The sequence below is a fragment of the Hyperoodon ampullatus genome, assembly GCF_949752795.1.
Source record: "Hyperoodon ampullatus genome assembly, chromosome: 5".
Taxonomy (NCBI): Eukaryota; Metazoa; Chordata; class Mammalia; order Artiodactyla; family Ziphiidae; genus Hyperoodon; species Hyperoodon ampullatus.
Genome location: NC_136918.1, coordinates 100,855,682 through 101,963,396, shown reverse-complemented (window position 1 = coordinate 101,963,396; position 1,107,715 = coordinate 100,855,682). Strand labels below are relative to the sequence as shown.

Below are 1,107,715 nucleotides of genomic sequence, written 5' to 3'. Positions count from 1 at the left end.
GGGCAAATAAAATGATCAGATTAGGTGGGATATTATCCCTCTCTATTAACCCCTTATTTAATCATTGAAGTTAGTGTTAATTGATATTTTAGACTACTTTTTAGTTTTTATATGTAAACTCAAATATCAAAGGTTATTTTCCCCAAAAAAACTTTTATTAAAGTTTGTAAGGTGATATAAATTTTGCAATAATAAAAATATAAGATGATAAAAATAACAAAAAATATGCTTATTTTGACCTAAAATATGTTGAAAGTATTTGAATTATTTCTTTTTCTGCTGATACTAGTCACATGTCAAGTAACAGCAAAAAAATTTCTAGAAAATATATATAAATAATAAGAAAAATATCAAATAATCTTAAATCAGTTTAATTAATGTGGTGATTTTTATGAATAAACTGAATTAGACATTTGTTAATTCCCTATTCAACAAAATACATTAAAGTTTTTTTAATCTTTCAGGGTTGTCTCAAGTCACACTGAAATGTTAATTTATTTTTTAAAAATCTTGGAAAGTAGCATTGTATCATTTCCTTTTAGAATTCTTGGAGATTAAGAAATGCATATAACTAAAAAAAAAAAGGACACAAAATGCCTTTTGATTGTATGTTATCATGATAAAAATTAGCAAAATATATTAATATATATTCTTTGCAACTATATAAAGCTCTCCATCCCTGCAGAGAACACAAACCTTTTTGTGTTTCTTTCTTTCTTTTTCTTAGTTCTTTACTGCTTTGTTTTATTAACAGGTAAAACTTTTTTTCTTGTCCCCATGTCAAAGATTTGAAAATTCTAAATTTTGTTAAAATTCTAACAATTTCAAGTCAATTCGATTCATCTTCTCATACAAAAAAAAAATACCTATCATTTTAATTAACTCTTCATTTTCAAGTGTCCATAAATCTGCACTGTTCCAAAAAGAAGTACTGAAAATGTTTGCTCTATCATATTCACTCATAAAAGCATAACTGAGTATATAATCTTTATAGACCTTTCTTTTGTTTGATATAATTCAATTTATTCCAGCCCTAAACTATTTAAACAAACAAAGGTCTGCAATTAGAAATGCAGAGCAGGATTTTCAAAAGGTTATCAACTGAAAAAAAATGTTACAAACATTTTAACATGACAGGCATAAAGTTTATACAGGAGCAAATCATGCCACCTTGTTGGTTTAAAATATTATCTTAATATTTGATATAAATATTTTTTTCCAGAATGACACAAAGTAGTGAAAAAAACTAAACAAAACTGTTACTCTCTGTTTAGGAATGCCCCAATGTCCATCTATCCATCCCAAGTATATATAGGACAGGTCTTATATTTTTAAGACCTTTATTCTAGAGCTTTGTCATGCATACTTTTCCAAACAAAGATCTCAGAAAAAAATGAATTGCCTTCCCTGGGTGCCTTTATTTAGAACCTTGATTTGGCTGAAATTAGATTGTTGCCAGTCCTGGGATTAGAAAAAAAAAATATCAATTCACTTAAACACAGAGTGTTCTTTCACTGGAATTTTTATTGGTAGTTTAGAGTATTTTAATAGCAAAGTTGGAGAAATATCAGAGAAGACAACATTAAAACAAGTTATTGCAAGGAGGACAACTCAGAAAATTATAAAAAGCAAACTGAATTAAATTAAAAAAAAGAACAAACAAAAATTTGGTTACCAGTAATACAAAATTTGCTATTTAAAAAATAACTATTTTATACTTGAATTGCTAAAACTCCTTCCCTGAAACATTATATTGGCTTTTAATTTTCATCATCCTACATTTGTATTAAAAAGACTTCAAAAAATTAAAACTAGAAGAATCCTCCTCCATTTCTTTTTTTTAATTGCAAACATATATGTAGATATAGCACCCCATGATGTTTATTTTTAAAATGAAAGGTTAAAACTTTCAGTATAAAAGACATTACTGTTATAATTATTTGACAGTAAAATATTGTCTTTCTGACCATGATCTATGCCCAACTGTCAGTTACAGCAACCTAAGCAAACCTATAGCCTTTCCAGTTTGTCAGAGAAGCTCAATAGATAGGTCCCTCAGGCACATCCAATGCAACCATGGGAATTCAACTACAAGTTTTCTGATCCACTTCCGCTGTTTCCTGACCAGTGGTTCCCTGATCAGTAAATGTCTCCTAGTTCCATCAAAACCATGCACGTTTCTGCTTACACTTAGGGTAAACTTGAACACGATACAAATGACCTGCAAGGACTGTATGGACCGGCTCTGTATTAATTAGAATTTGATTTTATTTCTAGTCTAAGAAACCCAAAATAACTTTTTAAAAGTTAGAAATGAAATGTATTTATCCCTCATATCATGCAGGCACTCTTAAGATCTACATGTAAGGTTATGTACTATCAGGTATCTAGCTCTTCTGACTTGTTTCTTCATAATGCATGACCTCTTTGTCCACCTAGTCCAAAAACACTCTTCCAGTTCTAACTATTATATAAGCATTCTAGACAAAGGGAAGAAGAAATAAAGGATACAAAGGCACAACCATCACTCTAAAGACACATTATAGAATTGGCAAACACTACTTTTCATCCCATTGCCTTGAACAGGGCCATAACTACACATAAGGAAAACTAAGAAATGCAATCTTTACCACATGGCCAAGTACTAAGATAAAAACTGAGGATTCCACATACAGCTATTCTTTTGCTATCCTTTTTCCAATTATTTCTCAGTTGAATAAAGCTCATCTTCTGCAAGATTCCTCTGAAAGGATAGTACAGTGATTCTTGTGTTCTTGCCTGTGAAAAAACTGAAGTTCTGGAGACTTGTTAAATGAGGACAACTTGGATGGTTATAAGTTCTTGACTTACATTTTTGTCTCCTTGATTTCCTTGAAAAGGCATCTCCATTTTTGTTCAGCCTTATATGTTGCTGTCAAAATTCTGATGCCAACCTGATTTTCTCTCCTTTGTCAATTAATACAACTTTTCACCTTGACACCCACAGAATTCAGCTTTTACCTGTAAGTCCCCCAAATTTTATTTATATAACTTGAAGTAGACCATTTCAGGTCAAATTTCCCAAAGTAAGAGGGACTATTTCAAACATGTAGATTCAGATCTTCTATTGTTTTAGAAAATTTTCTTATATGTTACTTTAAAAATTAGCGCTTTCTTTTCATTCTGTTATTTTAATATTTTTAATGTTTTTTTTCATTTGTTATTTTAATGTTTCACAGGCTCCAAGATACTATGTTGAATCTTCATGTTATTACTGTTTCTCTCTGATCCATTTTACCTCTCATATTATTATTTCTATTTCCATTCTGTTGACTGCATTTATTCATTTCCTCAACTCACCTAATTAGATTTTCACTTAAATCTATTTACATTTGATCACATTGAAATTCAGTATTCAATTTTAAATGATTTGGTAGTTCATCTATTATTTTCAGCTTATTTCAGGCAATTCATTTTGTATCTTCCTGCTTGTTAACCAATTCTGTGGTGATTATTTATTTATTTATTTATTGATATAAGTGCAAATGCTTGTTTAAGGATATTTGATTCAGGGGACTTCCTTGGTGGTCCAGTGGTAAAGAATCCTCCTTACAATGCAGAGGACACAGGTTCAATCCCTGGTCAGGTAACTAAGATACCACATGCAGTGGGGCAACTAAGCCCGGGCTTCAAAACTACTGAGCTCATGCACCTCAACTAGAGAGCCTGCGTGTCGCAAACTGCAGAGCCCACGTGCTCTGGAACCCCTGCGCCACAACTACAGAGCCCATGCGCCCTGGAGCCTATGCACCACAACTAGAGAAGAGAAAACCCGCATGCCACAACTAAAGAGAAGCCCACACACCGCAATGAAGAGCCCACGCACTGCAACGAAAGAACCTGTATGCCCCAACAGAGATCCCGCGTGCCACAACTAACACCTGATGCAACCAAAAATAAATAAAATAAATTAATTAATTTAAAAAACAGATTGGCAAAAAAAGGATATTTGATTCAGATTTGAATCAATATTTGATTCAGATTTCAAAATTGTGATACAATTTTCTTCCATTTTGAATAGTTTTCTTAGTTGTTTTTTTCTTTTTTTCCCTGAAATGTTTTGATTCTTATTATCTAAATTTTGACCGAAAGAGTCTGGCCTGTGGAATGTGGGTGGAAATAATCAATACCACCTGTGGCCTGTCTTTTAAACATATTTTTTTTCTCCTCCTTTCTTCTCATGATTGCCAGCCTGACTCAGAGTATTTACCAACCCTAGAGGATGGTAAAGCCTCTAGACTAGAAGCCTGGAGTGAATGTATGGGAAAGAACATCCCTTCCACTTACTGCTCACCTTGGACTGTGATATAAATGAGAAGTAAACCTGACTCCAAACCTGACTCTCTCTCTTACTCTCTTCCTCCCCTCCCTACTTTTTAAAAAATTTAACACACATAAATGCAGTGTTTACTATACCTTAGTAAGTAGTTTACATGCACAAATATTAACTAATCCTAAGGCATATTTAGGTTAGGTTTGTATCATATAACTGAAAAATATTGGGGCCAGCCAGAGAGACTGGCTATATTGTTTTGCTTTTTAACATTGTTATGTATTGCATCTCCATTGGACCCTTTTCTTACATGCTTCTTTGTCATGTATATTATTTTATTATATTGTATATTAATATGTCTGCAGTAACAGGAACTTAATTTCACATTGTAAATATTCAACCAAAAATAGACTTTTAATATTACCTTGAAAATGTGAGATGCTTCATTCCATTTTAGCAACTCATTTCCATTTTTAATTCAAGTGTAAATTTTCTAAGGCCTTCCATTTATCCATTTATTACTTAGTATAATTTTAATATGATGCATAATGTGCACCTGAACAATGTAGCTAACTAATGAGAAATAATTTTGATCCATACAAAGTAAAATTATAACCTTAGTTGGAACATTATATTGAAAAGAAGCTCATAGATAATAAGTAACTGAAATAAGCTCTAATATGTTAAAATATTATTTCTCAGTATAAAATCTTTACCTTTGGAGTTGTGTTACTGAGGGAAGGCAACTGCATTTTGATAGTCTAATAATTTAGATGTGTCTTTTATTAAATTTTATTTCATTTTGTAGAATTTTGAAATGATGGAGTTTTTGAACATTCTTTATAATTTCTATTCCACCGTATTTTTTTTTACAAATCTGTGGTTAGATTTATATGACCCTCGAAGATGTTTAGCTATTTAGAAACTGAAACTGTTGCTTTGATCTTTCTTCACAAAACCTTGCTCAACCTAACACAGCATACTACGTGTTCATAATCCCCATTTATGTATTAAGAATAATGTTATTATTTGTGGTCAAAAAGAGGTCTACCAGGCTTCCCTGGTGGCACAATGGTTGAGAGTCCGCCTGCCGATGCAGGGGACACGGGTTCGTGCGCCGGTCTGGGAGGATCCCACATGCCACGAAGCGGCTAGGCCCGTGAGCCATGGCCTCTGGGACTGTGCATCCAGAGCCTGTGCTCCACAATGGGAGAGGCCACAGCAGTGAGAAGCCCGCGTACCGCAAAAAAAAAAAAGAGGTCAGCCTTTTGTGGAAACGTCTATCAGGTTAATTGCTTTAAATGTGGCTATCTCTGCTTTAGGGCATACAGATATCCTACACAGATCACTGTTTAACTCTTTAATCTTCCCAAGTTATTTTCTCGATATGCTTTAACTTCATCAGACTGACCCAGAACAATCTCTGGACTATCTGTGAGATCCATTTAATACAATACTAGGAGTGATATAAAGACACAATTAATAGCAAATTTCTCTGCCTATTTGCTTGGACTCCTTGCAACAAAAATGTTTAACTTGAGATATTTTTACCAAATGTCTAGTTATACCAATAGAAACTGAGAAGAAATTGATGTATGCCGCTGCAGACGACCATGATTTTCTCCTTTTGCTTTCCTTATTTCCTTATCACCCATACATATGTATAGGAGCCAGGGAGAGATTTGAGGAATCATAAAAAATCGTCCTGGAAAGAGCCAGGATCACTTAGCCACTACTGGGTGAAGACAACCCAGGAGAACTCATGCAATCAACTGTTCATGAATGGAAAATGAACTTTTATTATTCTAACCCACTAAGATTTGTTTTAGCATTATTAAGAATATTTTAACCTATCCTGACCCATATCAAAGTTGAGTAAATTGATATCAGAGGCTAAAAATATGAAAATACATAACTTGAAGTGGCAACATAACCAAGAAAATTTCACAAGGAAAAAAGAAAATTATAGTTCAATATCCCTCATGAACATAGTTGCAAAAGCCTTAATGAAACATTCCTTATAAAATCCAACATATAAGAAGGATAATACACTTCAAAAAGTTAAAAGCTTTCAGCATACTAGGAAGAGAAGAAAATTTCTCAACTTCATAAAAGACAATATACAAAAACCTACCAGTAACAGTGTACTTCCTTGTGAAATATTGAATGAATGCCTTTTCCCTAAGGTCAGAAACAAAGAAAGGTTGTGACTTTTTATAAAGTCTATTCAATATTGTTTGCAGATCCTAGCCAGTGTAATTAAGCAAGAAAAATAAATAAAGGCATATAGGGTTGGAAATATAAAAGGTAACACTACCTTATCCACAGATAACTTCTATGCTTGTGTCCATAGAAAATCCTAAGGGCTGGAGACTTCCAGAATGATGGCAGGAGAAGCTTGACAGACCTCTTCCAAGAGAAGCATCCATTCAGCTGGTGAAAGTTATAAATACCAAAAATTTTAAAGGGAACACAGCCCCACCCCCACACACACCCCTTTGCAGCCTAGTGTGATAAAAGGTTTACTCCATGTGAAGCAAAGAAGACAGTTTTTCCAAGCTCCCAATAAAGGGCTATGGAGAGGAAAGCCACCAGCTTTTCTCACACCCCTCCCATATCTGTGTTGTAGAATCTATTGCAGTCATATGCGGCCAAAGGTCTGGGGTTCCTTCTTCTACCCAACCTCCATTCATAGGACAGAAACTCTACCCCAGGAACAACAGAATGTGTACTTGTCCCCAGTCACCCCACTTCAGTTCCCTGTAAGACGGAGATTCCTTGTCAAAAGGGGTAAGCTGAGACCAGGGGGTTAAGACTCACAACTCCCATGTAGATTATGGTTATCAACTGGAGAAATCATAATACAAAAATCCTGCCAGTGAGAAAGAAATTTAAGAACAGAGAGCTCTACAGCTCTAAGGGTTCGAAACTAATTCAGAGCTTGGTGAAATTCATGTCCTCAGGACTTGTTGAAAACAATGGAAATCATAGAGGTAAGAAATTAAGTGAAGGGTGGTAGTTCCAAAGTATTAACAGCAATAAGAGAAGTGATAGACCAGCTGCAAGTTTAACGAAGACAACCAGGGAAAAGACAGCTAAAAATCTTCTTGAAGGGGCTTCCCTGGTGGCGCAGTGGTTGGGAGTCTGCCTGCCGGTGCAGGGGACGCTGGTTCGTGCCCCGATCCGGGAGGATCCCACATGCCGCGGAGTGGCTGGGCCCGTGAGCCATGGCCGCTGGGCCTGCGCGTCCGCAGCCTGTGCTCCACAACGGGAGAGGCCACAGCTCTGAGAGGCCCGCATACCAAAAAAAAAAAAAAATCTTCTTGAAGTCAGAGAAAGCCTGAACTGGCAGCACTCTGTCTCTGAAAAGGGGGGTCTAACTTTAATTAGATCAGGTTGTGAAGTGTGATATTGTTATTTATCACTATATATATATATATATATATATATATATATATATATATATATGGTCTTTGTTTCCCTTTCTGGCACAGAGTTCCTAAAACCCTTGTAATTTCCTAAGTCATGAGAGTGATGAAGTCTCTTGTTATGTTAATCAGGTGACTTTTGGAAAGCTCCTAAGGATGAGGGCTGGTTGCCATAGAGGCAACTATGTAATTAAAGGGTTAAAATTTCAGTCCCACCTTCCTGATTTCTGGGAGGAGAGGGGAGGGGCTGGAGATTGAGTTCAAAAACCAATGGCTAATAATTTTATCAATCATGCATTTGTAATGAGGCATCCATAAAAACCAAAAATAAAAAGGTTCAGCAAGCTTCCTGGTAGCTGAAAGTTAAGACTGAAGGAGAGTGGTGCACCCAGAAAGAACATGGAAATTCATGCCTTTTCCCCATTCTTTGCACTATACATTTCTTCCACCTGGCTGTTCCTGAGTTACATGCTTTTATAGTAAACCAGTGATCTAGTAAGTAAATGTTTCTCTGAGTTCTGTGAGCCACTTTAATAAATTAACTGAACCTGAGGAGGGGTAGTTGGAAACTGATCTGTAGCAGGTAGGGCAGAAGCACAGGTGACAATCTGGACTTGTAACTGGGTGTGTTTTGGGGCAGGCAGTCATTCTTGTAGTACTGAGCTCTTAAGCTGTGAGATCTGATTCTGTCTCCAGGTAAATAGTGTCACAATTTAGTTGAATGGATTGTAGGACACCAAGCCAGTATCAGAGCATTGCTTAATGGATGTGTGGGAACCCTGCCCCCCACACACACACACATATTGGAAATGGTTGATCAGGACTCAGGATCAGTTAATGCCCAGGGCATTGCTGAAAATATGGACCAATTATATATCTATTAGTGGAGGCTAACAGCTAAGTGTGATACCAGTAGAGGCAGATCAGCCAGAAAATCAATGGAGAGAGAGATCAGGGAAAAAGAAAGTCAAGAGAGCCTAGGCAAAACCACACTGATCCTGAAATTAAGGAAAACTGTGTACACGTCTAATGCTATGCATTCTAAGGAGATACATCAGAGGCTGCACTCTGCAGTGGAAATTAACTTTATTGTAGTAGTCCAACCAGATCATTTTTAAAAAATAAAGAAGCAAGAAACAACAACAATAATAAGCCCCAAGTTGGAAGGGGGTGGTGTCACTACATACTGCTACAGTATATTATCTAAAATGTCCAGTTTTAAAGCGAAGCTCACGGGGCTTCCCTGGTAGCGCAGTGATTGAGAGCCCGCCTGCCAATGCAGGGGACACGGATTCGTGTCCCGGTCAGGGAAGATCCCACATGCCGCAGAGTGGCGGGGCCCGTGAGCCATGGCCGCTGAGCCTGCGCGTCCGGAGCCTGTGCTCCGCAACAGGAGAGACCACAACAGTAACAGGCCCGTGTACTGCAAAAAAAAAAAAACAAGAGAGAAGTTCATGAAACATACAAAGAAAGTATGTTCCATTTATAGAGAAACAAGCAAACAAAAGAAGCTTTTAAAGGAAACTACATATCGGACTTAGAAAAAGACTTCAAGTGTCTACTATAAGTATGTTCAGAGAAGTAAAAGAAACAATGTTTAATGAATTAAAGGAAAATGTGATGACAATGTCTCATCAAACAGAGAGTATCAATAAAGTGTTAAGAATTTATACATAGAGAGAGAACCTAAAGGAAATTCTGGAGTTGCAAAGTATAATCACCAATATTTACAAAGTAAGAACAATTACAAGGGATCTAAAGCATAAGTAGAAACAATATTAAAATCCTAGGTTCAAAAAATTTTGGCCTGGGCCTCCCTGGTGGCGCAGTGGTTGAGAGTCCGCCTGCCGATGCAGGGGATACGGGTTCGTGCCCCGGTCTGGGAGGATCCCATATGCCGCGGAGCGGCTGGGCCCGTGAGCCATGGCCGCTGAGCCTGCGCGTCCGGAGCCTGTGCTCCGCAACGGGAGAGGCCACGACAGTGAGAGGCCCGCGTACCACAAAAAAAAAAAAAAAAAAAAAAATTTTGGCCTGACAGCTTTGAATGCAGTAGTCTGATTCATATTTGGAACAGGATGAACATATTTGAGTTACATGGCGCAGATGCATAGCTATCTAGAGGCTTCTGTAGATGTAGAGGAAGTCAGATAGGTTTTTTTGCTTGTTCACTCATGTGCATTTGTTTGTTGTGTGTGCATGAAAAAGAAACAGAAATGAGCTAAGTGCAAAAAATGAATTAAAATGGATTTTCAGACCACACTGGAACTGTATAGGCATAAATTTGCTGAAGAAGTCAAATTGATATTAATGAACTTAAATAAAAGTAAGCTCTAGGCTCAGATGGTTTCACTGATGAAGTCTACCAAATATTTAAGAAAGGAATAATACCAATTCTCCACAGCCTATTTCAGAAAATGGAAGCAGAGGGAACATTTCCAACTCATTCTATGAGAGCAGCATTACCCTAATACCAAACCAAATAAAGCCCAATATCTCTCATGAACACAGATGTGAAACTCTACAGCGAAATATTAGCAAATCACCTCCAACAATGTATAAAAAAATTATATATCACAGAAAGTAAAATATATTCAACATATGCAAATTTGGTTCAACATTCACAAGCCAATTAATGTAATTTACAACATCAACAGACTAAAGAAGAAAAATCATGTGGTTATATCAATTGATGCAGGAAAATTATTTGAGAATATATAATGTGCATTCATGATAAAATATAAATCTAGAGGAATTTCAACAACTCATAAAAAACATCTACAATAAACCCAAGGCTAACTTCATATTTAATAGTTAGCAACTGGACACTTTCCCATTAAGACAAGGATTTCCTTTCTCATCACATTTATTCACCATTATACTACAAGTCCTAGCTACCACAATACAGCAAGAAAAGGATATAAAAGTACACAGATTTGGAAGAAGATAATAAACTGTCTTTGTTCTGAGATGATATGATAGTCTGCATAGAAAATCCCAAGTAATCAATGAAAAAACTCCTGGAATTAATAAGTGATTACAGCAAGGTTGCAACATACAAGGGTAATGTACAAATGTTAATTTTGTTTATATATGTCACCAATGAAAACTGAGTTTTGAAATTTTAAAAAAACACAGAATTTACAAGAGCTCCCCCCAAAATGAAATTCTTATAGAGAAATGAAATAAAATATGTATAAGATCTATGTGCAAAAAATTATAAAACTTTGATGAAAGAATTCAAAGATTTTTAAATGGAGGGAAATACCATGATCATGGATTTGAACACAATATTGTTAAGATTATCATTCTTGCCAACTTCATCAATAGATTAATGCAATCTTAATCAAAATCCAAGAAGAGTAGATATTGAAATAGTAATTTTAAAGTTCATATGAAAAAGGAGAAGACCTAGAATACCCAACATAATACTAAAAAATAATAGTGTTGGACAACTGATTCTATATGACTTTAAGACCTATTATACAGCTACAGTAATCAACACAGCATAGCATTGGTGAAAGGAAGCACATAGGTCAATGGAACATAGACGAGAACCCAGATGTAGATCCACACAGGTATAGCTGACTGATCTTTGAAAAAGGAACAAGGCAATTTAACAGAGAAAAGTGAGAAAGGATGCTCCTTTCAGTAGATGGTGCTGGGACAAAGAAAGAAAGAAAAAAAGAAAGAAAGAAGGAAGGAAGGAAGGAAGGAAGGAAGGAAGGAAGGGAGGGAGGGAGGGGGAAGGAGTAGAGGAAGGAAAGAAGGAAAAGGAAAAAGGAATCTAAAGGAATTTTACACTTTTCACAAAAACTAACTCAAAATGGATCAAAAACCTAATGGATCAAAAACCTAAGTGTAAGATGCAAAATATATTATTCTATAATATTGGAGAAAAATAAGTCACTTTGGTTTTGGTGATGAATTTTTAGATGCAACATCAAAAGTGAAATCTATAAAAATAAGTTGGACATAAAAGTAAAAACTTCTGCTCTGCCAAGACACTGTTAAAAGGATAAAAAGACAAGCCAATGACTGGGAGAAAATACTTGTAGAACAGGTCTCTCATAAAGGACTTGTATCCAAAATATGAAAAGAATTCTTAAAACTCAACAGTAAGAAAACAAACAATCTTTTTTTAAATGGGCAAAATAGCTGAACAGATGTCTCAAAAAAGAATATATACTTCATGGCAAATAAGTACATGAAAACACATTTAAAATTATTTGTCAATAGGAAATAGCACATTAAAACAATGTGATACCACTACACACCAGTTTCCTGAGAGAAATGGCTGATTCTAGGACCTAAGCAGGAAACATACATGATAAAACTGGAGCGTCTTGTTTAGTCAGATCTAAAAAATAACTAAATGAAACCCATATTGATGGGATGTGAAAAAGACACAGAACCCAACAGAAACATCTCCCAATTGCCAAAGATGGAACATCTGAACAACAAAATAGAGCAGGACTGAGCTACAACTCAAAGTAAAAAATAAATATACATGTCCCTACTGAAGTGATATACATAAATGATCAAATAAATAAATAAATGGGATGGAAAAGACAAATGTCCTATACAGAAGAATTCCAAATAATTTATTAAACCTAAATGTAATTCCAAATAATTTATGTAACAAAATGTATCCTTAATGGGATCATGGAACAGAAAAAGGGGAATTAAATTAAAAGCTAAAGGAAACTGAATAAAGTATAAAATATAGCTAAAGACAGTATATCAAAACTCTTGTATTCAATTTATTTTGGACAGTTACATTCATGAATAAAGCTCAAGAAATCAGAAACATGAGGACATTACAACTTTAGTTTCATGCTCTCTTCATGAGAATTTCTTTTATATATACTAACTACAAATCAACAAATTACCTCTATAACATGTTTCTACATTATGTTGAAATTCCAAAGGTTAGATTTCTTGATGAAGTGCTCATTTCCCCATGTATTCTCTCTGTCATGTTCTTTTAAATTAGCCAAGAATAATGCCTGAGGCTCACTCATTCAAAGAAAATAAAAGACGAAATATCAAGAGTTTGGAGCAAAATTAGCTATTATATGTGAAAGAATAAAAAATAAGTTTCCCATCTGCAATAAGATATTTCTTGTACTTGAAATCTCAAGAAAAGGGAACTACCTGAATGCAGAAGCCATGGAAAATTATAACAAAGTCAAAATTTTTAAAAAAGACTTTTAAACCTATTCACATATAAAATCATCCTTTTACAATAATTCTCACATTAAATATCATTGTGCTAAAGGTTATTTCTACTGCAAATCAAGAGATAACTTAAATTGGTATATTATGTCCTTTTGTTTCCTCAAGATATTGTAACATTATTATATATTTCCTTTTATAAATTACTAGAAAAAATATTTTAACATCGTTTTGTATAATGATTAGTTTTTCAAATGTTGTTATACCATAAGAAATTATTTCACATTTCTATTTCAATAAGTAGAAATAAAATAACTTTTCTATAATTTCAGATTTTATATTTCCATCAATGAGATGAATATGGTTTAAAAAAATCAGAATCACTATGGTCAAGCTTAAGTCAATACAAACTGTGTAATCTCATTCATTTTATTCAAAATATCATTGCTTCATGAATCACTGATATTTAATCAATGTAAATTTGAGTTTCTTTAAAGAATGGACATCATTTTTAAATTAACTTTTATTTTATTCCCTTTAATATTTAAGAAATGACATACATGGGGATGAAAATGAGGCTGATGTGTGAAATTTATGTTGATCACGTTCTTTGGAAATATATCGTATTTCACATTTGTGTCTCAGGAATTTTTAAAATTTCTAGTACCTATATATCTTTAGAAACACTGACTACTTTAAAATGACATATATAAAATACCTTAAAAAACAAATTGAAAAATTATAAGAAACTCTTGATCTCCAGCCCTACCTCTACCATCTCCAATATTTTTTTCCTTTTATATGACAGCAAGAGGGCAAGAAAGTAAACATGAAACTATGAGAACATAATTTATTTGCAGAAATATAAAAAAATATCAATGACAGGAACAAGAGTTCTGCTGTACCCCTAAATCTTCAAGCTCACAAAATTGGTATGATCCCAATTATATACAATTCATATCCATTCCCATTTGATCTTATCCTTTTCCAATGAAAAAGCAATGATACACCTCACTCATTCCAACCCTGCCCAATGTAGAGTCAGCCACCACAAATTCTTGTTTAATTTGAGTAATGAGCAGTTTTGCTCAATGTGATGTCATTTTTACGAGAAGGGAACTCAGCATAGAGTCTCTTTCAGTTGAACCCTCCTCTCTCCATTGTACGATGCAACTATATTCTTAAGTCTTTTCACCCAGGAGCTCTCAGCTGTCTAAACACACTGCTGGGACCCATCCACTTACTCTCACGTATTTTCACATGACCTCCTACCAATTCCAGTTTTCCTAAATCAATAATTTAATAAATAAAATTTATTTTATTTATAATAACAGTAATATGAAAATAGCAAGAAAAAATAAACTAGAAATAGAATACCTATAGGAAGAGATATAAAAATCCACTGGGAAATATAAAGAAGGCTAAAATAAGTATATAGAAAACATTCAATAAGATATTTCAAAGATGAAAATATAAATTGCTAACAACATGGAAATCCATTGTGATCCTTATCAAAATCCTGTTTTTTTATTTTCTTGTTTTGCTTAGTTTACTTATCTTTTGTTATTATTTCTAGATTTTGGAAATGTAACAAGTGAGTATGAATTTTGTTTAGTAAAATTAATATCTGTAAATAGCCAGGAAATTCCTTTGTTAAAAGTTTAAAGGTGTCATATTTTTATAAAAAGTATTATAAAATTATAGCAGTAAAGTTGAGTGGCAATGGTTCACAATTAGACAGATTCAACTGAGATAATCAGTAATTAACCTCAAGTATAAATGAGTATTCATTACATACTAAATACTATTTTAGTGAATTCTTTTTCATTTCCAAATGACTGGTACAAAATGACTCAAGCCAAAGATTAAGGATGGCTTAAGGCAGGGTTTAAAAGGTGCTCAAATTATATCTTATGCCATCAGGAATAGATTTTCTATCTCTCTTTCCTGTTTTCTCCCAAAGCTCTCCATGTTCAGCAAGTTTTCCATTCAGGCTTTCAAGACAGATGTTGTACCTACAATATTCTATATCCTTTTTTTTTTTTTTTAACATCTTGATTGGAGTATAATTGCTTTACAATGATGTGTTAGTTTCTGCTTTATAACAAAGTGAATCAGTTATACATATACATGTCCCCATATCTCTTCCCTCTTGCATCTCCCTCCCTCCCACCCTCCCTATCCCATCCCTCTAGGTGGTCACAAAGCACCGAGGTGATCTCCCTGTGCTATGCAGCTGCTTCGCACCAGCTATCTATTTTACGTTCAGTAGTGTATATATGTCCATGCCATTCTCTCACTGTCCCAGCTTACCCTTCCCCCTCCCCCTATCCTCAAGTCCATTCTCTAGTAGGTCTGCATCTGTATTCCCATCTTGCCCCTAGGTTATTTAAGTTCAGTTGCAAAATCACAAGAATTTCTTTCCCAGAATATTTAGCAAAAATCCTAGGATGTCTTTTTTGATCAAATGGCAATACTGAAACCAATCAATGTGCTCATTGACTGAAGCCTGGTTCTTTTGCTCTTTAGTTGCAGTTTGGAGGTAGGGCCTCAATCATAATTTATACAAATTATTTAAGTATTTTCCATATAGCTGATGCCTAAAATAATTTCTATCTCTATAAATGATACATGTCTAGCTTTCAAATTCACATATTCTAATTTTCAAGTTTAGTTTTATTATTTAATTGTTAAAATAATTTTTAAATGACTGAATTTCTTTCATAGAGAGAATCTTGTAGAACTATATGATGTAATGCAGGAAGAAACAGCATCCAAAATGAAGGTGGATATACTTGTTTTGACTAAAGGGAAGGGAATTTTTTTCTACTGAAAGTGGAGCAAATAGGGTGAATATAGAGAAAAGTTGGTGGCTGAAAGAAGAGAGAATATTTGCCTAATGACACAATCAGGAAGAAAGATTACATGATGAAAGTAAAGAGGAAATAATTAGATTAAAAACCTTAAAGAAAACAATAAAAGGTACTGAGAAACTAGGGCAATAGAGGATAGTCCTCTTGAAATTAAAATATTTTTAGTTGAATCTAGGCACACATTTATTATTTTATCCAACAATAATATAAAGTTACTACCTTGGAGTGGACATGCAGTATATTTGTTTGATTGGGGTTTGCAGAATACCTGCAGCAGAAGGATAAGGGCAATAGAACTGAGTATAAGAAGAGCAAGAGACTGATGTTATAGATGAAGGGATCTGCATTGGATAGAAAAGAAAAAGGATGGAACTGAAAAAAACACAAAAAGGAACTGGAGATCTTGATGAAACTGTGAAGATGGCTATTGATGTTGAGAGAGGGATAGAGCAGCAAAAATAGGAGACTATGTTCAAAGAATGCAATATTGATTTCCCAGCTAAAGAGATTTCAGTAAATAAACTCTGTGTTGTGACCATGGGAGTGAGACTGCTAAAGTGACATGTTAATAAAGATTACTCAGATTCAACTGGAATTCATAAAGGCTTTAATGTATCTTCTCTAGGCTTATCCAAGTTTAACCAATGTTGTAATGAAATGGTTCTGTGAGTGTTGGTCAGAAGAATTTGATGTAGCCCTAGATTCCCCACAGTGTTTTCCAGCAATAGTTTTAGAAATGCAGAAGTGATTGTTGATGACATAAAGATCCCTAAACAGTGTTCAAAGTTTTATTCATGTAGTGATAACTCACCCACTCATTCTTTTTTAAAAAATGTATTTAGGACCTCTATTTGTCAGGTATTGTTATATACATGAGGAATATAAAGAATAATATGACATAATCTCTGTCCCAAATCTCTGTTTTTATGGGTATTATTATGGAAGAAGACATTAGACACAGTGGGAGAAAGAAGAGTAGAAGCTAGGAAAGGGATAACAGTTGAGAGCTCCATTCTCTAAAGTAACTAGAGGGAAAGAAAGGAAGGAAAGAGTAAGGAAAATAGATGCCTTAGTCCAGAGAAAGCTTTTAAGATGGGTTTCAAAACTACCAATTAAGATTAAATCCATAATCCTCTTAATCAAAGAGAAAAGAAAATGCTTTGAATATCTGAAATTTATCCTAATCAGGAAAATTACTGGAAGTGCTCTGATTAATATCAAATTCAGTGATTATTAACATGGAGCAATGCGGCACATTAACACAAAAATTTAAAATATTAAATTCAGTGTATTCTCATATTCTCACAAAGGAAGAAGGAAAATTATAACATTTAAATCTGGGAACGTACATTTAATTCAAACTTAAATGCTAAAATATACTATAAAAACTACTGGTAAAATAGTCCATATAGTTCTAGGACACATATGTCATTCTTTATTTGCAGTATTCTTCATTACTAGGTTATTTACAGAAGGAAAGAGAAATATTTTTCCAGCTATCCCAACCAAGAAATTATGAATACTTTAATATGCAATTTCTAATTTCACATGTACTGAGAAGACCTTTGAAATCTAGCTACTATGCAATTTATTTAAAATTTTCATTTACCAGTGTTCATGTCTGTAAATCAGCTTTTCTTTATGACATCAAGATGATATATTGTGCCCAGGCCCTGTTTGCCATACTAAGATCCAGGCATTTCTGGATACATCTGATTAATTTCTAAGAAAGTTCTATTTATACAGAGGTCTTAGGGTAAAAGAAGACGGACACAACAAACTTGACCTAATGTCAAGCCACAGTCTTCTGAGTTAAAGAGAAATTTTGTGTAAGATACAATAACTATCACAGATTTAATGCTCAGCTTAGCCCTCAATGGATTTATCTCTGTCCTATGGCAGGCAGAGAACAGGAATGAAAAGTTGGAAAAGCTTATGTACTGAACTCTTTAAAACCTTTGGGTATACACAGAACTATTTTGACATCTTTCCAATAATGTAATAAAAAAAGGAAAAAGAAACTTTCCCTATATATCTTTCAAGATAAGCTAGGCTATGCTATGTAACAGATAAACACAGAAATCTGTCTGATGTGAGCTGGAAAGTCTTTCTCCAATTTACAGCTAGAATATTTGGATCACATGATCTCCTGGACCTTAATGTTAGGGAGAAGAAGGCTGAGGAAGGCATACTAGCTCTTAACTGCTTTGGTCCAGAAGTACCTTATGTCACTTCCACTCCTAATTCCATCACCGTGCCTCACCTAACTGCAGGGGAAGCTGGGAAATCACATGTTCCCATGAGCCCAGAACAAAAGAAAAAAATAAGAAAAACAGGATTTGGTGAAACCTATCCTCACACCAACTTGTCACTTTGATGCAGATTAATGTCTACTTTCATCATCTGTTTCCCAGAGGGCAGTGGGTACTAAGTTGGCAGGTAATTCTGGAGGGCTGTGGGAAAGCTCAAAATATAATGTTGAGCACAATGTTGATACAATGTTGGAGTAACAACCAAGCTTTACAGGTGCAGCCACATTAACAAGAGGAAGGGAGACTTCCCTATCCAAAAGAACTAGGGTGGCCCACAGAAGAAAAGCTCTGATGCTTGGACTCTGATCCATGCTAAGCAGTACAAATAGACTTGTCAATGAAAATATGCTGGTGGGGAATGGAGAAACTAAGGTTACACATGTGTTTATTTTAAGTTTTGTCTTATTTCTTTTTTGTTTGTTCAACTTTTTAAGTGGTCTTACTTTAAATTTTCAGTCCGGTTCAATCAAAATAAAATCAATGGTATCCTGAAGTTTTTATTGGTGAATTTAAGGAGAGTCAGATTTAAGCAGTTTATCTTTAAATTTCCAGCTTGGAATGTTCTTGTTCTATTCTATTATGCTCTATAAATATTTGTTGCTTCTTTTTATGTGCAAAGCATTACTAAAGGCACTGAAGGAAATAGAAAGTTGAATAAATGTTTCTTCCCCTAAGGAATAATCAGAAAAATTCAGTGGTGAGTTAAATTCACAAACAATTATGGAACAAAAAGCAATGCTAAGTAAATGTGCAGTAAATGTGGCATAAAGCAATGTAGGAAATTTACAAAAGAGAACACATCTAGCTTGGGAATAAAGAAAAACTGGAAACCAATCTTCTAAATGTATATATATATATGTGAATATGTGTATCTGTATCTCTCTCTACATATATATATATCTGTATTTCTCTATATATATTTGTATCTCTCTATATATATATCTGTATCTGTAAATATCTATATATCTGTATATATCAATATATATATCTGTATCTCTCTCTCTCTCTCTCTCTCTCTCTCTCTATATATATATATATATATATATATATGTATACATATATATACATATTCTCTTTAGGTTTCCATCCCAGCAATTCTCATGAATTTAAACACAGAGTTTGTAGGAATTAACAAATAAATTTCTGATCTCCCTCAAACCCCAGCTTATAATTTCCACTTCCTGTTGAACACATCTAACATGATCTTTCTCCTTCCTTCTGAATGCTACTGGCACCAGTGTTTCTCCCATCACACTAGCTTAAAACTGATTTGTTATTGTTAACTTTTCATTACGTATAATGATCAGTTGAAATTAACTTTCCCTTTGTTTACAATCTACCTTATCATTATTGGGCATTATCTCCCTGCTGTTTCTTGCTGTAATGTTATCCCTCTCTACACTTTCTAGTTCCCTTCTTAATGCCCTACCCTGGATACAGCCTACATCACCACATTCAACTACCAATTCAGCCTTTCAATGCCCTGTCCTAATTCAAATACCACTCTGGGAAACCATCCCTAATCCTCTTAACCAAATGGAATGTTAAATTATTCAGAAACTATTTGGTTTATAACTCCTTATTCTATCCAATATTACACTGTTTTGCTTGCTTGTTTTATCATTAGCGCCAGAACGTATTTATCTGCTTGAAGGTAGGAAATGTGATTGCCAATAGCTTGTACTTATTAGGTACTTAATACACATTTTAAGCTTAAATGAATTTCCTAAACTGACACCACTTGAAATTCTGAAAGAGAAATTATGAAGCCAGCTGTAAGAAATACCAAAATTCATTTTAGTCTCTTCAGTATTCTATAGTGTATAATTTAAACAATGATAATTAGAGAATTGATTGTATCTGTGGTATTTTTCCAATTTTAAAATATTTCTCATTGATAATCCCTTATGATAATATAATTTACTAAGATAATGATAGGCTTGGTTTCCAGAAAAAAAAATGTCTTCTTATATCCAATGGTTTCTTCTGCCCTCCCCCTGCCAAATACAGAAGTTTTAGAAATGGAAAAAATGTACCTATTTATCACTTTGTAACAATGAAATGTTGTAACATTATTAACTCTAGGACAGCTTGTCAAGCCCCACCAGACATTGCAGGAAAAGGTCAAAATTATTTATACATCATTTTACACTCCAATATTACTAATAGGTTAAGGGGAAGCAATTATTTAAGAGAAAAAAATAGACTTTTTAAAGATCTCTAGTGGAAGTACTGCCAAGGGAAAAATATTATGGCATCATAGAACTCTAGTAAAAATGTCAACTTGCCTGTTTCAGTGTCTTATACATTGGTTGGTAGTTGTTCCAGGATATCTTTTCACAGTGGAAAAGAATAAATTATGCCACCATTATGTGAAATATATGTATCCCCACAGAGAATGCTTTCCTTTATAGATCCTGGTATACTGTGGCCTCATTCAGTTCATAAAACACTGACCTGTCAAAACATCTTATGATTAGTAGGGAAGTAAGTATATTTTGAGTATTTCACAGGAAGTACTTGGTTTATTTTTCAGAGTACAGATATTTCAAAGAAAAATGTCTAATACTAGAAACAATAAAATTATGATTGCATGATGTTATATTTTGGCAGAAAGTAGCTTCATTCATTAAAGTAAGAGATTTCATTCTCTTTAAACATGGTTAAAATTTTATGAGATTACAGCAACATAAAACTTAGTCTAAATCATCAAAGTTTTTAGTTTATAAAAAAAACAAAATCTGGAAAGATTCCTTTTCCTGGGTCCATGATCTTAGTTACTTTAAGACACTGTAATTAAATAATGTTATAACTGAGAGTTCATATAGTCATAAAAATCACTATTCAGTCATTCTTACATAGTCATTATAGGTAAAATGGTGAGACAAATCTAATAGGAAATGACTAGTGTCTAAGGAGAGATAAGATTACGGAAAATATTTTTCTCTTCCCTTATAGAGAAAGATTATATATGAAGCCAAAAGTCAGGAACAGGTAGAAGTCTACACTGGCAAAGACTCTATCATAAGTAATGGACAGGATCCCAGAATGAAGAACTGGCATCAAGGAGAGCTATATGGGACTCATTCATTCCTTAATATACAAATATTTACTGAGTGCCTGCTCAGTGCATTTCACTTCTCAAGGTAGTAGGGAAAGTACAGTAAATAAAGCAAACAAAAATGTGTTCTTATGTGGCTTGCATGATACTGAAGAGAAAGTAAACAAGCATAAATACAGGATAGTATAATATCTGATAGTAATAATATTATAAAGAAATAGAGTTGGCTAAGGGAATAACTGATTTTCTGTTGGGATCTATGAATTGAGAGTGCTGGAGAGGACTAGAAGCCTAGAAGGAAACAGTGTCTGACTATTTGCTTCCTATTCCTAATAGTGTTAGCTTAGCAGTGATTTTTCATCCTTGTCGTGACCATTGAAACCAGCAGCAGTAGTTGATCCCGGTTTGCTCTCTTTCCAACAACCCCAGAAATACTCTCATTGGATCCCCTCAGAGACAACAGTACCAACAGCTAGCATCTTCTACATGGTTCCATCCCAGCACTGCCCCTCCCCTAACATTAGAACACCAGGACCAGCCAAGCAGTGTCCTCTATAAGTCTGAGAACCAGCTTCATGATATCTTCCCCCAAGTTTTTTAATTTTTAACAAGTTCGACATTTTTCCTTAATTCCACAAACCTTAGGAAAGACAGCTGCTCTCCGAAGTTACTACTTCCGTATCTCAGCATGCCCTTTTGGCTTTTTGCTCATTACCAGTACTTCAGTGTTTTTTTTTTATACTATGGTCTCATTAAAATAACCAGTGTTATTTCTGTATCATAACTGGACACTCACCAATGCACTCCTAAAAGACAAACATATAATTCCTTCTCAATCAACCCCTATATGTGTGTAATACACACACATACACTCACGTAAAGTTGCCTCTAACAGTGATCCCTATCTCAGTTCACATCATCATATACCCAGCTTTGCAAGACAGAAGCCAAAAAATTTTTCTTGAAAGCTTTATCCCCTGATCCCATATTAATACCTCACTAAAATCCAATTAATTTTTCTTCTTAAATATCTCTAAAACTCATCCCTTTATCTTCTTCTCCACTTCCACCTTACTCATATATGCCTTCCATTATATATGCCACACGCTTACACCATCCTTTATCTGGTCTACAGTAATGATGACCTAATTAGATATTTCTATTCATTCTGCATCTATCTTTACTCCATACTGACTGAGGCTATTTAAATACTTACATTGGTCATCTCACTCTCCACAATCCTCATTCCCTTCCTTAGAGTACAAACCAAAATCTTTAATGTCACGTATAATACCTTGCAGCATCTAGCCCTTGTCTATCACTGCTGGTTCATCTTTCAATGTGTCCCACCTATATTGTGTATTTCATCACACTTAACCTTCTTTTAGTTTCTCCATTGTTCCAGGCATCATTCAGAGCTCCTTTATATGCTGATTCTTTTGCCTGTAATGTACTTCTATTCTCAAACACTTAATTTACTATCCATGGCTTATCCTGCATATCTTAGCTTAAATACCTCTTCCACATCAAAGTCTTTCCTGAATCCTTGAATTACATTTAGTCTTCCTATTATAATCTCTCATAGCATCACTTACATTTTTTCAGATTCCCACTCATTGCTCTCTGTTCTAATTACTCACACAATATATGCAAATAAGAATAAATTCTAGTCAGTATCAATCAAATATAAAATATCAAAATACAAATTAAACTTTATATTGCAAGGAGCTACATAAACAATGGCCAATTCATGTGCTGATCTGCCCCTATTTCAAAGCTTTTAAAGTTTAAGTTTTTCAAATGAATTTTCACTGGACAAGTCATTTTTTTAAATGGTTTACTAAAATATTATTCTGCAAAGAAGGTAATTTGGGATTCACTGGCTTAAATGAAGTTAATAAGTTTCTTTACTCTTGGACTTTGCAAAACATTTCAGTTGTCAATAATGATTATAAGTATAATGTATAATATATTTTATAAATATAAAAGTAATTCTAAGTTATTTCTCAATTTTTTTGTGTGATACTAGGATCCCTTGCTAAAACTGAGGATACGTTGCTTAGGAGATGCACAGCACTGTGGTTTATATCTAATTTAAAGGACCAATAGAACTTTAAAGTTGAAAAAATAATGCTCTTTATATTCTAATATAGCTTGAAAAACATAAATCACACTAAAAGTAAACCTACAGTTTCTAAATTATATGAAAAAACTGTGGCATAATTTCAAATTTGATTAAATCAATAATGAAGAAAACATTTATTGATTTGAATCTGTTCAGCAAATGAGTGCAATTCTGATTAGCTCTTCATATTTCTTGACTTTTTTTGTTGTCGCACCATTTTTTTATTTTCAATTATTTTTGTAATCTCTATATTTTATTCTATTGCCATCTAAACCAGGTACTATTGGGTACCAACAGTAAGAGATTAAATGTTTATAAATATTTAATAAAACATTATGGTAAATAAGGGCTAATTTTTGTTATTAATATTTCCATGAAGTTTATTAATAATTGCATTTAAAATATTTTATTTTGTTATATAACAATATTTGTATGTTAACCAGAATATATATAACCAGAATTTAATAGTAGTTATGAAAAATAATTTATTTTATCTTTAAATATTCCCTTTTATTATTTACTGAAAAAATATAGGCAAGATAACTTAAAAGTAAAATATACAGTAATACATGTAATATTATCAAATTAAAGGAAAAATCAGTAGTTTTTGACCACATCTCTTTTCCTAGTTTTTCTCTCAAGAGGAAGATAATTTTTAATATTTTAGCTGTTTTTCCTAATATTCATTTCCATAGTTCATATCTTGATATATCAATCTTAGTTATATGTTATAATAGACTAAAATTTTATCTTACATCATTATTCTATCTCCTCCATTCTCGTAATATATTTATGTCAATAATGTTAATTATATCAATACAACAATTGTATAAATATTGTTCACTGCTAATGGAATTAATGCTTTCAGATTGTCTATCTTGTTTTGTATAGTTGAAAATCTCTTGGAGATAATAACTGTCTCTCTTTTTTTTTTTTTTTGCCGTACACGGGCCTCTCACTGTTGTGTCCTCTCCAATTGTGGAGCACAGGCTCCGGACGCGCAGGCTCAGCGGCCATGGCTCACGGGCCTAGCCACTCCGCAGCATGTGGGATCTTCCCAGACCGGGGCACGAACCCGTGTCCCCTGCATCGGCAGGGAGTCTCTCAACCACTGCGTCACTAGGGAAGCCCTAATTGTCTTATTTTTAAATGTGTATTTTTACATATATTTTCATTTTTTCCATCAAATCTAGCACTTACCTATTCTTATTTTATTTGAAATTCCCAAGTATATGAAATAGTCTATGAAGTCCTTATCTTTTATTTTCTAATAGTTCCTCTCATTTTCCAAGATCCCTCTATCTTACTACTTTATTGTACAGTAAACGATCTCTAGATGGTTGAAGTACTGTCATACTTCAACTTCCCTTCTCAGCTCGCCTGGGTTTAACACATTATTTAATTGATCTCCTATCTGTCTATTTCCCAGTTTACTTCACCGTCTTACTGGCAAATTACATTGGATGGAATATCATTAAGTATACAAGAGATAAAGTTTTTAATCCTAGAATTAAACTTATCTTCGCTCTCACTTTATTTTTTATACATAATTTGATTAATTTTGAGATTTAAAAGTCATCTTTCTTCAGGACTTTAAAGTGATTATTCCATGTGTTCTAGCATCAAGCATTGCTGTTGACCTTTTCAATATCATTATGATCCCCCTTTATGTTTCACCTAATTTTTTCTCATTGGATGAATTATATTTTTTTCTAAAAATTCTATAGACAGGTATTGTCTGGACTGGTTTCACCTCTGTTTTTATGGTTTTTTTCCTTAAATCTCTCATGGATTTGATACACTTGCTCTATACTTTTGGAGACTTTCTTTGAATTTCTTTTACAACATTCTTATTTTATAACATACCAGCAATTGTAGTTTATTTGCAAAAATCTTTCTTGTCCTCTGAGAGTTTCTTCTTCATAATATCTCACATCTGTCTAAGGATATCAAGGAGAGAAATTTTAAGTCTTTTATATATTCTATTTTCTTCTTTTTTCCAGGTACTTTTTTTTTTCTTTGTAGTTTATTTTGGTCACTCTATCAAACACTAAGGGTAACCTGCCCATTGTGCCTTTGGCATTCACTGTACTGTTGCTCTCTAATTGCTTTCTACTCTAAGTACTTGAAAGTGTTTTGCTTGCAGGTATTCTCTGGACTTGAGTCCCTAGTCTTGCCATGGAGAAGGCTGAGTTGAAATGCAAGGAAATTAATGCCTCAGGAAACATCTCCCAAACATGAAAGTTGATGGATACATGCCTCAGCTTTTTTTGTCCTCAGGTAGGAAAACTCACGTATTTGAAACCTCCCAGAGATCCCAGACAGGAATGAGTCCAAGTTGTCCATAACCAGAACCTGTTAATTAACCTAATCAATATAGTCTCATTCCCTTCTTTTTCCTTACACCTCCATTCCAGTATCACTATTTCCTGTGATCTCCTCCCACATAAACTACTTGCACTCAAATCTTTGTCTCAAATTTGCTTTAGGAAGAACATAAACTAAGACATTCTTTATTGTGGGCCTTTACCCAAATGTCAGGTGGTTGCTGGTAGTCACTTCATAGTAAAAGTAATGCCATAAAAATTGATGGAAATCTCTGTGTGCATGAAGAAGAGGTGCATTACTTTAAAGGGGTGTGCTCAACTGAAGGTGATTTTGCCTCCCAGGGGACATTTGGCAACGTTTGGCAACACTTTCCATTGTCACCATTTGATGGGGAGCTGCTGATATTTACTGAGTATAGGTCAGAAATGCTGCTGACATTTGAAAATTTGAAAATTTGTGCTCATGAGGCATACTATTAATAGAGTAAAGGGGAAACTTTATATGGTCATTGGAATAAATCTAGAAAAATAATTTGTCAGAAAGCAACATCTATCCATGATAAAAACTCAGACTTTCAGGAATAGATAAAAGCTTCCTTCGATTGCTAAAGGATCATGCATGTAAAACTTACTGCCAACATCATAACTAAAAGTTAAATATACAATGATCACCCTCCTTTCCCAAGATCAGGAACAAAGCAAAAGTGTCTATTCTCACCACTTCTATCCAACATTGTTCTGGAGCTCTTAGGCACTGCAAGTTAGCAAGAAAAAGAAGTAAAAGACACACAAATTTTTAAAAAGAAAGAAAATAGAATACTCCTTTTTGCAGACAGTAATTGTGTATGAGGTACACCTTAAGAAATTAACAAAACTACCACTAGAACTAATAAGTGAATTTAACATGGTCTTGAGGTATATGGTCAATATAAAATATAAAGTGTATATTTATTTTCAGTATATAATAATTGGAAAATAAATGATTTTTAAATTTTGATTTGCCAAAGTATCTAAAAACATAAAATACTTAGGAATAAATGTAATCAAACATATTTGAGATCTCTGAACTGAAAAATACATGACACTCCTAAGAGAAATTAATAAAGACAAAAAAGGAGAGATATGCCATGTTCCAAGACTAGTAGTTGCAATACACTTAAGACATAAATTCCATATTGCTCTATAGATATAACAGAATCCCAATCATAATCTCAACAGATTGTTTTCCCAAGAATTTGGCAAACCAATTCTAAAATTTAAATGGGTAAAAAGGAATCTTAAAGCAATACTGAAAGGAAGGTTATAAATAACTAGCTATTTTATTCTTATAGACCTTCACAATTAAAAGGTCTATACATAGATGAGGTTAGACCAAGTAGGTTTAAAGAATAAAATGCTTAACACATCAAAGCCCCACAAAAGTATTATTTTATCTTTGAAATCAATGTAAAACTTGAAATATGTTGGCTAGATCTAACTTCAATTTTCCTCCAGATGCCAACACTTTAAAAAAACTGTATATATATATATATATATATATATATATATATATATATATAAACACATACCCAATATTAAAAGGAAGAAAATGAACTTATTTTATGCCAGAAATAAAGGGGGAATTCAAAGATAAAGCAGTAAGGAGTTTCAATTGTAGATAATAATCAGTGGGGTGCAAAGACTTGGGTTCTGACCTCCGTGTGGAGACAGAAGACATGGATTTGGGTCCATGTGAATTAGGAAAATGGAACTAATAGATATGTATAAAGATGAAATTTTGAATGAGCTGTGCTTTCAAGGAAAAGTAATAAGAAGCTCTTGGCCCACCAGCCTAGGTAAGTGCTAAGGGGGAAAAATATGGCAGAGAGAGAGAGAGAGAGAGAGAGAGAGAGAGAGAGAGAGAAAGAAAGAAAGGAAGGAAGGAAGGAAGGAAGAAAGAAAGGAAGGAAGGAAGAAAGAACAGACGGAAGGAAGGAAGGAAGGAGAGAAAGAAAGAAAGGAGGGAGGAAGGAAACTCTCAGAGAAGTGAGGAATCTGGGACCTTCCAGGGATCAGAATCATGATATAAGAAATTAATATAATAACAGAACTGGAGCCAGGAACCCTGACAGGCTCTAAAAGAAACAAAGGCTAAATCAAACTTTAGGGTTACTTTGAAAATACAGGGGCATTGAAATACCTTAAAAGAAAACAAACAAAAATAACAATTCTTATGGTAGGAAATATTTAATGAGAAGGAAATTGTACCTAGAAGGAAAGAGTAAAAATCCTAAAAAGCATGACTAGCAGAAAATTTGTAAACATACTTTTAAATAAAATAAGAAGTAACTGTATTTTTAAACAAAACGCCAGTGTTGGGAATTTTAAAACAAGGTTAAACCAAACAGTAGACCCTTTTTCATGTAAGATGGGAAGAACATGGTAAAAATTTCATGTTTTCTAAGGCATTTTTATTGGCTGAAGAGTGAGACCATGAAATTGATTTATTTGAATTTTTTAAGTCAAACATGTTAAAATGTAAGAATATACAATAAAATAACATGAATAGAATGTAAATGATACAAAATCCAAATCAGGAGAAAGAAATAAAAAATATAACCATTATAAAGGAAAGCAAAAAAATGAGAGTAACCAAAAAAAAGGCATAATATTTAAAAACACAAAGTAAGCACATAATAAGACAGTGGGCAACAGTCCACAAAATTTTTTCCTTACTAGACTACCAGTTTACTATAAAAGGATATAACCCAGGAACAGCCTATGCATCTCTTCCAAAGGGCAAAGTACAGGGAAAAGTTGTGGAGCTTCCATGCTCTGGAGTCCAGGCACACCACCCTCCCAGCGACTCCATGTTTTCACCAACCCAGAAGCCCACTTAAAATATGAATCAGAGTGTTTTCGCAGATTCATGATCATCGCTTTGAAAACAACAGATTCTTGAATTGTAGTGAAAGAAAAATCTAGCTTTTTCTGTTTAATACATAAACACAATGAAACAAATTTTGAAAGCAAAGGGTAGAAAATGTAATGCACACAAATACTAACCAAAAGAAGACTGGTATAGTATTATCAGTATTAGACAGAAGGGAATTTAGGCAAGTAAAGATAAAGAACTAATGAGTTGATAAAATAAAAATTGTTTTTCAGAATAACAAAACAAAACACACTTGTTCTCAACAACATAACCTTAATATAAAGAAAAGCTATATATTTAAAAATATCATGGAGAAATTGATAAATACACATTCATTGTGGCAGATTTTAAAACATAATTCTCAAAAAGATATACAAAGTAGGAAAAAATAAGTACATAGAAGATTCATATAGCACAATAAACTGCATCTCATGGATGCATAAAGAACCCTGCATAACAGTAAAATAGTATTCTTTTCAAGAATCATATGTGTACCATTTACAAAATTTGAACTTCATTACACTACAAAACAAGTCTTAACAAGTACCAAATTATTTAAATCATACAATGTGTTCTAGGGAAAAGAAAATTCAAAAAGCCATAAACCAGCAGAGACTGCTAGCTAGTCTTCCATTTCAATTTTCTTCCCCTTTTTGGCCAACCCAAATGAACTACATTCCTAGCTTCCTTTGCAGTTAAATATAGCCAGGCATCTAACTACCCTGCAATAAAATGTGAGCATAAGTAGCAAATGCCATTGCCAGGTCTAGCTGTGAGCACTTCTCCAGGCTCCTATTGCTTCTGCTGACTGAATGCAGATTAAGATCAAGCAAACCCTAAAGGACAGGTTAGGCAGAAGATGGAAGGGAAGAATTTCTCAGGTAATCACCGTGTACAGCTGAGTCCACTGACTCCTGTTGAGCCAAGTGTGGAAACACTCAATTTTGACTGCTCTGTTACGTCAGTTCAGCCTTCTCTCATAGAAATAATAGGAAAAGAGCCTTGTGGTTTGCAATTTAAAACCATACTTCTAAATAATTCAAAAGTCACAGAAATATAATGTAAATCATTTAATATTCAGATCTGAATGAAAAAAGAAAAGCAACAAGAGATACTTAGAGCGTCTAAAAAATTATTAAACAGAAACCTCAACTAGAGTTGGGAGGAAAAAAAGGGTTTCACACCCTGCAACAATAGCAGAGCCCAACAGGAGGAAGAAAGACTATTCTTTTTTCCAGGTAAGCTTTCAGTCAATGAAAAGTCATGGACTGTTTGTTTACTACAGTACAGCCCTCCCAACTCCCTCTTCCTCTCTATAAAAGCATTCTCCTCCCCCTGCTGTGCAGCAACTTGCATATGGCTCTCATATGTGCAGAATTTTGCAACCCCAAATTGCAATTCTCTGCAGATCCAGAATAAGCCTATGTTTGCTAGAGAAATATCTGGCAGTCTATTTGTTTCAGGTCAACAAGTATAATAGCTTCAATACTTAGATTAGGAAAATAAGAAAGATGTAAAATTAATAGGATAAGTATTCAATTTAAGAACAGCACAGAAAATCAAAGAGATGAGGAGGGAAATAATAATGACAAAAAAGTAAAGAAATAATAGATACTATCAACAAAATCAAATGCTAGTTCTCTAAGAAGACTATTAAATTAACTGATTCTTAGTCAAAAAAGAAAACCTGAAGAGACCAAAAATTATGGAACATTAGTAAAAATCTATTCACAAAGGTAACACCATAGCTACATAATATAATTTAGAAGTGATATTAAAAGTTTAAGAAATGAATAAACTCTACCTTTTACAAAATATTGATTTACTATTTTAAAAGGCAAGAAAATTACAGATATTTGTGTGTATCTATTTTAATGTAATGGTAACAAAGAAAGGCATTTGTGGTAGATAATTTTATATATCAATTTGACTGGGCCACAGGGTGTCCAGACTTTTAGTCAAACATTATTCTGGGTATGTCTGTGAGAAAATTGATAAAATAGATAACTGATAAAATTATCTTTTAAATCCATGGACTGAATAAAGCAGATTGCTCTCCCTAATGTGGTTGGCCTTTATCCAATTATTTGGAGGCCTGAATGGGACAAAAATGTTGATCCTCCACCAAGCAAGGGAGGATTATTCCTGCCTGACTGCCTTTGAGCTGGGACATCAGCTTTATCCTGTCTTCAATTCATATTGAAACATCAGCTCTCCCTATATCTCAAGCCTGTGTCCTTAAAACTGGAACTACACCATTGACTCTCCCGGGTCTCCAGCTTGTGAACTCACCCTGTGTATCTTAGGACTTGTTAGCCTTCATAATTAATTGTGTGAGCCAATGTCTTATAATAAATCATATATATATGATTAAATATATATATATATCTGTAATTGGTTCTGTTTCTCTGGAGAACCCTGAGAAATACAGCATTAAAAGAAAAGAAAATTGTGGGGCAATTTCCTTTATGAACCAAAATGCAAAAAACATAAATGAAATAATAAAACACCAGTGATATGGATACATGTATGTTTATTTACACATACGTATACATACACATACACACACACATCATGATCAAGTGGGATTTTTCCTAGGAATGTAAATAACATCTTTTTATGAATTTTGCCACAGGAATCAATTGAAGGAAAAAAATCATGATTTTAGTACTAGCTACAATAAAAAGTATTAGATAAACCAAAGATCATTAATGACAAATACTTTAGTAAAGCAGAATTTTAAGAAAAAAATTAATTTAATAAAAACTACCTATCAAAACTCTGTAGCAAATATCAGTGTGATAAAAGAATTGTAAGATATTATAAAGCAAAAAACAAAGTTATCCACTATTATGGATTTTAATCAACAGGACATTTACTAGAAGTCCTATGCAAGCCAATAATAGTAGAAAAAGGAGTGAAGCATACAGGAATTGTAAAGGGATCATTTTAAATGTAATAATTTTATGCAATGATTGCCCATGTGGAAAACTCAATAGCATCTATAGGCAAGATAATAAGATGAGTAAGCAAAATTAAAATATAAAAAAATCGGTATAAAAATCCATACATTTATGCTTAGCAAAACTAATTTTGAAATGAAACTTTTAAAAAACTCAATTCACAGAAACAGTAACCCATATGGTATACAAGAATAAATCTAATGAAATATGTTCAAGATCTTTATAAATAAAATTATTTTTAGAAAATAACATGTGCATAAAAAAGACCTCAGTAAATGAAGTGATAAATTATATTTATATATATAGTAAGACAATATTATATAGATAATGTCAGCTGAAAAAAACACACAACTTAAGAGCTATGAGTTGAGTTTTATTCAGGGTCACAGGACTATTATCCAAGAGATATCCTCTGATAGGTCTGAGGAACTGCTCTGAAGAGGGGGTGGGCAGTATAAAAACAGTTTGGGCCAGGAAATACATGCAGTCAAGCATACATATCAATAAAAAGTTACTGTTATTCAGGAGAAACAGATATCTCCATTAATGATTTTAGCGGGGTTTTTTTCCTATGTATGGGAATGTGTAAGAACTTGTGTTCATTGACATTCTTCCTGAGATATCTAAGTGTCTAAAGGGCTTTTTTTTCCCCAAAGCACAGAGTGCCTTATCATGTTTTTCGTCCTGAATTCCTTTCAGGTTGTATGGTCAGTCAATGACTGCAGTGGCTAAAGACTCAATCCCTGTGAAACTGGATGGCAGACAAATGTACCTTCAAAATGGTCTTTAACTTCTGTTACTGCTAATACAGTTTTAGAATTTGAAATTCTGTTCTTAAAATTATTAGAAAAGAAAAAAAGGAAACTAGGATTTTTTTTTTTTTAGAAATGTGTTACATTAATTATCAGTGAAACGGAGCAAAACCCTGTTGCCTCCTGCCTCCCAGTACAAAGGCTACTCCATGTCCCCTGCCTCCTGACTGTAAAAAAGCTAAAATCTCCCAGGCCTCCCTGCATCACAAAAGAGTAGGCTCAGTTAATTATTAGGACAATAGAGTCACAGAATCTTCCAGTGTCTGATGCACATTCCTGAGTTTTTTTACAGATACTATAACTGCCACCAGAGGGAAAAATCTAACTGCATGATGACCAGACTGTAGCCATGACATACGCTGCTCTGTCTTGAGCAGTACTTATGGCTAGTACCATTCCAAGAACTGGCCTTGAGAATGAGAGTAACATTATTGCTCATAATTATCTGTATTTTTGTGGGTATCAAAATAACCGTAACTTGCTCTGTTCATATATGTAAGCAGGCAACTAAAATTGTCAGCAAAGAGATGATGCTACAGACCCATGTCAACACCTTCCACTCTAAGAATATGGTGTCCTATATCAGCATGAAAAGTTACAGAAGATAGACCTTCACCCATAATCCCATAAAAATGGAATGATGACTGACAGTGGGGATTTGTAAGCAACTTTCTTCAGGAAAGAGCTCTTTGCAGGAGGCCCCTTTTGGCCTGTCACTTAGCAAATCTATATTTTAACTAACCTCCAACCCAAGCACACCTTTCCACTCTTTTGAACACACAATACTTTGCCTAACCTGCTGCTTTTCTCCTTAGAAAAAAGAAACAGAAATGAAGAATAAGTGATTAAAAGATGACCAAGTATTTTTCCCCAGCCTCCCCTTCAGTAATCTCACAAAAAAACTGTGTGAACAAGATAGCATTTAAAGAAAGATCACAAGGAGTAGACAAGTGTGCATGCAATGGGAGATGGTGACAAATCTGATCTGCTATCTCAATGATTAACTGAGATTACTTCCCTTTTGTCCCTTTAAAGACCTGCATGGCCAAGCAGAATCTTTGGAGTTGGTCTTGGGACACGAGTCTGCCTTCTCCCCAGATTGCTGGCTTTCTGATTAAAGCAGCTTTTCAGTTCCTACCAGCACTTGCCTTTACAGTATTTACTTTTGAGTGGCAAGCAGCTGGACCTGAGTTCAGTAATATCAGCACTCCAGAAAGGTCTTTCATGCTGCCCTCATTTCTCAATGTTCTCTTTATTTCTGTGACTCTCCAGTATCTTTATAATATTTTGTTTATTTATGTTTAAATGGTCTGAGTTGTTATCACTGCTATAACCCAGAGAATTTTAGTTAATACATTTGTTTGAGTTCAAACTATTCAAGCCTCTCTGACTCTATTACCTCGCCTATAAAAAGAGGTTTTACTGAATATTTTCCAAGTTTCTCTCAAGCACTCAGAATCTTTTTTTTTCATTATCTGTGTTATATATATGCAAAGGACATTGTATATATTCTTTATCTTAAATTGGAAACCACCTCTGTTAGGAGAATTAGAGGAATTAAACTACTTACCACACTCATTCCATTAGCATAGATGTATTAGTCAGTCTTCTGAATACAACTACTTTGAATTCAAGTTACTTGCCTTTCACAGGAGTGATGTGTATGGTGAGGGGTCTTTCTAAGACTATATAGCAAAATACTTGCTGGAGAATGACAGTGCTTATGCTGATAGTAAAATCACCATAGCAACATAGCCCTGATCTGGCCCTGAAGACTCTTTCAAATAATGCATTGTTCCTGAGATCAGCAGTCAAATTATCTATTTTTAACCAGAGGAGACTGGGAGAAGAAAAAAGAAATTAAATGGAGTTTGTTATGCTCTTTTGAAAAAAAAAAATTATAACACTGATTTGTTGCAGTGGAAATATAACCTCAAAATTTTAGTTGGACTTCAAAATGAATATCTGGCTTCTTTCTTAAATAAGAAGTGTTTATTTATTTACAAACTAAATCTGACCTTAGTATTAAAATAACCCATGACAAGATTTTAAAAACTGAAAAATACAAATAAATAACAAAAGGAAACATAAATGATACATAGTCCTCTCCATGACTCAGATATTTATTTATTGCTTTCATTATTTTTGTTTTTGAGGAAAGGACACATTTTGAAAAGTCTAGGTTAAGGTTTGTTGAACAAGAATTCTTTATTTATATGTGGAGGATTTCTGGAATTATTCAACAGTTTTAAAAGTATATCTGATACTTAAGTACTTAAATGTGAATATGTAGTTTTATTTAAATTAGTCTCTGGCAAAGAAGTCTCTATTCCAAAGCTAAATATTCACTTAGAAAAATGCAGTGAAAGCAGTAAAAAAGCAGGGCATTAATAAGCTGGCATATCTTCAGTGATAAACAGTAACTAAATATATACATTTAGTAGAGAGTAATATCTTTATTTTTTGCTTATTTGCTTATTAACCTATCCAATGTAAATTTCTTTTTATTTTTAATTTAACTTATAAAGAAGTCTATGTTGATTCCTAGGACTCTATAAAATTTTATAAAATTTCTGCTTTAATGACTTATTAGCTATTTAGATATTTTAAGCTTCTATTTCTCTTGCTACTAGCACCAATTAAGTTGTGAATGTAATTTACACTTCCTGATCAGCAATCGCATATAGATACTACTTACTGAATGCACTGCCTGGAAATTAATGTCCCCAAAGGGCTTTCTTTTGTCAAAAACATTGCTGAATCATTGTGTAAACACTTTGAGAATGTCTAACAAACATCATCAAAGTGGAATGTTGACTGATGCTTCTGGTTTTATGTTCTGTTTCCAAAAGATTAGGGAGAAAAAACATAAAGCATTGCATTATAATTTAGTGTGTCTTTTCAAAAGTTATGACTGCTGAGTATTTCAAATCAAGTTATGATGCAAAGATTTTTAAGCTATCTGGCTCTTGATGATCAAGAAGGAGCCCATTACAGCTCTACAAATTGACACAGCAAATCTGATCATCAAGCACCCTGCAAGAAATACAATTACATTGTGCTGTAATGATTCTCAACTTCATAAATAACATCCCAAAATCCATGAATGAAATAAATTCCTTAAAGACTTTAGAACCTAAGTTTCTTAAACGTATGCTAATGCTATTTCCAAGATGTCTTTGAACTGAATTGAATACTTTATTACTGACTGATGATAAATTATTTTTAAATAAGAAAATGTAAGACTGTGAGATAGAATCATCGGTAACTCAGAATTTTAAGTATTCCTCTCTTTTCAGTAACATTTTGATGCTATTTGACCCAAAAATTTATCTAGGTGTTCCACTTTTTGTGAATGTATAGTTTTCTATTTTAACACTGAGCAAAACCCCTAAAGTTCTATTATAAACAGTGAATTCTGTTCAGGGAGCATGTATAGTTGACACTTGAACAACAGGGGTTTGAATCGTGTGGGTCCACTTATGGGCATATTTTTTCTTAAATAAATACAATCTGCCCTCTCTATCCACAGTTCCACATCTGCCTTTGAATCCATGGATGCGGGAATTCATGGATATGGAGAGCCCACTATGAGACTTGAGCTTCCATGGATTTTGATATATAGTCTGTCCTGAAACCAATCCCTTGGGGATATCAATAGATGACAGTATTTGAAATGGAGGCTAGATGGCAGGAGGGAGCCATTTAATCATTTATCTATTCATTCAAAAATATTAATAGAATTCTTCTGTGTGCTGAAACACTTTCATAGGCATAGGGGTGCTATGGAGAGATGAAAAAGAGAAAGAAACAGGAACTTCTCCTTTGAAGTAGATGATATATTGGATATATCTAAATAAATTTCTCAGTATCATTTATATAGAGCTAGCTACCATCACTGAAAAGCAAAATCTGAAAGTTTTGAATAATGCAGATCTTTACTATGGTTTTCATTAAAAGACAGAGCAGAGTTTACATGGCTCATTACATATCAAATATTCCTTAAAATCTTTCTTTTCAATCTTTCTGTTTTCAGTATTTCTAATTTATAGCAACTACTAAAATTGCTATTTCTCACTTATACCAGTAGAGTTCACTCACTGCCATACTGCTACAGATCCAAGACTTCAATCCTCTGCTCTCTTGGTTTATATGTTTATATCTGAAACCTGACTAATGCTACCTGTTGTATACAGCTATCTGGGAAATATGGATTTCCTTCCACTCTACTGGTTTTCTTCAGAGAATAAGACACCTCTACCTTCATAATCTCTCCATTACCCACAAGGTCTTGAAAATAAAATTATCCATATAATAAAAAATTACTTGGTGACATCTGATGGAAGTTAGTGTATAGAATGCTGATATGCTCTATTCAGCAAACATGAGCTCCTGTGGTCTCCTATATATTGGCTGGCCTCTGCTCCTTTATTGGCATTAATAAAGAGTCAGCACCACAATTCTATGTGCTGTTAGGTGAAGAAGAAACTAGTTCTGATGCACTGTACCTACTCTGCCTTCCATATTCCTATAAACAAGAGGAAAGGAAGAGTCCCAGGATTCCATCTACTTTGAGTAAGACTGCCATACCTGGCTCCATTCCTACAGCAGCAGAGGTGAAGAGGGGTAATAGAAGTCTGCTTTGACCTGGCGACCTCTTTCCTTTCCTCCCTCATAACAACCACTACTACAGTCTCACATCCACAACTTGTTCTGGGTTCATGGGAACTTTCTGTCATTATGCACATTAGTCAATGGCCCCAAACACACTTAGTGCATACAGCCCTGACCCTCAATCTTCCCTCTCCCAAACTTCTTCCCCTTATCACTCTTCCTTCTGTAACTCCACAATCCCTCAGTACTAAAATCACACCATACTCAACTTCTCTGAGATAATCTTCACTCTCCTTTTTGCTTTTAACCCAAACTGGCTGTCTTGTGAACCCCAGGGATGATCTCAAGGTAAATTATCTTAAAATAATGGTCATCCTTATACCATATTACTGTGTCCAAATCATTCTTTCTCCCTCCTCCCCCAAATTCCAATTTCAAATTACACGTCAAAATGCTTACCTCCGTCAAAATATATAGTGATACAAATACCTACATAGGGGACTCTGTCAACTCTGGCATTTTCCCAAGAATATTTAATACTCACAAAAACCCTGTGAGGTAGATATTATTAATACCCTATTACAGCAAAACTCCCTGAAAGCACTATCTATTTTGAGTTTCCAATTACTCTCCTTCACTTCTTTATTAAGTCAATCCCAAGATTGATTTTCCTCTTCTCCACAACACAAGTATTTATCTCCAACTAGACCCTTCACTCTTGAATTTCATAAATATTTAATAAACACCTGAAGATATAGCATTCTTATGGACATCTCAAATTCACTATAATTAAAATTCTTATTCTATCCTTCTGTTCATGTGACTGTCACATCTCAATAAGTTGCAAATTTATACTTTCAGTTGCTCAGGGCAAAAATTCAAATGCTATTTTTGACCCTTTTCTTCCTCTCACAGCCTTTACCCAAGCCATCAGCCTATCCTTTTGGTATCCATCTTCCAAACACATACAGATCATGGCCTGTTCTTATCACCTCCAACACTACCACACTAGTCTTTATAAGGCCACCATAAAGTTATTGTCCCAACTGATACACTTTCAGGAATAAGACACGAGGAATAAGACACCAGATGTGAACTGGGATTCTTCTACCAAAGAAGATCACTTTGATCAAAGACTGTCACTCTATGTCAAAGCCACCAACAAATTTTATCCTCTGTATTTGCAATAGCCTCCTAACTTATTTTTCTGCTACCCTTACGTTTTAGCAACCAGCACACATAAAATGTAAGCCAGGTCACATATCTCCTCTGCTCAATACCATCCAATTGTTTCCCATCTCCATCAGAATTAAATTTAAAAATTTCACAATTGCCTAAAGACCCAGATGATCTAGCTACCACCACCACTTCAGCTGCATTTTCTTTGCTTGTTTTATATTGTTGTAGCCATACTTTCACCTAACAAATGATAGAACATGTTGGTCATTGTACTTACTGTACTCTCTGCTTGAAATGCTTTCTTCAGATATTCCCTGGCTTCCTCCATCACTTTCATACATTCACTGCACAAATGCTACCTCAACACACACTATCCACACCACACCTGTCAGAATGGCTATGATCAAAAGGACAACAAATAACAAATGTTGACAAGAATGTGGAGGAAAGGGAATTCTTGTGTACTGTTGGTGGAACGGCAAATTGGTGCATCCACTGTGGATAACAGTATGGAGAGTTCTCAAAAAATTAAAAATAGAATGACCATACAATCCAGCAATTCCACTTCTGGGTATTTACCTAAAGAAATGAAAACACTAATTCAAAAAGATTCATACATCCCTAAGTTTACTTCAGAATTATTTACAATAACCAGTATATGAAAGCAACATAAATGTCCATCAATAAATGGATAAAGAAGGAGTAATGTGTGTATATATACATAAAATGGATTACTACCTAGCCATAAAAATAATGAAATCTTGCCATTTCAGGGATAGACCTGGAGGGTATTATGCTAAGTGAAATACGTCAGACAGAGAAAGACAAATATCATATAATCTCATATGTGGAAACTAAAAAAAAGCAAAACAAGTGAACAAATAAAACAAAGCAGAAACAGACTTACAGATACAGAGAACAAACTGGTAGTTGCCAGAGGGGATGGGCTGGCGGATTGGGCAAAATAGGTGAAGGGGATTAACAGATACAAATTCAGTTATAAAATAAGTAAGTCACAAGGACAAGATATACAGCATAAAGAGTATAGTCAATAATACTGTAATAAATTTGTAGAGGGACAAATGGTTACTGGATTTTTCATGGTGATCATTTTGTAATGTATTTGACTGTTGAATCGGTATGTTGTACACCTGAAACTAATGAATACTGTATGTCAACTATACCTCAATAAAAATAAATAAATGACCTGAAATATTTTTACTGGAAAAAATAATTAAAATAGCAACCCAAAACTCACTACCTCTGTTCTCTGATTTATGTTCTCCATAACACTTAACGCCATCAGATATATTATATTATAATTAATGATTTATTGTCTGTAACCCCCACCAGTATATTAATTCTATGAGAGTGGGCATTACTTTCTTTTATTTAAATGATATATTTCCAAAACATAGAAGAGTGTGTGGTGAATATTAGGACTCGATAAATATTTATTTATTTAAATGATTTAATAAACAAATGAGTCTCAATAGAAATTTGATCTAAGAAAAATGGAAGAGACTTCTACAAATATTTCCACAATGTGATTATTATTCATGAAGTCAGATATATCCCTTATAAATGCCCAGGGTCTAGTAGGCAAATTCTTCTCAAGATAGCATATAGCCAATAAAAGTCACAGGTGACGTTTTGGTTTTCATTTGGAAAAGGTTAAATCATTACAATAGTCTAGATAAACCTCTATCCAAAAGGATTACAAATTATTTACATGATACTTCTGTTCTCAAGAAGGCAGAGCATAACTTCTCACTCCTTATGTGGGCAGTGCATGGTAACTTCCTTCCAAAGAATACAGTATGGAAAGGGGGCTGGGGCGGGAAGCAACTTCACAGTTCAGCAACTTGATACACACTACCTGAGCCAGGTGTCAAGAATGACATCAACAATATTAGAAAATGTAATAGAATGCATTCTTGATATAATACGATGAAAATGTCACTTGATGTCTGTGGTCTTCCTTTCAAAAACCTATTACCCTAGTCTAATCATGAAAAAAAACTTTAGACAAATGCCAATTGAGGGACATTCTACAAAATACCTGACCAGTACACCTCAAAACTGCCAAAGTCAACAAAAACCAGAAAAGTTTGAGAAACTGTCACAGTCAAGAAAAACCCAAGGAGACATGAAGACTAAATGTAATGTGGGATCCTGAATGGAGCCCTGGAACAGAAAAAAAAGATATTAGGTAAAACTAAGGAAACCTGAGAAAAGGATAACCTTTGGTCTATTATTAAATATTATTAAATAATAGTGTATCAATATTAGTACATTGATTATGACAAATGTACCAGACCAACAAAAGATATTAATAATATAAAAAATTGAGTGTGGGGTACATGGGAGCTCTGTATACTATTTTTGCAACTTTTCCACAAATCTAAAGTTATTCAGAAAAGTTTGTTCAAATTTTATAATAAATTATAATTTTACTTTATAATATTGCCATTCTTTTAAAAATTATCTACTCCAGACTTGATACTGCATCCAAAATTCACACAACTTTGATTTTTAGAGTAATGCTTTCCAACAGAACTTTATGAGATGCTGAAAATCTTCTAACTCTGCACTATCCAATATGGTAGACAGTAGCCAGACGTGCATATTAAGCATCTGAAAGATGGTTAATATGACCGAAAATTTTAATTGTTTCATTTATATTAATATGAAAGTAAATTGTCACATACAGCTATTACATTTTGAATGGTGCAGATATAATCAATTATATTTTGGTCACAGAAGTTTTAAGGTTAGTATGACTTATTAGTTCTAGTGTGACTTTTGCTATTGTTTTGATTCTTCTACAACTTACAGCAATAAGGGGTTATTTTCCTTAAAAAATATAAACAAATCGCAGGTGGGCACTTACCTTAAATCATTAGCTCGTATGCAAAAATAGCCTAACAGAAAATGGTATCACTTACTTCTGAATTGTTATAAAAGTGATGATTAAAACTGTGAAAATGATTCTGTATTCTACAATGTTACATACACAATCAATATAAAGTTGACAAGAGAAAAGAAAAATCAGATAAATATCAAATTGTGCTTTCAGTTATCAAGGGGAAAAAACAAGGATCAAACTTATTAATATATGTATGGAGGTTATTTAATATCTCCAGCTCTTGATAAGTGCATCACACAGTTCAAAAATATGGGAATAAATAGAGTGACTGCTTGCTGAAAAGAGTTTCAAATTTTAAGAAAGGCCAGACGTTAGAGAGCCCATGTATTTATTAGGGGGCAGAGAGAAGCAGAAACAAAAAAAGACAAAATTCTAAACTGTGTAACCCTGGAATACATTCTAAAATATATAAATACAACAAGAGCAAAATACCAGGACTACAGTTAAAATTACCTCACAACCAGAACACAGGCAGTGCTTCCAATAGCCATGATTTTTATTGCAATACTAGTTTAGGGTGATTTGTTAAACAGTTAGCAGCATTTCCCTAGATATAACGAATTTTAGAAGAGTTCTTCTTCTTTTTATCTCCTTTCCAGTGCATACTTAAATTTTTAATAGCCCATACTGGAAAACAGATAAAATCCAATGGTGCATTCTATGGTTATATCTACATTGAGCAAATGTTACTATTATAGTCAAACAAAAAAGTCATCACTTCTTTTTCTATGGAATTTAAATAAACGGGCCCTGAAGAATAGTTCCTGAGTGAATTTTATTAAAGATCAGTTTTCTAATGATTTTATTTTTATTGCAAGATCTCTCTAGTGTTTGCTCTTCTGACATCTTTTCCTGGCTGAAATTTTGAAGAAAAACCTAATATATTCTCAGTTCAGAATATCATAACTTTCTAACCCTCTCCTGTGGTTAAAACATATTATTCACTTAAGGTCAGCATTATGAACGTAATCGAAAATATGAGACCTGGGAATGACAATGTGAACCAACTATAAAAATACATCAAAAGCAAGAATAGGCATATTCATCTCCTAGGAAAGTCAGTTTTTATTAAAGATTATCTGCAGAGATAGTGGTATATTTTTTCTTCCTTTAAGAAATCACTATTTTTTTCATTATTACTTTTATTCATTATTTGTAGATGTCCTACCAATTAGAAGAAGCCATGGTTAGGTGTTTTTGCCTTGGAATAAACCTAATGTCAATGAATTAATGTTTTTGTCATTAGTTTCAATCAAATGTTTAAATATTTAATATGTAAAATTAAAATATTTAAATAAGAATCATTCTTACTCTAAAGTTACAATGATTCTCTTAGAACTTGCCAGGCATTTTATAATACTTAAAGCATAAGCACAATTTAAGAACACATCTTGCATGTTATTATTGATAACTTTTCAATCAGAATTCAGCATAAATCGATCTCAATATCTCAGTGTATAATGATTAATTCAATAATGGTTAAACTTTATGTATACAATGTATTTTTTTCTAATTCAAATTATAGCATTCCATGATGACAGAGTAAAAATGAGGTTAAATACAGTAATTATGTTTTCTTCTCTACTTATTTGAATTGACATTTAATGTGACTAATCATAAAGTAAAACGTCAATAATACCAACATTAAAATTAAAGGAAATAAGCAACATGCACATTATTCTATTCAAAGATAAAAACTGAATTTATTACACTCTTAATACTAATCTTGCCATCACTTATGAACTCAAAATAATGCTGTTCTATGGCAAAGAAACTGACTCAAAAACTGGTCAAATTACATTTGCTTCATAGATCCCCCAGCTTTCATCCCTGCAAATGACGATCACTTAAAGAAGTTTGCTGGAATTACCTCTACAGATTTCCAGGGGCACTGAATTCTGGAGATAATAAAAGTATTTAAAAACAAGCATAGGTACTGACCAAACAAAAGTGAGGCAAGCCATAGAGATAATGCAAGGTCATAGAGGGGCCTGGCATTAATTCTTTCATTACTGGATAAAAGAACAGTTTTATGGAGGGGCCACATGTCTTGGAGCCAATACTGAAATACTTCAATATTTTAACAATCTATTGGTCCTTTTTACTGGAAACTTCTTTTTTCTGTTTACTATGCTGTATTTCCTTCCAATAATTCAAGTTTTTTGTTTCGGGTTTTTTTGTTTTATTTTTTTTCTGCCTCTGTAATCCCTCCTAATCCTACAAATGTCCTACTAGACTCCTCTTTTGGAAAACTTACTGTTCCAGTTACCTATTGTTGGGTAAAAAAATACTTCACAAGTCAATGGCTTAAAACAAAATGCATTTTATTATGTTTCATGATATTTTCAGCCAGAAATTCAAGCAGAATTTGGCTGGATTATTCAGGTGCTTCACATGGTATTGACTAGAGTCACCTGGTGTATTCAAGTGAGCTGGTGGGATGGTTGGAAGACTGGGCTCAACTGGACCCCAGTCCCTCCATACATAGCCTCTGGTTCTTCCCACGTTATCTCTTCATTTAGGTAGCAGGACTTCTTAGGTGGTGGCTCAGGGCTCCAAAAGGAAAGGTTAAGAAACAGGAAGTGGAAGATGTAAGTCTCTTAAGGCTTAGAACCAGAAAGTGGCAAAGCATCATTTCTACCATATTCAAAGCAGTATCAAATCCTGATTAAAGGGCAGGAACCATTCATCCCACATCTTCACTGGAGTAGTGTTAATAAACAAAATGTAGCTATCTTTAATCTACCACATGTGAACTGTTCCTGAATGAATAACTCCACAGTCATTACATAGGTAATACTCAGCATTTGCAAAATCAGACAAAATTTGGATCATCATTAATCAAGAGACCCAGACCTGGCCAAGTGGGTGAATATTAGATAAATTCAGGCAGTGATGCCCAGCTCTTTCATAAATTCTTCACTTCCACTCCCACCCCTAAGTGAGAAATTATTGAATCTTTTAAGACACCATTAATAGGTCATGACCTATTAATAGGTCATTAATAGGTCTTTTAAGGCACCATTAATAGGTCTTGTTTTATATATAAGCCAAGAGGAATCTAGGGAGATCATGTTGAGCCATGAAAAACTGCACCAGATTTTATAGCAGTGGGTTGTTGGACTATCTTAAACAGCATGTCTCTATGATGGGTACTTTCTCAATCCTCTTTGTCCATATCTTTATAAGCCATGTAGAAAGAGACTTCCAGAACTGATATACCTCTCTCTGGAAGCAAGCTCACAACGTATCTGTGATGGCAACAGTCCAACCCACAGATCTGGGACCTGTTCCTGTATCATTAGGTGAGCTCTCAAAAATAACCAACAACTGAAAAGAGTAAGTCACTATCCCTGAATATCCAGAAGTGGGACCCACTTCTTTGCACTTTGAAAATATAAGTAAATACCACTCCCACAGTGGGAGAAGGCAACATATTTCTCCTCCTCTGAGTGTCCAATATTTTGCCCCCTACCCCAAAACATTTGCCTGAATGACTCTATCTAAATGGAGCTGAGGGAGAAGTACTCCTATCCATCTGATCATTTCTGCTGACTGTTCTTTTGGCATCTCCGTTTCCTGAAAATTAGGTTGTTGTTCTTTTCCTTCAGCAAATTTTCTCAAACAAGATAAACAACATCCAGGAAACTTTGCCATGTTCTTTTGTCTACCTATCCTTTCCCTTTCTCCTTCTTTCATTCCTACCAGTCGTTCTCCAGCAGTTCATCCGGGCAACCTACTATAATATATTTCATCCATGGGACTTCTATATGTAACCATAGCTCTTGTGCCAACAGCTGTCTCAGTGATTTAACACAACGGTTTATTTCTCACTCACAATTTCTATCCCAATCTGTCACTCAGGGAGCCAAGCTAACAGAAGCTCCACAAATGTATACCTCCAGAAATGTGTGTATTCCTTGGTTGCTACAGTAGAGAAAGGGTAGTTCTGGAGATATCACATTTCTCTCCTATGCTCTGGGCCAGAGGTGGTAAGTTGCACTTATGTTAACAGTCCATAATCTAGAACTGGTTCCATGTCCCTTCCATTTGCAGTGATGGGGAGTGTAGTTTCTTTGAGCCAAGAAGAAAAGGAAAACTGAATACAAGTGAGCACTCACAATATCAACCATGAGTGGTATGGTAAACAATTTCTTTTTTCTTAACAGCAAATTTTAAGCTAAAGTCAAAAGTTGAAGTATTTTATGAATATTCAGATTTGTATGGTCTCCTTGACTATAATTGCAGGCCAGGGATATGAAAACACAAATGAAAGATGGAAAAAAAAATTTTTTTAAGTATGGTAATCATATAACATTGACCTCCTTACTTAATTTAGAGCATTGCTCAAATGTCACCTCCTCAGAAGATAAACCTTCTATGACAAACCTTTTGAAACTTGTAATTGTATCTCACTTTTTCTTGCCTTCTTTATACAATTTCAGTATTTTGTGAAGTGTGATATTATATATTAATAGCACTTTGCAAAGGGATTTTTTTTATACCTTCTTATCATTTGTCTCTCCATCTAGAATGTAAACTCATTGAGGGCAGACACTTCTGATTCTCAATCACTTAGAACAATATTTGACCAGTAGGCATCTAATATATATTCACTGAATGAATAAATGAAAAAAAATCCAAAAGAATCAATGTACTACAACATGGCTTCCATGTCAGCAATTCATTCAAACTGTGTTCTCAAAAATAAATGAGAACATTTTCAGATTCAATGTCATTAGTGGTCAAATTCTTCATAGTATTATAAAATACTACATAAAAATAATAACTAGACTCAGTCTCTCAGGGAAGCCTCTATATACATAGTTAAGCTCTCTGCTTCTTGTGTCAGCAGAATTGATTCACATCCCCACTCCACCATTTACCAACTGCATAGCTGTGAGAATACCATTTAAACTTTCACAGCTTCAGTTGTATCAACTGTAAAATGATGAGGCTCATGACATCTGTATAATAATGCTGTTATGCAGATAAAATTATATGACATATGTCGTACAGTATCACGAGCAATAAAGGTTCATAAGGAGTATTAACAACTCTTATTTTAAAAGATATTGAATTTTAACTATGAAAAATAAAGTGTTTCCTTCATTAACTTTGAGCACTCATAAATTATATATAATGTATAATATTTATACTTTTTTTAAAGTTTTGCTTTTTTATGATTAGGGCAGTTATATAATGTATCATCTATAGTAAGTATATAATTTATTCAAATTAGGACCTTCTAAGAGTAAAGGGAGGATTTATTAATGATTATACCAGCACTGTCATGGTAAAATTCTGCACTTTCCAAAGTAAAGCAAGCTGTATGATCACTCCACATATAATAAAATTGATTTTCAACCATGAATTTTTCACAACTAAATTAAATCAAGTAATCACAGAGAAATTGATACCCCTGAAATAGATGAACATACACCAATGGTGCTATATCTAAATCTGCCACTAAATTGAATTCAATGAAGAGGTAACAATTTATATTTTTTTACATTCAAAAAATATAATTCTATGTCTGCATAATTTCAATCCTGCTAAAATTATAGGATTCTTTAACTCAGTGAGAACAATTTTCACAAATTCATATTATATTCTTTGTACTTTAAGAACCATTCTATTATCTCAAACTCATTCCTTCTTTAGTGCTAATTTAGAAGCAATATCAGATGCAACAGAGGTTGAACAGAAAACTTCTTAAAAAAAAAGTTACTATCCAATTGAAATGGAACTCAAAATCTTTTTCAATAGAACTAACCATTGAGAATATGCTTTATTTATGTTCTTCTGACTCTTGAAACTTGAAATGCTGAATAAAACTGATCTTTCAAGCTGATGGATTTTTAAGGGAATTTTGGACAGTGAATTAACTTTTGTATAGATTCCACTTCCCCAGAATAGAGGAAATACATCATTTATTTTGGAAAAAAAATCTAAGTGAAATAAAATTGAATGACATATCTTGCTCCTTAAACAATGTAAATGAAGATTTGGGAATCTTGGCAGGCACATATCAATGAAGACAATTTAACTGGATTAGCTATGCAAAAATAGAACTTTGGTCCTAGGTAATGCTTGACTATTACAATGATCAAGTTAATTAGACTAACATAACATATTGTTGCTTTTTCCTTTCTTTATAATTAGCAAAGCACTGTCCTCTGGATAATTTTTTAAATTATGCTAATATTCACAAGCGCTAAAATAATCAGAAAAATTGAAACAGGAAATTTATTCAACAAATATATATTTACAGTCTTCTAAAACTAAAGTGCAATATGATGTATGCCTCTCTCCCACACTGAAACAAACGAAGACTTTATAACAAATATATGATAAATGGAATTAACCTGTCTATAAAGGAATGGCTCAGAATAAACTCATACTATAATGTATATATTTTAAAATATATATTGAAAAGGCAATTGTGTTTTCTCTGGCTATTGGAAAGCAGTAACACTAAAATGTACTAAATAGATATTAATCTCTAAGCATGTTAACCATAATAATTTATTATGTGAACTGAGAATGAAAGGAATGGAAGGAGAGGGATGGGCAGAGTGAGCCTCTTTAGAGGAAAGGCTAAAGTACCTGGATGTGAGAATAAAACCTCTTTATGCCCTTTTAGTGATTAAGGAGTAGAACTGAAGAGGATAAAGGAGGCCTCTGTGGATTCCTCAAACAATGTTGGGCCATACATGATAACTTGAGATGAAAATTAATCTCTATTTTGCAAAGCTTTTATTACTCTGTGATAGTCAGCTGACAGTCTTGGTTGCTCTTTGTAATGGAATGTTCTGTCTTGTCATTCACTGTTAGAGGAAGGGAATAATCATGTTAACCATAGCTAGGGTCCCATTTGAAATCCTCACACCTAATGAGAGAATTTAAAAATTAAGGAGGTAGATAGAAGAAACAAAAATTTCAGAATGAAAATTTTGATGTGACAGGGACTGGGCACATGCTCATCAAATTCATTTTCTGTTCTTTGCGGACACAGGTTATATTTACCACCTTCTTTTGAAATTAAATGTGTCTTAAGGCTAAGTTCTAGTCAATGGAGTATGAGTGCAAGTGTTACTTAGGTCAGAACACGTAAACCTCTCACACACAACCTCATTCTCTTTACTTTTCCAACAGCTTTATACAGATGAGCAGAGTAATATTGGATCCATGTGCTGAAAATGGTAGAGCCACAAGATGGGAATGGCTGAGTCCCTGTTTCATGACTTGGAAGAAAGGCACACACCAAAGAAGAACTCTCAATAGGGACTTTACAAGAATGACTACTTCTATCATATTTAAGTTACTGTGTATATTCAGGTGTGTTTACTAGTGCAGCAATGGTCACCTGCCTAATAAAAAAGTTGTTTGTCGAAGTGGGTGCTTCATTTGATTTTACTTAGCCCTCTTTTTCTTTGAAAATAAGCTATTGGATCTGACCATCAGGTAGTCACAGGTGAACTTCAAGAAAGCAGTTTTAGTAAAAAGGTAAGGATGAATCATAAAGAAGCGTCCCGGAATTCAAGATTACTGTTGGGTACAAGGAGGCTTTAAAAAAAAAAATTCTGTAGTCTAGAAATATAACTAAGAATTTAACCAGACAGAAAGGCAAGAATAATGAAAAACATTGCCGTATCTTTATTTTTAGAATGAGGGTGGCTTGAAAGCATTCATAAACCATGGAAATAGACAAATATAGAGGAAAAAGTAGTAGTATATGAAAAGCAAGGATAAAATTGATGAAACAATGAGTTGGATAATGCAGATTGGTAGATGTGAGATAATGGGAGAAATATTAGATGTGGAAAAGACAAAGGAATTAGGAAGTAAAGATGAGCAGAAATACATGCACATATATACATACAAATATTTATACATATATACACATATACATATAACGTAGGAAGTGAAGATACGGCTGAGAGTTAGACTCTTGGAGATACAGGAGGTTTGAGGAATGAGCAATAGAGAGTATAAAAAGAGCAGAATAGGAAAAGCTCAACATATTTGATGGCTTAAACAAAATTGCAAGCATAACTTCACAGTGGACATTTTCAAGTAAAAGAAAAATGTAGCTAATAACTAATTATGGTTTTGGTTTTAAAAGAAATTTATATGCTAGAGTACATTATTAGTCTTCTGCCAAGTACCATATAAATGTATCATCAGAGGAGCAAAATAACAGTCAAAAATGGCAAATTAAATTAGTATAGATTTTATGTCAAATATATTTGACTATATTCTAATTCTTTCAAAATTCATAATGTATGTATGGATTATACTGTAACTCTCAGTAACCAAACTAATTCCAATTTACCATTCCATGTGAACAAGAGTTTACTGTGTATTAAAATGCATAACTAATATGATTCAATGGTCTATGAAAGTGTCAATTATTTTCAGAATGTGCTTGAGGAATCTAAAATTGCCTCAAGGATTTTATAATTGTAGACATATTCTACGAAATGTACCCATAAATCCCTAGTTTAAAATTGTTCATGTTTTTAAGATTCAACCTGATTCACCTAGAGAGTAAAAATGAGTGGACAGTTTTCAAGAATTAGACCAAATATCTAATCCTTGCAATATACCCTAAAGGCAAACATTTTCATCATAATGCTCATAAACTCACAACATAATACTGTTATTTCCTGTCTATCGTTTCCTTTCTCACATTGTTTTGGAAATAGTATTTTTCTCATACATAACCTCTATTATCATGGCATTATTTTGAGAGGCATTTTATACATATACATGCCCTTAGTAAAGTATTTTTCAATTATCCAATAAATCATTTCTAGAATGTTTACTGACTTTCTATACCTCTCAAAATAATCTAGAAAATCAGTTACCTCATTATAGTGTACAACATGTATATGGAACAACATATAGAATTTGTCAAATAGATTACTTTTTATCACACATATTCTTAATCTAAACCTAAGAAATTGTGATTCCTTTCCAGTTAGTTTTGTTTAATTCCCAGAGACACTGCAAATTTCCCCTTGGTTATCTCTGAGGCATATAACTTATTATTCTAAAAATGAAGTCATAAAGATACTGCATTAAAATCTCAGTTCATAAATATGTGTCCTTATCAATATATCATTGGGTATTGGGATATTTCTCTGGCTGTGGCTAATTATTGGAAAATGTGTTAAAGGGGAACACATCTGGATAGTGTATATGAATCTGAGCAGCAGTACCTCAGAAATGGAATGTGTTCCCCTAGAGAAATATGTCAGGAACATGCTTCCACCAAACTGTTCTCTTTGATTATATGGAGCAAAGTAATCCCCACTAAAATACGGGCTTTCTTTAATCTAAACAATCAGAATTGTCTGCTTTTCCTTCAAATGAATGGCACAGAGGCTTGAAAAGAAAATGTTATTAGAAGGTGCCTCAAGAAAACACTTCGGCGGTTGTCCTAAGCAAACATTCCAAGCAAAGTCCCATAACACTTATTAATTACAGTAAAACCTTTTGTCCTCTTTTTATCTTAAACAATGAAGATACTATCAGGATATAGCCTAAAGTTTGAACAGGAAAAACTCCTAAGCCATTTTAGCAGGGGGCAGGAAACTAAGAATTTTTAGTGGTGTAACACAGAACTCTGCCTCAGTGTGGCTACAACATCCTCCTGTTTAGCATAGACAAGGCAGATGGGAAAACTTTCTTATAGAATTTTATATCCATTTTAAAAATCATGTAAATATGTATTATCATAATATAGGCAAAATATTACATTATAAACAGTTATTAGGTACTAGAATCAGCATATATAAATTGTTTCTGGTTTTTGATAATAATGAAACTTACCTTCAGTTTCCCTATTAGTAATTTGCAATAGCATACCAAATAAAATATAAATGAATGTCTAATTTGACACAGTATGCTACAACAGGGTTTATATATTAGCCAGTTTACATATTCCAATTTCATCTGATGGAAATTAAATACAAAACATTTACAACGATGTGCAAATGTATTTATTTGAATGACCAGAACCCATAAGAAGGTAAGGACTTCCTCCTGTACTGTAACTTAATTTCCTGTAACAGTAATTTGTTCTTTTACAGGAGCTAAGCAGATGGCCAATTTTGACCACTGTGGACAATTTTTCAAACCTGACACACAACTTTATGCCTCTATTCTTTTATTTAAGTTGTTCCAGAATACCTTCTGTTCAAAATCCATATCAAGCTTAATTCAAATGTGGCCTCTTGCCTGAAGTCATGACTGATCTACTCCCAAAATGAATTATTTTTCCAGGTTGTATTGCCTTTTAAATGTTTTTCTATAAAAATTTTGTCTTACGTAAGAAGTTCTTTCATATCACAGAGGTAAGAATCTATTCTTCAATCTTAAAATTATACAAGAAAATATGTGTCCTAAATTTAGTTGAAGTTTTTCCTCAATACTTTAGAGATTTTTTTAATCTAACATTTAATACTTGTTGAAGTTGAGATCTCATTTTGATTTTTTTCTAAATAAGTTATGAATTGTCCTAATTTTACTAACTGAATATTCCATTATATCCCTCCATTTGAAAGCCACCTTGACTCTATACTAACGTTCATCTACTCGTGTTTGTTTCATGATTTTCCGTAATGCTGCAATTTTTGATTTGTCCTTCAGTTCTGTTATTATATTATTTTCATTACAATACTTTAAAAAAAGTTTTGATAGCTCGGAGGACAAATTCAAATCCTTCCTCTTCCTAGGCCTGCATTTTCTTCTCTCTAAAATTTGTCTGGCCTGTACTTACACAATCACACTTCTATCTGCAAATGTATGAAGTATTCAAAACTCCATTCAATTTCCAAAGAAAGAAACTGTTGCAATTTTGATTAGGAGAGTAATAACTTTATAGACTAACATGCAATATAACTGATATCTTTAAAATATAGAGTTTTGTATCTATTAAACTGGTTTATATTTCTATTCATTTAGGACTACTTTTATTCCCTTCAATAGTGTTCTGTAATTTTTCCAAAAAAGGGCCTATGCATTTCTTATTAGCTATGTTACTAGACAGTCTATAATTTTTTTCACAATTGTTTTGGGATCTCTTCTATTACATTTTTTAATTGGTTACTCTTGTACAGGCAAATTATTGATTTTCTTATTTTGATCTAGCTTCTGGCCACTTTGCTGGACTATCTTTTTTTTTTAAGATTTATTTATTATTTATTTATTTAATTTTTTTTGGCTGCATCAGGTCTTAGTTGCAGTATGTGGGACCTTTGTTGAGGCATGCGGGATCTTTCACTGCAGCGAGTGGGCTTCTCTCTATTTGTGGTGTGTGGGATTTTTTCTCTTCTGTAGTTGTGGCGCACAGGATCCAGGGTGTGTGGGCTCTGTAGCTGTGGTGTGCAGGTTCCAGAGCGCGTGGGCTCCGTAGTTTGCGGCACACAGGCTCTCTAGTTGAGGTGCGTGAGCTCAGTAGGTGTGGCATGCAGGCTTAGTTGACCCGCAGCATGTGGGATCTTAGTTCCCCAACCAGGGATCGAACCCACGTCCCCTGCATTGGGAGGCAGATTCTTTACCACTGGACCACCAGGGAAAGTCCCTGAACTATCTTAAATCACATTTTTTTGTTAGTTGATTGTATTGAGTTTTCTATGGAAACAAGCATATCATCTGAAAATAATGAGAATTTAACTTTCCCTTTACAATATTCATACTTCACATTTTTTTCTTTCCTTAACATATCTGTTAGGACCGCCACTATCACCTTGAATATTAGTAAAACGAGTGGCATCTTTTTCTTATCTGTGACTTTAATTAGAATGAATCTACTATTTGATAAATATAATGTTTAGTGTAAATTTCTCCTAAAAAATTTCCTCAAAATTTTAAAAGTTTGTTTGTATACCTTGTTTCTTTCTTCCCTTTTTTTTTCCATTCTGTGATGTGAAATAGTATGTCACTGTGGTTTAATTTGCATTTTCTTGATGAGTAATGATATTGAACACCTTTTCATGTGCTTTTGGCCATTATTATATCTTCTTTTTTTGAGATATAATTGACATGTAACATTATATTAGTTTCAGGTTATAACATAATGCTTCAATACATGTATACATGTACAATGATCACCACAATAAGTCTAGTTAACATCCATCACCACATACAGTTTCATTTATTTTCTTTGTAGTGAAAACTTTTACGATCTACTCTCTTAGCAACTTTCAAATATACAATACAGTTCTGTTAATACAGTCACCATGCTATATATTACATCCACAAGACATTTATTTTGGAACTGAAAGCTTGTACCTTTTGCATAACTTCCCCTTTTCACCCATTCCTCACTCCTACCTCTGGCAACCACCAATCTGTTCTCTGTATCTATGAGTTTGGTGTTTTGGTTTTTATTTTGCTTTGTTTTTAGATTCCACATATAAGTGAAATCATATGTTATTTGTCTTCCTCTGTCTGGTCCATTTCACTTAGCATAATGCCCTCAAAGCTCATCCCTGTTGTTGCAAATGGCAGGATTTTCTTCTTTTTTATGGCTGAATAATGTTCCACTATATATACCACATTTTCCTTATCCATTCATCCATTGATGGACACTTATGTTTCCATGTCTTGGCTATTCTAAATAATGCTGCAATAAACGTGGAGATGTAGATATCTTTTTTGAGTTAGTCTTATTGTTTCCCTTGAATAAATACCCAGAAGTGTAACTGCTGGATCATATGTTCTAGTTTTAATTTTTTGAAGAATCCTTGTTTCTCAGAACATTTGCTATAATGCATATTTAATAATGTTAACTTCTTGATAAATCCAAGGAACATGTCACAGTGAGTTACACTGATAACACTGTCTAATGATCAATCTTGCATTTCAGATCAATGCTTACTTCTTCAGGATGCTTCTTCTTCAAGCATGCCTGATATGAAACTTGAGGACACTTTATTTAGGAATGCTGAATTAATATACACAAATTAATTTGGCCTGTATTTTAATTTGCTTTTGCTATCTTTGTAGAGTTTTGATTTGAGTTATCTTATCTTGAAAAATTAAATGATTAATTTTTCAACTTTTCCATGCTTTAAAAGAGTTTTACATTGTGAATTATCTTCCCTTAAATGTAATCTGGACATGTAAATTTTTATAATCTTTATGTTTCTTTTAAGAGTAGGATTTTTATTATATTCTAAATTTCTTCCAGTTATTAGTTTATACTTATTTTTCATTTCTGAAAAATCTGTATTGTATACCTTTTCATGAAAATGTCTTTTTTAGTGTTTTATTTAATTAAAAATTTTGTACAGAAAATAGGAAATTCTCTGACAAGTGTTACTCTGTACTTGTGGATATGTTTTCTTATTTCTTTCCAGTTTTAATGAGATATAATTGACATATAACATTGTATAACTTTAAGGTGTACAATGTGATCATTTGCTACACATATATACTGTGAAATTATTACCACGATAAAGTTAGTTAACATATCCATCACCTCATGTAATTACAGCATTTTGGCTTTTTGTTTGTGTGTGTGAACAGAATATTTAAATTTTATTCCCTTAGCAATTTTCATGTATATAATACTCCATTGTTAAGTATAGTCACCATGCTGAAAATCAGAACCCTAGATTTTATTCAGCTTATAACTGGAAGTTGTTTCCTTTGACCAAAACCTTTCCATTTCTTCTACCCTCCCCAAACCCTGGCAACCACCATTCTACATGCTGCATGAATTTGGATTTTTTAAAAAAATTCCACATATGAGATCTACAGTATTTGCCTTGCTCTCATTTATTTCACTTAGTATAACGCCCTCAAGGTTCATCCAATTTTGTTGTTTCTTCCACTGTCTCTGGGTTTGGCCATGTGATTGCTTTGGGCAATGGGACTTTAGCAAGCATAACATAAGCAGAAATTGTAAAGTTCTCATACATTGGGGCTTGCCCTGTCTGGAATTTGTTTGAAACTAGGCACCATGTGAAGAGCAGCCACACCAGAAAGCTCGATGAGGAGCCTTATTCAAGAAATCTTGCCTGCATCTGAACTTGATTTGATGGATGTAATTAGGAAATTCAAATTTTGGAGGAAGTTGAACATATTTCCCCATGAAAGAGATTTAAATTAGTGCAGCCAGAGAATGAAACAAAACAAATTGTTTTCAGGATGGTAATCATATTTCCCCTTTTTGCATCTATGCCCTTGTCCATTTCTTCCCACAGATCTGAGACTGGCCATGAAGTGCTTTGGCCAATGGAACCATATCAAATGTGATACAGCAAGAAACTTGAAGAGTGTTTGCTCACAGGGCTTATTCTCCCTTGTGCTTTTGTAATGCAATTACCATGTGAAGTAACTCAAGGCAACCATGACACATGAATGAGGTCATCCAGGATCAACAAGCTGCTAGCTGACCCAGCAGATAAATACAGCTACACGAATGAGCTAGGCAAGTCCAGCAGGGGAATGCCAAGCTAAGCTCAGACCAAGTTCCCAAACCAAAGAATCCAAAGAATCATGAACTGCCAAACAGTTGTTTTAAGCCAGTAAATTTTGGGATACTTAGCAAAAACTATCAATGTAACACCCAAACCCTATATGTCACTTTGGCTAGTCCATAGTAAAATCCTGACAATAACTGCAACCAGAAAATAGCTTTCTGCCTCTGTTAGAAAAAAAAAATGTATATAGCATAGTTTCTATTTTTTCAGACTTATTCTTATAAAATATTTTAACAATAAATACTTTATAGATAACTGGGGAAATATAATTTTCTAATATTACTTTTACTGACATTAACTATTAATGCTTTGTGTTTTCTTTTCAGTTGATGTTAACTGAAAATACTTCATAAAGAAAATGTATGACAATTTACAATGAAGTCAATGAATAAACAGACCTTTAAAAAAATAGGATGCAGTGCTATTTCTCCAACAGCTGATAAGCAACCACTGCAGGTTTCCACACATCTATTGGATTTTCCAAGAAAACAAGTTACCATAGCAACTCCCAAATCATATGCTATACTTTTAGACTATTACTAGTCACTAATATTTCTTCAAATGTGAATACATGTATAAATACATCAACTCATGATTAAACACATTGATTTGTGATAAATTAGGATGTAACACTTGTAAAGCTGCTGCTTTTAATTAAAATAAATACAGTATCCTGATCCAAATACTTCTAATCATTTCAACTGCAGAAACAAGTATCTAGAAAGCCAGCTATGCAATGGATCTCAGAGTCCTAATATTATAAAAAAAAAACCTCTACTGATCCTATTATCCCCATATCAGAGATCGAAAGCAGCCCTGGGAGGACCAAGAAAAAATATCAAATAGAAATTCTTAATAAATACATCAGAACCCTGGACCTTATTTGCCACTTCCCAACCATTACTTAATGGAAAAGAAGAGGCAACAAGTATAAACGTGGGGGAAGAAGCAAATCCAGTACCGTAAGGCATACTTTGTTTTATTGCACTTCACTTTATTGTGCTTTGTAGATATTGCATTTTTTATAAATTGAAGGTTTGTGGCAACCCTACATCGAACAGGTCTATCAGTGCCATTTTTCCAACAGCATCGCTCACTTTGTGTCTCTGCATCACTTTTTGATAAAGCCCTCAATATTTGAAACTTTTTTAGTATTATTATATTTGTTATGGTGATCTGTGATCAGTGATTTTTGATGTTACTATTGCAAAAAGATTATGACTTACTGAAAGCTCAAATGAGGATTAGCATTTTTTAGCAATAAATTTTTTTTTTTAATTAAGGTATGGGGACTTTCCTCTTGGCGCAGTGGTTAGGAATCCATTTGCTAATGCAGGGGACACGGGTTCAAGTCCTGATCCAGGGAGATACCACATACCGTGGAGCAACTAAGCCCCGTGTGCCACAACTACTGAGCCTGTGCTCTAGATCCCATGAGCCACAACTACTGAAGCCTGCACCTAGAACCTGTGCTCTGCAACAAGAGAAGCCACCACAATGAGAAGCCCACGCACCACCACAAAGAGTAGCCCCCACTCGCCGCATTGAGAGAAAGCCCGTGCACAGCAACGAAGACCCAACAACACAGCCCAAAATAAATAAATTTATTTTTAAAAAGTACGACTTCCTTAAAAAAAAGTTACTTAATTAATTAAGGTATGGACATTGTTTTTTTAGACATAATGCTATTGCACATTTAATAGACTCCAATATAGTGTAAACTTGACTTTTATATGCACTGGGAAACCAAAACATTAGTGTGACTCACTTTATTACATTATTCATTTATTGCAGTGGTCTGGAACCAAAGACACACTTTTCTACACTCTGACTCAATACCTACTAATTTTCCACTCCAATCCCTTCCCTCTCACCTGTCCCTCGTACTCTTCCCCCACCTTAGGGTCCATAAAACTGCCAGAGCCTTTTATTGTGACTCCCTGAACAGTGAGATGACCCATCCCCCCATGTCTACTCTGATCCATGTGACCTTTGACCTGTGTACCATTCCGTAGGGGAAAATGGAACAGAGAGAGTCCATGCTTTCCCCTGTTTTAGCTCCTGGTTATACCATCACAGTAAGTGAGTAAAGGCTTAACTCTTTCATTCTTTAATCAGCTACTCAGACACCTGACAGCACAGCTGCCCAGCTCCCACCTCAGCTGAGCTCCAGACACATGGCCCTTATGCCCTGTCAAAGTTTGCTCCCTTGTATCTTCAGGGTATCTTTTCCCTCAGCAACTTCCCTAGCAAGTACCTCAAATTCAGCCACACTATATTTGCACCAGTCTTCATATTTATTCTTTCTTACTCAGTGGTTTTGCAGTATTTTCGTCTAGAACACTTCCTCTCTCCCTGCCACTGAATAACAGAAAAACAACTGATAGTACTAGAGAACAACATAAACATGACTTCCTCCCCAAAGATCTTCCCAGCTCATTTATCTGGGGTCACCTTTATGCTCCCTCATCTTGTAAGAGCTTTACCACAATTTTAAACCTACCAGGTTATAATGCAATTTATACATCTACATATTCCTTTTAATAATGATGGAGCTCTTGGAAGTCAAGGGCTGAACCACATTTTTGTCTAGATCCCTAGTTCCTAACTCAGGGCTTAGCACAAAAAAAGGTACTTAATAAAAACCCTAGATTCGTAATGAACTTTCTTAGGTTTCATCATAAAAGTGAATTAAATGTTGTGCTTGGTAATTTGTTAAACAGAAAGATGACAGATATAGGGAGGAACACTTGATTTTGACTGCTTAAAACACTGTGTGAAACATAGCTGAACTTGAATTTATTTTTGCTCAAAGATTGTTATGGAAAATTATAGTTCTAACATTCCTATAAATTGGTGTAGTTGAAAAGCTACACAATGAAAAACACTTCCTCTTTAAAGAATTTCTATAATGCATGTAATACCCAGTAGAAAATGAGCTAAGGGTTGAGTTTTATACATTAATGTTATGAATATTGTTGAAATAAATCATGGTATTCATAAAGCTTAGTCTTTGTCTAAAAGTATTGTGCTATTCTTATTTTTGTGGGTAAAGTAATTAAAATTGTAACTTTTTTTTTTTTTTTTTTTTTTTTTTTTTTTTTTTTTTGTGGTACGCGGGCCTCTCACTGTTGTGGCCTCTCCCGTTGCGGAGCACAGGCTCCGGACGCACAGGCTCAGCAGCCATGGCTCACGGGCCCAGCCGCTCCGCGGTATATGGGATCCTCCCAGACCGGGGCACGAACCCGTATCCCCTGCATCGGCAGGCGGACTCTCAACCACTGCGCCACCAGGGAGGCCCAAAATTGTAACTTTTATTCTCAAATATATAAAGTAATTTTGACAAACTTTTGGTTTTATGCAAAGCCTAGAATTATACTGAAAGAAAATGCAATCAGCTCTACTCTATCTTTTGTTTTAATTCCTCCACAAATGAAGCAGTGTAGCTCTTCCCTTAGGTCAAATCCTATCCATTTGGTTCTTGGTCTCAAACCCCATAATTCACTTTTTTCATTTTAAGATTTTAATGTACTCTAATTTTTTTTTACTTTAACTTTTTTCTCTCCTCACCTCTCTATTTATCCCATTCTTCCTTTCTTCTTTTGTGTTCAATATCTAGATAATCAGTCACTTTTTGGAAAATCACACATGCTCATACAGGGTGATTTTTTATGTAAAAATGCTTAAGTTATTAGAATGGCTTTTTTTAAGCAGCCTGATAATAAATTTCCTGCTACAATCTAAAATAGTTTTAAAGCTCTATCATATGGGAAAATATATTCTTGTTCACATTTACCATTTCTGGATTTTGCATGTGACTCTAACATTTGTTCTTTCACTTAGCTAATATTTACTGGTCACAAAGTGTAAAGCCAGAAGTGTTGTTGAAAAAAAAATACTGTTCTCAAAAGTTTCAAGTTTAGGAAGTTAAAGTCCATGACTGCAAATATTTGCTTCAACCACGATGAGCACAACACTAAAAAGAAGGACCTCAGCACCCAAGTCCTCCTGAAGGCCTGAAGGATGCCTTGAAGGTTGTCAGTCTCCAAATATTAGTCACCTACCACATTCAGACCCCGGAGGAGGTTACAAGGTATCCAGTGGTAAACAAAACAAACATGGTCCTTACAGCTTGAGAGGGAAGATGTAACAGGAGGAGTAGGGGATAAAAGAGGAAGGAAATCAAGACAAGAGAAAGACATTCAGAGTTGGGAAGCCATGAGAAAGCATGATAAATATCAAAACAGAAAGGTCTGTTTTTAGTCTCAGTCTGTTTTGTCTGATTCTTTTTGTGTTGTGAGGCCCTTGGAGTATGACAGGAACACTATAGATGCAGGTTAAAAAAAAAATTAGAAAAACATTCAGTAGACTCTTCTCAAAGGGGTTTCTATAGAGTGAAGGGAATAACAATATTTTTCTTACAAGCAGTCAGTGATTTGTACTGCTTGTACAAAGTCCATGAGCAGAGTTAAAGAGAGAAGTGATCATAGGCCAAGAAGAAATAGTTAAGGTATTGTATGGGCACACTCAGAGTCCCTATGTGTTCCCCTGGAGAGACCAACCTCAGCAGCAGTAAAACACCAAACAGTTGCAAGAAAAATTTAAATAAGAATTAAAAATCAGTCTGACTTTTTTTGCCAGAATGGGTAAAACTGCTTTTTTTTCACATTGTTTTGAAATATATTGCCTTAGAGTGTGTCACCTCAACTCAGTATTGTGCCTACCTGACAGTTCATTCTTTATTCACTCAGCAAATAATTTTTTAAGCTCTTATTATATTATAGTTTTTGTTTTCCATGCGGAGGCTCCAGCGATGGATTAAAACAGCATCATTTACAAGGAAACAAAATAAATAAACAAAAAACATAGTAATTCAGATACTGATGTTTTCTAAAGAAAAAAAAATACAGCAGAAAGGAAGACAGAAATTGCAGTCTCGAAGCTGTAACACTTTAGGCAGAGATGGAGAGGGAAGGCACTACTGAGGAGATGCTTTAAAACCTGAAGGAAAAGAGAAAGTGAAATATGTGGATACTGGAAAGAAGTGCATTCCAGGCAGATGAAAGAACAAGGAACAATGCCCTGAATCATGCATGGGCTTGGCAAGCACAAAAGAACTGTAATGAGGAGGAGGAGGAGGATAGCATGAAAGGAATAGGGTAGAGCAAAGGGGGTAAATTTTTACCCTAGGTGATATGCAAACTCTCTGTGGATTTTGAGCAGGAATGGCATAATCTTGCCTTGACAGGGTGGCTTTGGCAAGGGTTTTGCATGTAGACTTAAAAAGGGACTAGGGTGGGAGGGAGAAGTAGGAAGCTATTAGATACAAATACAGGCAAAAGATGATGATGACTTAGACTAAGGTTAAAACTATGCAAGGGTTCAGAAAGGGCTACTTTCATTACTAACCAACTTAAAGAATAAAGAAAGTTTAAAAGTCCAGTTAAGTTACTATACTGATAAAGTTCAGGGAAATAATCATGAGTCTCATGTCTCTTTCCATGAGAAGAGTCTAAAAATACATATTCTACTTCCTGATTTAGAAGTTATATAGGAGGAGTGAGGCTACAGTTGGTAAAATGAGAGAAGCTTTTCTCCCCTCCTTGTTTAAGGAACTACCAAATACAAAAATGGGAAGTTGAGTCATGAAAAGATAAGCCTGGCTTCCAAAGTGATAAGAAATGAAGGCATCCAAAATCACAGAAATACCTTTTGCAGGTTCACAAGCTGTGCAGTAAAGAAGGAAAAGCAGGGACTCTGAAGCCAGACAAACTGGGCTCACCTGCTCTGTGGCTTGAGAAAGTCACATAACATCTCTTTTTAAATGGGTGTAATCATGACCCACCGCATAGGGCTGGTTGTGCTTATTAAACAAGTTAATATGTGAAATTATTCCAACAACGTCTGGAACATGGAAACAGTCATTGAAATGCTAGCTAGAATTTTATCTTTCCTGAGGCTAAAGAGAAGAGCTTCATTGTTTAATTCATTATTTTCTTCCAGAATTCAGCCTACTTTCATGAGATCACTATTCCCTGAAGTACCAGTTAATGGAGCAAAAGAGAAATTTAGGATTAGAAGTCAAATATTCGTTGAACTCAGATATCTCACTGGAACAAACTACAGCCCAGAGTTGCATTAAAATTTCCAAAATATATGGAATTGAGAGTATTAATAAAGGAAAGCATTTTAGATAAGTACTTTACACATAGTAAACACTCAATACTGTAACTATTTGTTAAATGAATTACATTTTTCAATTCTCTTTTTAATTTTCTATGTGTCTGTCAGACATTGATTTGATATAAAAAACTCATTTTAGTCTCTTTTAGATTCTCAAAAAAAGATCTACTATAGTTGTATTTTTTCCCTAAACTTTATAGCTATGGGATATGATTTTATCAAGTAAACAAAACTACTAATTTAATACAGTCTCAAAAAGTGTGAACAAAGTAGTACTGGATTTAAAATGGAATAATTTTTTTAAATGTGTTTATCGATTCTTATAGAAAAGAATAAAATAATAAAAACTTTATTATTAAAGTTGGAAACAAAATCTTTTATTAGGTGCCACACATTTAGTTCATGCTAATTTATCTTTGGCTCTTTAATGACAATGAGTTAAGAACTGAAGTGGGAAAATATTTCTTTAAATTCTATGTAGTATCATTCAGTTTCAAAGTGCTATTTTCCCACAAACAGAATATTTATATTTAATCTGAATTTCTATTTACTTTTCCCATTCTCTGAGCAGTAAAGCAACATGCCAGTTTACCTTTTAGAAGATAGTTGTAATGTTAGGTAATTAGAAGACTATTTATATATATACACACACAAGATAATAGATATCCACATCTATTGTCATTTAGAATAATTTTTTATTTAAATTATTTTCTCCTGCCTTGGTCATCATCCTCTCTCAAAACCAAATTACAGGATATTTAAATTTCAACAAATCATTTTAAATTTGCATATTTATATTTATAATTAGAGATTCAGACTCTATTTATATTTTCACATATTTTCTTTGACACTGAAAGCATAGAAGCATATCTAAGTTAACAAATTACATCATTCGTACCAGAACTATATGCAAAACTCTGACTCATTACAGAGTCTTTTAGCCTTGAATCAACTTTTATATATAGTTGGCCCTTGAAAAACATGAGTTTTAACTGTGCAGGTCCACTTACACATGGATTTTCTTCAATACATACATACTACAGCACTTATGATCTGAGGTTGGTTGAATCTACAGATGTGAATAGGGAGGAAGGACCATAAAGTTTTATGCAGATTTTCAACTGTGAGGGGGGTTAGCACCCCAACCTGGCATTGTTCAAGGGTCAACTATATAACCTGGCATTGTTCAAGGGGTCAACTATATATCTATACCTTTCAGTTACTAATAGCTCCTTTTAGGGGGAAATATATTATTCTAAAATGTTTTTTCCTGCAGGAACCTAGCATGGTGCCTCTTTCAAAAAACTTGCTCAGGGCTTCCCTGGTGGCGCAGTGGTTGAGAGTCCGCCTGCCGATGCAGGGGACACAGGTTCGTGCCCCGGTCTGGGAAGATCCCACATGCCGCGGAGCGGCTAGGCCCGTGAGCCATGGCCACTGAGCCTGCGCATCCGGAGCCTGTGCTCCACAACGGGAGAGGCCACAACAGTTAGAGGTCCGCGTACAGCAAAAAAAAAAAAAAAAAAAAAAAACACTTGCTCAATTACATGTTAGTTGTATGAACGACAGTAAACATTTCTGGGGGGCTAAATAAATAATATGCCATAATACTATCACTCATGTGATTGTTGGTAAGCTGAAATAAGATTATATAAATAAATGCTATATAAACAGTAAAACCTATGCACGTTATTTATTTTGTAGTTAATTTCTTACGCAATATTTCCAGTTGTTTTTCAAATGAATAGTTAACTAGAATAGTGTTAAAAAGAAACATCAAGCTCAAAATAGAGTCACTTGTGCTAAGCCCCACCAAGACTTTGTACCTAATGTAATTGCAGCCTCTCCCTGGAGTGAAATTTTCAACCAATCAGTCTGGAAAATCCTGATCAGCACTAAGTAATCTGCCTAAGGCTTCCTGCCTTCCCCTAAGGGAAGGTAACCCAAAATAATCCAGTTTTTAACTTCCTTGTTCCACCCTCTTTCTGCCTATATGAACCTTCCACTTTTTACAACTCCTTGAAACCCCTTCCTGCTTGCTAAGATGGGATGTTGCCTGATTCGTGAATAGTTGAATAAAGTCACTTAGATCTTCAAATTTACTCAGCTGAATTTTGCTTTTTAACAATAGAAAAACTAACTTACAGAAAAATTATTTTTATACTTCATTCTATAATGGAATTGTTTAGAACATGTTTATGTTAGCAGCCTAAAATATGGCTGAGACACTGATTTATAAAAATAACTTTGTAGCTAGAAAGTTGTCAGAAAATCAGATCCTACTGTTCTCTTGAATAATTTTTAAGAAATTATTCTGAGTTTTTTTTTTTTGCTTTTATTTATTCAAAAGAGAATCCTCTTTTGGACACTTATCAGAATAGATTTAATATCTGTACAAAAATATATTTTTCCCGAATCTTAATCTGACCTTAATTTATTCTTGTGATTGCACTTCAGTATTGTAGTTATCATGGTAAAAGATTAAAAATTGGCTGAAGTTTAGAGAAAGAAATAAAAATATCAAACTTATACATAAAAACACTGATTTCTACATCTATTGTCATTTAGGATAATTTAAGTAAATTGGTTTGTCCTACCTTAGTCATTATTCTGTCAAAAAAATTATAGAATATTTAAATTTCCACAAATATTTTGAAATGTGCATATTACATTATAATCAAAGATTCAAACTCCATTTACATTTTCACATATTTTCTCTTGCATAAAAGCATAGAAGCATACCTAAGTTATCAAATTACATCATTCACACCAGAACTATATACAAAACTCTGATTCATTACAGTGCTTTTTTAAAGCCTCTAATCAAATTAGCAAATCTCATATCACTTTAGGTCTATCTACAAATAAACATCCAAATTATTGTAGAGGGGATCAACTTATGGCATGACAGTACGAGGAAGTGCTGTTGACTCATTTCTCAGTGCAACTGGTGAAAACTAAAGACTACAACCCCTTAAAGTCTCTGGTAATGGTCCTAAGAGTGATCAACACATGAAATTATCTGTTCAAGGAAATCTATAAAAATTTGTTAAGACAGGCAAGACTCTGTTATTTGAACCAAGAACTCTTCCTCTCATCTTGGTGAGGGCTCTGGAGCCTTGCAGGACATAGTGCCCAGCCTGTTCCTGGGGCCCCCAGCTCACCAGCTGGCCCAGAGTAGCTGTAATATATTATCTAAAATGTCCAGTTTCCAACAAAAAAATTACAGACATGCAAAATTTGACCCATACACTGAAAAAAGAGCAGCCAACTGTGACAGACAGCACATATCAGATTAGTCAGAAAAAAGATGTTCACAAAACTAAAGAAAACTAAGATTAATGAAATCAAGGTAAATATGCTGACAATGATGCATCAAATAGATAATATCAATAAACAGATCAGAATTATAAAAAAGAACCAAATTCAAATTATGATGTTGAAAAGCAACAATAACAGAAATAAAAAATTCACTAGAGAGGTGAAAGATTAAATATGAACTGGCAAAAGAAAAAACAAATGCACTTCAAGATAGACTGATAGAAATTATGCAAGCCAAGGAAAAGAGGAGAGTCTCAGAAACATGGGACACCAATAAGAACACCAACATACATGTAATGGGACCATGAGAAAGAAAAGAGAGAGCTGGAAGTGGGGGGGGCACCTCAAAGAAATAATGGCTGAATAATCCCCAAATTTAGTGAAAAATGATAACCTACACATCTAGAAGCTCAACAAACTCCAAATCGGGTAAGCACAAAAAGACCCACAAAGGGATATGCCATAGCAAAAATGCTGAAAGTCAAAGACAAGAATAAGATCTTTAAAACTTTATACAATATTTCTTCACAAAACTCTTTTTGCCTTCAAAATATCATAAGGCTGGAGTCAAAGATTCTGTATTCATGTCTGGATTTGCCATTTACTAACAAGATGAGCTTTAGCAATTACTCAACATCTCTGATTTCCTCACTCACAAAATAGAGTTAATATTTTAAACAAACATAAAATTGTTCTTAGATTCAATAAAATAATATATATGAAAGTCTTTTGAAAAGAATAAATGTCCTAAACAAATACAAAACACCTTTTTTTTCTTTTTAAGTAAAAAGGTTTGGGGATTTTAAACTGAGCATCTAGATTATTCCAATTCACCCTCTGGAATTGCTTCACTATGTAAACTGAGCCTAATCTAGATAACAACTGGCAGAAATGAAGGAGGCCATTTTCTGTACTGTGAACTATTACTCTTCTTAAAAAGACTCAATTTGTACATCACTACAGGCAAAGAAAATACATTAGCAATAATTGAATAAGTACTACATCAATACGCTCTAAATCAAGCACTTGAGTATTTGAGTATCTGAATATTACCAATGCAATTATAAAATATGCCAGGGGCTTCTAAAAAGCCGTGCTTATATCCATGTTGATCAATTTCCTTAGAAAAGAAGAATACCTCTCTTTATTTTTTAATATAAAACTAGTAAGAAAAAGAAACAGTGTTTTGAATAAATAATATTTATATTGCTCTTGGGTTATAATGCTTTGATATTAACTTGCTATTACCTGTGTAATATTATAATGATTTGTTATGACCTATATTATATATATATATATGAAAATTTATGATAGAAGTGATATATGTGAAGAGACATTGATTCATGGAAATGAATTAGGTTATGGTTACTCAAAAATTGGTGGAAATCATGATTCTCTTTCAGCAAAGTAGACAAATGCTTACAGAGATGGTTTTAACTTTAATAGACACAAAGATAGGTTTAAGTCTGATAGTTCCTGAGGACAATGTACCATATAGCAATGCTTGTGAGTAAAAGTGAATAGAAGTAGAAGGGATTTAAACAAGGTGCCGGGGGGGGGGGTTGAAATTTTTCCTCACATAAAAAGAAATTTCGGGGCTTCCCGGGTGGTGCAGTGGTTGAGAGTCCGCCTGCCGATGCAGGGGACACGGGTTCGTGCCCCGGTCCGGGAAGATCCCACATGCCGCAGAGCGGCTGGGCCCGTGAGACATGGCTGCTGAGCCTGCGCGTCCGGAGCCTGTGCTCCACAACGGGAGAGGCCACAACAGTGAGAGGCCCGTGTACCACAAAAAAATAAAAATAAAAAAAATAAAAATAAATTTAGAGTGCTGAGAGATCGTATGTAGAAGATAAATATGTATGGAGATCATATGTAGAAGATAAATTCACAGTTGCACAAGAACCAAATCAAAAGGCCTTTGAACGGCCATACAACTGTGTTTAGTCCTGATTTTTCAGACAAAGGAAGCAATAGAAAACTTCAACACTATAGTTAAATCTAATCTTTTTAAATCTAATCTTAAAACATCACACTGACAGAATACTACTGGATAAATTAAACGGATAAAGTAGTAAATAAAGGCTAGGGACAAAGACTGGGAATGATTTTGTTGAAAGTATTTAGTAAGAGAGTTTGAAATTATGAACTGAAGTATGAGGATGTAGGAGACAACTTTAAAGAAATATAGGGAAGAGATTTCACAGAACAAAAGAAATGAATGGATGCAGTGGTATGAAGCAGTAACATGAGAAATTTTGTTCCTGCAGTTTTGGTTCTTGGTTAGACATAATCTGTGTTTTTGATGTTCCTTTAGAGTGAGCAGGGGTTGAGGGAAAGAGGAAGGTGCCAAACCTCTCAATAAATTGAAGTGATTTGGAAATTAGCCATTAGAATGTGGAAAGGTAACAGTATACTGAGAAAATTCAATCTGCAATTGGAGGAATTTTTAAATAAAGGAGAAATAAAACTGACTGGAAAGTGTTGTAAAGGGCGAGAAGAATCTTTTTAATATGTTTTCTGCAGGATATGGGGACATAGAGCAGAATCTTCCATTTCTAGAGGGTAGTGAGAGCTTAAAATAGGATAAAAAGCTGGAGAGTATAAATAATCTAGGAAAAGGTTAAGTATGTTGGTATATTTATTGACATTTGAATGTATGTGTTAAATGTATAACTGAGAGAATTAGACACTAATTCAGAAGATGGATGATAGTCTATAGCAGTGGTTCTCAACCAGGTTGATTTGGCTATCCATGGAACACATGGCACTGATACGAGGCACTTTTGGTTTTCAGAGCTGGGAGCAAAGTATAGGACATGCTACTGCCATCTAGTGAATGGAGACCATGTATCCTGATAAACATCCTACAGTATACAGGACATTCTCCCACAACAAAAAACTATCTGGCCCAAAATATCAATACACCTGAAATTGAGAAAACCTGGTCTGGGAATTAGTGTGGGGGCAGTGGATGAAAGTCGACACAGGAAGAAGTGATCCTAGAGACCGAAGCAGAGAGAAAACTGAATTAAAAGCAACAAAAGAACTGTTCTTCTTTTCAGCCCTTGTTCACCTTACCTTACTCCTGATTTATATGGTTTTCTGAAGCACATGAGCAAACCTTGTGTGCTGTAAGTTTTAAAAAAGTGCTTTAAAAATAATATTTCCACCCTAAGAAAAGGGAACCATACTACACTGTTGGTGGGAAAGTAAATTGGTGCAGCCACTATGGAAAACAGTACGGAGGTTCTTCAAAAAACTAAAAATAGAGTTGCCATATGATCCAGCAATCCCACTCCTGGGCATATAACCTGACAAAACTTAGTTCAAAAAGATACATGCGCTCCTATGTTCACAACAGCACTATTCACAAAAGCCAAGACACGGAAATAACCTAAATGTCCATCGAAAGAGGAATGGATAAAGAAGATGTGGTACATATATACAACAGAATATTACTCAGCCATAAAAAAGAATGAAATAATGCTGTTAGCAGCAACATGGATGCAACTAGAGATTATCATACTAAGTGAAGTCAGAGAAAGACAAATATCATATGATATCACTTATGTGTGCAATCAAAAATATGACACAAATGAACTCATCTGTAAAACAGAAACAGACTCACAGACATAGAGAACAGACTTGTGGTTGCCAAGGGGGGAGAGGGAATGGGGGAAGGATGGATTGGGAATTTGGGATTAGCAGATGCAAACTATTATATGTAGAATGGATAAATAACAAAGTCATACTGTATAGTATAGGGAACTATATGCAATAACGTGTGACAAATCATAATGGAAAAAATATGAAAAAGAATGTGTATATATACATTTGAATATATATATATATTTGAATCACTTTGCTGTACAGCTGAAATTAACACATTGTAAATCAACTATATCTCAATAAAATAAATTTTTTAAAAATATGTTTCCACCCTAAAATAAAATGAGCATAACTCCCCACTCCTTAAATGTGGGCTGTGCATAGTGACTTCCTTCCAAAAAGTAGTGTAGAAAGGGTAACTTGCTAGAGTAACTTCATGTGGAGAAACCTGACAAACACCACTCCCACCAGGTGACAAAGGTCAACATGAAGAGTGACAAATCATGTTAATAGTATACACTGTCAATAAAATGTGATGAAAACTACACCTTATCTCTGTGCTCTTTCTCCCAAAACCTCATAACCCAAGTCTAATCTTGAGAAAAATATCAGACAAGTTCCAATAGGACATCTTACAGTACAACTAACTAGTATTCCTCAAAACAATCAAGGCCATCCACAACCAGGAAAGTTAGAGGAATTGTCACATCCAAGAGGAGCTTAAGAAGACATGACAACTAATTGTATTCTGGTAACCTAGATGGAATCCTGGAGCAAAAAAGAACATTAGAAAAAAATAAACTATGGATTTTAGCCAAGAATATTAATATATCATTATCAGTTCATTAATTGTAACAAATGTACCATACTAATGTAAGATGTTAATAACAGAGGAAAACTGTGTGTAGAGGGAGGGGGTAAATGGGAACTCTCTGTAGTCTCAATTTTTCTATAAATCTAAAACTGTTACCAAGATGGAGTCTACTAATAAAAATATTTGAATAAATGAAGAGTATTTAACCAAAAACATGACAATGATAAATGTAGTCTGTGCTAAAATTTGATAAACAAACTGAAAGCTGGAAAAAGTGTTTTGAAAATTATTTAGGAGTTTTACTTAGAAAGTAACATTCAAAAATGTGATAATTTATTTTTATCCCTTTTCCATACATATACTAGAGAAAAACTGCTAATGCATAACAGTAGCAAAAATGTATTGAATATATGTACATGTAGAAATGAGAGATTTTTTTTAAATATTGAAGTATGAAACATTAGTTTAGTAGATGCTAGTCAATAGTAAGGTTATAGCTATCTTAGATGATACCTTCATTCCCAGAACAAGAAAATGAAGATTATGTTAAAAAGATGAGTTTTCTTGATGACAAGAAGATTTTTCTAATGGCTATTCTCCACTAAGATATTCATGTAAATTTTAATTTTGCCACATTATAACTTGGAATAGGTAAAATTTTAGCCACAACTTAATTTTTTCCAAGCCAATTAATTTTTTAATCACATTTGATAAACAAGCCTACATGTTCTTCTTTGATTTTTAAACCTTTCTTAGTACATAAAACAAATTAAATCTCTAGGAGCAAATCCATAAATGTATTAACATAGAAATCATGTATACAAAGTAACACAACATAATTTTATCTTGAAATGCATTTAATATATGTTTACCCACATATATATTTTAAATTATTCATAGTTATATAAGTAGTCTATAATCTTTTTTCTAGCTTTATTTTTTGTTATTGATATATGACATTGTGTAAGTTTAAGGTGTACCACACTATATATATATATATATATATATATATATATAGCAATAGACATATATATATCAAAGTAACTACCATAATAAGATTAATAACACATCCATCATCTCACATAGTTAGAATTTTTGTGTGATGAGAACTTTTAAGATCCATCCAGTTGGCAACTCTCAAATATACAAGAGAATTGTAACTATAGTCACCATTCTGCACATTACATCCCGAGAAATTATTCATATTAAAACTGGAAGTCTGTACCTTTTGACCACCTTCAACCATTTCTCCCAACAACCCCTCACCCCCTGGCCCTGGCAACCACCAATCTGTTCTCTGTTTCTGAGCTTAGCTTTTTTAGATTCCACATAAAGTGAGATCATACAGTATTTTTCTTCCTCTACCTGACTTATTTCGCTTAGCATAATGCCCTCAAGGTCCATCTCTCCTGTCACAAATGACAGGATTTCCTTCTTTTCTAAGACTGAAAACATTTACATGTATATATATATATATATATATGCCACATTTTCTTTATCCATTAATCTATTGATGAATACTTAGGTTGTTTCTACGTTTTGGTTACTGTAAATAGTGTTGCAGTGAGCATGGGGATGCAGGCATCTCTTCCAGATAGTGATTTCATTTCCTTTGGATACATACCCAGCAATTGAATTGCTGGACCATATGGTAGTTCTACTTTTTAATTTTTTGAGGAACCTCCATAACATTTTCCATAGTGACTGTACTAACTTACATTCCCACCAACAGTGTACAATGGATCCCTTTTTTTTACAACCTTCCCAGCACTTGTTATCTCTTGTCTTCTTATTAATATCCATTTTATCAGGTGTGGGGTTATATCTCATTGCTCTTTTGATTTGGATTTTCCTGATGATTAGTGATGTTGAGCACCCTTTCATGTACCTGTTGGCCATTTGAATATCTTCTTTGGAAAAAAAATGTCTGTTCAGGGTCTTTGCCCACTTTTTAATTGGGTTATTTGTGTCTTTTTTTTTTCTTTGTTTGCTTGTTCATTTTGCCATTGAGTTTTTTTTTTTTTTCGGTACGCGGGCCTCTCACTGTTGTGGCCTCTCCCGTTGCGGAGCACAGGCTCCGGATGCGCAGGCTCAGCGGCCATGGCTCACGGGCCCAGCCGCTCCGCGGCATATGGGATCCTCCCGGACCGGGGCACGAACCCGTATCCCCTGCATCGGCAGGCGGACTCTCAACCACTGTGCCACCAGGGAGGCCCTGCCATTGAGTTTTAAGAGTTCTTTATGTATTTCAAATATTAACCCCTTATCAGATCTGCAGTTTGAAAATATTTTTTTCATAAGTTGCCTTTTCATTTTGTTGATTGTTTCTTTTGATACATAAAAGCTTTTCAATTTGATGTACGGCACTTATTTTTGCTTTTGTTGCTTGTGCTTTGGTGTCTTATCCATAAAATCATTTCCAAGACCAACGTCAAGGAAATTATTCCTTATATTTTCTTCTAGGAATTTTATGGTTTCAGGTCATACGTTAAAGTATTTAATCCATTTCATATTAATTTTTTAAAGTCTTTGTTAATTTCTTTTTTATTTTTAATTTTTATTGGAGTATATTTGCTTTACAATATTGTGTCAGTTTCTACTATACAGAAAAGTCAATCAGCAATACGCATATATATATCCCTTTTTTTGGATTTCCTTCCCATTTAGATCACCACAGAGCACTGAGTAGAGTTCCCTGTGCTATACAGTAGGTTCTCATTAATTATCTATTTTATACATAGTATCAATAGTGTATACATGTCAATCCCAATCTCTCAATTCCTCCCACCCCAGCCCTTTCCCCCTTGGTATCTGTATGTTTGTTCTCTACATCTCGGACTATATTTCTGCTTTGTAAATAAGATCTTCTATACCAATCTTTTCAGATTCCACATATATGTGTTAATATATGATATCTGTTTTCTCTTTCTGACTTACTTCACTCTGTATGACAGTCTCTAGGTCCATCCATGTCTCTATAAATGACCCACTTTTGTTCCATTTTATGGCTGAGTAATATTCCATTGTATATATGTGCCACACCTTCTTTATCCATTCCTCTGTCGATGGGTATTTAGGTTGCTTCCATGACCTGGCTATTGTAAATAGTGCTGCAATGAACATTGGGGTGCATGTGTCTTTTTGAATTATGGTTTTCTCTGGGTATATGCCTAGTAGTGGGATTGCTGGGTCATATGGTATTTATATTTTTGGTTTTTTAAGGTATGATCTTTTTTGACCCACCACCTAGAGTAATGAAAATAAAAACAAAAATAAACAAACTGGACCTAATAAAACTTAAAAGCTTTTGCACAGCAAAGAAAAGACAGCCCTCAGAGTGGGAGAAAATGTTTGCTAATGAAGCAACTGACCAAGGATTAATCTCCAAAATATACAAATAGCTCTTGCAGCTTAATATCAAAAAAACAAACAACCCAATCAAAAAATGGGCAGAAGACCTAAATAGACATTTCTCCAAAGCTGGCCAACAAACACATGAAAAGACGCTCAATATCACTAATTATTAGAGAAATGCAAATCAAAACTACAATGAGGTATCACCTCACACCGGTCAGAATGGCCATCATCAAAAAATCTACAAGCAATAAATGCTGGAGAGGGTGTAGAGAAAAGGGAACCCTAATATTCATTTTTGTGAGTGGTATAAGATAGGGGTCTAGTTTCATTCTTTTGCATTAGAATATCCGATTTTCCCAGTACCATTTATTTAGAAGACTATCTCTTCTCCACTGAGTATGTTTGGTTCCCTAGTTAAATATTAGTTGAACATATATGCATGGGTTTACTTCTGGGCTCTCTATTCAGTTCCATTTATCTATGTGTCTGTTTGGATGCCAATACTACACTGTTTTGATTACTATTGTTTTGTAGTATAGTTTGAAATCAGGAAATGTGATGCTTCCAGCTATGTTCTTACTCAGGATTGCCTTGGTTATTTGGTGTCTTTTGTGTTTCCATACAAGTTTTAGGGTTGTCTTTTCCAATTCTGTAAAAAATGCTATTGGGATCTTGATAGGGATTGCATGAAATCTATATATGACTTTGGGTAGTATGGATATTTTGACAATATTAATTCTTCCTATCCATAAACACAGGATTTATTTTCATTCATGTGTCTTCAGTTTCTTTCATCAATGTCTTTTAGTCTTCAGTGTATAGATCTTTCACCTCTTTGGTTAAATTTATTCCTAAGGATTTTATTGTTTTTGATGCTATTTTAAATGAGATTGTTTTCTTCATTTCTTTTTCAGATAACTCATTGTTAGTGTACAGAAAAGCAACTGATTATATGTTGAATTTCACATTGATATTTTAGAATTTTTAAAAATAATGGTCACCACTCTATGAGAATGCACTAAATATGAGAAGAAATAAAGGGAGAGAATTAACATTCATTGAGGTTGGCACTCTAAACATGTGCCTTCTCATTATTTCCACACCACTGTCATACTGATTTAACATATAATAAAACATGGTGAGAAAGGTTTAAGTAGTAGTATTTTTCCCATGAAGTTAGTAATTGTGGGTGCTGAAATTTGGACTCAAATCTGGCTAAAAAGCCTATTCTCTTTCCACTGCAGACCTAAAGTGTGTTAAAACATTTCTTCAAACATAAAAAAGTGAACTGCTAAGTTAAAATGGTAATGAAATCTTGTTATAGATGTTGAATGATATGGAACTGAAAGAGTTAAAACATCCTAGAGCAAATAGGTTTCAGCTTAAAGGCTAAGTATAGCTTTGAAAAATATTCTGAAAAAAAGATCTTGGCTCAATACAAAAGGTAGGTGCCCCACTCCTAAAGTGAAAAGGCTACTGGGACAAAAGGGCAGGGTTCCTTTCCCATTGTATTTGTGTTTGCATCCCCCATGTTCCCAATCTCCATTAAGTTGAACATCCAAAAGCATAAAACTGATCTGAAGTTCTGAAGAGTCTTGTGTTCGGTGTTAACAACACAAGGATTCTGTAACTCCATAAACATTTACATGCAAACATATATTTTTGGAGAATCTCCTCATTTTTTTCCTACCTTCCCTCCCTGTCCTTTTAAATTAATTATTTACTTAATTTCACCTTTTATTCTCATACCCCCTCTCAGTCCCCTCTTCCTTTTCCTAGGCAACTACTCTACTAGTATTATGTATATCTTTTGACTCAACGTGTTTTTGCAAAACGTATGTTGTATTTTGAGCATAAACTTGAACTTATATATATATATATGGTACTGTGTTATGCACATTATTCTTTTCCTTGCTGTTTTCATTAAAGACTATGTGTCTGGCTTTGTGTACAACTAAATAACACATAATTGGCTGTTTCAAACCTCTGCATAATACTCTAAGGTTTGAAATCAGTACATACCCCCCACAGATTGCCTTTTAATTTACTGAAAGTACAAATAATAGCACAGCAAACATCCTCACAAGGGCCCCTTAATGGTACTATTGAATAATAGTATTGAATAATACGCAGGAGTTGAATTGTTAAGTCTAGCTAGGAAATGCACACATTCAGTGTTACTTGATAGTTGCCAGAGTGTGTTCCAGAATGTAATGCAACTTGCAGGACTTGGGAATATTTGTAATGCTGTATCCCCATACATTTGGCATTATCCAGATTTCTGACTTTTTCAGGCTTAGTAAGTGGCTATTTTAACTATCACTTCCTTTATTATATTTAATATTTTTAGATTTCACTTCCATAAATTTCTTCATATAACTTTTCACAGTTTGGGGGTTGCAGCCCTCTATTTTCTAATTTTAATAATTCCATTTATGTTACAGATATTAATTCCCTGTCAGTTTTTTTTTTTTTTTTTTTTTTTTTTGCTGTACGCGGGCCTCTCACCGCTGTGGCCTCTCCCGCTGTGGAGCACAGGCTCCGGACGCGCAGGCCCAGCGGCCATGGCTCACGGGCCCAGCCGCTCCATGGCCCGTGGGATCTTCCCGGACCGGGGCACGAACCCGTGTCCCCTGCATCGGCAGGCAGACTCCCAACCACTGCACCACCAGGGAAGCCCCCCTGTCAGTTTTAAATGATACAGATATCTTCTTTCCATAATCTACCTATTAATTTTTTCCATGATGTTTGTGATGCACTTTATTAAATAAAAATTTGGAAATGTTAAATTAATTAACTTCTGCTTATGGCTTCAACTGCTTTTTAAGAAATTTATTAAAGTACAAAATACATACAGAAAAAGCAACAGTCTTTTCAAAAAAAGATATTGGGAAAAATGGCAGTCAATATGGAAAAATATGAACCTCACATCTTACACAAAAGTTAAAGTGAATCATTTACCTAAATGTTAAATGCAAATCTATAAAACTTCAAGGACAATATATAGGAAAAAATCTGTGTAGCAGTCTGTTTGGTTATGAGTTTATAGATACAACACAAAAATCATAATCTATGAAAGAAAAAACTGCCTCAGTTGGACTTTATTAAAATTAAAAATGCTTGCTCAGTGTAAGACACTATTTAAAGAATCGAAAGACAAGCCACAGACTGGGAGAAATATTTGCAAGCCACATATCTGAAAAAGTAATTGTATCCAAAATATACAAGGAAACTTGAAAATAAACAATAAGAAAACAACCCAATTAAAAATTGGGCAAAAGATCTGAAGAGACACTTCATCACAGAAACAAGTGACAAATACACATATGAAAAGATGCTCAACATCATTTGTCATTAGAGAAATTTAAATTAAAATAAAAATGACAGACCACTACACACCTATTACAATGGCTAAAAACCCAAAACTGACAAAATCAATTGCTGGTGAGAACTTGAGGTAGTAGGAACTGTCATTCATTGCTGGTGAGAATGTAAATGGTACAGCCACTCTGGAAGACAGTTTGGCAATGCTTATACACCTAAACATAATCTTATTATATGATTTAGCAATTGTACTCCTAGGTATTAACTAATTTGAAAACTTATATCCACACCAAAACCTGCATGTGAATGCAGCTTTATTCATAATCACCAAGCAAGCAAGATGTCCTTCAACAGGTCAATTTACTAGAACAAACCTAGTATATCCATATAGTACACTAAAATTTAACAATGAAAAGGAATTAGCTATCGATCCATGCAACATCATTAATGCATCTCAAGTTCATTTACAAAATACAGAATTATACATTTTTCTCCATCTATCGTGCAGAACCAATCTTTCTCAACTGATGTTTTTTAATCTTTATGAATTTCCATTTTAAGCAATCTCCTCCCACGTTATGTTTAGAAGAGATCTGAACTAGTCCATCTGACAACTGAAGTCAAGACACTGGTGCCTAGAGACCAATAACCAAGTAATCAGCATTTCCCAAATTACAGTGAGTGCCCATCCAGCTGCAAATAATTATTCATATCCCTAAAAGTGTTTGGAAACTTAGGTTAAACAAATTTAGATAGGCTTCAGGTCCACATAAATTCTCAAAGTCTTTTATATGCTACTGTGTCTTATGAGTCATTGGTTATAGGGTACATCAGCAAGTGTATGTGTGTTTCCCAAACTTATTTGATAATTGAGGTATTTTATTTCCACTAACCCCCATTAACATCTGAATTCATCTTAACAATGCTTACTTCTAACTGGGTGTTATTTCAACTGGTTATAGTTGAAAACTTCCCTAACATGGGAAAGGAAATAGTCAATCAAATCCAAGTATTAATCAAGGTATCAAAAATTAAATACAAAGAAAAAATACTAAAAGCAACAAGGGAAAAGCAACAAATAACATACAAGGGAATACCCATAAGGTTAACAGCTGATCTTTCAGCAGAAACTCTGCAAGCCAGAAGGGAGTGGCAGGATATATTTAAAGTGATGAAAGGAAAAAACCTACAACCAAGATTACTCTACCCAGCAAAGATCTCATTCAGACTCGATGAAGAAACTAAAACCTTTACAGACAAGCAAAAGCTAAGAGAATTCAGCACCACCAAACCAGCTTTAAAACAAATGCTAAAGGAACTTTTCTAGGCAGGAAACACAAGAGAAGGAAAAGACCTACAATAACAAACCCAAAACACTTAAGAAAATGGTAATAGGATTATACATATCATCGATAACTACCTTAAATGTATATGGATTAAATGCTCCAACTAAAAGACAAAGACTGGCTGAGTGGATACACAAACAAGACCCCTATATATGCTGTCTACAAGAGACCCACTTCAGACCTAGGGACACATACAGACTGAAAGTGAGAGGATGGAAAAAGTTATTCCATGCAAATGGAAATCAAAAGAAAGCTGGAGTAGCAATTCTCATATTAGACAGAATAGACTTTAAAATAAAGACCATTACAAGAGACAAAGAAGGACACTACATAATGATCAAGGGATAAATCCAAGAACATATAACAATTGTAAATATTTATGCACACAACATAGGAGTACTTCAATATATAAGGCAAATGGTAACAGCCATAAACGGGGAAATAGACAGTAACACAATCATAGTAGGGGACTTTAACACCCCACTTACACCAATGGACAGATCATCCAAACAGAAAATAAATAAGGAAACACAAGCTTTAAATGACACAATGGACCAGACAAATTTAATTGATATTTATAGAACATTCCACCCACGAGTGGCAGAATACACTTCCTTCTCAAATGCACATGGAACATTCTCCAGAGTAGATCACATCTTGGGTCACAAATCAAGCCCTGGAAAATTTCAGAAAACTGAAATCATATCAAGCATCTTTTCCAACCACAACAGTATGAGACTAGGTATCAATTACAGGAAAAAAATCTGTAAAAAATAGAAACACATGGAGGCTAAAAAACACACTACTAAATAACCAAGAGATCACTGAAGAAATCAAAGAGGTAATCAAAAAACACCTAGAAACAAATGACAATGAAAACACAATGACCCAAAACCTATAGGATGCAGCGAAAGCAGTTCTAAGAGGGACATTTATATAAATACAATCCTACCTCAAGAAACAAGAAACAGAGCCGGGGGAAGATGGCGGAAGAGTAAGACGCGGAGATCACCTTCCTCCCCACAGATACATCAGAAATTCATCTACACGTGGAACAACTCCAACAGAACACCTACTGAACGCTGACAGAAGACCTCAGACCCCCCAAAAGGCAAGAAACTCCCCACATACCTGGGTAGGTCAAAAGAAAAAAAGAATAAACAGAGACAATAGGATATGGACGGGACCTGCACCAGTGGGAGGGAGCCGTGAAGGAGGGAAGGTTTCTACACACTACAAGCCCCTTCGAGGGCGGAGACTGCAGGTGGCGGAGGGGGAAAGCTTCGGAGTAGCGGAGGAGAGCACAGCAACAGGGGTGTGGAGGGCAAAGCAGAGAGATTTTGGCACAGAGGATCGGTGCCCTCAGGCACACACCAGCCCGAGAGACTTGTCTGCTCGGCCGCCAGGGCGGGCGGGGCTGGGAGCTGAGGCTCGGGTATCGGCTTTCAGTCGGAGCGCAGGGAGAGGTCTGGGGCTGGCGGCAGGAAGAGACCCTGAAGGGGTTAGTGCTAGCCCGGAGGGAGTCCGGGGAAAGGGTCTGGAGCTACCGGAGAGGCAAGAGACTTTTTTCCCTTTTGTTGCCTGGTGCGCGAGGAGAGGGCATTCCCCTCCCTCCCCTCTGCCTGAGTGAGCCAGAGCCCCCGAATCAGCGGCTCCTTTAAACCCGTCCTGTCTGAGCGAAGAACGGACGCCCTCCGGCGACCTACGCGCAGAGGCGGGGCCAGGTCCAAGGCTGAGACCCGGGAGCTGTGAGAGCAGAGACAGGGAAATCTCTCTGTGCAGCCTCCGAGGCAGCGGATTAAAGCTCCACGGTCCATTTGATGTGCCCTGCGTCTGTGGAGTGCATGAATGGACAGCGAATCATCCCAAATTGAGGAACTGGTCCTTGAGGACAAGATTTAAGACTTCCCCCCCCCTTTTTTTTTTTCCTCTTTTTACAACGAATTATCTCAAATTAAGGAGGTGGACTTAGCAAGATTTCAGACTTTTCGCCCTTTTCCTCTTTTTACAACGAATTATCCCAAATCGAGGAGGTGGACTGGGAGAGCAAGATTTTTGATTTTTCCCCCTGCTCTCTTTTTGTGAATGTGTATGTGTAATCTTCTGTGTAAGATTCTCTCTGTATAGCTTTGCTTCCACCATATGTCCCAGGGTTCTTTCGGTCCGTGTTTTTTTTCAATAATTACTTTTTAATTTTAATAACGCTACTATATTTCATACTTTATTCTATTTTACTTTACCTGCTCTTTCTTTTTTTCCTCCCTTCCCTTCCTCCCTCCCTCCCTCCGCTCCTCCTTTCCTTCTTTCTTTTTCTTTCCTCCATCCCTCCCTCCCTCCCACCCTTCTTCTTTCCACTTTCTTTTTCTTTCCTTCCTCCCTCCCTCCCTCCCTCCTGTCTTTCTTTCTTTCTTTCCTTCCTCCCTCCCTCCCTCTCTTCTTCCATTCACTCTTCCTTTTGCTTTCATTCCTCCCTCCCTCCCTCCTTTCTTTCCTTTCTTTCCATCCTTCCTCCCTCCCTCCTTTCTTTCTTTCTTCCTTCCTTCCTTCCTTACTTCCCTTCTTCCTTTCTTTCAATCTCTCTTTCTTCTACTAATTATTTCTTTCTACTTTTTCTCACTGTTATTCTGAGCCGGGTGGATGAAAGGCTCTTGGTGCTGCAGCCAGGAGTTAGTGCTGTGCCTCTGAAGTGGGAGAGCCAACTTCAGGACACGGGTCCACAAGAGACCTCCCAGCTCCACATAATATCAAGCAGCAAAAATCTCCCAGGAATCTCCATCTCAACATCAGCACCCAGCTTCAGTCAACGACCAGCAAGCTACAGTGCTGGTCACCCTATGCCAAGCAACTAGCAAGGCAGGAACACAACCCCACCCATTAGCAGAGAGGATACCTAAAAACATAGTAAGGCCACAGGCACCCCAAAACACACCACCAGACGTGGACCTGTCCACCAGAAAGACAAGATCGAGCTTCAACCACCAGAACACAGGCATTAGTCCCCCCCACCAGGAAGCCTACACAACCTACTGAAACAACCTTAGCCACGGGGGACAGACACCAAAAACAACGGGAACTACGAATCTTCAGCCTGCAAAAAGGAGACCCCAAACACAGTAACATAAGCAAAATGAGAAAGCAGAAAAACACACAGCAGGTGAAGGAGCAAGATAAAAACCTACCAGACCTAACAAATGAAGAGGTAATAGGCAGTCTACCTGAAAAAGAATTCAGAATAATGATAGTAAAGCTGATTCAAGATTCTATTTCCCAGATCCAAAATCTTGGAAATAGAATAGACAATATGCAAGAAACAGTTAACAAGGACCTAGAAGAACTAAAGATGAATCAAGCATCAATTAAAAACACAATAAATGAAATGAAAAATACTCTAGATGGGATCAATAGCAGAATAACTGAGGCAGAAGAACGGATAAGTGAGGTGGAAGATAAAATAGTGGAAATAACTGATGCAGAGAAAAATAAAGAAAAAAGAATGAAAAGAACAGAGGACAGTCTCAGAGACCTCTGGGACAACATTAAACGCACCAACATACGAATTATAGGGGTTCCAGAAGAAGAAGAGAAAAAGAAAGGGACTGAGAAAATATTTGAAGAGATTATAGTTGAAAACTTCCCTAATATGGGAAAGGAAATAGTTAATCAAGTCCAGGAGGCACAGAGAGTCCCATACAGAATAAATCCAAGAAGAAATACGCCAAGACACATATTAATCAAACTGTCAAAAATTAAACACAAAGAAATCATATTAAAAGCAGCAAGGGAAAAACAACAAATAACACACAAGGGAATCCCCATCAGGTTAACAGCTGATCTCTCAGCAGAAACTCTACAAGCCAGAAGGGAGTGGCAGGACATAATTAAAGTGATGAAGGAGAGAAACCTGCAACCAAGATTACTCTACCCAGCAAGGATCTCATTCAGATTTGATGGAGAAATTAAAACGTTTACAGACAAGCAAAAGCTGAGAGAGTTCAGCACCACCAAACCAGCTTTACAACAAATGCTAAAGGAACTTCTCTAGGCAAGAAACACAACAGAAGGACTATACCTACAATAACGAACCCAAAGCCATTAAGGAAATGGGAATAGGAACATACATATCAATAATTACCTTAAATGTAAATGGACTAAATGCTCCCACCAAAAGACACAGAGTGGCTGAATGGATACAAAAACAAGACCCATATATATGCTGTCTACAAGAGACCCACTTCAGACCTAGAGACACATACAGATTGAAAGTAAGGGGATGGAAAAAGATATTCCATGCAAATGGAAATCAAAAGAAAGCTGGAGTAGCAATTCTTATATCAGACAAAATAGACTTTAACATAAAGACTATTAGAAGAGACAAAGAAGGACACTACATAACGATAAAGGGATCGATCCAAGAAGAAGATATAACAATTGTAAATATTTATGCACCCAACATAGGAGCACCTCAATACATAAGGCAAATACTAACAGCCATAAAAGGGGAAATCGACAGTAACACAATCATAGTAGGGGACTTTAACACCCCACTTTCACCAATGGACAGATCATCCAAAATGAAAATAAATAAGGAAACACAAGCTTTAAATGATACATTAAACAAGATGGACTTAATTGATATTTATAGGACATTCCACCCAAAAACAACAGAATACACATTTTTCTCAAGTGCTCATGGAACATTCTCCAGGATAGATCATATCTTGGGTCACAAATCAAGCCTTGGTAAATTTAAGAAAATTGAAATTGTATCAAGTATCTTTTCCGACCACAATGCTATGAGACTAGACATCAATTACAGGAAAAGATCTGTAAAAAATACAAACACATGGAGGCTAAACAATACACTACTCAATAATGAAGTGATCACTGAAGAAATCAAAGAGGAAATTAAGAAATACTTAGAAACAAATGACAATGGAGACACGACGACCCAAAACCTATGGGACGCAGCAAAAGCAGTTCTAAGGGGGAAGTTTATAGCAATACAATCCCACCTTAAGAAACAGGAAACATTTCGAGTAAACAACCTGACCCTGCACCTAAAGCAATTAGAGAAAGAAGAACAAAAAACCCCCAAAGTTAGCAGAAGGAAAGAAATCATAAAGATCAGATCAGAAATAAATGAAAAAGAAATGAAGGAAACGATAGCAAAGATCAACCAAACTAAAAGCTGGTTCTTTGAGAAGATAAACAAAATTGACAAACCATTAGCCAGACTCATCAAGAAAAGAAGGGAGAAGACTCAAATCAGTAGAATTAGAAATGAAAAAGGAGAAGTAACAACTGACACTGCAGAAATACAAAAGATCATGAGAGATTACTACAAGCAACTCTATGCCAATAAAATGGACAACCTGAAAGAAATGGACAAATTCTTAGAAATGCACAACCTACCAAGACTGACTCAGGAAGAAATAGAAAATATGAATAGACCAATCACAAGCACTGAAATTGAAACTGTGATTAAAAATCTTCCATCAAACAAAAGCCCAGGACCAGATGGCTTCACAGGCGAATTCTATCAAACATTTAGAGAAGAGCTAACACCCATCCTTCTCAAACTCTTCCAAACAATATCAGAGGAAGGAACACTCCCAAGCTCATTCTACGAGGCCACCATCACCTTGATACCAAAACCAGGCAAGGATGTCACAAAGAAAGAAAACTACAGGCCAATATCACTGATGAACATAGATGCAAAAATCCTCAACAAAATACTAGCAAACAGAATCCAACAGCACATTAAAAGGATCATACACCATGATCAAGTGGGGTTTATTCCAGGAATGCAAGGATTCTTCAATATACGCAAATCAATCAATGTGATACACCATATTAACAAGTTGAAGGAGAAAAACCATATGATCATCTCAATAGATGCAGAGAAAGCTTTCGACAAAATTCAACACCCATTTATGATAAAAACCCTGCAGAAAGTAGGCATAGAGGGAACTTTCCTCAACATAATAAAGGCCATATATGACAAACCCACAGCCAACATTGTCCTCAATGGTGAAAAACTGAAACCATTTCCACTAAGATCAGGAACAAGACAAGGCTGCCCACTCTCACCACTCTTATTCAACCTAGTTTTGGAAGTTTTAGCCACAGCAATCAGACAAGAAAAGGAAATAAAAGGAATCCAAATTGGAAAAGAAGAAGTAAAGCTGTCACTGTTTGCAGATGACATGATACTATACATAGAGAATCCTAAAGATGCTACCGAAAAACTACTAGAGCTAATCAATGAATTTGGTAAAGTAGCAGGATACAAAATTAATGCACAGAAATCTCTGGCATTCCTGTACACTAATGATGAAAAATCTGAAAATGAAATCAAGAAAACACTCCCATTTACCATTGCAACAAAAAGAATAAAATATCTAGGAATAAACCTACCTAAGGAGACAAAAGACCTGTATGCAGAAAATTATAAGACACTGATGAAAGAAATTAAAGATGATATAAATAGATGGAGAGATATACCATGCTCCTGGATTGGAAGAATCAATATTGTGAAAATGACTCTACTACCCAAAGCAATCTACAGATTCAATGCAATCCCTATCAAACTACCACTGGCATTTTTCACAGAAGTAGAACAAAAAATTTCAAAATTTGTTTGGAAAAACAAAAGACCCCGAATAGCCAAAGCAATCTTGAGAACGAAAAACGGAGCTGGAGGAATCAGGCTGCCTGACTTCAGACTATACTACAAAGCTACAGTAATTAAGACAGTGTGGTACTGGCATAAAAACAGAAAGATAGATCAGTGGATCAGGATAGAAAGCCCAGAGATAAACCCACGCACATATGGCCAACTTATCTTTGATAAAGGAGGCAGGAATGTACAGTGGAGAAAGGACAGCCTCTTCAATAAGTGGTGCTGGGAAAACTGGACAGGGACATGTAAAAGTATGAGATTAGATCATTCCCTAACACCATACACAAAAATAAGCTCAAAATGGATTGAAGACCTAAATGTAAGGCCAGAAACTATCAAACTCTTAGAGGAAAACATAGGTAGAACACTCTATGACATAAATCACAGCAAGATCCTTTTGGACCCACCTCCTAGAGAAATGGAACTAAAAACAAAGATAAACAAATGGGACCTAATGAAACTTCAAAGCTTTTGCACAGCAAAGGAAACCATAAACAAGACCAAAAGACAACCCTCAGAATGGGAGAAAATATTTGCAAATGAAGCAACTGACAAAGGATTAATCTCCAAAATTTATAAACAGCTCATGCAGCTCAACAGCAAAAAAACAAACAACCCAATCCAAAAATGGGCAGAAGACTTAAATAGGCATTTCTCCAAAGAAGATATACAGACTGCCAACAAACACATGAAAGAATGCTCAACATCATTAATCATTAGAGAAATGCAAATCAAAACTACAATGAGATATCATCTCACACCAGTCAGAATGGCCATCATCAAGAAATCTAGAAACAATAAATGCTGGAGAGGGTGTGGAGAAAAGGGAACACTCTTGCACTGCTGGTGGGAATGTGAATTGGTACAGCCACTATGGAGAACAGTATGGAGGTTCCTTAAAAAACTAAAAATAGAACTACCATATGACCCAGCAATCCCACTACTAGGCATATACCCTGAGAAAACCATAATTCAAAAAGAGACATGTACCAAAATGTTCATTGCAGCTCTATTCACAATAGCCCGGAGCTGGAAACAACCTAAGTGTCCATCATCGGATGAATGGATAAAGAAGATGTGGCACATATATACAATGGAATATTACTCAGCCATAAAAAGAAACGAAACTGAGCTATTTGTAATGAGGTGGATAGACCTAGAGTCTGTCATACAGAGTGAAGTAAGTCAGAAAGAGAAAGACAAATACCGTATGCTAACACATATATATGGAATTAAAAAAAAAAAAAATGTCATGAAGAACCTAGGGGTAAAACGGGAATAAAGACACAGACCTACTTGAGAATGGACTTGAGGATATGGGGAAGGGGAAGGGTAAGCTGTGACAAAGGGAAAGAGAGGCATGGACATATATACACTACCAAACATAAGGTAGATAGATAGTGGGAAGCAGCCGCAGAGCACAGGGAGATCAGCTCGGTGCTTTGTGACCGCCTGGAGGGGTGGGATGGGGAGGGTGGGAGGGAGGGAGATGCATGAGGGAGGGGATGTGGGAACAGATGTATATGTATGACTGATTCACTTTGTTATAAAGCAGAAACTAATAAAAAAAATAAAAATTAAAATTAAAAAAAAAAAAAAAAAGAAACAAGAAACATCTCAAATAAACAACCTAACCTTACACCTAAAGCAATTAGAGAAAGAAGAACAAAAAACCCCAAAATTAGCAGAAACAGAGAAATCGTAAAGATCAGATAAAAAATAAATGACAAAGAAATGAAGGAAACAATAGCAAAGATCAATAAAACTAATAGCTGGTTCTTTGAGAAGATAAACAAAATTGATAAACCATTAGACTCATCAAGAAAAAAAGGGAGAAAAAGCAAATAAATAGAATTAGAAATGAAAAAGGAGAAGTAACAACTGACACTGCAGAAATACAAAGGATCATGAGAGAGTACTACAATCAACTATATGCCAATAAAATGGACAATCTGGAAGATATGGACAAATTCTTAGAAAAGCACAACATCCTGAAACTGAACCAGGAAGAAATAGAAAATATAAACAGACCAATCATAAGCACTGAAATTGAGACTGTGATTAAAAATCTTCCAAAAAACAAAAGCCCAGGACCAGATGGCTTCACTGGCAAATTCTATCAAACATTTAGAGAAGAGCTAACACCTATCCTTCTCAAACTCTTCCAAATTATAGAAGAGGAAGGAACACTCCCAAACTGATTCTACAAGGTTCCCAAACAGATCCACCATCACCCTTATACCAAAACCAGACAAAGATATCACAAAAAAAACAAAACTACAGACCAATATCACTGATAAACATAGATGCAAAAATCCCCAACAAAATACTAGCAAACAGAATCCAACAGCACATTATAAGCATCATACACCATGATCAAGTGTGGCTTATCCCAGGAATGCAAGGATTCTTCAATATATACAAATAAGTCAATGTAATAAAACATATTAACAATTGAAGGAGAAAAACCATATGATCATCTCAATAGACGCAGAAAAGCTTTTGACAAATTCAACACCCATTTATGATAAAAACCCTCCAGAAAGTAGGCACAGAGGGAACTTACCTCAATATAATAAAGGCCCTATATGGCACACCCACAGCCAATATCGTTCTCAATGGTGAAAAACTGAAACCATTTCCACTAAGATCAGGAACAAGACAAGGTTGCCCACTCTCACCGCTATTATTCAACACAGCTTTGAAAGTTTTAGTCACAGCAATCAGAGATGAAAAAGAAATAAAAGGAATCCAAATTGGAAAAGAAGAAGTAAAGCTGTCACTGTTTGCAGATGACATGATACTATACATAGAGAATCCTAAAGATGCTACCAGAAAACTACTAGAGCTAATCAATGAATTTGGTAAACTAGAAGGATACAAAATTAATGCACAGAAATCTCTTGCATTCCTATACACTAATGATGAAAAATCTGAAAGAGAAATTAAGGAAACCCTCCCATTTACCATTGCAACAAAAAGAATAAAATATCTAAAAATAAACCTACCTAAGGAGACAAAAACCTGTACAGAAAACTATAAGACACTGATGAAACAAATCAAAGATGGTACAAACAGATGGACAGATATGCTATGTCCTTGGATTGGAAGTATCAACATTTGAAAATGACTATACTATCCAAAGCAATCTATAGATTCAATGCAATCTCCGTCAAACTATCAATGGCAACCCTCACAGAATTAGAACAAAAAAATTTTACAATTTGTATGGAAACACAAAAGACCCCAACAGCCAAAGTAATCTTGGGAAAGAAAAACGGAGTTGGAGGAATCAGGCTCCCCAACTTCAAACTATACTACAAAGCTACAGTAATCAAGATAGTATGGTACTGGCACAAAAACAGAAATATAGATCAATAGTACAGGATAGCATGCCCAGAGGTAAACCCATGCACATATGGTCACCTAATTTACAACAAAGGAGGCAAGAACATACAATGGAGAAAAGACAGCCTTTTCAATAAGTGGTGCTGGGAAAACTGGACAGCTACATGTACAAGAATGAAATTAGAACACTCCCTAATACCATACACAAAAATAATTTCAGGGCTTCCCTGGTGGCGCAGTGGTTGGGAGTCTGCCTGCCGATGCAGGGGACACGGGTTCGTGCCCCGGTCCGGGAGGATCCCGCATGCCGCGGAGCGGCTGGGCCCGTGGGCCATGGCCGCTGGGCCTGCACGTCCGGAGCCTGTGCTCTGCAGCGGGAGAGGCCACAGCAGTGAGAGGCCCGCGTACCGCAAAAAAAAATAATAATAATAATAATGATAATAATTTCAAAATGGATTAAAGACCTAAATGTAAGGCCAGACACTATAAAACTCTTAGAGGAAAACATTCGCAGAACACTCCATGACATAAATCACAGCAAGATCCTTTTTGACCCACCTCCTAGAGAAATGGAAATAAAAACGAAAATAATCAAATGGGACGTAATGAAACTTAAAAGCTTTTGCATAGCAAAGGAAATCATAAACAAGATGGAAAGACAACCGTCAGAATGGGAGAAAATATTTGCAAATGAAGCAACTGACCAAGGATTAATCTCCAAAATATACAAGCAGCTCATGCAGCTCAACATCAAAAAAACAAACAACCCAATCCAAAAATGGGCAGAAGACCTAAACAGACATTTCTCCAAAGAAGATATACAGATTGCCAACAAACACATGAAAGGATGCTCAACATCACTAATCATTAGAGAAATGCAAATCAAAACTACAATGAGGTATCACCTCACACTGGTCAGAATGACCATCATCAAAAAATCTACAAACAATATATGCTGGAGAGGGTGTCGAGAAAAGGGAACCCTCTTGCACTGTTGTTGGGAATGTAAATTGATACAGCCACTATGGAGAACAGTATGGAGGCTCCTTAAAAAACTAAAAATAGAACTACCACACAACCCAGCAATCTCACTACTGGGCATATACCCTGAGAAAACCCTAATTCAAAAAGAGTCATGTACCAAAATGTTCACTGCGGCTCTATTTACAATAGCCAGTACATGCAAACAACCTAAGTGTCCACTGACAGATGAATGGATAAAGAAGATCTGGCACATATATACAATGGAATATTACTCAGCCATAAAATGAAATGAAACTGAGTTATTTGTAATGAGGTAGATGGACCTAGAGACTGTCATACAGAGTGAAGTAAGTCAGAAAGAAAAAAACAAATACCATATGCTAACACATATATATGGAATCTAAAAAACAAAAAAACAAATGGTTCTGAAGAACCTAGGGGCAAGATAGGAATAAAAACACAGACGTAGAGAACGGATCTGAGGACACAGGGAGGGGGAAGGGTAAGCAGGGACAAAGTGAGAGAGTGGCATGGACACATATATACTACCAAATGTAAAATAGCTAGCGACTGGGAAGCAGCCACATAGCCCAGGGAGATTAGCTGGGTGCTTTGTGTACACCTAGAAGGGTGGGATAGGGAGGGTGGGAGGGAGACACAAGAGGGAGGAGATATGGAGATATATGTATACATATAGCTGATTCACTCTGTTATACAGTAGCAACTAACACAATATTGTAAAGCAATTATACTCCAATAAAGATGTTAAAAAAATTTTTTCTGGTGGATTTACGAATTATCTCTGAAATAAAAGAAAATCAGTACTTGTGACAGATCTACCAAAATTGACAGTTCTAAGATCTCTTTCATACATAATATCTTTCATAAACTTAGCTTCAAGAAAACACTGATTTTACCTTAAAATGCTTCTATGCTCTGTTTATAAATTTGTAATACAGTTACTGTTTTTGGAGTCGACAAAATATCAATAATTTATGCTGTTACATTAATATAGCTTTCACCTGTACTTTAATGATTTGTAGTTTTATACTCGGAGAAGTATGATCCTTCTGTAACTTTTTTTTTTTTTTTTTTTTTTGTGGTACGTGGGCCTCTCACTGCTGTGGCCTCTCCCGTTGCGGAGCACAGGCTCTGGACTCTCAGGCTCGGTGGCCATGGCTCACAGGCCCAGCCGCTCCACAGCATGTGGGATCTTCCCGGACCGGGGCACGAACCCGCATCCCCTGCATCGGCAGGCGGACTCTCAACCACTGCGCCACCAGGGAAGCCCTGTAATATTTTTTACTTGGTCCAAATACCTCTCACTTTATTATATTTTCATATACCAAAGGGCAAAAATAAAACTGAAAATTTAATTACATCATTAAGACTCAAAATTATTATTTTAACTGACTTCAGGTACTTAACTGATCAATAATATTCAAGTCAATTCATGATGGCAATCAAGCCCTGGTAACAAATACCTGAACCAAAATTCCCTAAGGATTCCATAGGTTATTGATCATGAGACTCTGAAACACTCTTAAGGTCAAGAAGTGTTGAAAATAAACAGAATTTTCTCTTTTTTTGCAGCACTTCTCAAACTCTTCAATATGGCAATGTTCTTTGTAAATCTAAAAAGTTTTTGAGAGTTATTTGGATATTATTTATAGCACACACTTTAGGAAAGAAAACTTCTCTAGACCCACACAGTTGATTATGTATATTTTATAAGCAGATTACTTAAGCAAAACTGCTAAAACCTATGAATGAGAGGAAGTTTTTTTAATATTTATCTATGAATCGTACTAATACACAACCATAATAAGTAAAGAGCCAAGATATAAATAGATAAGTAGACAGGCAGATAGATATAGACATAAAGATACAGTAGACTGATCATTAATACAATGGAGTTTGATCATAGTTATAGCATCAGATGATAAAGAAGAACCATATCTTAATCCAACTTGTTATATACAATTTATTTTATGTATTTATATTTTGAAAATAGAGCATACGTTTTTCTATAGTATACACAAATCTCTGTATAAAATGGGTTACGTTATGGCAATAGAATTTTAACGTTCGAAAGAGAGGTTATATCCCAATCTACTTTGCAATGTGAAAATGATTTTTATAATATTCCTAAAAAATTATTATTCACTTTTTATCATAAAAATATTACATTAAGCATATATTAATATGCTTGTGTACTTTTTTCAGTAAGACGGATCTGAGCTTAAATTTCAGATACATCATGAACTAAGTTTATATAGGCATCAGTTTCTTTACTAAAATATAAATAAAAAATATCTAACTCATACAGTGGTTTTGAAGATTAAATGGCAAAATACACAAGGCTCAGAAGTTTACACAAGGCCTGACACATATTTAATGTTATTGTCACTACTATTAACATTTCTAAGACTTTTTAAAGCAGTATATAGAGTAATATTCTTAAACCCCTGAAATTAAATTATAAAACCAATTTACAGTGAATGACAACTGATAACTCAAAATAGATGTAGCTAACATGACTGACTTACAGTTTTTGCCCTATTCCCAGGGATTTACGCACATTACCTCACTTAATTGTAACATGCTTTACATACTGTTATCTTCATTTTATCTATGGGAAAACTGAGGCACAAAGATATTACCAAACTCCAAACAGCTAGTAAATGGCAGAGCTAGGAACTGAACCAGCAGTAATTAGGCTCCAGGATATCTGCTTTTTACTCTTATTGGATGCTGCCTCTCTAGCCACAGATGACAGATTAAATAGGTTATTAAAAAACAAATGAACTAGAGAGTGAGATGAAATAGATGGAAGAGAGATTTGCTCAAGGAACCAGTGTAAAACTAGAATGATATCAGACCTAACAAAGCCTTTATCAACAGAAGGGGAGACTAGTAACAAAGAGGTGGGGGTTAGGTGGTAGTCAAATAAAAGATTTTATAACTAGTACTCGGAAAATCACAGTGGGGCAAATATCATGGCTTTTGGACTCTATTTGCCATGTCTCTTTAATGGAGTATAATACTAGGTTCCAACAAATGTTTGAATCATGTAATTCCTTCTCTTAGCTCTAATTCCATTAATGCATTTATTGTATAATTTAACATTCAGGGCCAATAATAACCAGGCACTCTTATATACACTTGAAATACAGTGATGATCTAGGCACAGAACTTGATTGATTCTCTAAAATATTCTACTGTTCATAGAACTGCTGGAAAAAGTCTGTCCCTCTACCCTTGAGTCTACTTGGTAGACATCAAACAAGGACTTAGAGGCATTCCTCTAGACAGGAAGGATATATTTCAAATCACTTGGAAAATGAATCTGAGATGTGTGGTAAGCAAGAACATGAAGGAAAGTGTCAGAAATCAACCCTTCCATGAATAAATGTCTTCAATCATCCCTTCGTTTCCAGAAAGGTCCCTAGAACTACTGAAAGCTCAAAAGAGACTGAGATTTTACTCATGCTCCTTTCAGAAATAAGACATTATGAGATAAAAAATTCTCCTCTCTTCCTGAAGCCTGTTCATAAAGGACCAATTCCCATGACCGTGGACAAGGGCAAAGAGGAAAGATATGAAAGTCATCCTACATCTCAACTCAATTAAAATGTCCCAAATATTTCTGGGGAAGGTTTTAAACATGAACACACAAAACTCCTCCACATTAGAGAGATAGTATGCATCTTCTGTTAAAACACTATGTTAACTCTACATCATTTCCCAAAGATTCACTATATGGTAGGAAGAAAACTTTTTACACCTGATAAGATTTTATAGTAGAGCAAGAGTATAATCTTGATGTGAATAAAAACTGAACTGTAGCCCTAAGTGACACAGACATAAGTAGAAGAAGTAACTGTGATTGACATGAAAATCCCTGTGTGTTTCACTTTACTCACAGGAAAAAGTAGGAGTGGTCACAACCCTAGACTTGAGCTAAGATAGCTGGGAACTGGAGAAAGGGAGGTGAATAGTTAGGATGCCCATTTCAGTCTTGGTGCAGGGGGAAAAGCAAATTATCTCCAGCCTAACCGACAGTGAGCAGGACTGAAACCATGGAGTGAGGCCATAATCAAAGCACCAATTGTGATAGTAGCAACTTGAGAAGAAGTGGCCAGAACATACATATAGCTACCTCTAGTAATATAATTCTCTAGGGTTGGGGCTATGGAATCATTTGCTAAGTATTTATTAAAATATTCTAGCAAGGGACACTTTGGTGACATTTTAATAGCACTTATGTAACTAATATACAAACCCTATATATTTAGCTAGTGCAATGTATAAATACATTTTTTTATAATCCCAAGCAGTTGAGAAGCTTGGCAGCCAGTAAACTCAATTTGAGAAAGATAGTTTTTCCTAAGAGATGATTTTAAATCATTAAAAAAACATATACAACTTCATAAATTTAGACTGCTTATCTAAATCACCTGAATATTTTGCAAGAACATATGGTTTTGCTAAATATAAAATATTCTTCACAATATTTCTTCACTTTCTTTTACTATAGTAATGGGAAATGTGTTTTATTTTATTATATAAAAGCAAGCATATTATCTGTACCAACACCATGTAATAATTTTGAATTGACCCCTGTATTGAGCTTCTAACATGTTTTTATTCTGTGTAGTTTACAGAAATTTAACAATCACAACCCATACTTATAACCCATAGAATTTGCATAGAAAGAGTTGAGTATTTTGCAGTCTTTTTAGCTCTCAGAATCTAGATGACAAATGTTAGTTTTATAGTGAGTTGCAAATCAACTATACTTCAATTAAAAATAATAATAAATAAATAATAGTAAGTTTGGCAAATCTCATTACACTTTCTGTAGTAGAAATATCTTAAATGAAGATAAGTGGGTTTAACAGATATCACTTTTAAAATATTACAAAATGTTTAACACTATAAGAAATATTTCCATAATCTGGAAAGAATAATCTATTCTGATTTAAGCACAAGTACATTCATTCATTCATCTGTGCATTTAAATTTACATGCATAGATTCATTTAACACATATTTGTTGATAAAGTAGCAGGTTTTTTACTGTGCCCTGAATTTAAAAAAAGGCAAATAATAGACAGTAATTGTTCTTCTGACCTGAATATGGAAGACAACAAAATACAGCACTCCAGATAAAATTCTGTGGGCTGTTATTTGACACTAGGTTACAGTCTCTAGAGCAAGAAAAACGTGTGTTTAAATTCTGATTCAGCCATTTCCTAATTGTGTAGTTATGATTAAGGTATATACTTAAACCTACTAAATTCTAGCTCCCTTTTCTATTAGAGAAGTTTTCTTTGCTTTAAAATAATTATAATAATATCACTTAAGAATTGTCGGGATTAGGGCTTCCCTGGTGGCACAGTGGTTAAGAATCCACCTGCCAATGCAGGGGACATGGGTTCGAGCCCTGGTCCAGGAAGATCCCACATGCCACGGAGCAACTAAGCCCGTGTGCCACAACTACTGAGTCTGCGCCCTAGAGCCCGCGAGCCACAACTACTGAGCCTGCAAGCCAAAACTACCAAAGCCCGCACACCTAGAGCCCGTGCTCTGCAACATGAGAAGCCAGCACAATGAGAAGCCTGTATGCCCCAGCTAGAGATAGGCTTCGCACAGCAACAAAGACCCAACACAGCCAAAAATAAATAAAATAAAATAAAGTAAAAAGTTTTAAGAATTGTCAGGATTAGGAAAAAAACACGTAAACTACAACACTAGCCTAGTAGTTATATTTTTAATACCATATAAAATAAGAACCCAGAAGTACAGTGTACAATTCAAATATAGTGATTATTCTGATCATCTATACCACCAATACCATGGAATAAAAGTATACACATTTACTGCTATTTTGCTGTCTTCAATTCCCATACCACACACACAGAAATAAAGGATTGATAAACATTCCAAACTAAAATTAAAGTAGCAGCTAATTGAAAAATTAACCCATTTTTATGTGAAACATTAGACATAAAAAAGAAAGCCCTGTTCTTATCCAAGATAGCATGAAGTATCCGTAACTAGTGTTGGTCATTACTAATTATGGCTTTGGAATACTTTCACATCACACTCCTCCTATACAGGTCAAAACGTAGGTGATCCCATAATTGAAAGAAAATTTATATATGAAGTCACAAAATATTTTCACCATCTTTTCTTATAAGAACAATATTTAAACTAGTCCCATTTACGTGCCAAGTATTTTGTTGCCTTTTTTAAAAAAAATTTTACCCACATAAGGTAAATATATTTATATTTATTTCTATTCCTTTACATGTGTTCACTTGTATAACTAATTTATAGCCTTATGTTGAAAATATATATTTAATGTCATGAAACTATTATTCTGAAAGTTGAAAATATCTATCCTTTCATAATATTTTTCAGTGAAACTTTAAAACTCTGCAAGATAGATAAAACAAAAGACCCTTAAGGGGGAGTGAAGGAGGACAAAATAAAAACAGTAACAACAGCAACAATTCTCTTTATGATGAAGAAATGCAGCAGAATGCAAACATAATTGGATACTTGTTTTGACGAACTTTTTCTCTTAGGAAATGAAATCTGAGAATACGTTAGAGGTGAATCGCCACTGTTACAGAAAATATGCATCATGCAAAGAGACAGGATATCCTAAGCACCAAAAAGCATGGAATTAGATCTAGAAAATGTTGATTTTTATTAGGTTGCAAGTCACTGAAACCAAGGAATTTCGTGGTAGATGACAGGGGTAGCTCACCAATCCAAGAAAATATTGTACAAACCAAGTTTCAACACCGGCTTGTTTCAGATACTCTATTCAAAAATTCATATCACCAGGAAAGAGACTGAAGGAGGCCGTGGCAGGAGTTCTCTGCTGGCTCTTACTGTTGTAACTTGGGGGTGGGTCACATTATCACAGATGTGACTGCCAGAGGCACCATGAGTGTTTATCAAAAGAAGGGGGGATTGTAAAACACAAAGAAGCTAACCTAAATGACAGTTACTATAGGGCTGGCACTATCAGTTGATTAAGTTTACCGTCTTCAGACTAAGAGCAAGAAATAATGTCCCTTATGTACCTCAGATCCCAAGTATGTCCAGAATGTACGCACATGAGGTTCTACCCAAATACTGAAATAACGTTGTAGTTAAATATTTTGTACATGTATTAGGATATTGGTTAGGCTGCTTTAAACAGAGGTGAAATACTAGACACTTCAATTACATATAAGTTTTACTTTCTTATGTTACAGTACAGCAGTAAGTTGACCAGACATAGTAGAGTGGTACCATCATCCTCAATATGTGACTTCTATCTCTGGGTACAAACAAGCTACTCCTTTTTGTATCACCTGCCAGCCAGAAAGAAGAGAGAAAGGAACTAAGACACTCAGGCTTATTCATTTTAAGGAAAAGGCATGATAGCTCAAAGACTTCTGTTCATTTCTGCTGATCCAAACTTAGCCATATGTCCACACACAAATGCATGGGAAGCCTTAAAACACAGTGTTTAATTTGGTCAACTATGTGGCCAGCTATAACTGTTACTATGGAGAAATATAAGAGTGGATATGGATAGACAACAAGCAATCTGTCACAAAGTTTTTAAGAAGCTGAGAAATGAAGTCAGCAAAATTAGAATGAGAAATTTAACAGGGACACAGCAAGACCAGAATTATAAAAACTTCTAATTCTCAAATACCAAAGTGGCATGAGATTTTCCAAAATCAGAGCCCCTAAGTTACGACAGAGATTTCAGCTACTTACTGAAATCCAAATTACTAGATTTAACCTAAAAATGTTTCAAGTTTCTCATGACTCCAAGTAATTGTAGAAAAAGTATCTGATGTTTACCTGACTGTGATGTCTGTGGCAAAAGCAGATGAACATAAAATTACACTATACATCCAGGGTTTTTTAAGTATTTATTTTTATTGAATTTTGGTTTTAAATCACAATATTTCCTAAAGCTTATTATTATAAGATTGAATTTAAGTTTTGTTAAGAAAAAAACAAAAAAAAACTATTGATAGTTGCTTAAGTTCGTTAAGGGGAACTTAACATAATGCTTGTTACATAGTCTCTATGCCCATATATCTCCTCCCCATCTAGTGGCAGCTGCCTGAATTACATAGCATGTCCCTTGGAAAAGCAATATTTAAATCATGCAATATGCAAAACTACAACTCTTCTATGGTTATATTTATTCATTATAGAATCACATTGGACACTTCTGGAAATACAGGTACCATGTCTCATTGATTGAATGGCAATAATTTGGTTCTGGAGTTACCTATATGTGTGTTTGTATGCATTCAAATAATAGTCCACGTTAAAGAAAATATGACTAGATATTTCAGTAATATATTAGACACCAAAAATTCCACACTGGATACAGATTATTTTTAAGATGTCTCTACTATTCCACTCAGATGTGGCATTTGGGGACAATAATCAACAAAGATTATCCCCCAAAGAAAACAGGAAAACTTAATTTGTTGGCTGAGATATCCAGTCTGCATATTTATTTGATTATTTGTTGACATCATTATAAGTAAAAAGTATATTCATTATATTTAATGAATGTACTTGCATATATTCATTTTAATTTATGGCATTAAAATCAAATGCCACCATTATTTATTTTATTATTCAAATTGTTCCAGCTTTGATCATTAGGATCTACTTGTGGTTGGCTCCTGTGTTCTGTCAACAAGTGCCAACTTTACTGAGCACTTCCATATTTTCTGACCAAGATATTCCAAGTTCATATTATATTGTCCTTGCCCTAGCCCTGGAATCAATTAGTTCTTAAAGAATCTGTGGTTCCTTTTATTGGGGAATGGTGTTTAAAACCAATATCTGGGTGCTAGGTGTGCTCATCGTTGCTGGGATGTCATTGCTTCTATGCCCTCTCAATAGATATAGCCAGGAAATGTATGAATATATAGTAACCCATGCACAGGCATACATCTATATTTCTTTATCCATCTACCTACCTACGTATCTACCTACCTACCTATCCATCTATTTATGAGAAACACATTTACTAACTAGATTGCAGCATTTATATACACTTCTTTTTGCATTTAAGCTTCTCGTCAAGATACTGTTTTTCAAAGTTAATAAGGTTATTCTTTTCTTCCCCACCCATTTCAATGTGGTTATGTTTTTAATTTAGTTAGGTTTAGTCTTTAGTGTTCCTATTCTGCTTTTGTTCCCCCAACGTCCTGTTTGGTTCTAATTGAGGTGGGGAGAGTTATGAGACACATTACTGTGGTTCTAAGAGTCAGAGCTATACAAAATGATATACTCAGAGAAATGTCACTTCCTCTTCATTGCTGCTCCACTCATTCTATCCCCCCTCCTTTTCCTCTTGTCCATGCAGTTGCTAATAGAAAGTACATATAGAAATTCTGATTGCATTCATTAGCCTACTACCTAGATTTTTAAAAGACCACAGATAAATTTAATATGCCTATGTTTTAGGTAATATATTCCAAACGTAAAGTCAAACTTCTTGCTTTCTAGCTTATAACACATTATGGCCAGTTTTTGATATGTACGTTTTGTGTGTATACCTACATTATCTTTTTATTTACTACTGTATAATTGCATGATTTGTATTTCCCTTTTATTTAATATATCTGTCTTCTTTTTAAATAATCCAAAATCTCTTCAAGATGATGGAACATAAATAAATAAGCAAATCTCAAGTTTTCCTTACCATCACTTAGACTGTTTTGAGAACTAGATGGAATCTTCGTTTCAGATGGGACAAAATTTGAGGAAATGTGGAAGCAAAGATAAAGGACAAAGACAATTTTATTCTGTATTCTTTGTTACGGTTTTGATGGGTCTATAATAATTTCACTCTCATTCTGTGAACATTCTGTGAAGATGGTATGATGAAAATCTATTTCAAATATTTTTGAAAGTAGGTATGGTTAAATAATACATTTAAACTTAATTTAAATTTAATTAAAGTATACTTGGGAATAAACAGATTTTAACAATTTTAATATTTTTGAAGTAACATGATCCATGGTTTTAGAAGTAGTTACTAAAAATAGTGAATTATTGTTTAAAATGTTAACAAAATTTAAAATATCCTGAAATGTCCACTGCTTTGAAGAAAATTTATACTTAAAGTAGTTCTTATTTATATAATACAGAATATGTTAAACATACACATATACATACAGAGAGAAAGAGAGACCCCGTACATTTATTTCATCTCAAATTCACCACAGCGTGTGTGTTTGTGTTTTCAAAGTATCAAGTTGATCAAAACAAGTTGATAACAAAAAGTATGAATCTGTTTTACTCAAATAATCTAGGGCTTGGTGAAAAGAAACCTGAAGCTTTAATGTAAGTGTGTCCTAAATACTTCATAAGACATATTTATATTTAAAATTTTTTCTTGTTTATCTGAAATTCAAATTTAACTAGGTGTTCTGTATTTTATGTGATAGCCTATCTTAGCAGGACAGGACTGGCTTACACTTAATAAGTTACTGAGAAAATAAGGTAACAATTCATGCACACTTAAGAGCATAGGATAAGAGTTAAAGGTCCTACACAAATACGGGGTTTAATCAAACTCTAATGAATATATACATGGAATTCAGTATCTTTTACTGCTGTAAGCTCATAAATATCTTAAAGTTTCGACCTGGCTTCTGGCAAAGCTTACTATGACCCAAGAAACAGGGGTAAGCCTCCCTGAGAGTCTCCTGTTATTGCTCATATGCTTTGTAAGACTGAGTCCAAAGCCTAGGAAAAATTATAAAAGACCGTATAGAGACTGCTTTGGTTGCCTACAGAATCATTACATAGTTCTAGACCTTCCTGTATTGTCATCATGGGAATCAAGTTTGGAGAAAGAAAAGTACTGTTTAGCACTGATAAACACAAGGTTAAGTTGTTCTCTTAGAGAAAAGTGTTCAGGGTTTCATAGCAGGGAGTATTTCAGAATCAGAAAGCCATTGCTTCCTTGGCTATCCAAACTGATATTTGGGAAAAGAATGAACGGAATCGAGGTACATGTCTTGAAGGAGCTTTTCTTTTTTTCTGTTTGAAATTCTTTCTGATGATTGTTTTGGAATCACGTACAGAGAAAGAAGAAAAACAGAATTACCTACCATTTCAGAAAGAGAGAGAGCAGCTGTAGCAATGGTGTAGAGAATAGAGGCATTAGTAAAGGCAGTGGAATGGGATAATCTTCAGAGGGCAACAAAAGTTGCTGTCTTTTGTATTCATCCCTCAGTTATATTTTGCCACTAGAGCTTGTGTTACAGTACAAATGGATAAATATTTAAGTGCATGCATTTGTTGCCCTAGTTTATGAAAGATCATCAGTGTTTTCAAATTGTGCATAAGTAAAAGTAAATTATTTAACTAAATTGTGCTGGGAAAGACAGGCAAAAAAGAACATAATTATGTTTTGTTTAATGTATTCTCCTAGGTAAAGCACAGTGATTTGTTTCACTACTTGTAACACACCGGAGTATTTCTAATAGGTTTCTTCCAGATATTTATCTGTCAATCTTTAACTCATTAGTGAGAGTTATTAATATTTGATTTGGAGGCAAAAGACTTAATTTGTAATATAATTTAAACTGGATATTGGCCAATATTTATACATTTTAAAAGTACGGGTAATTCTCACTGTATGTAACAGTGCAGCACCAAAACAATGACTGTGCAAGGTGAACTGTGCAAAGTGCTCTTACTAAAAATGGGAAACTACAATACACAATTAAATGACCTTTAAAAATATTTGTCAAAACATTAAAAACTCTTGGGACTTCCCTGGTGGCACAGTGGTTAAGAATCTGCCTGCCAATGCGGGGGACACGGGTTCAAGCCCTGGCCCGGGAAGATCCCACATGCTGCGGAGCAGCTAAGCCCGTGTGCCACAACTGCTGAGCAACCTCCGCTCGCCACAACTAGAGAAGGCCTGCACACAGCAACGAAGACCCAATGCAGCCAAAAATAAAATAAATAAATGTATTAAAAAAAAATTAGGGCTTCCCTGGTGGCGCAGTGGTTGAGAGTCCGCCTGTCGATGCAGGGGACACAGGTTCGTGCCCCGGTCCAGGAAGAACCCACATGCCGCAGAGCGGCTGGGCCCATGGGCCATGGCCGCTGAGCCTGTGCATCCAGAGCCTGTGCTCCACAACAGGAGAGGCCACAACAGTGAGAGGCCCACATACCGAAAAAAAAAAAAAAATTAAAAACTCTTTTACTCTTGGCTATAAATGCGTAGGGAAATAAAAAAATATAGTAAAACTAATACTTGTTTTGTACACTGTAATTTAAAACATTAGAAACATTAAGAAAGTGTTTTATTTCTTTGTAAAAAGCATGTCGAGTGCTTTGAACAGTGCTTTCCTTATTCTCAATATGTAACTTACAATATGGAGCAAATATCTTTTCTATGCCTTGGAAAATTGTCATACTCTCTTCTAAGTTTAAATCAACTTCCAGCATTTTATCCTTTCCAATTACGAGGTCATGAAATAGCTCCAAAGTTCCTTTAATGTGAATTTTTTTTTGCCAGAGTCACTTTCTCTGAGACATCGTCATCCTTTTCATCACAACCACTTTTCTCATTTACTTCAAGAAGTTTGCCCCACTAAGCTCCTCTGGAGTGTCTCAAGCTATTCTAGAATTCCATTTACACAAGATTCTAATTCAATTTTCAACATTACCACTGTTTGTTTCTTTGACGCATTTTCACCTTTGTTGGACAATTCCCTCTTGATTATCAATCCTTGTAAAATGTCACCTCAGTTTATGATGGAAACAAAAAGGCTATGGTTTTTCTTTCTGTGTGTGAACTGAATAACAAACACACAGTGACCAATCAATGACAGAACTTGAAGGAAGTGACACGATTGGTCACTGATCATGATGTGCACCTATCATTTACATAGAAATTTGTGGACTGAAGAGATAGTGGCAAAGTTTTTACTTTATGTGATCATTCACAGTAAATATACTGTAGTAAATGAAATTTGAACCCTGTTTTAAGGGAAAGTTGCCGTTAGTTAACTAAATTGTAGTGAATGAAATTTGTTCATATTGAAAATGCAAAATTAGGACTGTCTGTATTTACTGCAGCCAAACTAGACTGGATATTAAATTTAGTTGGCAGTGAATGCTTCCCTCATTGACCAATCAGGTGACTCAGCAGAGTTAACAGCAAAACAGCAAAAGCGTTACTTACAGAGAATTTAGCTTTTTCCATAAGCCTCAAAAGAACCCCCAACACACATTAATACCCAAGGAAATACAGAATATAAGTAAAAAGAGTATGCTTATCATGTAAACATAGTTCAAGCCTAGTGCCCCAGTGGCCCATACCATGTGGACATACATAATCCTCTCTTATACAGGAATTCTGGAGTCACCACTACTACTTAGCCTCTACATCAGATGCTGCCATCAGCAAGAGAGCCCAGTAGAGGAAAACTAACTTTATAGAGACCAGCATTCTACTAGAACTTTGAGATCATTAGTTTCTCAATAAATATTAGCCAAACAGTGCTCCTGCCTCCTCTCCACAAAATTGTTGATCTATTAGTTTGCCAGCTCATGTCCATTAATACTGTTATTATCCATAATTATTGAACTTGGCACAATGTCTAATCCCATCATATCATATTACACTTTTGATCTGATAGAGATCATACCCTCTCCTCCAACTCAGAATCCTTTCTTACCTGTCTAATCACTTCATGCTCTCACATGGTTCTCTGTTCGAAAATATTAAGGAATTTCCCAAATTGTATGTGAATATTATGTTCAAATTATATGCAGCCACAGTTTTGTGTATTTCTTCTATCTATTCATTATCTTTCCATGGAGAAAAGAATAACTTAAGAAAATGAAAAGATTATGTATATATTTATATAAATTAATTTATAAATATATAAATATATATTATATAAATATATAATATATAAACATATTTTATATAAATATATATGTAATATTGTGTATATTCAGAGAATCTAGAAAGAATTTACAAAGGCTGAAAAAAAGTTCTTAGCCAAATAAAAAACAAAAACAAAAACAAGTTTTAATAGGAGAAAGATAGAAGACCTCTTTCCCAAAACTATGGATCCTTAAAATGGTTGTTTTTTTTCCTATAGAAACAAGAAAAGTTTTGTTCGTCCTGCAGCAGATACTAAAACTTTGTGTTTATGATCTACAGGAAAAGAAAGCCCTAAAAAACGTATTCTCAGTAGTCAGGAACTCATGTTAAATTCTTTTATCTGACATTACCAGAGTTCAAAGATTGTCGTAAATGTCAGCAATCAAATCTACAAAGGATATCTCTGAGGATGAGATTAGGAAGCAAAAACATTCTGAAGTTAGCTGTTAACCTCAAATTATCTTTATAAACTCCAGCAAAATATCTAGATTAGAATCAAGGAAAAAGGACACTAATCGATACTTACTAACAAAGGTCAGCCACAAGAAGTAACTAGACCTCTATGAATACCCAGACGGCCTGATCCTCTGCCTGTGCTGCAGTCTTCAACTAGAAGCCCTTAGGAGACACTGCCTCACTATGGGTGAGGGGCATTCACAGGCTATTGTAACATGAGTGTTGAAGATTAGCAAAGACAAGCATTAGGATATGGAGTTGGGAGAGAAACAACTAGGACATAAGAGACAAGAACCAGCAAGTTCACCAGAGCATCACTTTCAAGCTAAGATCACAGTGAGGAGCTATATCTCAGTGTCACTGTCAGATGGGAACAAACACATTTTAGAACCAAGTGACTTAACGGGAGTGAAAAATTCTCAGTTGGTATGCAGAGCCACATACTCATGGGTTAAGTAAGCAAAATATTTGACCAAAGCTTGGGTATTAAGCAAAAGACTGAGCTAGTGTTAGAAGTCCCAGAGCATATATTTTTCCACGGCAGGTCTTTTCCAAAGACCTGGGAATCATACTTTTTACCTTTCTCTCTTTTCTCTCTCAGATTAAAAGCATGCTACATAATATGGCATATACAATAAAAGCAGGCTATGATTATCAACTGCTTTGGAAACACTCTGGACTTGGGCAGTGCAATATTTGGACAATGTTTTCATGAATTCAGAGGCTCTTAGGTGTACAAAATCACTGTGTTTCCTAATGTTTCTGGGCCTTAGGAGTTAATAAGGCCTAAATAGTTTACTTTATTAGCCATAGGGAAATGTTCATTTCATTCAAATGATATGGTCTTCAGTCTTCCTTCACTCATCTAGTCAAACATAAATATTGATCACCTACAATGTGGCAAGAGCTTTATTTTCTATTTATTAGGAAAACAAATATAAATAAGAAAGAGCTCTACCTTGAAGAACTCAGATTCCTGGGAATATTGAGATGGAGCGAGATGGAAGCAGAAGATTTCAAGATCAATTTTGGGGTATATTCAGATATGGACTCAAGACTTATTGCCTTTCCATAAAGGTTATTGCAGTAGAAGTTGGTAAATATTCCTAGCCCCATGCAGGCAAAAACTTTTTGCAAATGATGTCCATCAGCAAGTAAGACTATTAGATATGGGGCTAACAGAAGACAGTATTCAGAATATTGTACATTGTACAGAATTGTTTGGGATATTGATCTTCACAATGGCAATGTATGGTGATAATACTGTGTGGTATCAAGGGTGATATCCATCATTGTATTTATATTTATTTTCATTTTGTACTTATTTATATATTATGTACATATCTATGTAATTATATTTATAATTATATTTATAAATATTACATATATTTATTTGATTTATATTTCTTATAATCAAATTGTGTAATGGATGTAAGTTTTCCAATGTAATTTAGAGAGCGGTAATTTTCTGTTTTATTCTTTGGTATATTCCGAATGCTGAAACAATTCTTGCAACATAACATATGCACAATAAGTATCTGTTGACTACTGTAACATGTAACAGCAGGAGTAGGGCTCTTATAATCAGATTTTTCTTACCCGCTACCTGACAATACGGTACTGAGAGGAATGCATCTTTGAAGGGTAAAATAAGAATTACTGTCTGTGATTTGATGCCACTTATTCCGTTAGCCCATGGAAAATTATCATGGCTACAAGTAGCCAGATTGGCTACAAGCATGAAAGGAAATACATTATTTTTTAGAGAGGATAAAAGTTCACAATGTCATTCTTGCTTGATGATTAAGGTTGAAGGTTGCCCATTACAAAAGTGTTTTCTGGGCTTCCCTGGTGGCGCAGTGGTTGAGAGTCCGCCTGCCGATGCAGGGGACGTGCGTTCGTGCCCCGGTCTGGGAAGATCCCACATGCCGCGGAGCGGCTGGGCCCGTAAGCCATGGCCGCTGAGCCTGCGCGTCCGGAGCCTGTGCTCCACAACAGGAGAGGCCCACGTACAGCAACAAAAAAAAAAAAAAAAAAAAAAAAAAAAAGTGTTTTCTGCAATGAAGGACGTGCATAAGATTGACATGCATTAAATAACATGGAAAACATATACAGAAGTTATTCAAGCATCTATTAATCTTCTGATTAAATCAAAGATAATGGCAATGCGCACTTATTATGCCTTTACACCTCACTTATGTTTGCTAATCTCCTTTAATGGAAGACAAAGCAGGCCTTTGTTATTAGAGCCTTTGTTAGGCAACAATATTTAGCTGGAATTTTAAAACCTTGATTTAAATTTATTTTGCATAGCTATCTTCTATTATAGTAAGTGATAATGTTTTTAAAAATAATGACACAAATTTTTTTAAATATTTATGTTTAAAAAAGTTAATTGACCTAGTTAAAACTAAACAGTCTGGCAGGTGTTGTAAAGGTGACATGAAAAAGACTGAAATTTGGGAAACACCAATTAAACTCCAAGGAGATAAAATTGGTTTATTATTTGTCTTGAAGCATAATGGAGAGAGATCAAGACTAAAGCTTGGCCTGACCTTAGGATCAAGGTCTTCTTCATGATGATATATGAAAAACACATAGAAATTGTCCTAGAAGGAATTTCTGATTCCCCTTCCTCAATTGCTGTAGCTCACACTCCTTTCCCAAATAACAAACTTATTATCTTCACCTTTCTTAAAATTCCCTCATCTTGATTGCCTGCTCACTCTGATCTGCAAATCTGTGGCTATTTTGTCAACTGGTTTTCATTTTCATTTTCATTCACTTCTTCAATTCTGACCCTAGGATCAATACATTCTAAATTGTTACTGAACTCCAGCTTTACCATAATTTTTCTATATCTTTATACTACCCTGGATTAATTTTCTTTCAAGGCTGATACAGTTCCTGTGTTTCCAAACATATTCCATTCTTCTGTCAAACAATAATCAGTAGGGAGGCTGCAAAGAACCAAGAGCTTTATTTGAGGTCTAAAGACTTGCAATTCAGGAGACACAGACTTGTGTAAAATCAAGTGTTCCAGAGAAGAGACTGAGTCAGGGGTTTATAAAGGCAAAGCCACAAGGTTGTTCAAGAAGTATGACTGGGGCTTCCCTGGTGGCGCAGTGGTTGAGAGTCCGCCTGCCGATGCAGGGGACACGGGTTCATGCCCCGGTCTGGGAAGATCCCACATGCCGCAGAGCGGCTGGGCCCATGAGCCATGGCCACTGAGCCGGTGCGTCCGGAGCCTGTGCTCCACAACGGGAGAAGCCACAACAGTGAGAGGCCCGCGTATCGAAAAAAAAAAAAAAAAGAATTATGATTGACCCTGATGATAGAAAGGAAATATTTGTCCTTCAGGGATAGCCCATTATGAGTTATTTTAAGGCAAGAGTCTCTTGACTCTATGTCTATGAAGTTGCAACCCAAGGGGACAATTCCAACCTTCGTGTTTTAATATTATTCTACTCAGAAATGGATCTATCCTGACAGTAATGAAGTATGAATATCATTGGTAAAGTCACCTTTCAAAGCCATGTGCCTAATTATTTCCCATAATATTGTGTTCTTTTTCTATAAGAGAGCTGGCAAAATTGTATAAGCTTTAGGCCTCATAAAATGTGGTTGATTCCAGCTTCAACTGTAACAATAAGAATGATTCAGGCATACTAGAAAAATAATGAAACATTTGCAAAGAAATGATGGGTACAATTATAGCTTGGACACTGAGGATTGAAACCACCTACTCTCTCACACAGCTCAGCTCATTTTCTACAATAACATGATTGCATTATGCCATTATCCTCATTAGCATAACTTTACTATTCCAGAAGACTCTTATCCAGGCAAAAACATTTATTTTTTCACGAAGGCTCATTTGTGGGCCTTCATGAAAAGGCCCACAAACTCTTCAATATAAAGCATCAACAGTTTATATCCTAAGACTCCTTGAACCTTTAGTCCCAAAAGCCTTGCTTTGCTACTTCTACCAATCCTAGAGTGTTATATCCTGATTCTTACCCAATCCTAATCAATCCCCCTCATTCCCCACATTGAAATGCCCACATTAAATCAAACTGAAACTTCTCAGTAAAACTGAATCTTGCCCAACCCACTATGAGTCACAAAGTTCTCTTGACCACTTACAAAGTTCTTCTCCTTTACCATAGTAAGAAATTAACTGAAATCTGTCTTATGAACAGACTGTGTTGGTGATATTTGGGGAGCCAGTATACAATAACTTACAAGCCCTTTTATGTATTCATATGTCTGTAAAGAATCATTTTAGCCATAAACTTCTCTAAATTATGACCACACGAATGGTTTAGAGGATATAATTTGCTACTATATGAACAGATGAGTCCAACTCCATGACATTCATGATTACCTTCATTAATTTTATCACCATCCTATGAAGACAGAAATAAGAATTTTAATGTTTAAACACTGAATCCCAATTTTCCATAATTTTCCAGTTCCTTCTGGAAATGTGTGGGTTTTTGAAAAGTAACATTTAGGTTTTTGTATGGGAAACAAATGGAGCATAGAGGATTTGGGGAATTTATTGAATATTATTAAATGTAAGGTTTCTTTTCCTTTTCATCAGATTTCAAGTAAGAGTCACTGAGTTTTAATTCCAGAGATAGGAGGAACAGAAGGTCAAGTAAAGAATGGTCTTGTCCCCATTTTCAATTTATTCAATCTAGTTCCTGAATATTTGTGATTCCCTCTCCTTATTTTCCCTATCAACTGCAACACTAGAGGAAAAACCAGAAGAGACAATGACTCAAGTCTGCAAAAAAGGGAGAAGAGGCAGCATGACAATTATACAAAAATAAATTGACTATTTGAAAATATTCATTCTTCTTCATTGCCATAGAGACAAACAGAAACCTTTTACCCCTTTTCCCTTCTGCAGCCACAATATACTGCTTCTTTCTTTTTCCACTCTTATTGGTCCTGATATTCATTTAAACCAACTTTATTTTTGTAACAGTGGGTATGATAACAATGTAGGGAGGTGAGAAAGAAAATGAATGAAAATCAAAAACCCACAGTCTATAAATAGGAACCTACATTTGTCTGTGATGCCTATGATAATAATAAACTTGGTAATAGTTCATATTTGTGGTATTTGCTTTTAAGATTGGACATAATATATTGACAAAGAGGTAGGAAGAAAATAAAGATTAAGGATTAATTTTGTTGGGAGAAAATGAAAGGTGTGAAGACCTCAGGGCAGGTCAAGAAATAAGTCCTGAATCTTTTAATAGCAGCTCCTTATGACTTAACCATTTCCTTTTGACTTTTCTTGAAAAAAAAAGTAATTTTTGTTTAGAGAAGCATTTGGTATCTAAGATTCCAAAATAAACAGAATCAGGAATAAAACAGCCTTGAATAGCAAAAAAAAAAAAAAAAGGGAAAAATTATAAGGAAAATAATTTTCTAGTTTTTTTCAAAAGAAATAAGTAGGTATACATTAAGTAATTATAGCTTAATATAAGTATGCTAATATCACATAGTTAAAATAGTGTGAAACATCAACTGTATGTGACATAAATGGAAAAATTATTCTGCTAATATGTTAATATTTTTCTACAGTTTGAATTATTTTTACATTTGTTTCTACTATCTATCTTATTAGTCGGTTTGACATTGTAAGTTCTAAGAGGTCAAAATCTCTCATTCTGATTTCTTTGAATTCTCCAAGTCAGTTCAATATGCACTAGAATTTTGAAAACCTGTGACAATCACATGAGCTAAGATTTTCATTTTCAGTTTGAGATATTCATCCCATAATTTGCTCTTGTAGAGGCTGTGTCTTCCATGTATGCTTTACTCTGAGGTAGGTATTTGCAATTCCAAATTTACTTCTTTACCTCATATTGCTGCTAAAATTAAGAGCCCTTTATTAGCATAATTGCCTTCCCAACATAAGAGGAAAAAGTTTTTTAGAGCAAGTTGGTTCCTTGTTGGAATGATCTATAAGAAATATTGCAAATGCTTAAAACTATCTTCCTACATACACAGAGAGCACCATTGCATGGCACTATCACACTACTCTTTACCCTACTCAGAAAAAAAAAAAAAAAAAACTGGTTCCCAGATAATGAAAATAACAAAATAACTCTTGTCAGATGTCTCAGCAGAAGATAAAAATCATGAACTAATTGCTTCTTTTTTTTTTTTTTTTTTTTTTTTTTTTTTTTGGTGGTACGCGGGCCTCTCACTGTTGTGGCCTCTCCCGTTGCGGAGCACAGGCTCCGGATGCGCAGGCTCAGCAGCCATGGCTCACGGGCCCAGCCGCTCCACGGCATATGGGATCCTCCCAGACCGGGGCACGAACCCGTATCCCCTGCATCGGCAGGCGGACTCTCAACCACTGCGCCACCAGGGAGGCCCCTAATTGCTTCTTAAATACATCTTCCCTCATAGTCTTTACTTATCGCCTACAACGGTATGTAATGTCAATTTTTTTCCCTCTTCTCAAAAGGCAGGCAACAGATGATTTCACCACTGCTCCCCTCCTTACTTGCTAACATTTAGAGGAGGAAATATAACTCATTTTGAAAGTCACTTGGGTGAAAGCTTTTCTGTTTTCAAAACAAGTAGTAGAGTCTCCAGGACTTGAGACATGGATTTGGGTTTCAATTTATAGTTAGAGAACCATTCATTTCTTGATTCCAAAATAGAGGTCAAATTTCAGATCACAGAAAGCTGTACAGCAATGCTAAAAAAAGAAAGAACACTATACTTCCAGTCTGCAAAAGTCAACAAAAACTGAGACTGCATATTCACTGATATGTGAATGTAGAGTTATTCCTGCCGAAACAAGGTCCTTTCATCAAAAAATACAATTCTCTTACTTGACAGATTTGGAATTGTTACTTTGCTTTTGGAAAAATTAGTCCCTATGTCCTGGAGCAGAGGTAGTAAGTCAAATAAGAATACCTCTCCAGGGATCACATGTGTTTTAATTTACATAAATCAATATTATTCTATCAAAGTCTGATTTGGGGTACTTCCCTGGTGGCACAGTGGTAAAGAATCTGCCTGCCAATGCAGGGGACACGGGTTTGATCCCTCGTCCAGGAAGATCCCACATGCTGCAGAGCAACTAAACCTGTGCGCCACAACTACTAAGCCCACGTGCCACAACTACTGAAGCCCACATGCCCTAGAGCCCGTGTTCTACAACAAGAGAAGCCTTCACAATGAGAAGCCTGTGCACCACAAGGAAGAGTAGCGCCTGCTTGCCACAGCTAGAGAAAGCTCACGTGCAGCAATGAAGACCCAACGCAGCCAAAAATAAAATAAATTGAATAGATAAATTTTTTAAAAATCAAGTATGCTTTTAAAAAAAAAGTCTCTAAGTTTAACATCTGGGTCATTAAAAAAAAAAAAAGCAAAGTCTCATTTGGAAAGGATCAACTGAGGCAGAACTCTTGCTAAATGTCAAAGGAGTCACTTAGGAGGAAAATTTTACCCTGGATTTTCCATCAAATTTCAATGCTATGCAAAGAGGGAAGAAATCCTGACATGCTGATTTGTTCAGCCACAACCCACATGAAATTAGTTCACACCATGAGAAAAGACCCAAGTTATAAGCCCACCAGTAGTACAATAATAGAGCACCCTAGAGGAACTTCAACACTACCTACCTTGGAGCAGATGGATGTTCCCAGAGGGACATGGCTATTTGAGCAGTGGACTAGATGTCAGCTTTCACTAGCTCCCACAGCTAGGTGCCTCTGTGCTATTAACAAACTGCACAACCACATGTGATAGCCTTGGGCTCAAGCAGCAGCTGTGTGCATCACCTGGGCTGATGGAATTATTCCTCTGAGTGTTTGATCTGGGCCCACTGTGTCACAGGATTGTGTTAGGTACAGAATACATGGTCCATATTTCTATACAGGCAATCTTTAAATATCATGGTAAATTTTACTTATCTCATTCTCCTTATAAAGAATTCCATTAATATAAATCTAGCTGTAAATCATCACTACAGTAATTAGAAGTATTAGAAGTATTTTTTGAATATTTACTTATAATTTAATATTGACTCATAAGATTAATATGAACCCCACATTAGTACTATTAGCTATTAAGGCAAAAATCAATAGGGTCTGCAACAATAGAAATATAATAAAATGGTAAATGATGTCAACCAGGTATGCGTACTTATAAAATTATATTGGTCTAAAATTTAGTACAATAAATTGTTATAATTTCTTGTCTCAGTATCCAGGTAAGTGATCCATTCACAATGTCAGACCTCAGGAAGATAATCACCTGCCTGTGTGCCACCAACACAACAGTGTTTAGTATCAAGAAGACGATCCTAGACATACACAATGTAGTGTCATTCAGAAGACAATTTCAACTATCTTGAATTATTTGGGTGACAAAATCCTCTTTTCTGATACATTGGAAATCAAGGGGATCTTTGTCATTTGTTTTCAGTCTCAATGTATGCTTTGGAAAGAGTTGATAGCTCTGTAAATTGATTTAGCTACATACTCCTGATTCCCATTTTGCAGCACCCAAAGGTCACTTAAGTAAAACTCCTGGGAATTTACATATTGAAGAAATACCGCATAAGACAAAATCAATAGTCAAAGAATGACTCAATATGGTGGCTGTGGCAGGAGCGTGGCTAGAATGGGGAAGAGTTCAGCAATACTGACTGCCCAGCCAGCCATCTGAAATACACTCTACCTTTCCTGTTTGGGCAGACTAGATTCTCAGATCCTGGTGGTATTCTGAACCTAATTCTCTTGCTTGTCTACTGATTCCTTGAGCTACTTAGTATCCCTTCAATACGTTTATTTTTTGCTTAATTCAGACAGAATTGGTTTCTGTTGTTCTCAATCAAGAACTGAGTGATACAGGTGCATAGAATGTGTTGTGAGTATGTATATCAGTGAGAGACTTTTATTCCCTGGGACATTTTTATTCACAGTGCTGCTCTAGTAACTATACAGCTTTATTTAAATAGTCTTGAATAGTCATAATAAAATTTTCAGCTTGGGAAAATTTGTTGACGGTTAATATATGCTGAAATCCTAAGAGATTTTTCCAAGGTTCTGCCTCTTCAATCTTGGAAGCCTAACTGCATTTCTATTCTGAATTCACTGATAGATAGCTACTCTAAAGTATGGTATATTTAAAATTATAACATGTTCCAGTGTATTATTCTGTATATTTTTACTCAAAAAAATTACTTTTGATTTTCATGAAGGTGATATAACTTACACAAGTATGACTGGGGCAAATAATCCATTTTCCAACCAACCACCAAATACCACTATTTACCAATAATTTATAACACATGGCTTAAGTACAGTAATAATACAAGTGTTTTTATAGGATAAATGTAAACTCAGATCAATATAATTATTTTGAAAGGTGCTTTATCAGAAATGGTATACAAAATTCTACACTGTATTAAAAAACTTATTAAATTGAAGTTCTACATTATCTATGTGAGTAATGTTAACTTTGAACATTATACAGAAGAAGGTAGAACATGAAGTCAAAATTTCTAGAGCATGTGTATTTTTTTGGCAGTCTAACTCCTAGATTAAAATATCTGTGGGTCATTAAGTAGACAGGAAGGGGAGGGCAGACTTGCCTCAAAAATATTTTTTTTAATTGGAACTGCATTATCCTAGTACAGAGACTTGTCTGTAAAATGTGACGACAATTACTTTTTAATGATTTTGTACTGACTCATTAAGAGAACAAAGATATTTAAGAATAATCATAAAGGAGTACTTGTGATATAGCTAGTGTATATTAAAGAAGTGTGAAAAGATACTTAACTGATAGTAGGAAGAAATCGTTTACGAATTTTTTAAGAGCTAAAAATTTTGAGTTAAATATCCCCAAACCTTCAGTAACAACTACTAGAATTCTATAAAACATTTTACTACCTTCCCCCTTTTAAAAAATTTCAATATTATTTAATAAGGCAAATGCAACAGTGCTCTAAAAATAGCACAAATGATGATGATACATACTATATAGATAAATAAAATATACTGAATCCTCTTGTATGGCAGGCACTGTGTTAACTACTCTATGAACACTAGTTTATTTAATCAAACTAATCACAAGGGAATTGAAACAATTTCCTTCCTTTTTTGACAATTAAAAAAAAAAAGGAAACTGAGACTCAGAAATAGCAGGTACTTGCCCAGGAGGGATTACACAGCTGGCAAGGTAGCAAGTACTCAGTTACATTTACATACCTGCTTCCTCCACTTATAAAAGTTCTATATTGCAGGTGATGTCATTGTTACCATGCTGTCTAGATACTACAAGTAAGTCATTCTTATTAGCATTGTTATTAATAACAACCATCAGTGCTTCCTCATCCATATATTGATCTGGAGTAACTAGCCTTCCTCATAGATTTGGACTGAGCAATGTTCTAGCCTACTTAAGAGATTTAGTCCTGTATCTTGAGCATTTGTTGAAAAGCCTGCGTCTTCTCCTCTCCTTGGAATGGGGCAGAACATTAGTCCCCAATTCTAGCTGTTAGGAATACAGCACCATATAATGGCTGTTAGTTCAAAGGATATACTGATACTACATCAGGAAGACTTACACCCTAAATCCATAGAGTTTCATAGCCTAACCGGCACCCTAGCTGCACCTTTAGAAGTACCATTCTAACTTTCTATCAGGCTTTCAGATTCTGGGTGATGATAAGGTACACTGTTTGATTACTGTATCCCACTTTTACATGACCTTTGCCATATAATTGGTTCCTTGTTCTGAAGTGATGTTACACACGATCTCATTAAGTAAATAAGACATTTTTTGAACTCTCAGGTAGTGGTCTTGGCCAAGAAAGCAGGCAGGAAAAGGAAACTCTCATCAGAAATATTTATCAATTACAGTAAGGATGAAATGCTCCCTCCTTTGGGTATAAGGGGTGTATAGTAATTAACTTGCCCCCATGTGGTTGACTGATCTCCTTAAGAGCTTGTACCACAGTGAGGAATCCATTCTGTCTTTGCTACTTACGATTTAAACATTCATCCCTGGCAATAGCTAAACCATCCTTGGTGAGAAGAATTCCATGCAACTGGACCCATATATAGCCTTTAATTCTGTGACCATGGCATGGGCTATTGTGCAAGTACTGGGTGTCCAAGGACAGGAACTGGCTGATTCGATGTATGCTGGATAAGTTATCCTATTCATCAGTTTGTTTAGTCCTTTTCCTTCAGTGAGTTCCCACTGCTGGACACTGACTTGACACACAAACACTTATACTTTTATACTCTCTACCATAGGTTCAATCATATACTTCCTCTTAACACCTTCTCTGTTTGAATGTGTAATCATATTCATTCCAGGTCCCTTACCAACCAGTCAAGCCAATCATCACTACCCCCATATCTGAAAACCCTTATCTCCAGTTACTTCTCCCTTTTTTGCGAAATTAATGGCCAGATATACTGTTCAAAGATCTGTCAAATGGAAGAATTTCCTCTCACTACTATATTTCAGTACTAACTCCAATGGGAGTTGTGGTGCTGTGAAAATCCATTTTTATCTTTCAACAACTTGATATATTCAACTATCAAGGCAAGGCATTTTCCTAAAGAAATATTAGAATTTTCCCACTACTCCAAAGAAGTACAATAAATAACTTTACAGTGAAGGGCCCGGGAGAACACACAAGGTGCCCACAGGTCCCCGAGCAGCTGCAACGGCAGAGGTGCCCAGAGTACTGACACCTCCACCAGGTCGTCCACAGTCTTGCCTTTCTCCAGTGTGACCCACTGGCCTTTCCAACTGCTTTACAGAATAAGCATTACACCAACATACCCATGAACCAATCTGAGTTTGTTTGTTTTCTCCTGTATCACACGGCCATAGTGAAGGTCCTATAGTGCCTATGGTGTGAACTGAGAAAGATGTACTGCTGCAATGGATGTGTGTGACACTGGCTAGGCTATTGTCACCAGCAAAGTCCATTAACAATTCCCAAGAAATACAAACAGAATCTAAGTAATAAAATAAAGCCTGACCTTTACTTTTTTATTTGTGCTCAGTCTAGTTTCACTTGGTCATAGGGTGCTGCATCCAGAGGCTCCCACCTAGCCTTTCAGACCAGAGTTCTAGTGTGAAATGGCTGTGCCCCAAACTTTAGCTTGGAGGACCAAGTGCAGAAATGATGAGCACAACACTTCAAGATGGCAACAGAGTACCGTGTGCAGAAATGCTGCATTCGGCACTTTGAGTACTGTGAACAGCACAGCTGCACCTGACTGGCAAGGACTCTGTCCCCCTCCCGTCTACAAGAACACTATAAAGCAGCCCCATGAAGGGCTTTTTGGAGAGAGTGTGTACTCTAAAGAGCAAGCTTGCAACTCTCTATTCTTTGATCAACTTTCCTTTGCTTCTGTACCAAACTTGGCCTTGTTCTATTGGCTCAAAGGACACTGGGCAGGAGGATCCTTGTTAAGCACCAACTCAGGACGGTCAGTAACAAAATTTTGGCAACCTAGATGGGATGGACTGTGGTCTTTTCACCTGCACCTATCTACTAGGCTCTGGCTCTCCCTGGCTCCAATGGGAGGGCAACGGAGGCTTTGGGAGGTTTGTGTGAGGATTCTTGACTCTAATCTTTGAGTAACACTGACAGGGTAGAATGGGGATAGCCTTTGGCCAAATTCAGCAACTCCGCCCAGCAAGCTGATATCCAGGTGTGGTGTGCACACAGCAGAGGCCCCAGAGTAGTCTAGACTGTGTCCCCTTGAGGGGATTATACTGTGGCATCACTGGCTGGCCTTTCTGCAGTACCAAATACCCAGGAAATTGTGGATGAGAGGGAGCCACGGTAGTCTTGCCCACTGTCTTGCTAGTAGTGCTGTCCTTTTGACCCCTGTACAAGGCAGTAGCAGCCACACCAGGGCTTTTTTTGCCCTCCTTGCCGACCTCCAGGGGTCAACAGTAGCATTCTCCATAGTCACTTTCTGTTTGGTAAAGAAAAGTAGCCAGCCCTGTGCGCCAAGAGACAAGATGTGGAAAAGGCTCAGGTAATAAGGAACAGCTGACAAAATAGAAAGACGACAAGGATGCTGGGTCTGAGTTCAGGGGAAGGCACCAGGAACTCTGGAAAAAGGTCCCAAGCTAGGTACTGGATAGGTGATTTGACCTCTTTCAGTCAGCACTAGTTTCTCTGAAGTGGGCTGGGGAGTCCTGTGAACCATTTACAAGACCCAGGAACCTTATTAGCAGAAAGCACTGTGAGCTGCTGGCAAGAATAGAAAACACCCAGCCCACTGGACCCATTCTCTGCCCTCTGTTTATGAGGTAAACTGTGGGTGATTCCTTATCAAAATCTGTCAGTTGGAATAAGATAAAGGAAATCAATCAGGAGCCAACAGAAAACCCTTTGGCATTCCTAGAGCACCTCAGGGAATGCCTCCGAATCTACACTACCACAGCCCCTGAGTCATTAGAAGGGAATGCAATCCTGAGGATGTATTTCATTTCCCAAAGCGTCCCCAGTATTAGGTGTAAACTTCAGAAACTGGGAATAGAACCAGATCCCCCTACCTGTCACCTGGTGAAGGTTGTATACTATATGGTTAATAACTGAGATATAGAGGAGGAAAAGTCAGAAGATAAAAAGGCCCAGAGGCAAGCCCACCTACTGGCTACTGCCCTCCAGTGTCAACTGGTCGGCACAGGAATCTGGACTAACTGCCCATGGAGACTCAAATTCTCCAGTGAGTGACCCGCAGCCCCCACTGAGGGACAGCAGCCAAGGAAATGAGGATCCAGTCAGTGCACCATATGTAAACAAGAGGGACGCTGGAAGGGAAAATGCCTTTGCTGCCCCTGAAGGGGGATGGAAACGGCAGATCCCAGCCACTACCCTTGAAGGCAGATAGTCCAAACAGATGAAGAATGACAGGGCCAGAGGGCTCCTAAGCTGACCCCTGAGGAGCCTCGGCTGACACTGGACAGGGGGAAAGCCTGTCAAATTCTTAGTCAATACCCACGCCACTTACTCAGTTCTGAACACCAGATCAAGCAAACTTGGTCACAAGAGCTAAGGGAACAGAATGACTATCCCCTGAAAGTTCAATTCAAGTTCAGGCTATGCTTTTAGACAACCCAGTAGCTACCATAAAAACCGATCCTGTGCCAAATCCTTCCACCCTGCTACCCACAGAAACAGGGCCCTTTGAGCATGATTGTATAGAAACCAGAGACACAATGTATTCCAGTCACCCCGACCTAGGAAGTGAGCCTCTCCCAAATGCTGAAGAGGAATGGTTCACAGATGAGAGAAGTTTTATGAGAGGGAAAAAGTCTGGTGGGATACATAGCAACCTCCCAGATCCAGGCATAGAGGCAAGAAGCCTACCCCCAGGGACTTCGGCCCCAAACGCCAAGCTGACGGCCCTCACTAGAGCCTTAGAGATTGGGACAGAGAAGATCTTAAATGTTTACACAGATTTCCGGTATGTGTATGCCATGCTATATGCACTTGGGGCTATTTGGAAGGAAAGAGGTATGCTTATTGTGGAGAATAAGCAGGTGAAGCATGGCTTAAACATACTGAAGCTCTTAGAAGCAGTACAGCTTTTAAAAAAGGTGGCAGTGAGCCACTGTAGGGCTCACCAAAGGGGGATGCAGAGGTAATAAAGGGAAACAACAAGGCAGATGCAACTGCCAAAAGAGCAGTCCTAGAACCAGTATCTTGTCAACTACCCCTCATGTATCAAAGGCCAGATCCATCCAATTATTCACAACCTACACAAATGAAGAATTAGACAAAGTCCAAAACTGGGGCTTCAACAGAGATCTATGGGGCCGTGGGTAGCTAGTTAATGAACAAGGGCAATGCTTTCTTCAAACTGCAGCTTGTCAGGCCATCAGGGAGGCTCCTTGATCACAGAACTTACTTTGGGAGGGAAGCCTTACATAATTGGTTACTTGGGGTCATGGTAACTTCTGGTATGAAAAGTATAATCAGTCAGATAGTTGAGGCATGCCTCATCTGCACAATAAACTACCCCAACACCAGAACCCCCAGGTAAGGCCCATCAGACCAGAGGGACATATCCTGGAGAAGACTGACAGACTGATTTCACTATCATGCCGAAAGTACCAGGCAATTTCAGGTATCTCTGGGTGCTAGTAGACACATTTTCTAGGTGTACAGAAGCATTTCCCGCTAGAACCGAAAGAGCAGCTGAAGTGGCTAAGGCATTACTAAAAAAAAAATAATTCCCATGTTTGGGCTCCCGGGGTCCCTACATAGCGATAATGGTCCAGCATTTGTGTGCTCCACATGCAGTCAGCCCCAAGAGACAAATTAAGTGCATTTGAACTCATATATGGTAGACCCATTCCCCAAGCCCGAGAAAAGGGATAATTTAACCCCCTTGAAATAAAACAACTCAAATATGCCCTCCAAGTAGGAGAAACCATGAAAGCTCTCATGGAATACGGCAACCAGGTACAGGTAGCATCCACCTACCTGGCCCTCCACCCCTTAGCCATGAGACAGGGTGACCCTAAAAACCTGGAAAAGTAGCAGCCTGCAATATCAGCTCACTCCTAAGTGGAACAGACCCCACTTGGTGATCTTAAGCACTCCTTCTGCCCTGAAGATACAGGAGATCTCTCTGTGGGCACATCACACTCAAGTGAAGAGGGCCCTTGAGCCCCAAACTCCGGAAAGACCAACCTGGGGAAATGGACCCCCCTGACTACTCATGTGAACCTCTCTCTGACCTGAAGTGTGACCAGGGATATTCAGGCAATGGCAGTGAGCCTCATAATCAGGGGAAAGACCTATAGGCAAAAGACCTCCATACCTTCATTTTTAGAAAAATTTGGCATGTGGCCATTATTCTCTTGCTAACATTTGGGGGGGGGGTGTATCTTAAATTATCTGGTGTTCTTTGTCTCCAAAAGGTTAGACAAATGGTATTTGCTCACGTATACAAACAGGACCTGGTGACAATCAAACATCTCTAAAGGTAGCTGTGGAGAAGTTCTGCTCTACTACCCGGGGTTATGACGACGCCCAAACTCAGCAGAAAGCAGTTACAGAAGACATTCCTTCACCCCTCAGTGCCCCTCAAGAATGAGGAGTAGAACAAAAGACAGAGGAGAGATTTATCACTGACAAAGCCGGTTAACAATTCCTGGGAAATAAAGACAGAATCTGGGTAAAAAGATAAAGTCTAACCTTTTTTCCTTTGTGCACAGTCTAGTTTTACTTGCTCGTAGGGTGCTGCGTGCAAAGGCTTTCACCCAGCCTTTCAGACCAGAGTTCTTCATGTAATGTGGCTGTGCCAACACCTCACACCACGAGCAGAAGCGCCGCGCGAGACAGCTCAATTCAAGATGGAGGCGGCGGGCCGTGGGCGGAGACGCTGCACCCGGCTCAGTCCGGAGCGTGAGCTGCGCAGCTGCGCCCGCCCTGCGAGAACTCCGCGCCCGCCCTGCGAGAACTCCACCCCCTCCCGCTGACAAGACCCCGATAAAGCAGCCCCGCCCACAGCCTGTCGGGAGAGCGTGTGCTCTAGAGCTGGAGCTCGCAACTGTCCAGTCTCTGATCAGAAAATAAAGCTTTCCTTTGCTTCTGAACCAAACTCAAACTCAGTCTCCTTCTTTTGGCTCAGACAACACTGGGCAGGAGGACCCTTTTTGGGGACTGACGCAGGAGGGTAACTATCTGTTAATGTAACTTCTTGTGCACCCTGGACTCATTAATATCCTAACTTAATACACTATTGCTATCATATTGTAACCGAGCAGGACCCTATGGGCCTTTCCTAGGACAGACTCTTCCCATATCCTCTGCTTTAGCTCCTCTCTGAAGTACCTAGATAGTAGTATCTGATGTATATTTCCTGAGTTTTTCAGATGCTGAAAAAACACCAAAAAATGGAAGAAACTAACTGCTTGATGATTATGAACATGTAGCCTCCAGACCTTCTGGCACCTAAAGATTGATAATGTTAACCACCATGTTACCTCAAAATCAATCAGAGAATTGGTCACAAGCTGATCACATACCCTGGGATGCCCCTCCCTCACATTGCCTTTAAAAATGTTTTGCTGAGCTATACAGTAGGTCCCTATTATTTTTCCATTTATATATAGTAGTGTATATATGTCAATCCCAATCTCCCAATTTATCCCTCCCCTGCTTCCCGCCTAGTAACCATAGCTTTGTTTTCTGCATCCATGACTCTATTTCTGTTTTGTAAATAAGTTCATTCACACCATTTTTTTCCCTCAGATTCCACATATAAGTGATATGATATTCGTCTTTCTTTGTCCGACTTACTTCACTCAATATGACAATCTCTAGGTCCGTCCATGCTGCTGCAAATGGCATTATTTCATTCTTTTTTATGGCTGAGTAATAGTCCATTGTGTATATGTACCACATCTTCTTTATCCACTCCTCTGTTGATGGACATGTAGGTTGTTTCCATGTCTTGGCTACTGTAAATAGTGCTGCAATGAACATTGGGTCCAGGAATCTTTTCGAATTATGGTTTTCTCCAGATATATACCCAGGAGAGGGATTGCTGGATCACATGGTAGTTCTATTTTTAGTTTCTTAAGGAACCTCCATACTGTTCTCCATAATAATCCTCCATAATATCAATTTACATTACCACCAACAGTGTAGGAGGGTTCCCTTTTCTCCACACCCTCTCCAGCATTTACTGTTCATAGATTTAAAAATTTTCTTTTCAACAACTACACTCAAAGAAAATATGTTTTTACTATCACAATTTTATGGAAGAGACAATTATGACACAACTATTTTCCTTTTTAAAATGTATTTATTTGTTTATTAAATGGAATTAATACATGGTCTAAATTTATGTCTAGTCAAAAATAGAAGAGGGTCAATGTCTGACTAATGAAACAACATCCCCTCATCAACTGACCACATAATTCCACAGCTAGATTAATTCCTTTGGTTTAAGAAGGAATTAAAACAAAAATAGAAACATTGACTCTGTACAGTTATTTTTACTTAGGAATGACAAGAGGCTGTATAAGACAGAATATATATTCTTATAGTAAAAGGAATAGAGTACTTGAAATTTTCCAGAAAGATGGAGACTTGAGTTTGACATGAATAAGCAATCTTCCCTCCCAATTTCCTCCATAACATAAAACAGCAGTCAGAGCAGCAAAGCCAATAAAACAGGAAGGTTTTTAATAATAATTAATTATTTCAAGTGACAGAAAACTCAACATTTTAAGCCTTTAATGAAAATATCAGCATTAGCAAAACTGTGGAAGAAATAGAACTCTCATGTATTGCTGGTAGGAGTGTGAATTTTATGACCATTATGAAATATTGTCAGCATCTACTGAAGCTGAATATGTGCCTATCCTTTGGCCTGGTGATTACATGCCTAGGTGTGCACCCAACAGAAATGCATACATATGTTCACTGAAAAACAAGTTCCAGTATTTTCAGAGCATTATTATCAATAATAGCCTCCAACAGAAACTACCCAAATGCTATCAGCAGAAAAATGGATAAGTAAATTATGGTATATTCACACTAAGAAATCCAGAATACCAATAAGAATAAACAAACTGGAATTGCACGTGACAATATGAATGCCTCTCACAAATAAAATATCAAGCCAAATAATCCAGACCAAAAATTAATATATATTCCATTCACATAAAATTAAAACATGACAAAACTAATCTATACTGGTAGACTACAGGACAGTGGTTACCCTTGGATGTTACTGATTAACTGGAATAAAGCATAAAAGGAGGTTCCGGGGTAGTGGTAATGTTCTGTTTCTTGATCTAGGTTTGAGTTACACAAACTTATTCAGATTGTGAAAATTCATAATTTATGATATTTCAAAAATTATTTTTTAAGCTCCTTAGCAAAATAGGCATTTATTTTTTCACACAATTTAAAACTCAGACAACACAGTCTTCAGACAACCTGTTTCTCAGGAAGGCAGAGTTTGCCCATTTCTCAGTTCTTTTCTCATCTGTGTTGACTTATAAGGCTATGCATGGTGTGAAAAAGACTTTCAGCCATTCCAGATATTTCCTTTCAAATATAAACACAGTGGAGACATGAATTTCTCATTCTATTAATGCCTTGTGCCTCAACAGACTGTTCTCAGCTCTATGATCATTGTTTGAGCCAATCAATAGAGCTACATAGAATAGAACGTGCTAATGACTGGTTTCAGTCAAACATGCTCCCCTGAATTTTGTTGTAGGGTCATTTTCTTCCAAGCTACTTGGACTGAAAAGTGGGAAAGAAGTTTTTCTATTTATAAAAACAAACAAAAATAAACATGGTTTCTTACCAGAAATAAGAGTGAATGGATGCTATGCATCAGAGGTCAAGATAAATCTCAAACAATATAGAGCAGGTTCGGTTTGAACTTGAGGGTTAGATCAAACATCATTATTCTGAGTGTCCAAAAGGAAAAGTTGCATGTGCCCTGCTCTCTTTTTTTTTGTGGTACGCAGGCCTCTCGCCATTGTGGCCCCTCCCATTGCGGAGTACAGGTTCTGGACGCGCAGGCTCAGTGGCCATGGCTCACGGCCCCAGCCGCTCCGCGGCATGTGGGATCTTCCCGGACCGGGTCACGAACCCCGTATCCCCTGCATCAGCAGGCGGATTCTCAACCACTGCACCACCAGGGAAGCCCTTCCCTGGCTTCTTGAGTGAGGTGCTTAAAGAACTGGAGGACCATAAATATAGCTCTCCTGGTAGGCTGAGCAGTTCCCAGTTGCTGTGGTGGCTAATGTATGCTAGCAAGGATTATTATTGCCTGTGATGAGCAAGCAAAACTAAGAATAATAATAATAAGACCAACAAGAAAATAAAAAAACAGAGGAAGAAACAAAGAACTATCTCACAAGAAGTGGAACTAATGGAAATGTCAGATGAGATAAATAAAGTAATAAGATCTGTCAAGGACATCAAATATAAAATAACTTGTGGAAAACAACAATAAAACAAGATATATTTTCCAATTTAAATTTTTCAATAATTACAATAAAAAAGTTATGATTAAAAGTTACGTTGATCAGGAAGATCTACTGAAAGAAATACAAAATATGTAGAAATAGGGACTTCCCTGGTGGTGCAGTGGTTGAGAGTCCGCCTGCCGATGCAGGGGACATGGGTTCGTGTCCCGGTCTGGGAGGATCCCACATGCCACGGAGCGGCTGGGCCCATGAGCCATGGCCACTGAGCCTGCGTGTCCAGAGCCTGTGCTCCACAACGGGAGAGGCCACAACAGTGAGAGGCCCGCGTACCGCAAAAAAAAAAAAAAAAAAAATGTAGAAACGGTATAAATGATGGCAATCACTGATGAAAAGATGAGTTATTGAGGGCATAGACAAGAGAATTTTCATGCATATAGAAGGAGTCTTGAAATATTTTTTTGAAAGGAAGTTGTAGAAGAGAGATAATGTTTAAACAAATTGAGAAATTTTCCTTTATTTGAAGAAAGTTTTTGCCTGAAGATTGACAAGGTACCCTAGGTTCCAAGGAGGATTAATAAGAAAGGTCATTTACTTAGGTATATCCTAGTGAAAATTTTTAATTCCAACAGTAATATAAAATCTTATAAGCTTCTAGATGAGCAAGTAACTTTTAGAGGACAGAGAATCTGACTAATATCTGACTTATTTATAATATTAAAACTTAGCAGTCAATGAAATATCTACTGAGACTAAAGGAGTTAGATTCAAATTACAATTCACCTGTCAGAGAAAAGGAATGACATTTTCAGTTAAAAATGGACTCAAGAATATATATCATCTGTGGGTTTCTGAGGAAAATACAATGACCAAATGACAATTAAATCAGAACTAAGATACTGTAAAAGATGAAGATGTTGGACAGAGTGGAAAGTAATTACTTGCAATTTACATAATTGACTCAATGGATTTATGACTCTAAATGTTACTATGATTGGGAAATTGTAGTACTGCTGTAAAATAAGTTTTCTTAAAAGAAATGAGACAAATTGTGAGGGAAACCCTAAAACTAGATTTCAACAATTTCCAGGACCTTGAAGTTATAAGGAACGGAAAAACAATAAAAACATTTTAACTGTCACACCCAAAAGAATGATATGCAGCAGAAACTGTTAGTAACTATCCAATACCCATTTAATTTATCTTCCTTAGTAATAGGAATTCAGTTTCCTTCATGGCAACAATGTACCCAAGTAAAAGGTGACGTTTTCTGCCATGCCTTGAAAATGTAAGAGCCATGTGACCAAGTGCTATGCAATAGATATATGTGCAGGTTTTGGTGTGATGGCTGGAAGGCTACTAAAAGCTGCAGACTGGGCAGGGATGTGTGTCTATTTTGCCTTCTCTTTTTCTCCTCATTGATGCCTGGAACATGAATTTAATGGCTAGAAGTCCTTGAGACAATATTTTAAGATAAATGAAAAAGAAGTTAAACCAAAAGTACGAAGAAAAATTAGTAAAGATTAATGCTGAAAATAATGAAATTTAAAAAAAGGATAAATGAAGTATATACTTTTTTTCTTTTTAAAATTACCAATATAATAAATAATTTTCTTTAAGATTGATTAGAAGATAAAAATAAAGTCAATTTTAAAATACATAAACATGTGTGTGCATGTGTGTGTAGAAGAAAGGAAACATTACCAGATATATGAAAGAGGAGCTTATACAAAATGTGAAAGACTAATACGAATAAAAGTAAAATAAAGTCTAGATGATATGGATTACTTACACACCAAGTGTACAATATCAAAACTGGCCAAGAAGTAAAAAGAAATTATAAAAGGGATTAAATGTTTAAAGATAAAATCAATGTATTGTTTTACAATTGAATTTTATTGCAGAAGTTTTAACATTTAAAAAGAAAAGAAACTTTCTAAATATCCATTTACAGAATGGTTAGATAAACAGTAGCTCATTTATGCTATGAAATATTATGCATCTATCAAATAAAATTATTTACATTTCTCACTATTGATGAGATCTGATTTAAATGATGTATTATGTGAGAAAAGCAGTTTGTAGTATTGTGTTAGGTAAATATTAATTTTACTTAATTTTGTTTAACAATATCAAATAGCACTATGATGCTTTAAAGCAATATTGGTTTTTATGAGACATTGAATCCAAAAGATTGATGAAAGATCTAGGGAATAAATACAGACACAAAGGAAACATACAAACATACTTAAGAGGCTATCGTATTAGTTTTCTATTGCTGCACTGACAAATTACCACAAAGTTAATGACTTAAAACAATACAGATTTTTTCTCTTATAGTTCTGGAGATCAGAAATCTAAAATCAAGGTATTGTCAGTACTATATTTATTCTAGAGCCTTCAGGGAGGATCTGTTTCTTTGCCTTTTCCAAGTTCTGAAGGCCACTGGCATTCCCTGGTTTATTACCTGTTCCTTCATCTTGAAAGTACATCACAACCACCGCTGGTTCAGATACCATATCTCCTTTTTCTGTCTTTAATGCTCCTGTCTCACTCTTATAACTACCCTTGTGATTACATCAATCCACCCAGATAATCCAGAATGATCTCTGTATGTCAAGATCTTTAATCACATTTGCAAAGTTCCTTTTGCCCTATAAGTTAATATATTCAAAAGACCCCAGTATTTCAATGTGGACATTTTTGGAGGGCCATTGCTTAGCCTACCACATCTATCAATAATTTCATTGCATTAAAACAATATTCATTGGCCTAAAATTATTAGTAAATCTAATTTTTTTCCAACTAAATTGTGGGAAAGTATATAATGTCAATATTATACGCTCAAGCTACAAATGAAGTCAGGATGTAGAGTTAGGACAATGTTTTCAGCTCTGAAAAACAAAAAAACAGGTCATTCTAACAGCAACATTAAAAAAAAAACTAATATAGTGTACAAGTAATTCAAAAAATGAAGAGAAAAAAATAGTTCAGAATATTTTCTGATTAATTGCACATAATAAAAGAAAAAAACCTAGTAAACTGGCAAATGCAAATTAGGTATAAAATCTCCACCCTTCATTGAAATTATGCTACAACACAGAAAGCTATTTTAATCATGTTAATTACATCTCAGTATATTTTGATTGAATATATTATACAGCATATAACTTTAAATGTACCTAAGGCTATTAATTTTTTTTTTTTTTTTTTTTTTTTTGCGGTACGTGGGCCTCTCACTGTTGTGGCCTCTCCCGTTGCGGAGCACAGGCTCAGGCTCCGGACGCGCAGGCTCAGCAGCCATGGCTCAAGGGCCTAGCCGCTCCGTGACATGTGGGATCTTCCCAGACCGGGGCACGAACCCACGTCCTCTGCATCGGCGGGTGGACTCTCAACTACTGCGCCACCAGGGAAGCCCTAAGACTATTAATTTTAAGGAAAAGAAAAGATAATCTTTACCTAATATATCAAGTGAAACTTGTAATTGTTATCATTTGTTAGAATTACATTAAAGTAAAACAAATATTTAAATCACAAAATTCAAAAGCATAATCAAACTGTGATAAAATCTGTGGTAAATTATGAGAAAGAAGTCCTTTTATCAAACACTCGCTTTATGATTCTTCTACTGATATCTTCTATCAACAAATATAGTACATACAATCTGAGAATTCCATTCTTGGAAAAAGGCTGGCAGTTATTCAAGTAAATGTCTTCACTTTACAAATCAGAATAATGATGCATAAAAGAATTTGGTGATTTATTCAGGGTCAAATCACTAATTAGTGTCAGAGAACATCTCAAATTATTGTATAGAACTCATATAATGCAGACACTTTCTTTTTGAACATATCATAAAATCTCATTGTAACACGTTGGGATTCTTATGTATCTGGGGAGTTTGTTTATGGAATTGTTTTATTTTAGGTTGTTTCCTCCAGAGATTTTGCTCTTATATAATAGTGATTATGTCTTGAAAAATGCTACAGTAGCAAGCTTATCTAATCATTTCTTAGTTAAAAAAGTCTTATATGCTAAATAATACTCAATTTTACAATGGCTATTTTAATTTCCTTAAAAATTAATTACATATGACAAAAATTTTAAACAACATACATTACCCCCAAATGGTTCAATGTGTAAGATGTCAATGTTAAGTTAAATATTGTATTTGCCTGGACAATCACCATGGATTTAGAAAGGTATTATCCATGAGAAAATATGTACTCCATATGTAACATATCACAATTGTTTTGTTTATTAATTTCTTATACTTAATGAAATGTCTTATTTGGAAGTTGTTTCTCATATTCACAGATATAGAAAACAAACTTGCAGCTACCAAAAGGGAAAGGGAATGGGGGGGAGCAACAAATTAAGGGTATGGGATAAACAGACACAAACTAAAACGTAAAATACCTAAGGAACAAGAATGTACTGTATAACACAAGGAATTATACCCATTATCTTGTAATATCCTATAATGGAATATAATATGCAAAAATACTGAATCACTATGCTGTACACCTGAAACTAACACAATATTGTAAATCAACTATACTTTAATTTTTTTTAAGTTTTTATAAATGTTCACTAAGGCAGAGCAAAAATGTAAAGTTTTTCAGGGAAAGAAATGCTTTTGAAGTAATCCAAAACCAACTGGAAGATAATTGCTGTAAATAAAATATTCTTGTGATGGGTGCCTTTATCATTATATTAATGCACTTTTAGAGAAGGTAAAAATATATGTGCTCAATACATATAACTGAAATGTAAACTCAGTGATTAATTTTAAATTGAACAATATAAAGTTGGTTATAATACTTCTGTGCAATGCAAACTATTATATATAGAATGAATAAACAACAATGTCCTACTGTATAGCACAGGGAACTATATGCAATATCCTGCAATAAACCATAATGGAAAAGAATATAAAAAAGAATGTATAGGGCTTCCCTGGTGGTGCAGCGGTTGAGAGTCCGCCTGCTGATGCAGGGGACACGGGTTCGTGCCCTGGTTCGGAAAGATCCCACATGCGGTGGAGCGGCTGGGCCCGTGAGCCACGGCCGCTGAGCCTGCGTGTCCGGAGCCTGTGCTCCGCAATGAGAGAGGCCACAACAGTGAGAGGGCCGCGTATCGAAAAAAAAAAAAAAAGTATAAAAAAAATACATTTGTACAAACAAAAGCATGTGGATCCATTAAAAAATTTCAGTCCCTCATGAATACATTAGCCACCAAAATCTGTGAATATTTGAATTGATTGTATATGTGTGTTAATTTTATTGGCAACGTTGTTTGATGTAGTCCAAAAAGCCTGGGACATTAAAAAGATCCTTTTGTAGAAATAAATTCCATACAAAGGAAATAACTTCTAAGAAAATAACTCAAAAAATAGTTTTTAAATCAATAAAAGAATAAAAATGTTACAGTAGAAAATAGTCTCAATGCTAAAGAAGAACAACAGAAGAACAGAAAAAGACATGAGACACAGACAAAACAAAATGTAAAATAGTGGACATAAATTCATCTATATCACTTGTAACATTAAATATGAATGGATTAAACAATCAAAAGACAGGTTGGGGCTTCCCTGGTGGCGCAGTGGTTGCGAGTCCGCCTGCCGATGCAGGGGATGTGGGTTCGTGCCCCGGTCTGGGAAGATCCCACATGCCGCGGAGCGGCTGGGCCCGTGAGCCATGGCCGCTGAGCCTGCGCATCCGGAGCCTGTGCTCCGCAACGGGAGAGGCCACAGCAGTGAGAGGCCCGCGTACCGCAAAAAAAAAAAAAAAAAAAAAAAAAAGACAGGTTGTCAGACTGGATAAAGAAATCCAAGTATATCCTGTTTACAAGAGAGATCCTTTAGATTTAAAGCTATGAATAGTTGAAAGAAACAGGTTATAAAAAAAGATATATCATGCAAACAACCACCATAACAAAGCTGGAGTGGCTATACTAATATCAGATAAAATAAACTTTAAGGGAAAAAGTGTTAATAGAGATAAAAAGAGGTATTTTATAATGATAAGTGTCAATTCATCAGGAAGATATAACAATGAAAAATACACCTAATAACAGTGCCTCAAAATATATGAAGCAAGAAGCAAAAACTGACAGAATTGTAGGAACAAATAGACAGTTGGAAACTTTAATATCCCACTTTCAATAATGGCCAGAAAAATGATGCAGATGAACAATAAGAAAAGAGAATATTTGAACAACTCTATAAACCAGTTAGACCTATCAGACACCTAAAAACAACAGCAGAATATACATTCTTCTCAAGTAAACATGGAACATTTCATATGCTAGGCCATAAAGAAAAAACCTCAATAAATATAAAAGAACTGAAAACATATAAAGTTGTTCTTTAACCACAATGAGATAAAATTCAAAACAATAACAGAAGAAAATTGGGGAAATCAAGTATGTGAAAATTAAACAACACACTCCTAAATCACAGCTGCATCAAAGAAAGAAATCAAAAGAGAAACCATGAAATGCATTGAGATGAATAGAAATTAAAACACATCAATATTTATTGATTGTGGCTAACAGACTGCTTAGAGCGATATTTGTAGCTGAAACACCCATATGAAATAACTAAAAATATAAGTGTTCTACCTCAACTTACTGGAAAAAGAAGAGTAAACTAAACTTAAAACACATAGATGGAAGGATTAGAGCAGATATTAATGAAATAGAGTTTAGAAAAACAATAGATAAAATCAATAAAACCAAAAGTTGGTTCTTTGAAAAGGTCAATAAAATTGACAAATCTTTAGCTAGACTGACCAAGGGGTGGGGGAAAGGAGAAGATTCACATTACTAAAAACAGGAGTGAAATAGAGGACATTAGTACTAATCTTAAAGAAATAAAAAGGATTATGAGGCAATCTGAACTACTGTATGCCAACAAATTAGATAACAGAGGAAACAGGCAAATTCCTAGAAAGACCCAAATTGGAGAAACTGCCTCAAGAAAAAACAAACTATCTGAATAAACCTATAACAAGTGAAGAGATTGAATAAAAACTTCCCACAAGACAAGCCCAGTCACAAATGGCTTCACTGGTGAATGCTACCAAAGTTTTAAAGAAGAATTATTAATAATCCTTTACAAACTCTTCTGATAAACAGAAGAGAGAACACTTCCCAACTGACATTATGAGACCACTATTTCTCTAAACCCTAAAGCAGACAAAGATATCACAGGAAAAGAAAACTGTAAGCCAATATCTCTTATGAATATAGTGGCAAAATTCCTCAACAAATTATTTGCAAACCAAATTTAACAACATATAAAAAGAATTACACACTATGACTAGTGGGATTTATCCCAGGAATACCAAGTTAGTTTAAAATCTGGGAATCAATTGAATTTATCTACCATTTTAATAGAGGACAAAACCCACATTATCACTTCAATAGACACAGGAAAAAGCATTTGACAAAATGCAACACCATGGGCTTCCCTGGTGGCGCAGTGGTTGAGAGTCTGCCTGCCGATGCAGGGGGTCCGGGAAGATCCCATGTGCTGCGGAGCGGCTGGGCCCGTGAGCCATGGCCACTGAGCCTGCGCGTCCGGAGTCTGTGCTCCGCAACGGGAGAGGCCACGACAGTGAGGGGACCGCGTACCGCAAAAACAAAAAAACACTATAGTAAAATGTACGTCTTCCCATGTTCTAGGGAGGAAAGCCTAGGATTTCAGGTTCCACCCACTCTCTTGGCTGGGCACCTTTGGGCGATGCAAAAGCTATACAAAGCTATAAAGCTATCATGCTTATAGTCTGTGTAGAAACCTAAACACATTGGAATGACTAACCTGAAGCAACAGAGCTATGCTTTGCATGGTACACTCCAAGCTATGGAATGTTAATTCAGAAAGTGCCTTAGACATCTCCATAGAGTCTTCCATGTCCCGGAGTGGACCTGGAGTAGTGGAATGAGTTCCATGCACCCAGGAGTAACATGAACATAGTTCAGAAAGTGACTATACCTATAGGACCATTAGGAAGACAATAAAGGAATGGATTAGCTGAAACCAGAATGGACAGACAAATGAGGAAAACACATGATGAAGGGTGTCTCAGCTGAAGCTGGCAAGAATAGACAACACTGAGACTAGCAGTCTCTAACCCCAACACAGATTTGATGTTCCTAACACTACCACGACCGACAAGAACAAAATCTCATTAAAATAGAGTCATAACTCTGGAGAAAGGTGTGTGCAGATCCCTGAAATACATAATAAGGTTATATTTCTGACAAAATGAAAACCTGAAATTAAAATTGAGTTATAAGAAAATGTTATATTTCTTGCATCTGAGTTTGCGGAGCAAGATGCCTATTTACTAACTTAGAATAACAGACATTATAATCACCTTTAATAGCAAGGCCCTGGCAAGAATTCTAGACCCTCTTGGAAACTACTGTGCTTAATTTATATTTCTACCACCCAACAAAGGAATAACTGAAGTACTGAGATACAGTTAAACATGATATCTGAGATTATTGTATATAGCTCTGTGAGGATAAACAAGACAGTCTTAGTATTGACTTGGACAAACACTGGGGGGAAAAATGAAAAACTTGATAGATCTTAACTTTAATCTTGAGCATTTTAAATTTATTGACAACATTTTCACCATCCAGACTTCATAATTTATAGGACCATTCTGTCCAACTTTCATTTGATTACCCAGACAATGGCAAAACCTTACTTCTTTCTATGAAAGTTGAAGAACTAACATTATTGATCATTTTCACTTTCCTAACTCATCGGAGTTTACCTAAAAACCTTCTCCCTATGGCATCCCAATCTGTTGTTGATGCTCACCTCACCTGATCCCAGTCTCACCATTCATAAATTATCTTCATCTTCTTTATCTCTGTGGCATTGAATTGCACCATGAAGATACCATATTTTCCTCCACTCTAAGAAAAAATACTCTAAGTCATTATCTTTATGAGTCAAGACTATCCTAACTTTTCTATATGTAAAATTAATCTTATTTATATCCAATATTTGAGTAATCAGGAACAAGAATAAAGAGAAATAAAGAATAAAGAGAAATACTTCAATATCATAGTTAAAATCTGGAAGTTTTGCCAACATTCTTAAACTTAAAATAGTGACCAATTTTACCTGTGCATCAGCTCTTTCAGTAACTGGAGGTGAAAGAGACAGAGAGGAAGGATTATAGCTTATATCTTTGTAGGCCTTATGGTAATTAGGCTTTCTACAGAAGTCTCAGTTTAACAAGCTGTGGCCAACTGATGACATTTATTTTTAACTTTCTGCATCTGATCCAAACTTGCCTTAATCCACTATTTAAGTGCGTGGGAATGTTTTAAACTACTGTATGGGAAAAATTTTGCTTCAAGAACCCTTCTGATCTAATCTGATAAAGGATAGAACAGATATCCACTTGAGAGACAATATATCAGACTCCTAAATTGACATGTTACCTCTAGCAATGCATGTTATTCTGAATCTTACTTAGAGTAAATAAAGTAAAACAGCACTATGATTACTAGGGTCAGTTATAATATTGGACTGACTGAAAACTGGTACTTGTCATAAACTCCTATGGAATATTCATTATTGGGAAAATGCTCTTTAAGGGACACTTCTTTTTTCTTTGTAATGTGCTAGGATCTTTATAAATATATTGTTAGGGTAACACTAAGCTGATTATCTGACTGTATTGTCAGAGTTATACAGACATGTCTTTCTTTTTTTTTGGGGGGTGTTGTTTTTGTTCTTAATTTTTGAATTTTATTTATTTTTTTATACAGCAGGTTCTTATTAGTCATCAGTTTTATGCACATCAGTGTATACATGTCAATCCCAATGGCCCAGTTCATTGTCTTTCTTAATTACAATTTAATCACATGGTTTTGGTGTCCAGTTGAATATTAATTCTGTACCTCTTTATTCTACAAGAACTTACTGAGGGCCTATTGAATGCCCCATACAGTGTGTAGGGGCTGCGAATAAAAAGTTGAACAAGTCAAGGTCAAATGCCCCTAAGAAATTTCAGTTTAATTAAACAAATGAACACATAAATTATTAAAATATATAACTACACAAATCAGTATACTGCATAGGATGCAATATATCTGTGGTGCTATGGGAGTACATAGATGGGTCACAATACTGTAACTGAATACAGATTCAATTATGTTATCCAATAGCCCTTATACATGGAAATCATGTTTATTTTTCCTGGAAGTCAATGATGAGAAGTAAGTTTATTTCCACAGAGAAATTTTATACTCTCTTTTATTATATAATAAGAACTAAATAGCCTAAAGTAATTTGCCTTTTCTTTCTGACTTTAGTGCATTCCAGTAACTCACACTAAGTGCCTGATACTTTTTTTTTTATCTTTTTCAAATTAACTTTTGATGAGGAATGGATGAGGAAAGGAAGAGAAGAAAACAAAGAAAGGAAGGGAAAAACGTTAAGAAATTTAGAAGGGTTTAAAATTTAGTTTTCTCAAAATTTAGAAATAAATCTTAAAAATTACAGCTGTCAAAAATCTCACCGTAGGGGCTTCCCTGGTGGCGCAGTGGTTGAGAGTCCGCCTGCCGATGCAGGGCACACGGGTTCGTGCCCCGGTCCGGGAAGATCCCACATGCCGCGGAGCGTCTGGGCCCGTGAGCCATGGCCGCTGAGCCTGCGCATCAGGAGCCTGTGCTCCGCAACGGAAGAGGCCACAACAGTGAGAGGCCCGCCTACCGCAAAAAAAAAATAAAAGAAAAGAAAGCAGCATCATCTGTTTCCAACTGAATGCTTACAATTGAACTGAAGCATCATCTGCTTCCAGTTGAATACACCTACAATGGCCACTTCACGGGGCTCGGGTTTCTTATAGCATGGTAGGTCATATTCCAAGAGGCAGAATCCCAAGCGTTCCAAGGAGCCCAGGCAGAAAATGAAAGGCTTCTCAGATGTCCCAAGATGTCACTTTCACTGCCCTCTAGTGGTTCAAACAAGTTAGTACAATTAGGCTAGATTCAAGAAGATGGGGAATTAAAACTCCATCTTTTGATGTGAGGAAGAGTATGAGTATTCCAGGAGCAAGGAATTGATAGCAGTCATCTTTGGACATTATGTACCCGAAGAAGTTCCACCAGTATTCTCACATGGATGAAAACTCATCTCAAGACTGCATGGGAATGCTTTAGAGGAGACACATCACAGCAAAACCTTTGTCAATAAATAATTTTGAATCTGTTCAAGAGTGTAAATTATTTAGATGTACCCCCACCCACAAGTTTCACTCTAAAGAACTCAGTAAATGTGAATTTATCCTTTAGATTTTAAAAATAAATTATTACATTCCATTGACTTTCATTTTAAAGAACCTCAATATTGCTTTTTTCATATATATAACAGACATGAAACAGAAATCAATTAATCATAGCTTTTTCATTGTCATTGTATTTTTCTTAATTTTACATTTTCACTATTGACTACTTATTTTCAATTGCAACAAGATTGTCAATATGATTATTAGTGGACCTAAAACTGTCATTGAAAAAAGATATATTAAACATATATTCCATACATGCATATATTAAAAATAGATAGATGAACATCCCTTTATGCACATAAGGTTTTTATTTATCATATTCTGCTAAGCTTATCTGAATGCTTTCTCTGGTATAAAGCTGGAAATAACATGAAGTGTAATTGTGTTGTATTTCCCAGAGAGCTTTTGTTACACCAGTATTTTAAGAAAAACTCCGTCATATTTTACACAGCTCCCAGCAAGCAACAATACATTCAGTCACATCAATACTGCCTTTGCCTAGTTATCTGGAAGATCTGTTGCCCGTATTAATGCGTTAATCTTCCAAACATTGAGGGAAAATCACAATATCTTATGGTTCCCATTATTTGGGTTCAAGGGTCTTATCAGTCATTACTAAGAACTGCAAGTTTCTCTACAAGAAAATGTTTTTGATAAGCAAGCCTATTAGAATTGTCCTTTACAAGTACTGTCAGCATTCTTACCATTTCATACACCTACAAATATTCTTACTTTTTCATGCTAATATTTTCCCTCTTATTAATTATCAACAAATTTATCTACCCTTAAAATTCAAATTAGTATTGCAATAACTATGAACTTATAGGACTATTTAGTTAATATTTTATCTTATTCTTTTATTGGTATAATATTAACAGAACGTTTTTCTACTAAAATTCAAAGCATTCCCACAAATGTCAAATGACTCACTTTAGCCATTAGGAAATTTCATTTTCCAAACCAGTTGCGTGAATCCTCAGAAACAATAACTTTTAAATTGCTTTGGATAGTCTTCTAATGCTTCTGCTGTTGTCAGGTTACCACTTGAGGAATATTGTTCCAGTTCTTCAACAAGATAATATCACACCTATGTACCTGTATCTCTGAACAACAGTGTATAGATTATATAACATCAGTTGCAGTATCAGGGACTTATATAGGTCCATTTCATATTTCCTTAATCAACTCTGGTACAAAGCGATGCCTTGAATACATGTGAATCAGTTAGCACCTATAATTAGTTACTATTATCCTACAAGGAGTTACCTAATCTAGAAGGAGATTGTGTGTGAGGCAAGGATTTCAACAGAAAATTAGCAAGATGAGAGCAGAAATTTCACTTCTGAAAAAGTTACTACAATTTGAAACAAAATTGGTTGGCAAGCCTTGTATTCAATATTCTCTACTAATCTGACACTGGGTATTTCTTTGGGATTGAGGTTCATCTGAGGATGCATGTTTTCTGTCCTTACTAGTAGTAAGGAATAAAAGTGTGTAATTTCATAGAAGTACTATTAGCAGGCCATTAACCGGACAGAAGTATGGGTGGATTTCTGGAAGACTAATAGACCTGACCAAAGTAAGCCACATGTAACTGGTGTGTTAAACATATGACTCATAGAATGTCACCTAATTGAAAACCTGTTTTGATTTCCTCCTGTCCCTTAACATTTTTTTCCAGTGGGGAAGGAAATCGTCCCCAGCCTTGGATATAAATTTGGACATATTCTATGGGTACCGTATTCTGTATTAGGCAATGGATAGTCACTTAACCTCATAATCATAGACTCTATTTAGAATACAGAATATCTATCAAAATACTAATTAAACACTAACTCAAGAGTATGATTTCTTAAAACATTTCTCTCCTCCTTCAACTCTACTTCTATGTTAGTCCTGAAGAAGTCTACCTGCTTTCATGTTCAGTGATATAGTTGATCTCTACTCCCTTCATATTCAAGGCTTTCTACTCTACCTGTGGTTTGGTACACCAGGGGAGAGAAGAGATATAAAAGAAAAGGAAGAATTTTACTTGAATTGGGTGGCTTCTCTGTTTCTGGTTCTGGCAGGGGTTTAACACTGAATTTCTTTTTCTTTCTCATGAGCTGCTATTAGAAAATTTTCAGATATTTTGGTCTGTGACTGATATTTTCATTCCTCTGAACTGAGAAGGTGCATTTCTATACCTGTTGGACCCTTATGACATTCCACATTCTCTACAAACCTAGTGTTTATCTCCTTTTTTTTTAAGTTTATTTTTTAAGAGCAGTTTTAGGTTCACAACAAAATTGAGGTACAGAGATTTCCCATATACCTCCTGCCCCCAAACACACATAGCTTCCCCCACTATCAATGTCCCTCACCAAAGTGGTACATTTGTTACAACTGATGGACTTACATTGAGAATCATTATTCTCCAAAGTCCATAGTTTAAACTATGGTTCACTCTTGATGTTGTGTGTTCTATGGGTTTTGATAAGTGTATAATGGTATGTATCCATCATTGTAATATCATATAGAGTATTTTCACTGCCTGAAAATCCTCTGTGTCCCATCTATTCATCCCTCCCCACCCCCAATCCCTGGCTACCACTGACTTTTTTATTGCCTCTGTAGTTTCGCCCTTTCCAGCATGTCATATAGTTGGAATTATACAGTACATAGCCTTTTCAGATTGGCTGCTTTCACTTAGTAATATGCATTTAAAGTTTATCCATGTTTTTTCATGACTTAACAGCTTATTTCTTTTTAGCACTGAATAATACTCCATTGTCTGGATGTACCACAGTTTATCCATTCATCTACTTCAGGAAATCTTGGTTGTTTCTCAGTTTTGGCAATTATGAGTAAAGCGGCTACAAACATCAGTGTGTGGGGTTTTGTGTGGATAAAGACTCAACTCCTTTGAGTAAATACCAAGGTCTACTGGCTTGTATGGTAAGAGTATGCTTAGTTTTGTAAGAAACCACCAAACTGTCTTCCAAAGTGCACCATTTTGTATTCCCACAAACAATGAATGAGAGTACCTGTTGCTCCACATCCTCACCAGTATTTGGTGTCATTGGTATTCTGAGTTTTGGCCGTTCTGATAGGTGTGTGGTAGTATCTCATTGTTGTTTTAATTTGCATTTTCCTGATGACACAGTTCCTGTTTTTATTACTGAAGTTCCTCAGTATTTTACTGTCCCTATGAAACTGAATTCAAAATGACCTGAGGGAATATTCATTCTCATATGTCCCACTCATTCTTTGCCCAACAAATTGAGGTTCAGGCTGCTCCCATTGCAGCATCTCTATCTTAATTTTACAGATTAGTTAGGCTTTCTAAAGTGGCCACAAGACCTTCCAGCACACATGCTCTTCTTACAATGTAATATTCCTATGCCTCCCCTTAAAATGTAGGGCCGTTGTTCTCTGAAGAAACCTAGACAACATGGAGGGGTATCAAGTGTAGAAGTCCTAATTGATGGTCCCAGCTGAGGTACCAGCCAGCATCAACTACCTGACATGTTTGGACTCCTTGAGTCATCCACAGCCATTGACTCTTCCAAGCTGAAGCCTCAGACGTTGTGAAACAGAGATGAGTCCTGTTCCATGCTGTGCCCTGTCTGAATTCCTGCCCCCCCTAAGTCCTGAGTATAATAAAATGTTTGTTTTATGCCACTAAGGTACAGGCAGTAAAAAAAAAAAAATGTATATCAAGAGTGAATCATGCATCAGCCTCCTATGTCTTCCATATGCAGCAAATACATTTTGAGCTTTAAGTAGTCTGATGGGTCTTCCTCAACTTGTACCACCATTTTATTTTTTCAGTAAGGCAACAGATTTTTTCACAGAAGTTTCTTCAAAATCCTTCTCCTTTAAGCCCTAATCCTTTTTCTAACAGCTGGGTCAAGGGGACATGGAGTGGATTCTTGTAGAGTACCTTTGTAAATGCACGTAATAATCTGGCTTTGCTGTATCTTGGTATCAGTGTCAAAACATCAATTTTAATATTTTTACACACAGTATAAAGCATCCATAGAAGTTTGGGCCAGAAATGAGAGGTATTCTTCCTGTGGGGGTCCAGAGACAGACTTTATACTATGCCCACAGAATGACCAAGGACAGCAATATATGACCCAGAACAATTTCAAGGGCCTACCTCTAAAGAAATAGCATTGAATTTCTGGAGTGAATAAGGGTTCTTAAAATGGGTTTTGTTTCTCTCAGAGTAAAGAATTAATTATTCTGATAAGAGGATGGATTGGAGTCTAAGTACCTGATTGCTAAAATTTGACCAAATAGAAAAAGGATTAATTGACTTGGGAAAATCAAACCAGGAGGTCCAGTTCTATATAATAATATACAAGGGATATAAAACAAATAAAAATGAGACAATATAAATAATAGAAAAATATTTCCCAGAGACAAATAACAATGCTATTTTTTAAAAACAGACTTTATTTTTTAGAGCAGTTTTAGGTTAACAGAAAAATTGTACAAAAAATACAGAGTTTCTATTTATCCCTGAGCCCTGGCATATAATTTCACCTATTATTAAAATTTTGCATTAGTACATCAATAGATGGTACATTTATTACAGTAGATGAACAAATATTGATACGTTACTATTACCATTTTCTAGAAGAAGAATAGGGGCGGAATCTAGGTACCATTTAAGAATGCACAAAATGACTTTCCCTTCTGAAAATATATAGTTCAAAATGTAGAAACATATATTCAAAGCCTTCTTCAATAGCTCAGTTTATGGTTTGAATAGGCTTTTTTTAAAACATAAATTTGTTATATATATAATTAGGCACTAGAGCCATTTGTCATCACTAACAAGATAGCGTGAACCACCATGCAGATCAGTAGGAAGTCCTATCCATTCCACCTTCGAAATATATGGAAGATCCATTCACTTCTCCCTTCCTGTCAGCACCCTAGGACAAACCACTATTATCTCACTCCAGAATTATTGCCCAAGCCTCTTATTTCTTCTCTGTGCTTATATTCTTACCTGCATTACAAAGAGCAGACAGAACACTCTTTAAAATGTAAGTATCACTTCTTCTGCCTCTTATTAGTATGTATTCTATATGTTTTGGCTTCACCATTTGTAAAACAGGTACAAAAAGAATGCTACCTCATAGGGCTGTGAATATTAGATGACTTAGCATGTATAATGCACTTAGAGTGAGACACATGATAAGCATTTTAAACATATAACACTGGAGTGTAAGTTCTATGTAAGCATATTTTTGTCTGTTTTGTTCATCACTCTAATACTCAGTGCCCTGAAAAGATGCTCTGCATGCAATGCATAATTGTTGAATAAATGTGAGCTAGTAGCATTGGGAGACAGGTGTCATTTAAGAGAACGATTTTAAGACAAAAGAGAAAATCTATTTGGCATGTCAACTGAAAAAAAAATGTACAATGTGACAGTTGTGAGTTAAGTTTTTGGGGGGCAAAATGAGGACTATAGCCCAGGAGACAACATTTCAGATAGCTCTGAGAATCTGCTCCCAAGAGGTGGGGGAGGAGGTCAGTATATATGTGATTTTGGTGAAGGGGGAATACATGCAATCAAGCACATATTTTTGGCAGAAGGTTGCTGCTAGTCTCATGAAGGTCACTGTCAGTCAGGAAGAGCAGACATCACCATGAAGAATTTTAGTGCTTTTTTAGATAAGAGGAGATGCAAGAATTAGACTCATAAAATCTTCTCCTGAAAATATCTAACTATCTGAAGACCTGTTCTGCAAGTTTTTTCCAGAGCACAGAGTGTCTCATTCCTGATCTCCACCCTGAACTCCTTTCAGGGACTGTTGAAGGTCAGCAGCTGCAGTGGCTCATAATTTAATCCTTATAGAGGTAGATTGCAAGTGCCAAAGGCAAGTGCCAATTTGTAGGTGACAGGCAAGAGTAACAAATGTGTAAATGTTGGGCCTTGAGAATGAAGAATGAGGTCATTTGGGAACTTAGTCACAGCTGGGAAGAATACTCACTGAAAAGATTCCATGACCTAAGCTTAATTTCATAGAATTAGATAAATTTTTCATAGATAGGTACACAGATGTATGCAAACTACATATGCATATGCTTCTGTATATTTGGGTGAACATTCAGAGATACAGGAGAGGCAGCATAACAGTGAAAGATACAGCTTTTGGAGCCAGACTGCTTGGGTTCACATCCCTGCTTTACCACTTACTGGCTGGGTGACTATGGGTCAGTTCTGTGTTTCAGCTTTCTAATCTATAAAATAATGATAATAACAGCAACTACTTCAGAGTGTTGCTTTGAGGAGTAATTGAATTCCTATTTGTGATTAGTATTTGAAATTATAATCTGAAGTGAATATTTATACTTGGAACAGTGTCTGGCACACAGTACAATAAATACTATATAACTTTTTGCTAAGAAATATAAAAATTAATACTTTTTATTTTATTATATTTTAAGATTTATTTAAGAGATGATGACATTTTTATTGGATTTTCTTTTTTCTTTTTTTACTTTGTGCTTATGCCAAATTAAAGTTATAAAGGATATCATCAAGTGACAAATTTTAGGACAAAATTAATAAAACAGTGGTAAACATTCTCCAGCTTTCCTGTGAAACCACACATTTAAAAAAAATCTACTGGGGCTTCCCTGGTGGCGCAGTGGTTGAGAGTCCGCCTGCCGATGCAGGGGACACGGGTTCGTGCCCCGGTCTGGGAGGATCCCACATGCCGCGGAGCGGCTTGGCCCATGAGCCATGGCCATTGAGCCTGCGTGTCCGGAGCCTGTGCTCCGCAACGGGAGAGGCCACAACAGTGAGAGGCCCACATACCGCAAAAAAAAAAAAAAAAAAAAAAAAAAAAAAAAAAAAAAAAAAAAAAAAAAAATCTACTAAAATAAAAATGAGATCCTGACAATATTTTTACATGTAAATTTAAAAGTCAAAAACAAAACAAAACAAAACATAAAACAAAGATAAATACTAGCATCTAAATGGAAAAATCTTGCTGTTTCTTTGACTAATCTCTGGGTAGGGGTATTAGTTTTGGAGCCTCTACTGCTGTTATTGAGTCTTTCAGGTCATTGTAGTTTTGTAGAACCCAGGATGGTGCAACAGACATAGTGGGCATAGCAGAGTGATGGCAGCTCCTGAACCATTTTAAAAAGTTTAGCATCCATGATTAGGCATGTTAGGCAAGTAATTCTACTCAGAATTGAAATGATTTTTAATAAAGTTTCTATCAGAGCAACTACTTTTAATGTCTTCTGACTAACTCAGTGCAATATGCAAAAGGCACATCATATCAGGCTAGCTTTGAAGACTGTGTAAACACATGCAGTAGTAAAGTTATTGTTCAAAGTGAGCTTCATTTTTGTTGATGATAAACATGACTGTGTGTAACAGAATTCCTAGAGTAAAAATGAGCTGTTCTTGTAGAAGGTTGTACTGTGTGTTTACATGGTTTTCAAATCCTTTTCTTATTTTCCCCCATTATTAACATGGCAGTGGAAGTATTGGAAATAAAACTATAATACGCATGCACACACACACACGCACTAGACGAAGCCACACATGGCTAATTAATTTTAAATTTAATAAAATTAACAAAAAAAATCAGTTCCCCAGTCACACTAGTCACGAACACTCAAAAGCTACATGTGAATGTGGCTAGTGGTGACTGTATTGAACAGGAAATATATACAACATTTTTAGTATTGCAATAAGTTCTATAAGGCAGTATTAACATATAGCTTTGTTATAGATAAATAACATATACACTTAATATTTATTTTAAAATTGTACATATTCTCCATAAGCAAGGAACTTCCTTATTTTTTTCCATTGGATAAAAATACTCAAAAACAAGCTTGAATATTCTTCCCATTTCTTATATATTTCAAACCATGATGCAAAATGAATCAGGAGCAAGTAAATCAAGAAGTCTTTGACTATATATTAAAACTAATCTAAGTCAAGCTACCGTTTGTTTGTTTTTTTCCCACTAATTTAGAAAATTTTATTTTTACCTGTAAAAATAGAAAATATATTACAATCGAATTCCAAACACTATGAGCTTCAGTATACTTCCAATACTATGAAGCATGAATGGAATTTAACACTGAAATACTAGAGAAGTCTCACATGGACTCTGTAGTGGGGTTAAGTTCCCCAAGGAGTGAAAGACCATTTCCCCAACAACTCACAATAGGCACAACATGTATGTAATAATTATTATTCATATATAACACTTTATAAAGTTAAAATGACTCAAGTACTTAATAATCTTTAACAAACAGAAAAAGGGCAACTACATACTTTTTTACAGTTGAAAAATATAAGTATTAGATTATTCTTTACGAAAAAAGTTAATAAAGATGGTAAATTTGACCTAAAAGATAAATATTATTAGTATTTAAACACAAATTATTTAGCACATATTTTTTGTAGAGATTTAAAAGAAACATTCTCTGCTCTTTAGATTTTTCGAGGTCCTTGGGGAGATTGGAATGTGTTTCAAAGTTAGGCAAGGATAGGAAGAACCATATGCTGATTGTCAAAGGATTGGTATAAGTGACTTATATAGAATTTGCAATTACCAGATAATTATAAGGATATATTAAGAAATGTTTATCTTCCATGTAAACATGTTAACAGCCATGGTAAAGAAACACACTATGATTAAAATGATATAGAACCCCTGACTTAAAAGGTAAATATTAGGTATATTAAGTTTTTTGGGTTGTTAAAGCTCACTTGGAAATATAATGATATGTCAGTCAAGACCTGTTCTTTTATTTTTTAATCGTTTAATATACACCAAAAAAAACAAAAAAACAAAACCAAGAGAACGTCAAAAATGCAATTGTGGTAGCTGATTTCAAACTAAACTGAAATATTATAGAAAATATTTTTATAAAAAGAAACTTACCCACAAAATCCAGCTTAAGAGGTAATTAAGGAATCACTTCTCTTTATCTGACACTTTTAATCTATCTCCAATTTGATTGTAGTAAAATAATGTTTTGCATTATTCATACAAAAATAATTAAAATGTTTAAGTGACAATGGTTATTAATATGGATAATATTATTTATAAATTTAACTATTTGACATACCAAAGTATTTTTATTGCAAAACCTAGCTTTGCCTTTTCCCGAAGCAGGGCTAAAAGTGTCTTAGTACACTAAGATATAGTACACTATAGCACACTAAATAAATATTAAGTTTATTTTGATAGGCTAATTTGAATACTTGAAGAGAAATTAATAGCAACAGTCCTGTGATATTATCTTATTCATTATGATGGAAATAATCATGCAGATTTCAATAATATAAAGGATTATTTTAAAGATAGTTTTACTTTTTTCATTAGTTGTTCCTTGTTTGGTATTTAGAATATGATATTTAATGGTATTTATTCTAATTCAATCAAAAAAAGTTGTTTTGACACAGCTGGTCATTTTGGGGCATGAGAGATAAATGATAATATATCACCTGTAAAAATAAAATAAATTTAAATATATTATTAAAAATTCTCTACATAATTTAGTTAAAATACTTTTTTGTGGATACCTGATGTCACACAGACTATTAAGTATATTTCATTTAAAAATTGTAAGTTACTTGAACCTAATAGAATTATTTGGCCATTTCGCATAACCTTTAGTACTTTATTATACTTGATATAATAAAAGTTCATGCACTAGCTTTCAGAATCAATTCACACCAGGAGTAAGTTTAACTCAAGCCAAAATAGTAACTGTAGAGATTCATGCCTTAGAGGGTGAGGGTGTGATTCCTCTCTTGCATAACTGCAATAATTTGGAACTCCATTGTGGGATAACATACAGTGTTTGTATTGGAATAATTCATATGTCTGTGCCCTTTAATACAATATAAACTTCCTATTGTTAGGAACTAAATCCAAATAATTGTTGTACCTTCCCCATAATGCTCAGCACAAATGCACAGGAAAATCTTGCTTAATAAATTGTTACTGAATTAGAAAAGTACTAGAGAGTATGTTTTCATTGAATTAAAATTACATACACTCACAATGCGTATTACATATATAAGATATGTACACGATATATGTAATATATATATTTTTCCTTTTACTATAAAATACCATATAATATAAGAAGAAAATGCAATATGACAGCAGAATAAACCATGTCTTCATGTCTTATGAAGCCTCATGTTGCTTTTTCTCTGTGAGGTTTTTAAGATTTGACATGCTAACAATACAGTATCCAGCACTGTTTTGAATATCTTCTTCCAGAAAAATATTAATTACCTTCTAATATCAAAGAAAAATTTCCAAAGTAAATAGTGTATGTGCTTTATTCTCTTAAAGCAAAGGGTCTCAAATTAACTATATATATTTGACTCTGTGGATTTTTTTTTTTTACTTTAGCTGTATGCATGCTAAAACATACAATCATTTAATTAATTTATATTTAAAGGTGATGAAATGACAACAATAATACTGTTTAGAGCATGTCTCTAAATTTTATATTAACAAAAAAGACTTAATGATACTTATTCTAAGTAAAAATGAATATTTTAGACTTAATGTTTTGACATACTTGTGGATCAATATTCTTTTTACTCATGTTGCTTCTATCTTGACCTTAGAGAACACAAATTATAGATTTAAGTGGATTAATTTACTCTTTTACCAAAATAAAATACTTAGGACTTTCTCAAGCCTTGAAATATGCTCAGTATTAAACATTATAATCCTTCCTTTTTTTTCTCAAAGGAATTAATTGCAGGTTAAGTCTCTCATCATTTAAAAAGCAAATAGTATTTGTGAATACTATTATTTCTGCTATAAATGAAAGCTTAGACTAGTTTTTAGTGTCATATATCCTTTATTTAATAAAAATTTAATCATTCTTACCTGACTCCAGACCACATATATCATGAAGAACAATGGTCTTAGAGAATACAGAAGAATTCTGAAAAATATAGTACTGAAAAATTAGACATGAATGCTTTTCTGATTATAGGTATGATTCAAACAGGAAAGTGCAGATAAATCTACATGAATATTACATCTGGTTCATTGAATGGCTTATAATTTTGAAACTGTCACATGTCAGCAAATATATCAACACTGCTAGAAAATCAAAAAGGAAGTACATTTCTGTTAAGTGCAGTTGCTTCTAGCTCACATAAGATAACATGACTATATTTTAAATAAAAAGTTACTTTTTGTAAACAAATTATTTTTACTCATATCACCATTAACTCTTCTGAGTGAAGAGGCCTGAGCACTAAAAAGAGCTCAACAAATATTTTAGAATGAATATGCATATACACATCATGTATGTATGTATGTATGTGTATATATAAATATAAAATGTATAACACAAATGGTCAGGTGGTTATGGTAATTCTATTTACAATCCTGTTTTGAAATTGATAATCATGTCAAACCCATGGAATCTCACTCTAGTCAAAGATCAAGAAAATTACATTTCAATTCATCTTCTTTGAGATGAGTTTTTAAAAGGCCATTATACTCTACACATGCAAAAAACTGTCTAAAACATGAAGTATGTTTTATTTTAATATTTAGAAAAATCTTGTAATTATTTATTTTCTTAAAGACCAAAATCAGATTATGACTTTCAATTATCTGACCAGGTAAGTAATATATTATGTCATGCCTGACAATGATTTATTTAAACAAACAAAAATTGTGAATTGTAGGTGAATTTTTAGGTAGGGGTGAGGATACAAATCCAGGTTACTCAGCTCTTATTGTTACTCTGAAGTAAATACCAGTTTATTTGTACCATGATATTGTACCTTAATTTGGAAATTGTACCATAATTGGAAATATTGTATCATGATTTGGAAGTAAGTGTGAATCCTAGAAATAAATCTTAGGTTTTCTTTTTTTACTCTTTCTCTTTTCCCTCTATCCTTCCTTCTTTCTTTCCTTCCTTCCTTCCTTCCATTCATTAGAGCCATTTCCTTCTAGCCCAACTTTAAAAGAATCTCCTTGGTGTTCTCTTTACAATATAGTCCCAATTTTGCAATACTCAAGCAAAATATCAGAATTTAAGTTAAAATTTTGATAGTAGAATATTTTTACTCTAGGGTTTTTGTTTTTTTGGGAAACAACTTCTTTTTAGTGGTATTCCATTCAAAAATTCTTGTAAGTCTAGTTAATTTAAAAACTAGAAGTTTAGAAATAGATTAACATAGTTTACATTTCTAAGTTAATAAATAGTATTATACATTCCTTCAGTTTAACAGAATATAACATATTTTTGGCATTTATAAGGAGTGTCTTCTTTGGCCAAAATTTTTCTCTTAGTGAGCTGTTAATGACATCTATAAAACTATCCACTGTAAGTGAATTTAAACATTTAAACATAAGGAATTCAAATTTAATTATAAAAAGGTCATGAAAAGATATTCTTTGACAGTAAATAAGATTATTTCGAATCAAAACATTAGTATATTGAATCATCAAACGCTTTTAAGAACTCTTATTTAAGCATAATGATTTATATTATAACGTAGTCTTTTAATTTTACAGTTTATAAATTGTAAACTGACTTTGCAAAAGCATATTGCAAATGATATTGACCAGTCAATATCTGTAAGAGTGGTAATGAGTAGCAAAATCAGATTTTACTCCTTTAAATACTAATATATAAACTCCATACTTGGTTATCTTTTCAGAAGTGATTTGCATACATTTAAATTAGCGTGGACACGTTTAAAGAGAGGCAGTGTTGAATTCCTAATGAAAGTGGAAGCACAGTCACCAATCGGAAAACTTCCTCAGTCTCAAAATCACTGGCATTTCACATTTCTCTTTTTGTAGCTGACTTAGACGTGCGGCATCTTTTGCTCTCCTTCTCTTTGCCTCCAACTGACTATAATGCAATAACTGAAACCACTTCTACTGTGTGTGACACAAACATAGCAGCGCTGAAACGCGTCGAATGGAAGTCTGCTTTCTCCTCCAGAATTCTGTAAGCGTCGAATGCCGACCCTTTGCTCCTTCATTTACTCCTTTCCCAAATCTCGCCACTGTGCCATTTCCCTCTCGCCACTGTGCCCTATGAAAGGAAAATATCCTCTACTCTTTACAATATCGCTGTTTCTCTTCTCGGTTCACTTTTCTCCATTGCCATAAATTTTTCTTCAAAACATTCTGATGAGTTTTGAGGAGGGCTTTTCGACCTCACTCGACTGTAATACCCTAAATCTTTTCAAGAAAGAAAACGATGATACTAATAACAGCGAAAATGTATTACAGAACCCCCACGCTAGTGACACGGGTTGCTTGGCGCGCCCTTCACAAACGCGTTAAGTATAGCCTGAGCGCATTCCTCCTTCCGCGTGATGAGCCTCTTCCACCTGAGAGCAGCGGAGGCATTTTTGTTGTCGACTAACCCCCTCTAGCGCCGAATTGGCAGCATCCGAGCGGCGCCTGTCAGGAGGGCAGAGCGCGGGGCTTGGCGGAGCTCAGCTGCGCTCGCAGCTCGAGCTCTGCCCTCTAGGCCCGCCTAGGCCGCGGGGCGAGAGTGTGAGGGCCAAGCGCGCTGAGGCCCCACCCTGTTAGCACCTGTGTTGCCCGCCCCCCACTCCCAACCTTGGGGGGCGAGGGCGGCGTAGTCCCGTCAGGCAGCGGGCCGCCGCGGCTTCCCAGCGACCCGAGCGCTGGGAGGGAGTGGGCGCCGCGAGGGGGCGGCTTGAGGGCGCGCGGAGAGAACTGTTCACTCGCAGGCACTCGGCGCCGCTGTGGATGTGGCCACGCACCGCTCAGCCCGTGGGTTCTCTGAGCGCGAGGTCCGACGCCGCCACGCTGCAGGCGCTCCGGGCCCCCGGAATCCCAGCGCCCACGGCTGCGACAATGCTCGTGACCTCCACTGAGAAGTCACGGCCGCACGGCGACGAGAAGACCTCAGTGAGCCCTGGTGCCAGGCACCCGTCCCTATCCAGCCTGATGTGACTCTCCTCTGCTGCTTGTTCTCTTCCTTCGCTCTCCTAGGACCAGCAGCGGAGGCGGCCGCAAAGCTGAGGCTCTCGCCCTACTGGGCAAGTTTGGGCGACCTGCGCTGAGGAGTGGTCAGGCTGGTCCGCCACCGCCAAGCTCATCCCGGACCCGGCGCGCTTGCCCACAGCACTCGCTCCCCTCTGGCGGCAGAAATGTAGAGAAGTCGGGGGTAGCCGTGTTGGGAGCTGACTAGCCCTAAAACGCTGGACGCTGCTTCCGCGAAATGGGGAGCAAAGTGCTTGGGGGACTAAGTGCGGCCTCAGAGATGCCCGGGAAGCGGTTGTCGAGGCCGAAGCGCGGCGCAGACGCGGCCGAGCTGGAAGTGTCTGCTCTGAGGCTCGCTGCCGTCGCCACCTAGGCGAGGGGCTGAGGGCGCAGCTCGGTAACTCGCTCGGACAGCTCGTGGCCCCGCGGAGCCTCTTCAGTCGTTCGGCTCGCGCCGCACTGGCCGGAGGAAAGTTCCCGCGGCCCCCGCCCGCTTCACAGCTGCTGTGCCCTCCTTGCTTTTGGTTCTGCAAGTGCCCACTTCAGTCCGGAGAGGCGCTCGGGCCGTCAGAGCTGCAGGAGCTGCCCGCCGCACCTGGTCCTCGTCACTCCCCCGCTTCCGGCCGTGAGGCGCCCTTCCCCGCCCCCGCGTTCCCCTCCCCCAAACTACAGCCCGAGCTAGCTCCTGCGCGCGCGCTCTCCCGGACCCAAGGGAATAGTCCTCGCGCGAGCGGGACACGGTGGTGGATGCAATTCCGTTCGCCTACAGCCGCCAGGAGCTCCCTGGCGCCTCAGGCAGCGTCCTCCTCCGAAGCAGCTGCGCCTGCCCCTGGGCAGCCTGGACCTTCGTGCCCTGCCCCCGGGGCCTCGAGCGGGGGGCGCCCCGGGACACCCTCTGTGGGCCGGGTGGAGGAGGAAGAGGAGGAGGAAGAAGACGTGGACCGGGACCCGTACCCTACGCGGAACACCTGGCTGCGCTGCTGCCACTTCTCTTTAAGGGGGAGAAGAGAGCCGGGGAGAGCCATGGGGGGCAGCGAAGTCCGGGAATTTCTTTTGCAATTTGGTTTCTTCTTGCCTCTGCTGACAGCTTGGCCGGGCGACTGCAGTCACGTTTCCAACAACCAAGGTAAAGGACGGGGCGCAGAAGCGAGAGGGGGCGGGAGGAGGCGGGTGCTCTGAGGACCGGTGCGTTGGTCGCCTCCTGCAGGTAACTTCGTCCCGGGGTAGGCTTCTCCGGGCTCTCTACACTAGGGGGTAGAGGATGTCCTCTCCCCAGAGCGCCCTGTCCACATCGGCCGGGGCCGGCGACCTCACGAATTCCGGTCCCAAATGTCTTTAAACGGATGCGTGAGCATCAGCAGCAGTTGGGTCCCAGCCCTGGCGGCTGCGGGCCCGCTCCCCGCTGCGCGGTCTGCGCTGGAGGTCAGGCTCCGTGGCACAGGCTTAATGGAGACTTCTGGTTCTCTGCGGTCGCTCACAGCACGGTAACATGTAGGTATCTCCCACATGCCTTCAAGAAAGCAGATTGCTCTCGCTGTAGCCTCTGGCCAAATACCAACCTTTTGCCTTCGGTAAACTAAGCCGCCCTCGCCCAGCTGCAACCCCTTTATCCCATCCAGACCGAACGTAGACTTGTTGGAAATTATTCCGAATTATTTCTAGCCCAGATGCCCGAAGGGGCCAGGGGATAAGTGTTAGGTGTGAATTAACAAGTTGTGAATATCCTATTTATAAAGTCAGGTAAAGTGGTAAAGTGAAGATGAATAGTGTGTGAAAAGTGAAAATGAGGTTTACTGAATGGAAAGCACTGAGAATTTTTGAACATTTTCTTGCCTTCTATCCAACAATCTTTATGAGACATATCTCATTGGATTTCTGCTATGAATATTTAAGGATCTATAAAAAACATCACCTGCATAATCTAAATCCTCCTAGACTAAGAGATGAACAACCATAAAAGTTTTCCAGCATGTACCTGGCTTGATGCTCTCACTGGCACTGTGATGGCTACCAATGTTACCTGGTAATGTCACACTTTTACAAATACTTCAAATATAAAACTTCAATTATAGTTACGATTCAACATATAAGGCTTCGAAATAATTTGCAGATATATAAATGGAGGTCAGATGACATGAAAGTGTGCACTGTTTGTGCGAGGGTGAGAAGGTTGAGAGAGAAGGCAAAACAACACAGCCTTATTTTTTGTTATCAACGTGTATGACCAATTTGTTAGAATTATTCAGAATCAATATTCAATTGTTCTTATTTATACAACTGGTACTTTTGACATGTTTTTCTAATTCTTTCTCTTTTTTTTTTTTTGACCTGCCAAGTTGCAGTCACAAATGCATATGTCAATTTGAAAATCCTACACAACCATCATGCCTGTAAGGATGTATCATATGAGCACCACCTATAGTGCCATACTCTCCTATGGCGGTGTATACCTTCACACACGTCCCTTATTTGTTTTCAAGGAGTATTGGCATTAAATATCAAAGGGGTAGTTACTTAATCTACCTCTGAAAATAGAAGATTGTTAAAAATAACATGTAATTATTTGACCTTTTTATTGAAAGGAGAGAGGAAATTTTTAATAATTGGAAGATCAGACATTTATGTTGTACCAAATGTGTCTAGGGCTACTAAAGAGATGTATACTTTGAAGTCAAGTTTACTAGAGATATTTTAACAGTTATTTCCTTGCAATCATTTCCCTAAATCAACATATATTTTTTCATTAAGTGCTGGTAACTATCCAAGGCCCTGAGGATACCAACATAAATAAAACACATGTTAGACTCTTCACATGACTAAAGTGCCATTCTACCAAAATGTGTCAAATGTTAAAATATGACCTTTCAGATATTCATGTTAAATTTAAGGACATAGAGGAGTTGTTTGTTAACCTCTTGCAGTAATTTTTATTTATCTATTTTAATGACTTTCTCATACTTTTAAAAGACATTTTACCTAAAATATTTACCAATTATATGTAATTTATGTATGTTTTTATAAGTTAGCTTAACAGTGTCAGTATTACTCAGTTTACCCAACAAATAAGATAATTAAAGGTAGTCTCCTAAAACTCTTAATTTGAACTTGTACTAACATGCTAAAAACACAGGCTATGCATTACACTTGGGTAATATAGTGCCTAAAGGCTAAGTTGGGTAAAATTTAGAGAAGTTCTTCAACAGAAGATTATAGAGAAAATATGCTCAGATTTTTTTCATCAGACACAAATGATTCCTTTTAAAATGCTTTTTACAGCCTAAAGTCATAATGATTAGAAATTACGCCTTATAATACTTTGAGATAATTTTTGAATACTGAAATCATCACGCTAATAGTTAATAAAATGTGGAACTTCAAAATGTTATTTTTATGAACACTTGGGGGATATTTTCTTATTTGTAGCTTCATAAATAGATGACATGAATCAACATATCTTACCAATTTGTAAACATTGAAAACATGAGGTATTACAGAATTATTATAGTATGTACACAATATAGAAATATTAATGTAAAATATAAATCAGATTTTTTTACACATAATAATAAACATCAGTAATATGATGAAGAGTTAATTTTAAGGATATCGTATTCATTTTCTTAGTAACTTTTCATCCTAAAAGCTAATGGAATTCATGTTTTATTTTTAAAATTTGTTTTGGAGGGTAAAATTTCATTTTTATTTAATTTGCCTTCTCATTAAGTATATTCACAAGGTAAACTTTTTAATGTTATTTATCTATTTTTACCAAATCATATAAAATCTTTCATGGTTGAATGAAGGAATCACCCTCTTCCCATTTCCTAGTTTTCCATACGTAGGCATAGTAAAACGATCAAAAAAGTGAACTACCTCATTTTTAACCTGGTGCTTAAGATGGTGCTAAGAGTAACTTGAGTACAGGAAGCATCTCTTCTCTTGTTTTTTTTAACTGCTGTGAAGCTCTGCACTATAAAGACAAATCAGTTTGACTCTCTCTTCCTGTTACCCAAACCTCCTCGAATCCATCAAAAAGTAGTGTTGCTTCCTAGATCACTTCATCTGATTAAGTAAGTGAAAGCGTGATTTGTACTCAGATTTCTCTTATTCCATTAGTTTTCCCTCTATTTAAAACCATAGTATTTATTTCGTGTTGGTAATTTTTATGTAAAAATAACAGATTTTACCCTCTTAATATATGTAAACTTTTATTTCTGTACTAGTAGGATACTTAGGAGAATATAAAATACAATCTTGTTTCATATGTAAGTAACCAGGTGTATCAATAACAGTGGTTAGTAGCCACCAGGGATCCATTAATTCAGAGATTACTCTGCTTTAGTCTAAGAGTTGATGCATCTCTCAGGGTGTGACTTATGTTTCCAAAAATAATCAATACTCAAATAATATATTAAATCAAAATATGGTTTGAATATGAGAGTCTAGTGAGCTCATTTTACTACCAAGATTGTGTGAATTGATCTTTCTCCTCCACCCAGGAAATTCAGTGACAAATGAAATAAACAAGGAAAACAGTAGTCTGAGTCATTAGTTTCATTGAATTTATTAATTTGAATGAATTGAGTGTAAAATACACTAAGTTGTGTGTAAATACAGGTGAACATAGCTGAGCAGAAAAATATCTGCTTAATAAAATTCATAGCCCCAAATTAGTTGAACTTCCATAAGTATTGTTCACAAGCTATAAGTCTGTTGTTCTAATATTTATTGAAGGGGAGGAATTGAAATATTTTCAGAAAGGTCAAGAGTAAACTTTACTGAAAATATTTAACGTTGTGTTAAATAAGGAAAACTGAATGATTTATAAAGAATATTTCTAAAAGACCTTTCACTTATATAAAATTTATTTTCAGAGATAAACTATTTATAGTTGTAAAGGTGCAGATTGTAATCACATGTTTTCTTGTTTACCATAAGTATAAAAACAACCTAGAATGCAATTTTATTATACATTTACAAATTGAAATAAGCCATTGTGTAATTAGTCATTATGATTAGTGTTTAAAATAGAAATATAAAATGTCATTGATATGCATTGATCATCTAAATGTTTTTTGCTCTGGGTTTGGGATAACACTATATCTAAAATTTTTTTCTTGCACAAAAATTATACAGTGTTCTTTAAGGATCTCTTCTTCAAACTAGGAATAACATGAATAAAGCAGTTTTAATTGAGATTTTCCCAAGGGGAAAATATATATCTAAAATTAGTGGTTAAATAACATCTTTTTACATTTTTAATATTTTCAACTTTTCTAATAAGGAATTTGTATTACTTTTATGTTACAAAATTAAATATTGAGAAAAATACTAGAGTTGAAATTCCCTTCTTCACTAATCACTACTGGTATAAATAACTTAAGTGCAAAAGGCATCATACATTTCTTGTATTTCCTTCTACCAATCCTCTTTCCCTATGACAAGCACCATATCTCAATCTTTCTCTTTCATTCTTCTCTTTTCACACACATGAGTACTTCTGACTATATATTTTATTTGTCCTAAATGGCGAGAGAACAGATCTTATTTTACAGTGTACATAGTCAACTGAACCCCAAAAGTAATAGAAATTTCTTCATTGTGTCCTTGACTCAACATTTCTTGGGAGTATAAATATGGTGGCGATCAGTACATATAGTTAAGTAATGAAAAGGGATTGACTTTGTTCAGTGTACTTTGTCAATCATGTAATCAAACTAAATTTGTACAGAAGGATTAAATTGTTTATACATCCACAGTGTTATTTTTAACTAAATATTGTATATATTATATCATACATATAAAAATTGTGCAACATAATTTAATATACTACATCTATAGTGTTCTGATCAACTTGCAATTTCATTAGACTGACATTAGTTCTTTAAAAAATGGAAATTATCTTACCTCTACTTTTGCCTTATTTTATTGAGTACTGTGTTTTCGAGTTTAATATTTAGATGATGAAGAGAAAAAGAATAAGTAAGGCAGACTTTATAAATGCCCTCATGGAATTTATTTTCTAGTAAGGGAGACTGACAAAATAATATTTAAGTAAATGAAACTATATGCTGTGCAGGAAAGAATACAGGCACTGAGCAAATAAGAGGAGGGACCTGCTATTTTATTTATTTTTTTTTTATTTTTTGCAGTACGCGGGCCTCTCACTGTTGTGGCCTCTCCCGTTGCGGAGCACAGGCTCCGGACGCGCAGGCCCAGCGGCCATGGCTCACGGGCCCAGCCGCTCCGCGGCATGTGGGATCTTCCCGGACCGGGGCACGAACCCGTGTCCCCTGCATCGGCAGGCGGACTCTCAACCACTGCGCCACCAGGGAAGCCCGGGACCTGCTATTTTAAATGTGATGGTTGGAAAGGCCTATCTGGGAGGTGATATGTAAGCCACATTCTCAAGGATGAGAAAGAGCTAATTGTACAGAATGGGAAGAAGTGCATTCTAGGTAAAGGGAATTGCCTGGTCAGTGACCTTGAAGGGAAATGAGCTTGACACGTTTGAAGAAATAAGACCAGTGTGACTGGACCTTACTGAGCAAGGAAGAGATTTAGCACAAAGTAAGGTTTGAAAGATAGTGAGGAACCAGATACCACAGAGAAGAAAACAAGCCATGGAAAGGAACTGGGTTTTAATATTATCCTAGGTAAAATGGGAAGCTATTGAGAGATTTTAACCATTTTTCATTTTAAGAGCATTATGGCTAGTGAGCAAAGAGATGATTGGAAGATGACAAGAGTAGAATTAGGAGTCTGTTGCAGTTATCTGGGGCGGGTGGGGTGGGATATGGTGGCCTGGCTAGAGTGGTGGTAGTGAGATGGGGAGAAGAAGATGGATTTGAGATACATTTTGGAGTTAGGATTATGGGATCATCTTATCATTACAGAAAAATAAATGTAGATATTCAACATTTACATCACTTTTTTTTCCAAAGCACTGAAAAAATTTTCCATTACTCCCCGTAAAAATGACCTTGCTTATAACACTTGATAATTGACAGAGGATAGGAAGGGGGGAGTGAGGCCCACTTTCCACTCTATTCAGCTCAGACTATGATTTAAAATATAATCTTAACAGTTTTAGTATTTCAAACCATTGTCAAACCATTGTACATAACATGGTACACTCATATTGGATCAACAAATGAAATTTTTTAATGCATATTTGACATGATAACTTTCCATATATAGTTGTTTGTTGTCAGAGTGGATAATGGCACACATGGGTGGAGACATCTTCACAAAGCAATATGGTAATCCAACAGAGTCTATTAAAATATAGAGCAATATTTGGAAGTTTGGCTTATGCACCAATTTTGTTCATCTTTGTTATGATCAGATTACTGTAACTGAAAACAAAAATATAAGTGATACTAGATATCAAATAAGCGTGTTTCACATATTTACTATTAGTCTTCTTTTATCTCTGCATTTTGTTTCAATGAAGAGAAACAAATACACGTTCAGAAAGCCTATAACAGATCCAGAAAATGAGATCTTAAGATGAGGGAAGAAACTATTAGGCTCTCCACTAAACAACAGTATATTGCATGTAATTTAAAAAATTTCCCTGACCAGTTATTATTCATTACAGTGTGTTGCATTATAATAATAATATATGAATGTAATCATTAAATAGAGAGAAGCATAAGAATTCCTAACTTAGTCGTATATACTTTGTATATATTTAGAAAATTCACACTCTGGAAATGCTTCATTTAAACGTTTCTAAATATTCTTAAATATACATATTCAAACATAGTAAATCTTATATTTTACTTTAGTGCTTAGAATGTTCTGGAGAATACTATTGATATTTTATAGTGATTTCCTTTCAGTAAACATTGACTTCTTAGGGATATACAATTTTGTTTTTCAATGATAAATATTCTAGAACTGAGTGAAAACATTCGTTCTTCAAACAGATATTTATCAGAGGCCTACTATTTGATAGGCAGTGTACTTAACCTTATATAAGAATTCAAGGAGAACTTTCCCTCCCAGAATATATGATCCAGTGAAGGGTTTCCAGTCTCTTTCCAAGTCTGGCAGGAAAATTTTCTGTTTTCTTAAAATTAGATCCAAAATTAATTAGAAAAACTTTAAAAACACATTTGTTATATGGTAACATGTAACAAGTACTGTTGCTCAATTCTCATAATATATTTATGTACCATTTATTTGAAAGTAATTTCTATTCATTACAGTTTATCTCAAAGTTAAAAAAATAAGTCACTCAACAGTCACATATTAAGAATCTCCCTGTGTCAGGCATTATGCTAGGTTCTAAGTCTACAACAGTGATTATCATACAATCTCTGTTCCTTAGAAAATCAGTCTTCTCTGTTGATGTTATATATCCTTGAGTAATTGATATTTACTCTTTAATTACTTGATGATTTTTATGAGATGAAGAATTTTACAGTAAATGAGATCATGAGGGAGAGAAAGAAGGGGCTAAAGTAATACTACTAACACTTTCATGTGGTTTATTTGTAAAATTGCTTCACAAGGATCTTCTAATATTAGTTTTATGGGTGGGCATATATTCTATTTAATTACATGAAAAGTAAACATAAATATGCATTTAAAAACACAACTATGCATAGAAAATACAAATATTTCACATCTGTAATGGCTTTCCATGGACTGACAGGTAGAGGGAGATTTTGTTTGAAGGATGTTAGATGAACTTTTTATGGTGTGTTTATTTAAGGTAGATTTATTATTAAAAACTGTGGTTAGGGCTTCCCTGGTGGCGCAGTGGTTGAGAGTCCGCCTGCCGGTGGGGGGGATGCGGGTTCGTGCCCTGGTCCAGGAAGAGCCCGCATGGCGCGGAGCGGCTGGGCCCGTGAGCCATGGCCGCTGAGCCTGCGCGTCCGGAGCTTGTGCTCCGCAACGGGAGAGGCCACAACGGTGGGTGGCCCGCGTACCGCAAAAAAAAAAAAAAACTGTGGTTAATGGTGAAGAAGCTAGTTTCCAGTTTCAGTTAGCAGCAAGCATACCTTTTAATTAAGCTTTGGAGTAGGAACTGGGATGAAAGTGTGTATTTTCAGTCCATGTACTGAAAAATAGATTCAGCTACTTTCCCAGGATACTGCTGTGTCCTCTAGCTGTTGGCCTGTTTGATGATCTGAACTTGCTGGATATAAATGAAAAATCACCCCTCTTCCTTCTATTTCATTTTATAACTTCAGTTGTAAAGTTGTACTTAACTTTTTGATCATAGAAGATATAACATCTCCTTAGAAACTGAATGTTCAGGAGGTAGAATTAGTTATGTATTATTCTTATAATGTTAGGTATCTGGATATATGGGATATTTATGTACATAATTTATTTACTTATGTTAACTTACTAATAACATAACAGTAGAATAATTATGTATTCTTTCAGATTATTATTATAATACTCATATTGGTGGTACACGAGCCTTGCAAAGAGAAACACATTCTTGTATAGTACATAGAGTATCATGTATAGAATAAGGAAAAGTACTTACACATGATTTAAAAAAAATCAATATATGAAAAATTTCCTACCTATGATGACTAGGAAATAAAAAGGTATTACATTAATATGTATTCCAAATAAGAATTATCTAAAACTAATTGAAATGATTGCCTCCAAATATGAGTTGAAATATATCTCAATATCACCTTAATTTTTACTTTTAAAGGAAGAAATTTGTTCCTTATATTGCTATGATACTTTAATATTGCTAAAACTAATTAAAATTAAACATTTAATTAGAAAATTAAACTATGTAGTGGCCAATGAATATTATTCTAAAAATTGATGTCTAAGACAACTGAAGTTTATTTTAAAATATAATACAGTAGCTAAGTAGCTATAAACATGCAAAATGAAAGAAAAATAGGGATAGAAAAAAACTGAATTATGGTACTAATTTTAAAATGAACCTAATTGGTTAAGAAGTCTCTCTTGTTATACATATATATATATAACAATATCGTGGGTTAGAGCCTTATCTCTGCAAGTATAGAAATGTCCTGAGGACAGACAACGTTAGCTAAATCTCTTTAAAAAAAAAAATCCTGAAAATTTCCTTTCACTCTCCTTCTGGATTTAAAGTATACTTAGACAACATTTAAACTGTGAATGCAAGTGAAAATAATTAGTAGTTGCCATTATGTGTGACAGGAAAGAGCTGAGCAAACTAACAGCATTGCACAAAATCATAAGACTTTTGTCAGTTTCTAAAATTAAATAAAATCTATGCATTAGTCCACTTGTTAACAATTATAATGCCTGATCAACAACAACAAAAAATTCCAAGACTGCAGTAGCCACAACAATTTCATAACACTAGAACATTTAATGAGGAAACTACCCTGTTTCCTTGGCTGTTTTACATGCTCAATTTAATGAGGGAGCAGTCAGAAAGAGATCCTAACTTTTATCTGAAAAAGAAACAGAATTTCAGAAGTGCATATTGTTGGTATAGCATATTGCTTAGCATGTTTTAAAATAAGTGAAAAATAACATGCTCCAATTTTATTTTTATGATACTATATTAGAGCAAAAATTGTACCTATATTATAATGACTTACTGTCTTAAAGTGTTATAGTATAATAATTTCATTTTATAGTTTAGAAAGCTAGAGTTCACCCCAGTTATTAAAATAGCAGGTAGTTTGTTTATTTAAAACTTCATGTGTAAGAACCTTTATGATATTCACTAGTTTATGACCAAAAATCCATGTATATATATGCACTGTTTTTTAGATTTTTCAAGAGCTCTGTTACCTAGTAAAGCAAAAGTAAAATTTAAGAATTTATTTTAAAGTTTAGTATTCTAGAGTTTTAAGTACTTGTTAAAGCTAAATGAAAATTTCCCCTGAATTTATGAAGCCTTAAAATCAGATGAAATTGTTATCCTCTTTCTGCTATAAAGTTCTGAAATACTTTTCCATTGTAATATAGATATAGTTATCTTTGGGTTTTTGTTTGTTCATTTTTATCTTTATTACTTATATATAAACACTTCAGTTCTTAATCTATATGGTTTATTTGTATATATTTTCCTAGAATTCTCAAATTAGTTCAAAATTAAGTATATATTCATCCAATTTTTAAATGAGATACATTGATACCTACTATGTTTTTTCACTGTGCTGGGAACAGGAAACGTAAAGATGGGTCACTTTGCCCTGGACTTCTGAGAGCTTAAGATTTAACTAATGAGGCTATTTATATGTCATTGAATAATTGACAAAACAATATGGATTTAGCTGTTCCATAGATAAGTTCACATCTGTGAACTATTGTTTACAGAGATGAAAAGGTAAAAGTACCATTTTCACTGATCTATGAATTAGTATATGGAGACATTGAGAATAAATATTCATTCAGTATATTGACCATGACCCTATATTGGCACTGACTTTGTGTGCCTGCTAGAAATGAAATAGGATCTGCCCCCTGACATTAAGTACAACGTAGTAAAGTTGAAGAGATGTACTTAACAGTTAAATACTAGCAATATAGCAAAGATAAAGGGAAATAATTTTAAAAATTATAAGCAGAAAAGAATCTTGAGTTACATATGGGAAATGAAAATGAGTCTCACATTTATCAGGATTCATCATCATAAATATATATAAGCAATAAGAGAATTAAAACAAATGACTCCTCTGGAAACTTCAATTTTTAAGCTACCTTGAATTAGTTGTTCTGCACTTGAAGATTAAAACTTACTCTCTGTATAGGTAAAAATAAAACCCAATTGAATAATATCTTAGATTGAACATAGTTTTTTTTTTTTTTAACATCTTTATTGGAGTATAATTGCTTTACAGTGGGGTGTTAGTTTCTGCTTTATAACAAATTGAATCAGCTATGCATATACATATATCCCCATATCTCCTCCCTCTTGCATCTGCCTCCCACCCTCCCTATCCCACCCCTCTAGGCGGTCACAAAGCACCCAGCTGATCTCCCTGTGCTATGCGGCTGCTTCCTACTAGCTATCAATTATACATTTGGTAGCGTATATATGTCCATGCCACTCTCTCACTTCGTCCCAGCTTACCCTTCCCCCTCCCCGTGTCCTCAAGTCCATTCTCAACATCTGCGTCTTTATTCCTGTCCTGCCCCTAAGTTCTTCATAACCATTTTTTAAATAGATTCCATATATAGAACATAGAGTTTTTAAGTAAATGGCACCACTTGGCTTTTTCATTAAAGGTTTTATCATATTCTTTAAGAAATAGTGTGTTTGATGATGGTGGCTGCTTTTAAAAAGAAACAGCACAAAAACTATAACAACACAAAATCTTGATTTTAATGGATTGTATGTGGTTTTCTCTACTGATTATTTTATATTTAGATGATGGTAAAATTGTAAAACCTGTATGATTTACACTATATGCAATTTAAATATTAAAAATGTTTCTCTAGTTTCTTGCCATCTCTTACCATTCTTGTTTTATTGTGATTCTCTCTTCCTTACCTCTATTAAATATTGGTTTTTAGAGGTGTTTCATAACTTTGAAATTGCTAGTATTCTTTAACATTTATGTTGAGAAATTAGATAAATTACCTTTGATAGATCCTGTATTTTATATTTGAGAAATGTGCCTGTAGAAGAGCATAGAGATAGAAATTGCTGCCAGAACTTGGTACTTTTAAACAGAGAAAAATCAATGGCAGATTATCCATGATTAGCTGTTGACATTTAGATTTGTACATTTATAATGTCAAAAAGCACTGAAAACTGTCAATTTAGTTTCTAAATTACAATAATATTCTTATTTTCAAATCCAACATTTTATGGTTCTCATCTGTCCTTCAACATAAAGATATATTTAAAATAATAATTGAAATAATTGCAGATCTTTTGACAAACTGGACTTTAAATAATTAATTGAAAAATTACAGATCTGCTAAAAAGCCTAATGAATTACTTATCTCTTTATGAGCATCTAGGTTTGTGTTGTTGCCCTGATCATTATTTCAATACCCTAGTGCAGGCGTTATTTCTAACTTATGAAAATAAATATCTTTATAAAGGTATATTATGATAGGATTAATATTTCTTCTCCCTTAATCATTACACAATACCTAGAATATGGTCGTGTATTGCTATGTCATAAAAAATATTTTAATTCTGTGCTAGAGTATGTATCATAAGTCTTTAAAGTATTTTCTCCTCCAGCAGATGATTTGCCTGGGCTGTGAGAATCTGAGTTGTTGTCAGGCTTTACTAGATTGAGGATATTTTTTGAGGTTTGATATCTTAATTGTAAAAGATTATGATTTTAAGTACATCCCACCACACATATGCCACATTTATTATGGAATAGATCCCATCCTCCAAATGCACACTAGCTTGGTTGGAAGTTCTGCTTCTAATGTGGCACCAGAGTGTAGGAAGCTTAAATAGTATCTATATAACTAAGGAAAAAGCCATCAATTTTCTTTTTAATATACTTGTCTCTGATATACTTATTGTCCAGGTCCAAGATTATCCTGTTCAGTCAGTTGCTCTCAATTTCTTATAAAAAATTTGGACTTAATTCTCTTCTAATGCAAAATTAGGGAATGTTTCATGCAAATGGACTATTTTAAATTTATCTCCTTTAGCTAGTCTTAAATTGGAATGATTATGATTTTCTTTTATGTGTAAGTTCTTTATATACACTACTTACATATGTCATGTTAATTCCAAGTATTTCCCCCAAGTTACCTTTAATTATATTTATTACTGTTTGGATATCAAGATTGGCTTCAGCCTCCAAATTTTTCCACTTATCATTTTTCCCTTCTAATATTTGCTTCTGATGACATGCACACATTGAACAATAAGCAGTTGGGAAATAAATGCCCATTTACCAGTCACTCTAATAGTGCTTTATATACCAACGATAACCTCCCTGACAAAATGTCAGTTGTAACTAATGTAACTTATGCTGAAGTGGGGTTTCTTACCGTCCAATTTTAATCTAAATCCTCCCAAATTCACTTATCTAATATTCACATGAACAAGAATGGCTGATACCTACCTAGTTATAGTTAGGTAGAAGACGGGGAGGAAAGGTAGGCTCAAGTTATAGGAATATTTACCACATGGAATGAGGCTGACAAAAAAGCGGTTGCACCTGGCTCTACTGCAGGTGTGACATTATGCTGGATCCACACACATACACAATCTTCCAATATTGTCTAGCTTGGAAAAACTCCTTGAGTGGAAAAGCTAGAAAACAGTTGAAAGGGGGTTGAGAATTTGAGTAAGAATTTAGGCTGAATATCTAGCTGAAATCAAGGAACTTTCCTTCCTCAGTGATTATTTCTCAACACTTAATCTTTTTGGAGGAGTTTATAATTTTATGGAATGATGTCTATTAATCTTTTTCTCAGTTATATTTTTAGTTTTTTTAATGTGTAGAGAATCTTTGCACATCCTATTTAACTGTATTTTCTAGATGTGTTATGGCTTCAGGTTAATATATATCATGCCTCAGAGTGTGCTATGACAACAAACATTTCTTTTGAAGATATAAAGTGTTCTAGAAAGCAGTTAAGCAGAAAGTTGAAAAATATTCATATACTTAGATTATTAATTCCACTTTTATGAATTTAAATTCTAGGGGAATGCATGGATAAAGACAGGCCAAAATTTATATACAGGACTTTTCATTTCAGCCTTATTTATCAAACTGAAGAATTGGCATCAAAGTCAATGCCCCCAGATAGGAACATCTTCATAGAGACATAACTTCCTTTATTTGTAAAAATTTCTTCGATGAGGGCATGTGTATCAACAGGAGTCCCAACTCCCTCAGTGTGAGCTGGTGGAAAAACTTGTTTTGCTACTGAGAGAGCACATAAGAGAGATGATAGGAGAACAAGGAAGGAAGCCTTTGCAATAGGAGCAGTCTGATGGAGATTCTGGGATTTGTTTAGAGTAGCCAAGAGGATGGTTTAAAAATGATGGTGTCTGTTGTTCTATTTGAAATTGTTCGCATGACTGCGATGTTAACAATTTCCCCTATCTTCACCTCCAACATTTTATCAAACTCTATTATACTCCAGAAAAACAAGAATAGAAATCAGTTCTAATTTAAGTTCAAAATAAATGGATAGCATCTTTGTACTTAAAGAGGATGTTTCTCTGAAAAACTCAAAAATGTTTTGTACTCAGCAGTCTCTCCCATTAATACACCTATAAAAATGTATCTCCAGTTGATGGAGGATTTGACATAGTAGGAAAAATGAAGAAAAAGACCAAATGCTTTTCAACTGTGTATATTAATTTAATTCTACCACTTTATCTTTTTATTCCACCTTTCCAAAGTAAGTAAGCAGCATAAATTACTGCACTTATTTTACTAATGGAATTTATATGGACATTAAGTTACTTGGCAAAGCTGATAGAGCAAATTAGTAACCACAAAGGAAAAAGAAGGCAGGCCTTAAGCCTGTTAGATCAGTGTACTTTCTAAATGAGAAGGAGAATTTCAGGCAACTCCTAGAATATTAAAAATGCAAAGGTATTGAATTTAAATATTGTTCCTCTACGTCAATGTCTTGAGAACTTTCTAAAACACTTAACCTATATCACTTATAAATATCGATAATCTGTTTTAAAAGAATAGAAGAATTTTTTGGAAAAATATTTATAAAGAAGGATTTCTTTTACTGGATTATACAACTTTTTAAAATTAGCATTTAATAGTTATGACTTTAAGTAATATGCCATTTTTACTCCCATTTTCTTTATATATATTATTTTTGTGGTTGTAAGGCCCATTACTGTGTGCTTTTGCTTGTATGTTTATCATTTGTTTGTTTACTAATTCGTCCAGATGTTTAAACTGCTTGTTAGGCACTGTACAAGCAGTCTTGATTAATGAGCAATAATGACAATTTAAGTATCTAATGCGAAGCTGTACAATTTGAGTCTTCAGCCCCAGACTCTCCTCCTTTTGGACTACTTTTGATTTTCCTTCAATTCAGATCTAGCATAGCAACTATCAAGTCTTAATGTCTATAAGAACTGCTGAAGAACTTTTTCAAATGACAGATTGCTGAGCTCCACTACCAAAGAGTTGGATTTAGTGTGTTAAAGATAGTGTTGAGGACTGTTCATTTTTAATAAACACTCTGCTAAATGTAGATGCAGATGGTTTGAGAAACCCTGACTTAGGGATCCCTATCTGTATCCATTGCAGCAAATAGGGATTAAAGCTAGCTAAAATAAGCAGAAAAGAAATTTATAAGAAATTGGATATCTTATAAATAAAAATTGGATTTATAATATAAATGTTGGATTTATAAGACTTTGGATAAGATGATTTCACAGAACTGAAGAGACTCCTAGAGAACCAACTTTAGCAAAGGATAAGAATCAGGGCAGCACTGGGGATCTAGACATCAGGAATTAATCATCAGTCTCGTTGGGCTGAATTGATTTCAACCCTTTTTTCCCTATAATTGTGTTACTCAGCTAAAAATATCAGTTCTGCAAGAGTGAGTCTGAATGGCCTACATTGGGTCATGAGCCCCTGCATCATAGAAAGAGTAGGACCCCTTGATTGACAACCTTACCATGACTGGACACTATGGGGGACAAGGAATTCCTTAAAAATGCAGTTACTAAAACAAGTGGAATGGAAAATGGGTGGCCAAAACCTAGCACATGTCTAATCACTGATAGTATAATATAATCCAAATAACTTCTTTTAGAATTTCAGCCCTTACACTAAAAACTCAATTATGAAATGAATATGACTTTGTATAATTAGAGTCTATAGTGTCTCCCAGTTCAGCCCAGAGGAGTTAGGCATCATATTGCTACTACCCTCAATAGAGTATTAGCAATTTAGGAGGCATATTATAATAGAATCATGAAGCCAGTCTCCTGAAAGGATAGCATATACTTGCTTTTACTCAAGTACAATTTGAAATATCCCTTGTTATGATAAAACTCTTATCCTGCAGTATAGAAGATAAGGAAACAATATAGATGGCCTGAACTAACCTTTTCTTTACAAGAAATTTGACTTTTACCAAGTGGCTTACACAAAATTTCAGTGCATTCAAAATACTGTACAATATTCTGGTCATTACTGTGTGCCTGGCTAACATAAGAAAATTTGTGACACAAAATATTGTGCCCAATATTGATCCAACTTCCATACACAATTATTGTGCTTTTAAAAATAAACCTATTCCTAAACTATAGAAACAAAATTGATATGCCTCTAAATGTTTTATTTTAAAAATATATAGTAAATGGGGCTTCCCTAGTGGCGCAGTGGTTGAGAGTCCGCCTGCCGATGCAGGGGACACGGGTTTGTGCCCCGGTCTGGGAAGATCCCACATGCCACGGAGCGGCTAGGCCCGTGAGCCGTGGCCACCGAGCCTGCGCGTCCGGAGTCTGTGCTCCGCAACGGGAGAGGCCACCACAGTGAGAGGCCTGCATACCGCAAAAAAAAAAAAAAAAAAAAAAAATATATAGTAAATGATGTTTTAAGGGGCTTGGATTTTAAGATTGCTAGTGTTCCATTTCAAAATAATTACATTTCTATGGGCCATTTTCCCAGAAATAGCTGTTCAAATGCAGTATAAATTCTGAGTTTTTGAGTGGTTACTCCTTTCTAGGCACCATTCTAAGTACTTCAATGTATTCAGTTGTGTAATCTTTACAACAACCCATAAAGTTAATCATTTTTGTCTCAGTTTTATAGGTAAGGAAATCAGGACACAAAATAGGTTAAGTAACTTGTCACAGTGTTAAATGGTAATAGAGTGTTATGCATTCAATTGTGTCCCCCCAAATTCCTATGTTTAAGTCCTAATCTCCAGTACCTAAGAATATGACCTTTTTAGGAAATGCAGTTGTTGCAGATGTAATTAGTTTAGATGAGGTCCTACTGGAGTAGGGTGGGCCCCTAATCCAATATGACTGGTGTCCTGATTAAAAGGGAGAAATTTGGAGATAGACATGCACACAGGGAGAAGGCTACGTGAAGATTAAAGCAGATATTGCAGTTATGCATCTACAAGCCAAGGAACACCACAGATTGCCAGCAAACAGCCTTAAGCTAGGACAGAGTCATGAAACAGATTCTACCTCACGGTTCTCAGAAGGAACCAACCCTGCTGACCTCTTGATCTAAGATTTCTAGCTCTCAGAACCGTAAAACAGTAAATTTCTGTTGTTCTAACCCAGTCATGGTACTTTGTTATGGCAACACTATGAAACTAACATGCAGAGTAAGGATTTGGATTTACACATTATAGCTCCAAAGCATACATTCTTAACCAACACACTGTATTGTTTCCCTGCAGATAATTGAATAAATACATCATCTGTTAGGATGTAAAAGAGATCTAGACTAGGAAAGCTAATCCAGACTAAGAGAGCTAATAACATTTTTCTGGAACCTGACGTGCCTCTTTGTAAGGGCATTGAGAAAGGTACTTAAAATATTATTTTCCTTCAAAACTTCCAGTAACAAAATAGAAAGAGACTATGACTAAATATGTTTGGAAAAAATCATGATCTGAGAACCACAGACTATAAATTTGTATAAATTAAGTTTATTTAAATATCAAAAAAGTGTCATCCTTAATAACTCTTGAGAGAAAGATAGAAAGTCTTAAGGAAGATCTCTGCTGTACCTGTTAGGTGACTGTTTACATGTATTTCAGTTCATGTAGAGCATAACTTTTGCATATACCCAGACCTTGACTACTAGTGAATTAAACAGGAAAAAATGTAGAAAAATGATTGCTATTACACAAAGACCGTAATGGAGACTGTGCATGGTCTTCTGCCCATAGATTTTTCTAATTAAAACAAACAGCCATGGAATTAAGGAAAAGTCATGTATAACCTAGGTATATTGATACCTCAGCTCTGAAATATTAGAGACAATAAAAGCTCAAGATGCCAGAGTTGCTCTGAATTGCCAAGAATAGAAGGGTAATAGCCTAAAAACTCTGAATTTTTTTTTTTCCTTCCAACTCTAAGAGGAGATTAAAGATGAGTTAAGGGGAGGTTTCTGCTTGGATTTATTAGTAGTAGGAAATGGTAATCTATAAAGCAGAAATATCTTCCTGTTAAAGTTTGGTAAGATGCTTGATATGTATCTCGTTGTATTTCTTTAATTTTTACTCTGTTCAGTGTTGCACAAATAGGCCTGGGTCTGAATTCCAGTCCTATGCCTTATTAAAATTAATTTCTTAGAAAATGGCTACTGTCTTAGCCTTGCTTTAATTATCTATATAATAGCAAAAATAACACCTATTGAGTTTTATTTTGAGAATTTATAAATGGAATATACCATATATATATATATGTGTGTGTGTGTGTGTGTGTGTATATATATATATGTGTGTGTGTACCTGGCCACACAACCACAGTCACAATAATATAATAGTTAATATTTATCTACTGATTACTATGTTTTAAGGACTTTTGTGCATTGCTTCATTCCTTTAAACTAGGAAGTAAGTCATATTATTCCAAGTTGACAACTGAATTTGACAACTACCTCATAGAGAGTCTGAGGAATTTCCTCAAGGTCATAAGCTAGTAAGTTATATACAAAATTTTAGAATCAAACCTAGTTTACTATATTTGAAATAACACAATTAACTATATTACTAGTGGCCCTTTGTCAGGGATACAAATATAAGTAAACATAGTTCTTTATGAATTTATTGTCTAATAGGAAGAGAAAGTCAAATGGGTGGAGACAACTTCTTGTCAGTGTGGTGATGGAAATAGGTACAGGTTACCAATGGCTTTGAAGGAAGGAAAATGTGGTCACATGTACTTTCAGGCATCAAGAAAGACTTCATATAGGAAGAGAAGCTTGAGCTGAGTGTTAAAATACTAGTCACTATTCATTAGGTGACTAGTGATTACAAATTATTCCAGATAGATGGAATAACAGGTCCAAGGGCCTGGCAAAAAATACAATAGCATTTCGCGGGGTCCTGGTAAATAGTTACGAATAGATAGAGACTATAAGGAAGAGAGAGGCAGGAGATGAAGGATGAAAAATAGACAGGGGTCAGGACATGAAGAGCTTTGATCAGCTGTGCCTAAGTGGTTTGTACTTTATTATTAAAAGCCAGAGGTTCTTAACTCTGGCTGTCCATCAAAATCTTATGGGGGGCCTTTGAAAAAATACTCATACTCAGGTCCAACCCAAATCTATCTTTATAAATACATTTTTGTGGTGAATTTTGGACGTCTTTCTTCCTACTCTTGTTAACACCCTATTAAGCATGTAGTAGGCAATAAATATTGGCTAATTGATTGGCTTTTGTCAGCTGATACAGCAACTTCAGAATTATTTTTAGTTATTTTGGTGAGTGATGCGAAGGGAATTTTTTTTTTCATTATTGAAAAGTTACATTTTTATAAGAATGTTCTAGAATTTTAAAAAAAGATATGAAGGTAATAATGACCCGGAATATCAATGTGATATTCTGATATATTTATTATTGATTTACTGATAAATAGCCAAAAGGTGCATTTTTTTGGTGAGCAGCACATTCCCATGTTCCTCCCCTACTTGCACTGTTAATATTAATGTAAAGCGCACTGACTGCATTTTTCCCCATGATCTTGAAATCGACAGTATAGTTTTTTCCCTGTTTTAACTTCTAATACGGAACGAGTATATTACCTGTGGGTTTTGTGTGTGTGTGTGTGTGAGAGAGAGAGAATACAACATGCAGATTTAAAGTTTTTCATTAGTGCTTCAAAGGCAAAAAAGAATGAAACTAATCTAAAAAAGTCTATCTGGGCATAAAAAAATTCAGTTTCACATATAAGGAGCTTGCGAGTCACCACTCCGTTCTAACAACAAGCAAAAACCTGAAAAGACTGAAAAATCAACTCTTCTTTGATCTGTAAGAGAGGGGAGGACACAGGGCAAAGTGCTTGCCCCCAAGGTTGGAAAGACAGACAGGCAGATGCAGGGAGTTATGGCTTCCCAGAGCAGAGCCTCACAAACAGAAACAGCCACCAGAACCATTGCTGGGTAGAACATGTCCAGCTATCAAGAAAAAAAATTACAAGGTATACCAAATGCAAAAGCCACAATTTGAAGAGACAGAGCAAGCATCAAAACCAGACATGACAGGGGTGTTGGGATGATTAGATTGGGAATTTAAAACAGCTATGATTACTATGCTAAGGACTCTAATGGATTAATTAGACAACATGCAAGAACAGATGGGCAACGTAAGCAGAGAGGTGGAAATCCTGAGAATGAAACAAAAAGAAATGCATGTATATGTATGTATGTTTATATATAAGTGAAATGAATGACAGCAGTGATACGTGGGAAAGAGGAGGAAATAAGACTATTTTGTTATTATAAGGTACACTACCTACAAAGAGGTATAGTGTTATTTGAAAATAGGCTTGCATTAGTTGTAAATGTATATTGCAAACTCAAGGGCAACCACTAAAAGAAGTGAAAAAAGAAGTATAACTGATGTGCTAATAAAGGAGAGAAAATGAAGTGAAATTTCATTTAATTAAATGGAATTAAACTGCGAAAGGTAGGAAAAGAGTGAAGAGAAAGATAGGAACAAAGAGCAAGGGCAACAAATAGAAAGCAGTAATGACTGTGTTAGATATTATCCAGTTATACCGATAATCACGTTGAATGTCAGTGATCTAAATGGATGAAATGAAAGACAGAGACTGATGGAGTGGACCAAAAAACAAGACACAACTATATGTTCTCTACAAGAAACCCACTTTATTTTTTTATTTTTATTTTATTTTATTTTTACATCTTTATTGGAGTATAATTGCTTTACAATGGTGTGTTAGTTTCTGCTTTATAACAAAGTGAATCAGTTATACATATACATATGTTCCCATATCTCTTCCCTCTTGCGTCTCCCTCCCTCCCACCCTCCCTATCCCACCCCTCTAGGTGGTCACAAACCACCAAGCTGATCTCCCTGTGCTATGCAGCTGCTAGATTTTTTGAGCACAGAATGGAGAAATATTGAACTAGTAATTCAATGTGGTAAATATTCTCTGGTAGGAACATACACAGGAGTTCCTGGAGCGTGAGGAAGGGTGGTATGACTTACTCTGCATAGAGGAATCAACAAGGCTTTCCATAGGCATTAAGATAATGCTTGTACATTCTCTGTGTGTATGTGTGGTAAAATGTGCATAACATAAAACTTATTACATTAGCTATATTTAAGTGTACCGTTGAATGGTATTAAGTACATTCATATTGTAGTGCAACTATCACCACCATTTTTTTCTAGAACTTTTCATCTTGCAGAACTGAAACTCTGTACCCATTAAAAAATAATTCCCCATGACCCCTTTCCAGCTGCCCCTAACAGCCACTGTTCTACGATTTTTCTTTCTTTTTTCAAGTTTCACCTTTCCCCCGTGCCCCAGCCTTTGGTAACCACTGTTTTACTCTCTTGTTATTATGAGTTCAGCATTTTTTCCCCAAATATAAGTGAGATTATGCAATATTTGCCTTTTTCTGTGTTGTTTATTTCACTTAGCATAATGTCCTCCAAGTTCATCCATGTTGTTGTAAATTTTAAAGGCTAATAATACTCCATTGTGCATATATATCAGCATTTTCTTTATCCATTCATCCATCAACTGACGTTTAGGGTTTTTCCATATCTTGGCCATTGTGAATAATGCTGCAGTGAACAAGGGAGGAGAGGTATCTCTTAGAGATAGTGATTTTATTTCATTAGGTTATGCACCCAGAAGTGTGATAGCTGGATAGTATGGTAGTTCTGTTTTTAATTTTTTTGAGGAACTTCCATGCTGTTTTCATAGTGGCTGTCCCAGTTTACATTCCCACCAACAGTGTGCAAAGGTTCTGTTTTCCACAAATCCTTGCCAACACTTACTATCTTTTGACTTTTTGGTAATTGTCATCCTAACAGTTGTGAGGTGATAGTACATTGTGGTTTTGATTTGCATTTCCTGATGATTGGTGATAGTGAGCATCTTTTAATATGCCTGCTGGCCATTTGTGTCTCTTCTTTGGAAAAATATGTATTCATGTCCTTTGCCTGTTTTTTATTGTATAATTTGATTTTTTTGCTCTTGAGTTCTAAGAGTTCCTCATATGCTTTAGATATTAACCCCTATTGGATATATGATTTGCAAATGTTTTCTCCCATTCTAAAGGCGCCTTTTCATTTTTGTGGTTTCCTTTGCGTTCTAGAAAATTTTTAGTTTGATGTAGTCCCACTTGTTTATTTTTGCGTTTGTTGCTTGTGCTTTAGGTGTTATATCCAAAAAAATCATTGTCAAGACCAGTGTCAGGGAGCTTTTCCCCTATGTTTTCTTTTCTAGGAGTTTTACAGTTTCATGTCTTACATTTAAGCCTATAATCTTCAAGTTGATTTTTATGTATGTGTAAGATAGGGGTCTGATTCTATTCTTTTGCATGTGGATATCCAGTTTTTTTAAGACCATTTACTGAAGGGACTTCCCTGGCGGTCCAGTGGTTTAAGACTCCATGCTTCTACTGCAGGGGGCACAGTTCAGTCCCTGGTTGGGGAACTAAGATCTCGCATGCTGTGCTGCAGAGCCAAAAAAAAAAAAGACCATTTACTGAAGAGACTGTGTGTTCTCCATTGTGTATTCATGGCACCTTTTTGGAGAATCAGTTGACCGTATATGTGTGGGTGTACGTGCAGTTTATTCTGTTCAGTTGATCTCTGTGTTTGTTTTTATGTGCAGAGTCTTGAATGACATTGTTTATGATAAGGGAGAGTCAGTAGCAAAGGGCTTTTCCAAAAGATTGAAGAGACAATTCCAGTAGAGAGAGAGCTAAAGAGTTTGGCATTTCTGTGAGAGAACAAGTAATTTGATATAGTTATCTTTTGGGAGGGGGGCAGAAGGGATTGGAGATAGAGGGGAAATCGAAAAGTGAGGTGATCCTGAATCGTTTTTCAGGTAGCATGTTTCAATAATTTTGTACCTTTTTCACTATGGTATAATGTCTTTAATACCTTTAAATAATAGCTCATTTAATCACTTTTGGTGTAATATGGCAACTTTGGGTAAGGGCATTTTACTTTGTTTATTATTAAAAGTATAATGAAATTAATGTAAAATCAAATCAAAATATAAGGAAGAATTTTACCTTTTTGTTTGATTATTAATATATACCTTAACATAATTATTTAATAATTATGATTTTCTATAAGTCAAAGTATATTTTAGTATACCAATTAAAATACATTTATTTGGGGCTTCCCTGGTGGCGCAGTGGTTGAGAGTCCGCCTGCCGATGCAGGGGACACGGGTTCGTGCCCCGGTCTGGGAGGATCCCACGTGCCGCGGAGCGGCTGGGCCCGTGAGCCATGGCCACTGAGCCTGTGCTCCGGAGCCTGTGCTCCGCAAGGGGAGAGGCCACAACAGTGAGAGGCCCGCCTACCGCAAAAAAAAAAAAAAAAAAAAAAAAAAAAAAAAAAAAAAAAAAAAAAAAATACATTTATTTGATATGGCATAAAAATCTCTAATATTTTGATATTTGAAATTTATCAAATTAGCACTAAAATTCTCAGTGGTTCATTTTAATTATGTTCATATTCTAGAGCAACATGATGAAATAAATAAGAGGTCAAGCTGCAGTTTCAAGTACTTATCTGTAAATAACACATTCTGTGTGTTGAAAGCCTACCCAAAATAAATGAATAGTTAATTACATACAATCTTTACCAAATTTTATCTTTTTTTTTTTTTTTTGCGGTACGCGGGCCTCTCACCATTGTGGCCTCTCCCGTTGTGGAGCACAGGCTCCGGACGCGCAGGCTCAGCGGCCATGGCTCACGGGCCCAGCCGCTCTGTGGCATGTGGGATCTTCCCGGACTGGGGCACGAACCCGTGTCCCCTGCATCGGAAGGAGGACTCTCAACCACTGCACCACCAGGGAAGCCCTATTTTTACTCTTATCTCAATTCTCAAATTAATCTCTAAGAATATACATTTCTTTGTTTTATTGTTAAGGACTCATAAAGACAACAAAATTATTGAGACTAAAACCAGTTTTTGGAATAAAAACAACATGTAATAAGCAAGTTTTTTCTACTGTGTCCTCATAGCCCATGAGCCATTATTAGTGGGGTTGAGAATTGAGTGTTTTTAGGTTCATTCAATCATAATGAAAGGAAGAATTTTTGTTGAGTTTAGGTGATACTAGAGGAAATACCATCTTCAAGAGGAATATAAGAAAGGCTTAGTGAGTAAATGCATACGTGCAAGTTGTGTTTTGTTTTAAAATTGACCAATTGCTTAGCTTAGTTTTATCATTATTTATGGTGTTATGGTAGGAACATTTCATTATAATGTGTGACATTTTGGAGTAGGCCTGAAGCAACTGGAGTATTAATCTTCTAGAAAAAAACAGAAATTTCACTTCTTAGCAACATGAGTCCAATACTATATCAAGAGGGTGTTCATTGAAATTTAATCTTTTGAACAGGATGAATTCAAAATTCTCTCCTTAAGTCACTCAGTTTCACAAGTTTGGGTCTGTTTCCTAAATGTTCTCAGCTACCCTATTTTTAAGGATTTTACATGGTACAGTATATTATTTAGAATTTGAAGTAAAACTAATTTGTTCATCTCAAAAATGTACTTCCTAATGCGAAATGGTTTGCTGTCCATCAGCCTATTCCCCTCTGTTCCTTATTGACTTGAGTGCCTCACACAGTTCTTGGGTTTACTGAGTACCCAACAGAGGGTTGACAAAGGAGGAGCCCAATGACTGCGTCTTCAGTGTTTCTCACATCAGTAGCTTCCTTACCTGGGATTGGGGCTTTAGACAGTACTATTTATTTAATAGGTGCATTGTGGAATTCCTTTGAGCTAAAAATGTTTTAATATGTCATCAATTTCTCTGTAAGCAAGATGACTAGGATATCATTTCCCTTATAATAGAGGGTATGTGAGATAATTGCCACCATGGTCAGAGTAACCTACGTATTGCTGATTATTATCAGTTTGGCTCCCCTGCTTAGAAAAAAGAGAACCCTTTCCCTAGTAACTATGTGAAATCTTGATATATAGGGGCTTCCATACTTCCCTAAATTCACAATTTGCTCTTCTAAGGCACAAAGGAACATGATCAAAATTTATAACTATGTCCCAGAGGAATAATGGGCATGAAGAATTGTTAATATTCTCCTTTATTTTCTGAGGTTTCAGCATGTTTAGTGTCTTATAAAAATAACTTTGCTAAAAGTTTGAATTTATATGAAAACCTAACCAAAGAGGGGCTCAACAAAAGTTATCATTCTGGCCACTTCAAGATGAAAGTGTCCAATCAGTAGGGTCCCTACATTTAACTTCAAAGATGTTGTAGCCACCTCTGTAGCTCTTTTTAAATGCTTTTTAATACCATCTGATGTTCCTTTCTGTAGCCATTCTCCAACTTCAGTGGCCATAATACATTGTTTTCTTTGTTAAGAGCACCAACTGATTTATTCTGGGTAGATGGTTCTTCCTGTTCATAGGTAAATTTTTTCCTTATATTTGAGTGTATTCTTTCAGATTACATATATATATATTTTTTCTAATCTGAAAAGATATGCCTAAAACTAGTTCAAACATACTTTATCTTCCATATATAAAATCTCCCCTACCAAGTTTCCATTGAAATTTCTTTTGCTTAAGTAGTGATTTCATTTCAGTAGTTTTTTTTCTTTCCCATATAATCAGGATTTTAGGATTATTACTGTGGCTTTGCAAGTGTTTTGACTCTGCTCAAGTAATTTGTTTTCACACAGTCTGATAGAGAAGCATAAAGTTCTTTTATTATTTATTGCTTTTGGAACACTGGATTTATAATCACAGATCTTACCTACTCCCTCCCCAATATAATCTTCTCCGTACTTTGCAGATACTGAAAATAAAATATATTTTTTGTGTGTTCTGATTTATCCATTTTTATTGACATTTTGAGCCTTTACTAACTGCAGTTATATGTATTTAGTTATTCTAAATTCCTCACTCGTTCATTTTCATTTTGCTGTTCTATTCAATTATTCTTTTTAAAAAAGCAATCTTGAGGAAGAGTGTGAGGATTAAAATACACAGTTCTGGCCTTCAAGGAATTTAGGTCTATGGAAGGACAGTTACGCAAAGAAATACATACTGTGTGGTAAAATAAAGTAAGATAATTACTGTTAGTGAAGTATGTGCAAATTTCAATAAGGGGTAAGAATAAGAGCATCTCCATCTTATGGGGGTAAATTATGGAAGAAATCACATTTAGGTTAAGCCATAAGTGATGACTAGGAGTCGTCTTTTGGGACCAAACAAGCAAGAGTATTCCAAGCAGAAAGGAATAGCATGAGATGTAGAGAGGTGAGAGGGCAAGGCAAGTTTAAGGATTATCAGTATATCAGAGTAATGTAGGGTGAAGATGGGGTGTTGCAGAGGGACAGGAAGATGGGACCAAGCCAGGAAGTGTCTTGCATGCAATAGAAAGGAATTCAGAATATACCTTGTAAGGCAACAGTTGCCATTCAGTGTTGTCTTGAAAAATTTCCCTCGAATGTTAGTATATTTTCAGTGGGAAAGAAAAATGAGTGCCAAAAAAATAAGGAAAATAATGGGTTAAAACTAGTTAAGCAATATTTTATTTTATGTTTTCTCTGATCATTGTTACATAATTCACATCATGAATCTAAAAGCAATATAGAGAATAATTCAACTCTATATAATCATATCTTCCTTTCTAGAGGCTTTCCATGAGCTTGAAATCCAAATTAAATTCATAGCACTTAGTATAATACATAGTTACATGTTTAGTTTACAGTTTCTGTTTATTTTCTCTTTTTCACATTATATCATAATCACCCTGAAGGCAGGTGTTATGTTTATTTTGATTTACCTTTATACTCAGAACCTGGTTGTATGGTCAGTATGAAGAAATAAGTGCACATTTGAAGCAAATATTTTGAGAGAATTTTATAGATGATAAGGAGAACCACTGAGGAATTTTGAACAGAGAGTGGGGAAATCAGATTTGAATTTTAGGCAGATCACTGATGCTGCATTGTGGAAGTTAAATGAAGGGAACAAGACCAAGGAACCCTGTCCAGTTGAGAGAGAAAACTGGGGTAGGGAATAGAAAATGGATAGATTTGAAGATGATCCAAACAGTTAAGTATCAGTTTTCTATTGCTGTTGTAACAAATTATCACAGATTTAGCGGCTTGAACAACACAAATTTATCCTTACAGTTTTGTAGCTTAGAAATCTGACATGGGTCTCCCTAGGCTAAAATCAAGGTGTCAGTGGGACTGTGTTCCTTTGTGGAGGCTCTAGGGGAGAATCCATTTCCTTGCCCTTTTCCGCTTCTGGAGTCTGTTCACATTCCTTGGCTCATGGCTCCTTCCCACATCTTCAAGCCAGCAATGTTGCATCTCTCTGTTCCTTTCTTCTGTAGTCACATCTTTCTTTGACTCTCTTCCGCTTTTAAATACCCTTGTCACTACAGTGGGCCCCCCAGGTAATCTAGGAGGGGAAGAGTGTTGCCCCCCTATTTTAAGATCAGATGATTAGCAACCTTAATTTCCCTTTGCCTTATAACATAGCATATCCACAGATTCCTGGGATTAGGGCATGAACAACTTCGGGGGACCATTCTTCTGCCTGTAATATCCCATATGCAAACTGATAGTTGGGGAGTGAAGGATGAGTCAGGGATCAGATACAGGTTCCTAATTTGTGCACTTGTGCAGATCTAGGATAACAGTAGCTGAAATAGGGAAATCAGGAGGTGGTACCCGTTCATGGGAAAATAATGAGCTCAGATGCAGACATGTTAAGTGTGAGGAGTGTGGGAGGACGTAATTGAGAAGATATGAATACCAGTTGACCTGTGAGCTGGACCCAGGCAACAGGAGGCTCCTCACCGCCTCCCCTGTCCTTGGAATGTACAGTTCTGCCCACCATTCCCACAGTGGGCCCTGTTCCAAAGATGCAGCCTTGAGAGAGTAAGGTGTTGTTGAGACCATCTGGACAGTATACGTGACTGAACCCAGTTGAGGCCTCTATATAAACTTTTAAGATTCAGTCCAGTGGGTGTGGAGATTTCTCATCTTGTGGCTGCCCAAGACAAGCCTCGTATAAGCCCCCTTGTTTATTAAAGCCTACCACCTCCCGATCTGGAGTGGTCTGCCACTTTCTTTGCTCTCACCTAGCCTGCTGTGTACAGGGACCAGTTTGCAAACTAGCAAGGGGCCTCTGAATTGTGTCTAAAGTATAAGAGAGAGATTTATGCTGGAGATACTATTTTGGAGATTGAAAGCATTGAAATGATAGTTGAAACTCCCAAATAGATAAGTTTTCTCTGCAAAATGTAAAGACAGAGAAAACAAGAAAGAATAGATTCCTAAATAGTGTGCAATTGTGCATTACTTAAAATATGGCAGTTTTGATTATACGATGAAATTAAGTCATTGAGGAAGGAAAAACTATTAAGAGAAATTGCTCAGAAACTATCTGCATTGAGAAACCAGTGGTTTTTAGTTTTTTAAACTCTTTTCATTCTTTGTCAATAAAAATAAGGACGGCAGTGTGTTTACCTTTGTAAAGAGCAACCTAAGACAGAAACAGTCTGGCCAGCTAATTGTGGACACCATACCTAAATGTTTAGATTCTTCCCTACATCATCAGCAAATATTATTCTCTGTCCTTATTTGAAACTGTATAAAATCAACTCAGTAATTGGGCTTTATTTTGCTCACACATAAGGATTTTTCTTGGAAAAATACATATACTTTGAATTAAAGAGAGTCTGCAGACAGAACCAATTCTCTTTCCAAAGAATAAAAATAGGCCTTCCAAAATTTAGCCAATATCAGATGGGCTATAACTATGGAAACTATAATATGCCTTGTAAATAGTATTTGAAATGCCAAAGTTGTAGTTGGAAGTACAGTACATATGTATGAAAACCTAAACAGAAAACTTTTCATTGTTTGTTCAGCACCATTCAATGTGAAGAGCTTTGTAATGGGTGGATAAAATTCTTTATTTCATAAATAGAAATAAACCTAGGGTATTTAAAAAAGTAAAACAGGGCTACTCTTTTCTCTTATTTTAGTACTTTTCAAGAAATCTGATCTTTAATTTGGTCTCTTGATATGTTTCCCTTCAGGGAAGGAGATTCCCTGGGGAGACAGATCATCAGTGAATAAATCATCCATCTCATTTATAAATTAGTCTCCTGTATGCCTGATTAGCAAGATTTAGTCTTCTAAAATATGACCACTCCTCAGAAGAATAAAAATTGAGCTTCTCAGTCGTGAAAGCTGAGGATGGAATTTGACGACTTCACCAAAGGAGTCTCTCAACATTTTACATTTCTTACCATAATTCGTGTCTTGGGTAATCAATAAATTGAAACTGATTCAGGTCTTATGAAAGCCTGCTTCTGCTTTCTTATTCTTAATTATACTTGGTATACCCATGTTGGATAAAATATTCTCCATTTGCCTAAATGTTAAAATTCCATTATCATTTTTGTTGCATTTACTTTATTGCACAGGATTCTGTTGATAAACACTATGACAGTAGAACTTAACGATTTGCCTTCCATACAGGATAATGATGATAATGCCTGTTTTTTTAAAAAATGCTTTTTCTTTTATTTTTTCTGCCAACAATAAGGCTTCCATCTGTTATTCTTTTCTATATACTGAAGCCATGCTGCTCTTGGCATGGGTCACATTTGTAAATGTTTCATTTATGAACCATTCCTCCTCCTGACTCCTCTGCAGTACAGAAATATGCCACAAAAGATCAACTGTCTTGCAGTTCATGAGCTTCTAAATCTGGCATTGTATTTGCTCTGTCATTTCCTCAATAGTTTCCAGTAGGAAGTTGTCCTAAATAATTCTCGTGACTTTATTTATCAAATAATTATGCTAAAAAGCTGTTTAATGTGTAAAAGATATGACAACTGCTTGTCTTAATATTTTATTTGTCTTCACATTTTTACTGCCCATTTCTCTCATCATAGACTATTCTGTTCCATAGGCAATATTACTTAACAAAATCCTCAGTACAATTGAATTTAGTGATTCAGAAGACAACACACATTCTTTAGGCAGTCAAGGATGTTGAAATTATGGTAAAAGAGTTAAAAAATTATGTTTTTATTTAAATTATTACTTTGTAGCATATCCCCAGAATGTATACTATTGTATGAACAGATTATCAAGTTCCATGACCTGACAACAGTGTTTTATAAGCAGCTGACTGTGAAATGTTGGTGTTCATAAACAGTTTAGCTGGCTGACTTAGACAAGAGTCTTAAACATTGGCAATTAACTGTACCATTTTTAGAGACTAAAGAAGCTAGGGTATGGATAATATTTCTGGGATCAGCTGGACAGGGGGTGGATGGGGAAATCTAAGAAAAAAATAACGATTTTTTTTTTCTTAGTTCTCTCTAGAAGACTCTTTGAGTAGATCAATTAATAAGAGAAATTCAAAGGGCAAAGGAGAGACAACCATAATCCATAAAACAATAAGCAAACTTTTGTTTTACTTTACTTTTTTTTTTAACATACTATCTTGGTAGAGTGGCTAACAAGGTTAGAGTGTATTGAGAGCCAGATACTAAAGCTTAGAGCATCATTGATACTTGGTTTAAGGCAGGCCAACTCCCAATAATTGGTAGAACAAGAATTTTGACTTGGCTAAGTTTACACAAGCACACAATAGTAGAGCCACATATAGAACCCAGGAAGTAGATAGAAGGTATAATCTAAACAGAGGGTAATGTTTGCAGCTGATAGAAGTTGGAGTTTTAGGAATCTCTTTCAATATGTTTCTATGAGGAATTGCTTACATAGTGTGATTTTAGGTATGCCGTGAAAAAAGCTAAAGTCACTCTCACCTGAAGGGTGCTGTAATCAATTCAAATTTAACTTGAATAAATAAATAAACATTGCTAAGGTGAAATGAGTATTCATAAGCACATTTGTGTGCTATTTTATTTAAGATGTTTTCTTACTATGACAAATGCTTTCAGTGGGGCAGCAGATAGAGGGGGATGATTTGAACACTGTACATTGTCAGAGATGGAGATAGATGCACAGGATTTGGACTGAGAGAGAGCAGCCTGAGGGCACTCTCAGGAAAGCGTAGGGGCTAGGTAGAGCAAAGAGGACTCCAAAAGGTATGGAAAATGTGTTCTTACAGTCCATTCTGTGCTCAATACAGCAGCCTACTCACTTTGTCTCTTAACCACATTTAAGAGAGATCATATGTGATAACCTTTGACCTTCTCCATTACAAACTAAAGCACAATAACCATTTAAATTTCCTGCAGTGCTTGCCTTCCCACTAATCCTGCACTGCATTTTCAATATTTGGTTAAGAACATTTTTACTTAAGGTATGAGTTTTTGGCCCACACTCCCTTTCATTCACTTAGTTCGTTCGTTCATTAATTCACTTATTCATTTTATTCAACAAGTATATACACATACATACACAGACCCTTCCTTTGAGAAGGTCATATTATATTGGCAGAACTAAATTGTAAATAAATATTGATAATTGTATCTCTGTTTGGCTATAATTTCATTGGACAAAAATGAGAATATTGTCCTTTCAAAGTTTTTTAATATATATATTTTCAAAATTTTGAAAATACAATTACTATTTTTACCTGAAAATTTTTAAATTTCTGATGATTAAAACTTAGATTAGAAAAATGTTTACTTCTGATAATGTTTTAACTTTTTTTATCTCCCACTCTAATTAACACACTCTGTCTCTCCTGACAAATTTAGCAGATATTTCTTATATTTGGTATTATTTTGGAGGAGAGTACCCTTCAGGTAGAGAATTATTTCCCTTCATGTTGTCTACTGGGGTGCATTTCTACAGTCTATTCATTCCTTAGCACTTCTTTAGAAACTGAGGTAAGTGGTCCAATTACTAACAGTTTTGATGGTGCTGTTGATGTAATATTGGGTGTCTGCCCTTTTAGAATAGCAATTTAATTTTACACCTTCTACTACACAGCTTCAGCCTTTCCTCTTCTGCACCTTCAGAATAAGGGCATTTTAATCTGTTTTGCTATATACATGTTTGAATAAACTAGGGCATGTGGGTTGACACAAAAATTCTAACAGTGGGAGTGAAAAGATAACACCAGAGACTCCTTGAGGGTAGACATTGTATCTTATAAACTTTCTATACCCTGCGGTAGTTAATATAGAGTCTATATATAACAGATACTCAATTAATGCTTGTTGAAATAATATGGAAATGTCTTCATATAAAATCAAGTAACATTTTTGTGACTCCTGTGTCCTAATGAAGGAAGTAAAAAACTATTTCTATTATGTCTACGTAAGTGTAATGGCGGGAAAAAGCAATCTAGGAAAAATTTTTTTTCGTCCATTTTCAAAGAAAACTTTTTCACTGATAATTGTTTCTTAGATTCTAGTAAAACTCATTTTTTCCTTCTCAATGCAAAGCCACTACTGTTTGTTTTTAAGGTAGGGGTTTCAATAGGTTTTTTAGACTTTTCTTCCATTATATAGAAATAGTTTTGCATTGAAATGGCCATTACATTGTAGTTAAGACTTTCAAATAAGTAGTCATAATCTCTTTTACCAGAGCTATAAAAACAAAGATTTAAGCACATTTCAGACCTTGAGTTTCATTTAAAAAAAAAAAAAAAAGGAAAGTGTTCAAAGCCCATGGAAGATAAGTGAGAAATGTGAGAAAGGAATGAACTAGAAACACAAGAAGCCTCTCTTATGCTGTGTAAGTGATGGGATGGAGGTGCAGTGGTTTGGACTAAGTGAGGTTTATGTAATAAATGTTGTGAGTTTCTGTGAGAGATGGAAAAATATATTTGTTAAATATATTGTAAGACTAGCAAATCTAAGACTAAAGCCAAGTAGTCTTTTCTACCTATTAAAACTGTGTAATTGAATCAAATGGAAATACTTGTCCTAAACGAAGCTACTTAGTTTCTTTATAGATCAAAGTGCTGAAGATGTCAAAATGAAAGCATTATATATTGCTATTAATTTGGAACATGCCAAATTTCCTTTATTTTTTTTTTTCCATAGAGATAACTGAACAATTTGATGAGGAAAGCATGACTTTGAGGTGACTCATTGATAAGTCTTAATGACCTTGTTCAGGAGCCCAGAGTGAACCTATCATTTAGTGACCTTGTGATGGATTAGATCCACACCTGGGTTCTCTTTGGGTCTCTGTGGTAAGCCCTCCTGTCTAACAGCAGCTTCAGAAATGATTATGAGACTGGAGCAGATAAGGCTGTGTCCAGCAGGATAACCATGTAAAGGTTCTTTGGAATAAACTAGGAAGGTGTAGAAGTGAGGATGAACATTACTAGTTATATTTTTAATCAACTATTAACCATTCATTGTTTGGATAAGGTTTTCAGTGGCAATTCTTACTCAATGGTATAACTTGCCTTCTAAACAGAAAACTAGCTTGAATTTTTTGCCCCTTTTCTCCATTTAAGGTGACAATTAAGGAAAGTAATTTATTATAGCTTATTTTTCCATCAGAACTAAAAAACAGTGATTTGTTTCAAGAAAGGACAGAGTCAGAAGTTTGAACATGCTTTCTGAAAAAAGATATCATTTTCTAGTAGAGTAGAAAGGTGAAGGTTGTGAGTTCACATGGTCTAGACTGATTTTATTCTCTGATCTTGAGAAAGCGATTTAACATCTCTATGGTCATATTACCTTATCTTTCAAGTAGGATTTCCAAACTCTCATAGGGAGTGACACAAATAATCATGAACAACACCTATATTAAAAAAAAACAAAACAGTAACAATAGAAATAAGAAAGTTATGACAAAACAAAATGCTTATAAGTATACTTAATGAACAACTATTGATCTCAGTTTCTAGATAAAAATATTTCGTTATTTTTAAGAAGGAGTGAGTCTCCTTGGAAAATGTTGCCTTAAAAATAATGTCAATATACAGAGGAACCTACCAGGGGTAAAAATAAAAATCCTATGTTTCCTTAAAGCAATCTGTGTTTGATTTATTTTTATGAATTAAATATTGATTCTGGCTCTATATGAGGGTAGAGAACCATAGTATCTGGAAGTTAAAACTGACTTTTGTCGATCAAACACATGCAGTTATGTCAAAATATTACTTAATGTGGTAACCTGAATCCCAGTTTAAAGTAGGATCTAAACAGGATAACGTTGAAATAGACTACTGCTGTATGTAGATAGATAGATAGATATAGATAGATACATGTTTGTTTATATACCTGTGTCTATAATTTGAAATATTCTCTGATTATATTATGTCTGGTCATGATGTCAGAAGTATTCCCTTTATTTTACCTGTTTTTTTTGGAGCTACTGGAGGTGTGTTACAGTCAGTGGAACATGGAACTAACTATTAAAAGCCTTGTGACTAAGTTACTTAGTAATTTTATCTGTCTGGGTCTTATTTGTAAAATAAAGGCGCTTAATGGAATGATTCTAAGAAGAAATGCCTTGCCTTTCTTTGTATGAAGTCTATTGGAGAAAATTCTAAACCTGCGTTTACTGCTGTCTGAACTTTTAAAAATATTGATAAATCTTTGAACTCAATTGATATACCATTAACTTGAATTTTTACAGCAAAATTATCCTAAAAGAATAACTACCTTCTTAGTGGGTTGATTGATCTCTTCCTTGTTAAATTTTTCAAAATGATATATAAATAAAATCTCATCCTTTTTTTATTGTGCAGTTAGAATAAAGATGATCTTCAATTATATACTATAAACCTATATGCTAATTGTTTTTAAATTAATATATCTTAAATTTACTGAAAGGGATATCAAGACCTGATAAATTATTCAAAGGAAAGAAATTAACATTGAGCTTTTTAATCTTAGGTACTCATTACTCTCACATTTAATCCAGTGCTATCAACCTTGTCTTTATCATTTGTTATCTTCTTTTAGCCACAATAAAATTTTCTTATAACTTCCAAAAGAATGAGTAAAGGGAGCACTAATAAATTAAGAGAAATTTTCAGAGAAAAATATAATATGCTAGAGATTTATTTCTAAAAGTTAATAGGAAAATTGTACATAGTTTAGCCTATTCTGTGCATTATGTTGCTTATTAAATGAAGTAAACATTTTAAAAACTTTATTTTGATACCACCAGTCTACTACTTCTATTTATTTTTTGGTTTACCCAATTTCTCATTTATTATGATACCACCAGTCTACTACTTCTATTTATTTTTTGGTTTACCCAATTTCTCATTTATTATGATATCAATAAATAATTATATTTTCATGTGTACTTCCTAAATAAGTCATTGGTGTTAATCTTTCTGTATTTAAAATCTTGCCATTAAATTAAAAATAAAAAAATATTGACTTTTACTGAAGTTAATATGGACAGAGTATTCTTTTCCTTCCTGAGTTTACAGTACTTTTGCACTCAAGTACGGGCTAGAAAACGTTTGTTTAAAGCCAGCAGGAGGAGCTCTCACCTTGCCGGGTCCAATGCTGTTAGTGTGCCTGAAAAACCTGAATTTATGGGGGCTTTGCCTGTGAAGCAAGTGATAAAATTTAAACATGTATCACATATAATGGTGTTAAAAAAAAAATAAATCCTCAGTTTTATTTTGATATCAATGGATCCTTCACTTGTCAGGAATGCAAATTTGAAATTTTGCTCTTAAGAATTTTTAAAAGGTATGATTGCAGTTTAATGAGGAAAGTAAAGCAATTATGTAAATCTTGTTTCTTGAAGCTACTAATAAATTAAAAAAATGCTTCCTAAGGATCTACAGTGTTGTAGGTATATACACATTTTCTTTTTTGTTTGTTTTGAAATGAATATATTTTAGTTTACAAATTATAAATATTAAGAACCAAGCAGCCCAACTGTATTTTAGAAAAAATAATCATATCAATGAATGAATTAATTTGCCAATCTATGAAAAAGAAATCTCCGTTGGTAGACTTCAATATTAGGGATTTTTGAACACTTTACTCCAGTAAACCCCTTGATTTAAATGGCATAATTTGTAGGTAGTACCAGTAAAGTTTCTGTAGAACCCATTGATGAGAAAACCAGGATATAAACTTATCTAGATTTGGAATCAGCAAAATAAATGATTTTTCTCTGCATCTACAAAAATAAAAAAACAAATGATAAAGTTTTATACTCTAACTTAAAAGGAAGGAAGAAAACACTTTAAAAAAAAGTTTAAAGGTTTTAAATACTTTTTAAGGGATATCCTAGCATCAATCTTTTGGTTGTAATCACTTTGTGATCTAAGGAAAATTATGTAACCTCTCTGAGCCTCAGTTTTCTCATCTGTAAATTGAGCATTTAAAAAAAGAAACAACTTACAGGACAATGTGGAGATTCCTTCAAGAGGGAAATATATAGACCATCCTTCCTACAGTGACTGAATTACTATCATGACTTTAACAGCCTGCTAGCAAAATAATGATGTATTCCAAAAATATAAATGTGCTAAAGGAGTAACATTAAACTTTTGAGTGCCCCAAAGTGGATACTGGTATTACATACTTCTGAATTATTTTCAATAGTATATACCAAAAATAAAATAACATTTATTTAATAATAAGATTAGAGTTTTGAATATTTATTATAATATCTTCAGCTTTTTTTCTCTAATATGTGAGACTATTTTTTTACACCGAGTGAACCCACACACCATCAAATATCATTTTGTGAATTTGCATGTGTGTGTTTGTGTGTGTATGTGTATATGTATGTGTGTATGTATACATATATAGATATATGTGTATTTGTACTTTCTTTTACTTCTAGACTTGTTAGAATTGTATGTTAATATGGAGTAAATGAGGCTATAAAGAAAGCCTTTTTAAAAGCTCTAGCCCTTTATGTGTCCTTTCATCTCTTTATGTGCTATTAGCAGCATAAGCCATTAGCTAAATATATTAATACATTAAGAGTAGAAAATGGTGTAGCCTAATTCGATCATTCCTTCTTCATTTATTAACTGAAATATTTCAATAAGAGAAATGCACTGCACCCTGGTGGTGCAGTGGTTAAGAATCCGACTGCCGAGCTATTTGTAATGAGGTAGATAGACCTAGAGTCTGTCATACAGAGTGAAGTAAGTCAGAAAGAGAAAGACAAATACCGTATGCTAACACATATATATGGAATTAAAAAAAAATGTCATGAAGAACCTAGGGGTAAAACGGGAATAAAGACACAGACCTACTTGAGAATGGACTTGAGGATATGGGGAGGGGGAAGGGTAAGCTGTGACAAAGCGAAAGAGAGGCATGGACATATATACACTACCAAACATAAGGTAGATAGATAGTGGGAAGCAGCCGCAGAGCACAGGGAGATCAGCTCGGTGCTTTGTGACCGCCTGGAGGGGTGGGATGGGGAGGGTGGGAGGGAGGGAGATGCATGAGGGAAGGGATGTGGGAACAGATGTATATGTATGACTGATTCACTTTGTTATAAAGCAGAAACTAATTAAAAAAAAAAAAAAAAAAGAATCTGCCTGCCAATGCAGGGCACACAGGTTCGAGCCCTGGTCCGCGAAGATCCCACATGCCGTGGAGCAACTAAGCCCATGTGCCACAACTACTGAGCCTGCGCTCTAGAGCCCGTGCTCTGCAACAAGAGAAGCCACTGCAATGAGAAGCCTGCGCACCGCAATGAAGAGTAGCCCCCACTCGCCGCAACTAGAGAAAGCCCATGCACAGCAGTGAAGACCCAACGCAGCCAAAAATAAAATAAATAAATTTTAAAAAAGAGAAATGTTCCTTCATTAACTATTTCCTTATTCAGAAGTATTTCATATAGAAAAAGCAAAATAAATGTTTTATTCTTTTCAGATTATTTACCAGTTTTTAAAAATAATGATTTCCTAGTGTACTGCAAAAGTTATTAGTAGTTATTAGTAGGTATATTTTATCATTATGAATGCATGGATTTAAGCATGTTTGAAGTGTTTCAATCCCTTATAGTCATTAACCTTGTGTATGATCAAATTATAAATTTTAGGCCAGGGGAAGCCTATGCCAGTTGGTTCCGGTGTCCTTTTTTTTTTTTTTTGCGGTATGCAGGCCTCTCACTGTTGTGGCCTCTCCCATTGCGGAGCACAGACTCTGGACGCGCAGGCTCAGTGGCCATGGCTCACGGGCCCAGCCGCTCTGCGGCATGTGGGATCCTTCCGGACCGGGGCATGAACCCGTGTCCCCTGCATCGGCAGGAGGACTCTCAACCACTGCGCCACCAGGGAAGCCCCCTGTGTCCTTTTTACATGACCCTAGTAAACATTGATATATTCCCTGATTTGGTATAAGGACTATAAAGCACCACCAATGAAGTAATCTTACAAAAAATAAAAATAAGTGGAACCCAGATCTGGTCAAGCCACTAAATATATCTACCAATTTAAAGGAAATACAGGGAATGGGGGAACATGTTCAATGATATCTCACGAAAAGGAAAATCTGGAATGTGGGATAAGACCACTTTTGTGGGTCAAAATTTTTGCTAGTAAATTTGATTTCATGTAGTGAAAAGATAACTGGCTATTTAAAACAACAGTGAGATACTGTTGCACACCTGTTAGAATGCCTTAAAAAATCTGGACAATACCAAGTTCTGGTGAGAATGTGGAACAACTGGAAAACCAGACATTCTGCTAATGGGAAAGTAAAGCTTTACAGCCATTTTGGAAAACAGTTTTACAGTCTTGAAGAATTAGCATTCTTTATATAACCCAGTAATCACTATTTACCATGGAGAAATGAAAGCATAGGTTCACATAAAAATCTGTATATGAAAGTTCATCAGCTAGGGAATTCCATGCAATAGAATACTTTTCAGCAATAAAAAGCAACTGAGTGTTCAGTTGTACATATAGATACACATAGCAACATAGATGAATCTCAAATGCATTATGCTGAGTGAAAGAAACCAGGCTCAAAAAGTTTCATACTGTATAATTTCATTCATTTGACATTATGGGAAAGGCAAAGCCATAGTGACATAAGTCAGATTAATGGTTGCTCGGGGCTGGGGTGGGGAAAGGATTCATCATAAAGGATCACAAGGGAAATTTTGGTGGTGATGGAAATATTCTATAGCTTGATTGTGGTGGGGGTTACATGGAAGTAGGAGTTTGTCACAATCCCTAGAAATGTACGTTTAAAAAAGGTGAATTTTGTTGTAAGTAAATCATACCTCAATAAACCTAACTTTAAAAAAAGAAAATGGGGGAACCTATAGATTAAAAAAAAAAAAAAAGACCTCACCATAATGTATAGAACCTATTTGGATCTTGACTTTCTGTTAAAATAAGTTGAGACCATAGGAACATTAAATAATGACTGGATATTTGATGACATTAAGTAATACATACTATTTATAGTAGTGAATTGTTATTGTAGTTATATTAAGAGGAGTCTTCATCTTGGATTTACATATTGAAATTTTTACAGATGAAATCATATGATTACTGGAATTTGCTTCAAAGAAATCTTGCAGTGAGAGTAGGTAAACATGTATAGATGAAATAAGATTGGCTATAGGTTTGTAATTATTGAGGCCGAGTGATTAGTACAATGAGGGTTCATTGTACTGTTTTCTCCACATTTTAAATTATTTTTGAGAATTTTGCATAATAAAAATTAATTAAAGAATTATGGCTCAATTTTACAAATGTATGCTTAGTGAATATACTGGAAGAATAATCTGCAATGAGTATGTAGAGTTTATCCCAGAAATTTAAGCATGGTTTCATACTAAAAATCAATAAAATGTATCACAGTCAAATAGGAAAACCCACCGAATCCTTGCTATAGACACTAAACAGCAGATGCTAAGTAGCAGACTTCCAATGACATTTTAAAAAAACTACAAAAACCCCTCCACTTTTTTAACTAGATGAAGAACTAAAACTCATGATGAGATACCAAAGGATTGTTTCTCAGAGTTCAGTCCATGACTGGCATCTGGGGGCCTTGAAGGTAATAGTTAAAATTAAAATCTGCTGAAACATGGGCCATACACATTAACCTGCTGGAAACACTACAAAAATCCTCTCCTGTTGATCTCTATCTATCTTTCTGGCCTCATTTCTATCCTCCTAGTTCCCCCAAATAATCTCCACTCCTACTCCCCATTCCAGCAACTGAGAACTGATTTAGTCATAGCTCAGTTACTTTATAGAAGGTATTCTAAAATAAATTTGTTTCTCGTCACATCTGATTAAAGACCCCCTCATCCTAGCCCAGCCCAAATTGCATTTTCTTTATGAAATTGTCCCAGACCTGCCCTACCAGCCTTAGCCTAACTTAATTGCTAAGCTATTATATAGTTTTCAATTTTAGAATTTAACAGAGTATGTCATGATTATTTGTTTGCATGTCTTCTCAACCAGATTATGAGTTACATTTGGTCAGGGAAAAAGGTGCATGGTTTTTATTTTTGCTTTTGCCTTCTTTAGCAGTAAGTATACTAACACATACAATAATAATGTAATCTAAACTTTAAAAATATAGATTTCTTCAAAATGAGTTGTTTTTGTACTTTGCCAATCATATATAAGGGCAGTTAATAACACAGAAAGAAAATATACAGGCAGGCCTGCTTTAAAAGTTTTTCTTTCTTTAATGTGGTATAAAAAAGACTATATATGAAAATGGGGGGAAAAGCAAAGGTGATTATTTCGTTGTTGGTTTGTAAAGTGACCCTATACTCATGCAGGACAAGGAAAGAGAACAAAGAAACAGATCACTCTGGATTGGTAGGTGGCAGGTTTAATAAGCAAGGGAGCTTATGCACAAGGTTTGTCTTGGGCGGCTGTCAGACGAGTAGATCTCTGCACTTGACCACCAGAGGCTTAGAGACTTCAACTGGGTTCAGTCGCGTATACCATCCAGATGGTTTCAGTAGCACCTTATTCTCTCAGGGCTCTGTCCTTGGAACAGCTATCACTGTGGGAATGATAGGCAGAGCATAGTTCTAAGGACAGGGGAGGAGCTGAGGAACCTCCCACCCATTGCTCAGGTCCAGCTTATGAGTCATATGGTGGTCATATCCTCTTGATTAACCCCACCAACATTCATCAATTTTAGAAGTCAGCTATTAAAAATGACTTTGTTAGTACTGTTACTCAGTCATCTATTTCATTTAGCATTGTTAAACACCACACTATTTTAAAATTAATTTATAACCACCTTATATATTTTATATTTACTCAATATTATTAAGTATTATATATTAAGATTTAGTACCTACAAATAATTTTAAAGTAATTCAACTTATTAAAGCTAATACGATGAATAGTACTAAAGGTCATTGACATTAATGATTTATATAGCTGATTCATTCTTATGTCAATTGAGAAGTTCATGCAAGTTTTTTTGTTTTGTTTAATTCCAGTTGTGTTGCTTGATACAACAACTGTACTGGGAGAGCTAGGATGGAAAACATATCCATTAAATGGGGTAAGTTTAAATATCTTTTAAAATTGTTTTTCTTGTTAGGTTTTTAGGGTCTGTTATAATAGTTCAAGAAAGAAAAACAGTGGTTTTGGCTGTATTAAGTATGAATTTTAGTGTATAAATTAAATTACATAGGAAAGATTAAAATGCAATTAGAACTGCTAACCAATGGGAATGATGTATAAAATTATTTGCTTTCTTCTAAATTAGTAATTGTTCTTTAATATAGTGTTTATACATAGTAGTATCAGAATAGCTATCATATAAATATTTTCTTTAGAAATAAAATTTTATGTTCAAGACACTTTTATTTTCTGTGTATATGCTTGTTAAATTTGGTAACCTCACTGAGTATTTGTACATAAACAAACTTTAGATTATCATAGCATAAGTGTATTTTCCAGATACTAACAATTTGGTATTCATTAGAAAATATGAGTCTGCTAAAGCAGTATGTGTCTTTTGAACTTGGCAAAAAGATACATTATGATCAGGTTTTTGTTAGCTGAGTGTAGTTGCTTTTGAAAGGCTTATAAGAATGTATAATTTACTAAGTACACTTTTCCAGGTACTGACACCATTTTGGCTATGGTTGTACTTGACTTTTTATATGTTTTGATATATTTTGCATCATTTTCACAGTCAGTGTATTCCTACTATTTTTTTCATTTCAAGCGAAAATAAAAAGGGTGGTTTGTGATGCTTTTTACCTAGATTTTGTCTATTTAAACAAATCTTCAATAATGGAGGTAGTCAGCTGCTTTCAGATATACTTTGGTTAGCTTTTCTTCCTTTTTTTAGAAATGTATTTTTCTCATTCATCACATTCTTTCTTGATACTGTTTTACATTGCTTTTTCTGTTACATCTACAAATTTAAATCTGAAATAAGTTGGTTGACCCAAAATTGTTTTATATTTTTAGAATCATTCCAGCAATGCTGTTTCAATTTGACCTTTATATTGGCAATTATTCAACAGTTATTCATTAAATGTGTATTTTCAACTAAAAATTCCTATGAAGAGTTTAATCTTTCTGTCTTTAACAGGTTATTTATTTATTTCTATTTGTCTGTTTATGGACTATGGCTTTATTTTTTCTGAAATTTACATTTTATTCTTACAGAGCACTCGTCAAACCATTTCTGAGAATGTCTCTTTTAAACTAAGATTATGCTTTTACCTTCATTATCTTATTTTCATTAAAATGAATAAACATCAGTATTCGTTGAGTGTGTTAAGTGTGTTATGTTTATCACAGTTACTTTCAAGAAGTGAATGAAACTTCTTTTTCGGAATACCCTTTCAAGATATATACATATCTCGTTTTCTCAGTATATGAAGTAACTTATAAGAACTTACAAATATTAAGTAGTTTACAAGCCCCACTTTTTCATTTTCTGGAAAAAAAATGACAAAAATATTAAGTCATACTATCACTGACCTCATCTTGTCATAGCCAAAGGATCACGTGAGGAACAGAAGGAGTTGTGCTCTGCTCTAGTGATTGTGTTTGGCTTGATCAGGCTGCATTTCTTAAAGCAAACTGGTAACCAGGAGACACAGGGACTTACAGAGTTACAAATAAACTTACTGCTATTGTTCTTGTAATGATTTTGTCATAGGTGTTATGAAATGGGGAATTTTTCTACTTCTGATTTATTATAGAGAGAGGGCAGAATTGTTTGAAAAGTGATGCTTACCTCATAGTTTTCTATTTTCCAGACACTGCACTAAGAATTTTATCCTTTTTTTTCACAATTGCCCTATGAGGTATGTCTTAGTTCTCTTTCCCTGTTGGAGAAACCCAGTTTTAAAGACAGTAAGGAACAAAATTTACCAAGAAGTTATAGGCCAAATAGTGAGTGACGGATTCCAATTCAAACTAAATTATTTCTGACTCTAATACCTGTATACGTATTATGGTACACTAACAGAGAGGAACATTGGAAACTTTATGAAAAGGCAATTACTTATGTGTGCTGTTTGCATAATTGATTCATATTTTTTCTCCCCTTGATAAACATACTACTAAACTGAGATATACATTTTGGGCACCAGCCAAGAATGAACAAGAGGAAAGAGAAAGAAGCAGGGAAGGAGACTACAGTAGAAAATAAATATGATAGAATAAGGTAGAAAAGGAAAAGATGGTTAAAAATTCATTGAGCATTTACCATATGCTAGGCTTTGTTCAAAGCACTTTACTCACATGAGTCCTAGAAATCAAGTATAAATTTTCCTTATTGAAAGATGTGAAAATTGAACTTCAGGTATATTAAATAACTTCTTCATGGTCACAGAGCAAGGAAATAATGCAGCAAAATTTCTAAGCCAAACATATTTTAATCTTCACATGTATTTCACAGTAGGTGCTTTTTATTTCTTTGAAGATTCTACCATGTAAAGATAAAGGGCAATGAGCAATACGTATAGACTACAGAGGGAACAATAACACATGGATTCAGACATTCAAAAGTAAATTGAATACTCAATTACCTTGGAATAGGCTATTTGACTTTTAGATTATCCCCCCAAATAATAATGCATATATGGCAAGTGTCAGCAGTAGGAATACTTGAAAATAGGAGCACATGGACATATTTTATAATAGATATGGATAAAGCTTCACGAATTAGATAAAACAGAGGTGAACCAAGGGAAACAATAAACTGGGTAGATGACATAAGTAAATTTTAAAGAAAACATGCAACTTAAGTTTCTCTTTTAATGAAGAGGATAGATTACGGACAGGAATAGAGCTTTACTTAGTGCTATTTGTAGTTTAAAACAAGTAAGGAAATAATTAGTAAGGATAGGAAAACTTTGAAAACAGTCTTCTAAAAATGGCAAGAATGAAAATCATCTAGACATCATAATTGGTTAAATAATTTAAAATCTGTAGGAACTGTAAATCAGTGTATAACATTTAAACTACCATTTATATCTGTGTATTAAAATTATAATTAAATCTATTTGACATTGTGTAATTTTTTAAGGTTCTCAGGTTTTTTGAGCCATGCTAATTTGAATGGCCATTTTAACTAAAGTTGCCTTTTCTCAGAGACACTACTTCAGTTGTTTTTACAAACATGTCATGGGTAGAAAAGACAATAGATGATATATTTGACAATCTTATGATATAATGTATATTTGGTGTTTCTCTGAATAAAGTATTTCCTAGGAGTAACTTTCAAATCAATAAAATTTTTTTCCATAAAGAATTGAACTAAGAGATATTTTTGAAATCATATAATGTATGATTTATATTATGAATCATATAAAATATATGCTTTAGTAAATTAATTCATAGTGGTTTTAATTTTTGTTGAGTTTTTTTTTTTTTTTACTAAAAATACCTATTCCACCCTTAGTAACATGCTGATGTAATTACAAGAGTAGGCATTCATGATGTGCCTGTAAACAAAACCATTACTGATTATTTGAATATAACATAAGCACCTCTGGTTAGCAAATATGGAAAATAGATGAATAGTTTTGAGCAAATGACATTTTAGGCTTGCAACAATTAAAAGAAAATATATTTATTTTCTTGCTTGCTTGTCAACTCATTTTTGCCAACATGGAAAATACACTTTCTGTTTTTAAAAGTCATGTCCAGAATTCAATTTAACACATTTCTCTTGTTCCATGTACTCTTTTGCAGTTTGGAAATAGGTCTACACAATCATAAGGCCAGAGAGAGTATCTTCAGGTAGTTTCGAGTAATGTTTTGTGAAAGAATAATAAAGGGAAGGATGAATTCTGCTTGAGGAAGATTGGTAGTAGGATGTGACCCATCAGCTCTTTCTTATAATCTAAGGAATCACATATGGGCTGGAAGAGAGGGTAGAAGGCACCTTTTAGGAAAAGAGAGTAGCTTGAAGACAGGCACCGAATTCTTAAATATATGCATTAAGTTTTAGGGACGTTGAGAATAATTTGTGTGGCTGAAGAGAAGGGATGTGGTGGGAAATAAGGCTACGATTATAGGCTAAGCTGTACTGTAGGAGACTTAGAATTTCAGTGTCTTAATTGATTTACATAGTGTGTATCTCAGCCCCTGTAAGTAGAAGTACTTTCTGGATTTGCTTAAACAATAAAAAATTATTGAAGCTTTCTTTTGTTTAAGACAATAACATAAACCCTTGGAAATGAAAGACACCTTGGAAAATTGTTAGCAAAGCATGTTCAAAATATAGGTGTTCTTATTGATATGTTGAGAACAGAGTGAAGTTGAATAATTAGATTTGTATAGAGTATGGAGCTTGGTTTTAGAAAAGAATGAATACTTCAGTGATTGGGAACCAGTGGTTGTAATTCTTAACACTGTGCTCTCACTGTCTAATGTCAAGAATTTTATATCTACATAATTCGAAACTGTTAAGAACTTTATCCTGTAAGTGTCCCTTCTATCCTTTATCTGTCTATGTACTACACTAAGGTAATAAAATTATGATGATCTCGTGGAGTAGCTAACAGAGTGCCATGATAATCAATGAAAGAATGCTGCGTCAATAAAAATTTTTGCATAGCACTATAGAAGTTATGTGAATACTGTAAAAGTGTTTTCACAAACGTTAAGTATAGGCATATGCCCTGGATTTTCTATTTGCTATTAGTAACTAATAACTGGTTAATATGAAATCTTACTCTGTGCAAAACTGAAGGACATATTTCAGTTTTGAAAATCTCCTGGGAAGGAAGCAGCTAATCTTTAAGAATTCATGCTATTTTAATGCTAATGAGAAAAAAAGAAACATGAAAGACATGGCTCAGGCAATAACTTTGTACAAAAGAAGCAATTAAAAAATATATATCTCCTGAGTTTGTTCTCATAATCTGAAAATGTATGAAAAAAATTATATAAATTTTCTTGACACATTAACACTCATGTTTACTCCTTTTCTTTGATATTTTTATTTATTCAGTTTATTTTTAGCCAATATATAACATTGTACATGAAAGAGAATACAGTAAGAGGGCCTGTAAGTTAAATGTGACATTCAAAATCCTTAATACCCTTTACATATCAGTCCCTATTCAGTGCCACACAACCATGGGGGGTTGTCATATTGGGGCATCTTGGCTCAGTATTAACTCTGACTAATAAAAAGTAATTGCTGTTAACCAGAAAAATAAAAGATTTTTCATAATATAAAAATTGGATTCCATGATTAAAAACTTATATTGTTTCCTTTGAGCTTTAGTAGTTATATTTGATACTTCTTAAAATTTAATAGCCATGTGGCTTTTTAATTTAATACTGTAATTGAAAAGATAAGTGACTTATTTGGGTAGCCACATGCTGGTTTTTAAAGGTACTTATACCTGAATAAAACCTGTTAGTTAAAGCATAGTATTTCATAATAATAATAAGTCCATAAAATATTGCTTAATTTATACCTAAAATTATACATACTTAATGTTGATGAAAAAACTTGATTTTTAAGCACCCTATCAACTTAGATGATCATTAGGGTTTGAATAATGCAAGATCATACAGGGTATATGATCTTACCTGTTAAATATAGTGAATTAGTGTTACGAAATTTACCCTGAGATAGAAAAAAGGGATACAAGTCATTCATGCCTAAATAAAAGTTATGAGTGAACCTAACAATTCAGTCATTAATGATTCTTATAATGAAAAAACTAATGATTTTTATAATAAAAGAGGCTTATATTGCAATTAAACTGTGTAGAAAGCTACTTTATTCCATATGTCAGAGCCCATTATTTCCTAATATCATTGTTCCAAAGTTGAAAAATCAGAGGTAGAATGTGTTTATGATAGAGAATAGAATACCTACTAATACTGGTAGTTAATTTCTGTATTTCGTATAGTAAGAACCAATTTATCATAGTAGCTTATTTTAGTGCTGCATTTTTATTCATTTTGTAATACATAGAAATTATCCAAAACTACATGTATGTGTTTGAATTCTGAAAATATTTATAAGGTTATAATTTCTGTTAAAAATAGATGTGTCAGTTATTGTTTTTAAAACTGATATCTAGATAGTTTTCCTTCTGAGAAACTTCACAACATATGTGGTAGTTTTCTAAATATCTGTCATATTAATTTCAATCATATTGTTTCACATTTGAAAGAAATTACACTTCAGTTTTTTTTTTTTTTGCGGTACGTGGGCCTCTCACTGTTGTGGCCTCTCCCGGTGCGGAGCACAGACTCCGGACGTTCAGGCTCAGTGGCCATGGCTCACGGGCCTAGCCGCTCCGCGGCATGTGGGATCTTCCCGGACTGGGGCACGAACCCGTGTCCCCTGCATCGGCAGGCAGACTCTCAACCACTGCGCCACCAGGGAAGCCCGCTTTTCAGTTTTGAACGTTTCTATTGTCCTATCCCCAAACTCAGAGATTCTTGCCTTAGTTATGTCCAGTCTGTTAATGAGCCCATCAGAGGCATTCTTCATTTTCCATTACATTGTTCTTGATCTCTAGCATTACTTTTTGATTCGTTCTTAGGATTTCCATCTTTTTGCGTACGTGTTCTTACATGTTGTCCAAGTTATCCATTGAAGCCTTTAGCAAATTAAAAAATCCCTGGTCAGATAATTCCAATATTCCTGACATATCTGACTCTGATTCTGATGCTTCTTCTCTTTAAACAGTGTTTTTTGACTGTTAGTACATCTTGTAATTTTTAATTGGAAGGTGGACATGATGTGTGGGTAAAAGGAACTGAGGTAAATAGGCCTTTAGTAATACAGTGGTAAGCTGTGGGGGGAGAGAAAGTGTTTTATAGTCCTATAATTAAGTCTAAGGCTTTTGGTGAGCCTGTACCCCTGGACTGTGAACTTTACCAGGGCTTCTCAATTTCCTTTTTCCCCCTTAGGTGGACAGGATGGCTAGAGGGAGCTGAAGTTAGGTATCTCCCTCCTCCTACATGGAAGCCTACAGCTGGATAGAGCTGGGTATTATCCTTTCCTCAAGTAGATTAGGCTCTGTCAAAACCCCAGCAGGCAGGTAGGGCTCTGGTAAAGTACTTTTTCCTTAGGGCAGACCTTGTTAAGAAGAGCCGAGTGCTCTGGCATATTTCAAAGTGGTTCTTTTACATTTACTACTGTTATCAACATTGTATAGTATATAAGTAGCTGAAACATTTGCTTAAAGAGTTTCACAAATTATGATTGTGCTTAATTTTTTCTACCTTCTGTTTTTATTCAATGAACTGTCTGAATTTTTCACTTTCTCATCACCTCAATCACTACTGGTAGCAGTTAGCTTTATTTTCAAGTCCATTTAATCTAAAAAATGAATCAAGCTTTTATGCCTTTGATTACATGACATTACTGCTGCTATTCTTTCAATAAAGGGAGACATCAGAGTTGCCCATGGTGTGCAGTTTGAGTAGTAGACCATGACACTCCCAGGAGCTTATAGAAATTTAGTTCCACATATCTTGGCTTCACAGGAGACCTACTGTAAGTTTCTAACCCCAAACATTCAAATTGTTGATGTCATGGGTCTGCAATAAAAACTGTGCTTAAACATTTTATGTATTTTTCATTTAATCCTAATAATGCCTATGTGAAGTAAGTATTATTAGCATCATCATTTTACAAATGAAAAAGCTGAACCTGAGAAAAGTTACATCACCTGCCCAAGTGTGTGGTGACATTTAGCTGGTACTAAAGCCAGCGTCATCTCAATTCCAAAACCAGGATTGTTAGTGACTCAGCGTAACATGGATTGATTTTCAACACTATGATTGGTGCTATGGAGAGTGTAAAATAATCTATACATTCGCTCAAGTGCAGTCTTAATCTAGTTACAGTGTTATTACAATGATCCAGATTTTGTGTCAAAAGATACGTGGTTACTGAGAAGTGCTGAAAAAATATTAATTCATCTTTGAAGACCAAAGGATATCCCAAAGCTAAGAATGGTTAATTATTAAGTACAGTTGTTTAGTTAGTGGCATAACAATATTTGGTGCATGTTTAGATTGTTTACATATTTTTTCTCTTAGAAAAGAACTAAAGAAATATTCCTTTAGTGTATTTCTTCTGAGTCTGTTCTTTCGTGTCTCATTTTTAATAAATATGTCTTTATACATGTCTGTTATTGACTGTAAGCTAAAGGGTAAAATATAGAGCAGTCCAACACAAAACCCAAAACATCCTTGTCGAAATAAGTATATTAGAAATGTTATAGAAATTAGAGAACACAATTAGAGAAATGTTAGAGCTTGTCCTTCTCACACCATCTTCTAAGTAAATTGACCAAGAGGCTTGTTGAGGGATTTCCACTATGGTTAGTGCCCAGGTGCCCTATTCCTTCAACCATAACTTAATGAGACAAAGGTAGACACCTGGCTGAAAGACAGCCAATTAATTGGCTAATCGGCTACCTGTCATCTCTCACATATGATTTCCATAAATGGCTAAAGCAATCACATTCCTTTTTAGGAATTTAGGATTTCTAAGTTCAGAGCTGAATGGAAATGGCAATCAGAAACTTCTGCCATAAAGATTCACTGAAAGATTCATGCATAGAAAAGGAGTAGAGCAGAGGGGCTCTGATAAACCAGAATCATGTGCAAGTAAAAGTTCTAAGAGAACAGAAAACAAAACAAAACAAAACAGTAGTTGAAGGGCAACCAGTCAGTAGTAAGAGAATGGAGAACATAGCACATGCAAAGAAAAAACATGAGAAAATGTAGAGTGGGGTAGTCCTTACTTCCGGAGCTGACCAGGTTACTGCTAAATCTCCAGGTGCAGATCTTTAATATTTTAAAAATAAATTCCCTTTGCATGAGCTACCAAATTGTAAAGGTAGATTGTAAACTTGATAATGATGACGATGATGATGACTACAATGACGACGGGAGAAAAAATAGGAGACGGCACTATATTGAGTTTGACCAGGAAACGTGAAAAGCCATGGAAGTTAGAACTCCTTGAGGATAATACAGCAACATGAATCATCCAGAGCTATAGGCCTTCTTTTTTTTTTTAAGATCTTTATTGGAGTATAATTGCTTTACAATGGTGTGTTACTTTCTGCTTTATAACAAAGTGAATCAGTTATACATATGTTCCCATATCTCTTCCCTCTTGTGTCTCCCTCCCTCCCACCCTCCCTATCCCACCCCTCTAGGTGGTCACAAAGCACCGAGCTGATCTCCCTGTGCTATGTGGCTGCTTCCAACTAGCTATCTATTTTACGTTTGGTAGCGTATATATGTCCATGCCATTCTCTCACTTTGTCACAGTTTACCCTTCCCCCTCCCCATATTATAGGCCTTCTTTTATCAAATCTTGCATGGGTAAATGATCTCCCCTGCATGTGGGCAATCAGGGAAACAGGTGAATAAATATACATAGTTTATTAGAACCCATACATTTTAAAATATTTAATACCTGAGCAACTATGAGATGTGACACTTCTCTCAGCAGTATCTCAGAATATTCCTTCTTGTATAGCAAACCCTACAAGTAAATAAGTAAGTAAATGGCTTTCTGCCTTATTTTTCACTGGTTGAAAGAACATGTATTGGATAATGATGAAATTAATTCTGTGGTAAGGAAGAGAAGTAAGAGAAAAGCAGGTAACAATGAATTAGGAAATCAGAATTGAAAGTATTTACTGACATCTGTGAATATGTAATTAGCTTATATTCTCAGGGCAGCTGAAAAATAAGTATGTATGCTATTCATTTTCCAGTATCTCCACTGTTCCTTTTTTTTTTTTTTGCGGTACACAGGCCTCTCACTGTTGTGGCCTCTCCCGTTGTGGAGCATAGGCTCCGGACGTGCGGGCTCAGCGGCCATGGCTCACGGGCCCAGCCATTCCACAGCATGTGGGATCCTCCCAGACCGGGGCACGAACCCGCGTCCCCTGCATCAGCAGGTGGACTGTCAACCACTGCGCCACCTGGGAAGCCCTCCCCTGTTCTTTAATGTATAGTCTTGAAGGTGTCTTCTCGTAAACATATCTATTTTTAAAGATATGGGTTACTTTAAGCCATTACCCTTGATTTACATAATATAGTCTTTTCTTTATTCTATTTTTTGCATTGTTGCTCATAAAACTTTAACTTTGTCTCCTACTTCCGAGAGAAGTTTCCAGTTGTCCTTTTAAAATAAACTCCCAAATTGTATATTCTAAGCTAAGATTCTGGTTTTATCAGAAAGTTCTAATTATTTTAACTATAGTTATTTCAAATATTTATAAACCATTTCATTCATAAATGAAAGAGTCTATACTCAATCCAAAGTAAGCACATACAAAGTTAAATTCTCTCATGAAACCCTAAAGGATTATTAGTGAAATACTTAACAACTAAATGAAATATAGTAGGCCAGGGATTTTTATAAATTTGTTTGTATTTTAAGTGATTGACTTACTCTTACGCCCCATAACCAGTCACCAAGTCCTGCTGATTCTACCTCCTAAAGCTCTTTCAAATCAGCCTTTATCATCAGTGCATCAATCTGGGTCCTCATCATTCTTCTCCAAATTACCATGGTTGTGTTTTAAATTATCCACTTGCTTTGGGTCTTCTCTGGCCCCTTCCACCAACCTTTCCAATCCATCCTTCATCTTGTTGCCAGAACTGATCTTCTAAAGTGAAGATCTGATCCTGTCTCTACCCTACCTAACCCCTGCTTCCCTTACCTATATCATTTAACCTGTGACCCATAGCTGCCTCTCCATTTTTATCTTCACCCACTCCACCTTCTACCTTTTACTAAAGAGACTTTTGCGTTGATAATTTCTTCCATGTTAGTAACTTGCTTCCTCTTTTCTCTGGATATAAGACAGTGCTGTTGAGTTTATCTGGAAAGTTCTCTTACCAATCCCCACCTTCTCTGGCTTTCTCTTACTTTTTTTTTTTGTAAAGGCAAAGACAATTTTCAGTCTTTTCTGGGAAAACTTATACTGTCAAAGATTGAATTAAGAATCTTTTTTGGGGGACACCAGGAACTCAGTGCATATCACAGTGTTTATCTCACAATATTTAAATGTCTCTCTCTTACTAGATTTTAAACTGTTGGAGGAATGGATTGGGTGTGTCATTTTGAGTTAGTGACTACCATATGACAGATGTTCAGTAAAACTTGGTTGGATAGCTAAATAGATGTACAAGTAACAAATTATTCTACATACATATTGGTTAAAGGCTGTATTCTGCAAATCTCATTGGAGCTGGAACAGTTTGTTATTAACTTTGGGCATAATCAGATGTGACAAAAATACTAAATGATTGTGAAAACGGAACCCTTTTCTTATTCAGGATTGGTTTAGAGTATGGGTAGAAAAGTGTATATGTTTACTCTCATTTTTGTATTTTAGAGAATCCATTCATTTTCTCATTATCAATTTTCTCACTAAAATTGAAATTGAAAGGTGAGTGGGAAAGATATTTACCTACAAAATAAAAAGACTATAAAAGAGCTTATAAGCTATTTAAGCAACACTAATCAAGACATAATACACTTTCAAAGAATTAATGACTGGTTTAGAGCAGTGGATGAACTGAATCACATCTGGGAAATATTAACACCAGACAGTTATTAGTACTGCACCTTGTTATTAAGATGAGAATAAAAAATAGACCATATGGATTTTTAATGGTTGATAGATGGACCGAAAATTTTAGAGAATTTATACTAACCAGTCAAGCTTTCAAAAAGCATAGGTCAGCATTAAATGTTAAATAGGTTTTGTACTCTGAATTCCATGCAATTAGTATTTTGAACTAATGTACCATAGTAAGCAAAATAGGTTCTTCAAGTGGATTGACTTTATTTTAGCAAAAAAACCCTGTTGTGCTCATAAATGTGATGCTTAACTTAGTCTTCATCTCCCCCATAATTAGGTAGCAATGTATACCAAATATTTCAATGAAATTAAAAAAGTCTTTAAATAAGAGAATGAATCTAGGATTTAAAATATATAAAAAATACAGACACACACACGTATATACATAGATGCACATCTATATATATGCAGACCACATTTGGAGAGGTAAAATTAAATCTGTATTATTGATTTAGATATCTCAATTTAATAATGTTATTCACTTAATCAAATTATCTGCTTAACTTAAATGTAGTGCTTTCCGATGCACACTAGAAGGATTTTTTTCATGGTTCCTATTAAGAATTGCTCTAAGAAATACCCACATTGTAAATCTTTTTTTTTTTTCTTTTTTTTTTTTTTTTTTTTTTTTTTTTGCGGTACGCGGGCCTCTCACTGTTGTGGCCTTCCCATTGAGGAGCACAGGCTCCGGATGTGCAGGCTCAGCGGCCATGGCTCACGGGCCTAGCCGCTCCGCGGCATGTGGGATCTTCCCGGACCGGGGCATGAACCCATGTCCCCTGCATCGGCAGGCGGATTCTTAACCACTGCGCCGCCAGGGAAGCCCCACATTGTAAATCTTAAAGTAAATAAATAGGTATAGCAAACGTATTATAGTTATTTTTATTCTTTCTATCTATAAACACTGTATTCATTATTTGGATGACCATAAGCCCTGGTTGGCCTGGAATAGTCCTGTTTTTTTTTTCTGTTGTCATATAATAATTATTAATTGTGCCCCATTTATTTTTAAAAGTGGTCCTCATTTGTATGATAAATTGTATGGTCACTCTAATATTAGTTCAGGTAATGTTAACCAAATTACAAATAAACATTAAATGTGTGATAATTCAAACATAAAAGAATATTATTCTCACTTTTGTAATAGTTTAAAGTGAGTTTTTCCCGGTGGTCAGGAATTCTTCCTCCTCCTTGTATGGAAAGGGTAACTGTCCTCCTCAAAATTTCAGAAGTGGGACACAGTACTTCTTATATCTTACTGGCTACAACACATTCACATTACTACACCTAACTACAAGGGAGGTGGAAAATTTAAGTTATCCTGGGAAGAGGAAGAAATGGACTTTAGGTGAATGGACTAAACTACTAGTTGTCACCCGATATCCATTCTCCTTTTTTTTGCTCTCATTAACAGAACCTTGATTTTGAAGAAGTGATATATCCAACTATAAAACCCTACAGTTTCTAGTGTATTTTGCAGTTAGTTGTGACCAGAATACTATTCTAGCCAATGAGATGTAAATGGAGGTGTTTTGTGGAATTTCCAGGAAAGCTGCTTAAAATGAGCTCTGTCAACTAGAGGTCAACCTTTTGGATTAATACATTTCCCTTTTGCTGTCTAGAATGCAGATATGATGTCTAGCTCTTCAGCAGACACCTTGAATCCTAAGGTGAATTTGAGGATAAGATCACGTGCTAGGATGATAGAGTTGCATTAAAATTGTATGTGTGCTGTTGACTTCAGTAACATTAGAATATTGCCTTATATAATATTAAGTGAAATAAAGAGCAAAAAATTTCTAGTCTTTATTTTTAAAATATATATGTTGGAACAACATGAGAGGAAATATTAATAAAACCACTTATTAAGAATGTTTTACTCTAGGTCATGAGAATATGGTGATTTCGGTTTTTGTTCATATTTTCTATTTTTTAAAATTCTCTACAATAGGTTTATATTTCTTTTAATATTAAAATAGAACATTTACTAAATGTATATTTTATTTATTTATGTTCTAGTACATATTTTATTAATTAGTATTATTGTGTAATTTTAAGAGGATTTAGTGTGGTTTAGTGTTGATATTTTCCCAACGATCAAATGTTAGTAGAAAATGACTTCCAAATACCCCTGGAATCCAGAGCTTAATATAAAAAAATTAGCATATGTATTAGATTAGCTATATGTAGAAATATACCTTAAAATACTATTATATGCTTCCTGAGATTAGAAATAAGAATAAGCAGAATCTGATTTTATTAGATACTAAGAGATGTTATCTACGGTTGATATAAAATATAAGAAAGACTGCCTCAATTCAAATGGTAGAAATTGTGATTCAGAGCAGAAAGAATTGTCAGTGTTTATTCAATAGTCATTAATTTGTTTTTTTATCTATTTATCCATCCATCCAGCAACTGTTCATTAAAAGCCCATGATAGAGGATCTTTTATATACCTTTTGGTTTTTGTAAATTTTTCATTTATTTACTAACTTTGATTATTTTTAAGTGCAAATCATCTACTTAAGATTTTAGAACCAGCCTTTTCCAAAAAGGCATTTAAGATTATAGTTTTTTAAAAGTGTGAACAATATTTCTGTCCTTTATCCTATTAGTCATGAAAAAACTACCACCAAATTAAAAGTTATTTCTCCCAATATTATTCATGGTATTTTAGGAAAAAAATCACATACAAATAGTTGTTACAGTTTTATTATAACAAAAAACAGTATGATTTTTAGAAACGTATTTTATTGTCATTCCCATACCAATACATTGGTAACAAAGTTTTTGTATCAACACTAATTGCCATCCAATGTAATTTATTTTATGTGTTTTATGCTAAGTTTCAGGCCAGTACAACCCCCCCCACACACACACACACACATACACACACACTCTGGCCCTCTTGGTGTGTCAGGGTTCTCAGTGATGAGTAGTGATTTTGCTATGTGTGTATTAACACACCAAATTTCTTCTTAGGGCAGCTATTTACTCATTACTCATTTGCTTTCAAGCAGTTCTTGGTAGGTGCTAGCAACAGACCACACTGAATAAAGACAGAGGTCAAGCTACCCTTTGTTTCTGGCTCTTCAAGTTTACACCTAGGAAGCAAGGAGGATGTTACTCAATCTTAAGGGCATCTTTCTGTACTCTCAACTCTGGACTGAGCTTCTGTTCAGAGACTCATTCTCCATTTTTAAAAGCAGTCTGCACCCAGTGCCTTCAAAATATGCTATTCTGTAGCCCATTTCCTTCTACATAAAAAGAAATGTGTCATTTGTCTTTGAGCAGATGCTAACAAATATAATCAGAAATTCTAATGTAGCTGCATATATTAGAGAGAATATCAAAATAAAGGGGGGAGGGTGCTAACTAAAATTAAAGTGTAGCTCAGTGACTTCCTTTATGTCGGAATTTTTCCAAATGAGTTCCAGAATTCATAAATATTTTGTGAATGCACTGATTGACAATGTGAATGATGTTATATAAATCTCCACAGCAAGTTTTGGCCTCCCAATTTATATGATTTGGTAATTTCTCCCTTTGCTCATGCAAAATGTAGTGTGGAAGAATGAACTAATTTTTGTTTTCAATGGTGAACCAGCCAGTGCTGCCACTTGGTGCCAGAATGTTCTCAAGGCAAAAATAGCTTGTCCCTCAATTCAAAATTTTTTTAATTCTAAGACCTTAAGACTTCAAAACCTAAAAATGAATGAAAACTAATGATTTTATAAGGTTTTATATTACTTGGGTTTTAAGAAATTAATATTGCTACAGTTACGTGTTTTGAAGTAAATATTACTAAAGAATGAAAACATATATTGAAACTAATATTTGAAGTAATATTATTAAAGAAGGAAAACATCTATTGAAAGTGATGATACATAATTGAAATTTAACCCTTAACTAGGGCAATGCCTAGAAACAAAGGGCAGCTTTTAGATATTGTTTTATAATCATTGTCCAAACTGTTTTTAATATTAAAGTAATGAACTCTGCCTACATAGTTATTTAATATTTATAATGTGACAAATATCAATATTTTATTGGGAGCCATGCTAAGGATAAAACAGAGATTAATATTGAAAACAATATAGAAGGATAGTTTAACCTCAGCAATACCTTCCTGCCTTCTTCATTTCCTCCTCCTTTTTACCACCACTTATCTAATTTGGGGAGTCACAGTAATCACTCAGAGTTGCAAAGGATTTTTCTATTCCCAGTGTTTTCCCATTCATAAATTACTTAAATAATTTGTATGACAAGTGATTCTTTATGTATACATGTAAGAAAATGTAATTTGTAGATAATTTCAGTAACCAACTAGTTAAAACTACAGCCCAATCAAGAATTATTATATATAATATTATATACCATATCATGATATATACTATATCATGTACTAGTTTCCTAGGGCTGCTGTGATAAATTTTCACAAACTGGTGGCTTAAGACAATAGTAGTTTATTCTCTCATAATTCTGGAGGTCAGAAGTCTGAAATCAAGGCACTGGCAGTGTCAGGCTCCCTCTGAAGACTCTAGGAAAGAGTCCTTCTTTGCGTCTTCCAAACTTCTGGTGTTTGCCAGCAATCCTTACATCCTTAGCTGTATCACTTCATTTCTGCCCCCATCTTCAAGTGGCTGTCTTCTCTCTGTGTGTATCTGTGTCTTCACGTGGCTTCCTGAAAAGGACACCAGTCATTGGATTTAGGGTGTACCCTAATTCATTATGACCTTATCTTAACTTGATTAGATCTATTTCAAATAAGGTCACTTTTACAGTTTCTAGATGGACATGAAGTTTGGGGGGTCACTATTCAACCCACTGCATGTCAGTGTATTAATTTTCATAGTGCTATAAAAGGTATACTCATGATTTAAAATAGAACAATATGACAGTAAAATATGTGGGCTGATTCAATATGAAGTCAATATTATTGCTCAGTGTCTGTTTCTTTCTTCAAGGTTAACGTCTGATGTTCTGAGTACATCATCAAGTATGTACTCATCAAGGAGTAGTTGGAAAGCTAAGGAGAGTAAACCACATATGCATTAGTGAAAAATATTTGAGAGTTATATGCTGGTAAAATAATTGCTCTGTGTCTTCTGTCTTTTAGTATTTCATTATAAGCAGTGGTCCTGTTGTCCTGGAGGTTGCCGTCTTTAGTGAAATCCAAAGAAATGATGTTGAATACAACACAGAGAATAATGGAAACAAAGGAATTTGGGAAATTTGCATATTTTTCCAATTTCAGGAAGTAATCTTAATTCACAATTTAGGTATGAACTTCAACAGCCCTTATATAGATCTTGAAATGTTTCTGAAATGATGGAAACATGTAATCATTTTCTGTTAACTCTTAGTGGTCTTACCGGTGCTTCTCTCTGTCAGGCTTTGGTCTATCCTGAACTGTGAATCAATGGCAATTAAAGTAAATTATTATCCGAGATGGTTCCTTTTGAAAATGAAGTGAGCGTTATTAATAATTACTCTGGGACAATAAGTATAAACAGGGCATTAAATACTTCTGGCTATTTATTGATTTACTGATATTTTTATTGGTAGTTGGAATAATTGTGTCCCTCACATGCCTCAACACAGAAAAAAGTAATGATCAGATATAGCTTCTTTCAGTCATGGTTAATGTTTCATACTTACTGAATTAAGGAGGGGGAAGATAATTCAGTGAGTTGACTGAAAATTGGTGTTATCTGTTTTGCATAATCCCACAGACGAAAGAAATTACATATGTAATTTGGAAGAAAATGTAAAGGCTACTATCTGTTTAAGTTAAAATCTCACAGGTAACAAGTTAAATATTATTCTTGTACACATGTCCTTTTAATCCCAGGTGCTTGGATTACTGCAAATGAAATTAAATGGTATTGACTATCATCAGAGTGTTATTGAAAATATTCTGAAAGGAGACTTATGTTTTCTCTACAAAAAAGCTCCATTAATCTTGATGATACCTTTTTTGGGGAAAAGGATCAGAATTTTCTTTTTAGGATCCTCAATTTAAAGTAATTGCAAATTCAGTTATATAAGTTCATCTGTTGAGTCTCATTTATAACAGATGCTATGTGGAAAGATATATGTTTCAGGGCTGTGTTTTTCAGTGTTCAGTTATAAGAAAAAGCAAAGGAAATCAAAATAGAGAAAGAAGGAAGAAGATAGTGAATACAGTGAACATAAGAATATAGGAAATAGAGAAGGAAAGAGAAGGGGCTTCTGATGTACAGATAATATGGCTGTGATTGCGAGCATGGAAAGTGATGTTTGGTTTTGGAAATTCATTATTATCTACAGAATTTAGCAGAATAAGAAGGTTTACACAGCGTATTTTTACCACAGGAATAGACTCTGGCATGTGCCAATGCGATTAAGCATCCTATTCATCTGTCAGTCACGGCCCTTCAAAGACTGATTTCAAAGAATTACTCATTATGAGAGGGAGGACATAAGGAAACATTTGAAAGAACAAGTGATTAATGGCATCATTACAGAGTCCTGTAGCTATTATGCAAAACCTACAGTGTTGTGTGAACAAAATGAAAAACTGGAATATCCATGGATTTCCACTTTCTGAGTCTTTGATTGAAAAATGCATTAATGTAACAGGCCACAGATTGACAATAAACTTGACTGCCTGGCTAAATAGGAAGTGGTGATCAGTGTTGATTCTAACTACACATTTGTCTGTGAGTAGAAAAGAACTAATATCATTTCTGTTGCATAAATTGTGACATTTAATGCCTAGAGGGAGCATGTTAGGAGAGGCTAGAACTTGTGGAGAATGAGGCCTGCAGTAAGACAAGACAGTTTTTATCATTTCATGAGACTCCCATCAGCCAGGAGATACTGAAACTCTCTGCTATGGACTTCTTAGGTTAACCCAAATATATTCATGGAACTTGCAACAGACCTAAATATTTGAGTATGCTAATGAGGAAACAGCACATATACTGACTGTCAAAGGAAAAAATAGGTAGATATATATGTACAGGCTTATGAGGATAGCCATGATGTTTATATATAGCTAAATGAAAACAGCTATTTCAGAACTACATGCATAACACAACCTTATTTTTAACCTTAAAACAATACCTACCAAATTATTGGCCATATATATACATATGTATATATATGTATATATACATATACATATATATATGTATGTATGCATAATATACATACAGTCATAGAAAAATATTTGGTGAGTGACATCTAGTTGGTTATATTGTGGTAATTCAGTTACTTACTGGATTCAGGATTGGATTGAGAGGACTCTGGGAAAAGATGATTTTTATTTTTTTTTACTACGTATCATTTTATTAAAAAGTAGTAGAATTACAGATGATATTCACATTCCTTTTTCCACCTTTGTAATAAACAAGGAAAATGCTTGGACTTCTAAAAAGGGACAGAATTATTAAACTTTTGGTTGTCATAACAGATAGAATAAAAATAAAACCACATGATTTATAACTTAAACTCACATTGAAGGAACAGCAAAAGCTTTCCGTGTCGCCAAATGAATGAGAATGGTGTCTTGATCCTTAGGGGCATAAAAGTAGAGGGGGATGTGTTTCAAAATTTCTATTGACAAGGAGAAAAATGAGGATACAGGCTTCATTTTCTGGCTTAGAGTCTACAAGTATAATTATCATTTCAAGAGTGTTAAAGTGATTACTGATCAATTTCCAACAAGTCATAGGAATAGTGGTATTATAAGGTATTTGAATATTCAATCATATTCACTGATATGCAGTAATGTGTCAATTCTGCCAAACATCTCTTACATAGTACCAAGAGGAAGGTTGGAAATTGTCCTGGCAAGGACTTTTTATCTATTGTACTTACAAGTAACATACAAGGACTTAAAGACATCGCTGTGGCTTACTATAGAGTGGGATGATTATGCCAGTGTCACAAAACTTATTACTAGTTTAACATATCAGAGGATTATATTGAAAGACGATGAAAAGATGGGAAAAGATCATGGAGAGGACTAGGGCAGTGGATAACTCTTGGAATTCTTTAGCATGTGTGGGATTGATGCATTGGGAAGGTTGGGCACACTTACTGTTAAACTGAGCAGGTATTTGTCAGTTATTTATTTTTATTTTTATTTATTTATAATTTTTTAATTGAAGTATAGTTGATTTACAATGCTGTGCTAATTTAGAAAGTTATTTTTAAAGCAATGTGATCAGTCTTGTCTCATAGGAAAACAAAAACCTTCCCTAAATTCAAACAAAGGAATTAAAACAGAAATTGTTTACAAATGTGTTAGAAGGACTGGAGGAGTAAAAGGGGGAAGTAAATATATGAAAATATCAGTAACTGCAGGAAACTGCTCTTACCCCTTGGACAGGAGGGGCAAAAATAATTACCCAGAGCCCCATGTTGGAGGGCTGCTATGGCCACTCTTGCTCTTGAAACTACTGACTCCATTTTTCAGCAAGCCAGGAATCCCACACCTACGAATGCTAAAAGAGTTGTGGCCCACAGTTGGCTGAAGCTCTTGGACTCCTCTCTGCCATGGCTGGAGTCCACAACTCGGTTGCTGCTTCTGCATTGCCTGGAGCCCGAGCCAGTGAGGCTCTGTGGCTGACGCTGCTGAACTACCCCTGCCTCAGCGGCCAGAGCCATGGTATTAATAGAATAGGGGGAAAAAATGCCCTTTCTCCTCCTGCTTCTAATCTCCCACCAGTGTCTAATTGACAGGATTTATCTGGACGTTGGGCAGCAGTGGATTCTTGGAAATTGCTACCACATATACTAATTCTGTCCATTAACTCAACAAGTGTATATTGAGCATCTGCTCTGTGCCAGATATATTTTAAACACAGGGGACTCAGACATGGACAAAACAGACAAAGCTTCTGTTTTACAGGGTGCTTACATTTTAACAGAGAGAGAAAGAAAATTATTACATGTATGTTACTACCATGTAGAGTGGTGACAAGCGCCAAGATGAAATAAAGTAATGAGAGAAGAGTGACAGACTGATGGTGAAATGGCGCTGGAGTTGGGCGAGATCTCACTGATAAAGTAATATTTGAGCAAACCTTAAAGGAAAAATTAAAGGATTATGAGCCATGTGAGTAGCAGAGAGAAGAGTGTTCTTGGAAGAGCTGTCATCTAGTGTAAAATCTTTCAAGCTTGGATGGTTGACAAGTATGAGTGAAAACATGAGAGCCAGCACGGCTAGTGCAAAGGGAGTAAGGGTGAGAGTTGTAGAAGTTCACTCCCCTTCCCCCCTGCGTTAATAACAATTAACTCCTTTGACTCAGATATTCTATGGAACCCTCTTTGACAGTCTGTTCAAAAGGTACAGAAGAAATTTTTAGATATTTGCCAGGATTCCAGCAGCGGTACTACTTCTAAATTTGATGTACAGGATGATGATATACATGAAGCTCCTGCCAAATAAAATAACTCATAGAAATGAAAACAAAAATATTTTACCTGTCAAACTAACATTGTAAACAGACAATAACACTGACAAAAGAGCTTTAAAGCTAATGTTCTTGTTCATGCTGATAGCACTGTATATATTGAAAAGCAAATACATACCACAAACCATAAAACCAACAACATTCTTTCCTAGTTTTACTATTTATGAGAACCTTGCCTAGGGAGTGGAAAAAGTACAAGTGACACATGCTTGAAGATGTTAATTGCCTAGTTATTTACCATTTCTAAGAGAACAAAGAAAAATGGCTTTAGAATTCAAAGTACATTAATATTTATGATACTACAAATAGAGTTTCACTAAATCATAGATGTTTTATGGTGACTTGCATCTATAAGAACTTCAAGGCCTTAAGATCTTTCCTGTTCTGTGAATAGTTTTATAGGAATATTTTGTTTTAAAATTCTTTGAAAACTATTTTACATGTGATATAGAATGTTCCCCCCCGTGTTTGACTTTTTTTAAAATTGTAACTTTTAATGTTCAGAATTATTAGTCTGAGCATGCAGTTACTCAATCCATGGCACTTGGCTTAATCATCCAGAATCCTGAATTCATCTAATTAAATGTGAAAATAAAGATTTAAAAATCATATGAAATATTATTATATCTCTCTGCAAAGAAAATAAACACAAAATTAAAGTTATTAATGTTATCTAAACCAAACTAGGTATTTCACAATTCGGTGGCACTGGATTCTAGAATGATAAACTAGTACTTGAAATGAAATATCTCAATGTGTTTTGTCACTTGCAAAAAAATTTGTAGCATGTAGGAAAGACTATTAATTATGCTTATCAGGTTTTTCTTACTATGATAGGAATCACCAAGAGTGACAATCTGTACAGATACTAGAGAAGAGAATTTGATTTTAATTTACTATCTATGGATCTTTTTAAATAGTAAATTTTTAGGCTGCATGAGTAATGAATTTTATCATAGATTACCTACAAATCATACTCTCATATTTTAAGATTTTTAAATTAGAATAACTTTGTAAGTCATTCTAATCTATAAAGATTAACATTTCAAAACTCAAAATTACATTTTATAAAATTGCATTTTATAAGGTCTGCTGAGTACAGATCATATTGAGAAATCACTGAGAAACCCAGTGAAATACCAAAAATATTATTTTTCTTTCCTTTCTTTTACTTTTTAAAAATAACGAGTTACCCAAATTAATTTAACAAGAAATTGCTATGCATAGCTGCAAGAGAGAGAGGAAGCAGGCAAGATAACTTCCAGTTCCCCTACTTTCTCTCTCTCTCTCCCTCTCTTTTTGTTTTTACTTTTATTTCTGCAGATCTTGCAGTCTCAGATTTCTACTCTGTTCTGAGACCAGCACTGTATGTGAAGTGGCTCAAGTGTCAGCCATCTTTGGTTAAGTTTTACTTAAGTCCAGGCTTTTGTCTTCCCTGGTTCTCACTTTCTTTACTTTTGGAACCCTATTCCTCATGCTCTCACACCTGTTCCACAGTACATCAAGACCCTCTTATTTCATGTATTTACCTACTGAGTATCTTGAACACTGCCAATGAGGGAACTTGTATCATCCCAGTTGTGACATCCTGACATGCCATGTGCCCTTGCACCCTGTCATACCCATTTTTAAGAATATCTTTTTCTTTGCACCTTTGTCTACAATTTCCAGTTACATCATTTGTTCTTTGTCTTAATTTTCTATGTTGCTTCTTGTGGTCCATAAGACTACATAGCAGCAGCAGCAAAATCTACAATACTTGGCTTAGGACAACTGTTGAGTTAGGAATTAAAGAGTTTTCAAGACACCTTTTTCTCTAGAAAGTTTATAGTACAGAAAAGTAGAGCAGAATTTGGGTCACTGGAAGTAAATAGGAGAAACTAGGACATGGGGAAGGATGGAGATTATGAGATAGGACACAAGTTCTACAAGGATAAGATTATCATGTCTAAGTTTGCAAGACACTGAGCTTTCAGATAAATGATTCCTGGAATCCTGTTGGGAGTGGTAGGCAGCAAAGGTGGAGGGAATTTGGTACTAAGGAAATGGAGATATTCATGGACAAAAGTAGGTCCCTAAGTTGGATTTATAAAAGATGACTTCCTGCCACTTGTCCTATTTTTGATAAAATGTCAAGGAAGGTGATAATAAAAGGATCTGCAAAAAATTTTTTTATAAAAGAAAATTGTAAATAATGTGCATGTCTGATTTACATTATATATCATTCATTAAAATATATTTAGCACTTTTAGAAATATGTTTAGAAAAGTTTGCTATAGATACCTTGAATGCATTTTAAGACTGACCAGTTAAATAATTTACCTTACTTCTTTAGTAATATTTATTGTTCACCCATTATGTTTAAGGGACAGTTATTGGTGTTATTTATTATATACCCCACTGAAAAATGTTTATTTTTATTTCTTTTGATTATCCAGATTATCTGTACATTATGATGATGGAAAAGTTGCAAATCAGATTTATTAGCTCCTGGGTCTTGCATCTATTTCTAAACCTTTACTAAACTTTTATCTATTGTTGATAACAAGCAAAAACATTATTTTGATATTTCTTTCTTGTTGTTCTATAATTGCCTTGTGTTTTCTGTGTTTTATTTGCATTGATATTGCATCTTTTGTATGCATCTTTTGTTTGCATTTATACTCTTTAGTGTTTTCAGTATTTAGTAAAATGTCAGATTCTAGAAGAGATTCAGGGATACTTCATGTTTCTGATTTTCTGTAATTATTGGTTATTTTATTACTGATTTTAAGATAGCCAGTAGTCTCTCCCTGAAGTCATATATTTGGTGTAATTTAACAAAATAATTTATAATATATGCTGAGTATATACAATCCTGGGAAAATGTCAAAGTTCAGTACCATTCAACCAAGTAGGTTAAGTTTTTTTAACTCTATCTTCTGTGAATCTGTATCACATGTTATATATAATTTTACTCCAAAGGCTAGTATAATCTTATTTATTTATTTAACAGTTTCTATTTTTTTCCTATCAATAAAGGAATAAAACTGAATTACCACAGAATTTTTCAAAATGTTTCAGGTATTTCACCAGAGATTTGCCATGCCCTATTATCAATGGGATGATAGTGAAACACTGACATGTACGGCTATTTTTATATGATTCAATTTTATGTTATGTTGCATATTTCTCATATTTTGCTTATTTAGATAGCTTATTATTAGTTCTTATCTGAGGTCAGTAAGTATGGTAAAATTATATTTCTACATTTTTTATAGTCATATTTTAGCAGTTTTTATTTCATATTCTGAGGTAACAATATCTGTCTATTCTTAACTGAGAGTCCATGAAGTTCAGTGGAATCTGGGAGCAGCTGGGGCAGAGGGTGAGCTGGATATGAGAAAGTGTTGTAAAGAAAGATAAGTAAGTAAATATTTGAAATCTTTTTAAAGTTTTACAATGAAGAAAACACTTCTTTTCTGTGTTCTTATTGTAAACTGTTGATGACTTTGGAAGCAAAGGCTATTTGAGTTTATTTGGAGGCACTGTGACATGAAGGGATCATCTTAATCTGGTTTTAAGGGGATGGCTTTGTTGACATTAATCTACTATGAGCCAGAAATAAAGTTTTCAGAGATTTGTAAAGTAATTGAAGCAGCTGAGAAAGATAAAGAACAGGGGTCATAGGTTTCTCTTGCTTTATATTGATTCAATTAGTAAGCAATGTAGTCTAAGGTTTCAGCAGTAGATATAGAGAGGTGTAGACAGATTTTTGATGGCAGATATGATATTTTTCATGTTCTTTTAACTGGTTGTTTTTGTTCTGTCGTTATCTTAAAAAAGTAAAGAGTTTGGAGAGATTTTTCAGGACAGAGCTAAGTGTCATGTTAACTTCCTAAAGAATTAATTTTTAAACTAATATAGTTAGTGTGGATGAGGATTATATGGGTACACCTCTCAGATAATTAAGAAAAGAACCCAATAACTTATTTTAAGATTTTAAGCTAGTCCACTAGATGTATAACCTTTGAATTAGTTTTCAGAATCAGGCACCAGTGAAAAATTCTGTGGTAAAGAAAAATGTAATATGAATTTTGTTTCATAAATATATTTTAATACTTATTTGATTGGTTTTCATTCTTTTCTGCTATCTCCCTCTTTTTGGCATTTGGAAATGGCTAATATCCATATCTGAGATATTAAACTGTATAACATATGTATGTATGTAGTAAAAATAACAGTATATATTTGAATTTCACTTACTAAATTTATATTTTACCCCTTTCCAGACAGGGTATGAGGCAGCTGATCATAACACTGTACTTTCTCTGTTAATTAATTTATAACATTGAAACTAAAGATGGAGTAACTTTAATATATTCTAAATATTACATCTTAAGAAGCCTTCACAGTGCCTTTTATGTTAAAGGTGCACAATATATGTTTTTTATGTAAATGAATGAATGAAGTCAAACAACATGACCAATCTCAGTGAACTCTGTAACTCAACAGTTGTGTAACTATTACAGTTATTACATTGTGGCCTTAAACCACAACTTTCTTAATAGGTAACTCTGGATGGGAGTCATGAATGTTGATTCTGCTGCTGAATTTATGCTTGACCTAGAGCAAGTTCTGTGTGTCTCTGGGCATATATTTCTTCAATCATACAATGTGGGATTTGGTCTAGGTATAATGTAAGCTTCCACCATTCCATCTGGCGTCTGTAAGTAACTCGTTTGTGCTTGCACCCTCCCATAAATAATTAGCTTGTTAATTACTGAGGATGCCCGATCCATCTCTGGATAATTCTAAATGCCAGTAAAGTCTTTCTTATACTGAGCTAAAGTCTGTCTTCCTAAATTTTGTATTATTCATAAATGTGCTAAGTGTGCCCTTAGTATATTCGTAGAAATTATTGATAAAAGTAGTATACAGGACTGAACAGGATATTATGTTATGGTTACATTTTTTAACAACAAAAACTATCTGTTAATCCACTTTTAAATTAGTACCTTTTGGACATGGCCATTAAATTCGTAGTAATCAATTAATTGTCCTGGTGATTCAACCAACTTGTCTGCATCGTGCACAGAAGGACACCACAGAAACTTGACAGATGCCTTGCAAAGTCCTGATCCATTTTGATGACTGCATTTTCTAGGAAAGAAGGAAGCGGGAAAGTAGGAAGGGAGAGAAGGAAAAATAGAAGGGAAGAAGGAAAGAAGGAAGGAATTAATTTATATAACTACGACTTGATATTAGAGAATCCATAGGGTTCTCTATACTCAAGAATTTTGCTTTTACAAATACCATTCTCTCTACATCATCAATCTCCATGTGCTTAAACATTCCCCCAAATGTTCTGTAATATCTTCCGTGTTGAAAACAATCTTTCTTTGACAATAGGGCATGCATGATTCACTCTTTCACCTTCTCTGTAGTCTGTAGCGTGTCCAATTTTGGGGGGGCGGGGGGCTCATATTCTCATGATCTTTCTTCTCACAGACTTTCTCCACTGAAACTGTGCTTATCAGCCCTTAAAATCATTAACTTCATGTTGCCGGATCTTTTCTTTAATTTGAATTTTAATCATCCTCTCAGGAATATTTGACAAAGTTGGTCACTGTACCTCTCCTTTAGCTTATAAATACTATCTTTACTTGACTTCCAGGTGTTTGTACTCCATGTGTTTTTCTTCTACTTTCCTGGTCTTTTCTCTATCAGTAAAAACAGGTGATCCCATCTAGTTGGTGGCTTAAATGACATTAATTTAGCAGTGTTTTTAAAAATTATATCTTTTTCTCTAATGTTCCCTCTGAACTCCAGGCTTTTGAATCTGACTCTCTATTTGATGTCACCACTTAGATGTCTAATGGGAATTCAAAACACTCTGTCCAAGAAGGAGTTATTGATTTTTCTCACACAGCAAAAATAAAACAAAATAAAACCCTCTTCCCAAATTTTCCTAGTGTCAGTTAATTGGGGCCATAATCTACCCAATTGCTCAGGCAACAAACATGAGTCAGACTTGGTGCCTCTCTACCATTTAAATATAACTTCAATGTGAACATTTCCTAACATCTTCCCCACTGCCATCTTAGTCCCGGCCTAGCAATAGCCTTATAATTGGTCTCTCTTCTTTCTACTTCTTGCCTTATTCTCTCAACAATACCCACAGTGATCCTTTAAAATTATATCATATCACTGTTTTGCTAGAAGCCTCCAATAGCATCCTTTCACTTTTAGAGCAAAATTCAAAGGACTAAATATGTGTCCTGCAAGGTTCTATATAAACAGGGCCAGCCTACCTCTCCAGCCCCATCACCTACTGCTCCCTCTGGCCAGTACTGGCCTTCTTCCTATTCCTTGAATTTGCCTTTAAACTTGTATTTTTTCTCAGTCTTTGTTTTTAACCATTTTATTGAGATATAATTGAAACAGAATAAACTGCACATGTTTAAGTGTACAATTTGATGTCTTATGTACACCTGTGACATCAGCACCATAACCAATTTGCTGCAAGATATAACCCAAACTATCTAAAATAACCTTCTGAATTCATCATTCTCTATCCCTTTACACACCACTCTCTTCTCCCTAACACTTGTGTATTTCCCCATAACACTATAAGCTACAAGTCTACCTTTTTTACCTCTCTCTGCAGAGTTCCTGACTCATAGAAGGAGCACATTAATTATTGTTGACTGAAATACCATTGTTTTTCTCTTGAATGTTATCTCCTTTCCATTGCATTTATAATACTTTGTGCTTCTAAATGCCTTATGGATTGTTTTACTTTGATATATTTGCTTAAAATATGATCATGACACTTCAACGTTTTTCTGAAAATCAAGCTGTCTTTAGGGGAGAAATGCTGATGGCTATTATGTTAAAATACTAGCTTTATAAACACTCAACACTCATAGAAATATTATTTATCTAGCTACAATTTTAGAAATTTTCTGTTAAATCTAATTGAGTATATATTGTAATGATAAAAATTAAAATATTATTGTCTATTATCTTGATTGTGGTGATGATTTCATGGGTATATGCATATGTCCAAACTCATCAAATCTCATACATTAAATATGTGCATTTTTTTTGTGTGTATCAATTATACCTCAGTAAAGTCATTTAAAAATAACATATTAGGAATGAGTTAAATATTTACAACTCACGTTTTGTGATTATAAGTCAGAAAGCGGATGCTATTTCTGTTCATTCAAATTAAATTTTTTAATTCAAAGACACTAAAGCCCTGTCTTATTCTTTTTCTAGTTAATCTCACTTTAATGAAAACATATGGTTATATTTTTAAAATGTGGAGGGCTTTAAGATCTTAAGAACACTTTTTTTTAATATAAAAATTATGGATGTATGTAGTAAAATATGAAAAGTGTATACCAACTTTAAGATAACAGTTTCCTTTGAGCATACTCATGGAAGAGAGCAGAGGATATGACCTTTAGTGGAATTTGTAAAAATTTATTTTTTTGAAGCAAAAGATATGGAATTAATAAAATCAGAGTTTAACATTTGTTCAGATGTAATGCTGAACAAATTCTTGTCTGCTTAATATTAGTTATAGCTTTGATGTCTTTTAAATATTTTTAATTTTAAAAAACCAAACATTTAATAATAAGAAAATTGATCTTGCTGTTTAATTTAAATGAATCTATAACCTGGTAATGATTGGCTCTGTGTATAAGTTAAATTTACTGTTAAAGCTAACACAGTTTTTGTATTTCTTAAGGATTTTAATTTGCCAATTTTATTGTATAGATTTAAATGTCTTTTTCACATTATTTCATCTAAAGTCATTTGTTTTTCTACCTTCTATTACTTTTCCTCTCCTGAATATAGGACGTCTCAATTTAGTTGCCTAAGAACTGGAATACAAGAAATGTAAAAAAGACAGTAGTTATCCTAAATAAATTTAAATAATTTTAGATAGGGATGGAGTATAAATAAATGAAATACACTTAAAAAGAAAAACAATTTAGATTCACTTTCCAAAAGTTTCTGTTCTTTTTAACTTCACCATCAGTTGTATCAATCTCCCTCTCTTTTTAAGGTTTTTATTTCTGACCCCCTTCAGTCAGTCATTAAATATACATAGTACAATCCTTTTTTAATGTTAGAAGTTTGGTCTAAAATTTGTTTGCCTTAAAAGAGAGTCCTGTCATGTTGAAGTGCATAAAATTACTGGGATGAGCCTTCTGAGAAGTCAGGAACCAAATGCCAGTCAATAGTGAAAACAACAGATTTGCCCTCATGAAATGTGTAGCCTAGCAGGAGATGTGGAAAAGTAAACAGGAAATTCCAATATTGTGAGTTAAAAGTGTTGGTGTAAAGAGTACCAGGTGCTGTGAAATAGTAGAGGAAGCATCTACCCCAATCACAGAGGTTAGGGAAAGCTCCTTAGGAGAAGTAACATCTAATTGGAGATCTGAAGGTTGGGTAGGACTTAGTCAGGCAAGAGGTAGAAAGGCACAAGTTTTTCAGACATAATCACAAATCCTTAAGCAAGAGAGCACAGTGATTTAAAGAAAGGAAACATGGTTGAATATGCTAGCAGCATGGTTTTGAGAGAGGGAAAAGCAGTGTAAAATGGAACTGGAGAAGTAGCCAAGAGGAGTTTTGAATGGCCTTGTGTATGCCACATTAAAGAATGTGGATTTTATTCTAAGGGAGTAACGTAGTCCAATTCACATTGTGGCTGCAGACCCTGCTCCATCTTACTATGCATTGTTCACTTTAAATTTTTATTTTAGGGAAGAATTTTCTAACTTCCCAAACCTGATCATACCCCCCTTTCAGCACTTTGCACTTCACCTTCAGAGAGCATGTTATAATTGTAACAAAATAATAAATTGTGAGATTAAATGCTCAGTGTCTCAGTCTCCTCTTGGATCATAATCTATGAGATAGTAGAGATCAAACAGTCTGGTTAATTGCTGTATCATCAACATCTGTCTCAGTGTCTTTTATATAGTAGATGCTCAATAAGTATGTATTGAATGAATGATCTATAGAGAGCTAATTATCAGGATATATACACTACCAAACATAAGGTAGATAGCTAGTGGGAAGCAGCCGCAGAGCACAGGGAGATCAGCTGGGTGCTTTGTGACCGCCTGGAGGGGTGGGATAGGGAGGGTGGGAGGGAGGGAGATGAAAGAGGGAAGGGATATGGGAACAGATGTATATGTATAACTGATTCACTTTGTTATAAAGCAGAAACTAATAAAAAATAAAAATATAAAAAAATAAAAATGATAGTTTTCAAGATTAATAATTTAGCTAAAGATAACTAAAACTCAGTATTGATTTTAACCTTTTTTTTTCTCATTCTTATCTCCCTCAATGTGTTTAACAAAGGATTATTGAGGTCCTCCCTGTACTAAGTATAGTGATACAGACTAAGGAATATAAGTGATTTGGTGTGAAGAATAAATATTTTAAGAATTAATGGCTACAATTCAAGCAAGGTGTAATGGAGTGGTACAATCAGCAATATTAAAAATGCAGCTAAAGGTACAGATTTATTCCTCTGATTACAACTTATAGAAACAATTTTATCTTTTATGAATCTCTTGTATTCCTGAAACTACATGTCAACTTTCAAATTAATTTTTATGCCAGTACAGAAAGAATTATTGGAGGAGAGCTTCTTTTAGAGTATAATTACAGACTTGCGGTTAGTAATTTGTTAACAAATTATCCTAAAAGATTAGAAGATATCGATGAATCAGAAATAGCTACCATTTTTGCTATTCAGAAAAATCTACTTAGTTTTCTCAATCAATGATGAGTGCTTCTCTATTTAGGAAAGTTTTATGTTATGCAAAAATAAAATTTTTTTAGGTGGAAAAGTAAATATGATTTTAGATACTGTTAGTAATCATATGTTTTTAAAAAGCCGTTCTAGTTATGATCAGCAGCCACAAATTTTCTGATAAAAGTATCTGAATTCAAAAGGATCTAGTTAGAATTCTGGCTTCCAAACTGAATATTACATTGAAAAATTTCTGACAAAATTAACTTCAGCTCTTAAAGTTATAGTTCATGGTTTAAAAAAAATAGGAGTTCCAGAGAACCCTACTCAGTTAATTTATGCAGTGTTATGAAGAAAATACTTCATGATCTTTGGCACAACTAGATGGCGATATGGCAGAGTTGACTAGAGAAACTCCTATCAAGGGATAAAAGTATTAGCTAGAAAGAAAAGAAAGTTGAGGAGCCTTCTTGTTTGCCTGGGAAGTATGAAGATTTATGTATATTCTAGAGCAGAGTTACCTAGTTCGATATTTTCCCACACTCTTTCTGATACTGAAATAGAAATTAGAAGAATGTTGAAGAAGGTCATCTAAATTTTTTTGTGACATTGGGAGAAAGTTGTGAGGTAAAAGAATCAAATTTCAATTTAGGAAAATTACATATGCAAATTAGAAAAATGTTAGTATTAAGAAACAAAATCTTTAGATAGGTAATTTAAATATTTTTGTCTGTAGTGTTTAAATATTAAATATAGGTACTATGGATGGACTCTGAAAATTTATAAAATTATGGGCATATCTAGGCATTGGCTTTTGTTTGTATTTTTTTTGGGCGCCCCATGCGGCTTGTTGGATGGTAGTTCCCTGACCAGGGATTAAACCCTGGCCCTAGGCAGTGAGAGAGTATGGAGTCCTAACCACTGGACGGCCAGGGAATTCCCAAGGCATTTGCTTTTTAAAACTAAAAGCACTGTGAAAAAATAAGATGTGTCTTCTAAAGGAAAATAAGGGAAAAAGAAGTTAAAGTAAACCATGGCAGCTAAAAATTAATGTAAAGAAAATGTCACATATATTCAAATACTTGTTTCTTTTTCTTATTTTAAATTATGCATTCCTTTATCCATGTGTATTCATTATTTTTATTTTAATCTTAATGAAAGGTTTATTTTTTGTAAGTGGTACATAAAGTAATTTTGGCTAATCCAATTCATCTATACCTGAAGAAAACCATTGTTTTCTGGTGGAAGCTATGGAATTACTCTATAATGCATAGAAATGGTTAAATTTAGGTTGAATGGGAAGTGATGAGGGGGAGAAGTTCTAGGAACACCAACTGTGTCCCTACTACTCTACCTATATTTTGAAATTTAATTCTTACAAAAATTCTGTCATTTATTGTTATTCTAATTTTATAGATAAGGAAGATGAAGCTTGTAAACTATAAGAAAATATCTTACATAATACCAGCATTTCTCTCTCAGGGAGTCAAGATTTAAATTAAAATTTATCTCACTCCAATACATGTTCTTCCCTTTATACTGCCATAGCCCTCTCACATGATGTTGGTAATGGTAGCAATTGCTAGTAGTAATAATAATAGTGATAGCACACACTTACTGTGCTTGCTGTGTCCCCAGCACTTTACATACATTAATTTTATTTAACTAAAAAACAACCCTATGAAATATGTACTGTTTTGTCCTAGTTTTGTAGGTGAGAATAAGATACTGTGAAATAGGAGAAACCACCATTTTATGGGTGTATGTAGGTTTGTGGGATTCTAGAGATGCAAGTGGTGAAATGCAGGCCTTCAATAAATTAAAATTTTATGCTTTGTATTTCAATGTGGTTTTAGACATATGTCATGCTTTTAATAATTTACGACTTAAAATGCTGTTAATTGAGTCCTGAAAATGTTATGTAGTATTCAAGTCCTAAAGAAAGAGAAGATGGAGAATAGAACTATCCATATCTGTGGATGGGTAAAGAATGATGTACACATATTTGAACTTCTTGGTTCCAGGGTTACCTAAAAAGCATAATTAAATTTACTTTTTGATTTGGAAGCTTGAGAGCAGTCTTAGGGAACCAATCTATATCAGTTGTTTGTAAACAAGTGTCTTACTGGAGATAGAGACAAATGTTGATTTTAACCTGTGCAGAAGATAGAGAAATAAAAGCATAATTGATAATTCTCATAATAATAAATGCAGGGAGTATTTGTCATTCTCTTTTAAGCTTTTTCCTTTTTTGTATCATCGTTGCTACTTTTGGTAATATGACATAGTAGTATTGTTGGCATTACTTGATAGGTTAATAAATATCCTTCTGTGTTTACTGAAGGTCTGAGGAAACAAATAATGTAACAATAGTCTTGAAGGGGTCATAGGGAAAACAGTGAACCATAGGAAGGACAAAAGAGGTAGGGCCTCCAGTATGCAATGAGTAATGAGTAGGAGAGTGAAAGCACTCGCCTCAAATGGTGGGAAGTAAACTGGGTCTAATATGGCAGAATGCAGAGAAGACTGCCCTTTTGATTAAAAGACTTATTACTTACTACCTGAAGAGACCATTATTATTACTGTAGGCCTCCAGAACAGAGGATCAATGAGTTCAAAACATTGGACAATCAAGAAATACAAGAAGACCCCAAATTGCAAAGACCCAATTTTAATAACTTAATGAAATTTACAAAATAAGAAATTAGTATGTTTTATTGACTGTAGTCTAATGCTTAGTAATCTACAAAAATGTGGACAATTTAATATTTGTGAATCACTATAGTACCATTAATAGTCTTCCATTTTATAATCACAGCTAAAGAACTGTTTTTCCAACATACTCTAATTCTCCTACATATATATCTTTTCAAAGTTTTTTTATGCCATAGATAGAAAAATTTTCACATTGTACACATACAAATCTATATTTAGAAAATCATAAAAATGATATGTATCCTTACTATTTCCTATTTTACTTTTTTCTATCTTCTCTCCTCCTCCCTCTTCCCTCTCCCCTTCCCCTTTCTCCCTCTCCCCCTCTGCCCCTCTGCCCATCTCTACAGTCAAGGCCCACTAAAGTATTCCAAAGGTACAATCATGGTTGATATTTGCAGTGCATAGAGGTTGGAGCACAAAAAACCATGATTTATGGATAGGTAATTAACACTAAATTTATAAATATGCTTGAGGTTAAAATATGTTTTGAAGGCAAAATCAACGAATGCTCTACTTTTCCAATTGGATAAAATTACATTTAAATTTTTCATATTAAATTTTTATAGTCTAATGTTATTTTTTTTTTTTTTTTTTTTTTTTTTTTTTTTTTTTTGTGGTATGTGGGCCTCTCACTGTTGTGGCCTTTCCCGTTGCGGAGCACAGGCTCCGGACGCGCAGGCTCAGCGGCCATAGCTCACGGGCCCAGCCGCTCCGCGGCACGTGGGATCCTCCCAGACCGGGGCACGAACCCGCGTCCCCTGCATCGGCAGGCGGACTCTCAACCTCTGCGCCACCAGGGAAGCCCAGTCTAATGTTATTAAAACATGAAAAGGTATCCTTTTAAATCCTTCGCTTTAAGATTTCAAAAGTTGTGCTCTAATAAATTATGAGAAATTGTACTGTCAGTAATAGTTAATATATGAAGGCACTGCCTGATGGCTAGAATGTCTTCACATTGCAGTTCTTTCAGTGATGGAAGGCAGCATGCAAGGCAACAAGAACATGAGTAGGAAATACATTAAAAATTATTTTGTTTACAGTTTTAGACTATGGGGCTTGATTTTATAATGCTTTTTGAAATTGTGTTTTAATAGTATTTTAAGTAAATTATATTTGGCTTTAATCTTCTTTTAGTGAAAATAAATATTTCACATTTGAAACATGGGTTTGAAGTGTGTATAAAACATGGAGGAAGATATCAATCTAATTTTTAAAAAACAGATGACTGAGAGATATTTATGGAATCTAGAAATAACTTAGTCCAAACATGTTGTAGTAATTCTTGTCAAAGAGATTTTATACAGGAATGGAGCATTTTATACAGGCTCCCATCAAGAAAGTTAATGTTTGAGCTTATAAAGCAAATGACGAGGGAATCCTATCATGCCATTTCAGTTCTACCCTACTGAAAAAAAAATGTTTCTAGATATAAAACTATAGATTGATTATTATTGTATCACTGAGTCTATGATATGTTATGCTGTCTGTACCAGAGGAAAGTAGGAAGTTAGTTTAACTATTTTGAAATCTTAAAAAATAATTGATTATTTTATAGAGTTCAGCAGAACTCTATTATTTTATAGAGTTGTCGATTTTATGAAATAGCGCTTTCAAAATTATTTAGCATTTTCAGAGACAGTTTACCTCAATTTGTTTTACAAGTCATTATTCTAATTGTATGGACAGTTAGTAATATTTCTTATTTGTTTTGAAAAATGTTTAGATTCCAGCTTATATATGAGGGATAACCAAAAACGAATTGTAGTGATTTGAAAGCATAATATGAGTTTTTAAAATATTTATTTTATTCGGCTGCACCGGATCTTAGTTCTGGTATGTGGGATCTTCGTTGCTGCGTTCAGCATTTTCATTGAGGTATGTGGGATCTTTTAGTTGCAGCATGCGGACTCTTAGTTGTGGCATGCATGTGGGATCTAGTCTCCTGACTAGGGGTGGAACCTGGGCCCCAAGCTTTGGGAGCGTGGAGTCTTAACCACTGGACCACCAGGGAAGTCCCTAATATATGAGTTTTGATTCATTATTTATTTCACATTCTTATATACTTAATTTTCTGGTTAATAAACAAGTTTCTATGGGGGCAAAATGGTTTCTTTTCTGTAACACTACTTAATGAATTTACTGTGTTCTTGAATTAATTTTTAAAGTAAATTAAATAAATAAATAAGGAAATATTACTTTAATAAAATATCCATGTCACAATTTCTTAACATAAGCAGGCACATTTTATAGTTAACATAAACCAAATCTAAGTTATCCCTCATTCACTATACTACATAATTCATAAATAAGATATGGAGGACAGTAGGATATAGTCATTTTTAGTAATTGTGTAATTGAAAAAAATGCCTACTCTTTGCAAGGCTTAAGGATATGTTGTATTTTTTACATTAATATCATCAGTAAATAGCACATTAGAATACTAGTATGCAAGCTAGGGAAAGTATGAAGAAGTATCATGAACTTCAAAGTTAGAGAATCTTTTCGGGAATGACAAAAGCTCCTAGATTCAGATTTGAGAGCAAGGAGTAAATTTACACATCTACACATAAAATACATAATAAAAGAAGTTTTAGGAAGAATTCAGGGCTTCCCTGGTGGTGCAGTGGTTGAAAGTCCGCCTGCCAATGCAGGGGACAGGGGTTCGTGTCCCGGTCCGGGAAGATCCCACATGCCGCGGAGTGGCTGGGCCCGTGAGCCATGGCTGCTGAGCCTGCGCGTCTGGAGCCTGTGCTCCGCAACGGGAGAGGCCACAACAGTGAGAGGCCCGTGTACCGCAAAAAAAAAAAAAAAAAAAAAAAAAAAAGAATTCAATTAAAGTTTGTGACAGGAGAATAGATTTCACAGAAATTCATAAAAGTACATTAATATTATCTACAAAGGAATGTTATCTCTTGCTTAAAGATGACTCATTTAGGCACTTCATTTAATTTAGCTTTAGGGAATTTTTTTTATATTTATGCCTATTTCAGTAAGAGAAACTATCTTTTTTCAGTCTACTGAGACAGGGTTTATAATTGACTGTAATAACTTTTAGGTATTAAATACTATTTACAGTTTCATAGATCTAAAAGCCTATGCCTTTAGCTAAAGTAGAAATGTGTGTCCATCTCTAATAATAATTTTCTTAATAGTTCTTCATTTGACAAATCACTTTGCTTCAAGCTCTTCGTGCTGATAAGTACAGTGTGGATATTTTTTCTTCATTTTCCATACTATTTTGTTCAAGTATTATCCTACTTCATAGAATAAAGGGACTGCATAAAATTATAGTGCATTTCTGAGTGTAAATCTGTAATTTGTGAAGTTCTCCTTTGCCAGTTCCTCTGCCATTTGATTCAAATAATCATTAAAAAATAAATTTTTGTAGTAGCACATATAAAAGCTAAAATCATAAGGAAACTAAATCAACAGGAGAGCACATGATCTAACAGTAGGCAAAGATATATATCCTAAGCTCCAATCAAAATACTTGCATTACAAATTAAGAAACAAGGGAAAAGGCAACAGAAGTTGATTTTATCTTGTGTTCTCATCACAATAAATTGTTGGTAGAGAAAAATATTTTAAAAACTTAACAAAATATTTTGTGTTTATGTGGATTTTCTTTATCAGTGACGTGTCTTCCTACAACAAAAGATTTTTAAATTTACACTTTAAAATAAAACCAAATTGATGGGAAAAGTGCAAAGAATTTAATGATATAATTCTCATCTACTTATTAGATAAATTAGAAAAATCTCCTTTCATTACACTACAGTGTAGAGAATGTAGCAGAAAACATTAAACACAATGAAAACATGCCTTCATTTATTCATTTATTCAATTCACAGTATGTTTACTGAATGCCTATGTAGTGCCAAAGACCTGCTCTTCAGCAGTTTTTAAAAGCTTAGTGTCAAACTTCTCTTGGTTAATTAAGTTCTATTTACAAAAATAAACAAACATGTAAACATATTTCCATTAAGATAAACTATCCTCGTGTTGATGTGCATTTTTTGTTTTTGAAATTTCATTGTTCCAGAAACCTTTAAGGAGGACTTCCTATATAGTTTTCTTTATGATTGTGTGTATGTGTGTCTGTAATACATTGTATTTCAGTATGAATATAAATTTTAGGATACCTGTATTTTTGTGTGTTTTGGGGAAGTCCCCCACCCCCATTTGTAAAATTAAGTCCATAAAATAGCTTCACCTTAATAAAATTTTTTGTTCTCTGCAATGAAAAGTGAAATAATTAAAATTTACATACATCATGGAATAAAAGTACTTTGTTCCATTTTTGAATAGTATTTGAGGTACAGGTTTATGTAGCCTGTAAGAGGAAGTTTTATTTAATACAAAATTTTATGGATTACGAAAAGGCATTAACTTCAAGGCAGCTTCTGCCCAGAATTCTTTAAGGCCATTAATTACCTGTATAAGAAAAAGAAGTTAAGTCTCATGCAGATATCCAACAATACTGTCTTTGTTTAGACTAATTATGTTTTACTTTAAGACTAAGGATTATACATGGAACTTTATCTAGAAGAATAGTTAGGAAAATATACATAATAAAAATTCAACCATGTTGTTTTTTATGTGATTTTAATTTTCTTTATGATTACAACTACAATGAGAACATGTTACTTTCTAAAGGTGATAAATCATATGATAATTGAAAATTACTAAGTAGTTTTCTCCAGATCATATATAAATAGAGGAACATATTAATTAACTATATAAATCACTGTATGTTTACTTTTTGTATTTATTATATTATTTTTTCAATATATTTATTATGTTTGGTTAAATTTTTTAAAAAATTTAAAAATATCCAGAAAATAAAACATACCATTTTTTTACATCATGCATTTTATGATGTTTTTCTCCTAATGTAGGTTGTTAAAATATTCATGATTGTCATGAATTGGCAATGGCTAATCTCTCAACGCCTTTATATAGCTCTTAAATTAGAATAGCTAAACAGTACTAAATAAATTAAATTTCAGAAGTGACTTTGAAATTCATTGAAAAGTCATAACTTCTAGTGCACTGTGTGTATATTTGTGATAACATAGAAGCCAATTTGATGGAGCTTCTGTTGGCCAAGGTTGTGAAAATTTGTGTCATAAAGAATATTGAGTGAAGTTGATTGAAATATATTAAGGATATTAATATCCTTCCATCTACCTTGATATGAGAGAGAGGGAGAGAGAGAGAGAAAGCATAAAAGAAGGAGCCTTATATTTTATGATAGCTATTATACCAAATCCTTACTTAGGATATTTGTAATTAAAGAAAAGAATTAAGCATTTATATTCATTTTCCAGTAGGAACTCTATTTTTGGGTAACCAGATGGCCTTAGTTCATGAGGGACAGTTTTTCATTATAGAAAAATCCTCCTACTAAATAAAGAAGAAGTAATAGAATTAGAAAATCACCATTTTTCAAAACCTAATGGAATAATTAATTCAGCAAAGGTTGTCAAAGGATATTAAAATCACTAGGTGAAATAATTGGGGAAAAGAATTGTTCAGGTTAAAAAAGAGAGACATAGCCAAATGCAAGATGTTAACCTTGATTGGATATATAGGTAAATTTGAAAATGGACTATATTTTTAGATAATATTAAAGAATCACTGTCAATTTTATTAGATATGATAATGGTTATGTAGGAAACTGTCTTTAATTTTCAAAGATTATAATTAAAGTGTTATGAGACTTACTTTAAAAAATTAAAATGCTAAAAATATATGATACTTGTAATTAAATTTAAGTGATACAGCTCATCGAACTTTATATCCTCCTGTATTTTTTCCTATTTTGGGAGAAAATTTTCAAAACAAAATAGCTAAAAAACTATTACAGAATACACTTCAGTTACCAGCCTACTTTTTGCTTTTTATTTCTTTATCAAAAGCCTCTAAGAGAGAACTATTTTCCCTAGTATTTAACATTTTTTGCATTACATAAACCACATGAATTATAGATAATGAAAAAATGAATGTTCAGTAGGATTGATCTGCAGTATTTAGAAGGAAGTTAAATTGCCTTAGTGCATCTCCCTTCTACTAAGGATATATTTAATTATTTTAACTCCAAGTTTCCAAAGTTGTAGACCTTTATTTTCTCTTCACCTATTAGTGCATTTCTTTAGTTAAAGATGTTTATAAAAACTTCAGTTTATTTTTTATACTTTTAGAATGCACACCTTGCCACAAACATCTAGCTTCCCCTACCTCTACTTCAATTTTCAGATTTCTCCAAATGAAATTACTCACTTTATAACAGAATTCTCTTGTAATTCTACAGTTTTATTAGCACCTGGCAAGAAGTGGGGAAACAGGAACGGTTCAGGATCAAGTTGCAGATCAATGAAAGTTGAGGCAGTTTAGGACATGTGAAAGTTTTTTGGGAAAAGAGGAATTTAGTGTGAAATTATAGGGATACAGAGAGTAAGTGTATGACTATAAATTTTAGACTGAAATTGGAGGAAAGTTAAATATGTGAAACAGCCATCTAGCTATGGATTGAGGAGTCAGACAAGGGAGAGACTATAGATATTTGTTTCTATTTTGGACTACCATAAACAATACTGTGATGATCATCTTTTTTTTTTTTTTTTTTTTTTCATGATACAATGAAGTATCTGTTTTATTCTTTTTTTTTTTTTTATTAGTTTCTGCTTTATAACAAAGTGAATCAGTCATACATATACATCTGTTCCCACATCCCCTCCCTCATGCATCTCCCTCCCTCCCACCCTCCCCATCCCACCCCTCCAGGCGGTCACAAAGCACCGAGCTGATCTCCCTGTGCTCTGCGGCTGCTTCCCACTATCTATCTACCTTACGTTTGGTAGTGTATATATGTCCATGCCTCTCTTTCCCTTTGTCACAGCTTACCCTTCCCCTTCCCCATATCCTCAAGTCCATTCTCAAGTAGGTCTGTGTCTTTATTCCCGTTTTACCCCTAGGTTCTTCATGACATTTTTTTTTTTTTAATTCCATATATATGTGTTAGCATACGGTATTTGTCTTTCTCTTTCTGACTTACTTCACTCTGTATGACAGACTCTAGGTCTATCCACCTCATTACAAATAGCTCAGTTTCGTTTCTTTTTATGGCTGAGTAATATTCCATTGTATATATGTGCCACATCTTCTTTATCCATTCATCCGATGATGGACACTTAGGTTGTTTCCAGCTCCGGGCTATTGTGAATAGAGCTGCAATGAACATTTTGGTACATGTCTCTTTTTGAATTATGGTTTTCTCAGGGTATATGCCTAGTAGTGGGATTGCTGGGTCATATGGTAGTTCTATTTTTAGTTTTTTAAGGAACCTCCATACTGTTCTCCATAGTGGCTGTACCAATTCACATTCCCACCAGCAGTGCAAGAGTGTTCCCTTTTCTCCACACCCTCTCCAGCATTTATTGTTTCTAGATTTCTTGATGATGGCCATTCTGACTGGTGTGAGATGATATCTCATTGTAGTTTTGATTTGCATTTCTCTAATGATTAATGATGTTGAGCATTCTTTCATGTGTTTGTTGGCAGTCTGTATATCTTCTTTGGAGAAATGCCTATTTAAGTCTTCTGCCCATTTTTGGATTGGGTTGTTTGTTTTTTTGCTATTGAGCTTCATGAGCTGTTTATAAATTTTGGAGATTAATCCTTTGTCAGTTGCTTCATTTGCAAATATTTTCTCCCATTCTGAGGGTTGTCTTTTGGTCTTGTTTATGGTTTCCTTTGCTGTGCAAAAGCTTTGAAGTTTCATTAGGTCCCATTTGTTTATCTTTGTTTTTATTTCCATTTCTCTAGGAGGTGGGTCCAAAAGGATCTTGCTGTGATTTATGTCATAGAGTGTTCTACCTATGTTTTCCTCTAAGAGTTTGATAGTTTCTGGCCTTACATTTAGGTCTTTAATCCATTTTGAGCTTATCTTTGTGTATGGTGTTAGGGAATGATCTAATCTCATACTTTTACATGTCCCTGTCCAGTTTTCCCAGCACCACTTATTGAAGAGGCTGTCCTTTCTCCACTGTACATTCCTGCCTCCTTTATCAAAGATAAGTTGGCCATATGTGCGTGGGTTTATCTCTGGGCTTTCTATCCTGATCCACTGATCTATCTTTCTGTTTTTATGCCAGTACCACACTGTCTTAATTACTGTAGCTTTGTAGTATAGTCTGAAGTCAGGCAGCCTGATTCCTCCAGCTCCGTTTTTCGTTCTCAAGATTGCTTTGGCTATTCGGGGTCTTTTGTTTTTCCAAACAAATTTTGAAATTTTTTGTTCTACTTCTGTGAAAAATGCCAGTGGTAGTTTGATAGGGATTGCATTGAATCTGTAGATTGCTTTGGGTAGTAGAGTCATTTTCACAATATTGATTCTTCCAATCCAGGAGCATGGTATATCTCTCCATCTATTTATATCATCTTTAATTTCTTTCATCAGTGTCTTATAATTTTCTGCATACAGGTCTTTTGTCTCCTTAGGTAGGTTTATTCCTAGATATTTTATTCTTTTTGTTGCAATGGTAAATGGGAGTGTTTTCTTGATTTCATTTTCAGATTTTTCATCATTAGTGTACAGGAATGCCAGAGATTTCTGTGCATTAATTTTGTATCCTGCTACTTTACCAAATTCATTGATTAGCTCTAGTAGTTTTTCGGTAGCATCTTTAGGATTCTCTATGTATAGTATCATGTCATCTGCAAACAGTGACAGCTTTACTTCTTCTTTTCCAATTTGGATTCCTTTTATTTCCTTTTCTTCTCTGATTGCTGTGGCTAAAACTTCCAAAACTAGGTTGAATAAGAGTGGTGAGAGTGGGCAGCCTTGTCTTGTTCCTGATCTTAGTGGAAATGGTTTCAGTTTTTCACCATTGAGGACAATGTTGGCTGTGGGTTTGTCATATATGGCCTTTATTATGTTGAGGAAAGTTCCCTCTATGCCTACTTTCTGCAGGGTTTTTATCATAAATGGGTGTTGAATTTTGTCGAAAGCTTTCTCTGCATCTATTGAGATGATCATATGGTTTTTCTCCTTCAACTTGTTAATATGGTGTATCACATTGATTGATTTGCGTATATTGAAGAATCCTTGCATTCCTGGAATAAACCCCACTTGATCATGGTGTATGATCCTTTTAATGTGCTGTTGGATTCTGTTTGCTAGTATTTTGTTGAGGATTTTTGCATCTATGTTCATCAGTGATATTGGCCTGTAGTTTTCTTTCTTTGTGACATCCTTGCCTGGTTTTGGTATCAAGGTGATGGTGGCCTCGTAGAATGAGTTTGGGAGTGTTCCTTCCTCTGGTATTGTTTGGAAGAGTTTGAGAAGGATGGGTGTTAGCTCTTCTCTAAATGTTTGATAGAATTCGCCTGTGAAGCCATCTGGTCCTGGGCTTTTGTTTGATGGAAGATTTTTAATCACAGTTTCAATTTCAGTGCTTGTGATTGGTCTGTTCATATTTTCTATTTCTTCCTGAGTCAGTCTTGGTAGGTTGTGCATTTCTAAGAATTTGTCCATTTCTTCCAGGTTGTCCATTTTATTGGCATAGAGTTGCTTATAGTAATCTCTCATGATCTTTTGTATTTCTGCAGTGTCAGTTGTTACTTCTCCTTTTTCATTTCTAATTCTACTGATTTGAGTCTTCTCCCTTCTTTTCTTGATGAGTCTGGCTAATGGTTTGTCAATTTTGTTTATCTTCTCAAAGAACCAGCTTTTAGTTTGGTTGATCTTTGCTATCGTTTCCTTCATTTCTTTTTCATTTATTTCTGATCTGATCTTTATGATTTCTTTCCTTCTGCTAACTTTGGGGGTTTTTTGTTCTTCTTTCTCTAATTGCTTTAGGTGCAGGGTCAGGTTGTTTACTCGAAATGTTTCCTGTTTCTTAAGGTGGGATTGTATTGCTATAAACTTCCCCCTTAGAACTGCTTTTGCTGCGTCCCATAGGTTTTGGGTCGTCGTGTCTCCATTGTCATTTGTTTCTAAGTATTTCTTAATTTCCTCTTTGATTTCTTCAGTGATCACTTCATTATTGAGTAGTGTATTGTTTAGCCTCCATGTGTTTGTATTTTTTACAGATCTTTTCCTGTAATTGATGTCTAGTCTCATAGCATTGTGGTCGGAAAAGATACTTGATACAATTTCAATTTTCTTAAATTTACCAAGGCTTGATTTGTGACCCAAGATATGATCTATCCTGGAGAATGTTCCATGAGCACTTGAGAAAAATGTGTATTCTCTTGTTTTTGGGTGGAATGTCCTATAAATATCAATTAAGTCCATCTTGTTTAATGTATCATTTAAAGCTTGTGTTTCCTTATTTATTTTCATTTTGGATGATCTGTCCATTGGTGAAAGTGGGGTGTTAAAGTCCCCTACTATGATTGTGTTACTGTCGATTTCCCCTTTTATGGCTGTTAGTATTTGCCTTATGTATTGAGGTGCTCCTATGTTGGGTGCATAAATATTTACAATTGTTATATCTTCTTCTTGGATCGATCCCTTTATCGTTATGTAGTGTCCTTCTTTGTCTCTTCTAATAGTCTTTATTTTAAAGTCTATTTTGTCCGATATAAGAATTGCTACTCCAGCTTTCTTTTGATTTCCATTTGCATGGAATATCTTTTTCCATCCCCTTACTTTCAATCTGTATGTGTCTCTAGGTCTGAAGTGGGTCTCTTGTAGACAGCATATATATGGGTCTTGTTTTTGTATCCATTCAGCCACTCTGTGTCTTTTGGTGGGAGCATTTAGTCCATTTACATTTAAGGTAATTATTGATATGTATGTTCCTATTCCCATTTCCTTAATGGCTTTGGGTTCGTTATTGTAGGTATAGTCCTTCTGTTGTGTTTCTTGCCTAGAGAAGTTCCTTTAGCATTTGTTGTAAAGCTGGTTTGGTGGTGCTGAACTCTCTCAGCTTTTGCTTGTCTGTAAACGTTTTAATTTCTCCATCAAATCTGAATGAGATCCTTGCTGGGTAGAGTAATCTTGGTTGCAGGTTTCTCTCCTTCATCACTTTAATTATGTCCTGCCACTCCCTTCTGGCTTGTAGAGTTTCTGCTGAGAGATCAGCTGTTAACCTGATGGGGATTCCCTTGTGTGTTATTTGTTGTTTTTCCCTTGCTGCTTTTAATATGATTTCTTTGTGTTTAATTTTTGAGAGTTTGATTAATATGTGTCTTGGCGTATTTCTTCTTGGATTTATTCTGTATGGGACTCTCTGTGCCTCCTGGACTTGATTAACTATTTCCTTTCCCATATTAGGGAAGTTTTCAACTATAATCTCTTCAAATATTTTCTCAGTCCCTTTCTTTTTCTCTTCTTCTTCTGGAACCCCTATAATTCGAATGTTGGTGCGTTTAATGTTGTCCCAGAGGTCTCTGAGACTGTCCTCTGTTCTTTTCATTCTTTTTTCTTTATTTTTCTCTGCATCAGTTATTTCCACTATTTTATCTTCCACCTCACTTATCCATTCTTCTGCCTCAGTTATTCTGCTATTGATCCCATCTAGAGTATTTTTCATTTCATTTATTGTGTTTTTAATCGATGCTTGATTCATCTTTAGTTCTTCTAGGTCCTTGTTAACTGTTTCTTGCATATTGTCTATTCTATTTCCAAGATTTTGGATCTGGGAAATAGAATCTTGGATCAGCTTTACTATCATTATTCTGAATTCTTTTTCAGGTAGACTGCCTATTACCTCTTCATTTGTTAGGTCTGGTAGGTTTTTATCTTGCTCCTTCACCTGCTGTGTGTTTTTCTGCTTTCTCATTTTGCTTATGTTACTGTGTTTGGGGTCTCCTTTTTGCAGGCTGCAGATTCGTAGTTCCCGTTGTTTTTGGTGTCTGTCCCCCGTGGCTAAGGTTGTTTCAGTAGGTTGTGTAGGCTTCCTGGTGGGGGGGACTAATGCCTGTGTTCTGGTGGTTGAAGCTTGATCTTGTCTTTCTGGTGGACAGGTCCACGTCTGGTGGTGTGTTTTGGGGTGCCTGTGGCCTTATTATGTTTTTAGGTATCCTCTCTGCTAATGGGTGGGGTTGTGTTCCTGCCTTGCTAGTTGCTTGGCATAGGGTGACCAGCACTGTAGCTTGCTGGTCGTTGACTGAAGCTGGGTGCTGGTGTTGAGATGGAGATCCCTGGGAGATTTTCGCTGCTTGATATTATGTGGAGCTGGGAGGTCTCTTGTGGACCCGTGTCCTGAAGTTGGCTCTCCCACTTCAGAGGCACAGCACTAACTCCTGGCTGCAGCACCAAGAGCCTTTCATCCACCCGGCTCAGAATAACAGTGAGAAAAAGTAGAAAGAAATAATTAGTAGAAGAAAGAAAGAGAGAATTGAAAGAAAGGAAGAAGGGAAGTAAGGAAGGAAGGAAGGAAGAAAGAAAGAAAGGAGGGAGGGAGGAAGGATGGAAAGAAAGGAAAGAAAGGAGGGAGGGAGGGAGGAATGAAAGCAAAAGGAAGAGTGAATGGAAGAAGAGAGGGAGGGAGGGAGGAAGGAAAGAAAGAAAGAAAGACAGGAGGGAGGGAGGGAGGAAGGAAAGAAAAAGAAAGTGGAAAGAAGAAGGGTGGGAGGGAGGGAGGGATGGAGGAAAGAAAAAGAAAGAATGAAAGGAGGAGCGGAGGGAGGGAGGGAGGAAGGGAAGGGAGGAAAAAAAGAAAGAGCAGGTAAAGTAAAATAGAATAAAGTATGAAATATAGTAGCGTTATTAAAATTAAAAAGTAATTATTGAAAAAAAACACGGACCGAAAGAACCCTGGGACATATGGTGGAAGCAAAGCTATACAGAGAGAATCTTACACAGAAGATTACACATACACATTCACAAAAAGAGAGCAGGGGGAAAAATCAAAAATCTTGCTCTCCCAGTCCACCTCCTCGATTTGGGATAATTCGTTGTAAAAAGAGGAAAAGGGCGAAAAGTCTGAAATCTTGCTAAGTCCACCTCCTTAATTTGAGATAATTCGTTGTAAAAAGAGGAAAAAAAAAAAAAAAGGGGGGGGGGGGGAAGTCTTAAATCTTGTCCTCAAGGTCCACTTCCTCAATTTGGGATGATTCGCTGTCCATTCATGCACTCCACAGACGCAGGGCACATCAAATGGACCGTGGAGCTTTAATCCGCTGCCTCGGAGGCTGCACAGAGAGATTTCCCTGTCTCTGCTCTCACAGCTCCCGGGTCTCAGCCTTGGACCTGGCCCCGCCTCTGCGCGTAGGTCGCCGGAGGGCGTCCGTTCTTCGCTCAGACAGGACGGGTTTAAAGGAGCCGCTGATTCGGGGGCTCTGGCTCACTCAGGCAGAGGGGAGGGAGGGGAATGCCCTCTCCTCGCGCACCAGGCAACAAAAGGGAAAAAAGTCTCTTGCCTCTCCGGTAGCTCCAGACCCTTTCCCCGGACTCCCTCCGGGCTAGCACTAAGCCCTTCAGGCTCTCTTCCTGCCGCCAGCCCCAGACCTCTCCCTGCGCTCCGACTGAAAGCCGATACCCGAGCCTCAGCTCCCAGCCCCGCCCGCCCTGGCGGCCGAGCAGACAAGTCTCTCGGGCTGGTGTGTGCCTGAGGGCACCGATCCTCTGTGCCAAAATCTCTCTGCTTTGCCCTCCACACCCCTGTTGCTGTGCTCTCCTCCGCTACTCCGAAGCTTTCCCCCTCCGCCACCTGCAGTCTCCGCCCTCGAAGGGGCTTGTAGTGTGTAGAAACCTTCCCTCCTTCACGGCTCCCTCCCACTGGTGCAGGTCCCGTCCATATCCTATTGTCTCTGTTTATTCTTTTTTTTCTTTTGACCTACCCAGGTATGTGGGGAGTTTCTTGCCTTTTGGGGGGTCTGAGGTCTTCTGTCAGCGTTCAGTAGGTGTTCTGTTGGAGTTGTTCCACGTGTAGATGAATTTCTGATGTATCTGTGGGGAGGAAGGTGATCTCCGCGTCTTACTCTTCCGCCATCTTCCTCCGGCTCCTGTGATGATCATCTTAACACAGAACAGGAAATGACCAGACAACAGTTGTCATTATTTGTAAGAAATAGCTTTATTTCTATGGTATTTTATGACAAAAATTTTTATAATAATTGATTAAAAAGTTCTGGAGTCACGGTGAAACATTATTTTAATGTAGAAAACAAACAACTTTAAGATTTCTTATATCAAAAATCAATTTACCTACTATTATTTTTACAAATATCAGAAAATTATGGCATATTCCTTTCGCCTCCTGAACACACACACACACACACACACTCACACAAACACACAACTTTGTCTGCTAGTTTGGGTTTTCTTGAAGCAGTTATAACTTCAGAATTTATGCAAGTGATATTTTCAAGGGAAGAACTTTTGCAAAATAAGGTTCTACAGCCAACAGCTTGAACTCCATAAGGAACAATAATAATTTAAAGTATTTTCCTCAGTAAGCCTTAAAAATAAATTTTATTTACATCTGCATAATCTGCAAAATTGTAAGACTTTTGATACCAATCACTGCTAGAAGTAAGTTTTACAAAGGCAGAGGTTTTTATGTGCTTTTTTCATGACTATGCCAAAAATTACTTGGGAAATAGTGAACATGAAATTAATAATTACACTTCCATCAGCACCATATATGAATCTGCTTTACCAAAGCTAGTAAGTTTTTTTTAAAATAGTGTGAGATAAGTAAGGTTGCTTGAAATAATGCAAATATGGATATTACATATATAACCATGGCAAATGGTTCCCATATATACAGCAAGCTCACCCTTGCTCACCAAGCAAACCCACGTTTTATTCAGTTGTTTTTATGGAACTTCACATATAGCATTAATATTGAGTTTTATTGTATTAGCCAATTTAGTGGACTAAAAATATTTTGATTTGCAGTACTTTGCTTGCTGCTTGGTTATTGGAATTGACCATTGGTATTTTTCTTTTTCATAAATTGTCTGATCATGCCTTTTACTAGCTCTCAGAACTTCTTCATGGCCCTCACTTTTTAGCTGTTTCCAGTGTGTGTCTTTGAACCTCAATACTTCATAAAATTTTAATGATCATTGCTAAATATTTCATCCTGTGAGACAGGTTCCATATCTTCATCCTACTCTGCCATACCAAGAAAAAAAAATGCAGTATCTACAACCAGTCCTAAAAATGGAATAGCATAATATCAACAATGATGTTTTAAAAGTGTATGGACTTAAGAACACGGGGAGGGGGAAGGGTAAGCTGGGATGAAGTGAGAGAGTGTCATGGACATATATACACTACCAAACGTAAAATAGATAGGTAGTGGGAAGCAGCCACATTAGCATAAGGAGATCAGCTCGGTGCTTTGTGACCACCTAGAGGAGTGGGAGGGAGACGCAAGAGGGAGGATATATAGGGATATATGTATATGTATAGCTGATTCACTTTGTTATAAAGCAGAAACTAACACACCATTGTAAAACAATTATACTCCAATAAAGATGTTAAAAAAAAATAAAATAGAATTTCAATGAGAAAACGGCCAAAAAAAGGTGTATTTATAAAATGTACAAGGAGAAACAGAAACCACCTCGTGAATATCACTTGGTAAATTGTAATATTTATACTTTTCAAGAAGTATTTTAAGGTCATTATTATTTTTTCAATTTGGTGCCCTAGACTTTCAAATAACTCAAATTTCTGAAATTTTCCAGAGTTTAATGCTGTTGTTAATTCCACACAAACTACTCTTCCAACAAGTTAACTACTTTTGTAACCATTTATAAAATAATTCATATATTAGTTTTCTGAACAAACAAATGATGTCTGTAATTAAAATCTCCTAAGTTCATAATATTAAAAACAAGCTATAGTTTTCTTTTTATTTATCCTGCAAGGACTTTACTAAGCTCCCTGAAACTATGGGTTTCTCTATGATTAAATTTAGAAAATTTTTTGTTATCCTTTTTTCAAAAACTATTTCTGCCCCAATCTCTCTTCCCTCTCTATCTGGGACTCCAAAAACATGTATGCAAGACCACTTCATACTGGCCCTCGGGTCATTGAGCTTTTATTCTCTTTCCTTTTTTTAAAATCTTTTTTTTTTCTGTATACTTCAGTGTGGATGATTTCTGTTAACCTGTGTTTCAGGTTCAGTGATCCTTTTTTTCTGTTTTGTCCAATATGCTTTTAATCTTATCATTGGATTTTTTATTTCAGATATTGCATTGTTCAATTCCAGAATTTTTTCTTGGTTGCTTTGCTTTGTTTTGTTTTGCAGTTTTTATATCTCCCCTGATTCATTATAGTCATCTTTTCTTATAGATTTTTAAATAGATTTATCATAACTTTTAAACTCCTCTTTACTAAGTTCAACATCTGGTTTGTATATTTGTTTCAACTGACAGATTTTTCTCTTGATACAGGGTCATATTTTCCCGTATCTTCTCATGTTTACTGAATTCTTATTGTATACTGGACATTATGGAATATATATATTCATCCCTCAGTATCTGGGGAGATTGGTTCCACGAGTCCTCGAGTATACGAATATCCACAGATGCTCAAGTCCCTTATATAAATGCCATAGTACAATGCATATGTATGTTTATTGAAAAAAATCCATGTATGAGTGGACCTGTGCAGTTCAAACCCATGTTGTTCAAGAGTCAACTGTATTTTAGGGACTTTGGATAATGTAATTTTTCTCTAAAAGTTTTGAGTTTTCTTCTATCAGGCACTTAATTTACAGACCTTGATTTTTTTGAGACTTAGTTTTAGGCTTTGTTAGGGCTGTTTCAGTCTATTACGGTTTTGTACTCTGTTGTGGAGACCGTCCCTTAGTCTGGAGACAAGGTCTTTATTCCTAAGGCATGGCTTTTGTGGTATTTTACTGGAAAGCTGGAGTGTTTATAAAGCCTCTGAATTTGTTGGGACTTGAGATACAAACTTAACCTCCTTTGGGGTGGGCAGCTGTTAAAATCTCTACTAAGCTCTTACAGGGTTTCAGCTCTTTTCCTCTGGGCCACTTATAGTCTTGCCCAGAACAAGAGCAGTTTGAGTTAGCTAAGGTTTGAGAGGTGTGTATGTGCGGTTTGTGGACTCCCCTGCTCTCTGGCTCTGCACAGCTGCACCTCCACCCCCAATTTCCAGCTGCTCTGAAAGCCAGGAAGTCCAACATCTGTCCTCACTGGGGTGAGTGGGGGTCAATAAAACGGCACATTTCAGCTTGAGGTCTTTCTATCCCTTTCTAGCCACCTCAGCCCCTATATTATAGACCGATTTGCACCCTCAATGTAGATGAGGTGTCTAAAATATGACACTTCACTAGTGTGATACTTTTCTTTCAAGGATCTTATCTCCTTTAGTTTCTGCCTCCCTTAAGTCTCTTCCATTTCTCTCATCCTCTGTCATTTCCAGAGTTTATTCTTTTTATTAACAGAAGACAGTCTAGCGTAAGCTATTTTACCTTTATCAGAAGCTGAAAATATCCCAGAATAGTTTTTTCAACAGTCTTTTAAGAGAACTAATGCTAAAACCATAGGGCTATGAAGCTTTATTTATCTTGTAAAATTTATTTTGTGACTCTGTGGGGCTATGTTTTCAAAGTGTCCTCCCTCCTCTTAGTTGCCAGCCTATCATGGCTTCGTGTTATGTTCACCTTCTGCCAATATTATATGTAGACATTATTGTTTATACTTTAATTTCTTTCTGAGGGGGGGCACTTCTGAATATCTTTAATGTCATGCCATACAACCAAGTGAAGTTTAATCCTAGAATAGTGTTTTGCTTTATTTTTAGGTGAGGAAAGCAGTTAGTTCACTAAGAGTGCACTGGAGTCATCACTCTGGGATGGAACATTTAGAGTAGGAAAGTCCCAGGGTTCCAGGAATATTGCTGTACCCTATCAGAAGTCTCCTAATGAGAATAAGAGAGAGGATGGATTGGTGTCCTTTCATGCCCAAGGCTTAAGGACCTAGCTTTGTGTATCCCTGAAAGCATTTCAAAACTAGCAAGCACTTTGATAATCTCTTACTCCTACCCATGACTAAACTTAAACTGTGTTCACTCAGTTAGATTTTGAAATTACTGAGAGATTCCAAGTATTTGCCGTGGCAACTCAGCAGAAAACTTTGCCATTTTTCTAACCTAAGCCTCTCCCATTGCCATGTACTATATTTTTTTACTGTAGACCAATGTTATTTGAAGTATACACTGGAGAGAGATGTCTTATGACGGTTTCACCAAAAATGGGGGCATAGAGCATGCCATTGCTGGTAGGTATTCCTAATTTAAAATAAGGCTTTAAAGACTGAAATATTTTTTCAATTATAGAAATAAGAAGTACAATACAAATGCACAAAGTATTTAAATTTGATTTTCTCAGATTTTCCAAAATTCACTTTACCAAGGAATCCTTTTTGGTTATTGTAGTTTTCTCATTTCTACCTGCTGATGTGGAGAATTATTCAGTGTGGCACTCTTAAATTCAGCTTGGCCTCAGTCCCTCCATGTAACCCTAACAGTTGTCTTATATTGATTCTCTCTTGCCCTCTAAGCTAACTAGACACACACTGGGAACGTTAAAACCCTTTAATAACCAGCTAATTGTATTGATCTTTATTTTATTGTATAATGATGTTTATAATTAACAGTGTTCATGAGCTTGCTATCATTCTCTTGTTTCATTTGTTTACTCGTGTACATACTTAAGGATCCAGTGTGCTTAGAAAATTTCATCTCCCTTCCTTTAAGCTGCAGTTTATACTCCATCTCTTATAAGATACTGCCATATATTGCCTGAAACAATTTGGTACTTAACATTTAAACTGTTTCTAGTATCAACTAGTACACATGTGTGCCATGTCTATCTAATTATTTGTTGTAATCTTCCAGTGAGAAAAAGAATTTGCAATTTTTCTCCTGTTATAGCACCTGTGGCTTGTGAACCATATATTTAATTACTAAATCATGAAAAATGAAGTTTTCACTAATTTCACCTGTATAACATACCTAGTTTATGTGTCATAACTTTAGGAAGTTATCTCTTGGACTGTCTTTTTGTTCAGCAACAAACTTTTCCCTGCTTCTATTTTTTTTCTTTCCAAACCTGTTCTTTTCAGTCTTTTAAATTCTGCTTGCTTGTGCAAAGTAACAACCCATTGGCCAGAAATTTATGAAAATCAAATTAATTTTACTGTTACTGTGTATTTTGACTTTGACATCTTCAAATTTGAAATATATGTTTAACACTGAATCTTTTATGGACTCCTGTGAACTCTTATGAACTCTTATTTTTTAGATAAGTTGGAAGGATTTCATTTCTGTCTATGCACACTTTTAATTCAATAGGTGTTTTGATTGTTAAATATTAAATTATTTTTTTAAATGTCTGCAGTATCATATTGATGAACAGCTTCTCCTTATAAGATTCTGTCATTAAACCATAGGTTTTCCCCCACAATATTGTATTGTTCATGCTACAATAAGTTAGTAATAGAGTTTCGCTTTCAAATTATAAAATATATTTTCTTGTTTTAATGATTTTTTTTCCCATGGGGGAAATAAATTTGCACATACTTAAACCACAAAGAAGACTGTAAATAGAATACTTCATTTTGACTGACTAGACTATTCTGATATTTAATTTAAATGTCATGGGGGTCTGTATTTTTTTTTAACCACATAGTCTTTATTTATCTATTTTTAAAATTTATTTTATTTATTTATTTATTTTTGGCTGTGGTGGGTCTTTGTTGCTGCACATGGGCTTTCTCTAGTTGCGGCGAGCAGGGGCTACTCTTCGTTGCGGTGTGTGGGCTGCTCATTGTGGTGACTTCTCTTGTTGCAGAACATGGGCTCTAGGCCCACGGGCTTCAGTAGTTGTGGCACACAGGCTCAGTAGTTGTGGCTCACGGGCTCCAGAGCGCAGGCTCAGTAGTTGTGGCACATGGGCTTAGTTGCTCCACCGCATGTGGGATCTTCCCGGTCCAGGGCTCGAAGCTGGGTCCCCTGCTTTGGCAGGAGGATTCTTAACCATTCCACCACCAGGGAAGCCCCCATATGGGTCAGTATTAATTTCTATCAGATTTTCCTTTCTTTCAACTTTAGTCTTCAAAAGAAGTGTGTTTTTAGAGTTTATTCTTAAAGATTAATTTTGGTTTTATCTTATTCTGCCATTATTATTATTATTTATTTATTTATTTATTTTTTTTTTGTGGTACGCGGGCCTCTCACCGCTGTGGCCTCTCCCATTGTGGAGCACAGGCTCCGGACGCGCAGGCTCAGCAGCCATGGCTCACAGGCCCAGCCGCTCCGCGGCATGTGGGATGCTCCTGGACCGGGGCAAGAACCTGTGTCCCCTGCATCGGCAGGCGGACTCTCAAGCACTGCACCACCAGGGAAGCCCTGCCATTATTATTAAAGGAATTATGTTAACACATTAGGGTTTTCTAATCTTAGTTGTAAATTATCATTTTCATAAGTGATCATTTGATTTTCAGAAATAATTTTTTCAGCATACCTTATTAATTTTTAACTGTGGCTTTGAAATAACCAAATGCAGATTTCTAGAATAATCAAAAGACAAAGTACATCAAGCAGATAGATATTTCTACTGATTTTGTGTTTTGTTAAACAAACTACATACTGAGTAACTATAATTGTACTGTAACTATATCATGGTCATATGAATAAGTGGATATAGAAATATTTACAAAAATTAATTTATAATATGTATATTACTTTACAATGTTTTCAAGTATTAGTGAAGTTTAAAGTTATGAATTTAAGAATGGGCAGTTAGGAAGGCAAATGAGATTGAAATAAGTTTTAACATATTAAGTACCATAAAATAATCACATGGTTCAAATGTCTTTTTCTAAAGGGCTATCAATCCTAAATATGAAAACATGAGTTAGCAAAAAAGTCCTTCAGATATGATAGCTTTAAATATTTTTACTCCTAGCATTATGAAAGAGTCCTCTTCATTACTTGTTTTTAATATACTAGCACTATGAAAAATGGTGATACCATTTACAGTTTATATTCACTTTCAGTCGTTATACTGAAATTCAAATAATATTGATTCTCTAATGTCTACCCAAGCTTTGTACAAGTTTAAATGATACCATAACACTAAGAGCATTTAGGTTAATGGTTACTGTTTTAGCAACCTCTCTTCTTTTAAGTAGTTTTTACTGTGTTCGTTTTCACTAAACCTGAAGACAATACTCATATTAATATTGTTATGGATTTTAGAAATTGGCTATAACTAAATCATCAGTTTTACTAGATGTCAGATAGTCAATATTGGGGAAAAATCAAATTTAAAAATATTTTTTGCTTTAACTAATTACACTGATCATTTTTACAAATTGAGAGTGGTATTTTTCTGCCAACATACATTCTTAATTTTCTTCATTCAAGGTTAGAAGTGTAATCAGCAATATTTTCATTTTTGGTGAACACATACATAATATAACTATTATATATGTAACATATATATGTAAAACTATTCTGTGTATTGCACATGGAAATAATTCTTATTTATCCCTATTAAACAATGCATTTAATATTTTCCAGACTGTGTAAGAGCATACAACATTTAAATATCTTTGAAATTCAGCTTATAAAGATAGCACATCAAAGTTAGATTGTCCAGAAGCATCATATTTCATTTTGTATAACAGATATCATTCTAAATAGTTCAGCTTTTCTTAGAAATCATTTTTACATATGCATAGTTCTAAGGATGCTTCTGATCTGACTCACACATACATATTTTCAAATGTAACTTGATTTGAGTTACTACAATGTAAATATATTTATCTTGAGTATATTGTTAATTTTACAGAGGAAGAGTCATTAGTGAAAATGAATATGTAATGTCATACCATAGAACACCTTCACCATGCAAAGTTGCTAAAACAGTATGGAACAAACCTCCTAAGGAAAATTTGATATAGCTTTCCTATGCTTTTCCAGACCTATTTTCAACACTGCTAAAAGGGGGGACAATTCAAGAAGGCACTGAAGAGACCTCCTCACCAGACCCTGATGTTACTTCTCCTCTGGATGTACATGCTGCAGGTCCATAGGAGCCAGGTTGGAAAAGTTTCTAGGAAAACAACATGTTCATTAATAACATATTTTTTAAGTAGAAAGATTCTTTTTCTATGGGAATTTGTCTTTTTAGACCCCAAAGTTAAGTACATTAAAAAGTCCATATGCTTAGTTTGAACTGAACTTTTATTTCTTAACTTATTTTTTTTTAAATATCAATGACAAACATCTGGCTTCTCAAAAATATTTTTGAAATGTAATGGTTCTAAAGCATGTAAAATAAGGTAATTAGAAAACGTCATGGTTCTGTTTTATACAAACTTAAAAAAATCAAGCTGTTACTAATCCATTATAATGATAGAGTATGAAGTTAAATTATTATAAAAATTGGGCTTCCCTGGTGGCACAGTGGTTGAGAGTCCACCTGCCGATGCAGGGGACACGGGTTCGTGCCCCGGTCCGGGAAGATCTCACATGCCGCGGAGCGGCTGGGCCCGTGAGCCATGGCCGCTGAGCCTGCGGGTCCGGAGCCTGTGCTCCGCAACGGGAGAGGCCACAACAGTGAGAGGCACGCGTACCGCAAAAAAAAAAAAAAAAATTATTATAAAAATTTATATCAACTTTTTCAAGTTCTGTGTATACTACATAAATGGCAGAAGGTAGTTTCTATAATTTTAAAAAATTATATCTCAGGCTCAAGGAAATGTATATTATTGCTCTTGATTTTAAGTGAAAGTTTAAAAGTAATAAGTATTTATATAATGTTGTTAATTATCTATACCTGGGAAGACTCCAGCGATACAGGTCAGTGAGTTAGCAAAATGACCTTAAAGGGGCATATTTTTCTTCCTAAGACTAGTCTCAAAACCTAAATTTCAGATTTTATATATTTTGAAAATATAATGAATCTCTACTCAGAATATTGCAGTGCTTTTCAATAAAAAGAGTGGTGATAATAATTCTGTGACTAGAGATTGCACAAGATAATTATGAGTATGAATAATGTATTTTTAAAAAATATATAGTCAAGATTTTTTAAGATATAATTGCCTAGCAATAAACAAAATATATAAACATGAAAAATGAAAAAAAAATTAACTCTGACTATAGGAACATAATTAAAGAACTAATAAATTAATTTTTAAGTAAAAGATTAAGAAAAGCAATAGGTGATATTCTTGACATTTTAAATTTTTTTAATTTTTATTTTATATTAGAGAGTATAGTTGATTTACAATGTTGTGTTAGTTTCAGGTGTACAACAAAGTGATTCAGTTATACATATACATATGTCTATTCTTTTTAAGATTCTTCTCCCATATAGGTTATTACAGAATATTGAGTAGAATACCCTGTGCTATACAGTAGGTCCTTGTTGATTATTTTGTATATAGTAGTGTGTATATGTTAATCCCAAATTCCTAATTTATCCCTACCCCCCACCTTTCCCCTTTGGTAACCATAAGTTTGTTTTCTATGTCTGTGAGTCTGTTTCTGTTTTGTAAATAAGTCCATTTATATCATTTTTTAGATTCCACATGTAAGTGATATCATAGGATATTTGTCTTTCTCTGTCTCACTTCATTTAGTATGATACTTTTTAGGTACATTCAAATTGCTGCAAATTGCATTGTTTCATTCCTCTTTATGGCTGAGTAATATTCCTGTGTGTGTGTGTGTGTGTGTGTGTGTGTGTGTGTGTGTGTGTACCACATCTTCTTGATCCATTCCTCCGATGATGGCCATTTAGGTTGCTTCCATGTCTTGGCTGTTGTAAATAGTGCTGCAGTGACCATTGGGGTGCACTTATCTTTTTAAATTATAGTTTTCTCCGGATATATGCCCAGGAGTAGGATTGCTGGATCATATGGTAGCTCTATTTTTAGTTTTTTAAGGAACCTCCATACTGTTCTCCATAGTGGCTGTACCAATTTACATTTCCACCAACAGTCTGACATTTTAAATTCTGAAGTAGTTAGTACACAAAAAGTAGTATCTTTGCATGTGTATAAGAGCTAATGTTGAAATAGTATATATCTACATATCTACTTAAATTGTGGACCTTCTGAACTTTTGGATATCTCTCTAATTGTTTATGATTCTCTCGCTAACTTTTTAATAGAAAAATCAGTGATCTATATGTAATTTATAGCCTTTATCACATTTGCCTTGTATTATAATTATTATTTCAAGAGTGGTTGTTTTTGTTGTTATTTTTCTTTCCCTAGCATTAAGGTGTAAACTCCCTGAGAGAATTGATTATGTCTCAATATACCATTTAGATTTCTGTCTCCTATGAGGTCTAATAAGTTTTCACACTTTAATTACTTAGAAAGTTTGTTGATAGAACCAAGTGTACAAAGTCAGGCATTTTAATAACAATACTTGGCCAAAAAACTGCTTTATTGACTTATTTGAAAATAGACCATCAGTTCCTAATGTTTTGTTCCAATTCAGAAGCATTTATAAGTTCATCTGCCTGGAAAATGTAAAGCAATTTTGGAATATGTATGCATCTCCTCTCAGTTCTTAGTGGCCTAAGACAGTGCTGATTGGACAGAATTATAATGGTGATCCAAATTGTACTATAAAATTCTAAGTTTTTCATATTGCATTGAGTAATAATATTCAATAAAACTGAAGTTCCAGTTATCGGACTCATTTAAACATAAAGTAAAAAATAATGTAGTATTCTTTGCTTTTTATGAGACAAATATGGCTGTTCAAAGTTCTGTAGAATTTAGTATGCATCAGCAAAACTGAAAAGAGACAAGGCAGCAATTTTTAAGGGGAAAATAGGTCAACGAACAGAATTATCTAGCAGGTTGAGATAGAGAAAAACCAACTTCATTAACCTGTTAATCAGTATATAGTTTGAATTAATGTGTTAAACATATTTTTTTTCAATGAAAAAGAAAGGGTCCTAAATAGGTCAGCTTCAGGAGTTCATAGTGACAGGTGAACATATGCAATAATTCTACAAACATCTGCTCCCAGTGAATGAAGCAGATCTCCAAAGAAGCTGTTAAGAAAGGATTATAGTCCCTTAGAAACAATCTGGGAACTAAGAGATAATTTAGTTCAACCCTCTCATTTTGTCCCCTAATAGAGACTGTATTTACATCTATATGTATGTGTTTATATGTGTGTGTATATATATGTATATATACACACAGATATGTGTATATATATGCACACGTATGTGTACATGCATATAATCATATTAAAAGTTGAAAGATGGGCTAGCAGCCTGTATTCTCCTAGAGAAGAAACTGTAAAAATTAAACTATTAAATGAAAATGAAAGAGATAAACAAAGAAACTGAATTTAAGATTTTGGAAATTATAATTGAAATAGAAGAAAGAAGAGTTTTTCTGTTCCTGATTTATATTCTCTTATATTAATAGTGTTATTCTAATGCATCATCAATTATATATATATCAGCATATAAATATACTGCAATGTTTATCTGTCCAACTATTATATATTTTTCTATAAAATTCCTTGAAAAATTATGTTATCTCCTTTACCTCTCCATGAAAGGGCTCCCCATCTCTGTACTCCCCATCTTCTCTTACAAAACCACTCTAGTTAGACTTTTGTCCAGCTGCTCCACCAGAGCAACTCAACTCAAGATCACCTGTACCACTTACATTATGAAATTTAGAAGTCAGTTTTCAACCTTCACCTTACTAGATTTATGAGCAACACTTATGCATTTATTACATATAATAACTACCTCTTTTTTGAAACAATTGTATCACTTGGTTTCCATAACATCACTTTATTTGTTTCTTCTATATTTTTCTGGGTTCTTCTCCAGGGATCAATAATTTGACTCTTATATTGCCAGTTACTCTTCATATGGTCTTATTCAGCCTCAAGACTTTCAATATGTTTATGAATCCTGAATTTGTATTTTAGCCTGGACTTCTCCTCTGCACTCAGACTTGTATATTCAGAATGGCACCTGTTCAACTTAGGTGTCTGTCAGGCATCTTATGTAACATATCCAAATCTGAACTCCTTACCTATCTGCTTCTTCCACAGTCATCACCGTTTAATAAAAGGGAAATTCTAGCATTCCAGTATCTCCAGACAAAAATTTGAGTTATATTTGACCTCACTTTTTCTCAAACCTTATAACTGATTTAACAGCAAATTTCTGTGGCTTTACCTTAAAACTATATTCAAATTTTGATTGCTTTTAACACCATTTTTGCAACCACTCTGGTCCATGATACCATCATCTTTTCCCCAGATTAATATACTAGCCTCCTAAATAGATTATCTGATTCCATACTTACCATCCACCCCAATAGCCTATTTAACTTTCTAGACCTGTGCTGCATAGTATGGAGCCCCAGAACTGATGGGTTCCTTGAAATGAAGTAATCTTCACTCACCCTGTAATGTCTGAAGTGCACACCTGGGCAAATTGAATGAGCAGCTAACTCACTCATATATGACCAAGGCTAATAAAGGTTGTGTAAGCCAGATATTGGAGTTATGACAGACTCCTACCTTATTCTAATAAGTAACATATATTACTCGCCCCCCAAAATAGAAGTGTACACCTGTATGACTTTAGTCAGAACAGTTAGTACTTTCATATATAGTTTCCTCACCTATAAAATAAATAATATTATCTACTTTATAGATTGTTTTAAGGGTTAAGTAAAAAAAAATAAATGTAAACTAATTAGTACAGCACTCACCTACCTACTAGGGATTCTCTTATTTTCTAATTCTTGGTGTGGCTAAAACTGCTCACTCCCTAATTCAAATGCTGATGCCGTGCCTGGTACGTCTTAGACAAGAGATAGTCACTGTTGACCCTGGGCCCCGATGATACCCTGTGCACACTGCTGGTATGATCCTTATTGCCCTTGCTGTTCTGTTCTGAGGTATACTGAGTTGTGGCTCTCTCCCTCATGAAGCTGAAATTCTGTGAAGTCAAGGGCTGTGGCTTTTTCTCAGTTTTAATATATTAGTTCATGGAAAAGTGTGGTAATTGGATTCTTAAAATTGAAACAACTGAACATGGAAGTTGAACAGTAACAACTAATCATCATTATTCATGAGAGATTATCTTCCAGAGACACCCTTACTCCTTAATAACTAATTATTTGTCAACTCTCAAGCCTCCTGATTCTATGAAATCATTTTTGAATATTAATGTTTTAGTGTATATATCCAAGTTTACCTTTATTCACTTTTCATTACTTTATATATCTATTGTTGCTATACACATCATAATTGCCATTCTCCATGGTTATATATTAGTTTTCTACCAATATCTTTGGTGTCTGGCTAGTTTTTCATTATTAAACATTAAAACATTTTGTAATGGAGTTAGTGTTTTAAGAGAGGTGGTGATGCCTAATTATAATTTTCTTGTAATTTAGCCAACATTTATTTTTTCTTCTTTTACTTTTTCTTAGTTATGAAATATATTTTAGTGTTGACTTCCTGGCTGTTCTTTTTATTGAGTTAATAACTGATAGTCACTGTTTTGCCAATGACATTATGACAGTGAAAAAATTCATTTTTTTTCTTTAATTGCTTCAGTGTTTCAAATCTCATTTTCAAGAAAAACATAAGTGAGAAACTGATTGAAAGAAGATTTTCTCCAGCAAGATCAATATTTGTCTTATAATCAGATAGTAGTTCCATAACATCTACTTTTTCTATCCTGCATTACTTTTTTTAAGAGCCAAAAGGATGCTTAATGCATAGTTTTCTTCTTTTTTTAATTGAAGTATAGTTGATGTACAGTATTACATAAGTTACAGTTGTACAACAATTTTGGTTGTTGATTCACAATTTTTAAAGGTTAGACTTCATTTATAGTTAGTACAAAATACTGGCTATATTCCCTCTGTTGTACAATACATCCTTGTGGCTTCTTTGTTTTAAACATAATAGTTTGTACATCTTAATCTCCTACCCCTATCTTTCTCCTCCATTGTATGTACATACCACATCTTCTTTATCCATTCTTCTATAGGTGGACACTTAGGTTGCTTCTATATCTTGGCTCTTGTAAATAATGTTCTATGAACGTTGGGATGCATATATCTTTTTTTTTTTTGCATATATATTTTTGAATTAGTGTTTTTGTTTTCTTTAGATATATACCCAGGAGTGAAATTGTTGGGTCATAAGGTAGTTCTATGTTTAGGTTTTGAGAAACCTCCATACTGTTTTCCACAGTGGCTGCACTAATTTACATTCTCACTAACACTGTAGAGGGTTCCCTTTTCTCACATCCTTGCCAACACTTGTTATTTGTGTTCTTTTTAATGATAGCTATTCTACATGTGTGAGGTGATATCTCACTGTGGTTTTAATTTGCATTTCTCTGATGATTAATGCTGTTGAACATCTTTTCATGTGCCTATTGGACATCTGCATGTCCTCTTTGGAAAAGTCTATTCAGGTCTTCTACTCATTTTTTAATCAGGTTGTTTGTTTTTTTATGTTGAGTTGTATGAGCTGTTTATATCTTTTGTATATTAACCTCTTATCAGTCATATGATTTGTAAATATTTTCTCCCATTTAATAGGTTGTCTTTTTGTTTGTTGATGGTTTTCTTTGCTATGCAAAAGCTTTTGAAACTTAATTAGGTCCCATTTGTTTATTTTTGCTTTTCTTCCTTTGCTTTAGGAGACAGATCTAAAAAATATTGCTATGATTTATGTGAAAGTATATTCTCCCTATATTTTTCTCTAGGAGTTTTATGGTTTCTGGTCTTACGTTTAGGTCTTTAATTCATTTTGAGTTTATTTTTGTATATGGTATTAGAGAATGTTCAAATTTCATTCTTTTACATGTAGCTGTCCTATTTTCCCAGGACCACTTATTGAAGAGACTGTCTTGTCTCCATTGTATATTCTTGCCTCCTTTGTTGTAGATTAATTGACCATAAGTGTGTGGGTTTATTTCTGGGCTCTCTATTGATTTATATGTCTGTCTTTGTGCCATTACCACACTGTTTTGATTACTGTAGCTTTGTAGTACAGTCTGAAGCCAGAGAGTGTGACTCCTCCAGTTCTGTTCTTCTTTTTCAAGATTGCTTTTGGGGTCTTTTGGGTTTCTATACAAATTTTAAGATCATTTGTTCTAGTTTTATGAAAAATGCTCTTGCTATTTTGATAGGGATTGCATTGAATCTATAGATTGCCTTGGGTGGTATGGTCACTTTAACAGTATTAGTTCTTCTAATTCATGAACAAGGTATATCTTTTAACCTATGACTTGATTTAATTCTTTGTTCTGATATGCCTTATCTCATATTAGCGATGTAAGGAAACAAAGTAAGCATTTTTAAACTTGATTTTATTTTATTGAAGATGAAATTATTAGATATCAAGAGTATTTACAAAGTACTCATTACTAACTACTGAATTATTAATAACTCCTAGTAAAAAGGCACATAATTCTTTGCTGAGAGACTTCAGGTATTGAAGAGACAATATCTGACATCAAGAGGATTGTGATAGAGTATGTATTCTATAGGTCATCATCATTATCATAATTGTTTACATGATATCTTTATAGTTTATCAAATATCTTCACTTATGGAGATATAATATCCTCATATCAACTCTGTGATGTTCTTTATTTTATAGATATAGAACTTGAGGATTACATAAGTTTAAGTAACTAATTTAAATTTACTCAAATCAAAGTGTTGAAGCCATGGGTAAAAATCACATCTTTTGATTGAAATTTCAAGTTTATATCATACACTTTATTTACAAGGACAGAAAACAATGAGTATGTTATAAATGCACTGAGTATATTATAAATGCAAACTTGACATTATAGTCCATACAATTATAACAATTCAGAGAAAGAAGGGATCTCTATGACCTGGGGTGGTTGTGAAACGTAACACAGTCTCTAAGCAGGAAGAAAGATAGGAATTAAAGAGAAGAGTTACTTACTGTTTCTCAGCAACCTAGGAAACTGTGGTTTACTTGGCTTGACCTCAGGGCAGGGAAGGTGGGTAGGCCTAATCCTGACAGCAGGACTCTTGGAAAACGTAATCCTTTCTCATCACCCAAGCTGGGTACTTGTCTCATTGCTCCACGCCATACTGGGAAGAGACCATCATCATTTAGCATCTCCCAAAACACCTGCCCAGACAAGAGGATGAGCTAGCTGTGGTCTGAGCCTTCTGTTTAATAGCCTGATAAGCACCACTGAGCATGGTGACTATCACATAATATAGATATGTTTTCTAAACTTACTGTTACTCAATGTCAGAGTCAATATTTGAATTCAGGGTTTTCTGGATTTTTCCATAGCCTATGTTTTTCCACCATACCATGTAACTTAGGTTTACCATGCTTTATTGTATGCCAGTCAAATATTTTATTTTTTTAAATGAGAAGTTGTGTTTGGAAATTAAATTTAGTCTTTATATTATTGAAAAATAACAGATAAGATTTACATTTCTAATTATTAAATCACTATTGAGAAATTGTATTTGGAAATTGATTTATTATTTATATTATTGAAAATTACAAGTCAATTATCAGAACTATATTTACTTTTAATTTAAACACTCATATATGTTATCATCTCTTCTTTCTTCCAGTGAGGAAGCAATTTTAAAATTGCTTTGAAATTACAGAAATGTTACATACTAGCAATAAAATACTCGAATTATGCCAGAGTCCATGAAGTAAAATGTGAACATTTCTAGCTCTGCTTCCTTTCTTAGAGTTAACTGCTATTAAAACTTGATATCTATCTTTAACTTTTTTTTTAAATAAAAATCATCCAGTTCTACACATTTTAATGCAGATTTCTTTTATCACACTTGACAATGTATCATGGGCAACCTTCTATATCAGCATGTGCTGATCTATCTCATGCTTGCCATTTCCTCTTTCTTTTATATGCCATATCAAAATAATTAGCAAGTCTTATCAGGTCAACCTGAAAATATATCTAGAATCATTACATTTACTGCTGCTATTCTATTCCAGGCTTTATCTCCTCTTACTTAGACTATTTCAGTAACATTTTAACTGATGTCTCTTCCTCATTGCCTTCTGCAGCCTATTATCCAGACAGCAACCAGAATGACCCACTTAAAATGTAAGCCAGATCTTGTCATTCCTCCTGGCAAAAGCTTCCAGTCGTTTGAAGTCTTAAAAGAGTAAAAACCAGAATCCTCACTATAGGCTGCTTAAGTCTTAGTGATCACAGCTTATCTGAGATCTATTTCAGATCTCAGATAAGCTGTGCTTGATCTATTTCCACTTCTTTTAATGTGCTTCCCCCAGACTTCTCCTTGTCTTGTCCCCTCAGTTAGGTTTCAAATATCGCTTGATTATCTCCTATAAAAGAACACTCCCTCATTCACTCACAGCTCCCTTACCTCACCTCACTTTATTCACTTTTCACCACTGATATTTTGTATGTTTCTTTTAAATTTTATTTTCTTTTAAACAAGCTATCACCTAATAAATGTTCCGTGAAAGCAAATAATTTGTCTTACATTTTCACTGATTTATATCCTAAATAGAACACTGTCTGGCACATAACAGGTTCTTAATAAATATTTGTTGAATTAATTATTTGAATGATTAATGAGCTATATTAACATCTGTAATATATTCTAAAATATAGATCAGCTATAATTTATCCATTGACCTATTGTAGATATTTCATTTGTCTCTAATTTTTCACCATTAGAAAAACTGCTCAGTAAACATTCCTGTGCTGTATTTCTGTAGACATATTTCTGAGACTAGAAATACTATATAAGATGCTATACATTTTTAGATTCGATATGTGTTACAAGGTGCCCTTCAAAAAGATGGATCATATGTGTGTTTCCAATATTGAGTGTTTTTATCCATGGGCGTGCTATATCCCTTACATTTATTCAGGTTTCCATGTGTTTTAATGAGTTTTATTCACACATGTGAATAGACTTGATATTTATTCATGCTGTTTATGGTTTTTCAGTGTCTATACAGGAAATTTTTAAGGTATTCAGTAATGCATAATTTCCAAGGAGGCAACAGGAAAACAGTTTAGGTATATGAAGAACTTCCACTAACTTTGTGAAAGTTAGAATTGGTTATGTTGAATACTTGCATCAGTACTCCCAGTCTTTTTTGAGCTCATTTTTGGTAAATTTCAAGATTAATGGCAAAAAGGAGTATATGATCTAAACAAATATTTTGACAGTGCATCTACAGAAGCAGGCAGAAATTTTTTAAATAGGGGTCAATCTTGGTGCTTTTTATTAAATGATCTTTATTTTAACCTTCACAGACACAATTCAGTGATTTAAAAAGATATGTAATGAAAAACACTCATTTTATTATCCATGTCAGTGAATCTATTATTTCCCACCTACTCACACATTATGCTAATAACTTTTTAGATGAATTCATTTTAATTAAAAAATAGGAGTCACTTGCAAAGTATTACAAGTAAGAGCAAATACAAACTGTGGTTTGTGTGATATAAAAAAATGCTTTGAAGAAATCAGCTGAAGAATCATTTGCTGGTAGCTCTGAGGGATAAAACTGTTCAGAACAATTGCCTTTTTCATGTTACGTGAATCAATATTCAGTAGGAAATTCAGTAGTAAATATACCCTCTGCATTTCTGGGCAAGTGTTTCAGCAGGTCAGTGTCAAAAGGTTGCTAAATGGCAAAATATTCCATTTTGTGAAAATAACATGAAAAATTTTAGAACATTGTTCAGTACATATGAATCTCTTTACAAGTGTCTTCCTAACCCATTCATACAGAGAAGTGGCTTAGAGATTGGGAATTAGAAAAAAATTCTCCCTTTGCATTCTCCACTGTCCAGGAAGGTTATTGAGAAACTTATAATAAGAGTTACATAGGCGATAGTAACTAATCCTGATGAGTGAATCAGAAAGTTTAAGCATATCCAGATAGCTATGACCCATTAACTGACTAGATTGTTCCTAACCCAGCATAATTCAAATGGATACAAATACTTACCCCAAAGCTGGAAAGCAACTATCAAGTTTGGTATTTTCATTCCAAATGGACTCTGTTGGTATTTTCATTCCTTCTAGTTGAATGCCATGACTATGGAATGAAAAGAAGCTATGTGAAGTAAACAGCTTAGAATTCCACAAAGAGGGGTTCCTGGAAGCTAGAAGACACATTTTACAAATACCTGAATGAATTAATTTGTCAGGAAAATTAAGGCATTAAAATGAAATTTAATAAAAAGGGGTGGGGTGGGGGTTGTCCAGATAATACAACAAACCCAGTACAGGAGAGAAACTAGAAGCTATAGAAAATTTGAATCACAGTGATGAGAAAAATAAAAATTGAATGAAGTTAAATACTTACAGTCTTAGCTTAAGTATATCGAACATAGCAGGAATAATGTTCAGAGTGATTTGGAAAATAACAAGAAATCATTGAAAGGAATTTGGGTAACAGTAGCATTGGTGGGTCAAAACACAGGACCCAAAATGAAGAGAAATCTATGAAGTTGCAGAGTATGTGAAGAATATAAAAAGGAGAAAAGGTAACAACAATGTTGGATGACTAAGGACATTACCATATTGCACACAGAGGTTCTCAATTTAATTTTGAAAATTTGAACCAGATAAAGTTATAAAATGGGGCCTCTAAATATCTGGAACTCTTCTCATATATGCAGAAGCATGCTTTACTTACTTTTAATGAAACATTTCTATTTCACAACGTAAAGAATCTGTAATTGGGAATATTTTAGAGACTTGAGAACCTTGTAACTGCAAAGAATAATAGAAGTTATTAAATTTCAATCACTTATAATTCCTGTCAATATAGCACTGAATGGAGTTGTGAAAATAATGGAATCCTTGGGAGTAAATAACCAAGTTATATTAGAATTCTCATTAGTTGAGTAAAATAAGATGGCTGGAAAAAGTAATAATTTAGTTATGTTAATTTTTATTTAACTTAAAGAGATCTGTAATGATGTACATGTATGGGTTCTCCCCCCAGAACTGAGCTATTAGATCACAAGAAGTAGAGAAAATGTAGTAAAGCTATGCCTCTTAGCAACTAGTTCAAGAGGGTCTCTGAAATCTCATCAGTGGGAGTTTATAGATCTGTATTCTGTTGTTTTCCAGCGTGACTCAACTGCTCATTGAATATTGGGCTCTTTCTTCATTATGCGCTATCGTGTTTCCTTTTAAGATTTTGATTTTCAGTTCTGCTGACTTGGGAAGTGGATCACTTTGGAAGTGACCCAACTTCCATAAGACTTAGTCATCCTTATATGGAAAATGTAGATAATATTACCTACGTCATAGGATTTTTGTGAGTACTAAAGGTGGTTTGTGTGTAAAGTCTTAACACAATGGTTATACTCATTCAGTAGATACTGTTAATAATATTGAGCAGTACTTTAATATTGGGAATGATATTTCTTTGAATGATTAAGATTTTTGTGTACTGGCTTTTTGCCTGGAATTCTTACTGTATATATTTGTTGGAGGGAGAGATGGTTGATAATGGGATATTAACATGAAGTACTCATTTGTTATTTCTGTTGCTAAAATTCAGTCTTCATAGTCATATTGGTGAGTCTCCCCCAATGATTGTCTTACTTTTATTTTTAAAGGGTCACCTTTGCTCCACTGTGATCACTAAATGGATTATGAAGGGGCAGGACTAAAAGCAGGGACTAGTTGGATGGCAGTTGCAATAGAACTAGTAATAGCTGATTGTTTGAACTAAGTTGTTGGCAACACAGATGGAGAAAAATTAGTGTGTGTTGGATATGTTTGAGAAGTAAAGCTAGTATGACTAGCTGTTGAATTATGTGTCAGATATGAGGGGAAAATAATTGAAGGATCACTCCTAGAGTATTGCCCTGACTGCTTGGTAGATTGTGGTTGCATTTACTAAGATGGGTAAGACTGGCAGATGACCAGAGGGGTGGAGGGGGAGGATCAAGAGTTCTGTTGCAACCATGTTTTGTGATGCCTGTTAGACAGCTAAGTAAATATGTCAAAAAGGCTGTTGTAGGGCTTCCCTGGTGGCGCAGTTGTTGAGAGTCCACCTGCCAATGCAGGGGACACGGGTTCGTGCCCCGGTCCGGGAGGATCCCACATGCTGCGGAGCGGCTGGGCCCATGAGCCATGGCCGCTGAACCTGCGCATCTGGAGCCTGTGCTTCACAACGGGAGAGGCCACAACATTGAGAGGCCCGTGTACCACAAAAAAAAAAAAAAAAAAAAAAAAAAAAAAAAGCCTGTTGTATATATGAGTTTGGAGTTCAGTGAAGAGGTCAGAGCTCTAGATACAAATTCGGAAATTACTGATATGAGGATAATATTTAAAATCATCACACTGAGATCACCTAGTGAAAGAATGTAGACTTAACAAAATAGTGGGAATAACTTGTGGGTTTAGTTACTGTCAATATCTAAGTCCTTCATAAGCTCAACTTTAGCATTGCTCTTATGGTCTTTATGATCACTCTATATAATAAACTTTCAGATTTAGTTCCGAATGATAACTGGTCCTCCCACCCACACCCTACCTACATCCCATGTTTCTTAATTCAAATTTCTGAAGAGGAATATCTGATTGACATATAGTTCCTAACCATTAAGTAGGGACTTACCTCCCTTCATTAACCTAGATGACTTTCCTGTAGATTACAAACCAATATTTTCAATATATACTCCATATTAGGTATTATGCTATCCATTGTACTTGTGTTATCTCATAAAATGATTGAAATAACCTATGATAAGAAAGGTACTTTTAATTTTATTTCATTGATTATGAATTGAAGATAAAAATAAATCTTCCAGATCACATAACTTGTAAATTATGGATTTGGGATTTGAAGACAAGCCTACATAACTCCAAAGTGTAAATTTAAGAAGAAAAAGTTGTAAGTACAATATTTACTGAACTGCTTGTCACCATGTTTACCTTTATATGAACAAACTCCATATACTGTAAGGCAGACAAAAGCCAATAAATAAACACTGGAGCATAGGACTGAAATTTCTAACAGCATTTGAGTTTTGGAATCCCTTTTTCCCTGTGACTAACTCTATGCCTTCCTTTTCTGAGGTACTATAGAAACCAGTGAATTCTATCTTTTTACTTAAGATTATTCAACTTGCAGATGGACTGTCTTAAATAATACAGCCATGATGTACAACAGAGAAAGGGATGGGTATTATTATTTAATATATTTATGAATAAATGTTACATAATTAATAAAGATATAATTCACGTACTACAAAATTCACTCATTTAAAGTGTACAATTCAATGACTTTAGTATATTCAGAGTTGTGCAACCATCATTCCAAAGGGAAACCCTGTACTCATTAGCATCCCGTCCCCAGACCCCTCCCACCTCAACATACCCCAACCTCCAGCACTAGGCAAGCATTAATCTACTTTTTACCCCTATAGATTTACCTATTCTGGACATTTCATGTAAATGGAATAATACATTATATGTAATGTTTTTTGACTGGCTTCTTTCACTTAGCATAACGTTGTAAAGATTCATCCATGTTTTAGCATGGATTTCTTTTTTGTTTTCATTTAGCATTTATTTGTTCCTTTTGATTGTCAAATATTATTCAATTATATGGATATACTGCATTTTATCCCTTCATCTGTTGGTGGATATTTAGTTTATTTTCACTTCTGGTTAGTATAATAGTACTGTTATGAACATTCATTTATAACTTTTGGTATAGCAGTATGTTTTCGTTTCTCTTGAGTATGCACCTAAGAACAGAATTGCTAGATCACATGGTAGCTCTATGTTTAACATTTTGAAAAACTGCCAAATTATTCTGTCCCACTTTACATTTGCACCAGCATTGTATAAAGGTTCCAGTTTCTCCACATTTTCACCTACATTGATTATTGTCTGTCATTTTGTTTTTAGCCATATAATATATCTAGTGGGTGTGAAGCTGATTCACATTTTGTTTTTTATTTGTGTTTCCCTAATGGTTAATGATCTGAGAGCTTTTCATGTGCTTATTAGCCATTTGCCTATTTTCCTTGGAAAAATTTCTATTCCGATCCTTTGCCCAGTTTTTAATTCGGTTGTCTTTTTTTTTTTTTTTTTTTTTTTTTTGTGGTACGCGGGCCTCTCACTGTTGTGGCCTCTCCCGTTGCGGAGCACAGGCTCCGGATGCGCAGGCTCAGCAGCCATGGCTCACGGGCCCAGCCGCTCCGCGGCATATGGGATCCTCCCAGACCGGGGCACGAACCCGTATCCCCTGCATCGGCAGGCGGACTCTCAACCACTGCGCCACCAGGGAGGCCCCGGTTGTCTTTTTGTTGTGTAGTTTTAAGAGTTCTTTACACTGGATACAAGTCCTTTATTAGGTATACTATTTACACATAGTTCCTCCCATTCTGTGGGTTGTTACTTTCTTTATGATATCATTTGCGCCACAGAAACATTTTTAAAAATTTGAAGTCCAAGTAATCTACTTACTTTCTTTTGTAGCTTGTTCCTTGAGTTTCGTATGTAAGAAACCATTGACTAATCCAAAGTCACAAAGATTTACTCCTATGCTTTCTTTTAAGATTCGTATAGCTTTAGCTCTTACATTTAAATCTGTGAGCCATTTTGCATTAATTTTTGCATGCAGAGGAAGGAAGTGATCCAACTTTATTCTTTTGCATACAGGTGTATCCAGTTGTCTTGAATATTAATATTTTTCAGTAATAAATACATTGCTTATGAAATGGGGGAAAACTGTACTTGGGGAAATTAGGGAAGCTTTATTTAATATTTAGCATTTGAGAGTTCCCTGAAATGTGAATAGAATTTGGATGGGTAGAGAAGTACTAGAGAAGGGAATGATAAGCATAGGTGGAAAAGAGAAAGGAGCAAAAGAGTTAAAATAATTATTTCATTTTGTCCGTAGCATGGTTTTCAGAAACCCAGAACCTAAACATAAATCCTGAGAAGATGGTTCAAGTGAAAGAAATGTCTTTGAAAGAATGTGCCTTGGAGTTACCTGCCCCTGGAGGCAAGTGAGCTGTTGTGTTTGTAAACCAGTTCTCTAGAGTCCTTTGGTTAAGGACTGCTTTGGAGTGTGTGTTAATTCCCCAGAGCTTGTGACCTCCTCTGGCATTTTGGGTACCTTCCTAGAAGGGAGTTGGCTTGCTCTTAAGTTGATGGTCTGGGGATATGAGAACTATTGTAGTGCAGATAGTGGTTTGGGATAACGGCTTCATTTTCAGCCCTGACATAAGCTTTGATGGCTCCTGGTCTTGAACCATCACAAAATCTTTGGTTTTGTGAGTTCAGCAGTACCCTCATTGGTTTGTAATCTGTCTCATTTCTGGGATCATTGTTATCTGTTAGTCAGTGCCGCAGATCCTGGTATGTCAATGCCTCTTGATTGCCCTTCAAGCTTGGCTACCCATTTTTGCATTAGAACAATTACATCCACCTTCACTGTTACATTTAAGTGTCACCATCTGGCCTCTGCTATTCAAAAATCCCATCATTCTTATTGAAACTAGGGAAACAGTTTCATAAGCAGACCCTTATTAACTCTACCCTTTATTGATCAATAATCACTTTCCTTCTAATGAAAGGAGAGTGTTTTCACTATTGGATTACACTGAGAATTTACTATAATTGCAGCCTAGAAGCTTGAAGGAGGTGGAGAGGGAGATTTTAAAGAGGGTAGGCTTTGTCTTGCCAGATATCTACTTGAGGTGAGGCCACTGCGTGTCCCCCAGGCAAAGGGAGGCTCTTGTCCTTTGGCAAGGGTGAATGAGCTATTTCTACAGACCCAAAGACTTTAAGGAAGTGTGGGAATTCAAGTTCTCAAATATCTTCATCCATGTCTCTTCTAGGTCTTAGAGGTTTCCCTGTTTATTCATGCCTGACTTTATGTAAGAGATATAACAAGGCTGTAAATTTATCCTTCTCAGCAGTTTGGTCCTTCCCAGTCAGGTCTTGAGCTTGGTTTGCATCCCTAACACCTTTCGGCTGCAGGAGACTAGTATCTCTATAAATACTATTTTTTTTTAAAAAAGCCTTTGATTTCACACCATGTTGGCTGTTGGAGTTGGGTGTTGGCTGAGCTGAGTTTGTCATTTTTCTTCCTTCAATGCATTGATGGTATTTAACAGTAGCCATTGTCCTTTATAATTACCTTTGCTACTGCAGTGTATCTTTCTCAAATTCTGGAAATATTACATAAACCAATGCAACCTATGAAATCCCAGTTCACCACAGGTAAGAATGTTAGTAATTGAAATACTTCAGAATGCCAGGGGGTATCACTATTCACTTATTAGCAGCAGTGGAATTCTTGTTGCCATTTGGCTAGTAAGTAATCCAGTTACTGGGCTACTTGCTTCCTAGAATTGTTTTTTTGTACCAAATGGCTTAGTTGCAGTTCCCCTGTGATCTGATGCTGAGGTTAGAATTTGAGTGCAGATAGTTTATTTGGTAGATGCAGGAAGCATGGATCAGGGAAGAAAAGTGATACAGAAAAAGGATGGCAGCAATAAAGGGTGCTTTATTAAGCTAGTTAATACCATGGATAACTGGAGCTTAATCCCACTGGGACGTTCAGGGAAATGATATAAAACATGTCTCATACAATATATTCCATGAGTTATTTTTAGAGGGCTTTTCCCCCAGGGATGTTAATTCCTTAGCACTTCTGACCCGTGTGTACACAGAGACTTGCAGTTTTGAGGAATAAAATGACAGCTCTCATGCACAGAGTTGTTAAAGCATCCTGAAAGGTCCGAGGAAATGGGCAGAGTACTGACAGCATCTGCTACAAGGAAGATGTGAAATTAAAGTGAATTAATGTCAGACCATGGAGCACATTGAATGCCATTCAAGGAAGAATTTAAATTTGATTCTCTCTCAAGCAAGAAAGTTACACTGAAGTGACATATAGTGTAAATTGGGGAACAGAGAATGAATTGGGTAGTACAATGGAAGGGAGAATATAACATGATCTTCCCTCTGTTCTAGCTCGGATCGGTACCTGCTCCCAGTCCTAATACTAAATCCACTTTTAGAAAGGTTCACTAGATAGGATAGCATTCTGAGTGTACTTCAGCAATATTTCAGGTCAAAAGAGATTCCATTCTCAAAATAATTGGGGATTTAGTAAGAACGCAGGCAAATATTCCTAAGATTAATTTTCTGTATTCCATTGTGAAGAGTCGCAGAAAATATCCCCTTCATCTTTAAGTTTAAATATCTCATTCTAGTTAAAAGCAAATTAGCTTTTTTCTGGCAGAAGCAACTGTATGTAGAGAGAAGCAACATGGTCCATGCCTGCATTCCCTCGTCTACTGTACTTGTTCAGTCACCTGCATGTGCCCTTTGAATCTCATTTTGTAATTTGTCATTTCCAGTAGCGGTTTGCCAAAGACAAGGAACAGAAATTAGATGTGTATGAAAAACACAAATGATAAAGGAGGAAATACTGATGAGCACTTTTTGGAATAATTTGAAACCCATTCAGAAACAGAAGAGTAAAAAATAATAAGATGTTTTTATATGTTAATCACTAATCTAGTAATAGCTGCATTAATTTGTCATCTCCACATAGAACACCAACAAGCAAATTCAAATTAGGCTAACTCACCCACTCACACAAACTTTAATCCCTTGCAAACCCTTGGCTACTTTTAATATTTCTGGGGTTTATACTCAAAAACTCTCCATCTTTCCAGTGTTGAGGATCTTGTTACTGGGTCAACTGTAGGTTGTCTTTCTTCTTTCTTTTGGAGGTATTCTCTACCAGTATTCACAGCTTATTGCAACAAATCCAGTGGAAAGACTTCTGTATTGTGCAGCAGACTGTCAGACATGCTTGGGTATTTCGGTGTCCACAGTGGAGACAATTTATTTCCAGAAAACTCATCATGTGTCATGCAGTAGAGTTCTTTCTGATGTCTCCCTTGTCAAACAAAAGTGAAGAAATGTGCCGAAACATCAAGTAGTGGAAAAAATACTATGGTTTAAACTGTGATCTCTCTTACATATGTCTATGTAAAGTGAAAAACATCTGTGGCAATCAGTATATACAAACCTCTAGCTTTGGGTAAAATAATATCATTATATCCCCAAGATATCACAACCCTGTTTCCAAATTTGCAAAGATTAGGAGGAATTAGACTTTTCATGTGGCTCTCTCCTATGGTGCTCCCCCAGATCTCCAAATCCCTAGGGTGGTTTATTCCTGTATAAGACGTGAGACCTATTTAGTCTTTTCACTGTCTGGAAGAGAGGTGCCTCTAGAGGCTGGAATGACCAATCATGGCTGCCTCTTATTGCTGGCTACTTATTAGTTCAATGCCACATTATCATCCTTAGCCTATGCAAGTCCTCTCTTGCTTTATTTATTTAATCCTATTTCCTATACATATTCCTCTTCTTTTACCATAGACAATGATTCTGTTGTATTTGAGGAGAAAACCTTTAATTTGTATATGGTGTTAGACAATGTAAATTGTCTTGTGAATATATTATTTTGGTTTTCATAAACTATAGATCTCATTTTGATTACTATTTTTTTTAATCAGCCCTATGTTTTAAAATCTGTATTTGTTGCTGGGTGTTCTTTTACTCTTTTAGTACTAATTGCTGTGAATGTAGTTTTTTGCTGTTTGGTTCCATTATAGTTTACTTATCTGTAGTGATTATCTCCAACTTCCAGTTACTATAAATCATGCTATGATGAACATACTTATACTTTTCCAGTTATAGGCCTGCTGAATATTTCTCTAGGGTTTATGTATTTGTGAGTGTTTGTATAAATGTACATGTCATAATGTGTATGCATACTCAATTTAACTGCCAGAAGATTGCCCTCTATAATAGCTGTAAGAGTCTACTCTCTCATCAACAATTTATAAAGCTTCTTACTTACGTCTATCTTGACAGTACTTGAAAAGATAGAGCTTTTTCATTTTTGTCAATCTTAATGAGTCTAAAACTTTATTCCAGTACTACTTCAGTTTCTTTAAGTTTTAACGAATTTCTGAATCTTTTCGTATACTTGTTGGTATTATCCTATATCCTTAGGTATTTTAAAATTGGGGTTACTGGTTCTTTTTTTTTAATTATTTATTTGTAAGAATTCTTTATGTAGTCTAGATATTTTTCCTTCATAGCTCTTAACACTGCAAAAACCGTATCCAAATCTGTCATCTATCAATTTTGTTCGTGGTCTCCTTTACTGAATATGAATTCTTGTTTTTGATGTAATCACATTCATCCATTTTTCACTTTATATTTTGTACTTCAGGTTATTGTTTAATAAGTCTTTCCCTAACCCTAGATCACAAAGATTTATTTACACTATATATTAACTTTATAGTTTAACCTTTCACATTTAGATCAGTTGCCTTTGGGGATCAACCTTCTTATAAGGGATCACATAGAAATACAGTTTTGTTTTTTATATAGTGATCCAGTTTTTCTATTGAATAGCCCATCTGTTGCACTTTGATTTTGTATATACTCATTACTTGATGTTTACTTCCCACATAAACATGGTCTATCTTTAAATACTGTATTCTGTTTCATGATCCGTTTGCCTCTTTTGTGCTAGTATATAAGATTTTATTACTGTGGAATTATAGTATATTGTAATATCAATAGGACAAGTCATAATTCTAGGTTCTTTTTTTTTTAAATGACTTAGATACTTTTGAAATGTTATCCTTTCCTATACTTTTTAGAATAAGTTTACTAAATTTCCTAAAAATATAGAACTGGTATATATATTAGAATTGAATTTACATTATAGATTAATGTGGGGAAAATGGACACATTTACTGTATTAAAGTATCCTGTCAGTATTATGGATTATAGTATTCCCATCCAGGAGCATCAGATGTGTTTCCAGTTATTCAGAATTTCTTTTGAGACCCTTACAGGGAACCAACTGGCAAAGCCAAAACGTGGTTCCCAGCGCCCAGTCCTAGCACTGCAAAGCAGAAGGATACCTCTGAAGCTGAGAGACAGTAACTTAATAATAGCTCAGATAAGATTTAACAGTTTCTTAAAAGTCTGACTGAATTTGTTTAAGTCCACATTTCTGCTCCCAAGTTAGTTTGAGCCATGTTGTCATTGTTGTTGCTGTTGCTGTTACTTTTTTATAAGGGGCCAATTTGTTGATTTTTTTTGTAGTAAATAAGATTGTTATATTTTTATTATCAGAAGTATATAAATTTCCTAGAATTAATTAGGAAAGACTTTAGTTTTTTGTGCTTGGAAACTGTATTTTTAACAATAATTTTATGCTTGCACATGGAGTATATATTCCATTACTTGTATAAACATAAAATTTATGGACAATTATAAAACTTACAAATCATGAAGAAGAAAGTAAAATTCACTGATAATCCTTTCTTTGAGAAATAACCATTGTTATTTCAGTTTTTTAAGAGTTCTTTCCTCAGCTCTATGTGTGTGTGTGTATACTTTCTCTGTGAATATTATTATTATTATTATATAATACTGTTAACCACGTGGGTTATATAATATTATATATGTAAAATTGTTAGATAATATATAATGTATGCACATATTTTTCAAAATGGGAAATATAGTTAACTTATTGTTTTATATAGTTCAGGTTTTCTACTTAATATATTATGTATATATTTTCTAAGCCATTAAATGTTCTTTTCAAAATGAATTTTAATAACTGGATGGCATTCTATCATTTCACTATATCACAATTATTATTTAAAACTTACGATAGGGCTTCCCTGGTGGCGCAGTGGTTGAGGGTCCGCCTGCTGATACAGGGGACACGGGTTCGTGCCCCGGTCCGGGAGGACCCCGCGTGCCGCGGAGCGGCTGGGTCTGTGAGCCATGGCCGCTGGGCCTGCGCATCCGGAGCCTGCGCTCCGCGGCGGGAGAGGCCACAACAGTGAGAGGCCCGCGTACCACAAAAAAAAAAAAAAAAAAAAAAAAAAAAAAAAAAAAAAACTTACAATAAATTCTAGAAGTGGAATTACTTTATCAGTGGCTTAAATATCTTCTTAGAATTCTCAAATATGTTGCCAAGTTTTTCATGACTGGTACCCATCAGATGCTAATATTTTTTTCTAGGAAGTCCTTTTACTCTTAACTTTTTTGGATTATTTTGTTTTAGTTGTTACCCTTATTAGCAACATGCATTTGTGTAGCAGTTGTTCTTTTGTGTGTGGGTGTATGTGTTTTAATCATTGGAATATCCTTTGTTTTGCCAAGCACTTTGATAGATTTTTGTATTTAAGATTGGAAACAGGAGATAGAGTGAACACTCTGAATAGTAAAGAGATGAATTTGATGTGTTTGCAGAAAAGTTGGAATGAGGAGAGTGGATCCACAGCTAGCATGTGGGTTGCAGTTGCATTTTGTTTATTATAAAATCTTGAAGTCTTTATCTTTTAAAAGTGGATACTTAACAATTATTGTTTGAAAACTGACATGTGTATTTTACCTTCTATCATGACGTCTTTTATACCTCCTATTTATACACTTGTTTAAAATTTTTCTTCTCTTATGACTTTTTCCCCTGGAATTTTTTCTGTATTCTACTTCACTATATTTCTAATTTCTCAGACATGTATATTCATTGATTTTTTCTATTAACTTATAAACTGTTGCATTTTACTTAAATCGTTGCTCTAAATATTAACTATTTTTAGTATATGTTAGATCCTTTCAGTATATGTAAGAGATGATACTGACTTTGAATGTAAGCTTCTTAACTTTGGGAACCATATCTCTTTAAGTATATGTATTACTTAATTCCATGTCCTTTTAATTTTTAGCTACTTAGGAAATGGGCAGTGTTTTGCTTATTGGATTTATGAATTGTAAACTTTCATAGAAAAACGTAATATAACTAAACACACAGAGAAACATATTTTCAATGTATTTTGATAGTATATTCATATGAAAAGTATTTCATAATATTTATTGTTAACACCTTTCTGTTCTTCTGTCTCTTAAGAATATTGGGTTAATCAGAAGTATACAGGATATTTAACATCCATCTAATTATTTTTGCCTGTTACGAAGCACCTAAGTACAAAAGTACCTAAGTTCACTGGTCCCATATAATGTATTTTAGAGCTGAAAGATTTATGTTCCCAACATGACCTTAAAACTCCATGCAATGCATCATAAGGTTTTTTATTACTATGCTAACAGAAATTTTAGGTTATTATTCTGTGGAATATAATATGTAATATCCAGGGATAGTTTTTTTTCTTGAAGTTTGCAAGGTGAATGGTTGTTAAGCATTTTTATTTAGTTAGCTTCAAATATTATTTTGCTTTTTTTCCCCTAAGAAAAGATTAATGAAACTTTTTCTAAAGGTTGTTTGAAATAACAGTGTAAGCTTATTACACTGTCTGGCTTATTGCACAGTGATCATTATGTCAGATCCTATTTAAAACCATGCAGTTCTTTTAAACAGTCTTACAGAAAGAATACATTTAAACTGTACTCTAGGTAATCAATAATTTGTGAGATTGCAAATGAGGTGTAGGGGAAAATTCCCAACTTACCCATGTGACACTGCCCTCTAACTACTACTAATTTGATATTCTAAAGTAATTTTTTAATAATTGGAAATCAGTGCCACAGAGTTATTTGAAAGAATAGTACCTGTGCTTTCACAATTTTCCCACTATATATACATTTACATTCTGTGTTTAAGAATCATTAAAAACAAATATGCCCACAAAATTAGTATAACCTATCATAATTTTGTGCAAGTCAGACATTTATTTATGGCACATGTAGTTTATATCTCTAAGTCAATTAACATAGACAAATCTCAGTTTGAAGCCATTGGAGAAGCTGATGATCATTAGATATAGTTCCAGATGCAGGATTCTGGTGTCAAGCAAGCTTTGACATATCAGGAACAATTCCTATGGAACTGTAGGCCTGGGTAGAGTTATAATTTTATTTGAACTGTGAAGGTCTAACATATTTTGAAAAACCATGTCAAAATAGATATCTTTGTGAAGTGTTAAGCAACATTAATGGGCCAGAACATGAACTGAAACATATGTACATAATCATCTTCTTACCATAAAAGAATCTCTATAAATTTATTTTACACATTACATATCTGTGATTTAAAAAAGCACTCTTTTTCTGATCCCTGCATGAAGATTGTGCTTCTGCCCACATTAGCACTCCACCAAACCTTTTTTTGTCATAGCTGCCGTAACTTCTCTGTTAAAATATCCGGTAAATATTGAACTGTTTACAGGACCTTTCAGCAGCATTTGATATGCTTAAATACTTTCTCCTTCATTAATCTTTTTCTTTGCAATGTGTACAGAACATCACAATCTTAGGGGTTTCTTCTCCCAATTTGCATTAACATGTACAGTTTGACTGTTCATTTATTTCATACCTTATGTTTGTAAGAATTACCAATTCAGGGGGCTTCCCTGGTGGCGCAGTGGTTGAGAATCTGCCTGCTAATGCAGGGGACACGGGTTTGAGCCCTGGGCTGGGAGGATCCCACATGCCGCGGAGCAACTAGGCCCGTGAGCCACAACTACTGAGCCTGCGCATCTGGAGCCTGTGCTCCTCAACAAGAGAGGCCGCGATAGTAGAGGCCCGTGCACTGCGATGAAGAGTGGCCCCCACTTGCCACAACTAGAGAAAGCCCTCGCACAGAAACTAAGACCCAACACAGCAAAAATAAATAAATAAATAAATAAATAAATAAACTCCTACCCCCAACATCTAAAAAAAAAAAAAAAAAGAACGAAAAAAAGAATTACCAATTCATAATATAATATAGTTAAATATTACAACATTTAGTTAAAATAGAAAGTTAATCAGAGTCAAGGTTGTAGGCTTTATTAGTAATTAGAGCAAAGATAGGTGATCTGACTGGATCAGTAAATAGTCCTTTTTATATTAAAGTCCTCTACTAAAGAATACCTTTTAAGCAGCTTGGGTGTTATATCACTTATTCAGTTCTCTCTCTCTCTCCTGATGCAGACACATGTTCTTGATACCATTTTCCTCTCCTCCTCTCTCCATCTTGAAAACACGCACCCACACCCCCACACACCCCCACCCCCGGCTCCACACACACAGAGCACCTCTCGGTTCTCAACCTGAGTCTTTGTCCTAAGGTAAAATCTTGTGCTCTAGCATAGTGCTGGCTGAGTCATCTGATGTTTGCAGACTTCAGTTAGTTCATCTGATATTTCTGTGTTCAGCTAAGTCGTTAATGAAGGCTCTAAAACAGGATGATTAGTTTAGGAGGGAGCTCAAAGTTTATATATCTCTCAATGATGTGTGATATTTAGAAACCTGATGTAAGAAACAGTAGTCTCCCATGAGTGGAAGTGTTCAGAATTGTTTTAGTTAGAATTCAAGCCTTCTGTTACTCATTTCCATAGTCAGCAAATATTAAGAACCTACCGTGATCCTGGCATTGTATACCCCTGGTGCTGGTGATACAATAATGGGACAAAACAAAGTCCCTGCCCTCATAGAGATTATATTCTATTTAAATGTATTTTAGTTCAAAGCCTCCGTATGGGCTAATAGAACCTTCCAGATACTTGTGGTGGTGATTTTTCTGTTTTCTTTGAAGACTCAAATAAGTCAATTCCCTCCTTTAAGTCAATCTCCTCATCCATAAAACCAGGATAATATGCTTTATTTTCTCTACCATATAAGAATGAAATTAAGTATGATTTGTGAGATTATTTTCACATGCTTTTTGTATTTGTGAAGTCCTGTGGAAATTAGCATGGAATTGTTGAACATAAGACAGAACAATTAAGATGAATATTTTCCATATCTTAATTGTAGAAATTCTATTCAAAGATAGTTTTTGGAGTATCTTATTTATTGGTTAAGTGAAAATCTTAACTTTTTGTACCAATTAAGGCTTACAGGCATTCAGAAGATGGACTCTATTTAAGAACTTTTAATCTTCATGAATATGTGACTACTTTTTATGGGAAGAATCATTCCTTCTTAATAGAAATTATCCTTCTTGCTATATTTTGGTCCTGTTAATAGGACAAATGCACCAAAAGTAATAAATTTATTTATAAAACTTAGTCTCAGTAGTTGTCTTCCGGATAGCTATGCCATTGAGTTCTTACTTTTTTATTAAATAGCTTTGTAGTGCTAATAAAAAAGTTTTATGTTTACCCAAAGTGAAATAGAAATGTATATGTACATGATGCATTTTGCTTCTTGTTTTATTCTCTTGTTTTAGTCTGAAACTATTCATCATTTAAATGCAAAGCCTTCACTTTTCTGCTGCAAAACCGATTTATGTTATTAACTACATGCCTAGCAGCAGAATTCAGGGCACTAATTTTCTAAGTTTATGTCAGTATATTGACTCAAAGTGAATATTTAAGTGGTTCTGAGGAAAATACCACATTAGAATAAGAAGGCCTCTATAACAAGCTTTCCTTTGGTAGAGAGTATTAGATACTTATGATTTAAAAATTGTCATTACAGCTTACATAATGAGATGCCTATGTACATTCAACCACTTTAGTTTATTTAGATTATGCAAGATAAGAGGTAGAATGTTTGGAACAAATCAGATGTTTGTCATTTTACCAATGAAGACTTCTTTTCATTTTCACCTCTTCTATTTTTTATCATTCTTAGAATGAAGTTGGAGATTTTCTTCCCCTGCATTGCTCCCTTTCTCATTTAAATTTAGTTTAATCTTGAGGAATAATTAGTTATAGCCACATACTACAAAACCCTTGGTAACAAGTTATACAGGGAACCTAATTAGGAATTATAGATTTCCCATGATTTTGTTGTTCTTTCTTCGTTTCATTTAAATCTATCTTTAGATTATCTTTTACTTTTGGAATAATATCTGGGTAATGATAGGCTATTTCATTATTTTATTAATTAGTCATCTACCAATGTAATACTAATTTTAAGTCATTTGTTCTTTTGGATTCTATATCTTTGCAACGATCTTTTGTAATATTCTATTTCCCTTTCATATTTCCCTTTATATATTTATCATAACCACATTTTGAAGAAATAAGTCAAGAAAAAATAGTTTTTTTTTTTTACCACATAGTTATCTCCCTTTTAGCTGATAGCTAGCATCTGTTACAAATAGAGGCAGAAATAAATTTAAGTTACTAATTTTAAAATTAGAGTGCATGTGATTTTTAAAAAGGCAAACAGAAAAAAGGGAAGAGAGGAAAGTGGTTCTACATACATATTAGTAAGTACTTATTCATTTAGGAATCACAGGTAAAGGTATAAACCAAATTTATTTTTTTTTAGCTGTCTCTTTCTTCACTATTATTAGGATGCTTCCTTCCCTAGTCCCTACTGTCAGGATGTTTAATATTGGTTTTTAATGATTTTTTTTTTCCTTAAACCAGATCAGCCCTGCAGCTGTTCAGGGTCCTAATGGATCTAGGGTGTGATTTTTTTCCCCTCCCTTTTCTGTCTGTAGATAAAGAGGTAAGCATTTTAGTATGAAGTTAATTTCTCTCTTCCTTTGTTAAAATTTTCTTGAGCTATGGCCTTTGAGTAAGTTATCACTGCTATTTAAAAATGTAATTATTTTTCCAACAGCCCTTTCTATGCTGAGAAATAGACTATCTGCTTTTATTTAAAATTTTTAAAGTTTATTTTTTAAATAAGCATTTATATTCCTTTTGAATTCTAAAAATTTTCTGAGGGAAGAAGGTGTAAATTTGAGAGATTCACGTTAGAATTTTGGATGTTTAGGTCAGTTTACCGGCAAATTCAAATTATCTGAATATTCTTGCCTAGGAAGAATTTTTTTTTTTTTTTTTTTTTTTTTTTTGCGGTACGCGGGCCTCTCACTGTTGTGACCTCTCCCTTTGTGGCCTCTCCCGTTGCGGCTCCAGAGCGCAGGCTCAGCGGCCATGGCTCAGGGGCCCAGCCGCTCCGTGGCATGTGGGATCTTCCCAGACCGGAGCACGAACACGTGTCCCCTGCATCGGCAGGCGGACTCTCAGCCACTGCGCCACCAGGGAAGCCCTAGGAAGCTATTTGATTGCCTTATTTTGTTCTCTGAAAAAAGAACGCAGTCTGACTCCACTGCCCAGTCACCAAAGTGACTGCCCTTTGCTTTAGGAATTAATTTCCTTGTTCTAACTTTCTATGTGTTCTAACTTTCTATGTCCAAAAGGAATCCACCTTTTAGTCTAGTTTATTTAGCTTGCTATAGAAAGAAAAACTCACTCTGTGTAGATGGGGATGGGTTTTTAGAGAACCCTCAGGCATGAATGGATTAAGTACTGTTCATAGCTTTTTACATTTCCTATCACTTCTAATAAAGATTCATTTTAAGTGGAACTGCCCAAGAGATTTATCAGTGGAGAAATAATCTTAGGTGATGTACAACACTAAGCTATATGTGCAGACTTCTGGCAACTTCAGCCATATACCAAGTTTTTTCCAGGGCGTTAAAGTCATGCCTGTAATTAAGACAAGCACATGTATAACTTACTGTCCAGTTTGAAATGTGTACGTACACCTAGTAATTATAGAAGTTGGATGATGAAATAATCAAACCTGTCATTAGGTCTGCTGTTAAGTTGGTCAATTCTGTCAGCTATTTGCTTTTTTTTTTTTTAACATCTTTATTGGAGTATAATTGCTTTACAATGGTGTGTTAGTTTCTGCTTTATAACAAAGCGAATCAGCTATACATATACATATATCCCCATATCTCCTCCCTCTTGCTTCTCCCTCCCAGCCTCCCTATCCCACCCCTCTAGGTGGTCATGAAGCACCGAGCTGATCTCCCTGTGCTATGCAGCCACTTCCCACTAGCTATCTATTTTACATTTGGTAGTGTGTATTTATGTCTATGCCACTCTCTCACTTCGTCCCAGCTTACCCTTCCCCCTCCCCGTGTTCTCAAGTCCATTGCCTACTTCTGCGTCTTTATTCCTGTCCTGCCCCTGGATTCATCAGAACCATTTCTTTTTTTTAAATTCCATATATATGTGTTAGCATACGGTATTTGTTTTTCTCTTTCTGACTTACTTGACTCTGTATGACAGTCTCTAGGTCCATCCATTTCAATACAAATAACTCAATATCATTTCTTTTTAATGGCTGATTAATATTGCATTGTATATATGTGCCACATCTTCTTTATCCGTTCACCTGTTGACGGACACTTGGGTTGCTTCCATGTCCTGGCTATTGTAAATAGAGCTGCAGTGAACATTGTGGTACATGACTCTTTTTGAATTATGGTTTTTCTCAGGGTATAGGCCCAGAAATGGGACTGTAGGGTATTATGGAAGTACAATTTTTAGCTTTTTGAGGAACCTCCGTACTGTTCTCCATAGTGGCTGTATCAATTTACATTCCCACCAACAGCGCAAGAGGGTTCCCTTTATTCCATACCGTCTTCAGAATTAATTGTTTGCAGATTTTTTGAGGATGACCATTCTGACAGGTATGAGGTGATACCTCATTGTAGTTTTGATTTGCATTTCTCTAATGATTAGTGATGTTGAGCATCCTTTCATGTGTTTGTTGGCAATCTGTATATCTTTGGAGAAATGTCTGTTTAGGTCTTCTGGCCATTTTTGGATTGGGTTGTTTGTATTTTTTGATATTGAGCTGCATGAGCTGCTTTTAAATTTTGGAGATTAATCCTTTGTCACTTGCTTCGTTTGCAAATATTTTCTCCCATTCTGAGGGTTGTCTTTTCTGAGGTTGTCTTTTTTCTTGTTTATGGTTTCCTTTGTGATGCAAAAACATTTAAGTTTCATTAGGTACCATTTGTTTATATTTCCCTTTCTCTAGGAGGTGGGTCAAAAAGGATCTTGCTGTGATTTATGTCATGGAGTGTTCTGCGAATGTTTTCCTCTAAGAGTTTTATAGTGTCTGGCCTTACATTTAGGTCTTTAATCCATTTTGAGTTTATTTTTGTGTATGGTGTATGTGATGTTTTGTTAAACATCACAAATGGTGTTTAATCCATTTTCAGTTTATTTTGTGTATGTGTATTTTTGTGTATGAGTGTTCTAATTTCATTCTTTTACATGTAGCTGTCCAGTTTTCCCAGCACCACTTACTGAAGAGGCTGCCGTTTCTCCATTGTATATCCTTGCCTCCTTTATCAAAGATAAGGTGACCATATGTGTGTGTGTTTATCTCTGAACTTTCTGTCCTGTTCCATTGAACTATATTTCTGTTTTTGTGCCAGTACCATACTGTCTTGATTACTGTAGCTTTATAGTATAGTCTGAAGTCAGGGAGTCTGATTCCTCTAGGTTCGTTTTTCTTTCTCAAGATTGCTTTGGCTATTCGGGGTCTTTTGTGTTTCCATACAAATTGTGAAATTTTTTGTTCTGATTCTGTGAAAAATGCCATTGGTAGTTTGATAGGGATTGCATTGAATCTGTAGATTGCTTTGGGTAGTATAGTCTTTTACATAATGTTCATTCTTCCAATCCAAGTACATGGTATATCTCTCCCTCTGTTTGTATCATTTTTAATTTCTTTCATCAGTGTCTTATAGTTTTCTGCTTACAGGTTTTTTTATCTACTTAGATAGGTTTACTCCTAGGTATTTTATTCTTTTTGTTGCAGTGGTAAATAGGAGTGTTTCCTCAATTTCTCTTTTAGGTTTTTCATCATTAGTGTATAGGAATGCAAGAGATTTCTGTGCATTAATTTTGTATCCTGCCACTTTACCAAATTCATTGATTAACTGTAGTAGTTTTCTGATAGCATCTTTAGGATTCTCTATATATAGTATCATGTCATCTGCAAACAGTGACAGCTCTACTTCTTCTTTCCAATTTGGATTCCTTTTATTTCTTTTTCATCTTTGATTGCTGTGGCTAAAACTTACAAAACTATGTTGAATAATACTGGTGAGAGTGGGCAACCGTGTCTTGTTCCTCATCTTAGTGAAAATGGTTTCAGTTTTTCACCATTGAGAATGATGTTGGCTGTGGGTTTGTCTTATATGACCTTTATTATGTTGAGGTAAGTTCCCTCTATGCCTACTTTCTGGAGGGTTTTCATCACAAAGGGGTGTTGAATTTTATTAAGAGCTTTTTCTGCATCTACTGAGATGATCATGTAGTTTTTCTCCTTCAGTCTGTTAATATGATTTATCAAATTTATTTGCATATATTGAAGAATCCTTGCATCCCTGGGATAAACCCCACTTGATCATGGTGTATGATACTTTTAATGTGTTATTAGATTCTCTTTGCTAGTGTTCTGTTGAAAATTTTTGCATCTATGTTCATCAGTGATATTGGCCCCTAGTTTTCTTTTTTTGTGGCATCTTTGTCTGGTTTTCATATCAGGGTGATGGTGGCCTCCTTGAATGAGTTTGGAAGTGTTCCTCTCTCTGCTATATTTTGGAAGAGTTTGAGAAGGATGGGTTTTAGGTCTTCTCTAAGTGCTTGATAGAATTCGCCTGTGAAGTCATCTCGTCCTGGACATTTGTTTGTTGGAAGATTTTTAATCACAGTTTCAATTTCACTGCTTGTGATTGGTCTGTTTATATTTTCTATTTCTTCATGGTTCGGTCTCAGAAGGTTGTGCTTTTCTGAGAATTTGTCCATTTCTTCCAGGTTGTCCATTTGGTTGGCACATAGTTGCTTGTAGTGATCTGTCATGATCCTTTGTATTTCTACAGTGTCAGTTGTTACTTCTCCTTTTTCATTTCTAAGTCTATTGATCTGAGTCTTCTCCCTTTTTTTTTCTTGATGAGTCTGGCTAATGGTTTATCAATTTTGTTTATCTTATCAAAGAACAAGCTTTTAGTTTTAACGATCTTTGCCATCGTTTTCTTCATTTCTTTTTCATTTCTTTCTGATCTGATCTTTATGATTTCTTTCCTTCTTCCAACTGTGGGATTTTATTTTTTTCTTCTTTCTCTGCTTGATTTCGATGTAAGGTTAGGTTGTTTATTTGAGATGTTTCTTGTTTCTTGAGGTAGGATTGTATTGCTATAAACTTCCCTCTTAAAACTGCTTTTGCTGCATCCCATAGGTTTTGGGTTGTCGTGTTTTCATTGTCATCTGTTTCTAGGTATTTTTTGATTTCCTGTTTGATTTCTTCCATGATCCCTTGGTTATTCAGTGGTTCATTGTTTAGCCTCCATGTGTTTGTATTTTTTACAGATTTTTTTCCTGTAAAGTCTCATAGCATTGTAGTCAGAAAAGATACTTGATACAATTTCAGTTTTCTTAAGTTTACCAAGGCTTGATTTGTGACTTAAGATATTATCTATCCTGGAGAATGTTCCATGAGCACTTGAGAGGAAAGTGTAATCTGCTGTTTTTGGATGGAATGTCCTATAAATATCAATTAAGTCCATCTTGTTTAGTGTGTCATTTAAAGCTTGTATTTCCTTATTTATTTTCATTTTGGATGATCTGTCCATTGGTGTAAGGGGTCCCCCACTTTCTGTGTTACTGTCGATTTCCCCCTTTATGGCTGTTAGTATTTGCCTTATATATTGAGGTGCTCTTATGGTGGGTGCATAAATATTTACAATTGTTATATCTTCTTCTTGGATTGATTCCTTCATCATTGTGTAGTGTCTTTCTTTGTCTCTTGTAATAGTCTTTATTTTGAAGTCCATTTTGTCTGATACGAGAATTGCTACTTTAGCTTTCTTTTGATTTCCATTTGCATGGAATATGTTTTTCCGTCTCCTCACTTTCAGTCTGTATGTGTCCCTAAGTCTGAAGTGGGTCTCTTGTAGACAGCATATATACAGGTCTTGTTTTTGTATCATTTCAGCCAGTCTTTGTCTTTTGGTTGGAGCATTTAATCCTTTCATTTAAGGTAGTTGTTGAAAAGTGTGTTCTTATTACCATTTTCTTAATTGTTTTGTGTTTGTTATTGTAAGTCTTTTCCTCCTCTTGTGTTTCCTGCCTAGAGAAGTTCCTTTAGCATTTGTTGTAGAGCTGGTTTGATAGTGCTGAATTCTCTTAGCTCTTGCTAGTCTGTAAAGGTTTTAATTTCTCCATCGAATTTGAATGAGATCCTTGCTGGGTAAAGTAATCTTGGTTGTAGGTTTTTTCCCTTTCATCACTTTAAATATGTCTTGCCACTCCTTTCTGGCTTGCCGAGTTTTATCTGAAAAATCAGCTGTTAACCTTATGGGGATTCCGTTGTATGTTAATTGTTGCTTTTCCCTTGCAGCTTTTAATATTTTTTCTTGGTATTTAATTTTTGATAGTTTGATTAACATGTGTCCTGGCATATTTCTCCTTGGATTTATCCTGTATGGGACTCTTTGTGCTTCCTGGACTTGATTTACTATTTCCTTACCCATATTAGGGATGTTTTCAACTATAATCTCTTCAAATATTTTCTCAGTCCCTTTTTTTTTTCTCTTATTCTTCTGAGACCCCTATAATTGGAATGTTGTTGTGTTTAATGTCCAGGAAGTCTCTGAGATTTTCCTAAATTCTTCTGATTCTTTTTTCTATATTCTGCTCTTTGGTAGTTATTTCCACTCTTTTATCTTCCAGGTCACTTATCCATTCTTCTGCCTCAGTTATTCTGTTATTGATTCCTTCTAGAGAATTTTTAATTTCATTTATTGTGTTGTTCATCATTTTTTGTTTGCTCTTTTGTTCTTCTAGGTCCTTGTTAAATGTTTCTTGTATTTATTCTATTTCCAAGATTTTGGATCATCTTTACTATCATTAGTCTGAATTCTTTTTCAGGTAGACTGCCTATTTCCTCTTCATTTATTAGGTCTGGTGTTTTTACCTTGCTCCTTCATCTGCTGTGTGTTTTTCTGTCTTCTCCTTTTGCTTAACTTAGTGTGTTTGGGGTCTACTTTTCGCACGCTACACGTTCGTAGTTCCCGTTGTTTTTGGTGTCTGCCCCCAGTGGCTAAGGTTGTTTCAGTGGGCTTTGTAGGCTTCCTGGTGGAAGGGACTGGTGCCTGTGTTCTGGTGGATGAGACTGGATCTTTTCTTTCTGTGGGGCACAACCACATCCAGTGGTTTGTTTGGGGGTGTCTGTGAACTTATTATGATTTTAGGCAGCCTTTCTGCTAATGGGTGGGTTTGTGTTCCTGTCTTGCTAGTTGTTTGGCATAGGGTGTCCAGCACTGTAGCTTGCTGGTCGTTGATTGGAGCTGCTTCTTGGTGTTGAGATGGAGATCTCTGGGAGATCTTTCACCATTTGATATTACATGTGGCCATGAGGTCTCTGGTGGACCAGTGTCCTGAACTCAGGTCTCCCACCTCAGAGGCTCAGGCCTCACACCTGGCCAGAGCACCAAGACCCTGTCAGCCCCTTGGCTCAGAAGAAAAGGGAGAAAAAAAGAAAGAAAGAAAGAAAGAAAGAAAAAATAAATAAAATAATTAAAATAGAAAACAGTTATTATAAATAAAAAAATTAAAAAGTAACCAAAAAAAGAAAGAAAGAAGAGAGCAACCAAACCAAAAACAGAGCCATGAGTGATAACAAGCACTAAAAACTATATTAAAAAAAAAAAAAAAGACAGTCAGAACCCCAGGACAAATGGCAAATATAAAGCTATGCAGACAAAATCACACGAAGAAGCATACAGATACACACTCACAAAAAGAGAAAAAGGAAAAATATATATATTAAAAAAATAAAAGGAAGAGAGCAACCAAATCAATAAACAAGTCTACCAATGATAATAAACTCTAAATACTAAACTAGGATAAACATAAAACCAGAAACAAATGGGATGCAGAAAGCAAATCCCCAAGTCTACTGTTGCTCCCAAAGTCCACCATCTCAATTTTTGGATGATTCGTTGTCTATTCAGGTGTTCCACAGATGCAGGGTACATCAAGTTTACTGTAGAGATTTTATCTGCTGCTCCTGAGGCTGCTGGGAGAAGTTTCCCTTTCTCTTCTTTGTTCACCCAGCTCCTGGGGTTCAGCTTGGGATTTGCCCCTGCCTCTGCGTGTAGGTCACCTGAAGGTGTCTTTTGGGAAGTCTGAGGTCTACTGCCAGCATTCAGTAGCATTCCGTAGGAGTTGTTCCACATGTGAATGTGGTTTTGATGTATTTGTGGGGAAGAAGGTGATCTCCACGTCCTACTCCTCCGCCATCTTGAAGGTGCCCCTCCAGCTATTTGCTTTTAGAAAATAGGAACTAAACTCAAAATATTCCAACTCTTCCATCTCATTATTGTTTATTATAATTTTTTATATTTTCATATGACTTAAACACCTATATGTAAAACAATTCACTGTTATATAGTATAGAAAAAACTCAGTAAAACAAAACATGCATACATGTGTTGAAAGGTAAACAGAGGCATATTAAAATTTCTATGAATTTATTTGAGCTAATGAAGCCACATTCTTTCTTGGATGGGTCTCATATCCAGGCACGCCTCAGATTGGTACTTGAACCCATGATCCCTGACTTAGGAGGAGACTCATACCCACTGTCTTTTAAGTGAAACTGCTCACCTGGTATCAGTACTTACTGAAGCTCAGGTTCTTTTGTCTTGTCACAGAAAGAATTCAGGGTGAGGCAAAATGATAGGCAAAGAGTGAGTTTATTAGCATAGGAAGCTTGTGAGAGGTACAAGTGGGCAGGCAAGGGAGCACAGCCCTGGCAGCAAAGAGGGCTACATTTTTATAATCAAAGAAAAAGTGGGCAGGGGGAAGACCACCTTCTTCATCATTCTTGGGTAGATGTCAAGGCTTACATCATTAGTTCCTCCTTTGACCCTATGTGGTTTAGCTGGGACTGTCATGGCGTTATTGAAATCATATGTATTTTAGCAGAAAGATGGTAACATATACTAAAAAATGGTTATTCATCTCAGGTTTTGGTATAATGTCCCCTTTCATCTAGTTTCTTTCCCCTTTCCCCTATATTCCATCTTGGCTACATGCAGAAATGCTCTTCTTGAAGTACCATTAACTCCCTGGCTTCATGTAACAATATTCAGACCCCATATCTATTGTCTTGTGTTTTAACTATCAGGACTTGTGGCTTGAGTGTGCCTGGAACTTGAATGCACCTGGTCTTCCTTCAAGATACAGTAGGTTGGGGCTTCCCTGGTGGCACAGTGGTTGAGAGTCCGCCTGCCGATGCAGGGGACACGGGTTCGTGCCCCGGTCCGGGAAGATCCCACATGCCGTGGAGCGGCTGGGCCTGCGAGCCATGGCCGCTGAGCCTGCACGTCCGGAGCCTGTGCTCCACGATGGGAGAGGCCACAACAGTGAGAGGCCCGCGTACTGCAAAAAAAAAAAAAAAAAAGATACAGTAGGTTATTGGATTCTTTTCTTGAGTGGTCATTAGCTCATAACAGTTTCCCAAACTCCCTTAAAATTTCCTTTCTGTCTTTAATCCCCTAGTGGGATTTTTAAACTAATTATTCTACTCTATCCCTATCACTAACATTGATTTGAATCCGGCAGCATCAAACCAAAAGTGGTTAGGGTCACTCTGCCAACAGGAGCTAGGGGAAAGGTGTTTTTTATACAGCAGACATAGAAGCAAAGCACGGAAATTATTTGATTGGCTATAACTTAAGTGGGTACCTCATTTAAGTGGGAAAGGCTAGATGGCTGTTTGTGGTTGGTTGTTCTTAGGTTTTTATTTCCTAACTTTGGAACATTTATAGGAATTTATCATAGCTTATGTTTGGATTTGCTTACACAAGCTGCCAAGACATTAGAGCCACCTCAGTCTAATAGCCTCCTTGTTTAATTACTTTAATACATGCTTCTGCAGGGTAGAATATCTTGTGAACTGTATCTGCTTTTGTGGCTGGTTAAGTAGAACAGAGAACTTCTTCTATCTATTAGTTATTTTATGAGTCTGTTTCTTTGGATCAAGGAGAGGATTACATGTGATGAATAGAAAAGCACTGTCTCTTGCAGTGTCTTGCTCAGTGAAAGCTTTTGATTAAGCAAGAATCAGTTGTCTTCCAAAGGGTTGGCAGGAAGAATGTGTCATGAACCATATAGCTGTTTGTTCTAAGAATGTACATGTTGGATAATGGTATGATAAAGTCACTGTGGCCACAGGAGGAAACAAGATTTACACTTGGAAAGGAGAAGTCTGTTATACGCACAGGTTCCAGGAAGGAGGTCATCAAGGCTACGCAGGGCCACAGGGGAAGCAATCGGTTTTGGTCAAGTGACAGAAGACAGGAGTGAGGGGAAAGTCTGAGTCAGAGCCCTTATTGGGGTTTCTGTGGGAAACGCAAGGCAGGGCCCAGTAAACAGCTTAGGATTGGCTAGTTTGAATAATTCCTTCAGACTTTGGGCTATAGGTTTGGTCTCTAGTTGCCTGGTACCTGCGCCGGGGTTTAAGACAAAAGAAATACTGGCTTGGTGTGTGAGAGTTAGGTAAGGAAGTAGTTGGGCCTATAGACTCCGGTTTGGTTGATTTGCCTATCAAAGATATGCTCTAGGCCCAGAGGCTTTTGGGATCTCTAAGAATTAGCTAGCCCTGGGAGAGACAATCTCCCCTAGGCCAACAAGTCACCACTAAAACATCATGAAATACAGAAAATGGAGTTAGAAGGCCTGGTTCTAGTCCTTGGCCCATGCAGTTCCTGAGTATTGAATTCCTTATCAGTAATGTGAAAATGAAAATATCTGTCTCACTTTATTGGACTGATGAGGACCAAATAAGTTAATATTTGTGAAAAAGCTTTGATGGTATAAATTCAGGATACAAATAGTTGCCCTCAGGAATCATTATATCCAAGGTGCCCTTGAAGTTTATAAAAGAAAGAACCCTTTGGTGTACAACTGATTCTTATTTAACCAAACCATGTACATCTAAATATTTCACAACTGGAGAATAAGTATGTGTTTGTTTTTGTTTTAAATAGGGGCGAAAACTTTTACCCACTAAATACATGTAGTACAGGACTGTGCTGCCAAAAATTATATGCATATAGATTAGTGTTATACATTATTTTTCTATACACTCTTCTTCCTCTGCCTTATTGAATCTTGTAATTCTTTAAGGTTAAAGTTCAGTCTCTCCATCTTGGCCAAAACTGCCAAACCACCCTCATTCACAAGCGTTGCTATCCGTTGGACACTTACTCTATTTACTATATATACTGTTTATTTGTTTCTTATATTCAGTTCTGTGCTGTCAATTATGTTTTCATAATTTATTACCTTGAAATATTATAATAAGTCCAGTAAGAGCAAGCAATTCTTGTATCTAATTTCTTCACTCCTCGTATGGAATTTAATATGTACTGTAAACTCACTAAATATTGTTTATTGCTTATTAACACATGATCTGTAGGATCAGTGGAGAACTTTAGGAGGCAAAAGAGTTTGGAGGCAAATGTTTACATTAACCACCCAATAATGAAGCAGAACATAAAAGTTTTTAATAATATCTAACTCTCTTTGATATTAAAGAGTAATTATAGTACCTTACACTCCAAATCAGATTTTTTAACCTTTTTTAAAATTGAACTATAGTTAATTTACAGTGTTGTACAGCAAAGTGATTCAGTTATGTATATAATATACATATGTTTATATATGTATATATATATTCTTTTCCATTGTAGGTTATTATAAGATATTGAATATAGTTCCCTGTGCTGTACAGTAGGTCATTGTTGTTTATATATTTTATATATAGTAGTATGTATCTGCTAATCCCAGACTCCTAATTTATCCCTCTCCCCCACCCAACTTTCCCTTTGGTAACCATAAGTTTGTTTTCTCTGTCTGTGAGTCTGTTTCTGTTTTGTAAATAAGTTCATTTGTATCATTTTTTTTTTAGATTCCACAAATAAATGGTATCATATGATATTTGTCTTTCTCTGTTTGACTTACTTCACTTAGTATGATAATCTCTGGGTCCATCTATGTTGCTGCAGATGGCATTATTTCATTCTTTTTTATAGCTGAGTAATATTCCAGTATATATATGTACCACAACTTCTTGATCCATTCCTCTGTCAATGGACATTTAGGTTGCTTCCATGTCTTGGCTATTGTAAACAGCAGACATAGCTTCCATGTCTGCTATGAACATTGGGGTGCATGTATCTTTTCCAACTAGAGTTTTCTCTGATATGCCTAGGAGTGGGATTGTAGGATCATTTGATAACTCTATTTTTAGTCTTTTAAGAAACCTCGATACTGTCCTCCATAGTGGCTGCACAAATTTACATTCCCACCAACAGTGTAGGAGGGTTCCCTTTTCTCCACACCCTCTCCAGCATTTGCTATTTGTAGACTTTTTAATGATGACCATACTGACCGAAGTGAGGTGGTACCTCATTGTAGTTTTGATTTGCATTTATCTAATAATTAGTGGTATTGTGCATCTTTTCATGTGCCTGCTGGCCATCTGTATGTATTCTTTGGAGAAATGTCTGTTTAGTCTTCTGCCCATTTTTTGATTGGATTGTTTAATTTTTTGATATTAAGCTGTTTGTATATTTTGGAAATTGAGCCATTGTCAGTAGCATCATTTGCAGATATTTTCTCCTAGTCTGTAGGTAGTCTTTTTGTTTTGTTCATGGTTTCCTTTGCTATGCAAAGGTTTTAAGTTTAATTAGGTCCTATTTGGTATTTTTGGTTTTTATTTTCATCACTCTAGGAGATGGATCCAAAAAAATATTTCTGCAATTTATGTCAAAGAGTGTTCTATGTTTTCCTCTAGGAGTTTTATAGTATCCAGTCTTTCATTTAGGTCTTTAATCCATTTTGAGTTTATTTTTGTATATAGTGTTAGAGAATCTCTAATTTCATTCTTTTACATGTAGCTGTCCAGTTTTCCCAGCACCACTTATTGAAGAGACTGTCTTTTTTCCATTGTATATTCTTGCCTCCTTTATCACAGATTAATTGACCATAAGTGTCTGGGTTTATTTCTGGGCTTTTTATCCTGTTCCATTGATCTATATTTCTGTTTTTGTGCCAGTACCATGCTGTTTTAATTACTGTAGCTTTGTAGTAAAGTGTAAAGTCAGGGAGCATGACTCTTCCAGCTTCGTTCTTCTTTCTCAAGATTGTTTTGGCTATTTGGGGTCTATTTTGTTTCCATACAAATTTAAACATTTTTGTTCTAGTTCTGTGAAAAATGCCATTGGTAATGTGATAGGGATTATATTGAATCTGTAGATTGCCTGGGGTAGTATGGTCATTTTAACAATATTGATTCTTCTAATCCAAGAACACGGTATATCTTTCCATCTGTTTCTGTTGTCTTCAATTTCTTTCATCAGTGTTTTATAGTTTTCAGAGTACCAGTCTTTTGCCTCCTTAGGTAGGTTTATTCCTAGGTATTTTATTCTGTTTGATGTGATGGTAAATGGGATTGTTTCATTAATTTCTCTTTCTGATATTTTATTGTTAGTGTATAGAAATACAACAGATTTCTGTGTATTAATTTTATATCCTGCAACTTAACTGAATTCATTGATTAGCTCTAGTAGTTTTCTGGTAGTGTCTTTAGGATTTTCTATGTATAGAATCATGTCATCTGCAAATATTGACAGTTTTACTTCTTGTTTTCCCATTTGGATTCCTTTTATTTCTTTTTCTTCTCTGACTACTGTGGCTTGGACTTCCAAAACTACGTTGAATAAAAGTGGTGAGAGTGGGAATCCTTGCCTTCTTCCTCATCTTAGAGGAAATGCTTTCAACTTTTCACCATTGAGTATGATATTAGCTGTGGGTTTGTCATGTATGGCCTTTATTATGAAGAAGTAGGTTCACTCTATGCGCACTTTCTGAAGAGCTTTTACCAAAAATGCATGTTGAATTTTATCAAAAGCTTTTTCTGCATCTATAGATGATCATACATTTTAAAACATTTATTTATTTATTTATTTATTTGGCTGCACCGGGTCTTAGTTGCGGCATGCGGGATCTTCGTTGCCGTGTGCAAGATCTTCGTTGTGGTGTGCAGGATCTTCAGTTGCAGCATGCAGGTTTTTTTTTTTAAAGTTGTGGCATGTGGGATCTTTAGTTGTGTCATGTGAACTCTTGGTTGTGGCATGTGGGATCTAGTTCCCTGACCAGGGATCGACCCTGGGCTCCCTGCATTGGGAGCTGGGAGCCTGGAGTTGTAGCCACTGGACCACCAGGGAAGTCCCAAGATGATCATATGGTTTTTATCCTTCAATTTGTTAATGTGGTGTATCACATTGATTGATTTGTGGATATTAAAAAATCCTTGCATCCTTGGATACATCCCACTTAATCATGTTATATGAACTTTTTAATGTATTGTTCAATTTGGTGTGCTAGTATTTTGTTGAAGATTTTTGCATCTGTGTTCATCAGTGGTATTGGCCTGTAATTTTCTTTTTTTGTGATATCTTTGTCTGGTTTTGGTGTCAGGGTGGTGGTGGCCTCATAGAATGAGTTCAGAAGTATTCCTTCCTCTGCAGTTTTTTGGAATAGTTTCAGAAGGGGATAGGTGTTAACTCTTCTCTAAATGTTTGGTAAAACTCATCTGTGAAGCCATCTGGTCCTGGACTTTTGTTTATTGGGAGTTTTAAAATTACTGATTCAATTTCAGTACTGGTAACTAGTCTGTTCATATTTTCTATTACTTCCTGGTTTGGTCTTGGGAGATTATACCTTTCTTTAGACTTGGGAATGGAAGGTGATACACTATTCCTAGAGCTTTAGGTGGCTGTCCCCATTCATTTCTCTAGCTACAACCCTCTTTGTGAAGCAATGACCTTGAGCAATAAGATAGTATGCTACTTAGATCCTATGCTTTCCTTCTGTACCACACTGTAGGTAAGACCCCTGAATTCCCTGCTCAGATGGCTGCAAATCTCCTTTCAAGAACTTTAAGGCTTCTTGTTGGGGGTCCATTCTCCAAAGGGTGAACTATGCTACTGGTATGCTAAACCTAGGTTGAATAGGGAATCAGATTTGGCATCTTTTTGTAGCAAAGGAGGGACACAGCTGGGACATGAAGACTGGGATGCTCATGTATGTGCTTGTGTGAAGTCCTTCATGGTATGGGATTTACCTAGCATCGGGGAGGAAATAGAAATGCGGTTGACTAAGGTTAGGGGTTGGCTCTGGATGGACTACCACATGCTGGCATGAAATTCTGAGAAGTCCAAATATTTTAAATTTGAACCTGGCCTTCCAGTATCTTTCTAAAGTAGGCAAATAGAACATACTTAGAGTTTGACCTTCTTTGAAGAATGATTTATCATTTAAAAATATTTAGACATTCGGTATGTGAGCCCTATACTTCCATTCTTTCCTTGGACCCCATATTTTTAGAGGCTCTATTTATTTTAATACTTGGAAATTGTAACTAAAAGTTATGTGACTGTATAAATACAAATATAACTTTGTGTAAATGCAGTGTTTTCAAAGGATACATTATGATTTAAATATGATAGCATTTCTATATCTACTAATGACAATATATTTTTAGTAAATTTCCTAGCCTTTTAGATCTTATAGCAATCTTGAATTTATTTATACTCTTATTTTAGTGAATCATATTCAAATTTAAAAATCTAATTTAAATTACTTTCAGTATTCTTGGATAAGATTAAATTTAGCAGTTGATCCCTTTTGGCTATTTTGGTATCTGAATCTCATTCTGATTTCTTTCTTTCTTTTTTTTTTTATTGTTGTTTTTTTTTTTTTTTGATTATGAGAGAAGAAACACCATTGTTTCTCAAACATCATTAATTTAACATAGAAAATAATGTACCATTTTGTTAAACGTCCTTATGTAGTGCTTTGAAAAGAACCACATTTCTCATTATTTGCATGTGTTTTGTTATTTCCTTATCTCTTGTTTCAGATTAGTCCTGATTCAGTGTATGCATGTCATATTCTTCTCATTCCTGATCCTTCTTTCCATCTAAACATTTTTTCCAAACTCAACGTATTTTTAAATAAAGATATGTAATGATTTCAGAACTATTTTTTCTGTCACAGATGTAATTTTTCACATTTATTTAATCTCATATTTTAGGAGAATTGATTGTTTGATGAGAATGGTTAATACTTTTTATTAATATGAAGAGATATAGTCTGAAGATGTTAAGATGTAATTATTCAAACAGAATTTATTGACAGTCTATCTCTATACTCTTATATGGGAGAGTAGAGGATGCAGTGTAGACAATAGTAATTACATGCATTCCCTGAGGAATAAAATCAATTCTGATTAGAAATTTATCTGAAATAAGAATAATCACTGGATAAGTACCTTAGAGGCTCTCCAATGGGAAAAATGCTTAGAATTTTGGACACTTATTTTGACAGTTCTCAGATTTTATTAGTTGTATCTTGTCTTACTATTTATATTCTGAATGGTTAGCTTACCATTTTAAATGAGCTCTGATAGTTCTGGTTTGCCTTTAAATTTATGTGTAACAGTCATATAAGACCTATAATATGTTAGGATGAAAGGTATTTAGATGGGTAATTTTATGTGCCTCTGTGAAATTTTTGGATCACCCCTGATAAGCAGTGGGTGTGTTTTGTAAAATTGTATCCACAGTTCTAAAGGAACTCATTGTTTCTTCTGGAAAATACCTTCTAAATTTCAAGCAAGCAACTTACAAATGAAATTTTAGATACAGAATTGTTTTTAAGTTTGCTTGATGGATAATATAAATTGTTTATTTGTGGAAATTTAAAGTAGATAATTGAAAGTATTAGTGTTTCAACAATCCAATAGACTGAGGAAAGAAGCCATTCTGTTAGAAACTATATTAATTGAAATTCCACCAGTCTCGATTAATTAACTCTCTCCAGCCAAATAAAGTAAGAAACTGCAAACTGGATGAGTTAAATAAGCTTATTATAAATCACTGAAGTGTGGTATCAAGAAATAGAACACATTCACTATAGAAAACAGTTTATCATTTCCACTGTACTTTAATAGAAATGAGAAATTATGGTGACTAGTATGTTTTTCCAAAAAGACTGTGAAGTTACCAGAATGTCTTTTTATTTACTGAAAATTATTATAACTTTTATTATACAAATAAAATATACTTACAATCTAAATTTGTAATATAGACGTATGCAGTATTAGATGTATAAATAATGACAATGCCAATTAATTTCAATGTACTCAAACATTTTTACTAAAATTTAAAAAAAGATAAGTTTTTTCTATTCATATAAGTGGCAGAATGCTTCTATGTAAACATACAGAAGTGAAGAAAATCCAATGATCTAGCTCAGAGTAAAAGCCAAAGTGTTTCCAATGCTCACAAAGGCTTTTTTGCACCTTCTTTGCCTCTCTGTTTAGTGCCCGTTCAAGCTGTTCCTAAAACATACCTATACCCTCCTGCCTCAGGGATTGGTACTTACTCTTTCTTCTTCACTGCCTCACCCCTAAGACGTTACTTAAATGTCACAACCTCAGTACGGCCTTCTCTGGTCATACTATTTAAATTTTCAACCCTCTTCCCCATCTCCCTGCCTTATTTTTTTCCCACTGTACTTTCTACCATATTTTTCAGTTGACTCATTTACAGTTTTTATTGCGTCTCCTCACTCTAAGTAAGATCCATGAAGGCAGGGAGTTTTTGTTCAGCTAGTGCACTGCTGTATTCCTAGTGTCCAGAATAGTGCCTGATAAATATTTCTTGAATAAATCTAAAGCCTTCTCTGTGTCTATTTTCTATCAAAATAGACATGTAAATGTTTAATTGAATACTGATGAATATACCTCAATTTGTGGCAACTTGGATATGAAGACAAATGGGTAACTAGTGTACATTTGTCATTGGTCTAGTTATTTGATCACATAATAGATGCTATTTTAGGTTGTTTATAGAGTACTAGAAACCATTTAAAGTTCTTTACATATATTAACTAATTTATGCCTCACAACAATCCTATGAAACAGGTACTCTTATCAGCTCCATTTTATAGTTGAGGAAACTAGAGGTTAAATAAAGTATCCCTTGATGTGGCAACTAACATGTAAGAAGGTAAGATTCATACCAGGACAGCTGGTATGTTCAGAACCTATTGTCTTAATGAAAGGCTCCTGGTTAAAATCCTGCATCATTGTTGCTTTGCTTTGCTTTATTTGTATCCTTTTTATTCATTTTTCTTTCAGTAAAACAGAAAATTTTTGAAGTAATCATATATGTTCGACCACTGTGGTTTCATAATCATTTATTTTATTTTTGCTTTTTGCAGTGGGATGCCATCACTGAAATGGATGAACACAATAGGCCCATTCACACATACCAGGTATGTAATGTGATGGAACCAAACCAAAACAACTGGCTTCGTACAAACTGGATCTCCCGTGATGCAGCTCAGAAAATTTATGTGGAAATGAAGTTCACACTGAGGGATTGTAACAGCATCCCGTGGGTCTTGGGGACTTGCAAAGAAACATTTAATCTTTATTATGTGGAATCAGATGAGTCCCATGGAATTAAATTCAAGCCAAGCCAGTATACAAAGATTGACACAATTGCTGCTGATGAAAGTTTTACCCAGATGGATTTGGGTGATCGCATCCTCAAACTCAACACTGAAATTCGTGAGGTGGGGCCTATAGAAAGGAAGGGATTTTATCTGGCTTTTCAAGACATCGGGGCATGCATTGCCCTAGTTTCAGTCCGCGTTTTCTACAAAAAGTGCCCCTTTACTGTTCGTAATCTGGCCATGTTTCCAGACACTATCCCAAGGGTTGATTCTTCCTCCTTGGTTGAAGTAAGGGGCTCTTGTGTGAAGAGTGCAGAAGAACGTGACACTCCTAAACTGTATTGTGGAGCTGATGGAGATTGGCTGGTTCCTCTTGGAAGGTGTATCTGCAGTACAGGATATGAAGAAATTGAAGGTTCTTGCCACGGTAAGAAAGAAATATTTAAATAATTATTCATGCATTCAAATGATGGTTTTTTAAAGGTAAATTGGTTGTATATTTATTTTCAAATAATACATTTTCAAATACTATTCCTGGAAGAATTAATTGTGGAAGAAATTAACTCATATTAACTATAAGATAATTTCTGATATTTTTTCCTCCTGGGAATGGTGTATGAAAATGTAAAATAAATTATATACCATAACAAGTGTTCTTCCATATTGCCTTCAGTAGAATAGCTGCTGTATGAATTGCTGTATTTACCTGATTTTTATAAAGGAAAGCAACATCAATAGTAACAACAAAAAGCAAAAGGGATCAAAGCAGGCATTTGCTTAACTTTTATGTTTTGGTGGTTTATAGAGAATATGACATTTAAAGACAGTTTGAAAGCAATTCTTTCTTTCATGTTGAATTATAATAATTGAATAGTACCTAGGTAAGCCGAAATTATATTTAAATAAATGAGGAATTCATATGTTTGCATATGAATCATACATATGTTTAAAAATATATAGGATAGTTTATAGGAATGTTATGTGTTTGGTGATTGAGTACTGAGTATATCAGAAATTTATCCTTTGCTAGTATTAAGTACAATTTCCTACCATATAACACATTAGCTTTTTCTGTTTAAATGACAGTACTTGTGCAAGATCGAATTATTAGGAAGTATGAACACAATGCAATGCTGATTAAGTTTAAAACCATACCTTTCATATAGTTATGATATGAAATATCTGTAATTTTCAAGATAAAACAATTTTTTATTTGAATCATTTTATGAAGGCTTATTAATCTAATAAATATATACACTTAAAAATTATTGCATATCCCCTGATAAAGATAATTTATATCAATTATGTTTGGATTTAGGACTCATAATCAAAACACAAATAAAGAAATAAAATTAATGCTTGGTAAATAGTAACATAGTAGAGATCTTTTCCTCTCAATGGTAAATTATTTATAGTTTTTTTTCTATAGCACCATACCGAATTTACTTACTTTTTTGGTGATGTTCGGTGGTATGTTCCCACCCATTAAAATGGATGAAAGTAAATGAGAAAAAACATATTTGTTTCTATATAAGGGTCAGTGGTAATATATGTGAATTTTTAAACGTTTTATCTATTCATGAAACACTTGGGTTCTTGAATGCTGAAAAAGTTCACTAAAGCCACCGGTGATGATTATGTTTGGTCATTTGAAAGTACTGTTTGTATGAAAAGTCTGTAGTATATTTATTTAAAGTGTGAGCCAACTTTCCTTCACTATTTAATCATTAAAATATATTTCATTGAAATTTATATAGATTTAATTCAAAATTTTTGTTCACCTGTAACAAGGATTTAGAATGAAACAAAAATAAGTTATCAATATAAATGATCCTTTGAAGGGGCACTATAGAATATTTTACATTGGAAAATGCAACATGAATAATTTTCCAGTGAGATTAAGAAGGCAATAATAGCCAAGGATAAAACATATGACATATACTAACCATGTAGTTTTACCATATTTTATATTAGGTAGATGCTGGATATTGGTAAAAATAATAAAGCTTTAAAATTATTTAAACAATAATTATCTAAGGATTTATGTGATTAATTATTATTAAATATATTTTATGGCATTGATCACAGAATTAGAGGTAGTGACAATCATTGATGACTAGATGTTTTTTGTTTAATATGTCTGCTCTGTGAAATTTCATTCTTGTTTGCATGCCTGAAAATTCCTTCAGTTGTTGGCAAAGATGACTTTGGACATATGATAATTATCGGCTTATCTAGCACTACTGCTAGACTCGTTTATTTTTATGGCTTGTTATCTTTATTATAATTTATTTGACTGCAGAAATGAGAGAGTGGGTACAGTACAAATGTTCATCATCTTCTTCTAGCAGATGGCAGGAATTGGAAGGTTATACCTGGATTCTAAATCCATGGCTTACTAACTTCCTTATCCAAAAATAAATTAGTGGTTATAATCAATTAATGGTAAAGTATATGGAAAACTATTACATGCAAACAGATGTGCCTGGTTCCAACTGAATACAATGAATTGCTATTTACAAACAGAAAGGAAGTGGATGTGGAGACCTCATTTTTAGAGAAAGGTATCTTACACCATCACTAGTTTCCATTTTAAAGTATTTATTTAAGTGTGTTCTTGATGCTTCATATTACCCCTTTCTATCCTCTGATAATAATTTTTTATCATGGATTCTGTTGCAGTCTGTCAACAATTTATCTCACAACCAAATCTCAGAATTACCTATAACCTACATGACAAATTAATTGAAATTTATGTGAATAAAGAATAGCTCAGGCAATAATGTGACCGTATGTTTATATGTATAATGAGAAAAGAAAAAACAATGTATATCATTTTCTTCTGGTTTATTCTATTAGAGAATTTATTTTAGCTATTTTTTTGAGTACCTACTATCTGTTAATCATTTTGATAGGTAGTAGAGATAAATATAAGTAGAGGCATATGTTTCAATGATCAATTGCTATTGAGGTAAAATAACCCAAAATTTAATAACTTAAAGCCATAATAATTTATGATTTCTTAGGGCTCAGGTGGGTAATTCTTCTCCTTATTGTAGAGTAAACAGAGGTCACTCATGTAGCTGAAGTCAGCTGGGAGATTAACAGGGGTTGGAATGTCTAAGATGACCTCTTGTATTTCAGGGCCTATCTCTACATGGCCTTACCTCATTAAAGGATCTGACTCAAGCTTTTTTATAGTATAGTGGCTGGCTGAAGAGGGAGTTTTTCACATGGCCAAGTATAAAGTGAGTATACGAGGGGACTGCAAAAGGGGCTGAATGCCTGTAAGCATGTTTATAGGGAGCTGCCAGTGTAACAGTATACCACAGTCTTCTCTCTTAATTCTTGTGACTAATATCCCTCCTTCATGCACAAAAGCCCACATCCTCCCAAAGATCTATTCCATTATGGCATTGTGTTGAAGTCCAGAAGAGCTTCAGTGAAATCTCTTCTGGATATGAATAAAGCTTCATAGCTAAAGCTCTCCTTCATCTGGAGAATTAAAAACTAAACGAGATGTTATTGTTCCTCACACACACAACACACATGGGACAGGATTAGGAAAATTGTAAAAGATTCTCACATTCCTGAAGGCAGGGAACATAGCAGTCACTGGTCCATTGTGATTCTGAAATCCAGCAAAGGTCATCAGAGTCCCTAATTATAGGGGCAAGGACTGTTCTTTGCTTGGAGCCCAGTTCTGCAACCTGGGATTAGTCCTCTGTGGCTCTTTGTCTTCATTACTCTTGACTTTGCCCTCTGAGTTATCCTCCTTAGTTATAAGAATTTCCATGTGGCCAGTTGCTAGTTTCACCATCTTTCAGAAAAACTTCTTAATTTGATCCACAACATTATGAAGTACTTTTTGTGTCTTCCAAGTTATCACAGGTAGTATTTCTCCCCAATTGTTGGTTGACCTTTCATTATCTCCAATAATAATTAATTTACTGCTCTTCCATCCTCCAGTCACAGCCTTCTTGCCACTCTTCCAGCCTTCACAGTCTTTTCATTACTAAAGCAAATGCCACATGTTTTAGCTTTTTGTTAAAACAGTATCCTTTATCCTGTATAAGTTATTTGCTTACAATCTGGAAATATGGACTGGGTTCAGTTGGCTGGTTCTTCTGCTGGTTTATCTGGGTCACTCAATGCCACTGCAGTTATTTGGAGGTTTAACAAGGCTGGACATCTAACATGGCTTCACTCACATGTCTGATGCTTCATCTGAGATGTTTGAGGCCCTAAAGTCGCTTATTGTGTAAATCCTGATAGCAATTTTAATACATTTCATTTTAGGAAATTTTTCTATTTTTTCTTTCTCTTCCATTAGAACTAGTTAGTCATTGTGCCATTCAAGGGACTTCACAATTTGGCCTTGTCTTATTATTTTCTGACTTTGGCAAATTCTGTCTCCTGTTCTGTTTTTGTTACTTTTGAATAATCCATGTATTTTTCATGTTTCTTGCTCTTTTTTTTTCATGTTTTATCTAGCTGCTTGGTGTCCCTTTCTTCTTCCTTTTCTGTGGTGGAATTTTATTCATCCTTCAGGGTCTAGCACAAATGTATATATCACATATATATAGCACATATATCTGTATCTTCACAAAGTTAATGCCTCTGTCATCTGTGCTATAATTTGTTCTAATTATTTATGTGCCTGTTTTACCAGGGCTGTCAGATAAAAGAGATATATTTAAAAATCATTTGTGTAATGAAGGGTAAGAAATTTACTGATGTGAATGATAAGTAGTACCAGGTTCTACTGAATAGTTAAAGGTAGAAGTTGTTGGTAAACTGACAGAGTGCTCTGTGTCTTCGTATTTCTGTGAAATAGGAAAGTTTTCTTCAGGGAGGGTTGTGGTATTTTAGATCTGGAAAGCCTTTGAAAATATTTTTATCCCTCATTTTATGAATCAGAATTCTAAGTTATAGAGAACAGAATTTTATTCCCTGGGGCCACTTGGTAACTAATACTAGATTTATAACTAAAGCCTAGATAATTCTCAGTCTGGTCTTTGTGTGTCTTTCCTCCCTCCCTCCCTCCCTCCCTGTCTCCTTCTCTCCTCCCTTTCTTCACTTCCTCCCTTCCTTTCTCTTTCTCTTTCATTTCCTTATTCCAAGCATCCATGCTCTCCCCTTGATGCTTTAACTTTTCCTGCCTGCCAAACAGTACAGAGGAGCCCTTAGTTACTCATCATGAATTAGTCCCTTTTCGCTCTGTGTTTATTTTGTGGAATCTGATACGGGCAGTGTTAGAACAGTATCTACACATCCATTCTGAGATTCAGGCTACCGAGAATGATGGAAAAATATAGATTTATCTGGGACTTTGCTGTTAGACATGATAAATAGGAAAAATTACAGTGAGGCTTTAGGAATACTCATAATTTATTTGAGTACATTCAAGAACTCTTGGCCTGCTACATAACAAAAGTACAATAAGCTGGTTTAAAATAGAATAAATCTATATCTACCCATACTATCATATATAATGAATTGTGTATATTTATTTGCATTTAAATAATTTATTATCATATTTTATCCTAAAAGTTATAATACTAAATGTTTCAACTTGTGATTCCTTTCTCTGTAATGTTAAGGTGTATCTAGATCCAAATTCTAGAAGCATAAAAAAGAGAGGCACTTTTATTCTTATTATTTTCTATCAGGTTTAAATAGACATAAACATTATATTAAGCAGATATGCTAAAATTTAAAACCAACCAGAGTAATTTGGGCAACTCTACATTATAGGCTATACTTGACTCTGATATCTTATTTTTCATAACTTTTAATTTTATTTCATAGGTTCATAATTAAAACTGCCATACTTAGGCATATTGATGTTACAGATTTAATATTTTTAATTGTCTTAATTTATTCCACTAAGGGCTTGAATAAAAAATAGCATTGATTCATAAAACATTAATTACATCAAATAGTGTTTCACTTCATATAACTAAGAATATCTTAACACTATGGAAGAAAATTGGAATCAATTAACATGGAAAATTGAATAATTTTGGTTGAGTTGTGAGTTCCGAAGTGACATGAATCCCTAATAAACTCCTGTTGGATATTAATTTAGAATAAATCTCATTTAGGTAGTAACACTTGTGCTTAGAGATATTAGTTAGGGTTTGGTATTTCAGACCTGCTATGAATATATATGTATATTTATTGCAAAGGTATCTTCTTTAAGCCTTTAAGTATCACATGATATAATTTAACAAAATAACATCTGGCTATGAAAGTAAAGTTCTAAAATATAAAGCATATTTTATAAATTTTTATCTTCCTAGAAACATGTTTTTATTTTCCCTCTAGTGCTGCTTAAAAATTCTGGAGGAAAGGGTGGTGGCAATTCTTGGACCATTGCATTATTGTTCACAGAGGTGAATGGGATATGCAGGGCCTTTGGTGACATAGCTATCGATTTGATCTCCTGAAGAGTGTTGTTATTAAGGCTTCATGACTCTGTCCTCTGTTGCAATTCAGAAGCATTTATGCTCTGTGTTTATGATCTTCTGTCTAATCATGTTATCAGAGATGATTGTGGAAGCAGAGAGCATAAAGAAATTTTGAAACTCCAGGATTTGCTGGCATTAAATAAGGGGGCTTGAGGGTATGATGAAAATCTGAAAGGTGAGATTGGGATCAGAAAAAGGGGCAGACTTATTGGCCCAAATAGTATTTTCACTTTCTAAAGGTTATCACAACGTAAATATAAACTCTTACAATATAACCTTCAGTTCCAAATAAAGCTGCTTTATTGCATGAAGCAATTCCAGATTTTCATCTGGCTTGAGAAGAATATGAAATCAAGAGCCTTGAAGGAGTCTAAAAATAGAAGGTATTATTTCCAAACAAAACATAATAAAGTTAAATAAGTATATTGTACTTTGTTCTTTGTCACAATTTTTAAAATAGGTTAAAACATAAACTGTCTTGAAATGATCATTCTTAATAAATTATTTTGACCAAATTTTAACTTCAGTTATAGTTCTATTTTACTGTCAGCCAACTTGAAAGCTATAAATCATATTTCTATAGGAGCTATGCTTAATTTAAAAAATCCTTTCTTAACACATATATCTCTAAGAGGGGATAAAATTATATAGTATCTCTCTTTTCTTTCCAACATGACACACCATGTCACCCCCTGAAATTACTACCTTTCTTGTGAATGTTGTCTAGAGTTTTAGTTTGGCTTTTTAAAGAAACAAAATCAATAGTTTCATAAAGTCAGTACTTAGATACACCAAGATATATTAACAGATTTTATACTTGATATTTTTTTCTATCATTATATCCTTTCTTCTGGGTTCATTATTCCATTTGCTGAAGTATATCCTTTGGTAGATCTTTTGGCAAGGTTCTGAAATTTTAAGCCCTTTATTTAATGGATATCTAAAAATATTTTGTCCTCCCTTTTCAATGATTGTTTATTTGGGTGTAGAATACTAAATAACTATTACTTTTCCTCAACACTCTGAAAATATTATTCCCCTGTCCGTAAGAATCTGTTGTTGCCAGTGACCTTCTGACAGTCTTAACTGTCATTATTTGGGAGATTACCTATAGGTTCAATATTTTTGGTCCTTAGTTACATTATTATGTAACTGCTATGGATTATTTTTTCCTGCTTCACTTCTCATTTTGTGTTTTAACCTGAAAAAGTGTGTGTGTGTGTGTGTTACTTTATTCTGTTTTGTATTTTTAGAATACCTATGAGATATTTGTTGAAGACTTTCAATATTATCCTCTTTGTCTCCGATATTTTTTTTCTTTTAATTTTCAATCTCAGCTAATTTTCAGGTAATGAATTTTCACTTTGGCTACAGCTAGTTAAGAGATTACTTCATCCATTGAGGTTTTTTTTTCATTCTCACTTGTTATTGTTTTATTTCTGCCTACTTTGTTTCATAATTTATTTTTCTTTTTTATGGATACTATTTTATTCTTTATGCGTTTTAAAGTCACATTCAAATAAGTTTTGAAAGAAATTGAGTCTAAATATTTCTAAGCATTAGTGTCAGCATGTACTTTGGAGTTGTAACTTGTGTGCTAACTTGTTTTCTGTGTCTTTTTTTATTTTTTAATTTAGAGAGTTTATATTTGAACTAATCTTCTTCCCTAAGGCCTTATAAATAGAAAACTGTAGAGCCCTAAGATATTTACCAAATAATTCATGTTAGTATTACTGGTTGACAGGAGTTCCACTCCATGCATTCAGGGATCTAGGACTTCTTGCATTTAGTGGGCCAGCCATCTCCTAGGGCCTTGTAGTTATCTGTGTCCAGTACAGAGGTTGTAAAAAGAGATTGGAGAAGGCACATGTGTTTCTTAACCAACTCAGATCTGAAGAGCCACATTAATTCCTCTCAAATACAGCACTGGGAACTGGATATGTGACCACACCTAACTGCAAATAGGGGTGGACTCTTGTTAAATGTTATCCCTGGCTCAATAATCACTTTCCAGCAGCAATTTTTTTTTTTTTTTTTTGCGGTACGCCGGCCTCTCACTATTATGGCCTCTCCCGTTGCAGAGCACAGGCTCCGGACGTGCAGGCTCAGCGGCCATGGCTCACAGGCCCAGCTGCTCCGCCACATGTGGGATCTTCCCGGACCGGGGCACGAACCCATGTCCCCTGCATTGGCAGGTGGACTCCCAACCACTGCGCCACCAGGGAAGCCCCAGCAACAATTCTTTATCATGGAAGAGGAAGCCCAATTTTTGTAGATACTTGGTTATCTCTGCAGTAGTCTGCCACTTCATCCACAAAGTGTACATAAGCATCCTCATGTATCTGTCAATACAAATTTTTCTCCATCAGGTTCAGATACGTTCTCTTGTCAGCTGGTGACCTACACATTAAATGACAAGCCATTTACCCTACCACAAAATATACAATGGTTGAAATAAGTAGAAAACTGCCATTAAGAAAGGAGAATAATAGGAACTAGTGCTCCATAGCAGTGATGGGCAGGCATTGTGAAGAACCTCAACAGCAATTGAGTTGATGTTCTTATCCGTCGTTCTCAGTGGCCCTTGGCTATGCTATCTGTGAGCTTCCTATTATCCTGACAGTTTTTGAATTAGTTATTGGTGGCTGAACGGCTTTCATACCTGTTTCATGCTCATGTATTTTGGGGACTTCAGAGTCATTTCATAGTTACAGGGTCTTTTAGACCAGACTCATGATTTGTTGGCAATAAGATTTCCTTAAAGTCATAGTAGCCTTTTAATCTATTTGTCAATTCCACGTGTCAGAAACTACACACAAAATCCACACCCTAAGTTTTTTCTTTGTGTACACACACACACACACATACACACACATGCACACACGCCCTTCAATTAGGGTAATATTTAAAAGCTGAGAAGACAAAATTCCAAATTCTAGAGCTTTAACATATAGAAGTTCATTTTTAATTTACATTACAGTCCAGGGTGTTCCTGGCTGTTGAGGGCTTTCCTTCATACAGAAAATAGGAGAATTATATATTTTCTGTCTGTAGCTCCATTATCTTGTATGGCCTTGTAGTCATCTGTGTCCAGTGAGAGAAAGAAGGAAAGCATATAGGGTACACATCTTCTTCTTAGAAGCCTTGGCATAGAAATGACATATACATTTTACTCACAGTTGACACACTTGTAAAAATTATATAATCAGTAGAGTAAAAGCTTCTTTGTGTAAACTTTAAATATTAAGCTACATCCAGTATAAATAATCAGGATGTTTTTGATCAACAGACAAGCATTAGGCTATATATTAATGTTCCATCGAACCATATATAAACTGAACTAATTATGCTAAATTAAACATTAGAATATAAGTTATTTCTATAAATTTAAACCTTATTCTCTGTGCATAGAAATAAATAGGATTCAACTATTTGAAGAGGGGGTGATTATTTCCATGAAGTATCCATAATAGCAACAGAGAACATTCAGAATAAACTTTCCAGTGGGATATTATGTAGTACATTGAAGATATAATGGCAGAATTTTACCAGAGGAGAAAAATATCTCACTTTTCATTTTATAGGAATAGAGTATAACAAAATACTGTATTTAATAAATCTGTATATAATTCAGATTAAATTTTATTCTAAGCATCATAACTATATATAGTAAAATTATATCATGCGTGTTAAAATCTGAGGATAATTTTGTTATACATTTTTTCATTATATATTCAGAGCTAGCATTAGAACTACAAGGTACTATTGACTTTGTATCCTCCATATGAAAAAAAATGTAATAATTTGCATTTTTAGAGTATTTACATATCTCAGCTCTAGGGAAGTATATTTCAAAGGACAACATAGTTCTAAGGAGAATAGGCATCAAAGGAATAAAACTTGATACAGAGCAAGGAGTGGGTGCGACAGGGTTGAAAAAAGTGTATCTGATATAAATATACTTAAAATGTTTACTTTGGTTTAACATATCTTGTTATCCTTTGTGAGAAAAGCATTTTTTATTTTATTTATAGTAACAGTTATGATTACCTGGGAAGTGATGATAAACTCGAATACACATTGTGATGATATGGAGGGGACATTCTTAATATTTTTGAGTCCTTTGAAATAATGACTTATAATGAGAATTAAATAAATTACTGGTGTCCTCAATTATGCACGTGGCCTTTTATTTTTTTTTCTTTTTTTTTTTTTTTGTGGTACGTGGGCCTTTCACTGCTGTGGCCTCTCCCTGTGCTCCGGATGCACAGGCTCAGCGGCCATGGCTCACGGGCCCAGGTGCTCTGCGGCATGTGGGACCTTCCCGGACCGGGACACGAACCCATGTCCCCTGCATCGGCAGGCAGACTCGCACGTGGCCTTTTAAAGAAATAGTTCTTTTTTGTACTTGAATTTTTTTCCCTTTTGGCATATAATACTATACAATGGAAAATTTTAGTATTGCAAATATTTCTCTATCATTATTCTGTATAACCAGTTACTATTTTCAATCTGAGCTTAGGCCAAACTATCTGTTTTTAGGATAAGTTATAATAAATAAGGAATATAGGTATTACTGAAAATGGTAGTCTCCATTTTACAGAGAACTATAGAGTGGTGATAAATTTAAAGGGATGGAGATTTCCAGTTGCCAGTTGTTCTATACAAGGACTATCACCATATAAAGAGGCAAGCAGTACCAAAATTGATGGGGACTTTGGGAGCATAAAAACAAGCTCTGCTTTATCTTCAGCAGTGGACAAGGAAAAAGCATGATTTATTCCCATTATTTGACAGTATCAAAGGTGACTGCTATAGAAAGCCATGAAAACCTCTTGAAAGATGCAAACCCTGTTCCTTAGGACAGAGATAGACAATTATTGTCTTGGATAGAATTCTTTAAATAGGATCAGTTTATTTTTTGTTTTTTTCTTAAGATGCCTTATATCCTCATTTCTTTGTTTTGTTTCTATTCTTGTTTTGAAGTTAACTAATACTATTCAGGATGGTTTACTTTTCACCCTACCATGGTAAAAAATTATATTATTTATCTCTATACTAATTAAATATTTAAAATGAAATTAACTGGAAATTTTTTAACTGGTAAAACTTTGAAATGGCAATACATATGGATTATGTGAGAGCTTTTCTAAAGATTCTCTATTAATTTACTAATTGCATTATGACCAAGAGTATACTCTTCTTTTTTTTTTTTTTTTTTGCGGTATGTGGGCCTCTCACTGCTGTGGCCTCTCCCTTTGCAGAGCACAGGCTCTGGATGCACAGGCTCAGCGGCCATGGCTCACGGGCCTAGCCGCTGCGCGGCATGTGGTATCTTCCCAGACTGGGGCACGAACCCGTGTCCCCTGCATCGGCAGGCGGACTCTCAACCACTGCGCCACCAGGGAAGCCCGAGCATACTCTTCTTAAAGCCTAATTGTATGTGGGTATTATAGATTGCTAAATGTGAACTAGTTTTCCATGCATATGAAATATGATGCTTAATTATGTAAAAAAATTTAAAAAATAATTATCCTATACAGTAAATAAGATACATTAATTAGGTAAATATTTTTATTCAAAATGGTTGCTAAATTTTTTCAAACGTTCCCTGACATTTATTGAGGTGACCACAAAATTTCTCTACATATTTATTGATGAAATGTTATAATAATATATTGCCTTAGATGACCCATCTTTGACTCAGTAAAGTTATCTGTTCCTGATGCATTATTACTTTAATGCTGAATTATATATTTTTTCTTACATTTGTTAAAAATTGGCAAGAGGATATTCTATCTAATGCAATGAATTACAAATTTGTTTTGAGTGATGTAAGGAAGAGTAGAATAATTTGATATACATACTGTGGTCTTAGATGAGAAGTTTAAATATTTGTAAGTTATAAATTTTAATTTAGAATTATAAACAAATCACACTCAAAATTGTTACTGTTTTGCCACTTTGAACTCAGCAGAAATGATTAGAAATGTTATATGAAATAATAAGTGGAATGACATATAGATTATTTGAAAAGGATGCTAAAGGAGAGCAAGAGCCCTGGCAGACATTAAAATATATTCAAGAGAAGATATTTAAAATGTGTAGTATTATTTCCCAAAGAGAAATATTTATCACTGGTACCGAGTAGACAGGAAAAAAATAGACTACATTACATGAAACAGTTTAATCTATGGTAAAGTAGAGATAACTAATTAATAGGGAAAATAGATGGATTATTTAATACCACGGTTCTTACTTTATAGGGATTGAGATAGGGGAGGGGAGAGCAACAGTGATGTGGGTATAGGGCCAGCACTGCCATCTTTTACCATGTCCCAGAGGAGTTACCTTCACCATTGAATCCATCTTTCTTTAAAATGTGTACAATTAGCCTCTAATTGTACCTTAGTTTAAGGATCTATTTGGGGGCAAGAAAAGTCCCACAGAAAATTTCTTCTTACAGTAAAATGAAGCCTAAGGCAAAGTTTTAAGAAAAAGATGTTGGTTTGTTGGATACAAATTAGGATTTTCATGGAACTTTACAACTGTGATGAAACAGTAATTTTTGAAGAATAGGAGAAAAGGTGAAAGAGAAACATGAAAATAAGAAGACATCATCTAGGTATTAAATATAGATTTGGGTCAATCAAAGGAAAAATCACAGGTTGTTTTTGATATTGTTAAAGAAAAAAATCCTTGTGACACGTGTTAAAGAACCAAGTTTTTCGAGAGTGGCGACCAAGTCTGTGGAGCCACCCTAGGAGCTGGAGCTGTCATATCCCCTCCTCTTCCACTTCCTGTTGCAAGCAATAAAGTCTGTTCATACCATAGTAAAAAAACAAACTGTAAGGCAGACTTTATTCAGGGGCACTGCTGCAATGGATTGTCGTAGTAGTGGAGAGAAATTGAGCTTAACTCTGAATACAACAAGAAATGTGGGAATTTATAGCCACGGAGTATGGTGTGGGTCAATGGATGGAAAATTACTAAGAGGGAAACATCAGGGGTAAAAGTTGGGGCGGTTCTGGCTCAACCATCCTGACAGGATTCTTTCTCATGGTGGACCAGGGTGACCAGATACCACCTGGCGGATGATGAGAGATGAGGAATTGATCAGGTATTTAGGGTGGGGGATTTTCTCTAAACCAGTTTAGAAAGATTCTTGCTAAAACTGGACTCTGCAGGAACACAGACAAAAGTCCATGGTCAGGCCTAATTAAACAGAGGGCTCAGAAGAGCCTGGCTAAAAGTTTGGTCAAGGAGAGAGAGACTCTTTGTCAGTATCACCTAACACTCTGTAGGTAGAGTTGGCAAACTACACCCTGCTTGCTGTCCTAGCCCCTTTTCATAAATAGTTTTTTAGAGTACAGCCAAGTCCATTCATTTACATATTGTCTATCACTGTTTTCAAGCTACAGTTGCAGAGTTGAGTAGTTGCTTCAGAAACCCTATGGCCCGTAAACCTTAAGTATTTGCTTTACATATAGTGTCTGTAGACTTCTTCCATATAGGCAAATTAATGTATATCTGGGAAATGTAAATAAAATTATCAAACTTGTTCTTTTAAGCCTGTTATTAGTGTGTTACATTTTTACAACTAAACAGAACAAAACTTCTAGTGGAAATGTTTTCCTCACAAGTTAGCTATCTTTTTATTCAGTCATTTGTTAAAGCATCTGTGCTAAGAAATATAATTTCAGAAATGCTCAATAGAGGATTTCATATTGATCTGTTTTGGGAAAAAGAGTTTGATTTTTTTTATTAAAACGCAGAAATATCTGCAAGAAAAGACTTTATTTGTAAAACATATAGGGTATATGTGGGTATTTTTATTAGAGGCATATTCGTTCAGCATTGGCCGTTTGCTGATGAGACCTTTTCAAAGACTGTCTTTGTTAATTCTGTTACTCTGAAACATCTTGACTAGTTGTCATGCTAGACACTGAAAATTTATTTGTTAAAAATTGGTGAGTTAAGGGCTTCTCTGGTGGCGCAGTGGTTGAGAGTCTGCCTGCCAATGCAGGGGACATGGGTTCGTGCCCCGGTCCGGGAAGATCCCACATGCAGCGGAGCGGCTGGGCCCGTGAGCCATGGCCGCTGAGCCTGCGTATCCGGAGACTGTGCTCCGCAACGGGAAAGGCCACAACAGTGAGAGGCCCGTGTACCGCAAAAAAAAGAAAAAAAAAATTGCTGAGTTAATAGTTTATATTCTTTGTGGAAAATGATACATAGGAGCAAATGATAAATAGATTCAGATTGTCATTTACTTAGAAATTACAAGGTAACAGATTTTATGTGAACCATAATACTCAGTTTCCAGTAGGTTCTCATTTTTTTCTCCCTACTTTCAGATTATATTGCACTTTCAGCAATGGCAGATACGTTTTTATTAATGTATACCATAGGCTTAACAAACATTTATTGCATACTTATTACATCCTGAATTACAATTGAATTGCTATGAATTACCATGGTCCCTGCCACACAATACACACAGAACTTGCCACACTCTTTTGTTTAAATAATTGTGCTGTTGATTTTGTGAGGGGGTGTACATTTACATAGAGCCCACAATTTCATATACTTTGCTCAGTATGTTATAGAACATATTTAGAATGGGCATTTTAAAAAGATTCTCCAAGTTGTTGATAATCTTGAACAAGTGTCTTTTTATAAAGATTTTTCTAAAAAAAAGCAATATATTGTACCTGTTTAAGGTATAAATAAGAACCTTTATTTTCAGCTAAATTAACAGATTCACATTGTAAAGCATGTATTGTGTAATGTTCTATGTATGCATAGGAATTTTCTGGCATATATTATCTTCCATAGCCCCCTTGCAAATTTATTACTGCTGTATTTTGTCATTCATTTATTTTTCTATTTGTCTTTCTTGCTCTCCCCCACCATGTCTCTTATTTAGGCCCTTTGAAACAATCAACTTAAGCTGCATGGTAAATATTTTATCATTATTTTCATTTATATTTGAGGTTTCTTAGACTGTGTACTACCTGATTAAGCTTTCCTGCAGAATTGTGACTATATCATGCCATTTTTATTCTTGTCTTTTCATATATATAGATATTCAAGTCATTCATTGCACTTAATCACAAATAAGGATTTGGAAAAATCATTTGACATTTAATCTTAAAATGTATTTTCAGCATTTCATTGCAAGCATTATCATCTCCTTCCTAAGGAATGTCAATCTAGCTCACGCTATTCACTGTTTGAATAGAATGAATAGAGCGAAGTGAATAGAGTGAATAAAGCTCTTCAAATAGAAGAGCTCCTTCCTTCCTCCCTTCCTTCCTTCCTTCCTTCCTTTCTTCCTTCCTTCCTTCCTTTCTTTCTTCCTTCCTTCCTCCCTTCCTTTTTTCCTTCCTCCCTTCCTCCCTCCCTCCCCTTTTCCCTCCTTTTGTTAATGTCTGGAATAAATACACACAAACTTAATTAGAGGAAATTGAGAAATAATTAATACATCTCTTCTGTTAAGATTCTTTTAGAATTTGAAAAAGAGTAGATACATGTATATGTATAACTGAATCACTTTGCTGTACACCTGAGACTAACACAACATTGTTAATCAACTATACTCCAATATAAAATAAAAATATAAAAACAGATTCTTTTTTGTGTGTATACCAGGCATCCTTAAGAAGAGACTATGATCTTTGAACCATAGATATTAGCGATGCTTATACAATTTAATGGTCTGACTGCTAAGTTGAAAAAATATCATGCACCTCGTATGCCTACTAATGAAACATTGGAGAGAGTCTAGCATTGCATGTGAAATGTATCTTTAAATGAATATTACTTCAAAGGGGGATGGTCAAAGTATCTAAGAATTCCTAAAGGAGATAGCAGTGCTTTTTTGAGAGAATTTCCCTCAGTGCAATAACAATGAATGTCTATTCATTTACTGTCTGGTGTCCACAGAGTAGTACTATTTCATGAGAAATGTCTTAATTTTGCTATGACAACTTGACTTTTCCCAGATGGCCAGCATTTCAAAGTTCATCTTATATATATTCATAAGAAGGATGAAAGTGTTAATTCTAATTAAAATGATGCTCAGTTCATTAGTAGCTCTAATGAAACCTCCAATATAAGTAAATTAAACTGAAGATTATTGACAAGAGTTTTATTATTGGCAAAAAAAAGCAATTACCAAATCATTGACTTTTGTTGGTCAACATTTTCACTCCCTTTCATAGAATTATGAATTAAAGTTAGGAGTTAAAAAAGAAAGTAACATTATACATCAAAAGTATTGTAGAAGAAAGGCTTACTAGTTGGTCAAACCTCATATTGTAAGAAAAGCAAAAGCAAAGTATGTTAAACTGAAAAAATTAGTGTGATGGTAAAAACATAAAATTATTTTTTCCTGCTGTCTCACCAAACAGGGCCTAGAACCAGCAATTTTCATCCAAAGCCATCTCTCTGAATAGCAGTATTTTTAAAAGGAATCTGTTCTTTAAATTTTTTCCCTTAAACTATTAAATATATTATTTTTCAGATCTCTTTTGTTTTGATCATTTGAAGTGATTTTTCTCTTTTTGGGTCTTCCATTCTTTTTAGTTGCATAAAAATAAATAATATATTACCATCAAGAATGACCTGAGTTTTCACAGAGATAAACTTATAGAGATTATCTCCTAGTTAATGTAAACATTCCAATTTCAGAAAAGTAAACTGAATGTAAAAAGTTCTAACAGAGAAAGTTATTTATATTTTAAAAGATTTGTTTACTTTAAAATAAAATGTATAAAATTTAGTTAAAAATCAAGAGATAAATATAAAACATTATAACAGCTTTATGAAGTATAATGACATACAAAAACTGCACTTTAAAGTGTACAGTTTGCTAAATATTGATGTATATATGGCTATGAAAACATCAGAATAATCAAGATAATGAACCTATCCATCATCCCCCAGTATTTCCTCATGCACCTTTATCATTTCTCTCTCCCTGTCCTTCCTGCAGCCAATCACTAAGGCTCTACACATTAGTCTCTCTGCTTTAGTTCACATATTCTAGAATTGTATATCTCAGTGATTATATAGTGTACATTTTTCTGCCTGGCCTCTTTAATTTCAGCATAATTATTTTGACATTCATTCATATACTTGCATGTATCAATATTTTTTTTTTTGGCCGAGCACTAGAACTGTAAGTTGTTTATCCATTCATTCATTGATAGACATTTTGATTGTCTCCTGTTCTCATCCCTAAGTATTTCATATTTTGATACTATTTTAAATATTGTTTTGTTAATTTTTATTTCCAGCTGTTTGTTGTAGAAATACAAATAATTTTTGTATATCGATCTTGTATCTTGTAGCCTTCCTAAATTCACTCACTCATTCTAGAATGTTTTCATATATTCCATAGACATTTTTAGTTCATATTTTCATTTCATCCATGAATGAAGAAACTTTTCTTCCTTTCCAAACTGGATTTTGTTGTTGTTGTTATTTCCTTGTTTCACAGATCCTCCAGTACAGTGGTGAATAGAAATAGTAAAAACAGACATTCTTGCCTTGTTCCTGATCTTAGAATGAAAGCATTCAAATTTTCACCATTAAATATCATGCTAGTTACATTCCTGGGATAAACCACCCTTTTTCATGATTTAATATTCTTTATAAATATGATTGCATTTCATATTTATAAAAAACTTAATAGTTTTTCCATCTTTGTACATGAGAGCTATTGACCTGTAATTCTCTTTACTTGTAATATCTCTTTCTGGTTTTGGTATCAAAGTAGTACTGACCTCATAAGATGTGTTCGGTAGTAATTTCTACTTTTCAATATTTTGGAAATTTTTATTCAGAATTGGTGTTATTTCTTTTTTAAGTGTTTGATAGAATTCATTAGTAAAGCCATCTGTGCCTGGACATTGAGTTTTCCTAACATGTATGTGCTGATCATCACTCAGCTAAGTACTCAAAGAGCCTTTTGCAGATCTCAGAGTATTCTGTTTTTTCATCAGTCTCCTCTACAGTAATATGTATATATGTATGTATGTATTACATTATACATTATATGTATGTATATATTACATTATACCTAAACATTACATATTTATTACATTTTTATTTTTCCTAATAAGTGTGTGTCTATCATAATTAGTTGTATACTTGTTTTAACCTGCATAATTAGAGAAGGATGAGTACAGGTGTGACATTTGAATATGGGTTTGGCAAACTGAATTATTGGCCCCAGTTCTTCATCTTTCCTTGTATTCATTCTCTTTCCCTTGTAACTTTTCAGTTCTTCCCAGTAAAGAGCAAGTATTTTTTCTGACTCCTTGACTTTGGCCTCAACTTAATTTGACTTAATTTGGCCAGTAGGATAAGAACCTAAGTTATTTGCAAGTTTGGAGCATACCTCTCAAGAGACTTGGCTTGGTTTTTTTTTTGTTCTGTTATACCTCTGTCAACATCATGGAAGAGCTTTACTAGTATTTGCTGGAGCAGACTGAGCCCAGACTATAATGAGCAGCCAAGTCTAGCCAGATCCACAGACAGAAGCTGAGTAGCCCTGCCAAATCCAGGCTAGGTCAGGTGACCCCAGCAAACCCCCAGAATAAATACCAGGTGATTAAAAATATACGAAGAGCTGAACCCACTTAGAATAACAAAATATGAATAATGCATACAAAAAGTTAACAGATGTGCTCTTTATCTCAAAATGATAAGATAACATATCATGTAACCCTGGCCAAGCTAGAAAAAAATACGTTTTCTAGGGCAGTTCAGTTTACAAAAAACGTGAAATGGGCGTGCTCAATACCTAAGTCCATTGGAACATGGGTAAGAGGTCAAGAAAGTGTGGCATGGAGAGACAAAGCTATAACCATCAGTACTAACGAGGATAGAAGGTTAGGGATTATATTATTATGATCATCCTGTAGGGGTCATAAAGTAAGAAATGCATATTCTATTATCTAGGCTCAGGGCGTAAAAGCTCGGAGCAGTACACAAGAAGAGATTAACATTGGTCCAATACAATAACTTCTTCTAAGCATGTGGTTAAGAAGTTACTTGCTGAAGGGGATCTGATGAGAGTATTAAGACCCACCTTTAGGTTTTTTGAGTTGTTTTTTTTTCAATTTATGTAATTTGAATAATCTCCATTCAAGTTTGTGCTTAGATCATGTCAACAAAGCTTTTGCTTCATTTCAATGAATCATAAATTATATATTAAGAAAAAAAAAAAACCCTCAGTCTAGATTTCTAACCTTGTGATCCCTGACTATTAGACTGAAGAGACTTGCAGCCAGAGTGGGGAAAGCCAGATAATTGACACTTTTTCTCATAATTCATCAGCAAGTTCTATAGGCCTACTTTCAAAATGTATCCCAAATCTGTTCCTTCCTCTTGATCACTATTAACTTCATAGGTCAAATCCAGACTGGAATAGCCATGTTTGAACTCCAACAATCCATTCTTCTGGGAGTGGTTGGTCTTGTCTTTTATCTTCCATTGGCTTCATGTTATCTTTAAAATAAAATTCCCAACTCATGATCATGGCCTAGTAGTCCTCCCCTGCCCTCTTGGTCTAGCTCTTGCCTGTCTCTGCAACTTCATCTCCTACATCTGCCACACTTCATGTGACTGTATTCCTGCTTACATCCCTAAGTTTTTAGAGTTCTACAAGCTTCTTCCTTCTTTAGGGCCTTTGCATTAGTTGTTTATTGACATAAATATCTCCCTTTACGTATTAGTCTTCTAAGGCTGCCATAACAAAATATTGCAGACTTGGTGGCTTACAGAACAGGAATTTGTTTTCTCACAGTTCTAGAGGATGGAAGTCCAAAATCGTGGTGCCAGCAGTGTTCTTTTCTCATGAGGACTCTCTTCCTGGCTGCAGATGGCTACATTCTTGCTGTGTTCCTAGATGGCCCTTCCTCTGTACATGTACGCTACTGGTGTCTTTTCCTCTTCTTATAAGGACACCATGCCCTTATGATCTCATTTAATCTCTGTAGCCTTCTTTAAGGCCCTAACTCCAAATACAGTCACATTGGGGGTTAAGGCTTTGTCCTATGAATTTGGGGGGACATAATTCAGTCTATAACACCTTCTTTCCCTTCCCTACTACTTAGATCATCACATGGCTGATGACTTTTCGTTATTCAGGTTTTATATGCAATATCACTTCTTTAGAGAGTTCTTCCTTGACTATGGTTTATCCCTAGTGTAATGGAACTCGACGAAACCAGGGACATTCTGACCCTGTTCACTCGTCTCCAAGATTATTATACCCAGAATTGTGCTTGGCACTTATGAGGCATTGAAAAGACATTTATTGAATGAATGCATTCTTCCAGTGCTCTGGCTTGAAAGGCATAGGTTATTTCTGGATGTGCCACACACTTTAACAGTGCATTTTTTGTGCCATTTCTTAGTGATGTACACCTAAACTACATGATCCATACTGATATCCAGAAAGATAGAACACAATGATGTTACTCTGATATACCACTGAATGGAGTAACTGGTTTATAGAAGAGTTACAACCTATTGTTATTTAAATAAGATATTGTTTTAGTTTTTTTGAATAATCCTCCCAGCTATTATGAAACTTCTCCCCTTTTTTCTCACTTGGGGCCTTTGACTCTTTCTTGGACAGATGCCATAACTTTTCAGACACTTGGATTATTATTTTATTCTATTATTCATTTTAAAATGTCAGTCTCAAATTCCACTCAAAGCTTTCCTACATGTTACCATCTGTGCTGACAGATTTTATGCTTCGAGAGTACTGGGGTGTGGTTAGGCTTCCAGATACCTCTTTTCTCTCCCACTTCTAGATGCCAGCTCCATCTGTGATGTGGCAACAGTGGACAGATTTCTTCTTACAGGACTCAATGAGATTGTAGTATTCTTTTTGTTGGTTGTTGCTGCTTCTAAGGCTGACACTCACTACAGATGTTCCCTGTGTATCTAGCCTCCCAGTGCTCCCATGCTTCTCCTGTGTGGTATATGTGTTCTTTCCTCTGAGAGTTATGTAAATGGTGTCCCATTTCTTGGATTACTGAAGAGGCAGATCAACATTCAGCTTCATTTCTTTCATCTCTATTCTTCATTAAAAGCCAAAAAAAAAAAAAAAGACTCCTTCTTAAGTGACTTTTCCTTGTGGTAACTTGATGAGTGCTTAAGCCGAGGAACCTTATTCATATATATCACCCAAGGAAAGACCATATCCTTGCTTCATCAAAGAATAGGAGGACAGCTTACTAGTGCTTCTTATCTCAGCACCTCCATCTCTTGATTTGGTCATTATTTTCACACCTGGGCAGCATTAAACTATTTATGGATCCAAAGGCTCACCAACATTTTAGGAGAGAGAATAGATCTCATTTGATAAATTTGAGGGAACATTTTAGGCAACCTTAAATTTATGAGGGATTCTTTTGACTGCCTTACTTCACATTACCCCCAAAGACCATTCTCTCTCATCACTCATTATTGCTATGAGGACTGGGGGCATTGAAACTGGTGAATCCTGATAAACCATTCCTTGAGTTCACAGCAGTTAAAGTTTGTGAATTAGGAGTACAGATTCCTAGCAGTGATTAAATTCAGCTTGGGCCTTGCTTGAAATTTGTGGCTGTGGGAAAATTCCCATTTAACATTCAGTTACAGTAGCATTTTACTGCATAATATGCTTTACAGTGTATATCTTATGTAAAATGGGGATTTTGTATAAAAATTTTCTACTTTTTCTCATTTTCTGTTTCTGTTTTACATGCAGTTATTCATTTATGCTCTCAAGTTTTGTAAGATCAAGTTATGCACAATATTTTATTTTTCCCAACTTTAAAAATTAATTTACATATTTAATATTTAAATATTTTAATTTACACTGTGATTTTGGTTTGTCTTTACATCTGTTTTTTTCAAATTTGAATTTCTGTCCCAAGGGATTCCTAATGACCAGAATCCTGCTTAGATTTCAAGGACTTTATTCTTTTATTATTTACTTTTGTTTTCATAATCTGCCTTCTAAAATCTATTTTTCATGTTCTGATTTTACTACTATATATTAACTTTGTAAGATATTAGATATAAGCAAATATGACTAAAAGCTATTGTCAGGGAAAATATATTTTTCAGTTTTGTAGTACGTAAACATTAGAAGTAAATTCTTTGGTTTTTTTAAAATACCATTTTACAGTGTGTCTTTTAAAATTATTTTCTATTTATATTCATTTAGATAAAAACCCTCAGATACATAAATCTCCCATTTTCTCTCTAAGGAGCTACAAACTTCAATTATTCATAAAGACAAATATCAGCCTGAGTAAAGAATTATCTGTAAGATTAACAGAATGAATCTATTGCAACATACCCTGGAACTGATTTTTTTATGCATTTTAATGGAGGCAATATTTTACATTTAAGTATATTACATAGGAAAGTAAAATGTCAAAGCTTATCCCTCTCAGAGTTCAGAGCCTCTCCTCTCTCTTTTTGTCTCTCTTTTACTTGGAGGAATTCTCTTATGAGAATATCTGGTGGTCAGTTCATTTCTCATTCTTTTAGAACAGATATTTGCATATCAAAGTCCTGAAACAAATAAACATGCTCTATGATGGTCCCATCTGCTGTTCTCATCCTACTGAGACCTAGTGTAGGGAAAAGACGGTAGATTGGAGAAGACCCTAATTTTTCAACTATACACCAGTTTCTTTCAAATGGCAAAATACACGTTTTCCATATGTTTAATATCTACTTATTTGAAACTGTTAGAGCCAAAATAAAGTATTGATCCCTGTGGTGGGAAAGGGTGGTAAGGTGGTGTGATTAGCAGGTCTCTACTGTAGCTTGTTATGATTTCATATAAAAAACATTGTCATTTTTATGACTATAAACAGTAAGCATTATGAGTAAATCAGTTTTAAGCTTTAAAATTGCATACATATCCTGACATATTTTATTTCTAACTGATCTGAAAGAAATTCTAAAAATAAACATTTTATATTCTCAAACATGAAGAATTTGAACCACGTGTGGAATGAACACAGGAATGTTTATTGTTTATTTTTTTTCTTTGAGGATCTAAAAACTAGAATCTAAAACACCTAAGAAAATCTAGTTGAAATTTTCAAAATTCACGAAATTGTTTACATGTTTCATTGAAGTTTCACCTTCTATGAGCCCAGTGTATATTCAAAGATACCACATTGAATAAGACACAGTCTCTGCCAGCAAAGAGTTAACATTTGCAAGCTGCTCACTAATTGCTTCCTCTCTTTTCCTCCTATTTTAGTGTTAGATTACTTTAAGTGACTCTTGATTCTAATGTGTTTCATTTGAAAAATTATCTTTAAAAAACACCAAAAGCCAAAAACCAAACCACTCTTCAACGACAAGCGTTCTGGTTTCTGAAATCACAGCAAGATGGAAGTTTTTTTGTATAACAGTAATTCTTTGTAAGGAGTTGGTTATGATATAATTGGCAATGTTGCCCCCATAGGTATAATTTTAAGAGGAGGCAGTGTGGTTTAATGATGAGGTATGTGGGCTCTAGAGTTCCAGACTGGCTGAGTTCCAAGCTCAATTCTGCTACTCACAAGAGTAAGCTGTTCAATCATTGCAAAATGGGAGAAAGCAGTACCTGTGTCATGAAGTTTTTTGAGTATTAAGTGAGATAATGTACAGAGAGGATTTAGTATAGCATCTCTGACCTTATAAACCTTTGCCATGTTAGCTGTTATTATTATGCAAAATTTCAAAAAAAATGAATAAAAAATATAAAATCCTACTAGGGAGGAAGGAGAGAGAGAGTGATATTAAGTAAGTGAGTTGGTTGGGAGAGAGAGTTGATAAAAAAACAAAAGCTTCTGACATTAGTGGTTTGAAACTGGGCAGAGAAACTTTATATCTGCTTCTTACAAGTGAAGGTGTTGACGCTGCCTGACGAATACTGGTCTCAGTAGAAATTCAGCTATTTTTAGTCTGTTAAGAATTAGCATGAATAAACATTAACAGGTTAATGAAACTTCTGTCTGAAAATAAGTGAATCCAGTTGCTTGTTTAATGTACCAAAACCCAACCTTCTAATGCTTTATAATAGTCTCAGTTCCTCTCAATGCTATGAAGAAATAGCTTCTATCCCAGAGGTATACTGTCTTTAAAGAAAGTCTATTTTTATTAACATCGCTTTGTGGCCGTAACTACTATTATGTGGTTAGGGTAAAATATCTTGCTGATGACCCATTTCTGTTTCTAATAATTCTTAATCAAGAATGATATGCAATCCAGACACACACTTCTTTCCTTCATACTTACTCCTGATTCCCATATTCTGGTCCCAAAGTGGAACTGGGTGTCTAGAATTCCCATTAAAACTGTCAGTGACCAAATTTTCTTTGTTACTATCTAGCATTTTAAATGTGTGCAGCATCATTACACAGTTTTGATTTGTTAGTTGGGTATTCCAAAAATGGGAAGTAAAAAAATAATTTAGAGAGTACATACAGGGTAGGATTAACCATGCTTTATTGGTCCATCGAGGAATGACTGGAGGAACTGGTTTATTTTGTATGGAGATTAAAAAGCTGAAGACTGATTTACTAACTAGTGGTATATAGGGGAGAACTAAATTGTAGTTTTTATTCCATGAGTGAATTTGTAGAACTTATTTAACCACTTTAAACAACAGTTTCCTAGTTTGCAAGATGAAGATAATACTTATTCTCCCTTATGACTGTTGGGAGGATTAAATGAGACAATATAGATTAATTGTTGAATACAGTATCTGGTAATAATAGGAGCTCAATAAAAAAAGGTCTTTTCCTTTATAGGTGGTGTGTTTACCATGAATATCAAAGTAGGAAATTATAGTTGTGATTACCTAAAACATTCAGAAGAATTATCTGAGCTACAGTGGTTAGCAGTGGAGTATTCTCTCTCCCTCTCTGCTCTCTCTTCAAAGAAAAAAATGAAAAAAAATTTTTTTTTTCAGGAATGACTACCGTGCTCTTCACAATTAAATGTAATTTCTGAAAGAGCTTTAAAAGTGATGATGATTTTCCAGTTTACCAGAAGTGGAAAATCATTTTTAATGTGTTATTAATAATGTTATTTTAAGGCACTCTATCCGTAGAAGCTAGTCTGTTTGGCAACCCAAGTAACCACCTTTTTGATGTCTTGTCATAATCCAGAGTTAGACCCATAGAACAAAGGTTATAATCCTACTATTTCTGTAACCCCTTACAGTCTTCCATCATCTTTTCCTCCCTCTTCTTACCCCTAAAGGTTCTCCTAACCTCATTCCCTTTCCAGTGCATCTAGTATATTCTTTTCAGTAAGTTTGGCTACTTCTTAGAACTTCCGTGTAGTACCAAATTATTACCCTGTAAATTACCCTCATAAATTTATTTTAGTGAAGAATTTTAAGCAGCCTAAGTAGTCAAGGAATGAACTAGGAAAGTGTCCACTAGACAAAATATTATGGTTAGGCTAAAATTAAGAAATAGAAGCAGAATACAAAATTGTACAAACTATAGATATGACTTCATAAGACTCATGTATATTATGAGAGTATTATGTGATGAGAGTATTATGGGAGTTTTCCCACCTTTTAAATTTGGAATTGTGGGGTGTGTGTGAGTGTAATTTATTAAGAAAAATATGTATGCATTAATTAACGTAAAAAAGTATGATGTGGCCAATTCAAATCCTAAGAGCTAGAGAATACTGATGAACTGCAGTTACTAGGTTATACCTATTATAAAAGTTACGCAGAGTAAAAGCAGGGACTGAGAAACTTTGAAGAAAAGTTAAGGGGTTCTTAGGAATGTGGCAGTACTTCAAGTCAGGAACATGGAAGATCCTGAGCAAGGAGTTGTGTGAGGAGGCTGTTGATGACTCACTGTTTTCAGAAAGGGTGGTATGAATTGGTTTAGGAGATCACAATTTACTCTTTTTACTATGTGCACTGTTTTATTAAGTTGCATATTTAAGTAGTTAAAGTGTTCTGTGTGTGCACGGATGTTAATCAGATGATTCTGCATTGAAGAAAATGTGTAGATAATTATATGGACAAAATTTAATCTAGGAAAAATTGAAACACTTAATTTTAATGGTGTAGGTGAAATGTAGTCAGTCTATCACCACAAATAAGCAATGAAGTAACATCCTGAATTTATCATCACATATATCATGGATCTTTAAGAAAATTCCAGAAGCAATATTTAAAACAAATTATTTAAAGATCACTAGTAAGAAAACAAATAAAAACACTCTGGTTTTAACCATAAAAAGTAGTAGCCATATGGTGGTGCTTGACTGGATAGAGTATCATAATGCTGACCATATTTTACAGAAAATTGAACATATTCTTAACTCAGTAACTAGAATTAAAAATGGTATGGAATGTCAATTCAGATACTCCCGCAAACAAACAAACAAACAAACAACCCTTAATTCCTGAAATGTAAGACAAATGAAAAACCCAAGTTCATTACTATGGAAATGGCATTGAGGTTCAATAAGACTGCATTAGAAACAAGCCCCAAATCAGAGCTGTGTAGTTCTAAGAATGCAAAAATATGCTATCATGCCTAGTCACCCCCCCAAACTATAATACATGCTTTCTGAAGTAATGAAAATCTTGATGATAAAATATATGTGTCTTGTGTTTTTATAAATCAAATAACATTTTCTAAGAATTATTATGAACTAAAACCAAAGACAAACAAAAAAACTCTGACTTTGGATTTAAAGGGGTTCACCTTAGTTATTGTCTAATTCATTTTTAACCTTATTATTGACCATAATTCTGTCCCTCTGTATCACGCACTAAGATTGTATTCTAAGCCTATGTTCTAATCCTTCTACGTTGCTACTTTAAAAACAAAACACTTTCTTGACAAGTTTCAATTTGAGCATTCTTTTCTCAACTGACACAATTTGCTCCTGTTGTTAAAAATGAAAGTATAATTCATTTCTGAATTATAATTTCATGTTTGTATGAAAAATATCATCTGATCCTAGTGATGAGTTTTTTACTTCCTGACCTCTAATGAGATGTTAATATGTACAGATATAGCAAGCTAAACTCTACTTTTGTTTCTTGGGGAGAGTTTTACAGTCTTTGTAATTATCAGTGCCATGACTGTACATTTATCACAACCTCAATATTTTCATCTTTTATAGACTTAATATATAAAACTATGTATTGTCCATGAAAACACCATTTAGTATAATGTGATGGTTCATCCAGTTTTCTAAATAAAAGATTCAGATTCTATTAGAATTTCTTTTAGTTTCTGCATCAGTAAATGTATTCTTTTAAAGGCATTATTCCTTCCTGAAAGTTACCTCCAGCAATGAATTGTTGTTTTAAAACATCTAGAATTCAGTTGTGTCTGAGCAGATGGCTTTCCCTTTACCTGATTGCTTAAAATCTTCCAGGTTTAGCTTTTATTGTTAGTAGATTACCTACACCAGTTATTTTCAAAGTAACATAAGCTGGCTACTAAAAATAATGTGTGCACGCATGCCCATCCCCTACCCTGAGCTCTGATTTTAGGTTTCAAATTGAATTGTTTATGGCAATATATAAAACAGATGCAGAAGTCCTCTTGTACTTCACTTTGAACTTTTCTGGGACTTCAGAGCAACTTAGGTTTTTCAAAATGCAGTTTGAAAAATTCCTTGACGACTGTTATACTGTGTGAGTGTTAAAAATTATTTTGAAAGAGATAAAATTGTAGTCATAGTTCCACATACTATTATATCTCCAGAATATAATGCCAGACTCCTCAGGATAATTTAAGAATAAATGTAAATCCTATTCATTATTTTTAACACCATGTTCCTTGTTTTGCTCTCAGTTAAGATTTAGAGTTTCTGCAAAATCCTTTTAGATACAAGTGAAATTCTTTGAGAAACAAGTGCAACAATTCTTTATGTAGGATATTGCTATAGGTCAAAAGCACTCCAATTTTCCCCCAAAGAAGAGCACAAGCACCAGCAATTTTCACTGTTATTTTGACTTATCCCTCCCAGGTTGCTTTTCCCCTGCCTTTCTCCTCTCTTCTTTTTTCTTATGCTAGAGAGAGCACCTTACCTCTTCCGCAATTCAAGTCCCTCAGCAGGATGCTTTGCAGATAAAATTTCTCTTTTGTATAGAATGAACAGTTGAGTAAGCTCTAGTGGTACATAACTTTTATAGCCACTGGGACTTTTTGCATGTTGCTCTTTTATCATTCTTTTCTTTCTTAATATCCCCCCAAGTGTATTTTGAACCAATGATATGCCTCTTCTAGTATCATGTTACTTTTCCTTGATTCTTTGTTATTTAATATTTGATTCATGTATTTAGAAATCTGTGATAACAGCCCTTAAGATTCCATTTAAAAAAAGGAATGGATATATTTAAAGAAATGGATTGTGCCTTAATGATAAAAATATTGTTTATGTGTAGTTCTATTGTTGGGAATTTAACCTTGAAAGTTACAGGATTTTTGTAGCATATTCCATATTCCAAAATAATTTTCTTTATATTCTCAACTTTCTATTTGTAAAGTTGGATATTTCTTCATTTGTTGTCAGATTTTGCCTTTTAGAGTTACATCTGTTTTTCTCTTCTTCAGTCCCTTGCTATGTATCTGAATTTTTCATTTGTAATGACAAGATATATGATAGTGCTTTGATTTAATCCTTACTGTATTTCAGTAATTAGGATGACTTCAAAAGTACAGTGTGGATTATGTCATTAACTGTTTTATCACTTTCTAAGATACTTTTGTTCTATTCTTCTCTCATAAGACTTTTGTCCTAGAAATGGAGTCATTTTGTTATATTTAGAATTAGATATATTAATTCATTTTGCCAGTGGCATTGATTAGTAACACAAAATCTAGTGTCAGACTGACTTGGGTTCAAGTCCAAATATGCTAATTCCCAACTTATGACTTTGAGCAAGACAAAAAATTTTGTAGTTTATTTTTTCATCTATAGGAACAGCAATAGTATCTATCCCATTGGGCTATAGAGAGTATTAAATATGAAAATACCTTCAAAGATTTCAGCATAATTGTAGTCATGTTGTAAACATCAAATGGACCCTACCTAGTTTTATCTCCATTATTAATATGATGATTCTCTTTATGATGAGCAGAACAAAATCATTATTAAAAACTGAGTCATGAATGTTTTTACATTTTAATATTTCTTGTGATTTCCTTACCTAACATAAAAAGATGTCATTGGCAACCGAGTAATGTTTCTGTCCCACAGCTTGGAGGTTCTTCAATTCTTTATGATTCCCTTTGCATGTACAAAGCAGGATTCAATGGATAAAAGACTTGGTTTTAGAGTGAAAGTCCTGGGTTCCATTTTGGGCAGTACCCTGTGCTTGAGATTTCTCTTGAACTAATCATATAAAGTTTTACATTTAATTTCATCATTATCAAACAGGACTAATAATCATATCAGATGATTGTTTAAATGAAAAAGTGTATGTAATGGCACTCTAGATGTCCTCCCTGACCATATCCTGTTTACCGAGCAGATGCACCCATTCCTTAGCTGCTCAGTGTTGGCTGCCAATGGCTCATAGCTATTCCCTTCTCCAAGAATTGTGCTTGGCTGGGAGCTGCATGTCCAAGGAAGCTATGTCCCCTACTACGCCCTGGAGAAACCCATAGTCATGAATGAATTGACATGGGATTTCAAAAGGCTAGACCCTTTAAACTAAGAAAAATTCTGGTGTAATTCATGTTCTATAGTTTCTTGTGGAATTCAGCTAAAGCTAGACTGTAACTGAGACCACATCTTTGCATTGCTCCTTTTCCTGTCCTGTCTTGATTCTTTCACTTCCCTTAGAAGCCTGTCTTAGGCTTTGTTTCTTGAAAACAGTTTTAACCAAATATATTTGAAATGCTTTACCATAATGTCATGGTAAACAGTTTTTTGTGATATAATATAATAGATCATCATGAGATTTTTAAGCATACCTTGTAAGGAAGGAAAACATTTCCGTCTACTCTTCTCGGTTCTTTTGGCTGGTCTATTAATTAAATTGACATAAGAGATTAATAGGAGAAAAAACAATTAATTACTTATGTCCAGGAGCCCCATAAAAATATGTGACCCAAAGGCAAGTCAGCAGTTGAGGCTTACATGCCATCCTGAGCTAAGGAATGAGACAGGGCCTTGGGCCTCAAAGGCGAGGAAGGTAATTCATAGGATAATAAGAAGAGCAGATGTTTGGTAGTTAGATATTTGCCCTGCTATACAGATAAGTCATTCAGATAAAAAAGTTATCTCTGTTAATAGCTGTCTTTCTGGGCCAGACCCCCTATCTAAATTCTTTTAGATAGTTAAGAAAGAGGTGAAAAGTTTTTCTTGAGTCTGCTGGGTCTTAGTTGACCTCAGCTCAAAATAATTCAGTGCCAAAGTGGCACATTTGTGGATGGGATATTTTGGTCCCCTTCAACGTCTAATACTGAGATTTAAATACACAAAACATTTAACTTTGTTCATAAACAATTAAAACTACAATAGAGTTAAAAATTATATTTAAGCAAACTAAATAGTAGATAGCTTAACCAAATGTGTTAAAACATCTACTATGTATCTGAACTGTGCTAGTTACTAAGAAAAAGAATGATAAGACAGATAGTTCCTTCCCTCAAGGATCTTATATTTCCATGGGGGAGTTACACATATACACATATATACATACATAAAAATCACAATGACTTGAAAATTTCTATGAAGTATAAAGACATGAAATAGAGAATAACTAGAGGTCTAAACTTGGGAATAGTTAGGAAAGACTTCTTTGAACATGCGCCAGTTTGCCTGAAATCTGAAGAATATGAAGGGACTGCTAGCAAAGTATATCAGTAGAGAGAATATCATCACGTGCAAAGACCTTTAGGCAAGATATATTTGACTTTTCCAGGAGCGTACTGATGTGTCAGGAGTACAGTGAGTAATTGAGTGAAAGAGAAAGTTGAAAGGATAAGACAGGCTGAGATCACACAGGATTTATATGCAATGCTAGGAAGTTTGGATTTTGTTCTGAGTATGATGGGAAATCACTGAAGGATTGTAAATGGTGGAGGGTGGGTGTGGGGGTGGGGAGTGATATGATTTGATGAAAGGATAGTGGATTATAAGAGACAAGAAAGGAAGCAGGGAAACCAGTTAGACTGGAGGAGAGATCATACTGGATAGGACAAGGGTAGTGGCAGTAAAGAAAAGAGGAGATATTTCTGAGATAGTATTTGCAGATGATTCAATTTAGTAGTTAGGGAGTGGAGTGTAGAGTTTGCAGTTGTATTGAACATTAGGTAAGTGGAGAAAATGGGAGAAATCAAGTATATGATGCCAGAAGGCAGTGAAAAAAACTGATTTTAGGAGAAAAAGAGGTTAATGGTGGGCACGTTAAATGTGAGACTGTACTAAAGCAATAAAATGGAGATACAGAATTGTATGTAACAGTCTATACACACTGGAAATTTTTACCTAATAGTCAACAACATAGAGATAGCCTTTAAATTTGGGAATTGATGTGCTCGGTTAGGGAAAGAGTATAGAGAAAGAGAAGATGGCTTAGCTGACAATTAGAAGGATTTAGGAGGAAAACTGGAAAGAGAGAGTTAGTGAAGAAAGAGAGAAAACAGTAAGGCATGGTCACACTGAAGTGTATGAAGGGAAAAAATTTCAAGCATGTTTATGTTGAGCACTGAAAAAGTCAATTAAAATGAAATTTGGTGATAAGTGGTCCATTGGAATTTGCAACTTACAGGATTCAATCAGATGACCTTAAAATAAAATTTAGGGAGTGGTAGAGACACAACCAGGTTGTAATAGATTGAAGAATGGAAGATGAAGAAGTAAAGAAAATATCAATAGAAAAATTATGGAAAAGAAGAGAAATAATTAGTTGGAATGGATTATGAGTCATGGAAATATTTATTTTTAAAATAGGAGATAGTAGAATATTATGAGTGTATGTATTTTTGTTCAACTTCAAAAATTTCTCAATTTTGAGCATTTTACTTTTAGATTTTAGTTTCAAATATCCTGAAGAAATAAGATGGTTTTTAAATGCATGTCTACATAAACCTTACATGTAGCAGATAGTAAAGAGTTAAGAGAAAAAGTGGCAGGTGTTTGCTACATGTTTATAGCTTTAGATCCTGGCTATTTTGTTGCAGCCAGGGGACATTTTGAAGTAAGCAGTTAGGCAGTAAGTCTTCATGATATAATTGGATACTGAGCAAATTACAGCCTCAGAGAGAGCCCTTGTAACCTTTACACTACCAAGTTCAATACAACTGCAGAAGACTATGAAGAGACAACATGACTCAGAAAAGAGAAAGAGAACAACTCAAAACTTGATCTGTCAGCCTGTTGTTTGAGATATACTATCGACTCCAGTGGAAAGAATGGTAGTTTAAATGAGAACCGTATCTGATAATTATAATAATAATGATGATGATGCTATTTATCAATATTACAAATATATACACTTGTCGGCACTGAATTCTTTTTTTTTTTTTTAAGATATTGGGGGTAGGAGTTTATTAATTTGTTTATTTTTGCTGTGTTGGGTCTTCATATCTGTTCGAGGGCTTTCTCTAGTTGTGGCAAGCGGGGGCCACTCTTCATCACGGTGCGCGGACCTCTCACTATCGTGGCCTCTCTTTTTGCGGAGCACAGGCTCCAGACGCGCAGGCTCAGTAGTTGTGGCTCACGGGCCTAGTTGCTCCGCGGCATGTGGGATCCTCCCAGACCAGGGCTCGAACCCATGTCCCCTGAATTAGCAGGCAGATTCTCAACCACTGTGCCACCAGGGAAGCCTGGCACTGAATTCTTGATGTCCTCTTGGAAATAAAGAACTTAGGCATTCTCAACTCTTATTGTCTTTATTTTTAATAATTTTCAGATGCTATCCATTTGGGTCTCAAGTCTCAAAAAGTATGGGGAGATACTAATTAAAATATACTCATCATACAAATGAGCTAATATTATACAATGGGAATTTTGATAAGGACTTTGAATCAATATCCTAAATATGGATTATATTTCATAACATAAAACAATTTTATTATGTCTCAGATTTTATATCAAAATAAGTTGTTAAAGTAAGAAAAAACCAAAAGATAATAGCTCTTGATTAAGGTGTACAAGCCATTTTCAACTTACCATGGCCTTTGCTTTTAAGGATAGACAAGCTTCTTATGAATTCTTCATGTTATGGGAACTTGAACTCTTTGGAGTGTTTTCTGTATTATTATTTCAACTCTCTTTCTCTGATCAATCCCAGCTGATTTTAACATAGCTATAACGATCCAAGGATTCTCATTCTCCCTGGAGATGATTCCTGAAATAAAATAATTTAATTCTTTAGCTATGTCAAATCCTTCAGAGATCATTTATTTTATAATCAGTAACACCAGAGAAGTGATGCAGTTGTTTACGAAGGAGTGAGGAAATTAAATTAACCATTTGTTCTCTGAGTCTTACCTATATTTTATGTATGCCCATGGATTCAAAATTTTATTTATCATTGGTAAATATATTGTACCCATGATGTTTAGAATGTAATGCTGACACTTTTGAAAGGAATATCACACCAAAGGATCTGTATATGCAAGAATTCTAATAGCCTTTATTCAGAGAACTTTCTCATTCCCCCCCCCATTACTTTCTGTTTCTATTTTTGTTCATTTATAAAAGCTTGAAATGAATTAGCATACTGTCTTTAGTTTCTTTTCTTTTCTCTGTGCCAAGAATTCTTAGGCAAAAGCATCCAAACAGATGATCCCACCACTACTAGGCTGAGTTTCTCATTGGTCCTTTGCAGTCCTACAATATTACATCCATACCTCATTTAGAACATTTATCCCATATTTTTATATTATAATTGCCACGTGACCATTATTTAACTCCTTGAAATCAGATACCCTCCCTGGCTCTTGCCAGTCCTTGTCCTTCTGATTTAATGCCTGGGGTTGCAAATGGAGCTGAGAAGTTTGAGTGTATTGGATATTACTCCTGGAAGCACTGGCTGCTCCTTTGTAATGGTATATGTGTAATGGTGTAAAGTAAATTACCTCATTTGGGAGAATTTTGCCCTGTTTGTAACCCAGATATAAACCTCCTAGGAGAGGGTGCCCTTTCCTAGGACTGCCTGTTCTCACACCTACCCATTTTTTGTCTGACTCTCCATGTTTCAGAACTTTCTGTTGGACTGGAACACCATTGCTAGGTGTTTGCTTCCCCATAGATCCATCCTTGGTTCCAGCCAATAGATAACTCCCCAGTTTTTGAAGCAGGCAAGGTTACTCAGCAGGAGGGACTGTGGACATTTTGAATCTCAGAGTAGGCTTTAAGTATAAAAGCATACACTGGGCTTCCCTGGTGGCACAGTGGTTGAGAGTCCGCCTGCCGATGCAGGGGACACGGGTTCATGCCCCGGTCTGGGAAGATACCACATGCCGCGGAGTGGCTGGGCCTGTGAGCCATGGCCGCTGAGCCTGCGTGTCCAGAGCCTGTGCTCCACAACAGGAGAGGCCACAACAGTGAGAGGCCTGCATACCACAAAAAAAAAAAAAAGAAAGAAAAAAAAAAGCATACACTTGTCCACATCCAAATACGAGCAGTAAGATCAGATGTACTGCCCTGTGTACAATCAGATCACACTAAAATCTTGACAACTCCCATACTGCTCATATTCTCTAGCAGGCAGCACAGGGCCTGGTATGATGACTTGGCCTAGCAGTGTAGCTCCCTGCCAGCTTGATCTCAGTGGGTGAGCCCTCAGAGCCTACAGTAGGTAGCAAAACGGTAGCTGTAATAGCAGAGTGGCAAAGTGAAACAGCTCCCTGCTGCAGCCACTGACTCACATGAATACTGCTTTGATCTTGCACTTCATCCTTTTTTGTTTAATCCTGTAACTTTTTTTTTTTAGGTAAAGCAGGCTAGATTTTTATTCTTTGTTTTTGAAATTCTTAAATATTTGGAATTGACCCAAGAGTCTTACCTTTTGGAAATCATGAGCCAAAGGCAAACTAGCTTAGCCCTCAGTCTTATATTAGAAGAGGAAGGTGTAATAGCTCAGCAGCAGCTCCACAGACAAGCCAACTCTCTCTTGGCAGGAGCAGCCAGTCAGCTGTGAATACCCAAACCAGAGCTGCCTGCTCCCCCCCTTTTGGAACTATGTTTATCCACATATCCTAGAAGGATACCCTAATCCTCTGGGTAGAAATAAATAGACACTTGTAAAATGTAAGTGGGTCACTCTATGTATCAGGAACGCTGGAAGACCTTTCCAAGAATAGAGACATTTTCTGTGCTGATATTCTTCAGCAGATACTAAGAGGTGCTAACTGATTTTGTACCAAACTGCAGGGACTACAGCATAATCCCCCTTTTCAACACAGGCTCTTCATCTGGATCATTTCACTTCCACCCTCACACCTGTATTTGTGACTTTTTCACTTGACTCCTCAGTGTCGATTCCTTTTTCCAATGTCCAGTCAAGATAAAACATCTAAAATTCAGCAAGTATAAAACCCAATATATTTATTACAAGGATCGTATAGATGTTTCTAAGTCTTTTTAATATCCTGGAACACAAAGAAAATATATTTTCTGTTCAGCAAAGTGGGGTCAATATGCCTGTATGTTGCTAGAGGTGATTGACCCCAAGGGCTGCCCCAGGCCCTGCCAAGAGCCTTGATGGCTGGAGGGATCTGTATCCATGCTGGTTGGAAATCCCTGATTCATATACAACACTCAGTTCCTTAGTATGGCATTCATGCTTTTTCACAGACTATTTCCCCACATAATCTCTTCCTACTTCCTACCCTTCCTTCCTCCCTACCCAAGGCTTCTTACCCTCCAGCCACATTAGTCTCTGTATATTCATTATAGTTTTAAGCTCCATATATTGCAGATACTGTTCTCCACATGTGGAATACCTGCCCAGTCTTTCTTCATTTGGCAAAGTCCTACTTATCCTTTAGGATTCAGCCAAATATTTATAATCTATCTTATGCAGAAAGATTTAGGTATTTCTTCTTCTGTGTTTCATTAGCATTTTGCTCATGCCACAATCTTAAAATGTTTCACATTGAATATAATTATTTCTTTATTAATCAACCACTCTGAGCAAGAAGATGGAATTTACTTTCAATTAATCAACTTCTATATGCCATGTATGGTGCTTTGTGCTTTTACATACCTGGTTGAATTTAATAGTCTAAATTCTGTAAGGCTGGTTGTCTCAAACGTTTTTTACATGAGAAAACAGATATTTTTTAATCATTGTACAGTTTTCCTAAGGTGAAATATCTGGTAAGTGACAAATAATGGACTTCTTTGGATATCCTCATACTTCACTGTCAACTTCTTTCTAACTAGTAAAGTTCTCTAAATCTCAACCTAACATTAAGGTGCCTATTAAAATGCTTAATGAATAAAAGAAGGAAGGAGAGAAAGAACAAAGGGAGGAGGGGAGAGAGGAATGAAAGAAAGAAAGAAAAATTGGATCAATAACCAGTTAAACTACAAAATTCCAAACAAAAATCTCTGGGCTTGTGTGTGACACAAGGACTGAATTGGCTTTTGACTTTCAAATAATTTTTGGACTATACCTTAGAGTTTAGGGATACAGAAAATATAATGAAAAAATGGAGTAAAGTACAAAAAGTTTGGTGACCCCAACTTTTTTTTTTAATTAAAGTGAATGTATTAAGCTAAATACTAAGAACTTTGTCTAACTAAAAAAAAATTAGTAAGTCTTTAGACATTCTTAAGAAAATAACTTTTTTCATGCAGATAAACTTACAGAAAAATCCTTTATTGTGAAGAATTTTATCCAATTTGAATATGTTGAAGTTTAAATATGTAGTTATGGCCATATTTCAATATCTAATATTGTATGAATGTCATTTAATGTATTTCATGGCTAAATTTGGATGCACATGTTTTAGTAAATTATGCTATTTAATTTAATGTGATATCTAACATGATGTCTAAAACATCATGTAGTGAATGTCGTTTAAAAAATGTAGATTCTCTTTCTCAAATGTACCATTTTTTAAGCAAATGTCTGATACTGATATTTCATACCCTGTAGAGTTCAATCAAGATTGTTTCCCTGGCAGATGGCTACATGCAAAGCTAATTACAATATGATTAAGAAGGGTTGGAATGTCACAAAATGATAAATTACCATAAATAGGATAGAGCAAAAATCACACTGTCAATATTTATTGGACACTTTTTATGAAGGGTGTGAAGCACTAATCTGCTTTATCCATTTCATTTTTCTTTGTCTTCCTTCATTTTCCTTCTTCTTAATCAAAATCAAAATCAAAAATACTCAAAATAACATTATCGTAAATAACACAGAAAAATATAGATAAATATAGTTTGAAATTCTAAATCCCCAATTTTCTGATTAAAAAGAAATACATAAATTTTTTAGAAATTTTATGAATAGAGAATAGTAAGAAAACATTACCCATAGTCCCATTATACAGAGATGATTTGCTTTGTCCTTGTGTTTTTTGAATAGTTGAAGTGGTAAAATGGCCATATGTTTGTCAGCAGTATTTGATCACTTCCTTTGTTGTAACAAGATGGGTACAGATGTAGATATGTAGGTACTTACAGTGGTGGAAGTTTGTTGACAATCTATTTTGATTGATCTCATTTTCACAATAATATAAGAAGCAAGACAACTATCTGAGAGTGATGGGAAGCAGAGATGTTGGAGATTTGAAAACGTAGTGTGAAGGAGACAGCCAGGAGTCTGGAGATGAAGCATATTGCAATTTCTGGGAAGCATTGAAATCTTCAAGAAGCAGAAAATTCCCCCTTTATGCACATTTCTCCACTGATTATAAAAAAGGCACTATTCCTAACTTATAAAGCTGATTATAACCTTAATACCAAATCTACACAAGGGTAGTATAAAAAAAGAGAAATCAGGGGCTCCCTTGGTGATGCAGTGGTTGAGAGTCCGCCTGCCGATGCAGGGGACACGGGTTCGTGCCCCAGTCCGGGAAGATCCACATGCCGCGGAGAGGCTGGGCCCGTGAGCTATGGCTGCTGAGCCTGCGCACCCGGAGCCTGTGCTCCGCAACAGGAGAGGCCACAACAGTGAGAGGCCCGTGTACCAAAAAAAAAAAAAAAAAAAAAAAGAGAGAGAGAGAGAGAAATCAAGCCATCTTCATATTTGACCAAAAACTTCAAAGTCTTAAAGAAAATGGAAGACTGAGTATAACAATGTGTAAAAAGTAATATAGCATGACCTAGTTGGTTTTTATTTCAGGTATTCAAAGATATTTTAACATAAAATCTTTTAATGTAATTTATAGCATTATCAGGTTAAAGGGGAAATAGGATCATTTCAGTAGATGCAGGAAAATTCTTTGATAAGATTTAACACCTATTCATGATAAAGACTATTGGCATAGAAGGAATAGAATGGGATTTTCTTAACATAATAAAGTATTTTTAAATCAAAAATATACATTATTGTGAAACTCTAGATGAGGTGAGGGACTTGACAAGACACACACTGTCATTATTTTGTTCAGAATTTTGCTAGATGCCCTCCTTCTAAGGATAGAAAACATTTAAGAATGGAAAGGAAGATATAAGATTGCTGTTCAGAGATAGCAATATCTGTATAGAAAATCCAAGGTAACAGATCAATAATCTATACAAATCAATAAGAGAGCTCAACAGTTTCACAGTTTCACTGAACAGTTTCAATTTACAAAAGGCAGTAGTTTCTATCTACCAACAAGAAGCATTAGAAATTATAATTGAAAGAGTTGATTTAGAAAAATCATCAAAAACTATAGGGATCCTAGGAAAAGATAAAACAAGCCCAGCAAAATCTTTAGAAAATAATTATAAAACATTATTAAAGGTCAAAAAATGAAACCTAAGTAGATAAATATACTATATTCATTGATGAGAGCCTTCACTACTCAAAATATATAAATGTATATCATAAGTGTTGACAAACTAATATACCATTTGTCTGAATGAGTAATTCAGTTCAAAGTATTTAAAGTTCATCTTGCTTGATCCTGTTTAAGAAATCCATATGTACCCTACCATTATAGATACTCTACATATTATTTTAAGTGTTTTGACATATTTGATTTTCTTATTAAGTTTCTGTCAACCTGGATTTGTATTTGTGTGTGGTATGATGATAGGATACATATGAATTTCTTAAATAAGACCCACCAAGACAAACTATAAGGAAAAATATTGAACATACTGATTTAATCAATATCTGAGGTTCTCTAAGAATATAAGAAACCATTAAAAATAGAAAATACTATCCACATTCTGATTGAAGGGATTTGTAGCTCATATCATATGAGATGTGCAACTTTGTATTAGAGATAGGAAAAATTTGTGCAGGTTATTTAAAAAATTAAATCTGCAGTGCAATGTGCTTGAATCTAACTAATATGCAATATGTAAAATGGTAGGATGGGTTATTAAATAATTGGTTTACGTAACTTCAGTTGGAAGGAAAGAAGCAGGGATCATTGGGAATATAAGTTCACTGAAAACAGGGCTTATCAAGGTATCTTAATTTTCCTTCTTAAAGAGTTGCTGGAGAAATGCTATAGTTGGTGTCAATTTCAGCAAGACATTGGCAGTCATTCGCAATAGCCTTATGACAAATGAAGAAATAATCAAGCTCCAGGACTGTTGAAAAATGGAACAATGTCTACTTTAATGGAATTCTCTAATGTTTATCACACAGCTCTACTGTGTGATAGAGATATCATGTTTTAGCTTGATCAGTATAGTCGATAAAGAGATAAAGTGTGTTTTTGTGAAAATAAAAAAGAATGTAGGGACTTCCCTGGTGGTCCAGCAGTTAAGTCTCTACAGTCCCAATGCAGGGGGCCTGGGTTTGATCCCTGGTTGGGGAACTAGATCCCACATGCATGCCGCAACTAAGACCCGGCGCAGCCAAATAAATAAATAAATAAATAAATATGCAAATATGGTACACATAAGTAATTCAATAAAACAAACATAATGACTGCCTAAGATGAGGCTTTATTTTGACACTCTAGGTAAAGAGTTTATAAATTAATAGGAAAGCTTCGACAAGCAGATTTAGTTGTGCTGTGGGCAAATCTAAATTATTTTTGGCTGAGAGAATAAAACACTTAGAATGTAGTAATCGAGTAGTGACTTGATGGAAAGGTAGGGTTTCGTAAGCAGGGACTGGAGTGAGAGGTGTTGTGGGTGAAGGAAACTACATGTGAGCAAAGGCATAGAGGTGAAAAATTGAGAGACATATTCACAAGTGGCTTGAATATATCATCCAGGTGTCAAATTAAAAGAATCTTGAATGTCACATTATGTAGTTGTGCCTTTATTTGTTGAACAATGGTATTTAAGTTAGTTGAATGTGAAGATTATTCTTTCAATAGAATTTGGGATGTATTAGATTAGTGGGAGACTTCATGAGGAAGGCAGTAGTTCCAGTAAAATGTGATGTGATTCTTAGCTGTGACATCGGTAATGGATGAGATTGATGGGAGAAAAACTGTAGGGGTCAAATCAGTAGAACTCTAACATGTATATACTGTACACAGGGCATCCATTCATTTGATAAATATTTATTGATTGGCAGGTACTGAAGATAAAACAGTGAATAAAATCAGGCAAAAATCTGTGCTCTCAAAGAGCTTGTTTCTAGTGGGGAGAGACAGCTAATGAACAAAAAACACTAATAATGTATAATAAGTTAGGAAATAAATGTTATCGAGAGACACAAAGCAGAAGAGGGAATAGGAAGTGGGGGGGGCAGAAGACTGTGCATTTTTATATAAAGTCATCAGAAAAGGTGTGAAGGTGATATTTGAGTGAGGACATGAAAGAGGTGAGGGAAGCAGCCCTAGAGGTATATGAGGGACAATTTTTCCTGGTAGAAGGAATGGCAAGAACAAATACCCTGAGGCAGATGCAGGTTGGAAGAACATCAGGGCCAGTGGGACTGGGAGGATTGAATGATGGGAGACAAGGTCAGGGCGGTGCTGGAGAGCTACCTCCTGTCTAAGGCCAGTATAAGGGCTTTGGTTTTTACTTAGTGGGAGACAGGATCCATTGGACAGCTTTCATCAGAGAAATGTCAGGATTTGATTTGTATGTTAACAAGATCGCTGTGGCTACTGTGTCGAAATAGGTTGAAGGTAACAGATTGGAAGCAGGGAGACTAGTTAGGAGGTTACTAGAATAAGCACCTGGGAGCAGTGAGTCATTATCCTAGCAATTTAAGTTAGAGAAAGCATGGCTGTTAATGCTCTGTTAACAGAGCAATTAGGAAGAATACCAGATTTGTGATAAAATAATGCACTTGTTGGGTCAGGCCGAATTTTAAGTGCAAGTAGTGCTTTCAAGTAGATTTATTAATCTAGATTTATAAGTCATTTGCACGCAGAGCTTATTAACCAGTATAGAACTTATTTGGATAATGTGCCTAGTGGAAAATATCATTGGCATTAGGGGTAGATAAGGATAGCTATCTTTAAGTCATTTGAAAAGTGTCAGCAGACAAATCAGATATTTTCCTCTGCTAATTCACAAGTGATCTAGGACACTGAACTAGGTCAGGTTTGAGTCCAGAATCACTGAGAGGTTTGGATAAAAACCCTCCAAGTAAGTGTTAAATCCACATGAGATCAGGAAGAGAGAGACTCGGATACAAAAGCAAATATTGTGTCGGAAAGATTCTGATTAGCCAGAAGATTTGATGCAAAAGGTGAGAAGCAGACATGCCAGAAGTAATTCACCTATCAATGAGTAAATATACTGGATAACTTTTTATTTGCTCTTAGGTTATATGTGACTCTGGCTAGGTTGTGTGTCAGAAGGTTAAAAGGCACAGCCAATAGTAAGCCTCGGGGTAAGTGTAAAAGCCCAAATAATATGGGTTGCTGTGAAATTTCAGTTGCATACCAGCAAGGATATGTTTCCCAAAAAATGGAGTGTGTTGCTTTGAGAAGCATTAAAAATTACCATTAAGCTAAAGTGGAGGGCCCCATGTCAGAGATATTATTTTTAAGTGTAAATTCAGGCAGGGGTAAAGAAATAATGTTAATGATCTCTATATTAATCTCTAATTCTGAAACTATATGACTATGAGACTGATACTTATTATTTTGAGCACAAAGATTGCCTCTGATAGCTGCTGCTTTTTTTTTTTTTTTTTTTTTTTTTTTTTTTTTTTTTTTTTTTTTGCTGTACGCGGGCCTCTCACTGCTGTGGCCTCTCCCGTTGCAGAGCACAGGCTCCGGACACACAGGCTCCGCGGCCATGGCTCGCGGGCCCAGCCGCTCCGCGGCATGTGGGATCCTCCGGGATCGGGGCACGAACCCGTGTCCCCCGCATCGGCAGGCGGACTCCCAACCACTGCGCCACCAGGGAAGCCCTGCTGCTTTTTTTTTTTTTTTTTTTTTTGCGGTACGCGGGCCTCTCACCGTTGCGGCCCCTCCCGTTGCGGAGCACAGGCTCCGGACGCGCAGGCTCAGCGGCCATGGCTCACGGGCCCAGCCGCTCCGCGGCACATGGGATCCCCCCAGACCGGGACACGAACCCGCATCCCCTGCATCGGCAGGCGGACTCCCAACCACTGCGCCACCAGGGAGGCCCCCTGCTGCTTTTTATGATTCTTTATTTATTTGTCTAATTATAACTTCTCACAGCCTTAAACAGGAGAAACTAAAAGATTACTGTTCATTTGTTGGGTCCTACCCATACAGAGAACATAACCATGAAGGCATCAGCATTCTATCTTTCAGCCTAACTTTTTAGGAATAAAGTAGACTTAAAAATGTGATCCTCAGCATAACCTTGGAATTCACTCAGTAAATTTATGTACTAATATAAAACTTGAATTTACTTAGCTATGGTATGAAGAATCCCTTTGAATAAGGCTTCTATTGATTGAAAATATAGATCTTGTCAGAAAGAATAAGTTTATCCTGGAAACATATCCTGTGATACTATTTCAGGTAGGCTTGTCAGGACCCTCAGAGAAATGTGGAAATTGAGAATGGCAATACCATACTGGAAGCAATCTGTGAAACAATTAATAAGCTATGTAGCACTCATTTATTTATCACTAAATAGCCTGAATAATTTTATTTCTGCTCACAGTGTATTTTAAAAATGGCCACTGGGACATGTAGAATTTGGAAAGTGTCACTAGAGAGCTGCCTTTTTTTCTCTAATCAATTTTTGAACATAGAAATATTTGTTAAATCTTCTCTTTAAAGAACTATAGTATGTACGTTGATGTGTGGCCCAGGATTTCTGGTGCTTAAGGCCTGGCCCTTTCCCACCAGGAATTGCTATTTTGTAGAAGAGATAAAAATGTACATAACAGTTATAATTCAAGGTGCTATATGCTTTGTGTCATCTGAGTGACATACAAGTTATAGGAAGTCTGATATGCTTGTCACCTACATCAGAATAACCTAGAATACTTAAAAAAAAAAAATATCCGTTGGCCCTATCCAACTTAAAGCCGTAAAACCAAAAACTCTGGGGTGATACTTAAGAATTTATATATATATATATATATATATGTGTGTGTGTGTGTGTTTTTTCGGTACGTGGGCCTCTCACTGTTGTGGCCTCTCCCGTTGTGGAGAACAGCCTCCGGACGTGCAGGCTCAGCGGCCATGGCTCACGGGCCCAGCCGCTCTGTGGCATGTGGGATCTTCCCGGACTGGGGCACGAACCCGCATCCCCTGCATCAGCAGGCAGACTCTCAACCACTGTGCCACCAGGGAAGCCCAATAATTTATATTTTTAAAGCTCATTGGATATTAGATATGGCACCCCAAAGTTACTGGTAAATGCTATAGTAGTTCCTGGAGGGAGATCACTTCCAGTAATTCTCAATCCAGTCAAGTTCACTAATACAGTTAAATATTCCCAAGCCTGGCTTCCATGGAAAGTTTTACTGTTACTTGGGCCTCACCCCCCAGAGATTCTGATATTATTCGAGATTGTTGTCTGGCTATGGGGTTATACATAGCCAGACATAGCAGATGATATATTCCAAAAGTTATAGTTCGGTTATAAGGCCATTCATGATTTCACGTAGCTTATACTCTATCTATTAGTCACAGTGAACTACCTGCACACTCCAAAAGGATGATGGTCAAAGTAGTAGTGATGGTTAACATTTATTTTGTTATCATTATATGCCAAGTATTAATTTGTTTAATTCTCATGAAAACTCTATGAGGTAAAATGTTATTATTCCCATTTTACAGATGAGAAACAAACCTAAAATGACTTGCCTAAGGCCACACAGCTGGTAAATGGCACAACTGTGTTTTGAACCCAACCAGTCTGCTCTAGAGAGCACACTTTTAATATTATGTTACCCACATACACATTATACTCTCCTTACCCCTCTCTTACCTCATTAAGCTATGTCATATATATTTACACTGCCTTGAAATATCTTCTTCCGATCTCTTATATGATAAATTTTTGCCACTTGCAGTTTACAGCTCAGATGTCACCTCCTACAGGATGTTTTCCTTACTTCCCTACCCTGAGAACTGATATTCTTGTTTTAGCAATTGTCAAAAAGTCTTTATATATATGTGTGTATATATATATATATATATATATATATATATATATATATATATATATATTTTTTTTTTTTTTTTTTTTTTTTTTTTTTGTCTGTCCACATTAGTGTGTGAACTCCTTGAAGGAAAAGAGTGTGCTATATATGTTTCTGTTGTTGCCTTATCTATGTCTGGAATATAATAACAATTCAATACTTGTTGACTGAATGATTAAATGGAGGAATGCATCACTGAATGTATGGGAAAGCAAAAGTGTATTTTGGTCTCATAAGTAAATTATTTGAATTGATAAAGAGGCAAAGCCAAAAATGCATCAGAAGCCATTATAAAGCTACTTGAATTCCTAACTGTGGAATTTGGATTTCATTTGAGGATAGTGGGGGATTATTGAAGATTTTAAAAAAGAAAGTCACATGATACATATTATTTCCACCAAGAAGACTTAATTGTAAACCCAGGAGGACCACCTGGGAAATCCTGTAAATAAGTCTTAACATCTCAAATCATCCTGGATACAATTTTATCCCTATCTAAGGAGGTCTACCTCCATCTAACCAAAGGCACATTGTGACTTGTGATGGGGGATGAAAGTGAGGAAAATGTGAGGAATGAAGGAATGGTGCTAAGCCCATATCCAAGAGGTGTGATAAGGCCACAAAGTGTAAAAGGACTTGCAAGTACAGAAGTCAGGAAGGTAGGCCACATATTGCAAGAGAAATAAGAGTAATTCAGAACAGAAGACAGGAAAATCGTCCATGGAAAAGGTCTACTTTCTTAAAAATTCTAATTTTTTAAATTGAAATATAGTTTATATACAATATTATGTTAATTTCAGGTGTACCAGGTAATGATTCGATTCGACGTTTACATACATTATGAAGTGATCATCACGATAAGTCTAGTAGCCATCTGTGCTTATATAAAGTTATTAAAATATTATTGACCATATGCCTCATGCAGTGTATTACATCCCCATGACTTATTTTATAACTGGAAGTTTGTACCTCTTAACCCTCTTCACCTATTTCACCCAACCTCTCCTCCCTCCTGGCAAACATCTGTTTGTTCTTTGTACCTGTGAGTCTGTTTTCATTTCATTTTGTTTGTGTGTTTGGTTTTTTAGAGTCCACATATAAGTGAGATCATGCAATACTTGTCTTTGTCTGACTTATTCCACTTAGCATAACATACTCTAGATCCATCCGTGTTGTCACAAATGGCACAATGTCCTTTTTTATGGCTGAGTAATATTCCACTGTGTATATATACTATATCAGTTTTTATCCATTTGTCTAATGAAGGACATTTATCTTGCTTTCATATCTTGACTATTGTAAATAATGCTGCAGTGAACATAGGGGTGCATATATCTTTTCGAATTAGTGTTCTCATTTTCTTCAGGTAAATATCCAGAAGTGAAATTGCTGGATCATCCAAAATGGATTAAAAACTTAAATGTAAGCCCTTACACCATAAAACTTCTAGAAGAAAGCATAGGCAGTATGCTCTTTGACATTGGTCTTAGCAATACTTTTTTGGATCTGTCTCCTTAAGCAAGGGGAACAAAAGCAAAAATAAACAAATGAGACTACATTAAACTTAAAAACTTTTGCACAATGGAGGAAACCAGCAACAGAACAGATAAGCAACCTACTGAATGGGAGAAGGTATTTATAAATCCAATAGGAGGTTAATACCCAGACTATATAAAGAACTCATACAACTTAATGTCAAAAAATCAAACTACCCAATTAAAAATGGAACAGAGGACCTGAATAGAAACTTTTCCAAAGAAGACGTATAGATGGCCAACAGACACATGCAAAGATGTTCAACACTGCTAACCAGCAGGGGAATGCAAATCAAAACCATAATGAGATTACCACCTCACACCTGTAAGAATGGCTATCATTAAAAAAACAACAAATAACGAGTGTTGGTGAAGATGTGGAGGATAGGGAACCCTTGTGCACTGTTGGTGGGATGTAAATTGGTGCAGCCACTCTGGAAAACAGGTTCCTCAAGAAATCAAAAGTAGAAAAAGGTCTACTTTTAGCTGAAGTTGGGTGAATGGTAAGGGGGAAATCCTGGAGATTTAAGGAACATGGAATTACTGGTAGCAATGAAAGGAGTGTTTTCTGAAGGTGAACCTGGCAGCAGTGTACAGGATAGTGTAGAGCAACGGTTGGCAACCTGGAGAGCTAAGAATGATTTTTACATTTTTAAATGGTTGAAAAAAAATTTTAAAGAACACTTAATGACGTGTGAACATTATACAAAATTCAAATTTAAATGACCACAAATACAGTTATATTGGGATACAACCATGATCATTCATTTAAGTATTGTTTATGGCCCTTTCAATTGCATTACAATGGCAGGGATGAGAGTTGCAGTAGAGACACAGATGGCCCACAAAGCATAAATATTATCTGGCCCTTTGGTTTGGTAAAACTGGAAAAGTTAAAAGCAGAGATCAATTAGGAGCCCCTCCTAGGGTGGGAGCCTTACAATAGGGTATTAACAGTAGCCTCTGAATAAAATAATAAAGATTTTATCATGCAACCTTCTTAAGTTGAATCTGTTGAAAGTAATGTCATCTCAGGGCATAAATGGCAAGGGGTGTAGAGCACAAGAGAAGAGTTAAGAGTGGAGAGTTAGGATAAGGGCAGGGGTTCTGTATAGAGTAGAATTGTGGGAAGCCAAATTTGAACAGAGTAGTGGGACCAGGAAGTAATGAATGCTTTGGAATGGGCACATGTGCTAGTACTAAGGTAGAACCAGTAAGTGAGCCAGAATTGGACTTAAAGGAGATAACAGGAAGTAGTTTCTTGACCAGAGTAGGCACCTAATAAATGATTACTAAAGTGACTGAACTGGAACTGATCAGGCAGTAAAGCAATGTTGAAATCCAGGGAGACCATGGAGAGTAAGCAACCAAGAACCCAGAAAGACTGTGAAAAAATGGACACATTCCAAGAAGCCTGGGTTCAGGGGACTAGCAGCAGTCAGCCTTAATACTGAGCTACTACTTCCTAAGCAACTTGCATTTGCAAGACACTCAGTGCATTTTCACATGTTATGTAGACCCCTTACATTAATCTGGCAATGTAGGTTGAACAGACATTATGCCTTCCATTTTACATTTATTATAATGAAGAATTATGAGTATCTCTCCACAGGCAGATTTACTATGTAGTTACCAAAGTTTAAGTTTCAGGGTCTCTCATTTTCATGGGTCCCTTCCCAGGCCCTGGTGACTTTATCTTTTTTTTTTTTTTTTTTTTTGTGGTACGCGGGCCTCTCACTGTTGTGGCCTCTCCCGTTGCAGAGCCCAGGCTCCGGACGCGCAGGCTCAGCGGCCATGGCTCACGGGCTTAGCCGCTCCGCGGCATGTGGGATCTTCCCGGACCGGGACACGAACCCCTGTCCCCTGCATTGGCAGGCGGACTCTCAACCACTGCACCACCAGGGAAGCCCCCTGGTGACTTTATCTTAAAGGAAACATCAAATTATGTAATTTTCAGGACCAAAAAAATCTTGATCTGCCTTTGTGTTTACCTAACCTAGATGGTTGCAGTTGGAACTTCAAATTCAGTGTTCTTTCCACTGTACCTTGCTGTGTGTGTGCGTATATGTCCATGTGTGTTTGTATTTAAAGTTACCAACTTTCACTGTAACTGAGTAGTTATTGTGGGTATGTTTTTTCTTTCTTTTCATAAATGTTTCCAAGGATAATGAGATTTTACCTCCTCCTCTCATTGCCCTCTACCATTTTTCATATTATTTTTTTATTTCCCTCTTTGGGAAATAATGAGGATGATTCTGATTAGCTGTGTTTTTTGAAAAGCTGAATCTAAATTGCATATCCTTACCTGATTCTAAGTAGTTGAATGGGAACTGGGCTGACACATTTAATCTACTTTCCTCCTACAAAACGTTGCAGACTAACTCTTAAAAAGCACCAAATCAGAGATACACTCTAGAGCAACCTTCATCAGAATGGCTTGACTACTTATTAAAAACGTAAGTTACTGTGTCTTAGCCAAATCCTACTGAACCTGAACCTCTGAGGATGTTGACTGGGGATATGCATTTTTAACAAACTTTCCAAGTGATTCTTACTCACATTAAAATTTGAGAACATGGACTTATATATAACCTACCTTATTTAAGTCCTAGGAGTGTTGCAAATGTATTATGATGTAGTTGCTAAGAATAAAAGGATATTCTTCATCCATAGAGGGAACTTGGGTAATCTTAGCTTAAAAACCTCTACTAATTAAGATTCATAAGTAGAAATGGTTAGTTTATAGAAAAACTTTTCCCTGGGTCATGAATTTTTAGAAAGGTTTATAATCTTTCAGGAATTAGATTTATCTGGAAAATCACAAGGGTTTGCCAACTGACACTAAAATGAACAGCTGAGTGCTTGAGTGTGGTAAGAGACATTAAGAAAGCAGAATGAGTTGTTAGATAAAATGTAATGTTGGGGAAAAATTGTCCTCCAGGCATCTATTTCCTTATAAAATACTTGAAAATGATTTCTTCTAATAACAAATCATTTATGAACTTTTTCAAAATTATAATTATGTTAAATAGCATTATGACCTTTTTCCTTTAGTGCTTCTTTGATTTCTCTGTTTTTAAATAAAAATAATATATTTCCTAAGGGATGACAATACTGAAAAGTATAGTACTTAAAAATACAGCGAGGGTTAAGAATGGAGCAATCCTAGAAAAGTCAATTTTGCATTTTAACTTGGGAAAGTTTTGATATGACATAATTAAATATGATATTTTAATTTGCAAATTAATTTTCTGTGCAACTTAAAATATATACTTATAATATATTCCTAGTATTATTAACACTTTCTTATACAAAATTCATTTAATACAACTGTAACCAGAATGACACCCTTCCAATACCTCAATTATTTAGAGAAAATTCATATCAGTACTTCACACAAATATTTGGAGATATTATTCATCTCATGATAGTTGATATAATCACTGGAATAGACAATGCAGCATCCCAGAACTACGTTAAATCCATTTTAGCTGTTGTATAATCCAGTATGCCTGGAATAGCCACAATTAACACCTGTTATCCCAGCCCCCTACTAGTAGTGCCCCTTTCACTCTGAGTTAACTTGCTTTAGATAACAAATTATATGCTGACCCTAAATTTGACATTCTTATATACTGGTAGGTAAAAGCTCCTTCTCCCATTTAAACATTCTCACAAATCCTTTCTTTCATCACTATCCCATGATAGATCATAGAAGCACTGCCACAAGAGGCGAGATACATGGGTCTTCTAGTTTGACCTTCTCCCTCAATTTGGAGATGTTTGTGCTCATAAGTCTCATTACTTCTTGTTGGTTTTTGGCCTCCTGTGTTGCATAGCACCTTCTCAGAAGTGGCAAAATGTCTAGATAGATCTGTGCTACTCCTATTTTGGTAAAAGGAGAATTGCTTGAACCTGGACCCAGCCTTCACACAAGCAAGCCCTGTACCAGTGGTGCAGATGAATATAAAAAGAATGGAAGTATTTTAGCACAGTGGTTGAAAACTTAGCCTGTGGAGTTAAACAGACCTGGGCTTGCAACCTGGTATCTTCATTTACTTGCTGTGTAATCTTGGCCAACTCATCCAAACTCTCTAACGTTCAGTTTCTCTGTAAAATGGGAACATTAAAAGTCCTTCTTACAACCGATCCAGCCATCGGAGTGCCCTGGGACTCCCTCAGCCCCCACCCACCCCAGCTCCAGCTGTCTTTCCAAGGTGGATCTGGCATGGAGCTCCTCAAAACTCCCCACCAAGCTTATGCCCACTCCAGCTCCATGTGGCCTGCCAAAGCCTCCTGGCACACACAGTCTTCAGAGGGGATGCTCCTACACAAGACCACACCTTTAAGACTAGGAGAGGAACCTGTTTTGCCTAATTCATAGAAACAAACACAGAAAGCCAAAACAAAATGAGGATACAGAGGAATATGTTCCCCAAAAAGAATATATAAAATCACAGATTAAAAATACGAATGGAACTGAAATACGTAATTCACCTGATAAAGAATTCCAAGAAGTGGTTATAAAAATACCCCTCGAACTCAGGAGAAGAATGGAGGAACACAGTGAGAAATTCAGCAAAGAGATAAAAAATACAAGAAAGACCCAATCAGAGCTGAATAATACAATACACGAAACAAAAAATACACTAGAGGGAATCAACAGCAGATTGGATGATACAGAAGAATGGGTCAGCAATCTGGAAGACAGAATAGTGTAAATCACCCAACAGAACAGGAAAGAGAAAAAAATAATTTAAATAATGAAGATATTTTTAGGGACCTTTGGGACACGTGTACTAATGTTTACATTGTAGGTGTCCCAGAAGGAGGAAAGAGAGAGAAAGGGGCAGAAAACTTATTTGAAGAAATAGTGGCTGAATGTTTCTTAACCTGGGGAAGGAAAGAGATATCCAGATCCAGGAAGCACAGAGAGTCTCAAGGTGAACCCAAAGAGATCAACAACAACACATGTAATTAAAATAGCAAAAGTAAAAGATAAAGAGAGAATTTTAAAGGCAGCAAGAGAAAAACAACTAGTCACATACAAGGAAACCCCCATAATGTTATTAGCTGATTTTTCAGCAGAAACTTTGCAGGCAAGAAGGGAGTAGAAAGAAATATTTAAAGTGATGAAAGGGAAAAACTTACAACCAAGAATACTTTACCCAGCCAGCAAGGTTGTCATTCAGAATTGAAGGACAGATAAATAGTTTCCCAGATAAGTAAAAACTAAAGGAGTTGATCACCACTGAATTGGTCTTACAAGAAATATTAAAGGATCTTCTTTTAGAGGAAAAGAAAAGCCCACTGCTGGTAATAAGAAAATATATGAAAGAAAAAAATCTCACTGTTAAAACCAAATATATATAGTAAAGGCAGTAAATCAGCCAGTTTAAAAGCTAGTAAGAAGGGTAATAGACAAAAGTAGTAAAATTAACTATAGTTACAATAAGTAGTTAAGGGACACACAGAATAAAAATATGTAGAATATGATGTCAAAAACAGAAAACATGGAGGTGGGGAGTAAAAATATAGTGCTGTTAAACTGTATTCGAACTTAAGTGACTATCTGCTTAAAATAAACTGCTGTATATATAGGGTGATATATATGAACCTCATGGTAACCACAAGCAGAAACCTACAATAGATACACAAAAAATAAAGAGAAAGGAACCCAAGCATAACACTAAAGGAAATCATCAAACCACAATGGAAGAGACTAAGAAGAAAGGAACAGAGAAATACTGTAAAGAAACAAACAAAAAACCCCCACCAAAACCAAAAAAACCCCAAAACAAACAATTAACAAAGTGACAATAAGTACATACCTATCAATAATCACTTTAAATGTAATTGGATGAAATGCTCCAATTGTAAGACATATGGGAGCTGAATGGATAAAAACAAGACTTATCTATATGCTGCCTCCAAGAGACTTCAGATCTGAAGATATACCCTTCAGGGATAGAAAAAAGATATTCCATGCAAATGTAAAGGAAAAAAAGCTGGGATAGCCATACTCATATCAGACAAAATTGACTTTAAAACTAAGTCTGTTACAAAAGACAAGAAGGACGTTACATAATGATAAAGGGGTCAAGCCAAGAAAAGGATAAAACATTCATAAATTTGATGCACCTAACATAGGATAACCTAGATATTTAAAGCATATAACACCAGACATAAAGGGAGAAATTAATGGTAGTATGATAAAGTAGGGGACTTTAATACCCCACTTACATCAATGGATAGATTATCCAGACAGAAACTCATAAGGAAGTATTGGAAGAGTTAGAATAATTCCTGTTGGAATAAGGAAATATTGGCCTTAAATGACACTTTAGACCTGTTGGACTTAATATCTTAATATACTTAAACAAGATATTCCATCCACAAACTGCAGAACACATCCTTTTCAAGTGCACATGGAACATTCTCCTGGACGAGACCACATGTCATGACTCAAAACAAGTCTCAAAAAATTTAAGAAGACTGAAGAAGTATAAGGCATCTTTTGCAACCACAGTGATATGAAACTATACATCAGTTACAAGAAGAAAACTGGAAGAAACACAAATATATGGAGATTAAACAACATGCTGCTAAACCGTCAGTGAGTCTACAAAGAAATCAAAGAAGAGATAAACATACCTGAAGACAAATGAAAATTGAAATATAATTTTCCAAAATCTATGGATACAACAAAAGCAGTTCTAAGAGGGAAGTTCATAGTGACATAGGCCCACCTCAAGAGAAATCTCAAATAAACAATTAAACCTTACACCTAAAGGAACTAGAGAAAACCACAAAGTCCAAAGTTGGTAGAAGGGAGGAAATAATAAAGATCTGAGAGGAAATAGAGATTAAAAAAAAAAAGAAAAGATCAATGAAAACTAAGAGCTGGTTCTTTGAAAAAATAAACAAAATTGATAAACCTTTAGACAGACTCATTAAGAAATAAACAGAAAGGGCCCAAATAAGTAAAATCAGAAATGAAAGAGAAGTTACAACCAACACCACAGAACTACAAAGGATCATAAGCGATTACTACAAATAATTATATGCCAACAAATTGGACAACCTAGAAGAAATGGTAAATTCCTAAAAGCATACAGTCTTCCAAGACTGAATCAGGAAAAAACAAAAAATCTGAACAGACCTATGACTAGTAATGAAATTGAATTAGTAATCCAAAAACTCTCAACAAAGAAAAGTCTAGAATCAGAGGTTTCACAGGTGAATTTTACCAAACATTTAAAGAAGAGTTTATACCTAGTCTTCTCAAACTATTGCCAAAAAAAAAAAAAAAAAGAAGATGAAGGCATGCTTCCAAACTCATTCATCAAGGCCAGCGTCATCCTGATAACAAAACCAGATAAAGACACCACCAAAAAAGGAGAAAATTATAAGCCAGCATCACTGAGGAACATAGATGGAAAAATCTGTGACAAAATATTAGCAAACCAAATTCAATAATACATTAAAAGAATCATACACCATGATCAAGTGTGATTTATTCTAGGGCACAGGATGGTTCAATATTCACAAATCAATCAACATAATACACCTTATTAAAATTGAAGGATAAAAATTTTTTGAGTATCTCAATACATGCAGAAAGAGCTTTTGACAAAATTCTACACCCATTTATGGTAAAAACTCTCAACAAAGTGTGTATAGAGGGAACATACATCAACATAATAAAGTCCATATATTACAAACCCACCCACCCACCACTAACATAATACTCAATGGTGAAAAGCTAAAAGCTTTTTCCTAAGATTAGGAATAAGACAAGGCTGCCCACTCTCTGCATTTTTATTCAACATAGTACTGAAAGTCCTAGCCACAACAGTCAGACAAGAAAAAGAAATAAAAGGCAGTAAAATTGGAAAGGAAGAAGTAAAACTGTGACTACTTGCAGATACTACAAATAGAAAACCCTAAAGACTCCACTAAAAAACTAAGAAGTAATAAATGAATTCAGTAAATTTTCAGGATAGAAAATTAACATGCCGAAATCTGTTGCATTTCTGTACACTAATAACAGACTATCAGAAAGAGAAATTAAGAAAACAATCCCATTTACAATTGCAACAAAAAGAATAAAATACCTAGGAATAAATTTAACCAAAGAGGTGAAAGAACTGTACTCAGAACTATAAGACTCTGATGAAAAATTGAAGACGACACAAATAACTGCAAAGATGTACTGTGCTAATGGATTGGAAGAATTAATATTGTTAAAAATGTCCATACTGCTGAAAGCAGTCTATACATTCAGTGCAATCCCTATAAAAATACCCATTGCATTTTCCCCAGAACTGGAGTAAATAATCTTGAAATTCGTTTGGAATGTCAAAAGACCCCAAATAGCCAAAACTATCTTGAGAGAGAGGAACAAAACTGATTTCACAGTATACTACAAAGCTCTAGTAATCATAACAATATGTTACTGGCACAAAAACAGACACATTAGATCAGTGGAACAGAACAGAGAGCCCAGAAATAAACCCTTTCTTATACGATCAATAAATCTATGACAAAGGAGGCAAAAATACACAACGGGGAAGAACATCATTTATTGATGTTGAGAAAACTGACATCTGCATGCAAAAGAATGAAACTAGACCACTTTCTTACATATTGTACAAAAATAAACTCAAAATGGATTAAAGACTTAAGGTAAGACCTGAAATCATAAAACTCCTAGAATAAAACATAGGCAATAAGGGCTTTGACATTGGTCTTAGCAGTATTTTTTTTTTTTTTTGGTCTGTCTCCTCAGGCAAGGGCAACAAAAGGAAAAGTAAACAAATGGGATTACATCAAACTAAAAAGCTTTTGTACAGTAAAGGAAACCATCAAAAAAAATGAAAAGGTTATGTACTGAATGGGAGAAGATAGTTGCCAGTGATATGTTAGATAAGGGGTTGATGTCCAAAATTTATTAAAAACTCATACAACTCAAAATCAAAAAACAAACAATTTGATTAATAAATTGGCAGAGGAACTGAATAGACATTTTTCCAAAGAAGGTATACAGATGGCTAAAAGGTACATGAAAAGATGCTCCACATCACTAATTATCAGGGAAATGCACATCAAAATCAGAATATTACCTCACACCTGTCGGAAAGGCTATTGTCAAAAAATAAATACCAAATACATAAATAAGAAATAACAAGTGTTGGCAAGGATGTGGAGAAAAGGCAACCCTTGTTCACTGTTGGTAGGAATGTAAATTGGTACATTCACTATGGAAAGCAGTATGGAAGTTCTTCCAAAAGTTAAAAATAGAACTACCATGTGGTCTAGCAATTCCACTTCTGGGTGTTTATCTAAAGAAAAAGAAACCAATCATTCAAAAAGATAGATGCACCCCAATATTCATTGCAGCTATTTACAGTAGCCAATATATGGAAGCAACCTAAATGTTCATCTATAGATGAAAGGATAAAGGAGATGTCGTATATATACACAATGGAATATTACTCAGCCATAAAAAATGAATGAAATCTTGTCATTTGTGACAACATGGATGGACTTAGTGAGTATTATGAAATAGTGAAATAAGTTAGATAAAGACAAATACTGTATGATTTCATTTATATGTGGAATCTAAAAACAAAACAAATGAACAAACAAAACAAAAACAAATTTATAGATACAGAGAACAAACTGGTGGTCACCAGAGGGTAGGAGGATGTGAAGATAGGTGAAATAGGTGAGGAGGATTAGAGGTACAAACTTCCAGTTATAAAATAAATAAGTCATAGGGATTTAACATACAGTGAAGGGAATATAATCAATAATATTGTAATAACTTTGGTGACAGATGGTAACTAGACTTGTGGTGATTGTTTCATAATGTATAAAAATATCAAATCACTATATAGTGTACCTGGAACTAACATAATTTTAAGTCAATTATACTTCAATAAAAATTCTTAATAAAAATGTTTAATAATTTTTTTAAGGTTCTTCCTTCCTTTCCTTATAGGTCTTCTGTGAGGTATGATTGAGTGAAGACATTTATTGCAGTGCATTACACATAGTACCTATTATTTTGGCTGCTTCTATCTCCATGACTGCCACCAGTACTCTTGCTTCTTCTAGATAAATTATACACTTCTAATAGGAATATGTGAGGAAATATTCTAAGGACAAAAGGGATATATGTTATCACTATCCCTATTTGTTGCCTTGTTCAAAGATCAGAAACTGCAGGAAGTTACTTAACCCATTCATGCATTCAATCAACAAATGCAAACAGGTATGAACTAGAAACAGTAAAATGGAAAAGAATAGTGGCTTAAGGGTGATTTTACTTTAAACACCCTACCTTTCAACTGGATGCCCAGGATACTTCAGTCACAATTATTTCTAACTATCCTCCCACCTTTTTCTTTCCCCATATATATCAGTATTTAAAATAGAACACTTTGGGGCTTCCCTGGTGGCACAGTGGTTGAGAGTCTGCCTGCCGATGCAGGAGACACAGGTTCGTGCCCCGGTACAGGAAGATCCCACATGCCTCAGAGCGGCTGGGCCCGTGAGCCATGGCCGCTGAGCCTGCGCGTCTGGAGCCTGTGCTTGCAACGTGAGAGGCCACAACAGCGAGAGGCCCGCATACAGGAAAAAAAAAAAAAAAAAAGAACACTTTGATAACTATATCCTATCTCTTCCTGCCTAATGGAGGAGGTGTTAGGGGTAGTCTCTTGTATCAGTTACATATTGCTGACCTCACCTGAGCTCGCTCCTGTAGCTGCAAAGAGCAGGCAGGTCACTTGTGGGCTGTGCTTAGCTGAGGGGACTGGGATGGCTCCCTTCTTCGTCTAACTGTGACCTTTCTCAAGAAGACTTTATACGGCAATGACAGTGTTCCAAGAGGGCAAGCCCCAATGTGAAAGGACATTTTAAGCTTCTGCTTGGGTCACGTTTGATGGTGTCACATTGTTAAAAGCAAATCACACAACCAAGTCCAGAGTCATTGTGTGAGGAAAATATAGAAGGTGAAAATATCAGGATGGTTAATACATTGAGAATCATTAATATAAGCAGCTATCTCAGCTATCACATAGTAATTTCTTTTTGATAGAAGGGAAATGCCCCTAATATGTGTTTAAGAGCAGGATTTTTTTTTTTTTTTTTGCGGTATGCGGGCCTCTCACTGTTGTGGCCTCTCCCGTTGCCGAGCACAGGCTCCGGACGTGCAGGCTCAGCGGCCACGGCCCCACAGGCCCAGCCGCTCTGCAGCACGTGGGCTCTTCCCAGACCGGGGCACGAACCCGTGTCCCCTGCATCGGCAGGCGGACTCTCAACCACTGCGCCACCAGGGAAGCCCAGAGCAGGATATTTTTGACCACTGTTTATTGCTGAGCTAGGCATTAATTGTCTCTTCTAACTCAGGCATGAAAGAACTTCTTGTCTTATTTCTTAGTAGAATGGAAGGGTAAATTGAGCACTCTTGTAATGCAGCCTTAATTTAGACCCTAATCCTTTATCATTGGTTAGTGGCAATGTTTCTATCTCTGTAGAAAAAGCAAGATGAATTATCTAGTTTTATTCTGTTCTTATAATTTGTTGTACTCTCATTTTTTCCTAAATAATGATATTGACTTTTTTATGGATTTCCTATTTTAATTTAAACAATATTCTTACCACATTTTTAGTTGTAAGAAAATTAGGATAATTTATAGCATTAAAATGCATTGCAGCACAAAAATTGGTAATGATTTTAACTATCATTCTAAAATTCAATAATCTGTATTTGTTCTTAAAAACATTACCATAAATGTCTACAAAGGTAGGTATGTTTATGAACAGTATAGTATATGAATATAAACTCACATATGGTTTTTACTTGAAACATAAAGTATCTAGTATAATGTGCTTGAGTAGGAAAATTTTACCAAGTCCTTTTATCATTGTTTTTTGTTTTTTTAATAAATTTATTTATTTATTTTTGGCTGCGTCGGGTGTTCGTTGCTGCATGCAGCCTTTCTCTAGTTGTGGTGAACAGGGGCTACTCTTCGTTGTGGCGCCAGCTTATTGTGGTGGCTTCTCTTGTTGCAGAGCACAGACTCTAGGCACATGGGCTTCAGTAGTTGTGGCATGCAGGCTTGGTAGTTGTGGCTCGCAGGCTCTAGAGTGCAGGCTCAGTAGTTGTGGCTCACGGGCTTAGTTGTTCCATGGCAGGTGGGATCTTCCCGGACCAGGGCTCGGACCCGTGCAGATTCTTAACCACTGCGCCACCAGGGAAGTCCTTTATCATTGTTTTTAATATAAGTATTCAAATGAACACGGAATCATTAAATCCTTAATTAAATCAATAGCTTAATTTTTCTTATATGATGGAACAAACAAATATAGTGAATTTCTTCTTAATCATTTTTAGCCTGCAGCTGGATTCAAAAAATCATTTAAAGATCTGTGAATCAATTCTACTGATGTAAAGAGTGAACTAATAGAGGTAGCTTGAGCAAGTCTTCTTAGTGACTTAACATCAGTAAGATTGTTTTTATATTTTCATATTTGAAATGATTTCTCAAAACCACTAAAGCCTGAGAATAGTGCTGGAGAGAAAATGTCTTTCTGATCTTAACTGAAAACTAACCTCAAGAGCTTGAGTTTTTCATTCTGTGACTGGCGAGGGGCAATTATCTCTGCTTGAGCAGTGGAGTCTTTAGATCAAACACTTAGTATAGGAGATAAAGGAAGCAGACAAGCCTTGAGTAAAATATACAAAAATAAAGCGAGTGGAGAATAAGTAAGCCATTGTTTTCATGGCTGTACGAGAAAAGAGAGGGGCCCCAGAAGAGAAGCAAGCAAATAAACACCCCTATGTATTTGATTTTCAGAGTCATTGAACCTGATATCTGAGAATCAAATTTTTCCTCTCAAATGGCTTTTCTTTATAATAATAGCTACGCAAAATAAAACCAGCTCTCTCGGAGGAAAACACATTTCTTTCTCTTGCATTCCAAATAGTTTCATTTGAAAGCAAACCTCAGACACCTGAGGGCAATACTGCTTCTTGGGGAAGATAATCATTTTAGGATTTGATAAGTGTAACACACATTACAGTTCCTGTAAGATGTTTCACTAGTGTAGGGTTTTATCTTTTCAGTCATTAAAATTAATAAATCATTTCAGATATATTCTCATCAAAGGTGTTGTTATTTGGGAACACAGGAGGGTCTCACTTTTCACCTAAATACATTTTTGAAAACTATGAAGTAAATTAGGTCATCAGAAATCAACTCATATTTTCACTCTAACAGTTGATTGTTGAAAGTTTTATTCCTGATCAGTAATTTAGCACCAGGTTCATTACAGATGTAACTAAAAATAATTAATAGAATAATTGGATTGTAACTAATAACTTCATAATTATTAAAATTCATTTCTTAAGCACCATAAAATAGACAAACATGTTGAACATACCCATAGTAAAATAACAGCTAATATTTATTGAATACTTCTTGTGTTCAAAATGTTAAATCCAATACTTTCGTATATTATCTGATCCTCTATTAAATGTTATTCTCTTATTATAGATGAGAAAACTGAGGTTAAATAGCTAGTATGGAGTCAAGAGTAATACCTAAAACAATTATCTTAAGCACCTTATTATACTCTGTGGCTTATAATTTGGGGAAACTAATGTATTACAGAGTATACATACAGAACATAAGGTAATTTCATCAGATGAGCATACATTTTATAACAAGAGCTTATGTTTGATTAACAACAATTTTGCTGGCCTTCTAGAATTAAGTAAAGCTATTTTGTGAATGATTTGGACGACCAAGATATCAGGTGAAAAAAATCCAAGGAATTTCTTCTTTTGTTCACAAATTTTCTCTTAACAAAGGATTACACATTCAAAGTGATTAATTAATTAACATTCTGGATTATTGAAGAAAGTCAGTTAACACTCAACTCAAGAACCTTGCTAGTAGACCCAAGAACAGAAACCCTGGAATAGAGAAGCAGATAATGGTGGCTTGGGTGGGTTAAAGATTCCAATAGAATGAAGACTGCAGAATCTTGGTAATAGACCCTAGAAAATTAAGTGAAGAAGAAGTAGCTAAAGGTTTTCTTCTAGAACCCAAATACCAAGAAATGGGGTGACAGGAGTTGGAAGTGGAATGTGGATTCCAGAACAGTTGGAGGTAGACCTGGGGGTGGACAAAAATTGGATGTGAAGCAGGAATTGGACAAGATGGAAACCATGTAAGTTCCCCTTTCAGCAATACTACTAAGATCAAAATATAGTTGAAAAAGAGATTCAGAATGGGGGAAAGGAACAACATTGAACTGGAGAGCTAGATGAAGTTGACACTGCCACAATACATGGTCATATCCAAGGATGCAAAAAACAGAGTCTGCGCTTTGGGCCCAGAGGCTCTTTCCTTTTGTTCTTTTACTCGAAGAAACCCCGAACGCTCAACAATCTGAGAAAGGAGCCATCCTTTTGTTTCTGGATGATGATTGAGTTGGAAAGCACACCCAAAGAAAAATAGATGATCAGTTTAAAATGGAAATAACTCTAACACTATATGTTTGTGGTAAGTGGAGATGGGGAAAGTACAGGGAGATGAGAAGGTAAAAAGAAATAAGACTGGTGGGGCTTTCCTGGTGGCGCAGTGGTTGAGAGTCCACCTGCCGATGCAGGGGACACGGGTTCGTGCCCTGGTCTGGGAGGATCCCATGTGCCGCGGAGTGGCTGGGCCCATGAGCCATGGCTGCTGAGCCTGCGCGTCTGGAGCCTGTGCTCCGCGACGGGAGAGGCCACAGCAATGCGAGGCCCGCGTACTGCAAAAAAAAAAAAAAAAAAAAGAAAGAAGACTGGGATTTAGATAGCCCATCCCTGGAAGTCAGTTAAATAATACTCCCCGGGAAGGAGCCAAGGTGAGACAGGAAGTAAGAGGGAAAAAAGTAATCATTCATTTAACAACATTTTTAATGCCTACAATATTGCTATGTACTGTGCTGGGTGCTGGAAATACAGACATGAAAAGGTACATTATAAACTCACGAGGCTCTTGATCTAGTTGAGGAGGTAGAGAAGTATAGCAAAAATTGTATGGAGGTGCAGTAAGAACCACAAAGAGGTAGTCATAGGATGAATGGGTAAAGAAAGGAGGGATACTAGTTCAGGCTTAGTCCTTGGGGAGTGGAGAGGAGAAAGGAGGTGAAGATTCCTAGAGATTGTATTCTTGGTTGTGTCTTGAAGGTTGAATGGGAATTACACAGATATATAATAGAGGATGAGTATTCCAGGAAGACAGAGTGATACATAAAACATTTTGTAGTTGTGATGTAGCCTAGTATGTTTAGGAATTGGAAATATGGCACTGATGGATGTATCAGTCAGGGTCCGGTCCAATCAGGAGAGAGAAATCACATAGTAAATTGGACAGGAAAAAATTGATATGAAGAATTATTAACTATAACAGGATTTGAATAACTAGGGATTGTCTAGTAAGAAATAAAGAGAACTGTAAATAACAAAGTAATATTTGATGTAAGGAGTAACCACCACTTCTAGAGCTGAAACCACCACTTTAGACTGTCAAGTCGTCTAAAATCCTCTATTTATTAGAATCATATGTGACATAATATGAATATCAGATTTTACCATACTTGAGTCAAATGTGTAAATAAAATGAGCAGTGATTAAAGGTGTGCTTCTGTCAAATTTTCAGAGAAATTCACCTTTACCCAGCAATCCTAGACAGATTCTTTTCTTGCACATTGCACTCAAAGTGCTAGCTTCTTTTCCTTCATAGCATTTATCTTAATTTGTAATTATATATTAATGCTCAGTATTTGATTAAGCCTGTATTCCCCACTAAACTGTAAGCTTCAAGAGGACAGAGACTGTTTCGGTTCTCTGAGTACCTTGCACAGTAGCCGGCGCATAGTATGACATCAACAATCAATGTTTCTTGAATGAATAGCTGAACAAATCATTTTAGATTTTACCAGGATAGTCTTGATAGCCCAGAAAAGTTTCTGTCTATTCTTCTCAGTGCCATTCAGAGGTAATGATACCTTCATTAATTGCATTTAAGTTTGGATTATTTCTAATGCTTCTAATACCAACAAGTGATGCTGGTCAAGGTTTTTAAATTTTTTGTATTTTTTAAAATTTAAAATAAAATGTATAATTTAAAATTATTATATTGATATGTATTTAAAATACATATCAAGCGTTTTTATTTCCCCTTCTCATTCTCAGAGCTGCTATAATCTCTACTCTCAGGAAAGCTTCAGAACTGCACAGCTCCCCGTCCTTCACATTTGTTTCACCATGATTGCTGCTTCAGTATTCCTCCTTTAATTAATGACTGTTCTTTTCCTAGAAAGCAAATAAATAAAAGGAGAAAAGGCTTGATTAAATTCTCATTTTTTTTCATGGTTGTTTAGCACTCTAACCTATTCAAAATGTACATACTCACAATTAAGGTAAAGTGTATTTGAGTTTGAAAAATTTACTGCCAGTCAAAAATAATATCTGGTAGGAAAATTAATACCTTGAGTTGTGACTGTCAAAATTCTTTGAACTAATGGGCCTTTACAGGGAGCGCATTATTCAGAATAGTTTAAAATATGCAAACAATGCACGAGGAGATTCATAAAGCTGTAGAATTATTCTAAGCCTGAACAAAATTTTTCTGATCTTTAAAGGGATTTAGCTATTAATTTATTATTATTATTATTATTTTTTGTGATACGCGGGCCTCTCACTGTTGTGGCCTCTCCTGTTGTGGAGCACAGGCTCCGGACGCGCAGGCTCAGCGGCCACGGCTCACGGGGCCCAGCCGCTCCGCGGCATGTGGGATCTTCCCGACCGGGGCACGAACCCGTGTCCCCTGCATCGGCAGGCAGACTCTAAACCACTGCGCCACCAGGGAAGCCCCCTTAGCTATTAATTTTTAAATGTTGAACATAGTTGACATTTCAAATTGAATTGTTACTGAAATAATCACATCAAATCTTGTGGTTAAATGTTTAAAGTAGAATCCATGAAATATGAATGTTACTAAATCAAGGCAAAGGGACTTTCTTCTGGATACATGATTTTTATTTAGATAAAATGTTAGATGCCTTTTGTTTAGAAATAAAATAATCTCTTGAGTGAGATGCATTTACTCTTCAAAGAAAATTCGGTTGTGTGGAACTGAAGGGGTTTATGCAGTGTTTACTGTGTGTCCACTGTTTGTGAGGATGTAAGTTTAAAAGCTATCAAACTCAGTTTCTGATGTCAAGACAATTAGACTCTGATGGCTAATATGGGAAAAAAACACTATTTCAAAGCAGTGTTACATACCAGTAATATTTCCCAAGGCCAAATTTCTTGAGGTGTGGTATGTCTATCCTTATTGTCCATTAATTGAGTTTATATGGTACATGGGTGAATATTTTATAATTGTGTTCCATTTTTAATTTTGTGTGCCTGCCTTCCACTCTACTCAGAGAATATGATACTAGTTGTTTGTTTTTTTGGTAACTACATAAAGTTTACTTTTGAAATAAATCTAAGTTTGTTAAAGCAACTTGCCTTTTTTAAAAAAATCATATATAGATACTAATACATATGGAACACAGGTATTCATAACCATAAAATGCTTCTCTAGGACTGATGTTTGAGAAATAACCCTAAAATCTCTTATAGTAGATGTTCAATAAAAATTTGTTGAATGAATGAGTAAATGAATGAGTAATGTGTCTTTTTAGAACTTTATTGTTCTAATAAGTAGAATCAAGGAGGGAGTACAGAGAGTGTATACATTTCTCTAGTTAATTCTTCGTAATTTGTTTTTAATCAGGAGTGTTTCTTTATCTACCATTGTCAAAATGTCTCATTTTCCAGGAACTTCTATGCCATTTATTCCATTGATGGGATCTCCTTATAGAACCTACACAGAAGAAAGACTTGAGAAAACATGACATTTATCAACACAAAGTAATCCCAAAAGTGCAAAGTTCTATCATGAAAAATAGATGTAGGGAATGCTCAACATATGAATTAAATGTACTTTTTAATATATTTTAATATCAAAAATTCATTTATACTGTTGACTTCAGTTATAAAACAGACTACTTGTCTTGGGATTTCTAGGTTTTAGAAATCTCAAGGAACAGAGGATTTCATAAAGTGATTTCATAAAGTATTTCCAGAGTCCTACAGAAGGCATACTAGTGTTCCAAATGGGATGAGTTTCTGTTGATAAGACATAAGAGAAGGAGATATGTTTATCTTATCAAAACAGAAGGCTGTGGCTGTTACCTTCCCCTACATTTTGCAGTAAGCTGCCTCATCAGGGCCTTCTTAGCACATCAAATATCCAGTGAGCTATTTAGAGACTGTAGAGACTTCAGGATATAGACTACTTACAGTATGTGTTTTCATTTTTTGTTTTAATGAAACTAATTCAGAAATCAAGTTTTTACATGTCTGAGCTCCAAATGTTTCCCAAAGTATATCCAAATCAGTGCAGGAGCAGGCAGGACTCATCCAGGGATTAAAAAGAAAAGAATCATCACCAGATAATACAGATTGATTCAAAAGGGCAGACAGAATAAGGAACAGAGACCTAGTTTAGCAATTTAATAGGCCAAGAGGGAAAGTTTGCTTTTATTTTTTTGTACCAGGATATCTCAGAATGGTACTTAGCACTATACAGTTTTCCGGACTGAAAACATTTTCCTCTTCATAGTACATCTTCCATTTTGGAATTCTTTTCCTTTTCTCCTCAGTTACTTTCAGTAAATAATGATACATTTCAAAAGTGTTTATTGTTTAGTTTATGCTGACTACCAGTATCCATCTTACTTAAACATCTAAATAGCATCATATATTACATAAATTACATCATACATTTACATCATATAGTCCCTTGAATATTAGATTTGTTCAAATATTTATTCAGTGTTTGTCATGTACTAGGTAATATTGTGTTCCATCAGAAATACAAATATGAATAAGACACAATTCGTGGTCTAAGGAACTTCAGATTCAGGAGGGGGAAACTAATGGTTTCCATCTTATACATTTTAATTTCAAAATGACAGATACAAAACTTATAATTAATAAATGAGAGCTGGACAGTTGGATCTGATACTAAAAAGAGAAATCTGTAAACAAAGCATAAAGTTTGAAGTCAGTAAGATCTAAGTAATTGAAGAAATGATTAAGACTGAAATTGCCCAGGAAATATATATAGAAGAGACCCAATTGTGGGAGAGAAAAGAGAGCCAAAGAAAGAATGTAAGAGAACACAACCAAGTGGCATAAGCAAATCAAGAAGGGAGAGTATGTCATAGGACACTATCCGGGCAGAGATTTTCAAGAAGTGGGAGGACTGACATTCTCAATTGTTGCTGAGTGATAAAGTACACTGAGGACAGGGAATAAGCCATTGGCAATTTAGGCCAATTAATCTTTGAGAGAACCATTTCTATAGGGAGGGGAATGGGTTGTGGGAGTCAAGATAGCTGATTTCTGAAATGTGTCAAGAAGGTTAAGTGGCACTTGCTCAACAAGGAGTCACGGATAAAGAAAACTTGTTTAATGGTAGGAAAATTATACTCAAGTATTTTGGGGGGTGGGGTGGGAATGGGCAAAAGCCAAAGGAAAAAGAGAAATTTAAAACCCTAAAAGAAAAAGGATAGAACAAGATACAGGATAGCTTTGGAACAGGATCCAGAGTATAAGCAGAGGTGTTCAATGTGAAAGGAAGTTTGAGCACCTCTTCCTCTGAGACAGGAGGAAGCTTTGAAGTTATGATGTTTTGGATAACTATAGAGGTAAAGGGAGGCAAACTAAAGGAGGTCTGTGACATGCCAGGGAGTAGGACGATGATGATAGAGGCTTACAGAAATGAGCTAATGGTTTGGAATCCAGCTGTAAAATAGAGTAGTCAGCTAGCTAAAGTTGAATAGAAATGCCTTTATGAGAAACACCTTTACCAGAAGGGCTTGGATATATGCATTCCCACTATTAATAGTTTTCATGTAAAAAGAAATAGTACTCGTCTAAAAATAAAAAAATAAGTTTTCAGGCATATATGTATGTGTGTGTGTATCTATATACATACATTATTTATACATGCATATGTGTATATATATGTATGCACACACACATAAATGTACATGTATATATAATGTGTGTGTGTATAAAGAGAGAGAGAGAGATGGTCTTTACTGAAACTCTAAGGCAGGTATTTCCATGTAATTATTTCAATGTCATTAAAAGTCAGAAAAAGTGAGAGCTTTTCTAAAGTTAGGAGAAATTCTAGAAAGTTTGCCACCTTGCTTAGGAAAGGAGTTCTAACTGTTCATTAGGAAATAATCCACTTAAGGATTTCCCCAAATAGTATCTATTTGGTAGTCTAATGGTGTAGCATATAACAAATGTAAACATGTTAAAGTGTTTCTGGCAAGGTAAACATCTATTTTGAATTAAATATATTACAATATAGTTTTAAAATATGCTTTTTAAATTGCTCATTCTTAGAGTTTGAATATTTTACAATAAGATAGTTGCTAATAGGCTGTGCTTTATGTACACTGTGTGGTCTTGCTTTGCTCTTGCTCATCCTCTTACTGGGATGCCCTGCCATGGATGTGGCTTGACTGACTCTCATTATTGTCTCAAACCACACGTCAGGAGAACCTTCCTTGGCTGTGTGATCTAAAAGCGCTACCCTCCCACCTCACTACTCAGATTACTCTATCGGATCTTTTGATTTCCTTCAGAACTGAGGTTATCTTTATTGTCCATTTGCTTGTCGGTTTATTGTGTATATCTCTTGATTACCGTATAATTCTATGAGGGCAGATATTGAGTGCCTGGAACATAGTCATCACTAAAGAAAATATTGCTTAAAAATGAGTGAGCAAAGTTAAACAACATATGTATTCTGTATTTTATAATTGGCAATGTGTTTGGCTAAATGCATTTGTAGCACACATTTCCCTAAAACAAGGCTGCTACATCAGGGAAGAGGACTTGGAGTTGAGGGAATTGGAGATGGAAGGCGATGGGGGGCTATCAACAGCACTCCTGCTCTGAACCAGAGGAGGTCAACCTGACCTCTTGATACACTGGTTTCTCTACATCAGTTGTGAGGCACATGAAAAGCAATGAAGTACTACTAATATATTATTAAGCTCTATGATAATAATTTTCTTATAAAATACTGTAGACCTAACATCACCTCTTTAATGTCACTCAAGTGTATTCCTATGTGGAAGAATAAAAGGCATTACAAATAATCGGTATAATATCATTGACTATTTACCAGGAAATGTTAATATGGCGATGAGTTTGAATTACTGTAGTGTTTTTACCCTAAAATAATTGTTTTGGCATTTTGAAAATAATTTGTAAATATCCATGGGTATTTTTGTGCATGCTATGAACCTCTTGCCTGTGTGCCAAAGTAGAAAATAGTTTGGAAGCTACTACTCAGTTAATTTTGTAGGAAAACAGGTGTTCTGGGTAGGCTGAATAAACCTAAGCTGCAGTTTCATTGAGGGGAGAGAAGACGATCAATGTGTCTTTGTGTTCACAGTGCCTGATACACATGGACTATGAGTTCAAAGTTGTCTGTCAAATAATATAATTAATTAATAAAATACATAAATGGTATGATTTAACCGGCATACCAAGTCCCTGTGACATGTTGGCTATTAATTGATAGAACTAACTTTGATAATCTAGAACTTTAAAGGGTAATTATGGTGATTATTTTCCCCAAAGTACCCCATCATTAATTTGGACATCTCCTGGTATGAAAATGGGATCAGATCCGCTGTTTATCAGTGATTCCAACAAGGTGGGGAGACTTTCCTGAGTAGATACTGTGGTTTATAACAACCTGCACCATTCTTTCCACACTTCATATACACACCACTATTCCTCCTTCAGCTTGCTACTTTTTTTACACCCTACCATTCTTTACTCCTTTGATGAAAATAATTGAAGTAAGCAATGTTATTTATAAGAGTTTGTCTTTTCCCTCCAGCATTTAAGAACTGTTATGGGTTGAATTGTGTTCCCTGTAAAGATGGTAAAGTACTAACCCCCAGTACCTGTGAATGTAATCTTATTTGGAAATAGGGTCTTTGCACATAATCAAGTCAAGATGAAGTCATTAGGGTGGCCCAAATGCAATATGACTGGTATCTTTATATAAAAAGGATTTGGACACAGAGACAGACACCACACATTGAGGGAAGATGATGTGAAGATACAAGGATAATACCATTTATAAGCCAAGGAACTAGGAGGGAAGCATGGAACAGATTTTCCCTCATAGCCCTTAGATGGAACCAACCCTGCAGACACCTTAATTTCAGACTTCCAGTCTACAGAAGTGTGAGACAATACATTTTTGTTTTTTAAATTACCCAGTTTGTGATACTTTGTAATGGCAGCCTGAGGAAATTAATAAAGGGACAGAAAGTAATTGAGCATCATGGATTAGATGATAGTAACTGATTGGTATAACTTAAAAATATTCAGTTAATTATTAGGGATTTAAATAGAAAATTATATATTAATTAAAGTAATTTACAAATACTTCAGTTTTATATAAATTACTGTAGACAGTGTTGAAAAGAATTTCAGGAAATATAATTTGCTCACTATCAGTTTCAACTTGTTGCTGGAGTGTCAGTTGTTATCAAAGACTACTTAACCTGGGCTTCCCTGGTGGCGCAGTGGTTGGGAGTGCGCCTGCCGATGCAGGGGACATGGGTTCGTGCCCCGGTCCGGGAAGATCCCACATGCTGCGGAGCGGCTGGGCCCGTGAGCCATGGCTGCTGAGCCTGCGTGTCCGGATCCTGTGCTCTGCAATGGGAGAGGCCACAACAGTGAGAGGCCTGCGTACTTCAAAAAAAAAAAAAAAAAAAGAAAAGAAAGAAAGACTACTTAATCTAACCTTAGATTTTTTCCCATTGGGCATGGTACAAGTCGGCACTTAAATTAATCATGAATTTTTTTCTCAGGTTCAGGAGCCTGCTGGGATGTGTGTTTTGCTCACAGCATGTGGTTTTCTACTCCAAGCTTCAGATTAACTTTGACATCAGAAGCTCTGTAACTGCTTGCAGCATAGTGAGCAAAGTGCCCTCTTCTTTTTATCCTATCTTCTGTTATCATTTTTTATGAGGAGAGGCTGCTTTCTCTTTTACATATGGCACTCCACACCACACATGATTCAAAATAAGAAATTATAGATGTATACTGTTACATCTGTTGTATGAGATTGCCCTTTCCTCCAATCAGGACAGGGAGTCCTTGGTAGCCAAATTGTACACCTTTCATCAAACTCATTCATTCACTCTATTCTATGTTTCATTTTGATCAATTCCATATGAAGTGAAGAGAATTTCTATATTAAAGCAGTGCTATATAACCTCTCTTCTAATCTTACTCCTTCAAATATTGCCTGTTCTTTCTCTTTTTTTGGTCTGAACATTTAAAATAACTGTTAAGCAAAAGAGGTTTAAAGAAAGTAGTGCACAATTATTTCCTCAAACCAAGGCTAACCCAAACATATCTTCCACTCAATCTGGAATTTCTGACCATTAGAATTATGTCTTCACTTGAAGGCAAGTTCTACTTGAGGGAGACCCAAGAAGAGGTGATATCAGGCAGGAGCAAAATTAACTTACCAGTTTTATTATTCAGTTTGGTTGACTCACTTTGTTATTAGATTGGCAACCGGGATGAAATATAGTCTAAGACAAGTGCTATGACCTGAATGTATGTGTCTCCTCAAAGTTCATATGCTGAAGTCCTAATCCCCAGTGTGATAGCATTTGGGGGTGAGGCCTTTGGAAGGTAATTAGATATAGAGGGCAGAGCCCTCATGAATGGGTATTGGTGCCCTTATAAGAAGAGGTGGGAGAGAGATGATCTCTCTCTCCACTTTGTAAGGCTACAGCAGAAAGGTGGCTGTTCATAAACCAGAAAGAGGGCCCTCACCAATAACCCCAACCATGCTGGCACCTTGCTCTCAGACTTTCAGCCTCCAAAACTATGAGAAATAAGTGTTGTTGTTTAAGCTACCCAGACTATGTTATTCTGTTATAGTAGCCCAAAACGACTAAGACAGCAAGGGAACCAGACAGTATCCTCTTCTTATTCCTGAAAAGAAGCTTCAGATTTTGCTTTAAGAACATTTACACAACTTATCTTATTGTGTTAGAAAGGTGATACTTTATTTTGCACAGGGGAAGCTGTGTCAATTTCTGTTAATATCTTGGCAATCAGTTAACTTTTTAAAAGCAGTTGTAAAAAGGTTAGTAATGTGCCCTTTTTATAAAACAAAACCCAAACAATTCAGAAGGGTTTATTATAAAACAAAAAGGTTTTCTCCTATCTTCATATGACCGTAAATCTCTCTCACAGAGATAAAAATTGCTAAGATTTTCTTGAATATCTTTTGGAAAATAGTCTACGCACATGTAAATTTGTGTATGAAAGATTATTGCTATTTATAATCCACTTATGGATAAGCATGCTTGCCTCCCCTTTGTTAGAAGTGTAAATTATTATTTTAAAACAAAATATATACCAAATTCAGAAAGAAAAATCGGTATCTAGATATTGGATTAATTTACATTTATTTCAATCCTAGCAAAATTGTGTATTTTTTAAAATGTTTATTGGCCATTTATACTTTTTCTTTTATGAATTACCTATTCATGCCCTTTATTCATCTGCCTATTACTGATTAAAGTTTTTATTGATATTTCAAAGATATATGCTATTTTTGTGCAAATTGAAGCATATTATAAATACATACATTTAAACTTGAATCCCTTTCCATATATGTATATCATATACCATGTTGCATTTTATGAAGCTACTATCATTTATTTTGCCAGCCTCCCTCTTGATGGGCATTTAGATTGTTTCCTTTTTTTTCCTATGGCAAATAAAAAACAACACATGTTGCATTTGTGTACTTAATTGATTACATGTATAGAATATTAATAAAATTGTAATTGGCATGTCAATGGGCACATGTATTTCAGATATTGATAGATATTTCCAGTTTGCTCTTTAAAAATGTGACAGCAGTTTACAATCTTAAGAACAGTGTAGGAGAGTGTTTGTTCTCTCATACCTTAAGCAACACTTAAATACTAGGAAATACTTTAATCTCAGGTAATTTGTTAATTTAAAATAATGGTTTAATTAGCAATGTTTGCACTTTTTAAAGTAGAAGTAAGAATGATATTAGGGGTTTTTTGTTATTTTTTGTTGTTAATTTCAAGGAAACAAAGAACCTCTAGCTCCTCATTTGAATAACGAATCCAGTAGAGTCACAGGATTTATTTTAATTTTATGCAAAAAAGAAGAAAATCCCATTTTTTTTATACTTTTTTTTTTATACTTTTAAGGAAACAGATGTAGGTATGATTACTGGTATCAACAGAAATGGAAAACAATAAAGCAGATTTGCAAACTTTCAGAAATTATTCTTTGCATTTCACAACTCAGCATCATTTTCTGAACTCTGCTTATCTGAAAAGTCTCCTCAGTTCAAACAAAGCTTCCAAATACTCTTTAATAATTGGTAACAGAACAAGGTTATACATTCTCATGCAGGTTCCCATAGTGGATTAGAAAGTATAGTTGATACTTTTGAGAAAGTTCTCAATATACCATGTTATCAGAAATTGTTTTATGATGTAGTGTCTACTTTTCTGCAGCTGAAGGGGGTGGAGAAAGGAACTTTAATTCTTAATTTTTTGGTATTTATTTCTCCACCAATTAGGACAGCCTGCAGCTTCAGGGCAAAGCATAGGAATTGCATTAGTTAGTATAGAGAGGGGGAAATGAAAGCAATTCTCAGAGGCTTAAATTATAAAGAATCAAAAGGGCAAAAGAGAATTTTAATGGATGGAGTATGACATGTGATGTTTTACATCTAGGTTTTTTTTTTTTTTTTTGGCCAGTGTGAATTTTTTGTTCATTTAAAAATAAAGATAATATTTATATTGATATGCATGTTAGGAAAACTGAGTAATTAGATGTCACATGTTCCAAATAATTTTTTCTAATTTTCCATTTAAACTTTGACTTTTGTTCATCATGTTTTTACTTACTGCAGTAATTTAAACTTCTATGGAGCTTTGAAGTATTGTGCCACACTTTTAAAGGCAATAGTGATAAGCTTGGCTTTAGAAAATCTATGGCACTTTAACATACTTTTTCATTCTTGAGTGAATGAAAACGATTTTTCAGTTTAATATTTTATTACTGTGAAAAACATACTTTACATGACACCATGTGTAATGGATAACAAATTGTATTTCTCCCCTTTTATTACAGTGGGTAGATTAATTAATTTACCAGTGCTTATCATATGCCATATTTTAAAGATAATACCATCTTCACTGTGTATCCATGTTAACATTGCAATTAATGAAATAATGTAATCTTCTAAACTCTGTGGCACTGGAAGTGATAACTTTGCACCTCAAGCTGCTACAGCTCAGTGTGTGTGTGTGTGTGTGTGTGTGTGTGTGTGTGTGTGTGTGTCTGGAGAGTGTGGGGAAATCAGTGGCAGGATATGGAAGTCATTTCATTTAGTGGTGTGTTCTTTGTAATTAGTCTGTTTTTCAAACAAAACTGACCTCAGAAGTAGTTTTCCTCATCTAAAGTCAGAGAACTCTCCAAAATTGCCTCTATCACTGTTTATACAAAAGGCATCATGAAGAGATAAACTCAAGATTGTATAAAATGTGGAATAGTAATAAGAATGGAAATTACTAAGTCTGGAGACCTTCAAGATGGCGGAAGAGTAAGACATGGGTAGTATAGTCATTTTCACAATGCTGATTCTTCCAATCCAAGAACATGGTATATCTCTCCATCTGTTTTTATCATCTTTAATTTCTTTCATCAGTGTCTTATAGTTTCCTGCATACAGGTCTTTTGTCTCCTTGGTAGGTTTATTCACATAAGAGCAAACCATTTTAACCTCGGCTAATTCATTTGTCATAAGAATTAACAATTATTTTGTGCTTAACCTCCTTCAGATTATTTCAACAAATGCGTTTTATGAAGATAGATGCTGCCTCAAAGCCACTTTCCTTACCATTACCATACATTTTTGGAAACGTTTTTAAAACTTCCATTTCCTTATCTCTACCTGGCCATTTCCAATTTATATCTCAATCATGAGTGTTTTATAGAATCAAGCTTTAGTGACAATGATCTCACAGCTAATTTCAGTATCCCCCCCCCTTTGTTTTTAAAAATGAAGAGTTTTAACTTTTAATAAGTATTAACCCGTTGTTAATTTTGACTCTGTTTGGAGGTATCTCTTTTCCATGTCACATGCTTATTATGCTCATCATTTTCACTGTTTCTACAAAACTTCTGGTATATGGCATAACAAGATTTGTCCTGAGCTTCTTACCTTTTATTTTTACCTACCACTTTTCTCTATAGTCCTTTTATCAAGCTGTTATGTTCATAATTAACAGGTCTTTTTTCTATTCCTAAACTTGTTCCTTCAATTAATATATATACTTCTTATATTTAGTACTACCCACAAATGAATGTTTACTACCACTGTATACCTTTCTTTCAAATACATATTTCCACTTTTATAAATTTATTCAATAGTCATATTCACACAAATTTGCAAACTTAAATACACAAAGATAATCACTGAAACATTATTTGTAATATTAAATAATGAAAAAAATCTAAGTATCCCCCAATAGAAAAATGAGTAAATTAGATTATTGTATATACATACCTTGAATTCTATTTAGCCAGTGAAAAGAATAAGGTAAGTCTGAGGTTGAAAGCTGTCTGTGATATGGGGCAAAGTGAAAAAAACAACTAATATAACTATATGAATCCATTTTAGTTTAAAATAAAAATTGTATGTGCGTGTTATGTGTTTGCAAGTGGTTATTAATGCATATAAAGCATCTGATAGATGTAGGTCAGACTGTTAAAATGCTCCTTCAAGGATTTAATTAGAAACAATGCTTTTTATTTCTTAAAGCTTTATACACACACACATACACACACACACACACAGGAGACCCTATTATATTTATAGTACTGAGAAAAAAATTAAACAATTCACTCTCTTTTTCTGTCAATTTTATTTATAATGTTCCTATATGGAAGCAGTTTTATTCTACTTTTCATCCCTTGCAAAACACCAATTGTTAAAGATATTTGCATCATTCATGACAAAAATGGCAGATAGAAGCCAATATCCTTGACTTTTCCTACTCTATCTTTCCCTGTAAAGTGCTTATACACCACACACATGTGTGCCCGTGCGTGCGCTCACACATTTACATTTAGAGAATTCTACTACCCTGTAATAACACAAACTTCTCCAACTTTTCTTCATTATTATACTAGAAATGTTATTCTGTATTCTCTGCCTTTTGCATGATGCACAAAGTCCTTTTCTCACTGAGTCTAATCCAACTACAGGCATGACTTTAAATTCATGCAGGCAGCCTGTGTTCTTTGCAGCTACCCTTCTTGCTGCCTGGAATTCCTCTCAATTTCTGTTTTATGTAATTGCTGTATTTATAGATAATGTTGATTATAGGATTTTTAAAAAATTAGTTAGTTTATACAAAGCTCTAGGACATGGACTTTGTGAAGTAGAAGACAATAACCCTTTAGTGTCTGACATAGTTTTGTGTACTCTGTGACCTCAGGATAAATATGTGAAATGTGAAAATAATTTATACATCACAATTCCTTGCCTATCATTATTTTAAAACTTTATTTATCTAAATATTACAAAGATCACTTATAAATTGAAAGATAATTTTTAAGAAAGGTCTTAGACTTCATTAGCAAAATAATACATTTCATGGTTTGAATAATACCATAGAAATAGTTTCAGCGCTTCAGAGTTCTATGAATAATACCAGTTGAGCATTAAAATATTTTAAAACCACAACATGTATGATTACTTCAAAATATTCCACTTCGAAATGACTTCCAGTAACAATTTATGACTGGTTCCTATACTTAGCTTAATATGATCAAGTAAGTAAAACTTTTATAAAGAAATGCTTCTTTCACCAAAAAGCAATATATATGAGTTGTACGTATGGTCAGAATATGGAAGCTTCATTCTGTTTTTAAACATCATGCCACGAACTCTACCTTAGGAACTGTATGTCCTCTACTTGCCAACTCTCCCTTTTGCTCTCATAAAATCATAGTTTGAGTGATGGAGCTAGAGAACTTTGACAAACTGAGTCAAAATTTATATCAAACTTGAAGTAATGCTGCTATAAACATAAGTGACATAGCACATGGTCGGCATGTTCATGTACAGTGATTCTTTGATAAAATGGCTGGACATGGTCTTAAGCAAGTTGCTTTGGGGGTACTGAAGAGTATCTAGTTCTCGGTGACATATGCTTTATATGAGTCAGACATCAAAGCAGCTTGTTTATGGCCTAATATAATACATTTCACAGGTTCACATTTCATTTATAGACCATAAAGAATGTTATCAAAAATAATTTACTATACAAAGACAGATAAAATAGAGTTATAGTATGAGTGAAATGGTACTGTATAATTGGGTTTGTTGTTTCTATTTAATTTACACTTTACTATTTATTATAGGCCTCAGAAACAAAATCGAGCCTTTATTCAACTTTTATTTTTACCTCTTAAAATACTTTTCATCTCTTTTTTAGTTTGAGTATATTTCTCTCATACCAATAAAGTAAATCAAGAAGTCCTCTCTTTGAAATTGATGAGATAAAATTTAAAATTGCCATTTGAGAGCTATTTATTTATATAATGACAACATAACTTAAAATTATTTTAACATTCTCTGGAAATTATCAGGTTAATACAAAATCAATATGTAATTACAGTCTTAAAGTCTTGAGCTATAACGTCTTCCTCATGCTGAAATTTAAAAATTTTGTGTGTAACAAAGGCCTCATCTCCTTCAGTATTTGTATTCAACTATAATTTAGATACAGGCATATCTCACTTTATTGCACTTTGCTTTGCTGTGCTTTACAGATACTGCATTTTTTTATGAATTGAAAGTTTGTAGCAACCCTATATCAAACAAGTCTATCCATCCCATTTTTCCAACAGAATTTGCTCACTCCATGTCTCTGTTGCATTTTGATAATTCTCACAATATTTCAAACTTTTTCATCATTATTATATTTGTTATAGTGATCTGTGATTAGCGATCTTTGGTGTTACTATTGCAAAAACATTACAACTAATCGAAGGCTCAGATTTTATGGTTAGCATTTTTAGCAATAAAGTGTGTTTTAATTAAGGTATATATATTGTTTTGTTAAACATAATGCTATTGCAAAGTTAATAGAGTACAATGTAGTGTAAACACAAGTTTTATATGCACTGGGAAACCAGAATATATGTGTGACTTGCTTTACTGCTGGGCTTTGGAACCAAACCTGGACTATCTCTGATATGCCTGTATCTGCCAAGCATGCATTTCTTAGTTTACTTGTATTGTACTTACTAAAAAACAATTTTGAAATTTACTGATTTTTAAAAAATATCAAATTTTAAAGCAAAACAAATATTAAATATTTTATATGTAGTTTAGTGTTTAATGTACTAGTTTTACAATATTAAAGTTATTATTGTCCTATTCTCTACAGTGATACACTTAGAAAATGGAAAGTGTATTAAGTTACAAGGCTTACCAGGAAATATAAATATAAATATATATACTTACAGGAGGACAGACAGACAGACACATATTGGCAATTAGTTTTTAACATTCATTGGTTATATTTTATTATTTAATATTTCAAACATCCTAAAGATTTAAATATCTACTTAAGTAATAATGATTCAATAAATTTATACCAGAGAGAAAAATCAAAAGATTTTGTACATGAAGAATTTCTTATTCTTGTGATGAATAAATTTTAATAAATTATTAATTTTAATATCTAAAAGTATACTAATCTATAATTTATAGCATTTTTAAAAGTCTCAATTTTAGCCTTTCATCCAATTGCATATCATCAAAATTATTTTAAGAGCAATTAAATATTTTGGGATTATTACTGTAGAAATGGGACTCAAAGCTTTTGGGATCCCTGCAGAACATGCTGAATATAGTTCAGTAGGAAAACAGACTTATGTTTCATGATGTGGGCATATCACAAAGGAGCCTTGCCTTCTGTCCAGGCACCACCCTTTGCTAGAGAAAAGTTTAATGACTGTTTTTGGGAATGCCTAACCTACGGGAAGAAAAAGACCCAGATGTTTAAAAGAGCAGGAATTTTTCTGGCTCTAGGTGAGGTGGGTTTTTGGAAATTGAGAAGGACAGTAGCAGCCTCTGTGCATGGAATATCCTCCATTCTCCCACACTGCAGCGAGCACTGGAGCTGCTTGGTGGAGATATTTCTCATGGAGGTGTATTTCTGAAGACTGAACCTCAAGTACAGTAGCTTGGGAATAACAACAAGGGCACATCACCTATATTTAGCATGAGGAATGGGCTTGATGATCAGACCCAAGAGACTTGGATGAGAATATCAGTTGAACTGAAAACTCATCTCTTTTCCCAAGATTTCTGTACTGTGTAAGAAGCCAGAGATACTTTATGACCTAAACAGAAGGAAAAGGGCCTGCCATCTAGGCAGATAGGTATTCAGAGCCAGATTTAATTGATTTAGAAAATGGAAGATAAAAGGTTTAAGTTAATTTTCACCTGAGTAATGTGGAACAAATGATACTCATTGCAAGGATTTGCATGTTAAAGTGGAACATGTTAACTGCATTCTCAGTATTGCTTCATCTCAGACAATAAGTAGTAGTGAATAGCTGCTCACCAATGTTCATTCCCTTCATGGGAGTTTTAACTGGCAAGGTGTTAAGGACCCTGCTAATGAAGTCTCTTTACTATTCAATGCAGTCATTATCAGCACAACTTTTATTTACTGAGTGCTGACAGTCCAGAGCAATTTAAAAATATTTGTGCTCTTATTTCCCATGAAAACATTTTTCAGTTGAGGAAATATTCAGAGGCTATAAATCACATGCTAAGGTCACAGCATTGGTAAGTGGAAGCCCCAGGATTTAAATTGAAGTTTATGTTATTCTAAAGTCCATACTGGAATTTCAGTCATTATAACTTGCTGGACAATTAATTTTGGCAAATACCAAGAATTATCCATGTGAAAAGGTCACTCGGCCTTCCCTGGGACTCACTCTGCCTCCGTTAGATACCATGAGCTGTACTATCTTCCACCTCTGTCAGGTCTCTGGAGAAACATGCTTGAACTCCTGCTATGTGGCTAATATGTGCTCTCAGTGCTTCATTTCTGTCAGTATTGTTTCTTGCATTTACCTATCTGATGACACAGATTTCCTGGAACATACTTTGTTTTTGATGTTTTTATTCCCTCTGCCTCTACTTCGCTTCCGATTTCTTCTGTTCTTAGTCTTCTGAATTATTTCCCACCTTAGATCTCAGTGCCTGCCTTGGAAGGGACTGCGTTTGACCCACCCCTTTTTGCTTTGATTGTCAGCCCCTAACATCTTCTCCCAGTATCTGTGTCCCTGGATTCCCCCAAATGCTAAACACCAGCTCAATCCACCAAAACGTGGTGTGCTTAACATTCCATATGGAAAAGATTCTAGATAAAAGCAACCTCTAGGTGTGACACTCCAGACTCAGGAAGTTCCGGAAAAGGAATGCTGATGGTGTAGCACAGTCTATTTCTAAAGGCACATTCAGTGTGTTTTATAACCAATAAGACATTGAATAGATACTGGACAAGAGCAAAATCCTTGGCACCTTCTTTTATGCCAAGGTTGCTTGCCAGATCTTAGAGAAGATAGGATAAAAGAAATCAGGTTAGAGACCAGTGTGGCAGAGTAGCTACTCGAGAAGTTTGGATACCAGCTATTTACCAATTGGTAGAGAATTATTTCATACTTTGGCAACCTGTAGGGTTGTACCAGTGAGTGCTGGCTGAATATAAGCTCTGACTCTTACATGTCTGAAAAACAAAGAAACAATAGAGTCACAGATATAGAAAACAGTCTTATGGTTATCAGGGGGAAAGGTGGGGGAGGGATAAATTGGGAGATTGGGATTGACATATACACCCTACTATATATAAAATAGATAACTAATAAGGACCAGCTGTATAGCTCAGGGAACTCTACTCAATACTCTGTAATGACCTATATGGGGAAAGAATATAAAGAGTGGATATATACATATGTATAACTGATTCACTTTGCTGTACAGCAGAAAGTAATACAACACTGTAAATCAACTATACTCCAATTAAATAAATAAATAAATAAATATCAAACCTCTTAACGAGGTGCTGAATATTACATGATCTTTTCACAGTCCACTTTTCTAACTATTGATGACATAATGTTTACAAATTAAAATAGTACCTGAGTCAGTGGTCTATGTGCTTATTTTTCTCTGATAATTTTTATCCACTGATGCTTCTACTGATGGAATGTGAGTAATCTGAAACTCATGCAAAATAGGTTTCCCCTTGATAGTCTCCACAAAATGGAGAGAATTACAGGGTCTCAGAAGTCTGTCATTTTTTCTTTCTGTATAAATGGAGCTCCCTAAACAAATTGAAATTGAACTCTCTAGACCTATTCTATGAATCTGAGTATCAGTAGCTTTGAACCCTAGGATATGTAAATAGTATTAAAAATCTGTCATTATTCACAAGATACACAGCAGGGCCCGCTTCCACCTTAGGAATCTCTGGAAGTGGAAAAATGACTTTTTCAGAGCATTTGGAAACTCATCAAACTATAACCACTTAGAAAGCTGAGCAATTCATAAGTTTTATGACATATCTAGCTTCAAAAACTGATGTAAAACTGATGCAATGCAGATTTAATTGAGAACACACAGGAAGATTCTTTTCACCACTTCCTGAGTAAGGAACAGAGCATTATAAATTATATTGAAATCTTGTCTGTGTGTTTAATTGCTGAGTAGAGCACTGCAATTGATAGCTTAAGTACTAATTATTTTAATGTGATTATATTTAATTATTATAATTGCTATTCATATCTTATGTCCTAATAGAGAGACATCAAGGGGCTTTTGCACAAAATTATTATATTCTTCTCATGCTAGAAAACAGAATGGGGAATTTATCTTAGTTTAGTTGAAATAAGCTATTTGCTACTTCATTTATTTCAAAATGAAATGTTACTAATTATTTTTTTTGACCAGAATATTTTATAACAAATGCTGTGAAACCCTTTGAAATTAAAAAAATAGAAATAGTGTGGATTCTTTTTATGTGAATTATGACTTTGAACATTGTTTACTTGTAGATCACACTATAAATTCACATTTTTTTTCTCCTGTCGGGCATTACTCTATAGAGAAAGGGGTGGTTAGACATTGTGATTTTTTTTTTTTTACTCAGTTTATAATGTGTGGCCATATATTCAGCTCAGTAAGTGCGTAAATTACAACACAAATAAGATTTGAAAATTCAAAAAATGGAAGGGAAAAAGTAACTATGAAACAAATTGTAATTTATTGCCTCATATGATGCAAGTTTAATTTGTTTACATTTTGCAAGGGAAACACCTATTTACCATATTCTCTTTGATATAGTACATATAAAGCTGAAATATTGTGTTTCAGCTTGGATAATGGAGTCATTACCTCAATTTTAAACATTCTGCACCTGAAATTGGGATTCATGATGGACTCATTGGCTAAACAAAATTACAGCAAGTAAAAACAATTTCTAGAAACTTAAAGACTTGAGATTTATTTTTTAAATTTCTTTGTTACATAGTATGGGGAATAGAACTCAGGGAAGTTATAAAGATTATACTTTTAGAACCAAGAAAAACCTAAAATTATATGTTGTAGAGAATAAGAGAGCTCGATGTTTATAACACTTGGCTATAGCCAGTAAGAGTTATAACAATCTCTAACATTCATAGTGTACTTAGCAGGTACAGCCATTTTCCAAAAACTTTGTATATTATTATATTTAATTTTTACAACAGCTGTGTAATTAAAATATTACTCATCCCCTCCCCCATTTTATTGGGACAGTGGCATAAACAACACTGTCCCAAGAAAACTGACCTGTATGGTTTCCTATCCTGACCAATTTTCAGACAATAGAATGACTTACAAAATAGTTTTTCCCTAGATGTTCCCCACAAAATGTGGAACATAGTCTCAGAGGTCTTTGTCATTTTCCACTCTGTATGTTGTTTCCAAAAGGAGCTACCCAAACTAACTGAAAGCAACATTATTAAGATCTATTCCACTATGGATTAGAGTATCAGTAACCTTAAAAACAGACCAAAAATCATCTATGGAAATCTGTGTGCATTGGGTCATGCTTTTAGGAAGGTCCCAGTCAGAGCTAATGTTGCTCTAAAAGTCTAAGCAAGTTAGATTATGCAGAGCAAGAATACAACTATTTGTGTTCTGTTGCATAGGAAGTCCATACAGAGGTTTAAAAGCATTCATAGTATCTGTATCCAAGAGAAAGAAAAAGAATCTAGAAGTCAACATTTATTGGCTTTATGACCTTGGCAAATATACTCACTCTCTCTAAACTTCAGTTTTTGATTCTATAAGATTAGGCCTAATATTTTTGTTAAATAATTATTGTGAAGATTATGGAAAAAATTGGCCATAGTCTGTTTAGTGTGGACAGACTACATACTCATTGAATGTTAGCTACTTATTATTACATAAATATTTCAATGGTATGGGCTATATATTATTGTTTCTGTTAAGATGGCTTTCAGTATGGTTGTCTTAGCATCACTTGTGGTACTTTAAAAAAAGAAATGTGAACCTTTAAAAAAGAAGTGTTCAGGTTCTATCTCTGTAGCTTCTTAGTTATGTGGTGTGCTTGGGGAGACAAAAAAGGCCCAGTTGATTCTGATGGGTTGAGAATGATAAAGAATATTCTCAATTGACAAGGTTTTTTCTTTTTAATTTATTATTTGGTTAACAAGGTTTTTAAAAAAAGTTAACATATAGTCACCACCACATGTAACTAAATAATGAATAGATATTTTCCCCTGGAAAGGCATAGCTTTGATTTTACAAATTCTTACCACATTTATTTTTCCTTTAATTTAACAATGTGTGTGTAAACTCTTATCTTATTCTGTGCTGGTCATATGCTAAGTAATGTGAATCTCACTGCTGTAATGGGAATAATGACAGCAGATAAAGTTATAGAGAAAATATTAATATTCAAGTGGAGATCACAGTTTAAGCTTCATCAATATATGGATAGCACTCCCTGACTTCCAAATGCACAACTTCTATAAATCGTCTTGGAGGACAAGGCTTAGACCTAAGCAAAAATGATGTGTTTGAGTCTCTCCTTGAATACAGATTTGTGGCCTGTTTTTTTTTTTTTTTCACTGAATTTGGTAGACAAAAATGTATCTACAAAGCTTTCTGAGTCAATTACTCAGCATGGTGATGATGATGATGATGATTGTAATCACCACTATCACCATTATTACTTTGATGAGTTACAAACATTCTCTTCTCAGGAGATATAAAAAGCTGGTTACCAATGTTATTGGTACTCTATACAATTTAAAGTGTGACTCACTGAAGGAAGAAACCATATTGTAATATTGAGCAGTTCTGCTCAGACCTGTCTAGGAACGTCAGGAGGACATATAAGGGCAAACACGGGTCTTAGAATCAGACACACTTAGGTTCATTTCCTGTTTCACTACTTACTGGCTATATTAGAGTTATACTATGGCAAAAAAAAAAAAAAATTCCCTAAATGTCTGTGGCTTAACGCTATGGAAATGTAATGCAGCTGTCCTCCACAAAATGATTCAGGGACCTAGGCCCCTGCCATCTCATGGCTCCACCCTCCTTATAAGACCTCACTGTTTTCCTCATGTAGTTGATGACAAGGTAAGAGATATTAAATACCTTGACCTAGAAGTGACACAGTCATCTTTATTCATTGACAAGAATTAGCCAACAGATCTACCTACATAAAAAAGGGAGGCTGAGAAATATGATCCCTGCTTGTATAACTACTTCCCAACTGCAACTCTAATTTAGAAAAAAGGGGTACAGATCGGGCTTCCCTGGTGGCGCAGTGGTTGAGAGTCCGCCTGCCGATGCAGGGGACACGGGTTCGTGCCCCGGTCCGCGAGGATCCCACATGCCGCGGAGTGGCTGGGCCCGTGAGCCATGGCTGCTGAGACTGCGCGTCCAGAGCCTGTGCTCGGCAACGGGAGAGGCCACGATGGTGAGAGGCCCGCGTACCGCAAAAAAAAAAAAAAAAAAAAAGGGGGGGGGGTACAAATCGTTTTTGGTCGCTCTCTAGCCATGTTACCAAACTACCTATATGACTTTTAAAAATAAATTTCTATAATTCTGATTCCTGACTGAAAAAAGGAATAATACTCCTGAAATATAGGTAATGAAGAGTAAATGAGATAATGTACATAATGCATTTGACATATAGTCAAGCAAAATATTACAGGCATGCTGTAATCATCATCATCACGTGTTCTGTACTTCATGTATGTAAGATGATCACCTACTCCTACTTCTCTTTAGTAGTGTGATGTAATATTTCTGTCCCATTTATCATGAATGGTGATTAAATCTCATAATTTTATAAAATTACAAGTTATTTGCTTACGCCTTTATTTTATGAGTGTTCTTTCCTACAGGGGTATAGATATCAGATGCTTCATTTTTATAGTTATGGGCTCTGTCAAGGAAATTTCTGAGATTGAAATGTCTCTTTTTGGTCAGTAACTATGCAACTTTAGACAGGGCATGTTATGAGCAAAGGAGTTCCCTCTGGTCTTGCCTATGTCATGGCCAGATCACCTTCCATACTGCTGATTCTGCATTAGAAAACCTATGCCAGTCAGAACATAGAGACTTCTGTGTGTAAACTGATTTGGCCTTTCAGTAACGTTTCTTTTATTCTGTATTCTAAAACAGATGCTTACTGTTAAGGATGTGCATTGTTGATAATGTTGTATTTATCTTCATATTTGTAAATTACATAACATTTTTTGTTGTTGTTTTCTAAAATGCTAGAGCAAATCATCAGATAGTTTTGGTTATGAGAACTCTAGCAATAAGTATTTCCAAAATAATACAGAAGAGAATCAGTGACTTGAATAGAGTTGAATATTCTCATCATGATATCAAAAGTAAACAGGAGCTTTTAATCACTTTCCGTTCTCATTATAGTTCCTGTCATAACAACAATTTTCTGTTTTTTAAACGGAAGAACAAGCAAACAACAATTTAATGTCAATTGTCCCAGCCTCTTAAAGATTGCATTGTCACATTAGTTTAACTTCAAATCAAAGTTTAGAAATATTAGTGGTAGGCAGCTATTTATCTTGAGTTATTAACATTTCTCAGTTATTAACATCTGGTTACTTCTTTCATATTTCAATGATTGAAATATAAACAACAAATAGAGGAAAATGTCAAGTGTATCTCATTCTGATTAGTAGTATAATTGTAAAGTTCTTTTAGTCTTGCTACATAAACTATTATTTTAGCCTTCACATTTAAAAAGTCTTCAACATTTTCATGGGGAAGATTTGCAGGAAAAAAAATGTTTGGGCTGAAAGAAAAGTGGAAAGCTAAGGTGTGAAAGATTAAGGATAAAGAGTGTAGCCCTCATTAAATAAATGTGAAATAATGTAAAGGGTAAAGGACTTTAGGTAAATGAACCTGATTTCTAGGTCTGACTCCAACCAGCCAGGTGTGAGATCTTCAGTAAAAAAATCTGTAATTCGTGAATCTCAGTTTTCTTATCTTTGAAATGGGGACAAAAATGGTCCTCATCCCCTATGATTAGTATATGATTTAAAAATTGAATAGGTAAGAGAAAGAACTGCTATTAAAATCAATAAAGACCCAGAATAATAGCATTCTCTTTTTAATCAAAAACATTATAAAATGGAATATTATTCAGCCATAAAAAGGAACGAAATTGGGTCATTTGTAGGGACATGGATGGACCTAGAGACTGTCATACAGAGTGAAGTAAGTCAGAAAGAGAAAAACAAGCATCATATATTAACGCGTATATGTGGGATCTGAAAAAATTGGTGTAGACGATCTTATTTACAAAGCAGAAATAAAGACACAGATGTAGAGAACAAACATATGGATACCAAGGGGGCAAGGGGTGTGGGATGAATTGGGAGATTGGGACTGACATATATACACTATTGATACTATGTATAAAATACATAACTAATGAGAACCTACTGTATAGCACAGGGAACTCTACTCAATGCTCTGTGGTGACCTAAATGGGAAGGAAATCCAAAAAAGAGGGGATATATGTATATGTATAGCTGATTCACTTTGCTTTACAGTATAAACTAACACAATATTGTAGAGCAACTTATACTCCAGTTTTAAAAAAGTATTTTTTTCCTTAACAAAAGTAGAGCTTATAATGGGAAAAAAATTCCTGTTTTCTATAGTTGTGGTCCCCCCACCTTCTTTATAAAATTATGTGACATGGGCTGATAGTGTTTGCCATTATTCCATCTCCCTTTAGACCAACAAAATCCCTGATATTTAGCTAGGCTCGTGACTATTTAAAATAACTAATGCTTTTCCTTGCCTCCTTTTCAGCTCTGTGTGGCCATATGGCTAAGTTCTGGCCAACAGAATGTGAGGAGAAGTGATAGGTGTAACTTCTGGGATACATCCTTAGAGCAGTAGTCTTCAAACTTTAGCTTGTATCAGCATCACTTAAAGGGCTTGTTAAAAAACAGTTAGCTGGGCGCCATCCCAGAGTTACAGATTCAGTAAGTCTGGAGAGGGGCTTGAAAATTTGCATTTCTAACAAGTTTCTAGGTGACACTGATCTGCTAGTCTGAGGGCTACACTTTGAGAACCTCTGCCTTGTTTTCCTTTTATCTTTAATACTCAGAATGTGAATGTGATGGCTGGTGCTGATTCTGGAGCCATAAACTTGAGGGTCCTATCCTAGGAACACAGGTAAGAAAGTTGGAAGCCTGCCTGCAGGACACTGCAGAGCTACTATATCAGCTATGAGCTGTCTACATCTATATTTTCCTGTGAGAGAGAAATAAGCTTTTAAATTATGCAAATCCTATTAATTATATTTTCTGTAAAATTCAGCCAAACCTAATTCTTAGTAATAAAATGTATTGGATATAATTAGAGCATCACTATCTCAATTTTCCTGTTCCTAGTTTCTGACGGTGCCCTGTAGTAGTCTTTCACCCAAACCTGTGTACATCACAGAGTTTTAAGCCTAACACCTGATTAGAAACTGAGAACTGAGCAACTTATATGAAATTCATTATTTAGGATTAAGACTTTTTTTTTTTTTTTGCCTTGCGCGGTCCTCTCATTGTTGTGGACTCTCCCGTTGTGGAGCACAGGCTCCAGACGCGCAGGCTCAGCGGCCATGGCTCATGGGCCCAGCCGCTCCGCGGCATGTGGGATCTTCCCGGAAAGGGACACGAACCCGCGTCCTCTGAAACAGCAGGTGGACTCTCTACCACTGTGCCACCAGGGAAGCCCAGGATTAAGACATTTTTGAGCTGGAAGAATGGATTTTGCCTTAATTCCTGTTATTTCTTTTTTATGGGATTTTATATGTATCTGACTATATGGAGGAAATATATTTGTAAAATATGTGTTTGTATGTGTATGTTTAACCTAAGGAGATATAAACATATCCTATACTTGAGTATTGAGTTTTTATAGCAAAGCTATATTTAGAGTAGTTTTAAAAGCATGTTATTGTATACATACATTTTAAATCTATGAGCATTTCATAGCAGTACTTAAACATGTTCAAGGATAAGGATTGATAATGAGATTTACTGACTTCATAAGTGTTGAGAGTGCTTGACCTTCATCCTCATGCTTTATGATTTTTCTAAACCACTGAATATAACTCAAAAGGAGAATATAACCTGCCATGGGATATGCTGACCAAGGCATTTAAATTCTCAGTGAGACATGTAAGAATAGTCAGTATATTCAGGTATTTTTACTGAAAGCTAAAATCATTGGTAAACTCTGGCCTTTCTAATACAATTTTTGAGTTTTTTAAGGTTTGAATAATCAGGAATGGTTTTAATGATAAAAGACTTGAAAATTGAAAACCAAAAGTTAGTACTTAATTTATATAATAAGGTAATATTATTACCTTATACCTAATACCTAATTATTACCTTATACCTATACCTAATAATAATAAGGATATAGGGTAAGCTTTGGCTTTTGTATTCAAATTTAGAACTATATTGAAAAAAAAACAGATTAAATAAAGCCTTTATCATCTGTTAAACAACTTTTAAATCATAGGTAGCTCAAGGTTAAATTCCCCTATCTCCTAACATTTTCCTTCATTATAGTTCCCTGAGAATATGTTTGGTCATAAATAATCATTAAAATGAAAATTCAAATTCCAGTAGAAAAAATCCAATTTTCAGACATTTCACTAATGTTTCTCATTAAAGGGGTTATATTTTCATATGATGAGAGCAAAGAGAAAATACAGTTTAAGAAGCTACAAGAATTGTTTTAAATATAAGTATTGAAAATTACAAACATGTTACATAGAAGATATTAGGTGATTTACAAAGATAGCATATAAATAAATCAGTAATAAAAGAGAAATAAAGACATTAAAGAAAAAATATAAATAAAAGTACAAGCTTTTAATAAATGGTATAAAGAATAGTTTAAATGGCTGAGCCATCAAGATTGACATCATTGCTATATTTTATTTCCCAGTAGTCAAAGGGAACAAAGTAATAACCAGTTGCATAATTATTATTACCTTTTTCTGAAGGAAGGAGATGTGCCAGCTATTAAACAAAACAAAACAAAAAAACCTTTGATTTAAAAGCATTGAATTTGAAAACAGAAAAAAAAAATATTGTGGATGTTAAAATGTTACTTGTAGCTGAATGACCTCCTCAGTGAAGATAAGATCACATTGGTTCCTTTTTTATAATGAAATTATCATGTGATACTTTTAATATATTACTTTATGTAATAGTTATTTGATTAAAATTTGTATCTTCACTGCCAGATTAGAAGATCCTGAGTACCAAAATATATCCTGTATTTTGTGTCACAAATGTCATATGTCAAACCTCTGTCTAGGGGCTTCCCTGGTGGCGCAGTGGTTGAGAGTCCGCCTGCCGATGCAGGGGACACGGGTTCGTGCCCTGGTCTGGGAAGATCCCACATGCCGCGGAGCGGCTGGGCCCGTGAGCCATGGCCGCTGAGCCTGCGCGTCCGGAGCCTGTGCTCCGCAATGGGAGAGGCCACGACAGTGAGAGGCCCGCGTACCGCACAAAAAAAAAAAAAAAAAAAAAAAAAAAAAACCTCTGTCTATAATAGGTAAAAGAAATGTTTTTTAGTAATTAATGAATTATCAAAGTTTATGCTAAGAAATTCTGCCCAGTATTTTAATCACTTAGCAGATAAATCAGAAGAATGAATGCAGCTAGTATATCTAAAAAGAAAATTCAAAGTAGGAAGCGGTTATTAAATAACATTTGTGGATATGAATGATGATGTAGGTATGAGTAATACCATTAAAAATGCCACATTTCCCTTTCTGTCAAATCAAAATTTTGCAATAACAGTGTAAAATAAATCTTATGTTTAGGAATTTGAATTTAGATAACTCAAGCTATGAAATTAGGAGAGAATAATAATGACACTAATATATATTATTTACAATATATTCAGCAATTTTCTAAGTTCTTCATATATAGAAACTAACATACTTCTCACAGAAACCTTTTAAGATGGCATCATTACTGTCCTCATTTTGTGGTTACGGCTACTGAAGAACAAGGAGATGAAGGTCACACAACTACCAAATGGTAGAGCCAAGGATTGAATCAAATCTGATTCCTGGGTACATGCTCTAATCAGGCCTTATTCAATACCTCTCAAACATCTGAATAATTCACTTTATTTTTTGTATTTAATATTTCAAGTTATTTGAATTTTATTCAATGTCTAGGACCGGTGGGAGTTAACTTTTGATTTGTAGGATTACTTTAATTTTCTTGCTTTTTTACATACCTTTCTTAAGCATTAGATCTGGGTAGGCATCACAATTTATGGGAGGAAAAAAAAAAGGAATCCAGGCAGGGTATGGAAAGATAAATTAAAATAGAGGGGTCTGAGTAGATTTTAAATGGGAATCAGTTGATGTCATATGGTTATGGTCTATTATGTGAAATATCTGCCTAAGTTATTATGAAAAAGTAGTTGGGCCTCTAACACTGTTTCTAGGACCCTATCATAAAGAAATCAGTAAAGTAGGAAAAGATAATACTTTTTGTTGTGAATCTACAAAAGAAAGAGGGTATATGGAACACCTTGGGGGCTACATCATAGTTTATAACTGTACAATCTACCATATCTATCAGGAAAATAGAGATATAATTGTTACATTGTTCCGTCCACCATTGACGAATGTGTTTACTGCTGTTTGATGATTCCTAACAACTAGGTGTCTTCTGCTGTCAGCATTACTATCAGAGTGCAGTTCTACTATATTCTCATTAACATAATGATAAAATCAACATTAAGAAAACAGTTTCAGTGAGAATTTATGAGATTCTGTGCAATTAACCATGTAACAATATGGACAGAAATTTTGCGGAAAGCTGTATAAGAATAAAAATTAAAAGTAAAATATTTGTAGAAGTAGTCAGTGACCTGAAACTTTAGACTGTTGATTGCTGGCTTGTTGATATGTTAATGTAAAGTAATTATTACAGTGAATTGAAGCTGAAAGTAAAACGTATATTCATTAATTTAGTTTAAACTTCCTTATTGTTAATCATAGTTGGGATATCTATTTTCAGCAAAATGATCCAAACTTTCCCATCATACTTTGCCAACCATAAAATGTAAATATTCTTTCCTGTCAGCTTTTTAATTTCTAACTAGGAAATGCTTTTTAGATTATTTAAAATCATAAGCACTTGTTTGTCTTTAAAATAAGAATAGACTTTTTGTCAGAAATCTGTTTAATATGGCATATAATTTGTGTTTTGGTATTACAAATATGTTCACAATTTTTTTGCTGTCAGCATGTTCATTTGTTAAAGCATTACAGATTTCTTAGTAAGTATCTCTTACTAATTAGATAGTGTATTGTGTCAGAGACAGTAGTATGTGTTCATCAGATCTCCCTTTTAATAACTCTTTGTCACCCATCTGGATGAAATTTGCCAGCATACCTTGTGGCTAGATAGGGTTATGTGACTTAGTTCTGACCACTAAGAATGTAGATTAAAGTGATACATGTCTCTTCCGCCAATTAAATGGCCTTCAATATCTGCCAAGCCCTCTCCCATCTTTCTTCTCACATCCTAATGATGAAAATCCAGTGGAAAACTTCAGTGCCTCTAGAGTATGAAGAAGCATAAAATGGAGGTATCCTAGATCCTAGAATGACCATATATGTAACTCAGTCTCTCTACTGACTACATCCAACTATAAAGTGAGTGATAATAAAATGAGTTAATAAGCCTGTATTAAGCAAATGAAATTTGGGGGTGCTTTGCTGCAGCTGTTGGTCTAATATATCTGAGATTAGCAACATATCGGAAGTTGGAGAAAATTAAGAACAAAGGAGTCTATGCATATATTTTTAGGTGGCAAGTTAAAATTCACTCTAGGATGACATAGTTTATGGTGACACTATCATATTGGTTAAAGCAACTGTACTATGAATACAGTAAGAACTGGCAAAGCAAAAGGCCAATAAACAGAAACTGTTTTCACTTCAAATTCAGTATTGTATCTCTAGTTATAATAGAATAAAAGATGCAGTCATCTAGTGATCAAAGCACATGGTAGATGGATAAATAGATAGATTTTATATATATATATATATATATATATATATATATATATATATATGATCAGTAGCACAGAGGAGCTTAATGTTTGCTAAGCAATTTTGATGAACACAGGCAACAGAAAAGAGATCAGTATTTTATGGGATATAATAGATTTCTTTCTGATTATCTCCCCAAAATACCAAAGATAAGTAATAATGGTAACAGTTATTCTTTAAGTGCTTCCCAGGTACCAGGGCACTCTGGAACCCTATTATATACATTGTCTTATTTAATGCCCACAACTGATTTTAGTGACAGAAAACAAAACCAGAGAGGCTAGTTAACTTGCTCAGATTACATAGCTCTTGTGTGATAAGGCTGAGACTTACCCCCAGAATCCACCTATTTTAGGTACAGCACATTTTTCACTGTGCTGTGAAACACAGAGGAGTTAGTAAGAAGGAACCAAGGAAGATCAAAGGGACGTGTTTTAAATATTTTCAAGAAATCGTGAGTTTTTATTCTTAACATTCTCAAAATGATATGCCAAGTATCACTTATTATTTTCCACTTTTCTATTTGTATTGAAATATCTATACATTTTAGATATTATTATTTGTAATTCTCTCTCCTTATTCTATAATTTTGTCACATTCAAAATATAACTGCTACTAAAAAAAAGCTTCTTCCAGGTAAAATACCCAGGTAACTGCACATGTTTGCCTGTCTTTTGTCCCCTTTGCAGTCTTTCACCAGATTCATTTTGCTAAAACAGTGCATAAATTTTCTATTCAAAACTTTACACGTGCATGTGAATTTACTATGTGAAAACGGCAGCATTTCATAAGGTAAGGAAAAGGTGAATTTTTCAGTGAATTGTTAGAGACTACTAGGTAAACACCTAAAAATAAAGTTCTATTTTATATCACACCTTACATTAGAGAGAATTCCAGATGGAATAAATAGTAAAATAAAAGTAAATAAATATAAAAAATTAAATCATGAAATAAATAGAAGATATAAAGGGAAAAGTTTGTTTTTCAGAAATCTCAGATTGTGGAAAGCTTTCTGACATTGATGTAATAACCAGAAGCTATAATACAGAAGATAAATTTGATGACATGCAAAATCCATAAGTCTAAAACAAAGCAAAAGCAAGCAAAAAACTGGGAAAATATCAGAATCTCATTTCAAAAACAGAAAACCAATTTCCCAAATGCACACAGTTTCTGTAAATCAATAAGGAAAGCATTGGAAATCCAATTGAAAAATAGGCAGAAAATATTAACAGATAACATAGGAAATGAAATACAATTGACTATTAAAGACAGACAAAATTGTTCACAATCAGGTAAATATATGCATAAAATATATATTAAAATATAATTTTTATTATTTTGTTAGAAAACAAAATGTTTGTTAGCACACTGGGTTTACAGGAATGCAAAGAAACTGGTACCATCCCACATTGTTAGAGGGGGCAAAAGGGGTATAGCTTTAATGAGGGCCATTTGGCAATATATTTTGAAATAAGAAGTAAATTTTTTTATATAAAGCAATTCTACTCCCAAGAAATTATTCCTTATATTTACTCATGCAAATATGAACTAACACATGCATAAGGTTATTAATTACAGCATTGTTTATAACACCAAAATATTGCAAAATAAGGCTATATCTTCATCTTTGGGAATTAGTGCATCCATACAATAAATAAAACATGACTATAAAAATGAGAAAGATTATGTGCCCTAATATGTAACAATTTCTAATATATATTATATACAGAAATGTAAGAAACATAATAGTACGTAGACTTCTAAAATTTCTGTTGAAAATGAATTAAAAGAATTTCCATGTAATATACTTTTATAACCATAAAAAATATCCAAAAGGATTGGTTGGCCCATGGAAGAAGAATTGAGTGGCAAACAAGCGTGGATGAGATTTCACTACAGATTCTTTAATTCCTTTTGAATTTTAAATCATATGAATTTATTTCTTATGCAAAAAATAAAGAAACAGTTTTGTGTTGATAGTTTGTCAAAATAGGGTTACCAAGTGACCTAGCAGCTTCCCTCCTAGGTATCTATCCCAAGAGAAATTAAAACATATATCCACACACAAACTTGTATACAAATGTTTATAGCAACATTATCCATAATAGCCAAAGAGCTGAAGTGCACATCAACTGACGAATGGATAAACACAATGTGGTATGTCCATACTATGGCATATTATTCAGTAAAAAAAGAATGAAGAACTGATATATGCAAAAACATGATGAACCTCAAAATTAATATGCTTAGTGAAAGAAGCCCATCATAAAAGACCATTTATATTCTGATCCCATTTATGTTAAATGTCCAGAATAGTTGAATCTATAGACACAGAAAGTAGATTAGTGTTTGTTTAGGGCTGGAAGGAGAGGGGAATAGGGAGTAATTGTTAGTGGATATGAAATTTCTTTTTGGATGATGATGATGTTCTAGAATTGGGTTGTAGTGATCATTCCACAAATTTGTAAATATACTAAAAACCATTAAATATTGAATTACACAGGTAATTGGATGAACTGTAATGGTGCGTAAATTATATCTCAATAAAGCTGTTAAAAATAAATTTATAGGGCTTCCCTGGTGGCGCAGTTGTTGAGAGTCCGCCTGCCGATGCAGGGGACACGGGTTCGTGCCTCGGTCCGGGAAGATCCCACATGCCGCGGAGCAGCTGGGCCCGTGAGTCATGGCCGCTGAGCCTGCGCGTCCGGAGCCTGTGCTCCGCAACGGGAGAGGCCACAAGAGTGAGAAGCCCGCGTACCGCAAAAAAATAAATAAATAAAATAAAATAAAATAAAATAATAAAATAAAATAAATTTATAACTTCCACATTGTTTACAGGATAAAGTCATTTATTCATTCAAACAGTATTTTAGGACCTCTAAGCGCTGTGTTAATCACTTAGAATACAGAATAACTGAGACATAGTATCTGTCCTGAAAGGGAAATAAGGAGGAAAACGTAATAAAAAGCTACATGAAAAGTTCTATAATAAAGGAACATACACAATACTTGAAAGCAGAGAGTTAGCAAAACTTCCTGGGGAATCTGGGGAAGGCTTCATAAAAGGAGGTAACATTTTAACTTTCCTTAAAGCATTAGGAGAATTCTTCCAGGTGTTGAGCAACAGTGTGTGAATTCAAGGTTAGGTCATAAAGAAAAAAAAGAGTAGCTTTGTGGGATTGCAGTGCAAGCAAGCGGCTAGGGAGAGGGATGAGGCCACAGTGGTCAATGGAAGGCAGATTGCGAAGAGCCTTGTGTACTTTGCTGAGGAATTAAAGCTTCATTTTGTTTGAAATAAGGAGTCATGGGTAGTTTTAAGAAGGAATTAAATGTTTGTTTTAGAAATCTTTTTGTGATAGTATGAATAATAGATTGGAAAGAGGTGAGATTAAAGGAATGGAGACCATAGTGGAAGATATTGCATTATGCCCTGAGGAGAAAGGATGAGGGTCTGATCATGATAATGCAAAAGGGATGCACAGTTAGATTTGGACATTTTAGTGGAAGAAGACTTGATACTCACCAAAGTTGTGATGGAAAAGGAAGAGTATTTCAGTTTGACTAGATGAATAAGGGTGGGGTTACCAAAGAAAATAGGTATGGGAAATTTACTATCCTAGTATCTTCAAGTCTACCAAATGCCTTGCTCATCCTAGGTACTCAAAGTTTGAATGAATGGATGGATGAATAAACTAGTCTCATACCATACTATTTTTCAGGCTTTTGTATATATTAATACCATATGTTTATATATGTGAATATTGACAATTAAGTGACATTTTTATTGACATGTATTTTACATTGGGGGAAAATTTGCCTGAAGATCTATTAAGTATTGTAAATAAATAGTAATGAGAATAGCTGCTTGCACAGTTTCATCTGACCTTCTCAAAATATTTTTTGAGCCAGGGTCCCTGCTTCCATTCCTATTCCCTTCTATAATCAATTCATCTTGGATGACACCGTCTGTTTATATGTTATATACCACTTTCCTCATTGGACTCCTTTGATCAAGAAAGACCGTGTGTTGTTTTCCTGTTTGTATGTTTTCAGTTATGCTGTTTCTGTTCTGGAATGCACATTTCCATTCTTATTCAGAGTCCCTTTCATGCCCATTGTCTACCATGAGGATTTCCTTGATTCTGACAGACTAGGAAGACTGAATCTGTAGAGAGTAAATAAAGTATATATTACATTATTTATCATTTAATGAGTATTATCTTTTGGTATTCCTCATTGTTTTTCTCTATTTTATTTCCTCAAATAGACTGTAATTCTTTCAGCCTAGGGATCTCATTTTAGTTGCTTAGCAGGTCATTCCTTTTATAGTGAAATTATGTGTTGTATATTTTAAACATTTTTATTTTAAAGCTTATATTCGAAGGTTTTCAAATAAAACTACATGATACTTTTCTAAGTACCAGAACTATTATTGTACATAAGAGACCTAAGTTTCCTTCACTAATCTTGGCCTCATTCAAAACATAGCAGGATAGCTTTTCTTGTCTCTGAAACCTTTATAATTCTAACTGGTACTTCCCATATCATGTGGTGCAAACCTAGGTAAATTGCATGCTAGGTAAGAGCTGCCATGGTATTACCCATCATAGGAAGTAGCAGGAAAGGTGTGTTAGTGGAAACGTGGTGTAGCACTCAGTAGGAAAAGGAACACATGAAAACAATATGCTGGTTATCATCAATAGTTAAAATCAACTGGATAGCAAGTGTTCCCATTAAAAACAATCAATGGATGCCAAAATAGCATAGTCAGCATGAACCACTGATATTTGCAGATTTTGTTCATTCTAACTCTGGTATAGGATTAGACAGGGAATGACGCTGAAGGGGCTTCAGGAAATGGTACAAACTTTATTTCATGTATAGACCCTTATGCCTATTTCTTCAAAATATGACTACATTGCCAAGAAAGAAAGACAGTACAGGAAAAGGACACAATGGGTGGCTCAAAATACATGTATAATGCTACATTATATGATCTTATAGACTCATGAGATCTAAGAGCTAAAGGGGTTGTTCAATAAGCCTACCCTCCCTTCCCGTATACCTCTGACAAAAGCCACCATCTGAGAGGCTATAGGCAGAGAATTTACCATCTTACAAGGTAGCCTATTTCATTTTTGACTAGTTTTGTTCTATAATCTGTATTCCCCAAGCTATCCCAAGAATGAGTGGATAAGGCAAACGTTAACATCTAGTGAATTTCACCCTCTTTGGGACCTCAATGTCTCCAAATACCCCTAATTATTTCTGGAAATTTCCAAGGGTTAACATGAATGTGTTCTGAGGACTGTTTTTTGTGTCTGCAGTATTGCAGTCAACATTCTCCTTCCTTGCTCTGGCTTCCAGTGTTGATGTCAAAGGCTCTGGCAGATATCAAATGTGGAAGCAATTCCAGTGGCAATTGTAACATTCCTGGGAATAGCATAGAGTAACCAGAGTGACAGATGACAGCCTATACTCATAACCACATCTTTGTCCTATTGTACTTGGTACATTAGTTACAAAGAAGTAACTATTGATTTATTGCCAACTTTTCCTATTAGAGTATAAGATGATTGAGAGCAAAATCTAGGATTTATTTGATTTAAATCACAAATATTTATTAAATAAATGAGCAACTCTAAGCTTCTGTCCTCAACCAAAATTATTCAGTATTCACTTTTCTTTGGGTGAGTGTTTAGCCCCACCACCCCAAGGGAAACCTGCTTGGTCAAACATATAAATAAACCATTTGCAGTCTAGCTCCTTATAGACATGTATGGCTGAAATTTAGGGTGAAGGCTGTTTTGGCTTAAGGTAGATTCTGAGATAGATTTATAAAGTAAGTTTTGTGTAAAACAAAACTATCTCCCATGGGCCTACTTCATCCCAGTGGAGCTTAACAGAATAAAACTTCTAATCTTGCAGGGAAGGGAGAGCAGTGTTAGGGCCTCAAATATACAGCTTCATGAACATTTTAAAGTTAAATTTTAAAGAGACTTGGAAAAATTGCTGTCAATAACTCCACTATTTGTAGTGAAAAAGTGAAGATGCTAAAAGCTGCTACTTTTTCACCTTTTATAAAATACAGAGGGTTTTTTGTGTGAGTTCAGAAGAAGCAAGGAGCAAAACTGCGAGAAGCAGCGACCTTGGAGAGGGGGATGTGAAGAAGATGTGTAGCATTATTTACTCATTAACTGCAGAATATTTACTGAGCAAGGTCAAGGCACTGTGACAGATGCTGACAGCAGTAAACTGGATGAATAAATGCTCCTGACCTTATGAAGTTTATGTGGGCTAGTAGAGGACAGGCAAAAAGTTTTAATTATTCAAATCATTAATGACAGTTGTGATAACTACAGAAGTAATCATATACTAACCTAACAATTTCAACCAAAGTAATCATTGGCACTGTAAGGGCTGGAGTGTAGGGTAGGCATCATGTCAAGAAACATATTTTAGATCAACAGAAAATGAAATTCTAGGAGCAATTTAGGAGTATTGAAATATATCTTTATTATATTTCTTACTTTTTGCAGAAATGAAAGGGTAAACTAACTTTTTATTTTATCTTTAATTAATGGACTACTTAACATATTCACTGTATTTTAAGTTAACACCATTCAGTGAAAAAGATGAAATTATCATCATGCGTAGGGATTAAAGTGACTAAAATATTGGCAGGTGGCGTTGGGTGATGGTCACAGATTACTTAGACATGGTGATGGTAGTATCTCCATGATGGTAATTTGCTACTTACACAACTCTTCTCAGAAAAAATTCAGGTAACTTCCCACAGTTTCACAGCTAAATGGCAGTCAGAAATCAAACACAACTCCATTTGACTGTTACATCTGATTCACTTTATTTTCAAAAAGTATTTTCCATGTTAAACCACACTGTTACATGTTTCATTTATTATTATAATTGTTGTTGATTTGATTTAAGAACTCAGAAATGTTACACCACCAATGTAAGCCCTTCATTTTACAGAAGAGGAAACTGGAATTCAGAGAGGTACTATGACTTGTTCAGAATCTTACTAAGATTAGACCAGAATTGTCATAAGTTGCAGGAAGCACTTCGAAATATATGATTGCTATGTATTTTTATATTTAAACAATAATTTGCATGCTAGTAAGAAGGCAGTATTTTTCCTTTAAATTTTATTATTGGCGATCTTTAGTAAAGGGGTTTGGGGAGAGCTTTACATAGAAAGTGATAGCACCTGGTGAGCTTCTAACTGTTAGTGAAAACTTCTCCAAACTCAGCCAGGGATTAGGCTCTGAGTTATACACCTAGAGGTTTTCATCGTGAACAGACTTAGAGGTTATGTTCAGCAACAACAATAATCCATTTACGACTGTAGAATTTTCATGTGAAAAATTTAATTTTTCTTCATGAATTTCTCCTTTGGATGTCATAAGAAATATCATTTGAATTGAGTTTTTAAGATCTATTATTATGGCGTTCGTTTGTTGTGAGTGAATTTGTTTTTAAATTATATTTGACATGTACCTAGTTAAGTACTTGTTTTCAGCTTTTAACATAATAAGCAACATGTGCTATCACAGCTTCAATTTTCCTGCCAAGTAGAGAGTGACAGCTGTGTGGCAATATGTAATGCATATTTTCATCGACAAATAAATTGGAAGGAAGGAAAAATAGCTTCTGGGTGGGCAGGTCACCATCATTTAAATGAATCATTAAAATTATATTTTTCCCTAGAAACAAAAATGTAATGGCTTTTCTGGTTAGATGCACAATGGAAGGCCTTATTTATATTATTGTAACATACTTTCTCTCAATTTACAACTTTCCCAAGATCCTTTGGATTTTTTTTCAGTTTTGTTACTCTTCTCCATTCAAGCAATATGCACTTATTTCTTAGTAAAGCTCCATGATATTTGTGTAAATGTATCCCTGAAGGACAGAATTGCTCAGTACACAGCCTTGTAAGTGAGACCTTACTCTTCCACAGTCATCTGATTGGCAAGCAAGGGAATTGAAGCTATAAGTAGACTGCCACTTAAGGAAGGTTCTTATGATCACCGTGATTGAGGAAAGGTTACAGTACCAGGCTGGGGAGTTTAAATAGGCTGTATTTTAACTCAAAGTAAAATATGAAATATCATTTATTTATTACTTATTGCTATTTTGTAACTTTATATTTTATCACAAATTGTAATACATTTACTCATCTCCAAGAAGGCATAAGAATGCCGTGACTATATTTTGAAATCATATTTCAGTGTTGCTGCCTGAAACTTAAAGTTCCCTCACCGTATTTCATTTTTTAGTATGTGGTTTGCAAAGGTGTGGTATTCATTTGATGATTTGCATGAATAGCAAACAAAGAAAACATTTTAATTTCTATCTTTTCCGACTCTCAATTTGCTTGTGTGTAAGTAATATTTTGGTATTTTATGTTCTGGTATGTCTTTATTTTGAAACTTCCAAAAGGTTAGCCTGGGACAGGACAACTATTCATGAGTTCTTTGATACTCTGAGTAAAACTTTGGACTTGAATGATGTCATTTGCAATTAAAAGAGCATTAGAAAAATAAATCTGTTATCTCTGGTAATCTTTTCTACAATATTTAGGCCTATCAGATTAATTACATTGGGACAGAAATCACATTTAGGGCCATTAGAAAGGGGAAGAAAAGCTAAGTGCTATTTCTCCAGAGTTTATTTAGGATTTGAAAATTGTGTTGGTCCAAAGATGATAATAGTTTCTGTTGTCCTCTAAGTGTATGAAGAAGTTAACTTTTTATGTGAAGCTTAATCAACATATGCTAGCTTTCTGGCTGAAACAATATACCATGAGGGAGTTTCTTCTAGACTGCTCTGATGCTTTCATATACATTTTGTAACTTTTTTTGCCCAAGCAATATTTCATAGGTCTTTGTTCAGAGGATTCAGATATGGAACTGTACCTCTTTTATATGGGCTTCTTAATGCAGGCCCCTTTCAGTTTTTTCCCTCCTCTTGAAGTTTGTACCATAGAGTTAATACCAGTATGTGCTCCCAATTACCATAATTAATAACTGACAACCTCATGTTTCTTTCATGACTTACATGAGAATCATTGTTCTTCTCTCTACACAGTCATGTTAGTGAACCTCAGAGGTCAACACCTTGATTTTTCTAGCTTACTGTTCTTATGCTTGTAATGTATTTGACTTGTTTTTAGTTACTCACTGCAAAAACAATTATTAGTTGGAGTCTCTACTGTGTGTCAGGCCCTAATTTTGGCTACGCCTGCTTCCCTCGGGCTCAGCAGTGTCCTATAGATAAGTATTGTCCAGAATGGATATATTTCTAAGTTAGCGTACTCTGAAAATTACCTGTATAACCATTGTTTTGATTTGTATTTATCCTATCTTAGGTCAGATTTCCTGTAAAAAAGATCCTGAAGCAGTATTTGCATTCAGGAAATTTACTGGGGAGTCCTCTAGGGAACTAGAGGGAATTGTGATGGGCACATGGAGAAGTTGAATTGAGATGTAGTTGCAGAAGAGGACTCCCTCAACCTCACAGGTTGCTCTGAAGCTAAAATGGCTATTCAGAGATTTCTTTAATGGAGGCAAGGAGATCCCCTGGCCCCCTCATCTACAAGTCATCTGTGAAAGCTGTAGGCCCCACCTTGTGTGAGCAGCTCCCCCTTTAGTGGAGGGCAAGTTCCAAGGAGGTACTTGGCTGTGTTCTACCAGCAGCCAACATGCTTTGCAGCTGACATAATGGAGGCCTCGGTCCACAGAAGGGGATCTGAGTGACATACTATAGTACCTACAGAAAACATCTTCCTTAGCTTTTTTCCTTTTTCCACCCAGCAGTAATACCTGTTAATGTCTCTCTCATATTCATTCATTCATATTCATTCCTTCCCTCCCCCCTTCCCTCTCTCCCTCCTTCCCTGTCCTTCTCTCTCTCTACCTGAATCCCCCTACCTTCCCTAACCCACACAGCATTTCATCTGTATCTCTGTTATGACATTTACTGCATATTATCTTTTTTTTTATATGTTAGAACTACTGGATTAATTTCAAATATCTCTTCTCCTTGTTACACCACAACAAAATCTTACCACATATAAGAGCACCTGCTTAGATCATTATCAGTGCTCTTTTATTATTTTACAATTTCAGAATTTTACTTTGATGATTCTAGATTTGATATCATTTAATTTTCAAATTGTCTCTTCTCTCAGTAAATACAAATAAATGATAATCACTAGCCCCCTATATCTTCCCATTTAAGATATATTTCATATTCTTATAACTGTATAGCTTGTTGTAATTTCCTTCATTGATTAAGATCATATAGAAGGAAAAAAAATTTTTAGCTGTGATTCCACTCATTCATTCAGAAACCATTTTGGAGCTCGTTTTTTATACATAGGGGATTCAAAGACAAATAAGATGCGTTATTTTCTCTCAGAATCCTCACAAGTGTGGTGGAAGATATATATAAGCTTATCTGATACAATTGGATAAATGCTCTCTGGTACTGTGAACAGTGCTATTAGGAGTACTGAAAACAGAACAAATTCTTGACAGAAGATTTATTGAAAAATAAAGTGAATGAAGGAGGTCATAATTGAGCTGATCCTTGAAAGATAAACCTCACTTCTAATTGGCATCACCGGTGTGTGTGAAAAAATACTTCCGATATAGTTGGGAAATAGGCTATATGATGGATAGTAGAACATGACAATACTGAAATTAAAGTCAGCTATTAAAGGGCTTTAAAATAAATTTACCTTGTATTTAATGGACAACTACTTAAAGATTCTTTTGTTTTGTTTTGTGTTGTTTTGAGAAAGGGAATGATATATCTTTGTTTCAGAAAGGAAGTTTGGGTTGTATATTTAGAACAGAATATTAGTGAAAGCCTAAACAGGAGGCAATTTAAATAATCCAGGAATGACATTGCTGAACTATGAATGAAGGCAAAGAAAACTAACAGCTGTATTTTGCTAGGCAGATAAAGAAAATGTAGGAAAGGAGAGGTGGAGAATTACTAGAGTTTCTATCTTGAATGACTGGGTGAATGGTGATAGAGTAATATAAGGAATTGGGGAGAAGGAACTGAAGTGGCAGGAAATATTAATTCACTTTTAAAATAGTGTCGTCTTCCATGTGACATTAGCACAACCAGATCTGTTTGTTCTACAGGAATTTGGGAATTTGCATCTGTAACTCAGCATCATTGTATATGCAGCGACTGAAATCATTGGAATGAATGATAATGCTGAGAGAAGGTGGGAGGTGAGGGAAGGATGAAAAGAGAGAGAATGAGAATAAAGAGAAAAAAGAGTTGAGGACTCATATCATATTATTTGTGGGCACATGTCCCTTTATATAGTTGCAATCATTGTATACACTCATTTAATGTTATACCCTACATACTTTCTCATTTTGTTATTTAATGAAAGGCCTTTTAGGATGCTGGAGTTAACTATATTTTATTTATTATTATTTATTTAACTATATTTTAGAGGCACCACCCTTATATTTTATCTAAACATATCGAATAATTGCATATAAAAGGCACTTTTGAACAGCATCGCCCTGTTACATAATTCCCTAAAAAAAGAATCCAGTACCAAATGGTCTAGTTCCAAAAGACGATCGGTTATATAAAGGGTTTTTGAGTTTGGGCCCAACGGCAAACAGACGATGAGTCAGCACTGGAACTTTTCTTCTTTATTTCCTTTCATACCTATGAAGATGTTCTTCTGCAGCAAGTGCATATAGAAAGAAAAGGAAAAAAAAACTAGGAGGCTAATTATTCGCATGTATCCAATTTTAAAATGCTAGCTAATTTTAAATGTTTTACTTTAGATTAGAGGATCATGCTTTTTAAATCAAGGTTGCAAGCTTGGCTATGTTCATTTGTAATCAACTGCACATTACACATGTAAATCTCACAAGATGTCTTATGCTGGAAATTAATGTTTTTGCAAGGAGAAACCAAGTGTTAGATAAATGGTACAGCATAATTATTTTATTCTTAAAAAAGACATGAAAATATATTCTCTATCTTTGGTAGTTACTTCATATACCAAGAAGTATGTATTATTTAATGTTATGTTCATCTCCTTTAGTGTTTGGCACAATGTTAGAACACGGTGAATGTCTGTTTAAAATTTAGGATGCTAAGGGTCCAAATTCATTAATTTGAATAAAATCATTAAATGATTATACTGGATTAAGATTTAATTTGAAGTTACTGATACAGAGCAATTTTATATACGAAGGATTATTTCAAAGTCTTCTGGTTCTTTCAAACCTATTTCAGAGTACCTGACAACTTCTGATTCAGAATGCTGTAAAGCTTCAGTGTGCATATTACTAAGACATGCACTGGAATATTGTTTTGCCCTCTTTTCTCATACTTAAGCTTTCTGGTTCACTTCTGGAACCCCATCAATCATAAATATTCTAGAATCAGAGATTCTTTCCGTTGAAAAATTCCTTAAAAACTGCCTAGTCCAATCAACTGCCTAATGTGTACAGAACACTTGATGAATGCTCATTCAGCCTGTGCTAAACCTCCCAGAGACTGGTAATTCCCTGTCCTTTGAAGCATCTCAGTACAAAGATTTTGTGTAACATGTATCTTCCCTTGCCTAGTCTTAACACAGTAGTGCCTTTTCTGTTTTGGGGGGGAAGGGGAGCTCACCTGGATTGTCTTTATGGTAGTTTTTCCTAGCCTTGCTTTCAGACTTTCCTCTAATATCTTTTAAAGTAAGGTTAATAATTATCTTGTCAAAAATTACCTTAAAAAGACTAATTCTTGGACATTATTTTGAGGGGATGTCACCACTCTCCCTTTCTCCCTTTTCCATCCTACCCCAGCCGAGCAGCTGGATAGAGATAAAGTGAAAAATTCAATGATCGTGAGACAATTCTACTTATCTTAGCAAGACATGTCCAAAAACATGTGCTTAATCCTAGGAGTTACTAAAGCTCAGTAACCACTGCAGGTCCTGCTTCAGGCTGTCTTTATTGACCTCAGAAATTTTAAGATTAGGTATCAAATGCCGGCAGGGGCATGAACCGTTTCAGATCTATCTTTTGAATTGCTGGAAGCATCTTTATTAAAACACAGTGACTGACCCACTTTTTTTTTTTGCGGTACGCGGGCCTCTCACCGCTGTGGCCTCTCCCATTGTGGAGCACAGGCTCCGGACACGCAGCCTCAGCAGCCATGGCTCACGGGCCCAGCCGCTCCGCGGCATGTGGGATCCTCCCGCACCGGGGTACGAACCTGTATCCCCTGCATCAGCAGGCGGACTCTCAACCACTGCGCCACCAGGGAAGCCCGACCCACTTTTTTAAGGCTTTACAAATCTTAATTGGGAGGAGCTTGACTCCCCCAGCCCCTCACCGAAGTGCCCAAGAAAGGATTTTACTTCATTAGAAGAAGTCCAGCTGTATTGCTTAGAGAAATGCAGGATGTCATAAAGGACTCTTGGAAAAGGACATGCCTTTGGGCTATCACATTTAAAGATAGAAGAAACCAGTGTCCTGTTTGTTTTGTGTTTATTTAGAAAATGTCACGAGAAGACACCACTATTCTCCCCTTTGGACTTAAAGTCTAATGATGTTGTAGGGCAAGTGTTAACCTTTAGCTGAGAAAATATTTAGTTTGGATATATATTGAAACATGTTTCTATTGACTGCTTTCACATATTGCATAAAGTATAGAACATGAAAGGATTCCTATAGAAGCTGACTCAATTCAACAAGACTTTTTGTTTTTTAGTTATACTCATATGAAATTGAAATGCTCTACTACCGTATAAATAAGTAGAAATATTTCTAGAATATTTAAGACCACATCTGTTATCATTATATATATTTGCGGTACTTTTTCCCATTAATGCAAGAATATGGGCAGATATTCATTGGAAGGCAACATGGAGCTACATAATTTGTCTTCAGATTTGTGAATAAGAATTTAACTTACCAGATTATTCTTTTCTTCTTTCAAGAGAAATAGAAAAATGACCGTAAAGCCCTCATAATTATATGCCTAAATAAATAAATGATTAAAGTGAAATAGATGTTTTCAGACTTACTTACTTAAATACATAAGTGGTTAAGTTTTAATTATTAATGGAATCACAGGCTGCTGATCAAGTAGCCTGGGAGATAGCCCCCTCCACCTCTTTCACTGAATTTCAAACCCAGTTATAAATGCTTTCAGATTGTTTTAGAGTATTCATTTCAGTTGTAATAAGGACATAAGTAAAGGCCATTGATGTAGTTCATCTTTGTAGAAGACTGAGAAACTGCTTCAGTCAGAGTCATGCATCCTACTGTGCTTTGGTTTAGTGAATGGATTACAAAATGAGACTTATTCAAGATCAAAAGGCAAGCAGGCTTGCATCCTAAGGCTATGATTATATCACAAAAGCCTATCTTGGTGCAGGTATGGGATTTCCTACTACTTTAGAAGACAACTTTTTTTAGCCAGCACTGCTGGTCTCTTAAACTTTTGAAAAGGCACTGCAGTTTCTTTCCTTGACCCAGGCTTGAGATTTTTTGATTTAGGCCTGGTGGCCACATTAACAAGTTATTACCCCCACCTGATTCTAATGGCCAGGGGATTGTAGTTCTGTTGTCTCTTAATCCACAACACAGCACTGGCAGCTTGGAGCACAGCCCAGGAATGCTAACTCCAGGTGTGAGGCTTTAGTTGGCATTCCCTGAGTGCAGACGAAAACAGTAATTTTCCTGCTTTTCTGAACAGCTGTTTCAGTCTGAAAACAAGCAAAATAAAAATATAAGATGTGTCCAAGATTGCTTTATTTTTGGCATTTAGCACAAATGACAGTACAACTCTACAAAACTACCACCAAATAATTATGTAAAGAGGCAAAGTAAGAAATAATTTATTACTGCATCACTGCTAAACAGCTTTCTCCTGGGAATTTAGATATTGTTAAAGAAAAAAATTATTCATAACACTTATTAAAGATGATGTCAGACTTTGTTTAAGGAGGACTATCATGATAGGTATACTGACAGTTACTACAATGGGGTTTTATAGTAGGAGAGCGAAATCAGGCTCAACTCCAAATACAACAAAGAAAATGGGGGAATTTATAGCCCAGGAGCAGGGTGAGCTGTTCAATGCATGGAAATTATAAAGAGGAGGATACATCAGGGAGGATTCTACCTAAACTGACCTAATAGGATTCTTATGAAGGCAGGTCAAGGTGATCAGATGTCACCTGGGGGATGGTGGAGGATAAGGCACACAATCAGATATTGAAGATGATTGGATACTGCGGGTAGGGGATTCTTGTTGAACTGACTTAGCAGGATTCTGGCTAAAACTGGACAATGCAGAGATGACAAAGGAAGCCCAAAAGGCCTCACTGAGAAGAGAGTTCAGAGAAACCTGAATAGAGTTTGGTGAAGCGGAGAGTCTTTGCAAATAGACCACACCAAAAGGTGGCAGATTACTTCCCATTACATTCAACTAACTGCTACTAGGTTCTTACACGTTACATCTGTTTTGCTTTGTAAGCTGTAATCAGGAACAGTGGAAATTCAGAGCCTTCACCTGTGTCAAAAAAGTATTCATAGTGATTCAGGATAATCAAATTAAATCCACAAGAACTGAAACTAGTTTATAAATTCAGTTCTGCTAATGTTTAAGTAATCAATATTAGTTTATTGAAAATCACTTCAATAAGAGGATAGAGAAGAGGATGGGCCAATGGGAGAAAACACAGGAAAAAGCAACAAAATGTTTATATCTAATTGGAAAACAAAGAATAAAACAACTAAAACAATGGTAAACATAAAATAATAATGAGGTAAAGTACCATTCTATAATGATCTTGATGAAAGGGATATTACATTCTATAAGTTAATCTGCTTCTATGCCACTGTTTGTTGGGTTACACTCCTTGATAATTAGCTTGTTGGATGTATCAATAGATACAGCTTAAACCCCAAACAATGAAAAATGTGTATTTTTATTTAGATATTTTCACATTTTCCTTTCTTCTCCTACCAGAATATTTATGTCCCCATTGGAATCACCTAGGTATAATCATTCACAAATCACTTCCTGGGCGTCTATTGTGTGGTACAGTGGTAAATTATGTGTTGTATGAAGTAAGACTGTAATGGAACTTCAAGGTCTGTCTTTGATCAAAATAAATATTATTTGGTGTCTGTTGAAGTGGAATTTACTAGTGAAATCATTTCTCTTTTTCTTGGATGGTGGTAGTTGTGGTAGTGGTGGTGGTGATACACAGAAACTGTCACTGATTTCCTGAACCAACCTCTGTTATTTTCCCCTCTCCGTTTATACATATGTCTGCAGTATTCTGTGTACCCTTCGTACATTCTCTTAACATCTCGAGTTTTTTTCTCTTTTCCTTCCTTTGTTCTCCAGTTACCATCTGTCAAACGGATCCACTATTCTTCTACATATGGGAAGTTATATCCAATTTGCTTTCATTGAAATTGGTTCGGCCATAATTCACATATAATTTTCATAGAATCCTGTTAACTCTTTTGTTAACATCGATGACCTATTTGACTATACAGGTATTTCTAATTGACTCAAATTTTCTGACTCTATCTTGAATGCCATTTTTGTCATCTTTCTATATCAGTTAAAATATACCCATTACCTTAAACAGACTTTACAATATGACTTACAGAATTTCCACTTATACACACTCTAATTTATCAGTTTCTTTTTGTATTGCTGTATCATTTCAGTTTGACAAAATCTTTATTCTCATGTTAGTATACATATATATCTGACATTAGGGGATATTAAGAAGTATAGATATTAATAATGCTATGACTGTGTAAAGCTTCTAATAAAAGTATGTCTGTTCTAGACAATGTGCGTGTTCCTAGATCTAACTGTTAAAAGTGAGAAGTATTTCGTTTATTTTCCCTGTAATTTTCCCTGGTTACAGCCGAACGATCTTTTTTCCTAGTGAGAAGGGCTAAATTTTTCTCAGAGGAAATGTTGCTGCAGAAGTTTATTGTTACTACGATTATTTTACTGTATCCAATCCTATGCCACTTAATTTACACAAAGTGATCTTTAATCATTCAGTAGTTAATTCTTCCATCATTTCATGGGGGACAATCAATAGTGCAGTTGATTTATACCTGTGAAAACCCTGCTACTGCAGTGGCAGATTAAAGTTACCATAGCAGAGGAGAAAAAGATCTAGTATTTAGACAAGTAGTAGTATGTAAATTAATTCCCTAGTGTGTGCTTTGCTTAATTTTAGACATGTATAAAGTAAAATATACAGAAGTCTCTATTATATAAATGTCATAATAGTATGTTTGCAGATTTTTAAATATAAATGAAAATAGTAATATACACATAGGTTTATATAGAAATGTATGGAGAGATGAATTAGAGAAGAAAGGTAGATAATACACACTTGTCAGTATCCCCAAAGAACTGTATAAGAAATAGTAATTGATCAAGCATGCTTAGAATATTTCTTAGTCATAATAATGATTAAATTGAACTACAGCAATATTAAATATAAAATAACAGTGATACTAAATTTTTGATGCCAGATTCCATAATATGATAATCAAAAGAAGATGAAAAATTGGGAAAATATCTGTGCATTTTCATTATATATATATATATATTTTTTTTTGGACAATATTTATTACAGAAACTTGGTCCCTTCCTTCTATCAAGAGAGAACAATTATGTACACATAACCTTATTTGCAAATGGAAAGCTAAAAATGACCCGACCAGGTGCTTGGTGCATTATGTAAGAAACTGCTAGGATAGTGGCAGCAAACAGGTAATGAATCAGAAAAGTTCTCACTTGTCAAAGCATGTGGAGTAATGAACACTGTCCTCTTATTGAGCTGTTATTGCTAAAAATAATAAGCAAGAAAGATGCTATCTTGGTCAAAGTGTGTGGCTATCTGTTTATATATTAGTATACAGGCTGTGTGTCAGCAAATAAGCCTCTGGAGGCAAAAAACATCTGATGGTTTCAATCATAATCTAAGTGACCTAACATGTTAAAACTAAACTGGTATGTGTTCCACCAAAGATTTAAAAAAAAAGGATTATGCAAAATTAAAGTGTATAAAACCCCTAAGATATATGATAGTAAAACAATGTAATATTACCCATATGTGGTAAATTTGTGAATGCTATTGTACCATTCGAAGAAGATAGCCCTCAAATTATTAGTTTGATATTGAAAGCAAATATATATGAATACATTTTAATTAGGTATAGGTTTCACTGCATAATCAGAGCCTTTGTGTTACAGAGCAGTTATCCACTTTGAAATAAATGCATTTATTTATTAATTCATAAAACAAATAATTGATGAGCACTTGCTACAACTCAGGAACTGTTTCCGGGTCTTGAGATACACATACAGTACTTTCCAAGAGAGGTGCTTAAGATTTATTAAAGTGCCGTACATCAAATGCTATCCTTAAAATTCTTTTCATATTTTGATTATTTGATTTTGGGGAAATCCCAAATTATGGGAGGTGGAAAACTGTTAAATGATTCTCTCAACCTATTATCTTTCTTAATGTCTTACTCTAACCCTGTATTAAAAAACCATGATTTGGCAAGGTAGATCGTTCTTTTCATGATGATAGTTAAGGAGTTACTATTAAGAAAATATACCAGTTTTCTTGCACAGAACTATTATTCACCTGCTTATTTCCCTGCCTAAAATGCCATAATGAAGATATATCCTCCAAAATCACACACACCTTGTAGGACTTAACACATTCATCTGTTGTAAGTTTTATTCAACAATCCCTAAGGTGTTGGTTTATCAGATTACTCTTAGCCAGTTGAAAATACACAGCTAAGCAAAGGGGCAATTACAGAATTTGGAACATCACCTGGAGGGCGTGGGCCTGAGCAGAACAAAGTCATGAAGAGGAGTAAATGGGTACCCAAAGTAAATTTACCAAGAGTAATCAATGTATGCTTTCGCCCAAGGCCAAGCTTGCTGCTAAATTCAATAGATATAAATAAATAAAACAGAGAAAATATTTTTTACCCTTGAGGGCAAAAATATTACTATTTGGCCTTTCGAGGCAACAGTTTTTCCTCTTGTTTTAGCATTGTAGCATTGTAAAATGGCATACACATGTATGCAATTTAAAAATAGAATATTAAATGATGAGTCCATAAGTAGCAATGGAATAGTGAAGAGAAGGTAACTCGTGTTCTTAAAGGCTTCCAGTGATTGGTATAGGTTGAGATTTATCTTAAAAGATAGTAGACATAGATTGTAAAGGCAGGACATTGAGTGGGAGTGAACAGCCACCTTACTGTGACTGAAATAGAGAGGTGGATAAAGTAGGAAAGTGATTTATGTTGGGCCTAGAATATTGGATTAAAGCATGTATATATGTAATAGTCAACTTTTTTTTAAAATTAATTTATTTATTTTTGCTGTGTTGCGTTTTCGTTTCTGTGTGAGGGCTTTCTCTAGTTGTGGCAAGCGGGGGCCACTCTTCATCACGGTGCGTGGGCCTCTGACTATCGCGGCCTCTCTTGTTGCGGATCACAGGCTCCAGACGCGCAGGCTCAGTAGTTGTGGCTCACGGGCCTAGTTGCTCCGCGGCATGTGGGATCCTCCCAGACCAGGGCTCGAACCCGTGTCCCCTGCATTAGCAGGCAGATTCTCAACCACTGCGCCACCAGGGAAGCCCAGCAGTCAATTTTTGACAAGCAAAGTTTCTCAGATCTTAAATGTCAAGTTTCTTTCAGATATTTAAAGCATTTTCAAACTGAATGGGAAAATTGGCATAAGGTAGTTTTGACTAGATTTTTCAACTGTTATTTGTTCATATCCATTTTGTCTTCTGTTTTACTAGGAAATATTAATTTATCAGAAGCCTTATTAAATATTTATTAGAAAAAATATATAATGGGTAAAACATTCAGAATGACTCTGAAGACTATAAATACTTACATTCAAGTGTTAAGGGATAGAGTTAAGATTATCAGGAAATATCCCTATGTCAAATGCTAAGTTGCAAACATAAAATCATGATGTGTTTTGTAAAATATGTCTGAATGTACAGACGAGGAAATCAGAAATTATATTGTTGATGTTTTTTATTCTTGGACTGGCTTAATAGTGTTTCCTTTGTGAACTTGTATTAAAACTTTAATATTAATAATTGATATTTTAACAGTATAAAAGTGATGACATACCATATGAATACCTATACCACCTAGGAGGTCAAGGAGGTCAAAAGTGTCTTCTCTAATAATGAGTTTAATTTGTTCCCAAGAGGGAATTCTAAATTTTATCCTTTTAAACATACCAACATAACTCAAGCTGTTAATTGTACAGTAGATTAATGATACTGAGTAAGTTATATAAAATTCTATTAGCAACTCAGAGGGTGATTTTAGAAAAGCAACTGTATATTTGACCTGAAGAAAATTGCTTTTGCCTTTGTTTGTTTTCGTGAAATTAAAAATAAAATGTAAATATAACACAATGCAGAAGATGACTACAGCCAGATTTCAGTTAAAAACAAATGAAGAGTGATTTAATGTAAGGTTTATATTTCATATGCATTATAGTTATCCAAGGATTTCCCACTGGATAAGGTGATTTACCAACATAAGCAAATAGCAGCTCTTTCAGTACACTATTTCTGAAGCTATATATTTAGACTGTTTCTTTGATATTTTTTCAAACAGAATTGTTATTTGAAGCATTAATGAGGAAGATAGATCAGTGGTTCCTAACTCTAGATAAATTTTAGAATCATACAGGGAAACTTTAAAAAATACTGATATCTATGTTCAACACCAAAGAGATTCTGAGGTAAGTGACTGTGTCTTGGGCACTAATATATTTGCAGATCTACCCAGGTGATTTGTGAGTAGTGACAGGATTTTGAACAGTTGAGAGAAATCACATATCATCTATTCTGAAATACGAGACAGTATTTCCAAGACCTTAATACTGGATTTTATTTCAAAGCAATTAACCAATAAAATTATCTATTATTAAAATGCTTCCTATTAATAATACCTTTCTGCATGTATTTTATGATTAAAAACTAAAGAGTCATAAATATATCTCAAGTGAGGCAAAAATCACTGAAAAATGATGAAAAAGTAAAATAAAATTTTATATTTACTGACTTTTCCATATATTTAATTAAATTTAAAAAATCAAGAAGTAGACTCCAACCAGAATAAATAAAGAAAGAAACTTCAAATAATAGTACTGAAAAATAAGAGATTGGTTCAAGATGGTGGAGTAGAAGGAAGTGCACTCACTCCCTCTTCCGAGAGCACCAGAATCACAACTAATTGCTGAACGGTCATTGATAGGAAGACACAGGAACTCACCAAAAAGGACACCCCACATGGAAAGACAAAGGAGAAGCCACAATGAGATGGTAGGAGGGGCACAATCACAATAAAATCAAATCCCATAACCTCTGGGTGTGTGACTCACAAACTGGAGAACAATTATACCACAGAAGTCCACCCACTGGAGTGAAGGTTCTGAGCCCCACATCAGGCTTCCTAACCTGCGGTTACGGCAACGGGAGGAGGAATTCCTAGAGAATCAGACTTTGAAGGCTAGCGGAATTTGATTGCAGGACTTTGACAGGACTGGCGGAAACAGAGACTCCACTCTTGGAGGGCACAAACAAAGTAGTGTGTGCATCAGGACCCAGGGGGAGGAGCAGTGACCCCATAGGGGACTGAACCACACCTACCTGCTAGTGTTGGAGGGTCCCCTGCAGAGGTGGGGGGCGGCTGTGGCTCACCGTGAGGACAAGGACACTGGCAGCAAAAGTTCTGGGAAGTACTCCTTGGCATGAGCCCTCCTGGAGTCCATCATTAGCCCCACCAAAGAACCTGTAGGCTCCAGTGTTGGGTCACCTCAGGCCAAACAACCAACAGGGAGGGAACTCAGCCCCACCCATTAGCAGACAAGCAGATTAAAGATTTACTGAGCTCTGCCCACCAGAGCAACAACCAGCTCTACCCACTGCCAGTCCCTCCCACCAGGAAACTTGCACAAGCCTCTTAGATAGCCTCATCCACCAGAGGACAGACAGCAGAAGCAAGAAGAACTACAGTCCTGCAGCCTGTGGAACAAAAACCACATTCACAGAAGGGTAGATAAAATTAAAAGGCAGAGGACTATGTACCACACGAAGGAACAAGATAAAGCCCTAGAAAAGGCAACTAAATGAAGTGGAGATAGGCAACCTTCCAGAAAAAGAATTTAGAATAATGATAGTGAAGATGATCCAGGACCTTGGAAAAAGAATGGAGGCAAAGCTCAAGAAGATGCAAGAAATGTTTAACAAAGACCTAGAAGAATTAGAGAACAAGCAAACAGACATGAACAATACAATAATTAAAATGAAAAATACACTAGAAGGAATCAATAACAGAATAACCGAGGCAGAAGAACAGATAAGTGACCTGGAAGACAGAATGGTGGAAATCACTGCCACAGAAGAGAATAAGGAAAAAAGAATGAAAAGAAATGAAGAGAGCCTAAGAGACCTATGGGACAACATTAGACGCAACAACATTCACATTATAGGGGTCCCAGAAGGAGAAGAGAGAGAGAAAGGACCCGAGAAAATATTTGAAGAAGTTATAGTCGAAAACTTCCCTAACATGGGAAAGGAAATAGCCACCCAAGTCTAGGAAGTGCAGAGAGTCCCATACAGGAGAAACCCAGGGAGAAACACGCCAAGACACATAGTAATCAAATTGACAGGAATTAAAGACAATGAGAAATTATTAAAAGAAACAAGAGAAGAATGACAAATAACATAGGAGGGAACTCCCATAAGGTTAACAGCTGATTTCTCAGCAGAAACTCTACAAGCCAGATGAGAGTGGCATGATATATTTAAAGTGATGAAAGGGAAGAACATACAACCAAGATTACTCTACCCGGCAAGGATCTCATTCAGATTTGACAGAGAAATGAGAAGCTTTATAGACAAGCAAAAGCTAAGAGAATTCAGCACCACCAATCCAGGTCTACAACAAATGCTAAAGGAACTTCTCTAAGTAGGAAACACAAGAGAAGAAAAGGACCTACAAAAACAAACCCATAACAATTAAGAAAATGGTAATAGGAACAAACATATCGATAATTACCTTAAATGTGAATGGACTAGATGCTCCAACCAAAAGACACAGGCTCATTCAGTGGATACAAAAACAAGACCCATATATATGCTGTCTACAAGAGACCCACTTCAGACCTAGGGACACATACGACTGAAAATGAGGTGATGGAAAGAGATATTCTATGCAAATGGAAATCAAAAGAAAGCTGGAGTAGCTATACTCATATCAGATAAAATAGACTTTAACATAAAGAATGGTACAAGAGACAAGGAAGGACGCTACATAATGATCAAGGGATAAATCCAGGAAGGAGATATAATAATTATAAATATATATGCACCCAACATAGGAACAACTCAATACATAAGACAAAAGCTAACAGCTATAAAAGAGGAAATTGACACTAACACAATAATAGTGGGGGGACTTTAACACCTCACTCACACCAATGGACAGATCGTCCAGACTGAAAATTAATCAGGAAACACAAGCTTTAAATGATACAGTAGACCAGATAGATTTAATTGATATTTATAGGACAGTCCATTGGAAAACAGCAGATTACAGTTTCTTCTCACGTGCACACTGAACATTCTCCAGGATAGATCACATCTTGGGTCACAAATCCAGCCTCAGTAAATTTATGATAATTGAAATCATATCAAGCATCTTTTCCGACCACAGCGCTGTGAGATTAGAAATAAATTACAGGGAAAAAAATGTAAATAACACAAACACATGGAGGCTAAACACTACGTTACTAAATAACCAAGAGATCACTGAAGAAATCAAAGAGGAAATCAAAAAATACCTAGAGAAAAATGACAGTGAAAACACGACAATCCAAAACCTGTGGGATGCAGCAAAAGCAATTCTAAGAGGAAAGTTTATAGCTATACAAGCATACCTCAAGAAACAAGAAAAATCTGAAATAAAAAATCTAACCCTACACCTAAAGAAACTAGAGAAAGAAGAGCAAACAAAACCCAAATTAGTAGAAGGAAAGAAATCATAAAGATCAGAGCAGAGATAAATGAAATAGAAACAAAGAAAACAATAGCAAACATCAATAAAACTAAAAGCTGGTTCTTTGAGAAAATAAACAAAATGGCTAAACCTTTAGCCAGACTCATCAAGAAAAAGAGGGAGAGGATTCAATAAAATTAGAATTAAGAAAGAAGTTAAAAAGGACACAGTAGAAATACAAAGCATCATGAGAGACTACTACAAGCAACTCTATGCGAATAAAATAGACAACCTGGAAGAAATGGACAAATTCCTAGAAAGCTATAACTTTCTAAGACTGAGCCAGGAAGAAATAGAAAATATGAACAGAACAATCACAAGTGATGAAATTGAAACTGTGATTAAAAATCTTCCAACAAACAAAAGTCCAGGACCAGATGGCTTCACAGGTGAATTATATCAAACATTTAAAGAGCTAACACGCATCCTTCTCAAACTCTTCCAAAAAATTGCAGATGAGGGAGCACTCCCAAACTGATTCTACAAGGCCACCATCACCCTGATAGCAAAACTACAAAACAAGAAAATTACAGACCAATATCACTGATGAGTATAGATGCAAAATTCCTCAATAAAATACTAGCAAACAGAATCCAACAACACATTAAAAAGATCATACACCATGATCAAGTAGGATTTATCCCAGGGATGCAAGGATACACAAATCAATATGATACACCGTATTAACAAATTGAAAAATAAAAACCATATGATCATCTCAGTAGATGCAGAAAAGATTTTGACAAAATTCAACACCCATTTATGATAAAAAAACTCTCTAGAAAGTGGGCACACATGGAATCTACTTCAACATAGTAAAGGCCATATGTGACAAACCAACAGCCAACATCATTTTCAATGGTGAAAAACTGAAAGCATTTCCTGTAAGGTCAGGAACAAGACAAGGATGTCCACCCTTGCCACTATTATTCAACATAGTTTTGGAAGTGTGAGCCATGGCAATCAGAGAAGAAAAAGAAATAAAAGGAATGCAAATTGGAAAAGAAGAAGTAAAGATGTCACTGTTTGCAGATGACATGGTACTATACATAGGTAATCCTAAAGATGCCACCAGAAAACTACTAGAGCTAATCGATGAATTTGGTAAAGTTGCAGGTTACAGAATTAATGCACAGAAATCTCTTGCATTGCTATACACTAACAACAAAAGATCAGAAAGAGAAATTAATGAATCAATCCCATTCACCATTGCAAAGAGTAAAATACCTAGGAATAAACCTACCTAAGGAGGTAAAACACATGTACTCAGAAAACTATAAGACACTGATGAAAAGAATAAAAAATGACACAAACAGATGAAGAGATATACCATATTCTTGGCTTGGAAGAATCAATATTGTGAAAATGATATTTTCACAATATATTTTCACTATACTACCCAAAGCCATCTAGAGATTCAATGCAATTCCTATCAAATTACCAGTAGTATTTTTTACAGAACTAGAACAAAAAATCTTAAAATTTATATGGAGACACAAAAGACCCGAATAGCCAAAGCAATCTTGAGGGAAAAAAACACAGCTGGAGGAATCAGACTCCCTGACTTCAGCCTATACTGCAAAGCTACAGTAATCAAGACAATATGGTGCTGGCATGAAAATAGAAATATAGATCAATGGAACTGGATAGAAAGCCCAGAGATAAACCCACGCACCTATGGTCAACTAATCTATGATAAAGGAGGCAGGAATATACAGTGGAGAAAAGACAGCCTCTTCAATACGTGGTGCTGGGAAAACTGGACAGCTACATGTAAAAGAATGAAATTAGAATACTTCCTAACACCATACACAAAAATAAACTAAAAATGGGTTAAAGACCTAAATGTAAGACCGAACACTATAAACCTCTTAGAGCAAAACATTGAAGAACACCTTTGACATAAATCACAGCAAGATCCTTTTGTGACCCACCTCCTGGAGTAATGGAAAAAAAACAAAAATAAACAAATGGAACCTCATGAAATTTAAAAGCTTTTGCACAGCAAGGGAAACTAAACAAAATGAAAAGACAATCCTCAGAATGAGAGAAAATATTTACCAATGTATCAATGGACAAAGGATTAATCTCCAAAATATATAAACAGTTCATGCAACTCAATATTAAAAAAACAAACAACCTAATCAAAAAATGGGCAGAAGGTCTAAATAGATATTTCTCCAAAGAAGACATACAGATGGCCAGGAAGCACATGAAAAGCTGCTCAACATCACTAATTATTAGAGAAATGCAAATCAAAACTACAATGAGGTATCACCTCACACCAGTTAGAATGGGCATCATCAGAAAATCTACAAACAGCAAATTCTGGAGAAGGTGTGGAGAAAAGGGAACCCTCTTGCACTGTTGGTGGGAATGTAAATTGATACAGCTGCTATTGGGAACAGTATGGAGGTTCCTTAAAAATCCAAAAATAGGGCTTCCCTGGTGGCGCAGTGGTTGAGAGTCCGCCTGCCAATGCAGGGGACATGGGTTCTTGCCCCGGTCTGGGAAGATCCCACATGCCACGGAGCGACTGGGCCCATGAGCCATGGCCGCTGAGCCTGTGTCGTCCACAGCCTGTGCTCCACAATGGGAGAGGCCACAACGGTGAGAGGCCCGCTTATCGCAAAAAAAAAAAAAAAAAAAAAAAAAAATCCAAAAATAGAATTACCATATGACCCAGCAGTCCCACTACTGGGCATATACCCAGAGAAAACAATAATTCAAAAAGACACATACACCCCAATGTTCATTGCACCCCTATTTACAATAGCCAGGATATGGAAGCAACCTAAATGCCCATGGACAGATGAATGGATAAAGATGTGGAACATATATGCAATGGAATATTACTCTGCCATAAGAAGGAATAAAATTGGGTCATTTGTAAAGACGTGAATGGACCTAGAAACTGTCTTACGGAGTGAAGTAAGTCAGAAAGAGAAAGACAAATATCGTGTCTTAACCCATATATGTGGAATATAGAAAAATGGTACAGATGAACCGGTTTGCAGGGCAGAAATTGAGACACAGATGTAGAGAACAAACGTATGGACACCAAGGGGGGAAGTGGGGGTGGTGGTGGGATGAATTGGGAGATATGGATTGACATATATACATTAATATATATAAAATAGATAACTAATAACCTGCTGTATAAAAAATAAATAAAATTAAAATTAAAAAAAATAGTAATGAATAAATAATAATGGCTCATTTATTTGAATTTAGAAATATATACCTTATAGCGTTTTCAATATAACTGAGCATAAGAATGAAAATTTTAAATATTTGGATTTACTATTTTATAAAATACCAATTTTATACTGTGTAACCAAACATTTAAGAAAAAAAATTGGGAATGATGTTACTGACTTTTCACAGAACTTATCATTATAGCATTGTGTTTGAGATAGAAACATGTATGTCAGTCTCTACAGCTTTAGATTTATGTTTCCAAAATACAAATGACTAATTCATTTTAGTCTCATGTGGGTTAAGTTTAGTTTGTCCAAAAATGCATTTTTAAACTGTATACAAAAAAAAAGAAATGGGAAAAAATAAATTTTGACTTTGTTTTTTATAATTTGTAAGAAATTGGGTGTAAAACAAGTACCTCTGTTATTTTCCTAAAATAAGGAGAGAGTGCAAGGTAATACCCAGATGACAGTTAAAAACTTGAAAATACACATATTTGAGTTTTTGGCCTATGCGTAGCACCCAAGAGGGTTTAACATGGTAGCATAACGCTGACTTTCAAAGGACACCTGTATTCAAAACTTGGTTTTTTTTGTAATGAGCTGCATGAAGTTGAGACAACTCAATTTATGCAAGACTGTAAATTTCAGACCCAGTTGAGCTTTCTAATCCTAGAGCCCCAAACCTTATTTATTATACCCCAACACCCAACCCCTGTCATTTCTCTTTGAATCATCTCCATCTGAAAATTTGAAAAATGTTTCTACTTCAAAAATTTTTGCTGACACACAAATAAGTTAGGGTGTTGAAAGTCGGCACTAATTACTAAAAATATGTTGGAGAAAGCCCACCCCAACTTTAATTTTATTCATTAATTCTTAAAATCTTTATGCTTACTCATTTTAAGAGTCTGTCAGAACCATGTCTATCAAACTTTAAAGCGCATTCAAGTCACTGAGAAATCTTGTTAAAAATGCAGAATCTAATTGTGTCTCAACTGCAACCTGAGAGCTTCTAGCAAGCCCCCGATTGATGCCAATGTTCTTGATTCTTGTATGTTATCTTGAGTAGCAAGATGTAAAAGGACTCACACTTGGTTGTATGGATAAGTGGACACTTTGAAGGAATTTTTGGACAAAATTCAAATGGATCCTGGATTAAATACAAAAATAAGTTTGATTGCATTGCTGGGTTTGCTGCAAAGTAAAAGAAACCTTGAAACATACACATACCCCAGCAAGCTGAAACTGCAGCAGGAAGCTGTGAATGGTGAGCATAAAAGAGGGTTGCCCTGAGGTCAAAGCTGATATCAGTGCTGTATCATGTAGGCAGGCCTAGTTTTCTTTGGGTCCTTAGATTCCTATTTCTTATAGTTTTTCTGACCTCTGGTTGTTTATTCTACCTTCTGTAGAGTTGGCTTTCACTTGCCAAGAACACAGGCTAGGAGACCTCTTGGATTCGAATCTTGATCTAACCTTTGTACTTGGACAACTTATTCTCCCTTTATTTCAGTTTATGCAACTGAAAAATGGAGATAGTAATTGACCCTACAAAGTTGAAGTTGTTTTGAGGGTTAAGTGAAGTAATACATGCCCAGAACAGAGCCTGAAATATAAGTGCTTGGTATTGTTTTCTATAAGTCATCATGTAATATTTCAATGCCTTTAATACGTAGAAATTAATTTAGCAAAATCTTTATAAAGCTATACTGGGACTTATTGCTAAAAAGGAATTAAATAATTTGCCAAGTGCCAGTAGTAGAAATTGGTCTAGAACCTTGTTTTACTTACTATCTTTATTTTTCCATCTACATCTTTACGAGTAATAAAAAAAACTACCTGCATTCTTATGCTTTAACACTTATTAGTAATTAATAACTTCCTAAAAAATATGAAATAGTTACAAAATAAATTTTTAAATACTGAGTAAAGTAGTTTATAGATTGCACTATAAACCATAGTATCTTATGGTGATATAACAGAAGGTGGAGGTTTTCATTGTTTTGCTCCAATTCTGATATACCTCCTGGAGAAAGTACTAAGACCACTTACTCATACAGCCACCTCAAAAGCCTGCCAAATATTAGATAGCAGTTATTCTTTGAACAGTGCAAATTCACCAAAAAATGGTATGATCCAGAAGTATTATAATATTATAATATTGTTGTTCTCCATGGTTAAGTCAATTATTTACTTTGTGTGATGCTAGAGTATCCTTTTCTGGTATCCCCACCAGCAATAAGTGTTAGAGAACTTCCCATTTTTGTCAGCAGGGTGGGTATAGGTAGTCGTATTTTTACTTTAATTTAAATTTCTCTTACCAACGAGTTTAAGTTATCTTCTCCTTTTTGAAATTGTTTTTCCTTTATATTTTTCATTAATATACTTTACACATTAAAAATTATTTATATGCCAAAGCTTTAAAATCGTATAGATAGATAAGGTTTATTAAAAAAAGAAACTAGTCGCTATGCACACCCATCTCCTTTCTTATCCCACTAACCAGAGGCAACAGTTTTCTCTTTTTTAGCTATTATTTATAGTTTTTTATCTGCATATATCTAAATAAAATGCATATATTAAAATCTCAATTTTAGATTTTATCTATTATAGTAAGTTAACATTTTTAGCTAACTTTTTTCTTCTCAGATGTTACTAAATCCATATTCAATATTTTGTTGCTATGATTCTGTAAATATTGTTCACTGCTGGGCCATATAATGTACAAGGACATAAAATTTTATTTTCTTCTACACCATTTTTGTCCTGGAATTAATAATCTCCACAAATCTTTAGTGTGCACAGTTTTCTTTAGACATAAAAGTAAGTTTACCTATATATCTTATATTCTATAGTTTAATAAAATTTTTCATACAGTTAAATAGCTCATATATTGTTTCTCTTCCTTTTTCCCCTGTAAACTTTTCTTCAGCAGGTCCCATTTTGTTTTTGCTTTTTTTTAAGTGTCTGCTGCCCAGTTGTTGTCCTAAGACTTCCTCTTGCTCATTTTTGAAGTTCTTTGCCTTGTTCATCTGCTGAATTCTCTGTTTTTAGACCTTATGTTTTAATTTTCCCATGTTAATGCTCTTCTGTTTTTAAGGACTACATCTTCTCAAAGCTTCTTGAACTCTTGAGGAAAAGGGGAAAAAACATAAATGTTTAGAGTCTTTGCATATAGTGCCTGTGTATACACAGAATTCTGAATTGACTAGGGAATTAAAAAATATTCTTTAACTTCATATTAAGCTTATTTTTCCTTAAATTTTATTTTACTTTGAAAATGTATTATTGTATATGATAAATAAAATCAAACAATACAGATTACAATGAAATGTGACTCCCACTTTAAATTTTTAATACTTGAGGAAACAATCTAATTTTTTGCATCTGTTTTCTCCCACTAAATATATCTTGGAGATATTTATCAGTATATAAAATATAACCCTCATTTAACTATATCTTTATACTAGGCCATTGTCTAGAAGCTCTCACATAAAATTATCACAGTCAGTACTTCCTAGATATTCTGTATTTACGGAATTGATTTTCTACTTTTTCCAAATGGGTTTTATTTTTTTTGGCTTTTTAAACAGGAATATTTTCATTATTCAAAACGTTATTTAGACTTTTTGGTTGACTTTTTTCCTTGCATATGGCTTTTTCTTATCTATTTTTATTTCTCTTCATTTTCCTAATTTTAATTTTAAGATAGCTTATTTAGCTTTAAGAAATGACAACAGTAAAGAAAACATTTTAATGCACTGTACTAGTGTCCTGTTTTGTTGTTATACTACCACTTGATATTTTTTAAAAGGGAAATTTTAAAAAAATCATTTGTAATTGGAAGAATTTGGCAATTCCCAATCAGTCTTGGAACTCTGCTATATAGGTGTTTTATTTTGTGTCAAACTACATTTATTGAAGGGTTCATTTTTTAAATGTGAAGAATGTTTCTTGTTAGCTGAAATAAATCTTGAAAAGTGATTTTGTATTTTTACAAAGCAGTGTTTTGGGAGCAAACTGTAGTTCAAAAGAGAATAGCAAAATGAATCATTTGAAGAGTTGAGCACTTCCCAACAATTCCAGGAATGTGTTGGTTGTAAAATTCTTACCTGCTTATACCAAGTGGAAGGATTTCCAGTACACTTTGGTGAATTTTTAAGCACTGTGATCTACCTTTAATGGAAACTTTTTCACTTTGGTTATTTGAAACATTGCTGTGGAGTACATAATAGAACATAGTGTTAAAATGGTGAAGTCTCAAAAATTACCTAGTATTAGTTTTTTCCACAAATGTATGCTTCACTTTGTAAAAGTTTTTAAATGGATTCATTTTCATGTATTAGCAAATTTATACCAAAACTTTTATTTTAAAATATAATGTTTAATAGATCCTTTGATTACTCCTCTTATTCATTATGAAATAATCTATATTAACTCACCTGTCTGTAGCTTTGGCACCATTGACCTTTCTCTGCTTTTTGAATCTCTGTCCTTGAATATTAGAACTCCATCCTGGTTTCTGTGGTAAAGTTTTCTTGGTTTTACTCTACTTTTGTTTGCCGTTCTTTCTCCATATCCTTTGCTGGCTATTCTATCTCCACACATGCATTAAAGATAGGTGTTTCCTGAGAGTTCCAACAACAGCCTTCTTTTCTCATTCTATATGCTGCTGGAGGATATCATCTACTTTTATTATTTCCAATACTATCTATATGGTAACGTCTCTCAAAATGTGTTCTCAGCCCATCTCTCTCCTTAGCACCATTTCCAATAATCACCAACCTATTGGGCATCTCTATGTAATGTCCTCAAACTCAGGCATCTTAAACCCAGTCTGTTCAAAACCGAAATATTTTCACATCTGCCTATCCCCTCACTCTTTGCCTCTAATATTCCCTGTGGCAGGTAACTCATACCAGTCGGCACCTTATCAACTAAGTAGAAATACAGTGATAATCTCCTCTGCTTTTATTCTCTTATTTTCCATATTCCATTGTATGCATGTCCTGTAGATTCTCTCTTTAAAAACTCTTCTCCATTTCTAGTTCATAACCTCATTATTTTGTCCCTTTTTTTTTAAAGACTCGTTTTTCTATTGCAAAGTTGATTTACAATGTTGTGTCAATTTCTGCTGTACAGCAAAGAGATTCAGTTATACATATATATGCAATCTTTTTCATATTCTTTTTTGTTATGGTTTATCACAGGATACTGAATATAGTTTCCTATGCTATATAGTAGGACCTTGGTGTTTATCCATCCTGTATATATAATAATTTGCATCTACTAAGCCCAAACTCCCAATCCATTCCTCCCACCCCCACCCCACATCTGGCAACCAGCAGTCTTTTCTCTATGTCTGTGAGCCTGTTTCTGTTTCGTAGATAAGTTCATTTGTGTCATACTTTACATTCCACATATAAATGATATCATATGATATTTTTCTTTCTCTGTCTGACTTACTTCACTTAGTATGATAATATCTAGTTGTATCCATGTTGCTGCAAGTGGCATTATTTCATACTTTTTTATGGCTGAGTAATATTCCATTGTATATATGTACCACATCTTCTTTATCCATTCATCTGTAAATGGACATCTAGGTTGTCTCCATGTCTTGGGTATTGAGAATAGTGCTGCTATGAACATAGGGGTGCATGGATCTTTTTTTTTTTGAATTTTATTTAATTTATTTTTTATACAGCAGGTTCTTATTAGTTATCCATTTTATACACATCAGTGTATACATGTCAATCCCAATCTGCCAATTCATCACACCACCACCACCACCACCCCCACCACTTTCCCCCCTTGGTGTCCATACATTTGTTCTCTGCATCTGTGTCTCTATTTCTGCCCTGCAAACTGGTTCATCTCTACCATTTTTCTAGGTTCCACTTTTATGCGTTAATATATGATATTTGTTTTTCTCTTTCTGACTTACTTCACTCTGTATGACAGTCTCTAGATCCATCCACATCTCTACAAATAACCCAATTTCGTTCCTTTTCATGTCTGAGTAATATTCCATTGTATACATGAACCACATCTTCTTTATCCATTCGGCTGTCGATGAGCATTTAGGTTGCTTCCATGTCCAGGCTATTGTAAATAGTGCTGCAGTGAACATTGGGGTGCATGTATCTTTTTAAATTATGGTTTGTTCTGGTTATATGCCCAGTAGTGGGATTGCTGGATCATATGGTAATTCTATTTTTAGCTTTTTAAGGAACCTCCATACTATTCTCCATAGTGGCTGTATAAATTTACATTCCCACCAACAGTGCAAGAGGGTTCCCTTTACTCCACAACCTCTCCAGCATTTGTTGTTTGTGATTTTCTGATGATGCCCATTCTAACTGGTGTGAGGTGATACCTCATTGTAGTTTTGATTTGCATTTCTCTAATAATTAGTGATGTTGAGCAGCTTTTCATGTTCCTCTAGGCCATCTTTATGTCTTGTTTAGAGAAATGTCTATTTAAGTCTTCTGCCCATTTTTTGATTGGGTTGTTTGTTTTTTTAATATTGAGCTGCATAAGCTGTTTATATATTTTGGAGATTAATCCTTTGTCATTTGGTTTGTTTGCAAATATTTTCTCCTATTCTGAGGGTTGTCTTTTCGTCTTCTTTGTAGTTTCCTTTGCTTTGCAAAGGCTTTTAAGTTTCATTAGGTCCCATTTGTTTATTTTTGTTTTTGTTTCCATTACTCTAGGAGGTGGACCAGAAAAGATCTTGCTGTGATTTATGTCAAAGAGTGTTCTTCCTATGTTTTCCTCTAAGAGTTTTATAGTGTCCAGCCTTACATTAGGTCTCTAATCCATTTTGAGTTTATTTTGGTGTATGATGTTAGGGAGTGTTCTAATTTCATTCTTTTACGTGTAGCTGTCCAGTTTTCCCAGCACCACTTTTTGAAGAGACTGTCTTTTCTCCATTGTATATCCTTGCCTCCTTTGTCATAGATTAGTTGACCATAGGTGCGTGGGTTTATCTCTGGGCTTTCTATCCTGTTCCATTGATCTATTTTTCTGTTTTTGTGCCAGTACCATATTCTCTTGATTACTGTAGCTTTGCAGTATAGTCTGAAGTCAGGGAATCTGATTTCTCCAGCTCCGTTTTTTTCCCTCAAGACTGCTTAGGCTATTCAGGTCTTTTGTGTCTCTATACAGATTTTAAGATTTTTTGTTCTAGTTCTATTAAAAAGTGCCATTGGTATTTTGATAGGGACTGCAATGAATTTGTAGATTGCCTTGGGTAGTATAGTCATTTTCACAATATTGATTCTTCCAATCCAAGAACATGGTATATCTCTCCATCTGTTTGTATCATCTTTAATTTCTTTCATCAGTGTCTTATCGTTTTCTGCATAAAGGTCTTTTGTCTCCCTAGGTAGGTTTATTCCTAGGTATTTTATTCTTTTTGTTGCAGTGGTAAATGGGAGTGTTTCCTTAATTTCTCTTTCAGATTTTTCATCATTAGTGCATACGAATGCAAGAGATTTCTGTGCATTAATTTTGTATCCTGCAACTTTACCAAATTCATTGATTAGCTCTAGTACTTTTCTGGTTGCATCTTTCGAATTCTCTATGTGTAGTCTCATGTCATCTGCAAACAGTGACAGTTTTACTTCTTCTTTTCCAGTTTGTATTCCTTTTATTTCTTTTTCTTGTCTGATTTCCGTGGCTAGGACTTCCAATGCCATGTTGAATAATAGTGGTGAGAGTGGACATGCTTGTCTTATTCCTGATCATAGAGGAAATGGTTTTAGTTTTCCACCATTGAGAATGATGTTTGCTGTGGGTTTGTTGTATATGGCCTTTATTATGTTGAGGTAGGTTCCCTGTATGCCCACTCTCTGGAGAGTATTTATCATAAATGGGTGTTGAATTTTGTTAAAAGCTTTCTCTGCGTCTATTGAGATGATCATATGGTTTTTATTCTTCAATTTTTTAATGCAGTGTATCACACTGATTGATTTGCATATGTTGAAGAATCCTTGCATCCCTGGGATAAATCCCACTTGATCATGGTGTATGATCCTTTTAATGTGTTGTTGGATTCTGTTTCCTAGTATTTTGTTGAGGATTTTTGCGTCTATATTCATCAGTGATATTGGTCTGTAATTTTCTTTTTTTGTAGTATCTCTGTCTGGTTTTGGTATCAGGGTGATGGTGGCCTCATAGAATGAGTTTCAGAGGGTTCTTGCCTCTGCAATTTTTGGAAGAGTTTGAGAAGAATGCCTGCTAGCTCTTCTCTAAATGTTTGATAGAATTCACCTGTGAAGCCATCTGGTCTTGGACTTTTGTTTGTTGGAAGATTTTTAATCACAGTTTCAATTTCATTACTTGTGATTGGTCTGTTCATATTTTCTGTCTCTTCCTGGTTCACTCTTGGAAGGTTGTAGCTTTCTAAGAATTTGTCCATTTCTTCCAGGTTGTCTATTTTATTGGCATAGAGTTGATTGTAGTAGTCTCTCAGGATGCTTTGTATTTCTGTGGTGTTTGTAGTAACTTCTCCTTTTTCATTTCTAATTTTATTGATTTGAGTCCTTTCCCTCTTTTTCTTGATGAGTCTGGCTAAAGGTTTAGCCATTTTGTTTATCTTCTCAAAGAACCAGCTCTTAGTTTTATTGATGTTTGCTATTTTCTTTGTTTCTATGTCATTTATTTCTGCTCTGATCTTTATGATTTATTTCCTTCTGCTAACTTTGGGTTTTGTTTGTTCTTCTTTCTCTAGTTTCTTTAGGTGTGAGTTTAGATTGTTTATTTCAGATTTTTCTTGTTTCTTGAAGTAATGTTGTATTGCTGTATACTTCCCTCTTAGAACTGCTTTTGCTGCATCCCATAGGTTTTGGATTGTCGTGTTTTCATTGTCATTTATCTCTAGGTATTTTTTGATTTCCTTTTTGATTTCTTCAGTGATCTCATGGTTATTTAGTAACGTATTGTTTAGCCACCATGTGTTTGTGTTTTTTACGTTCTTTTCCCTGTAATTGATTTCTAATCTCATAGTGTTGTGGTCATAAAAGATGCTTGATATGATTTCAATTTTCATAAATTTACTGAGGCTGGTTTTGTGACCCAAGATGTCATCTATTCTGGAGAATGTTCCATGTGCACTTGAGAAGGTAGTGTAATCTGCTGTTTTTGAGTGGACTGTCCTATAAATATCTATTAAATCTCTCTGGCCTATTGTGTCATTTAAACCTTGTGTTTCCTTATTAATTTTCTGTCTGGATGATCTGTCCATTGGTTTAAGTGAGGTGTTAATGTCCCCCACTATTATTGTGTAACTGTTGATTTCCTCTTTTATAACTGTTAGCAGTTGCCCTATGTATTGAGGTGCTCCTATGCTGGGTGCATATATATTTATAATCATTGTATCTTCTTCTTGGATTGATCACTTGATCATATGTAGTGTCCTTCCTTGTCTCTTGTAACATTCTTTATTTTAAAGTCTGTTTTATCTGATATGAGTATTGCTACTACAGCTTTATTTTGATTTCCATTTGCATGGAATATCTTTTTCCATCCCTCACTTTCAGTCTTTATGTGTCCCTAAGTCAGAAGTGGGTCTCTTATAGACAGCATATATGTGGGTCTTGTTTTTGTATTCATTCGGCATGCCTATCTCTTTTGGTTGGAGCATTTGATCCATTCACGTTTAAGGTAATTATCGATATGCATGTTCATACTATTTTCTTAATTGTTATGGGTTTGTATCTGTGGGTCCTTTTCTTCTCTTGTTTTTCCCACTTAGAGAAGTTCCTTTAGCATTTGTTGTAGAGCTGGTTTGGTGGTGCCGAATTCTCTTAGCTTTTGCTTGTCTATAAAGATTCTAATTTCTCCATCGAATATGAATGAGATCCTTGCAGGGTAGAGTAATCTTGGTTGTAGGTTCTTCCCTTTCATCACTTTAAATATATCATGCCACTCCCATCTGGTTTGTAGAGTTTCTGCTGAGAAATCAGCTGTTAACCCTATGGTGGTTCCCTTGTATGTTATTTGTCGTTTTTCTCTTGCTGCTTTCAATAATTTTTCTTTGTCTTTAATTTTTGTCAATTTGATTACTGTGTGTCTCGGCATGTTTCTCCTTGGGTTTATCCTGCCTGGGACTCTCTGCACTTCCTGGACTTGGGTGGCTATTTCCTTTCCCATGTTAGGGAAATTTTCGACTATAACTTCTTCAAATATTTTCTCCAGTTCTTTCTCTCTCTCTTCTCCTTCTGGGACCCCTATAATGTGAATGTTGTGCGTTTAATGTTGTCCCAGAGGTCTCTTATGGTGTCTTCCTTTCTTTTCATCCTTTTTCTTTATTCTGTTCCATGGCAGTGAATTTCACTATTCTGTCTTCCAGGTCACTTATCCATTCTTCTGCCTTGGTTATTCTGCTATTGATTACTTCTAGTGTATTTTTCATTTCAGTTATTGTATTGTTCATCTCTGTTTGTTTGTTCTGTAATTCTTCTAGGTGTTTGCTCTTTAATTCTTCTAGGTCTTTTTTAAACATTTCTTGCATCTTCTCTATCTTTGCCTCCATTCTTTTTCCGATGTCCTGGATCATCTTCACTATCATTATTCTAAATTATTCTTCTGGAAGGTTGCCTATCTCTACTTCATTTAGTTGTTTTTCTGGGTTTTTATCTTGTTCATTCATCTGGTACATAGCCCTCTGCCTTTTCATCTTGTCTGTCTTTCTGTGAATGTGGTTTTTGTTCCACAGGCTGCAGGAGAGTAGTTCTTCTTGCTTCTGCTGTCTGCCCTGTGGTGGATGAGGCTATCTAAGAGGCTTGTGCAAGTTTCCTGGTGGGAGGGACTGGTCGTGGGTAGAGCTGGTTGTTGCTCTGGTGGGCAGAGCTCAGTAAAACTTTAATCCGCTTGTCTGCTGATGGGTTGGGCTTAGTTCCCTCCTTTGGTTGTTAGGCCTGAGGCAACCCAACACTGGAGCCTACCTGCCTCTTTTATGAGGCTAATGGCAGACTCTTACAGGGCTCATGCCAAGTAGTACTTCCCAGAACTTCTGCTGCCAGTGTCCTTGTCCTCACAGTGAGCTAAAGCCACACCCCACCTCTACAGGAGACCCTCCAACACTAGCAGGTAGGTCTGGTTCAATCTCCTATGGAGTCACTGCTCCTTCCCCTGGGTCCTAATGTGCACACTTCCTTGTGTGTGCCCTCCAAGAGTGGAGTCTGTGTTTCCCCCAGTCCTGTTGAAGTCCTGCAATCAAATACCACTCACCTTCACCATCTGATTCTCTCGGAATTCCTCTTCCCGTTGCCAGACCCCCAGGTTGGGAAGCCTGACGTGGGGCTCAGAACCTTCACTCCAGTGGGTGGACTTCTGTGGTATAAGTGTTCTCCAGTTTGTGAGTCACCCACCCAGCAGTTATGGGATTTGATTTTATTGTGATTGCACCCCTCCTACCATCTCATTCTGGCTTCTCCTTTGTCTTTGCATGTGGGGTACCTTTTTTTTTAAGTTCCAGTGTCTTCCTGTCATTGATTGTTCAGCAGTTAGTTGTGATTCTGGTGCTCTCACAAGAGGGAGTGAGTGCACTTCCTTCTATCCGCCATCTTGAACCAGTCTCTCTCTTGATTATACTAACAGGTTTCTGCTTAATTATTTCCTGCTTCTAGTTCTTTCTCCCTCCAGTTCACTCTCCACACTGCTGCCAGAATATTCTTTCTAAAATGCAAAGAAGTTTTAAAAGGAAATGAAAAACATTTGCAATATGTGGAGTGATATAGGTTGCTCTTTTATTATAAGTAATTCAATATATTTAAAAATGCAAATCTCATTTGTCATGCTCTTACTTAAAATAAATAGGGAAAATAATCCTCTCTTAACTTCTGATCCTCATTTCAATAAAATCCAAAAGATATTTTCAAAGCATGCTGGCATCATAGGCTCCAGACACACAAAAGCATTTGCTTCCTTTGTCTACTTCTCCTTTTGCCCACTTCTTACCCTGGTGAAACTCAGCTCATTCTATAAAACTTACCTTGGATGTTACCTCTTCTGCCTGAGCAGATATATTTCACATCTCTTTCTAATAGAGTGAAGTGCAGGTAATATCTATAAAGCTAACAAGATGTATTTGAAAACATTCAGTTATTTTACAGTCATGTATATCTGGCTCTGTGGGCATTATGGTCTTTGAAATTAACTCCCACCCAGTCCACCACACTTTCTCTGATAATTTTATATTTACTCAAACTTTTCCTTTTCTTGACTGTGTCCTTTGTGGGTAAAGAAATTGCATCTTTCATTTCTGTGTTCCCTCTGCAGTGCACAATATCAGGCACAAAGTAAGCATTCAATAAATGTTTATCAATTTAATGAATAAATCTCATACTTATTACTTTTCTTGCTGTAAAGCACTTCAACTAGTAGAGAAAATTTTACCAAATCTTTCTGGACATCATCCTCCTTTTTAATATTGAAACAAATTCACTTATTTATTTATTTAGTAGTTATACATGGGCAAAACTATGCAAATATGCATCAGATCGATAGGCTTAAGAGCAATTATGCAAGCCCAGATTGGGGACATTCTACTGGATATCTGACCAGCATTCCCTAAGTCTGTGAAGGACTTGGAAATTGAGGAAAATAGAAACTGTCACAGACCAGGGTGACATAACAATCAAATGCAATGTAACACCCGAGGTTGGATAAGAAACTGAATAACTTGTAGAATCCAAATAAAGTCTGGAATTTAGTTAATAGTAATATGCTAATATCAAGTTATTAATTTTGACAAATGTACTTTGGTAATATAAAATGTTAACAGTGTGGAAACTGGGTGAGGAGTACGTGAGAACTGAGACTCTGTACTGTTTTTGCAATTTTCCTGCAAATCTAAAATTATTTCAAAATAAAAAGTTCATTTTCAAAAATGCAATTATGACTTAAGAAATGACTTAATTGTTAACATAATACAATATACAGATTTTCTAAATACTATGTGCACTCAGAGAACTTTTGTAATAAAAGCATACTTTGAATTTTAAAAACAATCTTTCTCAAAAATTCAGTGGAAACTTATAATTGTTAAAAATGTAAATTTTCGGGCTTCCCTGGTGGCGCAGTGGTTGAGAGTCCGCCTGCCGATGCAGGGGATGCGGGTTTGTACCCTGGTCCAGGAGGATCCCACATGCCGCGGAGCGGCTGGGACCATGAGCCATGGCCGCTGAGCCTGCGCGTCCGGAGCCTGTGTTCCACAACGGGAGAGGCCACAACAGTGAGAGGCCCGCGTATCGCAACAAACAAACAAACAAAAAATGTAAATTTTCTTTTATTATATACTATTTGCTATTAGATTGATGTTAAATTGAGGTGCTCTAACTGCTTTTATGCTTATACATGATAGTGTTAATGATCTGTTTTATATCAAAATTTGAAGGCATTGTTTTTTACAGAATTTTTGTGTAGAACTCTGACCTTGAAATCAATGGAAATTTATACTGACTTTTGTCTACCTGAATATTATGAATCATTTTCAATTTTTATATTTCTAAAACCCCTCACAGCAAAATATGTTTAAGCAGTTGGTCTTTTCATCTATTACAAAAGTGAAACATTCCCTTTTCTGATATCAGGGGACATACTTGAGGAGTGGGCAGGCATACATTTGTTTTTCCTTTTTATTAATGTTTTGCTGTAGGGCAAATGTCAATGTAGCCACTTTCATTTATTTTTACCCCTCTTGCTGAATTCCTGTAGGGAAATTCTGCATATGGGTTTCTTTTATGGTTCTTTTCATTTGTATTTCCTGCTGTGACTTTGACAGTCAGACTGGCAGTGGGAGACAGAAATAAAAGAAGAAGCCTTAAAGAAATGTTATAGTCTCATGCTGTGAATTTAGAAGATGACAGGGGTTTTTGGCTTGCTTCCTCTGGCCCATGACTAAAAGAAGAACTGTCACCAGGTTACAGGGCTAAGGGGAAGTAATGAGAACATATTTTCTCATGCAGGCTACCTAGAGGACTTTGATGCACATGGCCCTCCCAAGTCAATCTGAAACTCTAAGGCTAACAATTGCTGTGGCTAGATTCAAAACCACATTACTAAGAAAGAGGCTTGACCATCCGCTCTGTACAGGTTACACACAGTAGGCGTATAATAAGCATTTATTAATGATAATGGTGTGTAAATTTGCTTTTCACACCATTGTACCAGCAAGAGTCTATAATTGGTCAGTTTGTCTGTTTCTAGTGTAGCTGATGTATTCTTTTTAAAAAAAGATAATGAAATCAGTGTGGTGAATTTGACCTTCTCGTTGGAGACAAAGGTGTCTCCAACTCATTTGGTAGGCAGCTGGGATTACATTTCCACTAATGAGGATCTTTAGGGCTATGCTAATAACATTTCTAATTGGGAAACTCAAGAATTGCCTATGAAAAGACTTCAAAATGTGAAATTCCTTAAGTTTATAATAAATTTGAAGAAATATATAAGAGAAAACTACTTAGAATAGAAATGAGGAAGAATGAGCTTCCGATGATTACAAAATGGTCAAATTTGTTATCATATTTAAATACATACTTATTTTTAGGTAAGATACACCTCATTTTTTGAGCATTTGGTCCACAAGAATAATATGTATTTAAGATTAATATGCTTTGTTTTCAACTGAAATATAGTCAATCTTGTTGATTTTTTTAAAAAGTTTAAAAAATGCATTTGGAAAACAGATTCTAGAAGTTCATGAAATTACATACACACGTTCATGTATATATAATTAAATGTATATTATTAAAAATAAAATAGAATGTCCTTTACATATTGAAATATGCAAACCAAAAATTTGAAATTAGAAAAATATAAAATTTTTTCCCCCAAAAAATGAAATATTATCTCCTGAATATAATTTTTTTAGAATTGGGACTTATGCAAAGTGAGAACACAGTCCACACAAGACCACCCTTACTTCTGATGCCAGTTGCAAGTTTGGAGATTCCCAAATCCACTGTCAGGTTCAAACATTCACTAAAAGGATTCACAGAACCCAAAGCTGCTATATTCATGGTCACAATTTATTACAGCTCAAGGATACAGATTAAAAATCAGACAAGAGAAGAAGAGCGTAGTAGAAACCAAGAGAGTTCTAATCATAGTGCTTCCACTTGTCCTCTCCCTGTGCAGTCAAAATAACATTACCTCCCCACCCCGACTGCCAACTTACAGTACAGAGTTTTCCTAACCAAGGATGCTTACCCACGTTGCAGTGTTCAGAGTTTTAACTGGGACTCTATCACATAGGCATGATTGATTTCCCATGTGACTGATCTCAATCTCCACCCCCTCCAGATGTCAACTGATACCAGGTGACCCAAAGGCCACCCTAAATTAACTTGTTGGCATGGCTCAGAACCCACCCACCCAGCCAGACCAAGTAAAGATAATCCTGTCAAGTATGACTTTACAAGGGTTTAGAGATTACCTCTCAGAAACTGAGGGTAAAGGCCAGATCTCATTTTGGGGTAAGGTTTAATTCTTTACCACAGGACCTAGTAAGTGTGTGGCCCTGTTGCTTCTGCCTTGCTTTTTAAAAGCCATTGCTATATTCACAGCTCAGAACAAAGCGTATTGACTCTGATATTTTAGTTTATCTGCATAATTGATTGATCCTTTTTCTTAATACATAAATGTTTTAAATTCTAATTCATGGAGTTTATTTATATACTACTATTGGGTTTTATCAAGATGGTAGAAACTGTCCTTAGGTTTTGAATAGCCTTACTGAGTTCTGTGAATTTATCTTCCATCTTCAAGAAAAGTACAGAAGTGTTAAATTCTGACTGATAATTTATTCTTGTAAGAAGTCAACATTTCCCTCCTATGATGAACATTGGTATAGAAGCAATAAAGTAATTATGTTTTCTACTAGTTTGAGAAAAAAATAACAAAAAATTCTCTTGCCCTTGTTAAAAATTTGATCTTCAAGCTAAATAAAAATCATAGAAACTTTCATGAATACGGTGAGTATGTGAATGGAATTTTCACTGCCACCTCCTAATTCAGGTCTTCACTATTGGGAGACAATTCTCTATGGGTCTTTCATGTTTCTGCACATCTTGTAAGCTACCTTTGTTTTAGACTATCTTTTCAAGGATACTTATATAGTTAACAGCCTTAGATGAAAGAGACAGTGTCTGTCTCTGGAACAAAGAACAGGTTGATTTACTGTCCAGTGTAATAAATTTCATGTCTCTCTCTGGGACAAAGTTTTGGTTACCTTACTGCCTTATACAAGGGTTCAGTTTCCTCTCCAGTAATGTAGCCCAGTGAGTATGAATATGTCACCTGTCTCCATGGGAATTGAGGCTTGAGGAACCAACACAAATGCTGATATCTGGTAACCTTTTTACCTGTGAGTAATAAAGTCCTTTGTCTCTGATCCAGGAGTCTCTTGTCCTCTGCCAGCATCCATGAAACTGTGGCAGCCTAATATGTAAGCTTGCAAGTAGGATAAATCTCAGCCCCTTCATAGTTGTTGACACTCACTTCCTCTTCCCTCATTCATAAAATGTGTTTCCTTTTACTTTCTCCCCCTTTAATTTCTAACCTCTTTAATTCATCATAATCTGCCACTGTCTGATCATTCTTTCTAATGTCCACTCTTGACCCAGATGTCATGGCTACCCATTTCTTATTATTAAAGTACAAACTTTAATTAATTCACTTTAAATCACTTTAAATCATCAACTTTAAATCATTCATTTAGCAAAAATTTTAAAGCATTTACTACCTACTTTTTAGGCACCTAAGGTAAATAATAGACAAGAGAATCGTACAACTGGTCCCCATAAGCCCAAGGACAAGTGCAGTGCTTTAAACTGGAATGCTTTGGTATTGGCTTAATGTACCTTCCTTGTCTTATTTTACACTATTCTCTTCAAAGAATCTATGCATTAGGAACCAAGATTGTCCCACAATAGGTCCTATTATTTTCTAACCCTATGCTTTTGTTCATCCCAATACCTAAAATACTGTGCTTCTGATCTCCACCTATTAAGAACCAGTCTGTGCTCTACAGTCTTTTTTAATAACAATTTCTTTATAAATGTTTCCCTTTTAAGTCCACTTAGAAGTGATCTTTTCATTTGTCTCCTTTCATGTGACACTCCTTTATATTGTACTCATTAAATCCATTCCTTTATCTTATACCAGATGATGGCTACTTGAGGAAATATGAAATACATTACATGTCTTTTACATCTTATAGTGCCTTATGCTTAGTATGTACTCAGTAAAATTGAAATGACTAAGAAGCTAAATACAGATGTGAGAAACACCTAAAGCCTCACAAGCCAAGTCAAGCATTTTCTTTAGCTGTCATCATCTGCCAGTCAAATGCATTTGATAGATTCACTTTCTTCCATCAGACCTGGCCATAGGAGTACCAGCACACACAAGCATAGGACTGCTTGTATGAATTTAGCACTGTCTATTGGCCTTATTTTTTTTTTTAACTTTTTATTTTATCTCAGAGTATAGTTGATTAACAATGTTGTGTTAGTTTCAGGTGTACAGCAAAATGATTCAGTTACACATATACATGTATCTGTTGTTTTTCAAATTCTTTTCCCATTCAGCTTGTTACATGTTACTGAGCAGAGTTCCCTGTGCAGACATGGAAGCAACCTAAATGGCCTTATTTTTAATAACTGAATAAATATTGTAATTAGATTATGTGCCTTACTGAGAAGTTTCAAAGCTCCTAAAGACCTGAAACATAAATCTAGACAATCATTGCATGAAAGATGTCATGCTAAAAATGAAACAATCAAATTATTTTCATTTTAATCAATATAATAAACATAGCTCGGTGGCATCATTATTAAAATTACTATAATTTATATTAATAGTCTATAATTAATATTAGTGTATTATAATATTACATCAATTATTAATCTATATTAAGTTCATATAATATAATTATAAAATACTTTTATATTATCTAATCTTTTAGTTTTTTGTTTTTTTTGTGTGTGGTATGTGGGCCTCTCACTGTTGTGGCCTCTCCCGTTGCGGAGCACAGGCTCCAGACGCGCAGGCTCAGCGGCCATGGCTCACGGGCCCAGCCACTCCGCGGCATGTGGGATCTTCCCAGACCGGGGCACGAACCCGTGTCCCCTGCATCGGCAGGCAGACTCTCAACCACTGTGCCACCAGGGAAGCCCTCTTTTAGTATTTTTATTATTAATAAATAAAATTGATTTAGTCCTTGCTATGTCAAACATTATGTTAAATGCTTTATGTACATTAACTCCAATAGGTAGAGTCTATTATTATTTCTATATGTAATGAAGGAAGAGAAATTAAAATCTAGAAATACTAAGTAACTTGCCTGGGTATATAAGTAACCCTGAAGATTATATGGCCATAATGGTTGAGAAACAAGGTATGAAGAATCAAGTTTCATTTGGGGATTATACTCCTTTACAAGGGTTGTGTTTCACTAAGTGTAATCCTTGACAAGAGAAGCAGAGTTGTACTAACGGATTGTTTACGGTGTTTTCTCCCAATATTGTTACAATTAGGGAAGAAAAATATTAAGAGCTTATATTAGCAGGTGAAGATAAAATTCAATACTGTAATAGCTCCATCTCTTTATCATTTTATAATAAATTGAATTAGGTGAAAGAATTGATTGCAGTAAAGCCATTTCCCCAAATCATAAGCTAGTGTTAATTAATTCATTCTTGAAGATCAATATATATAAACTATTTTGTATGAGTAGTTTTGAGTACTTGAACAGAAAATCAAAAATATTACAGGACTAACATTAAAATGTATAGAGAAGCAAAATTGAAATATTGTTGCTATCTCTGATTTTGACTTTAAGAAGACTATGTATGTTAACCAATATGTGGAATTAGACTTTTCATATTGCCTTGATTAGTGATTCAGCATTTACTCAATACTTGTTATCCTTTACTTTTGTTTGGCTACACAACTAATGGTTTCTTAAAGTTAACAGGAGAATGGTTTTAATGATTAGTTTTTTTCTACCTGTATAATTACTTCATTGCCCATTTCTGTCCCTCTACAATAAGAGGGCAATAAGAAGGGAAGCTGACTCAATACCTTTTTCTCCTCAAAGTGAGACGAAGGAAGGGCATACTAGGATTCAGATCCAAAAACCATGCTTAGGCAGCATTATCTCCAATGTCTCCTATGAATTCTCTTCCATTATGACTTCACCTGCTTTTTGTATTTCATGATGCTACCAAGATGTTTAGAGACAGTACTAGTAATAACACTAATTATCACCTATCGATCATTCTAAGAACTTAAATAGGCGTAGGTTAACAGAGAGGCATCTCTGTCATTTACCTAGTTAAAAAAAATTTTTTTTAACTAATGAGCTCTAGAATACAAAGAGAAAGATTGAGTTTAGTTAATATATTATATAGATATAACCCTGCCAATTTGATAGCTCTCTTTAAAACCATTGTGTACACTTTTCTCCACAAAGAGTGAACACATGTAATTTCTGATAAGATCAGAATCCACATGTAGCTTTCATGTATCGTAGTTTTTCCTCAAAGTGCTTGACAGGAATTAAATGACTGATCAGAAATATAATTCTGGACAATCAAATTATGATTGAATGAATAGTTAACCACAAAAATAAAATAATCCATTTTTTCCATTTCACTCAGTGCAATGAAATTACTCCTTGTCACCATTCAACCTTGTATTTTCAAAATGACTATTGTTAATATAAAAGCAAAGTGGTGCCTTTGAAAAGTTTTGTGAACACAACATGAATCACTTTCAAAAAGGCTATAAAATGAACATTTTAAATAAGTAGCCTAGATATGACCCAACTTTCAAGCATAATTGGTACTTGATGAGTGTTTGTTGAATACAAATCTTAGTAATCAAGTTCAAAGGGGAAAAAATAGTTACCTAAAGAATATTTTCCTTAAAATTCCTGGGAAGACTTGATATCTAATAAAATTCTAGTAATATTTATTTATACCTAAACTTTGATTAATTGTGCCATGTAGAATTTCATCAGATTTTATGGACTCTTCCAATAATGAGAACAACTCCAGTCCTGAAAGCCATGCTGCATATGATCAGAATTAAACTTCTACTTCTGGCCACATCAGAAATTCCAGTATGGTCATTTCTGGTGAACACTGACAGTCTCTAAAAATGTTTGCAAACTTAACCTAGTGAATTTTGATATGATGTCTCAGAAAGTTATATAGTTGATTTTTCTTCTAATAGAACTTATAAAATTAACTTATACACAGAATGAAAAATTATATAAAACCATGATTTAAACTTATTTACTTCAGTTAACAAACACGTAAAAAGACTGAAATGTAATTGGAGTATTTTGTTGTGAAAATATTAAAAGCATAATGGCTGTACTCTCCTACAGATGTTTTATTTCTTTGTTTTTAGAACAATATACATTTCGAACAGGGAATATTTTTCAGTTTAGGATATTCATTATTTCATTAAATTGATCAAGCTGTAATTAAAGTAAAACATACCAATATATCATAAAAAATTATTCAGGCTTTGATGGAAACTATCAGAACAGTGTTACATCTAAATTATCACATATTGGGAAAATAGGTTCAATCTTTTTCTCTATACAATAGTAAATGAAGTTTTTATTTTCATTTTCTTTTTCTAGGTATATTTTTTACCCTTATTTCTTGTAAAATAAACTGATAACATTTACAGCAATACCTTGCCTGTTACTATGCACCCATTTGGTCAAATTTTATGAATGTTTAACTCACTCTACCTTTTGCTATTGTTGAGAGGCTGGTTATACCTTCAAGAACAATCTATTGGGTGCCATGTAGATCAGAAGTTCATGAGATGAAATCCTGATATCACGTGCAATGAAAGGTGCCACAGGTTCAGGCAATTGAACTAAAATATACATAATTTATTCACATTATTATACCCCATTTGAATATGTAAATTGATGGCAATACGAGGAAACCAATCTTGTTCTATTTATGATGTAAGTGAAATAGGTATTATGTTGTACTGCGTTGTTCTACACATTTTCTTGGGAATTTCAACACTTTGAGGCTTCAGTATTATAGTTAGGTTTTTATAATAACTGAGGGAAAATTAGAAGGTTAAATTTTTTCTTATCTTAAAAATAAGATAAGTAAACATTAAGTAAAGATTCCTTAAAAATGTCAAGAAAGACAGTATTGAGAAAGAAAAGAAAAGTCCAACTCTAATGTTGCTCTGCATTTAAAATACTGTCAGGTTCTCTTTTTTTTGTTATAATGCAAGACCTTAAACCAGAACCTAAAAGACCTGGGTGGGGCTCTGTTCCTCTGCAGTATGCTGTACAGAATCTTCCAGAAGTCATTTGGTTTCTCTGAGACCCATTTTACTCATTGAAAAGGGTGCATATAATGCCATTCGCAAATACCTGAATAATTATATTAAATAAACTTTATAACAAATATGAGGATTGCTGAATACAAAAATACTGTAATACTGTGTGTTAGTTTTCTCTTGCTGCCATAACAAAATTATCAGCTTAAAACAACACAAATTTTTTATTCCCTAGTCTTTTTACATCAGAAGTCCAGGTTGATTCAGCTGGTTTCTCTGCTCTTCATTTCTTTAGGCTGAAACCAGTGTGTTGGCTGGCTTGGGTCTTATTGGGAAGCTCTGGGAAGAACTGTAATGATTCGATGCTCATTCAGGTTGTAGGCAGAATCTAGTTCCTGTGGTTGTAGGACTGAGGTCCCATTAACCTGCCTGCTGTCAGGTGGGAACTCCCCTTAGTTCATAGAGGACTCTCAGGTCTTTGCATACAGGTTCCCACATCTCAGAGCCAGCAACAGCATGTCAAATCCTCCTTATGCTTGGAAGCTTACTGACTGCCCCTTTTTGCCACCATTCTCTTGTACCTTTTCCAGTTCCATCTCTCTTACGCTTCCATTCAGGAAAATTCTCTACTTTTAAGAGCTCGTGTGGTTATATTAGGCCCACCCAAATGAATGGATAATCCAGGACAATCTTCTTATTTTAAGGTCTGTAGACTTAAGTATACCTGCAAAGTCCCTATACCATGTAAGGTAACATACTGACAGGTTTCGAGAATTAGGGCATTAACATCTTTGGGATGCCATTATTCTGCCTACCACACACTGTAATACAAATGTGAAGTTATTTTATTAGTTCTGTGGATGGAAATAGGAGAATGAGCTTGGAAATGTAAATAATATTCATCAGAGTCGAGGGAGTATTAATGTTAAGACAGGAGTGACATCTTTTAATCAGAAATGAATTTGATAAAAAAAAAATCAGATCAGACTGGAAGGAAAGGGGACTTGTGAGGTAAATGGCCACTGCTGAAGCAGATTCCATATAGAAGATGAATTCTTAACATTTTAGATACAAATAAATAGACTTAACAAAAATTCCCCCAAAATATAATTTAATAAAACTAATGTTAATTAAGCAAATGGATATGAACATTTCGTGTATTGCCTACAATTATTTACTTTGATTAAAGAGCTATTGATTCCAATTTAGAACAACCTTGATTAATGTAACGTCGAGAATGTTGGAACTGAGTATCCAAGGTATAAAGAAATGAAAATGTTAATCAAATTTAGTTATTAGCCAATGTATGTCATAGCTAAAACTACACGTATACATTTGTATGCAGGCAAATTTCCATATATACAGATAAATTTGCTTCCATATAGTTTTAGTTACTCTGGCATTAACATAAATGCTTTATTCTTAATATTTTAAGTTTTGATAGGGAAAAGATCATCTGCACATCTTACAATTTAAGAACATTGCTTGTTTTACTCTTACCCATTTTTAAATGTCAATTTAGTACTTTTTTATTTGAGTAAGGAGTTAAGTAGGTCCATTTTCATGTTGCTATTTCATGTTTTGAAATACAGTCCTAGGCAGGAATAAAGATGCAGACGTAGAGAATGGAATTGAGGACATGGGGAGGGGGAAGGATAAGCTGGGATGAAGTGAGAGAGTGGCATGGACATATATACACTACCAAACGTAAAACAGATAGCTGGTGGGAAGCAGCCACGTAGCACAAGGAGATCAGCTCAGTGCTTTGTGACCGCCTGGAGGGGTGGGATAGGGAGGGTGGGAGGGAGACGCAAGAGGGAGGAGATATGTGGATATATGTATATGTATAGCTGATTCACTTTGTTATAAAGCAGAAGTTAACACACCATTGTAAAGCAACTATACTCCAATAAAGATGTTAAAAAATAAATAAATTAATAAATAAATAAATTAATTAAATTAAATACAGTCCTAGGGACTTCCCTGGTGATGCAGTGGTTAAGAATCCTCCTGCCAATGCAGGGTACATGATTTCGAGCCCTGGTCTGGGAAGATCCCACATGCCGCAGAGCAACTAAGCCCGTGTGCCACAACTACTTAAACCTGTGTGCCTAGAGCCCGTGCTCTGCAACAAGAGAAGTTACCACAGTGAGAAGCCCACGCACCACAATGAAGAGTAGTCCCCGCTCACCACAACTAGAGAAAGCCCTCATACAGTAATTACAACCTAACGCAGCCAAAAATAAATAAATTAATTAATTACAAAAATACAGCCCTATTCTCACATACATTTGAAATGTACCTTCTTTTGTTAAAGGTGAAGAGCTTACGTTAAATGAACAAATTAGTAATGAAATTCCTAACTGTGCTTAATATTTAGCACAGCAAGCTTGAGAGTTATCACTATTCTTGTTTAAGAAGAGCAGTTTCCTATTGAGGAAAAGTAGAACGTATTTTTGAAGTATAAAAAGTTATATCTCTGTTGCAACGGATCTGAACGTCTCAGCACTCATGATGTAACCTTATAATTTATAGAGAAAAGATTAAGTTTTAGAGTGTTCATGAAAGCTTATTCAGTCAGTGTAACTTTATATTTTCACAAACATATCACCATGAAGATAAGAAATTTTGTCTTATTATCACAGTGAGCATTAGTCTTTATAGAATAACATACATTCTTACTAAAGTTTCCAAATGTTGGGAAATTCTAAATTTTATTGCTTGCAGATAATGTCTATTTTAAGCACTATGGGTATAGAGTGAATTTCCAGAGGTTGTTTCTGTGATTGTTGCTTTCTTTTGGTATAGTTTCTTTAAAGTGTCCATGTACACTTCAAATAACATTTCTTTTGAGAAATATACATAAATGTTCAGCTATGCTTTTCAATTCCTGGGTTTCCTAAATTCATGCTTAATATACCTTCTGTGTTAGGGTTCTCCAGAGAAACAGAACCAGTAGGATGTCTGTGTGTGTTTGTGTGTGTGTGTGTGTGTGTGTGTGTGTGTGTGTGTGTGTGTGTGGAGAAAGAGACAGAGGAAAAACAGAAACAGAGATACAAAGAGATTTATTATAAGGGAAAGGCTCATGTGCTTATGGGTCTGGGAAGTCCCAAGGTCTGCAGTTGGTGAGATAGAGACACAGGACAGCCAATGGTATGGTGTCTTAGTTCAAAGGCCTGAGAACCAAGAGTGCCAGTGGTATAAATTACAGTCCAAATACCACCAGGCTCAAGACCCAGGAAGAGCCAGTGTTTCAGCCTGAGTCTGAGGCTGGAAAAGACCAGTGCCCCAGTTGAAGCAGCCAGGGAAGAGGAGTTCCCTTTTCATCAGCCTTTTTTGTTCTATTCACATCTTCAATAAATTGGATGAGGCCTACTCATATTAGAAAAGGCAATCTGCTGTATTCATTTTATTGATTCAAATCTTAACTCATCCAGAAACACCCTCACAAGCACACCAAGAATAATATTTGGCCAGATGACTTGGCACCTCATAACCCAGGCAGGTTGAAACATAAAATTAACTATCACAAGTACACCTCTTTTGAAGCTGGCACCTACACACATTTCCTTAAACTATACTTAGATCTCTGAATACTCAATAAAACCCCTTCCCCAGAAGAGGAGGTAAAGTGTCATTTTCCTTGGTAGAGGCAGGTCTAGTGGCTTATTATGGTGGCTTCTCAGCATAATATCCTTTGCTCCACAGCTCAGAGAACAATTGCAGGGATTCTGCCAGTTGCTGAATATATCTGTTCCAATTATGCATTCCAGAACTGGGGAGATAACCACAGGATGTGTTTGGGTGCTCACTGAGCCCACGGTGAGATGGACCTGAGCTAAAACTTCATCAATCTCCTGACCTCCATAAGACGCTACTCTGATATATGAACCACAGTGACATTTTGGTTCTCCTGGAATTAATGTCAGATTATATCCACTGTCCAGTAGATTCCCAATGGTCTGACTATTTCCATTCCCCCACTGCACATTTATCCTAATAAAAGCCAGTAGATCCCTTTGAGGAAGTCTGGGAGAAAGAGTAATAATGTAAATTGTTGGCAGTGTACCTGGGTTCTTCCTCAGTGGACCCTGGCTGCCCCTTCATTCTAGGACTTCTGGGTTGTAAACTGGCTCATGTCTGGGAATTGATTGAGCGGCTGTGCCTCTTTTTATGGTTCAGGCTAGACTTTTGACCTAGAACTTTTCTGCTTATGCAGATCAAATAAGAATTTAGTGGGCTTCCTATCTGTTTCCCTACTATAAATACCATAATCAAACTAGCCAACACCATAGGTCTGTGGGAATCACACTGTTCTAATTACTGCTTTGACAGTGCTGTTCATTATGGTAACTACTCCCACCTTGCCTTGGCATTTGAGTATGGCTCCTTGGCCCCTGCCACCTCAGGATCCAGTTACTTCCATTGCATTTGTATTTCCTAATTCGGTGACTGCAGTTTCCACTGTACAGCTTGTCTGTAGAGCAGAGGGATCACAGAACGTTTCAAAGGATGTTGGGGCTCCCCCACCGCACAAATTTATTTCTTGTGGTCGTGATGAAAGGTGTGTTTCTAGACCCTCCTAGTGTGGGTGAGTAGGTCTTGAATGTATTCACTCTAACATTCCAATCGCCTATTTCTAAATTTATTGTATTTCTGTTAAAAGTTTTTTAGCTTAGTATGCCTCATTTTCAAGCCAACCCTGACCTGACACTGATATATAACATATCAAATCAAATGTCTCTTTTGACCAAACATCACTGAAATCCCCATACAGTTGTTTTTATATTAGTAAGCTAGTAAATATGCTTGCACTAGTTAAAGTATTTACCATTCGATCTGAATTTTGCTGCTTAACACATTAATGAGAATAACGTAACTTCATACACTTCTTTTTAAACATTAAAATGTGTCTATTAAATACTTCGTCTAGCATTCTTTTGGTCCTACGAGCATCTGAGGCATCTTCTTATATGGTAGAGCCCCTTTCCATATGGAAGTTGAAAATGCCTGGCTATTGCTTTTCAAGGCTCCCTTTCGGCTAGGGCACGGCATGATGTAGGTTCTAAAAATAATATTCACCAGTCGGAACTATCAGTATTCTTTTTGCTGATAAGTTGTGGCAACTATGGCAACTGTATCTGATTTCCAGAGAGAGCAGAAGCAGCAGTTCTATTGGCAGATTCCAGTGACTCAGCTGGTGGTTAACACTAAGGCATCTAGTGTCCAGATCTAGTTGGAAAGTTGGAAGAGAGTGCCATGGTTTTGGATGTAACTCTGAATCCAGTTCTCTAGCTCTCCCAAAGATTCTCTGAGTTACCCAATATTCTTTCAATAACTTACTGTTCTGTCTATATCAACCACATTCTGTCACACCGTTGACCAAGGTCATTCTACACACATTAATAGAAATTATGTAAGAAATCTATATAAATATCATTATATCATTGTTGATCATTATTTTGGATGGTTTTCTTTTTTATATGTTTTGTGCAGACTGTTGGATTTCTGTAAGTTTAAACTACTTTTCTTGTGTTGCTTATTTTTTTCTACTCTGCACTTTTTAAGTGGTATTGTTTCCTTTATAATTACAAAACAATTACAGGCTTGGTTTAAATATTGTTTAAAATTAAGAATTGGAAATACTATTTGGTGTTATCTGAGGATATATTGTATTCATATGACGTTTATGGTTCCTGGCAGTCAAATGCTATTTTGGGAGACAATCTTTTCTTCATGATTAAGTAATTAACTCTACCTTTACTTTCCTCTCACAACCAATTAGTTGTCAGATTCTATGGGCTCTGCTTTCATGATGCCATTCACCAATCTTTATTCCTACTACCACCATCATCCTATTCAAGGGCCCTGTTAACTCTTTCTGGAACTTTTATTTAATGAATCTTCCTTTCTTTAATCACTTCTGCCTCCAATTCACTCTGAGGCCAGTTTAATCTTTCAGGAGCAGAGCTCTTAGCTATAATCTTTCTCACCACTGCCAGCTCAGTTGAATGTGAAATCCACAGCTTAACATGTAGGATTCTCCACATTACGGCCTCTGCCCACTTCCTCAAACATATTTGTTAACTGCTGTCCTATGTGTACAGAGTTAGGGTAAAACTGGCCATTTTATTGTTAAACAGTGTCTTTATTTTTGTATTTTCATCTCTTTGCTTGTGCTGTTATTACTGGCTGTCCTTTTCTTAATCCTGACCCATAATGTCTTCCTTGGAGATACCATCCATACACCAAGATCTCCTCAAATGTCTCCTGACTCCCCAACAACATAGAGATTCCTCTGAAATCTCACAGGAGTTTTCCTAAATTCTACTTCAGGGATTTATAGGGTATCATATTTTCAACATCAAATTATATATATTTTAATAAATTCTCCCCAATTACATATCCTCTGCAGGGTATACGTATTGCTTTAAACTTACAGGGTATTTAATAAGCATTTCTTAAATTTTATTCATTCATATAGGTGTTTGGTGCGTTACAGGTTTCATAACGATAACAGGCAATGGAAATCAGAGCAAATAAATTTAAAGTGTCTGGCTGACTTTAAGGAGGAATGGAAAATGTCTGAGGCTGATAATGAGGAGTGTGTGGAATGAAGTAAAAAAGACTAAAAGTGATTGTTATTGCCTGGGATCATTATGACTCTGCCAGTTAAGCTTTCTGCAGAAGGGAACGAAGCTTTCACTAGCATCAGTGAGCACCATTGTATGAAACAGATTAGCTAGAAAGTAGTAGGTAAAAGAACTTCATATCAGAAGTTGAAATGGTATTATCTTTTGGTGATTAATGATTTCTTTGAAAGTGTATTTTTAACTATTGAATACAAATTGCAATGTCTGTCTATACAAAGCAGGCTTGCAAGGCAGTCTGACAAATACAGACACTTGGTTTAGATTTAAAAGACAAGTACATGACTAGATTTCTGCACACCTATGAAAATATGAGGAATTATCTCTTCTATTTAGATTAGGCTTGTCTTCTACAGGACCTCTGTGTTTCTTTAATATTGAATTTGGGTGATTATTTTGTTATAGAAAGCAATTATTCTCCCAAAGGAAGTTCTTAATTTAATGGAACAAGCATTCCATTAAATGGAATGCTACCATCTGTTGTTATTATGTGCAAATATATAAGTGCTGCTATGAAGGACACTAGATGTGGCTCTTAGTCCTGAACAATTACACTCTAAACTATTAGTTTTACTTTTAAAAAACATTTATAATTAAAAAGAAATATGATAATAATTAACAAAACATCTATCCTTTCACCCTTTGTAGTTAGAATAGAAAAGCATGTACTTTTTTTCCTTTTTTTTTTGGCATTAGTCATATAGTGATTTAATTATCTTTTTTCTTTTCATCAAAGAGTCAAACTGGTGGATATTGGTTTCTGTGGGTGGAAAAACTCTGCCTGTCTTCTTTTATATACTGAGTACATTATCATGTTAGGTTTGGCAAGTCAAATTAGAATTAAAAAAAGTGTTTTCTCATAATTTAAAAATCCGTATTTGTTCACATTTGGCAGATATTTTAGAATCATTGTTTTTAAAGAATAACTGGAAGAATATTGAATTAGAACGCAGTGTTAGGGCTGCCATGCACAGTTTTTCAGGCTGCAGACTGCATAATTCCATGAGCTCCATAATACCTTTGTAATTTTGACATAACAAATGGCCTCTAAATCAGAGTAGATTATCATAAAAAGTTTTTTTTTTCTTGTTCATGTTATGTGACCACTGCTGATCAGCTGCTCTTCTGCTGCATGTCATCTTCATGCAGGTCCTAGGCTGAAGATATATCTTCTATTATGAATTTCTAGTTATAATGAAAGGGAGGAAAGTAAGCATAGTGAAGCACACCCAGGCTCTAAGACTTCCACCCAGAAATAATAGAGGAATTTTGGCTTATATTTTTTTGGACAAAGTAATTTAAGTGACCACAGGTCACCAAGCCATAGATGTATAATCTTGTCACAAGATAAGGCAGGGAATTTTGGAGAACAGTAATATAATCTACCAGAGGCACCATTCATATGAATGAATAATGAAGCCTCTATGAATTCTGTTTCATTTAGACTCTGAATTTTTATGTTTGGATTCTCCCTATACATTCATTTTAAATTTCTTTAAAAATTTGCTATGTTTTGAGGTATGGATATTCAGATTTTAAATTTTTATTTAAAAATAATATTTATCCAAATTAACTAGAGAATTGACTTAGACATATCATTAATTTTGAAGTTCAAAACCCTGAATATTAATAATGAAGCTAACCAGCTAACTCTCTCTGCTTTGTTACAAGGTGTCATAAATGACTACTTTTGTTCTTTTTTATGTTATCAGACTTTAAAAATAGTGTTCATTAAGATGCTTTTCCTGAAGAACAGCCTAATTTATACAAGTCATTTTAGTATATAATCTGTTTAAAATCTACAATATTATTCATTAATAATTAATTCTAATGGATAGTAACTTTCAAAATCTATCATATATTGAGACCAGAAGGCTCCTTAAAAAAGACATAGCTCACAACTTTCATTATTAGTTCCATAGCATCAATTTCAATGCAATGAAGCTTTAATTACTTATTTCATTACTACACAAATTAAGATTTTAGACTTTTTCTCTCTCCTTGATTTCAGAAATAGCAATATTTAAATAATAGTTGGAGGTTATAATAGAATTCCATTTTGGATGGACTTAGTCATGAAAATCCAATTTAGATGTTATTTTTAAAGTCAAGTCTATTAATGCCATCTTTTTCACATGATGACATTGTCCTTAAAATAATTAGTTGTATTTGTAGTGTTGCTACAGAATTTGAAATATCAATTGATATAAAGCTACCATGAGATATATATTATATTATTTTTATTATGACCCAAAATACTGTGTTTGTAAATCCTGACATCTACCTTTTCATTTTCTTTTTTGAATATATTTTATATATATATATTTTTTTATAAATTTATTTATTTTTGGCTGCATTGGGTTTTCATTGCTGCATAAAGGCTTTCTTTTTAGTTGCGGTGAGCAGGGGCTACTCTTCATTGTGGTACCCGGGCTTCTCATTACGGTGGCTTCTTTTGTTGCAGAGCATGGGCTCTAGGTGCCCGGGCTTCAGTAGTTGTGGCATGTGGACTTTAGTAGTTGTGGCTGGTGGGCTCTAGAGTGCAGGCTCAGTAGTTATGGAGCTCGGCCTTAGTTGCTCCTTGGCATGTGGGATCTTCCCAGATCAGGCCTCGAACCCGTGTCCGCTGCACTGGTAGGCAGATTCTCAACCACTGTGCCACCATGGAAGCCCTACCTTTTCATTTTTAATCAAAGATTTTAACTCCGCTGTTCTTTATTCTAAAGCACTCCTTTTTTCTAGTGTACATGGGGTGGCATCTTACATTGGTGTCAGCATATTATATATAGCAGCATTTATGTGCCAAATAGGATACTGCTTTACACTCTCTAAAAATGTCCTACATTCAGGTTTTCCTCCAGCATTGAAACAGGTTATTATTTCTTCATTTGAGCTCCAGATAAAGTTGTTTGCTGATGTTTAGTGGCCAACATGGGATGAAATATGCACACCTTCAAGCGCTCAAATCACATTCAGTGTGGAATTACATTTGCTGAGGCTAGATGTATGAGAGATACGTGGTAGCTTAGCTAGTAAGACACACAGATGCAATAGCAGGTTCTCTTGTATTTCATGTTCAAACTGGAATAAACATTAATTCAGTGCATTGGCTAGTAGAATCACCTTCAGTGATTACATAATCTGCCTTCTCTTCTTTCCTCACTTTCTCTTCCTACCTCTCTTCCCCTCCCCATCTAGTTTAAATATCATTAGTATCTTGTATGTATAATGTGATTCCATTGTATACATCTTTAGACGGTTATTATGGCCTCTCTGACACACTCATTCTCTGACACATCTTCCCATTTCATTTTCAGGTGTATAAGATCAGTGTCCAATTAATATAAGTGCACAGATACATATTGACACTAGTGTTTCATAAAATGCAACCATTTAATTCTCTTAATCTTAATTAATCTCTAATTAATTCTCTTATCTTCATGCTTTCCCTCATTTAACCTCACCTTAGACCTTTAATTTGAATAAGTGAATTGACTTTCCCCTACTAAAAGTAAAGTTTGTAGAGATTTTAACTCTATGTGTATTTACCTAAAGTGCAGAGTGTAGACATGAATGGGGAGGCTGTAAAAGACCCAAGGTTGAAGAAAAATGCAGGCAGGCACTCCTTGTAAGCACTTGCTGAATACCCTCAGCAAAGTCAAAATAAGTGAGAGAGCCTATGTGGGATGGAGCTGGGGAGGGGAACAGTTTTATTGCTGAGCAAGTGAAAGTAGTTATCATTAATGCAACTTCTTTTGTACTCACAGTTGAATCAGGAAAGTCAAATTATGTAGGCTGAGGGGCCACTCTTATAAAGCGTCTTTAACACCTCAGGTATAACTGGCATAAATAAGCCCTAGGTGAAGCTATAATCATAGATAAAGTTGCTAACATAAAAGTTTGTGCTGAAAAGAGAGTAGGAGAAATTGGACCAGGTCTGAAAGCAGGTGAGAGAAATAAATTCCAAGGAATGACACCTAGGCACTCTGCATATTGCTGATTCGAGGGCCTGAGAGCTCTTTTTTTTTTTCTTGAGAATAGTGCAAAAAGTAGTAATAAACTCACTATTAGGTATAGAAACTAACCAGGAAAGAATTCTGTCTTAGGTAGAGAAAAAGATACTAGAACACAGGAAGTTAGTACCAGCTGCAGGTTTATAAGAGATAGAAGGCATTGATTTCATGCGGTATGGAGACAAAAAATAATGTTAAATTTTTTAACATTTGAAACATCTGTTGAATGAATAAATGCATGAATGTCAAAAATTTAAGTACAGACATTCATTCCAAAGCCATAGAGGTAAATTAGCTACTATCCGATGAATGAAAGATGAGAGAAGTAGGTAAAGCTTGATTGTTTTTCAATCCTGGAAGCAATACATAGGAAGATTAATGTGTAGGAGAGTGATTATCAGTGCGTAGAATCTGGGAGAGAAAAAGGTGGGCAGGAATCCAGGCAGCCATGTTTGTAAGAAGTAAGAGATAATGAAGGTAGAAAAAACAGGAATGGAAAGGAAGACAGACATGAAGAAAATATTATAACAATAGAGCCAATAGGTCTTTGAACTAGTTTGATATGATGTGTGGGTGAATTTAGAACCATAGCTAACTCCAAGATCCAAGAATTAGTGACAGTGAGAATGGTAGCTCTGTTATTATCATAACTATGGCAAACTAGAGAAGGAACAGATTTAGCTAGACAGGCACGTAGTTAGTGAGGGGAGGAAAAATGATCAGTTCAGTTCAGGACATAATGAGTTTAAATATCCATCAAGTAAGATGGCTCGAAGATAATTTGTAACAGGGCTGTGTAATCTGAAAAGCCAAAACCATGGAAATTACCAAGAAGCAACTCTGGAGGAAAAAGAATGTAGGACACGGACATGAGAAAACCTTGGTGGGTAGTACAGATTAAAATTAAGGAGTGTTTATAGAAGAACAAGACATCTGTACTATTATACAAATCAAAGCAGAAAATCAAAAAGGAAGCACATTTCAACATTGCTTAATGCGATGCAGAATTGAGAAAGGCAACGGTGACTTGTTCACTGGCAACCTGAAATGGTAGGAGTGGAGTCAGGTTGTAACGGGCTAAGGGGGAGGTGGGTGCTGGCATGAACACAGCATGTATAAATTGCTGGTTTTAAAGTTTGCTGTGAGACAGTGGTTTGACCAAGTGTGTAGTGAGCTAAATGGGATATAAGGTACAAGAAATGTGAAATATGCAGGAGTAGGAACTACATCTTAGCTATTTTGTATATCCTGGGGAGCTTTGCACAGTTCTTGGCACAGGGAAGTCTCTTAATAATTGTTGAATTAATGAATAAATGAGCAAGAAAACCAGCTGGAAAGCTATTTACTTTCTTGTCCAGAATCCTGAAACTCGTGTCCTTACAACTGTTTCAGGAACAGATAGCTTAAGCAGATCTAATTGCACTGTGATTCTTATTCATTCTAAAATCCCTGACTAGTACTTATATATGGAGGAAACATGAATTGCTGAGACACAACTTTAAGCAAATAAAAATCAGTCATATCGTTAAACATAATGCTGAATAGTTTTCTTCTAAACTATTGGACTGAATTAGATTCATTTTTAAGTATTGCTTCTTACCTATGAATATGAAGCTCTGTAGATTTGTATACATATGCTTTGATCATAGCATTCCAAAAGTGTAATGTCGTAAAATGAAGGAATTGCTCTAAAACTTAAAGATGTACTTACTGTTGTACTATCTATCAATAGCTCAACTGGCTTCCTTTGAATAATAGCATGATCAATCCACTGCCCTATTGCTCAAATGACTGGTTACATAGTACAACCAAACTGTCGTAGTTTCAGGGAGTCAAGAACATTTACATTTGTACTGAGCAAATAACATGCTATTCATGACTTTGAGCTTGGGTAACTGATTATCTGAAAAGTGATTCATGATCAGCAACAACATAATTATTTCATAAGCCTACAGATTTCCATAGGATATGATTTTTGAGTCTAACTTGCTAGATTTTGTCATTTTCTGTTACTTCTCATGCCATCTACTATATAAATATATTGAGCTTGTTTTGAAATATCTTAGAAGTTTTTACTAGACCTAGACTTAAATTCTGAGAAGTTAAATAACTTGCTAGTTGTAATAAATGTAAATGTAAAATGCAGTAAACTACTTTTGAAATGAATTAAAACTTAAATGTCAAAAGTGACATACTAGCAAATTCTAGAAATATGATTTATATTAAATGTTTTAAAATATTATCTTCAAGGTGTTTAAACAAACATTAGCATATTAGTTCGGTCAGGCTGCCATAACAAAGTGCCACAGACTGGGTGGTTTATACAACAGAAATTTATCTAATCACAGTTCTGGAGGCTAGAAGTCCGAGGTCAAGGTGTATGCAGGTTTTGTTTCTTCTGTGACCTCTCTCCTTGGCTTGCAGATGGCTCTCTCCTCCGTGTGTCCTCACTTGGCCTTTTCTCTGTGCAGCCCTGGTGTCTCTCTGTCTGTCTTAATCTCCCTTTATAAAGACATCAATTAGATGGATTAGGGCCTGACTCATTTTAACTTAATCATTTCTTCAAAGGTCCTATTTCCAAATATAGTTACATTCTGAGATACTGGGGGTTAGAGCTTCAAAACATGAATTTGGGGGGGAAACAGTTCAGTCCATAACAATAAGCTAAAGTATTGGTAGATTCTTCTGTTCATCTAGAAAATTTCCTAAGTTTCAGACAAATGTGGAAAAATATCAAATATATATCTAGTAAATCCATTGTGGACAGCAAACAAAGAGCCCAGTGCATTGTAGTGATTGAAGGATTAGACTTGTAATCAGATAATTTGGATTCTAGTACCCCAATATACCAGGATATCAGAGTGGAATGATTTTTGGAAAAACAAATTGAATTACTATTGTGTCAGGAAACAGAACATTGGCTATAGTCTCAATTCTGCAAGTATTCCCAGCAAGTTTCCTCTTATATTTATCATTATGAAATGATCAGTCTACTTCTTATTCAGGTAAATATAGTCTATAATTCAAACAGAAGTGAAAATAAAAGTTTATTATTCTAAATTTGTAGGTTTGTAATCATTAACCATCCTGCCAAATTCACATGTAATGCATTTAAATGAAAACATGTAATATGTGTATCTTTTATAAGCCTTTTACTTTCCTTTGTGTTGTAGGCATTCCTAGTATGCAAAATAAATCATGTAAGTACCATGTACAATAATTGCTGTTTTAAAATTCTATCTATAAATTTGAAGTTATCTAAAATAGTCTATTAGAATATGTGGTAAACTTATTTTGAAGTACCAGTAGTAGACACACAGTGTTTGATGGGAATGGGAAAATTGGATTTTTGGCATGGACATCAAATCTGTTTAAGCTAACTAAAGCTTTATCTCTTGAGTGTCACCTCTATTTGGATGGCTTCAATGCACAGTGGTCACCACGGAGGCTTGACTGTGCTTTTGACCCTGACCTCTGAACATGGTGATTCATTAAGGATCAGGCACAGCTGGACCAATTAGAACCCATCTCTAAACTGGAACTTGGAGTGGATAAATGTGACAGCCAAGAGTTGTGGAAGATAAGTCATGCTGGTGGCCGTGACCCAGAGAAAAGGCCCACACACCTCTGCCTTAAAAGTTCCCAGGGTGTGCCCTGGCTCCCACACTTCTGGAGGCTGGATAAGATGTCCTAGTGGTTTTGTAAAAAATTGCACATCATTTTTATTCCTTTCATTTTGCTAGTTTGGCTTAGATTGCCGACAACTAAAATAACATGTGTCTATATATGTGTTTTATATATATATATATGTGTGTGTATATATGTATATATATGTGTATATATGTGTAATTTTATATATAACATGTGTTATATATAAAATAACATGTTATTTTATATATATATTTCTAACATATTCTCATAAAACAACAATTTTAAATTGTCCTGAGGCAAGTTAATTGTTTCCCACTGAAATTCCCTCAGAATATTGACTTTCTTCCCCAAATGTATCATTATAATTTTACATTATAAAGTTGCTTATCTAAAGAGGAACATTATTGGAAATAAATTTAAGAAATACACAGGATTGTCAATCATGCATTGACAGTTTTTATAAATGGGTTATTACTAATTGGCTATTCAGAAGCTATACATTTTTTTATTGTTAGCTTATCATGATTTCTCTACTGAGACATAAGCAGCACTTTGCTATTATGGAGAATTAATGAAGTTGAGCTAAAAGCACCTTAATCTTGTCAGAAACATCAAGAAACCAGTCTAGTTTCAACCAACCCTGATGATTTTGTGCAGAAGAAAATAGCTTCAGGAAGTCTTTTCCAGAAGAAAGTACTTTTTTGAAAGTTGGCATTTTCTTCACTGATGTTTTCAAAAAATGTGACTTCCACATAAAAGGAAGGACTGTAGATATAATTCATTCTCTTTTAAATAAATAGGCATGAATTATGTGAATGATAAACATAAGGCTACAGCCTTTGATTTGCTGAAAAGTGAGTGGCTGCCTGGGACCCTACAGCCAGAGGAAATAAAGATGAAAATTTATAATAAAAATGTTTAAGCATGGCTAATTTTCCCCTTTGTTTCTTATGAGGGAAGTATATGTATATTTTAAATCTATTTTATTTGTTTCACTTGGGGTTTACATTATTTTCAATGTTATCTGAAAATGCTTATTTTAAAGGCTCAACAGAAAGTGATAGTGTTCATCTCATTTAATTGGTTAGCTTAATTTTATTTAGTAGCACTTTGCACTCAAAATTTATAAAGGGTTTTCACATATATACCTCTTTAAATTTCACATGTGACCAGAGTAGTATGTTATCCCCATTCTCAGATGAGAAGGTGTAACCAAGCAGAGTCAATGTTTCCAAAAATCATTGCTCTCTCTGACTCAGGTTTAAATAAAAATTAAATCCAATTCCATAAACCTGACCAAGGCGGTGAAAGACTTATATGCTGGGAACTATAAAACATTGATAAAGGAAACGGAAGATGATTCAAAGAAATGGAAAGATATTCAATGCTTTTGGATTGGAAGAATTAACATTGTTAAAATGGCAATCTGCAGCTTTAATGTGATCCCTATCAAATTGGCCATGACATTTTTCATAGAACTAGAACAACTAAACCTAAAATTTATATGGAACCATAAAAGACCCAGAATTGCCAAAGCAATCCTAAGGAAAGAGAACAATACTGGAGGCATAACCCTGCCAGACTTCAGACAATCTGCAAAGCTACAGTAATCAAAACAGCATGGTATTGGCACAAAAACAGACATATGGATCAATGGAACAGAGAGCCAGGAAATAAACCCACACACCTATGGTCAATTAATCTTCAACAAAGAAGGCAAGAATATACAATGGAGAAAATACAGTCTGTTCAGCAAGTGGTGTTGGGAAAGCTGGACAGCTGCATGTAAATCAGTGAAATTAGAACACACCCTCACACCATACACAAAAATAAATTCAAAATAGCTTAAAGACTTAAATTTAAGACATGGTACCATAAAACTCCTAGAAGAGAACATAGGCAAAAATTCTCTGACATAAATCATAGCAATGTTTTCTTAGGTCAATTATTATGTATATTCTTTCTGATTCTTTTCCATTATAGGTTATTACAAGGTATTGAGTATAGTTCCCTGTGAAATACAGTAGGTCCTTGTTGTTTACCTACTTTCTATATAGTAGTGTGTATATGTTAATACCAAACTCCTAAAAAAGAATGAAATAATGCCATTTGCAATAGCATGGATGGACCTAGAGATTATCATATTAAGTGTAGTAAAGTCAGACAAAGACAAATATCATATGATACCACTTATATGCGGAATCTAAAATATAACACAAACGAACTCATTTACGAAACAGAAATAGACTCACAGACATAGAGAACAAACTTATGGTTACCTAAGGGGAAAGGGGGTGGGGTAGGGATAAATTAGGAGTTTAGGATTAGCAGATACAAACTATTATATGTAGAATGGATAAACAACAAGGTCCTACTGTATAGCACAGGGAACTATATTCAATATCTTGTAATAAATTGTAATGGAAAGGAATATGAAAAAATATATATATATAACTGAATCACTTTGCTCTACACCAGAAACTAACACAACATTGTATTCAACTGTACTTTAATAAAGTTAAATAAATAAATAAATCCAATTCCATAACTTGGAAAAATATTGATTATCACAAGAAATCAATTAAATACAAATTAAAACAATGATATACAACTTTGATAAATTATTAAGTAATATGAAAATATTAATACTCAAGGATAGTAAGCAGCAAGAAAATCATTCCTTTCATATAAAACTACTAGAATCAGTAACACCATTCTGCTAGCAATTTAGCAATATTTTGAAAAGCAATATAATTGCTTACAGTCCCATTAGGAATTTATCCTGAGAAAATAATCCTGAACCAACATTAGCTGTTGTCCAACAAAATTATTTATTTTTTTTAAAACTGTAAGATAATACAATATAGCTAATTAAATTACTATACATCATATATTTAAAACGCTATGCAATTATTAAAATGATTATGTAGAAACACAATTAAGAACCTGGAAAGATGTTCATATTTTATTAAATGAAAATAATGATTTTTAATAGAGTGTGTATATATGTATATACACACATACTCATATGTATAGTATGTGTGTATATACATATGTGTATATATATACATGTATATGTATAAACACACACATATATTCATGAATAAAATTGTATATCCATAGAAAAAACATTTCAGGGATATATATAATATACTAGCAGAAGATGTTTTCTCTAGTCTGATTGAGGATAGTTTTTTGCTTATCTATACTCTACATTTTCTGCAGTGAACATGAATCTCCTTTGTATTACAACCATAAAATTTACTTTAATTATTTCACTTATCTATAAATATAGTTATTTTTATTTACTATTTCCTTTGAATGCTGTGAAGAGTGATGAGTTAATGGCTGTAGAGCATTTCTGAATATGTAGAACAGGAGTAAAAGTCTTAACATGAGTAATTAGTATGACTTCTTTTACAATTCGAGCATTGTAATAGATTAGACAGAAATGAGATTATACTAAATTGTGCTATTTTCCAGCTGTATTTTGTATGCTGACTGTATTTTATGAGTTAGAATAGTCTCATAACCCTAAGTCAGCATCTTTTAGATACTCATTTTGAGGCTAAAGTCAGGGAATATCATAAAAGTTAATAATATTCTTTAAAAATTCGTGTAAAAATATGTAAGTTATTCTAGATAGGATTTTATTTTATCAATATCTTTTATCTTCTTTAATTAAATTTAAAGTAATGGCCTCACTTTATAGTATCAAAGATGTTAGTCATTATTGACAGTTTTGATTGTGTATATGGTGTATGTGTGTGTGTGTGTGCACACACATGGACTTGTGTGTTTGCCTGGCCATAACTTCAGGTAAGATCCTGTCATGTCAGTATTGCAAATTCGTTCAGACTCCAAACCTTCCTTTTTCATTAAATTCACCAATCAATGTCCAAGGTGATCAATAGATTCTATAGCAGCTGACATGCTTTCAGCAGCAGTTTAGTAACAGGATTTTCTCACTTCCATGTTCCAGTTTAAATTGAATCAACTAGGGCTTCCCTGGTGGCGCAGTGGTTGAAAGTCCGCCTGCCGATGCAGGGGACACGGGTTCATGCCCCGGTCTGGGAAGATCCCACATGCCGCGGAGCGGCTGGGCCCGTGAGCCATGGCCGCTGAGCCTGCGCCTCCGGAGCCTGTGCTCCACAACGGGAGAGGCCACAACAGTGAGAGGCCCGCACACTGCAAAAAAAAAAAAAAAAAATTGAATCAACTATTTTTCTCAAAATAATATAATGGCCTCACTGTTTGAAGATTTTTAAAAGTATCATTAGAGAAATAATATGTAGGTCAATAGTTTTATAGATAGAATTATAAAAATATATACCTGAAGTAATTTTCTGCATCATTATTTTAGAATATAGAAATAATGCCTTTGCCATGGTATTTTATTTTACAAACCACCCCTAATATTTTTTTTAATATCCTGAGATTAAGAGCATCATTCTTAAGGGAGAAAAAAAAAGAAGAGATTATCAAGGTTTATTTTAAAGCAAGCAATGGCAATTAATACCATGTGGTATGTCTTCAAAATTATGAGACTGTCTTTGCTTCTTAGGTTCTATACCCTGGAAATAACTTCCCAGTCTGCTGTTTCCATGGCCCATGGTTTCACCCTCTGGGAGGGTTTTCCTTTTCCAAGATGTTCCTTAGCCACCCGAAAGCAGGTGTTTAAACATATGTATAACTGATTCACTTTGTTATAAAGCAGAAACTAGCACACCATTGTAAAGCAATTATACTCCAATAAAGATGTAAAAAAAAAAAAAAAAGAAAAATGCCTTCCTCAGGAGCTAAGCAGACCTCTCAGCCTGTTTCCTATCTATGTAATTTTGGGTCCAATGGTTGTCTTTAAGTTTTTAACTCTTTTGATCCAGACTAATAGCTTTCATGTACAGCTCACAACTTTAAAAAACTTGGTTGTCTTTTTAATCCCTTAACTCTAATCTGCTCCATGTGCTAACTCATAAATCTTGTTGAGATAATGCCTCTCTCTCAACTTAATTACCAGTATCTAGACCTTATCAGGCTTTTTTTTTTCCTTTTTAAATCAGGGAGAGCCATGCCTTTATTATGTAAATCCAACTAAAAAGATTTACTGGCTGCCAAATTAATCAATTCAAAAGTTTTAATAAAGCTTGTGGTAGCCTAGCTAGCCCTTGAGTTAGTATATCAGCCTTTGCCCTCAAAACATTTCCCAATGAGTGGAGATGAGAAACAGTCGATTCCTTTAATCCTACAAGACCTGAATCTTGAGGATCTCTGTATTCACTTTCATTTCTCTTTGCAAAAAAGCCGTTTGTGTGTGTGTGTGTGTGTGTGTGTGTGCGTGTGTGTGCATGAGCTCATCTCTTCTTGTAACTTTGTCAAATATAGCCAATAGCATTTGACACACTAATAACATTCAATTTCCCAGTCTTTTTATCTTAAACCACAAGCTGTTTTGGTGTGTTATCAATTTACCCAGTGTTTCACCACTGTATAATATGAGTTGCCATCTTTCTAGCTCAACAACTATTCTCTAATCTGGCCTAGGAGATAATATCATATATTTTAGGGTTTTCTTGTTGTTGTTTTTTATGGCAATGCTGTATTTTCATAGTCAATTTATGTAATAAGTCTTCTACCTCAACTAGATTTTATTGTGATAACAAATGACCCAAAATCTCAGTGGTGCCTTAAAACAACATAGTTTTACCTCTTGTTTACATTATAAGTTAGCTGTGGAACTTAGTCTTGTGCTTCTTCATTCTGTAATATAACTTGAAGGTTCAGCCCTTTTCTAAGATTTGTTGTTGTGAGGCAGAGGGAAAAGAGAAATTGTAGAATGAGGTGACAGCTCTTGAAACTTCTTCTTAGAAATGATGTATGTTTTCTGTCCCCAGTATATTGGCAAGACACAGGATCAAGACTAATGTCAGTGGGTAGATAGGGTGGGGAGGTACAATCCTCTTATAGTCCTCTTATGGGCAGTAAATGATTAGAAATAATTGCACAATCATCTGCACTCTCCCCAGATATCAAGAGAATGCAAATTAAGAGAGAGATACCATTTTGCACACATCTGATTTGCAAAAAATCCAGAATGTTGATTATGCCAAGTATGTTTAAAGACATAGGAAAATAGGAACTGTCATTCACTGCTGTTGAAACTATAAATTGATTTAATCACTTTAGAGAAAAATTTGGTAACATCTAGTAAAGCCGAAGAATATATAATCTATGATCCAGAAATTCCACATTTTTCCAGCAAAACTTTCCTAGATGTATACCTGATAGCATGTGCAAAGAGGTTTATCATGGCATTATTTTTAAAAACAAAGAGTTTTAAGCAACTGAACATAGAAATTAAGCAATACAGAACCAGCAATATAGAAACCAGCAATATTGAAATGGATAAACTATAGTATTTTCATATAATGGAATGCAAAACATCACTTGCAATGAATAAACTACATTTGCATAAATCAGCATGGATAACTCTTAAGAACACTATTGTGGGGAAGAAAACAAACTTCATGGTGAAGTTACCTGCCACCATGACGTTATTACAATTCTATTTTGCTGAGGATGATGCTGGAAGGTGTTCTACAGGATGTCTATAAAGTCTGGAAACATGTAAATATAACACCATCAAGGACAGCTCTATCTGTAAAAAATAAATTAAATTATCTATGTTTTCAGACTTTATGGACACTATGGTATGAGATGTGCCAACAGGTATGACTGAAGATCATCAGTATCACAAAGTGCTTTTTAAGTACTTGTTTTAAATTGTTTAAGAAATACACCTTAGGAAACAAAAACATGCTTTCAGAATGCAGAATCAAGCAGGTCCTAGGAAATTTAGGTCAGGTCGAGTGTTGTTGCCTAAAATAATATTATTGTTACTTATGTAGGACAGCAAGCAGTGAAATTAAAAACAATCCTACTGTAGTTTTTAAAGTCATTTTCTCCAAACAAAATTATAATGCTTTTTTAATGCTTTGAGCATTTCCATGTCATGATTTAGGCCGGAAGTGGGTAAGGTGAGGTAGAATAGAATTCTATCTCTTTAGAAAGATGAATGTAGCCTCAGAAATGTTCTATATCTCTCTCCCTACGTTTCATCACAGGTCCTTAACTTTTAGCCTATATATCCTCTCCAGTTTGGAGATTGGAAGTTATTATAGTTCGAACCAAGAGAAGCTCAGAACTATCATAGGTCCACTTTTCTCCATTTCAAATTTTAGGCCATTGTGTGGCCTCTACTTAGTTCAGAAACTTTAGCTTCTATCAAATAAACCATTTTTACTTTTACAATATGAAAACTGCCAATATTTTAAAGATACTAGTGAATTTGCTGAAAATTTCATGTGATATTCTAAGAGTTCAGGGTTTCACATTCTAGCAGAGCTTCCTTCACTGTTGGTGACAGTGTATGTGTAATGGATGAGGACCTGATTACACCTGAATAGATGTACCAGAATCCCTGGTAAGTTGACCCAAGAGCTACCTAGAAGCTGATACTTGGGAGAGGTAATGGGCATGGTCAGTAGATACTGCTTATGAGGGTTTGAGTAATTTGAATATCCCTAGAGTCTAAGTGAGGACAAAATACAATTCTGAAAGGAACATTATACAACAGCCAAATCTATACTTGTAGCAGATGCTATATTGTCCCAGTCTTTTCTCTTTTACCACTTTAGAATCCACTGGCCCCTTGAGGCTAGATTTTACTTTGTGGGGAATCAGTGTGCCCAGGAGCAGGCCTCAATGAATGACTGATGAGAATTGGTATATTAATACCCCAACTTTCCCCACTCTCCTTAGATGGGATAATTTTGAGGTGTGTGTGCTACTCTGGCCTTCATGGTTTCCCCAGCTGGATTAAACTCCAGTCACCCAGGTTGGTGTCTGGCTTAAAACATATTTATGTGCTTCCTTCACCTCTTATTTCATTTTTCCCCATATTACATCAGACCTCCTTCCCTTTCCAAATAAACAATTTTTACTGAATTCTTGTTTCAGAGTCAGTATCTCAAGGAACCCACATTAAGATAATATTGTTGCCTTCTTTATTCTTACTCAGCTTTCTAAAACAGTTTTAAAGGATTTGATTGCAGTCCAAAGGGAAACAAAGGAACTCTTCAGCTAAAAGACACCTTTAAGGTATCCTAGTTTCTGAAAACATTGCTGAAGCTGTAGGGAATCATACCAAAAGAAAAATCTGTCTGTGACTGTTTAAATTCCACTGGTGCTATCATTTATATCTGACATACCTTTGATTCTGGATTCAGCTTAGCTGCTAGCTGTCATCTGCTTGCTATCCCAACTTCCAGCTTCTGAATTCTACCCCAATAACTACTGAACTCCCTAGCCCTGGCTCCGCTTTTGCCAAGTCTGCACAGGATATGACATAAATGGCACTTTGGATTGCTCAGCAGCAATGTAAGAGGACCTAAGGGGATAGGGTGAAACTAGTAAGCACTTTGCTATGGCCCATTTAATTCTTGAGATATTCATTTGGCTGAAGGAACCAAAACCAAAGTTTACATTAGGATAAAAAGCGAAGTTAATAGAATGGAGATTTTTTTACCATTATTTCTTTGCCCAATGAAATTCTTGAAATAACAAAGCTATTTATGATGAAAGAATCATTAAAGCAAATACTTAACATTGAAAGTGACAGTATCTGAACATGTTTTATAGGAGTGAAATCAAAATTAGGGAAACAAGATAGTTTTCACTGGCTTGAAAGTTGGTATTTATATATATATGTAATTTTATCCCACTTGAATGGTGACTGTGATTCAGAAGGGTCAGGCATTTATTCAGCCTGTTTTCACTGCTGCTCTCTCTCCAGCTGGCCAGGCAAGTCTACTGCTCTTGCTTCCTGAAGGTGTTTGCTTAATTACAGTTGAGCAGAGTTCACTGGCGAGGTACCGGGATTGTTGGTACAGGCAGATATGAGACAAGGAGAAAGTTAGAGAAGAGAGTTCTCCCAGCTCCTTTCACCTTAGCCTGTGACAAGCATTTTATCTGAAAAGAATAGTAAAATAATGAATTTGATTTTTTTTTTGGATTATTGTTAAATCCTTGATGAGCCATGACTGAAGGCTATGGCTGCTTTTGCATAGAGTGGGACATGAGTGGAGGATGAAACTAAGCAAGGCAGTTATCTAGATGCTGTTATTCTAACATGCATTCATAAATGTAGAGATGGGTTTATGCGGAGCACACATCTCATGTCATGGCACTTGTCAGCCTGGCTGTACATTAGAAGAGCCTTGGGAACATTGGGGAGACACCCCGTCCACCACCACCGCCAGGATTCTGATTTAATTGGCCTGGGGTGTGACCAGGGCATCAGTCATTTTCAGAGTGCCTTTGGTGATTCTAATCTGCCTCTGCGGTTGAGAACTACCTGTGAGAAGATTGGATTCAGAGCAAGACAATCCGAGTTCTAATCCTGGCTTTGCCACCTTTGTCAGGCTTAACCTCTGTGGAATTATATGACTTCTTCAAACAACTAATGTTCAATTTCAGATATTGATACATATTTTAAAATATAAGAATATAAATATGAACCTGATCATTGTCTCTGACCTCAGTGAATTCATTAGCTAGTGCAAGGGGCTGGAGATGACCACAAGTTAACTTTAATAAAGAGCTTTATTGATATAAACAAATCATGGAGAACAATGGCAGCAAGCATTTGCCTTTTTTTTTTTAACATCTTTATTGGAGTATAATTGCTTTACAATGGTGTGTTAGTGTCTGCTTTATAACAAAATGAATCAGCTATACATATACATATATCCCCATATCTCCTCCCTCTTGCATCTCCCTCCCACCCTCCCTATCCCACCCCTCTAGGTGGTCACAAAGCACTAAGCTGATCTCCCTGTGCTATGTGTAGAAAAATCTCAGTCTCATTAAAAAACTATGATATGAGCTCAACCTCAAATAAGGGTATTCTAGGCTAAGGAGCAGCATTTACAAAGGCTCTGGAGAATGCAGAGTATGTTTGGGGGGAAAAAAGTAGTTTAGGGTGGCTGTGTTGATTGACAGTAGGTAAGAAGTTATGAAGCCTTCCCAGGACCAGACTGTGAAGGGTCTCAATACCAGGTGCTCACTCAAGTATAAGAGGAATTCCTTAATAGAAATTTGATAGCAATGTCAAAAAATACTGTGTTTTACATTTTGAGAAATATGTCCCAGTTGCCCTCTAGGCTCCCACCTGGGTCCGTGCTACAGAGAGGTTTGAATTGGCAAAACCAGGAATCAAACTCTGTAAGCAGAATCCATGAGGTCTTAACCATAGCACCATATTGCCTCAGGCTTCTCATGTATATTTTAATGAGATAAATCCTCTCTACCATATAAACTATCTGTGATTGATTGACTGAAATGGTGCATGTATGATGTTTCACCACATGCCTGGTACATATTATATGCTCAGTAGATTATAAATTTCTGTCCTATGGTGCTTGCAATCTGGCAGCCTCTATACCTGTGTGTCCTCTAGCAATGCAAGCATGCACACTCAGCATTTTTACCTGTACTGCCTAGTTACACACTGACTGTCTCAATTACCCAGATCATTAGTATAATTTTTCAGTCCTCTCATCCAATTTAATTCAGTAGCTATTTACTGAAAGCATATCAGTGCTCAGCAGACCATGTAGGAGGCCCTGTGTTAGGTGTAAGAGGATACAAAGATGAATATGGCATACTCTTTTCACTTCAGGAGCCTGCGATACAAAGGTTGAAATAGGTATATTCATAAATATCGAATACAAGGCTAGTGTGGACATAGCTTTGATTGCATGCCAGAGGCAGAGATAGGGCAGACGTGAAAATCTGACAGTTCTGTGCAGTTTATTTTTAATTAAGCTGACGTATAGTGGCTGGTTTAAGTTGGAAACATTTTGCAAAAGGCCTAAGGGACTTTGGTTCAGAAATTACACATGAATTATAATCAAATTGCATCTTAGGAAGTAGAGAAAACGTCTAATTTCTAATTGCTCAGTTTGTGGATTTTAGCTAGTTTTCAATCACCCAGCAAATAAAAGCTAATTTATCAGTTGGACAGTTGTACTGCATTTCAACATGAGTGTATCTAAGATATCAAGATGTATTTTATGGAATGTGGTAAATGAAAATTTCGTTTCCTCCAATAAATTATCAAGCAGTAACACTTGTCAGTTTTTCTAAAGTCTCTTAAGTCACTGAAGTAGTTTACTCATTAAACACATCTATAAATCTGACAACACTGAAAAATTGTCTTGGGGTATATTTTTATTAGCATTGGTCTTGTTTATTTCTTCAGTATTAAATATTTTATTAAATATTTAGATTCTTTTTCATAGTTACAGTCATTATAGGAAAATTGAAAGTTACCTGAAGCCTAAAATCTATTAATACTTTTTACAAAAGTCGAATCCTTAATTGGGATACTCTTATCCTCTCTAAAATTTATGTAAGTTACCTGATTTACATTAGCTTATCCTCTAGAGAAAATAAAACGTACAACCACTGGGGCATGATTTATTATTAAAGAAAAGTAAACAGGGCTTCCCTGGTGGCGCAGTGGTTGAGAGTCCGCCTGCCGATGCGGGGGGCATGGGTTCGTGCCCCGGTCCGGGAGGACCCCACATGCCGCGGTGCGGCTTGGCCCGTGAGCCATGGCCGCTGAGCCTGCGCATCGAGAGCCTGTGCTCTGCAACGGAAAAGGCCACAACGGTGAGAGGCCCGCGTACCGCAAGGAAAAAAAAAAAAAAAAAAAAGAAAGAAATAAAAGTAAACATGTTAAAAATATTATTATTTAATTAGGTAATATACTTGAAAGGAAAACCCCCAGCAAGCGAATATTAAGTTCTCTTTAATAAATTAATAACCTTTTTTTTCTAAAGGAACAGAATTATCTTCTCTATATAACACTAAGATATTGTAATTAAACTGCTTGCATCCTTCATCATACTGCACTGCCTCAGTGTTCTCATCTGTAAGGCAATAATACATATTGAGTAGAGATAAATCTGACTTCCAATCTTAATTAAGAAAGTGCTGTTATAAGCAGCAACACATAGCTCTTACATTTCCCAATAACCAAAACCCAGTGAAGACATAAATTCCTCACTGCCTGAATTAATGCTGGCACATAGGCACATAAGGACCAGAATCTTCATCACTAGCTCATAATTTTTGATTGCTCATCGTTGCCAAGGTACTCTAACTAGGCACTCTAATGCATACACACATAACCAAACATGCTGACGTTGTTGCTTTTACATCTGAGCGTTCCACATGAGCAAAAGATAAAGCCTCAAGGAGATGACAGAGTAATAGAGAAAATTGCATTTTATGAAGTAAGGAAAATAACTGAAAGGCTAGAGACATAAATGAATATTTCCCCTCAGATAGAACTGTTGTATACTCTTTATGCTAGACACTCCTTTATAATATTCAAAAAATAGGCTCTCTTTCTATGAACAAAGATCATGTTTGGTATAGAACTAAGAGAGAACTGTTGAAATTGGGAAAACTCTGAAGAAGTTTGAGGTCCAAGCTCTAGTAACGGCATCTTGAGGGTATATTGGAGAATGAATATTAAGGAACATATCTTCTATAGTGAATAGTGATAACAATTTACTGATAATTGAGCTGAAAGATAGTTGAACATATATTGACCATAAGAGTCATAGTCCCTCATTCAACAAATACTTGAGTAAACTCCTATTGCCGAGTTCTATTCTAGGTGCAAGGGATAAGTCATAAATAAGAATGATGTTTCCTACTCTCAATAATAGCAATAAAAATTAAACTAATAAATGAGAAAAATAAATTCAAATTGTAGTAATATTATGAAGAAAATAAGAACATGTGGTAAGAGAGAGACTGGTTAGAGGATCAGGCCTAAAGCACAAATATCTTTGGCACATTCCAGAAGAAGCAAGAAGGCCAGTATGACTGGAAGAGGGTGGAAGAGAGGGACTGAAAAGGGTAGGAGGGGCCAGATCTTACAGAACCACCCTTTAGGCTCTGTAAGGAATTTGATTTTATTAAAAATATAATTCTAGCAATTACAGAGGTTAAGCAGTAAAGATACTTTATAGTCTCTGCTTTTAAATGCTGACTTAGCTTTTTAAAGATCACTCTGATCAAAACTATGTTGTAAAGTGGTGCGTGCAAAAGTTGAGTCATTGGAGTAACTCAAGCAAAAGATGATGGTGATGTGGACTTGGGTATTAGCAGTGGAGAGGGACATATTTAACATCTATTTTGGAGTTGGAGCTATAGGAATAAAGTGATTTGCCTGCTGGAGGCAAAGTTAGGAGACCACATAAGACTTTTGATATTTATACAGATTGTAAGACTGGAGAAGTTGCCATGAAACAAAGTATGGTACCCAAGTTTGAACAAAACAATAGTGTCCCTGCTCCAGAATACTACAGGTGGCTCTGATTATGAGACTTCAAGGAGAAGGAAAGAGATTAAAGTCCAGAAAAAACTAGTGAAATGTTTAAGGGGTAGAGATCTAAGGAATGATTGTGTTGTGGAGGAAAAATGCCAAACCAGGGATTTGGAAGGCTTGAATTCTAAGTCCAGCTCTCTTACTGTCCCAATGTGTAATTCTGAGGAATGAGCTTTATCTTTCTAAAGTTCTGTCTCCCCCTTTGTAAAAGAGGAGTGCTGTTTAAAAATATACTATTTTGTACTAAGATACCCTGGAGAACAAAGGGAGCTAAAGGTTTTTCCACACCACACGTCATCTATGAGCAGATTTTACTTCTGCAGAGCACAGCTGCCCATCCCAGGCTCCTTCTGCGTGGGCTCCCATGGCTTCCTGCATACTGGACAGGGTGACTGTATGACATAGATTGTGATCCAGGGATTTTCTTTTTTTCTGTACAAATTTGTTAAAAAAAAAAAAACTCATTGAATTACAGAAAAAAAAAAAAGGATCATGTCTGTAATCACTAATGCCTTAAACATTTCATAATCTCTCCTAGTGTTTGGCTTTGGAAAAATGATTTGAGAGAGGCATGTTAAAAGTGTATACAACTGTGTGTTATAAATTTTTTTCACTAAATGACAGAATATTTTAAACCCTGAAAAGAGTCTAGAATGTCGAAAAGAGTAAATTTTATCCATATGAAAAGTAATACAGTTTTATTTAAGAAATAGTGAAATTATGAAATATATGCCTAAGTATTAGATAGCTATAATTCTCCAAATATTATGATTTCTTAGGTTTTAGGCTTCAAAAATGTAAAGATACATCACTTAGATAATATCATGTTTTTTTTTCCCAAGAAAAGTTGACTTTATTTATTTTAGATAATATCATGTTTAAGGGAATCATTACATAGCACCTACCATGAGCCAGATACTAAGTGCTTTAGAAATAGTAACTCAATTAATTCTCAAGATTCCTCTACAAACTATTGCTGTTTTTGCAACTATTTCATAGATGAGAAAATGAGATACAGAGAAATTAACTAACTTTTCTGAGGTCACAAAGTTAATAAGTGGATGGATCAAGATTTGAATCCAGGGTATCTGACACTAGGATCTCTGCCCATAAATGCTGCATTATATCCCAGCATGGTAAAGGAAGACCTTTATTCTTTCTTTAAAAATTTAACATGGAGAAATAACTCCTGGATTCCTATGATAAAGTATTCTCCATCATCATGAGAAAAAGAAAAGACACTCAAATCCCATAGGAAGGAACTGTGAAGAAATAAAAACCATTTATAAAGCAAAGACTTTTTGTGCACTCAGCAGAGTTGATTGAATGAACTGAGTAAACAATCTTATGTTTGTTGAGGTAATCCAGTCTGGAATACAATTCAAGAGGATTCACTTGCAAGAGGAAGATTTTCCCTACTGATCTTTAAGATGAATTGATTGGAAGATATGATCTTCCTACAGGATAGGAAGAGAAGGGGAGAAATATTTGGTGGATATGTTAAAGATCTATCTAACAGGCTTAAATTTTTCTTAAAAGTACACATAAAAATTGGGCAATTACATGTAATATAATTGTTATAAATCTTGCACTTACATCAATCAATAAATAATGTTGCAACAAAATTAAATTCACTTGTCTCAAGCAACAACTTTTATTCCACTGAGTTAGAAAATGTGTAAAGACTTCTTTCTCCTTTTTTTTTTCAATTTTGTTTCGTTTGTTTTGCTTTATTATGAGGGAACATAAAAGTTAAAAAATACTGAATATAAATAGTTGGATACATTCAGACATTGCAAAACTTAAACATGTTTGTTAAATTCTCAAGTCCTTTTGGTATGTAAGAATATATTTTATTAAGTGTAATTATAGTATTATACTATGCCTTTTTAATTCTCTTTGTTGGAAAATGGCAATTCATTTATGATATACATGACTGGGATATTTGGTTTAACCATTACAGCTGATTTCCTGACTCTTTTGGGAATAGGAGAGTTTCTTTCTTGGCACTGTAAATTTTTGTGGAATGACTGACCTTAAAACTTATGGATCTAGTCTTTATCCATTGCTTATAATGAGGTAGGAAACAACTAAACACATTATATAAATTATATTGCACATCATCCCAACAGTTAGGACTGTTCTCATCTCCATTTTACAGATGAGTAAATTCAGACTTACAATGGTTAAATAACTTACCTAAGGCAATATATTTCAAGCAATAGTATTTGAATATAAGATTTCTATGGCAAAAGCCCCAAATTTTATCCTCAATGATAGTCAACATCATTAAGTGTATTAAATATATTTAATAAATATGTTTAAATTGTACTTAATCTCTCCCTTGTTCTTTGTCCACACTATTTTAAAAATCATTTCTCTTCACAATGTCACGCTTTCCTCTTTTCACTGCTACCACCCATGTTTAGTTGTTAAATATTTCTTAGTCTCCCACCTGGTCCTCTCACTTCTTGTCTCACATCGCTTTAATACATTTGGTGCACTGTCAGAAGACTCCAGTTTAAATAAACTTCTGTTCCTTTGTTCAGATACTTCTGTGTCCTTTAGTGTTAATATAAACTTCTTTAAACTGTCATGTAAGACTTTTGATAACCATTCCCCATTAACTACTTTATATCTCTCGTCTTTCCACTGTCAATTCTTCATTTTATCCAATTTGGCTTCCTCTCCATATTTAGGAACTTGTGATGCTCATTTTCATTTCCAGATCTTTTTTCTTTCATTCTTCATCTTATTCTACCTTTCCATAGAAAAAGTCCAGTTAAAATGCCACATCTCTAGGCCAGTTTTAGCTACTCCACCTGACATTAATGTGTTTCCTCTTGAAACTCGAGGCATTTATTATCTGTACCATCATGATGTATTTAATCACATAGTGTCTAATATTATCATATAACTTGAAGTGTACACTCATAACCTCTTCAGGGACTGGGTCTTATACAACCTGTACCCCCGACTTTTCTGTTAAATGCTGAGTGAGTAGTAACTGTAGTCAGTTATACACCTACCAGAGTTGCTCCACTTGAGGATAATCAAAGGTGATTGTACTTGAAAATTCAGTATCAGCTAAATGGTTTTTGCAGCAGCACTGTTATTTTTATATTAATTCTCCTGTTTGTAAAGGTGCAATAAAGGAAAATTACATATACATTCAAATTAAAATGTTCAGTCAAACATGGAAGCTGAATATCAGAGGCTTCAAAATAAAAGCACATATTAAAATTTAGGATTAATTTTCTAAATAGTGCTAACTATGCTATTTCTTTGAAAACAGATATAATAAAGTATTTTGTTAGTATCAGGTATCTTTTGCAAGTGTTCCTGCCGCTTTAAAGAAGCTGTATCAGAATACTTGTAATTTAGTAATATTAACTGAATATTAAAATTTTAGTTTCATAAGTCAAAGAATATCAAAGGCCACTGATTTAATCAATTGTTTATTTAACAAATATTTATTGAGCACCTAATATGTACTAAGCACTGTATTAGAGGATGAGAATTTTAACAGATATACTTTCTTCTCACAAGTAGTCACACACTTTTGAATTGGTCATAGAATCATCAAACCACTGCAAAACAATCAAATACCTGCTATAATGGAGGCATGTGCAATATGCACTTGGAACAGAGAGGAGAGACAAACAAATTGGTGTATGTTGATAATGCAATCAGCAATAGCTCCTTTGACCTTAGTATTCTAGAGAATGTCCCAGTTTAAGGAAATCTGATATGCAAATGTATAAAGTAGATTAATTAGAGTTTGGAGGTGCATAAAGGAAGGTCTGCTAAGAATTGCTGCACTGTGTTTAAAATATTTATACATACATATACAAAAGATTTACACAAAAAGATTTATACAAATCTACTACACAAAATTTTGTAGATACACAGCTTCTGATTACTGGGATTTATAGCTTTGTAATAGAATATTTCCTGTGTGGTTCCTGCTTTTCCAATAGAAACACTTATTACGGGTTCATGAAATGCTATAACTGGTTTTACAGAGGAACTCCTTCTTGTCATGAAAATTGATTATCCAGGCACCAGTTTACAGATGATCTGCCTGGGTGTAAATAGTCATTGGGAAATTCAGGCTCTGGCCAACAGCATTAATATATGGAATGGTTCTACATGTGTGGAACTAGATACGAGCCAAATCAAGAGGCCATATTCTGATCAGACACATCACATCAACCTGCACATCCTAGTTTCTGCTGATCGCACAGCCATATAGAGCTGTTGCAAGCATTGCATTGGATGCTATGAATCTTGAGTGTCTGCTGTTGCTGCATACAACATTTCACCCTTGAATGTGCCGTTGTGATCCGTAAGCATCTGTCATGTCCAAACCATGCTGGATCAATATAGGTACTCCACTTATACTAGACAGAAGATGCTGTTTCATTGTAATTCAATTCAGTATGTACAGAATATTTCAATGAAATGTAAACCAAGGTTTTGGTAGTTATTTTTAAATATTAATAGAAAGGTGATAAATAAACTACTGTTTAGTACATCATTTGTTGTTATTCAACATAGAAACATGGAAATAGAGGCAGAGATCAAGATCACAGAGTGGGAAGAACCTGAGCTCACCTCCCCCCACAAACATCAAAACTACAACTATATATAGAGCAACTATTACCAAACCAGGTTCGTTTTGACCAGTGCACAGCAAGCCAAAATGCTGGGACAATGAGCTTTGCCCCAAAAAGAGTGTTTGTTCGCAAGGCAGCCAAGTGAGGAGATGGGAGAACTGGTCTCAAATTCACCTTCATGAAGGGAAGAGGCTCAGGGTATATAGCATAAAGAATAAAGGAGTGGAACTTCCCTGGTGGTCCAGTGGTTGGGACTTTGCCTTCCAGTACCGGGGGTGTGGGTTCGATCCCTGGTCAGGAGCTAAGATCCCACATGCCTCGCGACCAAAAAACCAAAACACCAGAACATAGACAGAAGCAATATTGTAACAAATTCAATAAAGACTTAAAAAAAAAAAGTCCACATTAAAAAAAAAAATCTTAAAAAAAGAAAAGAATAAAGAAGCTAGGAGGTCTGAGGCATGGGAAGTGTGGGGAAAGGTGTTTGAAAAAAAGTGTGATAATCACTGTTCTGCGCAGGCATAGCTAAGCCACAGGCCTCTGCATATTCAAAAGAATACTTGTGCATGCCCAGTTGAAGGGTTGTTGGTCCTATCCAGTCTTAACCAGCTCAGGCTGAACTAGACACAGAGGACTCCAAGTTCCTGGAAAACAACTTAGGCAAACATCTTATAGTTTATGCTATGTGTCACTTGGAGGATTTGCACATCTTTTGTAGCAACAATTAAAGTGCTTGATTACGGAAGTGGGTTACAGGTGAAATGAATTTAACTAACGATTACCAATGCTTTTATGACTCTCACTGAGAATAACCTGAAGATTAGCAGAACAGCTCTTCTACAACCAAGGCTGTAAAGAAAAAAAACACACGGAGTCTAGTAGAAGGGACTGGGAAGCCATCTAGTGGAGGCCTGCACCCCTAGTAGGTGACCCAGAAGAGGAGGGGGATATCACAGGTTCAGGGATCCATCCTTCCTAGGGGGCAAGGGTTTTGCGCCACATATTAGGGGCCCCAGCCCTGGGGTTCAACAAGTCCCCTTAGCTGGTTTGAAAACCAATGGAGCTTACTGGAGGGCAGTAAGAAACCAAGACTCTGCTCTTGAAGAGCACATGCACAGGCTTCTTTGCTCCCAGTCCCAGTACAGAGGCAGCAAATTGAGAACTGCCTGGTGCTCTGGCCAGCCTGCAAAGACCACCCCAGCATGCCCCCCCCAGCTCTTTATCCAGCCCCTTCTGCCAAAGCATCGCTCCCACCTAAGGCAAAGACTGCCATTGCCCATATATATGCACACACCGCAGAAGGAGCTGAACTAGTTCAGAAATGTAGCCTCAGGCACTGACCACACCCCCAACCAAGGTGGAGACTGCTGTCACCTAGGGGAGAAGCCCAACTTCTTCAGGGCTCCTGCTCCAGCCCCTCAGGCCCGCTGCCCCACCCCTGATAGGGCAACCACCACCACTGAGCCTAGGAGAATCCCAGTCTAGCACCAGCACCAGCTTTAGCCACTCTGACTCCAGCCCTACTTCTCAACATGGCAGTGGCTGCCAGTGCACTCTGGGAGAAAATTCAGCCTGTGCTCACTTCAGATGCAGCTCTTCTATCAAAGCCACTGGGCACACACAGACTACATAGAGGCACCCACACACAAGGACACAACTTCAAGACTGGGATAGGTGACTGTTTCACCTAATTTCATATATAGAGAGAAAATTAAACAAATTGAGAACATAGAGGAATATTTTTCAAACAAAAGAAGATAAAACACCAGGAAAAAGCCCTAATGGAACAGAGATAAATAATTTACCTGATAAAGAGTTCAAAATAATAATAATGAAAATGCTAACTGAACTCAGGAAAAGACTAGATGAACAGACTAAGACATTCAACAAAGAACTAGAAAATATAAGAAAGAACCAGTCAGGGCTGAAGAATACAGTAAGTGAAATGAAAAATATACTAGAAGGAATTAACAGCATATTGGGTGATAAAGAAGGCACAAGTGATCTGGAAGATAGAATAGTAGAAATCACTCAATCAGAACAGCAAAAAGAAAAAAAAAATAATGAGTATAGCTTAAGGGGCCTCTGGGACAACATCAGGCTTACTAACATTCACATTGTAGGTGTACCAGAAGGAGAATAGTGAGAGAAAAAGATAGAAAATGTATTTGATAAAAACATGGCTGAACACTTCCCTAACTTGAAGAAAGAAACAGATATCCAGGTACAGGAAGTACAGAGAGTCCCAAGTAAGATGAATTCAAAGAGACCCACAGCAAAACATATCATAATTAAAATGGAAAATTAAACATAAAGATATACTTTATCTGACAGAGTACACTTTAAAACAAACTCTGTAATAAAAGACAAAAAAACACTGTATAATGATAAAGGGGTCAATATGATAAAAGGATATAATATTCTAAACATGTATGTACCTAATATATGAGCACCTAAATATAGAAAGCAAATATTAACAGACATAGAGGGAGAAATTGACAGTAATACAATAATAGTAGGGAACTTTAACGCCCCACTTATGTCAATGGATAGATCATCCATACAGAGAATCAGTAAGGAAATAGTGACCTTAAGTGTCACATTAGGTTAGTAGATACCTACAGGACATTCCATCCAAAAATAGCAGAGTAAACATTCTTTTCCAGTGAATATGGAGCATTTTCCAGGATAGATCACATGCTAGGTGACAAAACAATTCTCAACAAATTTAAGAGTATAGAAATTATATCAAGCATCTTTTCAGGCCACAAAGGTATGAAACTAGAAATCAATTACAAGAAGAAAAATAGAAAAAACAGAAACATGTAGAGACTAAACAATTTGCTACTAAAAGAACAATGGGTCAACAAAAAAATCAAAGAGGAAATCAAAAGATAACCTTGAGACAAATCAAAATAAAATGCAGCTTTCCAAAATCTATGGAATACAGCAAAAGCAGTTCTAAGAAGGAAGTTTATAGTGATACAGTCCTACCTCAAAAAATAAGAAAAAGCTCAAATGAAAAACATAAATTACTATCTAAATGAATTAGAGAAAGAACAAACAAAGCCCAAAGTCAGCAAAAGGAAGAAAATAATAAAGGTCAGATTGGAAATTATTTTTTGAGTGGAAATAAATAAAATAGAGACAAAAAAGAAACAGTAGAGAAGATCAATGAAACAAAAAACTGTTTGTCTTAAAATATAAATAAAATTGATAAACCTTTATCCAGGATCATGAAGGAAAAAAAGAGTTAGGACTGACATAAAGAAAGTTAGAAATGAAACAGAGGAATTACAACCAATATTGAAGAAATACAATTATAAAAGAGTATTACAAACAGTTATACACCAAAAAATTGGACAATCTAGAGGAAATGGATAAAGTCCTAGAAACATACAGTCTTCCAAGACTGAATCAGGAAAATATACAAATTTGAACAGATTGATTACTAGTATTGCAAGTGAATCAGTAATCAAAAAACTCGCTACAAACAAATACCAGGACCTCATGAGTTCACAGGGGAGTTCTACAAAATATTTAAAGAACAGTTAATACCTATCCTTGTCAAGGTATTCCAAAATATTGAAGAGGATGTAACACTGCCAAAGTCATTTCACAAGGCTACCACTACCCTGATACCAAAACCAGACAAATACACTTCAAAAACAGAAAATTACAGGCCACTATCCTTGATGAACACAGATGCAAAAATCCTCAATAAAATATTAGCAAACTGAATTCAACAACACATAAAAAGAATTATACACCATGATCAAGTGGGGTTTATCGCAGAGGTGCAAGCATAGTTCCATAGTTCCATATACACAAATCAGCATGATATGCCACATTAACAGAATGAAGAGTAAAAATCACATGATCATCTCAAGAGATGCAGAAAAATCATTTAATAAAATTCAGTATCCATTCATGGTAAAAATCCTCAAAAAAGTTGGTATAGAGGTAACATATCTGAACATCATAAAGGCCATTTATGAAAAACCTACAGCTAACATCATACCAAACAGTGAAAAGCTGAAAGATTTCCCTCTAAGATCACAAACAAGACAAGGATGCCCACTCTCACCATTTCTATTGAACATAGTGTTTGAAATTTTAGCAACTGCAACCAGAAGGAGAGAGAGAAAGAGAGAGAGGAAGGAAGGAAGGAAGCCAGGAAGGAAGGAAGGAAGGAAGGAAAGAAAGAAGAAGAAATAAAAGGTATCCAAATTAGAAGGGAAGAAGTAAAATTGTCACTATTTGCGGATGACATGATACCATATATAGAAAACTCTAAAGACTCCACTAAAAAACTAATTAGTGAATTCTGTAAAGTTGCAGCATACAAAATTAATATACAGAAGTCTGTTGCATTTCTACATACTAAAAATGAACTATTCAAAAGAGAAATTAAGAAAACAATACCATTTACAAACATAAAAAAGAATAAAATACCTAGGAATAAATTTAACCAAGGGGGTGAAAGACCTTTACTCTGAAAACTAGAAGACATTGATGAAGAAAACTGAAGACCATACAAGTAAATGGAAAGATATGCCATGTTCGTGGATTGGAAAAATTAATGTTCTTAAAATATCCATATCACCGAAAGCAATCTAGAGATTTAATTTAATTCTTATCAAAATACCCATGACATTTTTCAGAGCACTAGAACAAAGAAAGCTAAAGTTTGTAGAGAGCTGCAAAAGGACTCCAAATAACCAAAGCAATCTGGAGAAAAAAGGAGCAAAACTGGAGGTATTACCCACCCAGATTTCAGACTGTCTGACAAAGCTACAGTAGCCAAAACAGCATGGTACTACCAAAGAAACAGACCCATAGCTCAATGGAACAAAATAGAGAGCCCAGAAATAAACCCATGCACCTATGGTCATTTAATCTATGACAATGGAGGCAAGTATATACAATGGGGGAAAAGACAGTCTTTTCAATAAGTGATGTTGGGCAAACTGAATAGATACATGTATAAGAATGAAATTAGAATATTTTCTCACACCATGTACAAAATTAAACTCAAAATGGATTAAAGACCTAAATGTGATACTGAAGCCATAAAACTCCTAAAAGAAAACACATGCAGTATGCTCTTTGGCACTGGTCTAAGAAACGTTTTTTTTTTCTGTGGTCTGTCTTCTCAGGCAAATGAAACAGAAGCAAAAATAAACAAATGGGACCTAATCAAACTAGGAAGTTTTTTTTCCCTTTATCATCTTTATTGGAGTATAATTGCTTTACAATGGTGTGTTAGTTTCTGCTTTATAACAAAGTGAATCAGCTATACATATATCCCTATATCTCTTCCCTCTTGCATCTCCCTCCCTCCCACTCTCCCTATCCCACCCTTCTAGGTGATCACAAAGCACTGAGCTGATCTCTCTGTGCTATGCGGCTGCTTCCCACTAGCTATCTATTTTACATGTGGTAGTGTATATATGTCCATGCCACTCTCTCACTTTGCCCCAGCTTACCCTTCCCCTTCCCCTTTTCCTCAAGTCCATTCTCTAGTAGGCCTGCATCTTTATTCCCATCTTGCCCCTAGGTTCTTCATGACCTTTTTTTTTTTTTTTAGATTCCATATATATGTGTTAGCATATGGTATTTGATTTTCTCTTTCTTACTTACTTCACTCTGTATGACAGACTCTAGGTCCATCCACCTCACTACAAATAACTCCATTTCATTTCCTTTTATGGCTGAGTAATATTCCATTGTATATATGGGCCATATCTTCTTTATCCATTCATCTGATGATGGACACTTAGGTTGTTTACATCTCCTGGATATTGTAAATAGAGCTGCAATGAACATTGTGGTACATGACTATTTTTGAATTATGGTTTTCTCAGGGTATATGCCCAGTAGTGGGATTGCTGGGTCATATGGTAGTTCTATTTTTAGTTTTCTAAGAAACCTCTATACTGTTCTCCATAGTGGCTGTATCAATTTACATTCCCACCAACAGTGCAAGAGTGTTCCCTTTAATCCACACCCTGTCCAACATTTATTGTTTGTAGATTTTTGATCATGGCCATTCTGATTGGTGTGAGATGATATCTCATTATAGTTTTGATTTGCATTTCTCTAATGATTAATGATGTTGAGCATTCTTTCATGTGTTGGCAATCTGTATATCTTCTTTGGAGAAATGTCTATTTAGGTTTTTGGCCCATTTTTGGATTGGGTTGTTTGGTTTTTTGATATTGAGCTGCATGAGCTGCTTGTAAATTTTGGAGATTAATCCTTTGTCAGTTGCTTCATTTGCAAATATTTTCTCCCATTCTGAGGGTTGTCTTTTTGTCTTGTTTATGGTATCCTTTGCTGTGCAAAAGCTTTTAAGTTTCATTAGGTCCCATTTGTTTATTTTGGTTCCATTTCTCTAGGAGGTGGGTCAAAAAGGATCTTACTGTGATTTATGTCATAGAGTGTTCTGCCTATATTTTCCTCTAAGAGTTTTATAGTGTCTGACCTTACATTTAGGTCTTTAATCCATTTTGAGTTTATTTTTGTGTATGGTGTTAGGGAGTGTTCTAATTTCATTCTTTTACATGTAGCTGTCCAGTTTTCCCAGCACCACTTATTGAAGAGGCTGTCTTTTCTCCATTGTATATTCTTGCCTCCTTTATCAAAGATAAGTTGACCATAGGTGTGTGGGTTTATCTCTGGGCTTTCTATCCAGTTCCATTGATCTATATTTCTGTTTTTGTGCGAGTACCATACTGTCTTGATTACTGTAGCTTTGTAGTATGGTCTGAATTCAGGGAGCCTGATTCCTCCAACTCCATTTTTCTTTCTCAAGATTGCTTTGGCTATTTGGGGTCTTCTGTGTTTCCATACAAATTGTGAAATTTTCTGTTCTAGTTCTGTGCAAAATGCCAGTAGTAGTTTGATAGGGATTGCATTGAATTTGTAGATTGCTTTGTATAGTAGAATCATTTTCACAACGTCGGTTCTTCCAATAGAAGAACATGGTATATCTCTCCGTCTATTTGTATCATCTTTAATTTCTTTCATCAGTGTCTTATAGTTTTCTGCATACAGGTCTTTTGTCTCCCCCCAGGTAGGTTTATTCCTAGGTATTTTATTTTTTGTTGCAGTGGTAAATGGGAGTGTTTCCTTAACTTTTCTTTCAGATTTTTCACCATTAGTGTATAGGAATGCAAGAGATTCCAGTGCATTGATTTTGTATCCTGCTACATTATCAAATTCATTGATTAGCTCTAGTAGTTTTCTGGTAACATCTTCATCTTTAGAATTCTCTACGTATAGTATCATGCCATCTGCAAAGGGTAGGATTGTATTGCTATAAACTTCCATCTTGGAACTGCTTTTGCTGCACCCCATAGGCTTTGGGTTGTTGTGTTTTCATTGTCATTTGTTTCTAGGTATTTTTTTATTTTCTCTTTGATTTCTTCAGTGAACTCTTGGTTATTAAGTAGTTTATTCTTTAGCTTCCATGTGTTTGTATTTTTTACAGCTCTTTTCCTGTAATTGATATCTATTCTCATAGCGTTGTCGTCAGAAAAGATACTTGATGAAACTTTTCTTAAATTTTCCTAAATTTACCAAGGCTTGATTTGTGACCCAAGATATGGTCTATCCTGAAGAATGTTCCATGAGCAGTTGAGAAGAAACTGTATTCTGTTGTTATTGGGTGGAATGTCCTATAAATATCAATTAAGTCCATCTTGTTTAATGTATCATTTAAAGCTTGTGTTTCCTTATTTATTTTCATTTTGGATGATCTGTCCATTGGTGAAAGTGGGGTGTTAAAGTCCCCTACTATGATTTGTGTTACTGTCTATTTCCCCTTTTATGGCTGTTAGTATTTGCCTTATGTATTGAGGTGCTCCTATGTTGGGTGCATAAATATTTACAGTTGTTATATCTTCTTCTTGGATTAATCCCTTGATCATTATGTAGTGTCCTTCTTTGTCTCTTAAAATAGTCTTTGTTTTAAAGTCTATTTTGTCTGATATGAGAATTGCTACTCCAACTTTCTTTTCATTTACATTTGCATGGAATATCTTTTTCCATTCCCTCACTTTCAGTCTGTATGTGTCTCTAGGTCTGAAGTGGGTCTCTTGTAGACAGCATCTATATGGGTCTTCTTTTTGTATCCATTCATCTAGTCTATGTCTTTTGGTTGGAGCATTTATTCCATTTACATTTATGGTAATTATCAATATGTATGTTCCTATTACCATTTTCTTAATTGTTTCGGGTTTGTTTTTGTAGGTCTTCTCCTTCTCTTGTGTTTGTTGCCTAGAGAAGTTCCTTTAGCATTTGTTGTAAAGCTGGTTTGGCGGTGCTGAATTCTCTTAGCTTTTCCTTGTCTGTAAAGGTTTTTATTTCTCTGTCAAATCTTTTTTTTTTATTAGTTTCTGCTTTATAACAAAGTGAATCAGTCATACATATACATCTGTTCCCACATCCCTTCCTTCATGCATCTCCCTCCCTCCCACCCTCCCCATCCGACCCCTCCAGGCGGTCACAAAGCACCGAGCTGATCTCCCTGTGCTCTGCGGCTGCTTCCCACTATCTATCTACCTTATGTTTGGTAGTGTATATATGTCCATGCCTCTCTTTCGCTTTGTCACAGCTTACCCTTCCCCCTCCCCATATCCTCAAGTCCATTCTCAAGTAGGTCTGTGTCTTTATTCCCATTTTACCCCTAGGTTCTTCATGACATTTTTTTTAAATTCCATATATATGTGTTAGCATACAGTATTTGTCTTTCTCTTTCTGACTTACTTCACTCTGTATGACAGACTCTAGGTCTATCCACCTCATTACAAATAGCTCAGTTTCGTTTCTTTTTATGGCTGAGTAATATTCCATTGTATATATGTGCCACATCTTCTTTATCCATTCATCCGATGATGGACACTTAGGTTGCTTCCAGCTCCGGGCTATTGTGAATAGAGCTGCAATGAACATTTTGGTACATGTCTCTTTTTGAATTATGGTTTTCTCAGGGTATATGCCTAGTAGTGGGATTGCTGGGTCATATGGTAGTTCTATTTTTAGTTTTTTAAGGAACCTCCATACTGTTCTCCATAGTGGCTATACCCATTCACATTCCCACCAGCAGTGCAAGAGTGTTCCCTTTTCTCCACACCCTCTCCAGCATTTATTGTTTCTAGATTTCTTGATGATGGCCATTCTGACTGGTGTGAGATGATATCTCATTGTAGTTTTGATTTGCATTTCTCTAATGATTAATGATGTTGAGCATCTTAATGAGATCCTTGCTGGGTAGAATAATCTTGGTTGTAGGTTTCCCCCTTTCATCACTTTAAATATGTCCTGCCAGTCCCTTCTGGCTTGCAGAGTTTCTGCTGAAAGATCAGCTGTTAGCCTTTTGGGATTTCCCTTGTATGTTATTTGTTGTCTTTCCCTAGCTGCTTTTAATATTTTTTCTTTGTATTTAATTTTTGATGGTTTGATTAATATGTGTCTTGGCATGTTTCTCCTTGGATTTATCCTGTATGGGACTCTCTGTGCTTCCTGGACTTGATTAACTGTTTCCTTTCCCATATTAGGGAAGTTTTCAACCATAATCTCTTGAAATATTTTCTCAGTCCCTTTCTTTTTTCTCTTCTTCCTCTGGAACCCCTGTAATTCAAATGTAGGTGCATTTAATGTTTTCCCAGAGGTCTCTGATACTGTCCTCAATCCTTTTCATTCTTTTTTCTTTATTCTGCTCTGCAGTCATTATTTCCACTATTTTATCTTCCAGGTCACTTATCCATTCTTCTGCCTCAGTTATTCTGCTATTCAAGCTAAGAAGCTTTTGTAAAATGAAGGAAACCATCAACAAAATAAAAAGACAACATACTGAATGAGAGAAGATATTTGCAAATATCTCTGTTAAGGGGTTAATATACAAAATATATAAAGAATGCTTACTACTCAAAATCCCAGTTGAAAAATAGGCAGAGGACCTAAATAGGCATTTTTCCAAAGAAGGCATACAGATGGCCAACAGGCACATGAAGAGATGCTCAACATCATGAATCATTAGGGAAATGCAAATCAAATCACAATGAGATATCAACTTACACCTGTGAGAATGGCTATTGTCAAAAAGACAAGAAAAAACAAGGGCTGGCAAGGGTATGGAGAACAGCAAACCCTAGTACGTTGTTTGTGGAAATGTAAATTGGCATAGACACTATGGAATTCCTCAAAAATTAAAAATAGTACTACCATATGGTCCAGCAATTCTAGTCCTGGTTATATATCTGAAGAAAATATAAACATTAATTTGAAATGATATATTGATACCCCAGTATTCATAGCAGCATTATTTATGATTGCTAAGATATGGAAGCAACCTAAGTGCCCATCCATAGGTGAGTGGATAAAGAAGATGTGGTCGATATATATTGGAATATTACTCAGCCATTAAAAAGAATTAAATTTTGCCTTTTGCAACAACATGTATGGACCTTGAAAGTATTATGCTTAGTGAAAGAAGTCATAGATTGAAAGACAAATATTGTATGTTTTCACTTATATGTGGAATCTAAAAAATAAAACCAATAAATGAATATAACAAAACAGAAACACACTCACAGATACAGAGAACTAACTAGTGGTTACCAGTTGGGGGAGGAAACGGAGAACAGGAAAAGTAAGGGAAGGGATTAAAAGCTACAAAATTCTAGGTATAAAATAAATAAAATACAATAATGTAATATATAGTACAGTCAATATGGCCAATATTTAACTTTATATGGAGTATAAGCTATAAAAATATCTAATCACCGTGTTATAAACCTGAAACTAATATGTTTTAAGTGAACTATACTTTGATTAAAAACTTTACAAGGCTTCCCTGGTGGCACAGTGGTTGCGAGTCCGCCTGCCGATGCAGGGGACAGGGGTTCCTGCCCCGGTCCGGGAAGATCCCACATGCCATGGAGTGGCTGGGCCCGTGAGCCATGGCCGCTGAGCCTGCGTGTCTGGAGCCTGTGCTTTGCAACAGGAGAGGCCACAACAGTGAGAGGCCCGCATACCGCAAACAAAAACAAAACAAAAACAAACATACAAAAAAACTTTAGAAACATTAATTGCAATATTGATTATGAAGTAAAATTCAAAATATCATTATGAAATTCAGGTGCTACAGTTTAACTGTAAAATGGAGGACTACGTTTCGAAATTTAATGTCATGTTATAGTATTCTATCTTTAGAATTTTTAAGAAAACGGATGATAAATATTTTGAAGATCTGCTTTGCTAAGCTTTATTCTATAATATTCACACATAATTTCAACTAATAAGTATATTAATTATGTATATATATAATCCATACAACTTATGTTTGATCCTCTGCTCTGTCTGTAGTATTGTCTCAGTGCAATGCCGTATACAGAATCCTTACCTTTAAGTAATTTACAATGTAGTTGAAAAGACATGCCTCTTTATATCAAATTAGAAATAACAAGTGTCAAAATACAGGATTCAGATGATAATTTCAATGGTAGTTTACAGAGGAGGAGAAAAATATGCCTAAGTATTGCTGGGAATAAATAATATGTATATATAATATATATTTGTATGTGCATGTTTGTGTATATACATTTATATTCATATAACGATAGGTATTGTCCCAAACAAAGTTTGGGCTAAAGAATCAGAAACCTGTCTTCAAATCCTGGCTTGCTCTTCTATCATCTCTGTGACCTGGAGCAACTGTTAGAGCTTTTGTCTCTTCATTTGCCTGATGAAAATATTAATATCTATATCACTGAATTTTTGTAAGAGTTAAATATAATAATGTTTGCAAAACACCAATTTGTAGTGGACAATAAATTGTGATTATATATCAGTTATATCCATATCCTTAGTAACTCTATAAAAAGAAAATGTGTTCTTCTTGTTAGTAAAAATTTTATAGTGTATAGTTTAATAATTTTTACATTAGTTTTTTGCACTATTCAGCTACAAAAATACCACAAATACATGACAGCAGGACATTCACAACTGTCAGATTAAAGAATGGATTGTAAGTTTGTTGCTAAGCCAGCAGAAGATATGGTTGTCAAACTTTACTGAGGTGTCAGAGTATATGAGACTTTGAGCAGTGATGAGTGAGTTTGATCAAAATGTCGAAATCATGCACACAAGCCATTTTATGATGAGTCTATTCTTCAATTCTACATTGGAAGATAAAATGTCTTGCTTACTTTTTCCATAAAATGAGGGGATATATATACATAAAGCGTTTTTTATGAAGTAAGTGTTGTGGAATACATTTTTATTTCTAATGGTCTGAATAAAATTATATTTATTTTGCTTCTTACACAAAAGAAGAGTTTCTAAGAGAACAAGAAACCATCATTTAAAGCTATCTCTGTCAATTAAATCCCACAAAAGAGTATTTTTCATTACAACAGTTATTTATAATCCAAATACCATCACCAATTGTCCTTTAAAAGTTGTGGTTCAATCCTTCACTGCTCTAGATAACAAAGTAGGCATGCTGTTCCAAATACAATGGGTACCTAACTTACTCTATGATAAGAACTCAGATTATGGATAGGAATGGAGATCGGCCTTAATTTTTGGCTCTTCTACCATATGACCTTCAGCAAGTGTTCTAGGTTCTCAGATCTACATAAGAAAGTGCCCCCCAAACTTGGGGGCAGCTTCACTAGGGCCTGGAGAATCTACATCCCAGGTAGCTCACTTATCTGGCTTACAGGGTGGTGATGGCTGTCAGCTGGGAGCTCAGCCACAGCCATGCACCAAAGGCCTAAGTTCTCCACCTGGGCCTCTTCATGGCTGCTTGACCCTCCCCTTGGCCTGATGACTAGCTTCTAAAAATAACCATTCCAAAGGAACTCACTGTAATTACAAACACACCCAGATTAAGAGGAGGGAACATAAACCTGAGCTCTCTATGGGAAAGAGTATCTATGAGACATAGTCAGAAGCCAGTATAGCGTGGGAAATACTGTTGGAGCCATTTTTGGAAAACACAATCTGTCATAGAAACTTACTTTATATCACTTAACTTCAGTTTCCTCATCTTCATAATAATAAGCTAGGCAAGCTTCTGATCACTTTACATGTATTAATTAATTAACTCCTCACAACAAGCTCTCAGTTAGGTGCCCCATTTTACAGATGAGAAAAATGATGCACAGAAAAATAAGTTGCCTGAAGTGACAGGGTTCCTAAAATACAGAAGCAGAACTCAAAGCCATGTAATCTAGTTCCAAAGGCCATATCCTTTGTAGCTAATTTTTGTAAGAATAACTAAAAAACTGTGGAGAAAGTGCTTTGCACAACATCTGCCTCATTCCGAATGCTCAATAATTATAAATGGTTTTGCTGTAGGTGTTATTACTAATACATAGTACAGTGAATCAGGGGGTGTTTTCTCTTTGGCAATGGTTTTACTTATTCGGAAAAGTAAATTTACTCTGACTTAAGGAATATGCAAAAAAGGAATAATGAAAGACAGTTGGAAACTGTCATTACTGGATGTCTAGAAAAAATAGTGAAATAGGAATAAGAATCTCTGATGAGGGACTAAAAAGTTAAATAGCATCTCATTTCAAAGTACCTGAAAATATGATAGACTCAACAAGCACACTTTTTAAAAGGACTGTTAAATAGGAAGGAAGTAGTATTAATGCAGGCTTAAGTTTGATTGACTAAAATATACCTAGGAGCACCAAAGTTAATAAAAATAGCATTAGGAAATGAATGATAGAACAGTTAAAAAGTGATCTGTATTTTTAGAAAAAAATATGGTTAGCTTTTTATGTTGTGCCATTATTATTACCAGATTGTATTCAAACTGGTAATAAAAATGAAAAAGGTGTCTAATCCTAAAAACTGCTAATATAAACCTTTGGTCTCCATACCCTATCTTAACCTCAGAATAAAAACACTGACCTTACTCTCACACTAGAGACACCTTTAGAATTTTAATTTTGCATGTCACCAGCCTCACACTCCTAAAGTATTTCTGACATCATATTCCAAGTAATGCTCTGTTGTTGACACTTGTCCATCTCTCAAATAAAAGCGCTGTTTGAAAATTACCTTTAACATATAAATCATGACTCTGTGAATGAGAAAACATGGTGGAAGGGAAAACTAAGATCTAATAGATCCACTTTATGCTTGTTAATGGCAACTTACCTGGGTTTGCCAGTATATATCCCTGTTTATAAGTTTTTGTGTCACATAATAAGAAAACAAGCAAACAAAAAACAGTATATATCTTCTAGGTTGGTGTCCTCTCTTTTACCTAACCAAAAATTTAGACTGCTTGTCTGAGACCTGGGTGGTAGTCTTTTGGTTCAGTTCTCAAAGTCTTTGATATGTTAAATAGAATCAGTTCCAAGGATGTGCAGTTTGGGAGAAAGCCCAGGAATTTATAAACAAGTGTGTGGAATTGCTTTCCTGAGCTCCTGTCTCTCCATGTTCTTCCCAGTACTTTCAGAATCTCTGTGACTCCTCTTTAAGGTCCTTTGTCTAGAAAGCCAGCTGGGGCTTTATTTGTTCCACTCTGCTGTGAACTTCTGCAACTGGATCTACACCCAGGACCAAGTGAGAGGAGGACAGAGAGAAAAAGAAATGCAGTGGGACTCTACCCTCTCAGAACCACAGCTTCAGTGAAGGAAGAGGAAGTTTTTTCCTTCTTGAGAGTTTTGGCTCCTGTGGGCTCCCATTACTGACCACCACCACCAGTCTACTGCATGATTACTTGAGAGTTGGGCATGAGAGAACAGGAAAAAAAAAAAGAGAGAGAGAGAGAGAAAGAAACAAAGAGGGAAGGGATTTCCACATTCTCTCCTGAGCATTAGGAATTCCATTTCCCACTTCCAGAGCTAAAGAGAGCTGGAGCTCTGACTGTGACCTGGTGGGCATTTCCAGGTTTCCAGTCCATTCAGTCCAGGCTCCAGCCCCAAGCACTGGGGAAAAGAGGAAAGAGGGAGGGAGGGAAGGATGGCAAATTCATTGCCAGTTAGGTAGTACTACATATTTTGGTATTTTCCAGTATGCCTGCTTCTACTTACTTTTCAGAGTCCTCAAATAGGGGGTTTTGTGCCCAGAGTTAACAGATAAACAGGTGAAAGAGGGTGTGGTGTTTCATACTTTTTGGAGTCCTTTCCTCTGATTCTTTAGGGTGAAAGTCATGTAACCTACAGTATATTTTTGTAGGTAGGTCTGATTTTTTTTTTTTTACTTGCTTATTCAAGAGAAAGTCTACTTTAACATTTCTCTGGTGGAAGTAAGAAATTAGAATTCATAACAGGACACTTTTATATACATTACCTTCATGAGGACTTCATAGTAGCTCCCCTGCAAGGAAAATTAGGTTGAATATTTTGAAGCACAACCCACAGTTTATTATTAATAAACTTGTATTTGGCCTTGAGATTTTTCTTTGGTAAGTTATTAATAGGTTATTCTGAAAGAAGAAAATATTTATGCTTATTTACCCTTAAGTTTTAGGATTTTTTCCTTTTTATTTTTCAATTCTCCAATCTTCCCTGCCTTCTCTACTTACATGACAGCAAATTTTAATTTCTATAACTGTAGAACAGTATCTAGGAAAACAGTAATGATACTGCCTATCCCAGTTTATTAAATTTCCTGAGTTCTAATGTTTTGAGAAATGATGCACATCACATATTTTACTGATAAGTCATTCAGGTTTATCTAAACTTACAGACTACTGAGAATCTATGAGGGAAAAGCAGTCAATTATATTAATATCACTTCCTGTCAGACAGCACATAGTTCAGTATTTCATCAGCTGATGAGAACTGCACAGCATGATATACCAACTGGGATTTATCATGGTCCTTTGTCTTAAAGTTCTGTGATAATAAAGATAAACCTAAAAAATCATTGCTAGCAGTATATAGCCTATCAATTCAATTTTTAAAATAAAGTACATGTAGAACAGGTCACACATTTCTTGATTTTGTTTTAGCAGACATAAATCTGTGTGTGTGTGTGTGTGTGTGTATAAAAATACTTTCCAACTGTATTCCAGTCAATACCCAGAGAATTTAATTTTCTGAGGACAATGAAATTTCAAACATTGATAAGGGAAATTATATGGCAAGGTATGTACTTCATTAATATTTGTGGTATTTCATAACTATACTCATGTATGTGCCTTTAATACATGCTTTTCTATAAAAACTACTTTGTACCTTTTAATGTGTAACCCATCTTTTATCATTATTTTAGGCAACCACTTAAAGTTCCTCGAATCATAAATGTATTTTTTGAAATAGAAAACTGTGTTTTAACTTAGATTATTTATTATGTAATTTGATGAAAATATTTATATATTTTATATTTTATAGATCCCCACTACCAAATTACATTGTATTTATTTTTCTTTTTATTTAATTTTATTTATTTATTATCTTTGGCTGCGTTGTGTCTTCGTTCCTGCGTGCGGGCTTCTTCTAGTTGCGGCGAGCAGGGGCTACTCTTCGTTGTGGTGCGCAGGCTTCTCATTGCGGTAGCTTCTTTTGTTGTGGAGCATGGGCTCTAGGCATGTGGGCTTCAGTAGTTGTGGCATGCGGGCTTCAGTAGTTGTGGCTCGTGGGCTCTAGAGCGCAGGCTCAGTAGTTGGGGTGCATGGGCTTAGTTGCTCCTTGACATGTGGGATCTTCCCAGACCAGGGCTCAAACCCGTGTCCCCTGCATTGGCAGGTGGATTCTTAACCACTGCCCCACCAGGGAAGCCCTGTATTTATTTTTCTAGCATTCTTGATACTTTTATCATAAGTACATGACACCAGAAAATTAAAAAAATCATTTCATATATATCATAAATAATTTGTTTGTAATTTTCTTATTCTCAATTAAATATACTCACTCCAATTATATGATTAGAAATTTAGTAAAGTCTAAAATTCTTTAAACATAGTTGATTAAACATATAGATTTAACTCCATTTCCTCAGGAAACTTCACCAAAATGAGTAAGAGAATATAGAAGGTATACACTAACAAGGGCAAAGTAAAGGAGAAGAAAATACATCACGTGAGAAAGGTCAACATGTCAACAAAATTGTAGAGAATGAAAATCAAATGGAGAAGTGGTAGCTCACTTAGCAATGGAACTTGGTATGACTGCCTGTAGGAAGAGAAGCTACTTTCACTTTGTACTGTTCTGTTGGGTAAATACCAAGGAGTAGAATTGTCAGAAGATATGTGTATGTTCCTCTATAGTAGATACGGCCAAATAGTCCCCCAAAGGGGTAGCATCACTTTCAACTAAAATATAGAATCACTGTAGATCTTCTTTATCCATTCATCTGTTGATGCACACAGATTTTTTCCATATCTTGGCTATTGAGAATAATGCTGTAATGGACATGGGAGTGCAGATAAGTTTTTCATATCCTGTTTTTATTTCCTTTGGATGTATACCCAGAAACAGATTGCTGGGTCACATGGTAGCTCTATTTTTAATTTTCCGAGGAACATCCACACAGTTTTCCATATTGGCTGCACCAATTTGCATTCCCACCAGCAGTACACAAGGGTTCCCTTTTCTTTACATCCTTGCCATCATGTATCTCTTGTCTTCTTGGTAATTGCCATTCTAATACTTGTGAGATGATATATCCTTGTGGTTTTCATTTACATTTCCCTGATGACTAGTGATATTGAGCATCTTTTCATGTACCTGTTGGACATTTGTATGTCTTCTTTAAAGAAATGTCTGTTCAGTTCCTCTGCCTATTTTTTATTTAACTGTATGTTTTTGATTGTTGTTGCTGTTGTTGTTACTGAGTTGTGTGAGTCCTTTATATATTTTATATTTATCAGATATATCAGATATATGGTTTGCAAATATTTTGCCCCATTCTATAGGTTGCCTTTTCATTATTTTTATTGTTTTTTTGCTGTGCTGAAGCTCTTTAGTTTGATGTAGTCCCACTGTTTATTTTTGCTTTCGTTGCTGGTGCTTTTGCTGTCATATTCTAAAAAAATCATTGCCAAGACCTATATCAAGGAGCTTTTCCACTATGTTTTCTTCTAGAAGTTTTACAGTTTCAGGTTTTATGTTTAAGTTTCTAATTCATTTTGAGTTAATTTTTGTGAGTGGTGTCTGGTCAAGTCCAAGTTCACTTTTCTGTATGTTGTTATCCATCATTTATTGAAGAGACTATCCTTTTGCCATTGAGTATTTTTAGCTCCCTTGAAATATATATTTGATTGTTTATGTAGGAGTTTATTTTGGAGCCCTCTATTCTGTTCTACTGGCCTATGTGTGTATTTTTATGCTTGTACCATACTGTTTCAATTCATATAACTTTGTAGTATAGTTTGAAATCAGGAAGTGTGATGCCTCTAGCATTGTTATTCTTTCTCAGAATTGCTTTGGCTATCGGGGTCTTTTGTGATTCCATAAATTTTAGGATTGTTTTTTATATTTCTATGAAAAATGCCATTGGAATTTTGATAGGGATTGCTTGAATCTTTAGTTGCTTTCACGTAGTGTGGACAATTTAACAATATTAATTCTTCCAATCCATGAACATGGGATATCTTTCCATTTTTTTGTATTCTCTTCAATTTCTTTATCAAAATATTGCAGTTTTCTTTGTACAGGTCTTTCACTTCCTTGATTAAATTTATGCCTAAGTATTTTACTGTTTTTTATGCTATTGTGAATGTGACTTTTACGCACGTCATTAGAAAATTGATACAAAAATATATATAACAAAAATGACAAACATAAAATTAATATTGCTAATAAATAGCACTTATATTGGGTTGGCCAAAAAGTTCATTTAGGTTTTTCTGTAAGATGTTATGGAAAAACCTGAATGAACTTTTTGGTCAACCCAATAAATTAATAGAAGATAAGCAACCAATAGAAAAAGAACAAAGGATATAAAAGGCAATTCATAGAAAAGTATAAACAAATGACCAATAAAAATATGAAAAAAATGTGGAGCATTAGTGACAATTAGGAAACTTCAATTAAAGTAACAATATTTAACTCCACATATTGTCAAAAGGTAAAAGAGTGACTAACATTAATTATAGGGATTAGCAAGGTGAAAGGTTAGGGTGCTCACTTACATTATTGTGCATTTTAGAAATTTTTAGGAATGTAACATGGAAATATGTGTTAAAACAAATAGTAAACATACCCTGGCCCAGAGTGTCTATTCTTGGGAACTGAAATATAAGTATCATCATGGGGATATTTACTGCAGCATAATTTATAAAGTATTTCTTCCAAGTGGGAGATTGTTGACACATATACTACAGATACATCACAGTGACTTAACTACAACCATTGACCTGGAGAGATTTCCATGTTATAATTGATAATTGATGAAAACAATCTAAAGTTTATTGATATTAGCTCAATATTGAAAAATCAATAACACTAAATCCTTCTGTTCATAAATATGTAAACATATATCTACACAGCAGTGTGTCGACATTTTAGGAAAATGATATTTGAAGAGGAAAGAAGGAAGAAAAGGTGGAAATAAGCCAGATTTCTAAATGACATTTTAAAGTAAATGTTCATACAAAAAGAACATACATGTTATCTCATATATATATCTATATGTATATGTTGTCATGAATGTTTTGAATATAGAAATATAGAGAAATTGAGGGGTACTAAAATGAAGGTTTAATCTGAAGGTCGATATCTGAATAGCTTCTTCTAAAAGAAAACATTAGAAACCACTGAATCAGATAATATTTTACTTTCCATCTGCAGTATTGATATATGTTGGGAAACATTCTTATTTTGGGTGGTTTGTTTTTTGGAAATGAAGTTCACATACCCTATAAACAGAGAAATAAGGAAGTCGTAGAGAAAGAAGAGATGTATAAGAAAGTAATTTAAAAGTTCTCAAGACGTAGGGACTGATATCCCATTTTTAACAAATACAAAAAAAATGTAAAAGTACTAACTAAAAGATATATAGCATGTTCATTCCATTTACAGAATTATAGTAATCTCATATTAGACATCAGTGAATTAATCACTTATTTATTCACTCATTCAACTTTTCAGGCATTTATAAAAACTTAAATATATACTCAAAATATTCTAAAGCATTGTAGGTATAAGAATGGTAAGGCCCATGTCTGGCTTGTGGCAGTTACAAGAAGTTGAGGTGATAGCGTGATCAAGTAGTTGTATAATATGATTCAGGCTAAAAACAGAGGTGCATGCTGTATACCATTAATGTGTGCTATATAAGAAGAATGTTACTGCCTACAACAGTGGTTTTCTAACATTTTAACAACATCATCCTTAATGTTTAAATGAAATTGTAGACTAAACCCTAATATTAAAATAAGGTAGTAATTTAAGAATCCAAATATATTTTATAAGTTCAAAATTTTAAGGTTTTCAAGGGCAATTTTGAGTTAACAAGCATTTGAAATCAGGGATAGACTTGAGAGTTGCTGCAACAATATCCAATTTGTATTTGTAGTTTTGCAGTAGGCAAAAAAAAAAAAAAAATTCACATGGATAGTAATTTCAATTGGAAAGATTTTGTTTCAATTGGAATATTAAAATAATCATTCTTGAGTTGTAGTTGAATCAGTTTCAAGATTTTTACTACCTGCTTCCATCCCTTACTTAGAGTAATGCAACAAGCCAAAAAAAAATCTATAAATTTGTAGTGAGATGCCATGATCAGAACGTGCACTGAGTAGACATGCATTATCTTCTGCAGGAATTTAATTAACAGAGTACTCACATGCTGTCCAATTCAATAAAACAAATAAGTACCAAGCACGAACTTTATGACAAGCACTGTGCCAATCTGTCCTTTTGGCACTTACAGCCATTAAACAAATAACTGCCAAGGGATTACTAACATGGAAAAGGCACAGGTGCTTAGAAAAACTAGTCTAGGGAGTCAGGTAGAGCTTTCTAAAAGAAGTGAGACTTGAAAGATGACTCAGAGTCAGCAAGATGAATGGGTCATAGGGTGGGGATAGAGAGAACAGATTTTTCAACAGAGGAAAAGGCTCAAAGCAGAACAAAGAGCATAGTAAACTCAGAAATTAACAGAGTCCCTCAGCAATTCATTCATTCATTAATTCATTCATTCATTTACCAAATACTCATTGAGGGCCAAGTAATGCCTGATACTGTTCTAGGCCCTGGAGACACTTCAGTAAACAAAACAGACACAAAAAAAAAAATCTCTGCCCTCATAGAGCATACATTTTAAGGGGAAATGGCTTAAAAAATTAAACTTATCGAGTGTCAGATGTTGTTAAGTTCTTTGAAGACAGGAATAAGAATGGAGAGTAATATGGATTACTCAGGTAGGATGTAGCAGGAGTTGCAATATAAAAAGGGGAATCGGGGAAGGCTGTATTAATACAGTAATGTTTGAATAAAGACCTGATGTAAGGGAGGGAGAAAACCATACAGACAGCTGGATAAGAGCAAATACTAAAGGCCCAATGGCCGGAGAATGCTTTGGATGCCCAAGATTCTGAAGGAGGCCAGTGTGGCTGGAGCAGACTACTTGATACAAAAGAAGAGGTAGAAGATGCAAAGCAGGGTCACAGGGAATGGATGGGGAGCAAAATCATGCAATGCTTGGTAGGCAATTAATAGGGCAGTTGGCTTTACTCTAGGAGAACGGAAAGCCATCGGAAGGCCCAGAGCCCAGTGATAAAATGATCTGATATATTTTCTAAGATCACTGCTTGCTGAGTTGAGAATAGACAGTAGAAGGGCAAAGCCTTAACAGAGGGAGTTTGAGAGGGGAGCAGCTTTATCTGATGTGGTTGTAACTGTAGGCAGGGTGAAGCCGTGGGTGAACTGTAGGCAAGCCATGGGTGAACTTTTAATCCAAGGTAAATATTTTAAACTTTAATGTAAAGATGATGTGAAGTCATCAAAGTTTTTTATACAAGGGGATGTAATGAACAGATTTCTGTGTTCAAAATTGCACTATCCAATATGGTAGCCACTAGCCAGCCACATGAGGTTATTGCATGCTTGAAATGTGGCTAGTTTTAATTGGAATGTGCTCTAAATATAAAATATGTATTAGATTTCAAATACTTTTTTCCTTCCTGAATATATAAGCAGAAGCCTTACTCATAGATTCATAATTGTTAAATTAAGATTCTTGTTTATTTTTACACAGAACATTTTGTGAAAAATGTGTTGAGTTAAAATACATAGCTTGTTAAAATATTTTTTAACATAATATTTGTCACTGGAAAATTACACTTCTTTTATTTTGTATAACAGTTTTAATTTAGAAAGTGGCCAGCAGTCATTTCTTTGAGACTAGAAACAATTAAGCCTCCCACCATTCAGGACCCCGGATGTGTAACTTATCGTAGGATCCTTTTTTGTAGGTCTTCCATTCCTATGGAAATGTTCAGTGAAAATCACAACATGGATTTAAGTGAATACAAAATGAGGTTCAATGAAACATTTGATAGCATAACTTTAGTCACTTACATTTCATTTTCATTATGTTTTGTGAAAATTTAGCCAGTAGCCTACAGTTTTCATGATTTTTGTCATATGTGCATAACAAATATACCTTATTTACTTGATATTTTGTCTACCCACCTTTAAACTTAAATTTTTAAATGAATTTATTTCAATATAATAAATAGAAAATTGTTTGCCACAGAAAAATAAAAAATGCTCTTGATAAAAATGAAGCAGTGTTATCAAACTATAGCTATGTCCTGCTACAATCTCTGAGTCTAAGGCCAGGTCTCATTTTGTTCAAAAAATATTTAGCCCGTAAGGAAGATGTTAAAGAGATACCCACACTACCCTGGGACTTTCTCCTTAAATACTCAGAAGAGCTGAGAGAGAAATGGAATGGAAATCAATTTTAAAGAGTGTGATTCAATGTTATTTAATGCCATCTCCCAGAGCTACACAATTGTCTCCCTAATGTGGGCAGCCCCATACTTTGGTAAGCACTGTTATTTTGCATATCTGTGTTTCAAGTATGCCTTTTTAAAGTAGCAACCTCAACTAAAATATGAAGTCCCCATTGGGTAACTTATTTTGAATTACTAATTTCATTCATTAATATTAGCATGTATTTATTGACTTTTCTGTGTATGTGTGAACTGAGCTCTGACATCCAAAGTGTGTATAAGTTAAAATATGTTATACACGTACAAATAAAATAACTCAAGCGATAATAAAAAATATTGTTTTTCCTATGTTCACAGCTTGCCGACCAGGATTCTATAAAGCATTTGCTGGCAACACAAAGTGTTCTAAATGTCCTCCACACAGTTTAACCTACATGGAAGCAACTTCTGTCTGTCAGTGTGAAAAGGGTTACTTTCGAGCTGAACAGGACCCACCTTCCATGGCATGTACCAGTAAGTCTGTCCATTTTGCATTTGAAAATCCTGTTTCCAACCCTTTTGGTCTTTTTATTCTAAATTTTTTAAAAAAGTGACTATACAAAATCGTATGCCATCAAGGCTATTTGTCTTTGATAATAGTCAAGGAAAAAGTTTCTCTGTCTTTCTTAGCATAATTGCTTTTCAGCTGCTTGCAAAGAACGTATTTATTCCTCAAAAATCACGTTGATCACTGACATGCATATACCAACTTTGATTTGGAGGCCCTGCGAATTTTTCCTAGGCATAATCTGTCCTTAGGAAGTTAAAGCAGTTTAAGGCTTTTTGAAGCTCTATAAGCAAAACTTCTGTTTTTTGTTTCAACCCTTGAACTTTTGAGGGCACATCAGTTTAGGACCATCAAGTTTGCTGTGTGTGGGAGCTTCAATATGGAACTTTGAAAGTCATTGTGCTATTGTTATATAGTATTGTTATATAGAAAAGTTCGAGTTTTCCTTGACATTTGTCTTTAAAGGAAGATATTTTTGAGTTTGTCCACATTTCACCTCTCACTTTCTCTCTAATTTTGGGGTTGGAACCAATAGAATATTAAATCTAAATGTGAAGGTCATTTTAATGCATGCACCAAGAATTTTAAATTATTTGTATTCTCCTATTATTAAAGTATCATAAATTATCTACACTATAAAAATAAAAGTGAATATATTAATGCATTGCTAAGGTATGCAAAAGTAAAGTGTCACCTCTTAGTTATAAGAGTCTTGTTAAATACATCAATAAGATATAGTGAAAATTTGCCTTCTTGTTGATGATTTGGTGCCAAAATGTTGCTTATCTTATATAATTCTATAGGGGCAAAAATGGATTGAAAATTATGTAATGCCACATATTCCTTAGAGACAGTGGAGATGTTCCATTTCTTTTAACTGATGCAGCTTATAGATTTGTATACACTACTACAGACTTATAAAATATAAAATAGTTTTATAGAATACATTTAATAAAAATACAACACATTCATTAGTAGATGTAATTTTTGCTTTCTGACTATAAGTGCTGAGTGACTACTTTCTTCAAAAAATTGTAGCCTGAGAAAGTGCTACCTAGATTTTTTTTTCTAGTAAGTTTATAAGTAGGAAAAGGAAAATTCTAAATATAATTTCTCACCTAATTGTGGAAATAGTTTTGAACAGGAAAAGATTTCTATTACTATTTATATGTAATCCTTTTTGCACAATTGCTGTATATTATTATATTATATTGTGGACAATGTGCTCCAGCTTAGGTAGATGGTAGTGTTTCCAATGGCTACAGTTGTGCCAGGCAAGAATCCCTGAAAACCTACATCAGAAACTAAATGGACTTCCTAGGAGAGTGATAGAGAAGAATCTGCAATTTTTATTTTCTTAGAAGGTCATAAATAGACGATCGCCAAAATGAAGGAATAAATTGTTTCCCATCAATATAACCCTTCAATGAGGTGATAGAGTAGGTAGTTGGGGAGGTTTAGTTCTCTGGAGTGAGAAACTATTAAGGAAATAAATATGGGATATAATAAGGTCTATGAACCTCAGTCATTGTTGAATCTGATATGTGTACTTATTAGCTTAACATTTTATGTTTCTCGGATTTTCTCTCTTTAAAAAAAACTTTTTATGCTTGGTGTTGTAAGTTATGTTTGCAATTATGCTAGCCTGCTTTAACTGTGCTAAGTGGAAGCAGAGAAGTTTAATTCTGGTCATCGCTGAGCAGAGCTTTAGACAGGGAACAGCATGCTGTATTGCCATAGAGATTAAAAGAGAGAACTCCAAAGAAAGGTGAAAACTTTTGTCAGATCTCCCCTCGTCCAGCCACAGGAAAATCCCCTCTCAAGGCTTCTCTCTGCTACTTCCTTGAGGACTTCTTTTCCTTGTTTTAGCAAAAACTTAGCATGGTGTACTAGTAAGTTCACCATCTTTTAGAGTCAAATTATCTGAGTGTAAACCTTGGCTTTGGTACTTACTAGCTATGTAGCCTTGGGCAAATTATTTAACCCTTTAACCTCTGTTGTGCCATTCTTAGTGTTAATAACAGTACCTACCTCATTCTGTTGTTATTTATACTGATTAAATAAGTTAGTATTTGAAAAGTGCTAAGAATAATACCTGGCACATAGCAGCTGCTATATAATTGTTTGATACAGAAAGCTGTTCTCTCACAATTCATTTTGAAATAATATTTAATAAGTTAGTATTCAAGCTGTTAAATACTTTATGTCGATAGTATTATGCTGGGCTCACAGCTTCCATTATCTACATTCCTACAAATTGAAAGAAATAACGTACTGAATTTGTAAGACCTTTTCACAAAATATATTAAGTCCTCTACCTCTATGCATATCTAAGTAAAGTTTTATGAATTATACTCTGACTAGGTGAGAGACCCTAGCAATCATTATAATATATGCAGAAAAAGCAAGGACCATAAACTCCAAAGCATCATGCTTCCTAAAAATTGAAAGATAAGATTGTTAGGGAAGAAAAACCAGGAAAATGGCAAGCCAAGAGATCATTGAACAGTTAAAGTTAAGAGGACCAAGGTAACTTCACCAAGATACAGAACTTTTGAGGCCAAGGATCAAATAAGCAGTCAACCTTTCCGTTTTTCATTAACCATAAACAATAGCCAAATTCTAATGATTTTATTTATTTATTTATTTTATTATTATTTTTTTTTTTTTTGCTGTACGCGGGCCTCTCACTGTTGTGGCCTCTCCCGTTGCGGAGCACAGGCCCTGGACGCGCAGGCTCAGCGGCCATGGCTCACGGGCCCAGCCACTTCGCCGCATGTGGGATCTTCCCAGACCCGGGCACGAACCCATGTCTCCTGCATTGGCAGGCAGACTCTCAACCACTGCGCCACCAGGGAAGCCCACTTTCTGCTGTTTTTGACTTAGCATTTGAAGCTATGCTTTCAGAGAATATTCCAGGCATTTAAAAGGAAGCTTTGTTTTTTTTAACTTGGTATCAGGGGCAGGGAGATTTTGAATGTTTGGGTTTAAAAGAAAATGGAGGACCAAAATATTAAAAATGACTAAGACATTTGACTAGTAAATGGCCTAGTAGGGAAAGAGCTCCTAGATAGGTATTGTATGTAATCATATGAATGATTTGATTCTAAGGAACTCAAGAGATCTTTCCCTGCTCCTTAGCACTGTCATCAAAACAACAGCAACCCTTAAGTTTCTGGTACAACAAAGCATGTGACTTCACCATTAAGAGTTTTATAATTTCTTTGCATTTTCACTGTAGAGATAGGTATTTTTTTTAATTTCATAATCTTGAGACATATAGTATATATGATATAATCACATAAATATTTTCATTAAGATTTGATTTTTAGAGCAGTTTTAGGTTAAGAACAAAATTAAGAGAAAGTATAGAAATTTCCTATATACCTCCCTCCTCCCAACCCAGACATGCATAGCCTTCCCATTATCAACATCCTCCACAAGAATTGTACATTTGTTATATTTGATGAACCTGTATTAACACATCATAGTCACCCAAAGCCCATAGTTTACACTAGGATTCACTATTGGTGTTGTACATTCTTTGGGTTTGGACAAAAGTGTAATGACATGTATCAATCATAATAGTATCATACACAGGATTTCCAGTGCCCTAAAATCCTCTGGGCCTATATTCATCCTTTCCTCCTACCAACCCATGGCAACCACTTATTTTTGTGCTGTATCCATATATATATATATATATGTATATGTATATGTATATGTATATGTTATATAATTTTAATCATATAGTAGAAGATTTCAGATTGGCTTCTTTCACTTAGTAATATGCAGTTAGGGTTCTTCCATGTCTTTTCAAGGCTGGATAGCTCATCTATTTTCAGTGCTGAATCATATTTCATTGTCTGGATATACCACAGTTTGTTTATCCATTTACCTACTAAAGTACAGCTTGATTATTTTCCAGTTTCAGCAATTATGAATAAACTGCTATAAACATGCATGTGCAGGTTTTTGGATGGACATAAGTTTTCATCTCCTTTGAGTAAATACCTAGGAGTGTGTTTGCTGAATCATACGGTAACAATATGTTTAATTCTGTAAGAAACCACCATACTGTACTATTCTGCATTCCTACAGTGTGTGAGAGTTCCTGTTGCTGCACATCCTCATCAGCATTTAATGTTATCAGTGTTCTGGATTTTGGTTATTTCTGATAGGTGTGTAATGGTACATCATTGTTGTTTCAATTTGCATTTTCTTGATGGTGTGATGTGGGGCATCTGTTCATATGCTTATTTGCCATCAGTATATCTTCTTTGATGAGGGGTACACATAAAGATTTTTAGGTGTTTCAAATGGCTACAGTTTAAAAAAAGATGTCTCATAATCAAAGCTAATCCCTCAAATATTGACTGTGGAGGGGTGATCAAATCCTTCCATCTATTGGGCTGGGCTATTATTGTTAACTTCCTCTTTTGATTTTTTGTTTCCACTAACTCCTTCCTCACCACCTATAAGTGTACTCAAACTTCTATCATTAAATAATGTTCCCAGTCCAATAGTTGTTCTACCAAAACAAGTACCTTGAAAAAGCATTCTTCATCGGCTTGGCTACTTCTTCACACACTTTTAATTTACGTTTTACTCTACTACATTCAGATTTTTGCTCTTCACTCTCCTGCAATCATGTTTTTCTTTGTGTGAACTGTGTAAGAAAATAAACTGTGTAAGAAAAATTCACCAATGATCTTATTTGCTGTATTGTGTTAGAAACATTTTTGTCTTGTTATTCATGACATCTAACTGTTGATCTCTTCCTTTTTCTTGAAACTATTTGTTCTCTTTTATTCTAAGACTTTGCAATCTCCCCTTTACCCACTTAATTTTCTGAACATCGTGTTTGTTACCATGGATAGTTTCTCTTCTTTTGCTCACCTGTTAAATACTAATTTTTCTCATGCTCCTTTCTTAACTTTCTTGTGTCATCACATGTTCTTAATCGCATGACTTCAACTAGCACCTGTAAATAGATGATGCCTATATTTTTATCCATATCCCAATCTTCTCTCTTAAGGTCCAAAGTCACCTAGCCAACTCATTACGGGATCTGACAACCTGTGTGTCCCATAGAAACCTGCCCACATCTCAAATCTTGTATCATACCATACTCTCCTTGGTTATTAAACTCATGAACTTCCATGATGCTGTACTTGTTCTCATCCTTAATGTCAGCAATTTCCTCTACTCCAAGTGCTCTCCCTTTAGGTCCTCTTGTGGTTGTTTTCTTTTTGGCAGTCAGGCTCAAATGTCAATTCTTAGGACAGGCATTTCCTGATCACCTGTTCAAAAATAGAATCCCTCCCAGTTACTGTTTTCTATATCATGTATTTTATTTTTTATGCATTATGTCACTCTTTGAAAATATCTGATTTATTTTTACACTCACTTCCTTGTTTATTGTCATTCTACCCATAGTAGATTACAAGGGGATCATGAATGTTCTTTCTTTACTGTGTCTCCAGCACTAATAATAGTACCTGGCAAATACTAGGCACAAAATAAATATTCGAAGAATGAATAAACTAATAATTTTAGCTCACCTACAAAAGTCAATTTTATTACTTCTTACCTCAGCCTGCTCATCCATCCCAGCTTGTTTCCATATCCTGGTGAATCCTCATCTACCCATGCATCCAAGCAAGAAAGCTTAGAATCATTACCCCTGTCCCTACCCTTGGCGTGTCCAAGTAGTCACAAGGCTTGTCAGTTTTACTTCTTAATATTCCTTCTGTCCATTCCTTCATATCAACTCCTGGTCCTTTCCTTTTGGTTAAGGCCCTCAACTCTTTCTTGGGCTAATTTAATAATATTTTGGCAAGTCTCCTTCCTTTAGTCTTCCATCCCTCCAAATATTCCAAACTATTAGAAAATATTATTTTTAAACAAAAACAAAACCTTGATCATATTACCACTTCTTCTGCATAACATCTTTCAAAGCCCAACACCTATTTGCCAGAATTGTAAGAGGTCAATCCAAAAACATCCAAAGTCCATCCTTGTCCTCTTTCTCCATCTCTAATTTTAACTATATTAGGATCTCTCAAACAATCCTAATATCCAGTTATATCAGCAACATACTTGTAAGTTTGGATCTTCTTGATTTTTAAAACATTGTTTTAAAAATCAATGTTTTTAAAACATTCATTGTGCTTCTCTTACATGAACTGCAAAGTATATTAAAGAAATTAAGAATAAGAAATTTAAAATGAAATGCTGAAGTGTTTTCTCTATTATCTTAATCTACTCCATAAACTCTTAATTTTATTTCATTTCTCAGGTGACTCATTAATGTATATTCTGTGCTTTAAAGGATGAGCCATGGAGGACACTCCAGGTGACCCTCCTGCCTGCCAAGAAGTCTGTTATCAAAATAACTGTCTAAGGCTTTTCTAGGCCAGAAGGGAAAAATGCTCACTAAGGTTGGAGAAACAAAGGACTATAGGAGTTACTAAGAAAGTACTTGTCAAGCAAGAAAGGCAGAGAGCATGAAAGGACTGAGAGAAATGAAGTGAGGGTCTAATATACGGATGCATAAAAAGTTAGACAAATGTAATTCCACAGTCATCGCATTTTCATTTTGATGTTTCTCACGTGTTTAAATCAATAGGAGGATTTTTTTTTTTTAGTTACTGAACAGGTGCTGGAAGATTAACACATTCAACAAATATTTGTGCTGCTTACTTAGAAAAGTTCAAAACATAAAATGCAAATCATATATATGGGTACTACTTTTGCACATCATTAAGGATTTCACTTTTCTTGGTCGTCTAAATATGTAGTCAAGTACCTTAGTATAATGGTTTCTTCCAATTTCATTCTTAATACATAGGCAAATACCATGTCTTTTTATCTTTATATTTGGTATACAGTGACAGTGGTTGGAACGAAAGTGTAAAAGTTGAATTTATTTTTGCTCTAAGGTTAACATTGTAAAACATGGCTTCTTTATTTCTGGAATGATTGGCCATTTAAGAAAGTCATTATTCTCTCACTCTTAACTTTGAATAGAACAAATATTGTGTTGAGATGCATCAGGAAAGGTGTTCTTCCCCGTTTCATCTGCCCTACTCAGGTCCTCCACTCTGGGTGGGTATAGGATGCTCCTATACAGATACCCCTGCTCTACTTGCTATCTTTTCTTTTTCTGCCCAATCGCTTTCATTTCACTTTCACTTCCCCTCTCTCTCTCTCTCTCTCTCCCCTAAGCTTCTTTTGCCTGGAAAAAAAAAAACATTCTGGTTCCTTGCTTTTCTGTCTCACAACTGAAAAAGCAAAAGCGCAGCTGATTGCTTAGGTGACTGATTGTAAACACAAGGTAGCAGCCACAATTTTACAGAAGCCAGAATGGGAGATATTGCATAAATGGATTTATTACCTTTAACAGGCTGTGTTATATTCTAGACTTGTTCTCATCATGGAAAATAACTCTAAATATTTACTTTATGTATGGCAGTGGTATATTTTTAAAATTAAAATGATCCTTATATTATAGGATACATACCTGTATATAATGAATCCCAGTTTCCCTAATACAGATCACTGATGTACGATGTCACTTGAGCTTCATGGAGTTTCCTAAACATAAATACTTTAATTTTTATTTCAGGCAAGGTTCTTTTATCAAATTACCTGGGAGAGGTTCCTCCATAGGAAGCGATATTAAGTGGTTATTCTGCTGATTCTGAAGAATTGAATTACCACTTGCTACCAGGGCGAATCTGTTCTTGGCATCTTCAGTTGGAACTCAGAGAGAATTGTCCCATTTAATATCATCTACTTGTACACAACAGACCACTTACCATGACTAATCCATAATTGGAAAAAGAACATTCATAATTATCCCTACGGTGCTATGTCTTTTGAGAAAGATTTATTAATTGGCTTTAATCTATTCATTTATTGCTTTGCTTTTCCCTCCCAAAATATGACAATGCTTAGTCTCATCATATTTCTCTTATTTCTAATGAGTATTTAATTAAAAATAACTGACTCAGACACAGAAAGGGCTGTATATAGGTGTGCAAGATTTTTTTCTTCATGATATTTAGCGAAACTGGATGATTTTTTACTCAAAACCCCCAAGCACAGGCTGCTCATGATTTCATTTGTGTTTTAGTGTGCTTTTATTATGAATGTGGTTTTGCCGTTTAACTCTTGACCTACACAATTATAGCATATTTCTGTAGTTTTTAGAATTAGTTATTCTATGGGTTTATATTGAAGATTTTTTCTGCATCGATGAAAATAGTTGATAACCTTTTTTTTAAATTTTTCCAAGGTAAAATTATGTCCACGCTCTATGGCATAGAAATTTGGAGCCACAAATGCTTATTTTTCAAGTTTTGAGTGTCTATGGAACTGTATTTTGAGAAGCTTTTAATCCTTCCCAATGAGATATGGGTGGCTGTCCATTTTGCTATGGGTTTTTATTAGTTAATACCAGTTTTCATAATATAAACATCCCCTTCCACTTCTTACATGATTTTCAAGTCACATGGTTCTCTCTTGAATCAGTAACACTGGATTCTTGCAAAGATTATAACCTTGAACTCTCTGATCTCCAATATTTTTCAAAATTTGCACTATGTGAAAAATAATTCTTGGAGGGTTGCACAAAACTATGCATTCTATTCATCTTAGTTAAAGCACATGCCACCTTTGGATCAAGCTAGACCAGAATAGACCTGTATACAAGAATACATATATTTCATTGCAATATATACATTTGGTAAGCACCAGTCACCTTTTCTATAAAACAGGGATATAATTAACTACCTTACAGGTTTATTATGATAATTGAATGAAATAAATCATGTGAAATATTAAGTACACTCCTTAGAACAAAAAAGTGCTAAAAAATTTTGGTTATATATTTTTGAATACATGCCTACAATGTATAAAAGTAGTCAGCTCTGCCTGAGGACAATGGGAAGGTGTCACAAAGGGGGTAAACACCTAAATCAGAACATGAAGGATGAGTAGGAATTTTCCACAGAGCAAAAAAAAGTAAGGGAACAGTATGTGCAAAGGCATTGAGATGCAGCAAAAGGGAGAAAGAGGCTAAGGGATGGGCCTAGTTATAAAGACAAATGTAGACGAGGTTGAGAGATTTAGATTTATTCTGGAAGTGAGTGGTATTTAGTCTATTAGATTTCTTTTTTTATTTTTGTTTCCTTTCACTATGAGTCTTAGAAATGAGGGAAAATGTAGCAAGAATTATCTAAGTCTTCATTCACGGTATTATGAAAACACTAATGGACAAGTCTTAATTTTAGACATCAATTTAGTTACTGAAATAAGTACAGTAATATTGAAAAAAATGAGAATATGTAGAATTCAAAGGATTTGAAGTGCACGTGTTTCTGTATCTTGAGCAGTATTTATCTTGAAGGTTTAATTTTCAGTTACTCTTCCGTAAATATTTTTAAATGCTTTAAAGTAACATTATTAAAAGAAATTTGTTGTAGGAAGGCAATAAATTGCTCTCTAATTTGTGTGTTTTGAAAATTTGCATTTGACAGTACTCTCTAAGCAAAGCACTATAAAAAAAATCTTTTTCTATTTATAGGATGAATACATTGTGACAGAAAATATGGTAGAAAAAAAATCTAAACATAAAAAGACCTAGGTATCCTCCTATCACTAATACATTTCATGACCTTGACATAATTATAAAACTTTCCTGGGCCTGATTTCTTTATCTGAATAAATTGATTTACTTCCTTCCCTGTGGTGAGCTTGAAGCCCCAGTTCTATGGTTATTCATCATCCATTTCCAAATATACAAACATTTTATGAACAAAACATTGATAAAGCACATAGTGGTTTAGATCTGAATACAAAATTTTGTTTACAAGGCTCCTATTGAATACCTTTTTCAAAGATTATATAGGAAGGATATTAGATTAATAACATAAATAAGATAAAGTTAAAATTGATAGTGATAATACAAAGAGTGAAATGACTTTTAGAGTTTTAAATTATGTCTATATGCAGATCTGACAACTGATATTTTTAATACATTATTAAAGTCTGGAGATGTACTTTTTCATTTATTCATATAATTTACTCCTTTGCAAAACATTTGCCTAAACATCTCTAGATGATTTTATATGTATATATATATATATATATATATATATATATATATATATATATATATATATTCTGATGTTCTCTTTGACATAGATAAACATAGACCTATTTTTCTCTCATTCGTAAACTCAGGTGTAAATAATATGCTTTTTATTAGGAAACTGTACTATAAAGTCTTGGTAGTTATTAAATTAACAAACACATTTAAAAAAAATATTTATTTATTTGGCTGTGCTGAATCTTAGTTGTGGCATGTGGGATCTAGTTCCCTGACCAGGGATCAAACCCAGGCCCACTGCACTGGGAATGTGGAGTCTTAGCCACACGACCACCAGAGAAGTCCCCAACAAACACACTTAAATTATTGCCAGGTAGTAAGTTAAGAACTGGAAAATATAGTTTAATAAAGTTTAATAGGCAATAGCCTTTAATGATTTTCAGTTATTTGGATCAAATTTTCATTGTTCTTAAGGATAAAAAATGCATCTGTAAGCCACAATTAGTTATAGAGTTAATGGGTGAATGAATAGTCACTCTTCAGTTAATATGAAAAAGACCCCTATTTATTTATGAGTTAATATATTTCTGTAATTATAAGCATAAAATTTGAAATCTACAGCAAAGTATGTAGTAACTGAAATGTGACCCCTAAGTTTGCTCTCCTTCAGTGTCAACCTTTATTTAAAGGGTGTTCTGCAGAATGCTAGTATTCCTTCGTATGCTTCTTAGAAAATAACATTCCATGAATTAGCGTTTGGAAAATGTTGGATTCAACAAAGTGAAGCAAATTGTGTTTCTTTTGTTTCAGCGTCAATCTGCCAGAGGAATCTTAATATGAGCACTGAACTCATTTTTTTTGTGATATCTCATGGGACTAGAGATATTATGCATGATGTATTTTGGGAAATATAGTTCTGTTTAAAACATTTTCCATAAAGAAAAAATTTAAATTAAATTTTAAAAATTGGGGCTTCCCTGGTGGCGCAGTGATTGAGAGTCCGCCTGCCGACACAGGGGACACGGGTTCGTGCCCCGGTCCGGGAAGATCCCACATGCCGCGGAGTGGCTGGGCTCGTGAGCCATGGCCATTGAGCCTGCGTGTCCGGAGCCTGTGCTCCGCAACGGGAGAGGCCACAACAGTGAGAGGCCCGCATACGGCAAAAAAAAAAAAAAAAAAAATTGAAAAAAGTATAGCTCACCTGGCCTCTGCTACTCTGAGAGGAAAATGGGGGCTGCAGGGCCAGATGCTCTTCTGGGGAGGGACAGGACCGCACTGTCACAAGATTCTCATAAGTTTACTATTAGAGCACTATTTCTTTATTCTTTAAATGTGTAAAGGGGAAATCCGAATTGAAGCCAAAAAAAAAAAAAAAGAAGAAGAAGATTGAAACTGTGTTTTTTTAATAGAAATAAAATTGTAGTTTTTATTTAAGTATATTACATGATGGGCTAGAAAAACAGCTAGCTGCAAATTAGGATAACTGTCCTTTTCTTATGAGGTTGGTTTGGAGGGTGTAGTGTGGAGATAGCTTTTTTCTATGTGAATTACTTGTTTCCTTTAAAGAAAAATAATCAACATAAGAAAATCCCTGAGAGTTTTCGGTACAGATGTCTCCAAAAGAGTTATTGCTGCCAAGATATTTTTTCCCTGTGTGTCACATAATCTTTGTATAATTTATAAATGATAACAAAGCAGTCAGGCCACATTCATAAAAGCCCAGTGACACATAATTTAGTTGAATCTGAGGATTAGAATTAATTGTTCTAAGTTCTTTCTTTGTTCTAAGTTCTAAATCTTAGTAAATGATTCATGCATGTCATTACAGCTTATTATTTTCATGAAATCACAGTTTAGCTGGCATAATTTAACAGCAATTAAAAAGCTATTTAATTGTCATGCAGATTGGTATGAGAGCCCTTGAGGAAGAAGGGTGTCTGCCGTTTTTATTTAAGTATCTCTAGGCGGACAGTCATATACTTGCAGACACCCATAACATAATTGATAACATTCTTCCTGTTCTCGGAAATGTAAGTGAATAATAATTCATGTTTTTCCATTATAAATAAGAGAAAAGAACAACAATATGAATATGTCGTTCTGTAGGAAGACAGTATTATGATAATGATAATGAATCTTTATCTCCTAGCCATGAGACTAGGTTGGAGGTAAAGAACTATGCCTATCCCTGTGCTCTAGTTTATAATCCCTTCCATATTTTCCTTTCTGAAGGTAGACGTTTCTTAACTCTCTGGAACATGAAATGACATAAAGCAAGGTATGAAGAAACCTTTTAGAAAAACTAACTGTCCCTTTTCTAGGTCTAACTTTAGGTGGTATACATATAGGTGTCTGAGTCCTACCCATTAGGCTGCTGATATCAGGATCCAACAAAATGAAAAAGGAAAATGTAACACTTCTTAATATCTCAAAGCCAATACACAATCATATAGGTTTAGGAGTGATGTTATGCCACTCTAACAGTATATAACAGATCTTGCTACTGAGTCCTCTGTACTCGTTTAGACCATTCCCCACACTGCAGCCAGAATGCTGTTTTTGAAACACATCACTTCTGTAGATAGAATCTGTTAGTTTCTTCCTGTTAAGCATAGAAACATATTCAGACTCATTCCAATGAGCCGGCAGTCTGGCATTATCCGACCCCTTCCTGTTCCTTAAAACTCACTTCTTGCTTCCTCCTTCTGCATTCTAGCCACAGTGATTTTCTGACAGTTCCATGACTATTTTAAAATATTTTTTGACTAAAGAGCCACACATCTTCTACCTCTAATATTCTTCCCACCCCTCTGAAGATCTTCCACATCACCTATATTAGGCCTTCTCAGAATGTTTCTCAGGTTATTTCAGCTCCTTTCCTTTTGATTTCTGTAACTGCACTTACTATAATTTGAATTTTATTCTTCTGTTTGTGTGTGTGTATTTGTGTTTATCTAGCCATTCAGCTAAAATGTTAATAACAAGAAAGCAGAAATAACTTTTATCACATTCATGCTGTAAGCCCAAGATCTAGCAGAATATCTGGTACACATAGTAGTCACTAAAGATATATATATTTAATGAATGAATGACCATATCTTGAAATCCAAAAGAAGCTTATATCAAAAATTGAATTTCCTTCTATGGAAAGAATGTCACAGAGAATTCTTTCCCTCCTTCTAAGCAAATTTTCTTGATAGCAGAAATTTAAAGAACTGTTTAGATTTCTTAAAACTAAGCTTTTTAAAATACAGCAGGAATATTAATTAGTTATTTATGCAATAAATTATTTTTCAAAATACCTGTCATAAGCACAGTCTCTTACAGAAAGGATTCTGTGGTATTTCACAACATAGCACATAGCACAGTGCCAGGCACCTAGTAGACCTTCAGTTAATATTTGTTCAGTGAATGATATGAAACTGAGGTTTGAAAGACTCGGATAAGTGTAAAAGATTATTGACACAATTTTAAGAAAAGGCTGGAATAGTTAAAGGATATAAATTCTCTATGCAGTGTGATCCGTATGGAAAAATGATGAGAAAAAAGAGAGCAGATGCTCATCCACCACCCATGAGAAACATGGTTTGTGCACTCCTGATGACGAATAAGAGGATTCTGTGGGTCTCTTTATAAGCTTCTAAGGACACACTTACTTATGTTTAGTAAAGTTAATCTAAATAAAAGTCTAGGTATCATTTCTTATGTATACCCCCTTTTATCCCTTCCATATAAAGCTTTTTTTTCCCACGAAATTGGCAGGACCTAGTAAAAGCCTTTATGCTGCCTCCAGTTTCCCTTCCTCTTCCCCTTCTTCCAAACTGTCTGTCCACCCTGAGCTTATGGCCATTTATTCTCAGCCTGTGAGAAAAAGATTCTTAGAGAGATTGTCCAGAAAAATGAATGGGAGTTTTAGTTATACATCAAGCATAGTTTGAGGACTGAAAGACTGAACACAGCATGTTTTATATAGGCATGTTACTATTTTTTCAAAATTTTAAAATGATATAATTATTAAGATGTATTTAAAACCATCACATAATTTAAAATAATGTTTTGTTATATATTTTCAGTCAACAAATTTAAAAAGTATAATTACTGTATCTTTTGGAGATCTGTGGCTTTTGATATTAAATATTGAAATTCATATACCAAAAGTTAAGATATAGACCATCTTCACCCCTAAGACTCCACTCTTACTAGACTAACTCAGATATTTTTAACCATATTTCTTTATGGTTTCCGTCAGAAGAAAGAGCTCAAACTAATATAAAAGACCAGCAAGTGTTTATTGATGACGTTTTCAAGTTAGCACCATAATTCATTGTCCTATACATGTACATTTGTTTTTTAATTGCTTTCTCTAGGGCCACCTTCAGCTCCTAGGAATGTGGTTTTTAACATCAATGAAACGGCCCTTATTTTGGAATGGAGCCCACCAAGTGACACAGGAGGGAGAAAAGATCTCACATACAGTGTAATCTGTAAGAAATGTGGCTTAGACACCAGCCAGTGTGAGGACTGTGGTGGAGGACTCCGCTTCATCCCAAGACATACTGGCCTGATCAACAATTCCGTGATAGTACTTGACTTTGTGCCTCACGTGAATTACACCTTTGAAATAGAAGCCATGAATGGAGTTTCTGAGTTGAGTTTTTCTCCCAAGCCATTCACAGCTATTACAGTGACCACGAATCAAGATGGTAAGTTCCACTGTTGTTCTCTCAAAACTTATCTATAATTCCCTTTTGATGCTTAATATCCCTGGTGGACCTATATTCACTGAGGTGCAGTTGTACCCTCTATACATTATAGGGGTGATCTTCTGGTTGTTTCTTATTGTTTCCCAAGGTGCAGAAAGATATTTTTGATATTACTTCTTAGTACTATGGTCAATTAGATATAAAGCTTCTCTTTAATATCTATGCATTTATGTTTTTGATATAATCCTATACTATCATATCTTAATGAGCAAGTCCATATTACTTACCAACAAACATCAGACATAAATAAAATGTTGCTACATGAATTGAAATTCAGTTGCCGTACTTATGCAGCCATCTCTTTTCCATGTCAAATAAGCAAATAGTAAGAATTTATGCTAATTATAATTCATATCTATATTGTAAAAACAATGCAGCCAGCAAGCCTAACCATAATCCACTCCTAAAAGAAACAGCAAAAAATATCCAGAAATGTGTCTAAATGCTGTTGTTTAGGTGCAGTTTTGTGTAAAAAATAGTTAAACTGTCTTTTTTAAAAACTCCAATTGCTTTCAGCTAAATGGTCCCTTTTAACACTACAGGTTTTTACTGCAATGTAGTTAAGCACGAATAGACCTATGATTTTTTTAAGTATATATTCTCTTTAATTCCCCCCATAACGTAATTTATCACAAAGCATGATACAGGTAAAGCTTCAAAGATTTTTAAAACTCCCTTTGAGAAGCATTCATAAATTATGTTGATACAGAAGTGATTGTCTTATAGAAGAAAGTACTGTTTTATATGTTTTATACTATTCTTTTACACTATATTTGTTTGCTAGGTCTGCTATAACAAATGCCACAGACTAGGTGGTGTAAACAACAGAAATTTAATTTCTTATTGTTCTAGAGACCAGAAGTCCAAGATTAAGGTATCAGCAGAGTTGATTTCATTCTAAATCCTCTCTCCTTGGATTGTAGATATCCATTTTCTCCCTGTGTCTTCATATGTTCTTTCCTATGTGCATGTCTCTGTCATAATCTCTTCTTGTAAGGATACTATCATGACAGATTAAGTCCCACCCATATGACCTCATTTTACCTTAATTTCATCTTTAACGGATCTATCTCCAAATTCAATCACATGCTAAATTCAACATATGGATTTTAGGGGATGCAGTTCGGCCCATATCATGCATTATGGCAGCTATGGTGATATTTAAAGTAGAAATATATATAAGATGTTGGAATACTATTCAGCAATAAAAAGGAACAAACTAGTGATACACACAACTTGGGTAAATTTTAAGGGCACTATGCTGAGTGAAAAAAAACAATCTCAAAAGGATGCATACTGTATAATTCACTTACATAGCATTCTTGAAATAACATAATTGTAGAGATGGAGAATAGATTCTTGGTGGACAAGGGTTAGGGCTTAGGGAGAGAGAGATTGACTATGAAGGGGTAGCAGGAGGGAGCCTTGTAGTAATAATATAGTTATGTGTTTTGATTATGGTGGTAGTTACATGAAGTTAGATATGTGATAAATTGCAAAGAGCTACACGCACGACATGCGTGCATGCACACACACACACGAGCTCTATGGATTTTCCCAATGTCAATTTCCTGGTTTTGATGTTGCACTATAGTTATGCAAGTAGTTAGCATTGGGGGAGGCTGGGTAAAGGGTGTATGGGACCTTACTATACATTTTTTTTGCAAATATCTGTGAATCTATAATTATTGCAAAATAAAAAGTGAAAAAACCACTGCTAAACCTATAAAGTATACAGGAAGGAAACTTAAATATTCTACTAAAAACATATTTGAACTGGATGTGACTATTTTATTCAAAATAATATATATAAGTTCACTTTGCTGATAATCTTCAGAAATGCATCTAATAAAGCAAAACCAAATAATACTGTAGAATCACCATTTTTGTATTTACTGTATAATATTACTCTTCATCTAGCAAACTGCTCCACATCATAGAATTTGCTTTATGATTGTCCAAAGTGTAATTCCTGTTTTCTCTTTTTTTTCTTCTTTCCCATAGTATGAACAAAATCTTGTCAGATGTGTCTTCAGCATAAAACAGATAGGGTCTTCTGTTTCTCTCTGTATTAGCAGGTTATTTCTAAGCCTTTTTTCTGCCACTTGATTAAAAAAAATATAGTCCAGTACAACTGTTCTAACTATAGGGTATAAATAATTAAGTTTGGGAATAAAAACAATATATCACTTTAAATAAAATATATATGTAAATATGTTTATATAATTTCATACATTATACACATAGCAGTCTTTCAGGATTAGAAGAGAGTTCATTTAGGCTATTTTTCTAATTTAGCAGAAGGGCAGGATACGAACTGTTTCCCACTTTGAAAATGAGAGAATTCATTAAAAGTGTATTGTTATAAGGACAGAAATTATACAAAGCATGAAACAAGATACAGTATCCATATATTGAGGCTATACATTCTGGTAGGGGACAGTATTATTAAATAATCCTCCCCAGTAAATTTATTTTTGAGAAGAATATTGAGACACAATTATTGTTCATTTAATTCAACTTTGTTTTAGTTATAAATTATAATGAAAAATCAAAATATATTTAAATTTTGTTTGAAAAGTACATCAGGGTCCTAAACTGAGCTAAAATATTGCCACATATATGCTTTATAAAATATTATGACCAGTCTTACACGTATGAGCCACTTATCTCCATGTCATAATTTTAAGAGGCACCAAGAAGGTCTTCTCTTCTTGTGTCTGAAATTCTGATGTTAGAAAATCATACCTTTAAAAATGCAGATATTCCAGTCAAGGGTAACATTGTGAAATAATTCAATCTGTGCATGTATCCATTACTCTCTTCATATCAGAAGGGGTCAGATCCTAGTATTGGGTAAAAGGAGCTTATAGAAACTGGAGTGTCCCAGAACCAGACTTGAGCTGTCATCATTGTGTGCCAGCTTTAATAAGATAACAGTGTTACTGTTGCAGACAGAGGGAGGGATTTGCCATCATTCCACTTGGGTATCTTTGGAAATTCTCTTTGAAGTGACTCAAGAGGCACTGTCCAAAGTTACAGGGTAACACACTACAATTTTGTTGGACTGAGGGGACCACAGTAAATTATTCGTCTCATTATCCATAGGTTACATATCATTGTTTTCACACTAAAATAGAAAAGTGTTATGAGCTATTAATAAGCCTTTAATTTATTCAACATATGTACAGTGGTGAGCGAGCTTTTGTGAATTTTACACCCTGGTGGGGAGGCAGATAACAAATAATTTGACAAATACATAATTAGTACTGTGATAAGTCCCACCAAGGAGAAGCTCAGGGTGCTCTGAGAGCATGTATTATTCAGGTCTAGAGGACAAGGGCTGGTTTTCCTGAGGAAGCAGTATTAAATTAAGTTCTGTTCTGAGAGATGAGTAGAATATGAGTAGGCCACGTGAAGCCAGGAGAAGGGAAAGAATGCTGAGTAGAAGGAACCAAGCAAAGGTTGAGCAATTGAGGAATTAGGCCCTGATGAATAATGGACCCAAGAACATCTAACAAGTTGATATATTGCAGAGGTACAACAGGATTTGGGGAAGGAACTGAAGATTTAACTAAAATTTGGAGAAATGAGTTGGTGTCTGCAAAATAGCCAAGACAAGTTAGGGGAACAACCACTTAGCAGAAGATGCTGATATATCATCAGGGCCAGAGGTAGGGAAAAAGAAAATCAGCAGAATAATAATATTGTACATGAGGCAACCTTGTACAAATAGGAAATAAAATAATAGAGACCGAAAAATATAGACAAGTGCATTAATTATGTTTTTACTATTCTGTGCACAGTGTGGAACGTGAGGATAAAGAGGAAGTTTGCTTCAAATTACCTTTTCTTTCATGTAGTTGATTATATGTATATGTGTTTTCTCATACTTAAGAAATATTAAAGAAACCCCATTAAACAACCTTGACTTAATTGTTTGCTGTCTGCTTACAATTACAGAAATGTAAAAAAAAAAAAAAAAAGAAAAGAAATTTCCAAATCACTTAGAACCACTTAGCTGTAGTTAGGAAAAACATTCCTTGATTATCCTGATTCTCGTTGGATAAATAAGGTTATAGATTTAAGACTATGACTCTCATAATTAGAAATCTTTGCAATAAACCTTAATTAACTGACTTCTGCAATCCCTAAAAGCTTTTTTGCAACCTTCTATTTTGATAGTTTATTTAAATGGTCTTTAAAGGTGGTTCATTTAGAGAACAGAACAAGAAAGCAACACCTAGAAAACATTTGATTTTAATCCTCAGTGCATGATAGAAAAACTAAGATGTGTAGTTGAGTAAAAGGAATTATTCAGGTCATAGACAGGAAAGGAAAATGTTAATCATGGATAGTCAGCCTGAAACAAATTGTGTTTGTAGATATCCTGATGTGTGTAAAAACCTTTAGGGACCATGTTCAAAGTGAAAGACATGCTAAGTTACAAACCAATTCTGCTGATATTTACTAAAGGGTCTTTAAAGCAATTATTGTCAGAAGCAGTTTGTCCAGTCCTTCAGCTTCCTAAAATATATATTCAACACTCCTGTCTCTGCCAATGGGTGACTATTCTGTATAGGTCTTGCTTTAGGCTTACATTTTTTTTTTTTTTTTTTTTTTTTTTTTTTTTTTTTTTTTTTTTGTGGTACGCGGGCCTCTCACTGTTGCGGCCTCTCCCGTTGCGGAGCACAGGCTCCGGACGCGCAGGCTCAGCAGCCATGGCTCACGGGCCCAGCCGCTCCACGGCATATGGGATCCCCCCAGACCGGGGCACGAACCCGTATCCCCTGCATCGGCAGGCGGACTCTCAACCACTGCGCCACCAGGGAGGCCCCTAGGCTTACATTTTGATTGCAGATTTCATATATTTGCTCAGGTAGCAATAATTAATTGAACTGACATTGAAAATAGATTTAAATCAACAAAAGTCTCCATATATTTATAAACTTGAGATGTCTATTTGATTTACAGTTCACTGCAGTCTGAATATACAGTCTATTTCAAATAGCAACCTTTTGCACGTTGCTAGAGTAGGTAGCTAGGGACATTATAAACATTCATTCATCTTTATATCTGTATTTTAATTTATTTTATGTCTGGATATTCCTCATAATCCTCACTGTGTTTTGAAAATTCTTGACAGTGGATATTCTTTTTTCTAAAACCTGTGCAAGTCTATTCAAAGTATAAAAGTTTTAAATGCTTACTAAAAATATACTGAATATAAGCCAGTGGCATGATAAGTTAAAAAAGAAAAAAAGCCATAACCATAATTGAAGCTGAGTGATGCTATACTATTTGTATTTTTCCTATTTCTTAAACATAAGAAAATTATATATTCAAAAGCCACAGACACTTTATATTGAAGGATAAAATTTTCCTATCTCCTAGGAAAAGTGTTTTTCTTCTGAAAAGTGCACTGAATATTTTATGTAGGGAAGATAATTGAAATGTCAGTCTAGTTAATCACAACTAAATAACTTTATGGTCCAGCCAAATATTAAATTATGATAGAGTCTGGATGATTGTAAACTTTGTGTTCAGTCCTGGAAACAAGTTACTCCCGAGTTTAGTGTCTTTTTGTGGCATGCAACTTTTGAGTAAACAAATGGTATTGAAAAGGCTCTTGACCTTAGTGAGTTTCCTGAAGTTGGTAAATGGCTCAGCTCTTAGTCAAGAAGTGTAGAAATTCAACTGTTCCCAGTCACTTGTGTACAATAACACACATGGTTCTCTCTCACTGGATCATAGTCATATTTTTAATAGTTGCTTTCCTGACCAATGTGAAAGTTTCTTGAGAACAAGGATGTTGTGTTATTTGACTGAACATATCCTCAACCTACATTGACTATAACCTAATAAATCTCTGTTAACTGCATTAACAGATATTGGAGATGGTTTCAGTTAATCTTTCATTCATTAATTTATTATTTCATTCATTCAAAAATATTTATTGAATATTTACTATCTGACAGAAACTGTTCAATGTGCTAGAGATATAGCAATAAAGGAGAAGGCCAAACCGTTAGTAGTGTCCGTTCATTCAGGACATTATATTTTAGTGTCAGGAAGTGATATGTCCCATGAAGAAAAACTAAACACAGTAAGAGGTTTGGAAGTGATGGGGAAGGGGCATTTTACATAGGAAAACCAAAAACACCTCTTTTGATATAACACCTGAGTGGATCATGAATTGAAGAGAAAACCCTGTGAATATATAAAAGAGTATTCCGGGCAGTGAGAATTAAAAGGGCAAAGCCTTAAATTTAACCAGGAATTTGTCTAGAAAGTAACTGGAAAGTATTATTGCACATGTATTCTTTAGCATTTACTAAATTTCATGCTCACTAAGTCCTGTGGTGCTGTTCTTATAGAATTTTTAATAAAAGGTTTTAATCAACACTAAACCATCCTTTAATAGCAATCATGGGGATTTTTTTGGTGATTGTACATTGCTAGAAAAATATATTTAATCCTAAACTTGATTTTAAGCAGTTGGCTTTTAGAGTCATCAGCTGTTTCTCTGAGAATTTCTCATTTGTGCATTTTTCAGGAAAGGTGACAAAGTGTTTTCTTTAGCATAAAGTAATTAGATCTTATTGCTATTTTGATGCCTCCACTACGACATTAGCAATTTTAATGGCATTTCTCCATATAAATTGAAAAATTAGTAATAGAGATTGTTTAGTAAAATATTTTAAATCCTATAAAAATAAATCTGGTTAGCAGTGAAGATAAATGCATATGATCACATTTTGCATAATCTATGACTGTCATGATGTAAGGTTCTACTTTATGGTTGAGAACTGTCTAGCACATTGTTTGCTCATTTTCAATGCAATTCTTTGTTTTGAAAATGGGTGCCAGGGCTTCCCTGGTGGCGCAGTGGTTGAGAGTCCGCCTGCCGATGCAGGGGACACGGGTTCATGCCCCGGTTCGGGAAGATCCCACATGCCACGGAGCAGCTGGGCCCGTGAGCCATGGCCGCTGAGCCTGCGCGTCCGGAGCCTGTGCTCCGCAACGGGAGAGGCCACAACAGTGAGAGGCCCGCGTACAGCAAAAAAAAAAAAAAAAAAAAAAAAGGGCGCCAATTTAATTTCATTAACTAAACTCTGCCTGCATAACTTGACTGATTTGGATAACTGGATTATTGGATTTAAATGTGGTTGCTCTTAAAAACTAGGTTTTCATTTTGGGGGGATGTTTTCTAAAAGTCCCTTTTACTTCAAAGTAAATATTAATAAAGATTTTTTTTGAATAATGTGAGAATAAAACTAAAAGATTTTCAAGGTTGATAGATTATTCTAATTATTGTTTAAAATATGAAATGTCTTAATACTTAATAAATAGTTTGTAAAGATTGAAAACTAATTGCTGACCTTTTAATCAGACTGAAATTCCATATAGCATCTTTAGATTAAGTAGCTTTTTTTTTCCTTCATGTATTCCTCAGCACTTTTCTATTTGGTTTGGGTCTAAAACAGTCAGTTCCAGCTACATAATCTGTGGTGCCCAGTGAAAAATGAAACTGCAGGACCCTTTGTTCAGAAAACAGAAAAAAAAAAGGGCCGTTAAAGGTACTAACATATAAAGCTTTTTCCTTCTGCAATTTCTGTCTCTCAACTTGTCATGGTGCTTTTTAAATTGCCATTTAATGTCCTTCTAAGTAAAGAAAAAGTAAATTTCAAATTATTAGCTTAAACTTTACCATTCCTCTTTAATTGCTCAATGCTATCTTTAAATGTAAATATAAGAGCATTTAACTCATTTGTGAAATCATCGAAATCACAGTTCTTTTCCTAGAGTCCTGCACCACTCCCTATCCCCAGTACTCAAGGGTATCTCAAGCAGACCAGAGCAGGCAAATGTAAGACAGACTCAAAAAGTTTGGAAAGAGGAAGAGAGGGTGTCCCCAGGCACTGATCCAGTCGAGAGGCCCTCCCTCTGCACAGGAATACTTGTAGGGAGACTGAGGACACCTCCAGGTTCCCAGGGCTTCCAAACCCACAGTGGAAGGGAGAACCCTAAGGGTCTTTGAATCTCCTTCCCAGAAACTATTGGCTACCTGCATGGAGTGGATGAGAAGCTTGCCCTCACTAAAATGTGGCCTCTGCAGAACAGAGACAGCCAACACACACACACACACACACACACACACACACACACACACACACTCACTCACTCACTCACTCACTCCTCTACACTCCACTCTCCAGTGCTAGAGAGCCCTACCTAGACCCTTCTGTGCACATGCCCAGATCCCCACTAGAGACAGGGGACAACCCAGAAATGTGGTCTTCCCTCCTCAGAAGTTAACAAAGTCACTTAACCCAGGTGGAGAATGGCAGCAATCCGTGGGCAGTGCAGGGAGTAGAAGGCTTCTTGGCAGAGAGCAGGGGGGGAAGACAGGGAAAACACATCCCCAGGAATGTGGGGAGGGGGAGTGGCCAGAAGCTGGACCTTGCCTAGAGCCGGGGCTTCAAGCTCCCAATGCACACTCCATTGTCCCATCAGACTTCACTTACAAAACATGAGTTAAAGATAAAATTATTAAGAATTTCAAGATGGCATTAGCTGAGCATTAAACCCTAAACAGGTTCAGGGAGCCGTGCAACTGCGGCAAGTCACACACTCTTGAAATCGGTCCTGAAAACATTTTACGAAATAGTGATGTCGTTGTTTTTCCCATTTACCTCTTTGTGTTAGTCAGCAAACAACTATAGTCAGTAACTATGATGTGCAAAGTACTGTGCTGTATGTGTGTAGTGAAAAATAGATGCATGTTTGAGTGTTTGAGACATGGTATCTACTACAGAGCAGTCAACAGTCTTTCATTCTTTAAGATTCTTTAGAGCTTAGCTAAATAAAGACTAATTAAACGTATAATATCTGATTCAATATGCATTTGCAAGAAATGAGTGCCTGAAATATTACTTAGTACACAAGTCCTTAAAATATGTATAAAGTAATAAATGATTAAATAGTGATATGGCAGGTGGTGAATGTTGACATTTCACTTTTCTGTTTTTATGAAAGAGAGACTAGTTCTTTGGCCACGTATTTATTCTGTTATACAGTGAGCAAAGCTTTTAGTAATAAAAGATTAAAAACAGAAAAACTGAAAGGTAGTTCTATAATTTGCCTAATGCTCTTCTAATTATTTTTCAATTTTAATAGACCTAAGGGTACATTTCATAGCTATTGATACCTTTGTCCTCTGCTCTGTGTTGTTTTATTGAGTCATTTCCAAGGTGTACCCTGAGATAAAAGTGTTTTTTTCTCAAAATAATTATGACATGACTCATTGAATTATTTGTATTCATCCTTTCAAATTGTTATCCAGCTTACATATTTCTTAAGTAATCTCTCATTAAAGCAAATAAATAATATTCCAAGGGTGATAAATATATCTATAATATGTGAATAGAAATGTACTTTTCATTCCATGTTGTTTTGTCTTTAAAAACTTATTTTACTCTTTTGCTGAATCACTAAATCTCTAAGATATGATTACCTTTTACTTTATAATGCCTGTGTGAATTGATGTCCTCTGTTTTTGACTTCCTATTTCAAGGCTGTTTTATATAAATAGTGAATGATTGACTACTTTCTATGAGTTTTAGATTATATATATATATTTTTTTAATTTTTATTTATCTATTTATTTATTTTGGCTGCTTTGGATCTTCGTTGCTGCGTTCGGGCTTTCTCTAGTTGCGTTGAACGGGGGCTACTCTTCAGTTGCGGTGCGCGGGCTTCTCATTGCGGTGGCTTCTCTTGTTGCGGAGCACAAGCTCTAGGCGCACGGGCTTCAGTAGTTGTGCCACGCAGGCTCAGTAGTTGTGGCTCACGGGCTCTAGAGCACAGGCTCAGTAGTTGTGGCACATGGGCTTATTTGCTCCGTGGCATTGGGATCTTCCCGGACCAGGGCTCGACCCGTATCCCCTGCATTGGTAGGCAGATTCTTAACCACTGTGCCACCAAGGAAGTCCTTAGATTATATTTTGATAAGTTTATTTGATAGCTATGTCCTATCTCATAATTTTATGTTTTTAAAATTTTTTATTACTTTTTATAAAGATAAATGTTGGTCAGTTGTAGATATGAATTGCACATTTAGATTTCTAGAAATTGAGAATAGCTTCCTCATTCTATTTTTATGAGAATAAATATTTCATGTGCTGACAGTTTTGAATATTTAAAATGTTCAACTGCTGTTTTTATTTAGCTGTTTTTTTGTTTTTGTTTTTGTTTCGTTTTGCTGTACGCAGGCCTCTCACTGTTGTGGCCTCTCCCATTGCGGAGCACAGGCTCCAGACGCGCAGGCTCAGCAGCCATGGCTCACGGGCCCAGCCGCCCTGCAGCATGTGGGATCTTCCCAGACTGGGGCACGAACCTGCGTCCCCTGCACTGGCAGGTGGACTCCTATTTAGCTGTTTTATCCAAAATGTGAGATACTTGTATTAAGAGCAGGACAATTAAACTCTATTTGAAGTTCTACTAAATTATATATTTAAATTTAAAGATAACTGACATGGAAAATTATGTCCTAAAAAAAACTGTTTTCCAACATCTGAATTTTATTAACCTAACTGCTGCCAGTTCATATTAGTTTTATACTTATAAGGTGACAATTTTCATATGCCTTAAAGGATCTCAAGAGAATATAGACTTCAGCTACAAGTCATCAGGCAAGATGTTCTTATAAATGTTATAAGTAACATTATATAGATAAATATATTTTATATTATAAATAAATGTTATTTTATCCCATTTCAAAGACCTCTAAGAAAGAGCTCCAATTCTCTTGTATATTTTAACTGACTCTTTTAGGGTGGTCTTCTATGTATCTTGTCTAAAATCTTCCTTCTGCCTATTAGCCTACTTAAGAAGAAAATACAAAAAATAAATTGCACTTCAAGAGCTAGAAGTTCTTTCTCTGCATCATCACTCTTTGTAGATGGGAAGACCATCAGTAGAACATTTTATTAAGATTACTTCTACTTATTTATTTGTTAGAAGTAATTTTTTTTAATTTTAATATAATGTAATTTTTATTCTAATTTTCTCAATAAAAGAAAGAATCCATAATGTTAGGTGAAATACATAAAGTAACCTAATTGCAATTAATTCTGATAGACATTTTTTTATGATACATCCTTGATATATCCACTTTCTTTACACGTGAAGAATTAGATAAAGTTTTTATAACCTTTTAAGACCAAACTCCTCTTTATTGTACTATGACCTAGAACTAACTATCTTTCTCTAAGCTGTTCTCTACAAATGTCCCAATTCTTTTCATTTCCCTTATTAATTTGAATTTTATTTTCTACTTCCATAAATTTTTCTTTTCTCCCTTGTGGTAGCTCACAATCTCAGAGGAAGGAATGAAGTCACATACTTGCCTTCATGTGACTTTTAAATCCATTGTAGCTTTTCGTGGTATCAGAGGTACTATAAGCAGAGTATGGAAGGAGTTACCCTTTGTTTGACGTAAATTTGGCCAACAGGGACTTGATTTTGTAGGGAAAACTATTATTTTATTCTTTAAAGTATAGTTGATGTGCAATGTTATATAAGTTACAGTTATACAATATAGTGATTCAGTTTTCAAAGGTTATTATGCTCTGTTTATAGTTGTGATAAAATTTGGCTGTGTTCCCTGTGCTGTATAATATACCCTTGTAGCTTATTTTATACATAATAGTTTGTACCTCTTAATCCCGTACCACTATATTGCTCTTCCCTCCTTCTCTCTCCCAACTGGTAGAGAGTTGTTCTCTATATCTGTAAGTCTGTTTCTCTTTGTTATATTCATTAATTTGTTGTATTTTTTAGATTCTACATATAAGTGTTATCATACGGTATTTGCCTTTCTCTGTCTGACTTATTTCACTTACCATAATATCCTCCATGTCCATCCATGTTGTTGCAAATGGCAAACTTTCATTCTTTTTATGACTGAGTAGTATTCCATTGTATATATATATATACCACATCTTCTTTATCCATTCATCTGTTGATGGACACTTAGGTTGCTTCCGTATCTTGGTAATTGTAAATAACACTGCTATGAACGTTGGGATGCATGTATCTTTTCAAATTAGTGTTTTTGTTTCTTTCTTACTCAGGATTGGAATTGCTGGGTCATATGGTAGTTCTGTTTTTAGTTTTTTGGGAAACCTCCATATTGTTTTCCACAATGGTTGCACCAATTTACATTCCCACCAACAGTGTACAAAGATTCCCTTTTCTCCACATCCTCGCCAATATTTGTTATTTGTGTTCTTTTTCATGAGAGTGATTCTGACAGGTGTGAAGTGATATCTCATTGTAGTTTTGATTCTCATTTCCCTGATGATTAGCGATGTTGATCATCTTTTCATTTGCCCATTGGCCACCTGCATGTACTCTTTAGAAAAATGTCTGTTCAGGTCTTCTGCCCATTTTTTAATTTATTTTTTATGTTGAGTTGTGTGAGCTGTTTATGTATTTTGGATATTAACCCATAACTCTAATTTTAGGGTCAAAAGATGCTAAAATTATTTTTGCTTAATTTTTTGATAACTTAGAAGAGTATATATGTTTGGGATTTATAACAACCAAGCAAAAACTCAGATTATACATTGTCTAAACTTAACACATAATCATGGCAAACAGATGGTATTGCTGAACTGGATTTTGCATAAAAATCGCTTTCTTTATTTTTATATTTTCATATTTCAAGAACTAATTGCTTTCCTCATGATTCCATTTCTTCACTGAAATTTTGCTTAGTTTTCCTTGTAAAAGTTTTCTTAGGAAGTATGGCATCAGGTTTCCATAATATTATCTAAAAGTTCACTGCATTGTGCTTGTATATTGAAAATATCCTCTATTGCTAGGACAGTGAAGGTGTTACATAATTGCAAAATGTAGTGCTGCTTCATTTGTACATGGTTTTTCAAAAAATGAGTTCTCATTTGAGTACATCCCTTAAAACATGAAAAGTATATTTAATCAAAATCAATGAATGAATAATTAGCTTACATTTCAGGAACTAATTTGTATTTCTAAGGAGAAGATAGAAACAGTTTCTGATTAAAGGAACAGAAGAGGTAGCCTTGAAAAAAGTTCTTAATATATGGAGAGATTTAATATAGGATAAAGAACACATATAAAATCAATGGGAAAAGCATACATCACTGAATAAAATGTATTGAAGGAAACTTATTATTTAAAACATTTGAAGTTAATTCTTAACTAAGAAAATACCTGAAAGAAATCCCAAGTTATTAAACAGATAAATGTTAAACATAACATCTTAAGAAAAAGTAAATATAGGTAAATATATGACTAAATAGAGAAGCATATAAAAAATAAATTACAAAGCAAAGGACAGATGAGTTTAATAGAAATTTCACATATCAAATTCATTATAAATAAAATGAAAATAAGCAGTAAGCTGGGTAAAATACTTGTGAAGAATAGACTATGGTAAAATGGGCAAAGGATGAGCAGTCAATTCTTAGAAGAGATACAGTTGCCTAATATGCATTAAAAAAGAACTTCATTCTTGCTAAAGTTCAAATAAATGAAAATTAAAATGATAGGTAATTTTCTTCTAATCAAATTGGACATGTTTTTGTTTTTTGTGAGGTTTTCTTTGGTAAATGGTAATGTTTATGTATTCTTAGAGTATGATTTGGTCAGAACTCCCACGTCACTACAGGAAAACTACAAAATTATAAGGCAATGTGTTTCCAGTGCCTTAAAATTACTATATCCTTTAAATCCACTACTCTATATTAATATCTAGGAAAGATGACATATAGAAAAACTATATGTGTGTACAAACATGCATTATGTATAATAAGGAAATGTATAAATATCCTAAGTGACGAGAAATAAACAGCGAGTAAAATGTATTACGTCTGTAAGATGGAATGTTAAGTTTAATGAATGAGAATAATGCTGACAGTACTATAAGGACTGCAGGATTGGAAACTATATACATCATCACCCAACTATGTAAACAACCGATGTACACAAATAGTCATAAGAAAATGAATAGCAAAATTTTCTAATGTTGGTACTTTTTCTCTCTGTGTGGTGGGTTTATGATTGATTAGTTCTCTAAAGTGACTTGTAAGGTCCTTCATGATCTGGCCCTGATTATCCTATTATAGCTCCTTATATTTACCCGGTCTCCGTACTTACCTTGCTCTGCATTTCAATTGCATGTCCATTTTTTCTGTTGGTTTGTCATAAATGTTCATATCCCCAAGGCCTAACATGACACATTTCACATAAAACTATACATTAAATATTTACTAAATAAATTAGTGAATTAAGAGGATGGGTATGTAAACACACACACACACACAAATTTCTACCATACATAAAGTGAACCTTTTAAAGCTTTCATACCCTGATACTTTTGCCCCTTAGTCATGAAGTGCTCACTTAGGACATCAACAATAAGCATTCTATTCGTAGGCTCATCATTCTGGAACAGACCTACAGAAGGCATAGTGTTCAGTTGTGTAAGCCTAAGCAAGAATGCCCTGAAAATATACAGGAGAGATTATTGTCTATTTGGTTTTCCATAAAACCAAATTTCATATCCTGTGTACATAGTTTAGTCTGCTATTTACCATCTGCACTCTCATGAATTTGTAGCTCATAATGTCATTTTTTTATTCTCTTGAAAAGTCCAGTAGTTTAGTCATATAGAGAGACAGGAAACAGCTGGTCAGAATCTGATCAGCTCTGAGTTCTAGTCCCTAAACTGCTACTATCCAGCTGTGTAAATTCAGGCAAGTTATTTAATCTTTCTGGACCTCAGATTCTTCATCTGCAAAATCAGTATATTGCACTAGATAACATGATGAGCACTCTAATATTCAGTAATTCCATTGAATAACATGATGAACATTCTATGTGCACAGTCTTTTATATTTAAAATCAGTGTTCTATATAATTCCAAAGACTTGACATAATAAAAATAAGAAAATAACACAGTTTATGAATTTGACACCTCCAGTAAAAAGAAACCTCCTCCCTAAAAATCTCATTGTAACTTTCCACGTATACAGCTCTTGCTGTAGGTCTCGTTCTGTAATATTTTACAGTATTATTGGAAGTTTGCCATGGTGACTTCAAGTTGTACAGTTGTTTTTAGAGGTAAAGAAGAAGTATCTCAGTAATATTTCATCCCATGTTCAAGTTCATATTACTTTACTCTCAGAGAGAAGAAATAAAAATCTGTTATTTGGGAAATAAAAATATGTATTGCATTAGAAACTTGACTGTGTAAATAGATAAAATTTTCATGGTTTAAGCATAGAAATAAAAATGTCATCCCCTCCTCTCCTTTCTTTCCTTTTTTTCCCCCACACTCTGGTCTCTGTCATTTTCAACTTCTTTTTTGTTTGTTTGTTTTTCTGGCTTACCACTTGCTTTGATCATGTATTTCTCAAGACTGTATCTAAGTCAGTCTTCAAACTGATTTGCATGTGTTCTCTATTCTGTCACTTAATTCCATGATATGATAAATTCCAAATATAATTTAGTCTTTCAGCAGTAAAATTTAAGCTCCATGAGGGCTGAACTTTTCCACTGTATTTTATTAGTCAGGTCACTCTATCCCTGGAGCATTGAAGAGTACTAGGTATAAAGCTCAGTAAATTCTTGTTTAATAAATGAACGAGCAAACATTCATTAAGCCATAATGCATGATTAGTACTATGGCTCATCATATAGTATTGATAAGAAAGGAAGAAGTTATTGTGGCTTTCTCAAATGCCTTACTTACTCTAATTGAGGAGACAAGGTTAGCAGTCTGAGAAAGGCTAGCAAAAAATAAAAAGAAGCATATTTTTAAGTTAAGTGTTTAAGTTATAAGAATCAGATTGTGAATGCTTTAGTTCAGAGGAGGAAAGCTTAACTGAGCTGGAATACTTCCTGGAGGAGCTTTACCCTAAAAGGAAGAAGATCATTTGGATTTGCCATGTAAGAAGTGTTGAGCCTTGAGATTATGAAGCCATGCAGGAGGAACAAATTTTCACAATTTGTTTCTGGCAGGGTTGTAGAAAAGCCTAATTCTTCAAGTGTATATCTGAAGAAGCTTTCAATAAATCAAGATTTACACCATAGTCAGTCTTTAATAAGAAAGTTATAGAATCATGCTCATTCAATTTAGGAGGCATTTTGCACACACTATTATGGAGTAGGTCTTAGTAGCTGTGTTATAATCTGCTTCCTCAAACATGAGCAGTGCTGGATAAAAAGAGTAGAATATCAAAGATGAGATTTGCCAGAAGGAGAAGCTTACTTCTGGGGGGTTGTTCTTTTAAGGAAGCAAGTTTAGCAAAAAATAGTTTCCATCTGGGAGCAAATTTACATGGCACTGTTACAAGGTGTACAGTTTGATAGTGATTTATAAACAGCCATTAGAGTGAGATACTTGTCTTTCCACAGCAACATCTCTGACCACTAAGCACTTTTTGGTCAAGCCCCTAGGATTTAACTGCAGGGTGTTGAGTTATAAAACCGTTTTTCATCGATCTGAGCTGTTGAGTTCTTAACGGTAGCTTATTTTCACTTTGATTTTGAAATCCAAAAATGCCAGTCACAGCATTTAGGAACTAAAATCATTGGCACAAGAATTTAAATGAAGAGTGATAAATCAAGGCTGCCAGTGGCTACTGCCTCAGCCAGGGGCAAACACCACAACCACAGGTTTTAATAGCCTTGCATGCCTAGTTTCAAATTAAGTGTGACAAATTAAGCAGGAAGTTAATTACTATCTTGAAACAAATAGTCTGATGTTGATTGGAAAGGGCATCATAAAGATGTGTTTTATGGTAACAGAATACCCATAGGAAACATTAGAAAATAGAGATGTACAAATAATGATTAGTTCAAGTACAAAAAAAGGGGAGGGGCGGGTGAGGGTTATTATGCATCTGGTTAAATGCGTGCAGGTATATGAAAAGGAGACTTCCTCTGAGAATAGCTTTGCTAGTCTAAAAACAGGAAGTGAATTCACGGATGCATCAGAATCTTGGTACCTACATGGTGGATGAGGTAGTAGGTGGCCCAGGTACCTATATCTCTTCCACTGCAGACCAGTTATTAGAATGCCTGTCAACTCTTCTCATGGCAGAAGTGCTAAAATGAACAACTGCACCTAGAGTGAATATGACCTTAAAAACCCAAAGATACTATAAATCACAAAATTCTTAACTAGTCCTTCATTAATTTTTCTGTACCTTCACTCCATGGCCCTTACTGTCTTTAGATATTTATTAGACAGCAGCTTCTTCTTTAAGTCATTTCCTACTTGACTTAATGATTTTTAATACTGTTTGAGGAAATGTTTCAAGAAAGAATCTGTTCTTTGAAGTTCAGATGGGTCTTAGGAAAGATATAGTTCAACTTACATTTAGTGAGATAAAGTTAAAAATCACCTACTCTGTCAGACACTGTCCTTAGCACTTATATTAAATCATAATGAAAAACCAGCCCAGTAAGTTATCATTATAGACATTTTCCAGTTGAGGAAACTGACATAAAAAGAGACTAAGTAAAATGTCAGCATCACCCAGTTAAGACATAGACAAACCAGAGTTTGTAGTCAGGTATTGTGGGTCCAGAAGTCTGTGCTCTTAACCATTAGGATACATTGCCTTTTGAAACCTGGGCCTGGAGAGAGCAGCAGTAGTTATAAAAATAATTATCGGGCTTCCTTGGTGGCACAGTGGTTGAGAGTCTGCCTGCCGCTGCAGGGGACACGGGTTCATGCCCCGGTCCGGGAAGATCCCACATGCCGCGGAGTGGCTAGGCCCGTGAGCCACGGCCGCTGAGCCTGCGTGTCCGGCGCCTGTGCTCCACAACGGGAGAGGCCACAACAGTGAGATGCCTGCGTACCGCAAAAAAAATAATAATAATAATTATCAGTTGTAACTTTTTCACATCAGTTGTTTCACTTCTCTACCTGTTGCAAGTCAGAAACATATCTTCCTCAGAAAATAAAGATTAAATACAAAGATTAAGGTAGCTTTTTATCAGGCTCTGTAGGAAATATGGTGAGTTACCACAGTAAATGTATAACCTCCAGGAGGCTTTTGACCTGTCCTTGGAGCACGTGAACTTTGCTAGCCTCTCACCACAATGTCTTGCCGAAATGAAAGTCAATAAATCACAGGATCCCCAGACACAAAATTCTATCCTTAAACAGAAAACGTTCTTAGATCTTTCAAAATGTTAGTATTTAATCCTGAAACAAGTATTTTTGCTGTTCATTAATATCCGTATGTTTATAATAGGGCACATTTAATAAATTTTAGAGAAAAAACAAAATTAAATGATATATTTAATAAAGGAAGAGTTCAAATGCATTTATTCTCTGGTACACTTCTTCAGATATATGTATTTTGTCAATTCCAAAAGAAACATATTTGATAAAACTCCAGGCACTCCACCCAGCCATCGTGGTCTCTTTTGCTGTTGCCCAAACACCCCAGGCACATTCCTGCCTCATGGCCTCTGCCCTTTTCGTTCCCTCCTTCAGGTCTTTGCTCCAATGGCATTTGGTCACAGAAACTTTGTATGGCCACTTTAGTTAAAGTTATAATTTTTCACATCTACCATTCCTGACTACATTCTCTGCCTTCTTTTTTTTTTAATGACACTATCACCATATTCCATTTTACTCAAATGTTTATTTTCTGTCTCCCACCAACTTTAATATGAACTCCATGTAAGCAAGGACCTCTGTCATGTTTATTTGCTATATTTATTTGCTATATTCCCTGTGCCTAGAATAGAACCTGGTTCATACTAGGCACCCAGGACATGTTTATTGAATACTGAAATACAAAATGGAAGAATAATTGAATTTTTTTAAGTTACAGTTTCATAATAACTCATTAACCATTTTCTAATTAGATAGTCTAAATAAATATGTGAGCTAGTATTGATATAAAATTCCATTGCAAAACTAGCTAATATTTACAGTTCAAATATCTGTTATTTTCATATTTTCACTATAGTCAATTATTAAAATACTCTGTGTAATCAGCATTTTGTTTTAAAAGGTGATCTTAATTGCTAAGCAGAATCAATTTATATTTATTAATGGCCATACCTATATCATGAGCATGGCTTAAACATATGTTTCTGGAGAATTATAAAACATGTCAAAATTGTTTGAAAGAACAAATGTTTAAAGGTGTTGACACAGCAAGTGTAAGTCGTTCCTGCTTTGTAGTTAGAAATAAATCAAATTCATTACTGTATCCTCAGGGCCTAATACAGTGCCTAGCACCTAGGAATATTCATAAACATTTTGAATAAAGGAATATATGATTAAATAAAGGAATGCACTTTTAAACTTTATTTATTCTAATTTTTTATTGACATATAATGATTTACAATGTTGTGTTAGTTTCAGGTGTACAGCACAGTGATTCAGTTTTATATATATATACATATATATGTATGTATATGTGTATATATATATACACATACATATATAGACTTTTTCAGAGTCTTTTTCCTTACAGGTTATTACAAAATAATGAGTATGGTTCCCTGTGCTATACAGTAGGCAGTAGGTCTTTGTTGGTTATCTGTTTCATATAAAGTAGTGTATATATGTTAATCCCAACACCCTAATTTATCCTTACCCCCCTTTCCCCTTTGTTAACCATAAGTTTTATATGTCTGTGAGTTTCTTTCTGTTTTGTAAATAAGTTAATTTGTATCTGATTTTTTTAAGATTCCTATATATAAGCAATATCATATGATATTTGTCTTTGTCTGGCTAACTTCACTTAGTATGATGATCTCTAGGTCCGTCTTTGTTGCTGCAAATGGCATTATTTCATTCCTTTTTATGGCTGACTGATATTCCATTTTATATTTATACCACGTCTTCTTTATCCATTCATCTATCAATCAACCTTTAGGTTGCTTCCATGTCTTTGCTATTGTAAATAATGCTACAGTGAACATCGGGATGCATGTATCTTTTCAAATTAGAGTTTTCTCTGGATATACGCCCAGGAGTGAGATTGCAGGATCATATGGTAACTCTATTTTTAGTCTTTTAAGGAACCTCCATACTGTTCTTCATAGTGGCTGTACCAATTTAAATTCCCCCTAATGGTGTAGAAGGGTTCCTTTTTCTCCACACCACCTCCAGCATTTATTATTTGTAGAATTTTGATGATGGCCATTCTGACTGGAGTGAGGTGATATCTCATTGTAGTTTTTATTTGCATTTCTCTAATAATTAGCAGTGTTGAGCATTTTCTCATATGCCTATTGGCCATCTGTAGTCTTATTTGGAAAAATGTCTATTTAGATCTTCTGCCCATTTTTTATTGAGTTGTTTGTTTGTTTTTGATACTGAGTTGCATGAGCTGTTTGTATATTTTGGAAATTAAGCCCTTGTCAGTCACATCATTTGCAAATATTTTCTCCCATTCTGTAGGTTGTGTTTTCATTTTGTTTATGGTTTTCTTTGCTGTGCAGAAACCTTTACGTTTAATTAGGTCCCATTTGTTTATTTTTGTTTTTATTTCCATTACTCTAGGTGATGGATCCAAAAAATGTTTCTGTGATTTATGTCAAAAAGTGCTCTGCCTATGTTTTCCTCTAGGAGTTTTATAGTATCTTGTCTTACATTTAGGTGTTTTATCCATTTTGAGTTTATTTTTGTATATGATATTAGAGAATTTTCTAATTTCTTTCTTTTCTATGTAGCTGTCCAGTTTTTCCAGCACCACTTATTGAAGAGATGGTCTTTTCTCCATTGCATATTCTTTTCTCCTTTGTTGTAGATTAATTGACCATAGGTGTGTGGGTTTATTTCTGGGCTTTCTATCCTGTTCCATATGATCATCTCAGTAGATGCAGATAAAGCTTATGACAAAATTCAACACCTATTTATGATAAAAACTCTTCAGAAAGCAGGCATAGAGGGAACAGAACATAATAAAGGCCATATATGACAGACCCACAGCTAACATCATACTTAATGGTGAAAAGCTAAAAGGATTTCCTCTAAGATCAGGAACAGGACAAGTATGCCCACTCTCATCACTTTTATTCAACATAGTTTTGGAAGTCCTAGCCACAGCAATCAGAGAAGAAAAAGAAATAAAAGGAGTCCAAATTGGAAAAGTAGAAGTAAAACTGTCATTGTTTGCAGATGACAGGATACTATACACAGAAAATCCTAAACGTGATACCAGAAAACTACTAGAGCTCATCAGTGAATTCAGTAAAGTTGCAGGATACAAAGTTAATACACAGAAATATGTATATTTCTATACACTAACAGCAAAAGATCATAAAGTGAAATTAAGGAAACAATCCCACTTACCATCACATCAAAAAAGAATAAAATACCTAGGAGTAAACCTACCTAAGGAAGCAAAAGACCTGTACCCTGAAAACTATAAGATACTGATGAAAGAAGTTGAAAACAACACAAACAGATGGAAAGATATACAGTAAGTCCCCTACATACGAACCTTCAAGTTGCGAACTTTCAAAGATGTGAATGTGTGTTCACATGTCCAATCACGTAAATTAGTTCATGTTTCGTACATTGTCACCTGTGTGCATCCTCTACAAGGATGTGTGCTTTTGTGTACTTTACAGTACTGTTGCTGTGCGACAGGAGGAGCTTCCTAATGAGATCTGATGGAATTGGAGGCCCAGAGAAAGGATGAAGAGAGACAAGAGGAGGAAGAAGTAACTAAATAACCAAAGAGATTCACAATGCAGAAAGTGGCAAGGGGATTTTCTTTATTTGAGGAGGCACTGTTAGTTTTTGAGGCACAGAATGCGAATGTAGAATGGTACACAAAGGTTGCAGCAGCTGTTCAGAATGCAATCCAATACTACCGTGTCATCTATAGCAATAAAAAAAGAGCTACTACTCAGACATCACTGAATTGTTTTTTCGAGAGGGTAGATAGAATTGAATCTAGCAAGGAACCAGAACCTGTGCCATCAATGTCAGGCATGAGTGGAATTGCAGCTTGCCCTCGGTCTCCTACTGCTGATGATCTTTCAGCTCTACCATCTCCCACCTCCTTTCCCTCCTCCAGTCAGTAACTCTTCTTGCCTGTTCACTCAGTGCCAGCCCCTGTATGCCAGCTGTTGTACTGTACTACTGTACTTTTCAAGGTACTGTACGATTAAAAAGATTTACTTTATTTTTTGTGTCTGTTTGTTTTTTATGTATTATTTGTGTGTAAAGTATTAAAAACGTATTACAGTACAGTACTATGTAGCCAATTGTGTTAGCTGGGTACCTAGGCTAACTTTGTTGGACTTACAAGCAAATTGGACTTATAAAGTGCTCTCAGAATGGAACTCCTTCATATGTAGAGGACTTACTGTACCATGTTGTTGGATTGGAAGAATTAACATTGTTAAAATGACTATACTACCCAAGGCCGTCTACAGATTCAATGCAATCCCTGTCAAATTACCAATGTCATTTTTCACAGAACTAGAACAAAAAAGTTTTTCAATTTGTATGGAAATACAAAAGACCCCAAATAGCCAAAGCAATCTTGAAAAAGAAAAATGGATCTGGAGGAATCAGGCTCCCTGACTTCAGACTATACTACAAAGCTACAGTAATCAAAACAGTATGGTACTGGCACAGAACATGGAACATGATAGAAAGCCAAGGGATGTACTTTTAAGTTAAATTTTTGTGATGATTTACTAAATGCCTTCTTCTTAAAGAGGATATGTATACCTAGGCAAATAAGGTTTGCAATACAACACATTCACAGTAGACCACTTTTCTTCATTTATAATAACTTACTAAAATATATAAAGATATAAAACATTGTTATACTTAAGAAATAATTTAAATAAAGAATTCAAGCATTTAAATTTATTTGCTAATATGTTTGTAAAAATGTAGAATAAAAAATATCTTTAAGTTATAGAATTTTGCATGATATATCAAAGCTATTTTCTGTATAATTCCATCTTTTGATATAATAGTGTCAAACAAAATTTAAAGAAGAAAAATTATAAGATCAGGTATATGTTCCTAGAGAGGAGAGTATAATGTGGTAGATGGACATGAGACTGAGGGTCTTCAGCTCCTGGTTCTCATTCTGACTCTGGCCAGAAATTTGGATGAAATTAGACCATTACTGTAGTTTTCTATACTATACCAAAGCTTTCTCGTGACATAAACAGGACAGTTTCTAATATTTATTCCAAATAAAAAATGTGAAGTTCCTATGTGGGTAGATTCCAGATCTGTTTGTGTATCCCCCTACAATCTAACTTCTTTCTATAAACAGCCAGACAGTAAGTGTCATAAACTGTACAGCTGTGTGGGCCATATATTCTCTGCCAGACAACTAAACTCTGCCCTTGCAACAGGAAAGCAACCCTGGATAATACATAAATGAAAGAGCATGGCTGTGTGCTAATAAAACTTTATTTACAAAACAGGTATTTGGGCTGGATTTGGCCCACAGGTCATAGTTTACCAATCCTGCCCTAGATTATAAAGCCTTATGTTCTTAGATAAAGTAATTGGATGCTTTTGATTAATATGCCCATACTTGAAATGTGAAGAAAGGAAAATGAAAGATTCTCTGAAGACAGGTGTTTCTTTCACTTAGAAATCATCATTTTGAAGTAAATAGTTGGAAATTTATTTTTTTAAATATTATAGGAACATGAAGAAGAGTATTTAAGTCTTTTAGTTTTCATAAAATAGTGTGAGGCATTGTTAATCTTAACTAGTGAGAAAATGAACAATTTTTATATAAATGCATATACATAGTGTGGATTACAGAAATTTTATTATTACCTAAAATTCTATCAACTAATATGAGGAATGGTCAGATTTTATAGTTCTCCAGTTCCTCCAATTCCAGACTCCATTTGAGGATGAGTAATACAAAACTTAGTTAAATTTAATGAGATAAGTAAAATACTAGTATTCCAACTTAATAGGAATTATTTCCATGTGTGTATCATTTACAGGGATTCCATGTTTAAAAAATATAAATCTAGGCTTTTGTAGAGATTTCACTACCACAAACAAATACAACTTATTCCAGCTGTTTAGCTTTCACTTTATTTGATTTTTGCTTAAAAACTTTGTAAATCCAGTTCAAAAGCAGTTGGCAAAGCCTGGGTAGATTGGTGCAATAAGAGAGGACTATAAAATTGGACTGATTTGAGCCATCAAGATAAAAAGATTGACATTTATATAACATTTTTCTTAACCTTGTCTTGATTTACTGCACAAATCCCTGGGAAATGAGTAACAATGAGCTGAAAGTATGGTACAAATATAGCACAAAGAAAAGAAAGAATTTAGAATTTGATATTTGGATTGTAGTTTTTTTTTCTTTTTTTTTTTTTTGTGGTACGCGGGCCTCTCACTGTTGTGGCCTCTCCCATTGCAGAGCACAGGCTCCGGACGCGCAGGCTCAGCGGCCATGGCTCACGGGCCTAGCCGCTCCGCAGCATGTAGGATCTTCCTGGACCGGGGCACGAACCCGTGTCCCCTGCATCGGCAGGCGGACTCTCAACCACTGCGCCACCAGGGAAGCCCTGGTTTGTAGTTTTTTAAGATGGGCCTGTACATAAGTATTTACCAGAGATTTCCGTGAGATGATTTGCATATAGATAAAGTTATTTATGTATAAGGTCAGTTTATACTCCATTTTCCACTAGAAATAAATAGGAATAAAGAGGTCTTGTCATGAAATAGAAACAGAGGCAGAACTATTGAGATATGTAGTTAGTGTTTTGTAACCACAGCAATTTGTTATTTTAGTGTTGAAATATGAGTTTAATCTACTTATTAAGTGAAAATTAGTTGACTACATTTTTTGTTGTTACATTTATTTGCTTATTCAAATTGTGAATATGGGTTCCTATACCTGGGAACATTCCATTGACTGAAAAGGCAACTAAATAACAAATGGTTCCACAACTCAGTTTAAATAAATGTAGTATATTCTCTCTCTTTTTCTTCTTCTTATTTTTTTCTGTGGTGTCTCTATTGGTAGAAAGTCACTTAATGTTTTTTTCTAAATACGGATGATCAGTCCTTTTCAGCCTGAGACACTTTCTTGTACCTACTAAAATAGAGAACAATAATCCAGTTTAGATCTGCTTTTACAATGCTTGTCAGAGTTTAGCCCCTATTAGAATAATAGTTTAAGATCAATAGAAAGGGTGGAAGGAAATAACACAAAAATATTATTTACCGGGTTTCCCTGGTGGCGCAGTGGTTGAGAGTCCGCCTGCCAATGCAGGGGACACAGGTTCGTGCCCCGGTCCGGGAAGATCCCACATGCTGCGGAGTGGCTGGGCCCGTGAGCCATGGCCACTGAGCCTGCGCGTCCAGAGCCTGTGCTCCGCAATGGGAGAGGCCACAACAGTGAGGGGCCTGCGTACCGCAAAAAAAAAAAAAAAAAAAAAAAATATATATATATATATATATATATATATATATATATATATATGTTCACCACATCTTTCCTGAGATACAGTATGTATCATGTCATAGACCTTCAAATAAATATTGATTGATGGACTAAATGAGTGAATGAAAAAATGGAAAAAAAAACCCTTGTATTTACATTTGCTATCTATTTTCATTTAATATTTTAAATTTGAAGTTACTTACTTTGCCTCAGGAAGTTTTGTTTTCATTTTACTCTCTTGACCCAAATGGAAGAAGATTAACATATTTAAGTTTAAAAATCACTAAACATATTATCACAGTGAAGTAGGGTTAAATTGGGGGAATTTTAGGCCCAAGAAAAAGTTGTATAAATCTTCTTTACTCTTTTAACGAGGACAAATATTCAGTAGATGTTTTCTGAGCAATAGAGAGGTTCCCAGGGAATTATGTTTGGAAATGGAGAGAATAAAGATGAGTAAATAATTCTACCAGTTAGGAATGCACTTTGCTAAAAGTAATAGAAAATCTGGTTGAGTTCCTTGGACAAAAAAGCATTTATTTTTTTCTCATGTAACAAGAATGGAGGTAAAGTTTTGCTGGAGGCAGTTGAACTATTCAGTGATAATTCATCACTTTTGGCTCTTTCTGTATGTCTGCTCTATCATGCAAAGGTTCTTGGCTTCTTACTTTCTGATTTCAGTGATACTGGCTGCACATCCAGGCATCATAACTGTTTTCAAGACATGGAAAAGGATGTCCAACAAAATGGCGATAATAACCCTGTATGTTCCTTTTCATTGGCAAAGAAAAAGCTTTTAGCAAACTATAACCAGCAAATTTTTGTTTAGATTTCATTAGTCAGAACTTGGGGTCATAGCTATCCCTAACTGCAAGGCAGGCTGGAAAATCAAGTTTGGTGCATTTCCATCCCTACAGAAGAAAACGACAGCAAAGAACATACTTGAAATGGGCATTGAGTAGGTTAACCTGTAGTATCTGTCAGAATAATCTTCAGCAAGTTTGTTAATTGAACTATATAATAGATTCTGAGAAAATTAACCAATATGAATACTTAAATGAATTATAAACATCATTTAGATCATAAATGCTATTTCTTGGTTTGGAGAAAGCAACTGGGAAGCTAAATACTAAAAGTTTAGAAGTGGTTATTTTTGGGATGCAAAATGAGAGCTTTTTTGTTGTTGCTATTTGTATTTTAAAAATAGTTTACAACAAGATATTTAGTTAAAAGAAAGAACAGATTTTCTAGGAAAATGGTAATAGAGAAGTTAGTAAGTTCTTTATACTTTAATGTTCACTAAGTAAATAGTTCTACTTTATAAAGTATTGGAGATTTATTAAATACTTAGTGTGTGATTAGTACTTCATATCATCAAATCATACAGGTAGGAAAAGAATATGGTATGGTGGCCTACCTCAAAGATAATACTCTGCTTAGGGAGATCTTCACATTTCTTTTATCTGCAATACACAGTTGAGTTAAATCCATATATTACTGGGCCTGGTGATAGGAAGACTTTTTCAAATTCACAAAAGACAAGAAATTTAAATTTGTTTTTAGATAGAAATCCAGGAAGATACTTCTCTATCACATTGGGCAATCATCCTTACTTTTGTTGTACTTTAGCCTTGTGGCTAATCATTACCTGTTTATAATCTTTTTTTAAACTAGGGTCCATGGGATTAAAAGGACTCTCTGTTTCCTCTCCCTCTCTCTTTCTCTCTCTCTCTTTCTCTCTCTTTCTCTTTCTCTCTCTCACACACACACACAGGTGTGTGTGGGGGTGTGGGTGTGTGTGAAACCATGAAGTAACTTTGAGGAACACATAGGCAAGCTCTGTCAGATCTAGAGGTAGTAAAGTTTTACTAATCCAGAAAGCAATAGAAAAATTTCAAAAGCACAGATCAGATGTTGCTTGCACACACACACACACACACACACACAAATATTTAAATTCTCAATATATCTAAAATAACATAAACAGATTTAAAAGGTAGAATTTTTTATAACAAACATGAAAATGGTTGAATTTTTCTTAATCTATAAATATAAATAAATCAATATGAAAAGCACTAAAATTAATGGTCCAGAACATAAACAATTTTAAAAAGAGGAAATAAAAGTTACTTAAAGTTATTAAGACAATAGCTTTCATTAGTAAGTAAAGAAATGCAAAAATTATAAATGGGAATTTTTACCTATGAAATAGTAGTGATGAAAAAATACATAATATTTGATACTGGTGAGGGTATTATAAGATAAAATTCTCATATACTGTTGGTGGGAGTTTAGATATGTTTAAAAGTTTAAAAAGCACGTGAGAAATATTTACTGGGACACTTTAAATGTTTGCATCCTTTGACCTAGTAAATTTACTACTAGTAAAAAAAAATCACAAAGAAGTAGAAACATAAGCTTAAAAAAATAAATATTTAACAAAAGAAGGAGGGTTTAATAAATTATGAACTATTTTTAAATAAATTGTTATGTACTGTAGGGGAGGAAAAATTTTCCCTTCTTCCCTTCTAGGATCTTTGGCTGGTCTAATAATTAAATTAACATAAGACAGATTAACAGGAAGAATAATTTAATTTGTATATATGGGAGCTCCATGAAAATATGAGACTCAAAGAAGTGACAAAAGCAGGAAGCTTTTATTCCTTTTAGACAAAGAAACAAATTTGTGATGAATTGACAAAACAAAGGGGTTTGGTCTTGGGGTAGTAAATTGGTGAAGAAGTAACAAGGTTTGTTTACACAACTTTCTAGACCCTAAATCCCCTATCTCTGGTGATAAGGATGCCTTCTGCCCTCCTAGTAAGGGAGGGTACCTTCCATGTGGGAGATTTATCTTCTGCTTTCAGGAGGGATCAAGGAGGGTCAGAATGCCCTTCTTGCACAAGTACCTTGAATTCAAGAAAATCATTATGCCAAAGTGGCATATTTTGGGGTGGCATATAAGTCTACTAAGGGTAGAAGCAATGTATTTTGAATCACTGAATCCTTCACACATCCTGTTGAATGTATGAAACAAAGTATGCATGAAAAAAGATGGAAGATATTTATTCATATGGTTCAAATAACAGAGCAAACTAAACAAAGGTTGTTAATTCATAAATTTAGCTGTCAACCAACTTATTATGATAATATAATTTTGAATTTTATTAATTCTGTAATTGTCTTTTATTAATTAAAATACTTGGCTATTAAAGTTTTTAGATCTTTAAATTCATTGCTAATTTCACAATCCAGTATTACATGGACATAGAACATATTGTACTTCATGAATCCACATTTGAGTTTGGGTTGCCTAGTCATTGTCAACAGGAGTATAATTTTCAGAAAAAGCCAAAAATAATGATAGAATTTAAAAGTATCAATATTTAGATTTACTTTATAATTAAAGCAAAACTACTCTAAAAAATAATTTGAAAAGTAATGAAAATATTTTGCAAAAAGCTTTATTCCTATTGTCTCTTCTATAAATGCTACTGACTCTGTTTCTACTTTTCTAGTTCTACAGTGTAAAAGAGGGGCCCAAGAGTATATTGATAAAGCATCTCCTTCAGGGGATTACTTTCATCATTTTTTTCCCCTGCAGGTTAAGAAATCTTCTTATCCTCCCAAGAACTCTTTCTGTGCTTAAAACATGTAAACAGTCTTACTAAAAATTAATGATACATGTAATCTTGGCTTGCTATAGGGGATGTTACTGCAATTGTGATTTTTCATGCTAGAAGAGAATATACTTCCTCTTATTAAGTAAGTCATATTTGCCTTAGACAACGCAATTCTCTAAGCAACTTCATTCTGCCTTTATGACAGATAAACATTCAAAGCTTCATAGTATAACTGAATTAGGTCACGTTACTACAGCCAAAACAAGGTGGAAATGATGCAAGACTTACTGCTTAGTTCAGTTTTCCTAACCATTTAAATTCAGTAGCAGGGTTGCCAAGTTTAGAGAGTCTTCACGATACTCTCCAGTACAGTACCTATGAAGAATGTCTCCAGTGCAAGCTCAGAATGTTTTTTTCTGCTTCTTTTTTAAACTTCTTCACTCATAGACAAGTGTACATTATTTTGAACATATACAGTAAATGCTGCACAACAGAGAACATATGGGTCATGCCCTGAATTCCCAGAGTCAAAAAGTAGTCTATGGCTAATGGTTTAATTTACCCAAACCCTACGGGTACCTAAATACAGGGACCATTGAGGATTCAAAAAAAAAAAAAAAAAAAATATATATATATATATATGGCCCTTCCTAATTGCATCTCATATCTGGAAATCCAGGCACTCATTAACCCTCTCACCTCTGACAGAGAGTAAGAGCCAGAGGATGGATGGTCAAGGACTTAAGTTAAGCAGTATAATTTACATCCAAACTGGGTCGTTTCTGAAATGAAAGAGGAAGATATTTATAATCATGCCAGTACACCAGGCATTAGCCTGGGTTGTCCCAGGCAAACCTAGATATAAACAGTTTGATATATTGGTAGAATGAATGAGCTTCTGGATTGACACATTTCCGAATGTACAACCTTACTCACCAAAACTATGACCTCTCTCCTGAGTTTGTTCAAGTAAATAGATATTAATACATACTAAATATTTTACTGCCTTTTTGTGTGTGTCTTCTGTCTTTAAATTCCTTTAAGGTTTTTAAAGATAAAATAGTCTATCAGAGTTTCTCTTGTAATTTATACAATATTTAAGTTTTTATACAATTAAAATTAAGCCAATTAATTAATGTCATATACACTTTCAGTTTTTCATAAGTAATAGAAAATCAGTGGCCACTTCTTAAAGGATGTTCATTAAGCATTAATTTTATTCCCTTTCTTATTTTGTTTTTTCATAAGTTCCAAAGTAAATACAGTGAAAATTAACATCAGAGTTTAGACCCAATGACTGCTAGTTTCCTTTATCCTATTAAGTATTATAAGTCTATTTGTATGAAAGAATAACAATACTTTGAATTTAGAACTAGTAATTTTATGCCGTAAGGTTAGACATAAAATTATGTCCAAGACAAAAGGTGACCCTTTAATTGATAATTTAATGTATACAGGCAGTTCTTTATTTTTACAAAAAGGATGCCTGAAAATAGGTTTTAAAGTTTATAAATTTAACAGTGCCTTATAAGTTAATAAAAGGATTCCCCAAGAGCTTCATATATTATAAAATGTTGAACTGTTTTTCTACAGACATGGTTTTATTCAGCCCAGACAAATCCAAACAGGTGGGTGAAAAATCTTTACAGGCTACAAGAAAAAGACAAGAGATAGTTAGTCACCAGTCAGTCCCAAGAACCCACTTTTCAGTGGCCAACACTGACCAAATGAGTAGTTAGGAAGCTCCAATACTAATCTTCAAATAGAGGGCTCCAGGACTCCCTAAGCTCATGAGGTAGGGGTGGAGAGAGGTCTATATTCTTTCTACCACCAGAAGGGCCTCCACATGATTTTCAGGGTATTCTCACTCACCAGACTATCAACAACAAGGGACTTGACCACTGTCTAAAAATGCTGAATGAGGCTGGCAGTTGGTGAATGAAGAGAATTAATTGGAGGAATGGGTACCCACCAGAGGTCTTGCAATCATAGATTTCCCAGGGCCTGTCTGCCACAGACTCCTGATGGGGGAAAATGTGGGTCAGGATGGAGAGTTGGGAAATGCAGCAGAGAAGCTTTAGCTTGTGTGGTGTCAAGGGTTTGGTGTTTTACTAGGCATTTTCAACAGCCACTAACTTATACAAACAGGCCTAAAAATACTCCTCTCTACCTTGGTGACCAGCCAGTCTTTGGTCCTAGCAGTAACCATGGGAATTAGGAATTAAATACCAGGTAATCAGAGAAGGACAAATCTGGTTCAACCATGCTTTGTTTCCAATGCTAATTAGGTATCCTAAGAAATGGAAAATGTTAGTTACTTCCAAGTTAAATTTGTTTCATTCTAACCCTAGAAAAGATTACAATCACTAATTAAAAACAGTTTGGGAACAGAAATATGAAGGTGAGCACTGTTTGTTAGTTTGTTGTTCATTCTGCATGAACATATTACCAATAAGACATTTTTGTTCCTTGATAGGGAAATTTGAATTATTTTAAAGTGGTTGAATTTTAAATAATGATAATGATCTGTGTTACAGCTGTATAACTTCTCAGTAGATATTTTTCAGACATTTTAGAATGTCTCCTAAATAAAGTCACAAAATGAGAACACAAATCACAAAGTAAATAAAGGGCCAGAACATCTATCCTGGTTTTGTTGTTACCTTCAATATATTCTAAAAAAATTTCTGGTAGGAGAAATACGTTACTTTTAATCTACTGATATTATTTATGACTTATGTACAGCATTCATGCTGTGAATGATAGAAAAAATATATTTTTTAAATTTATCTTACTAAAACTCCCCTACTAAAGGTATGCTATTTTATAAAAAGAAAATGTCACCCTAACATGTGTGGCTAAGAAAAAGAAAAAATGAGCCATCATAAGCATCTTTTGAGTGCTGTCAGATTGCTCAAGTGAGGAGAATAGGGAAACCTATAAAGCAAAGCAGGTCAGAGGAGGGGAAGTGCAAATTAAAATCAAGTCAGGCTTAAGCGAAATGAAAGAACACTTTACAAGAAAGTCCAAATCTAGTTACACAATACATCACAGGCAGGAAGGCAAGCAAAGAATCAATGAAAACTGGTTATGATCAAGGTGGATTCAAGGATGGAAGAAGATAGCAAAGAGTAAATGTTTGACGTTGATTTTTACTGAAGACATGAGTGACATTTTCACTCTCAAAATTTTTTTAGAAGGAGAAAGGTCAGAGATATTAGATCAAACACTATCCAATTCATAGGTGGTGCTAATCCTATTATAGGGTAGAAATAACCATGAATAAATTATGTGCTACCAAGCATTTTAAAATAATTGAAAGATGAAATTATGAAAGTATTGGTCTAAATATTGGGAAAGTAGCCAGACTGCTGCACTTCCCTGTAGGTAAAATAAAGGCTGATACTAGTGTTCCCCTTGAAGGATTGTTGTGAAGATTAAATGCAGTAACATAAGTAAACTTCTCAGAACAGTTCCTGGAATGTTGTTAAGTGCTCAAACAGCATTATAATTTTTGTTATTTATCAAACCAAATGAATATTATAAGATTAGCAAGCAAACAAGGGTTGAAAAACAATAAACACAGTAAGGCTCACTGATACCTAGATCACAGCCTTTACTCTGCTATCTGTATGATCATTCTCAAGGCACCTCATTTTTCTGGGCTTTATTCTTTATAAAATCAAGAGATTGAACTAGATTATCTCTATGGTCTCATCTAGCACATCTATGATTTTTGGGACTTTATGCATCAATAATCTTAACGTCTTTGTAGAGTTGAGGTCTGTCATATATATGTTCTTAAATTATTTTAATATTTATGTTTTCTTTATGTATCTCTTCATAAGATTGTAAGTTTCATACTTTGTACAAACATTAGGGCGTTTCAATACCAAAACATTTTCTAGAATTCACTCTCAAAGGTGAAGTCTTGAATTAAATTTCTCTTGCCCTTTGATATGTACCCATGAGCATGTTAAACATGTCCTACAAAACAAGCAATTTGACTCCATTTCCTCATCTCACACAATAAACTTAACAGATGATAAGTACAGATTTGGCAGTTACTTCTCTGTATACTAGAGAAATTTTGTCTTTTATCAATATATCTTTATCTACATAATTCAGTCACTTGGCAATTTTTGCACTATTTTAAAATTAAGTAAACCTTTTTATCAGGGTTGTTTATAAACAAATGAAATAGACTTTGATTAAGCTATGTAAGGATGTAACAGAAATTAAGAAAAATTGAGCTAGGAATCTAGGGAAGGATATCAATTAAGGCAGTATAGGATATAGAAAACTAGGTATTCTTCAGAGCACTATTGTTTAGATGACTCAGCTCCAACTTCTTTTTTCTTCATCAGTACTATCAGGGTTCAAATAAACAAAGACTCTGATATTCCTAGAATGTGCCCCAATTTAGCAGAAGAGGGAAAGGCAAACGGCCTCAAGGATATCTTATACGGTGACAGAAGAAGGTCTGAGGAAAAATGAGATGGGCAAGAGAAGTTTAGTGTTATCAGATGACACTTGGGAGGTGTTTTTAAAAAAGGAGAAGACGAGTTTTGTTTTCAGTTTGTAAAGTTATGATCTAAATTGTAATTATTAATTCTCAAAGTGTGTGTGTGTGCATGTGCGGTTTTTGGGGGGTTTTTTTTGTGTGTGTGGTACACGGGCCTCTCACTGTTGTGGCCTCTCCCGTTGCGGAGCACAGGCTCCGGACGCACAGGCTCAGCGGCATGTGGGATCTTCCCGTACCGGGGCACGAACCCGCGTCCCCTGAATCGGCAGGCGGACTCTCAACCACTGCACCACCAGGGAAGCCCGTGTGTGTGTTTTAAAGTCACTGCTTTATTAGAATTATCCATTTAAATACAATTAATTTACAACTTCTCTTGGGGAAAAGGGAAGTATATATGCCAAAGAGAAGGATGGATTCCACTTTAATTTGTATTTTATTTGCATTAATTTTATTTTTTGTTCATTTGCATTTCTCCTTTTAAAAGTAAATTTAGACATTTGTTTCATACTGCTAAGGGAGAGCAAATTCTCAATCTTCTTAATCAAGTGTGCCTATTGCTTCAATCAGTCTCTTACTCTGCTTCCAATCATTTTCACCCCACACTATAGAAAATTGCATAGAATACCAAAAAAGAAGCCTGAAGGGACTGAAATTATAAGGCAAATGAAATAAATTGAGGTTATAATAATAACAATATTATCAACATCATTATCATCATCATTATAAGTTAGATTTACTCAGTGCTTTCTATGGGCCAGGTACTAAGGAATTTACATATATTAACACGGGTAATCCTTATAACCTGCCTGAGTATAGTAACAATTATTATCCTAATTTCATAGGTGAACAAATTGAGGCACAAGTGAGTTCTTAATCAGTAAGGGTTCTGGCAAGGTATCACACGTAAAGAAGGGTAGCTTTTAAAAAGAATTTAATGAAGGCACTGTTTATAGAGGGGTAGGCAGGATTAAGATAGGGGATAGGAATAGTGAGGTCTAAGGCCCTAGCATAGCCGGAAACCATTGCCTTTGGGAGCCTAAGGAAAATGAGGAAGACACTCTGTTTCTTCGGACTGAGGCTACAACAGGGGAGCTGTAACTGTAGAGAAATGCAGCCACCAAAAGTCATTGGAGGGGGAAAAATGGAGCAAAAGGAGCATATATCTCTAAGTGTCTCTCCTCTTTCTCCCTACCCATGCCTCCCATAGTTGAAACCCACCTAGAATCCAGAGGGCAAGGTATTGTAGCTCAGGTATTGTAGTTGTCATGGGTCAGCTTTCTGGGGTATCTAACAGGGCATAGATGGGTGAAGAAAGACTATGGGGGAAACAACTTAAGCAGCACATCTATGTTACTTGACCTGCATCACACTGTTGGTGAGTGTGGAAGCTGGAATTATATTTGTTCTGAGAAACGGTCTGCCCTGGGAACCACCCCCATAGCAACCGTTATGACAATTTGCACAAAAAAGCATCCCATGGACTACTACTTGTTCCAAGACATGGCCTGCCACAAAAAACCCTCACCTCTAACTCAGAACAATCTTTCCTCTTTTGAAATATTCTAACTTGCTTGTTTATGCCTTTACAGCCAAAGACTACCAAATGCACCTAAAGACCAAAGATCATTTCCAAAACATCTCACCTTATTAGAACACTTGCAGATCAGTGATTTTCTCAGGAATTCCTCTTTTTACTCCAGAGCACTTACACTCTCTCTTCTAGCACCTTTGGAGCCTTGCCAAAACACAGCAAATAGGTTCATTTGCTGCAAGTTTATGAATAAATAGCCTTTGTTAATTGTGTCTCCAACTTGATGTTGCCTTGACAATTTTCTCCTGCTATATTATACTACTTCTCTAGAATAGCTCTACTACAGAACTATTAACTTAATTAGGAAGAGCAAAGAACAGAATAAGGCATGGGTACATACTGCACTGATCAATTATGGGACCAATTTGAACATCAAAATAAATACGATCAATAGTAGATCACCTCTTGAATAAAATAAGAATCAATGAATCTATACTGACAATAAAAGTGAACAAATAAGAAAATAAGGAAGTGAAAAAATAAATATGGGGAAAGGGAAACTCTTTCCTACAGTACAATGTCTTCTAATAGATATAGAAGATATGAAGGACTTAGAAAATTACCATCTTGCATTCATCATAGCAAAAGTATATTCAAGCAAGAATATCAGTGAGGACTGTATCTTGGGGATAGGAGTGATTTGATGAGAAACAATATATTTACATGTTTTTAAAGAATATTCTTCCCATGTTACTCATTAATTAGAAAGGGAAACTATTAACTATAAAATGAATAAAATAGATAACACTTTAACAAAGTGATCAAATTTGTCATTACCAATCAGGGTGAATAGACATTGTGTGCCTTGGGATGTGAGAATTCATCACCAGTTGTTAATGATGAGATTTCAGCATCACTTATATATTATCTTAAACAGAAACGTATAACCTAGATGCATAATCTGAGGGAGTGATCAAGTAAAAAGTGAGAATATTAAACTCAAAGATAGAAAGAAAAGAACAAGAAAATATACATAAGGAAGGAATTAATGACAAAAAAATCCCAAATAAAACAGAAGAAACACTAACATGTAAATCAATTCCATAACTGATTTTGAGAAAACAACAACTTGCAAGTGAGTTTTCTCCTCAATAACAGAAGGGAAAACACTAAAAATTAAATTTGAGGAAATAAGCACAGAAAAAGAGATATTGTAAATTTAACAGAGTACATCATAATAATTGTATGTACCAAATCTGAAAAGTTGGATGAAATTTATGATTTTCTGGGAAAATCAAATATCCTTTCTAAGGAGAAAGAAATAAAAATAGACAAACTTGGAAGAAACTGAAAATTTATCAAAGCCCTGGACATTGTCAGAGTTGGATTCTTTTACATATTTAAGAAAAAGATAATTTATATCATTTATAGAGCACAGGGAAGAAAGAAAATTTTCCAAACTACCTGAACCAAGCCAGAATTACACAAGGCCTTACAAAAATAGCATATAAAGAAATATTTAGGGACTTCCCTGGTGGTCCAGTGGTTAAGACTCTGCACTTCCAGTGCAGGAGGCATGGGTTTGATCCCTGGTCAGGGAACTGAGATCCCACATGCCACGCAGCGCAGCCCAAAAAAAAAAAAAAAAAAAAAAAAATTTAGATGAATTATGCTGCTTATGAATATCAGTGCTAATATCATAAATTTAATGTTTACTTCACCCAAGAAATGCAAAATTATCTAATATTAGATGATCTATTAATAACTCAAAGGAGAAAAAAATTATCATAAAGGATGCCTCCAAATCTCCAGGCAAAATTCAATATCCAGGCTTTAAAAAGCAGAATTGGAAGCTTTTTGGCAAATTGTTTTCAAATAATTTGAATAAAATCATTTGATTATTATGCTAAACCCTGCCCCCCAAACAGCGTTATGCACAATAATGAATCAAGAAGTTAAGTAACAGAAAAAGAACGTCTTATTTTTAATTTTATAACTTCAAATTAGGTTTGATTTTTTTTTACATTTGTAGATTAATTCTATTTCAAAAACAATTTAAAAGATATGAAGAAAGGGCTTCCCTGGTGACGCAGTGGTTGAGAGTCCGCCTGCCGATGCAGGGGACACGGGTTCGTGCCCCGGTCCGGGAGGATCCCACATGCCGCGGAGTGGCTGGGCCCGCGAGCCATGGCCGCAGGGCCTGAGCATCTGGAGCCTGTGCTCCACAACGGGAGAGGCCACAACAGTGAGAGGCTCGCGTACCGCAAAAAAAAAAAAGATATGAAGAAAGCTGAAAGTAAATATCACCAAACTTTTACATAATGTGGTACACATAATAAGAGCTCAGTATGTGGCCAATTAGGAGTTTAAAGTTAGTATATGATTCTATACTGTGATTGCCAAAGAATGTTTATTCAGGTAGCAGTTCAAAAATTGAACACATTTCCCATTAAAATTACATTTCTTAAGGTATTTACAGTATTCACATTGGCTTATTTTCTTATCAAGCTTTTTATAGCAGTTTTATTGAAAGACTGACAATTTCAGCAAATACTCATTTAATGTCAGCCATCATATAAACAAAGGATGCTACTAGAAGATTAATTTTTTAATAAAAAATAAACTAAGTTATACTACCACAACCAAAATGCTTTGTTGTATATTTTCTGCATTATTCCCTATTATTGACTTGGAATATGAGTTTTTAAGCTAACAATATGAAAAAGGAAAAGGATACAAGTAGATTAATCTATATTATATTAAAAAATGACAAGTCAAATTAACTTTGAAAAATTTTAGTCCTATTTTATAGATTAATATTTGAAATATAGAATATTATTTTGGGACATTAAGACAAATAGGAATAAATGTCTCATAAATTATAACAAATATTCATTGAATAATGTAATTATGCCAGTTTTTTTTATTTTATGTGTTTAAATTGGCAAAGAAAATGATAGGATGTAGTTTTCTCAACAGCCCATTATATGTACAGTATGGTTAAGCAATTAAGCTTCATATATTTAAAAAAGTAATTAAAATTATTATTAAGTAATAACATTTGGACACATTATTTGTGACAAATAAAATTTTATGTTATAAAGACTAAGTTCTAAAAATGGCAAAGCATCAAGTTTCAATCCAAACCATCAATTAGAAGCACAAACTAAAACAAATTTAGTTGTCTCTAATTTAAGGTTGTATTTCAAACTATAATCTTTACTTAGAAATGTAATAAATTCCATGATTTTGCAATCCTATTCTTCTAATCTTAAAAAAAAATAGTTTTCAAGAATTCTGTTTTATGCTTCTGTTATCCATTGCTTAATTCAATACCTAGTATTTAATAGATAATGAATGTTTGAATGAATAAATCCCTATATCAAAAATGTATATCCCTACAATTTTAAAATAAATTTATTTAATGTTTACTCTTCATGACAGTGTATACCTACTTTGCATAAAAGCAGTGTCAATGCTTCTGCCCCAAACGTATTTAATCCTTATTGTTTTACTAGCTTTTAAAATCTGTGCCCTTTGATTACTTTGGCTTTTTTTTTTAATTAGTTTTTATTGGAATATAGTTGCTTTACAATGTTGTTAGCTTCTACTGCACAGCAAAATGAATCAGCCAAACATATACAAATATGCCCTCCCTTTTGGGTTTCCCTCCCATTTAGGTCACCACAGAGCACTGAGTTCCCTGTGCTATACAGTATGTTCCCATCAGTTGTCTATTTTATACGTAGTATCAATAGTGTATATGTGTCGATCCCAATCTCCCAATTCCTCCCACCCCCACCCCTTTCCCTCTTGGTATCCATACATTTGTTCTCTACGTCTGTGTCTCTTTTTTGATGATAATGGCTGTCATCAAAAAGTCTACAAACAGTAAATGCTGGAGAAGGTGTGAAGAAAAGAGAACCCTCATACAGTGTTGGTGGGAATGTAAATTGATACAGCCACTGTGGAAAACAGTATGGAGGTTCCTTAACTAAAACTAGAAATAGAACTACCATATGACCAAGCAATCCCACTACTGGGGATATACCCAGAGAAAACCATAATTCAAAAAGACACATGCACCCCAATGTTCATAGCAGCACTATTTACAATAACCAGGACATGGAAGCAACCTAAATGTCCATCAACAGAGGAATGGATAAAGAAGATGTGGTACATATATACAATGGAATATTACTCGGCCATAAAAAGGAATGAAATTTGGTATTTACAGAGACATGGATGGACCTAGAGAGTGTCATACAGGGTGAAGTAAGTCAGAAAAAGAAAAACAAATATCATATATTAACGTGTATATGTGGAATCTAGAAAAATTGTATAGCTGACCTTTGGTTACTTTTGAATAAAAAATATCTATGCAAGTTTCACTTTAAAATTGATTTTTCCCCCATTTTGCAGGAAGAAACAGGCTTGTTAGTTTTTTTGTTTGTTTGTTTTGTTTTGTTTTTGGCCACTCCATGTGGCATGCAGGATCTTAGTTCCCTGACCAGGGATCGAAACTGTGCCCCCTACAGTGGAAGTAAGGAGTCTTAACCACAGTCGGACTCTCAACCACTGTGCCACCAGGGAAGCCCTATGGAAATTTTTGACTCTGTATCTGTCAAAAACTTTTCTGACCTGTAGGATACTGCCATCTGGTGAACCAGTGTTGGTAATCATTGATCTGACCACACAGTTGAAATTTAAAACACAACCACTATTCATCTTTTAAAGATAAACTTCAGAGACATCAGTGATGGTTAAATATCTCTATTTTGTTAAACATTAATTAGTTACACAAACGCATGAATATAATTAATAAGCATAAGACATTGGGTATGTAGGATGTTTTGTTCAAGATGTTCACGGTTTTTGTTTGTTTTTTGTCATTATTTATGGCAGCAATATGATAAATGTAATTCTTTAGTGTTCGTTATATACTTGTAAAATATCTATCTCATTTATAGGATCAGGTAAAGTAGAAAATTAGATGTGGTTAGATTTCTACAATCGGCATACTTTGATATGATAGTTCCAAAAAATTAAATACTAGGGATACCCTTTAAGAAACACTTCACAATTACAACACATTAACATAACACTGAGTCATGAGATAGGTTGTAACCTTGTTTTTTAAATAGAAATCTTATTAATAAATTTTAAAATTTAAGAAAATCTGCAAGAGTATGAGATAAGCTTGTCCAAATAAAAATAGCAAATTCTTTCTCATAGGTCAACAAATTACTTACTTAGGTGACCCTGTTTTATTCACCTTCTGAAATTTGACCATTAAACAATGTATTTCAATTCTTATATATTCTAAAAATATTCCAAAATCATATTCATATATATAATATATACATATATGTGGACTAAACTATATTCCAAACATATATATGTATTAAAATTTGGACAAAAGACTCGAAACATTCATTCTTCCTACTTGATATTTGTGGTTACTCTTTAATCAGTGCTAGTATTAACAACTACTCCTTTTTCTTTCTACTAAGGATGATTTTTTACTTCTGATATCAATTTTTTAAGTGAATGTTTTGTCTAGATCAGGATTTAGAGATGAAAATTTTATTTTCCTTATTGTAACTGTAAAATAAAGGACTGTGAAAGCAACAGTTCACATAATACTAATGTGAAGGCACCAAGAGAATGCAGCAAATAGTAATAAAGTTTGCTTTCCATGTTCATATCTCTAGATGGATTTGCTATACGATAGCGCTATACTTAGCATGACAGACAATAGCATCTTTTTTCTTTTTTCCACATGGATCAAACTTACCATTAAGTCAAATATTTATTTATTTGGTTGTGCCGGGTCTTAGCTGTGGTAGGCGGGCTTCTTAGTTGTGGCATGTGAACTCTTAGTTGCGGCATGCATGTGCGATCTAGTTCCCTGACCAGGGATCGAACCCAGGCCCCCAGCATTGGGAGCACGAAGTCTTATCCACTGTGCCACTGGGGAAGTCCCGAATAACATCTTGACATATTTATATTTCAACATTCTTGCATTGTTTTTGACATCTTAATAAATGACTTGAGTAATTATTTTAAAGGAGTTTTAAATACAACTATATTCTATTTTTATTCCTTTCCTAAATCCCTTGATAGATTTTGTATCAAACATAATACCAGATTTGCCTTATCTGATTGTTCAGAGTTTTACCAAAGTGTTTTATTTCCATTCCTGTCATTGTCCCCTGAATTTGCCCTAGTAATGGGAATTTCAAACCTAGAGATAGGTTTTGATCAAGTTTTATGACTAATTTCTATAAGGCATGACAAGGTTAAGACTCCCACAGATCAATCTTTGTGTGGCTATGACTGCACTTTTTCATGAGCACAAGGAAGTGTTAGATAACAGCTATGTCTATGCCAAAGGAATCACAGCATTTTGTTTCACTCTTAGTTGCTTGTTTCTAGGATATGGGGAGAACTTAGTAAATAATTAATTGTGGTATGAAGGCTACTACCTCACTTGACAATTCCCTTTAAAAATGAGCTATACTCTTGAGTCCTTCTTTAGATAGTTTTCTTAACCTTGACACACCTCTAAATTGTCTATAATGTTCTAAGAATGCCTGATTTAATCCTGGTTACCAAATATATAGAACAGAATCAAATTTTCTGTTAATCATAGATAAAGATTAGTTAATATTTATTATTTAGTAATAAATGTAACCATTATTCACTATAATCTACACATTTATATTGAAATATTTTTGGATTGATTTGCTTCTAAACCATTCTACTCTTCACCAAAACTCAATAAATACAAATGTAATCATTAAATTTTTTTTCTGAATGTCAGGAATGAAAAAAATCATGCATGTACTCCTCATAAATATATAGAATCTGATTAGGAATTTGAAATTTAAATTCTAACTCTATTGCAGGCTTCCTGATTAACTTGGGGAAATCACTCACCTCATTTTTTTTCTACTCAGTTTTCTGATTTTAAAGAAGTTATATTCATTTATTTAACATGCATTTGTTGAAAGACTGTCAGTTGATGATCTTAATAATTTTTCTCAATCCTTGCAGAATAGAATGTTTCCTGGAACAAAATTTTACAGATTTTAGTTTTATTATTATTATTAACACAAAAACTTATTGTATAGACTACCAAACTTAAGTTTATCTTAATTTCCTCTTAACTATCCTTTGGCTAGATAGTTTTCCACTGCTGATGGGAGTGTGTGTGTGTTTGTGTGTGTGTGTGTGTGTGTTTTAGACCCCGTAGTTTTCCTATTCAAGGAGTATATGGCCATGTGCAAGTGTATCCTTTTATTATTTATGTAAGCTATCCCTTTCAAAACTCATGAAAGAACAAAAATAAAACCTATTTAGGTTGGAGTCATATGCCCCAAGGATTGAAATGCATTGCTTTGCCTAGAACCGTCACAGAAGGGAAATAAATGAAGGTGACATTGTTTACTTTTGAGTTAGAAGGATCGTTTCATATTACAATGCTTCCTAAGAAGCCTGAAGCAGTCATTTGAGAAGAGTAGACAAGTGTTTTTCTTGTTGTTCATATTTATCTGAAAGGAAGTTTTAAGAGCAAGGAGAGTCTCTTAGTCATTAGGCACTAGAGACATTATAAGGAGATCAGAGGAGACAAAGCCCATCACGTAGAATATATTTGTATAATTTGATAATTTTGTTACAAAACTACGTATATGATTTATATTTTTTCTACTTGAAAGGGAAACTTATTTGGGAGAATTTTTTCTCTTCTTAATAAATTGCCAAATCACATATAGTTTCCTTGAAACCCAGAATAGCAATTATCATTTGACTTTTCTAAGGTTATAGCTAAGTTGGAAAAGAAGTCTTTTATTCAACATATTTCATGAGGAACACACGGCCTTCAGGGAATAGCATGGTTGAACCGAACCTAGTCAATAACAGATCGCATACCCTTGGTTAACTTATTAGCCACCTGTTTCATTTTTACAGTATAATAGAAAAGTTAGGATTCCATCACTACATATGCAACATTTTGCACTCTGAATGCTTTCAAATCAGATAAAACCTCAAGGGTTGATATTGAGGATAACATTCATAACTTTCAAGATCAGATATGAATTCACTCTTCAATATTTTCCTTTGTTATTATCTTTATTGTAATAGCCTTTTATTATGAAAATCTCAAATAAATGGAGAAAAATCACACCAAGAATTCTTCAGATCTTAGATTGGCTTAACACTAATACAAAAACAGATACTACAGTGCTTGAAGCTTAATTGTATCTGTCTGGATTAAAAACCACTATGAATTCCAATAATAATTATAACTTGAATGAAGACAAAAAGTGTGTGTGTTATCGTGGATAAAGACAGTAACTCTGTACATTACTGTTGACTTTCATGTGAGACAGTGCTCACACCCACTCAATCACTCAAAGTGTCCCCACCATGATGATGATTGCTTTCACTTTCCCCCTACAAAACATGAACACACCTCTGCACACACATGGTGGGCAGTGGATCAACCTTGGTAAACCATGGACATGTTTGTGAGGATACATCAAGTGGTAGGAATGTGACTAGTTTATGGTACCTTATTTTCCAGTTCTGAATATCAGGAGACTTCTAACTCCATCCCAGAGACAGAAGTGTTTTATGAGGTACACTCTGCAGTAAATTTGGCTAAGCTTGGTCTACCCGAGGAACAGGGTTCAGGGCAAGAAGGCACTTGTGATGCCTGAAACTGGTTTAGAATTGAGAGCTACGTGATAATAGGCTTGAAGCCCAACCTTGTACTCTTAAGGCATGACAAAAGAAAAACAAAAAGAAAAACAAAGGAGCAGTGCCATCTCTGCAAATCTTTCCTGGCCTTTAAAATTTGCCTCAGTGATATTCTCAATGAGATTCCATCCTGTGAGAGCCCTGAAATGATGTGTTCCCTTTCATCAAGGCCCACTGAAAACACAGGGTCACAGAGCATGTGAACCCCAGACATTCAAAATCAATGTCTGTGAGTTAAACTATTCTGCCCAGACTGAGATTCTAGTTTCCAGCTTCCGTGAATCCAAATAACAGTCCTAGGAACAACTTGCAGTCCTGGCAATGACCACTTGTGTATCTTCTCCCACTACTTTTAGATAATCTGATCTTGGTAGATATTTTTTAAAAAGAGAAATGACAAGTACGAGCAAGTTTTATCTTTAAGTGTTTTCTATTTTCCCTAATAATTCTACAATCAGAAGATTCAGCATGCTGACTAAACAGACTTATTGCCTTTTTGATTATTTAATATTAATCAATTTATTCAGTTTAACAAACACATAGCACTCCCTATGCATCAGACAATGTGAAAGTTGCTTTACAAATATAAACTCATTTATTTCTCACAACAGCACTATGAAATACTTGTTTTTTCCCCCATATTATAGGTAAGAGAACTGAGGCAGAGAAAGAATAAATACATGGTCCATCATGGTGAGACGGCTTCTCAGTGTTGGAACCAGGTTTCTAACACAGAGAGTCTGCCTCCGGAGTCTCTACTGTTAGCTATTTTGATCTGCTGTTCTTATCAGTTTGCTCACATCTTTCTCCCTATTAATCTTGACATGATCAATCAGTATTTATTAAATAAATGAAAGCTTTGATATGCATATCTTTGTTTAGATGACCTAAATAGTGTGCCTTAAGACACTGGCAAAAAATTTGTTCTGCATATTGATTAATGTTTCACTTAAAATTATGCTGTGAATGTGATATTTGCCTGGTAATACTTATAGACCACTGACCTATATATTGAGCAACATGACTTCTTGTTTTAACTATGTTTGAATCATGGCACCTAGCAGAGAAAGGGGCTAGGAATTATAACAAATGCATGTCGTAGAAATAAATAACTAGTAACTTGCATATGCACAGTATACTTTTACTACCAAATTTACTTCAGTTTGCCAATTAAGTCATTTTAAAAAGAGAATTGTTGCCACTTTTCCTCCTTTCAGGTTCATATTGAAAACTGATGTGTTTGACCAGCTCAACATCTGCCAGGGTGATAAGTATGTTTCCTTTTCCTATAGTATTTTGGAATAAGAGCTGTTGATAATTTGGGGCTATTTTTGTCAATGACATGCACAATTTAATGATTCTCTTTGCAAAAAGAGAATTTAATATGATACTATACTTTTATTATTTAATTTTGTTGTATTCTTCAAAACCTGTCAGAAAATAGAAAAAATGAACAGCTCTTGTCATAGTGCAATATTAAAAATACAAAGAAACATTTGTTCCTAAGCCGCTATTTTTTCCACAGAGATTTTCATAAGCATTGATATTTTTACACAGAGGTTTGCTTAAGTAATGATATTTTTAACCACAGGCAATTCTTTTTAGTCATTGTCAAAACTGACAGCTAACTTTAAGTGGAGTATATTGTCTTTGTATAGGAAAGCATCATATCTTATGCCTTATGACATTAATTATAGCTACCAACATTTAAAAATAAAATATCAGAAATGGCATCACATTGCTTACCTCCACAATATTTCTGGTTGTCAGATAGTTTGATCTTTGCCTGGAAAATTAAAGACTTAGCACGTCCTATTTCCTTATACTTTTTTTAGAAAGTATGTCATCTTTCTCATGTAAGAGAAGAAAATATTTCCTTATAATATTTTAGAATTTTTTGTACTCAGTAGAAATACTGAGTTTATTTTAGCCTAAGCCATATTATGGACTCAAACAAAGTAAACATTCACCCAACATTTTGCCTAAGTCTTTTTATTAGCTGTATGACCAATGTTGTATAGTCAGCTTTTCCATGAAATAATAACATAAGGCAGAATGTTACACTTTTTATGTGATAAAAAGCTTAATATTTATATGAATGGGATATTCACTCAAATAATAAAATGAAGAGATGAAGAAAGAGAAAAAAAAGAGAAAGAAAAAACGAACATTTGTTAATGAAATTACTTGCAAAACATTAAAGAAAATTATTTTATAGTGTTAAAAGATGTTAAACTATTTAAAGAAGTAGAATTATTTCATATTGGAACATTTACCAAAAAATAATTAAATAATTTAAAACATTCTGATGTGTCCATGGGAGGACATATGTAACAACTGTCTCTGAGAATGACATGAAGACTAGCAGAACAGATTTTCTACAACTAAGGATATAAAACAAAGGCTACATCGAGACAGGTAGGAGGGGCAGAGAGGCAGTCTAGTCAGAACCCACACCCCTGAGGTGGCAACCCATGTACAAGACAGATATCACAACTGTGGAGGTCCCCCCAGAGGAACGAGAGGTCTAAGCCGTGAATCAGGCTTCCCAGCCTAGGAGACTTGCACTGGGAAGCCAAGCTCCCATAAAGTCTGGCTTTGAAAACCAGCAAGATTTATGTCCAGAAGAACCAGAGAGCTGTTGGAAACTTAGACTCTACTCTTCAAGTGTTTATGTACAAACTCACTCATTCCAAGTCCCAGTGCAGACGCAGCAGATTGAAAAGCATCTGGGTCATAGGAGAGGGAGATCATAAGTATTTTAGGGCATATGCTGGAGGGGCAGGTATTTGGTGGAACTTTCTCCAGGGACTGAAGCACTGGCAGGTGCCTTTTTTTTTTTTTAGCTCACCTTCCACCTAGCTGGCCCAGTATTGACAGGCACCATTTCAGTCACTCCTCTTCAACCTAGCTACCACCATGCTTCCTAACCCAGTAATCCCCTAGAACCTGCCACACCCCACCCTGCAGACTACCCCAGCTGGCACCACTGCCCCCAAAAGGGGCTCTCACTCTGAGGGGCCAGCCCTGCACACTAGCACATGCACAGCAGTTGTGGCTGCAGCAGTCACAGCCCAAATACAACAGGAGGGGGCATGCAGCACACACAGGGCATACCTCTGGAGCACCTGGCTCTGGTGACCATGGCAGGTTGGCCACGGGGCCCCACAGGACACCTTCTACATAAGGCCACTCTATCAAGACTGGGAGAGGTAGCTGATATATCTAGTACATAGAAATAACACAGAGAGTTAGGCAAAATGAGGAGACAAAAGATTGCCTTCCACATGAAAAAACAAGACAGAACTTCAAAAGAGAACTAAACGAAACATAGGTAAGCCATTTACGAGAGAAAGTTAAAAAAAATAGTCATAAGGATGCTTACTGAACTCAGAAGAATGGATAACCTCAGTGAGAACTTCAGCAAAGAGATAGAGAATATAAAAATGAACCAGTCAGACTGAAGAATACAACTGAAATGTAAGATAAACTAGAGGGAATCAACAGCAGATTAGAGGATCAGAAGAAAAGACCCCTGATCTGGAAGACAGGGTAGTGGAATTTCCCCAATTGGAACAGCAAAAAGTAAAAAGGAAGATAGTTTAATAGACCTCTGGAACAAAATTAAAGATACTAACATTCACATTAAAGGGGTCACAGAAGGAGAATAGAGAGAGAAAGAGACAGAAACCCTCTTTGAAGAAATAGTGGCTAAAAACTTCCCTAACCTGGCAAAGGAAACAGAAATCCAAGTCCAGGAAGCACAGAGAGTCACAAACAAGATAAACCTAAAGAAACCCTTACCAAGACATGATATAACTAAAATGTCAAAAGTTAAAGATAAAAAGAGGTTCTTAAAAGCAGAAAGAGAAAAACAACTAGTTACCTACAAGAGAACCCCCATATCAGCTGATTTGTCAGCAGCAACTTTACATACTATATGGGACTGGGCAAGGCACAATACATTGAGAGTGCTGAAAGAAAAAAAAAAATTACAACCAAGACTGTGCTACCCAGCAAGCTTATTCAGAATTGAAGGAGAGATAAAGACTTTCCCAGACAAGCAAAAGCTAAAGGAGTTCATCAGTACTAAACCAGCCTTACAAGTAATGTTAAAGGGATTTACTTAAGTGGAAAAGAAAAAGCATAACTAGAAATAAGAAAATTATGAAAGAAAAAAATCACACTGATAAAGGCAAACATATAGTAAAGGTAGTGGGACCAAACAGTTTTAAAGCTAGTATAAGGATTAAAAGGCAAAAGTAGTAAAATCATCTGTATCTAAAACAATTAGTTAAGTGATACACAAAATAAAAAGATCTAAAATATGACATCAAAAGCATACAACATCAGAGGGGAGTGGAGTAAAAATATAGTGTTTTTTGTTTGTTTGTTTTGTTTTTTTGCGGTATGCAGGCCTCCCACTGTTGTGGCCCCTCCCGCTGCGGAGCACAGGCTCCGGACGCGCAGGCTCAGCGGCCGTGGCTCACGGGCCCAGCCGCTCCGCGGCATATGGGATCCTCCCAGACCGGGGCACGAACCCGTATCCCCTGCATCGGCAGGCGGACTCTCAACCACTGCGCCACCAGGGAGGCCCAAAAATATAGTGTTTTTAGAATGCACTTAAATTTAAATGACCAACTTAAAATACACTGATATAGACATAGTACCATAGAACCTCATGGTAACCACAAACCAAAAATCTACAACAGATACACAAGAAAAAGTATTACAAACATAACACTAAAGAAAATCATCAAATCACAAGGAAATATTACAAGAGAAGAAGAAAGGAATAGAGAAGAGCTACAAAAACAACCAGAAGACAATTAACAAAATGGCGATAAGTACATACCTATCAATAATTACTTTAAGTGGAAATAAACTAAATGCTACAATCAAAAGACATAGGGTGGCTGAATGGATTAAAAACAAAAATAAACACAAGACCTCTATATACACTGCCTTACAAGGGACTCACTTCAGAGCTAAAGACACCACAGACTGAAAGTGATGGGATGGAAGAAGGTATTCCATGCAAATGGAAACAAAAAGACAACTGGGGGAGCAGTATTTACATTTGACAAAATAGACTTTAAAACAAAGACTGTAACAAGAGACAAAGAAGAGCATTACATAATAATAAAAGGATTCATCCAACAAGAGGATATAACATTTACAAGTATCTATGCACCCAACACAGGAGCACTAAATACATAAAGCAAATATTAACAGACATAAAGGGAGAAAGTGACAGTAATACAATAATAGTAGGGAAATTTAACATCCCACTTACATCAGTGGGTAAATTATCCAGACAGAAAATCAACAAAGAAACATTGTCCTTAAGTGACACATTAGCACAGACAGACTTACTAAGCATGTACAGAAATTCCACCCCCAAACAGCAGAATACACATTCTTTTCAAGTGCACAAAAAACATTTTCCATGGTAGATTACATGTTAAGCCACAAAAGAAGTCGCAATAAATTTAAGAAGACTGAAATTCTATCAAGCATTTTTTTCTAACCACAGTGGTATGAAACTAGAAATCAATTACAAGAAGAAAACTGAAATAAACACAAACAAGTGGAGGCTGAACAGTGTGCTTCTAAGCAACCAATGAGTCAATATAGAAATCGAAGAGGACGCAAAATTAAAATCCACAAAAAAAAGATTGATAAATTTGACTACGTAGAAATTAAAATTATCTGCCTGGCAAAATCTACAACAAGCAAAGTTTAAAGGCAAAGATGAACTGATATATAGATAATATAGATATAGATATAAAGAAACATATAGATAGTGATATATATGACATAATAAAAAGGCTAAAAAGTACCTAAAATCTGAAAATATTTTAAGAATCAGTAAGGAAAATAAACAGGCCTTCATGCAACTGATGGCACTGTGACTTGGTGCAACTTCATAGATGGAGGACAATTAGATACTCTCTAAATACACACACACCATATACACACACATACACACATACATACCTTATATACCTGTGACTTAGCAGTTACACTTTTAGAAATTTATTCTAGTGATATATCCACACATACTTGAAATACAGGATTACAAGGTTATTCAACCAGCATTGTCTACAATAGAAAAGATTGGAAAAAATCTACAAGCCTATGAATGGTTAAATAAATTATGACATAGATAATGGGACACTATTTGGGGGTAAATAAAAAGTGAGGATACTCTTGATGCTGAATTGGAAAAATATCCAAGAATTATTAAATGAAAAAGTAAGTTATGAAACAGTGTGTAGAGTATGCTACTATTTATGTACGAAAGGAGCCAAAGAGAGACACATATTTCTTGCATTTGTATGTTTGTATAAGTATGGGAAGGTAAACACAGTTAGACTCACACATTCACACAAAATAAGAGCATTGTTTGAAGAAGGGAAATAGTATAATCAAATACTGTCAGGGTCCTGTCCATATTTGTTGTTATTCATTGATTTTTTTTTTTTTTTTTTTTTTTTTTTTTGCGGTACGCGGGCCTCTCACTGTTGTGGCCTCTCCCGTTGCGGAGCACAGGCTCCGGACGCGCAGGCTCAGTGGCCATGGCTCACGGGCCCAGCCGCTCCGCGGCATGTGGGATCTTCCCGGACCGGGGCACGAACCCACGTCCCCTGCATCAGCAGGTGGACTCTCAACCACTGCGCCACCAGGGAAGCCCCATTGATTTTTTTTAGGTGCCCCTGGTGTCTATTGAAATTACCTGAGGATTCTCTACCTGAGAGTTTTATTTTTATCCAGGTCTTCCCTTTGGGCACACTAGGTGTGCCAGGGCATTAACACCCTAGGAGCAGCCTCCAGCAAGGGCAAGTGGAAGATAGAAGATGGCATCCCCAGATTCTTCCCCAGATGGTGGGCTCACCCTGAAATTTGTTTTACACCTATCTCTCAAGAACTCCTGTGGGATCATGGCCAGTTAATCTCAGCAGTGAAGAGCTTGCTAACAGGTCCTGTACTGGCTTCCTTCTCTTCCCTCTCTCACTTCCCCATGCTCTACGTGGTGCCTCCACACTTCCTTCCAGAAACCACATGCTTGAGAGTCCTTGTCTGCTTGTGTGCTTCTTAGGGGACCAGCCTAAAATACTGGATGACTGGGAAACAAGCAAGAGGAAAACTTTGCACAGTATGCTCTCATTTTCTTTAATTGTGAATCATAAGAATGTTCTAATAAAAATTAACTGAAAATATTGGACACTAGGAATTGAATGAGCTGCAGCTCTAGACCACTTAATATCATGTACTCTAGGAACTAGTCTCTGACTAGAGTTTGGGTGGCCCCTTCCCCCAAAGTTTGGCCTACCAATTACATAAAAAGTCTTTTTAAAACTTTGTTATTTCAACAAATGGATCATCTCACCTACAGTTGTCACAATCTAATTCTCCTAGAGAAGCCTTATCCTCAAGTTTTGGGGTCAATTTGGCTGCTACCTCATTCACTTCCCTCACTATATTTTATAAATAAAATCTTAATGACAGTTGCCAGATCTATCACATCACATTGGGCTATGAAATATTATTTATGAGATGATTCTAGGGGCAGAGCTCATGCAGTTAACTCTCTCCCAGTGTATTCCTAACTGCACATTTTATTTTGCAAACATCTAATTATATCCAGGTATTTTAAGACTTATGGCTTCAGTACACCTTTTGTTCACTCTCAGTTTGGATGATATTTTCCTTGGCCCTGCACACTCTTCTAGAGACTGAGGCCAGTTTAAACTCTAGGATTTTCACAGGTCTCAGCCCATGAAATTCCATACAGTGGAGATGGAGTCAGAAGACCTCTACTGAGATTTTAACATCACCACCTGTAATGACCTGCAATAAACCATTTTGCACCCCTGTAAACTGCAGATAACTGATGTGCCTTAGAGGGTTGTGGTACAGATTAATTATGATGAGGATGATTCTGAGAATGGGTTATTGGGATATTTTTATCATATGGGCTATATATGTTAGATCTCTATTGGGATAGATTATACAAAGTTTCCCATACTTAGCTGTTAGGCAAGGTCTGACACATATTGTAGCTTATATTTGGTCATGCCAGGAAATTCTAGTTTGTTTTTATAATTCCCTGCTTTTTATTTTTTATTTTATAGGTGATATGTGCTCTTGCAGTCACATTTATGCTACTTTTTCTGTCACTAAAAATGAATATCCATACCTTCAAGATTTATTTCCCATTTGAAAGTATATTCTCTGTGTCCTTCGGGTGAAAAAATTACACACATTCTTGGTGTTAAAAGGCATGTTTGAATTTTAAATCTGTGAAAACAGTGTTTAAAAGTACCAAAAATTGGGCCCAGGAGATTTTTTGTTTTGTTGTTTTTTAGCATCCCATGCTTTCTAGACCAGTCCAATGCCTCTTTTTTTGCTACTATGGCATAAGTGATCTGATGTAACTTATTTCTGAAAAGCACCAAGTAAATAGATCTGCATATTGTCATTGGGCTCTTTGAATCCACCTCCTCTCGGGTCCTAACATGTGCTTTGGAGCCGGAACATTAAGACTGGTATGAAACATCATATAGGATTTTTGGTTTAGGAAAACTTTTTTGTATAACTGTGAACTTCTCAAAGCTCTGAAAACCCACTCTGTTCCTGATATCACAATCTTAGTCCTCTTCCAAATGAACTGAATCCTGCCTTAATTTAACTACACTTTACCAGCATTACAACCAATGTCATAAATTTGATTTGTACTAAGTGTTGATATAAAGACATTCATCTCATTAACTTCCTGGGATTTATTATATCTGCAAAACATAATAACAAAATGTATATAAATAGTCCTTTAGAAAATTTCTCTAGCAGGACAGATATATTGCCCTCGACTTTGACTGCCTGACATGGTTACTCGTACATTTCTCTTAGGTTCATTTGCCATTATCTATTAGTGGATAGTCTTATCCTGGTGGTATCAGCCCTTCTTTCTCCATAGGAAAAATATTTATTTCCCTCAAATAAAAACCAGCACAGCCTAGATCTTTCCCACGGGAGGTGTAATGGACTGAACTATGTCCTCCCAAAACTCATAGGTTAAAACCCTAACCCCCGATAAGACTTTATTTGAAGATAAAACCTTTAAGGAGGTAATTAAATTATGTCATAATGTGGGACCCTAATCCAATAGGATGGTGCCTTTATTAGAAAAAGAAGAGACATCAAGCATGGATATGCACAGAGAAAAGACCATGTGAGTTTACAGTAAAAAGGTGGCTATCTGAACGCCAAGGAGAGAGACATCAAAAGAAACTAACCCTGTCAGCACCTTAACCTTGGACTTCTGGCCTCCAAACTGTGAGAATGTTTGTTGTTTAAGCCACCAGTCTGTGGTATTTTGTTATGGTAGCCCCAGCTGATCAAATAGGAATTTATATACATATTTTCCAAATCTGTGGTAAATCCCAAAGTCTCAATTTTTAACCAGATTAACTGTAATTCCCCAGAACATGCATATATTTGGCACAGTATTTCAGAACAAAATATGCAGAAAATGCAAGCCTAACATTTTTAAAGCATTATTATTTCAATTCTGTATCACATATTTTCTTTGTAAATATCTATTGACTAAATTGACATTAGTGGCAATTATAAATGTTTAAAACATTCTCAATAATACTTTAATTAAATATAGAACTAAATATTTGGAGTATATTTAAAATTTATGCATTTAGTTGTCTCTTACTTTGGAAGACAAAATATATCAGGTTTTTAAGAAAATTCTCACATAGAGCAATTCCACCATTTTTTACAGCATTCGTTGAAACCAACCTGTAGTGAAAGCCATATGTGTAGACATGAAGATTTACATGTTGATTATTTCCCCACTTCCAATTAGGAGAAATAATAGTAATCCTATGATAAAATATGATAACATTATAATTTATTTGTTCATTTATGTATTCAACTAACATTAATTCAATGCTTACTCTATATAACAAGAATCATGGGGGTTAAGCAGAAAATAAAGCAAAATCTCTGCAATCAAGGAGCTTATATTTTACTAAGAAAAGCAGAAAATGAATTAATTTTTTCAATGAAATCAGTTCAATATTCAATGAAATCAGTTAATTCATTAATAAGAAATAAATGCAGAAATGTTCATTTTTTCTGGACTGAAATGATAGACTAACTACCCTCATAAAGTTCCTGATGCTGTAATCTAAACAGCACCAGACTCCGGAATCTGAGTACTAATCTTGGGTTTACCATTACTAGCTGCAGTTCTGCAGTTCAGTTAACTTTATAAGCCCTAAATGAAAATTCTAATACTTCCCTGGCTTGCCTCAAAGAGTGGTTGTCAGGAGTGAGTGAAATAAAATAAGACAGTAGTTTGAAAACTTGTAAGCAGCATACAGTGTGTACTTCTGTAGAGTGAGAGTAACTAAAAACGGATCTCTCTCTGGCTCTTTCAGGGAATTCTACAAATTATTCTAATCTGTATCTCAGCCCATCTCTCTTTATCAAGCTCCAAACTCAAATGTTCAACTACACAGGTTAATCTCTATTTTTCATAGACAAAATAACCTCAGCATATCCAAAATATGACTCACTACTCAGGCTTCTCTTGCGCCAACCTTTTTTCGCTCTTGTACCCCTTTTCTTTGTTGCTTTCAGCACTATACATCAGAATTAGAAACCTGAAATCTGTCTTGCAACCAAAAACCTATCAGTCGACACCTCTTGATAATTTTGAAGTTTGTGTTCTTCAAATATGTTCCTGCCTGTCTCTTTCTAAGGCCGTTCATTACCTTAGTTAGTTCTCATCAGTATGATTTTAATAATCAACTATTATCATCCCTTTCTCCATTCTTGTTCTCCTCAAACTTATCCCTACCAAAACTGCCAAAGTGAAATTCTAGACCTTGTACTATATTCTTTAAGATCTTTCAGTAGAAACCCACCACCTATAAAAGAAAGGTTGGGGTACTTGCCATAATAAGTGTGGTATAACAAAATCTATTATCTTTCTACCTCTCTAGTCAAATCCTACTGCTTTTCCATCCCTTACACTTTACAAACGAGTAATGCACAGTAAATTTCAAGTTACTTCAAACTCTATTCTGTTGTTATTCGCATATCTATTCTTTTTGCCCAGAATACCTTTCACCATCTTATCACTTTATTAACTCTTACCTTTCAAAACCCAACTCAAGCTTCTCTTCTGGGGTATCTTCATTGATCCACATGGAAAAATAAAATAAACACTGCCTCTCGGCACTCTGCTGTATTATATATAAACCTCTGCTACAGAACTTATGTTATTTTATAATTCTTAGCTTGTATGTCTAACTCATTTACTACAATATCAATGATTTATAGATAGGAATTATTGATTTTTTGAGCTCTAAAACCTAGCCTACAACATGGCTCATCATGTACACTCAGTGAATGATTCTTAATGATTCTCAATCTAAAAATCACAGTAGTTTGACTACTGCAGACCCATGAGGTCAGAGAGAACTTTCAGTGAAACAGAAATTAACTCTGTGATTTACTTACATCAGTATTCAAGACCATATCTCTCATTTATCCTTTGGATGTTTTGTTTGTTATTTTGTATGGAGAAATTAAAAACAAAACTGCTAAGTAATAACAAAGGTCATATGGTCCCTGAATGACTGATTTGTACCTGCTTTTAATTTTATTGTGTATATAATTTTTGGACATTAACTTCAGAAATTGTGAAGGAAGCTAGGTAAAAAAATTGAGTTAGTTATAAAATAGTGTTATAAAAATACTTCTAATATTATTGTATGTGCTATTAAAAATTTGCCCATTTACTCCATTGGAAAACAAAGTTTCTCCATTGTTGAGAAATGTTTCTGTCTCAGTGGCAAGTTTGTTTCTCCACCAACCATGCAAACTAGCTAAGTTACCTTGGGGATGGAAGTAGCCACTGGTTACTACTCACCTTGAAAGAGCTTGTTTCCTTTTAGAAATTATTTTGCACATCTTTATGCAATGCCAAACTTCAGTGGCCTTAAATACACATATTAAAAAATATTATTTCATCTTGTGTTTTCTCATTGTTACAGTGAGAGTGATGGTCTTTTATGACTTTCTATATGTAACTCATAGTGGAAGATCTATAATGTGCTTTCAAAAACATAATTTGATATGGTCAGAGTAGCATTGTTTCTCTTTATTTTCAAAACATTTTATACTTTACATGAATGCTTCTTCTTGTTTTCCAAGTTATTATTTACATTGTGATTTCAAGTTCTTCTATTTCAGTCCCTACAATAACCAATTCTACATTTCAGCTTAATGTAATGCCTTGCTAACCATTCTCCTCTCCTGATGATTGGTGTAGTTTATTTCAGAATTTTCCACATACAAATGGAAATAAAGGAGTATCTAAAACTTTACGGACCCAAAGTTGCATGAATGTCTGTCCCTTTATACTTTTAATATTTATCTTTATGATATTCCAAATATACTGTATATTATGTACACTGGAGGCTGCCAATTTAATGCACATTTGTGTATGATAATACTCCTTTTAGATATCCATCAATTTGTTTCCTCTAATGCTTAGTCACTTAAACAGCAAAAGAACAATAAAAATGTAGGTATTGATCTCATTCCATAGTATTGTTTCTACTTTTATCTAACCAGGAATGTGCATAGAATTTGGGGAATGTTGGAATTCAGTAATTCAGAAGAACAGTTAAATAGTGGATCTTGACTCACTAGAAACTATGGTAAGGATTGCAACTAATGACTTATGTTTTCGAACAGTAGATCTTTATTTCATGCTAAGCTGTACTGCTTGATTCAGTATACAAAAGCTAAATAGCTGAGACCACCCAGCTGAAAATATACAATGAAAACCTTCACGTTGAATCACAAGCTCAAATATAAGGTGAAGATAACATTTTTTTAAAGTAAGAGAACAATAAATTCTAAAGTATTTGTGGAAGGTTAGAGGGAAGAAAGAAATTGAGCAGAAGAAAGAAAGTAGACATTAAGTAGTTGCTAAAAGTGGGAGGGAAAACAGAAGTTAACTTAGAAGTTGGTCAAAGCTAGGTGATGAAAAGTTGATGTGACAAGTTTGGAGAACCCTAAATCAAACTTACTTGCATGCACTGGTGACCAATATCACATACACAAAAAATATTCTTTAAGTCTTTTATCACTAGCTGCATCTTTATAAGAGCTGTTTCACTGTTTGCTCAAAGAAAATTATTCCATATATCCAAAACATCCTGTAATGACTAAAATAATTACTTCAAAAATCAGAGTACTTGTGACTTCCAGTTGCATACCTACCATAGTAGAAACAGATAAACCAGTATGGATCAAACTGATTGTGTTTTTCCAAGAAGGAAAGAGTCCTCTCTGTAGGAGACTGCACATACAAAGGATTAACTACAATTCTAATGATCTTTTGTAGATGTTGTGAATCAAACCTGTAGATTCAGATTTATAAAAAATAACATGTCACCATCTAAGCAGTCGACACCAAGATATTACATACTATTTCCCCTCCACTTCATTTTTTGCAGATCATCAAAGTAGGGGTTTCACGATACAAAGTTTGTATAAACAAAATAAGTAACAGAAAAAATGCACAACTATATGCCTATTGAATTTATTAATTTCCTGGCAAACAGTCATGGCATTATAACATAAAGACAACTATATACTTAAATTTCTTGTCCCTCCCAAGTGAGATGACATATATCTTGACTGACCTCTGTAAAAGAATTTTAAGCAATAAGCATGGTCCACTCTGTCCAAAAACTTGTCTGTGAAGGGAAAGAGTAATAGACAAAGGGAAGAAATAGAATCAAAGAAGGTGCAGTAGAGGAGATGTATAGCTTAGATATCATATAGTGAACTTTATTTGTCTGTAATATTTCTTTTTAATTAATTTATTTATTTTTGGCTGTGTTGGGTCTTTGTTGCTGTGCACGGGCTTTCTCTAGTTGCAGTGAGTGGGGGCTACTCTTCGTTGAGGTGCACGGGCTTCTCATTGCGGTGGCTTCTCTTATTGCCGAGCACAGGCTCTAGGCGCGCCGCCTTCAGTAGTTGTGGCACGTGGGCTCAGTAGTTGTGGCACACAGGCTCAGTAGTTGTGGTGCATGGGCTTAGTTGCTGCGTGGCATGTGGGATCTTCCCGGACCAGGGCTTGAACCCATGTGCCCTGCATTGGAAGGTGGATTCTTAACCACTGTGCCATCAGGGAAGTCCTGTAATATTTCTTAAAAGTGCCTTTGGAAACCAGGGGAAGAGGGTAACATTAGCCAAGTTTTATTATTGGTTTAGAGATATATGCACAGAGGGATTTAAAGCATAAAAAGCTTTAGCAGATATATGTCAGTTAATCTTTTAACAACCCTATGAGCTGTTTTTCCCATTTCACAGATTAAAAAACTGAGGTTCACACTGAAAAGTGCTAAAGCTAGTTTTGAAACCAAACTTTCCTATTTCACATCCTCTGTTCTTGCCACCAGCATTTGTATCTTTCTGTAGGACTGTATAAAGTTTCAAAGCAAACTACAATTATAATTCTGTTCTATGAAGCTGAATTTCATTAAATTCAGACCTATTAGAACTGGCTCTACATTAAGAATGCTTATAGAAATTTTCTTGCTTAAATATATAGCTAATTGGTTATATATAATTAATGATTTTCAAACATCTTAGAATTTTAAATTATTGAGTCATATTCCATAGTTGCTTTAAAATGATTCAATCTTACAATGATTGACTAAGTTTCATTGAATACATTTCCCTCCAGATACGGAAAAATATCTTCCTAACTAGCTAGCTGTTTTACATAAACCAAAACAGACAGATGAAAAATTACCTAATAATTGGGTCTAAATCATTATAGGTTTGCTGAATTTAAGAAATCAATATTGAAAACTGGCAATTGTTCTAGCAAAAAAGAAGTCTTAAAATAAAAACACCCTATGATTAGATGCACTCGTATGCATTTCATTGTTCTCCCACCCCAAGGAACACCAGTCAAAACAGAATAAATAATAGTGTTCTAGCCAGAAAGAAAAAATTCACAAGTAAGGTATCTTTCAGAGATTTCTGCATTTCCTAAAGTGTCATGTGCCATATATCCTGATAGTCCCCTTAAGAGCGTAGTATTATAATCCATACCCTGATGCTATAAAATATATTTTATCATTCAGATTCCAATATCTTACTGGAATAGCCTAGTGAATTTATCTATTTATCTTTAGATTCATATTTCTTTACCCATATAAGAATTATGCACATTTTTTTCAGCTAAATGCCAATTGTACTATGCAATCAATTTTTCTTTGGTTTTATTTCACAATCAAGAATTGGAGAAAAATAGAAATGGGAATTTCACAAGTGTTTTAGGTGGTTTTCAGTAAGCCTTTAATTTAATTAAAAATGTTTATAATCTAAACAAACAAATTCTTTATGGATGCCAAAAGACGAGAATAGCCCAGATGCTGTTGTTATTTAGCTGTGTGATCCTGCAAAATTGGAGTAAACTTTCCAGTCCTCAGTTGTCTTATCTGTAAAATGAAAGAGATATACTAGATAAACTCTAAAAAAGACTTTTTCACCTCTAGATACTATTTGACTCATTAACATATTTCTAATTAATTCAGTATAATACAAAATTATAACACCTAAAACAACAATGCATATATATGTTGTAAATAGTGCTTAGGGTTGCCCTCTTAGGACAGACCGAGGAAAGAAAAGGGAATGGGAGGGAAGGGGAAGGAAAGGGAAAGGAAGGGAAAAGATGATCAAAGAAAGGCTACTCTGGTACTGTCACCCTCATTATGGTTTTCTGAAAGGTTAATTTACCTCCCAAAAAAGACTAACAAAATCCTTGATGCCACTTATAGAACTCCTGGAGATGACCAGGTGTACTGCATTCTCCACCCACCTGATTCTTCTATAAGTTCAATTATAAAGAAATACTGCAGAACTATAAGCCAATTCTGTTTTGCCCACATGTGTAGCCCAACCACATATATGTTTTAATGTAATACAAAAGAATGTACTTGCTTTTAATTTCATGACACAAGCCATTTGAATACTCATTAAAATTATAGTTATCATGATAATATAGTACTAGAATTCACAGTTTCAAATCTTTTTCCATTTACTTTTCTTAGATACACTCCTCGGATTGAACTGATACTAGATTACTGTACAAACTCATAACTTTGGGCTTCTTTTTTATACTCATCACTGTACATGAAGGGTTTTTTAAAATAATTTATACCCCCATGAAACAAAATTCTGTAATAATTCTAGCTATTCCTAGTGCACAATGTCTGACATTCCTCCCCAAACTCCATCAGGACAAATGGAAGCAGGTGGTGGTTGTGGAAGATGAGATAATCAGGCACAGAAACCAGCATATCTGTGATGATTCCTAGAGCTCCTTGGAGATGGGCCTTCCCAGTGCAAGAGGAGGAGAGGAATGACAGGATAAGGAGGCAAAATGGAATCCCCCGGAGCAATACACATAGACGCTGGAAAAGAACTGTTGGTTTTCACCCAAGTAGAAAGGGGATCAGGAGATCACATCTGGTTTGTCAGTGAGGAGACTTAAATGCAAGATGTGTAGAAAGTGGTTCCGAAAATTATCTGCTCTTGTATGCAGAGGACCCGAGTCAGCGTTCTAGATCTCAGTATATAGATACTTAATTGAGAGTTTAGAATCATCAGGAACCAAGGTCTGCTTTGGGGAAATACATAATCTTGTTAGGATCTCTTATAATCGCTATTTTGCTGATTCAATCGATATTTTTTAGTTCCTGTCTTACTTCACCGTACTGCACAATATAACAAATCATGTTGCAACCTGATAGGAATGATATGGAAAACAGAGTCTGGATTTCTCACATCCTCCTTAACTCCCTGAGTTTTCTCAGTATTTCTTAAATGGATTGATGACCAGTGTCAAGAGGTATCCATGGTATTATATAAATATCACAATCAATAGATGGCTTTAGTTAAAGTTATTCAGCAAGACTGAGTTTCTATAAAAATTTGATAAAATATCACTGTTTTAATAAATTGATTTCTTTCAAGTAGACAAAATATTGAGTCCTTCTATTTATATAAGTTCTTTGTGGCAGTTATTTATGTTTAAAAAATAAACAATTTTCCAATAATAGAATTTGTTTTTCTGGAATAAGAAATAGGAAAAGGAACTGATTTAAGTAAGTTATATGACTTCAAACTTGATGAAACTAAATGATCAAAAGTTGATGTTAGTTTATTCCTTTATATTCAGAGTTCTTAACAGAGAAGTTATTTTATAGTGTCAGTTGTAGTTTTATCATTACAGAGTCTTCTTCATGTACAATTTATCCAACTTATTGCTTCAATTTAAAACCATTCAGCTAGTTGCATTCTCTGTGAAAAAGGAGAATGACTCACTTCACAATAAAACTTCAGTCAAAAGGCAATTGTACATTTAAATAAAATTTTATTTTTATATTATAAAAAATTTTAAATAATGTCTAATATCATTATTTATTCATTTCAGTGTTTTGGACCCTTTTAGCATTTTCACAACACTTTCCTTCATTCTGATGTGGAATCAAAAAAATGTACATACTGCTTCACTTTTTTAAAACAGAAAAACAGTTTATTTTATATGTATGCAGGCTATACTTTTTTTCTTTATATTATTTAAAGTATTTTTATGTCCTGAGCCAGCCTAAAGACAAACTACATTTTATTAGGTAAAATTAATGAGACAATTAAAACTTTTAAACAGCAGATAGAAAGTGTGATGCCACTAGTTATGTCATGATTTTAGGGGTTGTTCAGATATTTGAAAAAGCAGTTAATTATTTGAAAACTTCTGATAACTATGGAGCATCTGTCCATTTTCACAAAATCTCATTTTAAAAACTTGGTCGAAAATCAAGAATAGAAGATCTGCTTAGTCCCCCCCAGCCCCCATGACCCCTTTCCCTTTCTATTTCTTTTTCTCTACCATCAACATTTTGTTTCAGAATTGGCATGGCTTTACAGTCTTAACCACACACTCTCAGGAAATAAAATCTTCTTATTTCAGACCAGAGAATACAAATATTTAGCATAATACAATAAATTCCGTTAGTAAACTAAATCTCCACATTAACTTAGAACGGGGCATGTTTAATGATTTCGATACGCCATGACATCCTGCTATGATATAAACAGATGCATTTTAAATAATAAAGAAGAGTTGTACTTTCTCTGTCATAAAACCTTAACTTATTTTTTACAAAATAGAAAGCAAATCATGAAGAAATATAATGTGGCATCTGAAATATACTAAATTACTAATCTCCTGCTGCCCAATCTATTCAGTATTCTCTGATGTGGAGTGAAGGTTTGAATCTTTTCCTTAAGAGAGACAGTGAGCAAAATGATGGCTGGCGAGAAACGTTATCACCCCCGCCACTTTCTCTTTCAAAAGCTCAGAAAGGGAAGAGGTCTTTTCACCCAAAACCTGTATTCCTTTTCAAATGCTTAGACCTCCCAAGTACATATGTTTGTGGGAAACTTGGAAGAGGATACAGCACACTCTATGATTTTGCCTATGTGTAGTGAAGAATTGGGAAAGAGAGAGAGAGAAATGACATTCCTTTGAACCCAAGGGATGCTTCTCTTTTTCTAGACATCAGAAACGAAACATAATTCTGACTCTGAAGGGGCAGCTTATTTACCACATCATTCTGTGCTCTCAGGGGGAGAAAGTATGAATTTAATTATGTCCCTGTCAAGAGGTAATTCCATCTCAAAAATTAATTTTCAGTGCTTTGGAGTTATTGCACGTTAAAAATATTGTCACACAAAAAACATGGGTGGCTGTCACAAAGATTTTGAAACTATTGACCTTACATAGCTTCATCTGCACAACTATTGATTTTTTTCTGTCTTTATTTTGACATTTCATATGATTTCATCTAACATTCATCACTGTGGAAATGTCAGGTTTAAGGGTGTGCTTTTATTGTTTGGGTAGAGCAATCTTAGAAGTGGTTCACTACTTACCTGTTAGAAGCAGTAGGCTGAATTCATCAATGTTGAAATGATTCAGCATGAAGTTACCACACTTATTTTTCCAGAGGTTTCCATATTGCTCTTTCTTCCCTCCTGAGAAGTGAATTGGGTTGTCATTTTGGATATTAGATGTCAATAATTCCTTAACTGGGCTTCAAAACACTAAACCCATGAGTATTCTTAATTGGAGGACTTCTTAAATATGAATGATACAATTGTTAGTACAGTTTCTGTTTGTTGGGAAGATGGCAGGGGCACTAATACATTTCCAAATACCAGTTGTTCAGGACATAGCCAGAAATCAGTATTTTAGTTCAATTTTATCATATAAATGTTTTGTCTTATCCAGATTTTCAAACTAGGTTCTTCATGTTGTCTTACCCCTAACCCCATGGGAGATAAATGACTTTTTAAGGACCCTGAATGGCATCTGTGACCAAAATATCATCTGAAAATATGTGTCTCTCTTTTGCTTGGCTCTCTTTTTTTTTATTATTATTATTATTTTATTTTGCAGTACACGGGCCTCTCACTGTTGTGGCCTCTCCCATTGCGGAGCACAGGCTCCAGACGCGCAGGCTCATCGGCCATGGCTCACGGGCTTAGCCGCTCCGCGGCATGTGGGATCGTCCCGGACCGGGACACGAACCCGCTTCCCCTGCATTGGCAGGCGGACTCTCAACCACTGAGCCACCAGGGAAGCCCTTGGCTAGCTTTTTGAAAATGACATTTGCAGTGTGTTAAAAAATAAACCGAGGACTTCAATTGAACAGTGAATAATTTATGTGTAAATAGGCTGAGTTTTATTAGTATAAAAACTGGAAGAAGAGTCAACAAGTTACTTGTGTTACTATAGACTAGTTTCAAACCAGCCAATAGCATGTAAAAATCATATTTCCAGGCAGAACCAGCTACATAATTTGCAAGGCTCAGTGCATAATGAAAATATGGAGCCCTTTGTTCAAAATTATTAAGAATTTCAACAACAGCAAATATTAAACTAAGCGCAAGGCCCTTCTAAGTGTTGGACCATGTGTTACTGAATAGATTGCATGCCCATGAAGCCAGCTCTGTTTCTAGGCCCTATTCATGAAAATTTAACTTTCTAATTCCATTTGTTAATGAAGAGAAACTTGACCTCCTTACACTATAGTTTTCTTTTCTAAAGAAAGCAACCTTGAACTGAGATAATCCATTTTCAGATTCAATAAAATACCATTAGCTAACTAAAATTTTAAAAATGATTTATTGCTAAAGTATGCAAAGTATTATTTTGCTTGATTATTTGTTTTTTCAAGGTCTCTGAATTAGCAATTTTTAAAAATTTTTACTAGCTAAAGTAAAAGCAAAATAAAAATAAAAGTAAATTCCACTTGATCATTCTTATGACATTTCCTGTATATGCATGGCAAATCTAGAAGCTTCAAGTATCTCTCCATCTGTCAGCAGATATGCAGAGAAAAGTACTGTTAATGAAAATGGCAGTACACACACGGTGACCTTTAGAAGTTACCCACTATTCTCAATATGACATTGCTTTTCCCGGCAAATAAGAAACTATTATCTGGGTTTCATGTTCTCAACCAATTGCTATCAAAGCAGTAATAATTGATTTAAAAGGAAAGGAAGTATTATAATATGACTATATCTCATTTATTAATGAAATATTTTTCCATTGGCCAAAAATATTACCAGAAGAGGTAATTATGCTATAAAAATACAGAGGGAGATTTGTTCCATATGATTCTTAAATTCTAAGTAGTTGCAATGATTTAAAACTAAATCACTGTACTAAAATACAATTTTTGGGACTTCCCTGGTGGCACAGTGGTTAAGAATCTGCCTGCCAATGCAGGGGACACAGGTTCGAGCTCTGGTCCGGGAAGCTCCCACATGCCGCATCTAAGCCCATGCGCCACAACTACTGAGCCTGTGCTCTAGAGCCCGCGAGCCACAACTACTGAGGCTACGAGCCACAACTACTGAGCCTGCGCTCTAGAGCCTGCGAGCCACAACTACTGAGGCCACGAGCCACAACTACTGAACCCACATGCCTAGAGCCTGTGCTCTGCAATAAGAGAAACCACCGCAATGAGAAGCCCGGGCACCACAACGAAGAGTAGCCCCAGCTCACCGCAACTAGAGAAAGCCTGCGTGCAACAACGAAGACCCAATGCAGCCAAAGATAAATAAGTATATAAATAAATAAAAACAAAATGCAATTTTAGTGGAATGTGAGTTTTTTTTTTTCTTTTTAGTGGCATGTGAGTTATTTTCCTTTTAATTGAATAGAAAAACTAAGATGTTTTCGAGTCTTTCATGTTTTAATTATAGTATTTGATTCTGTAAAGAACAGTTATAATGAGAGCTGGCCTACATAATGACATTGCTCAGTGTATTATTTACTCAGATTTTTCCTTTAATCCCAGCATTTACTTTCTTTTACATATTCAAAGCAGATGCTCTTATGCTAGCATGTGTATTAATGTTAATTGAAGTTATTCAGGTGGATGACAAAGAAAATTAGACCCCCGAGGGGTATCATCTTCCCTTGTAGTTTAAAAAAAAAAGCTTTCAAGAACTACGTATATAAATTTGAACAAAATACTCTACTCCACATGCCAGTATAGATTTCCTGTAGTGCATTTGATCATGCAACTGAGAATGCCTCTGACAAGATATATGCCTTATAAAAAGAGTTCAAATGATGTAATGGGTTTATAAAAAGAAATTCTACATAAATTCTGAAATGTAATTTTGACTATAAAATTATAAGGAAAACATTTATTAATGTTGAGAAAAATTTTATTCTGACAAAAGAAGGATACACAAGGCAGGAGAAAGGTATATGCATATATGAAAGAAAAAATACATAGGTAAAAACACTTATTAATGAACTTATGTGAGTCAAGTTTGGAATAAAGTATATATACTTGAGAATGAGAGATGGAGGAATATTGGGAGGAAAAAACTCACTAGTTTAGTTGTGTGTCAAATCGTCATATTTATATAAATCAGTACCCAGATGTGTTTGTAAATCATGGGACTCAAAAAAATACTATATGGAATTTGTGAAGTATTTAAAATCTTTTGTACTCTGTGGAAGAGAAAGCTGTAGAAATCTCTCTTCCAAAGCAGGTATTTAATTCCATATTCAAATCCACACGTAAAAAATCTTTAAGAAGAGATAAAATTGACAAAATTGCAAAAATTACAAAATGTAATTGGTATCTGATAAAATTGCAAAATGTAAATGGTATCTGTTGACTTTCAGCAGAATAAAACTGAAAAGAAAATATTTCTCCCAATAGTACCACAGGGAGAAAGAAATATAGTTTCAAAGCACAGGAGAAATTACAGATTGCAGTATTTTAGTGGAAATATAAAAAGCTGAAATAAAACCGAGAAACAGTGTAACAACCGAAAATTATTCTTAAAATTATCAGATTAGGAAGGATACTGATGGAAATGTACATCTGAAGTCACTTCTTATTTGCTTAGTCTATGAACTGAAAGAGTTTTTTATATTTAAAAAGAAAATGCAGGTTCTGTTGGTTGACTGATCCTCCATAGCAAGCAGAAAGCTTCAGGAGTTCCTAAGATTTTTTAATCCAGTTTCACTGAATACCTCCACCCTTATTTTCCAGTCTGTCCCCTCAGACCTTTCCCTTTTTTCTTTTACTGCTTCCTCCTTCTGTGCTCATGTAGATTGCCATTTCTCCCATCTTCACAGATTCTGACTCACAGGTATCTTGAGGGACTGCTCATATGCCACCCCCATTTCCAAGACTTTCCTGAACTTCCCAGATCAAAAGGATAGCCCTACCTCTGAACATCCTTAGTCTTTTTTAAAACTTAGGAACATATTTTTTTCTTTCTTCTAACTTGTTTCTTTATGCATGTTTCCCCCACCCCACCCCCGGTAGCACTTTCTAAGTTTCTAATCTGAACCACCCCATTCTAAATAGTATTAAGCATGATTAACCATGTTGCTCTAGAAGCACACTGGCTGGGTGTAATTCCAGGCTTCTGTACTCATTATTGTGTGATTTGGGGGAAGTCACTTAACAATTCTCTGGTTTCTTCATTTATAAAGTAGGCATAATCATAGAGAGAGCCTGTGAGAAATGAACAGTTTAATTTATTATATTTGTCTGCTAGTGCTATCATAACAAAGTACCACAGATTGGGTGGCTTTATTAAGAGTCATGGATTCTGAGAATCCAAGGAGAAAGTGTCTACAGGTTTGGTTTCTTCTGATGCCTCTTCTTGGCTTGCAGAGGCTGCCTTCTCACTGTATCTTCACATGGTTTTCCTCTGTGGTCGAACATCCTTGGTGTATCTCAGTGTGTCCAAACTTCCTCTTCTTACAAGGACACCAGTCAAACTGGATTAGGGCCCACCCTAAAGGCCTCATTTCAACATATTCACCTCTTTAAAGGCCCTATTTCAAATACAGTCAATTCTGAGGTACTAGGGCTTAGGGCTTCACCATATAAACCAGGGTGCAGGGGGTAAATTTCATCCATGAAGAACACATAAAACAATACCTGATACATAATACTTAGTGAGTTCCTGTGGGGGTGGTGCTGTTTCTCTCATCAGCTTTGTTCCTTTGGCTTCTGATCATTTTGGGTATTTCTGTCTTATTCTGCCAATGAATATGTGCTTTTCCTTATAATCTAAAGATAATTTCAAATTTGGATTCCTGTGGCCAACCTCCCTATGCCTATTTACCTTAAAAACAATTTTGTCTGTTACTCTATAAATATTTCATTATTCTATCATATTTAACTGAAATTTTAAGCTTCCAGAAATCTCCTGTTTTCTCAACTCTGCATATTAAAAATTTTGTTGTTTTAAATTGCAAAGTATTTTCCATTACCACAGAATAACTCAAGAGATAGGAATAACTGAAATATAAGAGATTCAAGCAGTTTGATAGAAGTATGTATAAAATATCATATATATTCCATGTGCATTATACTGTATGAGAAAGACTACTACTGGTCCGAGCTAATGGTAAAATACTGAAAGTTATTTTACCCAAGAGTCACTAGATTCAGAATAATTTGTCACTCTTAGAGAATTCCAGATGGCACAAAAATTGAAAAAAAAAATCAATTCATAGACATATTGTGATCTAGAAATATTCACATGGAATTTCCTTCAATTATAAATGTCCAATGACTGAGTTTTATTTAATTTACAGGCAGGGAAAGGCAGTTGCTGCTAGTAGCATTCTGCAGAATTGTATACAATATTTAGAGTACTCCGGCTTTGACACTATAAATCAACCACCTTTTTTTCTTATTTTCAGCATATCACATTAAACAATATAAATCTTACGTTTTTACTCTGAATAAATGGTTCTAGCTAGCTTAGTAGTGATCAAGCAAGGGGAAAAAGAACTAATCAGGAAAATAATCTGACCAAAATTTGAAAATTACCACATCTGCACAGATGTAACTGCCCACAGTCCTTTTCTGAGGAAAAGTGAATTAAGGGTACTCCCTTAGAAACCACTTAGAACTTAAGAAGCTTAAACTTATATAACTTAAGGCAGAAAAGTCAGCTCTTTACAGAAGTTTCAGTTTTCTAGTCTTCAGTCAAGCAAACGGTGTTGGTAGAAATTGGAAGCACACATCGTGAAACAGCAAAAACCTCTTCCACAGCAAAGGACAAAATAATTTTAGGCAAAGTCTTGGACTGCTGTAATTGTAGAGGAAAGCACTGGAAATCTGATGAGATTTCTAAGAAATATGATTTGCCTCATTGCAGATCATCTGAAATTAAATGAGAAATGTCTTTTATTTGCATTAAAACTGGCTACCCAATCCACTGATGCTTCTTAGCACAGTGTTGTGTATCAAAGCTTTATGAATTCAAATAGAACTCATATCAATATCTTCTCTATGACAGAGTAGCTTCCCAGTGCCAAGCAGAGAGGTCAATCTTCCAAATACTGCGAATGACACTCTTGCCGTCAGGCTATCAGACATTATTTTTATGCAGAAGATTGAGCCTCGAAAAGCTTCTTATTGTCACTTTTAAATTCAGCTAAATTTTAAATGAACCAGGAAAGTTCATGCTAAAAGTAATAAGCAGTAAATTACATTATAAAATATAAAAATACTTTGTGATGCAACCAACCATCCTATATTTTATATTTACTAACTGTAAGTTTGTATATGTGTAATTCTTCTATATCTTCCTAAAAAATAATTCAGCAACTGCCTTCTTTGAAATGCATTTCCAGGTTAACTTTACACATATTCACATAAGTAAAGATTCTGTTTTTAATAATAAGACGTTTTCTTTTGTTTTGTGAACATGAAGTGAAAATGAAAACACATGTGAACTACTTTACAGTTTACATGCAGTATGCCTTAGTGTAAACAGAGAAGAAAATAAGTGATGCCTATGAGGATTTCCAAGTTTATTTTGTTAATATTCATTTATTAGTCCATTTAATAATAACATTAAACTCATTACATGTTAACATAAATAATATTTTATAAAAACAAAGCTATATTTTCCAAAACAAAAAAAATGTTTACTGAGAAGTACAGTCTTGATATATGTTTTTAATTGATGTTTTTATTGAAACGATTGTAGATTCACATGCAATTATAAGGAATAATACAGAGAGATTCTTGTATACTCCTTACATACTTTATCCATTTTCCTACTCAATGGGAACATTTCACAAAACTAAAGTTTAGTATCATAACTGGGATATTGACATTAATGTAATCCAACAATTTTATTAAGCTTCTTCACTTTTACTTATCCTCATTAGGAGTGTGTGTGTGTGTGTTTATATGTATGTGTGTTCTATAAAATCTTATCATCTGTGTAGGTTTGTGTACCAAGTTACTGAACAATACTAATGCCACAAGAATCACTTGTGTGGTCCTTTTATAATCACACTCACCTCTCTCCATCCCTTTTCCTCTAGCATATTACACTCTCTTCCATTTCTAAAATTTTGTCATTTAAAAAATATTATTTAGGGCTTCCCTGGTGGTGCAGTGGTTGAGAGTCCGCCTGCCGATGCAGGGGACACGGGTTCGTGTCCCGGTCTGGGAAGATCCCACATGCCGTGGAGCGGCTAGGCCCATGAGCCATGGCCGCTGAGCCTGCCCGTCCGGAGCCTGTGCTCTGCAACAGGAGAGGCCACAGCAGTGAGAGGCCCGCGTACCGCAAAAAAAAAAAAAAAAATATATATATATATATATATATATATATATATATATATATATATATATATATATATATATATTATTTAAAGGGAACTATACAGTATGTAACCTTTTGAGACTGGCTTTTTTCACTCAGCATAATTCTCCCTGGAGATTCATCCAAGTTGAATCAATACTATATTCCTTTTAACTGCTGAGTAATATTTCATGATATGTATGTATCTCAGTTTATTTGAACATTCATCTGTAGAAAAATATCTTGGCTGATTCCATTTTTAACTATTAAACATAAAACTACAATGTGTATTCATGTATAGGTTTTATGTGAACATAAGTTTTCTTTTCTCTGGGATAAATGCCCAGAGTGAGATTGCTGGGCCCTACAGTAATTGCATGTTTAGGTTTAGAAACTGCCAAACTGATTTCCAGAGTGCCTATGCCATTTTGCTTTCCTACAGGCAAAATATGAGTGACCCAGTTTCTCTGCATCCTTGCGTTTGATGTCATCATAATTTTTTATTTTTGCTTTTACATTAGGTGTCTAGCTATATATCATTGTGGTTTTAATTTGCATTCCCCTAATAGCTAATGATATTGAACATCATTTCATGTGCCTGTTTACCATCTGTATATCCTTTTTGGTGAAGTGTCTTTTCATGTCCTTTTCACATTTTTTAATTTAATTATTTGGTTTTTTGCTGATGAGTTTTGAGAGTTCTTTATATATTCTAAATACTATTTCTTGGTCAGATATGTAATTTGCAAATATGTATCTTCTTCCAGTTTGTAGCTGGACTTTTCAATCCTCAGGATGTGGGCTTTCACAGAAAGTGATTAATTTTGTTGAGGTCTAATTTATCAATTTTCCTTTTCTGGATCATGCTTTGGTGTCAAGCCTAAGAATTTATTTCTGAGTCCTAGATCCTAAATATTTTCTCCCATGCTTTTCTCTAAAAACTTTTATGTTTTTTTACACTTAAGTACATTTACATGTACATTGTTTCTAACTCACTTTGAGTTGGGGCTTTTGTCGAGGTCCATTTTTGGGGGGGCCTATGGGTGTCCACTTGTTTCAGTGTCAGTTGTTGAAAGACTATATATACTTCCTCCATTGAATTACTTTTGAACCTTTGTCGAAAATCACCTGAGTCTATTTGGATGGGTCTTATTTCTGAATTCTCTATTCTGTTTCATTGATTTAAACATCTACATTTCCTTTAGTGCCACCACTGTCTTTATTACTATCGCTACAGAGTAAGCCTTATATCAGGTAGAATATTTTTCACTCTTTATTCTTCTTTATCAAGACTGTTTTAGATATCGTAGGGTCTGTACCTTTGAATTTTCAAATAAGCTTGTCTATGTCTACAAAGAAGATTGCTGAGATTTTTCTGGAGATTGCATTAATCTTATAGACCAATTTGGGAAGAATAGACATCTTTACCATGTTGAGTCTTCCAGTCCATGAACAGGGTATATTTCTCCATTTATTTAGGTCTTCTTTAATTTCTTTCTTTTTTTTCAATATCCTATAATTTTCAACATACAGATCTTATACATGTATTGTTTTGTTTTGGGGGGTTTTTTTTGTTTGTTTGTTTTTTTGCCACACTGTGTGGCATGCGGCATCTTAGGTCCCCGACCAGGGATCGATCCCATGCCTTCTGCAATAGAAGCATGGAGTCTTAACCACTGGACCGTCAGGGAAGTCCCCTTATACATTTATTGTTAAGTGTATATTAAAGCATTTCATTTTATTTACAGCAATTGTAAATAGTATTGAGTTTTTACACTCTGTTTCCACATATTCATTGTTAATATAAGATATGCAGTTGATTTTTTTATATCTGTAACTGTATTTCCCTCTTTTTAAAAATAAATTTATTTATTTATTTTTGGCTGTGTTAGGTCTTTGTTGCTGCACGCGGACTTCCTCTAGTTGTGGCTAGCGGGGGCTACTCTTCATTGCAGTGCCAGGGCTTCTCATTGCGTTGGCTTCTCTTGTTGTGGAGCATGGGCTCTAGGTGCGTGGGCTTCAGTAGTTGCAGCACGCAGGCTCAGTAGTTATGGGTCGCGGGCTCTAGAGCACAGGCTCAGCGGTTGTGGCACACGGGCTTAGTTGCTCCGCGGCATGTGGGATCCTCCTGGACCAGGGATGGAACCTGTGTCCCCTACCTTGGCAGGTGGATTCTTAACCACTGTGCCACCAAGGAAGTCCAAGATATGCAGTTGATTTTTATGTGTTGATTTTGTATGCTGCAGCCTTGAACTTAGTTATTAGTTATAAAAGAGGTTTTATTTTATATTCTTTAAGATTTTTTTATGGAGATAATCATGTCATCTGCAACCAGAGTTAATTGTACTTCTTCCTTTCCATTCTGAATGCCTTTTATCTCTTTTTGTTGCCTTATTGCAGTGGCTAGAATTTCTAGTACAGTATTGAATAAGAGTGGTAAGAGTAAACATCCTTCCCTTGTTTATGATCTTATTGGGGGGAAGCATTAAGTTTTTTACCATTAAGTATGATATTATCTGTATGATTTCATAGATGCTCTTTATTAAGTTTGGGTAATTCCCATTTATTCCTATCTTGCTGAATATTTTTATTGTGAGTGGGTATTGGGTTTTGTCCAATGCTTTTTCCGTGTTGACTGATCATATGATTTTAATTCTTTAACTTGTTGATGTAGTGGATTAAATTGATTGATTTTCAAATGTTGAACCAGTCTTCTATACATGAATAACTCCCACTTGGCCATGGTGTATGATTCTCTTAACACATTGCTGAATTCATTTTGCTAATACTATACTGAGGAATTTTGCATTTAAGTTCATAAGAGATTGGTTTTCTTTTTGTTTTTGTTTTTGTCTGTTTTTAGCCTCATAAAATGAATTGGGAAGTGTTTCCTCCTTTTCTGGAAGAAGAGATTTTCTGAAATCTCTGTGTAAAATTGTTGTCAATTATTTAGTTTTTAGTGGAATTCCCCAGTGAAGTTGTCTGGGCCTGGACAATTCTTTTAGGGAAATTTTAAATTATTAATTCAACACTTGTAATGGTTAAAGGGCCTTCAGATTGTCTATTTCATCTAGGTTGAGTTTTCTTCACTAAACTAATAATCTGTGATTGGCGTGACTTGGATAACATATCCACTTCTAGACCATTCACTTAATCAAGGGAATGGAGTAATATGATGGGCAGTTCTGTCAAAATCACATGGAGTGTGGAAGAAGCTAGAGGGTACTATGATAGGAGGAGTGGGAGCAGGTATACCGGGCAGGTACAAATGCAAGATAGTTCTCTAAGGTCCAGGCATGCTTCATGACTGCACCCCTGCAAGGTCCAGCACTTAGATTATCAAAGATTGCATTAGCCTGATGTGACTCTGACCCCTTAGGCTTCCATCGCTTCTTCACTCCTTCCTATTCCCTTCTTTGAAGTCCTTTTAACCTCATCCTGGTAAGAAGAGAATTAATAGTATATGAGCATCCCCCTATCATGTAATATTTCACAATGGCAATAAATTGAAGTATTTAACAACACAGGCTTTGGGGTCAGGTTAATCTGAGTTTATATCCTGACTCGGCCACTTACTTTCTTGATGACCTCAGACAAGTTCCCTCATATCTCTGCAAAACAGAGATGTAAATAGCTACCTGAGGATAATTGTTAGGATTAAAAGATATAAGAAGGGCTTTTCACAGGGCCTAGGACAAAATCAAACCTGAATTGCTATGGGCCCAAGCCACAAAACAATAGAAGAAACAACACATATTGCAGAGGCAACTAACAGTTCACAGCTAGCTCCTGGACACCCCCATAGCTCATGACCCTGCCCCAAAAGAAACAGCCAACATCCTGAACTGAGTGATAAGGGCTATGAGGTGGACAGGGCCTTTCACTGATGCCAGAGAAGTGTATACAACAGAATGGAGCTCTGGTAGCTTAGCTTCCCTTAAACTGCTTAAGAACCAAACCTCGAAAAATAAAGTCAGTAGCTGGACCAGAGCCAGCTGGCTTGTCACAGGGCCTGGGGTCTGGGTGAAAATAACCTAAATATTTTCTTCCAGTTAAATTTTAAAATAGATAAAAAATTTATAAGGTGGATATTTATAGTCTTTTAAGGACAAGTGCTACACAAGATAAGACTCTTATTCCATACAAGGGAGCAAGAAGGATTTAGATTAAATATTGAGGAGTTTTCCAATGGTAAAAACTGTTATTCAGGCAGTTCCTGGCCAAATGCTTCTGTGTATAGGTAGATGGTCCCCATGGCTCTTGTACTGCCACACCCACCCATAGTTGGAGTCATCACTGTCACCATCAGTGGAGCTCTGTCAGTTGGGATTTGAACAGGTAGGAATCCAACTAAGTGACAAGATGGGTGGGTGGAGAGAGGCAGGTTTGGTTTATGTAAGAGTTCAGTGCAGTCATCAAGGACCCAGATCCTTTCTCTCCAACTGATATCCTCAGCCTGTCAGCTTTTGCCCTCAGGCAAAAACTCCCAAACTCAAGATAACTGCAGAACATCCAGTCATCACATTTTCACACAGCTGTGTCCAAGGCCTGGAAAGAGAAAGTGGGTGTTTCCCTTATGTCTTAGTCTGCTGGGACTGCCATAACAAAATGCCACAGGCCAGGTACCTGAAACAATAGACAGTATTTTCTCACAATTCTGGAGGCTACGAGTCCATGATTAAGGTGCCAGCAAATTTGGTTTCTGGTGAGACCTCTCCTCATTTGTAGTCAGCCATGTTCTCGCTGCCCTGTCACATGGCCTTTGCCCTGGGTTGGTTTGGAGAGAAAGCTCTGGTGTCTCTTCCTCTTCTTAAAAGGACACCAGCCGTATTGGATTAAGGCCACACCCTTACTCACCTTTACTACCTCCTTATAGGCTCTGTCTCCAAGTACAGTCCAATTGGGATGGGGCTTCAAATTATGAATTTTGGGGCAATGTAGGTCAGTCCATAATACCTTCTTACTCATATCCCTTTTTTCTTTCTTTCTTTTTTTTTTTTTTTTTTTTTGCAGTACGCGGGCCTCTCACTGTTGTGGCCTCTCCCGTTGCAGAGCACAGGGTCCGGACGCGCAGGCTCAGCGGCCATGGCTCATGGGCCCAGCCGCTCCACGGCATGTGGGATCTTCCCGGACCGGGGCACGAACCCGTATCCCCTGCATCGGCAGGCAGACTCTCAACCACTGCGCCACCAGGGAAGCCCCTCATATCCCTTTTAAAGCATGAGAAAAATCTTTCCCAGAAGGCCTAAGTTGACTTCTCCTCAATTAAGTCATTCACTGGCAAGGGGAATAAAATTACCATTAGTGTTTACCCAACTGAGAGTGGTCCCAGCCTGAACACCCAAGGAATGAATGAAATCTGTGGGCACAGTGACCATCATAAAAACAGCTTGGAACTTTAGGAGGTTCTGTGCATTTAAAATTAGCAGGAAACAAGGTCTTTAAAAAACAGTTTAGAAGAGCTGGCTCAACAGCTGGAGACTTGTCATGCTCTGCTGGTGTGCTTGCAGACAAAAACATTAATATTTCCTCCCTCACTACCTGATTTTAATATGTATTAAATTTAATATATATTTATTTGTAACATTAAATTAAATATATCTCTTTTTCAATTTCTTTGACTTGCCTTGACGTTATAACAATTAAAATTAATTTTAAAAGATATATATGCTCCGGCTTCCCTGGTGGCACAGTGGTTGAGAGTCTGCCTGCCGATGCAGGGGACAGGGGTTTGTGCCCCGGTCCGGGAAGATCCCACATGCCGTGGAGCAGCTGGGCCTGTGAGCCATGGCCGCTGAGCCTGCACGTCTGGAGCCTGTGCTCCGCAACGGGAGAGGCCACAACAGTGAGAGTCCTGCGTACCGCAAAAAAAAAAAAAAGATATATATTCTCTTACCCGAAATCACATTTGTGGTTACCAAAATCAGGGAGTGGGAGGAGGGGGGATAGCATGAAGGCAGTCAAAAACCACAACTTCCAGTTATAAGATAAATAAGTACTAGGGATGTAATGTACAACATTAAAAGTATTTTAATGCTGTATTTTATATGTGAAAGTTAAGAGAACAAATCCTAAGAATTCTCAGCACAAGGAAAAATATTTTTTCCTATTTCTTTAATTTTGAATCTATATGAGATGATGGATGTTTACTAAATTTATTGTGATAATCACTTCTTGATGTATGCAAGTCAAATCATATGCTGTACATGTTAAACTTATACAGTGCTGTCTGTAAATATCTTTATCAAACTGGAAGAAAAAGAAAAACATACATTTTTCTTTCCCAAACTGTCTTCCTATGTTTCATGCCTCATATATTTATATTAATTCAGTAAAACCAACTTCCTCAGATACATTACTGGGAAAAAATTCACTAACAGAGATTTCCATTTGAGGAGAGAGTGAGACAGTAGGCAATTGTGAAGAATGAAGCATTGTAGGACAAAAAATGTAGACATACATAGAGAACACATGTTGGAGCTGAAGACATCAAAAATGGTCCAAGTTTTGGAAGCTCAAGAGAGGAACAGCGGAATATAGAGAGGAGCAGCAGGTTATACAGAGAAATTAGAAAAGAAAAAATGGCTACAAAGGTAACTATTGCTCTTTCAAAAGGAATTGCCTGCAATAATCTTAGGCAAAGAGCAGAGAAGGCTCCTTTCTTCCTTCTACTTCCTAATGCATATAATCCTGTGTTCACAGAATCTGAACTCAGAGCAAATATAGTTTACCTGTGTTTTTTTTTTAATAAATCTTACATCTGACCCTCACTTTTTAAAAATTGAGGTATAATTTTCATACAGTAAAATTAATTCTTTTTAATTTTATAGTTTTGATGAGTCTTGACAAATGTATGTTGTTGTATCATCACTACCCCAGTTAAGATACAGAACACTGTATGAATTTACACAAGTTCCCTCATGCTCCTTGCCGTCAGCCTCCTAAACCAACCCCAGTCTTAACAACCAATATTCTGATTTTTGTCTCCGTGGTTTTGCCTTTTCCAGAATGTCACGCAAATAGACATATAGTGTATAGCCTCTTAACTCTGGCTGTAATGCCTTTGCAATTCATCCAGGTGGTTGCATGTATCAGAAGTTTGTTTCTTTTTATTGCTGAGTAATATTCTATTGAATGAATTTCCTATGATTTGTTTATTCATTCACCAGTTAATTAAAATTTGGTATTTTCCCCCAATATTGGTCAATTTTGGATAATATTATTCATATATATAATATGAACAGTGAAACTTTCAAATACAGTGCTTGTCCATAAGTTCTCAATTCACTTGGGTAAATACCCAGAAGTGGAGTTGCTGGATCATATGGTAAGTGATGTCCTATGAGCATTGTGACAGCAAATCATAATCTTTCTCAAGACTATCTTGAAGAAACCCTCACATTTTATTAATTAAATCTGACACCTTATTATAATATATTCTCCCCATTCTCCCTTTTTTACTATAAAAATCCATATCACATTATAGATGACTATTAAGGTTTCTAATATTTTTCTTTTCTTTTTTATCAAGGAGGATGGGTCTTCAATCCTGTTTTTGTTTTCTTACCTTGTGTAATCCACTTTAACCAATCAGTTGTAATCTCTTTAATGCCCCTGTATTCTTCACTTCAAAGTCTGCAACCAGGGATAGTTAGGGAGTTTGGGATTGACATGTACACACTGCTATATTTAAAATGGATAACCAACAAGGACCTACTGTATAGCACAGGGAACTCTGCTCAATATTGTGTAACAACCTAATTGGGAAAAGACTTTGAAAAAGATTCGATACATGTATATGTATAACTGAATCACTTTGTTGTATAACTGAAACTAACACAACATTGTTAATCAACTATACTCCAATATAAAATAAAAAGTTAAAAAGAATTATCCCTCTAGTAATTACAGGGATGATATGGTGGTCCCAGATTGTCAAGGATCCAGGATCCTTTTCTAATCACTTTCCCATCCTCATAACTCCCATCTGAAGGTCCAAAATTGCTGTTTCAGCTCCTACCATCACATCCCCCTTCCATTAATTAGTAAGAGAAAAAGGAAGAAAAGTCCACAGGGCATATGCCTTTGTTTTGCAAGCATGACCCAATTTGCATTCATCAGATCTGTTCACGTTTCTTAGGCCAAAACCTAGTCACACAGCTATATATACATCTTCAAAGGAAGCTGGAAAATGTAGTCTTAGCTAGGACACAAAATATCTATCTTATATTTTTATTACTATTGAAAAATAGAAGAATAGTAGAGGGATAACCAGTGATCACTGCAATGTATCATCCAGATGTACAAACAAAATACTTAGAAATCATCTTTAAAACTTCTCTTTCTCTTCCTTGGAGACTGAAGCCATCACAAAATCTTATAAGTTTTACCACCTAAACTTTACTTGTCTTTTCATCTTCAACACCCATTCTAGTCCAATCTTCCAATGACTCCTGCTTGGAGCCATAAAATATCCTCATAATTTATTTCCCTGAACATAGCACTTTGGCCTCTCTATAATCAGTTCTCTATTTTTTTAAGGAGAATTATCTTTTAAAAATTTGGATATGTTCATTATCAGTTGATACTAAGTTTTTTTTGATAAGATAAAATGTATAGGGTACATTTTCACCTTCCTCTAGGGTAAAAACTGTGTTTGTTTTGTTCGTTATTACATCTCCAGTGCCTATTATGAAGTAAATATACCCCCAAAAAATTACTGAATGAATTTAATAAATAAAATTATCCAATGAATAACCCAATTTTTACTTTGGGTACAGGGAAGAACAATGTATTCACACAATAATTCTGGGAAGAGCGGGTAATACAGTATGTGAAAGTGACTCAAAGGTACCAATGGAAATGAATATGGGGTTGCCTCTACGAAGTTCTCATTCCAGAAACAAATATTTGGTTAAGTGAGTCAAGTTTATAGACTAGAGTAAATCCTTAGAGAAAGTACAGTTATTAGTCATTGCCTTTCACAAACTTCAGTGGTATGGCAACTTCCTTGCTAAAAGTTTACATGCTTTCTTGTACTATTTGATCAATTGAAAAGACTCTGTTCATAAACTTCAGTATTTCTGAAATGAATTTGTGGCAAGTATACTTTTCACATTTAAGAATTGAATTACAAATTGAATCTTTTTGAGAGCCATATGTCAAGACATGATATCTTTGATTAAAGAAGCATCAAGTTACAAACATCTACAGTTAATCACTCTGTGGTCTTATCTGATTTTCTAAAAATTTACAGTACCAACAGAACTACTATCTTTTGTTTAATGCACTGATAAACTTTTTAAACTTAATTTTTGAACAATCATAGTTTTGTGTTTGTATATGAAAGAAAACTATTTTATATACATTCTTTTCTATGCTAAGAATAGGAAGTAAAATACTATGAAAATGACAATGTAGAATAGGATAGTATATGATTCCTTATAAAGAATACCATAAGCCAAATATTATTTCTAAAATTCTACATTTATCCTTGAAAAATAGAAATCTGATAATAAAGATTACCCTGATATTATATTGCAAATTCATTTGACTGTGTTATCCATATACTGACTTTAGTCTAAATATTTGATTTTATGATTTTTGGGGGTCTAACTTCAAAGTTTAAGACTGAGTGAATGTGCATGCATATTAAAACTTGGCAGAAGTAAATATTAGATCTTTCTAAATTTAATCTTATTTTCTTCCAAGTTATTTAAAAACAGGCTTAATTCCTCATGTGAAGAATAGTGGATTTTTTTTTTGATTATGTAGTAACTTTCTCAGGTCACTTGAGAATCGTTACTATATTTGAAAAGGTAATTTATCATTATCATACTCAAAAAACATTTATTAAGCAACTAATTGAGCATAATTGGGCTAGGTGAGCCCAAAGGTAGTTACATAAATATAAATTATGAAATTAATAAATACAGGAAACTAATAGAGTTAGATAAAAAATTAAATATATTAATATCAGGAAAGTATTTTACCATGATTGATCAAAGATATATCCATTAAGTTTATCAGAAGTTAAGTAGCAGAGCCAGAGATTCTGGAAGCATACAGAATTGGGATGGGAATTAGATAGTAATCATAGGTGTTTTTTTCTTTGACGGAACAGTATTTATAGAAGTGATGGAGTGGACCTGGCCTTCCTTTTCAGCTTTAGTTACAATGGTAATATAATTTTACCAAGTGGACAGTTATCAGAAATAATTAAAATACCTTACCAAATGAGTTAAACATCTCAGTGGGCTTTTTTTTTTTTCTTTTGGTACTTTCCTAACTATAGTACTTTTATACTGCCTATAAAATTAGTTTATATATCCTAACATTTATTTTTTACCTCTCTGAATACTGAAGCGTATTTCCCATCACCGTTTCATGTAGCCTTAAAATTGATGTTGGTATAAGTTTCCATGCATTATTAAAATCTCCTTTCAATTTATTTTATATCAAAATTCCATCTTACTCATATAAAAGTTTTTAATAAAAGTGAGGAATATTACCTGCAGACTTATCTTTGATCAGGATTTCAGTTTTTGAAAGCATCAAAGGTCTGTTATATGAAATGAAAAGAATCAAAGTTCAGGACCATGACAAAGTTTTTGAGTAAAGCTAACTTCAATTTTGTGGGCAACGCTTTGACAATTATAATCACCAGATATACATATTTTTCTCATCAAGCTAATCTACAACCCCTCATACATGCCATTGTCAGCATCATCAGCCAGTATTTATGGAGGCAGACATGTAGAGCATTGTGCAAAACAATAGCAAGTCACAGTGATATATAATACCTTATGCAAGGTATTTACCAATTTATATATGCATTTCCCTTGCGGTTTCAGAGTTTTATAAAAATAAAGGAATGAGTCATGGAAAGAAAGCATAAAAATTGTGGCAGACACAATTGCTTGCCTACCACAAAGCATCCTTTTTTTTTCTTACCATTATAAACACAATTTTATTCAGGCAGTAATGTTCCTGTCCCCAAGGGAAGATACATTTTTGCCTAAACTAGTGCTTTCAATGAAACTTTTGAAGCAGAAAGTTCTGACTGATATGACTGTTTGCCATTAGCATGTTTAATATTCTTGGACCCCACAATTCAAGTTCAGCTTTATGTCCCAGGCACAGTGACAATTTAAAAAAAAAAGTGCTCTCAAAAGTTCCCAAATACCCCCTACAGAGTAGTATCAATCCTAGTCAAGAAAGAGTTGTCTAAATTAATCATAGTAATCCTGTCCTCCTTCGCCAGTTTTTGGTCTAAGCTCAGCCATACGACCGACCTAGTTCTCACAGATGTTATGTCAAGATAATTTTAATGGATTACCTCTGGGAAATTTTTTACCACCTGATAAAAGATGTAGCATTAGGAAAAAACCTTTGCCTTGTCCCTTCTACCCTTCCAGCTCTGGATACTATTGAGAGAGAGGATGGGATATCTGGAACATTAAACCAGCGGTCTTATTATTCTGAAGCAAAAAGCCTGACCATAAAAAACCTTCACACTGAGAATGGTGAAGCAGAAGGATAAAAATTCCTAAGCCCTTGAAGACGTTGTTTAACTGATGAAACGTACTAGGAAGATATGTAACGGGTTTTATTACTTAAGGCTTAATTAGCCAAGTCATCCATTATTGCAGATTAACACCATGGAAAACAATTTAAAAGACCTTCCCAACACATTTTTTACATTGAATCTTTTCTTTCTTAATTCATGTTTAGATTATTTTACAAATATAGTGACCCTAAGAAAAGTATTGTAGAAAGCCTGCAATAAAAGGGAAGTAAATTAAAACTATTTATTTTAATGTTTTACAAAAAATAATATTTTTGTATACAGTGGGTACACCTTAAAAGACACCTTGGAGGACATTTCAGCATATATCCAGTCTAATTCCCATCACTTGCTTCATTTTTTATTATAACAACCTCTTCAAATGGTACACCTTCAGCCTGAACATTTCCATGATGTAGAACTTAATAAGTTCCAAGGCATCCTATTCCATTTTTGGACAGCTGTCATCATTTGAAAATGTGCCTCAGTCCATTCCAAATATGGCTCCCTATTGTTTCCCCTACATTAGTTCTGTGCTCAAAGCCCTATAGAAGAAAATCTAATCTCTCCTTTCTTGCTAACAGGTTCTAATTAGGCAAGGTTAACAATAGGAAGACAATGATAACCTGTGGGATAAAACTGAAATATGAGATGTCAGAGAATTCCAACCTGGCATACATAGGCCTTGCTAAATGGCCTTGTACATCTCCTGCTAAGCCTATTTGGCCTTCAACGCACCATCCATTCATTGCCCTTTTATTATCATTAAACCTGCTGTCCTCAAGCTCTAAAAATGAACAACACACTGCATATGTTCAGAACTATTTTACTAGAGACCAAAAAAGTGGCAGAAGTCCATCCTTCTGTTCATGCCAAAGTGCAGTTTGTCGATTGAAAGATGTTAGTTGATGCAGTGGGAATGGGCTGGAAAAACTCATTTGGCATGCCAAAATAGCTCTTATACAGTTATTTCAAATTTTTTAACTAGTGACTTTTCACATTTTTAAAACATTGACTAAATCTATAATCAAACAAATCCCAAATCCTGAGCAATATCCATGTGATTTTCAACTAAAAGTGTTTATATTGTTTTTGTTATGCTTTCTTTTGTTTCTAACAGTAGAGTATTATTAGAAATTTCAGGGAGATATATTATAACTCTTGTCAGTTTGGGGGAAAATATGTCTTAGGTTTTATCACATTTAAATTTTTGGAAAGATGTATGTTGAGGAAAATTACTAATAAAAACAAATCTATTAAAACAGTTTCTTCCACTCCTGAAATGACTCAGTTTTCAATGACAAATAGAGGCAACTTACTCTGATGAGATTAAAATTAAAAATAGAGTGGATCTTTAACTTGGAATAATTAAAGTAGCTCTTCTAGGATTAGAAAATAATCATTAGAAGATTATTATATATGATAAAAGCTGTCTTTGTTTTTCCTGAAAAGAACGTTAACCTGTAAGTAGTAGAAGGAAATTTTTTTGTTCACGATGCCTGCAAGTTGGGATGTGGGGAGTGGGAAGGTGTGGAAGACGGGAGTAAATATTAACCATTACCAATATAATGTAACTATTATCTCTTATATTGGTTTATCATTACAATTAAAAACAGATCACCACATATGAAAGAAATATTTTAGAATAAACATGACCCTCAGTATGATGAGAAGAAATCTCATAAAGAAATATACAGATCTAGAATTCTATGCTAGACTTAATCAAGACAATAATCAGAAGAAGTTCATTGGTCAGATACAGAGCAGGTCAATTTAATTGCTCTAAATTTTCTACTACACTACAAGTTTGTGCAAATAGTGTCTGTCTTATTCAGTACTTCACACATATACCAGAATCATTATTTCCCCTAAAAAACTCTGTGTCTACTGAATGAAGAAAGAAATGAATGAATGAATGAATGAATGAATAAGAAAAAATGTGCATTGATAATGTGGATTTTAAGTTAGCAGTAAGAAGTTCTGCCGCTATATAATAGCTGGGAGTAACTTCTATTTGACCAATTGTTCTACAGATAACAACTATAAACTCTGGATAAAATATTAAAAAAAAAAAACAAAAAAAAAACCCCAACTATTTGAAAGGCTCTGGAAATCTCCCAAAAGGAGCCAGATATTTGGGAGGGTTGACACCTGGAGGAAGAGAACAGCACTGGACAAGTTGCCATTTTTACAGTTTTTCCTTGAGATCAGTCCCCAGTGTGTGCCATAATAGGTGCCTAAATTGGGGGAGAAAATCCTGTCTTACTAGTATGGAGAACCAGAAGACAGAGTTTGGAGCAACCACAGCAACTGGAAAGTGAGGGGTGAGAAACACCAGAAAGGAGAGAGCCACAGAAGAGGGGAGCCCTAAATTATATGTGTAAACTCTACACTAATCTCTGGCTAATTCTGGAACTGTATATATGTGGGACATATTCTAACAGCCATGCTAAGGCAAAAAGAACTATTCTGTGATTTCAAATGATGCCCACCAAAAAAGAGTTTGCAGTTCAAATTCAGTCAAGTTATCTACTTCAAAAAATAATAATAATAATCAGTACGTTCAAAGAAACAAAACAGAATACAGAGCCTTACAGTGTATTATTCACAATGCCTGGGTTGCAATCCAAAATTACCTGACATACAAAGAAATGGGAAAATGTAGGGACTTCCCTGGTGATCCAGTGGTTAAGAATCTGCCTTCTAATGCAGGGCATGTGGGTTCAATCCCTGGTCAGGGAACTAAGATCCCACATGCCACAGGGAAACTAAGCCTGCATGATGTAGAGCCCACGCGCCACAACTAGAGAGCCTACACACTGAAACAACTGAGCCTGTGCACTCTAGAGCCCACGCGCCACAAATAGAGAGAAGCCTGCACGCCACAACAAAGAGCCCACGCACCACTAAGAAAGGTCCTGCATGCCGCAACGTAGATCCCACGTGCCACAACTAAGACCCAGTGCAGCCAACTAAATAAATAAATAAAATTTTTTAAAAATTTCCTTTACAAAAAAAAGAAATAGGAAAATGTAGCTCAAACAAGAAAAAATACGACTAATGGAGACATTCTAAAATTACCCAGATTTTGAAATTAACAGATAAGCATTTGAATGCTATTATTATAACTATGTTCAAGAAAATAAAAAAGAACCCAATAGAAATTATAGGGCAGAAAAATAAAATATATGAATTTTGAAATTCACTGGATGGATTTAACAGAAGATTGGAAAAGACAGAAGAGTTAGTGAACTTGAAAATAGATCAATAGATATTGTTCTAATCTGAAAAACAGAAAAAATATATATAAATTTTTAAAAGGACAGGTGCCTCAGAACCCATGGGGTGATATAAGAAGTATATTTGAATCTTGGGAGAAGAGAAAGAAAATAGGACAGAAATAAATTGAAAAGATAAAGTCAAAGAATTCCACCAAATTAGGCAAAAAACATAAATTTACAGATTCAAGATTATCAACAAACTCCTAGCAGAATAAATACAAAGAAATCCAATCCTTGACACATTATAGTCAAACTATGTCCAAAAAAGTAGAAAATCTTGGAACCACTGGAGAAAATATGTTGGGCTGTAAATCAAGGGTCAATACATTTAGGTTGATTGAAATAATGTAGCAGATATTCTCTGACTAAAGCGGAACTAAATTAAAAAGCGCAATGAGATACTCAGAAAAAAAGTAATTATATGGAAATCATACAACACTCTTTAAGTAATCCAAAGAAGAAATATCAAGGGAATTGCAAAATATTTGGAAATGAATACAGGCATACCTTGAAGATATTGCAGGTTTGGTTTCAGACGATCACAATAAAATGAATATCACAATAAAGTGAGTCACATGAATTTTTTGGTTTTCCAGAGCAAATAAAAGTTATTTTTATACTATACTGTAGTATATTAAGTGTGCAGTAGCATTATGTCTAAAAAAATGTACATCTTGATTAAAAAACATTTTATTGCTAAAAAATGCTAACCATCATAAGACCCTTCATCAAGTCATAATCTTTTTGCTGGTGGAGGGTCTTGCCTTGATGTTCATGGCTGCTGAGTGATTAGGGTAAGTGGTTGCTGAAGGTTGAGGTAGCTGTGGTAATTTATTAAAATAAGACAAAGATGAATTTTGCTACATCAATTGACTCTTCATTTCATGAGCAATTTCTCTAGAATATGCAATGCTGTTTGATAGCATTTTACCCACAGTAAAACTTCTTTCAGAATTGGAGTCAATCCTCTCAAATCCTGCCACTACTTTAAGAAGTAATTTTATATAATATTCTAAAGCCTTTGTTGTCATTCAACAATCCTTACAACATCTTCACCAGGAGTAGATTCTATCTCAAGAAATCACTTTCTTTGCTCATCCATAAGAAGCAACTCCTCATCCATTGAAGTTTTATCATGAGATAAGAGCAGTTTGGTCTCATCTTCAGGATCCACTTCTAATTCTAGTTCTCTTGCTATTTCCACCACATCTGCAGCTACTCCTTCCACTGAAGCCTTGGACCCCCCAATGTCATCCATGAGGGTTGGAATCAACTTCTTCCAAACTCCTATTAATGTTTGATATTTTTACCTCTTCCCATGAATCGATAATGTTCTTAATGGCATCTAGATAATAAATTCTCTTCAGAAGGTTTTCAATTTACTTTGGCCATATCCATCAGAGTAATCACTATCTATGGAGCTATAGCCTTACAAAATATATTTCTTAAATAAAAATACTTAAAACTTGAAATTATTCCTTGATCCATGGGCTGCAGAATAGATGTGTGTCAGCATGAAAACAACATTAATCTTGTTGTACGTCTCTATCAGAGCTCCTAGGTGAACAGGTGTATTGTCAATGAGCAGTAATATTTTGAAAGGAACCTTTTTTTTCTGGGCAGTAGTTCTCAACAGTGGGCATAAAAAATTCAGTAAATCATGTTATACACAGATGTGCTGTCATCCAGCCTTTGTTGTTCCATTTATATAACACAGGCAGAGTATATTTAGCATAATCCCTAAGGGTGATAGGATTTTCAGAATGGTGAATGGGTATTAGCTTCAACTTAAAAGTCACCAGATGCATTAGCCCCTAATAAGAGAGTCAGTCTGTCCTTTGAAGTTTTGAATCCAGGCACTGACTTCTCCTCTCTAGTTATGAAAGTCCTAGATGGCATCTTCTTCCAATATAAGCCTGACTTGTCTACATTGAAAGTACTTTGTCTGGTGTGGCTACCTTCATTAATTTTCTTAGCTTGATTTTCTGGATAACTTGCTGTAGCTTCTACAACAGCGCTTACTGCTTCACCTTGCACTTTTATGTTTTAGAGATAGATTCTTTCCTTAAACCTCATGAACCAACCTCTGCTGGCTTCAAGCGTTTCTTCAGCGGCTTCTTCACCTTTCTCAGCCTTTATAGAATTGAAGAGAGTTAGGGCCTTGCTCTTGATTAGGCTTCGGCTTAAGAGAATGTTGTGGCTAGTTTGATCTATCCAGATCACTAAAGCTTTCTCCATATCAGCAATAAGTCTGTTTCGCTTATCATTCGTTGTGTTCACTGGAGTGGCCGTTCTAATTCCCTTCAAGAAGTTTTTCTTCCACTCACAACTTAGCTAACTGCTTGGGGCAAGGGGCCTAGCTTTCAGCTTATCTTGGATTTTGACTTGGCTTCCTCATTATTTCTAGCTTTTGATTTGCAATGAGAGATGTGACCCTTCGTTTCACTTGAACACTTAGAGGGCATTGTAGGGTCGTTAACTGTCCTAATTCCTATAATGTTGTGTCTCAGAGAATAGGGAGGCCTGAGGAGAGGGAGAGAGATGGGGAAACAGCCAGTCAGTGGAGCAGTCAGAACACACACAACATTTATTAAGTTTGCTGTGTTATATGGGCACAATTTGTGACACCCCAAAACAATTACAATAGCAACATGAAAGATCACTGATTGCAGATCACCATCTTAAATACAATAATAATTTAAAAGTTTGAAACATTGGAAGAATTACCAAATGTGCCACTGACACACAAAGTGAGCAAAAGATTTTTCAGAAATGGCACCAACAGACTTGCTCAACACAGGGTGGACACAGACCTTCAGTTTGTGAAAAATACAATATCTGAGAAGTGCAATAAAGTGAAGCACAATAAAACAAGGTGTGCTTGTAATTAAAACACATCAAACCAAAATTTGTGAGATACAACTAAATGGCTTAGAGGGAAATGTGGAGTTTTTAATTGGTTGTAGTATAAAAGAAGAAATGTCCAAATCAATCACTTAAAGTTAAGAAGCTAGAAAAAGATGATCAAAATAAAACCAATGCAAGTACAAAGAAGGAACAATAAAGTTAAGAGCAGAAATCAATGAAATAGAAAATAGGCACACAATACAGAATATTCACAGAGCCAAAACTAGTTCTTTGAAAAGATCAACAAAGTTGATACACCACTCACAAGACAGAGAATAAAAGAGAGAGATGAGAGAGAGAAGACACAAATTAACAATATCATGAATGAAAGAGGTATTATCACTATGGATCTAATAAAAAGATAATAACAAGGGAGTAATATGAGCAACTTTACACCAACTACCTTCAACAATTTAGCTGAAATGGAGCAATATGTGAAAAATTAGGCAGTTAACAGGGGACTAGGTATGCAAATATCAAAGAATGAGGGTAAAACAGATGTTCAGATGCCCAGGTACGGAAAACACAGAAAAGATAAAAGAGAAAAAAGAAAAAAAAAAACCCTCAGCAACTAAATTGAGAGCATGAGAAAAAGCTAAAATGTTATTAGCTATTTTCTGTTTGGAGAGAACTAATTTTTAATTCTTGCTGGTAGAATCCACAGGTATAAACAGAAGAAAGGGAGCTGCCTTGAGGAAAACTCTCTTGGAAAGTAAAGAGTTCCTGTTACCCTCAAGTATGTGACCATCCTTTAGTTAAATAGGAAGTTTGATTATATGGTCAGAGCTGATTTGACTGAAACCCCATTGAGTTAAAGATGAAAAACTGTAGGAAATAAAACTTTCTCCAAAAAAAAAAAAACCAGAATAATTTTTTTCACTATTAAGAAGCTATGTAAATAGTACTTCACTACATATAAGGACCAGTTCTACAAAGTTCTGCATTTATTTCTGGGTATGTGATCTTCTATTTTCTGTAATTCTTTTTTTTAATCTTTATTTTTTTATTGAAGTATAGTTGATTTACAATGTTGTGTTAGTTTCAGGTGTACAGTAAAGTGACTCAGTTATACATACATATATAGCTAATCTTTTTTGCAGATTATTTTCCCATATAGGTTATTACAGAATACTGAGTAGAGTTCCCTGTACTATACAGTAGGTATTTGTTGGTTATCTATTTTATATATAATAATGTGTATATGTTAATCCCAAACACCTGATTTATCCTTCCCCCCTTCCCCTTTGGTAACCATAAATCTGTTTTCTATGTCTGTGGATCTATTTCTGTTTTGTATATAAGTTCATTTGTATCATTTTGTTAGATTCCAGATAGAAACGATATCATATGATATTTGTCTCTCTCTGTCTGGCTTACTTCACTTAGTATGATAATCTCTAGGTCTACCCATGTTGCTGCAAATGGCATTACTTCATTCTTTTTTATGGCTGAGTAATATTTCACTGTGTATATATACCATATCTTCTTTATCCATTTATCTGTCGATGGATAGTTTGATTCCACATCTTAGCTATTGTAAATAGTGCCACAGTGAACATTGGGGTGCATGTATCCTTTTGGTTTATGGTTTTCTCCTCATATATGCTCAGGAGGGGGATTGTAGGATCATATGATAGCTCTATTTTTAATTTTGTAAGGAACCTTCATACTGTTTTCCATAGTGGCTTCACTATTTTACATTCCCACCAACAGTATAGGAGGGTTCCTTTTTCTCCACACCTTCTCCAACATTTATTATTTGTAGACATTTTTGATGATGGCCGTTCTGACCAGTGTGAGGTGATACTTCATTGTAGTTTTGATTTGCATTTCTCTAATAATTAGCGAGGGTGAGCATCTTTTCATGTGCCTTTTGGCCAACTGTGTGTCTTCTTTGGAGAAATGTCTATTTAGCTCTGCCCATTTTTTGATTGGGTTGTTTGTTTGTTTTTACATTGAGCTGTATGAGCTGTTTGTATATTTTGGAGATTAATCCCTTGTCAGTCGCATCATTTGCAAATATTTCCTCCCTTTGTAATTCTTTCTTTCATTAGTTTTCTAGGCTATATAACAAATTACCACAAATTTAGCAGCTTAAAACAATGCCTGTTTATTTTGTCAGCGTTTCTGTGGGTCAGGAGTGCAGGCATGGCTAAGCTATGTCCTCTGCTTAGTGTCTCACAAGGTTGAAGTCAAGGTGTTGGCTGAGCTGTGTTCCTTTTCTAAGAAGATTATGACATCATGAATTTTGCTCTGCATTACTTAACTGAATTAGTTAATTGCATTAACTCAAACTGCACTTGAGAAAATATAATTTATTTACAAGGTAATATGTGTAACTCTAAATGAGGTCGGAGGAATCAGCTACACAGGGCAAAATCTCAGATAGTATAATTTATAGTGTAAGGAGAGAAGTGATTAAGTAAGCAAACAATAACAATTTACTTGTCAATCTTTAGTATCTCACCTTACACATGCTCTGACTACTTAGCTAGTGGCCCCACTAAAATGCTGTCATGTATGCTTATGTTGGCCCTATTAGCTCAATGAAGCTCACTAAGGAAAGTGTCTCTGTAGGAGACATTACTCAGCTCCCTTCCATCAATAAGATGTGCCCTTTAGAGTTGTTTTCTCGATAGCATAATTGTGATGCATAATGCTGAGTCTTCTGTCCAATAGGGAACAAGGACTGCTTTGTTGTTATACATCTAGTAGGAGCCTCATTGTTTTTCTCTGTGAATAGCACAAAAATTTCATAGGTGCATCATTTTTGGCACAAAGTAGGCAGCTTGCCTCATTAATGTGCACACCTAGAGTTGCTGTTACTATCAGTAAGAAACTGTGTTAAATAAGTGACTTTGGTTTTTCACCTGCTAGGCTCTAATAGCATCCCCAAAGTAATCTTGGTCTAACAGCTTGAGTCTTTTGCAAAAGCGATCGAGTGATCAATTCTTTTGAACACTAAGGGGTAAACTTCAGCTCTGTGCAGAATGCCAGGTGCAAGAGCAGTTGCCGTGAATAGCAGCAGAAATTTAATATGAGTCATGCAATTTAGCATGGGTACCTACTAACAAAATTTTTTAAGTCATTACACCATTTCTGAAAGAAATAAGGCAGTGAACCTAACGGAAATCAGGCAGTTGATCTAAAAATATGTTTTTATTCATTCAGAAAATATTTCTTCAACATCTAACATTTGCCAGGCTGTGCTAGGTACTGAAGATAAAGCAATAAATAAGGTTGATGTGGTCATTGCTTGCATCAAAAGTACATTTTGGTAAAGGTGAGAGATAAATACAGACAAAATCATCATTTAATTACAATTTGATGGGACCTGTGATACAATAGAATATTTCAATGTGCATGAGAGCAAATAAGTTGGAGATTTAGATGTCTCATTTTCACAGAAATTAATGCTTCTGAATAATTTAAACCATTGAGTTTGATAAAGATTTATGTATATAGGGCTTCCCTGGTGGTGCAGTGGTTAAGAGTCCGCCTGCTGATGCAGGGGACATGGGTTCGTGCCCCGGTCCAGCAAGATCCCACATGCCATGGAGTGGCTGGTCTCGTGAGCCATGGCTGCTGAGCCTGCGCGTCCGGAGCCTGTGCTCCGCAACGGGAGAGGCCACAACAGTGAGAGGTCCGTGGATTGCAAAAAAAAAAAAAAAAAAAAAAAAAGATTTATGTATATAATGTTGTTATTCAGTATTGTCAATCAGTATATTTTTGAGCACACCCACATGTATTTTTAAAAGAATTCCTTTAAACCATATATCTATGATAAAATCACAATATGTTATACCTCAGAAGTCTTTGTTATTACAAATAAAACCCTTCACATTTAATGTTTATAACTCAGAAAATGAGAAAGCTAAATTTTTATAGCACTTAATTATCATTTTACATTTATTATTTATTTAAATATTTTTAGGCCAAATAGTAATTTAGGAATGTGATTTGTATATCATGTTTATGGGCTAATAAGCCAATATTTCATTTTTACCATTTCTGATTTTTTAAAAAATTTTGTAACCTTATTATATTGTGTTTTTTTACTTAAAGGAGTTTTATCTGGGCATTTGGAAAATATGGGTGTACCTTGTTTCATGATATTTTATGAAAAATACACAGCAACAAGAACCCTATGGGTTAATTGAATCCACAGTCAAGCATTCACACGTTAATTAACTTGAAAAAAAGTCTATTGAAGTATGCAAACCACCAAGTCAAGGTGTCAATTTCATTTTAATTTTAATCAGATCATCCAATCTGTGAAGGTACTTATGGTCCTAGTTCGTAAAGTAGAAGGATGTGTGGAAGTTCATTAAGATTGCTGTAACGCTTCCAGAAAAAGAACAAAACCTGTGTTTGAAATGGAAGTAATTTAATTACTTATTTACAGAATTCAAGAAGAATTCACTGTGGTTATACTTTGTAGATTTTACTTTTTGTGTGAGTATAATTTATTTAGTCTAGGAAGTAATTTGGAGATGTTGAGTCTAAAGTTAACAATTCTCTACAGACAATAGCAGTTCTTAAACTGGTTCTGGGTACTTTAGTAGAAGATATTAAAAGCCATAAGTACCCCACATGACCCCTGAAATATATATCAGAAAAGTCTCAGGTACTACAAAGACAAAAATAAATTATTTCTGTAGGTTATTCAAGCTTATATTTTTTTCTAAAATTATAACAAACTTTTAAGCACCAAATTGAAATGTGAGTTTGTGGAACAATCATTGGCCTGGGAATCAGGATACCAGGGTTTGTATTTCATTATAAAATAATGGAGTAAGTTAAAAATTAACCTCAAGACTCTTCTAGCGTGATGTTCTGCAGTCCACAGTGGGCATACAAACTTGTTTTTTTCCTTTTTTGATCCTTATACATTTTACTCATTTTTAAAAGCCCTGAATTAGCTATGGAAAACAGTATGACAGTTTTCTAAAATTAAAAATAGAATTACCATGTGATCCAGCAATTCCACTTCTAGATATGTACCCAAAAGAATTAAAAGTGGGGACACTAACATGTTTGTATACGCATGTTCTCAGCAGTATTATTCACAGAAGCCAAAAGGTAGAAACAACAGAAGTGTTCATTAATGAATGAACAGATAAACAAAATGTGGTCTATATATACAATAGAATAGTATTCAGCTTTACAACAGAAAGAAATTCTGATACATGCCACATCATGGATGAATCTTCAGGACAATATGCTAAATGAAATAAGCCTATGACAAAAAAGCAAACACTGCGTGATTCTACTTACATGAGGTACCTAGAGTATTCAAATTCAAAGAGATAAAAAGTAGAATGGTGGTTTCCAGGAGCTGGAAAAGGGGAGAATGGGGAAGTAACTCTTTAATTGGCACATATTTTCAGTTTGAGAAGATGAAAGAAGTTGGATGGTGATAATGGTGGCACAGCAGCGTGAATGTACTTAATGTCACTGAACTGTACATTTTTAAATGGTTAAAATAGTAGATTTTATGTTACGTGCATTTTACTACAATTTTTAAAAAGTCCTGAATTGATGGAAATTTTTTGAGAAAAATTATGAGGACAATTATGAAAAAATCTAAGATCCAGCATTATTCTTTGGGGAGATTGTATTTTAGTATGATAGACCCTGTTAGTGTTACCTGAACCAATTTTTTTGGAATCTGGTCTTCTTCATTTCACAGTTGACCTGAACAGTAGTTTTCTCCCACTCTGTTTCAAGTATTTCAGGAGGCATCAAGAAGGCATGCACATTTGAGAGGTAGGAAAGAATAAGATGCAGGACTGTTTTTCACGTGATAGAGTTCCTTAGATTTATGCCACAACCAGCAAAATTCCAAAGAAAGAAGCCAATCTTCATGATTAGGATCATGTTTTAAAGAAAATGTGAAACAGTTACATATAAAAACAATTTATTTCTGTGCAACTCTGGAGCCTTGAATATATAAGAATATTGATTTACACCAGCAACTGATAATTATTTGCCCTTAGCAGAATCAAGAGGCACTAATTCCTTTTTAAAAATACCTTTTTAAATAATATATAATTTATTTTGGAATTTGGTGTTTAATTTTGAAAGTAAGTGGGCCTGATTTTCTGGAAAATCACTCCAAAAAATTAATGAAGCACAAATTGAAGACTTGAGTTTGGGATGTCCATCTTAAACAATCATGAGCAACCTTCCCATTCCAAGAAAATACCTTCTCTCAGGTCAGGTTGATATTGGCTGGTATAGAAGGAGAAGTTAACATGTTTAGATTTCAAAGAGTTCTACTGAATACAAAGAAAAAAAGAAAGTTATATGTTAACAAAACAAGATCTTATCAATATCTCAAAAATTAGAGCTACTTTACCAAGACCTTAATGTGTAGAATGTATTCATGGAAAATATATTTAAAATGTAGATATATTCATTTTATAACAATTTGAAAGACAAATGATTATTTCTTACATTTTTTGTTGAAAATCATAAAATAATATGTCAGTATTTTATGTCATCAGATATTTATTGAGCACATTATTTACCAAGAAATTAGCTTATTCTAGGAATGCAAATCTGCATAAGCTAGACAGTGTCTTAGATACCATCAAAGGACATAAGTTGTTAAGAAGTGTGATATCTTCAGGACACCACAAGATTCTGTAGGAACAGACAGAAGGGAAAACTAATCTGGTCTAGTGATGTCCACAAATTTTTCCAGAAGAGTTAAATCTAAGCATAAACCTTACAAAAATGATTAAGGTTTGACTGTAAAAACTAATAAAAGGTAGGGAGGTGGGTGGTTAAAGGTATTAAGGAATAGAAAAGAGGTATCTGCCTTAAAATCCATAATCTAATTTGTATATGTATAACCAAAGCTTGTTTAATATTTATTTAGAACTGCTAAACTATGATATTGAGTTTACTTAGAGACATTTTAAAGAAATTTAAAGGTATTCCTTTATTTGGAATAAAGAAATATTCCAAAGCAGTTGACAGCTCAGCAGTAGGTGAGCCTCAGGTTCTATAATGTTCTATTTTATTCTAAACACTACCCTGTCACATTTTAAATATTATGGTAGAAAAAAATTATACAGACATTTTCCTTTTTCTTTCTTTTTTTTTTTTTTTTTTGCGATACGCGGGCCTCTCAGTGTTGTGGCCTCTCCCGCCACGGAGCACAGGCTCCGGACGCGCAGGCTCAGCGGCCGTGGCTCACGGGCCCAGCCGCTACGCGGCATGTGGGATCTTCCCGGACCGGGGCACGAACCGGTGTCCCCTGCATCGGCAGGCGGACTCTCAACCACTTCGCCACCAGGGAAGCCCCTATAGAGACATTTTAATAGATTATATTTTTCCAGTAGTGGACAGTAGCTCCCTCCTATATTCCTGTGGTTTTCCTATAAAGAATCCATGGCTGAATTTAAATAAAAGGTTGTTTGGGGGTTGTTTGGTTTGGTTGTGGTTGTGGTTTTTTGTTTTTGTTTTTCCCCTGTAAGCTCTGTTCTGTTTTAATCATCCTCAGATAAGGGGGTTTATTTTGTTTTGCTTTTCTACAACTACGTTCTGTAAAATAAAAAAGAATCCCACTCTGTGGGGAGTAAGACTCATTCACTCAATGGCATAAAACTCTCAATTGCTACAATCTGGATTCAAAACCCACCATCAACATTTCTCTCTCACAATATTACGGAAAGATACTGAAACTTCAGCAGGCTCTCTCTAAATCAGCCTGAGAAAATTCAGTATGGGATTGTTGTTTTGGCTTATCTTGAAAGGCCACATTGATTTAAGGCCTTTCTAACTATAGAAACTCCACATTGTGATGTATTGATCCCTTGCATTTCCATCTAAATCTAGATCTTTCCGTTTTCCTGGTCTTTCTATATTCTAGGCAGTTTATTCTCTTGTATATTAATAAGAACAATATACTAGGTATAGCACTTTTATTAATTTGTTAATTAATTCAACAAATATTTATTCAACACCTACTGTGTACCAGGCAGCATTTGCTGGTCTGTCATCAGTGCGCTAAATAAATCCAGTAGGCAACAGTTTAAAATTTTCCAGTGATGGGATATTTAAAGTGGTAGAGCCCTCTTTTAAAATTAAGCATTAGATTGAATCATTTAGATAACTAATGGAGAGGGTCCTATGTTCATATGTACATGTGTGGAAATGCTATTTCTGAACTAGTTTATTGTTAATAGAACAATCTAAGGCTGAAATTAATAACACACCAGCATAGAATATGCCACTACTTTTTTCTCACTACCCTGTAAAAACAAAGTGGGGATAAGCAATAACCAGACATGAGAGTAAGCAAATCCAACAAAAAATGTATGTTTGGAAAAAGTAAACAAATTAATAAACTGTGATTATATAATTATGTAGAATATAAAAACTATTTTATTGTAAGTCAGAAAACTTGGGTCATGTACTACCTCTCATCATTGTTTAAAAACTATGGCCTTGAATTCCATGAGTTCATTGAACTTCACTTCTATCGCTGTGAAATAAAAATAATAAGAGCTGGCATTTACTAAGCACTTCACTGAGTCCTCACAACACCCTAGGAGGAGATATCATTACTATTCCCTTTCTGAAGATGAAGAATGATGGTATGTAAATTAGAAACTTGGCCAAGGTAACACAGTCAATGAGTGGAGACTGAGATTTGAACCCGGGAAGTCTTGCTCTAGAACCCATGGCTATGAACCTGTGAGTGCTTTTATAAGGCCACGCATGAAGTAATAAAAATGAAAGAGCTTTATAATCTATTGTGCTAAGAACACTAACCTATAATAATATTATTATTAAAGTGTGAATGATTAACACATTGCCTGTTTTGTGTGTGTGTGTGAACTCATCTTTAAAGTAAACAGAGAGTAAGTTAACCTCCCAGATCAGCTAAAACAGGTCACATGCTCAGACTTGATCTTCTAAGACACTGTATGTATGGGACAGCAGTGAGGAAAGTAAGGTCCCAACATTTACTTCCCTGACTCCCTTCCTGCAATGTTATTTCTGGCCTGCTGTGTCCCTGAATATTGGGGCACTGCTCCTTTCCAGGCAACTTCTCTTTCTGACTTTCCTTTGGCTTTCTGCTTAACTGCCTAATCCATCCCATTAGAACCAAAGAGAGTAACAGTTGCTTTTTGGTTTGGGACTTTCATTTGTTTCTAGCTCCCCACTATCCCTGTAGTTCCCCTACACTCTTCCCACACCTTTGTAAGCAGTCCCTTTTATCAAATCTTCCAAAATTATCCCAGTTTGAGTGTACCATCTGGTTCCTGTTGGTAACATAATTGGCATGGTATACTGGCTATTAGGAGGCATTTGGGGGGGCTTTCAGATAACACTGGCAGGTTAATACAACTACTAACTAAAACATCTATGTTAAATAAGAATAGCAATAAAAATATTCCAGTGAAAAATCTATCTCCACTTTAGATATAGTCTGTTAAAATAATTAGTACATTTAAAATGCACAGGACCAAAACCAAAAAGCAATGTAGCATGTTTGTGCATAACCAGAGCCTGACTGTGATTTTTTTTCTAATGTACTTTCTTATATAACATAGCATTACTTTCACACTTCTTAAATAATTCATATATACCTTTGCAAGTTCAATGTGCTGACTTCAAAGCTCAAAATTTACATGTTCTTTGACAACAGTACCATATGTTGGTAAACACTGAACTCATCTGGAATATTCTAAGCCTTTTCCTAATAATATTGGAATAATGTTGGAAAGAATCAAATCAGAAACTGCCTATTTTTCTGAGACAAATGTCAGTTAATCACAGCCTGAAGGCACATTTTAATTTCTGTCTATTGTCCTCATATATTTTATTAGTAGTAAAAGGAAAACATACTAGTATACATTGACAGATTAAAATGAGAGACTATATCATATCTGCTTCTATTAAAATACAGTGTATGGATAGTTTTGAAACATTTACACATATATATGTATACATACACATATATAAATCAAAATAAGTCAACAATGTATAAATTTACTTAATTTGAAAATATACGTGCCTATGTAAAAAGTAGCATTTTTATTTTCATGAACAATATTTCATAACTAATAGATTTTCTTTTTTACCTTATAAACCTTATATACTAGTCAAAGGTAATAATTATTGAATTTATATTTGCTACATTTTTATTTGTTGAAGAATTCAGCCTGTTTCAGTGGTAGTATGTTTTCAGAATGAATGAATTAATGAGATGAAATATAAAAGAAACTTTTTTTCAAGTTTTCCAAATTCCAACTTCATTTGTCTGTTAACTTTTTAAAAAATCTCTAGAGAGGCATACAAGTAAACATGCATTCATTCATTCTTTGAACATAGAGGTATTAAGTGCTTATGATTTGCCAGGCACAACCCAGGTGCTTGGGATAATTATCACTATACTTGGGTGGGGAAAACATACAATAAATGAGTAAATAAATGAATAAACATTTACTCGTTGTGATTACTACTGTAAGGGAAAAACATGTAAGGTTTTTCTGTAAGGTTGCTATGAAAGATAAGTTGACCTATTTTGGATACAGAGGTCAAAGAAAGTCTCTTTAAAGAATTGACACTTAAACTGGTATCTGAAGAATCAGAGTAAGCCAGCATGTGAACAGTGTTCTAGAAACAAGAAAAAGCAGATGGCTCTGAGCTGAGAAAAGAATTTTCCATGTTTTGACAGAGGACGTTTGTAGCTGGACTATAGTGAATGAGGGAGCAAAGCCTCATGATAGAATGTTGGAAGTTTGGCTTCCTAGGAGCCAGAGCATGCGGGTGAGAAGTTTGGATTATATTTTAAGTTATTTTTGGAAGACATTGAAAGTTTTCAAACAGGAGGTGGCATTACCTGAATTACCTCTTTAAAAGAGTGTCTGGCTGCAGTGTGGGGAAGGGATTGATGAGGTCAAGAGTGAAAGGAAAGAAATAAAAAAACTTTTTCATTAGATCAGCCAAGAAATAAAGGTGGTTTGGACTGGTTTGGTGCCAATGGAAATGGAGAAAAATGAATTGAGTCAAGGTATATTTTTAAAGTAAAGCTGGCAGGACTTGCTGATGATTGTTTGGTGGTTATGGGGGATCAAAGAAAAGGAGGATTCATGGTTGACTTTCAAGTTTCTGTCTTTAGCAGCTGGTTCCATTTATTGATATGGGCAAGACTAGGGACCAACAGATAATGACCAACCTGGCTTAGGTGGCTGGCATCAGCTTTTTGCCTTAAGTTCAGTATGAGTTTCATTTTTTTTTAGAAGGTGTTGGGGGTAGGAGTTTATTGATTTATTTATTTATTTTTGCTGTGTTGGGTCTTCATTTCTGTGCGAGGGCTTTTCTAGTTGTGGCAAGTGGGGGCCACTCTTCATCACGGTGCGCGGGCCTCTCACTATCGCGACCTCTCTTGTTGCGGAGCACAGGCTCCAGACCCGCAGACTCAGCAGCTGTGGCTCACGGGCCCAGTTGCTCTGCAGCATGTGGGACCCTCCCAGACCAGGGCTTGAACCCGCGTCCCCTGCATTAGCAGGCAGATTCCCAACCACTGCGCCACCAGGGAAGCCCCTGTGATTTTCATTTTGATTTCCGTTCCTTGCTCCTTGGACCTCCTTGTTTTATGCGACCTATGAGTCCTACTGATTGACACAGTAATACATTTCATGGCCAGAATTTAATTTCTGTCTTTAAAACGTTTGTATACTAATAATCAATATATGCCTTTCCTATATTTTGCTGGTTGTAAATAATATCTATAATGACAGCCCTAGTTATTTACCATATTTTGCAGTATGCTACTTTTATTTTCAGACTGCTAATATATAACAACAAGCTACCAGGTGAAAAAAAATCAAATTTATCAATCTTCTATTCTCTCCATAAGGACAGTAGCTTTATGAAAGCAGGGACCATATATACCATTTTAGTCCCTACAGTGCCTAACAATAAAAAACAAATAACTGTTGATTTGAAATTGACAGGAGAGCATTAGAGTGATCCCTTCACCCTCCACCACCCCCTATTTTCAGTCGTATGGCGTTTGCTGCTGCTGTGGTAGCAAACTCAGCCAAATTGAGATTTGGAACCTATAATATACTACTTGTGATGACAGATGCACGAATAGAGATTTGGTGCTTCCATTTATGAAGAAGGTGATCTGATTCTGCCAAGGAATACTTTCCAACTCAAAACTCTCAATGTTTCTAAAAATTAGCACAGGAAGAAATAGTAATAATAGTCTCCATTCATTCATTCATTTATTCATTCATCTAGCATATAAGAATGCTGACTATGTGCCAGTCTTAGGAATATAAATGTGAATAAGAGAAAATTCCTGACCCCAAACAGTTCATAGTATAACAAGGAAAATGTATAGTCCCGGCATACTTGTCTGCTACTTTTTTTTTTTTCTGCCACTCTTATAGTGCTGCTATATTATGGCTGTGTTCAGCAAGTTAGATGTACTTAGTCATTTGCATACCATGTAAAGCCAAAGTATATAACAAATGAACTTCAGGGTTTTTAGGAGACAATATTTGTTAAATACTAACTGATATCGCTGTAATAGTTTAAATGCTATGGAATCTAAAGGAAAGGAGGAAATGTATAGCGGCTATTACATATTAAAGGGTCTTTTATTTTATGAGATTTAACACGACAGTTTGCACAACTCTATACAGTATGACGAATGAACATTTTCTAATTTACTCTGTGCTAAGCATTGTGCTTTGTGTATTAAAAATGTTATCTGATTTACGTTTTTGAAGCAATACTTTAAGGATGCAGTTATAATCACCATTTTTCAGAGAGAATCTGAAGTTCAGAGAGTTTGAATAAGTTGTGCAAGATCATGTAGCTAATGAGAGATGGAACTGAGACGAAAGGCAAGCATGCCCATGCCTGGAACTGGAATGTAATGCAATCATCTGATTTATTTCCATTGTTGGATGCTAGAGAATTATAATTCCTTCTATTTCTGGGATCATGAATAAGGGTGGGAGATGAAAAGTCTGGTCCCATCCATAGTTGAATTTTACTGTAGCAAAATATGTTTAATCCATGCAGAAAGATCCACAATTATCCGAGGGATTCATGGGTCCTAAAGCTTGTTCATTATAAATATCAAATTCAGCATAGCATTTTAGCTAATTTGTTTTATGTGAAAGGTACATTAAATTCAAACTTTATGTCAATTTTAAATTTGATTCTTAAAAATAAACATATATGGGCTTCCCTGGTGGCACAGTGGTAGAGCGTCCACCTGCCAATGCAGGGGACACGCGGTCGTGCCCCGGTCCGGGAAGATCCCACATGCCATGGAGCGGCTGGGCCCGTGAGCCATGGCCACTGAGCCTGCATGTCCAGAGCCTGTGCTCTGCAATGGGAGAGGCCACAACAGTGAGAGGCCCGCGTACCACAAAATAAATAAATAAATAAAAATAAACATATAGACAAAGATGTAGGGAAAGTGAAACTTTCATGCATTGTTAAGGAGCCAGTCAATTGGTATAATCTCTTTGGAGAGTAAGATGGTATGAAGATGTGTATATACTTCATACAAATGCAATTCTACGTTTATATTCACGCTTTAAAGAGATTCTCACATGTGCTCAAGGAGATGTGGGCAGAGATGTTCAGTGCTGCATTGGTTTCAATAGCAATAATTTTAAAAGGACCTATAATTTTATCAATATAGGAATAAGTAAATAACTTTCAGTATAGTAATACAATGAAAAATTATACAGCAGTTAAAGTGAATGAACCAGATGTATATGTGTTGGCATAAATTTAGAAATTTAGAAAATGAAACATTGAATTAAAGACATAATACACGTAAAACAATTCATTTTAAGTAAACTTTAAAAGCACTCCAAACAAGATTATATCACCTTATACTACATTTCATACTATACTATATTACATATAGTGCAATATATAGTATTATTACATATGACAATAGTATATTATGCATTTTAAGTTTATATATATGCTTATAGTAAACATAGAAGGACGTTGCAGGAAAAGATACATACCAGTAACCAAGCTAATGGTTACTTTTGGGGTAAAACACAAGAGAGTTTGCTTAAGGAGATTATAAAAGGGACTCTTATTTATCTGGAAAGTTGTTTTGTTTTGTTTTTAATTACACAAAAACATATAGAAACCAAATCCTTCAAATTTCCTGTTTTTTAAAACTAGGTGGTGACATATATTTATTCATTGTACTGTTGTCCTTTTCTCTTTGCGTGTATAAGATTTCATGATAAACAGTAAGCTTGTGCTTGAAATTATCTTCTTAAGAGCATTTTTGTGATTTACATTATTAAAGAGGTTTTCTTAAAGTAATTTCTATTTATGAAATGTAATTTTGGAATGAATAGTATATTTCCAATCCCTCTTTGAAATGTACATTTTTATTTTAAATGGCTATAACAAACTTAAGAACAAACATTTTGGATGAAATATAGTTTTTCATCCTTTGTGCAATTTAAAAAATGCACCATGTCTCTGATCTCACATTTCAGCCTTGTGATAACAGCTTGGTCATAAAATATCAATCACAATAGGCTGTGGGAATAAGCTGATAATATTCCTCTTTTCCAATGAGTCGAGTAGTTGAAAAATTTGTAAGTTCCCAGCTACTGTGGTCACATCCATTTCTTTGTTAATAAGGAAAGTAAGTCATTTTAAAAGATAAGGTAAAATTAGAATATTATTTCACAAGTAATTTACTCTTGAAGTCAGAAAATTGATCCAAGAATGGCTTGTTATTTGAATTCATCAGCCACAAAGTCAGTAACTATTCAGCCTTTTAGGAAGTAGTATCTGTAAAAAGAAATAGTGCTTTTGAATTATTATAATGCGATTTGAAAGTTAGAGATGATCATTTTTAAAAGAAAATGCCGTTTGATTCTGAACTTATCTTTTATTACCATCTTGCTTTATATCACTAAGACTTCATATATTGTAGTCAATTTAAAAAGCCATTACAACTATTTCATTTTATACCCTCATGTAATGCAAACTTTTTCTTCTTTACAAGAATGTCTTTTGCCTGTTTTTTAAAAAATAAATCAGCTGTTTTTGCTGTGTGAAATTATTGAAAAATGATTTATATGAAGCATTTGTTGGATATACAATTCTTTGAAAATTTGTTTGTTTGTTTTTGAAGGTGTTATGTCACTGTTAGATCCATGGCTTTTGTTTTACACTAGAGGTGAAACTTTTCAAGGCTTTCTCAGAGACTGAAATATGTTCTCTGATTTTATTTTCCTTTACTTAGGGAAGTAATGGCTATTTGAACTCCTGTTTCTCTCAATACTTTCTATATTCTAGGTGCATTATATATCTTAAAGGACTAAAGTAAAAGTTAAGACAAGTTCCAAACCTCATATACTTCTTCACTCCTGTTTCCAAATTAATCCCTCCTTCCAGCTTCCCACTTTCACAATTGCTTTCACAATTCTCCCAGTTGCCCAGACTCAAAACCTTTCCTCTCCTGCCCTTTTGCATCTTTCACCTTTAACATCTCATTCTTACCTACCAACCAGGAATCAGTTTCCAAAGGAACCATCCTGTTTTGATACCTCTCATTACCACTCTTTCCCAGGCCCCCATTGCCTCAAGCCTGGGTTATTGCAACAGTCTTCTGAATGTTTTCCTTGATGCCCTCTCTCCTCATCCTGACAATCCACCCACATCACTACGTTTTTTTTCTCCAACTTACACTATTGAGTTTAAATATTTACTCTCTTCTCTGATGGTATTTATGACTTCTTGTTTTCTGGCTTTGGAGACTTTGCATAGTCTTGGTTAATATTTCTTATTAGACATAATGTTTTTATAGAACAAATATTTATTGAGCACCTACGATGTGTTAAGCTCATGCAGGCACTGGGCACACAGCAGCAAACAAGGCAAAAATGGTTCTTACTGTACCTCTTTAGTCTCTCCACAAAGTAATATGTATCTCTCATTTCCCAACAAAACCTTATACTTTCTACATACTCTGGTCATTCTGTTACATAGGCCTTTATTTTTCACCTTGCATAATAAAAGGGAGGGTATTTTTTTTTTCTTTTTTTTTAAAAATTTATTATTAGTTTCTGCTTTATAACAAAGTGAATCAGTCATACATACACATCTGTTCCCACATCCCTTCCCTATTGCGTCTCCCTCCCTCCCACCCTCCCTATCCCACCCCTCCAGGCGGTCACAAAGCACCGAGCTGATCTCCCTGTGCTATGCGGCTGCTTCCCACTATCTATCTACCTTACGTTTGGTAGTGTATATATGTCCATGCCTCTCTTTCGCTTTGTCACAGCTTACCCTTCCCCCTCCCCATATCCTCAAGTCCGTTCTCAAGTAGGTCTGTGTCTTTATTCCCGTTTTACCCCTAGGTTCTTCATGACATTTTTTTTTTAAATTCCATATATATGTGTTAGCATACAGTATTTGTCTTTCTCTTTCTGACTTACTTCACTCTGTATGACAGACTCTAGGTCTATCCACCTCATTACAAATAGCTCAGTTTCGTTCCTTTTTATGGCTGAGTAATATTCCATTGTATATATGTGCCACATCTTCTTTATCCATTCATCCGATGATGGACACTTAGGTTGTTTCCAGCTCCGGGCTATTGTGACTAGAGCTGCAATGAACATTTTGGTACATGTCTCTTTTTGAATTATGGTTTTATCAGGGTATATGCCCAGTAGTGGGATTGCTGGGTCATATGGTAGTTCTATTTTTAGTTTTTTAAGGAACCTCCATACTGTTCTCCATAGTGGCTGTACCAATTCACATTCCCACCAGCAGTGCAAGAGTGTTCCCTTTTCTCCACACCCTCTCCAGCATTTATTGTTTCTAGATTTCTTGATGATGGCCATTCTGACTGGTGTGAGATGATATCTCATTGTAGTTTTGATTTGCATTTCTCTAATGGTTAATGATGTTGAGCATTCTTTCATGTGTTTGTTGGCAGTCTGTATATCTTCTTTGGAGAAATGCCTATTTAAGTCTTCTGCCCATTTTTGGATTGGGTTGTTTGTTTTTTTGCTATTGAGCTGCATGAGCTGTTTATAAATTTTGGAGATTAATCCTTTGTCAGTTGCTTCATTTGCAAATATTTTCTCCCATTCTGAGGGTTGTCTTTTGGTCTTCTTTATGGTTTCCTTTGCTGTGCAAAAGCTTTGAAGTTTCATTAGGTCCCATTTGTTTATCTTTGTTTTTATTTCCATTTCTCTAGGAGGTGGGTCCAAAAGGATCTTGCTGTGATTTATGTCATAGAGTGTTCTACCTATGTTTTCCTCTAAGAGTTTGATAGTTTCTGGCCTTACATTTAGGTCTTTAATCCATTTTGAGCTTATTTTTGTGTATGGTGTTAGGGAATGATCTACTCTCATACTTTTACATGTCCCTGTCCAGTTTTCCCAGCACCACTTATTGAAGAGGCTGTCCTTTCTCCACTGTACATTCCTGCCTCCTTTATCAAAGATAAGTTGGCCATATGTGCGTGGGTTTATCTCTGGGCTTTCTATCCTGATCCACTGATCTATCTTTCTGTTTTTCTGCCAGTACCACACTGTCTTAATTACTGTAGCTTTGTAGTATAGTCTGAAGTCAGGGAGCCTGATTCCTCCAGCTCCGTTTTTCGTTCTCAAGATTGCTTTGGCTATTCGGGGTCTTTTGTTTTTCCAAACAAATTTTGAAATTTTTTGTTCTAGTTCTGTGAAAAATGCCAGTGGTAGTTTGATAGGGATTGCATTGAATCTGTAGATTGCTTTGGGTAGTAGAGTCATTTTCACAATATTGATTCTTCCAATCCAGGAGCATGGTATATCTCTCCATCTATTTGTATCCTCTTTAATTTCTTTCATCAGTGTCTTATAATTTTCTGCATACAGGTCTTTTGTCTCCTTAGGTAGGTTTATTCCTAGATATTTTATTCTTTTTGTTGCAATGGTAAATGGGAGTGTTTTCTTGATTTCATTTTCAGATTTTTCATCATTAGTGTACAGGAATGCCAGAGATTTCTGTGCATTAATTTTGTATCCTGCTACTTTACCAAATTCATTGATTAGCTCTAGTAGTTTTTCGGTAGCATCTTTAGGATTCTCTATGTATAGTATCATGTCATCTGCAAACAGTGACAGCTTTACTTCTTCTTTTCCAATTTGGATTCCTTTTATTTCCTTTTCTTCTCTGATTGCTGTGGCTAAAACTTCCAAAACTAGGTTGAATAAGAGTGGTGAGAGTGGGCAGCCTTTTCTTGTTCCTGATCTTAGTGGAAATGGTTTCAGTTTTTCACCATTGAGGACAATGTTGGCTGTGGGTTTGTCATATATGGCCTTTATTATGTTGAGGAAAGTTCCCTCTATGCCTACTTTCTGCAGGGTTTTTATCATAAATGGGTGTTGAATTTTGTCGAAAGCTTTCTCTGCATCTATTGAGATGATCATATGGTTTTTCTCCTTCAACTTGTTAATATGGTGTATCACATTGATTGATTTGCGTATATTGAAGAATCCTTGCATTCCTGGAATAAACCCCACTTGATCATGGTGTATGATCCTTTTAATGTGCTGTTGGATTCTGTTTGCTAGTATTTTGTTGAGGATTTTTGCATCTATGTTCATCAGTGATATTGGCCTGTAGTTTTCTTTCTTTGTGACATCCTTGCCTGGTTTTGGTATCAAGGTGATGGTGGCCTCGTAGAATGAGTTTGGGAGTGTTCCTTCCTCTGATATTGTTTGGAAGAGTTTGAGAAGGATGGGTGTTAGCTCTTCTCTAAATGTTTGATAGAATTCGCCTGTGAAGCCATCTGGTCCTGGGCTTTTGTTTGATGGAAGATTTTTAATCACAGTTTCAATTTCAGTGCTTGTGATTGGTCTATTCATATTTTCTATTTCTTCCTGAGTCAGTCTTGGTAGGTTGTGCATTTCTAAGAATTTGTCCATTTCTTCCAGGTTGTCCATTTTATTGGCATAGAGTTGCTTATAGTAATCTCTCATGATCTTTTGTATTTCTGCAGTGTCAGATGTTACTTCTCCTTTTTCATTTCTAATTCTATTGATTTGAGTCTTCTCCCTTCTTTTCTTGATGAGTCTGGCTAATGGTTTGTCAATTTTGTTTATCTTCTCAAAGAACCAGCTTTTAGTTTTATTGATCTTTGCTATTGTTTCCTTCATTTCTTTTTCATTTATTTCTGATCTGATCTTTATGATTTCTTTCCTTCTGCTAACTTTGGGGGTTTTTTGTTCTTCTTTCTCTAATTGCTTTAGGTGCAGGGTCAGGTTGTTTACTCGAGATGTTTCCTGTTTCTTAAGGTGGGATTGTATTGCTATAAACTTCCCCCTTAGAACTGCTTTTGCTGCGTCCCATAGGTTTTGGGTCGTCGTGTCTCCATTGTCATTTGTTTCTAGGTATTTTTTTATTTCCTCTTTGATTTCTTCAGTGATCATTTCGTTATTGAGTAGTGTATTGTTTAGCCTCCATGTGTTTGTATTTTTTACAGATCTTTTCCTGTAATTGATGTCTAGTCTCATAGCATTGTGGTCGGAAAAGATACTTGATACAATTTCAATTTTCTTAAATTTACCAAGGCTTGATTTGTGACCCAAGATATGATCTATCCTGGAGAATGTTCCATGAGCACTTGAGAAAAATGTGTATTCTGTTGTTTTTGGATGGAATGTCCTATCAATATCAACTAAGTCCATCTTGTTTAATGTATCATTTAAAGCTTGTGTTTCCTTATTTATTTTCATTTTGGATGATCTGTCCATTGGTGAAAGTGGGGTGTTAAAGTCCCCTACTATGATTGTGTTACTGTCGATTTCCCCTTTTATGGCTGTTAGTATTTGCCTTATGTATTGAGGTGCTCCTATGTTGGGTGCATAAATATTTACAATTGTTATATCTTCTTCTTGGATCGATCCCTTTATCGTTATGTAGTGTCCTTCTTTGTCTCTTCTAATAGTCTTTATTTTAAAGTCTATTTTGTCTGATATAAGAATTGCTACTCCAGCTTTCTTTTGATTTCCATTTGCATGGAATATCTTTTTCCATCCCCTTACTTTCAATCTGTATGTGTCTCTAGGTCTGAAGTGGGTCTCTTGTAGACAGCATATATATGGGTCTTGTTTTTGTATCCATTCAGCCACTCTGTGTCTTTTGGTGGGAGCATTTAGTCCATTTACATTTAAGGTAATTATTGATATGTATGTTTCTATTCCCATTTCCTTAATTGCTTTGGGTTCGTTATTGTATGTATATTCCTTCTGCTGTGTTTCTTGCCTAGAGAAGTTCCTTTAGCATTTGTTGTAAAGCTGGTTTGGTGGTGCTGAACTCTCTCAGCTTTTGCTTGTCTGTAAACGTTTTAATTTCTCCATCAAATCTGAATGAGATCCTTGCTGGGTAGAGTAATCTTGGTTGCAGGTTTCTCTTCTTCATCACTTTAATTATGTCCTGCCACTCCCTTCTGGCTTGTAGAGTTTCTGCTGAGAGATCAGCTGTTAACCTGATGGGGATTCCCTTGTGTGTTATTTGTTGTTTTTCCCTTGCTGCTTTTAATATGATTTCTTTGTGTTTAATTTTTGACAGTTTGATTAATATGTGTCTTGGCGTATTTCTCCTTGGATTTATTCTGTATGGGACTCTCTGTGCCTCCTGGACTTGATTAACTATTTCCTTTCCCATATTAGGGAAGTTTTCAACTATAATCTCTTCAAATATTTTCTCAGTCCCTTTCTTTTTCTCTTCTTCTTCTGGAACCCCTATAATTCGAATGTTGGTGCGTTTAATGTTGTCCCAGAGGTCTCTGAGACTGTCCTCTGTTCTTTTCATTCTTTTTTCTTTATTTTTCTCTGCATCAGTTATTTCCACTATTTTATCTTCCACCTCACTTATCCGTTCTTCTGCCTCAGTTATTCTGCTATTGATCCCATCTAGAGTATTTTTCATTTCATTTATTGTGTTTTTAATCGATGCTTGATTCATCTTTAGTTCTTCTAGGTCCTTGTTAACTGTTTCTTGCATTTTGTCTATCTTATTTCCAAGATTTTGGATCATCTTTACTATCATTATTCTGAATTCTTTTTCAGGTAGACTGCCTATTACCTCTTCATTTGTTACGTCTGGTAGGTTTTTATCTTGCTCCTTCACCTGCTGTGTGTTTTTCTGCTTTCTCATTTTGCTTATGTTACTGTGTTTGGGGTCTCCTTTTTGCAGGCTGCAGATTCGTAGTTCCCGTTGTTTTTGGTGTCTGTCCCCCGTGGCTAAGGTTGTTTCAGTAGGTTGTGTAGGCTTCCTGGTGGGGGGGACTAATGCCTGTGTTCTGGTGGTTGAGTCTCGATCTTGTCTTTTTGGTGGACAGGTCCACGTCTGGTGGTGTGTTTTGGGGTGCTTGTGGCCTTATTATGTTTTTAGGTAGCCTCTCTGCTAATGGGTGGGGTTGTGTTCCTGCCTTGCTAGTTGTTTGGCATAGGGTGACCAGCACTGTAGCTTGCTGGTCGTTGACTGAAGCTGGGTGCTGGTGTTGAGATGGAGATCCCTGGGAGATTTTCGCTGCTTGATATTATGTGGAGCTGGGAGGTCTCTTGTGGACCAGTGTCCTGAAGTTGGCTCTCCCACTTCAGAGGCACAGCACTGACTCCTAGCTGCAGCACCACGAGTCTTTCATCCACCCGGCTCAGAATGACAGTGAGAAAAAGTAGAAAGAAAGAATTAGTAGAAGAAAGAAAGAGAGAGGGAAAGAAAGGAAGAAGGGAAGAAAGGAAGGAAGGAAGGAAGAAAGAAAGAACGGAGGGAGGGAGGGAGGGAGGATGGAAAGAAAGAAGGAAAGAAAGGAGGGAGGGAGGGAGGAATGAAAGCAAAAGGAAGAGTGAATGGAAGAAGGGAGCGAGGGAGGGAGGGAGGAAGGGAAGAAAGAAAGAAAGACAGGAGGGAGGGAGGGAGGGAGGAAGGAAAGAAAAAGAAAGTGGAAAGAAGAAGGGTGGGAGGGAGGGAGGGAGGAAAGAAAAAGAAAGAAGGAAAGGAGGAGTGGAGGGAGGGAGGGAGGAAGGGAAGGTAGGAAGAAAAGAAAGAGCAGGTAAAGTGAAATAGAATAAAGTCTGAAATATAGTAGTGTTATTAAAATTAAAAAGTAATTATTGAAAAAAAAACACGGACCGATAGAACCCTGGGACATATGGTGGAAGCAAAGCTATACAGAGAGAATCTTACACAGAAGATTACACATACACATTCACAAAAAGAGAGCAGGGGGGAAAATCAAAAATCTTGCTCTCCAAGACCACCTCCTCGATTTGGGATAATTCGTTGTAAAAAGAGGAAAAGGGCGAGAAGTCTGAAATCTTGCTAAGTCCACCTCCTTAATTTGGGATAATTTGTTGTAAAAAGGTGGGAAAGTCTTAAATCTTGTCCTCAAAGTCCACTTCCTCAATTTGGGATGATTCGCTGTCCATTCATACACTCCACAGACGCAGGGCACATCAAATGGACCGTGGAGCTTTAATCCACTGCCTCCGAGCCTGCACAGAGAGATTTCCCTGTCTCTGCTCTCACAACTCCCGGGTCTCAGCCTTGGACCTGGCCCCGCCTCTGCGCGTAGGTCGCCGGAGGGCGTCCGTTCTTCGCTCAGACAGGACGGGTTTAAAGGAGCCGCTGATTCGGGGGCTCTGGCTCACTCAGGCAGAGGGGAGGGAGGGGAATGCCCTCTCCTCGCGCACCAGGCAACAAAAGGGAAAAAAGTCTCTTGCCTCTCCGGTAGCTCCAGACCCTTTCCCCGGACTCCCTCCGGGCTAGCACTAACCCCTTCAGGGTCTCTTCCTGCCGCCAGCCCCAGTCCTCTCCCTGCGCTCCGACTGAAAGCCGATACCCGAGCCTCAGCTCCCAGCCCCGCCCGCTCCGTGGGCCGAGCAGACAAGCTTCTCGGGCTGGTGTGTGCCTGAGGGCACCGATCCTCTGTGCCAAAATCTCTCCGGTTTGCCCTCCGCACCCCTGTTGCTGTGCTCTCCTCCGCTACTCCGAAGCTTTCCCCCTCCGCCACCTGCAGTCTCCGCCCGCGAAGGGGCTTGTAGTGTGTAGAAACCTTCCCTCCTTCACGGCTCCCTCCCACTGGTGCAGGTCCCGTCCATATCCTATTGTCTCTGTTTATTCTTTTTTTCTTTTGACCTACCCAGGTATGTGGGGAGTTTCTTGCCTTTTGGGGGGTCTGAGGTCTTCTGTCAGCGTTCAGTAGGTGTTCTGTTGGAGTTGTTCCACGTGTAGATGAATTTCTGATGTATCTGTGGGGAGGAAGGTGATCTCCGCGTCTTACTCTTCCGCCATCTTCCTCTGTCCCGGGAGGGTATTTTTGAAATAAGTTGTCTTAATCATTATGCTACCCCCTCCCACTTCTGTTGTTTCTGATTTAAGATTGGTCTCTTTAGCATCACTGAGAAAATACTAGGGAGAATTCAGTGAATTCCATAATTATTAGCGTATTAGACTTTGTATCGAAATGGTAACTTCAGCACATTTTATTCCCATAAAATCCTGGATCAGGGTGAGAAGGAGGGAGGGGCTAAGGTGGAAAAAGCTATTGAGTAAAATTTCCTGAATATACATTTTCTTCTGTCTCTTATTTATTTAAGCCACAAAGCAAATTAATCAGTTTTTTATAATTATAACTATGAAGAATTAAGGGCATAGCTTATGAAAAAAGGATGATCAGTGCATATCCTAGATAATACATCTTTGCTTAATTTCCTGAGAAAATATAAGTATCATGTTAATAAATATTGTTTTTAAATATTTGAACCCTTACTACAGATATAAAATTAATGCTTGAAAAAAATCAGTAATGCAATATTACTCAGCAGCTGAAAGGAACAAACTACTAATATTGGGTTGGCAAAAAAGTTCATTCAGGTTTTCCGTAAGAGGTTATGGAAAAACCCAAACAAACTTTTTGGCCAACCCAATACATGTACCAACATGGATTAATCCCAATTTCTTTTGCTAAAAGAAAAAAAAAAAAACACAAAAAAGATTGCATACTGTATGATTCATTCATATAAAAACATAGAAAATGCAACCTAACCTATGTTGAGAGAAGGTGGATCAGTAGTTGTCTGGGACATTTGTGGGAGAGAAAGGGATTGCAAATGGTGCAAAAAGAATCTTTTGCTGGTAATAAAAATATCTGGTATCTTGCTGGTTTATGGGTGTATACATATGTCAAAACTCGTCAAATTGTACAATGTAAATGTATACAATTAATTATGTATGAGGCATACAATAGTGAGGGGAAAACATTAGATTTTAATATTTCACTGTTATAATAATAGAGATACCAAGACAAATACAATCCAGATTTTTCCCCAAAGGTACTAATTTTAGTAAAACTTAGGCATGAAATTACTTTAAAAAGATAAACTGACCTACATGTGCAAGTGTTCAGAATGAAATAAGCAGGCTCCTAGTTGGATCATCTGGCTAGTAGAACTGGTTGATCACATGTTGCAATTTCTCTTTAAAATGTCTATAAAACAGATATAAAAACATTGTGAAAAAAGAATATTTCCAGGTGTGAAGTCAATTAGGACTAACAGCATGTTTTCAGAATCTGAAAGGATTCTCTAAATTTCTAAGGCAGAAAGAACTAGGCTGAATATGCTTACCATTGGTTTACTTTTCTGAAAGTGAAGAGAGTTTTCAGCCTTTCTTTGATTCATTTTGACAATCTCTGTCTTTTAATTGGAGCATTTAGATCATTGGCATTCAAAGCGATTATTGATACATTTGGATTATTATCTACCATATTTGTTACTGTTTTTCTATTTGTTGCTTTTGTTCTTTGTTCTTATTTTTGTCTTCCATTCTTTTTCTGCCTTTCATCATTTTTAATTAAGGATTTTATATGATTCTATTTTCTTTTCTTTCTTAGCATATTGCTTGTACTTCTTTTTTATGTTTTTTTAGTGGCTACCCTAGAGTTTGCAATAGGCATTTATAGCTAATCCAAATCTACCTTCAGATAACACTGTTGGACTCCACAAGTAGTCTGAGTACTTTATAACAATAAAATAATCCTAATTCCTCCCTCCCATCCCTTGTATCATTGTTGTCATTCATTTCACTTATATATAAGCATATTTAAGCACATATATGATACATATAAGCACATATATACATAAGATGTATACATGAACATATATATATGTAAGCATACATAATTGAATACATTGTTACTATCGTTATTTTGAAGAAACTTTTGTGTTAGATAATTAAGAATAAAAAAAAGTTTGGGCTACCCTGGTGGCGCAGTGGTTGAGTCCACCTGCCGATGGGGGAGACACGGATTCGTGCCCCGGTCCGGGAGGATCCCACATGCCGCGGAGCGGCTGAAACCGTGAGCCATGGCCGCTGAGTCTGCGTGTCCGGAGCCTGTGCTCCACAGCGGGAGAGGCCACAGCAGTGAGAGGCCCGCGTACCGCAAAAAAAAAAGTTTTAATTTTACTTCATTTATTCCTTCTTCAGTGTTCTTCCTTTTTTATGTAGATCTGAGTTTCTGACCTATATTATGTTCCTCTCTCTAAAGAACTTCTTTTAACATTCTGCAAGGCAGGTCAACTGGCAAGAAATTTCCTCAATTTTTTCTTTGTCTGAAAAAGTCATTGTTTCTCCTTCACTTTTTTTTTTTTTTTTTTTTTTTTGGTACGCGGGCCTCTCACTGTTGTGGCCTCTCCCGTTGTGGAGCACAGGCTCTGGTCGTGCAGGCTCAGCGGCCATGGCTCACGAGCCTAGCCGCTCTGCGGCATGTGGGATCTTCCCGGACCGGGGCACGAACCCGTGTCCCCTGCATTGGCAGGTGGACTCTCAACCACTGCGCCACCAGGGGAGCTCTCTCCTTCACTTTTGAGGGACAATTTTGCAGGGTAGAGAATTCTAGGTTGGTGGGGTGTTTTACTCTAAACACTTAAAATATTTTACTCTACTCTCTTTTGTCTTGCATGGTTTCTGAGGAGAAATCAGATGTAATTTTTGTCTTTGTTCTTCTATAGGTGAGGTGTTTTACTTTCCTCTGGCTTCCTTCAGGATGTTTTCTTTACCTTTATCTTCTGTAGTTTGAAAGTGGTATGTCTAAGTGTAGTTTTTTTGACATTTACCTTCATTGCTTCCTGGATCTGTGGTTTGGTGTCTGACATTAGTTTGGGGGAATTCTCAGTCATTATTGTTTCAGATATTTCTTCTGCTTCTTCTATTTCTTCTCCTTTTGGTATTCTTCTTATACATATGTTGCACTTTCTGTAGTTTTCACACAGTCCTTGAGTATTGTTTTATCCATCCTTGGCTGTCTTTGTTTTTTGGTTTTTAAGGTTTCTATTGGTATATCCTCTAGCTCAGAGATTTTTTCCTCAGATGTGTCCAGTCTACTACTGAGCTCAATAAAGGCATTCTTTATTTCTGTTAACAGTGTTTTTTCTTTCTAGCATTACTATTTATTTTATTATTTTTGGCTGCATTGGGTCTTTGTTGCTTTGTGTGACTTTCTCTAGTTGTGGTCAGCAGGGGTTATTCTTCATTGAGGTATGCAGACTTCTTTTTGCGGTGGCTTCTCTTGTTGTAGAGCATAGGCTCTAGGGTGTGCAGGCTTCAGTAGCTGTGGCACTTGGGCTTCAGTAGTTGTGGCTCACAATTTCTAGAGCTCAGGCTCAGTAGTTGTGGAGCACAGGCTTGGTTGCTCCGCAGAATGTGGGATCTTCCCAGACCAGCAATCGAAGCCATGTCCCCTGCATTGGCAGGCAGATTCTTAACCAGTGTGCCACCAGGGAAGCCCTCTAGCATTACTTTTGATTCTTTACATCTCTCTGCTTATATTGCCCATCTGTTCTTGCATGCTGTCTACCTTATCCTTTAAAGCCCTTATCATATTATTCATAGCTGTTTAAAATTCCTGTTCTGATCATTTTAACATCTCTCCACTGTCTAGTTCTGATGCTTGTTCTGTTTATTCAAATTGTGTTTTTTGCCTTTCGCCATGCCTTGTAATTTTTCTTAATAGATGGACATGAAGTATTCGGTAAAAGGAACTGCTATAAATAGGCCTTTAGTAATGTACTGATGAGGTGAGGAAGAGGGGAAGCATGCCATAGTCCTATGATTAGGTCTCAGTCTTTTCGTGAGGCTGTGCCTCTGGATTGTGAACTTCACAAGTATTCTTCAGGGTTTTTTTTTTTTTCTCCCTGCTTAGGTGGAACAGGATGACTAGAGTGGACTGGGTTGAGTATTTCTTTTCCCTGAGTCAGTTAGTCTCTGAATACATCAGCAGGTTAGGCTCTGGTTAACTAGTTGCCCCTGAGGGCAGATCTTATTAAGAACAGAGTGTTGCAGCATATTTCAAAATGGTTCCTTTTCTCTTACTGCTGCCTGAAGCATGAGGGAGTTTTTCTCCAAGTTTTAATGTAAGAACCTGGAGGTAAAATTCACAAAGTATGGGAGTTCTTCTATCACTGGAAGCCCTGGAGTTTTTAACTCTCCAGAGTTGTCCATATTGAGCCTCCAGCAATTTGTCAATTATAGTTCAGGTTTTCCTACCACAACACTGGTTTCCACAGCAGTTTCTGTTCTTGAGTCTCTGCTCCAGTAAGCCAGGACTCCCTGTATTTGCCTGTCTGTCCCTTTAATTTGGGAGCAGTGGGTTGCCCTCTGACTTCATCTATTTTACGAATCCAAGAAGAGGTGTTGATTTTTCAGTCTGTTCAGATTATTACTTCTTTTGGGGATGGAGTGGTGACTTTCATGCTCCTTACAGGTGGAACCAAGCCCACTGTCTATTTTGCTTCAGAAATGCAAGATCTAAACTGGAACATTGGCAAATCATTTCTGCCTGGTGGGTGCTCCTTTTTTTTGAGTCAATGAGACTTCTTGCCAGCACTATTACTTTCTACAGTCATTCAGGGATTTATACTCATCAGAAAAACAGGAAGTAAGGAAAATGATGCCAAGAAATGATGAATTATGCTGGTAGCAGTTTGGGGAAGATAAGAAGAGTATAAGTAAAAATTTATGATGCAGATTTCATATTATCAGGGTGCCAGAGACTCAGGTAATGAGGATAGGAGAATAATAGAATTACATTTGATAAAAATCATCTAGAATCTGCAAATCCAGGCACATCCACCTGTTGTCCAGCTCTGAGTCTAAATAGATGACACAGGGACCCACATGGATAAAAGTGTGACAAAGACAGTTTTCCTGTCCTGTGTATTGCCAAAGTTCACCTGGAGAGATTTTTCACTTGAAAAACAGCTAACAACAAAACTCAAAGCCATCATGTAACCAATTAAAAATATTTTAGAACCAAGGGAAAAAAACATAATATAGATGATTAGGAGGAAGTTCAGACCTCTGAAAATCTTTTTACTTTAGAAATGAGAAACATAGAAAAATGTTTATGATTTTCAAAAGTATGGGCTTTCATCTCATGGGGGATAAAAGCATAACGTAAAAAAAAAAAGTTGGTTGTGAAATGAGAATGTAGATGTACTAATTAAAGACATCAGAAAAATAGTTATGTGATAAAGAATAATAAAACTTGAGGTGATAGGAAATGGAGAAATGACAAACTAAATGAATAATGTTGCATACACATTTTAAAAGCTGATTCAGCATTTTTAGGAATAGAAAAATTATTAAAGCAGTGAGACAGAAGTCCATGGGAGGATAGAGAGCAACTCTACCACACAGGTGCACCTTAGGAAGTATCCAGAAGTCACTGAAGACAGACCTATAATAGTCATTACAAAATTTAAAACCTGATCTACAGAATGAAAAGATCTCATTTATATTGCCTAGAAACAATCTGGAGACATGTTTTGGTTATATATACCTTTTTTTTTCTTTAACACAAGGATTTTAAAATATATATCTTGCAGGTTTTGTGATAGTAAAAATAATTATTGACAAAAAATTTATCAGGCCCATCGTCAGAATAAATCCTAGAAGGCGCTTCCTATGTATGGACTTCTTTACCCTCTATAGTCACTGACCACTTTGAGAAATACATATACACATATTCTCACATGCCTAGAATTGTGCTCACAAGCGAAGGAGATTCACAGTCTACCGGCAGCACACCCAGGGAACTTCTCAGCCTTCAAAATTCACTAAGTGTTGAGGGGGAAATATTGTGACACAAACTTTTATACCCAGACAAGTTGCATTTCGTATGTGAAAGAAATGAAAAGTCTGAGCTATTCAACAGTTATCCTTATACTCTTATAGGAAAAAAGTATTTACTGACATATTTCAGCTATGAAGTGAATCAAATATGAAAACTCACATGGACTAGTCACAGAGTATTTAAAAAGGGGAATCTGTCTATGAATTTATAATAAAAATATAATTCCAATTTATTTACATAGAAAATATCTATCTCAGTAATATAATAGTGAACATTTTTAAGTTTCCTTTTTAAATGTACAGTCTGCAATCACCCATCTCCTGATGTTAAAGCAACAGCTGCATCAATAACAGAAAAACTGAGGCAGAAGAACGAATAAGTGACCTGTAAGACAAAATAGTGGAAATAACTGCTGAGGAGCAAAATTTAAAAAAAGAAAAGAATTGAAGACAATCTCAGAGACCTCTGCAACAACAATAAACACACCAACATTCTAATTATAGGGGTCCCAGAAGAAGAAGAAAAAAAGAAAGGGTCTGAGAAAATATTTGAAGAGATTATAGTGGAAAACTTCCCTAACATGGGAAGGGAAATAGTCACCCAACTCCAGGAAGCACAAAGAGTCCCATACAGGATAAAACCTAGGAAAACACACCAAGACACATACTAATCAAACTAAAACAAAAATTAAATTCAAAGAAAAAATATTAAAAGCAGCAAGGGAAAAACAAAAAATAACACACAAAGGAATTCCCATAAGGTTATTAGCTGATTTTTCAGTGGACACTCTGGAAGCGAGAAGAGAGTGGCAGGATATACTTAAAGGGATGAAAGAGAAAAACCTACAATCAAGATTACTCTACCCAGCAAGGATCTCATTCAGATTTGATGGAGAAGTCAAAAGCTTTTCAGACAAGCAAAAGCTAAGAGAATTCACCATCATCAAACCAGCTTACAACAAATGCTAAAGAAACTTCTTTAAGTGGGAAACACAAGAGAAGAAAAATACCCACAAAAACAAACTCAAAATAATTAAGAAAATGGTAATAGGAACATACATATTGATAATAACCATGAATGTAAATGGATTACATGCCCCAACCAAAAGACACTGGCTGAATGGATACAAAAACAACACCCATATATATGCTGTCTATAAGAGGCCCACTTCAGACCCAGGGACACATACATACTGAAAGTGAAGGGATGGAAAAAAAGATATCTCATACAAATGGAAATCAAAAGAAAGCTGGAGTACCAATACTCGTATCAGATAAAATAGATTTTAAAATAAAGATTGTTACAAAAGATAAGGAGGGATACTACATAATGATCAAAGGATCAATCCAAGAAGAAGATATAACAATTATAAATGTTTATGCACCCAACATAGGGGCACCTCAATACATAAGGCAAATGCAAACAACCATGAATGTAGAAATCAACAGTAACACGATAATCATAGGGGACTTTAAGACCCCACTTACACCAATGGACAGATCATCCAAAATGAAAATAAAGAAACACAAGCTTTAAATGACACAAGAGACCAGATAGATCTAATTGATATTTATAGAACATTCCACCCAAAAGTGGCAGAATACACTTTCTTCTCAACTGCACGTGGAAAAATCTCCAGGATAGATCACATCTTGGGTCACAAATCAAGCTTCGGAAAATTTAAGAAAACTGAAATCGTATCAAGTATCTTTTCTGACCATCATGCTATGAGACTGGAAATCAGTTACAGGAAAAAAACTGTAAAAAATGGAAATAAATGGAGGCTATACAGTGCACTACTAAATAACCAAGAGATCACTGAAGAAATCAAAGAAGAAATTAAAAATACATAGAAACAAATGACAATGGAAACACGATGACCCAAAACCTATCAGACACAGCAAAAGCAGTTCTAAGATGGAAATTTATAGCAATACAATCTCACCTCAAGAAACAAGAAAAATCTCAAATAAACAATCTAACCCTACACTTAAAACAACTAGAGAAAGAAGAACAAAGAAAACCCAAAATCAGTAGAAGGAAATAAATCATAAAGATCAGATCAGAAATAAATTAAATAGAAATGAAGAAACAATATCAGAGATCGATAAAACTAAGAGCTGGTTCTTTGAAAAGATAAACAAAATTGATAAACCTTCAGCCAGACTCATCAAGAAAAAAAGGAGAGAACGCAAATCAATAAAATTAGAAATGAAAAAGGAGAAATCACAACTGAAACTGCAGAAGTACAAAGGATTATAAGAGACTACTACAAACAACTATATGCCAATGAAATGGACAACCACGAAGAAATGGACAAATTCTTGGAAAGATACCATTTTCCAAGACTGAACCAGGAATAATTAGAAAATATAAACAGACCTATCACAAGTAATGAAATTGAAACCATAATGAAAAATCTTCCAACAAACAAAAGTCCAGGACCAAATGGCTTCAGAGGCAAATTCCATCAAACATTTGGAAAAGAGCTAACACCTATCTATCCTTTTCAAACCCTCCCCAAAAATTGCAGAGGGAGAAACACTCCCAAATTCATTCTACAAAGCCACCGTCAACCTGATACCAAAACCAGGCAAAGATGTCACAAAGAAAGAAAATGACAGGCCAATATCACTGATGAACATAGATGCAAAAATCCTGAACAAAATACTAGCAAACAGAATCCAACAGCACATTAAAAGGATCATACACCATGATCAAGTGGGATTTATGCCAGGGATGCAAGGATTCTTCAGTATATGCAAATAAATCAGTGTGATACACCACATTAACTAATTAAGGAATAAAAACCATATGATCATCTCAGTAGATGCAGAAAAAGATTTTGACAAAATTCAACACCCATTTATGATAAAAACTCTCCAGAAAATGGGCATAGATGAAACCTACCTCAACATAATAAAGGCCATATATGACAAACCCACAGCAAGCATAATACTCAATGGTGAAAAACTGAAAGCATTTCCACTAAGATCAGGAACAAGAAAAGGATGTCCACTTTCGCCACTCTTCTTAAACATAGTTTTGGAAGTCCTAGCCACAGCAATTAAAAAAGAAAAAGAAATAAAAGGAATACAAATTGGAAAAGAAGAAGTAAAACTGTCACTGTTTGCCGATGACATGATACTATACATAGAAAATCCTAAAGATGCCACCAGAAAACTACTAGAACTAATCAGTGAATTTCTTAAGGTTGCAGGACACAAAATTAATGCACAGAAGTCTCTGGCATTCCTATACAACAACCACAAAAATTCAGAAAGAGAAATTAAGGAAACACTTCCATTTACCATTGCAAAAAAAAGAATAAAATACCTAGGAATAAACCTGCCTAAAGAGGCGAAAACCTTTTACTCAGAAAACTATAAAACACTGATGAAAGAAATCAAAGATGACATAAACAGATAGAGAAATATACCATGTTCTTGGATTGGAAGAATCAGTATTGTGAAAATGACTCTACTACCCAAAGCAATCTACAGATTCAATGCAATCCCTATCAGACTACCAATGGCATTCTTCACAGAATTAGAACAAAAAAAATTTACAATTCGTATGGAAGCACAAAAGACCTTGAATAGCCAAAGCAATCTTGAGAAAGAAAAACGGAGCTGGAGGAATCAGGCTCCCTGACTTCAAACTATACAACAAAGCTGCAGTAATCAAGACAGTATGGTACTGGCACAAAAACAGAAATATAGATGATTGGTACAAGATAGAATGCCCAGAGATAAACCCACACACATTGGCACCTAATTTATGGCAAAGGAGGCAAGAACATACAATGGAGAAAAGACAGCCTCTTCAATAAGTGGTGCTGAGAAAACTGGACAGCTACATGTAAAAGAATGAAATTAGAACACTCCCTAACACCATACACAAGAATAAACTCAAAATGGATTAAAGACCTAAATGTAAGGCCAGACACTATCAAACTCTTAGAGGAAAACATAGGCAGAACACTCTATGACATAAATCATAGCAAGATCCTTTTTGACCCACCTCCTAGAGAAATGGAATTAAAAACAAAAATAAATAAATGTGACCTAATGAAACTTAAAAGCTTTTGCACAGCAAAGGAAACCATAAACAAGACAAAAAGACAACCCTCAGAATGGGAAAAAAATATTTACAAATGAAGCAACTGACAAAGGATTAATCTCCAAAATTTACAAGGAGCTCATGCAGCTCAATATCAAAAAAAACAAGCAACACAATCCAATAATGGGCAGAAGACCTAAATAGACATTTCTCCAAAGCAGATATACAGATTGCCAACAAACACATGAAAGGATGCTCAACATCACTAATCATTAGAGTAATGCAAATCAAAACTACAGTGAGGTATCACCTCACACCAGTCAGAGTGGCCATCATCAAAAAATCTACAAACAATAAATGCTGGAGAGGGTGTGGAGAAAAGGGAGCCCTCCTCCACTGTTGGTGGGAACGTAAATTGGTACAGCCTCTATGGAGAACAGTATGGAGGTTCCTTAAAAAACTAAAAATAGAACTACCATACGACCCAACAATCTCACTACTGCACATATACCCTGAGAAAACCATAATTCAAAAGGAGACATGTACCACAATGTTCATTGCAACACTACTTACAATAGCCAGGACATGGAACCAACCTAAATCTCCACTGACAGATGAATTGATAAAGAAGATGTAGCACATATATACAATGGAATATTACTCAGCCATAAAAAGAAATGAAATTGAATTATTTGTAGTGGGGTGGATGGACCTTGAGTCTGTCATACAGAGTGAAGTAAGTCAGAAAGAAAAAAAACAAATACCATATGCTAACACATGTATATGGAATCTAAAAATATTAAAAAATGGTACTGATGAACCTAGTTGCAGGGCAGGAATAAAGAGATGCACATAGAAAATTCACTTGAGGACATGGTGCGGGAGGATGAATCGGGGGCGAAGTGAGAGTAGCATGAACATACATACACTACCGAATGTAACATAATTGTCTGATGGAAGCAGCAGCATAGCACAGGGAGTTTGGCCCGGTGCTTTGCAATGACCTATATGGGTGGGATGGGGAGGATGGGAAGGAAGTTCAAGAGGGAGGGGATATCGGGACATGTGTATGCATATGGCTGGTTCGCTTTGTTGTATAATAGAAACTAACATGGTATTGTGAAGTAATTTTACTCCAATAAAGACCTATTTAAAAAGAAAAAATAAAAGATTTAATACAGGGATTTTGTTTTTGTTTTTTGGTTTTTTTTGGCTGTGTAGGGTCTTCGTTGCTGCGCCTGGGCTTTCCCTAGTTGTGGCAAGCAGGAGCTACTCTCCTTTGCGGTTCATGGCTTTCTCATTGTAGTGGCTTCTCTTGTTACAGAGCATGGGCTCTAGGCATGAGGGCTTCAGTAGTTGTGGCACACAGACTCAGTAGTTACGGCTCGTGAACTCTAGAGTGCAGGCTCAATAGTTGTGGCTCACGGGCTTAGTTCCTCCACAGCATGTGGGATCTTCCCAGACTAGGGCTCAAACCCATGTCCCCTGAATTGCCTGGTGGATTCCTAACCGCTGCACCACCAGGGAAGTCCCAGTATGGGGAATTAGAAACATAGTTATATCCTAAAAGAGAATAAAGGTGAGAAAAGAAGGATGCTGAGGTATCCCAGAGAGTAAAAACTGCAGAAATAAGTTACAACCTCTCAATTAGGAGGACAAAAGGCAAAAGGTGGTGTTTCCAGAACACTGGACAGAGGAGGAATGACTACATATCTGATGCTCATATCTCCAAGGGGAGCTGTCAAATAATTGGCACTGGTCTTCACCTGGTGAGATTAAGAAAACTTTTGAATTGTCCAGAATATTGCTCATTTATTTTCTGAAATGTCAATTCTGCCTCAAATGCCAATTAAAACCATGTACTGCTCCTTATTTACTTCTGCCTGCTCTTTCTATGTCAATTTCATTTTCATCTAAATTTGTTTCTGTTTGATACTCTCTTATTTTAAAGGTCTTGAAAATATTTTAAAATTTAAAAGATTTTTTCTGTTCCCTTCTTTAAATAACTTTCAAATACAATTTTTCATCTGCTTCATAACTTACTGCTATCTCAAAAATTACTATCTACCATGTGTTAGTTTTATTTTAGCATAGTTTTATTTCATTCATGATTATAAAGGCAACTTCCTCTTCATATATATGCTTTTTCTCTTCAGTCTAGTCATTTGTCCTTTCAAGACTGTGGCATTTTCTTCCAGACTTTATTATTAATTTTAGACAACGTTGGCTTTAATATGACATAGTGAAACAGAACAGGACCCTATGGTCCTTCCACCGATCCCCCCAATCGCCCCATGTCCTCAGCCTGCCTTTTGTCTGTGGAAGAACTTTAACCAAACAGTAAATTTAATCAGAGAAGTGAGAAAATGCAGACATAAAGGAAAGCAGTCAAATGAGACCAAATAATAATAGTTCAGTCATTAAGCAAAGTCAAGGACCTTGCCCAAGTTCCTCCTCAAGGGCTGTAGATAATACTCTGAGCCATAACCTGTGAGCTGTCTTATAGATACTAAAACCCCCGCCAGGTGGAAGAAGTTAACTACACGATGCCCAGCCTGTAGCCGTGACATAAGCCGCCACAATTCCAAGAACTGGCCTCAAAGAAGTGGGAACAAACTGACCCTGGAACTAAAGACTAACTCTATTTAAAACAATCAAGATAATGCTGATCTCTGCACTGCATGAGTAATTTCAAGATGACTGTCAGAGCCTACTGTGCTGTTTCCACATGTACCCCCTCCCTCTGTCTATAAAAGCTCTTGCCCACTGATTGTCAGTTGGGGGAGTCAGCCTTTGGACAGGAGTGTGCCCTCCCCCTCCCCCCTGTTGCTGGCCACCAAGATAAACCATGCTTTCCTTTCCACCAACCTTGCCTTTTTATTGGCTTTTGAGTGGCCAGCAGTGGGACCCTCACTTCTGGTAACAGTTTATTTCGCGTCCAGCATGGGGCTGCACTCTCCCGACATCTGGCTCCCCAGTGTTTTCCAGAGCCAACAGCCACAGCAATGCGCCAGGATGGTTGCAATGAGCCAGCTGCTCATGGCTAGCTGGCCTCAAGGGGGGGATTTAGGGAGACGTTCCTAGCAGCTGACAAAACCATTTGTTTTGGGGATCCTCCCTGTTTCTCCCCTGCCTTGGCACTGGCTGCCAACTTATGCTTTTCCTTGGTGGAACAGAAACATGCATCTGGACAAGCTGATGAGCTCCAAGACCGAGTAAGTCCACCCGTGTGCACCCGGGCAAACTTCTCTTTTGAGCACAAAGTGCTATTTGGACATTTTGCCATTGGTTCTGATGTGTGTCTGACATTGAGTGCTGTTTGTGAGCACAAAGTGCTATTGGGCATTTTTGCCAATTGTTTCTGATATGTGTCTGATGTCAAGGACCCTCGGTGTTGGGGAAATGTTTGTTTGGGACTTGTATAGGTCATCCTCTTGGCAGATTTGTGACAGGTCTGTCTTCTGGTGTATGAATGTATATTCCATTTGTGTGATTGGTATCTTTGTTGTCTTTTGTAAAAAGGAAAATTCAGGTTCAATTCATTAGAAAAATTTTAGCTATAAAAAAAGAAAAAGAAAGATGTTTTTTAAGCAATGTATGGCAACAGTATTCTTCAGACTCCAGAGGAGATTAGTTAAGATGAAACTCTTTTAAAACTCCCAAACTGGTTCTTTTTGCATATGCAGTTAGAGAAAGCTAGCTTGATAAAATACTGTTTTCAGAATTCTGACTCTGAGAGAACAAAAATATGCCTAGGAGAAAGCTTGAAGTTAAGTCTTATCAGGTCCTTAAAATACAAACACAGCCCACTTTGCCTGAGACTTCAGCTTTGGGTTAATTAGTAGAGCTTCAAAAGATGTTTGGGTTCATTAAACATATGTCTTCTACCACATTAAACAGAAATTGTGCTATGAAAAAAATGTATGTTTTTAGAGGTTATGGAATATGTTCTTAAGTTTTCAAATCAGAAAATGCTGGTATAACAGTTCAATTACTTGTTTCTTGGTTTTGTTAGGATCTTTTTTTTTTTTTCTTTTTTTTTTTTTGCGGTGCGCGGGCCTCTCACTGTTGTGGCCTCTCCCGTTGTGGAGCACAGGCTCCAGATGTGCAGGCTCAGCGGCCATGGCTCACGAGCCCAGCCGCTCCACGGCATGTGGGATCTTCCCAGACTGGGGCAAGAACCCGTGTCCCCTGCATCAGCAGGCAGACTCTCAACCACTGCGCCACCAGGGAAGCCCTAGGATCTTTTGAAGGTTAAAATTGTAATATGTAATTAAAGCTACTAAAATGTTAGGGAAAACATTTCAGTGTATAAAGCAAGTATGATATGTGTTGCCACTGAAGAAGGTGTAAAGACCAGAAATATATTTGTTGAGGAAAAAAAGAAAAATAATTTTATCCTAGGACTGTTTGCTTATGTTAGGGAAAATAAGGGATGAATTAATATGGATCTAGAAAGTGATAGAAGGTTTATGAAAAAGGAACTTTGAGAAAAAAAAATTTGTACATTGTCAGGATTAAGATTAGATTGATTTAATTAGGTAAATGATTTTTGTTATTAATAGTAACCTGATACACGACTGGAATTTGCTTTTCTTTCTCCCCATTAAGAAAACAGAATTTTCCTGGAATATTGAGCTGCTTTTGATAACGGATTTTTAAGTTTCTTTCTCTAACTAACTTTGAGTATTCCTACGGGCCCCTAGGCATCTTAGAAAAAATATTAAAGTAACTAGAATTATTTTGTATGTTCAATTATATGAAAAACATTTGATGACTTTCGGATCATACTGCTAAACAGGGTAAGAAATTTTAAAAATTCTCATGGAAAGCTGTTGTTTTGCTTCAAACCATATTTTTGACCTCATTGTTCAGGATGGAAAAAATTGTCTAATAAAATTATCACAGAGTATAAATATTTATTATGTGTATCACTGCTGGCTTTAAGTTTACTGCTAAAAGCACATGTACAATGCTTATGTGACAATTGGGTGTAAGTGATAAAATATATAGCCCGTAGAATGCTTCCCCGTCAGCATAGCTCTGTACTTGTTTTTTATGCCTGATTAGTTTTCCCCCAACGTGGTTAACTAGGCCAATATATAAACAAAAATTAGGCCTAGCACCGAGAGACATGAATGGACCCAGAGCAAGCAACTGAGCCACTCTGGCAATGCTGAAAAAAATATGTTGATTATAAGTGCTTTCTATGAAAAGATTTACAATTAAAAGGGGAAAATGATGGAAGAAATTTTCACATACTGAGGTATGGAGAAGTCATTCTGGCTTATACATGATTTAATTTGAACTTTAGGCTAACCAAAACAGCAGGTTTGTAGCCTATTAAACATACATTGTACATCTGCTTTAACCATTAAGGAAAAAAAAACCACATTCAGAGAATAATACAAAGATAAATTTTGATTATAATCCTCATAATATGTCTACTAATTTTCAAATGTTTGTCCAGGTACTATGACAAAGTAATCAAAGAGAGAGGTAATGTTTTCATAATGTAAAATACTGATGCTAAGCTTGGGATTTAAGATTATTTCCAACTCTGTGTCCGTTCACAAAATTAGGCAGGACTCCACCCCACTTTATCAGGAAGTAACCAGAGTGGCTGTCACCCCATTCCCTCAAAGAGTTGGAGAAAATTGGAACAGAAGTAGAACTAACACCGAGTTCCTTTGCCACGTTTATGATTAACCCCTCAATCTAAAACTTTATTCCCTTTCTTGTTTTGTACCTGTCCGTCCTCAAGGTTGAGGAGTATCAAAGAAAAGGGGGAATTGAAACAAAACAGGACTCTATGGTCCTCCCCACTGCCCCCTGTCCTCAGCCTGCCTTTTGTCTGTGGAAGAACTTTAGCCAAACGATAAGTTTAATTAGAGAAGTGAGAAAATGCAGAAACAAAGGAAAACAGTCCAATGAGACCAAATAATAATAGTTTAGTCATTAAGCAAAATCAAGGACATTTAGTTCCTCCTCAAGGGCTATAGGTAATATTCTGAGCCATATCTTTTGAGCTGTCTTATAGATACTAAAACCCCCACTAGGTGGAAGAAGTTAACTACATGATGACCAGCCTGTAATCATGACATAAGCTGCCACAATTCTGAGAACTGGCCTCAAAGAAATGGGAACAATCCTGACCCTGGAACTAAAGACTAACTGTATTTAAAACAATCAAGATGATACTGATCTCAGCACTGCATGAGTAATTTCAAGATGACTGTCAGAGCCTACTGTGCTGTTTCTACATGTAGCCCCCTCCCTCTGTCTATAAAATCTCTTGCCCACTGATTGTCAGTGGGGGGAGTCGACCTTTGGACAGGATTTCCCCACCCCCCCCTAGGTTGCTGGCCTCTAAAATAAAGCAAGCTTTCCTTTCCATCAACCTTGCCTCTTTATCAGATTTTGAGCAGAGAGCAGCCAGACTCCACTTTCAGTAACAACAGGAGTTCTATTGATTTTCAACACTTTCCAGTCCTTCTGTAATACAGATATTTTAGTTAGCTTATACTTGCCAAATCAAAGTAAATGAATAAAACAAAACAAATTTTTTCTAATGAAAATATACCTGAAAGCATATGAGGTAAGTGAAATACATAAGATTAAAAAACTCAAAATACAGTTATTATATAAAGCTTTGCAAAAGATTAGTTAGCATAATAATGAGAATAATAGCCTATTTATTTTTTATTGATGCCTATTAGATCCCAAATACTGAGCTAGTCACTTTTTACAGATTACCTCCTGAAACTTCCCACAGCAACCCTATTAGGTAGATGCTACTTCCTAGTTTATAGATGAGAAAATGAGGTGTAGAGAAAATAAGTGAATTGCCAAGAGTTAAGCTACTTAGCCAGAATTCAAAGTCAAGGACGTCTAGCTCCAGATTTGACTTTTTTAAATCCTACATTACTCATAGAGAATGGACTTGAGGACACGGGGTGGGAGGGGGAAGCTGGGGCAACGTGAGAGTAGCATCAACGTATGTACACTACCGAATGTAAAATAGTTAGCTAGCGGGAAACAGCATAGCACAGGGAGATCAGCTCAGTGCTTTACGATGACCTAGAGGGGTGGGATAGAGAGGATGGGAGGGAGGCAAAAGAGGGAGGGGATATGGGGACATATGTATGCATATGGCTGATTCACTTTGGTGTACAACAGAAACTAACACAGTACAGTGAAGCAATTATACTCCAATAAAGATCTATTAAAAAAAATCCTACAGTATACATGCTTATTTAGTAGGCCACAGCATATTTATGGAAAAATCAAGTTAAAGAGACAAGCATTCTACTTTCACTCAATTCCTGTGTCTTCTTCATGAGAGCAAATGAGAATACTATCAGGTTTAGAGGTTTGGCTGATGTGTGTATTATATGTAAATACAACATTTTGTGAAGACTTAAAAATGTTGGAAGTACTCTGGAACATCAAATAACCATGGCTAACTAAATTAAAGAAATTTTAGTAGGTTGTGAGCTGTGGTTATTTTTTGGTTGATTCCTTCACCATTTGGGGCCCAAAAGACTGCTTAGCACTTAGCCTAAACTTTGGAAGCATTTATAGAGGTATTCTGTTCTCATTCAGATAAGGAGAATTAAGTCACTTGACGTTTTATTGTGATTGTTTCCAGTAGACTCTCAGCTTTATATTAGAACAAAAATAATATGCATTTACAAATAAAAGAAAGCAGAATTTGATTTTATGTGATGTAAATGTCTATAATGTTAACTATTTAGAATTATTTGTTTTAGATGGATTAGTGTATGGATGATGAGCATGTTTTAAATGAAATTCTGATAAGCATATTAGCAGAAGTTTTAAATTACAGTAACTGATTTTGACATCCTCAGTAAATGCCAAGAAACATAGCTTTTACAGCAAGTTCATGGAAATGTTCAGATAAAATATTTATGAATTCTCCACTAAAAGAAAAGTCTCTTATGGTTTTGTTTGACAGAGGATGACCTTTGCTTCAATAAGTTCCCATCTTTGCTATAACTTAGTGTTTAGATGCCCTGCTTAGATGAATAAAACATAACATTTTGTTCTTTGTGTTTTCTAGTATATGTGATAATTAATAGAAAGGAAGACTTTGAAGCTTTAAAATGAAGTAAATGGGTGAAAAGCAGGCATTAAGAAATCTTTGAAGATCAATTTCTCAGCAGGAAATTTGTCAAAGCAATTAGGATCTACCCTGACTTGGTCAAACACAGCAGTGCTCAGTTGATGTGCTCTTTCACATAACTAAAGCATTTTTAACTTTAGTGATCTGTGCTAGTCATACAGTCAGTCACCTGATGGTTCATACAGAGATGAGTAAACGACTCAGTTATGTAAAAAGGAACTTTATGAGAATAAAATCAAACATACTACAGTTTTTAATATGAAAACTAAACAAACAGGAAAACGTGAATTGGATAACTTTCAACTGGATGTACTATAGATTCACTGTAGGTTCAATTTTAATATTTGTGCTTCTCTTCTTGCTTTAATTCTTATATTCCTTTAGAAGGAAGACAGTATTACTTTCTACTGAGGTATAATCAGAAAACAGTTGCAGTTGAGGTAAACAAGAAGTCCCCTACTCATGTCCTGAAGATCTGAAAGTTTGCTAAAGCAACCATCTATTCCACCACACCCTTTTAGCAAATAAGGTGTCATCTGGTCCAAAGGAAAGTAACACATTAATTTTTGTGGTCATAGGACACCATTGATGCATTTAATGGATGATTTATTTAATGGCCTGACCCACAGGTAGGAATTTATTCTATGGTATTGAAAGATTACTTAGGACTTCAATATGTAGATAGATAGGGAATAAAGTATGGACTCATTAATATTTTTATAATGATCTCTCTTTGTAAAGACATGTGAAAATTTGATTTTAATAGAGATATTGACATCACACGTCCCCAGACGAGGAGTAATTGTGCCCCTGTTGTAGGAATTATATCTATTTTCTGCCAAAACTCTCTGACATATACTGGACACATCCAGAGACATTGGAAGAAGGGCACTACTCATATTTGGTTAACATATATTTGCAGAATTAAAACAAGTAAAGTGCCAAGTTCATATTATTGAAATTGTTCATTGAAAATGCATGCCCTGAAAATTAGATTCCAGCATATTGGCATGTTTTTAACTAATCAAGTGCCAGTGGGTTACATGAGATTTATATATGTTCACTGGCATGCAAATAACAGGACCTGGAGAATTCCAAGAAAGTATATACATTTGAATAAATGTTTGAATTTCCTGGACTTATCTTCTAGATCAGCAGTCCCCAAAATATTTCTACAGAGGATTAATCCTGTGACATGCTTTTCAAAAAGTGTTTTCTTGGTCAGTTGAGTTAGGAAATGTGCATGCTATATGACCTTCTTCGCTGCTTACAGCAGAATAACACATTAAAAGCTTTGATAATTCCTTCAATAAGAAAACTTATTTGGCGTTTTTTCCCCATCTAGTGTTCCCAAAAATGTACTTAAGTACAAAATTCTTCTCCTGTGCAACATTTATTAAAATCCTAAGCATATAATCTTCTGGAAAATTATTCCCAACCTAGCATTTACCAAAGATATTCAAATTTAATAAATATCCTCTGGGAAATATTTGCCAAAATTCTTTCATACATGAAGAAACAAATTGTTTTCTGCATGGCTTTTTAGCATGTGGGATATGAAAGGTTTTCCTGGATTTGTGATATTGACTATTGCAAAATCTTCTATAACATTTTTATTAGTGAAATGGCTTTTTTATGACAATAACAATGTTTGTTCAATGTTGTCTTTTGTTCACGACAATAACAGTAGCCAATAATTTTGAGTGCTTACAATGTGTCAGAAATTAATTTTAAGTGCTTTAAATGAAACAATATACTTAGTCTTCACAATAATCCTCAGTGGTGGATATTATTATTTCCACTTTTTGGAAGAAAAAACTGAGGAAACAGAGAGGTTAAGTAAATTGATTACAGTCACATGACCAGTGAGTAGCAGAGCTGGGATTCAAAATCAAGCACCCTGGCACCAAAGCCCAAGTGCTTAATCATAGCACTATACGCCACTTATCATGAGAGCCTGGGCTGAGACTCTCATGATCCTCCCTCCAGCTCCACTCATTTGTAGCTTTAGGCTCCCAGTGGCTACTGGGATATCTCAGTGAAGAGGAAACCTAGTCTTGCTTCAGAAGCTTAAGATACTTGACAGTCTTTCTGACACTTAATATGCCAGGAACATGGCCATAGTCAATATAAACTCTTGAGCCAGAGTCAACAGAATAAAGTTTCCAAAGTTTAGGCTAACATTGTTTCCAAAAGTAGTGTTCTAGCATTCTGATATTTTACGAACATTGTACCAGTAAAAGTTTTTCATTTTACATAGTATGAAATAAGAGAAATATAATACCATTGCCTCTTTTTTGGATATTTACAGTAACTTTGTTTAATCTAGCATTTTCCAAACTTATTTGAAGATATATCTCCTTCATGGTACACCTATCAACATCTCGAAGACCAAAGTTACAACCACCCTAAGTTTGATAAATAGTGAGTAATGACCAGTGATGTGCTGATGTTTAAAAATTGGATCTCCAAGGCAAAAAGGAAAGAAAGTTTTTTTTAAAAGACTGATTTACAGAGTTTGAATGTTGTAGTGAAAAGATAGGCACAATAGGTTCTGAAAAGCTGACAAAGGCTGGCTGCAGCACAGCATATATTTCTCAATCTCCTCAAAATCTAGCATTACCTCTTACATCATCATTAAGAATTGGCATCTCTTTATGTGGAGGCCATTATACAAGCGTTCAAGAGGGATTTTCAAGGATTATATTCAAGGCTCTTATATGATTACTTTATGTGGACACTTGACATAAGTGCTTAAAAAGTCACATCTGGACTAAGTCACTACCAATATGGTTGTGATGCCATAGACTTTCTTCCAAAATTCCTACATTACATGCATATCAAGATTGCCTATATCCTAATAATTCTAGCTCTAGCTGTTTAAATGTATTCCTATCACAAAAAGGCATTATACAAGAGTCTATAATAAAAGACAGTACACACCAAAGTGGAAGAATACCCAAAGGGACTAACCATAAGGAAAGAAAAGAGGAAACAAATTTAGACCAGGTTTATTTCAAAGATCCACTATCTACAAATATTTGCTCCCTAAACTGTTGTGCCCTAATGGAGTTCCCTCTAATTCCTTACAAATATCACTTTATCTAAACTTTTCTTATACATTATCATAAAATGGCACATTGATATGTATAAGGAGTTCAGTAAGGCTCTCTCATGAAGACGTCTAAGACGACAGTACCATCCACAGTTATACTACTAGCATTGAAGCCATTCCCATTGCGTTGAAACTGTCAGGGTAGAAAACAATTTTCTCTACCCTCTTTTTTTATTGTTTGGGAACCTACAAATTAAATTGACAAAAGACAGATTACCAACAGTAAAGACAGATTTTTATTCATGTGCATACATAGGAGTTCACAGAAAAACATGACTCAAGGAGATGGTTAGAACTGGGGACTTATAACACATCTTGACAGGGGAAGGGGAGGGGAATAAGAGTACTTATGGGAAAACAAATGTCTTTTAGAAAAGATAAATGGGCCCTTAGAGAAATATATGGCAGATACAATAGTTTTGTGACAATGTCTGTTTAGGTGATTTCTTGTCCTGGTGCTAACTTCTTCTTTCTGGTGATAGGAGTCAGTCCTCCCTGGTTGCAAAACTCCTGAGGAGGGGATTTATGACAGTTGAATTCTTTTGGGAGGCTCAGCTTTTATACAGATAAGTAGAGTTTAGAAGTTTAAAAAAGAAAAACTTTATAGTGTACATTATGGATCCCTTCAAAACTCAAACGGAGGACTTCCCTGGTGGCACAGTGGTTGAGTCCGCCTGCTGATGCAGGGGACACAGTTTCGATCCCTGGTCTGGGAAGATCCCACATGCCACGGAGCAACTAAGCCCATTCACCACAACTACTGAGCCTGCTCTCTAGAGCCCACGAGCCGCAACTACTGAAGCCCACGTGCCTAGAGCCCATGCTTTGCAGCAAGAGAAGCCACCTCAATGAGAAGCCCAGGCACCTCAACGAAGCCCACTAGCCACAACTAGAGAAAGCCCACTTGCAGCAACAAAGACACGACACAGCCAAAAACAACAACAAAAAAAACAACAGAAAACAGAAAACCTCAAATGGACAATGATATATATAAAGTGTAGAAGGCAGTAAAACAACCCAAATGTGGGAAGATAGTGACTGAGGTTAGGGAAGTCATCTGAGCAAATTATTCTCAGGTTTTTCTGAAGCACAGCTGCAGGCAAGGAAACATCATTGTGGGTATCTGGGAAAAAAAATGTCCTGCAAGCAGAGGTCATTTCTTAGTGAATTTATGATGTGGGCTAATTTTTAGCCTGATAGGCCACTTCTCTTTGAACAGAGATTTGGCTTCCTTAAGAACCAGGCAGAATTATGCAACTAAAGGCTGCAGATTCAAATCAAAGACAAATTAATGTGTATGTAGTAAAAAAAAGAAAACCCTGCCCATTAATTCAAATTGATCTCTTAAGTCAAAGTCAGAAAACCATGATAAGAATTACAATAAATGACATAATTCTAAAATTATTAAGGACAGAAGTACATATATTCAGGGTGACACTCAAAATACTTACAGCATAGGCATTATCCAGATTAAAGAGTGCTAGCTGTAAACCATTGATATGGCCATGATAGCATGTACCCACTAAAATGCCATCATTACATTGTCAGATTTCCTTGTTTACCTATTACTTTGCTTACACTAATCTAATATAATTTGAGTATTCATAAATTGTGTTGCTAAATTCCAATTTTAGTTTTTAAAATTAATATTAAATTTTATGTATTTTTCATGTATACTGTACAATTAATTATAAGTTAATGTTAAGAAAACAAATACTACTTGGTTGCATAAACCCACCTTACAAATGTATAGGCTAAAAAATTGTTTTATCCACATACTTTTCCCCCTAGAAACAGAATTTAGAAAAAAAACCCACAACTACTTAGCACATCATGTTGCACTTTAAATGAAATACAAAAATGTGGCTAAGATTCGCATTATTCATAGTGAATAATAATACTTAGATCATTTTTAGTTTTGAAAATCTTTGTAATCCTATTAACTTTTGCAATAAATATGGAGCAATGCCATTTGGCTTGTTAACAAAGTAGTTAGAAAAATCGCTGGGAAAAAGTGTAACATATGCACTAAATACCTTTGAAGCTACTGTGAGAACGTGAAGTAGAAATTGTGAGCTAGCAGCCAATGTGAGAAAACACTAGGTTTTTTTCCACGTGCAGTCATGACTTGTAAACAACAATTACTAACTAGAGAAAATGAGAGCAAAACACAGGGCTCAGCCAGGTGTTATTTTACGTAAGTTATTTATTCTGCTATTTGATCAGTGATAAGAACAAAATCACCCATATCCTCAGGAATACATCAATGTTTCAAGGCAGCTGTGGGAGCACCTGGCTACTTGTCCTATGCAAAGACTACCTCTATCAAGGAAGAATCAAGATTTATTCCTCTTGGCTTGAACCAGAAACCATGCCAATAAATCTACTGTTGCATTGCATTATTTCTTTAATGAGAGAACAAAAGCAGTTTTACATCCTATTTCTGGTGAATTGGCAGGAATACACTTGCATCCTCTTGAATCTGTGTGACAGGATCCTTCAACATTCCCTCGAGTGGCCAGCAGCATGAGTGCTTTCTCCCTTTGTATATTTTCTATAAATGCACACATACACATACTATTGGTAAGGAAGAAACTTTCTTCTCCCTTCTAGGTTCTTCTGGCTGATCTAAGAATTAAATTGACCTGAGACAAATTGACAAGAGAAAATCAAACAAAAGTTTAATAACATGTATATATGAGAGAAGCTCAGGAAAACTGAGTAACTCACCAAAAAATGGTTGAAACCTTTGCTTTAAATACCACTGTCAGCTAAATACAGAAGAGTATGCAGGGGTAGTGATTTGGGACTTCGAAAGGGAGAAAGGCAATTCACATGGAAATGGAAAAGCATATGTTTGCTGGGCCATGCAGAGACAGTGGGACACAAAGTGAATTCTGACAGGGCTGACTGACAAGGTTGTCCTACCACATCTAGCCCATATTCTTTACAGACATCTCTAGTGATATCTCTTATTCAGGGAATAGGCCCTTTACCTAAATTCTTTAGACAGCTAAGGGAGACATAAAAAGAAAGGCTTCCTGAGTCTTCTGTTTCTTAAAAATAATCAGGCTATTTCACTAAGCATGATACCATCTAGGTCTATCCATGTTGCTGCAAATAACAGAATTTCATTCTTTTTTATGGCTAAGTAATAATTGTGTGTGTGTGTGTGTATCACATGTTCTTTATCCATTCATCTGTTAATGGATACTTGGGTTACTTCCATATCTTGGGGTTACTTCCTTTATTGTAAATAATGCTACTATAAACATTGGGGCACATGTATCTTTTCAACTTAGCGTTTTAGATTTTTTTGGATATATACCCAGGAGTGGAATTGCTGGATCATATGGTAGTTCTATTTTCAGTTTTTTGAGGAACCTCCACACTGTTTTCCACAGGGGCTGCACCAATTTACCTTCCCCCCATCAGTGTATAGGAGTTCCCTTTCTTCCACATCCTCGCCAACATTTGTTATTTGTGTTCTTTTTAATGTTAGCCATTCTGACAGGTGTGCGGTGATATCTCACTGTGGTTTTGATTTACTTTTCTCTAATAATTAGTGATGTTAAGCATATTTTCATGTGCCTGTTACCTATCCGTATGTCTTCTTTGGAAAAATGTCTATTCAGGTCTACTGGCCATTCTTTAATCAGATTGTTTGTTTTTTTGATATTGAGCTGTATGAGTTGATTATATATATTTTAGATATTAACCCTTTATCACTGGTATCATTTGCAAATATTTTCTCCCATTTAGTAGGTTGTCTTTTCATTTTGTCAGTGATTTCCTTTGCTTTGTAAAAGATTTTAAGTTAAATTAGGTCCTGTTTGTTTATTTTTGCTTTTATATCTTTTGCCTTAAGACACAGATCCAAAAAAACTATTGCTATGATTTATGTAAAAGAGTGTTCTGCCTATGTTCTTTTCTGGGATTTTTATGGTTTCAGATCTTACATTTAGGGCCTCAATCTATTATGAGTTTATTTTTGTATATGGTGTGAGGAAATGTTCTCATCTCATTCTTTTACTTGTAGCTGTCCAGCTTTCCCAGCGCCACTCTTTTTTCTTCATTATATATTCTTGCCTCCTTTGTCATAGATTAATTGACCATAGACACAGGGGTTTATTTCTGAGCTCTCTAATGAGATAAATCAGACAAAGACAAATACTCTTTGTTATCACTTATATGTGGAATCTAAAATAATTAAAAACACAAACGAATGAATGCATATAACTGTTGACTGAAAAAAAAAAAAGTACAACCTAAAAGTTGAGAGTTATTTTCTATTCGGCAGATACTCTTAAGACTTCAAGCCCAGGAGACAGCATCTCAAATAGCACTGAGAGACTTCTCCGAAGAGGAAGGGGAGAAGCCAGGATATGTAGGAGTTTTTGCAACTAAATCAGGTAGTCAGAACATCAAAAGACTAGTGTTAATAAAAGAAAACCAGGTTTCTCAAGTTAAGGAATTGCTTTTCAATGTATGGGAAGATGTAAGAGTCTGGGCTCACTGAAATCATCCCTTTGATATGCACCTCAGCTATCTGGGGCTAGTATTCTGAGCTTCCTCAGCCTCTCTGTCAGGGTGGCTGCAGTGGCTGACAGCTAGAAGGGCTTGGCAGTGGGCAGCCCATTTGTCTCCATCCTGAGTTCCCTGAGGGCTCACCTTCCAGGCAGCTGTAATGTAATGGCTTGATGGCTGCAACATAGTTTGTTTACTGATATGGCAGGCAATATTTTAGTCCTGATAACAAAACAGAAACTGACTCACAGATATAGAGAACAAACTAATGGTTACCAGTGGGGAGAAAGAGTGGGATGAATGACAACATAAGCATATGGGGTTAAGAGATAAAAACTACTATGTATAAAATAAATAGGCAGCAAGGATATATTGTACAGCAGAGGGAAATACAGACATTATTTTGTAATAACATTAAATAGAGTATAATCTGTAAAAATATCGAAACGAATATATTAGTGTATCCAGGTCTTCTGCCCATTCTTTAATCAGGTTGCTTGTTTTTAAATCAACTATACTTCAGTTAAAAAATTAATAACCAACCTAAATTAATGTTCATGCCAAAGAGACACATTAGGTGGTGGCAAAGTTTGCTTCCCTACAACAAATATATACTTATATAAAATTGTGAAGATAACTTTCACTTCCAAAAAGTAAGAGAAAAAAACCCAAAGCACAGCTTTTTAAACATTGTACAGCTAGATTACATAAAAAACATATAGAATCTTAGCGTTACAACCTATAAAAGTATGGAATCCAGCAGACTTTTACTGATCAAGAGACGTTAAACTGTGGCGAGGGAAAGTGAGAGTTCAGCTTAGGGGTGGAACAGGTATCAGGATGATGAAAATGGGTTTAGAATTAGTGAAAAGACAGTTGATATTGGGAGCACTCAAAATCGATAATCAAATAACTCAGAATATTTTGCGTTTTGCTTTTATTTGTCAGTCCAAATACATTTTCAATTGAGACAGTTCAATAATGGAAAATATTGAAAAGAAACTAACCCAAGATGGATTTTAATATTATACAATCAAATTATGGCATAATGTCCATTTTCATCATCACCATATGTTCAAACTCTTATCACTTTGCAATAATATTTCCTTATTTTCTGGTATTATTATTATTATATGTTATTGTTTTCTTACATTAATTCTACTCTCATAAAATGATGATTATATACATGGAATATGTAAATTAATTAGATAGTGTTCACATGGTACCTTAAAGGATTTATAGAACAGAACCTCAGAGGGCAGGACAATTGTCTGAAGCCTTGAAACAAGATTTAAACAAGTTCTGAATAAAAGAGATACTCACATGCAAGGTACCTAATGTGTTTGTGTGGCACTGTACTAGGTCCTATGGGAGCTTCAGATCTTGAAATGTGACACAGTTCCTAAAGTACAGTTGGTAAATGCTGGACTTAGTCTGGAGTCTGCTCCGTATCTTTTATGTAATTGTGAGTAAGTTATTTCCAGTCTGATCCTATTTCCTCAACTTTAAAATGAGAATAGTGTACTTACAGAGTTACAGTGTATTTCAGGTGATTTAATATATGTGAAAGAGCATGAGAAGTTGAAAAGTGAACTACAGTTTATTATTTATTCTATAAAGAGGAATAGAATAGCAAGAGCTTAAGATAAAGGCAGTCAATGCTAGATGTCATGTGGAATAGACAATAAATGTTTTAGGAGTTCAGACATCAAAATCAATTCCATTTGAAGTGATCAAAGAAGTCTTAAGCTAGTCTGTGTTTCTATCTTAAGGGAAAAAAGGTAATTGCTCTATTTTATCTTATAATATGAATAGAAGTCCTTATATGTGAATCTCTCTTCTAAAATTCCCAAGTTTATCCATGGATTGTTTCACAGCCCTAAAATGTGAGTGAAAATTTCTGGTGTGTTTATGCAACTTAGGGGTCCAACAGCATAGAAAAAGGTCTTTATTTTTCCTTCTTGAGACATCTAATAAGCAAGCCCATAACACTTATGAGACTAATTTTCATAAAACTTCTTCATTTCAAATACTTTTGAAGCCAGTCATCTTTCAGCTAGCTTTCTCTCCAATTTTGTATCCTCCTTTAAATTCAAGGATGATGGAAATACAGGGTAACTAAAATTTGATGACACCTCCATAAGTCACATGTATCACTTCATAGTCATAGCTTATAAATATATTAATATTTAGGTTCAACTCTTTGAAATTTATTAAATTTTTAAATTATATTTTTGAAAACAATCTTTAGAATAATGAGCTAAAGCTAAGATTAGTTAGGCTCTTTGAAATAAAATCATATTCCTTTTAAATCAGTTTTAAAAATTATGGATAATGTAATAATTTGTTAATGTAATTTAAAAATCATAACTATCAGACAATTATTAGATTTATGTCTGTTTTGCTCTTTTAACATCTAGTTTTCCTAGGCCAGCATGGTAATGGTAAACAGCTATTAGTAGTTTAATGCTATTATAGTTTTAGATATACATATATATGTGTATATATACACACACATATATATATATTTGTTTTGTTTTTTTAGAGAACCCACAGTTTAGTTTTTTTCAGAGCAAAGAAAAGAGAAACTTATGATCACACTAGAAGAAACTCAGCCAGAAGTTTGAAATCTGTACTGAAACAACAGGTTCAATGAGGACAATATCCTGCAAATACAGTTGATTCGCTGTTGCATCTGTCTACTGTTTGTCTAATATTAACAACTGTAAACAGAGTAATACAAATAGTATTTGGAAAAAGCCTTTCACTGTTACAGTGTCAGGCACAACATGCCACTTCTTTTCTTACCATTGGTTTTCTTTGCCTACCTGGGCTTCCTCTTCTTCAGTAAAGTCACTTTTGATATTGAAGGTCTTGAGAATCTCCTCATGAGTTTTCCCTCTTGATCATATTGGCAACAGTCTTGCATGTGATATCAAGCAAACCTTTGATGTTTAAATAGTTTGCAGCCAGAGTAAGTTCAAAAAGTGTTCCTTGGGAAACTTTCAGGAATCCTTCTTCCCAGACAGGGATATCATCCCTTTCTTTTTCTTTGTTCTCATCATCCTCAGGAGAAGGGTCATCCTCGTGGTGGGTGCACCACTGAATGACCTTTTTTAATGCTGCTGAATTAAGATTTGGAGAGGAACTGGTCATTATCTACTTCACGATCCATTCCAAATCTTCCAAAATGGTCTTGATAGATACACAATTTAGGTATAAAATAGATACACAATTTAGTTGTACAGTTAGGGGGCATTTGCTATTTTTAAAATGTTTTGAATTATGGCATGCATGTCATTTTGCATATTGTTTTGTCACTTTAAATATTATACTTATTTCCCCATGCCTGTATGTCTACATCATTTTTTTTTAAACAAATGATTTCTTTCAGTTTCCCTTTTTTTTTTAAAAAAGAAGGTGTTGGGCGTAGGAGTTTATTAATTTATTTATTTATTTTTGCTGTGTTGGGTCTTCGTTTCTGCGCGAGGGCTTTCTCCAGTTGTGGCTAGCGGGGGCCACTCTTCATTGTGGTGCGTGGGCCTCTCACTATTGTGGCCTCTCGTTGCGGAGCACAGGCTCCAGACGCGCAGGCTCAGTAGTTGTGCCTCACGGGCCCAGTTGCTCCGCGGCATGTGGGATCCTCCCAGACCAGGGCTCAAACCCACGTCCCCTGCATTAGCAGGTAGATTCTCAACCACTGCACCACCAGGGAAGCCCCTTTACATCATTTTTTAAACAGCTTGATTGAAATCTATTGTATGGATTTCTTTTAAGAGTCTGAACTTTTTTTAAGTACAGCAATAAAATTTGTATGTAAAACTTTATTCATTACATTATTCTAAAATTTATAGTTTTGCAAGCTTTACCACTTAGCTGCTTCCTTTCCACAATATATGTTAAAATGATTTTAGTCATTTACTTACAGATGACTTTCCTCGTCATTTTAATACAATTTTTTCTCTTTTTTGATAATATTTAAGTTGGTTCATTTTTTCCTATACCTGGAACATGATTCAGAATTTTTGATGAAGTGACTGAGGCCCAGAAGTTACAAACCATATTCAAATATAACTAGGATATTGTATTTTAAATCTATTTATATAATTTTTATATATAATTTATATAATTTTACAGTTCAAATAATAGTACTTTTACCTAGAAGAATTACTAAAAACCAGTCGTTTTTATTTTAATGTAATATTATGAATAGGGAGATTGTGTGAAGTTAAGATGAAAAGGGACAATTTATTGATTTTTCTCTAGGGCCATGCCAACTTTCTGAGATTTTGGTGGATAGTATATGTTAAATTCCTAGAAAATACTGGCACAACATATATCGTTTTACTGAAACTTGACAGGTAATAATAAGGTCAACAGAATTTCAGACTGGTCTAATTTGAGGACATTTTTTCCCCTTATATGTCAAAGAAACTGCATTTTATAGCATCTTTCATATCAACAGTTTCTCAAATGCCTCTGAAATGATGTAATAGTCAGTAGAACTATATGGTATTAATCACTGAAAACAACAGCCTAAAGACAAACTTAACAGTGAGCACATTAAATCAGCCAGTCAAAGACTAATAAAATAGAAATTAAAATGGCACAGATTATACTGAAAAGAAATTTAAAGATGATGCTTCAGGTTATACTCTGTATATGTACGTGCTGATAGTGCTGTGTCATTTTGATTCATTATTAATAGTGATTTTTCACTGTGGGTATTGAGAGGTTTCTCTGCAAGTATTTCCACACATTTTTCACTAACATCTTGTTAAGCTACCTGCCAGCTTCATGTTGGCATAGCAGGAAGTAGAAAGATTGAGCATGCTTTGTGTTACACAATGTTAATTTTTCCTTGGGAAAGACTCTTGAAATTCAAAGGTAAAGAATTTTTTAAAAATAGATCAACATTAACTCTGAGGAAAAACTGGAAACAATTAGTCATATATCACCTACAATTTAAGGCAATACAATCACAAAGAGGGAGACCTCTCCCTTTTCTAATAAGAAACGTAGAGAAAGGGAACCCTGACATTGTAGATTGAATAAGGAAAATCTGTAGGACCGGAGTATCCAAAATGTTTTTTAAAGAAAGAAATTGAATGCTTTTTAAAAGTAATATATCAAATGAGTTAGGTAATTAAATAGATGACTTTTTATCACTGCTTTAGAAACATATTTTTTAAAAAACTTACCACTTGTTCTACTGACTCATAAATGTATTCAAAATTAAGGTCTTCAAAGATAAATCAGTTGAATTGTTTGTTGTAAGTTTCCTATTGTTATTGTAACAAGTCACCACAAACTTATTGTCTCAAAAACAACACATATTTGTTACTATACAGTTCGGGATGTCAGAACTCCAAAATAAGTCTTATAGGGCTGGAGGCTCCAGGAAGGATCCATTCCTTCCCTCTTCCAGCTTCTGCATTCCTTGGTTCACAGCCTTCTCTTGTGTAGATGTCTCCACCTACCTCCCTTTTATGAGCATACTTATGATTATATTGGGCCTACCTGGGTAATCCAGGATAATCTCATCTCAAAACCTTTAACTTAATCAAAACTGCAAAGTCCCTTTACCAGAGAAGAACATTCACAGGTTCTGGGGATTACAATGTGGAAATATTTGGAGGCCATAATTCATCCTATCACAGGTGTCATAAGGTTGAACATATCACAGTGTTTTTCTCAGGTTTAGAAAAGAGACAGAAACTAGAAAGAAAGCACCAATTCTGCTGTATGTAAGTATCACATGTATATCTCAAATTCATAATCAGGTTTTAACCACACAGGGAAAGTAGATAACAGTATATATTACCATTAAACTCTGATTACAGGAAAAAACACATCATGAGCAGATATCATTAGAATATATTATGCTATCTAAAGCACAGTATATTTAATAAACATTTCCAAAACAAGATATAGATCAGAAATATTTGGAAGCATGTTATCAGGTTTCAAAAAAGTGTCAATTCACATGATAAATATCACATTTACAAAATTTCACAAGTAAAATTACTATATTGAGTATAGTGTGTTTCTCTTCTGTGCATACACAGAAGAAACACTGTTGCATGTTCTTGCTCTGCAGTTATACCCATTGGTTCATTAGCAAAGAAAAGGGGAAAATCATATTGTCTTAAAAGTCTTCTCTGAGTTGTACTTTCTGGTCTGTATTATTTATTTATTATATAATTGTTCTTAATTCACATTTCATCATGTTGATTATAATTCCTTTATATCACACATACACATCTTTCTAGAAAGAAGCACAGGGAAGAAAAGAAAGGAGAGGATAAAGCAAAGAGACACAGAAAAGCACTAAGAAATGACATGAAGAAAAAATAAAGGAAGGAAGAGGGATAGGAAGAAGAGAAAGAAGAAAAAAAGAAGAAAGGTTGATAGATAAGCAAAGTGGAAGAGTTAATTCTATTATACTAAAGGCAGCACTAGGACTAGGTGGAAGTTATTGGAAGAAAACAATGACTCTATATGAGTACTTTTTATCAGTTAAAAATTTTCAAAAGAGAATGGGCGAGCAACCTCCCCGAGTAGGGGAAGGAAGATACAGGGCCTTCAACCATGTGAGGGGGATACAGCAGGTGCCGGAGAGACAGACATTCAAGATGGCAGAGCAGTAAGATGTAGATATCACCTTCCTCCCCACAAATACATCAGAAATACATCTACATGTGGAACAACTCCTACAGAACACCTACTGAACACTGGCAGAAGACCTCAGACTTCCCAAAAGATTTTCTTTTTTTCCTTTTTCTCTTTTTGTGAGTGTGAACGTTACGTTTCTTTGTGTGATTTTGTCTGTATAGCTTTGTTTTTGCCATTTGTCCCAGGGTTCTGTCTGGCCGTTTTTTTTTTGTTGTTGTTTGTTTGTTTAGTACAGTTTTTAGTGTTTGTTATCATTGGTGGATTAGTTTTTTGCTTTGGCTGCTATCTTTTTCTCTTCTTTTCTTATTTTTCATTTTTAATAATTTTTTTTGTTTTTTATTTTAATAACTTTTATTTTATTTATTTCTTTTTTTCTCCTTTTCTTTTGAGCCATGTGGCTAACAGGGTCTTCATGCTCCAGCTGGGTGTCACACCTGTGACTCTAAGGTGGTAAAGCCAAGTTCAGGAAATTGGTCCACCAGAGACCTCCCAGCTCCACGTAATATCAAATGGCAAAAGCTCTCCCAGATATCTCGATCTTAATGCTAAGACCCAGCTCCACTCAAATGACCAGCAAGTGACAGTGCAGGACACCCTATGCCAAACAACTAGCAAGACAGGAATACAACCCCACCCATTAGCAGAGAGGCTGCCTAAAATCATAATAAGGTCACAGATACCCCAAAAAACACCACCAGACACGGTCCTGCCCAACAGAAAGACAATATCCAGCATCATCCACCAGAACACAGGCACCAGTCCCCTCCACCAGGAAGCCGGTACAACCCACTGAACCAACCTTAGCCACTGGGGGCAGACACCAAAAACAACAGAAACTGTGAACCTGTGAAAAGGAGACGCCAAACACAGTAAGTGAAGCAAAATGAGAAGAAAGAGAAACACAGAGCAGGTGAAGGAGCAACGTAAAAACCCACCAGACCAAACAAATGAAGAGGAAATAGGCAGACTACCTGAAAAAGAATTCAGAGAAATGATAGTAAAGATGATCCAAAATCATGGAAATAGAATGGAGAATATACAAGAAAGGTTTAACAAGGACCTAGAAGACCTAAAGAGTAAACAAACAATGATGAACAACACAATAAATGAAATTAAAAATTCTCTAGAAGGAATCAATAGCAGAATAACTGAGCCAGAAGAAAGTATAAGTGACCTGGAAGACAAAATAGTGGAAATAACTACCACAAAGCAGAATAAAGAAAAAAGAATGAAAAGACTTGAGGACAGTCTCAGAGACCTATGGGGCAATATTAAACGCAAGAACATTCAAATTATAGAGGTTCAAGAAGAAGAAGAGAAAAAGAAAGGGACTGAGAAAATATTTGAAGAGATTATACTTGAAAACTTCCCTAATATGGGAAAGGTAATAGTCATTCAAGTCCAGGAAACACAGAGCAGTCCCATATAGGATAAATTCAAGGAAAAACACACCAAGACACATATTAATCAAACTATCAAAAATTAAATACAAAGAAAATATATTAAAAGCAGCAAGGGAAAAACAAAAAATAACACACAAAGGAATCCCCATAAGGTTATCAGCTGATTTTTAAGTGGACACTCTGCAGGCCAGAAGGGAGTGGCAGGATATACTTAAAGTAATGAAAGGGAAAAACCTACAACCAAGATTACTCTACCCAGCAAGGATCTCATTAAGGTTTGATGAAGAAATTAAAACCTTTAAAGACAAGCAAAGGTAAGAGAATACAGCACCAACAAACAAGCTTTACAACCAATGCTAAAGGAACTTCTCTAGGCAGTAAACACAAGAGGAGGAAGACACCTACAGTAACAAACCCAGAATAATTAAGAAAATGGTAATAGGAACATACATATCAATAACTACCTTAAATGTAAATGGATTAAATGCTCCAAACAAAAGACATAGACTGACTGAATGGATACAAAAAACAAGACCCATATATATGCTGTCTACAAGAGACCCACTTCAGACTTAGGGACACATACAGACTGAAAGTGAGGGGATGGAAAAAGATATTCCATGCAAATGGAAATCAAAAGAAAGCTGGAGTAGCAATTCTCATATCAGACAAAATAGACGTTAAAATAAAGACTATTACAAGAGACAAAGAAGGACACTACATAATGATCAAGAGATCGAGAAGATATAACAGTTGTAAATATTTATGCACTCAACTTAGGAGCACCTCAGTACATAAGGCAAATACTAACAGCCATAAAAGGGGAAATCAACAGTAACACAATCATAGTAGGGGATTTTAACACCCCACTTTCACCAATGGACAGATCATCCAAAATGAAAATAAATAAGGAAACACAAGCTTTAAATGATACATTAAACAAGATGGACTTAATTGATATTTATAGGACATTCCATCCAAAAACAACAGAACACACATTCTTCTCAAGTGCTCATGGAACATTCACCAGGATAGATCATATCTTGGGTCACAAATCAAGCCTTGGTAAATTTAAGAAAATTGAAATTGCATCAAGTATCTTTTCCGACCACTATGAGACTAGATATCAGTTACAGGAAAAAAGCTGTAAAAAATACAACCACATGGAGGCTAAACAATACACTACTAAATAACCAAGAGATCACTGAAGAAATCAAAGAGGAAATAAAAAAACACCTAGAAACAAATGAGAATGGAAACACGATGACCCAAAACGTATGGGATGCAGCAAAAGCAGTTCTAAGAGGTAGGTTTATACCAATAGAATCCTACATCAAGAAACAAGAAACAACTCAAATAAACAACCTAACCTTACACCTAAAGCAATTAGAAAAAGAAGAACAAAAACCCCCAAAGTTAACAGAAGGAAAGATATCATAAGAATCAGATCAGAAAGAAATAAAAAAGAAATGAAGAACAATTGCAAAGATCAATAAAATAAAAGCTGGTTTTCTGAGAAGATAAACAAATTGATTAACCATTAGGCAGACTCATCAAGAAAAAAAGGGAGAGGACTCAGATCAATAGAATTAGAAATGAAAAAGGAGAAGTGACAAATGACACTGCAGAAATACAAAGGATCATGAGAGATTACTACAAGCAACTCTATGCCAATAAAATGGACAACCTGGAAGAAATGGACAATTTTTTAGAAATGCACAACCTTCCGAGACTAAACCAGCAAGAAATAGAAAATATAAACAGAAGAATAACAAGCACTGAAATTGAAACTGTGATTAAAAATCTTCCAGCAAACAAAACCCCAGGACCAGATGGCTTCACAGGCGAATTCTATCAAACATTTAGAGAAGAGCTAACTCCCATCCTTCTCAAACTCTTCCAAAATATAGCAGAAGGAGGAACACTCCCAAACTCATTCTATGAGGCCACCATCATTCTGATACCAAAACCAGGCAAAGATGTCACAAAGAAAGAAAACTACAGGCCAATATCACTGATGAACATAGATGCAAAAATCCTCAGCAAAATACTAGCAAACAGAATCCAACAGCATATTAAAAGGATCATACACCATGATCAAGTAGGGTTTATCCCAAGAATGCAAGGATTCTTCAGTGTATGCAAATCAATCAATGTGGTACACCGTATTAACAAATTGAAGGAGAAAAACCATATGATGCTCTCAATAGATGCAGAAAAAGCTTTCAACAAAATTCAACACCCATTTATGATAAAAACCCTCCAGAGTGTAGGCATAGAGGGAACTTACCTCAACATAATAAAGGCCATATATGACAAACCCACAGCCAACATCGTTCTCAATGGTGAAAAACTGAAACCATTTCCTCTAAGATCAGGAACAAGACAAGGCTGTCCACTCTCACCACTATTATTCAACATAGTTTTGGAAGTTTTAGCCCCAGCAATCACAGAAGAAAAAGTAATAAAAGGAATCCAAATCAGAAAATAAGAAATCTGTCGCTGTTTGCAGATGACATGATACTATACATAGAGAGTACTAAAGATGCTACGGGAAAACTACTAGAGCTAATCAATGAATTTGGTAAAGTAGCAGGATACAGAATTAATGCACAGAAATCTCTTGCATTCCTATACACTAATGGTGAAAAATCTGAAAGAGAAATTAAGGAAACACTTCCATTTACCACTGCAACAAAAAGAATAAAATAACTAGGAATAAACCTACCTAAGGAGGCAAAAGACCTGTATGCAGAAAACTATAAGACACTGATGAAAGAAATTAAAGATGATACAAATAGATGGAGAGATATACCATGTTCTTGGATTGGAAGAATGAACACTGTGAACATGACTATACTACCCAATGCAATCTACAGATTCAATGCAATCCCTATCAAACTACCACTGGCATTCTTCATAGAAGTAGAACAAAAATTTTCACAATTAGTATAAAAACAAAAAAGACCCTGAATAGCCAAAGGAATCTTGAGAAAGAAAAGTGGAGTTGGAGGAATCAGGCTCCATGAATTCAGACTATACTGCAGAGCTACAGTAATCAAGACAGTATGGTACTGGCACAAAAACAGAAATATAGATCATTTGAACAGGAAGGAAAGTCCAGAGATAAATCCACACACACATGGTCATCTTTTTTTTTATATAAAGGAGGCAAGAATATACAATGGAGAAAAGACAGCCTCTTCAATAAGTGGTGCTGGGGAAACTGGACAGCTACATGTAAAAGAATGAAATTAGAACACTCCCTAACACCATACACAAAAATAAACTCAAAACGGATTAAAGACCTAAATGTAAGGCCAGACACTATCAAACTCTTAGAGGAAAACATAGGCAGAACACTCTATGACATAAATCACAGCAAGATCCTTTTGGACCCACCTCCTAGAGAAATGGAAATAAAAACAAAAATAAGCAAATGGGACCTAATGAAACTTAAAAGGTTTTGCACAGCAAACGATACCATAAACAAGATGAAAGACAACCCTCAGAATGGGATAAAATATTGGCAAATGAAGCAACTGACAAAGGATTAATCTCCAAAATTTACAAGCAGCTCATGCAGCTCAATATCAAAGAAACAAGCAACCCAATCCAAAAATGGGCAGAAGACCTAAATAGACATTTCTCCAAAGAATATATACAGATTGCCAACAAACACATGAAAGGATGCTCAACATCACTGATCATTAGAGTAATGCATATCAAAACTACAGTGAGGTATCACCTCACACCAGTCACAATGGCCTTTATAAAAAATCTACAAACAATAAATGCTGGAGGGGGTGTGGAGAAAAGGGAACCTACCTGCACTGTTTGTGGGAATGTAAATTGATACAGCCACTATGGAGAACAGTATGGAGGTTCCTTAAAAAAACTAAAAATAGAACTACCATATGACCAAGCAATCCCACTACTGGGCATATACCCTGAGAAATCCATAATTCAAAAAGAGTCATGTACCACAATGTTCATTGCAGCTCTATTTACAATAGCTAGGAAATGGAAGCAACCTCAGTGTCCATCAACAGATGAATGGATAAAGAAGTTGTGGCACACATATACAGTGGAATATTACTCAGCCATAAAAAGAAATGACATTGAGTTATTTATAGAGCGGTGGATGGGACCTAGAGTCTGGCATACAGAGTGAAGTAAGTCAGAAAGAGAAATAGCATATGCTAACATATATATATGGAATCTAAAAAAAAAAAAAAAAGTGGTTCTGAAGAACCTAGGGGCAGGATAGTAATAAAGACGCAGACGTAGAGAATGGACTTGAGGACATGGGGAGGGGGAAGGGTAAGCTGGGTCGAAGTGAGAGAGTGGCATGGACATATATACACTACCAAATGTAAAATAGATGGCTGTTGGGGAGCAGCCACATAGCACAGTGAGATCAGCTTTGTGCTCTGTGACCACCTAGAGAGGTGGGATAGGGAGGGTGGGAGGGAGTTGCAAGAAGGAGGATATATGGAGATATATGTATATATATAGCTGATTCACTTTGTTATAAAGCGGAAACTAACACACCATTGTAAAGCAATTATACTCCAATAAAGACGTTAAAAAATATATAGTGGATAGCTTTGTGAAGAAGTATACTCTTTAGTGCAACTGCTGAATTAAGACGTGGATACTCAGCTATCAGTGGTGCATTGAAGGGTTTTCTGCATTGCTGAAAAGAAATGTATTAAATGCTTGTAAGATCTGTCCTAATATTACGATTCTGTTACTTAGCATTCACTATTAAGATTTTCATTGTCACAAACACATGTGCATAAGAGTGTGCGCTCGCTCGCTCTCACTCTCTCTCACCTTCCCCCAATTTCTCTGTTTCTCATCTAAACACACACACACTCACCCACACAGGCTATCCCAATTTATAAGCCTTCATATGCCCACTATGCTTAGTAGATGACTGAGAATTAGCAACATTTGATAGATCTTTAGGAAAACACATTATCTCATGACCCATGACATAAGTCTTGATTACGTGCTCAAAATAAGACGTATTTGTGATAATCCACAGTGTGATTTTGAACTGTAGTTTTAGTGTTTGATATTTTAAATTTTCAAGAAATAACCTTGACATTTTTTGAGTTAATGTCAAAATTGGCCTTCACATCTTGTCATTAAACAATTGTTCACTTCTCTGAACCTCAGTGTCCTCATCTTTAAAGTGGAGACAGTCTCCTTCCCATAGATTTATGAGAATGAAATAAGATAACATACATGGTATAAAGTAAATGTTTAATAAAAATTGATTAACTCTTAATTAGGAGCAAAATAATTAACTAACTAGAACAATTCACTGTTTCTTCAGATATCTCCATGTAAGCATAAGAAAACAAAGCTTTTCTAAGTGTGAATAAGGTCTCTTTTGCTAACTAAATCCACTTCCTATTTTTATTTTCAATTTTTGTTACACAGTTTTTGGTAAACTATTTGAGATTCAGAAAATGTAGTAATCAAAAAGGTTTGTATTAAAACCATTTTCAAAAATGTGGTAATCTGTTCAACAATCATTTATGTTGAAGGTCAAAGCTAAGATTTTTGAAAGTTTAAGAAAGGATGTATATCAGAAGTACAATTCTGCTGAAGGCTATACTGAACACATAATTCTTACTCAGGAAACATTGCTTGAGTCTTCAGGTCTTTCAGTTAGCTTCTGATATGACAAACTCCAGAAGATATTATTTCCCTGACTATTTCTCTCCTTCTGTGACTTTTTAGAATCAGAAGTAAAGATCAATTAGTTGCCCTTTTGTGTCCTAAAATCAGTTTTTCTCACGTGGAGGAATAAACGTATTTTCTGCATTATATCAGTTGGCGCTACAGTGTTGTCACAACATGCCAAATTCAGATGCTATGTAAACTTGAATTATTAAGACAAATTCATTAAATATATTCAAAACAAATGCTTTAGCTTTCATGCATTGAAACCTTATTTTAAAATGAAATTCTGTATAGTGTTGTTCTTCTCTGAAAATATAAAATGCAGCATTTGGGTTTTATTGACCTATTAATTGTTTCCCACATCCTCTGCTTTCAAACTCATTAAGTGTTTAAAATGCATGCTTAGTGTATATTGATACAGCTTTTTTCAAAACCAATATGGTAATAATAGTATGACACAAAATCCAAATTATATAAAGCATTTTTCTCTATAAAATAATTTAACAATATCAAAATTTATGCACAAAAATTTGTGCATAAAATGTCAGAACTCTAACAGGACAATATTGGAAACTTCAACATCCAACATTTGAGGAGTGACTTGATAAAGTATCAGCATAATTGAATATTTTAGCCATTGAAGTAAAAATTATAGAAACTATATTAAAGTATGGAATAGGGATAAGAATATATGGTTTAAAATAGAATTATCTAGAATTAGGTATATTTAACAACTATGTAAAACGTGGATGTTTACATATGAAAGGAATGTGCAAAAGTGAAGAAATTTTAGGATTTACATAGATCTTAGACCCTGAAGTCCATGTGTAAGTGAAGATTCTATGTAGTTAGGGAATAGATTCTTTATTTCTCTTTTATAAAAGTATAGAAGAGGATTCATATAATTTAGGTGATGTGTCTGTACAATTAATTAACCATTGGACAAATGGAAATAGAAAAGATAGTACCTAGATTTTTACCAGTAGTCATTCTAAAATGTTACTGGCCTAACTGAATTTCTTATAAGTTTTGCAAGGATTATATCATTTGTCCTTAAGTGCTAAATCATTATGAGGCAAAAAAGTATTAACACTGGTAATAGTGCTTTGTGATATTGTACATTAAACTGAAAAATAAACTATAAGATTGTATACATGAAAAGGACATTTTCGAAAGTTGTAAGAAACTGATATACTTTAATCAACTTCTTATTTGTTTTATTCACTTTAAAGTTATAATTTTTCCATAAAGCACCATTTAATACATTATTATACTCTAATTCAAGAACATTAATGCATTTTTCAACAGGGATAAATTTATTAATGGTAATTTATTAGCAGTGAATATGACTCAATTTAAATAGTGAATTATCAGAACACTTTCTTATTTACCATATTACCCATTTCTATTTTAGCTTATGGCACAAACTTCTATTTCTTATAAATTTCTATAATTATCGCACATTTTAAGAATATATCTTAATCCAGCAATATTGCTGTCACTGAACAGCTGAAAAGAGTTTTAAATGTACTTTCTAAAGTACTCAATTCCTTAGGGGAACCAAACTTGTCATTCTCACAAATTTAAGAAAGTACTGAATAGTTTATCCTTAAGATACAAAGGCAACATTGGGAAGTAAATTACCACATTTAATACTTGAGTCTTATAAATTTAAAGAATTTTCATCTTGATCATAGAGAATCAATTTTTTCAAATCCTATTTTTAACTGCAGTTGGTACATTTGAATGGATTTCTGAAAATGAACGGGAAAGATATCATGAGTTCATAATGAAACTTCTAATTCGAGTTTACTAGTATAGGGTTTTTACTTACCTTCGTTGGTCTGGTATCTGTATCTCCTTTTTCCCATAGGAAAAAAAAAATCCTAGTTCTCAATAACACCAACAAAATTACTCATTTGATTTATCCCTCAGTACACACACACACACACACACACACACATTCAGAATTACAATACCAGTAGTACCATTAACAATATCACTACTAAAAACAGTTTAATAATTTTCGCAGTTTTTTTTAGTACTTAAAATATGTTCTATTGGTATGTATGTTAAGTTACTGTGTTTTAATGTCATTTTAAGTAGTTCCTCTTGAAGGCTATACTTTCAACTCAATACACAGGTTTCTTTCTACTGATTTTTTGAGATTGCTCTTTTAAACGTTAATTTGTTTTTTAATTATTTAAAATATTTACAGGGTTCCAAAGTAAATCTTCAGGGGAAGATATATTCAGAGATGTTTTGCTTCTCACCCTGTAGTGTCCATCCTATTGCCTCCCACCCTCTAAGGGTAACCATTATTATTCGTTTTTATTCTAGGTTTATCCTTACATTGTTTTTTATACATTTTTCTCCATCTCACTTTCTTCACTTAAAAATATATCCTGAAATAACTCCATTCAGTATTTATATATGGTCACAATTCCTTTTTACAATTTCATAATTCTCTGGTGGATGTAGCGTAGTTTTTTCAATCAGTCCCTTATTGATGGGCATTTAAATTGTTTCCAATCTTTACAAATAAATCTCAGTGAGTAGTCTTATCAATATGTCACTTTGTATTTCTGCAGTGTTTCTTTCAGATAGAGTCCCAAAAGCCAAAGCATAAATGAATATACAATTTGCCTTAAATTGTTAAATTTCCCTTTATAAGGATTGTGCCATTTTGCCTTTACACCAACAATGTATTAAAGTGCTTTTCCCTATAGCCTAGCCAACAGAGCCTGGTGTCAAATTTTTGGATTTTTTGCCAATCTAATAGATGAGAAATGGTATCTCAGTATATTTAATTTGTATTTTTTAAGAGTGAGTTTTAACTTCTATGTAAAAAATTCTATGTAAAAAATAAGTAATTAGAATATTTAAAAATGAGAAGTATTTTGTTAGATAAAAGAACCTGCAGTATATGCATTCTAGTTAAATTTTGAAGTTTAACACAAGATTACTTTAGGTTAGGATTGGATTGTTAAAACAATGTTATATAGAAAAAGGAGATAGACATGATTGTGAAAATGAACTTCAGAAATTAAATATTTCAGTTTTATTCAAATATCATAGAAACCATGCAAAAGAAATAATCCTCACATTGATAAGCAAAAATTTACTGTAGTTAAGAAGTTTGTGATATAAACTTCTATAAAGTACTAAGACTTTATAAAGTACCAAGTCTTGAAGGAAAGTCTATAAATGATCTTGTAATTGCAGAGGATTTTCTATAGCAGACTTAGATTTGATTAAATATAGAAGTCAAGTCTATTGTACTTCAAGTTGTAGCCCAAAACCAAAGCCAGTTTAAGAAAAATTGTTGTCCTCCAGCAAAACCAGAGATGGTGAGTTCTGGTCCTTATTCGTGGACTATCTGAGTCTTTCCTATGTTCCTTAATAATGTTTCTAAATATATTTTAATATTTTATTTGGATTGAATAAAGGAGATCCTGTCATATTACTCTGACATCGATAACTAATGTCCACTTCAGCAAGAATTGTGTTTTCCTTAGAAGACAAAATATTAAAGAAAGGATTATGGAGAATGATTCCTGCCAATTAATTCTCAGTTATTTTCTTTCCTTTCAGCACCTTCCCTGATAGGTATGGTAAGGAAGGACTGGGCATCCCAAAATAGCATTGCCATATCATGGCAAGCACCTGCTTTTTCCAATGGACCCATACTGGACTACGAGATCAAGTACTATGAGAAAGTAGGTCTTATTTGGAGCTTCCTAAAACTCTACATATACATATATATGCATATATGTATATACTAAACATGTTATTATACAATATTATTTTACTTTACAACCTATTCTTTTTCGGCCTAACATCATACCTACTATGTCTTTGAGTACTCTCCAATATACTATTGTGCTTATAATTTCTTAATTAATTTGTCTTGTTTTATGTCAGATTAAAGTAGAAGACACAAGATGTTCATCTCTACCTTCACCTACTCTAAGGAGTTTTACAATAGAGTAAGAAGTTGTAACTACTTCAACTTACAGTTTAATTGACATAACATTGTTTCTAAAACTCACTTGGGAAGAAATAGTAAAATGGAATTACCATAATCTAAAGCAATTTCATGTAGGCCATATCTTTTGCCAATGAGTTTAAAGTTACAGTCCGCTAAAATTTGGAAAGTATGATTTAAGGTTTAAATGGAAATAGCTCATGAATTAAAATTTTTCTTTACATTCAGGTCAGCTGATTTACTTTATAAGTTAGCAAGATAAATATGGTTAATAAGTCAACTTTTAACCTTAATTTCCATTTCTGTCATTTAAAATTGTTCTCAGTTACTATATTTTCCCAAATTATATACTTACTTAGTTTTATGGTATTCACATACATTCTTTCTTTATGCTTTTCCCTCCATCCCTCACCATTATGATATTGTCCTATAGATATTATAGCAGAACATATAGTCAATTCTGATAATATGTCCCATTGGGCTGGTACTACCCTGGAATATTGATAAAGTGAGCATTACATTAAAAAAATTATAATGTAAGGGCTTCCCTGGTGGCGCAGTGGTTGAGAGTCCACCTGCCAATGCAGGGGACACGGGTTCGTGCCCCGGTCTGGGAGGATCCCACATGCCGCGGAGCGGCTGGGCCCGTGAGCCATGGCCACTGAGCCTGCGCGTCCGGAGCCTGTGCTCCGCAACGGGAGAGGCCACAACAGTGAGAGGCCTGTGTACCGCAAAAAAAAAAAAAAAAAAATTATAATGTAAAAATTATATATAATTCCCAGTGGTATATTAAAATAAGAAAGAACTTGTGTTTCTGTAAGTTACTAGAAGCAAAGGAACATCACAAATAAATTTAGGTTTCCTATGGAGAAACGTAGGGCAAGAAGAGAAATAGAAGTCTTTATTTTTCTATTCTGCTGCTTCTGAGCAAATGTAAATTTGAAAAGGGGATAAGTAACTCAGTAGCATGGCTGTATCTAGTAATTTCAGAATTACGTAGTCAATGAAAACTATCATTATTATTAACTGACATGGATAAATCCATAGTCTAAGAAAGGAGGAATTGACTCAGTTTAATTGGCTTATAGATTCTGCAGATTGGTCTAGCCAGCATGTGCTAAGAAATCCTGTTGGGCTATTCTTTCAAATGTTACAACCTGTAGCATCCTGTCACAAAAATATACGTATTTTCCATCCACTCGTTTAAATATATCTTCATGTACTCAAAAATTCAGAGTATTTAAAAAGCAATGCACACGTATTTTTAAGCAACTTTTCAGAATAAAAATATTTCTCTGTGTTTTATAAAGGTTATATTTCATACACAGAAAATCACTCCTATTCTATTGTCATTTTTACTTCATATGTTTGAAGATGAAAATAACTTGCAATATTTCCAATTAAAGAAAAACTACACCGATTCCATAAAAAGAGAACCACATTCATCCAGTCAAAACTTTATAAATTAATAATATTCTGAAAGATGGTCATTGACATAATATCCATGTTTGAATGCTAGAATAAATAATGTTATGAAGGAATTTATTTTGTAAGAAAATGGCAGTGATCCAGTGCTAATGGATTAAACATGGAGTTGGAAGCAAAGGATTCCTAATTCATGTACTGACTCTGACTCTCATTATGCTTGTGGTCAGGAAAAAGTCTATTAATCTCCCTATGTCTCAGACTTCACATTTATAAAATGGAAATAAAGATATCAACTCGTCTAGTGGAGAGTAAAGATTAATTATGAACAGACCTGAAGATGAAGAGTGTATGAAGTCAGTATTAAATATCATTTAAGAAAGCATTAGGGTAATATTTGGCATATTATATAGTACAATATAGAATCAGAGCACAATAGCATGGGAATTATGTACAAACTAAATAAAAATTATGATATCTGCATACATAAATACATAATGTGTAGGCAATCAATCAAGATGTTAGAATATCAAACCTCTCAGAGAAAGCATAAAATGACTGACAGCATTAAAACTTTTCCCAACTATGACTTCAGATTCTTACTGTACCTTTTATATATCTATATCTATAACGTGGTTTCTCCTCCCAAGAATTATTTTTATAAAGCTTATAACTAGGGCAACCTACAATAGGACTCTTAGTTAAAAGTGCTAATTTCTTTATTAGGAATCTAAATATAGTTCAGTAGGAAAAGCAAAATACAAAGCAGTACATGTACAAATGATCCTATTTGGGGAACACAAATATTCCCCCATCTATGTATATTTTTGTGTGGTTATATTAACATACAGAATATGGAATGGAAATATGCTGTGTTAGGCGTTACTTATTGGGTTAGAATGGGATGAGGGGTGGAAGTACATAGATGGAGTTAAGAGAGAGAGCAAGGTAGCAAATATAGATAAATATGGGTGAATGGATGGATGGATAGATCCTAAATAGCTTTGGTAGCTGTCCTAGATCAAGTTGCCCAAAGGCAGACCCTGAGATGGGAATTTGTGTGTAAGTGATTAATGACGAATGCTCCCAGGACAACTGGTAAGACAATGGGGAGGCAGGACTATGAAGGAAGATGCAAATCAAACTCAGAGTGAGCAGGGGAGCTCTGGAGTCTAAATTACGTCTCAGAGTTCATCGTATGGAGACAAAGAAGCTGAGCTTCCATACTCAGGCTCCAGTCAGTCATTGACCACAGGCCTGAATGGACATATACATGTGGTATTCAGGAAAAAGTCATAGGCACATCTGGTTCTCCATTGTGGCTCCAGTTGCCCAAGTTTAGGTGTCTAAAGTAGATGGCAGGTACAAGCCTTTAAATGCAAAACACTTAGAAGCTAGGGGGTGGGAGCAGGAACAGGTAAAGGTGATCCAAGTAGATCTCATGGCACACCAACTAATGACTAAGGCACCTTAATGCTCAGAGAGCTAGGAGAGAATTTTACTCCTTGGTTCATTATGATATCCATAGTCTCCTCAGTCTTTAATATTGGTGCCTTAGTCTTTAATTTATGGCATTTAAACTTTACATTTCCTTTCAATCAAAGATATAGTATATTGCTAAACTTAATTAATATACAAATGATCAATATTCCTCCATTCTCTGAGGAATTCATGCTGTTTTATTAAGTTATTGTGTTAGGATCATTATTCTCTAAATCAGGAGAGAAATTAAGCTGCTTAGAATGTGAAGTGTCTACAAATATCTGGGGTCAAACACATACTGTTATTACCAGTGAGCTTTGCTTAGAAAAAGGCATTGGTGTAAATGTTCAAAAATTTGAGTTTGGCTCAGACCTTAACTTTCTTAGGTGTGTTTTCTCATCTGTAAAATAAGGGTCCAGAAAGATAATCTCTTCCATTTTTAGCTGTTTCCAAATGCTGCTATGTTTGTGTTTGTACAGTTATATAGATATGTTATACTATCTTTCAAAGAACTTACGTATACTAAAATTAAATACATACACACATTTTAAAAAATACATCACCACAGGGAATAATCTTCACATCATAATTATATATAAAAATTAAAACCCTGCTATGATTGTCTTTTGTTTCTGTGTGTGTGTGTGTGTGTGTGTGTGTGTGATGAGAGGGCTATGGAGAAGAAAATATATTGCTTGTGGGTTATAATTAATTAGATATTCTCTATTCAGTTAATTATACTCCCCCAATTCTTGGTTACTTTTCTCTTTTCATACTCAAAAAGTGTTTTTTTTTAAACTCACATGAATATAGTCTGAATATGAAAAGTCACTTAAAATAATGAAGAAAGTCATGCATGTTACCAAAAAAGTTTATATTTTGTATTTACTTACTAACAATGCTTTTCTTTAAAGTAGAGCCTCCTCATAATGAGGGAACTGTTAAAAACCATGAAGACAATTTAGGTGATACACAATTTATATAAAACTTCATGAAGTGGATGGTCTCCTTTCAAGGAAGTGCCAAATGGGCCGGAAGGCAGGGAGCTTTTATAGCACAAGGAATAAAGAACAAGGGAGACAAAAAGAGAAAATATCTGATTGGCTGGAGCCACACAGTCAACCTTGTTTAGGGTGAGAATGAACAAGGAAAGAAGTATATAGCCCAGAGCTGGCTTGGCATTTGGGGACTGGGTAACTGGATATACTGCGTGTTTTTTTTTTAATTGAAGTATAGTTGATTTACAGTGTTGTGTTAATTCTGCTGTACAGCAAAGTGACTCAGTTATACATATATATACAATCTTTTTTGTATTGTTTTCTGTTATGGTTTATCCCAAGACATTTAATATAGTTCCCTGTGCTTTACAGTAGGACCTTGTTGTCCATCCATTCTATATGTAGTAGTTTGCATCTACTAACCCCAAACTCCCAGTCCATCCCTCCCCCACCAGCCCCTCTTGGCAACCACAAATCTGTTCTCTATGTCTGTGAGTCTGTTTCTGCTTCATAGATAGCAGAAATATGACATTTGTGTCATATTTTAGATTCCATATGTAAGTGACATCATATGGTATTTGTCTTTCTCCTTCTGACTTACTTCACTTAGTATGATAATCTCTAGTTGCATCCATGTTGCTACAAATAGCATTATTTCGTTCCTTTTATGGCTAAGTAATATTCCATTGTATATATGTACCACATCTTCTTTATCCATTCATTTGTCAATGGACATTTAGATTGTTTCCATGTTTTGGCTATTGTGAATAGTGCTGCTATGAACATAGGGGTGCATGTATCTTTTTGAATTATAGTTTTCTCTGGTTATATGCCCAGGAGTGGGATTGCTGGATCACATGGTAATTCTATTTTTAGTTTTCTGAGGAGCCTCCATACTGATTTCCATAGTGGCTGCACCAAATTCCATTCCCACCAACAGTGTAGGAGGGTTCCGTTTTTCCACACCCTCTCCAGCATTTGTTATTTGTAGACTTTTTAATGATGGCCATTCTGACTGGTGTGAGGTGGTGCCTCATTGTAGTTTTGATCTGCATTTCTCTAATAATTAGTGATGTTGAGCAGCTTTTCATGTGCTTCTTGGCCATCTGTGGATATACTGAGTTTTTGATCCAGCAGAGCTTTTACAGAGACACAAAATTATCAAAGTTTTGGTTTGCTGACTTGGCACTCCGGATGGGAGCGGTTCCATCTTGGACTTAGAAAGTTATTTCAATAAGTCAATAAGACATCATCTGTCCCCAACCCCTCAGTCTCCACCTTCGACATGTTGCGGACCCTCCTGCAGTCACTAAATATCAAAACTCTCATTGAACATCAAATACACCATTCCCTTAGCTCTGCTCCTACCTCCTTTCTTTACCCTTTGTTTTCACATTTTTAATTTTTCTTCTCCTTTGTTTCTCTGCCCATAGCACTTTTCTTTCTCTTGCTTCTTTGTTCTTTTATTATATTTATCAAAGCCAGTCTTGATTAGAGTCATTTAGTGTGTATCTGACTCCCTCACTAGTTTGGAAGGCCCTGAATAAAGGAGATCATTTCTTGTTTGTCTTTGTCACCCAACCTTGAGTTAGTGCCTAACACCACTGTTTGCTTTCAGTCAAATTCTAAAGAAAGTAATAAAATCCTCTCTTTGTTCAGAACTAATTCAGAGGAAGTTGAAACAACTTACAAACCACTGTGAAATTACCCCTAACAATTAAGAAAAAAAGAAAGCAAGCCCCGAGAACTTCCTGTTTCTACCTGTTCATAAGAAGGACACACACTGATATCCATCAGCTGAGACAATGCTCTGTTAATAAATAGAATGTAAGCATACGAGGGCAGGGATTTCTTTTGTCCACGTTCATATCCTTAGCACTCAGAAAGGCACATAGCTCATAATTCATAGGCAATGATAGTTGGCCAATTATATGCCAGATACTTTTAAAAGTGTTTTTTATGTATTAAGCAATTCAATTCCAATAACAACGCTTTGTAATAAGTACTATTACCCTTCCCATTTTACAGATGAAGAAACTAAGGTACAAGAAACCTAAGTAACTTCACCAAAATAACCCAGGCAATAAGTGGTTGTTAACACCTACTTGCATCACAATTGGATGTCTCAGAAAAGTCAGTGCTTTCTGCTGATGCTGATTTTCTAGGTTCCCTTCATTACTCTCTGCTGCCCATTTTGCATCTATAAAATGGCAGCAATAAATTATACCTACCTCACCAGGGTGTTGTACAGCTCCACTAATTACCAACTGGTAGCTCATTTTGCAAACATGAATCCTCCATAATAGTTCATTATTCTTACATCCAATATTTAAAGACCTGTGAATGGTAAAGTCTTTTCCTTACAGTTCTCTAATTTTTTTTTTTTACCAGTCAGCAGTTTTTAGATTTTGCTTAAGAAATTTCATCATAAGAAAGGAAACATTTCTTATATACAGATGGTCAATAATTATAAAATTCTGAATTTGTTTAACTTGCCATTGTTTCACCTACTCTACCAATTATAGAATTGAGCATCTATGAGGTTTATATAAAAGATGTAATTTCATGTCATGAAAACACTGTATTGTTTTTTAAAAAAAAGGTGAAGAGATTTGTGGGAAGCTTTTCATTACGGGAAATATTTTCATCACTCAGGGATGATTTAAAGTAGTCTCTTTCGATAGGAGGTTGAATCATTGGTATCTTTTGTAAAAGTATCATACTTCTCAACAACAAACTTTGCACAATAAGTCTCTTTCTTCTTTCTCTCCCCTCTTATTCTACCTTCTCAGGGTAGTTTTTCCCCCAAGATAACAATTCAATAAATACTACTTTTTTCCTAAAATATATAAGCAGTAAATCTGCATCTTTATTTGATTAAAAATATATGAAGCGCCCGCCCCTACATCCGGGGCATAGGCGGCGGCGGTGTCGCCGCGCGGGGGTCACGTGGCTCTTTACTTTCCGTCTCCGGCCGGCTGGGCGCGAGCTACTGCTGGGGAGGCGCGTGGAGCCTCGCGCTGCTTCCCCTTCGTCGCCTCTCCTGGCCGGGGCCCCGAAGGAGTTCGCTGACGACGGGTGAGCTGAGCCTGCCGCCAAGATGCCGCCCTATTTCCATAGGCCAGAAAATGCCCTCAAACGTGCCAACGAATTTCTTGAAGTTGGCAAAAAGCAGCCTGCTTTGGACGTTCTTTACGATGTTATGAAAAGTAAGAAACATAGAACATGGCAAAAGATACATGAGCCAATTATGTTGAAATACTTGGAACTTTGTGTGGATCTTCACAAGAGCCACTTGGCTAAAGAAGGCTTATATCAGCATAAGAACATTTGTCAACAGGTGAACATCAAATCTCTAGAGGATGTTGTTAGGGCATACTTGAAATTGACAGAGGAGAAAACTGAAGCTGCTAAAGAAGAATCCCAGCAGATGGTCTTAGACATAGAAGATCTGGATAATAGTCAAACTCCTGAGAGTGTTCTCCTAAGTGCAGTTAAGTGGTGAAGACACTCAGGATCGTACTGACAGATTACTTTTAACTCCATGGGTTAAATTCCTGTGGGAATCATACAGTGTTTGGACCTTCTTCGAAACAATTCTAGAGTAGAGTGTCTCTACCATGATATTGCCCAACAAGCTTTCAAATTCTGCCTCCAATATACCCGTAAGGCTGAATTCCGTAAGCTGTGTGACAATTTGAGAATGCACTTGTCTCAGATTCAATGCCACCATAACCAAAGTACAGCAATCAATCTTAATAATCCAGAGAGCCAGTCCATGCATTTGGAAACCAGGCTCGTTCAGTTGGACAGTGCTATCAGCATGGAATTGTGGCAGGAAGCAGTGGAAGATATTCATGGGCTATTCTCCTTGTCTAAAAAACCGCCCAAACCTCAGTTGATGGCAAATTATTATAACAAAGTCTCAACTGTGTTTTGGAAATCTGGAAATGCTCTTTTTCATGCATCTACACTCCATCGTCTTTATCATTTATCTAGAGAAATGAGAAAGAATCTTGCACAGGAAAAGATGCAAAGAATGTCTACTAGAGTCCTTTTGGCCACTCTTTCCATCCCCATTACCCCTGAGCGTACTGATATTGCTCGACTTCTGGATATGGACGGCATTATAGTTGAAAAACAGCGTCGCCTTGCAACACTGCTAGGCCTGCAAGCCCCACCAACGCAAATTGGCCTTATTAACGGTATGGTTGGTATAAGTTTTAGCATTCTTATGGCTTTGAACAGAAAGCTATATGGTCAGGTTTTATAATTTATGATTATTAAATGCTGGGAATTCTGATGCATGGACAAGTTTGAGAACCACTGGTGTAAGTCAACACTGTGTTCAGTTGAGGTGTTTTGTCTTGAGTGAGCAGGGGTTAAATTTGATGTAGCAGACAAAACTTGGACTGGCTTCGAGGAATAACATGGGCCACTTGGTAAGAGAAGTGATGATGGGCAAGAATGTTCAGGGGCTATAGAAAAAAAGCTGATAGGTGTTAGAAATATGATAATGAGGCTAGGAAAGAATGTAAGTTAGATTAGGCCCAATTCTGGACAATTAAAATGTTTCCAACTTTTTTTCTTTTAAACTTTCATTGTATGTTACCAAGGCAGTGGTTCTTTTTTTTTTTTTTTTTTTTTTTTGCATTACGTGGGCTTCTCACTGCTGTGGCCTCTCCCGTTGCGGAGCACAGGCTCTGGACATGCAGGCCCAGCAGCCATGGCTCACGGGCCCAGCCGCTCTGCGGCATGTGGGATCTTCCCAGACCGGGGCACGAACCCGTGTCCCCTGCATCGGCAGGCGGACTCTCAACCACTGCGCCACCAGGGAAGCCCCGGCAGTGGTTCTTAATCAGGGCTATGCACTGAAATTTTGTGAAGTACTTTTTTAAGTGCAGATTTCTAGGTTTCACCCACTGCATTCACTAAATCAGTTTCAGAATATGGAGCCTAAGATTTTGTATCTTCACAATGTTTTACATTGGAATCTTTAATTCAGTGGAAATTTATCACGTGAGTGTCTGTTACATGCCAGGCAAGTGATACTTAAATGGAATTTGCACTCTTAGAGGAGTTTAGATTTTAGAGATTCTGATTAACAGTAATAGTCTGACTTAATGGTTATTGTGGTACACCTCCAGCAAATATCTTTGGGACAAGAGAAAAAAGAGGGACAGGTATTAGAGAATAGGCCTTACTTTACTGGCAGTCAATTAATTTAGATAAAAATTAACACATTTTCTATATGGCAACAGTTTTCTCTTGTAATGTAGTTGTCTGTATAGTAGCAAGGCAAATTCCCTTTGTGGTCAACTTTTATAAAAAAACTTAATATCTAAAACAGTATTTCTCTGTCTTTGTATGCCTCCATGTTTTATTCTGCTTCCACTTGCAAAAATCAGCCTGTGTTTTGGAAAGTTTTTATGGGACTGAATTAAATTATAAAACAACAGCATTGTGTTTAGGAAGAGGTCTTACTAGCAAAAAATTTTTTAAATACTGAAAAATGTGCCAAACTGGAAGTATAATCCATATCTCTTGAGCCCATGTCTGTACATAGCACACCTTGATGTTAAAGATACTTATTCAGGGGTGAGTATTGGTGGGATCAGGGTCAGTAGCCAGGACATCCAGATCTGGGTCCTCATTGTACCCATAGATAAATGTTTAAGTTTATAAGAAAGGTACTGGTTGGTGCCAGATGAATAGAATAGCTAAATGTCAAGAGGCATTTTATAAAACGAGTTCACCATATGTACAAGGTCGAGACTGAGTTTTGGGCTCATATAACAAATTCATAATCACCAAGAGAATGATTCTAATATCTCAGGAACACACTCAAATTAATCAAGTTCATAAGAGATTGTTAGGTCAGAAAGCCAATTATTAATTTTAGAGAGAAATGTACTTTAATAGATTATGGTAGCCTATCTAGCACATTCCCTATTTGGAGGGGGTGCTAAATGGAAAATCTAGAATATTTATTTATTTATTTATTTTAAATCGAATTGTAGTTGGTTTGCAGTGTTGTGTTAATTTTTGCTGTACAGCAAAGTGATTCAGTTATACATATATGTACATTTTTAGAATATTCTTTTCCATTATGGCCTATCTCAGGATACTGAATATAGTTCCCTGTGCTGTACGGTAGGATCTTGTTGTTTATTCTGTATGGAAGAGTTGGCATCTGCTAACCCCAAACTCCCAGTCCGTCTCTACACCCCACACCCCCGGCAGCCGCCAGTCTGTGCTCTGTGGGTCTGTTTCTGTTTCATAGATAGGTTCATTTGTGTCATATTTTAGAGTCCCCGTATGGATGATATCATGTGGTGTTTGTCTTTCTCTTTTTGACTTCACTTAGTATGATGGTCTCTAGTTGCATCCATGTTGCTGCAAACGGCATTATGGGTATTTTTGTGGCTGAGTGGTATTCCACTGTGTGTGTGTGTGTGTGTGTGTGTGTGTGTGTGTATTTATATTACGTCTTCTTTGTCCATTCATCTGTTGATGGAAATTTGGGTTGTTTCCATGTCCTGGCTGTTATGGATAGTGCTGCTGTGAACATAGAGATGATGTATCGTTTTTAATTATGGTTTTGCCCATATATATGCCCAGGGGTGGGATTGATGGGTCATATGGTGGTTCTAGTTTTAGTTTTCTGGGGGGCCTCCATGCTGTTCTCCATGGTGGCTGCCCTGGTTTGCATTCCCACCAGGAGAGTAGGAGGGTTCCCTTTTCTCCACACCTTCTCCAGGATTTATTTGTAGACTTTTTGATGATGGCTATAGAATAATTTCTTGATAGGAATGAAATCAGGGCTGGGGGAATTTTATTTGAATGCTTGTATCACATCTTATTCCTATAAACATACAAGGGCACTTACAAGGGAAGTATTCAAATGCTGTGGGACATCAGTCACGCACCCATTTTGCACTGGAGTTAAACCTAGAGTGCTCGAGAGTGTGGACATCCTCCTGTCTTGGAGATGGGATCTGCCAACAGTTGCCTCAGTTTGGAACCTAGTCTGTAGGAGTACGTGCTCCTGTGCTTTGGGGGTCTTGGTTTGTTGGCTGCAGTTTTTCTCTCTTTGGGTTAGCAGTTTCCAACAAGTAAAGGATAAAGGTCACATGCACTGCATGTAGTTAGAGCACAGGTAAGATAGGATTTGGTTATGGGCAGTTTTGGACTTTATAAAATTATACCACTTTTTTGTCTCCTTTGTGAGGGCAGTTTATGCAAGCAGCATCTTTATTGTGAAAGGAAGATGAGTTCTATTCAAATATAAACTTAAAATGTATTAAACTGTAACTTTTTTTTAAAGTACAAATCATAAATGTAATTACATAAATTCTCAAAAGATTTTTCCAGTCAACACGCTCCCATTTCCCCCAAGAATAACCACTGTCCTGATTTATAACACCACAGATTAATTTTGCCTGTTTGTATATTTTATATGAAATTTAAATTTCACATAAATGGAATAATATGTGAAATTTTTTTCCTCACCATCTGGGAGGTTTATTCATGTATTGAATATAGCCGTGCTTTCTTTGACCGTTTCTGTATATTATGTGAACCTATCCCTTTTTGTCCTGAGTTTTTTTGAGTTTGTGGCTATCAGGAGTGAAGCAGCTGTAATAACTTTTGTGTGATAAAGTTGTTTGTAAACTGGTATTTTACTTGTTATTGATAATAAATTAGTCGATGTTGGCCACACACACACAAAATATATATATGAAGCAAATATTGTAGAAATAATCAACTGAAAAAGAAAAAAATCCTTCTCGCCTTCCTTATACAATTGTCAATATATATTTCTTATTTTCTTCTGTTGTATTTCCTTCAATTAGGTGTTTGCCCAAAAGTGGAAGAGAATTTTCTGTTCGCTTCCACGAATGCTACTCTTACCTCTATCCACTGTTTAGGTACAGAAACATACCTCATTTATTCTCTGCATCCTCCTTCCACAATGACCATCTAATGTGTACATTTTGTAACGTAAATGTAAACTTGCATGTAAATTGAAACATGGTTTTCATATAGGAACTAAGAAAAGTGTGGTTGAAGAAAGGGCATATGGATTCCCTGGGTCACAGGAGGAACTTGTTGAAATGCAGGTTCTGATTCAGTTGACTGGAGGTGGCTTAAAGGAGGTGGGATGAGGGTTTACATTTGAAACAGCTCACAGGGAAGGCTAGCATTGCCTCTCCCAGGACCACACTTGAACCTCTAAGTCTCTAGAGGCACCACTTCTCCATTACCTCACTTTAAAGGTGTGGATAGAGGGAGAATAACCACAACCCTCTAAACATACATGTGAACTTAAATATTGAACCATCTTTATAACTGGCTAGAACCTCTGTAGGTGTTACATGTCTCGTGTGATATTTGAACCTAAAATATTAATCCGAAGCAAAATGCAGTAAATAAGGGAGCAAGTCAATTTCAGATACAATTGAGTTGTTTCTAATGGAATCAGCAAATTCCTGAGCTGCTAAATAAAAGTTTTGTGTTCTCTGTTTTCCTTTCTTTTCATAATTCTTATTTGTTGCCATGTTCACCACAGAGAAATTGGATATGAGCATTTGGTACTAATTAAAACAACATTACCTGATAAAAAATGGATGGCAAGGGAATTTACTGATACAAACACTCATTACAGAGATTTCATTGCCAATTTCCGTGTTGTGTAGCAAACACCACACTATGTAGAAGCCTGTCTGGTTTAGTGAGCTCAGGGAGTCCCCACAGTGCCTGGAGCAGAGATTTTCGTGGTCGCAAACCTGGGACTGGCGCCAGCACTACATCAACAGCAGCATCTGTATGGTTTGAACGTATCTGAATAGACAGAAATTGAAAGATATTTGCACTACACATCTAGTATAAGGTTTGCACGCATATGAAAATTGCAAATGTCTACTGATTCCTCTAGCTTTAAATTGTCTTCTGTTTCATAAGAGTCATACTACCTTTTGTTTGATTTGAAAAATGAATTTGTTTAAAATTACAGAAGCTAGATTTAGTATGTCAAAGATTTGATACATCCAAAAGAGGAAAAACTCAAATTGGTAGAACTAAGTAAATATACTTCATTTAAAACTTTAGAATATATCTACATTTATAGACTGAAATGGAGGTTATAAGCATAGTGAGTATCAAAGTTTATGTTTTGGTTTTCAAGAATCAAACAATACAATACCCACTTCACTGTGTTCAAAGGGCCTGGATTCTTTTGGTGGTATGTAGTCACCAGAAGTGCAATCTTAGCCCTGATGTTGTAATACTAGCTAAGGCTGCTCATTAATCACACTTCTGCCAACTTGCTATATTTCAATCAGCTCTAAATTTCATAACATTTTAATTCAATTTCACATCCTGAAGTCATAATCAGTTGCTTTGATATTCCTGGTCAGACTTTTCTTAAATTGCTTCATCATCACTTTAATGAATTCCATGTCTTCATCTCTTTTTTGATGAGGTTAGGGTAAACTAGATTATTTTCCAATTCTGAAATTCCATGATTGCATAAGCTTATTATTATTTTATTGTGTCTGGCTTTGCTATGCAAGCTGATAAGAAATTATCAAGTAAGAGTAATGAAGGAATGAGAGATTTGATTCCAATGAAAATATGAGATATTAAAAATTACAGGAAAGTATATAAAAATCTTAAGGGTGAAAGAGTAATTCAATTTCTTCAACTATCTGGAAATCTATATACTTACAACCAAGTTTTGCATTTCTAAGAAAAGATTAAAATATGTCTATTTTAAAAAGATTAATTACTACTCCTATAAATTTCTACCTCCTCTTAAAAATTATTGTTTGGAGGGAAGAAATAATACAATGGAACATACAGCTTGGAGTAGAGGTTATAGAACCCACAATACCAAATTCTAAGAGGATCACAAATGTCCCTTTAAGTAGGGCAGGTGGTGGGACAAAATACTAGAAACTATTCTAGGAAAGTGTCTAGGTTAGTGCCCACCAGAATCAGGATAGCCTCGGAGTATGCAAAATTAGCATTTTTCCATTATAGTTTCATTCCTTCAGAAAAAAATTTTTCTGGGAAGTAACAAGGACGCAAATTCAAACTTCCTCTAAATTTCTGATCTAGTTTGGTGAAAATCAGACAAACAAAAATCCCATAGACAGGCACCAATTATTTGAGTGTGATATTGCCATGAATTCAGACTGCATTCAGCCTTCAAAGAACTGCTCTTCCATTAATGTAAAATGTAAATATAATGTTACTACTTCAGAAAGCCAAATGTACAAGTCAGATATCTAACTTTCTATCCTAAAATGATGAAAGGGTAAATACTACTGTATAATGCCTGTAGGCAAATCTTGCCAGATTTTCTAATATAAATTTGAAGCTAAGAATTGCAACTCTGGTAGATTATGTTATCTAACCCTTAGCAAGTTTCCCCTGATCACTGGCCTTGTTAAAGTGTTGACTGAGTCATACTCCCTTGGGAGAAATGTAAGTTTTGCTCTTTCAAGTGCAGTTAAAGATACAACCATATTTTTGCCTATTCCTTAAACAATTACAATTTGGGGCTACAAGTACAAACATAATTACCAATTCATAAAGTTACTTTTTTTTCTTCTGATACTGTACTGCTACTTTTTTCATCTTGCACTTAATGAGGAAATCTATAAACTGAACAAAGATGCATTCATTTCTTCTGAGGTTTTTAAAGCCTGTAATTGTATGATAAATCACGTGAAGTAATCTTGAGAGATTTCCTATAGAATTCGAGGTGGCTGTTTACAGAGTGCATTGTTTAGCCCCATTTTCCTTCAGGGATTTATTAGGAAATGCTAATAGAGGAAATAAATATGGACCGTACAGAGGGTAAGGTAGAGCTAGCAACTTTTCTTAGTAGTCAGTCAGGAATTTGGTGGGGTTTCCTCCTTGGATAGTTCACTCCAATAAATACTTATGTGAAAAGTGTGTATGTGTTTTTAAACTGCATTTTTAAGCACGGTTTTTATTAGACCCCATAGATTTCAAAATATTGCAGTATTATAAAGAAAATCCAACTTTTTATTTAAGAAATATGTAAGCTTCTGTGTGCCTCTGCTGCCTGACTTGATTTGCAGATTTTTTTTTTTTATTGCTGGAGGGAATGTCTAACATCCAAGATTGTAGTGTATCCAGTATTAGGAAACCTGTTCTTCTGGAGCTAGAGAACGCTTATTTATTGCAAGGCCAAGATATGATTTTGTTGGATGAATTAGGAAAACAAAAATGAGTTAGAAGCTAAAATATTTGCACATTTCTAGTCCTTAAAACTACTTTCCCAATCTTGAATGAAGGTAGAGAAAAACATTTTGGTGTTAATACTTAACTTGGATTATGAAAAAACAAAAATAATGTTAACAAATAGTAGTTTACTGAGTGCACTCTACTTGTATTAATTCATTTTAAGACAAGTTAATTAGCTGCTAGCTAATTGAGAGACACCTAACTACTTCATGATTACCACTTAGATTTTAACCTCCAGCTGGCAACTTAATAAGAAACTGTGATAAAAATATATTTAGATATTGATAGAACGTTAAAAGTGACTGGACTGTTGCTTATTTCATTTTTCTTCTGTTGCTTTTTTAACTTTTGGTGGCTTTTTAGTCAATTCACATTGATATTTGTGAAACAAAATATTTTACACAATAATATATACTCTATCTAGTCATAGTGCATTTGGACAGACCTGGGTTAGAATTCAGGCTTTGAAACCAGTTAGCTTTGTGACCATAGGCAACAAGTTTTATTTCCTTAAGACTTAACTTCTTCATCTGTTAGGAGAGAAATGATAACAGCCACATAAGCTATTATGAGGAATAGATTAAGTGAGACTTTTAAACATAAATCATTCATTTGCTCCTGGGAAAGAGTAAGCATTCAATACATAGACCCTACTAAAACTGGTATTAGTTTCAGTGTCATTACCAGTTTTAATTTTAATATGGTTCTAGTAGGCACAGTAGGTCCTTTAAATTTTTGTCACCCAAACAGAATGCCATCTTACCCAAAGTGCAAGTGTGACCATCAAAAGGATTATTCTGTTTTATAGATCATATGGTAATAAGTAAAACAGGGGTAAAGACATTAACAAATGTGTGGACTAGGGCACAGAACCAGTTCCTACATTTAAAAATTACCATCCACATCAATATTAATCAATTGATACCATCCCATAATATTATTTTATTGTCACAGAAGTTTTAGTATAAGCATGTGATAACATTCTAATTTGGAAATTACAAAAATTGATATCTTAAATTATGAATTTACATAGTTTATGAACTGTAAAACATTTGACATTAAATAAGATACAGAAAATTTTTTTCTCATGGCCATAAACATGGAAAATAGTTTCATTCTTATTGTACTTTCCAAGTACCATTAGATATATTGATGACAATACAGGCCATATTTTGCTTTGATACAAGATTCTCACTCTTCTAAGTTTTTTATATATGAGAATAATTCATGAAACATGGTGTTCTATTTATTTTGGCAGATTTTATTATTTCATTGCTCTCTAGGTAGGGTAAATTACTCTAATGGGTCCACCTTTTCATGTCTTACCTCATGGTTTCATTTCTTCTGTGTCTTTCTGTATACTCTTTAAAGGCCAAAGTAGGTTATGCAGAGGATACACAGCAGCCAAACATTCTCTTTCTCTCATGTACCATCTTTGCAATAGCAACCTTTTCTCTCTAATTATTTTATTTATTTATTTATTTTTATTTATTTTTGCTGCACTGGGTCCTCGTTGCCGTGCGCAGGCCATCTCTAGTTGCAGCGAGTGGGGGCCCCTCTTCGCCGTGGTGCATGGGCCTCTCACTGCGGTGGCCTCTCCCGCTGTGGAGCACAGGCTCCAGGCGCACGGGCTCAGCCGTTGTGGCACACGGGCTCAGCAGCTGTGACTCGCGGGCTCCAGAGCGCAGGCTCAGCAGCTGTGGCGCACAGGCCCAGCTGCTCCAGGGCATGTGGGATCCTCCAGGACCAGGGCTCGAACCCGTGCCCCCTGCATTGACAGGCGGACTCTCAACCACCGCACCACCAGGGAAGCCTTTCTCTCTAATTATCAATCATTCATGAAAATAGAGATATATCGAAAAGTTGGCAATATTGTGGTAAATAAGTAAAGATTTCACATACAAAGAGATTCCCAAACTGAGAGCGTGAGAACCCTCTTAGAAATATAGAAGTTAAATATATGAATGATTATTAGGGCAAATTTAATCTAACTCTCTGATATTTATTAGGAAGCTAGACCCAGAAGAATTGTGGCTTGTGTGATGTTGACCATACAGGTGTCCTGAATGCAAGGCCAGTCCTCTTCTAATATTCTGTATTGTCTCAGCACCACCATTTGAAAGCTACTTCCCTTATAGGAAAAGATACTGAACATTAACCTCATCTACAGATCAGATGTATTAGTTTTCTATTGCTACATAACAAATTACCCCAAAACTGAGCAGTTTTAAGCAATGAGTATGTATTATCTCACAAAATGTCTGAGAATCAGGAATCCAGGAGTGACTTAGCTGGGTAGTTCTGGCTCTGGGTTTCCCATGGGGTTGCAGACAAGCTGTCATGGGCTGCAGTCAGCTGAAAGCTTAACGAGGCAGGGCAACTTTTTTTCCAGCTCATTCATGTGACTTGGGCACAAAGCTTCAGCTACTGTTGACGGGGACCTGATCACATCTAAAAGAGAGTGCACATTTAACACCAAAGAGGCAGTGTCTTTTATAATCTAATCTTAGCAATTACTATCACTTCTGTCATATTTTATTGGACACACAGTTCAACCCTGAGAGGGGATTGCATAATGGTATAAATACTGGGTTGGCCGAAAAGTTCCTTCGGGTTTTCCCGTAACATCTTATGGAAAAACCTGAACGAACTTTTTGGCCAACCCAATACTCGGTGTGGGGATCATCAGGGTCAGTTTTGGAAGCTGGCCACCATATCAGGCTTCTTGGAAGAATCTATGATATTTCAATTTGCCTTCAACAAAATAATTATCTCTGAGAAAATGCAATGTACCTATTCTGAAATGCCAATAATTTTTAAAACATACTCTAGAGAGTTCAGTGATATGGCCATTCCATTTTTTAGAATTTCCCCAGAAGATTGGCCTATTCTATCCAAAATTCAACATATAAAGCTTAATTTCATACACATATGAAGTTAACACATACACATACGATCTCTTTTTTTCCAAATAACTCAGTCATGTCATTTAAAAGCCCTTGTAGTTGTTTTTCTGTCTCTAAAATTAAAGTAACATAAACAACCTAACATTTTCAAGTAAGCAACATGCATACTCCTCAAGATGAAGGTTAAACAGAAAAATTTATACAGAACTTTGGCCTTGTATTCAGCTATAACTAAGAATTCATGTTGTTTTGACGCTTGCATGACCTTAACAATTTTTGATAGTTAAAGTAGACCAGGTCTCACCAGAGCACAATTCCCTGGTTTACAAAAGGAATAAGCCACGCCTGGAAACAACAGAAGTCTCCTCTCCCTATATAACCACTCTAATACAGTAAAGATACATAGGAAAGTAGTTAATATTATGTAAATAATTAAAATTTTAATTTATGAAAGAGATTTCTAAACTTGATTAGATGAATGAACGTAGTGCTTCCCAGGTCATTAAAAAATTAAATATTTGAACTCTTTCCCAAATCAATATTAGTTAAAGTATAAAAAACAACTTAAGTGCATATTTATATAAGGAGCCATGGGAATACTTAATAGGTTAACTCTTAAGTATAGAAAAAAAGCAAAAGAGTTGCATGAATCTGTTTGTGTGTGTGTGTGTGTGTGTAAATGGAAAATTAAATCAAGAAAGATCATTTCCCAAGAAGTTTATATCTGGATTTGTGTTATCTAATATACTCAAATATCTCAATAAAGGCATGGCTAAAAATAGAGGCGTTTCACTGCTTCAACCAGTCCTCTAAACTCTACTCATCTTTTCTAATTGTTACTCAGTACATCTCTTTAAAATCAAATTTCTTTGAAAAAATGCCACACTTTCTTTTTTTTTTAACACCTTTATTGGAGTATAATTGCTTTACAATGGTGTGTTAGTTTCTGCTTTACAACAGTGAATCAGTTATACATATACATATGTTCGCATATCTCTTCCCTCTTGCGTCTCCCTCCCTCACACCCACCCTATCCCACCCCTCTACGTGGTCACAAAGCACCTAGCTGATCTCCCTGTGCTATGCGGCTGCTTCCCACTAGCTATCTAGTTTACGTTTGATAGTGTATATATGTCCATGCCACTCTCTCACTTCTTCCCAGCTTACACTTCCCCCTCCCCATATCCTCAAGTCCATTCTCTAGTAGATCTGTGTCTTTATTCCCATCTTACCCCTAGGTTCTTCATGAACTTTTTTTTTCTTAGATTCCATATATATGTGTTAGCATACGGTATTTGTTTTTCTCTTTCTGACTTACTTCACTCTGTATGACAGACTCTAGGTCCATCCACCTCACTACAAATAACTCAATTTCGTTTCTTTTTATGGCTGAGTAATATTACACTGTATATATGTGCCACATCTTCTTTATCCATTCATCCTATGATGGACACTTAGGTTGCTTCCATGTCCTGGCTATTGTAAATAGAGCTGCAATGAACATTTTGGTACACGACTCTTTTTGAATTATGGTTTTCTCAGAGTATATGCCCAGTAGTGGGATTGCTGGGTCGTATGGTAGTTCTATTTGTAGTTTGTTAAGGAACCTCCATACTGTTCTCCATAGTGGCTGTATCAATTTACATTCCCACCAGCAGTGCAAGAGTGTTCCCTTTTCTCCACACCCTCTCCAGCATTTAGTATTTCTAGATTTTTTGATGATGGCCATTCTGACTGGTGTGAGATGATATCTCATTGGAGATTTTTTTTTATTAGTTTCTGCTTTATAACAAAGTGAATCAGTTATACATATACATCTGTTCCCATATCCCTTCCCTCTTGCGTCTCCCTCCCTCCCACCCTCCCTATCCCACCCCTCCAGGCGGTCACAAAGCACCGAGCTGATCTCCCTGTGCTATGCGGCTGCTTCCCACTATTTATCTACCTTACGTTTGGTAGTGTATATATGTCCATGCCTCTCTCTCGCTTTGTCACATCTTACCCTTCCCCCTCCCCATATCCTCAAGTCCATTCTCAAGTAGGTCTGTGTCTTTATTCCTGTCTTACCCCTATGTTCTTCATGACATTTTTTTTCTTAAATTCCATATATATGTGTCAGCATACAGTATTTGTCTTTCTCTTTCTGACTTACTTCACTCTGTACGACAGACTCTAGGTCTATCCACCTCATTACAAATAGCTCAATTTCGTTTCTTTTTATGGCTGAGTAATATTCCATTGTATATCTGTGCCACATCTTCTTTATCCATTCATCCGATGATGGACACTTAAGTTGTTTCCATCTCTGGGCTATTGTGAATAGAGCTGCAATGAACATTTTGGTACATGTCTATTTTTGAATTATGGTTTTCTCAGGGTATATGCCTAGTAGTGGGATTGCTGGGTCATATGGTAGTTCTATTTGTAGTTTTCTAAGGAACCTCCATACTGTTCTCCATAGTGGCTATACCAATTCACATTCCCACCAGCAGTGCAAGAGTGTCCCCTTTTTTCCACACCCTCTCCAGCATTTATTGTTTCTAGATTTTTTGATGATGGCCATTCTGACTGGTGTGAGATGATATCTCATTGTAGTTTTGATTTGTATTTCTCTAATGATTAATGATGTTGAGCATTCTTTCATGTGTTTGTTGATAGTCTGTATATCTTCTTTGGAGAAATGTCTATTTAGGTCTTCTGCCCATTTTTGGATTGGGTTGTCTGTTTTTTGGCTATTGAGCTGCATGAGCTGCTTATAAATTTTGGAGATTAATCCTTTGTCAGTTGCTTCATTTGCAAATATTTTCTCCCATTCTAAGGGTTGTCTTTTGGTCTTTTTTATGGTTTCCTTTGCTGTGCAAAAGCTTTGAAGTTTCATTAGGTCCCATTTGTTTATTTTTGTTTTTATTTTCATTTCTCTAGGAGGTGGGTCAAAAAGGATCTTACTGTGATTTATGTCGTAGAGTGTTCTGCCTATGTTTTCCTCTAAGAGTTTGATAGTGTCTGGCCTTACATTTAGGTCTTTAATCTATTTTGAGCTTATTTTTGTGTATGGTGTTAGGGAGTGTTCCAATCTCATACTTCTACATGTACCTGTCCAGTTTTCCAAGCACCACTTATTGAAGAGGCCGTCTTTTCTCCACTGTATATTCGTGCCTCCTTTATCAAAGATAAGGTGACCATATGTGTACGGGTTTATCTCTGGGCTTTCTATCCTATTCCATTGATCCATCTTTCTGTTTTTGTGCCAGTACCATACTGTCTTGATTACTGTAGCTTTGTAGTATAGTCTGAAGTCAGGGAGCCTGATTCCTTCAGCTCCGTTTCTAGTTCTCAAGATTGCTTTGGCTATTCGGGGTCTTTTGTGTTTCCATACAAATTGTGAAATTTTTTGTTCTAGTTCTGTGAAAAATGTCAGTGGTAGTTTGATAGGGATTGCATTGAATCTGTAGATTGCTTTGGGTAGTAGAGTCATTTTCACAATGTTGATTCTTCCAATCCAAGAACATGGTTTATCTCTCCATCTATTTGTATCATCTTTAATTTCTTTCATCAGTGTCTTATAGTTTTCTGCGTACAGGTCTTTTGTCTCCTTAAGTAGGTTTATTCCTAGATATTTTATTCTTTTTGTTGCAATGGTAAATGGGAGTGTTTTCTTAATTTCACTTTCAGATTTTTCAATATTAGTGTATAGGAATGCAAGAGATTTCTGTGCATTAATTTTGTATCCTTCTACTTTACCAAATTCATTGATTAGCTCTAGTAGTTTTCTGGTAGCATCTTTAGGATTCTCTATGTATAGTATCATGTCATCTGCTAAAAGTGACAGCTTTACTTCTTCTTTCCTGATTCGGATTCCTTTTATTTCTTTTTCTTCTCTGATTGCTGTGGCTAAAACTTCCAAAACTATCTTGAATAATAGTGGTGAGAATGGGCAACCTTGTCTTGTTCCTGACCTTAGTGGAAATGTTTTCATTTTTTCACCATTGAGAATGATGTTGGCTTTGGATTTGTCATATATGGCCTTTATTATGTTGAGGAAAGTTCCCTCTATGCCAACTTTCTGCAGGGTTTTTATCATAAATGGGTGTTGAATTTTGTCGAAAGCTTTGTCTGCATCTATTGAGATGATAATATTGTTTTTCTCCTTCAATTTGTTAATATGGTGTATCACATTGATTGATTTGTGTATATTGAAGAATCCTTACATTTTGGAATGAACCCTGCTTGATCATGGTGTATGATGCTTTTAATGTGCTGTTAGATTCTGTTTGCTAGTATTTTGTTGAGGATTTTTGCATCTATGTCCATCAGTGATATTGGCCTGTAGTTTTCTTTCTTTGTGACATCTTTTTCTGGTTTTGGTATCAGGGTGATGGTGGCCTCGTAGAATGAGTTTGAGAGTGTTCCTCCCTCTGCTATATTTTGGAGGAGTTTGAGACGGATAGGTGTTAGCTCTTCTCTACACGTTTGATAGAATTCGCCTGTGAAGCCATCTGGTCCTGGGCTTCTGTTGTTGGAAGATTTTAATTACAGTTTCAATTTTAGTGCTTCTGATTGGTCTGTTCATATTTTCTATTTCTTCCTGGTTCAGTCTTGGAAGGTTGTGCATTTCTACGAATTTGTCCATTTTATTGTCATAGAGTTGCTTGTAATAATCTCTCATGATCCTTTGTATTTCTCCAGTGTCAGTTGTAACTTCTCCTTTTTCATTTCTAATTCTATTGATTTGAGTCTTCTCCCTGTTTTTCTTGATGAGTCTGGCTAATGGTTTATCAATTTTGTTTATCTTCTCAAAGAACCAGCTTTTAGTTTTATTGATCTTTGCTATCGTTTCCTTCATTTCTTTTTCATTTATTTCTGATCTGATCTTTATGATTTCTTTCCTTCTGCTAACTGTTGGGTATTTTTGTTCTTCTTTCTCTAATTGCTTTAGGTGCAAGGTTAGGTTGTTTATTTGAGATGTTTCCTGTTTCTTAAGGTAGGATTGTATTGCTATAAACTTCCCTCTTAGACTGCTTTTGCTACATCCCATAGGTTTTGGGTCATCGTGTTTCCATTCTCATTTGTTTCTATGTATTTTTTGATTTCCTCTTTGATTTCTTCAGTGATCACTTCATTATTAAGTAGTGTATTGTTTAGCCTCCATGTGTTTGTATTTTTTACAGATCTTTTCTTGTAATTGATATCTAGGCTCATAGCGTTGTGGTCAGAAAAGATACTTGATACGATTTCAATTTTCTTAAATTTACCAAGGCTTGATTTGTGACCCCAGATATGATTTATCTTGGAGAATGTTCCATGAGCACTTGAGAAAAATGTGTATTCTGTTGTTTTTGGATGGAATGTCCTATCAATATCAATTAAGTCCATCTTGTTTAATGTATCATTTAAAGCTTGTGTTTCCTTATTTATTTTCATTTTGGATGATCTGTCCATTGGTGAAAGTTGGGTGTTAAAGTCCCCTACTATGATTGTGTTACTCTCAATTTCCTCTTTTATGGCTGTTAGTATTTGCCTTATGTATTGAAGTGCTCCTATGTTGGGTGCATAAATATTTACAATTGTTATATCTTCTTCTTGGATCGATCCCTTTATCATTATGTAGTGTCCTTCTTTGTCTCTTCTAATAGTCTTTATTTTAAAGTCTATTTTGTCTGATATGAGAATTGCTACTCCAGCTTTCTTTTGGTTTCCATTTGCATGGAATATCTTTTTCCATCCCCTCACTTTCAGTCTGTATGTGTCACTAGGTCTGAAGTGGGTCTCTTGTAGGCAGCATATACATAGGTCTTGTTTTTGTATCCATTCAGCCAGTCTGTGTCTTTTGGTGGAAGCATTGAATCCATTTACATTTAAGGTAATCATCGATATGTATCTTCCTATTCCCATTTTCTTAATTGTTTTGGGTTTGTTATTGTAGGTCTTTTCCTTCTCTTGTGTTTCTTGCCTAGAGAAGTTCCTTTAGCATGTGTTGTGAAGCTGGTTTGGTGGTGCTGAACTCTCTCAGCTTTTGCTTCTCTGTAAAGGTTTTAATTTCTCCATCAAACCTTAATGAAATGCTTGCTGGGTAGAGTTATCTTGGTTGTAGGTTTTTCCCTTTCATCACTTTAAGTATATCCTGCCACACCCTTCTGGTCTGCAGAGTGTCCTCTTAAAAATCAGCTGATAACCTTATGGGGCTTCCTTTGTTTGTTATTTTTTGTTTTTCCCTTGCTACTTTTAATATATTTCCTTTGTATTTAATTTTTGATACTTTGATTAATATGTGTCTTGGCATGTTTCTCCTTGGATTTATTCTGTATGGGACTCTCTGTGCTTCCTGGACTTGATTAACTATTTCCTTTCCCGTATTAGGGAAGTTTTCAAGTATAATCTCTTCAAATATCTTCTCAGTCCCTGTCTTTTTCTCTTCTTCTTTTGGGACCCCTATAATTCAAATGTTGGTGCGTTTAATGTTGTCCCAGAGGTCTCTGAGACTGTCCTCAATTCTTTTCATTCTTTTTTCTTTCTTCTGCTCTGCAGTAGTTATTTCCACTATTTTATCTTCCAGGTCACTTATCCGTTCTTCTGCCTCAGTTATTCTGCTATTGATCCCTTCCACAGTATTTTTAATTTCATTTAGTGTGTTGTTCATCGTTGCTTGTTTCATCTTTAGTTCTTCTAGATCCTTGTTAAATGTTTCTTGCATTTTTCTATTCTATTTCCAAGATTTTGCATCATCTTTACTATCATTACTCTGAATTCTTTTTCAGGTAGACTGCCTATTTTCTGTTCATTTGTTAGGTCTGGTGGGTTTTTACCTTGCTCCTTCATCTGCTGTGTGTTTTTCTGTCTTCTCATTTTTTTTTATCTTACTGTGTTTGGAGTCTCCTTTTTGCAGGCTGCAGGTTTGTAGTTCCCGTTGTTTTTGGTGTCTGTCCCCAGTGGCTAAAGTTGGTTCAGTGGGTTGTGTAGGCTTCCTGGTGGAGGGGACTACTGCCTGTGTTCTGGTGGATGAGGCTGGATCTTGTCTTTCTGGTGGGCACATCCACATCTGGCGGTGTGTTTTTGGGTGCCTGTGGACTTATTATGATTTTAGGCAGCCTCTGTGCTAACGGGTGGGGTTGTGTTACTATCCTGCTAGTTGTTTGATAGGGTGTCCAGCACTGTAGCTTGCTGGTCGTTGAGTGAAGCTGGGTGTTGGTATTGAGATGGAGATCTCTGGGAGATTTTCACCATTTGATATTATGAGGAGCTGTGAGGTCTCTTGTTGGACCAGTGTCCTGAACTTGGCTCTCCCACCTCAGAGGCACAGCACTGACTCCTGGCTGCAGCACCAAGAGCCTTTCATACACACGGCTCAGAATAAAAGGGAGAAAAATTGGAAGAAAGAGAGAGAGAGAGAAAGAAAGAAAGAAAGGGATAAAATAAAATAAAGTTATTAAAATAAAAAATAATTAAGAAAAAAAATGTTTAAGTAAAAAAACAAAGCAAAACAAACAAACAAAAAAACGGACGGACAGAATCCTAGGACAAATGGTGAATGCAAAGCTATACAGACAAAATCTCACACAGAAGCATACACATACACACTCAGAAAAAGAGGAAAAGGGGAAAATGTAATATATCTTGCTGTCAACGTCCACCTCCTCAATTTGGGGTGATTCGTTGTCTATTCAGGTATTCCACAGATGCAGGGTACATCAAGTTGATTGTGGAGCTTTAATCCGCTGCTCCTGAGGCTGCTGGGAGAGATTTCCCTTCCTCTTCTTTGTTCTCACAGCTCCCGGGTCTCAGCTTTGGATGTGGCCCCTCCTCTGCGTGTAGGTCGGCGGAGGGCGTCTGTTCTTCGCTCAGACAGGACGGGGTTAAAGGAGCAGCTGACCCGGGGGCTCTGGCTCACTCAGGCCAGGGGAGGGAGGGGCACGGAGGCGGGGCGAGCTTGCGTCGGCAGAGGCCGACGTGACGTTGCACCAGCCTGAGGTGCGCCGTGCATTCTCCCGGGGAAGTTGTCCCTGGATCACGGGACCCTGGCAGTGGAGGCTGCACAGGCTCCCGGGGGTGGAGGTGTGGAGTGTGACCTGTGCTCGCACACAGGCTTCTTGGTGGTGGCAGCAGCAGCAGCAGCCTTAGCGTCTCGTGCCCGTCTCTGGCGTCCGCGCTGTTAGCCGCAGCTCGCGCCGGTCTCTGGGGCTCCTTTTAGCGGCGCTCTTAATCCCCTGTCCTCACGCACCAGGAAACAGAGAAGAAAAAGTGTCTTGCCTCTTCGGCAGGTCCAGACTTTTTCCCGGACTCCCTCCCGGCTAGCCGTGGCTCACTAACCCCCTACAGGCTGTGTTTACGCTGCCAACCCCAGTCCCCTCCCTGCGCTCCGACCGAAGCCCGGGCCTCAGCTCCCAGCCCCGCCCGCCCCGGCAGGTGAGCAGACAAGCCTCTTGGGCTGGTGAGTGCCGGTCGGCACCGATCCTCTGTGCGGGAATCTCTCCGCTTTGCCCTCCGCACCCCTGTTGCTGTGCTCTCCTCCGTGGCTCCGAAGCTTTCCCCCTCCGCCACCCGCAGTCTCCGCCCGCGAAGGGGCTTCTCATGTGTGGAAATCTTTCCTCCTTCACGGCTCCCTCCCACTGATGCAGGTACCGTCCCTATTCTTTTGTCTCTGCTTTTTCTTTTTTCTTTTGCCCTACCCAGGTACGTGGGGAGTTTCTTGCCTTTTGGGAGTCTGAGGTCTTCTGCCAGCGTTCAGTGGGTGTTCTGTAGGAGTTGTTCCACGTGTAGATGTGTTTCTGATGTATTTGTGGGGAGGAAGGTGATCTCCACGTCTTACTCTTCCGCCATCTTCCTCAACTCCCACACTTTCTTAATTTAGAAACTTAACATCCTCAAGAAATGCATCAGACCTTTAAAATTTAGAAAAAAAATAATTACTACAAAAGTGCTCTGGGAGTTAAACTATTACAGCAAAACTCTTTTGACTTATTCCCACATAGTAAGCGATGTGTAGTAAGCTGTTACATCTCCTGGCTGTGCTATTATTATCCTGATTCCCCAAGAGAAGACTTAAGTGTCTTAGATTCTTAAATGAGGGGGAAAAAAACCTAAGTCTGTATGCTACTTCAAATAAGTAGAAATAATTATGAGGCTTCTCTGACCAGACATAATTTATGCCTTGGAGAATAAAGCAGGGCCCCTTGCAACAGCCATTAGTGATGACACTGATATAATTACTCTTTGAAAAAAGGTATCTGCCCAGAAAAATCAATTATAAACCACCAAATGTTCCTTGTACTCTTCAGAGAGGTTCTATGCTTACTGTCTCTCATGACCTATCCATTAAGAGACTGGCTGGCTATACTCCCAATGGTTTTCTTCAGTTATTTAGAAGGGACTTCTAAGCTTTTGTATTTCATATTGAAATGGCCTGCAGAGAATTTCCTGATTGTCTTTCTTTCAGAACAGAAGGGTTACTCTGGGGAAAACAGAGTAATCCAGGTGGCTTTGCTCTAAAAACGTAACTTAGAAGCCTCTCCAGTTAGCACTGTTTGTCATGCAAACGTTGAATCTCATAAAATGAAGCAAACTATGTATGATGATGTTGCTGTCACTGAAAAATTACGGGAAAAAATAGTTAAAATAGTCATTAGGAGTAGTTATCTGTATTCTAAGGCAAGGCGAAGCTGATTTGAGTATCTGCATTCATCAACTTTTTTGTTTTTAAACTTATCACATTCTACTTCTCTTACTATTAGTGCATGAGTGTCCAATTATAATCATCCAATATTAATTAGTCCCAGATGTGAGTGGTGTTTTGTAATTCTATCTGATCTATTCCTTTGATACCTTGAAGCTCATAAAATTTTCTAGACAAAAATACACCTGAAAGCAAAATTGAAATGAAGACAAACTGTATAAAATGGTATAAAATATCCCAAACATGATACATATTGAGGTTAGGATATGAATTTGTGAAAGGGTCAAAACAAACTTAAACCAGTCCTATGTAATGGTTACCAACTTGATCATGTATACATCCTTAGATTAAAAAATTCTCCTGGGTTTTTAACAAAGTCTGTAGACAGGAAGTATTTGTCTTGGTTTTATTAGAGGAACTTATTAAGGACGTAGTCTTTGAATTGAATGAAATCTAGGTCTTATAGGAAATTCATTTAAGGATTTATTTGGAGCAGACCACAAAATGGACATTACAAACACATTCATGTGCAATCTCTGATTTCTATCCCTTTATTAAATTAGATGATCAATAAGAAGTGTCTACAATACATTATCTAAGCCCCTTAAAAAAATTTCTCCAGTCAGTTGAAATTCAATAATATGCCTGTATTGTGCCTTCAAAAACATCAGTTGAAGTTATTGTCTACTGATTTATTCGATAGTCTTTATTTTAAAAAGCACTTGTGTTCTCCTACTTGAGTATTGTTTGAGGAAAAATCTGATTTTCTAATTTTAGTATTATATAGTTTGTTGTCCAAAATAAAATATATTTCTCAGTTTTACTTAATTACCAGACATTCTGAACCCAGTTTATGGTCTAGTACTGTAATCTGCGGAAGACAGAAATCTAAAATACCTACTCCTTTTTATTCTTACAGATGGACACTTTACCTTGTATTAATATTTTGTTTTAATACAGGAAAAAGTGAAGAACAAAGACAGGAAGGGAAAGAAGGAACTAAAATATATTAAGTACGCATTATGTACCAGGTCCTGAGCTACACGTTTTTGCTACCTATCTAATAGCAAATCCAGAATTCTTTACTTTACACCATGGTGCCTCCTGAAAATTAAATCCAAGACTCTTTTACAATCTAAAGTTACATTAGAATTTAGCATTAAATGAAACTCTGTAAGAAAAATCCGTTATGGATACAGCTTTAAATAATTATAGAGATAAAACATTTTCATTTTTGGTTTAGGGATTAACCCAGGATGGGGAGGTATTTAATATTAATTGTTGTGGCAAAATAGGAAGAGAGGAGCACTCCAAACAAGGGGCACACTTGTGTGAAAACCCAGGACAGAAAGGAAGTTCAAGAAAGTTGGCAAGTTCAAGGAAGGGACAGTTTACTGTGGCTTTAGTAGGTGAGGAAGAGGAGATGAGACTGAAACAGTGTGCAGAAGAAACCCGAGGACACCCTTCCTTTCTCCTTCCTTGCCACCCTTCCTTCTTTCTTTCCCTCCTTCTTTCCTTTCTTTCCTCTTCTTTCCTTGCCTGATTCAATGAATATCTATTGAATGTCAACATATATGATGTTTAGCACTACAGATTCATGTTAAGGATGATTAAAATTTTAAATAGTACTTTATGATATTTGGTTAAATATGCTTAAGATGTAATTAACTCTCACTAAAAATTTTTTGCCTTTTGTGGTTATAGAATATCTTCATGGCTTTCATTAATACCATTTTAACTTTCAGTGATTTTTAACCAGTTCAATTCTTAAGAAACAAGTCAATTTTATAACTCTCATTCACTTATTTTCCTTTTTTTTTTTTTTTGACAGTTTTGCTTTATTTATTTATTTATTTATGGCTGTGTTGGGTCTTCGTTTCTGTGTGAGGGCTTTCTCTAGTTGTGGCAAGCGGGGGCAACTCTTCATTACAGTGCGCGGGCTTCTCACTGTCGCGGCCTGTCTTGTTGCGGAGCACAGGCTCCAGACGCGCAGGCTCAGTAGGCGTGGCTCACGGGCCTAGTTGCTCTGCGGCATGTGGGATCTTCCCGGACCAGGGCTCAAACCCGTGTCCCCTGCATTGGCAGGCGGACTCTCAACCACTGCGCCACCAGGGAAGCCCTATTTTCCTTTTTAAATGCTCAAATCAAGACAGGTGTTTATAAATGTCTTTCTTTAAAATGTTTACAATCATAATAATAGTACATTTGATTCATAAATTTAATTTCCCAAAATACTTAGTTTGGAATACATCCAGAATAAAATATTACATTATTTCAGGAAATGTATGCTATGATCAAATGTATATTTAAAACAAGTATATAAACAAGTATAGTTCCCATATGTCTTTCATTGCAATTTTACTTTATTTTAAACATATGTGTGAATTGCTATGTGAAGAAGATTTTGCAGGGACAAAAGGAATTGCAAGTTACTGCAGACCTTTCTGTGACCATGCTTACCTCCCCGTGCTCGGTTGTGAGTCACCTTGAGATCATATCTGATGCATCTTTGCATCTCCAGCAACTAGTACTCTGCTGGACATAGTGTAATAATTCAATAAAAATAGAGAAATAGGTGATTGGATGAATGAATGATTTGTCACTCCTAAACTTCTACTTTATTTTCTCCTATGTATATTTTAATTGAAAAAACAGTGCTGTGTCACATAGTCTTGGTAGAAAGTGGTTTATTGGGTTTTAGAATGGTGCCAGAGTAGGCATTCTGAAATGTTCTTTCTTTGCAAAATAAGTAGGTATGGGTAAGGCATAATGTTGATGGTAATTTTGGTCTCACAAAAAATAAAATAAAATTTCAAGGACTCCCCTTCCCTATCAAAAAAAAAAAAAAAAAAAAGAGAGAATGGAGGAGAAACACAGATGTCATTCTGGTACAGTGGAGTTTCTCTGAGAGTAGATCTCTCAGTGCTCTGAAAGCATCGTTGTCAGGATCAGAGTATTGGACCACCAGCTAAAAAGGAGAACTGATCCTGGGTCTCCGATCTTCAGCCAAGTAGCTCAAAGAAAATTGAAGTGGTACCATCTTAGCAGCAGCCTCTGGCTACTTGCAGATGTACAAATAAATCTTTCTAGGGAAAAGCTTTCGAAATTTAGGACCCAAAGACACTACAGACTGTGATCGGGCATTAAGATCACAATCAAAGAATATGAAGCACAGGAAAAAACAAGACATGAATGAATCAGCAGAAACAATCAGAAACAAATTTAGAATTCCAAGGACTGCATATGTTAAAGAATCATACATAGAACAGCTATATATGGAATGTTAAAAAAAAATAACAAATGCAATCATGAAAGTTAGAAAGGGACAAGAAGAATGGGAAGATTGGGGAAAAATGGGACTTCTAAAATGAAAAAATATCATTATTTTAAGAAAAAACTCAACCAGTGGATTAAAAAGTCATATCATATATTATGTATCTTTATACATATGATAATAAGAGAGACAAATAAAAGGAAAATATAAAAAAGGAATAAAAAGATGTGGAAGATAGAATAATAAAATCTAACATATGCTGAGCTGGATTTTAAGAAAGCACAAACAAAGAATGGAGAGCATGTAATACATGAATAATGGCTGTAAATTTTCTAGAACCAATGAATCCAAGAAGTACATCATATCCAAAATAGGAAAAATAAGAACTCATGTTTCTAGACATGTAGAATGCATAAATTCTATAGTAGAATTGCAGAATATAAAAATGTAGAGAAAGGGCATATTTTTGAAATTAGTTAGACATATAGAAGAGACCATTGACAAAGGAACAACAATTAGAATTAAAGCAGACTTCTTAGCACAAGAGAAAACAGAAAATTTAAGAATACTGCTCTCAAAGTTATGATAGAAAACATTTACCAACCCCATATCATCTAGGAACAGAGGTAAAATAAAGACATTTTAGAGATAAACAAAAAGAGTTCATCACCAAAAGACCTACCATAGAGGAAATCCTAAAGGATGGACTTCAGTTAGAAGAAAAATGATTCCAAAACGATAGTATAAGAAGCAAGAAGTGAATAAATTAAATAATAAACATATACATAAATCTGAACAAACATTACCTGTATAAAATAATAATATTTCAAGAAGAGAACTCAAATACTGGGCAAAAATAGCATTCATGAGTCAAAGAAGGAATCATAAAGGAAATTAAAGTACATCTAATTGAACAATAATAAAAATATTACATAGCAGAAAGCATGCCATGCTGTGTAAGCAGTTCATAAATGGAAATGTATAACAACTTCTCTTATTATAAAATAATAAACTTCAAAAATGAATGAGCTAAGCATCCTACTTACAAATTTAGCAAAAGAAAAAGCCCAGGGAAAGTAGAAGGAAATAAATAATTACAAGAGCAGAAATAGGAAAATAGAAAACAAAGATACAGTAGAGATCAACCAAACCAGAAGTTGAAATGATGAATTGATTATATAAAATTTAGAAAGACTGATCAAAATAAAAGAAACAAGAAATAATAATGAGAATAATAATGGTGGTAGAATACAAATATTGTAGGGATTGAAAAGGTAGTGAGTTTAGCAAGATCAACTCTATACAAATAAAAGTGAAACCTTGCAATAACGTCATAAAAATATTATTTACTAAATTTGACTGAAGAAGAAATAGATAACTTGAATAGTTACTTAAATAGTTGTTTAACTATTAAATTTGAAACAGTGTATAAAAATTGTTCAAAAATTAAGAGCTTGTGGCTTAGATGGGTTTTTTTCTTTTAATTTTTACTTTATATTGTATTATAGTTGATTAACAATGTTGTGTTAGTTTCAGGTGTACAGCAAAGTGATTCAATTATACATATATGTGTATCTATTCTTTTTCAAATTCTTTTCCCATTTAGGTTATTACAGAATATTGAGCAGAATTCCCTGTGCTATACAGTAGGTCCTTGTTATCTATTTTAAACATAGCAGTGTATACATGTCAATCCTGGTTTTAGAAGTCACTTTACCAAACTTTCAAGGAACACATCATTCCAGAAATATGCAAACACTTCTTGAGAACAGAAAAAAAAGAGAATTCTCTGCAATGTATTCTCTATAAACAGAATAACTTCCTAACTAAAATAGGACAGCAGAAATAAGAACTACGGGCAAATATCACTCAGAAACATAGATACAAAATTCTAAACTAAATATTAGCCAAATAATCCAGCAGATTATTAAAAAAAGAAAAAAATGAGTAAATTAGTTTTATTTCAGGAATGCACTGGGTTTTAACAATAAATAATTTGTAAATGCAATTTACCATGTTAGTAAATTAAAGGAGAAAGCTTTCTGTAGATGCAGAAAAGGCATTTGATACTACACCTATTCTTGAGTATAATTCTTAGAAAACTAGGAACATAAGATAACTTCCTTAAGGTAATTAAAATTAAGCAAATATTCTTCTTAGTGGGGGAAATGTTAAACTAAATCTCCTATAAATGGGAATTACATCAAAATGTCTATTAACATTGCTTCTATTAAATATTGTGGGACCTAACCATTTCAATTAAATAAAAATTTAACAATAAAATAAAATCATACGGATTGTAAAAAGAAAGCTCACATTATTCCAGATGATATGAAATTCACACCAAATTTACATACAAGTTGTTTAATAAGATTTTAGCAAGGTGCCTGGCTATAAAACTTCAATTGCATTTCTGCACACCAGCAACGAACAATTTTTATAGAAAGTACATTACAATAGCAACATAATCTGTAGAGTATTGGGGAATAAATCTAAAATATTTTCCAATATAGGCAAAACAATTTTAAAACTTGATAGAAAGATTTTAAAACGCTCAAATAAATGGAGAGTTCACATTCATGGATAAGAGAGACTACTTTTCTGCCAAATGATATGTAGACTCCATGCAATTCTAATAAAAATTCTAGCATGTCTTTTTGTAGAAATTGACAAAACTGATTATAAACTTGGTATAGCAAAGAAGAAAAAGGGAGGGCATGAATGAGCATGACATTTTTGATGAAACTAAGCCAGGGTTACATGCCTTGACAGATACAAAAAAAGCACTCTAAAGTATAGTTATTAGGCTAAGTGATACTGCTGCAGAATGAGAAAACGACCAACGTATCATAACGGAGAACCTTAGAAACAGACCTACACATACATGAACCTGTAACGTGACGGAAGTGGCGTTGCAGATCATTAGGAAAAGTATGTCTTATTCATTAAATTGTGCCTGGCAATCTATATTAGAAGGAAAATAGAAGGAAAAAGGAACTGGATCCCTACCTCAAGCCATTTATAAAAATTAAGTCCAAATGTTCTAAGGATGTAAATGTGATGGGAAAAACATTTTACATTTTAGAAGAAAAATATGGAATAATATCTTTCTTACCTTCAGTAAGGAAAATATTTCATAAATGAAATGAAAGACCTTACAATAAAATAAAACTTACTAACTTTGATTACTTTCATTTTAAGAATTCTTTCTTTCCAAAGACCCTATTAAGATTGCAAAAAGACAAGCCACAAACTGGGAGAATACAGCTGCCATGTTTACAACTAGCAAAGGATTATTATCCAAAATACATGAAGAAATCCTAGAAAACAATAAAAAGAACAACCCAATAGAAAAGTCAACCTGTATAAGAAAAGATTCTCCACTTCATTAGTAATAAGGAAAATGTGAATTAAGACAACAATGTGATAACGTTTTACACATAATAGATTGGCAAAAATTAAGAAATCTGACATTTCTAAGAACTGGAGATGACGCAGAGCAATATGAACTTTTACATTTCTAGAATCAGTGTAAGCTGATAAATCATTTTGGAAAGTAATTTTATCAATTAATACATTTTTATATTCAATGACCCAGCAATTTTACACCTAAAAATCTTATATATGTGGTCAAGAAAATGTCCTGCAATGTTTAAGGAAAAATTGTTCAAAAAAAATCCAAACTTTCATCTTTAGAAAAAGAAGTAAATAAATTGTATGTTGAAATAAGTCATGTATATTAGTGAAAAATGAATGAACATTATGTACAAATGTATGTGAACATTATGAAAAAATGTAATGCCACAGTATGATAAACCTTAGAAACATAATGCAGTCCCAGAAGAGTCCATACAGTATAATATTTGTAGAAAGCTCAAAGACACACAAAACTAAACAATGTATTATTTATGCACGCATACAGATGTGATAACACATTCTTTAAGCAAGGATATGACCACAACAAGGATAGTAAATACCTCTGTGAAAGAGGTAGGGGCTTGAATAGGAAAAAAGAGCTAAATCTGAGCTAATGGTACCATTGAGACAGAAAACAGTTCATATGATATTGCTCATGGTATCTCAGAATTTATATTAGTATAGTATATCTTAAACTAATGTTTCTCAAAGTATGTACCATAGAGCTAGTCTTAATAGATGGAATTTTTTTTTAATCACCATAGGGTTGCGTGGTCAAACAATTTGGAAAATGTAGCATATATTTTCCATCTCTGGGGTTTAACAAAACACATGGGCATAATTAAATGCTTGGGGGAAACCTGCAGCAAAGTAACCTACTTAATTTTATTTAACCTAGTGCTTTCTAAATTTATATGACCCGGTGGCAGCCATGAGAGTGCATTACTTAGATCTCCCTTCAAGAGAGAACCTGCTGAAAGGAAGGTCTCCAGCTGCTGTGGGATCTACCATTCCTCCTGAGCCCCTAGTAGTAGAGCCAGGCCTTTCTTGATGAATGCAGAACTTGTTTGGGGCTCCCGTATACCTGGCCAAGAGACTTTCAGAATTGCACTCCCATCTGAGGCATTTTCAACCCAATTCTATTTCTTCATCTCTCTTTTCACAGGAATCAGACTTTCACTGTGGTCTGAAAGCTCTCCTTGTCTAACTTGATCCCTTTCCTTGCACAGATTTTACCTGCACAGGTATTTCCCTCCATAAATATCTTCACTTTCAACATCATTTTGGAATCTGCTCCCCAGAAGACTCAAACTTACACAATCATAAAACTTTTTTTTTCTTTAACCATAACAACACATATTCCTTGGAAATAACGTTCCATGGAAAACCCTTTGGGAAGTGCTGTTTTAAGCCAAACTCCTGCTGCCAAGCGAGGAATTATTTCAGCTCACTCATACTTTCATAGTGGGAAAACATTATTTTTAAATGATGTATATATCTTTTTTTCCTCCTTATCCTTTGTACTTTACTTTCGGAATGAGGGGTGTGGAAAAATAATCCTCAGTGCCAGTGTAAATCAATCCAACATTTTTATTAAGTAACTCTGCCATTCTGATGTGTAGTTTTATTTATTTCACTGAAGCATAAATTTGAGGCAAGAGCTCTAAGGAAGAAAAAAAAGTAGCTAGGTTTTATTCTATTTCTATTAATTTTTAAATACTGCATAGTTTTATATCCAAGTCAAATTAAATAATTCATTATAAAATTCTTATTTAAAAGATGAAAAATAAAAAAGTAGATATAGTTTATTGGGCATCATAAAATATTCTATGCCTCAAATAATCTGTACCCAGAAACATTTTTGACAGCCTCATTCCTTTTAAATTTGAAAAAATTTTTAAATGATTTAATGAGTAAGGCAACTATATGAAAAAATAATTACAATAAACTAATAAAACTAAAGTCTGTCTGACTTTGAAGCAGATACCTAGAGGTGTCCTCATGGGAGTCAAATCACAAATAATTTTTCGAAGGTGAGCAACTGAAATGTCAACAATTTATAAAATATCTTAGGACATCACTCATTCATTCATTAAAATAGCATTACCAAATTCTTAGATGGCAGGTACCTGTGCTAGGTATCGTAGATTTGTGTTAGAATAAGCCTCAAATTCTGGAACTTGCAAAAAATAAAATAATTTAGAATTCATTTTCAAATACTTATCATGGGGGCTTCCCTGGTGGCACAGTGGTTGAGAATCTGCCTGCGATTGCAGGGGACACGGGTTCGAGCCCTGGTCTGGCAGGATCCCACATGCCGCGGAGCAACTAGGCCCGTGAGCCACAACTACTGAGCCTGCGCGTCTGGAGCCTGTGCTCCCCAACAAGAGAGGCCGCGATAGTGAGAGGCCCGCGCACCGTGATGAAGAGTAGCTCCCGCTTGCCACAACTAGAGAAAGCCCTTGCACAGAAACGAAGACCCAACACAGCAAAAATAAATAAATTAATTAATTAAAAAAATATACTTATCATGAATAGAACATATTTGGTTTCAAAATTATGATTTGATTTTTATTCAGAGTAATTAAATAATTTTTTTGGATGGGCGTATTCAAATCAAGACTAAATTCATTACTTTAATGAGATAAAGTTTAGATGAACCTCTCTTCATAAAGCATTCATATTGGCTACTTTTGAAAATGCATTTATCTTAATGATTTTGAAATGTCCTTCCTCAGTACTCTTATAAGGGAGGCTGAGTTAACAGCCTAGTGTTATGTACTCCTTACTGAGCTGTTAATAGCTTTACAGTCTTTCAAAGAATACACCTGCTGCTCATAAAAACATTTGTGTTGCTGCAGAATTTGGCTGTGTTTTAATATCATATATTTGCAGTGACCTTGTGGAATCCACACTGATCTAATATTTTTAGGGGAAAATAAGTAAAAATAGACATCCCATTTACTTGAGTATATCATTGGAAAATTAGAGAATTTCATTATTACGAATTCTAATATTTGAAAAGTTGTTTTCCTTTAATGTTTTTAATTTTCATGGTGAACACTATTTGAGTTTGTTTAAGTGTTTATTCTTGAAATTTTGTCTCAATTTATATATGTTGAAAAAGACAGGTTTATGTTCCTATATGTGTGTATATTTTAATTAGAAACTAATGACTTGAATACTATTAGAAATGTCAACATTCCCACAGAATGATTGAAAAAGGAAGAATATTAGAATTAATTTAGATACTCCTTAAACCTTTAGTAATAGAAAATCTAAGTCTGTAATTAGAAAATATAAAGCTTTAGCAGAGGAAGTATTCTGCAGTTCTTCATGGTTGAATGCAGTGTAAATTAATTGTTTTTGGCTGTTTCAGTTAGCAAAGGCAAATTGCTCCCAGAACCTATATTTCATCCTTCTATATCACACAAGGACATTTAAAGAAGGCAATCAATGCAATCATTATTTCCATATGTCCCTTGATTCTTGTGATTTCATGGGGTAAATCACAGTAGGTAGATGGATGAAATCTTTCTAATTCAGTTATGCCTGAATGTGTATAGCTATTACAACTGCTACTATCAACAACCCCTTGGTAGTTTTCTTCCTATTTAGTGAATTATGCATCATAACATTTTTACCTTAATATATTTAACAGCTACATTTTTTTTTTTTTCGCTGTACGCGGGCCTCTCAGTGTTGTGGCCTCTCCCGTTGCGGAGCACAGGCTCCGGACGCGCAGGCTCAGCAGCCATGGCTCACGGGCCCAGCCACTCCGTGGCATGTGGGATCTTCCCGGACCGGGGCACGAACCCGTGTCCCCTGCATTGGCAGGCGGACTCTCAACCACTGCGCCACCAGGGAAGCCCCAACAGCTACATATTTTTAAAAGACCACCATATAGTCCTTCTGAAGACTTAGTTCACTGGTTGGTTAGCACAGTGGCTAAGGTTTTTTATTGCTATTCATCTGTAACATGACAAATAGGTGGCAGTAGCTGACAGATGTATAGTGCCTCTTAGCTCCTGAAACATGTCACATTAAGGATTATTACAAATCACCATTTTTAATTCATTGTACCAGTGAGAGCTACATTAACAACTAGTCAACTGGTCATGCTCACAGATGCAAGTACTAACTTGAGGCCCAAGTAGCGAACCCTAAAGGAGGATCTGTCATCTGAAGAAATTTCTAGACATTGGTGTTATTCTCACCCATAGATCTCAATTGCACCCCTAATCACACAAGACATTAGACTCCTGGGCATTCAGCTGATTTTTCCTACTAACTTTATTGACATGGAATTAAAAGATGAAAGTTTCTGTAGTTCTGAGTGATTAATTTACTAAATAACCAATGCAATTCCCGTCTACTAACTCAGAATATAATTCATTATTAAAATATTATGTCTTACCTTAAGTGACAGATTTTTCCACCAACTACATAGACATCTATTTAATAATACCAATGGAAGCAATAACAATAGCCATTCTATCTTGTATATGAAGAGGATGTTCCAGTTTACAATATGCTTTCATATGCATTCTCATTTGATGTAACACAACAATATTGTGAGGTGGATGGAGCTGAGGCTTTTATGTTTATTTTTCATCTGAGTGTGCTCTGGCTCAGTAATATTATGATATGCTTACATTCATCTCTCTGTGAGTCACAGAAAGACAGCACTGTATCTGTAAATTCCAACTCAGTACTTTAATTAGTAAGGTCATCAGTTTACCAGTAAATATAGAATATCCTGTTGAAACTATAACAGAATTAGTAATCTCAGAATAAAGCCTTGAGAAGCTCTTAGTTTTTTTGAACTGTAACATAGATATCCTCCTAAACTCACTATGATAGAAAAATTGAAATGAAAGTTCACATAAAGGAAATTAGTTTGGCTCACTCTTTCTAGTTTGCCTTCATAGATGAGTTTAGATACTTAATTTTTGTGACAAAAGAAATAACAGTTTTATTCTTCCTAATGAGCCTCTTGCCTATTACCTTGTAAAAAGAGGAGGTGATTTGATGAATACTCAAAATCCCATGAAATAGCAACAAAATACAAGCTATTTACACCTTTGTTAGACTAAGTATTGTGAACATCAGTCTCATACTATGATTAGGATTGTGAATTATTTGTAATATATAGAATCTAGATTAACTTTTTTCTTTACCTCTGTGTTTGTCAATATATTAATAAAAGGGAATATAAACTCTAACATAATATATAAAGTTCTTAATGATATGTGGCTGTAGTACAATACTTAATATTGGAAGCTACATAGTGTAATAAATAACAGCACAGAATCCAGAGCTAGACTCCCTGGATTCAAATCCCAGCTCTATCACTAATTTATTGAGTGACCTTGGACAGCTTACTTGATCTTTCTATATCTCAGTCTTGTCATTTGTAAGACCTACTCCACAGAGAAGCTTTGAGGATTTTCTGGGTATTGGGACTGCTTATAGAGTCTGCAAAATAATACTATGAAAGTGTTAACATTAAAAAAAATTTAACTATGTTATATTTTGTTTATACTTTCAATTAATTTGTTTTGACTAATTTAACCTGTTGTTGCAGGCCTAAAATTTATCTGACTCTTCCAAAGAATCAGATAATTGGAATGTTTAAGTTGATTAAGTTTCATGTGTAAAGACAGAATCTTCAAAATACCATCACCCAACCTAGTGACAAAAAATAGAATCAATCCATATTAGAGGTCTATGAAATGCAGGTTAATGGTCAATCTGCTTGTTCCAGTTACCTATTACTGCATTACTACCCCCAAAAGGTAGTGGCTTAAAAATAACAATTAATAAGTATTACCTCTCATGAATCTCTGGGTCAGGTAATTTGAACAGGACACATCAGGAGCAGCTCATCTCTGCTCCACAATTTCTGGGACCTCAGTTGGAATGATAGAAAATAGGCTAGGGGCTGGAACACCTGAGGAATGGCCATGCTTAGGAGCTCATCATCATCCCCCCTCTCCCTCCCCCTCCCTCTGTTCTCTCCCACCTCACCTCCTCTCTCTTCAAGGCTCCTCCAAGTGGCTACCTTGGTCTTCTACATAGCTTAACAGTCTCAGGCTAGCCATACAATTCAGAGCTCCAAGCAAAAAGTGGAAATTGCCAGTTTTCTTAGAGACTGGGCAATTAATTGACAGTGCCTCACTTCTACACTACTTTATTGGTCAAATCAGTTACAGGCTAGACCAGATTCAAGGGGTGGGGGGCAAAGATCTGACTTTTCAATGAAAGGGGTGTAAAAGAATTTGCCACCATCTTTAATCTGCTGTACTACTTGATTTTAGACCTACATAATATTATATTACATGCTTTGTTTCTAGTCTGTACTAATTTTAAAAATAAGTATATTTTGTACTAGGCCAAAGCAAATTTATTAATTTTGAATGTGTATGAAATTCTAAAAATTTAAAACTATTTCAATAATTGTATCTGGAGATATTGTAGGGTAAAAAAAAATAGTTAATTTAGAAAAGTAAAGTAAAAAAAAAGAAAAGAAAAGAAAAGAAAACTTCCACAAAGAAGTTTTTCAGTTCTTTGAATCTGGACTGCACATTGGGTTGTGTCAATGTGGTCATTTCAAATAAAATAGAATTATACAGATCAGATTACCCAAACTTGAAAATAAGAAGATTTCTGCATGTGTAAGGAAAAAGCATCCATTACTAGCGCCACTACCCGCCCCCACCACCCTAGAACAAACTACATGAATACTTAAAATGGGCAACATTTGTGACTACGAGCAAAGAACTTCTTCACTGTGGTCCAGATTATATTTTATATTACCCTAAATTTAACTTATTACTTCATCATAATTTTCTTTTTCTAATTTGATTTCAAAACTAGTTTATATATGGAGTAAATAAATAATATACATCCATTGTTTGATAATGATGCAGATTAAAATAATATTTCTGGAAAATGAGTTTGCTTTGCCTTAAATTCCTTTTCTTGCCTTTAACACTGTCTGTAGTCATCTACACACTTATAAGTTCCTTTGACTTTAAACAGCAGCATTGAAACTAGAAGAACCGTGTGTGTGTGTGTATGTGTGTGTGTATGTGATCTGTGGGAAGCTGTCAATTACTGCAGTGTTTATTAATATATTACTTATTTTCTGTCAGTGATGAGATATTACTCAGTTTCCAGTCACAGTATCTTGATAAACCTATTTATTGTATTTTATTATAAATCTTGAGGCATTCATTTGATGCACATCTTAATATTACTAGTCCTCTGAGTACATTTAAAGGCAATGACTGCCTTAGATCATTAACTGAAAATACTGAGTTATTTAGAGTATAATGGGATGCTTTTCAAGTCAAGATGATATCGCTTACAAAGAAGGTTTAAAATCTCTCTTTTGAGGAGGTGTGACTGCATTCCTTGAAACATAAATTACGCTTTGTAGCTTCGAACATCAATCTTTTTTTTTTAACATCTTTATTGGAGTATAATTGCTTTACAATGGTGTGTTAGTTTCTGCTTTATAACAAAGTGAATCAGTTATACATATACATATGTCCCCATATCTCTTCCCTCTTGCATCTCCCTCCCCGCCACCCTCCCTATCCCACCCCTCTAGGTGGTCACAAAGCACGGAGCTGATCTCCCTGTGCTATGCAGCTGCTTCCCACTAGCTATCTATTTTACGTTTGGTAGTGTCTATATGTCCATGCCACTCTCTCACTTTATTCCATGTTACCCTTCCCCCTCCTCGTATTCTCAAGTCCATTCTCTAGTAGGTCTGTGTCTTTATTCCCGTCTTGCCCCTAGGTACATCAATCTTAACAGATATCTTTGTTTCAGTTTTGAACAAAACAAGTATATCTGTTATCAGATCACAGTTAATGGTATTTGGAATACCATTTATATTTGAAAAAGTCAACATATGTGTAATAATGTTTGCAAAGATGTTTAGTGTGGTTTTTTCCTCTCAGTAGCATTTATTGATAACTTATCCTAATTTTATGATAAAAGTTGTTTTTTAACTAGCTTTTATATAGCTATTTTAGTACTTGACCTAAACTACTGACATCAGCAGTAATTTGTAAACTTTTCTAAAAAATGTCTAAACTAAGTGTAATCCTCAAATATTCTTATAGTGATTATAATTTCCTTTTCATTTCTCCCTTTTTAGATAATTTTATTCATCCTCAATACTTCAGTAAATATGAATTTTTAAAATGTTTTATTCTACATATGTTCCCTCCTTTTTCTCTCTGTATGTTATTATTCTTATCACCAAATTTACACATGGTTTTAAAATTCTTGTAAGTTACCCAAAACCTTAAAAATGAATGATAAACTTAAAGTTGTTGTTTGTCTATAACATACTTCTAAGAAAATCATTAAGGAATTTTGGGATGGAGGCACTTTCTTTAGAGACAGGTATCAGAGACAGGTATCAAGCTTTAAACATTTAATTTCTACTTGAACACCATTGTAAATATTTATGGAGTAATAGAGCATGGAAGAAAAATCTGTATCCCATCTGCAATAAGGTAGGTTACATGAAGACAGATGGGAAAGTTAAAACTGAATAAATATTAAAATATATATGTATTAAAAGATATTTCAGCACAAATCTTAGGTTTTTCAAGCATATTGTTTTGCAAAGTATTTTTTGACAAGTAGAATCTTGGCTGTTCTCCACAATGTTCTGAAGAAAACAAGCCAGCTATAATGACATAATATTATTGCATTTTGATTATGGAAGTACCATAAGCCAACAAAACAATTTTTCTCATCTCTCATTTGAATTATCATTCATTTATGCACACTAATTTTAAATTGCTATAACAATATGTATAATTTAAAAGCTAAACATATAGAACAATTAATTCATTAATTTATTTGTTCAGTATATTTGGCTAATGTATCATGATGTATCATGTATCGTTGTAATTATGAGAGGTTGCAATATGCTAGAAACACTGCATTAAGCAGTGAGAATATAGAGGTTAACACGCAAGCAAAACACTTATTAAATTTTTAGAAAGACCTCTCACAGCATCTGCAGAATTACCTCAAGGCATAGGTCTATCATTGCCCTAAGTTCAATGCACCACCTATTGATAATAACTCCTAAAAGAAAGAAATAATGCTAAACACATTTGTTGGAGCCTGTAAAAGGGTTTTACGTGTTATTTGGCTTTTTATATTACAACAAGCCTGACCCTTTGAGATTGTATAATCTTCGCAGTTTTCATAGACAAACTGACTACCACTAGGACTCCATTGGTCTTATTCTAGCACCAGTATTTTGTAAAGGTCACACTGGAATAATCTAGCCATTTTCCCTAAAAGTAAATTTAACCACAATTTCAAGCAGTTAATTATCTGCATGTAACTTATCTGTTCTCTGAAAATCAATTATGAATGCTTAATTCTAGAGCAATATACTGCTCCCATCAGGTGTACTTTGCTGCCATCTCCTACTATTGCTCAACATTTAATGTTCAAGGAGTGCATTTAATTTCATTTTAGGTGAAACAAGATACACATTGGAAGGAATATAAGAAAAAAAGTCACGAATGCATTTATAAGTGATTTAGGGTTATCTCCTGTTTTGGATTACTGTGGATAATCAAAAGTTGATTATAGTAAATTATAGCTGTGGTATACTAAATGATACTTCTCCAAAAGTGCAGTCAGAAAGTAGTTGTGTACTTAGAATATCTACTTCTACATTTTTCTTACTTATGCTTAATTTGTAATTTTATCAAAGCAGTAGCCAAATTTTACTTTAAAAAAAATTCAGAACACCTTACCCACTAACTTGGAACACCCTACCAACCAGCTTGTTAACCCCTTCTCTCCCCAAATTAGAAACTCCCTCTTGTGTACTTAAATGATTGTGAGAAAAGAAAGTAACGCTTTTGGCTACCAGCATCAAAACCCAACTCTGATGATTATTTAAGGATGTCAAAATGTAGAATCCAAGGCAGAGCAGAATGTTCTAGACTCAAGAAGGCAACAGTCAGAACAGCTGAGGTTATTCAACGTAATTCTCTTTCTGTATTTTTCATGATGGATTCAGTGTCATTGGAGAAGAAATCCATAATTATTTTCACTTGCTTTTGTCTCTAGGGCAATCAGCTTTGTTGAGCACCAGCCCCATTTTCTCCCGATTGCGGGGCTAATTTAGATCTGGTCACAGGAGAATCAGTGTGAGCTGGAAGCCATCCCAATTTGTGCTCCTACATTGGAGCAGGAGTTCTAGTAGTCCAGTTCCCAATGATATGTGACCAGAGCTGTACCAGGTGTTAAATGATGGCTAGGTATTCCTTTGTGAATATCAATCAGTAGATATGTATTAAACACTAACTATGCATCCAGCATCCTTTGCTTTTTTGTTTTGTTTTGTTTTTTGAAGCAACTATATATCACATTTTTGAGGAAATTGCTGTCTACTTAGGCATATATATTGATATATATTGATATGCATTGAAATAACTAGAGGAAGGAGTCAGGTAGTATAAAATTATTCCTTCATTCTTTAAATCATTCCTTGAAAATCATGCAACAATATTAAAAACGTTTTAAAAAATCCCCCCATCTCACCCCGATATCTATTTATTTGAAAATTTAGAATATTATCTTAACTAACACATATTTAAGGGTAAATGACTTAAATTATAAACTATTCTAAAATGAAAGACATTGAGATACATATATATCCAAACCTTAAAAAGATGAGGAAGAAGGAATGAATAAGTGTAAAATAAAAAATTAATGAAACTGAATCAAGAAAAGTATATTGGATTTAAAAAATCAAAATCCAGTGTTTTTGAAGACTTATAAACAAGCTTGACTAGAAGGAGGAAAACGTTATTTATGGAAGAGATTTTCAATAATAGGACAAGCCTAATTGTAAATTTACATCAATAAATGTACTATATAAATGTAATGGATAATTTTCTGTTGATTACCAAAACTGAATAAGAAGAATATCTGAATATAGGATGAAATAATTTTAAAAGATGGTCAAATATCTGTCCCTGAAATGGTCTTTCAATTAAGGTTTCAATGAACAGATAATTACCATGTTATATCAATTATTGCAGAACATTAAAAAATGAAAATTTTCATAATACATTCTCTTAAATATAGCTTAACCCAAATAGTATAACCAGATATTGATAATAAAAAAGGGTAAAAACAAGAAAACTCTAGGCCAAGATCATTTATAAAGAGAGGTATAAAAATTCTATTTGAAATATTATCAAACTGAATCCAAAATTGAAATAAAAATTTTAGAACTATATTATAACCAAGTATTAACAAGTATGGTTTATCTTAGGAATGCAAAGATAGTTGTTCACAACTATATACTAAATTAAGGTGAACAACATAGAATCACCTTGGCAAATACAGATAAATTGTTTTATGACATTCAAAATCCATTTCACATTTTAAAAACAAAATACAAACAAAATTACAGTGTAAGAAAAAGGAAGAAAAGTTCTCACCTAGATATCTACTAAAAACCTAAATCAGACATAATTATATTTAACAGTTCCACACTAACAGCTAATCCATTCAAGAACAAAGAAAATAAGATTCCTACTTTTACTGCTACTATGTAGTATTCTACAAAAGATCTTTGAATTACAGTTATGAAAACAAGGGATTTTCTTTTTTATACAGCAAACTGTTATAGATTTACTCATACAGGTCTTGCATATTTCTTGTCATATATTTAAGTATTATAAGGTTTCTATTGCTATGGTATATGGAATATTTTAAAATATAATTTTACTGGTCATTGCTAGTGTATAGGAAAGCAACTGATAATTGTATGTTGGCTAACTAACTGACTTATTAGTTCTAAATCTTTTCAGTTAATCCTCTACGAATTTCTAGGTAGACAGTCATAATTAACAGAGAGAAAATGATGGTTTATTATAGCTCAATCATTAGCAGAGACATTTTCACATATTAAAAAAAAACTATTGTTTTTAAATTTCAGTAAGATAATTAGGAAGAACCTGTGTGTGTACCTTATGGTTTGCCTGGAGTAGAATAAGATTCTCTCTCTAAAAGGCTCTAAAAAAGGTATAGATTAACACTTCTTTGGGATGAATCAAAGCAACTGATACAAGAATGAAAATAGATGACTTTTTAGGACAATAAGCTCTTATATAAGTATGCCTATTTTATGGACATGCTATAACTTCAGTTCCTGGGCTCACACAGCTCATTCTGATGCTCTATTTTGCCAGTCCTACAACCGGAGTGCACTAGGAGTTCATGACTCAGAGATTGACTCATTCTAATTAAATTCAAAAGCAAACTGAGGAACAAAGCACAATGCCCATATATTGATTTTAGGGAAGCCTGTCCTTTCCAGGAACATATATATTATTTCTACTTCTATAGCACTTGGGAATTCACATTAGTAATCAGGAGATTGCAGCATCAAAGTAAAAATATGAAAAATCGTAAGGAATCTTTCAGCCAGGGTATAAGTACCTGCGCCCAGGTAGGGCTCATTATTGTAATGACCTATAAAATAAAATACACCAAATTCATTGTCTCTCTCCTTTGGAAAGCAATTGTTAAACTCTGGCAGGATCTAGTACACAAGCTTTCCTTTTCCTAGGGTCATGTGAAATAACTTCCTTTCATTCAAGTAAAATATTTTCAGGTTTGCTAATACCATTGTTTAAGCAACAGGATTCTTTGATAACCTTTCAAACTTTATGTTTCTAGGCTGTGCAGTTCTTTCTTTGTCAGGGAAAATATCTTTCTGCAGATAATGAATCATGTTCTAAATGTGGTTGTAATTTGTTTAGTTTTGAGACGATTATTATGGAGACATCTCAACAGTCTTCTGTCATGAATTTGATGAATGTGTGTGTGTGTGTGTGTATGTGTATGTATGTGTGTGTGTGTTTGTATGTGTGACAGAGAGGCAGGGTAAGAAAGACAGACACCAAAATGGAAAGAGAAAAGAGACAAAAAATGACTTAGATGACCCCTAGCAGAGCTATTAACATCCACTATTTTCTTTTCTTAGGACTCTATAGCTTCAATCTCCTAGCCAGTAGAACAAGAGCTTTACCATTGGCTTAATTAGGACATTGCTAATTAAAAAATAATGATTGTGGTAGTAGAGTGCTAATTTTTAATAGCACTTTTACCTATTCCTGATGACTTAACCTTGGCATGACTTGAAAGGATAAAGGAAAATCCAACAATGCTTTTAGTCTGTCCTCTTAGTACTGTTCTGTGAATAAAGCCATGTAGAGTACCATCATACATAAAAAATTCTAGAAGAATCTCCTGGACCTTATCAAAAAAAATTCTATTCTGAAGCCCCAAACACGAATATTTTATGTTCCTTGGAAGATTGGATGAATTATAAGCCCCTTGGAATTTCCTGGAATCTGTCTATATGGCATAATATCAGAATAGAAAAAAAAATAAAGGCAGAATAATTGGATGTGTTAACCTTAGTAGAAAATAACTTTATCTTTGAAATTTTCAATGTTGAAAATTGTTTCTACCACTGAGGAACTATTTATATAAAAGTATTCTAATGCCATCAAATCATTACTATCTGGTTCACAGTCTGTCTTAAATTTGAAGTTATTTCTAGTGATCAGATAATCAAGAACATAAAGTGTGAAAAAAATTACCTTGGCTCAAAGTCTAATTTATAAGCATTTTTGCCCTGCACATATCTGCCTAAATTGGATAGTGAAAACACAACTTTAACAGAAGCCACTGACTAGTTATGTGACGTGCTTTGGTAAGTTACTTATTCTTTCTGCACCAATTTCATCATATGCTAAGTGAGACTAAAAATATTACCAGTTCTTATTGCTTCACAAGATTATTATGAGTGCTACATAAAGAATGTGTGTGAAAACACCTTGCAAATTGTAAAGCACTGCATAAATCATGGTTGTTATCTTATGATTGCTGATATATATTTAGATCTATATATCTGTACAAAAGAACTCTACAACATAATTTTTAATCACATATGTAATCCAATTAGTTTAAAATTTTTTAAAAATACAGCAACGTGGTAACATCTTACAGAAAACCCCCTAGACCCAAAGACTTTAAGAGAAAGCAAACCAGCTAAAAGATGACCACTTTGTGGGCCTATTGCATCTAATTCCATAAGTGGGACGGTAAACTCAAGAGATTAAGATGAGGCATGATGAGAATCAGTCACAGCAGAAGAGAGCGGACTTGTATTTATAACATACAAAAATTATAGAATATAATTGCTTAGGTAGAACTTTGGTGATTATGTAAGACAGATCTACTATAGAGCCCTAAAACCATACCCATAGAGAGCATTCAGTGAATGTCGGTGCAATGAATGAATTTTCTGTATGAGCAAATCAAAGTCTTGAAGGTGACTTACCAAAGTACATAATAGAAGCAGAACCAAAATCGAGCCAAGACAGGAGAATTCTAATCCAGAATTCTTTACATGCTGCCTTCTGTTGATAACAGACCATGTTACCTCTGGTTGCAGAAAGATGCAGCCATAGTGACTGGACACCTGAGCCTATTTCTTTTAACTAAGTTAGTTTTCAGATTGAATGCTAAGAGGGTCCAGACTCTAGTAAGAACATCCCTGTTAGTGTTCATGAAGAGTTGACATCTATAGAGATAAAACATAGAGTCAGTATCTTAAGCAAATGAAAGGTTCAATGTAACAATAAGATTAGACTCCCAGGAAAACCTAGATCCTCAGCAGCTGGGACAGGACAATTCCTGAGACTAAGCTGCAGGCTCTGCCCTTGAGAAGAGAACCTTAAATAAAAGTCTACATCTCTAGAGAGTAATACATGCATATTGTTTGATAGTGAATGCTCTGTGTTCACACTATAGTTCTGAACTATGTTCTTAGTATATGTGAATACAAATATATAAAATAGAAATTGTATATATGTTTATTTTAGGAAATGATATACATAACAGTACATTAAAGTGTATTGCTACTAAATGATTTGTCCCATGATTGATATTATTATTTATGCTTATCCAAGGGGAAGTAGTGCAAAAACTGTTTCACGTTCAGCCAATGAACATTAGTACAGAAGACTGCCAGTGCTCTCCTATCCACAGTCCAGTGTACTTTGCAACCCATGGTGTTATGCCTTTGGAGCTTCATTTTATGCCATTTATTTACTGCCTGACAACCTGTTTTGACCCTTAAAAGTGTGAAATAATAATCCTGGATCTGCCACAAAGACTAAAAAAGTAGTGTATTTGTGGAAATTAGTAAATATTCAGAACTGGTTGATAATATATCATGAAAACTTATGAAGTACAGTAGTGCAGTACTTAGAGTGAAATTTGTAGACTTAAATTGTATTTGAAAAGATGTACTGACAATTAGTGAGTTAAGCATGAAATGTAAAAGAAGACAATATAATTAACACAAAAAACGAAGAAAGAAAATAATTTATAGTAAGAGCAGATATTAAATGAAATAGAAAACAAAGAAACAATAGAGAGGTAAAGCCAAAAGTTGGTTCAAGCCTCTGGAAAGCTTGATCAAGAAAAAAAAGAAAGTACTAAAATGAATAATATTAAGAATGAGAAGATTTTATTATGGATTTAGCAAGGGTAAAAAACTTGTAAGATAGTTTTATGAACAATGGAATGTATTACCTAGGAACGTTGAAGACATAGGTATTATACAAATAGCAATTCCATATGGTACAAACTCTAGAAAAACTCTCACACATACCCTATTCAAGCATGTTCAGAATTGAGCCCCCATGGATAAATAAAGAGATCTCGATGGCTCTGCAGCAAAGCACTGTCTCTATCTGGTGACAGCTACTTTGAATTAGAGTTGATGTGTCAGCAGAAAGGCAATTAGCCAAAGTTCTGGGACAGTAAGTGCCCTACGCTTTTCATGGGTAAGTGCTAACTTAGTTTCCCAAGAGCTTGGAAACACCAGGAGGAGGGGGGCTGATATGCACTGGAAGGAGGAACTCACATGACTGTTCTCTGAGCTCTCTTTCTTGGCGTGCTCCGAGGAGGCAAGATGTGAGGCGAGGCAGCTGCCCCCGCACTGCTGTGTTGTAGGCTGAGGAACCATGTGAGCATACTTCCTACTTAATGATTTTTATTCCAGGGATATAGCTATAGATACACTTCTGTATAACAGCAGACATGCTAAAAGCTATTTGCAAAAGGAGTCCTTTGCTCCCTGTAACTTTACTGAGTAATAAATTACTATTTAGCTGTTTTCGTGAAGCAGCAAAGACATAATGTGTAATTATTATGGGGCAATTCTAAGTAAATTTTTCAATCTGTATCTCCTCTCTTTAAGGATAAGACTAAATTCTTTTTTCAGGATTTTAAAATTCTCTCAATCATAATTTCATACTGTGCAATGCTACTCAGAATACCCCAATACTCTAATGTTGCAGAAAATTCTGTGAGAGGTGGAATATTCTCCTCTTCTATGTAAGAATGAATAATCCAAAAGTTTTTACAAGTTTCTACCAGAAACAGTATTATCTCTTCCAATAGAACACAGACTTTCTTTCTCCGCAATATGGGTGTTAAACCCCCTAATTATAAAGGCTTTCATCTTAGAAAGCTGCTTCTTTAGGCCCTTAGCAGATAATTACTGCCACCAATGATTTTATAGAATTTATTTTCTTGGATTTTATAACAGGCAGATATTTATTTATTTTCTAATCTGGAAAGGACCTAGGGATAAATATAAGTTACAATTTATCTGTTTTGTCTTTTTTATTTAAAATGTTGCTATTGTTAACTCATTTTTCTTTGTACTTTGTGTTTAATAAACAGTTGTATTTGGGGTATAGGTGACAAATTCAATTCCTCTGCTAGACAGAGAATAACCATGTAGCATATAAAGTTCTGACAAACAAGGCCATAAAGTTTTTTTATTTTTACAGCTTTATTGGAGTAAAATTGCTTTACAATGGTGTGTTAGTTTCTGTTTTATAACAAAGTGAATCAGTTATACATATACATATGTTCGCATATCTCTTCCCTCTTGCGTCTCCCTCCCTCCCACCCTCCCTATCCCACCCCTCTAGGTGGTCACAAAGCACCTAGCTGATCTCTCTGTGCTATGCGGCTGCTTCCCACTAGCTATATATTTTACTTTTGGTAGTGTATATATGTCCATGCCACTCTCTCACTTTCTGACAGCTTACCCTTCCCCCTCCCTATATCCTCAAGTCCATTCTCTAGTAGGTCTGTGTCTTTATTCCTGTCGTCGTGTCTCCATTGTCATTTTTTTCTAGGTATTTTTTGATTTCCTCTTTGATTTCTTCAGTGATCACTTCGTTATTAAGTAGTGTATTGTTTAGCCTCCATGTGTTTGTATTTTTTACAGATCTTTTCCTGTAATTGATATCTAGTCTCATAGCGTTGTGGTCAGAAAAGATACTTGATAGAATTTCAATTTTCTTAAATTTACCAAGGCTTGATTTGTGACCCAAGATATGATCTATCCTGGAGAATGTTCCATGAGCTCTTGAGAAAAATGTGTATTCTGTTGTTTTTGGATGGAACGTCCTATAAATATCAATTAAGTCCATCTTGTTTAATGTATCATTTAAAGCTTGTGTTTCCTTATTTATTTTCATTTTGGATGATCTGTCCATTGGTGAAAGTGGGGTGTTAAAGTCCCCTACTATGAGTGTGTTACTGTCGATTTCCCCTTTTATGGCTGTTAGTGTTTGCCTTATGTATTGAGGTGCTCCTATGTTGGGTGCATAAATATTTACAATTGTTATATCTTCTTCTTGGATCAATCCCTTGATCATTATGTAGTGTCCTTCTTTGTCTCTTCTAATAGTCTTTATTTTAAAGTCTATTTTGTCTGACATGAGGATTGCTACTCCAGCTTTCTTTTGGTTTCCATTTTCATGGAACATCATTTTCCATCCCCTCACTTTCAGTCTGTATGTGTCTCTAGGTCTGAAGTGGGTCTCTTGTAGACAGCATATATATGAGTCTTGTTTTTATATCCATTCAGCCAGTGTGTCTTTTCGTGGGAAAATTTAATCCATTTACATTTAAGGTAATCATCGATATGTATGTTCCTATTCCCATTTTCTTAATTGTTTTGGGTTCGTTATTCTAGGTCTTTTCCTTCTCTTGTGTCTCTTGCCTAGAGAAGATCCTTTAGCATTTGCTGTGAAGCTGGTTTGGTGGTGCTGAACTCTCTCAGCTTTTGCTAATCTGTAAAGGTTTTAATTTCTCCATCAAATCTGAATGAGATCCTTGCTGGGTAGAGTAATCTTGGTTGTAGGTTTTTCTCCTTCGTCACTTTAAATATGTCCTGCCAGTCCCTTCTGGCTTGCCTAGTTTCTGCTGAAAGATCAGCTGTTAACCTAATGGGGATTCCCTTGTGTGTTATTTGTTGTTTTTCCCTTACTGCTTTTAATATTTTTTTTTGTATTTAATTTTTGACAGTTTGATTAATATGTGTCTTGGTGTGTTTCTGTTTGGATTTATCCTGTATGGGACTCTCTGTGCTTCCTGGACTTGATTAACTATTTCCTTTCCCATATTAGGGAAGTTTTCAACTATAATCTCTTCAAATATTTTCTCAGTCCCTTTCTTTTTCTCTTCTTCTTCTGGAACCCCTATAATTCGAATGTTGGTGCGTTTAATGTTGTCCCAGAGGTCTCTAAGACTGTCCTCAGTTCTTTTCATTCTTTTTTCTTTATTCTGCTCTGCAGTAGTTATTTCCACTCTTTTATCTTCCAGGTCATTTATCCATTCTTCTGCCTCAGTTATTCTGCTATTGATCCCTTCTAGAGTATTTTTAATTTCATCTATTTTGTTGTTCATCATTGCTTGTTTCATCTTTAGTTCTTCTAGGTCCTTGTTAAATGTTTCTTACATTTTCTCTATTCTATTTCCAAGATTTTGAATCATCTTTACTATCATTATTCTGAATTGTTTTTCAGGTAGACTGCCTATTTCCTCTTCATTTGTTAGGTCTGGTGGGTTTTTATCTTGCTCCTTCATCTGCTGTGTGTTTTGCTGTCTTCTCATTTTGCTTATCTTACTGTGTTTGGGGTCTCCTTTTTTGCAGGCTGCAGGTTCGTAGTTCCCGTTGTTTTTGGTGTCTGTCCCCAGTGGCTAAAGTTGGTTCAGTGGGTTTTGTAGGCTTCCTGGTGGAGGGGACTAGTGCCTGTGTTCTGGTGGATGAGGCTGGATCTTGTCTTTCTGGTGGGCAGGTCCACGTCTGGTGGTGTGTTTTGGGGTGTCTGTGGACTTATTATGATTTTAGGCAGCCTCTCTGCTAATGGGTGGGGTTGTGTTCTTGTCTTGCTAGTTGTTTCGCATAGGGTGTCCAGCACTGTAGCTTGCTGGTTGTTGAGTGAAGCTGGGTGCTGGTGTTGAGATGGAGATCTCTGGGAGATTTTCGCTGTTTGATATCATGTGGAGCTGGGAGGCCTCTTGTGGACTAGTGTCCTGAAGTTGGCTCTCCCACCTCAGAGGCACAGAACTGACTGCTGGTTGCAGCACCAAGAGCCTTTCATCCACACGGCTCCAAATAAAAGGGAGAAAAAGTAGAAAGAAAGAAAGAGGATAAAAGAAATTAAAATAAAGTAAGGTAAAATAAAATAAAGTTATTAAAATAAAAAAATAATTATTAAGGAAACAATTTTTTAAAAAAGTAAACAAACAAAAACAGACGGATAGAACCCTAGGACAAATGGTGAAAGCAAAGCTATACAGACAAAATCTCACACATACTCACAAAAAGAGGAAAAGGAAAAAATAATAAATCTTGCACTCAAAGTCCACCTCCTCAATTTGGGATGATTCGTTGTCTATTCAGGTATTTCACAGATGCAGGGTACATCAAATTGGTTGTGGAGATTTAATCTGCTGCTCTTGAGGCTGCTGGGAGAGGTTTCCCTTTGTCTTCTTTGTTCGCACAGCTCCCGGGTTCAGCTTTGGATTTGGCCCCACCTGTGCGTGTAGGGCGCCAGAGGGCGTCTGTTCTTCGCTCAGACAGGACAGGGTTAAAGGAGCCGCTGATTCGGGGGCTCTGCCTCACTCAGGCCGGGGGGGAGGGAGGGGCACGAGGCGGGGCGAGCCTGCGTCGGCAGAGTCCGGCGTGACGTTGCACGAGCCTGAGGCGCGCCGTGTGTTCTCGCGGGGAAGTTGTCCCTGGATCACGGGACCCTGGTAGTGGCGGGCTGCACAGGCTCCCCGGAAGGGAGGTGTGGAGAGTGACCTGTGCTCGCACACAGGCTTCTTGGTGGCGGCAGCAGCAGCCATGGCGTCTCACGCTCGTCTCTGGGGTCCGCGCTGATAGCCGCGACTCGCGCCCGTCTCTGGAGCTCCTTTAGGCAGCACTCTTAATCCCCTCTCCTCACGCACCAGGAAGCAAAGAGGGAAGAAAAAGTCTCTTGCTTCTTCGGCAGGGTCCAGACTTTTTCCCGGACTTCCTCCCAGCTAGCCGTGGCGCATTAACCCCCTGCAGGCTGTGTTCACTCCGCCAACCCCAGGCCTCTCCCTGCGCTCCGACCGAAGCCCGAGCCTCAGCTTCCAGTCCCGTCCGTCCCGGCCGGTGAGCAGACAAGCCTCTCCGGCTGGTGAGTGCCGGTCGGCACTGATCCTCTGTGCAGGAATCTCTCCGCTTTGCCCTCCGCACCCCTGTTGCTGTGCTCTCCTCCGTGGCTCCGAAGCTTCCCCCCTCCACCACCCCCATCTCCGCCAGTGAAGGGGCTTCCTAGTGTGTGGAAACCTTTCCTCCTTCAAGGCTCCCTCCCACTGGTGCAGGTCCCGTCCCTATCCTTTTGTCTCTGTTTATTCTTTTTTCTTTTGCCCTACCCAGGTACGTGGGGAGTTTCTTGCCTTTTGGGAGGTCTGAGGTCTTCTGCCAGCGTTCAGTAGGTGTTCTGTAGGAGTTGTTCCACGTGTAGATGTATTTCTGGTGTATCTGTGGGGAGGAAGGTGACCTCCGCATCTCACTCTATCGCCATCTTCCCCCTCTCAAGGCCATAACGTTTTAAAATGATCTTTAAGGATTTTTTTCCTCAAAAGTCGCCTAAGGAAAATGATTTTCCTAGTTCTAAATCTTATAGGATCACCAGCCAATAAATGCAGTTTGATACATTCTGCATGTATGTAGGTTACTTCGTTTGCCTGGAAGGTCTCCTGAACAACAGATATTTTCAGGCAAAGGCTAAATGAAATCTTGATGGGAATATTATAGATCGAATTTAAGCATCAAATGAGTGACTTAATTAATGATCTTGAAAGTCACTTCCATCTCTGAGAATCTCTATCTTTAGATATTTTGTAATGAGCATAGTGGAGAATTAACTCAAGGGCCTGGTAGCCTAATTTGGCCTATGAATTTAGAAGAGCTGTTCATACAGAAATATTTTTTTCAGATACCGTACTGGAACAGCATTATAAAGTTACTGAACAATAACACTATACAAAAACAGTATTCACTTTAATGTGTTCCCACTACTAGCATATTGTGGACAATCTCTTAAAGGCACAAGTAAATTGTTCTGAGGTGGTGGACAAGACAGCCCACTTAAAAGACACTGAATGACGAGGGCATTCAGTCAGTTGTGGTTCCTGTTAGTGAGAAGAGGTAGTTTGGCAGTTAACCACGGTGACTGGGAACCAAGCCTCCAATCCTGCTGATTTCTGAGGTGTGCTGTCTTTCATACTGTGCTGTGTCCTTGATGCTCCCTCACAGGCAGACCATTTTAAAATCTACCTCACGGGGAGGGGGAAGAGTAAGCTGGGAAGTAGTGAGAGAGCGGCATGGACATATATACGCTACCAAATGTTAAAATAGATAGCTGGGGGAAGCAGCCGCATAGCACAGGGAGATCAGCTCGGTGCTTTGGGGCCACCTAGAGGGGTAAGATAGGGAGGGTGGGAGGGAGAAGCAAGAGGGAAGAAATATGGGGATATATGTATATGTATAGCTGGTTCACTTTGTTATAAAGCAGAAACTAACACACCATTGTAAAGCAATTATACTCCAATAAAGATGTTAAAAAACAAATAAATAAAAAATAAAAATAAAAACGGCGAACTGGACAAAGGCCAGGGTCTTCTGGCTGCATTAAATGAGGGCAAGAAGTCAACACAGTTGAAACATATACTCCCAGAGGGTTCTTTGAAAATAAGAAGTATGTGCTTTTTTTTTTTTTTTTGTATTTAAGAAAAAATTTATTAGAATGTAGTTGATTTACAATGTGTGTTAGTTTCAGGTGTACAGCAAAGTGATTCAGTTATACATATATTCATTCTTTTCTAGGTTTTTTTTCTCATAAAGGTTATCACAGAATATTGAGTAGAGTTCCCTGTGCTATATAGTAGGTCCTTGTTAGTTATCTATCATATGTAGTAGTGCATGTATGTTAATCCCAAACTCCTGATTTATCCCCCTCCCCCGCCCCACCTTTTCCCTTTGGTAACCATAAATTTGTTTTCGAGTAAAAAAAAATCTACCTCACAATCATTATGTATCTCGTACATCTTTACAAAGTAAACTGTGGTATTTTGCAGAGGAGTCAACTCTCCCTCAAAGGAAAATTTTCATCGTTTTATGTCTTAAGTTGCTTCAACTTCAGTGTTACTACTGGGGAATCACTGAGTTTTGGAACAGTGAAGTTGATTCGGGATAAAAGATTGCAAACTTTAAAAAACAATTAATTTATTTTTCCTTTCACCCACAGGTCTACCCACGGATAGCGCCGGCATTTTGGCACTACCTGCGGGTAGAAGTGAGTAGCGGGTACTTGAATTCTCCCACCCTTGTTCCTTGCTTGCTGCTGGCCCGGTCTGATCTGATGTGCCCATTTTATTCAAGATGCAGCTGCCATTCTGTGTAAACGTGCTCTCTACGCCACCACCATTCCTTAGAGTTGGGTCAGAAATCCAAATCACCAAGAATACAAGATCATCATCTTTCTTAATAAGTTTCCAAATCAAGACCATATCATATGCATTATAATTGATGAAAAACGAAGCACTAAATTATGGAAAACCATGCTTGCACCAGTTCTTAATCAGTATTTTTGAGAGAGAATTCCTCAGCTTGACTTTACAGTGTCTCGAGGTAAAGGAAAATAACCCTGCTTCACTCCCCTTCTCTTCTCTTCTGTCTCCAGGACCACGAGCAGCAGCTCTCCTACTCCTCCACGAGGTCCAAGGCCCCCAGTGCCATCATCACAGGTCTCAAGCCAGCCACCAAGTACATTTTTCATATCCGAGTGAGGACTGCAACAGGGTACAGTGGATACAGTCAGAAGTTTGAGTTTGAAACAGGAGATGAAAGTAAGTTTCACACAAAGATATAAAATGAGATGTTAATTTAGTATGGTTCCAATGTGACCTGATAGTTGAAAATCTGATGTCCCAAATTTTGAATAGTCTCATCATGCAGGATTCCGTTCATGTAAATACTCATACAGTCGTTTCAGTTAATACTTTGGTGCTATCGTTAAATATTTTCATGAAATGCCTTGCTCTACCACAGTTGTAATGTGGCCTAAATCTGTCTCTTTATGCAGAATTCATCACTCAGGCCACAACACAGAGAGTCTCACTGGGTGGTGTTAGCCTAATTGTCCGCCAGTCTTGGTATCATAATGGGATACTAATGAATACTTGGAAGAGAGTAAAGCCATGAGCAAATGATTTTAGCAGTTAGTTCAAAATTATGCAGCTTTCGCTTGTTATATTAGATCAGTAAAAACAGTGGTCAGGAGACAAACTCCCCTGAAATGCACATTATAAGTTTAAATATTAGATGCATGGGCTTGATTAGAAACTCAAATTAATTTCATAGCGTCAACATATTGAAAACCAAAATGGGAGATGAGGGGAGTGAGGCGTTGCAAAGTCGTGTGACATAACATTAAATGGCATGTTCATTCTAAACCCAGTTCTACCACTGAATTATTTTTTCAATTTTAGAAATCCATCACATTGCTATCTTTGTAAGGATGATATAGGTGGCTTTTGCTATGTACTTTGATGGAAAAATATCTAAATACCTAATTATAATAAAATTCTGTTCCCATCACTGTTAAAATACCTGTATTTGCGTAAGAATTCAAGAATAGCAACTTTATTGTAAAAATTACTTATGAATAACAATAATAATGTCTACCATTTATTGAGCCTATTCTCATAGGTGCCATAAATGATGTGCAGTATTTTACATGTATTGTCCCTTTTAAACATTTCAACATCCAATGAGACCAGTATTATTTTCCTAATTTTACTTATGAGAAATCAGAAGCCTAGGGAAATTGAGCAACTTGTCAGATTCATGCAGATGGTAAGAAAGCTAAGATAAAATTTGAAAGTAAGGGCTATCTTCTTCCAAGGCCAGTACTCTACCATCCTGCCAAGTCCTTCCATTGGAATTATAAAATGCTAACGGTAAGACCACTGATTAAGCCACAATTCCCCCAGTTTATCACTCCCTGAAAGTGAAGCTATGTGAGTTTCTAACTATATGACAGAAGGAGTGTTTTGTTGTTGTTTTTAGGTTAATGAACAACATTGATCATAAGAACTTTTTCGTTACAACTATATCTAACTAAAAAGTGGAAAAGCACTGACATATTTAATTAAGAAGGAATACAGCTTAAGGAGGGAAAGTAAACAAATGAATAAAAAGAATACTTATAACCTGGATGTTTAATATCTGTGATAGTCATTTGTAATCCCACTGAAGACTATTGACTTTTCAAGCTAGAGATGAAATTATTGGGAGTGTAGTTATCACAAAACTCCATAATCAAAAGCAATATTCAAAAAATATCCCTGCTATGTCCTATTGACTGCTTTCTTCCCTGCCCACATGTCAAGACTTAATCTAGGTGCAAAGCCAAGGACACAATTCAAGGAAAGTTTGGTCCAGGGAAGAGTCACATCATTGTCTTGTCCAGGGTGTTTTTATTGTGTCTTATTTCACAGATGAAGAAATTCACCTAACTTTTTAAAAGTATGACATTTTTGAGTATTATATCATCAAGTCAGAAATGTACTCTCAAACTCATGGGTCTAAATCTAGATAATTCATTTATGTTTGTCTGGGACTTTTAGACAAAGCAATCTAGTCTAATAAGAAAATGTAAGTTCTGATCTAAATTTTAAAAATTGTATTTGGTTTTAACTCTAAATTTCAACTTATTGTACTTTCAGTACTAGAATTCTTTCAGATGTTATGTAAAAGATAAGTACTTTGAAACTCCGTAGCAGAAAGGTCCCATACTTACCATGACCCAGTATAATATTGATTCATTCAATGAAAAATATATAGGACAGTTAACATGTGCCATACTCTGCGTGAGTCTCTGGGGATAAAAAAGTAATAAGACCTGCAACCTCTGCCTTCGCATAATTTATAGTCTAGATTTGTGGGAGGAAAATGAAAGTTTCAATTAAAAAATACAAGGTTGAATGACATGTACTACCAGACAGATATGCAAAGAGTGCTACGAGAGCGTAGAGAAGCTGCCCTAATTCAGCATGAATAGATCATGAAGGTCTGGAGGATGAGATGCAGTGGCTCATTCTTTAAAGAAGGGTGATAAAGGAATAGCAAAAGCACTGAGACCTGAGACAGCATGAAAAATTTAAAGAAGAGCCAACTATTGGTGTGACTACAGTGAGGAGACATGAAAAATTAAATGGTGGGAGCTAAAAGCAGAGAACTATACAGGGGCCAAGAACAAGACAAAGTTGCTCTTTGGGCCATGTTAAGCTTATTGGGCTTTATGAAGAGATTGAAGATTCATGGGAGGATTTTAATTAGGGAGTAACATGACCAGTAACAAGTGCAAGACTGTCTGCTGAGCAGTTTACACAAATTATCTTTTTAATTCTGCTAAGATTATAACTCTTTTTAGAAACTTAAGTAGCTTTACCAAAATCTGATAACCAATGAGTTGAGGTGCAGGATTAGAACCCTAGAAGCACGTGACAGCAGCAGCAGACAGCAAACACCATATTCTGAATTACTGATTTATAAATGTCATGAAAGTGACTTTTATAACACCGTTGAAGAGACAACAGCGTTTGAGCAGAGTCTGAAAAATATGTTTGTGTAAACCTGGAGTTTGGGTGCATAGAGCGGCTCCCAAGTCAATTTACAGCCTGAGGAAAAATCATTTAAAGGATCATTTTTTATCTGGTTAGTTTTAAATTGCATTTTCAAAGCATGCTGTTTATATCCAGAGGAGAATTTCAATGAATAATGTCATAGTAGGATATGTGTAGGTTTACTATAAATTCAGGAATATAATGATATGAATCCAAACTGACAGCATCAGTCTTTTTCTCTACATACCCTCCTAGCGCATCTTTAAATTTTTATAGCTTTTGTTTTTCAAGTACTGTCTGAACTATTGTAATGTCAACTTTCTTATTAAAGTCTCTCTTCTGTATTATTTAATTAACTGACTTTATAATGCATAGAGATGGGGTGTGAAGTGGGGAGGTGAAATTAGGTACTCTCTCATTTGATGGTCTGGTTCAAATTTTTTAAAACAAGCAAAACAAAGTAGTTTACAATGTCATTCCCTTTAACCGTACCTATTTTACTTTGTTCAACTTTTAGTTTGCTAACAACCAATGAGACAATAATATAAAATATGAAACAATTCTTTTTCAAAATTATAATGTTCTTAACTGATTACTTGTACTCTACAAACACAGTGGCTTCATTTATTTTTTAACATCTTTACTAGAGTATAATTGCTTTACAATGTTGTGTTAGTTGCTGCTGTATAACAAAGTGAATCAGCTATATATATGCATATATCCCCATATCCCCTCCCTCTTGCGCAGCTCTCCCACCCTCCCTAGCCCACCCCTCTAGGTCATCACAAAGCACCGAGCTGATCTCCCTGTGCTATGCAGCTGCTTCCCACTAGCTATCTATTTTACATTTGGTAGTGTATATATGTCAGTGCTACTCTCTCACTTCGTCCCAGCTTACCCTCCTCCCTCCCCGGTCCTCAAGTCCATTCTCTAGTAGGTCTGCGTCTTTATTCCTGTCCTGCCCCTAGGTTCATCAGAACCATTTATTTTTAGATTCCATATATATGTGTTAGCACACAGTATTTGTTTTTCTCTTTCTGACTTACTTCACTCTGTAAGATGAAGTAAGATGGACACTAGGTTCATCCACCTCACTACAAATGACTCAATTTTGTTTCTTTTTATGGTTGAGTAATATTCCATTGTAAATATGTGCCACATCTTCTTTATCCATTCATCTGTGGATGGACATTCAGGTTGGTTCCATGTCCCGGCTATTGTAAATATAGCTGCAATGAACATTGTGGTACATGATTCTTTTTGAATTACGGTTTTCTCAGGGTATATGCCCAGTAGTGGGATTGCTGGGTCATATGGTAGTTGTATTTTTAGTTTTTTAAGGAACCTCCATACTGTTCTCCATAGTGGCTGTATCAGTTTACATTCCAACCAACAGTGCAAGAGGGTTCTCTTTTCCACACCCTCTCCAGCATTTATTGTTTCTAGATTTTTTGATGATGGCCATTCTGACTGGTGTGAGGTGATACCTCACTGTGGTTTTTTTTTTTTTTTTTTTTTTTTTTTTTTTTTTTTTTTTTTTTTTTTTGCGGTACGCGGGCCTCTCGCCGCTGTGGCCTCTCCCGTTGCGGAGCACAGGCTCCGGACGCGCAGGCCCAGCGGCCATGGCTCACGGGCCCAGCCGCTCCGCGGCATGTGGGATCCTCCCAGACCGGGACACGAACCCGCGCCCCCTGCATCGGCAGGCGGACTCTCAACCACTGCGCCACCAGGGAAGCCCCTCACTGTGGTTTTGATTTGCATTTCTCTAATGATTAGTGATGTTGAGCATCCTTTCATGTGTTTGTGGGCAATCTGTATGTCTTCTTTGGAGAACTGTCTATTTAGTTCTTCTGCCCATTTTTGGATTGGGTTGTTTGGTTTTTTTTGATGTTGAGCTGCATGTGCTGCTTGTATATTTTGGAGATTAATCCTTTGTCCATTGCTTCATTTGCAAATATTTTCTCCCGTTCTGAGGAGCTATCACCGTGACTCCTCTTGCTCTGTTTTTAGACCAGAGGTTGGATTTTTTTCCAGAGTCAGAATATGCTAGTGGAAACCGGCCAGCAAGTTTAAAGAGTACTAACTATGACTGTTAGCACTATAAAAAGAGCCTACTTGAACTATAGCTATTGGGATCCTCTTTTCCTAAGTCTATAGAACAACCTCATTCCCTATGTTATATAGGAAGAGAGAGAGAACAAGGGAGAGAGAATTGACTGATAGATCTATAGATAAGTAGGTAGAAAGTCACTCATATATAGTCACAAAACACTTTCTTTTTGTGTTTCAATACGGACGTTTCATATGTCTGCTAATCTCTCTTGGGACTAATAGTGTATAGCTAAATATTATGTTCACTAACAGCATTTATTAAACTTCTGTTGTGTACAGGTCTTTTGATTAGGTACTGTAATCGATCCCCCCATCTTTTTGGAATAGAGTTAACAAAATTACAATAAACTACAGAATCAGTAGTAAGAAAGTAAGAACACATAAATATTCCATGTGGATCTTCTCGAAAGATAGGTGAACAATAGATAGGTGTTAGAAGCTCTCAAATATAAGAATTTTCTCAAAATTAATATAAAATCCATATTATGCCCCAAAGTATCAAACACACCCACACGCACGCACACACACTGGCGTGCGTGCACACATACACACTGTCAAGTACAGGCCTTTTTGGCTTATATGAATGAAACAACAGAAAATTTTATCTGCCTCATATTTGTTTTTATTTCTGAGCTTATTTTCTGGAGAAAATGTGCTTCTTTTCAACGAAGAAAAAGATGAGAATTAAAATTGAAAAGTTATCTATATAACCAATAATGTTATCCATATCCTTACAAATTGCTTGAAAAATGATATTTGATTCAATTTTAACAATCATCTGTTAAAATTACACGTACATTGTTAAAAAGAAATAATTTAATGATAAGGCAGTCAAACATTTGTTTTCATTTAAAACACAACCAAGATTTATCTAATATTCAAATGTAATTTACAGAAACAAAAAATACTTTCATGGGTTCATTTTTTAAACCAAAATAAAATATATCCTGCTAGATTGCAGTCAACTTAAACATTTTACTTATATACTGTAAAACAGTTTGTGAAGCTATCAAAAGGTAGGAGAATCCATAGCTTAAAGCCAATTTTTGAAAGAAAACTGGAATTTTACACGTAATTTATCTCTTCCATTGCCTTAATGGTTATCCAAATGATCCAGGAGAGTTAATACACAGCCAACATATAAGCAATGCATTCCTTTTCCCTGAAAAGATTAATTACACCTTAAATTTTAGTAATATGTAAATTTAGGATTTTACCTGTAAGCTACATGAAGCACTTCTGTAGCACCAAAGCCACATCTGTCAGCATTTTAAAATATACCATTATTTACCCAAAGTAGTAATGATGGACTAGATTTATATCACTTAAATAACCACATAAAAGTCATTATGATCAACATTAACTAACCAAAGTATAAATTACTGAATCATGGCAAGTGTTTCAAATTAGAATCTTATGCCACATCTTACACATTTATACAAAAAGTGTTATGTTGATACAAATGAATAAATTTAATCACTTAGTTATTTCAAAAACACCCATAAAATTTAGCTGTTTTTAGTATGGTTTCATATTTAAGCAATTTGATTAGTTTTAACAATTTATGTGTGGAAATGATCCTGAAAATTAAGGTGCAAGATCGTGTCTCTAATTTCTTCTTCCTTAGTCTATTTTTCATGCCCTCATTTGACTAATTTTTCCATACTCAACTTTCTACACTTAAAAACTCCAAATCGTTGGGTATTTTCTACTGAATAAAATGTGAGTTTCTCAACAAATATTCAAGTCTTCCTCCAATCTAATCCAAATTGACATCGTTTCTGTTCTATTTCCCTCTAGTTAACATATACCCTGGGAAAATGTATAAATGCTCATGCACGAAATTTTCTGAATCTTCGTCATATCTAAGTTGTGTCTGTGACTTCCAACTGGCATATTCAGAACCCTATCACATTACAAATGGTCAGTCCGGCTCACATGCTACACCTTCTGAAGTGTTTTTGATCAATGCAGTGAGAAGTAATCACTCTTTCCTCAGACTTTCTGTAATATTTTATTGTGTGAGGGCTTACTTCTTTACTAAGTTGCTAGCACTTTGAGGTCAAGAACTGTCACCTGTGTATCTTTGTGTCTCATAAAATGTCTTATACATAGTTTCCAATACACATTTAATTAAATAAATGAAGAATGTGTAATTTCAAAATATGGAAGAATAGCATATTGCCTACCTGTCGAAAAAGAAAGAATCAAATATTTTTTTTGCCACAGGTAAGCAATATTGCTTGCTATATTTTGGGTAACAAGCTGTAACTGATTTGAGTCATGTAGAAACATGATATATGCAATTTTAATTACAAATTAATTGTTAATTCTAAAATTTGGGGGTATTTGAGATAGAGTAAAATAACTTTTTTGTTGTTAAATAGATATCCCTCCTTACACACCTTTTTAAAAAAAATCTCTATGATGTTTGATCCAGTCTATTGGTTGAAACCCAATCTGTACTGCTTTAATTACCAAGGATGAAATTAGCTACATCATTATTAACAGCAGCCAGAAACTTGGGGATGATTATTAATGGTGAAGCATGAAGCAGAAAGAGGGCCAGCTGACCCTGGTGGAGTAATAAAAAAGTTAATTAATCAAGAAGGAGGCAGATTTCATATTTATGAGTCTACCCAGAGGAGGATGAATTCCAGTATATCAGACTTTAATTTGAAATAATCTTCAATCAATAGCACACTTTCAATGTTGGCAGCCGTAGCTGTCTAAACAGAAACATCAGTAGGAAAGAAAAATTTTCTAGCAGTTAGGTTGTCTGAATATAAATTGGCCTACCTTATGACACAATGAAGACCTCTTGTAAGTCTTTTTGCTGAAGCTAGCTGGATGCTTATTCAGCATGTCATAAAGGAAATCCCTGCTTTGGTTAGGAGGTTGTGATAGAAGTTTAATGTAACTTCTAACATTGATATTTTATAAAAACAGATAATATTTAGTGAGTTCTAATTATGCTTCAAACACTATTTAATTCTTTATGGCTACTAATATACTTACAACCTTTGAAGGGGGTGCTATTATCATGCCTATTTTATGGATTAGAAGACAAACACAAAGATGTTTAGTAACTTACCAGGTCCTCACAGCTAGTAAGTGTTAAAATAGGGGTATTGTGGCATTAGACTCTTTTCATGCTTGGAACCAGGACTGAGTTCCCTTTCTACTCATTCAGTGTTTTCACTTTTCTTATTCAGGTTGGTCATTACTTCTAATTTTCTACATGATTATTTCTTATTCTTACCTCCAATACTCCACTCTTCCTTAACTAATTATATTCCTCCTTAGAATAAAATGTGTTTGATTTTCAGAAAACTATAATTATTTACAAACCACCATGCATCAAGTTCAGAGGGTTATCTGTGTTTTAATGTAGATTTATGGATTAATGCACACATGGTACACCTAGTATGCCATTCTAAAGGGGCAAAATAATGCAGTTAGTCTGATTACCTTAAATGAGCTGGGACTTGATGAAAAGTAACTATTTGTGTAGAAAATGGAAGTCTCCTTTTAAGAAGCCTGCATTGACAAAAATATTTTGCTTCAGTTTTGCACGGATCCAAAAAAGATTTTAAATGATGGGAACCGGGCTTATGCACCAAAGGACAGATTGAAGGCCTTAATATGAAAAATATTAAAGATTATAACTTTGCCAAATGGGCTGGAAAGAAAATCATTCACTATTAACAGGTACTTAGAAGTTGTAAAATGTGTATATCAATGTGCAGTGTTACAATTTGGATCATATTTAAAAGGGAACTAACAAACAGCAATGGATCTATTTCTTAAAACAGAATATAGTTTTATTTTAAGCCAATAACCTGCAGCAACAGACAGAAAAATATGATTTCTTTGGGATATAAGCCATCATCCCTTGACTAGAATTTTTTTTTGAGATCGGGAGCCATTTCTTATTCATTTTTTACTTCATGTATTGTTTTGCATGTGCCTGACAAATAGAAAAAATAAACAAAGATAAATAATATATGTTCTCTGTCTTCAAGAAGCTCACCACTCACCTCACTAGAGGCTCTTGTAACAGAGTTCCTTATTTATGTCATTCCCAAAGTCTAATTTTAATTTGACTTGATTTGAGATGAGATGGATTGTTTCTATCAGCCATCATATAAATTGCCTGAATTTTTCTGTCAAGCTATTTGACTTTTCAACCTTGAATTCTTTAACAGAGCAAAAAATGTTCTTAAGACATTTTAAATTGCTCCAAATTTAGTGAAAAATATATTCTCTATGTAATACTTGAAGATTTAGAGCCATTCTTTAGACTACACAAATCAGCTGTATTGACTTCTATTGTAAAGTGGTTTTTTAATGTCATATTTTCGTTGTTAGAAAAGCATAAAGGGCAAAGCAAAGATAAACCTAATCTCTTAATATAACCATATGGAACCTATCTGGAACTGCTCGTATGTTTCTTAATTATGGTTGACCTCTCACCCTCATCTGTTGCATGATCATTTACTATTCTCAGGACAGGGTTGGGAGTATTGTGATGTTCAGTCATTGCTTCTAGAACGCGTTAGGGTAGTTCCAGCTAGCTGTAGGGTGATGCCCAGTGGCAATACATAGATGTGGTTCATACAGGCAAAGGGTAGAAACACATGATGCTGGGATGAAAGTGTCCTTTAGAAGCCATGGACTGCAAGGATGACACAGCACAGGGCCTTGGTTCCTTTCATAACTTTATTTCCTATTTCCTGATTGAATTCTATCCACCTGGTAGTCCATCGTTTCCAGAGCTGAAAAAATTTGAGAGTTGAATGAAAGAGTTGTCAAAATATCCAAGTCAGGTGAAAAGTACTTTATGGAAAGTACGTAAATACTAAATACTATCTGCCGATGTCAAAACATAAAGATATAACATAGTTTGAATTGTACTTACCACGGTACCAGTATACAGTAAAAATAATTTTAAATTATCTAACGTAACATCTTTTAAATGTGTATTAACCCAATGCAAGGCATCTATCTGCTTTTGCCTTTATCTCACTGTGAAGTCCCAATACTGAATGGACAGATGTTTATAAAATAAACCCAGCCAGCTCTACCAAGGCCTGTGTGAAGAATCAAGAAGCAGCTTAAGTATTTGCGTTACATTTTACTTTTTCAAGGGAAACAGTAGTTCAGTGAATTTAAATTGAGTAATAAGAATTCTTGGCAAAATAATAGTAGGAATCTTTTAAAAGATTTAGCTGTGTGTGCACAAACCTGAGCAAGACACGCATGAGCGCATTACCGACTATGCAACAGGCAAAGAAGCGGAGTGCGGCAACCTTGCTGCCAGTTATAAAACAGCTGATTTACAACAAACTGAATCCATATTCTCTTAAGCTTTGGGAAAACTGAGCATCCTTTAAAAAATGCTCTTGCACTGTAGGTATTCTTTTAATTAAATAGTTCTATATGCTGTATACAAAACAGAAGAGCAGACTAAATGATTTTTTTCAACAATCAGTTTCAGCATTTCTGTAAACAATAAACATTGCAATATGACTTAATGAAGTTAGCATACATATGTATATTTATATATACATATATATGTGTATACCTATACATTATACATATACTTATGTTCGTATATTATATATGAATATATAATATACATATATTATGCATTTTTACACACTTCCTATTCTCATTCTGAGATGAAGGAATGAAATTGGCAATGTTTTCAATAGTGTTGCATAAGCTGTTATCCTTGGAAGTAAAAGGGCTTATTTCTAAATCTGATACAAAATTTGTTCCAAATTTGACGTGATGAGAAAGAAAGTGAAGGGCACTTGAAAGGAAGCAGCAAAAGCTAAAGAAGGCAGAAGAATGTTCAGTTGTTCGATTTATTTCCTCACTCCACTCCATCAAAAAATATTAATGAGGGCCAGATATAAAGGCAGGCACTGGGGATTCAAAGATGAAAAGAATAAACTTGTTCTTGACTTTCACAAAAGTTAGTTGAGAAGTTCAGATAATTACACAAGATTACAATACAGGGTTACATGCGATGCTTCAAGGGGCACAAGGAGAAAAATCCAAACAAACGTGTCAAGGAAAGCTTCCAAAAATAAATGACGTCTTGAAGGAGACTTTAAAGTTAAATAAAACTTAACTGTGAAAATGATGGGGATGGAGGGTGAGATAAGAGGGTTGGGGAGTCTCTCGTGTGTGCAGGTAGAGATGAAAGAGTATGGAACTTTCTAATAACTGAAAATTTCAGTATGCCTAGGACTGTGGTTCTCAAAATGTGCACCCTGCACCAGAAGCATCCAGCAACACCTGGGAACCTGTTAGAAATGCAAATTTTCAGACCCCACCTCAGACTTACTGAATCAGAAACTCTGGGGTGTAGGGGTGGGACCCAGCATTCTGTTTTAACAAGCACTCCAAGTAATTCTGATGCACAGTCTAATTAGAGAGCCAGCTTTCATCAGAGGGTACAAGGATAGGGGTAAGGAATGATGGGGGTGATGATCTTGGTACAGGAAATATAGGCTAAGGGGCTGGATTCATAGGCAGGGGCCATACCATGCCGTCCCTTACCTTGCTACTGAAGCTGAAACCTTCCTGAGTTTTTATTTTTCTTCCAGTTATTTGTAGTTTTGGAGACAGGCAAGGCAGTCAGAACAAGCTTTCCATAATGGACTTTCCTGGAACCATTGCTAACACATCTCATTATTTCCTCACCTTCATTTTATCCACACTAAAAATAAATCCTTCCAAATATCTTTTTCATTGTCATGCCTATAGCTGTCATAACTTCCAAATTCCCCAGAGACTATTTTAGCCTTAAGAATTCACCTACAGAAGGCGCTGGAACCCTGGGAATTATCAATTTAAATTCTAACACATGCTTGCTCTCTGCCAGCTCGTAAGCCTGCATATTTCTCCTTGACAGTTCATATTTGGTCTCTGGACTTTCAAGACACAGTGAATTATGACCTGCTCACCAGAGCCTCCTGAGAAAACTGGAGCTGAGCCACCCCATGCCCAACCTTCAGCGAAAATTGGTCAGTCCTGGTTATTGAAAAAATCGTGGAAATTAAGTTATCTGGGAAACTTCATGAATCTAGATATCATAGAGGTAAAGGTGATATGTTAGCAAAGCAAAGTTAGACGCCAAGACTAATGTGCCACACAAATGTGTCACTGACTCATCCCAGGCTAGGTTACTTGGTTGTTTGTTCTAATTGGTAAAGGAAAATGATACATTCAGGTAGGCAACATAGGACTTGGTATCTTGGCTTATGAGGATTTCTCCACTCCAGACCAGTCTGGATCAGCATCCAAGCTCTGCTACTCCATAGGTATTAGTACCTAAGGAGGGCAATTTAGTCTGTTTAAGCTTTAGTTTTCTCATCAGGAAACTAGAAATGTATTCATTTGTTTGTACACTGATTCATTCAACAAATACCTGTGAGAACCCATTCTGTATTCTTTACTAAGTACTATTCTACGTGCTAGGGATACAACAGAAACAGACCGAGATCCCTGCTGTTCCACAGCTTACATTCTAGAGAGGAGAGAGACAATAAACAGGCAATAAGTAAGATATTTAGAATGTCAGGTGATGCAGAGCTAAGGTGTGTTGCCTCAGTCTCCCCTTCAGGACCCAGGCATTTATTCCTTCAGTTCATGGGAGCGCTGCTTGCTGAAGACTCACAGCTGAATTCCTTTCCCAACATTGCCTCTGTCCAAAAGAGGCTGAATGCCCCAGAGACATCTCCTCTCCCCAGGGGCAGTCAGAATTCAAGACTGGTCAATGAGAAACACAAAGATTAGTCCCATCACTTCAATTCAGGACAACTGTGAAGGGCCAAGTCAGCTCCAGAACTCCCTGAGGTCGGCTGAGGTCTTTGTAGCCACCACATCGCAGTTCAGCTGCTCCATTTTCCCATTTCTGCTTCCCTCACTGCCCCATGTGTCGGTACTGAGGTCACTCTTGAGTAAACCTGTAGCATGCAGAGCCCCACTGCAGAGTCTGCATCCCAGGAAACTCCATCTAAGACAGATGATGAGAAGTGCTCTGAAGGAAAGTAAAGCTGAGGGGAGGTTAGGGAGTGCCTCCCTCCTCCTGTGGTCGTGAAATGTTAGCTCTCACTATAATTCTAATTTGGGGGACTTCCCTGGTGGCTCAGTAGTTAAGAATCCTCCTGCCAGTGCAGGGGACACGGGTTCGATCCCTGGTCCAGGAAGATCCCACATGCTGCAGAGCAAATAAACCCCGTGCGCCACAACTGCTGAGCCCGTGAGCCACCACTACTGAAGCCCGCGCGCCTAGAGCCCGCGCCCTGCAACAAGAGAAGCCACCGCAATGAGAAGCCCGCGCACCGCAACGAAGAGTAGCCCCGGCTCGCCGCAACTAGAGAGAGCCTGTGCGCAGCAACGAAGACCCAACGCAGCCAGAAATAAATAAAATTTATAATCCTTCGTAGAGAAGGGCCTTGCCCTTGGTCCTGAAGAAGAGGAAAGATATAAAGAACAAGCATAAAGGAAAGCATAAAGATCAAGGAAATTTTTTATGATAGCAACTGATTCGAGCAATTCAATTTGGCAGATATTTCACAAATAGACAACTAAAGAAGCAGTAAAGAAGAATTTTGGTTAAATGCTTAAGCTTTTCCCCACACTCACTACTGAGGGCCCAGGCTCAATACCTGGTCAGGGAACTAAAGTTCCACAAGCCATGGGGCACGGCCAAAAATTTAAAAAAAATTTTTTTAATTAATCAATTTTTTTAAAAAGAGCTCAAGCTTTGTATTGAACCCTGGACTTAGATCTTTATCGCTTTCTAGATATCAGACCTTGGGCAAGTCAGTAAACCTCCCTGTGCCTCAGTTTCTACATCTGGAAAGTGGAGAGAATACCACCTACTTTCTAGTGTTGTTCTGAGTATGCAGTGACTCAGTACTTAGCAGACTATCCAGCAGTCATGTGGTTAGAGCTCAGTATTGGTTATTAATACTGATTTTATTGGTATTAATTTTCAACTCTAACATTCCATTCTAGCAAATTCAAAACTATTTAAAAAACAAAACAAGGAGTTCCCTGGTGGTCCAGTGGTTATGACTCCACACTTCCACTGCAGAGGGAGCATGGGTTCGATCACTGGTCAGGGAAGTTCCACGTGCCACACAGTGCAGCCAAAAAAAAAATTAATTCATTCAAAAAACAAAACAAAACATTATTCTTTATTATCTTCTTGCATGTAGACATTTTACAATGGCAATCAAGTCGTTCTCTGATTTCTCCCTCTGACATTTATTTTTCATGCCCATTAGCTAACCCTTGAGACTAGTTGGCTAGTCTTAGTGTTAGCTTTTGTTTAACTTTTATAGGTGACATATAAGCATGAGTGAGATTCCCCAAGATGAGCTGGCCTTCCAGGGGTTATGCACTGAATTGGATTCAGCCAAGGAAGCTCCACACTTGAACTTGTGAGATACCAGATCTTAGCCAGCATAGGAGGCAAGTCAGGGAGCCTCCATCAGTTCCATTCCAACAACATTATCTTGTGGACCCAGAACCACTGTCTCTCCTGTTCCAATGGTAATCAAATTATTTATGGGTTGGGCCATGTTTCTTTTAAATATTTAAATTACAAAAAGTCTTAATGCCAACAGACAGTATAGCATAATGGTTAGGAGGTCAAACTCTAGAACTAGGCTATCTGTATTTAAATCTGGTTCTGCCACTTCTATCTGCATAACCATGGACAGGTTACTTAACCTCTCTGTGCCTTAGTTTCTCCAATTATAAAGTGAAGCTAATAATACTATCTCATATGATTGTTTTGAAGATTAAATAGGTTGATACATGTGAAGTGTTTAGAACTGTGGATTACATACATAAGCACTTTAAAAGTGTTAGTTATTAAAATAATTACTACCCTTCCTCTGAGAGGGACTCCTTCACTGAGTCCAATATGAATTTTTGAATGAGCCTGTGCTGTGAATCAGCTGCCAGTCATCTCCAAAAAAAAAAGAAAGAAAAAAATTAAGAAGGAATAAAAAGAATGTAATTCTGGCAAGAAACCTCCCTTAGGTTACCCTCTGTGGAATCCTCTTCAGTTTTCAAGTAGAAATGACATGATTTATGCACCCATGGCCACCTACCCCAGTATAAATTTTTAAAATTAAATAAATAACAACTGATTTCCTTGCAAAAGAATAAGCAACCCACAGAAAATCACATTTATCTATATATTGAAAACTATATTTTGACTCAGAATAGGTATTAGTTATGCTATTACTTCTATAAGTACTAAGCATAGAATATCCTATTTGAGGAAAGATTTTACTTTTTCAAATTATGAAATAGATGCAGATTTGAGAATTGTTGAACTTTTATAAAATCACATTTTTACTTGCATAATGACTAGAAAGAGGGATACTCCATTCTTTTCCAAATAAACCTGTGTTGCCTGGCAGACAGAGCACCAAGTGGAAACATACCAAGGAGCCTTAGGGTTATCTAATTGCCCTTAGCACATTCTTTCTTCTGTCATGTTCTGTACTGCAACTCAGAATGCCTTTTGAATCCTTCTAAATTGTTGACAGCTAATTTCTGTCCATTAGAGACCCACTTCTCACTGTTGTATTTATCCGTCTTAAGAGCTGCATATTTTTATAGCTAGCTAGCTGTATTTTTGTCATTTTCCCTCTCTCTTCTTGCTTAACTGTCCACTGTGCTGATAGATTTCAAATTGTATTAAACATAAACATGCAGTTAAGATACCCAATTAACACTCATGGTGATTTTCTTTTAAGTTATGTACCTTTACAATTGCTATTTGCTTGAATTCAGCAATAGTTTTATGGATTATAAAAATATATCATTCATGATTAGACTCTACCCTACCCTTGAGATTATTAATAGAAGCAGACAATATAAATTTAACAAGTTTTTATTTAAAAAACAAACTTCACATGAAACTGTCTCTGTCACCATTTTCTCCAGTGTTCTTACTTCTTAAGATAAATACTTTAGTACTTACAGAAAATGAAGCCCACAAGTGAATAAATAAGAAGTTGATACGTTAATACTATCTTTGCATTGATCTGTGACATCCAGAGACCTCTAAGTCCTTAGAACTTGCATACATAAGGAGAGAAGGGGCATCTTACTTAGTCCATGACTGGGAAGATATTTGAGGGAGTCTCATATGCAACTTTAGCTTCAGACTTCCAATAGCTTATACTGTGGAAATTGGGGGATTAGGACAGGTGAAGAATGCCAAAACTCAGTAAGGAAAATAAAAGCAATGAGAAGAATACTTTCTGTCAATCTTCAGAAGAGAAGCGGTGTAGAAAAACTTACTTGGGCTTCCCTGGTGGTGCAGTGGTTAAGAATCCGCCTGCCAACGCCGGGGACATGGGTTCGAGCCCTGGTCCGGGAAGATCTCACATGCCGCAGAGCAGCTAAGCCTGTGTGCCGCAACTACTGAAGCCTGCGTGCCTGAAGTCTGTGCTCTGCCATAAGAGAAGCCACCGCAGTGAGAAACCCACGCACCATGACGAAGAGTAGCCCCCACTCGCCGCAACTAGAGAAAGCCTGAGCGCAGCAATGAAGACCCAATGCAGCCAAAAATAAATGCATAAATAATAGATAAATAAATAAATAAATAAAAGAACTAAAAACATTTTTTGAAAAGACTTACATTTTAAAAAAAAAAGAAAAACTCACTTGAGGTTTTATATGTGCACCTCCATTGCCAGGGGGAAAAAAGTACTTAACACATGAATCAGTCAATCTAGTAAGTATATGGAATTTAGAAATTCTTCTCATGTGTTTTAAAGGGGATAGAAGTGACCTCTGTTACACCTTTTGTTAATCATCTAGAATTAATCAAGAATATTGTTTAACAGAACACACCCAAACATATATATAACTAATCTAAATCATTAGTATCAATTATTAGAGTTAAGAGAGAATTATAGCTATAGTCACATTTCATGTTTTAGGGAGAAAACTGAATGCTTGCTGAATGCTTTTTCCACATATATGCTAACGTATCTAAATTGCCCTTAATTTTTATGGGGATGCTTTCTCGGAAAGCTTGGTTAACTAAACAGAGGATTGTTGATTCTTTCACTTGCAATTCTCTTCTCCCTAAAAACATTCCAGGCAGTTTAAGACACATGTACAAAATGTTTCATAACTTAGAACTAGACGTAGAAAATTAGATCCATTAAAAACAAGAAGGAACAAAGTCTTGTCTTGATAATTATTACTAGAGATGTATGTGTGCACCATCTCTGCCTCTGAGATTTCTGGCAGCAGCCAGAGAATAGAGAGGTGATCACACTTTTATAATATGAAGCACAATTGCTATAGGAAATATGTATGGAGGGCATTGAGGATAATGGCCTCAAGCAGAGCTTTTTCACCAAATGAAGGAGTTTGTTTCATGTGGTATTTTCTGACCACAACCTTTGATAGAAGACCTGACGGAGGTAAAGTGTCACTGATTGAAGGTGGTTTTCGCATGGTGGTATACCATGAGCTAAGTTAAGGAAAAAGAGATACAAGAATATCCCAGACAGGACTACAGTGGAAACATGGGGAGTAAACCTAGGCTTCAAAAAGGACTGAAACAAGAAATCGGAAGACTCTTGACATGAAAGCAGCCAGTCTTTTTCTTGTTCTACACAGCCACTCATCTCTGTTTCTCTCTCGAAAGACTCTTTTTCCCTGAATCTGTGTTCATTTAGGAAAGGATATCTATCTGCCCCATGACTTGCAAACTCACATTTCTGCTTCATTTCAATCATGGATCAAAACTGCTAAACACTGTGAATCCTAATCTCAAATTCCTGGAAGAGAGACTGTGAGTGGCCCAGTTTGAGTCATATCTCCATCCCTAATCCAATTCATGTCTGGGAGCCAGAGACAGAACAGTCTTCCAAAGCCCTACCCTGGGGTAGAGGCAGTTTTCAGAGACAGGGCTGAACAGATATCCTAAGAGATGCTTACTAAGAATTTTAAGGTTAGTCTTTAATGAGTGCTTAGAATGTGAATTCTCTATTTTTGTATTGAGGGATGGTGCAAGTGCTTTAAAAATAAGATGAAGAAGATGCAGAAATCTTTCTGCTATTAAAGCCAAGATGCCCAACCAATATTTTTGCTCATGCAAAAATAAAATCTCCCCACATTTGCACTGAAATGGGCTGCAGGCAAAGCAAAGATTGTCCTTAGGAAGCAGATTTGGATCTCCTCCCACAATTAAACGTACTCTCGATCGAAAGCCTGGAGTTCCACACCACAGGGTACTGTGGGAAAAAAAGATGATTCTGGCCTGGAAAATTTTCAAAGCAAGTGTTCCAAGTCATCAAAAAGAAGCCCAAGGAGGACTGCTCCCATGGAAAAAGTTATATATTGAGCTGCACATTTCTGCAGCATGCTTTCCAGGATAAGCTATGGAAAAAGTATGTTGTACAAAATGGAATAGGTTGTCTAGTTTGTAGAGTTTTGATCAACTGCCTTTTGTCTGCCAAAGAAAATGATTTTAGTTTTGATAAAGTTGATGATTATACAGTTCTTTCTGAAGCAGTAGAATGACCGAATTATTTGTATCCAGAAATCAATTCTAGTTGTTGAAAATGAAACCCATATCATCAACATATAGGAAGAGGTTTATCTTTCTGTCTACCAAGATGGCACATATGCAGTTTGTCTACAATCAGTATCAAATTGTGAAGATATTGGTTTAAAAGATGAATAAATAAAACACAATGCCTGTTTATATTACATGAAATTGTGAATGGGTATGTCAGGAAAATTTTCCCCTTTAGTTCACCATTCTTTTAGAGTGGCATTTACTCTCATTTTTTTGGAATCATAATACTAAGCCTCAGTTTTAAGTTAACTTGATCCTCTAGGCAATGAATTAAAAATTTAGTGGAAGATATATATATTCAAAGCAAACAGTCTTATTTTCTTGAAAATACTAACATTAAATAGTAAAGTAATACTGTGCCCAAAACCCTCTTGCTTCTAATACAAAATATTTAACTTGGAGACCTCACTCATCGTTTAAGGGAAAGCAATTAACATAAGTAATTGAGGGACTGAGAAAATTGAATCGAGCCATAGTTTTGTAGGACTATAGGTTGGCCCTTTTTAAAATAGGGTTGATTCTCCTTGAATCTTTCCAGAACCAATTATAGTGATTGGTTAAAGGTTGAGGTAAATAGTTTGGTGTTATTCAGAACAGGCTTCAAACAGTTTCAAACAATGATCCAAAAACTTGCCCTACAACTTATTTGCTTTCAGGGGATGATCAAATGAGTTCTGGCATAAGGGGTAACAGGTCCCTGTTAGATGTCTGGGATCTAAATTACTTGGGACACCATGCTTGGGTCCATAAAACTGAGAGAAATTACACTCCCACCCCAACATTGCTGGTTTCTGTGCTTTCACAAATACTTCTACTGAAGCCATATAAGGGACAACTGTAGCCTCAAATCTGCTTTATCATTAACTGAGAAAATTAGGTAAAGGTCTTCCACAGGAATTTGTTTAGCTCCAGATTTGGTAGTAATGAGTTTATAATTAGATGGGTTTAAATTGGGCAGATTCTTCCACAATCTGATTTTAACATGCTGTCACGCTAAACTTGCCAGAAATGTCAGTTCATTTGTTTTTTTTTTTTGGTTTGTTTGTTTTTACATCCATGCAATTTTTAGTAAATCAGTGCATGAGATCCATTAAATATACGCTAGACAGGACTGATTTCCCCCTGAATCTGTCTATTAAAGGAAAAAAATAAAAAGGAATCTTTTCAGGCAGAGCATTTGATATTCTTTGTATAACAAAATGTTGTTTTATAAAAGTAACTGACCCCCCCATCCCATTTCACCTTATCCTTCCTATCCTATCCATCTCATTGTGGGGACAAACATACTCAGGAGGCTGTGGTCAACATCAAACTTTAAAAAAAAAAATAGTAAATGGAGATAGAAAACATCCAGCTCAAGCAACATAATAAACAATGAGAAATTATTAGTACCTAGTTTGGAAATAAAAAGACCCACTTACCCTCCTGTCCTCTCATATTAGGATATGCATGTGGAAAAATACAACCAAATTCTTTCCTCTTTGGTTCATTATATTAAATAGAACTATCAGTTTCAAGTAACAAAACCCCAACTGGCTTAATAAAAAGTGGGACTTTATTGCTTTATGTAACCAAAGTCAAGGAGTAGCATGAGATTCAGGCCAAATCCAGGCTCTCCAACTATGTTCTCAATACTTTCTTGGTCTCAGTTCTGCTTTCTTCTCTGTTGGATTTATCTGCAGGCAAGTCCTTCCCATATATATACATGAGTTTATATCTCCAGTAAAAATGGCAATTCTGATGAAACTCACATCTCCATCACCTCTACCTCTGAACCTGAGTACGAATGGTAGCCTGAGAAAAACATAAGCATGATGTCAATTTAAATTTTCATGATCCATCCCTTGGCTCTCTCTCTCCAACCTCCTATTCAGCCTCTTGATCTGTGTCTCAGACATCCCAAAGTACACAGAAACAACAACTCAAGATGATGAGCTATTTTGTGTCTCCATATTTATGAGGTCATTTCTTCAAACCAGAATGTCCCAATATCTACTCATCACCTTGGTGACGTGCAAATTTATTCTAATCATTCTAGCTTTAGCTTAGGAATCACCTCCTTTATAAACCTTCCTTCACTTCTTCCCATCAAGGTTATTACTCTCCTACTCTTCCCTCATTACCTTCACATGTACCTCCATTTTAGCAACAATTTTATTATATTACAATTAAGGCTTACATCTGTAACCCCTTCGCTAAAGAGAAACTACTATGAAGACAGGAAAATATGCTTTAGTTTTCTTTGTCTCCCCAATCCTTATATCATAGTGTTTAGCACATTCTACATGATTAATATTTTTGTTGTTTTTGAATGAATAATGTGTCAGTGAAGAGGATTTCCTCAAGAAAATCTATACAACTTTTTCTAAGTAATCAATCTGTGTTTCTTATCAGGATTTTTTCTTTAAATATTTTTATGAAAAATCGATCCTAAATAAATCTTTTATTTTATAAGCCTATGAAATTTGTGATCTCTATACATTTAATTACAAACCTACTTAACCTCAAACCACACTAACCTTTATATTAAAAGCTATAACCTCAAGTGCATATATATGCCTACCAATATGTAAATATCCACTATTATTATGATGATACTTGTTGAATAGTGTTTGAAATTGAACATAATAGGTTCCAGATCAGTATTCCAGGGAATTTGTGGAATTTGTAAGGAAATTCTGTTGTACACTGGATCTTTAAAGAAAATGATGAAATATGTACTTTGGCAACATGAGTATTTCAATTGCAAAAAGAAAATGTTATCAAAGATCTATCTCAACTGCCAGTAACTATATGAAATATAGATAATTACAAATTAAACTCTTGACATTTAGAATGTTAACAGTAGTTCCAGGTGTTTAAATGCCTCAATCTCTTTTCTTTGTTCTTTGATATTTGTCACATGAAGCCTACCTGTAGCAAGGCATGTTGACCATTTATTAATGCAGACAAAAATCTCTTTAAAAAAAGAAAAAGACAAGTGTTTCATCATGCTACACTACCTGCCTCTGCTTCTGCCTCTCCATCAAGTTGTACACATTCACATTTTCCAATTATCCCTGTGTCATTTGGCATTTTTATCTGACAAGTAAATTAAGGTCATCAAGAAGAGTGACTCTTGAAGTCTTCTGTGTCCCAATGTAGCCACAGTTTGAAGTACTGAATTGCATTGTTTCTGGAGAAATGACAGAGCAGTGGAGGAAAGCACGCATGTGGAATAATTTTCTGAAAAAGTGTAATCCCAGCTAAGGGTCTTTACTTCAACAGAAATGATTCATGAGGTTTGTTTCCATCCAGCTGAGAAGAGAATTCAGTAACTGGCTTACTAGAGTGTATCAGAGAGTTTCTTGCTATTTTTTCTCTCTCTTTATCTAGCTCACTATCTCTCTCTCTCCCTCTCTCTCGTATACCAGTCTTAGGGATATTTTTCCTTTTGGTAGATGACACCAAATGTTGAATGAATATAAAAGGAACATGTTAGTACAATCTCAGGCAATACTTCTTCCTCTAAATAGCTACTTCATTCAAACCCTAGGCTGGGATATTTGAATAAAGAAGTTTATTCACACTATTTTCTATTAATCTATCTTTGAACATATTAGATGCCAAAATACAAAAGTGTAGGGGAAATTTTGTGTCACTAGAACATTTTTAAGCATTAATATTACCAAACAAATCATACATGAAAACTTTTTATAGTCAGAGATGTTTAATCCTTATATCTAGAATGTGTTCTTTATCTCTTCTTCATGAAAATATGCATTTATTAATCCCTATACTGTGTAAGGCACTATGCTAATCCCATGTGATACAGAAAGGAGAATGATATTATTTCTGCCCTCAAGAAGCTTATGACATAGTTGAAATGGGCCAAAAAATGGAAATCTTCAGAAAATGAATCATTTTTGATAGTTGAAGTTTTCAGACAGAGGTTTGGTCTTTAAAGTATTATTTTTATAATTTTTAAATATTTTGAATATTTTTCTAATTCTGCATCCACAAACTCCTGTCCTTTTATATAAAATATCTTGAACATATCTCAGCATTTTTTAATGGACCTTGAATAATCATGTTAATGTATTGAGTTCTAACATAGTGAGTCCTTTGGTGCTCCTTGAATTTTATAGGGCTATTTGATCCTCAACTCCTGCCTCCAGAGTAGTATATATTTTGGAATTTTATGTCAGATTTTCAGTTTTCCCAGTTGTTCTTTCAGTCAGCCTAGCAGTGTGCACTTCCATTCAATTCCCTCTCTTCAGGTATCTGCTTTGTGAACTTGGAAATCAATAAACATGTCTGAAGTAAAAGTGTGAGGCACTGAAGCTGCTTTATGAGTAAACTCTGCGTTCATTAGTATGTGAACATCTGTCAGATGTTTCTTCAGAGGCTCTTTACGTCTGTCTTGTTTGCCAATGCTCCACCGCATTCCACATAATTGAACTTGCCATCTAGCTGAATTCAAATACATGTGATAAGATGAGTATCTGAACTAAGAAAATAGCTGTGGGGATAGGAGGGAATGGGAATGAATTAAGAAATACTTTAAAATGTAGGAATGACAGTATTGATGATCTGATGATCTGCCTGCATTATGTGAGGGCTGAGTCCAAAGTTTCAGTCTTGGACATCTCTAAGAATGGTATACTTACTGCGATGGGAGGATTTTACTATCTAGGCAATAGGAAAGTCTGAGGGTTTTTTTTTTTTAATTTTTAAATCATTTTATTTGCTGAGTATTTTTAAGTATTATTTTGAAGTATAATTATCTGGCCACATAATGTGGGTTGGATTAGGAAGAGACACTGTGGAAAGGCAGTCTAATAGAAAATTATAAAAGTAGCTTAATCACGTGAGGCTGAAGTCTTAGAGGCAGTACCAGTGGTAATTAAAACAAGATAACACAAAACATAATAATGATTTGACTTTGGACCTGGAGTTATAGGGAAAGGTAAAATCAAAGATGACCTCATGCTTCAAGTCCAGGTGGCCAAGAGAATAACACCATCTACAAAATCACAAGATTATCTTCATCTAGGAGAACTATTTCTTCAGTTTTCATTCCTATCTCACACTCTTATGTCTACATGACCATACAGTGGTGAGATTTTATAGACTCATGAGTCTCCATTGTATATTGCTACGTCTTTATATATATATGCCTCATTTCATAAGGTTAAACCAATCCTGACTGCAATATATACCCTGAGAGGGGAATTTTTTTCCTGAAAAAATAATGCTAAGGATTTCCTGAATCGATTGTCAACAAACCTTAAGGTTAATTTAGTGGGTGCTCTCCATACATTACTTTGTTGAGATTTCTGCTGTGTTTAAAAAAATCATTTGGTAAAGTGTTGAGATAATAGTATTTGAAATTTTGACATTTCATCTAAAATTGGGAGTCATAAATAAAACATGTGAATATGAAACAAATTTATTTCACCTGGCAACATTTTGAGAAGTGCTTTATTCAAAAAAATCATGTAAATGTTGTCTTCCATAACTTTAAAAAGATATTAAAACAGAAAAGAGTTAACTTTAAAAAGCTATTGCATAGAAAATGACACAGAATACAAATAACAAATTTTACTTTGAAATGTAAATATAAACTAGAATAATCTTGATTACAGAGAGACAAAATCATATGCCTCCATAGAAGAAAATCCTTTGGTTAAAAATAGCCAAATTGCTTTTCCCTCATACTTTCCTTAAGACATGAAATCTGTTTTTTTAAGTATTTGGATTCCAAGTAAAGAACTTCACTTTTTTCTCTTTAAATAGCAATATCTAAAGCAAACCTCACTTAATAATGTCACCCTGACTTATGCCAGGCATTGGGTAGGTACTAAGTCCTTGCTCAGTAACAAATTTGCAACTCTTTTTGGGTAATTGCTTCCTCTTAAGGAAGTATGCTTCTTTCCAAACCATAGAATGAAATATATCATTTTAATATACTTATCTTTTTCTAAGGCTACAACCTCATTCCATTAAGCAAAGGAACATTCCCAATCACCTAGTCACAATTATTGTGTTTCTTATTGTGTTACTTCTGAAGGACAGGTTTGCTCTGTATACACATTTCTCCTACAAAACTAATTAGAAATAAGCAAGCTTCTTCTCAGGATTGAAAACATGAATAAGTGGTACTATAGACAAGTTTTCACAACAGAGGAATTTGTAACTATACTATATTTTTATGGAATCCACTTGGTAGATGATTTTATGGTTTATTTGTCGAAGTGTCTGTTTACATTAATCAAGTCTTTGAGACCTCTAAACAAGGAACAACTCCTCACTGTCTCCCTCCTTCTATTCCTTTTCCTTCCCCTCTTTCTCCTCCTCCTTCTTCCATCACATCATATTTCCAAACTCCCACTCTGCTGACTCACCGCCAAAGGCTGTTTATTCTCTTCCAGAGCACCTTGCAGTTTCTCTTTTGTAACAGTTCGTAGACTCATAATTATTTGCTCATTGTTTATCTTCCCCACTGGACAGTAAATCCAGGAGGACAGTCTTTATTGTTTACCACTGTATCCCTAGAGTCCATCTCAGTGCCTGCCATGTAATAGGTGCTCAATAAACATTTATTGAATGAACTAATACATTCTTAACCTTGGATTCACATTTATAAACTTAATCTACTCAACTTGATCAAATGTAGAAGTCTGTACTTTCTAGTAGTCCCTGCCTTCCAGGAAGCATTATCTCCAATAATACAGAATAATTAGAGTCCTCTGATTAAAATAGTGTTGGATAGACTTACTTCATATATATAACGTTACTACCTTCAAGGTAAATCTCTACATATCAAGTGGAAGGCAAGAATATGGATTATCCTAGGTTAATCTGACCTGTTTTATACAAGAATCATCCAATGCACACAATCATTCAATCCATTCACACAAATATTTATTGAGCTACTACCATGTATCAAGCTCTGTAGATCAAATACTGTATTAGTTTCCTAGGGTTACTATAACAAATTACCACACATAGTGGCTTAAAACACCAAATTCATTTTCTTACAGTTATGGAAGCCAGAAGCAGAAGCATGCTCTCCCCTAAGGCTCTAGGAGAGAATCCTTCCTTGCCTCTCCCACTGTCTGGTGGCTCCAGGCATTCCTTGGCTTGTGGCTGCATAACTCTAGTCTCTGTCTCTGGCCTTCTCCTCTTTATTTTCTCTTCTCCTGTCTCTTATCAGGACTCTTTTCATGGATTTGGGCCCACCCAGTTGATCCAGGATGATTGAGGTCCTCAGTTACACCTACAAATTCCTTTTGGGGGAGGGGGAGGAGGAGAGGATGTCTTCATTCAACATATTATAGATACTATAGTGAACAAAGTCCCTGCCATAGAATTTGCAATCTAACAGAAAGACAGATTACCAAAAAAAGGTAATTTCAATAAAACATGATAGAAATTTATGGATAAAAGTAGTACAAGGGTCTGTGGGAACATATATCTAGGGACCTGACAAAATCTAAACAACCAGAAAATGATGTGATGTTCATGTAGGAGGATTGATTAGGAATTGACCATGAAAGTCCAGCACATTGAAGGAACTGGCAGAAATTTAGCACGGTTAGAGAATGATGAGAGGTGAATCTGGAGATATATGCTAGAGCCATTTGTAGAGAGCCTTGTTAACAAAGTTAAGGGCTTTGGACTTTATCCTGAGATAAAGTCAGAGCCCTGTGTTTGTCTACATTAATATGATAAAAAGGCAGAAATTATCCCTATCTGGACCAAGAGCTGAAGCACAGGTCCTATGAATTCCTCTTATTTCCGTATGGCAAATCTTGTTCTTCCCAGTATTTGATTGCAGCCTTAGTGAATAACACAATATCATAGTAAAATTGCTCTGAAGGATTGTGTTAAGAATATTTAATTCAACATTCTCATTTTTACAGACATGAAACCAAGGTCAAGCAAGGCTATGATGGTTCTAGAACACACACAATAGCCCCAAGCCAGTTGTTCTGTTAGTGTAAATGGTGGTGCAAAATAGTGGCAATAGTATGGGCTTGGAGATTGATAAATCAGGGTTGGGTGGCCAGCTTTCTTGTGTACAAGACGTGTGACCTTAGGCAAGTAATATAACCACTTAAAGTAGGAATAATAATAGTACCTACCTATTAAGATGTTGTGCAGATAAATTTAATAATGAATTTGAAGCACTAAGCATACTGCTAGAGGATAGTTTACTATTGAGTACATATGGCTATTGTTGATGATGATGACGAGATTCATAATGTTTTCATAATCAACCCAAACCCAGCCCCATCATCCAGAGAATTTTACTATCAGTATAATAGTACATCACATTATATACTCTTATTTTCAAATGACTTATTTTCAAATATATATATATATAATATTCTCCACAGAGGAGTGTTTAGAATTCCTAGTACAGATGTTTAAGAAACAATTATGCAGAAATATACATTTTTCAAAGTGTCACATCTTAATACTGTTATCCTATTAAAGTTTTAATTGAAGCAAAGTTCATAAATATGTAATCACAAAGTGAAAAAGAAGATATATTAGTAGTACTGGCATTTTACTGAGCAATTATTTAAATTAAACAACACAATTTTCTATAATGAGGTAATTTGATTTTCCAAAGGCACCCAATAACATAATCATCTCCACCATCTGAACTTTGAATACATGGTGTCAATAAATCACTTGCTACCTGTCTACCATGAAAATACATGCTCTAGGTTTAAAACTATATATTTTACAAATACACCAGTTGGTAAGTAAATAATGTTTTCTTTTTAAATGCTACCTCCTTTATCTTCAAAAACTTAATGTTTTCTATAACATCTACTCCTTACAATTTGTTATTCAATAACTTTCAATGAGAAAATGTGACATTTTAAAGCACACATTAATTCCCATGGTATCAGTGTTATTTTGAAGATTAGGAAATCCAGTGAGGACCTAATAAAATACCTTCAGTATGTTATTTATTGGGTAAGATTCAACTATTTAACTTGTCTCTACACAGATTGTGAGCTACAACTCAACACTGAAATAGATTGCCTGAAAATATCTTGATTAAATCATAGTGACTAAGGTCTAATTCCAAGGTTTAGTAAATTTCTTACTAAAACCTGAACATAAATGACTTTTGTTTTTATTTACATTTAGATTTCTTAAAAAGCCTCCTAAATGCTTGACTGGTTTCTTACTGACTCAACAATAGCATTTAAGGTTTAGATATTCTCTAGTAGATGTGTCATTTTTATGAGAAAGTTATTACTCTGGCTATGATTTGCACATAGTTTACCCTGTACTTGATTCCCAGAAAAAGACCTACTTCTACGGAAAGTACCCAGGTTTAATAAATTTAAATTATTATGGTAGAGAATTAAGCAGTTTGCTTTTCAGTTATATTTTTTCTCTGATTCAGTTTGCTGCTTTCAACTGATTAGATTAATCATATTTTATAGTAATCTAAATAAAAATCAAGCTTTATTTAAGTTAAGGGATATTGGAGGCACTGATTGATTTAATGTTTTAGAATATTGATAATTAACTGAATTATTATTGCGAGTTATAGAATAGGAAGGAGAAATGAAACAAATATGTAAAGCCTGAATTCTGGTGATAGTCATGCGTGAGCTGGATCAAGTTCTTTAACCTTCACTCAGCTTCAGTTTCCTTACTTCTATTATTAAGCAATTACCCATATGCCGTCCAATAAAATTGTGTCTCATTAAAACTTCAGTAATACAGAGAATGAAAAGTGCTAATGAACTAATAGAACTAAGATATTTTAAAAGATTCCTGGAAGGTTAGTGAAACATGCAGCCCTTGCAGCTTTTTTTTTTGTTTTGGTTTGTTTCTTTTTGCGGTATGCAGGCCTCTCACTGCTGTGGCCTCTCCCGTTTTGGAGCACAGGCTCCGGACGCGCAGGCTCAGCGGCCATGGCTCACGGGCCCAGCTGCTCCGCGGCATGTGGGATCTTCCCAGACCAGGGCACGAACCCGTGTCTCCTGTATCGGCAGGCGGACTCTCAACCACTGCGCCACCAAGGAAGCCCGCCCTTGCAGTTTTGATACAGTTTTGTAAATGAAAGAAGTAATATGCTGTTATCATACATAATCTATACTTTTCCTGAAACAAGGAAGCTTTTAAATGTCATTTTTTTAATGACTACTAGTCAAACATCTAAGCAACTACTGTGTATACCCTTGTGCTCTAGAGGTGGGAATTCATAACTTTGATGTTTGAATTAAGCTCTGTGAAATATAAAGAAGTTCGTTCTTAAATTGTGCAATAATAGCCTTTTCACTTTGTGAAAACAGACATCAAAACAGTCTGTAAAGCCTGGTCTGTTGGTGTATGGTCAGGCCACTCAAGATGGCTCTTCTCTTGCTCTCTGTCCACCCACTGCTCGACCAGCCCATGCTTCACCTGCACCCTACTCACATGACTATACAATCCTCTTAATTATAGGGTTTAATCAGTAACTGCCTACCTGCTTACCACCTGTACCAGCTGCTAGTTTCCCTGGTAACTGATGAGCAAACCTGAAGTCAATTCCCCTTATAAATGGTAGCACCACCACCCCCTCTATAGTGAAGACTGCTACTGTGTCCTGCCTGCTCTTTGCTGTCCACGATGGGCTGTCGCTCCAGGACTTACAGACTTGTAAGAATCCCTAACCAGTAAACTGTCGCTGTCTCTGTCACTGTCTTCTGGCTCTTTCTTTGGTCTCTCAGCTGGGCAATTACAAGGTTTGCAGGCCTGCAGGGTGTAGCCCAACAGTTGGCAAAAGTGTTCAAGTAAATAATTTAGCAATTATATAAACAAAATCCCTTAGTGAGTCTGCTGATTTAATTTTGCAAAACCTACTTAATCTTAAAATGAGGGGTACTAGGAATCCATCTGCTTTCTTGGTATTTTTGCAAAAAAGAAGAAAGGGTTATGTGGTGGGTTATGACTTCAGTCTTCAGCCCTCATTTGGGGTTTGCATCTTGTGTGCCAAATAAAGGGCAAATGTGGGATTTTTTGGTATGCATTACCATATTTTCAAGCATATGCTAAGTTGTAAAACAATTTGGTAGTGAAACGTCACCCAGGGAAATGTTAATATCGTACCTGTGTTTCAGCTTCCGACATGGCAGCAGAGCAGGGGCAGATTCTTGTGATAGCCACCGCGGCCGTGGGAGGATTCGCTCTCCTCGTCATTCTTACTTTGTTCTTCTTAATCACTGGCAGGTAACTGAATTATACCAGAGTATTTCCAAGATTTGTGAATAGCCATTCTTCTTATACACTGTGTGTTCAAGGGCTTTTAAACTTAACCAAGTATACGTGTGAGAAAAAGGGGTCAAGGCAGATTCCACTCTGACAGCGAACTCTATGTGGCAATAGAACCACCATGGCAAGTTCTCTGTGTCAACAGTTCCCTGAATATGGAAGCAACTGAAGACTTGATAAAAACACTTTGAAAACAATGAGTGATAAAATCCTACTTAATAAGTTACGCCTGGGTTTTTCCTTTACTGCAATCAAATTATACCATTAAAGGGATTTTGCTTGGAAAAAAAAATAAACAGAGAAACTGAACAATATATGTAAAGTGCTTTATAAACTTAATATTATAGAAATGTTTTATTCTATCCATTAAATATTGAAAGGATCTATATTAAAACTATATTAATGGTTGTATAAATCAAGTTATTTTTCCGCCTAAGAGTAATATGGATGAAAATTTAAAATAACAATAAATTTAATGTAGCAAAAGACCTGGACTTGAATCCCAACTAGCTTGTCAAAGTGCTTCATCCATCTAAACCTTAAATTTCTATTTTTACACAGTTTGGTATCACAAAGCATTAAAATGCTTTATTGATTTTTAAACATATTAGATTGTTTCCATGAGCCAGTTACTGACAATGCAGAGATGTGAATGAAGATAATGTGTATGAAATTATTTAAAAGAATAAGTGTCATTTCTTATTGAGCCCTTGATATTTGGCCCAGACTTTTGTCAGAAATTGTGAAGTCTTCAGATCATATTTTCACTCCTACAAGGGGAAAATATTCCATCCAGATTATCAATAGTGACACAAAATACCTTGAGAGTTTTCCTGATACAGCAAAATATCAGTGTCATGATTTAAAACTGTAATAAGAATGCCAGTGAAACAATACACATCCTTACTGACTCCAGCTGAAGTACACCAGCTCTACTGGGAAACCCTGATTATTTGATGATGCACAGAAATTACCTTCAGAGCCAGTAGTTCAGCAAACTATGAACACCCTTTGTTTTATTCATTTTTAAAACTCTTACATACCAATATTTTGTTAAAAATCATTACAGACTTATAGAGGATATGCATATATGAAAAAATATTATCTGAAATTTTGACAGCAGACTAGAAGTATAGATCAATAAATTGACAATTACTTAGGCACTTATCAAGTGTGGGTCCCTGAGGAAATGTAACTGCTACCTGTTAAGAGTGTATCAGATTTAGTTATAACAAATCTACTTGATAGGATTTATCAAGGAACAAAGAAACACAAGGATATTCTAATGTGGTTAAGTTGAAATGGTGACTTCCTTATGAAATTAATTGTAAAAGGGGCACATTTACCCCTATGTTCACTTAAAATTTTCAGGTGTATAAATAGACATAGCATGACTCTTGCAATTAATAGTGTCTCAGAGTTCATTTTAATAGCAGTGTCATATTTATTGTCAATTTTAAAGAATGCCTCTAAATTCATAATGGAAATTAATTCAAATTCTATTTTATTTAATAGTGATTCAACATGTAGCAAAATTGGTTCTGATTTTTAAGTTATATTTTATGTATTTGTAGAACATGAGCTAAGGCCTTATTTCCTCATAAAGTATTTCAGCAAACAGTGATTTAAATAGCACATACACATGTAGAAAAACATTTCATTAAAATATCAGAAAATACTGCCTTTACACATAAATATGACAAAAGAAGACTTTACAGTCATTGTAGGCTAAATAAAATTGGCCTAATAAACCTGAGAGTTGGGCTCGACTGTTATCTTTATTTGGGATTCCTGAAGCAGAATTTGAATACCATTTTAAAAAAGATTTAATAATAACCAAAAAAATTGAAAGTTGAAAATAATTTAGTACAATTTCCATGTTTGCCAATTTATGTGACATCAGAAACTGCCTTAACATTCTACATACTGGAAAAAAACAAGTTCAATTACATAAGATAAAATAATTCATTCTGGAGCATCTCTTAAGCACTATGCTAGGGAAGCATTCACTGGAAACTATTGTATGAAAATTGTAAGACGTATCTGAATAAATATGCAATTTGTCATAGGATCTGAGACCAAATTCACACTGAAAGATTGGGTTGTGCACCACAGATGTATTCTGTTTAACCATTTGGAATTAGCAACTTGATGAGCTGTCAGATAATATGGATGTTGCCGAATTTTTCATGTTGAAGAAGTCATAGGAGAAAGCACCTGCCTGTTCTTCAGAGCGTGATTCTTCTGAGAAAGAACAGAACATGCCTCCACCACATTTCTAATATTAAAAAAAAAATGCGGTTTAGCACTGAAACTGGAAGACAGTTGTCTAAATTTCTGAGATTCTGAATCAAAAACAATTTTTCCATTGTGACTTTTAATGCATTTCATCGACTCTAGCTATTAGAGACCATATAAGGAAAGACATGATGGTTACTGCTTGTTATTAAATATTTTCTAAGCTTCCTATCATTTGGATCAATCAATCCATTTGAGAGTATTTTATTCCTGTCTGGGGCTAATTTTGATGTATTAAAAAAAACCTTCTATGGTGTATTTTCACAGGTTATAAATATGTTCTTAAAAGTGGTCTTTATGATAACTTTTGCCTATGGGTGATAAGTATTTTAATTAATATTGGTTCTTATCCAGCATAATTACTAAAATAAGATTCTGTTTACCTTTTTTAAAGATGTCAATGGTATATAAAGGCCAAAATGAAGTCAGAAGAGAAGAGAAGAAAGGACTTACAGAATGGGCATTGTAAGTAGTTCAGTGACTGTCTTCCATGATTTTCTACTGTTCCAGCACTTCAAGAGTTCATTTTAAACATGTATCCATGAATTGTGAAAGCCAAAGAAATTCAGTTCCAACCTTTCAGCATTAAGACTTTTCATCTGGTTTCTAGGTTTGCTGGTGGAAATTGCACCTGCTTCCCATTAAATGATATTACCTTTTTCCTAATTCTGCTTGCTGGAAAACACAACAGACTGAATATGCTAAAAATACAAGATGACTGATTATATCTAGTTATTTACCATTCACAATGGCTCCAAAACATTAGTTGGTTTTATTTAGTAGAGCATTAGCCATAGAAATATTAAGGAATTCTTATTCCCTCTTACAGGGACTGTCATTTAACATATAACAAATCAATTTACAATTCATTAACACTAAAAAAGAAAATCAGCTCTTTAACTCTTAGAATATGTATGAAATCCTTGAGCTGACTACAAGGTTATATTCATTTGAAGGATCTCTTCCCAAGCAAGCTATAATTGCCACTATAGTTGGTTTGATAATTGCCACCATCTCCTCCCCAACACCCACCTTCACCTCCACCTCCAAATTGCAAACTACTTTGTCAAGACAGATTCTCTGGCATGAGACGCTGAATTAACAAGAAAGGGATGTTCTCTAAGTAACCACAGTATAGAGATAATATGTGAGGCAAGTTGTTTAACTATTTAAACTCATCTTCTATTTCAAATTGAGCTCAAGTTATAAGGGACTTTTCGATCTATATTACCCTCCAGCTAACAGAAAGGATTTAAGTGAAGAAATTAAAAACTAGAGGGATGCTTTAGGGCTATTTTTAAGGCTCATGTGATTTCTCAGAGAGAGGTCTGAGGACAAGCTGCATTAGAATGTTTCACCCTTACTCACCAAAGTTCAGACTCAGAAGGTCCAGGGTAGGGCTAAGACATAAGCATTTCCAGGAAGCTCTCCTAGGTGGTTCTTTTCACAACGAGTTTGAGGCTTACTGCCCTGGCGGGGAAGGGAGAGCCGAGACAGCTGATACCAGGCAAAGGATGAGCTGAATATAATGTAGACAGAGGCAGAAACCTGGATCTAGACACCTGGACCAATGACTTAAGCTGAGCAACCCTAAGATTCACTGCAGTGAATTCAGTACTGAACTGCAAAAGAAAAAGATGCTCCTGAGGTATTTATTACCTGTTTTCCAACTAGCAGTTTAGCATAAACTAAACCAGATGGGCCCAGCAAGAAGCAATGAAAATAACCTGAGGCAGCCAGGTACAATAGAAGAAAGATAACAAACAGATGTTTAAGAAGACACGAATAAGTAGTAACCAGATATTCAAAATTGAAACCAAGTTTGGGTTTTTTTTTTCCCTATACTACATATATTGTAAAAAAAAAAAAAAAAAAAAAGTGTTACTAACTAATCAGTTTATTCTGTAGAATGTATATCACTTTAAATTATTGAATGGTTAAATGTTAAAACCATGTATGAGTTAATAAATGGCATCTGTTACCTGTTCATAAAGTAATGTTATCAATATGATACTGCTAATCATCTCATAGTAGCCTTTGAGCTTCTAGTATTCAATCTGAAATCACAACTCCTACTGTTACAAAAATATCATGAAGAATATGAACTAGAGGTACAAATGATCTGTTCTTGTTTCCTCCAATCTAAAGTCAAATTCTTGAGTTTGAGAAGTCAAGAAAAACATAGCATTTCAGAATCAGTCAAATCTATCAAGAAATATGATTTACTGGTGCTCTTTTGGGAAGTACTAATCTTCTCATATCCAGTACTAGAAGACAGGAGGCAAAAAGTAATGAAAGAAGACAACAGGCATAGAAGAACTCATGAAGCAAATTATTGCTAATAATGGGCATTTCATCACTTCTTCTAAACTCATTTTACTGCCTTTTGTTTGTTTGCTTTTGAGATATTCTTGCAAGGGCATGTTTCTAAGGAGACCTAGGCAATGCTTAATTCAGGGTGTTGTATGGTTTTCAAAATCTAAGAAGCAACAAATCCAGATATAATTTACTCTGCCACAAATTTAGCATTGATCTTTTAATCCTTACTAATTCGTATTCAGTAAAGGCTTGCTGTGTGTTTATTGCCTATAAAACTATACCTAAGGTATTTGGAAAGGTGCAAAGATGTATAAGAAACGATCTCCTGTCCTCCAGGAGCTAGCAACCTGATGTGGAAAACAGAAACCAGTGAGCAAAACAGAGGAATATCCACAGGCAGTCTGTGACTACTTTACATACTGAAGACGTTGCAAATTAATATGCAACCAGACATCCAATTTTCTAGCCACCCCTATTCATCTTTCTAACTGCCTGTGGGCTGTGAGCACCCACCAGAGAAAGAGGAGCAGCTACATCTGGTCAGTGACCAGATTTGGACCTTTGATTCTTATCCTCCCCTCCAGGGTAGACAGTGGGTCCTTTCCAGGACAATGTACAATTTAGCCATGGAAGCAACTACAAGAACACAGAACAGGGCCGTTTCCATAATGTAGTGGTCCTCCCTGTCACTGTGCCATGGAGTCTATGCTTTATTGCCTAAGAGTTTCTGGAAGGGGAGAGAACACAGGACTGGGACATGAGTTCAGGAAAACCTAGTGCCTTAGAGTACAAAGGTCCAGGAGGGACTCTAAGGGACTTGTTTTTTTGGGGGGTTGGGGGAGAAGGTTTATGCTCTTTTTTCCCCGTGTCCTGAGCTAGATCAAATGTAAAATATATGGGTACTAGTGGCTAAGTGAGCTGATTAAACCTTTTACAGAAATATAATAAAAATGTGTCTTATGGAACTTGTCAGCTCACTCTCTGAAATTACCAGGTTATTTTACATCAAGAGTTAGGTAAATAAAATTTTGAGTCCAAGTATTCAAAGCTTTAATGGGGTGGCAAGTGGGTGGGGGGGAGACAAAAATAGAAAAGAGAATTGAATTGAAGTAACAAGAATGCTTACATCATAAAAACAAACAACCCGACTAATAAATGGGCAGAGGAGCTAAATAGACATTTTTTTAAAGAAGACATACAGATGGGCAATAGACACAGGAAAAGATGCTCAACATCACTAATCAAGGAAATGAAAATCAAACCCACAATGAGGTATCACCTCACATATGTCAGAATGGTTATTATCAAAGAGACAACAAAGAACAAGTGTTGGCAAGGATGTGGAGAAGAGGAAACCCTCATGCACCGTTGGCAAGAATGTAAATTGGTACAGCCGCTTTGGAAAACAGGATGGAGGTTCCTCAAAAAAGTAAAAATAGAAGTACTGTGCAATCCAACAATTCCAATTCTGGATATTTTCTTGAAGAAAACAAAAACACATATATGTATGCATATGGCTGGTTCACTTTGTTGTACAGCAGAAACTAACACAACATTGTAAAGCAATTATACTCCAATAGATAAGAGGTACAAACTTCCAGTTATTTAATAAGTCATGGGTATGTAATGTACAGTACAGGGAACATAGTCAATAAAATTTTAAAAGCTTTGTATGGTGGCAGGTGGTAGCTAGACTTATCGTGGTGATCATTTTGTAATGTATAAAAATATCGAATCACTATGTTGTACACCTGAAACTCACATAATATTCTGAGTCATTTAGAGTTCAGTTAAAAAAAAGAATGACTACTTTAGTACGTCACTCCTCATTTCAAATATTCACAAGATGTGTAATTACTAGAATACCCTTGAACTAATTCAGTCTTTTATTTTGTTGCAGTACACTTCCCAGGAATTAAAACTTACATAGATCCAGATACATATGAAGACCCATCCCTAGCAGTCCATGAATTTGCAAAGGAGATCGATCCCTCAAGAATACGCATTGAGAGAGTCATTGGGGCAGGTAAACATAAAGTCTACACTTTTGAAGTTACGATTCCTTAATGGTTTTGTAACTGGTTTATCAACATACTATTTTAAGTCTTAGCAGTTTTAGTCACTGAAAATTTTTTAAAATGAGAAGTAAAATTATTTTGTATATATGATGTTATTGTTTTAAAAAGTATTGCAAGTGCCCAAATTCAGCTTCCAAACAATGAGAAAATCCACAAAAGTTATTTTTAACATCCTGTAGTCATCCTTTCAGTATTGAGATAAATTACAATGAAACTTGAGTGATTCAGGAATTTATTTTGGAAATGCAACTTCAGGAGTTTGTCATAGGTTATTACAGATTTACTTAAAACCCAACGTCTACAGACATACACTGTAATTAGTATTCACAGTGATGACCTTGAGGTCCTGCAAGATCCAGAAGTGTTCTGAGACTCACTGAGTATAAAATTAAGTTCAGTATAGTTTTATATCACTTTAATACAAACTAATAATTTCCATATGTAGAATATTCAAATACTCAGAACGCTATATTGTTCAGTTATTCTGGATAAATACAAATTTATTATGAATCAGCCCCCAAAAATTTATTCTGTACATTACTTAGGGCACAGGCCAAGCCAAGAGACCCCAGAATATAAATGTGTTCCTCTTGCAAGTTCTTGACCCAAGGTGAGTAATCCATGCTGGCAGAGGAGCTCTCATGCGGAAGGTCTTGAAAGGACCCAGGTTCCTTCTACCTTTTGCTCTGCCTTCCCCTAGCATGTTATCCTCTGAATGGTCAAAGCTGGTCACCAGCACATCTACCTTTTGGTCTATGAGAGGAAAAGGAAAGAGTTTGGGCTCTTTGCCTTTGCCTTTAGGACAATTAGCTTTGTCTTTAAGGCAATAACCTGAAATTGCAAACATGTCTATTCACATCTCAATGGTCCAAATGCAATCACGTGGATACACTTAAATGCAAGAGAGTTTGGAAATATAATTTCTGACTGGGCAGCCATGCATGCAGCTAAAAAGGGGGGGGGAATGTGCTACTAAATAGAGAAGGAAGACTAAATCCTGAAGGGGGGTGTTGTCCTCCTCTAGATGCTGGATATCTGTGTAATCCTTTAGAGAGAGGAGGACATACCATTCCAGCTGGGTATCATGTCTTTGCAAACACCAGAAGGCTTTCTTCTTTTCAAAACTCTTCTTCACCAGAAAGACCGGCTACATAATTTGCAGGGACCAGTGCAAAATGAAAATGTAGAGTTCCTTGTTAAAAAGACTATTAAGAATTTCAAGACAGTGACAACAGAGCATTAAACAGTAGAGCACTTCTAAACTCAAGGCGCTGGGTGACAACACCCAAGAAGCTGACTATTTCACAGAGAGCTAGCACTACACTGAGAATTCCAGGAAATTTGGAGAGAGCCCTTCCTTATGTCATTTCACTCCTTATGCACCATGGATCATCTCATCTCCTCCATGGCCTATTTTCCCTCTGAAAGCTGACACAAGGGCCCTATACTCTTAAATCTTGATGCTCACAGCCAAAGAGCTTGTCTTATCAGAAAGATTAAGAACCTGTAATGGAACCAGATTCTCTTCTGATGAACATAAAGCACGTCAATAGGCATTAAAGGCATAATTGAAAAGAGTGATTGCATTATATCCATTTAGTTTGGGGGTTCTTTTTCTTTTTTTTTAATTTTTATTTATTTATTTTTATTTGTGGCTGTATTGGGTCTTCGTTTCTGTGTGAGGGCTTTCTCTAGTTGAGGCAAGTGGGGGCCACTCTTCATCGCGGTGTGCGGGCCTCTCACTATCGTGGCCTCTCTTGTTGCGGAGCACAGGCTCCAGACGTGCAGGCTCAGTAATTGTGGCTCACGGGTCTAGTTGCTCCACGGCATGTGGGATCTTCCCAGACCAGGGCTCGAACCCGTGTCCCCTGCATTGGCAGGCAGATTCTCAACCACTGCGCCACCAGGGAAGCCCTGGTGGTTCTTTTTCTTAAGACAGCAGAGGAATAGAAAAGAGAGGAGGTTGAGTAATTCTATTGCACCCTATATTTGGCTTTCTTCCTCTGGCCCCTGAGAAAACAGTGGTATGACCTTTCATACTGCATTGTTCCATACTCGTGTAGGTACAGGAGAAGTATTTCTTGTTGTAGAGTTTTGTGCATATTTTAAACACCAATGTCTGAAATCTGTTGAGAGAGAAAAATCAAGTATCTGAGGTGTGCAAAGTGTCAACTGAAAAAAAAAAAAACTACACAATTTAAAAACTGCGAGTTGAGTTCACTCATTGTCTTACTGAGGACTATTCCCTGGGAGACAGCCTATCAGATAGCTCTGAGAGACTGTTCCAAAGAGGTAAGGGGGGATTTGGCAAGTGGGATACGTGCAACCAAGCGCACATCTCACAACTCGGTAGAAGGTTGCAGCTAGTCATAGTCATGAGGAGGAACAGATATCTTAGTCAATAGTTTTAGTGCTTTTCTAAGTATGGGAAGATACAAGAATCCAGGTTCATAAAAAATTTCTCCAGAAAGTATCTAACTAGCTGAAGACTTGTTCTGCCAGTTTTCCCAGAACACAGAGTGCCTTCATTCCTGATTTCTGCCCTGAACTCCTTTCAGGGTGTATTAAAGGTCAGTGGCTGCAGTGGCTAATAACTCAGTCCTTATAGAGCTGGATGGCTAGTGCTAGTGACATTCTTTAGTTAGCAAGACAAATAAATTCAGTTTATCTTTAGTGTTTGGGTTTTTTTAACCAAAATATAATTTTATCCTGAAAAAAAGTATGACATATTGCCAAAGCAAACCATAACTATTAAAGAGACTATTTTAATATCATGGCCTCCCTACTCTGTCTAAACTCTAGTGTGTCATAATGGGATTCCTTTTTTTTGGCAAAGACAGAAGATGTATAGGTGTATAGGATTAACATCAGTGTCCCTTTTAATAAAATTATTCATCTTTGACTATTTCAGCTTTCAAATAATACGCTAAGTGATCTTTTACTATCTTCAGAAAAATCATAAAAATAAAAATGCTTTATGAGAAAAAGCTATTGTAATATAACTTCCCTCTTTGTGCCCCTGGCCTATACTACTCTCTTGTTATTTAACCCCATTAGGTCATGTTCCTAAAGCTCAGCAGCAGTGTGAAAAAAACATTATTCAGTCAAATGAAGGAATTAATAGAGTTTTCTAACATCCATGACATTGTAAGGGAGGAAAAACTTTCCTCTACCCTTCTAGGGTCTTTTGGCTGGTCTGTTAATTAAATTGGCATAAGCTGTTAACAGGAGGAAAAAATCTAATTATGTACTACAGGAGCCCCAAAAAGACAATGAGAGGCTCTCACTGACAGGCAGGCAACTGAAGCTTATATGCCATTTTGAGCTGAGAAGAAGGGGGTGGGGTTTGGGGTTTCAGAAGGAAGGAAGACAATTCATAGGAGGATAGGAAGAGCAAATGTTTGGTAAGCAAATGTTTGCCACGCCTTACAGAGACAATGGGGTACAGATGAATTTGATCTCAAGGGCCTGCCCCCTGCCCCCTGCAAGCTTAGGCACCTAACTCTTAGTCTTTGTAATTATCTTTGATGTTAGCTCTCTTCCTGGACCAGACCCTCTATCTAAGTGGTTTTAGGCAGTTAAGGGGGTGGTATAAAGCTCTTCTTGCATCTGTTGGGCCTCCATTATCTACAGTTCAAAATACTCCTCATGCCAAAGTGGCACCTTCTGGGGCAGCCCGCCCTGTACCTCATCAACATAATTGCACAACTGTTTACTTGCTCAACTTTTTACTGTCAATACTTTCCTCTGGTTGCATCATATTCTTTATTTTTTCCCCACCCATTTGATTGTTTCTTCTCAAATTCCATTTCCTTATCATCTGTGTGCATGAGATATTCCTGTTCCCCTTAGAAGTGTAAGTTAAAGGACTTAAGGGGAAATGTGGATGCTGTACAGAGGGGGAGTGTTGTGGGGAAGATGGGACAGAGAGGCAAGATATCAAGTCTTGATGATTGTCGGATGAGAGATATCAGGTCCCATTAAGGCACTGAGATTAGCAATAGAGAAGGATGCCTAGATTCACAATTCATTGCTGAGGAAAAATCTGCAAGGCCTCCATGTTTTTTTGCAAAGAAATAGTTAAAAATGCTTTCCAGGTTTCCAGTTAGGAGAAATATAATATAATCATTAAGTATTTCTTAAATGTGTTATTAAAAAATGAACCCCAAAATAGTCACATTAAAAGAAAGAAAAGAGCATGGAAAATGATATCACACCTAACCTATGACATTTCTTAACATGTCCACTGAAAAATGTTTATTAGATGACTAATATCTACTTATAAAAAGGCACTGAGCTAATTAGTTTTTTCATATTAAGTCACTATGCTTACCAAAGACCTATGTATTCAACCTGTCTTCCACAACCTTTGTCCTGGGATTTTCAACTTTATAACCATACAAATATTATGTGACAAATCCTTGGAAAATTTAATTTATCCAATATCTAGGCTGTATGTATATTCTTAAAATACATATGCTATCTTTCAGTGTAAATTTTACTATTTTTTAAAATGTGTTTTTTAGGACTTTTTTCTTTTGTATATCACTATTATGTGTGATATTGGCAGTTTATCTTTCTTAGTTCATCAATACAGGCCTGAATTTCCATGAAAATGCACATTTCCCTTTAAATGAAGTGAGTAGCTCTGTTGCATAGGAGACGATAAAGATCATCTATCTCCTTTGACTTTTTGCACCATAAAATGAAATACTGTGGCCAGAAGAAAACAGAAACAGTAAAACAAATTCCCAGGCTAAGAGAGCCAAGTCAGATTAGGGTAGAATCATTATTTTACACATATTTTGAGAGATAATGAGAAAACTAGTAAACTAAATTTTAATCATGGGCTGAAAAAGGTCATTGGAAGGCTATTTCTTTTTCAGGGTAGTACTGAACCTAAACCATTCTATGAAAAACTTGCAGAGTATCTAAAATTTTGAAACATTATTCCACTGAAAAAAATCCTTCTTATGTCTCTAAGCCCATAGGGCACCCTTCTTATATTTGACCTTCCCTTTTCCCTAGTCTCAATGGAAATGCATAATATCTCCCCATCATTCATATTCTGTCCCTTTATCTATACAAAAGTCATTACCACCTCCACTATCAGCCTTGTCTTCTGGCTTACTGTCACCATTATTTTTTCTCTTCCTTGAAAAGTCAGGAACTTTTAGCTGTTGGTTTCTCAGCAATCATCTGCAGGTAAAAGAAAGTCAAAAGGACAACAAAAAGGATATAAAAAGTGAGTGTCAAATCAGTGATTTATTCAGCCTAATATTTGATTCCCTTATTGCCTTTCCCCTTTGAGGTCATAGTTGCACATGATAATGTGCAAAGCAAAATGCTTGCTTTATGTGCCTTTCTTAATTCCCCTGCCATCCCTCAGCCAACCTCTTCTCTGTAGTTTAGAATCTATTAATTTTAGTTATCTTAAACTTTCTGATCCCCTTTATTATTTTTGTTCCTCTTCTACAGCTATAGTATAATTTTTTGCAACATGACAATGAGAAACGTAGGCAGTATTCCAGATGTGGTTGCACAATTTACTTTTTACAAAGAGTATCTTGAATTTATGGCTCATTTCCTCTATCTTTAGATGAGATGATCTTATCAGATATAAATTTTGTCCTTGTCTTTCAACTTAAAGGATTTATGGTAGAGGTCAGATTCATTTTCTTTTCTAGGAAACTCCTTTGCCCAACCAATAGACTGAAAGTAGGATCAACAACAGATTCTGGCAAGATCTTTGTGCTTTTTACTCAAGAATTCCATAGCTTTCTAAATCAAATCATGTAATGAAAGATGAGCTTTACCCTGTCGACAAAAAATTAGATCAGTCAGTCTAACAAAGAAATGGAAAATTTTATTCGAGCCAAATTTGAGGATTTTAACCTGGGAAGAGCATCTCAGAAAGCTCTGAGAACTGTTCCACCTGATAAAAGTCAAGGCACAGTTATATAAGTTTTCTGACACAGATGGCTGTAGATCAAATTACTTATTATTGAGAAGTTTACATAATCCAGATCTAAGCGTCATCATGGTGGGTCATGTGACCCCTTACAAGATCAAGAAGTAATGTTATCTTTTAAGGAGCTGTCTTGTTGATGCTAGGTGAATGTTGCTGTTTATGGTTGAGCAGGTATTTCTGCCCATGAGGGAGGTCTGGTCGATAATGCAGATACACAATGCACAGTGGTGGGAGAAAGGAGGCCAGAAGGCAGAGAAGAATTTCTGTCTAAATTTTTCTTGTTTTGCCATAAAATACGAATTTTATTTCACAGTCCATTCTCCCTGGACATTATGATATGAATTAAAAACACAGAGACTGAAGGCACACCGATGCAGACTTGAATCACAGCTTTGCTACTAATTCACTCAGTGACCTTCTGCAATTTACTGATCTTTCGGAAATTTGCTTTACCTATAAAATAGATTCATAATAATAATAGTTATTTTGCAGGATTCATGGAAGAGTTAGAGATGACACATATTGAGGACCTGTCATGCTATAGACACTCAGTAAAAAGGTGGAAATGACTATTAGGTTAAAAAGAGATATAGCTTTTATATTCAGTTAATATGGATAGAAGAATGACACTCTGTGCCCAACTCTCAACATATTTTATGGTGTAAAATATTAAAATATTGCATATTGATGAAAAATTCAAAAGCTAATGGCTTAGGTAACTGGAGTGATACCTATGATTTTCAGAGTTCGTTGAAAATTAGTAATTAAAAATGAAGTTTCATTTTTGTCAGTACAGTAAGAACTATGCCCATCTCAACAAATGCTTTTCTTTTTTATTTTTGTTTTTAATTAAAGAAACTCAAAACTTAATTTTTCCTACATCTTGTGAGATTATAATAATCATATATGTGTTTATTTTTTATTTAAACAAGCCATACAATGAAATGAGTTTAACAAAAGAAATTTCTTTCAATATCTTAATGTAAAATCATTGTAAATAAGTCATCAATTTATTCCTGGCACATCTAAGAACTTAGGTTAATTTATCAATTTTAATAGACTCTAATTTTATTTTACTTACATTTCAACATTACTGCTTATTTTGGGGGGCCATTTAGTGTACATTTGCTATCTCACATATACATTTCTCAATCTTACAAGTTGCCTCATCATAGTAGTTGTTTGAGAAGTACTTGTTAAATAAATAAACAAATGAGTAAATAAATGAATGACTGAAAGGATATAGAATTATTTCCAAATAATTATTGTAAATGACTATGTCTATCTGGTTATCAACAAAAATCCTAATATGGAATTTAAAGTACAACACAATACAATATAAAATTGAATGCATATTATATACAAAGTATATAAAAATAAGACAAAAGAACAAATTTATAGAGGACAGTTGTGAATTATAGTAGTTGAAATATTTTATATTAATAATTTACTTGATGAATTAGACCAAAATTATAGAACTTATTATATGCCTTTGCATTCACATAGTGAAAAAGAAAATCTTACGGAAAAGATTACACTGAGATTTTATTTTGTACTGCATTTGTATAACAGATGAGGTAATTTTGAAAAATTTTTATAACTTACAAGGGACTGATTAATTTTCAAACTTTTTTCCCCTTTGGCTTTTTCTTCTAATTTGTATATCGTTAAAATATTTGATGAAATGAAGGAAACTTGGCACCTATTTTCAAAAAAGTACTCCAAGGAGATAGGGGAAGACTGGATACATCTTATATACAAAGAAAAGATTAAAATAATGGTACATTCTCTTAAGGCTAAGAGCCAAAATAGAAAAAAGAAGACCCACACATCAACAGCAACAGTTTTTATCCCTTACCATAGTATATTAGTTATCTCTTGCTACATGACAAATTGCCCTAAAACTTAAAGCAAGAACATTCACTATCTCAGTTTCTATGGGTCAGGAATTCAGTCATGGCTTAGCTTCTGCAAGGTTGTTCATAAGGTTGCAATCAAGGTGTCAGCTAGGGCTGTGGTCTCATCTGAAGGCTCAAATAGTCAAGGATACACTTCCAACCTTATTTATATGGCTTCTGTCAAGGGACAGATTGAGAGTTGTTGCACTGAAAGCCTTAATTCCTCATTGCCAGTTGGCTGGAGGACACTCTCAGATTCCTTCCACGTGGACCTCTCCATCATGGTAACTTAGTTCATTAAACCCAGGAAGAGAGTCTCCTAGCAAGATGGAAATCACAATCTATTGTAACCTAATCATGGAAGTGACATCACATCACTTTGCCTTATCACATTGGCTATAAATATGATACTAGGTCTAAGCCACAGTGGGAATCACACAAGGGCATGAATACCAGGATGCAGGGATCATTGCAGGCCATCTTTGAAGTCCACCTATCTCATATAGTAAACTTCCAAACTTGAAGTTCATTTGGAGTTTTAAGTTTAATACAAATGTATTAAAGATGGCAGACTCTTATTAAAAATATATTTGGGGGATAAGTTCATATAAAAATTGGATACAGTTGTAAATTTCTCTCTTGTAAAGAAGTAAAAGGTTGTTTATGTTCTACAATTATTTAATAGTGCCACACACTCAATAAAGCTGCCTGAGAGACCATGTGTGTTCTTACGTTGGTGAACAGAAAGATGTGAATTATATGATTATATGATTTGCTTATGTCACACTATAGTTCTTCTAGCATAAGGTAATTAGTTGATTGTTCCCATAGTGATACTTGTGTTCTCAGTCTAATTGTCTGTGTATTTAACTAATGGCTTTTGTCTTTGTAGCCTGTCCAGGTTATCTATTGCTATGTTACAACCCATCCCCAAACTAAATGGCTTCAAATAATAATTGTTTCATTTATTCATGATTCTATGGGTGAACAGTCTGGGCTGGGCTCAGGTGGAGCTGGGGGTTTTGTCTTTTGGTCTCACGTGAGGTCACTCCCATAATGGTGGCTCAACTGAACATGTTGTTGTCAGGTGGTTGGTCTAGGGGATTCTAAGCAGGGATGATTCATCTCTGTTCCATATGGCTTCACCTCCACCCACAGGCTAGACATCTCAAGGTAGTGTTTCAAGCAGGTGAGAAAAAGAGTTGTAAGACCTCTTTAGACCTTTGCTCTGAACTCCTACAACATAATTCTGATACTGTATCTTGGTCAAAGTGAGTCACAAGGCCAGCCCAAATGTAGCAAAGTGAAGAAACAGATTCTACCTCTTGATGAGAAGAGCAACAAAGTCACATTGCGAAGGGGCATGCATACAGAGTTGGGAGGAATTTGTAGTCATGTTTTACAATCCACCATATTGCTGATGGTTGAAAAAATATTATTTTTCAAGCCTAGTTTGAATAACATATTACGAGTTTATTTACTATTTTGTCTCCAAGACCATTTTTGCTTTGCATTCCTAATGAATGATATTCATGTTTTCCTTATTTAGCAACTATGAGTACGTACTATGAGGTTTACAAAAATGAATAAAGAAGGAACTCAGGCTCAAGAGGGAAGGTAAGGAAAGTCCAACATATAAGGTAGAAAGGAGACAGAAAGGACAAATAGAAAGAGACAGCATCTTAAGTGAGCAAAACATACATATAAATCACTACTGAAATTCAAAGAATCTGGAGATAACTGCAAACTAGTCAATCAGATTGCATTAGGGAGATAACTGCAAACCAGTCTATCAGATTGCATTAGGGAGATGGCATTTGAAAGAGAAGGAATGCCAAAATGAAGAAAATACAGTTTAGACAGGGGGAGAGAGAAGTGACAGAATAAGAGGTGTGGAGATTGTGAAGAGCAATTTTGGGCAATTTCAAGAGATTTTAGAGTTGGGTGACACTTGCTCTTTATTATACCTAATTTCTCTTCAAAGCCTAGGATTTCCCTTTTTCCTGAAATAACTCTAGTCCTGCTTCTTAGCTATTAGTAATGGTTAGTGCCTTTTCAGTTTTAGGTTTTAATGACTTAGAAAGTATAAAATGATTAAAGAGAAGAGGAATGTTTTTTGCTTTTATCGGGCAACTAATAAAAATAAAAAGAAAATGCCTTTCTACTTCATAATTGTTGTGAGAAGCAGATGAGATAAAGTAGAGTCTAATTAACCATCCACCCTTTATCAGAACACTGCCAGTGAAAATGTTCACTACCTCACCAGGAAGACTATTCCCTTCCTTAGGAGCAGTTCCAATAAATCGAGAATCTTTGTGAGTAACAGTATGCTTCCTTATAGCCCTGTATATAATCTTAAAACACTACACACTGGTACTGGTTCTGCAAAATTGAACTTATACAAAGTAAACCTAAGCCTTCTTCTGCACTACTCCATGGCCCTTCAAATATTTGAAGAGAACATGTGAACCTCATAAATCTTCCCTTTCTTGCCTAAATTGTCTAAACCTTTCAAACATTTCCATCTGACATGCTTTCTGGATACTTCGTCATTCTGATAACCTTCCTCTGGAGAACTAGAGTTTTTCTCTAAATCTTTTCAGAATTGAGCTCAATATTCCAAATATTTTCTAATCAGTGCAGAAACCAGGGCTAGCACCATTCCTTCTAGGCCTCAATTAATGCAGCCTGAGTTTGCATTTGCTTTTTGAAGAGTTGCCACACACTGTTGGCATAGGGACAGTTTACTACCAGCTTATCCCCAGTGGTCTTTCTCAAATGAGTTGCTTTTAAGCCAGGCCTATTTCTACACTTGTTCAATTGACCTTATGATGCTGGGCTATATTTTATTTATATGGCCACAATGTATATCTATATAAACCATATATATTGTCTATCTATCCAAACTTACATGTTTTCTCATAGTCCCACTTTATAAATATTCCTATTAAATTTCATCAGGTTTATACAGGTGAATTTTCCTAAACTATCCAGGTCGTTCTCCATCTCAATTAGATTAGGCAGTACAATTATCGTCCTTTCCAGTGTCATCCCTGAGTTTTTCTGCCTTACAATTTAGCTGTGTGTCTTTATAATAACTAAGCTCAGAGCTCCCTGTGCTGCAGTTATTTAGTACACTTTCTAATTTTTTTCTTTTTTAGGATAATTGTGTTTGCATTGTTGGAATCCTTTATTTTATAGATACCTATCCCTCACTCTTTATAGAATCTCTGAACATGAATTTGTAATCAATCTGTAGACAATTTTTTAAACTGTCACCCTGAAGTTTAACATCTACAATTATGGACAAGGCTTTTTTCCTAGGCTGTTAGGTATCTTAAAATTAAAATGATAAGTTTCTCCCAACTTCATACTTCAAAGGGCTTTATTCAGAACTAAATCAAAGTAACAGTTCCTAATAACTTTTTGAAAGGTGGAAACAGCAACAAGGCAGGAATTTATGATCATTTTTAGCCCCTCATTTATTGCTTTCATGGTGGAATAAATAAACACAGGATGGGAAAGTGTGTTATGTAAGGATTGTTTAGTACTTGAAGCATATGGGCTTTCCATTTAGTCTAATGCAGATCTTTATTTAAATGGAAACCTCTAATACTCTGTTCCTGCCAGAATCTATCATGTTTTCCTCCTTTGCTTTATCCTATCGGGAAGGTAATCTCTCTTTGATATTAATAATAAGCAAGAGTTACTAAAGTTTATAAGCTTGAGACAGGTTTTACTTGTCATCTCTTTCACTCCTCACAATGCTAAAAATCACAAAAAATATATATGTCCATTTTACAAGCAAGGAAATTAAGACTTAGAGAGATTAAATTATTTGGTCAGAATGAACCATCTTATACATAATAAAGCCATATTCAGCCACAGAGTACTCTGGTTTCAAGCCCATGCTCTTATTAACCACTACTTTATTACAGATAACTTTTTTTTAACATCTTTATTGGAGTATAGTTGCTTTACAATGGTGTGTTAGTTTCTGCTTTATAACAAAGTGAATCAGCTATACATATACATATATCCCCATATCTCCTCCCTCTTGCATCTCCCGCCCACCCTCCTTATCCCACCTCTCTAGGTGGTCACAAAGCACCCATATGATCTCCCTGTGCTATGCAGCTGCTTCCCACTAGCTATCAGTTTTACATTTGGTAGTGTATATATGTCCATGCCACGCTCTCACTTGGTCCCACCTTATCCTTCCCCCTCCCCCTGTCCTCAAGTCCATTCTCTACATCTGCGTCTTTATTCCTGTCCTGCCCCTAGGTTCTTCAGAACCATTTTTTTTTCTTTTTCTTAGACTCCGTATATATGTGTTAGTGTACGGCATTTGTTTTTCTCTTTCTGACTTACTTCACTCTGTATGACAGACTCTAGGTCCATCCACCTCACTACAAATAACTCAATTTTGTTTCTTTTTATGGCTGAGTAGTATTCCATTGAATATATGCACCACATCTTTATCCATTCACCTGTCGATGGACACGTAGGTTGCTTCAATGTCCTGGCTATTGTAAATAGAGCTGCAATGAGCATTGTGGTTCATGACTCTTTTTGAATTACGGTTTTCTTAGAGTCTATGCCCACTAGCGGGATTGCTGGGTCATATGGTAGTTCTATTTTTAGTTTTTTAAGGAACCTCCATACTGTTCTCCATACTGGCTGTATCAATTTACATTCCCAGCAACAGTGCAAGAGGGTTCCGTTTTCTCCACACCCTCTCCAGCATTTATTGTTTCTAGATATTTTGAAGATGGCCATTTTGACTGGTGTGAGGTGATACCTCGTAGTTTTGATTTGCATTTCTCTAATGATTAGTGATGTTGACCATCCTTTCATATGTTTTTTGGTAATCTGTATATCTTCTTTGGAGAAATGTCTATTTAGGTCTTTTTCCCATTTTTGGATTCGGTTGTTTGTTTTTTGATATTGAGCTGCATGAGCTGCTTGTAAATTTTGGAGTTTAATCCTTTAATCCTTTGTCAGTTGCTTCATTTGCAAATATTTTCTCCCATTCTGAGGGTTGTCTTTTTGTCTTGTTTATGTTTTCCTTTGCTGTGCAAAGCTTTTAAACTTCATTAGGTCTCATTTGTTTATTTTTGCTTTTATTTCCATTTCTCTAGGAGGTGGGTCAAAAAGAATCTTGCTGTGATTTGTGTCATGGAGTGTTCTTGCGAATGTTTTCCTCTAAGAGTTTGAGAGTGTCTGGCCTTACATTTAGGTCTATAATCCATTTTGAGCTTATTTTTGTGTATGGTGTTAGGGAGTATTCTACTTTCATTCTTTTACATGTACCTGTCCAGTTTTCCCAGCACCTCTTATTGAATGGGCTATCTTTTCTCCATTGTATATTCTTGCCTCCTTTATCAAAAATAAGGTGGCCATAGGTGCGTGGATTTATCTCTGGGCTTTTTATCCTGTTCCATTGATCTATATTTCTCTTTTTGTGCCAGTACCATACTGTCTTGATTACTGTAGCTTTGTAGTATAGTCTGAGGTCAGGGAGCGTGATACCTCCAGCTCCGTTTTCTTTCTCAAGATTGCTTTGGTTATTCGGGGTCTTTTGTGTTTCCATACAAATTGTGAAATTTTTCTTCTAGTTCTGTGAAAAATGCCAATGGTAATTTAATAGGGATTGCATTGAATCTGTAGATTGCTTTGGGTAGTAGAGTCATTTTCACAACATTGATTCTTCCAATCCAAGAACATGGTATATCTCTCCATCTGTTTGTATCCTCTTTAATTTCTTTCATCAGCATCTTATAGTTTTCTGCATACAGGTCATTTGTCTCCTTAGGTAGGTTTATTACTAGGTATTTTATTCTTTTTCTTGCAATGGTAAATGGGAGTGTTTCTTGATTTCTCTTTCAGATTTTTCATCATTAGTGTATAGGAATGCAAGAGATTTCTGTGCATTAACTTTGTATCCTGCTAGTTTACCAGATTCGTTGATTAGCTCTTTTCGTTTTCTGGTAACATCTTTAGGATTCTCTATGTATAGTATCATGTCATCTGCAAACAGTGACAGCTTTACTCCTTCGTTTCTGATTTAGATTACTTTTATTTCTTTTTCTTCTCTGATTGCTATGGCTACAAGTTCCAAAACTATGTCGAATACTAGTGGTGAGAGTGGGCAACCTTGTCTTATTCCTGATCTTAGTGGAAATGGTTTCAGTATTTCACCATTGTGAACGATGTTGGCTCTTGGTTTGTCATACATGGCCTTTATTATGTTGAGGTAAGTTCCCTCTATGCCTACTTTCTGGAGGGTTTTTATCATAAATTGGTGCTGAATTTTGTCAGAAGCTTTTCCTGCATCTATTGGCATGATCATATGATTTTTATCCTTCAGTTTGTTAATATGGTGTATCACATTGATTGATTTGCATATATTGAAGAATCCTTGCATTTCTGGGATAAACCCCATTTGATCATGGTGTATGATCCTTTTAATGTGCTGTTGGTTTCTGTTTGCTACTATTTTGTTGAGGATTTTTGCATCCACGTCATCAGTGATATTGGCCTGTAGTTTTCTTTCTTTGTGACATTTTTGTCTGGTTTTTGAATCAGGGTGATGCTGGCCTCGTAGCATGAGTTTGGGTGTGTTCCTCCCTCTTCTTTATTTTGCAAGAGTTTCAGAAGGATAGGTGTTAGCTATTCTCTAAACATTTGATAGAATTCGTCTGTGAATCCATCTGTTCCTGGGCTTTTGTTTGTTGGAAGATTTTTTTTTTTTTTTTTTTTTGCGGTTAGGCGGGCCTCTCACTGTTGTGGCCTCTCCCCTTGCGGAGCACAGGCTCCGGAGCACAGGCTCAGTGGCCATGGCTCACGGGCCCAGCCGCTCCGCGGCATGTGGGATCCTCCCAGACCGGGGCACGAACCCGTGTCCCCTGCATCGGCAGGCGGACTCTCAACCACTGCGCCACCAGGGAAGCCCTGTTGGAAGATTTTTAATCACAGTCTCAATTTCATTGCTTGTGATTGTTCTGTTTATATTTTCTATTTCTTCCTGGTTCAGTCTCAAAAGGTTGTGCTTTTCTAAGAATTTGTCCATTTCTTCCAGGTTGTCCATTTTATTGGCATAGAGTTGCTTGTAGTAATCTCTCATGATCCTTTGTATTTCTCCAGTGTCAGTTGTTACTTGTCCTTTATCCTTTCTAATTCTATTGATTTGAGTCTTCTCCCTTTTTTTCTTGATGAGTCTGGCTAATGGTTTATCAATTTTGTTTAGCTTCTCAAAGAACCAGCTTTTAGTTTTATTGATCTTTGCTATCGTTTCCTTCATTTCTTTTTCATTTATTTCTGATTTGATCTTTATGATTTCTTTCCTTCTACTAACTTTAGGTTTTGTTTGTTCTTCCTATAATTGCTTTTGATGTAAGGTTAGGTTGTTTATTTGAGATGTTTCTTGTTCCTTAAGGTAGGATTGTATTGTATAAACTACTCTCTTAGAACTGCTTTTCCTACATCCCATAGGTTTTGTGTCATCGTGTTTCCATTGTCATTTGTTTCTAGATATTTTTTTATTTCCTCTTTTATTTCTTCAGTGATCTCTTGATTATTAAGTAGTGTATTGTTTAGCCTCCATGTGTTTGTATTTTTTACAGAGTTTTTCCTGTAATTGAGATCTAGTCTCATAACGTTGTTGTCAGAAAAGATACTTGATACGATTTCAATTTTCTTAAATTTACTAAGGCTTGATTTGTGACCCAAGATATGATCTATCCTGGAGAATGTTCCATGAGCACTTGAGGAGAAAGTGTATTCTGTTGTTTTTGGATGGAATGTCCTATCAATGTCAATTAAGTCCATCTTGTTTAATGTATCATTTAAAGCTTGTGTTTCTTTATATATTTTCATTTTGGGTGATCTGTTCATTTGTGAAAGTGAGGTGTTAAAGTCCCTTAGTATGATTGTGTTACTGTCGATTTCTCGTTTCATGGCTATTAGTATTTGCCTTAGGTATTGAGGTGCTCCTATGTTGGGTGCATAAATATTTACAATTGTTTTATCTTCTTCTTGGATTGATCCCTTGATCATTATGTAGTGTCCTTTGTCTCTTGTAATAGTCTTTGTTTTAAAGTCTGTGTTGTCTGATATGAGAATTGCTACTCCAGCTTTCTTTTGATTTCCATTTGCATGGAATATCTTTTTCCATCCCCTCACTTTCAGTCTGTATGTGTCCCTAAGTCTGAAGTGGGTCTCTTGTAGGCCGCATATATACGGTTCTTGTTTTTGTATCCATTTAGCCAGTCCATGTCTTTTGGTTGGAGCATTTAATCCATTTACATTTAAGGTAGTTATCGATGTGTATGTTCTTATTACCATTTTCTGAATTGTTTTAGATTTGTTATTGTAGGTCTTTTCCTTCTCTTGTGTTTCCTGCCTAGAGAAATTCCTTTAGCATTTGTTGTAAAGCTGGTTTGGTGGTGCTGAAATCTCTTAGCTTTTGCTTGTCTGTAAAGATTTTAATTTCTCCATCGAATATGAATGATATCCTTGCTTGGTAAAGTAATCTTGGTTGTAGGTTTTTCCCTTTCATCACTTTAAATATGCCCTGCCACTCCCTTCTCGCTTGTAGGGTTTCTGCTGAAAGATCAGCTGTTAACCTTATGGGGATTCCCTTGTGTGTTATTTGTTGTTTTTCCCTTGCTGCTTTTAATATTTTTTCTTTGTATTTAATTTTTGATATTTTGATTAGTATGTGTCTTGGCGTTTCTCCTTGGATTTTTCCTGTATGGGACTCTCTGTGCTTCCTGGATTTGATTGACTATTTCCTTTCCCATATTAGGGAAATTTTCAACTATAATATTTTCTCAGTCCTTTTCTTTTTCTCTTCTTCTTCTGGACCCCTATAATTCAAATGTTTGTGCGTTTAATGTTGTCCCAGAGGTCTCTAAGATCGTCCTCAATTATTTTCATTCTTTTCTCTTTATTCTGCTCTGCAGTAGTTATTTCCACTATTTTATCTTCCAGGTCACTTTTTTATGCTTCTGCCTCAGTTATTCTGCTACTGTTTCCTTCTAGAGAAGTTTTAATTTCATGTATTGTGTTGTTCATCATTGTTGGTTTGCTCTTTACTTCTTCTAGGTCCTTGTTAAACATTTCTTGTATTTTCTCTATTCTATTTCCAAGATTTTGGATCATCTTTACTATCATTACTCTGAATTCTTTTTCTGGTAGACTGCGTATTTCCTCTTCATTTTTTTGTCTGGTGGGTTTTTACCTTGCTCCTTCATCTGCTGTGTGTTTCTTTGTCTTCTCATTTTGCTTAACTTACTGTCTTTGGGGTCTCCTTTTCACAGGCTGCAGTTTTGTGGTTCCCGTTGTTTTTGGTGTCTTCCCCCAGTGGCTAAGGCTGGTTCAGTGGGTTGTGTAGGCTTCCAGGTGGAGGGGACTATTGCCTGTGTTCTGGTGGATGAGGGTGGATCTTGTCTTTCTGGTGGGCAGGACCACATCCGGTGGTATGTTTGTAGTGTCTGTGACCTTATTATGATTTTAGGCACCCTCTCTGCCAATGGGTGACGTTGTGTTCCTGTCTTGCTAGTTGTTTTCCATAGGGTGTCCAGCCTTGTATCTTGCTGGTCATTGAGTGGAGCTGGGTCTTTGCGTTGAGATGGAGATCTCTGGGAGAGCTTTTGCCATTTGTTATTATGTGGATCTGGAAGGTCTCTGGTGGACCACTATCCTGAACTCAGCTCTCCCACATCAGAGGCACAGCCCTGACTCCCAGCTGGAGCACCAGGACCCTGTCAGCCACATGACATCAGTCTTTCAAAGTTCCACTCCAGTGCTCCATCGTCCGCAACCTCTCAAAAAGGATTCTTTCCTTGATGGGTAAATTCTCTGGCCTTCTCTTTATTCTCTCATGTATCTTGAGCTCCAGGTGTGGTCCTCAGGCAAGTCCCTTCATCTCTCCACGGCTCTGTTTTAAATTTTGGCAGACTGACTGGGACTCTGCGGCATGCTGCCCACTGGCCATGCCCTCAACCCCTGCTGCCACCACAGAGAGCAGACAGTGCCACAGATAACTTTTTATGTTTGTGAATCTACACTTCCTCCATAAGGATATCTTCTTCCAGCACTTGTGCAATTGCTATTTCTTAAACTATCCTTCTTTACCACAATCTTCATTTGTCTTAGGTGAATTTGGCTATTTCTTGCTTCTATTCCAGCCATCTGTCAATCTTTTATCAGCAGTCATTTCCCAGCTCCATGATGTGAGAACTGCATCCTAGTTGCTGAAAGATTGCTGTGATCTGTAGGGGTAGATTGGGTTGTCACTACTACCTCTACCTAACTCTATGTACATTGATCCACCAAAAAACCAAGTGCCTTAGCAGGACCAACATTGATGTGGATATTGACTGTTGTCATGAGGTCATTCTTTAAGGTGAGATTACACATTTCCCTCATTTGAAGCATGATTCTCATTTCTTATATGCTACATCAACCTTTCAGCAAATGCTGTCAGCTCTGTCTTCAAAATATATCACAGATTTTAGCCATTTTTTAACACTTCACAGCTCTATCCCTGGCCCAACCCACCAACATCTCTCCTGGCCTCCTTTCTCCCACCTTTGCCCTTCTGTAGTATGTTCTCCACCCATAGCACTGGAAGATCCCTTGGAATGTAAAGCAGATAGTTTCAGTCTGCTCAAAACACTCTAATCACTTCTTGACTCATGGTAAAAGTTGGTTCACCTACCCAGCTCCCTCTTTAAGTTCAGCTCCTATAACCTCTCCCTTGCTCACTGCTCTTTGGAACCAATTTCTTCCTTCCTCTTCTTCAAACATGTCTCATGGACTCCCATCTCAATACCTTTATACTTGATGCCTCATCGAGTTACACCATGGCTCCTCCCTCACTCCCTCACATCCTTCAACCCCGGGGCAACGTTACTTTATCAGAAAAACCTCTAAGGACATTTATTTTTTTTGTGTGTTTTTTAATTGAAGTATAGTTGACTTACAGTGTGTTAATTTCTGCTGTGCAGCAACGTGACTCAGTTATACGTATATATACATTCTTTTTCATATTCTTTTCCATTATGATTTATCACTGGATATTGAATATATTTCCCATGTGCTATACAGTAGGACCTTGTTGTTCATCCATTCTATATATACCAGTTTACATCTGCTAATCCCAAACTCCCAATCCATCCCTCTCCCAACACCCTCCCCCTTGGCAACCACCAGTCTATTCTCTATGTCTCTGATTCTGTTTCTGTTTCATAGATAGGTTCATTTGTGTCATATTTTAGACTCCACATATAAGTGATATCATACGGTGTTTGTCTTTTCTGTCTGACTTATTTTACTTAGTATGATAATCTCTAGGTCCATCCATGTTGCTGCAAATGGCATTATTTTGTTCCTTTTTATGGCTGAGCAATATTCCATTGTATATATGTACCACATATTCTTTATCCATTCATCTGTCGATGGACATTTAGGTTGTTTCCACATCTTGGCTATTGTGAATAGTGCTGCTATGAACATAGGGATGCATGTATCTTTCTGAATTATAGTTTTGTCTGAATATATGCCCAGGAATGGGATTGCTGGATCCTATGGTAATTCTATTTTTAGTTTTCTGAGGAACCTCCGTACCGTTTTCCATAGTGGGTACACCAACTTACATTACCACCAACAGTGTAGGAGGGTTCCCTTTTCTCCACACCCTCTCCAGCATTTGTTATTTGTAGACTTTTTAATCATGGCCATTCTGACCAACGTGAGGTAGTACCTCATTGTAGTTTTGATTTGCATTTCTCTAATAACTAGCAATTTTGAGCATCTTTTCATGTGCCTATTGGCTGGCCATCTGTGTTTCTTCTTCAGAGAAATGTCTCTTTAGGTCTTCTGCCCATTTTTCGAGTGGGTTGTTTGTCTTTTTGTTGTTTTCTGAGCTGTTTGTGTGTTTTGGAAATTAAGCCCTTGTCAGTTGCATCTTTTGCAAATATTTTCTCCCATTCCATAGGTTGTCTTTTCATTTTGTTGATGGTTTCCTTTGCTGTGCAAAAGCTTTTAAGTTTAATTATGTCCCATTTATTTATTTTTGTTTTTATTTCTATTGCCTTGGGAGGTGACCTAGGAAAACATTGGTATGATTTATGTCAGAGAATGTTTTGCCTATGTTCTCTTCTAGGATTTTTATGGTGTCATGTCTTATGTTTAAGTCTTCAAGCCATTTTGAGTTTATTTGTGTGTGGTGAGAGGGCGTGTTCTAACTTCATTGATTTACATGTGACTGTCCAACTTTCCCAACACCACTTACTGAAGGGGCTGTCTTTTTCCCATTGTATATTCTTGCCTCCTTTGTAGAAGATTAATTGAACATAGGTGTGTGGGTTTACTTTTGGGCTCTCTGTGCGGTTCCATTGATCCATAGGTGTGTTTTGGGGTCAATACCATGCTGTTTTGATTACTGTAGTTTTGTAGTATTGTCTGAAGCCTGGAATGATTATGCCTCTTGCTTTGTTCTTTTTCTTCAGGATTGTTTTCACAATTCTGGGTCTTTTATGGCTCCATATGAATTTTAGGATTATTTGTTCTAGTTCTGTGAAAAAGGTCATGAGTAATTTGATAGAGATTGTGTTAAATCTGTAGATTGCTTTCGGTAGTATGGCCATTTTAACAGTATTCTTCTAATCCAAGAACATGGGATATCTTTCCATTTCTTTGAATCATCTTCAATTTCCTATATTAATTTTTTTATTAATGCTTTATAATTCTCAGTGTATGCCTTTCACCACCTTGCTGAGGTTTATTCCCAAGTTTTTTACTTTTTTGTGTTGCAACTTTAAAAGGCATTGTTTTTTTACATTCCCTTTCTGATATTTTATTGTTGGTGTAAAGAAATGCAACTGATTTCTGTAGGTAAACCCTCTATCCTGCTACTTTACTGAATTTGTTTATCAGTTCTAGTAGTTTTTGTGTAGAGTCTATAGGGTTTTCTATATATAGTATCATGTCATCTGCATATAATGGCAATTTACCTCTTCCCTTCCAATTTGGATACCTTTTATTTCTTTTTCTTACCTGATTGCTGTGGCTAAGACTTCCAATACTAAGTTGAATAGAAGAGGTGAGAGTGGGCATCCTTTTCTTGTCCCAGATTTTAGTGGGAAGACTTTCAACTTTTCCCCATTGAGTACTGTATTGGCTGTGGGTTTGTCATAAATAGTTTTTATTATTTTGAGATATGTTCCCTCTATACCCACTTTGGTAAGAGTTTTTATCATGAATGGATGTTGAGCCTCTAAGGACATTTATAGAGTAGCAACATTCCTCCCACACTCCCTTTCCGCCTTACTCTGCCTTTTCTTTGCAGCAGTTTTTACCAACTGACATATATTTGTTCTATTTTGTTTTTTCCATTGTCTGTCTTCCTCTTTGTCTCTCTCACTCACTTCTGTGTCCTCAGCCATGTGGAAGGTGCTACATAAACTTTAATGAATGGATATATTGAATAGATTTTACAATATACAAAAATGATGAAAGCATTTGTTCATACATTAAATGCATTTTATCCTCAAAATGGTCATAGCCTGGTGTAGGATTGGAGTGAGGGGGCCAAGATAGTAATTCACCTTATACATGCCAGGGTTGAGTGTTGCGATGGAGACATGATAAGGGACCATCAGCCTCTCAGAGAAAATGCAGACAAGTTAAACTGAGTAATCAAAGACCAACACAAGAGATGACTTCATCCTAAAGAGACTGGAGAGCAACTAAAGAATGTTAGAAGAATTACACAACCTTGCAGTTAAAATGATTATGCTGATGTCTTGTGGAAGGAGGATTTCAATAAACAGTGATTGGCAGCAGAGAAACCAGTTAGAATGCAGGGATTCAGCAAGACACATAGAACAAGTCTCAGTTTCTGTTTTAATTTGCAAAACCAAAGTGGCTTGCACATATCTAAAAAGTTAAAGAAAATAGAAGGGCTTGTAATGAAAAGCACAAGCATTCCGTTCTTCCTCTTGACTCTGCATCCAACTCCAAGTCCTATTCACCTGTGGCAATACTTTTTAACTCACTCTGTTTTGTAAGTCCCATGATTACTTCCATATCTATTTTTAGTTTAAACATTGTCTGTTGACTTCCTTTTATCATAAAGATTTAGCTTCCTTAGAAACCCACCTCTCCTCTCAGTGTAACTGATGTTCCCTTTTTAACTTTGAATCTTAAAGTTTTGTATATTATCCTAACATATATACATGCTATTTTTATACTTATGGCAGTTTCTTACCTATAATCAAAGTGGAAATGTAAAAACAGTTTATTTTCAAATTACTATGTGGTGTTTGTAAAAAGTTTTGGCCTTTTCTGCTAAGATTTCTAATACAGAAGCTCCTGGTACTCAGATGTCATTTTTTGTCAAGCTGAAAACAGATAAAGATTTAGCCACTTTTAACCTGACTACTGAATCGTGTAGGTCCTTTTTTTTTTTTTTACATCTTTATTGGAGTATAATTGCTTTACAATGGTGTGTTAGTTTCTGCTTTATAACAAAGTGAATCAGTTATATATATACATATACATATGTTCCCATATCTCCTCCCTCTTGCGTCTCCCTCCCTCCCACACTCCCTATCCCACCCATCCAGCTGGTCACAAAGCACCGAGCTGATCTTCCTGTGCTATGTGGCTGCTTCCCACTAGCTATCTATTTTATGTTTGGTAGTGTATATATGTCCATGCCACGCTCTCACTTTGTCACAGCTTACCCTTCCCCCTCCCCATATCCTCAAGTCCATTCTCTAGTAGGTCTGTGACTTTATTCACATCTTATCCCTAGGTTCTTCATGACATTTTTTTTCTTAGATTCCATTTATATGTGTTAGCATACAGTATTTGTCTTTCTCTTTCTGACTTACTTCGCTCTGTATGACAGACTCTAGGTCCATCCACCTCACTACAAATAACTCAATTTCGTTTCTTTTTATGGCTGAGTAATATTCCATTGTATATATGTGCCACATCTTCATTCATCAGATGATAGACACTTAGGTTGTTTCCATCTCCTGGATATTGTAAATAGAGCTGCAATGAACATTTTGGTACATAACTCTTTTTGAATTATGGTTTTCTCAGGGTATATGCCCAGTAGTGGGATTGCTGGGTCATATGGTAGTTCTCTTTGTAGTTTTTTTAAGAAACCTCCATACTGTTCTCCATAGTGGCAGTACCAACTCACATTCCCACCAGCAGTGCAAGAGTGTTCCCTTTTCTCCACACCCTCTCCAGCATTTATTGTTTCTAGATTTTTTGGTGATGGCCATTCTGACCGATGTGAGATGATACCTCATTGTAGTTTTGATTTACATTTCTCTAATGATTAATGATGTTGAGCATTCTTTCACGTGTTTGTTGGCAATCTGTATATCTTCTTTGGAGAAATGTCTATTTAGGTCTTCTGACCATTTTTGGATTGGGTTGTTTGTTTTTCTGTTATTGAGCTCCAAGAGATGCTTGTAAATTTTGGAGATTAATCCTTTGTCAATTTCTTCATTTGCAAATATTTTCTCCCATTCTGAGGGTTGTCTTTTGGTGTTCTTTATGGTTTCCTTTGCTGTGCAAAAGCTTTGAAGTTTCATTAGGTTCCATTTGTTTATTTTTGTTTCTATTTCCATTTCTCTAGGAGGTTGGATCAAAAAGGATCTTGCTGTGATTTGTGTCATAGAGTGTTCTGCCTATGTTTTCCTCTAAGAGTTTGATAGTTTCTGGCCTTACATTTAGGTCTTTAATCCATTTTGAGCTTATTTTTGTGTATGGTGTTAGGGAGTGTTCTAATCTCATACTTTTACATGTAGCTGTCCAGTTTCCCCAGCACCACTTATTGAAGAGGCTGTCCGTTCTCCACTGTACATTCCTGCCTCCTTTATCGAAGATAAGGTGACCATATGTGTGTGGGTTTGTCTCTGGGCTTTCTATCCTTTTCCATTGATCTATCTTTCTGTTTTTGTTGCAGTACCATACTGTCTTGATTACTGTAGCTTTGTAGTATAGTCTGAAGTCAGGGAGTCTGATTCCTCCAGCTCCATTTTTCGTTCTCAAGATTGCTTTGGCTATTCAGGGTCTTTTGTGTTTCCATACAAATTGTGAAATTTTTTGTTCTAGTTCTGTGCAAAATGTCAGTGGTAGTTTGATAGGGATTGCATTGAATCTGTGGATTGCTTTGGGTAGTAGAGTCATTTTCAAAATGTTGATTCTGCCAATCCAAGAACATGGTATATCTCTCCATCTGTTTGTATCATCTTTAATTTCTTTCATCAGTGTCTTATAATTTTCGGCATACAAGTCTTTTGTCTCCTTAGGTAGGTTTATTCCTAGATATTTTATTCATTTTGTTGCAATGGTAAATGTGAGTGCTTTTTGATTTCACTTTAAGATTTTTCATCATTAGTATATAGGAATGCCAGAGATTTCTGTGCATTAATTTTGTATCCTGCTACATTACCAAATTCATTGATTAGCTCTAGTAGTTTTCTGGTAGCATCTTTAGGATTCTCTATGTATAGTATCATGTCATCTGCAAACAGTGACAGCTTTACTTCTTCTTTTCCGATTTGGATTCCTTTTATTTCCTTTTCTTCTCTGATTGCTGTGGCTAAAACTTCCAAAACTATGTTGAATTAGAGTGGTGAGAGTGGGCAACCTTGTCTTGTTCCTGATCTTAGTGGAAATGCCTTCAGCTTTTCACCATTGAGGACGATGTTGGCTGTGGGTTTGTCATATATGGCCTTTATTATGTTGAAGAAAGTTCCCTCTATGCCTACTTTCTGCAGGGTTTTTATCATAAATCAGTGTTGAATTTTGTCGAAAGCTTTCTCTGCATCTATTGAGATGGTCATATGATTTTACTCTTTCAACTTGTTAATATGGTGTATCACATTGATTGATTTGCGTATATTGAAGAATCCTTGCATTCCTGGAATAAACTCCACTTGATCATGGTGTATGATCCCTTTAATGTGCTGTTGGATTCTGTTTACTGGTATTTTGTTGAGGATTTTGTAACTGTGTTCATCAGTGATATTGGCCTGTAGTTTGCTTTGTTTGTGACATCCTTGTCTGGTTTTGGTATCAGGGTGATGGTGGCCTCATAGAATGAGTTTGGGAGTATTCCTCCCTCTGCTATATTTTGGAAGAGTTTGAGAAGGATAGGTGTTAGCTCTTCTCTAAATGTTTGATAGAATTCGCCTGTGAAGCCATCTGGTCCTGGGCTTTTGTTTGCTGGAAGATTTTTTTTTTTTTTTTTTTTTTTGCGGTACGCGGGCCTCTCACTGTTGTGACCTCTCCCGTTGCAGAGCACAGGCTCCAGACGCACAGGCTCAGCGGCCATGGCTCACGGGCCTCCTAGCCGCTCTGCGGCATGTGGGATCTTCCCGGACCGGGGCACGAACCCGTGTCCGCTGCATCGGCAGGCGGACTCTCAACCACTGCGCCACCAGGGAAGCCCCTGTTGGAAGATTTTTAATCACAGTTTCAATTTCTGTGCTTGTGATTGGTCTGTTCATATTTTCTGTTTCTTCCTGATTCAGTCTTGGCAGGTTGTGCATTCCTAAGAATTTGTCCATTTTTCCAGCTTGTCCATTTTATTGGCACAGAGTTGCTTGTAGTAATCTCTCATGATCTTTTGTATTTCTCCAGTGTCAGTTGTTATTTCTCCTTTTTCATTTCTAATTCTATTTATTTGAGTCTTCTCCCTTTTTTTCTTGATGAGTCTGGCTAATGGTTTATCAATTTTGCTTATCTTCTCAAAGAACCAGCTTCTAGTTTTATTGATCTTTGCTATCATTTCCTTCATTTCTTTTTCATTTATTTCTGATCTGATCATTATGATATCTTTCCTTCTGCTAACTTTGTGGTATTTTTGTTCCTCTTTCTCTAGTTGCTTTAGATGCACCGTTAGGTTGTTTATTCGAGATGTTTCCTGTTTCTTAAGGTAGGATTGTATTGCTATAAACTTCTCTCTTAGAACTGCTTTTGTTGCATCCCGTAGGTTTTGGGTGGTCGTGTCTCCATTGTCATTTATTTTTAGGTATTTTTTGATTTCCTCTTTGATTTCTTCAGTGATCACTTCATTATTAAGTAGTGTATTGTTTAGCCTCCATGTGTTTGTATTTTTTACAGATCTTTTCCTGTAATTGATATCTAGTCTCATAGCGTTGTGGTCAGAAAAGATACTTGATACAATTTCAATTTTCTTAAATTTACCAAGGCTTGATTTGTGACCCAAGATATGATCTATCCTGGAGAATGTTCCATGAGCACTTGAGAGAAATGTGTATTCTGTTGTTTTTGGATGGAATGTCCTATAAATATCAATTAAGTCCATCTTTTTTAATGTATCATTTAAAGCTTGTGTTTCCTTATTTATTTTCATTTTGGATGATCTGTCCATTGGTGAAAGTGGGGTGTTAAAGTCCCCTACTATGGGTGTGTTACTGTTGACTTCCCCTTTTATGGCTGTTAGTATGCCTTATATATTGAGGTGCTCCAATGTTGGGTGCATAAATATTTACAATTGTTATATCTTCTTCCTGGATCGATCCCTTGATCATTATGTAGTGTCCTTCTTTGTCTCTTCTAATAGTCTTTATTTTAAAGTCTATTTTGTCTGATATGAGAATTGCTACTCCAGCTTTCTTTTGGTTTCCATTTGCATGGAATATATTTTTCCATCCCCTTACTTTCAATCTGTATGTGTCTCTAGGTCTGAAGCGGGTCTCTTGTAGACAGCATATATGTGTGTCTTGTTTTTGTATCCATTCAGCCAGTCTGTGTCTTTTGGTGGGAGCATTTAATCCATTTACATTTAAGGTAATCATCGATATGTATGTTCCTATTCCCATTTTCTTAATTGTTTTGGGTTCGTTATTGTAGGTCTTTTCCTTCTGTTGTGTTTCTTGCCTAGAGAAGTTCTTTTAACATTTGTTGTAAAGCTGGTTTGATGGTGCTGAACTCTCTCAGCTTTTGCTTGTCTGTAAAGGTTTTAATTTCTCCATCAAATCTGAATGAGATCCTTGCTGGGTAGAGTAGAGTAATCTTGGTTGCAGGTTTTTCTCCTTCATCACTTTAAATATGTTCTGCCAGTCTGTGCCTCCTGGACTTGAGTAACTATTTCCTTCCCCATATTAGGGAAGTTTTCAACTATAATCTCTTCAAATATTTTCTCAGTCCCTTCCTTTTTCTCTTCTTCTTCTGGAACCCCTATAATTCGAATGTTGGTGCATTTAATGTTGTCCCAGAGGTCTCTGAGACTGTCCTCAGTTCTTTTCATATTTTTTTCTTTCTTCTGCTCTGCAGCAGTTATTTCTCTATTTTATCTTCCAGGTCACTTATCCATTTTTCTGCCTCAGTTATTCTGCTATTGATCCCATCTAGAGCATTTTTAATTTCTTTTATTGTGTTGTTCATCATTGCCTGTTTCATCTTTAGTTCTTCTAGCTCCTTTTTAAATGGTTCTTGCATTTTCTGTATTCTATTTCCAAGATCTTGGATCATCTTTACTATCATTATTCTGAATTCTTTTTCAGGTAGACTGCCTATTTTCTCTTCATTTGTTAGGTCTGGTGGGTTTTTATCTTGCTCCTTCATCTGTTGTGTGTTTTTCTGTCTTCTCATTTTGCTTATCGTACTGTGTTTGGGGTCTCCTTTTTGCAGGCTGCGGGTTTGTAGTTCCCATTGTTTTTGGTGTCTGTCCCCAGTGGCTAAAGCTGGTTCAGTGGGTTGTGTAGGCTTCCTGGTGGAGGGGACTAGTGCCTGTGTTCTGGTGGATGAGGCTGGATCTTGTCTGTCTGGTGGGCAGTACCACGTCTGGTGGTGTGTTTTGGGGTGTCTGTGGACTTACTATGATTTTAGGCAGCGTCTCTGCTAATGGTTGGTGTTGCGTTTCTGTCTTGCTAGTTGTTTGGCATAGGGTGTCGAGCACTGTAGCTTGCTGTTCGTTGACTGAAGCTGGGTGCTGGTGTTGAGATGGAGATCTCTGGGAGATTTTTGCCATTTGATATTATGTGGAGCTTGGAGGTCTCTTGTGGACCAGTGTCCTGAAGTTGGCTCTCCCACCTCAGAGGCACAGCACTGACTCCTAGCTGCTGCACCAAGGGCCTTTCATCCACATGGCTCAGAATAAAAGGGAGAAAAAGTAGAAAGAAAGAGGATAAAATAAAATAAAGTAAGATAAAATAAAATAAAGTTATTAAAATAAAAATAATTATTAAGAAAAAAATTTTTTAAGTAAAAAAAAAAAAAAAGGATGGATAGAACCTTAGGACAAATGGTGAAAGCAAAGCTATACAGACAAAATCTCACACATTAGAATACACTTACACACTCACTAAAAGAGGATAAGGGGAAAAAATAATAAGTCTTGCTCTCAAAGTCCACCTCCTCAATTTGGGATGATTCGTTGTCTATTCCACTTGTTGTGTATTCCACTGATGCAGGATACATCAAGTTGATTGTGGAGTTTTAATCTGCTGCTCCTGAGGCTGCTGGGAGAGATTTCCCTTTCTCTTCTTTGTTCTCAGAGCTCCCGGGGCTCAGCTTTTGATTAGGCCCCGCCTCTGTGTGTAGGTCGCTGGAGGTCGTCTGTTCTTCGCTCAGACAGGACGGGGTTAGAGGAGCAGCTGACTCTGGGGCTCCGGCTCACTCAGGCCGGGGGGAGGGAGGGGTGCGTATGCGGGTGAGCCTGCAGCGGCACAGGCCGGCGTGATGTTGCACCAGCCTGAGGCGCGCCGTGCGTTCTCCCGGGGACGTTGTCCCTGGATCCCGGGACCCTGGCAGTGGCGGGCTGCACAGTCTCCCTGGAAGGGAGGTGTGGAGAGTGACCTGTGCTCGCACACAGTTTCTTGGTGGCGGCAGCAGCAGCCTTAGTATCTCATGGCAGTCTCTGGTGTCCGCTGTGATAGCCGCGGCCCGCGCCCGTCTCTGGAGCTCCTTTAAGCAGCGCTCTTAATCCCCTCCAGGTACGTGGGGAGTTTCTTGCCTTTTGGGAGGTCTGAGGTCTTCTGCCAGCGTTCAGTAGGTGTTCTGTAGGAGTTGTTCCACTTGTAGATGTATTTCTGGTGTATCTGTGGGGAGGAAGGTGATCTCTGCGCCTTACTCTTCCGCCATCTTCCCCCTCTCCGTGTAGGTCCTTTTGAATGATGCTACCTTCTCCAGAGTAGGTTTGTTCTTCTATGTCCTATTGGTAATGCATGAATTCATGGCTGAGCCTATCCAGAGCAGGCCTCAGCAAACTATGGCCCACAGGCCAAATTGCCTGTTTTAGTGGGACACAGCCCCGCACTTCTGTTTAGTCATTGTCTATAGCTGCCCTCATGCTGCAACTGCAGAATTAAGTAATATTAAGTAGTTGCAATAGAGTCAGAATTTTCCACAAGCCTAAAATATTTATTATCTGGCCCTTGGGAAAAAACAAAAACAAAAACAAAAAACCCTGCTCTACACTGTTCTAAGACTAGAGCAACATCCAGTATATCCAGACTCTGCCACATGAGCTCCTGCATTCCTAAATCCTATTCTCCTGCTTCCGTTTGGATTGATACGTGGGGCTCATCCTTTATCCTGGTCATTTAACTAAGTTAAAGCCACTGTTTCCTCTATCACTGGATCTTCCTCTTTTTCTATCTATCATCATCATTTTGCTGAAACACACCTTCCATTTGCTTCCTAACTGAGAGTCGAAAGTTTGCAGATGAGTTATATTTTCTTTTAGATCTGAAAATGTCTTTTCAATAAATGCAATAAGTAATCTGGGCATAGAATTGTAAGTTTAAAATATTTTTCCCTCTGGAGGCTCTGAATGAGACATTTTGGGCACTTAGGGACATGTTTTATTGGAGATACTCAAATGCCAATATGTGGTTTGTATTTTCCCTGGGAATTTTCTTTCTCTAGGAAAGAATCTTGGGATATTTTGTAGGAATTAGTGGTCAGTTCTTCCCTTTAAAATTTTCAGAATATACCCTTGCCCTGTTTGGGGCCCACTTCTCACTCCTGCCCTTTGCCATAATGGGTGTATCTGAGCCAGGAGTCCATGTGTGGTTCTGCCATATGAATTTCTCTCCTCTCAACAAAGGCAATCTTTTCTCTTCCTTTTTGTACCCTACTACACATATCAATACTCCCCAATCACTTTCCGTGTTTAAAAATTTGCTAAACTCTCATCCACTAAAGTCCCATCTCTGGTCCTTTATCCTAAAGGATTACACCTAGTGATTTTCTTTTCTATTATTACAGGGGCATCAGACTGGGAAGGGAGATAGGCACATGTTTATGCTACCATCTTTAAACAATTGCCAGACCTACTATGTTTTCAGTGCTCTACAAAATGAGACAAACCCTAGAGATACCTCAAAAATAAATGTATTCTTCTAATATATATTGATTTTTGACTTTCTCCCTTATTTTAACCCAAAGCCCTTTTCATGTTACTTTTCACAACATGATAGAAGACTATTAGAATTGTTTCCTATTTATCTTCCTAAATAAACTTTAAATTTTTAACATTAAAAATCAATTAAAAATCCATATGATTCAAAATATTTTGTTAAAGAGCATGTTGGGCTTACTTTTGAGTAAATAAAACATAAAAGCAAATGATGGATCCAAAAATAGACTGATCTGTTTTTATCTAAAGATAGCAGCTACTGTGTGGAAATACCAGTTTTATAATACCTCAAATAAAAATTTCCCTGTATATGCAGACTAAATATGCAGTATATTTTTCTCAAGTTGTGGATATTTTTTGTTATTTAGCAGCATCCATGACAAGTGACATGCAGCTTTTGTTTATTCCATTAACATAAACATGAAATATTCCTTTTCATGCTTTTCTGTGCAATGAAATTCAAAGGAATCATCTGGCCTTCCATTATTTAAATAAGAAAAAAGGAAAAGAAACAATGACAAAAAATTATTTAGCATCTTTCTCTGCTCTGCTTGCAGTCTTATATGCCTGGTCAAAATGTTTTAAAGTTTCTGAAAATTCTACTGCTCATTAATCTCAATTTCAACGAGCCATATGATATATATTCACATTATTATAAATGCATTTTTCTTTACTTCTGTCTTCCATTAGCCTATGAGGTTTTTTTTTAAACTTACATTTTTAAATTTGATTGTAAAATGCAGTGTGATAAAACTTAGAAAGTACTTGAAACGTGATAATATTGTCAACCATTTCTTGAGCTTTTAATCTAATAAATAAGACTAAATGTTGTTTATGTTTATGTGATTTTAACAGATACTCAAGTAGCAGAGTTCAACCCATTATTTTTCCTTTCAAACATGATAACTGGTGTCATCTAATCTGGGATGGCTACTGCTATTCATGGCTAATTTGGGGACACTGGAATTAATATATAGTCTTAAATTTGGAGTTGCAAGTACCATACCCAAAGTGCAGATTTTGAATGGATTAAAAATCTAAGGATCTGCTTAAGAAATGCGTCCCTAGAATGCTAAGTTGATAAGAATTTTCAAGGTATATATTCCATATACTGTTTATATCCTTAAAAAGAAACAACCCAGAATTTTCTTACTGAATGAGAGCAGTAATCCACCCCAGCAATGAGAGTGGTACTAGTAGACATTATGGAGAAGAGTGTTTATCTCCACTGAGATTCCAAAATGTATGGTTGTCCTCTGGACATCCCTGAATTAATTAGTTCTAATACTATCAGTGGTTTATTTAAACGAGCTTGAAGGTCCTACTATTTGTTAAATTTCCACAATATTTTAGTTCAGTAATGCACATTTTAAATGAATTAATTTATATAAAGAGCTTAAAATAATGCTTAGTACCTACTTGGCTATTATTATTCTTTTCATGTAATAGGAGGCAATGAGTAAAAGTATATTAAGAAATAGTTTTTCAATGGCCATGCTCAAGCTCAAAGAGTTGCCTATTCTAACACTTTGTGAACAATATTTTCATAATTTCTAAGGTGACATTCAGTATTAGGGATAACAGTCCTGGACTTGAGTTTCTTAAATCTCTCAGCAAGGAGGTATATAAAAACATTCCAAAAATGGAAAGCAAAAATTGACAGAAGAAGTATAATCAAAAATTGATAAATTTGCCAATATGGTAGGAATTTCTGATACACTTTCTTTAATAATTGCTAGATCAAGTAGAAAACAATCAGTGAGGCTAGAGGGAGTGAGGAATATAATTAACAGATTCTAGCTTATGGATATGTAGATAGAATGATAAACCTAAATTTGCCAAATCACATTCCCTTTTTTTATTTTTATTTTTTTAAGTTATTACAAAATATTGGCTATTTCCCCATATTGTATTATACATCCTTGTACATCTATCTTATACCTAATAGTTTGTACCTCCCACTCCCCCACCCCTGTGTGCCCCTCCCTCCTTTCTCTCCCCACTGGTAACCACTAGTTCTTTTTTTTTTTATTATTAATTAATTAATTAATTAATTTATTTATTTAATTTTGGCTGTGTTGGGTCTTTGTTTCTGTGCGAGGGCTCTCTCCAGTTGCGGCGAGCGGGGTCCACTCCTCACTGCGGTGCGCGGGCCTCTCACTGCTGGGGCCTCTCCCGTTGCGGAGCACAGGCTCCAGATGCACAGGCTCAGTAGTCGTGGCTCATGGGCCCAATTGCTCCACGGCATGTGGGATCCTCCCAGACCAGGGCTTGAACCCGTGTCCCCTGCATCGGCAGGCAGACTCTCAACCACTGCGCCACCAGGGAAGCCCCACCACTAGTTCTTTTTTTTTTTTGCGGTACGCGGGCCTCTCACTGTTGTGGCCTCTCCCGTTGCGGAGCACAGGCTCCGGATGCACAGGCTCAGCGGCCATGGCTCACGGGCCCAGCCGCTCCGCGGCATATGGGATCCTCCTGGACCGGGGCACGAACCCGTATCCCCTGCATCGGCAGGCGGACTCTCAACCACTGCGCCACCAGGGAGGCCCCACCACTAGTTCTTTATATCCGTGAATCTGCTTCTTTTTGTTATATTCACTAGTTTGCTGTACTTTTTAGATTCCACATATAAGCGATATCATACAGTATTTGTCTTTCTCAGTCTGACTTATTTCACTCAGCATAATGCCCTCCAAGTCCATCCATTTATAGATATATATATTTTTATATTCTAAAAAATATATATATATATTTCACACCTTCTTTATCCATTCATCTGTTGATAGACACAACAGGTTGCTTCCATATCTTGGCAAATGTAAAAATAATGCTGCTATTAACATTGGGATGCAGGTATCGTTTCCAGTTAGTGGTTATTTTGTTTTTTGTTTCTTTTTCAGATATATACCCAGGAGTAGAGTTGCTGGTTCAAATGGTAGTTCTATTTTTAGTTTTTTGAGGACCCTCCATACTGCTTTCCACAGTGGCTGCACCAGTTTACATTCCCGCCAACAGTGTACAATGGCTCCCCTTTCTCCATGTCCTTGCCAACATTTGTTATTTGTATTCTTTTTGATGATAGCCATTCTGACAAGTGTGAGGTGATATCTCATTGTGGTTTTGACTTGCATTTCCCTGATGATTAGCGATGTTGAGTATCTTTTCATGTGCCTTTTGCCTATCTGTATGTCTTCTTTGGAAAAATGTCTATTCAGGAGTTCTGCCCATTTTTTAATCAGGTTGTTTTTGTGATGTTGAGTCGTATGAGCTCTTTGTATATGTTGGATAGTAATCTCCTATCGGTGATATCATTTGCAAGAATTTTCTCCCATTAAGTAGGTTGTCTTCATGTTTGCTTGATGGTTTCCTTTGCTGTGCCAAAGCTTTTAATTTTAATTAGGTCCCATTTGTTTATGTTTTCTTTTATTCCCTTTACTTTAGGAGATGGATCCAAAAAATATTGCTGCCATTTATGTCAAAGAGTATTCTGCCTATATTTTCCTCTAGGAGTTTTATAGTGTCCAGTCTTACATTTAGACCTTTATTCCATTGTGAGTCTATTTTTGTATATGGTGTTAGAGAATGTTCTAATTTCATCCTTTTACATGTAGCTGTCCAGTTTTCCCAGAACCACAAAGTTCCCAGACTGTCTCTTCTCCATTGTGTATTCTTGCCTCCTTTGTCTAGATTAGGTGACCATAAGTGTGTGGGTTTATTTCTGGGCTCTCTATCCTGTTCCATTGATCTATGTGTCTGTTTTGGTGCCAACATCAAACTGTTTTGACTACTGTAGCTTTGTAGTACAGTCTGAAGGCAGGGAGCCTGATTCCTCCAGCTCTGTTCTCCTTTCTCAAGATTGTTTTGGCTATTTGGGGGTCCTTTGCACTTCCATACAAATTTTAAGTTTATTTGTTTTAGTTTTGTGAAAAATGGTATTGGTGTTTTGATAGGGATTGCAGTGAATGTAGATTGCCTTGGGTAGTATGGTCATTTTAACAATATTGATTCTTCCAGTTGAAGAACGCAGTATATCTTTCCATTAGTGTGACATTTGCAATTTGTTTCATTAGTGTCTTACATTTTCCTAGTATAGGTCTTTTGTCTTCTTAGATAGGTTTATTCTTAGGTATTTTATTCTTTTTGATGTGATTGTTAATGGGATTGTTTCCTTAATTTCTCTTTCTGATAGTTTGTTGTTAGTGTATAGAAATGCAACAGGTTTCAGTATACTAATTTTGTGTCCTGCAACTTTACCAAATTCATTGATGAGCTCTAGTAGTTTTCTGGTGGCATCTTTAGAATTTTCTATGTATAGTATCATGTCATCTGTAAATAGGCAAATCACATTCTCTTAAAGTACAAAAATATTAATGAAAACTGACCATGTACTAGGCCATGAAGCAATTTGCAACAAATCAGATTTTTATAGAATACATTTCTAACCAAAGTACAATTAGCTTAGAAATAAATAGAAAGGTAACATAAAAAATTAGACAGTTTAAAACATAGTTTTAAATAACTTGTGGGTTATCTTTAATGTAATTAAATAACATTTAAATAATTCATGGGTTATTTTAATATAAATGAGAAAATCTCTAGAACTAAAAAAAAAATGAAAAAAACACATTTTAAAACTCATGTGGTACAATAAATGCCATACTTTAGAGGTAAATACATATATAGCCTTAAAATGCTTATTTTAGAAATGAAGAGCTACTAAAAATTAATATGCTAAGCATCCAACTTAACAATTTAGAAAAATGGAAATAAAATAATCAGAAAGAAAGTGGAAGGTAAATAGTAAAGAAAAGATTAAAAACAGTAAATAGAAAACATAACAGAAAAAATAAATTATTTTCTTAAAAATGTTAATAAAATTATAAAACTCTGATAAAAAAGATCAAGAAAAATATAAGGTATAAGTAAACAATGTTACAGATGACAAAGGAAAAGATATAGCTACTAATAAATATTTAAAAATCAACAGTAAAATATAAACAGTATGTGACAATAAATGTAAAAACTGGATAAAGGAGACAAGTTTCTAGAAGATTGTATATTACAAAACCTCAGGAGGAACAAGATCCTATATTGTCCTATGTCCACTCCATAAACTGTATCAGTATTTAACAGTTTTTTCCCCACAAAGGAAATTTTGGATCTAAATTTTGAGGGTTGGGGTGGGGTGCAAATTTTACCAAACATGTAATTCCAAAACACATATACAGAAATACTTTCAAAGAATATTAAAGTTTTATTCCCCAGACAAATCTGCGGGCTGAAAAAAGTTTGTTTGATTTGTATTTTGGTATTAATGAAATGTAATGCTAGGCAGTTTTCTTAGGTTGGATATATCACTGAACAAAAATTATTTCCTCACTTCTTTGGGGTTTGTTTCAATAATAATATTCTAAGTGCTTATTTGTTCAGTTAGCATAAAGGAGTGAAATTATAACAAATTATAAATGGCAAAAATGTTGCTCTATAATGTTTATAATAATGACTCATATGACATTTGATGGTAAAAGCTATCTTTTAAATAATAATAAAAAAGCTGATTGCAAAGCTCTTTAAAAAGAGATTTGTTAAGATAAGTTATGTTACATATAATAGCATGAAAACTGCATATACTATAATAATCAATAAAGGATCTTAATTATATACAGAAAAATAGTATATTATATAGTATTAGTACACGTTTAAGAAAAATAATATAAACTTTATGCTTAGGAAATAGAGTAGAAGTATATATACCAAAATGAGATTGTATTCCAGTTATTTGGCCTATGGGTGATAGCTTCTTTCCTTTCAAGTTTTTACTCTAGCAAATGTTCTCATTTTAATGTCACTGAATTTAGGTAGCATCCTACAATTGGTAGCATTCATAGTTTAATTCGCAACAGTATTTCCTTCTTAGAAACACATATAATAATGGTATATATTGCAATCTAGGACTCAGTGAAAACATCTTCTGAATAAATAAAATAATGAAGCATAAGCTTTATAGAAGATGAACTATGATGAATGTCTTCTGAAGGACAAAACTGACTGAATAAAAGTTTGCCTAAAATAATGTTTACATTAGTGAAAATAGCGCTTTAACATGAAAACAAACTTTTTAATGTTCATTTTATTAGAACATGCGCCTGATACTATCCCTTGAGAATAAATAATCACATTAAAATGTCAACAATTCTGAATCATGGTTTAATTTACAGAGTCATTACTGATTATCTATGCATATTTTCTTTAAGATAAAATGAACTAATATAGGTTTATTATAAACCTTTGGTATTAAAGCTATTCAAAGTCTTTATTGCTATTAAAGAATTGTGTAGGGCTTCCCTGGTGGCGCAGTGGTTGAGAGTCCGCCTGCCAATGCAGGGGACACGGGTTCGTGCCCCTGTCCGGGAAGATCCCACAAGCCACGGAGCGGCTGGGCCCTTGAGCCATGGCCACTAAGCCTGCGCGTCCGGAGCCTGTGCTCCGCAACGGGAGAGGCCACAACAGTGAGAGGCCCGCGTACCGCAAAAAAAAAAAAAGAATTGTGTAATATCACTTTTAATAGTAACTCAGGACAGACACTCACTGGCTTTTTTAATCAAAATAATCATCTCTGTATTTTTGGAAAGCTGATTTTTCTCCCATTTTTGAAAACATTTTGACCACTACAGCTGACAGTCTACTAGCTTCTCTTAGTCATGCTTCACTAAACACAAGTCCTCTGCTGTGAATACTGATTATGTTTATTGCCTGACTGAATTCCAAAATGTCTTATTTGTGCTAGTGCAGGAATTCATACATGCTGGGGGAAATGATACTGTCTCACGCTTGCCCACTCAAGTAATACTTGAAAATGTTTAATGTATACTTTCACATAGAGGATTCAATACTGATGAAGGTGTCTGTCATGAGGATGTCAGTCCAGTCGTGCAGTCAGGAAACATTAGACCCATGCTGTTCATGATGATAGACACTGGGGATTAAGATGAAGACAAAATCCCTGTGCTCAAAATTTTCACAGTGTAATGGAGAAATGAATGAATGGAAACTTACAGCTAATGAGAGAAGTGTTGTTAATAGAAAAATATAAAAGGGGGGCATTGGAGAGTAATAAAGGATCATGCTTAAATGGAGGATATTATCCAGCCTAAAATGGAAACTAATATTTGAGAACTAACTCTTTGCTAAAAGCCATCCATGTATTATCACAAGTTAATGGCTTAATAAAACACAAATTAATTATTTTACAGTTCTGAGAGTCAGAAGTCCAAAATCAGTCTCATTGGGTTAAACTCAGGGAGTTGACAGTACTGATTCACTCTGAGCACATCAGGGAAGAATCTGTTTCCTTGACTTTTCCATCTTTTAAATGTCTCCTGCCTTCCTTGGTTCAAGTTCCCTTCTCCATCTTCAAAGCCACCAGCATAACATCTTCAAATCTCTCTCTGACTTCTTACCTCTGTTTCCATCATCCCATCTCCTTCTCTGACTCTCAGAGCCTTTATGATTACACTGGACCCAACTGGATTGTCCAGGATAATCACATCTCAATCCCTTTTGCTGTATAAGGTAACATAGTCACAGATTCTGTGGATTAGAATGCGAACGTCTTTAGAGCTACTAAATGAATTAAGGGATAAAGACAGAAAAGCAGGTTTTAAGAGATATTATAGTTGAATTGTGTCCCCCCCAACCCTGAAAATTTATATGTTATATCCCTATCCCCCAATGTGAATGTATGGGGAAATAGGGCTTCTAGGTTTTAATTAAAGTTAAATGAGATCATAAGGGTGGGATCCTAACATGATAGGATTGGTGACTTTATAGGAAGAGGAAGAGAGAGAGATCTCTTCCTTCTCTGTGGCCTCACCAAGGAAAGGACATGAGGACACAGTGAGAAGGTGGCTGTCTCCAAGGCAAGAAGAGAGCTCTCAACAGGAAACCAATCATCTGGCACCTTGATTTTAGATTCCCAAACCTTCAGAACTGTGAAAAACTTAATTTCTGTTGTTTAAGCCACCCAATCTGTGGTATTTTTTAATAATAGTGCAAGCTAGCTACCATAGGAGATAATGATAGGATTGCCCTTAGAAGATGTCTAGGTAGTTATGCAAGTCTGGAGTTCAAGAGAGAAGTCTGAGCTGCAAGTATAGATTTGGAACTTAACAACCTAAAGGCAGTAGCTGGTGGTAGTGAAAGATATTACCCTGAGACAGTGTGTGTACTGAAAAGGGATTATAGCTGAGAAAGGAACTATATTTTTCTAGTAACACTTCTATCCAATGCAGAGTGCTCAGCAGCCTGGTTATGGGAGGAGAGACTGGCAGATGTTTGAACCGGTCCTAGGTTTCATTTGCAGAGAATGGGTGGCCGCAAGGCTAGTGAAAATATGTAGTAACAGTAGGAGCTGCCAGAGGCAGTGCTAGGTACCTTTACTTATAATTCTGCAAATCAGATAGTCACGTTTTATAGATAAGGAAACGGAGACTCAAAGACATTGAGTAACTTTCTCTGGGTCACAGAGATTTTTTTAAATTAGATTTTATTTCTAAAGTGGTCCTTTTGATGGCAGCATAGAGAATAAATTTTTATAGAGCATCAAGCAGAGTTTTGAAATGCAAATATTTTTTAGTCTAAAGAGCTCTTTCAATCTGCCTTGAGGGAAGAAAGCAGGTGGTATGAGAGGCCTGTGGTAGAGGCTGATACTGGATTAAAAAAGTGTTCTAGGAGTAGAGGTAACAGTGAGTTTGAAAAGTCAAAATAATATGAATAAGTGTATTCAATAAGTGAGTAATACACTGGACTTTATGATGTCAGAGATAGAGAAAACTTTAATCTTCTTGAGGACAGAGTTATAATTGGGAGTTTGTTTTATCAGAAAAGAATAAAAACTTGCTCAGAAAGAAAAAGAGGCTGTCTGATGTTTGGAATGTGGTGTGGGAAAAAATGGATAATGCGTTACTGACCTCACTCACTAAAGAAATCCTTACCCCTTGTTTGATAAGGAAGTCATTCTCCTGTCTTGCAGAAATCCTGCTTCCTGGCTTAGGCTTTAAGAACCCAGCAGTGAAGGATACTTAGAGTGACATATTTAACATACTCTCTGTGGTATCAGTATAATTTTAAAAGACTCAGTGGTTACATGGAACTTTTCTTAGACTAAAAAGCTTTGTAAAAATATACACATTACTCTTTATCTCTCAAGAAGAAGATAGGTGGTAAGTATTTAACCTATCCACAATGATACCAAAGCAGGAAAAAGTAATATGACTTCCTCTAATTCCGCAAAACAAATTAGTGGCGATGCCAGAAATAGAAGCCCTAACTTGTAAACCTGTCCTCTTCCATGTCTTAGTCGACTCTTCCTATTGACAAGCCTTGTTAAACACGAGAAGTCTTGCATTGTGTTGAACCTTCCTGTGAAGTTGAATCAGAAACATTCAAATATCATTTCAACTGGTGTGAGATTATGTTTTCAAAAAGATGTTGTTCTCTTTCCTATGTCGAAGGTGTGCTGTGTTCTCTTTCATATGTGGAAGAAACCAGACAGAATTAGTCATAAGGATTCTGGTATTTCATCCCTGAATGACAGACAGTGAATGCAATGGGGTGTGTGACCCTTCTGATAATAATAATGGAATTTACCTTAAGACCTCAAGAGACTAATAAATTCCTCTAGAACTGAATTAAAAATCTGTTATATGATTTTCCTCTATGCCTCTTCTTTTTACTCCTTATATGACACTTTAAACTATTATTCCTGTTGCCTTTATACTCAGAAATGAAACTGGATTGTTTGCAGTTAAGTTTAAAAATAAAACTGAATACAGAAGGTATTGAGGTATCTCTTAACTGTATACAATGAAAGAAGAGCAAAAATTGGAAAATTTTTACTCTAAGATAGCCCAACTTTGAGTCTGGAGTTGTGTTTTCCCCATATTCATGCAGCAAGTATTAAAGAAGTGCTTATTATGTACTAAACACTGAGAGTACAATAGGAAATAGAGACAGTTGATCCCTGTGCCATCATGACTTAGATTACAGTTGACTGGATGGAATTCAGGAGAAGTGTTGAAATGGAGGGATAGTTACTAAATGAGTAAACTAATTAAAAATGAATTTCAAAGATGATTTCACATAGTTAAAAGTGCTATACAGTAAATATGTTATGCTAATGCCCTCAAGCCAAAGACCCCAGGAACACACTATAGTTGAAAAAGCTGGGTTTATTGCTCATTTCAGCAAGGGAAAACACACACCATGGGGAACTCTAGTGTGTGTCAGTAAAAAGGTGTTAGAAAGAACCTATTATAGCACTTGGGCTTTGGTTGGGTGATTTGGCAGGGGGTCCAAGAAAGCAGGAGTTTGCTCTGGATTAAATGCTGTCAGAAAGCAATGGCAAATCTGCAATTGAATATCTGTTCTCATTGCCTCCTATTGGGTGCCTCCATCACCCTGTGATGGCCGAATACACAATGCCTTACATTGAACAGGTGAGATTAACAGGTACTTATTCATTCCATATACTTACAGCCGGGGCGGGGGGAGGAGGGACACCATATGCCACACAGGGCCACCTGGGCTACACTTGGGAACCCAGTGGACAACCGGGGGCCGTGGGAGACAGGCTTTGTAGTGTCAAGAGGGTAGGGTACCCCTGATACCCTCAGGAGGATGTGACTGGCTTGCTTGAATCATTCCCCAGGCTGGCAGGAGAGTGAAACCTGTCACTCAGGGATGAGGAGGAACTGCATCTTATCCGTTTGATAAGGCGGGTTGTTTGCCCTTATCTGTGGGAGCAGAGTGAAGAGGAGAACCCGTGGTAAAGCCATTTGAGGCCCTCCCTGTTCCCCCGCGCTGTCAAACAGCACATAATATTGGGCCTTAGTTTTAGGACTTCTGCCATAGTATCTCAGTGAATCTTATCTACAGGGAAGGGAGACTAGAACAAGAATAAGGTTTTAATTGGTAGAGAAATAGCAGTCACTCATTTTAGCCAAGAGAGGAGGAGATGTTTAGTATTTTGGGCAATGTGACCTTGCCTTTTTTTCTGTGCTTAGGCAAAATTATGCAGCAGCCTTGCTCAGTCTCATTTTATTGTGTCTCAGAGTAACCTGGTTGAGGTTGAGGTTGGTATAATGTCTGATAGGAGAATAAAATAGCCTAGCTCTGAGAGTGAGGCCGGCTTCTGATTGTAGAGCTGCTATTTTTTTCTGTCTGATTTGGAGGGACCTGATGTTGGTGGGGGACTAAATGAGATGGGTTCATCAGAGTAAGTTTCTGAAGAGGGGAAAGGTTGGCATTTGCTGCTTATATGAAGCCATCGCGTAGAGAAGAACTGAGCAGGGTGGAGACAAGGGAGGAAGGGGAACAACTTGTAGAGAGCGTTCCCGTCAGAGGGACACAGCAAGTGTGATGAAAGAAGCATGTCATTACACCTGAGAGTTATGTTTTATTTTATTTATTTATTTTAACATCTTTATTGGAGTATAATTGCTTTACAATGGTGTGTTAGTTTCTGCTTTATAACAAAGTGAATCAGCTCTACATATACGTATGTTCCCATATCCCCTCCCTCTTGCATCTCCCTCCCACCCTCCCTATCCCACCCCTCTAGGTGGTCACAGATCACCCAGCTGATCTCCCTGTGCTATGCGGCTGCTTCCCACTAGCTATCTATTTTACATTTGGTAGTGTATATATGTCCATGCCGCTCTCTCACTTCGTTCCAACCTACCCTTCCCCCTCAAAAAAATGGTTCTGAAGAACCTAGGGGCAGGACAGGAATAAAGATGCAAACGTAGAGAATGGACTTGAGGACGGGGAGAGGTATGTTTTTAAAAACCGTCAAGAGCGTGGCTTTCTGCTTCAGTGACTCTCAAGGGGTTGGAGGTAAGGGAGTACCAGAATCTCAGAACAGGGGGAGTAAACTTTCAGAAAGCCTCCAGGGGATGTTGATAAGATCATCCTCCAAGACAGATTGTCCCTTGTTGCCTCTACCCTCCTCCACAGTTTTAGTTAAACGATATAGGCTTTATGTGGAAAATCCAATTCTAATTGATAATTTAATATGACCCTATATACCGTAAAACAAAATTGCTTGTCCAGAAAGGTTTTAACACCATCCAGGGAGAGAGATGGAATTGTTAGCAAGTGCGTGGGCTGTCAGTGGCAGAAGATCAATTATCCTAGATATATTTTTCTTGACTCTCTTGAGACTAGATAGACTGTAGTGAGTTTTCCAGACCATCTAATATACAACCTAGTTAAGCGAGGTCTCCATTTCCATTTTATAGTGAAGGATTCCTAATATATGGTTTTATCATTCCATCTACCTGTGCATATCCAGTTAATGTGTTTGAACACTATACAATAGTGAGTTTGAAGACATCATTGTTACTAACTGGGAATTTAGCATATTAACACAAGTATTAACAATGATAAATATCTCAGACAGCAGAGAATAGTAATTATAAGCATGGACTCTGGAGCCAGATTGCCTAGGTTCAAATTACAGCTCTACCACTTTGTAATTACATTACCATGGACAAGTTACTTAGCTCGTATGCCTCAGTTTCCTCATCTGTAATGTGAAGATAATAACAGTACCCACCTCAAAGGTTTGTTGTCAAGATTAAAATATTTTTTAGGTTTTTAGACCTGGCCCATGATAAGCACTATATATGTGCTAGCTTTGTAATAATGATGGTGAGACTGTGTTGGTAAAGGGAAAAAAAAGTATTTAACACCATATTCCTATAGTTGATGAGTTAATGATCGACTAAACAGTATATATAAAAGTTCACATTTTATTAAGGAATAAATTCTCTTTCCTATGATTACATACAGGACCTCCACTCTTGCTACAAGGACAATCATATAATGGATCAGTCTTTGGCAATATTTTAAAATATGCATTTAATTTAAAATATTTTTTCCTTTCTGGCTGATTTGCCTGATTCATCCAGGCTTACTACAGATAAGAGTTATAATATATTCTATGACTGATTTTTTTACACTATGCCTAAAGAATGCACTAGGAGTCTCAGATCTTTAATTGAGGCAGCCATATTTAGTGTCACTGAAGTAAGTGTGATAATAGCTTGATCATGCAAAGCTTGACATGAAGAAAATACCTGCCTGGTGTTAATAAGATTACATGAATTTCACACAACAGAAGACCAAAGTAAATTGCCACTCTGCCTATCTTGATAAAATACCAACAGAGTTTGCTATTCATTTCACTATATTCAGAAGTTTATTTGAATTACTATGAAATGTTAACAGAAAATCACTTGCAATCTGGGCTCATGGCAGGTGAGAGGTTTTAAAATATTGTTGAATCTTTATATGTACTAACAGATTTATTAAGGCAAAATAAAAGAAAGAAGAAGAAAAAATATTTGTTTTGTTCTAGATATTCATTAAAGCAAACCAGAGTGATCTGAAAAGGAATTTCAAGTATCTTAGTAGGCCTGGATATATCGGACATTAATTTAAACATATACATATACCTTTACTCTCAAGGTTCACAGCCTCAATAGAAGAATGTTGAAAATTTCTATCATTTGCCAATTTTTTATGTCTAAGAGAAAATCTTTAAAAAATTAAAAACATTATTACAAACAAAACTGGAAAACTATGGCTTCTTTCTCCTGTGAACATAAGAACATTTAACTTCCAATAAGTTGAAAGCATCATTAAGTAAAAAAAAAAAAAAACAACTATTCTTGTTTTGATGTCAAATTATGTAAGATTTGTAAAACCCCAATATCACATACACTGAACTTAGGGACCACATTCTAGTCAGCATTTTTTGTTTGCTTGTTTGTTTTTTTTTTTTACCATATATATATACATACATACATATATATATATGTATGTATATATATATAAAACTCGCTAGACTGCTTTTTATTTCTAATGGACATGTTTACACATAATTTAGGAAGCAAAGTTTTGGCTTATTTCCTTTCTAGTTTTTTTTTTTTCATTTAGAAAAACATCTTAGCATCTATACCGAAATATAATTAATATCCATGAATAGTCAACATTTAGTTGACTGTAATGAATTGGTTCAAAGAAAATATGGATAATCTGTGGTGCTGCAAAAATTTAATTTGATCCTCTACACTTAAACTTACATAGCATCGAGCTACTGGCCAGAACTGCTAGCTAATAAACCAACTGAAGATACTTCAATTTTTATTTCTTTCACCTTTCCAAAGATTTATATAACTTAAAGCACATAAATAGTACTTTACAGTTTATAAGCACTTTTATATGCATTATCACTTCCCAGTATCCTTATGGGGAAGGAACATTATAGAATTACAAAAGGTTTCATTATTATATTCACTTTATAGATGAATAAATTGGGGATCAAGCATCATGCTTTTAAGTAAATGCAGGAAATTGACCATAGAAAAATTAAATATGAAATCTCAAGCTTTATTGAATTTACTGCATTGCACTGAGAAGTCTCTGACCATCCTTCCCTCAGTAACCCCTCTAGTCAACCTTGTCTCCTTACTGCCCTACGTCCATGTCTTTCTCTTTACTGTTTCTGACCGTTGAATCTTTGTCTTCACTTCCCTCACTCCATATACTCCTGTCTGGAATGTTGCTACTTTTCTTGAATATCTGAATGCTACCCATCATTCAAGGTCCAGCAAAAGTTCCACCTCCTCCAGGAAGTCTTGCAGCTCCCATTGTTCTTACTTAAATAATACAACATTTGCAGGGATTGGTTCTTAGGTTCCTAAGTGTTTCAATGTTTCGTCTAAATTCTCCTACTAGACTATAAGCTACAAAGAACAAAGACCAACTCTTATACTTCTTTGAAATCCACAGCACTCTAGCACTGGATATATATGTAGTAAATTCATGATAAATATTTGGCTGTTTTTTAATCTATCCATTGGAGCCATTGCTGAACTGTAGATAATCTTACTGTATTTGTATTCAAACCATGTGACATGTAATTTAACCTGTGTGAACTCAACTATAATAAGTAATTATAGTTAATTATAATTAACTATAATTATAGTGTGGTCTTTTCAATATGTTCATATACCAGTTGACCCTAGCATTGATTTCTAATGGCAGTGAAGCCCAGACATATGCCTGTGCAATCAAATCAACTTCATATGCCTGATGGATTCCCTGAAAAGAGCAGGCATTTGGCCCATATATCAGTATTGAGAACAGGAACAGGAAATGTTATGCAGTGATTGCTTTTCTATAGAATTGCATTAGCATCACCCATTCTGCTAGTCATAATTTCTCAGCAGATCAGGGATATCTATCAATGGAAGTTCCTGTGGTACAGCATATGAAAATGCATTTCATTATTCATTACAAATGATGCTGATCAGGCATATTGTCATTACAAGTTTAATTTTTAAGGAAGAGTTCTCTGTGTAAAAATGGCACATTTGAGAGTCATCGTCTTAAAAAACAAAAAGATGGTACTTTGTGACAATTCAGTTTTTCTGGAATATAAGTATTCTGTTTAAACAACTACTTTTGTTCATATTTTAAGGTGAATTTGGAGAAGTCTGTAGTGGGCGTTTGAAAACACCAGGGAAAAGAGAGATCCCAGTTGCCATCAAAACTTTGAAAGGTGGCCACATGGATTGGCAAAGAAGAGATTTTTTAAGAGAAGCAAGTATCATGGGTCAGTTTGACCACCCAAATATCATTCGCTTAGAAGGTGTTGTCACAAAAAGTAAGTACTGATTTTCTTCTTTTATATATCTGTCTCAATTCCTTAAATAAAAAAAAAAAGCTTACTAGCAATATCACAGCCATTTTGGGTATAACTTAGTTCAGATATCATCTTCAGATATCGTCCCTTGGAGTCTTGATATTAGTCTATGACATTATCAGAGTTTGCATTGGTTACCAAACAGCTTTGAAATGTTTTTTTATTACCTGTAAATCATTTGCTAATTTAACTTGAAATAATAAATCAAGGTAAAGGGTTATATATTTTTTCCTAATTTCTGTAAGCAATTCACTTCTTCTGAACCTGCTTAAATTTCAATATTAATAGGAGAAACAGTTAAAATATTTGGGGTCATTAAGGTAAAATAGTTCTGTTTGTAAATAAATGTCATAGACAATACAAATATAGAATGCTTTATCTAAAGTAAAACTTTCAAATAAAAAGTTCTTTATGGAACCTACCTACATAAATGCCATTAGAACTGTATTATTTTAATTTATATAAAATGAAGAAAAGAATTACAATTTCTGAAATAAAAATCCAGTTTTTACAGAAATAGTGGGATCAAAACCATTCCTTTGGGAAAAAAGTTTCTCAGAAATCCAAAACTAATCATATCATCTAAGAAATAGATTGCAATATCTTCACTTTTATTTGAATAATGATAAGGCATAACTTAATATTTCTCTTTATTTTATTCACTAATGAGTTATAACATATAAAACTCATTATAGTATGGCATTGTAAACTCATAAAAATAATCTAACTCTTTGAGAGGCATTTTTCTTTTGTAAAACTGAAATTTCTTTTAAAACTATTTAGATGAAATTGAAATTTCATGTTATATTTGGAAGAAGGAAAGTGTAAAATCTTACTAAAAACGTTTAACTGACTCTGTGTCTGAAACTCCAAAGTCCTTCTCACAATGCATTGGCCAACATGCTATCCAAGGAGAGCAGAAAATTACTGATAGCCATGACAGTTTGGAGGACACAAAAGTTTGCTTTTGATTTCAGCTGTTGCCATGGGCTGTTACTTTAGTGGCCTTAGTAGAACCTTCCAGTATTCATGCCCTTGTGTTGTTCTCTCCCACATTGATTGTGGGCTTGTCCATGTGACTAGCCTTGGCCTATGGGACATTAACAAGTGCGATACAAGTGGAAGCATCTTACATATTTGTACACTGGACCTTATCCTCTTGGAACACTCTGTCATGTAACTTAGTCTCCAATGTTGAGCAAAACCAGTACCTATGGTGAGGCCACACGCAGAACTGCAAAGAGGAGAACTGAGTCATTCTAGTCAACAACAGCTCTACAAGAGCTCCCAGCAGATAGTCAGCACTGAGTGCCAGCTTTGTAAAGAACCACCTCAGACATTACAGCCCCTACTTCTACTGCCAGATGGCTGCAGCTGCAGATGATATTTTGTGGAGCAAAGTATCCACCCAGCTCAGTCCAATCGACCCGTAAAAATCATGAGAGATAATAAAATGGTTGTTGTTTTAAGCTGCTCCATTTTGGATAGTTTATTACACAGCAATAGATAACCAAACAGATGGACACCAGTTAGAATTCCACTCCTGCCACTGAAGTCTTCTGAAGTTTTAGGTAGATGATTTAACATCTCTATTGTTTACTTCCACACTGTAAAATGGGGCCAAAATAAGTCCTACCCAATAGGAATGCTGTAAGGATTAATTTTATAAATGTATTTAGCATGTGACTCATAGTAAGCCACATTAAATGGTAGCTATTATTGGTACTATAGTTTACCATTTCATTCTCATGGTAACTCTTATGCATATCTGCTGAACCTTCAGTATTCACTGAAGGATATTGAATATCAAATGGGTGAATTAACCCACATAAGGACCTCTGACCCATAGTAAGTGGTATGACTGATGTTCAGACTGAGGTCTGTCTGTTTGACAGATCCATGGGATTTTTTGTTTCTTTGCTTTTTATTTTGCTGAATAAATCAGAGTTTTACACTTTGCCTTATCTGAATTAAATAGCATTAAATAAATGACAGTCTGAATAAAATAACACAATACTTTTTAAAAATAAAGAAAATATTTAGGTGAGTGGAATAAACTATCTCTTATGTAAAATTTGGAGAGATCCAGATATGCCACAATACCTAGCAATAATACTAATCTAAAAGAGAGAGAGGAAACAACATATTAATTATTTCTTTTATATATTCTGACTTCTTTGTCATTAACTTAGCATGAACATTTCAAGTTATTCCTTCTGTTTTATATCTCTCTGGAATGAAAATGATAATTTTAAAGTTGGATTATGAACCTTTGCAAAACATTTAAAATAATTTAAGTATGCTATTGAAGTCCTCGTATGAGTATTTATGCATGAAATATCTGGAAATAAATATCTAACAATAAATTCAGATCAGATATTTATTTTCTACCTTTGATAAATCACATTCTGTGAATTATTCATGTATCCCTATGTGTTTTATTATCTATATAATATTGTATATAATTTGGCCCTAAGAAGTAGTAGGAATTATTCTAAATCAACTGAAGAGGTTTAATAATATAATCTATGGCACTTGTCTGCCAGTTTGAAATACTCAGTTTATTTCACAAAGACATTCAAACAACTAACACAGTGATTGCTTTATATCTGTAACAATCTTGTATAAAACTGGGACCAGTGACCCTTACGTAGCCCAATTTTTATGATTCCTAGGTGAAGGTCCTTATTCCGTTTTAAGAAAAAGAAAAAGGGAGAAAGGATAAGAAAAGAAAAGAAAGGCTAATTGAGAAAGGATAGATACAATATGCTTTTGAGTGGCAATAATCATTGTAGTTTTAACTTGTAAGTATGAGACCCACATAAGGGTGTTGTAGTGATGCTGAGGTGGGTGGTGGAGATGGAGAAAGGAATAATTCCCCCAAAGACAAGTGGGCGTATTTATACTGTTATATTCTTGCAAATGCTATGGGATTTTTAAGAGAAAGGCAATAAATAAATGAATGCCTCATTTCCATAAATACATGGTAATTGTTCCAAGATTACCCTTAAGTAGCTAAGAGATAGCTAGCAATTAATGCTCCCTAAGGACTACCATATTGCATAAAAGATAATACTGACAAAGATAAAGATGCAGTATAGGTTTATACAGTCATGTTAGTAGATTATCCTGGGGTTCTGAGAAATAAATACACTGACTCTCAGTTGCAAGTAATGCAAAATTATAGATCAAAATCTTCATCAGATCCTTTTATAAATTCTTAATATGCATAATTTTTATCTTACCTATAGGTTTTATTGCTGAGAGATACATATTATAAAGTTCTTGGAAACACTTTTGCTCTTTCATACTTGTGCATATAACTACTTTTATTATAAACTTCAAAGTTAAATGATTAAAAGCTGTATTATATAGAAAGTGTGTCAGATCAAAGTTGAACCTATTTGTTTGACACACATCACAATTTCATTAACCTATTAAGAAGCAACTGATATAGAAAGAGACTAATCCAGCTAAACCATTTGCTTAGCACATACATTTTCTCCAAGAAGCAAACAGAAGCCATCAGTTAGAGAACAGACTTGTAGCTATTAGTACCATGGATAGTAGCAGTTTGTAACAGGTGATGTATACACCAGTGTCATTAACTACATATCCAAAAGAGAAAGTGCTACCTTCTATAAAAAGATAAGAATTGTGGTTAAATGATAAAGAAACACAATGCAGTAACCACACTCTAGAAGATGGGGCCCTACAGTTTGAATTCATGATGATATGGAAGAACCAAAAGGAGAAAGAATGAAGTGCCTATCTCCCAGCTTAGGTAACAACTAAATATAGGTATACTAACTACATCTCAAATAAATCATAAATCCAGTGAGGAATAATAGAAGTCAATCAGGATATCAAACAAATTCCCAAACATAAATTTATTTTATCATGGGACATTGCTAAGGACTCTAGAACAGCATAGAATCTATAACACAAAGTACTGGGCCTGCACAAACCATCTTTAAATATTCCAGAACATTGAGGGTTCCTTCCAAATAGTTTTGATGGGTCCACCTGGACTCTAAGTCAGAGAGTAGATTCGGGCCAGTCAAATAGACAATAAATACACAAGAACTGTTTCTCCAGTCCCAGAATTGCATTTTACTTGTCAAGTAATACATTCTCCAAGATTTCGACGGTTACAGTTGCCACCAATATGATAGCTGCCTCTCCACCTGCTTGTATATTCTGCTACTCAACACAGGGTCTTGTGCAAGTTATTCAATGACTTTAAGCCTCAATATTTTCCTCTGCACAAAGGATTGAAAAGTTCAGATTGTACTACAAAACAAGAAAGGTCACATCTAACCCTAACATGTTTGTATTTCATTCCTTTGCCAAAAGAGTCATGAGATGTTGGTAAGGAAGGTTTGTGCCAGCAATAACTTACCACCCCACCTCCAACTTTATTATAATGTCAGGTTCATATCGGTGATCAGGAAGAAACAAAAAGTGCCTTTAATAAAGTGTTTATCTTACAGTCTGTAAAGTAGAAAAGTATAGGTAAAATTTTGCTGTAAGCAAAATCAAGGTTTGGATATATGGAATATATGTTGAAGGGAGTAAAACATTCTGTGAAACTGATTCTAATGAAAGAAATTAGACTTTTTTTGTGAAATTCAGCTACTCAACTAGCTAAGATAGGTTAAGAATTTTGTTTTACTTTGTTTTGTTTTCCTAGGAACATTTACTGAGCACCACCAAGGTGTCAGACACTACTGCTTATTAAAACCTAGAGATAGAGAAAAAATGGTCTCAGTGCTCTTGAGAAGCTCATTTGTTGGCTCCAGTCCACTGGGAGCAACAAACAAGTAGGCCAGTATTTCCCAATATGGTGCGGCATGGGCTATTTTGGATACAATTATTCGTTAACTTATTCATTATTTTATTCAGAGAATATTTATTGGGTGCCAACTCTTCTAATCACTGGTAATAGAGTAGTGAAAAAGACAGAGCTTTTACCTGCTGGAGGAAACAAAAAGGAATCTAAATATATCAATATAATTTTAGATAAAGAGAACAAACCTGAGAGAAGTGAAGGAGCAAGCCATGCTAGGGTTTGGTAGGATAGTATTCCAGGCAGAGGAAACAATAAGTTCTAAACCCTTGTGCTAAGAAAGAATGTGGCGTGTTGGGGGAGCATCGAAAATAGCTAGAGCTAAGTAATAATAGTGTGAATTATATATTGAAAGAAAAAACTAGAGGCAGGTAAAACAGTAAGGAGGCTAGTATAGTAATCCAAGTGAAAAATGATGAGAAAGATAAAGAGAAGAATTAGATTCAAGAGCTGTTTCCAAGGTTAAATTAGGAGACTTGAGTGACTGATTATATATGAGGAATGAGGGAATGGGGATGGTTTTGGATGACTTCCAAGCTTCTGGTTTACATAAGCAGGGAGACGGAAAGGAAATTATGGAGAAATAATAGATTTGGAGGGTTAACAATGAATTCTGATTTGGACGTGATAAGTTAGAAGTGTCTTGGACATTTAAAGACTTCCAGGAAGCCTCGGTGGAATTCTGGTGTGCAGGTGCAAATGATGGGTGGATCAGTAGTTGAAGCCATCGGGAGGATGAAATTACCCAGAAGGTTGAGGAGAACTAGCCCTAACAGGCTGACTTAAAAAGAAAAGCTTATGAAAGAGACAGACAGAACAACCTGGAAGAAGGAGGACAGATCTCTAAGAATGAAAGATGGGTCATTAGCACAAAATGAGCTGGGAAGCCAAATAAAATAAGGATTGAGAAGCATCTATTGGATGGAGAAACTAGGAGGACACAGCCCACTGTGAGAATCAAGGCCAAGACTGCAGTGGACTTTAGAGTGAGTGAGGCATGTGTACACTGCAGTCAGACTGATAGCTTAAAAAATGCAAATTAGATTGTGTTCATTTCTTACTTAGATTCCAAATGCTTAGCATTCTTTAAATCATTCATTCATTTAAGTAATATTTATTATGTGCCTAACTATTATGCGCCAGCACTTTTCTAAGCATTAGGTATTTGGCAATGGATAAGAAAGTCAAAACGCCTGCCCTCCTGGGTCAGGTCCCTGGGTCTTCTTTCTCTGGTTTCATTCTCCACCATCCTTCTTGAATCCTAGATTGCTTTCATACTAAATGACAAAATCATCTCAAAACTTATTCTCATTTTTCCCATGTATTCTTTCTTTTCTAAATCCCTGAGGCACTGGAAGAAAATGTACCAAACTGACCCTAAATGGGTACATAGATAACTATGGTATGCAAAGATTGTTGGTAGCTAGAAGACCCAGCTGCCTTTGGAGTTACCCGCCTTCCTTTTTTCAGTCATGTACAAGGCTAGATCATTTGCTGAGGTGATAGGTAGAGGGCCTGAGGTGTTGGTGAATATTTGAATTGGCTCTTGAGAAAAGTGTGAAAAAAAACTGATTAGGAAAGGTTAGAAAGATTGTGGGTATTACTAAGAACACAAGAGAACCTGGAGATCAGGACAGAAGCTGCTGCCCCAAAGAGCACTGTTGATAAATGAGGAAAAGAGTTGATAGCATGAAAGTAGGAAGAGATGCAACCCGAGGGAAAAGGGAAGATGAGAGGCAACAAAAAGAGAAGAAATAGAGATTTTCTCTCTTCTCCTACCATCTTTAATATTTACTATTTACTGTTTATGGAAATTAGTGATGAATTATTCTTATGCAGTTTCTGGAGTCTAACGGAGTCTCAGGAGATCTACTGCAAAGTATTTGCCACTTGAAATTATAATGTATACATATGGATAAATAGAAAATGAAGCAAGTGTGACTCTGAGAAACAGTAACAAGACGACATAGTCTTGTCGCCCTGTGTATCACACTGTTCAAGCAGCACTGGGGCTAATCAGGATCACCAGCTTATTTTCTTTCTGCCAGAGTGTACTTTTCTCTCTTTACAAGAGAGAATAAAATTCCCCTGTATTCAGAAGGAATTTATTCTTGTCTCTTCAGTGTTTAAGTATCTGAGTTTTCTCAAGGTCATTCACTCTAATCATCTCCCTAGATCTACTTCTAACTTACTGTCTCCTTCCTGTGGTTCTCTCTGTTTTCTAAGCCAGCCTGCTAATTATTGGGTAGACTATAATAAGAAGTATCAGTTTAAAAATTCTAGTAACAGGTTGTTCAGTCTGAAGATAACACTGTAAGAACTAGGAGAGAAAAGAGAATATAAAAACAACTTTATGCATACATAATATTGCCTTTTAATACATCTAAATAAAATTGAATAGAGCCATCTAGAGGGTGAAATCTTACTCATTTCAAAAGTGAAAATTCTTTCCAAATCATTTGGAAAGAATGATGCAATTTGTTCTGGTAAAGAGATTGATGGCTCCAAATTTGAGAAGGGCTATAGATAAATCCATGTTATAGATATTAATTTGCATCCATAAACTCAGGAGAATGAGTACCATCCTTCCAGGCTGCAAGGTAAAGTAACCAGTCATTACTTAGGAACTTTTTCACCAAGTTCCTGATGGTCTTATATATTGATAGGAGTGAATAAAGACCAGGAGGAATCTTAATCACTGAAAATGATTATGGGCTACTGAAAATGATTATTGGCCCCTTGTATATGTGATTTCTGATTTAAAAAATTATCTCAAAGTAATGAATGGAAATCTAGCAGTGTCCTTACTTAATCCCTTGATGAATATCTTAATGCTTGTTTTGTTGTTGTGAGAATATATTACTATAACTTTCCTTAAATTTTCACCTTGATATAATTTCAGACTTACAGAAAAAGTTATTCAAATAATATTGTTCCAATATAACTCTCACTGTTTCCCCTGATGTATTTTACATAAGCATAGGACTATTATCAATGCCAAGAAACAGACATCTGTACAGTACTATTTACTTAACTACAGACTTTTATTCAGATTTTATCAGCTTTTCCACTAGTGTCCTTTCTCTCTTCTAGGACTCATCCAGGATCCCACATTGCATTACTTATCGCATCTCCTTAGTCCAGTCTGTGTTTAATCTGTGCAATTCTTCAGTCTTCCCTTGTCTTTCATGACCTTGACAGTTTTCAAAACTACTAGTCAGTGATTTGTAAACTGTCCATTAGTTTGGGTGTGTCCGTTGTTTTTTCATGATTCAATTTGTGGTTATGCATTTTTGGCAGGAACATCACAAAATTTGCATACCCTCTTTACGCATTATATCCGAGGGTACATGATGTCCACGTGCATTATCCCTGGGTATGTTAACAGGGATCACTTGGTTAAGGTGGTGTCTCATAGAAAGTTACTGAAAAATTACTTTTCCCCTCTTGTAGTTAATGTATATTTGGGAGGAGATTAGACTATGCAAATATCTTGTTTTTCCTCAGACTTTTTCCCATTAATTTTATCATCCATAGCAGATCTTGCCTGCAACAATTACTACTGTCATATTTTAATGGTGATTTTTCTATTTTTCTCTTTCCTTCTATATTTATTAATCAGAACATTTCTTTAAGGAAGAACTGTGTTTCAGAATGTTCTGTGAATGGAATTACACAATAAGTAGCCTTTCAGACCTGGCTTCTTTCTCTTAGCAGAATGCACTTGAGATTCATGCCTCTTTGTTGTTGCTGAGCAGTACTCCTCTGTATGATGTACCATCAGTTTGGTTTTGCATTCAGCGATTGAAGGACATCTGGGTTGTTTCCAGTTTGGATGATGATTTATAAAACTGATATGAACATTCATGTGTAAGTCTCTGTGTAAACACATATTTCTATTTATCTTGGAGAAATACCTAGGTGTGGAATAACTAGATCCAATGGTAAATATATGTTTAATTTTCTAAGAAACTGCCAAACTGTTTTCCAAACTGGATGTTCCATTTTACATTTCCACTAGTAATTAATGAGAGTTTCAGTTACTCTGCTTCATCAGCAATGCTTGATACTGTCATTTTTTTTAAATTAGCCATTTTAGTGAGTCTATATTGGTATCTTACTGTCATTTTAATTTGCATTTCCTATGACTATTGATTTTGATCATCTTTCCATATGTGTACCTCGCTATCCTTATATCTTTTTTGGTGAAGTGTGTCTTCAGATTTTTACCCATTTTCTTTCATTGGGTTGTTTTTTCTTAATGTTGAGTTCTAAAAGTTTTTTTTAATATTTTCTATATACAGTTCTTTGTCAGAAATGTGATTTGTAGATATTTTTCCAGTTTGTAACTTGTTTTTCTGTTCCATGAAGAGTGTCTTTAGCAGAGTAAGTGTTTTTAATTTTGATAAAGTCTAATTTTTTTTACTTTTTTCTTTATGGATTGTGCTTCTCTGTGTGGTATCAAGAAACTCTTTACCTAGTCCAAAGTCACAAAGACTTTCTCTTCTACTCACCTCTAGAAGTTTTACGTATAGGTCTATGATCCCTTTTGAATTAATTTTTGCATAAACTGTGAAGAATGGGCCAAGGTTCTTTTTTTTTCTGTCTTTCTTTGCATATGGAAAATTTCGCCACCATTTGTTGAATTCTTTTTTTTTTTTTTTTTAAGGTACAATCCTGTTTTTCCTCATTTTTAGCTTTCTTTCCTTGCTTAGAATCCTTCAATGGCTTTCCTTCACCCACAGGACAAAATTCATGCCACTGTATATAGAAATTCAAGGTTCTAAAGATTGTACTCCACTCACAGCATATTTTTAGCCTTATTTCCTGGCTTCTCTACCTCAGTTTATATTCTATTAACAGTAAATCACTATATGATTCATATTTCAAATGAAATATTCAAATAAATAGTTCAGTGAATCAATGACTGATCATATTTGATCATACTTGGCCCTCTTCTTGGAAATTCCTCTCTTTCCCACAGCCCCATCGCCCTTAACTCAACCAGCAAACTCTGCTTATGAGGGATGACTCAGCTTATACGAAACATCTTTTCTTAATCTTTGTACTCGTAGATATCTACATTGCACTTAACATGTTGTGCTATAATTATCATTTATATGTATGACCCAAAAGTCTACTGTTTCTTAACTCTTACCCTATAATATTAGGACCTCTGCACCCTTTTGCAATGGCCGTGAGTTTTTTCTGGGAGAGCAATACAGGATCTGCACTGTCTTTTACACCTGTTAGGGCTCCCTCTTACCTTCACATTTCCTGCCCACAGCCCTTGTAGAGGCTCCAGCAGCCCAGCCACTGCCCATTAGTAGGGAAAAACTATCCTGCCATTCATTTGGTTTCTGATGACCCTTAATTTCCTGTTAATTAAGGGTTAAACTCAGTGTACTGGCCACCCCATATTCTCTATTTAATCTTTTTTTTTTTTAATAAATTTATTTACTTATTTTTGGCTGCATTGGGCCTTTGTTGCTGTGCGCGGGCTTTCTCTAGTTGCTGCAAGTGGGGGCTACTCTTTGTTGCGGCGTGCAGGTTTCTCATTGCAGTGGCTTCTCTTGTTGTGGAGCACGGGCTGTAGGCACACAGGCTTCAGTAGTTGTGGCACGCGGGCTCTAGAGCACAGACTCAGTAGTTGTGGCACACAGGCTTAGTTGTTCTGCAGCATGCGGGATCTTCCTGGACCAGAGCTCGAACCCACGTCCCCTGTACTGGCAGGCGGATTCTCAACCACTGCGCCACCAGGGAAGTCCCTCTCCATTTAATCTTAATTTTCTATTCTAGCTTCATCTTACTCGCCCCTCAAGCTCCCTCCTCCCAAATCTCCAATACATACCCCCCGATGCATATTTTATATTACTTGCTTTTGGATAGAGGGGGGAATCCTGTGTTATATTGGAATGGGGATTTGGGGAGGCCATGATATCTTGAGGATAGTCTTTATTTTATTTATTGTGGTGCCTAGCATGGTGCTGAGCATACAGTAAACACTAAGTTCATATGAATGAAGGAAAATTGTAAGAAAGAAGGAAAAGGAAGGAAAGGATAGGGGTAGAATAAAAAGAAAGAGGGAAGAAAGTAAAGAAGGAACTTAATTTTTCAAGGACTTCAAGCCCAATTTTAAATTTGAACACTCTCTAATGTCAGTTACATTTATATGAAATTGGCAGCTTTTCTCATAATTGTGCTTCTCTGTACTTTTGTAATTTCTCCTTCCTCTGAACAGCAATCATATTTTAGCTGTTTTTCTCCTATGAAATTTTAACTATATATGTTACATTATAATTTTTTAGGAACATGTCTTTTTCTACTGTACCAGAATCAACTTCAGAGTAGGACCACATTACCTAGTCTATATCTTATATGTTATAACACTCAATCTCAACTTCGGAATGGGTGAAGAAATATGGTAATGTGTTTCCTCAGCCTGAGAAGTAAAAGTAGGCACAACTTAGACACTCATGATTGAGATACAGCAACAGAATGATGTGAATTTATTGACATTTTTATTAGGTTACATCAATCACTGTGAGTGAATTTATTCATTTCCCACTCCTCACAAATGTCAGCCAAAGACATCAGTGATTTTTTTTTTCTCCTTTTCATTCAGATGCAATGGCTATTTCAGGATTCTTGGGCCTGAAAGTAATGCATTGACCTTTCCCCTAAACATTAATGGCATGATTCTCTTGAAATAATCTCAGTTTTCATTTTGGCAAAGCCATATATTATATGGGACATGCTATTGTAGTTGGTACAGCAATCCATAAATACAGAAAGCTATGGCACCTCTGTGACTTTGTCCCTATTTCATATACCTAATCACTGAAGTATTCCATTACACTGGAATGAAAGTATACAAAAATGCCTTCCATTAGCTGGAGTTTCTGTGATTTAATGATTTCTTTAATATAGATAATATCTCATTGCAAGAAATTCCAGGATATTGCCTAGGGAACACAGGTCTGGATAGGAAGTATAAGGCTACTGGAGAAACTCAAGCAGAAGGAAGGGTGGCTTAAAAAGAGGAAGATGCAAGGGTGAGCCTTAGCAGGATTTCTTAGTTTGTTCCAAGAAATGGAGAAACTAGTTATTTCCCTAAAAGAGGATTTATAATTAATATAAGTATTTCTTACATGTTAGCTAAATAAATTTACTAAAACAAAAACAAAAGCCTCCCTTATGTCAACTCTAACATTCCAAATTTTTCTGCCTCAGTGAAACACTGTTTCTAGGTCATAGAAACAGTGTTTCTAGGTGATGGATAACAGACTCAGTATTTCACACCAAGTACCTCCAAGTAAAAAAAACTGGAAGACTACATTTATCAAATAATGAAAGTTTTAATCATACAACTTGTAAAGCTTAAAATTACTGTTTTTAATAAGATGGGCCAAATGAAATAGTTGCTAAAACTAAAATAATGCTACCAGTTCTCTGATATATTTCCCAGATTTTAGCTACAAGGGAAATTCTTAATTGCTAAGGAGGCCCACCCTTCAGTCTAATTACAGGAACCTACTCTTCTTACTAATTAAGATATTGAGAGGGCTTCCCTGGTGGCGCAGTGGTTGAGAGTCTGCCTGCCGATGCAGGGAACACGGGTTCATGCCCTGGTCTGGGAAGATCCCACATGCCGCGGAGCGGCTGGTCCCGTGAGCCATGGCCACTGAGCCTGCACGTCCGGAGCCTGTGCTCCGCAATGGAAGAGGCCACAACAGTGAGAGGCCCGCATACCGCAAAAAAAAAAAAAAAAAAAAAAGATATTGAGAACTGACTAGGAAAGCAGAAAGAAAAAATCATTGGTAGAGAAGCTGGTGTGGATGGAGCAAATCCCTTTTTAAGTCAAATTTTAATCCCTTCAACCTACCCAATAAAGACTTCAAAGAATGATCATTAAGATGCTCACTGATTTCAGGAGTACACAGTGAGAATTTCAACAAAGAGTTATAAAATATAAAGAAGAACCAAACAAAGCTAAAGAATAAAATAACTGAAATTTTAAAATATTCTAGAAGAAATAAACAGTAGTTTAAATGATACAGAAAGATGGATCAGCAATGTGGAAGACTGATTAGTGGAAATCACCCAAGCTGAACAGGGAAAAAAAAATTTTAAGCAAGGATAGTTTAAGAGGCCCCTGAGACAACTTCAAGCATACTAACATCCACATTATAGGGGTCCCAGAAGGAGAAGAAAGAGAGAAAGGAGCAAAGAAATTATTTGAAGAAATAATAGCTGAAAACATCCCTAACCTGGGGAAGGAAACAGACATCCAAGTCCAGGAAGCACAAAGAGGCTCAAACAAGATGAATCTAAAGAGGTCCACACTAAGACACATTATCATTAAAATGGAAAAAATTAAATATAAAGAGAGAATCTTAAAAGCAGCAAGAGAATAGATATTAGTTACTTAACAAGGGAAGTCCCATGAGATTATCAACTGACTTACCAGCAGAAACTTTGCAGGTAAGCAGGGAGTGGCACGATGTATTAAAGTGATGAAAGCAAAAACCTACAACCAAGAAGATTCTGCCTGGCCAGGCTGTTGTTCAGATTTGAAGGAGAGATAAAGAGTTTTACAGAAAAGCAAAAGCTAAAAGTGTTTAGCACCACTAAACCAGCTTTACAAGAAATGTTAAAGTGACTTCTCTAAATGGAAAAGAGAAGAGCACAGCAAGAAATATGAAAATTACAAAAGGAAAAAACTCATTGGTAAAGGAAAATATACGGCAGATCATCCACTTATAAAGCCAGTAGAAAGGTTAAAAGACAAAAATGGGAAAACAGTGTCTATCCACAATAGACAATAAATGATACACAAAACAGAAAGATGTAGAACATGATGTCAAAAACATTAAACATAGAGGAGGGTGTAAAAATATAGGGTGGTCAGAATGCATTCAACCTTAAGAGATCGTCACTTAAAATAATCACATATGTATATAAGTTGTTATATATGAACCTCAAGGTAACTACAAACCAAAAACCTATAATAGATACACACACACAAAAAGAAAGGAATGCAAACATAACACTAAATATAGCAACCCGCAAACGGGAGAATAATTACAACTGCAGAGGTTCTCCCCAAGGAACACGGTATCTGAGCCCAACATCAGGCTCCCTTGCCTGGGGGACCTGCTCCAGAAAGAGGATCCCCCAGAACACTTGGCTGTGAAGGCTTTGAAGGCCAGTGGGGTTTACTTTCAGGAGATTCAGAGAGCTGTGGAAATAGAGGCTCCACTCTTAAAGGGCGCACACAAAATGTCACATGCTCCAGGACCCAGGGCAGATGCAGTAATTTGAAAAGAGCCTGGGTTAGATCCACCTGCTGATCTTAGAAAGTCTCCCATGGGACATGGTCCTGCCCACCAGAGGGCTCAGGACCTGGCACCACACACCACTGTACAGACGCTAGGCCCAGGACCCCCAGGGCCCTGAAGCCAGAGACCCTGGGATACAGGTCCACCTGCCAGCTGGCAGACACCAGCCCCAGGACAACTGTAGCCCTGCAGCCTGCCATTACAAGACCGATTCCACCCATCAGCAGGCCAACATGAGCCTTGGGACACCCCAAACCCCAAAGCTAGCTGTGTCAAGAACAGGTCCCACCCACCAGCAGTCCAACAGCCACTCTGGGATCCCTGGGCCCTGTAGCCAGACCCCAGGATTCCACTTTTCCCACCAGTGGGCCAGTACTAGCCCCAGGCCCCCCAGTGTCCCATAACAAGCTGCCTCATGGCCCAGCCCCACTACTCTCCCAAGACTGAACCAAGAAGAAATAGAAAATATAAACAGACCAACTGCCAGTAGTGAAATTGAATCAATAATAAAAAAAAAAAAACCAAAAAACTCCCAACAAACATAAGTCTAGGACCAGATGGCTTCACAGGTGAATTCTAACAAATATTTAGAGATGAGTTAACACCAATCTTTCTCAAACTATTCCAGAATCCCAAAATTTGCAGGGAAAAGAATGCTTCCAAACTCATTCTATGAGGCCAGCACCCTGATACCCAAATCAGACAAAAGATATCACAAAAAAAGAAAATTACAGGCTAATATCACTGATGAAAATACATGCAAAAATCCTCAACAAAGTATTTGCAAACCAAATCCAACAATAAACCAAAAGGACCATGATCAAGCGGGACTCAACCCAGGGATGTAAGGATTTTTCAATATCTGCAGATCAATCTTTGTGATATACCACATTAACAACCTGAAGAATAAAAACCATATGATCATCTCAATAGATGCAGAAAAAGCTTTTGAAAAAATTCAACATCCATTTATGATAAAAACTTTCCAGGAAATGGGTATAGAGGGAACATACCTAACACAATAAAGGTCATATATGATAAACCCACAGCTAACATCATACACAAAGGTGAAAAGCTGAAAGCATTTCCTCTAAGATCAGGAACAAGACAAGGATGCCCATTCTTGACATTTTATTCAACATAGTATTAGAAGTCCTAGCCACAATAATCAGACAAGTAAAAGAAATGAATGGAAACCAAATTGGGAAGGAAGAAGTAAAACTGTCACTGTTTGCAGATGATGTGATACTATGCATAGAAAATCCTAAAGAGGCCACAAAAAATCTACTGGAGCTCATCAATGAATTCAGTAAAGTTGCAGGATACAAAATTAATATACAGAAATCTGTTGCACTTTTATACACTAACAATGAACTACCAAAAAGATAGATTAGGGCTTCGCTGGTAGCGCAGTGGTTGAGAGTCCGCCTGCTGATGCAGGGGACACGGGTTCGTTTCCCGGTCCGGGAAGATCCCACATGCCGCAGAGCGGCTGGGCCCGTGAGCCATGGCTGCTGAGCCTGCGCGTCTGGAGCCTGTGCTCCACAACAGGAGAGGCCACGACAGTGAGAGGCCCATGTACCGAAAAAAAAAAAAAAGATAAATTAAGGAAACAATCCCATTTACAATCACATTAAAAAGAATAAAATGCCTAGTAATAAACCTACCTAAGGAGGTAAAACACATGTACTCACAAAACTATAAGACTCTGATGAAAGAAATTGAAGTCGACACAGATGGAAAGATATACTGTGTTCTTGGATTAGAAGAATTAATATTGCTAAAATACCCACACTACCCAAGGAAATCTTTAGATTTAATCCAGTCCCTAGAACAAATAATTTTAAAATTTGTATGGAAACACAGAAGACCCCAAATAGCCAAAACAATCTAGAGAAAGAAGAACAGAACTGGAAGTATCATACTTCTCACTTCAGATTATACTACAAAGCTATAGTAATCAAAACAGTATTGTACTGGCACAAAAACAGACACATAGATCAGTAGAACAGAATTGAGAGCTCAGAAATAAACCAACACACTTATGATCAATTGATCTACAACAAAGGAGGCAAAATATACAATGGAGAAAAGACAGTGTCTTCAATAAGTGGTGCTGGGAAAACTGGATAGCTACATGTAAAAGAATGAAATTAGAACTTCTCACACCATATACAAAAATAGACTCAAAATGGATTAAAAACCTGAGGTAAGGTAAGACCTGAAACCATAAAACTCGAAAAAAAGAACACTCTTTGACATAAATCATTGCAATATTTTTTGGATCTGTCTCGTAAGGCAAAGGAAACAAAAGTAAAAATAAACAGATGGGACCTAATTAAATTTAAAAGCTTTTGTACAGCAAGGGAAACCATCAGCAAAACAAAAAGACCACCTACTTAATGAGAGAAACCATTTGCAAATGATATAACCAATAAGGGGTTAATATCCAAAATATATAAACATCTCATACAACTCAGTATCAAAAAAACAAACCAATTAAACAATAAACAGAAGACCTGAATAGACATGGAAGACATTCAGATAGTCAACAGGCACGTGAAAAGATGCTCAACATTGTTAATCATCAGAGAAATGCAAATCAAAACCACAATGAGATATCACCTCGTAACTGTCAGAATGGCTATCACCAAAAAAAATTAATAATAATACAAATAACAAATGTTGGCAAGAATGTGGAGAAAAGGGAACCCTTGTGTACTGTTGGTGGGAATGTAAATTGGTGCAGCCACTGTGAAAAACAGTATGGAGGTTCCTTTAAAAACTAAAAATAAAACTACCATATGATGTAGCAACTCCACTCCTGGGTATATATACAAAGAAAAGAAAAACACTAATTTGAAAAGATACATGCAACCCAATGTTCATAGCAGCATTATTTACAATAACCAAGATGAGAAATCAACCTAAGTGTCCATCAACAGATGAATGGATAAAGAAGATGTGTTGTATTTATATAGTGGAATACTACTCAGTTATAAAAAAAGAATGAGATGTTGCCATTTGCAACAACATGGATGGACCTGGAGGGTATTATGCTTAGTGAATTAAGTCAGACAGAGAAAGACAAATACTGTATGTTATCACTTATATGTGGAATCTAAAAAATAAAACAAACTAGTGAATATAACAGAAAAGAAACAGACTCACAGATACAGAAAACAAACTAGTGGTTACAATGGGGAAAGGCAAGAGTGGAAAGTCAAGATAGGGATAGGGGATTAAGAGGTACCAACTACTATGTTTAAAATAAACTACAAGGATATATTATACAGCACAGAGAATATAGCCAATATTCAATAGTAACTATAAATGGAGTATAATCTATAAAAATTTTAATTACTATGTTGTACACCTGAAACTAATGTAATATGGTTAATTATACCTCAATAAAAAGGTAATTATTTTTTTAATAAATTAAAAAAAATAAAATATCTAGGAAAAATTTGAGGTATAAGATGTATTCTTGAAACTTTCAGACATTGATAAAAAAATTGAAAGTGACAAAAACACATGGAAAGCTGTGTCATGCTCATGGATTGGAAGAATTAATATTGTTAAAATACCCATGCTACCCAAGGCAATCTACAGATTTAATGCAATCTCTATCAAAATGCCAGCAGAATTTTTCACAGTACTAGAACAAAAAATTCTAAAATTTATATGGAATCACAAAGGACCTCAAATAACAAAAACAATCCTGAGAAAGAACAACAAAGCTGGAGGTGTCATGCTCCCTGATTCCAAACTATACTGCAAAGCTATAATAATCAAAACGGTTTGATACTGGAACAAAAATAGACACATATATCAAAGGAACAGAATAGAGAGCCCAGAAAAAACCCCACACTTACATGGTCAATTAATGTATGACAGAAAGGTGAGAATACACAGTGGAGAAAAGACAGCCTCTTTTATCAATGATGTTGGAAAAACTAGATATCTGCATGCAAAAGAATCAAATTGGACTACTTTCACACACCATATATCAAAAAAAAACTCAAAACGGGTGGATGACTTAAATGTGTCCATTGATGAATGGATAAAGAAGTTGTGATGTGTATATACAATTTAATATTATTCAAACTTTTAAAAAATGAAATCTTGCCACTTGCAACAACATGGATGGATCTAGAAGGCATTATGCTAAGTTAAATAAGTCATACAGAGAAAGACAAATACCATATGATTTCACTTATATGTGGAATCTAAAAAGAAAACAAATAAAATGAAATAGGACTTAGAATTGCAGAGAAGAAATGGATGGTTGCTGCAGGGAAGGAATGGGTGGTAGGGGCAAATAGGTGAAGGAGATTAAGAGGTACTAACCTCCAGTTAAATAATAAGTCACAGAGAGATAATATACAGCATAAGGAATATGGTCAATAATATTGTAAAAGCTTTATATGGGACAGATTGTTACTAGAATTATCATGGTGATCATTTAATAATACTGTATGTGCAAGTGTCAAATTGCTATGTAGTGTACCTGAACTAACATAACATTGTATGTCAACTGTATTTCAATTTTAAAAACTTTAAAAAATTACTCAGAAACATTATGAGAAAAGTCACACTGGAATTTAGAATCTTGGCAAATCAATTTTGGAAAGACAAAATAAACCTACTTCAAACTTTAACCTCAATGGGTAATATTAGAGGCAGGTATTGCAGTAAATACTATTTTTGTACTTTCTAAATTTTGTCCCCAAAGCACTTCTTCAATGATGCAGAAATAATAAAACAATCATTATCTAGTTATAAATACTTTATATTCTGATTTTTAAAAGCTGTAACTTCTTTTTGTTCTTTCAGTGTCTCACAACCTTTTTGCTTTCCAGAATTGAATCTTCTCCTACAAAGCATTGCTCACAATGGTCAAGTTAGCTACACTTCAGTGAACACATTAGAGAACCTGTTTAATGTCAGTTTGTGACTCTCTGGACCCCAAATTAAAGAAATCTTCCCTAGACTAAGGCAACTGCTTCATAAATGCTCTTCCTACTGTCACTCTTGCTCTCACCACAACCCATTCTTCAGCCAGAGTGATCTTTGTAAAAGAAAATTTGCAGATTGCACTCAGGGAGAAGAAATTCTAAAGTCTTCCTTTGGCCTACAAGGCCTTTAATGATCTGAACCCTGCTTACTTCTCAGACGTTGTCTTCTGCCTCTTCCTCCTTCTAATCCACTGTGCTCCAGACCAGCTGTGTGCTTTGAACACACCAATCTCACTGCTGCTCAGAGCTCCATATGTTCCCATTTACTGCCACCACCTTCCCAAATATCCTCACAAGGCTGGCTTCTGAAAACCTGAAAACCCTACCTAAATCTAAAGTAACCATCCTCTTCACCCTTAGGCAGTCTTTATCCTGTATCTTTGTTCTGTTTTCCTCCCTTGCATATATAATTCTGTGAACTCATGTAGGCTTTGTTCCTGTGTGTTCAGAATATTCTGCATCAAGGAAAGTTCTAGCATATATGAAAGTAAGCACTCAACAGAGAGTTGCTTTATAAATGAATGAACCATTTTAAGCAACAATATCATTAAAACAATACCATACTAGCATTTCTGGAATTTCCAGTTTTACTTATGCCTTTATTTTGGCACATTACCAAATACAGATTATTTAGACCAAATAAATTATTCAGTTTAATTTTAAAATAAAATGTAGACCAGAGCAGAACTATGTGTGTTTCTGTAAAATATTTTTATAGTACATCAAATTGGGTGTTTGTAGGATACTTTTTATAATTATTTATAAGCTAGACATGTAATTACTCTAAATACCCTAAAATTTGGATTATGTAGTGAATAATGGAATTATCGAACACTACATATGTTGAGAATTATATAGAGAAGTCTTCCCAGTTTAGATAGATTAGCTTGTTTGCAAATTAGTTAATAAAACGAACCTTAAAGAAAAGCTTAAAGCAGGACAGTTTTTAAAAGTAAGTTAATTTTACAAAGCATGTTTGTTGGAAAGCAAGGTGAATTTTTTTAATTAAATGTATTCCCCAAATAACAAATATTTCATTAACTTGTCATTAGTTCAATAAAATTATTTTCTAAACCAAGTTTATTTTTGGGGAGAGAACACACCAAAAATATAATAGTGTTTATCTTTGGATTATAGTTTTGGAATAATTTTGTTTGTTTTCACCTTTCTGTTTTTGCACATTGTCTGTGTTTTCTACAATAAACAAATATTGTGTTGGTATTTTGTTTCTAAGCAATGATTTAAAATGTCCTTATACTAAATTGAACAACCTTGTGAAGTTGCCACTTTTGTAGGTCAAAAATTTTTGAATGTAGGAAATTTCATATGGTTCTACGTAAGAAGAACCATTTCTAATAAACTCAGTTTGCAAGTGAGTTGGCTAACTTACAAATGGAATGTTACGTGATGCACAATATTTTTTTTTATAACTGAACCTTTCAAACAATTGAGGAAAACATCTTGCCAAATAAGGGAGCAAACTAATCAGTTACATAAACCCAACTCATACTAATTCAAGGAAAACAAAAGTAACTTATTGGGTCACATAACTGAAAAGTCCAACAGTAATCCAGGGACAGCTAGATCCAGGGTTTGAATGACAGTGAAGTCACAAACAAACAAATAAAAAACAGCCTCTACTTTTCTCTGTAGGCTTCCCTTAGGCAGATTCTTTCCACTTGTTGGGAAAGATGGTTCCCTGCAGATCTAGTGACTAAGTAGTTCCTAGTTGGGCCACATGCCCACCTTTGGTGTAATCATTGTGTCCAGGTGGATAGGATGCTCTGGCCATACTGTGTCACATATCATTCCATCTGGAAGGAAAGACTGACAAGAATAGCTTGGAATTAGCAAGGGGCATTTCCCTAAAGGTAAAACAACAAAGAAGTGATTAGTGTTTGCTATATGGGTTTAAAAATATCTCTAGGAAAGTAATTTGTTCGGTTTTGATAGTTACAAGCGTAACACTTTCTATGTTTGTATGCGTAATCAATAGATAACAATAATATACACCATCAGACTTGCAGGGTGAATCATGAAATAACAGAATGTGAAGCAAGTCAGATATTTTAGGAAAACAAATACATTGTTAACAGCAACAACTTTTAGTGTAACCATGATTAAGATGTTCATTATAGTTTATGTTTTTTTCAATATCTGCTTAATGAAATAAGATAATAAATGGACTTTTAAAAATTTATATTTGAATGAAACCAAAAAAACAATGAAAATAACTCATAACCCTGCCATTTAAAAAATTATTGTTAAGTATATAATGTGATTATTCTTCTGCTATCCTGTCCCAACCCCTAGAGTTAACCCCTATTAATAATCCAGAGATAGGCTTCCTAAATTTTCTATAAATTTATATAAATGTATCTCTGTCTATACCTCCCTATATATTGTTTAATGAACAGAACTGGAACCATGCTGTGCAAGTTAGATGCAGTTTTTTTTTAATTTAGCAATTATCAATATATTATTTAGGATTATGTTTGTCTCTGAGTAGCTGAATGACTAGAATCATTGTGGTTTAAAACAAGGTAGAGGGCTTCCCTGGTGGCGCAGTGGTTGAGAGCCCGCCTGCCGATGCAGGGGACACGGGTTTGTGCCCCGGTCTGGGAAGATCCCACATGCCGCGGAGCAGCTGGGCCCGTGAGCCATGGCCACTGAGCCTGCGCGTCCGGAGCCTGTGCTCTGCAACGGGAGAGGCCACACAGTGAGAGGCCCACGTACCGCAAAATAAATAAATAAATAAATTAAATTAAATAAAATAAGGTAGAAATTAATTTCTTCCTCACATAATGGTTCCATGATCATTAGGTGGTCAGGTTCCTTCTATCTCATTTTTCCACTCCCCTCAATGGGATTTCAGCCTCACAGACCAAGATGTTGCCCTAGTTCTACCTATCCTGTCCACCCTCTAGCCAGCAGGAGAGAGAACACTGCTTACTGGCCACATTGAGAACACTTCATGAAAGTTGTGCTGAGGACAGCTGCAAGGGAGTCTGGGAAACGTAGTCCTTACTTTGATGATCATGTTATCTATGTTAATCATGCCTTTTTATTTTCTGATGTTTTGACATATGGGCCTAGTTGATTCTGGAAAGACTGATCCTTTCAGGGCTAACCACTTCCTTGCGATAGTGAAGGACTCACCTGCAAGTGGACCTTTCATATGCAAACCAACCAATTTAAAGGCCACACTCCGCACTTCCTCCTTTATTGAGCAGTCACATCCCAAGCTATTATTCTCCATCCTAATCACCCCAGGGCCAAGTATCAGACAACTAGGAGCTGCCCCTATACCCCAAAGCCTGCAAAATTATTTAAACTAGCCAATCCTAAATTTCCTTAGCTGCTTACATTGCCTCACCCACTCCTTCCTGCCAAAATCTGCCAAAGGTTCTAGCCCACATTTTCCCCTCCCTCCTTCTTGCTCCTGACCAACCCTAGTGCTCTCCCATGTGGCCCTTTGTGGTATGCTATGCCTCCTGTTTCTAGAGATCTTTGAAGTATAAAAAGTCTACCTTCATGACTGTCATTTCTGGTCTCTGTGTCTTACCATACCTGATCAAAACAAATCCTGGGTACATTTTAAAACATCTCCAGATAACGGTGATGATTGCACACCACTTTGTGAATATACTAAAATCACAGAATTTAAAAGGGTGAATTTTATAGTATGTGAATTATATCTAAATTTTAAGTTTAATAAAATAATAAACCAGTGGGTTCTGTTACAGTAGAAAAATGGAATAGTGAATATGGGGCGGGGAGTGATAGCCATGCTACAGCAATATCATATACCAGATTAGCACATAAAAATGTCTCTCATTTTTATGTCTGTCCTATATTAGTATATTATATTTTACTCAACCTTTCAGTTAACAGTAAAAGTTTAGATTGCTTCCCTTTTTTTCTGTTATAAACTATGCTGTAATTTACATCCAGATCATGCTTTTATTATCATAGGATAGATCCTTAGACATATAATTCTTAAATCAAAGGAGATGTGATATTCTTTTAAAACAGATACTGCAAACTAGTTTCCAAAATATTGTACCAATTTAGGAGCCTCTTAAAGGATTGAGTGCCCATTGATTTTTATTTAGCACTACCTGTTATTCATCTTTTTAATTTTTACCGATCTGCTTGGTTGTAAAAAACACCTCATTACTTCATTGGGTTATTAGCATTATTTTTATGTTTAATTAGCCTTTTTCAATTCTTTCTCACACAATTGCCTGTTCATGACCCTCACTATTTATTAACCTAGGGTATATAACTGATTATTAACCAGGGACATTAATATTAACCTGCTATCTGGAAATGTATAAGATCATCTCCTCATCTTATATGATCCCATATATGTCTAAGAATGTGTCTTCTTTACATTAATTCTGACTAGTTGTCAATGTCTCCTTGAGGAAAACTCATTTTTCTCCATTCCAGGGTACTTTTTTTCAGTTATTTCTTGGAACTTGATTCTCCGCAATTTTTTTCTCTTGCTAGAACTCACATAATATGCGCACTAGATATCCTGAATCAATTTGCCTTTATATTTTATATCTTCACTTGAGATTTTCCATTTTCATGTGATTTTAAGATAGGTCTTCCATATTTTTAAAGATGAGCATTGAATTTTTAGTATTTTCCTTCCCTTTTTTAATTTCCATGATGCATTTTTCTTTTTCTTTCACAATATCTTATTGTTATCACCTTAAGAATTCTCAGTACACATTTTTAATTACTCTTCCATTTCATCAACTATATCTGCCTTAGAGGAGCCATCTTCTGTGGTGGTTCAGCTTGATCTCCTTTTTAAACTCTACTTAACTGTTCTTCACTGATTCATGTCAAAGGATTGGTTACCTCAGCACAGGTACAAGTAAAATAGTAGTAGATTTGGCAACCAATCAGTATTAATCAGATTTCCTTTTTCAGTGTAGAGCTTATCTACTAAAGGATAAAAGGGGATGGAGGAAGAGAAGCCACTTGATTCTCAGGCTTCTGCAGCTGGGATGGGAGGTCCTTTTCCAGCTGATTGAAGGTATATTCCTCTCAAGCAGGAATGGCAGTTTTTTCCCATAACCACAGGCAGCTAGCTGTGGCAGAACTTCCCCTCTTATGATAAGAACATCCACTCAGCTACTGGACTCCCAAAGACAGTTTCAGGATTGGCAGACTTCACCTCAGATTCTGCAAGAGAGGTGAGCTTTTTACCAGGCCACTGGCTACCTTCTGTTTAGTCAATGAGTAAATCTTAGACTTACTGATTTTCCCCTCACATTTCCTTGTTTCCTGTCTCTCCCAATGCCATGACTGTTCTGTCTCGTGTCCTCTTTCTCCCCTTTCCTGTGCTTTCTGCTACGCTTCTCCCTCCTACGTACGTAAGTATATATTTGCAAGCATATACATGTATAAGGCAATATTAACGTATCTTGTAAAAGAAAAATGGAGGTAAAATAATACTTTAAAAGGCTTAAAATATGTCTAAAAGGCATAAAATATGTCTAAGCCTTTCATCTGAAATTTTTTTTTAGGAAGTAGTGCAACTTTTCAATATTTGTGGGCAGTATACATGTAGTATTTGATATATGTTAAATAAAAAGAAGTATCACAATCAACTTTGTCTCTGGACTTACAAGGAGTATCCCAGATGTTAGAATATGAATATTTTTTTGTTAGATTGAACCCTTCTACTTATACTAATGATGAGACAAAATATAACTTATACACTTTAAAATGTTTAAGAATTGCTTGCTATAATATTTATTGATAACTTGTAGAAATTGGTAGTAAACTAATCAATATGTGCGAGGCATGCACAGATTTAATTTAGGGCCAAAATATATCTCATAATCTAAAAATATTGGAGGGACTTCCCTGGTGGTCCAGTGGTTAAGACTCCACACTTCCAATGCAGGGGCCACAGGTTCGATCCCTGGTCGGGGAACTAAGATCCCACATGCAGTGCAGCATGGCCAAAAAAAAAACACAAACAAATAAATAAATAAAAATAAAAATATTGGAAATAATAGGATTTATCTTTAATGCATGGCACGCATAAAGATACATACTCTGTGGGCTTCAAAGTAGTATAGAAGGTTGACAAAAGAGATAAGTCCAGAGCAGATAAAATAAAAACAAATTACCAGTATTACCAATATTTCACAACACATATAACCAGTATCACCAGTGTTACATAATACACATGGCCATTAATAAAAGCAAGATGAAAAGTTCCATTAACTTTGCCTTGCTCCCCAAATTCCCTGCAATTATAATGACAGTGCACAAAAAGGAAAAAAATCTGAATTAGTGTCAAGAATAACAGGAGAAATTTCTAGAAATTTTGATGAATATGTGCAAATGAAACCAGCAAATAGTTGGTTTTGAATAGGTAGATTAGTCAGAGAGGCAGGGTATACAGCCCAAAAAATCCACAAGTAAAACTGTCGGAGCCATTCTTTTAGGGACAATGAAGTTTCTAACCAGCAGAGACTGAAGGTGGGAAAGCACTCTGAAATCAGAGTGACTAGTGAAGAAATTTTTACGAAACTGCTGTTGCCTTCCCTACCTACTCACTTCCTTTCCCCACTTCCTAGTATTCAGAGCCACTGGAAATGGTGGCATACAGCCCCAGGCTAAGAGAGGAAGCAGGCTTTCTAGAAAAGTAAAGCAGTATACCTGAAGAGCAACAGAGCTCTTATGTGGGTGCTGACACCCCAGAGTCAAGCTTCCTTATTTTTCGCCTGAGACCATGAATGGGTAGATTTGCCTATTCATCATCCATTAGTGCATCCTAGAGTTAAAACCTGCTGGTCAATAGCAATTAGTCAGCTTTCTTGGCTAGGGGAACAGCTCTCGAAATGGAGAAGAATGGACAACCAGGCTTACTAGATTTTGAGAAAAACCAAGGGCACAAAAGCAAAGCAACAAGAGAAAAAACAGAAATATTGACCATAAAAATTATTCAGGAAACATAAGAAAATCTTTTTTTTTAATCTATTTGATTTTCTCATTGCATCCATAAAATAGGAACAGGCTGCCATGGGGGGAAAAAAATCCAGCCAAACTCTCTAGAGCGAGGGTCAAAAACGATTGTTCAGACATGCAAGGAATAAGAAACCCCCTCTTTCTGAAATTATTATTGAAATTTAAAATAAGTGCATATGAAACAGAAAGAAATGGAGTCCAAACAACGTGGTACCTGAGCTCAAAGGAAAGAAATCCCACGAGGACAGCTATGCAAAAATGCCCTGAGAGCAATTAGACTCAATTAGAAGAGTAGTCCTAAATCTCCAAAAGAATGTCTTTAAATAAAAGGACAGTATGGGTGTTGTTGAACAGTGTGATTGTGAAGCTAGAGTATCTTGTCACTAGTGACTAGCTACTAATCACACGTGCCCATTTGCATTTGAATTTAATTTTTTTTTCCTTAGCCACACTAGTCGCATTTCCAGGACTCAACAGCCACATATGCTAGTGGTTACTAGACTGCGCAGCACATATATAAAATATTTTCATCATTGCTGAAAACTCTATTGAAGAGCTTTGATCTTGATGGTATGGTGAGCATAAATCATTCATTCATTTTTCAGCAAATAGCCGTTGAGTAGCTTCTCTGAAGAATAGAAAAGGCTGCGAGTATAGCATCCACAACGGTATAGCAAAGGCATTCTTCTCATGAGGGCTTAGTGTGTAACAGACAGATAATAAACAAAAAATGTATAATATAATGGAAATGGTTGACAGCTGCGAAAAGGAAAACTAAAACAGTGTAAAGAGATAGAGGAGGTTGAGAGCAAGGACTATTTGAATTTGGGTGTGAGTGGAGGCTTCTCTGAGAATGTGATGTGAAGGGGAATTGAGGTTAAAAAGTCACATGAAAACCTGTAGGAAGCATATTCCAGGTAAAGAGAAAAACAAGTTTTTCCTGAGGTGAAAAACTTTTTTTTTTTAATTGAAGTATAGTTGACTTACAATATTATGCCAATCTCTGCTGTATAGCAAAGTGCCTCAGTTTTACACATATATACATTCTTTTTTTAAATATTCTTTTCCATTATGGTTTATCCCAGGAGATTGGATATAGTTCCCTGTGCTATACAGTAGAACCTTGTTGTTTGTCCATTCTAAATTTAGTAGTTTGCATTTACCAACTCCAAATTCCCAGTCCATCCCTCTCCCTCCCTGCCCCCCTTGGCAACCACAAGTCTGATCCCTGTGTCTGTGAGTCTGTTTCTGTTTTGTAGATAGGTTCAATTGTGTCATATTTTAGATTCCACATATAAGTGATATCATATTGTATTTGTCTTTCTCTTTCTGACCTACTTCACTTAGTATGATAATCTCTAGTTTCATCCATGTTGCTGCAAATGGCATTATTTTGTTCTTTTTATGGCTGAGTAGTATTCAATTGTATATATATGTACCACATCTTCTTTATCCATTCATCTGTTTTTGGACATTTAGTTTGCTTCCATGTTTTGGCTATTGTGAATAGTGCTTCTGTGAACAAAGGGGTACATGTATCTTTTTGAATTATACTTTTGTCTGGATATATGCCCAAGAGTGGGATTGCTGGATCATGTAGTAATTCTATTTTTAGTTTTCTGAGGAACCTCCATACTGTTTTACATACTGGCTGTTTTATTTACATTCCCACCAACTGTGTAGGAGGGTTCCCTTTTCTCCAATCCTCTCCAGCATTTGCTATTTGTAGACTTTTTAATGATGACCATTCTGACTGGTGTGAGATGGTACCTCATTGTAGTTTTGATTTGCTTTTCTCTAATTAGTGATGTTGAGCATCTTTTCATATGCCTACTGGCCATCTGTATATCTTCTTTGGAGAAATGTCTATCAAGGTCTTCTGCCCATTTTTCAATTGTTGTTTTGTTTTGTTTTGTTTTTTAATTTTTTGGCTTCATTGGGTCTTTGTTGCTGCACGCAGGTTTTCTCTCTAGTTTCAGCGAGCGTGGGCTACTCTTCATTGCAGTGCATGGGCTTCTCATTGCAGTGGCTTCTCTTGTTGTGGAGCATGGGCTCTAAGCGTGTGGGTTTCAGTAGTTGCAGCGCATGGGTTCAGTAGTTGTGGCTCGTGAGCTCTAGAGCACAGGCTCAGTAGTTGTGGTGTGCGGGCTTAGTTGCTCCACAGCATGTGGGATCTTCCCGGACCAGGGATCGAACGAGTGTCCCCTGCATTGGTGGACAGACTCCTAACCACTGCACCCCCAGGGAAGTCCCGGGTTGTTTATTTTTGTTGTTGTTGAGTTGTATGAGCTGTTTGTATATTTTGGTGATTAAGCCCCTGTCAGTTGCATCATTTGCAAATACTTTCTCCCATTCTGTAGATTGTCTTTTTATTTTTTTATGGTTTCCTTTTCTGTGCAAAAGCTTGTAAGTTTGATTAGGTCCCATTTGTTCATTTTTGGTTTTATTTCTATTGCCTTGGGAGACTGACCTAAGAAAACATTGGTATGACTTATGTCAGAGAATGTTTTGCCTATGTTCTCTTCTAGGAGTTTTATGGTGTCTTATGTTTAAGTCTTTAAGCCATTTTGAATTTATTTTTGTGCATAGCATGAGGGTGTGTTCTAACTTCATTGATTCACATGCAGCTGTCCAATTTTTCCAGCACCGCTAGCGGAAGAGACTGTCTTTTTCCCATTGTATATTCTTGCCTCCTTTGTCGAAGATTAATTGACTGTAGGTGTGTGGATTTATTTCTGGGCTTACTATTCTGTTCCACTGATCCATATGTGTATTTTTGTACCAATAGCACACTGTTTTGATTACTGTAGCTTTGTAGTATTGTCTGAAGTCTGGGATGGCTATGCCTCCTGCTTTGTTTTTATTCCTCAGGATTACTTTGGCAATTCTGTGCCTTTTATGGTTCCATGTAAATTTTTGGATTATTTGTTCTAGTTCTGTGAAAAAGGTCATGGTTAATTCCATAGAGATCACATTAAATCTGTAGATTGCTTTGGTAGTATTGCCATTTTAACAATATTCTTCCAATCCAAGAGCATGGGATATCTTTCCAATTATTTGAATCCTCTTTAATTTCCTTTATTAGTGGAAAACTTTAAATGTAACAGAACAGGAGGAAGGCTATAAAACAGCAAACAGGGAGGGCAGTAGCAGGAAAGAATGTCAGAGAAGTAAGCAGGAGGCATATCATGCAAGAATTCACAGGCAAGAGTCAGGGTGTGGATTTTATCCTAGGAGTAACGGGAAATTGGTGTATAGGGGTGGGCGACATGATCAAATTTATGTTTTAAAACCATCACTTTAGCTGTTTTGGTATCAAATTAATGATAGAAATGCCAGTGTAGAAGCAACATTTTATCTAAAAACTTTAGAAAAAGTAAATGTATTTACAAGAAAGTTTCTGATTCAAATAGCATGCAAATAGAAATATGGAATGATCTATCCAATGAATGGAGTTTAAGAATTAAGCTTTCATTTAACCTTGTGGTCTGAAACATTCTCCTTCAAAGGACAGGTTTAGTGATAGAATTGTACTTCCTTCTCTACATATTAATTGAGATAGTGGGTTTTGCAGAGAATAATTATGTGAGCAAACTATTATAAATCTTATTTATTAGTATCAAATTTTCATAATCAATCTGCAAGCAAAGAATGAAACAAAATCATATTAATAGTTACAGATATGAGGTTATTCAAATTTAAAAGAATTACATAACTGACAATTCAGAAGGTAGACACTAATGAAATTTTTTTCATGTTACATAGTGAAATGTTGATGGAATAATTAATAGAGGTTTAAAATGTTATTTAAAAGCATTGAGTTAATTAGTAAGGATAAAACTAAAAATAACTAACAAAAGTAACTAACAAAACTCATGAAGAGGGGCCTCCCTGGTGGCGCAGTGGTTGAGAGTCCGCCTGCCGATGCAGGGGATACGGGTTCGTGCCCCGGTCTGGGAGGATCCCATATGCCGCGGAGCGGCTGGGCCCGTGAGCCATGGCTGCTGAGCCTGCGCATCCGGAGCCTGTGCTCCGCAACGGGAGAGGCCACAACAGTGAGAGGCCCGCGTACCACAAAAAAAAAAAAAAAAAAAAAAAAAAAAAAAAAAAAAAAAAAAAAAAAAACTCATGAAGAGGTCAATATATTAGTAAGGAGTCAGTTGATTCTATTTAAATCAGATAAATCAAGAAATACCAGTAAAAATGTATTACTTATAATTATTATAATCCCTAGAAAAACAAATCAGAAATGTGTAAAATGTAGTTACCTCTCAGGAGCAAAAGAGACACAAGGGCTGGCAGACTTTTTTTGTTGTTGTTTAATACCATTTTGAAGCATTTGAATTTTTAACTATGTGCTTGTAATGCTTTATAATAATAATGATAATTCTACTACCTAGGACTTATAAAATATTTTGTTATTTACTGATATTGTATTATAAAATATTACACTTAATCTTTTCTCACAATCAAATTTATATGAATTGACAAAACTACAAATTTAGATGCTGAGTAAATGTTCCACTTTTTTTTTTTTTTTTTTAAATCTTCATTGGAGTATAATTGCTTTACAATGGTGTGTTAGTTTCTGCTTTATAACAAAGTGAATCAGCTATACATATACATATATCCCCATATCTCCTCCCTCTTGCGTCTCCCTCCCATCCTCCCTATCCCACCCCCCTAGTTGGTCACAAAGCACAGAGCTGATCTCCCTGTGCTATGTAGCTGCTTCCCACTAGCTATCTATTTTACATTTGATAGTGTATATATGTCCATGCCACTCTCTCACTTCGTCCCAGCTTACCCTTCCCCCTCCCCATGTCCTCAAGTCCATTCTGTATGTCTGCGTCTTTATTCCTGTCCTGTCCCTAGGTTCTTCAGAACCATTTTTTTTTAGATTCCATATATATGTGTTAGCATACGGTATTTTTATCTTTCTGTCTTACTTCACTCTGTATGACAGTCTTTAGGTCCACCCACCTCAATACAAATAAATCAATTTTGTTTCTTGATGTGCATTTTGTTTACTATAAGTAACTACAACAAACATTAGAAACAGCATATTCACAAAAGTGGGCCATACAGCCAGTTCAGCTACAATAAAAGCAAATTTTAAAAATTGTTCTCAATACCTCCAGTCGCATTGGTGAAAAGCGCAAGGTTGAAATTTAAAGAATAAATGGATAAAAATTGCAAGTCATATTGAGTATTAAAAACCATGATACATAGGTTATGACAAAAATTGCCATTCAAGATTTTCTTTTCCCAAAAGGTAAATAATTCGTACATAATGTATTATGTACCAGAAAAAAAAAAGGAAGAAGAGAATAGTAACATTGTGTTGGATTTCATCAATATAGAGATTTAAATGCACAAAGATCTCTGAGGCTAATGTCAAACCTGAAAAAACTGTAGGCAGTTTTTTATACCCTTTAAGACCAATTGCTGCATAATCAGAGGTCATAAGAGGATGAAAGCTTATGTGGGTTCCAAGTAAATGTCTGGCATATAGAGCACCTCAGAGGCAGAAAAAACTTGAAAAATACCATTCCCAGTGTCAGAAAAGAGAGTAAGTGAAAGATAGAGGTGACTCTCATCAGCAGAGAGATGATATCCATGATGCCCAATCCACATGCCAAGAGAGAAGTTGTTTACAGAGAGGAATAAAGTCCAGAAGTGAGCCTAAGGAGTCCCCGGCCAAAATTCATTTTTAAAAAAGACAGTTTTGGGGCTTCCCTGGTGGCGCAGTGGTTGAGAGTCCGCCTGCTGATGCAGGGGACACGGGTTCGTGCCCCGGTCCGGGAAGATCCCACATGCCATGGAGCGGCTGGGCCCGTGAGCCGTGGCCGCTGAGCTTGCGTGTCAGGAGCCTGTGCTCTGCAACGGGAGAGGCCACAGCAGTGAGAGGCCCGCGTACTGCAAAAAAAAAAAAAAAAAAAAGACAATTTTGTTTCAGAAGCACATAAAGTAATCAACTGAATTAATATCAAAAGGAATCTGAGCAGTCAAAATCAGCTCCTTGAAGCCTTCTACATTAAGCAGTTGCCATGATTTACAAAGCACACTATAAATATTTAAGGAAAATGAACTGAAAGAAAAAAATCAAATTGTGAATTTGAAGTAATATTAGTAGTTTTATTGCTATAGATGAACATTATAATCTATAAAAACAGCTTTTGAAGAGAGAAGAATCTGTGTTGAAATAACTATGTGTATGATTTACAAATCCTGAAAGTCTTAAATTCCCTCTAAATAATTCTACCTTTGACAAGTCATAATCAATAAGCTCTGATGTTAACTCAATAACAGAATGTACCCTGAATATTAGAACATTCATATTAGATATTGTACCCTAAATTAGATAATGTACCTTGAATACTAGATATTAACATAATAAAATATCAGAACTTACAAATTATGAATACAAATATTATTCCACATATTTATTAAGATTTAAAAATTTTCAAGTTCTTGCCACTAGAAGACCTCATAAAGAAAGGAAGAGTCTTTATAAACTTTTCCAAGTAAACAGTGGAAGGGAGTCTCAGTACTAAACTATCTAGCCAAACCCCTTTAATTTAGTGAGAAACTTGAGACTCTAAAGAATTATTCTACTAAAGATCATATACTTAATTATTGCTTAAGCTAGGATTATATAAATAGCATTGATGTGAAATCTGATTTTGGACAATTATGACTTGAAGTCAATTTTATATATTGATTATCCAGGTTTATTTATAAAATGTATTTGTCGGGGCATTTTGGTGAGAAGTCATAAAAATCAAAGTCATATTGTCTTAATCCAAAAAGAATTTATTGACTCTTGTAACTAGAAATCCAGCATTATTTAGCTGCAGGTATGGCTGGATCTAGGATTTTTTTTTTTAAGTTGCTTTTAGTCTCTTGGCTATGCTTTATTCTATAATGGCCTCACTCTGCTCATGTGGCAGTCCCTGTATCTAGAGGTTGACTCCCAACTGTTGATACTTCAATTCCAATGAATAATAAATAGCCTTTATTCCTTAATAGTTGTAACAAAGTCCTGGAATTGAGCTTCATTGGCCTGACATGCCATAGGCTCACTGCTGGAGCTCAACAGGGATGGAAGCATAGATTTAATCCCCACCACTACCAAATAGAAACCACACAAAATGAGAGAAGGGAAAAGGTTTTTAAGGACAATCAATGTGCTCTTCCAAGACCAAAGGAAAATGAGTTGTAGATAAGCAAAAGCAGGAGATGTCCACCACTTTCAACTGGGTTCATTTTTTATTATTAAGCTGACATCATATCTGACACACTTAATATCATGATGTTGTAGAAAGAGCAATGGGAATGGAGGCAGGGCAATCTAATTGTCTAAGATCTAAATGAATAAGTTGACAAACCTTTCGAGTCTACTTTCTTCATGTGTAAGTTGTTTCAAAAGTGCATTCATCTTTGCAATTCTATGATTGATTTGATGAGGTTAAAAGAACTTGGTAAATAAAGGCTCATAAGCCAGGAATAAAAATAGGCCTGCTGTATTACTCAACTTCAGAGGACATCATTCATGTAGAATACAATAGAAGAAATCCAGCAATGTTATCTATAAAATGGGGCTAATAATGCCTTCTTTACAGAGTGCTATGATGATTTAATATAGTAATACATGAAAGGGTCCAGTGTTAGCCACTATTATGGAATGAATTGTGTCCCCGCAAAAGATATGTTGATGTCCTCCCTGTCAGTACTTCAGAATGTGACCTTATTTGGAAATACAGTGACTGCAGATGTAATTAGTTAAGATGAGGTCATACTGGAATAGGGTGAGCCCTTAACCTAGTATGACTGGTGTCCTTATAAGAAGAGGAGAGAGAGACACACGGAGAAGAATGCCATGTGAAGACACAGAGACACACAGGAAAGAAGACAACCATATGAAGATAGAAACAGAGATTGGAGTGACTATTTACAGGCCAAGGTACGCTAAGGATTGCAGGCTGTCTCCAGAAGCTAAGAGAGTCCTGGAACCAGATTATTGCTTAGAGCTCTTAGGAGGAATCAGCACTGCCAACATGCTGATTTTAGGCTTCCAGACTCTAGAACTGTGAGAGAATATATTTCTGTTGTTTTAAGCCAGCCAGTTTATACTTTGTCACAGCAACGCTAGGAAAGTAATAAAGCCACATTGGAGTCAGTCATGGTTAGTTAAATTTGAAAGTATTTTAATGTTTTCTAAATATGGAACTACTCGTATATTTTAAGTCTACTGACGTTTTGAAAATAAGAACATTAAACAACCACTGGATTTGTTTTTAATTTTTATTGGAGTATAGGTGCTTTACAATGTTGTGTTAGTTTCTACTGTACAGCAAAGTGAATCAGCTATACATATATCCTCTCTTTTTTGGATTTCCTTCCCATTTATGTCACCACAGAGCACTGAGTAGAGTTCCCGGTGCTATACAGTAGGTTCTCACTAGTTATCTATTTTATACATAGTATCAATAGTGTATATATGTCAATCCCAATCTCCCAGTTCATGCCACCCCCCCCTTCCCCCTTGGTATCCATACGTTTGTGCTCTACATCTGTGTCTCTATTTCTGCTTTGTAATAAATAAGACTGTCTATGCCAACTTTTTCAGATTCCACATATATGCATTAATATACGATATTTGTCTTTCTCTTTCTGACTCGCTTCACTCTGTATGACAGTCTCTAGGTCCATCCACATCTCTACAAATGACCCAATTTCATTCCTTTTTATGGCTGAGTAATATTCCATTGTATATATGTGCCACATCTTCTTTATCCATTCCTTTGTTGATAGACATGTAGGTTGTTTCCATGTCCTGGCTATTGTACATAGTGCTGCAATGAACGTTGAGGTGCATGTGTCTTTTTGAATTATGGTTTTCTCTGGGTATATGCCCAGTAGTAGGATTGCTGGGTCATACGGTAGTTGTATTTTTAGCTTTTTAAGGAACCTCCATACTGTTCTCCATAGCGGTTGTATCAACTTACATTCCCACCAACAGTGCAAGAGGGTTACCTTTTCTCCACACCCTCTCCAGCACTTATTGATGTAGATTTTTTTGATGATGAATGGTCACACCATCCTGATGGTGTGAGGTGGTATCTCATTGTAGCTTTGATTTGCATTTCTCTAATAATTAGTAATGTTGAGCAGTTTTTCATGTGTTTGTTGGCAATCTGTATATCGTCTTTGGAGAAAGGTCTATTTAGGTCTTCTGCCCATTTTTGGATTGGGTTGGGTTTTTTTTTTTGATATTAAGCTGCATGAGCTGTTTATATATTTTGGAGATTAATCCTTTGTCAGTTGCTTCATTTGCAAATATGTTCTCTCATTCTGAGGGTTGTCTTTTTGTCTTGTTTATGATTTCCTTTGCTGTGCAAAAGCTTTGAAGTTTCATTAGGTCCCATTTGTTTATTTTTGTTTTTATTTCCATTTCTGTAGGAGGTGGGTCCAAAAGGATCTTGCTGTGATTTATGTCATGGAGTGTTCTGCCTATGTTTTCCTCTAAGAGTTTTATAGTATCTAGCCTTACATTTTATAGTTTTATAGTATCTAGCCTTACATCTTTAATCTATTTTGAGTTTATTTTTGTGCATTGTGTTAGGGAGTGTTCTAATTTCATTCTTTTACATGTAGCTGTCCAGTTTTCCCAGCACCACTTACTGAAGAGGCTTGTCTTTGCTCCATTGTATATTCTGGCCTCATTTGTCATAGATTAGGTGACCATAGGTGCATGGGTTTATCTCTGGGCTTTCTATCCTGTTCCATTGATCTATATTTCTGTTTTTGTGCCAGTACCATGCTGTCTTGATTACTGTAGCTTTGTAGTATAGTCTGAAGTCAGGGAGCCTGATTTTTCCAGCTCCATTTTTGTTTGTTTGTTTGTTGTGTTTTGTTTGTTTTGTTTTTTTTTCCCTCAAGATTGCTTTTGCTATTCAAGGTCTTTTGTGTTTCCATACAAATTGTAAAATTTTTTGTTCTAGCTCTGTGAAAAATGCCATTGGTAATTTGATAGGGATTGCATTGAATCTGTAGATTGCTTTGGGTAGTACAGTGATTTTCACAACATTATGTAAATGACTATACTACCTAAACAACCATGCATTTGTATTGGTCATCTCATATATCTTTATAACACTTGCCACTTTTGCCTATTCTGTTCTAGAAATCCTTTCTTACTTTACTTAATACCCTTCTCTTCCAACTCTCCATTTATTCCTCTGACTAGCTGTTTTCTCTCTTTGTCATGTCCTCCTCTGCCCTTCAATGTTGGTAGAGTCCAATATTCAGCCATCAATCCTCTTCTCTTTTTACTGTGGCCATCGATGACCATTCATGGATTACCAAATTCATAGTTATAGCCAACATCACGCTCCTGAGTTCCAAATATGCAATAGATGGCTGCTGTTTTACATCTAGATATCAAATGCACAGCTCAAACGGAGTGTGTCCAAAACAGAAGTCACAATCTTTTTCCCAAATATGCTTCTCCCCCAGCATAAACTCCAGAGTTATCACAGATTGTCCCTTTCCCTTACTCTTCACATCTAATCCAGAACCAAGCCATTTTGTTTCTAACTTCTTCACTCTCATATCAGTCCCCTGCCTTTCATCTCCATTACTAACTTGGTTAAATCTCTCATTGTTTCTTTCCTGAATTATAGAGAATCACATAAGTTTTATCTCTGACTCAATTTTTGCTATCCTCCAATTCATCCTACCCACTGCTGTAGGAATAATCTTTATAAAATGAAAAATAGATAAAATTACTCCCCTGCTTAAAAATATTCAAGTTTTTCCACAGATTGATGGAGAGAGTCCAAGTTCTTTGGCAGAGTATTCAAAGCCTCATTGATCTGGCACTTGCCTCCTTTCTAGGATGAGTTTTGCTGATTGCTATGCAAACTTCAGCTCTATTCAACCACTTAACGTCTCTAGAGCAGCTCCTTATGCCTGGAATGTTCCTCTCCTCTCTCTCACTGGCAAAAACTTTTCCTTCTTGGGTTCAGATCAAGACTTCCCTCCAACACATAGTATTATGACTTCCTTTTTTCCCTTACTCAGATTTATTTTATTATTTAAAATATTTATTCCTCTTATTTCCTATTCAAATATCTAACATAGCACCTAAACCAGAGTTTTGCCCTTATTATTTTGTACACATTTGTCTCCCCAAGTACCACATAAAGACAGGGGTTCTCCACGATGTATCTCAATATATGGCACATAATAAGTGCTCAGTGAGTGTCTGCTATATTAATGAACAAAAATGAAAAACTAAAGGGATAAGTGGATAAACCAATGTAAGAGTAAATATTGAATGAGCCCTATAGACCCCCAGTGAAGTATTTCACATGAGAGTAAGTAAGTTCTTGACTCTGTATACATTGGCAGTAGTTAAAAGCACAGACTCTCAAGTCAAGTTGCTTGGATTCCCTGATTGGCCGCTTATTTAGGTGACTTTGGGCAAATTTCTTCATTTCCATGCAAAGAGATTGGAATGTAATAGTTCTTTTTTCATTGTGTTGTTAGGAAGATTAGCTGAATATATATTTATATTATTAAGACTGTATTATGAAGATGAAATGAGAATATAGTAAATGTTATATACATTGTTAAAAATGCTTTTAAAGACATAAGGTTAGAGGCAAGATGTTTGTTTTAATTGGAAAGAATATTCTTTCTGTCTGCATATATTGAAAAACTCTGAACTTAAATTATTATAAACAATATTTCTGTAGTTCCTAGTACTTTCTAAAATACACATAAAAATATACCTGTTTATTGAAAATAACAAAGTTCTTTCCTGCTTGAGCAAATGCTTGCTATGATCATTTTTTACTCCCTAATGGCTTTTCTCTATTCTGGGATGCAGGACCAGAGGGGGATCATGTAAGTTACCATGGCTTTTGTTGAATCAAACCCTGTTGAATTCCACATTAAAAAAAAAAATAATAATTAATTAATTAATTTAATACATATATATATATATATATATATATATATATATTCCTTTAATGTGCAGAATCCACTGGCACTGTTACTGGGCCATACTACTAATTTTTATTTCACCCCAGCTACCACCAACAATTTTAAGGTTTAAATACATAATAAGTAGAATTTTAAAAATTAAAATAAATCTAAAATTTACAAGCAGCTCATGCAGCGCAATATCAAAAAAACAAACCACCCAATCCAAAAATGGGCAGAGCACCTAAATAGACATTTCTCCAAAGAAGATATACAGATTGGCAACAAACACATGAAAGAATGCTCAACATCATTAATCATTAGAGAAATGCAAATCAAAACTACAATGAGATAACATCTCACACCAGTCAGAATGGCCATCATCAAAAAATCTAGAAACAATACATGCTGGAGAGGGTGTGGAGAAAAGGGAACCCTCTTGCACCGTTGGTGGGAATGTAAATTGATACAGCCACTATGGAGAACAGTATGGAGGTTCCTTAAAAAACTACAAATAGAACTACCATATGACCCAGCAATCCCACTACTGGGCATATACCCTGAGAAAACCATAATTCAAAAAGAGTCGTGTACCACAATGTTCATTGCAGCTCTATTTACAATAGCCAGGACATGGAAGCAACCTAAGTGTCCATCAACAGAGGAATGGATAAAGAAGATGTGGCACATATATACAGTGGAGTATAACTCAGCCATAAAAAGAAACGAAATTGAGTTATTTGTAGTGAGGTGGATGGACCTAGAGTCTGTCATACAGAGTGAAGTAAGTCAGAGAGAGAAAAACAAATACCGTATGCTAACACATATATATGGAATCTAAGAAAAAAAAAATGGTCATGAAGAACCTAGAGGCAAGATGGGAATAAAGACACAGACCTACTAGAGAATGGACTTGAGGATATGGGGAGGGGGAAGGGTAAACTGTGACAAAATGATAGAGTGGCATGGACATATATACACTACCAAATGTAGAATAGATAGCTAGTGGGAAGCAGCCGCATAGCACAGGGAGATCAGCTCACTGCTTTGTGACCACCTAGAGGGGTGGGATAGGGAGGGTGGGAGGGAGGGAGACGCAAGAGGGAAGAGATACAGAGATATATGTATATGTATAACTGATTCACTTTGTTGTAAAGCAGAAACTAACACACCATTGTAAAGTAATTATACTCCAATAAAGATGTTAAAGTAAATAAATAAAATCTGTGACACAAATATAAATATGAGGGATTCATAGAAGTGAGTGGTCAGGAATACTTTATGGAGAAAAAGATCTGTTGGGAGTTAAATGATACCTGGGATTTGAAAAGGCAAGGAGACAGTATGGAAGGCATTCCAGATGGGAGAAGCAGTGTGAGCAAAGGTACAAGAGCAAGAACATTCCTGTATTTTGAAGATGAGAACATCTCAATCTGCCTTAAGCATTAGGTTTAGATGGGGAGGAGTTAGAATATAAATTGGAAAGGTGTGTTAGGCCATACTATGGGAAGCCTTAAATGCTAAACCATGATATTTTAACTCTACCCAAAATATAATAGAAAGTTTTGAAGAATGGAGAGATGACAATTCTTCCTGAAGGGGATGTTGTGCATAATTGCTAGGATAAACTAGAGGTCAAATTCGGGCCAGATTTCAAGGAAATAATCTTCTACCAATTTAGAAGCCAGAATGTAGCAGCAGAGAAGTCATCCTCAGATTCTATTAAGAGCTAAAGGGTCAACCAGAGAAAGGTCATACTAAAAGAGTTCACCTATAGAGTCATGGAAAAAGAGTTTGAAACTGAAAGCCTAAATTCAGGGGTAGACTCTGGGATGAACAGAATTGACACACGGTGGGCAGAGCCCTGGTCAGATTATGTTATCATATATAAACATATCACATGTGTCACAGTAGGAAGCTGTCATTTGGGGCAGCAGTCTCACTTGTTAGAAACTTTTCCTTCCAGGGTGGCTGGGAAACTCAGTAAACCCTAATAGGGAAAGAGTAGAAGCAAAGGGACCAATTAGGAGCCTGTTGCAATAGTCAAAATCAAGGGTAGTAAGGACCAGAGGTAAGATGGCAGAAATGGGATTATAGGGGTAGACACAAAGAAGATTCAAGAGAAAAACACTACTTTTTAAAAGTTCTACAGTTTCTTCAAAATTTAAGTGTTAGTTGATAGATTCTGAAGCTGACTTGCAAGCTAATTTTAGAAAAATCAGTCTCTCAGTGACCTGGCTACTGAATTATCATCTCAAATGCCACATTTTCTTATTATTTCATTATGATGTAACCTTCAAAGGACAAAAATTAGGGCTTCCCTGGTGGCGCAGTGGTTGAGAGTCCGCCTGCCGATGCAGGGGACACGGGTTCGTGCCCCGGTCTGGGAGGATCCCACATGCCGTGGAGCGGCTGGGCCTGTGAGCCATGGCCGCTGAGCCTGGCACGTCCAGAGCCTGTGCTCCACAACGGGAGAGGCCACAACAGTGAGAGGCCCGCGTACCGCAAAAAAAAAAAAAACAAACAAACAAAACAAAGGACAAAAATTACATGAGTCATAAATCTTATTTCCCTAGGACCAAAAGAAAGTCTGCCTTGAAATTTGTAATAAAACTCTTTCCTCTATTTCACACTATACAACAGACACACGTTAGACCCCAATTTTTCTGTTATTCTGACTCACCACGAATTTGCTGTTAAATAGCTTTTAATTGAGATCGAACATTAAGAACCTAAAAAGAAGTGAATTCTCAGTTCACAAAAGACTGATTGCCAAGCCCTGCAGCATTTATAAACATTAAGGTCAACGTGAAATATAGGTCAGTGAAACTTGCTTGCAAAATTGCTCTGGACTCATAGCCACCATTGCAATATATAGCACAGTAGCAGCTTTTAAGTATACCTCTACTACCACTTTCTGTTCATAAAACCATGAGGTTATTTTGATCCAGTTTTGCTTTTTTCCTTCAGTCAGCATTTTATGCATATATGCAAGCTATCCTTTTAATCTTGGCAATTTATCTGAAGTAGAAGCTTTCTTGGACCAAAATCTATATAGTTCTGATTAATGCCTGTGTCACTTTAAACACTAATCCCTTAGTTGTTCCTTTTTCCTCTTTTCTGTCTTTGTTTTATACTGATACTTTAATGTGCTTATTGGGTTATAAGGTACTCATAATAATATAAGACCATAGCCACGTAATGGAGTATAATCATAGTAAATGATATCCCACATTGTTCTTGGCTTTCTAATTTCCAGATATTAAGGCTTAGGAAAGTATAAATGTATGAGATAATTTTTATTTTAGGATTCCTCTGTGTTGTTGTATAGCTAGTTCAGGAAAGACCAACTTTGCTGGTGTGATTTCCTTCTCATTTGCCTCTTGTATACCTATTATGTACCAGATACTATGCTATGCATTTTTCATATGTAGTTTTATTAATCCTCACAAACACTACAGAGCTAATTATTATTATTAGTTCCCCATTTCACAAATAAGGAGTTTAATTCAGAGACATTAAATAACTTGTTCAATATCACACAGCTTGTAGGTAGCATATTCAAGATGTGAATCTATGTCTGTCTAACTTTAAAGCTCATACTCTTTAATTATGTTAGGCTAAATTTTCTACTTTCTTCTCACATATTCTTAACAATATCCCCTATCTGTACAACACTCCTGAGTTAAGTACAAGGTAAGGAAACAGTCAAGTTTCTTAGTAAAGAATAATACCAAACTCTTACCACAGATTTTTACTAACTGTGTCTCTGTTAAATAACTGTGCCTCCCAATGACTTGATTTGGAAACTGTTGGACTATTTAAAGTGTAGAGAGTGCTGGTGGAGCTTCTTAATCTTCTTATATGTGTACAAAGAATTCAGTATGAATCACAAGGGTCAAAACCAGCAAGAGGAACTTAAAAGAATAAATATAAAGCAGTGTGCTTTTAGATCATATTAAGTAAAGGAAGTCTTTAATGCAGGTCAACTGGAAAACACCACTGGATTTTAGTTGGCCACAAGCTCAATAATAGATAGCAGTGGGGCATGGCTATTACAAAAAAGCTAACTCCATTTTAGGTTCCATTGATATAAGAAAAGGACCATATTTAAGGAATGAAAGAGCCCTTTTATAGTCTACATCTGGTATAATGTGATCAGTTCCAGATGACACATTTTAAAGTTAACATTGACAAAGTAATATTTTTTCCAACAGTAGGGTAACCAAGATGGTTAGATTTTAAAATAAGTGTATGATAGATCAAAATATGTTTATCCTACAGTCAAAAATGTAGGAAGAAATGGAAGGGAAAATAATAGGTCTCTCCAGTATATCATTTATGTTGTCACATGCAACTTTAAGACCAGTGGATGGAAGTTTTATGAAGACAAATTTTATATTGATTTTATATTAGTTAGGAAAGCCCAACAATGAAACAGACTGACACATAGCATAGTCACAAAGATGCAAACAGAATAGCAAAAAAAAAATGTCCAGGATGTCCAGGCTCTTCTCAATTCTAAGATCCCTTACCTGAATGATAGCCCTGGTATTTTTCTTTCATTTTATTTATTAACCTATCATGTCATGTGGACCAAGCCACTTTTCACCCTCTTTTTATTTAAGCAACGTAGAAGAAGGTATTCATTTAATTACTTTGAGAAAGAACTGTGGGTTCCTCTCAGAGCAATCTAAGTTTCATTATCTAATAGAGGGATGGTTTTAACAATCTAATGCTAAAAGTTGAATTTATAGAGTCAGTCAATCAACAAGCCTATGTTAAGCAGGTAATGAGATACTAATGCAGAAAAGCTCAGTCTGTACTCCTTCTAAGGAGTATGTAAGTCTAGTAGAAGTGACAGAGAAGTTGAGGATTAATACTTGAGTACAGTAATATGTGATAGATGAGTGAATGAGGTTGAGGGTAAGCACACTGGATCTATCTAAAGAAGAATGAGAATAAAAGAAAGTTTCCTAGAGGAAGTAACACTTAAGCAGATTCTTGAAGAATGACTAGAATTAACTTGGTTAGACAGGTGAGGAAAGCATTTATTATTAGCAGAAGAAGCACGTAGGAAGAAGTGTGAAACAAACCTACAAGTGTTTTCTTATTGTGGGAGCAGAAGGTGTATTAAACCAATGTTGGTAGATGTGGCCAGAGAGATCGACAAGTTGGAAGTAACAGAGAGAAAAATTGCAATATTTGTTAAACAAAGGGTTAATATGGAAATTATATGATGAATTGCTACAAATCATTATTTAAAGACCCCGTTATATAAATGGGGCAAAAATATGAACAATTGGCATAAAAACAAATATGATCAATAAAAATGAGAAAATATATTCCATTTCATGAGTATCCAGTAATATCCAAATTAAAACCAAAATTAAATCATTTTACCTATTTAATTAGCAAAAATTGAGGATATTAATAATATTAATGCTAGGGAGGAGATGAGAAAATAAGAATGTACTTGTCATTCACTATTGATAGGGGTATAGATTGACATAGACTTCTGGTGGACTATTTGAAAGTATCTTATTTTAAAATGAACATATTGTTCAACTCTAAAACTCCACAACTATGTAACTATTCTAGATGTCCACACAATAACCTAAATACTCACTGGGAAGAAAATGGTTAGATAAATTATTGCATATTTGCTCTAGTGAATATTATGAGGCAGTTAAAAAGATGGCGGTAGATCAATATTGCGAGGGGTCTCGGAAACAGGGAATCAAGTTTAAACATAAAAAATCAAGTTAAGAGCCAGATATGTTGTATAATCTCATTTGGTTAAAAAATGCACAAAATGAAACTGTTGATTTTCCTATCTATGTATGTTAACATACATCACATACAAAAACATCTGAGAAGGCCCATATCAAAATGATAGCAGCAGGGGCTGGGATTAGATGAATAATAAAAAGGGAATTTTCATTGTTCTAAGTTGTTTAAATTTTAATAAGAATATATTTGTGCATTACAGTGTAATTTAAATTATAAGCATTATTCTTAAATCTGTGGGGAGCCCTTAAAAGGTTTTAAGCAGGGAAATCACATAAACACATTTGGATCTTAGTAATATCCTTCTGCCAGCTGAATATAAAGGGGATTGGTGAGAAGTTAAACTGGAGTTAGGGAAACCAATGAAAAGGTGATGGCAGTAATCCAGAATATCAAATAATGCCTGACTTAACTACGATTGTGCGATTTCAGTGATGATGGAAAGAAAGAGATGACCAAGAAAGATATTTACTACATAGATTTCATAGGACACCACCTCTTAGAATAGAAAGGTGATTGTGAGACAGGAGTCTAAATGACCCTCAAGTTTCCAACTTAGAAATTAGCTGAATGGTCAAGTCCATTCACTGAGTTAAGGAATACAAAGGGGTGTGTGTGTTAGGGGATGGATTATAGGAATTGTGATTCTTAGATCCTTGCTATCTTGAGGACTTGGGGATTTTGAATAGGTTGGCTATCTGAAAGATTTTTTCTATCAAATCTTTTTTTCCAAGAGCAAAGTACCTGTCCTCTATAGAAGGGGTCAATGGCAAATGGGTTCCATCTAAATATCCTAGATTTCTATGAAGTTTCAAGAAATTTCTAGATTTCACACAGAGTTTTTCAGTGGTTTTTTCCCTTTAGTAATCCAGGGAACAGCTACATCTACGTGTGGTAGGGATGGCACCATTGTGGGAGAAAGTATATCAATCTCATCCTCTAAAGAGTTGTACCCCTCCCGCTTTCCCTCCATCCATTCACCAATCAGCCTGACCAGCTAACATTCAGGTGGAAGCCCAAGCTTTGAGCAATGTGTTCTGTCAGAATAGTCTAAGTGCACACTGACTTATAAGTCTTGACAAATCTGGATTCTTTGAGTCAGAAATACTTTTTGCCCCCAAGTTGATCCCAATGCAACTTAAGTGGAAGAAGAATTCAATTCAAGAAGACTACTTGTTTTCCTAAATTCAAAGCGTACTGTCTTTATTTAATCTATATACTTTGTTTTATTGTTGAAAATAAAAATGCATTCATATATAAAACTGACATTAAAATTAGATTAGAAATGACCCATGGGATGTTTCCATTTATCAATCAGAATTCATCAAAAATAAAAGGTTTATATCTAAATAATGGTAGAAAGTATATGATAAGAGTCATTCAATCATGCATTAGTTTTTACTATGTAGAATAATACTCTAGAATAGCCAGAATGATAATTATGAGGGTTGTTTCAACTTCAAAGTGTGAGATGAAGTCATCACAGGATATTGATGCAGTTAATTCAGGGACCAAGCATGTTAAAGGAGGACAAATTAAACTATCAGTTTATGGTTAGATTCTGTTGGGAGTGACAGAAAATCCCATGTAACAGTGGATCAAAAGAATAAAAATTATTTCTCCACACATAAGCAACATCCAGAGGTAGGCAATCGATAGCTGGAAGGATGCCTTCATGATTCTCAAAGACTCAGCACCTTCCTTGAGTGGCTATCCTCAGCACACAGTCCAGGATGGTTGCTTAGCTCAGTGCTTCAAGAAGGAGGAAAGGGTAGCCACGGTCATATTTCCTCCATTTAAGGGCACTTCCTCTTACACTCATTGGTCAGAACTTATTCATATAGCCTCATCTGGATGCCTAAGGAAGCTGAAAAAATATTTTATTTATTCTGGCCAGCAAGTACCAGCTAAAAATCAGGGGTTCTGAAACGAGGAAGAAGGAAATAGACATTGAGCCACTGTCAGTTTCTGCCATCAGGAGGTCAGATCATGACTAGAGATGCAGGACATTCCTCAGTCAGCAAATATGAACTGAAGTTGTTCCTTTTGTGGGATACCCAGCATGTGCTGGAAGCATGTTAGTCTTTTTTCTTTCTTTCTTTTTATTTGTGTATGTATGTATGTATGTATGTATGGCTGCTTTGGGTCTTCCTTGCTGCTCGCGGGCTTTCTCTAGTTGAGGTGAGCGGGGGCAACTCTTCGTTGCGGAGTGCGGGCTTCTCATTGCAGTGGCTTCTCTTGTTGCGGAGCATGGGCTCTAGGCGCTTGGGCTTCAGTAGTTGTGGCTTGCAGGCTCAGTAGTTGTGGCATGTGGGCTCAGTAGTTGTGGCACGTGGGCTCTAGAGTGCAGGCTCAGTAGTTGTGGTGCACGGGCTTAGTTGCTCCGCGGCATGTGGGATCTTCCAGACCAGGGCTCGAACCCATGTCCCCTGCATTGGCAGGCGGTTTCTTAACCACTGCACCACCAGGGAAGTCCCAGCATGTTAGTCTTTAAAAGTTATTTCTGGTGGGGTATTGTTACAGAGTCGAGATTATTTTCAAGTTTTTTCATAAGATACATATTTTAAATCGAAGAAAAAGTATCTCAGGAAAATAAAATTTGTTGTTTCATTGAAGACTGAATGTTTGAAAAAGTCTTATACATTTGTTTATTGTGTGAGATTGTACTAAAAGTTTGGTGAATCAATACTTTATAAGCAGACACACATAAACATAAAACTTCATCTTTATGCAACCGTTTTTCTTTGATCTGTATATGTCATTTACCCCAAAACCTATCTCCTCTTCATTGTTTATTTCATTGCAAACCTATTCCACTATTCAGTATTTGTCTTTGCCAGCACATCTTTTCTACAGTTTGCTAGATTACAGTTAAATCTATACTTAAATACAAACTTTCTGGGACTCACTCCAAACTCAGAGGTTGTGATTACAGTTAAGAAATGATATTGTCACTTGCTTTTTCCTTCCCTGAAAATACTTTATCTCCTTGGGTCACTGCCATTCAGTGCTATGAAAATGTAATTTGAAAAGCAAGTTTAAATGTGGCTTTCTAATTAGGCTGTACTCATTTTTACTTTCCCAACACTGTGTCCATGTTACCCTGGAGTTAACATTCTATGTGAGATCTATATGCCTTTGAGTATGAATGGGTAACTCTCAATGATTGAGTTTGATCCAACTGCTCATTCAGCTGAAGTGAATTAAGGCTTCTAGGGCACCAGGGTACCATTTAGCAAATTACCTCATCCAGCACACTAAATTTGCCTCACATGGGTGAACAGCTTTCTTCCAGGGAGCAGTTTCATCACCCCAGTTCTCCACTGGCCCAACTTTATTGATGCTAAAGGGTGATTCATATGACAAAATATTTACCCACAGCCTCAGACAATAAGACTGTATAATGATGTGCTCCATTTAAGAGCACAGGTGCCAGTATTTAAAGGGTAAATGAGAGAGCTGTTTTCTTTGGATTTTTTTTTTTTATAAATCAAATGTAGACGAAAGTGCATCATTATTCTCTAAACTCTGAAACTGTAAAATTTGGTGATAAATTCACCACTGTATAATAAAATGACTCGGCCCCTTAAAAAAACAAGCATCTTTTTCTTTCAGTACTAACAAGCATCTTTTTCTTTCAGTACTAACGCAACAACATGTACACAAAATGAGCCTATTTAAATAGCAATAAAATTGAATGTAATACTTCGAAAGCAGTAAGTTTTTTTCATTTGCCAATAAAAACGTTCTCTTAATTTTAACTCAGTCCTGTTCTTCTCTTAGGTATTAACTCCAGACACTTATTGGTTCCTTTTTTGAAAACTAACATCAAGAGCATAAAATATATTTTGTGATGCCATAATTTGTTAAATGATGCTTTGATAGTGGCTAGGTGCCCAAAGAGCCCATGCAGAAATAAAATGCACTCAAACTGCTTCCAAATGTTTTCCTGTCCACATATATCATGTCAGAAGCTGCAGTTTCTCTCACACTGTCATTGTATCCAGAAGCTATAGTCATTCAGCACCACTAGCAGAACATTTTCACAAACTACCCAAATTTACATCCAAGCCAATATTTAGAATGTAATGAAAAGCATGTATGTTAAGTGAACCAGTAATCTATGATACAAGAGTCTGAAATTGTCTTGGAACTAGCTCTGAAGAACACATTAATGGGAGCATTTTCAACAGGGAACAACGCCTGCCAGCCTTCTTTCTCTCACTTTTTCTCTGTACGAAATCCCTGAATCTCCTTCAGTAATTGTCACAGAACAAAATGTACTTGGATCCTCATTTTGAATTCAGTCTAATGGCCCGCCAAGGATAACCTAATGGTAAACAGTCGTGAAAGTGGTAGCACAGCGAGGGGCTTGAATATTGTCAGTGGAGATGTTATTTCAGGCAGTCTCAACATGCCCAGTTCATGTGGCCTAAGAGTAATAAAATCAGGCTTCTTTAAGTCTGTTTCCATGTTCTCCCTTTTTATCAGGAATGAGTGTTATCTCAGATTGGACCTGAAAGTTAAATTAATATAGGCCTCAAAGGCATCAAGCTTAAAAGAAAGGAATAGCCTCAATAAAAATTAAAAGATACATTAAACTGGATAATGCCTGACTCTTTTCAAGCTCATTTCACATTTAGGATCTCCTTTGAAAATAGAGCCCAACACAGGTACTAGTTTGCTTCAGGCTGTAGTTGAAGTTGCTGGCTTGTTTCTAAGAGAGTCGGCCCCCCAGAGAACGTCATCTCTAGCTCTGTGCCTCACCTTTCTCTTGGGCTTAAACAGTTCCGATTGCTCTCCCCTCAAGAGCTTCTCTCTTTGCCCCTTCAATCATAAATGAGAGGGCACATAGGCAAGACTGAAAGAAATGAATGGGAGGATATGTGTGGAGCCCCCCATATCTGGCTTTTAGTGTCATTCACTGTCCATCTGTCTGTCTGTTAATAAAGAACATAGGAGCTAGTGAGAGTGGCTTTACATGTCACAACACTTTTATGACTCTAATGATATTTTGAGTCACCTGCTAAACCAGTTGCAGCTTAGAAGTTGTTATCAAAGCCAACAATAACATTGTCGTGAATAAGGAAGATGAAGATATGCTTTGTAGTTGCTGTTTTTAAAAGTTATCATCACAAGTGACCCCTAAATGCAAATAGCACTCCAAGTTCTGTTGGAAATATAAAAATGAGAAGCTCTTCATGGAATTTATTATAAGATATGTCATCAACAGAAAGAATTATACTGCAAGGAAAAGAAACGTGATAGTGTTATAAGTGAGAGAAGGAAAAGAGCCGAGAAAGGTGGGTAGGCAGGTCCTCCTTGACTCTCTATGTTGTGCTAGGCATTTTATAAGCACTCCCTTGTACAACTGTCTTCATAACTGACTATTTCCACATGTTACCTAAATGGGAACTGAGCCTCAGGGAGTGGAAGTGACTCCATGGTCATCCAGCAAGCTACGGCACGTAAGGGTTGACCTTGGATCCCTTTGACTCCAGCACTTGTGCCCTGTGGTTGACAATTATTCCTGCAGTGACAAAATGAAAAGTCTCTTAAAAGAGGTGGCACTTAGGCAGGGCATTTAGAATGGATCAGACCAGAGGCAGCATTCTCACTTTGTGCTAGGAGTAAGCAACACATTAAAGGAACAATGAATATTCGAGTATGTTTGAACTAAGAAGTAAAGATTTTGAAGCCACTCTTATGTATTGGGTTTGTGCTCAGCAGTAAGGAGATTTTGAGATTTTTAAGCTGAAAAGTGACATGATCTGAACTGGAACTACTCGGGAAGCTATCCTCCTAAGTGTTCCCACTGTGCATGGTCACAGGGAATGACATGAACAGAAATCCCACATGCTTACCTCAAGCAAAAAGTAGCTTCCTGGAAAAGTGGATGTGTCTTTGCCACCACCATTGCCATTATGGTGCCACCCCAGTCATACATTTACGGTATCAGAATTGATGTAAAATCATTAGGGACTTGATTAGTTTTGTTCTCTGTTGGCTGCTCTCAATTATTTTCAAGACCAATTGCGTTCCCTGATTATTTCAAGACCAGTCCAATTTTCAAAATGGTAATCAGTCAACCAAATTATCCTGCCATCTACTCCACACCATATAGATACCAAATGAGTATGATTCTGACCTGAAAAAGCCAACAAAACTTTGAAAGGAATTTAAATATCTTAACCTTAATTGAGAAATGCCTGGTAGGTACTAACACATTTTTTGTAGATAACACTGACAAGGGTGTTATCATCAATATCTGGCAGTGAAACTAAATTCATATTTTGTACAGAATAGAGCAACAATGTGATGTACCTGACAGCAGGATGCATGCTAGCAACGAGTGGCCAGTCTGGTCTGTAGGCAGCCTTGGAAAATTACAAAAAGGCAGATGCAGTCTGCCTCATGACCTCTTTATCAGGTGTGCTAAAGGTGCAACCCTCCCTTTAGTAACGTGACAGATATACCCATAGTTCATAAATATTAAATCATAGCACATGTTAGCTGTGAGCTAAATAGATCTAGCTTTCATACAAAGGCTTCTTAGCAGCTCCTTAGCTGACTCCTTGGCACCTGAAGTGTAAAAGCATTTTTAAAGAACAGATAGTTTAAAAGTCTGACCCAAGAAAGAAAAGGTTGGGTCGGCATCTGCCAACCAAGGCCCTCAGTCAGGAGGACACACTTTTCAATTTCAATTCACTGCGTCACCACTTCTTAGGAAAAAGAATTCTAGAATTTTAATCTGTCCCTGGTTCCTAAACATTGGCTGTGCATAGCATTTAAAGTAGAAGGTTATAAATGTCATTGAGCTTGAATAATTATATACAGTTTTGATGATATTTATATTATTAGAGTATACATGGTTTTAAAAGCTCTGACATCAAGAAAATTCAGTCTATTATTTATCCAGATAAAGTCAAGCTTTGAACTCTTCATCTAAGATGGTTTTAATTCAACTCAATAACTATTACATTAAACCCCTACCGTGCACAAGTTCTGGGATTGGTTATACAGGAGAGAATAAGATGTGCATGACTCATCCCTGTTCTGAAGGAATCACAACCTGGTGGGGAAGAAAAACATGTCAGCCAGAAGTCACCAGCTGGCAGCCCACAGGCTGAAGTCAGCTAAGAGGTGTGTTTTATTTGATATCTACAGTGTTCTTTAAAACATTTGAATTCATTGTCCTTAGCCAAAACTTTTACCCTTCAGTTGGACTCAGTGCCTTTGTCACCAACCTGATATATATTGTACTTGACAGGTCCCAAAAGGCATTCGAGTTTGGTATCATAAAATTGTAAACAAATAAATACTGTCCCTATGATAGCATTTTACCTCTATTATAGTACCAACATTAACAGGGGCACCGCAGGAGGAGTAGCAAGTTCTCACCAGGTTCGGTAGGCATGTTTTCACAGAAGCCAGAGGGCCTTCCAGGAGGAAGAAATATCATGGAGGCCTGGAGACATGAAATCATAGGTCAAGTTTAGGGAATTAAAGAGAAGAAATATTTGTCCCTCATTTATTAAACACTTACTGTCAGCCATTAATAGACACTTCCTAGATGATCCACAATAAACCAATGTAAGCGTTTATTATTAGCTCCATTTTTCAAATGAACAAACTAAGTATCAGAGAAGGTAAATAACTTAACCAAGATTAATCATATGGTGAATGATTGAGTCAAAGTTCTGCTTGCCCTCAAGCCTAGGCATTTTCACTAGTAAACCTGATGGATGTACTGGCAGATTGAAAATTTAGTCAGGATACTTTTTTGATAATTAAAATTCCAGGTGCTACTGAACATAAACATAGGTATGACTGCTGGACATAACCCATATTTGTGGGAAATATAGGCTTCATTTAATGTAGCAGTGGAATAACAGTTAAGTAAATAGACTTTTAAGCTTAAAGGACATTTAGGGAAGTTCTACTCCAAGTTAATTTTACAGGTTAGGAAACTAGGTATTTTTTAAATATATATTTTTTAAAGTTAAAGAACTTCTGTATTAAATTTTAATTAAAATGTATTTTTCAATAAATGTTTTTAATCAGCTTCAAAATATTTTAATTCTCCTGGTTAATGCTATAGTTTTAAAAAATAATTTACAATAAGTTTTGTCACACATATCTTACAAGTTTAAAAATAACTCAGGAAAATCTGAAAATTTCTTTTTAAAAGCACTGAAGATTAACTCATAAAAATCTAGCCATGAAACTGCCCTTTTTGCTTCAATAATTTTATTATGACCTATTGAACAACAGGATGAGAAATCTATAAAATTCATATTGCAGTGACCTGAAGGATTAAAAAAGAAGCCAAAACAAAGCAGTAATGGTTGCATGATCTTTAATTGTATTTGGTGCCAAAGAATCTACATGGAGATTAGCTGTGCTAAAAGGAAAATACTAATTTCATTGTAGGCATATTTCCATTTATAAGAATTTAGGAAATGGGCAAAATTTTGTAACTGCATCTTTGGCTTAGCTTAGTTAGAATCATTTCCTGAAAATAATAGTGTCATATCAAAAAATATTTTATTTCCACTTTTTGTACTAGAAATGTGTCATAATGCCAGGTAAAAAAGAGGTGCTTCAATAAACATTTACTGGATAAATGAATAAGTCCATAAATGGATACAAGGATAAATGAATGAGTCACTCATAAACAGAATGATTCTCTCTCACATTCTAAGCCTAATTAAAAATTAGCTCTTGGCTAGTCATTAGAAAGTTGCCACTGGCCTGGGAAGCAAGTAAGCAGGCAGAGTATTTCCTTAGATCCTAGCAAGATATTTGCCTAAGGAGCAATTTGTCACTTTTCATTCATCATTGATGTATCCACTTATTCAGCTTGCACTCTGTGCATCTTCTGATCTACTTAGAAGAGACCAAGTTGGGTTCCCAGTTGGCCCATCTCAAGCTTTACAATAAAGCAGGAATCTTTTCTGTACCAAATTAGGCAGAGCAGCTTACTTTTTTCTAGACTGCATGCTATTACATAAAGAGACCAAAAATAAAGTTCTCAGTGGAGTGAAAGAGTCATTCTTCCAATGCCTTACATGAAAATAGCTCTTCTTACGGTTGCTGGTCCTCTTCACTGGTGATGTAACTGTTAGAGTCTGAGTCTTCATCCACCATCACAGAAAATTAGAAAGCGTGTGTTCAAACAAAACTAATGAGCTTATGGTTTTATTTTACTTCTCTCAGAGGAAGAAAGAATGTGTGATGCTATAAATTATTGCAACAGAAGAAGAAAGAGGCACATACATGAGATACACAAGGAGTGGAGGGAAACACAAACAATCTGACAAAGAAGGGATGGCTGAAATTAGACAGATGATCGATAGATAGATAAATAGATAGATGGATAGACAGGCAGGCACAGACAGACAGACGGAGAGGGAAAGAGGTAGAGAATCTTTGAAGGTTCAGAAGTGAGCATTTCTCAGGAAAAACAGCCCTTCGACATAGCATTTGGTTTAACAGACTATGTTATCACTGAACTTTGAAATTATTCATACTGTAGCTCAGAGGTACCATCATTAACCAAAACCACACAGTTATGGAGAGGCTGCTATGTGTCAGTTACAGAACTCTATACTGGATACTTAAGGGTGAAGAAAGGATCTCTACTCTGAATGTATACATACTCAATTCTTAGCTCTCCAAATTTTTGTTCTTGTCCCTATCAGTAAACATTTTTGAGCCCAAAATCTCTACTATATGAATACTAATTTATGTCATATATATCTACAATTTTACTGTATTTATTGTAGTTTTATATTTATTATAAGCCACTCACAAAATATATTTAAAGGAATGAAATTAAAATATTTTGAGATAATATTTATATATTAATAACACAGACTTTATCAATTTAGGTCTGATTGTAAGTTCAGTTTATTTCAATACTTGCTTTCAAATAATAATCACACCACACATAGGCACAATATACACAAAATGATACATATTATGGCCAGGTTTGTTATGTTATTTGTAAATCCCTGTTTTTAGTATTATTCCCAGTGACTATTTGTGATCTACTCTTTTTAGATAAGATTAAGTCATCCTTGCATTTCATATTGTGCTTGAAAAAGAACTCATTTTAGGAGTTGAAGACAGAGTTTCCATACTCTATATTTATTTAATATACTCACATATGTGTACATGTATTTTAAGTTTCCAATTCTAAATTGTTTGTCTTGAGTTAAGACTGTGCATTCTTTGTCTATACATAGATCAAATGGTTGTCTGCAAAAATACAGCCTAATGGAAACAATTTGAAGGAGTCAAATCTCAAAAGTTCATGTTATAGGGATACTGCCCTTATTAAACTTTTCAGCATCAAAATTAAATTATTGATATGTAATCTTCGAAAAAAGGATTTGTTCTGTTGGGGATATGTGTATGTATGTGGGGGAGGGGTAGTTCTTCATTAGAAAATTTAATTAATCTTTATTTCTGTTTCCCACCTAAAGAGGTTTCTTTTTTAAAAACATTAGGGCTAATAGTATTGTCTTATATTTATGATAATTTACTCACATTTAAACCTCACAAACAGCCCCGTTAGATAGGGTCAGTTATTTTCATTTTACAGAGGAGAAAGTTGAGGCACAAAAAGTTTAAGGTCATAGTTTGTTATCTTTTACACAAATTCTTAATGATATCTAATTTCTAATATAAAGTTATTTCAGAGAGATTGCTGCAATATCCAATGAAAAATGGGATTATTTTTCATTGAGTTTGGCTAAATATATTTTATTATATTTCTTTGAAAACTGCTAACTCTACAGGCAAGATTATTCTCAGATGATCTGAGTGATCAGTCCTCCATTAATTAATGTCAGAATACAGGCTGCACCAACTTCTTCACACTGTTTCTTTACCTCATTATATGACCTATTCATTAGCAACCATTTTTTTAGGATTCTTTATTCTCGGACAGGGTTTTTCAGTGGGTGCTACCAGCATTTTGAGAGAGAATTCCCATTTGTACAGGCAGGATACCACTTACTGCAATGCCTTCAGCATGCATCCTGACCCCCACCCACTAAACACCAGTGATGTCTTCCCACAGTCATAATGTGCAAGGCTCCCTAAATGCATTGAGAACCACTGAGTTAATGAAAGACATAAATCACCAACCCCTGCAGCCAGTGACTTATGTTAATCTTACCTTACACCAGTAGTTAATAGTGTCTTTTATCCATCTGATATCCATAAGTGTTTGAAATTATATTAGAGTAGGGTTACCAGGTTTAGCAAGTAAAAATACAGAATACCCAGTGATCTGGTAACTCTATATTACAGACAGTTTAATGCTAATGTCACATGTTGGTCTCTCTTTAACCCGCAACTCAAGATCACTAACAAATTGGAAACTCAAGAATTTGAGATTTAGAAAAGCATGTATGAAGTGACACATTTTACATTTCAAACTTGTAATGGCTAGAGGAATACTCTCATCACATAAAAATCTAATTTGTATTAACAAGTACTTAGACTATTGAAAGTAACTAAAATCAAAATACTCGTGGAAATTTATATTTTTCCTGGTATAGATAGTAGACATTGTTTATTATTCAGCTACAATGTAATTGATTAATAAATTCCACCATTACTTTAAAAAACCCCAGTCAGATGGGGTCAGCAACTTAAGAAATGGAGCAAATCAGACTAAAATTATTTCATATCAAATTCCAAAAGGTTTGTGAACTTAATTTTTTGTGAATTAAGAGATAAGGGGATTATAACAAAGAATAACTTCAGTTTTCCTGTTTGAACTGTGAAAACGTAGAGCTGTAGTGTTTCCTGCAATCTCTATTGACATGGCTGACCTTAAGAAGAAAACTGATAAGGCGTTATTATCACATAATGTGTTATCTCAATGGAATATATATTCATGCGCACCAGCTTTTCTCTTTGTTTCAGATATAAAAAATGACAGTTACTTAAGGAAGAGATGCCACAATAAATGAAAGACCTTTTAACCCACAGTAAAGAAACATAACAAAGCCATTATGAATGATGCAGCAAGTTTAGGAAAATAAAAGCTGCTATTAAAGATGACAGGCCATCACAACAACAAAAGTAGTAATCAGTGTAATTGTAGCAATAAAATAATATTAGTATTTAGTTTCTTTCAAGGAGTTAAAATAATGGACATCTTTTCTAAGTTAACAGTTTTGAATAATGTTGGCAAAAATAGCAAAAACTCAGATAAAAAGCTCTAAATGTGAAGCAGGTAAACATTATCTAGAGTCACTGTTCTACATGCTTTTGTTTTCCTTCAGATTTCCTTTAAGATAATTACATTTATGTCTCTTTTACTTTCCTCTTCATGACGATGATATTCTTTTTCTTTATGATCAAGTGTTCTTGAACCAGGCTTCTGATGACTTGACTTCAATAAATCCACAGCTAAAATTGGATCATTTTTATTTTTCACAGCATGTAATAAAATCTGAATTTCTTGTAATTATTTTCCCTGTTGTAAAATCCCCATTTCTTTTGTAACTTTAAATAAGAATGCTTTATAAATATATAATTATCTCCACGTGGTATTCAGTGAAGCTCCTTACATTAATGAGTGTTTTCGCAGATGATGATGAAACATTGCAGTGCGGGAAATGCCTTGCGTGGGCAACACAGCACACAGGCTTATGTTAACTTTATGCTCAGTGATAAATATCCCATGTAGTAACAAAAGAGTAATTAATTTCACTGTTCATGGAAAGTTACCTCAGAGCACTTTCTGGCTTACATTTGGCATTTTTGCCACACATCTGAATGTTTAAGGGACTCCAGCTCTGCTGGGCCATTTTACTAAAGTCCCGTAAAATATACAACAAAACCAGTTTATTCACAGTATAAGACACTCTTTCTATGCTTTCTTTAATCCATGCACAATATATAGGCCTCACCCATGAAAACATTCATTGTAACTTTGCTCTTTCATAAAAACATCTCTAAAGATCTAATAAATGCTGCTTTTTCTTTAGCAACAACTTTCTCCATAGAAGCAAGATATAGACAGTATGGTATACCACATCCCTTTAGTCCTGGTCAAAGTTCAAAGAAAAATCCAATTTAACTTATTTTAGATGCAAAATTTGTGTCAAAGTACAGAGCAAAGTCTTTTAAAAAATACAGGACTTGCTAAATTTGAACCGGGTCTCTACATATGAAAACTGCTGTGCCTGATGGGGGTTTCAGAGGTCTCGAATGAGATGCATTTCTTACAACTCTCAGTGTAACTTGCTTTTAGGGTATTATTGTGATTTAAACTTAGATATACTATATCAATTACCAGTGCTGCCCATGCACTAATATTGCATGTATATTACATTTTCTTCTGAATGATTTTAGTATCTTTCAGGTCATTGAGGCACCAAAATATAATGCCACTATTCCAAAGTGCTAAGTTTCTAACTCGTATTCAGGGGATCTCAGTCTCCCATATAGGAAATGACTCATTTATTTTTAATCTGTAGTGGAAAGACTTTGTACTGGGAGTCCACCAGCTATGTGATATCACTTCCCCCACTCAGTTTGCTAGTCTGTAAAACGTGGATTTTTTTGACTGGATGATCTCTAAAGTCCTTTTCAGCTCTGATATTCTTTTATGCTGTGATTCATTATATTATTTTATGGATAAGCATCCAAGTAGTTTACTTTTTTTTTTGCTTCTCTCTCAATAGCCTTCTTAAAAGTGAAAAAGTATGTGGTTCTACCTTTGCAAACTCTCATGTCTTGTCCCTAATAGAAAAGTGAAGCAAATTAAGAAATGTGTATGTTGTTTTTCTTACCACTATTTCAAAAACATGTGTAATTACTGTGTGGTATAGAAGCTTTCCTCATTTTAAGTTCTCTTACTGATACACCTAAAGTAAATCACTGCTTCTTCTAGTGTAGCACAAATCCCAGATCCTATCGTGGCTATTTTCTGGGTATCTTTAGCTCATGTAGAGATGAATTCTGTATAGATTCTGTCAAATGTAGATTTAGAAATTTCATCTTAGCATTCTGATGCTTCTAAACCCTCTTTAATTGTAACTAGTTAAGAGTAACTTTCTTTTCAGAAAACTAGGTTTATTTCTTAAATTTGTGAATAAAAATGCATTCCATTCCTTTTAATTTCATAGCTTCCTTGTAAGGTTTGATTTCTTTATTGATTATCGATTTGTTCCAATTAAATGATCAACAACTTTTCCACAAAGAATACTTTTTGATTAATGTCCATTTTTATCTCTTAAAAGGATCCTTCCCGGCCATTGGGGTGGAAACGTTTTGCCCCAGCTTCCTGAGGGCAGGGTTTTTAAATAGCCTCCAGGCCCCGCATCCAGTGCCAGGGAGAGGATCTTTGCCCCCCAGGATTCCTGCTGGTAGGTATTTCAGGTGAAGTTTTCTGCCACCGTATACAGCAGTAGGACTGTGCTTACAATTGACAGAACAATACAGAAATAAATATTTCTAAAATATATTGTTGAACAGAAATGCAAGCGACTTTTTAAAATGCAGGAACCACATTTGTGATACCTAATGCTCTGAAAATAATATAAAGGAAGTAGAAGAAGGATCTATAAACTGAGCACCCAATCAGCAGAGTGCTGCCTCTTCTAGGAAAGTTTTTTCATAAATAAAAACTAGAGACCAGGTCCCAAATTTGTAACTCAAGAATAAAACAGGGATGAATTTAAGCCACTTTACCACTTGGAACTGGCTAGAAAAAAGAATTTAAAACTGAGTGTTATTAACTGCAAAAGTAATTTTATATCTGAGTAAGTTTACAGAGATTTAAAGTTCCATTTCACTAAAGAAAAATTATTTGAAAAAAGGCCAGAAAGTAGCAAATTTGGAAGAAATTTTTGAGAAAGAAAATTAACATGCAGTTTTCCCTAAGAATATCAATCTGACCAAAGCCATATTTTATCAATGAGGAAAAACAAAATATAGGATATTGAGCATTTTAAAATGAAATTTCAAAGTTTAGTAAATCACTTTGTATATTATCCTTGGTATTATTATAATCATAAATTATTTTACTCTTGTCATTTTGTAAAATATCCAGCTGCCTTCCTCCCTGGTACCTGAGGCATGCAAATCCAGTTTATATTTTATATGTGTTTAGCAAGATGGAATTAGGATATTGATTCTTGGAGTTTTTATCATAATTCTTGTGTTTCTTATCACAGTTAATACTTATGCTACACATTGTGGTAATGACACCAATATTTTCAGGAGGGCTGGCCCAGACAGCAGAATAATGGAAACATTTGAAAAACTAAGAAATACAATGGAAACAAAATCCCATCATGCACATTTCTTGTTTTTCTTAGAAAAATTATTCCATCAAAGCCTAAAATTATTACACTGACATTTTTCTTTTGCCTTTCAGTTACCCTTGCCTACTTAGTTATAACATACAAAAAGTGACAACCATAAATATGCTTTAGTGTCATTTGGTTTTATCTTTGGCTAATTACTAAAGTGGTTGCAGACTTTGTAGCCAGCAATGCCACTGATAAGTAGGAATGAAAATTATATGAAATAAAAATTAGCAATTTTAATTCTAATGAGTGTTATGCCACCTTTTTTCTCCCTAGGAAAAAAAATGGTGTCAGTTGCACACGAATTTTATTGTTGGTGGTAGTAGTGATGGTGGTGTTGCAAAATATTGGAAATAAAAATCTATATAGGGCTTCCCTGGTGGCGCAGTGGTTGAGAGTCCGCCTGCCGATGCAGGGGACACGGGTTCATGCCCCGGTCCAGGAAGATCCCACATGCCGCGGAACGGCTGGGCCCGTGAGCCATGGCCGCTGAGCCTGCGCGTCCAGAGCCTGTGCTCCGCAACGGGAGAGGCCACAACAGTGAGAGGCCCGCGTACCGCAAAAAAAAAAAAAAAATCTATATAAACTGAGCTCTCAGAGTTAACTGCAAATATAAAAATATAGCATTCATGTCTATTAATATTTCAGTGACTAGAATTGAAGAGATGAACAGACGATTTGTAGTTTAATGACAAACTTAACTCTTAATGACAAATCTTGGTAGATTTAGGTACATTTGGCAGAAATGACATTACAAATCAGTAGTGACTTGAATTATTCAACATCACTGGTAAAAATGACAATGCTTGTCATTTAGCCACTGAGCCTGATAGAAGTAAGATGGTGTTTCTATAACAGACACAAAACAAGTTTCCCGAGAGGGATCTAAAAGAACATCTAGTGCCCTCTTCTTCTAGGCTTTAAGCCAGATTTGCCTCCAACCTTCATGGGAGAGAAAACCCAGTTCAGTTTCCATGACTTAAGTACAAATCAGGTGTAAAGCAATTGCTTCATAAAACATGTATAGATCTAAACTTGTTCCCTCAAACTGAAATTAACTCAACTCACTTTTTCTGGCTTATATCACTTTGATAAGTGATCCCTGTACACTTTCTCTGGTACTTTTCAGTAATCACTGCTATGATTTCTAAGGTAATTTTATCTTCTTCCATTCAACTATAGCTTATTTCCCAAGAATTCTCTTTATATTTTGTATAAAGAGGAATGAAGCAATGATATGAGAAGTTTTTATTATTTCATATTAAAAAAAAAAAAACCCTGAAGTATTTCTTTGCCATCTAATAGCTGAGTGACTCTTCAGGTTTAGAACATCAATTTAAGGGCAGAAAGCACTTCCTTCCTTGACCTGTATCATGGTACCTTAAAAAACTGGCCAAAGGTTGATGCCTACTGGACAGAAATTAATTTGCTTTCTACCAATTGTTTATATGTTACAGTACTTTTAGGGTCTCATAAGACATTTGCTATGTCATTCAAGGAATCACAAAATCTGTTCTAATGATGGTGCTAATTTAGTTCCCAGTTACTTCCTTAATCAAATTTAAATGAGATACATGATTATGTCTTATATAAAATAGTTTCTTTGCATTCATGTCACACTGTGCTATCAAGGAGCAATATTTTTGCAGTATGTTTTTTTTTTTTTTTTTTTTTTTTGGTGTGCGGGGCTCTCACTGTTGTGGCCTCTTCCGTTGCGGAGCACAGGCTCCGGACGCGCAGGCTCAGCGGCCATGGCTCACGGGCCCAGCCGCTCCATGGCATGTGGGATCTTCCCAGACTGGGGCACGAACCTGTGTCCCCTGCATCGGCAGATGGACTCTCAACCACTGCGCCACCAGGGAAGCCCCCTGCAGTATGTATTTTTACACTAAGTGCAATAATAAGAGAATCACTGAATCATGAGAACCAGAAAGCAGACAAGCCTGAAATCAGTATTTATGTAATGGTTGTCAATTATTTATATGACCTTTTACATTTCTAGAAAGGTCATAGTAAAGGGTTATTATTCTTAGTTTCAAATAGAGAAAAATACCAGGAAGTAATTGGCTGAAAGTTGAATAGCAAGTATATTCATATATTTATTGCAATGCTTTTCCAATAGTAGTCATCCAATGAAGTAGGAAAATCTCAGGAGAGAGAAGGCAGGAAGAGTGGGGAGGGGAGCTGAGAGAAGCAAAGAGGATGGAGAAAGAAAGGAGAAATTAGAAAGATATAAATGAAATTGTATTTTTTGAATCAAACTCTTCTCCATTGTATTCTTCCCTATTAAAATCAAATTCTACCTCCTTGAATTAATGTCCCTCTTGGAAATATGTTATCAGGTATATACCCTAAAATAAGCTTGCTCTCTTTGCTCCATCTAGTTATTTCTTTGATTTATTTCTATAATCAAACAGTATTTGAAAGTGGGTAGAACATTTTATATGCCATAGAGTATTGATTATACATAGGGTCTTAGACTGATGACTTATCTTATGACACCTTTGCCTTTACACATTTAGTGGCTTACATGCTTACCATAAACAAAGAAAATCAGAGTAATAAAGGCATTGAGAAACAGAATTATGCACTGATAATGATGGTATAATAATATATGGAAGTTGCACTGGTCCAGTCTTCCCTGTTACTTGACAGCAATAACTATCTGACATCATGTGATATCTTAAATTTACATAAGATCCAAACATTACAATGTGTCTTGAAAACTAGACTTATTTATAAAATATAAAGGCATATTCATTATACTCAGAAAGTAACATCTTAGGTTGAGTATGATTAGATCAAAAATTCTACCTTACATTTTTCTAGCAGTTTTCTGTCAGTTGTGGAAGACTTGATAATATTTTTCATTACTGAAGTAATTCATATGTATAGACTAGATTTTAGGCCAAACTCAGATATATGCCTTAAACTAAGAAGCTTTTTCAATTATAAGCAAAGCCTACAAAGGAGAAGACATAGGAGACAGGCAGCATGTGGGATATAGAAATAGATAAATTCTAAAAATAAAAATCAATGTTGAAGGTCTTCCTAATACGTCCTTTGTGGTTAGTCTTGGAAGCTCTTTAATTGTTGAGGGGATGTTCTTCTGAAACACCATCTTGGTTTGTCTACCTATGCTTTCAATATAATGCTATATATAAAACACCTCTTTTGACATTTTTACCTGAGCTGCTCTCTGTTGCATGCCATGTGTGAGGTTCGAGGTAAATGGCAAAGATGGGGTAAATAGCTCTCTTCACCTTCTTGCTTTGTCAATTTTGTGAGACTTCCTCACTGCTTACTCTGAATCGGTTTAAAAAATAAATGTGAACACATGGGGACTCAAAAATCAGATTTGCAATTACTAGGTATATGATTAATAGTAATGTTTAATATTATTTATTTATTTTTACCTTTGCAAAGAGATTTGAATGAGCCTTATACTCAAGTAGCCAGACTTTTTCATATCCTCACTACTGTCCCCCTGACTAGTAATGTTAAGATATGAATTCACAACCCAGTTTTCTATAAACCAGTAACAGATCCAACTAGGCCATTTCTATAGCAAAGGAGTTACAGTTCTAAGCCAATATTAAAATGTCTTCAAAGTCTATTAACAATGATTATCAGTATTTTCCTTTCCATATTTCATGTGAAATCCTATCTGATATGGAGTCTGGGCAAATATTGCATGCACTATTATCCAGTCAAAAATTTTTTTATTGAGAAGGCATATAGTTTAGATATTAGAAATAAGCCAGGAAAAATAAGTAAGGTTGAAGCTGCAGAGAATCTAGGATCTAGTGAGTATAATATTATCAGATCTTGATGCATATAGAGGACTGCAGAAAAGCAATAATGCAAATACATAAGACTGGATGGCAGACTTTGAAGGAATATACAATGAGTTAAGGAAAACTAACATGAACTCAGTTTGCCAAGGGAAATCAACAGTGGAAAAGTATATACCTTTTAAATACAATCAAACTGCAGTTCAGAAAAATCAAAGTAAACCATTTCATTTCTTTGTATGTTCAGGCATCCTAAAAGAAAAGCCAGTAACTTTGTTTTCAATCTACAATTGGGCGTTTCAAAATTAATCACTTTTGACAACATTTCTGCTGCTAAAGTTTTCCTGAGGATGATTATTCTTTTTATAATTTTCTGTAGTATATATGGCAATTTGCTTTATATTAGCTTTAACAAATACTGTTGTAATAAATATACATAAAAGATAAGATTGTGGTTTACTTTTTAAGTAAGAGGTCTTCAGAGAAAAAAAAAGACTCTTCTTTAATTGAAGGGTGTATATTTTATATATTTCTGCAGCTGAAAATGTTGCCAATTACCCTGAATAAGATGTGTGTAAATGAGTGTTTTTGTGTGTACCTGCTTAAACCAAAAGCTAATTATAATACGAATAGGATAAACTGCATTAAATGTGCGAAGTAAGATCCTGAATAAATGATTCAAAATGTAAACTGTGGTGAAAAGAGAAAACTTCATCTCAATTCTTAACTCCTGGTTTCTTTATTCCTTGCCATGTGTGTGATTTCAAGCCCCAGTAGGCCCTACCCAATACTCATCTGCACAGTTGTGTCTCCTGGAGAACTCTTCTCCTTGAAAGTTTGTTCAGCTGCAGACTTCAGAAGGAAATCCTGTAAACTGCAACTATTTGAAAACTAGGGTAGGGACTCTGAAGCAGGGTCAGACAGAAACCCAAGATTATTCTATTTCAGGCCTGTGGAAAGGCATAGAGAAGAGACGGTCACTGATAAAATGACAAAGGGAACACACCCAGCCAACAGAAGCACGAGGAAAGTGACATGAGTGACTGTATTTCTAGTTATACACCCATAAACAACCCCCTTCAAGTATTTGCAACACTGTTATTGCTAGGTTAATGTTACTTAAAAACACTTTGGGGCATATATTGGTAGATTCCAAAACCAGTGCAAGAAGGGCTAGCCGGGTAACATTAAGATTGTGTTCGGTCTGCTTCCTCTGTTGCTTAAAAGTCAGTGAATTCCAAAGAGCATGCACGTCATCTTTTGGTTCTTTGGCTTACTTGAGGAGAAATACACAAGAGGTTAGAAAAGATTTAAAACCTAAATTTAAGACAACTTGAAGATATCATTTGGAAAAAGAAAAGTCAGGATGGGAACACATACAAAATGAAGGTGTAATTTGAACCTTCAAGTATTATTCAGTTTATAAAAACTTTAATCTGTTGCAGGGTCTATGAGTTTAAGGGCTCCTATGGACCCACGGTCATGATGTTGTGGTACAGGTCAAAGACTCAGATTCCTTATGGATTATACTTTGTTTCTTGGCTAAAAATAACATAGACTCTCTTTTCCAAGAAAATGTACATATGATCATATAAATAAATGTTTGTATACAATTTCAGGAGGTCTCTGGACACCCTGAAGTCCATCAATGAAGAATTTCAGATTATTAAAAACTCAGTGTTCTATATATAAAGTTATGTTTTAAGACATCGTGAACAGCAGCATCTTTATGTAAGACTGAGTGCATTTAAAAGAAAAAAAGAAACAAAGCAGCAGGATGCATTTGATATCAAGCTCTCGAACATTTGCAGAGAATTTCTATTTGTTTCCTACCAGAAAGACATAAAAAAATCTTAAAAGAGGCTTTAAGTAATCTCCAGATTCTTTTTACTAGTTCTTTTTACTTTCCTATTTTCAGATTCCATAAATAGTTTTAGCCTTTGACTTTCGCTCTTCTTTCTTATTCGCATAAATGTTTCTTTTATCTAAAGATCATTTCAGTAAGTTTGAATCTTAAAAATCCAGACTTTATATATATGACAATTTAAATTCTCAGTTGAGAACATATATCTACCCACTAGGGACATTCATGTTTTATTATTACAAATTATACCATCTATTTTGGTCCTATTCAAAGAAACTATCAACACTTTCAAAAGATTCATCCAGGAGCCATTTTCTTCTCCCAAAGAAAAATTCTGAAAAACTTTACACAGCTTGCTAAAGCTTAGTCTCCATGTGAGTCAGTATTTAATCTTTGTGTTGGTTGGAATTGTTGTGTTGGTGTGTTTTCACCTTACTGGAAAACATGATAAGAAACTGAGCTGCTTAAATGCCTCTTGCTCTTTCATAGGGCAGCATGCTTGCCCTTCTGGGCTGCTGGGCCACTTAAGAACATAAGAAAGGTGGGGAAAGACCATACCTGTTGTAAAACACATCTCATCTCAGCATTCATTCTTTTGCATTGTAGGACAAAGCACAGAGGAAGTTGCCCTGTGGCACAATGTTAACTTTTCATATTTCTATTCACAGAGGTCTTACAGAAAGTGTATTTAGCAAAATAGAACATTAAAAAAAAAAGTTAAATCCTTTGTAAGAATTGCAGAAAAGATTCAAAAATAAGTAGTAACTTTCCTGGGGGGCGGGGAAAAGAAAAGTAGTTGGTAGTTTAATTTACATCATATGTATGATTTATTTAACAATGTTTTCTCCATTATAATTAAAATCTCACCATAAATAACCTATGCAGTTAGGATTAAATATATCCTGTCCAGAGGGTTGTTTGATTTTTAAATTTTCTGTTGATTTTCTTTTGATTAATGAATAATACAAAAGACCAAAAGGCTGAATATTTGATCATTTAGGTAATCACAACACACTTTTGAAGGCAGAAGTAAAGCACAACATTTGAAACGCTACTGGAAAATATGACACTTTCTTCCCAAAGCTTCAGGACTCTTTCTGAAAACATTCCTTTGTATAGGAAACTTAAGATCATTATCATAAACTGATGTTTAAGAGATGGGGAAAGCAAAATCTAAAGGCTATTCTAGCAAGTTTCCTTAGCACACATTTCCTGTTTATATAGATGATCATAAGGCTTTATGGAGCTTTAAAATCCTAGAACTTCTCAAGGACAAAACATCTTTGGCAGCAACACAATGCCCAGTCCATAATGGCTTTCCAAGATGTGTTTCTAAGATGAGGCACAGAGATTTGGGATAATGCTTCATGTACTCTAAATTACTAATGGAGACCCAAGTATTATCTGGGGATAAGACAAGATGGACAAGCATTCAGACTCTGGAGCCAGATTGCCTGGCTTCAAGCCCTGGTTCTGCCAATCGCCCAGTGTGTATCCTTGGACAAGTTCCTTAAACTCTCAGTACATCCATAATCTTATCTGTTAAATTGAACTAGTGACTATACTCACCACAGGGGCTGGTGTGAGGATTAAATGAGTTAACACATGTAAAGCCCTTAGAACAATGTCTGGCACACTGAAAAACTTATTTTTTAAGTCAATTATTATTACATATGTGCTGATTTAGATGTAGTATCTATTTTTTAATTACCCACACAAAAACTTTTCACAGATAGAAACCAAGAACAAAAGCGGCATAAAATTATTTATTTGACATGCAGTTTAATGTGGTTTTGAAAAACTTAGCACATATTTCCTGTTTCATGTTTATGTTTTGAACATTTCAGAGTATTTCAAGTCATGAGAATTCTCTGATATGTTCATTATTCATTGCTACCTAGTGGTAATTAAACTATAGATTATCATATAATCAATTATTTCTTTCATAATAACGAAATCTAAAAGTCATAAATCAACTAATTTCAATGCATGTGCTTTTAATTTGATCATTATCACATTACTTTTATACATGTGGATGTAATAAAAAATCAAGAAAGCCATTCTTAAAAGCTCACATGTTATTAAAATTTTGCAATATGGTTAGTGTCTTATGTTGAAAACCACAGTCTAACATCAGGCGTCTTTGACAGTAACTTTCATTGCCAACAAGACACTTATAGCTAAAGAGAAATCTTTTTGCCCGTATGTAATTTCCAGTAGGAAAAGTACAGTACTGAATATTACTGAAGTTAATTGATACAGATGGTATGCCACTGCTTTCTGGAACTGTCGGGAAAATTATGTTTCATTTCTTTAGCCTCTTATCTTAGATTTACTCTAAAAGAAATCTAGAAGTGCCACTGTTTTCATAAATGCAAATCAACCCTCCTAATTTCTGCTCAACTGTTTTATCACAGAATAAAATAATTTATTCTTCAGCATTAATCCAAGGTTATTTGGCTCACTTCTGAATTTAAGAAGCAAAATAAAGAAGAGAAAGCATGGAACCAAATTAACAATAATTAGTATATAGATTTAGGGGGTTTCAAATAGTTCTAAGGTTAAAATCAATTCGAGAGTAACTTACCTAAGGTATATTGGTAGAGGTCCAAATTTGTAAATAGAGTACAGAAGACACAAGATGGCTTTTTAGATAGGAATAAGAATCTACTTCCTACAGAAGCTATTTCTAAGAAACTCTATATTATAGTATGGTATTTAAAGTAAGAAAATAGCCGTTTTGATTATTTTACTCTAGGAAAAACCATCTTGTTCTTTAAAGCAACTTCAAACCTGTTGATTTCGGGTGTAAAGAATTTAAGTGGACCTTTGAGACAGGAAAATTCCTAAATATATTGATCTTAGTCATTTTCAGTAATGAACCTTCTTCACTCTGAAAAACACTTCTTAACTTAGGATTCAACATCTAGTCAGTAAGGTAAGATATAATACATTTACTCATTCGTTCTTTAAGCTATTATTGGGTGGTTTGATGTTTATAGTATTAGGTACTATTCTCTGTGTTGTAAACTCATTATCTCATTTAATCCCACACCTCACTCAATGGAGAAGGTGGATTAACACCTCCTCCACAGTGACTTAATCTATCTCATGAGATGGGGGAGGTATTATTATTATGTAAAAATATACAAATGAGGAATGTATATAGTATACAAATGAGGAGACTGAAGCAGTGAGGTAAGTGAGTTATGAAAGGTCGCTTGCCCAAAGTGGAAGAGTCTTCAATAGCATGCTATCTGACTCTAATCCCACATCTTCTAACTACACTGTGCTGAGCACACAAGACGCAAGGCAATAAACCATCCCAATTTGCCTGGGACACAAGGATTTCAGTGATAAAACCAGGAATTAACTGTATCATATAAAACATGTAAATAGCAGTTATTTTTACTTTGCCATAAGATATAAAAAGAATATGTCAATGCCAAAGTACAATAAAATATGGAAAGGATCCATTTTTATAAAACTTTTTTTCTACATAGTGAACAATTGTAATAAGAAGGGGGAAGCAGATAACTACGCCCAAAAGGAAAGAAAGTAAAGGTACACCAACATTTTTGAGTGGCAACTATTGCCAGACTCTGTGTCAATTATACGTTTTTTCATCTACTCCTTTGAAAAATCATATATAGTATGTAATATTATCCTCATTTTATAGATGCAAAAACTGAAAGAGCTAAAATAACTTGCCCAAGATCATGCAGGTAGCATAGCTAGAATTGGAATTGTTTTTTTCCCTCAAAACCATATATTTTATACTACAAGTAATTTAGGATTAAAGTCTATTGATTTGCCATTCTGTTATTTCAGTAACTCTGCTCTAGGGCTAGAATTATCCTTAGAAAACATCTTTATTTGTGTGTTCCTTCTGGCATTCCAGTCAAAAATAATTAAATTGAGTACCTCCTCTGTGCCTCACTCTGTGCTATATGTAGCTAGTAAAGAATTAAGCACCAGTCCTGACCTCAGCAACATTTTAAAGTGGAAGGCAGACAGCTTTGTAGTTAGTATCAATGCCATACCTAATAAGTGTTATACAATTGTTTAAGATGTAAATGGAAGAAAAAGTAAACCATCAAGTCATCCTAAAACAAAAAGTGATTCACGGGAGAATTGACCGTGGAGATGGTATTTATGTTCCTTTTTTATATGTAAGTATATGATTTTACCAAATGAAGACAGTGAGAAGGCAGTCTTCCAAAGAGAAGAGGAAGGTCCAAGTTAAGTCGTACTTAGGGAATTATGAGTCCCCTAGAGAATTTGAAAAACAGGAGGTGGGGAACTGAGGCTGTAAAAGATGACATGGAAACAAAGGTAGAGGAAAGATTGTGAAGGAATGTAATTGCCAAGCAGTTTAGACCTTAATCCTGAAGAAAACAATACAATATGTAAAGCAGTCTTTAAAGGAGGGATGAGACATTAGTCCTTTATAGTAATTGTTTACTTATTTCTATTCCCCTTTCCACTATACACTCCACGAGAGCAGGATCTTGTATTGATTGAGGACGTTTCTCCAGAAACCAGAAGAGTACTTGATGCATAGTAGGCATTTAAATATGTATATCTGCTATATCACTGAATGTTTAAAATAATGATTATACAAGCATTAACAGGTACAACCAGTAAACGATTATTGTAATACGTCAAGAGAAAACAAAGGCAGAATGTGGACAGTGATAATAGGTTTTGTATAAAATCAGCACCACTTAACAACTTATGGACTAATAAGGGTTTGATTAAGTGGGAAATCCAGTATTACAATAGGGTTTCAAACCTGGATGGATGGTGGTGTCTTAAACGAAACAGAAATAGAGGAGGAAAAGAAGGTTCAAGGGAAATCTTTTTAAGTTTGTATTTGAATTCACTGAGACTAAGATTCATTTGGGACATGATCTGATAATCATCAGGCAACAGTGTTAAGAGGAAAGCAATCCTCCAATTTTAGTTCTTGTGAATAAAAATAATTATTTAATATATAAATTTGTTCAAATTTGTGTCATCCATATCTCTTGAATGCCTTAGAGGGATAAGAAAACTATATCATTTATTATGAAATCCATTTGAGATTATAATTATAATTCACTATCAGTACAGCAGAAACAGGGAGTAGAAATAAATAACTGGCTCAAAAAGTCCTGAATTACAACTTGGGAGGAAGGAAATACAGGCAACCTGTCAATCCAAATTATTACCATAAATTTTGTTACCTATTAGACAAAATATAGACGTGTTATAACATTAAATAAACTAGATTGATTTAAATCTGTAATAGAGTTTTGCAGTTGTTGAGATTTGTTTGGATTCTTGATATTACTGACTACACATTAGAAATTGCCAAACTGACACAAAACACTACATCCAGCACAAACTCACTACTTACATGAAAATGTTGAATCTGTAACCTCCTTTCAGAGTCTTCTCTGAGGCCAAAAAAAGGTGGGCACTGTTTCACTCACAAAATATTTTCCCCAGAATTTCCCTGGAACATTTAAAGAATACCTCTCTTTTGTTTCCTTTAACAACAACACAAGAATAGCCTTATCGTTATCTGTTTTCTCAATACCTATATCAAAATCATCATAAGTATTGAGAAGCTGCAAATCTGAAAAAGATTCATTTGTTAATAGTCTATAAAAGTCCCAGTGAAAGAAAATTATTGTTCTCTATAACAGAAAAAGATGATATGGCATTTTGTGATTCATTGCGTTCAGAATGTAAGTGATTTCTTATTGAGTCTTGATTCTAATGCAGTTTAAAATATCCATAACAATATTTGGGCTATTCATGAAGGAAAACCAAAGAACTTCACTTTTTGTGTGACTTGTAAAAGTATTTGTGAAGATCTCTTCAACTGATGAGGCTTCTAAAAAAGATCTGGGGATTTTGAGACTTGACTAACATTTACGAATCCTGGAGCTTGTCCATTGACTCCAGTATAATGCAAATACTAAGCTAATCCTGTGACATGAGGCACTTAGGGTAACTGGCTAAAACTGCAAAAATGGAAATAAGCTGAAATATTTTGAAAATATAAGAAAAAGAGAATCACATCCAAATGTATTTTCTAAGAGCAAAAATGGAATATATAATTTTTACATATTTAAAAATAACACAGAAAAAGCACTGTTACCAATGGACTTCTCACACCTAACCACATATTTGAAGAATATCATCCTAACTTTCATAATTTCCCTCATACCTATCTACTTTCTTGATTATAAAATGTAATCATGGACTGTAAGCTTGTAATCTTCACAGTGCACCTAACTTCCCTGTAGAAAACCACTAGGAAACAAATTACAGGTTAGATACCAGCGATATTCCAAAAAAAAAAAACTCCTTAGTTTAATAACACTTGCTTTCAAATGATGCTACTGAACAAAATACAAAAGACTCAGAGCTCAGGTGTGAAACTTTTAATTTACAAGAAACCTGGGGAGTCTTCCTTTGACTGTTTACTATCTTTAATGAGAAGATAAAACTTGTCACTGATGAATTTTAAGATTGTATAAAGTATATCCCAAGGAGATTCAGATAGCACTAATTTCAAAGTACTTTGTATTCACATAGATTAGAATCTTGCTGAAGTACTTCAGTGTTACTCTCTTAGGAATTGTGAAACTGATGAGAAAGACCAACTTGTTTCTATGAAGCACCTACTCTGCTCAGCTCTATGGGAGATGACCTTGAGAAACCCAGTGAATGGGGATACAGAGCATCTGTGGGAAGATGAGGGAAAAAACAACCTAATACAAAACCAGGCACACATTTCATAATGCAGACAATAGATGTGATGGGAGTGCAACCATAGGAAATGGCTGTGGGAGGCTTTCATGGTGGAGGTGCAGTGTATAAATTCTAGGGAGATGTGAGTGTGATTAGGGAAAGAAGCAAGTTGCGAGATAATCCTGGCAGGGGAATACCAAAAGGAAAGGCATAAGGAGACAGGATTGAATAAGTATAGGTGATAATGACAATTGATGAGGCAGTAGATGATAAGGTCAGGAGAGAAGAGGTCCATCACTGGAGAGGATTGCCTAACAGTATGGGCCTCAGAGTTCTGATCTATAAATCATGTCTGAGAGGCACCTTTGGCATAAAGGTTAAGAGCTTAAACTCTGAGACAGACTGCTTGATATGGCCACTTAGTAGCTATTTGATTGGGGGCAAGTAGTTTAATTTACTATGCCTCAATTTCTCTATCTTTGTAACAGGGATAATAATAGTATTCCTAGGGAATGTCAGGGGTTTTTAAAATATATTTTTATTTATTTTAAAATACATTTTTAGAAAACTAAATATGTTTCTCTGACAGCAATGGTCAAGATAGATTAAAGAGGTGTGATTATGAAAGAACCTGGGCAGTCATCGTAATAACCCAAATTTTCCCCTTAACATCCATAATCCATGATCATTCAAACTGGAATAGTGGACTCATAATTTTTATTTTTCCCTACCTTGCTAACCAAGCATTTGCATCAAGCTCCTGTCTCCAAGCTCTCTGAAACCCATGGCCAAATAAAAGATTTCATGACAAACTTTCAGATTTAAAACCCGGATCTTCTAGATCCCTGCCTACATTAGTGCTGACAGTTCATTTGACCTCAATATTTTCTGATATAGTTTTTTCTTATCTGTATTTGGGTGAAATTAATGACTTTTAGGAACATTATAGAAATTTGCCAAAATGGAAAACTTCTTTGGGTTCTAATTCTATGCATGATAAATTGGGAACTTTATTGCTACATTTAACCTTTACCACATCTTTCTTTAAAATACAGATTCAAGTGTAAAATCTAGTATTTGCAGACGTTGTACTAATTTGTTCCAGTCACCCTTTGTAACCCTCAAGGCTTTGGGTTCATAAAAGGGACATGAATTACAATATGAGATCTAATATTTCCATCATTGGTACACTTAATTTCTTTCCAGATCTTCTTTGTGCTCATGAGGGAAAACTCTGTGCACAGTGCAGATTGAATTGCTAAAATTTCCAATGAGAAGTGAGAAATATAGAAGTATAAAGTAAATATGTCATACATGTTTATTTCAGGTAAATATCATTTTCCCTCCCTAAAATGACTTTATCTTTTAAACTCGGGCAATTGAGCAGAACAAATAGATTCTTTTCTTTGAAACAAATCAGTTACTTATGTCAAATATTCTACCTAATAGAGGTGTATTGGGAACTGTAACAATTGCAAGTAGATATGATAAAAAAGAAATAAATGATGTTCAGTTTCTGATTTTAGCTTCTGCACTAGACTATGAAATCAGAAGTTACTTATTTTTCATGTACTGCCATCATTGTTCTGTTGATCTAATCTATGTCCAATAAAGAGATGATCAAGAACTACTACAGGTCCCACCCACTTTGTAGCATTCATCAATCTACTGATGTTTTTCTACTTAAAAGCTCTTAAAAGTAGACTATGATTGATGGTTTATAATTTCTTAGAGAGAATTCATGAATTTCTCCTTTCTGCTTTGCCTTAGGAACATTTCAGAAATGCCCAGTCTAATGTAATTCAGCCATAATAACTGCATCACTGGAGGAGAAGTACCACAACTGCCAAAGCAGCTACAGTAACTGCTTAAACCCTGACTTTAGCTTGTTGATTGCCTTTTAAGGAAAAGCTCAGGACAAAAAGAACATAATCTGAACAAGTGATTGCAGGGCTTTAGAAAAGGAAATGCTTAATTACTTAGTAATTCATATTGCAATTCATGTTCTTTTTATGAACTCAAAGGAAATAATGCTATAAAGAAATGGAGAAATGTGTATGTTTAATGTGTTTATAGAAGCGTGTTGGAAAATGAAGTTCCTATTAATAAAATACAAATAATTTAGCTGCCACAGCTGGAAATCTCTAACTGAAGGACATATTTCTGTAATTGCTGTAATTCTTATGTGTTCTCTTGCTCTCTTTGCAGGCAGACCAGTAATGATTGTGGTGGAATATATGGAGAATGGATCCCTAGACTCCTTTTTACGGGTGAGGTGTTCTTTTCTGATGGCATTTAAATAAGCTATTCTGAGTTCTAGATTTAAAACATTTATCATAAATTAATTTTTGCATAATGTTATTCATGGATTTTTCCATGAAGAATAGCAGGATTTTCTCTAGGGTGTGTTTCTCTGATACTGTGATACATTAGAGTGTTACTAAGAGGATGGGGGGAATATATACACATGATAATATAATTGATTTCTCCTATAAATTCACTTGCCATATTAATATATACATATTTCAAATGATGTTATAAAGAAAGAGATTAAGTGAAATTCAGTAGCTTCACATAGCCTGTGTGAAGCAACTGAGTTTCATTTTGCTTTATCACATTTAACTATTTAGTAGGATATTTTATGCATTATCTATAATGCTGAACCCTTTAAATTGATGTATATTTACCAATAATGACTCAAGTTCATAGCAGAAAATGGATTTTATCAGTTTTGTCCTTCTTAAGTTCATTGGCTGACTATTTAGAAAACAAAAAGAGAAAGAATGAAACTCTGGCTGAGATTTGTTTTAGAACAAAAATTTTTAAAGCACTCTTTTTAAGTGACTTATCCTTGAAAGTATGGTGTATACAAAAACCATTTGTTTTATATAATGGTACAGAATAACACAGCTGAGAAGGTACCATGAATTTATAATTCAAAATGTGTTTATAATATTTTTAACATTTAAAAAGCCAATATATGCTACAAAAATATTCATTGATATTGGAAAAAACAGAAATATTAAAAAAGTCACTGGAGTATTTTGCATCCCCAGCAGAGGTCACATATGTGCATGTCACTGTATTCCTTAATATATATTTACCTACAGAGACATAGCCAATTTTCTTATAAAATGACTGGACTTTTGCTATTTGAAATGTGTTATATGTTTTTCTTCATTTTTTATGGGAATAAACAATCTCAAGCATTCTTTCTTCACTACATTTTTTGCTTAGTGTTATTTGGACAAGTTCTGTGTGCATCTTACCTCTCTCCCTTGATCTCATTTTCATTTATTTTTCTTGATTCCATGCCCTCTTCTTCCAACTGCTCTCAATATTAGCAGTGATAATATATTTATACCACGACTGGACTTGATGTCCAGATTCAATGCCAGAAGCTGAATTCAGCAAAATTGTCGAGTTATTATCGAGCAGTACTCTTCACAGAATGCATACCCTCAACCAAGTATGCTCTGTAAGGCAAAATGAAATTCATAGGTGTTTAGGGACGTGAACTATTTGTTCTTTTCTGTAGCCATTCTCAGAATGTTATTTTATAGCTTGTATCCATTTCTCCTGTAAATGTGCTAAATTACTTTAGGATAATTTTTCAGGACCACCTATGGTACTTGAAATGCATATATACTTATGCCCTTCCATTATGTTTAATCAGAAACTAATTTTTATCAGATACATATCAAAATGACTTATTATCTAATGGCGCTTCAGATAGGATTTTTTATCTACTATATCCTAGAGCTGAATATAATGGCAAATAATGTAACAGACACTCATTTAAATTGCTGCTGAAAAATGGATCAAATGACTGCCACAAGCAAATTAGGAGAGAAATGTTAGCTTCAGAGATACTTTTTATCCTGCTGAAACATCAATCAATTAAAACATGTTATAAAGAAAAGATAATATGTTATAAGTAAAATATTTACTTACAAACATGCTACTACATGTTTATAAGTGGTATGTTTCATGATCTAAGATTTAAAAACTAATATTTTTCAGCTCTTATGCACCATGTAGGTTAGACACAATACAATCTGGGAAAGAATAAATGTTCAAATAATGGTGGCTACCACTACTAATACTACGAGAATCTTAACATATATTATCTCAGTTCATCTTGGCTCTGCCACTTACTGGCTGTGTGACCCTGTGACTTGAGCAAGTGACTAACTTCTCTGTGCCTCTGTTTACTCATCTATAAAGTGGGAGTATTAACTGTATCCACCTCATACAATTGTTATAAGGATTGAGTTGATTATTGTAAAGCATATAGAATAATGCCTGACACATTGTAAAGGGTGGAGCGAGGATTGAAACTCAAGTCTCTGAATCCAAAAGCCATGTTCTCATACACTTTGAATTCTATCTTTTTATTAAATTACTTATGACTTCTTATAAGTCCACTACCATCTCCCCATGGGGTCTTGGGTCCCCTCCTCACATAGAATTTCTGTTAAAATAAAAATCATATGAGTGGGATAAAAAAACATAGGGCGGGCTTCCCTGGTGGCGCAGTGGTTGAGAGTCCGCCTGCCGATGCAGGGGACACGGGTTCGTGCCCCGGTCTGGGAGGATCCCACATGCCGCGGAGCAGCTGGGCCCGTGAGCCATGGCCGCTGAGCCTGCGCGTCCGGAGCCTGTGCTCCGCAACGGGAGAGGCCACAGCAGTGAGAGGCCCGCGTACCACAAAAAAAAAAAACAAAAAAAAACAAAAAAAAAAAAAAAAAAAAAAAAAACATAGGGCCAATACTCCCTTTTTACTCTTCTATAGGATTCTTACTTTCTTTGTAATCATATCTCTTATACCCCAGAAGCTCAAAGTGCTTTATAAACTTTAGGTCAATAGCAGATATTCAACTCCCCAAGGCAAGCAGAAATAAAATATATAAATATATATATATATCCCACAGATTCTGAAAAGCGAAGTCATTTTTCAAACTACTGCTTTAGAATTTGATAATCGCAGCTTCTGTTAGCACAGAGAGGAGGAAGTGGCTAAGTGCACGGCACAGTAGGGGAGCCATCCATGGCTCATTAATAGCGTTCTGTGCTTACTGGAGCTGGAAAGGATTTCCCTCGGTCTCCCACACTACTTGAAAATCACTTCAATTCACTGTTTTATATGACGGAGTGGTAGCAAACGAAGTACAAGATTACAGTCTAGTGCCAGCAGCAGTGGCTGGCTGGCTGTGATATTGCACCAAATTCATAAATCTACTGTTTGGATCCTTGCGGACATTCCTCCAGATATGTATTAGCAGGGAGAGTGTGGTGTGGTTAAGTAAGTATGTTTGTGTGTATGTGTGTGTATATGTGCACGTACGTGTGGAAAAGGGGAGTGGGTAGGTACATAAGTATGTATGTGTTTTAAATTTTAAAATAAAATGCAACCTGACTTAGCAAGCAGAGCATCAGCCTAACTGCCCAGAAGGTATGGCCTCACTGATGTGCAGGTTTTCCTAACTTTTCCAAGGAAATACACTAGTGTGAATGAATGCAGTCTTGACCATTATCCCTGTACAGTCTCTCTCCATCTATACATATGGATTTCATAAACAGTTTTTGTAGCGGCACTTACCTGGCAACTGCTTATCCCTAAATCTTTGGACCTCCATTTTTATAGCAATATTAACTAGCAATCCAAATAAAAATAGTTATAAATTACTTTAAAAATTCAAGATATCATGTGTCAAGCACAAACAATTTATTCCTTTATTTTATAACATTTGTTGAATGTGGATTTGTTTATTATATCACAAAACTCAGTTATACAAAGATACAACACCACTGGTTTCAGTTCAAGAGGGTATATTGTGTTCATGCTGCAGCATCCTGCTCCCATCTCCAAACCTTTGACATAAGAGAAAAAGATATACATACATTACTTATAAAGCACAATCACATAAGCAAGCGAGAAAGTGTCATCCAGAAATAATAAGAAGAAAAAAGTTGGAGAAATTAGTAAAAACAAAAAGCAAACAATCAGATTGTATAAGGAAACTGCCAACAGAATCAGATTGAGTAAGGAAACCATAGCCAAAAACACACTCAGGGAAGGATGTTTGAGAGCAAGAGGAATATGTGGAAGATAGTGCTACCAACTGAAATAAAGATATAGGGGAGGAAAAGGATGGGCCGGTAATTGGGAGAAAATGATGAGTTTAATTTGGGTCTTGTTACCTTTGAGATGCCTATGGAACATGCGGTGAAAGTGTCCAGACAAAATTAGAAAGATATATCTGAAACTCAACAGGAAAATCTTGACTAAAGTTAAAGATTTGGGAGTCGGTAGAATAAAAGTGCTTATTAAACCCAAACCATGATATTTTCCAGGAAGAAATGTTAGACAAAGGAAAGGAGTTGAACAAGGTTGGAACTCTGTGGCATACCAACCTGAGGAAGCAGCATGGATGGCATCTCCATCCATGAGAGGTGAAAGACAAGCAAGGGGGGAGAGGAGGCCATGGCATCCCAAACCTAAGAGAATAGAGCATTTCAGGCAGGAGCAAACAAGCAATTGTATTAAGTGCAGCAGAGAAATTCTGGAAGACAGAGACTATGACATCTATATGATATCTATGACTAAGGCAGAGACTAGACATCTATGGCATTTAGCACTTAAGAGGCCCTCCAAGATCTCAACAAGAGCAGTGTTAATGGATTGGTCCCAGGCAGAAGCCAGACTGTAGAGGGCAAAATGAGACTGAAATATAAATAGAATTGACAGGTGGAGATCAATTTTTAGGGGAAAAGTGGGTGAGATGGCAAGGCAAGAGATAAATCAGATGCTAGTAGACCAAAAGAAAAATCAAGGGTATTTTTTTTTTTTTTTTTGGTACGCGGGCCTCTCACTGTTGTGGCCTCTCCCGTTGCGGAGCACAGGCTCCGGATGCGCAGGCTCAGCAGCCATGGCTCACGGGCCCAGCCGCTCCGCGGCATATGGGATCCTCCCAGACCGGGGCATGAACCCGTATCCCCTGCATCGGCAGGCGGACTCTCAACCACTGCGCCACCAGGGAGGCCCAAGGGTATTTTTTAAGATAGAAAACAATTTAGACAATTTATACACTGAGGGCTAGGAAATAAAGAAAATACTGTTAAACGGGTAAGGCAAAATATCTCAGGAGATGGGAAGGTACAAAATCAAGGACCCTGGTGAAGGATTAACTTTGAGTAGCAGAAGCCTCCACATTTTCCAAGACTTGAAGGAGCTGTGTGTTATGGATCTAGAGGGATTTATGAGGAACATGCATTAAATTTAAGAAAATGATACCTCATGCTATTGTATTTCTATGCGAAGTAGGAGGAAAGTTTATGTGGGAGTTTGAGGACAAATCTTCATTGAAGGTGAATGCTTAGAGTAATTGCTGAAGTTAAAAAGATAAATTGCTGATGAGAAAAAAAAAACAAACAAAAAAAAAACAGGACCATCAGGATCAGGTTCTACTCCAAGAACACAGATTTTTCAGGACCCCTGCAAGGGTAACCAGCTAAAAATCTTTACCAAGGCTTTTAATGATAGGAAATGTAAGTGGCCAGGAAGAGGATCTTCTGGACTGCTGGCCCAATGATTTGTATTTGTTACAGGCCCTCTTCCTCCACTCCTGCCAGTCCCCATCTTTGGTCCTAGAGAAAACAAAATGATTAACTAGTTCTGCTGACTTCCAGGTGATGCTGGAGAACATGAGTGTTTTGGCAGTGGTGTGCATACTTCTGTGATTTCCTGCAGGAACAATTGACCGCTCCCCTCCCCTCCGCAATGTAAGACTGGAGATAAAAGAGGCTATTGTTTGTAGAACAGGTACAATAGAACAAGAATACTACAGGGGAATTGGGATGGTAGTTCAAGTAAGCAACCAGTGAAGCCAGGTTAGACAAAGGAGGCAATAAAGAGGCTGTTAGACTAGAAATAAAGAGGCCGTTAGGCTGTTATGGGCTGGAAGTCTTTATTAGGTAGAAGAGCAAGTATAGCTGTGTATGAAGGTGGGAGAGCTAAGGAAAAGAACGTGGCCAGAAAGTAGGATATTGGCAGTGGTTTGTTAGAGCCAGATCATACCAGCTTGTAAGAGATGATGATTAAATAGTCAGGAATCTGGGGAGCTGGTTGTTAAATGGGTAGTCGCTTGAAATTGGCCATGATGGGAGTATTTACAGCACAGAAATTGGCAAATACTACACATCAGAGCTTGTTTGCTTTATTTTATTTTTTTATTTTTTATTTTTTGCGGTACGCGGGCCTCTCACTGCTGTGGCCTCTCCCATCGCAGAGCACAGGCTCCAGACACGCAGGCTCAGTGACCATGACTCACGGGCCCAGCTGCTCCACGGCATGTGGGATCTTCCCGGACCGGGGCACGAACCCATGTCCCCTGCATCGGCAGGCAGACTCTCAACCACTGCACCACCAGGGAAGCCCCACTTTATTTTTCTTCAGAGAGTCAGTTTACCAACACCTTAGACTGACATTTAGGATTTCTGAAGTGAGGTAATTTCAGGGATGACAGTTTCCAGGTGTGGTCTAGGAGTCAGTAGCTAAAGTAAAAACAAAGATGAGTATCTTTAATTAAGTAATGTAGCTAACATTTATGTGTGCTCTCTCTGAGTCAGGCATTATTCCAATCCCATGCCTTAAGCATGGTAAGCACTAGGTAAGCACCTAATGCTTACAACCACATTGTGAGGTAGGTGTTACTATTATCCCCTCTTTACCAATGAGGAAGCTGATGCAAAGCAAATTAGTTAACTGGCCCAGTGTTAAACGGCTGATAAATTATTCATCATTCATTTATTTTTTTGCACAAATATTTGTTGACAAACTATAGTAGGCCAGGCACTATTCTGGAGCTTGGAATATAGAAGCAATCAAAATAGAAATTAGAAATCAGTGGGAAGAGAAATAAAGGATTCAACAAAATATATGGTACATCAGATAGTAGAGAAGAATAAAACAGAAGTAGAAGTGGAAGTGAGATTGGGTTTCGATATTAAGTTGAGTGGACAGGGAAGGTCTCACTGAAAAGTGGCATGTGAGTAAAGATGGGAAGAAGGTGAGGGAACAAACCAAGTGGGTACCAGGGGGAAAATAATCCAGAGAGTAAAAACAGAAAGTACCAGTGCCCTGAAGTGGGAGCATTTTATACCTGTAGAACAGCAAAGTAAGTCTTTATGCTCAATGACTATATGCTTGTTTTTCCTAGGTCAGTGCTAAGCCATGCCTATTATCTCTTCATAATTATTAATAATGACCCTTTTACTCTGCAGTAGGGATGATAAAATACAGCAATAACCCTATCATTATGGCTAGAATGGAGTATGCAAGGGGAAGGACAGTAGGAGCTGAAGTCAGAGAGTGGGTGGAGGCAGAAAGGGGATCAAACCTTAGAGGGGAATGGTTCTCAACCTTGGCTTCACATTATAATCATTCAATTTAGAGAGCTTTTAACAATCCCAGGTTCCAGACTGCACCCCAGATGAATTAAAACAGAATTAAAGCAGAATTTCTTCGGGCGGGACACATGCATCAATATTTATTAAAAGTTCCCTCATTTGAGCCCAATATGCATCCAGGTTGGAAAACCACTGAGATAGGATCTTGTAGGCCACTAAAATGACTTTGAATTTTCTTTGGGTAAGACAGAAAGCCATTGTAGGGTTTGGAGGAGAGGCACAACATAATCTGATTATGTTTTAAAAGGATTGCTCTGGTTGTTGTATTGAGAAGAGACTGTAGTGAGGTACAGATGGATGCAGGGAAATCAGGAGGCTTTTGCAATAATCCAGGTAAGGAGATGATGGTGGCTTAGATTAAGATAGTTGCGGTTGAGCTGATGGAAAATGGTAGATTCTGTGATGTATTTTGAACATAGAGCCAATGGGATTTGCTGGGGGTTTGGATAAAGCATTTAAGCAAAAGAGAATATTCAAGGATGCCTGGCATCCACAAAACAAGGTCAAGAATAGGCAATAACTACTTCCTATAGTCATTGTGACTTTACTGTAGTGAATAGCTAATAGACCTAAAACTCCTAGATAATGTCTGGCACATATTAAGGTCTCCATAATGTTATCTATTATTATTATAATATATTTCAGAAGATGTCACTAAGAGTTTTAAAATTGTTTTTCTGTTACTTCTTGGTCTGTTTTTTCTAGTGGCTAAAAATATTTTTAATTTTCACCATAAAAAAAAATCTGGATATACCTCACAAATATGAGTATTTAAATAATACATATAAGTGCATATCAGCATTTCAAAAGCAATGTGTGTCATTTGAAGATTTTCCTTGAACAAATGTAAAGCAAATATTAATTTAAAAAATTAAAGGGATCTTTTAAATATTTATGTACTCAAATTATAAATCTAGTAAAGATGGCATTTTACCTTATGCTAGTTATATATCAATAATGAGAGCTGTGTTTTATTAGCACACTTTTCTTGTAAATTGTGTTTTGTGGAGTTATGTTTGTGCTGGGGTATAAGAGCACAGTAAATCCACATCACGTGCATTTTATATTCAACAGTGGAAAGAAAGTGAATTACATTTATCCACCAATATCTGTTTTTAAACCATAAAAGTCACAGTTGAATTACATCCCTTTAATTACATGTTTTTCAGAAGAAAATATGTGAAACTTCATGTTGATGAATGTTATTACTATCACACCTGTGCCAGCTTAATGCCAAAGACTATTCTAAAAATAATGTGACAATAAACATCCAAATATGTGAAAGCATAGTGTACTTGGAACAAAGCATATGAATGGCTGAACTTTTTATGCTTAAATTAGGAGTTAGAGCATCAATTTACAATAGCCTTTAAACATTTTAGTACTGTAAATGTGTGTTGTGTCATTTGTAGCACCTGGTACCATGAAATTGTATTTTCTAATATTCCTATTCATTCTAGTTTTTCATATAAGGTTTTACATTGAAATTTCTTAATTGGTATGTAATTTATAACTATAGTGATATATAGAGAAGTTCCATGCATTTTCCTGAACTCCTCTGTAGTCGTTCCTAACCCCTCATTTGGACCATACAGGAGATTTTAGATTTACAAAACTAGATTTAGATTTAGATTTAGATTTTAGATTTAGACTCAAAACTTGTGGTTCTCAACTATGGCTGGAAATCAGTTGCCATCCTACCGAGATTTTGCAAAATACACATGCATACCCAGGCAGATATATTTTGCGAAAACCTTCCCAGTAATTCCGATGCACTCTAATGATGCTTCATCAGGATCTTGGCACTCTGTGACACCCTGCCCCAGATGCCAAGCAAAAAAAGTTTAAATTTTCTTGACTTTATTTAATTGCAGCACACAATAGCTATTGTAGTTTATCTTTATATAAACCTAAGCAAAAAAAAAAAAAATCAGTAGAAAGCTTTGTAAGTTAAAGCTATATTATATATTCATATTCACTTTAAGATCTTAAAATATAATTTGAAATCCAATTTCCATGTTTCACAAATCCATATTCACTTTTTTTCCTAGATATTTTAGGTGTATTAGAAATGACATTTTTAGTGTCCTACTGATTGAAATTTCTGATTCCCCTCCTGGTGACCTCTCCCTTCTATAAATAAAAATATAACTCTGTGCCTAGCTTAAGTCCAAATCCATGATTCTACAAAAGAATAAAGCCTTGAAGGATTTAATAAATATTCTATGGGAAATTATAGTAAGATTTTCAATTGGGGAGGCCACAAGAACCAAGACTTGAGTAAAAAGGAGATACTGACTCTTATTTGTTCAGTGGTTATTTTAAAACCAGAATGATCAAATGATCTGGTCTTTTCAAATCTATATATAGCCTTAGCTGTTTCTTTTTCTAATTCAGGAACATTTAAAAAAGTCATAGCATGGTCAATTCTCTGATTTAGAAACATATAAAAACTGAATTTTAACTTTAAGCTTAAGTTGTAGAAGTAATCCTCCAAGGACTGTTTTCTGCAAAGTCACTTATAAATCAATGGTTGAGAACTCAGAATGCATTTTCCCATAAATATTTCTTTTAGAGCTTCTGCTTAAGTCCCTAGGCAGAGCCATAAAAGCCTCTTTAACAGACTACAGCTAAAGGATGTAACTTTCAATATGGAAGGGGGCCTGTAGTTTCCTTCAAAAAAAGAAAGTGTGTTTTCCTCCCCCTCTACATGCCTTTTCTTGGGCAAAAAAAATTTTAATGCCATTTTTCTGTGGAATGCACCCCTTTCTTCATATCCACTTCCCAGGTCCTCAGATATTCAACTTTTATTGTTTTTAATTCCATGTGGTAAGACACCTTCCCCAGGCTTCTCCTCTCATCCACAGGGTAGGCCTTTTTCCACTACATAGAATCGCCTGTAACCTGGACCTTCACCCCACCCTAATCTAAGCCGCCATTCTCTCATTGCCACAGATCTCAGCTGGATATAAAGTTAGACTAATTCATACTAATATGTGATTCACAGATACTATTTTAATTCCCCTAGATAAGTTTGCATTTTTTACATGAACTTGTGAATCCAAATTTTTTTTCCATTTTACTTTATTCTGGTAATTATACTTGACGTGAGATCTACTCTCTTGACAAATTTTTAAGTGTACAATATAGTATTGTTCACTATAGGTACAGTGTTGTACAGCAGCTCTCTAGAGCTTATTCATCTTGCTTAACTAAATCTTTATGCCTATTGATGAGTAACTCCCCGTGTACCCCCGCCCCCCCAGCCCCTGGCAACCACCATTCCACCCTTTTATCTCTAGTCTCACATCCTATCCTGATTCAATTTTTTGGTGTTTAATTCACCCCTACAACATGTTATTTCTTCTCTAATATGCTTTGCTTTTATGGTTCCCTCTTCCAGGAATGCCCTTCTAGTCTTTTGCCACCTAAGTTTTTCATGATAAGCATCATATCTTCTGGAGGTCTTCTGAAACCCCAAGTTCATTCTTTCAGCAAAGGTCATGTCTTTGTATTGAATACTATATTCTGTCTTTGAAGGTCTTTGAAGGATTTTAAGCAAATGATTGACAGGGTGATATTTGTATTTTCAAAACATTGAATATATTTGTTTAAAAAAAAAAAAAAAAAAAACGTTGTGGGACTCCCTGGTGGTCCAGTGGTAAAGAATCCTCCTTCCAATGCAAGGGATGCAGGTTTGACCCCTGGTCAGAGAACTAAGATCCCACATGCCATGGGGCAACTGAGCCCACGCACCACAACTACTGAGCTTATGTGCCTCAACTAGATAGCCTGTGTGCCACAAACTACAGAGCCCACACGCTGTGGAGCCCACGCACCACAGCTACAGAGGCCAGGCACCCTGGAGCCTGCGTGCCACAACTAGAGAAGAAAAAACCCACATGCCACAACTAGAGAGAAGCTCGTGTGCTGCAACGAAGAGACCAGAAGCTGCAACTAAGACCTGATGCAGCCAAAAATAAATAAATAAAAAATAAATCCTTAAAAATAAAAAACGTTGTTAGACAATAATGTGATGACTTCAGGACAACATAGCACATTTGCACTAAGCACAGACTAAGTACTTGAGCTCACCCTAGGATGAATGGACACTGAGAGGCTTAAAGTGTCCGTGGGGCACAACCCACAAGGTAGGGTTTTGAAAACCATCATCCAGAGCTTTCATTACTGTGGAGACAATGTGACATGCCAGTGACTGCTCAAATCTGGGAGATGTTGTGCTCCACGGCCTGAGAGGAGGTTGTGTGGAGCTCTGTCAGAAGTAGCAGATATTATTATGTGCAGCTTTCAGAAACCACCTTCCAATCAGGCTCACCCTCTCTGTCACTTAGATGTTAAACTCCATGTTTCTTAACAGTCAGTCTGAGAAAGGAAAGAAAAAGAAGAATGAAGACAAACTGAATTCCAGCTACTAAGCTCTGAGATGCAGTGTGTAAATATGCCACATTCGCTCTCTTTTATTTGAATCTGCCTTCCTGGGAAAAAAAACATATGTCATTAAAAAATTCATAGTTTCTTTTTGATTAATCTCTAGAAGGCAGCCCAAAGATATTAAATCTCAGCACTCTCACATTTTTCTCCTCCCCTCATAAACAATTCAGTTCAACTTGAATTAATATTTATTGAGTGCTGACACAAGGCATGGCAGTATAGTGGATGCTATGATAGAATGGCTACATAAAAGGAAGAAAACCAGCATCCTACCTTAAAAAAAAAATTCTTTTTTATACAAGGCAATAAGAATAATGTAGTAGTAGCAACCAGTGCACTATAAGATAGTATCAAAGGTTATTTAATTCAGTCACTATTTATTAACCATCCACCATATTCAAGAAAACCAATATATCCTAAACTACACTTGAGGAGGCTTATGTTGACAAGGGCTAGAAAAAGGAATAGAATTTGTTTGAAGGAGAGAGTTGCATCACTTGTAGAGAAACAGATTTTTGCCATACCTCATGTATGAATAAGCGGGGTTATTCCTTTCAGCAAGTCATGGTTAAATAGATCTTCATTTGTTGGTTTATCTAGATTGTTCTTTGTTTATTTTGGTTTAATGGTCTAAGAGCTCTTTCATACCTTGCTTTATTAAGCTAAATTATGCTGCCTAAACTAGCCCAGACTGGGTCATTATGGCACACTTAGGACCAGCAATTTTCCAGGTAACTCCAATTAGTAATACAAGCTCTGGAATTAGACTACCTGGATTCAAGTCCTGACTTCACTATCTACTAGGTTATTACATCTGTTTCTCCTTAAGTTTGACCATCTATAAGGTGGAGACAGTAACTACCCTTATATCAGAGTTGTTTCAAGGATTAAATGAGATAATACCTCTAATGAGCTTATAACTGCATTTGGTGTTTAGTGTTTAAGGAATGTTAGATATTTTTTCCCTATAAGACTGTGGCAACAATTGAGGTTTATGAGTTCCCAAAAGAATATACAACTATTTTGGGAGATTCTCTTTAATCAAGCACACATTTTATAAACAGCAGATAAATAGACAGATAGATAGATAGATAAATTGTCACAGGTTGGGTTCCCTGTGAAGAAGATTCTTAAAAGAATATTTGCATGAAGGAACTTTATTGGGGAGAACTCTCAGGGTCAACTCCCATATTTCTATGTTTTCCGGAAATTTGGAAGCTGATAGTTCTTAGCTGAGCCCCTTTCTGGAAAATGGTTTTGGCTAGAGAAAGCCATCTCACCCAAAGCCATGACACCTTTACAGGGGTAGCCTGCATCCAATAATTAATTGATGTGGGAATATAAGGGCTCAGACCCTTTTCCTCAATTTAGACCAACTCTGAAGAGTTAGTCCAGATCCAGAACATTCCGTGGGATATTCCAAGGCCTCTGTTGTGAATGCACTACTATTCTTTAACTTCTGTTGCTGCCCAATCCTGTTTTCTCCTATGCCCCACAGATGTTCATCCTGAGAATGTGTAATCAAGGATCAACATTTAACAAAATCAATGAGTTTTACTGCTTCACCAAGTACATTCTTTTTTTTTTTTTTTTTTTTTTTTTTTGCGGTACGCGGGCCTCTCACTGCTGTGGCCTCTCCCGCTGCGGAGCACAGGCTCCGGACGCGCAGGCTCAGCGGCCATGGCCCACGGGCCCAGCCGCTCCGCGGCATGCGGGATCTTCCCGGACCGGGGCACGAACCCGTGTCCCCTGCATCGGCAGGCGGACTCTCAACCACTGCGCCACCAGGGAAGCCCCCAAGTACATTCTTATATAAAACTATTTTTGTTCTTATTGTTCATGTAGCAGATAAGAAAATGAGAATACTAATATAGGTTAATTTGGTGCTATTACCTTGATTTGTGTTAAGACTCCTGAACTTTTACCCACCAAAGTTTTGTACCACTAGTGAAAATATCAACAAAGTGAAAAAAAAAGGCAGATGCATGTCTTTGTTCTCTTATAAAAAATAGTTTTGACCTTATGGACCCCTGAAAAGGTCTTGGCCATGTGAATTAGAAATAAATGTACTACATTGTATAGACCCATCATAGAAAATGGAGAAAGTAGTTTATATTCTTTTCAAACACCAAAATCTCATTTTTTCATGGTGCCATGTGTCGTTATTAGAACCATGATTGCTATGTTGCTGATATGAAAGCAATTAATTCACATCTCTTCAAATGTTGGTGATAAGGATAGTTAAAATAATTTTAAAATAACTTGCATAAAATAGAAAAAGAGGGAGCACTCCCAAACTCATTCTATAAGGCCAGCATTACCCTAATAACAAAGCCATCCAAGGACACTACAGGAGGTAAAACAAAAAACAAACAAAAAAACTACAGGCCAATATCCCTGATGAACATAGATGCAAAAATCCTCAACAAAAAGTTAGAAAACTGAACTCAACAGTATATCAAAAGGATCACACACATGATCAAGTGGGATTTACGCCTGGGATGCAAGGATGATCAACATCCACAATTCAATCAATGTGATACACCACATTAACAAACTGAAGGATAAAAATCATATGATCATCTCAATAAATGCAGAAAAAGCATTTGACAAAATTCTGTATCATTTATTATTTTAAAAAAGCCAAACAGGGGCTTCCCTGGTGGTGCAGTGGTTGAGAGTCCTCCTGCCGATGCAGGGGACACGGGTTCATGCCCTGGTCTGGGAAGATCCCACATGCCGCGGAGCGGCTGGGCCCATGAGCCATGGCCGCTGAGCCTGCGCATCCAGAGCCTGTGCTCTGCAACGGGAGAGGCCCACGTACTGCAAAAAAAAAAAAAAAGCTAAACAAAATGAGAATAAAGGGAATGAACCTCAACATAATAAAGGTCATATATGACAAACCCACAGCTAACATCATACTCAAGAGTGAAAAGCTGAAAGCTTTTCCTCTAAGATCAGGAACAAGACAAGGATGCCCACTCTTGCCACTTTTATTCAACAGAGTATTGGAGTCCTAGCCAGAGCAATTAAGCAAGAAAAAAAAAAGAGTAAAAGGCATCCAAATTGGAAGGAAAAAAGAAAACTGTCTGTATTTGCAGATAACATGATATTATATATACCAAACCCTAAAGACTCTACCAAATAAAAACTTTTAGAACTAATAAATGAATTCAGTAAAGTTGCAGGATACAAACTCAATATACAGAAATCAGTTTCATCTCTATACACTAACAATGACTATCAGAAAGAGAAATGAAGAAAATCCATTTACAGTTTTATCAAAAGAGAAGAAAATACTTAGAAATAAATTTACCCAAGGAGGTGAAAGATCTTACACTGAAAACTGTAAACAGACCCCAAATAGCCAATGCAATCCTCAGAAAGAAGAAGAAACCTGGAAGCATCACACTTCTGATTTTAAACTATTTACAGAGCTATAGTAATCAAACAGTATGGTATTGACATAAAAACAAACACATAGACCAATGGAACAGAAGAGAGAGCCCAGAAATAAACCCATGCATATATGGGTTTCTCTCATGAAATGGGAGAAAACATTTGCAAACCGTATATCCAATAAGGGGTTAATATCCAAAATGTACAAGGAATTTATACAACTCAATAAAAAAACAAATGATCCAATTTTTAAATGGGCAGAGGACCTAAATAGACATTTTTCCAAAGAAGACATACAAATGGCCAACAGGTAGGTGAAAAGATGCTCAGCATCACTAATCATAAGGGAAATGCACATCAAAACCACAATGAAATATTACCTCACACCTGTAAGGATGTCTGTTATCTAAAAGACAAAAGTAAAAATGCTGGCAAGGCTGTGGAGAAAAGGGAACCCTTGTACAATGTTGGTGGGAATGTAAATTGGTACTACCATTATGAAAAACAGTATGGAGATTCCTCAAGAAATTATAAATAGAGCTATCATATAATCCAGCAATCTCACTTCTGGATATAAGGAAACTAAACTATTATCTTGAAGAGATATCTACTCCCATGTTCACTGCAGCATTATTCACAACAGCCAAGGTATGAAAACAACCTAAGTGTCTGTTGATGGATGAATGGATTAAGGAAATTTGGAATATATATAATGAAATATTATTCAGCCTTAAAAAAATATAAGAAAGCCCTGCCATTTAGCACAATGTGGATGAGCCTGGGGGACATTATGCTGAGTAATAAGTCAGAGAAAGATAAATACTGCATGGTATCATTTACATGTGGAATCAAAAAAAAAGTTGAACTCATAGAAACAGAGAGTAGAAAACTGGTTGCCAGCAGGCGGGGTTGGGGGGGGGGGAGTTGGGAAAATAGGCAAAGGTTTGTAAAAAGAGTACAAACTATCAGTTATATGGTGAATAAGTTCTGAGGATATAGTGTATAACATGGTGACTGTAGCTGCTAACACTGTATTGTATGATTGAAATTTGCTAAGAGTAGAACTTAAAAGTTCACACACACACACACACACAAAACAGTGTAACAAAAAAAGAAATATATATATATATATATATATACCTTGCATGATAACCAAAAAGTGGAAGTAACTCTAATGTCTGTCACTGATGAATAGATAAACAAAATTAATAAAATATTTTTCTTCATTAAAAATACTAAAATACTGATACATGCTACAACATGAACCTTGAAACATTATACTAAGTGAAAGAACATAGTCAAAAAGACCACATATTGTGTAATTCCATTTATATGAAGTACCTAAAATAGGCAAGAGATAGAGATAGAAAGTTAATTAGTAGTTGATAGAAAGTTGGTTAGTAGTTGCCTATGAATGTTGGAGGGAGTTGGGGGAGATGGGGAGTAACTGCTAGTTAATGTAGGGTTTTGGGGGGGAATGATGAAAAAGTTCTAAAATTGATTATGGTGATGGTTACACAACTCTGTGAATACACTAAAAATGATTACATTGTATACTTCAAAAGCATAAATTATATGGTATGTGAATTATATCTCAATAAAACCATTAAGAAAAAACTTGGAGCAAAATTTTAGCAAATCAGAGCCAACACTGTAAAAAGGAATTATACCTCACAACCAAGTGGGATTTACCTCAGTATACAAGACTGGTTTAACTTTCCAAAATCAATTGTTACCCATCATATCAAGTGGCTAAAAAAGAAAAATCATATGATCAGAGCAATAGGTGAAGAGAAAGCATTTGACACAATCCAATGCCAACTCATGATAAAAACTCTCAGTAAAGTAGGAATAGAGAAGAATGTCCTAAACTTGATAAAGCCTATGTAACAAAAAACCTGCAGCTATCATCATACTAATGGTGAAAAACTTAAAGCTGTCCCACTAAGATCAGGAACAAGCAAGGATGTACACTCTCATTACTTCTTTTCAGTATCGTACTGGAAGTACTACCTAATGCAGTAAGACGAGAAGTTGGTGGGGGTGGTGGTGGAATATAGTCTTTATTTGCAGATGACATGTCATTTATGTAGAAAATCTGAAAGGACTGACCAAAAAGCCTAGACTAATAAGCAATTATAACAAGGTTGTAGGATACAAGATTAATATACAAAAGTCATTTGCTTTCTTACATACCAGTAATGAGCAAGTGGAATTTGAGATTAAAAACAATACCATTTACATTAGCACCCCACAAATGAAATACCTAGGTGTAAATCTAACAAAGTATGTATAAGATCTAAATGAGGAAAACTACAAAACTGTTATGAAATCAAAGAAGAACTAAATAAATGGAGAAATATTCCATGTTCGTGGATAGGAAGACTCAATATTATTAAGATGTAGTTCTTCCCAAGTTGATCTACAATTTCAATAAAATCCCAATCAAATCCCAGTAAGTTATTTTATGATATTAACCAACTGATTCTAAAGTTTAGAGACAGAAGACCCAGAATGGCTAACACATTACTGAAGAAGATCAAAGTTGGGGATGACACAACTCAACTTCAAGACTTATTATAGTAATCAAGACAGTGTGATACAGGTGAAAGAATAGACAGATGGATTAATAGAACAGAATAGAGAGGCTACGATGAACATAGTCAACTGGTCTTTGACATAGGAGCAAAAGTAATACCATGGAGAAAAAATAGTCTTTTCAACCAATGCCACTGGAACAGCTGGACATCCACATGCAAAAAAAAAAAAAAAAAAAAAAAAAAAGAATCTAGACACAGAACCTTACACCCTTCACAAAAATTAACTCAAAATAAATCACAAATCTAAATGTGAATCACAAAATCATTAAACTCCTAGCAGATAACATAGGAGAAAACCTAGACGACATTGGATATGGCAATGACTTTTTAGATACAACACCAAAGACACAATGCAAGAAAGGAATAATTGATAAGCTGGACTTCATTAAAACTTCAAACTTCTATTCTGTAAAAGACAATGTCAAGAGAATGAGAAGCCACAGACTGGGGAAACTATTTTCAAAAGACACATATGATAAAGGACTGTTATCCAAAATATACAAAAACTATTAAATCAACAACACAATTAAAAAATGGGTCAAACTACTAGGTATAAAATAAATGTTACAAGGGTATAATGTACAGCACAGGAATCATAGTCAATATTTATAACAGCTTTGTATGTGTAATCTATAAAAATACTGAATTACTACATTGTATACCTGAAACTAATATAATATTTTAAATCAACCATACTTCAGTTTTTTTAAAAGCAAGCTGAAAGGAAATAAAAGACAATAGAGAGAAAAAGAAAAGGCCAAACACCTTAACAGAAACCTCACAATAGAAGATATACAGTTAGCAAATAAGGACATGAAGATTCTCCACGTCATATGTCATCAGGGAAATGAAAATTAAAATGAGATACCACTTTGCTCTTATCAGAATGGCCAAAATCAGTAACACTGACAACACCAAATGTTGGTGAGGATGTGGAGCAACAGGAACTCTCCTTCATTGCTGGTGGGAATACAAAGTGGTACAGCCACACTGGAAGACAGTTTAGGCAGTTTCTTACAAAACTAAACATACTCTTTCCATACGATCCAGCTATTGCCCTCCTTGGTATTTAGCCAAAGGAGTCAAAAACTTATGTCCACATAAAAGCCTTCAGCTATATAAACTGCTATAAACAGTCTATAAACAGAGATGTTTACAGCAGTTTATTTATAATTGCCAAAACTTAGAAGCAACCAAGATGTCCTTCAGTAAGTATATGGGTAAATAAACTGTACATAAAGACAATGGAATATTATTCACCACTAAAAATAATGAGCTCTCAAGCCATGAAAGGACATGGAGGAATCTTAAATGCATATAACTAAGTGAAAGAAGCCAATCTGAAAAGGCTTCATACTGCTTCCAACCATATGACATTCTGGAAAAGACAAAACGATGAGACCATGAAAAAATAAGTGGTTGCCAGGGGAGGGGAGTGACAGGGGTGATAAACAGGTGGAACACAGAGACTTTTTAGAGCAGTGAAAATACTATGTTGTTGATATATGATACTATACATAAACAGTATATGATAATGTAACGGTGAGTACATGTTATTATACATTTGTCCAAACCCATAAAATGTACAACACCAAGAATGAATCCTAATGTTCAAACCATGGACTTCAGGCGATTATGATTTGTCATTGCAGATTCACCAGTTATAACAAATGTACCATTCCAGTGAAGGATGTTGATAATCGTGTGGGGAGGCTATGCATGTGTGGGGGAGCAGAAGGTATATGGGAAATCTCTGTACCTTCCTCTTAATTTTGCTTTGAACCTAAAAGTGTTCCAAAAAATAGTCTTTTTTTTAAAGAAATAACTTGGTGCTTTGTGCCACCCTCAGAACAAGATAGGAAGTTAAATTTCAACCTGGTGTTAAGTAACTATTTCTCTATATAATGTAGGAGTTTCTGTTGCCAACTGATTTTTCAGGAAAGTGAGTGGAGAATTTTCTGATTAATATTAAAATGACAAAAACTACATATGATTATAAGTTTTTATTAAATAATGACTATTATTAAAATAAATGATGGGCTGTGCTATGTGTTTTGTATGTGATTCTCACTATAATTCTGAGTTAGATTTACTATTCTCATTGTACAGATAAGGAAACTGAGGCACTCTTTAGTGTTCAGATCGTCCATTAACATTTCCTACTATACAGAAATTCTGCCTTGACAAGAACTGTTGATACCAGACAACTTCACTTACTAATATGTAAAAGAACCATCTCTTTAAAATTAGTGTAATCTAGTCCAAAAGAATTTATGCTTTCAAAGGCTTTGAGATTCCTAATAGAGAAGAGGTAGGTAGGGTACACAACAGAAGAGGCAGATTTCATCTAATTGTGTCTAAGAAGATGGATGGGAAACATAAAGAGCTAATAACACCAAAGATTTTCTTTGCTAGGTTATCTTTTATACATTAATTATACAGAAGAGCCTGCTTAAATGGATACTCTTGCTGTAGAATGTTTCTTTTAAGAGAGTGTTCTTTTCCTTACTCTGCACTTGAGTTGGGAGATATTATCAGAGAGCTATCAGGAACGTATGTTGATAAAGTAAGAAGAAGTTTATTCTGTTTGTAATATAAGTTTATTTATTTAACTGACTGATGAATCATCATTGTATAGGAGACCATGTCACTGTGATATGGTCAAATCATCACTGTGTTTAAGCTACTCTATAGTTTTAAATCATATATCCATGAAAACTGCTTTAACTTTGCAGATTTTGAGATACTCTTATGTATGCCTCTATCACACTGTATTAGGTAATATAGTCCTCTAGTCTCTTAATAGATATTCATTTTTAATATCATTCATAAATAAATGTTACCTGATGTGTGAAACCAACTTGATAATCTTATGTTTCTCAATAACCCCATTAATGACAGCAATCTCCAAATAACTAAATAGAACAATATGCATTATTTTTCAAACTTAAATTATTTTTATATTCATTTTCTCTACATTTGTACTGTTGTACTATTTGTATCTGGTCTTATTGGTGCACACATCTTGTATGAATGACAACGGGATTTTTTTTACTTTTTAAAAAAATATATTATTTTTATTTAGAAAACAAATTTGTGGTTACCAATGGGGAGAGTGTAGGGGCGAGGGACAAATCAAGGGTATGGGATTAATATATACAGATTACTATTTATAAAATAGATGAGCAACAAAGATATACTGTATACCCATCATCTTGTAATAACCTATACTGGAGTATAATTTGCAAAAAATACTAAATCACTATGCTGTGCACCTGAAACTAACACAATATTGTAAATCAATTATACTTCAGTTAAAAATTTTTTTTAAATCAAGGTGAGAGGCATAAATAGTCAAGGGATTGATTACTACATACCAGTGCTGTGCTTGGCTTGTTATTCATATTTCTTTTAATTTTCCCACTGGGAACTATAATAAAATAGTCCTGTTTTCAGTCAATTGCCAACACCTTTCTTTATATTTGCTCTATATTGTTTTCCCTGAGTATCCGTCGGGGATTGGTTCCAAGACCTGCCTCAGATACAAAAACATGCAGATGCTCAAGTTCCATAGCCAGCCCTGTGTATCCGTGGATTCTGCATCCTTGGATACAACCAACCCAGGACTGTAAACATAGTACTGTACACTATCTGCCGGCTGGTGGAACCCACAGATGAGGAAGGCCAACTGTGTATTTATTGAAAAAACTCCAGGTATAAGTGCACCTTCACAGTTCAAACCCAGGTTGTTTCAGAGTCAACTTTATAAGGAAAGATTGGGAAAATCTAGTTATTTTCTGTTTGCATGTGGGTTTTTTTCCATTCACCTGCAACTTTCCTAAACTCATTTATGCAATCAATTTTTCTTTTTCGTTGATCATTTTTCACCATATTTCCAGAAATCACACAGCTTTCATCACATCCTAGGTTTTACTGCCTTGGGAGCTCACTACTACGGAAAGTGAATTCTCTTTTCTTGGAAGTCTTTGCTACTGTCTTACTCGATTTTAGTTCCCTTTTGTTGCTTAAAGTTTTTGAAATCATTTTTTCTGGAATTTAATTTGGTTGATTCTCTTCTCTCCTTTCTTTTCCCTCCTTCATCACTTCAAGCTAGATTTTCCTTTCCTTTAAATCTCCAACAAATTTTTACCTTTTGTTATGAACACAGTCAATGATCAGCAAACTTGATACTTACATTCATTGGATCCAGTAAAATAAATTCAGGAATTTCATTTAATACACCACACACACCTACACAAACAGGCACACATGCATGCATGCATGCATTCACACGCACTACAGTAAAATAAATCAATGTAAATAACTGTGATTCTCTTTCAGAAACATGATGGCCACTTCACAGTCATCCAGTTAGTTGGTATGCTCCGAGGCATTGCATCAGGAATGAAGTACCTTTCTGATATGGGTTATGTTCACCGAGATCTAGCAGCTAGGAATATATTGGTCAACAGCAACTTAGTATGCAAAGTTTCTGATTTTGGTCTCTCCCGAGTGCTAGAAGATGATCCAGAAGCTGCTTATACAACAACTGTAAGTTTATACATCCTTTTCCAATATAGTTTGTTTACTTTTATTATTTTTAATGTTATTAGAGTAATTCTGGCTTTGTTTTCTAATTTTCTGCTCTCATTTGTCATTTTCCCTATTTAACATCATTATCTAATTGAGAAGTATTTGTTTTATCTGAGTGCCTGTTTTAAAAAAGAATTGACACTTAACCGTTTCCTTTCTTCCACTCTGTGGGGACTTTAACATCATGCTTGAGATCCACATCATTACTGCCCTCACAAAAAATCTGCCTTTGCCTGAGTATTTTTGATGCTTCAATAGTTATCTCCTTTAAATGGAGTTCTGTACAGGCCAATGGTGCAATCAATTAAGTCAGTGATGGTGAAGAACCAGTGGTTAGGAAATGAAAATTTTTTTCTCATAGCAAATGTTATGGAACGTCTGATCATACTTAAAAATGAACAATGTAGGTTTCTCTGGAGATATATAAATACACTCTCAACCTTCTTTTGAATGGGACTTGGGGGAAATGTGAGCAGGAGTAGAAGGCTAAAACTTGAGACCCAAACTATCATCTGTCAATAATACGATCTCAACTTAACTCATGAACCAAATCATTCCACTGATCTCTTTGGTTATTGTTTCAAGGAGTTAAGTCTCAAGCTGTCAAAAAGCTAATAATTTGTAAAATTATACTAGTCTGTTATTTTTAAAACAGAACCCTCACCATTGACTCATTTCAGCTTCAATGAAAAATGAGTCAGTAAAACTATTCAAGATGTTTTTATTCTCTTATTCTGACATTACACATTATTTTAAAAGAGGCAAATCTTTTATTTAGTTATCTTTTATTTCATTTTCTATGAGATGTTTTTTGAAACCTCACTGTATTTAACTGCTCTAGAATGGATACAAGTTTAGTATTATGAATAAAACATGTTATACCCTTACTATGTTTGCTTTGTAAAAATCCTCTACATTAATGTATTGATGATATTTTCACTAATTTCTCCAACAATGAAATGGTTCTAAGGAGAATAAATTAATCTGAGTCTGATATATAAGGTAGAGTATCTACTGATCTTCTAATTTGATCAAAAAGCTTCATAAAAATAAAATTCTATCAAGTCTGAAAATAAATTGTTCATTTTAGAAAAAGCAGCATTTTCAAATCCATTTTCTAACTGGAAAATGTCATAATTATTTTCTTTTTCTTTTCAAGGCTTTTATTTTCTTCTCTTTTATTTTTATAAATGTATAACTTAAAGCAACTTTTCAAGTTATGGAACAATGCATGTAAGATTTTTCTACTATGCATATTATTTACAACCTTGGAGAACAGTATTTAGAATTATTATAAAAATATTATAAAATAAAATGTTCATTACAATTGCAACAAGTATGATCTACTAAAAAAATAAGATAGGAAATAATGAACAATATATTTAGGAGTAGTTACTAGATTCTTTGGCTATATGTCTATAGAGATACACTTGAAATTTCATATTAAATAATATTTTAACTGCTTTTTTAAAATGAGAAGTTCATAATTAAATTTAAGATACTAATAAAATTGACAGGGTAACTCAAATCCTGAAGCATGTATAGATTTTGTTGTCAGATTTGACATCCAGATTCCAGACATATTCTTCTCTCTTATATGATTGTAAGGACTAAGAGGCCTAGAACAGTGCTGTCTTAGTTTAAATCTGACTACAGAATTAAACATCAAATTAGGTCACCATATACTAACACTCTGAAAAGTGCTTCTTGAAAGTTATAGATTATGTCTTTTAGTTTTGAACTTTAGAACTCTATTTTTTTTATATAGCATGTTCTTATTAGTTATCCATTTTATACATATTAGTGTATATATGTCAATCCCAATCTCCCAATTCATCAAGATTATATCTTGATTAAGAAGTAAGTCTCTGAATTTGAGGTACCAAGTACATGGTAAATAATGTAACCAAGTACTTTTTAAAAAAAAGTCTCAGACATACCTAACTGCTCAGAGGATCATGGGGTACAAAATCTCATATACTGATTAATTGACTTTATGATGAACATGGACATTCAAATCTCAAAATAGCAGACCTCTTGTCTTTGAAGAGCTTCCCTTTTGACAGGGTAGACAGACTCATGCTTCCTTGCTATTCAGTGCATTAAATCATGTGGCAAAAGTCTGTAAAAGAAATGTGGAAGTACCAAAAAGCAGAGGTCTGGAGAAAGCATCACAAAGAAGATAAGTTGAACAAATATTAAAAGATTTCATTAGGCAGACAGTTGCGGGGGAAGATCCAGATAGAGGAAACAGAAAGAGAAAAAGACACAGAAATTTGGGGAAGTGAATAGGAATGTTTACACAAATGTGAACAGTTTGGAATGGGGGCGAGAAGCAGTGGAGGGGCCAGGTTTCTTAGGAATAATTGTGGTGGTAGTTGGGTGGCGTGTAAGGAAATTTGAAGCTTTTTCTGTAGTAATTAAAAGACAGACATTGATTGATTTAAATAGAGGAATAATAAAATACATACATGTTTTAGAAAATATTATTGAAACAGTGTGAAGGAAAGCTTGAAGGACAGGAGGACTGATAACAGGAAGACCAGTTAGGGCATAATTGCTATAGACCAAAAAGGTCATATGGCTTTAATTAGGGCAATAGTGGTTGGAATAAAGAGGGAGGAAAATTGAAAATTGTTATGAATGTATAATTTACAAGACTCAATAACTAACTAGATGGGCTTCCCTGGTGGCGCAGTGGTTGAGAGTCCGCCTGCCGATGCAGGGGACACGGGTTCGTGCCCCGGTCCGGGAAGATCCCACATGCCGCGGAGCGGCTAGGCCTGTGAGCCATGGCCGCTGAGCCTTCGCGTCCGGAGCCTGTGCTCTGCAATGGGAGAGGCCACAACGGTGAGAGGCCCGCGTACCGCAAAAAAAAAAAAAAAAACAACAACTAACTAGATATGAATTATAAGGAAGAAGAAGGACTGAAAGATGATGACACTAGTATTTCTAGATTGAACTAGTTGAATGGTGATGTTTTATTAATCAAGACAGAGAATCCCTATTAAAGATAACTTGGCTAAATTACAAAGCAGAATTATAACAAAAGGTCACAGGTACTCTGTCTCAAAGTCATCAAGATAATGCCAGATTGAGCGGTGTCATTCTGTTCAAATTTTGTGTAAAAATTTTAGGACTTTATATAACTGTACTTTTTGTATTTCCTGTTAAAAGGAATGAGACAGAAAACTACTGCCTAGTGAAGATATACCTGAGTTCAAGCAAACCCTGTAAAATAAAATAAAGAAGAAGAATGGTCATTTATATGAAATTGATTCTTTGCTTTATAAAAATATTAAAATGAAAATAAATTAGCAAGCTCTCTTGATACATTTTTTAAAGTAGGACTTCATTTTTAAAAGTTTTATCTGTATACAACTTTCCTGGAACATATCTTTTTATTTTGGGGGGGGTGGTACACGGGCCTCTCACCACTGCGGCCTCTCCCGCCGCGGAACACAGGCTCGGGATGCACAGGCCCAGCGGCCATGGCCCACAGGCCCAGCCGCTCCGTGGCATGTGGGATCTTCCCGGACTGGGGCACGAACCCGTGTCCCCTGCATCGGCAGGCGGAGTCCCAACCACTGTGCCACGAGGGAAGCCCCTGGAACATATCTTTTACCTTAAAAGATTTTGACTCTTTCTCTTGCTGTATAATTGCTATTTCCTCATTTTTTAAATAAATGTTTTTATCTGTATCACAAAGGATTTGGAGGAAGGGAGGCTTGTGAAGGGTTTTAAAAACATGAAGACATCATAGATAAAGATGTGTTTTTTTTGTATACTTCAAGAAAGTAGTCATTGAAACTACCCCTTCTGAATCAATACAGGGGCAAAATAAATAAACATTTTCCATTATGATGACTTTGCCAATATAAAAAGCACATATCACAGCAAAGAGCAGTAAGAACTGGTTAAAAGACAGGCTGAAAAGATGGAGTGACCATTGTGACCCCAGTACTGGCTATCGTGCTGAACTGGTCAGCCTGTGGTAGGTGGAGCCTACCACAGCAGAATGGCCATTGGAGCCAGACTGACCAGACCAGAAAGAGATGAGACAAGAGAAATTACTCTGCCAACAGTTACTGAGACTTTAGCCCCCTAGTTAGAAGACCTATCCATGTAATGTATGAGAATGTATTGTCTACACTATAAAATATACTAAAGAAAATAAAGGATGGGATTTACAACTGATAATAAGCAGAAAATCTAGTATTTCTTCCTACAGCTTAAGAGTGTTTTGCATGTCCTGCATCAAGTCTAAGGCTATTTATTCAACATGTATTCAATACAGTTTATTATGGAGCTACCATATTTAAGGCCCTATCCCTTGGAGGGCCAATTACCAAAAATAAAGGGATTCTTGAGAAGAGATAAAAGGCTGCACAAAGAGAGGACCAAGACTAACTGAACAAGTAATGCATAATAAAACCAACAGATGTTCAGACACCAAGAGTGGGCAATGCAGCTTGAAAGGCAACTACAGGAGTAGCAGATTTTCCTGGTAAGCTCCGTACTAAAATACATCAAGCCTTTGCAAAGGGACATTAAGAACTGGTGATGGCATGAAAGCCAGGAAAAGTGGGCTAAAGATAGAAGGGGAAAAATGCACAAAAATAGGATCTAGACAAGGACTGAGAGGCCTTGTTTTTACATGCCAATTCTATAAAGAGGATACCAGGCACTTCATGAGGAGAGGTTGGTGAATGAATATGAACCATACCTAATGATACATATACAATTAGTGATATGTAGCTAACTTAATCTGCACAGAATTTACTGAGTTTAGATTGTTCTCATTTGATTACATGGTCTCATATCTGGTTATAATTTAAGTGCTAAGAAATCTCTTCCTTTACTGAATCTAACACACATTCACATGGACAATTGTTTTATATCCAGTTCTGGAGGAGGGACTCTCTCATTTGAATATTGCTAAGCAACACGTCTTAAACTTACATTGAAAATATTAAGCTTCTTTGCTCTCAAGTATGGAAATGAGGTCCTATTTACCTAAAAAGAACATTAAAAGATATATTATGGCTCACACTTGTCTGTTTTAAGAGATAAGTTTTATTTAAGATATGGTACAATGGCAGTTACTGTTCAGAGTTTTTTTTAACTATAATGAGTAGCTCCATTTCTTATATTTTAAAGATCAAAACCAAATGGAAGAATCATTTTATCACAATATCTGTAAAAATTCTAAAATTCCTTGATACTAATTTTCAATTGTGTTCACTTGTGTTATGAAGACAAAGTTTGCTTTTTTCTTTGATAGTGATATTTCCATACAAGTACTTTCCTAGTTGAAGTACAGTCTCATTATTGACCACACATAATCTGTATAATCACAGTTCTGTTAACATCTTAATTCTATTTACTTTGCATTCATAAGACCTTTCCAAGCTCCAACTCTTAACCTCCCCTCTTCTACATGAGATGTGAGAAGAGTCAATCTAAGAAGACATGCTCTATACCCAACATGGAGATAATTAAAGCAAATAATGGAGCAGCATGAGGGGCATATATTTACCTTGTATTCTAGGGGGGAGATCTGAGCAACCTTCCTCCTTTACCCCTAATTCAAGTGTTTCTAAGTTGGCGTGACTTTTTTTTTTTTTTGGCTGCATCAGGTCTTAGTTGTGGTACGTGTTGAGGCATGCAGGATCTCTCATTGCAGTGTGTGGGCTTCTCTCTAGTTGTAGCATGTGGGTTTTCTCTTCTCTAGTTGTGGCACGAGGGCTCCAGAGCCCGTGGGCTCTGTAGTTTGTGGCATGTGGGCTCTAGTTGAGGCACGTGAGCTCAGTAGTTGTGGTGTGTGGGCTTAGTTGCCCCACGGCATGTGGGATCTTAGTTCCCTGACCAGAGGTTGAACCTGTGTCCCCTGCATTGTAAGGCAGATTCTGTACCACTGGACCACCGGGGAAGTCCCTGGCTTGACTTTTTTTTTTTTTTTTTTTTTTTTTTGTGGTACGCGGGCCTCTCACTGTTGTGGCCTCTCCCGTTGCGGAGCACAGGCTCCGGATGCGCAGGCTCAGCAGCCATGGCCCACGGGCCCAGCCGCTCCGCGGCATATGGGATCCTCCCAGACCGGGGCACGAACCCGTATCCCCTGCATCGGCAGGCGGACTCTCAACCACTGCGCCACCAGGGAGGCCCTGGCTTGACTTTTTGATGTAAATTTTTAAATCTTGAGACATGTCCAGCTTTAAGAGTAAATATTTTTAATGAAAGTGAGATAAAAAGTATTTTAGATCTTTCACTATTCTGCCTCTAAGTACTTTAATTTAACATGAATAGTTGAGATTTGCCTGGAGAACATGCTTAACCTGCTAGTAAAACCTACTCAGAATTTTCACTCACTTCTGTCTCTTAACTAAAAGAGTTACTGTAAAAAGTTATGCAATAAAATATTTTTAAATGCTTTCATTTAAAATCATATGGTATCCAATGAGCTAAATAAAAGGACTTGTACTGAGAAATGTTTCTGATATTTCTGGATTTTGAAAAATAAAACTTTATCCTTTGAGATCCTACCCCAAGATTCTCTGTCCATCAAGTCATTGATGATATAGGTGACACTGTGCTGAGATACACCATGTGGTAAAGTGCATCTTACACTAAGTTTATGGAGGTGAACCAGGGCCAACCAGAAAAATGACTTGTACTTCAATTGTCCCTTAAGATTTAACCAAGCAAAAAATGGAAGTGATATGACAGCTTCGGGCACAAAGGCACTCTTGGGTAGAGGACCGTGAAACCTACTAGCCCCCATCATTAACATAAATAGAAATAAGGACAGGTTTCTGCACAGAATTTGATGAAAAATTCGAGAAAAGGAAATGAGAATTTCCTCTAGGCAAATGTAATTCAGCAGCCTGAATATAAAGAAAAAAGTGAGAAAAATAGCTATGTTATCAGAAAGCTATAATGTAAAGATTTAAATAACTTCTTTTTCAATAAAAATGTGGGGAACAAATAAACCTTGGAAGAATGAAAAACAATAAAATCCTGGCTTAATAAACTGAATTCATCACTAAGAAAGGATCTATGCCATTTGGGGAAAACAAGAAAATGACTCTTCCCAAAAACAGTTCTCACCTGACAGGTATTATGATAGTAGTCAGTCAAAATCAGTCAAATATACAGACTATTGTAATTAGCTGAAGAGGAAGAAATCGATGTGCTAATATTAGGTTTCCCAAATTCAAAGGGAAAAAAGTGCCCTTGAACCAGCAAGTGTTTGTTTGATGGACTAATTCATGAGCAGAAAATCTGACAGTTTTTATTAATCCTTGTCAATATAAACTTTTTGTAAAGGATATTCTAATGATCTAATGTATAAAAACTATATGCTCAGGAATTAGTGTGTCCACGCTTTGAGCCCAAGTGCCAGAAAGCAAATCCACAACAATGCAGATGAAAGGGCAACAAAGCTTTATACTGAACCAGAGAGAACATGTTCGGAGTGCAAAGCAAGAATATTCAATAACTGTTCAAGAGACGAATACCATACATACTGGCTTGGATCACAGGCTGAGAGACCCAAAAGCTTCATGGTAATTTTCTGGGACAGTGCTATCAGAGGGCACAGACCTCTTTGAAATGTACTACTTAGGTGAATTGACAATGGCAGGTCTTGAGCATAAGATGGAAATGGGAATCAACAATATCAGATAATATCTAAAGAATGATTTCCTGAAAAGGTCTCATCTCTGAAGCTTAGGAAACAAGGGTTTGTGATCATTACAGAGCTCTTGGCAGTAAAACACATGAAACAGGTTTGAAGATTATCATACACGGAGTAGAAAAGGACTGTGCAAGCAGATTGCTCTATCAGAAATCTTGAAGCTAGAGAGAAGACCATCCTGTTCAGTCATACATACCATTAAGAAGCCAAGCCATGCTTTGGGAAAACCCCCATCTGTCATTTGTGCAAAGCATGTACAAAAGCAAATCCTTAGTAGATGTAAGTCCTGTGTCTTTCCAATATGCATTTTAAAGAAAGGACCCTAAGGCCTTAGACCTGGGAAGACATTACTGAAGATAAGAGACCACTAAGAAACTTTCTGTTCAGTGCTCAAGGCTTGGGGTGACTTACGAGTAGTTTTTTGTTTTTTGTTTTTTCCTAAAGTAATGTATCCCTTTAGATTTTTATAAAACCTTAGAGAGCAGGTTATTTATCTTTTACATTTTTTAACGCTTTCAGCACCTAGATTAATGTACTACTTAGTGGCTGCTTAATTAATTGCTGATAATTACACCAATAAGAAAATGGTAGAAAGAAAGTGATTGAAACTATAAGAACATTATTTTCAGTGAAATTGTATTAATTTTTTCTCTGATGTCACTGTTAATTACAAGCCACCAAATGAGTAAGCCTAAGACAATCCTTAATGTATCATAAGGAGATGAAAAAATTACAGTAGAAAGCAGCAGATGTTACAAACATTGAAGCAATTATAACTATGGGTCAGGGTATTCACAAACAGGGGAAAATTCTATTTTGAAGTCTCTGAAAACATTCTACCAATGTTTTGGTCGATGCCTACAGCATGGATAAGACCCAAGACAAATTGTTCATAAAAATCACATAATATATAATATTTTAATACCTACAAACATCTGAATATATCCAATCCTTCTAGTGTAAGTGCTAATCAATGAGGAATAATCAAAGACCAGTCACAGTTCTCAAGATATTTGGCGTACACCTTGATGTAACCAAGAACCACAGGAAATACCAAGTGCTGCTTGTTTTTGCAACATCCAACACTGTGTAATTCAGAGGTTCTCCCCCTGCTTCCAGTGATTTTAGAATAAACCCAGACTAAATTGATTTCCTGGGGAAGATCAATCAGCGGATGTTCAGCAAGCAGAAAGTACAGTGTTCATTGGCCCATCTTGCTTGTGTAGAAAAAAGAAAAAACAAGACAATGTACACAAAGCTGCTGACCTTAGCCCTGGAGTTTCAAAGGTACCATCTGAAGAAAAAAGTCATTACTAATGCTTAATTTCTAGTTTTATCTCTGATGTGGAAAAAATGCTTTTTTTCCTCTGACAATAAAAAACTGGAAAGGAAAACATTATAAATACAGGATAAATCCATGAAAGCTCTATGAAAACTTACTTATTCCCAGTGTAAAGAGCTTCACATCAATGGCAAATAAATTGAAAAAGGTTATCAGTTATTTATGCTGTTTGTGGCAGACCCTGTTAGTTGGCTACCCAACCTCTCCTGTCCTCTCTTCCTTGCTAATAAAATCTTTATTTGGATGTTTATGATGAACTCACGTCCAAGAAATAAATCATGATTTATACATAAGCCAGTTATACCATTCTCCTTTGACACCTAAATTTTACTCTTTGAAAGGTCACTTAAACGTAAAGGAAAGTGAGATTGGCAACTTTGGGGAAAATTTTGGGGTTGAAGTCTACTATAAATAGGCTTGATGTAACCAAGAGCCACATCTTGGTTACATCAAGATGTAACCAAGCTCTCTTTCTTGGGAGAGCTTCGTAGAATTGGCCCCTTCTTTTCTTTATCGCCTTGATTATAGTTTTGGAAGGACATAGGCTTGGGGCTGTGACAGTCATCCTTCAGTCATGAGGCAACAAGCCTAAGGAGACAAACCCAGTGCTAAAGATGGCCAAGTAGGAGAACAAAAGAACCTGGTTCTCTGACAAAATTGTTAAGCACCTATGTCAACACAGAATCCACTTACTCCAGTTATTTGTTTATAATTTAGTTAAATATTTTATTTGCTTAAGCTACTGAGAATTGGGCCTTCTATGACTCTAGGACTTGTATCTGAAGACATTCTGATACAGTAATCAACACATAAGAAAACCTCCAGATTAATAGATAATGTAAATAGGAAAATGAAAACATGAGTTTAAGTAAAATATCACCTCAGTCATACAAACTGACTAAATTATGTAAGCAGACTATAAATATAGTTAGTTTGAGGATTCAATAATCATAATTTATTCATTTAACATGTATATCTTAATATTATCGGGTGCTAAATTGGAGATTAAAGTACTTAAGGTCTGGGGAGAAGACAGGCATTAAATAATCATGTGTAATTACAGTCTGAGATTTTATACGACATGTGTGTTGAGTGCCTATTGTGTGCCAGATACTGTTCTGAGGATTGGAGATATTCCAATGAATAAGCTTTTCTTTTGGAGCTTACAGCCTTGAGTATGGTGGGAATAAGGATAATAAACAAAGTTAAAAAAAGGAGAAAGAGGAATCTCAATCTTAGATAGTGATAGATGCTGGATATATAATAAAAACATAAAAAATAAAATTGAGTAGCTACCTTGGAAGCATGTCTAGAAAATATGTCTTTAATGAGGTGTCATTTGAAATGAGACCTGAAAATTATAAAGGTACCAGCCAAGAAAAGATCTGAAGCCAGATGTTCTGAGGTGAAGGAAAACAAATATAGATCTTAAACCTTAGGGAACAAGCTTGGCATATTTTAGAAGTAGGAATAAGGCCAAGATGGTTGACACACTGAGAGATCAGGGAAAGTGGTAGGAAACTACGACTGAGAGGCCAGATCCTGTGTAAACTCAAAGGTCATGGAAAGGAGTAGACTAACTATGAAATGAAGCCATTGGAAAACTTTAAGCAGTTGAGGACATAACAGAATTTGTGTTTTTTAAGAGCTCACTCTGCCTGATATGTTGTGAATGAATTGTAGAGGGCAAAAGAGAGAGCAAAAGATTCATTTGCCGCATCCTAGACAAGAAATGATGGTAGCTTTATGTAAGCTGGTAATAGAAAACATAAAGAATGGTGAAGATACTTGAGATAACTTGTGTCAATAGCTCCGCCAACATATGTGAGTATGTGTGTGTATTTATATATTTATATATTTTTTAACAAGTAAGGAAATTGAGGCCCAAAGAAATTAAGTGATGTGCTCAAGTCACATGGCTATCACGTTAGGAACAATGTCAATTAACTATTGCTATAATGACATTGTTAAAAGAAAGTATCTGTTCCACAACTGAATCTTCCTCCTTCTCCAGTACTTCCCAATGTAAATTCTTTCCTGTCCTATGCAAACTTCCTTCTGTTTCTCACCTCTGAGACCCATGCAGAAGATAGTGGATAGCAGTAGTTGAAAGTCTTTGAAGATTGAGAAATAAGGAGAATGATCTCTTAGTCTTTGGTGATATATATTACAAATACACACATATCTCAAAATGTTTCTTGTTCTTTTGTTTATTGAACTTTTTAAAGTATTCTGCAATGAATATTTTACTTCATGCTAAGAGAAAGAAAACAATATATGTTATAGAAATAGAGAAATACCTCCCGGCAGAGTTCCAAGATATCTTTCTGATCAGTATATTTAAAATTTTTTCTCCCTGGTATTAATTGGTGAATAAACAACATGTTTGTTTGATTGTTTTCATGTGACTTTTCTAATCAAAAAGATGGAGGTCATTTCACTGGGTAACATTTATTTTAAAATGAAAGATGAAGAGATTAAGGAAATGAACATTACCATTACTGATTTTTTTAAATGGAACTCTGGGCAATATTCCATGAAACCTCAGATTCTTCCACAGTTTCAAGTTCAATACCTATCCCTCATTGTCACCCCAGGGCCTACCATTAAGCCCCACAATCATCAGCTTTTCCAAGCCTATAAACAATCATTAGGAGATCAAAAGCTAGAGAAAGTGCTATCGAATTCTGAAGTATACTTTTAAAAGATACAAAACTGAATTTCAAACATTCAAAAGTTTATCAGCATCCTTGTTAAGAAATAAATACTTTTTCCCCATTTTCTCTATTTTCTCACCTGGCTATCCCTTTGTTGGTTTATGCTAGCTATACCAATCAGGTTTTCATACAGCAAACATTTACAGCCATGGTTTGCTACAGGCCACTGAAAAGGAGACCGCAAATAACTTTCCTCAAACTTTCCCTTGGACCTCTCCCTCTGCAAGGAACAGCTCTGAATGCATTCATGATTCATAAATATTAGCATATATTCAGATCATGACCTATTCTAATTAACATAAACACACAGAGTTTCACTATGCCTAGTTCTGCTTCTTTAAACTTGCAATAAGAATAGGGTGTTATCATATGAAGCATGCACATTATTCAGTTGTTTAACCATGCTCTTAATCAGTGTATAATATGTGTCATAAATAGGCAGCTGCTAAATGAATTATACATAAAGATAATGTTTTCTAGATTACTCTTTTCTGTATATATTGAATAATTTAGGTCCTAACACATTCTGATCCTTAATTCTGGTCTTTTTTATAGAAACTGAATCATTACCTTTTTCTTTTTAGTGGTAAAAAATTTTGTTTTTCATATACACTATAAAAGTAAAAACTCTTTAAGGGAAGACAACTTTTTTTTTTTTTTTTTTTTGGCTGCATTAGGTCTCCGTTGCTGCACGGAGCAATGGGGCCCTCTCCAGTTGCGGCAAGCAGGGACTGCTCTTCATTGCAGTGCACGGGCTTCTCATTGCGGTGGTTTCTCTTGTTGTGGAGCACGGGCTCTAAGTGCCCTGGCTCAGTAGTTGTGGCACACGGGCCTATTTGCTCCATGGCATATGGGATCCTCCCTGACCAGGGCTCAAACCCGTGTCCCTGGCATTGGCAGGCAGACTTGCAACCACTGAGCCACCAGGGAAGCCCCAACATTTTTAATTTAAGTGTTTATAAGATATATTTTTTGAGGGCTCAGATTTTTTTAAAAATTAATTAATTTATTTATTTTTGGCTGCGTTGGGTCTTCGTTACTGCACGGGGGCTTTCTCTAGTTGCGGTGAGTGGGGGCTACTCTTCATTGTGGTGCGCGGGCTTCTCATTGCGGTGGCTTCTCTTGTTGCGGAGCACGGGCTCTAGGCAAGTGGGCTTCAGTAGTTGTGGCATGCAGGCTCAGTAGTTGTGGCTTGTGGGCTCTAGAGTGCAGGCTCAGTAGTTGTGGCGCATGGGCTTAGTTGCTCCACAGCATGTAAATTCGATAGAACCAAGTTGTATTATTCATAGAAAGTAATAACTAACAAAGGCGAAGGGTAAGCTATTACACCCTCATATACACCCCACCCTCAATAGAATTTCATAATCAGGGCATTACAATAGGCCAATATGTATGTGGAATTATTACGTAATGAAGAAAACACTATAGACCTAATATGGTAGAAAAAACAGTGTGTTATAAACTTGGAGTTTATAACCGCATCTTGAATAGACTTGATAATACTGTCTGCTCTCTACAGAAACATTATAACAACCAACAAGATAATAAGCTAAAGTATGGATTATAGCCTCTATTAAGATGAACAGCATAAAAATCACCTAAGGCACTTATTTAAAATGCAGATTCCCAATTCCCAGCCCCAGAGAGTCATTTTCATTCAGCAGGTCTGTGGGAGGAGTAGCAAGGTATGATCTGGAAATCTGGGTTTTTAATAAACACCCAGGTGATTGTGAAACAGGTTATCTAAAAGTCCTATCTCGCTTAACTGCCCTAATATAATCTCAACCATATCCAATTATTTCTTCCTCCAGCCTTACACATCATTAAGTAAGACAAAAGTCACAAGCAGGTAAAAGATTTGTCAATATAGTGGGAAAGGGGTTGGGAGAGGAGGGAAGGTGAGTGGCATGGATGAGGGGAAGTTAGATTTGTTATTGTCACACTAAGAGACCTTATTCTTTGAATATATATTCCATGTAGCCCAAATTTTGTTTTCAGTTTCTCTTAGAAGATAGTTTTCAGTATAAAACATGCTTAATAATGAGTGAAATTGTTAGCCCTGATGTTAAATTTTTATTCTGTTGTTACCTTTGTTTTGATGGCCTCACTAGTCTCCACTTTGCTATACCTTCATGCAGTTTCTTCTCTTTATCTGTGATGGTCATCTTTCTCCAATATTGACTGATGTGAAAATGTATGCCCCTCTCTGGGCACTTATGGAAGGCCTGTAAAATTTTGTGAAAATACTTTGAACTATGATATAACTATAACCTGTGGCCAAAACATGAATAACTTTCCTCAGCAAAGTCATGCAGTTGCCCCAGGTGCTGAATTTTATCTCAGAGTCTTAAAACAATTGTGTGTATTTCAGATTATGCCATTGAATGTTTAATATCTCTAAAGTTGATGGGTTTTCAGGGTACTTGGACATGATTAGATTTTGCTTGAACTCCAATATGTCTTCTTTTTTTTTTTAACATCTTTATTGGAGTATAATTGCTTTACAATGGTGTGTTAGTTTCTGCTTTATAACAAAGTGAATCAGTTATACATATACATATATTCCCATATCTCTTCCCTCTTGCGTCTCCCTCCCTCCCACCCTCCCTATCCCCCCCCCCCCCAGGTAGTCACAGAGCACCAAGCTGATCTCCCTGTGCTATGCGGCTTATGGGAAATAGTAGAAACTGCTGGAGTTGCAGTTTCTAGAGTTTTAACGTAGAATATATCTTCTGGTTTTAAAGTGAAATTCATTCTCCACACTCAACATTAGAAAATACAGTCGTCTTAGGATCAATTTATAAAAAGTACACATACTAGGGAAAAAAAGACATAAAAGCATGATAAAACAAAACAAAATAATACTTGCATGTAATCATCATAAAATGATGCTGCCAAAGGGTCATGATACACTTGTGCACATATGCCCCCTTGTGGTGAATGAATAGGACACAGGACATTTGAAAAGGTTTCTGGAAATCAAGGAAGAGTGACTTTGTTTTTCTTAGTTTAGTATTGTCTGAGATAGAAGATGTACATTTTAATAAGCCCCGATTTACAAGGATTTTACTTATGTATTGTTTACTAAAGCTTAGTAACTCTGAACTATCTACCCATAAGAAGGGAGGAAGGATCAGAGAAAACTGACTTCTAATATTTAACTGAGAAGTTACCCACATTCATATTGAGATTCCAATACTGGACTTTAAAATGATTTAGTCAGTGTTTTTATCTATAAAATTTAAGGTATGAGTGGAAAAATAATCCCAGTGAAAAGATCAAATGAAAAGTGAGAAAAAGGAATTATTAAAGTAAGTGAAAGCAGCATGTTTAAAATAAATCGGGTGGAAGACAAAGAAGTAGAGAGAAACTTAGTGGAAAAGAAAATAAAACATGCAGACTTTTCATTGACATTTTTAAATGCCAATGCTAAGTTTTCTTGCATATAAATGAAACTCATAGTTTTGAGAACATTTAAGAGACTTTGAAGATGTCTCGAAGGGCAAGAGGGCAACCATGATTCTTAGAAGATTTAAGGCAATGAGAGATTCTACAGATTTGAGCACAGAAGCTTATATATAATTGATACATATAAGGGGGGAAAGGGTAGATAAATGAAACTAGCAACCTGATAAACTGTAGTTAATGAAGAGAGGGTTAAACCAGAAAAGAATATTGAAATATAAACTACTCCAGTGGATTTTCTGTAGTATCAGGAAAACTACCTGAAATAATAATAGCAACTCAGGCACTGTTTTGAAAAATAAATGATACCTATTTTATGGATATGTTTTCCCAAATTTATTTTGGATATGAGTGTGGTAACATATAAAATAATTTTGAATAAAACAATTCTAAATTATTTTCCTGCATTACCACAGATTATATACAGGCTATATAATCACAGAATTTAGACCACATTTGTTCAGGTAAGAATTTCCGCCATCCTACCAACAGTATTGCAAATTTATTCAAGTGTTAGAAATAGCCCAGAAAAATATAAGCCGATTTAGCACGTAGTAAGATCTATTTGTAAATGGTTATTTTCCTCATCCTGAAACAAGAGAATATAAGGAAGTCTCAAGAAAAAAGCAGAACATTTTCTCTGATATCTTGAATTCTATTTCTGGCTAAATATACTTTTTTAATTCCTACTCTTTTTTTTCCCACTTTTTTTTTTTTTTTGGCTGCGCAGTGAGGCATGTGGAATCTTAGTTCCCCGACCAGGGATCAAACCCCCTGAGGTAGAAGCAAAGAGTCTTAACCACTGGACCGCCAGGGAAGTCCCCTTAATTCCTACTTGAAAACGTATAAAACATGGACAGAAAGAGGGTTATAATAACAATCTTAAGATATAATATTCATTATACTTCCTTTGGTATTTTGCACTGTTCTCTTGATTTTTTTAAAATATCACTATATATTCATTTTTACTGCTTTTCTAGCTTTGAATTTTTGAGGTTAATCTGGGTCACATTTCTAATAAAAGTTTTGTAAAACTCCTCATGTCCCTCTGCTGTCTAAATTGTAACCATTTTGCCATTCACATTGGCAGGAAGTGCAGTACAGTTGAGTCTGAACTTTGTGATTTGAAAGGTATTGTGACCAGACTGTAAAGTCCCTTGTCCTTCACTGTATGTAGCTTGAATATAACTTGCCTAGAACAAGATAGGAGAGAGGATAAGGGATGTATGTCACAATTTTCAAGAAATAAACAAACAAGAGTAAGGAAAACAAAAATGAAATATGAATGTGGCACAATGTGACAGAAATATGCCCTATTAAAACAGCATTTTGTAAGGTGTACCTCTTGCCTGATTTTGTCTGTACTGGCCCAGAATCTTAGCTGTCATAGTCACAGAGACTCTGCCAGTAAAGATATCAATAAATGACAATATCTGGAGAGTATTCTTCAGTTCTGGATTTGTGGGGATGACAAAAGGATTACTTAAAATACCCTGAACCTATGTTATAAAAATAAATCAAAATACATTTTACCAGATATTACATTAACCATAGGTCTACTCAAAATACAAGAAAATAACATTCTAATATTAAATTCCAATTTCTTCTTAGGAAGAATTCATAAAAAGTATCTACGACAATAGTCTATTTCGGTCTAATCTGAATTCTTTTTCCAGTTTTCAATGACTCCTTTCTATATCTTGTCATTTCTATCAGTACACTTGCTCATAGTTCACTTCAGGTGCAGTCTTTTTCACTGCATTTCTAAGATGAGTTACTTCCAATAATAAAGTGGAAAATACTAGTTCCCTACCATCTTTGTAAATCCAGAAATAACATCTCTTTGTGTAGTGCCATAGCACTGCCAGTCTTTCTGAGTCCTCGTACTATGCACTGCATTTTTTCATATAAATGTGAAATATTGATAAAGTTTTTTTTGGTACAACATTATCAAAAGAAGTTCAGAGCAAAAAGAATTGTAAAGACCGAGCTCCCTAATGGTGGTCACCTTACATGGAGGTGTCTCAAGCCCCCATGTTCATCTTAAGAAAGATATTAACATAGTTCAAGAGCTCCTCCACTGGCTTCAAACACTAAAGAAACTTTATAGAACCCTGGAGCTTATGATGGATGAGGAACTATTACTGAGACATTTTATAGTTTATAAAACTTTGATTTTCAAGCTGCAAATTCTAGTTTTTAAGTATATAATCAGGTTTTCAGACATCCAAACTAAAATGCCTATTAGACATTTTCTCAGCCTAACTCTGCTAGTCAATTTGGGCTGCCATAACAAAATACTATACAGTGGGTGACTTATACAACAGGAATTTATTTCCCCCAGTTCTGAAGGCTGAAAGTCCAACATCAAGGTTCTGGCTTATTCAGTTCCCCAGTGAGAGCTCTCTTCCTGTCTTGCAGAGAACCACCCTCTCACTGTGTCCTTACATTATGAAAATAGAGAGAGCTCTTTGCTTCCTTTCAGGACACTAATCCCATCATGGGGGCCCCACCCTTATTACCTCATCCAAACCTAGTACCCTCCCTAAGCCCCCACTTCTGAATACCATCACATGGGAGGGGTGGTTTAGAGCTTCAATATATGATTTTTGGAGGGACACAAACATTCAGTTTATCACACTAATCAAGTCCTAAAGAGCTGAAAACTGGGAGATGTGTTAAAATTTCCCCTGAAAGATCAGTTTGTTTTTTCTGTGGTGGTTCTTGTATGTTAGTTGTTTATCCTTAAACCAGGCCATTAAAGGGGAAATTTTAATACTTAAGGAAAAGAATCCTAAAACTAAAATTGTAACGAGGTTTACCTTCATTTACGGGGTCCTCCTTAAGCAATACTACCCCATCACATCTTTCACAATTTCTCTTTTGGGCTTAAACAAATGTGCTCAAGTTGGAGATTTACACAGTTGGATTTCCTCTCCTGGATGTCCTTGTAGTCTCTGTATACATAGTTCATGAGCTGCATGGACAAATCAGCACTGCTCTGACTGCTCCTTGGCAAATTTTTGAAAAGTAACTTGCTCTTTGGGTGGAAAACTATACTTATTCCCCTTAGTGTATATCAAGATGTCAAAAGCATTATGTATATATGATTCAGGCTGCCATCCTGTCCAGCAGGACTTCCTTTTAAGTCCTGGAGACCAACAAGAACTCAAATAGGAAACAGAGATCTCTTTAGTATCTCAAAATTTAAGAGCTAAGGGAGTGGGAAGAGGAGGGAGATGAGGAAGGAAGAATAGATTCAAGCCTCTTTTGCATTGGGCTTAGGCAATCAGCCTGTCCCCTTTTGCAAATATCTCCTGATTCCCACTTAAAAGAAAAAAAACTTAAAAAAATTAAATATTAGTTAAACAGGGAAGAAAAAAAGTAAAGGTGAAACATGTTTTAAAACATTAAATAAAATAACCAAGGATTAAGCAAGGTATAAACTGGAAGTTTAAAGGATTTGAAAGTGCCCTGAGAAATGGAAGATTCTTCTTTCATGAGGGTATCTCAGGAGGCCAGGACACAGGCCCTGCCCCCAACCTCAGCAAGGAGCCCTCACCTGCAGCATCCAGACCTAAGGCATCAAAACAAGTTACCCTCTGTGAAAAGGAGTTCTAGCTCATTTCCCAGCTCACTTCACCTCTGACAGTCCTGAATAAACAGTCTTCCCTTCCACCCCTGCTTCCTTCTCATAGAGCAGGACTTTATGGGAGACTTATTTCTTCAATTAAAGAATAAAGAAAATCTTTAGGGAATGCTTAAAGATACCTATTTTTTATGGTACTCTTAGCATGTACTCTTAAAAATTAGAATAAATATTCACTTGAATTAAATATCGACCAACAAGAAAATAGACTAAGTATGGTGTATCCATGTTATGGGGCAGGTAGCAGACATTGACAGTGTGCTTCCTATATTTCTTATTTCCCTTTACTATTGTTAAGTACACAGGCTCCTAATATGCATTTGTTACTGAACTGAACTTGGGTCCATTCACCTGTGTACAATAAAGCCGATATACTGATACCAGGTGGTAGTGAAGGAAAATGCAGTGTTTATTGCAGGCACCAAACAAGGAGTGCAGGCAGCTAATGCTCAAAAACACCCAGACCCTCTGATGGCTTTTAGAGAAGGTTTTCAAAGACAGGGTGAGGGAGAGTATTGTGGGGTGTGTGATCAGCTCCTGGACATTCTTCTGATTGGTTGGTGGTAAGGTAGTCAGGAGTCAATATCATCAACCTTTTGGGACCAACCCTTCTGGGGTCTTTGTGCTTGTGGTCAGCATGGAGTTAACTTCTCCCACCTGGTGGTGGTTTCAGCAAAACAGCTCAAAGGATATGGCTCAGAGTATTATCTATCGTCCTTGATGAGGGGCTAAAAGTCCTTAACTTTGTTTAATGGCTAAACTATTATTATTTTATCTTGCTTGACAGTTTTCCTTTGTTTCTGCATTTTCTCACTTCTCTGATTAAGTGTATTCTTTGGAACTCAGGGAAGGCCTGGGAGGCTAAAGTTTTTCTACAAACAAGAGGCAGGCAGAGGACATGGGAGCAGTCTGGCCCAGAAAGGCTCCATAGGGTCCTGCTCAGTTACACATATACTCCAACAGTCAGCACCTGGGGCTTTATCAGAATACTGCCCTAGAGACTGCTGGCATCTACTTTGCCTGCAAGCAAAAAGGCCTGGGAAGCAACTGGGATTTACATCCCACCAGGGACAGCCTTGGACCAATAACTGGCACTGGCAGAGGCCGAGGTATAAAGACTCCAGCACTCATCTCTAACCTGGATAACTCTGTAGGAGGAATATAAAAAGAAATGCGTGAAAATGATAAACAGCAAGTTCAGAGTAGGAGACATAAGGTATGGTAGTTGGGGCAATAAATGAGATCTGGAAGAGAAACCCCTGGGCTTCATCTGTATCAGAAATACCGTATTTTTAAAGCCAAGTGGTGGATATATGAGTGATCATTGTATTAGTTTTTATGTGACATTTTATGTGTCTGAAATATTTTATAATATTTTTAAAGAATTTTTGGAAAGATTGACAAGGTAATGCTCCATGCTTTTCATTAATATTAAGATATATATTGTCATGTTAAAAATGTTAAAAAGATCCAGCGTCCTCACATTTGTCCTTCAAAGAGGGTGCATCTACCCAAATTTAGGGCTAAAAGAGAAATCCTTAAAAAAAATTCTATAACCACCTAATCTTCCACTTCTCCTACTGACTCCACTTTTTCTATTCTTGATATAGCTCATCAACACACTTTTCCCCATGGTTTTCCCTCACTTATCTTCCCAACAGTGACCTCATGGTCACCTATTTCAAGAATGCACATTCATGATTTGAATCATCTATCCCCTTCATCTTCAGCCTCATCAAAATTCAGCCCTGGGTAATATATGTTTTCCCTTTTGCCTACTTCTGTTTCAAGGCTCCTGACTTTTACCATTTAAGTGATAAAACTCTGCGAGTGGACTTCTCTGTAAGTTTTTCTATGAGAACAACTGTTTGTAGGCACTTTGAGGATAGAGATTGTGTCTCCATTGTAATTTCTATCCCTGTGTTAGTTAGCTAGGGCTGCCATAACAAAGTACCTCAAACTGAGTGGCTTGAACAACAGAATTTATTGTTTCACAGTTCTGAAAGCTGGAAGTCTGAGATCAGGGACCCTATAGGGTTGGTTCCTTCTGAGGGCTGAGAGAGAATCTGTTTCATGCCTGTCTTCTAGCTTCTGGTGATTTGCTGGCAGTCTTCGATATTCCTTGGCCTATAGAAGAATTATCCCTATCTCTGCCTTCATGTTTACGTGGCATTCTCCTTGAGTGCATGTCTCTGTGTCCAAATTTCCTCTTTTTTATATGGACACCAGCTATACTGAATTAGGGGTTCACCTTAGTCCTGTATGACCTCATCTTAACTAAGTACATCTGCAACAACCCTATTTCCATGTAAGTTCATATTCTGAAGTACTGGGGTTAAAACTGCGGCATAGGAATTTTGGGGAGACACAATGCAACTCATAAAAATCCCCTATGTCTGAGATCAGAGGCAATGAGTTGTTTTCTTTCCTTGAACTAAAAACAGCCCCCTGTAGAAAAGGCTTTATCTTGTTACTCAATAAATATTCCTTGAATTCAACTGAAAAGAGTTGAAGACATTGTCAATTTCGGTTTCGATTTGAGCCCTTTACTTCAGTCAGTGTCCTGTTGTCATATGCAATATTCCAAGTAGTTTGTCTTTTAAGTATTCTCTTACCTACCTCTTTCCATTAAACGGGAGAGCATTATTTTCCACACAATGTAGCCTTGGAACACCACTATATTAATTTCCCTAATGGGTTCTTTTGACTTACAAATGCAGGGTTTACTTTGGCTTGCATATGAAGTTTGATTGCATGCATTCATAATTGAGTTTCCTTTTTGATTTATTAATCAGAACCATCATATCTCAAAATGATAATTAGCTGGCAAGTTGTGGCAAACATATACAAAGTTATAGATATCTTTTACTTTCTGTCTGCATGTTAATATTTTCTAATAAATCATATAACTGTAAAAGTGACAGAATATCTAGACTAAATATTTTACTTTTATTGAAAGTGTGACATTTTAGAGTAACATTCTTAAATATTCACTATGTTTATGGCTTAATTAATCTGCTTCTCCAAAATTTGGCTCTTTAATATTTTGAAATGACATCATAGATATTTTTTACCATTCAACATGGAAGACTGTTGGGTTACATGTTCTGAATTTAATTTATACAGTATTGCCTCTGGAAGGATGTTGCTATAGATACATAGATATAGATACAACATTTCCATTTTCCCATTTACAGTTTCACTGATACTGTAGTAGAAAAAACAAATTATCATTCAACACATTTGAACATTTTCATATCTGAGTGCCTATACATAAATAAATGTGAAAGGTATTAACTGATATAACTTCTTTTCTAGGCAGATATGCTGAAAGCATCCGATGACTTCAAAATATTTAAGCAAGGAAAATTAAGGAACACACAACTAGAGCTTTCTGATTAGCTTTTAATCCTTTTTTTTTAAACCAGCAATTACTTGGAGATTGGAGGGATTGAGACAGTCAATTTCTTAAAGTACCTTTTGTAGAGAATAGCCTAGGCAAGGTCTTAAATAACATTAAGATCATGGCTCATTGGAGAGCACAGGGGACCAATGTCTGAAAGGTCAAAATTCTACTCCCAGTTTCTCCTATTTGCTCTTTTATGGAGAAAATTAGAGAAGTGAATGACCCAGTAGAAGTTTTATGCCTTTGGAAGCTACTTCTATTCAAGCCTCTGTTGATCCTTTCATATTTGGGGGGAACAGAAAGAGCAGAACAATGAATATACTTGCCTTACAGAGAGCACAAAAACTGTAAGATGCTTTATCAATTTTTTCCCACAAGAGAAAGATCACTAAGAGCAGGTTCACCAAACTTCTCTCCCAAGGAAGTTATTATTTTTCCCCACATTTGTGTTGAGAACTGGTCTATGTCAATTGGGTCATAAAGTCTTTTTAGTGGATAGCCGTACCAACCAAAACAATTGAGGTGACTGAGATTGAGTGACCACCCCCTCAAACTTGCTTCAAGTTAAAATTAGAGCAAATCAGGAAAATTCTGCCTCATATATTGATATTTATCATACAAACATTTTTTAACAAACAGGAACAAGGCATTTGTACAATTTGTTCTATGAGATAATGAAGTCCCAATTCTCCATTCTTATGGGGGATCCCTAAATATCTTTCCTGAAAAAAATATCATTTGAGGAAGCCTAAACAACAGCCAGAGAGCCAGGAGTGTATAGCCTTGCAGGCCAGGCAATCAGACATCTTCAGATTAACTGTCCCAACCACTTAGGGATTATTGAGAGATTAGAATCGATCCCTCAAGTGACAGGCTAGCTATAGGCCTCTCTGCATTCCTATACCCTGATTATGCAAGAGGAGAAAGTTATCACCAAAATATTTTAGCTAATCCACATATCTTAAATGTCTCTAATCTCACCAATGAGGATCCACTTCTAAACCCATTATACTGACTAACAATTCACCAAATTAACCGATGGAATTCCTTTTCTGATGTTGATCATTCTAATTATTAAAGCTTCTGAATGTCCATCAACAGAGAAATGGATAAAGAAGATGTGGTACATAAGTACAATGAAATATTACTCAGCCATAAAACGGAATGAAATTGGGTCATTTGTAGAGATGTAGATGGACCTAGAGACTGTCATAAAGGGCGAAGTGAGTCAGAAAGAGATATACAAATACCGTGTATTAATGCATATATGTGGAATCTAAAAAATATGGTATAGATTATCTTATTTGCAAAGCAGAAGTAGAGACAGAAATAGAGACAGACACAGAGAGCAAACATATGGATACCAAGTGAAGAGGTGGGTGGGGTGAATTGGGAGATGGGGATTGACATATATACAGTATGGGTACTATGTATAAAATAGGTAATTAATGAGAACCTACTGTATAGCACAGGGAACTCTACTCAGTGCTCTGCAGTGACCTAAATGGGAAGGAAATACAAAAAAAGAGGGGCTATATATACGTGTAGTTGATTCACTTTGCTGTACAGTAGAAACTAACACAACATTGTAAAGCAACTGTATGCCAATAAAAAAATAATAAAGCTTCTGATATTGATCCCGTATAAATAGCTAAATCAGTTGTATCAATCCCCTCTGGAGTCTGGGCTTCCTTTTAGAATGCTAGTGAGCCATCACTGAGATCCCAATAACTGGTCGTCACATCGAAAGTGTAATGTAGGAGGAGCTTCAAGATGGTGGAAGAGTAAGACGCGGAGATCACCTTCCTCCCCACAGATACATCAGAAATACATCTACACGTGGAACAACTCCTACAGAACACCTACTGAACGCTGGCAGAAGACCTCAAACCTCCCAAAAGGCAAGAAACTCCCCACGTACCTGGGTGGGGCAAAAGAAAAAAGGGAAAACAGAGACAAAGAATAGGGACGGGACCTGCACCAGTGGGAGGGAGCTGTGAAGGAGGAAAGCTTTCCACACACTAGAAGCCCCTTCGCGGGCAGAGACAGCAGGTTGCAGAAGGGGGGAGGCTTCGGAGCCACGGAGGAGAGCGCAGCCACCGGGGTGCGGAGGGCAAAGCAGAGAGATTCCCGCACAGAGGATCGGTGCCGACCGGCACTCACCAGCCCAAGAGGTTTGACTGCTCGCTCGCCGGGGCAGGCGGGGCTGGGAGCTGAGGCTCGGGCTTCGGTCGGAGCGCAGGGAGAGGACTGGGGTTGGCGGCGCGAACACAGCCTGAAGGGGTTAGTGCACCACGGCTAGCCAGGAGGGAGTCTGGGAAAAAGTCTGGAGCTGCCGAAGAGGCAAGAGACTTTTTCTTCCCTCTTTGTTTCCTGGTGCGCGAGGAGAGGGGATTAGGAGCACTGCTTGAAGGAGCTCCAGAGACGAGCGCGAGCCGCGGCTAACAGCGCGGACCCCAGAGAAGGGCATGGGATGCTAAGGCTGCTGCTGCCGCCACCAAGAAGCCTGTGTGCGAGCACATGTCACTATCCACACCGCCCTTCCCGGGAGCATGTGCAGCCCGCCACTGCCAGGGTCCCGTGATCCAGGGACAACTTCCCCGGGGGAACGCACGGTGTGCCTCAGGCTGGAGCAATGTCATGCCCGCCTCTGCCGCTGCAGGCTCACCCCACATCCGTACCCCCCCCCCGGCCTGAGTGAGCCAGAACCCCCAAATCAGCGGCTCCTTTAACCCCGCCCTGTCTGAGCGAAGAAGACAGACGCCCTCCGGCGACCTACACGCAGAGGCAGATCCAAATCCAAAGCTGAACCCCAGGAGCTGTGCGAACAAAGAAGAGAAAGGGAAATCTCTCCCAGCAGCCTCAGGAGCAGCAGATTAAATCTCCACAATCAACTTGATGTACCCTGCATCTGTGGAATACCTGAATAGACAACAAATCATCCCAAATTGAGGAGGTGGACTTTGGGAGCAACGATATATAAATTTTTTTTCCTTTTTCTCTTTTTGTGACTGTGTATGAGTATGCTTCTGTGCATGATTTTCTCTATATAGCTTTGCTTTTACCATTTGTCCTAGGGTTCTGTCTGTCTGCTACAGTGCAGGACACCCTATGCCAAACAACTAGCTAGACAGGAACACAACCCCATGCATTAGCAGAGAGGCTGCCTAAAATCATAATAAGGCCACAGACACCCCAAAACTCAGCAGCAGATGTGGACCTGCCCGCCAGAAAGACAAGATCCAGTCTCATCCACCAGAACACAGGCACTAGTCCCCTCCACCAGGAAGCCTACACAACCCACTGAACCAATCTTAGCCACTGGGAACAGACACCAAAAACGATGGAAACTACGAACCTGCAGCCTGCGAAAAGAAGACCGCAAAAACAGTAAGTTAAGCAAAATGAGAAGAAAGAGAAACACACGGCAGATGAGAGAGCAAGGCAAAAACCCACCAGACCTAACAAATGGGAGGAAATAGGCAGTCTATCTGAAAAAGAATTCAGACTAATGATAGTAAAGGTGATCCAAAATCTTGGACATAGAATGGAGAAAATACAAGAAACGTTTAACAAGGACCTAGAAGAACTAAAGAGCAAACAGAGATGAACAACACAATAAATGAAATTAAAAATTCTCTAGAAGGGATCAATAGCAGAATAACTGAGTCAGAAGAATGGATAAGTAACCTGGAAGATAAAATAGTGGAAATAACTACTGCAGAGCAGAATAAAGAAAAAAGAATGAAAAGAATTGAGGACAGTCTCAGAGACCTCTGGGACAACATTAAATACACCAACATTTGAATTATAGGGGTCCCAGAAGAAGAAGAGAAAAAGAAAGGGACTGAGAAAATATGTGAAGAGATTATAGTTGAAAACTTCCCTAATATTGGAAAGGAAATAGTTAATCAAGTCCAGGAAGCACAGAGAGTCCCATACAGGATAAATCCAAGGAGAAATACTCCAAGACACATATTAATCAAACTATCAAAAATTAAGTACAAAGAACAAATATTAAAAGCAGCAAAGGAAAAACAACAAATAACACATAAGGGAATCCCCATAAGGTTAACAGCTGATCTTTCAGCAGAAATTCTGCAAGCCAGAAGGGAGTGGCAGGACATACTTAAAGTGATGAAAGAGAAAAACCGACAACCAAGATTACTCTCCCCAGCAAGGATCTCATTCAGATTTGACAGAGAAATTAAAACCTTTACAGACAAACAAAAGCTGAGAGAGTTCAGCACCACCAAACCAGCTTTACAACAAATGCTAAAGGAACTTCTCTAGGCAGGAAACACAAGAGAAGTAAAGGACCCACAATAAGAAACCCAAAACAATTAAGAAAATGCTAATAGGAACATACATATCGATAATTACCTTAGATGTAAATGGATTCAATGCTTCCACCAAAAGACATAAACTGGCTGAATGGCTACAAAAACAAGACCCATATATATTCTGTCTACAAGAGACCCACCTCAGACCTAGGGACACATACACACTGAAAGTGAGGGGATGGAAATAGATATTCCATGCAACTGGAAATCAAGAGAAAGCTGGAGTAGCAATTCTCATATCAGACAAAATAGACTTTAAAACAAAGACTATTACAAGAGACAAAGAAGGACACTACATAATGATCAAGGGGTTAATCCAAGAAGAAGATATAACAATTGTAAATATTTATGCACCCAACATAGGAGCACCTCAATACATAAGGCAAATACTAACAGCCATAAAAGGGGAAATTGACAGTAACACAGTTATAGTAGGGGACTTTAACACCCCACTTTCACCAATGGACCAGTCATCCAAAATGAAAATAAATAAGGAAACACAAGCTTTAAATGATACATTAAAAAAGATGGACTTAATTGATATTTATAGGACATTCCTTCCAAAAACAAGAGAATACACATTCTTCTCAAGTGCTCATGGAACATTCTCCAGGATAAATCATATCTTGGGTCACAAATGAAGCCTTGGTAAAATTAAGAAAATTGAAATCGTATCAAGTATCTTTTCTGACCACAACGCTATGAGACTAGATATCAATTACAGGAAAAAATCTGTAAGGAATACAAACACATGGAGGCTAAACAACACACTACTTAATAATCAAGAGATCACTGAAGAAATCAAAGAGGAAATGAGAAAATACCTAGAAACAAATGACAATGAAAACACAATGACCCCAAACCTATGGGATGCAGCAAAGGCAGTTCTAAGAGGGAGGTTTATAGCTATACAGGCCTACCTTCAGAAACAAGGAACATCTCAAATAAACAACCTAACTTTACACCTAAAGCAATTAGAGAAAGAAGAACAAAATACCCCAAAGATAACAGAAGGAAAAAAATCATAAAGATCAGATCAGAAATAAACAAAAAAGAAATGATAGAAATGATAGCAAAGATCAATAAAACTACAAGCTGGTTCTTTGAGAAGATAAACAAAATTGATAAACCATTAGCCAGAATTATCAAGAAAAAGAGGGAGAAGACTCAAATCAATAGAAAGTGAAATTAAGAAAATACTCCCATTTACCATTGCAACAAAAAGAATAAAATATCTAGGAATAAACCTACCTAAGGAGACAAAAGACCTGTATGCAGAAAACTATAAGACACTGATGAAAGAAATTAAAGATGATACAAATAGGTGGAGAGATATACCATGTTCTTGAATTGGAAGAATCAACATTGTGAAAATAACTCTACTACCCAAAGGAATCTACAAATTCAATGAAATCCCTATCAAACTACCACTGGAATTTTTCACAGAACTAGAACAAAAAATTTCACAATTTGTATGGAAACACAAAAGACCCCGAATAGTCAAAGCAATCTTGAGAAAGAAAAACGGAGCATGAGGAATCAGGCTCCCTGACTTCAGACTATTCTACAAAGCTACAGTAATCAAGACAGTATGGTACTGGCACAAAAACAGAAATATAGATCAACGGAACAGGATAGAAAGCCCAGAGATAAACCCATGCACATTTGTCACCTTATCTTTGATAAAGGAGGCAAGAATATACAGTGGAGAAAAGACAGCCTCTTCAATAAGTGGTGCTGGGAAAACTGGACAGCTACATGTAAAAGAATGAAATGAGAACACTCTCTAACACCATACACAAAATTAAACTCAAAATGGATTATAGACCTAAAAGTAAGGCCAGACACTATTAAACTTTTAGAGGAAACCATAGTCAGAACACTCTATGACATAAATCACAGCAAGATCCTTTTTGACCCACCTCCTAGAGAAATGGAAATAAAAACAAAAATAAACAAATGGGATCTAATGAAACAAAAGCTTTTGCACAGCAAAGGAAACCATAAACAAGACGAAAAGACAACCCTCAGAATGGGAGAAAATATTTGCAAATGAAGCAACTGACAAAGGATTAATCTCCAAAACCAAGCAACTCATGCAGCTCAATATCAAAAAAACAAACAACCCAATCCAAAAATGGGCAGAAGACCTAAATAGACATTTCTCCAAGAAGATATATAGATTGCCAACAAACACATGGAAGAGTGCTTAACATCATTAATCATTAGAGAAATGTAAGTCAAAACTACAATGAGATATCATCTCACACCAGTCAGAATGGCCATCATCAAAAAAATGTACAAGCAATAAATGGTGGAGGGGGTGTGGAGAAAAGGGAACCCTCTTGCACTGTTGGTGGGAATGTAAGTTGATACAGCCACTATGGAGAACAGTATGGAGGTTCCTTAAAAAACTAAAAATAGAACTACCATATGACCGAGCAATCCCACTACTGGGCATATACCCTGAGAAAACCATAATTCAAAAAGAGTCATGTACCACAATGTTCATTGCAGCTCTATTTACAATAGCCAGGACATGGAAGCAACCTAAGTTTCCATCAACAGATGAATGGATAAAGAAGATGTGGCACATATATACAATGGAATATTACTCAGCCATAAAAAGGAATAAAAGTGAGTTATTTGTAGTGAGGTGGATGGACCTAGAGTCTGTCATACAGAGTGAAGTAAGTCAGAAAGAGAAAAACAAATACTGTATGCTAACACATATATATGGAATCTAAAAAAAAAAAGAAAATGGTCAGAAGAACCTAGGTGCAAATCAGGAATAAAGAGGCAGACCTACTAGAGAATGGACTTGAGGATACAGGGAGGGGAAAGAGTAATCTGGGACAAAGTGAGTGAGTGGCATGGACATATATACACTACCAAATGTAAAATAGATAGCTAGTGGGAAGCAGCCGCATAGCACAGGGAGATCAGCTTGGTGCTTTGTGACAACATAGAGGTGTGGGATAGGGAGGGTGGGAGGGAGGGATATGCAAGGGGGAGGAGACATATGTATATGTATAACTGATCACTTTGTTATAAAGCAGAAACTGACACACCATTGTAAAGCAATTATACTCTAATAAAGATGTTAAAAAATAAATAAAAATAATGTGTAATATATAGTAAGTAAGTTACAGTAAATTACAGACATCATAGCATTACAGCAAATCTCTAAGATACTGAGATCTTTTATGGTACCATTGTTCTATTATCTGCCTTTCTCTTTTTTTTTCTTTTTCTTTATGCCTATGCTCTCCTTTATGCTAATAGGCATTCTCTTTTGGCTTCTTCTCTTCAATTTGTCGGTCAGTATGTCTCTGATTTCTTATGTTTGGCTTCCTAGGAAATAAGCTTTTCCTGTTACTACCTACATTGATAATTTCTCCAAAAGAGGTCTCTAGACCACCTGCTTCAGAATCATGTGGGATAAACTGCTAAAAATGCATATTCCCAAGGAGCACCTCTGAGTTTTCTCTAGAAATCTGCAGTTTTAACAGACACACCTTCTTCATGGTTCTTATACACACTGTTTAAAACACATTCTATTTCGCATGTTCCAGTCAAGTAATAAGTTCGTATCAAACATAAACTGTGTGCAGATGGTTTTTATTTGGTATTCTTACTTGGTTCATCTACTTTTCAGCACGTTGTGGAACCTTCATAAATATTCAATAACTGTAAGGCAAACTCTCAATTATTCAGGTGTGAATTAACTAGCTGATGGATTATCCAAGCTCTCAGCTTCTTCCGCCTTCTTCTTAATGTGTTGTGGCTATTTCTCTGGGAACAAATCACTCATCTGTTGCAACTTGTTAGCAAGTTTGATAAAAGGCTGAGTTTCTAGGCATATTGAAATGAAGTGGGGGTTTTCTGTGTAATAAATATCCTACCCAGAAGGACTACCCCTTCTACAGATAATGAAGAGCTGGCTATAATATCTACCAGTCAAACAAGGGCAGAAAACACTGGCCTGACCCATTTGGTGGGAAATAAAATCCTTCATAATTGCTGTCACAAGTTATAATACATATTCCTAAATATCCACACAAAACACCATAAATACAGTTAGAATATCAGGTAATTAAACAGAGGGTAAAAATTTCTTCCCACAAGGGTTTCAAAATGCCATTGATACTATCCTTAGACAAAATAGGGAAGAAGTTAAACAAAAAGGGACAAAGAAAATCCTTTCTTCTCAGATACATTCTACACAAATACAGTAGAAAATGGAATATTTGGCCATCTCTAATAAGATTTATCTACTTCACCACTTTTTCCATCTCTTACGCATATTTCTTTCCATAGGGTTTACTCAGGTCTCCTGGTATATTACTGCCGTATGACATGATTATAGGCATACCCAGTTTTAGGACCTTTCTTACTCAATGGCAAATTCTTATATATCTGTAACCGTCTGGTCATTTAACATACAGAGCCTGAATTACTCACTTTCAAGTAATTTATGAGCAACTCAACATGGTGATTCATGCCTCTGAACAGAAAAAAGAGAAAAAAAAACTTTTTGATTTCAGCAAAGCCTAATAGTTTAATGGATTTTAGCACATAACATACTCACTTCACTCTAGTATACTCACTATCCACAGAGGTCCTTTGTCAATCCCCACCAGCACACACACTTCCATTTTCTTCTTCAAAACAGGTGTCGTGAAGGCTTCTCTAATTTTTTCACTAGCCTCTGCTATTCATCTGCTCAGGATTCCTAGGCCTTTCACAAATAAGGGTTTCAGACTCACCAGATCTAGGAGCTGTGGGATAACAAAGGACCTCTAAGAACACCTAAGTCTAAATGATCGTAGAGGATCTTCTGGAGGGTCTATATTAGTTTCTTTCAGGATCCTTGGTGTCCCCTATGTGGCGTCAACTCAGTCACTGACCATACATTTTTTAGCAGAGTCTCAGTTTTCTCACCTGCAAAAATGTGATACCACTTATGTGGTTCATTGTAAACTTGGCCTGTCTATAGCATAAATAGCTTCCTGTGAACAGAAAGCCAGCTGAGACCAGGAGACATGGGGTTTAAGAACAAGTTCACAAATAGCCACACCGTTCAATCATTGCCTGCCCTCTCTCTCAATTCTACCATCCCTGAAGGCTGGGGCAGGGTAGGATGGGGGGAGAAATGGAATAATGACAGATGACATGTGGACTTCTATAATATGTTCTTAAGAAAGAAGCAGGTAAGATAAATTCTTATCCAGTCACTGTAATCCTTTCTTAAAAAGCCTGCTTCTGTCTGCTGTTGCTTGATCACAGACTATGTGATCTGTGTATGAGAATTATGTGTTGGAAAGTGTGGGTTTATGAGACCATATTCAGTTGGATTATGCAAGTGGCAAAGTCCTTGATGGAAGTCAAATATAATATGCTTAATTCACACACTGCCTTATTATTCTTCAATATCGAGCCTCCTTGCTGTAATCTTGGTATTGTTTGCATGGAAGATAGTGCTTTAGATAGACTCATGCCAAAATGATTTAATGCTTTTTTTAAGTGCTCTATATAACCAGGAACTGTTAAGAAACTGCTGCAGGAGTCTTGGGGTAAAAGATGAAATCCTAGCATAGATTTTCAATATCAAAAAAGAAAAAAAGAGTAGGAATAGAAGCTATGATTTTGATAATTTTCTTTCCAAAAGGTTTAACCTCATTCCCTATGCACACTGCAAAGCTGTTTAGATTCTCATTTCAGTCAGAATACCTTTGACTGCCCCAGTGTGGCTGCTGAGAACTTGATTTAGGATATACCGTGCACTAGTGGATTATGCAGTCCATCATTGTTCCTGAGAGGATGAGCACTTTGTGCTTTCCAGATGAAAAATGGAAAAGTTTCAAAGAATCTATGTAAATCCCAATTAAATTTAGATCCAAAATTGTACTGTTCTTTTCCTAGCCAAAAGGATTAAATTATATAACAAGTCTTTTTCAACTCCAATTTCAAGTTCTGGTTCTTACCTATTAAATCACCCAAAGTGCTTTTACGCGTCTACCAAATAATACTACAACTTCCAACCCTAAAGAATGCTACTTTCTGCTGCATACTTCTTGCCTTTATAATGATAATCCCATGCTCTTCTCCCTGCATCTCCTCTCTGAATAGTGACTGCTATGACCAGTCCTTTTTCCAAACTATTCTTATTTCTGCAAATTAGGTGAGTTTTTTGGCTTTCAAGACCAGTGCTTTATTTACTATAATTCCTTTTACAAGTTGAGAGGGGTAGGGGAGTAGTTATTGGAAGTTTAGGAAGAAAAGAAGACTTGCACGGTCAATGAAAATAGTGAAGGTCCCATGGAGGCAAAATAGACAAATGCATCGAGAAGAGTGCAAGTATACTGCTGCATCCCTAGCCTACGGTTTTTTTGGTTTTAAAAGAAAGACAGATAAAAAGGAAGGAGAAAGAAGGAAATTTTAAAAAGTGGGAGGAAGGAGGAAGAGGAAGGGGAAGGAGCCCTTTATAGGAAGGAGGGACGGAAGGAGGAGGGGAAAAATACCTTTGAACGTGTCAAAGTGAGTGCTCCTTAAATCCTGCTAAGATTGATTTTGTTACCATTTTGTATAAGCGACTTCTCTCAGGGTCATGTGAGAGCAGAAACTTATTCCTTACTCTGAAAAACTAAGCTATATATTTTTCCTTAAAATTGATTATGCTAAAATGGATTTTTCATATTGAAACCTCAGCTTTGATTCATTTGCATTCCAAAGTGAAAATGATCTGGGTAGTGAGAAGGAAATGGAAACTTCACCAGGTAAAACTTCCGCATACATCATAGCAGAAGTGTGCAGAGGTGAGTCTCTGTAAATCAAATGCCTGTACGCCTGACCCTTTAAAAAAAAAAGTCCCTAAGGAGTCTGGCGATTAATAGGACCCTGTGGAGAATTCTCTTTTTAAATGAAGAAACTTCTTTAAAGATTAATTATCCTCACACTACTTCCTTATCACTAGTTTGTGTTTCTTTAAAGTCAGAGTTGCAAGCATTTGGTTTGTAAAAACTCATTTCTGAGATATTACTTCAATAACCTCAATGTGAAAAGAAGCTGAAGTGTAGAAGGGAAACATAGAGACAGGAAGAGGGAGAAAGAGAAAGAAGAAGAAGAGACCCAGGAAGGACAGTGACATGAATATTCCAACAAATTCCAGACATAGCAGGGGAGGAGAGGAGATAAAACCATTGCTTTGAATCAATAATATCCCCATCCACTTTTCACTGATGGAAGATGAGCTGAATTAGTAGTTATTGAAACATGAACCTCCTCTGTGTTTCTCTGGCAGTTCTGGGATGTCTTGCCAGCAGCCTAACCTAATCTGGCAGAAAACAGGTTAGGATCAGGTTGAGACTATTAATCCCACTCTAGGTCACATGTAAGGATGGGTATACCACAATTTGAGGACCTCAAAACAAGCTTCCACAAGAAAAGGCCCCCAAATCAGGGTAACCCTTACTCCACGGGCCTCTGTAGACTGAGCCATTGACCAAGTCCATCCTCTTAAGAATCTATTTGCTCCAGACTTGATGCACTTCTGAGCATATGGAGGAGCAAAGGCCTCATGCCCCAGCGTGTAGTCCAGGGCCATCTCAACCAACTTTTGCTGACATATGTCTGACTGCTCTAACAAAAACTGCATCTTGCTGCCCGCAATAATTTTTAATTATAACTCTACTATAACAAGAATATATTTTACCCTTGATTTAAATAATATAACTTATGTAGTAGTAAGGGGTAAAAGCTTTTCCAAAAGTCTTTAAATATTCCAAAGAAAAGAGTGGTATTTTGTAAGAAAGAGCTATACTTAAAATGATGTGAATGCAAAAAAACAAAGAAATGTAAAAGCTAAGCATAGCACTCTACCGAAGAAAAAACAAAAAAACAAAAAATCCTAGATGATTAGGTGGTGATTCATTGCCCAAGAAATATGTCTATGTGAGTGGTAATGGAAGCATATTAACAGCACCGTGTTCCTTTTCTAAGTATCTGAAACTGTATTCCAACCAAGTGCACATGTTGTCTCAATTCTACTACCCACCTAAGGATTTTAATAAGGCTACATTGATCCCCACCAGCTCGCTTACTAATGCTTTATAACACACTCAGGCAAGAATGGTTGCAATGTACTTCTTCTCAGCAATTCCTTTTTATCCATTTGAGCATGCAGTTTTTAAGAATATTTGGGTACTTCTGGCTATAGAAAATAATTTTCCTTTTAGGCAATAAAATAATTTACCTAATCATTTTATTAATTAATAAGCCCATATTCTGCCTTTTCAACATAAAAAAGATGAAACCAAATTTTCTCTAGACAGGACCACCAGCTTCTGCTGGTTTCTGCTAGTGTTGTAGCCCTGTGACATAGAGGAATCAGGAAAATTTAATTAATGAGTTTGAATCAAGTCCTTGAAAAGTATAGTACAATGGCTTCTGCTTATTGCAACCACTTTAGGAAATGGTTATTTGAGCCTAATAACTGACTGATTCGATTAAAAGGAGACAGGAAAACCATTTGCTGAAGCAGGCACTCTGTTACTCACTGCTGTCATCTAATCATCTAAAGCACATCTCTTAAACCACAACCTTGTAAGCTGTGGTTCTCCATCTTTTCCCATCCTACTTTATTTGAAGACTATGGAACAAACCCATTTTTTTAACTCACTTCACCAAGAATCCTCAGCCAGGAGGTGTAGTGTGCTTCAGAATTTGGGGTGAGATTACATGAGCAATAAAACCTTGCAAGATTCTAATATATCAAGATACACAGCCATATGGGGGTTCTTGCTCCCATTCAGATGAAAATCACATCTCGGGGGTCTGTGCTTTGCGGGAGACAAACTATTGAATAAGAAATAACAGTACACTGTTATTCATTTAATTCACAAGAAGAGCAGAAAGCAGTCAGAGACCTGCTTCAATTCTGGTTTTATGGTTATACAAAAACCCGCAGACCTTGGATGGGAAGTTTAAAGAGTAACAAAGACCCAGTGGAAAGTGACAACCCAAAGAATCTACATAGCATAACTCTTGTTTTGGACCCTAGAAGACCAAAATGTAACTTTATTAGCATAACTTTGGAATTCACTTTATGATACAGGGGGTAATAACCTTATCTGAAACACTTGTTCTCTATAATCTCAGAATATGTATCTATATACCTTATAAGAACAAAACCTAATTTATTACATCAGATCTTTTCATTGAACTTCAGGAATGCTTACGTGGTTAAATTAAATCTTAAATCAGAAGTAGATTATTGTTGTAATGGATGTCAGCCTGTAGTCTTTTAACTTAAAAGACAAAAGAAGGGCTGACTTATCTATATTCGAAAATGTATGCAAGAGTAAAAAGAAAAAAATGTAAGTGATTAAAAGTGATCCAATTCTGGGTGTATTCTTAAGGTAGAGCCAACAACATTCCTGTTGCACTAGATAAGAGAAAAAAAAAATTTAAGGCAAAAAGGAAAATTCCAAGGCTTCCTAGTCTACCTAAAAGGGAAGAATACATGGAGGAGCAGTTGGAGAGTGAAAATAATTGCTTGATTTTAGATATGTTGAGTTTTATGTGCCAATTATACATCCAAGGGAAGATGTTGAGTGGAAAGGTGTATATAAGGCTAGAGCTGAGGAAAGAGATCCAGGCTGGGGATATACATTTGGGAGTCACTGGCATATCAGTGATATTTAGAGCCATGAGACTGGATGAAATTGCCAAGAAATAAGAGGAGTCCTGGGGCACTCTGAGCTGAGAGGTTGAGAACAGGATGAGGAGATTAGTGAGAGGGAATAATCATCAGCGTAGAAGAAAAGTGAAGAATGGGTGGTGTCCAGGGATAAAAGTGAAAAGAAGTATTTCAAGGAGAAAGGAGTTATCAAGGAAGAGGACTGAGAACTGACAATTTGATTTAGCAAAAAGGAGGTCATTAGTGTCTTTGAAAGAGTAGTTTCGGCAAAGCAATGGAGGTAGAGGTTTGATTGAAATGGATTTAAAGGAAAATGAGGGGAGAAGCATTGAAGCCAGGAAGTATAGATAACTTCTGAGGAGTTTTGCTATACAGGGAAACAGAGACATGGGGCACCAGCTGGAAGGAGAAATTAGGTTAGTAGAGCTTTTCTAAGGTCATAGTATGCTATGACCTTTCTCTCAGGAGAAAAAGAGCAGTGCAGATTTCCTGAAATTATGTCCTTGAGAATAGAATATAATGCACAAGAGGAATGATTGGCTTTAGATGGGAGTAAGAACTGTTCATCTCAAGTACTAGAAAGAAAACAGAGTACATGAGTCCAGATGTGGTCATGCCAGTTTGTTGGAATTCTCTTCAGGATAACTATTTTCTCAATCATGTTAGAAATATAAGCAGTTAAAATTGAGGATGAGGTAGGAAGTGTTAAGAAGAAAGGATTTGATATGGAATACTCATCAGGAGAGTAGGAAAGTTACCTAGGGTTTTGCCATCCTAAGTGGCAACCACTAAACATATGTATCTATTGAACACTGAAATATGACTTGTGTAATTGAGAAACTGAATTTTTTATTGTACTTAATTTTCATTAATTTTAATTTTGATTTAAAAATTGATGCTCATTCCATTCTTTTGAAAAATCTCAGAATGTTTGGAAAAGCTTGAGTATGTAATTCTATGGTTTCAATCATAAATTTTAAAGAATTTAATACAGATCAAGCATTTTTAAATTGAGAAGTGTTCTCTGTGTAAGATACACACCAGATTTCATAGAATGAAAAAAAAAAGTGAACTATCTCATTAATATTTTATATTCATTATGTTGAAATAATACTTAACTATATTGGATTAAATAAAATATATTTTAATTTAACCTTTTTACTCTATTTTTAATGTGCCTGCTACAAAACTTTAAATTACACATACAGCTCACATTATATTTCTGTTGGAAAATGTGGGCCAAGGAAAATGGAATATGCTTCACTCCTGCTACGGAGGTAAAGAATCCCAGGAAGGTGATTCAGTTCTCCCTTTACTAGCACTTGACCTAAAAGCTTAGCATTTAAAGTGAGAGAAGTAAAATCTTCCATATCATTGTGTTTTGTCTGTTTCTCCCAGGACTCTAATAGTTTTGCTTTATATATTTTGATGTTGGCTATTTGATATACAAAATTTTATAACTGCTATTTTCATTCTTTTTAATATGACTCGTACAAACCCTGATTTCACTTTTGTTTTGATTGATGTGGAATATTTTTATACATTCTTTTATATTTAGTCTTAGTCATTTTATTTCGGATATATATCTTGCAAACAGCACATAGTTAGGTGAGTGTGTACACACATGTATGCATGAGACTCAATCTGAGAGTCTCTGTCTTTTAATAAATAATTTAACACATCTTCATTTATTACAGTAACTGATACGCTTATTGTTAATTCTGTCATCTTAGTTTTCCAAACTATCTTATATTTTCCTAGTTTTGCTATATTAATCAAAATAACTCTGATTATTTATGATTCATTAGTGAGTTAGTTGTCTACTAGTAGTTACCTTAAATTGCTTTTAACACATATTTTGTATCCCTACCCTATCAACTCTCAGAAAGGAATTTGCCTAGCTTTTACTTCTCCTGCACCACCACTTCTAAGATTTTAGCATTAATCTCTAATCTATTTAACCTCTTTCTTCATTTCAGTGGGAACTTAGAATGTGGAGGGCTTAGTCACACACAGTCAGGTAGTTTCCAGGAACTACAAGATAATCATGGAATTCTGTGTGTAGTAGTATACAAAGTGTATTAGTTCCCCAAAAGTGCCTAAACCAATAAATCACTACTTCTAATATGCAAAATGCATTCTGTGGTACTAGTGGGCATGATAAACAGGTTGCAGGAAGCTGTTTAAAAGTAACTTTAAGTATCTCATGCCTGATTAATGCACTATAATATGGGACATGCTTAATGAAAGAATCATTAACTGGAATATAATTAGATGTTTAATTCAGTCCCTAGTCAATCATTTGTTTTTAAATACACCTAAGAGTAAACAACCTCAGCTATTTTGGTTTTTACCTTGATCTTGTCTTGAACGTGAGTAGAGGAGCATCTGTGGCAGGTACCAAGAGGTACCAGATCCCTCAATATGCCAAAGCATCTTTCTTTGAGAAATGCTTTCCTGGGATACCCCAAAGATGGCCCCTTTTTAAGTTATTTTGAGTTTGTATTTCTGTGTTGTCGAGGGACACCAGCTTATAAAAGGTGCTTAGAAGGCTCAACATTAAGACATTTGTTTAACCCTTTGTGATCCAAAATATTTGACCATACAATTTTTTGCTTGCCTTACACTGGCAATTCATTTCCAATGGAACCTATTTTGGGGAATGTTGCTGCATGATGTCCTGTCGTGAAATAGTTAGAGGAGTCAATTTCACTTCTTTAGAGTTACACTTGATTACAGAGTTCCCAAACTACTTCTTATATTTTTGATGTCTTTTAGGGTTTTAATGAAATACCTGTCAGCTTTGACTTTCAGCTCCCCTTCCTCCCTCCCTGCTCAAATCTGCAAACAACTCAAATATAAACTCAGTGGTGGGAAGGAACCAAGAGGTTGCAGCCACAGGCACATGTACTCAGACTCACCTCTATTCTCTGATATCTAAGAATTCAGTAACATGTCAGGCTCATAATGATCACTCCCTTATCCCTTACTGGGCTTTCTCTGAGAGAGTTGCCTTATGGAAGCAGACTTCTGGTGGGCCAGACCCACGGTGTACCATGTAGACATACCCAGCCACGGCTCGTGTTCTCTGGGATCTCTCAACAAGTGTGCACATATGTGTCTCTAGTTAGACTCTCAATTCCTTGAAGGAAGCATCTGAGGACATGTTTACTTTTATATCTCTACTCTTTGCAATATAGGTACTTGAGTGTTGCTGAATGAATGAGTCACAAAACAAATGTGAAAAGTGAAAAAATAGTTGGGTTCTCCAACTTCTCAATTATTTCAGAGGTAAGCATTTGAACAAAAATGCCAGGGCATGAGCTAATATCATCATGGTTTGTGTACGTATCAGTTTCCAAATATTTAGCATACTGAGGTGTTTTAAATAAAAGGAGCCAAGAAGGAATGAAAAGTCTTTGTATTTTTACTTTTACAGTGAAAATCTATTAAGTATTTTTTTGTAACTGCTCTACCATACACATGCATAGGAAAAATATACAGAATCAGCATCAGGATTAACAAAAGGCAAAGGTAAGTAGGTAAAGACAAAAATGATAAGACATTAGGTTCATGGATCAATATGAAAAAACAAATAGCCAAATAGAAAAACATGAGAAAAGAAAGAGCAATTCACCAAATATGAAATACAAATGACAGTGAACATATAAAAAGCTGTTCAGCCTCACTAGTAATCAGAAAAATGCAAACTAAAACAAGATTGTATTTTCAACCATCAGACTGGCAGAAATTAAAAAGATTTATAATATCCAAAGCTGGCAGTGATAAGTAAAAATGAGCACTTTTTCATACACTGCTGGTGGGAGTATAAATTGATAAGACTGTTTTGAAGAGCATTTGGCCATATCACAAAATTTCAATTGTAACTTTTAGCCAACTAGAGCTCTTCCACAGAAATTCTTTCACATGAGAACCAACTTATGCACAAGATATTGATAGCAACATTATTTATGTTAAAGAAAAATTGAATGCAAATTGTGTCCTCCAATACACTAATTTTAAATTAATAATTATACATTCATACAATAAAATATTATACAGATATTAAAAATAATGAAGCAGACTTTCATGGACTGACTTGGAAAACTCTATAAAACATAGTGTTAAAGGAAAAAATTAAAAGCATATTGGAAATTTAAATTTTGAGCGTAATATTTTTATATATACTTGTGTATGTTTATTCACTTAATAAATCTGTCACTTGCACAAGCTCTTTAAGCTACTCAAATATCTGATGCACTGATATGTTTTGAGTTAAATACTACATTACAAATAAAGATGAAAAATATGCTAAAACAGGGTTGATATAATACTCACCAAGCTCAACAGTTGTTCCTGACTAGGAGAGGGCCAAAGAGGATGTAATATGTTTTATTCTGTATAGTTCTGTATAGTTTGAATACTTTGTAACAAAAATGTATAACACATGTAATTTTTTAAATATATTTGGTCTCTGGTAACCATAAGGTTTGTTATAGCCATCATATAAAGCCTGCCCAGCTTAACACATACATGCCAAGCAGTTGAAAGTTTAGAATTACTGATTACAGAGGTGCGAGCAGCATCACACACTGACTCTTAGGTACTAACGCACATTGTTCCTTAATAATGGGCAACTGGGGCAACCGGTCTAATTCAATAAATCTAGTCTATTCCTTCCCTTCTTACATAGACTACTCAGATCACCTGGTAGGCTATGAGGCAGTTAGCCAGTCCTTCTATACAACTCTGATCTATCAGTTGAAGGTTAAGTGATGAAAACCATCACAGCTTTAAAAAGTTGAAGGAATAAAGATGATGGTGAAATGTCTCAACTCTGACCCCTCTATAGATCACTTTTCAGAGTACCATGGGAAGCTAAAAATAAGATGTCTTAAGGAAAGTAAATAATCCCCAGGGCTTAATAAGGTTATCTAAAAGTGTTAGTATTTACAACCCACCTGAAGCATGCACTTTCTTTTTTTTTTTTTTTTTTTTTGCGGTACGTGGGCCTCACACTGCTGTGGCCTCTCCCATTGCGGAGCACAGGCTCCGGACGCGCAGGCTCAGTGGCCATGGCTCATGGGCCCAGCCGCTCCGCGGCATGTGGGATCTTCCCAGACCGGGGCACGAACCCATGTCCCCTGCATCGGCAGGCGGACTCTCAACCACTGTGCCACGAGGGAAGCCCATGCACTTTCTTTAGTTGACCCTTCTATTTATTGACATAAAGAACGGACAATGTCTATCTATATCGCCATACAATTTTACAATGCTGAGCAAGTAACGTCTCAATTTCCTCTTAGACAATGACTCCTCACTGCTCATCTTGAAAATCCTTTTGCAGGAGTAATGATCTCCCTCTTAAATTGTGGTTGAATCACTTGTGCTCAATAGAGGGTGCATTTAGTTCGAGCAATACATTTTCCAGCAGCATGAACACTAACACTAGCCCCCTGTGCACAGTGCTCATGTCACATGGCTATTTTTCCAGTGAAGAATGCTGAAAAACTATCTAAGAGCTCATTTTCCTCTTGATTTGTCATCTGTATACCCTATGGACAGCTTGCCTGTCACTACTCAGTTGTTCAAAACAAAATACATTCTCTCATATTGGACGGTAAGAATTTATAAACACAGAGATGTGCCACCTAGTTACAGCTCAAATGGAACAAATGTCAGCAGCTGGCTGTCACCTGACTACATCTTAATAACAACAAAATCTTCCCTTCCATTTTGAATGCATTATTATAAATTTTATAGAAACTTTCTATAGTGCTTCCAGTTGTTTTTATTCTGTATCTACATTTTTCAGTCAGAAACCATTAGAAAAATCTGTTTCCTCTTTAAGAGAAAAAGAGGTCTTAGAATACTTTCGAATTATAATTTTTAATTAACCTAAATTCTCCTAATGTCAGTTAACTCAGTCTTTATTGACACCATGCTCTTGTGAACATCTACAATTTTAATTACATTAAGGTGATATTTTAGTTCCTGACCATTGTATAAAAAAAGAGCCCTTTTCTGCAGTTGTCTGCCTTATATCACTACACTTTCTCTGATGTATGCAGCAACATTCATTTAATAAATATAGCTCCTGGTAATAACTGTTAATTGGGAAAAATTATAGAAAATAAACAGCATAATAACCCCCAATACATTAGTGCAGATGTAGTAACTATAAAAGGATTATGAAATCACCCTCTGAGGATTCAGTTGCTTTTCATATGTGGACCAGAATTAAAGTAATAAAAAACGAAACTTTACAATTTTACAGAGAGGAGAGTAGCTGGTGACAATTTGTCACAGTTTAATATGAAGCTTTCTAGCTTATTAAAAATTTTCTTTTTGAGTTCTGAATTCCCTGAAGCATTGTCAGTCCAGGAGCAAGTTAGCCCAAGGGTTGATTAATTTAGCTGCTCACCAGTCCCACAAAAAGCCTTACATATTTCTTTCCATATTACTTCTCTGCCCCTCTATGGTCAGCGTAGCTTTCTTTCTGGTTGCAAGATAGCTGCTGCAGTTCTAGTCATCCCATCCAGACTTCATTACAGAGGAAGAAGAGAAGTTGTTCACTAAGCATTCCCAGAAGCACCTCAGCTGACTTCTGCTAGTATTACATTGGCCAATGCCTCTTCCTAAATCAACCACAGGCAAAGAGAATAGGATTACCACCAGTGGTTTTGTGAATATGATTATGTGGAATAGGGTGAGTAACCCAACACAATCCTAGTTCTGCTCAAAAAAAAGAAATAGTTTAGTGAATGTTGATTGGATAGACATTAAAGAGCATTTGCTACTCCCTGGATTTACTGCGTCTTTATATACATGTCCACCTCTCCATGAAAATGTGTGCTGCCTGCGAGTGGGTGCTACTTTATATGTGCATTCGTATGTTCAAAGCATGTTAAATGTTCAGTAAATAACTCTCAATGAATGGATGAATGAATGAATATAAGAACAAGTATTTAATGCATAAGAATACAAGAAAAGTTACTGTGAAGTTAACAAAGCTTAAGTTTTAGAGGCTTCTTGTAAGAATCTAAGAAAAGCTATAGAAACATGTTCTTATGATCATCTATTATAAAATCTGCAAAAGTAAGATATTTTAACAGCAATTGGTTCAAATCACTGACTCCACTCTGATAGACTTTCCTCCATCACATTTCTCCCAGTGCTGGAATGACCACAAGCATTTTGGGAATTCAGTTATCAGAAAGTTGAGTTGGGGATACATTTATTTTTAGTTCAGTGAGATATATTCATGCATTTCTAAGTCATTTCCATGTATAGTAATGTTACTGCTATCCACCTGGTATAGGAATGGTTTCCAGAAGTACCTCTCCACCCACCATGCTGAATCATTGCAAGATGATACAGAGGTGCAGGGCCAGAAACGTTAATATGATAGAACATGCCTTACAGGACCCAGCCCTGAAAGAATGTTAGCAGTAAAGGAGGAACAAGGATTGAAAGGGAGGGAGCCAGAAACTGGTCTGTTTAAATGTTTTTCAATCAGATATATAAAATTATAAGTAGAGGATCCAGTTCTTATCAAGGTCCAATCAAAACAGTATCTCTCCTGTCAAAAATATATTTGATAATGTAATGCATACAATTTTAAAAGCATCATAACTTTTCTCACTTTTAATGGGTATTGCATGAAACAGAATTGATCAGAATCCCTGGTTGTAAGAAACAAATCTGTAGTAGTACTGAAAACAGCAAGTTTGCCTATAACAGCTAATATATTAAAATTGATAGGTTTTCTCAGATTTAGCAACCATCGTAAAAATTTACACGATATCACCTATAAAAGGTTATGAAGCTGAAAGAAATTTTTCTAAACTAATAATAAAACCAAATTTTGACCAACCATGATAAGGGAAAGATTGACCTTTTGTATTCTCTTTATAGAAAATTGTTATAAAACTGTTGTCAAATGAAGAGGTGAACAAAGTTACCTAGCCACAAATGAAGCCAATGGGTATGCCATTCCAATGTAGCAACAGCCTAAAATAAGAATAGTAGCTAATTCTTACTGAATGCTTTCTAAGGACGTTGCATGTATTTACTTCTTTAAGTGTATTTACAACTCAATGAAGTTACCGTATATTCAGTATAGGCTATGTTATATAACAGTAGCATATAATCCCCCAAACCTCAGTGGCTTAGTACAGTAAAGGTTTATTTCTTGCTCACTGTCTATATCCTATAGCTAGAAATTGTGCTTTATATAGTTGTCACATAAAAACTTAGTTATGACAGTGCTTCTACCATCTGGAATATCTCCAATCATTGTAACAAGGAGAAAGGGAATGACAAATAGCACATTGCCTCTTAAAAGCTTTGACTGGAAGTGACAACAATCATTTCTACTTACATTTTGTTGACCAAAGAAAGTCACATGGCCACACCTAAATTCAAAGTTAGGCAAAAACAATCTCTCCTAGAATGAGAATAACAAATATTTATAAATAGCTAATAATAACTTCTACAGATACTATTATCACTAGTTGACATATAGGAAAACTGAAGCATAGAAAAAATTAACTAACCAAAGATTATACAAATAATAAGATATAAGACTAAGCTTCAAATGCAGGCTTCAGAATCCACAAGCTTAACTTCTACCTTAACTTCTACTTCTGCTATGCTTCCTCCTCCTTTGATGTACATCTTTGGTAAATCCCTAAGCCCTGGAATGGAATGGCATTACCCCAAGCATTATATTCTTACTAACAATTATGACAAGTAATACGATTAAGATCCACACATTTTCTAGTTTATTGAGCAACATAGTTTACACTCTCAATCATTATATGCATTCAAAAAACATTTCTAAAGCACATTCAGAAGTTATACATGAATATAGTTATTTATATAGTTATTCACTTATTATTCAATAATAATTTATGAATAATTCTATAAATAACTATTTATAATATAGTTATTCATTTATGATGTGTTATCACATCAGTTTCATGGAGAAAAATAGGAGGAGGAAATACCTCGAACACTGGAGGAAAGAATTATCTGGCAATTAAAGGGCCATCTATGGGACATTTAACAGCTGTAATGACTCATTGCCAATGATCAGTAGCCTGCCTTTCCTCCCTCCCTTCCCTCTTCCCTTCCTCCCTCCCTCCCTCCCTCCCTCCCTTCCTTCCTTCCTTCCTTCCTTCTTTCTTTTCTTCCTTCCCTCCCTCCCTCTTCCTATACTTCCTTCCACCTTCTCTTTTGCAGAAATGTATTGCATTTTATATGGCAGTTATTAGGAATTGGAGAGAGAAACAGGAATAAAATCTACCCCCAGTCCCCATGGCACTCACAGTCACAGCCGTAAATGAGATGCATAAATGCAATGTAAGATTCAATGAGACAAACTGAAAGTCTCAGAAATTCAAACTCTACACATATGTCTGATTTTATAGGTACAGAACCAGGCTATAATTTGCCAGGATATGTTTATTACAGCTCTCATCCTGTGAATTTATTAACATCCTCTCTAATGCATAAGACCTTTTAGTTTCATTCACTGAGGTGTTTATAGCTGACATGCACTATCTTTCCTGGCTTTTATGCCCACATTTGTTTACACTGACACATGTTGCTATAGCTTTTGTCTAGATAAGATTTCAAGTGTTTTCACCCAGAATTATAGTAAAGAGATGCATTTATAACCAGAATTATAGTAAAGAGATGCATTTATAACCATCAGGGAATACTGGATCTTGGATTCTGTGTTCTTTGACATCTGTTAGTAAATATCTTACTACCTTCACTGGCTTTAGAGTATTCATTGTTTACCTGTGGCACAGCAAAAAATATCTCCCATATTTTGTGGGGGGAAATTCTGTGTCTGACTCTCATGGTTCTGAGAGTTTACAGCCATCTGGCAGAAATTCTTACTTGTACTTCACCTGCAATGATTTGTGTGTCAGGCTTTTTGTCTCTTATGGTGCATGAAGAGGACAAATGAAAGTCCTTTCCCCTGCAATATCTCTCCTGCTCATAAAAGTTACTTTTCCAAACTTTAATTACTGGCATGATATCCTGTCCCCATTCTTACTGTCAAAGGTCTTATTTTGCTTTCTTTTCCAGTAGATCTTCAAGAGCTTTATGTATTTTAGTCTGCCATAGTTCCTTCGCTGTAAAGAACAAAGATAGCTTTTGTACTGTGCTACAGCTGGCTAGTGTCTTATCTCAATCTGTGTCTTCAGTTTTTTGTATAGAAGTACAGGTGGTTGTATATTTGTTAAAATATCATTGAAGGGCTTCCCTGGTGGTGCAGTGGTTGAGAGTCCGCCTGCCGATGCAGGGGACACGGGTTCGTGCCCCGGTCCGGGAAGATCCCACATGCCACGGAGTGGCTAGGCCCGTGAGCCATGGCTGCTGAGCCTGCGCGTCCGGAGCCTGTGCTCCGCGACGGGAGAGGCCACAACAGTGAGAGGCCCACGTACGGCAAAAAAAAAAAAAAAAAAAAAAAAAAAAAATTGAACATGGTGGCTATAATATATTCAAAAATGCTAACATTCAAACTGGAAGCAAATATTTTGTTTCCTTTTTAGTTGTCAGAGATTGTAATATAATGACATGTAGTAAGCATATTCCCTATTTCAGACAGACTGAGGAAGATCCCAAATTAAGTTATTTTGTACTGCATTTTCCTTACAATTTTGTTGAAACCATTAACATTTTGGTATTATAGAAAGTTTGGGAAAACAAAACAAATAAAAAAGGAAGAGCTATTTCTGTAGAAATGCTGCATAATAAGCACACCCCTCCCCCCCAAAAAATCTCTGGTTTACAACCAGCCTTTATTTCTTACTCATGAGTCTACAGGTCAGCTGTAGCAGCTCTGCTTAAAATGCCAGTTAAGTTCAGGTTTGTCTCAGCTTTCTCATTCTGGAACCCATGGAGCAGCAGCTACGTATAGCATGCCCTCTCATGGTGTAGGGCAGGAGTGCCAAAGTGACAGCCAAACAATCCAAGCACATTAAAGCCTCGGTTTGATATGACGTATTTTACCTCGCATTACATTGGCCAAGCGAGTCTCATGCAAGCTCTGTCAATGAGGCAGGGCTGTATCCTTCACTCACAGTGAGCAATGGCCAGTGCAGAGAGGAAAGTGAGACTTGTGATCAAGTAATGCAATCTATCGTAAGTCTGCGTTATGACTCTCTGTCTTCCTCGTATGGAATATGGTAATTGCCAGGGGAAATTTCTAATCATGTATGTCAGTGTACGTAAGAAAAACCATCTTGACTTCTTGGGATATATTTCTTCCATTATTTGATATGTGGTTCTCTACTTCTACTTGCCTTTCATGCCTTCAATTTAGGTCAAAGAATGATATATGTTTCTACCATAATGTATTAGAATTCATGTAAAACCACCTAATAATGTGACTCTTTCTCAAATGAGATTATCACTTTTTTTTTAAGTAACATGGTGGATACTTCTACCCACTTCTTTTCTAAATAAGATTATAATTTTTTAAAAACTAACTTGAGCTTTGGCCCACTTCTAAATATAAGAATGAAATAATTATTTCATTAAAACAATAAAACTCCTTTTATCCACAATAGAGCCATACCATCTTTCCAAATGAAGAGTTTTTAATATTTTTGTATATTTAAATTTGTCATTATTCATTGAGTAAGCCAAAAATATAGATTATACCAATGTTTTAAATGCTCAATATAGTTTTATCTTTATTTCCTCAAAGTTCTCCTTCCCTGTGAAACTTGACATGCCTTATAATTGATATAACATTTCATAACTTGAAATAATCAAAAGATTGAAAAATCTTTGGTTTAGTTTTATACACATTAAACTTTAACGACAAATATGTTCAGTTTTGCCAAGTAATACCATCTGCAGATAATGGGGACTTATGAAGTCACATGAAAGTTCACAGAATATAAACTTTGATGTTTGTATTAGAGGTTGGCCAAGTGGTTTGTGTTCACTCAAACATCATGATGTTCGGCCGTTTCCAAGTCCCAGGAAATATGGCACAGCCAACAATCTGTCCTTCCAGTGTCAAAGTAAGATGTATGTTCAATTCCATTAAAATTGATGATGGGCTGAAAAACACGCTGTTTGATTTTGGCTAGATGTGTAAAAATTAATTTTCTTCTGGAATCTAGTATTTGTTTGTTTGTTTTGTTTTTGTTTTTTGTGTGCCGGCTTTGAGAGCTGGCACCTATGAGGGAGGTGAACAGGGTCTCTATAGCTATGACTCCAGGCTAAGGTGAAGCCTCTTTAGCCCCTCCTGACAGCCTGCTCTGGGCTGCAACTGAGCAGCTGGAAACACGGAGCGTAGTTCCAGGAGCTGAGGGAGCCAGTCTTCATACTGCTGTGTTCTATTTTCAACAAGTTTATTGAGATACAATTTATATTCCACAAAGCTTATTTAAAGTATACAATTCAATGATTTTTCATTTACTTTCAGAGTTGTACAACTATCACCATAATCTAATTTTAGAACATTTTCACCATCCCCAAAAGAAACCCCCCCATTCATTAGCAGTCACACACCATCCTGTTCTTCTCCACAGCCCTAGGCAACCACAAATCTACTTTCTATTGTTATATATTTGCCAGTTCTGGACATTTCATACAACATGTGGTCTTTTGTGACTGGCTTCTTTCACTAAGCATAATGCTTTCAAATTTCATCTATGTTGTAGCATGAATCAGTACTGCATTCCTTTCTATTGCCAAGTAATATTCCATAGTATGGAATACTGTGTTTTGTTTATCCATTCATCAGTGATGGATGTTTGAGTCGTTTCCACTTTTTGACTATTAAAGATAATGCTGCTATGAACTTTTGTGTACAAGTTTTTGTGCACACATATTTTCAATTCTCTCGGGTATATATATATATACCTAGAAGTGAAATTGGTCCGTCATGGTAGACTTAGACATTGTAACTCTATGTTTAACTTTTTGAAGAGCTGCCAAATTGTTTTCCAAAGTGGATGCACCATTTTACAATTCCACGGCAATGAATGAGGGTTCTAATTTAAATACATCCTTGCTAACATTGTTCTTGTCGGTCTTTTTAATTATAGCCATTCTAGTAGGTGTGAAGTGGTACCACATGACTTTGATTTATATTTCCCTAATTACTAATGATGTTGAGCATCTCTTCATGTTCTTATTAGCTATTCATATATTTTCTTTGAAACAACATCTGCTCCTTTTCCCATTTTTAAAATCAAGGTGTTTTTTTTTTGTTATGTTATAACCGTCCCTTATGTATTCTGGCTATAAGTCCCTTATCAGATATAGGATTTGTAAATATTATCTTACATTCTATTGGTTGTCTTCTCACTTCCTTGATGACATCATTTGAAACACAAAAAGTTTAATTATTATGAAGTCAAATTTATTTTTTCTTTTGTTTCAAATTTCATCTTTTATGCTTTTGGTGTCATGTTTACAAAATCATTGCCTAACCCAAGGTCACAAAGATTTACTACTGTGTTTTTGTCTAAGATCTTCATAGCTTTGACTCATATTTAGATCTGCGATCCACTTTCAGTTAGTTTTTGTTTGTGATGTAAGGTAGGTGTCTAACTTCACTCAGTTGTCCCATACCATTTGTTGAAAGACTATTCCCTCCCACTGAATTGCCTTGACGCCTTTGTCTAAGATCAACTGGCCATAAATATTTATTTATGACCATTTATTTTTGGACTCTCAATCCTATTTCACTGACCTGTATGTCTGTTTACACCGTCTAGGTTTTTATAGCTTTGTAGTAAGTTTTAAAATTCAGCAGTGTGAGTCCACTAACTTAGTTCTTCTTTTCAAGATTGTTTTGGCTATTGTGGGTCCCTTGCAACTCAGCCTGATTCTGAAAGTCAAAACGGAAAGCTCTTTTTAGCCCATTTTCTTTTTTGTTTGTTTGCTTTTTGCCTGAATCACACATAGAAAGCCTAGTAACTTATCTCATTAAATGAATGGCATGGGTGTGATTGAGGGAAAAGTTGTTGAATATAAATATACATATGTTCACATACTAAAATATCTCCAAGCTTTAGATATTATCATAAAATTCTTGCTTAAGGAAAAGTATGTATTTGAATTTCATACTCTAATAACCCTAACACGCAATTCGTGTGGCAGCTTATGTATCTCCTTGCACTAAAATATTAACTGAAGCAGTAGTTGTAAATTAACATCCATGTGAACATAATTAGGTTTGGAAGGGCACAAGCCACATGACGTCAAGAGTTTACAGAAAAGAGCAAATCCCACTTATACCCACTACTGTTATTCTTACTTTGAACTTTTAACTATGCAAACTTGTTTTGTGAAGAAACATGATTATTTCCTTAAAACCAGAGAAGAGCAGTCATATAAATAATACATAGGGGACTTCCCTGGTGGCACAATGGTTAAGAATCCACCTGCCAATGCAGGGGACATGGGTTTGAGCCCTGGTCTGGAAAGATCCCACATACTGCGGAGCAACTAAGCCCATGCGCCACAACTACCTAGCCTGCACTCTAGAGCCCACGAGCCACAACTACTGAGCCTGTGTGGCACAACTACTGAAGCCCTCGCACTCTAGGGCCCATGCTCTGCAACAAGAGAAGCCACCACAATGAGAAGCCTGTGCATTACAACGAAGAGTAGCCCCCACTCGCCACAACTAGAGAAAACCCGCATGCAGCAAAGACCCAAAGCAGCCAAAATAATAATAATAATAATAACAATAATAATAATACTACACACAACTGGGGAAATGGCTGCTGGTTTCATGTTTTGCCCAACAACCATGGCCTTTCTTCGGATCTGAGTTTGTTTCTTTATTTATTTTTTCCCTTCTTTTATTTTTTTTAATAGATCTTTATTGGAGTATAACTGCTTCACAGTACTGCACTAGCCTCTGTCACACAGCAAAGTGAATCAGCCGCATGCACACATACATCCCCATATCCCCTCCCTCTCGAGACTCCCTCCCACCCTCCCTATCCCACCCCTCTAGGTGGTCACAAAGCACCGAGCTGATCTCCCTGTGCTATGCAGCTGCTTCCCACTAGCTATTTTACGTTTGGTAGTATATATATGTCGATGCTACTCTCACTTCGCCCCAGCTTCCCCCTCCCCCGCTCCGTGTCCTCAAGTCCATTCTCTATGTCTACATCTTTATTCCTGTGCTGCCACTAGGTTCATCAGTATCTTTTTTTTTTTTTAGATTCCATGTATATGTGTAGCATACAGTATTTGTTTTTCTCTTTCTAACTTACTTCACTCTGTATGACAGACCACCTCACTGCAAATAACTCAATTTCATTTCTTTTTATGACTAATATCCCATTGTATAAATGTGCCACGTCTTCTTTATCCATTCATCTGTTGATGGACACTTAGGTTGCTTCCATGTCCTGGCTATTGTAAATAGTGCTGCAATGAACATTGTGGTACATGAGTCTTTTTGAGTTATGGTTTTCTCAAGGTATGTGCCCAGTAGTGGGATTGCTGGGTCATATGGTAGTTCTATTTTTAGTTTTTTAAGGAACCTCCATACTTTTCTCCATAGTGGTTATATCAATTTACATTCCCACCAACAGTGAAGGAGAGTTCCCTTTTCACCACACCCTTTCCAGCATTTATTGTTTCTAGATTTTTTGATAATGGCCATTCTGACTGGTATGAGGTGATACCTCATTGTAGTTTTGATTTGCATTTCTCTAATAATTAGTGATGTTGAGCATCCTTTCATGTGCCTCTTGGCCATCGGTATGTCTTCTTTGGTGAAATCTCTATTTAGGTCTTCTGCCCATTTTTTAATTGGATTGTTTGTTTTTTTGATATTGAGCTGCATGGGCTGTTTATATATTTTGGAGATTAATTCTTTGTTGTTTCATTTGCAAATATTTTCTCCCATTCTGAGCGTTGTCTTTTCATCTTGTTTATGGTTTCCTTTGCTGTTCAAAAGCTTTTAAGTTTAATTAGGTCCCATTTATTTTTTATTTTATTTTCATTTCTCTAGGAGGTGGGTCAAAAAAGATCTTGCTGTGGTTTATGTCAAAGAGTGTTTTTCCTATGTTTTCCTCTAAGAGTTTTATAGTGTCTGGTCTTACATTTAGGTCTTTAATCCATTTTGAGTTTATTTTTGTGTATGGTGTTAGGTAGTGTTCTGTATCTGAGTTTATTTAAGTAGCAAAAGTATTATGGAGAGGCTTTCATAATAGCCCTAAAATTTTAATAGCCTCACCTCTCCGTTCCCAAAGTTAAAGCATTTATACTGTAAAACTTGAAATCCATTGTCAACACCTTCTTTATTACATGGGACTTTCTTTTTTATTTAGATTGTGTCCTACTGCCAAGTTTGTTATTTTCATCTGTCTTTCCTCTTTTTCATAATAGTTATGCAGAAGTTTTCTAGCTGAATATAATTCACTGTCTTATTCCTTAGGTAAGTCTTTTTCTATGGTAAATTATTAAGAAGTACTTCTGGCATATGTAGTAAACCTTTGGCAAATAATCAGTATTTGATCAGACTTTTTAAGGAAGATGCTTTGAGGGCATTTCAAAAACAAGGTTTTGTTGTTATTTTTTCTGACTCAGGTCTTTTTATGGTAGAGTTGCCAGAAACGCCATAAATCTCAAAATGGCCATTCTTGTCCTAAACCGATTGACCCTTCAGTTCTACATCCTCAGCTAGCTCAGGCATTCTACTGAACGTCACTGCCATTCTCTGAATAACTTATGGGATTTACAATGCCTTGTAAAAAGCACTGAAACATCTCTGCGTGTGACTTGTTTGCTTTTGAAAGTGACATCTTTTCATAGTAGTGGAGAGTTGCTGAAAAACTTTTCTGAAACATTATGTTTTTCCATTCATGCTCAGGTGACTATGGCTCAGTTATCAGTGACCTCAATTTTCTGCCCTGTTGTTTTTCATATTAAAAAATACATGTGGGCCGTCTCTTCACAAAGTCACACATTAAACAGCACTACCCAATAGATCATTATTCTGTGTGCACTCTGCCATTTCCAGTGATTACCTGACTTTTGGAAATAAGGAGAACACTAGGAGCATCTACTGAGATATTCAAAGCTGTAATATTATTAATGTTTCTTAGGGTCAGCTGGAATGTTTACATTGTAGCTATGATGGTGACTCAGAGAGTGACATGTATGGTTGGTAAGTGGCCTTTGTCAAGGCTTCACGATGGCCTGATAATAATAAAAAAGGTAAGTGAGGAAAATACCATCTGGTTCAGTGAGATAGCCATTTATAAAGAACATTGAGCACATATGAAGTGATCTGCCCTACATAGAACATAAGGAGATGCAGCGGACCTGCCAGTGTGGGTGGCTTATCATTTAAATTTGATGTCCAGGGAAAATACTGAAAAGCATTAACCAAAAAGGAGAGGCACATAAATTGTTGGCAGAGAAATTCAGATGTCTGGAGCAGCAGCACCAATACATGTTTAAATAAAAATGTTTTCTTATCAAAAACCTGGAAGAAATAAAACAAAATCATTCCTAGGCTTCTTCTGAGGAACAATTGTTTTTACTATTTGGAAAATGTAATCAAGATGATTACATGGATGTAATTATCAGCAAAAGCAATTGCTTCGAGAACATAAGAAACTTGTGTGTTTAAGTGTTGAACAAGGATTTTGTATGGAACAAGAAATGATGTGGATAAGATTGTGTATGCTTGTTTAAGACCATTGTTTTCTGAAATTCATGTCTTAGAGCAAGTATTTAGACAAATTGAAAATACAAAGTAAGGTAATGTTTGCAAAATATCTGTCACAGTGTCCAGTAAGCACTTAGGAAGTGTTATCTATTCTCATCATCATAATTACTATTAATATCATCATTATTATTATTTCTTCTAACACATAGTTACAGTTGTGCTCAGTCAAGTAGTTATTGATTTACATGAAGGTCTTCATCAAAGGTAAAAGAAGTAAAAAACATCTTACTACTCAACATATTATCCCCATCTTTGTACCCTGTTTTAGTACTTCAGTTGCAAATGGTTCACAATTAACTTTATTTTACAGCAAGCACAGAAATAGTTATCAAAAACCTAGCTTCTAGTCCTACTCTACCACTCACTATTGTGTGACCTAGAATGAGTCTTATTTTCTCTAAGCCACAGTTAAAGTTGACGGTATTTATGAGTACCTTTTTTTATCTAATATTCTAAGGGGTAGCTCAAGGTGCAGAATTGCAGGAAAAGTTTTATAATATATTGCATTCACTTTAATCTGTCCTTGGAAATCACCTCACTTCTGCCCCAAGCAAGTTCCACATCTAGTTTAAAAAGTGTCATTTCACTGAGTAGTACTGCGGGCTGCAGAAACTACCATTGCAGTGTGTAATGGATATCAAACATTTACTAAGGATAAAAACCTGCCTTAACCTGCTTGAAACCAAAAACTGAACTTTCAGAAACTATTCTATAACAGAGAGATAGACACCCATTGTCTTTAAACTATCTTTTACTATTTGCAGTACCTTTGACCTTCATGTGAATTTTATAGCAAACCAAGTCAAACTTTTTTCAACTGTTTATCCCTGAGCGGTACCATCTGATATGAATAGTATTCCATCAAAATGCGTTTTTTTTTCCTGAGGAAGTCTTGCTATAATACTCATCAGAATGACAGCCAGTGCATTATACATTACAATAAAACATCCCCAGAGCAAAGGTACATGTGATGATGAATTATGCTAATATCTTACTGCCGTTATGTTATCAGCACTCAGATAGTGATTTAGTGAGATACATCATCAGTGAGAGATTATCTGATTTCATATTACTCAAAAAATGACACCATCATGGAAAACTGCAAGCAGATTCAGTTGATTAATAGGGTTGGTGATACTGTAGTGCCAGAAGTCATGTATAGTGGTATATTAAAATGTCCTTTGAAACTGAAAACAAGTTAAAGATAAGTCCATGAGGTGAGGTTATAAAAGCACTGTCAATTTAAATACTATTACTGTAGACAGAGTGGAGAGTTAAGTATAAACCAAAAGTCATCCTTTGTCCTTTCTTCAAACATTTGACAAAGATTTTGTTCTACTTAATTATCTTTACGAAACCTTGAGAACTTCTTATAAGAAGCTGTCTGTCATAAGACTACTGGTTATCCAATATATCTGCAGTATACAGATGACACTTTGTGATGATATATGCATTATGCCCCAAGTCACTGAACCAATCAGACATATCACAAAACTTGTTGAGTAACAGCTAATTTATTCAGGATATAAGCTGATCACTTTTGTTCCAGGATCTTCTTTTGCACAGGATCTTGCACACATTAGGCACTCAAAAGATACTTACTAAACTGAATTAATGATTCTCTTATAACGTTCTATTTTATATTCCAAATCACAAAATAATGTCTGATGCCAAACTGTTAGATTAAAAGAGCCAGACACCGTGGATTGCAAATAGAAAAAACTTCATTTTTCTTGGCACTACTCCTTCTATCATGATCATAAAGGCTGGAATTTCTTCCCCACAGCTGTCTGTATAAGATCTCTGACCCATTCATAGTCAGAGGGGTTATGGGAAGAAGACTAGGTAAGCTGAAGGATAGATCTCACTTAATTGGTACTCTCTTGATCTGGCATTGATGATTTGAGCTTCCTGGGTAATTAAAACTAACTCTGTCATTACTTTCATAGCTTCTTTGGGGACCCCTCCCAATCACTACACATATCTTTCCTGAAGATTTACTAACAAAGTCTGTGCCTTTTAGAGCTCATGATCATTTTGTTAGTCTGTTTTCCAGCTGTTCACCTCTCTGTTGACATCTTACACTTTTGGACAAAGTGCCTTTGAAAAAAAAAACCCAAGCAGACCCCATCCCACAAGGCCCATGTCTGATTCAAAGATAGACTCCTTTGCCCTGCTGTTAGTGAAAACACAGCTTATAACAATTACAATAACTAACTTTTACAGAGTGCATACTATGGTCCAGGCATTGTTTACATGTATTAACTTATTCAACTTTCTCAAGAAGATAAGGTATGATTATCCTCGTTTTTACAGATGAAAAAATGGAGCCATAGAGGTATTAATTTAACCAAAGTTACAAGGGATGAGAGAGCCAAGACTCAAGCCTTGGTGGTCTGAGCTCTACGTGCATGCTCCTAATTACAGCACTAAATTGTAGGTTTTATATTCACGCTAAATACTATATTCATTTTTAGAACTACATACCAGTGTTCTCTGCTTAGAACAGGTACCAACCAGTCAGTGTCTCACCTTTAAGCTTTTCAGGGCATGGATCAAAACAAGTGCCTTGTATTCCATCAAACTCCAATAGCAAATAAAAATTCTCCCAGTGTTCCTACCAAGTACCTCACTAGATTTGACATAAGGGGGTGCCTCAACACTTCAACTACATTCTCCAAAAATAGTTATTTCCATCCAAGCCTCTTCAGTGATCTGGGTACTGAGCAACAGGTGACAAAGCCAGTGGTTTTGTTCCTTTGTTTTTGAATCTCTCTTATAAAGCCTTGTTGTAATGTAGGAGAGGTTTGTAATGTAGGACACTTACTGTGTATTATTTTTTTCTCCTTGGCCTTTTTGGGCCTTGGCTATAATTGAGATAGAAAGAGCCCTACTTTAATATCCTTTTACAAAAATAAGGGCCATTTTCTGTAACCTGAAAGATAAGGATATGAGAGTATATTGCTTCTAGGAATGAGTGGGTATGTCTCTTCGTCAGTAGTAAAAACCTTAAAAGATGAATGTGTTCCAGACCTCAAGAAATGTTTCAGGGTCATGAAAGGAGTTTTTACTTCAGCTGATTTATGTGTGCAATTTCAATAGGGCCGCCTGTTCTAGAGTGCTTCCAGGGATCCACTGGTTAGATCATGATGAAGTTGGTATCAACCTGTCAGTGTGCAATTTGGCTTGGAGGTGTGTTATCAATTTCCAGAGCATCTAATATACTCGACTGAACGGACAGGATGTGGGGCACTCTGCATCCCAGCAATCATTGTGTCAATCTGTCGCACGCCTTGTTAGAGTGATGCCAGTCTTCCTCTGCAAAGTACTTCCATTTGAAACTTCCCAAGAAAACTCCAAAAATAGGTTGAACAAGTATTCTGACCCCTTTTATACACTGCAGCTGTCCTTAGTTTTATTGGCATGTTAAATGAATTATTGTTAAATTATGTTTATTTCATTTAAATTTAAACATGGTAAATTATTAATGAATTTTTAAGAAATAAGCAAAGCATTAATAATAACCAGTGTATATGTTTCTTTTATACATTTATTTACTAATAAAGAAATAGTCATTGTCTTAAGAAGAAAAAAGGTAGTGACAAGCAAGCTGCTTCACAATCTAATTCTTGACCATAAAGGTTTTTTGTGAAACTGTTTTGCCACCTACAAATTCTTCTTCCTTGTGGGAAATTTACCTCTACTTGTCTTTTGCCTCTAAAAGTTGAAGGAGGACACTTTAGTGCTTAAAAAGGTGAAACAATGTTTCAAGATAACACAATAAAGTTAATATGTAAAGCTCTTTACATTTATAGAATATTTTATTCATAATACTTTATTGAATGTTGACAAAAGGAAAGCAGAATTATATAATGGAAATATCACTGGTTTGAAGGCAGAGGCCTGCATCCAAGTCTTAGATCTGGCACTTTTGCTGGCCACGTTGCCCTGGATAGTTTTCCTGCTTGCCTTTTCTGATCTTCATTTTCTTTGACTGAAAATGGTGACAACTGTTTTTATTAGCAGTAAGTAAACTGAGTATAGGATCTGGGCCTTATTTATCTTTGTGTCCACAGGTTCCAGCCCAGTGTCTGGCAATAAATGCTTCATGATGAGTAAATAAACCCATGAGGAATTATTATCTTCCATTTACAGATGAGCAGAGTGATTCCCCAAAAGTTTCAGTGACCTAGTGTTACACAGCCAGTGAGGAAAATGCCATGAGAAAAGCATTTCTTACGGTTTTGAGAACAGAATCAAATTCTGGGAGTTCTGATACATGTGGAGTTCTCTTCCTAGCACTAGAAGAGAATACCCAGGTGTATATAGACAGTAGATTTCAGAAGCATATACTTCAGGGTGTTCCACTGGAGAACTAGTTTATTCCCCCTCACTCCCTGCAGATAATTACAATTAGCAACAAATATTGATACTATGATGCCTTCCCTCTTGGTGGAGATAAAGAATACCTACATACATAACAGATATAGCACTTGTTTCCCCTTTTGAAACAGGAGACAGACATTTTTCTTATGAGTGTATCCTGCACATTGTTTAGTGTAGAGACTAAATATGAAAAGAAATAATACTAATAATTACTCTTACATGAACTAAGCACTGTCGCAGCATTTTAGATGCATTCTCTTCTTTAATCTACAAAACATCTCTGTAAGTTACTGTCATTATCTTCTCTTTACAGCTGAGAAAATTGAGGTATGGAGAGGTAAGGAAATTTGCCAAAGGGCACACAACTCCTAAGTAGCAGAGGCAGGATTCAGATCTAAGCAGTACAACCTGAGAGCCTGAGCTCTTAACCTCTACACTTTACTGTCCTGGATAGTAAATAGAGAAGTGTAGGACACACAAAAAGGATCCTGATATGCAGTTCCCAAATGCAACTCAAAAACTGAAACTTAGCAAGAACACAAGACCTGGAAGAATATACTATGCCTCACAGAAAAACCAAAGAATGTCTAAAACACATGAAAATTAATCCCTTTTGCAGCTTTCTCTTATGCCACAATTTACTATAACACATGTTCAGGTAAGCATTTAACTAAATATCAATGTATTTTGTCTGAACTTGCATTTGACTAGAACAAATACCCTCAATTTTCAAGGGATGGCAGAAATATTAATTCTGTGGCAACTGTCGTAGCCCAGGTTCCCAAGAAAACAGAGCCTCAGAAAAGAATTTAAAATGATGAGGCTTTATTTGGGAGGTACCAACCAGAGCATCTAGACAGAGGGAGAACAGAGGTGAGACAAGGAAGAATGTGGAGAGATGCCACAACAGACCTCTGTGCTTGCTGCTTCTTCACACGGACCATGGAAAAAAAGCGATTGAGAGACGTGTCCACTAACCATGCAAAACTTCTCCAGATGGGTTGCGTGGAGAAACCATGCTTGAAATCATTCATGGCAAGAAGGAAGAAGGAGGAATTTCTCTGTCCAGCTCCTTCCTGACTCCTGTTTCCATTGGCCAGTGTTCACCGTATTCTGAGTTAATTCCCCCGTGCTTCCAAGTTGAGTGAACTGGCACCTTCAATGACCACATGAGATGTCAGGTTTCACATTCTTCAGTGTGGTGTATCATTCGAGTCCAGAGTGGTGGAAGTCACAAATTCTGAGCCTATCGCTGATGGAACTGAATGCACGGAGGTGGACTTGGCATTCCCAAGGCAAGGGCCCGGTCAGCCCTCAGGGGTGGCATCAATGGTCCACGAGGCAGTTGAGACTGACAGAAGCTGAGAGGTTCCCTTATACTTATGAAACTTTTAGGAAATCAGCTTCTTCAACTCAGCTGAACAGAATATCAAAAGTCAAGGCCACTAAGAAAGAACCGTCTCCTTTAACATACGACAACATCTAAGTGTGGGGTATAGAGGAAAAAGAAATGCAAACATACACACACAATACACGTATACAAGATATGCATACAAATATGTATATTATATATATAATTTTCTTCAATATCACAAAATATTTAGTACTGCATATTATAATCCAACCACAACAAATGGATTTTTAGAAAAACAATTGTGAAAAGATGTGGGTTTTCAGAGCCAGTATTCCATTAGTGGTAGACCATGGCAGGCCAGGCCTCACACAGCAGGGAGAAGAGTGCAAAAGGCATTAGGAAGGAAAGAATGTTAGGAAACCTCGCACAGGCCACATCACAGGCCAAAGGCCAGGAGACAGGTGGGTTGTGTCATAGGGTAAAGAAAAGGGTTTCCCTGTTGGTGAGCAGAGCATAGTATCCAGAGCATCTGGCAGCAGGTCATGAAGGGTAGTCCAGGAAGGCAAGCAACCTGTGCTAGTCACAGTTAATGGATTTTAGGGTCAAGAAGTCCTTGTATGGGGGTGGTAGTGGCCCCAGAGCTTAAGAAAGAGCTTGTATGCTAGTGATGGCTGAGTATTCCTTCTTGGGGAGATCAGAGAGTATGAGGGCAGAGAATCAGATTAAAGGGCCAGACAAGTCATTCAGTTACTAATTTTCCTGAATTGGAGTACACTGACAGCTAGTGATGTTTTTTTAACAAAAATTTATTGAGCACTTATTATATCTGATATTTAATATATATTTCAGACTAGCAACAAATACAAAAATTCTATAGTTTATTGTGTATTTTGATAGTCTAATATAGTTCTCACAATCATAGACCATCTGCATATATAATTTCATTTTAAATAGTAAAATTTAATATTACCATCTGTATTTGTCTGATAATGATTACCTACCTTCTTGACTGTTGTACAGTATAATTTATACTTATTTGACACTCACATTTATGCGTAATCCCTTCCTCCTTCTTTCCCATCCCCCATCAAGTGTGATGCAGTCAACTCCTTAAATGATAAGTGGTAGAAATATTCTGTAGAGATACCTAGCCATTTCCCCAAATATATAAATTGAGTGTCAAGTTGAAAATAATGCAAAGTATCTACATTCCTAGTTCAGTGTTCTCAAAAGTAGCCCATCCTGACAGCTGGCAAGAGTATCCTACTCTGACAGTCTGACCGTTACACTCCAATTAAATATAAAAACAGATCTGAATCTTTTTCACCCAGTTGTACTCTCAAGGATAGTATAACTTGACTGTCATATAGAGCTCCTTAAATCAGCCTGCCAAGAAAATATGATTGTAGTACAGATTTTAGCATTCAGAAATATACACTCCCCTTTCACTTACACAGATTTTGAGGGTCAAAGCTATGCATTTTTATGAGATATTTTATTATCTTTCAACCTTTGTGAAGATCAGTGTATTAGAATGGAGAAAACTTTTCTCCTTTACTGCTGAAGTGATTTGGTACAAGGGAAACACTAATGAGGATTTTTTTATTACTTACTGAAATTTTCCATTGGACAAAATGAGAAAGTTTTATTTTAAAAAAAGATGGATGCAATATTTAAATTCCATAATAATTTTGGAAACTAAGCATCTGTTCAAAATAGATGAATATTTAGAAAAGGGATAAAAGTGTGGAGTTTTGAATTTTTCTTAGAAACATGATGCTTCCAAGAAGAGTCGCAGCATGTTTCAGCAAAAATTTAAACCCTAAGAGCCCTGACATAAATCTAAGCAAAGAGAGGAACTTTTAGAAGTAGATTTTTTCCCATTTATTTTAAATGTAATATAGTTCTTATTATAATTCCTAAAAATGATGAGTTTTTAGTGTTTTTCTGTGACATAATGGGTACAGCAACCTAATCACTCTTTCTCTTATTATTGTCATTCCAATGGTTATACTTTTAGACAGTGGCATGCAAGTCATCCTGGCTTTGACTCCCATGGGTTGATTGAATCACATTATGTTTTTTAACCAGTTAGATCATAAACTCCATCATTTAACACAGTGAACTACTAAAACCTCTAGGACTTTCTCTTCAAACTAAAATGTCCTAAATGAAGATATCCAAGTTTAATACAGTTAAGCTATCATCCCCATTTTATCATCATCAACGTGAGCACCCACTGTACTAAATGTAAGATGTCTCTTTTTCCTTGAATTATAAAAGTTGATCTTTCCTTTTTAAGAGATACTTAGGAGAGGGAGGGTGGAATCATTTTAGGGCTCATGAAAGTGAAAGACTGACAGCACTGGCTGAAGTCAGACAGAAAGCAGTCAGCCCTGAGGAAGCATTGCTGACAGTGACGCTAGTGCACTACAATGCTGGCATGAAACTTCCTCTAGATTCCAGGAAGAAGCCATTGGGGAAGAGCCTGTCAATAACGTAAAACTGGGCCAAATCGTTCTGGTTGTGGACTGTTAGCAAAAGCCTACCCAAGACTAATTGGAGATGACCAAGCTCATGTTTCAAATGAAAAATATGAGCATAGACATCCTCAAATGAAAGGAGCTTTCCTGCAAATTAAGATGTTATATTTTTTAATAGTATTTTGGGTTTAACATCTCAGGTATTTTTCTACACGTAGATATTTTCTTCCTGAATTATCAGAGCTGTGCTTTAAGTTCAGTTTTGTTTACCAGAAAGATATGAGAACAAGTTTAATGCTGTGAAAGATGTTTACTTAGAGCAATAATATGACAAGCAGAACTGAATACATAGCAAGTTGCACATCACGTAAAGCTTTCCAACCAACACTGGCTTTAAAATCACCAGTGAACTAAAAAACAAAACAAAACATAAAATTAAAACCAAGGGTATAGATGAAAACCACCATGTCAAAAACACAATCAAATAAATCATCTTCTTTTGTGCTTAAATGATGGATGAAGCTTATGGTAACCATAACCACTGTTTTTGATGCCTTGAATTGCTTCAGAAACTTGACCTTCAGTTTATTTCTCTGGAGTATAACACTGAGCCCATGTGAAGTCTTTTTCCCTGAGCAAATTTGTTGTCAGAAGGGGAAAAACAACTAAAAATTGATCCTATAGAATTTCATAAATGACAACACTGGAAAACAACCTTTCTGAGTGAATTTTCTTTCTTCTACCTAGTATACATATATATGTGAGAAAAAAAACCCCAAAAGTTGGACATTTGTCCTTCTTCCCTTCAGATAAACTGCTTAAACTATGAATTTAATAGAGACTAAAGCACACAAAAATCACTATGGATTAAATAGGGAAAAGGTAGAATGTTTTTAAACATGGCATTATTAATTTTAAATATCATAAGAAATCTTCCTAGTCTAATTAGCAGGTCCTTAGAGGATTTTCCCTAATACATAAATTTAAAGTGTGTATAAATGATGCTTCAGGATGGTCCTTGAGAATTTTACAAAATTAGTTTTTTAATATTCTTCTCTCAACTTTGTTTATGTATAATTAATATGGACTCTCCATTTAGATATGTTAAGCCAAGTAAATGTCATCCTTTTATTCTCTGGAACATGGCAAATAACTAATCAGAGAAATTGAAATAGATGTCTTTAATGTATAAAAATTTGGTGCTGTATGTGACTATTATAGGATTATTGAGTAATGCTACTAACTTCCTAGAGATGGCAAGACGTTCCTGTTTCTGCTCTTGCCTCTATCTGTCCCCTATCCCCCATCCACAGTGCAGCCAAAGTGATCTAAAAATAACAAAACAAAACCCCTATTTTGATCACCCCATTGCTTGAAGTCTTTCAATGGCTCTCCATTACCAAAAGAAAAGGTCCAGATCCTTTAAATGCCTTAGGAATCCTTCATGATCTTTAAGCCCTTCGTGATCACTGCCTTGCTCACTTCTCTAGCCTCTATCTCTCCCCACTCCCTCACCTCACACTCTACTCTCCAATTGCACTCGAATTCTCTCAGTACCTATAAATCTGTTTTACTCTCTCTTGTGTACCTGCTCTTTTCCCTGCCTGGACCAGTCTTTCCTCCCCCCATCCCTGACTTCCTTTCTTTTATTCATCTAACTCCAATCTTCCATAAGGTCCAAGCCTAGACATCATTTTTTCTTGAAAGCCTTCCCTGACTCTCCCCTATCATGGCATCTATCATATTTCATAGCATCCTTTAATATATGTCACCCACTAGATGATAAGCACTGTCATGATCTTATGCTATGTCTCCAACTCCTTTAATATTAATAGAGTATCTGTTATGCTCAGACTCATCTCTAAACTCTGAAAAAATAGCAAAGAATCAAGTGAAGCCAAAGTTCAAATTGTATTCTGAACACACAACAAATATTTGTTGGCAAGAATAGTAAAAGAAAACAGGACAGTGGAGAACAAAAGAAGGAAAAAAAATGAAGTCGAGAAGAGTGTACAGAGTGAAATAAGACAGAACGAGGAGACATTCAAGGTAAAATGGAAAGGGCTCATAAAAGTTCAAGTTGATCTCTTAAAAGACCCCACCCACAACTAGATAGGCTCTCGTTCATTTAAAACTTTGCCTTTGTGATATTATTTGAAGGTGGTAGAAATGGTTCCTTGCTTCATTCTACCTGTAGCAAGTACATCCGTATTGTCACGTTATGCCATTCAGCATTCCAGTGATGTCCTCCAGAGCCATCTGCTGTCCACAATGAACAAGCCTTCAGAACCCAAATGATATATTTAAGCCTGAGCAAAACAAGCTGGAAGCTTATTCTAAAAGCATTGATTTTCCAAAATTTATTCACTGGGAAAATCTGCTGTAAAACAGTGAATATGTTATGCAAGTAAAATTAGACCTTTCAACCTGCTTGGTATGACGCATGGTGGCACACACTTATTGCAGGTGATTCTGCCAAAATTAAAAGTAATTTCATTTTTTTATTAGACATTTAGTGCAAAAGGTCAAAAAAGACGTTTAGGATCCCTGTCATCTCTTATACTTAAAAATTTTTTTTTGACTTATTTACAGCATCTTTTTACCAGGTAATGCAGATCTTTAAGCCACAACAAAATTAGGGTGAAAACAAACAAACAAATCAAACCAAATTGTGTATAATTTTGCATACAGAAACCATGACAGCTGCATCCTAATTGTAAAATCCTGTTTACTAGGAACACATTTCAGGTTATGGTGCCATTATGAAGCCCCATTGCCTACCGTTTTAAATGTCTAACTAAGCCTTCAGTGATATGGCTATTGTTGATGTTTCCAACTTCACGGCCACTGGCTTCCTCCTTGGACTCTAATGGACAGCAATTTTAGGCAACTTGCAATTCCTGGAACATATTATGCTGTTCCACCCCTCTGTGCTTGGAACTCACTGTTCTCTCTGAAAGGAGGCCCTGGCCTCTTTGTCTCACTCATCAAACTCCTACTTTTCTTTTAACTCTGTCGAAAACATTATCTTTATTATGACGCTTTTCTGCTTCTCCCCATAGCCATCCCAAACAGCTGACCCTCCTTTTTTGCTGCCAGATGCATCTTGTACAGACTTCTGTTAGAGCCCCTACCCTCTGTGCTGCCATTATTTGTTTATGTCGGTGTCTTTCCTACTGTAACATGATCTCCCTGAGGACAGGGAGGATGTCTTTGTGACTCAAGCCCTGGCATGTGAGATATGTTTTGAAAAAATGTTTGATCATGCCACCTTCAGCACCTCTCTGGGCAATGCCCTTTATCAACTGAAAATTTCGAGTGGGAAATTTGCTTTATTTTCCTTATCATTAACCAAGTTCGTAATGATGACTAAGAAGGAACGAAGAAGGGAAATTTGAATTCCACTTACACAGTATGGTTCCGAGACTGTGCTTTTCATTTTACCTGATTTGCCTAATTCATCCCTTCCAGTCTTCCCCTCAGCAAATAATCATTAAATTCCTACTATAATCAAAGCACCATGCTAAATACTATAAAGTAGATTACAAAGAAGAATAAAGGTCCCTCCAAGATTTTTATAACCTTTCTGGGAAGACAATACATTCACAATTTAAAAAGCCAAAGAGTACATAGAAGGTATGTGTTGGTAAGTGCCAAATGAAGCAAACAGACACTGGGTGTTATAGGCAGGCAGAAGAGAAGTAATCACTTCAGTCATGGACAAAATAGCACCGGAGAAAAAACTGACAAGACAGCATTCCACGCTGGAACAATGGAATGAACAAAGATTTGTATAAATTGGCTCTACTAAGAACCTGAAGATATAAGAAACGTGTTCTCTCTTGGGCTTCCCTGGTGGCGCAGTGGTTGAGAGCCCGCCTGCCAATGCAGGGGACACGGGTTCGTGCCTCAGTCCGGGAAGATCCCACGTGCCGCGGAGCGGCTATTCCCGTGAGCCATGGCCGCTGAGCCTGCGCGTCCGGGGCCTGAGCATCCAGAGCCTGTGCTCTGCAACGGAAGAGGCCACAACAGTGAGAGCCCGCGTACCGCAAAAAAAAAAAAAAAAAAAGAAAAGAAACCTGTTCTCCATATTTTAACCATTTTATCCCAACTTTAAAACTTAAACTTATTGGGAATACTAGCATTTTAATTATTCTCTCAGCCAAAGTCTACCTTTAAAATAGAATTTATTTGCATTAAACCTTGTTTGGGTATTTCCAGTTCCAGGTACTTCCAGATTTTTCTCAAGTTCTTACCCACCTTTGGATGTGAGCCCCTCAGCCTTGTCCTTCCCACCGAGCAAAGCTCTCTCAGTCTTTCCGAAGACTGTGCCCTCTCCTCTGTTGAGTGTTCATCGGTCTGAGTAACTGGTCCTAAACAGACTGCCCCTAAAGATGTCATTATGTCATCTTGCCTCACCTCTTCAGGTTACGCTCAGAACTAGCCTTTCTGAAAATGGGTAATTTGAGGTCACGGTTCCTCTCTGAACTGATATAGCACAACACTGCACACAACAGCTACAAGAGAAGACCTGTTTCTCAGATATGTTCAGTCCGAGCACTGTGGATCTGTCAAGAAGAGTCTGATTTAATGTATAAGGTGCCTGTGGGCATAACAGTGACACAGGGAGCAACTGAGCTCGGCACTAACCCTTTCTGCTACGTTTCCTCAGGCAGAAGTGGAGGTGGTCCCTTCTGTTTTAACTCACTGGGGTATTACGTGTTTTGACAAATCATAGAGTATTAAACGTCACATGAACTGCAAGATCACACAGTCCAACCCCTCAATTTACAGAGAATCTGCAACTTGCCCAAGATCACACGACAAATTACAGAAAAAAGAGAGATGAGAAGCCAGGGGTTTTGCTTCACAGTCGCTTTCTCACTCCACATTGTACACTTTCGCTCCAAAGGAGGCACCCCTGGGTTTATGAGAATTACCACTGTGTATGCCCCGGAGTCCTAAGCACTTTGTCCATCCTTTCTGAATATTTGTTTTCAAACAGGGTTTCCAAATAATACTAGTATAAATACAGACATACCTCATTTTATGCAATCTCTTTTCCTAAAGACGGGATCTGAATTTTTTCCCCAAATAAATAGCATCCAACTGTAGATGGAGATGGATGGTATAAGTATTAATCAGTGCTTTTTATTATTATTATTCTCACAGGACAACTGATAAGAAAGCAAAGTATTTGCTCTTTACTGGTATACATCAGTTTGAGGCTATTCAGATGAAAATGCCTTTAAACGCTCAAGTGTTATATGCATAAAGAATTATATTATTGTTTTATATATTAGTGTTTAATGTATTAAATGTCTCAATATTAATGGCCCAAAATAATTAATCCTTTATTCCTCTTTATGATTTATGTGGGACATTTTTAGAAAACTATTACTTCTATGCTAATGTCCATAGGTCTTTGCCATAAAAACTATAGATGAAAACTTTAAGAAAACTTCATTAAAGTACACTGGGGAAGAAGTAGGGGGTTAGCTAGGCTTCTGAAGAACTGGATTAAAATGAAAAGAGAGAGAGAGAGGAGAGAGGGGTGACATAAGGAAGAGTGCTACTGTCCAGAGAAGAGTAGGAGTCGTATTTTTAACTCTGTTCGTATCAGCTATCCTCTTGGGACCTTACCATACAGTATATTTGTAAAATCATAATGAATGATAGATTGGGTTTTTTTAAATTGCCTTTCCTGTCAGTGGTTATCTACACTCAGATACAATGACAATTCTCATAATAATGTATATGATTAATTCTCGCATGATAGTAACATTGTGTCTTACTTCATCTACCTTATAAAATGGAGAAGAAAATCTCATTTAACAGATATCCCCCAGAATAGTCTTATTCACTTAATGATGTAGCAACTATAGTCTCATCGAAAGAGGGTACTGAGAAATAGAGGGCAGTGAATTATTTTAGGGAGCAATTTAAGAGAAAGCAGGTAAAGGATTCTAATTCTTGAGGCTTTGAACAGCATGATAAGCACCACTGCATTAAAGGAACAAAAAAATTAGCATTCACTGAGCTGTTTATACATTTAGACAGTGAATAAAATGGACTGCAGTTTTAGGTAGATGGTATGAGGCGAGAAAAATGAGAAGTCTTTCCATAGTTAAGAATTTTTTTTAGAGAGTGGAAAACAAAGCTGACGAGGAGTTAGCTACTGATGTTTATTTGAAGTCATTTCTCACCTGTCCTATTCCTTATGAAAAACACAGTGTAAGTAAATTTCAGAAGTAAATAATTGTTTCATAATCAGAACAGGGAGTTTGGGTTAAAGTTAGAGTAGGGCCAGGGGAACCACAATGCCTGCAGGAGCCAAGAGGACACTGGAAATAGGTCAAGTGTGTCTGATGAAAGACTTGGTGAAATAGTAGAGTGGCGTGGTGGTGCTCTGGAGAGCCCATGGCCTGTCTAAAGGCATTTAGATTCACTTGAAAAAAAAACTGAGCCATGAAATACCTAACTGCAGGCCTATTTCAGCTAAGGTCAAACAGTTTGTGAGTTCTGGATTCATAAGATCCAAGACCCTGAGACCTCAGTGAATACCCACACAGGAACAAGAAACAACTGTTCAGAAGTCTTTGTTTTACATACAAATGTTAAAATGGTGTATTTCATATGTTCGTGGCCTAAAACAATGATAGTTACCATAGATTTCTACAGTACTGGTTATCCTATAAAAATTGGTTATTTTTAAGTCACAACCAATGATTTAACATTTTAAAAATACTATGCCAAAAAGAGTCTTTTGCTTATAGCAAAAGTATCTCAGTCTAACACCTATGAATCCCATGATACTGATGCAAAGTCTTGTGTGTATCTACATGTGCATTTTTGAGGGGAAAGGTTTGTACCTTTTTGTACCTACAAAGAGAAGAGGAAACACCCAGGAAAAGGAAAGAAATCCAGAGAGAATCATTATCAGGCAGGTCCATCTGTAGGCAGAAATCTGGGTGCCGTAGATAATGTTCAGCCATAGATAATGTTCTTTGATGACAGAATTCTACCTATGAAAGAATAAGAGGAATGAGGTATGTCTTCAGTCTTGGAAGGTCACTGGTGGGGCAATAGCAGGAACGTAGACATGGGACCAAACTCACTGGACCAAGATACACAGATTTCCTCAAACTGCACAAGACAAGGTCTAGATTATAGGAACCGAGTCAGAGCCTGTCCCTCAGCAGAATTGGTGCCTCTGGTTTGAGAAGATCACCCCTGAGCCTGGACACTGTAGGGGGTGGCTCAGTGACTCGAGATGAGTGAACTGGGATGCTGGTCTGGGCTGGAAGCCAAGCAGGTCCAAAAATAAGACAAATTTAAATACATGAATTAAGGAGACAAATAATGTTTGCTGAGCGCCTACCATGTTTTGACAGCTAAGGGATGCTTCATTTGTACTATCTCATTTAATTCCCTTAATAAATTATACCTAGAAGCCAAAATATTAGAAGCTTTCTTCTTTACAAAAGAATTCAATTATACCTAGAAGCCAAAATATTAGAAGCTTTCTTCTTTACAAAAGAATTCATTGCATGATGGTCCTCAGTATTTCTTCAAGGAAGGACAGATTTTATCCCCATATCTCAGAAGAGCATAAAACTTCACAAAGTACCAAAGTTGCCCTAGATCAGCAAATTTCAGTGAAGGAGGAGAGTATATGCCCCTCTGAGAGGGGGTGGGGATGTCATTTTAAAAGATTTGCACCAGATAATATTTGTGCATTATAATATTTTAATTTGTTGATTTGGGAATACAAACTACAAAGAGATGCTCAGAGACGGGTTTATTTCTCAAGATCAGTAATTCTCAAGAGAAAAAAGAATATTCCCTTAATGAGAGTTGTTTGTATAACTACTCTGTTGTGAGATCTTTCTGTGATTTGCTATGACTTCCCAGGACACCGTAACAAATTGAGGCAGAATACCCCAAAATGCTGATTCCCCCACTAGCGCTCCCAGGCCACTCTGCCACAGATAATCCCACTAACAAGAAAGTATAATGTAAAGTGATCTTTCGGGAAACACATTAATGCCTCTTTCACTAAGTTTCCTCATAATGAGTTTTCCAAATAACTAATGGTTACTCATTAACAGTATTTTAACCTATTAAGAGTTAAAAAAAAAAAAAAAAAGGAAAAATGGCAATATATTGGTTCCATCCCATACCTTCCTACAAGGTATTATTCATGCTGTTGCCTTCTTAAACAAAAGTGGTTATTTTAACTCTTCCTCACCACTCAAGATGATCACTGTGACCATTGACCTGGGATATATAAGAGTGTCCTTGTCTCCTTTGCTATCTGTCATCAGGCTATCTGTTCACACAGTTTAGGTACCAACTCATATGGCCTATCTCCTTACAATATAATCTGAGCTGAGACACTGTAGGCAAATATTAAAACTCATTATAGTTTACTATTTTATGATCATTGAATCAAGTCCCCTCATTCTGCATATCTGAAGTAAAAGACTCAGAGTTAAGACTTGCCCATGGTCACACAATGGATTATGGTAGAGCTGCATCTCACTTAGAATTTAAAGCTCATAAGGAAAAACATTATTTAGTCAAAATTGCCATTAGAAATTCCTTAAACTAATATTTAAGCATGGTATATATGTTTTCTGTACTATAATTTTTATACTCATTGGAGTTTTGGGTACTACAGCAATAGATGGAGGAAATAAAAGGAAAGTCTGCTGGCAAATTGGTGTCTATTCAAACCATTTGCCTTTAAGATAACCATCAAATCCATTGAATGAGAAATGAGATTTTTATTGTATTCTTCTTTCTCAATGGAATTTTTCCATTTGGTTTTAGTATTAAGCCTCTGTAACCTTACTATATTTCAATTGATTGTTCCCTCTGCTGAAGATTAGAGGATTAAGTTCTAAAACTCAGATGTGAGTTAAACACAACTAGAATACAACTCCATGAGGGGTATAGAGTTTACAGGCACACAGGGCTCCTGCTTCCCCCTTTAGCACTTTTTCTGCTACAATCTCCCTACCTAGTTATTAGAAATCAAGCTCTGGATATGACTTGAAAAACAGAAAAAAGGTTTGCTAACAAACTTCTCAGTAGTGATATCCAGTTTGCTTACTTCCTGTTTCTCCTATGTTCCCTAAGTGATTAAGCTTGCTGCATAAGGGGGGTATTAGTAACTGAGAAGACTTTTGAGTTACATTCAGCCATTTTGATTAGTATCTTTGGTAACTTCTTTTTTCTCACAAACATATGGCCAAGCAACATGTAATGTTCCAATTATTGTGATTTCAAATTTAAAGTACTATTTGTTCATTCTTGAAACCTGAAACAAACATCTGGTGGTTAATGCTTTGAGGAAAAAAAAAGTACCTTAGTGCATTACCTCTGTCTATGATTCAAGATCATGGGCAAAAATAAGTAGATGAGATAAAGCCACAGGAGTTTGTTGGTCCATTCAACTAAAAAAAAAAATTTTTTTAAAGAACTAAAGTAGGAGTTTCCTCTAAAGTAGGAAAAACAGTACAGACCATACAGTAATCTTAAGTACATCTTCCTTTCTGTCTCATCTTGCACTTAGATATAAACTATATCTAGTATAGATCCTCCCATTAGAAAAAAAGATTTGAATGCTTTCTTATCTCCATCCCATATATGCTCAGAATTATTGCAGTTTGTGCATACTGTCAGGTTCATGTTACCATGCATTTTTGTTAATGAGAATAGTATCTCCTACATTAAAACTTCTGCGCCAATTTTTCATACTTAATATTTTAAGATTTATTCTAACTCACTTTCCATTACAATATGACACTTGGGGAAAAAATCTGAAATAAAGATGTACTGTCCTTTTTGCATGGTTGCTCATCTTAGGGAAAAAATTTTGATTTTTTAAATCGGGGTAGTGTATTAGTCTGTTAGGGATGTCATAACAAAATACCATAGACTGTGTGGCTCAAATAATAAAAATTTATTTTTCACAGTTATGGAGTCTGGACATCCAAATTCAGGGTATCGGCAGTTTGGGCTTCTCCTGAGACTCTCTGTTTGGCTTGCAGGTGGTCACCTTCTTGCTGTGTCCTCACACGGCCTTTTCCCTGTGCCTGCACGCCTCTGGTGTCTCTTCACTTTCTAAGAAGGACACCAGTCATATTGGATTAGGGCCCACCCTCGTGACCTCATTTAATTTTATGACCTCTTCAAAGGCCCTAGCTCCAGACTACAGTCACATGGAAGGTTAATGCTTCAACATATGAATTCTGGGGGGAACACAATTCAGTCCATAACATGTAGCAATGCTTATTAATCAAACATTCTGTAATATCTTCCTCTTGAGGAAAAAAGTAAAATCTTAGGAAGGAAAGTGATAAAGTTATCATTTATATGCGATACAAAGTTATAGGAAATATAAATTTATATGTGACTCATTTATATGAGATGTCATTTATAAGTGAATGCACATAAAATAACCCTTAACTCCGTTTTTTAGCCTGTCTCAATAGAACTCACAAAGATTTATTTAGCAAAGGAACAGCCCAGCAGACTAGCAAGTCACACTTCCACGTACTGTTTGCCAGAAGAGACCAAGAAATATCCAGATTCAGAAATGCTCGATGAGACTGCTGCTCTTGCATCTGCTCTGAGGTCACATTTACAGATTTGGTATTTATTCTCTGGAAGTGTGGCTTCCATATTTGAAAGAAGCCTGAGCCTGACTTAAGTGGCTTCAAAAAGCAGGGCCACAAGCCTGAGGAGCTTCAGCCACAACACACACTAAAACAAAGGCTGCTGCAGTGAGAGTGCACAAATACAAGTCGGAGTAGCCTTGTCCCTCCTGCGGCATAGACCACCTAGTTTTTTCAGAACACTGTGTTCTGTTGGATCATTTACAATGTTCCCATTTCTGAATTTTTTTAATGCCCTGGGTTAAGGGTTGCCAAATGTAGTAAATAAAAATATAGGATGCCAAGTTAAATTTGAACTGCAGGTAAACAATGAATATCTTTTTAGTATGACTATGTCTCGTGCAATATTTGGGAGGTACTTATACCAAAAAATAATTCCTGTATGGGAGATACTAATACAAAAAAAAATGTACTTGTTATTTACCTGAAATTCAAATTTAACAGTGGGTCCTATATTTTATCTGGCAACTCTGCTTCGGGTTTAAGAATGAATCCTCCCCATCCCGAACTCACCACCCTCTTAAACTTCCATCACCAACTTTGCAAATCTAACTTCCTGCTCTTAATTTGGTGCTGCCCCAAAAGGTGAAAACCCCAGGTTTCAGGCTCCCTTCTGTTATACTACTGTGATATATGGTTATAGATACTCTGTGTTAAAACATGAAAGTTAGTTTGGCCCAACTTTCCCCCCATGCTGAAATATTTGCATCTTTATATAAATGTTCCACAATACTACTATGATAACATTAGTTGACACCATGTGCTTAACAGTGTGGGGAAGAGTCTAAATCTCTAAACCTTGGGCTCAGTCTGCTCACCTGTAAAAGGAGGGGACTGAATTCAAGGTATTTTTCCCCAAGGTTCCTTTTAAGAATTCCTTGCCACAGGTCTTTAAAGTGAGGTTCTGTTAATGTTCTCATTTGCCTTGTGAAACTTAATTATTCCTATTTCGGGTGAATCTCTTTTCCCTTCAAGTAAGTGGCATTTAGATTACTAAATAAGTAGTGTTTCGGTTACTCGATTAACGGCTTCCTCTTTAAAGATATTCGCCTTAAATTCCTCAAGAGCCAGAGAATGCACCCTTTATTTCCCTCCACCCCACTCACCCTAACACCAGACTTTGAGCACAGCGGGTGATCAGATGATGTGGTCCTGCAAGTGCTGATAATGATGAAACAATTCCATCGTGGTGGGTTTTCTGACTGTCGAATATCATTTGCTGGGAACAGAAGCCCTCTCCGCGGGGTAGGAGACCGCCGTCTGGGAGCCGCTCGTTGTACTCTTCCGCCATCTAGTGGCGCTAGGGTTGCTCTCCTTCGCTCAACTTGCTGTTCAGAGCTGCAGATTTCAAAAATTGTAAATCAAATGAGTAAATAGTTTTATTCTTGTCATTACAGTAAGAAGGGACTTATGGAGCGTTTTGAGAGATAAAATGTAATGTGTTGATAAAAAATAAGTATAACGCAATAGCAGACTTTAGTACCTGAACAGTATAGACTAAATTCATGCAATTCAGTCTCTTTAATATGTTCAAATGTTAACTTGACCGTAGAACAAAAATACAGACTATAGAGTTCTAAGGAAGATATCTTTTTCAGGGGCTTTTGTATAATGTTCAAGGATTTTTAAATTTCAAAGAAACGTAATCGTAGCAGATGAAAAAGAGCAAAAGGGAAAGGAAATAAAGTTCTGATAAACGTTAAATTGTTTAGAGAAAAGTCTCAATTCTGTATTTAACCATTTGACTTCAATTAAGTTAGAACTTATTATCATTATTATTTATACATGCAATACAATGTTTAATGAATGTTGAATGATATTTAGCTTTAATGTCCTATAATCTGGAACATTCTTCAAATGGCATGATAGTGAATTTAATTGTGTGATTCTAAAGTGAAAATAAATTTCTCTAATGAATGAAATAAAATATTTCTGAAGTGTGACTTATTTCCCATTAAAGCTGTTTTCACTGAATAACTATTATAGGAAATATATTTCTGACATTTTAACATTATTCTGGTTTCTTTTTATTTTTATTTAAAATGCCAATGCTATCATGCAGTGTTTAGGTCTTTCTAATAAAATATATTTAATTGCAATGCCACTTCAATCTTTTATACACTTGTGACCCAACTGAAAAAGTCTCCAATTTGTTTTCCAGGGTGGGAAAATACCCATAAGGTGGACAGCCCCAGAAGCTATTGCCTACAGAAAATTCTCCTCGGCAAGTGATGCATGGAGCTATGGCATTGTCATGTGGGAGGTCATGTCCTATGGAGAGAGACCTTACTGGGAAATGTCTAACCAAGACGTAAGTGCCACCCATAGTTAAACTGCCATTTTATGAATGCAGACATATTAGCATTGATGGGGAAATATGCCTTTTGCCCTCACTCAAATTAGCCCTTATCTTCCTGAGAGTTGTCAGGGTCTGTGGCCGAACTTGAGCAGCCTTTCACTCTGAGCTGTATTTGGTGTCATAAGGGCCAGCTGATGGACTTTGTCACGTAAGTACCTGATCTATGTCTTACATCTGATACTTCCACATATATCACTCTAAGGTAGTGTGACTGTGCTTATGCAATAGCCTTGGCCTACAGGTGACAAAAAACAATGAATCATGTTTACTTTTCATTTCTTCCTTAGAGCAATTTAATGTACCACTGTAAAAAGCAAACTAATTTAGACTAGATATTCCTTAGTAGAAAAAGATTGAATGTTTTCAGGCAATGTATTATCAATATGTGTCATGTAGTATGGTTCTTTTGAGATACATGACCCTCTTTGCAATCTGTTTTGTTTCCGTTTTATCTGTAAAAACTACCCTGGTGGCTAATAAAACTATAGAACAGGATAGTTAACACACATTTGACCTCTGTAGACTGTCCAAGGTAGTAGAGACGGTAGTCAAAATATGCTAGTATCCTGACAATGCAAGTAAATGTGCTGTCAGAGCTGCAAATATATTTTAATATCCCACTCCCTCATCCCAGAATTAAGACTTTGTCTACTCGTTTGCTTCCTCCAAGTATCTAATGGTTTCTGAGACAATGGCAATGGGAAGTCAGCTCTGCTGGGATCCTGAATGTTCATAAGGGGAAACAAAGACTATATGATTATAGAAAATCCCTAAACACAGTCAACTCCTGTCACATCTCTTCTCTGTTTTCCATTCAATTGCTTGAGCATCCCCTCCACACCTCACACTCATTACTTTACCCCCACCTCAAGTTGTCCAAGTATCTTAAGGGTTTGTTCAGTGACAGAGAAGGTCTATCCTTTTTGAATGCCAGACACAGAGAAGACTGGGTTTTGGTTAGCTCACCATGGCTATTGTTTCTCCCTGCCTTGGAGTGTTACTTTAGAAGCTGAGTCCTGCTCAGTCCTGTGGGTGCCTACTGACTCTGTGGAGAATACCAGGTCCAGAAACCTACATGGCAGCAGGTTCAAGGTCATAAAACACTGCTCAATCTTGCTCTTTAAAGTACATCATCAAAACACAAAGCCAGGTGGCTCAGTCCTGCAGAACATTTGCCCTTAAGTACAGAGTATGCCATAATCAGCAGCCTTTCCTCCACTCCCAACACTTAGACTTTTTGGATCCAGGTCATTTGCCTAGAGTTTACTGTCTTTCAGGGAATTTTATTTGAAGGAGCTCGTTGCTCTTTCCTGGCTCTGGGCCTTGTTTGGGGCAACTTGTGACCACCTCTCCAGCTCTTCTTAAAATTGAACCCCAGAAGCAGAAATTCATCCCTTCTCTCCCAGAAAGAATTCATCTTTCTTTCACCAGTTATCCAAGGTAATAGAAGCCCTGGATTCAGTCACCATAGTTCCTGCTCCACTCTTAACCCAAGATAATGCTTGCCTGCCTGTCCTACTTTGACATGACTAAAATAGGCCATTCAAGCACATCTCTAGACTAAAAAGTCCTCCTCCAAATGAGTTAAAGTCTTCACTGCACAGAAGAGCTTTCAGGTCAAGTACCCTCCTTAACTGGTACTCCATTAATCCTTGTCTTAACCTGTTTCCTGACAGACGTAAGATAAAAAATTGCCTAACTCAGAGGACTCCAAACTTTACTAATAATACATCCTTGCCAGTAAAAAGTTCTTGAGCATTCACAACTGACACATGTATACTTATTTGCACATTGTATACAAGTACTACCGTACTAATGTATTCATTTTTCATTAAAAAATATTCATTGGGTGCCTTCTCTGTTTCAGGAAGTGGAGATACAACAGAAAACAAGTGTTACACCTGGAAGGGACCATAAAGATTATCTAGTCCAACCCGAGTTGAACTTGGTTATGAAACTGAGGCTTAGAGAAGTGACATGATTTCCCTAGAATCACATAGTAAGTGCTTTGACAGTGATATTAGAAGACAATTCTAATAACCTTTTAGAAGACGTTATGGGCAAGGAGAAGAGAAGAGGGGATAACTGCCTCTTTCATGGTGGTTTAGTTCACAGTGTATGGGCCAGTGATCTCTTGCCCTCATTGAGTTTATATTCTAGCAAGCGGGAAACAGACTTTAAACAAAGTAAATCAGTAAAATATATAATATGTAACCTGATAATCACTGCTTTGGGGGAAAAAAGCAAGAAAGGAAGATAAGAAATGCTAGGAGTTTGATTTTAAATATATATATTGCCAAATATATTTGTAACAGTCATTTCCTATGGCCATAAAAGTCATAGTCATTCTTATTAGACAATAGGATGAGACAAATAAACATAAAGAGAAGTTCTATTATTTTTCCTGCCTCCTGGATTATCATCTTGCCGCCTGGGGTACATTGTACCACCAATTTGGTAACCACGGCCATGGTTATGTAGACTATAATTCAACAATGAAAGTGCCTCAGTTTCATGACCAATAAATACAATGAAAGGACTAGGTTAAATGATTTTTAGTATCCCTTTTAACAGTAACAGGCTATGGTTTTATAATCTCTGCAGAAATAGTTTTATCATACTTGTCTCAGCAAAGGAATGATTCAGATTGTGCTTTTCTCAAGTTTAGGAATCTCTGTGGAGGTACAAGAAATCTGATAGGACTTCCACAGAGCCGAGCAGGTACAAGTGAAGATACCAGACTGCAAGACAGATTTTCTAGGAGAGCAGCCTCTGAGAGAAAAAGCCCAAATGTGTAGTTTCCAACACAGACCCCCATGTAAATTGTTCTTAACTGTTGCCTAGAGTAGTCCAAGCCCTGTTGTCAACTCCTCCCTTCATGGATCTTGCCCAGCAGTTCACCCAGCCATTCTGGCCATGTGTGTTGATGACCTGTGTCCAAGATGACCATTTACAGAGCCATTCTGTCTATTAAACCTCATTTGGCCACAAAGACTATATCTGGAATCAGAAGACGTTGCTGCAGCCAGGAATAGACTCCTGGACATTAAGCCCATCCTCATTCATTCAGGGTTGCCAATGCCCACAGCACAAGGCTGAATGCTCCCTCCACCCAGAGCTTGGTTGTTCTTCAAGGACCAGGTAAGGGCTAAGCTGGTTATTTTCATGGTCTTTGAGTGGCTACCAAAGAATATGCAAGCAAGGATCTGAAAAGAGGAGAACAAAAGTTCTGGGGAAAATAATTAAAAAGCCAAACCCTCTAGGTCCTCAGATCAATACAAGAGGAGAGGAAAGTACTAAGAGCTAAAATCTTTTATGTATCTTGTGAATATTTTTTGCTGCTGCAGTGGAGTTGAAATTCTGTTTAGCTTAACATATTGGAAGTCAGCGTATCTGTGACAGATCCTGAAACCAGAATTTCTGTTTGGAAGCAGAAATAGCTTAATCAAAATTTTCCAAGCTGCTCTCTCCAAATATTAGTTATTTCCTGTTTGTCCTGCATTTCTCATGTTTGATCAAAGTTCAGTCTTGTGTTTGACTTTACGCAACCAAGGTGTATTTTAAATAAGGAAAGTCATTTTTAGACGGTAAAAATTCAACTATGCTCTGTTTTAATATTTTGTATTTTTATTACATTTTGGTGAGTTTAATTTATGGGCTTAGTTGAATATGGAATGTTAACATGCTTTAGGATTTTAAATGAGTTTAGGAAATTTCAGCTAGTTTTCATGAAATAGTCCCTCCATTCTGCAGACTGTGGCATATTTCATTGCAATGAACAATTCTGAGTTTGCATAATCTATTTTCATGAATAATATAATGATTTTCCCAAAGGTCAGTGGTAATGTACATTAGGAATGTACATAAGGAAATGAGAAAACACAGAGTACCCAGGACTAGTCCATAAAAGACATACCAGACGTAACGGTAGGTGCCATCTGCTTAGCCTTTCAGCAGTTACTGTTGAACACATGCCAGTCACTGGGCATGTGGATGGGGATGGAGAACTAGAAAATCCAGCCCCCACTGCCAAGGAGCCTGCTGTGTAGGTGAGGAGATGAAGTTCTGGCATTTCTAAGTCTTGCCCCTGCCCCCAAGTAGAATGTACACTCCTCAAGGCTAGACCTCAGGCCTTCTTTTCCTTTTTAATATAAACAACATTGTGTGAATGCAACATAGCTATTTTTTAGCATATGCCAAAAAAGCATACATACTCTATTATTCAAGGTACTTTTGATTATAAATGACAGAAACTCAATGTGAACTAACTTAAGTAAGAATAAATTTTTTCATTCATGAGACTAAGAAGGAGTTGAGCAGTGCTATATCTCGGGGATCTGCAGGATTTTTAGTGCTTCCCAAGCACTAGGTCCATTGACCTCATTTTCTCCTATTGCAAAGGTCTTCTTCTTTGCTTTATTCTTCTTTATGCTGCAGGGTTCAGCATTCCAGCTTAGCAACCTCAGCAGAATGAAACCTTCTCTCTGTGAAAATTCATATGCCAATCCCAGAGAAGACTGGTTGGCTGTGTTAGGGCTCTACCCAACTCTGAGCCAAAACCATGCCAGGGAATGGACACTATGATCGGCCCAGCAAGGTTTAGGTACCAGCATGTGCTTTCGGAGTTGGGTGGAGCACTGTGATTGGCAATTTCCCCATAATCACATAGAGTGAGGGAGGAAGTCCCCAAAGGAAAGCAGTTGTGCTGCCAGAGATATACTATAGTATTATTTTCTGTGCATTGTTTTCAAGAGCAGTTTTATTTATTGCTGTATCAAATGGCACCAAAATATTAACACTGTGCATCATTATATTCTAGTGCAGCAGCAGGTGTAGTGGAAAGATCATGAGAACTTTAGAGCAGGGTTTCACAACCTCAGAACTACTGTTGGGCCAAATAATCCTTTGTTGTGGTGTGCGAGCAGGGGTGCTGTCCTGTGCATCTTTCATACCATCCCCGGCCTCTACCCACTAGGTGCGAGTAGCACCCTCCCAGTCATGACAACCGAAACTGCCCCCAAACATTGCCTAGTCAGAGATGGGGTATAAAACTCACTCCCAGTTAGAAGCCACTGCTTTAGAGCTAGAAAGACCGGGGTTGAAATCTCAGCTCTGCAGTTCACTGGCCATGTAATCTTAGGCAAGTGGATTCAGCTTTCTGAGATACTGTCTATACTGGGGTTTAAATTACTCAACTGCAGGATTTGAAAAAGTGAAAGATAATATATATAAAGCACCTGCTACATTAGAAGGTATTTAATTAATCAAAGGTAATAATCATAGCTTGCAATTTCTGAATTTATTATGAGCCAAATATTTTAGCATATTGGCTCATTTAATCCTCAAAATAATTATTTAAGATAGATACTCTTTTTACTCCCATTTGTAGATACAAGGCTTTCTAGAAAGTTTAAACAACTTACCCAAGGTTACTAGATGGTTAACGATAGAACTGAAGTTGAAGCCCCTTACTTACTCCTAAGTGCATGCTTTTACCCTCTGAGCTATACCATAGAAGTCTAATTTTCAAAGGAGTCTCCATACCACGCAAGCTCTACGTAATGAGATCAAAGCATCTTTAATTATGTATGCCACTGTGTCACAAGAGAAGTGTTTTCATTGTTTCCTGTCAGCAAAAGAATGTAGATTGACTCACTATTGTTTGGAACTATAAATCTTTTCTGCAGTATTTTTTATCTTGATGTTAAAAATTTATAAACTGTACTATATTTATTATATTTCTTAAAAATATTTAAGGCAGTAGCTTAAAATAAAATTCTAATCATCAATATATTTAGCCTATTACCAGAAACATGTCACAGGCACATTGAAGGTGTATAGTTCCTTGCTGTTTTCTAGCATTTTTTTCTTTTTTTTTAAGGTATTACAGGATAATGTTCTATGTTATTTTCATCCAAGTTCAAAATAATTGTTGTTTACTACATAATAGGAGTACACTGTAATGCTAGGAGCTACACTGGCTCCAAAGAGGACACCAAGGGCACTGCAGTTCTTACAACACTTACACTGTGTAATGTGCTTAACCGAAGAAAATGCAAGCAAAACATGAACAGCAGGCAAGATTAAATAATCAAATCCCCACAGAGCTAATATATAGGGAAAAAACTAGCACCACATAAATGAGAGGCAACTTAGCTCAAACTAATGATCTGAATGCAAGACTGTAGACTTGGATTTTGTTTGTTTTGTTTTTTTCCCTGACATGCTGCTGTTTTAGAAAAAAAAGAAAGAATGAATGAATGAAAAAGAAAGGAAGGGAGGGAGGGAAGAAGGAAGGAAGGAAGGAAGGGAGGGAGGGAGGGAGGGAGGGAGGGAGGGAAGGAAGGATTCACCTTGAAGCAATTTGAAGCCCAAATACCTTCTAGGTATGGTATCATTTAGGTATATGCTACTCAGCTAGTTCAGTTTCCCAAAAAGAGAACCACTATGAGAGAACATCTCATTTGAGGTTTAGTAGGAAACATAATACTGCTTCAGTGTTTTGGAGTTTTTTTCTCCTTACTTTTCAAAAGCTTTTATATAATAGTGAGTTTTGCTTTAGATTGCTTTCTGAAACTTACCTGAAGAAAAAAATTAGAGTTCAGCTTTAGGATACTTTTTTATAGAGATGATGTGGTTAGAAATAACCTTTTGACCTTACCTGAATTGATCCCTCTTTTCAAAATTTGAGAAGGAAGAAAATAACCTTTTACCATATTTTGTATTTGTCTTCATAATTGTATAACCTTTCTCAATTATAGGTCAGTATTTCAGCCAAGAATGGTGGATGTGTAGAATCCACTTACCTCAAATGCAGTATAATTTTATGACTCAGAGAGTCCAGTCATTTCCAATTTTTGTCACTGATTAGATTTTCCAAACTCTACTTTATTATGTAATGGTCCTTGTGTAATGATCTGTGTAAGATACAGTAAACTGCTAAAGGCCCATTCCCATTATTTCAACCTTCCATATTACAGAGGGAATTTTTGCACTTGTTTGATTGTGTTTCTACCAAAGCAATTTTCAAAATGACCTTCTTTTTCTCAATTTTTCAATAATTCCTACTATTGGTACACAGGCAAGGACAACATTTTAATTAAATACATACTAATTACACTAACATGATGCACGTCTGTTACAGAGGCAAGAGTAATAGGGGATATTATGAGATTCAATCAATCACCATTGTAAGTAATTCAAATAGTAAGGTTTCAAGTAGAGGAAACCAATAACCAGTATGCTACTAACACAGTATAATTTTCAAGGGAAATTTTTTTTCTAAATAACCACAAAGCTAGAAGCTATATACATACCAGCAACATTCTCATAAAAAATTAATTATACCTTCAATTTCTATTTGGAAGAAATTTACAGTCTACTGCTCTTATAATTTTTATAATTTTTTTTTTCTCTTTAAAGCATATTTACAAAGAGGGCTCTTTTTTTGCCAATTAGGACAAGTATCTTCTTTTTATTATGTTCATCTTTAAAATGTAGAAAACGCCAGATTGCTACAGTAAAGGAAGTTCTTATAAGATGCTAGATTCTATATCTTTTTTAAAACATTTATTTTTTATTGAAGTATAGTTGAATTACAATGTTGTGTTAATACTGCTATACAGCAAAGTGACTCAGTTATACATATATATACATTCTTTTCCTTTATGGTTTATCCCAGGATATTGAATATAGTTCCCTGTGCTATACAGTAGGACCTTGTTGTTATCCATTCTGTATATACCATCTGCTAATCCCAAACTCCCAATCCAACCCTCTCCCAGTTCCCTCCCTCTTGGAAACCACCAGTCTATTCTCTATGTCCCTGATTCTGTTTCTGTTTCATAGATAGGTTCATTTGTGTCATTTTTTAGATTCCACATATAAATGATATCATATGGTATTTGTCTTTCTTTTTCTGACTTACTTAGAATAATAATCTCTAGTTGCATGCATGTTGCTGCAAATGGCATTATTTTGTTCTTCTTTATGGCTGAGTAGTATTCCACTGTATATATGTACCACATCTTCTTTATCCATTCATCTGTCAATGGACATTTAGGTTGGTTCCATGTCTTGGCTATTGTGAATAGTGCTGCTATGAACATAGGGGTGCATGCATCTTTTTGAATTATAGTTTTGTCTGGATATATGCCCAGGAATGGGATTATGGATCATATGGTAATTCGATTTTTAGTTTTCTGAGGAACCTCCATACGGTTTTCCACAATGACTGCACCAACTTACATTCCCACCAACACTGTAAGAGGGTTCCCTTTTCTCCACACCCTCTCCAGCATTTGTTATTTGTAGACTTTTTAATGATGGTCATTCTGACTGGCATGAGGCGATACCTCACTGTAGTTTTGATTTGCATTTCTCTAATAATTAGTGATGTTGAGCATCTTTTCTTGTGCCTATTGGCCATCTGTGTTTCTTCTTTGGAGAAATGTCTCAAAGAGGATATTTTAAAATCCCCTTTTCCTTTGTACTCATAAACTATTTTTCCATAGCTTTCTGATATTTTTAGTGGGCCCAGGAAATATGTTATTAAAGTTGCCTATTATCTTTCTAAAATTGAAATGATGCATCAATGAAGAAATATCTGTTTTCCCCTAGAGAGTGCTTGGGAAAATGGGCCTGAGTTTTAAGAACATTGTCTTCTTAAAGAAACAATTATTTCAGAAAAGTAGATTTGAAATGTGTGTTTATACTTCCAAAAAGTGTACTTTGTTGAGGGGAACTGGCATAGTAGTGAACATCATGGTTCCCCATAAGAACAAAAAATTTTACAATTTGTATGGAAACACAAAAGACCCCAAATAGCCAAAGCAATTTTGAGAAAGAAAAATGGAGCTGGAAGAATCAGGCGCCCTGACTTCAGACTATACTACATAGCTACAGTAATCAAGACAGTATGGTACTGGCGCAGAAACAGAAATATAGATCAATGGAATAGGATAGAAAGCCCAGAGATAAACCCATGCACCTGTGGCCACCTAATCTATGACAAAGGAGGCAAGAATATATGATGGAGAAAAGACAGCCTCTTCAGTAAGTGGTGCCTGGAAAACTGGACAGCTACATGTAAAAGAATGAAAGTAGAACACTCCCTAACATCACACACAAAAATAAACTCAAAATGGATTAAAGACCTAAATGTAAGACCAGACACTATAAAACTCTTAGAGGAATACTTAGGAATAACACTCTTTGACAGAAACCACAGCAAGATCTTTTTTGACCCACCTCCTAGAGTAATGGAAATAAAAAAAAATAAACAAATGGGACCTAATTAAACGTAAAGCTTTTGCATAGTAAAGGAAACCATAAACAAGATGAAAAGACAACCCTCAGAATGGAAGAAAATATTTTCAAATGAAGCAGCTGACAAGGGATTAATCTACAAAATATACAAACAGCTCATGCAGCTCAATATCAAAAAAACAAACAACCCAAGCAAAAAGGGGGCAGAAAACCTAAATAGACATTTTCCCAAAGAAGACATGCAGATGGCCAAGAAGCACATGAAAAGATGCTCAACATCACTATTAGAGAAATGCAGATCAAAGCTACAATGAGGTATCACCTCGCACCAGTCAGAATGGCCACCATCAAAAAATCTACAAACAATATAAATGCTGGAGAGGGTGTGGAGAAAAGGGAACTCTCTTGTACTGTTGGTGGGAATGTGAATTGGTACAGCCACTATGCAGAACAGTATGGAGGTTCCTTAAAAAACTAAAAATAGAGCTACCATATGACCCAGAATGTACCCTGATAAAACCATAATTCAGAAAGACACATGCACCACAATATTCATTGCAGCACTATTTACAAAAGCCAAGTCATGGAAACAACCTAAATGTCCATCAACAGATGAATGGATAAAGAAGATGTGGTACATATATACAATGCAATATTACTCAGCCATAAAAAGGAATGAAATTGGCTCATTTGTAGAGATGTGGATGGACCTAGAGTCTGTCATACAGAGTGAAGTAAGTCAGAAGAGAAAAACAAATATCATATATTAATGCATATATGTGGAATCTAGAAAAATGGTACAGATGAACCTATTTGCAGGGCAGAAATAGAGACACAGACATAGAGAATGGACATGTGGACATAGGAGAATGGGGAGAGGGGCTGGGATGAATTGGGAATTGGGATTGACATATATACACTACCATGTGTAAAATAGATAGCTAGTGGGAACCTGCTGTATAGCACAGGAAGCTCAGCTCCATACTCTTTGGTGACCTAGATGGGTGGGATGGGGGGTTGGGAAGGAGGTCCAAGAGGGAGGGGATATATGTATACATATAGCTGATTCACTTTGTTGTACATCAGACACTAACACAATATTGTAAAGCAACTATACCCCAATTAAGAAAACAAAACAAGGGGCCTCCCTGGTGGCGCAGTGGTTGAGGGTCCGCCTGCCGATGCAGGGGATGCGGGTTCGTGCCCCGGTCCGGGAGGATCCCACGTGCCGCGGAGCGGCTGGGCCCGTGAGCCATGGCCGCTGAGCCTGTGCGTCCGGAGCTTGTGCTCCACAATGGGAGAAGCCACAGCAGTGAGGGGCCCGCATACCGCAAAAAAAACAAAACAAAACAAAACAAAAACATCATGGTTCCCCAAATCTTCCTAGTCTTAGTTTACTGGGATATAGTCTGTCCCTATCTGGATTTTTGTCTTTCTGCACCAGGAGCCCTGTGGGAAACAGTCCTTTCAAAGGAAGCCAAATCTAGATCTGGACGCTACAGAACTTGGAGATCAAGAGATGTTACCAGAGGTCCTGCAGACTAAGCCTTCAGTTTCACTGACTCTAGAAACATAGCTTTTTGAGCTGAAAAGTACAATCACAAGTACTGAATCCGGTTTCCTTTTCTTAATGAGGAGACAGAGACTTTCCTAAGAGCAGAGCTTGTTTAGGACAGCGATGCAGTTCAGGTGACTCCTTCACTAATGCTCTTTCCACTACTTAAAAACTGAAGCATAGTTGCTTAGAAGGTGTTAATTATCTCAGTCTCAAGAAGTGTGACTTTCGGGAATTCCTTGGTGGTCCAGTGTTTAGGACTCAGAACTTTCACTGCTGAGGGCCCAGGTTCAATCCCTGGCTGGGAAACTAAGATCCCACAAGCCGTGTGATGTGGCCGAAAAAAAAAAAAGGTGTGACTTTCAACTGTTAGGGCTAAAGATTTTCCAAACCATAAATCATATCATCAGCAATCTTTTAACCTATGAATCCTACACTTCATATTTTCCCCCATTTTGTCCACTCATTCAACAATCTGAAAGGTGGTAACCTACTAAGGGCAAGCACTCTCCATTTTTATAGATCCTTGACATTCTATTTCAACTTCCAAAAAATGAGGTTAGAGAACTGTCTTAAGTGTAAGGTTTTAAGAAATTCTTCATCTTAAAGTTTGAAAGGAAATCTTAGGTTTCCATGCCCTAATGATTTAAATTATAAATTAGCTTCGGAAAAATTGTTTTCTTTCTGTGTCTTATTCTTTCATCACTCTGTCCCCCTTTTTTTCTAATGTACACTGAATTTCATTTGGATTTTGATTGTTTTTCACTGAATTATAAATTCTGTATGTTGAAAAATATTGACTAAGAAAATAAGTATAATATTATAAATGTTATAACTACTTCTTTCCTTTCTTTTTTTCTTTTCTTCTTTTGCCTATGCAGACACAATCATTATATTGCATATCAGGAAAATACATTAACAGTGTTTTCAGTATTACTGTTTTATAAACCTAAATGTCCTAATATCTACACGTAATCATTATCACAAAAAGTAAGGATATACTGGGACTCTTTGCTTCACCATCCCTCTTCAACCTGAAATTAAGGTTGATGAATTAAATTTATCAACAAAACCATCATGAATATTTAGAGGGAAGATAGAAATAAAATCATTTCACAGTCCATTTACTAGTGTACATTTCAGCCCTTGCTAAAATTTTGAGAGAGTTTCTTTTAAAATAACTTTTTAAATAAGTAAATTCAATGTGCTTCTCTTTAGGAGTTGTTTAGCAGTGTTATAATAATGTGATTCCCTGCACAGCCCAAGCAGTCCTTGTTCAATAGTATTGTTCAGGGATATCTCAGTGTCTTCATATTGACTGTCTACTCCTTGTTTGCCTAGTTTAATAAAAGGTGCACATTGCCTGCTTTGATTCAGAAACTGTCAACACAATTGGAAAACTCATCAGATTCAGCAAAAGCAGAACAGTCTGCTACGTGTCCCAACTGAGCCTTGTGTAGATTCTAGGCTGCTAAAAATTGCAGTGTCATTGACAAGGAACCAGTATGATCTATTTAGAATAACCAGCCAGGTTTTAGATGATAATTTCTGACAGCATCTAATTTCTTCTACCTCTGCATAGAAGTTATCACTGCAGTCATTTTCATATTTTTTCACTTTGTTTTAAATTTTCTTCTTACATTTTAAAATAAGGATATAACCTTGTATAACTCTTCTCCAAAGGATGACAGCCTACAGCTATCATAAAACCATACTGTTAACAAAATTCTCTCTAGTTAATTATCACCCCTTCATATCCTAAAACAATAAACCTCATTTAGTCTTTTAGACAAAACAGCCCATATGCTCCTGGCTCCCTGTCAGTCCTTGACTAGGGAATCAGAAATACCTATAAAACAAAACTTCCCACAAAAGACATGTTAATGAAGATAAAGGTTAATGTAAAGCTTTCATAGGTCACATATATGACAATTGGAGCTCACTCTTTGACTTGACAAAGCATTGTTTTAGATGCTGGGAACATATGGAAAAAAGAAACAGTTCCTGCTCTTGAACTCGGCTTGCCCAGCTGAGAGACTGCAAGTGTTTTGTAGTGGCCAAAGCAAAGGGGAAACAGGATGCAGCCAGAGGTGAGGACTGAGAGCCAGGGTCATGGTGGGCCACTGCAGAATTTCAGGAACGTGATCACAGTTTCACATCAGCAGGATTGCTTTGGGTGCACTACGGGAGATGATTGAGGGAGGAAAAGGGGAGACAAAAAGACTAGTTAGGCGGTTGTTGCAGTGATCAAAATGAAAAATAAATCATTTGAAGAGAGGATTAAAACTGGAGCAGATTTAAAATATATGAAGGTGGTGGAATCAACATGTCTTAAGTTAATTTTGAGCACCCGGAAAGGCAAAGGCCCAGATGACTCCCTGATCTCTGACCTAAATCACTGGAAAAAGAATGGTACCCTATTCAGAGGACAGAAATGACAAAGCAGGGGCTTTCCTGGTGGCACAGTGGTTAAGAATCCACCTGCCAATTCAGGGGACATGGGTTTGAGCCCTGGTCCGGGAAGATCCCACATACTGTGGAGCAACTAAGCCCATGCGCCACAACTACTGAGCCTGTGCTCTAGAGCCCAAGAGCCACAACTACTGAGCCCACGTGCCACAACTACTGAAGCTCTCACGCCACAGCTACTGAAACCAGCATGCATACAGCCCATGCTCCACAACAAGAGAAGCCACTGCAATGAGAAGCCCACGTACCACAATGAAGAGTAGGCCCCGCTTGCCGCAGCTAGAGAAAACCCGCACGCAGCAACGAAGACCCAACACAGCCAAAAATAAAGTTAATTGATTAATTAATTAATTTAATTAATGCCAAAGCAGGAACAGGGTTAGTTTTGAACAAAAAAACCATGGCACCTATATGACAACTTTATGAAGTGTTATGTCCCATAAACAATAGATGGAGAAATCTGGAGAGAAAGCTGAGCTGGAGCTGCAAGCATAAAAGTCATGAGCAAGTAGGTGAGAGGGAAAGCATGGAGTGTGTAAATGTGTAAGAGAGGCTCGAGAGCTAATTCTGGGAGAATGAGTCAGGTATGTGGCTCAAGACTCAGGACTGATTTTTCTCTACCACTATCATGATTCAGAGGCTACCAAGGTGATAATATTAGTCCATTCTTCAGGGCATTATTAGCTATGTGATATTGACCCAATCTGTTCATTAGTTTGAGCTTCAGTTTTCTTACCTATAAAATATGTAGAACCACACTTACATAGGTATCTTGAGATCTAAATAAGGTAAGCTGTGTTAAAACACCTAGCCCGGAAATTGACATATAATAAGCTCTCAAAGTTTTATGTTACTTGAATACAAAGCCAGAAAGATCACAAAAAATTTAGCTCATGGTCACTCCAGCCCCAAAATTGCTTCTCCTCCTTTGCCTTCTATCTTTACTACTTGACCAAGCCAAAAACCTAGAAGTCATTCTTCTCTTCTCCCTCTACTTCCATACCCAATTTCACCCTAATCCCGCATTCCTGTCAGATCAGTCTATTTCTTGTACCCCACGTCCACTGCTTTCACTAAGGCCATCCTGACCTCTCTCCTGGATCACTGCAAGCCTCCTTCAGGCTTCCCACGCCCTCCGATGCACTCTTCACATTGCAGCCAGAGTGAGCTTCCAAAAGATAAATCTAATGTCATTTGCTTGCTAAAACCCTTTGCATAAAGTCTGTATTTATAGCATGTAAAATCATTCATGATCTCAAGAAATATAGTTTTTACTTAACTCTTGAGCCTCAAATCTCACCATTCCTCTCTTTGAAGACTCTATTCTAGCTGCAGAAATCTACTTTCATTCCCTGATCAGGTCACATCTCCTCTCTTGGACCCATCTAATCTAGTCGACCCTGCTACCTTCTACATTCAGTTCACCTCCTCTGAGAATCCTCCCCAAGGCTGGGTTAGGTACTCCTCTGAAAAGTTTCCATAACTCCCTGTTCTACATGACACTTACCATATTCAGACTCCTTGGTCACCTTCACTAGATTATACATTTCCTAAAGACAGAAATATTTCTTACTCATTGTGTTATCCCTTATACACGGTATGCTCAATAGGATATTTTAAGTGATTAATATATATCTGTTTGGATAAATAACTTAAAAATCCTTTAGAAAGATGTTGTGTCTTTTAACCATCTTCATGAATCATATTGCTTAAATCTCTTCTCTAGCTACCTTCAAAACCGGAATTTTTACGTGTGTGATCTTCAACAAATTAAACCTCTCTGTGTTTAAGTTCCTTGTCTGTAAACTGAGGATAACAATAGTACCTGCCTCATAGTATTACTGTAAGGATTAAAAGAGTTGATGCATGTAAATCATTTAGAAATGGCACCTGGAAGTTTCCAAGAGCTCTCAGTAATTGTTAGCTGTTATTATTATTGTCACTGTTGTTATTAATATTTTCCTATAAGGTGGGAACTTCATGTTTGACATCTGTCATGAACCAGGGCTCAGGACATATTTCACAAAATCACAAGTTAAAGAACAGAGGAAGCTTTAAAGCCAGAGGTCAGCAAGAAGCAATGTCATGAGTCCCTGAACCTCCCACTCTCCCCACAGAAAGTCATTCTGGGACCAGACACGTTGCTGAACACATTATGGATAAAGGTTCCAGGTGAAGGACCACACCTTCTTGTCACTCTGTCTCCTTACAGGCCAATCATGAGAGCAACTTTGTCAAAAGAGAGTAAACAGCCTGCTTGACACCAAGCAGGCTGGATGTGAGTGTCAGCTGTTTACAGGAGTTGTCTGGAAAAGTCAGCTCCGCAGCAGCTAAGGACGTTTGGGTCAATGGGAAATAGTAAACCTTCTGGACAGGAGTAAGAAACCACCAGTCTTTACAGAAAGCTGACGTTGGGTCCAGTGCCCTCTGTCTTAGAGAAGAGCAAGGCCCAATCTCACCTGGCCGTTGTCTAGCCAAACCAGGGAGAAATTATATCATTTTGAACAATACTACTTGATGCCCCAGTGTTTTATTAATATTTCCTTCTGAGGTACTTCAAATGCTGTCATGCTTCTGCTTTGAATCCATCTTGGGTAGCTTGAGACTCCAGGTTTTCTAAGAGTCTACTCTCTATCAAGACAAATCCCAAAATTTCTTCTAATAGCTTTTGTTTTTGTCAATAACATTTATTAATGTGTCAGGCAGCATACTAAGGGATGAGAATACAAAATATAGGGACATAATTACTTCTTTTATGTATGTTTAGCCTGAGAGGAAGCAGATGAAATATTACAATACAATGTAACAGATGCAATAATAGAAATGTGTGCAGGACTCAGATGCACTCAGAAATTACTCTGTTCAGCCAGAGATTACATTCTGCAAACTATGAAGTAAATATGTTTTTGATTTACCCAGGATATAAAGCTTAGGATCCAAGTAAAAACATTGAAGCCCAATTAGCAGATGTATAACAATAGATAAAATGGTAATCATCACTCCTAAAATTACATCAGTTGATATAAAATTGGAGAGGAAGATGTTATCATGAGAACTGAAAAGGATTCCTGGGGAATGCCCAGAGGAAAAGTTTGAAAGCTAAAAGAAACAAAGTTCAAATTTCAGCTCTGCCACCTATGCTGTGTGAATTTAGGCAAGTTTCCTAACATCTCTGAGTCTAAATTTTCTCATTTAAAAATAGGTATAATAATAACTACCGTATTGAGTTATTTTAAGCAGTAAATGAAGAAAACTATGCAAAGCATCTAGCACATGATGCTCAATAAAGGCAGCTAATTTTTTTCTCAGCCTATAACTTCACTTGTCATCTATTTGATTCTATGCACTTATAATTAGGTAACTGTGAAATCGACTAGAGAGCTCTCCTGGGGTGGGATTTTAAAGTCTTTCTATAATGGAGTTCTATCCTATTTTTCTTAGTTACTTTTCAAAACTATCCACAGTAGTTTTGATGCATTATAAGCATTTTTATACACATCCTGTTTTACTAAAATGTGTTGCAAAATGTCTTAAAATTCAAGCCTAGTTGGTAGCAAAAGTAGTCAGAAAACAGATGAGAAAAAATCCTATTCAATAATGGAATATAAAATGAACAGAAAAAAAGCTAGTATCCTGACAGGTTAAAGTGTTTTGGTCACAAAGACACAGATGGGATTATGAGACATTTCCTATTACTAAAAAAGCTAAAGCTTAGCAGTTAAGTGGTTCCTGAAGTTATATTTTTGCTTCTTTTTGCAGACTGCCTCTAGCATAAATTATAGATATTTTAGAGTCATGTCAAATAGTGTCAATTAAAAAAGAAATTAAAATGAGATGTGTTTTTTTTATTATTATAGAAAATGAAAGTGTGTAGATGGTGGTACAATAAAGAGAGCACTGATAACAATATTTACACTTACATTTTTGTATTTCTGTTGTTGGCACAGGGAAGAGGTAAGCTTGAATTGTGCCTGTCTTTAAATATTCATCTGTCCCTCAATTTTCCCACATCAAAAATGGGGGAAATATCAACGGAAAAGCTTGGGTCCTAGCCCACCAGACACCTCCATTTTGAGGGGCAGGGGGAAGATGCCTACACAGGACCATAAGATGCACCTTTTAAAAGACCTTCATTTTTCCTCACAAGGTGGCATTTTAGAGAGGGGAGGCTGCGGATTTCAGAGAGCCTGCCCTGCTTTAGGCAAATCCTGAGCCACAATCCTTTAAAAACCCTCCCAGAGAACCACCTAGTCTATAAAAATATGGTTCCAGTTCAGTGCCCTCTCTATGCAAAGTTTTTCTTTTTAACTGTTTTGTTAAATTTTAACAATTGGGGAATTTTGAAAACTGCTTTACACACTTCCTTGCCTTCTTAAAATAAAAGCAGACAAATGTTTAAAAAAAAAAAAAAAAAAGAAAGGGGTTAAATAAACCCTTTCCTTTGTCTTTCTCCCAGAGATAATGTAAAAGAATAGTCACGTGAATACCTTTGAACACTTTATTAAAAAATAAACTACATAAATTCCAGATCAACTTTATTGCATTGTTAGGAAATTCCCAGTGGGTAGCATATTAAACAGAGAAATAGATAAATATCTTACCTCATCTTGTATGTGATTTCCTAAGTACAAAAAAAATAATAATAATACAGTTATCTTGTTGTTACTCTTAACTTTGGCTTCTTATCCTGTCCCTAAAGCTACACTGTCCTATAGAGTAGCCACTTGCCACATGTGGCTATTTAAAATTTAATGTCAATTAATTAAACTAAAACTAAAAATTCAGTTCCTCAGTCTTACTAGCCGCACTTCAAATGCTCAGTAGCCACATGTGACCACTTGCCACCATGTTGGACAGAGAGAACATTTCCGTCATCACGGAAAGTTCTATTGGAGAGTACTGGCCCAGAGGATACTCAGGCTGAATGTCCTGTTGCTCTGTGGCCTTAAGCTGGGCACTGATAGCATTTCAAAGATTAAATGACCTTAGAAGTTCTGAAAGGACTTCATTATAACATCAGTGTCAGACTAAGGGAAAGACAGAAGTAAGTGAAGAAGAATTAAAGAGGCAGGGCTTCCCTGGTGGCACAGTGGTTAAGACTCTGTAATCCCGATGCAGGGGGCCTGGGTTCGATCCCTGGTCAGGGAACTAGATCCCACATGCGTGTCACAACTAAAAGTTCACATGCCACAACTAAGGAGCCCACGTGCTGCAACTAAGGAGCCCACCTCCTGCAACTAAGACCCGGTGCAACCAAATAAATAAAGAATTAAATAGACGGTAAAGAAGAAAGAAGGAAGGATGGCTACAAAAAGAATACACACTGACATTATTATAAAGGGATAAAAAATGAACCAGGAATTCAGTGCTTCTGCAGAAGTACAGTTTTACTTAAAACATTTGTCACATGTGGTTTGTATTAAATGCATCAATCTTAGACTAACTTTCTGATGTCCTAATTGGGTTTTGAGGCATTCCAGCTAAATCACACAAAAACTATTTCTGGACATTGGGATGAAATTTAACCTCCCATATGTATACCACAAGTTTAAAAAACATATTTTTCCTCTCAAGGGGGGTCAGCAGATGCTACGAAGATACTTGCAATTCTTGTTCACAACTTTCGTATTTATCCTTGTCTGGACCACATGTACTCACAAGTAGTTTTCATGCTTACCAATGTTTTGGCTTCCACTTCCTGTATAAAAGGAATTATAACTTCGCATATGTATTATTTGTCCCCCAAAGTAAGAGAATAACCTGTGTATGTTTGCACTTAGGTCATTCTGTCCATTGAAGAAGGCTACAGACTTCCGGCTCCCATGGGCTGTCCAGCATCTCTACACCAGCTGATGCTCCATTGCTGGCAGAAGGAGAGAAATCACAGACCAAAATTTACTGACATTGTCAGCTTCCTTGACAAGCTGATCCGCAATCCCAGTGCCCTTCACACCCTGGTAGAGGACATCCTTGTGTAAGATGCATAATGTTGATTTTTCCCCTTGACAATCATAATTTCTTTCAGGCTGCAGACAAGACTAACAGGTAAAGAGGAGAAAGTTTGCCTTGATAACTGTCTAGTTGTCTACCTTTTAGAATATTCTGTATAAACGATATTTTATTTATCAGCTGAAAAAGCAGTTTATTAACATTTTAAAAAACGATTTTTTCCCACAAGAAAACAAGTTCCCCTTTCCTTTTGTCCATATCTAATCTTTCGGAATCGCTTTTAAAATATTTTTTCCTGTGTGGGTCTATGGTATTTCTAATTGCTTTATTGACTTACTGATTTTCTTCTTACCTTTATGAGAAGAAAATCTTATGTGTGTGTGTGTGTGTGTGTGTGTGTGTGCAGCCCCTTTAATTTTCTTGTCCATTCTATATTCTATTCCTCTCTTTGAAATGGCAAGCAAGACAGGGGCAATTTGTGAATCAGCCATGAGCAAGGATGTCTCCTGCTGATATGATCACACCCAGCTGTTGTTACTTTCCATTGCTAAAACCAGAAAAAGACAGATGACAAGATAAGAAAATGAAAGCACTCATCCACCATTTTATAAAAGTCAGTAGCGCTGAGAGATCTACCCACTTCTCTCTGAAAAGCAATTATAAGAGGGAGAGTAGAAGAAAAAAAAACACTGCCATCTATGTCTGAACATATAACATTTAAAATATTGTTAAGTTGAAAATATATTTCTTTAGGCCAAATTGGACTTAAAAACAACCAAAACATTTTCAAAGCTTACTTTCCTGACTCAGGAGATGGCCAATAGGATATACAGATGTTCAACTTTAGGTCACAAGTTCAAGTCAGTGCAGCTTTTAGTGACAATAAAGCCAAAGGCTCTTCAAGAACTACTTGAAACAGACCTCAGTTCATAGCAGAGCATAGAAGGTTTCACCTCTAAATCACTAATTGGCAGCCTCAGTAAAGTGAAGCCAAGCATGAAATAGCTAGAGATTAAACTATTATTCTATCCCGTCTTCCCTAAAGCAGTCCAGCACAGGAGGCTGTAATGGTGGGAGTGGACGTGGGGGCCATTTTGAATTTTATCATAAAAGCAACGGGCAGCCATTGAAGGATTTTAAGCAAGAGAATGACATGATCACATTTGCATTTCTGAAAGATCACTCTAGGACTGATTTAAACTAAAAGTGTAAAACAAGGAACAAGACGGGAAACAGAGACAGTTATATGTTTTCAGCAATCCAAGCTAGGAAAGGTCAGGGCCTGACTTATGAAATGAGAATCAGTTTGGAGTCAGGAGATAAGAAAATGGATTTATTACTAGATAAGGAAAATGAATGTGCCTTGGTCATTGAGTGAACAAGGAAAGAGGAGAAAAGTATCAAGATACTTGTCAGGTTTCTTTCTTAGACAAGTTGGTTGATGGCATTACCACTGAGAGAGAGGGAGAAGGACAAGTTTTTGGAATAGAAATGAGACCATTTCGTGCATATTGAGTGGAAGATTCCTGTGGGGCATCTAAGTGAAGATATCCAGTAGGCACTTACATGTATATAGGTTGAACTCAGTTAAAAAGATCTGGGCTAAAGATGTAGATTTGGAGATCATCAGCATATTGATTGTACCTGAAGCTTTAAGCGTAGTTTAGATAACCCATGGAGCATATAAAGAATGAAAAGAAATAGGAAAAGAATGCAAACCTTTGGAGCACCAAGATTTAAGAAATGAATTGAAGAAGTGTACCCAAAGGAGACTGAGAAAGAAGAGCCAGACAGGTAATCAGGAAAACAGGGAAAGCACAGTATCCTAGAAGCCAAAAAAAGGAGACAGTTCCAAGGAGTTTAATGTCCAAGGCTTTATGAAGCTCCCTTAAGATAAAAATGAAGTGTGTCCATTGGATTTAGCAACTATGTGTTTAGGTTTCATGGGCAGCCTTTGCAAGAGCATTTTCACTAGCATCATGTAAGACAGATTCAGTGGGGGAGGAGCGAATGTGAGGTCAGAGAGGGGCGCTATACAAAGTACCAAGTCCAGTACTGTTCTCTCAAAAAATCTGTATCTGAAAAGAAAGAGAAGTGGTTAGAGGAAATGTTTCTTGTGTTTTGTTTTTATATGTTTTATTGAAGAGATGAGCATGCTTTAATAATGAAGTGAAAGAACTACTAGAAAGGGATCATGGAGTGAGTCTGAAATCATTTAATCTGGGCCTCTTGTGGTTTAGGGTCAACGGACTCCACAGCCAGTGCCCGTCAACAGAGCTCTCTGACTGTTCTATGGCTGTAGATGCAGGCAGGTAAGAGCCTTCTTTTTGAAGAAAAGCAGATAAAACAATTTCTTCCCTGCTTTTTCAAGATAATGAATCTTCCTCATATTTGGAAAATAACGATAAAGAATTTAAGGTGAGAAAATATCAGAAAGTCCAAATGAACCAGAGGTAAAGTCAGTATGAGGGCTGGTGACTGAGAGCCAGAAGTTATGCTTTAACTGGGTGGGCAATAATCCAGTGGACAGGCCAGAGAAAGACAGGCTCCTCAATGGCGCCTCCACACGTGGGCCAGGAGTTGGGCTTTATATAAAGTTGGCAGTTTGATTCAATTCTAAAGTCTGATCTCTGGGACTTCCCTGGCGGTCCAGTGGTTAAAGACTTCGCCTTCCAATGCAGGGGGTGTGGGTTTGATCCCTGGTTGGGGAGCTAAGATCCCACATGCCTCGTGGCCAAAAAACCAAAACATAAAACAGAAGCAATATTGTAACAAATTCAGTAAAGACTTTAAAAATGGTCCACATTAAAAAAAAAAAAAATCTTAAAAAAAAAAAAAATCTTAAAAAAAAAAAAGTCTAATCTCTGGGGGACCAAATGGAAGTTTTTGTGACTGATTTGCTATCCTTGTTTCTGACAAAGACATATGTGCTACCCTTACTATACTCTTGTTTGGGAAACAAAAAGAACCAGAGTTCTAAGGGTATCATGCCTGAACCTTTATCAGTATTCTTGTTTTCAGAGCAGCCTGAGTGGGTTTCCCTTGTCCACCCCCTCACCCCCAGTGCCACCCACCTACCCTGATCCCAGAGCACTGAGACCATTTAGGGAGAAGAGATGTGGTAGATTGAAGGATGGCAATGTTAGCTACAGAATGCCTGGTTTGTTTTATGCTTACAAAACTGTGACATTGCCACTCCATCCCCCAGATTCCAAAGCCCAGTCACTTGTCCCAGAGTGATGTTGGACTAAGGAAACATGATGGGGTATAGAACTGCAGTCTTTCCTCCCATGTATCTCTCAAGCAGGTAAAGGAGTCTAAGAGTATAATTCACAGCAGCTCTTATTAAACTCTCCTGTACACTCCTTTTCTCTAATATCCCCAAACTCCCAAAGTTCTCTCACACTCCTATACTGACATAACTCTCTTACCCACTAGGTCCCCATGGTTTTTATTCCACGCTAATTGCTTTTTTTCTCAAGAATTCACCTGAGAAGGTTTTATCCATTCTCTTGACACAGTAGTAAGAGGGGAAGAAATTAAGGTGACAAAGAGGGGAGAGGAAAGCTGAGAAACCCACAGCTTCATCATTTTATACCAGCATATTGGAAATTTCATAGACCTTTTATCTGTAATTTTTCTTTCAAAAGACAGAATACCCAGTAGAAAGAAAAAAGTGTTGGTCAGAGAAGGCTTTTATTATTTAGAACAACCACTCCAAATAATGCTGACATTCTTGTGCCTGACACACTCCCATGGGAGTATTCAGAGCCCTGTGAAGTCCCCTACCTTCTTGCTTTCTCTGCTACTCAAGAAAGCATATGGATATATAAGTGAATGTAATGATATAAGTACAACCTTAAATCCAATTGATTGTAAAAAATAATTTGAGAAAGTACCTTAGTAATATAGGCAGTCATTCTTTCATGCATGAATTTCAAACTACCTTCATTTTCATTTACAGTACAATGATGCCTTATAACCCCCTTTCAAAGAAATATCTATAGCTGTCACAGCCCCTGGGAAAAGGGCCCAGCTTGAGACCAAGGCTACATGGAGAACAACGTGAGGAGCGTTGCCTGGCCACACCTTTTGAAACACCTCTTCTCCCTTTCCCTGACCCTCAGGATCAACCCAGAGGCAAACATATTGCCATGGAATCCAGAGTCACATCTGGGGCCCGGTAGTTTAATAGCACAAAGTAGATTGATGACTAGATGGCTGTCCCTTCACCCAGCCCTACCTTCCCCACCCTACCTACATTGTCCTATACACTCGCCCTCCCACCTCTTAACCCCCACCCCTGTTTCTTCCATACACCATAGCCTACTGAGTGCACTAGGCTGAAGTCAGCTGGACAGTGCCTTTGGACAACGCTGCAGTGTAATAGGAAAATAACTCTTTCTTCCAATCCTGCTCCAGATCCCCAGCATGTCATTGATAAGAATTTTATAGATTATGGGCTCCTCGACAACATCAGCTAAAAGGTAGCATTCAGAAACAGGCAACAATTGACCAGATGGACCAGTCCATGACAGAAATCATATTCCACCCAGGCCAAGGCACATAGGAATATTCTCACTACCTGCTAGGCCATAATTAAGGATCTTATTATATTTTAGCTCTTAGGAGCTGGAACCACCACTTTCCTTAGTATGTATAAATTAACTGTTGAACTTTCAAGCACTTGGCTTCTGGTAATATGCGAATCATGAAAGTAAGGAAAAGCTCAAACCAGTATCATCTGCTTTAGAGAACTGCAAGTAAACATTATAAGACTAAATGGTACTACCTCCCTCCATCCAATTAATAAAGCACCTGCAATGCTGTCTCCTGAGGGCAATAATTTTCAACAGTTTGTTAGAAATGTTTCTATTCATTTTGAAAACATCTTGCTAAGTGCTGCCTAGGCTGTCCATAATCATCACTTACTAAATTGTTTATCTCTATAAACCAAGTCATGGACAACTTGTTCTGTTTAATTTTTGTAACTAACAGTTTTAATGTTTGTTTTCCTGACAGAGAAATAACTGGCTGGCCAAAACTAGTGTTGTAATTGAGTGAAAAGCAAAGCTTTGCGGAAGGAAGACAGAATATTAAGTATTAATCAGGAAGTGTGAAACTTCTACCCGTTAGAAAATCTAAATTCAATTCACATGAACTGTTGCCACAATATAATACTACTAATGTTAATACGAGTACTGATATTGATACAAGTTCTATGAATCATTAACAACAATAACTATTACTGCTATTTGTTGAGAGCCTACTATGTGCCAGTCATTGTACTAGGCACTTTTATCTGTCATGTCATGTAATCCTGTTATTATCTCCATCCCTCATGTAAGGAAACAGAGACTCAAAGAGGCTAAATTTCCCAGCGGTACACAGCAAGTAATTACTAGATCAGGAATTTGAATGAGGTCCACCAACTGCAAAGTCCTTGTTCTTTCCACTGCACAGTATACAATCACCGCACTGTTTATGATTATAGGAAAAGAGGATACGTTTTTACATCTCCAGATAGATTTTCTCTGGACTTATCAGACTTCATCAATGGAGTATATTAAAATTCCAAAAAGAATTTGTAGGAGAGCACAGCCTGTTATTTTATGTTCTGCTAAGCAAATACAAGGATGTAGAAAATGAGTATGACCTCATTCATGGGAATAAGAAGCAAACACATAATCTGTATATTCCCCAACTTTCTCCTACAATGCTCGGCCACTTGAAGAACATTACTTGAAAAAAGAAAGTAATACCTACAACAAAATAAAGAAATGAGGAAACTATGGCAGCAACATGGCTTCACATTTACATCCTCAAGCATTTTTGTAGTTTGAATTTTTCCAGTGTTGGCAAATGTATGCTTTGCTTCTTTTCCTTGTTATGGCCGACATTACTAACCATCACAGCACTCCTTCTCACTGAGCCCAGATGCTGCCTCTGTATCTTTTTAAGACCACATTTTGATAACCACTGGCAATGAATTGTAGTTGGCATGTGATATGAAATCTATTTCTGTCCCTGTATTATTTACCCACAAAAAATAGGCTTTCCTGAGGTTCAGTGATCTGTTCCTCTGACTGTAGTGACCATGTGCTAAGAATGTACTCAGAATATAGGAAATATTTAAACAGTATTATTCCTACCCTGTATCTATCCTTACTAATGTTTAAACACATCTATAATTTTAAAATTTGCTTTGAATTTCACTCCTTCATACTTTTTACCAATTATCAGCCTTATTATGAGAATTAAATAATCATGTCGATAAAAAACCTGAAGACTTACTGAAAATACGAGGCTGACAAAAAATAACTCAGGCTCCCAGTTTAGCACTGAGGAGTGTCAGATTGTTTGGAACAAAGAGATATTGCCCACAAGCATGAAATAGTCACAAGATTTATGGCATGGTTCTATGCCCTTAGAATTTTATAACATCTTGTGCAAAATTTCACTTTAAAATTTTAAAAGAATATCAAAATTGTTTCATTAACTTGTGTTCAAGTTGATGATTAGGCCTAATTATAGGGAGGGCAATGTTTTATTTTTTAATCTGATTAGATAAATTCTTCCTTCAAAGGTTAGGTAGGTAGTTTGTGCAGTAAATAGTGTGAAGTGTAGTCCCTTAGTCATGAGATGAGAAACTCATGTAAAAACAGTGATATTGAATAAGATAAATGTTGCTGTTGTGGTTCTAGGTCCCTTAACCCTGTGCTGCCTCACTCACCTGTAACTGCCTCTTCCACTCTGAAACCTATCAAGACAGATAAGCAAACATTTTTGCAATGTGAGGAATAAACTAAATAAACAGCATATTCATTAATAGGCTGACCATTACAGCAATAAGCTCTTACTCTTCCATTTAATGAGTTAAATGAAAGTAGATTATTCATCATGAATCAGCCATTATGTCATGGACCAAACTTTTCTGTAGAGAATATTCAAATCTAAATTATCACTTATTTAATAAATTCCTTTAATACTTTCAGCATTGTGCTAAGGCCTACAGAAAATAGAAAGATATATGAGATATGATTCCTGCCATCAGGGAGTTTTAACTTACTCTTTAAAAAAAACATTCTTCTGTCTTATGGATTTTTCCCAAGGAAGTAATTCAACTGAAGCATAAAGATACATGTTCTACGATTATATAATCATCTGTAATAAATTTAATAAGGTTGCTAGCAATTTAAGAGTCTGACTCAGGGAATTAATAAATTATTAAGCATCAACCTACAGAGTACTATACACTCACTTGAATATTAGTTATGAAGACCACTGACATATAGAAAATATTCATCAGTATGTGAAATAAAGGCAATACAGAATAGAATGGACCCTATCTGTACAGTTCTGCTAACCATATATAAATATAAGAGCTAGGAAGAAGTTATGTTAGAGTGGTAAGGGGAGAAAAGCCTTTATGCATGTGATAGTTTCATATTAAAACAAGATCCATATGGTAATTCTATTTTTAGTTTTTTAAGGAACCTCCATGCTGTTCTCCATAGTGGCTGTATCAATTTACATTCCCACCAACAGTGCAAGAGGGCTCCCTTTTCTCCACACCCTCTCCAGCATTTATTGTCTCTAGATTTTTTGAGGATGGCCATTCTGACCGGTGTGAGATGGTATCTCATTGTAGTTTTGATTTGCATTTCTCTAATGATTAATGATGTTGAGCATCCTTTCATGTGTTTGTTGGCAATCTGTATATCTTCTTTGGAGAAATATCTATTTAGGTCTTCTGCCCATTTTTGGATTGGGTTGTTTGTTTTTTTGATATTGAGCTGCATGAGCTGCTTGTAAATTTTGGAGATTAATCCTTTGTCAGTTGCTTCATTTGCAAATATTTTCTCCCATTCTGAGGGTTGTCTTTTTGTCTTGTTTATGGTTTCCTTTGCTGTGCAAAAGCTTTTAAGTTTCATTAGGTCCCATTTGTTTATTTTTGTTTCCATTTCCATTTCTCTAGGAGGTGGGTCAAAAAGGATCTTGCTGTGATTTATGTCAAAGAGTGTTCTGCCTATGTTTTCCTCTAAGAGTTTGATAGTGTCTGGCCTTACATTTAGGTCTTTAATCCATTTTGAGTTTATTTTTGTGAATGGTGTTAGGGAGTGTTCTAATTTAATACTTTTACATGTACCTGTCCAGTTTTCCCAGCACCACTTATTGAAGAGGCTGTCTTTTCTCCACTGTATATTCTTGCCTCCTTTGAGAATGGACTTGAGGATATGGGGAGGGGGAAGGGTAAGCTGGGACGAAGTGAGAGAGTGGCATGGACATATAAACACTATCAAATGTAAAATAGATGTCTAGTCGGAAGCAGCCGCATAGCACAGGGAGATCAACTCGGTGCTTTGTGACCACCTAGAGGGGTGGGATAGGGAGGGTGGGAGGGAGGGAGATCCAAGAGGGAAGAGATATGGGGACATATGTATATGTATAACTGATTCACTTTGTTATAAAGCAGAAACTAACACACCATTGTAAAGCAATTATACTCCAGTAAAGATGTTTAAAATATATATATATATATATATATATATATATATATATATATATCCATAAATAAATAAATAAATAAATAAATAAATAAAAATTTTAAAAAAAAAGAAACAAGATCCTACCTTGGAATAGTGTTTCTCAAAGTATAACTTTTCTTGAAGTATTTTTAATAGGTCTCTTACTTTTATATTTACATGATGAATATAAAATATGGAAAACTTCTGAGGATAAATACCTTCCCGCTTTTTTATTTATTTATTTATTTATTTATTTATTTATTTTTATTTTTTTTTTATTTTTTTGCTTTATAACAAGTTTAATCAGTTATACATACACATATGTTCCCATATCCCCTCCCTTTTGCGTCACCCTCCCACCCTCCCTATCCCACCCCTCCAGGCGGTCACAAAGAACCGAGCTGATCTCCCTGTGCTATGCGGCTGCTTCCCACTAGCTATCTACCTTACTTTTGGTAGTGTATATATGTCCATGCTGCTCTTTCGCTTTGTCACAGCTTACCCTTCCCCCTCCCCATATCCTAAAGTCCATTCTCTAGTAGGTCTGTGTCTTTATTCCTGTCTTACCCCTATGTTCTTCATGACTTTTTTTTTTCTTAAATTCCATATATATGTGTCAGCATACAGTATTTGTCTTTCTCTTTCTGACTTACTTCACTCTGTATGACAGACTCTAGGTCCATCCACCTCATTACAAATAGCTCAATTTCGTTTCTTTTTATGGCTGAGTAATTAATGGCAGTTTTAATACCTACTGGTAACCTAAGAACTTTCTAATTTAAAATACTAATACTATTATGAACTCAAAGGGCTCATTAGAATCAAGACTTCTTGGCTCTATCAGTGCTATTCATTTTCACATATTTAGATATATTGAGGGTATGTGTTTATTGCACCTTAAACTATATTATTACCTCTTCTAGCTATACTGCAGCCCTTTCTCTAATCTTAATTGACCATAATTTATACCTGGAAGAATTTCCTAATTCTACCCCCTCCTCATTTTTCTGAGGAAAGTAGTAGACCTTTGACCTTCTGTTCTACAATATGTACTTTTTTTCCTGTGAGGTTTTGCTGTAAAGACATTTCTCAGGTGGGAAGCTCCCACTAATCACCAAATAGCAGAAATTTTTACATGCTCAGCAAATAGCAGACTGAATTTATCATTGTACATGGCTGATAAGAAAGGGCGTTTATTGTTTATTAGGTAATATTCCAGAGAATTCATGTGAGGGTGATGGCACCCAACCCTCAAAACCAGAAAATAGCAGCATTTTTCAACTTCGTTATAAGGTGAAAGAAAAGTTATTGCACAGTGGCTGTGAACAATGAGGGAACACTGACCTTCCTAAATCAACTGTCAGTGCGGTCGTATAAAGGCCAAAGTTTAACTAGGTTACTAAAGATGTGTGGAGAGAAAGGGAATTATGGTATTGAAACATTCTAGGAGCAAATAGTGGATGCTTTTCAACAGAGAAATAGGCCATTTAAGTCATTTAGTATACAGAATGTCCTTCCATGACCTTTCTATACTAAGGACATAAAATTAGCAAATTACATTTCCACTCACCAATTATATGAATTGTGAAAGCTCAAGAGTTATTCCAGCATTATCTCAGGAGAGAGAAGTGGAAGTCATTTGACTGTGTCTGTTCATCAAGAATGGCATGGGAGTATGAAGGGAAAGTCACCTAAACACATCCTTTTAGTTTGGTTCAGTTTCAACAGATTTCTCAGACAAGTAATTAAAAGACATGAGAGCCATAGTGTTTTGAAATAGAACATTCAGCTTCCTAACATATATTGTTTTATTTATGTTAATAAGCAATAAGGATACCCTGGGCATTTTGATATTTAAACTTGGTCAGTGAACTTACTACAGCACTATTTCCTAAAGTATGTTCTGTAGGAAACTGGTCAGATAATTTAGGAAAATAGTGCAGAAGCTATTTTGAATCCTCTTATGTATTCATACTGCACATTAGGATAGTGAAGGCTCTAAAAAATGCCACAATTAAAAACCCTGTTTAACTCTGTTTGACATGGAGAACTTAATTGTTTTTATTGATATATGAACTGTTATTTATTTGATAATTCTTATTAATATAAACACCTCTAGGAAAACTAAGAAATATAGCAACCATTAAAGTGTTTATTGGTAGATGCCATGATAGCTTTTCAACCTTTAACATAACTAAACTTTGTTTAGGGTCACATCATGAATCATTCTGATATTAATTAGAATGAAATAGCCCATAATCCAATAGCATTGCAGTTTTTAGTACAGGAAAATAAAATGTGGCTTTACAGCCTCCAAAATAGGAAATATGGTAACAGAATTGAGTAGTGGTTAAAAGGACACAAGTCACTGTGAAGAGTAACCAGATTCCATATGGACTACAGTATAATCACAAGATACATGCATTTAGTTTATGCAAATTTCAATTATATAGAAAGAGCAATAATCCCTGGATTTCCCTGTCATCCTTCTTCACCCCCCTGTCCACCTTCAACTAGAATCCAGTTTAGAAAAGTAGAAGTCAATGTAGAATCAAAGAAAAACCAAAGAAATGAATTTTAGGTCTTTAGTAGGGACTTTTCCTAAACAATTCCAAGGGGCGTCTTTCAGGGTCTTCAGGAGTCATACAGTGTACAACTTGTATGCCCATATATTATGTACATCTCTGGCTTTTGTGCTCCTAAAGACCCGAGTCCTGGTGATATACCTATATGTATCTATGTCTATATATTCACACATTCACTAGCCTTTTCAAAATAATACCTTTATATTATTTTTATATTAAAACTACAAAAGTATCCCCAACTGGAATGCCCTTATGCATCAGATCTTAGGACCAGAAATACAGATTTCTGTATCATTACTTTAAGATCCATCAATGACGGATTCCTTTTTCTTGTTAACCCAAGCTTGCATTGATTTTGCTTTAGTTTTGTGCTTTATTAATATCTGTGCTTTGGGCTGTATTACCCTATACTTGGATGTATGTAAATCTTATTCATGCAATTGAGCTCTATGACAGCAGAAATTACTTTTTAATAAATAATAAATTCTTGTTGAATGTTTGAGGACAAATAAATGGAGACTTGATCAATGAATTCACCATAAAAAAAAGAAGGGGCTATCATAGCAAATGTGAAATAGGGGACTTCCCTGGTGGCACAGTGGTTAAGAATCTGCCTGCCAATGCAGGGGACATGGGTTCGATCCCTGGTCCAGGAAGATCCCACATGCCGCAAAGCAACTAAGCCTGTACACCACGACTACTGAGCCTAAGCTCTAGAGCTCACTTGCTGCAATTACTGAAACCCGCCCCCCTAGAGCCCGTGCTTCTCAACAAGAGAAACCACCACAATGAGAAGCCCGCGCACTGCAACGAAGAGTAGCCCCTGCTCGCCACAACTAGAGAAAGCCCGCGTGCAGCAATGAAGACCCAACGGAGCCAAAAATAAATTTAAAAAAAATTTTTAATGTGAAAAAGGCCAAAGGGCATAGACTCAGTGGCAGGTCAGAAAGTGTATGAGTGAATAGCCTGTGGCTAGTTACTTTCTTTTGGGGTATTCCTCAAATTTGAAAACAGAATTTCATGCAAGAGAAAAAAGTAAACAGAAGTTAGCAAGATGTGGGTTTTCTCAAGATACATCAAGTATAAGACCTAGTAGTGGCAAAAAGCAGGAAAAGACAAAAGAAACTGACAAGTGAAACTGACCGGGTATAAGTGGCTGATTTGAATATGATGGAAAAATTTTAAATCTCTAGTTTTCTATGGAGGATGAAAACATTTGATGTAAGAATACTGGAGGAGGCTTCCCTGGTGGCGCAGTGGTTGCGAGTCCGCCTGCCGATGCAGGGGACGCGGGTTTGTGCCCCGGTCTGGGAGGATCCCACATGCCGCGGAGCGGCTGGGCCCGTGAGCCATGGCCGCTGAGCCTGCGCGTCCGGAGCCTGTGCTCCGCAACGGGAGAGGCCACAGCAGTGAGAAGCCCGCGTACCGCAAAAAAAAAAAAAGAATACTGTAGGGCTTCCCTGGTGGCTCAGTGGTTGAGAGTCTGCCTGCCGATGCAGGGGACACGGTTTCGTGCCCCGGTGAGGGAAGATCCCACATGCCGCGGAGCGGCTGGGCCCGTGAGCCATGGCCGCTGAGCCTGCGCGTCTGGAGCCTGTGCTCCGCGGCGGGAGAGGCCACAGCAGTGAGAGGCCCACGTACTGCAAAAAAAAAAAAAAAAAAAAAAAAAGAATACTGTAAAATTTAAAAATAAAGTTGGGTATTTTTTGCTTTATCTGGCTTTTAAATGGTCTCCATGCTTGTTTGTTTGTTTTTCCTTGTAGAATGCCAGACTCCCCTGGTGAAGTTCCTGAATATCCTTTGTTTGTGACGGTCAGTGACTGGCTGGATTCTATAAAGATGGGGCAATATAAGAATAACTTCATGGCAGCAGGGTTTACAACTTTTGACCTCATTTCAAGAATGAGCATTGAGTAAGTGGTGCTATGTTTATTACTATATTTAGATGCTCCACTCAGGAGATTATAAATTCAAATACTATATCAAGAACACCATGGTTAAACTACCTTCCCTAATACTAGGATGGTGTTTCCACATCTTTCCTCACCATTTCTATCGATCATTCTAGTGAAATTTGGACATTACACTTTTAACTATTTTCCTTTGAAAGAATATATTTAACTCAAAAAACTATTTAAAATTTTAAATGCTTTCTAAAATGCATATTACTCTTGTTCACATCATAGACTTTACATCAACATAGTTTTACCTTAGCAAATTATTTTGACTCATGTATACTAAATCAATTCCTATTACTTTCATCAAATGTAATAATTGTAATAATACAATATTATGTTATCTCAGAGCTTTTTCTCTATGTTATAATGGTCCAGCATTTTTCCACTTTCTCAAATGCTATCCTTTCATGGTGCAGTGAAAATGCTCGACATGTGCTTAAAAGAAAGATACTAAAACTAGTAGGTGAAGCCATATGAAATTGCCATTGTTGTAAAATAGTAATTGTAAGTTCATACTGTTCAACATAATACAATGGCATTTTTTCAGATTATTGAAAGACAATGACAATTAAAATGGAGTCCACATTATACTTTCTATCCTACATGCTACTTTGCTAATACTGTTGAAAATTTATATAATTACATAAAACCCTTGGGCTTATGAAATATCTGAACATTACATTGGTACCTGAATTCTTTGTATCCTTAAATCTGAGGTTGACCTGACGCATTCTCTGGCACCAGGGTTAAGAAAAAGGTAACGAACTCCTGTTGTTCATTTATATCTCTGCTTAAACTCTCATTTTACCAGGTATACAATTTTTGGCAAATCTGACATGGGGCACATTTACCATATCTAAATGTTCATTTCCTCTCTGTCATACCTACCAGATCTAAATGTTCATATTCTCTCTTTCTCTCTCTCTCTCTCTCTCTCTCTCTCAATCTCTCATAGTGATATTAGAAGAATTGGAGTCATACTCATTGGACACCAGAGACGAATAGTCAGCAGTATACAGACTTTACGTTTACACATGATGCATATACAGGAGAAGGGATTTCATGTATGAACGTACTACAAGCACCTGTGTTTTGTGCCTCAGCATTTCTAAAATGAAAGATATCCTCTCTACTACCCTCTCTTCTGATTCTCCAAACATCACTTCACAAACTGCAGTCTCCTCTCAGACTCGGGCACACACCCTTTGTTTATGCTTCCAACCTGGATTTAAAAATCACTCATCATAGCTCCTCTCTGAATAACCTGCAAATAAAACCCTGGCGCACTGCGGATTATCATTACACAATGGTAAATAACTCAGCATGGATGTGTAACTTTGTATAATTGTATTTCGGAAGTGTTCAAGGACTTAACCCAAAGGAATTTGGGGTTAATGATGTATTCAGAGTTTGATGGTAGATTAAAAAGAAAGAGTTGACCTTTCTTTCATGTTTTGTGATCAAGTAGCTTCCAAACTGACATGAATATTTATTTTTTAGATAATTATATTCAACTCTGTGGGTCATATCGTTAACTCTATCCTACAATACTTTACCTGTCAAAACCTGATGTTGTTAGAATTATTTGCAGAAAAGACCAATGATTTCATGTAGTGAATTCTTGTCAAGTGTGACTGTGGTGAGAAGGAAGTTATCAGGGAGGGTGAGGGAGAAACATACTGTGCTTTTAAAACTTCTTAAGTCTTAACTTTTTAGTGTCCTACATATTTCATAGTAGGTGGTAGTTTAGAGGCAGGCTTTCCCCTCTAATTTTTTACTAACTATAGTATATTTCTCTACTGCCTTATGAAGATCACCCCTGGAAAGACCAAGAGTGAGTCCATTGCTCTAAAGGCTATAAATAGAGTGAAGCATGGAATAATCCATGACTGTTTCCTTGGTTCATCTTCACAAGTTTGCAAGAGTAATTATCAAAGCATTAAGAAAATTATTCTCAGCAGAATTGCTTTGAATAAAAGATCTATGATTATAGCCTTAGATTAAACATAAAAAGATTTTAATTTAAACAGAATTTTATGATAGTTACATGGTGGCCCAAGAAAATAAACACATCAAGCTGTCTAATATTGGTACATTTTGCAAGTTTAAGAATTTTTATGTTTTCGTAAAAATAAGTTACACGAACATGCTGAGCTGTTTTCCAAACCTTCCAAGAGACAAGTATGCCGTTGCACACACCAAAGAGGGTATAAACGGATCTAGCACATGAGCATATATGAATTGTGTGTAACCTGAATCCTTGATACAGTAACATAAAAATGTATACATAGCTAAGGTGTGTTGTTGCCATAATCTTCTGGAGGCTGCAAAAACAGTCAAATATACTTTTCATTGAATTAAGCTGAGTCAGCTTATCAAAACAGTAATGTCGTATGAACAAATTCAATTATAAAATCAGCTGTTCCCGGTGAAACTAAAAAAATGACTGCTGTGCTAGGTGGAAGAGTAGTGAGAATGTCTTAAGAGAAGAAAAAAAAAGAGCAGGTTGTCTGAAGATGCTGATTTAATATAAAAATTAAGTTTTATTTGATCCCGCAGATAAAGGTGCCCTACCCACATCCTCAAATTCCTACCTAAATTACATTGTTTGGTGATAGTAGTTTTCTTGCTATAAAAGGAGTCTCGATTTTTCTTTTTTCCTATTTTAAGATTTGTTGATTGTCCCATTAGACTAGACCCTTCCACATATTTTCTTTTGTTGATTTATCTTCTGATTTTTGCCTACCACAGCTAAAATTTTCTCATTTCAAAAAAAAACAGAGAGAGCTAGAAGGAAGAGTCTTTAAAGTATTCCTTAAAGTACAATAAAAAAGAAAAAAGTGGGAAATCCATCACTTTTTAAGTAAGTGTGTCAGAAATAGCTAGCAACATTTTCCAGCCATCACCTGCATGGTCATGCATCACTCACAGACTGTCTGCAGTTTGCTTGTTACATTTACACAAATCTGGATACATTTAGAGGAAATATAAAATTTCCATATTTACCTATCTTCAAATATATATTAAATAAGAACAGATGTAAAGCAGATTAAATTTATTAATCATATATATTTATTTTTATAATACAACAAAAAACATATTTAGAAAATAAGGAATAGAATAATTATGGTCTTCCATAGGACTCTGTCAGCAACATCTGTATACTTTGATGAAATAAATTCTATAAAGTATTTAAACTTCTATGGGATGGGCATTCAGTGCTTGCAAGATTTAAATTCTCTGTTAAGAATTTTTTTCTTCAAAAATCCAATGATCCTATTCTATATCTGGTTAATTCATACTTTGTTTTCCTTCCCAAACATCTTCCTGTAGTATTATAAAACTGCCTTTTCACTTTGTCTCTTACCCCCAATCCTCTTTAAAACTTACATTTATATTTTTTGCAACTGTAAGCATGATAATCTTTAGTGTAAATGTGAACCTCATCATGGTCAGAGCAAGGTATGCAAGATTAAACAGAAACATTAAAAAATAAGTACATCTATTTCTTTACTGCCTACCAATCACAGATTTGAAAATTTTACCATGAAATAGTTTGAGATTTACTAGTGCACATATTCAGTAATTAAAGCTGTTTAATATTCATAACATAGAATGTAATGATAGAAAATGAGTAACTTCCATAAATCACAAGCCTCCAAAAATAATCTTTAATAACTAAAATATGCATATATAGTCATGTACCTGCTTTATTTTAAATTTCCTAGTCTATACTACTGAGGGGCTTTTTAGATTTTGAAAATCAGACAGCTGAAGGAAACATTTTTTAAAATTTTCTACGTGGTCAGTTTCCAGCCTATAGTCAACTCATTATCTCATAGTATATATAATACATAACTGGGAAAAAATGTAAAAACAATGTACAATCAAGAAGAGAGATTAGATATGTAAATCATTATACTAAAAAAACCATCAGAAGTTGCAAAGCTCTTGGCTTAACAGGAATCAAGAATTATAGCACGTTTGCACTGAGTTATAACTTGATAAATAAGTTATGCATGCCATAATCAAGAAAGATTTATCTTATTTCACTCTGTATTACTCTTTAAAATCTATCCAACTAAATACCTGAAAAAAAAAATTTTCCAGCCATAGCTTTATAAAAGGCCCAACTCAGCCCATGAAAGGAAAACAAATCCAAATTTAATCCTTGAAAAGCAGTCTTTACAGGAGGTCTTCTGAAGATGTGGTGAAGAATGAATTATATTACCTATCTCCCAACAACAATTTTCTTAAAAAGCCATTTTAATGTTTTTCCCTACCAAATTTCTACTCTGTAAAGCAGTCAGTTAAATCTCTTATCTCAAAATGTTCACCAATACTAGGTATTTTGTGTCCTACCACATTAATGGGAGCATTTACACATACAGAGGGTATGAATTCTGGCTTTTCATTAACTGGAAATTAAGTGCTTTGGAAAGTAATTTCAAAATGGATGAAGATGATCCTTTCCTACTGCTTTAGCTAGGGAAACATGTTATTAATTTAAAAGAAATTAATATTTTATGAATCAAAAACTGTTATCAACTCACAGTTGTCGTACATGTCTTTATATAACAAAGAGATTAGAAGAAGATGTAATCACTTCTTTTAGTATCATCAACTTAACTTTTCCAAGTTCAAATTCTATTAAGTATCAAAGACTCATATTAACTTTCGATCCAAAAATATTTTAGCGCTTTTTATATGAAGACTCCAAAAGTAGAGGAGCACAGTGTCAAATTGATGGTATTCTTCCATTAGAACACTGGGCACTGAAGTCATCCAGCTTTTAGTTTTTATTTTCAACATTTTCAACAGATTTTCAATTTTTTATAATAATGTTCAATAAAGGTAGTGTAAACTTTAGTTCATTTTAACAAATATCTATAAGGTGTCTCCTACATGCATAAAATTTTATGGCAAAGATGAATTTGACTGTAGTGTCCTTACATTCAAGTAACTCTTAAGCTTAAAACTTAGAGGTTAGAGCCTATTTGCTATGTTTGCTGCGATTGCCATGCCACTAAGGGTTAGTTCTTTCCACAGAACAAAAATACATTGAATAAATAAAACCTTGTCCAATGTGAAATAAAACCTTGTCCAGTGTGAAATAAAAAACCTTGTTAAAAAAAAAAAAACCTTGTCCTATGGAAAGAGATATTTTGGACCTCAAATTTTCCATAGAACACTCCACACTTCCTCTGGCAGAAGGGAGCACACTTGCTGGATTCTCTAAGAGAATCTCTCTTGTTAACAGCTGATCCTCCTCAGGAGTCACATACTTCTATTGTCCAGTGGCATACTTTTCAGTTCAGGTGTAGGCTCACTACCTCAAAGGTACTTCCAGTTAGGGCTTCCCTGGTGGTGCAGTGGTTGAGAGTCCGCCTGCCGATGCAGGGGACACGGGTTCGTGCCCCGATCTGGGAGGATCCCACATGCCGCGGAGCGGCTGGGCCCGTGAGCCATGGCTGCTGAGCCTGCGCGTCCGGAGCCTGTGCTCCGCAACGGGAGAGGCCACAACAGTGAGAGGCCCGCGTACCGCAAAAAAAAAAAAAAAAAAAAAAAGGTACTTCCAGTTAGAAAACATCAGCCATTTTTCAAAAACAGTTCTGGGGTAATCTCTTGCCCAAGCCAATTCACTGGCCTTAGTAAATGTAATAATGAGTATACAGCTGAAATGGTTGCATAAAATTCTTTCAAACATGATATATTTAACAAAGGAAAGAGGTGATTACTCATGACCAGAGCGCATATATTACTAGATGACATAAAGGAAAAGAAAAATCTTATATTCCAGAAGAATAAATACCCCATCTTTCTCTTACTATTCCCTTAAAAAGATAAGTATTAGACAAGTGTTTCAAAGATTTCTGAGGATAAAATATATTTTTTTTTTGTTATAAGAGGATGTGACGTGATATATGTGTCTCCTGGGGGAAAAAGGCCAAAAGATCCAGAAGATCCAAGTCATCAAAATGTAGTTTTAACTAATCCTCTTTCTTCTGACTAATAATTATATCCAATTTCAAATTAATGATGGATTTAAATAAAATGTTTAAAAAAGAATATTTACATCTTAATTAGAAGACAGGTTCTTTGCTCTTAATTCAAAAGAAGTTAACAAAAACCTGGTTGGCATTGGCTTTTTTGGGATATTAGAATAGATTTAAAAGTCTATTTTAGCTTATCAGTATTGAGTCAAAATTATTGTATTTAAACATGATACAAAAAAATTAAAAGTAAACTTTTCAATTACTATGGATAGCAAAGCACTACTAAAAATTAAACTTCATCTTTTGGAAAAGAATCTGGCAAATACAAAGTGTTGTATTTCTCTTAATGCTACCAAGTCACCTCCATTTTATTACACTTTTGCACTTATCCATTGAAAGCAAAGTTTCTTTCTAAACAAAATAAAGAAGGTTCTTACTTGAATTTCCACACTAGTTTATCAGAATACCAAATCTCTATATTCTTAAGGGAATTTTTGATTTATTTCATTTAAAGGGGAAGATCTCAAAGAAGAATTCCACTACCTTTTAGACCTAATTCATCCTTAAGAATATAAAAAGCGAGGAAAGATCTCTTTTAAATGTAATGATATAAAGTTGTGGTATCTACTTTCGATTAGAAAATAAAGTACAGATTAACAACACAATTTCCTGGGAGTTGTAGAAAAGTACCAGAATTAGTGAAAATCTCCTCTCAAGTAAAGCTCTGTTCTCATCCATATTCCTCCATTACTTGTAACCTCTGGCTAATCTTTAATTTGTCATGATAAACTTACTGTTGGTTAAGATAATGTTATCAACTCAAACTATAAATCAGAACAACTGAGATATGACTTTAAGGTGTTCAACAAAATAATAAAAGGACAACCCTACTTCAGGATTCTAATTTAGTTAGCATCAGAGTCTCCATTTCATTAGAGAGAGATTGAAGGGAGAACTGTCTTTATTCCAAAAGAATACATTATTTTAAAGAAAATTCCAAGGACAGGAGAACCTTCATTTTTCATATATCTAAATCAAATTTTATATTTAGTTAGGCATTATTAACTTTGAAGATAGATGTCCTTGTTTTCATTGGTTAAATATGAGCTTTTATGGCAAGCAATATTGATGTGAACATCACTATACAAGTTTTTCTGTGTTTATAGATCATCATCCTTAGAACAGTCTTAATTTGCCTTTGTTCTTGAAAGACCAAATATCATTTAACTTTTTGAAATCCTGATAGATGGAGTGAACAGTGCTAAATCATAAAGATGAATAAACAATACACTTTTGAGGTTTTTACCTAATTTAAAATGTCCTCTTCTATTGCTTTTATAATAAATTAGAAGTCTCTCTTCCACATTTAGTAATTTGTAGAATGATATCTATGCATTTAGATAGAAATTGTTTTTCTAAAATTTTCACATAAACACATCTTCACTCAGAGAGAAGCCAGAATATAATTAATTATATTAGTTCATTTTTCAAAGTAGTAACTGATGCTCTTTTTAGAATTATTTACCCAGTATTATCATTTTTTAAGTTGTAATGAAGTTTTTACTTAACTGTGCATGTTTTATTTATTGCCACATAGCACTGCTTAAATAAATCTGCTTAAAATTGTTGTCTTTAGAAGCTCTATGACAAAATTAATGACTACTCATTTGATAACAGACTTGTAACTGAACAAGCTATTTTATGTTGATGTGATTGATGTGAGCATTGTTAAAACCAATTTCTTTGAAAATCCATTGGTATTTTATCTAGAGCTATTATTGCAGTATCTTCATAAGTATCTTTAAAACAATACTGACAATATAATAATAATATTCGTGGACAATGTAAAAATAAACAGTGACTGAGGCTTTTTAAAATTTCTGCGCTGCTTGGAAAATAAGGTTTAACTTGCATAAATGCTTGTCATGGAAGTTTTTAATTTGCTTTAATGTGATGTTGTTCTCCCTATGCCATATGTATGTATTTAAAGAAAATTGTATTAATATATTTATACAATGCAAAAATCTCATTTTCTTCTTACAGATATGGAGTTTTCATGTAATTTTAGGTGTTTTAGGCCCCCAAGAGAAAAAAATCAAAATGGGAGCTTTTTTTTTTTTGGTGGGTCACAATACCTGAGCGTTCCTAACAAACATGAATATGGGTAACACTGTACTTTAAAGATTACTATATGTGCTTTGTTTATGATACATTATTAATAATTTTGTTAATCATACTTCATCGTTAGATTGTGTCACTGGAAATTTGAATAACTTTGCACATTTTTCACAAACTGTACTTAGGTTTAATTTTGTATGCAGTATAAACTTTGACAGCTTAATTTTGACTTTTGATGGAATAATTGTTAATTAACAGTCTATGTTTCCTAAAATGTTAGTTATACCTTCTAAAATAACCTTATTTTTTAAAAAATCACAGGCAGCATGAATGCAGAACATGAAAATGGACCAAGTTCCATTAAAACTGAGGAAAAGGCAAAAAGGTAATATAAAGAGGAGTTTGTGTTAAAACTATTAATTACCTCATTAAAAAAAAAACCAAAAAATTAATAGAAAACTGTTTGAAAATTATGTCATGTTACTCTTACTGGTAATTTTGAAGCTAAAATGCATTTTGAGGATGAGAACCTCTAATATAAATAAGTCCACTAATATATGTTAAAATATGTATTGCTATATAAAATTAGAAAGAAATCTTACCAAAATATCAAAAATTTAAATTTATTTTTTAAAAGTATATTAACAGACTGAATGATCACAATTATTAACATTTCCATACTAATAGTTCTTTTGATTTCTAAGACATATATACTTAAGAATTTGCCTCCCAAAAATTGAATATTAGACTGTCAAAGCACTTTATATAAATCACTCCTATTAATAAAAAGTTTTTCCTTCTGCTTTATTAAATGTAAAAACAGTATATATAAGATGCAGGTAAAAATAATTGAGTTGAAAGGATAGTCTTTTTGAATCAATTTATGCTTTTATACAGATACATAAATTTAACACATAGTCTAAAAAATACAGGACCTACATATTAGTTGTACATTATATCTTATGATCTCTAAATGCTTATATTCTTTCAAGGAGATTGCCTTCTCTTTTCAGTTGTTTTAAGTATTAAAAAAAAAAAGGACTGCTTTATATATTTCCATTCAGCCTCTCTAATATTGCTTGTAACCTTCCAATTCTCAGAGAAGTTGCAGCTAAAATCCATAACATAGTGGTTAGAAATTATTATTTTTGAAGCTACTGCTCTTATCTAATACTGGTCATATATTCCATAAAGTCTTCTGGAAAGAGCAAAGTCTTTTACTTTCTCATGAATGGAAATACAAAAAGAAAGTCTTCCATTAGACTTTGTATATTCAGAGTACTGTAGTGAACATATATTTTTATAGTTACTTTTCCACTGTTTACTGTTTATTCAATTTTTAAATTTCACCAAATGGGATACTTCAAACAAAGGTGAAAAGCCATTCCATTTTTTGCATCAATTGCTTATTTTCTATGGAGTATCCAAAAATTCCTTTCAGGAAGCAAAACATTCCCTTTCCCACCTCACAACTTTGATCACTCAACCATTAAATGAAATAGTTAGGTGTCTGTATTTTAATATAAAGAATAGCAACAACAAAAAAATTATGATTTGTCCAGTTAAAGCTATTTACACTATGGGGAACAGATATAATAAACAAACAAACACAATTAAATCAAGTGTGTTTGCTAGTCCAAAACTGTATAATTCCTAATTTTAAAAATAGTATATATACATATATACTGATTTATTTTAAATGTATATATATCCATAAGTCCATTCATTCATTAACTAATGCTTACTAAACATTATCTTGTACAAGTGTCTTATTCTCAACACAGAGGACACAAAGTGACCAAGACAAGCAAAAGCCCCTGTCTCATGGAATTGACCTTCTAGTAGTAAAGACACACAATGAAGAAGTACTGATAAGTGCTATGCTGAAAATTAAATTAATATTGTTACATAGCATGACTGTGGCTCCTTTATATTAAGTGGTAAGGGAAGTCTTCTCTGAGGATGTGATATTTAAGCTGATGTATGAAAAGCATGAAGGAACCAGTCATGAGAAAATCTGGGGGAATTCCAGGCAGGAGGAATAGTTTAATGTGTGAGACTTTAGAGTGTTTGAGGGTAGAGAGAACAGTGTGCTTGGTACACAGTTGATGAGCCAAAGAGAGGCAAAAATGAGATGGGGGTCAACGAATATTTATGAGGCTACTACAGTAGTTTAAGCAAAAAAGAAAAAAAAGGTGGCTTTTGTTAGAGAAGAAGCAGTGAAGATGGAGAGAAGTGGATGGATGTCGGGTATGTTTGAAGACAGAGCTTGTTAATGGATTGGCCCTGAGGGATAAAGAGAGAAAAATTGAAGATAAATTCTGCATTTGAAAAATAAGAAATGTAGTCAGTGGTGGTGCAGGAGAAGCAGGTTTGGAGGGACAAAAATCAGGAGTTTGGTTTTAGCCATGTAATGCCTGAGATACCTGTTAGATATTCAAATGGAGATATTGAGCAGACAGTTATATATGAGTTCCAAGGAGCGATCAGGGCTAGACATCAAGATTTAGAAGCCATCAATATATATATGGTATTTAGTGTTTTTAAATCACCTGGGAAAAGCCTGTAAGATAGAGAAGTAGGCCTTGATTGAGATCCAGGGCATGTCAATGTAGAAGTTAGGTGGAGAATTAGAAACCAGCAGAGGACCCTGAGGAGTGTAAGGTAACGTAGAGAACAAAAAAACCAATTGGCCATCTGGATTAAATGCTTTAAGAAGCCAAGTTTAAAGTAAAGAAATGGACTTTGGGCTTGGCAACATGGAAGTTACTAATGATTTTGACAAGGGCAGTCTCTGTGAAGTAGTGAAGTCAAAGCCTGATTGAAGTGGATTGAGAAGATACTTTAGAAAAGAATGTGGAGTCAGTATCTATACACACTCTTTCAAGAAGTTTTACCATAAGAAAGCAAGAGGAACAGGGCAGTAGCTGAGTAGTTGGAAGTAGATATGGGGTCAAGAAAGTGTGTGTGTGTGTGTGTTTAGAGAAAGGATGCTAGGGAATATTTATATATGAATGAGAATGATCTGGTAGAAAGGGGAAAACTGATTATGCAAGAGAGAATTTAATTAGAAAAGGCTTTGAGAAGTAGAAGGGTTAGGATTCATAGCTTAAGTTGGAAGGTTAGTTTTTGATAGGAGGAGACAGAACTACAATGGGAGGGAAGGCAGAGAGTGTAATATGCAGATAGGTTGGTAGATTTATGGTAGAAATGTAAGGATGTTACTGTGTGAGTAGTCTTACTTTACCAAGAGGAAATAAAAGTCAGTATAAGGAGTGGGATGCAGATATAGGCTGGAGAGATGTGTAAGTAGTTGGAAAGGGGGAACACACACACACATACACGTATAAACATATATATGTGCATATATAAACATAGTCAATGGGGATTTGTATGTAATACACCACAGGAAAAAGACCTATTGTATAAAATATATTAAAGCCATTTTACTAAATATTTTTGAGACATCTTATTTGGAAGACCTGAAACTGAATTCTGAGCTTTTCCAAGGATGCTGATAACAGAGTCCTCTTTCCATAATGTAGAGATTAAATGAGGACTTCTCAATGCCATAGATACTTCCCATGTTTTGTTATTTTTGTCTACTACAGTGTAAAAGACAGAAACGTCTTGTAGCCATTCTAATTCAAAGCTTATGAAAATTAGTTTAATGCTTAAAGATGTGTATTATATATTCGAGCTGTCAATTTTCTCAAAACACTATTTTGAGAGGGTCTGAGCCCCCATCTGAAATTAAAATAAATAAATAAAGGTAATCAGGCTCTAATCATTTGGTAAAACAATATTTTATTGTTTTGTTTTCATATAAAAACATCTGTCATTTAGGAGAAACACAAGGGCAATATTTTTTTTTTCCATTGTGCCCTCTCTATCCTATAGGAAGGATGTGACTTTTTCATTGTGCTTGGAGCTTTATTTCTGGATAGGCTGTATGTAATTCAGTGTGTTGGAATTTATACGTGCATATTTATTCTTTGGATTTGATGTAAAATTAGACTGAATAATGGAATGATTGCTCTCCATTTTTTTGTTTTAGCATAGCCAAAAATATAAAGATATATGTGTACATATAAATATGCATTTGATTAAACTCAATATTTAAATGGCCATATCAAGTATTAAATGGTAGATTTGACAGTTGCAGTGTATTCAAAATAAAAAAGTTATAAAAATCTTTGTAGCACAAATCCTAAGAAGTTTATTATTTAAATACTAAATAGTACATTTATATTAAATGCCTAGATAACAACTGTCTAGGTTGAGACATTTAGTCCCTCATAGAGTAATATTTGACTAATGATAAACTGCAGCTGAAAACATTTTTTCTTCCTATGATTTTTAAAATGTATCTCTTTGTAACCTGTCACAAAGTTATTTATCATTAATTATGGATTTAGCACTGTACCCATCTACTCTTGCAAAAAGGGGAAAAGATCTGTTTGTGAGAAGAAGGAAGTGCAGCACTGCATTATTTTTTCTCTTTAGTATTACATCACTATTTAGAGCTTCAATATATGCCTTTCACTCAGGTTCCTTACACAGCCTATGTTCTTTTTTCTGGTTGTATCACAATACGGTAGAAAGACAAACACAGTAAGAGGGTGTTTACAATAGAACTGCAATCCTACCTATTATCTACTTCACTATGACAATGAAGTAGTCCAGACTTACTTGAAGGTGGTATTGTTTTCATCTTATAAAATCTACTGTAATATTATGATGTTCCATGTATATTTTCATGTGCTGGCATGCTTACAAGTTATAGTGTTCTAGAATGCTCAGCTCTCAATGAGGGATTGTTTGCGGTGAATTGCATTACATATGTCATCTATCTATTTGCTGAAAGAATATGGTGTTTAGCAAAACTACCTGCTGAGCAACATAAGATTTTTGTACAAAGTACAAGTTACTAATTATTGTATTTTATTTTTCTATGATTTCCTAAGAGGCATTATCAGGGTCTTACAGATGGAGTAAGCCTGTTTATTAAAATATCTATTAGCAAATAAAAGTTACAGTTCTGGTGGTTGAATTTGTGACTTTTTTGTATTGTGTTGATCATATTTAATATAATTTATCTTTTAGTCTATTAAATCTAGATGCTCTTTACATATATTAGTAATTTTGGAGACAAAATCATAGCTGTAATTTTTCACAATAACATCATTAAGGTCAAGACATAAATTCACATAAGTCACTATAAATAATTAGTACATATTTTTATAGTGATTTTATATCAGCAAAATATTTTGTGAGATTCAAGTGAATTAAATTGTTCATTGCGTAGGTAATACTGTATACAAATTGCAGATGACTGACAGATACACATAATGTACAACAGTTCAAACAGCTTTAGACTATCAATATTCATTCCAAAAACATCCAGTAAATTACCAATCATGGATTTTCTATATTTTTTAAAAGTTGCTGGTAAGAAAATATATTAAAAGTATACTGAATTAATCAGAATAGCACTGTACTCACCATATCTCACTCTTCTCTCTTTTATAATTCTTACCACAGTTCCAAAAGCCACTATGAAATTTAAACTGGTAATAAAGTACTTGAAACTTTCTTTCCTTATACAGGTATCTTAAGAAGCCTTCATAAAATTAAGTACCATTTTTAAAGCTTCTTATTCTCATAATAAGGAGACCCAAACTAACTTCTTAAATCAAGTGAAACCAATTTTTATGCTGAGCCTTGAGTGTATTGTTGAGAGCTGTTTTGGTTGGCAAAGCACCAAAACAGCTGATTCAACCATATGAAGTATTTACTTTTTTAAAGGTTGTTAGTTTCAAAACTGACATTTTCTAGATTATTGAATAGATTGTGGGTTTCATGACCACTATTTCATCTCTAATAATAAGAAGCAAACACATCAACTACACTTACCTAAGATAACTATTTACTTAGCTAAATTTTTGTAAGAGAATTATGTACCTTAAGATAACTATTCACTTAGCAAATTTTTTAAAAAGAATTATGTTATCTGCTTAAATTGACTGAAAAGTTGGATATCCAATCTCTCCACTTCATTTCCAGTGTTCACCGAATGTTTTGTACTAAGCAAAAACAGAGCTCAACCTAGGGGCAGAAAATATCAACTCCAAACAGGAAAAATTGTACACGAAAGTTTCCTGAAACATAAGATTTCTACTTAGCTCTAAGGGGAAAAAAAAAAAAAAGTCCGGCTGTAAGTACTTAGCTTCCAACTTTTATCAAAGTGAGTCACAATACCCAGACACACAGAAAAGTAATTAATACCTCACTGTAAATTCAGTGTCAGAAGTTAAAGGACCACATTTAAAAATCTTACCCATATAATAAAAATTGCAGGACAAAGGAAGATAGGAAATTGTTTATTGAACACCTACTATGTGCCAAACATACATACCTCTGTTACCTACTTATTCCTCAAAACCACCAAATGAGTTATTTAGTGTCTTTTTGAAGGTGAGGAAGCTGAACAATAGAGCAGCGTTAACTGGACTAAGGCTACACAATAAGGCGGAATGTATTTCCGTACTCCATTTCTTCAAGGACATTGGTAAGTTCTTTTGGATACGCAACTATAGGTTTTTTTTGGTTTTGCATTTTGTTAGTTTTCATCTTTCAACAAGAGTCACTAGCCCAGAACATATTTTTTCCATTGTAAAAATAACAGAACCGCATTTGAAAATTTGGAAAATAAAATGCATCCCATGATCATGCAAATACAACCTTTCCCCCATTATTACTTTTATAGAATTCCTTCTAGTCTCTTTTTCACCCTGCTAATCCACTTAATAGGCCGAAATTGATAGGCCAAAGAACAGGTAGGGTAGTAAATATAACACTAGGTAGCTAGAGGGGGTAGAGAATCTCATACTCCTGGCTAACAAAGGAGATAAATCATTTACTATTACTATAATACCCCGGAGCAATTTAAGAGGGTGGCTAACTTTAAGCATTGGGACTACTGATTCCTGACCACCTGCCGATTTGATTCTGGGGACTGTAATCGCAGGGTATTATGCCTCGTGGAAATCTTTTCAGGAGATCAGACATCTCAGAAACCAGGTTCAGGCAGACTTCCTTTGCCGAATAATGCCTGTGAGTTTATCTCCTCTCCTTGCCCGCACGAACGGTTTTGCTTCTCCAGGACTCCGGGGTCTGAGGCTTAACAGCCTGTTAAAGGGTGGATGCTACGGGCAACCAGGCAATTCCGGCGTACTTCTCGCCCTAGAACGCTGCGCCCATGCTCGACGTCGACGCAGACTCCTCAGCGCTCTGGGCGCCACCAGGTGCGCCGCTCCCTCTGAGCCGACTTTCCCGAGAGGGCGGAGAGACCGCGCGGCGAGACCGCGCGGCGAGAAAGGCCCGAAGCCAACGCGGACGCCGAACACTTCCCAGCAGGCTGTGCGCGAGCCTACAACTCCCATTATGCTCCACCGGGGAACTGCGCGGCTCCTCGCTGGGAGGCGGCAGTTTACCCCTTCAACCTCGCTTACACTTCTAAAATACTCCTCGCTGTGCCTCTGCATTTGCGGGAGCTCTTCAATTCCTTAACAGGAGCACGGCAGCTGACGCGGTGAGACCTCTGAGGAGGCGTGGCTCCGCACCGGAAAAACCTCCGGTTGCCCGGGGAACGCCACGCACCACGCCGCCTGACGCGCCACTGATGCTTGGGCTGAGCCAGAGGCTACCCCTTCACCCAACTTGCGGAGGCGAGGCGGCTTTGCTCAGGCCCACGGATCCTTCCTATGGAGGCCTAGAGAGGAAGGCTGAGGGACGCCCGCACCATATTCCCATTGCAGAGAGGGATACGAGCGAGTGCGTCCATTCCTGTTCTTCAGCAGCTCCCGGGCCCGCAGGACTAACCTCAAAGACCAGGTATCTCCCCAACCCCAATTTTTGTATCCAGCGCCACCCCCCAGTCCCCTCCGCCACCAATTTTAGAACTGCTCTTCCTCATGTTTTTCATTCCGTGTGGTTGTTTCTAATGTGTGAGAACTAGAAAAGAAGAAGTGGGCTATGGACCCCAGGAACTGCTTTGGGTGAATTTTTGTTTGATTGGATGGTTTTAACACTGCCCGATTTGGGCCTCTTTGTTTGCTGTGTGGGAAGTATAATTGAAATTTCATCATAAAAAACTGAAAGCTGAATAAAAATATTTATTGGGGGGTAGTGAGAGTGTGCTATAATTCACTCTAGAAACATTTTTAAAGTTACAAAGTACCATTCATGTTGTTTCCTTTGCTCGACCACTCTCTCTCTCTGTGTAGCCTACCTTCCAAGCTCGTACTATGGGTAACATTCTAATTCTACAGGACTTTTCTGGCAACAAGTTAAAAAAAAAAAAAAAAAAACTTTAGAAAGCAGATTGTGGGACTTCCCTGGTGGTCCAATGGTTAAGACTCCTCGCTTCCACTGCAGGGGGCCCGGTTCAATCCCTTGCTGGGGAACTAAGATTCCCTCGTGACGCCTGGAGGGGCCAAAAAAAAAAGAAAGAAAAGAAAGCCGTTCCTCAGATAACAGCCAAGAGAATTTGATTGGCTGGTTTGCAGAGAGAGGAAAACAGTAAAATAAGAAACTGGAAAGGTAGATTGGAGCCAGATTGTGAACAACTTTAAAAGCTATGCATGGAAGTTTAGACTTTATTCTAAAATCCTGAAGTTCTCAATAGTGACTGTACATCAGAAACACTGTGTAGCTTTTTAAAATACAGATGCCCTGATTCCATCTTCAGAAATACTAATCCAGTTAGCTGATTCCAGTGTGCAGCCACGGGCGAGAAACATGGCTATAGGAGTAGGTTGCTACAGAAAACTTTCACTGTATCTCCTCCTGTGCACTTAGGACATGGTTAATGAATGTCGAGTGACTTAAATTATCTTCTATTTCCTTATTTCATGCATGCAAAAAGTAAATTTATAAAGATGTATAATTACTAAGAAATAGAAGCATATATAAGGCTATATGATAGTTGTTTATAAAGCAACTTCAATAAATGTAATTATATCTCTTAGAACAACTGACTTCTCTTTTAAATTGCATATCCCACAGTATTTCAATAACAAGCATCAGGTGTTTGATAATCCATGAAAAAAGGGACAGAAAATCAGAATCCGATGTTCTATGAAAAACAAATATTCACGTATCAAGCTTTTGACAATCAATGCTTTATCATAGATGCCCAGAGGGGGATGATATGAGAAGTGGTCATATTTTTTAAAATCTATTCAAAATCGTATGGGAATTGCAAAACAAGATATAAACCTATATCAATATGCTTAGTCCAATTAATAACAAAGTGAGTAATAGCAAATTTACTTTGAATTAAATTGGTCTGTGTGAGTTGTTTCGTGATATCAGAAGGCTAACTTAAAGTAGATTCTACAAATGCCTATCCCTAAGCTGAGATTTAAAGGAATGGGTTGAGTGAGATTTGAATCTCCAACACAAGGAGAGAAGTCGATTCAAGCGGCGCAAATAGAGTACCTGAAGTCAAACCCATCCCTTGGGTAAGACAACTGTGGCCCCATGTTTGGGTGGGCGCTTCACCTTCTCTTTTCTGCACATCATTGGAATTCAGTTTTGAAATTTCTGTGCATAATTATCTCTGAAGGGGCCTAAACATAACTAATGATGCAGCCACCTTTCAGATGCAGTTGTCTTAGAAGCTTCTTTATTTTTTAAGTTGCTGCATCCTCACATCCTTCAAGATATGGTCTTGCCTTTTTGGTGTGGAATAAAAAATACTGAAGGAGCTGTAAGATGACAAGCTTCTGGAACCTTAGATGGAGATGAGAATAAATCAATTAAATGAAACTGATATTTAGAGGGGTTTTTTGTTTGTTTTGTTTTTTAAGAGAACTTTGAAAATGGTGGTTTGGAGAGTAATAGGAAATGTTTGGAATACAGATGTATTGTAGTTACTGCTGTAGCAGTCCCTGCAGCAGTTGAGGGCTGGCAAAAGTGGTATCTCTCTTCTCCCACCACATAATAATGTTTTGGGAGGTGGGGGTGGTGATGGACCCAAAGGAAGAACCTTTGGAAAGTTTCATTTGGAGACCTGAAGTCTAAATCTAACAGTACCTTAGAAGGGTATGAATAGCCATAAAGTTATCACATAGCCAGCAACACACCATCAGCAGTTTTATTTGACTTCAAAATGCTTATGTTTGGATTACTGATGGAGTTTTTTTGAAAGTTTGCATTGGAAGGATTTTTTTTTTCCCAAAGAAAGAATTGATAAACAAATGAACACTTCAGGGACAAGTTAACAAAGAAACTTTTATGGTATTTGAGAAAATGAGATGAAAATGTAAGATTGGTATTTACATTCATATTCTTTACTAGTACACTAGTTAAAATTCTTTTAAAATGATACTTAACAGGATAGTTCATGTAAGTTATAGTTTCAAAGAAACAAGTATTTATTAAGGTTCAAATTGTGTGTGTGTTTTATACATAACCTTCTTCCCAAATGGATTTGTGGTGACTTACAAAGATATACGTAAGGACTAAGGAAAAATTAAGATAAATATATCAGTTAGGATTTTTTGTTTCTGTTGATAGAAGACATAACCTAAACTGGATATAATCAAGCAAAGAAACAAAAATGGTGAATTTAATGTTTATTACTTTGTATTATTGCAAACTACAATGGGGCTAGCTTTAAAAAAAGATTTGACCAGTGGCTCAAATGATGTAGCCAAAACCTCAGTTTTTCTCTGTTATTCTGGTCTGCCTTCTACTTTCTAAGCTTCAGCACCAGGCTTCACATGAACGCCATTGCCCATACATTGTTCAAGATTTCCAGAAAAGGCTGCAAATATTCTCAAGTATCACAAATGGCAGACTCCACATGATTCTGAGTTTAACCACATTTTCTTCTTAAGTATTATATGTCACGATGAGAAATGTACAGTTATTTCAAGGGCATTATTCTGTGTTGTCAGGGGTTATTATCTGCCAATCTGCATTTCAGTTAAGACTCCTTTCTGGTAATCAGCTTAAACTCTGTTTACTAAATGCAAAGCTACATTGACATGGTTTTCACAATATCACTGTGTCTTTAAATTCTGAAATTTGGGATACATATGCTCATATTTTCTATTCTTAAGGTGCCTGTGGGTAATATATCTTTTTTTTTTTTTTTTTCCTGCCTTGCAGCTGGTTTGTAAATACTTGACTCACATTATGGGATTGCTAGACAGACTTTCAGGCTTGCTTGGCCTGAGGAAGAAGGAGGTTCATGTTTTGTGCCTTGGGCTGGATAACAGTGGCAAAACAACAATCATTAATAAACTTAAACCTTCAAACGTAAGTATATTTATTACATACTTTGTGTATTTTCTTTTGATAAAGGACTGTTTTTATTTTTATTTTTTATAATCCATTATTTTTTTTTATTGGAGTAAATTTGCTTTACAGTGCTGTGTTAGTTTCTGCTGTACAATGAAGTGAATCAGCTATATGTATACCTATATCCCTCCCTCTTGAACCTCCCTCTCCTGCTTCTCCCACCATCTAGGTCATCACAGAGCACCAAGCTGAGCTCCCTGTGCTATACAGCAGGTTCCCACTAGCTAGCTATTTTACGCGTGGTAGTGTATTTATGTCAAACCTAATCTCCCAAGTCATCCCACCCTGCCTTTCCCCCCGTATCCACATGTCCGTTCTCTACGTCTGCATCTCTCTATTCCTGCCCTACAAATAGGTTCATCTATACCATTTTTCGAGATTCCACATATATGCATTAATACACAATATATGTTTTTCTCTTTCTGGCTTACTTCACTCTGTATGACAAACTCTTGGTCCATCCACATCACAAAGAACCCAATTTTGTTCCTTTTTATGGCTGAGTAATATTCCATTCAATATATGTACCACATCTTCTCTATCCATTCATCTGTCATTGGACACTTAGATTGTTTCCATGTCCTGGCTCTTATAAATAATGTTGCAGTGAATATTGGGGTGCATGTGTCCTTTTGAATTACAGTTTTCTCTGGGTATATGCCCAGTAGTGGGATTGCTGGGTCATATGGTAGTTCTGTTTTCAGTTTTTTAAGGAACCTCCATACTGTTCTCCATAGTGGCTGTATCAATTAACATTTCCACCCACAGTGCAAGAGGGTTCCCTTCTCTCCACACCATCTCCAGCATTTATTGTTTATAGATTTTTTGATGATGGCCATTCTGACCAGTGTGAGGTGATACCTCATTGTAGTATTGATTTGCATTTCTCTACTAATTAGTGATGTTGAGCATATTTTCATGTGCCTCTTGGCCATCTGTATGTCTTCTTTCATGAAGTATCCATTTTTTAATTGGGTTGTTGGTTTTTTTGATATTGAGCTGCATGAGCTGTTTTTATATATTGTGGAGATTAATCCTTTGTCTATTGTTTCCTTTGCAAATATTTTCTCCCATTCTGAGGGTTGTCTTTCCATCTTGTTTATGGTTTCCTTTGCTGTGCAAAAGCTTTTAAGTTTAATTAGGTCCCATTTGTTTATTTTTGTTTTTATTTTCATTACTCTAGGAGGTGGGTCAAAAAAGATCCTGCTGTGGTTTCTGTCAAAGAGTGTGTTTCCTATGTTTTTCCTCTGAGAGTTTTATAGTGTCTGGTCTTACATTTAGGTCTTTAATCCATTTGGAGTTTATTTTTGTGTGTGGTGTCAGGGAATATTCTAATTTGCATTCTAATGTTCTAATAAGCACCACTTATTGAAGAGGCTGTCTTTTCTTCATTGTATGTTCTTGCCTCCCTTGTCATAATTTAGTTGACCATAGGTGCATGGGTTTATCTCTGGGCTTTCTATCCTGTACCATTGATCTATATTTCTGTTTTTGTGCCAGTACCATACTGTCTTGATTACTGTAGCTTTGTAGTATGGTTTGAAGTTGGGTAGCCTGATTCCTCCAGCTCCGTTTTTCTTTCTCAAGATTGCATTGGCTACTCAGGGTCTTTTGCATTTCCATACGAATTGTAAAATTTTTCTTCTATTTCTGTGAAGAATGCCATTGGTACTTTGATAGGGATTGCATTGAATCCATAGATTGCTTTGGGTAGTATAGTCATTTTTGCAATATTGATTCTTCCAATCCAAGAACATATTTCTCCATCTGTTTATGTCATCTTTGATTTCTGTCATCAGTGTTTTATAGTTTTCTAAGTACAACTCTTTTGCCTCCTTAGGTAGTAGGTTTATTCCTAGGTATTTTATTCTTTTTGTTGCGATGGTAAATGGGATTGTTTCCTTGATTTCTCTTTCTGATTTTTTGTTGTTAGTGTGTAGGAATGCCAGAGATTTCTGTGCATTAATTTTGTATCCTGCAACCTTACCAAATTCATTGATTACTTCTAGTAGTTTTCTGGTGGCATCTTTAGGATTTTCTATGTATACTATCATGTCTTCTGCAAACAGTGACAGTTTTACTTCTTCTTTTCCAATTTGTGTTCGTTTTATTTCTTTTTCTTCTCTGATTGCCGTGGCTAGAACTTCCAAAACTGTGTTGAGTAAGAATGGCGAGAGTGGCCATCCTTGTCTTGTTCATGGTCTTAGTGGAAATGCTTTCAGTTTTTCACCATTCAGAATGATGTTTGCTGTGGGTTTGTCGTATATGGCCTTTATTACATTGAGGTAGGTTCCCTCTGTGCCCATTTTCTGGAGGGGTTTTATCATAAATAGGTGTTGAATTTTGTCAAAAGCTTTTTCTGCATCTATTGAGATGATCATATGGTCTTTATTCCTCAATTTGTTAATATGATGTATCACATTGATTGATTTGCATATATTGAAGAATCCTTGCATTCCTGGGATAAATCCCACTTGATCATTATGTATGATCCTTTTAATGTGTTGTTGGATTCTGTTTGCTACTATTTTGTTGAGGATTTTTGCATCTATGTTCATTAGTGATACTGGTCTGTTTTATTTTTTTTATGATATCTTTGTCTGGTTTTAGTATCAGGGTGATGGTGGCTTTGCAGAACAAATTTGGAAGTGTTTCTCCCTCTACAATTTTTTGGAAGATTTTGAGAAGGATTGGTGTTAGCTCTTCTCTAAACGTCTGATAGAATTTGCGTGTGAAGCCACCTGGTCCTGGACTTCTGTTTTTTGGAAGATTTTTAATTACAGTTTCAATTTCATTACTTGTGATAGGTCTGTTTATATTATCTGATTCTTCCTGGTTCACTCTTGGAAAATTGTACCTTTCCAAGAATTTGTCCATTTCTTTGTGGTTGTCCATTTTATTGGCATATAGTTGTTTGTAGTAGTGTCTTACAATCTTTTGTATTTCTACGGTGTCAGAAGTGATTTCTCCTTTTTCATTTCTAATTTTACTGATTTGCATCCTCTTTTTTTCTTGATGAGTCTGGCTAAATGTTTATCAATTTTGTTTATCTTCTTTTTTTTTTTTTTTTTTTTTTTTTTTTTTTTTTTTTTTTTTTTTTTTTTTTTTTTTGCGGTATGCGGGCCTCTCACTGTTGTGGCCACTCCCGTTGCAGAGCACAGGCTCCGGACGCGCAGGCTCAGCGGCCATGGCTCACGGGCCCAGCTGCTCCGCGGCATGTGGGATCTTCCCAGACCGGGGCACGAACCCGTATCCCCTGCATCGGCAGGCGGACTCTCAACCACTGCGCCACCAGGGAAGCCCTGTTTATCTTCTTGAAGAACCAACTTTTAGTTTTATTTATCTTTGCTATTTTTTCTTCATTTCTATTTCATTTATTTCTGCTCTAATCTTTAAGATTTCTTTCCTTCTACTGACTTTGGGTTTTCTTTGTTTTTCTTTCTCTAGTTGCTTTAGGTGTAAGGTTAGATTGTTTGAGATTTTTTGTTTTGTTTTGTTTTGTTTTACATCTTTATTGGAGTAAAATTGCTTTACAATGGTGTGTTAGTTTCTGCTTTATAACAAAGTGAATCACTTATGCATATACATATGTTCCCATATCTCTTCCCTCTTGCATATCCGTCCCTCCAACCCTCCCTATCCTGCCCCTCTAGGTGGTCACAAAGCACCAAGCTGATCTCCCTGTGCTATGCGGCTGCTTCCCACTAGCTATCTGTTTTATGTTTGGTAGTGTATATATGTCCATGACACTCTCTCACTTTCTAACAGCTTACCCTTCCCCCTCCCCATATCCTCAAGTCCATTCTTTTTTTTTTTTTTTTTTAGTTTCTGCTTTATAACAAAGTGAATTAGTCATACATATACATCTGTTCCCACATCCCTTCCCTCTTGCATCTCCCTCCCTCCCACCCTCCCTATCCCACCCCTCCAGGCAGTCACAAAGCACCAAGCTGATCTCCCTGTGCTATGCGGCTGCTTCCCACTATCTATCTACCTTACGTTTGGTAGTGTATATATGTCCATGCCTCTCTTTCGCTTTGTCACAGATTACCCTTCCCCCTCCCCATGTCCTCAAGTCCATTCTCAAGTAGGTCTGTTTCTTTATTCCCGTTTTACCCCTAGGTTCTTCATGACATTTTTTTTTTAATTCCATATATATGTGTTAGCATACGGTATTTGTCTTTCTCTTTCTGACTTACTTCACTCTGTATGACAGACTCTAGGTCTATCCACCTCATTACAAATAGCTCAGTTTCGTTTCTTTTTATGGCTGAGTAATATTCCATTGTATATATGTGCCACATCTTCTTTATCCATTCATCCGATGATGGACACTTAGGTTGTTTCCAGCTCCGGGCTATTGTGAATAGAGCTGCAATGAACATTTTGGTACATGTCTCTTTTTGAATTATGGTTTTCTCAGGGTATATGCCTAGTAGTGGGATTGCTGGGTCATATGGTAGTTCTATTTTTAGTTTTTTAAGGAACCTCCATATTGTTCTCCATAGTGGCTGTACCCATTCACATTCCCACCAGCAGTGCAAGAGTGTTCCCTTTTCTCCACACCCTCTCCAGCATTTATTGTTCCTAGATTTTTTGATGATGGCCATTCTGACTGGTGTGAGATGATATCTCACTGTAGTTTTGATTTGCATTTCTCTAATGATTAATGATGTTCAGCATTCTTTCATGTGTTTGTTGGCAGTCTGTATATCTTCTTTGGAGAAATGTCTATTTAGGTCTTCTGCCCATTTTTGGATTGGGTTGTTTGTTTTTTTGTTATTGAGCTGCATGAGCTGCTTGTAAATTTTGGAGATTAATCCTTTGTCAGTTGCTTCATTTGCAAATATTTTCTCCCATTCTGAGGGTTGTCTTTTGGTCTTGTTTAGGGTTTCCTTTGCTGTGCAAAAGGTTTGAAGTTTCATTAGGTCCCATTTGTTTATTTTTGTTTTTATTTCCATTTCTCTAGGAGGTGGGTCAAAAAGGATCTTGCTGTGATTTATGTCATAGAGTGTTCTGCCTATGTTTTCCTCTAAGAGTTTGATAGTTTTTGGCCTTACATTTAGGTCCTTAATCCATTTTGAGCTTATTTTTGTGTATGGTGTTAGGGAGTGATCTAATCTCATACCTTTACATGTACCTGTCCAGTTTTCCCAGCAACACTTATTGAAGAGGTGTCCTTTCTCCACTGTACATTCCTGCCTTCTTTATCAAAGATAAGGTGACCGTATGTGCGTGGGTTTGTCTCTGGGCTTTCTTCCCGTTCCACTGACCTATATTTCTGTTTTTGTGCCAGTACCATACTGTCTTGATTACTGTAGCTTTGTAGTTTAGTCTGAAGTCAGGGAGCCTGATTCCTCATGCTCCATTTTTCGTTCCCAAAATTGCTTTGGCTATTCGGGGTCTTTTGTGTTTCCATACAAATTGTGATATTTTTTGTTCTAGTTCTGTGAAAAATGCCAGTGGTAGTTTGATAGGGATTGCATTCAATCTGTAGATTGCTTTGGGTAGTACAGTCATTTTCACAATGTTGATTCTTCCAATCCAAGAATATGGTATATCTCTCCATCTATTTGTATCATGTTTAATTTCTTTCATCAGTGTCTTCTAATTTTCTGCATACAGGTGTTTTGTCTCCTTAGGTAGGTTTATTCCTAGATATTTTATTCTTTTTGTTGCAATGGTAAATGGGAGTGTTTTCTTCATTTCACTTTCAGATTTTTCACCATTAGTGTATAGGGATGCCAGAGATTTCTGTGCATTAATTTTGTATCCTGCTACTTTACCAAATTCATTGATTCGCTCTTTCGTTTTCTGGTAGCATCTTTAGGATTCTCTGTGTATAGTATCATGTCATCTGCAAACAGTGACAGCTTTACTTCTTCTTTTCTGATTGGGATTCCTTTTATTTCCTTTTCTCTGATTGCTGTGGCTAAAACTTCCAAAACTATATTGAATAAGAGTGGTGAGAGTGGGCAACCTTGTCTTGTTCCTGATCTTAGTGGAAATGGTTTCAGTTTTTCACCATTGAGGACGATGTTGGCTGTGGGTTTGTCATATATGGCCTTTATTATGTTGAGGAAAGTTCCCTCTATGCCTACTTTCTGGAGGTTTTTTAATCAGAAATTGGTGTTGAATTTTGGTGAAAGCTTTCTCTGCATCTATTGAGATGATCATATGGTTTTTCTCCTTCAATTTGATAATATTGTGTATCACATTGATTGATTTGCGTATATTGAAGAATCCTTGCATTCTTGGAATAAACCCCACTTGATCATGGTGTATGATCCTTTTAATGTGCTGTTGGATTCTGTTTGCTAGTATTTTGTTGAGGATTTTTGCATCTATGTTCATCAGTGATATTGGTCTGTAGTTTTCTTTCTTTGTGACATCCTTTTCTGGTTTTGGTATCAGGGTGATGGTGGCCTCGTAGAATGAGTTTGGGAGTGTTCCTCCCTCTGCTATATTTTGGAAGAGTTTGAGAAGGATAGCTGTTAGCTCTTCTCTAAATGTTTGAAAGAATTCGCCTGTGAAGCCATCTGGTCCTGGGCTTTTGTTTGTTGGAAGATTTTTAATCACAGTTTCAATTTCAGTGCTTGTGATTGGTCTGTTCATATTTTCTATTTCTTCCTGAATGAGTCTTGGCAAGTTGTGCATTTCTAAGAATTTGTCCATTTCTTCCATGTTGTCCATTTTATTGGCGTAGAGTTGCTTGTAGTAATCTCTCATGATCTTTTGTATTTCTGCAGTGTCAGTTGTTACTTCTCCTTTTTCATTTCTAATTCTATTGATTTGAGTCTTCTCCCTTTTTTTCTTGATGAGTCTGGCTAATGGTTTATCAATTTTGTTTATCTTCTCAAAGAACCAGCTTTTAGTTTTATTGATCTTTGCTATCGTTTCCTTCATTTCTTTTTCATTTATTTCTGATCTGATCTTTATGATTTCCTTCCTTCTGCTAACTTTGGGGTTTTTTTTGTTGTTTCTCTAATTGCTTTAGGTGCAAGGTTAGGTTGTTTATTCGAGATGTTTCCTGTTTCTTAAGGTAGGATTGTATTGCTGTAAACTTCCCTCTTAGAACTGCTTTTGCTGCATCCCATAGGTTTTGTGTCATCGTGTCTCCATTGTCATTTGTTTCTAGGTATTTTTTGATTTCCTTTTTGATTTCTTCAGTGATCAATTCGTTATTAAGTAGTGTATTGTTTAGCCTCCATGTGTTTGTATTTTTTACAGATCTTTTCCTGTAGTTGATATCTAGTCTCATAGCATTGTGGTCAGAAAAGATACTTGATACGATTCCAATTTTCTTAAATTTACCAAGGCTTGATTTGTGACCCAAGATATGATGTATCCTGGAGAATGTTCCATGAGCACTTGAGAAAAATGTGTATTCTGTTGTTTTTGGATGGAACGTCCTATAAATATCAATTAAGTCCATCTTGTTTAATGTATCATTTAAAGCTTGTGTTTCCTTATTTATTTTTATTTTGGATGATCTGTCCATTGGTGAAAGTGGGGTGTTAAAGTCCCCTACTATGAGTGTGTTACTGTCGATTTCCCCTTTTATGGCTGTTAGTATTTGCCTTATGTATTGAGGTGCTCCTATGTTGGGTGCGTAGATATTTACAATTGTTATATCTTCTTCTTGGATCGATCCCTGATCATTATGTAGTGTCCTTCTTTGTCTCTTTTAGTAGTCTTTATTTTAATGTCTATTTTGTCTGATATGAGAATTGCTACTCCAGCTTTCTTTGGGTTTCCATTTGCATGGAATATCTTTTTCCATCCCTTCACTTTCAGTCTGTATGTGGCTCTGGGTCTGAAATGGGTCTCTTGTGGACAGCATATATATGGGTCTTGTTTTTGTATCCAATCAGCCAGTTTGAGTCTTTTGGTGGGAGCATTTAATCCATTTACATTTAAGGTAATTATCAATATGTATGTTCCTATTCCCATTTTCTTAATTGTTTTGGGTTTGTTATTATAGGTCTTTTCCTTCTCTTGTGTTTCTTGCCTAGAGAAGATCCTTTAGCATTTGTTGTAAAGCTCGTTTTGTGGTGTTGAACTCTCTCAGCTTTTGCTTGTGTGTGAAGGTTTTAATTTCTCCATCAAATCTGAATGAGATCCTTGCTGGGTAGAGTAATCTTGGTTGTAGGTTTTTCTCCTCCATCACTTTAAATACGTCCTGCCAGTCCCTTCTGGCTTGCAGAGTTTCTGCTGAAAGATCAGCTGTTAACCTTAGGGGGATTCCCTTGTGTGTTATTTGTTGTTTTTCCCTTGCTGCTTTTAATATGTTTTCTTTGTATTTAATTTTTGACAGTTTGATTAATATGTGTCTTGGCATGTTTCTCCTTGGATTTATCCTGTATGGGACTCTCTGTGCTTCCTGGACTTTATTAACTATTTCCTTTCCCATATTAGGGAAGTTTTCAACTATAATCTCTTCAAATATTTTCTCAGTCCCTTTCTTTTTCTCTTCCTCTTCTGGGATCCCTATAATTCGAATGTTGGTGCATTTAATGGTGTCCCAGAGGTCTCTGAGACTGTCCTCTGTTCTTTTCATTCTTTTTTCTTTCTTCTGCTCTGCAGTAGTTATTTCCACTATTTTATCTTCCAGATCACTTATCCGTTCTTCTGCCTCAGTTATTCTGCTATTGATCCCATCTAGAGTATTTTTAATTTCATTTATTGTGTTGTTCATCGTTGTTTGTTTCATCTTTAGTTCTTCTAGGTCCTTATTAAATGTTTCTTGCATTTTGTCTATTCTATTTTCAAGATTTTGGATCATCTTTACTATCATTATTCTGAATTCTTTTTCATGTAGACTGCCTATTTCCTCTTCATTTGTTTGGTCTGGTGGGTTTTTATCTTGCTCCTTCCCCTGCTGTGTGTTTTTCTGTCTTCTCATTTTGCTTATCTTACTGTGTTTGGGGTCTCCTTTTTGCAGGCTGCAGGTTCGTAGTTCCCGTTGTTTTTGGTGTCTGTCCCCAGTGGCTAAGGTTGGTTCAGTGGGTTGTGTAGGCTTCCTGGTGGAGGGGACTAGTGCCTGTGTTCTGGAGGATGAGGCTGGATCTTGTCTTTCTGGGGGGTAGGTTCACTTCTGGTGGTGTTTTTTGTGGTGTCTGTGGACTTATGATTTTAGGCAGCCTCTCTGCTAATGGGTGGTGTTGTGTTCCTGTCTTGCTAGTTGTTTGGCATAGGGTGTCCAGCACTGTAGCTTGCTGCTCGTTGAGTGAAGCTGGGTGTTGGTGTTGATATTGCGATCTCTGGGAGATTTTCGCCATTTGATATTACGTGGAGCTGGGAGGTCTCTTGTGGACTAGTGTCCTGAAGTTGGCTCTCCCACATCAGAGGCACAGCACTGACTCCTAGCTGCTGCACCAAGAGCCTTTCATCCACACGGCTCAGAATAAAAGGGAGAAAAAGTAGAAAGAAAGAAAGAGAGAGAGAGAGAGAAAGAAAGAAAGAAAGAGGATAAAGGAAAATAAAGTAATGTAAAATAAAATAAAGCTATTAAAATAAAAAAATAATTATTAAGAAAAAAAAATTTTTAAGTAAGAAAAAAAAATGGACAGTTTGAACCCTAGGACAAATGGTGAAAGCAAAGCTATACAGACAAAATGTCACACAGAGGCATACACATACACACTCACAAAAAGAGGAAAAGGGGAAAAAATAATAACTCTTGCTCTCAAAGTCCACCTCCTCAATTGGGATGATTCATTGTCTATTCAGGTATTCCACAGATGCAGGGTACATCAAGTTGATTGTGGAGATTTAATCTGCTGCTCCTGAGGCTGCTGGGAGAGATTTTCCTCTCTCTTCTTTGTTCGCCCAGCTCCCGGGGTTCAGGTTTGGATTTGGCCCTGCCTCTGCATGTAGGTCGCCGGAGGGCGTCTTTTCTTCGCTCAGACAGGACAGGGTTATGGAGCAGCTGATTCGGGGGCTGTGGCTCACTCAGGCCGGGGGGAGGGAGGGGTACGTAGTGCGGGGTGAGCCTGCGGCGGCAGAGGCCGTTATGACGTTGCACCAGCCTGAGGTGCCCCGTGCGTTTTCCCGGGGAAGTTGTCCCTGGATCCCGGGACCCTGGCAGTGGCGGGCTGCACAGGCTCCCCGGAAGGGAGGTGTGGAGAGTGACCTGTGCTCGCACACACGCTTCTTGGTGGCGGCAGCAGCAGCCTTAGCGTCTCATGCCCGTCTCTGGGGTCCGCTCTGTTAGCCGCGGCTCTCGCCTGTCTCTGTAGCTCCTTTAAGCAGAGCTCTTAATCCCCTCTCTTCACACACCAGGAAACAAAGAGGGAAGAAAAAGTCTCTTGTCTCTTGGGCAGGTCCAGACTTTTTCCCGGACTCCCTTCTGGCTAGCCGTGGTGCACTAACCCCTTCAGGCTGTGTTCACGCCGCCAACCCCAGTCCTCTCCCTGCGCTCCAACCGAAGCCCGAGCCTTAGTTCCCAGCCCCGCCCGCCCCAGCGGGTGAGCAGACAAGACTCTCTGGGCTAGTGAGTGCTGGTCGGCACTGATCCTCTGTGCGGGAATCTCTCCACTTTGCCCTCCGCACCCTGGTGGCTGCGCTCTCCTCCGAGGCTCTTAAGCTCTGCCACCCGCAGTCTCCACCCACGAAGGGGCATTTAGTGTGTGGAAACCTTTCCTCCTTCACAGCTCCCTTCCACTGGTGCAGGTCCTGTCCCTATTCTTTTGTCTCTCTTTTTTCTTTTTTCTTTTGCCCTACCCAGGTACGTGGGGAGTTTCCTGCCTTTTGGGAGGTTTGAGGTCTTCTGCCAGCGTTCAGTAGGTGTTCTGTAGGAGTTGTTCCACGTGTAGATGTATTTCTGATGTATCTGTGGGGAGGAAGGTGATCTCCACGTCTTACTCCTCCACCATCTTCCCCCTCTCGAGATTTTTGTTTCTTGAGGTGAGATTAAATTGCTATAAACTTCCCTCTTAGAACTTATTTTGCTGCATCCCATAGATTTTGGGTTATGGTGTTTTCGTTGTCATTTGTTTTTATATATTTTTAAAATTTCTTCTTTGATTTCTTCAGTGATCTCTTGATTATTTAGTAGTGCACTGTTTAACCTCCATGTATTTGTATATTTTGCAGTTTTCTTCCTGTAATTGATTTCCAATTACATAGTGTTGTGGTCAGAAAAGATGCTTGATACGATCAGTTTTCTTAATTTTACTGAGGCTTGATTTGTGACCCAAGATGTGAACTATCCTGGAGAATGTTCCATGTGCACTTGAGAAGAAAGTGTATTCTGCCACTTTCAGATGGAATGTCCTATAAATATCAATTAAATCTATCTGGTCTATTGTGTCATTTAAAGCTTGTGTTTCCTTATTTATCTTCTGCTTGGATGACCTGTCCATTGGTGTAAGTAGGGTGTTAAAGTCCCGTACTATTATTGTGTTACTGTCGATTTCCCCTTTTATGGTTGTTAGCATTTGCCTTATGTATTGAGGTGCTCCTATGTTGGGTGCATAAATATTTATAATTGTTATATCTTCTTCTTGGATTGATCCCTTGATCATTATGTAGTGCCCTTCCTTATCTCTTGTAACAGTCTTTATTTAAAAGTCTATTTTATCTGATACGAGTATTGCTACTCCAGCTTTCTTTTGATTTCCATTTATGTGGAATATCTTTTTCGATCCCTTCACTTTCAGTCTGTATGTGTCCCTAGGTCTGAAATGGGTTTCTTGTAGACATCATATATATGGGTCCTGTTTTTGTATACATTCAGCTAGTCTGTGTCTTTTAGTTGGAGCATTTAATCCATTTACATTCAAGGTTATTATCGATATCTGTGTTCCTACTACCATTTTCTTAATTGCTTTGGGTTTGTTTTTGTGGGTCTTTTTCTTCTCTTGTGTTTTCCACCTAGAGAAGTTCCTTTAGAGTTTGCTGTAAAGCTGGTTTGGTGGTGCTGAATTCTGTTAGCTTTTGCTTGTCTGAAAAGCTTTTGATTTTGCCATTGAATCTGAGTGAGATCCTTGCTGGGTAGAGTAATCTTGTTTGTAGGTTTTTCTCTTTCATCCCTTTAAGTATATCCTGCCACTCCCTTCTGGCCTGCAGAGTTTCTGCTGAAAAATTAGCTGATAACCTTATGGGGATTCCTTTGTATGTTATTTTTTGCTTTTACCTTGCTGCTTTTAATATTTTTTCTTTGAATTTAATTTTTGTTGGTTTTATTAATATGTGTCTTGGTGTGTTTCTCCTAGGGTTTATCCTGTATGTCACTCACTGTGCTTCCTGGACTTGGGTGACTATTTCCTTTCCCATGTTAGGATAGTTTTCCACTGTAATCTCTTCATATATTTTCTCAGACCCTTTCTTTTTCTCTTCTTCTTCTGAGACCCCTATAATTTGAATGTTGATGTGTTTAGTGTTGTCCCAGAGGTCTCTAAGATTGTCTTCAATTCTTTTCTTTCTTTCTTCCTTATTCTGTTCCTTGGCAGTTATTTCCACCATTCTGTCTTCCAGCTCACTTATTCTTCTGCCTCAGTTATTCTGTTATTGATTCCTTCTAGTGTGTTTTTCATTTCAGTTATTGTGCTGTTCATCTCTGTTTCTTTGTTCTTTAGTTCTTCTAAATCTTTGTTAAACATTTCTTGTATTTTCTCAATCTGTGCCTCCATTCTGTTTCCGAGATTCTGTATCATCTTTACTGTCATTACTCTGAATTCTTTTTAGGTAGGTTGCCTATTTCCTCTTCATTTTTTTGGGCTGGTAGATTTTATACCTTGCTCCTTCATCTGCAACATATTTTTTTGTCTTCTCTTTTTTTTTCTTTTTTTTTTTGATGGGTGGGATTGTGTTCCTGTTTTACTGGTTGTTTGGCCTGAGGCTTCCAGCACTGGAGTTTGTAGGCTGTTGGGTGGAGCTGGGTCTTGGTGTCGAGATGAGGACTTCTGGGAGACCACACTCCAATGAATATTCCCTGGGGTTTGAGGTTCTCTGTTAGTCCAGTGGTTTGGACTTGGAGCTCCCACTGCAGGAACTCTGGCCTGACCCCCATCTTGTGAACCAAGATCCCGCAAGATATGTGGGGCGGCAAAAAAAAAAAAAAAAAGAAAAGAAAAGGAGCAGAACTATAACAAAGAGTAAAAAATAAAATTAGATTAGAAAACTAACAGATTTGTTAGAAAGAATAAAAATATAGTTGAAACGACAATGGAAGGTAAAACAGAACCACAATAGTAAAAAAGAGGAGAAAAAGAAAAAAAAATCCGGAAAAAGCCTTGGCTATGGGGGGCAGGGATTATGCAGGGGCAGGTTTCAGGTGGGGGCGGGGCCTATGCTTAGGGCCAACAGAGCAGGAAAAGGCTCTGGAGGGGCTGGGTGGGTGGGGTGGTGAGTCTTAGGCTCAATGCAGCAGGAGGAGCCTCAGCAGGAGGGGCCCAGGCAGTGCCTCTGGCCTTGGAGGGTGGAGGACCTGGTCCAGGACCCCAGCAGGCTCACTGGGCCCGAGTGGGCAGGGGAAGTGCTAAGCATGTTCCCCCCAATCCTCTGATCCTGGAAGGCCCCTCCCCATTGGCCTCTCTTCTTCTCTCCTCTCCCTCCCTCCTATGCCCCTGGGACCCACACGGCCAGAGGAGATCCTGGAAGGCAGAGGACCAGACCCAGAAGCCCAGCAGGCTTCCCGGGGCCAAGTGGGTGGGGGAAACGCCCACAGTGCCTTCCATGATCCCCTGGCCCTGGATGGTCTGCCTCTCCTCCTCTTTCCCCCTCCTCCCTCCCTCCCATTCTCCTAGGACCCACAAGGCTGGAGCGGGCCCTGGAGGTCAGAGCACCAGGCCTGGGAGCCCAGCAGGCTTCCCGGGGCCGAAGTGGGTTGGGGGGAAACACCGGCTGCACCTCCCCTGATCCTCCGGCCCCAGAGGGCCCCTCCCTCCCACCTCTCCTCTTCTCCCCCTGCCTCCCTCCTATGCTGCTAGGACCCACGTGGCCCAGAGGGGGCCTTGGAGCCCAGCAAGCTTCCTATGGCCGAGTGGCCAGGGCAAAGACCTGTCGCACTTCCCTGATCCTCTGGTCTGGGAGGGCTCCTCCCGCCCACCTCTCCTCTTCTTCCCCTCACCTCCCTCCTATGGCTCTAGGACCAACGGGGCCTCGGAGGGTGGAGGACCCTGCTGAGGAGCCCTGAGGGCTTCCCAGGGCCAGACTGGGCAAGGGAGATGCTAGGCGTGCTCCCCCTGATCCTCTGAGCCCCCGAAGCTCCCTCCAGGCATGGGAACCCCTCCCCTCTCCCACCCACCCCTCAGGTGCACCAGTCCTGTCTGGCCTCCACTTCTCCTCCCCCTCAATCCCCCCTCATCCTACCCAGTCGCTTGGGGGTTCCTCCCATCTCCTTGGGCATTGAGGTCCCCCACCAGTGTCCGGCAGGCACCCTAGTTGTGGAGAAACGCGAACTCCACGTCCTCTCCTGCCGCCATCTTGACTCCGCCCCCTGTATCTTTCTGCTAAAGAGAGATAAGGCAGGATTATTTTGTTTGCCATTATAACTTCATTATCATGTTATGTAATCTTGTTAAATTTGTGCTACCTTAAATTAATAAGTATCGGCCAGCCATAATTTGCAGTGTATTTTATGCAGGTAGGTAGGTAAATCTTTATTATTTAAACTGGAATGTTTTCCAAATGTCTTTTCTTCTCAGATGATCTTCACAAATTTGTGGAGTTTACTTTCAGGTAGCATTGCCTTCTTTTTGGCTCTCTCTTTACAAGAAGAGCAAAACAAAGGGAAATGTGAATCATTTTTATAGGTTCTATGGATAACTAGACAGTTTCCCAGGAGTGTGGTATGCATATCAGTAGTAGCAAGCAAGATGACTTTGAGTCATTTAAGTAGTAAGTACTTGAACATATTATTTTAATAACTGAAATATATATAAAGCTAACACATCCACCACATAATGCATGAATTACAGTTAGGTTCTGCTACATATAAAGAAAACCCACATAACAGTGGACTAAATAAGATACTTATTTTTCTGTCATCTAAATAAGTCCAGAAGAGGTATTCCTAGGCTGGTGTGGCAGCTGCATGGTCCAGGCATCTTCCATCCTTCTGCTTTGCTATCCTTAGTGCCTGGTTTTCTTCAAGATCCTCAGGATCTCCACATGGCCACCTTAGTTAACTATCTTATCTATATTCTAAATCACAAGGATGAGAAAAGAACAGGGCAAAAGAATAAGCCTTCTTGCTAAATAAGCCCTCTTTAAAGAGCTTACCTAGAAGCCCCAACTAATGACCCTTTTACCTCACTGGCTGAGGCTGGATTTTTTTTTTTTTAAGCAGGACATATTGCTGCTTCCATTAGTAATAGGGGTCCTGTAAGTATGAAAGAAGAGGAGAGTGGATATTGGGTAGACAGCTAACATTTACAGTTGTAAGTACTTTTATCTAGGTAAAAACCATTAGTCAATCAATGAAAGATGCTGAGTAAAAAAATAATATAGACTACATACAGACAGAACAAAAATTAGGAAGCTAGTACTCTTAATGACTGAATGGCTGGAGAGTGGGAAGCATTGCTCCTAAATATGGTAATTGAAGGTGGACTTCAATGCCTCCAAACAGTGCTTCAGGTTGAGCAGAATGAGAAGCCTTACTGCCATTTTTTTTTTTTCTTTCTCCCAACGGCTTCAGTTATACTTCTGTTTAGTTTGAGATTGCTTTGGAATTACAAAAATGCCATTATTTCTTTTCTTCTGGTCAGCATTCCCTTCTTCTATGTGAGTGAGTTTGCCATGTGGAAACAACTAACTGCTGGTGTATTTTCAGGTGGGAGTTTGTTTGAGGCAGCCGTGATGAGAAGTTGAAAGTGGATTTGCAAAGCAGTTTAGGTGTTTTAAGGGGCTCCCCAGCCAAGCTGGAAATCATGCTGAAGTCAGGCAGAGATAAAAACTAGCAGTTTTATTGAAAAAGGTGATTTTGGAGGGCAAGGTTTAGGTCTGGCCAGAGGACTTGCTAACACTCTAAGTTATGATTCATGTCCCAAAATTCAAGCTTTCCTCCTCAGGGAAAGATCCTGCTCATCTAAGTTTACTGCATGGTTAAGAACAGGTGAGAATGCATGGTTTCAAGAAGCATGTGGCTCTCAAAGAGACAGAGACAGAGAGGCAGAACCAAGGATGTCGGTTTCCATTTCATAAACTGAGAAGTCAAAGAAGTCTCTTTTTTTTTTCCCCCTATGAAGAGGAATAAATTTGGAGAGGGGAGATAGAGTAACCAGAAGTATTATTTTAATGGATTTCTCTCTATATAGAAGCAGAGAAAAAGAGATTCTTCCCCAGTAAGGAAAAGAACAGGTCAAAAAGTCCATATACATTGGAGTCTGTCTCCTGACCTAGGTGATTATGAGAGATTTCTTTAACAGTCCTTGAGAGGAAGATATAGCATCCTACCCAATTGAATGGGGTCTGAATTGAATTTAGAGAATGATGGATGTATGGTAAAAATAGAACCACATGCAGCTGTGCTTGGGTCCATAATTAGTTCCATGGATCAGCTATCAGCTAATAGTTAAACTATTAGCTGACCCCAGTCTTTTGGGCTGGTGACCTGCACTTCTGCAGGTAGGGCTGTGAGCAAGATTATAAGGAAATTCTTTAGGTAAGGTCCTTTAGGTCCTATCCTACAGGAGATATTTCCATTTCTCTCCACATGAAGGAATATCCTCAAAAGTAATTTTTTTGTAAAAGTAGTCTCAAATAAGTACAAAATGATTGAAACCAGAGCCACAGTTAATAGCCCCAAAGTGGACCAACGCCCCCAGTGCCTACCATACTCAAATTGGCAGAAATATCATTCAAAGAACAAAACAGAAATTACATTATCTTTTTCCATCTCATCCCCAGCAGTATAGTGATCTTCTGTCCCAAGACATGGTTATTACCATAGGGATAATCTTTGATATGGATGAGAACAGCTTTCTTCTCCAAACATTATTGGTCATTTGTTTGGGGCAGAAGGGGAAGGAGGCAGCATGAGCTCAGTCTTTATCATCTTGAAATATTCTGATATCCCAATTTCAGACTAGTCTTGTGAAAGATCTGCTAACCCTGCCTAACACACCACATTAGTCAGGGAGAGTCCTCAGGAAAACCTGGGCTTGCAGCCAGTAAGTAAGGCTTTTTAATTAATCTTCTTTTGCTTTCCAACATACCTATCTCTCTGCTACCTCTGATGAATTATGGAACTAGCCTAGACTATCTCCAGGGCTATTTTTAAGGAGGTAGCCTAATTTCTGACACCACTTCCTGAGCCTTAATCTTTAGGCAGCTATCCTGTCTCCTGAGAACAATTAACCTCTACATCCTGAGAGCAGAGTAAGTTGCTTTACTTTAAAAAAATTAAAAAAAAAAAAACTTGGTGACAGTAGCCAAGAGGACACTTGAAATGGGACTTCTTAAAAACCCCAAAACCTCTGTCATTCAGGCACAGATATAACACTTGCTTCCTCCCTACCTTTGAACTCAAGAAAAGTCTCTTGTGAGCTTACATCCACTGTGAGAAATTCATTATTTTTAATGAATTAAGGTGAATAATAGAAATCTACAATGCTCTATTAGGAAATATCTTGCAAAAGAAATCACATATCTCATTTTATAGTATCTTATTTTGGGGGGATAAAATCAGTTTCTAGATAACAAGATACTTCCTGAACCCAAACTAGTTTTTAATATTAAGCTGTCCTAATGTTCATTTATTGTTAATATACTAAGGTTACTGATCTAGGTTTTCTAAACTGATGAATAGAGAGAGAGGAGGTACATTTTAACTTGATAACTTTCCAAGAACCTGATCTTAGCTGTCATTTTCTTGAGATGTGCTCTGTAAACACCTTTCTTCTAAAATTCCCACTTTTGCCCCACTCCCCAACATAAATGCTCTCATTCTATCACATCATCCAGTTTTATATTCTTAACACTTAAAACAATCTGAAATTACCTTGCATATACAGTTGTTGTTTATTAAATTTTTCATTATAAAATTAAATTCCATAAGAGTATAGATCTTGTATTGTTCAATACTGAATCCCAGACACCTAGAATATTGCTTAGTAGTTAAATGTATTTTTGGACAAATGGACTGATGGGTGATTTTTTTTTAATTTTTATTTTTGGGCAGGGAGTAATGATCGATAGCACCAAGGATATCATTTTTAGCAGTCTTAATAAAGCTAACCAAATAGGGCCTCTCTTAGAAATCTTGTTCTACTCTTATTGATGTTGGTCTATTCCTGGGCTGTCTCAGATAGCCTAGTCCACTTAGGTAATAATTCCTGTGCCCTTTGCTTGCTTTGTAAGCATTCCCTGTCCAATTTAGAGAATTACCAAATGTATTTGTTCCTGGATAGAGCAGAGGAAAGTTAATCGGTGGAGACTATTTCGGAATTGTTTAGAGGAAAATCTGGAAGTACCAGCCCACATATCTTGTCCTATCCTGATTAATTTGCGGAGTTTCTTCTTTCTAATTATCTTCCAATAGAACTTTAGAAGTGAGGGGAAGAAAAGAAAGTTGATTAATTTTATCCCTATTAAAACAGCAAGTTAAAGGGTAGCTCGTCTGGAAACAGAAAGAGTTTGTGAGGAAACTGGGTGATTGTGAAGAGGCTAGGCCAATTTCTAATTACAGTTCACTGAAGACAAAGCTACTCATTTGAGGTATATTTTCTGAGATTTCTTTAAACTTTTAGCTTTTTTATTATTATGTTTTTCCTAATAATAATTGCTGATGATTTTATCACATGGTTGGCACATGAAAATCCATAAAATCGAAACAGTGTTGCATTTTGGGACAACAAAAATTAGGAAACTCTTTATTCCAAAGTTTGCCGTGCAATAAAAGACCCCTAATGTATGAGGCAGGAATCCGAGTATCAGGAGATAAAATCTGTCTAACATAAACAAAAAGAGATATTTTTGGAAGAATACTAGGCAGCTCACAGGATGAAAGGAAAAGCTGAATAAACAAATCTCAGAAAGCCAAAACCAGGGCAGCTCTGGGAGGTCTTTTCACTAGCACATTACTATTGAGGTGACAAAGCTACAGTGACTTTTCACCTTCTGTCTTTCGATTTGAACTTTAAATTTTCAGGAGTACACTACCGAAGTGAACATAATGATGTGGAGCAACAATTTCCCCTCTACTTCTCCTGTTTTTACACAAAAGCAACAAGATGAACTGAAAGGAAATTGTTTTAAGTTACACTTTGGGCAGTATGGAGAAAAATGGCGAATGAAACTGAAATCAGTGAGAGTGTAATTCTAATAATAGCAAACATTTGTTGAGCATTTACTATGGACCAGACACTATGTTGAGTATTTTGCATCCATTAACTTATTTAATTCTCATGATAACATTATGAGTTAAGGATAGTAATAATATATTTTACATTTGGGAAAATTAAGCCTTAGAGCAGCGGTCCCCAACCTTTTTGGCACCAGGGACCAGTTTCATGGAAGACAGTTTTTCCACAGTGGGGGTGCAGGGGGGTTGGTGGGGATGGTTCAGGCGGTAATGCGAGCGATGGGGAGCAATGGGGAGCGGCATATGAAGCTTTGCTCGCTCACCCACCACTCACCTCCTGCTGTGCTGCCCAGATCCTTACAGGCCACGGACCGCTACCGGTCCAAGGCCCGGGATTGGGGACCCCTGGCTAAGAGAAGTTAAGTAACCTGTTTAGGTAGTATATTAGCAATTAGGAGTAATCAGGAGGCTGTCGTAGTAATTTGAAGCAAGAAACCATAAGGGCCTGAGCTAAGTTAGTGAGATAGAACCAATAAAGCTTAGAGAACGGTTGTATAGGGAATGTAAAAGGGGGAGAAGTTGAGAATAAATCCTAGGCATCTGGGTCAGAAGGTGAATGGATTTTTATTCAAAAGGAGAAAGTTTTGATGATAGAAGTATTATGATGCATTTGATGAGCTAACTTGTCCATTTAAGGCCTTTTACTTGCCTGTGGGATGTGTCAGCAGGTCTCCCACTATACTCTTGCCCCCTTGCAATCTCTTTTCCACACAGTTCCCACCATGGCCTTCAAGGCCCTACCTATCTTACTTGATTACGTACAGCTCTTTCCCTTACTAAATATACTTTAGACATACAGGCCTTCTACTTTTTCTGAGTGGTGAGTTCCTCCCCGCCTTGAGGTCATGCCCTGGCTAATTCCTTTGACTGGAATGTTCTTTGCCAATATCTTGTCATAGCCTTTCCCCTTCTTAACATTCACTCCTGGGTGAGATGTCCCCTCATCAGAGAGGCTCTTCTATACTAACCCTCCTCTGCCCCATTGCCTCCCACCCTCAATCACCTTTCATTGCACTGAGCACTGCTCAAAATTGTGTTCACTTGTAACTCAGTTGTTTATTGCGGTTTACCTCCTCCAGGTTATAAATTCCATGAGAGCAGGGACCATGTATATTCACCATCTACACACGAGCACAGTCCTCTGTAGCATATATAAACTCAATAAGTATGAAAGATTAGAAAGTCCTATATGTGAGCTGAAGGAGACTTTTGAAACCACTTTAAGTCTGTGGTAACTTGCAGCAAGCCACAAAATGTGAATGTGAAGACACACATGCAGATTTATAATTAGTAAACCGTAAACTTTATAAAGAATTCACACACAGTGATCTCATTGCAAAATTTATAATTTTGTTTAATCCTGTCATCTCCTTAGTGGCAGATTTTAGAACTGGAAAATCTGGGTGCTTTTTTTTTTTAACGTGAGGAAAAATTCATCTTTGGTAATTGCAAATTTCTAAACTTTGTCTTCTCTCTTAAAGGCTCAATCTCAAGATATAGTTCCAACGATAGGATTCAGCATAGAGAAATTCAAATCGTCCAGGTAATTCATTTTATTAAACTTGTGATTAAGAAGTTGTGGGTGAAAAATGATATTAGATCTACATAGTTATTCCTCCTACTCTTAGAAAAAAGTAATTTGCTATTTCAGAAGCCCATAGATTTTAAATATTTGTACCACTACCTCTGGATTATTCTAAAGAATTCAGAGTTTAGATAAACTCTGACAACCTCACTAGCAAAGGAAATATCTTTTTTATATGTTACTCATTGTAAAATCATATTTATATTCAAAAAAATTCATTCTATGGCACTTGTACTTGAAAGCTGGCCCAAGTTGAATATTGTATATTCAAGGGTGGTTTCTTTGATTGAAAATAATTTAAAATTTTAAGTAAAAGTTACACTTTTACTACCTTATAATGTAGTCATGTTTTTTCATTTTGTTTGTTTTGTTTTATAGTTTGTCTTTTACAGTGTTTGACATGTCAGGTCAAGGAAGATACAGAAATCTCTGGGAACACTATTATAAGTAAGTATGTTTGTGAATGTTGGTAAACTAGATGGTTATATTTTAATAACCAGTAATGATTAGAAATCCAAAGGATTACATGGGCTAGGTTGCAATGCTTATTCTTTATATAATTTAAGTATACTTCCTAATTTTTAAAAAAAGTATAATCATACTTCACATTATTTCTCAAATGCTTCAGATTCTTCCTGACCTTGCATATGTTGTTCTGTCTGTTTTTAATGTCCTATTCTACCCTACTTCTCTGCAACTTAAGGTTAATATATTTGTTCTTTAAGGACTAGCTCAAAAATCACCTCCTCTATGAAGAATTCCACTGTTTTGCCCAGTTATTCTGTCCCCCGTGTTGACACGGTACTTCGTCCATTCATATCTCTTGAATCGTACTTATTACATCTTTAACTCATGTACCATAGCTGCCTCCCTAGTGGGATTATGAACTTCTCAAGGGCAGGGATTTTTTTTTAATTCAGTATTTCTTCAAGACCAAGTATGATTCTGGCCAGATAGATCAGTAAATACTAACTGTATAAATTTAGTTAAAATAACAGCACTAATAGTTGATCCATGTGTTCTACAAGCAATTCTAAACAAGATATTTTTAGCATGTGCAAATCAAGTGCTCACCAATTTCTTCAGATTAACAGCTGTCAAGTTGCTAGGATCCGAGTGTGTTATACCTTCTCAAGATTTGCATGCGATGTTAAAATAAATTCATTAAACTTGTAATATTGCTAGGACTTCTTCATTTAAGATGAGTGTAACTCACTTTTGGAGTCTGAAATTTATAAACAGTATCTCTTCACTAAATGCACTTTTGTTCTTATGAACTCTTGTCTTGAAATGGTGTGTGATGACTGCCAGATCAGATTTTAATTTTCATTGGCTAATTCTTTTTTTTTTTTTTTTTAAGAAAATGTTGGGGATAGGAGTTTATTAATTAATTTATTTATTTTTGCTGTGTTGGGTCTTCGTTTCTGTGCGTGGGCTTTCTCTAGTTGCAGCAAGCTGGGGCCACTCTTCATCGCGGTGCGCGGGTCTCTCACTATCGCGGCCTCTCTTGTTGTGGAGCACAAGCTCCAGAAGCGCAGGCTCAGTAGTTGTGGCTCATGGGCCTAGTTACTTCGCGGCATGTGGATCTTCCCAGACCAGGGCTCGAACCCGTGTCCCCTGCATTAGCAGGCAGATTTTCAACCACTGCACCACCAGGGAAGCCCCCTCATTGGCTAATTCTTTCATGCTAATGTGGGGACAAATGTTTTATTCCTTGGGTAGGAACCAAAGGAGATTTATTCCAGATATTCTTTTCATATTGAAGGGCTATTTAAATCATATAGAGCCAGAGGACCTCTGAGGTAGAAAGAGAAGAATGCTTCAGATTTGAGGGCCAGTTTGGAAAAGGAAGGGTGGAATGTTTGTGGTATCCTGCAATAAATTCTCTGGGGGAGGGCTTCCCTGGTGGCGCAGTGGTTGAGAGTCCGCCTGCCGATGCAGGGGACACGGGTTCGTGCCCCGGTCTGGGAAGATCCCACATGCCGCGGAGCGGCTGGGCCCGTGAGCCATGGCCACTGAGCCTGTGCTCCGGAGCCTGTGCTCCGCAGGGGGAGAGGCCACAACAGTGAGAGGCCCGCCTACCGCAAAAAAAAAAAAAAAAAAAAAAAAAAAAAAAAAAAAAAAAAATTCTCTGGGGGAAATGTGAGGTGTTTTTGTTTTTAAGGAAACGGCAGTTTTCAGTATAGGATTTGTTTATTCTTCTTCCAATTAGTAGGTAAACAATTCTTTCTTCTAAAAAAAAATGTATTTACTTTAATTACTTTAAAAAATGTAACATTTATTTTAATTACAGAAAACATAATACTGCATAAAAAATAGTACTTCAAAAAAGGAAGCTTTTTTTTCTGACTTTAACTTCTTTTTCTTCAAAATCTTTTTGGAAGAAGTTAATGAATTCAGGAATATTATAGGTACATTTTAGGTGGAATGCTGAATATGGTTACTGTTGAGAAGTCTACAGTAATAGTAAATTTATTTCCTCTATCTCTGTACTTTTCTGATTGTGAAAGAACAAGTGCATTTTAATCTATTAGACTGAAAGAGGTTAAAAAGATTAATTAAGTCTACTGTTGGCAAAATAAGCCACTCTTGTAGTGAGAATGTACCATCTTTCTTAGGATAATTTATCAATATCTGTTAAAATGAAAAATGTTCATGCCCTGCAGCCATAATTTTTGCTTTCAGAAAAGTACAGTATGACTAGGACTACTGGGCAAAGATACACAGAGAAGAATGTGTGTTGAGAATGATTTATAATGACATTTTTTCATATCAATTATATGAAGAAAAAAATTATTCTTAATAAAAGTATGTGCTTAATATATATGGAGAGAGAAGAAAATTCTTAGTGGAATATGTACCGCACCATTAGTAGCATTTGTTTTGGGAATAAGATTATAAAGGAAGTTTAGTTTGTCATTTGTATGACTCTGTAATGTTAATTATTGTATAATTTTTGCATATTACTCTTAGAATATAAAAAAGTAATAAAGCATAAAAAGTGCATATTTGGAAAGGAGTTAATGTTTGGAAAATATAGAAAAGCATATTTAAACATTGTTTCCTGTAAATCTCACTACTAATAAATTTACCACTGTTAATCTTTTGGGTGTGTTTCTTCTATTTTGAAATATATAATATACACTTTACATAATTGAGAAAGGAGACTTCTACAGTATGTACCATGTACTATATAGTTTTTCAGTTAACATTCTATGATAAGGGTGAATCAGGAAAAACATAGAAAGGATGTAACTCTCATGGAGGCCTAATATTTTTTCATATTCCTGTACCCGAATTTGCTTAATCATTTCTCTATTTTTGGACATAAAGACTGTTCTCAGTTTTTGAAGATTATAGGCAATTCTTCAGTTAACATATTACTGTATAAATCTCTGTCATACTTCATGTTTCCTTAGTATAAATTCCAGAAATGAAATTACTGGCTCAAAGTGAACATTTTTAAAGCTCTTGATAGATATTTCCAATTATATCAGTTTCTATATCCACTAGTAATATGTGACTGTGATAATCTGCATTCATTTTTTAAATGATAGGAGAAAATAGTATTAAAAAGTTGTTTTATTTTTAAATGCATGTGGTTACTAATGGCATTGAACTTTAAAATCTTAATTTATGATTACACTGAGTCACAAAAAATATATAAATGTCCAATAAATATATGAAAATATATTGAACTTAATGAGCAATTAACAAAATACAAAGTAAAATAATATGCTGTTAAGATGGTAAAAAATTGAAAAGAATGATAAGAGCCATGCTGGCAAGGGAGTGGGAAACATGCTGATAGTAGTATAAATTGATATAACATTTCCAGAGGATAATTTATCAATGTTTATCTAAAACTTTAAATTTTGTATGTATTCCTGGAAATTTTATTCCTAAGAACAGATCTTAAAGTATCAAGAAATTTTTAAAATGTATTTAGGAAGATGTTTATCCCAAAGTTTTTCATAGTAATGAAAATTGGAAGTAACCTATGAAGTCCAAAACTAGAAGTTTGATACAATATTTAATGACACGTCCATTATACTTTATAATCATTAAAAGAAAGATGCGAAGGAAATCAGTGATTTTTGAAGTGCCGCTGTGATCTATAAGTGAATCCTTATACCATTTCAGTGGCTGGTTATCAGCTTAAAAGTCAAATAGAATAAAATAAAAGCTCTTTGTAAGTATTGTCTCAGGAGACTATTTCAAATATATTTACATATACTTATGTGTCTAACTGCATCTTAATGTAAAATATATTTCTCACTATGGTTATGGTAAAAAATATTTGAGAAACACTGGTGTAGAGCTTTAATGTTTCATATAAAAGTAGTTCAAACTATACTGCAAAGAAAGATCAGGGAAATGTACATATATTTCAGAAAGGCAGTATAAAACAGCAGGATTCCATTTAAATACAGATGTAGATATTCATATATGAATATACACAAAGGAAATGTTGAAAATGATTTACATGAAAATATTAATGGTTGTATCTGTGTAATAGGATTATGGTTTTACTAGTTATTTTTTAAAATTATGAAATGTCACTAAATTAACCATATTATTATCCAAATGAAAAGAAATTATTTTATATGAAATATGACTAACATGGTTAATATATTAATTACTCATATAAACCAAAGCCTGTAATGTATAAATGGACATAGGACATGAAGACATAATACACAGGTTAGGAATTGCAAATGGATAGTAAACATAGAAAAATGTTCAAGTTTGTCTTTAATATTTCTCATTCTTTATATTATACAGAGAAGGACAAGCCATTATTTTTGTCATTGATAGTAGTGATAGATTAAGAATGGTTGTGGCCAAAGAAGAACTTGATACTCTACTGAATCATCCAGGTACATGTGTGTGTCTTTCAGTCTGTGATGTCTGTGCTTTGGGGTCTGTTTATGTACGATGTTTTGTTCTTTGGTGTAAGCAAAACGTGTTGTTTACACTATGTGATCTTTTATTTAAAATTTTTGAATTTTAAAACATTAATTATGCAGAATTAACAATATCTTTACTTTCAGTACCATATATTTTTTAAATTTCAAAGCTTTTTGCAGTGTTTTTATTTCCCTGAAAATGAAAATGCCCTTTTTTTCGATTATGTAAGTAATGTGTCAATAGCAAAATATGTGGATGGAAAAAGAATAAGGAAGAAAGTAAAAATCGATGTTTCAACACATTAAAATTTTTTTGGTTACCATCTTTTTATGTGTGTGTGTGTGTGTGTGTGTGTGTGTGTGTGTGTCTGTGTGTGATCACAGCATTTCTTAGATATTTATTGTGGGAATTCTTTTAAAACAGATCTTTTCTGTTTTTAAACTACTCCGAGCCCTCCAATCCTCTTTGAAGATATCAATGTTAACAGTTTGGTACTTTTTCTTTTATACCTTTATCTATATTTCATATCATATATACATACACAAACATATACAGGTACCAAAGATACATACAGTCGCCCTTGGTATCTATGGGAGATTGATTCTAGGATCCCCAAGGATACCAAGAGCTGTGGTTGCTCAAGTCCCTTATATAAAATGGTGTAGTATTTGCATAGAATCTATGCACATCCTCCCATATACTTTATTTTCTTTCATTTTTTTATTAGTTTCTGCTTTATAACAAAGTGAATCAGTCATACATATACATCTGTTCCCACATCCCTTCCCTCATGCATCTCCCTCCCTCCCACCCTCCCCATCCCACCCCTCCAGGCAGTCACAAAGCACCGAGCTGATCTCCCTGTGCTCTGCGGCTGCTTCCCACTATCTATCTACCTTACGATTGGTAGTGTATATATGTCCATGCCTCTCTTTCGCTTTGTCACAGCTTACCCTTCCCCCTCCCCATGTCCTCAAGTCCATTCTCAAGTAGGTCTGTGTCTTTATTCCCGTTTTACCCCTAGGTTCTTCATGACATTTTTTTTTTAATTCCATATATATGTGTTAGCATACGGTATTTGTCTTTCTCTTTCTGACTTACTTCACTCTGTATGACAGACTCTAGGTCTATCCACCTCATTATAAATAGCTCAGTTTCATTTCTTTTTATGGCTGAGTAATATTCCATTGTATATATGTGCCACATCTTCTTTATCCATTCATCCGATGATGGACACTTAGATTGTTTCCAGCTCCGGGCTATTGTGAATAGAGCTGCAATGAACATTTTGGTACATGTCTCTTTGAATTATGGTTTTCTCAGGGTATATGCCTAGTAGTGGGATTGCTGGGTCATATGGTAGTTCTATTTGTAGTTTTTTAAGGAACCTCCATACCGTTCTCCATAGTGGCTGTACCAATTCACATTCCCACCAGCAGTGCAAGAGTGTTCCCTTTTCTCCACACCCTCTCCAGCATTTATTGTTTCTAGATTTCTTGATGATGGCCATTCTGACTGGTGTGAGATGATATCTCATTGTAGTTTTGATTTGCATTTCTCTAATGATTAATGATGTTGAGCATTCTTTCATGTGTTTGTTGGCAGTCTGTATATCTTCTTTGGAGAAATGCCTATTTAAGTCTTCTGCCCATTTTTGGATTGGCTTGTTTGTTTTTTTGCTATTGAGCTGCATGAGCTGCTTATAAATTTTGGAGATTAATCTTTTGTCAGTTGCTTCATTTGCAAATATTTTCTCCCATTCTGAGGGTTGTCTTTTGGTCTTGTTTATGGTTTCCTTTGCTGTGCAAAAGCTTTGAAGTTTCATTAGGTCCCATTTGTTTATCTTTGTTTTTATTTCCATTTCTCTAGGAGGTGGGTCCAAAAGGATCTTGCTGTGATTTATGTCATAGAGTGTTCTGCCTATGTTTTCCTCTAAGAGTTTGATAGTTTCTGGCCTTACATTTAGGTCTTTAATCCATTTTGAGCTTATTTTTGTGTATGGTGTTAGGGAATGATCTAATCTCATACTTTTACATGTCCCTGTCCAGTTTTCACAGCACCACTTATTGAAGAGGCTGTCCTTTCTCCACTGTACATTCCTGCCTCCTTTATCAAAGATAAGTTGACCATATGTGTGTGGGTTTATCTCTGGGCTTTCTATCCTGTTCCATTGATCTATCTTTCTGTTTTTGTGCCAGTACCACACTGTCTTGATTACTGTAGCTTTGTGGTATAGTCTGAAGTCAGGGAGCCTGATTCCTCCAGCTCCGTTTTTCGTTCTCAAGATTGCTTTGGCTATTCGGGGTCTTTTGTTTTTCCAAACAAATTTTGAAATTTTTTGTTCTAGTTCTGTGAAAAATGCCAATGGTAGTTTGATAGGGATTGCGTTGAATCTGTAGATTGCTTTGGGTAGTAGAGTCATTTTGACAATATTGATTCTTCCAATCCAGGAGCATGGTATATCTCTCCATCTATTTGTATCATCTTTAATTTCTTTCATCAGTGTCTTATAATTTTCTACATACAGGTCTTTTGTCTCCTTAGGTAGGTTTATTCCTAGATATTTTATTCTTTTTGTTGCAGTGGTAAATGGGAGTGTTTTCTTAATTTCACTTTCTGATTTTTCATCATTAGTGTACAGGAATGCCAGAGATTTCTGTGCATTAATTTTGTATCCTGCTACTTTACCAAATTCATTGATTAGCTCTAGTAGTTTTCTGGTAGCATCTTTAGGATTCTCTATGTATAGTATCATGTCATCTGCAAAGAGTGACAGTTTTACTTCTTCTTTTCCAATTTGGATTCCTTTTATTTCCTTTTCTTCTCTGATTGCTGTGGCTAAAACTTCCAAAACTAGGTTAAATAAGAGTGGTGAGAGTGGGCAGCCTTGTCTTGTTCCTGATCTTAGTGGAAATGGTTTCAGTTTTTCACCATTGAGGACAACGTTGGCTGTGGGTTTGTCATATATGGCCTTTATTATGTTGAGGAAAGTTCGCTCTATGCCTACTTTCTGCAGAGTTTTTATCATAAATGGGTGTTGAATTTTGTCGAAAGCTTTCTCTGCATCTATTGAGATGATCATATGGTTTTTCTCCTTCAATTTGTTAATATGGTGTATCACATTGATTGATTTGCGTATATTGAAGAATCCTTGCATTCCTGGAATAAACCCCACTTGATCATGGTGTATGATCCTTTTAATGTGCTGTTGGATTCTGTTTGCTAGTATTTTGTTGAGGATTTTTGCATCTATGTTCATCAGTGATATTGGCCTGTAGTTTTCTTTCTTTGTGACATCCTTTCCTGGTTTTGGTATCAAGGTGATGGTGGCCTCGTAGAATGAGTTTGGGAGTGTTCCTTCCTCTGAAATTGTTTGGAAGAGTTTGAGAAGGATGGGTGTTAGCTCTTCTCTAAATGCTTGTTAGAAGTCGCCTGTGAAGCCATCTGGTCCTGGGCTTTTGTTTGTTGGAAGATTTTTAATCACAGTTTCAATTTCAGTGCTTGTGATTGGTCTATTCATATTTTCTATTTCTTCCTGAGTCAGTCTTGGTAGGTTGTGCATTTCTAAGAATTTGTCCATTTCTTCCAGGTTGTCCATTTTATTGGCATAGAGTTGCTTGTAGTAATCTCTCATGATCTTTTGTATTTCTGCAGTGTCAGATGTTACTTCTCCTTTTTCATTTCTAATTCTATTGATTTGAGTCTTCTTCCTTTTTTTCTTGATGAGTCTGGCTAATGGTTTGTCAATTTTGTTTATCTTCTCAAAGAACCAGCTTTTACTTTTATTGATCTTTGCTATCGTTTCCTTCATTTATTTCTGATCTCATCTTTATGATTTCTTTCCTTCTGCTAACTTTGGGGTTTTTTTGTTCTTCTTTCTCTAATTGCTTTAGGTGCAGGGTCAGGTTGTTTACTCGAGATGTTTCCTGTTTCTTAAGGTGGGATTGTATTGCTATAAACTTCCCCCTTAGAACTGCTTTTGCTGCATCCCATAGGTTTTGGGTCGTTGTGTCTCCATTGTCATTTGTTTCTAGGTATTTTTTAATTTCCTGTTTGATTTCTTTAGTGATCACTTCGTTATTGAGTAGTGTATTGTTTAGCCTCCATGTGTTTGTATTTTTTACAGATCTTTTCCTGTAATTGATGTCTAGTCTCATAGCATTGTGGTCGGAAAAGATACTTGATACAATTTCAATTTTCTTAAATTTACCAAGGCTTGATTTGTGACCCAAGATATGATGTATCCTGGAGAATGTTCCTTGAGCACTTGAGAAAAATGTGTATTCTGTTGTTTTTGGATGGAATGTCCTATAAATATCAATTAAGTCCATCTTGTTTAATGTATCATTTAAAGCTTGTGTTTCCTTATTTATTTTCATTTTGGATGATCTGTCCATTGGTGAAAGTGGGGTGTTAAAGTCCCCTACTATGAGTGTGTTACTGTCGATTTCCCCTTTTATGGCTGTTAGTATTTGCCTTATTTGTTGAGGTGCTCCTATGTTGGGTGCATAAATATTTACAATTGTTATATCTTCTTCTTGGATCGATCCCTTTATCATTATGTAGTGTCCTTCTTTGTCTCTTCTAATAGTCTTTATTTTAAAGTCTATTTTGTCTGATATAAGAATTGCTACTCCAGCTTTCTTTTGGTTTCCATTTGCATGGAATATCTTTTTCCATCCCCTTACATTCAATCAGTATGTGTCTCTAGGTCTGAAGTGGGTCTCTTGTAGACAGCATATATATGGGTCTTGTTTTTGTATCCATTCAGCCAGTCTATGTCTTTTGGTGAGAGCATTTAATCCATTTACATTTAAGGTAATTATTGATATGTATGTTCCTATTCCCATTTCCTTAATTGCTTTGGGTTCGTTATTGTAGGTATATTCCTTCTGTTGTGTTTCTTGCCTAGAGAAGTTCTTTTAGCATTTGTTGTAAAGCTGGTTTGGTGGTGCTGAACTCTCTCAGCTTTTGCTTGTCTGTAAAGGTTTTAATTTCTCCATCAAATCTGAATGAGATCCTTGCTGGGTAGAGTAATCTTGGTTTCAGTTTTCTGTCCTTCATCACTTTAAGTATGTCCTGCCACTCTCTTCTGGCTTGTAGAGTTTCTGCTGAGAGATCAGCTGTTAACCTGATGGGGATTCCCTTGTGTGTTATTTGTTTTTTTTCCCTTGCTGCTTTTAATATGATTTCTTTGTGTTTAATTTTTGACAGTTTGATTAATATGTGTGTTGGCGTATTTCTCCTTGGATTTATTCTGTATGGGACTCTCTGTGCCTCCTGGACTTGATTAACTATTTCCTTTCCCATATTAGGGAAGTTTTCAACTATAATCTCTTCAAATATTTTCTCAGTCCCTTTCTTTTTCTCTTCTTCTTCTGGAACCCCTATAATTCGAATGTTGGTGTGTTTAATGTTGTCCCAGAGGTCTCTGAGACTGTCCTCTGTTCTTTTCATTCTTTTTTCTTTATTTTGCTCTGCATCAGTTATTTCCACTATTTTATCTTCCACCTCACTTATCCGTTCTTCTGCCTCAGTTATTCTGCTATTGATCCCATCTAGAGTATTTTTCATTTCATTTATTGTGTTTTTAATCGATGCTTGATTCATCTTTAGTTCTTCTAGGTCCTTGTTAACTGTTTCTTGCATTTTGTCTATTCTATTTCCAAGATTTTGGATCTTGGAAATAGAATCTTGGATCATCTTTACTATCATTATTCTGAATTCTTTTTCAGGTAGACTGCCTATTACCTCTTCATTTGTTAGGTCTGGTAGATTTTTATCTTGCTCCTTCCCCTGCTGTGTGTTTTTCTGTCTTCTCATTTTGCTTATCTTACTGTGTTTGGGGTCTCCTTTTTGCAGGCTGCAGATTCGTAGTTCCCGTTGTTTTTGGTGTCTGTCCCCAGTGGCTAAGGTTGTTTCAGTAGGTTGTGTAGGCTTCCTGGTGGGGGGGACTAGTGCCTGTGTTCTGGTGGTTGAGGCTTGATCTTGTCTTTCTGGTGGGCAGGTCCACGTCTGGTGGTGTGTTTTGGGGTGCCTATGGCCTTATTATGTTTTTAGGCAGCCTCTCTGCTAATGGGTGGGGTTGTGTTCCTGCCTTGCTAGTTGCTTGGCATAGGGTGACCAGCACTGTAGCTTGCTGGTCGTTGAGTGAAGCTGGGTGCTGGTGTTGAGATGGAGATCTCTGGGAGATTTTCGCCGCTTGATATTATGTGGAGCTGGGAGGTCTCTTGTGGACCCGTGTCCTGAAGTTGGCTCTCCCACTTCAGAGGCACAGCACTGACTCCTGGCTGAAGCACCAAGAGCCTTTCATCCACACGGCTCAGATTGCGCGGCGGCTGGCGCGGCAAGGAGCGAGGGCACCGCGCGCCCCGGCCCGAGCCCCGCGCCGCGTCGCGTCTGCTCTTGTGCTGCGGTGGCGGCAGCGGCGGCGGCGGCTGCAGCGGCCACAGGCTGGCTGGCAGACTGGCTGGTTGCCCGGCTGGCTCCTCGCTGGGGCTTCCTGTCCCATATACTTTAATTAATCTCTACATGCTTATAATACCTAAGAAAATATAAATACTATGTAAATAATGCCAGTGCATGGTAAATTCAAGTTTTGCTTTTGGGAACTTTCTGTAATTTTTTTCCCGGCGTGTTTTCCATTCACAGTTGGTCGAATTTGTGGGTGTGGAGTCCACGGATACAGAGGGCACACTGTACAGGGTTGGGCGCTATGAGAACTGTCATCATTATTTACTAGACAGGATCACATTCTGTACACTCTTCTGCATCTTCCTCTTCTCAAATAACACTGCATGATGGAAATCCTTTCAAGTCAAATTGCATATATATAATTATTCTTTTTAATGATGCCTAATATGCCATACTGTGAATGTACCACAGTTTATTCAGTCATTCACCTGTTGCTAGATATTCTTTTTTTTCCCACAGTAAGTTTTCCAGTAGTTTTGTGGAATTCTGCATTTTTAGCCTTACTCATGCAAAAAGATTTTAAGTGGCCTTTGTACCTGTGGTTTTAGAAAAGGACTTCTAACAATTCTTGCTGCTTAACCATAATATCCTTGGTATTTTTATTGGACAACCTCAAGTTTATTCAAGTATTTGGGGGGGAAATTATCCAGCCTGTACTTTTTATGTGACTTTTTCACTTTTAAAAACTTAGTCTTTTATCTGGGTTGAGAAGGCACTTTTGATTCTACATTCCCTTTTTGTTAATCTTTCCACTTTCTCCCCCAAAAGTGTTTTGACATGGACCAAAAAATGAAATAGTTCCTACAAAATCTGCTTTTAATACCGTGGGAACCTTGATTTCCTCAACTGAAGCCTTGTCCATGTATCTTTATGTACTTACTGATACATTTATTTTATAGGTTAGATTCCCAAAGGAGGGATTTCTCAGCTGAAACGTATATGAAGTTTTTTTAAAATTGAAGTATAAGTTGTAATACAGTGAAATGCTCAGATCTTAAGTATATAGTTCTGTAATTTTGACAAATGCATACACTCATGTAACTACATTCCCAATCAAGAAACAGAACATTTTCATCACCTCAGAAAGTTCCTTCATGCCCCTTTCCAATCAATACCCCACACCTGGAAACAGAGGAACTACTAATCTGATTTTGATCCCCAGAATTTTGCCTATTCTACAATTTCATATAAATGAGGGGAAAGGTACATACATTTTTGTGCCTAGGTTTTTTCATTCAGCATAATGTTTTGGGGAGTCACCCACATTGTTGTATCACTTGTTTACTCCTTTTACTTGCTTTGTAATATTCTATTATATGAATATACCACAGTTTGCTTATCCAGTCTCTTGTTGATTAATATCTGGGCTGTTTCTAGTTCAGGGCAATTATGAATAAAGCTGGTGTGAACATTTTTTTGAGATATAATTCACATATAATATTATATCAGTTTCAGGTATTCAGCATAATGAATTGATATTTGTATATACAGTTGGCCACTTGAACAACTGGGGTTTGGCCTGCACAGGTTCGCTTATATGCAGATTTTTTTCAAATAATGCTACAGTAGTACTACATGATTCGAAGTTGATTGAATCCACGAATGTGGAACCGCAGATACAGAGGGTCGGCAACGAAGTTATTCACAGATTTTTGACTGTGCAGGGTTTGGAGCCCCACCCCCACATTGTGCCAGGGTCAACTGTATTATGAAATGATCACTATAATAAGTCTAGTTAACATCTTTTTTTTTTTTTTACAACACAGTTTTTTTTTATGGGACGAGAACTTTTAAGATCTAGTCTTAGCAACTTTCAAATACACAATACAGTATTACTACCTGTAGTCACCATGCTATACATTACATCTCATGAATTATTTGATGACTGGAAGTTTGTACTTTTTGGCCCCTTTCACCCATCTCAAGCTCCCTCCACCCCAGCCACCTCTGACAACAGCCAGTTTCTTCTCTGCATCTGTCGGTTTGTTGTGTTTTGTTTTCTTCAGATTCCACATGTAAGTGAGATCATATGATATTTGTCTTTCTCTGACTTATTTCACTTAGCATAATGGGTTCCATTTTGTCATTTCCTATCTTGCAATGGCCTCCCCTGATTTTTGTATTAGGGCTGTAGAGACCTCATAAAATGACTTGAAGAGTATTTACTCCTCCTCTATTTTTTTTTTATATTTTGGATTTGTGTAGAATTGGTATTATTTCTTACTTAAACACTAAAATAGAATCTACCAGTGAAGCCATCTGGGTCAGGATTTTCTGTGTATGTTGGGGGCATGAATTATAAATTCAGTTTCTTTAAATGATGTAAGGCTATTAAAGTTCTGTATTCTTGAGTCACTTTCAGTAATTTGTGACTGAATTTGTTAATTTGTTAATTTATCTAAGTTGTGAAATTTATTGGCATAAAATTGTTTGTAACATCCTCTCATTATCATTTTAATGTCTGTAAGACCTGTGTGATATACATACCTTCTTTCATTTCTAATATTGACAATTTATGTTTCCTCCCCATTTTCTTGCTCCATCTTTTAAAGAGTTTATGGTTTTATTGATTTTCCAAGAACCAGCTTTAGGTTTTGGTACTTTCCTCTGTGGGTGTGTCTTTTTAAAATTTCATTAATTTCTTCTCTTTTTTTATTAAGAACTTTCATTTTTATTATGAACTTTCTGTATTTAAATTGAATCTCATTTTATCTTTTTCAGATGGAAGTGGAAATTGTTGATTTTACACCTTTCTTTTCTAATAAAGCATTTTACACCTTTGTTTTATAATAAAAGCATTTAAAGCAATACATATTTTCTGAGTATTTAGCTATATCTCACAAATTTTGATATATTTCTTTTCTTTATTATTTGGCTCAAAGTATTTTCCAGGCTTACCTTGTAAATTCTTCTTTGATGCTTGGATTATTTAGTAGTGTATTATTATTTAATTTCCCAAATATTTGGGAATTTTCTAGGTATCTTTTTGTGATTGATTTCTGATTTAATTCCATGTGATCAAAGAACCTATTCTGCATGATTTTTATTCTTAGAAATATATGGCCTTACATATACAATTGAGTGGTGAATGTTCCATCTGCAATTACGTAGAATGTATATCTTGCTGTTCTTGGGTGAAGAGTTCTATAAATGTCAGTTGATAGTGTTATTCCCTTCTTCCACATCCTTTCTTTATTGAGGTATAGTTGATGTGTTAATACAGTATCATATAAGTTTCAGGTGTACAACATAGTGATTCACAATTTTTAAAAGTTATGTTCCATTTATAGTTAATATAAAATATTGGCTATATTCCCTGTATCGTACAATATATTCTTGTAGCTCATTTATTTTATACATAGTAGTTTGAACCTCTTAATCCCCTACCCCTACCTTGCTCCTCCACCCTTCCCTCTCCTGAGTGGTGACCACTAGTTTGCGCCCTACGTCTGCGAGTCTGTTCCTTTTATGTTATATTCACTAGCTTGTCGTATTTTTTAGATTCCACATATAAGTGATATCATACAGTATTTGCCTTTCTCTGCCTGACTTATTTCACTCAGCATAATACCCTTCAAGTCCATCCATGTTGCAAATGGCGATATTTAATTCTTTTTCATGGCTGAGTAGTATGCCATTGTATATACACACCACATCTTCTTTATCCATTCATCTGCTGATGGACACATAGGTTGCTTTCACATCTTGGCAACTATGAACACTAGGGTGCATGTATCATTTCAAATTAGTATTTGGGTTTTTTTTTTGATAAATACCTGAGTGGAATTGCTGACTCATATGACAGTTCTATTTTTAGTTTTCTGAAAAACCTCCATACTGTTTTCCATAGTGGCTGCACCAATTTACATTCAAACGGGCAGTGTACAAGGGTTCCCTTTGCTCTACATCCACACCTACATTTGTTATTTGTGTTCTTTTTGATGATAGCCATTCTGACAGGTGTGAGGTGATATCATTGCAATTTTAATTTGCATTTCTCAGATGATTAACGATGTTGAGCATCTTTTCATGTGCCTGTTGGTGAGGTGTATATCTTCTTTGGAAAAATGTCTATTCAATCTTCTGACCATTTTTTAATTGGGATGTTTGTTATTTTGATGTTGAGTTGTATGAGCTGTTCATATAGTTTGGATATTAACCCCTATTGGTCATATCATTTGCAAATAAGTTCTGCCATTCAGTAGGTTGTCTGTTCATTTTTGTCACTGGTTTCCTTTGTTGTGCAAAAGCTCTTAACTTTAATTAGGTCCCACTTGTTTATTTTTGCTTTTATTTCCTTTGATTTAGGAGACAGAGCCAAAAAAATATTGCTATGATTTATGTCAAAGAGTGTTCTGCCTGTTTTCTCTTCTAAGAGTTTTATGATTTCAGGTAGGCTTTAATGAATTTTGAGTTTATTTTTAGATATAGTGTTAGAGAATGTTCTAATTTCATTCTTTTACATGTAGCTGTCCAGTTTTCCCAGAACCACTTATTGAAGAGACTGTCTTTTCTCTGTTGTATATTCTTGCCTCCTGTGTGTTAGATTAAATGACCATAAGTGCATGTGTTTATTTCTGGGCTCTCTATCCTAATGTGGTATATCACAAGGATCAGTGGATCCTTCCACTGATCCACGTGTCTGTTTTTTTGCCAGTACTATACTGTTCTGATTACTGTAGCTTTGCAGTATAGTCTGAAATTAGGGATCATGACTCCTCCAGTTCTGTTCTTCTTTCCCAAGATTGTTTTGACTATTCAGGGTCTTCTGTGTTTCCATACAAATTTTTAAAATATTTGTTCTAGTTCTGTGAAAAATGCCCTTGGTATTTTGACAGGGATTGCACTGAATCTGTATTTTGTCTTGGGTAGTATGGTCACTTTAACAGTGTTAATTCTTGCAATCCATGGTATCTTTCCACCTGTTTATGTTATCTTCAGTTTCTTTCATCAGCATGTTATAGTTTTCTGAGTACAGGTCTTTTACCTCCTTAGGTAGGTTTATTCATAGGTATTTTATTCTTTTTGATGCAGTTGTAAATGGAATTGTTTTCTTATTTTCTCTTTCTGATAGTTCATTGTTAGTGTATAGAAATGCAGCAGATTTCTTTATATTAATTTTGTATCCTGAAAATTTACTGAATTCACTGATGAGCTCTAGTAGTTTTGGGGGTGCATCTTTGGGATTTTCTATGTATAGGATCATGCCATCTGCAGACAGATCCTTGTGATAGTTTTACTTCTTCCTTTCCAATGTGGATTCCTTTTATTTCTTTTTCTTGTCTGACTACTGTTGCTAGGAATTCCAAAACTGTTTTATATGAAAGTGGTGAGAGTGGGCATCCTTGTCTTGTTCTTGATCTTAGAGGAAGTGCTGTCAGCTTTTCACCATCGAGTATGATGTTAGCTGTTGACTTGTCATATGTGGCCTTTATTATGTTGAGGTATGTTCCCTCTGTACCCACTCTCTAGAGAGTTTTATAATCATTAATGAATATTGAATTTATTTCAAAGCTTTTTGTGCATCTATTGAGGTGATCATATGGTTTTTATTCTTGAACTTGTTAATGTGGTGTATCACAATGATTGATTTGTTGGTACTGAAAATTCCTTTCATCCCTGGGTTGAATCGATGTATTGTTGCATTGGTTTGCTAATATTTTGTTGAGGATTTTTGCATGTATGTTCATCAGTGATATTGGCCTGTAATTTTGTGTGCGTGTGTGTGCGTGTGTGTGATATCTTTGTCTGATTTTGGTATTAGGGTGGTGCTAACCTCATAGAATGAGTTTGGAAGCGTTCCTTCCTCTGCACATTTTGGAATAGTTTGAGAAAGATAGGTGTTAATTCATCTCTAAATATTTGATAAAGTTCACCTGTGAAGCCACCTGGTCCTAGACTTATATTTGTTGGGATTTTTTTTTTTTACTACTGACTCAATTTTATTACTGGTAATTGGTCTGTTCATATTTTCTATTTCTTCTTGGCTCAGTCTTGGGAGACTGTACATTTCTAGAAATTTGTCCAGTTTTTCCAGGTTATCCATTTTATTGGCATATAGTTGCTCATAATAGTCTCTTATGATCCTTTATATTTCTATGGTGTTGGTTTTAACTTCTCCTTTTTCATTTCTTATTTTATTGATTTGGGCCCTCTTCATTTTTTTCTTAATGAGTCTGGCTAAAGGTGTATCAATTTTGTTTATCTTTCAAAGAACTAACTTTTAGTTTCATTGATCTTTTCTATTGCCTTTTTAGTCTCTATTTCATGTATGTCTCCTCTGATCTTTACTATTTCCTTCCTTCTGCTAACTTTCAGCTTTGTTCTTCTTTTTCTAATTCTTTTAGGTGGTAGGTTAGGTTGTTTATTTGAGATTTTTCTTGTGTCCTGAGGTAAGCTTGCATCAATATAAACTTACCTGTTAGAACAGCTTTTGTTGTGTCACATAGATTTTGGATCCTTGTGTTTTCATTTTCATTTGTCTCCAGGTATTTTTTGATTTCCTCTTTGATTCCTTCAGTGATCCATCGGTTGGTTGGTAGCATATTGTTTAGCCTCCATGTGTTTCTGTTTTTTGCAATTTTTTTTCTTGTAGTGATTTCTAGTCTCATAACATTGTAGTCGGAAAATATGCTGGATATGATTTAAGTTTTCATAAATTTACTGAGGCCTAACATGTGATTTATCCTGGAGAATGTTTCATGTGTACTTGAAAAGAATGTGTATTCTCCTGCTTTCAGGTGGAATGTCGTGTATATATCTATCAAGTCCATTGATCTAATGTGTCTTTTAAGGCTAATGTTTCCGTATTGACTTTCTTTCTGAATGATCTGTCCATTGATGGAAGGGGCAGTTAAAGACCCCTACTATTATTGTGTTACTTTCAATTTCCATATTTACATCTGTCAATATTTGCTTTATGTATTTAAGTGCTTCTATGTCGGGTGCATATATATTTACAATTGTTATATCTCCTTGGATTGATTCCTTGATCATTATGTAATGTCCTTCCTTGTCTCTTATAACAGTCTTCATTTTGAAGTCTATTTTGTCTGATATAAATATTGCTTTCCTTGCTTTCTTTTAATTTCCATTTTTGTATGGAATAACTTTCTCCATTCCCTCACTTTCAGCCTGTGTGTGTCTTTAGATCTGAAGTAAGTCTCTTGTAGGCAGCATATGTACAGGTCTTCTTTTTGTATCCATTCAGCCATTCTATGTCTTTTGAGTGGAGCACTTAAGTCATTTGCATTTAAAGTAATTATTGATATATATATGTTCTTATTGCCATTTTATTCATTGTTTTAGGTTATTTTCATATCTCTTTTTTGTTTGTTTCTTCTTTTGTTCTCTTCTCTTGTGATTTGATGACTCTCTTTAGTGTTATATTTAGACTCCTTTTTTTGTGTGTATATCTATTATAGATTTTTGGTTTGTGGTTATCATGAGGTATATATATATGTATGTATGTATATGCATATATGTATATTTTTTTTAAGTTACTGATATCTTACTTTCTAATGCATTTTAACAAGCCTGCATTTGTACTCTCCTCCCCTCATGATTACTGTTGTTGATATCATATTTTTTTGTTTTTTTTTTTGTTTTTTTTTTGCGGTACGCAGCCCTCTCACTGTTGTGGCCTCTCCCGTTGCGCAGCACAGGCTCCAACGCGCAGGCTCAGCGGCCATGACTCACGGGCCTAGCCACTCCGCGGCATGTGGGATCTTCCCGGATTGGGGCACAAACCCGTGTCCCCTGCATCAGCAGGCGGACTCTCAACCACTGCGCCACCAGGGAAGCCCCCTTGATATCATATTTTGCATCTAATTGTTTTGTGTATCCCTTAACTGCTTATTGAGGATATAGATGATTTTACTACTTTTGTCTTTTTTTTTTTTTTTCTACTTTTGTCTTTTAACCTTTTCTACTACCTTTGTGCATGGATGGTTTCTTATCTTTGCTACACATTTGCCTTTACTGATGAGCTTTTTCCGTTCATGCTTTTCACCTTTCTCATTGTGTCTTTTTCTTGTTCACTTAGGGACGTTCCTTTAATATTTCTTGTAAAGCTGTTTTGGTGGTGCTGAACTCTTTTAACGTTTGCTTGTTTGTGAAACTTTTGATCTCTCCATCAGTTCTGAATGAGAACTTTACAAGGTGGAATATTCTTGGTTGTAGGTCTTTCACTTTATCACTTTAAATATATCCTGCCACTCCTTTCTAGCGTTCAGAGTTTCTGCTGAAAAGTCAGCTGATAGCCCTATGGGACTTCTGCTCTATGTTACTCATTGCTTTTCTCTTGCTGCTTTTAATATTCTCTCTTTATCTTTAATTTTTGCCATTTTAATTACAATGTCTTGGTGTGCTCCTCTTTGAGTTAGTCATGTATGGAACTTTGTATTTCCTGGACTTGGATGTCTGTTTCCTTTCCCAGGTTAGGGAAGTTTTTCAGCTATTATGCCTTCATATATGTTCTGAGGCCTTTTCTCTATCTCTTCTTTTTCTGGTACCCCCATAATGCAAATATTAGTGTGCTTGATGTTGTCACAGAGGTCTCTTAAACTGTTCTCATGTTTTTTCATTCTGTTTTCTTTTTTCTGTTCCACATCAGTGGTTTCCACTACTCTATCTTCCAGGTCGCTGATCTGTTCCTCTGTATCATTTAGTCTACCGTTGATTCCTTCTAGTGTATTTTTCAGTTCAGTTATAGTACTCTTCATCTCTGGTTGTTCTTTATATTTTCTAACTCTTCGTTAAAAACTTCTAATTTCTCTCTCTGTGCATCCATTCTTCTCCTGAGTTCTTTGATCATCTTTATGATCACTACTCTAAGCTCCTTCTCAAGTAGACTTCCTTGCTCCACTTCACTTAGTTCTTCTTTTGGAGTTTTATTTTGTTCTTTTGTTTGGAACATGTTGTTCTGTCACTTCATTTTCCCTAACTTTCTGTTTTTATTTTTGTGTATCTGATAGGTTGGTTATATTCACCAACCTTGAAGAAGTGGCCTTTTGTAAGAGATGTCTTATGTGTCTCAACAGTACACTCCTCTCTTGTCACCAGAGCTATATGCTCTAGGGGTTACCCTCTATGAGGCTGTATGGGTCCTTCTGTTGTGTTGGGCTAACGAGTAGCTTGGTAGGCCTGGTTGGCTCCTGGTTCATTGGTTGCCAGGTCCTGCTTTGTGTGGAGGCTGATGGCCACTGGTTGGCAGGATCAGCTCTCGAGGTAGCTGACTGCATAAACTCAAGAGGCCCTAGGGCTACAGCTGGTTTACTGGTGGGCAGAGTCAGGGTCCAGGAAATCGTGGGGCTGTTGCCTGCCTACTGGTGGCTGAAGCCACGTCCTGGAGCTAGTGCTGACCTACTGGCAGGCAGAGCCAAGTCCTGGGTTCTGGTTGCAGGGCCCAGGGGTCCCAGAGCAGGTATTGAATCGCTGGTGGGTGGGGCTGGTTCCTGACACAGTTGGGTATGGGGCCTAGGATGTCTTGAAGCTTGTGTTCACCCACTAGTGGGCAGGGCCAGGACCCAGCCAGTCCCAGAGCAGGGTCTGGCCAGGGCAAGGCTGGGATAAGCTAGAGAAGGATTCCAAAATGAGCTTACTGGCACCAGTGTCCACATGGTACAACGAGTTCCCCAAAATGGCTGCCTCCAGTGTCTTTGTCCCCAGGGTGAGCTTTACCTCTCCAAGATCAGCAAGTAGGTCTGACCCAGGTTCCTATCAAATTACTGCTTCTGCCCAGAGTCCTGAAGCCCATGAGAGTTTATGTGCACCCTTTAAGAGTGAAGTCTCTATTTCCCCCAGTTCTCTGGGTCTCCCAAAAGTGAGCCCTGCTAGCCTTCAAAGACAAATGCTCTGGGGATTCGTCTTCCCAGTGCAGGACCCCTGGGCTCAGGTGCCTAGCATGGGGCTCAGATCTGTCCCTCCTTTGGGAGAACCTCTGCAGTTATAATTATTCACTCATTTGTGGCTCGCCTACCCAGGGGTATGGGATTTGACTATATCTCTACTCCACCCCTCCTAACCATCGCATTGTGATTCCTTCTTTATATATTTAGTTGTAGAATATCCTTTCTGATATGTTCTGGTCTTTTTCATTGATGGCTGTTCTGAAAACAGTTGTGATTTTGGTGTGCCCATGAGAGGAAGTGAACTCCATTTTGCACCTGAGAGAGTAGAGAATAAACTGCCTGGGGACAGTCCGGGAAATGAAGGCTCTGTGCTGCGGTTTAAGATAATCATCTGGGACAAGCAGCAGCACAGCCAGGCATCAGATGTCAGGGGGTGTGGACAGGGAGCCTTTTCTTCCCACAGACACCACCCAAATTTGCTTCCTCATTCAGTCCTGTGGAAAACAATCACACATCTCCCACAATCTTACTGATTTTTTTTTTTTTTGTCTACTTGTCTATCAATTTCTAAAAGAGGGGTGTTGAAGTGTCCACTATGATTGTGAATTTATTTGATTTTCCCTTTAATACTCTCAAATTTTGCTTTATGTATTTGGAAGCTTGTCTATTAGATACACACTTAAAATTGTTTTGTTTTCTTGATTGATTCACCTTTTTATAATTTTTAAATGCCTTTCTTTTTCTTTGCTAATACCCTTTGTCTTGAATACTACTTTGTCTGATGTTGATGTAGCCATGCCAGCTTTCTTACACTTAAGCATATGCATAATACGTTTTGCATGCCTAAATTTTACTTTCAACTTGTTTGTGTCCTTAAGTTCAAAGTGTGCTTCTTGTAAACTTCATATCTTACTTTTTTATCTACTCTGAAATTCTCTGCTCCAGGATAAATTCCAGCTGGACTAAATATTTAAATATAAAAATTACACTATTACAGCAGTGGAAGAAACTATGGGAGAATTTTTAAATTAGAAATTTACATATCCTTTGACCCAGCAACTCCACTTCTCAAATTTATCCTATAGATGTTCTGGCCCCTGTACAAATTTTTGTATGTACAAGTTTATTCATTATAACATTGCTTATAGTTGTAAATATTGGCAACAACACAAATATATCTCAGTTGGGTACTAGATACATAAATTATGGTACGTAGTACTGAAACATAAATTATGGTACATAGTACTGAAAGACAGGACATTCACAACTGTTAAAATAATGATGAAACTGCTCTCTATGTACTGATATGGGACAATCTCCAAGCTATGAAATTAAGTGAAAAGCAAAAGGTGTAAAATAATGAGAATAGTCTGCTGTAAGAATAATATATAATAATTGTTTTCAAATATGTAAAATATTCATAAAAAGATGCCAAGGTGCCAAGAAACAGATGATGATATGGGTTGCCTCTTCTAGGGAGGACAGGTGTATGGACTAGGACAAAGGTGGGAGGGAGGAGGTTCTTTTGCTGCATACAATTTTGTCTCTTCTGAATTTTGAACGATTTATATGTATTATATATTCAAAAGTAAAAAAAAATGCTCCCAAAATTGTAACAAGGTAAAAACATCTTGTTAAAGTATCTAGGTTACTTATAATGCTGCAACTAAAATATAAAACCAGGATCCATTTTATACTCCTACTTCTGTTTGAAGTTGACCTCTTTTTCTGTTGACAGTAAAAATGAAACCCAAAATGTTTGACCCTTTTCTAGGTGCTGTTCAGTAACTCTTTAATGAGCCCCCCATCCCACCTCATCCATCTTTAGTTTACAGTTGCAACCAGAGGGCAGATAATCTTAGGAAGAGGTATTTTTAAAATTCTCCTGTCACTCAAATACATGCTTCACAGTATATGTCTTTAAATGTTTATGTATGTGTGATATGGGAAGAAGTGATTGGAAAACAATTTCAGTGGATTACAGTTTTAAGGATTTGGGACAAAGTAACCCAAAAAGCTGGCAATGTGATGGTAGTCTTATTTTCTCTTTTAGATATTAAGCACCGCCGGATACCAATTTTATTCTTTGCGAACAAAATGGATCTTAGAGATGCAGTGACATCTGTAAAAGTGTCTCAATTGCTGTGTTTAGAGAACATCAAAGATAAACCATGGCATATTTGGTAAAGTTTTATATTTACTTTGCATTTTATCATTCTGAAAAAATCTCCAAACTTTAAGGTTTTTTTTCAAGCTCACTGTATAAGTGGTAGGATGTAAGGTAAAGATTTTGTTTTATAGAATCGTGGCTTGCAGGCATTCATTAATATATTACTGTTAAAACCTTTTCAAATCTTTTCAGAGATAGACAAATAAAAACAACTCTTTAAAAGAACAACTTAAACAACCCACTTACTCACCCAAGTTCAGCCACACTGATTTCCTTCTGCACATTGAATCAGCCAACCACAGTCCCACCTCAAGGTGTTTGTACTTGTTACTCCCTTTGTCGGAATCATTCTTTAAAATAATTTTCCTGCTTGTCATTGCACTTCCTTCAGGAAAGAGACCTCTCTTAATAACTCTGAAACATCACTATACCTTACCCCTGTCTCTTGTTTTTTCCTTACTTTGCTTTACTTTTGTATTGCCATGTGACCCCTTCTTCTTTTCTTTTTTGTTTTATAGTCTGTCTTCCTACACTTGTGCATTAGTACCATGAGAGCTGGGATTTCATTGATTTTGTTTACTCTGTAACCCCCAGAATAGTAATGGTACCTGCTACTTAGTAGATATACAATAAGTATTTGTTGATATGAATAAATAGAAATGCAAAAATTAATCTTATTTGGACATACTAATAAGGTTGAACTCTTAAATAATTAGTGTCTGAAATTATTATACATTGTTTATTTGGAAAGCAATTTCTTGCTAATGTATTTAACTCCAGTGTGCCTTTCTACCAAAATATTCTAACAAGGATAACCAGAAGTTATATATTAGCATTTTAAAGCCTACCACTACCTTATGTTAAATTAACCTTCCTTCTATCCGCCTGCTTACCTCTCCGTGCTGGAAGATATCCTTCTCTTGCCATTTTTCCCCTTTTTATAAGAAGATATCTATAGAGAAAGGCTGAACACAAAACAAGGAAGTGGTAGAGCTCAGAGAAGACCTTTAAGAGCTAACCTTGGTGCTGAAAAGAGAAGAGCTTGAGAAAGCCCTTGAAACTTTTCTGTGCCCAAGGCTTCATATCTCAAGTAAAACCCTCCTTACTTTGGAAATCAGAGGAAAAGTCAGTGTTTACTAAGTGATTCTTGAGTTGGAATTTGAGGTTTTGTGGTATTTGGTTGGTGAAGAAAGGAGGGACTTGGGGTAGAGAAATATCTTGAGACAGAACCTTTGTATTTTTGTATATCATACTTAAATTGATAACATCTGAAGTAGAATCATTTTTAATTTTTGCATTAAGTGTTGTGATTGCTTTGATAGAAAGTACAACATTCAAAACATGGGACTAATTAGTAAAAGATGCAGTCCTCTTAATTTCGAAGTAGAAATTAATTTTACAAATGGAAAAATCTCTTTCTACTTAAAATAATTAGTAATTGAATTTTAACAGATTTATTATGACATCTGAATATTATTTAGTGAGAGAAAAAAGTAATACCTGATGCTAAAAGGATATGGACTTATAACATTGCCAGTTTCTATATTACACAACTTATAGAAGAATACCAAGTTTTTCTTTCGAATTTATCTAAAATTTTGACTTCTCCTTAATTCAAACTGGACATCTCACTAAGTTCCAATTAGTGTTTCACTTGTTAAATTTGTTTTTATCTTTTGCAGTGTTTTTAAAGCATGTATGAAATTAAAAATACATTTATCCATTAATTTTAGAGAAAGAAAGTAGCACTCAGTGATGCAGAGATAAAATATTGCATCTCTCTTGTCTTAGGTACAAGTAAATTTGGTCAGTAAAGAAGAGCTCATAGAGAAATATAGTCTGGAAAATTAAAGGAAAAAATTTTTGGTTTATTTTTGACCAGTGTACTAAACATATAGTCAACTCTGATTTTCAGGTCTGATTGTGTTATTGTTCTTCCAGTGTGTTCTTTGACTAAGTCCCTGGTGTGATATATGTACGTATTTGCTTTTTTACTATCTTGTGAGGGAGACAGATAAGAAAACAGGTAAATGGATGTATAAAATGTCAGTTGGGAGGATGAAAAAAAATGAAGTAGAATAGTAAGAGAAAGAATAATGGATGTGGTCCCTCTCTGAGATCTAATTGAAGTCAGGGAGCAGTTCACACAAAGGTTTAGAGGAATAACTTTCCAGATAGAGAGGCCAGCAAGTGAAAAGGCTCTTGGACGAGAATGTGCCCGGTGTTTTCTAGGAACAGCAAGAAGTCCATGCTGGCTGGGACAGAGAGATCTAGGGGGAAATTGTAGATGAGGCCACTGAGAAATAACCAGGGGCCATGTCACATAGGGCCTTGTAGGAAATGGTAAAGACTTTGGCTTTTATTCCAATTACAAGTCTTAACGATTTATTTGAAAGGAAAGGTAAAATTTAAACATTTGGGAATTATTAGGAAAAGATGCAGGGTTTTTAGTAGGGTAGTGACACCTCCACCAAAGGGGAAGGATTTCTTCATGGTACTGTACTCTTGTTTGGGACTAGAAGTTTGTAATAAAATGAATACATTGATCTTAGTTGATATAAGTATTTCAGTTACTGATGTTTTGCCATTAATATAGGTAATTCATAGTTTGCTTTGAATAATTGTGTATCTTATGCTGTTTGTTTCTGTCTTCCTGTTTTAAAATAATTCTATGATAAGTCATATTCTTAGTCTAACAAGTAATTCCTTGGAAGTAATTTCTGTTTTGATTAGAATCCAATTAACAGCTTTAAGGTAATTGAGTACATTTTAAAATCATGCTTCGGCACACTAAAATGAACCCTAATCATTCAGAAAATCTAATTACGTATACTAATTGTTATTATACGATTATATTTTGAAAGGAAATAACTATATCAGTAACATGTTATGAGAAGCTATTAGTCTGAGTCTTTGAAAAGGATTATTTGATACCCTAAAAACCTTCTGCATTTTATTATTTTAGTTTATATAAGTTTTTATTATTTATAAAATAATGTCACAGTAAGGATTTAGGTTTACTCTCAAGAATGGAAAGACAATTAAAAGATCCTGTGTTCAGTGTTTTATATCCATATCTCAAATATTTAATTCTTACCATAATCACCTGAGGCCAATGGTGATATTCCCCCAGTTTACAGAGGCAGAAACTGAAGGCAGAAGAGTTACAACCTATCCAGGTTTTTGAAGCCAATAAATAAACAACTGTGGTTGAAATCTCCTGGAGTTTTTTTATTCTACCAGTTTACCAAAGTTACAATTACAGGTTTATGCCTTTTAGATATCAAATTTCATGTCAAATAAAGTCACTCCATCCTATGGCTAAATTACAACCGAAGTATAGCATTTCTAATAAATAAATGCTGTTGAATCATTGGGGCTGGTAGGGTTGTGTATTCTATAACGCATTTCCGCTACTGGAACAATAACTCAAAGTGTATGTTTCATTAATGCCAGTCTGAGTAATATTCCTAGAATAGTAACTTTTTAGTGATACACTTTTCCAAATGTCCATATAAATTATGAATAATTTTCTCATGTCTTGCTCCTGAACACTTAGACTTTTATATCCTATATATATTCAGTTTCAGTGCTTAGCCAGTTTTGCTGAGATATGTTAGTAGAATATATTAATTTGCTATATGGCAAAATTGTAATTATTTATTCTTGTAGTTTTATGATGTAATGAAATGGATTTTTTTTTACGGATTTTATTGCAGTGCTAGTGATGCCATAAAAGGAGAAGGATTGCAAGAAGGTGTAGACTGGCTTCAAGGTACATCACAAAATACTGTGCATCTTCAGTCTTTATTTCCCTTCCATTCATGTTTTCTTTCCTTCTTTACATTTTATTTTTATTATATCACTGCCTTTCTTCCTCTTGTTTCCATTTATTTCTGCTATCAGAAAAAACAATACAGTAAGTATCCAATACTTTGCTCCATTTACTTCAATTACATTTTTGTAAGGATTTATTTAAATAAAGTTCTTATATCAACATGCATGACATCTCTAGAAAATAATTTTAATTTATGGCAACAAATTTCTGTCAGATCTAGTAACAGAAGCACATTTGAAGTTTGGGACAAACTTTAGACCTTACTGTCAATAACTAAAAATAAATCTTCATGGCATGTATCATTCAAGAATCATGCTATACACCATATGTAGCTCCATTTATTCATGGCGTGTTTTTACAACTTTTAATATTCATATTTAGTATTATATATGCTGGTATTCTATTAATGTTTTGTAATCACTGTTCTATTTGTTATTCATCACAATAGCTATCATAAATTAAGATACATCATTTTTCCTAAGGTTACATTGTCTACTAGACACAGGAATGGATTGAAGCACAGTGACCCACAGAGAGCAACAAAATGTGCATGTGAATGAAACCAAGTTCTATAGGTCCTTCTTATAACATGACCCTTGAAGGTCAGGCCAAAAAATTTCCATTTTTGAGCAAGACAATTGAGGATGATTTCTATTAGGAATCTCCCTGCCCTGAACAAGGGTGAAATAACAAGAGGTTATAAAATCTAGCTGTAGTCTTGTGGCTATAAATTTAATTTCTTCTACACAACCCTTTTAATTCCAGTTATTTGTGTTTTTTTTTTTTCTCTTCTGTATGTCATAGTGGATCTAAGAGTAACCTGCTTGTCCATACATAAAGAGACTTAGTATTTCTTTGGTTCAAAGTACTAAATGTACATCTGATAAATATTTCTATGTGTTATTAGTAAAATGTGGTGTTTTAGGTAACTGCACAGACCATTGTATTTTTTTCTCTTTTGTGTTGTCATCATGACATTTACCATTAAACTGCAAAGAACCTTCTAGTTATATTTTACAATTAAGTGAAACTTAACTGAGAACCTCTAGTAGTTCTCAGAAGAGCTAGTGGGATTTTTTTGTGAACACACCAACTTCATTTCCTAGACTGTGCAAAGAAGTGGTCAAAGTGACCACTCTGGGACTGATTCCCACATAAAACAGATAGGTTACAGAAGAACATTACAGAGAAGACACTAGAAGCATATTTTCAGCCTTTACTTCTTATTTTACAAGTGTTTATTATTGTTCACAGTGGAGATATAGCATGGATGGAGACACCACAATTGCTCATAATATAGTAATTCAAAGCACAGTAACTTACTGAAAATAGGTTGATGGTCATCTGGATTTTAAATTGTAGATCTCTCTGTTTTTTGGGGGGTTGGGGGTGGTTATTTTGTCTGTAACAATGAGGCCACTAGGTGTCAGTAACGATCCAACATCACAGTGCCACTTGCCAACTCTGGTCTTACCTAATTTTTGTGTCTTTGACTTTTCTGATCCATTATCTTTGCATCTTACCTCCCAAGTCTTTGTAAGAAGGATACTTTATTGGAAAAATTTTTGTGCCCTTGTGTTACCATATTATTTTATGTAACCTTTACAACAATTCTCTGCAAAGTAAGTAGTAGTATCCCCATTTTATGTGGGCAGCATGGAATAGTACTAAAAAGCACTTGGGCTTTCAAGTCTAGCAGATTTATTCCACTACTTATTAATTATTAACTAATGTCTCTAATTATCTTATAAAAATAATTTTCTTCATCTGTAAAATTAAAAAATAAAATTTCAAAAATTGCCATACAGATTAAATGAAATACTGTATGTGTTAAAGTGCCTACCATAAGAAAGCACTCAAAAAATGTTAAATTTACCCTTTTACCTAACTTCTCTATTTAGTAGAGGAGGAAACTTAGTATGTAGATTTAAAAGTATATCAGTTTGGTTTTGAGTAGGAGATCCTTCGTTCATAATTTCTATGTAACAGTAAATAGTTTACGTTTTTAATGTTCCTAACTGTCTCACTGGATTTGAAAAGAGGGGAAAACCTATATTGCAAAATAGGTAGCCGTAAATATAGGAGACTAGTCTGTGCCTATAACTGTTAACTTTTTAGCCAAAAGTTTTTCTGTAAATCTGTGAAAGATGTTCTGAACTTATATCTCTTCATTTTCCTTGCAAAATTCTGAAATTTCCTAGCATGATAAACCAGAAGTCCTCTGGTTCATTTTGGACCAATTTAATCTTATTATTTTAAGTTTACGGTTGAAAAATTGGGGGTAAAACATTAAATGACACATTTTGTGCCATGATTCCATTCTCTTTTGGAAGGATTCTCAATAATTACCTATGCACTACAGCTCAAAGACAAGAACCCATGAGTAGACCATGAAATATTTTTTAAAACCACCACAGAATATACAGAAACCATTGCAGAGGTAAAGAGAGATATTTATAAAAAGAAATCCTCTCACGTGACTAATGAAACTTATTCATTGTATCACTTTATCTGTATGTGAAAAGTTAATAATGCTTCCAGGTTTTAATATAAGAATTTTATAAACTATGCATATGAGTATTCCAATGAAAGACCGAGGGTTGAACACACACTTAGTTTCATCCCCTCTTCAGATCTCACTAACAGTAAAGAGACTTCTGTTTAAAGCCATTTAACCCAAAAAGAATGGGAGCGACAAAAATGGCAACCAAATTTTGGAAGCCAAATATCTAATGAATGTTGAATAACTTAACAGACCTGAGAAAGCAGAATTCTAAGCTAGCACTGGAGAAAGCTGGAAGACATCCTAATTTACATTGCAGATCCCCTCAAAGGCTCAGAAATTGATGGAAATTGGAAATAAGGATGAGGTGAGACAGAAAGGAGAAGACAGTTTTACATCCTTGCCCCTAAAGAAGATTGAAGTTTCTTTCTTTGCAGAGAGTCAAATAGTATCCCTGGATTGGAGAACACCAAGCACAACTGTATGTTGGCATGCTGAACTGAAAATGAGGAGTAACTGAAAGTTTCTTACTGAAGGTTATAACCGTCTTCTGCCTTCTCCTATTTCTCCTACAAGACACTGGCAATAGGTAGGAGATAGCAAGTCAACTTTGAGGAGTCAGACCAGACTAAGAGAAAAGACCTAAACATATTAACATCAGAAATTCTCAAGGAAATGGCTTAGCTAGATACACTAGACTGAAGATCACTTTGGACAAGCCTCACACATGTAACAAAATTCCAATCAGCTTTATAGTGTTCACCCATACATATGAGAAGATAGCAAAAGATCACCAAGTATTTGAAGATCAAAACATTAGAATTATGGAACATAAACCAAAAAAGCAGATTAGACGAAGACTGTTTAGGGAGAACATTTCAAAAAACTATTAGAGTAGCTTCAAAGAGATAAGAGAGAATGTATTACTTTCATGAATAGGACAAGAATACTACTTGAAAAAGAACAAAGAACAAAAAAAATGAGTTCTTGGAAAATAATAGTAGAATAGTAGAAATGGAAAACTCAATAAAAAGAAGATAAAAAAGAGACACTCAGAAGGTGCAAAAAAGACAAAGAATGGAAAGAAAAGGTAAAGTAAGGAGTCATTTTAGGAGGCTTAATAACCTAATAAGTTCTAAAAGAGAGAACAGAGAAAATGGGAGAAAGTCATCAAATAAGTCATCAAACAGTATTTTCCAGAACTAAATGATGAGTTTTTAGTTGCAAGGCCCCTTGAGAGCCCAGTGCAGTGGATGAAAATATTCCCACACCAAGGTGCATCATTATTAAAATCGACACTGGAAGACAGTGGAAGATTCTACAAGTTTCCTGAGAAGAAAATAAAAGGTTTCATCTAGAGGATAAGGAAACAAAGTAGCAACAGACTTCTCACCAGCAACACTTGGAAGCAATGCCTGGAAGAATCTAAGGAGAAAATATTTGCCGGCAGTATCAGTGTATTATAACTGTATAATTAAGACATCTTCAGCCATGTAAAGTCTCAAGAGTTCACTCTCTATACCATTTACTAAGGTAGCCACTGAGGTGTACTGATCAAAAACAAAAGAATAAACCAACAAGAAAAAATAAGGGAAATAGGAAAATCTGCACAAGAGTTGGGAAGGAATCGCTAGGATGATAGTGGAGATCCTAGAGTGATAATGAAAGATCTCATATGAAAATAACCGGGCAAACATGGAGAACAACTGGTTCAGATTAAATAGTTTTGCACAAGACTAAGGGAGAGTTCTTCAAGAAAGTGAAATTGATCAACTGTGTATTATGCTTCATAATAGTCAAGTTTGAAACAGGGTGAGAGTAGTGGGATTGAATTAATGTTAAGTACATTAAAAAAAAAAAAGCTAAGGCAGGGTTGGGGATGAAGAACAGTTAATAACTGCAGGGAAAACAAAATGTAGTAGAAGAAAGGAAAAGTAACTGGCGTATATCACTCGTTTCAGCTGTGAATAGCATTCACATAGTCATCCTATTGATGACTACATCACCGTGTTAGGAAAATGGGAGTATTGGTCACATGATGAGCGTGGCAGAAGAACAGTGTACAAGTGTGTGAGAACCGAAGTCCCTTATTACATTGAAGGAACTGATATTTCAAGAAGTGATAATAAAAGCATATTATTTAGAGATACACAGGTAATAACCTAAAAGGGAGTTGAAAGTAGTTGCCTGCGAAAGTAGAAAGAGGGGATGAGGCAAGGGACTGCTTTTTTTTAATACAAGCCTCGTAGAACTAGTTGATTTTAATTAGGTGCATGTAAAATGACAAAAATACAAACTATAGTGTGAATTGTGCTTTTAAAAAGAAAAAAACGGGGCTTCCCTGGTGGCGCAGTGGTTGGGAGTCTGCCTGCCGATGCAGGGGACATGGGCTCATGCCCTGGTCCAGGAAGATCCCACATGCCGCGGAGTGGCTGGGCCCATGAGCCATGGCCGCTGAGCCGGCGCGTCCGGAGCCTGTGCTCCGCAACGGGAGAGGCCACAGCGGTGAGAGGCCCGCGTACCGAAAAAAAAAAGAGAAAAAGAAAAAAAAAGAAAGAAAAAAGCGCACACATAGGTTTCTACCATGTTCTTATGGATATGTCTTGGATTACTTTAGAGAATGGGTTTTGCCCTGTAGAGACTGATAATTTTTTATTTGGTTTTTATTATCAGATCAGATCCAGGCTGTGAAGACATGAAAAGATAGTATTCGGAAATCTCAACAATTTTCAATTCAATGAATATATATTAAGGCAAACTGAATACTTTAAATTTTTTGAAAGTTGTTTTTACATCTAAGAATACTTGATAATCTTCTACTTGCATTTATGGACTCTGAATGAGGTTTTTAAGAACATAAGACTTGAGGTATGCTAATCTGGCCATTAATTATATAAAAACTAAATGTTTCCTGAAGGGCTCCCTCCCCAGAATTATCAACTTCTTGAAAGGTCTACATTTGATTGTAATTAGAATGTGTAAAGTCAGAGTTATCTCAGTATCTCATCTTGATTTATGATATCTTTAATGCATTTTATTTTTTTAATTGTCTTCTAAAAACTTAGCTTATGATATGACTTTGTAGTATGATTATGCTTGTGAAAAAGAACTTTTAAATATTTATAAGGGACCGTGGGTAATTAATATATATTAAAGTTTTGCTATATGTCACCATCAATAAAACATAAAATGTAATATACAAACTAGTGTGCTTTATATGCTGAAAAGAATAATGCTGTGTTAATATGGTGTTTGGTGTCTTACTGTCAAACATTTGTAAATTACCTGAGACCAAGTTAAGCTGAATTTATTTATTCAGTGAATAAAACACTGAATAAATAAATGAAACATCTCTGTACCTATACTAGTTTGGCATTGTCCTAGGCAATGGTGATACAAGGTAAACAAAACGTATTCCTTATCCTCAGAGAACTTAAAATTTAATGAGGGAGAATTTGAGAATCTTTTCATACAGAGTATCTAATTTTATTTCATTGGCTGACTGAAAATATTGCATTTTAAGATTAAGAGGTATAAAAGTGAATTAATGTGATTCTTCATAATTATTACAGCTGATTTATTCTTTCTTCCTTTAAAATGTCTCCAGTTTACGGCAGTACTTTGTTAAAATAGACTGTGACTCACCAACTGTGTCTTTCCTGAGCATAAACTGCTACAAAAATGTTTTTTAGAATTTTAAACATATTTCTGCCATCTACTGTATGCAAATTGTGTTACTTCTCACAACTTAGAGACTGCTTATAATTGTAAACTCTAAATAGAAGTTTCATTTTTAATTAATCACTGGGAAACAGTGGATAGAGCAATGGTGTAAATCCTGAAAAATATTACATATAGAGAAAAACTGTAATATACAATGTGTAACATCATAAATATCCTTAGCTGTGAAAATGATAAAAACAGAACACAAAAGGTAAGTGAGTAATAAAGATGTATTATGATAACTACAGTAGTGGTATGTTTCACAGAGATTTGAATAAAATAATTTTAAAACTTCAGTAAAAGTTCTATAATTCAGTTTCTCTTAGTCCAGAAATCCCAGTGATTTCGAATTTGGCACATTGAAAGTTATCCAGAATATTCCAGTGATGCAGCATTTTAGCTAGCTTGCCAGCCTCTCATAAATTGTTTTGATGAAGATACAAAGTGAGTCTCATTAATCTAGAGCTGCCTCAAATATAAAAAAGACATGAAGATGAAAATACTGTAATTCAACAAAAAAAACTTAATATGCTATAACTATTTTAGGAGGATGGAGAAAGGGGTGTTCTAAGAGAATTCAAATCCTCATCTACCATAAGGTAACAATAACAATAATAAAAGCTATCACTATATTTTGAGCAAGATATTATTACATGTATGGGATTTTGCATCATATAATCCTCATAATAGTCTTATGTAGTAGATTCTAGTGTTTGTTTTATAGACAAGGAAACTGAGGCCTAAAAAAGGTTGTTTATGGTCACAGAGCTAGTAAATGGTGGTGCTGGGATTCAGAACCAAACAATCTGTTTAAAATGGATGATTCAAGAGCTAAGAGTATTACTGATTTTAGAAATATAGAGATATCTGCCATAAGAATAGCTAAAAGGATGGGAAAAATCTCTCACTGGGGTGGGAGACAGGATTGGGGTGCTGGAAGTCAGGGACAAGGGACTACTGTTTTTTTCTTTTTGCTTGTTTTAAGTCTATTAACACTTCAAAATTTAAACTCTGGGCAGGAATGACTATGATAAAAATAATTCTTGAAATTATGTTGATTTGTTGATTCTAAATTAGTATTCCACAAACTACAGTAATTTATACCTATGCAAATATGTAGAAGAGAGTACTAAATGCTTCCTTTGTTTTCATGATCTCCAGATCTAGTTTATAGTCTATAAACATCCATTCGTACTCTACATTTTCTTGTAAAGATTATGTAGAAGCAAGTTGGGCTACAGTGGTCACAGCACGCCATGTGTGTATACACTGAGGTTATTGCATTTGTATTTAACATATTATGCAATTAAAATTTATTGCATTAAAGCTCAAGCAAGTGTTTTTTTATGTTTAGACATCACTGTGTTAACAAAGTTTAATTCATTAAGCTCCACATTTCAATGTAACACCTCATAAAATGTTCAAAAGTTAGCCTATTGTATGTTTTGCATTTAAATATTTATAATGTGGCCCTATTCAGCCTGTGCCTTATAAATCACAAAAGAGCTGAGTTGTATATATTTTTCATTTATAGGTTGTCTGCTAAAAATTATGAATTGCCTTCTGATTACTTAAGTTATTTTTTTCCCACCGTATTGTGATTTCCATAAATATATGTAGTTACTCAAGAGAAAACTTAAGGCAAATACATCCTGCATGTAGCTCTGGTACATTAAAATACTGTAGCATTTTAACTGATTTGCTTTCTGATTTTTCCTTCTTGCTTCTTAGTTAAAAAAATAAATAAAACCAATATTAAATGCTCACTTAAATGGATGTTAAAATAGGTTTGTTCGTTTCTGTGACTGGAAGGAAATACTTTGACTGAGAAATGGTTATTGTGTTTAATTAAATGTTTCAAGTAACTTATTTATTACATTTTTATTGTGAATCTTTCTCATTAAGGATGCTCCTTCTGGGGTTTGCCACACTTGGCAGCTTCATGAACATATAGTATTAAGCTTTTCTTTGGTGATTTAGAATAAACCAAAAAGGACAAATTTAATTCTTCACCAAATTTCAAGTCACCAAATAATGCTAGAAGTCATAAATGAATAGGAGGCACTTTGAAAATAAAATTTGGTTAGAAATATAGTAGTAATAATAAACATTTTTGTGGTTTTTACTATGTGCCAGGTACTTTCTAAGCATTTTATATATGTATATTACTTCATTTAATCATCATAACATAATATGTATAAAATGGATAACTAATAAGAACCTGCTGTATAAAAAAATAAATAAAATTCAAAAAAAATCATCATAACAACTCTATGAGGTAGGCGCTATTATCTCTATTATGTAGGTCACGGGTCAGCAAACTACTAATCTGTCTTTGTACGGCCCTTGAGCTAATAATGGTTTTACATTTTTAAAGCGTTATTAAAAAAAAAAAAGGCAACAGATAGAGTATGTGGCCCACAGAGCATGAAATTATTTACTGTCTGGGGCTTTACATGAAAACTTTGCCGACCCCTATCGTAGATGATGAAAGTGAGGCAAAGGAGGTTAAGTAACTTGCCTACGGTCCCATTGGAAATAAACAGAAGACCCCAGATTTTGAGTCTAGACTATCTGGCTCCAGAATTTGTGTTCTTAACCTCTACAAGGTTTCTTGAAAAGCTGAAGAGCATTCTAAAATGGAATAGAACAATTTGAAATTACTTCTTTCTTAAATAATTATATTAAAGATGAAAAATCAGATGCAAATAGCTGAAAAGTAATGCTCATTGAAATCCTTTTTCCCCCCCAGCTATATTGATGTCTTGGCCCTCTGATGTCTTTTTTCTTCCTTTTCTTTAAATAGGTGGCAACAGATGGGGCTGATTCTGAAACATCAGACATGTTAATGTTTCAAAGTTTAATCACACACAGATTATCCCCAAGCATCTGGCGTGGTCTTCCAGACTTCTCAGTGACTTTTACCAATATTTTGAGTTAACTGATAATTAGTGTTGACAGTCTTGAAACGTGGTAAAATGTAGGCACATTAATAATCCAATTTGTGAATATGCATTTTAAGTTGTGACCCCAAGTAACAACTATAGCTAAAAATATTTTCTTAATTGCAAATATTTTATGGCTTTGCCTCAGTGTTCTAAATTTTTGCCATTTGACTATTGGAATAGCGTATATCCATAAAGGCCTAGGCCCAGAAGTCAGTGTGTGTGTGTGCCTGTGTGTCTCATTCTCTTTGGAAAACTTTATAAACTCTTCCAATTATTTAATGAAATGTTATAATGTTACAGTAAAATATTACTGAGATAGGTTTACATTTCCTCTAATTGAGAGTAATCATTACTGTTGGAGTTAAAGCCAATTTCACATTAAGCTCTATTTTCTTAGGCTCAGTGTGTGCGTGTGTGTGTATATCAGAATGCACCATCCTAAGGTCATAGGAAGCTCTCACTTCACTCATTTTAGTGATCACTAACTATTTCCCCAGGGCTTTCTTGGGAAGGTTTATAGTTATATCTTACAGATACGTTATTCTTTCTGTGTTGTAGGGTTTTTTATTTTGTTTGTTTTTGTGATGCTCTTAAATGTGATACGTCAGTTCTTGCCATTTCTGGAAACTTTATTATCTACTTGATATAGTTTTTACTGCATTTTTTAGATGCTGGATTATTAGTGTATTAAGTTCTGTCCACTAATTCCGTGAGCTTAATTTATAGATTCACAAAATATCACTTATCCCTTTTTACATTGTAAAACCCCCATACTGTGACTAATTTTATTTCATTTATACATAGCAGGACAAAATTTCTTAAGAACAAATAAAATGATTTCCAAGACCCTGTATCAACATGGTATCTTGTTAATGTTAAAATCTGTTTTTCTAATTTGAAATATGTCTAACACAGAACTATTTTTTAAATATTAATGCTATGTTTGCTGATTAAAAAGTGTGTTGGTCTCTATAAAGGCAAGAGGCAGTATTTTTCTACTAATTAGACCTTCAGATGTAACAAGGAGATATATCAGTACTTATCACAGAACTTGTCTATGTGGGAAATGGGTATAAACTTAAGAAATAGACTATAGTTCTTTCTTAAAGAGATCAGGACAATTCTGAAGCTTCGCCTCCGTATCAGGAGGTCTTAGTCTTTTTTAGGAATAGGAATAGGGCTTGCCCTACTCTAGAATAGGATTCGAGCAGCAACTTTGTCTAGGAAGCCTACAACTGTATTTCCTTTTAATATAAGAGAATTACTAGTGCCACAAAGAAGACTTTATTTACATTTAAAGATTATACAGTACTCTGTATTTAACTTAATACATCCTTATTTTTATTAGATTTATTTAAATATCTGTCTTATGTATCCTACCTTCCAGAAGGAAACTGAGGAAGAGTATCTACATCCTAAGGTCACTTCATAATAAAATGAAAAACCATAATGCTAAGTGTCTTATTCTAAGGAAACTTAGAGGTTATTCACTTAACTCATGGTTAGTTTTTATTTTTTTCATCCTTTTTTCTTTAGCCTTACTTCAAATTGTTCTTCAAAGGGCATAAGTTAATATCGATATATATGCATTTATTAAGACAATCCTTTAATCAACTACAATCAGAAAAAATTTTCATAGTGTAACTTAAGTGTAAACTCTCTAATTATAAAGGAGATACCCAAATCCTTACCTTCTCTTCCTTCTTACAGAAAATAGTATGGAGTGGGAGGGTTCAGTGGTGCCCTGGATAAAACTCAGATCTGGGCTAAGTCAGAAAAATCATGATTTCAGATTGCTTCCAAGTCCTTGTAGCTATCACTGAGTAGATGGCTCTCTAAAATTGATAGCACATTTGCTTATTCCAATAAACCCAGGTCACAGCCTGGAAGCCAGAATGTGAACACATTAGGGATTGACATGGCTCTGCGTAATAATGTAAATCACTTCATAGACTATATTATATTTAGAAAAATTGTTTCCCTCAAAATTATTCTAGAATTTTGACTCAGTAGTTATTTTAGAGACGTGTGCATAACCTTGATTTGCAAGGGCAATAATTGTGTCTCGAATGTTTGAGTCTTTACCATAATCCTTTATTGAGGAAGCTGATGCATCTCATCTTCCTTTTTTACACATCCTAGTCACTCTTCTTTTGAATATCCACTCACCACCTAAGATCCTTTTCTCTGCTGGTTCCTGTATTAAGTGTTTTCTAAGCAAGTATATCTGTTCCAAGGGTTCCCTATGGAAAGTCTTAACATATTCTATTTAATTGAACCATATGGCATTGCCATTTTGTAGGCCCAAAGCAGCTGAATGATAGCACTTTCATATGGTTCAGTTAAGGTCACCTGGAAACTTCTGAGCAGCTTAATTTTTCAGTAAGTGTCAAAGAAATCAATACCTAAGCAGCCACAACCTAGCCTGGCCCAAAAAAGACCTATGGTTTTTTTGGCCAGAATACTTTGTAAGTTCCATGCCTCAAACCAAGCCTGTAATCTGAGGGATTTCTCAATTTTTAAGATATATATCACTTCAGACACATTTTATGAGCCATTTCAGATTCTCTCAGACTCACCATCTCTTGTTTCAGCTGCCACTGCTTGTAGGGCTCCAGCCAACCATATGTAGGTGCAGAGCACCCTATGTTTGTTCCCATGCCCCTCCCCCTACCATTCCAAAACACATAACCCAGCAGGGGAACCATTGACAAGTGGAAGACAAGAACTAGTGAATAAATTCTCCCCTCTCTCTATTGTTCCCATCAATCATGGACAGTCTAGAGACTCACCATATATAGCTTCTGGGATGATTACTGTGACTCTAACAATTAGTCACACTCAGCAGCGGCCAGCTCAGGGACACCTCACATTGCCACTCCCCTAACCTGCTTCATTCTCCTTTCCCATAACTTTATTTCCTAATAATACAGAATCTCTCTGCTTCAGCAATGCTTTCTGAGGAACCCAGACTATATCCAACAATATTCTCAAATTTGGATCAGAGTCACCTATGGTAGAATACATGCTGAAGTTTGAGAAGTATTCCGCTAGGACTTTTCTTTTTTCATTTTTATGTTTTAAGTGTTTTTAATATTTATTTTATATTGGAGTAGAGTTGATTAACAATGTTGTGTTAGTTTCAGGTGTACAGCAAAGTGATTCAGTTATACATATACAAACATCTGTTCTTTTTCAAATTCTTTTCCGATTCAGGTTAATTACAGAATATTGAGCAGAGTTTCCTGTGCTATACAGTAGGTCCTTGTTGGTTATCTATTTTAAATATAGCAGTGTGTACATGTCAATACCAAACTCCCAATCTATCCCTTTCCCCCCCCCTGGATAACCATATGTTCATTTTCTAAGTCTGTGAGTCTGTTTCTGTTTTGTAAATAAGTTCATTTGTATCACTTTTGTTTTTTAGATTCTACATATAAGTGATGTCATATAATATTTGTCTTTCTCTGTCTGACTTACTTCACTTAGTATGTTCATATCCATGTCCATCCATGTTGCTGCAAAGGACATTATGTAATTCTTTTTAACTGCTGAGTAATACTCCATTGTGTATATATATATACCACAACTTTCTTTACCCATTCATCTGTCGATGGACATTTAGGTTGCTTCCATGTCTTGGCTATTGTAAATAGTGCTTCAGTGAACAGGGGTGCATGTATACTTTCGAAGCATGTTTTTCTCTGGATATATGCCCAGGAGTGGGATTGCTAGATCATAAGGTAGCTCTCTTTAAAGTTTTTAAAGGAACCTCCATACTGTTCTCCATAGTGGTTGTACCAATTACATTCCCACTAACAGTGTAGGAGGGTTCCCTTTTCTCCACACCCTCTCCAGCATTTATTGTTTGTAGACCTTTTGATGATGGTACTTCTGACTGGTGTGAGGTGATATCTCATGGTAGTTTTGATTTGCATTTCTCTAATAATTAGTGATGTTGAGCATCTTTTCATGTGCCTCTTGGCCATCTGTTTGTCTTCTTTGGAGAGATGTCTATTTAGGTCTTCTGCCAATTTTTTGATTGGGTTGTTGGTTTTTTTGGTATTGAGCCACATGAGCTGTTTGTAAATTTTGGAGATTAATCCCTTGTTGGTCACATCATTTGCAAATATTTTCTCCCATTCTCTAGGTTATCTTTTCATTTTGTTTATGGTTTGTTTTGCTGTGCAAAAGCTTTTGAGTTTAGTTAGGTCCCATTTGGTTTTTTTGTTTGTTCTTATTTCCATTATTCTAGGAGACGGCTTGAAGAAGATATTGCCGTGATTTATGTCAAGGAGTATTCTGCCTATGTTGTCCTCTAAGAGTTTTATAGTATCTGATCCTACATTTAGGTCTTTATCCCATTTTGAGTTTATTTTTTGTATGGTGTTAAAGAATGTTCTAATTTCATTTTTTTTACGTATAGCTGTCCAGTTTTTTTCCCTGGGTCCTGGTGCACACAAGACCTTGTGTGTGCCCTCCAAAAGTGGAGTTTCTATTTCCCCCAGTCCTGTGGAAGAATCCCTGCCATCAAACCCCTCTGGCCTTCAAAGCCAAATTCTCTGGGGGCTCTTCCTCCCGTTTCCAGGTCCCCAACTAGGGAGCCTGATATAGGGCTCAGAACTTTCACTTCCATGGTATAATTATTTTCCAGTTTGTGGGTCACCCACCTGGCGGGTATGGGATTTGATTTTATCACGATTGTGCCCCTTCTACTGTCTCATTGTGGTTTCTTCTTTGTCTTTGGTTGTAGGGTATCTTTTTTGGTGGTTCCAGCATTTTTCTGTCAATGGTTGTTCAGCAATTAGTTGATTTTGATGTTTCCATAAGAAGATGTGAGCTCATGTCCTACTCTGCCATCTTGTCACCAGGATCATCATTTTTTAAATAGACTTTATTTTTAGAGCAAATTTAAGTTCACAGCAAAACTGAGCAGAAGATACAGAGATTTCCTACATACTACTGCCCCCACATAATGCAAATACCCTCCCACACTGTCCACATCCTGAAGCCCTAGGGTTTTGAAGCACGTAAAAGTCACCCTCAAGTGAGCATAGTGATAAACAGTTGATCAAAAGCTACCTTGGAAGTTCTGCCTCTGGGTAAGTTAGAGTAAGTACACTCCATCCTATCCCCACCGAATGCAACCATAAAACCTGCATAGACCAGCTATTTGAATGCATGGGCCAGCTACTTGAGGACTCTGAGTAGCAGTCAGATTGAAGAAGACCAGAATTTAACATACCACAAGACCGACAGTGAGTTTACCCATTTTTTCCCCTTTGGTAGCCCCTCTACTTGGGCTTAAGGCTGCTTAAAACCCAGAATTGGGAATCTGTGCAGACAGAGCTTCAGCGAAAACCTAATTTTGGCTCAGAGAGTGGGAAGGGAGTCTCCTAATGACCAGCAAAAATTAAGAAAATACTCCATTTCCTTTTTCTATGTTTTCTTGTACACCAGCTCTCAAACAGTCTGAGGGTGTCAGCAGCAACAACAATAGCAACAGTGGCAGTGGCAAACCCACAGACACCTAAAATTCTGAGGAAAGGGAACCTTCGTGTACAATCAGAGGAGCTGTGGTCCCAAGAGGATGTGGTAAATCCCATTGCTTTTGTTCTCTCTGTCTTCCCACTGCTTGGCCCCAGACGGGCATATTCATAGGAAGTGTATGGCAGAGCAGGGCACATAAAGCCTCAGCTTTCTAGCTGGGAGGTTAAAAAAAAAGAAAAAGTGGGGGGAGCCCCAGGAACTAAATACAGAGGAGATTGGGAGAGGGAAGAGATCAGCAAAGTAACCCCATAAAGTTGCTTATGAAATCTCAGTCTTGCCCTCAGTGTGGGTCTGAGTCCAAACAGCATACACAGACTTTGAGAAGTAAACTATGACCCAAATTCAAGATTAGCCACTGGGTGGCTCACACATGGCCTAGATATGAATAAAACTCTGGAGGTTTTTGAAAACAGAAATAACATTGAAATATGACTCCCACAAGGCTGGTTGGAACTTTTGGCCTGAATCTAACCAGAATGAAGGGCTGCTGAAGAAAAGTTATCAATAATCTCCATAGAATTTAAATAAGAGAGACTTCCCTGGTGGTGCAGTGGTTAAGAATCCGCCTGCCACAAATTTGGTGAAGGGCAGAGTGTACACATTTCAGAAGCTCAGCTTGAAAGCAGCGAGAGAAAATGACATATTACTTACAGGGAAACAGCAACTTAAATGACTACTGATTTCTCATCAGAAATCATTGAGGCCATAAGGAAGTGGCACACCATTTTCAAAGTGCTTAAAAAAAGAGAAGGAAGGGAAGGAGGGAGGGAGGAAGAAAGGAAAGGAGGGAAGGACTCTCAACCCAGATATCTAGCAAAAATATCTTTCAAGAATGAAGGTGAAATAAAGACACTCAGCATATGAAAAGCAAGAGCATTTATTGCCACCAAAACTGCTCTAAAAGAAATGCTAAAGGAAGTTCTTCAAACAGATGGGAAATCTTACCAGAAGGAAACTTAAAGAACATCTTATGTTCTTTAAAACGTGTTTGACAGTTGAAAACATTGTGTTATGTTTCAATGTATGTAGTTGTAATATATACTACAACCACAAAATAAAGGAAAATAAAGGGTCAAATGTGGTACTTTTCTACTCTTGAAGCACAAAAATATTTTTATAAGTAGACTGTGAAAAGTATGTTTATTGTAATACCTAAAGAAACCACAAAAAACTATACAAAAAAATTAAAATCATAAGTAAGTTAAAGTGAAATACTGAAATATATTCACATGATCCAAAAGAAGGCACAAAAGGGGAGGCAGAGAAACAAAATATGGAGGGAACAAACAAAACATAATTGTAGACCTAAATCTAAAAATATTAAATGTAAGTGGCCTAAGCATACCAATTAAAAGAAAGAAATTGAATGGATCAAAGCATTAAAAAACTATATCTATTTCCTTACTAAGTTACTGTCTATAACCTCTCCCTTGACTAAAATGCAAGCTGCAAGAGAGCACAATTTTTTTATTCACTGCTGTGTGTGTAGTGCCTATAAAAGTATCTAGCATGTGGCAGTTAATAAATGAATGCACAGAGAGATGAATGAATGAACTGCAAGTAATTCAATTCAAATATAATGATATAGGAAAGTAAAAAGGTAAGAAAAGGTTTACTATGCAAACACTAATCAAAAGAAAGCTGGAGTGGCTATATTAATATCAGACCAAGTAGATTTCAGAGCAAAGAAATTTATCAAGAACTAAGATGGGTGTTAACATAATGATAAAAGGACCAAGTTACCAGGAAGACAACAATATTTTTTTTGTTTTGTTTGAATTTTATTTTGTTTATTTTTTTATAAAGCAGGTTCTTATTAGTCATCCATTTTATACACATTAGTGTACATATGACAATCCCTATCTCCCAATTCATCACACCACCATCACCAGCCCCCGCCGCTTTCCCCCCTTGGTGTCCATACGTTTGTTCTCTACATCTGTGTCTCAGTTTCTGCCCTGCAAACCAGTTCATCTGTACCATTTTTCTAGGTTCCCCATATATGCGTTAATATACGATATTTGTTTTTCTCTTTCTGACTTACTTCACTCTGTATGACAGTCTCTAGACTCATCCACGTCTCTACAAGTGACCCAATTTCTTTCCTTTTTATGGCTGAGTAATACCCCATTGTATATATGTACCACATTTTCTTTATCCATTTGTCTGTTGATGGGCATTTAGGTTGCTTCCATGTCCTGGCTATTGTAAATAGTGCTGCAGTGAACATTGGGGTGCATGTGTCTTTTTGAATTACAGTGTTCTCTGGGTATATGCCCAATAGTGGGATTGCTGGGTCATATGGTAATTCTATTTTTAGTTTTTTAAGCAACCTCCATAGTTTTCTCTGTAGTGGCTGTACCAATTTACATTCCCACCAACAGTGCAAGAGTGTTCCCTTTTCTCCACACCCTCTCCAGCATTTGTTGTTTGTAGATTTTCTGATGATGCCCATTCTAACTGGTGTGAGATGATACCTCACTGTAGTTTTGATTCGCATTCCTCTAATAATTAGTGATGTTGAGCAGCTTTTCATGTGCTTCTTGCCATCTGTATGTCCTCTTTGGAGAAATGTCTATTTAGGTCTTCTGCCCATTTTTTGATTGGGTTGTTTGTTTTTTTAATATTGAGCTGTTTATATATTTTGGAGATTAATCCTTTGTTGATTCATTTGCAAATATTTTCTCCCATTCTGAGGGTTGTCTTTTCGTCTTGTTTTTAGTTTCCTTTGCTTTGCAAAAGTTTTAAGTTTCATTAAGTCCCATTTGTTTATTTTTGTTTTTATTTCCATTACTCTAGGAGGTGGCTCAAAAAAGATCTTTCTGTGATTTGTGTCAAAGAGTGTTCTTCCTATGTTTTCCTCTAAGAGTTTTATACTGTCCGATCTTACATTTAGGTCTCTAATCCATTTTGAGTTTATATTTGTGTATGGTGGTAGGGAGTGTTGTAATTTCATTCTTTTACATGTAGCTGTCCAGTTTTTCCAGCACCACTTATTGAAGAGACTGTCTTTTCTCCATTGTATATCCTTGTCTCCTTTGTCATAGATTAGTTGACCATAGGTGCATGGGTTTATCAATGGGCTTTCTATCCTGTTCCATTGATCTATATTTCTGTTTTTGTGCCAGTACCATATTGTCTTGATTACTGTAGCTTTGTAGTATAGTCTTAAGTCAGGGATTCTGATTCCTCCAGGTCAGTTTTTTTTCCCTCAAGACTGCTTTGGCTATTCGGGGTCTTTTGTGTCTCCATACAAATTTTAAGATTTTTTTGTTCTAGTTCCAAAAAAACTGCCATTGGTAATTTTGATAGGGATTGCATTGAATCTCTAGATTGCTTTGGGTACTATAGTCATTTTCACAATATTGATTCTTCCAATCCAAGAACATGGTGTATCTCTCCATCTGTTGGTATCACCTTTAATTTCTTTCATCAGTGTCTTATAGTTTTCTGCATACAGGTCTTTTGTCTCCCTAGGTAGGTTTATTCCTAGGTATTTTATTCTTTTTCTTGCAATGGTAAATGGGAGTGTTTCCTTAATTTCTCTTTCAGATTTTTCATCATTAGTGTATAGGAATGCAAGAGATTTCTGTGCGTTAATTTTGTATCCTGCAACTTTACCAAATTCATTAATTAGCTCTAGTAGTTTTCTGGTGGCATCTTTAGGATTCTCTATGTATAGTATCATGTCATCTGCAAACAGTGACAGTTACTTCTTCTTTTCTGATTTGGATTCCTTTTATTTCTTTTTCTTCTCTGATTGCCGTGGCTAGGACTTCCAAACTATATTGAATAATAGTGGCGAGAGTGGACATCCTTGTCTTGTTCCTGATCTTAGAGGAAATGCTTTCAGTTTTTCACCATTGAGAATGATGTTTGCTGTGGGTTTGTCATATATGGCCTTTATTATGTTGAGGTAGGTTCCCTCTATGCCCACTTTCTGGAGAGTTTTTTTATCATAAATGGGTGTTGAATTTTGTCAAAAGCTTTTTCTGCATCTATTGAGATGATCATATGGTTTTTCTCCTTCAATTTGTTCATATGGTGTATCACATTGATTGATTTGCATAGATTGACGAATCCTTGCATCCCTGAGATAAAGCCCACTTGGTCATGGTGTATGATCCTTTTAATGTGTTGTTGGATTCTGTTTGCTAGTATTTTGTTGAGGATTTTTGCATCTATATTCATGAGTGATATTGGTCTGTAATTTTCTTTTTTTGTAGTATCTTTGTCTGTTTTTAGTATCAGGGTGATGGTGGCCTCATAGAATGAGTTTTGGAGTGTTCCTTCCTCCGCAATTTTTGGAAGAGTTTGAGAAGGATGGGTGTTAGCTCTTCTCTAAATGATTCATAGAATTCACCTGTGAAGCCATCTGGTCCTGGACTTTTGTTTGTTGGAAGATTTTTAATCACAGTTTTAATTTCATTACTTGTGATTGGTCTGTTCATATTTTCTATTTCTTCCTGGTTCAGTCTTGGAAGGTTATATCTTTCGAAGAATTTGTCCATTTCTTCCAGGTTTTCCATTTTATTGGCAAAGAGTTGTTTGTAGTAATCTCTTAGGATGCTTTGTATTTCTGCGGTGTCTGTTGTAACTTCTCCTTTTTCATTTCTAATTTTATTGATTTGAGTCCTCTCACTCTTTTTCTTGATGAGACTAATGGTTTATCAATGTTCGTTATCTTCTCAAAGAACCAGCTTTTAGTTTTATTGATCTTTGCTATTGTTTTCTTTGTTTGTATTTCATTTATTTCCGCTCTGATCTTTATGATTTCTTTCCTTCTGCTAACTTTGGATTTTGTTTGTTCTTCTTTCTCTAGTTCCTTTAGGTGTATGGTTAGATTGTTTATTTGAGATTTTTCTTGTTTGTTGAGGTAGGCTTGTATAGCTATGAACTTCCCTCTTAGAACTGATTTTGCTGCATCCCATAGGTTTTGGATTGTGGTGTTTTCATCATCATTTTTCTCTAGGTATTGTTTGATTTCCTCTTTGTTTTCTTCAGTGATCTCTTAGTTATTTAGTAATGTATTATTTAGCCTCCATATGTTTGTGTTTTTTCCCTGTAATTGATTTCTAATCTCATAGCTTTGTGGTCTGAAAAGATGCTTAATATGATTTCAATTTCCTTAAATTTACTGAGGCTTGATTTGTGACCCAAGATGTGATCTATCCTGGAGAATGTTCCGTGCATTGGTTGGAATGTCCTATAAATATCAATTAAATCTTATCTGGTCTATTGTGTCATTTGAAGCTTGTGTTTCCTTATTAATTTTCTGTTTGGATGATCTGTCCACTGGTGAGGTGTTAAAGTCCCCCACTATTATTGTGTTACTGTCGATTTCCTCTTTTATAGCTGTTTGCAGTTGCTTTATATATTGAGGTGCTCCTATGTTGGGTGCATATATATTTATAATTGTCATATCTTCTTCTTGGATTGATCCCTTGATCATTATGTAGTGTCCTTCCTTGTCTCTTGTAACATTCTTTATTTAAAAGTCTATTTTATCTGATATGAGTATTGGTACTCCAGCTTTCTTTTGATTTCCATTTGCATGGAATATCTTTTTCCATCCCTTCACTTTCAGTCTGAATGTGTCCCTAGGTCTGAAGTGGGTCTCTTGTAGACAGCATATTTATGGTTCTTGTGTTTGTATCCATTCAGCAAGGCTGTGTCTTTTGGTTGGAGCATTTAATCCATTCACGTTTGAGGTAATTATCGACATGTATGTTCCTATTACCATTTTCTTAATTGTTTTGGGTTTGTTTTTGTAGGTCATTTTCTTCTCTTGTGTTTCCCCCTTAGAGAAGTTCCTTTAGCATTCGTTGTAGAGCTGGTTTGGTGGCGCTGAATTCTCTTAGCTTTTGCTTGTCTGTAAAGCTTTTGATTTCTCCATTGAATCTGAATGAGATCCTTGCCAGGTAGAGTAATCTTGGTTGTAGGTTCTTCCCTTTCATCACTTTAAGCATATCATGCCACTCCCTTCTGGCTCGTAGAGTTTCTGTTGAGAAATCAGCTGTTAACCTTATGGGAGTTCCCTTGTATGTTATTTGTCATTTTTCCCTTGCTGCTTTCAATAGTTTTTCTTTGTCTTTAATTTTTGCCAGTTTGATTACTGTGTTTCTCAGCATGTTTCTTCTTGGGTTTATCCTGTATGGGAATCTCTGCACTTGCTGGACTTGGGTGGCTATTTCCTTTCCCATGTTAGGGAAGTTTTCAACTATAATCTTTCCAAATATTTCTCGGGTCCTTTCTCTCTCTCTTCTCCTTCTGGGACCCCTGTAATGCAAATGTTGTTGTGTTTAGTGTTGTCCCACAGGTCTCTGAGGCTGTCTTCATTTCTTTTCATTCTTTTTTCTTTACTCTGTTCCACAGCAGTGGATTCCACCATTCTGTCTTACAGGTCAGTTATCCGTTATTCTGCCTCAGTTATTCTGCTATTGATTCCTTGTAGTGTATTTTTCATTTCATTTATTGTGTCGTTCATCTCTGTTTGTTTTTTCTTTAATTCTTCTAGATTTTTGTTAAACATTTCTTACATCTTCTCAATCTTTGCCTCCATTCTTTTTCTGAGGTCCTGGATCATCTTCACTATCATTATTCTGAATTCTTTTTCTGGAATCTTGCCTATCTCTACTTCATTTAGTTGTTTTTCTGGGGTTTTGTCTTGTTCCTTCATCTGGGACCTAGTCCTCTGCCTTTTCATCTTGTCTATCTTTCTGTGAATGTGGTTTTTGTTCCACAGGCTGCAGGATTGTAGTTCTTCTTGCTTCTGCTGTCTGCCTTCTGGTGGATGAGGCTATCTATGAGGCTTGTGCAAGTTTCCTGATGGGAGGGACTGGTGGTGGGTAGAGCTGGCTGTTGCTTTGGTGGGCAGAGCTCAGTAAAACTTTAAGCCACTTGTCTGCTGATGAGTGGGGCTTGGTTCCTTCCCTGTTGCTTGTTTGGCCTGAGGCGACCCAACACTGGAGCCTACCCGGGCTCTTTGGTGGGGCTAATGGCAGACTCTGGGAGGATTCACGCCAAGGAGTACTTCCCAGAACTTCTGCTGCCAGTGTCCTTGTCCTCATGGTGAGACACAGCCACCTGCTGCCTCTGCAGGAGAGCCTCCAACACTAGCAGATGGGTCTGGTTCAGTCTCCTATGAGGTCACTGCTCCTTCCCCTGGGTCCCAATGTGAGCACTACTTTGTGTGTGCCCTCCAAGAGTGGAGTCTCTGTTTCCCCCAGTCCTGTCGAAGTCCTGCAGTCAAACCCCACTAGCCTTCAAAGTCTGATTCGCTAGGAATTCCTCCTCCCATTGCCGGACCCCCAGATTGGGAAGCCTGACGTGGGGCTGAGAACCTTCACTCCAGTGGCTGGACTTCTGTGATGTAGGTGCTCTCCAGTTTGTGAGTCACCCACCCAGCAGTTATGGGATTTGATTTTATTGTGTTTGCGTCCCTCCTACCATCTCACTGTGGCTTCTCCTTTGTCTTTGGGTGTGGGGTATCTTTTTTGGTGAGTTCCAGTGTCTTCCTGTCGATGATTCTTCAGCAGTTAGTTGTGTTTCTGGTGTTCTTGCAAGAGGGAGTGAGAGCACGTCCTTCTACACCGCCATCTTGAACCAATCCTCTATTTGTACTCATTCTTCAATCCAACTCAAGTCCTCAAATCAATGAGTCCTTCAAGATTTGAGACATCCCTTTTTCATTTTCCTATGACTCATACTTCTTTCTTCCTGGTAGTTTGTTGGAGTGGGGGTACAAGGAGGAACTCTCCAAAATCTGGAACTCCACACCAAGAAGACAACAATTTTAAATGTGCATTCACCTAAAAAACATCTTCAAAATACTTGAAGAAAAATTGACAGAGCTGAAAGAAATAGATCCACAATAATAGTTGGTACTTCAACACATCTCTCTTAATAAGTGATAGAACCTGTAAACAGATGACCAGCAAGGTTATAAATGTCATCCAACTGCTATATTGAAATGACATTTATAGAAAAACACTCAATCCAACATCATAATAGTACTTTTTCGAGTGTATAGGGAATGAATCATCAAGATAGACCATATCCTAGGTCATAAAACAAACGTTAATAGACTTAAGACAATTGAAACCATACAAAGTATGTTCTCTGACCATGAAGGTATTAAATTATAAATCAATGACACATTTAAAAATCTCTAAACACTTAGGAATTAAACAACACATTTCTCAACAATCCATAGTTCAAAGAAGATAATTCAAGGGAAATCAGAAAATATTTGTAACCAAACAAAATGAAAATGCACCATATCAAAATTTCTGGGATGCAACTAACAGCACTCGAAGGGAAATATGTAGCATTAAATATATAACATTAAATTAGAAAGAAATTATTTCAAGTCAATAATCTATGCTTCTATGCTAAGAAAATTGAAAAAGACAAGAAAATTAAACCTAAAGCAAACAGATCGAAAGACATAATAAAGATTAGAGCAGAAACCAATGATATTGAAAAACAATAGAGAAAAATCAATGAAACCAAAAGGTAGTTCTTTGGAAGAAATAAACTACCATAGCTTTGAAAGGGGTTCTAGGCCTTGGATGGACCTTGCTTTGATTCACATATTCTCTTGTTTTCTGATCCTGATTTAGTTATTAGGTAAATCTCACTACTAGAAATAGAAAACACTTTATATGATAAAATCAGATTTTTGATGCAACCATGGGAGATTGAGGGATATTTTTCAAGGCCTTGACCAGCCATGTAAATCGAACTGTTTAGAAGATTGACTTAAGAACTGGAGACAGATAGTAAACAGCAGCATTGAACTATTTCTTATTCTGCGTTTTTGACAACTTGTGTGTAGATATCTATGGAAATACACATGTATGTATGTATGTTTGAATCAGGACAGATTTAGGACTCTGAGAAGATAGATAATCTTTCACAAAATTAATTTAAAAGAAGATTCTTTGTATTTCTACTTAGAAATTATAACTTATTAATACAAGTGATACCCTAAAGTTTCATAAAGCATTCATTCTCTGAAAAATACCAATATGTTTTAAGCTGTTAATGAGGTCTCCAAAATGTTTAAAATTTCATGCTTTTTGTTTCACATATGCACATTTTGGAAATCCTGGATGGTTATATTACAACAGTACTGATAATAAGTTTCATTTTCTGCTGTTAAATAAAGACCAAATGACATCATTTTGTACCCTATCCTAATATTTTACAGTAGGGTATGTAAAGAAAAGTGGGAGAATTGAGTAATCACAGTATTCACAATTATATAAACATGGCAAAATCAAAAGAACTTATCCATTATAATCAATATTCCATTCGCTTTGCAAATAAGTATAGTAAGAAGATCCTATCTTCATATGTACCAACTTGCATGAGTTCATTTAGCCAATCAAGATATCAGGAATTAAAAATGGGTTCATTGATGGGACTTCCCTGGAGGTCCAGTGGTTAAGACTCTGTGCTCCCAATACAGGGGGCCCAGGTTCAATCCCTGGTCAGGGAACTAGATCCTGCATCCCACATGCCACAACTAAGAGCCCACATGCTGCAACTAAAAGATCCCGTGTGCTGCAACTAAGACCCAACACAGCCAAGTAAATAATTTTTTAAATGGATTCATTGATAGCAAAGTAAAGTAATGAAAATGATACTGAATGCAAATTATGATTCATTATGCCAATAATCAAATTGATAACAATTAAAATATGAAGAAGAGACATAATTTCTTCTCTCATGTTCCTCTTACAATCCATCAGCAAATCCAGTTTCAAAAAAAAAATCCAGAATCTGAACTCACACCCCCTTCACTAGAATTTCTCTAGTCCATACCACCATAGCCTCCTGTCTGGACCTCTAAATTCACTTCCTAGTCACTCCGCTTCCCTACTACCTCAACAACAATGTTCTCCCTTCGCAGCAACCAGTGTCATTTTTCTTTTTAAAAAATAAAACATATCTCTCTCCTATTCTGAACCTTCCAGTAGCTCCCATCACATGTAAAATAAAATGCAAAACTTTACCAGGGCTTACAAGGGTCCCTACCTCATGTGTTCCAGCTACATCTTTAGTCTCCTTCCCAATAACTTGCTGCACTTCAGCTTATTAGCCCTCAAATGAGCCAAGCCCATTCTCTTCTCAAGACCTTTGCATTTGCTCTTCTCTCTACCCAGAATACCTTTCCCTGGATCTTTGCATGTCTCACTCCATTTCATTCAAATCACTTCCTCAGAGGTTTCATCTCTAACTATCATATTCAAACCAGCAAATTCACCCTCCTCCTCTATTCTCTTCTCCTGCTATATTTTCCTTAAAGCACTTTATCATGACCTGATATTATTATATATATTTATGTATTCATTGTTGGTCTTTCACACTAGAACATAAATTTCACAAGTGCAGGGAATTTATTCACACCTTACATTCCAAGTGCCTAGGACACTGCATGGTATATATTGTGCCCACATTTGTTAAATGAATGAATATGTAAGCCAATATTATATATAATTTTTTTGTAATTTTTTGGGGGGCATATTAAATAAATTTGGAATGTTATTGAAGGGTTTTTTTTTACTTTTATTGAAGTAGTCTTTATTTTTTTAAAACAGAAAAGAATAAAGAATAAAACAAGCAAAAACACCAATTACCCCTGTACCCAGAGAGTGTTTGTTAACATAGAGAAAAATTATACATGCATAAGATTTTTCAAAAATTAACAGTACAGAAATGTAAATATTAAACAATGTCTCTCTTACCCACCTCCATGGTTTCCCCCCACCATCTCTCTCCCAAGAGATGTACCTATCACATATTTCTTATATCCTTACAAAGAAAAGAAAGTAAATTTTATGGCATATATAGATCCTTTGAAAATGTATACACCATATTGTTACTCTTTATCTTCCTTTAAAAATAAAATTAATAGTTAACTATACTTATTGGCATTTTCCATATCATCTTATTCTTTTTAATGGCTGCATAGTTCTTTGTTCATATGTACCATTATTTGTCTAATTTGTCCCCTTAAACATCTCCATTTTTTCTACCACTTTTTGTATCATAAGTACTGTGGCAATGAATTTTTTTTCTTTGCTTAGTATTTGTAGATTTTTTTAAGTTTATTTTTTATACAGCAGGTTCTTATTAGTTATCTATTTTATACATATTACTGTATACATGTCAATCCCAATCTCCCAATTCATCCCACCACCAACACCCCCACTTTCCCCCCTTAGTGTCCATACATTTGTTCTCTACATCTGTATCTCTATTTCTGCCTTGCAAACTGGTTCATCTGTACCATTTTTCTAGATTCCACATATATGCGTTAATATACGATATTTGTTTTTCTCTTTCTGACTTACTTCACTCTGTATCACAGTCTCTAGGTCCATCCACATCTCTTCAAATGACCCAATTTCATTCCTTTTTATGGCTGAGTAATACTCCATTGTATATATGTACTACATCTTTATCCATTCCTCTGTCGATGGGCGTTTAGGTTGCTTCCATGACCTGGCTATTGTAAATAGTGCTACAATGAACATTAGGGTGCATGTGTCTTTTTGAAATTATGTTTTTCTCTGGATATATGCCCAGTAGTGGGATTGCTGGGTCATATGGTAATTCTATTTTTAGTTTTGTAAGCAACCTCCATACTGTTCTCCATAGTGGCTGTATCAATTTACATGGAATGTTAGTGAAGGTTAATATTTGATTATGCTAGTCTAAATAAAATATTAAATTATTCAGTGATTAGCTATTTTTATATATTCATTCAACTTCTATTCCTAAAGATATTCTTTAGCTTCTAACTATGAGGTACTGAGCCAGTAATATGTTATCTTTTTAAGTTTAAACTGCATTTTGCTTCTGCTTGGTAGAAAAAGTTCCTAATAGACCAACCTTCTTACTGTTAACTCTAAATTCTGATCAACAACAAAAAATCCAACTACCTGGGCTTCCCTGGTGGTGCAGTTGTTGAGAGTCCACCTGCCGATGCAGGGGACACGGGTTCGTGCCCCGGTCTGGGAGGATCCCACATGCCGCGGAGCGGCTGGGCCCGTGAGCCATGGCCACTGAGCCTGCGCGTCCAGAGCCTGTGCTCCACAATGGGGGAGGCCACAACAGTGAGAGGCCCACGTACCACAAAAAAAAAAAACAAAAAATCCAACTACCTGAAAGTTCTGAAGAATGAACAGAAGCAGGCATATTTTGGAGGGGTGTTGAAACTCAGAAGAAGGCACTGGCATGGGGTGAGTTTCACCTTTTGAGGCTTTGAGCCTGAGGACAGACCTCAGTCACAGCATGGGGTAGCTAAAATTCTGACAGAAAACTTGCCATATTTTTGGCCTGAAGAAAAGAGTACAGACCATGGGACAACCAAAGCCACTGCAAAGTGATGGGACGAGCATTCAGTAAAGGAGAGATCCAGAGAATGGAGTCTAAAATTCTAAGCATAAATTTTCCTAAGTCTCTGGCTGAGCCTCGAACCATGAACAAACAGGGCAAATTCAAAGAAGCTTTCAGATAAGGCTAAAATAATTAACTGAGATTTGATTTGATGTCCTCAATGAGGAAAATCAAGTTTGAAGTTTGAGTTTAATGAATTTAATGTCCCTATAAAGCAAAAATGGCAACCCTTTTTGGAATTATATAATAGAATCCACAATCTCCACAGCATAACATTTGAAATATCTGAGACAATCCAAAATTACTTGTTTTTTTCAAATTAATTTTTAATTGAAGTATAGTTGAATTACAATGTTCTGTTAATTACTGCTGTATGGCAAAGTGACTCAGTTGTGTATATATATATATATATATATGTATATATATATATATATATATATATGCATTCTTTTTCATATTCTTTTCCATTATGGTTTACTACAGGATATTGAATATAGTTCCTTGTGCTATACTGTAGGACCTTGTTGTTTATCCATCCTATATATACTGGGTCGCATCTGCTAATCCTCAACTCCCAATCCAACCCTCTCCCACCTCCCTCCCCCTTGGCAACCACCAGTCTATTCTCTATGTCCCTGACCATTTCTGTTTTATAGATAGGTTCATTTGTGTCATTTTAGATTCTACGTATAAGTGATATTATATGGTATTTATCTCTCTCATTCTGACTTACTTCACTTAGTATGATAATCTCTAGTTACATCCATGTTGCTGCAAATGGCATTATTTCATTCTTTTTTATGGCTGAGTAGTATTCCATTGTATATATGTACCACATCTTCTTTATCCATTCATCTGTCAATGAACATTTAGGTTGCTTCCATGTCTCTGCTATTGTGAATAGTGCTGCTATAAACATAGGGGTGCATGTATACTTTTGAGTTATATAGTTTTGTCTGGATATATGCCCAGGAGTAGGGTTGCTGGAACATATGGTAATTTTTTAGTTTTCTGAGGAACCTCCATACTGTTTTCCACAGTGGCTGAGCCAACTTACATTCCCACGAACAGTGTAGGAAGGTTCCCTTTTCTCCACACCCTCTCCAGCATTTGTTATTTGTAGACTTTTTAATGACAGCCATTCTGACATGTGTGAGGTGGTACCTCATTGTAGTTTTGATTTGCATTTCTCTAATAATTAGTGATGTTGAGCATCTTTTCATGTGCCTATTGGCCATCATATTTCTTCTTTGGAGAAATGTCTCTTTAGGTCTTATGCCCATTTTTTGATTGGGTTGTTTGTTTTTCTGATATTGAACCACATGAGCTGTTTGTAAATTTTCTAGATTAATCCCTTGTCAGTTGCATCATTTGCAAATATTTTCTCCCATTCTGTAGGCTATCTTTTTGTTTATGGTTTCCTTTGCTGTGCAAAAGCTTGTACGTTTGATTAGGGTCCATTTGTTTATTTTCGTTTTTATTTCTATTGCCTGGGAAGACTGACCTAAGAAAACGTTGGTACAATTTATGTCAGAGAATGTTTTGCCTATGTTCTCTTCTAGGAGTTTTATGGTGTCATGTCTTATGTTTAAGTCTTTAAGCTATTTTGAGTTTATTTTTGTGTGTGGTGAGAGGGCATGTTCTAACTTCATTGATTTACATGTGACTGTCCAACTTTCCCAACACCACTTGCCGAAGAGTTTGTCTTTTTCCCATTGTATATTCTTGCCTCCTTTGTTGAAGATTAATTGATCATAGGTGTGTGGGTTTATTTCTGGGCTCTCTATTCTGCTCCATTGATCTGTATGTCTGTTTTTGTGCTAATACCATGCTGTTTTGATTACTGTAGCTTTGTAGTATTGTCTGAAGTCTGGGATGGTTATGCCTCCTGCTTTGTTCTTTTTCTTCAGGATTACTTTGACAATTCTGGTTCTTTTATGGTTCCATATGAATTTTAGGATTATTTTTTCTAGTACTGTGGTCATGGGTGATTTGTTCTAGTACATGTGGTCATGGGTAATTTGGTAGGGATCACATTAAATCTGTAGATTGCTTTGGGTAGTATGGCCATTTTTACAATATTAATTCTCCAATCCAAGAGCATGGGATATCTTTCCATTTCTTTCAATCATCTTCAATTTCCTGTATTAATGTTTTATAATTCTCAGTGTATAAGTCTTTCACCTCCTTGGTGAGGTTTATTCCTAAGTACAAAATTACTTGTTCATGAAAAACCAGAAAACTGTGACCCATTCTCAAGGGAAAAGATAATGGAGGTCAATACTGTGAAGACACAAATGGAATGATCAGATAAGGACTTTAAGGCAGCTGTAATATCTCAATGAGGCAAAGGAAAACCTGCTCATAACAAATGAAAAGATAGGAATTTCAGCAGAAAAATAGAAAATATAAAAAGAAAGTAAATGAAATTCTAGAACTGAAAAACACAATATCTGACATTAAAAAAATCATAGAAATCATTCATTTCATAGAATGAAAATGACAGAGAAAATAAGCAGTGAACTCGAAGATACAGCTCAATAGGAAGTGTTCTATCTGAAAAAGAGAGAGCAAGAAATATTGAAAAAAAAAAGATCAGTGCTTCAGGATCCTGTGGGATAACATCAAAATTTTAAAAATATATGTAGGGCTTCCCTGGTGACGCAGTGGTTGAGAGTCCACCTGCCAATGCAGGGGACACGGGTTCGTGCCCCGGTCCAGGAAGATCCCACATGCCGTGGAGTGGCTGGGCCCGTGAGCCATGGCTGCTGAGCCTGCGCGTCCGGAGCCTGTGCTCCACAACGGGAGAGGCCACAACAGTGAGAGGCCTGCGTACCGCAAAAGAAAAAAAAAAAAAATATATATATATATATATATGTAATAGAGTCCCACAGGGAGAGGAAAGAGAGAATGGGACAGAATATATTTTTGAAGAAATAGTGGGTGAAAAATTCCTAAATTGAATGAAATATATAATTTATAGATACAAAAAGCTTAGAAAACCCCAAATAGAGTTAATACAAAACAAACAAAAAACTAGGTGTATAATAGCAAATTGTTAGGACTTCCCTGGTGGCACAGTGGTTAAGAATCTGCCTGCCAATGCAGGGGACATGGGTTTGATCCCTGGTCCGGGAAAATCCCACATGCCGTGGAGCAACTAAGCCTGTGCACCACAACTACTGAGCCTGCGCTCTAGAGCCCGCAAGCCAAACTGCTGAGCCCGTGTGCCACAGCTACTGAAGCCCACGTGCCTAGAGCCCATGCTCCACAACAAGAGAAGCCACTGTAATGAGGAGCCCACACACAACGAGGAGTAGCCCCTGCTCTCCGCAACTAGAGAAAGCCCGTGCACAGCAATGAAGACCCAACACAGCCAAAAATAAATTAATTAATTTTAAAAATGAAAGAAAAAATTCCTTAAAAAAAATAGCAAACTGTTGAAAACTAAAGAAAATCTCAGACACATCGGGGTTGGGGGGGGGGTAGAAATCAACATTATATACAAAGTAACAGTGATACAAACTACTGTGGATTTCTTATCAGGAAGAATCTGTGCCAGAAAACAGTAGTACAATATCTTTAAAGTATTGAGAGAAAAAAAAAATGTTGAACCAGAATTCTAAGATAGAAAACTAAGAAAACATTTCACCATTATATCTGCACTACTATAAGAAATGTTCTTTAGGCTGAAGGGAAATGATACTAAAGGGAAACTAATTTTCAGGAAACAATGAAAACCAATTAAATGGTAAGTATTTGGGTAAATGTAAAAGACTTTTTTCTTTAATGTCCTTACGTTTAAAGCAAATATTTAAAGCAAAAAGTGTAGCGTATTCTTATGGGTTTTATAATGTATGTAGATGTAATATAAATGACATATGACACTGCAATATAACTGATGGAGGTGGCTTATAAAGGACCTAAACAGCTTCAAAACTTCTACAGTTTACATGGAGTGATAGAGTAATAATTCTAGTAGACAGTGTAAATTAAGGATGTGTATTGTAATTCCTAGAGCATCTATTTTAAAAATTTAAGAGGTATGTTAAAAAGCCAATAAATTAAAATGGATTTTATCAAGTGATCCAAGTAAACATCATCTGTAGTGGGACAAATTGAAATCATGTACACCAGCCATGAGAAGAGCATAACATTACTTTTGTGGTATTTGTACGAAAAATGCATAGCCTGACTCTAAGCACAAGGAAACACCACATACCCAAATGGAGGACTGTCCCTGTAACATTCAAAAGTGTCACAGTCATGAAAGTCAAGGAAAGACTGGCACTTCTACAGAATGAAGGAGACTAAAGATACTTGACAACTAAATGTAATATGTGATTCTGGATTGGATTACTTTGCTGTGATGAACATAAATGAGACAATTAGCAAAATGTGAATGGGGCCAGAGGATAAGATGGTAGAATATAGTAACATTAATTTCTTGATTTTGAGGGTTGTGTTGTGGCTATTTAAGATTTTAACAGAATGGTCATATTTGTAAGTTATATCAATACATCAAAGTATTTAGGGGTGATAAGGACATCGGCTCCGGACGCACAGGCTCAGCGGCCATGGCTCACGGGCCCAGCCGCTCTGTGGCATGTGGGATCTTCCCGGACCGGGGCACGAACCCGTGTCCCCTGCATCGGCAGGCGGACTCTCAACCACTGCGCCACCAGGGAAGCCCAGGACATCATTTTGAAAATATACTTTCAAATGATTCAGGGAATAAAAAAGGTTATTTGTACTATTCTTGTAGTTTTTCAATAAGTATGAAATAATTTCAAAATAAAAATAATCTTTAGATAAAAATAATTTTATACAAAATAGCAATATAGAGTAAGTGGCATTTTACATAAGAAGAACCAGAATAGAATACAGTAGATTTGAGTAATTAATTTTCAAAAAAGAAAGTCTAAAAGTATAACATAAAAATCAATGGCCTGAATATGTTGACAACTGCAAACAGTATGGGAAATGTGAATATATTTATTTATGAGTTACAGATCTCTTGAAATTTGTAGATATACTATTAGACAATACAGCACTGCTGCCAATTTTTAGAAGAAAAAAAGCACTTTAACCACTAATCATAAACATGGACCAGGTGACTTCCTGGATTTCACAACAGAAATAATAACAACCTGACAAGTTAGAGTGAATTCAGTGTAATAGCTGTGAGAAAGGCAATTTATACAAGAATGCCAAACAAATGTCAAACTTTTTGGTTCTTGTATACACTTGATTTTGGTCCTAAATTAGATATTTGGTTAGTAGTAAGACTTCTCCATCCTGATTTACTGGTCTAACCTGTCTCAGTCAGTAATTGGCAGATATAAACTCAGATTATGTAAATCGAGTTAGGATCAGTGCAGCAGTTTCTCTACTTGCATATTTCTCATACTTTATTATTGTCATCTACTTTTTAATTGTGCAATTATTTTAAAGAATGAAGCAAGTAGTTCACTTAAAGGTAGTTTCATATTAACACACCAAAGCCCTTGAATATCCTTATGTTACACATAGTATTTGATGATTCACAATGTAGTAGCACCCACTGACTGTAATGTCTCCTCACCAAATCAGATAGCAGATATTAATTATATGTCTATTGTTGGCCCAGTGTTGTAAGCACTCCTGTTGGGCTTTGATACTGCTTTCTGACAAGTGCGACATTTCTAATATAAATGTTTCAACAGGTGTTTTAACTGGTTGTGGTTGCAGGACTTTCTGATCCATGTTTCTGGAGCCTGATTTGTGAAATCTATCCCTGACCTCAAGCACAGCCTGCCCAAGTGATACAGTTAGGCACTTTCTTCTCCCCTTTTCCCATGTACGTATTTCTCACTTTTCAAATTTATCACACTGTCCTGTAGTTTGTAGCTGTCACTTAGTTCTGTTCTCCTTTTTTGAGACAATGTCTTGAGGTGGATCACATTGTGTATGCCAAACGCAGGGCCTGGAACAGGTAGAATGTTTATTGAACAGGTAGAAGGACATAAAATAACTTTGTAGATGGGATATTGTTTTTTGGTTTTTGGTTTTTCTTAATATATATTCCTCCCACCAACTTTCCTAATCGAGTTTGAGGCAGCTAACACTAGAAGAATGACTACTATGTCAATGATCTTGAGTTAGACTCTATCTAGATCTTTATTTCAGAATTTTCCATTTTCTTATTTTTTGTTTTGTTTTGTTTTTCTGAAATGTAGACTGATTAATAAACTTTTCAGTAAATACATAATTTTAAAAAAATTCTCTGTCTACCTTCCTTACATACTAAGGAAGAGTTTTCCAGTAGCTACTTTTTAAATTTTATTAAAAGATGCTTTTTATTTCTAAGCTAGACTGTGTTTTATTTAAGCTGCAGAGACTACATATACCTACAGAATGTCTTTAAGTGGTAGGAAAAACTAGAATGAAAGTGGCAGAATTTAAGATGAATAAGTTAATTTCCATTCCCCTCAGACTGCATATGGTTTATAAAGTTCTATATTGTGGTGTGGTCAGCTCTTTCATTTGATGATGTACATGACTGATCATAGGAAGTGAAGTTCCTGTTGAACCAGATAGAAATGGAATCATCATTTCTGGAGTTACTTAAATTAAGACCAACTGTGAAATTGATAAAATCAATTTGTTTATTTGATTGTCTTCCAGACTTGATAATTCAAAGTCATATGTCAATATATTCACCTGTAGGAGAAATAAACCAAATGACTTATGATGGAAACTGACTACCCAGAAGTACTTATTTGGGGAGTTGAAAGAAAGAAAAGTAAAGTAGAAGATAGAATGTAGAAATGAATGCAACTTAAGAATGGTTGTTAATATGAAATCAATTACAAGAATTACCTTTTTACTTCGATACTGGAGTCAAAATATTCCTATTGTAACTTCTTGTCTTCTGTTTTACCTTTTTTTCATAGGTAACTCCTTTTACTATTTACCTATGAAAAGTTGATTGGAAGAGGTGAGGAAGGAATTCAGTCACTAACCCAGACTGATGGAAATATTTGATGCAGGCTGCTTTTGTTCATTATTTGCAAAACCAATTAAGTTACAGTTTGATAAATTCTCACAAATTTTTCAACATGAAAGTGGAGGCATTGAGAATGTACTTACTGCATTTCTAAAAAACCAAAATTGTATCCTCTACAGTAACACTTGATTTTATAAGCTCCATAAGGATTTTTAAACTACATTTAGCAATATTTTTAAATGAGATTTCATGAGTTTGTTAATGATATTATTATTTCATAATGGACTATGTAAGATTTCCATAGATAAGTATCGGTACTCATCACTCCAGATTATAAACAAAGTGAATAGACATCTAGTCCATTCTATACAAAGAAAATTCATGTAAAGGAAATAATGCTAATCTCAATTTTAGATTAGGTAAAGTCCCCATTTGAAAACTGTGGCTTATCTTACGTGACAGCATGTATCATTTCCAGCTGCTTTCTCTCTCTAATCAAAACATTTGCTCACAATAACAGCTGCCTCTATGCCTTGCTTTTAAACCATTTGCAGCAAATCAAACTGGGAACGTGTCCATAGTAAGAGAACTCAGGATTCTGGGATATGTCTGTTCTCCAACTTCAAAATAAAAAAAACAAGAAAGCTAATTCACAAACCAATTATATTTTTCCTCTGAAGCTTTGTTTCATGAGCCCTAATAAACAAAATTTACAATAAACACTAAAATAGTACAGTCCAGAAATTTATAAACAATTGTTCTTTTCAAAATAAATCCATTTAAAATTGTATATCAGATATGTACAATACAGTGCATAACTTCTGTACTCATCAATTATTTTGGGAAAACAGAATATAGGAACTGAGTTTTGCAAATAATAGTAAATTATTATTCTGAGCCATTATCTGTGTCATGTGTATGAAGCTGCATTACTAAAAGTTAATAGTCTACATATGACTTTATATTATAGATAGCTTTTGACTCAAACAAAAGACATATCAAACTGAATTGGTATGAATATCTATTTTGGAATAGATTTTATAATCTATGTTTGCCAAAGAACTTCTTCTATTTATATACCCTTTAGAATACAATGGTTTGGTATTAGCAAATTTTGCACTGTTTTAGAAGAAAATATCTGATTGTTAATGTTATAATTTTTTAAAGCATTCATTTCTCTTCATAAGTATCATCATCAATTTCAAGGGAAGAAAAGAGTAAATGTAATTTAGGTCAGACTAACACATCTTAATTTAAGCATTAAAAGATGTGTGTTTGAAAGATGTCAATCTCCACATGTTCTGGAAATAAAAACCAGACAAACAATACAACAGAACTTCATGCATCCCATAGAAGTCTGAATAACCAATTACTTAAAATTTCACCATCTGCTCTCATTGAAGCAGCAAGACTGAGGCATTTTCCCGTGTTACAAACCATGATAATCAGAATGTAACAGAATGAGAAATGCTAACACCATTTTCCCCCTTTCTTATTTGCTGTTGTGGTTCTTAATGAAAACCTGGGCTATACAAAGGAAAGGGGAGGACGTTCCCCCGCCCTATCTCCTAACTGAGTGCTTATACCCAGTAATAGCTTTCTGCTGCCCTGGGCAGCATGACATTGCCTCATTTGGCCACGCACAGCTATTATTCTAGGAGGCAGCTAGTGAAGTGCCCCGATCCATCTGCTTGCTTTTCATGGGCTGGTGCTTTCCTTGATGTTGACAGCTGTCTTAGTATTCCTGGGCCACCTGCCACATAGTAAATACTGTGCTCCAACATATATACAGAAGCTTATCCCTCTGGTGGACTTTTTAGAACAAAAAGCTTAACATTTCTAAACTACACTTGCATCTTTGTTGAAATGCTTCAGAGTCAGCACTTTGTCTTTTCTCATACTTTTGAGGAGTACAGTGCTTATGCATTGGGAATGGTAGTTCAGTTACAGTGTGATGAACTTCAGCTTTTCTCACACATCAAATAAGTATTGAATTGCAGACCTTTTATGGAAGTCATGGTGGTCACAGGAGGCAGAGGGGAAGAAAGTTATCTCCTCTAGTGAGCCTTCCTGGAACCTTCTAGACTAAGTTGGGGTCCATCCTATTTATACCCATAGAAAGATTTTCCGTGTCCTACCTGCTTTGCTCCTCTGTTTACCCCATTGCTCCTTGAGGGAAAGCACTGGTTTTTATTCATCACTGTATCTGTAAGAATGAGTGTGTATCTGACACATGGTTGGCACTCAAGGACAGATCCAGGTTTTAAGGTATGTGAAGATTTTTGTAATTTCTCTTTAAAGAGAAATATTTAAAATTAAAAATTAGATATAAAAGTGAATGAAGCCGCAACTACTGAAGCCCACGCGCCTAGAACCCATGCTCCGCAACAAGAGACACCACCGCAATGAGAAGCCCGCGCACCACAACAAAGAGTAGCCCGTGCTCACCGCAACTAGAGAAAGCCCGTGCGCAGCAACGAAGACCCAATGCAGCCAAAAATAAGTAAAAATTTAAAAAAGTGAATGAAAAATAAATCATACAAGTTACCAATTTTATTTTTTTAATTTTTTATTTATTTATTTATTTATTTTTTGCGGTACGTGGGCCTCTCACTGTTGTGGCCTCTCCCATTGCGGAGCATAGGCTCCGGACGCAGGTTCAGCGGCCATGGCTCACGGGCCCAGCCACTCCGCGGCATGTGGGATCTTCCCAGACCGGGGCACGAACCCGTGTCCCCTGCATTGGCAGGCGGACTCTCAACCACTGCGCCACCAGGGAAGCCCAAGTTACCAATTTTAAAAGGTTGACTAATACTACAAATATCACGAAGTCTAGAAAAACAGTATTTTTTCCATTAACTGCCTGGTATACCTCTATAATATTTTTTTTCTTATACTTTTGTTGGTATACTCTGATAGCATTTCATATGACAATGATATTCTAGTATCATTTTCAGTACATATAATGGAAAGAGAATTCAGTCTTTCCTCAAATTTGGTTGAGTGTATTTATTATTGATAGAAGGGCCAGGTAAACATACAACACGATACACTCACATACACACTCATTGTTTGTGGTATTGCTACAGGTTTGTGCCCTACAAACAAAAATTCTGAAAAATTCTATTTTACATGATTTTCATTAAAAAATTTTGCTGCATTTACAATTATAAAAATTATATACATTCCATTATTGAACATGTTACTGTTATGAGAGAAATTACATCAATTAGAAGTGATTCTTTCTGTTTTGGTTTTGTCTTCTGATGCCTGAAATAGTTTTCTATAACTCACCTTTTGCTGTTGTACATTTTGAATCTTGTTTCACCTCCACTACCCACACATATTTTCAGTGTTAGGGGAATTAGGATGTGTTTATGTAGTGATAATGTATCCTGGGTGTAATGCTTGGTGAGTTGCACAATGGACAAATTGGAATTTAAGCAGTAACAACTATTCTTTGGAGAAACTGACAACCAAATAAATATATCCTACTAAATCCAAACTAAATGTATCCCCAATGCAAATTTCCCGGCAGATCCCAAAGTGCCCCCAATAACTCCAATACCAACTGACTCTAGGCATAAGGTGATGGAGGGAAAATCCAAGTGGAAAGAGATTGTGGTCTTAATTGCAGTTTAAATGTTTGCTTTTGTAAATTTCATAAACACACACCACCAAGTGATCACATTCCTGAGTTCACACTGGAAGAGACCGTACCAGTGAGATGCCCTGAAGCTTCAGCTTCATCAGCTTCACAGTAAATGTGCTTCTACTGCAGATACTCATTAAATGTCTTCAGAAAAACTGAATGAACAAATGAAGACAACTGTGCTAAATTAGCATCTCTAAGATCCTTACAACTCTAAAATTCAACTTTTTTACAGACTTCCTAATGTAATCTTAGAACTTGGTATTCAGAAATTTGTTATTATGAGTTTAGAATATAAGAATGGAGGACATCTAGGAACTGATAAGTACTTGAAAAGTAAATAAATTAAAATTCAGGAATCATTAATTTATGGTTTTAAGCTAACTTTTCATAGACGAAGTTTTCCTTAATTGAGGCAGGA

General features: G+C 35.7%; 2 protein-coding genes across 6 annotated transcripts; both read left to right on the top strand.

Annotated features, from left to right (window-relative positions):
- Nucleotides 1–148,992: 148,992 nt before the first annotated feature.
- Nucleotides 148,993–1,002,961, top strand: EPHA6 (EPH receptor A6; the record flags this gene model as incomplete). Of its 4 annotated transcripts, XM_079704138.1 has the most annotated exons (20): nt 148,993–149,371; nt 190,726–190,790; nt 291,494–292,157; nt 487,801–487,956; nt 502,475–502,810; nt 657,238–657,362; nt 714,820–714,867; nt 715,255–715,420; nt 745,082–745,190; nt 747,925–747,995; nt 751,750–751,875; nt 797,773–797,958; nt 856,262–856,391; nt 871,950–872,007; nt 894,001–894,210; nt 969,383–969,532; nt 988,652–988,845; nt 991,061–991,132; nt 1,001,697–1,001,846; nt 1,002,847–1,002,961. In XM_079704138.1, 20 exons carry the CDS (start codon nt 148,993–148,995, stop codon nt 1,002,959–1,002,961), a joined length of 3,510 nt encoding a protein of 1,169 aa, XP_079560264.1. The 4 variants fall into 4 exon arrangements, with proteins under 4 accessions (XP_079560264.1, XP_079560265.1, XP_079560266.1 ...); XM_079704139.1 differs by lacking the exon at nt 714,820–714,867; XM_079704140.1 differs by lacking the exon at nt 991,061–991,132.
- An 18,252-nt stretch (nt 1,002,962–1,021,213) lies between these two features.
- On the top strand, nt 1,021,214–1,075,104 carry ARL6 (ARF like GTPase 6; the record flags this gene model as incomplete). Of its 2 annotated transcripts, XM_079704253.1 has the most annotated exons (8): nt 1,021,214–1,021,336; nt 1,042,172–1,042,233; nt 1,042,654–1,042,722; nt 1,047,061–1,047,155; nt 1,065,565–1,065,694; nt 1,069,401–1,069,456; nt 1,069,588–1,069,600; nt 1,074,696–1,075,104. In XM_079704253.1, 8 exons carry the CDS (start codon nt 1,021,214–1,021,216, stop codon nt 1,074,727–1,074,729), a joined length of 582 nt encoding a protein of 193 aa, XP_079560379.1. In that variant the 3' UTR covers nt 1,074,730–1,075,104. The 2 variants fall into 2 exon arrangements, with proteins under 2 accessions (XP_079560379.1, XP_079560380.1); XM_079704254.1 differs by lacking the exon at nt 1,069,588–1,069,600.
- Nucleotides 1,075,105–1,107,715: the final 32,611 nt, after the last annotated feature.